This window comes from Mirounga angustirostris, unplaced genomic scaffold (genome assembly GCF_029215605.1).
Source record: "Mirounga angustirostris isolate CCGP_5_RB_7025 unplaced genomic scaffold, mMirAng1.0.hap1 SCAF_1, whole genome shotgun sequence".
NCBI lineage: Eukaryota > Metazoa > Chordata > Mammalia > Carnivora > Phocidae > Mirounga > Mirounga angustirostris.
In genome coordinates this window covers 13172287-14325719 of record NW_026991709.1, presented here as the reverse complement: position 1 = coordinate 14325719, position 1153433 = coordinate 13172287, and the positions used below count along the sequence as shown (strand labels likewise).

The window sequence follows — 1153433 nt, the reverse complement described above, 5'->3', positions numbered from 1 at the left end:
TGGAAATGGCAACATGCAAATCAAAGGTGATTAACTTGGACTGGAAGCCAATCCATGGTCATGGAGTACATTACACTCAATTCCCCCAAATAAGAATCATGCCTGTGACCCCTACATTATTGAGAGCCATAGACAAGAATCACTAATTGGACCAGATACTTTCTTACATTCTGTATTGCTCCAAAGTTCGAGTTTTCCCCAGTAGAGAATTCATTTGTACCAGGAAATATGGCAAAATCAAAATAGTCACAATCATTAAATTGAAAAGTTGAGAAAATTCCTAAAACTTCCAAGTTGATTTGCAGGGAGAATGTGAATAAAGAACTATAAGAAGAGATTTCTACTTCCAGTCAGCATATCAAAGATGAAGAAATATCTTCCTTCCCATAACAACCAGAAAAGCTTGAACAAAACAAAATCCTACTTCTCCATGGGGCTGACAAAGAACAGTGGATCCAAGGAGTCTTTCTTGAACTGAATTCACGAGAAAAAGAGCCTCACAGAAGAGCAGGAAGCCATGGGAGCTTTCATTCTTGAAGGTCTAGGTGCAACCAGACCAGACATAGAGAATTTAAAAATACTCCCCATGTAGTTCAAATATGAAAGAGAAGCCAGTTAGTTCCCTGATGTCATCCAACTCTATAAAGCAGCATGTGTTCTGATTTCCAACAGGGGATCACAGACTAGAGCCAGCATATGCTCAGAATGTATATTGGTGAGCCACAAGGGAGAAAAATGTGTTCCAACTCAAGCATCCAATTCATGAACATCACAATCTCTTTGATTCAAAGCCAGTACTACCTTCTTTTATTCTGCATCTGACATCACTATGATAGCTTGCTCTGGAGGCCATAACTTGACAACATATAAAATGTAATAGCAGGCAGCTAGAGCATTACAGTCCTGAAATGAAAGGAGATTTGCCATAATAGAATCTCAACTGCCATATGTTGCATCAGCTATAAGTGGCACGTTGGAACACAGCACACTAATCCTAAACAGGCCTTATCTTAACACAGAATACCCAGGATGAAGATAGGTTCATAATGGATGTCTTTACAAACAGAAAATGAATTAACATTTTATATTTTATAGTATTTGACAGTTGAATTCCATTTTACGTGAATTCCATTCTACAGAAAAGAAAACCAAGATTTGGAGACATTAAACTACTTGCAAATGGCCAAACAAATAGTGAATAAAGGAGCAAATTGCACCTGAAGTTTCCTTGTTCTAAATATAAGTCTCCTTCTACAGTAGCACAAGACCATAGTCTTTCAAATTGTTAACATTGAAAACACATGCTGGATTTCATCTTCAACAGTTTCATTCTGGTTTTTCATTATAACTGTCTGATAAGCAGAAGCATTACATGAATTAAGTATACATTCATTTGTGGGGTACCTGGGTGGCTCAGTCGGTTGAGTGTCCAACTCTTGGTTTTGGCTTAGGTCATGATCTCGGGGTCATGAGATGGAGCCTGACATCAGGCTCTGTGCTCAGTACAGTCTGCTTGTCCATCTCCCTCTGCTCCTCCCTCTGCTCATGCTCTCTCTCAAAATAAATAAATAAATAAATAAATGAAATATTTATTTAAAAAAAAATAAAGTAGGGGTGCCTGAGTAGTTTAGTCAGTTAAGCATCTGCCTTCCGCTCAGGACATGATCCAACATCCTGGGATTGAGCCCCACATCAGACTTCTAGCTCAGCAGGGAGTCTGCTTCTCCTTCTCCCCCTCCCTCTCCTTCTGTATGCACTCTATCTCTCAAATAAATAAATAAATAAATAAATAAATAAATAAATAAATCTAAAAAAATTAAAATAAATAAAGTATACATTCATTTGTGCAATATGTATTAATTGAATGTCTTTTGTGTGTTTAGCCCTGACAATGCAAAATAATCTCTGTCCCCAAGGATCATACATACGATAAACCTGTAAGTAAGCAAATCCAAAGTAATATGACAAGAACATAGATATGGGTACTAACTCAAGCCAGAGGGTTCTGAAAAGTTCCAAAAGGATGAATAAGACCCCATAGGATAAAAAAACAAGAAAAGTCTTCCATGGAGAAAGAAGTATATGAGGGTAAAGAATAGGGAGAGTCCTGATACAATTAGGATGCAGCAGGTATTTTGACATGGAGTGTCTAGAATTGTCATTAATCTTCTTTCCTTGTCTGCCCACATTTATTCCCTTCCTAATCTCACCCAGTCTCATGGCATTAAATACTCCTCTATGTCTCTGACAACTACCAAATGTAAAACTCTGGCCCACACTTCCTTCTGAGTTTACACATCCAACTGGTTAATTGCTTGGATTTTGCCCCACATACCCACATTTCTTGCAGTGTATTTCATCTCAATTTAAGACTGTCTTATCTTTCCAGTTACTTGGCATAGACTTTGGAATCATCCTTAACACTACTCTTATATTTACACTTCACCCCAATCATTCAGCAAAATTAGTAAATTCTGCCTTTGAAATATGTCATCATTTCCACAGCTACCACCAATATCTAATTGCAATAGTCAATAGCCTTCTAACTGGTCTCCCTCCTTCAACTCTCGCCCATCCCTACTCTTTAGCAGGATATGATCAACATAGCAGCCAGAGATCTAGTTAAAGTGTAAGTCAGGTTGTCACTTTTCCATCTTAGAATAAAAGCTAAAAGCTAAAACCCTTACTCTAGCTTCTCTGACCTCATTTCCTACCACCCACCCAACTTCACTGACCTCTATCCCCGTTCAAATTCTTTCTTCTTCAATACACTAAGCAGAGCCCAGCCTTTTGCACCTTTACACCTGCTATTCACTATACCTCAAATGTTTTCCCCTTATAAACACAGGAGTCACACTTTATCCTCCTTCAAGATTTTCTTGAAAGCCATTTTCTCAGGGAGACCTTCACTGACCATCTTATTTAAAATTCCAGCTCCCCAGGGGCACCTGGGTGGCTCGGTGGCTCTTGATCTCAGCTTAGGTCTTGATCTCAGGGTCATTAAAAAAAAAAAAAGTAATATTTCAGCTCCCCTCCTTGGCACTCTATCTATTAACCTCCTTTATTTTGCTCACTGTCTGACATGGTTTCTTCTACTTATTTGTTTTCAGTTTCCAATGCTAAAACCTAAGTCCTACAAGTACAGTGACTTTTGTCTTGAATAGTAATTATCAGAGAGTTGATTTGCAAAGCCTACTTGTTGAACAAATAACTAGTGGATGAACAAAGTATATGGCAAAGTTTCATAAGGGATGAAGCTTGAAATCTAAGCTGTATTTACAAAATGATGATAATTACATGACAAGTGACGATATTTTCTGCTTTGCCAGACAGTCCCTGTGGTTCTGGCATAATTATTAATAGGGTTTTGTCTTAGTCTGTTTGGGCTGCTATAACAAAATACCACAGACTGAGTAGCTTATAAACAACAGACAGAATTGTGTTTCTCACAGTTTCAGAGCCTGGAAGTCTGAGATCAGGGTATCAGCATGCAGCATGGTCAGGTGAGGGTCAGACATCTTCTTGTATCTTCACATGGTGGAAGGGGCTAGAGATAACTTTATAGGAGCACTTATAGGTGAGCCTCTTTTATAAGAGCATAAATCCCATGGATGAAGACTCCACTCTCACAATCTAATCACCTCCCAGAAGTCCCACCTCTTAATACTATCATATTAGGTATTACGATTTCAATATATGAATGGGGGGGCACAAACATTCAGACCATAGCAGCCTCCCTTAACCTGTCTAAATATTCCAGTTTGGGTGGTAAATTGTATAATTACCCTACATATATGGCATGCTAGGAAATTTGGGGGGTTTTTTCCCCATAGGCAGTTGGAAGCTATCAGAGGACTTACAACAGGTAAGCAGCATTAGCAGATGTGTTTTGAGAGAACATTCCATAGCAACAAAACTTACTTGTTGAACTACTTCTGAATGACACAGAATAGGGAGAGACTGGAGGTATGGAAAATAGGAAGGAAGCCAACACAAACCTTCCAAGTTGGACATGATTCTAAACTATGTGAGGAGCTGTGAAGATCATGATGAAGTGAAAATTTTAAGATGGACAGAACACCGGTCACCAGGACTTGGAGATTCATTGCATTGAGGAGAGACTAGGTCAAGGCCACCTGAGCGATTTTTAGCCTTGGGAACAGTACAGATCAGGAGGTTCACTGATGTAGTAGGCACAGGAGGGATGGTTCAGATTGAGAAGAAAAACATTAAACTCAGCTGAGATTAACTTTGAAACATACCTATGTACCTCTACATAGTTGAGCAAATAAGGAAGCAAAGCAATCTGGACATGCAGGAGAAATTTAAGGTCAGAAAATGGAAATTTTGGACTTAATGCACATTTGGGAACTTAAAATATGTTGGTCTATGTCTTATTGCATATTTTGAGTGATATCAATAATAAGGGGAAAATTTTCCATATTCAGTTCCCATAAATCATTATTATATCCTCACGTAAAAAGAACATATACCAGAGGTAAATTAGTGGTATCCATTTTCTTGAACATTTATCCAGACTCATATGAGAAATATATTAAGCAACTTTTCCAAAAGAATATTGGATACTGTCAATCCATTTTTTATTTGGGCACAAATCTTGATGACACTTGTTTATCCCTTCTTGTTCAATTATTTATCTTTAACATGTTTATCTTAAATTCATCTGCTAGGCATATAGGAAAATCCACTGTGTAAAAAATATATATATACTTACCATCAATCATTAATATGTACTTGTACTGTAAGCCCAGTATCCGAAGTCAACTAAAGACATTTTGACCAAAGTCCAATGGCCATAGTTAAAGTCAAGTTTCATCTGGGGGCACCTAGGTGGCGCAGTCAGTTAAGCATCTGCCTTCAGCTCAGGTCATGATCTCAGGGTCCTGGGATCTAGCCCCAGTAGGGGCTACCTCTCCCTTTGATCCTCCCCCACTGCTTCTACCTCTCCCTGCTTCTACCCCTCCCTCTGACCCTCACCCCTGCTCCTGCTCTTGTGCACACTCTCGCTCTCTCTCTCAAATGAATACATAAAAAATCTTTTAAAAAAATTCATCTGAAGCTGAAGACAACATGAAATATCACTATGACAGAACAAAGTTCAGATGTATATGAATAAATCTAAATTTTAAAAAAATATTACCTCATCATTAAAAATTATGTGGACAAATGTTTAGTGTTTGACGTTTTAGTTCAGAAGATGAATTTCTCAGCAGTGTCCCCCATAAGACTGCTCACTGGGTCATCAAACCAGACATCCGTACAACTAAGAAAATGTTCACTAAGTCCCTGTAGGTTAAAAGCAAGTTGTTCTGCAAATTGACAAAGTGCTCCACAGAAAACTGCATCATCCCTGAGGCTCACTTCTCTTCCTCTCTATCAGACCTAAGGAAAGGGCATCTCCTCTTCTACTCTTGACTTAAAAATGTGGTCATTGGCATTGATGCATTTTCAGTGTGAAGCAATCTCACAAACTGAAACTTCACATTTCTGAATATTTTCAGAGATGGACTTAAGATTTCTATCCTCACTTTTATATTAAATTAATTCTTAATATCTTTACTGCTCAAAATATAGATTTTCTTATTATTTAGGTATGGTGAGGCCAACAGATCAGACCATTGAAAAGATAATTTGTTATACTCACAGATTCCAAGAAGAGGGGGCACACCACACCAGAGAAGGCTGCATGGAGAAGCACTAGGCTCAGCTGGGAAGCAAAGGGAGGGCAAGAAATGGGGGCAAGAATCTTTATTGTGGGTTTTGATGTAGGAAAGACGTTAGGGTTTGAAACCTACAGCCAAGAAAGAATTCTTGAGACGTCTTTGGTGCAAAAAGGTGATTTTATTAAAGCAAGCAGTCAGGACCCATGGGCAGAAAGAGCTGCACCAGGGTTATGAGGAGTGGCCCATTATATACTTTCAAGTTGGGAGGGGCTCAGGGATAGCCTAAGTGTCTAAGGAATTTGGAAGCAAGGTTTCTAGGACCTTGAGGGGGCTAGCTATTGTTGGGAAAAGGTCATTTATTACCATCTAATAGAATCTTAGTCATGAGACCCTTCAGATGTATATCAGTGGGTCATATGCTTGGAGGATGTTTGCCAACATGTGTCTTGGGGTCGTAGAGATAAAGAAAGTTTCCAAAGGAATTTTTATATGTTAAAGTAGACTTACAGGATCCTGGGGGTTGGACTAAGATTGCCTTTTGCCCTTAGCAAAGTATCAACATCAAAGCAGCTGAATTTCTAGAGGAATGTCACTCTGCCTGTTTCAAGGACTTGTCAATGGGCTGTAGGTAGTAAGGAAATTTAATAATTTTTCTTCTGCCTTTGTTTCCCATGTCAGTTTTCATGGAAATAAATGGTGAAGCAAGGTAAACAGGCTTGGAATTGGCTAGTTGGAATCATTTCAGCAGGCTCTGGGCAGTAAGATCTGTCCCTAGCTGTCTGGTTCTTGGCCCTGGGGTGATATGAGCAAGTGGAGAGTAGCCTGGAGCCTGAGAGCCTGACAAAGGAGGTGGTTGAGGGAATGGGCTCTGGACCGGTTGGTTTGCATTTGAAAGATAGACTCCTGGTGATTTGTTTGCTATCTCAAGAAATTAATTGGCTGGCCCTAAAACGGACCATCCTTCTAGGGTCAGCAGGGCCCCAGATATCAAAGCATCAGAATACAGAAAATAAAAGACATGGTTAATGCATTTGCACATACTTGTTGCTTCATTCAATCACTTGAGAAAATTTGTTCTTAAATAGCAGATGGTAATGGAGCAGTGTTAATAACTTCCAAGATAAACTATTTATGAACTATCTATACCTCAGATTTCATTGTATGCACACCAAGTTCAGCATCTCTTTGAGAACAGAATGACAGGAAGTAGAAAGGATAGAAGAAATACATGCATGAGTTTGGTGACTTTGGCAGCAGATTCCAGCAAGTGGATTAACAATCTGCAAGCATTCAGATGTCCTACTATATTGCATTATCTGTCAAGTGCAATATTGTTTTTTTAAGCACCATTTAATATGATAAATGCTATTTCATCCTATTTGGAACATCTTATATAAGTTCATGACAAAGAAGTTCCAAAATTCTCTTTACGTCATGTAGTTTGTCCTTGGCTAAAGAATAATGATTTAATTAGCTCACTATCTTACTGATTATAGTAGACAATGATTCTATTTCTCTACTGTGTGCCACAATTATGCCCTGAACATAAAACTGAAGGGTGAGAATAAAAATCCTAATGCACATAATTACTAAATCACTCAGAGCCTTCACTGTATTTTTCCCATTGTCACTGGCAATTGTAATCACTTTTCTTTACTGACTTTTTTTCTACAAATGTATTTTTCCATCTGATTCACAATATTGTTCACTGCATGAGTTCCAGAGATCTCTCAACAAAAAAGTAGAATCATGGTGGGTTTCATCATTAAAACAATCTATTATCAACCTCAAAAAAGATTTTTTTCATTTTTTATGTCCAAATATCTAATACACAAGATACAAAAACCGCATATTTAATTACATCATTGATGTAGTTTTGGAATGTTGGTGAGGTCCAGAGCTGACAGTCAAGAAAGAGTTCTTGAGACGTCTTTGGTGCAAAAAAAGGTGATTTTATGAAAGCACGGGGACAGGACCCTGTGGGCCTAAAGAGCTTTGGCACAAGGATCGTGAGGAATGGCTGATTATATACTTGGGAGTTGGGGGAGGTAAAGGCAAGAGAGGTGTCCAAAAGGACTTTCAGATGCTAAAGACCCTGAGGATATCTTGACAATAAGGTTGTTCTCCCTCTAGCAAAGCATTAACATTAAGACAGTAGGGATTTTCCAGGAGGAAGGTTATACTCTGCCTGCCTCAAGTATTTGTCAATGGGCTGCAGGTTATAAGGAAATTTAATTTTATTTACATTCCCTTCTGCCTTTGTTTCCCACATCACTATGGAGGGAAGGGTAATGGTAGGGATCCAGGAAATTGAGTCTATGGCCTTCTAAAAGTTAGGCTATTCATAAGAATGTTTTTTTTTCTTGTCAATCACTAAGACATTGGTAAACTAATGGGGACTCAGGTCGTGCAGGACTGTGATTTCTATTAGTTAATCATTTGGTTTTTTCTTCCTTTAGTTTTAGGGGAGCCAAGAGTGCCTGAGGAATGTCATAGGTATCCCACCCAAGGGGTTGGGGGGGTGGTTTGCAAGGTGTCAGCTTGTGCTTTGCCTTCAGCTGGCCTTCTGCTCCTTCATCATCATTAACCCTTTGGGGGAACAGAAGAACATAATTCAGGGGAATAATTTTAAGTTAAAATTAATTTAAATATTCTCTAGAAGAAAATATGTACCTTGGGAAAAATCTGAAAAATATTATTCAGCCTAAGATTCTATAGCACTAATTTCCACATACATTTTTCACAAAGTCAAAATTACAAGGCAGTATCTTTCTTAAGCATTTTTCTAAAGTCTGTTGTTTTGAACCTTTTAGGGTGAAAGCCGAATGTATTTTGGGTACTTTTTCTCTAAATCATTTGCTGGTACTGAATTTTAATATTTTAATATTTAATCTTTACTTCATTTTCAGAATGATGTAGTTTTGGAATATAGGTGAGGTTCTGTGGGGGTGAGGTCCGATCCGGAGCCAACAACCAAGAAAGAATTCTTGAGTATAAAATAGTGATTTTATTAAAGTGCGGGGGACAGGAAAGGGCTGCGGCACAGGGGTTATGAGGAATGGCCGTTTACATACTTGGGAGTTGGGGGAGGTGAGGAAAAGGGAGGTTTCAAAAGGATTTTCATATGTTAAAGAAGACTCACTGGATACCCGAGCCTTTGCCATTGTCGAGTTAGTTAAGGTTGTTTTTCCCTCTAGGAAGGCATTAACATTAAGATAGTTGGGAACTTTCTGGAGGAATGTCACACCTATCTCACCCAGGAGTAGGGGGAGGGGAGAGGTTGCAGGGTGTCAGCTTATGCTTTGTCCTCAGCTAGCCTTCTGCTCCTTCAAGATGTATTGAAATCCCATACAACCCAGCAATTGCACTACTGGGTATTTACCCCAAAGATACAAATGTAGGGATCTGAAGGGCTACGTGCACCCTGATGTTTATAGCAGCAATGTCCACAATAGCCAAACTGTGGAAAGAGCCAAGATGTCCATTCACAGATGAATGGGTAAAGAAGATGTGGTATATATACCATGGAATATTATGCAGCCATCAAAAGGAATGAAATCTTGCCATTTGCATCGACGTGGATGGAACTGGAGGGTATTATGCTGAGTGAAATAAGTCAATCAGAGAAAGACATGTATCATATGACCTCACTGATATGAGGAGTTCTTAATCTCAGGAAACAAACTGAGGGTTGCTGGAGTGGTGGGGGGTGGGAGAGATAGGGTGGCTGGGTGATAGACAATGGGGAGGGTATGTGCTATGGTGAGCGCTGTGAATTGTGTAAGGCTGTTGAATCACAGACCTGTACCTCTGAAACAAATAATACATTATATGTTAAAAAAAAAAAAGATAGCAGGAAGGGAAAAATGAAGGGGGGGAAATCGGAGGGGAAGACGAACCATGAGAGACTATGGACTCTGACAAACTGTGATCAATTTGTGATCAGGCTCACAAATCCCCAAAATGCTTAAGTATAAGGAAACCAGAGATAAGGGAACAAATCGGACCACCCTGCCCTGGGCATGTGGGGTGGGTGTCTTTTTTATGATAATCACCTGTGACCAACAAAGAATAACCAGACCCTAAAAAGGAAGTAAGCCATTGAAGGTGTTACCAATAGAGATGTTAAAAGGATTTAAGTTCCCTCCTTAGCTTTCTATAAAAAGACCAACCCTAAAGGCCTTCATGGTCAACCCTGTTGGGACCCCTCTCACTCTTGAGAGCTTTTTCTGTATCTTCACTTAATAAACTATCACTTTACTCTCCTTTGTGCCGGAGATTCATTCTTCAGACTCTGTGAGACAAGAACCTAGCTCTCCCGTTTCAATATTATTTGGATTGGTTGTCAATGCATTTCTCTTTATTTAGATGCTTATCAGTTCTTCACAATTTCGATAGAAAAATCAACAGCTTTTACAATCATCACTCATTACTGCAGCAGGTTTCTCTTAAGATCATGAATACCTCAAAAGAGCAGATAGTGTTTCACTATACAAAAACAAGAGCAGTTCAACTTACCTCTAGACTGCCTGTTAATAGCTGAAAATTAATATTTAGACAATAACTACAAATCTCAGTGATAAGCCTTACCAGGATATCCAATACCATCATTCTACTGGAATCATCACAGGACCAGGAAAGAAGAAAAGTTCAGAGATGCCAAGAGTAAGGTTGGAGTAGACATTGAGCCATTCAGAATTCCAGAAGGCCAAGCCAGGGCAAATTTTAAATTTATTCTGTATATACATTTTCTTCCTTGTTCTGTTACTTTTCATCTTAAAACATAATATCTGCTTATGTATGAGTGCAGGGCAATGTGTTCTCAAAGTACAATCTAGAACATACTACATCTTTCTGCCAGAATGAATTCCACCCTCTCATTCATACTCTTTTCTGTAAAATAACCTGTATCAACAACTTGACAAACTAAATATGATAACGTAAAGACTGTTGTGTGTATTGTGCTTTTCTCATGGGAATTAATATCACATGAATACCATAAGTTTTAGAAATAATACTGTCCCATGGGGCACTTGGGGGTATCAGTCAGTTAAGCAGCCGACTCTTGATTTCAGCTCAGTGCTCATGATCTCAGCATCAGGCTCCGCCCTGAGCATGGAGTCTGCTTAAGATCCTCTCTCTCCCACTCCTCTACCCCTCCTCCTGCTTTCTCTCCCTCTCTCTCTCTCTAAAATAAATGAAATCTAAATAATAATAATAATAATATTGTCCTCATACCCCCTAAAATTAACAGGAATGAATAAAAGGCCTTCATATATATATATGTTCTCTGAATGCACAAGGTTCTTCCCTTAATCAGTTATGTAATCTATAAACACTCAGGACCAAATCAGAAAATATAGTCTGAAATGATCAATTATCTGGCTGCTATTCATAGCCCATTGATGCTACATTTTAGGAGTATTTGTTATTCACTTATTCCTCTAGGTATTCAACCCTTAAAACAAATTTAAAAACCAGAAGACTAATAATTAAGGACTTCAATCTTTTACTGCTGATATTAACTGAGTATTAGCTATATTCTAGTATACACAACAAAATTTTCAGTTCTCTGGAGAATTTCTTAGGTAATGTTAAAGTTCTGGATCCAAAGGAGAGGTGTTACATTATTTCAGGACACAGGAATACTCCTTTATGTGTATCTTTGGTACCACTTTTAACCGACTAAGCCACCCAGATACCCCTCTTTGGTACCACTTTTAAACAGGAAACCACAAGCCCAAAATGGCATCTCTCAGGCCAAGTCACCAAATCCAGGGCTTAAGATATAACCTAATTGCCATTTCAACCTCTCCTGGAAATGTAGTCTTAACTGGTCAGTCAGGAATTTTCTGATCAGCACCAGTGAGATAATTTGTCCAATGGGCCCTGTCCATCCTCCAAAGGAAGATGAGGTCATCCACCCAATAAGATCCCCTATTCCTTCCCCATAAGAGAAGGTGACCTTACCTGGAACAATCCTTTCTTTTTTCTTTTCTTTTACTAATAACCTTCTTGCTCCACCCTCTTTCCTATAAAAATCTTCCATTTTTGTACAGCTCCTCAGAACTCCCCCTCTACTTTCTAGATGGGATGCTGCCAGATTCACAAATCGTTTAATAAAACCAATTAGATCTTCAAATTTACTCAGTTGAATTTTTGTCCTTTAACACCACACAGGTCAAAATACTTGACTGTTTTAACAGTGATCAAATAGAGAGGACACTGAGAGAATCACAATTTTCAAAGAAAGCCCAAAATCTAGACATAGATCTGAGCAGCTTTTCAGAACAGAAAAAAAAAAAAAAATTCTACCCAGATATGAACGTCTGAAAATTAAAAATCATAAGCAAACAAACAGAGGGCAAATTTAGGAAAGAGGTAAGCAAAACTGGCAGATAAACTATTCTGGGATCTAGCACATAGACATAAACCCAGGACCCAAACTGAAACAGAATTAAAAAAAAAAATACATAACAACAATAATAAAATAAAATCGACTCCCCAAAATCAGAAAGAAGAATCAACAACTGCTACCGTAGGTAGAGAGTAGGCAGTAAAGCTTCAGTAGGTGACTGATGTCATCCTTCTGTGACTGTCTCAAGTGACCTCAAGAGATAATCAAAAATGGGAAGAATCAGAAAACCGGTTGAGCAGAGGCATGCAGGCAATATTTCTTAACAATCAGATATGATAGAAACATAATGTATAAGGTGATCTAAGGGTCTGTCATGTGTCTATGTGGAAATCAGTGAACCTTAATTTTTACAAGTGTAAAAAAATGATACCTTATGCAATGCCAAGTATTTGGAGAACTGCTTGCAAGCACGTATACCCTTACCGCTTTTGCATATATAATCCCCTGTAGCTAAGGATTCTAGCTTCGGAGCAGTTCTTCAGGGCAATCTGAAATCCTGTCTCCTGGGCTGTAGACCTCAGTAAGACAACGACTAAAGCATTTCCTAATTTACTTTGAGGTTGGCTTTCTTTCAGAAGGCAATTGTGCTACTTAGAAAAATCAGCATAGAAAAATGACCCCTAACTTGAACTGAAGTGAACTATAAACTCCCTGACCCAAGCATAACACTCCATTAAGAGTAAAAGGGGCCTTTAAATGGAGAGTATCTGAAGAACTTCATTAAAATGTATTCCAGTCAATCCACTTTGGAGCAAAAAAGTCAGTTCAATGCTTGCATTTGGATTCGCAAGGACAACAAAGGAAATTAGTTGGAAATTAGTTACCAAAAATAATACAGGAATTGGTGCCAAGGTGTGAGCTGAGCAGGCAGATGAGATGACAAGTCATGGTGATCGAGGTATAGAAGCCCCCAGTCAAAAAGTGGCAGAGTCCGGTTAGTTGACCAGTATTTTCCACAGCAAGCTGGGCTCTTTCCATATCCCCAGCCAACAACATCCACATCTATATCCCCATCATTGGAAATAGCGGCAGCCATAACCATACCCATAGCTAGAGCCCAAGTTGTAACCCAGGTCTCCAAAGATACCATATCCAGAGTCACAAGGTCCAGAAACACCTGGGGGGCGGGGGGGCAGGAACCAGCCAAAATGGTAGTTGCTGTAATATAACATATTAGAATTAAGGGCATCCTCTGAGATCCAAGAGCGAGTAATCCAAATTAGTCTAGCCCAATCTCCATGATCCACAGGTCCATTTATATCCACCTAGCAGAGGGTGGGATACTGCAAGTAAATTCCTGACTCATATTCTATTAAGAGATTTAAAGAGAATAATAAACCTCATTAATCTGTTGTCCTCTTACAGAAGATGTGACGTTATATTCTTTAAAGACACTTAAATATGTTTTGAGGTTAAGTCAAAATTCCCCAAACCTTCCTCAACGTATAATCTACACCAAGAAATGACAATCTTTAATTTGTGGCCCCAGATCTAAAGCTCTAAAACCAGGCTGTGTTCTATTCAAAAATCCTGAAATTTCTTGATCTTCTAATAAGATCTCATATCCCCTCTCAAAATTTGACAAGCTGAAACTTCCCCAGAAACTAGGCGGTCTCTGAACAAACCTCACTTAATTAAGATGTTGCCTCTCCCAACGTAGGGCTTTAGCTATGGCTGGCACACACGTACACTCCCACTAGGAAGCTGAATGACCAACAGGACACGTCCAAATGTAACAATTGCCCACAAATATTATCCGGAGAGACTGACAGACCCCAGGCAAGGTAACTGTCAACATTAACTAACACAATAGACCTGTCGCCATGTGTGCTATTTCTCTTAACAAGCATCAGGTGGCAAATTCACTTGCTTTTCAGGACGTTTCAGTGTTTTAATGACTACTTTTGCTCAGTAGGGATCATATTAAACTTTTATAGCTGCTGGTCCCCAAATAGAGACACCAAGGTCCCGCTCAAGAAGCACATTTGAAAATGAAGCCTCTTCTACATTTTGATTTGTCATCACAACAGTAAAGCAACATAAACACACCTTATCTATTCAATAGGTCTCTGGACAGGACCTCAACACCTACAGAAATTCCATCCTGGCTCCAGAGTTCTACTTTTCTATTTGTTTCAATATTATGCTGAGAACCACAAAGGGCTGACGTATTCACAGAAAATCACCGAAGTGCAGGCACAACCAAGAAATACTCTGAATTGCTGTGCAAACATAAGGTAAGCTCTTTTGCTCTCACAAATAGAAGTTTAGAAAGTAAACGGGAATCACTATTACGTAATTCAGTAAAAAAAGGAAAGTCCTTTTACTTTCAAGGCAAAATTAGAGCCAATGGTAGCGTTTCACATAGTATCTGCTAACAAAAATCATATGCCAGAAACCCAGGCATATGACAGGGTAGTTGTGACCGTCAAAAAGAAGGTTAGAACTCTATGAAGATCAATAGGATTAGATAAACCTTAAAGACAGGGTTTATCCGGAATATCCGAATACAAGATTATAAGGAACAACACATTGGCAAGTGTCAGACTGTGATCATCCTCAATATTGTCACTAACACTTTTTTGCTTTCATGCCCAATCCTGCCCCTTGTTAGGATTTATCGCTGTTCACGTCCGTGGAGTAGTGTTTAACCTGGGTGGCACGTTGGCCTGAATGCTGGCCTCACCATTTTATTGACTGACAAAACAATGCTTAGCTCAACCAACCAGTCAATTTACAGGAAAGATCACTGCCATTTTATCACCTTCTCTTTTTATCCTATTGATAATTGTATGGTTTTATTTTTTTCCCTTTAGTTGAGTTGTGACATGGGTCATGAGAAGTGGCAAGAATCTTAGAGAAACAGAATTTTAAAAAAAAAGAAAGAAAGAAAAGAAAAGAAAAAATATTATCAAAAAAAATTAAAAATCCAGCATGTAAAAAAGAACACAAATATATTCATAAATGTGATATTCTAGAAGAAAAAAAATCACAAGAATCTGTCCTTCATGATCTACCTGGTAATAAAATTTTCTCTTAAAAACTATTTCCAGGCCAGTACCGATAAGAAGAGAATCTTGAAAGCTTTCCCAGAGGGGAGGAAAAAAGTGTGCATACAAAGGGAAAGGAGAAACTTTCCTCAGTCCAAGGTTCTAGCTGGAATAAGAACTAAGTTGACATGAGACAGAATAACAGGAGGAAAAAAAAGTTTAATTACCTGTCCACAGAGTTCCAGTAACGAAGTTGAGACCCAAAGAAATTATCAAGGCAGGCAGTGTAAATACAACTTTTCAGACAAGGTGATGATACATCTGTGAGGAATTGCCAGGACAAGGAAAACTTAACTTTGGGATCTTCGGGTAGGAAGGAATTCTAAACAGAATTTGAACTGGCGTAGTAAATTAATAAAAAGCAACAAACATTATTTACATAGCCTTCTCAGCTTTAAATTTCCTATATCTGGTGATAAGGATAAATCTTTACCTCCTGATACAGGGAGCGTGCCTTTCACATGGGAGACTTATTTCCTGCTTTCAGAGGAACAGAGGATCTGAAAAAACACAGACTGTGTCTTATCTGTTATGTAAAATAATCAAGATGCCAAAGTGGCACATTATGGGGTGGACCGCCCCTGGTCCCTACAATGCAAAGGACTAGACATCAGAGTGCTTTAGATATCTCCAAAGCAAAATTGAAAGCCAGAAGAAAAATGAAGCAAGGTTTTCAGTAAAATGAAAGAAAATTATTTCTAATCTAGAAAACCAGTCAATTTACAAACTATCTGGGTAAAATAAAATATTTTCAGACATGCAGGATCTCAGAAAGTTTACCTAAAGACCCACTAGCTCAGAAAACAGCTGGGGGATGTATTCTGCCAGACACCCAGAGATCCAAACATGGATCCAGGCAATAAGTGATGTGAAAAGTGGGGGGTAAGGGAATTTGAGCTATGCTGTCAGCCCAGAGGCAGCAGAAGACAGAGAGTTCCAAGAGAAATATTTCTAGGGTGAAAAGGGAACCGATGGGTTTCTGATGTGTGCAAACCTATGGAAAGGAATTTTACAGTTCTGTCAAAGAGATCGGAGGGTTTGTTTGTGGTAAATTTAGGCAGTTCATTTATTCCTGGAGAGAAAACGCAGTTCTGACACACCATGGATTTAGGGTAAATGTTGTTTAAGTAGTCAGGCTAGTGCAAATACTAGGGTGCTATAACCATCTGGACCATCTGGGAAGGTTGAGAGGGGAAAAGTATGGGTGTCCTGGATGAAGTATATATAAAAGAAGTAAATTCTCAGGGTGCCTGGATGGCTCAGTCAGTTAAGCGTCTGCCTTCAGCTCAGGTCCTTATCTCAGAGTCCTGGGATGGAGCCCGGAGTCAGACTCCCTGCTTAATGGGAAGTTTGCTTCTCCCTCTCCCTCTGCTGCTCCCCCTGCTTGCACTTTCTCTCAAATAATAACAAATAAAATAAAATCTTTAAAAAAAGTAAATCCCTTCTCACATAATAGGAAGCCTATAAATTATATGCAAAATTGAGAAAACAAAAAATGCAGACAGAATAAAATTATTAGGTAGACATGATTAAGTGTGAAAAAAATGTCTGATGTGCTTGAAGATAGTTATCACTGGGTAGAAGATATAGAAGGTAGGAAGGGGTAGGTCATTTTTGCTACCTGTTTTTTTGGTACAAGTTTCTTTTGAAACATCCATGGAACTATGATCATTTTTATAGTTAACTAATAGTTAGATAAGATAATTTTAACTACAGGCACCTGGGTGGCTCAGTCATTAAGTGTCTGCCTTCGGCTCAGGTCATGGTCCCAGGGTCTTGGGATCGAGCCCCACATCGGGCTCTCTGCTCGGCGGGAAGCCTGCTTCTCCCTCTCCCACTCCCCCTGCTTGTGTTCCCTCTCTCGCTGTGTCTCTCTCTGTCAAAAAAATAAATAAAATCTTAAAAAAAAAAAAAAAAAGATAATTTTAACTAATAATAAATGCTATAAACAGAGTAATTGAGTTAGGGGCTTCAGGAAAATTCTCTTCAGGGTCCTATAGGGCATAGTAAGGAATAAGGAACGTAATAGCCTGACATTAGACGATAACATGTGTCCTGAACCCTAAAAATATTTCTGACCTTTGATTTAGTGTGTTGGCTCTAATTGGAGTTCTAAAGGAAATCATTAAAATGGGAATAGTGATACTTAGTGATGTTGATTAAAACACTACTGCAAGTGGTGAGCATTCAAAAATACTCTTAAATATGTAAAACTGAGATTAAATAATTTAAATATGCTGTATTTATGTAGAGAAATATGATGCATTCATTTTGAAATTGTTTTCAAATAATTTTTAATTACATAGGAGAGCATTCAAAATAATCACACTTTATTTTATTTTATTTTTTTAAAGATTTTATTTTATTTATTTGACAGAGAGAGACAGCGAGAGAGGGAACACAAGCAGGGGGAGTGGGAGAGGGAGAAGCAGGCTTCCCGCAGAGCAGGGAGCCTGATGTGGGGCTCAATCCCAGGACCCTGGGATCATGACCTGAGCCGAAGGCAGACGCTTAGCGACTGAGCCACTCAGGCGCCCCAATAATCACACTTTAAAAGATAAAAAAATGTATTTTACTTTCAGTTACTAAGGGGCTATTAGTTACTCCTGATTAATGGATAATATTAAGTTATTTTCTGTACTGTTTTCAATGAACAATTATTCATTAAAAAAATAGAATATTTGGGGGCAGGGAGCCTGCTTCTCCCTCTCCTCCCTGCTTGTGCTCTCTCTCACTATCTTTGTCTCTCTCTCTTTATATAAATAAATAAAATCTTGAAAAAAAAATAGAATATTTTTATTTTTCTATGAAAGCAAATCACAAGCCATAGTCTTCTAGTCTTTTCCTATGGGGCTCAATTTCTTTCCCTTTTATAATTTGTAATGCTTCTCTCTAGACTCTTCCTCAATTTCCTACATTCTTAATGAAATTCAGATGATAACAGAATCAATATTTTAATATGGGTCTGGACAGTGCCATATAAAGGAAGGATTAATTATCACCTCCTACATGTCCTGCTTCTGTTAATTAACATTTGTATCAAGCTCTTTTTAATTACACATTACATTGCTGATTCATTCCTGATATATGACTTATTTGGTTTCTGTAGTAATTTCCTGAGCCAAGATTTTTCCATCTTTCCCTGGTACTGCCTTGCACTTGTCCCTTTGGTGACAGCTTTCCTTTATGCTCTTCACTTTCTTTGGGTCACCTTTGAAATTGATTTCACGAGTTTGGGAATACCACTTAATTGTGTGACCCTAAAAAGATGTAGTGAACACGTCGATTTCTTTATCTAGATTAGTGTTTCTTAAAAGGTAATTGTGACACCACTGCTTTACGATCATTTGGTGCTGGTTAAAACCACAGGTAAATAGACTGTGCCTCCGGACTACTGAACCAGAATCTATGGAGGTAGAACTCTGAAGTGTGTATCCTTTAACAGCTTGACTAGAGTGTCTATGCATGCTCAGATCCAAAAACCATGGAATCCAGGTTATTGTAAAATAAATTTTGTGTATGTTACATATCTGTCAAAGTTGATAAGACACTTAAGAAACTACCAGATTTCTTTTTTTTTTTTAAGATTTTCTTTAATTTGAGAGAGAGAGAGAGAACATGAGCACAAGGAGGAGACTTCCCTCTGAGCAGGAAGCCTTATGTGGGCCTCCATCCCACGACCTTGGGATCATGACCTGAGCCAAAGGCAACCACTTAACTGACTGAGCCATCCAGGTGCCCCGAGAAACTACCAGATTTTCTATCCCCATATTTTTTTCTTCTTCAGTGACTAAGCCAGTCAACCTAGAAGTTCAGGCTTACCCCAAATTCTGGAAGGAATTCTGCTCTTAGCCTATTCTCAATCAAAGACGGATTCAAGAAGTTTAGCAAACCCCATATCAGACATACCAAAATAAGTCTGTTTCAAAGGTTATATACTGTATAATTCCATTTATATGACCTTATCAAAAAGACAAAACTATGACAGGAAACAGGTCAATGGTTGTCAAGAATTAGGGGAGAGAGTGTACCTAAAATCACTTCAGCATAACAGAATTTTTTGAGGTGATAGAATTGTTCTATATCCTGATTATCTTGATGATTACATAGGCTCATGCATGTTTTAAAACATGTACACAATTTTACTGTATCTTAATTAAAAAAAAAAAAACTTAAAATCTAGCTTGATAGACAATTGCCCTGAAGGCCTAAGAATGCTCCATTCATTTTGATGGTCCAAATTATATTATTAGATAAAGTGATATTTTTCATAGAGATTTAAATCTGTATTACATTGTTTTTCTACTTATAGAAATGCCTTATATGAGATTTTGCTTTGATGTTGCCACATAGGTTGACATTGAAGGGGATATAAGAAATAGAAACTCATTATAATGGTAATTATGAAAGTATTCTTACAGTGATATTTAATAGTAATGATGATTTAAAAAAAAAAAAAAAAGATTATTTAGGGCTGCCTGGGTGGCCTCATCGGTTGAGCATCAGGCTCTTGATTTTGGCTCAGGTCATGATCTCAGGGTCCTGAGATTGACCCCAGTGTGGAGCTCCATGTTCAGCGGGAATCTGCTTGAGAGTCTCTCTCTCCCTCTCCTTTTGCCCCTACCTCCTGCTCTCCTCTCTCAATCTCTCCCTCTCTCTTTCTAAAAATAAATCAATAAATCTTTTTAAAAAATTAAAAAAGATTATTTAGCATCAACAGCTAATTCAATGAAAGACCATGAGTGCACAATGCTAGGAACCCAGGGGGATACAAATATTATTTTGGAGACCTGGTTTTGCTCAGGTTTGATCCCCTAAAGCAGTGAATTTTTCTGCCATTTGTTTTCCATGTCCATTTTTAAGATGTCAACTTTGGTGATTCAGGAATAAACCAGAATGTGAAATACAACTCATTATAACAAAATTCACCTTTCTTGACCTTTTATGTTTAAAGGAGTTTAAAATGTATTTCTCATCTTCTTTCATGTAGTCAATTGAGAATACTCAAGAGAATAACGTTTTCTTAGCTGGCTATGTGAGGCAAATGCCACCCTAACATCATTGGAATTTACTTTAATTTACAATTTTGTCTTTCTGTTGGTAATTTTTTAACTATTAAACTCATATAACAGACTCAAGAAATTAACCACAAAAAGCAAACTGAAAACAGAATATCATGGACATAGAAAGGATGCAAATTTCAAGATAGCTTCTATCCATTGATTCTTCTAGTGAACATTGTAAGCATTGAGCCAGAATAAAGACAATAGGAAACTGGAAAGCATTCTTTAAAAGCTAAAAATCCTGGGGCACCTGGGTGGCTCAGTTGGTTGAGCATCTGATTCTTGATTTCAGCTCAGGTCATGATCTCAGGGTCATGGGATTGATTCTCTCTCTCCCTCTCCCCTCCACACTCACTCTCTTTCTCTCAAAAAAATAGGCTAAAAAGCCTTACTGAGGAACACAACACACTGGAGATCTGGAGATTAGCGAGGTTAGGGCTAATTTTAGTCCCCAGATTTCTTACTTGAGAGTATAATATGAATAGGAGGAAGGCAAGAGAGGCCCTGCAAACTCACCATGGATGGTCTACTTTTTCCTTAAATCAATATCCCTTTAGTAGATAGAATGCTTAAAATAGCAAAGTATTGTGTTCATTGCAAAATGCAGTTGAAAATACATCCACAAAGAATGAATCAAGAGAAAGGAGCAAAATTGAAAATCACATTTATAGCCTAAGTTAAGCATATTTATTAGAATAAGGAAGTCAATTTAAAAAAGGAAACCAGAATTTAGTGGGAAACCTGAAAATCAAATACTCTGGGGGAATTTAAAATAAGGTATAGCATTCTATCAAGGAAAATTAAGACTTCAATTAAAGTTCAACCCACAAAGTTCATGATCACTCTACTTTGCACAGTTCAATACATAGAGAATCTGAAGTTCACATTTTATCCTCAAGAAAGCTGTCCATAAAACATCGCTTCAGGTTTGGCTCCTGAGGATGCAGATTATGAAATAGTTCACATGGTCAGAGGTTATTTAATAGAGGTCAAATGTCCAATATCTTCTGTAGTCAAGTGGCCAGAAGCCACCATATCCATATCCAAAGCTATAACCCCCTGGGGAGTAGGTGTGGCCATAACCACAGCCAACACCTACCCCTAACAACTGCCTCAGTAAGATCCTGGGTAGATGCTCCCACAGAAGAAGCTAAAGGACACTTTGTTAGGAGATGACCATGTTTCCTGAGAATGACTTGTTCCATCTGCCCAAGGTCTTTCATACACCCCCACAGAAAATGCGCTAACAAATAGCTCCCTTGTTCCTTAGAGTCTTCATTGCTCCTTAAAATGATTTGAGGTTGATCAACGGCCTGTAATGAGTTTGCTCTTCTAATGGGGAAGCTACTGAAATGTCATCAGTCTTTAGTAAAAGGAGATTCCCAGTTTAACCATCAAAAATCAGGCTTCCAAACAATCAGAAATATTCTTACTGTATTATCTAACACTGCTTGTGAGATTACAGATATTTTCTGCTCTCAAAAAGGAATTATTACTACTATCTAAACTGTGGGGTTAAATAAAGATACCCAGAGATTCTTCTCTTAAGAAATTTTTAATACATGATTGAGCCCCTTATAGATGTTTCAAAACTAATGCAAATCTTCTGTTAATCATATCTCATGAGATCCAGAAGTGTTTATTTCTCATTAAGAATCTATTCCACAATGTAATTGCAAATATTTTGCATTCAGTTATCACTTGATATTTATCAATTATGAGGAAATATATTTTTATATTTATGAGCATTTAATCAGTTTTTGAGGATGGCCACTACCTTCCTTAACTTTTTAATGAATTTTCAGTTTCTTTACTGTTCCTCCTTTGTCATGGAATTATGAACCATGTTTAGGTTCTAAGTTTATTAAATAGCATTGATTCTAACCAAGATCTACCAAGCATGAGAAAATAATGAAAAGAATGGAATTTTTCACAGGATCAACCATGTGAGATAAAAGACAGATGTGGTTTCTCTCAATAATCTACCCTCAAGAAACATGACTTTGCATGACTAATTGTAAGCCAGCACTCAGAATGAGAAAAACTCATCAGAAATGTAACATTAACCTTTCAACCAAAACTTAAAGAATTTGTGAACCGACTCTACATCTTACATATATTTAAATCATTAAGCCAACCAGTTTTCACTTATTTAACTATTCCCTAGAATATAATCAATATTACTGGGAAAAGCCCCATGGGATTACTGAAATAGGAAAAAAAAATTAATTATAGTATCAAAGTCAACAAATTTAATAAAATAAAAATAATTCTCCAATTTTTACTTAATTCCCTATAATACCCCATTTTTTAGAAAAGTATAGCAGAAGATCGCATGGAGCTTGGTGTATATTTTAGAAAAGTTAATGAAAAGAATATATTCAGAATTCTAGTTAACCCTGGATTGCTCATGTTTAAATCCACCTTTGTATAGGGATCCAAATCACATCAAGAATCCTATTGGAGGGGCACTAGGGTGGCTCAGTCAGTTAAGCCTCTGCCTTCAGCTCAGGTCATGATCCCAGAGTCTTGGGATCAAGCCCCCTGAGGTGGTGGGCTTCCTGCTCAGCAGGGAGTCTTCTCCCTCTCTCACTGTCCCTCCCCGGCTCATGTTCTCTCTCTCTCTCTCGCTCTCTCAAATAAAAAAAAAAAAAATCTTTAAAAGAAAAAAGAATCCTATTGGGACTATATTTGATATGAGGTGGAAGAACAAAGTGTTGGCCTTCAAAGTTGAGAATATACCAATGTATTTCTTTACTTCCTTCAATAAAGTGTATAAAATGTCCAAGGATTTATCTAAACTTTGCATGGACTTGTCTGTATTTTGTTTTTATCACTTACTAGAATGTAATTTGGTCAATATGTAATAAAATAACAGGACCACAGTAGTAGAATCGAAGAATTGAATTCTGATCTGGTCTGAAATCTGCGTATTGTTTGCCTGACCTTTGACAGGCACGTTCTGTGCCTCAATCACAAAATTATAAAGAAGACATAAGTGTCTTTCCTAATTTAAGAGGTTTTATGACGTTCTGAGAAGGCAATGTACATGAATATACAGTGAAATAATAAGGTACAATACATATGTATATTAAAATCATTGGGTTTTTTTGTTTATTCCAAATCTAACTCTTAAAAGTGGTTAACTAGGGGCGCCTGGGTGGCTCAGATGGTTAAGCGTCTGCCTTCAGCTCAGGTCATGATCCCAGAGTCCTGGGATCAAGTCCCACATCGGGCTCCCTGCTAGGCGGGGAGCCTGCTTCTCCCTCTGCCTCTGCCTCTCTCTCTCTCTCTGACTCTCATGAATAAATAAATAAAACATTTAAAAAAATAAAATAAAAAAAAGTGGTTAACTAAATTTATTCTATATTAATTCGATGAACCAATGCACTTAATGTTCTAGAGCAGTATTTTACTGATGTGGCATACATCAGAATCTCTTAAATGGTTTGTTAAAACATATATTTATTGCTGATTCTGTAGATCTTGGAGGAAAAGAGGCAGAAGGCTTGAGAATTTGCCTTTCTAAAATGTTCCCAGAGTTAATGCTGATGCTGCTGGTTCAAAAACAACACTTTGAGAAACATGGTTCTAGAGATGAGATAAAATTAAATAGTATGAAAGAGAAATGTATGTTCATAACTACACGTGTTAATATATTTAATTTTTAAATGAATTTCAAATTGATTGGGTTTGTGATATATACTTCAATATAGACAGTCATTTTGTATTATTTGGGATCCAAAGTGAATTGGTTGGATTTTGTTACTGGACTTTGGATGTTACTCTGCAAACCAAGTTAACCCGAACATCACCAAGTCCCCACTTAAATTAGCCCAGATATTAGGACTAACATCTTCTGATAAAATATAAAAATCAATCTTCATTTTACTGGATTTAAAACATTGTTTTTTCATATAATGTAACTGAAATGAGACCCTCAGAAACATATTTAAACCACATGTCCTATATCAACTCAGGTAAGTTTTTGAGAAGAAAACAGAAGTGTCCTCAAGATGAACTACTGACAAATATGTTAAGGCAGAACATACTTCAAATAAGAATCACAAACCTAAATGATGAACTTCTGCAAAAGTTCAAAGATGTAAAGACTGAAGGCGTTGTGTACTAAAGTGAACCTGGTCCAGTGTATGCAGAAGCTGCATTTGGTCAAGCAGCATCTTGGGAGTCAAAGAAAGAATCAGATCGGAAACAAAAGAACAAAGTATCCCAGAAGTGCCAAGCTCTCAGACATGCAGATCAACCTGTAGACTCCTGTTGCCCAGTGTAACCAAGTGGTCAGTAACTACTACAGCCATAATCCAGGCCATAGCCCACAGGTAAGAAAGTACTACCATATACAGAGTCAGGTGGCCCAGGGAATACCCATAACTTCTCCAGTAGCCATTTGAGTCGAAGTCGTCAGGGAAGAAGTCACAATATATTGTCCAGGGATAAGGATTTGATCAGGCATCAAGGCTGATGGTTACAGCACGTAATGGGATCCTTCCTATGTGACTGGTATAACCTCAGTGGAGGACTATGATGAAGAAATGTACCTCCCTCATCAAGGGAATTAAAATTCTCATTAATCTCCTAGATCTCATTAGAAAAAGAAGAGATCCTCCTTAGTTTTTGAAAAAAGTTTGAGCTTGACTAACTGCCAAAAAGGAATTCTTCTTTATGGGTTTTGTCCCTGTAATGAGAAGTTACTCCTGTGTCTTCAAAGTCTTGTATTAAACCAGACTCAAATTTAAGCCTCCAGTTATCAGACTTCTCAACAACAAAAAACGTGCTGGCTGCAACACCAAACCATTCAGGAATTTACTGAATGTCCTCATGCTTCATAAAACCCTATATCGGCATTTGAGGTACAGATACTAAAGAGCTTGTTGATCTAACAAACCTTTCAAACTAGAAGCAAAGACAAGACAAATAAGCCTACCATCAAAATAAATATATGCAGCTAAATACCATAATTATAAAATGTTGAGTGGACACACTGGGGCAGGGATTACAGTAGGAGTTTGTGTACATATAAATTGGTACAGATGAATTAAGCCTTAAGGACCAGGACGAGTGTAGCATAGCACTCAGGTGACAATATCAAGTTTCTCTTGATGTTATAAATTACAAAAACAAAATTTGAAAGCAGATAAGGAATGCAGAGAGCTGAGATGTATTTTTAAAAAATTATTCATGATACTTATTAAAGATTGGAAGCCTGACTTTATTCAAGGGAAGCAACTATAGTATAGTAGTGTGAGTTTTATAATAGTGAAGAGAGATTGGGCTCAACTCCATATATTTCCATATAAGGAAAAGTGGGCTTTTATAGCCAAGGAACAAGGCAGGAGTCAGTGGATAGAAAATTATTAAGAGGAAGTATCAGGGATAAAGAGGAAGGGGATTGGTTTCAGGCTAAACCAATCTAACAGGATTCTTGCTGAAGGCAGGCCAGGGTGATCAGGTGTCACCCGGGAGATGGTGGAGGATGAGGAACCTGTTATGGAGGGTGATCAGATATTGAGGGTGGGGGTTGTGACTTAACTCACTTAGCAGGTTTCTTACTTAAATTTAACAATGCAGAGACAAATATGGAAGACCAAAAGTCAGAGCTTAGTTGAGAAGAGAGTTCAGAGGAGCCTGACTAGTTTGGTCAAGTTGAAAATCTTTGCCAGATGAACATGCCTCTTCCCCATCCCTTTATTGCCTTCTTCATTGGCCTTCTATCTCTGGACTGTGCAACTTTGAAGAGCTTACTCATCTCATTATTCTTAGGCAGAACATCAAATAATTTTTACATTTATGAAGAATTATACTGAAAAATACAATACTATATTTGAGTTCTCTAAAATTCTAAAAGACACAGTTGAATAAATGTCATTGACAGAGCTGGGGTAAGTGAAGCTGCTGCATGATGTTACTGCTTTATCCTTTTGGTAGATCCTAACCAAATGGCATTCACAGCCCTCTCCTCTATGTCAGGAGTGTTTCTGGGCTCAGAATCCACACGCTTATGAAATCTCTCTTGGATGTCGGGGGGGAAAAAAAGACAAAAAACAAAAATCAAAAACAAACAAAAAAACAAGCCAAATAGTACCATTTTCAGACTTGAACAAATGATTTTCAAAAGACTTTATTGCCATGGTTAGGGATTCTTTAGTTTAATTTGAAAAAAATAACATCTTGCCTTTTCATTCATAATGTATTTATTGGAGACTCAATATGAGCCCAATGCTGTGCTTTATTTTGGGACACTGTGGTGAACAGACAGTTAAGGTCTCTTCGTGGAGCACACAGTTCTACAGGACAAAATTGGAGTCAACTCTGGTTAGTAGGAGCAAGGCATCAAACACAGCTGATTAGAACCTTGCTCTGTCTCTCTCCAGCCTTGAGACATGAACACATCACTTGAACTTTCTGAATTTCAGCTTCCTCATGAAGGAAATAGAACCTGGAAGAAAACCAATCTCCTGAGGGTGTAAAGAGGAGTGATGATCTACCACAAGCCCAGGAACATACTAAATATTGGTTCTCTTTGCCTAATTATTTTTATCATCAAAATGACTGAAAAATCATACTCAAAATGATGGCCTCAGGTAAAATCTCAAATAAACCCATTCTAGAAGATTTTCAGTGTTGTAAAAAATCAATGGGATGAAAAATATGTTTACCAAACATTTAGCTCAAAAGTAGTTATGCTATTGTCGAGTACACAAGGTTGGTTGGTTGGTTGGTTGGTTGGTTGGTTGGTTGGTTGGTTGGTTGGTTTTAAGTGTGATTTACTTGCACATTTGCCATCAGAACCCATGAGTTGAACATGTCGATTGGGCAGCAGCTATTATATCCTGGCTAGCTCTGAGAAAGACCACCCTGTAGCTGAAGGAAAATTACGGGAAATCAAAAATCACCTCCATGTGAGTATGAAGCATTTCCAGTTTCTGCTTTGCTTTTGTGTCTGAAGCTTTGGGCAAAAGAGCAGGCAAACCTTTCTCTGAGTAAGAAAAAAAGAATTTAACTTTTAAAATTTTTATCAAATGCCAGTGTCATCCATTTATTCTTCATTGTTTTATGTTTATGTTTCCTTTGTATCTTCAATAAGTAAAGAAAAACTCTAACTTGTAAGGTATCTGATAGTCTTTCTTAGGTGTCTACTGTGACTGAAAGCCCTTGCGGGGGAGGGTTCTGGAAGGCAGGGCCAGTGTGAATCTCTGAAAATGATGATTTATTTTGACTGTAAGATTTCTCTGTACTGGGAAGGTGCTTCTCTTGATCTCTCTTCTTGCTGAGAATCTGCTCATAAATCTGCTTAAAAATTAACCCTGCTTGGGGCGCCTGGGTGGCTCAGTTGGTAAAGCGACTGCCTTCGGCTCAGGTCATGATCCTGGAGTCCCGGGATCGAGTCCCGCATTGGGCTCCCTGCTCGGCAGGGAGTCTGCTTCTCCCTCTGACCCTCCCCCTCTCATGCTCTCTCATTCTCACTGTCAAATAAATAAATAAAATCTTTAAAAAAAAATTAGCCCTGCTTTAATATGATCTATGGAAATAGAAGAGAATCCTGTGATTCTCTAAGAAGTAAGAAACTTAAGAACAAAGGAATAGAACAAAAAGCAAGAAAATGTAGGCAAAAGAAAAATGGGAGTGATGGAGAATCATCTGGTCACTTCTCATATGCAAGAACAGTGTAAATACGGCATAGGATCTCCTACATATATTAGACTTGCTCTTCACATTCTTGATGGTCATAACTTCATAGCCAACATTTTCATTGGATAGGGTCATCAAATACTGTGCTCACATAAGGTGTAACATCTGGAGAGCATTTCTCTACCGACCATGTGATGAGGGCACCTATTAGATACCTTCAAAATAGCCTTTAGAGAGTATTTGGGAAATGTTGAACAGGATATCACATAACACATTTTCTATCAAAGTTAGCCTCAGAAAATTCTTTGGAACTCTAAACCTTTCCTGTGAACCAAATGGGTAAATATACATTAGCATTCATATATTTAGCTACAACTAATGAATCATTGTTTCTGAGTAATTAAGGAACAGAGAGCATAATGATTAGAACAGAAGGCTTAGGAGAGTGGACAGGAAGCCTGAAACCAGGTGGTGGGTGCTATGAAAGACTTAAGAATATATTTTTTTATACACAGAATGTAAAAATGCTCTAAATAAAATTTTTAAGAAACTTGTAGCATTTGATATCCCTCCTTTATGGAGATGGAAACAAGTCATTAAGAAAATGGTAAACAGAGTAGAAATAACACTGCCCTCTGCATTCAAGTGAGGGCGATGCAATGCAGTTTTGTCTGTGCAGCACTTAGTTGCAGACTCATAATTCAAGGAGTACTTCAGAATATCCTCTACCATGCCTTTCTTCTGGGAAGAATTACTCTGAACCATCCTAAAATGTGAAGGCAAATCTTTCTTTCTTTGTCTCCCTCTCTCTTTTTCTCTTCTTCTGTAGATAAAATTCCTTTAATATTCAAATCACCTTTCTGGGTTCTACTGGCTCTATTCAGCAGGGAAATCTTAAATATACATAACTTAGTTTTTCAGATAATTAGGAGCAATAAACAATTAATGGGAAGGTAGTAAAGAAAAACAGTACTTTTCTTCATGTGTGACCTGAGATGAATCCAAGTCATCGAATGTGCAGACATTAGACTTCCAATCCACAAATGGCTATGAATTAAAGAAGAGTTATCGGATATTAGCAAATGGATGTTTAACATCTTTTTCATGTTTATTGAAGAAATTCGTGAGATAATCCTGTCATATTTATTGAGTTTCTACTATGTGCAGGGCACTAGACTTGGCTCAGCTCAATACCAAAACTGATGTACAATTAGAAACAAATACCTAGGAGCACCTGGGTGGCTCAGTCAGTTAAGCGACCAATTCTTGATTTCAGCTCAGGTCATGATCTCATGGGTCCTGAGATCAAGCCCCATGTTAGGGACTTGACATTACATCCAGGCTCAACATGGAGCCTGCTTAAGATTCTCTCTCATTCACTCTCTGCCCCTCCCCACTGCTCACTCCCTCTCTCTAAAAAAAAAAAAAAAGAAAAAGAAAAAAAAAGAAACAAAGAGCTAACTCCACCCCTATAGACCCCAGCTGAGCCCAGATGTAGCATCAATTGTTCTTCCTACTCTTCTTTTTCACTGTATCTATAAAATGTTATTTATTCTGTTTTTATTCTTATGAATCCAACATAAATGTAGATGAAACATCTTAGTTCCCAGTTTCAAAATAAATAGAAGAAGCTGAAAAGGATGGGATATGAAACCCATAAGAAAGGACCTGTAATTGTTCCAAATTGGTGGCACAAAGGTAAGTTACTCAGGGATATTTGTTTAAATACAAATTCCCAGACCCTGTAGGAGATATTCCCATCAGAAGGGAGGTGGAGAGGAGGAACTGAGTATATGCATTTTTTTAAAAACTATAGGTAATAGAAGTGAATTACAGTTAAAAATCACTGAATGATATCAAGTAATGTAGAATATTATCATATTATATAGGAAAATATGAGTTTATAAAATCATCAAATAATACACTTTCTCCTTTAAGCAGAGCACGGCCTCAGAACCTTCAGCCCCAGTATGGTGATTGAAAGGTGACAAGCATAGATGTACTTCAGTGCCCATCTCCTACATCTTTGGATGTAAAGGACTTCTTTCTTTGTCCTTAGCTGGTGATGTAAAGGATTTTCCTTTTTCAAGATTTAGCTACCTAAGGATAGATAGATGATTGATAGATAGATGATAGATAGATAATAAATAAGAGTGTGTGTGTGTGTGTGTAAGTAATGGCCCTGAAACAGTGCTTCTTACAATGTGGAACTTAGACCACCTGAGCTAGAAGCCTTGGGGTACTTCTAAAAACTTTAGATTTCTGGTTCATCCATGTTGTTACAAATGACAAGATTTCCTTCTTTTTTAAGGCTGAATAATATTCCATTGTATATATACTACATTTTCTTTATCCATTCATCTGTCCATGAAGAGATACTGTTTCCATATCTAAGCTACTATAAATAATGCTGCAATGAACATGGGAGTAGAGATCTCTCTCTGAGATAATGATTTCATTTCCTATGGGTATATACCCAGAAGAAGGATTGCTGGATCATATGGTAGATCTATTTTTAATTTTTTGAGAAATCTCCATATTGTTTTCTGTAGTGGTTGAGCCAATTTATATATCCCTACAAACACTGTATGAGGGTTCTCTTTTCTCCACATCCTTACCAATACTTATCTCTTATCTTTTTGATAAGAGCCATTCTAACACATGTAAGATGATAATTCATTATGTTTTGGTTTGTATTTCCCTAATGACTAATGATGTTGAGCTCCCTTTCATATACCTGAAATAAAAATCCTAACCAGATGAGGTGGTGAATAAGATGTTAATTAGCTTAACTGTGGTTATCATTTCACAATGTCTACACATATCAAAACATTCTGTTGTACACCTTAAATCTATACAATTTTTATTTGTCAGTTATACCTCAATTAAGTTGAAAAAAATTTGTATTTCTGGACCATACCTCAGATGTACCAAATCAAATTCCTAGAGGCAAGGCATAACAACTTACACTTTAGGCCAGCTCCCAGGTGATTCCCCTGCACACCACAGTTTCAGAAATACTGTAAGATACCTCTCTGAGGTCTCTTCAAACACAAATTTTATATAACTCAGTCATCATTCTAGAACGATGAAATAGACATCTTCTAGTTTCAACCTGACCCTGTAATTCCCGAAAAATCCCTCTTTTCTTTTCCTCTTCTAACCCTATTCTAACTTGTGTGTTTGGTTAAATTACAATTCTCAGCATGAATTAATATGTGGCTGCTAGAAAGTTTCAAATTGAAGATTTTATTGGCTATCACAATAGTCTACCGGGAAAGAATCTACTAAGTAAATCCTTGAACAAGATGTTTTTGAATTTTTTTTAAAAGGTATCTGTTGGATGAAATATGGTGGAGAAAATACTCTCTTCTAAAATAATCTCTCCAAATAGCCTTTACCTTTTTAGCTACAAGGTGAATCAGAGGCAATATAGCTATGTACAGATATTCAGTAAAAGAGCAAGGTTAAGCCAAATCCTGCTGTCACCAAGAATATTTGTACTATACATAAAATGTTTTCAACAGGAAGACTGAGACATTTTTGACTTGGCTTATGAAAGGAATATAGCTCTTTTCGCTAAAGGAACACAGAGAAAGTCTATCTTCAGAAACACGTCTTTATAGTTACTTTTTCCCCATGTTTATGAAAAGTTACTCATATCTTTAAAGAGTAGAATTCACTACCTGGTATCGATTGTACAAAGATTAAGAAGCTTTCCATCCTTGTTTCTAACCTGGAGTTTCTAAGCTGTAAAATAAATACCATAGGAGTTTTGATATAAGGGAATAATCCCTTCTCCTAAAAGACTCTCAGGCTCCTAAAATATGTCTATAGCTATTCTATTACTTGAGACCTCAGAATCTTTTAGTAGGGAACATGGTATTTTATTCTACATTCTTTCATCCTTCAGAGAGGGAACACAGTGAGTTTCATTTGCACTAATATGGAAAAAACTGGAAAAAAATATGGAAACAATGTTGGATTTCCTTGAGGAGGGGAAGGAGCGATGAGATGAGAAACACCAAGCACTGAGTGGTGTCCCATTGGCCCAAGGATTGGAGGTAGATGCCAGAGGTAAAAGGTGAAGAGAGACTTTTTTTTCCCTTTACAAGTAGCCCCTTCTTGCCTGTTTATCACACCAGATCAAGGATCATTTGCTTTCTTGTTGCCCCTAAAGCCCACATGAGAAAAATAAATCCACTTCCCTCCCCACTCAATGTAACAGAAAATACGCACACACCAAGAAAGGAAACTGCTCAGGTGAGAGTATTATGCTGATTGAGACAAGTTTATTGAGAATTCAACACACACATCCACAACTTTATCAAGAGTCGTGAGCTTGGTGAAAAATTCAGAAGAAATACATGTTTGGGCATCAAGTTTCTGAAAATGTCTCAAAGAACATCATCCAGGGAAGGCAGCTGGAGGCATCATCTGGTTTTTCATTTTCTTCCCTCTGGACTCTGGCGCTAGGTCTGAGAAGCAGCAACTGGGAGGTGAAGGAGCAAAGGAGGACTAAGGAAGGAAGTAACGGAGGGACGTGGAGGGGCGCCTCTCAGCCTTGGGAGAGAAGATTCTACGCCTCAGCAATTTCAGCAAATCAGTAGAGATCAAATGGCCAGTATCTTCTGTAGCCGAAGGTCCTACAGCCATTGTAGCCATAACCAAAGCCGTAGCCCACTGGGGAGAAGGTGCTGCCGTAGCCACAGCCCACGCTGTACCCCAGGGGGTAGCCGTAGCTGCCCCAGTAGCAACCTGGGAAGACGGCGCCGGAGAAGGTGTTGCAGTACATGGTGTCAGGAGTGGAAGGCTCAGGAAGCAGGGGAATGTGTCTCCTCTGTGTGATGAGTCCTCCGTCTCGGAACCTTCTTTATATACCCTGGCTGTGGGATGTGGTTAAAAACACAAGGGCCTCAGCTTCATTCCTGACACCATTTTTCATTCTTGAGACCACAAAAAGCTCATTAATTTGATTTGCTCTTGTGTTAGATGTCTTTACAGCCAATTAAGGAAGCTCTCACGTCATAGAATACAAGGATAGGATCCCTTCAAACAAAGTGTGTCCCTCACTAAAAATGTATTGCAGTGACTTCAAAGCCCTGGCTCCTATAGACCCTAGATGTAATTCTTTGTAAGCAGGCTTTATAAAACCAAGAAATGTTCTGAGGTTGTTAACTCTTATTCAGTCCTCTTGCTCATTGAATTTCCACAACACACGGGGTAGAATTCAATAAATACGTGTTGGAATAAATTAATAAATGAAGTAATAATACATAATGAGTCCAACTAAAACTCGAGGTATTTCTTAGTATTCACTTGGTTAAAGAATTCTCTTTTTGGTAGTGTGTAAGACAAAGAGGCCATAGGGCTCATAGAAAAGCCTCCTTTTTAATTTTTTCTCTATGTATAGCTACTCTGTCTTAAAAACTGGTTAAAAATTTAATCTTAATTATAATCCCCACCTGAACTGTATCTAACATCACATTTTGAGACCACTGCCTGAACTAATAATCTTATAATTGTAAAAAAAAAAAAATGGAGTTTTTTAAATTTCTTAAAAGATGTATTTATTTTAGAGAGAGAGAAAAAGAGAGAGCTCACAAGTGAGCTGGGGGAGGGACAGAGGGAGAGAGAGAATCCTGAAGCAGAGTTCATGCTAAGCTGGGAGTGCAGAGCCCAATGTGGAAATTAATGTGGGGCTTGATCTCAGGACCCTGAGATCATGACCTGAGCCAAAACCAAGAGCCAGCCACTTAACCAACTATCCACCCAAGCACCCCTTGAAATGAATGGTTAAATAAATATGATTTATTTTTAAAACAAATATTGAAAATAATAATGAAGTAAAAAACAGAAAAATGAATGGCAAATTTTATCCTGAAATGTGTTTTTTTTTTTGCTGGATCTAATAAAAAGCAGATTATCTGACAAATATGACAATCTTGTGAAGGTGGCATATTAAGTCAACATTTCCTCCCAGGAGCAGGAAGGAAAGTCATTCCTCTCTAAATAGAAATTTAGTTCTCAAGTAGGAGTGAAAGAAGGGACAAGATTGATCAAAACTACTTTGGGTCATGAAAGACCTAATAAACTATTCCAGATATTTGCATTGAGATTGCCCATAATGGCACTTGGTAGAAAACTTACAGAATATACAGCAGAAGAGGACACACAGCACAGAAACAGAAAGGCACAGAGCTATAACGAATCATTCTTAGAAGACCATGGAAAGAATATGTATTACATACTGGACCCCAAAATTTTATTGTAGATCCCAGAGGTAGCTTTCCTCCCTGTCACCAGCAACAAAGACCTAAATTTCTAGGAGTACAAAGAAGTCACAGGTTGAATCCAAAGGCAAGGTGCGACACCTGGAAAAATACAAAACTATGCCAGCATTCTAACCACTAATTGATTAATTACAGGAGAGGCATTTTTGAAAATACATGGTGCTGCACTACCATCTTTCTTCAAGAACAAAGTACCATGACCACCTAGGGTGATTCAGCAGTTAAAATTCAAACACTTCATGTGACTTACAGCTAAATAAGTTCAGGGAATTAAAATTAGCTTTGCTCCCAAAATATAAAGGTATTCAAGAGCGGGTCCTTCCCTGAAAGTCACAGAATGATTTACACTATCTTTCTACTCTCATCATATTGCTCTACTCCATAAAGAAAACCAAAAAAAAAAAAAGAAAAGAAAAAGAAAGAAGGAAAGAAATGATAACCTTAGAGAAAAAGAAAAAGGAAACAAAAAATAGCATTATACAATGGGATGGAAGAAAAGATTTGCCAAAGTTCAATTATGATGCTCTGTTGAAATAAATTCTCCCTTCACCTGCTTACCCAATCTGGCAAGATACTAGCTATGCCCTCCCAGGCACAATACCGAGCTCTGTATCTGAGTAGTAATGATGAATAAAAATTAAAATATGCCATCTTTTTAAAAACTTAGGACCTTGAGGTGCCTGGGTGGCAGTTAGGTCCTGGGATCCAGCCCTGCTCAGCAGGGAGTCTGCTTCTTCCTCTCTTTCTGCCCCTCCCTACTTCTTGTGTGCTCACTTTCTCTAGTCTCTCTCTCTCAAATAAATAAATAAAATATTTTTAAAATTAAAAAAATAAAAACTTAGGCCCCATTTATAGCAAATATCCTGAATTTTCTCTAGAAAGTCTACAAAGAAGTCCTAACACAAGAAAGTTTTAGGGAGACACATTATCAGCAAGTCATTTAAAAACATAACTAATTTGGTATAGATTAAAATTGCTGTGATCTGAAGAGGGAGGATTTATTTGTGTCCTCCTCCTCTATGAAGTGGCTGAACAGGAAATAAAATAAAATAAAATGAAAATGAAAAATAACAAAACTAATAGCTAGCTCAATCCTGCATTGGTTCTATGAAAACTATATTCTGACATACGTATATCTAGGGAAGATCTAGGTTTTGTAAAGTATGCAGTTTATACAATGTTGAGAACCCTCTTTATGATAAAGAACATAACAAAAATGTAAAATTTAGTAAAAAATTAAACATTTGTTAAATGCTAAAAGAAATCACAAAAATTAAACACTAACAAAAATCATAAATATTACAAAATTCCAAAAGGAGTATTTTTACTACTTAACTGCTTGCCATACTTCTATAATATTTTTTCCATAGACTATCTTCTGACTCCATCATTTCAAACTGTTTTCTCTACTACTCATCCTGTGCTGAATGCCATGGAGCAAATTCATACTGACATATGACCTCTGGTCCTACATCTTCAAGTCAAAAACTTTGGGTTAATTGGGGGAGTGGATGGTAAAGAATTCCTGGAAGCCATTCCCACACAAGAATGTCTCAAAATAGCCTAATGAGACTCAGAAGTGACTGCAAACCACATGAATCTATCCCCCCATATCCAAATTAAATTTATCTCCTAGTAAATTTCTCTTTAAGCCAAATGCCAAAAAGACCCATGGCCCTCCAGAGCCTCCCAACAGGAGGGGAAGTGTGGTGTAGGGAACCCCTCAGTAGAAAGCAATAGCTGTCTAAACCAGTTGCAGTAAAAATGTCTAGCTTTTGTGAGTTTCTGAAAAAAAACAAGGTCATATGACATGGAGTTTTGATAAAAAGAAAAATATTATATTGTCACATTAAAAATGACTCAGTATTAGACTAATCATTACTGGGGTGCCTGGGTGGCTCAGTCGTTAAGCATCTGCCTTCGGCTCAGGTCATGATCCCAGGGTTCTGGGATCGAGCTCTGCATCGGGCTCCCTGCTCAGCGGGAAGCCTGCTTCTCCTTCTCCCACTCCCCCTGCTTGCATTCCTGCTCTCGCTATCTCTCTCTGTGTGTCAAATAAATAAATAAAATCTTAAAAAAAAAAATTGGGGGGGGGCGCCTGGGTGGCTCAGCCGTTAAGCGTCTGCCTTCGGCTCAGGTCATGATCCCAGGATCCTGGGATCGAGCCCCGCATCGGGCTCCCTGCTCAGCGGGAAGCCAGCTTCTCCCTCTCCCATTCCCTCTGCTTGTGTTCCCTCTCTCACTGTGTCTCTCTCTGTCAAATAAATAAATAAAATCTTAAAAAAAAAAAAATTTTTTTTAATAGACTAATCATTACTGGATACTTATTGGTTTGGATAAAGTTCATGACCCCTTTCTTTTTTAATAACAATCTTAAGATATTATTTAATAAATAACTTGATTTCTCTTTTCATATTTCTTCGATTTTAAATAAGGTCTGACATGAATAAAGACAGGATAAAATCTTGCTCTTTGATTTTCTACAAAGGAGCAGGAAACATACTGTGTACAGATCTTAGAGTCAATTTTAGCATGCACAGTAAGATAGTTCTTGTCTTGTAAGCTTCACAGATAAAGTTTCCAGCTTCAAAATATTATAATTCATTAGTAATGAGAAAGAAATTACAAGGGAATGTTTTAAATGAGTTTTAAAATATATGTCAGTGGTTACTCTGTAATACAAACATGATCTTTCCATTTATCTTTTCAAACACATTCTTACAGACATTTATTAGACATCTGCTGTGTTCCAGGTGTGTTGTTAGGTTCTAGGGATCTGAAGATGAATGAGAAATGGTAATTCAAAGGAAAATGATAAATAAATGAATAAGCAATGTTATACATTCTACCCTGAAAGTCCATACTGCCTTCTGTAGACTTCAGGGATGACAGAGAGAGTGAAACAAGTCTCCTTGAACTAGGGGGTAGTGGCCATGGAAAGCTTCCTTATGGAAGGGATAAATATTTGAGCTGGGTCTTGAAAATGGGTGAGTATTGGTTAGGGGGATAGTGGATTTAGGGAATATTCCAGAAAGAAGGGTTTTAAAGTCTCAAAGGTGTTAAATACTACAGTGTCTTCCAGGAGTCACAGACAATTCAAAGGGACCATAGCCATAGTGACAGGAGAATTAACAGAAGCTGAGACTGAAAAGGTAATCAGAGGCATGTGAAACTGTACGAGCCGTGGAAGCAAAGGATACACCCTAATGCACTCAGCCAGGGGTGGGTGACATAATCAGCTTGGCATTTCAGAAAGATGGCTACTCAGTCAGTGTGGAGAATGAATTGAAATGGGGAAATCCTGGAGGTATGTATGAAGACTGGGTTTAAAATTGTATTCACTAGGAATGCTTTTGGCTGCAAGTTACAAAAACCCAAGCTGAAGTCTGCTTATACAAAAAGAGCTTATTTTTCATGACTACTAAGAAACAAGAACACAGGCCATTCCAAGAATACATGCATCAGGGCGTGGCAACGTCAGGGTTCACCGGCTCACTGCAAGGACCCTCTCAGTGCTCTCTCATTGGCTGCAGGATCACTACAGCAGGTGCATGCTTCACATTCTTATGCATCAACATCCAAAACCAGGAAGCAAAAAATAGGACCTCTTCTCCCACAGCTCCTTTGGATTTACTATCTCCAAAGAATTCATTTCATATTTGCCTTACAGTGGATTCCCTCTGGCTCCCATAGTCTAGAACTGAATCACATCTCATGGTTGGGCTGTGAAAAGCATATACTGGGCATTTTCTGCTGCTAGAGTGCAAATTGGTCTCTGCCAACCTAGCAAGAGGGAAAGGAATGGCCATTGGGTTGGTAATCAATAGAATTGCATGAAAACCATCACACTAAGTTAGGCAAGAGAGGATGGGAGCCTAAACTCAGGTGGCAGGATGAACAAGGGGATGAATTTAAGAAATGTCAGACAGGTAGATTTAACAGCTGTGGGCTAAAAATCATCTTTCAGGATTATCACCCAATATGCCCACCAAGGATTCTGATGCAAGACATCCATGGAAGACACTGTGGAAGGAACACCAAAGGGAAGTGCTTCCCAATCTTTTTCCCATATAGCACACACAGTATATTACACATCTTTAGGATATAGTGGAATAATCAGGTGAGACTCACTGAGAGGATATAGCCAGGCCCCAAACTCTGCTGCCCCAGATCCCGCCCAGATCAGCCAGAGGCTGAGACCAGCAGCACCTCTAACACACCTGTAATTCAGTGCTGAGATCCTCCAATTAGGCAGCTCTGTAAGGCACTTGGGACAATTAGAGATAATAAAATAGCCTGTAGAGACAACATCTAATTACTGTTACAGGAAGCATATAAAGAGAACTGTCATGCTTCTATAATGAATGTAAAGTTATCCCAGGGAAGATACTCGCTCAGACCCTTGATTGTAATCCTCCTAACCATTGCTTTTCAGTTGCTACTATCTGACAATCAAATACCATGACCCTCAAAATATGACTTCCCTTCAGTTAATTTACTAATTTGCATACAAAATTTAATTATTGTTGTCTAGATCCTCATACTCAGAAACTATCTGGTTTTCAATATGAAAATGAGATCTACATCCATGCTGTGAGATACTATCTGAATAATAAGAATCAATACCCAGGAGTCACCCTTGACACCCCCTCGTTTGCAAATACAATCTATTGCAAAGTGCTACCAATTTTACCTTCTGAAAGTCTCTTGAATCCATTAATTTCTATCAATCTCCATTTCACTATATCTGTTTGTTTCCTATTATTTCCTAATGCTACAAATTACCACAAACTTGGTAGCTTAACACAACACAAATTTGGGACACCTGGGTCCCTCAATCAGTTAAGTATCTGACTGGGGTTCAGGTCATGATCTCAGGGTCCTGGGATTGAGCCCCGCATCAGGTTCTCCGCTCAGTGGGGAGTCTGCTTGTCCCTCTCCCTCTCCCTTTACCCCTCCCCCACTCATGCTCGCTCTCAAATAAATAAAATCTTTAAAAAAAATTACAAATAAAAAACAAATTTATTATCTTAAAACTCCCGTGGCCAGAAGTCGGAAATCAACATATAGTCACGGCTGGTTCCTTCTACAGGTTCTGAGGGGAGAATTTGTTTTCTAGCTTTTTTTAGCTTCTATAGAGGCCACCTGCATTCTTTGGCCCATGGCTCCTTCCCTGCCTCCCTCCAATGTCTTGCTTCTCCTGCACTACAGACTGTGATCCTCCTCTCTCCCTCTTATAAGGATCACATTGAGCCCACCTGGATAATCTAGGATTATCTCCCCAGATCAAGATCCTTAATTTACCTCTGCCTCACAAGCAGTGAGGTAGTGAGCCTACTGGTAAGGTAAGCTAACAGAGTGAAAATCTGGGGGCCCATTTTTCAGCCTGATACATTACCCAATGCAAGCTATTTATTTATGTACCTACACGGCTACAGTGGCCTCAGAACTAGGCAATTGACAGCTTCCCTCCTTACGATCTGCGTCCAACAACCAAAGTGTTTACAAAAGGCAGATCTGGTTATGATAGACACACATACACACACACAAAAACACACATACAAACACACACACATAAAAATATTTCAATAGCTTCCCATCGCTGTTAGGATAATTTTTTAAATTTATCTTTAAACTGACCTAAAAGCCTCCAACTCAATGCCTAGCCTTCACCATCTTTTAGTGTTTCAAAGGTACCATGTTCCTTCTTGCTCTCAAGCCTTGGCACTTGCTATATATTCTGATGGAATTCTTTTCCCTCTTCTCTCCCACCAGCCTCTAGATACCAGCTCAACCACTTCCTTTGGAAGATCTTACTGCCCTCCCCTGCATCATGGCATCATGGCATCATGGCAGACCACCATCTCCCCCACATCTTCAGTATGTTTCACAGTTGTCCTTTAACTTTATCTGTGTGACTGATATCTGCTTCACTAACCTGCTAAATGATCAACTTTAATGATGTCTTTAATCAGCCTTGATCCCTCAGTGCCTTGCTCACTACTAGGCATAGTGTAAGTTTTCAATAATATCAACTGCGTAAATGAATGAATGAATATTCTAAACCTAATTTGGCCATGCACTTGCTGGGAGAATTTAGGCAAATTACTTTTCTGAGCCCCAAGCCATTTGAATGTAAAATGAGGTAAGTTGGCTCCCTGGAACTCAACCATGGTATGATTTTCACATCAAAATCACGGATGACCCAAGATTACAGTGCAACCCTCTCTCATTGGAATTTGGTCAACTAAGCATGTAACTAAATACAGCACTTTTGCTCACCGTATTTCACACCCCTGCTAAGACAAAGTAATGGGCTCCCAGCTGCTCTCACTTTAAAAAGCAAAATGCAGTGATGGAATCACAGAAGAGAATTGTTGAAATCTCTGCAAAACGTTTCACCACAATAGTTTTCAAAGTTTAGTCTGTGCAAGAATCTCCCTGGATACCTGCTTTAAATGCACATTTCCAGGCTCATTCCTTTAGATTCTTATTCACTGGGTTGGGGGGAGGGCCAAGGAATCTGCATTTTTAATAAGCAGCCCAAGTGATTCCGGTAAAGGCAGTGGTCACACCTTGAGTAATCTGAAAAGGTGTCCTCTTTAACAAAACACAAGACTCAAAATGACATGAGCACGAGATGGTGAAGGATAAAAAGGAGACACCTTCTTAGTCCGGTTTAATAAACCAGAGCTAATGTGACTTATTATCATGGCAAACTTTGCTTCCCAGGAGACATTTGGCAATGTCTGGAGTCATTTCTGTTTGTCATGACTACTTAGCATCTAATGGGTAGGAGCCAAGGATGTTGCCAAACAGTGTACAATGTACAGGGCAGCACCACCCCCTAAACTCTCACAACAAAAAACTATCCAGTCCAAAATGTCAATAGAGCCAAGGTCAAGAAACACAGGACTGAAGTCAAGATTGCATGCAGTCAAATATGATTAGCAGACAATATACCCCCAAAGTGTCACATGACGGGGCCAGAACTTGCTGACCAAGTCTTGGGGCTCACTTGAGACGCAATTTCAATGCCTTGCTATCTCAGCACTTATGGGGCTAAAGCCACATTTGTGAGGCCACTTGGTTAATTATAAGAGCAAGTGCCTAATTACTGAAGCTTGCTATTTGATGTAGAACCCATGAGATGTCCTTAAGAAATAATGTGACACCACAGTAATGCCTGGCTGCATAATAAGCTCACTGACTCTTGTCAGAAACACCTCACAGGTATTTAACAACCAACATGAAAAGTCATTCCAAGGAAGGTATGTTTTTGCTGCCAGCTTTTAGTCACTGGTGGGATAGGAAGGTCATTTTTAGCATTACTCTCTATTCTTAGTAATGCAAAGCAAGGAGCTGAGGTCCACTTTTTGGACACAAAGGGAGAGTTAGAGCCAGAAACTGGGAATGTGTGCAGATTGAAAGCACAGCACCAACCTGTAAGCTGACTTAGTCCAAAGGATAAAAGATAAGAAATTATGATCTGCTGTGCTATCTGAGTGCTAAACAGCCTCACTGATGATTGGAAGCATGACACTTCAACATATTTACTCATTGGTTGCCCTTTGGAAGGCCTTAGGCTATGTCCTTCTGATGACCTTAAAAATCATATTTCATATTACTGCTACACAATAAATGATAGTAAACTTGAGCTACTGGAAGCATCACGTCCTCAAAGTCTTTGCTGACCCAAAACTAAATATACAAATAAATAAATTTAAATTTAAAAGTGAGGACCTATGTCCCAAAGATTTCTTCATCTTAAAATTTCAGGCTGCTCATGAGGGAAGCCTTGAAAATTCTGCAGTTGTGACCAAGTGCGTTGGATGCAGAAGCTTCAAAATGGAGATAATGAGGCACACCTGTAAAGAGATTACTAAGAGGGGAGGATGACTGGAAAGGGAGGAAGAAAGAACAGGACACTCTACTTCAAACCCTGTTGCCAAAGATAATGTCAGGAGTCTCAGGCAAGTCACTGCAAAGGAACTGGTGTCTGAGAAATAACAGGGTATCTTTAGAGACAACGATTCTCAACACATTCAGGAGTCTTATAGAATATCCTAAGGGGTCTCTGCCTGGCAGGCCCTAGAAGCAAGAAATATTTCCATTTATCTAATAGAAAGTTCTCCTGCTTCAATTTTAAGTGTTTTTCCTCTATCCACAATGGAAATGAAAAACATAAACTAGTTTTTCTGTAAATAGCAATAAAAATAGAACAAAAGCATAGGGAAAATCATACTTTTAAAAACTTTGCTTTTTTGCTAAAAATGTTAATACCGTTTCATCAATACTTTAGAGATCAAGAGTAAGATGTATGTCCCTCTCTACTTCCTTCAGGGTAAGAATCAACAGGACTGGGCCGGTGCTTAAACTTTATGGGCTCGTGAATCACCTGAAATGTTGTCGAAGTGCAGAGTACAAAAGGAGCCCAAGATTCTGCCTTTTGAATAAGCTCCTGGGTGATGCCAACGTTGCTTGTCCTCTGACCATATTTCAAGGAGCAAAGGATTAAGCTTTTTCTCTAGGGTTTAAAGTCATTATATTAATCCACAAATATTTATCGAGTGTGTAGAAGACAGCAGTGGTGATAGAACAGTGAATTAAGTACAGTCCTTGTCCTTAAGGAAGTTACAGCATACACACTCTAGTGAGGGAATCAAGGATCGTAAGAAAGATAATCAGCAGCCCTCACCTCATTAATAATAAACCAGAGCATTCCCCACATTCATACACAATCTTTGGAACATCAAATCAGACAAGGTAGGTCTGTGACAATGATGGAGTAAGAAAAAAACAAGGCCACTCAGTAATCATGTCCAAGAACAGATGGAAACAGGAACACTATTCAAACCCAACATGACTAGGCATCATCATCAGTGACTGTTGCCTCTTGACCAATAACACATTTAGCCTTATTCCACCTCCTAGGTAAAAACTGTTAAAACACCCAACCGTAGAACTAGGCCTGCTTCCTGACAGTACATGTGGCAGGCAGAATAATGGTCCCCCAAAGACGTTGCCATCCTAATTCCGGAACCTGTGAATCTGTCATACTATGTGGCAAAGGGGAATGAAGGTTGCTAACCCACTGGCTTTAAGTAGGGAGGTTACCCTGGATTATCTGGGTGGGCCCAGTGTAATCAAAAGTGAAGGAGGAAGATTGGGAGGTCAGAATCAGGGAGAGAGATTTGAAGATGTTATGCTACTGTCTTTGAAGATGAAGGAAGGGGACACAAACCAAAGGATTGGGGGCAAGCCTTCAGAATCTGGAAAAGGCTAGGAAATCAAATGATTTCCTACCAATGCCTTGATTTGAGCCCAGTAAAACCCATTTTGAACTTCTGACATCCAAAACTGTAAGAGCATAAATTTGTGTGGTTTTAAGCCACTAAGTTTGTGGCAATTTGTTACAGATAGTATCCAATACAGAAAAGACCACTGCCTCCTTTAGTCCTTTCCAGAATTACCTCATTCAAGCCCAAATCTTAAAACAAACTCCTCTTAAAACCCCCTTATTGAGAAATCCTGCAATTTCTCATGTTGCATCATTTCTGCTCTTGCAACAAGTTGATTGCCAGACTGCGGTGTGTTCCTGGGGGTCTTGGTTGATGGACTTTGGCAATGTAGTGTGAACAGTATGATATTAAAGTAGAGGTGAGGCTTTCAAACTAAACAAGGGAAGTTCCCTGGGCTAGAGGAAGCCCTTTTGAAGGATCTGTAGGAATTAGATGAAGAAGGGGGCAGAAGGGAGCAAAAACTATGGCAGGTACAATTGTGGGAGAAAGGGAAGCATGGTAGGGACAAAAAGGAAATGGGGCTAGAGGAACCAGTAGTCTTGTGAGCCTCTAGTTGATCTTTATCCTGAAATCTGTAAGTAATCAAAAAATAACCTCAATTTGTGAAAGAAAGCCATATTATTAGATTCACATTTTGAGAGATGATTATATCTGCTGTATGGAAGAGGGCTTGGGGACTGGCTGGCAGACTGGATAGGCAGCTGGTCTAGTAATCCAGGCGCGAAATGACAAAGGTGAGAAGCAGACAGAAATATTAGGAATAAAGATCTAACATCATTTCTTAGGCATAATGAGGAGGGGAAATCTAAGGACTTGATATCAGGGTAGAGAATGGAGCCTAATACGAAAATTTATTTGGCAAGCTTGTGAAATAATGGAGGATCTTGATAATCTCAGTTATGGTCAACTCAGCAAAAACCAAGTTAACGTTCTGCCTCTCTTATCAGTGATAGAAGGATGGGCTCAGAAGGAATCTGGAAACCCCAGCTTGAGAGTTGGTTCAAGTCTCAGCTTTCTCACTTGGTGAATATTTGCCCACAGGAAAATTGCTTAATTTACACCAATTTCTTCATGATACCTAATCTCCCAAGGTAATTGTCAGAATTAAATAGAATTCAGTATTGGTAAGGATGTGGAGAAAAGGGAACCCATCTGTACTGTTGGTGGGATTGTACATTGGTGCAGCCATTTTTGAAAACAGTATGGAGGGTCCTCAAAAAACTTAAAAATGGAATTACCATATGATCCAGCAATCCCATGTCTGGGTATATATCCAAAGAAAATGAAAACACTAATTTGGAAAATTATCTGCACCCCCATGTTTACTGCAGCATTTTTTACAGTAACCAAGACATGAAAGTAACCTAAGTATCCATTGATGGATACATGGATAAAGAAAATGTGATAGATGATAGATAGATAGATAGATAGATAGATAGATAGATAGATAGATAGATAGATAGTAGATAGATGATACATAGATAGGATAGATATATGATATATAATGGAATTTTATTCATGTAAAAAAGGGAAATGTTATCATTTGCAACAACATGGATGGTACATTATGCTGAGTGAAATAAGTCAGACAGAAAGACAAATACCATATGATGTCACTTACATGTGGAATCTTAAAGATGGAAAAAGCAAAAACTGAGCTCATCAACACAGAGAACAGATTGGTGGTTGCCGGAACCAGGGGTGGAGGGTGGGCAAAATGAGTGAAGGTAGTCAAAAGGTACAAAGTCTCAGTTACAAATAAGTTCTGGGGATATAATGTACAGCATAGTAACTATAGTTAATACAGTATTGTATTTTTGAAAGTTGCTTAGAGAGTAAATCTTAAAAGTTCTCATCACAAGAAAAAATACTTATAACTGTATGGTGATGGATATTAACTAAACACTGTGGTGATTATAATATATATAAATATCAAATCATTATGTTGTACAGCTGTAACTAATATAATGTTGTCAATTATATCCCAATAAAAAAAGAATTAAATAAGATTCTATGGAAGTATTTTATGAACTGTAAATCACTATGTAAATATAAGGCATAATTATCAATGGCATTAGAAGTGACATCAAGCAGGAATAGTTCTGAGAAAGAGTGTTATAACTCCAAAAGCACTGTGTAACTCATTTTAGAGTGGAGGGTTGGATTTTGGAGTCAGACACTCCTTGGCTGTATCTTGGCATTTTTTTTCTTTACAAATGGATGATACAGCTCAAATAAATTATTTAACTTTTTAATATCAGTTTTCTCTTCAGTAACATGGATAGGTAATGAAGCCAACCTCAAAAAAAAAAAAAAAAGGTCATGCAAATAAATAGGGAAATTAAACCATCCTTGTGCCTGTCACATCATTACTGCAGGAGGAAAGGAGACAAATTGTTGTACTTAATCCCTTCTTGTGCTTTTTAAGGTATTTATACTTTTTAGCCTCAAGATGTCAGACAAGGCCACCTGAGTGGCACAGCTGGTTAAGCATTCAACTCTTGGTGGTTGAGGCTCAGGTATGATCTGAGGGTCGTGAGATCAAGCCCTGAGTGGGGCTCCGTGGCCAGTGGGAGTCTGCTTGAATTTCTCTCTCCCTCTCCCTCTACCCCTCCCACCCCCCTAAAATAAATAAATCTTTAAAAAAAAAAAAGAAAAAGGGGCACCAGGGTGGCTCAGTCCGTTAAGTGTCTGCCTTCGGCTCAGGTCATGATCCCAGGGTCCTGGGATCGAGCCCCGCATCGGGCTCCCTGCTCAGCAGGAGGCCTGCTTCCCCCCTTCCCGCTCCCCCCTGTTTGTGTTCCTTCTCTCGCTCTCTCTCTGTCAAATAATAAATAAATAAGTCTTTAAAAAAAAAAAAGAAAAAGAAAAAGATGGCAGACAGACCAAACAGACTTTGCCCTTTCTGCTCCCCAGAACCCATTCAATTATAATAAAAGGTAGAAGCCAACAATGACAGAATTGTAGGAACAGTACTGATTGAAGAGGGATAAACTAAATATCTGGATGATGGGAAGGAGATGGAAAGAAAACAGAAAGAAAGAGGAAACCATAGCAGAGACCATGAAAGGGGGCTATAAGCAAAGAGCAAGCTGATCTTCCCCTTCAAATCCCCAGAGAGAATCAGGATTGCAACACACAGAAAAATATAAGGATTAGGGCTAAAACAGAGATAGGGTGGTTAAATGAAAATCTAGTTAAAGAACAGAAGTGTTCAACCAGTGGGCAACCAGTATGGTCACTTGAACTTTAGAACAAATGACCTTTGCACTCTGGTATTTGGGGGCCCCCCACCTCGCCGCCAACCTAAAGGCCAGCTAGCCCCTCTTTTACCTTAAATGAATTTTTTGTGAACTCTCCCCCATACTCAGAGCTCCAGCACAGCTTTTTAGTGTATCATTATTAAATCTGAAAGGATGATTGATAGTCATAGCAATGATCGTTATAGCATATGATAAGGTATAAATGAGCATATATAGCAACAATAGTTTCTAAATTGCAGTCTTCACTTATGGACTCTAGAGACCTGGAGAAATCACTGATTCCGTGACTGCAGCAGAGAAATTCAAGATGAGCCCAGAACATTCTGTTGAGCCAGAAATTAAAGAATTGATCAAATAGTGATGGGGCCATTTCTAAGGAACTTAGGAGCCTGTGTGAAGGTTTTCCCACTGTCCAAATCTGGGGCAATCTGAGCATCAAAATTAAAAGTAACATTAACCGATTATAACATATTGAGCAAAATAAGAATCCACAAGCTTATGTTGATATAAATATTGATACAAATAAGCACACAAAAAACTAAATGGGGAAAAGAAAGTTCCTTCTTATGGTAGAATGCCAACTAATAAATAGTAGAAGGATATATAAAATCAGAAAGTTGCAAATAAATCCTAAAATTAGTGGGTACAAACTTGATAAGCAATAGGATGTTTACATAGTGTCAGAGTATCAACACACTAGTTATTAATGACAAAGGAAGTGAAGAAGCATGAAAGATGCTACTTTTACCAAGTGATCAAAATCCATATCAATCAAATTTGCATAAACCAACATCATGTGACTCCTGATAGGATGCACCAAGAAGAATACAGCATTGTTTCTATCACATTTCTACCATAGATGTTTAACATGAACCTAATCATGAGGAAAGTCAGACAAACCAAAAGCAAGGGACATTCTATAAAATAATCAACCTGCATCCTTGAAATTGGTTGAGGTTAAGAAAGACAGAGAAATGCTGAGGAACTGATGCAGATTAAAGAACTTAAGGAGACGCGCATGATACTGGCTCAGATCCTGGAGGGACAAGGGGAAAAATAACTACTAGGGACAAATTGGGACAATTAACTAAGTTTGAGTATGTACTGTGGATTAGGTAACAGTACTAATATTAAATTTTCTAATTTTCATGATTATTCTGCCTTTGTTCTGAGGACAAATGGTCATGATACCTGAAATATATTCTGAAGTGGATTTGTTACTCTAAATATTATATATATTACACACATACAGTACTGTATGTATATTATATTATATATAGTGATAAAGTAAGTGGGGCAAAGTGTGAACATTTAATAAATCCAGGCATGCAGAATTTCCTTGCACTGACATGGCAAGTTTTCTGTGAATCTGAAATTACGTCAAAATAAAAAAATATCTAATCTGCAAAACACAAAAATGATTATGGTTTTAGAACAATCACACTTTAGGTAAATGTTAGCCATGATGATAGAATCTAGAATCTTATGGTTGGTAGAGATCCCAAATCATCCATTTAGTACTTGATGCCCCTGGAATCTCCCCATCAGTAGGTCAGTCTACCTATTTGTTGGAATTTTGCCAGTGAAAGCCCACTTCATCTCCAGATAGCCCAATTCTTTTTCCCTTTTGCACACGCATATCTGTCTCCATATGTAACTTTTAACTCACCTCTCTCATGGTCATGTTTATATACCCAAACTGCCCTTCTATGCAAGCTTACCACACTGTTTATGCTATGTTCATATGGACAAAGGCAAATAATAACTCCAAAGGACATTATTAGAGCAATTGAAAAAATTGGAGTATGCACTGTACTTAGATAATAATATATCAATATTAATTTTCTCATTTTAATAATTATACTTTCCTTGATCTTAGGCTAAATGCCTAAGGCTAAATGATCATAGGCTGTCTCCTATTTTAAGTCCTTGGGAAGAACTGAGTAAAGAATATCTATTTATCTTTGTATAATCATTTACAGTACATTAATTGGTATAAAATGGGAGACTATTAAGTGCTCTTTATATGCTGAATAAAGTATATTTAAATCTTCAGGTCAAGGATTATGTTATATTTGTCTCTATGTCTCCCAAATCTTAGGACAATCTTTGGCCTTCTGTCTACTTGGTGAGTGTCTATTGAGTGAGCATCTCTTGAAAACAGCTTCTCAGGCCAGTCTCTATTTAGGTGGTTTTTATAGTCCCCAAATTCTTAACACAGTGGCCAGAGTCCAGTATTATTTCATGCATACGTGAATGAACTTTATATTGGTTTATACTATATTTTGCACCCATAGAGAAGAGATTTAACAAGTCAATGAACAATTATTGAGCACCTTCTCTGAGAGAGGCAGGGGTATAATAAATACTTGATATGTGAATGAGTAAGCTTTCATTCGAACAAAGTATTTTGCTTCAGTAAAGCAGAGATTTTTCAGGAGGCAAGACCAGAAGCATTTTCTAAGTATAAACCACATATCATTTCAAGTGCTTTTGATGGCAACTATCATTCCAAAGAATAAATGCTTCATTTTTAATACAGCTATATGTATAATCAGAAGTGAGGAGGATGGGAAAAATAAGACTCATCTATCAAAAAGGAAAAAAAAAAATTATGTGATTTTAGCTGTTGGCTTCCCTTTATTGAACAAATCTTAGAAACTCCTAAAAACAAAGATTCATAACTAAGTCCATTTAGTTGAAATTCTTCCAACAGGCTGTGGGGTTCACATCTCTCCGGAGCTGAGTTCCCTAAACAGCAGGGAAAAGGGGAAAGAATCAAAATGGGATTGTGTCCCTAATGAAAGAAGGAAAGAAATTTTTTGAGCATTCAACAGCTAAGAAATGTTCCTGCTTATAATCGGCATAGAGAAACAGACAATGGCTGTGTATTTTGGATTTAATTTAGGACACTTTTAAGGCCTTTTTAGAAACTGAAATCTTGGGCGCCTGGGTGGCTCAGTTGGTTAAGCGACTGCCTTTGGCTCAGGTCATGATCCTGGAGTCCCGGGATCGAGTCCCGCATCGGGCTCCCTGCTCAGCAGGGAGTCTGTTTCTCCCTCTGACCCTCCCCCCTCTCGTGCTCTCTCTTTCTCATTCTCTCTCTCAAATGAATAAAATCTTTAAAAAAAAAAAAAAGAAACTGAAATCTTAACATTAAGGGACAAAATAATTAGGCATCACCCTATCCTGGTGTACAGTCTGAACTCAAAATAAGATTTGGTTCAAGTCAGCCATTACAGGTTGAAACTGGCTGATGAATTCAAAAGCATAAAAGCAGAGTAAAATAAAAAACAGGAACAAAAATATGTGTGCTGAATGAAATAGATTTATTAAGAGACTGACAGCAAAACCCCCTTCTACCCACACCCAATTGTAATACATTGATGTCAATGTAGAATTTAATAATACAGGAGCAGAGCAACTAGAAGAGGCAAACTACTTGCTTTATGGCTAAAATTCAGGTTATGTGGGAGAAACACATCTTGCTCTCCTCCTTGGCTGTAGGTATCAGTTCAGCATTTGATGCCTGGGTGGCTTGTTCAGCATCATCAAAGACCAGGAGCTCAGTAAGAAGTCAGCAAGAAGACGGAAGATGTATCTCCCACGCACATCTGGAGGCAGGAAGACAGTCATTGCTCTTCAGGTCGGTTCGCACACAGAGAATCGATGGAGAGTTCTGCAGTTGCTTGGAGCCTTGGGTCCCTCAGTAAGTGCTGTAGCCGAAGCCAGAGTTCGAGCCCCATGGCCTGCAACAGCTGCCGCCGTAGCAACAGTCCCTGTTGTACATGTTGCTACCACCAAAGCTGTAGCCCAGGGAGCTGTAGCCATTGCATCCATAACCATAGTTCAGGGGAGAGCCCAGGGGCACGACGCAGTTCAGGGGGGTAGCTCTGAAGGTCCTGTGGAAGTTGGTTCCATAGCAAGGATAGCCGGGGAAGTAGCTTCCACAGCAGAAGAAACGAGTCATGGTGGCAGGAGTTGAGGAGGAATAGGATGGATGGGGAAGAGCGAGTAACCCGAGTCTGAATGCAGGTCTCATCCTGCAGAAGGCTTTTTATACCCCCAGCTGGTGGGCATGACACAGTTCTGTAAACATCTTTCCATTAATTTGCATAAATAAGTCTCTTATTTGGTAATAAAATGTGCATAAAGGAACCCACAAACTCATGGCCCACATTTTTGTTGGCTTTTCTATTTGCAAAGGAATGTGCTGTATCTTCAAAGCCAGGGGCCATCCCTGACAGGCAATTGAATTCTTTTCATCAGTGCCCCATCCTTTAACTACCCTTCTGATTGCATCATGTCGGAATCTTTAAATCCTCTGATTATAAACTCCTCCCAAGACAGAGCTATACTAAAAAAGCTTTGGCAACAATGTGAACACTTCTCCAGAGTCTTAAAATTCTCTCCCTGTGCCATTCAAAGACATGGGTATACCAACTGCTCAATGGGTGTGAAGTTTCTTTTGGAAGGAAGAAAAGTATTTGGAACTAGAGGTGGCGATTGCAAAACACTGTAATGTACTAAACGCCGCAACATTGTTCACTTTAAGATGGTTCGTTTTATCTTATGTGAATTTCACTTCAAGAATTTTGTTTACTCTTTTAGTTTTTAGTTTTTAAAACATTAATACATGTATCCATCAGAGCAAGTCTTTTTACAGAAGCTGCAGGAACACCAAATAATAGGATGGCTGTGGATCATCTACTGGTAATTTCATGTATTTCATTTATGAGCATCTTCCTTGTTAATGCATTTTTCCCCCTATGGAGAACATACAATCTTTGTTGTAAATCATCTTGAACACTGACAAGCTGACTTGTGGAGTTGCCACACCGGGAGTGAGTGGAATGATGCTCAATTTCAAAGTCACGTTGTACTGTGCTTGCTTCTTACCGACTCCTAGTAAAACAAGCTTGGATGCTGTGATCCATTATGAAATGCCAGTTATATTTAAGGATGCAACACTTGTTTCTGCTCACATTTTGCCCTGTGTGACCATTTCTCATGACGAAGGTAAACCAGAAAGAATCTGAGCTCAGCAAAGCTAAGTTTATTCCATTCCAGTTCAACTCTTTAGGAAATAGTCTTGTTTTATGGGTGAATAAGGGTCTAGATTAATCTACTCTGAAAGTAGAAAAAGAAAATGTCATCAATATCAACTCTTTTTGCTTATTCTCTCCTTAATGGACAATCATAGAGTCCAACAGGCAAAACTAATTATTTCAGTCAGACATCTCTCTCTCTCTCTATTAAGATGTCACCTCTCTCAGTTTCTTTGATAGAAGAACTGTTTACATGCAACGACATGGATAGAGCTAGAGGATATAATGCTAAGCTAAATAAGTCATCAAAGACAAATACCATATGATCTCACTCATTTGTGGAATTTAAGAAACAAAACAAGTGAAAAAAGGGGGAGGAAAAAAAAAAGAGAGCGGCAAACCAAGAAACAGCCTCCTAACTATAGAGAACAAACTGACAGCTACCAGTGGGGAGGTGGATGAGGGATGGGGGAAATACATGATGGGAATTAAGGAGTGCACTTGTTGTGATGAGCACGGGGGTTGCATAGAAGTGTTAAATCACTATCTTATACAGCTGAAATTAATATTACACTGTATGTTAACGAACTGGAATTTAAAACTTAAAAAAAGAAGAACTTTTTACAGATCTTTTTCCATAAGTAAGTATGGTTTCTTTTATTCTACAAACTGATTACATGTTGTGAGAGTGTATAGTTGGAGAGACTCAAAAGATAAGGTCTATTTTCAAATTCAGTTTTTAACAAAAGGAACGATTTAAAATGATGAGAAGCTGTGTCTTCAAGGGTCCAAATTATATAAACTCTACATCAGCTAATCCAGAAAACTTGAACTATGTCTGTGAGGCGACTGCCTTCATTTTAACACGACAGTTGGGCAGTTGCTGGAAAAATTGAACTGCTAATTCTCCCATCCAATGCCTTTGGAACCTGTAATTTGGATCTACTGCCACCTGGTGGCAGTGGTACTTCAGCTACTCCGTCTGAGCTGCAGGACCAGACTTGCCTGGGTTCTCAAATAACCAGGGGGCAGGACAAACGTCCTCAAGAACTTGTTTGAAATTTGGATTTCCAGAGCAATCCTCCCCCACTACTACCATGAGATTCTGGAAATCAATATTTTTAATGAGAATCTCAGGTGATTCTCATGAATAAATCATCCTGATAAATTCCGAGCCAACCTTTCATGAGATTTCAAGGAATTTGTCTTTACTTGACTCTGTGAAATTGCCCCGAGCTGCTTATCTCCCATGGACAGGCGTGTTCGGTGCCAGTCACAGGTGGTCTGTTTCCTTTTGCTCTGGGTGACAGAGATAATTAAAGAAAAAAACCCTCGTTTGTCTTTTCCATTCCCCTGTGTTCTGTTTCTTTTCTCAGGACATACCTGAATAGAAAGGGAAGTAACATCCTCGTATCCAGGCATCTCCCCAGAGGCAAAACCCACCAGAGCTGAGCCATGAATTTGTTCCCCACCCCCTCCCCCTCCCCCTTTTGTTTGTTTTCCCCAGAGAAAAATTCCCAGCCAAGTATTTGATCGTTATTTGTTTTTATTCTAAATATTAGTAATAATCAGTATCATGGAAGGTTTACTCTGTGCTAGGTTCTTTTCTGAACACTTCACATGTACTATTTATTTATGTTTTATCACTGTATATAGTGACAGGACTTACTCTGCACTTTTCTAAGCACTTAGCAAATGTTAATTCATTTCATTTTTACCGTGATCTTAAGATGTGGGAATTGTGATTTCATGAGAACACTGAGGCCAGAGAACTTAAATAAATTGTTCACTGTCACATGGCTAATAAGCAGAATCAAGCTTCAAAGCCATGCTCTTAACTGCTTTGCTGAACTGCCTTTGATATGTCATTAATACTTGAAAGGGCTTCAGCTTACAAAGTGCCTGAGATCACTTTATTTTCTTGAAGGACACATCAATAAAGAAAGGCTAGTTTTGCTACTGTAACAAACCACCCCAAATGTCAATGCCTGTTAAGATCAGAGGCATTTATTTCATGCCCACGGTACACATCCAGTGGGTGGGCGTCTGGGATAGACATGATTCTCATTCACAGACGTGAGCTGACAGAGCCTTCATTATTTAAAATACTGCTGATAGGGGAAGAGAAAGTGGCAAATCAATTGTCAGTTCCCAAAGACTTCCACAAATGTCAGGCATTGTCTTCACATTCTTCACATTCCTCAAAGTTCCACAACCACTCTTAGCTGGAGAACAATGCCATGTACCCGGAATCAGGAAATCCACCATGCGCAGAACAGCATTAATGACTTCCCCAAAGAGTTTCTATTCCTTACACAAGCTACAAAAAATTGTAAAACATATTTTAATGTTTTTAAACACATTTCCCACAATTTAGAAAATAAGAGGAACACAGAAATAAAAAGGGGCTTTTTTAAGACTAACATAATTTTATTATCATATAATTAAAATAGCATAGTTTACTATTTTATTTTGGTTATAAGACAGTAGAATTTAAAGTAGTTCTGATACTGGGCAATTTTAAATATACAGCTTTCTGTGCAATTCATTTACCATCAGTCTGAATGGGGTCACAGATTACTTGATACTTTTAATTTTTTTTTCTCTTTCTCTTCTTTCCTCCATATCTGCCTGGTCACTTTGTAATCTAATTGAGGAATGGTTGTCACAAATATTAGTTTTACAAAGAAAATCCCTCAATGCCAGTTGATTTGGGAAAAAAAGAAACGAGGTCTAACACCAAATTTCATTTTACTTATTTGAATGTATATATTCAATTTAAAGAAAAGAGAAAATGAATCAACACAATAGTATCTACGAGGAAGAAATACGGAAGAGGAAGCCTATTTGACCTAGTCACTTGGATATTTAATTGGCATCTTTATCAGACAGGGATGCTTATAGACTTTCTGCTCCTGCAGGAATCATCTTTGTAGAGGTTCCAGCCCACATCAAGCTGGTATAAAACGATGGTGCTTGTCTCATTCCGTGACCAGGCATCTCCTACCTCCCATCCAGGGACTTTACCTTTAACATCTAGGAAGGATACTGACCAGCCTATGTGGTGCCCCTGCACGTATAATCTGGAAGTATAAGGGAGTCAATGCTTCTCTTTGACCAGAAGAGATGGGAGTCAGGGGATATGGGCTTCCCACCTGCTATGCAGATGGACTCTCCTGAACAGTTGGTCATCTTCTTGGTGAATAATCCCATAGAATCAAGCACAGAGTTGTATTTAGCTGAGGTCAACTCAGTAAGGCACCTTGATTGGCACTGTCCACTCTTCTCTGCTTCATCCTTTTGCCCCCTCACCCCTGTTCCCTGAGAAAGAAGTAATACATAAACCCTTTAGCTGAAACTGTTTTTCTGGAAAACCTAGACCAGAACAGTAGCTCGAAGAATTGTCTTAAATAATACCTCTTTTGAGATATAATTCACATGATAAAATTCACCCTTTTTAAGTGTGCAATTCAGTGATTTTTATATTCACAGAGTTGTGCAACCTTTCCATTTCACGACTATCCAATTTCAGGACATTTTCATCATCCCGTCATGACAAAAAGAAATCTCATAACCATTACAAGTCACTCCCCATTCACAACCACTAAGTTCTGTCTCTATGATTTACCTATTTTGGGCATGTCACATAAATTTAATCATATAATATGTAGCCTTCTGTGTATGACTTCTTTCTCTTCCCATGTTTTCAAGTTTCCATGATACAGCATGAATAGGTATTTCATTTCCTTTTATGGCTAAATAGCATTCCATTGTAGGGATAGTCCACATTTTTTTTATTCATTCATCAGTTGACAGACATTTAGGTTGTTTCCAGTATTTGGCTACTATGAAAAATGCTGCCATGAACATTCATGTACAAATGATTTTAACATGTCAAAACTCGAGCTCCTAATTTTCTCCTATGCACCTATTCCTTTCATGGTCTTTCCTGTCTCAAAAAAGAACATTGTCATCTGATTGCTCAGAACAAAAACTTAATTTCTTTCTTCATTATAATTCTTTCATCCAACCTGTCAGCTCTGTCTCCAAAATACATCCCAAATTCATTCCCACTTCTTTCTCACCTGCTGTCGCCTAGTCAAGCTACCACCTCTACCCAGGACTCTTGCATCCTCACTGGTTCCCATTCTCCCACGTTCACTCTCCTTCCACGGGATTTTTCCTTAAACATCAGCTAGTGGGACATTTTCAAAATAAACTGTGTTTTACCCTTGTTCAAAACTCGTCAGTGATTTCCTATTGCTCTTAGGGAAACAAGATTCAAACTTCTTACGTGGTCTGGTTCTTTCAACCTTCCGACCTCACTTCATATTACTTTCCTCCCGTCCTGTGATCCAGCCACAATGGTCTCCTTCCTCACTGTGTGTCTTCCTCACTAGAATGCCCTGATGGTAGACACTTTGTCTTATCTGTGCCTGACTGACACATAGTTGAAACTCATTAGTTTATGTTAATCTCTTGAATGAAGGAATCAGTAAGATGGTTGTTGGAGTGTGCCATGAAAGATGAGTCTGATATCAAGAGGTGGAGGCTTAAAGGTATTTAGGAAGAAGGGATATCATAGGCAAAGGCAGAGCAGGAGTGTCTGGGTTTGTTTGGGGATCGGTGAGCTGATCCATTCAGATGGAGGACTGCACTATGCAGGGAAGTTAAGGAGAAAATTCTGGCAAATGAGTGCCAGAGTTAGAGAAGGGATAGCCTTATGTGCATGACAGGTGTGGGGATAGATAAAGAGCAGTTACTAAAGGATTTAATTGAGGAAATTATGTGATTAAGGCTGCCTTCTTGTGAATGATAGGTTGCAGGAGAGAGCTATGGAGGGAGGGACATCTACTAGTATTCTCTTGAATTGTTTAATTCAAAACATAATTGAGAATCTGAATTAGGCTGGTGACAATAAAAATGAGGATAAGGAGACAGACTTGAGTGACATGGTAGAGGAGAACTGTATAGGACTTATTTAGCAATGAATAAGATGTCACCATGAGGGAAAGAAAGGAAACCAGAGGCTCACTCCTGGCACAGGGCAAATACACTTTGAGTAATGGCAATAGGGAAATCAGGAGGAGGATGCTAATTTTGAGGGGTCACTTGCGCCAAGGAAGTTATAGAGGCAAATCTCGGAGATATTGCAGTTTCAGTTCCAGACCACCACAATACAGAGAATATTCCAGTAAGGTGAGTCCAGTGAATTTTTTGGTATCCCAGTGCATATAAAAATTATGTTTATACTACACTGCAGTCCGTTAAGTGTTAAATAGCATTTTGCCTACAAAAACAATGTACACACCTTAATTAAAAAATATTTTATTGCTAAAAAATGCTAACCATCAGGGGCGCCTGGGTGGCTCAGTCGGTTAAGCAGCTGCCTTCGGCTCAAGTCATGATCCCAGGGTCCTGGGATCGAGCCCCGAGTCGGGCTCCCTGCTCAGTGGGAAGCCTGCTTCTCCCTCTCCCTCTGCCTGCCACTCCACCTGCTTGTGCTCTCCCTCTATCTCTATCAAATAAATAAAATCTTTAAAAAAAAAATGTTACTCATCATCTGAGCTTTCTGCAAGTTGTAATCCCTGATCACAGATCATCATAACAAATAAAATGATAATGAACAAGTTTGAAATATTGTGAGAATTAACAAAATGTGGCACAGGGACACAAAATGAGAAAATGATGATAAAAAATTGGAGCTGATAGATTCACTCAACACAAGGTTGCCACCAACCTTCAATGTATAAAAAAATACAACGTCTGTGGAGTGCAATAAAATGAGGCAGGCCTGTAATTAAACGTTGAAAATAAACAGGAACCGCTTAGAAGAAAAAAGCTAGATGGAACAATTGGGCCTTCATCTTCAGGAAGGTAATAGTTCAAACATGGTTGGTGAATCCGATCCACCAGAGAAAAGAAAAAGACTGAGAATGTTGAGAACACATCCCTAGGGGGATGAGGAGCAAGGGGACTCAGAGATGTCAGTAAACAAGACCCAGAGAGTAGCAGGGGAGTGACATTCACAAAGGCACTGTAACAAGTGGGGAAGTTTGTGGTCAGAAAAGTTAACGGCACCTGACATCACAATAGTCAAGGAGGATGAGGATTGAGACCACGTCACTGAATTTGGCAAAAAAAGGTTATTAATGCCCTTTGAGGAAAAACATGCAGTAAAAGAGAGGGGGAGAATCTGCACTGTAAGTGATTAAGAATGGCAGTGCTAATCTTATTTTTTTTATTTTATATATTTTTTAGAGAGAGAACACACGTGTGAGGGTGGGGAGGAGCAGAGGGAGAGAAAGAGAGAGACTCTTAAGCAGGCTCCATGCTCAGCGCAGAGCCCCATACGGAGCGGGCTCGATCCCATGACCTTGAGATGATGACCTAAGCCGAAATCAAAAGTTGGATGTTTAACCGACTGAGCCACCCAGGTGTTGCCCGGCAGCACTAATTTTATTTTTTATTTTATTTTTTTTTAAAGATTTTATTTATTTATTTTGACAGAGAGAGAGACACACACACAGCAAGAGAGAGAACACAAGCAGGGGGAGTGGGAGAGGGAGAAGCAGGCTTCCCTCTGAGCAGGGAGCCCAAAGCGGGGCTCAATCCCAGGACCCTGGGATCATAACCTGAGCTGAAGGCAGACGCTTAACGACTGAGCCACCCAGGCGCCCCCTGGCAGCACTAATTTTAAAAAGAACTAATAAATGTAGACTATCCTTCACAAATGATTATCAAGGCAGGGAAGAAGAAGAATGAGAAAAGATAGCTCAAACAGTAGAAGGATCAAGCAGTATTTCTGCTATTTGTTGGGTTTTTTATATATATAATGTAAGAAATCTGAATGTTAGAAACATTAGTCCAACTCCTGCATTTTATACACAAAGAAAGTGAGATTCAGGAAAGAAAGCAACGTACGTATATTGCATTGTCAGTGTTGATTTGAGCCTAAAATCAAAAAGTCTTTGTCCTTATCCATTGCAGACTTGAATCCAACCAATTTCTCTGAAAAATAATTGGTTCCTTTTCTGCACCTTACCTCCTATGGCGGGCAAACCTCAGGTGGCTGCCATGACTGCTGTCTCTGGATAGTCACACTTTTGAGAAATACTTCTCCTGAGTGTGTGTGCGGCCTGGGACTTGTGTAGCATAGAATGAATAGAATAGGACAAATGTGTAGAATACGATGAATAGAATGGATAGAATATGATGTCATGTAATGATGGTGACAGGACATCACTTCTGTGGTTTCATGACAAAAGACTATAACATCTGTCCTGCTGAGAGACTCTCTCCCTTGTTGGTTTGGAGAAAACTAGTTTGCTGTTGCTGAGACCCACGGGGCAGGAAACCAGAGCCAGCATCCAGCCAGCTGCTAACACAAGAATCTAAGGCCCTCAGTCCAATGGCTGGAAGGAATTGAACTCTACCAACAACCACGTGAGCTTGGAAGTGGATCCCTCTCTAACCGAGCCTTGGGATGAGAACGCGAGCCCAGCAGACACCCTGGCTGCAGCTTTCAGATGGGACCCTGAAACGCAAACCCAGCAAAGCTATGCCCACAGTCCTGATCCAGGGAAACTGGGATAATAACGGTGTGCTGTTGTGATGCTGTTTGTTGCACAACAAGAGCACACACTAATCCTCACTTCCTCCACACACACGCACCCAGATCCAGTCTGTCCCTGACCCAGCAGGCTCTGAAGTGTATGCACGTCAGTGCGCATTTCTCCACCTCCGCCATAACCAGCCACCAACAGGCACTACCTTTTTGCTCTTTACTCACTGCTCCACACTTGAGGTGAGTTACTCTTCGGCACCCTGCTGGGCACAAGGAAGAAAGGGCATAGGCCAGCTCACCCATTTGCTCCTAGATAACTGTCCTCCTCACCCTGGCACCAGGTTATCAAAATCCCTCCCACCTGTCTCAGCAGTCCAGCACACAGCCAACCCTGACCACTTTCTCCCTTTGAAGAATTCCATATTTCTCCTCTCCTCTGATGGCAAGCTTTTTATTTTTCCAGGATTGTTCTGATTTGTCCTTTTCTTAAAAAAAAATAGCTTCTCAAGGCACCTGGGTGGTTCAGTCAGTTAAGCATCCGACTCTTGATTTTGGCTCAGATCATGATCTCAGGGTTATGAGATCGAGCCCCGTGTCGGGCTCTGTGCTGAGCGTGGAGTCCACTTAAGATTCTCTCCCTCGGGCGCCTGGGTGGCTCAGTTGGTTAAGCGACTGCCTTCGGCTCAGGTCATGATCCCAGAGTCCTGTGATCGAGTCCCACATCGGGCTCCCGGCTCGTCGGAGAGCCTGCTTCTCCCTCTGACCCTATCCCCTCTCATGCTGTTTCTCTCTCTCTCTCTCTCTCTCAAATAAATAAATAAAATCTTTAAAAAAAAAAAAAAAAGATTCTCTCCCTCTCCTTTTCCCTCTGCCCTTCCCCGGCTCACACACACACACACACACACTCTCTCTCTCTCTCTTTCACTCTCTCTAAAAAAAAAAAAAATCTTTTCTGTCATTTCTAGGGATATGGAGGAGTAGGAGGTAGGCATCTGTGTATAGTCTGTCGTTTTGATACAAAACCCCTTCCAGAATAATTTTTACTATATTATGCTGCCTCCCCCACAATCCATTTATAGACATTTTTCTTAGAACTAAATTCTGGCAGGGATTTGTCATAATGGTTCCTGCAAGTGCTATGCAACCACTAGAAATTATATTTATGAAGAATATTTAATGGCACTGCCCATCCTCACACCGCAATGATAAGTAATAAGACAGTATGAGGGCACCTGGGTGGCTCAGATGGTTAAGCGTCTGCCTTCGGCTCAGGTCATTATCCCGGGGTCCTGGGATCGAGTCCTGCATCGGGCTCCCTGCTCAGTGCAGAGCCTGCTTCTCCTTCTCCCTCTGCCATTCCCTCTGCTTGTGCTCTTCTATCTCTCTGCCAAACAAATAAATAAAATCTTTAAAAAAAAAAAAAAAGACAGTATGAAAACTGTATATTGAGTTTTCCTCCTCCCTGAAACAAAATTTCAAGTCATATGATGTCCACAAGAATATCCACAAAAAAAATAGAAAGGGGCGGGGGGCTGAGAACAGACCTTGAGAAAGCCCTAAGGGACTGAGAGGAGAGGTAGAGAGAGGGAAAGCTGTTGCGAAAAGGGGTGGGGGTAGGGGGACTAAATAAGACTGTGGAAATCTTGGAAGGCCTCCTGGAGTAGGATACAAGGGAGCTGATTCTTACAGAACTAGAAGGGAGCCTGAGGAGAAGGGACCTAAGAGAATTGTGCAAAGGAACAACAGATCAAGGGATCAGTGGAGGAAAAAGGAACATGAGAAAAGTGATGCAGGGCGCCTGGGTGGCTCAGTTGGTTAAGCGACTGCCTTCGGCTCAGGTCATGATCCTGGAGTCTCGGGATCGAGTCCCACATCAGGCTCCCTGCTCGGCGGGGAGTCTGCTTCTCCCTCTGACCCTCCTCCCTCTCATGCTCTCTGTCTCTCATTCTCTCTCTCTCAAATAAATAAAATCTTTAAAAAAAAAAAAGAAAAGAAAAGTGATGCAAATGTTAAGCGTTGAGACACTGGTATCACAGAGCCTGACCCACAAAAGGGCCCGATAGCAATTTTTTTTATTCTTATGTTAATCCCCATATATTACATCATTAGTTTTGGATGAAGTGTTCCATGATTCATTGTTTGTGCACAACACCCAGTGCTCCATGCAGAACATGCCCTCCTCAATACCCACCACCAGGCTAACCCATCCTCCCACCCCCCTCCCCTCTAGAACTCTCAGTTTGTTTTTCAGAGTCCATCGTCTCTCATGGTTCGTCTACCCCTCCGATTTCCCCCGCTTCATTCTTCCCCTCCCGCTACCTTCTTCTTCTTCTTTTTTTTTTTTTTAACATATATTGCATTATTTGTTTCAGAGGTACAGATCTGAGATTCAACAGTCTCACACAATTCACAGCGCTCACTATAGCACATACCCTCCCCAGTGTCTATCACCCAGTCATCCCATCCCTCCCACCCCCGATAGCAATTTTTAAAATATATTAATAAACTGGTGCTCATTGACTAGTAAAGAAAAATGGTTCTGAAATAATCAATATTGTAACGTTTTGATAGCAGGCAAACAGGTGATGCCGACGCTGAACTCTCCAGGAGACTGTCCTAAAGCCCACTGCCCTCTGCAGACAGAGCTATCCTCACAGACCCCACTCAGAGGAGCCAAGGCATCGGGCAGCCTCCAGGCGACATGCTGCACGCACGAGTCATCTGACACTGAACCAGCCCTGATCTCCTTGTCCCAGTATCTCTGTAGGCATCATATAGACTGTAGTACCAGGAAATGTTAGCTCCCCAAAAGCAATCCATAAGTCCTTATCAAATACCTTTAATTTAACTCAGCTAGGTTTCTGAGTCCCTATTCTACCTGTGAGAGCAGAGATTGTCCTAGGACAATTATCCTGATGTTGCCTCTTGCTATCCCTCCTCCTGTTTTTCTCCATTCCTCACCTAGTGAACAACATAGCATGGGCTTTAGACAGGAACTGAAATATACCTGTTGGCTCATTTAGTCTGAGAATATCCAATTTCCCCAGTTCCCCAAGAGGAGAAACAAACTAATTTAAAAAAACAACAGAGGGGGCGCCTGGGTGGCTCAGTCATTAAGCGTCTGCCTTCGGCTCAGGTCATGATCCCGGGGTCCTGGGATCGAGCCCCGCATCGGGCTCCCTGCTCAGCGGGAAGCCTGCTTCTCCCTCTCCCACTCCCCCTGCTTGTGTTCCTGCTCTCGCTATTTCTCTCTCTGTCAAATAAATAAATAAAATCTTTAAACAACAACAACAACAACAACAACAACAGAGGCGCCTGGGTGGCTCAGAGGCTGTCTTTGGCTCAGGTCATGATCCCGGGGTCCTGGGATTGAGCCCCACGTTGGGGTCCCGGCTCAGCGGAAGCCTGCTTCTCCCTCTCGTCTGCCTGTTGCTCATCCTGCTTGTGATTGCTTGCTGTCTCTCTCTTTGTCAAATAAATAAAATATTTAAAAACAACAACAACAATGAAAGGCTATCTGGCTGGCTCAGTCAGTAGAGCACGTCACTCGATCTCAGGGCTGTGAGTTTGAGCGTCACTTTGGGTGTAGAGATTACTTTAAAAATGAAAATTTAAAAAAGGCAACAGATTATCAGAGTTCCTAAATGTCATAAACAGTGGGCACTAGACTACCTTGCAGTGACTGGTCTTGTGACTCTGCATTCTTTCATATAGGAATCAATAGAACACTCTTGTCAGGGCACACAGCTCTATCAAGCCTATAAGAATTTTCTTACACCAGGCTTGATGCCCTCCATAAAATTGAAGTTTGACAGAAAAATTTGGAGACAACTTCAAAAACCAGCAGTGAATAAGTAAAGACCTATTCTAAAGAATCATTAAAAGATTAAAAAAAAAAAGTTTTGGTCCTATGATTCAAAAGAAAAATAATCATTAAATGTATTTATTGATACAGTAGACAAATACTGATTCAGCATTCTTTGTGCCATATGATACTTTCCTAGTCACTGTTGAGAATATCAAGATTAAAAGGTACAGTCACAGTTTCAAAGAAATTTGTGAGTGGGGGCGGAGGGGGGAAATGAAGGAACTAGACCAAAATTGTATTAATATATAAGAGCACCAAGTGCCATTAGGGAGAAAATTCACTGGTCTGGGTTGAAAGTGGGGTGGATGAAAGATTAGAGACTTGAGATTCATGAAAATAGTTTGCAGAAGGAGTAGTGAAGGATGACATGATGATAACTGTGATACAAATAAAAATAAAATTTAAAAAATCACTTCTATAAGATACTCACAAGTAGCAACTCCAGTCATGAACAATGAAAAACTCTATCTCTGAAATGACACTAATAGTTGGATTAATGAACCCACAGAGGAACAAAGTATTAATATGAAGCCTGAAGAACCAAGGGGCCTTCCTGGGTCTCACAGAGAACTGAGACATCTCCTCACCAATAAAACCATACTTACTTTTAACTAGTCCCAGGCAAGTCGCCCAAATGTTTTTGAGATATAGGCTGTTTTCATCTTTTCTTTGCTGAGCACTATCTCATGACATAAATAGAAAATAGAACTATTCCTACACAGAGTCTGAGCACTGGATTAATATATTAAAACCATTTGAGACATCTTCAAAAACCTATAAAATTCAGATTATTCCCTTAAGCAAGGAAGCAGAAATGCTTCATATCACTATTTCATTGGTCAGGAAGAAAGGTAGAGATAGAAGTTTAAAAAAAAAGCTTAAATTGTGATCATTTGTCAGGATGAAGGCCTGGATTTTCTAATTTCTTTTTTTTTTATTATTTACTTATTTATTTGAGAGAGAGAGAGAGCAGGGGAGGGGCAGGAAGAAGGAGAGCGAATCTGAAGCAGACTCCCTGCTGAGCATGGAGCCTGACATGGGGCTCGATCTCACGACCCCAAGATCATGACCGGAGCTGAAACCAAGAGTCGAAGGCTTAACTGACTGAGCCACCCAGGTGTCCCTGGATTTTCTAATTTCTAATAATTATGCTTTTCCTTCTGAACACAACCTGCTGCTGTATTTAGAGCAGCAGTAGAGTTCCCATAGACTCGAGAAGTGTGTTCTGACAGATTCATTATTACTAATATTAAAATGGGCACCAATAATAACAAAAAATGGTGATTTACTGAACACAATATGTCTGGCACTCTTCTCAGTGGTTGGCATGCATTATTTCTTCTGATCTTCACAGAATCCCTGGGAGGTACATACTATTATTATTCCCACAGCACAGGTGAGGACGTTAAGGAACACAGAGGTTAAATAATTTGCCCAGGGTCCCATAGCTCTTAAGCATCAGAGCCCAAAGTTGAACCCAAGCAGTCTGAGGGAATGATAAAAAGAAGTGGTGGAATAAGCAAGAGTCTAAAAAATTATATTTTAGAACAAAATCAAGGTTAAAATTTGAATTGGGTCACGTGAATCTGCATTTTGTATTATGACTTTATTGCACTTTATAGCAGTAAACAGTGGTTTAGAAAGAAGGGATAGAAGGTAGGGATTTGTGGATCCCCTAAGTCTGAATTCTAGTGACAAAGGAGTTAAGGATGGCAAGAGATCCTGGGCTACCTCAGAAAGCCTAATTAAATCAAAACAAAACAGATGAACATAGGAGAAGGGAAGGAAAAATAAAATAAGATGAAAATTGAGAGTGAGGCAAACCATAAGAGATGTTAAACTCTAGGAAATAAACTGAGGGTTGGTGGAGGGGAGGTGGGTAGGGAGAAGGGATAATTGGGTGATGGGCATTAAGGAGGGCACTTGATATAATGAGCATTGGGTGTTATATGCAACTGATGAATCACTAAATTCTACCTCTGAAACTAATTAAAAAAAAAAAAAAGCCTTGGGGCGCCTGGGTGGCTCAGTTGGTTAAGCAACTGCCTTTGGCTCAGGTCATGATCCTGGAGTCCCTGGATTGAGTCCCGCATCGGGCTCCCTGCTCGGCAGGGAGTCTGCTTCGTCCTCTGACCCTATCCCCTCTCATGTGTTCTCTCTCTCTCATTCTCTCTCTCTCAAATAAATAAATAAAATCCTTAAAAAAAAAAAAAAGCCTAATTAAACTGGGTAACAATGGAACCTAGATAAAACTGATTTGACAGGTAAGTACGTAGGGAAGAGGAAAATAGCCTTCTTTCAAGGTGCAACTTTCATAGTAGAAGTACTTGTGAGTGACTAATAATGTCATCATCAGGAAAGCAAAATGACACAACTCTCATGGAGGATGATTTGGCACTTTCTAGCAAAATTTCACATGCATTAATTTTTTGACTCAGAGATTTCTTTTTAAGCATCCACCCTAATGATGTAATGACAAAAATTAGAAATGACATATGCACAAAGCAATTCATTGCATCATTGTTTGTAAAGGTAAAATATTGGAAACAACCTACATACCTACCAATAATAGACTGCTTGGTAAATTATGCTTCATCCATATAATTTGATAGTAGGCAACTCTAAAGTGGTTGGAGTAAGATCTCCATGTTCTCATAGGGAGTTATATACAAAATTTACTAAGCAGAAGAAGATCAGTGCAGAGTATTAGCATTATGCTACATTTTGGGTAAGAAATGGGGACTTATAAGGATTTATCCATATTTGCTTACAATTTTTTAAAAGAAACAGTGGAAACAAATAGAAAACATAAAAAATTACCAATAGGGACAAGGAGAACAGGATACAGGGGATAGGATATACCTCATTTTATAGTTTTGACTTTCGAATCATGTAACAATTTTAATAAATTTTAAAAATTAAATCAAAAGAAAAAAGCAATCTGAAAATTGAAAACAATGTGAAAGAAATGAATCCAACTAAATGTCAGGTGGGTTGTATAACAGAATTATTTCAAGTGACTCTAACATACAGAATTTTGGCTGTGCATCCCTAGAAGTATAATACCTTAAAATAGGAAGAAATATAAAGAGCCCTTGAATTGTATTCAACAATCTTAGTGTTAGTACCAATATTTGTTTTGTTATTTTGAAACTATTATAGGTATATTATAAGACTATAACGGGGCACCTGTGTGGCTCAGTCTGTTAAGCATTTGACTCCTGATTTCAGGTCAGGTCATAATCTCAGGGTTGTATCAAGCCCCACATCAGACTCCACACTGAGTACGGAGACTACTTAAGATTCTCTCTCTCCTTCTCCCCCTATCCTTCTCCCACCTCAAATAAATAAATAAATCTTTTTTTAAAAAAATAATATAAATTTAAGAACTAAGATTTTCAGCTTAAGAGGAGGAAAAAAACTTAAAAACCAAAGAAATTAAATAAAACCCCTTAAATTTGAACTAGAAATATCAGAAAGAAATTCGTTACTTATTTTTCTCTTTAAAAAATATTTCCTGGCTCTGTCTACTAAAAATGTCTACAATGACAAGTCAGTAGCAGTGAGGACCCATAGCATCCAAATTGTGTGCTCTTAGCACCACTTTGTATCAAAAAGAAAGAAATTCTAAGGGAAATGACATTCCACATGGAGAGCAGGAAATGTACAAAATGAGCCTGAGACATCAGTCCCACAGGGAAGGGGTGGGAAGGAAAGGAGAGTGGAGGGGAAAGAAAAAAAGGAATAATCTAACCAAGCCTCTAACTCAGGTTTTTCACCTTTGGCAGTATTGACATTTGGGGCCCAATTATTCTTTGTATGGTGGCTGTCTTGTGTTTTGCAGGATGTTTATTTAGCAGTATTCTTGGCCCCTACTTATTAGATGTCAGTAGCACCTCTTTATACAAGTTGTGATGATCCAAACTATCTCCAAACATGACCTAAAGTTCCAGAAAAGTCTAAATCATCCCAGTTTAGTACCACTACTTTAGATCTAACTACCATGTTTGAGTAAATACAGGACACAAAGGACCAAATTAAATGAAACACAAGGAAGCAGTCAGCCAAATCCAGAATGGGTTGTCACCATACTACTTCCCATCAGCAATAGATCTCTTTTGCCATCTGACTGGTTGGTGATCCAGATCTGAACTTGAGGATCTGCTTCCTAGTGTTACTCTGGAAGCAATAGATGAGAAAAGTTTGAGTACAAGTTGTTCCATTCGGGAAATGCAGCTAATGTTGGTAGGAAGCAGGGAAGGGATACAGAGAAGGGAAGGAAGCAAACCTAAGGATTTATCCATATTTGCTTACAATTTTTTAAAAGAAACAGTGGAAACAAATAGAAAACATAAAAAATTACCAATAGGGACAAGGAGAACAGGATACAGGGGATAGGATATACCTCATTTTATAGTTTTGACTTTCGAATCATGTAACAATTTTAATAAATTTTAAAAATTAAATCAAAAGAAAAAAGCAATCTGAAAATTGAAAACAATGTGAAAGAAATGAATCCAACTAAATGTCGGGTGGGTTGTATAACAGAATTATTTCAAGTGAACACTGGTAAGCCACTCGAGAAACGGTGCAAAACACAAACTTAAGAATTAACTGTCAGAGAGCTGAGGAAGCTGGGGTTGTTATGCACCAACTTCCTTGTATCATTGATGAGGGCCTGTGCTGCCATGTTGGTTCCTTGGAGCTCCCAACCAGCTCCATGCAAGAGTTGAACAGCTCCCCCACAGCTCCAGGAGAAAGCACTCAGGCACAGAGATTATAGACACTGGCCGTTGGCAACATGCTGGAGAGAGATGTGAGAACATCTGCTATTTAAAATGATTCTTGAATTTTGTTTTAAAATACTTAAGCAAAGAAAAAGTGAAGGAAGATAAGCAATAGAATATAGGAAAGTGTTAATCATTGTTGAAGCTATGATGGGTACAAGAGGTCAAGAGTGTTTGTATTAGTCTCTCTAGTTTTGTGTAAGTTTGAAATTTTTCATAAGAAAATTTAATACAAATAATAGCACTACTTACTGTTATATTTTATTTATTATTACAAGAACCCATTGACTTCTGAGAATTCCATCTCTTCTCTTTCATTTGCCTTAAGTGTTGAGACTCCACAAATATTCATTAGCTTATTCCCCTCACCATTAATAAAGTAACATATGAAAATTACATCATTCTACATTTTTATGCTACACACAGGATTTGAATCTGATTGAAACAAGTACTTTTATTCTGATTCAACCTAAATATATAACTCCTATTAAAATACTTAGGCTAAGAGAAATATAGATGAAGAGAGTGTACTAAAAAAAAGAGAGAGAGAGAGAGAGGTACATTTATTTATGTTTATAATGTAGGAGAGGAAAATAACAAAACATTTCAGAAAGAAATTTAGAATATCAGGCACCCAAAGGAGAACTCTGTAATTCATAATAATTTTTAATATCCATAGGTTCTCTTTGAAAAATTGAGGCAAAATGGCATCACATGCTATAAGAGCACTTGGACCCTTGTGTCAATGACTAGGGATCCTTTCTGAGGGGTATTTTGCATGGAGTGTAAGAAATTAAAATCAGTAGCTTACCATTAAATGGAAGATTACATTTCCTTAAAGTATGTTGGCTTCTACCAATGAGTGATGAACCCTCTGAGAAATTTTAAAAGTTTAACAAAATATTTTTACAATGGCTTTATTTCACAAATTAGTGAATAAAAGTTAATTTAATGAATAGTTCCTCCAGAGTCAGTTATCACAGCCCCTGAATTATAAAAACCTGCCTTGCACATTAAAATTTTCACTACCCTCAGTGAAAAATTCAGCAGGAACTTACATAGGCATAATAGTGTGACATGGTATGTTCTAACATTTACATAAAGGGGAAAGATTTTTCATTTAACTTTCTAATAGTCCCAGAAACACTCTTCTGGATGTTATCTCTTAGTAGAAAAACTGATTAAGCAGTTTGACAACAGTTAATAGGTTATACTTTTTATATATTTGTCATGTACTGTTCAAGTCATTTATTCACTTTGGAAATACTATTCTAAGAATACTGTAGTCTTATCCTTTTATTTCCTTTCAAAGGAATATGAAACTTCTAAAACATCTTTCCAAGTAAATGATTGAACTTCAAGGAGATATTAACAAATGAACCATCACATCTGTTCAAACAGGAAGCCAAAATTCATGAGCTCTAAATCAGTTTGTAAGAAAAAAAAGAAAATCTTTCTTCTTCACATTTGGTGAAGAAATATCAGATACCAAGGTGAGAAATGACTGAAAATCTTATGTATTTCCTGCAATTTCACAATGGCTTCCAAAATCTCTGCCTCCAGACTCTCCTCTTCCTACCCATCTTTCATTTATTCAAATATGTTTTCATAAAGCCCCACATCGTTATGTTATTTGCAGGTTCAACAGCTATCATTGGTTCCTCATTGCTACTAAAGTTCAAATTTCTTGTTAGCTGCTAAGCCCCATCAGAATTCCTCCCCAGCCTGACTTTCCAAGCAAATCATCCACTATCCCTCTTCCTTCCTTTGCACCATGCAACCAGAATTATTACCATTTCCATATGTGCATTACTGATTCCTACTCTAAAAATTTAGTTCCCACTGACTCTGCTTGCTGGAAGGCCCCTTCTCTAAACTCATCTCTGCCTTTGAGATATCCCCACTTAATCGTGATTCACTTATCACTTCTAAGAAAGTAACCCGACCAACCCGTCAGAATTGATTTTGCCAGGCTCTTTGGACAAATGTTAGAACAAATATACTTCTTCTGGTTTTTTGTTTTTCATTTTAAGAGGCTCCATACCCAGTGTGGAGCCCAACACAGGGCTTGAACTCATGACCCTGAGATCAAGACCTGAGCCGAGATCAAGTGTTGGACACTTAACCTACTGAGCCACCCACGCACCCTTCTTCTGTTTTTTCTTTACCTGAATTAGACTATGAGCTCCTTAGAGGAAGGATTGCAGACTTTTTGCTTAGACCCACCCAGTTGTGGGTTTGCCAATGTTCCAATGAAAGGGGATTATATAACAGGAAAAAATAATTAAAATGAAAAACAGACCCACCCACCCTCTCTAGCTGAACTCTCTAAAAATAGATACCTATGAATGATTGCTGCTTTGCTGACTGGCTGAGGCATGTGGTGAAACTTTGGGAAAATGAGAGAATTGTGAATTAACTTACCTCACAACGGGGAGGACAGGAGGTGTCATGGAAGAGAGTGGTCAGAGTAAAGGAAGAAGGCTGGAGCAATTATGGCTGAAGAAGAAAGCAAGAAGGAAGTGGAGGAGAAGGATGCAGACTAAGGGGTGAAACGACAAAAACACTGGTGATGAGAAGACATCAAGTGACAATTGTAAGGGCAGTGGAAACTTGGAGAAGAAGAGAATGATGAAAAGAGGGATTTGGGGAATTGCAAGATGTGCAATATAATCCCCTCCTCTTCATTCTCCATCAAATGCCTTGACATTGAAATTTGTGACAAAGTGACACCTTGCAAAACTTTGGCATTAGGTCAGCACTGGTGAGAACATAGCAGATATAAAGGAGTCCAGTTACAATGTGTTCCTATTCAATCAGAATCACACTGTGTCTACGTTGGTGTATCATTGGTTGGTTTGGGTACACATTCTCGTTAGCTGCTAAGCCCCATCAGAATTTCTCCCCAGCTGACTCTGCTTACTAGAAGACTCCTTCTATAAATTCATCTCTGCTAAAACTAGGTTTTAGATATTGTTTCACTCATTCTTTACTATTAATGTCATTATCTTTATAAGATTCCTGTAGAAAATGAAACTCATCAGGTATCATCAAAGAAAAACAGTCTCTTAACTACAGGAATGAATTAATATCTGCCATCATGTTCCATCTAACATTCAGAATCCTAAGAAGCAGAATCGGGTTTGGACAGGGTCTAGTTCTACTTGGGTGGGCTATACTTTACCCTAGCAAAGGTCATTATTTTTTGACTCGCTAAGGAATAAATAAATGAATAAAGCAAACTTGTCTGTTTGGAGTAATAATCATAACTGAGCTTAACAGAAGTTTAAGTCAGTGAGGTTTTTTTCATTACTCTATTAATAAATTTATGTTTTGTCTTCTAAGAAAACCCCAAGATACTGTAGGTCCCCCATAGCCAACTCTTTTTAATACTTACCACTTTAATCTAAAATTGCATCTCTCCTTCCTCATAAGATTTCCATTCTCTCAGGGCCAGTTATGTATGAACAGCAGGATATGGGATTTGGGGAATAAGCAGAAGACTCTAAATAAGTCAATTATATTGAATTAATTTATATGACCATCAATCTTTAATTGGTTAAATTTCAGTCACAGAGGAAGGGAAGAATTTGGGTGAAAATTTCACTTCAAAGGACCTCTAAGAGTGCTGTAAATCGTTTCCTAGGTACTATTCCTTCCACAGTTGAGATGACTCTGGGCATGGCCTTGTGGGATAGAAAGCTGCAATATTCTTCATTCTCTTCCGTGCCTGACTTGCAGCAGAAACTGAATTAGCCTGGTCAAAAGCTTGGCTAATGAAGAATGCTGACATTTAAAATAGCATACTTGCTTCTACACTTTCAAGATTAAAAATCTTGAGACTGAGATAATAAATTCAAGATCTCACCAAATAGAGTTGAGAATTAATATGCACCATCACATTTTAGCAAAGGCTTGATCATTTATATAAAGTATATACTTTCAATATACTTCTCATTATTGTCACCTAAGAGTAAATGCTTTGAAGAAAATAGATCTGAAAATGATTCCTTGAGTTGCATGCAATCGGCAGGCCCAAGGTACACCACTTGAATCAATTTAAGTGAAAAGATGTGAACACCACAGTTGCCTTACCATCTGTGACTATTTATTAGAAAACAGAAACAGAAAATCCTTACCTCCTTTAAACAGAAAACAGGATAAAGAGGCGCCTCTGAAAATTTTGAGAAGTTTGTCCTTAGTCATTCAATATTAAAGGAGATAATATCTGGATAAAGACAAGCTGGATTCTTAAGAACTATGAATGTAGCTAATGTACTGACACCATCATTAACTAAAAATTGATCTTTGAACCTGAGCCAGTTTGGAAAATGCTGTTGCAGAGAACACATAGCCAAAGGTGCTAGCTAGTCAAAGAAGCACCTTGTGCATGACCTGGGACTAAAGGTCATCAGAATCGACGGTAGCCCTGCAAAACCCAGGCCCCATGAACAGCAGCTAACATGGACATCCCACTGATGACATTACTGATGGATTGATGAATTCAAATCCATGTTTCAGAAGGGTCACAGTGGCAGAGAGAAAACAGGATCTGAACCGGATGAGCAAGGGTCAAAGTCTCCCTCAATCAGACGCTAACTAGCCACTGTTTGCTCATCTCTAATGTGAAAATGTTAACGGTTAAATGAGATGATGGGAATGAACTATGTCTCACAAGTAGTTAAGCATAATTTGTTGTTGTGAACTACTCATAATTAATGCAGTACTCCTACAATTATGAGTGAGTTCTATAACCCGGTGAATAAAATTTCATTTGTGTTACGTATTTAAGCCTCAAGGACAAAAAAAAATGAGTCTTAAAATCTCATATTCAAGGTTCTAGAAAATGAGATAGGGCATAACCTAAAGAGTCACAGTCTGATAAATTTTCATCATATTAAATTAGATATGTTACCCAAAGTTAAGAATTCTAAACTTTATAACCATAAAATCTAGTAAAGTTTGGTTAGTGGGTAAAATTTTAATAATATTCTTATTAAATATAATAATATTATAATAATATAAGAAAAACACCACAAAGACAAAATAAATGAAATTTTTATTTAGGTAGACTTTAATAACAGATTTTATGATATGAAGAGAATAAAAATAAAAATTATCTTTAAGGTTTAGTTATTTCTCTCCCTTAGATTTTATTTATAGACTCATAATGTATAAAATTATACTGTGTTCTTGCCAGAAAAGAGCTGTAGCACTAGAGAGAGTTCTTGGAATTACACTTTAAGAGGAAAATTAATAAACATTAATGTGGTGCAGAAGGACAGTAGGCTTAAAAACACATTATATGCGGAAAGATGAAAGGGACTGGGCTGTTGAGTCTAGGTTTTAAAAACAAGGAAGAAATAACAGTTACTTCCAAATAGTTATATAGCCATTATAATTACTCCCAGACAAGGCAGTTAGAAATAATTGCAGGTAGCTCCAGGCACATTGATCTCACCTGTTTTGAGAGTAGTGAATGATATTGAGGAAGAATATGTGTGACAACGTGAATGTTGTTGAAGGAATTTAAATATTAAATGAGGGCACCTGGGTGGCTCAGTTGGTTAAGCGACTGCCTTCGGCTCAGGTCATGATCCTGGAGTCCCGGGATCGAGTCCCACATCGGGCTCCCTGCTCGGCAGGGAGTCTGCTTCTCCCTCTGACCCTCCTCCCTCTCATGCTCTCTCTATCTCATTCTCTCTGTCTCAAATAAATAAATAAAATCTTTAAAAAAAAATAAAAAATAAAAAATATTAAATGAGATGAGGAGGAAAAAGTCATGCCACATCACATCGAAGGTCCCTCTCAATTCAGATTTTATGATTCTGTAACTTTGTTTCTTTTGCAACTCAATGTAAAACAAATACAGTATATTCCGTTGAAGTGTGGCAACAATTTACATGGTCCTTGTTTGCATTTTTTAACTAGCATAGCTCTACAACTTAGAGATGAAATTGTGCTTTGGAGCTAGAAGGAAACAATTTGTCCTCTCACAAACTTAAAATATGAAAAAAAATTATAAATCTCTCTCCCTCTCTCTCTCTCACTCTCACTCGGACACACACAAGCACACACACACACAAATGTGCTGCATGCTGAATGTCCCTCCATGAGATACAAAGGACCCTGTCAGACTTTCCCTGCTGCAGAGTGTCACTCAACATCCTACTGCTAATTAAAAATAAATGAGCCATTGTGCTCTCAGGGAGAGCAATTATCCCCTAATCCTCCTGTTTCCTTAACAATAATAAAATTTTCCCTTCTTGGGAGGGACAGGTATAGGAATAACACTTCTAGCCCCATTCATTCCCTTTGATTATCTTATTAATGAGGCTGGAATTAAAACCTATGCAGGGGAGAATCAGTTCCTTCTTTCCTTTTTTTTTTTAAGATTTATTCATTTGAGAGAGAGAGTGGAGGGAGGGACAGAGGGAGAGGGAGAATCCTCAAGCAGACTCCTCGCTGAGAATGGAGCCTGACGTGGGGCTCGATCCCAGGACACTGAGATCATGACCTGAGCCAAAATCAAGAGTCCACTGCTTAACCATCTAAGCCACTCAGGCGCCCTGAGAATCGGTTCCTTCTGAGCTCTGTCTTAGAACATACATACATCCTTCTCCTTTGCCATGTGGCTTTCCAGCTGCGAGAATGCAGTGACTTGTGGCTGTCCGGCATTTACCTGTGACCATGCCGGGAGCATTATTTGCAGGTGGTAGCCGAGAAGCATTAGAGTCCAGGTGTGGCTAGGCTGCGCTTTCTAATTTCACTTACAAGTAATAAAGCTGTGACTTTTGCTTGAATCACCATCTGTCAGCAAGCTATGTTTATCTTCTGAAATTGGCTCTGTATAAGGTGGTGAGGGGAAGAGAGATGATTTATCATTTGCTTCCAAAACCCACACAAGTTTTGCCCAAATGATAGGGATATAGCACATTATATGCAAACCCAGGGTGGCATTGTTGGAGTTAGCATGTTTATTTGGGAAACAGAAACATTCACAGAACCTAAAACGGCAGGAAAGAAATAGACATGTGCTAAATTTGAAAAGAAAAAAACAAATCCTTATTCAACATACAGTTAATTTTGTTCCTTAGATGAATACAGTTTGGATTATGAAATGTTATATATGGTAGCTGTTGCCTAAACTTAGGGCAAAAAGTTTATTGCACATTTACTATAAATGGACGGATGAAACGCAGCTGGTCTTAGAAACTTTGCCAAAATCTCACCACAAAATGAAGCTGTTTTACTGCCTATGAAAGAATTCTGCAACAAATGAGAAAAAACATTCTTGCACTCAAAGAAAGAAAGCCAGGACTTTTTCAAATGATACATTGTAGGAAAGAGAAGAAGATTTTAAAGAATGCATAAGTTGTGCTCTCCATAAAATTTAATAAATTAAATAGGAAGTAAAAGATGGAAATAAGATAAAAAGACAAAATGTGGGTAACTTTTTTGAGATGTAAGTTGTGATAAAAAGTTTGCCAAAAATATAATAAAATATTACCCCCAAAAATGGAGTAGTAGCATTTACATCTTTATCACATTGAATCAAGAGCAGAATTAACAGCATAGAAAAGTAAATCTGGATAACGAAGAATGAACTTGAGAAGTCTGCTCCAGTTGTTTTGTTTTTTAAGGATGAAAAAATTAATAATAGTTGGTTCCTAGTTCTGCCTGGAAATGAACGGACCACAACATAATGGAAAGGAGATGTCATAAAACACTGAATTCTGCAATCCCACCCTCAATATTTAAAAAAAAAAACAACAAAAATGCTTGCTTTTGTATTAAAAAGCCTAGAACAGTGATGGTAAACTCAAACACCTGTAAGAGTTATACCAGAATAGAAACACCTGAATTGTGGTAAATGAAAGATGATCAAGGCTTTGGGGACTCCAGCCAATGGGAGAACACATGCTTTAACTAAACACCCTCAAAAGTCAAACTTTACAACAAATATGTACACCAAAAAGCATGCAGATTAGCTACATGGGGCCTACTGTCTGCCAGTTGTTAACCCCTGGCCAAAACTTAATTTCTTTTATGTTAAATCCCTTATCTTTCTCTCTTTCCTATTTTATATATAAATATATATAATATACATATAATATATATATCCTATAAATATATATATCCTATATATATCCTATATACATATGAGCAAAACCAAGACAACAGTTTGTCATTAGCCAAGAAATGATTACTGAAGCTTAGAAAACATAAAACAATGGGATAAAGCTATATATAGCTATAAGCCCATATACACATATCTCATGTATTTATTTCCTATAAATATATGACCGTACCTACTTCTAAAACAACGTGAATTAATGAACTAATTCTAAAAGAAGCATGCATATATGATATAATAGGGCTGCTAAAATACAGTTTGTAAACAAGAGCCATGTGACACGGTGGGGTGAAGGCAGCCTCTTGAAGTCCTACTAACTGATACTGAGCACAGAATTTGAGCTCCTGGCAGGCTCTCTTTAACTGGGCTTTAGTTTTGGAATCAGAGAGACAAAGTCTGCAAAGATGTGTGGAATCCAATCAGATTACACTTAATGATCTATCAGTTGTGATTTGGCCAAAAGGAAGAATATGAAGAGAATTCACAGTCTCACACTGAACAAATTGGTTGTATCTAATCAAGTGGTAAAACAAAAAGACAGGGCTCCGAAACCCAAGCCAAAGAAAAAACGTGTACTATGGGATCAACACCGAAAACTATGTTGGTTTCAAAACTAGCTCCATTTAAAGCGAATGGACTTGAAGTTCCCAATGTCACAGAGAAGAGCTCAGTGACCCCGGGCCTAAAGGAATAAGGGATTAGCAGATCTCTTACACTCAGACCCATTGACCATGAAATTCATTGTTAGGATTTTGGCAGGAACAGAATAGAAACTTTCTACAGCAAAATCTCTAGTAATCTTGATACGTAAGTCAAGGACATTGTTAATTAAAAGGGAAACCATTTATTTTATGTGTCTCTTTTGGGAATGTCAACACATTCGGATATAAAAACTGAGGTCTGGCTAATAACCCAGCCCAGAAAAAGAAGATAATTCATGGCTCCTTTTGATGTTCCTGGGCTTCCAGCTGAATTTACAGTTATTTCTTTTCCTTACCATGACAGTTTTGGGCAGGACCGGACCTCCTGCAACCCCCCTTCCAGGCCCAGTTGGGCCATGCCAAGAGCCTGGACCATATACACACCCTCTGAAATGTCTGAAATGTCAGAGGGAGCTGGAACAAGTGTCCGTGGTCACAATTAGAAAGCCCTCCTTCAAGGTTCTAGTCAGCATTCCTTATCACAAGGAAAAACACAAGGAAAACACAAAATCTGCTAACGAAACTAAGTAAATAAAGATAAAAATGATTATCTTTTTGAATGTGACAAAGTCAATATATTTATTTAAAAAGTAGAGTAGCCATGAAGATGGTGACATGCTCCAAGTCTCCTTCTAGAAAAGTGACCTCATTGGGGTGCTTAGGTGGCTCAGTCGGTTAAGCGTCAGACTCTTGATTTTGGCTCAGGTTATGATCTCAGGTCCTGGAATCAAGCCCTGGGTTGGGCTCTACACTGGGTGTGGAGCCTGCCTGAGATTCTCTCTCCCTCTCCCTCTGCCCCTCCCCCACACCACACTCACACTCTTTCTCTCTCTAAAAAAAAAAAAAGAAAAAGAAAAAGAGAGAAAAGTGACCTTATTCATCAACATACATGCAGCTCAGTTGTAAGTCAATAAAATCCAGAGTTTTGACAGCTGCAGATTGTACTTATTGCAATGGAGAGACCAAGACGATAGTCTGTCCTAAGAAATGATTTTTGAAGCTTGTAAAACGTAAAACAGTAGGATAAATTTATATATATCCGGAATCCCTGGAATCCACAGCGTGGGGCTTGGTAGCTGCCCCTGGATCCAATTCAGCTGAATCTTCAATTTTCAGTCACTGCCACATCCTCAGCCGGAGCCAGATCCCATTGACACAGCACCGCCATCATTTCTATTTTTTTCTACAACCAGATCCAAGGCCACAAAAACTGGAGCTAATGCTGCCAAACTCAAAACAATAGCCCAAGAAAAAGCAGTCAAAAACCTGCAAAGCTGACACAGCCAGGCCGATAAGCATCAGCACAGAGAAAACCCAAGATGGAAGAAGTAGAGGGAAAACAGTATCATAAAAGCATGGAATTCCCAGAAGCTGAGGTTTGGTTCTGTGTGTCAAGAGCTGGGGATGAGGTTACCTGAGCTCTTCTCTCAGGCACTGGAGATGTGGCTTCACCTGAAGCCATTCTTTCTCAATATCCATATCTAATTTATTTGGAAGATCTGTCTATTTAAAGAGGAAAAAAAAATATATGATTTATACAAATGCACAACAAGATAGAATTCTAACTACTGACAAAATAAATTAGGAATGTCCCTTCCAAAAAAAGATGTGTATTGCCTGGAAAGGGCCATGCGGATTCTTTAGGGGCTGGTCATGCCCTGTTTCTTCATCTGGGTACAGATAACTTGAGGTTGTTCACTTTGGGAAAATTGATTGTGTTGCCAAACTTATGTGTACCTTTTTGCTATTATGTTATATTTCAATACAATTTATATTTAAAAAGTCAATGGACAGTGGGGCGCCTGGGTGGCTCAGTTGGTTAAGCGACTGCCTTCGGCTCAGGTCATGATCCCAGAGTCCTGGGATCGAGTCCCACATTGGGCTCCTGGCTCAGCGGGGAGGCTGCTTCTCCCTCTGACACTCCCCTCTCATGTTGTGTCTCACTCTCTCTCTCTCTCTCTCTCAAATAAATAAATAAAGTCTTAAAAAAAAAAGTCAATGGATAGGTATAAACTTGCAGTTCACCCCTCACTGGAGTAATTTTAGTAGATCAGGTATGTTCTTATTCATTAACTTCTATTAGCCCTTATTTAATATGTTTAACAATATCTCCCTGTACGTAAGTGCTTCCTTATCACTAATGGTTTCAAAGTAACATGTGACTACAACATTTGGTAAAATGACTCCTGATTACATCTATTTCCAATCTACAAAGGCCAGATACCACAAAGAACAAACACTCTATCAAGGTGATTGACAGTTTGGTGTCCAGAACCAGATTACCTGTTGAATCTAACTCTCCCAATACTAGCTCTGGAGGTTTGAGCACATCGTTTAACCATCTTTGCAATTTTTAAAATCTGCCCAATAGGAACAATTACAGTGTTACTTTATAGGATAGGGTTTTGAAAATTAAGTTAGTTGATCCACTGAAGCTCTTAGAACAGTGTTGACTCATGGTAAGTTCTAAATAAGCACTAGCTATCATCACTACTATGAGTATTATGATGATTATTATCCTAAATTTTGCCTCTAAATTCTGGTCACAAAACAGTATGTTGCTGAGGTTTATACTTGCATGATATAAGTTATTATTTTACTGAGGTCATATAAGTATGATTTCAAAGGTTAGAAGTTTATTCTTCTCTTATATAACAGTACAAAGGTAGGCAAGGTTGGTAGACAGTTGTACCATCCTCAAAAGATAGATCCCACATGGAGGCCCAAGTCAGCTGCTCCTAACTTTTGCCACATCTCAGCAAACAAGAAGCTTGCCGGAGGAACACACACCCAGCTCATTTAAGAATTAGAGAAAGAGGGCACATCACTTCTCCTCGCATCCTATTGGTCAATACCTGGTCACATGCCCATATTTAGTTGCAAAGGAAGCTGGAAAATGTAGGCTTTAGCTGGGCAGCCACATGCAGGTAAACCCTGTTGTCATGGAAAATATGGAGAATGGATATCAATAACCAACTAGAAGTCTGCCATAATTCCCAACACACTGTTCTCTGTTATGCAATCTTCAGAAGATCCAATAGATGTATCATACAAATTTATATTCTTCCCCTCCTGAGTGTCCATTAAAATGGTAGTAAAGGAATAAAACAGTCATTGATCCACAATAATAGGCTGCAATAATGGGTCTGCAATAATGCAGAACAGGTTCTTAGGGGCCATCAAAGGACATAATGTTTCAGCACATTTCTGGAAGATGGCATAACTGATGGAGAAGAGGAGTAATATTAAGTTCATGAGGAGAATAAAATCAAGGAGGATAATACTCTGCTTTGTAGAACATTAAGGCTGAGTATTTAATTGCAAATATTTTGAATAACACCCCAAGTGCCAGATACATGAGTGGAGGAGCTTTCAGATGATGAAAGACCCATACCTAGTGTTTTGGTTATCTATTACTAACCTCTCCCCTCTACCCCCACAAAAGTCAGTGGCTTAAAACCAGAATCACTTTATTATGCCCATGGTTTTGCAGGTCAGGAATTCAGACAGAGCACAGCAGGGATGGCTTGACTCTGCCACACGATGCCTGGATCCTCCGCTGGGAAGACTTGAATGGCTGAGAGTGACCCAAACAGCTGGAGGGTACAATCATCTAAAGGCTTCTCCACTCATTTTGTCTGGCACTTGGGCTGGGATAACTCAATGAATGATCTCAGCTCAGGCTATCAATAAAACAAATGACTTCTCCTCATGGTCTTGGCTTTTTACAATAAGGCAGTTAAGGTTCCAAGCGGGAGAATCCCAAGTTGGAGTTTCCAGGGAGCAAGCATTCCAGAGAACCAGGGTAAAAGGGCAAGATCTTTTATAATCTAGCCTCAGAAGCCATCCTGTGTCACTTCCTGTGGACTTTACTTGTGGAAGCAGTCCCAATCCTATCCAGATTCAAGAGGAGGAGACAAGGACCCCATCTCTTGAGAAGAAAAATGTCAAAGAATTTGTAGGCCATGTTTTAAAATAAGAACTCCTACATGCATCACTATGAAAGTTCAGAATGCCAAGGCAGAAAAAGGAAGCTCTAAGTGCTTCCAGAGAAAAATGTTTTTTCAATGACTATGTACTTTGTGAGTACAAAGGAAAGATAGGCAGTCTGACAACAGATAACACATCAAAAACACAGGGAGCTAAAGACAGAGAAGGAAAATGGTCTATGATGGGATAGAAAATTATTTTCAACCTCTTATTTGATAGCTAGTCTATCATTCAAGTATGAAATATAGTAAGTCACTGTCAGATGCACCCAGTGGTTCAGAAAGTTATTCTCTACACACCCTTTGAGATTGCCTTGAGAACATGCTCCAACAAACCAAAGGATTTAACCAAAGAGTGGAATCCTAGGATGACAGCAGAGCATCAGAAAGAGCAGCAGTTAAGTTTAAGCAGGAAAATAGAAGAAAATAGGGAGTTTACTGGAAGGAAAGGAAAACCAGGCAATTCAATGAAAAAAAGACACTAAAAATAATTAAGATATAATAAAGGAAATAGTGCAAGAAAAAATAAGATCATTAGAATGTACGGGAAAAATAAAAAGCTATTTAAGAAAGGCAATATAATCACAGTGTGCTGCTTGGCTCTACAAAATATCTATAAAAATGATTATTGACTTGCCAAATAATAGCAAAATAGGAAGAACTTGTTAATGGGAAGTTTTCAGGGAATGGGCCATGTAAGAGAGCTAAATTTTCTTTTTTTTTTTTTTAAGATTTTATTTATTTATTTGAGAGAGAGAATGAGATAGAGAATGAGAGCACAAGGGGGGGAGCGGGAGAGGGAGAAGCAGACTCCCCGCTGAGCAGGGAAGCCCGACGCGGGACTCGATCCCAGGACTCCAGGATCATGACCTGAGCCGAAGGCAGTCGCTTAGCCAACTGAGCCACCCAGGCGCCCGAGAGCTAAATTTTCAGTCATCATATAGGAAGTCAATAGATAATCATACATCTGAAAAATAAAAAATAATAGCACACTATATTAACTAAGGATATAGCAATAACTACTAAAGAAATTATCTAAATATAAGGTGGCTGCTTCTAAGGAACAAGATTGGGGAGGAGTAGGGAATAGAATTTTTGCTTTATATTAAAAGTCACCCTGTGCTATTTAATTGCTTAATTTGCATGATTGCTTAGATTAAATTTTTGAATGTTTTTTAAATGCTGATTATCATATTTTAATGTTAGTTAAAGATCAGGAGAAGACATAGAAAAGATTTATTATTATATTATTAAGATTATGAGCCTCAAAACACACAAATATACTCTCATAGATTTAAATTCTAATGTATTACAAATGCAAAATCATAAATCAGTAAGAAAAGGAGGCTATTACTCATATAATGCTGCTGAGATAACTGGTCAACATTTGAAGGGGGAAAAATAACTTTACACCATAAACCATATTAAATTATAAATCAATTTGAAGTTAAATAAAAAATATCAAGCTACCAAAAAATTTTAAAAATAAGGAGAATAACTTTTGAAATACTTTTTATGTATAAAATCAATTGAAAAATCTCAAGAGCAAAGTTGGACTTTACTTACAATTTTTTAACTTCTATAAATCAAATATACAACATTTAAAAGGACAAAATGTCTACCAACCTTAGTCTGTCCAGGGAGAAGAGGCATAATGATTTTCTCTGCCCTTCCTCAGAAGCTGGTTTTTTAATCCCTTGGCTAGCATACTTGCACTTTATTTTTCCCTCCTGTTACATCTTAAAACACAATGCCATAGATATACTCTGTGGTCTTTAATGCCATCAAAGAGGAACAAGCCCACCAAAGGGACAAGGATAGACAGAAGGGAGGGGTTCTAGCTACCACTGCAATGGATTTGAGCTCACAATGACTATCGCATGAATCCCTAGTGTGTTGAGCTAATGCCGTCTATGCTATCTCAATGAAAAGTCAATGTCAAGGTTGGGCTTTTCATCTCTACCCGGTTCAGAGATACTTTTGTGAGTGTTACAGCTTAGTTTTCCTAATACTAATATAATAATAATCTATTTTTTTCTAAATTGCTGAGCCATAGTGCTTTAAATGGTTTATATCTTACAATTGAAAATAGTTCCACTTGACCAATTATGTGTTAAAAATGAGAAAATTTCTTTCCAGTTTTTAAAGCTGTAAAAAGCACTTACATAATTCAATTTTTTTGATAGAAAGTTAAATAGTGCTACTTCTTTATAAGGGATGTAGTTATGGTTGAAAAACAATTAAGTTAGATGAACCAAATGCTAAACTCTTCATAAATAGTTCTCACGATTTGCCCATTTAATTGGCTCATCATCAGTGGTTTCCTCTCAGCTATTTCAAGATTGCATATAAAGTATATGCAAGCCAAAAAAATCAGATTGGAATGACCAAAGAAGGTGTAGTCGTTTGAATAGTGGTCCCAAAATTATATGTCCAAGTCCTGACCCCCAGTACTCATAAATGTGACCATATTTGGCTGTAGGGTTTTCGAAGATGTAATTAAGGATCTTGAGATAAGATCATCTTAGATTTAAGTTCGACCCTAACTCCAAAACTACTATCCTTGTAAAAGACAGCAAAGGAGAGGACACAGAGACACAGGAAAAGCCCAAGTGAGATGGAAACAGAGACTGGAGATGTGTCTACAACCTAAGGAATTCCAGGAGCCACCAGAGGCTAAAGAAAGGCAAGAGAAGATTTCTTCCCTAGAGTCTTCCAAGGAAACATGACCCTGCAGCACCTTGACTTTGGACTTGTGGTCTCCAGAGTTGTGAGAGAATAAATTTCTGTTGTCTTAAATCATCCAGTGTATAGTAATTTGTTCCAGCAGCCAGAGGAAACTATAGAGGCATCATGGAGATATAACAAGGATGAGAGAATAGTCAGCAGGAATGAGAGAATAGTCAGCAGGAAGAAGGAAAGGAACTAGCATAGATGTTTAGCTATGAAAGCCCAGGGCATTCTGGTTTGAATTAATTGCCTTATTCATGCAAGCAAATGGTCAATATATAATGGAAAGGTAATCATGGTCTGGTAAGGCATCGATTGTCAGCCTAAGAAATATAGACTTTGTGGAGCAAAAACAGTAGTTCATATGTACATTTTGCTTCAAAGTTTATAAATTACCCTTCACATTGTATTTAAATTCTATAGCAAACTTATTAATTAGGCAGCAAGGGTATTATTATATGAATTTTATAGCTAGAAATAATTTTGCCTCTAGATGTTGGGAAACCTGCTCAAGGTTATACAGCTCAGGAGTAGCTCTCAAAATCATAACTTTTTCACTCCAAGGTCAATGTCCTATCCATTATACCTTGATTTTAATAAATTATTAGGGGCTAATAAAGTTTGATTATGAGATCACAATGGTGCAGTAAGAAAATTAATTTGGATAAGAGGTTATAATTAGGGAAACTTATTAGCTAGCTATTATAACGGCCAGGTATGAGATAATAAGGGGCCTAAGTCAAGGTGGTGTTGATGCCAATAAACAAGTACGCATGAGGGAAATGTTGAGAAAGGGCCATCATATTTTAAAAAGTGTATCTCCTGTCTTCCCAAATTTTGTCATATTCTCTTAAATCCTTTTCCCATTTTAAATTTTATATAAACATTATTTGCATTCATTTCTACTGAAATATAGTATGTTTCTTCCTGTTTATCCATTTATCATGATCTTCCAGGCAATTTGGTACACATTCCTTTTTCTCCCAAAAGGACTAGCAACAACTCTTATCCTCACTTTTGCATCAGGTAGGATTTAGCCTATGTGAAAATCCTAGGATAAAAATTGGTTGGACACACATAGACACACACGCGCATATGTGTGTGGGTCAATCACCTAAACATATTGTACCTATATAAGCAAAAAACCTTCCTTGATGACACATACCACACATACTGAAAGAGACTAAAAGAAACCATACTGGTCTGGCCGAGTGAGAGAGGGAGAGTAAGCTAAGATTAAACCCCGAAATTTGAAAAACCCACTTTTTTATACAGTAATTATTTAAAGTATTGAGATTGGATACATCTTGAAAACTCAAAAAAAAAATGATAGCTAACATAGAAAGCGACATTTTAACAAAAATCATCCATGTCCAATTGGGTATATACACCATAATATATGGCTTTACAGGGTGTGTTTAACAGGACCCTGGTCCTTCCAGGTATTCCAGGGGAAAAATGTTTGGGATACATTCCAAGTTATATTCCGTATATATATGTGGATATTACCATATCAAAAGCTCAGGTAAAATCTACTGTAAAGAAATCAGCTTAACTTTCATTCACCCAGCATTTTTCAAATTTATTTCACTTTCTATATGCTTCCCTATTACAGCACTTACTTCATGTTAGTTGGTTATTTATATATCTGCTTCCTCACTATATTTGAATCTTAATAAGCAAGAAGGACTGTCAAAGCACTACCATATATTAAAAAATATTTGCTGGATGAATGAATGATTAACTGAACAATTGCTTTAAACTATAAAATCATTCTAGTGTCCCCTGATTTTAAATGTGTAAATGACACCTCAGAGTTACTGGAAACTCTCTGTTCAATAAGTCTCTGAGGCCACCTTCTACCTCAGGGAAATTTGCAAAGTTAGGAGATCAAATGAGAAAATAAAGCCATCAAATAAGAAATAAAAGAAGGGAAGGAGTAGGTGGAGAATCTAATCATAATTCTAAACCATCAATTTTTCCCTCGACCTTGAAGAGACCAGTCAGCAGCTTTGAAAAATCACTCACTTGATAGACTCTACACAGAAATAAGTTCTCTGAAGAAAAAGAATCAAGAAATGATTCTAAAATGCCAGAGGTTTGGGGTTGTTTGACAGTGGGTTTATCTGGCATTCGAATGTCACATCTCACTTTGAAAGGCCCAAAACTACCCATCAAAATATTACACTGCTCAGTCAGCACTATTCACTCATAAATGCAGTTTGCCTTTCCAATTACCATTGCACCAGAGGTGCAGGCAGCTTCGAATAACTTCACTGACAGCCGTTCATATGGAACATGGTCTAGACATGCTAATTTAGCAATACCTGTGGAACAGCATTCACTTTGAATCTGAGAAGAATGTGATCAACCAGCCTGTCTTTGACCCTTTGTCTTTTTTTTTTTTTAAAGATTTTATTTATTTATTTGAGAGAGAGAATGAGACAGAGAGCATGAGAGAGGGGAGGGTCAGAGGGAGAAGCAGACTCCCCGCTGAGCAGGGAGCCCGATGCGGGACTCGATCCCGGGACTCCAGGATCATGACCTGAGCCGAAGGCAGCCGCTTAACCAACTGAGCCACCCAGGCGCCCTTGACCCTTTGTCTTACACAGAGTAGAGGATGGAACAATTTAATGATCCATCAGAATTATGCTATACTGGCTCTTGTGCAGGTCATCTGGGTATTTCTATTTTTCTTCTTAAGATTTGTGTAACTGTCCTGGTCTTTTCATCCTTATCTTACATCACAGAAGGAGTGGAATCCACCTTGTAGGTTGGCTTCTCTGAGTCACCCAGTGTTGCTCTTTATCAGTGTTTTCCAAAATATCTTTCACAAAATGATAGTCCATCGGATGTTCTGAAATAAAAGGGTGTCATTAAAATAAAGAAACAAACAAACAAACAAGGGGCACCTGGGTGGCTCAGTCAGTTAAGTGCCTGCCTTCAGCTCAGGTCATGATCCTGGGGCCCTGGGATCGAGCCCCTGCGTCAGGCTCTGCACTTAGTGGGGAATCTGCTTCTCGCTCTGCACCCCCCACACTGGTGCTCCCTCTCCCTCCCTCTCTCTGTCTAATGAATAAATAAAATATTTTTTTTAAATAATAAAGAAAAGAAAAAGATAGACTAGATAGACAGATGATATATAGATAGATATAGATGGATAGATAGATAGATGATAGATAGATAGATACATAGATACATAGATTAGATAGATAGATGATAGAACATCTGCATCATATGTCTCTCTAGCAGAGATTCACAGTGCATTGTAGCAATACTAAAACTCTGAAAAGAATGAGGAAATAAATCATGTAAAATTAATTGGATCTGAACTTCTCAAGCACTTACCCTACAGAACTCCTTTTTTCCATTCCAAAGTTAATACAATATCAGAAAAGACCTCCACTGAATTTTATAGATGATATACAGGATCCCATTTATATTTGAATTTCAGATAAGCAACAAAATGTTAGTGTAAGTATGTCCCAAAACTTGTCCCAAATGGGGCATGCCAATACTAAAAAAATTATTTAAAAAAGACTAAGGCTAGGGTCGCCTGAGTGGCTCAGTTGTTAAGCATCTGCCTTTGGCTCAGGTCATGATCCCAGGGTTCTAGGATCGAGTCCCGCATTGGGCTTCCTCCTCAGCAGGAGGCCTGCTTCTCCCTCTCCTACCTACTCCCCCTGCTTGTGTTCCCTTTCTCACTATGTCTCTCTCTGTCAAATAAATTAATACATAAATAAATAAATAAATCTTTTAAAAAAGTAAACTAAAATAAAAAAGACTAAAGCTAGGGGTGCCTGGGTAGCTCAGTCGTTAAGCATCTGCCTTCAGCTCAGGTCATGATCCCAGGGTCCAGGGATCGAGCCCACATCGGGCTCCCTGATCCGTGGGAAGCCTGCTTCTCCCTCTCCCACTCCCCCTGCTTGTTCCCTCTCTCACTGTCTCTCTCTCTGTCAAATAAATAAATAAAATCTTAAAAAAAAATAAGGCTAGCTGTACAGATAGTCACAGCAGAGAATGAAGAGTGTAGGGAAGATGTCCTGAGTTGATAAGAACAAGCTACAATAGAATCTTCAGCTAGACCAGCTTGCCACTGGTCAGTTGTATGTCAGTTTAGCCTTACTGCACCATCATATGTCCCTGAGGACTATGGAGGGTCATATCAGACAAGACAGACCAGACATCAGGAGGAGTAGGTCAGCCTCTGTGGTTGGATAACAGGCTAAGTCTTCTAGAGTAGAGTAGTTCCCTAAGTGTACTCTGCCACTAGATGTGGATGCCACATCTAGGGCTGCCTGGTTTACCAGATAAAAATATACAACTCCTGGGGTGCTTGGGTGGCTGGGTCGATTGAGAGGCCAACTCTTGATTTCAGCTCAGGTCATGTTCTCAGGGTAGTGGGATTGAACCCCATGTCGGGCTCTGCACTCAACTCCGAGTTTGCTTGAGATCCTCTCTCTCTTTCTCTCTCTCCCCCTCTGCCCCTCCTCTCCACTCACATGCTCTATAAATAAATAAATAAATAAATAAATAAATAAATAAATAATATCTTAACTATATATATATACACAACTTCCAGTTACATTTGAATTTCAGATAAACAGTGATGACATAGCATATGATACTCCTGGATAGACTACTTGTAGGATAACTCATCAAGAAAGGAGAATGAATAAGGAACCACAGAATCTTCATATTTATATAAAAAACAATCAGAAGCCATTTAGTGGGTCCATCACTGACTATGTTTATTGGACAAGCAAGCCTTTCCTTTCTATTTCCTCATTGTTAAATAAGGGAGTTGTATGTTTCCCTGGAAGTCTCTCTCTCCCCGCATTGATATCTTTCGGAAGATAGTCACACAATGAAAAGAGGGACCAGAATGGAGGACTAGATAATTTCAGATGATGTTATGTAGTTTATGCTAATTAGAGGGAAACAGAACATTGTTTCATTTAGGGAACTGTTGTCTGGTCAATTTCCATTTTATTTCAAGTTAGAAATATCTCAATTATTCCCAGTCATTGTAGCCATTACCAAAATTAGGTCCTTTTATTTATTTATTTATTTATTAAGATTTTATTTGTTTATTTGACAGAGAGAGACACAGCGAGAGAGGGAACACAAGCAGGGGGAGTGGGAGAGGGAGAAGCAGGCTTCCTGCCGAGCAGGGAGCCCGATGCGGGGCTTGATCCCAGGACCCTGGGATCATGACCTGAGCTGAAGGCAGATGCTTAACGACTGAGCCACCCAGGCTTTTTAAATAAGCACTACCATTTACATCTCAATTTTTGTCTAGAAACATTTTCCTTGGATTTAAAAAATAACATCTCCTAGAAAGACAGATCCTTAAATGCCACAAACAACCCCTGAATAGATTAGGTTAGTGCTCAAATGCATCCCTTTCCAGAAAGGGATGTTTTCCTAAAACAGGTCTCTTTTAATAGACAGATGGAAATAGAAGTCTAATTCAGATTCATTCACCACTTTCTGGGTACCTACCATGAGTCAGACTTTCACATTACACTCTTCATTCTTACAACCACATGATAAAATGTTGCAGACACAGCCTCTCTGTTCACCAAACCCGTTTTCTCTTCCTTCTTCACCCATATCTGAGCCTTATGAACAAATTCCTTGTGCTTAAGTGTGGTCATATGACTGGGAACTTGCCAATGGAGTGTAAGCAAAAGCCACTCTCCAGACTGGCTTGTAAAAAGTACATCATATATATGATGAACTACATTAATCATGTTCTCCAAAGAGAAAGAACTCTCTCTCTATATATACTATATTTGTTCTCCAGAGAAACAGAATCAATAGGAAAGGAATATATATACATTTATGTTTATATTTATAATATTTATTTGTGTAAGTATTCTTCTTATATAGAGAGTCTTTTATATATACTATTCTTTATATACAAGAAATATATATAAATAAATATATAAATATAAATATGCATGTGTGTGTGTGTATATATATGTATATATATAATTCCTATTGGTTCTGTTTCTTTGGAGAACCACGACGAATATAACACATCAACTATTAATTAGACTTTCAAGTATAGAAATGAATAAGAACCCCAAAACTTAAACATTATATTCTTCTTATGCTTACTGAGCATTTATTAAGTACTCTGCTGGGAATTATGAATGCTAGGCCAGCAAGTCTGAACAGCATTCATTAGGCAATAAGCATGTTTTGATATTTTTGAGTCGGAAAGTGACATTATCAGAGTTGTGCCTTGATAGAGTTATGAGTTGACTTTGTGCCTCCAAGCATTTCTATATTGAAGTCCTCACCGCCAGTACTTCAGAATATGACTTGTTTGGAAATAAGATCATTGCAGAGCTAATTAGTTAAGATGAGGTCATACTTGAGTGGCCTGGGCCCCTAGTTCAGTATAACTAATGTCCTTATAAAAAGGGGAAATTTGGACACAGCCTACACCCATAGACACACAGGGAGAATATCATGTGAAGATGAAGACAGATATCAGGGTGTTTCTAAAAGCCCAGGAATGCCAAAGATTGCCAGCAAACCACCAGAGGCTCAGGGAGAGGAATGGAACAGATTCTCCCTTATAACCTCAGTAGAAACAAACCCCTCCTGACACATGATCTCAGACTCCTAGTCTCCAGACTGTGAGACAATCAATTTCTGTTGCTGAAGCTCCCCAGTTTGTGATATTTTGTTATAGCTGCCCTGGCAAGCTAATACAAACAGATTTGATAGAGCTGTCCAGAAAGGACATAGAAATGCTAGAATCACTTAGGAGCTTAATACACTACTGTAGTGTGAGGTATGACTGCCCACAGCAGGCTGGGACAGAGGAAATGCTAAGAAAAAACAAAGAATTGTTACATCTCTAAGGAATTAAGTGTGTGAAGTTAGGGGAAAGAGAACTAAAACACAGTGACGGGATTTCCATCCCAGGTGACTTAGAAGAGAGTGGCAGCATTAACCAAAAGGCAAGAATCAGTATAATGAGAAGTTTTTGTAAAAGAATATTTCATTTGAGTGATACAAGTCTTCTCTGCCATGATGCAATTGATGTGTTCCCTAGAAAACTTGTATTAAAATGGTTAATGGAGGGAAAAGGTGGTTTAGGGGAGCTAGACTTTCAGATCCAAGCTGATAAAGTCACTTTTTCTGAAGGAATTTCAGTGGTAAACTATTTTATGGTAGAAAGTCTGTGGTTATGAGACCGACACACCTCTAAAATAAATCCTACCCTGACCACACCCAGTTCTTGCTCAGGATGATCACCTGCCTTTCTCACAGGTACTAGAACTACCATTAGCACAATTCTTACACTGTGTTGTCCCTTTTATCATCCATTTCCATAATAATGCACAGAATAACATCCAGAAAGCCTTCATATTTGCTTGTAATAGCTCTTTGTGCTAATGGGAGCTAGTTCCCTATCACAACTGTTATATAATCTGAAACATGCAACACAAATCATACCCCTAATTAATAAGTTTCATTATGAGCAATTTGAGTTTTGAAAATTTCTTTGAATGTTATTATAAGACATATTTCTGGAAAGGCCTAGCAGGCAGTTAAATGTAGGAAAGTAGAGCATATAAAAGAAGTTGGAGCTAGTGACCCTAATAAATAAGGATCTCGGCCCCATGAAAGCTAACACAAGACCCTTCAGATATGAAGGCATTTATAAATTCCTCAGTGGAAATTGTAGTTTCCAGAAAATGTAAAGAGACCAAGTAGATATTTGCCAAGGCTAGGGTCAAATTGCAGAGCCTACCTTCTCTGAAGGTAGAGTGCCCTTTTAGAGGGAACCAGTCTGGGTCTGTACCCTAATTTGTCAACCGTTCATTCTTGCCATTCAAACGATTATCAGCTCATTCCCTTGACTTTTACAAGCTTTATGTCTCCTAGATTTAAAGCCAGATATCCCAGAGGTTGGTTGTATTTTCAGTTTTTATCATAGTTGTAATATAAATAAGCATCATATATGAAAAAAGGTAGAAAAACCCACCCTTTTCAGAGAACATATGTGATGTAACACCTTGGTAAGCGCTCATAAGCATTTGTAGGGGAAGATACAGAAGAAAATAAAAAAGTTCTACAGAAATTACTCTAATTAACTAAGCTGTGAGCTTCATGAGGGCAAGAATGATGGTGGTTTTGTTCACTGCTGCATAACCAGCACCTAGCACCAAAGCTGGAACATTAGAGGTCTAGTATTTGAGGAACGAAGGGAGGGAGGGAGGGCAGAAGGGAGGGAAAGAAGGAGAGCTTTCGTTCTGAACTGAATATGATAATGTTCCAGAGACAATGGCCCAAGAACTTCTTAATGTCTAAATTCAATTTTAAGTTGTTTCCCTCACTAGAATATAAATACCATCTAGGTCCCAAACTTTCTGTAAAGTCTGTTAGACACACAGATGCCTTGTGTAAATGGGTTTTGTGGACATCAAGGGAAGTAGGGCTAAGATGCCTGAATCATTACAATCTGAACAGAAACAAACTATGCAACAGGAAGAAGAGCCACAAAATGAACTCATTTTTCTAAAGTGCAAGTTCAGAGCCAGAGGGATGAGGAAGGAAAACAGTAAGGCACCTCCTCCCAGCCTCTCAACTCAGACCCTTCAGAGATGCCAGGAGTAGCCAAGACTTCCACTGAAGAGGGAAAGGAGTTGAGAACGCCAGGTTCACTTAATTTTTTTTTTAAGATTTTATTTATTTATTTGAGAGAGAGAGAGAACACAAGCAGGATGAGGGGCAGAGGGACAAACAGGCTCCCCACTGAGCAGGGAGACCAACATAGGACTCAATCCCAGGACTTTGAGATCATGACCTGAGCCAAAGGCAGATGCCTAACCGACTGAGTCACCCAGGTGTCCCAAAAATGCTAGGTTCACTTTAATACCAAACAGCAGGACGCCTCAGCTGATACCTGGGAGACACACGTGTTACCTCAGTTTATTCCTGCAAATAGGGGCATGAGATGCTACCATCTTGTCCATTTGATAGTTGGGCTAAGGTTTAGGGAGCTTCACAACCCTGTAACCAAGCGGCAAAACCAGGATTTGAACCAAAGGTCCTCGAACTGCTTCCCCACAGCTCCGGGATATCACATACATATAAGACCCTTCTCTAGGCGCCAGACCAAGAAGAGAAAGAAATCATTGCCCTATCTTTTAAAAGACAGGCCTCAAAGGTGAACATAGAAACTTTATCATTTATTGTGAAATAAAGCAAAGAATGGAGAGAACTTTCAAAGTTCAAGTACAAATAGAATAATTCCCCCATCAGAAATAAAGGCAAGGAAGTAGCTTTGCAGGATAGCTACGTCATCCTTGGATGTTCACACCATTATAATAAATAGCCCAAGCAAAAGTTTATTCATAGCAGCCCATAAAACCTGTTATTGTAAATTACTAATACGTGAATCTATTAAGATGATTAGCCACCTAAATAAAAAAGAAAAGGAAGGTGTTTCCATCCTTATAACTTTTTATTGAAATCTAAAAAGCTAAAGAATAAACAAAAAATTAAATAATTTTTCAACCTCTGAAAAACTTTGAATTTTCCAGATCATATGTGAAGTGACTGAGATACGCAATCAGTGAGAGTCATGGAAGCAACAGCTTTGAAGGAGCCATGGAGGGTTCCCCCGGTGACTTCTTTTTTAGATTAAACCAGAACATATCTGAAACCCAGAGTTTTACTTTTAAAGACAATGGGTCTGGAATAATATATAATAAAAACCATGTCTTACTTTAATGAAATATTACTGCTGAGTCATTCACCCTAACATGTCTTTGATTAATTCTAAGAGTAGAGTGAGCAGTAGGAAAAATTTGAAAATATGCCATCTATCCAGAAATCATCTATACATCTCTGAAAAACCATTAGTGAAATAAGAAAACCATTTTGTTAATAGAGGTTGCTGATCCGGGTCTGCACCAGGCACTGAGCTCCTCAGGTAGGCAAAAAGCGCCCATTGCTCATGGCGCACACACCTTGTATGCTTCCATTCTCTGTAAAAAATCTTCCTCTTCTGTTTCTCCTAGAGTAACTCCGTAAAGGAAATACAGAGATGTGTTTCTGGATGTAACAGAGGAAAAGGAAGGGCAAAAGCAAACCAATAGACGGCCAGTTCTCACTTTAAAAAAAAAAAAGCAAAAGGAGTTAGTGTGTGGATCACCAGTCCAGATGGTTTGTTTTATCAATACACAGGATCCAGGGGAGAACAAGCATGGAATAAGGCTCTTATTAAAATAAACCACTATGTGTTTCTGAAGTTTGCTTTTAAGTTTCTCCTGCCCAGATTTACTGAAACCTGGAGCTTTGATTTACTCTGAGCATTTGGCCCCGGGTGGGGAGGGGGCGGGGGGGGGGGCGGGGGGGAAGGGTGTGGAGGATCTACCAAACTTCTGCAGCAAGTGAGGGGAATATACAGCTGGGGCCACCCTTTGATGCCATGAATCTCAGGCCTTGGAAACCAACTTCCCCACCCTTCCTCTTTCTCCCTCCATCTGGCCTGATCACGAAGGGACCTTCTGCAAAGTTTTCCACTGCGGTCCTCCGGTAAAGTAAGACTCTGAGACTCTAACAGACTCCACCGCCTCCTTCACTGTATAGTTTCCCAAATGACTTGGTTTCCCAGGGTAACTTTTCTTTTTCCTACATGGAAATTACTCTGTGCACCCATACAAATTGGAGTAAATATAGAGGACACGTCACTCTAGATCACTACATGTCCAAAGCCTTCTAACCAAGTAAAATATCAGATATTCCCTTGCTTGTCATGAAACACAATGACTGAACCCATACTCTATGCTCAGAGAAGAATGTCAGGCTCTGGTCAGCAAGGATGGCTCATAGACAGCAAAAACCCTTGCAAATAAAGAACTCTACTGAGACAGACATTTGCAATGCCAAGTAAGCAGGTTTATTGAAAAATACAGAGCGAGACAAGTTCCCTTCCTCAGAGGCACAAAAGCAGAAGCCAGAAGACACAGAAGCAAGGTCAAAACATGTCAAAACCACCGGAGACTGGGGTATGGGAAGTAAAGTTTCTGGAAACATCCAGAGGCATATGCGCCACCAGTGATCAACCCTTAAAATAAGCTTGGTGCTAGCCAGAACAATCATCGATTGCCAAAGGCAGCTTATTCAGAGCTAGCAGCCAAGCAGTAAGGCCATCAGAACAGTGGTCAGCAACGAAGAGTTGTTCAGGGACAGGCAGCATGCTGGACGAGCCTGGAAACACCGCTGGCAGGTCCTGGAGTCTTGATTCGCTCACTGGCTCCCACACACTTAGCAAGTTCTTCGACAGCTGGACATGCTGGACGTGCAGGACCTCTGGTACGTCCTGGAGACCCCGCAGGCTGGTTGGCAGAAAGTGGACATTCCCCCCACCGGGTGGCACCTGGTGGAGATTCCTCCCATCGGTTGGCACACAGTGGAGATGCCACCCAAGGGCTGACAGCCACCAAAGACAAAGGTGAGTGGCCGGCTGTAGGTAGTTGAGCAGGGATTGGAGACACAGGTGGTTTGCCGAGAGCAGGTCACCTGTCCAGGGCTGGAGACGCAGGGATTTGACTGGTAAGAGGTTGGCTGGCAAGCAGTGGACTCACAGGTGGACCCCTGGCAGTGGTCCAGGAGCCAGGAGCCAGTCTGGAAGGAACTGGGCAAATAGATGCCACTCAGGCAGTCGGCATCGTGGGAAGAAGCTGTGGCAGCTGGAGCCACGGGGACAGTGCAGTGTCCTCCAATTGGCCTGGAAGAACAGTTCCTTGTAGAACAGTTGTAGGACATGGTGCCAGACAGAGAGCTGCGGGTAACTTGCTGAAGCTAGCTCCTGAATTGTGAATGTCCCTTCAGGTGCCTGAGCTTTTATATATCCCTGCTGGTGGGTGGGGCTCCTGCCCTGGTCCACCTGGCTTCTTTGGCTCAGACCAGCATGCCTTAGAACATCTTGTGAATCTCTAGGTTAATTGTCTCTTGAGAAGCCTTCATCCTCATAAAGACAGTTTAGTAGTTTGGTAACTAAATCACAAGGCTTCTGTACTGTACTTAGTGCCAGGATTAAGAAGGTTACTTGATAGCTTCAAAGCTATTGGTCATCCCAGCCCACATTTTGCCCCTTATTCATGTTGCTTGGATACAATGAGTGTCGATCTGACGGGAACACCAAACATGCCACCATCCTGCCATCACGCACTCTCTCCCTTCTGACCAGGACTCATTACAAACCCACACCCTGTTTGGTTTGTTGTTGGCATTTAATATGTTTTAAGCATAACTTAACCAGCCAGTCTTCCATAGCTAATGGGGCTTCTCACGGACAAGGAACCTCCTTGAATATGCTTCAGGATGACAATGACAACACCTCTCAGGAAACAACACACAAGGACTTATATTTAGGGTATGAGCTGGCTCAGAAAATTAACCAAGTGACCAGAGCACGACACATTCAGGAAAGGTAGAGGGCAGTGGGACTCACCCTTTATGTTCAAGCAGCAAAACAAATTAGAAGCTAATTTAGTGGTACTGTGTTTGTAGCCAAGTCCCTTTCTCAATAAATCAGATGAGCTTTATTCCGAAAATTTTTAATCCAATAACAGTAAGTAAGAGTGACTCATAAGATTCATTAATATGCTAGTGAAATGGGCTTAGTTAAATTTTAAAATTATTATGATGTTAATTTAAAAGGGTACAGTGTCTTTCTCCCAAGATGCTCAATATATTCAAAAGCTATTTTTTTCACACAGACACTTACAGATAGCATGCATTTTTACCACGGACAAACCAAAGGCTCTTGAAGGGATTGTCTACATCAGGGATAGGGGAAGGAACACATGAGGAAGCAGGCACTTAATATTTGGGAATGAATGAATGTGTACTATAATATTTAACTACTCTTTTTTATTCCTGGGGAAACCATATACAGATATCAGTCTCCTTTATCTCATCTCACTACAAGACAGTCAGTTCTGAACTCCTATATGACCGATCCTCTCCACCCACCTGTTCACAACCATTTTACCTCTGGCAAAGTAAGTCACTTTACCAGAGCTTAAGTGGTCAGTGATATTTCTGTATCAAAATAGCTGTAAGATCTGACTCGTATCGTAAACTGGCTTACCTGGGGTAGGAGAGAGGGACAATCACGGATTTCTGTATCTTTGAGGGTGACAGATAGACTATGTTTTAAACATTCACAAAGCAAACAGCATCGTTAGAACTCTTTGAAAGTCCCTTTGCAAAATGCTTCATCCATCTCTATTCATTACACTAAAGCCATATTGGAAGCTCCCCAAGTTTCTAATTGGAAGCCAGTAACACACCCGAAAAAGATGGTGCTGTGCTGTGGGCTGTATTAGAATTCCCAGGGATCAGACCGTCTCTCCCTCAGTGACTCGCAGCGTGTTCTCAGGGAGAGGGAGAAATTAACAAGATGACTGCTTTCCACAATGTTGTAACTATGCTCTTCCCACCACGAGGAATGTCCCAGTTAGCGTTTGAAGGTCAGAGTCCCTGGGCACAGGGGCTGGCTTGTTTGTTTTAAATGGGTGAGTAGTTTACAGGCTTCTACCAGCTATGAATTTATTGCCTGCTATGGAAAAAGTACTTAATCATGCAAATTAATCAAGTGACAGAAGCAAAAATTAGTCAGTAGTAAAGTTACACGTAAGTTTGCAGTACCCATTGCCACATTTCTGAGATGATAGAGATTTTTATATATCATTACTCTGTCTTGATTCTTTTCCACTGCAAGGTGAAAATTGCAAATAAAAGGATCTTAGAAAATATCTTCCATTAGCTTCAGGAGAAAAGGAAATGAACATTTGTGTGTGTGTGTGTGTGCGCGCATGACCCTCTTCCAGGCATCGAGTTAGAGGCTTTCCATTCTCCATATTTAAATGCTTCCAGCAAACCTATGGAGTACGTATCATGTCACACAAAGGAGCTAAAGTTCAGGGAGGTTGAATGGCTCACCAAGATCATGCAGTTTATATTTGACTAAGTTGAGATTCAAATAAGACAGAGCCATGAACTATCAACCTGACCTGGGTATATTTAAACATGATGAGATGCCTCCTTCATTAAAGCTCCAGCAGAAAGTTCTAAAAAGAATCAATCGATTAATGTTCCATTAATGGTACTACAAAGAATGTAGTCTTCATTTCTCTTCCAGTTTCTAAATAACAAAAAAATAAAGCTTTTAAATAGTAAGTTACGAGCACTGCTGTCCTTGTACTTCATGTGTTGCTTCGTTTATATAATTTGATAATTTTTACTTCATTAGAATGAAATGCAAGGTCACTACAAACAAAGCAGGAAGAGACAGAGAGCCATCAAGAGCTTGAAGCTACAATTTGAAATTACAATTATCTATAACAGTGAAGATATGCAACTAATTGTTCAACAACAGCAGAGAAGTGAATTGGGCTTGCAAGTCTAAATTGCAAGACTTTTCTGAAAAAAACAATTCACAAACTCTGAAATCACTTTAAAGTGATATTTCGTGAGTAGTCTTCTTCCAGTCGCAAAGTACCCCCAAACCAATTATTTCATTCAACAGATTGCTTTCTACTTGACACCAGCAAAACGACAGGCAGGCTCTCTGGGAAACAGCTAAGACTGGTGTCTTACACTATCCATCCTAGCATTAGGAAAGCTGCTAATACCCTCGTGCATTCTATTTTTAAGTGCAAGCATTTAGAGGCATCATTTTGATTGACTGTAAGTTGCAACAATGAAGAAATTCACACTGACAACAGCAGGGAAGCTTGAAGAAATTCACACAATTCTACAACCCTATTAAATGAAATCAACAAATCATCCCTTCATTGGAATGTAAAGAAGGATCTGGCCAGCAGGTATCACCATGTAGTTACATGCAACATGAAGCTTTAACTCCAAGAAAAGCCTTATGAAGTTTATCCTCGTGTCTGCAGAGTGTGAAGTGAGGGAGGTGTGGTGAGAGCCAGTGAGGAGAGATTAAAGACCTGCTACCCATTATCTTCATCACTGATGGAAAATTTGCTCTCGTTTGTAAAGAACAATCTAAGCCTTATACAATAATTATCATAGGCTGCAAGTGAGCAATTCTTTCATTCAAAACTGAATCACAGCAATCACTTAGACACGGCCAAGCGTTTGAGAATAAAATGAATTAAGCATGTGTGGGAGGCTGAACGTTTGATATACAAGAAGGATATTATTCATCACAAAGTTGGTAATAATGTTGACCGATGCCAGTTCAAAAAACCCACTTAGTCTCATCAAATGGAAGACGAGTGGACTTGCTGAAAAATTAATAAACATAAAATGAGATTTTGTCATTCTGTATTTTTCCAGGATGTTCATACTCTCAAATTGAAGCTATTCATTATCTCTTAAGAAATATAAAAAAGGAACTCAAAATTTAAGCACAGAACATAATGGCTGTTTTAAAATTTAAATACATCTTGGCTGAATTGTTCTTTTTTTTTTTTTCCCACTTCACACAAACCTCTGGGTTGAATCTCCAGAATCCTTACTAACCAAGACATTATAAACCCCCAAAGGCTGAGTGATTTGCACCACAAAACTGAACTGAAATTTATTTTCCAAACTCTTTTCAAAAAGCATTAATCCTAGAAGGTTTGAGTCTTTGGGGCTGAAGGCAACTGGAGAGCAGAAAGCAGAAGGTGAAAGACGCAAACAAAAACCAGCAAAACAGTTGCTGCTTTTAGAACTTGAAAATACCAGTCACCAGCTACGCAACGTCCATAAAAATAAAAATAAACCTTCCAAGGATAGTGTCAAGGCTGAGAAATCCTAAATTAAACCACCCTTCTCTTTCTGTTGATGCCTCATCGCAAATTCCTGTAATTTTTCATACGTGCTTCCCCCGGGGATCAAAATCAGGGTGTTGTCAATAAAAATGAGCAGAATCCCAAGTTTGGGGCCACAACAAACTGTCATGTGGGAAAATCCATGTGTATGCGGCTGGCATGGCTCTGGTCCCTGTCTTTCAATATAAGAGGTAAACCCAGTTGTGACCAGACATGAGTAATGTTTATATACAGGTCCTGAGAGAAAAGATTCCAAGTCATTCAAGATGTGTTATCCTTCCCTGATTCAGAACTGTTCAGGGCCTACTGGTTACCCAGCAGGTTAAGGATGCTAGCAGCAACCTAGGAGACAGAGGTTTAAGGTAGGTCTGCTCTCAGCATCCCCTAGCTGACCTGTTGTTGATTGGCAGCTCCCTCAGAGCTTCCCAAATTGGCCCTCCAATGCGGAGGGCAGGGAGAGAGCAAAGAATGAGGCAGGCCACTCCAGGCTGGTGGGTGGCAAGTTTTAATGAGCAAAGGGAACTTATAAACAAGGCTTCTCTCGGGCAGCCGCAAGACCAATGGATCCCCACATCTGCCCACCAAATCTTAAAAGTTGATAAAGAGGCCTTAGCTGGTTTCAGTCACATGCGCCGTGTAGGTGTTCTCAACACCATATCGTTATCTCAAGGCTGTGTCCTTGAAGAAGCCTCTGGGAGCAGGAAAGGAGAGCGGAACCCACATCAAAGGACAGGGGAAGGGGTAAGGAGCCTCCGAGTGCCCGAGTCCAGCTCCCGGGTCAGTGGGTGGTCACATGGTTTCGATGACCTTCCCCAATACCCATGCTTATGCACTTTCAACACAATCCTCCCTCCCTGGTCCCGTCTGCCTGATGGGGAGCGTTGTGGTAGGCCAGCACGATCTCAGGCTATCTCACTATGTCAGAACTGGGTCTTAAAGTCCTCTGGTCCAATTCTGTCCTCTGACTGAGGAAAGAGTAAGTCCCAGAGAGGGAGTATCTTTGGCAAGTGCATCAGACATTCTTGTGCACTAGTTCAAACTCATGTCATTCTGTTGTAATCTGCTTGCACAGACTAAGCCAGCTCCATGGGGGTGCACTCGACACTGCTTCTTCACTTTGGGGCCACTCACCTACTCTTGCTTCTTGTCCTGGGTCTTCTCTGATGTCATGGCAAGGGCAGCCTAGGCTGACTTACTCTACGTTCACATGTGTACCACCCAGAAGTGGGCCCATGCTTAAGCAATAGCGAATGCAAACCTATGGGCAAGTGCTCCCACCTTTTGAATTCCAGGTAGACAGATGTGAAATTATTCCAGAAAGTCCCGCAAAATTGCACATGAGTTGTTCACGATTGCGGCCAACTTGCTAACACTGTCTTGTGATGGCTTCCCAATCCTCGATGTGACCCCCTGTGCGCATTCCCTGGAATAAAATTTCCAAACAAATTTCTCAAGCTCTAGGAAAAACCTTGATACAAACTGAGCATCAAACAAGTAACGGTTGGATTTTTAGAGGAGTTTCTGTAAAGACCAAATAAAAAATGGCGAGAGTTCTTAAACACAGCTAGATTGTATGCAGATTGTAAAAATTTCCTCCAAGTAATGTCAATCACACTGTGTTGTTTACTTAACACAGGCTTGTCCCTAAGAATTGACACCCCAAAGACATTGTTATCGTCAGTTTGATATCACTGTTGTTTTCCAAAATGGAGGACCCATTTTTCCAAGGCAAGATGTGAGCTAACTATGAAATGCGAGATCATTTTAGGTAATAAGTGGACAAATACTTTTCACTTTTCATGGTCACATATTTATTTTTAAATGTATTAATAAAATATGGCTGGATTATCCAATCCATAATTTTATGGATATCATGACATAGGTTGAGGCTAAAGCAAGCTTTTTTGTTTAGAAAGTGAGTTATTACAGATAAGAGTATTAATTGAATAATGATGAGCTTGATATTGAAAATATGGCGAAAGTGTCAGAATAAAAATCATGGTGCTGGTTTAAAAAGTATTTAAATGGCTTAATGGTGTAATAAGATGGTTTAGTAAATATCTAAATAATAAATATTTTAAGTGGTTTCATAAATATTTTTTAAAATTCAGCTCATTCTATATTCAGAAAATGTGACCACTTAACGAGACCCATTCACACATGCCCATATATTCCAAAAGACCTGCTCTCTCTTCTGCTTATTAATTACTTTGTGACAAATCACCCCAAAACTTAGTGGCTAAAACAACTATTATTGTGCTGTGGGGTTCTGTGGCTTGAGACTTTGGACAAAGCACAGCAAGGCTGGGTTGCTTCTGCTGCTCACACATGGAGGAGATGGGGCATGTGGGGACAGCAATTGTCTGAAGGCTCATTCACTCACTATCACTGGTAGCTGGGATGCCCGCGTGTGGCCTTTTCGTGTGGCCAGGACTTCTCCAACATGGTGGCTGGTTTCAAAATGGAGAATCCCAGAGGAGAGAGTTAGGATGAAGCTTTAGTGTTTCTTCTGGCCTGGGCCCCACGGTCATGGGGCATCCCTTTCTCCACACACTCTGTCACAAGGTGTCCTAAAGGCTCATGTCTGGAGGAAGGTGAAATAGACTCCACTTGTAGGTGAAGGAAGAACAAAATTCTGGCTGAGTAGATGGGACTGAAAACATAGTTTTGGCGGTGAAATTGAAATTGCTGTATTCCCAGAGTTGCCAAGACACCAGAACTAGAAATCCCTGTGATGGACTTTGTTTACTCCCAGGAAATCTGAATTTCACATTCCTTATTATTAGAATGTTCAAAGTGACTAGATGGCTCATTACCCCTGTGAATCTCCTGTGACGGGGACTCCTGTAAGAATTAGTACCAATACAGTCAGTCAACAGCTTGCTCTGACTCTCCAGTTTGAGAGCCTTTGACTTGTGATACCAGCCACTTAGCTGCAGGTGTATGCCCCAAATGCAGAAAGTCTGGCTAAAAGTATTCCTCAATTCTTCAAGAAACTTCAGCCCCTCAGTAATAATCTTTTCTTCTGTCTTTATTTCTCACGAAACTCCAGAATCTATGGAGAAAATGTGTACTGGGGGCCTTCTACAACAGATGAAGTAATGAGACACATGGGAGCCCGGGAGTTACTCGAAACCATGGGAACTCTACCAGTCCAGGTCAGCTCTTAGAAGACTATGCAGTGTTATATTTTAAATGAAATTGTTTTACAATTTGTTGTGGATTGAAAATTATGAAGGTGGAATTAACACTGGAAATATCCAAAACCAGCAGTAATGCTGGAAAGAGTGAATTGTTCCCAGCTACTGGACTGCCTTCCATTTTCTGCTTCAAGTTTATATTCTAAGAGTTGGTGTCCTCAGAATGGCTTTTACTATTACTGAATTGCCATTATTTAGGACAAGGGTGAAACAACACAAGTATCTTTCCTGTTTTAAGATCATGTGCCTTTTCCCACATGCAACTTAGCCACAGTCAAGATCTCAGCTCAAGGTCAAGGCTCAGTCTTCTCAGACTAATCATGGACTATTGCTCAGTCCTTGCTTTTCTGGCCACAGTTATCTCTGATACTGAACTATGAAGTGAACCTAAAGTCAGCAATTGCTTTTTTTTTTTTTTAAAGATTTTATTTATTTGACAGAGAGAGACACAGCGAGAGAGGGAACAAAAGCAGGGGGAGTGGGAGAGGGAGAAGCAGGCTCCCCACAGAGCAGGGAGCCCGATGCGGGACTCGATCCCAGGACTCTGGGATCATGACCTGAGCCGAAGGCAGTTGCTTAACCAACTGAGCCACCCAGGCGCCCAGCAATTGCTTTTGCTAAATAACAAAAGAACTAAAGGTTGACTAAAAATGACCCTACAGGAAAAGAATCAACTGGGCTTGAGATCGCCAATTTCATCTTTCCCATCATCCCTTGACTTTAGCATCCTTTCCCCCTATTGATATTAATACAGCCACCAACTTTTCTTTCTTTGCCTGGAAACCCACTGGGGGCTCCACAGCCAAAACGACTTTTCAGTCTGTAGCTTTCAGATTGAGATATTATTCTAAAAGGGATACAAAAATAGCTAATGTGTTGGAGGATAAATGGGCACAGGAGAAAAAAAAACTAAAAAATAACTAGGAAGAGCTAAAAGAATGATTAAGTTTCAATATGAGGGATTAGATTATGTATTACATATAATTCAAGAATAACAGTAGTCCCCAATTTAGTGCTGCCCCAGAATCTGGAGCTATAATTCAGAAGATGGGCATGGAAATAGAACTTAATCAGAATCCATCAAAAATGAGAGATAAAATGAATGAAATGAAATGTGTAGACATCTTCAGAATTAATCAATTTTTGAAGACATAGCTTCCAAATGGGTTTGTTGTTTTTTTTTTTTTAATAAATTGTCTTTTATATCTTCTACACTGAGGCAAAAATGGTAATTATCATTACAGAAACTGCACTTCAACTAAGGCAAACATATCGAGGATAATGTAATCTTTGTAGAAGGATAGAGACCTGCAGGGCATCTGAGAGCCAAGCAGGTGTTCTCATTGTCCACTAGGCAAATACACCGTTTTCAGACATAATAAACATGTCATTCAGATCATTCAACTCTCAAACTGGACTCTTGAAGTAGAATTCTGATATTAATTTGGTTTTACTACTGGCCTAGCCTATTAAAAATAGAATGCACCAAGTATCCAGCACAAATAAACTAATCTGATCCTCATGTGACTTAAATGACCCCTGCAGTTTATACATCAGTCTCTTGAAGGTTTGGCTAACTTGACTCAGTCTTCCAGAGCCTGCTAACCCTGGGTAAACTAACAAAACCAAAAGGCTCAGCATGCAAAGTTGAGGAGCAGACCTTGGCCCTCTGGTGACTCTAAACAAAGTGCAGCCAACAAGCCCAATCTAGATAGTCGATCAGCCACCTTCAATGACCAAATCATTTTACTTGCACCAGATAGAGCTACACATTTCACTAACAGACCATTTTCTAGCATTATCAAGTCCTCCTTCTCCAAGTGCTCTTAGCAAATAGAATCCTCCTTTAAGTAAAATGGTTTAAGTGTAGCAGAGGTTGGACTGACCAAATGACCGCTATAAAAAAGTAGCTTCCAGTTTTTTAATTGTTCATTGCTGCCTCTCCAAATATTATACTGTATCACTTGAAATTATCTTGTGTCTCCCACTGCATTTTCTACTGTTGCAGATCTTCCCCCTTAGTTGTCTACATCACATAACAGAAACAACCAAATATCACCCTAGCAGTAATGCTGTGACCTCCCATTTATATACTTATAAACTTAAATGCGAAAGTCAAAAGCTCAATTTACCAAAAAATTGTATGCCATGGTGGGTTGCCAGGAAAAATATTCTGCAATTGTAGATTCACTTAAGCTAAGCCCCAATTTGAATGATTCATCAGAATGATTATTGCTTATTGCAAAACAGTTCTTCAAGTGGATGTCCATTTATCTTGCTCATTTATTAGTTCTTCACCCTTCTTCAGACATCAGATTCGAGGCACATGTCAGAAGTTCCACATGTTTGTCCCCCGACTTTCCCACTGACTCACTGCCTGACCTTAGGCTGCTCATTGAAACTCCCTGGGGCTGTTTCATGACCATCTGTAAAACAGTGTTAATGGGACCTGCCTCTCTGGGGAGCTGCAAGACCCGAGTTATGGTTTATAAAAAGCTTTGTGATTCATACATAAAAGGCACAATAAGAGAGTAAGCTGTCATTGAGCATTACAAACAATTTTCATCCCAATTATTTTCAAGTAAGGAGAGATGAATATCCTAAGCCTCCAAAAGATATGAAAGTAGCCTGATGAGCCAGAGAATTTTCAAAACTGAGGTGGGCAATAGCTGATGCATGGTTGTTGGTTTTGTTTGTTTGTTTCTAGGAATGGGAGATGTCACTTACAGATAAGTACAAGAAGAGGTAAAACTGAGGGGGACATAAAGTAAACTCTGGGCTCTGTGATCTGGCAATAAGAAAGTTTGCCACTTTCAAATGAGCCACTGGAGTACAATCCAAGAGAACTAGAGATAAGAAGTCTTCCTAGTCATCAGCCACCTACCTAAATCTGATGTTGACTTTATACTTCCTAAAGTTGGATACAAGATTTTCATGTCTTACAGGTAACTAAATTAAGAGTTAATCCTCGTAGGTTTGTTCTTATACTCGAGGACATTAAATCTAAAAAAAACTAAATTCTGAATTATATAAAGTGATGGTGAGGTATCTATTCTGTGCTTTCAATTTCCTACAAACAGTTTAGGAGGAGGCTGTGGGGAAATTCATTATTCATAGCTTGTAAAGTTACAATGTTTAACACCAACTAATAATTCCATTTAACCACATTGTACTTATTTTCACCTTTAAATTATAACTGCACAGGGAAGAAGTAAATTTTTTCCTATTATCACTTGGTGGATTTCCATATTAAAAAGCCTCCTGGGCACTCTTGGTCCGGAAAATATCAAATTATTATTCAAATGATTAACTTTCACCTCTTCCAATTAAGAGGGTGTCTTAACTGCAGTGATCTACTGGTGAATGTCGGTGTTTTGGCTGTAATAGACAGAGTGGGACTAGAAGTTAACAGTAATTAAAGAACAAAAAAAAAAAAGGAAAAAATTTTTGAAAAAGCAACCATACAATGATAAACACACACACGCACACACATACAACTTAAAGCAAAGGTAGTCAATAAGACTCAGGATGACCAAGGGGCTTCTGGAAAAATGGGGAAAATTCCAGGTTTTTAACAGCCTTGCTAGATTTCCATTACAGAAAAACCAATCATCCAGGTAATTTCTGTAATTTAGATGAAGCAAGCAAAAACCATTGTCTGTCTAAATTATCTCATAGTTTTCTGTGAAGATTACATACGAAAACTAGGCTGTCTGACTTAACTAGCTGTGTGACCTTGAGCAAGGCAGTAACCTCCCCAAACTTCTTTCCTTATCTGTCAATGGAAATGATAATAAGACCTTCCACAAAGAGTTTGTGTGAGTGTAATACCTGGGACATTTAGATAACCAAGAAATAATCGTTCTCCATTCTCCTTCCAAAAGTCAAGGCTTTGTAGGGGTCTAATTTCTCCCAAATAAAAATTTCAATTTATTTAAATTTGTAGTAGATTCTTAATCACATATAACTATTTGGCCCTATGTACATAGCATGCAATTAATGAATATAGAGCTCAAATGATTTGGAATGCTTACTAGTTACAGTTCCATACTGTTAGAACAAGATTCCAACACAAATCCTCCAATTCCATACAAGCAGTAATTAAAGAGCATTAGATCCCTTGATAATCTTCATAGCTACGGCCAAGAGCAGCTCACTAGGTTGTCACTAGCCACCATGGGGACAGGGCTAAGGGTGGTCCTCCTAAACTTTAGAAACCAACGTTCTGAAAGAAGATTCCTGAAGTGGTCAGTAATACTTCACTTGGGGGTTTTCAAAGTTGTCCAGAGTAATTCTAATGACAGCAGAGAGCAAACAAATGTCCACAGGAAATATTGGTAGAGATCCATGGGAGGTAATCTAAAGCAGCCCACGGCGAAGGCAAACATTTTCTTTGAAGTCTTCCATTTGGTCTTAATACAGTGGCAGAAGCATTATTATCCCAACAGCCAACAGCGGATTCTTCTTAAAGAACTGTCTTGTTAGGACACTGCTTTGATAAACTCCTTGGGGTAGAAGATGAGACTCTCACAGGACAGTTGTCAGCAGAAGCCAAGGCAGGGGACTGCTAACCTTCTCTGCCACCAGCACAAGGAGGAATTGCTGGGGAGGAAAAGGGGATGGGGTAGAGAAAAACGAGAGAGTGCAGGTGGGGGAGAAAGAAATAAGACAATCCAGTATTTTAACGCAAGGCCACCAAAAGATGTAGGAAAGTGTATGTCTGTGTCTGTCTGTCTGGCTGGCTGACTATTGAAAAAGGCCTAATTTTCCCTATGTTAACAAAATTAACATGCATCAGATAGATTCCCAAAACAGCTCTTGGAAATGGGAGCCCAGAGTCAGGGATGATTTGAGAATATAAACCTTAGGAATACGTCAAAATCTCTTAAGTAGCTTTGAACTTCCACAAGGTCAAAATGCACTGACCACAGCTCAATACCAAGGAGTTTGAATTTCTAATTCTTCAATGACTAGAGAAGCTGAGTGATTTGTTTGTTGATAATGTTCATTAATTCTTTGGTGAATTGTCTGCTTGCATCTGCCCAATTTTCTATTGAGGCTTTTTTTTTTAATTTGTAAGAGCTCTTTATATATTCAACATATGAGTGCTTTGACAGAGCTTTGCGATTTATTTTCCTCTTTGGCTCTTATATTTTAATTTGGATCATTCTGTTGCTGATACACATTTATGAACTATTTTTAATAGTTTCTACCTTTGTTGTTATGTTTAGACAGACCTTGCCCACTCCAAAAGGTTCATCCACACTTTTTACTAGATTTGTAATAAATTCATTTTTAACATGTAACTCTATGATTTTTTCCGGAATTTAACTTACCATAAATTTATTTAGAATGTTATTATATTTATAAATGAAAATTGGTTGCTTTGCTTTCTCTTTTGTACTTTCATGACCCAATTTGGGTAATATTAGTTTGTAAAATTACTAGTGTGTGAGTTATCCTTGTGCCATAGCAGAGCTCATGGAGCATAGCACTGATGAATGTTCTTACCTGTCCTTTGAAGAGTAACAGAGCTCCAGCATTCTGGCCCAAAGCATTTTCACACAGTTATTTTTTATTTATTTATTTTTTTAAGTAGGATCCACATCCTGTGGATGTGGTCTTGAACTCACAACCCTGAGATCAAGACTCTGATGCTTAACTGACTGAGCTACCCAGGCACCCCTTCAGAAAGTCAATTTTGACAGACATCTTCAATATGTAGCTCAAGTATTTGTTTATATGCTCAGACTCTCTACTTTTTTCTTCTTATTGAATCCCCTTCTATATTTCTTCCTATTCATTCAATTTTTTGAGTTTTGAAAATTATTTAGGGCAGAATCACAAATAATATTTGCTTATAGTTTTTAATTGCTTTTTATTTATTTTATTTTTTCTTCTAATATTTTTAATTTAAATTCAATTAATTAACATATAGTGTATTATTAGTTTCAAAGGTAGAGGTCAATGATTCATCAGTTGCATACAACACCCAGTGCTCATTACATCACATGCCCTCCTTAATGCCCATCGCCCAATTACCCCATCTCCCCACCCAACCTCCCCTTCAGCAACCCTCAGTTTGTTTCCTATTGTTAAGAGTCTCTTATGGTTTGTCTCCCTCTCTGGTTTCATCTTGTTTTATTTTTCCGTCCCTTCCCTATGATCCTCTGTTTTGTTTCTTAAATTCCACATATGAGTGAGATCATATGATAATTGTCTCCCCTGATGGATTTATTTCACTTAGCATAATACCCTCTAGTTCCATCCACATTGTTGCAAATGGCAAGATTTCATTTTTTTGATGGCTGAGTAGTATTCCATTGTATATATCTACCACATCTTCTTTATCCATTTATCTGTCGATGGACATCTGAGCTCTTTCCATAGTTTGGCTATTGTGGACATTGCTGCTATAAACATTGAGGTACAGTTGCCCCTTTGGATAGTATCTTTGGGGTAAATACTTAGTAGTGCAATTGCTGGGTCATAGGGTAGCTCTGTTTTTAACTTCTTGAGGAACCTCCATACTGTTTTCCAGAGTGGCTCAGCTTGCATTCCCACCAACAGTGTAGGAGGGTTCCCCTTTCTCCACATCCTTGCTAACATTTGTTGTTTGCTGACTTGTTAATTTTAGCCATTCTGAACAGTATGCGGTGGTATCTAATTGTGGTTTTAACTTGTATTTCCCTGATGATGTGTGATATTGAGCATCTTTTCATGTGTCTGTTGGCCATTTGTAGGTCTTCTTTGGAGAAATGTCTGTTCATGTCTTCTGCCCATTTCTTGACTGAATTATTTGTTTTTTGGGTGCTGAGTCTAATAAACTCTTTATAGATTTTGGATACTAGCCCTTTACCTGATATGTCATTTGCAAATATCTTCTCCCATTCTGCCGGTTGTTTTTTGGTTTTGTCGACTGTTTCCTTTGCTGTGCAAAAGGCTTTTTATCTTGTTGAAGTCCCAATAGTTCACTTTTGCTTTTGTTTCCCTTACCTTTGGAGATGTGTCTAGGAAGAAGTTGCTGCAGCCGAGGTTGAAGAGATTGCTGCCTGTGTTCTCTTCTAGGATTTTGATGGACTCCTGTCTCACATTTAGGTCTTTCATCCATTTTGAGTTTACTTTTGTGTATGGTGTAAGAAAATGGTCCAGTTTCATTCTTCTACATGTGGCTGTCCAATTTTCCCAGCACTATTTGTTGAAGAGACTGTCTGCTTATAATTTTTTATCTCTCAGTATCTGTCCTTCTCTTTTGTAGTGAGGCAACAGTTATTTTATTTTTATGTTTTCTAACCTCATTAATTTTTGCTATTTGCATGATTTCTCCATTCTCCATTGTAAGTTATATTTTGTTATTCTTTACCTAATTTTTTTAGTTATATACTGAGTATCTTTTCTTTTCATCCTTTGTTATAGAAAAAATAACAATATATGTCTAATAAATTATCTGAATTTATTTTATTATTCAGATATGTCTTTGGCATTTATTTCCTACTTCATCTGTCAACTACTGAGAAAAACATATTAACATCTTCTACTTCTATTGTATTTTAAAATTATTCTTGAATTTCTAACAACTTGGATTTTATGTAATTTGGCCTTTTTTTAATTCAAAGCATACAATTTTATTATACTCTTTTAAAAAGTTATGGACCTTCTTTGTCCGATTTAATGATTTCACAGTGAATCCTAATTGTTTAATATTATTACAGTAACTCCAGTTGTTTGGTTTTTTTTTTTTTTTTTTTGCTTTTCGCTTATGTAGATTTTCCTAACCTTTCACTCAGCCTTTCTAAAATGTTTCATTTTATGAGTACTCATGATCAGAGGCTCTCATTCAGATACTGTTTTGACCCAATCCCAGGATTTACCTTTTAATAAAGGGTAATATTTTCTGTTATCCCCCATGTGTTTGGATTTACTTTGGTCATCCCATTTTATAGCTCCTATTTTAAGGTTTCTTGCTGCTTTCTTTTCATCATTATTTTGATGTATAAATTATGTTTCACTTTTTTGACTACTCATCTTGTTTTCAATTTTCTATGTCATCACCTTTTAAAATATTTAAAGACCTACCTTTCATAAAAGCCAAGAACTGAAAATAAGCCAAAAGGTCACCAACATTAGAAGGAATGAATAAATCATCTGAATAGGGAAGGGAGGAAGATGGTGGAGGAGTAGGAGACCTAAATTTCTTCTGGTCCCAGGAATTCAGCTAGATAGGTATCAAAACATTCTGAACACCTACAAACTCAACAGGAGATTGAAAAAAAGCAGCAACTCTCTGAACAGAAAAGCAACCACTTTCTGGAAGGTAGGACATGCGGAGATGTGAATCCGAGGTGATATATGGGAAGATAGACCACAGGGGGAGGGAGCCTGTGTCAGCCGGCTACCGGCAAGTGATAGAGCAGCGGAGCACAAAATCTGAACTTTTAGAAGTCTGCTCCTCTGAGGGAAGTTGCTCCAGTGGCTAAGTGGAGGGTGGAATCCTCCCTGGGACACTGTGGTCTCAGAACGCTCGGGGTCACAGGAAGACCAGGGGTGCCTGAGGGTGGCAGAGCTCCCAAGTATCAGAGCAGGGAAGCCAGCTGCAAAGACGAATCCAAGGAGTGTGCTCTCAGCTCGGGGTTGCCATAAACCATGATCCGTGCCACAGTCGGGCCACTGCTCCTCCAGCAGGGACCCAACAAGCAGCAGATCTGGGGAGACTCTCCTTCCTCCCCCTGGAGGAGCGGCACGGGAGCGCACTACAGGGATCCGCTGGGTTTGGAGACTCCACACGGGGTCAGGTGCCAGAGAGAGAAACATTTGGTCACAGGCCGTGTGAGCATGGCCTGCGGCCAGAGACCAGGGAGACGGGAATGATTGACTGCTTTTCTCTGGGGGCGCACTGAGGAGTGGGGCCCTGAGCTCTCTGCTCCTCCAGGGTGGAGATTGGGAGGCTGCCATTTTCTCTCTCATCCTCTGAAGCTGTATGGAAAGCTTGCAGGGAACAAAAGCTCCTGAGAGCAAACCTGAGCAGATTACTTAGCCTGGCCCCAGCAAGGGTGGGGCAATTCTGCCTCTGGCAAAGACATTTGAGGACCACTGCAACAGGCCCCTACCCCAGAAGATCAGGAAGAACAGCCAGCCAAGACCAAGTTTACACATCAATGAGAACTGCAGAATGCCAGCACTAGGGGAATACTGCACATAGAATCCATGGCTTTTTTACCATGATTCTTTAGTCTTTCAAAGTTAATTTTTTTATTTTATTTTTTTATTTTTTTTGAATTTTTCTTTTTCCCTTTTTCAACCAACACCTTATCAATCAATCCCTTTTTTTTTATTTTTTTTTTTTATTTTTCATTTTTAGAGTCTTAGTCTATCCCTTCATTGTAGTTGACCTTATTTTTGGTATATATATAAGTTGTTCTCTCTTTAAAATTTTGGGATACAGTTTCTTCTAACAGACCAAAATTTACCCTAAATCTCTAGTGTAAGGTTTTGTTCTAGTCTCCTGCCTGATCCCATTCTCTCCCTTTTTTTGTTTGTTTGTTTGTTTTTTTTAAGTTTCTCTTCTTTCTTTTATCAACGAACTTATCTTGTCAATTCCTTTTTTAAAATCTTTTATAATTTTCATCTTTACAGTCATATTCCATCCCTTCATTGTATTTACCCTTATTTTTGTGCATATATGTTTTTCTTTCTTTAAAATTTTGGGACACAGTTTCTTCTAACAGGCCAAAATGCGCCCAAAATCTAGTGTGTGGCACTGATCTGTTCACCAGCCTGATCATATTTGATCACTTTCTTTTTTTTTTTCTTTTTCTTTTTTCTTTCTTTCCCTTTCTTTCCCCCCGGTTTCAGGTCTCTTCTGATTTGTTTAGTGTATATTTTTCTGGGGTAGTCCTTACCCTGTTAGCATTTTGTTCTCTCATTCATCTATTCTCCTCTAGACAAAATGACAAGATGGAAAAACTCACCTCAAAAAAAGAACAAGAGGCAGTACTAACTGCCAGGGACCTAATCAATATGGACATTAATGTCGGAAGTAGAGTTCAGAATGACGATTATAAAGATACTCGCTGGGCTTGAAAAAACCATGGAAGATACTAGAGAAACCCTTTCAGGAGAAATAAAAGAGCTAAAATCTAACCAGGTCGAAATAAAAAAGGCTGTTGATGAGGTGCAATCAAAACTGGAGGCTCTAACTGCTAGGATAAATTAGGCAGAAGAGAGAATTGGTGATATAGAAGACCAAATGATGGAGAATAAAAAAGCTGAGAAAAAGAGATAAACAACTACTGGACCACAAGGGCAGAATTCGAGAGATAAGTGATACCATAAGATGAAACAATCTTAGAATAATTGGGATCCCAGAAGAAGAAGAAAGAGAGAGAGGGGCAGAAGGTATATAGGAGCAAATTATAGCAGAGAACGTCCCTAATTTGGGGAAGGAAACAGGCATCAAAATCCAGGAGGCACAGAGAACCCCCGTCAAAACCAATAAAAATAGGTCAACACCCCAACATCTAATAGTAAAACTTACAAGTCTCAGAGACAAAGAGAAAATCCTGAAAGCAGCTTGGGACAAGAGGTCTGTAACATACAGTGGTAGAAACATTAGATTGGCAACAGACCTATCCACAGAAACCTGGCAGGCCAGAAAGGACTGGCATAATATCTTCAGAGCACTAAATGAGAAAATGTGCAGCCAAGAATACTATATCCAGCTAGGCTGTCACTGAAAATAGAAGGAGAGGTAAAAAGATTCCAGGACTAACAAAAACTAAAAGAATTTGCAAACACAAAACCAGCCCTACAAGAAATATTGAAAGGGGTCCTCTAAGCAAGGAGAGAGCCTAAAAGTAACATAGACCAGAAAGGAATAGAGACAATATACAATAAAAGTCACCTTACAGGCAATACAATGGCACTAAATTCATATTTTTCAATAGTTACTCTGAATGTCAGTGGGCTAAATGCCCCAATCAAAAGACACAGGGTATCAGATTGGATTAAAAAAACAAGACCCATTGATATGCTGTCTGCAAGAGACTAATTTTAAACCCAAAGACACCTCCAGATTGAAAGTGAGGGGGTGGAAAACTATTTACCACACTAATGGACATCAAAAGAAAGCTGGGGTGGCAATCCTTATATCAGACAAATTAGATTTTAAACCAAAGGCTATAATAAGAGATGAGGAAGGACACTATATCCTACTTAAAGGGTCTATCCAACAAAAAGATCTAACAACTGTAAATATCTATGCCCCTAACATGGGAGCAGCCAATTATATAAGCCGATTAATAACAAAATCAAAGAAACACATTAACAACAATACAGTAATAGTGGGGGACTTTAACACCCCCCTCACTGAAATGGACAGATCATCTAAGCAAAAGATCAACAAGGAAATAAAGACTTTAAATGACACATTGGACCAAATGGACTTCACAGATATCTTCAGAACATTCCATCCCAAAGCAACAGAATACACATTCTTCTCTAGTGCCCATGGAACATTCTCCAGAATAGATCACATCCTAGGTCACAAATCAGGTCTCAACTGGTACCAAAAGATTAGGATCATTCCCTGCCTATTTTCAGACCACAATGCTTTGAAACTAGAACTCAATCACAAGAGGAAAGTCGGAAAGAACTCAAGTACATGGAGGCTAAAGAGCATCCTACTAAAGAATGAATGGGTCAACCAGGAAATTAAAGAAGAATTTAAAAACTCATGGAAACAAATGAAAATGAAAACACAACTGTTCAAAATCTTTGGGATGCAGCAAAGGCGGTCCTAAGAAGAAAGTATATAACAATACAAGACTTTCTCGAGAAACAAGAAAGGTCTCAAATACACAACCTAACCCTACACCTAAAGGAGCTGGAGAAAGAACAGCAAATAAAGCTTAAACCCAGTAGGAGAAGAGAAATAATAAAGATCAGAGCAGAAATCAATGAAATAGAAACCAAAAGAACAGTAGAACAGATCAATGAAACTAGGAGCTGGTTCTTTGAAAGAATTAATAAGATTGAGAAACCCCTGGCCAGACTTATCAAAAAGAAAAGAGAAAGGACCCAAATAAATAAAATCATGAATGAAAGAGGAGAGATCACAACCAACACCAAAGAAATACAAACAATTATAAGAACATATTATGAGCAACTATATGCCAGCACATTTGATAATCTGGAAGAAATGGATACATTCCTAGAGATGTATAAACTACCAAAACTAAACCAGGAAGAAATAGAAAACTTGAACAGACCCAAAACCACTAAGGAAATTGAAGTAGTAATCAAAAATCTCCCAACAAACAAGAGCCCAGGGCCAGATGGCTTCCCAGGGGAATTCTACCAAACATTTAAGGAAGAATTAATACCTATTCTTCTGAAACTGTTCCAAAAACTAGAAATGAAAGGAAAACATCCAACTCATTTTATGAGGCCAGCATTACCTTGATCCCAAAAATCAAAGACCCCATAAAAAAAGGAGAATTATAGAAAAATATCCCTGATGAACATGGATGCAAAAATTCTCACCAAAATACTAGCCAATAGGATCCAACAGTACATTAAAAGGATTATTCACCACAACCTAGTGGGATTTATTCCTGGGCTGCAAGGTTGGTTCAACATCCACAAACCAATCAACATGATACAATACATTAATAAAAGAAAGAACAACAACCATATGATCCTCTCAATAGATGCAGAAAAAGCATTTGACAAAGTGCAGCATCCTCTCTTGATTAAAACTCTTCAGAGTGTAGGGATAGAGGGTATATACCTCAATATCATGAAAGCCATCTATGAAAAACCCACAGCGAATATCATTCTCAATGGGGAAAAACTGAGAGCTTTCCTCCTAAGGTCAGGAACACGGCAGGGATGTCCACTATCACCACTGCTATTCAACATAGTACTAGAAGTCCTAGCCACAGCAATCAGACAACAAAAAGAAATAAAAGGCATCTGAATTGGCAAAGAAGTCAAACTCTCACTCTTTGCAGATGATATGATACTTTATGTGGAAAACCCAAAAGACTCCACCCCAAAACTGCTAGAACTCATACAGGAATTCAGTAAAGTGGCAGGATATAAAATCAATGCACAGAAGTCAGTGGCATTCATATACACCAACAACAAGACAGAAGAAAGAGAAATTAAGGAGTCAATCCCATTTACAATTGCACCCAAAACCATAAGATACCTAGGAATAAATCTAACCAAAGAGGCAAAGGATCTGTACTCAGAAAACTATAGAACACTCATGAAAGAAATTGAGGAAGACACAAAGAAATGGAAAAAGGTTCCATGCTCATGGATTGGAAGAACAAATATTATGAAGATGTCAATGCTACCTAGAGCAATCTACACATTTAATGCAATCCCTATCAAAACACTGTCAACTTTTTTCAAAGAAATGGAACAAATTATCCTAAAATTTGTATGGAATCAGTAAAGACCCCGAATAGCCAGAGGAATGTTGAAAAAGAAAAACAAAGCTGGTGGCATCACAATTCTGGACTTCAAGCTCTATTACAAAGCTGTCATCATCAAGACAGTATGGTACTGGCACAAAAACAGACACATAGATCAAGGGAACAGAATCGAGAGCCCAGAAATGGACCCTCAACTCTATGGTCAACTAATCTTCAACAAAGCAGGAAAGAATGTCCATGGAAAAAAGACAGTCTCTTCAACAAATAGTGCTGGGAAAATTGGACAGCCACATGCAGAAGAATGAAACTGGACCATTTCCTTACACCACACACAAAAAATAGACTCAAAATGGATGAAAGACCTAAATGTGAGACAGGAGTCCATCAAAATTCTAGAGGAGAACACAGGCAGCAACCTCCTTGACCTCAGCCGCAACAACTTCTTCCTAGAAACACTGCCAAAGGCAAGGGAAGCAAGGGCAAAAATGAACTATTGGGACTTCATCAAGATAAAAAGCTTTTGCACAGCAAAGGAAACAGTCAACAAAACCAAAGACAACCAACAGAATGGGAGAAGATGTTTGCAAATGACATATCAGATAAGGGGCTAGTATCCAAAATCTATAAAGAACTTATCAAACTCAATACCCAAAGAACAAAGAATCCAATCAAGAAATGGGCATAAGACATGAACAGACATTTTTCCAAAGAAAACATCCAAATGGCCAACAGACACATGAAAAAGTGCTCAATATCGCCCAGCATCAGGGAAATCCAAATCAAAACCTCAATAAGATACCATCTCGCACCAGTCAGAATGGCTAAAATTAACAAGTCAAGAAATGACAGATGTTGGCAGGGATGCGGAGAAAGGGGAACCCTCCTACACTGTTGGTGGGAATGCAAGCTGGTGCAGCCACTCTGGGAAATAATATGGAGGTTCCTCAAAAAGTTGAAAATAGAGCTACCGTATGACCCAGCAATTGCACTACTGGGTATTTACCCCAAGGATACAAATGTAGTGACCCAAAGGGGTAGGTGCACCCCAATGTTTATAGCAGCAGTGTCCACAATAGCCAAACTATGGAAAGAGCCAAGATGTCCATCAACAGATGAATGGATAAAGAAGATGTGGTGTATATATATATATATACAATGGAATATTATGCAGCCATCAAAAATAAACAAACAAAAAAACGAAATCTTGCCATTTGCAATGACGTGGATGGAACTAGAGGGTATTATGCTATGTGAAGTAAGTCAATCAGAGAAAGACATGTATCATATGATCTCACTGATATGAGAAATTCTTAATCTGGGAAACAAACTGAGGGTTGCCGGAGTGGTGGGGGGTGGGAGGGATGGGGTGGCTGGGTGATAGACATTGGGGACGGTATGTGCTATGGTGAGCACTGTGAATTGTGTAAGACTGATGAATCACAGACCTGTACCTACGAAACAAATAATACATTATATGTTAAAAAAAAGAAGAAGAAGATAGTAGGAAGGGAAAAATGAATGGGGGGAAATTGGAGGGGGAGATGAACCATGAGAGACTATGGACTCTGTGAAACAAACTGAGGGTTCTAGAGGGGAGGGGGGTGGGGGGATGGGGTTAGCCTGGTGATGGATATTAAAGAGGGCATGTATTGAGTGGAGCACTGGGTGTTATATGCAAACAATGAATCATGGAACACTACATCAAAAACTAATGATGTAATGTATGGTGATTAACATAACATAATAAAATAAAATTTAAAAAATAAATAAATTGTCTGAATAGACAATAAAATCCTATAAAGTATAAAAGCAAACAAACTGAGCTATGTCAACAACATGGATGACACAAATTGTTGAACCAAAAAAGCCAAATACAAAATAATGCTTATATTCTATTTCTATAAGGTTAAAAAGCAGGAAAAGGACACCATGTTGTTCAGATGGCAATGGTATTTTATCTGAAGGCAAGAGAAGTTTGGATGAGGAGAAGTTAGTGGGGAGGAATGGAAGTGTGATCAGAGAACAAAGCTGGTTTTTGGGGGGCTGGGATAAAGCTCTTTCTTCAGTGACTAGTGGTTACACTGGTATTTGCTTTATAATTATGCACCAAACCTCACACATCTACTGTGTTCACAATTCTGTATAGAATGTTATACTCACAATGAAAAAAATCTCACATGTAACTCTTATCTTAAAAAATTATATCAGAAAATGTATACCTATGTGTTCTCCTACATGTAGCTTGAAAACATTTCTATTTCTAGCTATACCCCGTCCTCATCTCCTACTTTCTATTTTTGTTAGTATGACCTCATTTCTAACTTTAAAAATTTTTTATCACCTTTCAATAACTATTCATGACCTATTCTATTGTTTTTACCCTATAAGCACAATAATCCTTTAGATTTCATTCTGTTGCACATTTTTTCAATATTTACCATTAATTATTTTTTATAAAAATAGTCCCATTCTAAATTTGAGTTTGCCTTTCTTTTTCTATCTTCTTAAACTCTCTCGTGGCTTAAAATGAGTGCATTATTAGTGGTATACATTTTTTAGCTGATTAATATCTGAAAATGTACTTTGCATTCTCATTTTAATGAAAACACAGTTAAGTATAAAATTATCAGGACAAATATTTTTTCCTTAAAATTCTGAAAGTCCTTGATTCATTTATTTCTTCTTTCAGTCTGTGTTTCAAGGAAGACTCCAAGTGTGAGGACATTTGGAAGACCTTGGTCCTTCTCTTACATCTCCAGAATGCATGAACCAAATCATTTTTCCCTCTTCAATAGTCGTCCCTTTATCCTCTTCATCTGGATTCTGGAAAAGCTTTTCAAACTTGTCCTCCCCATTATGATTCCTTGCATCATGGAAAAAATTTTTCCCTTTTAATCCTCCTAATGCAAATTTTAGTCCTTCTCAGGCAGATTTTTAAAAATATTTTTATGTGAGTATAGTGGATACACAATGTTGCATGAGTTTCAGGTTGTGCGGCATAGTGACGTGACAAGTTTATACATTATGCTGTGCTCACCGCAAGTGTAACCACCATCTGTCACCATACAACATCATTACAGTACCATTGATGGTATTCCCTATGCTGTGCCTTTTATCCCCATGACTTATTCATTCCATAGCGGGAAGCCCTGCCTCCCTCTCCCCTTCACCCATTTTGCCCACCCCCCTCTCAGCCCCCTTCCCTCTGGCAACCATCAGTTTGTTCACTGTATTTTAGGTGTGATTCTGCTTTTTGTTCACTTATTTATTTGCTTTGTTTTTTCAGATTCTGTATATAAGTGAAATCAAATGGTATTTGTCATTCTCTGTCTGACTTATTTTCAGATTTTAAATCAGCTATTACATGTTGGTTAGTTCCCTTTCTTGTTTCCCTACCTCATTCAATCATATTGTACTTCTGTGCTCTGTCTCCTAGCTGCCCCCACTTTTCTTAAGATTTCATTTATTTATTTATTTGTTTTTAAAGATTTTATTTATTTGATAGAGAGAGACACAGCGAGAGAGGGAACACAAGCAGGGGGAGCGGGAGAGGGAGAAGCAGGCTCCCGGCGGAGCAGGGAGCCCAATGCGGGGCTCGATCCCAGGACCCTGGGATCATGACCTGAGCCGAAAGCAGACGTTTAACGACTGAGCCACCCAGGCACCCCAGATTTCATTTATTCATTGAGAGAGGGAGAGACAACAATCATGCGAGCAGGGGAGGGGCAGAGGGAAAGAGAAAATCTAGAGCAGACTCCACGCTAAGCCCAGAGCCCGTCATGGGGCTCGATCCTACCACCCTGAGATCATGACCTGAGCCAAAACCCAAGAGTCAGTCGCTCAACTGACTGAGCCACGCGGGCACCCCAGCTGGCTCCCCTTTTCACCTCAGGTCTCTTGTTTTATTACTGCATGCTTCTATTTTCTAGAGTTTTACTGAAAGCACAAAGAGCTTATTCTGAATTTGTTCTCTTTCCTATGGAAATTTATTTATCTTAGAAATAAAACGTGTTCATCTTCTTCCTTTCAGGCCTCAGAACGCTTGGTTTGGTCCCAGGCTGAGTTGCTCTGTTGCAGTGCCTCCATAATTAATAAGGATGGTTTATGCTCTTTGGATCCCCCTCGCTCACTTTTCTATTTTTCTTAAAGTTTTCTTTGCAGATGTTAGGCAGCAAGGTTACTTTCTATAAATTCCACATGCAGCTGGCTGTTTCAGAGGCTGAGGAAATGGAGAAGAAACTGTTTCCGGTGATCCACTTTGCTCAGGGTCAGCTTCTGGACTTTTCTTTCCTTTGGTTGATCCATAACACCAGGTTCATGGAAAATCTTGCCCAATCTGCTTTACTGGGCTGCTGTTTACCACATCAAATAGAAAACGAAATGTGTCCAGAAGAAATTTCACCTCACTAGAAGCTTTCTGCTTGATGTGACTCTTGCATGAACTCTAAAGTCTCCCTCCTATGGTGCTCTCAACTGCTGTGGATCCACATCCATGACCAGGCATCCAGTGAACATACCTGACTTTCCCTAATGTCCCCATGGTCTGTAGGGCTCACCCCCCAAAATGGCCACCAGTGGCATATTTCTGAAAGTATCAATCAACCCTGCATCCTCCTTGCCTTGCTTCATTTTTGGAAAAATCTGCATTAAATAGAAAGAAATGTTCCCAGCTTTTTAGCCTTTCCTTTATATAATTTCTGGCGGTGATGTCTGATCCCTGATATTTTTATATTTTTTCCGTTACTCTGTCAGTCAAGATAGAAGTGGCATAGTGTACAAATGATCACAGCCATCATTACCTGGAAGTCATAACATAAACATTTTTAAACCGCCTAATGAGCTAGAAATTCCAAAGTTCTCCAAGTGGACCAGCCCTGTAGACAGATAAGCAGTGACAGAAAGGTACAGAGAACACTTTGCGTAGCCTCTCTCTTGGTAAGTCTCACACATCATCACATCTATCATTTTGCTGAGTCTTCTCATCCAGTCTATTGTTAGCTCCATTTGCAGGTGAGTCACCTCAAAACTTCAAGCTGCAAAATGGCCCAGTTGCAGCAGGGAGTGATGATGCTTTCCAAAATCTTGTGAAATAAGATGATTTGTGAGCAGAATCACCCAAACAACATTTCTCAGGGTTATTTTGAGCTTTTGCTTTTCCTTTCTCTCTGATAACTTTAACTCAGATGAGTATGTGGAGCTTTATGGAGCTAATAGATTAAAAAAAAAGATAAGTATTAGTATGATCATTAAATAAAAATCCACTTATAAAAATGCATTTGCACCATGTTCCACACTACACTGTAAAAACATCGAGATGGAATTAAACATCTTTCTTAAAGTCGGAAATCTTAAAACATATGAGGTCCTAGGGTCTCCATAAGGCACTGAGCAAGCTGAAATCATTACTTAGCAACTGGAAAGACATGATGTACATGTTTCAAATGTTTCCTGGTGGTTTTCTTTTCCTGTGAAGTGAGGAGGTATCTGAGCCGTCAATGGAAGAATGGAGCACATGGAGCACAAAGGAAGAAAAACCACTTTCAACCTGGACTTGCCCCTGGGCTGATGAGAGAGCCTACAGCTTTGGGGAGGAGTCCCTCATCACCTGACTTGACACCCACCTTCCTGCAAACCCAGGACTAAGCTGAGGTTGAGAAGGGTCAAAACAATCTCTGCCTTCCATTCCTGCCCTTCCAAGTGACTAAGTTTCCGCTGTGTTGAAGGTCCCTACTTGCCCTCTCTGGCCATCGGGTGAGCAGAATGAATGAGTCTGGGAAGTGCAACATCACCAGTGGAACCAACAAGTAAATGTTGACAGTACTACCTTTTGTCAGCTACCTACAATAATGGTATATAACAAACTTCCCAGTGGCTTAAAATAATAAGCACTTATTTTGTTGAAGAGTGTGTGGGTTGCTGATCGAGGCTGGGCTCCACTGAGCAGTTCTGGCCTCAGCTGGGCTGACTCTCGAGTCTCGGAGTAGCAGGCTATTGGCTGATCTAGGATGGCCTCAAGCTGGGATGTCTGGAGCAATGTGGCTCTGGTCCACATGTCTCATCTTACAGCAGGCCAGCCAGGCACCCGGTCACCACAATTACAGAGGAGCAAGAGAACAAGGAAAAGTATGCAAGTGCTTGTTCAGACCTCCATATGGGGGGTCACATTTGCTAACATGCCATTGTCCAAGGCAAGACACATGCTGAGCCCGGAGTCGAGGGGTGGGATAGAACGCCCAATCCAGAGGGCACTGCAGAGTTATAAGGCAGAAGGAGTAGTACAGGGAGAGATGGAGAATGGGGGCCATTGATGCAATCAGTCTATCGCACTCCTTTAATGCCAGTTCTTCTACTGTATGAGCCATGATCCTGAGTAGGCTGATTACTTTATAACACACCTGATCCCTGATTGAGGCCCCAAAATCTAGAACTACCCACTCAAACAAAAATATCTGGTCAACTCACCCCCAAAACAGTTGAAATTGAGTCACTGAATAATTATGATTATAAATAGATGAAATTGAATTACCGGGGCGCCTGGGTGGCTCAGTCGTTAAGCGTCTGCCTTCAGCTCAGGTCATGATCCCAGGGTCCTGGGATCGAGTCCCACATCAGGCTCCCTGCTCAGCGGGAGGCCTGCTTCTCCCTCTCCCACTCCCCCTGCTTGTGTTCCTGTTCTCGCTGTCTCTCTCTGTCATATAAATAAATAAAATCTTTAAAAAAAAAAAAAGAAAGAAATTGAATTACCGATAGGTAAACAAAATTAGCTCATAGCCCAGCAACACATGAGACTGTGGTAAATCCATCTTTGTCCTAATCTGATGCAATGCAAGATTATTCTCTCACAAAACAGCAGTCCTAGACAAGAGTGAGAGTAAAATCACGATTGTGCTTTGAGGCAGACACATAAAGTTACATGGAAGCAACAAAGTGAGGTCCCCTGGAATGATAACATAAAATCAACCCTTCAAAATACAGCACAAAAGTCATCAGTATTCTAAATAATGACATGCAAAAGTAAATTAGAAATCAAAGATGTATTTCCTCACAATAATGATTAGGAATGTATCACTGATTGAAGATCAGCGCATTAAGGATTCTCATAGTTCAATTTGCACTGAGTGCTTTTGAAGCAAATTCTGTCCCTTCTTTCCAGATGCTTGATGTTTGACATGGAATACTTAGTTATAGGTCCTTAGTTGTTGTATGGATTCATTTGAGATCAAACTTTATCTCTGAAAAGTTGAATATGACTCAGATATCAGGGGTTAAATAAATTTTTGAGTTATAATTTAGAGTGGATTTCCTACTTTCATCTGCTGAGATAGGAAGCCCAAATTGCTTGGGATGTTTCAGTATTTCCATTGTAGGAAATGATGGAATAAATCAAATTCTTAATATTGATGTTCTTGTAATAAAATCAGTAATAACTTTTCTTGATCATTGACACAACTCTTAATTTAATCACCTGATTTGGATGTTTGGTTAGATGATGTTCTGGCTGGTCGAGCCGCGATGCATAGAGACAATTAAATGACAGTTGATTAGATTTTGCATATCGCCTGATATTTCCTGACTCCGATCAAAACAGTGAAGTCATGATAATGATGTTCCTTCCAACCAAAAGGACTTTGAGAAAAACAATTCTGTTGAGGTCTCAGAATTCTACCCCATTTCTGGCCCAGTTCTGTTCTGGCTGGTGATCTGTGAAGTTTCTCTTCTCCTTCTCGATCCACTTTGTTTTTTTCTCCAAGCCAGGAGAGAAGTCTTTTTCTAAGAAACTGCTGCGTGACCAATTTTAACCTTCATGTTACCTTTTTTTTTTTTTTGAGACTTAAATATGGAAGCGGTTCACATAATACACTGTGATGAGAGAGCCCTAACGGCAGTAGGCACCCTTCTATTCAATTTCCCTTTTTATCAGCACATGAATTGTTCTAGACAGCTGGTTAGGTTGAGGTGCTTTCAGGGGCCATCAGATATAGCAAAGTCTCCTCACCCAGAGAGAATCCTATGCAATGCTAGGAACATGGAGTCCTTTCAGGAATCCTCAAAGGAAAAATGGAAAAAATTGACCAAGTATCTTTCTTTTGTACAGCTGAGGTATCCCCTGCCTTCCCTCAATTACCAGTCCTCGCTGTCATATAGAATGAGCAAAATTACGCAAAATAGCTCTTTATAACAGAAGGTCTGTTTCTTCCAAAATCTAATATTAGTGCAGTTTGAATAGGCATTCAAATAAAAGATAAGGAAGCAACACCATTAGGATTCCGTGGAGAAGTATCAGGAAGTAAAAAGGCAGATTTAGGTCTTCCCACTTTTGGACAAAAAAGACTTAACTAAGAACTAAAACATTCTACAATAATGAAAAGAGCAAATCTTATTTTCTGTCCTTTGCTTCCACGGCCAAACACCAGTGATCTCTTAACTGTTGTTTCTACGCGTCCTGCCCAGCCTTCCCCTACACGAACCTGTCTCCGACAATATTGCTGAAATCATTCTCTTGAAGATCACCAACGACTGCCTTATAGTTTTTCCTTATTTATTGTAAAGTATAACACAAACAGAAAAGTGCATAAAACAAAAACATCAATAATTTATCACAAAAAAAACAGCTGTGCAACATCCCAAAAGCATTCCTTCATGCCTCCTCTAAGTCACTAATCCTTTCCTCCTCCCTTCAAAGATATCTATCCTATGCTAACACTGCAGTTAGTTTTTCCTGCCTTTCAACTTTTTAAGAACGGAATCATGTGTCTGCCTTATTGTGGAATTGTGTCTGGCACATATCATTCAACATTCTGACGGTGAGATGCACCCAGGCCACTCTGATGGTGGGATTCACCCAGGCCATTGTATGCACTGCATGTAAAGAAGGAGTTCCTCCATTTCCATTGTTGTGCAGGTATTTGCACTGTACGACTATTTCACAATTTTATTTACCCACATTTCTATGGATGCACTTTCAGGTTGTTTCTAATTTGAACTATAATAGATAATGTTGCTATGAACCTTCTTATACAGTCTTTCTTTTTTGTATTCAAGTATACAGTCTCTTAACATACATGTGCACACATCACTGTTGGATAACCAAGAGCAAAATTTCAAGATGTTCTATTAACACTAATAGATAATTAGCAATTGTGCTAATTTCTACGTCCATGCAGAAGTTCCTGTTATTCTGGGACTCTCCAGTGTTTGGTATTGCCAGTTATTGTAGCTTTAGCCATTTTGCGGTACACACTGTATCTCATTGTTCCTTTAATTTGCAATGTCCTGGTAAATAATAAAGCAGAGTACTTTTCTATATGTTTATTGGCCATTGGATATCTTCTTTTCCTTATGGATTTGTGGTGGTTCTTTATGTAATCCGGACACAAGCCCTTTGTCAGTTTTTTGTCATGCAAATGTCTTCTGTCACTTTTGTTTTTCAGTTTCTTAATGCCACTCTAGTTTTCTTAGGTTATTAAATATCTTAATTTTGATATGACCATAGTCTTGCCTTTCCTAGAGTTTCAAGAAAATGAAATAATAGATTAGGTAGTCAGTTGTGTTTGACTTCTTTCAATTCACATGATATTTTTGAGATCTATCCATGTTGCAAGCATTAATATTTTATTACTTTTTCTTCTGCATTAATATTTTAGTACTTTTTACTTCTGAATAGTATTCCATAGTATAGATATACCACAATATGTTTATTATTTGTTTATTCATTCACCAGTTGGCCATTTGAGTTGTTTCCACATTTTGGTCTCTATGAATAATTGCTATGTGCATTCTTGTACATAATACTTATACATATGTTCCATTTCTCTTGGTTAACTAGAAATAGGATTGCTGGGTCATATATTAATTGTAAGTTTCACTTTATAAGATGTTGCCATATTGTTTCCCCAAGTACTTGTACCAATTTTGTATTCCTGCTAACTACATTGTCCTGCATCCTCACCAATACTTGGTATTGTCAGTCTTTTTAACTTCAGCCATTCCACTAATGTGTGATACTATCTCATTTTGCATTTCCCTGATAACTAGGAGCATTAAGCATTGTTTTTTTCATGTGCTTGTTGGCTATTTTTATTTGTGAAGTATCTGCTTACATCTTTTGTACATTTTACATTAAGTTGTTTTCTAATTATTGGGTGGTAAGAAGTCACTGTACATTCTAGATACAAACCCTTTGTCAGATACATGTTTTGGAAATAGTTATGTCATTGACTTTCAAACTTTTCCATTATGACATCTTCTTTGACCCATAGGTTATTTGGAGTGTATTCATTTCTAAAAGTGGAGTTCTAGTTAACTTTGTGTTACTGATTTTTATAGTTTAATTGCTCTATATTCAGTGACATATTCCATATGATTTCAATCCTTTGAAATTTGTTGAAACTTGCTTTACGGCCTTACCTATGATCAATTTATGTAAGTTTTCCATGTGTGCTTAAAAATAATGTATATTTCATAGTTGTTGGTTATAGTTTCTACATCTCTAATTAGGTAGTATAGTAGTTATTTGTGTTTTTCAAGTATTCTATTTACTTACTTTTTTTGGTCTACTTTCTCAAACACTTTTTGAGTGAGGCATTTTAAAATTCTCTGTTATGGGGCACCTGGGTGGCTCAGTCGGTTAAGCGTCCGACTCTTGATTTGGGCTCAGGTCATGATATCATGAGATTGAGCCCTACGTTGGGCTCTGTGCTCGGTATGGAGTCTGCTTGTCCCTCTCCCTCTGCTACTCCCCCACCCCGCCCTCAAGCCCCCAAATAAATAAATAAGATCTTTAAAAAATAATAATAATAATAATAAAATTCTCTGTTTTGATTGGGAATTTTTCCACTTCTGCCAATTTTTGCTTTATATGTCTCTGTTATTAGGTATACACAGAAATAGAATTTTTATATCTTCTCTGTGAAGTGAATATTTTATTATTTTGAACACTCTATCTTTTGTTTATACTTTTGCTCTAAAATGTATATCGTCAAGTGGATGTGTGGATATACACACACACACACACACACAAGCTTTCTTTTGGTTGGAGTTTGCATGGTATACTTTCTCTCTTCATTCTTTTTACCTTAGTTTTATATTTTTGATGCATCTCTTGTAAGCTGTTTTTGGTTAATGGCTTATCTCATTTGACAAATTTTGTGTTTGAATAGGAGCATTAGTTCGTGTACAGTAGATATAATTAGTGACATCTCTGGGTTTCCATGTACTGTCAGACTTAGCCCCTTCCATTTGCCTCACCTATTCCTCGTTGTTTTTTTTCTCTTTCTTCCTTTTGGATTAAGTATTTCTACTATTCCGTTTCTTTCTCACTATTATTTTAGTAGTAATATCTGCCGTTCTTTTGGTGATTTCCCTAAAGATGAAAATATTCATCCTTGAGTTATCAAAGTCCGATGTTCCTTGGTACTTTTTCTCTCTTCCAGACCAGTGCAAAAAACTTGGAAGATTTTAATTATATTCATTCCCCTTATTCTTCTATGATATTGTCATATTTTCTCATAAAGCTCTACTATTATTTTCATACATAATCATTATTCATTTAAATCTGTTTCTCTGTTTCTCATTTTCACTGTACTTTATTTCTTCCTGTATCTCAAATTTGGAGCCTGAATAATGTTCTTTCTGTCTTTGGTGTAGATTACAGGTGATAAATTCTCCTAGTATTTACTTGTCTTGAAGCTGCTATTTATCTATTTTTGGAAGGTATTTTCACTGGCTACAGAATTCTTAGCAGCACTTATTTACCATGAACATTTTAAAGAGAACATTTCAAAGAGAACATTTCATTACCTTCGAGCTTTGATTGTTTCTATCCTGAAGTCAGCTTGTCATTCTAATAGTTGCTTCCTTGAGAGTACTTTGGCTTTTTCCAGCCTCTGGATGCTTTTGTGATTTCTTCTTCGTTTTTGGTTTCAGATGTTATATTTTAAGGAAACTAAGTTGGTTGGTTTGTTGGTTGTTCTCCTGCTTGGGGTCTGTAAAGATGATTGAATATGTGACAACATTTTTTGCTAACTTTAGAAAGTTCTCAGATTTGATCATATCGCAGAGTGCTTCTGGCCCATTATCTGTCTTCACTGCTCCAGGGGCTCCAACTCATTCTTTTTTGCAGTATTGTTTATACTCTCTTCTCCTGTTTCTAATTTTAACTCCTCATACTTCACTTCACATTTTGCAGCTGTAGACTTCCCATGTAGTTAATTTCCATATGGAATTGCCTTTGATTCGATTTCAAGAATTGAGATCATTCAAAGTATGACTTCAGTCCCTTCCCGGACTGATGTACCTCCAATTCACCTTGACTCCCAGGGTATAATCATTTGGGTTCTCAACCCCAAATGAAGAATTTTACCATGTCCTACCAGAAGGTTCTAAACTTTAATTTTCTTGTCCTTCATCACAAATGGTTTCAAAATTTCTGCCCAGTATCTCAGCTTCTCAATTATCCCTTCCAGATTTAGCAAATGTGTCTAAGAGAAAATAGCCCTAAATGTCAGGCTCACCTTTCAGCATGAGTCAACCCAATTGTTTCTGTGATGAACTTTAAATAGATAAACCATTTTTTAAAACATTTTGTCCAGATTTTCTAGTTGTTCTTAGTGTGAGGTTTAATTCAGATTACCTTGTTCATTGCTGGAGAACAAAAACGAATCGGTTTTAAAACCCAGTATTCTTTCCCGCATCATCACTTTCCTCAATTCTCTGAAGTGTTCAACTCTTGCTTAATTTCTTACTTGAGATTTCCTTTTCATTTTCATCAAATGCATTTCCAATTTATTTTTCCCTTTCTTTTTGCTCTGTATGGTCCTTGTATTCCTCTAACTCTTCTATATTCCTTCCTCTCTTTTCTGCCAGGACTTTGGTTTTTGTATAGGTGTCTGTAAGCACAAACATCCCTTTATACCCACCCTCCAGTAAATGGATATACTCCTCCAGCAGCAGCTGGGCGGATGATTTCCATGTCTTCATCTCCTGTCTGAAAATACCATTTACGATTACACCTCACATTTATAACTCCTTAGAGGAGCCCTCCATTTATTTATTTTTTTTATTATGTTATGTTAATCACCATATATTACATCATTAGTTTTTGATGTAGTGTTCCATGATTCATTGTTTGCATATAACACCCAGTGCTCCATGCAGTACGTGCCCTCTTTAATACCCATCACCAGGCTGACCCATCCTCCCACCCCCTCCCCTCTAGAACCCTCAGTTTGTTTCTCAGAGTCCATAGTCTCTCATGGTTCGGAGGACCCCTCCATTTAAATATCCAGTCTTGATGTCACCTCCCTTTCAAATGAACTTCTCATCTTAACTAAACTACTTGGAAGTGGTCCAGGACACTGGGAAGTGAAAGAAAGAGCAAAAAGAGATGTATGTGCCGAGGTGCCACATTAAACTATTTGGTGACTCCCCCAATTCAGAAAATAAAGATTAGAGAAGAAGCAAATATGATTCCAAATTTTCTTGCCTATAAGATGTCAAAGTACCTCCATTTGATACAAATTAGTTGGCTGGGAAGAATGCTGCTTGGGGGAGACAGGTGTTATGCTTATTTTCTTGTTACCTTCTCCCTACCCACTATCCCAGACCCTCCCCACCACCTCCATTAGAAATATATTCTGAATAGTGCTTTCATAGTATTCTTCCTAAAATACAAGATTTCTCACATCTCTCCAAACATTAAGAACCCCAAAATGTCACCTTTTATCTTCTGTACCAACTCCAATGACTGTGCCTGATTGTTCAAGGCTATTTGTAATCTGTCATCAGCCATTGTTTCCCACGATACAATCTTCTCTAATCAATAGCCTTCCTCAAAAATATTTCATCTTCTTTCCTGCTTCCAGATTGTTCTTCATGCTGATCTCAAGTCCGAAATGTTTTCTCCCTTCCCTTAATCATCTTAATTATTCTTCAAGGTTTGGTTCAAGCCCCACCTCTGCCATGAAACCCTCTGTGAGTACATCAGTTCCTGCTGCTTCCAACATTCTCTCAAAAATCTATTGTATGAGGGTGATGTGAGCAAAATGGCAGCATAGGAATTTCCAGTGTTCATCCTCCCACTCCCCCACAAGCCTCAGAAATATCAACTTGAGCAATTAGCCATGAAGAAAAATATCTTTACAAGAGCCAAGGTTTCCAGGTGAGGGATGAAGAACAGAAATAAGAAAGGACTCACTAATAGATTCACACTCCCCCCATCACCCTACCCCAAGCCCAGGCAACCCAGAACAGAGACACCTTCCCCATGGGAGAAAGAAAGTAAAGTAAGTGCCTGACCTCACCTTGGACCCCCAGGACCAGACCTGCTGCCAAAGCCCTAGGCAACTCCCTGCTGGCTCCCAGAACCCATGCAGAAGGATGGTAGACTGAATATCTGGCCTGTTTCTGTCCCCAGGTGTTCTCCTTCTCAGCAGCACCTATGATGTACAGACTTACTACGTAAAATTGGAATGTTTTCCTTGGGTCAAAGGAGGATACACAAAATAGCATAAGAATTTATTCGTTACATAAATGTTATCAGTAAACCAGAGGCAGCATGGGAAAGACATTCTTTTCCTCAAATTTCAGCACCATCTTGACTCTGCCCAGGCCTAAAGTGAAGGGCAAAAATGAACAAGACTGTTATATAAAAACAACATACAGGACACTAGCTTTCTTTCTGATGTCTTAAAACTAAACACCGAAGAAATATATCATTTAATTTTATCAGCATTAATAAAACAATTTAGTTTAAAACTGCTACTGTGAAGAAAAGAGGATTTTCGTGTTCTGTGTACATAGAGAGCCAAATATTTACTTTCGTGGTTCTTAGTCTTTTAACCTTCTCACCTGGTAGTGGATACATAACGCCCTGAAATTTGCTTTCGGGGTTGCTAGAGAGTATCTGTTGTATAAAACTGTAAACACTGCTGCTGGTTTTGACATTTAAGGAGCAGGTGGTATGGTGAGAAATGCTTCATTGTTCTAAAACCTGGCAGCTTGGGTCCCATACCTGAACAAAAGGGGGAGAGAGCAGGTTAAATTCCCTGACCTCTGGAGTTTTCCAAAGGGCAAACTTAATTAACTGCATCCCAGTCAGTGCTTGCGGGTGGGAGGGAAGACAGGAAGGGAGTTCTACGGAGGATTAAGGACACATTGTTACTGTGTCAGCCGCCCACCGGGCATTCCACCGGCCAAAAGCAGGATGAAGAGAATTGCCCTGGGGAGTTCAGTGGTTTCTGCAATGCTGCCAGAACTTGAGAAATAACCCTTCAACAATCTTAGAAATAAGCACTTAAATTTGCCACCAGACTTTCCTCTTTTCGGAGAATCCAGGTTATGAGGACAAAGTAATGCATTTGGTTAATACAACAGGCCTCTTTTCTAACGGTTTTTGCTACTCAGAACAAGAATTTTTTAATACATTAAACTAAGCTGCCTTACTCAGGCACAAAGTAGCATAATTTAACTTGAAAACTTGACGGGGGAGAGGGGGGTCACCGGGCTGGCTCAGTCGGTGGAACATGCGCCTCTTGATCTCTGGGTTGTAAGTTCAAGCCCCATGTTGGGTATAGAGATTACTTAAAAATAAAATCTTTAAAAAAAAAACTTGAGGTGCAAACCTCAATGTATTTTTATAGAGCTAATGATGGTTCTTCTCAGGACCGAGGCATATATGTCATTGTCCCTTGCAATTTAATAGCTGATACTTGTTTGCTTCTCATGTGCCAAGCTATGTGTTGTCACTGACTTAAGCTTCACAACAATCAAATGAGGTCTGGGTACTAGAGTTACTATCATTTCACAGATAAGAAATTAAAGGTACACAGATGCTAGATAAGTTGCCCCAGTGACCTCTCTAGTGAGTGGCGGAATTGGATTCAGACCCCATCGATCTAGTTCTGGGCTCCACACTCTGAAACCATTATAACATACCATTTTCCCTGGTGACAGAGCTGGTCACAAACACAGCTTTCAGAAAATGGTGCAAAAGTTTCCTTACTCTTCCCAACTGGTTGTCTTTCAATCAGAGGCAAAGTCACCTTGGATGGGCTTCAGGAAGCCCTCATCCCCTGATCAAATGTTCTTCTTTTTCTACTCCACTGCCCCACTGGTACCATCCTTCCTGGCTGAGGCTCAGGAGGCTGCTTGCACCTCATTTCACGTCCAGGGATACTTACTTGAGTCCCCACACTGGGGTGGGGGGGGGACCTCCCCTTCCTGAGTGAAGGATCCACAAGACAAATAAACCTCTACTCTGCTTCTGTTAATTACCATTGTGGCATGATTTTGAAGTGTTGTCTTGTGAAGGCACACTCAATGCTGATGAAGAGGAAGGAAATGGGAAGAAACAAATACTTAGATAAATCAGGATTCTCCAGAGAAACAGAACTAATAGGATAGAGAGAGAGAGAGATGGACAAAGGTGTTTTATTTTTTTTATGTGAAATTAAGTCATGCAGTTATGGAAGCTGAGAATCCTACCATCTGCCTTTTTATTCTATTCACGCCCTTGATGGATTGGGGAGACCCGCCACACTGGTGAGGCCTCATCTTTATCAGTCTGCAGAGTCTAATGCTCATCTCTTCCAGAGATTTCCTGGCAAACACACTCAGAATTAATGTTTTACTGGCTGTCCGGGCACCCTTTAGTCCAGTCAAGTTGATGCATAAGATTTACCAACAGAACCCCAACCTGCAAAACACACAACACTCTCCATAAGATCTCAGCAGGCTCAGAGACTCTGCCTCCAGGAGGGTACGAGTCCCTGGCTCTAGGGCAATTGTGAATCTCTAGGTACAATACTTTAGGGCAATACTCAAGGGCAATTCTTTCACTCTTTTTTAATAAAATAATACATTTGCTTATTCTTAGAGGAAATCACCTATTTGGTGACAATTGAGAGGGAAAGTAGCATATTAACTTATTCAACTGTGTATCAGAAGCACCTCCCGTGAAAAGACGTGTGGATCTGAGGCCTAGGAAGGAGGCACTAAGTATGCCCTTCTGTTTGGGCCTTAACATGTAGAGAAGTCAATTAGATCCCTTAAGAAACCACCTGGCTGTCTGCATGGTCTGACTCAGCCTAGGGTAGGAAATATTGGCCTAATTGTCTAAATGTAGTTGCTAGCCCCTCTTTTTCCAGTATGTGGCCCCAGTATCTTGATTCTGTTCTGTAGGTCTCAGGTTTCTCATCTGCAAAATGAGGGGTGCAGCTCAATGATTCTTAAGGTCCCTTAAACTTCTATGATCATGTATTATTAGATCTGATATTGAGAACCGACGAGATGAACCTGGAAGCCTCCTTGGGGTTGGCCCTTGGACGGAATAATCCTTAGACTAGACTTCACCCTGCAGAAGAAACACACCTCAGCCAACAGGAAACTCAACAAAACCATTGCCAGTATTTATTTGCACTCTCGTAAACATAGCAGGAGAGATGGCAACAATGCTGCCAGGACAAAGCAGAAAGAATGGGGAAGGGACTGTCCCCACCTGTCCCCAAGCCCTCACTTAACCTGACCACAGTCAACAAGCAAGCTGAGGTTTGTTTGGTCTTCAGTTCCAAGAAGAACCAGGGATTAAGCAGGCGCCAGGGTCTGACCCAACACTGAGGGGGTTCAGCTTCCAGGGACACGGTGTCCCCGCCACCCTCTGAGACTCACTCAACCAGATCCGCACATTGTCTTCCTGATCTGTGAAAATAAACATACTACGGGCAATATCTTTGGAGGGAAGTGGACTAGTTCGCGTCACAGAGTGCCAGGGCCTGGACCAGGATAAGACAAGCAGGTGACTAAATCTGCAATTTAAGGAGGCAAAGTCATACTAGAGCTCACCCTGCACTTGCAGGACCCTGGAAGTGAATGCCTTCTTATATTCTATGCCCCAAGCTCTCTGCTATATACACAGGTGGTCAGCATTTGCACGACCTTGCCCCTGAAATTTTGTGCCCTTGTCACCTGCTTGTCCCATCCTGGTCCAGGCCCTGATGTGGTCGGTGTGACATGAACCCACCCATTTACCTTTAAGGACACTGCCAATTGTTTATTTCTGCTGAGAAAGAAAGTAGTGCTAGGTGTCTCCAGTCGAGTCTAGGAGAGTGGCAGGGACTCCCTCCTATAAGCTGTTCAGCCAGGGCCTCGTGTCTGCTGAATTCCCGGTTCTTCTTGGTACTGAAGGCCAAACAAAACCCACACAATCCTGGACCTGTGTTTTGCCCTTACTCAATAGGGATTTGTGGGCTTGAATGTCCTCACTCCTCCTCACCTTCTATTCTTCTGGATCATTTTAACAGCTGCCTGAGTGAATTTGAAAAACAAACGTGGCTCAACTCAAATCCATTTTCTAAACCCTAAAATGTTCATTCTTTAAATTATTTATTTATTTATTTATTTATTTATTTATTTATTTATTTTAAAGATTTTATTTATTTATTTGACAGAGAGTGAGCACAAACAGGGCGAGAGTGGGGAGGGAGAAGGAGACTCCCTGCTGAGCAGGGAGCCTGATGCTGGGCTTGATTCCAGGACCCCGAGATTATGACCTAAGCCGAAGGCAGACACTTAACCATCTGAGCCACCCAGGCGCCCCTAATTCTTTAAATTTAGTTTGCATAACATCTTAAAAATGCATTTCTACCTGTAATAGTTTGTGAGGGCTATCACAAAAAGTACCACAGACTGGATAGCTTAAACAATAGAAATTTATTTTCTCCCAGTTCTGAGGCTCGAAGTCCAAGATCACAGGGTTGGCAGATTTGGTCTCTCCTGAGGCCCCTCCCCTTGGCTTGTGAATGGCCACCTTCTCTAGGTGTCCTCACGTGGTCTTACCACTTCTTATAAAGACAAAAGCCAGACTGCTTTGAATAGGGCCCACCCTAATGGTTTCATTTTAACTTAATGCTCTCTCTGAAGACCTTATCTCCAAATACAGTCAGATTCTGAGGTCCTGGGGCTCAAGGTATCAACATATGAATTCTAGGAGGACACAGTTCAACCCATAACACACTCCTCTCCACCTGCCCCCCAACATTTTGATCCAGTAAATCTGAGATGGAAGTCAAAGATCTTTTGTGGGTTTCTTTTTGTTTTGTTTTGTTTTGTTTTAAAGGAGCACCCCTGTGATTCTAATTCCACAAATACAGTTTAGAAGGGATACTACTCTAGGCTCATTCCTCCTGATTTCCCCCAGAAAAGTCTCCCCACTGCCCTTCCTATTTCTCCACCAGTCTGTAAGTTTGGGGGATTTGTCCTCTTCCCTATAGTTTCAATCAATATCCAGTGTCTTTAACCACAGGAGCTAATAAACCCCTATTTCCTCAAAAGAGAAGACACAACTACTCTGTGAGTCTGCATCTCTGAGCTGAGAAGCAGAATCCGAGTGAGGAAGACTTCAACCAATAATGAGAAGCCCTGTTCCCAGTCCGTCTTCAGAAGCGGCCTCCCCTCTCCCAAGACAGGAGATGCTGTGGGTCCTTTGAAGAAACATTGCCCACAAGATTCCTGTGAGGACAGAAAGAAATCTCACTGGGATTAAGCATGGTCCCTGCCTCCGTGGCCTCCAGACAAGGCCACCGCCAATTCCTCAGGGGTCCCACAGAAGCACCTAAGGAACACATAATACTTGGCTCCAGCTTAGCTGGGCTCTACCAGCAGATGTTCCTGTCCCTCTCTTAGCTTTAATGCACAATTAACTACTGCAAGTTTCAAGACAACACTTTCCCAGGAGAGTGCACAGATCCTGTGCTTCCAATTTGGCTATAAACTGCTAGAACTGCATTTTCTCCAGCTGGCAGTAATCCAAACCAGGAAGCAAAACACCCGACCCAAAGACACATTTCCCCCTTGGAATTTTTGAATAGAAGCCTATGAATTAATCCGAATCTTAAAGGCACACATCGGTTTGTCTTTTCACAAAATGACAGAGTCTAGAGACCCTATATTCCCTTCCCTCTCAAGCAGACTTATCTTCTCGGTCCACAGCATTCTGCCTACAGCACAATTTTATGACATTCCAAAAATACAAAAACAAGAATTATTTATAATTTCAGACTTAGCCTGTTTTGATCAGATTAAGAGAAAAATGTTTACAGTGTTTTGATAAGAAAAATCAGAAGCAAAACCAAAACAAGCCAGAGACTATTTCTGATTTAAAAACATGAGATATTAAGATGTGGCATATGATAAAATTTAGTACATGTATCAAGAGGTTTTCTCAAAGAGGTTTTATTTTCCCAACGCAATCAATGTCTGTTCAAGAGAAGGACAGAAATAACATTTCAAGGATGTTCTCAGGGCTATATTAAAAAGATCCAAAGATTCCAACTTATGGGAAGCCATTGACAGGGTCAGTCCCTTCAGGGATATCAATAGCTTGTAAATCCAAGACAATAGCAGGTGAGGTAAACGCGGCTCCCGTAAAAGCAACGTGACCATAGATCAGCTAATAACCCAATTTTACCCTCTCTGCCAAGGAAAATGTGCCCAGTGTGTAATAATTTGCCAGTCCCAAAATGGCCTCATTAGTCATCTCCAATTACACTGTATCTAGGGAACTAGGCTGAAAAATATTTATGGGTTTTTCTCATTTCCTTTCCCCTCTTTCTACCTTTGAAAGCTGGGTGGGGGTGTGATGATCAGCGCTGCAGCAGCTATTTTGTAACCATCACAGGATATGCGTGACAAGAAAAGACAGTGCATGAAGCCTGGTGGACTCAAAGCATAGAAAGAAGTTGGGTCCCCGATACGTCACTGAGCTGATAAGCCAACTCTGAGAACCACTTGTCTGCAGACTTCTTACTAATTAGACCATAAATATTCTGTGAGTTAAGCCAGTGGTTCTGAAAGTCGAGTACCTGGACCAGCAACTTGTTAGACATGCAAATCTCTGGATACCACCCCAGACCTACTGAATGAGAGACCCAGAGGATGGGGCCCAGAAATCCATGCTTTACCAAGTCCTCCAGGTGATTCTGATGCAAGTAAAGTTAAAAGCCACTCGGTTGGGGCGCCTGGGTGGCTCAGTTGGTTAAGCGACTGCCTTCGGCTCAGGTCATGATCCTGGAGTCCCGGGATCGAGTCCCGCATCGGGCTCCCTGCTCGGCAGGGAGTCTGCTTCCCTCTGACCCTCCTCCCTCTCATGCTCTCTGTCTCTCATTCTCTGTCTCTCAAATAAATAAATAAATAAATATCTTTAAAAAAAAAAAAAAAGCCACTCGGTTAAGCCATTGTTAGTGGGTTTTCTGGTTTTTTTCAGCAGGAAGGATGCCTGATGAATACAAGCAATGGTAACAAATCTCAATGAGTGTTAGCTCTCTGTTATTTATTACACAGAACTTTCCTTCTAACAATACTTATCACACTGTTACAGGGTCACAAGTTACTCACAGTGCACATAAAACTTCAGAAAAAAAGGCATATCTGTATTTTTTCCCAAAAAGCCCCCATTCCCTTTTATTCCCTGTGCCCCTAATGGTGTTTGTGTGCATAGGCACAGGTCAGAACAGCAGCCAACATTTTGGTCTTTTCTTGGGGAAGGAAGTTTCCAAAGGAATTTTTATATGTTAAAGTAGACTTGCAGGATCCTGGGGGTTGGGCTAAGATTGCCTTTTGCCCTTAGCAAAGTATTAACATCGAGGCAGCTCAGTTTCTAGAGGAAGGTCACTCTGCGTTTCAAGGACTTGTCAGTGGGCTGTAGGTAGTAAGGAGATTTAATTTTTCTTTTGCTTTTGTTTCCCACATTATTCTTACCCCGTGTGAGGCTGTCAGCAAAATCTTTCCCCCTTGCTAATGCTGTGTGACTTTAGATTTATTTTGGGGTGTGCAACAAAGTACAGAAAATGCCTGCTTTGTGGTGAATATGAAGGGGAGAGAGACTTCCCTGGCCACATCTCATGGAAATCTCAAAAACCTGTTGGAATAGGCATTTTTATGCCAATTATTATCATTCTATGGAGGAGGAAATTGAGGCTAACAGATGTTGGTGATTTCCCAAAGTAACTCAGCTAATAATCAGCTGAATAAGGATTTAGACTCCAGGATGCTAAACAATGCCTCCTCCTCCTCCTCTATTTTGGAGATCCTGGGATTCTCAACACTCTGTTACCATGTCTTCCTTACTTCCATAAATATTCCTGTACGAGGAAGGGCATCCAACCCTGGTTACATTAGAATGACCCAGGGAGCTTTTACAAAAGGCTGATGCCCCTGTTCTCCTCCTGCCACCCCATCCCCAGCCCTGACTTCATAGCACTATGGCGCTCTGGAAGAGTCCTAGATGATTCTAACCTGCACCCCAGGGGTTAAGAACCATTACTCTAAAAGCATAATTCTCTTCATTCCATATGTGAGGAGAATATGTCCAAGGCCATTTGTTCTTTTGGAATTTTTTCAAATGGTTTCTCTTTTTAGCTGCAATTTCAATGATTGCCTGTTCCTATTTACAATTCCAAGGGTCAGGCTTGTTTGTTTGGTTTTTTCACAAGAAAAACATCTAACAGCCAAGCAGCTGGCTGAGGCCGAGAGAAGCTGCACAGTGTGAAGAGACGGGCTACAGCACTTCACTGGCAGACCAACCCTCTCAAAATGTCACCCTTGGCATTTGCTGACTCTTACACTATTTAATCTTGGCCACAAGGTCATGAACAGAGAACAAACAATGAAAAGTAAGTCTTCAACCCACCAGTTGTGACCGGAATATATTGAGACCATCTTATCTGACATCTCTTAAGCATCTAAATATTAGGAACAATTGTAGGGATTTATTCTTAAAGTGTATTTACTCTCCTTTTTTGTATCAGGAACTTTATGTTATTTCCCTTTTATTTAAAGAGGTTTGGGGGAAGGATTGATGGAGGTAAAGATGCTCGGGTAAAATTCAAATCAATCCCCATTCATCTTTATAGGGAATGTGAGGAACCTGGTGTTTTCCACTCATCATAATTACCTAATTTAACCACATGAACACATTACAGCATTCTTCGTAATCTCACAGATCAAAAGCAAAGCAATAATATGTTTGTTCCAAAAAAAACAACAGCAGATGTTATTTTTCGTGGTCTCATACTTACAGAGCTGAGCAAACTGACTGCCCAAGTGAAAATGCCCAAATCTGTAGCCCACAATGCAGTGAACATGGAATCTTGATGGCCATCTCTACCACAGTGTGGTCTGTGGACACCACAAACCCATGGAAGAATCTGCTCCAACCTGGACCAGAAGGAAGGCATCCCAGACCACTGGTATCAAAACCTGTAACACAGTAACCCTACCTCTTTTACACCCAACCCAACTCTTATTTCTCATTTGTGGATAAGGTTGTACATGGTATTATATGCTTCTGGAATTTTTAAGAGAGAGTGGGGTGGGGAGGGGTAGAAGGAGAGGGAGAGAGAGAATCCCAAGCAGGCTCCATGCCCAGCATGGAACCCAGTGTGGGGCTTGATCCCATGACCCTGAGATCATGACCTGAGCTGAAATCAAGAGTCAGACCCTTAACCGACTGAGCCACCCAGGCACCCTTATATGTCCCTGGAATTTTTATGAGACCTAAGGCGGCAGGGGAGGTAAGCATGATCATAACAATGACAATAGCTAATGTTCACAAAATCCTAACAGTGTGCCAGACTCTGGTCTCAGCAATTCATGTGGCTGTCTTCTAATCTTTGCAACAGCCCCGTGAAGTGCATAAGGCCAGGAGAGGATAATGACATCCCAAGGGTGACAGAGTTTGTAAGTGGCAGAGCTGGAATTTCAATTCATGTCATCTGGTCTGGAATATGTCATATTCCTCATGTCCTATTCCTTACTGTGGGTAAAAGAAGACTGTGCGTAGGGTATAGAAACTTGCACCAGCTCAGTTAGAACTTCCTGCAAGCATATTTCAGGCAAATTAGACCCAACTCCAGATTATATCTGGGAAAAAAATGCCCAAGATAAAGTTTTCCATTTAAAAAAACAAAAACATTAGGACACATGCTCTGTGCAGGTCTAATAACAATGAGGGCCTATGTTGGGCCATAGAGGAGGAGCCGAAGGTACCCTTGACCTGGCTTTCGGGGCCTCCCAGGCCAGCCTCATTCTTTCTCCTCTCTCATTGTCTTGTGCTTCCACATCTGTCTGCCCACCAGCTCCCCCTAAGCCACTCCCCACCTTTTGCTGGAGTCCTCTTTTCCAAATCTGATTGGCACCCTCTTCAGGACACAAGTCACCCTCTATGGCTTTACATCACCCTTAGGACAGGTTCCCAAATTGCTCAGCTCACAGTGACTTTGGGCCTCAGCATTTTTTTTTCCAGAGCCCCTAGGCCAAAAAGAATACCTAGTTGTTCCATTTATTAAGTAATTAGTGCAGATAAGTTAGAGGAATAGTTCACATGGTGTCCGACAGATGTTGCTGTTTCCCTCAAAATTTTAAAGCATAACACCCCTGTGAATCCATCACAGCACCCCAGGGCATCTCAGCAGGCAGTCTAGAAAACTTAGCCCATTAGGATTCACACTATAGGCCAAAAGATGGCCACCTATGTCCCTCAAATTCCTCCTCCCCTCTCACCTGCCTGGCCTCATGCTTTGTGGGCCCCTCTCACCTCTCAGTTTTGGCCATGTTCCTAGGCTCCTCATACCACCCTTCTATCAGATGGGCCCCAGCCCACCCAGCCCACCTTTCTGATTAAGTGAGGCCTTATGTAACTCTAAGTGCTCAGCTCTGACCTGGAGAACATCAGTCTGACCTCTCTGTATTGGGAGGTCAATCACTCCTAGCACATACTCTCCTGGCACCTTAAATTGTGTGTGTGTTTCTTTAATAATTCTCTGATTCACATCTGTCTGTAAGTTCCATGAGGTCAGGAACCTCCATCCCAACCATTATCAACCAAGCATCTGGCAGCTCTGCCCTCTCTCCACTGTTCTCAGCAATCTCCACTGGAAACCAGGTCTGGAAAGCCCAAAGACTCCATACTAAAAGCTGACTAAACTCTTTAACATCACATTCAAGTCTTATTACAAAACTGTGAAGTTCCCAAAGCACGTATTGAAGGAGGGCATCGAGAGGATATGACCTCTGGTTGACCCAAGAGCTGGACACAGGCAATCAGGTGCTCCTCACCACCACAGCCTGCCGCCATCCTGGAATGTTTATTCTGCCCACCATCCCCACAGATGGAGCCATTTTCAAAGATGCAGCCTTGAGAGAATAATGTGTTGTTGAGTCCATCTGAACAGTGTACATGAATGAACCCCATTAAAGCTTCTATATAAATTTAAGATCTGGCAGGCAGGTACTGACATCTACTCATCTTGCAGCCCCCCAAGACAAGCCCCATATGTCAGCTTCCTTGCTTATTAAACATGCCACCTACAGGGGCACCTGGGTGGCTCAGTCGGTTAAATGTCCGACTCTTGATTTTGGCTCAGGTCATGAACTCAGGGTTGTGAGATCAAGTGCTGCATCAGGCTCCATGCTGGGTGTGGATCCTGCTTAGGACTCTCTCTCTCTCTCTCTCTCTGCCCCTCCTTTCTCTCCCTTTCTCTCCCTCTTTCTCTCTCCCTGTAACTTCCCCCGCCCTTTTAAAAAAAATCTTCTACCTACTGATCTGCAGTGATCTCTTTTTCTTTGGTCCCTCCCTGCTGTCTTCATGCAGAGACCAGTTTCAGATTTCATACAAAAAAACCTCCAAAGTTGAGGATCAACAGCAGGTATCACTGTCTCAGTTTTACAAAAGAGGAAATATGGGCTCAAAAAGATAAAAAAGAAATGGCCCTGGAGGATAGTAGACATTTGTGGTAAATTAAATGATTGTTTCAACACCAGTTCCAAGTGTTGAAAAACAGCATGTATTTCCATTAGTTCTCTTGCCCCTCTACCATCTCTGTGAGAAGAACATGTCCAGGTAAGTCCACTGGGCCAGGCAGGAGGACAAAAGACAAGTATTGCAGGACCACATTAGCTGGACTCAGCATTCATGGGCAACCTTAGGCCAACCCACAGGCACAGGAGCAAACTCAGCAGAGATCAACAGTCACCATGGATATGTCAGCCAAATACATGTTTTTCATTATCTACTACTGAGATTTTTGTGGTTGTTTGTTATGCAGCAATAGCCAGCCAATGTATATTTCTCAAAGAATGAACGATTATATGAATGACTTGACAAGGTAAGATAGCTCACACATTGGAAGGCTTTCTGAGTCTTGTCTCTTGCTTGTTCTACTCCTCCTGTTTCTCTCCAGCTGGAGAATAATGAGCATTGAAAGAGAATATTAAAGAATTTAAAAGTTAGGAAATAGAAATAATGGGCAAAAAGTACAGTAAAGGAAATAAAACTAGTTATCTAGATGAAAGAAATAGTGAGGCTTGCCAAGCTCCCATATATAAATGATGTCTGAATATCATCAGTTGTTCTTCAGTCCCCAAAACAAAATAGACTTAATCTGAGCATGAAGGATATGGGTTAGATCCAAAAAAGAATTTCCAAACTATAGGAGTTGTTAAGTTTGAAATCATGCCACCAAAATTATCTGAGGAAACTTAAAAATTCCTATAGGCTTTTCAAAATAATGTATAAGCCCATCTTTCCAGAAAGTTCTGGGCTAGTGGATCCCATGCAGACATGTAGACAAGGGCTAGGCTAGCTCTCCAGCCTCTAAAAAAGTACAGATTCTAGACCCAACAACCCAAGATTCAAGCTTAGAAGATAGGGGTAAGGCCCAGGAATCCATGTTTTTAGAAGCTCCCCCAGGGTTCTGCCATGTAGCCATGTTTGAGAACCATTGGTTTACATGGGACTAAACCATGTGACCTATAGCAGTACCTTCAATGCAGCTTCCTATTTGTCTCAAGGTATCACGTGAAGAGTAGTGTTTATTAACCAGCCTGTGGTGGATAAAAGACGGTTTCAGAGGAGAAAGGCAATGAAACTATTTTGTTCAAATGTTTTACAAATGCAAATGTAAATACATTTATGATTTCTACAGATATCTCATTAATTTCTTAATTGTCATTTTCTCAAACGTTGTGTGTACAGTGCAAGGACTAGTTTGGTCACTTTGCCTCAGATTAGATTTAGTTAACAGGATGCAGGTCATCTCAGCTGTGGATTTCTTATCCTTATCTTTTATTTGAGGATAAATTTTTATTTTTATCATTACCATTAGGTTACATTTTTCCTCCAGTTAAAGTACATGGATCATTGACTCAAAAGAGGGTCCTCTGAGTATAAAAGTAGATATTTTTAAAGTACTATGAATGGTAGAATTCAAAATAATGTAAACATAAATGGTGACCAGAACCTTAACATGAGTACGGATTGTAAATTTGTATGTACTAAGATAAGTGAATCCTTGAACATAATTATTTTATACAGAAGCAAAAAAGAATAAGATGAATGTAAGGTCAATAAAGATTATCTGATCATTGCATTTTGCTGGACTGACAATCTACCACCCTAGTGAGTAGTTTACTATGGAACTTTGTCAAATAATAGTCTGGAGAAATCAAAGCTTTTATATAATTTTTTAAAAGATTTATTCATTTATTAGAGAGAGAGAAAGTGGGGGGAGGGGAGGAGGCAGAAAGAGAGGGAGAGAGGCAGACTCCCTGCTGAGCACAGAGCCCAATGTAGGGTTCCATCTTATGACCCTGAGCCATGACTTGAGCACAAAACCAAGAGTTGGATGCTTAACGAACTGAGCCACCCAGGCAACCCCATAATTTCTAAAGCAAGTCCAATAACATCTTTTTGCTATAATGACTTCACCTACTCCCTAGTTAACACACAGTTTCTAATCTATTATGAATTGAACTGTTGCCCATTATCCATTCCAATCTACATCATAGATGAGACACTGAAAAGTTAAATGACTTAAGATCAAAGAAAGAATGATTGCTATAGCCAGGACTAAACCTCAAATCTCCTGGTTTAGGGTGTGTGTGTGGGGGGGGGGTTGTTGTCTGTGTGTGTGTGTGTTTGTTTCACATGTAGTAAAATATTCCAAACTTTGTCTTCTCATATTACATAACATTTTCTCATATCATTTCTACTCAGAGATATCATTATATATTTCATATCCCCACCCAAATGAATTTAGGGGAATCTTCTGGTAACCCAGAGATTGCTAAACACAGGGCCTACTAAGGACAAGAGACAGACTCCATATGAACTCTCTGGCCACCCCAGCCTGCCTTATTAGTCAACTCTATCCTAGAAGGTGGATCCTGATTTCTCATGGAAAAGCTTTCTATGTGCCAGTAGCCATGTAAGAACCCCCCAGGCATCCAATCCTCAAATTTACATTTGGCAATTCTGTGCCCTGTATTCAGCCAAAACCACTTCAAAAATACCACCCCAGAGTTTTTGCAAGTGAGTTCAAAGTCATGTATAATGATTTGTACATTTGTACTTCCCCTTGTGAACTGCTGGGATAATCACCTAGGAAGTGGAAGCTGGTTTATAAGCTTTGATATTCAGCAGTTAGCATTAGCCGCCATGACTGATAACATATTACATTCCAAATAGATCAGGTAGAGGCCTGTGTGTCATGGAACAAATTCCATGGAGCCCTAGATGAAATGACTATTCAACAACACATTAAATCGGGTGGCAGTTTATGTCTAGGGAGTGAGCGGTGCCAGAATGCAACTAAGCAGATCATCCCATTTCCTCAAATCCATAAATTCTAATGTTTCCTTTCTTCCTAAACCCTCCTGAATTCACACCACTTCACCCAGTCATAAAAATAAGATATTTCCCCTCACTCACAAATCTCAATGGACTTTTTTGTTACCAGGGGCATGCCTCAACTGAAACCTCCTTATAATTTTTAGATTTACTTTTTTTTAATTTAGTTAAGTAACAAGAACTTCATCCAACAAACTTGAAGTTTTTGTTTAAAAAAAAATTATCTGGTCTGGGTAAATAATTCTATTTAATAAAACAGGTATTTTTCTCCTCCAAGACACTTACACTGTACCTACCTTTCTTCATAAGCAAATATATCACACTCAGTTACCTGGTTTCCCATTTTACAACTGATTTAAAATATGGAAAAATAGAATTCAGGGGATAAATTTTAACAAAGCAGGAATGCTTGCAGTGAGGAACAATCTGACATCAAGGGAGAAAAGAAAAAATTAAAACAGGAAATTATGAGAATAAAAGCATAACATACTATGCCTTCTAGTGTAACGTCAAATAACCCCATGTTCTTCAGTGACCCTGAAGGCACCAGATTTTAAGTAACACCAAATAATATATGTGTTTAATAATAGCCTATATAAAGTTGCTCATCATAACAGCATTCATGAAAAGGAAAAAAAAAGTTGAAATAGTCTTATCATCCAACAATGGAAGATTGGTTAAATGTCCACCAAATCTGTTTTGTTCACTTTTATAGTGGGAGAATTGAAGTCTCAAACTATACCAGTTATAAAATTCAAACCCCAAAATGATGGAGACTGACATCTACAGTTTTGAATTCTTACCAAGAGCCCAGCGAACAGGAAGAATGCTTTGTGTTTTGCTTGTCCCAGGGGCAATAATTTTCTAGTCCATGGGTGGGTCACTTAAGTTTCCAACTTAAGGCAGATGTGTAAGTTCCAAGACCCATCTCCCAAAGGGACAACATTCATCTCCTTTCACCTCACAAGAGTTAAAATCCATGCCGTAACATCAAGACAGACAGCCCCAGCTCAGTCAGCCACAGCAGTTCTGCTGTGGTTTTCTTCTTTCTGCTCTGGTTCTCAGTTCTGGCTTAGTCTCCAACACCTGAGACTTTATTTTCTTGCTTTTCTCAGCTATGCATTTAGAATAGTGTGCATTAGATGTTATCCCACACTTCTGAGCATTGTAGTAGCAAAATTTTAGTTTATCTGCTTCGCCATGCTTCCTGGACCAAAAACCCACTCTTTAATCTTTTTAAGGGTTTCACTGCCAGTTAGGAAATCAGACTGAGATTACTAAAATAAAAGAGATGGAAAATCACAAAAATTCTGAAAATCTTACAAAATTGTTAATGCTACAAACCCCAAAACAGTAGCTTCTGACATCTTGTGTAAATGGGGATCAGAAGCCAAATTGTCAACTGCTTTTCTTTCCTGAGAAAGGAGGTCATAAAACCATCCTAATTACTGACTCCTACACTTTCTACAAGTCAGGTCAACTCTCCTTCATAAAGGTCCCTCTGTAGCATAAAAGGTTTATTCCTTCTATGAACATGAATGATGGAAAGCCCTCTAGTTTGCAATGGGTAATTATAATTCCAGGAACCTCTTTTTTTTTTTTTTTTTAAGATTTTTATTTACTTATTCATGAGAGACAGAGAGAGAGAGAGGCAGAGGGAGAAGCAGGCTCCCAAGGAGCAGAGAGCCCGATACGGGACTCGATCCCAGGACCCTGGGATCATGACCTGAGTTGAAGGCAGACGCTTAACCATCTGAGCCACCCAGGTGCCCTCCAGGAACCTCTTGATAGCTAATTCCCACATTAGGTGAAAGTCAATTTCCAAATGGCTTTCTGGTACAATTTCTCTTAGGTAGAACTCTGTAGAATACAAGAATGTCATGGGGAATCAAAGACCCAATGTCTAGTGGGGTTTTATGCAATATGTAGAACCTACTTATGCTACAAAATTATTATTTTTCTGGAATTCAAATTTAACTGGCCGTCTCATATTTTTATTTGCTAAATCTGGCAACCCTACTCTACAGCAGTGCATGGATCCTCTTTTTTTGGCTCACGGCCCTGAGAGTTTCTGGGATAACTTCATAGAAAACAAAGACTGGTTTGGATAGTGAAAACCTACTGGACTTGATTAATACCCTAGTGCCTACAACTGCACAGGAGATCAGATATTACTGTATTCTGATGTTTTAACAAAGTTCATAAGAAAGAAAAAAAATTATTTCTTCCAGCACGTTTTACAATTTCTCCCAGATTCAAGTCCCTCAGGACACATGACTAAGGGTAGCAAGTGGTGGAATGAATAGATCACATTGCCATTGTAGGTGTCTTTTTTTTTTTTTTAAGTTTTTATTTAAATTCCAGTTAGGGAACATAGAGTGCGATATTAGTTTCAGGTGTACAATACAGAAATTCAACACTTCCATACAACACCTGGTACTCATCACCACAAGTGCACTCCTTAATCCCCATCACCTGTTTAACACTGTAGGTGTCTCGTAATCCAAAAACTGTTTCCTAGGAGGTTCATTCCTACGTTTTCCATATGATCTCTCCCTAACACTGCTCAAATGCACTGAAGGATTTAGACCCCTTCGGCATTTGGGTCCCTTCTCCATACTGGCATCAGCAAGACAGATACCCAGAATCATGAAATCCTGCATATTACCAGGGGGAATGCTAAAACATTCTGCAACAGAAGCTGGCTGTTGCCTTACCAAGTGACTCTGGTGATGAGATTCTGGTTATTAAATTTATTTCAAAGCAAGTACAGGGTAAGAATGTTAATTTAAATTTTGAAGAGCCCAGTTACAGCCATGATACCATTTGCCAATTTGCTGAGTCCAATGTAGTTTTAAGATTTCTGATCACACGGGGCACCTGGGTGGCTCAGTCGGTTAAGCGTCTGCCTTCGGCTCAGGTCATGGTCCCGGGGTCCTGGGATCAAGCCCCGAATCGGGCTCCCTGCTCGGCGGGAAGCCTGCTTCTCCCTCTCCTGCTCCCCCTGCTTGTGTTCCCTCTCTCGCTGTCTCTCTCTCTCTGTCAAATAAATAAATAAAATCTTAAAAAAAAAAAAAAAGATTTCTGATCACTCAACTTTTATCTCTAGACTCCTATTTGATCACAGAGTCCAAAATATGCCCCCCATATTCCGACTGAAGCCGCCTAATGCTCCTAGCCTCAAGCAAAATAGGGATTAATTTCAGAATATTCCTCCTTAAAATAATATTAAGCCAAAAGAGGAGCCAAAACATAAGGCCTATAGGCCAAATCCTGCCGCAGATATGCTGTGTGGTATGGGATGGAGAGACAGAGTTTAATTTTCATTTCCATGAGTGCCTTTAGATGAGGCAAATACTCTCCAGAACCCCGCAGGCTCTAGCTCTTCAAATTGCCTTATACCAACCCATCCCACAGGTCACAATTCCTGTCTGCCCCAGAAGAGTTCATACCGTACATTCAATGAACACCCCATGTGCCACTCTGCTCGTTTCAAATGTACTTTTAAAACTTCTATCACTAAACTTATTTTTCTGGGTGCCATGTAATAGAAACTACAGAAACAATAAAAACTATGCATTTGCATGAGTTTCATGTAAATTTCTCATTTCCTTGTTCTTTACTTTCTGTTGCCTGAACACAGCTTCTTCATACCTATACACCATTGTACACAATTTTCTCTTTTTCTACAATGATTTCCTCTAACTTTCTTCTTACCCTAGCCTGCCTGCCATGTTCTAATCATTTCCAAGTCACAGCTCAAACATTACTAACCTGTGGACTGTTTCCTGCTCCCCTACCACAGCCTTGAATGCCTCCTTCACTATAACTTACTATAACATACCTCCATCACAGCCTTTCTCACAGTTTGCATTAAAATTCCTCAAGAATAGAGACCTTATCTGTTTATATCTTCTTATAACACCTAGCACAGTATCTGGCACATAGAAAATTCTCAATATTTGTTCAATGAATTGATGAATAAATGAAGGGATATAATTTAATTGGACCATAGTGCTCCTGAGACTAAAGTCACACATTCATATGAACACATAAATTTCATTTACCTTAACAGCAGCTTCTGCACCCTTGACCAGTCCATTGCCCCCATAAATTCTATGAGATGAGTCAGATTTCATGTGAAATGACTCTGTGTCATTCTTTCACCACTACTTGGAAAAGGCAATTCTTCCTAGGGACTGATGGTGGCATTATCCCTGAGTTTAAATGACAACATATTTTCTTAGAGTTGAAACACCCATTATTCTAGGTTTGCTTTGGCTGTCTAAACATTTACACTCAATTGCTGGTGTGTGCTCACTCATTTCCTACTGCATTCTATGCATAGAAGGAAAAGAACGTTACTTTTTAAAAATCTTTCTCCTTTTAGGAGGTGAAAAGTTTGTCTCTGTCACAGATACAAAAATAGTGTAAAATCAAAATGAGACTTCTCAGATTTCTATTCTCTGAGTCAAAGAGCATTTCCATGGTATTGTATCCTAGAAAACTCAATCTCAAACTTTCTACCAAAAAAACCAACCAACCAAACAAACAAACAGGATTTTTTTTTTCCCCAGAATAGTAATTGGCTCAAAGTTTGGTGGCCTGATCCAAAAGGTACCCTGGTACCTTTTGGAGTTGTACGAGTTTTGAGTTGTATGAGGTTTTAGCCTCCGATGTTTGGGATCGTGGTCTGTAGACCAACAGCAGTGATATCTTTTGGGACCACATAAGAAACGTAGAATTTATGGTCCTGGCCCAGAACTCTTCAATCATATCTCTATTTTAACAAGTTACTCAGATTCAAATACATATCAAATTTTTTAAAATACTGCTCTGAAATCTCCATTCTAAAGTACAAGTTGTCTCCTCAAACTTCTGAGCCGTGTCCATTATGTTCAAATGTGAGTAGGTGCCATATTCCTTCCAACTCAGATCATGAATCAGAATCGATTTTCATATGACAAGAGGTCTGGAGATGAGGAGTTTGTAGGCTTAGTCAGTCAGGCAGCCCCATGAGCTTGACAAGGACCTAGGGTTCTTTCTGTGTTTCCTCTCAGTCACACTTAGCATGGTCTCCTCAGGTTAGTTCCTTTTATTATCCCAAGATGACTGCCACAGTTCCAAGCATCACAGGCAGGAACAAAAATGTCAGCAGCAGAAAATATCTGCTTCTTCATAAACATCTGTTTTTGAGAATGAAGAAAACATTTCTCCAGAAACCCCCTCCACAGACATCCCTTTGTATGGCATTGGCCAGAATGATGTCACGTTACCTCGCCTGGGCCACTCTTTGGCAAGGAGCACGGATCCTCCTTGATTGGCTTAGACCAACCATTTTTCCTTCCTTGTGGTTGATTCCAAATCTTGTTCTCACATAAAGAGCAGAAACTTGTGCAAAATAGTGTTTGGTTAACAAGGGAGAGGGGAGGCAAGAGGTGGGGGGTAATCTTAAATGGAGGTAGTAGCAGAACTGCTAATAGAAAAAAAAAAAAAGATAATCCCAAACATAAACCACATAAACAAAAGAAAATGTATCTTTTTTGCCTAAAAGGACACTGCTTACAAGAAGCACACATAGGAATCAAAATGGACCTCAGTCCCCAGATAACTACCAGAGTCTCCCTGAGACTCCCTCTTATCTGTCCCTCCCATCAAAGTCTGACCTCCACCCTCTATGAGGAATGCACCCAAGCAATGGACTCAGGAGCTGGTATTCTGCTGGAGTGCTGCCACAAGGATATCTAGGGTATAACCCAGCGCACTCAACAGGTCTTTTAGATCAAACTATAATTGCTTCTCCTATCACCAGTTAAACATGAAGGAGTTATGGGATGGATGCCCACAGCAAAATAAGTCTGCAGTTGATCGTTGCCATAGCAACATCGGTGTCTCCAATGGACATCGTAGATGACAGGGAAGGAATATATATATCTCAACCAAAGAGAAAGACAGTCAAGGACAGCGCTATTCAAATATTAGTGTTCTTAATTACCATCTGCTTCAGAGGTCTGGGATGAGAAGGAAAAATCCTCATGTTTAGTAAGCATCCCAGTTAATGCTTGAGGGGTACTTATCCAGAGGAAGAAAGTATCACTTTTATTTATCATGTGATGCAATGTTGCCCCGATATCTTTTTGGATTAAGGGACAAAGATCATTTCCCTATCACAACATGCCATCCTTACCAGGGCAAGTAGTGCATTCCAGTCAAAACATTTAAACAACAGCGTCACCTGGGTGGCTCAGTTGGTTATGTGTCTGCCTTCAGCTCAGGTCATGATCCCAGAGTCCTGGGATCGAGTCCCGCATCAGGCTCTCTGCTCGGCGGGAAGCCTGCTTCTCCCTCTCCCACTCCCCCTGCTTGTGTTCCTGTTCTCGCTATCTCTCTCTCTGTCAAATAAACAAAATCTTTAAAAAAAATTAAAATTAAAAAAAATTTTTAAAAAAAAGACAAAGGGGGCACCTGGGTGGCTCAGTTGGTTGGGCATCTGCCTTCAGCTCAGGTCATGATCCCAGAGTCCTGGATCGAGTCCCACATCAGGCTCCCTGCTCAGCTGGGAGTCTGCTTCTCCCTCTCCCTCTGCTGCTTCCCCTGCTTGTGCTCTCTCTCTTTCTCTCTGTCCAATAAATAAATAAACAAATTGTTTATTTTAAAAGAAGCATTTAAACCACAAATGCAAAGGTAGGGGTGTGTGTGTGTGTCTGTGTGTGTCACACCGTGCTAAGCCTTTGAGACAGGTTTTGTCAACCATCACAGTAGTGTAATGTAGTGAAAAGCACACTGGGTTCTACCTTGTCTCACCAAACTGTTTGAAGACTCAGATGAATGTATATATTCAGATTACTACACATACATATATGAAAGAAACTTGTAAACTGGGTAACATGATAAAATGTATTCTTTCCCGTTGCTGATTTATAAAATTATTTTCCCATGATATTGAAGCATTTTTTAATTTTATATTTTTGCAACATCTTCTAGGACTTGGTAATTTTTACAAGAGCTGCGCATTCCACTCCATTGGCCTTTTATCCACATGACATCCCACGGGGTCTTATCTTTGCTCACTCACTCATGGGCTGCATGAGAGCAACGTCTGTGGTATTAACTGGCAATGTCTCATCTGGAGTCTTTGGTGTGCACTTTGAAAGCCCTGAAAATACAAAAGGAATGCACTTTTAACCAGTGTAACCAAGGAAACACTGAAAACAAGAACCAATTTCATTTCTGTCTTATTAATCTTCTCCCCCCCCTACACACACACACACAAAATACTGCCAACAATAGTATTTTAGGAGTTGAAAGAAGACTTTCAACTGAGAGATGAACAAAATTATTTCCAGAAGGGATGAAGATTGAGGCATCAGAAACAATAGTGGAAGAGGCAGCAACTTTTTACTGAATCAAAAATTGATCACAATGAGAAATATATCACTTGTTCCTACTTACAATTGTTCTATTCTTTTTTTCAACACTTAACTATCTTTCCATACTAACACATTTAGCAAAATTGCTTTTTTTTTTTTTTCTTATTTGTGATCTGTACTACTGATCCCAACTGGGACAGAAATAAATGGAATATGTATACCAGGATCTCCCCAGCGTCCCATACCAGCTCTTGTGGTTCTGCCGACGAATGCAATTATAATTCCAAATAAATATGTTTTATGTTCACTTACAAGGAAACTGAACTCCGAAAAGATTTGTACCCTTTCATTTAAATGTTCACACCAGCTGGCTCCCAAATGAGTCTAAAACGAATGTCCCTCACCCTGTTTTCTAAAGAAATAATAATAGTACCAGGAGCTATAAAATAAAAACTCTTTCCCAAGCATAGAGTGACTTGAAGGAGTTACAGGGTCCAAGGGCCACATACATACCTGTTGTTGCCCAAAGACACAAGGCAGGCACAATAAGCCAATAAAAAGTACCTGTCCAAGGTAGATGCAGAAGAATTTGTTTACCAGATGACATTATAATAATGTTCCTAAATCCTTGCACTGTCCAAATCCTCATTTTCTAGGCACGGAAAACTCAAGGGCTCACTTCCATGATCTGGATTCTACTAGGCTGAATAATGGTCCCCAAAGCACCAGGTCCTAATCCCTGGAACCTATAAATGTCACATTATAAGGAAAAAGGATCTTTGCAGATGTGATTAAACTGAGGATCTGGACATGGAGAGATGATCCAGTTGGGCTCTAGATGCCATCACAGGTGTCATTCTAAGAGGGAGGCAGAGGGAGACTGGGCATGGAGAGAAGAGGCCATGTGAAAACAGGCAGAGTTTGGAAAGGCACAAGCAGGAATCACCTTTGATACAGGAATTTTGGCAGCCACCAAAAGCTGGAAGAGACAAGAAACAGATTCTCTCCTAGTGCCTCCCGAGGGAGCATGGCCCAGCAGACACCTTGAATCTTAGCCTGATTAAACTAGGATTGCACATCTGACCTCTAGGACCATGAGAAAGTAGGCTTCTGTCAGTTTGTGGCAGTTGGTTACATAAGCCACAGGAAACTAATACAGGGACCCAAGCCCTCCTTCTTTCTCTACTCTTCCTCAGGCCCCCTGAGGGCAGCCACAGTGGAGCCCCTGTCCCTGTCATACAACTCACATACATGTCACCACATTTTCTTGACTAGCACACTCTACCCGCCCCATTTCTCTAAAATAAACCCTATGCAGACCTTAAAGAATAACTCAGATGTCACGCTCTCCACAACTTGGGCTTGAATTTCAACGTCTAAATGAAGGTTTTGTTTTTAATTTTCCTCCTGACAGATTTACACAACAACCAAGAACAAAGACAGACTCAATGCTATTTTTTATGCAAATTAACTTCTAATTACAAGTATAATATATCCACTGCTCCTCCAGCTGTAGGGAAATTTCCAGTCAATGCAGTTCAGTTCTACCAGAGCCAGGAGGAGACTGTCCTTTCAGACGCCCATCCTCACAGTTGACCAAGGCCTTCAGCTTCAGCTTCCTGGGGCCTTTCGAGTCTCTGGACTGTTGGACAGTGACCCCCAGGGATGGATCTTCGGAGGTCCACTGTCTGGGGTGGCTTTGTATCAAATCACATCCATGCCTCTTCCTGCTGTTGTAGCTGACGTGCATCTTCCCATCCACTGTGAGGACTGTCCACTCCTTCCTCTTTGTTTTGAGAAACATTTTCAGCACCTTCACCCCTCTTCTTCCAGCACTGGTCATCACCTGGAGTTGGGAAGTAAACACACATGTCTCACACAGAGACCAAGAACATATTTTTATCCGATGTCTTGATTTTTTCATTCTTTTTTAAAAATCAGTCTTTCATTATATAAGCAAACCACATACACCATAAGAAAGAAATGTAAACAGAAGAGTATGATATGAAATGCAAAATTTTCCATTTCATCTCCCAATACCGCCTCCCTCTCTCTGAGTTGACAATATCTCTTAAATCCTTCCAAATACTTTCTATATTACCACATATATTATCTATATATCTTAAATGGTTCTTCTTTTATAGTTTATTTTATCTTGTATTATGAAATATGGCATAGAAACAAGGAATATGAGAAAATATATATGTACAGTTTAAAGAATCCTCATTTTTATAAACTCACCAACCAGATCAAGAAAGAGAGCATCAGGTTATATCAGAAGGCCTCAGATGTCCTTCCCAAATTGTGTTTACCTTCTAGCCTCTCAAAAGTATGTTGATTTTTAGGTAAATCATCCCTTTGGTAGTCATCAGATCTGCTCACAATTATTCTGGCTCTCTCCTTCTGGCCACTTTGTGGGACTGCACCTGCCCACGCATGAGAAGTTTGGTTTGGCCATGTCACTTTTTTGGCAAGTGAAATGTGGTCGGAAGTGCCTGAGTAGAAGCTTTGAAAGTCAGTGTATGCTTCACCACCTTCTCTTTTTCTGTCTGCCTCAGGCAATGGTCTATATGGTGGCTGCTCCATCAGCGTGGATCCTAAAATGAAGACACTAACAATGTTGAGAGCAGAGAGATAAAACTTATTTCAAGCCACAGAAGTTTTGAGATTGTTGGTGGCTGCAGGAGAAAAAAAGGTACACTGACGGATGCAATCCCTGGCTTCTCAATACAGCTTCACCACCAGTGAGTACACCTGCAGTAAAATACAGCTCTATTTGCCTGTCCATTAGCTTTACATAAAAGCAAGCATGGTGAATGCTCTCCTGTGAATTTCCAATATTCAATTTTGCAAGTCAATCATGTTGTATGTAATATTCATAACTACATGGCATGCCATTGGATGAATGTACCATGATTTATCCATTTCACCATTGATGGACATTTATGTAATCTCCATTTGGGAACATTCATAGACATGTATCTCTTCTAAGAGTATGAGTTTCTCTAGATGCATACTTAGGCACAGAATGTCATCTGAATTCCAAGCAGCTCAATAGCTCACTTTCACCCACCTCTAAGGATACATATAGGAAGTAATTTAAGGCCAGGATATTTGACCTCCATGTTGTTCTAGTTGAAAATTTATTTTGCCTGGGGCAGTTCCATATCAATCAGTACAGTTAGTGACAAAGTGAACACCATAGTTAAGAGGTGGCATCTCTGTACCCATAAACACCATTTCCCAAACAGGGTTTCTCTTAAATCATTGTTAAATTTTTCAAAAGAAGAAGTAAGTCCCTTTCAAACATTTATGCTTTTTGTAACCCTTTGTTAATATGATCTGAGGGCACTTACTTTTTTCTAGACAAGTATATTAAAACGACTTTAAGGCAGCAACTATTTATTTAGCAACTAACATGAATACAGAATATGCTGGGTGGCGTGAAGGATGGCAGGTCACACAAAGCAGGGTCCTGGCTCTCACGAAGCAGCCATCCACCTCACTGGGACCCTTCCGTCCATTCAAAACAACATGAAATGTTATAATTCCACTTCTCCCCTCCCAAATCCAGATGCCCAACAGCTTCATCTATTTAGGACCCAGCCAAGAAGCAAACTCCTTGCAAAACAGATGCCAGAAAATGCATGCACTACCCATAGGGATTCCCTTGGTCCTTACTCATGGCCTAGTAATGCTCTTTATGTGCCCACAATTGTATTTAGTGAGCCATACAAACCTACCACAAGTTAGGACTCGCAAGTAAAAAGAGGCAAACGGGGTAGCAAGGACAAGTGACAGCAGACTTGTGACAGCAAGGGAGAAGACCAAAGAGGAGAAAAAGCAGATAAACACACTGACATCGTAAGCGACGTTCACAAGGACAAATTGGCCTTCATGAATCAATAGGTCCTGGGGCATTTCATCAGAGCTCAAGAACAGCTGTGCTTCTTAACAGCCTTGGAGCATGGAGATAAAGGAAACTCAGTCTATTCTAGGTAAGGAGGAAAGTGAATGTGTAATAAGTTTTTAAGGACTTTTATCTAAAATGTTACACTTTTAAGCAGCTTTGATGCTTAAATCAAGAATATTTTTTCTAGGTCAAAAACTCAGTTTCTCCATAACTATCATTTCTTAAGCTCTGTTATATGCCATGAGCTATTTACCTATATACCTCCACCTCAAAAGGAAAGAGCATTATCTTCCCTAAATTGAGATTCAGAGAGGTTAAGAACTTTTCTCAGGGTCACACATCTGATACCTGATTGGTGCAAGACACAAACTCTTCTCTTTCTGACTCCAAAATCCATGTTGTGTCATTATACCACAGGACTTTATTTATCTGAGAGTCACCTTTCTGAGAGTTATTAAAATGATGAAGCTTTTCTCTATACATATTTCATAAAATTAATAGCAAAGGGTTTAAGTATATAACCCAGAGTTATCAGCTTGCTTGATCTACATATTTGCCTCAGGGAATAATTAGCTATCCAGGTTACTACTGTGTTTAATTTGTACCTACCATATGGCCTGGTGCCCTGTGGAGGGACATATGAAGAAGTCTTTCAGCTAACTGCTGAGTTTTCCAGATTCCTGAGTTCAGACTCCAGAACTTCTGGAGGTCAGCCTTGCAGTGAATGAGGGAGGGTGTCCTGTCTAATCTTAACACAGAAAGGGAGGCCATAGCACATGAATGTATTTATTTGTCAAATGAAAAGACTTCACGGTTTTGTTCTAGAGAAGCAGCTTTTGTAAAAAGCTGGGGTAGAAAGAAATCTCTTAGGAAACTCAGCAGTATCCTCTCGAGAGGGAGCGGGGCCAGATCCCTGGAAGCCACAATTCACCCAGACATACATTTCTGAAAAGCAGGGCCAAAACTAAGGGGAAGCCAAAAACTCAGGAATAAAATAAATAACATTTTTAATGCAGGACTTAAAAAAATAAAAAGTGGTAAAAATAAGTTCATGATAAAATATCATAAGCTTAATAAACACAGAATTAGTGATGCTAATTTTTTTTCCTTTTCCTTCAGGATCCAATATGGTTTTGCACAAGGCCAATGGAGAGTTAACATAAATATTTAAAAAAAATAAAAGGAGGGTGAATACATGGCTGTAGAAAGATGGTGATTTGGGAGATTATTTTTAAATTACAAGTTTCACTAGATGGAGGAAACAATAATTACCTTCCTGGAGTCTTGTTAAGCCTGGGAGGGAATTGCAGCATGAGACAATAACTCAGTTGTAACTCTGCTCAAAATACCTCAAGTGAGAACCATGGCCATACAAACCTACCACACCTAAACTATCTAGGAAAATAGTTTAAAATTACTATTAGAGGCTCCCTGGGGGGGCTCGGTTGGTTGTGCTTCCAACTCTTGACTTTGGCTCAGGCCATGATCTCAGGGTCCTGGGATTGAGCCCCATGTTGGGCTCCACACTCAGCAGGGAGTCTGCCTGGGATTTTCTCTCTCCCTCTGCCCCTCCCCTCAACTTGTGTGTGCTCACTCTCTTTCTCTCTCAAATAAATAAATCTTTTTTTTTTTTAAAGATCCTATTAGATTACAGAGCCCACTGGTTTTGGGCTAGGTCATATGACTTACTTTGGCCAGTGGAACACGGGCAGAAGTGAAAGTGTGGCAGTACAGAGCATGAGCTTTAGGAGACATCACATCTTTCTACTCACTTTCCTTGCAATGCTATCATTGCCATGAAGAGAGTATGCCCTGGATAGCCTGCAGGTCACCAAAGAATGTGAGTCACATGAACCTAAGACAACCTAAACCCATGGCCTGAAGCCAAGCCCAATCAACTATGTTGGGATCACGAGGGCTACCCAGTCACCCTCAGAGATGCATGAGCAGACAATGCTTATTGTTGTGGGATTTTTGTGGTTGTCTGTTACACAGCAGTAGCTGACTGATACATTCTCAATAAGCCCAAACATTCAGTAGCTTCTTAAGCCTTTGCACAGATCAGTGATTCTCAACCCTGAGTGCACAATAGAGTTGCCTGGGCAGCTTTTACAACTACTACTACCAAGGCCCCCACCTCAGACCAATTGTTTCATAATGTCTGGAAGTGTGTACTTCAAGCATTTTTAAAGCTCTACAGGTGATTTCAAATGTGCAGCCAGGGTCAGTAACATTGATGTAGATCAAGATATGAAAATCTGATCACCAGCATGAAGAAATATGTCTGTATCCCTATTTGCTCTGGCTGGGCCATTCTTCCCTATTGGGGAGGACTGATGGAAAGCAGGCCTAGGGAGCTAAATAGTGTCCAAGATGTTGCTCATGTTACCATGAGGTTAGGTTAATAATATGCCTGGTGAGGTGTTAGAACCAGAGGGTAATATTAGAATTTATGTGCTATGAAAATATTGCAGGGGTATCGAGTGTAAACAGGCTCATCAATAAAATAGAACAGCTAGAGGAGTTCAAGTGTGAAGCCAAACAAAGGTGGAAAGAGGGCTGATGAATCAGAGGAAGCAAGACTAGAAGTAGAAAAGCAAAAACTGGTTACAAGTTTGCTATGGATTCCAACAGCATCAGATTCATCTAGGAAATGCAGGATCCCAGGCCCCATTGCAGATCTCCTTAATCAGAATATGAATCTTAATGAGATCCCCAGGCAATCTGTATATTCAGGTTAGATATGTACTAATTTACAGGGATCCAGGAAACAAAGTACATTTACCTCCAGATGATTCTATATTCTTCCACTGTGTGATTGTGTGACCAGCCCAGGTAAACTTAAAGGGAATGAAATGGGACATTAAATGGCAGGTGTGCATGCATCCAATAAAGCAGCAGTTATTCTAATTATTTAAATTTCATATTTTTAAAAATGAAGGTTAAGACACTAGAGATTCTGATTTAGTCTCAGGTGAGGCACTAGCTAGGTATTTTTTAATAGCCTTTGAGAGGATTCTAATGTGCAGCCAATGTTGAGAATCACTACTCTCTGCTCCTTAAAACTGAAAATTGATTTGCTAAAAGATTGTCTTTATTGACAATGATTCTGAAGTAGTGTTAATATATATATGCGTTTAAAAGCTGCCTGAGTACCAATCCTGGTTTCAAACCCTTGCTAGCGGTATGACTTTGGGCAAGTCACTTAATCTGTGTGCCTCCATTTCCTCATCCCTGAAGTGGGGATAATAATGGTAACTGCTTCACAGCTTGTCATGGGGAGTAAATGAATTATGTGCATGAAGTACTTAAGAAAAACATCTATCTGCTCAATATCACTCATCATCAGGGAAATAGAAATCAAAACCATGATGAGATATCACCTCACACCTGTCAGAATGACTAAAATTTACAACACAAGAGGGGCGCCTGGGTGGCTCAGTCGTTAAGCGTCTGCCTTCGGCTCAGGTCATGATCCTGGGGTCCTGGGATCGAGCCCCACATCGGGCTCCCTGCTCAGCGGGAAGCCTGCTTTTCCCTCTCCCACTCCCCCTGCTTGTGTTCCCTCTCTCGCTGTGTCTCTCTCTGTCAAATAAATAAAATCTTTAAAAAAATAAAATAAAATAAAATAAAATTTACAACACAAGAAACAACAGGTGTTAGTGAGAATGCAGAGAATGGGGAACCTCTTGCACTGTTGGTGGGAACGTAAACTGGTGCAGCTGCCCTAGAGAACAATTTGGAGGTTCCTCAAAAAGTTAAAAATAGAACTACCCTATGACCCAGAAACTTTACTACTAGGTATTTACCCAAAGGATACAAAAATACAGATTCCAAGGGATACATGCACCCCCATGCTTATAGAAGCATTATCAACAATAGTCAAACTATGGAGAGAACCCAAAGGGCCATCGACTGATGAATGGATAAAGAAAATGTGGTACATATATATAGATTACTCAGTCATCAAAAAGAATGAAATCTTGCCATTTGGAATGACATGGATGGAGCTAGAGTGTATTCTGCTAAGCAAAATAAGTCAGTCAGAGAAAGACAAATACCACATGATTTCACTCATATGTGGAATTTAAGAAACAAAACAGATGAACATATGGGAGGGTAGAGAAAAGGAGAGAGGGAAACAAACCATAAGAGACTCTTAAGGATAGAGAACAAACTGAGGGTTGATGGAAGAAGGTGGGTGGGGGATGGGCTGGATGGGGGATGGGCATTAAGGAGGGCACTTGTGATGAGCCCAAGGTTTTGTATGTAAGTGATGAATCATTGAATTCTACTCCTGAAAGCAATATTGCACTATATGTTAACTAAAATTTAAATTTAAAAAAATTTTTTAAAAAGAAAAAAATCTATCACAATGTTGGCCCTCAGTAATGTAAGCAAAAATGAATGTAGATAAGGCAATTTTGGAATCAGAGAAATTGTGTGTGTATATAAACCAAGTGCTATGGGCTGAATGTTTGCATCCCCCCACAATTCATGTGTTGAAACCTTACCCCTCAAGGTGATAGTATTTGACAAAGATGGGGCTTTGGGGAGATAATTAGATTTAGGTGAGGTCATGAGGGTGAGGCTGTCATGATGAGATTAGTGCCCTTAGACGCAGAGGAAGAGAGAAAGCTATTTCTTTTCTTTTTTTTTTTAATTTTTTTATTCTTATGTTAATCCCCATACATTACATCATTAGTTTTAGATGTAGTGTTCCATGATTCATTGTTTGTGCATAACACCCAGTGCTCCATGCAGAACGTGCCCTCCTCAATACCCATCACCAGGCTAACCCATCCTCCCACCCCCCTCCCCTCTAGAACCCTCAGTTTGTTTTTCAGAGTCCATCGTCTCTCATGGTTCGTCTACCCCTCCGATTTCCCCCCCTTCATTCTTCCCCTCCTGCTACCTTCTTCTTCTTCTTCTTCTTTTTTTTCTTAACATATATTGCATTATTTGTTTCAGAGGTACAGATCTGAGATTCAACAGTCTTGCACAATTCACAGCGAGAGCTATTTCTGTTCATGTGTGTGCACTGAGGAAAGGACCTGTGAGCACACACTGAGAAGGTCTGCAAAACAGGGAAATAGTTCTCACCTGACAAAACATCTGCTGGCACCTCGATCTTGAACTTCCAGCCCCTAGAAATGTGAGAAATAAATGTCTGTTGTTTAAGCCACAAGACCTATGGTATTTTGTTATAACAGCCTGCACTAAGACATAAAGTAAAGTACAATTGTATATAGTCCCAGAGGATTATGCCAGGGGGCTTCTAAATTAGTATAAATTAAGTCGGCAAGAATTAAAATCCACCATCCTGGATAAGATCTAAATAATCTCTTTCTATGGCAAGAGATTTTTCCCGAGGTCCTATCCAGTTCCTTATGATTGATCTGCTATTTTAAGGTGGATGAGACAACTGCCCTTGCTGAAAAGAAATCTAGAATCCTTAAAAGGGAAGGGAGTGGGGGGGCGCCTGGGTGGCTCAGTTTAAGCGTTTGCTCTGGTCATGATCGGCTCCGCGAAAAGCCAGCTTCTCCCTCTCCCACTCCCCCTGCTTGTGTTCCCTCTCTCACTGTCTCTCTCTGTCAAATAAATAAATAAAATATTTTATTAAAAAATTAAAAAATAAAAGGGAAGGGAGTGGTTCTGGTATTGGGAGGGGTCTCAGGTCCTACCCCAGATCTCCCACCTGCTTGCTTCAGAGCCCCTCCAGATGTTGCTTAACCTCTTACCTCTCTGAACCTTCATTAGTTCATCTATCAGAAGGAGATAATGGCAAATCTGAATATTGATATAATTAAATAAGATGGTATAAGAGAAGAACATCCTGAGTGTTTCATGTGAATGGTAATTGGTATTACTAGTGCAGAAGCCCTTTCCAAAACACCTCGAGCGCAGTGCTGGACCTTCTTTAGATTTCAAAACGTTCCTAAAGAAACTGTAGGTCTTGTCTCTAGCTCCATCTTTCTCCGCATAGTTTCCAGGCTCCTGTTAGACATTTGGTCAGACTTTAAAAGAACAAGTCTGAAGGGGATGTCGTCATTTTCAGTGAAGTCTTGGTTAATTCTCTCTCACAGAGGTAAAGAAATAGGGACTTTAAATTTAAATAATTTAAATAATCAAACAAGCTAAACCTTGACCAGAGATGCGCATGCATTTTTCTTCCCAGCCATGTCCCTTACTGGTCAGTATTTATCTCTTTTTTTTTTTTTAAGATTTTATTTATTTATCTGACAGAGAGACCGTGAGAGAAGGAACACAGCAGGGGGAGTGGGAGAGGGAGAAGCAGGCTTCCCGCTGAGCAGGGAGCCCGATGCGGGGCTCGATCCCATGACGCTGGGATCATGACCTGAGCCGAAGGCAGACACTTAACGACTGAGCCACCCAGGCGCCCCGGTCAGTATTTATCTTTACTTAGGGTTGTCATATGTGGCTATGCAGGCTGAGCACTGCATACACAAGGGGATCACATCACACAGATTGACGTCCTCTAGAGCTACACACAACAGACCTACCCAGCTCTACCTGCTAGCCTGATTTGGCCAAATTCTTTTCTCACTCATACACGGAGCTACCTTCTGTGAAATGGCCCATGGATAAATAGTCTTCACCTTCCAGATTCGCTGCTAATTGAATTTTGGAAGTGTTGTTAATCCCAGCCTTCATGTCTCCTATAATCATTGCCAGCTAATAGACGCTTAGCAACGCTGGTTTCATAGGCTTGCCACCTGTAGAGTTGCCCCAAGCCCCATGCTTGGTTTAATGCTCTGCTATCCCCATCTTGAAATTCTTAATAACTTTTTAAACAAGAGGCCCCATATGTTCATTTTGTACCAGGCCCTGCAAATTATGTAGTCAGTCCTGATGCTTAGAGTAAATAAAATTCAAAAGTTCATCAAATAGTATCCTGATCTTGGAAAGCTTATAAAAGATTGCTAGCTGGGATTAATATATATTAAGACAGTGACCTACAAACACCTCCACTTCAGAATCATTTGGGGATTTTGTAAATTGTGCAGATTCCTGGGCCCCGTAAGCTGGAGATTCGGATTCGGTAGGTCTGGGTCTCAGGTGCATTCTCAACCTGAGAATTCTGTTAATGTCACAAGTCATTCTGATAGGCAGCCAGGTCAAAAAATTGTTGCCCTGGGACATGCCAGGGTGGTCTTACCCAGAAGCAGAATCGGGAGGAGTCAATCTGAAAGTTTATAAATTCTCCTTGGCGTGTTCACTCAGATTAGGTAGGGTAACTACCTACTCTGAGCCGCCATCAAAATTCCTTTTCCAGGAGCCTAAGAAAAGGACTTTTAACCTCAAATATGGGAGAAATGGCTTTTCAAAGTCAGAGGTCTTTTATTTACATGATGCTAAAATTTAAAATTATAAGGTGGAAGAGTTTTTCCTTTTTTTCCCTGGTCCTTTCACTAGAGGAATTTTGACGACTGTAGAGTGTGTCCCAAACACCTCTGAAAGATTACAAATTCAAAAGAGAGAAAATGTAAAGGGAAAGTGAGAGGAGATATGTTGGTGCATGGATGTCGCTCTGGAAAGTTCCACAGATGACCTGGTCCTTGCATAACTGTCAGTCTTGTTGGATGGTTCCCAGCTCCTCCAAGATGGTAGCTGGCTCTCTTCAACGAACTCAACAAGAGTTCCTCCTCTGCTGCTCCCAGGGCTGAGAGACTCCCTTCAGAGGAGACCAGAGCTGTGTATGGTCACAGGGCATCGTATGTGTTCTCTTCTCAAGTCTCTTTTTTTGTGTTTGTGACATTTTACTATGTGTTGTCTACATAAATAAACTAGTAGGTAAGCCACTACTTCATCCTAAAGTTCCTTTTAGAGAGAATCGTCAGATTCCCCCCATAGGGAGGAAAAAGTTCCCATATATCAGGAAACTTTTTGAAAAATCTTTCTGAATAGAAATTAAATGCATTTGGGGCACCTGGGTGGTGCAGTAGGTTAAGCATCAGACTCTTGATTTCAGCCCAGGTCATGATCTCAGGGTCATGAGATCGAGCCCCACGTCAGGCTCCGCACTCAGTGTGGAGTCTGCTTGGGACTCCCTCTTCCTCAGCCCCTCTCCTCCTGCATGCTCTGTCTTTCTCTCTCTCTCTCTCAAATAGATATATATTTTTTAAAAAATTAAAATGCACTTATTCAAGGTCTGCTGATGTCAGGAGAATTGTGATAGAATGTCTATGAATCATTACAGGGGATTCTGTACAAGGGGGTGAAAGAGCAGGAACAGAAACATCTCCCCATGGGCGCCTGGGTGGCTCAGTTGGTTAAGCGACTGCCTTCGGCTCAGGTCATGATCCTGGAGTCCCTGGATCAAGTCCCACATCAGGCTCCCCGCTCGGCAGGGAGTCTGCTTCTCCCTCTGACCCTCCCCCCTCTCATGTGCTTGCTCTCTCTCATTCTCTCTCTCTCTCAAATAAATAAATAAAATCTTTAAAAAAAAAAAAAGAAAAGAAACATCTCCCCAATCAGTTTCAGTCTCCTCCCACACCTACAATCATCCACTTTAGAATAGGTGGGCTCTCAAGCCTCCTTTCCCAGAGCCCTACAGAAATCTTTTGGACCCCTTGTCTGTTTTTGAGAGGGAAGCTTGTGAAAAGCTAACCCCAGGGGTCTCCTCCTGGGGTAATTTCCTCCCACTTTACAGGGCACGACATGGCTTCCATGGAGACTGGTCCAAGGTCAGAACTGAGGCACAGCAGATGCCAAAGCTTTCATGCATAGACTTCCTGTACAGTGCCAAATCCCCTTCACCTGGGAATCCTCTGAAGCACCATGCTGCTATCTTAAGGGAACACTCCAGCTTTTAATCTAATGGTTGCCAAGAGCAGCAATCTTAGAAGTGTGGTTATCAAGTCTCCATAGAGACTTCTTCGAAGTTCAAAGGACCCTGAGGAATTCTCTCCAAAATAATAGAAGGGACCATGCTGGGCTCACAAATCAAAGGGAAAAAAGACATCTGAACTCCCCTCTGGGAGGCTATAATCTAGGCTGTCTTCTACACACTTTGTTATCCATTAAAATAATTTAAATGTGAGGAAATAAAATGCTAGTGAAAGAAAGTAAAAAACATATTCCAACAAAGTTTTTGAAAGCACTAAGCACATGAAGAAACCACACACACATTTGGAGAAGATCGGCTTTTTGGAATCCAGGGGGCTGCACATATGAGTGCAGAGTGAACAGGAGTAAGAAACGGCTGAAAACTGGGGATTCTCGAATGGTCTTTACTCAGAACAGCCCCTGTTGGCACCCAAACCCTACTCACCCCTTTCCTCACAGGTTTGAGAAATTGAGCACAGAGGGAAATGTAATGTAGCCTCAGCAGGGGTCAAGAATAACTCCTTCCCCAACTATGTAAACTCCAGCTAGTGGTTTTTACTTTTCCACATCAATTTCCAGACACCTGTAGAACATGATGTTTGCAGAACCACATAAGACTTAAAGATCCTGGCAATGATGTGAGCAGACCAGAGAACAAGTTGGGGAAAAGCCTGGAGTGTTAAAATGCAGAATATACAGAGAGGAGAGTTGGAATAAGATTTATGGAATGCAAAAATGAAGTACCGCACTGTAATTTAAGGTTACATCGATAACCAATAGCAGTAAATAATATGCACAAACACTGAGAGGAGGGGAAGGAGGGGCTCACATGGAGGAGAAGGAGGGGCTCACATGGTCTGAGTGAGCTAAACCTTTCTCATCGTAGGGGTAAATAAATCAATAAAGTGCACCAAATTTTTTTAATCAAGTAACTATTTTGAGTTTTGGACTTAAGAAACAGAAGTAAAACAAAAATTATTAAAGGACTTTCTCTGAGGAACGGAACCCCTGCTTAGAGAGAGGTAGGGGAGAGACTATTGCTTTTTAGAAAATCTTTGGTACCATCTAATTGACTCCATGCATATGGATGAGGTGATAAGGTACATGAACTCTGGAGGCCTTACCATCTGTGTGATTTTAGGTAACTTCTCAAACATCTCCATGCCTCAGTGACCTCATTTATAAGGCAGGATTACTAATAATGCTTCTCCCATATTGTTGGAAGAATTAAATGGGATGATGTTATTAAAGCATTTAGCACAATGTCTGACCAAGAGTAACAAACATCTCAATAAAGATTGGCTACAATAATTATTATTGTCACTTGGTAACTTGCTTTTTATTCACTTCATACATCATGCACAGCTCTACAAATTAAGACATATGGATCTAAGTCACTCTTTAGTCGTTACTTTATAGTCCATTGTATGAACTGTCAGAGCTATTCAGCCTTTTGACTGCTAAGGTTCAAACATGCTCCTTCTCAAAACAAGGATTTCTCCAACTCAGCACTATGGGCATTTGGGGTCATATCATTCTTTATGGTGGGAGACTGTCTTGTGCATTACAGGGTGTTTATCAGTATCCCTAGCCTCTGCTCACCAGATACACCACCACCCCCAAAGTCCAGAAACCAAAAATGTCTCCAGACATTGCCAAATGTTCCTTGCAGAGGAGGAATGGAACAAAGTTGCTCCCAATAAAGAACCATGGATCTAAACTGACATGGCTAAAATCCATCCTAAAGACTTCAGGGACTGCCCACCTAGAGTCAAATTTCTTCTTGTGGGAAACCTTTGTTACAGGCAAATATAAAATACCACAGTATCTTTGGGGTTTCACTCATCTGAAATTCAGGGCCAGAGAGACAGTTTTCTTGTGTCTTTGATCTAAGATGCACTTTACAAGACCTGGGGAAAGGAATAGGGGTATTACTCAAGAAGTAATGTTATTAGTCAAGCCAACCAATGGAAAACTACTGAAGCAGTATTATTTATGTTTTTGGCTCTAGTTCTTATAAACTCAATCATAACTTTATTAAATGGGGTTAAAACAGGTACAATTTGTACAGGACAGGTTAATAGTTAATTTGGCATAAATAAGCTTGTTCTTCCACAAATAATCATCTGTACCCAAGCCCAACAGCCTTGCCATTGTGTGCCAAATGATCTAGAGGGGCCCTGCAAGAGAAAACAAGCAACTCCACAGAGACCCAGCCCCATAACTGGATGAGAGCAAAACATGGAATCTGTATCTAAATAACACTAGCTCAGAGTTTACCTTCATATAAGGAGGGCAGCAAGTAAATATGAGCAGAATCCCATGATTATATAGCATTTTAATTTAGAGTTCTGTTTAGCAAAACTATATCCATCTCTTTGGGGATGGCTTATTATAATAGTACTTTGCTGATGTGGTTTCAGAAAATCATATTAAATGAAAAATCCTGTAGAACAGATGTGTTCACAAGTCCCTGTCCACATAGCAGTTGATCTGTTTAATGAAAACACAGCTATGGTTCAGAATTAGTGCTTTATAGTGTTACAGTATTGTTATATTAGGGTCTCAGAGGAGGAAAGAAGGTTGGGGAGGAATGAGAGTAAGGAAATTGCCAGAACTAGGGGGTCAGGGATAGAATATCTCCAAGGCGGGAATGGTACAGAGGAAGGGAGATTTTTTTAAAAAGTATTATTTAGAAAAAGAAAGAGATAGCAAAACCAGGACCTAGAAATGAAATGTCTGCTTTATTCAGATAAACTAAATCAAGTAAATAACACCACCTCTGTGCTCTGTTTAATGGGTTCCATTTAAATATAATTGGAATGTAACAAAGCTACTTGCAACTCCCTTGAATTCATTAAAATGAGATTTTACCGGGATTCACGAGCTATTGCTTTTACCCAAATCATCCTTGTGCCAGGGGAGTCCTAGGACCTTAGCTTGTGCTCAAAAGTTGTAGATGAAATTTTATGAGGTTTCTCCACATCAGTTCAATTTGTGGTGACTGTTCAACTAGCTTTAGAATAATTGTTTTTGTTCTGTCTCCAAAGCAAACAGGAACAACTCCATTTGAGGATCTGCTGCAAAGAAGCTGCCTCTATAGTCCTATGGACTGATTTGTGCCCCCCTAAAATTCGTATGTTGAAGCCCTAACCCTCCAATGTGATGGTATTAGGAGCTGGGACCCTTAGGAAATAATAAGGTCACAAAGGTAGAGTCCCATGACAGAATTAGTGCTCTTATAAGAAAAAAAAAATAGTGCTCATTCTCTCTCTCTCTCCCTCTCTCTCCCTTTCTCTCTCTCTCTCTCTCTCTCTCCCCCTGTCTCTCTCTCATGCAAGGACACAATAAGAGAGAAAGCAGCTATATACAAGCCAGCAAGCAAGTCCTAACCAGGAAAGAAATGAGCACGCACCTTGATCTTGGACTTCACAGCATCCAGAACTATGAGAAAGAAATGTCTGCTGTTTAAACCATCCATTCGGGGGGCCTGAGTGGCTCAGTTGTTAAGCATCTGCCTTTGGCTCAGGTCATGATCCCAGGGTACTGGGATCGAGCCCCGCATCGGGCTCCCTGCTCGGCTGGAAGCCTGCTTCTCCCTCTCCCACTCCCCCTGCTTGTGTTTCCTCTCTCGCTGTCTCTCTCTGTCAAATAAATAAGTAAAATCTAAAATAAATAAATAAATAAATAAATAAATAAATAAATAAATAAAAATAAACCATCCATTCTATGGTATTTTGTTATGGCAGTCTGAGCTAAAACATACGGATGTGCGATGCATTTCTCTTTCTTCTCTGTGTGTGTTTGCGACAGAAATCATTCAGTATGATCCTTGCCCCCAAAGAGCTACACTTCTAAATAATGCACACCCCAAATCCTATGTATACCCTATCCATTCTGAAACCACAGGAAAGCAGATTTTATTCAATTAAATATAAGATAATTTTAAAGAAAGCCAATAATTTCATTTTGGATGATACTAGATTGGGCTAGTAAAAATAAAGATTAACCGTGGAAAAAAACAACATTGGCAGTTTTTCAGTTTTATTTTAATTCCAGTGTCATTAACATGCAGTGTTATATTAATTTCAGGTGTATAATACAGTGATCCAACAATTTTATACATTTCACAGTGCTCAAGATAAGTGTCCTCCTTAATCCCCATCACTATTTCCTCCAGCCCCCCTCTGACTTCCCCTCTGGTAACCATGAGTTTGTTCTCTGTAGTTAAGTCTATTTCTTGGTTTATCTCATTTTTTCCCTTTGTTCATATGTTTTGTTTCTTAAATTCCACATATGAGTCAAATCATATGGTATTTGTCCTTCTCTGTCTGACTTATTTCACTTAGCATGATACTCTTTAGTTCCATCCACATCATTGCAAATGACAAGATTTCATTCTTTTTGATGGATGAATAATATTTGTATATATATATATCTCTCTCTCACACATCTTCTTTATCCATTCATCTATCGATGTACATGAGCCGCTTCCATAATTTGGCTATTGCAAATAATGCTGCAATAAACATGACAGTTTTAAAGAACACCAGACAGAAGGATCAAACATCAATTTATTCTTGAATGCTAACCCTAGGTTAAGAACTACCTAAAGTATTGAGATTTTTTGCAAATAGCATGCCATCTCTCCCAAGAGGCCACCATGCACATTTTTAACTTGAGTAGTTGAGTTTTCTTCTAAAAAATAAAAAGTTTAGAGCAAAACTGGAAAAATGCTTGTCATCAAAAGGAATATAAAACAAATATTTTAATAAAATCTATCCCCTAAGACATTTCTGAGGTAACACCAGCTCTCTAGTTTCACAGATCTGAAAAATCATCTGCGAAAGTGGTTGTATCATTAGCCGCCTTCCAGCTCTTGTTGAAAAATAAATAAATAGCAAATGTTTTATCTGAATTTGCTGATGCAAGCAGCAATATAGTTCCTTTGTATTTAAACCAAAAGGTACTGCTCAATTTGTCTTTCCCCACTGGCTTTATTAAAAGAGATTAATATATGTATTGTTCTCTCATAGTTTACAATGCACATACATTATCTCATTCAATCTTTCCAGCAAGCCTGTGAGTTTTGTAATATTATCATCCCCATTTTTCAGAGAAGTAATTGGACACTAGAGAGGGAAAGGAAATGACCAAATGTTATCAACTCAAAAGGGATGTAGCTAGAATTCAGTGACACCAAGAGGCTTCTACAGGGCACATCTAGTCTTTCCCCACATAAACAAAAGGTGGCCCTTCTCCAACACACACAAGTGAGCAGAAACACACACACACACACACCCCTAAGACACAGCTTGTTTCAGAAATTGATTATAATTGGCCATATATTTGAGAAAATTTTCACAGACTTGGGGTCTTTGATGATCAGTTTTCTCCTTATAGCCTATAGTCCTTGTTTTGATTTTCAGCAGCTTGCAACTTGATTGAAATTAAAACATTCTGCTGGTCAGGGACCTGTTTGGTTCCCCAAGGACAACCATTGCCACCAAGTCCCCAGTGGACCCCATGTCAAGAGCACACTTTATTATTAATTCAAATAATAGACACACAAACCCTTGCAGCCTGTCCTCTCTTCAGTATCAGTTAATTAGTTGATCAAAGAAAGCTTGCTTTTTTCATTTTCATTTTTCAAGAATTTTGGAAGCCTCCCTGTGATGATTGTTTTATCTGCTAAAACTGTAAGAATTTTTTATGCAAAAATTTTTTAAAATACGTATTGACTTGAAATGAAAGGTTGCTCAGCATTTTTCTATCCCTCTGACTTCAGAGACCACCTCAAAGACAGGTTCCAGATGAAAACACCCTACTAAATTGTCCAGACCTTGCAGAGAACACTCAAGCAGAGAAACACGTCACAGGCTTCACCAGGTATGTGACTAAAATAAGTAAAAAATTAACAGAGTACAGTTGACCCCTGAGCAACATAGGCTTGAACTGTGCAGGTCCACTTACATGGGGATTTTTTTTTTTCAATAAATGATATTCAGGACTGTCAATGTATTTTTCTCTTCCTTATAATTTTCTTAATAACATTTTCTTTTCTCTAGCTTACTTTATGGTAAGAATACAGTACATAATGCCTAAACATACAAATTGTGAGTTGTTTACGTTATCAGTAAGGCTTCTGGTCAAGAGTAGATTCTCGTAGTTAAGTTTTTGAGGAGTCAAAAGTTATGTACAGAGTTTTGACAATGTCAGCAGATGTGGGGGGCCACCCCTCACCCCTACATTGTTCAAGGGTCAATTGGAGTTAAACGCACCCATGCTGGAATGAGACAGCTTGGGTTCCCATGCTGGCCCTACTATTTTTACTAACACTGAGAATTTGAGCAAATTATTTAAACACTGTGCCTCAGTTTCCTTATCTGTAAAATGGGCATGATAATAATAGTATTTATCTCATTGCCTTCTCTTAAGAATTGAGTAAATAGAGGTAAAGTACCTCAAAAAGCACCAGGCACATAGAAAGTGCTATGCAAGTATTAACTGTTGTTACTATTACAGTAACTTAAAAACAAAAATTCTACCTCTTGATCCTTCAAGGACAGAAAAGAATCTTTAAAGCAGTTCCATGATAAAAAATCACTTTCATTTTTTCTCTTCCTGTTTCCAAGTCAGGGCTCAGCAAAGTACAGCCCGTGGGCCAAATCTAACCCACTACCTGTTTTTGTACAACCAGCACGCTAAGAATGGCTTTTCCATTTTTCAATGGTTGGAAGGGAAAAAAATGGAAAAAAGAATGCTATTTCATGACACATGGAAATTATATGAAATGCAAGTTTCAGTGTCTATAAGTAAAGTGTAACTGGTGCCCAGCAGCGCCCATTCATTTATTTGCATAGTGTCTGTGGCCTCTTAATGGCTCAAGGCAAGGTTGACTAGTTGTGACAGAACCAATAGCTCACTAAGCCTAAAGCCTATGATATCTGACTCTTAAGAGAAAACATTGCCAGCCCATCGTACAGGTGATTGGCAGACTCAGAGTAATCCGGTGAACTGAGGGAGATCCAGATAGGTCCTGAGAGGGAAATTTTATACCCAGAAAAATGACAAGATAAAATTTAACTAGTTAGTATTATTCCTTCTGAGTTCAAGGAACAGTATAGCAAAGATGTCCATTGAAATTATAGGTTCGATTTTTATTACACACTAAATTGTGTAGATTCTAGGAGGTTTGATTATTCATAATAATCAGAAACTATCTGAGCTCACATCATAGATGCTCAGTTTTTTATTATAGAAATTTTGTACAGGGGCGCCTGGGTGGCTCAGGTTGATTAAGCGGCCGACTGACTCTTGGTTTTGGTTCAGGTCATGATCTCAGGACCCTGGGATAGAGCCCCGCATTGAGCCTTGTGCTCAGCAGGGAGTCTGCTTCCCCTCCCTCTCCCTCTGCTCATGCTCTCTCTCTCTCTCTGAGATAAATAAATCTTTAAAAGAAATGTTTGTACAGTAGCTAAAAATGTATAGGTAACTCCACCCCAATCACCCTGCACCCCAGCTCTAACACTTTTTTTCCTTGTTTTAATTCATTGCATGTTTATCTTTCTATTAAAAGTTCAAGTTTGAATCTGAAAAATTAAAGATGAAGCATGAAATAAGTTTATCTCACCTACCCACTGTCTCATTTGTCTCCAGGCTTCTGCTCGTTCCCTCGAGAAGAACTTGTTCTTTCTTTTCTCAATATCATAATCCCGTATTTAGGCTTCCAAGTTATTTTTCACACTTTGATACTAAAATATTCACAGTTAGACTTTTCCCATCATGATGTCCTCTCACCTTCGTGCTTCTGCCTTCCTTGTCACCCATAAAATCTTGCCTTACACTCTGGTGAGGCAAAGTTAAAAACAATATAATAGAAAGTTCTGTTCATGTATACAGTTTCTACTTGCTTGTTTTAACTGTTTTTCTTTTCTCATTATTTTGATGGAATCACTTTTTTCCTAAAAACCATTTTTCTAACCACTTTGTGCAATGACAGCCCTGGGGTTGCTGCAGTGAGGTAGGACTGAGGTTTCTGGAGTGTGTTTGAAGGTGAAGGGAGAAAGGACCTCTACCCTCAATTCCCCTGCCCTCGCCACTGTAGCTGCTCCCTCCCCCTGAACTGGAGCAAAAGAAGGGAGGAGAGGTAAGGAGACGGGGAAGAAACCACTTAACTGACACCCGTGAGCTTTAGTTTTGGTTCTAGTTGGTGTTTAAAGCCGATTCTGTGGGATCTTTGTGGGTTCTTTGGACAACATCTCCAAGTTGGGGATCCCTCACCTGCAGTTGCTGTGATGAGGGTAAATTTCTCATCTCAGAAAGTTGAGGACTGCTCCTTCAACCTCCCCATCTGGTGCCTCACCTCCACCTTTTCTGGTGATGACTTCTTGCTTCTCCCTGAAGTCCTCAGGGCAAGATCTAAAATAACTCCAAGCTGGTACTGTCACACGTGGCCTTCACCTGGGCTCCAGGTGGCCAGAACCTCTGACTGGCCATCAGAGAGCATACATGACCTCCCACACACAGCCCTGTCCTTAGCTGCCACTGGCCAGGCCAGCCAGCCTCTCACCCATGCAGGCTTTTTTGTAGGTAATAAACTACAGAGTTCGCAGTTCACACTCTGCAAATGAGCTCCTTAAAGCCTTCTCTCTTGCCTTGAGAAAGAAAAATCCCTTTCATGTTGGGAGGTGAGAAGGTAGTAGGGATATAAAACATGGGCAAAACATGAAATGCAAAGCCCAGCTTTTCCCAAGTTAATTCTCTCCAAGTTCCTGGTTCTTCTCTCAGATTCCATGACCTCATTCATAGGCTGGGGTAGGTGGCCAGCTAAAGGCCACAACATGGGATTTCGCCTCCCTCCTTTGCAAGTCCTGATGAGGAAGCCCAGTGTTTCACTTTGAAATATGGGAGAAGTTGAGACTTATTACCTTGGAGTCTCAACCAAAAACAAGACAAGAAAGAGTCCTTGTCAAAGGCATACAATTGGTCTCACGAACATTTAAATTTACCTGGTAATGTTTTTATTTGAGGATAAATGCAAAAAAAAAAAAAATTTGTTTTCTCATAATGTCTCTAGTTTATCAGCACTTATAATCCTCAATCTTGGAAATAAATTATATAATAACCCACTTAAGCATGTTTTTAAAACAAGCCAACAGAACAAACACTTTTGAAATACAGCTAAAATCTGGGGTCATGATGAAATCTTAATCTCATTTTTCTTTTCAGTCTCTGGGCTTCTGGACTTTTTCCTTTGATCCACCCTGCATAAAGCTATGGGCAAATGTATCATGATTTTGATCTTATAAAGTGTATGTAAATTCACACACCCTCATATTTGCCTTGTAATAGAGACAGCAACCTATAAAGGATGACACAGCAATGACTCAGCAGTTTGAAGCCCTGCCAACAACTACATCATCACCTCTTTATGTGGAGCTTCATCCAAAATTCTCCCCTGGGAAGCTTCCTTGATGATTGAGGAGCCACTAGACAAACAGGCATCTGCCTTCCCCAAATGCTGGCAGACATCACCCAAGGAGAATCTCAAATAGGAGAAAAAAGAAAAATAAGGAGAAGAATTTTTTTAGTGCAAAAATAAATATGGGGCACAATTCAGCAGCTTTGGATACCGGAATGAACATAGAAGAGAGCGGTTGACGGAGGACATAGGAAGCTGGGTCACACTGTGCAGGTGTCTGGGCCACCACCAATCATCTCTAAATATAGGAATGTGAAAAACAAGGATTCCAGAAATGCTGAGATCATAGTTAGTGTTGAAATGATTATGTTGGCTTTCTTTAAGCACCAATTCTAACTAGATTCATCAGGGTACATACAAGAAACATTCCATAATGATTCCCTGCAACACAGACAGGCACATTCCTGGCCACCAGCCGAATCCAGCCTGCTGCTTGTTTTTGAACAACCTGTGAGCCAAGAGTGACTTTGTTTCTGAATGGTTGAAAAGAACCATGACATGTGAAAGCTAGGTGAAATTCGAGTTTCAGTTTCTATAAATGGTTTTACTGGCCACCAGCCATGCTTATTTGTTTACACATTGTCTATGGCTACTTTCACACTACAATGGCGGGGTGGAGTAGACGTGAGTGAGACCAAATGGTGCACAAAACCTAGAATATTTTTTCTGTCCCTTTGCAGAGAAAGAAAATATTGCTCTATAATTATTAAGAATGCCATGGACAAGGAGGCTGAATAGGTCGGAAGAGGTAGTCTGTGTCCCAATTCACTCCCTAAACCTTGGTAGATGTCTCCAAATTAGCATTGGCATCTCTGCCTTCTACTCTAAATTAAAACAGCCCCAGGGAGTCTGTTTGAGTATGCCAGAAGAATAAAATGGAGTATGGAGAAGGACTAGAAGCAAAAAAGAAAAAAAAAAAAAAATCAAGAGATTTGTCTTAGTCATTTCTCACATACAAATGATTTAAAAAACAGAAACCCTGGTAAACCAAAGGGATCAAGTAAGATTACCTGTGCTTTTTACTAACCAAACTAGTCAAAGTAGCTCTGATTTCATCTCTATTTTTATTCTCATTAGGCCTCAGATTTTCAAAACCTTACTGTTATCCTGCTTATGAAAATAAATGAAAATTCAGCCATAGAATATTAGTTTTGAGATACCGGGGACTTTTGTAGTAGAGACCTGAAACCTTCAAAGGATATTACCTTTCTGTGTCCAAATGCCCACTTCCAAAGATTTGTCGGGAACACGTAAACCAACAAGGAGTTCATACTAGTAGGTTGACTATCAACCCATAATTGCCATGAGAGTATAAGCTTCCCATTGAAACTATAAATTCCCTCTGTTAAATAAATACTCCCTCAAAGGTGGGATGCACATTAGCTTCTGCTCAGCTCAAAGAGCCTGGTACCTGGTAAGATGCTGTCATAAATACTGGTTGAATAAATGTTTTATTTATTCAGAGAGGTTTTTTTCAATTCCTATTGCAATTGTGTGTTAATTCATAACATAATTTCAGATATTTTCATATATTTTAATATGGTTATATTAATTTAAATGAGGATTTGCATCACTATGCAATACAAAAGGAATTCTACACACACAAATGAAATACAATGGACTTATCGCCTGTCCCTAAAGACTGATCCAGAGACACTGTGCCACATGGACCAAAATAATATCCATTCACTAAGTGAGAATCTGTTATGTGAAATGAGCACTGTGAAAACAGTTCCCAAAAATGATAAGTAAATATAATCCATTTGTCAATATGCATGAAGCAAACATCAAATTCCTTGGGAAACAACATACACCATTGTGAACTGTTGAATCTGGATGAGCATTTGGGAGTAAGACAAACCCAAGAATACATCTCCAAAGCAATGGCAACGATATTCTTTGGATAACCCTCCACTAGAAAGTATTATTTTCCCTCCTAAAGCCAAGAATATTTGTAGAATTTCTCTCATCACAGCATGAATTCATAGGCAACTGCAGCAGGGTTAGCGACAAGCGGCATTAGCAGAACCTATGACATTAAGAATCTGGAGGAATTTTGTGCCATCAGTATTTGTGTGCAACATGCAATTAGTCACTAGAGCATCAAACATTAAAATAATAAAAACACAGTGGCTAAAGGCCTTTCTACTTCAGAGACTTAACTTGGAACACACATTAACTGACACAAAGTCTCACTCTCAAGTTCAAAGAAAACTTTCTCTTATTGTTACAAAGAGATGCTGGGCCAGATAAATTCTACCAACCTTGGTAGTCAATATCCTGGGCCCAGAGCAACGGTGTTGTTCAGGATTCTTGGCTCCATAATGGAAACTAACTCTGATTACTTGAAGGCATAAGGCAATTTACCTGAAGGATGTGGGATAGATCACAAGATTCAGAAAAAGGCTAGCCAACCAGGCACAGAAAGTGGGCAAAATAGGAAAGCCAGTGCCATAGCCAAAATCATGGCAATGGAAGACTCTGCATAGGATCCTACTGTGGCCCCATTTTACCAGCCCCATGCTGGCCCTGGACAGGGAATGCTGCCACTAGACACAAAAAGCCACAACCATCCCTCTAAGACAAATTCTAAAATGCTCCTATAAGGAGCTCAGGTCAGGTCACCCAAAAATGTACCACTTTGGCATGTTGATTTTTTAAATTAAAATTTACTTAAGAAACAGCCAGTATAAAAAGAACACTTTGACCCCAGCTTTGTCTCCAGAAAACAGGAAATAAATCTCCCTTGTGGAAGGTGTCTCCCCTGTACCAGGAGGTAAAGAGACATGGGGATAGAGATAGGGAATTTAGAGCTGAGAACGGTGTTCAAACAAATCTTGTTACTTTCTACTAATTTACTACCCCATCCCAAATTCTGTTTAGAATTCCTCACTAATTGAAGCTCCCAAATATAACTTTTATTTTCCCCGTCAATTCCTCATAGATTTATTGTCTCTTCATCTAAGAAGTATAAAAACTGCCTGCTTTGGTCATTTCTTTAGGTCTCAACTTTATTATTGGGATTCCATGTGCATGTAATTAAACTTTGGGGGGTTTTCTCCTGTTAGTCTTTCTCATGTCAATTTAATTCTTAAACCAGCTAGAAGAACCTTAAAAGGTAGAAAAAAAACTTTCACTCCCAACACCTGTTTCTTTGCACCACTGCCCCAGAATCAAAGTCTAAGGTAAGAATACAGTAAGCTTAGCTCCAGTCAAATACCTGTTTCCTAGATGCTAGGGAATGAGAGAAGAGCACCTGGAACAGACTTCTTCAGTAGGAATCAGGGCTCTGCTTCCACTAATCTTAAGCTTTCCCCAAATTGGAGATGGTTTTCAGATGCTAGACTAATGTCCATTTTGGAGGTGCCTCCCCTTTCTCAAGGAATTGCAAAATAAATACAGATAACACTATTACACTAGAGAGGAAATACATAATGAAATATTATGATTCTAGGAACTATATACCATAAACTGCCCCATGGTCAATCCCATTTCATAGAGGAATAACACTTCACTTCTTCATGTTTTTTTAGACATTTCAGAGTGGAAACCAGTGAGGAGGAAATTGAGGTCCACATCATCTCCTGACATCCCTTCCACAGCACCGTGACACAGGAACTCAGGTCCCTCTGAGCTGTGGTAGTTTAGGTAGCATAGGAAAACAGTGGAGGACAGCACGAGGATTAGGCTTCAGTGAAAGGAGGAAAGGCCTAAATGGCCATGTTCACCCTGATAATGAAGGGTATGGAGAGAGGTGTGTGGAGCCCTTTTGCTTCAACTTTGCAGCAATGGGAAAGTGATCCAGAACTGGAGCACCCCTAACTAACAATGGAACAGTTACAGATGTTCATAGCAACAATATTTCCTTGTCAACTCCTCACCAGTTCGGATATGGAAGGCTAATCAATAACACCATTATGTGAGGTCAACACATTGACTTTTGCCTTGGGCTACAAGGTCCCAGACTCACTCAACCCACACACATAAAACACGCTTACAATCCCAGAGCTTATCAAAATTGAGAGCAGTTCCAATTTGCTTCTGTTTCATAATTGAAAAGAAACTCAAACTCTAAACTTCTTTGGACAAGGAATGTTTTGTTTACTCAATTGCTCGACTGGGTTATAAAGTCTTGACTGCTAATACTGATAGGTAGCAAGAGAGGAGGAAGGGCTTTTGTTTATTTGGAGGAAAAATGGCCCCCTTTTAGTAAAGATATACATTCATCAACAAAATATACATTGCAGTATAGTAAGTACCTCCACTATATTATTAAAAATACTCTTTAAACTATCCATGTCTTTGACAGGAGAATTATTTCCTAGTGACTGCAACCATAAATGTTTGCCAGATCCAAGGGAAGGAGGTGGTCCTTGCTGCTGAGAAAAGTCATAAGTACCCAATCTTCACAGTAGAAGTTGGTAACCTTGTACCGAAGGACTGAACAGAGCCCAGGATCAGGTCGGGTTTTCTGCTTTGTTCTCCAGTCTCCTGTCATCAAGGCACATACATACAAGGGGCTGGTGGTATGTTGTGCTGATGAAGTGACCTGGATGAGTCCACGTTCATTCAGCCCAGCTGGGGGAAAGGGGCTGGGCACCCCACCCCGGAAGCCAAGCACACCCAGGCAACCCTTCTAAGGCTTGGCAAAGGCATCCTGTAATTAAGCATTAACATCTAATAAATAATAAGTGAATACCAGGGTAAAGCACTTTGCAAATGGAGAAGACTGCATGAGTACCTATCATTGCAAATGGTGCTCTAGGCAATCACAACATCCAGGAAGGAGTTTACACATACAGAGCTTTGGCAGAGAAAACACTAGCATCCGAAGAGCTAAGCACTAAATGTTTCAAATCCCTGCCCGGGCTGGATGGCTGCCCAGAATAGGAGGCAAGCCTACAAACTCTTGGGATGATTTCTGGGAGTTCTGCAGAAGACACCAACATTGCCAGGGAAATCCTGGAGCTTCCTTAATGAATATTGGCAGCAGCAATCTCATGTGTAGATTTACAGAAGTGGTCCCCTTCCGAGCCCCTAGAAGAAGAAACTGAAAAATATTTAAATGATCCCAAAAGCTCAGCCACATAACTAGTCACCTTCATAATCACAATGAATGTGAATAAGAAGGACTTGGAGAGGGTCAAATGGTAGATGTTGTCCACTAGCACAATTTTAAAGGGACTTCCAGTTCCTTTATATCTTGGTTTTTTTTGAATGAATCCTTTTCCTTGAAGGAACTGTGGCATTTTGCAGAGACTCGGATTTTTTTTTTTACCTATTTCTAGTTATGAAAAAATTTGCATTGTTGTGTTCATCCAAATCCAGCAGCCTTCACTCATCTGTCCATTTTTTGAATGTCTACAACGCTGAAAGTAAGCACTGCACAGATAGATTACATTTTGTCTCACCACATTCTCTAATTTTTATGTGTATTTAGTCTTTTCATCTTCATGATAAACCCCCTAGAGGCCAAGGACAATATTGGTTCAGGGCATTGCTTCGGGTTCCCTCTGGGACTAACACAGTAATGCTCATTAAGTAGATTCGTCATGCTATGAAGTTGCTCTAACATGGGATCCTCTAATTAGACATTCCCCACCTCAATATTCAGAACATTTCAAGCAATTTTTTAGATAATGTATGTGACATTTAAGTGAATTTCACCTTTGCTTGAAAGTCCCCGCTTCGCAACGCAGGTTAACCATTTCAAATCTCAGGGAAGAACATTCTGCACTTGAGGACAAACCAAGTGCACCCAAGAACTTCCTGAGCTCTTGTCTGCTTCATAGTTGATGGCTCACCACGGCTCACTTAAAGGGGAGGGAAAAAAAAAAACAAACAGTAGTTTTTCTAACAAAATATTTTGGAACACTTTGAGGCCTCCCTATCTTGAATGTTCTTTAAAAGAAATATGGTATTGAATTTTCCATTTATCTACAAAAGCAATATAGAGTCAGTGCCCCGAGCAAACAACACAGAAATATTTAAAGGAAAAACTGAAACCTCCTTCTCACCCCTTCCTAGATAACCAGTACCAACATTATGAAGCATTCTTTCGTGCTTTTTCTGATGCTCAAACATATCAAAACATGTTTATTCATATGTGGTTTTGCTTTTTGTTTTGTTTTGGGGTTTTGGTGTTGTTTTATTTTGCAAAGTTGAGATCATACTGTGCATATTATTTTGTAATTTGCTTCGTTTTTACTCAAAAATGCATAAGGGGCGTGCCTTCAGGCCACCCCACCCTCTCATTCCTCCTCCTTCTTTTGAATACATGTGTTAGATTCCCTTGCATGGGTGTGCTATCTTATTTTTCCCCCACCTTTTCTTACTGGTGAGCATTCAAGCTTTTTCCACTTCACTCATTTGGACCGCAGTTTGCAACTGGAAGCTTCCCTCCAACTCTAAAATTTGGAATTAGCCTAAAATAAAATTCAGTTCTTTAAAAAAAAAAAAAAAAAAAAAAAACTGGGGTGCCTGGGTGGCTCAGTCGTTAAGCGTCTGCCTTCGGCTCAGGTCATGATCCCAGGGTCCTGGAATGGAGCCCTGCATCAGGCTCCCTGCTCGGCGGGAAGCCTGCTTCTCCTTCTCCCACTCCCCCTGCTTGGGTTCTCTCTCTCGCTGTGTCTTTCTCTGTCAAATAAATAAAAAAAAATCTTTAAAAAAAAAAACTATTTTCTGGGTCAAATTAATAAATATTTATTGAATTGAATGTCTTAAAACTACTTTGGATTTGAACTTTAAAGCATCATGCAATTCCTGAGGAGCACCAGGATGTCCTAAAATTATTCTTTAAACAGGGGATGCGCACACTTCTTTAACTCCTTTAAAATAATTAAAATAAGGGTTTAAAAGTGTCAGCACCCTCCCATTACTGTAACACAGAAATTCAGTTGGCGTTATGTGCACTTACACAAACAGTTTCTACAGGGTCTTCTGGGGATGACTGTCCAGGGAAATGCTACTAATGATCAAGGTAAGCCTGGGAAAATTCTGTTTAAAACTAACTAGATCGTTTTTTTAAATTCTGTTTTCCTTGTGAAGGTGACTACTTCCTAATGTCTTCCCCTACCTTCTCCATTAAGTCATAGAAATGCCTGTGCGCATTTCTATGATGCGCACAGCATCATGGGGCAAATATGGGCAGTGCTATCAGCTCTCCTGTCCCTCCCTCTCCAGGCTCCCCTTCTTGATCAAACATTAAACCATCACTCAAGATAGAAGTAAAAATTCAGGGGGCGCCTGGGTGGCTCAGTTGGTTAAGCGTCTGCCTTCGGCTCAGGTCATGATCCCAGGGTCCTGGGATCGAGCCCCGCGTCAGGCTCCCTGCTCCGCGGGAAGCCTGCTTCTCCCTCTCCCACTCCCCCTGCTTGTGTTCCCTCTCTTGCTCTCTCTCTCTCTCTGTCAAATAAATAAATATAATCTTTAAAAAAAAAAAAAAAGAAGTAAAAATTCATCCTCCTTACTTCTCCTGTGCCCTCAATCTTTCTTACCTTTAAAGCTGAAAAAACTGGGCGCCTGGGTGGCTCAGTTGGTTAAGCGACTGCCTTCGGCTCAGGTCATGATCCTGGAGTCCTGGGATCGAGTCCCGCATCGGGCTCCCTGCTTGGCAGGGAGTCTGCTTCTCCCTCTGACCCTCCCCCCTCTCATGTGCTCTCTGTCTCTCTCATTCTCTCTGTCTCAGATAAATAAATAAAATCTTTAAAAAAAAAAAAAGCTGAAAGGAAAGTGACATTTGGATTCACTTTTTAAGGTTTATCATTCGTAAGAAACTATCTGAAAGCACAGGACAAAATGGCTTGGTTTGAACTTTGAGATCAGAATGTACCTTCAACAGAGGCAAATGGCGATTTGGTTCTCACCTCAAGTGATAAGAGAGATTAGAGGCATGGCTTCAGGTGCCTACAGCAGGGAAAGCGGAGGCACACATGGGAATTCAAAATGGCCTGAATTTTTTGCACAAAGCCCAGCCCCAGCTCTCCTACCCACCCCACTAGCAATTTAATTCTTACTTATTTACATCAAAAGAATTCATAGGAATTAAGAATCACAAAACTTATGTTTTCTAACTGAGTGAAATCTAAAATATTTGTCCTGAGTATCTATCCCATGGGAATAATTGTGCTAGAGCCTGAGAATAAAAAGAAACCCTTCCCAAGACACTAGCTCTAATTGAAACAATAGACCAAACACTCAAAGACACTAAGTAGTAAAAGCCAAATGGGATCACCACTATTGTCAGAAATGAGAACTCCTGCATTTTCCAGAACAAGACTTCTCAGGCAGACATGAAGACCACCTGAATCAGAATTATCCTGAGTCTGATTTAAAAAAAAGATCTGACCCAGCCCAGACCTGCCACATCAGGACCATAAAGGTGAGTGCCCTGGAATCTACCCTTTTTACCAGCACCCCAAGGGATGCTGATGGACACAAAAATTTTAAAACCACAGGATAGTGGTTCTCTGAGTGTGGTCCCCAGACTGGCAGCATCCAAAAGACCTGGGTTTGTGTAGAGATACCCATTTTCTATCCTACCACAGACCTACAAAACCAAAAATTCTGGCAGGGACTCAGCAATCTCTGTTTAAGAAGCCATCCAGGTGATTCTAATGCATGCCAAAGTTTGAGAACCATTCCCATAGCATGCTTCTGCAGAGCTCAGTTTGGAAAATATTGGAATGAGTGAGAACACAAGAATTTAAAGGAAGAAGCCATCACCTGAAGCTGGGACAACATGTGGACCCTTAAGAGAAGAGCACAGGTTTAGGACAGGGCATCTAAATTATGGGTTACTGAGTGAAAAGAAGAAGAAAAGGCATTCAAGACAGAGGGAAGAATGAGAGAAAATTATAAGAATAGGCATCTTCCCAGGTCAATAATCAGTTCAGTGAGCACTAAGATTTCATGCCATCTTTGTTACAAGAATTACAGTTCAACAGGCGTACTAAGCTGGGGATCTGGGAGAACTTCAAAGTAACTGTAAAGAGTGTGCACCTTCTTGCTCAGGCATTGATGAAGCATTGAAGAATAATGAGCTGAGGCATAAGAAGACACAGGATTGTGTTTAGGAAATGCAATTATGCATTAGTGCTCATAAGGGAACATACCAGAGTGTCTAAAAGTGGGTAATTAAATTAAAAGTCTTTTTATATTACAGAAATAAAGCAATAAGGGTCTAGATTAGGGTGATGGTGCTGAGGAGTAAAATTACCAAACAGGTAGAGGTGACTTAAAGAAGGAAAAGTGGCATGTACTTGGTGTGTGGATGGGGCAGGGGAGAATGAAGGAGGAGCAGGGAAAGGAAATGGCCAAAGGTGACAGCCCAGGTTCAAGGCTAATAAGCCAGGAGCATTTAGGAACATGGGAAATTCCGAAGGGTGCAGGTTTGGGGGAACAGAGATCCCATCTCCACTCTTGCTATCACTTTCAGTTCTCAGAACAAATCGGTCTGCTGTGAAGGAGACATTCATAATAATTCTACAAAATGTGTAGCAACTAGATACCAAACCCCTCCAGCTTACAAAGAGAGGAAGTCTAAAATTAAAAAAGGGTGTGGGGTTGGTTTTTTTTCATATTACATCTAGAGAGCAACTTCAGTCATAATCCTTAAAATCTGCAAGGAAATTCCTCAGGGAAACTGGGCTGCTGGCTTTCATTTAGGCTAGCTAAAGACACCTCAGTTAACACATACGTGCACCTGACCTGAAGTACCTGAAATTTGGAATTTGCCAACAGAAAACTTTTCCTTCCCCTGGCCTTCTCAATGAAAACCTATCAGTTAAAATTCTTTCCTCCTCTGGCAAGCCTTCTGGAAAGTGGTGCTTAAACTCCTGGGTACCCTGATAGGTGGCAGAATGATTAAAGAGTAATAAAGCATTAAGGTCACTTTCTGGTTAGGATTTGGAGATGGCCAGGTTCCAAGCAGAACTAACTCAGAGGCTCTGCCAAGGAGGGTCAGGCCCTGGACCTCCGACCTCGGAAGGTGGTGCTCAGAGGACCAACAACAAACACCAGGACAGGAGGTAGGGATGCCCGGGAAAAGCTTCCGCTGCCAATGGAAAGAGCTCCCAATGGCCAAAGCTGGAACAATTTGAGCAATAAAATGTGGCTGCCATAACCGATGACCACAAACTGGGTGGCCTGAAACAACTGGAATTTCTTCTCTCACAGTTCTAAAGGCCAGAAGTTGGAAATCAAGATGTCAGTGGAGTTGTGCTCCGTTGTGGGATCTTTGGGAGAATCTATTCTTGGCCCCTTTCAGCTTCTGGCGGCTCCAGACAGTCTTTGGCTTGTGGTCGCATCCCTCCAACCTCTGCCTTTGTCTTCGCATGGCCTTCTTCTGTGTGTCTGTGTCTTCTTTCTTTATAAAAATACTTGTTTTTTTTTATCATGGTGATGATTTTGTAGTATATATAAATGTCAGGTCACTACATTGCACACCTGAAACAATATAAAACTGTATGTCAGCTAGAGGATACTTGTCATTGGATTTAGGGCCCACCCAAATAATCCAGGATATTCTCATCTAAGATTCTTATTTAATTACATCCACAAAAACCTTTTCCAAATGGATTGCAGGGGTTAAGATGTAGACATATCCTTTTAGGGACCACCATTCAATCCACTGCACTGATAAATAAATGGTTGAATACATAGGTAAATAAGGGGGGGAGGGTAGGCAAATTTTCAGAGCTTAAAATTTTAAATAATGTATATAGATAAATACTCTGTCCGCAAAGAGGTGGCACATAATTCCCCTCTCCTTAAGTGTGGGTTGCATGCAGTGAACTCCTTCCAAAGAATACAGCATGGAAAGGGGTGCAGAGAGTAACTGCTACAAAGAAACTTGACAAATGCTATCTCAGCCAGGTGATCAAGGTTAACATCAACAGCGGCCAGTCATGTGAATAGCAGGTACCTCTGATATGATGTGATGAGAATGATATTTAATTCCGTGGTCTTCCTCCGAAAAGTCTATAACCCCATTCTAGCCACGAGAAAGGCATCAGACAAACTGAAACGGAAGACATTTTACAATATACCTAACTAGGACTCCTCGAAGTTGTCACTGTCATCAAAATCAAGAAAAGCCTGAAAAACTGCCACCGTCTAAATAAAGGGCACAAGGAGACATGACAACTAAGTGTAACATGGGATCCTGGAACAGAAAAGGCATATTAGTAAAAACTAAGGAAATATGAAGTATGGACATTAGTTAGTAATAATGTATTAATATTGGCTCATTAGTTGAGATAAATGTACCAAACCATATAAGATATGGATGCTGGATGTAGAGTATAAGGGAACTCCCTGCACTGAATCTGCAACTCTTCTGTTAATCTAAAATTATTCTAAAATTAAAAGGTTATCTTAAATATAGCAATACTGCTACATTCCTGAGATTAATGTATGAAGGTTGAGGGTCCCTCAGCCTCAGCACTACTGACATTTCATTGAGGGGCCTGTCCTGTGCTTTGTGGGATGAACAGCCTTCCTGGCTTCTATACACCAGATGCTGGGAGAATCCAAGCTCCCCTCCACCGCACGGTGGGCAACCAAATATGTCTCCTGATATTGTCAGATATCAGTTCTTATTACAATGTATCTTAATATTTGTTTTATGTTATCATAATTTCTCATAATTATTTCATAATTCTATTTCTCACTCCAAGAAAGATTAATGATGTCCTAGCAGCAAATGTGAGGAGCCTCTGAATGAAGATGCAGCCCTTCAAATCCTTACCAGTGGGTGCAGCTCAGGAAAGCTATGCAGTGTGGGTTGAGAGCTTGTCCCCAACCTCTGCATCTGTGACCTCAGCTGAGTAACCAGCTTATTGAATGGCTAACTTTGATGAGACTCCATCAGGAACAGGCTTTATTTTCCTCTGCCCCTTACTTCCAGCATGCCTTAGCTGAGCTCTGTTCCCACTTCTTGATGGTGTTTCGGACAAACGAGAGAGCTTTCTGGTCAGTTTCAGTAGTAAGAAGAGCAGTCTTATAAAATGATTCCCGCAGACCTGACTCACTCATCTGAAGTAAGCTTCAGTCTCAGGTTTCACAGAGCAAGCCTGGCCCTTGAGTGAGGCCATGCGGTGTCCACCCATTCCCAGACTGTCTCCTGAATCAGCCCCCTCCCACCACCATGACAACCAGGAGGAGTCGGGCTGGCCCAGATTTGGCGATGTTGGTGCTTGGGGCCTATCTTCTCCCGAGCCCCAGGGATCTTGTGTTGCTCACCTCTAAGCCTTGGCATTTGGATTCTTCATGCTTAGTATCAATAGATCAGAAAAGATTTCAAATTACACAGATCCTACATATTCAACAAAGGAGGAGTACTTCAAACATAAAGGACAGCAGGTTATCACGATATATTATTTAATAGGTAAGCAACTAACAGATGATAGAGGGTTGTGACATTACCGAGCCAGGAGAAGATTTGGAAGGAAATATGCCCTCATTCCAGGAAGTCCTCCATTCCTTGGGGGCAGAGAAGGTTACAGAGACTCAGAACAGCTCATGAATGTACCCCTACAGATTCCTAGATTCACTCAATTCTAAGATGCCATCAACTGTGAGACAAAGCCAAAGAAATGGGGGGAAATAAAGAAATACCAACACTTTAAACATCTATATCAATAAGAAGATGCCTCCTGATTTGATAAATATTAAAATGGGAAATGGGAAAAAATTCAGGGAGGCAGAATAATTAAATGGCTCTTAGACTAGAAAAAAATCTTTGAAAAATCCTTTAGCTGACCCCATGAATTCAGGCAGTCCACTATAGTCCCACCCAAATCAGAGAAAGTCTGGCTAATTTTAAAGATTAGGTTCTTTTCATTTTCAGTGGCATTCCTTCAGGGGGAGTGAATTATAGTTTGCTACTGGTATAGATAACAGAAAGAAAAAGAGCTACAATTTGCATACTAAAAGCATGCAGAAAGTGGAATACTAATGAAGACAAATCACTCTTCTCAATGGAATGGCCTACTACTACGATCCTCTTTTACTCTGCTTTTAACTTGGCTGAGAGAAAAAAGTCTTTTTTTTTTTTTTAAATAGAGGGGGGAAAAGAATTTCATTTAGGAAGTGCCCTAGCTTTGTGCATTTTAGGCATGAATTTCTGTAGACACACTTATCTTTTTAAGTATATTGTGCACAAATACTGTTTCTTATGCTTAAAACCAGTTCTTAAAAGAATTAGAAATGAGGACTTGCCCTGTTAGAGAGAAGAGTCTGATTCAGGATTTAATAAATCATACACTGAAAATTCTTCATTGCACATATGGGGCAATAGTGAAGCTCAGTCTTTGGAGTCAGCAGGAACTAGCTTTGAAACTGAACCCTATAACTTACTAGAATGTGCCACTTTTATTTTGTTTCTGTTTCTTGAGTTATAAAATGGTGAAAATAATTCTCACATATTAAATTCAGGATTAAATAAGATATTGTCTAGAAAGCAATTTACCCAGTATCGGGCATTCAGCACAATATTAGTCTATTCTATCCTCCCTAGCCCCTAAAAAATGATCAGAGTTTCAAAGTAAATGTTAACTTTAAAGTGAATTGCATTAATTAATTAATGCTGGTTAGATCTCAGCTTTCCTGGAAAATGAGGAATAGCTTTGTTTTTATGGAACAGACAAATGGTGCCTACTTCATGTCAGGTACCATATGGGGCATAAGAATAAACATAGAGAAGGCTACGGCACAATTCTAGTTCATGAGGATTTACCATCTAGTGGCAGACAGAGGAGCAGAGCAAAGCCTTGCCACACGTGGTGGCTCTAAGAAAAGCAAGTACACACGGTACCAGGGGCAGCTGAGCATGGCTGGTGCCCTCAGAGCGGTGGCTGACCACCTAGGAGCACTGAGGGAGGCTCTACAGAGATGGAGGGCCTGGAGCATCCGGAGCTGTCAGTGAGGCAGGGGCGGAGTCAATGAGAATCACATGCCAGGTTCTTCAGAAGGGAGGGAGTCTACCATCATCATGTTCACCAGCCAAGGGACCCAGGGAGTAGAACACTCTTGGGTACGTCACATCTACTCTTGAGTTTCTCTTTGATTTATAAAACAGTGCAAATAATTCCCATATATTAAATTCAGGATTAAGTGATATAATCTGCTGGAGAATCAAAGGTCCAGAAACATCTGAACTCCTTCAAGTTTGTTCACCACCCACGGATCTCCAGCAAGTCTTCAGATCAACTTCCTGCCCTGCTCAGCTTCCTTTTCTTCTGTCTCTGGACTCCATTTCCTGCAGTCCCTGTGCTTTTCATTGTGTTCCATGGCTCTCCTTGATACTGAGACCAGATTCCTGATGCCTCTTCCCAGAAAAGCCTTGGAAACTCCCCTAGGATCCAAGTTTAGAAAAGCAATTTCTTTCTAAAAGTGTCCTCAGAGGTCATGCTAGACCAGTGGCTTACCTTTTGGGCCTTGATGACTTTTCCACAGAGCCACAGTGGTCTTCTAATGCCTTTGCAAAAGAGGGTCTAGCATCAAAATCAGGGTCTCACATAGAAAGAACGTGAGCATTAAGAGCAAAGGGGCCTGGGATGTGCAGCCACTCAATCACCATGGAAGAGAACAAACATCTGGATATACTGAGGAGATGAAGCCATTGGCCTCTGAGAGAAAGACAGGAATTCCAGAAGTTAACACACCGAAAAGAACATTTGAAGTGTCTTCAGATTTAGGAAGCCCTGCCCTCCCTCTGAGCCACCTTGTTCTTGCTTTAACATTTCTCTGCCTGCTTCAATTTTTCTTTTTAAGCCACAGATTCATACCTGGCACAGCAATGAGCAGACTCAGTGGCCTGGCACATTTTCCATCTGATATTCACCCCTAATGGGGCCTGATTTATGAATAAATTGTCTCAGCATAACAAGTGACACCCTGTGACTTGGCTGTCCTTCATTGTCAACAGAGGACCCAAGTAAAACCCGAAACATTTCTCTCTTGCCTGCCTGGTGACTCTGCACCTGTGATTCACGGTGCCTGCTCGCTCACCCCTCGACTTGCTGGCAGAGGCTCACCTCCCCACCTCTGCAGCTCTCGGGTCTCCTCTCCAAAATGCAGAAGGAGGAAGGCAAGAGACGGGCACCTCCATCATCACATCTGACGGAAGCAGTCCCCAGGTGTTGGATCAGGCAGGGCCCTCACTGGGGTACTTCTGTTCCAGAACCATCCCCAAGCTGTTATCACCTTTGGATCTCATTTGGCAAATATTCTAAGACCAAATGACTTTGGGATAAACTCTTGCCCAAGGTTGGGTGGGTAGGTCTGACTGGATGCTTCTGAATGATATAACTGAGAGAGCGAGAGAGCAGGAATTTTCAGGTCTAAGACCTTCCAGGAAAATAATTTGAAACTAATTAAAAATAATTTAACTTAAATGCAGGTGGGGTTCCCCAGGTAAAACACATCTCTTCTGACTGCAAGGATTAGAAAAATTGCATTCAAAAACCAATGCTATCAAGCCCCAGTTTGCAAAACATTTGGCTTTCCTCTGGATTTTTGCAGGAAATATAAATTGTCTGTAACACATTCCAAAGAGCCTCACCCAACAGCACAAGCCAAAGTGCTTACATAGCACAATCCTGATGCTTTCAGCCCACCCTCAATAACTGATATATTGTCATGACATGAATAATTTGTCTTCTCAAGTGCAAGTATGATTAAAACTTTCTCCTCTCAGGTCTAAAAATACTGTAAGAGCCTCTTATAAATTGATGCAGTTGCTCTTTGGCTCTTAAAGTGCAAGAAAAGAAGTATATGTAAAGTGAAGAGTGTATCCCTGTAATCTTCCTGTTCTAACCTAATTATTTCATGATCTATAGCCTACCAATTGCAGGTGTCTGAAATAATAATAAGAGTTAGCACTTACATGGTACTTACAATGTGCTGGTCACTATTTTAAGTGCCTTCATAAACTCATCTAATCCCCACAGCTATCTTTGGATAGACCTTGTGATTTTCATCCCCCTTTTAAAGATTATGAAACAAGGGCACAGAGAGGTTAAGGGACTTTCCCAAGATCACACAGCTTGTCTAGTAAGAGGCTGAGCCTGGATTCCCACCAGATAGTTTAGGTTTAGTGTCTGTGCTCTTATCCATTTATACTGTTAAATCTCTTTTAAATTGTCACACAGGTGAAAAGTTAAGCTTTTCATCATGACTAGGAAAACATTTTTGTTGGTTTTGCTAATTTGGGGGATGTTCAGAGAATCTCCAAGCAACATTTGGTAATTATTTGATTGCTTGTATTGAGAAGGACCTGAGAGATCCTCTAATCCCACCCCTTCCTGGTTTTTTCAGCAAGGACACTGAAGCTCAGGGTGATATAGAGATTTCCTTGGAAACTGAGATTTGGGTCTTTTCCTCCCAGTCATCATGATGAGACAGTGTCAGGAAACAGGTGCGTGCATTCAGGTACCAAATACCACTAATTAGCCTTGGGTTAATCCGAAACAATCCCCCTACTTCTGAACTGAAAGGCTTACAATGGGTGTGTTCTAGGGTTTCTTTAGGCTATACTTTCTATGACTCTAGTTGTGTGATTTTCCCAGGGTCAAATAGTTCTACAAACAAAGGGGAAAATGTGGGAGGAGCCGAAAAGTCAAGTCTAACTTCTAAGAGGAGTCTGCTGGAGTGGGGCACACAGTTCTCCTTATTTCTTCTGTCTCCTTTACAAACCGGTCTGAGACCAAGAAAGGAAGAAGTCAGAAGGTCAACACCTTCATCTGATCTCTGTGTAAGGTAAAGCAGGACCTAGAGGGGATGGCCCCCTGCAGAGTGATGCTCAGCAATGAATCCCAGGTATGCAGAGGGAGGTCTGGAGATAAACTGGCCCTGGAATATGAAGTTACTGTGCTCAGTCCAGTCCAGGGGACCGGGGAAACTGTGGGTTGAGGATCTGTAAAACTATAGACGGGGGATTATGGAAAAGAAGAAAGATGGCCAAGCAACATGTAGGGATAACTAAAGAAATTTTAAGACTGTTCTTTTGTGACTACAAAAAATAAATTCCCTCCTCCAAGATATTACCCTGCCACACACACACATGCCAAAAAAAAAAAAAAAGAAAAAGTCAGCAAAGTCTGTTACACTAATGCCTTCCATAAGAAGGTTTTCATGAATATAAAAAAACGGGGAGGTCAACTTCCACGTCTGGTTTGGAGTGGGGAACAGAGAGAGAATAACAGTGGAAGGGAAGGGGCACCTGGCAGGCTCAGCTGGTAGAGCACTCGACTCTTGATCTCCAGGTTGTGAGAGTTGTGAGTTCGAGCCCCATGTTGGGTGTAGAGTTTACTTAATTAAAAAAAAAAAAAGTAGAAGGGAAGATGGGATTAGTGTTATTCCTACATCTTGGGGGATTAAGCAGCAGTCCTGGCCTCCATCCCCTAGATGCCTGTAGCAGTCCCCGCCCAAACTGTGACAACCAAAACTGTCTCCAGATATTGTCAGATATCCCCTGGAGGGCAAAACTGCCCCCAGTTGGGAATCACTGGAAAAGAGTGAAGTGATTAGAAAGTCATCCAAGCTCAGAGATGAGGAGCTGAGGCAAAAAAAAAAAAAAAAAAGAAAACACCTAAAATCTCATGACTCACTTCCAGACACTTTACTTGTGTTAATCAAGCTAAAAAAAAAAAAAGAAATTTGGATGGGATTTGAGATTCAAAGCTTTATCTCATTAGTTATTTTAACAAGTATTTTAACAAGGGCCCTCCAGAGGCCAATTGTTTTTTCGAATTTTATTTTTTAAATACCCATCATTCCTCCCTCCTAGGGCTGTCAGCCTTCTTCTCCAGTTAAAATTTAGCAGAAGAGTTATTATTTCCTTTTTTTTCCCCTTTATGCTTGTCAAAGTTTAATCAGCCTGATTACCAGATTGAAAATGAATGGCTGCAAAATGCTAGTTTCTAAAAACAGGAGATCAATCAACACAATTGTGCACACCTGATAAAAGTTTCCAGCAGCAGGTTCCTGATTCCAGGAAACAGTAGCCTTCAGGACAATTTCACTGCACTACAGATTGACCCTCCTACTACCAGAAAAGTCTGGAACTAATGTGTCCCTCCCAGAGTGAATCATAATAGCTAATTAAGTGAAGTGCTGTATCATAGATTCTTAATTCTCATTGGCAAGGTGCTTGGAAGCTAGGATCAAGTGTCTGGGAATCTCAGCTTGAATGTGTCCCCCCAAATTCTTATGTTGAAGTCCTAGCCCCCAGTACCTCAAAAAGTGACATGATGTGGGAATAGAGTTTATCTTTGCATGGACAATTAGTTAAGATGAGGTCATACTGGAGTAGGGAGGTTCCTAATCCAACACGATCGGCATCCTTATAAAAACAGGAAATTTGGACACAAATATGCACACAGGGAGAACACCATATGAAGATGAAGGCAGAGATTGAGGTCATGTGTCTACAAGCCCAGGAGCACCAAAGATTGCCAGCAATCCACCAGAAGCTGAAAGAGAGGCACGGAACTGATTTTCCTCGCAGCCCTCAAAAGAACAAATTTTGCCTACATCTAGATCTGGGACTTCTAGCCTCCAGAACTGTGAGACAATAAATGTCTGTAGGACTTTGTTACAGCAGCTCTAGCAAGCTAATTAAAGAAACCTACACATACCTCTGCTCTAATTTACCCCTGTCCTGCCTTATTCAAGACATGTGGCAAAATGATCTTCTCTCAGACTGACATGGCTACAATAAGATCTCCCCCTAGACTCAAGCAAACAACATCAGAGTAAATTACTTTTTTTTTTTAAGATTTATTTTTTTATTTATTTGAGAGAGAGAGAATGAGAGACAGAGAGCATGAGAGGGAGGAGGGTCAGAGGGAGAAGCAGACCCCCTGCCGAGCAGGGAGCCCGATGCGAGACTCGATCCCGAGACTCCAGGATCATGACCTGAGCCGAAGGCAGTCGCTTAACCAACTGAGCCACCCAGGCGCCCAAGAGCAAATTACTTTTAAAGGGGGAGTACAGTTCCAAAACTCACTCATCTACAGTCCCATCAAAACCCAGAAGCCTTAGGAACTCTGTCGCTTCCCTGCTCTGAAATTTCCAACTTTCAGCCAAGATTGTTTATGTAGCTAATCTCAAAACCACTGGCACTCACAGCTCGCTACTACGTGTATTAGTCAGGGTTCTTCAGGGAAACAGATCCAACAGGGGATCTATCAATATTATCTATTATATAATACCATATAATACACATAATATAGATATATATATCTCCATGTTATATATCCTTTATATAAATATAATCTCCGTGGGGTGTCTAGGTGGCTAGACACCTAGTCGGTTAAGTGTCTGACTCTTGTTTCAGCTCAGGTCATAATCTTGGGGTAGTGAGATGGAGCCCTGAGTCTGGCTCCACACTCAGCGGGGAGTCTGCTTGAGAGGCTTTCTCTCTGCCCCTCCTCCCACTAGCCCATGCACATTCTCTCTCTCAAATAAATAAATCTTTAACTAGATATATATATTATATATATCTCCTTTACATATACCTGTATGTCTGTATAGATATTCATTTTATATATATACTATATATATCCATTTACATATGGAACTTTATATGTATAAAGATAGAGATTTATTATGAGAAACTGGCTCATGCAGTTATGGAGGATGAGAAGTCCCACAATCTGCCCTCTGTAAGTGGAGACCCAAGAAAGCATTGGGTATAATTCAGTCCAAGTGTCAAAACCTGAAAACCAAAGGAGCCTGTGGTTTAAATCTCAGTCGGGAAGCAAGAGAAGAGGAGATGAAATGTCCCAACTCAAACAGTGAGGCAGAAAAAAAAGGAATGAATTCCTCCTTCCTCCACCTTTTGTTCTATGCAGGCCATCCATGGATTGGATGATGCCCACTGACACTGAGGAGGGCCATCTGCCTTCCTGCATCTGCTCATTCAGATGCTCATCTCCTCTGGAAGGCCCCTCCCAGACACACCCAGAGATCATGTTAGTCTGGAGCCTCCTTGGTCAGTCGAGATGACACACACAATTAGCCATCATACTCCAGAACATAGTTTCTGCTTCTCTGTGTGGGATCCAGAAGTTCGTATGAACCAGGGTTTAAAAATGTACTTTTCCTTTTATTTCACTTATATAGCTACAGCTAAAAGAAGGCACAAATAATGCCGTATTCAAATTGTTATGAAGAAAATGACTTCAGAAAATGCACAGTTTTCTTCAGAGGGGCCCATTTCCCTTTTCCAAATCTTTAACTTTCTGAATTAATAGGTTTAACAAAGGCAATCCACACCTTCCATATGGATTATATTCTGTGGACTATTTATAAATTGGCTACATGATGCAGCATTTTCCTGTAGTAATAATATTATGAATGAAAGTCAATATCCTAGACAGAAATCCTAGGTTTGTTTTACAAACAAAACTATTTCATCCCTAACGTCACTGAACTGCCCATTCTCAAAAGAGAAAGCTGAATTTGAGGTCCTGGGAACAAGGGTTCATGTACTTCAAAAGGGAAAATAATTTTTAAAAACTCTCTTAGTTCTCATTTTTCTTTCCATGCCAGGCAGAAGCAAGTGTTTGTATATTAAAGTGCAGCAGGGTTTTAGGATGTGGCTTTCCCGCCTCAGTGTTGACATGGGCGCCACAGAACAGTACCGGGGTGACTGTGACACCCAGACCTCCACAGAGAAAATTTACAATGAAAGTTGAAGACCTATTCCAAGACTCTTGACTCTCCTCACCAATTCCAAGAGTAGAAAAGTGTAAGAGGGAGCAATTTAGCAGGAAGATTTCTTTGCCAAGACCTGCTGCCATGTTTTAGCGGAGTGCTGCCCCCCCCCAAGGGGAGAGGATTGTGGTATGCTGCCTTCCCCATCTCAAGCCTGATGAGAGGGCTTCTTCGTACTCTCACGATGCTTTAAAGTGTGTTTTCTGATGTGGGGCGAGTCTCCCCTCACACAAAGCAAAATAAAATTGTGAAATTTCAACTTCTGGCAATGATAGCTTATATCAAACCAATTTCCCCTCGAATAAACTCTAAGAGCTGAAATTTTGTTCAAAGTAGCTGTTTGAAACCATGAGAGATCAAGAAGGCAGCCAAGACTTGATGGGCCAAGAGCAAGATAGAAAGGAAATACATTGGTGTGATCTTTTTATTCTCAGCTACATTTCTCCTCCAGCTGTTTACCAATTTCTCAGTTGCGAGGAAGAGGACTAAAAAGCAAGGTAAAACTGGGAGCTGAGGGCCCAAAACGCTAAGCAGAGCTTTGTCAGGCTTGAAGTGCCTGAAAGACAAAAGTTGGAGTTCAAGTCTGTAAGACCCTGACAGGCCACACCCTAGGAGTATAGGTGACCAGAATGAGACCGGAACTTCCAAAGACTGACTGGATCAAGATGACCTGTTTCTACTGCACCTGCCTTCTGGAAGAAAGCTAAATCCTCTCTGGAGAAAGATATCATCTAAATCCTCCATAATATTTTATATGTAATATCTGACATTTAATCAAAACTGGCAGGCATGTCAAGAAATAGGGCCAAGTGATTATAAAAAAAAGAGAGAGAGAGAGAGGAAGAGAAACTAGATAATAGAAACATACCCACAGCTCATTATGTCTTTAAAATAAATGTGACTGATATGGTCAAGAATATAGATGGCAACATGGTAAATTTCATCAGAGATCTGAAATTTATTAAGAAAAAAAACAAATGTAAATTTTTAAAATAAAAAAATGCACTAGCTGAAATTAATAACTAAATAAATAGGATTAACACCACATTAGATAAATAGAAGAAAGGATTAATGAACTGAAAAATACTGCTAGTTAGAAAAATAGCCATAGTGAAGCATGAGGGGTGGGGAAGGAAAATGCTTAAGAGCAGAACGACTCTCTGGAACAAGGTAAGAGAAGCCTAAACCATGTGTAAGTGGGCTCCCAAAAAGAAAGGGAAAAGAGAATGAAATATCTGAAGAGATTATGAATGAGAATTTTCTAACACCGACGAAAAACACTAAGCCATGCACTCAAAATGCTCTCTGTGTAAGACAAACACAAACAAAACCACACTTAGTCACATTACGGTAAAAGCTACTAAAAACCAAAGATAAAGCCGGGTGGGGGGCGGAAAATTCTTACATAGAAGTATGGAATTTCTGAAAGACTTTTCCTGCTATAGGCTGGTCTCTATGAAAAGATGTATATTGGCCCTCCTCCCTTGCTCCCCAATCACCCTATATAGTGGGCAGTAAGGTAACCAGGTCCAGAGAATTTCTCCCTTTAGCAACTCAGCCAAGCTGCTCACTTCCTGAATTAGAAGATGCACCCTTAGAGTATCTGCATTAATCTGTGGCAGAGAGTGCTGGCTGCCTTCTAGATGGATGTTCTTTACAAACAGAACTCAATGAACCTAAATGCAAAGACAAAAACCCCTCCTTTCCCAGCATCTAATGTAGCTAGAAATAACCATGTGACACAGTTCTGGCCAACGACAAATGGAAATTCTTACTTGGAGCCTCCAGCAAGCACCTCCGTGGGGTAGAATCAGTTGGCACAGGGCAACTTTTACCTTTGTGCTTCCCTCTTTCTCCCCACATGAAAAGCAGCTATGGTGGCTGGAACTGCAATAGTATATCACAACTGACAGTGAGAGAATCTAAAGAATTAAAGAAATTGATCTTGACATCCTTGAGCTGCTCCACCAACTATGGGCTACCTACCAAGACGTCATTGTCATTCAAGAGTGACTTACACAAGTCACTGTTATTTGGATCAATTTGATTGATGCATCTGAAGCGAATCCCTGTTAGTGTTTCCCTCTCCTTGGGGCTTGAAACAATTGGGTAAGGAATTCTTCTGTTGGGTTCAGCTTGTTGCTACTTTGAGGTTAAGGGAAGCCTCAGAATATCTGACCTAAGAGGAAACCAATCAGCAACTTATTCTCACATGATACCCTTTCAACATAAGGAAGAGACAGTTTAACACAGGATATATGATCATCAGATCTGGACCATTAGATGGGTAGGAAGACAAGGAGGGAGACCACTTAAGTGGTCACTGCAATGGTCCAGTTGGAAGTAAACTCATAGTAATAAGACTGGCCGAGACAAGACTGATTTGAAACTCATTAAGAGGCAGAACCAGGGTGCCTGGGTGGCTCAGTTGGTTGGGCGACTGCCTTCGGCTCAGGTCATGATCCTGGAGTCCCTGGATCGAGTCCCGCATCGGGCTCCCTGCTTGGCGGGGAGTCTGCTTCTCCCTCTCCCACTCCCCGTTTGTGTTCCCTCTCTTGCTGTGTCTTTCTCTGTCAAATAAATAAAATCTTAAAAAAAAAAAAAAAAGAGGCAGAACCAATAGGATTTAGCTATAAGTTGAACACAGTGGAGGAGAGAGAGAGTAACTCCATTCCACCCCTTATTAGTGATGTGACCTTGGCACAGTCCCTGACCTTTCCAATTCTCAATTGCCTCATTAGAAATTCATAAGGTTGTTGAGAGCATCGAGAGTGCTCAACATAAAAGCACCTATTACAAGGCCTTGTTACAAAATAGATTTTCCACAAACACTGGTTTTCTTTCCCACTTCCTTTTCTTCGTCTCAGGCCATACTGCAGAAGGGCTCTTCTGAGTTATGGAGACTTTGCTCTTAGAGATACTCATGCTGGACATTGAGAGCCTTTTGGGGGGCAGATGCCCTCCCATAATCCATCTCCAGAATTCTCACAATAAAGCAACTTCTAGGCTGGATGGATCACGTTTGGGCCGTGTGTGGCAATTCTTGTATTCTTAAGTTATCTGAGGAAGCAACATGGAGCTCTTGGTAAGTTCTGACAGTAAGAACCATGTTCTTTGGGCCCTACTCTTCAGTTTATATTGTCTTCATTCCCCTCCACCAAAAAAAAATCTGGGCCATTTCTCAGTGAGAATCTGAGGGGGAAGATGGAAGTCAATCTCTCTCTGATTCCTGGGACCTACATCAGTTCAGAGATCACAGAATTTAATCAGCTGTCTTAGATTCAAAACACAGATGGGAAATGAGGGAACTAGTATCCTTACAAGCCTTGTCCCTATGCTGAGGGACCAGATTATTTTTCCAATCCATCACAAAGTGCTACTTTTGTCGAATACAGCAGAAATAAATTATTAGAAAGTGAAATTTTTCAGAAGAATACGTATCACTCATCTCAGTATTGTGCTATTTGATTCAAGAGACGTAAAGCAAATCTGTCAAATTGGTTTTTTTTTAAGTTTCCTAAATCTTACTGTCAAGTTCAGTACTTAACCTACCATGATCTATGAACAAACACTTCATAGACTGGCTTGTCCACAAGCCACACTGAGTAGAACACATCTAGAATGTCTTAGTCTGCTACGATTACTGTATAAAGTGTCATACATTGAGTGGCTTAAACAGCAGAAATTTATTTTCTCACAGTTTTGGAGGCTAGAAGTCCAAGATCAAGATGTCAGTGGGTTTGGTTTCTCCTGAGGCCTCTTGGCTTGGCTTGCATATGGCTGCTCTCTTGCTCTGTCCTCACATGGTCTTTTCTCTGTGTGCGAGTACCTCTGATGTCTCTCTCTCTCTCTCTCTCTATTCTTATAAGGACACCAGTCCTATTGGATTGGGACCCCACTCTGTGATCCCATTTAACTTTAATTGCCTTCTTAAACACCCTGTCTCCAAATACAGTCACTTTGGGGGTTAGGCTTCCAATATGTGAATGTAGGACACAGTTCAGTCCATAACAAGAATAAAGCTCATACAGGTTTCTGCAGTACTTCTCAATCTGAGCCTTGTAAGAGTCTGAAGAAAACAGCCTCTGGATTCTCTCTCATCTTGGAGGGGAAGAAAAAGTGCCAAGCGAAAATGTCACTTACACCCAGGGCTCATGTACCTGCAGTTCATCCCTAATCAAAGAAGAACCCTTAATGACCAAGCTTGAAAGTCTCTCCATCTTGATTTTCCTCCTTCTTCATCTACTCTGTTTATCTTTAAATAGGTTTTAAACAAAATTACTCAACAATTCCTCACTGTGACACTGGACTTCTATCTTTTTCAGGGTTTTGGGTTTTTTTTTTTTTGTTTTTTTTTTTTTTCTGTTTATATGTTGCTTCAGTTTCCTTGGTATTTCATTTTTCATCTAAATGAAATCCCATGTGTGTGTTCCCTAGTTCAGTGATGGGGATGGAGCTAATAGAGAATGTAAGTCAGATGGTCTTTATAACCCCTTCATAAGCGTGTGCTGGCCTATTTGTGCTAGAATCTGTCTCTACCTCCTGCTGGCTGCGCCCCCTCTCGTGTGTGCCCAGGCAGATGAAATATTTTGTCAGGAAACACATGAACCACAACAGTAGTGACTTTTTCTTTCTCCTTTACCTGCAACAGCATAAATTTCTACTGTCAGATTATATATATTATATATTTCGTTCCTAAAGTTATGTTCATTTCTTTCTCTATTTCCATAGCAATCTGCTGATTTAACCCACATGTCTCTAGGAAGTGACTGTTCAAGAAATCTGGCACATTCAACCCAATATTTGTAATCAGTTCTACTTTGGGCATAATGACTGGTTCAGTAAAGTCTATGCTTGTTGATAATATTTCCCCCCAAAATGATGATTGTCAGACTACTTAAAATTGTATTTGTAACCAACAAACAAATGTTTGAAAGCCTGGCTGCATACATCTACATTTAAAAGGCCTTCAAAGAAAATACAGCCACTCACAAAGTGCTTTCTTAAATATTTACATTTTTTAACAAGATAAATTTAGAATTTTTAAGTAGAGCAAAGACATAAAGACTGCAAAAATACATTTTTAAATCATTTACATCCTAATTGTCGTATTTCATCATGCAGACTTTGGGTTTTTATTGTATCTACAGATAAAGATCAGAGAATTTTCTTGTGGTACCCACATCACCTGTAACTGTTATGAATGTTCATATTACAGTTAACATCTTGTCGTTTCTCATTTTTTGCTTCCATGGAAGCATTTTTGCATTATTAAGACTTGCCTATAATAGGGGCGCCTATAATAAGCATCTGCCTTCACCTGGGGTCATGATCCCAGGGTGCTGGGCTCAAGCCCCATATCAGGCTCCCTGCTCCATGGGAAGCCTGCTTCTCTCTCCCTCTCCCACTCCCTCTGCTTGTGTTCCCTCTCTCGCTGTTTCTCTCTGTCAAATGAATAAATAAAATCTTAAAAAAAAAAAAAACTTGCCTATAATAGCCTTAGACTTTGTTTCTTGATCTGCAATAATCAGAGAGTTGGGCCAAAAGTTTGGACTCATTTTAATTCCTTTATTCTTTTTACTCACCTGCATGCTTATCATCTTGTGATTTAGCTGTTGCTGTTCTTATTTTAAAATATCATATTATATATTACTCAGCCATCAAAAGGCATGAAATCTTGCCATTTACAATGACATGGATGGAGCTAGAGTGTGTTATGCTAAGTGAAATAAGTCAGTCAGAGAAAGACAAATACTATATGATTTCATTCATATGTGGAATTTAAGAAAGAAAACAGATGAACACATGGGAAGGGGGGGGGAAGAAAAAAAGGAAATAGGGAAACAAGCCATAGGAGTCTCTTAGCAATAGAGAACAAACTGAGGGTTGATGAAAGGAGAGGTGGGTGGGGGATGGGCTCAATGGGTGATGGGCAATTCTTGCTGTTATTATTATCATTCATCACATTATTATTATGGAATGTTAACTTTGCTTTTGCTTTTTGAGGATGTTAGTGCTTTTGGTTTTATGCTGTGGAAAATAAAAAGCTACTGGAGCCTTCGAACCACAGTAGGCAAGAGAGCAGAGAAAAATGGGACAGAGGTCAGAAAAATGATGGTTGCCTACAATTAAGGAGCAGAAAGAGAAAGGAAAAATCAGCAAAGGGCACAGAAGGCACCATCTGGGAGGCAGGAAGTAAGCCAGGTAAAAGTGGGCACATGAATTCGAGCTGGGAAAAAAAGTGTTTTGGCAGAATGAGGCCATGAATAGATTGAACTACTATAGAAAGATAAAGGAGGGTGGTTATTAAAAAAAAGAGAGAGAGGAGGTAGTTGAATTGGAGAATTACGAAGTCACTCACAGCGACCTTTAAGAGAATTTCTTCATGGTGCTCAAAGCAGGAAGCAGGCTGCAAGAAAGTGAGGAGGGTGAGCAGTAAGGAAGTGGAAATATACAGGTAATATACTCCCATTCCTTTGTGAGTATTTACTTGCTGTGACTGAATGTGTGTGCTCATAGCCCACCTAAATGACAGCCAGTAACTACTAACAGTTTACCGCTCTTCAAGATGGGTCATGGATGTTCTTTCTGTTCACCCCTTGCCCAGTCCTTTCTGTAAACTATTTCTACCCCCACCTCGAACCTTGCAGCTGACATAAGGAATGTGTGGATTTCTAAATGTGGTACCAAAGAGAAAGCATGAGTCAGTCTTTTCCCCAGAGCAGAAATTTTAACATGAAAAACTTTGCTGCTGTCAGCAATCATATTTCTTCCCTGCTAGAATAAACCAGTCAGTCTGCAAAGAAAGATGATAATTCCAGTTTTCAGAGAGAAGTGGATGGAAGAAATGGAGAGAAAGAATCCTAAGGGCAACTAGACCCAAGTTCCAATTATTTCTGAGGCACGGGCTAGAGTACTGCCTTTCCAGTGGTTTTCCCATTCAACGTGTCCTTGGATCCCATGAACCAATAGACTCACCTTCTTGTCTTAGGCACTCTGACATCTGTCCCTTGCGACTTAAAATTACCTAATATGAGAAGGGCTATATATTGCAGCAAAGGTTTAGTAGATGTTGGAAAATGTTAAACAATAGTTCAAGATGGTGGCATGGTGCGCTTGCAGTGAAAATGGAACAGAAGGCAATGAAGTGGGCCTGAATCTCAGTCTTTTTTCCCCCATATTATTTATTTTTTTAATTTAAATTCAATTAATTAACATAGTGTATTATTAGTTTCAGAGGTAGAGGTCAGTGATTCATCAGTTGCATGTAACACACAGTGCTCATTACATCACGTGCCCATCACCCAGTTACCCCATCCCCCCACCCACCTCCTCTTCAGCAACCCTCAGTTTGTTTCTTATGATTAAGAGTCTCTTATGGTTTGTCTCCCTCTCTGATTTCCTCTTGTTTCATGTTTCCCTCCCTGCCCTATGGTCCTCTGTTTTGTTTCTTAAATTCCACATATGAGTGAGATCATATAATTGTCTTTCTCTGATTGACTTATTTCGCTTAGCATAATACCCTCTAGTTCCATCCATGTCATTGCAAATGGCAAGATTTCATTTTTTTGATGGCTGAGTATTATTACACTGTATATATATACCACATCTTCTTTATCATTTCATCTGTCAATGGACATCTGGGCTCCTTCCACAGTTTGGCTACTGTGGACATTGCTGCTATAAACACTGGGGTGCAGGTGCCCCTTCAGTGAATCTCAGTCTTTCACTCAAGTGTGCAATAAATATAAATGGTCTTTTCTGTACCTCAGCTTAATCTGCATCATAAGCCCTCAGCCCACTGGGTTGGTAGAAATTTTATCCCAGTTGATTTTCCCCGCCGTATTTCCTTTCCCACAGCTCTATCAAGGTTCCAGGGTACTCAGAGCACTAAAATGTGGTCAGGGATTTCCACTAAGACATGCCTTCAGTCTGGAGGCTCTCTCTGCCATTTCTACGTCATTCCAGTGGCAGGGGACTCTTGCTGTGGCCTTTGTGCCATGCCAGGGGTGCAGCAATCTCTGCCACACTAAGGACCCATCTGCTAAACACCATGACTCCATTTTCTCCCTGCAATTCTGTTGAGCAAGAAGGCAGTGGGTTCCCTCTCTCCAGGCCTCAGAGTCTCTGTATTCCCCACCATCCCAGAGAAATCTTCTAGTGTGGGGAAGGACTAGGGTGGGGTGGAGATGAGAATCTTCCTTTCTTGTTTCATCCAAACATTATGTCAATTCTCAGTTCTCCCTTTCTCCTAAGAGCTCAGGGATTCTCTGCAACCAAAGCCCCTAAGACCCCTTCCCCCCCACCCCCCCACCCCCGGTCCTATCCCCTGCTGAGACCATAAACATGGAGCCAATTCACTGCTTCTATGCATGGGAAGAAAAAACAAGAAATGTGGGGAGAAATAAAGTTGACATAGGTTAATATCTCAAAAATATCCTCCCCGCACTCAGAGAACCTTAGAAGTGATATAAGGGGAAATGAAGGGGTCCCTGTTAGACAGATTTGATCCTCTGAGCAAAGTAAGAGTGGAGAATTTCCTGGGGGAAGAAGAGAGCTGAGGATTGACAGCTCAGAAGTTCCTCGCCTTCCTCTATCAGTTCTTGGGACCTGGGAATAGCAGGAGAAAGTGTCCCTATCCAGGCATGGATGTGACAAGTGGGAACGGTGCAAGACTATATGGGCTGAGGGGTGCTAAAGTGTGAATGAGGAATTTGTACACACTGGGCCCTAGGGTCCAGGTCGAACAGAGAAGCAAAGGAGATGGAATGGAGCAAAAATTCTGACAACAGAGAGGAACTGTGGGAACAGGTGTTCCTGTGAGGATGGGGAGCCAGCCCAGCAGGAAGAATATGAGGTGTCAGGAAAGGAGAAAGTCCCAAATTCCAGGTCTGGGAAGCCTGGGAGATGGGAAAGATATCGCTGGAGAGCCCATGTGCCCACATCTGCTGAGAGCCAGATCTGATATTAAACCCAGAGATACCTACTCTGTGCCAGCCCCCCTCCCCCACCCCGGGACCTGAACTATATGAGCTTCCAGGGGGTCTCTGAAAGTAAGGGGGGGCCAGAATCCCTCAAGGGGCCTGAAACTGTCTCCACCAAATATTTGCTAACTTCACAATTTCCAAAGTCTTATGAAAACCAGGGCTAAGACTATACACGGACATGAAGGGAAAGAGTTACGTCAATCAGCCTAAGATCTACTGTGTGGGAGCTGGTGGTTATTTCCAGAAAGAGAGCATGTGGGGTTTTTTTTGTTGTTGTTCTTTATTTTTTTAAGATTGATTTATTTATTTATTTATTTATTTATTTATTTATTTATTTATTTTTAGACAGAGAGAGAATGAGGGCATGGGGCGGGAGTGTGGGCAGAGGGAGAGGGAGAGAGAGTCTTAAGCACACTCCCGTCTGAGTGTGGAGCCTGAAATAGAGCTCCATCCCACGACACTGAGATCATGACATGAGCCAAAACCAAGAGTTGACCTCTCAACCAACTGCACCACCCAGGAACCCTGAGGCCATGAGGTTTTTAATCTTCATTTTACAAGTGATTTTTTTCTCCTCATTAAGCAAGGTAAATCTTATCACTGTTTTTTACATTTTAAGCTTTCCTATTTATCAAGAATAACACCTTCCACTGAGAGACATTGTTCCAGAAATGGAAGTTTATAATGTATTTTTAAAGTCTGTGCACTGGCAATCGTAAGTATTTTATCGGCTGCATTAAGAAGCACTCTTTTGCATTTCCAGAGAAATTCAAAGCTTCTGTGGCCTTCAGTATCATCAGCTGGTGCCTGTGGCCTTCTTATAGGATGAGATGGCTCATCCTACTTTTCAGATAATAAATGGAAACAACAGGTGTCTCATCAACAGAGCTGGCATTTGCACCCGAGTCCCCAGCTTCCTGCATGTCATTCGGGTAACTCAGTTTCTAATCCTGCTCCATAAACTCACACGTCTCTCTCTCTTCTCCGTTGATGGTATATTTCAATTGCGTCTGTTTGCCGAGGTCCTCAAAACACAAATGTAATCACCTTCCCTCTGCCTTCTTTATGTTTGCTTCTTCAGAACTGCCATAATCTACAGGAAGCCTCACCACCTTCTATTTTAAAATCTGGGACACTAAGCAGCTACTAACTAATACACACCGGGCATGTAAGGAAATAAACCAAGCTTACAGGCAGGATCCCCAGAGAGTCAAGAGAAAGCATTTTTTTAACTGAATTGGCAAACAGTATAATCAAAGCCTCTCTAGGACTTTGTCACAGACATTAAGGAAAACAGGTTTGGTGGAAACTGTTTTGAGGAAACCTGAAATGCTTAAGGGCATACAGGGAAATTGCCCAAATCTTACTTCAAAAGAAATAGACAAAAGCACACAACTACTGCGCTGTGATGATTCGATTAAGAACTGCAACAGACTTGGCCAACATCTCCACGGTGAGTTAGAGAGCTGCCAAATTCTATAAATTACCTCAACTCAGAGCCAAAACTCTGAGTTTAGGAGTGCCAAATGGAGCTCATGCTTACTATGTCAGCTTTAAATCAAACTAAAAAAGATGAACTTTACCACATTGTTGGTAGTATGTTATGTTATTTCTATCTTAGTGTATGCTTCTTTCAAGGTATCTCCTTCTTTTCCCTACCAAGTAATCATGAATCATTCTTGTACAGTAGAGCATGTTGTGCTTTAAATCCCTTTCATGTCTGTTTTTCTGATTCATTCTCAACAGATAAGACTGCTCTTGTCCACAGTTCCCAGATGAAACTCAGAGAGGTTCAGTGATGTCTTAGTCAAAGTCCACCGCCGAATCCGCCACCGAAGGTAGGTGTGGGAGGCAGGAAGGTGAACCTTAACTCAGAATGTCCTGTCAGTGTATACAGGCTCTCTCAGCCGGGTCATGGGACTACCCAGAGTCCAGTCACTTTTAGAAAATTGTGCAAAGCCTTGAGAGGTACCCACGGGAAGGGGGGCACTTGTCATTGCAGCATTGTATAAAACTATGAGATTCTGATGCTTTGACATCTTGAGGGCTTGCTAACTCTGGGGACTGCCCCTCCCCGCCACCTCCAAGCCTACCCTTCATATGCAAACCAACCAATCCGATGATGCCCATACCCCCCAAACACCTCCTCTATCAGGCCTTTACATTCTGGGGCCACTATTCCCCTGCCCTAATCGCCCCCAGGGTACCAGACAGCTAAGGACAGCCATGTGCCCCAGAGCCCACTGAAATCACTCAAAATGGCCCATCCCAAGCCAGCTTACCCTGCCTCACCCATTCCTTCCTGTAGAAACCCCAGCACAGGTTCTTGCCCATGTTTTCCTCTCACTTCCTCTGCCTCCTTACTGGCCCTGGTGCTTCCCCGTGTGGCCCTTTTGGGGGTGGCATGCCCCCCTCCACACCCTGGAAAACAGTTCATGAGTCACACATACTGTCTTTTCAATGGCAGTCATCTCCTGATCTGTTGGCCTCATCAAAGCTGAATAATAATAAAACCTATATTTTAAAATCAGCACATTTGAAAATTAAATATTGAAATAAGCTGGGGCCAGGCAAACCAAAGATGAGAGTGAATGGCAGAACAGTCTCCTTTCCAGGAGAGATCCTGTGCCAAAAGGAAATGAGCTGATTTCGCTGCACCCAGCCAGCTCTCCAGCAAGAGCCCAGTGATCGCAGCATCCATCCAAGCTTGCCCTCCTGTTCCTCCACAAAGCCATCCCATATGCAATCAGTGTAGGTTCAGAATTGGAAGAATGTCTGCTCAGCTTGACTCATCCCTCTATCTGAAAAAGCAACAAAAAGCAGAGAAGAAATGGCACAGTTGATAAGAAACCACAGTAGTCCTCCACTAACACACCCTCATGTACACTCCCATCATAAGGTCATTCCATCAGTCAGGGCTTGCGTGACAAAGGGATTGGTTGGAAGGTGGCTTAAATTCCAGTACTACACATCTGCATTGTAATGGGTGCACAGAGCACCTACTCTCATTCTTTAAGGCCTATATTGGACATAATTTTGGAACTAGAACTTTTGAGATTTGTTCTGAGTTTGGGAGTGAGATCCTGGGAATAGGACCAGCCTTTTTTTTTCTACTTGTTTTCTCAAGGCACTTCTATACAAGACTGCCAGAGAGAAGAAAGAGTTCCCATATATTTGAAATGCAATCTGCCTATTATAGATGGGTTTTTGTTATTATATACCTCCTTTTATTTCAAAGAGCAGATGAAAATGGAAAACTGTTAGCTATTCTAAGAATCATATAATCATAATTATCAATTTGAATTCCTATTGCGAATACTTGTAACCACAGTGAAGTGATTTATCATCAGTGCATCTCAGGGTTTTAATTGTGTGCACTTGAATGTATTTGCATATTCTCAGCACACTTCATCATTTTCATCCCTGATAAAGCACTTCAAAAGGAACTATACTATGTCAAAACTATACAGTTCAAAAATGTATTGTTCTTGCATATCTCTCAAAATTATGGGGGTAATTGCTATCATCCTCTGAATATGTTTAGGATTAAAGATAACTTGGACTTTTTTAAATGGTACCATGAAACTAAGATTTCAAAAATGCTGCTCTAGGTGTCCAATGTTTAATGTTATCCATATCCACACTCTGTATAATGTTCTTTAATGATTTCTTGTGTGACAGTTGAAACTGGGATGGCAGATTCTAAAAGCCCATCTCCTTCCTGCCTCCTCGAGGAGCCTAGACACTATAAAGGAGAAGGAAGATACTGAGAGGAGTCTAGATAGATAGATATTAACTGACTGGGGCCTTTTCTGTGGCTCCTTCCCTCGTTTTTCTTCCATCACTGATTGATTCATGGCCTTCAGCATCATATTTTTCCTCTCAGGGGACTAATAGACTCAGAAAGTCATGAAGAAGTTAACGTAACAGCTATCAAAAGAAGTGATAGCAAACCTATTTAATGAATCTGACAAGAGAAATACAAACCCAGCTTTCCCAACACTCCCAAAAAGCAATAATTTGCACAGATCCTGCTGGTGTTTTTATACAGTCCACTAATCTAATGCTTTCTTTTATTTGTACATCTAAAATGCATATTGATATAAATTCTCAGACATAGGAAAGATCTTCAGCAGAGTTGAGGAATGTTCTTTGAAAATTAACCCTAATCTAACCAGATGTATTTACTCAATCCCCCTAGACATCAGTGTCAAAAGAAGGTATTAGGATGCAACAAGATACCATGTAACATAGTTTCAAAATACTTGAGGCAAAAATAAACAAAAGTACCCCCAAAAAGGCAATTCCTCCGTTATGGTGCAATACTTAAACATATTTTTCCCAATAATAGGCCAAACACAAAATAAATTGGTAAGGATATAGATTTGAATAATATGCAAAAGCATTATCTAATGCACATATATTGAACACTATGTCCTCAGAATATACATTCTTTTCAAGTACGTGAAAAATATTTATAAAAATGGACCAATTCTAAAGTTAAAGTAACTCAAAAATGTCAAAGAATTGGTATCATGTAGATCACATTTTTAACTACAAAGCAGTTATGTGATTATTACTTATAAAAACAGAACTATAAGTGAAAATTCCCCCATATGTTTGAAAATTTAAAAGCACAAATTTAATAACTCACAGATCAACTCACAAGGGAAATTATAAAATATTTAGAATTGGAATAACAACAAAAATAGTACATGTGTCACAAACCCTGTAAAAGAAAGGCAAAGTAGTGTTCATAGTGGAATGTATAATGTAATGTGATTATAATAGAAAAGTGAAAAGGCTGAAAATTTATATAACTACTCAGAGAACATTAAAGGATGAAAAAATAAAGATAAGAACATGAAATAATGGAGAGCAAACACCCAATGGAGGGGAATGGTAATGTGAAAACTAGATTATTTGAAAGAATAGTAAAATTGACAAATGTTTGACAAGTCTGCTCAAGAACAAAGACTGAATGAATAATATTGGAATGAAAATGGAACAAAGTTCCAGATGCAAATACAAATATTAAAAAGATAATAACAAATTTATGCCAATAAATGTGAAAAGTTAGATGACATGGACAGATCCTTGAAAAATATAATTTACAAAATTGCCTCCAAAAGCAATAAGAAAACAACAAATATGTCGATTTACATTTTTAAAAAATTAATCAGTCAAAAGTCTTACTTTAAAAAGTAGAAACAAACAAACAGAAAAGCAAAAGAAAGGGCACCTGCCTACCTTAGTCACTACAGCGTGTGATTCTTGATCTTGGGGTCATGAGTTCAAGCCCAAAGTTGGACCTAGAGCTTACTTAAAAACAAAACAAAACAAAGTAGAGACATAGTAATTTTATAAAACTAGCATAAGCTTGCATCAAAAACTGATAAGAGCACTATGAAAATGGAAAATTATAGGTCAATCTTATTCGTGGTTACAATGTAAAAATAATTATATATATAATAAAAATTTTACATATGTATACACATACATATGTGTATATGTGTATATACATATATATAATATTTAAATTTACCAAATATTCAAAGAAGATTTAATACCAATCCTTCCCAAATTCTTTCAAAAAATAAGAGTGGAGGAGGGCGCCTGGGTGGCTCAGTTGGTTGGGCGACTGCCTTCGGCTCAGGTCATGATCCCAGGGTCCTGGGATCGAGTCCCACATCAGGCTCCCAGCTCAGCAGGGAGCCTGCTTCTCCCTCTGACCCTCTCCTCTCTCATGCTGTTTCTCTCTCGCTCGCTCTCTAATAAATAAATAAATAAAAATAAAATCTTTAAAAAAAAAAAAAAATAAGAGTGGAGGAAATAATTCCAAGCTCATTTTACAAGGCCAGCATTACCAATATTATCCAAAGCAATCTATAGATTCAAGAAATTCCAAAGGAATTTCTCACAGAACTAGAAAAAAACAATCCTAAAATTTGTATAAAACCACAAAAGACCTAAAATAGCCAAAGCAATCTTGAGAAAGAAAAAGCTGGAGACATTATAACCCTTGATTCAAACTCTATTACAAAGCTGTAGTATTCAAAACAGTATGGTATTGGCATAAAAACAGACACATACATTAATGGAACAGAATAGAGAGACCAGAAATAAACCCATGCATATATGGTCAATTAATTTACAACAGAAGAGCCAACAATATACAATGAGTAAATGACAATCTCTTCAACAAATGATGTTCAGAAAACTGAACAGCCGCTTGCAAAAGAATGAAACTGTACTACTAACTGACACCATACACAAAAATTAACTCAAAATGAAGACTTAAACATAAGACCTTAAACCATAACTTCTAGAAGAAAACATAGGTGGTAATCTCCTTGACATCAGTCGTGGTGATGATTTTTTGGATTTGATTCCCAAAGCAAAGACAATAAAAGCAAAAATAAACAAGTGAGACTACATCAAACTAAAAAGCTCTGCACAGCAGAGAAATCATCAACAAAATGAAAAGGCAACCTACTGAATGGGAGAAAATATTTGTAAATCATATATCTGATAAAGTGTTAATATCCAAAATATGTAAAGAACTCATACAACTCAATAACAAATAAAAACCAAACAAATAAACAATTGAATCAAAAAATTGGCTGAGGATCTAAATAGACATTTTTCCTAAGAAGATATACAGATGGCCAACAGGTACATGAAAAAATGCTCAACATCACTAGTTATCAGGGAAATGCAAATCAAAACCACAATGAGATATTACCTCATACCTGTTGGAATGACTATTATCAAAAAGATAAGAAATAGTGTTGGTGAGGATGTGGAAAAAAAGGGAAACTTTGTGCACCATTGGTAGGAATGTAAATTCATGCAGCCACTATAGAAACCAGTATGAAGTTTCCTCAAAAAATCAAAAATATGATCCAGCAATTCCAATTCTGGGTATTTACCTGAAGAGAACAAAAACACTAGTTCAAAAAGATATCTTCACCTCCATGTTCACTGTAGCATTATTTACAATAGCCAAGATATGGAAACAACCCAAGCGTCCACTGATAGATGAATGGATAAAGAAGTTGTGATATCTATATACAATGAAACACTATTTAACCATTAAAAAAAAAAAGTGAAGTCTTACCATTTCAACAACATGGATGGAACTTGAAGACGTTATTCTAAGAGAAGCAAGTCAGACAGGGGAAGATAAAAATCATGGAATCTCACATTATATGTGGACTCTAAAAAGAAACAACCAAACAAAAAAGAAACAACCAAACTGATACAAAGAACAGATTAGGGGCACCTGGGTGGCTCAGTCATTAAGCGTCTGCCTTTGGCTCAGGTCATGATCCTGGGGCCCTGGGATCCAGCCCCACATCAGACTCCCTGCTCGGCAGGAAGTCTGCTTCTCCCCCTCCCACTCCCCTGCTTGTGTTCCCTCTCCTCGCTGTGTCTCTCTCTGTCAAATAAATTTAAAAAGATCTTTAAAAAAAAAAAAGATTAGTGGTTGCCAGAGGTGAAGTCAAGGGGTTGGTGAAATGGATTAAGGTACTTATTAATTTTAAAAAAAAGCATTCTTATAAAGCTTTGACAAGTAGGACACTATTATCATAGGGAAAGGCAAATAGATAAACGAAACAGATTAGAGGTTGAAATAGTTGAAGTTAATGGGTGATCAGTATCAAGGAGGGCACTTAACTATGATGAGCACTGCTGTTGTATGAAGTGATGAATCACTAAATCCTATACCTGAAACCAATATTATACCATATGTCAACTAACTGGAATTTAAATAAAAACTTGGAAATAAAAACAGAGTTGAAACTTGATATGTCAAGAGTGGGGAAAAGATAGGCTTTTAATAAACATGACTGGAACAATTATTATTGTTTGGAAAAAATGAAATCAAAGCCCTCTTTTACCTCATGCACAAAAACCAATTCCAAATGGACTAAAGACTTAAATACAAAAGGCAACACTATAAAATTTTAAGGCATAGCATAGAACAACATTTTTGTGACATTAAGGACAGGGGATATTTTTTCTAAAACAAGACGCAAAAAAATGTAAACCATGAAGGAAGATATGGGTAAATTAACTAAATTAAAAGTAAGAACTTGGGCGCCTGAGTGGCTCAGTGGTTAAGCATCTGCCTTTGGCTCAGGTCATGATCCCAGGGTCCTGGGATCGAGTCCCATGTTGGGCTTCCTGCTCCACAGGGAGCTTGCTTCTCCCTCAGCCTCTACCTCGGCCTCTCTCTCCCTCTCTCTCTGTTTCTCATGAATAAATAAAATCTTAAAAAATAAAAATAAATTAAAGTAAGAACTTTTGGGGCACCTGGGTGGCTCAGTTGGTTAAACGTCTGACTCTTGATTTTGGTTCATGTCATGACCTCAGGACCATGAGATGGAGCCCAACGTCAGGCTCCATGCTCAGCAGGAAGTCTGCTTGAGATCCTCTCCCTCTGCCTTACCCCCCACCCTGCTTGCTCGCTCTATCTCTCTCTAAAATAAATAATAAATCTTAAAAAAAAAAAAAGAACTTTTGTTCACCAAAGGATATCGAAGAGAAAATAAAAATACAAACCACAAACTTGTAAAACTTTTGCCATATGTATTACTGACAAAGGAATACAATCTAGGATATATAAAGAACTTCAATGAATCATTAAGTAAAAAAGCAAGCAACTGATAGAAAACTGAAACAACAGATTGAATAGGTCTTCAGAGGAGAGTAAAGCCAAATGGCCAAAAAAATACAAATGAGATTCTCAGCCATATTAATCACCAAGAAAATAAAAATTCAAACCACAATGAGGTACCACATTACAACTACCAAACTGGCAAAAGTTAAAAATTCTGGCAAAATCTGAAGTTGGCAAGGATCTGGAGTTGCTCGTCTATGAAATTGTAAATTAAGACAAGCACCTTTGAAAACTGTATCACCCAGCAAGTACATCTAGAAGACAATTGCATATTCATAACAGCACTTTTTGTAACAGAAAGAAAAATGGGAACAATCCAAATGTTCATCACCTGTAAAAGAGAGAAACTGCATGAGAGTCATACAATGAAACACTGTGTTCTTGTGAAAATTAATGAATTACAGATATTTGTAAAAACAGGGATGAACCTCAGGCATATAATGTGCAACTAAAAAAGGAAGTATCATAAGACATACACTTTAATTTTGTCTATATTAAATTCAAGAACACATAACACTGAACAATATATCATTTAGGGAAGTACCATCTGGGAAAAGTGAAAAAAAGAGAGAAAAAGGGGGGTGGAAAATAATAAACATAAATTTCAGCGGAGTGGTTTCCTCTGAGTAGAGAACTAAAGCCAGAACCCAACCAGAGCTCAAAACTCCAAGCGAACCAACATCAAAACTGAGTCATTTAAGTTATTGTCCTGGGACTCTCCCCTACCAAGAAAAAGCATAGGTCACAGAGCTAGTGTGCAGGGTTGAATGCAAGGGAGAAGCTTAAGAGAATCCAGCTGTGAGAACAAGGTCTTTATATCATCTTCAAGGAAAAAAGGTTTTCTTCTTATTTCACAGGTAGGAGCCCTGCAAAAAGTTAATATGACTTCTATAAAGTCATTTTATCATCAATTTAGACCCAGAAATAGAATCCATCAGTCTTAACTCCTTTTGTTGATGCCATCACTAACCTATGCTCCTTCATTCACAAATGACTTAGAGGCTATACACAGGCTATGGAGGAGACTGGCCATGATTCACCGGCCGATGTGTTTCAGGCAAGGTTTTATTTCCATGCTTTCACGATTCCCATCTCTTTTATGCTCTGAAAACAGCAGCTGTGCCAGACAGCAGTCAACAGAAAAAGAAAAGAACTCATTTATAAAGCAGAGGACAAAAATAGTTTGCCCAGCATTTACACTGTGCTCTTTGGGGCTCAGGGTCAAAGAGTTCAGTCTGACTTTTCTTTAGTAACCTAAACTTAGTTGCTTTCTTTTTCTGCATCAAAATGATTTTCGGTGTCTATTCATATAACAATGGACGTGAGGTTCTATCAAATGCCAACCAGTTGGATCACTACTGAAATGGAAATGGCATGGTTTAAACAAATCAAAAGCATATCATTAAGGTCACTAAAAGCCTTTTTGCTGGAAAAACTCAAGACACTATGGTAATGAAATATGTCTAAAAATGAGAAGAGAAAGACCAACTATAAAATATTTCCCTATGTAAATGTCACAACTGCATTAGACATTAAATCCACCTTTAGAGGTAATTTGGGCCCAGAGTCAGATTTAGAAATCCTGCTTCCAGAAGGAAAGAAAATTTTTTAAAATAAAGAAAAACACATTTAAAAAATCCAGATCCATCACCAATTTTCTATGTGACATTACACAAGTCTTCTAACATCAGAGACTCTGTTTCCCCACTGGGCAAATGTGCTCAGAGACACCTACCATTCCTGGTTCCCCAAAGAGAAATATATAGGAAAGCACCTCACTGAATATGAAGAGCCATTCAAAGTATATATCTGATGTGCAGCTACAATTGGGTTTCATGGAATTTTCTCATAATTTAAGAAAATATTAAGAAGTTCTTGTAGAAGATAAGACACATCCGTTTTGATTCACAGTGGGCTGATCAATTACCAAAGAAGGTGGACTGATTTTTCTTTTTTTAATCTAAGAAGGCGTATTTGTTTTCTATTGCTGTGTAACAAACCACCCCAAATCTAGCAGCTTAAACAATGCATGATCTCACAATTCTGTAGGTCAGAAATCCAGTAAGCTTGACTGGGTTCTCTACTTAGGGTTTCACAAGACCAAAGTCAAGGGGTCAGCCAGGCTGGGCTATTCACTGGAGGCTCTAGAGATGAGTTTAACCTTAAGTTCATTTAGGTTATGGCTATAGGTCTGAGGCACCCAATTCCTTCCTGGATGTTAGCTAGTAGGGGCTCTCTGCTCCTAGAGGGCACCCTCATTCATTCACATGTGGCCCCCTTCATCTTCAAAGCCAGCAACAGTATACTGAATCTCCCTCATGATTTGAATCTCAGACTTCCTCATCTGCTACTAGTTGAGAAAGCTCTCTGCTTTTAAGGAATCATGTGATCAGACAGGCCCACCCAAATAATCGTAAAGTTAACTCTGCCAGATAACATAATGAGATCATAGGAGTGATATTTCATCATATTCCCAGCTTCTATGGATCAGCGAAGGACATTTTTGTGGAGGGAATTGTAGAAATTCTGCCTACCATGGAGGAAGTAGGGGGATAAAAGTTAAGAGCATGGGTTTTGATAAAGACTGACTTAGTTTCAAATTCCAGCTCTGTAATTTGACTGGATCTCTGTTTAAACTCAGATCTAAGTTGCTAAACCCCTCTAAGCTTTACTTTCTGAAGATTGCAATCTACTTAGGAGCAGGGAGAACTAATAACTATTTCCCATATGCATTGCACAGTGTCTGGAACATGTCAGCATTTGGTAATATTTGAGAGAACAAATGAATGAATGAATGGGAGTTAACACTGAAAGTTATTTCCAAAATGTATCACAAAGCTTTATTTGGCCCTGTTTTGCTAATATTTTTTTCATCAACTTAGTGAATTTGAATTGACCCAAATTGACTTGGATCAATGAATGAGGACATACAAGGAATACACGTTAAAGCAATAAACGATGTGCTATGGTGAGCGCTGTGAATTGTGTAAGACTGTTGAATCACAGACCTGTACCTCTGAAACAAATAATACATTATATGTTAAAAAAAAAAAAAAAAAGAAGATAGCAGGAGGGGAAGAATGAAGGGGGGGAATCGGAGGGGGAGACGAACCATGAGAGACTATGGACTCTGAGAAACAAACTGAGGGTTCTAGAGGGGAGGGGGGTGGGGGGATGGGTTAGCCTGGTGATGGGTATTAAAAAGGGCATGTTCTGCATGGAGCACTGGGTGTTATACACAAACAATGAATCATGGAACACTACATCAAAAACTAATGATGTATGGTGATTAACATAACATAATAATAAAAAAAAAAGAAAGAAGTGAAACAAAGGTGGGCCATACATTGGATGACAGAGCCCAAATCAAGAAGAATCATGGCAAACTGAAAAAAGAAACTTACCAAATCAAGTGAGATGAAAATTAATGAGTTTCCTTAATGACCTTAGCCTCCAGCCTAGGTCATTGATCTTAGCTTGGTGCTAGGTTTCCAAGTTAATCACGATAGTTTTTTCTCAGTCTGGGCTAACTGGCATCATTGTCCCTCTTAATTATTCAAGTCTTGTCCTTTGACTCTCACGCTTCATAGATTTATTTTAACTGGTTTTTACTGTAAATCACCTAAAAGTTTGTTAAGAAGTAGGTAGGATAGAACAATGTGTAACAAGAAGGAGAAAATTTTATGTGCCAAAATCCAGGAGACCTAAAGACAAGCAGATTTTCTTTGGATAATGAAGAGCAGGAGGGGACTGTTCTCTCAGAGAGCCCCTGGACTGAGATACAAGACTACTCTCTCAGAGATTCCCATGATGAATGGGTCACATATAGAGAGCATGAGTGTGGGCAAGGCTAGATTGTATGAATGAGCTCCTAGGCAAGATGGTAAAGGTATTTATTTACCTTATCTCATATGATCACTTCTCTATGCCTCCGTTCTGCACTTAAAACTTCAGTTAAGGCTCTAATCTGTCAAAATGCTATTGTGTACGTGGATGTGTGTGTGTGTGTGTGTGTGTGCAGATAATAAAGACCAGGTGGGGAAAGAAGATTATAGAGACTTAGTTGAGTAGACAGAGATGGAAGTAAGGGAAAAAGACACTTTGAACTATTCTAATACCAGAATTATTAGAATTTCTGAGGCACAATAAGACCCCAAATGAGGTCCTGATTAAATAAATTAACTAATAATTATTAGATAAGATTTAATCCCTTCAAATGCCTATAATCCCTTAAAATCCCCTTTAAAATACTGTAAGAAAATATAAACATCTTTTTGTTTATCCTTATAAGAAAACAAATTAAAAATATTTTGTAGATTTTTATGCCTATAACATTTATAGAGAGGTAGATAGATACATGAATTTACATATTTATTTGATCTTGGAATGCCAAAAGACAGCTTGTACCATTTTTTTTAAAGATTTTATTTATTTATTTGACAGAGAGAGAGAGACCAAAAGCAGGGGGAGTGGGAGAGGGAGAGGGAGAAGCAGGCTTCCTGCCAAGTAGGGAGCCTGATGTGGGCTCTATCCCAGGACCCTGGGATCATGACCTGAGTCAGCAGCAGATGCTTAAACCACTAAGCCACCTAGGTGCCCCCAGCTTGTGCCATTTTAAAGTGACAAGAAAATATGTTAGCCTGAAAAAAATGTCCTATGTCAAATGAAGGAAGTTCACACTTGATCTTTCCATTTCTCCATCATATTTACATTTGGGTTAAACCAACAAATGCTGGGGCCGGTGGGGGCAGAAAGGAGCAAAGAGCCCCTGAGATATGCAAAACAATACATTCCTGGCTGAGATCCCTGAGCCACAGCCTCCCCGAGGAGAGGTGCCTGACCTGAGTGAGACGGAGACAGGGTCAGAAATAAACCTTCCTGGATTAAACTGCTGAGATCTGAGAGTGTATTTGTTACCACAGCATAGTCTAGCTATCCTAATACGAAAACACTATTTCAAGCCATAAATACAAATATTCCTCGGTCTGAAGGCAACTGGGATTCAACTGTTCTACAACAAATTAGACCTATACAGGAGTTAGCAAAAGCTTGCTTTTTTATTTTAGATATTTATCATCGATAGCCCATTTATAATAGATAAGAAAATAACCAATAAATCGAAAACTTTTACAAAATATACAGAGATTTTTTTTTTTAAAGATTTTATTTATTTATTTGACAGAGAGATAGAGAGCACAAGTAGGCAGAGAGGCAGGCAGAGGGAGAGGGAGAAGCAGGCACCCCGCGGAGCAGGGAGCCCGATGCGGGACTCGATCCCAGGACCCCGGGATCATGACCTGAGCCGAAGGCATCCAATTAACCAACTGAGCCACCCAGGCGCCCTTTTTTTTTCTTTTTTTAAACCACAGTTGACCCTTGAACCACATGGGTTTAGAACGCACAGGTCCACTTATATGTGCAGGTTTTTTTTTTTGATACAGTTCTGTCAATATATTTTCTCTTCCTTATGATTCCTTTAATAACATTTTCTTTTCTCTAGCTTACTATTTTAAGAATATAGGACATAATACATATAACATACAAAATATGACTTTATGTTACAAGTAAGGCTTCTAATCAACAGGCTATTAGTAGTTACTTTTTTGAGGGGTCAAAGCTATATGTGGAGTTTTGGTGGCATGGGGGTTGACGTCCCAATCCCCACGTTGTCCAAGGGCAAACTGTACTTCTAAGTGACTTCCAGATAGTACTCACCCAAAGCTTAATGAAAAATTCTAATTCTCAAGTAGCACTGAAAAGTTATTCTTAACAGGTGGTCGGAAACTTACAGCCCAGATGATTAATGCTAATTTGGGTTTCAGCACAAAAGCGTGTTTTTAAAAGCCTCAGTCTTAAGATGTTGGGTAGTGACATGGAATGCTATTCCTGCCTGGGACATTAGAATGATCCTTAAGGTCTTCCTTTCAAGTGTGACATGAGCTTGGCATACTTTTTAGCTGGTGAGTTGGAAACAAATGTACAGTTTTTCCTAAGCCTTGAAAGTTCAATCCATCTCATGTGAGATAAATCTTAGTGAACATTCAGGGAAAGCTGAATTTAGTGAGAGGCCCATGTGTGGTATATTATTTCTGTCAAGTAGAAGATACTAGTCAGCAGTGGGGTCATAAAAGCAACTGCCTAGCCAAGATTCATGCCAATCTCCAAGTTCAACAGCCCTCATGAGTAACTCCTGGTTACCATATCATTGTTTTCCTATATACATTTTTCAGACATATTTAATAGCCTAAGGAATGTTTGATAGTCACATCAGTTTTGTTAAAGCTCTGATCAGCTATCCCAAACCCATCAGGCAGACTATTGAAATACTGAAGGCTCTATGTGAAAATCATTAGTACTGTTGCCCAACTAAAATATTTTTTAGTAACACAAAGAACATTAACTTTACGTCTTTATTTTTCCAAACATCTTTAATAGAGTAAATAAATTAATTCAAGAAATGGCAAACACTATTTTCCTTAATATATTTCATGTTACATAACAAATTTTCTCACATAATATCCCAAGGAATAATTTAGCCAGTATAGAATTTTCAAAAATTCTAGAACAACTTTCAGGCATCAAAATTACCATTGAAGTTCTGATTAATGTTTAACGAGATTATATTCTCTGCAAACAATACCCATTTCCTACTTATATCACCAGTGGAATATCGATGCCTGCCTTTATATAACAAATACACTCAATATTCATTGAGCAGGATACATTCTCTGCACAAGCTAAAAAGCAAAACCAACAGGTAAGCAAGTTTCTTAATTCAGGTTCTTCATTTGATTTTCTTTGTGGTAACTGTTGAAATTTCTGTTATATTCTTTCAGGTATGATTAGCCCCATGACTAAAGTAAAGATGCTAATAATGTGTAGATATCCTAAAGTTGGAGCATGGGTGCATTAGGAAAAATTTCCCTGACTCTGTCTTCGATCTTGGAAGAACAGGGACTCATCAACCCCTCCCCCAAATATGCCCCTATTATAAATTACTGGCTTTTGAGTTTCTTAACACTAAAAGCAATGTGTTTATTCATTTGAAACCCATATATGTCCTATCCTGTTAAAGAACACATAGTAGGTACTCAAAAAAATGTTTGGTAAATTCTGGTTTTAGCTGACTTTTTTTAAATCATGGAGTGTTCTCAATTGGAATATAACAAGTATACAGAAAATACACACACAAAAGTAAGTTAACAGTTCAATGACTTATCACAGAGAGCATTTGACCACCCCCCAAGTCCAAGTAAAATGGAGAATTGCCAGCACTCCAGGAGCCTCAGACTCCACCTCAGACCCTCTCCCGAATAGTAGCTCCCGAAGGGAATCACTATCCTGATTTCTAACCCTGTAATCTAGTTTCTCCTGTCTAGGATCTTAAGTAAATAGGCTCATGCTGTATTCTCTTATGCTTGGTTCTGACACCCAACATTATGATTATGAGGCTTATCCAGGGTGTCTTTTGAAGCTATGGTTTGGTCCTTGTTGTTACTGTGTGGTATTATTTTGCAAGAATGTACTACCATTTACTTTTCCATTCTATTGTTGATAGACATTTGGGTTGTTTCTAGTAGTCCCCATGAGCACACATTTGCCAGTTGTATATGTTGCAAATATCTTTTCCCACCCTGTGGCTTGCCTTGACAGCAAACAATTTTAACTAATGTTTCTTGGCAAATTGCAAGGTATTATGCCTGACTCTGTAAGTGGGTACATATAGAGTGCTTCTCAGCTATGGGACTGTTGAGGTATTTTTGAGCTCCTGGGACAAATAGCAATTGTACCCAGGGGTAGAGATGCTAACCCAAAGTGTGTGTGTGTGGGTGTGTGGGTGTGTTCAAGTCCCTGTGTATAAGTGGGGTGTGTAGAAAAACACCATGATTCCAAAATTAGGATGAGCTTTCAGATACTTATTAGGTGAATTAAAAATGGCTCTGGGGCACCTGTGTGGTTCAATTGGTTGAGTGCCTGACTCTTGATTTCAGCTCAGGTCATGATCCCAGGGTCCTGGGATCAAGTGCCGTGTAGGGCTCCCCAGCTCGGAGTCTCCTAGTCTCCCTCTCCCTCTAACCACCATTTTGCCTCCCCGGCTCACACGTGCTCTTTCTCTCCCTCAAATAAATAAATAAATCTTTTTAAAAATAGCCCTATAAGAAAACATGAACAAATTGTGAAAGCAGACTATTTGTAAATGTAAACAAGCAACATTTTTGTGTTTTTACAAAAACTCTGATTTCTCTTTTGCTTTTCTCTCCATTGATGGGCCATACTTAAGTTTTAGGGGGTAAAATCCTAAATAGTGGATATTATATGATCTTTGAGCTGTATCTGCCAAAGGGCTGTCTCACAATAACACAGAACATGCCCTGGTGTTCTACAGTGGGGAATGTGTCTTCAATCTGGACACTGAGGAAGAAGAGCTTCTTTGTTGAAAGGAATTCAAACTCTGCTCCTATTGCCTTTGCAGGGAAAGTCAATGCAGCAAGTGAAGGAAGAACACAGATTCCCAGCACTCCGCTGAGTGAAACCCAGAGCTGCAACCTCAGGCCAATGTTTCTTTTAAGGTGGCAGTCAGCTTTGGGCAGATACTGCAGCGAAATAAATATTTCCTTAGAAATCAGTTGATGAAGATGGAATGGTTGACCAGAACCACCTTGAAAGACAGAGAATTGGAGTCCCTGAAGCAAGAAAAAGAGATCTCAATGCAAAAACCTTGCAAAGCACAAAGAAGACGGCCAAACTGGAAGAGAATTTTCCCTGAGAAGAATGGAGATAATCATTTATTAAAAATGATCATCGCCCTTATAAGGACCCACTGTTACTTACTGTGGAGGAACTAGGATATGTAGATCCTTTACAGTTGCTTAGCAGGGGATGATAATCTTAGGATATCGAGCCAATGTGCTTTCATCCTTGGGAACTGCTGCTTCCACATTAAAGCGGGTGGGGTTGTGTGGGATGCAGACTTGGGAAGGGGTGTCGAGTGCAGGATGTTTGTTAAGCAGAGCCCTAGGACCAGCCCTAAGGGAGGGAGCAGCAGGGAGCAGAGCTGGGCAGAAGGAGAAGCAGGGCCATGATACTGTCAGGACATAGCCTAAGCTGATCCATGTGGCCGCCACAGCTGGAAGAGCCCTCTGGCACTGTGCCAAGTAGGGCCAACATGGCCCAGCCTTTATACTCCCATACAGATCAGTCATTAGATATGAGCATGACCTTGGGCACAGCTCCAAGGCTACACTGATCCTAAAGAAATGACAGCTGAAGGCCATATGGGCACCCTACTCTCAGCAGCGGGGTCCAAGTCCAGCACTGAAGGCATCCGGGCTGTGCATTCTGGTGTCCACGCGGCATCCTGCTGCAGGTTCCTATTGCAGATGCTACTGTGCCCTGCCCTTTACTGCCCTGACCTCCAATGTGGGCAGTCCTCTTTCAGACAGAATCCACATCGCTATGCCTGCCGGCTTCTTGCTGAGCCACCGAGGGCCACTTTGCCCACAAGCAAGACAGGTTGGATGTGCCAGGGAATGAATAACCACCCAACCTTGACTTTCGGGAGTGCATCAATACCCCAGCTTCCTGGCCCTTCCGTGATACAATTCCTTTGTGCCTGTTTGACACTTCTCCAAGTTTCCATGTGAGATTAAGCTCCCGTCACCCACTGCAATAATTGTCTTAATAACTCACCCATTATTGGCCTTCTTTTTCCTTGCTCACTTCCCTACTCCTCAACCAGTGTTCCTTTCCCGTCCCAAATAAACTACTTGCACTCAAGTCTTCGTCTAAGAACTTCTGGGGGAATCCAAAGGAAAGAGTTTCCATAGCCAAAAACTAGCCTGGTAGACTCGGATGATGGAGTTTCTTCCATTAAGGCTGGTCTGTGGAGATCAGTGCTGTGGGGAGAAAAGTATAATATAGGGCAATCCTTTCCAAGAAGGAAAAGAAAGTGGAAACCCCACTGTTTGGTGCAATGAAGTATAAGAGGAAAGGGTGGAGGTAGAAATTGGAGGCATAGTGTTGAAGTGTGAGGGACACATCCAGGCAGGGACTGTTGGGGCAATGTAATTAACAAAATCTCTCCAAACCCAGAAAACCTCTTCACAAAGATAGAAGAGAAAAACGATTCTATCATTGAATAGTCATTAAATCAGAATGCGGTGTGTATCATAGGCAATCCGCAAAGAGATTGCAAAGAGGGGAAAAAATCTTACTATTTTATAGAGCCAAGCAGATACAACCTATTACATGCATGTGCTCAAGATAAACAATAACCACTCCTCTATAACAGGACCTGACAGCACCATTTGTCACACATAGATCATCCCAGATTCACCTGGTAACTGAGGTTGCCATGTGTGTTTGCTAATTGGCTTTATCCAAAGGAAAAATAAACCTCTCACATCTTTATGACAGGAGGTAGGTTTGGAGTGAGGCACCTGCCAAAGTTAGGTCCCTATCCTCTCACAGAAATTGGGAGATGGGGCACTTGAGAAAGACACTTCTGGGTCATAAATGCGACAAGAGGCTTACTTAGCTTTTAAAAAGATTTACATATATTTCAAAGAGAGAAAGAATTTACAATTAGGAGTTTTCTAAAGGAAATGCTTGAGGAAAGGGGACATCTCTTCCCTTATTTTCAAAGAAAGAATTAAGCATCTTATTTGTATTTGTCTTTGCCTTTACAGTACAAGGGAAACCTAACACTTGAGGTCCCTTCCTGACACAGGTTTCTCTAGGTGATGCTCCGCTGAACAAGAAGAAGTGCAGGAGACAAGATCAGAGGGGACTGGGGATTAGACTGAGCTACCCCTTGTCAACAGTTGTAGGGCTTGGCTTTCACTGTGATTGAGATAAAAAGTCATTAGAGAGTTTTGATCAGAGGAATGATGCGGTCTGACTTACATTTTAGAGGCACTTATTATAAAACTGATGACTACCTATTTAGCGGGACTTTATTCTCAGGACTCCTGCAGGTGCTAATGGAACTACACAAGATCCAAAGCTTTATCTTGAGGTTGTTTTCTCTGCCGTCTGCTGATGGGAAGATAGCAGGGAAAAGTCATTAATAACTTGAGGTCATACAGGTTTATGTTCCCAAATGGCAGCAATCAGTGTACAGAAGAGGCTAGAAGAAAGAAAGCAGAGGAAAGGAAATACATTGAGGACTGAACAGTGTCAAGGAGAAGACGGGACCCAAGCTATGCATCAAAAGGATGGAGGTAGTTAGTGACGGAGAGGCAAACAACATGAATTCAGGGTCAGAGGTCACTCTGAATACAGCCTGTTTGGAGTAGACTGAGAAAAGTTAATAAATTAAGATTGCAGAGACCTGTGTTGTGGGGGCCAAGTGTTACTGATAAGAAAGTATAGGGGGGCGCCTGGGTGGCTCAGTCGGTTGAGCGACTGCCTTCGGCTCAGGTCATGATCCTGGAGTCCCGGGATCAAGTCCCGCATCGGGCTCCCTGCTCAGCGGGGGGTCTGCTTCTCCCTCTGACCCTCTTCCCTCTTGTGCTGTCTCTCATTCTCTCTCTCAAATAAATAAATAAAATCTTAAAAAAAAGAAAGTATAAGGGCGCCTGGCTGGCTCAGTCGGAAGAGCGTGCAACTCTTGATCTCAGGATCCTGAGTTCGGGCCCCACGTTGGGTGTAAGATTACTAAAAGAAATAATGAATAAACTTAAAAAAAAAAAAAAAAGAACAAAGTATAATGAACAGACCCTCAAGAAACTAACCAGTGGAGAGGTACCCATCCTCTGCTCTGATATCTCTACCTCCAGCAGAACAGAGTAGCCACACATTTACATCATTAATGACCTCCACCTAGTTACTTCTTGCCAATTAGTTGGGTGTAACAAAAAGGAATTTACTTTTTTTTTTTTTAAGATTTTATTTGTTTATTTGCTAGAGAGAGAGAGAGGGAGAGTGACAGTACAAGCAGGGGGAGTGGCAGGCAGAGGGAGAAGCAGTCTCCCCGCCGAGCACGGAGCCCGATGTGGGACTTGATCCCAGGACCCTGGGATCATGACCTGAGCCGAAGGCAGACACTTAACCGACTGAGCCACCCAGGCGTCCCAAAGCAATTTACTTTTAATTACTCCCACCATTCCGTCCTCATCCCATGCCTCTGTCTCTTGTCCCTGAGATAAAAATTCACCCCCATTTGTGGGCAAAATCTATATTACTTGGGACCTTTGAGCAAAAGGCCATTTTACTGGCAGGACAAGGGAGGGGGCTGCGAAAGAGATGAGAATGGAAATTATGATGGTTAATTTTATGTGTCAACTTCACTGGGCCACAGGGTGAAGGATATTTTGTCAAATGTCATTCTGGGTGTTTCTGTTAGGGTGTTTTGGATAAGATTAAGATTTTAATGGGTAGATTGAATAAAGCAGATTGTCCTCCTTAGTCAGGGGGAAGGGGGCTTCATCTAATCAGCTGAAGGCCTGAATAGAAGGAAGAAGCTGACTCTCCCTAAAATAAAAGAGAAAAACTCCTACCTGACTGCATTTGAACTGAGACATTGGATTTCCCTATCTTCAGACTCAAACTGAAACATTAGTTCTTCCTGGGTCTTGAGCCTGCTGGTCTATGGACAAGAGCTACACCATTGGCTCTCCTGGGACTTGAGCTTCCTGACTCACCCTGAAGATCTTGGGACTCTCAGACTCCATAATTGTGTGAGCTAATTCCTAATAATAAATCTCATTATATTTACATATATATAAAGAGAGAGAGAATAAGGACAGAGAATAGATAGATAGATAGATAGATAGATAGATAGATAGATAGATAGATATCCAATTGTTTCTCTGGAGAACACTGATTTAACAGAAATGCACCTGAAGCCATTCTTCTTCCTGCTTTTGTGATGTTGGTCACCAAAGGGTCGAGGGAAGGGAAAGCAGGGCAAGGTTGGAAGAGATATTATAATACTAGGACTTATGAAGTATCTGGGGGCTTCCCTCAAGCACAGACTAGGGTACTACCAAGTCATGTGGTGTGATAAGTGTCAGGGGGTCAATAAAATCTTCCAGGATTCTTCTAGGTAATGGCCTAAGTCAACTTGGAGCCTAAGAGACTGAGCCTGGAGGAGGGAATACACTCTGTACTGGTAAAGATTGAGTAAGGCTGAGGAAGACACCTGGTGTGGCAGGGTGGGACAGACACAAGTGAATGCAGGGCAAGCCGGGTCATGGGACCCTACAGACATTTCCCTGTAATTGTCACAAGAATGAATACAATTCACAGTGAATGCTTCCTCAGTAACAGACACTGTGCCAAAGGCTTTCTGTCCATTGTCTCATATAATGCCCCCATTTTTCAGATGAGAAACAGAGAGCTAATGAGGTTAAGTGGAAGTTAAAGAGATTAAGGGCCTCAGACTAAGAATCATGTAAGGATGAAATGGATTATGTTAGGAAGTGCGTAGAGCTAGGAAAGAGCTCAATAAATGGAAATTATTATTTTCACATTGTCCTCCTCATCGCTATTATTACTGTAGTATTCCTTCATTATAAATACTTTAGCAACAAAATTGCTCTGGCACTAAGAAGGCTAAAATGCTAAAGAGATCCCTCTGTATATGGCCTTCCAGTTCAAAGGTACCTGAAAGGGGCACCTGAGTGGCTCAGTTAGTTAAGCATCTGCCTTCCACTCAGGTCATGATCTCAGGGTCCTGGGATCAAGCCCCACGTTGTGCTTCCTGTTCTGTGGGGAGCCTGCTTCTGTCTCTCCCCCCCTCCCCTCAAATAAATAAATAAAATCTTAAAAAAAAAAGCTACCTGAAAGTCTCTTTCTTACAATGTTTTCTGTCTCAAGAGCAAGAGGGACTTGGGAGTCTTCCTTAGCTTGAGAAAGAAACAAAAATCACTCTCCATCAGAAACCTGGCTCCAGACTTCTCACTAATTTCTCCCTGGTCACCATAGCTCTTTCCTGGTTCCCAATTTCAAACATTTCCTGATTGCAGCGACTAAAGCTCAAGGGCGCCCATTCTCTACCTCAATAGGGTTTTGCCTTCAATCTCTTCATATACTATAACCTAGAGGTTACTTGGTTACTCAAGGGACATAGTTGGCCCTAAATACTTACTTGCTTAAGGCAAGTTGTTTTCTCTTCAACCCCCTCCCTTCCTGCACAAAAGAGAAAAATTTAGAGTTGACCCTGTAGCTGTAATGTAAGATGACCTACATTGCTTTAATTGTATTTCATCTTTGCATCAGAGTAGAGTTGAATGGTCAACTCTATAGCTATAATAAAAGACGTCTTATATTGTTTTAATTGTATTATATCTTTGACACCTTCTCATAAGAAATGGAGAAATGCCCTTTGAACTAATTTTTCCAACCTGCGTATCATGAGCAACCTGATTGCTTTGTAATCAGTTTCTTGCTGTGATCATTAATTATTTTTCCTTCTCTGATGGCTGTCATTATCCTGTGGCTGCCATTCATTCGTTGTCACACATATACCTTGCAGTTTGCTTATTCATGTTGCCACTTCAGTCCTGATTAAATTCAATGTGAACATTGGCCTTGGATGAAAAGAGGGGCAATTTTAGTGGTGTCGCTTGAATTTATGAGGCTGTGACATGATTTGTTGTGATTGGAGATGGGACACCACTCTGGAGAGCAGGGCTGCCACCAAAAGGAAGAAACCCATGTGACCTTCCCTCTGACATTGGCGATCACAAGGGGTCCACAGCCAGGACATGGCCTGGCTTCATCTGAAGAGGCTGCCACATTTTACACCAATGTGGCATCTGCTCTGTGAACATTGAGAAGGAAAAAGGAAATTCATCAACATTGCTTGTCATCTATGACCACTCTGGGTACAATACTTGTTCAAACTTACAACAGCACAGTAAATAGCTTTTATTAAACTCATTTTGGAGGTAAGGAGGCTGAAGCTCAGGGAAGCTAAATAACATGACCAAGAATACACAGCTGTAAGTAAAGGAGCAGAGTGGGGTTTTGAACCCAGAGCTGTGATTCCAAAGCATGCGTTATTTCTCTGCACATCACTAAGAAGCCTTAAGAAATGTGTTCAGCAATGAAATCAAGTTTGGAAAAAGGACAGTGGTCCAGCTGGCCAAGATGTCATGGGGGGAAATCTCACAGCCAATCAGCAAAGTTACGAGATTTTCTTCAATAAGTCTTAGAAACCAGTCAGGATGGAGAAAGCAGATAATCTGATTGCCCGAGATTTGGAGTCTGCATTATGGGTGTGGTGGAAGTTCCCAAAGTGAGAAATCTGGGACAGAAAGGAGGGCATGATGTGGGCATGATGAGTCCTGGCTGTGTGCAGAAGGGAGTGGGGACAGACTGGGACAACAGAGAGGGGCCTGCAGTCTGAGAAGAGGTGGAGTGGAGAGACAGGGAAAAGAATGTCAGAAATACTCAAGGAAAAGAAGAGGTGATGTCGTCAAAGAGGCAAGTTTCAAAGTCAGATCTGGTACAGGCAGAGCCCAGGAAAATAGCTCATTCTCCAATAAGCTGCTCCCCTCCAGCTGTCAGACTGTTGAGAGGTTTCATGCAATGTGCTGCCAGGGTTAACCACCCTTAAACAGGCATCTCTTCCCAAGCAAAGCAAAGGTACTTGAAAGATATAGGATTCTTTAGTCATAGAATGGCACTCTATAAACAGATGCTCAGGATTGTGAAAGCTAGAAATTCCGGTGAGGACAGCCCCCCAACACCTCAGTCCTTCCTCCAAATCTTACTGCACTAGGTTTAATCTGCCTTAGAATGAGCCAGCTCTGCCTGAAGCTGGCTTCTTGCATGGGTTTCATAAAAGGGTCATAGTCCCTCATTTGGGATTCTCTTGCCAAACCAACAATTTCTGGGCGCTGTCCTGCTTTCCTCTCCCACCTCACTCTGCTATAGCCACCCTGGTCTCTTCTTGGTTTCTAGAACATTCCTTCCTGATGAAGAACTTTGCACTTGCAAAAAGAAACCTCTTCCTTCAACTTTTCATGAGGTCGCTTCTTCTCATTGTTCAGATCTCTGCCCACATATCACCATCAACCGCCTGACCTCAAACCCCTTCTGCACCCACCTGTTACAGTTGCTTGTGCCTACACAGTGCCTGTGTATAATCATTGTGTTCATTACCTTCTGTCTCCCCCACAGGAGGACAAGCCCCATGCAAACAGGGGCAATACTACATTGAGGTATATCCTCAATGCCTAACACAGTGCCTCAGCACAGAGGAGGGGACCTAATAAATGGTGTTGGAACAAATGAATGAATGAGGAATCAGTAAGTAAGCATCTCCAAAAGGCAACAGAGGGTGGAGGAGAAGAGAAAGTCGTTCTATCAGATGACATTTACTCCTCTCTCAATGGACCTTTCTTTCAACTCTTTGTTTGTCAATTTTCATCAACTGAAAGGCTAACTGTGAAAAACATGTAAGGAAGGAGGCAGAGGGAATTTATTTTCTTTGGATTCCACTGTGCCTTCCAAAGTGGGTCTTACAAAGCCCACAGCCCAACTCTGGCAGTAGGAACATGGTTATGGACTAAGTTGTCTCCCCCCAAAATTCTTTCGTTGAAGACATAACCTCCAGTACATCAGAATGTGACTGTATTTGGAGATGTGGCCTTGAAAGAAGTAAGTTCAATGAAGCTGCTTGGGTAGGCTTTAACCCAATCTGACTAATGCCCTTATAAGAAGAACAAACTTAGGGGCACTTGGGTGGTTCAGTCAGTTAAGCGTCCGGCTCTTGGTTTCGGCTCAGGTTCTGAGGGTCATAAGATCGAGCCCTGTACCAGGCTCCACACTCAGAGCAGAGGTTGTTTTGGATTCTCTCTCCCTCTCCCTCTGCCTTTCCTCCTCATACTCTCTCTCTCTCTCTAAAATAAATAAATCTTAAAAAAAAATTTAGACGTGCAGAAAGACATCAGGGATGCACACACACACAAAAGAAAGACTATGTAAGGACAACAAGAAGGCAGCCATCTACAAGCCAAGGAGAGAGGCCTCAGGGGAAACCAAATCTGCCAACACCTTGATCCTGGAATTCCAGGCTCTAGAGCTGTGAGAAAACAAATCTCTTTCCTTGAAGTCTGTGGTTGTTTTATTATGGTAGCCTGAGCAAACCAACACAAACAGGAATATAATAGTCTTGTCAACATCTTGGATCACTTTCACAGACTACACAAGTTAGACTGAGCTGGCCTCACAGTCCAGGGAAGCACTGTGGTGGGTGGAAGGTACATGAGCTGTGCAATCATGTCCCAGGTCCACCACTTGTCATGTTGGGACATTTGCCTACCCTCTCCCACCGGAACAGAGAACATTTGTGTATATGCTAGTCAATTATGTTTCTTTTCTTCCCCCTCTCCCATTACCCTATCATCAGACGTTTTAATAGTTGGTTAGCCTTATAGCTCCGTATTTAAGTTACAAGATATCAAAGGAAGAGCATGATGCAGCTTGGGGAGGAACAACATCACCGGGAGATGGATGAAATGACAAATGAGACTTTGTATACTTTGGAAGAGAGAGCTACCATGTTTTAGGCTATTTGACTGATAGTGGCATTGTGTTAGAAAGTAAAATGTGGATAAAGAAGGTGCATATTGATGCCAGGTGACAAAGAGCAGGACATCCTAGTTTTATACTATGTCAGCCTGTCTACTGGAACAGAGTCCTGGAACCCCCTTCTGGGGGCCCTTATTCTTTGATGAGTATCATGGCTAGATGCAATGAGGGATAGAGACAGAAGTGCTGGAAGATTCCAACTTTCGTCCTTGCTCTTCCCTCCTCTGTACCCAACTTTCCTTGACTGCCAGCCTTGCTGACTGTGATGGTGAATTTTATGTGTCAACCTAGATGGTGTTTTCTCAATGCAATTAACATTTAAATTGGCAAATACTGGGTAAAGCGGATTGCCCTCCATAATGTAGGCAGGCCTCATCCGATCAGTTGCAGGCTTGAACAGAGAGAAAAAGACTGGCCTCCTGCAGCAAGAGAAAATTCTCCAGCAGACTTGGAAATGCACCATCAGCAATCCCGGGTCCCAAGCCTATTGGCCCAGGCTGCAGATTTCAGACTTAACAGCCTCTATAACCATGGAAGTCAATTCCATAGATAATAGACAGGCAGGCAGGCAGGCAGGCAGACAGACAGATGGACGGATAGCTAGATGATGATAGATAGATGATAGATGATACATAGATGATAGATAGATAGATAGATGATAGATATACAGATAGATGACAGATGATAGATAGATGATAGATATAGATAATAGATGATAGATAGATAGATGATAGATAGATAGATAGATAGATAGATAGATAGATAGATAGATAGATAGATAGATAGATGATAGATCCCATTGGTTCTGTTTCTTTGAAGAACCCTGACTAATATACTGATCACCATTCCAGGCCAACTACCACATGCAGTGCCCACAGCTTCCTTAGACACCACCCCAATCACAGTTCCTTCCCAGCCCTACTCCTCAGGTGATGTCTCTGCCTTCCCATATTCCTCGCCCACTAGTCCACTTGCACTACTCATACAGAAGGGCTGGCTAGTGATGCTTCCCTGACCTTGCAACTTCTTTCAAACCCTGACTTTTCCAGCTTCTTCCATAATTGTGGAAGGTTGCGATCCTATAATGAATCTTATTCTATAAAACCCAAAATGATTCTGTGTTCCCTCTTATACCATCTGTGATATAATATATTATAATTTAGCACAGATGAAAATGTGCTAACATTCTCAGCATAGACAGTAAAGCATTCATACCATTAAATGGTTCTCATTCTTGTCCCGGTTATTCACTCACTCTGTCATTCATTTAGGAAATATTTGGTGAGGGGCCCACTCCAGGCCAGGTGCTCTTCTATGAGAGCACACTCGAACTTAACAAAGGGCTGTGATAGGAAGATCGTGGGGATCTGGAACTATGACCAATGAGGGGAAATTGCCAGGAGGAAGCTTCAGTTCAACATAAAGAATTTTCTGACAAAGTTAAAGCTGCCTATAAATAGAATGGCCTCTCCATTCTAAGGGAGTGAGGGACTAGCTACTACAGAAATTAACCAGCAACTTAATTACAGGAGGCTTCAGAAGGCACTGGCACATCAATGACCAATATTGAAACTTCATTCACACCAGGTTCGCTTTCAAATTGTATATTCTATGATCCCATTATAATATATACCATTTGTGAGATTCTAAGATTCTCTATTCTGCCCATATTCTGAAGCAACTATGAGATGTAACAGGATTATGATACTCTCGGAATAATACCAGAGGGGAATAGAACTAGTGTTTGCGGCTTAATACATGCCAGGCAATTTTCATTGGTTGTTTTATAAGGCTCCCAAAACTCCAAGAGGTAAAATGTATTATTCCCATTGTGTGGATGAAGACACTGAGATTCAGCAAGCTATAGTGACTTGCCCAAACATCTCAGCTTCCCAGCAGAAGAGGCTAAAATCCGTGTGACTCCAGAATCTGTGTTTTCTTTTACGCTATATGGCATCACAATTCAGTCTTAGGATGTGAGAATTAATAAGATTATCAACCATAAATAAAAGCATAATTTTCAGGTATATTCCTGATGAATGCATATTTTAAATATACAGTTTAGAACATGTTTTTTTATTTAATGTATTAAATGAGTCCTCACCCTTCTTCTTGTAATGATGTGAGATGATAAAATGTCCAGAGATGAAGTGAGGGGAGTGACGTAGGCACCGTCACATAGCAGTAAGCTACTATTGACCTGCTGACAATCGGTCAGAGAAAGGGTCATCTTTCCTCAGTTACTTGAAGGTAACTGGAACCACAGAAAGCAAAACTTTGGATAAGGGCGGGAATCCTGTGTATTTTCCAAGATGATTTGTTCCTTTTTCTACACGTCCTGAGATCCATCTTCTCCTCCCTCCAGAGGCCTCTGTAAAACAGATTCTTGCTTATTCCTATACCAGTTTCTACTTTCAGCCTCATTTAAAAATTAGGAAGACTCACTCCCATTAAAGCATTTCAATATGAGGAATTGGTTGAGCAGAGAAAAAGGAAATATTTTAGACTACTTAAATTGCAATGAATGACATACTACTAGCATCCATGGCAATTTAAGTGTGGTAGGATATTCCTTTTTCTTTGCTCAACCAAGCACTCATAACTAGATGATTTTGCTTCAAGCTATGATTCAGATCCACAGAGGATTTCATTTTGCCTTTAAACTATAGCCAACTATTGCTGTATGAGATGTTTAAGACAACCAGGTATATAAATTGCCCCATCTGCAATTAAGGGAAAGATGAATATATTTTGTAAAATGGACCTCAGAATAGAGACAGACCTATCTGCTATTTACTCTAGCTACCAACATCAGCTCCAAAGCAGAAAAATAAAATTGAAGGAAGGAGAAATGGTTTTCAGCTCATTACAGAGAAAGGTAAGCTACATTAGAACATGATTCATGTAAAAAGCAAAATGTATACACAAACACACAGTGGGAAGAAGGAAACTAATATTTATTAAGGGTTTAATATATACCAAGAGGCTCACATACCTTTCAACTACCCTATGAGATAGATATTGCTAGTTCTCTATTACAACAACAATGACAAAAAAAAAAAAAAGAATTGCCAAAAACAAAACTCAAGTTTATAAACCCCACCAGCTCAGGGTCCTGGCTTTTTCCAACATATTACATTGATGCTATCTACAATATTATGGAAATTTCCTTTAGAAATATGGAACTCGTTATATAAGATATTACTTACCTTTTTATGCTTCAGAATGAAAATAAAGTCATGAATCTCAAAAGGGAGACTTCAGAGTTATTGCAGCCTCTACCAATTGTCCCTCTGCTCTAGTATTTATTACCTATTTTACAAGCACCTTTGTGTTTAAGCCTTTACAAACTTGTTTGGAAACTCTGAAGTTTATAATGAAAGTGAACAGAAAAAACTGTGCTCCCATTTTGAAAACATTAGAGAACTTTCTAGCTCTCTGGAGATGATGTCTGTTGTTGTTCAGGACCCGAAACCCAACTCACTTGATTTTGAAAACAACCCCTTGCCTTTCCCGCCTAGAACCACCCTCCTCCTGGTTTATGGTTTTGATAGAGCTGTCTGTCATTCAGGATACCCTCCCCTGGGGCGCCTGGGTGGCTCAGTCGTTTAAGCATCTGACTCTTGATTTTAGCTCAGGTCATGATTTCAGGGTTGTGGGATCGAGCCCTGTGTTGGGCTCTGGGCTCAGCACAGAGTCTACTTGAGATTCTCTCTCTCTCTCTCTCTCTCTCTCCCTCTGCTCCCCCCACCCCAATAAATAAATAAATAAAAACCTTTAAAAAAACAAAAACAACAATATGCCCTCCCCTCTCCTGACCAAGGGGAGATAAACCAAGGCTGGATGCTCCCCACACCCACCCAAGATTCAGATTTTGTGCAGAGATTGAAAAGGAGAAAATAACTGACATCCCAAAGACATCACACAGACTCTGGTCATTATTTCTCTAGCTCTGCCCAGGTTCTTGTGCTTCTTATTTCATTCATTCATCTATTCCTTCAGTTCCAAATATTTCTTTATCTCTTCCCCCTTTACTGACTAGAATCAGTTTCTGTTGCCATCAGCCCAAATACCTGAAATGATAAACCAAGTTGCCCTTGGCATATTGTAACACTGGGCTCCAGGGATCCTTCTCTCCTGGATGTCTATATTTGTAGGATATGCTCTTGCATGATCAGTTCGCTATAAGCAACTAATCCCATCTAAAATAGTCATGACTGATAATAGCTCAAATTGTATCACGTACTGAAAGAAATTTTAATTCAGGGGCACCTGGGTTAAGCGTCTGCCTTTGGCTCCGGTCATGATCCCAGGGTCCTGGGATGGAGCCCCGCATTGGGCTCCCTGCTCCGTGGGAACCCTGCTTCTCCCTCTCCTACTTCCCCTGCTTGTGTTCCCTCTCTCGCTGTGTCTCTGTCAAATAAATAAATAAAATCTTTAAAAAAATTTTTTTAATTCAGTGGGAAACCCTAGAAAACACTGTAGACACAGAAGAGTGAGACTCCAATGATGAGATCACACATATGCTAAGTAAAATAAAGTAAAAGTAATATATTTATGATAGATTGTTCCAGAACAGGCTTCTAGAATAATCTATCACAATTAATGTTATCTAAACAGTGTCATCCAGGATGCTCTGCCCTAGAATATTCCATAATTTATGGAATCTTACACTTAGAGAATCTGAGAGATTCTTAATTAACCAGTTGTTGAATATTGTACCTAAGACCATGACAATTTATGCTTGGTTACTTCCACACTCGGATTTACTGGAGTTTAATTTAAAATTTTAAAAAGAAAAATCTACTTTAAAAAAAAAAGGATATCATCTACCCTTTTCACTACGAGGAGTAGGTTTTACTGCAGACTACTCAGAGAGTAAATTCATGGGATTGAAGCTCATCTGCATTATCTCTTGCTGCTGGTCTGTTCTTTGCACACCAATAGTGCAATTGTAGGAAACTACAACAATCCTCACCATCTTGCTGACTGTTCATTACGTTCCTCTCTGAAATAGGCTTTTTAAACAAGGACAAGAGAAATTATCAAGTAATTTGTTTCATTTAATCTGCAGGTGAATATAGGGCCAGAGACTGCTGTTTCCTCAGGGGCTTCCAATTAAAAAGGATTAAGAACAAATCCATGTCCTAAGCTTCCCCAGTTTCTCAGCATTATCACTTTACTCCATCTAAGAACCTCAGCTGCAGCAGTATCCTATAAATACCAGCTATATTTTGAGAAAGACTCAAATCAGACAACTAAAATTGCATTTACAAAATCACGTCAAAATAATGTAACATCTGGACCCCAAACACTAGAGTCCCACTCTTCTGCTTTGTTCACTCCAGGCTCCTGGCTGGACGACACTCCCCACTCTCAGCTCTATTAAATCATCCCTGTCCTTTGAGGCACAGATGGTTCCCTTCCTCCATGAAAGAGTCTATGACCCACTGACCTCCTGATGCATTCCTCCCCTGGGGTCCATTCATGCCCAGAAATTCCAGGAGTCTCTTGAGGCACTTAGCATAGCTAGCCATACATACTCTGACTTCTGGGAAAGCTCAAGGCCCTTCTCCTCCCATTTAGATCCTGGCAAGGTCCAAGGATACAATAAAGCAGTGACACACAACTGGGTCACACTGCTGATAGAGCACAGGAGGGACATATTTAGATGGAGGAATAAAAATGAGGTGAATGGTCTGCTTTTAAAAGAATTTCCTTCCCTTGTGTGTGGTAAAAAATTATCAGGACAATATTAGCAATTGGTACAACCTTGACCTGCCTCTAGAGTAAGTCTACATTGAAAGGGACATGGGGAGTTCTGGGTATAGTTTAGATTAGCAAGCAGGGTTGGGATCGCCAAAGAAACTAGGTCTATGGGGGCACCTGGGTAGCTCAGTCGTTAGGGGTCTGTCTTCAGCTCAGGTCATGATCCCAGAGTCCTGGGATCGAGGCTCGCATCGAGCTCTCTGCTCAGCGGGAAGCCTGCTTCTCCCTCCCCCACTCCTCCTGCTTGTGTTCCCTCTCTCGCTGTGTCTCTCTTTGTCAAAAAATAAATAAAATCTTAAAAAGAAAAAAGAACCTTGATCTCTATTTAAAAAAGAAAGAAAGAAAGAAAGAAACTAGGTCCAAAGGCAATAGGCATTCCTCTCCTGCAAGGCCAAGTACAATAGGGTAGCTATCTAGTACAGAGCTACCAACTGGAGGGAGAATCAAGGAGTCCTCAATTCTGCTTCCAGACCAAATATCTTCTACCAAAAATCATATATTGCCTTGTACAGTTAGTTGTATAATTTGGACTTTTTCCAGTTTTACAAATGGATTGGAAATTTCTTGAAAAGAATTTTTATCTTCCTAGTATCCAACTACCATGCCTTCTATGTAGTAAATGTGAAATGTTTGATGGTTTAAATTAGAAATGACTTCTTAATGAAAAAGAAAATCACATGGAGAAAGAGAAACAGCCTAACCAACAAATACAACATGCACTTTGATGAAGTTATGAACACAGTGGATGCTATCATAGTTGGCATACTAGACTGGAAGCTCTAAGAAGAAAGGGGCCATGCCTATGTTATTGACCAGTGTGCCTAACACCAAAGATAAGCTTAAAAATTATTTAAATGATTAGCTAGGAGTTACTCAAAAATTAATATTCTATCCCCTATATTAGTTTCCTATGGCTGTTGTAACAAATTACCACCAACTTAGTGGCTTAAAACAACACAAATTTATTATCTTATACTTCTGTTGGTCAAAATCTTATGGAGCTAAAATCATGGCATCAGGAGGGCCATGTTCATTCTGGAAGCTCAGCAGGAGAATCCATTTCCTTGCCTTTCCTAGTTCCTAAAAGTGTCTTACATTTGTTGGCTTATGGCCCCTTCCTCTGTCTTCAAAATCAGCCAGGCAGCATCTTCACATTTCCATGACTCTGACAGTCCTGCTTCCCCCTTACAAGGACAGTTGTGATGACATTAGGAACCACCTGAGTGATCCAAGAGAATCTTCCCATCACAAGATCCTCAACTTAATTACAAGGGCAAAATCCCTTTTGCCATGTAAGGTAATGTATCTGCAGGTTTCAAGGACTAGGACATGGGCATTTGGGGAGGTCATTATTCTATCTACGACCCGCCCCCCAGGGTGTGCACATATGCATGCACACGCACACACACACACACACAGCTATGTAGCCGTGTCAGGCATTTATGAAGCACCGCAGTGCTGAGGTGGAGGGTTTTCGAAGTATTTTTGAAGTACTGAAGTCTTAAGCAATAGCCAGCCTCCTCATAGTCTCTTACACTTGGGTTACAACTGCGATGTTCATTGACAATTGAAAATGTATTAATCAAATCATTATTTATATGTGATAGACACTTATGTGAAACTCTTTTGTAAAGAAAATAATCACCCTTTCAATTAATCTTTTAAGTAAATAAGAATTTTCATTCAAGGGATTACTTAAAATTGGAGTGCGTCCACATTTATTTTATAAAGCTTAGCTTCCTGAATCACACTCAGAAAGTTACTGCCCCATGATTTCATAAGGTATTAGCCTCAGTGATGAAGAAATGTTGGGAATCCTCCACAGAAATTCTACTCTCTATGATCTTGCTTGGAACAAAATAGAGAGAGGAGAGCAGAGGAGAGGAGAGTCCAGACAGGAGACGGAGATGTAGATTAAGATTTTCTTGTCAGGGTTCCCTAGGAAACAGAAATGTAGGTGAAGCTTTCATACTGTTTTCTTGGGCGGTGCAATGTACTGAAAGCCAGAGTGAGGGGTGAAAGGATAGTAGAGTAGAAAACAGCAAATCAAAGGTGGCCTCGTACCCGTTGCTCACACCTTCAGCATAAAGTACATTCTGCCCAGTTGCGTGGACCATTTCCAAATGAAACTGAAAACAAACCAGAGCCTGAGAACCATATAGGGGAGGAAAGGAGAGAAATTTATCTGTGAGCTCATTCCTGTCTCCTGGCTCCCACTGGTCCAAGTTCACCCAAGTTGTATTACCTGGCACCCCGGGGAAGCCACTAGGAAGTCAGAGCTCACACCTTAGGTATGGCCCTTTAACTCAATTCTGAAGCAGTAGAAAGGCCAGGGTCCCATTGAGTCTTGGCCAGCTCCAAATCCAAATCCAACTGACCAAACCCAAGGGAGGGGAGGGGAGGGAAGGGGAGGGGAGGGGAGGGGAGGGGAGGGGAGGGGAGGGGAGGGGAGGGAAGGGAAGGGAAGGGAAGGGAAGGGAAGGGAAGGGCCTCTGTCTCTAGGGCCACCTTTGCAGGAAAGACCCTGGTGGGGACTTGGGGCCTTAAACCTTCCTGGCCTCACTCTTTGGTGACTGCATTCAGGACTTCAGTAAACTAAGACAACTCATCCCCAGGGAAATTAGGCTGTGCCTCCACCTTGTCCCTTCTTGGCCACAGGGCGAAGACTCTGCATCCCTTAAACACTCCCCCTTAAACACTGGATCTGCTGTAGTTCTTGCTTCCATGAACACAATGGTGGTCACAGCAGTCACACCGCATTGTCATAGCCATGCTTTGTGATGTGGAGGAGCTAAACCTGAGGCCATAAGGCTGGTTGGCGGGTGTCCAAAGAACCCTTGCCCCTGAGAAAGAAAAGGTATAATACTGGGGAATATGAAGATTAGCAAATCAGAAGGGCACATAAAGTTGGACTTGATACAAACTCCGAGGACATAATAATTTTTACATAATACCAAATTATGTAAAAGGAGACTGAGTGCTTTGGGATATCAGGGGAAGAAAAAAATCCCCTAGGCCAAGGACAAGGACATCGGAAAGGAAACAGCTCTCAGGCTAAGCCATGAAGGAAAGATTATAATAATAACAACCACCATTTTGTGATCACATAAATGCTTCAGACTCTTTCCCTGAAATATTTCATTTAATCTCCTGCTCTGTCTGGGAGAGAGAAGTATTATTACTCTTTTACACAACTAAGGAAGCTGACACACAGTTTGGGAAAGGTCATTCAAAGAGCCTGAACATGTGGAAGAGTAGAGGGTTCATTAAAGAGAAAAGGAAAGGGTATTTTTTTTTTTTAAAGATTTTATTTATTTGATAGAGATAGAGAGGGAACACAAGCATGGGGGAGCTGGAGAGGGAGAAGCAGGCTCCCCGCTGAGCAGGGAGCCCAATGCGGGGCTCGATCCCAGGACCCTGGGATCATGACCTGAGCTGAAGGCAGACGCTTAATGACTGAGCCACCCAGGCACCCCCAGGAAAGGGTATTTTTAAGAGGTCAGGAACTCCCAAACCCAGGAAGGTCTTTAGAGCCAGGCTGTAGCGTGGGGCCATTATTCAGTGGCACTGAGGCCAGCAGGGAAGGATTATCCACTGAGGAATGACATGCGTACATGTTTTTAGAAGATAATCCTATGTGGCGTGCAGAAGAGAGGCAGAGACCAAGAGAAGGGAAAAGTGTCAGACTTCAGTCTTCCAAGTGCCAGAAGCAGAAGCACTGGCTTGAAACTGGACAATATAACTTGATAACTTGCAAGCGGATAACAAGATGACAGGAGGAGTCTAGGTCTTCTGGGATGGTTTCTTCTGGGAGCGTATCACCAATGGACCAGCGCAACTGAGCAGAGGAACCTGGTCCCTCCTTTACTGTTCTGAGCAGACTGTGCACACACACAACTCTGCAAAGCCCTCACCATGGGACCTCACTCACCCCAATGATTCAGACGAGTATGCAACTTTCAGTTCGCTGTGTCTAAGGGGTCAATTCCCCAAGATGGAAGGAGCATGAGGGATCAGGGTTATTTTCCACCCCTTCTCTCTAGTCACAGAGTAATATCCCTTGGCATTTCGGTTTTCAAGGAGCTCCTAGAACTTCCATGTGCTCCTGCTAATTACTACAGACCACAGGGTGCTGGGAGAAGCAGGAACAGTAATCACAGCCATAATCGGAGTGCAGCTGAGCCCAGCCCAAGTGGCTGAATCAAAATAAAATGCAGGTGACCTACTCCTCAGCAATGTGGCACTACGCCCCCTCCCCACCCAGTGTAAACATGTGAGCTGGTGGATTATCTTTTCATCAGTGACATTAGCAACTCTCAGAAATGGTAACCAGCCTGGGATGGGAGAAAATAAAATTTGTCATAAATTAAACATGTAATTTGACATGCAAATGTTTATAGGAATAGTAGGGTTATGAGCTTTGCACTTTTTTTTAAGATTTTTTTAAATTTATATATTTATCTAATATACTAGAGAAAGAGAGAGAGAGCATGAACGCAGAGGGAGAGAGACAAGCAGATTCCCCACTGAGCGCAGAGCCTGATGTGGGGCTTGATCCCACAACCCTGAGACCCGGACCTGAGCCGAAACCAAGAGTCAGATGCCCAACCAATTAAGCAACCCAGGCACCCTGAGCTTTGCACTTTTACAGGAACCTAAGTTTCCCTGGAGACTCTAAAGAATTATCACACATGGTTTCTTATTGTCTGTCAGTCCGTCTATTTGTGAGACAGGGTTATAAGGAATGGTCCAAGGTGGTATCTGAAGCAATTGTCAGTCTTTCAATACCATCAGTGACTAGACAGGGCTTCTTTTTCTTTTTATAAAGATTTTATTTTTTAAGTAATCTCTACACCCAGTGTGGAGCTTGAACTAACAACCCCAAGATCAACAGTCACATGCTTTACCAACTGAGCCAGCCAGGCACCCCTAGATAGGCAAAAGTCATCTTAAAGCCATCTTGAGACCACAGAGGGACATCATGCTGAGACAAAGCAATGAAAAGAGGAGAACTGAGGGTAACGGGAACGATGTCAAGTGTCAAGTCCTGAAACATCGTTGGAGCCCCTGAATCCAGCTAATCTACGCCTGAACTTTTCAGTTAAGTGAGCTAAAGATGTCCTTTTTTTTAAATTACTCTGAGTTAACTTTCTTTCACTTACAACTGACAAATTCTGAACTCAAAACACCACAGACCCCAAGAACATAAATGACAACTGAGATTTTCTGTGAGAATAACCTGAACACCAATATTCATAATAATTCCTATCATTTTGTGGTTTTAAAATTAGACCAAGAGAAAAATGAAAGAACAAATCAAAAAATACATTCATTTTACTTGGTACAGTTTTCTATGACTTTGCCTCTGTTCTGACTCCTAAAGCACTAAGTTATCACATCTTTTCAGCTCAGAGTTGGTGATTAAATCTTGCCTCCTACCAGTATCTCTAAACCATTCTTCCAGCCTTCGGGGAAATGCTGTACAAAATAATAGCTTTGTTCATTGGAGCACCTAAATATATAAAGCGAAAACTAACAGAGCTAAAAGGAAAAATAAACAGTAATACAATAATAGTTAGGGACTTTAATACCCCACTTTCAACAATGGATAGATCACCCAGACAGAGAATCAATAAGGACACAGAGGATTTGAACAACACTATAGACCAAATGGACCTAACAAACATATACAGAACATTCTATCCAACAACAGCAGAATACAAATTCTTCTGAGGTACACATGGGACATTTTCTAGGATAGACCATATATGAAGCCACAAAACAAGTCTTAGCAAGTTCAAGAAGACTGCAATCATTCCAAGCATCTTCTCTGACTGTGATGGCATGAAACTAGAAATCAGTAACAAGAGAAAAACTGGGAAATTCACAAACACATGAAAATTAAGCAACACTTTCCTGAGCAACCAGTGGACTAAATTAAAAGTTAAAGGGACAATTAAGAAGTCTCTTGAGACAATGAAAATGAAAACACACATACCAGAACTTATGGGATGCAGCAAAAGCAGTTCTAAGAAGGAAGTTCATAGCAATAAATGCCTCACTAAGAAGCAAGAAAGATCCCAAATAAACAACCTTAAGTAACAAGAAAAAGAAGAACAAACTGAGCCCAAAGTTAGCAGAAGAAAGGAAATAATAAAGATTAGAGCAGAAATAAATGAAATAGAGAACAGAAAAACAATAGAAAAGATTAATCAAACAAAGAATTGGTTCTTTGAAAAGATAAATAAAATTGGCAAACCCTGGGGGGGCAGAGCAAGATGGCGGAAGAGTAGGAGACCTGGATTTCGTCCCCTTTCAGGAATTCAGCTGGATAGGGATCAAGCCATTCTGAACACCTACAAACTCAACAGGAGATCGAAGAAAAGAAGAGCAACAACTCTCTCATCAGAAAAGCGACCACTTTCTGGAAGGTAGGACATGCGGAGAAGTGAATCCCGGGCGATATTCGGGAGGATAGACGGCGGGGGGGGGGGGGGGGGGGTCTCCGTCGGCCGCTTCTGGCAAGTGATAGAGCCGCGGAGCAGAAATTCGGAACTTTTAGAAGTCGGCTCCTCTGAGGGACGTCACTCTGGTGGCTAAGCGGGGGGTGAAACCCTCCGGGACAGTGTGGTCTCAGGACCCTCGGGGTCACAGAAAGACCGGGGGTGCCTGAGTGCGGCAGAGCTCCCAGGTATCGGAGCAGGGAAGCCGGCTGCAGAGGCGGAGCCCAGGCGCGGGCTCTCAGCTCGGGGTGGCCATAAACCGGGATCCGCGGCACAGTCGGGCCCCTGCTCCTCCAGCAGGGACCCAACAAGCGGCAGATCCGGGGAGACTCACCTTCCTCCCCGGGAGGAGCCGCGCGGGAGGGCACCGCAGGGATCTGCTGGGTTTGGAGACTCCACCCGGGGTCGGTGCCAGAGATAGAAACGCGCGGTCACAGGCCGGGCGAGCACGGGGTGCGGCTGGAGACCGGGGAGACAGGAGTGACTGACGGCTTTTCTCTGGGGGCTCACTGAGGAGCGGGGCCCCGAGTTCTTGGCTCCTCCGGAGCGGAGATTGGGGGGCCGCCATTTTCACTCTCCGCCTCCAAAGCTGGACGGAAAGCTCGCAGGGAACAAAAGCCCCGGAGAGCAAACCCGAGCAGATGACTCAGCCGGGAGGGGGCAAGGGCGGGGCAATTCCGCCTCCGGCAGAGACATTTGGAAACCACGGCAACAGGCCCCTCCCCCGAAGATCAGCGAGAACAGCCAGCCAAGACCAAGGTTACCGATCAATGAGAACGGCAGAACGCCAGCGCTAGGGGACTACTGCACATAGAATTCACGGCTTTTTTACCACGATTCTTTAGTCTTTTAAAGTCAATTTTTTTTAACTGTCTTTTTGTCTTTTTATTTCTTTTTGAATTTTTTTTTCCCTTTTTCAACCAACATCTTATCAATCCCTTTTTAAAAAAAAAAAAACATTTTTATTTTTCATTTTTAGAGTCATATTCTATCCCTTCATAGTAGTTACCCATATTTTTGGCTTATATATATATATAAGTTGTTCTCTCTTTAAAATTTTGAGATAGTTTCTTCTAACAGATTAAAATATACCCTAAATCTCTAGTATATGGTGTTTTCTATTCCCCTGCCTGATCACATCCTCTCCCTTTTTTTTTCTTTTTCTTTTTTCTTTTTTTAAATCCTCTTCTTTCTTTTTTCAAACAACTTCTTATCAATTCCTTTTATAAAATTTTTTATAATTTCCATTTTTACAGTCATATTCCATCCCTTCATCATATCAATCCTTATTTTTGTACATATATAAGTTTTTCTTTCTTTAAAATTTTGGGAGGCACTTTCTTCTAAAAGACCAAAATACACCCCAAATCTAGTGTGTGGCACTGATCTATATACCATATAGATCATATTTGATCACATTCTGGTTTTTTTGTTGTTGTTGTTTTGTTTTGTTTGTTTTTGTTTGTATCTTTATCTTCTTCTTTTTCTTTTTTTTTCTTTTTTCTCTCTTTCCCTTTCTTATCCCACTGCTTCAGGTCCTTTCTGATTTGTTTAGAGTATATTTTCTGGGGACGTGGTTACTCTGCTAGCATTTTGTTCTCTCATTAATCTATTCTCCTCTGCACAAAATGACAAGACGGAAAAAATCACCTCAACAAAAAGAACAAGAGGTAGTACCGACTGCCAGGGACCTACTCAATACGGACATTAGTACGATGTCAGATCTAGAGTTCAGAATCATCACTTTAAAGATACTAGCTGGGCTTGAAAAAAATATGGAAGTTATTAGAGAAACCCTTTCTGGAGAAGTAAAAGAGCTAAAATCCAACCAAATAGAAATCAAAAAGGCTATTAATGAGGTGCAATCAAAAATGGGGGTGCTAAGTGCTAGAATAAATGAGGCAGAAGAGAGAATCAGTAATATAGAAGATGAAATGATGGAAAATAAAGAAGCTGAGAAAAAGAGAGATAAACAACTACTGGATCACGAGGGCAGAATTCGAGAGATAAGCGATACCATAAGATGAAACAACATTAGAATAATTGGGATCCCAGAAGAAGAAGAAAGAGAGAGAGGGGCAGAAGGTATAATGGAGCAAATTATAGCAGAGAACTTCCCTAATTTGGGGAAAGAAACAGGCATGAAAATCCAGGAAGCACAGAGAACCCCTCTCAAAATCAATAAAAATAGGTCAACACCCCGACATCTAATAGTAAAACTTACGAGTCTCATAGACAAAGAGAAAATCCTGAAAGCAGCTCAGGAGAAGAGATATGTAACCTACAATGGTAGAAATATTAGATTGGCAACAGACCTATCCACAGAGACCTGGCAGGCCAGAAAGGACTGGCAGGATATATTCAGAGCACTAAATGAGAAAAATATGCAGCCAACAATACTATATCCAGCTAGGCTGTCATTGAAAATTGAAGGAGAGATAAAAAGCTTCCAGGACAAACAAAAACTAAAGGAATTTGCAAACACAAAACCAGCCCTACAGGAAATCTTGAAAGGGGTCCTCTAAGCAAAGAGAGAGCCTAAAAGCAACATAGACCAGAAAGGAACACAGACAATATACGGTAACAGTCACCTTACAGGCCATACAATGGCACTAAATTCCTATCTTTCAATAGTTACCCTGAATGTAAATGGGCTAAATGCCCCAATCAAAAGACACAGGCTAACAGACTGGATTAAAAAACAAGATCCATCGATATGCTGTCTGCAAAAGACTCATTTTAGAACCAAAGACACCCCCAGATTGAAAGTGAGGGGGTGGAAAACCATTTACCATGCTAATGGACACCAAAAGAAAGCTGGGGTGGCAATCCTTATATCAGACAAATTAGATTTTAAACCAAAGACTGTAATAAGAGATGAGGAAGGACACTATATCATACTTAAAGGATCTATCCAACAAGAAGATGTAACAATTGTAAATATCTATGCCCCTAACATGGGAGCAGCCAATTATATAAGGCAATTAATAACAAAAGCAAAGAAACACATCGACAACAATACAATAATAGTGGGGGACTTTAACATCCCCCTCACTGAAATGGACAGATCATCTAAGCAAAAGATCAACAAGGAAATAAAGACTTTAAATGACACACTGGACCAAATGGACTTCACAGACATATTCAGAACATTCCATCCCAAAGCAACGGAATACACATTCTTCTCTAGTGCCCATGGAACATTCTCCAGAATAGATCACATCCTAGGTCATAAATCAGGTCTCAACCGGTACCAAAAGATTGGGATCATTCCCTGCCTATTTTCAGACCACAATGCTTTGAAACTAGAACTCAATCATAAGAGGAAAGTCGGAAAGAACTCAAATACATGGAGGCTGAAGAGCATCCTACTGAAGAATGAATGGGTCAACCAGGAAATTAAAGAAGAATTAAAAAAATACATGGAAACCAATGAAAATGAAAACACAACTGTTCAAAATCTTTGGGATGCAGCAAAGGCAGTCCTAAGAGGAAAGTATATAGCAATACAAGCCTTTCTCAAGAAACAAGAAAGGTCTCAAGTACACAACCTAACTCTACACCTAAAGGAGCTGGAGAAAGAACAGCAAATAAAGCCTAAACCCAGCAGGAGAAGAGAAATAATAAAGATCAGAGCAGAAATCAATGAAATAGAAACTAAAAGAACAGTAGAACAGATCAACGAAACTAGGAGCTGGTTCTTTGAAAGAATTAACAAGATTGATAAACCCCTGGCCAGACTTATCAAAAAGAGAAGAGAAATGACCCAAATCAACAAAATCATGAATGAAAGAGGAGAGATCACAACCAACACCAAAGAAATACAAACAATTATAAGAACATATTATGAGCAACTCTATGCCAGCAAATTAGATAACCTGGAAGAGATGGATGCATTCCTAGAGATGTATCAACTACCAAAACTGAACCACGATGAAATAGAAAACCTGAACAGACCTATAACCACTAAGGAAATTGAAGCAGTCATCAAAAATCTCCCAAAAACCAAAAGCCCAGGGCCAGATGGCTTCCCAGGGGAATTCTACCAAATATTTAAAAAAGAATTAATACCTATTCTTCTGAAACTGTTCCAAAAAATAGAAACGGAAGGAAAACTTCCAAACTCATTTTATGAGGCCAGCATTACCTTGATCCCAAAACCAGACCCCATCAAAAAGGAGAATTACAGACCAATATCCCTGATGAACATGGATGCAAAAATTCTCACCAAAATACTAGCCAATAGGATCCAACAGTAGATTAAAAGGATTATTCACCATGACCAAGTGGGATTTATCCCTGGGCTGCAAGGTTGGTTCAACATCCGCAAATCAATCAATGTGATACAATACATTAACAAAAGAAAGAACAAGAATCATATGATCCTCTCAATAGATGCAGAAAAAGCTTTTGACAAAGTACAGCATCCTTTCTTGATCAAGACTCTTCAGAGTATAGGGATAGAGGGTACATACCTCAATATCATAAAAGCCATCTATGAAAAACCTACAGCGAATATTATTCTCAATGGGGAAAAACTGAGAGCTTCCCCCCTAAGGTCAGGAACGCGGCAGGGATGTCCACTATCACCACTGCTATTCAACATAGTATTGGAAGTCCTAGCCACAGCAATCAGACAACAAAAAGAAATCAAAGGCATCCAAATTGGCAAAGAAGAAGTCAAACTCTCACTCTTTGCAGATGATATGATACTTTATGTGGAAAACCCCAAAGACTCCACCCCAAAACTGCTAGAACTCATACAGGAATTCAGTAAAGTGGCAGGATATAAAATCAATGCACAGAAGTCAGTGGCATTCCTATACACCAACAACAAGACAGAAGAAAGAGAAATTAAGGAGTCGATCCCATTTACAATTGCACCCAAAACCATAAGATACCTAGGAATAAATCTAACCAAAGAGACAAAGGATCTGTACTCAGAAAACTATAAAATACTCATGAAAGAAATTGAGGAAGACACAAAGAAATGGAAAAACGTTCCATGCTCATGGATTGGAAGAACAAATATTGTGAAGATGTCAATGCTACCTAGAGCAATCTACACATTCAATGCAATCCCCATCAAAATACCATCCACTTTTTTCAAAGAAATGGAACAAAGAATCCTAAAATTTGTATGGAACCAGAAAAGACCCCACATAGCCAGAGGAATGTTGAAAAAGAAAAGCAAAGCTGGCGGCATCACAATTCCGGACTTCAAGCTCTATTACAAAGCTGTCATCATCAAGACAGCATGGTACTGGCACAAAAACAGACACATAGATCAATGGAACAGAATAGAGAGCCCAGAAATGGACCCTCAACTCTATGGTCAACTAATATTCGACAAAGCAGGAAAGAATGTCCAATGGAACAAAGACAGTCTCTTCAACAAATGGTGTTGGGAAAATTGGATAGCCACATGCAGAAGAATGAAACTGGACCATTTCCTTACACCACACACCAAAAATAGACTCCAAATGGTTGAAAGACCTCAATTTGAGACAGGAGTCCATCAAAATCCTAAAGGAGAACACAGGCAGCAACCTCTTTGACCTCAGCCGAAGCAACTTCTTCCTAGAAACATCGCCAAAGGCAAGGGAAGCAAGGGCAAAAATGAACTATTGGGACTTCATCAAGATAAAAAGCTTTTGCAAAGCAAAGGAAACAGTCAACAAAACCAAAAGACAACCGACAGAATGGGAGAAGATATTTGCAAATGACATATCAGATAAAGGGCTAGTATCCAAAATCTATAAAGAACTCATCAAACTCAACACCCAAAGAACAAAGAATCCAATCAAGAAATGGGCAGAAGACATGAACAGACATTTCTGCAAAGAAAAGATCCAAATGGCCAACAGACACATGAAAAAGTGCTCAATATCGCTCGGCATCAGGGAAATCCAAATCAAAACCTCAATGAGATACCACCTCACACCAGTCAGAATGGCTAAAATTAACAAGTCAGGAAACGACAGATGTTGGCAGGGATGCGGAGAAAGGGGAACCCTCCTACATTGTTGGTGGGAATGCAAGCTGGTGCAGCCACTCTGGAAAACTGTATGGAGGTTCCTCAAAAAGTTGAAAATAGAGCTACCATATGATCCAGCAATTGCACTACTGGGTATTTACCCCAAAGATACAAAAGTAGGGATCCGAAGGGGTACGTGCACCCCGATGTTTATAGCAGCAATGTCCACAATAGCCAAACTGTGGAAAGAGCCAAGATGTCCATCGACAGATGAATGGATAAAGAAGAAGTGGTATATATATACAATGGAATATTATGCAGCCATCAAAAGGAATGAGATCTTGCCATTTGCAATGACGTGGATGGAACTGGAGGGTATTATGTTGAGTGAAATAAGTCAAACAGAGAAAGACATGTATCATATGATCTCACTGATATGAGAAATTCTTAATCGCAGGAAACAAACTGAGTGTTGTTGGAGTGGGGGGTGGGGTGGGAGGGATGGGGTGACTGGGTGATAGACACTGGGGAGGGTATGTGCTTTGGTAAGCGCTGTGAATTGTGCAAGACTGTTGAATCTCAGATCTGTACCTCTGAAACAAATAATGCAATATATGTTAAGAAAAAAAAAAAAGAAGAAGAAGAAGGTAGCGGGAGGGGAAGAATGAAGCGGAGAAAATCGGAGAGGTAGACGAACCATGAGAGACGATGGACTCTGAAAAACAAACAGGGTTCTAGAGGGGAGGGGGGTGGGAGGATGGGTTAGCCTGGTGGTGGGTATTGAGGAGGTCACGTTCTGCATGGAGCACTGGGTGTTATGCACAAACAATGAATCATGGAACACTTCATCTAAAACTAATGATGTAATGTATGGGGATTAACATAAGAATAAAAAAAAAATTGGCAAACCCTTAGCTAGATTAACCAAGAAAAAAAGTCAAAGGACCCAAATCAATAAAATTATTAATAAAAAGGAGACATTACAACTAATACCACAAATATTCAAATGATCATAAGAGGTTACTCTGAACAATTATATTCCAACAAACTGGACAACCTAGAGAGCAACAGAAAAAGTCTTAGAACCTTACTGAGACTGAAGTGGGAAAAAACAGAAAATCTGAATAGACCAATTACTAGTAAGGAGATTGAATCAGTGATCAAAAATTTCACCACAAAGAAAAACCCAAGACCAAATGGCTTCACTGGTGAATTTTACCAAACAAAGAATTAACACCAACCCTTCTCAATTTCTTCCAAAAAACTGAAGAGGAGGGAACACTCTCAAACTCTTTACAAGGCCAGCATTATTCTGATGCCAAGACCAGAAAAGTGTACCATGAGAAAATAAAACCACAGGCCAATATCCCTGATGAACATAGATGAAAAAATTCTCAACAGAACATGAGGAAACTGAATGCAACACGACATTAACAAGATCATCCACCATGACCAAGTGGGGTTATCCCTGGGATGCAAGGATGGTTCAACATATACAAATCAATCAATGTGATACATCACATTAATAGAATGAAAGAAAAGAATCTTATGATCATGGACACAGAAAAAGCATTTGACAAAATTCAACATCTGTTCATGATAAAAACTCTTAACAAATTAGGGATAGAAGGAACATTTATAATAAAGGCCATATATGATAAGTCCACAGCTAACTTCATACTCAGTGGTGAAAGGCTGAAAGCTTTGCCTCAACACTGAAAACTACAACACATTGATGAAAGAAACCAAAGATGACACAAATAATGGAAAGGTATCCCATGTTCATGGCTTGGAAGAATTAATATTGCTAAAATGCCAATACTACTAACAGTCATCTATAGATTCAATGCAATACCTATCAAGATTCCAAAGGCCTTTTTTTTCCAAAAATACTCCTAAAATTTACATGAAACTACAAAAAACCCTGAAGAGCCAAAGAAATCCTAGGAAAGAGAGCAAGAGGTATTATACTTCCTGATTTCAAATTATACTATAATGCTATAAGGGTGGCTCAGTTTGTTGAGCGTCCGACTCTTGATTTCAGCTCAGGTCATGATCTCAGGGTCGTGAAATTGGACCCTGTGTCAGGTTCCATTCTCTGCAGGGAGTCTGCTTCTCTCCCTTTCCCTCTGCCCCTCCCTCCGCTGGTGCTCTCCCTATATATGTATATTAAATAAATAAATAAATCTTTTTAAAAAGTGTATGGTACTGGCATAAAAACAGACAAATAGACCAGTGGAACAGATTCAAAAGCCCAGAAATAAACCCATGCATACACAATTAACTAATTTTTGACAAGGGACCAAAAATACTCAATGAAGAAAAGATAGTCTCTTCAACAAATGGTGCTAGAATAACTGGATATTTACACATAAAAGAATGAACCTGGATCCCTATTGTACACCACTCACAAAAATTAACCTGAAAAAGATTAAAGTCTTAAATGTAAGACCTGAAACCATGAAACTCCTAGAAGAAAACATAGGAACAATGCTCCCTGACATGGGTCTTGGTAATGATTTTTTTTATATGACCCCTAAAGCACAAGAACAAAATAAAAAAATAAACAAGCGTGGCTCCATCAAACTAAAAACCAAAAGAAACCATCAACAAAGTGAAAACACAACCTACGGAATGGGAAAAAACTATTTGCAAACCATCTATCTGATAAAGAGTTAATATACAAAGCATATAAAGAACTCATACAACTCAAGAGAAAAAAAAAAAAAAACAGCCCAATTAAAAAATGGACAAAGTACCTGAATAGACATTTCTCCAAAGAAGATATACAAAAGGCCAATAGGTATGTGAAAAGATGCTCAGCATCACTAGTCATTAGGGAAATGCAAATCAAAATCACAGTGAGATATTATCTCACACCTGTTAGAAGGGCCATCATCAAAAAGACAAGAGAGAACAAATGTTGGCCAGGATGTAGAGAAAGGGAATTCTTATGCACCACTGATCGGACTGTAAATTGGTGCTACAGAAAACAGTACAGAGCATCCTCACAAAATCAAAAATAGAATTACCATATGATCCAGCAATTGCACTTCTGGTAATAGTTCACAAAAAAACACTAACTTGAAAAAAATATCTGTACCTCCTTGTTCAAACAGCATTATTTACAATAACCAAGACATGGAAACAACCTAGGTGTCCAATGACAGATAAATGGATAAAGAAGTTGAGGTACATATACACAATGGAATATCACTCAGCCATAAAAAAGCAAGGAAATCCTACCATTTGTGATAATGGATAGACTTTGAAGGCATTATGTTAAGTGAAATGAGTTAGACAGAGAAAGACAAATACTGTATGATCTCATTTATATGGGGAACCTTTAAAAAAAAAAAAAAAAACCCTCATAGAAAAAGAGATCAGACTTGTTACCAGAAGCAGGGGTGGGAGGAGGGAGGGTTAGAGGAAGGTGGTCAAAAGATAAAAACTTGCAGTTATAAGATAAATAAGCACTAGGGATGCAACGAACACCATAAGGACTATAGTTTACACTGCTGCCTGAGATATAGGAGAGGTGATAAGAGGGGCGCCTGGGTGGCTCAGTCGTTTAAGCGTCTGCCTTTGGCTTGGGTCATGGTCCCAGGGTCCTGGGATTGAGGCCCCGTGAGGCTGCTTCTTCCTCTCCCTCTGTCGGCCGCTCCCCCTACTTGTGCTCACTCTCTGTCAAATAAATAAAATCTTAAAAAAAAAAAGGAAAGGTGATAAGAGAGTAAATCCTAAGAGTTCTCATCACAAGATTTTTTTTTCCTTTACTCTTCTTTCTTTTCTTTTTATTGTATCCATATAACAAGATGGATGTGAGCCGAACCTATTGTGGTAATCACTTTACAAAATATGTAACTCAAACCATCATGCTGTGTGCCTTAAACCTAAATGGTGTTGTATGTCAATCATTTCTCAATAAAACTGGGGAAAAAATAATAGCTTTGTTGATATGGAAAAAAAAAAAAAAAACAGGAGCAGAATGTACTGAACATCAGGTTAACTAGGTAAGGATTTTGCTCCGTGTCCTGCTGGAAAAAATGGCCAATTCACATTCCTCTTACCTGAAGGCAGCATCTGTCCAGACTGCTGGTGGGACATTAATGATGTTGGAGATTCGTATGGCACTTTATGGTTTATAAAGTGCTTTCCCATTTACGCTTACATGTAATACCCCCAATGGTAGACAGGAACAGAATGATACATTGTCTGTTACAAATGAGTAACCGGAGGCTCAGGGAAATCCAGAGGGAAGTCCAGGACCCACACCATTGCAACACTCTGGCAAATCTGCAAATTGCTTCTTTTGCCTCCATCGAAGAATAATGAAGCTTTGCATCCCTTCAGCTGTTGCCCCCCACCCCCCACCCCCCACCCCCCACCCCGGGTGGCTAACGAAAGGCCTGGGGAGGCTTTTCTTTTAGGATGTGGTTGACTACAGATGTAGGTGAGGAGGGAAGCAAGTCTAGGGTATGAATCCAGAGCTGGGAAACACCTCCGCCCCCAGACCTCCTCCCACACCAAATCTCACCACTGTAAATTGCAGCAAGAGAGCCTCGGATTTCGTAACTCAAGATTAACTTAAAAAAAAACGGGAAGAGAAACACTAAGCAGGAATTCATTCTTACTGTGAAAAAGCCTGACAACCTTCTTTCCAAACCCACCTCCCACACTGGTTCCCCAGCAGCCTCCCGCTTCACTCCTCCCTTACCTCTGCCCACCCGCCCTCAGAATAAAACCTTCCTAAGAGCAGATTTGGATGTGACTGAGAAATAGAATAAAACCTGGGGCGCCTGGGTGGCTCAGTTGGTTAAGCGACTGCCTCCGGCTCAGGTCATGATCCTGGAGTCCCTGGATCGAGTCCCGCATCGGGCTCCCTGCTCGGCAGGGAGTCTGCTTCGTCCTCTGACCCTATCCCCTCTCATGTGTTCTCTCTCTCTCAAATAAATAAATAAATAAATAAATAAATAAATAAATAAAAATCTTGAAAAAAAGAAATAGAATAAAACCTCAGTCGGTGGAGCGTCCAGCTCTTGATTTCAGCTCGGTTCATGATCTCAGGGTCGTGAGATCAAGCCCCGCATCAGGCTCCCCGCTCAGCTTAAGATTCTCTCTCCCTCTCTTTCTGCCCCTCCGCTCTCTAAAAAAAAAAAAAAAAGCTGCTGGACCCAGAGAATTTGGGGCTGTTTGTGCATATGGGGCAAAGGAGAGAATGAGCCGGGTGCCCAGAACTGCATGAGCTGCCCTCCGCATCATCTTAGTTAATGCTGCCCCAACTCCTTAATGGCCGACATCACTTCCCTCACTTTGTCATTGAGGAAGTAAATCAAAGCTCTGGGAGGTAAAATAAATTACCCAAGGTCACATAACCAGCTTCAAAAGCAGGTCTGACTAACTGCAGAGCCCAAGTTTGGTCTGCCAGACCACGTTGCCCCAAACACACATGCAGCTCCCTCCCCTTGCCCCAGGAGCTGGGAAGGGTTCCAGAGAATTCCCAAATACAAATAACCAGTTCTTCAGATTTGCCACCTCCAGTCAGAAATTCCGTGCCTGAGTTGTACCCAATCACCCAGAAGCTACCATCCCTAAATTATAGTAATTCAAGAAACGGACTCCGGTCGGTCTTTGCTGTTTGGTCGGGAGCACAGCTAAGTCTAACCGGATTCCAAGGAAAGGACAGAACAGATTGAGTGATACACTAGAAGTGGGGTGCAAAGGGTTATCTCTGGAAGAAATTAGTGTGCTTAAGCAACATCTTAGAGCTGCTGAATGTGCCTCGTCAGATGTAATTGCCTTTTTCACCCGAAGCCCCTGTGTTCAGTCCCGACCTCCAGAGCTGCAGGCTTTAAAGGGGAGTCATATATCTTACCTGGGCGACATCTGTCAGTCAGAGGTCAGCCTACGGGCATCGCAGAGCCCCCCAGATGAGCTGCTCAGGAAACACTTATCATTTGCTTTCAGGGCAGCTTTGCGAAGGCTGGCTGAGGAGGGGAGGCTGAGGCTTCAGATTAATGAAGAATGCTGGGATAACCAACATTTTGGAACCATCTGCAATGATGTCTCAAGTTCAGGCACAGGGCCATCTGATACCTGGTGACTCTGCATGGGACAGGAGAGACAGAGAGACAGACTGGGAGATAGAAGAGCCACGGGATGGCATTCCAGCCTCACCCTCCAGGTGAACCCAGCAAAGGGAGAGGGGCTCAGCCCTGAGAGGCCCTGGAAGTGAGAGCAGAAGGAGAAGACTCTTTCCTGAAGGGCACTGGGAACGGGGTTAGAAGCGAGGAAGAAGTCAGCAGTGCAGCAGCCAAATGTCTACAAACCAACGAAAACTGACCCTCGGCTCATAATCCCATGTTGATTTTTAATTTGCCTTGTAAAATATTTCCATCATATAGAAATAGAAAGAATGACACACTGAACGTCTAGGACCCATCACCAGGTCAATCAAACCCTAATAGCCTCCCATCCTTGCTTCCCATCTTTGATAAGAAACAAGGAGTCAAGTTGAAACCCCTCCTCTTCTTCCCTTCCCCAGAAATAACCAATATACTGAATGGGGATGGTCATTCCCATGATGCTTCACACCATTATTACATGTAACTGTAGTATTGCTTTGTTTTCAAATTTTTTTAAATGGCATCTTCCGGGCACCTGGGTGGCTCAGTTGGTTAAGCGACTCCCTTCAGCTCAGGTCATGATCCTGGAGTCCCGGGATCGAGTCCCGCATCGGGCTCCCTGCTCGGCAGGGAGTCTGCTTCTCCCTCTGACCCTCCCCCCTCTCATGTGCTTGCTCTCTCTCATTCTTTCTCTCTCAAATAAATAAATAAAATCTTTAAATAAATAAATAAATAAATGGCATCTTCCAGGGGTGCCCGGAGGGCTCAGTCAGGAGAGCACACGACGCTTGATCTTCGGGTCATGAGTTCGAGCCCCACATTGGGTATAGAGATTACACATAAGTGGCATCTTATAGTACATAATCTTTGCCATTGCTGTTTCCCTGAACTTTAGATTTCCAAGATTTATCCACTTGGTACATGTGGTTCAATTTCATCCCTTTTCACTGCTGTATATTATTCTATTGGCTAATAAACCAAAATGTATTTATCCACTTTTTTCTGAAGAGTTAGATTGCTTTGTCATTACCTTTTTTTTTTACAAACAATGTTGCAATAAACATTCTTATACACTTCTCCTCCTGCCTATCCAATGTGTGACATTTCTAGGAATCTTGCTAGAAGCAGGGCTGATATTCAGCATGTTTTCAGCAACACACATGCACCTGCTGGGTATGAGAAGCCTCCACTCTAATTGGAGAAGGTGTGGGTTCTGATTGGTGGGTGGCTTTCCCCATGGGATGTTAAATATATCAAATATTATTCCTGCCTAGAAGTGGAATTACTGGGTCAAGAGCATGAGGATCTTTAGCTTCACTAAGTGGTGACGAATTTCTCTCTGAGGTTACTGTATTGACAGAATCCTCCCAGTCACAACTGATAATTCCCATTTCTCCAGACCCTTGTCAACGCCTGGTATCTGTCTTCTTTTTTTTGCTCCATTGATGGTGCAAAACATGATCTCTCTGTGGTATTAACTTTAAACTCTGATTCCTAGTGAGGTTTCATGTTTGCTACACATTTAACTTTCATCCTTTGTGAATTACCTGTTGGAACTTTTGTCCTCTTTCTGTTTTGAGTTTTTCTTCTTACTGATTTGTATATCACAGATAATAATCCTTTATCATATGTATATTTATAATATATATTATGTAATATATTATGATATCTATTATAATTATATTATATACATATATTATAATGATCCTTCCCCATCTTGACATGTGGTTTTCAGCCTATAATACAGGTGTATTGGATTATCCCAGCCCTTCTTCACACCAACAGGACAGTTCTTGCTCTCTGAAGGGGTGTCGGCAAAAAGACCACAAGGGGAGACCCCAAATGTGACCTGTGACCTCTGAAGCACCTTCCTCCAACAACCACCTGTCAGACTAACCATTTAGATTTTACTGGTATGTTGGGTTTACCTTTCAATGTGATGGTAAATACCAGGAGGGCAGGAACCTGAGCCCAGGACAGTGTTTTTCTTTCTTTTTCTTTCTTTCTTTCTTTTTAGATTTTATTTATTTATTTGACAGAGAGAAAGATAGCAAGAGCGAGAGCAGGAACACAAGCAGGGGGAGTGAGAGAAGCAGGCTTCCCGCCGAGCAGGGAGCCTGATGCGGGGCTTGATCCCAGGATGCCGGGATCATGACCTGAGCCGAAGGCAGGCGCTTAACAACCAAGCCACCCAGGCACCCCCCGGGACAGTGTTTTTCACAAAAATCAGTGCCCTTCACATTTGTCGGTGGGTCACAAGGAGGAAAGGAATGAAGCTGATCTCCTAGAAAACATAACTGAAAGTTGGCAGAAACAATAATTAATATAGTGAGAGCTGTCATTTATTAGACACAAACATACATATTTAAATAATTTACTCTTCTTGGGCGCCTGGGTGGCTCAGTTGGTTGGCGGCTGCCTTTGGCTCAGGTCATGATCCTGGAGTCCCTGGATCGAGTCCCACATCGGGCTCCCTGCTCGGCAGGGAGTCTGCTTCTCCCTCTGACCCTCCCCCCTCTTATGTGTTCTCTCTCATTCTCTCTCTCTCAAATAAATAATATAATATAATATAATATAATATAATATAATATAATATAATATAAATAAATAATTTACTCTTCTCAACAATCCCACGAGGCAGGTACTATTTTTATCCCAGCTTTTGAGAGGAGAAAATGGTGACAAAAAGCATTTCCAAAGCTTGTCCTCTTAGCTAGTAAGCGGCCGAGTTGGGACTGAAGCCCAGAAAGGTGGGCTCTAAAGGCTTCGTCCTTCATTTTCTTGGTTCACTTTCCCTTTTTCCTATTCCTGGCCAAATAAAGGCTCGGAGTAGTGTCAGAGGGTTTGTCAGAACCAAGAGAAAAACAAATACAAATATTGTAATTACTGATTATCTCTACCTTTACTGTGATGTGAGACAGTTGCTTGGTGTGCTGGTTAATTTTATGTGTCAGTCTGAATGGGTAAGGGATACCTAGAGACAGCTGGTAAAACACTATTTCTGGATGTGTCTGAGGGTGTTTCTAGAATTGATTACCACGTGTATTGGTGAGCCGAGTGAAGTAGTTGGCCCTCCCCCACATAGGTAGGCATCATTCAATCCTCTGAGGGTCTGTATTGAACACAGAGGCAAAGGAAGGGCAAATTCACTCTCTGCTTGGGCTGGACATCCTTCTCCTGACCTTGGACCCAGGCACTCCTAGTTCTCAAGCCTCCGGACTCAGACTGAATTACACCACCGACTTCCCTGGATCTCCAACCTATAGACAGCAGCTCATAGGACTTCCCAGCCTCCTTCATCACGTGAGCCAATTCCTTACAATAAATCTCGTCAGATTTTATATATATGTAAACATATATACATACACACACAGACACACACACATATCCTGTTAGTTCTGTTTCTCTAGAGAACCTTGACCAATACAACTGGAATAATAAATCAGAACTGGGCGGGGGGCGGGGGGGAAGGGGGAGGAGGTGCGTAGCCGGCTCAGTCGGTAGAGTACGCGACTCTTGATCTCAGGGTTGTATAATTCGAGCCCCATGTTGGGTGCAGAGATTACTTAAAAATAAAATCTTAAATCAGAGGCTCAAAGACTAAAAGCAGGAAGAATCCTAAAATGGCATTTGAAACACCTAGCAGATAAACATAATTCTACATCTTATTTTGTGACCAGGAGAGCCAACACCTGGACAGAGTAAGAAACTGGCTCAAGGTCACACAAGCAACAGAACATTCAGTCGAAACCAGTTCAGTGCGGAAGATCATGTCACCTTCCTCCCGCCAGTTTGAATAGCCTGCCTGAGAAGGAAAAGCAGAGGTAATACAAATGAGAACAGGGCAGGTTATGGCCCTCCCTACCAGCCAGGGACATTTCAGGTCCTTAAAAACCGTGGAGCCCAAGACACAAACACCAAGTTCTGTCAAACTTACCACTAACCAAGCTGTGAGATGAGGCACTTCTGCAGACGGGCGCCCTTTCTTTGGGGGTCTAAATCACCCCACACTTAAAGAATTCTATCCACACCAAAGTGATTTAAAATAGAGAAGACATCTGTACTTGGCAACACACCTTTCCCACCCCTCATCACACACACACCTGTTTCCCATGTCTCTCAGGCTACAGAGTTGTTTTAAAATATTTGATCAGGGACACCTGGGTGGCTCAGTCGGTTAAGCGTCTGCCTTCAGCTCAGGTCAGGGTCCTGGGGTCAAGTCCCGCATCGGGCTCCCTGCTCAGCGGAGAGCCTGCTTCTCCCTCTCCCTGCCACTCCCTCTGCTTGTGCTCTCTATCAAATAAATAAATAAAATCTTTAAAAATATATATTTGATCAATTTTTTCCTAATTGGTGAAATCTGATTTTGATTAACTCTCCCAGTTAAAAGCCTTCCGTGGATACCTCTCTCGAATAACACAGGTGAAGATACGGAACAGAGAAGACGAAAACCTGGTTGAAAACACTAAAAAGAAATACTTTTTTCTGAAATAACTTATTAGTGATCAATCAAGAAAATAATAAAACCTCAAGTTCCTGTCAATGGCTTAATAAGAGAACTTCTGGAAAGCTATATAGTCTCCGTGCAGAAAATGAGTTTTAACTATCAAATGTCAAAATCTCAGTGCTTCCCAGATTTGACAATGGATTTTTCTGAACAACTCGCATTGTCCTCTCTGGGGCCAGGACAGGTAAGACTCAGAAAATGAATAGATGGGAAAAGGAACACAGAACCCCAGCTAGGTGACCAGACTTTATCTACACACAAAAACGAAAGTCCATTTCCATCTGGTAAAAGCTGTAAAGGGGAAGTTTAACTATCTGTCCCATTTGGTCTGTACTCGGGGAGTTTGTCATGAGTGGGGATCGTAGTGTTCAGCAGGCAAGCGGTGAATGAATGTTGCCAGAACGTGCTAAGCAAAAACATCACTCCCCTGCTGTCGTATCTTACGCTGACTGGAATAAAGAAGGGAGAAATTAAAAAAAGGAAAAGCGGAGGGAGGAACAGAAGGAAGGAAAAGGAGACAGAGAACGAGGGTAGTAAGAAGGATAGTTTTTGACCCGAGCAATATTCTGGAACTCGCCGGAGAGTCTTAAAAAATATTCGTAGTGAAAGAGCGACCTCTACTGGTCATACGGAGGAAACGCAGGGACTTCTCTTTCTCACCAAAGTCCGCGGAACTTCAAAGATGGATGAATTACTACATTGAAAAGGAACTGCATTCAAAGTTTACTAAACCTGCCATTGTGCACTAAAATGAACCCCACAAACTAGCAAACTCAACTCAGGGACAGTGTCCCGAGTTCCAGCAAATCCAGTGAGAAATCAGACTTGGATAATGTTCTTCCTCCGGATTTATCCTTCCCCAGTTAAAAGCAGCTCAAATGTATCCTCTTATGGTGAAGCGACTTCCCCGAAATATGTCAGGAGCAAAGATTAGACTCACGATCCTAAAGGAACTGGAAGTGGCAGGACATACGAGGAGGTCCCCGTGAGGCCACACTCGCCCCACCTGGGCTCCTTTTGGAGCAGGATAGACTTAGATTTGAGAGCCGGGCTTGTATAAATAGGTAACTTTGGGCCAAGACCGAACAGTCTGTTTTCCCAATTGGAAAATGAGCATGGGAACAGCTTTTCTCAGGGTTTTTCCAAGGAGTCCACGAGAGAGCATGAAGCACAAAGCAGGCGGGGAAAGCATGGCAACCTCGCGCCTCCCCCTGCGTGGGACGCTTATCTCTGAGCACAGCACAGCTTCTCATTAAACTGCACATCCAACATCTGCGTATTAGCTCTTCTACTTTTACATCTATACTCTTTTAAAAAACAAGATAATTTCGTTTACATTTTTGTATTGTGGTAAAATATACATAACATAAACCATTTTAACCATGTGTAAGTGCGTTAATTACATTGCCAGCTTTGTGCAACCATCACCACTATTTCCAAAATACTTTCATCACCTCGAACAGAAACTTCATACCCATTAAACAATAATTCCCTGTTCCCCTTCTCCTCAACGCCCCACCACCACCACCACCATCCCTGATCCTCCTGTCTTTATGAATTTGCCTGTTCTGGATTTTTCACATAGTGGAATCGTACAATATTTGTCCTTTTGCATCTGGTTTATTTCACTTAACATTCTGTTTTCGGGGTTCATCCATGTTGCTGCATGTATCAAAACCATTTTCCTTTTTATGACTGAATAATATTCCATTGTATGTACCTGAATTTCGCTTATCCACTCATCTGCTGATGGACACTTGAGTTGCTTCCGCCTTTGGACTATTGTGAATAATTCTGCTGTGAACATTAGTGTACATCTGTTTGAGTCCCTGTTTTCAATTCTTCCTAGCAGAGGCATTGCTGGGTCATACGGTAATTCTATGCTTAACTTTCTAAGGAGCTGCCAAGTTAGTCCCCAGAGCATCCTCACCATTCTACATTCCTATGCTCGACATACAAGTTGCAATGTATTTATATCCTCACAAACACTTGTTATTTTCTGGGTTGGTTTTTTTTTTTTTTTTTTTTTCTGTTATCACCATCCTGGGTGTGAAGTAGTATCTCTTTACGGTTTTGACTTGCATTGCCCCATGACTAAAGATGTTGAGCATCTTTTCATGTGCTAATTGGCCATCTGTATACCTTTCTTGGAGAGATGTCTGTTCAAGCCCTTTGCCCATTTTTTTAACTGGGTTGTCTTTTTGTTGTTGAGTTGTTGGTGTTTATTTATATTCTGGATATTAAATACTTATCAAATATATGATTTGCAAATATTCTCCCCCATTCTGTGGGTTGTCTTTTCACTTCCCCAATGGTGTCTTTTTTTTAAGATTTTATTTATTTATTTGAGAGAGAGAGAGAGAGAGTGTGTGCACAGGGGGAGGGGCAGAAGCAGACTCCCTGCTGAGCAGGGAGCCTGATTTCGGACTTGATCCCAGGACTCTGGGATCATGACCTGCGCCAAAAGCAGACCCTTAACCGACAGCCACCCAGGTGTCCCCAATGGTATCTTTTGATGCATGAAAGTTTTTAATGTTGATGAAACCCAGCTTATCTGTTTCTTCTTGTCCAATTTGTCCATTTTGCCCAATTTGGCGATACCTTGTTTTGGGGTGAAAAAAATAACCATTCTACTTACATGATGACCACTCGCTGCGTCTGCTTCAGTGTCTTACACGTGAGGATCTGCTTCCAACCAGACTCTGCTCCTGCCCAGGTCTTCAGCACCCACATTCCTGAACTTCCATGCCATAGCTCATCAGTTCTACTTGGAGTCCTAGCTCATTCTACAACAATGCAACTATGTTTACAAGTCAGCAAATGACAACCTGAGTAATTTATCACCATGCATCACTTAGGGTCACACTAGGTCATGGCCCCAAATTTAAGCCCCCTCAAATCATCTAACATCCCCTCTCTCTTCATGTTCCTTCTGTGCCCCCTGCCCCATCTTCCTCCCAAATCCTCCCATCATGTCCTGAAGGATGCTCAAGCTTTGATGAACAGCCAACTCCATCCTCAGCCCCCATCGCATTGCTCACTTTCATGTTGCAACCTGCTGAGTTTGCCCTGAATTGGTGAAAGCTGGGACACATGTCTGCCTTCCGGTTGGAAGGGAGGTGGGCAAGCGCTGGGAAAGGAAGAGTACCAAATTCTACCTTGAGAAGGCAGGACAAGACTGCCATGGGGGGACACTATCTAGTTACAACCAGAATGTTCGAATCATACTGCAGCCATGGTTGGCAGATGTCCACTACCAAGGCTTCTCCAGTCAAAGGCAAGAGGAAGCAAGAGGTAGAGGGTTCAAGAGAAGGGCTCTGTGATGGATTGGATGTAGATGACAGGGGTGACTAGTTGTCCAGCTTGCTCAACCCAGGAGGTGATGCCAGTGACTGAGATGGATGAAACATGATAGAGGAAGAAAAAGGAGGGGTGGAAATGGTAAGTCCAGTTTTGGAGACACTTAGCTTGAGGGACTTTTAAGTCTATAAGCTCAAAGAAGTTTCCAGATGCTCAGGCTCAGGTAGTGGCACCAACAGTCACCCGGGGGCCTTGCAGGTGGCACTGGCAGCTGTTCTAACTCTGCCTATCATCAGCTGATTCTCATCTCCAAGCTTTGCTCAGGCTGACCTCCTCTGAAGACTCTTCTCTCCTATCCCTGCACACCACCCCCCAGCTAGACCCCAGTTACTAACATGAATGAGCCTGCGAAACATACTTCATCACTAACATGTAAAAGCCTGGGAAGTCCACTTCACCGTTCAGGGCCTCAGTTCCTCATCTGTACAATGAGAGGGTTAGAAAAGATGACCTCTAAGGGTCCTTCGCGTGCACGGGGCTCTGGTTCTAAATAAGACGCGGCACTTCGCTGATCCACCACCAGGCGACACCAGAGAGGCGCCTTCTCCGGGGCTGCAGGGGAAGTGCCCGCGGCCAACCCCGGGACCTAGGCGGGGCGCCGCGACCGAGAAGATGAAAGAGGTGGGACTCGATCCTTCCAAATCCTCCTTACTCCGGCAGATCCTTAAGTATGAAAAAACCGTTCAATACGTAGCAGGCAACTTTATATTCTTCACCACTTTATTAAGGTAGAAAGCATCCTACTGCTTGCTTTTCACTGCCCGAACTGCAGACAGATGTATGAATTTTCAAAGTAAATTAGATCCAATAAATTTCAGTCCAATTATAAGACAGACAAGGAGAAGAGGATTTTCTTGCCCATGATTGATACAGACCTGTAGTTCACGGCTCTACTGGCTCATTAAAATCCCCTGCATGCTTTTCAAGATACTGACCCGAGCCCAGAGCCAAGTGAGAAGCCACAGATCTCCCTTCAGCTAAGAAACGAGCTTGGGACAGATTCCTGCTTCCGCTCACCTCCCCCCAGCTCCCGCAAACTCGGCTCCCCTCGGTGTCGACCCTGAGAAAGAAAAGCTTGAGACCATCCGACAGGTGTCCAGCAGGGGGCACTCGTGCACACGTGGTGCCTTCGAAGCCGCTCTGGCGAAAAGCGGGACCGCGGTGGTTAACGCAGAGCGAGTGGTTCTCTTACCATCCTGACCAACGGCAAAAACTCACAGAGAAAATACTAGAACATTACGTTTGTTCTTGTTCAAAGAAGCAGGGACAGTGTCTTGATCCTTGTAATTCTAGCATTCTGTCATTATAGTCCATCAGTGAATTTTCTAGCCGGAGACACTGGCATTCGCCAGACTGTGTCCCGGGGTGGGGTCCAATCCTGGTCATTAACCCCTAACAGAGAAGCTGCCAGGGCGCCTGGGTGGCTCAGTCGGTTGGGCGACTGCCTTCGGCTCAGGTCGTGATCCTGGAGTCCCGGGATCGAGTCCCGCATCGGGCTCCCTGCTCGGCGGGGGGTCTGCTTCTCCCTCTGACCCTCCTCCCTCTCATGCTCTCTCTATCTCATTCTTTCTGTCTCAAATAAATAAATAAATAATCTAAAAAAAAAAAAAAAGGATGCTTAATGGCGCAGGGAGCTGTTCATTATGTGTAGGTGAAATTCAGCAGACTACAGTATACTAAGGTACAATATGACTCCCTTTAAATACGCATGTATTTATATCTGTGTATTACTTAGATATGCATATAAAAACAGGGGGAAACGGAGGCCAATACCCCATGAAGCAACGGTTATGTCTGGACAAAGTAGACCCACTGCGTTTGGCTGCCTTCTTGAGTCATTTTTCAGACTGAAGAGAGAGAAATGAGCTAATGGGATGACTCCGTGGGTTTCCCTTTATTTTAATTTAGTATGAATGTATCTTAACATAGATTAAATTTTATACATTTGAACTTCCATTAATTTAGTGAATTTAAAAAATAAATACACAAAAACGAATTCAAGTGAATTGTATTTCAGTCAATGCGAGGATTTTTAGATTTCACATCCTTGAACATCCTCAGGTAGCGTGTTGCTTCCCTATTCCCGTTTCAAATACTGAGTTCCTTCCCGGGAAGTGCATGGGAAGGAAGAGAAAATGGTTCTCCGTGAACAGAAATTCTATATGGTGTGTATATCAGGGGCATTTCATGCATTCATTTTGCCAAATTGTGAGCTTCGTGGGTCGAGAATTATGCTTCTCCGCCTCGTTCCCCCAATCTCTTATTATATCATAGGTGCTCAATAAATGTTAATTAGATGTATGGACTTTTCAAATTCCAAGCTAAATTAGATCCAATAGTTTTCAATCCAATTACAAGACCCAGAGCCAGAGGAGTATTGCCTGTGATTGATGGAGTCCCGTAGTTCACAGCTCTATGGGCACATTAGAATCACCTGAATGCTTCCAAATAAACTGAAGTCAGTCCTGGTAGCAGTACCCCATTTTTTTTTAACTGCTGGTAAAATTCTCTAGTATGAATCGTTTATTGAACTTTTCCAAACCTCTCTCTCTCATCTGTTTTAACATTTGCTGCTATTGTAAACCCTGTAACACATGCACACAGCTGTTTGCTTGGATGAGAATGTCAAACACCTATTTTCTAAAGCAAAGGTTTATATAAAGAAACAAATTAGAAATAGATTAGAGGGTGCCTGGGTGGCTCAGTTGGTTAAGCGACTGCCTTCAGCTCAGGTCAAGATCCCAGGGTCCTGGGATCGAGTCCCGCATCGGGCTCCCTGCTCTGCAGGGAGCCTGCTTCTCCCTCTCCCACTCCCCCTGCTTGTGTTCCCTCTCTCGCTGTGTCTCTCTCTGTCAAATAAATAAATAAAAATCTTTAAAAAAAAAGAAAAGAAATAGATTAGATATTGTTACCTAGAGCTTTAGTCCATAAAGGGGTTATAATAGTTAATATTGGGCCCACGCTTTCATTTTTCCAACTGGATGTGAGGTTGACACCTGAGATAGTGGTCTGCCGAGTGAGACTTACCAATTCTCTTTGCCTGAAGGGATCCGCTCTGGCTTCAATATTTATTGGTCTGGGTATCTCCTCTGCTGTTTGGCTTTTAGGAGGGTCTCCCTGGTTGCAGGGGGGACATCCTTTTTATGGAAAACACAGAAACAGAACCAAACAGCCAGATTCTATGCTTCTTTTTTTTTTAAAGATTTTATTTATTTGACAGAGAGAGATACAGCGAGAGAAGGAACACAAGCAGGGGGAGTGGGAGAGGGAGAAGCAGGCTTCCCGCCGAGCAGGGAGCCCGATGCGGGGCTCGATCCAGGACCCTGGGATCATGACCTGAGCCGAAGGCAGATGCTTAACGACTGAGCCACCCAGGCGCCCCCAGATTCTATGCTTCTTAATTTACTAACCTGTTCCATCATGAGCCATGGGGTTTAAACCACAAAGCTGCATGGATCCAAACTTCTCTCTCACCAATACCCAACCCCCTCTTTGTGTATCTTTTCTTACTATGGACACCTCAGAATTCAGAGGATTTTCTTTGACCACCAAAGAGCATTTTGTTAATCAATACATATGATTTTATAAATATTTATCTCAGGTGGAGAACTATACCCGTCATTCTGCCCAGCATGTGTGTAAGTGTGATTGCTTTAGTTACTGTGAGTCCAGTTCAAAATCAGGAATTGTAGCATTTGAGTCTGTCTCAGACCCTATTTGAAGGCGGATGGATCATTTCATTAGGCTATTTTAAAAATTGACAAAAGCTCTGGGCTTCTCTACTTATATAAAGTGAATAAAAGCTGGGCTTCCCATAGTCTAGCATAAAAAAAAAAATACACTGATGCCATCCCAGAGATTGTAATTCTGAGGTCAGAGGTGGGTCCCAGCATCAACGTATTTTCAAAGCTTCTCAGGTTTGAGTACTGCTGATGTGTTAAGATTTTCTAATTACATGTCTCCTTGGTAACACCAGAAGATACCTGCATGCACATTAAGCTATCATGTGCTTCCCTGGGAGGAAGGGCTGGCCTCTTCCAGAATTGCAGGAACGCCCAAGTGAAAGTGTCCCACAGAGCACGGCAGGGTGGCTGGGTGGGGGGGCTCCCACCTGCTGAGTCCGGTCACTGTCTGGGCATCACCACTGACTCCTTCTTCCGAAGGACCCAAGGGATTCTGCCCACTTGACCCTCTCCTTCATAGTGGTCACATCCCACGTTCAGCTCTCAGGTATGAGCAGTGAGATGCTGAGTATCTGTGGAACTATACCTCGCTTCCTTGCTGCCCCAGAAATCAAATGCAACTGAGCTTTTTTTTTTTTTTTTTTCTTTTTTGGTTAAAATTTCTATGAGGAAACAGAATAAAAAATAACAAATAGGGAAGTTAAAAAAAAAACCATGAAGCCTGATTTTCAAACCCCTGTCTGTGTTCTGTTTTGACCTTTGCATAGATTGGACCTGTGACTCCATCTGAAACAATCCTGGGAATTCCCTCCAGTTCTTGTCCCCGGGAGCTAAGCTTGTCTGCACACAGAACAGATCAAAACTCTGCCAGGACTGATGGAAACTCCAGCTCCTTTTTGAGCTGGGCTCCTTTGCAGTCTGCATCTAAGAAAGGAGGAAGAAGGCTCTTCAGAATGTGCTCCCTGTGTGGTTTCAGGTGTATCTCTCCTGACTTTGGGGAGGTGGCCGTCTCCCCTCGAAGAAGTCCGCATGACACTAATCCCAGAAAGTGTCAGCCTTCCCCGGGAAGCCCTCCTCCTGTGGTCTCCATCAGTCCCCATCAGCCGCTAAGACTGGTTTGGCATACATGAGGCTCAGCATCTCTACCCATCCCTTCCCTCTATGACGTCAGTTCCATGAAGCTAAGGACTTTGTCGTGCACTTCCTTCACTCCTCCAGCACATAGAACAGTGCCTGGGGCTTCATACACAGAGTAGGTGTTCAATATGTATTTGTTGAATAAATGAATAAATTGTCCCAGGCAAGCAACAACTCTGATCCCATCAGACACTTTGTAGCGTGATGGTAAGAGCCATCCCCTCACTTGCGCAGCTTGTTTTAAGACCCATCATCCAACGGATAGACAAATTTTGCATTATTCATACTAAAAAAATACAGCAAGAAAAATAATGTACTACTAGGAGGTGAATCTCACAGATTTAGGAGTGAAAGAAGCTGGCCACAAAAAAAGTGCATACTACCTGATCCCATTTATGTCAGGTTCAAAAGCAGGCAGAGCTAATTGGTGATGATTTAGTCCATGCTAAGATATAACAAAATATAGACGAGGTAGCTTATTTTTTTTCTAGGTGGTTTAAACAAGAGACCTTTTTTGTTGTTTTCGTATTGTTTTAATGAATGGAGAAGATTAAAGGGCTATTTCCTGACATGTGAGAATTATATAAAATTCTTTTTCCCTTAGTTTTATTGATATATGATTGTCATATAATGTTGTTTTAGTTTAAGGTGTGCAATATGATTTGCTACATGTATATTTTATGGATTACTAGAGTAAGTTTAGTTACTTACTATAACTAATATGTATAGTAACTAAACTGTGCCCTTCGCACAGTTCCAGTTTTTCTCTTAGCATCTTTCAAATATACAATACAGTTTCGTTAACTATAGTTACCACACAAAATATAGAAATTTATTTATTTATTACTTCTCACAGTTCTGGAGGCGAGGAAGCCCGAGATTAAGGTGACAAGATTTGGTGCTTGGGGAAAGCCCCCTTCCTGGTTTGCAGATGGCCACCTTCTTGCTGTGTCCTCGCGTGGTGGAGAGAAGTCATCTCTCCCTTATCTCTTTTTTTCTTTTAAGATTATTTATTTCTTTATTTGACAGAGAGAGACACAGCGAGAGAGGGAACACAAGCAAGGGGAGTGGGAGAGGGAGAAGCAGGCTTCCCGCGGGGCTGGGAACCCGGTGTGGGGCTTGAACCCAGGACCCTGGGACCAAGACCTGAGCCGAAGGCAGACGCCTAACGTTTGAGCCACCCAGGCGCCCCTCTCCCTTGTCTCTTATAAGGGCACTAATCCTCTTCATGAGGGTGGAACCTGGTCACAACCTAGTCACCTCCCGAAGGCCCACCTCCTAGTACCATCACCCTGGGGCTTCAGGCTTCAGCGTAGGACCTGAAGGTGTGGAGGGGAACACAAACATTCCGCCCATAGCAGTGATGGAAGGGGGTGGGCATTGACTGGCAGAGACACAGGGTCCCTTATGGGGTGCTGGAAGTATTCAAAACCCTACTCGGAGTGGTGGTTATATGGGGTGTACACATAGAACAATCACCAAGGTATTCACTTGTGTAGTGCACTTTATGGTATATTATATATATATATATGGTGGGGTTTTTTTAAAGATTTTTATTTATTTATTTGTCAGAGAGACAGGGTGAGCATAAGCAGGGGGAGCAGGAGAGGCAGAGGGAGAAGCAGATTCCTCGCTGAGCAGGGAGCCCAACTCGGGACTCGATCCCAGGACCCTGGAATCATGACCTGAGTGGAAGGCAGACACTTAATCAACTGAGCCACCCAGGCGCCCCATGTATATATATATATGTTATACCTCAGTTTTAAAAGTCATTTTTTAAAACATCCCTCTCCCTCTCTGAGCAACACCCCCCCTCCCCCCCCCCCCCGCCCAATTCCTTGTCTCATCCAGTTCTCAGTGAAGCAATAAAGCAGAATGGTTTGTCTTTCCAGAGCCCGACAAACGACTTGGCCTTTTCCAACTTGACATGCATGCTTTGCTACCACCTCCCGGAGGGAATTTTATTTTTATAATGTCAAAATTTCTCACACATATGTCCACGAAGGTCCGGCAGGGACATTTCCTTGAAGAAAGCTGTTACCGTTTATTCACTTATGAAAACAAGCTCTAGGGCAGAGAGCAAGCTTGCCGCACCCCAGCTCCGCTAGAGGGACGTGGCGGTCTAGTGACCCCGCTCCCCGGACTGGGGATACGGCTAGAATGTGTAGATGGAAACACAAGAAATGCTCTTGGACTGGCTGTCTTCATAAGACAGCTCTTTAGAAATAAAAACTACACCAGCTTTTCTAAATTATTAAAGAAAAATGAGCAAAAGAAAATAAGGGCAGGGAGAGGGGCAGGGGGAGGAGCAGACTCCCCCCAGCCCCGAGCAGGGAGCCCCGCACGAGGCTCCATCCCAGGACCCTGGGATCATGACCTGAGCCGAAGGCAGACACTCAAGCGACTGGGCCACCCAGGCGCCCCTAAAAATACATTTTAAAACTAAAAAATTTCACATCATTTCTTTTCCTTTAAATTTATTTTTCTAATCCCCTATCACCCTAATATACTGCTTTACAATAAAAATATCTATATGAATTTATTTGTAAAAAGTTTTGGCCTTTCCAGGCTGCCTGGGTGACTCAGTCCGTTAAGCATCTGCCTTCGGCTCGGGTCATGATCCCAGGGTCCTGGGATGGAGCCCCCCTCAGGCTCCCTGCTTGGCAGGGAGTCTACTTCTCCCTCTCCCTCTACCCCTCGCCCCTGCTCATGTGCTCTCTCTCTCTCTCTCTCTCTCAAATAAATAAATAAAATCTTTTTAAAAAAAAGTTTTGGCATTTCCTATGATCATAAGACTCCAGCTATTTATTTAAAAATCAGTTTTGGGGCGCCTGGGTGGTTCAGTTGGTTAAGCGACTGCCTTCAGCCCAGGTCATGGTCCCAGGGTCCTGGGATCGAGTCCCGCATCAGGCTCCCTGCTCTGCGGGGAGCCTGCTTCTCCCTCTCCCACTCCCCCTGCTTGTGTTCCCTCTCTCACTGTGTCTCTCTCTGTCAAATAAATAAATAAAATCTTTAAAAAATAAAAAAAATAAAAATAAAAATAAAAATCAGTTTTGGATTGAGTTAGGATTACGATTGTTATTGGTACAATTGATCAATATGAAAAAATACATAGATAAAAAATTATTAGATGTAAAAGGTAACATTTCGCTGGAAATGATCTCCTAATGACATGGAAGTGTTTGGGTACTTTTCTCAATTAGTTCATGTGTCCAGAAGGGATCCTACTTTTAGCCGCATGTAGACTTCAGCACCAATTCTATTTCTGTTTTTCATTTTTTTTTAATTTTTTTAAAACATTTTTTTAAAGATTTTATTTATTTATTTGAGACAGAATGAGAGAGAGAGAGAGAGCTCATGAGAGGGGGGAGGGTCAGAGGGAGAAGCAGACTCCCTGCCGAGCAGGCTCGATCCAGGGACTCCAGGATCATGACCTGAGCCGAAGGCAGTCGCTTAACCGACTGAGCCACCCAGGCGCCCCTCTGTTTTTCATTTTTATAGATGCAAGCACAGAGAAGCCCAGTTTGCAGACTGGATGGGAGTGAGCATAGTCCGGTTACGGCGGTGCCAGTCAATTCCTTGACCTCCTGAGTCGTATGCCAAGAATCAGCGAGATCACTGCTAATTGTTGGCCATGATTTATCACCCGACAGTGTGATTCAGTCCCTCTTCACAGTGACTGGAGACAAACTTGAAACTGCCTGACTTGCAGAAGGATTAGCTTCCTGGTCGGTAGAGTCATTTGCTTTCTCAGCACCCTGTTTTTCTGTTTCTATTTGAGGTCCCAGAGGTTCATGCTCCCGAGCGTGTTCTGCAACGGATAAGAATAGCCTGTCTCTCTTCCATAAAGAGGGAGAGGATGCTGAGAAGGGCGGGAGAAAACTTACATTTCCCTCGTAAGCATGTTCCCAGGCAGATGAAGGCGAGGGAAGAAATTTGAAGGTGGATTCCTCTTCACTATCTGCATCTTGAGCCTCCTTCCTGCAAAGTCACATTTTTGGCTCAAGGATCATTATTCTGTTGAGTCTGGTTCATCTTCCTTTCACTAGTGTTGAGAAACTCCCCGAGACTTTACGGGTTTATTGAAAATCTACCAGTCATTGTCCCTTTCTTTGTTCTACAAAACTCTTTCTTTTCTCAAAACAGCTTTTAGTAAAAGACATCAGGATTTGTTTCAAACATAAATTTCATCCCAACCACTTATCCCCACCTTGACTTTCTCTGATATTTTTGCAAAAAATAAAAAATAAAAGAATCTATAAACCTTTATTTTTGTTTCAAAAGACCCTTTTATTCATTAGTTGTAAGAGGACATTGGGAAGAGGAGTGGATTGCCCAAACATGTCTGTGATTTGAAATTATTTGATTGCTACTGTAAGAGCTCATCCCTCATTGAAATCTGGGGGTGAAACCAGAAGCAGCATGTAAGGACTGAGGCTATTTAAAAATCCCTGGAGTTCTGAAAGGGAGACTGTGCAAGGATGTTCAGCTCGTGGCACGCGAAGTACCCGAATCCTGAGCCTAATGGCCAAACGTTCCAGCAAAACTGAGGGTGGAATGGAGGACAGGACTGGGAGGAGATCCAGCTCAGTAGGCATATCGGACCCAAATATCTAAATATAAATGCAGGTGAAAATGGCCAGCCTCCACGGCAAGGCCACAGGCATTTCTGTGGCAAAATGAAGATACCAGGGGCACCTGGGAGGCTCAGTCGGTTAAGCATCCGACTCTTGGTTTCTGCTCAGGTCATGGTCTCAGGGTCGTGAGACCGAGCCCTGCGTCAGGCTCTGCACTCATCGGGGCATCTGCTTGAGATTCTCTCTCTCTCCCTCTGCCCCCCACCTGTGCTCTCTCTCTCTCAAATAAACAAATCTTAAAAAAAAAAAGAAAAGAAAAAGTGAAGGTACCAGACAGGATATTGGATCTTGACCACTTACCAGAAGCCAAACAGAACAGGAGTAAGTCTCCCTACAATGTAGAAATGTACATCAGAATCTTTAAAAATGCATATAAATACACTCAAAACTATTTTTATGATTGTACTCTAAGGAAATAAGTGAACCCATGCTCAAAGATTATGCGATACAGATATTCACAGTATTTTTTAATAATAAAAACCAGAATCCTTAATGACCATCAGCTGGGAATTGGAATATATATAAATGAAGGGAGGAACTGGGCAGGTAGGGAAGAAGGAGAAATGAAAATACAGGGAGAAAAGTTTTTTAAATCTCTTCGGAGCGATTGTTACAGGGATTGTTACAGGGATTCCCTACTCCAGGACAGGTTTGCGTCAAGATGGAAAGGAGAAGTGTCAACAAAGAGTCTGGAAAAAAATTAAGACCTTGTCTACACTGCTCCCCCCGCCCCTCTACACAACCATACACATGGCCTCCCCCCCACACACACAGAGCCCCCCTACATAGCCCCTCCCATTCCCCATCCTCAGTCCCACACCCTCCCACACTCACACAGACCCACACACACGAACCCCCACCGTAGCCCCCATTCCCCACACCACCTCCCACAGCCCCCCCACAGCCCCCCTATATAGCCCTTCCTAGCCCCATCCTCAGTCCCACAGACACGGCCCCATAGCCCCCCCACCTACACCCACTGCCATACATATAGACCCCACACACACATAGTACCCCCCACAGCCCCAGTCACACACAGCCCCCACCACACACCCTCTCCCACACCCCCCACCACCTCCCACACAGCCCCCTCCACACAGCCTCCCCACCCCCACATCCCCAGCCCTCCACGCCCCACAGAGCTCCCCACACAGACCCCCCCACCTCCCACACAGCCCCACACCCCTGCCACACACACATAGCCTCACCCACACCCCCACACACACATAGCCCCCCAGCCCCACAGCACCCCCACAGCCTCAACCCCCCATAACCCCACACACCAGCATTAAGGCATATCCACTTAAGTGGGAAGAACTTGGGCAACATCCCAGCGGGACACAAAATGCTGGGGGCCCTGCTTGCAGAGGTGCCCTGCGCGGGGAACCGGAGTCGGGCTAACGGAAACACCAGTCGGCCACCAAACGTGAAAAAGCCTGTGGGCAAGGAGAGTCGTCACGGCCATTGTCACCTCCGTGGCTGGAGGACTGGAGAGAGCAGGGAACTGAGGGAGTTTCCTGCCAGCCCGGCGGGATACGAGCCTGAGAAAGAAACTAAGTTAGGGTGAAAAGGGCATGGTTATGTCTGTGTGCCTGACTTGGAGTGCTCTCCGGCTCCACGCTGATGGCCTCAGAGACTGGACAGCAGAGCAGCCCCAACTCCAGTCTCACCAATACCACGAGCAAACTGTTAGAATAATCCTATCAAGCGCCAAGCTGGCTTCAGTCATCCCCTAAAAGGAATACAATGGGTGCAGAGAGAAATGTTTCTGGGGCGCCTGGGTGGCTCAGTGGGTTAAGCATCTGCCTTCGGCTCAGGTCATGGTCCCAGGGTCCTGGGATCGAGCCCGGCACTGGGCTCCCTGCTCAGCGGGGAGCCTGCTCCCCCTGCTTGTGCGCGCTCTCTCTCTCTCTCTCAAATAAATAAATAAATTCTTTAAAAAAAGAAAAAGAAAGCTATGTGGTGGAATTCGAACTTTCAAAAATTGAGGGATACAGCAGAGCCTGAATATACTTTAAGAAGTATGATGGGCTTCGAATCATTGTTCAACATCAAAACGTTTGGATATAGCCAAACCAACACTTCTCAAACTTGAACACGCATAGGGATCACCTGGGGATCTTGTTAAAATGCATGTTCTGGCTCAGTAGGTCTGGGTGGGGTAGTTTCTGTGCTTCTCCCAGGCTCCCATGGTTCAGGGCCAATGTGGCCGGTCCACAAACCACACTGCAGAGCAGGTGCTCACCTGCTCATGTGGGGAGGGAGTATTCTAGTTCGCACAAGGCAGGCAGGAGAAAACGTGTTCGCCTGGAGGGCAGGTGTCGGTGGGGTAAACTCTGATTGGGTAAGGTTCATAAGGGACTGAGGAATGGTAAGATCAGGACTCTGAAAGGGAAGGGAATGCCCAAGACCGCATTTACTTTTCCTGTGATTCTGTGGAAGACCCAGACAGTGACAAAATGTGGTGGCAGATTGCGGGCTCAAGAGCTCACCCACCCAGGCCAGTCTAAGCTCTGCACTCTACCCCAATACTTCCCCAGGCACCCCTCAGCCTGCCCTTCCGGGAGGGGACAGGAGACTGGGAAAGTGCTCAGTGTGGATATAGATACAGAACTGTGCTATTTCCTGGTCTTCAAATCAATAGACCTAGATGCTGGGGCGCCTGGGTGGCTCAGTCGGTTAAGTATCCAACTCCTGATTTTGGCTCAGGTCACGATCTCGGGATTGTGGGATTGAGCCCCGAGTTGGGCTCCGCACTCAGCAGGGAGTCTGGTCGAGATTCTCTCTCTCCTTCTCCCTCTGCCCCTCCCCCTGCTCACTCTTTCTCTCTAAAAATAAATAAATAAATCTTTAAAAAAAAAAAAAAAGGCCAAGATGCTGAGCAATTGCTTTATTTATTTATTTTTTGGTTAAAACTTCAAGCTTGGGGCGCCTAGGTAGCTCAGTCAGTTGAGCACCTGCCCTTGGCTCAGGTCAAGATCTCAGGGTCCTGGGATCAAGTTTCTCATCGGGCTCCCTGCTTCTCCTTCTCCCTCTGCCCCTTCTGTACCCCTCTCCCCGCTTCTGCTCTCTCTCTCACTCTCAAATAAATAAATAAAATCTTTAAAAAAAACCCAAAAACTTCAAGCTCTACAGACAGAAAAAGATAAATACCATATGACCTCACTTATATGGGGAATCTAAAAACAACTCCCCCCAACCAAAACCAACCAAAACTAACCAAAACCAAGCCCATGGACACAGAGAACAGACCGGTGGTTGCCCGAGATGGGAGACCGGACAAAATGGGTCAAAGGGGGCAAAAGGTACAAATTTCCAGTTCTAAAATGAAAAGTCCTGGGGAAGTAATTTACATCATGGTGACTACAGTGAAAACGCCATACTGCATATTTGAAAGTAGCTAGGAGAATGGATTTTGAAGTTTCTCATCACAAGAAAAAAAAAAATTTATAGCTCTGTGTGGGGACAGATGTTCAGCGGATTACTGTGGTGGCCCTTTTGCAACATATACAAATACCGAATCGTTATGTCGTCCGCCTGAAAGTAACATAATAGGTCAATTATACCTCGATTTGGAAAAAAATCAGTCAAAAGACCTTTAAGCTCTACCAAGTCAGCTTTCCCTTGATGCTCATAATTACTGAGAGAGAGAGGAAAAAACGGGCATTCCCAAGAATTTCCTCTCACAGAACTCTTTCCAGCCAACAGTCCGTATCCATCCTCCCACCCAAAAAGGCACAGGATTGTCCAGATACTTTTCAGTATTTTTATTGTTTGACAGGCATTTACAACGTTCCATTCGTAGACCTAAAAACATAAAAATAGACCTTCTTTCAGCTTATAAAAGAAATATATAAGAACTTCTGACATAGACACGTCATGACCTTATGTACAAGAAGAGAATGGCACCCTCTCCAAGCACCTGACTTTCCAGCATTTTCAGACACAACTGTTGCACTGGGATTAGTAAGTGTGACTTTATCAGAAGCCTCTGCTTCACTTTTCCATCCGGACACAATCGAACTGGAGGTGATATGGAACAATGCAGTGGTACAAAGGGTATAGAAACCATTCTAAAGCTTTTTAAGAAAATCAGAAGATATAGCAAAAATTTAATAGAATAAAACTTTCAAAAGATCAAGCTCAAAGCCCTGGAAACCCAAAAAGGGGAAGGATACAGGGTGGGGAAGCGGGTAAAGCAAGCAGGGGCATAGGAGCATGATGTTCTGAACTCTCTATTGTCTGGAAATATAAAGTCATAACTGATTTTTATAAAATATAATTCCTAAAGCTACTATAAAATTCAGGTCTTTAAAGTACCTACTGATGTGTCAAACACCAAATAGATATTTTCCCCAAAAAGAAAGTTTTCATATTATTTAAACCCTTCTTAGGAAGTGGATATTGTGAAATGGGAAGAAGGAAAAAAAAAAAAAAAAAGCTATAAACCGTTTAAAAAAAATCGAAAGTGCTTTAACTTGTTTTTGTTCTTCCTATTTGGAAATCTGTTTAGAACTTTAGCTTTTTAGCATGTTTACCCTGTTTCGTTGGCATGTACAAAGTATGAAACACAAGGTATGTTTTTGAAGAGGCTGTTGTGTTAAGAGATTTGGTATGGACTGTCGGGGAAGGGATAGGTAATCTATGGATGAAGATGCAACTCTCATGGGAAAACCAATGATCACCATGGCAACCCCTTGAGAAGGAGTCTCCCCTCCCCCGCCATGTGCAACAGACACACACACGCCCATCGGGTGTCATGTTTAATCCAGCCAAACTCCCATCTCAGAGATTCAAACATAAAAAAAAAAAACAAAGAAAACAAAAAGAAATCTTCTTCTTGGAAAAAAAGTTTCTCCTAAGCATCTTGTTGGCCTTTCGTATATAAATATAAATCACCATGCCTCACTCTCTCTGTAAAAGGTAAAATCCTCATTTTTTTTTTTTTAGACTCAGTTACACTAACACTGTAAAATTCTCATCTGTTTGTGCCCCTGCATCTCAGGTAAAATAGAAAAAATAGTGGGTTTTTTTTTTTTTTTCAAGAGATAAATTTGGATCTCTTCTCAAAGAGTTTGGCATCTTTACAATTCTATGCAAAACTAGAACTTCCAACACGGACATGGAGTAAGACCAGCCATAGACCAAAACAGAAGAGAGAGAGGAAAAAAAAACAACAAAAAAAACACCAACGGCTCATCAAAACATACACCTCCACCGTCTCCTCACACATTCTTAAAATACACAGATATTCTCAGACATTGAAGAGGGAAAGGAGTGAGAACACTGTTCAGCTGTACAGTTGCTTTGTGGCATTTTGTGTTTGAAGGTGGTTTCCCCAACTAAGAGATGGCTTCTGGACTGATTTCAGATAGAGTGACTTTTAATTTTTTTTTTTTTTTTTTTGTGCTATCCCTTCAACTAATCTGTTGTACATACTTTAAACTCCTGGGGGTCACTCGCTTTCCAGTGCTGTAGGATCTTTTTTTTTTCTTTTTTTTCAATTTTTTAATAATTCTTCCAGCCCTGATTAGTTGAGAAATAAATAAAAGCCCTTAGTAATATACAGAAGATAGGACTCGAGCTTATTTGGGATTCTGAACAATTCTTTCCGATGTCGTTAGAAATGACGAAGTTGGGTGGCTACGTGGCTTCGGGAAAAAAGTCAGCCACCAAGACCGTGTGTGCAAGAGTGCGACCTAAGGGAACATTGTCCTCCTCGCGGGGACAGGAGGGGGACAGGAGGGGGGGCAGAGTGAGGGCAGGGCGGCGGGGGCGGGGGGTTTCTCTACACACACTCTCTAGGGGGGAAAGGGACAGTCAGATCTCCGTGTTCAGTTTCCTGGACGGGGCAAAGTCTTCACGCCTAACCCAAATGACTTCCTCACCCGGGCTCTCCAGGCCTCCATTGATGCCCGAGAGGGCGGCTTGCTTCTTGAGCTGCGTCATGCGGGACGCGTGACTCTCCAGGGCTCTCCGGCCTCTCTCCCGCTGACTGATGGAGGCAGCCTGGAGCTGCTCCTGGAGCTCTGTGTCCACTGCGGCGCCCTTCACGGACTCGCAGAACTCATCATCGTCACTGAGGATGTCTGTCTCCTTGATGTCCTCCTGCTCTTCGTACTGAGCAAGATCAAACTGTTCCTCCACCCACCGGTCAGTGTCCCCGCCACCGGGGGGCTGCTGGGACTCTTTCTCCGGGCTGCTGGTAGAGATGGCATCAGAGTCAATGGTAAACCTGTTTCGAGCCAGGCGCCGCCTCCTTCTCCCAAGAGACTTGCTTGGGGCGGACACTGCACACACACACAAAAATATAAAAATCAAACCCCCACATGCTTTACATGCGATGACAATCCAGACAGGAAAGCAAAGAAAGGAAAAACTACATGGGATTTATTTAGTGCCTTGCTGTCGTTCGGGGCTTAAAGTCCAGATTTCATCAGTCTGTCTTAGAGTCTTTACTCCGCATGGATGTCTGGACTTGAAGGATGTTACAGCAACTGACCGAAGGGCAAAGGAGGGGGGTGGACAGAGGGACACGGGGAGGGGTGTTGGTTGTGGGGAAAAGGGGATTCACCTCCCTCTGAGACAATCCACTTCTCTGTCCTGTGCTGCACCCAAGGAGACCACCGACCTTGGGATTAGTTAGTGCTCTCAACCCTGACACTGTCACATGGCACAGAGCTCTGGGGGTCCCCAAGGGCCGTCCCAGGGACATCTAGCTGGAATGGGTCTTTAGTAAGGGTGGGGGATGCTTCTAGAGTTCCACATCACCGTGATGTGCCAAGGAGGCAGAAGCACTGGGCCAAGCTATACTGCTTTCTGGGAAACCAAACGTACATTTCTGGAGGATCTGCAGTTAGTTAAGGGCGCGGCGTCCCTCACACAGAGCCTAGAGCAGAGCTACTCTGGGACATACCAACTCTCCGGTGGCCGCCCTGCCCTCGTTCTGCCAAAGCCCCACATCCACTGTGAAGCTATGCAAATGGGAGCCGTAGCCCCCGCTGACTATGTTCCGTGTATCACCGATTTCTCTCCTACAGAGCAATTAAAATATCGGTGCCTGAGTGGCATGAGAAATAAATAATATATGACACCCATGCCATTGGGCCTCCAAGTGCTCTAGGAAGTGACTAACAAGAGAAAACAAATCTCAGAATTCATTCGTTCACCCTACTGCCTTCTGGGAAGCCAGAATTATTCCAGACAAACACACAAGACGCCACCCAGTCAGGCAAACGAACATTCCCACCACACACACACACACACACACGCACGCGCACGCCGGGAAATGCTGCCCCTCGCTAGTCAAGTGGCTACTGCGTGAGACCCGAGCAGGTGAAATGCAACGTGGGCTTTCCAATGGAGGGGGAGAGCCTGGACACCAATTAGGACCAGCATTCCTGAAACCTAAGCCCTAAAAACCATTAAACTGCTTCAGTGCTGCTGGAAGTGAGAGGACCATCCCCAGTGACTACCAAACACAGCAGGTCCCAGGCCAGTGAGCGGGCCATCCTCTGCCTCAGACCCCTGTGTTCCCATTAGGGTTCCGAGGTGTTCTACCATCTTAAAATACAGAACAAATGGACATCCCTCTTGATCAAGGAGGGCAACTGAAAAAAGGTTTCCAGAAAAAAATGGAAAAAAGAAAAAAACCACCCACTGTGTCCCCTCCACTGGAAAGAAGCAGATGTCCTGGTCAGTTTTATCCCAACACCCTGTAGTGGAGACTGGCTCTCTCCAATCACCTTACTAGAACTACCTCAGTTCAAAACTGGGCTCTTGGAAATATTCCAATGACCTGCATGCTAAAGTATTTAGGGGTAAAATGTGTTGATGTCTGTATTTTTGAAATGTGTCAAAACTAACGATGGATAGATGGATAGATATGTGATAAGGAAAATACAGAAAAAGATCAATTATAAGAATAGATGGTAGGTTCTGTATGTGTATCATTCTTTCAGCTGTTGTATCTGAAATTTTTCATAAGAAAATGTTGAAACAAAAAAATTTTTTAATTGGGCAGATATACAGTACTTTCAGACTTGAGTACTGAGGCAGGATATTTGGCTTTACTGTCCTTTTCCAAAAGAACAGAGAAATAAACTACCTGGGTATTCATGACAATGCATAATGAAGCATGAGTATTTATCCTTTATTAAAAGGATACGTAATAGCCCAGCCAGCCTTCTGGGGTTCAGGGAGACAATCTCTGACTTGAGTATTTCCAGTGCATTGTTAAAACTGACAAGCTAGTCTAGCTGACCCACTCAAGCACCATCTTTAAAATTACCTAATGTGAAGGTCCTGATGATAGTGAGGAATTTCAAAAGCAGAATAGCCGAAAATGAGCCATCGGGCAGAAAATCTTTCAATTAGCCAAAGCCAACAGGCTGACATGGAGGGTTTCTCTTGGGTTTCATGACAGTGTAAGGTGTGGGTTGGTTTTGTTTTCTTTCCAAAGGGGTCTCAGCAGGAAAACTTCTGAGGGTCCTACAGGGTACAGGGGCTTAGGTTTCAAAGTAAATGCAGCTCGGAATTGAAGTCCCTTGAATAACAATCGAAATCTGGTCACTGACAGGCGGGTTTCCTAAGGTTGGGACATGAATTCTCAATCCTAATTTAAGCATCCCCTGGCAAGTAAAAGGATTAGGTGAGGCAAGTCTCAGGAGAAATGCTCTGTTGTGAGCTTATAAAGGGATCCACAAAGCTTTCTTAACATGAGGACTCCATGAGAAATTGTGGATACAGAGGTATGCAAGACTCTTAAGATACCTTGGAGAACCCAATAGAACACTGGGGGTTCACTGCACCAGGTTTTCAATAAACACTTATCAACTGATTGGAGAATAGATTCAAGATAACTAACCCCCAACATTAGTCCAACTCAAGAGCTTAAAGAATGTAATATCCCATGTCAAGCTTTGTAGGCTATGTCTGCAAAAACCTCCAACCATTCACAATTAATTTTATCCATGCCTCTTCGACATAACTGAGAATAGGCGGAAAGGTCATCGAGACAAAGGTCAGAACCTTTTAGCAAATGCAAAGGAAGGCTCTTTTATTGGAATCTTCCCCGAAAAACTCGGGGCTGCCTCTTAAGAAAGGAGTGATAAAAGTGTTAATATCTTGATGTCATCAATATATCTACATTATGAAAACATCTTTCTTCCTAGATATATTTTACTGCTGGTTATAGATGGTAGCATAGGTCTTCCTTCCTCCCTGCTCCACAGTGACAATTCTAGTCCTGAAAGACTATTTACTCTGGGACCATTTAAACTCTACATTCCTCTTTACCAATAGCAGCACAAGGCTTCCCCAAACTAACACTGAAGCTAAAAATGAAGTTGCAGGCATAAGGCAAGGGTAAAAATCTGATGTGTCATCTGGTCTACCAAACATGGACTCCTTACTGAGAACAGGCATTGCCGTGTTTCCAGATTACAAGGCCACCATGTTCTCAGAATGGTGGGCCATGACCCTGCTGAGACATGACACACTGCTTTTGGCTAGAGGCTGTCATGCAAAGTAGCGACTCTCATTCCACAAGCAGGCTGAGAGAGCCCCTCCAGAAAGAGAATGCGCTCACTTCCTGGCTTGGCGAATGAGAGAGGAGTCCCCAGCCAAAAGGAGGAGGGCAGCAAAGGGAAGCTGGAGGGAGGGCAAGAGGAGTAAACGAGGGGCGGATCCCCAGGGAGTTGCTGGGAAGGAGGCAAGGGCAAGGAAGCTCACACCAGGGAAGAGCTGTGCTCCAGCGTTAGCCCCCACGAGGCCACGTCTAACTCTTGCTCAATAAAAACGTCAAGCTCACTGGAGTCCTACAGTGGCGCGGGGGTGACGGGGATCTTGAACGTCGGAATCCCCACAGTACCTGCCCTGCTCACGGCTGGCCTGGCCCCTTTGAGCGCGCACAATCTTTTTCCTCCAAAAGGTACATATTGCTGGGATGACGGAAGGCTTTCGGTTTTGAGGAGCTGTCTTCTGTGCTTGTCACGCAGGACTGAATGCACAGCCTTCAGGAAATCTTTCCTGCTCTCTGGAGAGCTATGAAAAGAAAAGAAGATTGACACGTGTTAGGGGAAAAGTACTTAACACGTGGGGAACTTCTAATATTCTCGGGTGCAGCCCGACAAACATCCCCGAGGGCCAAAGGTTATAAAGACTGAGGCCACAACTCCAATTTCTAGGCTGAGCCATGTTTTCATCGCTGGTGATAGAGAACGCATACTTCTTTCCCTTTACGCTTTGTGATTCATCTCCTGCAGCTAATGTGGGACAGACAGCCGATTAATGAATGGATTGATCCTGCACCCAGACGTTGCCAGATTCTGCTCTTGATACTTAGCGGCAAAGCCCTTCATTCTAAAATGCTTTTGCAGGCAATTGAACCACAAGATTCTCAGCTCTGCAGAGCACCCGAAGTCTGATGTCCCAACCAACATCCTTAGTTCCCTCTTGAGCTGGCCTTCTGTTAAATACCAACTACTCCCATGACACATTTCAACAAGTTAATGCTACATTGTAGAGAACCGAACAATCTTCCCAAGTCCTAATTCCCACAGTAAAAAAGTATTTCCTAGGTAAGAGTCATTTTTCTCATTAGGTTCTCAGTATTTTTACCCAGGTAAGTGTCCCCTGGTATTCCTTATTAATGACGAATATGGTATCTCTAGGAGCAGGCTCACCAGACCCCATGGACCTTACCAACAAAACCACAAATGGTAAATATGGCACCCAAACCACATGTGGATCATTTGAAAAAAAATGTCAATTCTCGTCCCAGGAGCCTCCCACATTCTGCCTTTTATTGATTTCTCACTCAACACAGAGAGGTGATGCAGATACACAAAACAGGGGCTTTGAAGTCAAACCTACCTGAGTTTGAACTCAGTGTTCATTTGCTATAATATTTTAGGCAAAGTACCCTCCAAGAGCCTTGGCTCCCCATAAGTAAAATGGAAGAATGTACCTCAGTCTGGCTAACTGAAATAATACATACAAGGAGCTTAGCATAGTTCATGCTTGGTTAATGTGCCTTCTTATGATGCTAGCAATAACATGAAAAAATACTGCTAATAATCATAACAACATTGATACTCTCAGATCTTTTTTTTTTTTTTTTAAAGATTTTATTTATTTGTGAGAGATAGAGAGCGAGAACACGCATGCACAAGCAGAGGGAGAGGCAGAGGGAGAAGCAGACTCCCCGCTGAGCAAGGAGCCTGATGCAGAACTCAATCCCAGGACCCCAAGATCATGACCTGAGCCAAAGGCAGATGCTTAACCAACTGAGCCACCCAGGCATTCCAACTCTGTCAGATTTCTTTGTAGGGAAATTAGAGCATATTACTACCCGAGGTGTGGGGTACTGGGGAAGTACTGAGTAAATCACTAAGTACCCACGATTAGGTTAAAGCCTAACTGAGTACAGATCATATGTCAAGCAAAATACACCGGAACACTGGCCATCGGGACCATTCATTGTGACATTTTTTTAGGCAAAAAAACAAAGAGAGGGAGAACTGGCTGCATTTGAAAAAGGTCTTAAAGTCTCATGGAGGAGGAGGAGGAGGAGAGGGAAGGACAAGGGGGGAAGGAAAAGAACAAGAAGAAATCAGTAGAAGCCCTTCTAAGTGCAGCTTCCTCCTGAGATCTGTAGGTGAACCTGAGCAACCTGTGGCAACCTCCCTATCCGAAATTTCTCTACATGACCAGGACCCGGGTAGCGCCTGCACACCCTCTCACCTCGTCCCAGCTGGTTCTCCATCTGCCTCATCTCAGACATGCCACAGTATAAACAATGCGTCTAAACACCAAAACAAAATAGTACAAGACAGCCACGTCCTTCTAATCTACTTCTAATCAAATGTAACTATGGGAAGAAAGCCCTCATTTGAACATCGCATATACAAGAAAATTCCTACTTCCTTTTAGAAAGATATGGAGTTAATGAGGTTATTGTCTATGTTCTGATAAAATCAGTTTAACGTGTCCAATTAGTGTTATTTATTTTTAAAGATTTTATTTATTTATTTGAGAGAGAGAGAGAGAGAGCAAGCATGAGTGGGGGGAGGGGCAGAGGGAGAAGCCAACTCCCCACTGAGCAGTGAGCCTGACACAGGGCCCGATCCCAGAACTCTGAGATCATGACCAGAGCCGAAGGCAGACGCCTAACTGACTGAGCCACCTAGGTGCCCCCCAATTAGTGTTATTTAATAATAAGTGTTGCTCGTTTCTGAAATGTACAAGAAAAAGCATGCAGCGTCTAGGGACGCATAGGCTGACGTGCAGACCCCGGAGCAGGGAGGGACATTGAGCCGTCACATCCCTCCCAGCCCCAGGCTCACCTGCAGCACAGATGGAAGACCCTCTCCGGCCTCCCTTCAGATTCAGATTTCACATGGACAATTTCACACACAGTGTTTGCTTCTGCATCTAGACAAATTAAAACGAGAATGAATTAGGGTGTGTCTCAGATTTATTTGCGTTTTTACAAAAGCATTTTCTACGCCTTGCTCTAAGATTCCAGAGTGCAGAGCCTCCAAAGGCCAAAGGCACCTCGCTGCCATCCTTGTCATCTTAAAGAGACAGAGGGAAAGCCTTAATGGGTGTGAAGGAAAAGAACACTTGGAAAATTTCCAGTTGCTGAAATCTCCTGCTCGATGGTCTAGAAGGGCAATCAGTCCACCATATTGATTCCAGAACTGCCCCCTTTCGATGCACAGCCTGTTTGGCGGACCTTTTCAGCTGAGTGAGGAGCTGTAAAGGCAGATTCCATCAGGCCAGTGCTAAAGACGCAAGTCCTCGTGTCCGTGGCGGGCGCCCTCCCTGCGAGTGACCAGGCCTAGGGCCCTGGACAAATGGGGTTCTGTTTTCTCGGCACCCCCAGGGCGCCCACTCTGAGGGAAGCAAAAATGGGATGCTGAGAAGGTGGGGAACAGTTAGGCTTTAATTTCTAAGCCTTACAATGCTTGCAGTACCATATCCTTTTAGGTCCTGAACAGACTGTTTGTGAAAGGAACAATCACTCTAAACATCGAGACTGCCACACGGTGAGGTCTCGGCCTTCTCCAGTGGGTTGGAGCCCTGGTCACAAACCCTCACTGTGCCCACATTATTTAACCCCAACCAGGGCTCATCTGCCAAAATTTCCACAAATCTTCCCAAATGAAGATAAACATCAAGCAACCGCACGTTCTGATTTCTCAGATCCACTGGAACGTATCTCATAATGAGAAACATGTTGGCTGGTCTTTATAACTCTGTTAGAATAAGCTTTTATCTTGATTGTTTTAAGCTTGATTTGAATGAAAAGCAGAGTGAGAATGGAATGGCATATCACAAAGATGGCTTTGTTTTCAAAATTTAAATTCTTCGTGTATTTAGTCCTCAATGAAGGGAAAATTTCTGGCTCAGAAGCCTGCAGTTTTCTATAAACATAAGCGTTCCATCTTATAAACCAGGCACAAGGAAACACAAACTAGATAATCTGCAACCTAAGATTGCAAAATAGGACAAGAATAGTGTTTAAGTGCCCAAACCTCAGAATGCCATTACAGCTGTGTTAGATCTACAATGTACAGGGTCTTGCAAGTCAAATTGTTAAGTAAAAAGGCACCAGAGTAAATCTCTGTGCTGGAAGATCAGGAAGAAACCTTCTTAAGCCAAATGTATTCATTTGTCTGATGTGCGTTTTGCATTTGACATTTTCTACTGCAAGGGATCACAAAAGTGTAGGAAGCTATATCTAGTTGAATTTGGGTGAATAATTGAAGGTTTCCTAAATACCACATGACATTGGACTAAGGAGACGTGGTTTTATGAGGATCACAGCCAATATTCTTGCTCATGGAGGTGACAGGTAGAAGTGGGGGAAAGATGAGCAATACACAGTGGACATATCGGATGCCAGAGAGGATAAAGAAAGAGGGATCTACCGTGTATGTGTGGAGGTCCCTTCCATGGCCTCCCTGTCTAACCAGATGGCTGTACCTGCTGGCCTGAGAGTTTCTACCTGACCCCCAAGGTGCCCCCTCCGGGGTGTGCTCAGGAGAGCCACTGCTGACAGGTCTTCCCTAGAATGGCCTCAAATTAGGCTCTGGATGGGGCCTCCGAGTGGCAGAAATAGTCCTCTTGGTCAATACCCTGCTGGCGTTCATGGCTCTTCTCTTGAGCTTACAGCACCATCTAATTCATATTAACAAGTATATTCCTTGCTATCCGACAACTTGCTTCACTGCTATTTGGATCACAGAAAAAGGCCTGACATTTCAAAGGCCTCCACACTAATACAAAGTTTATAATGCTTCACACACACACACAAATGTATTTGATGGCTTTTTTGTGCTTTTGGTGGTCTTTTCCAGTCTCCCGGTTAAAAACCAAGTGAGTTATTTTACATGGGCTTTATCTGCTCATGGTCTCAAGGATTCTGTCCAGAAGTACAAGACTCACTGCTACTCCGACATCAGGCACTGTAATATTAATATATACAACAAAACGACTGGAATTCCTCGGAACGATATGGAAGACATCACATCCATTCACTTGGGTCATTCATTCATTCAAATAGTTAATAAATGGCTGGGTAAACAAGAGGCAGGGGAGAGACTGGGGGAAAAGAGAGTTAAATATAGGAGAAAAAAAGGGTAGTAGGGTGGTTCGACCAAGAGCATGGGTTCAGACCAACAATTCACACACACGTCAAACATGTGCACCCGGCACGTTTCAGGGTTTACCTGCGCTCGCCAAAGCTCGAACCTGCAGAGCTTCGGTAGGGATCATGTGCCGAAATCGGAAGGGGTCCCAGTCCTCGTAAATTGAAAGCCTGTGAGATCCTACCTGTAGGAAGAGAAGGAACCAGGTGCCTGAGAACAGTCTGCTCTAGCCTCCAGCGGACCCGCCCCGCCCCCAGAAGATCAGTGAGTCTGGAACCCCCACGCTCGTCTGGAGGGACATCAGCCCCTACTGGCACTTTGGTTCGTCCAGCGGAAAGCGAGAGGCCGTGTGATAAACAAGCACGGGGTGTGCAAATGAGTTCACTGACCAGATCCAGGTAAAAGAGAGACACGGGAAGGCGGAGAAGAGAGACCCCCAGAAGAACAGAAAAAGCAAACAAGTGTGGGGAAGGTTCTGGCTACGGCAGGCCCAATAGCTATTCGCTTTCATGCTCTCAACGTGAGCCTGCCAGAGAGAAGGCAGGATAGGCAATTTCCTCCAGTCCTTAGCAACACTTCAAATGTGTTCAAAAAGTTTAAAAAAAAAAACAAAAGGCAAGAAAATCCTAAGGGGCTGGTGTCTGACCAAGGGGTAGAAATAAGATTCTTACAAGTTTCTTCTTCTGTTTGGAACCATCTTTATATACAAGGACCACAGCAGTTTTGAAGACTGGAAAAAAATAAAATAAAATAAGACACAGGAGGTTACAGCACATAACGTGTGGGGCTTTCCCCTGAACCCCACTAATGTGGGGTTATCGACACTACAGCTCGGAAGAAGGCAGCGAGATGAGCCAGCGCCGACTTCACCTTCCGCCCGTTCACCCAGCCTATTGGAACGCTTTCCAGGTTCCATAAAAACACAGAAAGCCCAGATAAATGGAAATAAACCCTTCCGCCCCACTGGAAACTTTTGGGTTAAACACCGTTTAACTATGGTGTCTTCTCAAGTTTAAAACACCAGCGATACACATGTTAACAGAAATGTACTAGGTCAGTGATAATAACAGTATCGCTTACGGCGATTTAGACTTATGCCAACCAGCCTAATAGTACACATACACGCACAGAGTGTTCAGAGTTTGGGACACAGAATTCATCTTTCTGACCCGAAGAAATGAAAATTAGTTTATGAAGCAGAATGCATTTGCACTTCCTCCCAAAAGGCTGAATCACAGGAAGCATTTAGAAACAGGGAGTAGGCCGGTTTATTCTTCCAGTCTTTGAGGGGTGGGGAGACACAATAGTTATGCACAGTCCATAGAATTCCTTGAACAATGCCAAGCACGGTGACCACTCGGCGACTCTGACCCCTCCTGCAGGGGAGGAAGAAGCGGCGCCCAGAGGGCCGGAAGCGGAGCGAGCCCATCCTTGGTTCTGGCTGGCAGGGACTCCATCCCCCTGCATGCCCTGGCCCCAAGGCAGAGCCGAGGCCCCGTCAGTCCCACGGCAGCCGGAGGGGGCACGCCTGGTGTACCAGACCCAGAATTACAAAGGGAATGGATGTTCCGAAAATTCTTCACTGGGGTGGGGTGGGGGTAGGCTCCCAGGCCCTATGGAGACCAACCCAAAGTGTCTGGTTCATTTTCCATCCTATTTCCATCCCGCCTCCCCTTTGTGCAGGATGGCTCTCACCTTCCTTGAAGAAAAGAGCCTGAAGGCATGAAGAAACCAACTCTAGCCACAGGGTCTGGACTGCTCCTGGCCCTGCACACTCACAGCATCCGGCCCCCCTCAAGAATCCCAGAGGATGGACTGAGAGGCTCCCTCTCCAAAGCTCCCACTGGCCAAGGAGGCTGCACCAGCTCTGCACAGAGGCTGAGGCTGGCACCTGAAGGGGCCCTGTGTGCCCACCATGAAGCCTCCAGAACTCACAGCGGCCAGGATAACCGGGTCCTTTAAAACTGAGGGAGCTCCACTCCAGGAGAGGGTGTCCAGTGACCCGAGTCTCAGAAGACCCACCACGTTCCTGGGACCACATCTCAGTGGGGGTAGTTGCCATGGTTCTAAAAAGGCTACTGGTCTGCCTCAGTTTACCTTGACCTCAGCCATCTTGGATCACAGTGGTGGGGCAGCGTGGTCCTCAGCTGGGGCTATGGCCACCTCCTCCTTAAGCTCTCCCTGATCCCCTGGGGTTATTTTCACTCAACTGACTCCAAGTGCTGCCCAATCTCATAGACACGACCTCAATCAAAACTCCTAGCTACCCCTGCTAGCCCCAAAGCACTCCCTCCACACCCCCAGAGCTGATCATCTAATACCCCAAAGGCGGAAGCCTAGACAAATTATTTCTTTTTCTCCTTTTTTTTTTGAGGTGAGGATCATCAACATGCAGTACAGATTAGCTGTCCTGTGAGCAAAATATCAAGGTACTAGGTTGGCAGTACATCGATTTCAGTTTCAGAAGAAGGCTGCACTGTTTCCTGAGATTAGAGATTTAAATCAAGACAAGAGACAACCATGTCTTAACCCCAAAGCTGCCAGTTCCGTGGTAATCACTCTGCTTCCCTTTACAACAACTCCTCCTGATTTCGAAAGGCATTTCCAAGGCTCTGTTCGTGCCACCAAAACGGCCCAACGTGGCACCTTTACAGACTGGGAATCCATAAATAATCTCATTATGGTGACGACAGTCTGCCTTTACTCATAACCCTGGCTTTAATCCTTCCTGCTTCTCTTTGCTATTACTCTGGAGACAACTCTGAAAAAGCTTGCCTCCCCTAGAGCCTCGGGCGCATCTCCCCTTGCTAACTCTGGCGCCTGTGGGATCCACTGGCAGTGTGATCACTGATGATGGGCTGGGGGCTCCCTTCTGGGGAGCCACCCCCCCTCCTAGCCCCAGGAAGCAACCCACGGGGCAGGGAACAGAGTGACGCAGAGTGAAACACACACTGTTCTCCATCTGAGACTGTGCAGCGAGGGGCAAGTAAAAACCCCAAACCTCAAAACCAGCATTTTCCAGAACCCTTTATACCACTGGTTGGCAGACTGGGGCCCGCGGCCCTGAGTACTCAGTACAGTCTGTGAATACAGATGCCCATTTGGTTACATATTGTCTATGACTGCCTTTGACGACATATGGCCTCTTGGCCCTTGAAGCTTAAAGTATTTACTATGTGGCCTTTTACAGAGAAAGTTGGTCGACCCCTCCTTTCTCCCAAATTATTTTCTTCTTTTAAATCTGTTTCTTTCTTTCTTTTTTTTTTTTAAGATTTTATTTATTTGAGAGACAGACAGAGAGAGAGCATGAGGAGGGGGAGGGGCAGAGGGAGAAGCAGACTCCCCGCTGAGTAGGGAGCCCGACGCGGGGCTTGATCCCAGGACCCTGAGATCATGACCTGAGCCGAAGGCAGACGCTCAGCTGAATGAGCCACCCAGGCGCCCCTAAATCTGTTGATTTCTAACCATAGGAAATCTGTACAATTTAGGAGATAGTCATGAAAAATCCCAGTGTGGAACTCTGGAACCATTCATCTGTAGCCCAGAATCAGAAACAGGTAGACGGTGTAGGTCATCTACTTTGGAATCCTACCTCCCAGAAGCGACCTACCAAGAAGCATCCGAAAGCTCCCAGCCCTTCCAAGAAGAAATTACAGTATAAGAGACACAACTGGTAAAATTATCCCCACCCCTGCCCAAAGCAGCCGCTCATCAAAAACTACCAACATGTTACAGTATCCCAATACTTTCTTGTCTGTCATATCTGGTCACACATTGTCCTTGCACACTTCTACCCATCTTTGTTATTTTTAAGGAAACGGTATCAACAGCTCTAGTTACTCTTTGAAAATATTAGTAATGTCACTAAGTTTTTCAGTGAAGGCTGAGTGATCTAGGCAGGAAGTTCGATAGTCTTTATGTTCAACGCTCTGATTTTAATACCACTAGGATGTTCCATTTGGGGATACTCTGTTCACATCGTGGGGGAAAGAAAAAAAAAGTGTTCAGTTAAAGAAGCAATAAGTGACCACCCCTTTCCCCTAGAAACACGAGGTAAGGTAAGAGAATGGAAAATAGTAGATTTCTTTTATATTGTGTGCCTACCCATGACTCTCCTGTGGGGGCTTGGAAAAGATACAACATAAAACAAACACATGCGCTGTTGGTTGTTTTTATACTCGGAATAGCACTGGATGTCGAACAACAATTTTCCTGCAACCAAGAGCCATAGTTCCTGAATTACACGCAATTCCCATAGTTTTCTCTCTCAAAATGCCTATCCCGATACAACCAAGTGAGAGTTCTGATTGCAGCAACTGGATCCATCCGAACTAGTTTATTAAAAAATAAATCATTCGCAGGCATCTCTGCTTTGGCTAGTATTAGTCACGCGACTGAGAAGCACCTCACAACTGATCAAGGCACCCCCGTGTGGTCCCAAAAGGTCAGCTGTGAACCAATGTCCTGAATCCCAGCACCACCCACAGCAATGGAGTCAGAGAGACGAGGAGCGAGCTCAGATTTGAGGTCTCAGAACAAGGCAGTGTTGTCTTCATTTTTCACATGAGTTTTCCTTGGCGTATTATTAACCCGTTCTTTGTTTTGTTTTGTTTTGTTTTAAAGATTTTACTTACTTTATTTGACAGAGAGTGAGAGAGCACAAGCAGGGGAAGCAGCAGAGGAAGAGGGAGAAGCAGGCTCCCCGCTGAGCAGAGATCCCGACGCGGGGCTCAGTCCCAGGACCCTGGGATCATGGACCTGAGCTGAAGGCAGACGCTTAACCGACTGAGCCACCCAGGCGCCCCAACATGTTCTTTTCAAAAGATATTCAGAGCAGTGACAACAACAACAAAATCTTTCCCTGCCTGTGTGCTGATACATGCATGGGGCAGCCCTGGTAAGGGCATCCTCTCTCTCCCACGTAACGGGGTGGTGCCACTGGCCAGATGGACCTGGAAGGTTTAGTTTACTATTTGGGACATGTTGGTGGCTGGGGCAGGGAGACCGATTCAGGTAACTGTAATGAACTTAACGTTAATAAACTGGGTCTTGAGAAAGAAATATTCTTATTTTGAAAAATAAGCCCAGCTTCCCTCTCTGTGCTACCCCCTACCAACCCTGTTATTATTATTTTTTTTAGAGAGAGAGAGAGAGAGCAAGCAGGGTGGGGCAGAGAGAGAGAGGGGGAGAGAACCTTAAGCAGGCTCCACACCTAACACGGGGCTTGAGCTCACAACCCTGAGATCATGATCTGAGCTAAAATCAAGAGTCAGATGCTTAACTGATGAGCCACCCAGGCACCCCAACCCTGTTCTGATACATACCAAAGGCTGCCAATTCTGGCTCCTTTTTCCACTTTCCCAGGGAGGCTGGCGGGTTTGGCCACATCACCGTGGTGTGCAAAAGCAGGTCCCCCATGCTCAGATCTGCAACCTGAAAAGCAGGGACAGAGCAAACCTTAGCGGGTGGTGTTATAAACATACAGATTTTCACATTTTAAAATCTGACAGGCTGATGTCAATCTTACCTCATGAAAATATTGTCTTTAAAAACATCTGGTCACTTTTTTTTCTCCCTTTATCCCACGTTTGTCTACAAGAATTTCAAGAATAAAGTGGCAAAAGGTAGAAACTGGGGCCCCTCCAAATTCACACAGTAAATCTGTCAAAACTACCTCCAAAATTGGCAAAGGACAGGTGCCCAAGGAGAGACGAATGGCCATCATCACAGAGATCCGCCCCAGAAAACTCGGCCTTTCCACCTGCGAGTTTAAGCCCCCTTGGAGCCAAGGTTTTTTCCAGGAAACAGCGGAATCAATTATTTTTTCTTCTTCCAGCTCTTTGTGAAGATTTCATTTCGCTTTCGAGGAGGGAGAAGCCAACCGAGGAGTTTGAAGAGCGCTCTGGAAGGGTGTGCAGCCTGAGCTCTGGGATTCGCAGACGCCGTGAGGTCCAGTCGCACAGCTGGGAAGGTCAAGTGCCAGCCCATCCCGGTGAGTTCTGGAGAGCACCAGACACGGTTCTGCAGTAATCCGGGGCCTACGCCTCTCGACAGCCCTGTCTGCCTTTCTCACCGGAGTCCGGGGCCCTCATGCGAGCCCACCCGAGTCTCCTCCTACCCTCTTAGCAGCACACTCACCGGTGGGAGGATCATCTCGTGTCTCGACCTGCTCTCAGGGCAACCACATCAGAGAAAAAGGCTTCGTAACAATCAGAGACCACAGTCCACCCACCGATAAATACCGTAAGCTGTCGGCAGGCTCTGCATCCGCAGAAATCAAGCTCAAGGCAGCATTTCAGACATTTAAAACGTTGATGTAGGGGCACCTGGGTGCCTCAGTTGTTAAGCGTCTGCCTTTGGCTCGGGTCATGACCCCAGGGTCCTGGGATCGAGCCCCGCATCGGGCTCCCTGCTCGGCGGGAAGCCTTCTTCTCCCTCTCCCACTCCCCCTGCTTGTGTTCCCTCTCTTGCTGTGTCTCTCACTGTCAAATAAATAAATAAAATCTTTAAAAAATAACTAACTAACTAAATAAATAAATAAAACGTTGATGTTGAGCTTCTCAAAGACACATGTTCTGTTGCTCATGCTCTGACAGGGTCTCTAGATACAGCGGCGACTGAGCAACCCTCTGCTGAACCCAGGGCCATCTGGCATTGCTCTTCCTGAGTCACCAAGCCAGACTATGATGCTGGCAATGTGGATCCAGCAGTAAAAAATACAGTGGTGTTGCTGCCACTGTCGTGACTGGGGGTTCGTTAGAATAATAATTACTCTATTATTGACCTGTGTTATTAGTGGTATAGGCAAGGGTAAAAAAAAATGTCAGCCATCAGATTCGCTTGTCTGGACATATCAAGTAACGAGCCAACCAACCTCCCAGGACAGGATCAGCCAAGGAAACCATATAGTCTCTACCACCCCTGCCCTAAGCACCCACACAGCGGTGCTTACACACAGAAGTCAAATTCCCAGGTAGCATTCTGGGCTCCAGCCTTAGGGGTACGTCTTTAAAAGTGATTAAAAGCTCACTAGGGCAGATGGTTGTCCAAACTCTACTTCCTCCTTCCAACAGGATTCTGAGTCTGCACGCTCTGCCATGTGATCTTTCTAGCACCTCCCACTAGACCAGGCAAATCCCTGATGACTCTGGGCTTGGCCATGTGCCCTGGGCCATGGACTTGGCATAACAAGTTTCCACCAGGCCTCCTGAGCTCCCCGCTTCCAGGCATGGAAAGGGCATGCCTGAACCTAGCTGTGTTCAACAAGAACACACCTGAGCCTTACGCTCTGGAGCTCACCAAGAGAAGCCAAAGCTCAGCTAGCCCACACATCTGCGTTTGTGGTAGCAAACTCGAAGATGTTGAGTTGTTTGTTACATTATAACAATGTACTGATCCAGTCCAGCCCACATGGTTTCCCTCAAGTTTCCACATGGCAAATGGATTAAGGGGGTAGGGCTGCCCCTTCGGCCAACAGTACCCTTGGCCTTCCACTGGTTGCCTTCTGAATCTTCTGCCCAAACCACAACACTAAGTTCTGCTTTGGGGTCTGGGATGTCCTACCACTTTGGGTCCTTTGAGCCCTTCTTCTAAGGGGAGATGCCCTTTTTGGCTTTTTCTTCCTCTTACCTAAGCAAAAGGAATGATCTAGGTGGTCCAGCCCAGCTCCCTAGGGTTTAACATGGAGTAGGAGGTTGAAGGCCCAGCTTCATCATACAGTGTTTCCTAACCAGCTTTGTTCTCTGTGAACTTATCTACCTGCAGGAAAGTTGGCTGATAACAGGATCAGGCACCCCGTGTCCCTGGAATGTTACCATTTCAACAGTGGCCTACCTTTCTCAACAGATACTGAAAAATATTCCTATTCGTAACTGTTTACAAATTGTTAATAAAGCCATTCTAGGTTTTTACTGGATATTGGCATTAAAAGGGAATGACAATGACCAGGAATCACTTTTGTGAGAATTGTGGAAATTGAGTCCTTTCTCTCTGAGTGATCAATCATCTTTGGCTACGATACCTCTGCCCCGCTTTGGGAGCCTGTTTCTTCCTTCTTCTTCTTCTTACAATGTTAAAACACAATCTCTTGTTGCTGTCTCTGGCATCTTTTCTAAGCCTTGATCTTCCTGGGCTTTGGATGTCGGAATACTGAGATAGGATTCTCTTCTCTTTAACACTGGTATGCAGTCAAATGTCCCTCCTCCCATTCCCTCCATTTTTTGCACATTTCTCTTTACAAAATCTCAGCTCACAGGAGGCTATTTTGTACAGCACTTTGTCTCTTTGTTCCTCACTAGAAAGATTTCTCACTTGATTGTCAGAATTTCATTTCAGAGGACGGGTAGTTTCACCAAAGCCGTGTCCCTTTGTACGGTCCCTGACTTTTGAATCATATTCGTCTTTTTTTCTAAATGCTTTGCAATCCACCATGCACGTCATCTTCTAGTCTTTAGTATAATGGTCCTTTGCTCCCAAGGTCATTAAAATCCAGAAACTAGTTTGGCAGATAACGAACAATATAATGAAATTTAATGAAAATGTTCATTTCCATTACTCAATAAAATTCACTTTTGTCAAAATGAAATAAACTAAAATACAGGAGGGAGAAGTGTTATGACAAAAAATGTCTACAGGATTACTCACAGTAGTCAATAAATGAAGCCAAGAGAATTGTCCAATGATAGGAATTAAGTAAATCACTCAGCCACACGATGAAATATTACACAATAATTTAAATGATTCTTTTGAATAATTTAAAATAACATAAAAAGCAAGGCATACTATAACCTTCAAAATATAATTATTCAAGCATGTGCAGATATATAACTTTTTTAATCAAAATAAACACCCAAACATCGAGAGTGGTAAGTTCTTTGAGATGGAGAATGGTTTTTCTTCTTGCCTTTTTCTGTTGTTTTGCCCTTTCATAAGCATACCATGCTTTTCTTCTTACAAAAGTTTTATGAAAAAAAAATGAGAACTAAATCCAGAGTCGCAGCGCGCCCACCTCTCCTATGCTCTTGACTGACTGAATTATCTGCCAGGTAGATTGAGAGCATGTTCATGCTTTGCTTGCCACCCCAGTAGAAAAAATAAATCGTGTTTCAGCGGAAAACGATGCTCCCAGGCCGTGAGACTCCAGACCACGTGGAGGTCTCTGAGCGCCTCTGTAACTCTCTGGAAGGTGCAGACAGCAGGTGTCCTGTCAGGCACCGACCTGACCAACTTGCCCCCATTTTGGAGAAACCAGAGTGCCTCCATTTGTAAAGCCTCGCAACATTTCTTCACTTCATATACACACTTGTGCCATTCCGACCTTTCCAACAAACGCTGACGACATCTGCCTGCCTCCCTCCGATCATGTGAGTAAAATAGATTTCTTAGTATGTGTTTGCTTTTACGTCTATAGGAGATGCCAAGATTTTAGCTCTTTCTGAAAGTTACTTTTTAGCAGTCTGAAAACTTGCTTCGTTTCCCTGAGGACATAACACTGAACCTGGACAGGAACTCTGTATACCTCGAAGATGAGGTTAGTTTTCTCTCAGCTAGACTCAACAACCAAGCTTCCCCGCCCCCTTGCCTTGAACTCTCCCCTTCACCCCAGCAAGAGTGATTTTTCTGCCTGGTTCCCTCCTGGCTTTTCCCCTTTATTTATTTATTTTTTTTTTTTAAGGCAGAAAGCAAAACCGAGGAGAATATTCCAGTTTAATGTCCAGGGGCAGTGATGAATGTTATCATGCACCTATAGCCCTCTGATTCATCTCAGTATTATCAGAATTTTTATTCGCAAAAGCTCTTCTCAATGACTCAGGCACTACTTAGAGTTTGCTCTAAGTTTTTCTCAGGTGTATCTGTTCCTGTCACTCTTTCTTCTAAGGAGGTTTTTTAGGTAGACTTAAAAATATATGTATTTATTAGAGTCATTCGAAACTTTCATTCATTCAGCAAATATTGACTGAGCACCTACTACATGCCAAGCGTTATTCTGATTTCCAGGGATGTAGCTCTGACCTTTTATGGTGCTTACAGAAGCTGCCTAAGCTATGTTTGGAAGGTCAGGCTCAAACTGAACAGAACAAAACCAGAAGTCCCAAGGGGGATGGGGTGAGACTCAGAAACACTGTTCCTATATTAGGAAATAACTCAGCTGAGGAAGAAAATTCACCTGCAGCCTTGGATAAAGGATAAAAGTTCCACCAACAGAAATAATAGCTTTGTAACTATTTTACTTATAAATACCACCTTCAAAAAACAATAAAACCAACCCAGCTTCGCTGCCCAGTGTCCTGAGAAGTTGGCATCCTTACCTCTTTTTTCTCACCAGTCTGCTCCGCAATGAGCTGGTCAAACACAGCCCCAAATTCTTCATGAATTTTCTGCATTTCATTGATATGACTTGCAACCTTGTTCATAGTCTTAATAGCCACTGGAAGACAACGGGCAGGAAATGGAAAGGCCGTTTGGAGGCTCTTGTGGAGACGCGCGCAAGGGGGGCAGATTTCGGGGGCCGGGGCTCACCATCCAGATGGTAGTGTTCCTCGCTCTCTGCGTCTGTCAGGGCAAAGAGCTCCTTTAGCAGAAGTGGGTACTTGAGGATCCTCTGGATGGGCTTGATGAGGTAAGACTCGAGAGTGGCGGAGTGCTGTTGTTTCGGGTTCTGGGCGTCTAAGAACGCCTTGAAAGCCGGGTCCGTCTTGGCTGGGAGAGAGTAAGAAACACAGACTGTCAGGGCGGAACCCCGAAATGCCCCCCTCCTCACAATTCCCCTCACTTATTCCAAGGCGCCCCTCCCCAGGACTGAGAGGAAGAAGGAAGGTGGGGGCCCCAGACAGACAACTGGAAGGGCCCGTGGTATTAATTTGGGGGCAATAACGGGGGTTTGAGTAAAGGGATAACAGGGTTTGTAAATCCTACACACTGGGGTTCTCAGGGGTTGCTGTTAATCCTCGTTGTACTAAGAGCGTCTTTGTATTCTGCTATTTTGACATCTGGGATCTTACAGACCCTGGGGACTGTCCCTCCCAGGGCTAGCCAATTTCTAGAGATGGTAAAGGACTCACCTGGGAGCACACTTTCCTATGCAAACCAACCAATCTGGAGCCCCCTACAGCCGTAGCTACCCCTTCTAGAGGGCTCTCTCACTCTGGGCCACTGTTCCCCTGCCCTACTCGCCTCAGGGCCAGGTACCAGACAACCTGGGCCAGCCCCGATATCCCAGAGTCCACTGAAATGACCCAATCCTAAAAGTCTGCTTACCCTGCCTTGCTCCTGCCTCCTGGCAGCAACCACAATAAAGTTGCCCCCATCTCCCCCTGGCTCCTTCTGCTTCCTGACTGGCCCTGGTACTTCCCCGTGGGGCCCCGTGAGGCACCACGTCATGCCCCTTCCTCTTGGGAGCTGCGAGGAAAAAACTGTCTTTTCAATGGCAATTGTCTTCTGATCTGTTGGCGTTGCCATATCTGAATCATCGGAAAGCCTGCATTTTAAAACACTCTTTACCCTGGCTTTCTCTGCCTTTCAAGCCTTTCATTGCTGGTGGGGCCTTTTTTTGAGAAAAGACGGGGGGGGGGGGCGGAAAGCACAAACCAGAAGAAGCACTGTTCTGCAGCTCTGGGAAGTGGGGTAGGGCTGCATCTCCCCCAGCGAATGCCTTTTCAGATCTGTTCTATGTTAATTCAGTACTACCAGCCATTAGCATCTGTAGGGCAGGCCCTCCTGCCCCGGACTGCAGAGTTCTTGCCCAGAGAAATGTACATCTGACCTCATATAACTCAGGGAGCTCCCTCCTCACCAGCCTGGTTTTTATCTGTGTCCCAGCTGGGCTGAAAAGCAGCCCTGGGGAGTTCTGGGTCCCCAGACAAGCAGAGGGGTACCCACCAGTGGGTAATTAGGAAGACAAGGCTAATTAATGCCTTCCAGGTGCAAAGAAATGGTGGAGAAGAGAGTGAGCGCAAAAAATGGGGTGGGGGGGAAGGACATTATATCAAAGTGAGTGAACGGTGGGCCTACGTGTTTTAAAAAGCTTCTGATAAAAACGTATTATTTCCATATCCGGGGAAAGACCAGAAGATGTGGTAAAAGGACATCATGAATTGTAAAATGACTATTCTATCTTTAAAACAGCAATCATGTGAAGGTGGCTTCATAAAGACCACAATCGTTTCATCCCCGTTAAGCCCCATTCAGAGGAATCAGACTCCAGGGGTTCAGCCACCATTTCTCTTCCTTTCAAAGAAGAAATCTGTAAAGAGAAAGGACACTGGGAATGAATGGCCTATGCGTCAGGGAAGCGAGGCCGATGCACGGGGACGCCGTGGCTTCCGTAGGACATCCCAAGTACACATCCACATCTACCAGGGGCATAGAAATCCACCCACAATCCGCAAGCCCCAAAATACGGCCATGGGCATTTAATCCATCAGCTATATTTCACGTCAGAACTAAAGAGGGCATGGTTCTCGGCTCCTTGTGAGCTAAAGGAGTGTCCCTCCCATCCAGCCTTGCCGTGAGCCTGTTAAGAGTCAGAGACGGGTACTTTCTGTTCTCTAAGAGTTCTCTTCACCCTCTTGGCACATCTGGCCATTAGAAAAATGTAGGTCATGCCTCATCAGGGATCGTTTGGAAAGACACGATAATAATTTTCAGGTGCAAAAAAACAATGTTATTGAACTAAGGACAACCTACAGGGGCAGACTTAATCTAATTGAGTGATTAAAAATACCACAACTCTAAGGACTGGAACGTGTATATAATTTTACAGTAGAGCAAAGTGCTCTGAAGTGGTTACATTAACGATCTCATAACAACTGGCATTCAGTTAAAGTTAAAAAAGATATGCGTATGCAGAGCGATAGGACCAATACAGCACATGAGAAGATGCCGTCCAGGCCAGGCAATGAGACAAGGAGATTCCCAGGTGCCCTTTAAATTTCTGGGTTGAAGTAGATTCTGTTGCATGAACTATCTCTGCCATTAAGTATGTCATTATCTGGGGCAGGCTCTTCCGTTATCCAGAGACCTGCATTGTACTAATATTTCCTTAACAGGTTTTAAATTAAGTCAAGCTCATTCTCTCTGGCAGGAAAGCATAACATGTACAAATTATGTATCCAGATACTGGATCAGCAGCTGTGAACATGACAGCCACGGGGAAATGTTAAGACTGAGCAGCCTGTTTTCCAGAGATTCTCTGTAATCGAACTTTCTACTGGTTATACTGTTCCCCAGGAAAATTGTTGCTGTTGTTTTTTTAAATCCTTTTACCTATCACCAACATCACATGCCGAACCAGGGAAGCGAAACAGCTTTCTGGAGACTCTCAGAATGATCCATCAGCTGCCCAGAACACTGAGGGAAAGGAGCCTGCCAATTTAAAACTCCACTCTGTTCCATGCAAAATATAACCGTGAGTCGAGGGATTCTTGTGAACAATGGAAACAACTTTTGTAGTGCTGGGGGTGGTTATTATCACACGCCCAGGAATGAAAATAGGTGAGGGGGAGATGGAATGCCACCAAAAGGTATATGAAGTATGCGAGGTTACAAGGAAATGAGTGAAAATTAGGAATAAAGCAGGGAATTTCTAAAGCCCCCCCCCTTTCTGCATAATTACAAAATGACCCCTTAATTCTGGCCCCAAATAGCTGAGTCAAAACTTGCATTATAAGAAAACTAACAAGGGGCATCTGGGTGGCTCAGTCGGTTAAGCGTCTGCCTTGGGCTCAGGTCATGATCCCAGGGTCCTGGGATCAAGCCACGCATCGGGCTCCCTGCTCAGCAGGGAGTCTGCTTCTCCCACTGCCTCTGCCCCTCCCCCTGTTTGTGCTCTGTCTCTCAAATAAATAAAATCTTTAAAAATAAATATATAAATAAATAAGAAAACTGACAAGACGGTTAATTCAAGATCTCAGGCTGCCTGGCTGGCCCAGTCAGTACAGCGTGTGCCTCTTGATCTCGGGGATTATGAGTTTGAGCCCCACGTTGGGCAGTTTAATTAAAAAAAAAAAAAAAAAAAAAAAGACAGGCATGCATTTCACTTCTCAGTACCCTTATTTGAGGAACATCTATCTGGCACATCAGTGACTCTTGGATTTCTGTCCAAACGCCCCGACCGCCGCCAGCCATACCAGTGTGAACCTACAACAGATGTGCCCACCTGCCACCAGCCGTCACCCACCTACCTTTCACCAGGACCTTGGGAACCTTCGTGTGGCTGGCGCAGAAGGCACTGTAGAGCTTGAAGCGGTCAGCATAATACAGAAAGGATCCCCCCAGAGAGAACAGCACTTTCTGGATTTAACGAGAAAAACCTCAGTTAGTTCACGTTCATCCTCATCTGGAAAGATCAGCAGGACCCACAGGGAGCTCACAACTGCATGACCCTCCCCACAAATCAGCACCAGTCACACCTGTCACAGCCCTCGCTCTGCTCACCGATGGCCTGAAACTGCCTATTGGAAAGGGTACGGGCTTACGTGTTCGCGTGCTCGGTGCCTGAGCTGGCCCTCTTGCTAATTACACCGGCGATGTCCCTGCTTTTCCAGCCTTGGGTCTTTAAAGGCCCCAGCTGGGATGTGTGAATGTTAATGAGTAAATACCAATGGCATTTTGGAAAAGGCAGACCGCTCCTGCAATCTCTCATTAGCTCCTGTTGGGAGGTCGAAGTGACACACCAAATACAGGCAGGAAATAGAAGACACACGTCCCTGGTCACTAACTCCGTCCTCTGCAACACGGCTCCCTCTCCTAGCACGGAGCAGGTGAAGACGCAAGAAACACACCGGACTCTGGGAATGAGTTTGGTATCCTAGCCCAGCCCACACCCTCTGCCTCAAAAGGATCAAAATTGGGGGAAGGCCTTCCCTGTTAGAATTTAATACGCCTTGGGGATGCCTGGGTGGCTCAGTCAGTTGAGCAGCTGACTCTTGATTTCAGCTCAGGTCATGATCTCAGGGTCCTGGGATACAGCCCCGCATCAGGCTTCCTGCTCAGTGCAAAGTCTGCTTGAGATTCTCTCTCTCCCTCTCCCTCTGTCCCTGTTTGCACTTGCTCTCTTTCTCTTTCTCTCTCAAATAAAAAAAATAAATCTTAAAAAACAACAGAATTTTAAAAAATTTAAAAAATTAAAAAACCCATGGCTAAGGATACTCTGTATCCTAAACATTTTACATACATATATGTTTATATACCAAATATATATACAAGCCTAAGAAAAATATCTACTATATGTTCCACACTGATGTAGTCTTGTTGAGAGAGAGAGAGAGAGAGAGAGAGGGAGCATGCGACTGCTTAATTCAAGGTTAGAATCAAAAGTGAGGTTCCAAGAAAAAAAAAAGTTTTGGATTTCAATGTGTAATTTATCTAACAAACAATGCACAGAATTCTGATAGACTGTCTACTAACAACAAAAAGTTTATTTGGAACAGCCCAGAATGGGTAACTAGAGACCTACATTAGTTTCTTACACGTTCTACTTCTCCTCTTCTCCCTTTCAAGCCCCACCTCCTCCCAACCTCACCACCCCGGCTGAGGGGGTCCCAGCAGGCACAGTCTGACTCTGCAAGTGCAGTTATCCTTCGAGACATACTCAATAATTAGACAAGAAAAGATGAGGAAGAAAAAGTTCTAACTGTAACCCCTCACATTAACCGTATTAGGTCATTCGTTTAACTTACCATACAGGCAGCCACAGATAAAACATTAAGGTATTCATTTATTCTTCTGGCCTTAACAAATGATCTCAGGGCACAAGGTGTGCACAGGTATGAGGGCTTTATACACAAAGACTGCATTTCCCCAAAGCTGCCCTTCCAGAGAAGGTCACAGAGCCTCCCACTGATGGACATTGCAAATTTCCAAGAGGATATTTTATCAAAGCTTGTTTGACCTCAGAACTAAATTTTTTCTAATACTGCCTTAGGACTAGTGTTCTAGGCAATGCAGTTTGAATATTTTTTTTTAATATTTTTATTTATTTGTCAGAGAGAGGGAGAGAGAGAAAGAGGCAGACAGAGAGAGAAGCAGGCTCCCCACTGAGCAAGGAGCCCGACACCGGTCTTGATCCCAGGACCCTGAGATCATGACCTGAGTTGAAGGCAGACGCTTAACTGACTGAGCCACCCAGCCATCCCACAGTTTGAATATTTTAACAAGTTTTTCATATTTTTGGCCAAATATACAATCAGAATTTAAACCAAGTAGCCACGGTGCAACTGACAGCCACAGTTTCGGGAGAAAACACAGACAACCCAGAAGCCAACTCAGAGGTGCTAGAAACAAGCCCCTGGGCCATGAATATTCAGTATGCATAGGTTGTCTTGTCTACTGACAGAATGGAGATGGTCAAGTGTGGCCATAAACCAGGACAGTGAAGGTCAGGGAAGAGAGTCCCACTTGAATGGAATTTAGAACTGTGACCATTTAGCAACAGCTCACTGAAAGAATCCACGCACCAATCCCTCCTAGAACAACTCTGCTCATAATGCAGCCATTTCCACATCAAGTTCTGTCCACCTACCTCTCCTCAAGCGATTAACCAGACCTAAACCCACACAACTGGCCCCACAGCAAGAGACCAAGTGAATGTAATCAACGTTAGATGTCTTACAGTAAAGCCAAGTGTTGTTGGGCACCTGGGTGGCTCAGTCAGTTAAGCGTCTGCCTTCGGCTCAGGTCATGATCGATGGGATCGAGCCCCATCGGTGGAGAGTCTGCTTCTTCCCCCCCCTTTCCCCTCCCCCTGCTTGTGTTCTCTCTCTCTCTCTCTCTCTCAAATAAAATCTTAAAAAACAAACAAAAAAACAAGTGTTTTAAGGAATGTCTGTGTCCATTTTAACTATGATCCTCATTAAGCAATTTTCTGAGTAACTAACAAATTACTGGCCCTTGTCATGAGTTCTAACTGTCCTAATGAATGTACTAATTTAGAAAATACATGTTATCATTACAAACACAAACAAACAAACAAACCTGTATTTCAAATGGACCGCATGACCACCTTGAAGATGAGAAGGGGAGAAAATTAACTCATCTAAGCAGCATTTGAACCCACAAAAAATGAACTGTATGCAGTAATTAGGGTTAAAGGGGTATTATGCCTGCAACTAAACTCTTCAACGGTTCGAGGAAAAGATTACACACACACACACACACACACACACACACACACCGGAGACAGGAAAATAAAGAATAAAGAAAACGTGGTCAAATGTTCACGTTTGGGAAATCTGAGTGAAGGTATCCAGAAATTCTTCAGGCTATTCTTGCAACCTTTCCATAAGTCTCAAATTATCTCCAAATAAAAATATATAAGTATATATAAATATATATTCTTATGCTAAGTGTATGAACGTGGGTGTGTATATGGAATAACTTCTGTTGCAGAGAAGCAGTGACATACAAAAACATATATAGAAAGAGCAGCCTTCACCCCAGTCCCTAAACGGGTATGCTAACAGTACTCAGCCAGACTTCTGTAAGCTCTAGAAGAGGTCGAAGTATATGGGGGCCCCGCATATATAGACAGTTGAACCTGAGTCCAACATCATTGTGAAATTAATACAGTGGAGGAGGATAGAAGGATAGTCATTTCAGCAAATAGCACTAGAAAAATCAGACATCCGTATGGAAAAAAGAGGACTTTGATTCCGACTTCACACCCTAACGAATTTAATGCACAACAGATCAGAGACCAAAATGCACATGCCCAACCTACAAAGCTTCTGGGAGAAAAAAGGAGAAAATCATTAGGACCCAAGTTTAGGCAAAAATTTCACAGACGTGACACAAAAAAGCATGACCCGAAAAAGAAAAGACTTGAAAAACTGGACTTCATCAAAATTTAAAATTTCGGCTCTTTGAGAGACACTGTACGACAAGAAGATATTTACAAATCCTGGTTCTGGTAAAGGACTTATAGTTAGAATATACAAAGAACTCTCAAGTCTCATAGTAAGAAAACAACCAACCAAACTGAGGGTTCTAGAGGGGAGGGGGGTGGGAGGATGGGTTAGCCTGGTGATGGGTATTAAAGAGGGCACGTTCTGCATGGAGCACTGGGTGTTATACGCAAACAATGAATCATGGAACACTACATCAAAAACTAATGATGTAATGTACGGTGATCAACATAACAATAAAAAAAATAAAAACAAAAAAACAAAAAAAACCTAATGATGTAATGTACGGTGATCAACATAACAATAAAAAAATAAAAACAAAAAAAACAAAAAAAAACTAATGATGTAATGTATGGTGATTAACATAATTTAAAAGAAAAAGAAAACCACCAACCAATACAATCAATGGGCAAATGATCTGAACAGATGTTTCACCAAAGAGGATATATTAAAGGCAAATTAGCACATTAGAAGATGCTCGTTGTCATGTCATAAGGGAAACTGAAATGAAAGCTACAATGAGATGCCACAGTACGGTGGGATACCACAGAGCCATAGATTGCTATCTGCAGCCACGTGCATGGAACGTGACATGATTATTCCAAGTAAAGGATGCCACATTAAAAAAGAAAAGAGTACATGCTGTATAAAATTCCAGATTGCAAACGAATCTAACTAATCTATGGTAACAAAGAGCAGGGAAAAACCTTCAAGGGTTCCTGCTGATGCTCATTATCCTGACTGTGGTGATGGTTTCACAGGTGTATACATATGGCAAGATTCATCACACTGTATAATGTGAATAGATGCAGGGTATTGTATGTCAATTACACCTGAATTAATCTGTTGGTATTTTTTTTTAACTTTAAGAGAAGCCGACACCACCGTGCGTGCATCGAGGAGCTCTGTCGGCTGGAGGTGCAGCACAGGAAGTATCTGTAATGGAGGAGAGCCAGCCAAGGAGGGAGAAAGAAGCTGTAAGCATCCTCACTGAGGTACTGGTCATAAATCCTCATTAAGGCGATAAGGACACTGTGTGCTGGAAGACTGTCTTCCTCCTGGATCATGATAAGCATTTCCATTAAGCAAAGTTTTCCAGAACATGATAAATTAACTTGTTTACTGGGAAGCCAAGGGTGCTAGTCTCATTTGCTAATAGCAAGTATTAAAGGGCCCCACGTCAACAGAACAAAAGGTCAAGGCTGGTCTATCCTCCAGAGTGGAAGCCCGCAGGGGCACCAGTTTCATACAAGTTGATGACACTGGCGTCACCTTAGCCAGACAAGGTTCCCCCTCTCAGAATCCCCTTAGGGACTGACCCCACTGGAGGTCCAATGAAGACTCAACACCACGAGCACAAGAATGTACCAAAGAGAGCCTACGCCTCCTGCGACGTGTTCTCAAGAGGTTCCACTTAACCTACGGAATAACCCACCCATGACAGAAGGAGGCAGCCTGACATCACTGGTGGACTTACCTTGAATTGATCGACTTTCTCAAGCTTTTCCAAATCGGGTACCAGTCTCACTCCATCTTCTAGAGTTCTCAGAAATTCTACTTGAAACTCTACCATTTCGGTTAGATTTCCAAAGAGCACATCAAGCTGGAAAATGAGAAAGAATTTAAGCCACCCATATTTCATTGGTGTTCAGAAACTTTATCTGCTTCTGATTTCAGAGTTCTTCTATCAATACTTATCAATTAAGATCATGAGCCCACCATGAGGTGGGGGGGTCGGGGCAGGGAGTGGGGCCGCTCCTCACTCTCTGGGTGCAAGCCAAGAGCGTTAACTCGCAATCATTTAACTCGTTCCAAATGTTTTTGGTACTAAATGTGCGCCTCGCTCCTTCCTCTTCAAGTCAAGCTGCAGGAAAACCCTCACAAAGTTAAGACAATGTCCACCATACCTCATCTTGGGTGAGGAAAGTTTCTTTTTGAAGAGGTTTTAGGTATCTCTCCATGAGACAGTTTAAGTCCTAAGGGTTGAAAGGATATCTCATTAGCACATCTAAAAGCCTAGAAGGAATCTAAAGGAGAAAAAAACAGATTATGTCGCAAATGCTAACATTACAGTCTTGAGGTCATTAAGTTCCCTTAAAGCAGGAGTGAGCCAACCTCTTCGGTAATATTTTCGACTCTGCAGGCCATGCGGTCTCTCTCACAACTACGTAACTCTGCTGCTGTAACAGGAAAGCTGCTTCCTGTTACAGCAGCACAGACAACATGTAAATGAATGTGTGTGGCTGTGTTCCAATAAAACTTTATTTGTCAAAACAGGCAGAGGGCTGGATTTGGCCTAAGGGCCATGATTTGCTGACCCCTGAGTTAAAGACTAAAATAGGTCATTAAAAACAGATCACACTGTTGTGATATTTAATTATATAGTTACAGGAATAGATAATTACTACAGTCATAGGAGTGTATTACAATGTATGTATCGTAACGTATGTATAGTGCATACATTGTTATATGTATTACATAGACATTAAGAATTATATAGGAATAAATTATATAATTACAGAAATATAACTAAATGTCCGAACACAAGTGAGACTAAAAAGAAAACAGATACCCTTCTGCCTAGACTCAAATTAGATACCGAAAACAATACCTTTAAATCCTTCAAAAACTAAATTCAATTTTAGTATTAGCTCAACAACAGATTTAGAAAGGTCAGAAGGCTCACTGAATATTCACCATCATCTCCTTTCTCGATCGATCAATTACAGATGTCAATGAACTGCTCTAAGAATTGAGGTGCTTCCTTAAGATGCAGGAGATCTGAACATTCAGAAGAAGGGCCAGATTCCACAGGAGACCAAACACAGTGTAAACCCACAAAGCCCCTCCTTCAAGACGAGGAGGGAAGGCATGCCAGGCGGGAAGGGAGGGTAGACCAGCAAGACGTACTTTCACGTAGGTGCGCTCTGTCTCCAAGAGCTCGCAGATCACCTTGCGCAGCTTGTCAGCGTCTGTGAGCTGCCTCATGGTGGCCAGCTGAGGCCCAGTGGCGTCTTGCGGAGATGGGCTCGGCTCGGAGGGGTTCATCTCATGCAGACTGCGGCAAAATGCGGCCACCTGTTCCGTGCTCTTCGGAGCACAGTTTAAAAGGCAAGGCAGATGAAGTTACCTCTCACAAGAGAGACCTGTCTGGTATCTGTTCCGCCTAAAGGTGTCCTTCCTGGTTAATGAACTGCCACAGGTGAATTACATTTCTCCTTCCCCCGACTGCTCTACACATAGGAGAGCTCACTGAATGCTCAAAACACCCATAACGACAACTGCTAACATATTCCAAGGGCTCACCACATGCCAGGCATTGGTCTGATGTATTTAATCCTCCTACATGGTAAGTAAGGGCTGTTAGCATTCCTATGAAACAGGTGACACAAAGGAGGCCCAGAGAGGTTAAGTAACTCATCTGAGATTGCACAGCTCAAAAACGGCACAGCTGGGATTTGAACCAGGCAGAGTGGGTCAAAGCCTGTGTGCATAACTACTCTGCAAGAAGCTTACAAATAAGGACACGGAGATACAGAAAAATTAAACGCATTTCACCCCAAATACAAGGCTAATTATCACAGCCCCCACTTAAGTAAACTATACTTACTTTGCAATGGCGGAAGATGATTTTATAAGCTAAGATTCTTTCTGGCGCTGTTAAAAACTGGCCCTAAGGCAACTTTCTAGATAATGATAGATACCCATGTATTTTAAGAAAGAAAAAAAAAAAGTTCGTCTCTCCGGCTTCTCCAAGCAGAAAGACACCTCTCCTCTCTTTCGAAATAAAGGCTGTTGGGCCCTAAACAAGGCTTCAGTGGGGGAGCTCAGCCTCCACCTAATCTCTGTCCAGGATGATTCAGGTAGAAGTTTAGGGTTCTAGGATTCTAAAATTGCACTGTTTCCAGTTATGCAAAAGAGTTCTCCAAAGAATGGGTGGCAGGCGGGCTGCTGAAAACCCCATGGAATTAGTACTTGAGCTTGAGTACTTGAGCTGCATATAGCAATCACCTGACGAGCATGCCCAGCGCACCCTCCAGATCAATTCAATCAGGACCTCCAGGATGGGATGAGCCAGCGTATTATTTAAAGCTCTTGCTGGAATGCCTCCAGAGGCTATTTTGTAGCACAAAATCTAGTTTATTAATATTTGCCCAAATGTACCACTCTACGAATGTTCGCTGGATAGCTCCTTGAAGATAAGCTGCCTGCCCATCCTCCTCTCCCTGGCTTCCACCATCTAATTCATCCCTAGGCACAGAGTATTCCCAGCAAACACGGGTGCAAATAAAGAATTACTTCTATCACCCACCTACCCAGGAAGAACATGAGAAGAACATCCTCCCCAAAACAGCAGTTGCTGCCCAGAGCTGAAACTCAAGGCTGGCATTTGGTGCTGGGCAGAGGAGCTAAAACCAAGGGTATTCCATGGGGACAATCCCTTAAACATAGAGGGAAAAGGCAGCCAACATTAACATGCCTTCCCCTCACTGGCATTATCCCAAAGGGAAGGGAGCCTGGAACAAAGGCAGTACAAGGACATGGGAAATCAGAACCTAACAAGGATGCATTCACAACAATGCCATGACAGCAAGGAGGAGAGCCAGGACCCAAATCCACATAATGATTATTTCTTTGGGTTTTGTTTTTTTTTAAGATTTATTTATTTTGGGAGGAGGGGCAGAGAGAGGGAGAGAGAATCTCAAGCAGCGTGGAGTCTGATGGGGGGCTCATTCCCAGGACCCTGAGATCACGACTGGAGCCAAAACCAACAGTAGGACACTCAACCAACTGCGCCACCCAGGCGCCCCTATTTCAATTCTCTTACAATGACCACAGCTTATGTGGTACTAGCACTAACCCTAGTCTTATGTTCCAGAAGATATTAGTCACCTCTCAGGGGCACTGTTCACCGTTGTCCATGGATTCAGTGTTCCAGACGTTGTATATCCCCACAAAGAATTCTCCCTTCAGTGGCTAACAAAAACGCTCACCAAAATGGGCGGAACTGTATGATATGTGAATTATATCTCAATAAGGCTGTTAAGAAAGAATTCCATCAAAGCTTGTTTCTGTAGGAATCAACTAAACAGTTTTATTTCGTTATGTTCGTATTTTACTAGTTTGTCATTCTTAAACATCCAGTTAAATATGGCTTTGTCTTACAAATTCCACAGGAACGAAAGACCCGTGACCCGTCATAACAAAAATGCTCACACATCTTTTAAATGATCCAGTGATAACTATAATAGGTCACTGCATTATAACACAGACACGATGGTGGGGGGGGTCACCCTCACCAGAACTAAAATCCTGTGGACAGCTGATGAGGACGACTGACAACTAACGGCCCTGCCCCCCGGCTTTGTCCGACTGTCCTTTATTGCTTCGATTCGGCATCCTGCAAAGGAACCCAACACAACAAACGTCTAACAGGCACCTTCCCTTACACAATGCTCTTCTCATTGGCCCAACAGGAACCACAGCTGTCTGTCCTGAATCTGCAGATTAACCTCAAAGCGACTCCTCATGATAAGTAAATCTATCGCTTCAGTCCTATCAGTGACGCAATACGCCTTTCTACGATTTTATCATTTCGACAAGTTGCCATGGGAAATCCAATGTCCTCGTGGAGTACACAGAGGGTGCCCCATACTTCCAGGATGGGCCAAAGTTACAACCTGGGGACTCAGGCACATAGCAAAGGCAGGAAATTCCACAAGATGCTTCTCTTTGTGCTAATACTCATTAGACTGACCTGTTGCCATTCCCACCTATATCTGTGTGTAATAGTGGAAGGTATGGGATGGACTTTCTAGGTTTTCATTCCCTCTGTTTCACCACTAGGGCTCTGAGGTTTCCATTTTTAAGAGTGTGAGTTTCTGACTTTGTATGAAGTTCACCACTTCTAAGGTCTGGCATCCTTATGTTAAGCAGGCCCAAGGGGAGAGCTAAAGGTTAGTGGGATGTGGGCTAGGGCTTTAGTGCTCAAAACATATGCCACAGACCTAAAGCCATGTCCTACCCAACCTCATTCCCAAACACCCAGCCTGCTCACCTTTCTCCCCCTCTGAGCCAAGTTCTGGAGTGTAGGGAAAAAGCATCCTATAATTGAGCACCCCAGGTACACCCCCAAATTCCCTGAAATCCTCTTCTGAGAGTTCAAAGCCTTAGGCATCCCTTCCTTATTAGACACAATCCTAAACTTAGGATAAATTTAGCCAGGTGCTCTCTTACATGGAGGCGGGGCAAAGCAGTCTCAACATGGGCAACCCTGTTCTCTGATTCAAGGTATAAACGCTCCAAGGAGCATGCATAGAATCTCAGCAGGGATGTAATCTCTTCACTTTCAATTACATGTTATTTAAATAAAGAATAAAAAGATAGAATTCCAAGTTACAATGCATACTGTCACAGCATGTTTTGCAAGGCTCTTAATGAAATTTTTACTTGGAAACCATTAAAATGATGTCATCAAGTTTGAGAATTCTGTTTCACTAAAATATTACCCCAAAAACATCCTTGGAAGGAAGTATGAAATGCAGGTCTTTTCCAGAATAACTCTAATGCAGAGATTTTATACATTGTAGCCCAACTTGTAAGTCCCCCTGGCCCTATACTATGGCCAGACTTTTTTGCATCAAGATCCATGGAGACCTTCTCTGGGCAGCTTAGCCACAATGTAGGGTGTACGCGGGGCTCAGGGCTCTCCCCGCTCGGTTACTGAGCATTCTGTGCTGTCCTCTTTATTCTACACCAAGCTCTGCAGCCAGAGATGCCTAGAAAGGTAGCTGCCGTGGGAGGTTCTCCACACACTCCTCAAAGCCAAGTTTCCTGGAACTGGGACAGACCATGAAATACTGTTCAGAAGGAGATGGTCGAGGCTTCTGTAATGGGAGAAGTGCAAACCTCTCCCCCCTGGAGGACTGCGGTCAGTCACCCTGGAAACAGAAAAGCACTTTTGGGCCCTTCAGGCTGCCAGTTTAAAACTGTTCAAGGTAGCGGGGGCCTTCCACTGTCAGGCCTATGAATGATCCAACCAACATGCAGAGAAGAGTACACAATTGAAGGAGGAAATGGGCCACTTTACCGAGGCCAGCATGAAGCTCAATGTTTATAATATCGCTTTCTTCCTGTGGAAGATGAAAAGAAAGTACAAAAAGGGGGGGAGGCTTTTAAGTACATACTATTGACTCAAGCTACCCAGCTGTTTAAAGTCTTCCTGTTATGCAACCACTAAAGGCAATTTCTATCTCTAGAGGAGTTCAGGTTCTAAAACTGTCCTTTAAGTCTGACCGATTTAACACATCCCACAGATTTAAAAGGGGCCGGAGTGACCTCAATTCTTAAAACCTTTACTTAAGCTTTTTTGGAGACAAACACCAAAGTCATATTCTCTGTAATTTCAGAGACCACTATCTACAGTGGTAGTCCCTACGGTTTTCCATCACCTTCTTGGTCTCCTTTTGAACAGACACTGAAGAAGAAACATCCAAGGAGGACGAAGGCTTAGCTGGGTCCATCAGGTGGACTCACTGCCAAATTTCAAGTTTCCTTAAATGACACAAAATCGAATGGTGGACAGACTCCAGTATTTATACTGAGCTACTAAAAAGTTTTATTGGATTTGGTTAAATTGTCCCTTGTCATTAACCTACTAGATTTTCTTACCAGGGACTCAACATTTACTACAGGGACTGCCATGTACAATCTCAGTCAGTGGATGTTAAAGCATTAACACAAGCCCTGAGTCAAAGCTTCTATCACCATCTCCTTCTCAAGTAGGCAGAAATAAAGTCAAAAACACTTCAAACTTTATAGGAGGCCAAGGTGAACTCCCTTCTCCCAGAAATGCTTGATGAGCACTCAGACGACCCAGTCTGAGGCGGGGATCGGGGAGATTTGCCATACACATCATACAAACACACTCAAAATCTCAACAACCAAAAGAAAGGAGAAGAACTCAAATGACACTGTTCCAAAAATACAGACTATATATCTTTATGCCATTTCAGAATGAACAAATAGACAAATGTGAAGATTCTAGGCAAATTCGATTTCACACCAACTGCCGATGCCCACCCCGCCCCCATGCTCAACTATATATTCTTTATCAACAAGGGGATCCGGAAGGTAAAAGGATGCAGTCATGGGGAAACGGGACAAGAATAATCACCATCATCTGGACTGGAAAGCAATTCAGCTGGGAAGTCGTCACATAAACAAGGTTAGCAACAGAGAATTCAAACATGCTCACCAGATGAAGGGTCCGATATATAGAGTCACCGGACTTGTCATTGTTTTCAATCCTGGGCTTGCGCTTTATTTTCCACAGTGCAGACATCATCAGGAATGTATTCTCATGGTAATTCTACCACCTGACGTGTTCCGCACAGAAACAGAAGTTTCTTAAAATACCCCGAGAGCGCCAAATGCCTTCCAGTTCCCAAGGGAGCATCCTCTCGTATAGACGGCCCATACCGGCGCGCCCGGGAAACCTACCACTGCATCTCAACAGACTGGACAGAAGCCCTGCAGCCCCTGCTGCCCGGCAGTGGCCTCTGGGATGGTGTCAAAGGCTAACTCATGGACAAGAATTCATGCTTTCATTTCACCTGGCTCACCAACAAAAGTTCCAGAAAGGGAGAACCAAAAGAGACCAGACACAAAGCAGAAAAAGCCTGCCCAGGATGTGAGCGTCTCTCTGCTCTGCGGACCACGATCAGCTGATTGGCGAGCGTCATGCACTGCACAGGGATATTAAACCCGGCCAGCTCAAACAACTTTGAAGACACCCCTCACGGAGTCGGGAGCAGGCACTAAGAAAAATAAAATAAAAACACGCTATGTATTTTTTTTTTTTTTGAACAGTTTATGTTTTCACATTTTCCGCTAATGCGTTGTTACTAAAGCAGACGTTTCTGAGACAATCCCAGTTTGGATTAAAAAGAGAAAAAAAGATGGCTTTCGGAATGGCAATGTTCTGAAAATTATTCTAATACATTTGCTAAGTGGAAAACACAATCACAGTTGCCAGGGGGCCTGGAATGCAGAACAGGACAGCCGGGAGCTCATTAGCATTCATTTCCAGAGACAAGAGTTTTTTCCATTAGAAGCAGAGAAACAAGTGACCAGTGGAGGAGGCCCCTTGGAGGGTGTCGCCCACCGTCACAAAAGGAAGGAGGAGGCTCACAAAGAGAAAGGCCGCTAGACTGCCCCTGCAGTGTGGGAGCCCCACCCCCACCCTGTGGATGTCACTTTCCAGGGCCGCCAATGCTCTTTCTGCAAGCCTGCAAATACTTACTTGCGGAACCCCAAAAAGCCGTGAGGAGCAAAAACTGTTATTTAAAAAAAAAAAAAAAAAAAATCGAAAAACACATGACGCTCCAACCTGTGTTCTCTTAATTCTGCCCATTATTTTGTAAAGCAATTCATTTAGGAAGAACAGCAAAAATTTTAAACAAAAAAATCAAGAGCCCTCACAGATGCAGCAGGAATAAAAAAGGATTGCTTGTTTCATTTCATTCCTTGATGTGTTTGCTTATTTATTTACTTTTACAGCCTGGTGCATTCAAGGTAAGGCTAAGTCATCCTTCCACGGCTAAAGGCAGCTTAGGACTTAAAAATTAATGTGCAGTTTAGTCTCAAAAAAATTACTGATCTGGGACACGTGTCAAAAGAATATTTAATCTTGATCAAGAAACTCAAGATATGTGCTTGCTCTTACTTTAAATCATAAAAAAATACACCCAGAAAGGTTATGCATTAAGAAAATATGTGAGTGGTTCATGAGTACATATCTAATTGACTGACATAGCACACTAATTAATTAATTCCTTCTTTTTCCAAAACCTGGTATATAACACCAGACTTTAACCAATCTGGCCAGAAGGTAGTTTCAGCATGGCAGTTAACAACACAAGGCCTGGTTTTGCCATCTCAGAGCTGTGTGACCTTCACTGAGTTGCTAACCTCTCTGTTCCAATGTCATTACCTATGAAATAGAGGGAATAATAGTATTTCTCTCTCAGAGGTGTTGTGAGGATGAGATAAGTTAATATGAATGGTGCCCAATATATACAACATACGAAATAAGTGTTAGCTCTCATTTATTATTAAGAATACACAGTGGTGGGGGGGGTGCCTGGGTGGCTCAGTCCATTAAGCACCTCCTTTTAGCTCAGGTCATGATCCCACGGTCCTGAGATCCAGCCCCATGTTGGGTTCCCTGCTCAGCAGGGAGTCTGCTTCTCCTTCTGCCTCTGCCCCTCCCCAACCCCAGCTATGCACTCTCTCTCTCTCAAATAAATAAAATCTTAAAAAAAAAAAAAAATACACAGTAGGACCCAGACTCCAAGAACCATTTGCTCAATTTAATTTTTTTGCTTCTAAAATATCCAAAGTGAGATATTAACTCATTAAAGGCCCCAATTTAGTTAATTAACTTTTAACTAATAGCCAACTTGGGTTACATGACAAAGCAGTTCAAATAAAGAAGATAAAATGTGAATTGAACCAAAACCAGGAAGTATTTTTGGGTACGGAATCACACAGTGCTCCCCAACCTAGTAAAAAGGAATACAAACTTAAGGTTTTAGCACAGGTCACTGTACTAGCTTTAAAAATACTGATCATCACCCAAACTTGTCACTGACAATTTTGAAGACATTCTCTTCTACGAGAGCCCACCATGCATTTCTGCAGTGAAATCTGGGGTTGGGGTGTTCTGTTCCTACATCTAACCCTGTCTGTGCCAGGTGAGTTTTACACCTATCCTCTGGAGAAAGAATCATAGACAGACAGGCATCCAGGGCAGTTCAACAAAACCCTGGGGCCCCTTCCTTCCTCTCTACTGCCAGACCGAATATTAGAGAGGACCCTGTTTAGGACCTCATGACTCACAAAATTTCAAATGAAAACAATCTCAAAATTCCACAAGGAATGAGAACATTGGCCTATTACAGTGAGGTAGAAATGATCCAAGTTAAAAAGTATTCAGAAATAAATGTTTTAGATATAGGAAAAATAGCTGTATTCTAAATCAAATTAGAAACTGAGAATTAACATTTCTAAGTTCAACAACAAAATGACTTAATAAATACTCTTCCAAATATCTTACCTCAGTTTGGAAATAATCCATTTCTCTGTCCCTCCTCCTTCCCCCAAGTGCCTAAAAGTAAAGTAAGGGCCACACACCTAAAAGGCAACTTTAAGCAAGTTTTTGTTTGTCTTTTTTGGCTTTAAATGAAATGCACATATTTCCATTCATCTGTGTTTTAACTAATAGCCAACAACATAAAGCCTTTTTAATGATCAGAATTACTTTCAAATATTAAATTTTATACTGTGCTCAACTTAGGACATGGAGAATGGTGATCTTACCTATGATGATCAAAGAAACACACATGGGGTAAAAGTGATGCTGACTACTCACACATAGGCACACACATGCAGAGAAATATAGTTTTTTAAAATAATGGTTCAGGGCGCCTGGGTGGCTCAGTTGGTTAAGCGACTGCCTTCGGCTCAGGTCATGATCCTGGAGTCCCTGGATCGAGTCCCGCATCGGGCTCCCTGCTCGGCGGGGAGTCTGCTTCTCCCTCTGACCTTCCTCCCTCTCATGCTCTCTGTCTCTCATTCTCTCTCTCTCAAATAAATAAATAAAATCTTTAAAAAAAATTAAATAAATAAAAATAAATAAATAAAATAATGGTTCATATTTGAATAGCATATTTCCATGACCAACATGCTCTCCTACAGTTATATCATCATGCTCTCCTACAAATATATTATTTGACAGCCCCCCACCCGCCCCCATCATCCAATCACTGAGCAAAGGCAAGAATCACCCCGACATTGCAAAAGGGAAAACAAAGGTATAATCTAAAGTTACGTGATTTGATCAGAGAGTGACTGGTAAATGTCAAACCAAAGAAAGGTGGGTGGAGGGATCCACATACATATGTCAACAACACTATAAAAGGTGAATAAATACAGAAACAGAATCACGTGGGGCCTCTGGGTGGCTCAGTCGGTTAAACCTCTGCCTTCGGCTCTGGTCATGATCCTGAAGGTCCTGGGATGGAGCCTGCTTCTTCCTCCGCCCCTCCCCCCTGCTCATGCGCGCTCTCTCTCTCTCTCTCTCTCTCGCTCATAAATAAATAAAATCTTAAAAAAAAAAGAAACAGAATCACATACAATTACTTTTGCTGGGGAAGGGCCTTTGGACAGAAGTAACACCAAGTTTTTAAATTGTTGTACTTTGGACAGTGTGCCAAGAACAGGCTACTGATCCACAGAACCCTTTGTGAAGTGGGATAAAAGCATGATGAACTATGGAAAACAAATTCACGGTCTTCCACCAAAGAGTCAGAATAAGGGCTTTCTCACAGGCCTTGAACAACTGAGGGACATGCTATATGAATAAAGAAAAAGAGCGTTTCTTTCTCTTTCATGTAAAAACTGCTCACGTTTAACAAGAACCAAACAGATCATGCAAAAAGAGCTTGTTGCAGAAACCACGCACAGCAAGAAAGTCTATCTGGCCCAGCCACACACATTTTGGATGCTACTTCTTCAAACACAAATGTAAATGTGAGAGGGAAACAGGTGAAATGAGATGGGAGCTCTTAAAACGGATTTCTGCCCTGTGTTCGCACGTATAGGTTTGTTATCGAGGCTGTAATTGGGATTTCGTATCTCAGCGACATCTCAGAGGTAAAAACACTCGGTCCCGTGGAGAGGACTTCTAACCACATACAGCTGCAAAGGTGACGTGTCAGCTGTGATTCTTCGGTGGCTCAACACGTGGGACGTGAAAATGAAAATCTCTCACCTTGCTGCTGTGATCAGTTTCATCTGAGGATTCCAAGCCCGGCCCTTCGGTCTCCTCTGGAGCGGTCTCGGTACTGTTGCCTTGCTCGCTGCAGAGGCCGTGTCCTGCAAGATGAAATCAGAAGAAAACGTGGGTCAGCATGGAGAGCAACTGCTACAAGTCAGGCCTGTGCAAGGGCAGGGTCAGGCCCCGCGACACATACGTACATACGTTGTTAAGACCCTCCAACTATGAGCTCCACGATCTTGGTTCAGTAAGTGTGTTCTGTTGTGTTTATTCTTACTACTATTATTTTTACATGACTATATATATATATACACACATTTAAAAAAAAATTTTTTTTAAAGATTTTATTTATTTGAGAGAGAGAGAATGAGAGACAGAGAGCATGAGAGGGGGAGGGTCAGAGGGAGAAGCAGACTCCCTGCCGAGCAGGGAGCCCGATGCGGGACTCGATCCCGGGACTCCAGGATCATGACCTGAGCCGAAGGCAGTCGCTTAACCAACTGAGCCACCCAGGCACCCCATTTTTAAAAAAATTTTATAACACATAATCGTATCGTATGTTGAAGCCCTAACCTCCCACATGATGGTATTTGGAGGTGGACCCAAGGACAATAAACATTCAGTCCGTAGTATGTGTGATGTCTGTTTTTGCAAAAGTCTGGCAAGCTATAAACATAACACCATACTTCCATACTTCCTGCCATATTCTATGCAAAGGTGAAGGAAAAGAACATTACAATCACCGTCCTCTGGTGGGCTTCTCAAATTTAAAGAATATCTGAACCCCCAGGGGATCATGCTCTGCAGATCAGATTCAATAGGCTGGGGTTGGACCGCAACTTTTGCATTTCTTACAAGCCCCAAGAGGACACCAATCAATACTGTCCATGGACCACACTTGGAGTAGTAAGGCTCTAAGACATTTAGACACCTGGATCAGGGACAACAGCACTATGACTACAAATGGGCAAGACAGAAAACGAGAGTGAAGGAGCCACCTTCTGACCCTTTGGATGAAAGCCTCTATTTGCAAACAGGCTGTTTTATCCAGTGACACTATCAGAGTCATCATCTGCTTGGCATCACTTTCTGTTCAAATTCAAAGTTGGCCGCCAAACAGGGAGGAAGCCGACCTCTAAGCAAACACTTAAGCTCCAAGCCTGCATCCTTTGGTCCCCTGTCCTCCTCTGTGATGAAGCACCAATGAAGTGAACACAACCTCAATGGAAGTTTCCGTCTGTGTCCTCCTTTTTGCTCTGGCTCTAGAATTTTCTTTCTTTCTTCCTTTCTTTTTCCTTTGAGTTTTATTTATTTGAGAGAGGGTGCATACACAGTGGAGAGGGGAAGAGGGAGAGGGAAAGAAAGAATCCCAAGCAGACTCCGGTGCTGAGCAGAGCCCAACACAGAGCTTCATCCCGCGACCCTGAGATCATGACCTGAGCGGCAACCAACAGTCGGACGCCCAACCAACTGTGCCACCCAGGTGCCCCTGGCTCTAGGATTTTCTGATTACTTGCTCCCTCTATCATATGGTGGCAGTCAAAGAATGAAGCCCAGGTAACTTGGTGGCTATCAACTATGTCATATTGTTGCCTCCATGGGAAAAAAGCTGATTGAACACTTTGTATGGGGGCAATAACCTAGATGCTGGAGCCAGGAAAAACGGCAAGAGTTGATCCCCAAAAAGGAGCAGTGGATAAGCTCAATTAGAGACACTGTGCTTAGAGCACTAGGCTCTTGGCTCACAGGAACCACGGCTCCCTCAGCAGGATCCAGAGCAGCCAGGCTGCACGCCATGCAGGGGCACCATCCCCACTGTAGTCTGCAGAACAGCAATCCCCAGACAGCACAGCCAAATGCTGTGAGCCTGCATATCTCACCTGTGACACGTTGCCTGGGGTATAGCTGAGGCTCACCAAATAGTGGGAAAACGAACTAAAGGATTTTCATTGGTAATGATACTGTGGGTGGGGCTAGGTATCCTGAAAAAGGAAGGAAGGAAGGAAGGAGAAAACTTACCTCTACAAAACATTTAGGAATGTTAAATAAAACATAACAAAATCCTTTTAAACACAGAACTGAGCTCCAAGAAATCCCAGAGCCCCAAATGAAGACAATAAAATGAGCTGGTGGGCAAGTCTGAAAGCAATGTTGAGGAAATCCATCAGTCCCCAAACCCTAGTGCGGTGTTTCCCAAAGAGAGAGAGAAATCTTTTGGTGGTAGGAGATGAACAATTTGGGAGGGGGACACAAAATCACATAGTTGGCAGGGACACTTGAGTCTCCCTTGCTCCTGGGCAGTAAATACAATTAGCACTCCGTGGTCTCTGTGCCAATAAAAATACACCCACACATTTCCCAACAGCAGTACCATCCCAGCCTGGGAACCAATGCCCTGGAGACTCTGGTTTCAACTCTATAAAGACATGATACTGAAAAAAGTGTCATGGGGCGCCTGGATGGCTCAGTCGGTTGAGCGTCTGCCTTCGGCTCAGGTCATGATCCCAGGGTCCTGGGATCGGGCCTCCCATCGGGCTCCCTACTCAGCGGGAAGCCTGCTTCTCCCTCTCCCACTCCCCCTGCTTGTGTTCCCTCTCTTGCTGTCTCTCTCTCTCTCTCTGTCAAATAAATAATAAATACAATCTTTAAAAAAAAAAAGAAAACAGGTGTCAGATCTGTACGAGTTGGAGAATTAGAACTGAATCTTCCACATTCATATGGTTCCCCTGAAGGGCTATACCCTTGGTCTAAAAAGATGTAAAAAGATAAAAGAAAAAAGTATTCACTTGCAGAAGGGAAGGAAGGGAGGGGGAGGGAAGCGAAGGGAAGGGAAAGAAGGAGGAAGGAGCAAACAAAGGAAAGGAAGCTTGTCTGATTCTGCCTACACTCCAGGACAGAAGAGCAGGGAGGGAGCAAGGGGTGGGGGTGTGGGGGGGTTCTCCAAAGATGATAACCACAGGCTGGCCCCATGGGTGCTTGAGACTCAAATTTACACCATGTACTGCACCCAGGAGACTCCATGTCTTCGTCAGCTTGGGCTGCTATAACAAAAGACCACAGATGTGGTGGCTTAAATGACACACACTTATTTCTCTCAGTTCTGAAGGATGGAAGTCCAAGGTCAAGGGGCTTGCAGATTCAGTTCTTGGTGAGGACTGGTGGAAGGCCACCATCTCCCTATGTGCTCGCATGACTTTTTCCTTGTGTGTGTAAGGAAAAGAGTGAGCTCTGCTCTCTTTGTCTCCTTACAAGGACACTAATCCCATCATGGGGGCCTACTCTCACAACTTTATCTAAACCTAATTACCTCCCAAAGGCCCCAACTCCAGAGAACAATCACATCGGGGCTCAAGGCTTCAATATATGAATTTGGCAGGACACAAATATTTCGTCCATGACACTCAAGATGAAAAACTGCCTTAAAATTGTTGTATATTTGTATTCCAAGCACTCCAGCAAAGACATAATCAAAATCCCTCTTAATCAAAACCACACTGAATGACGGTATCATATAATGCCCAGTTAAAGCTTGATCAAATAAAAACCCATAATTCATTATCATAAAACCCAGGAAGAACCAGGTCCCCATGAGTGAGAAGCAAGAGACACAATCAGCAACAGAATAAGATTCCCAAGGAATGATACTGCAATCATCAGATATAGAATGTCAAGTACATTTAAAAAAAATTTTTTTTTAAGAAGGAACAAGAAAAGAGATAACTTCAAAAAAGATCAGGTAAATTAACAGAATTTTTAAAATGAGAACTATAACCACTCAAATAAAACACTCAAGAGAGGGGCGCCTAAGTGGTTCAGTCAGTTAAGTGTCTGACCGTTGATTTCGGCTCAGGTCATAATCTCAGGGTCGTGAGATCAAGTCCTACATCAGGGTCTGCATTGAGCATGCAGTCTGCTTGAGATTCCCTCTCTCCCTTTCCTTCTGCCCCTCCACCTGTTCTCTCTGTCTCTCTGTCTCTCTCTCAAATAAATAAATCAATCTTTTTTTTTAAGATTTTATTTATTTATTTGAGAGAGAGATAGGCCGAAATGGGACTCAATCCCAGGACTCTGGGATCAAGACCTGAGCTGAAGGCGGATGCTTAACTGACTGAGACATCCAGGTGCCTCAGATAAAAAAAACAAACCAAAACCAAACAAAAACACTCAAGGGGCACCTGGGTGGCTCAGGTGGTTAAGTGTCTGCTTTTAGCTCTGGTCATGATCTCAGGGTCCTGGGATCAAGCCCCATGTCAGGCTCCCTGCTCGGTAGGGAGTCTGCTTCTCCCTCTCCCTCTCTCCCTCTGCCCTGCTCGTGTCCTCTCTCTCAAATAAATAAATAAATAAATAAATAAATAAATAAATAAAAACATTAAAAAGCACTCAATAGATAAAAGATAAAAATATAAAAATAAAAAAAGATAAAAATAAAAGTTCAAGAAAGAATAAAAGATCTGAAGACATGACCTCCCTAAAGCACAGAAGTCTTCAAATGCTAAAACTATCATATAGAATTGTATTTCCAGCTAAAATATTATTCAATAAGAAGACTATAATGTTCTCTGAGAAACAAAGAGTGAGAAAGCTTGCTATAAACAGAACCTCGCTAAAAAACTCTCTAAAAGGATGTATAGGCATACTTAGGAGATACTGTGAGTTTGGTTCCAGACCACTGCAATGCAGTGAATATCACAGCAAAGCAAGTCAAATGAAATTTTTGGTTTCCCAGTGCATGTAAACGTTATGTTTATGCTACATTGCAGTCTAATAAATGCGCAATAGCATTAGGTCTAACAAATGCACTTTTTTAAAAAGATTTTATTTATTTATTTTTAGATTTTATTTATTTATTCATAAGAGACAGAGAGAGAGGTAGAGGGAGAAGCAGGCTCCCCGCCGAGCCGGGAGCCCGATGCGGGACTCGATCCCAGGACTCCAGGGTCATGACCTGAGCTGAAGGCAGACGCCTAACCATCTGAGCCACCCAGGTGCCTAGATTTTACTTTTAAGTAATCTCTACACCCAACATGCGGCTCTAATGTATAACCCTGAGATCAAGAGTTGCATGCTCCATTGACTCAGCCAGCCAAGCACCCCCCAAAAGTACATATCTTTATTTAAAAACACTTTATTGCTAAAAAAATACTAATCACCTGAGCTTTCAGCAAATCATAATCACTGATCACCATACAAATAGTAATAATGAAAAAGCCTAAAATATTGCAAGAATTACCAAAATGTGACAGAGAGACACAAAGTGAGCAAATGCTGTTGGAAATGTGGTGCCAACACCCTTGCTCAGGGCAGGGTTGCCACAGATTCTCAATTTGTAGAACACGGTATCTGCAAAGCGCAACACAGCAAAGCCCAATAAAATAGGGTATGCTTGTACTTCAAATGGAGACACACACACACACAATCTGATATACAATAAAGTAATAAAGAGCTGATATACACACGTGCAAGTCTTAGTTTATAAAACAACACCCCACACATTCCCAAAAAAGGGAGAGCATTTGTAGGTTTAAAAATACAAGATGTGGGCGCCTGGGTGGCTCAGTTGGTTAAGCGACTGCCTTCGGCTCAGGTCATGATCCTGGAGTCCCGGGATCGAGTCCCGCATCGGGCTCCCTGCTCGGCAGGGAGTCTGCTTCTCCCTCTGACCCTCCTTCCTCTCATGCTCTCTGTCTCTCATTCTCTCTGTCTCAAATAAATAAATAAAATCTTTAAAAAATAAAAATAAAAAAAAATAAAAAATACAAGATGTGGGGCGCCTGCAACAGACACATGAAAAAGTGCTCAACATCACTCGGCATCAGGGAAATCCAAATCAAAACCTCAATGAGATACCACCTCACACCAGTCAGAATGGCTAAAATTAACAAGTCAGGAAACGAAAGATGTTGGCAAGGATGCGGAGAGAGGGGAACCCTCCTACACTGTTGGTGGGAATGCAAGCTGATGCAACCACTCTGGAAAACAGTATGGAGGTTCCTCAAAAAGTTGAAAATAGAGCTACCATACAATCCAGCAGTTGCACTACTGTGTATTTACCCCAAAGATACAAATGTAGGGATCCGAAGGGGCACCTGCACCCTGATGTTTATAGCAGCAATGTCCACAATAGCCAAACTGTGGTAAGAGCCAAGATGTCCATCAACAGATGAATGGATAAAGAAGAAGTGGTATATATATACAATGGAATATTATGCAATCATCAAAAGGAATGAGATCTTGCCATTTGCAATGACGTGGATAGAACTGGAGGGTGTTATGCTGAGCGAAATAAGTCAGAGAAAGACATGTATCATATGACCTCACTGATAAGAGGAATTCTTAATCTCAGGAAACAAACTGAGGGTTGCTGGAGTGGGGGGTGGGGTGGGAGGGAAGGGGTGGTTGGGTGATAGACACTGGGGAGGGTATGTGCTATGGTGAGCGCTGTGAATTGTGCAAGACTGTTGAATCACAGATCTGTACCTCTGAAACAAATAATGCAATATATGTTAAGAAAAAAAAAAAAGAAGAAGAAGAAGGTAGTGGGAGGGGAAGAATGAAGCGGGGGAAATCGGAGGGGTAGACGAACCTTGAGAGACGATGGACTCTGAAAAACAAACTGAGGGTTCTAGAGGGGAGGGGGGTGGGAGGATGGGTTAGCCTGGTGATGGGTATTAAAGAGGGCACGTTCTGCATGGAGCACCGGGTGTTATGCACAAACAATGAATCATGGATCACTACATCAAAAACTAATGATGTAATGTATGGTGATTAACACAACAATAAAAAATTTAAAAATAAAAGATGTGGGGCGCCTGGGTGGCTCAGTTGGTTAAGCATCTGCCTTCAGCTCAGGTCATGATCCCAGGGTCTTGGGATCAAGCCCCGCATCGGGCTCCTTGCTCGGCAGGGAGCCTGCTTCTCCCTCTCCCTCTGCCAGTCCCCCTGCTTGTGCTCTCGCTCTCTGTCAAATAAATAAATAGAATTAAAAAAAAAAAAAAAAGCCCAGAAACAGCCTTCCTGCATACAGAGGCATGATATACAGCAGATGTGCCATTGCAGATCCTGGGGAAAGGAATGGCATATCTGATAGACATTGTTATGACAGTAGATTACTCAGACGGAAAAATATACAGTTGCACCCCAACATACACCATTCACAAAAATCAGCATCAGGGAGATATAAATCAGAAGCATGTGAATAGCCCAGAGTATGAAATCTTTTACAAGAAAATACAGAAGACAATGTTTGTTACCTTAGGCAAGAGAAGGGTTTCTTAAATAAGATATAAAAAGCACAAATCATATGAGACAGAAAATTAGATTTTATTAAAATTAAAAACTCTTCTTTGTCAAAAGCCACAAGACACATACTGAGAAAAGTTATCTTCAACATATAACTGGCAAAAATGTTAATATCTAGAATATAAAGGAATTCCTATGAATCAGTATCTTGTAAGTATATATGATTTTTTTTTTTTTTTTTTTTTTTAGGATTTTATTTATTCAGGGGCCCCTGGGTGGCTCAGTCGTTAAGCGTCTGCCTTCGGCTCAGGTCATGATCCCAGGGTCCTGGGATCAAGCCCCGCATTGGGCTCCCTGCTCCGCGGGAAGCCTGCTTCTCCCTCTCCCTCTACCCCTGCTTGTGTTCCCTCTCTCACTGTGTCTCTCTCTGTCAAAATCATAAACAAAATCTTAAAAAAAGATTTTATTTATTCATCTGAGACAGACAGAAAGAGCATGAGCAGGGGGAGGAGCAGAAGGAGGGGGGAAGCAGGCCCCCCATTGAGCAGGGAGCCCCACTCGGGGCTCGATCCCAGGACCCTGAGATCATGACCTGAGCCAAAGTCAGACGCTCAACTGACTGAGCCACCCAGGCGCCCCAATATATACGATTCTAAAGCATGTATTCTTTTTTACTCCAATATGCCATGCTTCTGCTCTTAGCTGAAGATAAAAATTAATAAAATAAGAAGAGAAAAAGCAATGTAGCTTGTGAAAGAGAGTTTGCAAAGTGATGATTCTATCCATCCCTTTGAGCACAGATTTTTGTGTTACTTTTTCTCCATCCCATGAATTGCGGCTGGCCTTGTGACTTGCTTCAATCAACAAAATGTGACATAGATAGATGATGATACATGAACTCCAGGCTAAGACCTCAAGTGTCCCTACAGTTTCTGGTTTTGCCTCCAGGGTCTCTGCGCTCACCATACAGAGAAACCACAAGCCAGCCTCTTGAGGATGACAGGCCTCAGGCAAGGGGGGGCGTCCAGTCAACCAACCACCAAACATGCCAGTGAAGCCAGCTCAATCCTCCAGCCCCGGTCAAGCCGCCAGATGACACAGCCACATGAGTGACTCCAGGCAAGCACAGCAGAACAAGCACTCAGCTGAGCCCAGCCCAAAAGAATGAGCAAATAAAATGATGGTCCTGGGGTGCACCTAGCAGAAGATAACCAATAAACAGGTAAGGGGGATTTAGCCATCAAAGAAAGCCAGAGCCAGAGAGGCAGGAATGGACAGCTTCTCTGAAGGCCCCCTAGCCTAAGAATCTAGTGGAACAACACCACTGACTTTTTTGGCAACCCCAATGCCAACAGTTTTGCAACATCCTACCGCAGCTCCCCACGCCCTTCACTACAAGACACTTTCCTCTAACAACAGACACTAAAGGAATTCCCCTTTGCCTGGGAGGTAGCTGTCCCCGTTTACTCACCAGTGCACACACACGAACAGGTGGCTCTGCTCACCATCAGAGAGATGGGAAAGCCAAGGACAAGGCTGACAGTTGGCTGAAGAAGTGGTCAGAGCAAGGGAACCGCCACCTCACCTCCACCCCATCCCCACATTTAGCATAATGTCCAGCATAGAGGAAGTGCCCGGCCGCCATTCTGGCAGCACAGAGAAGTAGGGCCAAATCGGAAGAGACAAAGGATGGACAGGGGGCTGGACAGCCCCGGGGGATGAGGACGCACAGAGCAGGGCTGAGGCTGGGCAGGATGGGACCTACTGGCTATATCCACAGGCACCATGAATAACACGCATTGTTGTAAACAGGTCTGATCGTTTCTTCACTTTTCAGAATGGTTTTCACGTCATAATAACGTTCTTGGGACCGAGAAACCTTTGAACTAGCACGTCCTACTCGCCATCAGCAGGACAGACATTTACATTTAGATTTCTCTTTCATTGATTCAGTGGAGACACATTCACTCTGACTTCATTCAAGTCCGCTCAGGACTTAAATTTAAAGAAAGAAGATAAAACTCTTCCACTCACGAGATACATTAACAATGGTTATTAAATAGGCGGATCCTCTAATTCAAACATTTCCAAAGAAGAACCAATTATAACGCTGATTTTCTGAAAGCCTTAGATTAATGCTTGCGTTTAAATCTCTGTGAGGAAAAAATGATTTGAGGGCCAGGGGGCAAGAAAAGGTTAGATATTACCAATAAAAACATTCCGCTGAAATGAAATTTAGTCACTAGGCCAGGATTTTATTTTGCTTTTCAGTCTTTTGACTGTCATATAAGAATTCCATAGAAACACTCATAATATATATAAGATCAGCATAAACACCCTCTCTACCACAAAGCTAAGAAACAAAAATAATTATAAAAAAAAAAAAAAAGAATTACGGAGAGCTTAATATGGATTATGAAAAAAACCCCTCCAACTTTAACTTAGCAGAAAAATAACTTCTTTCCAGCCAAATTTCACAAAATCTCAGCATCTGTTTCTCTATGGAGAGAAATTTTTAAATCCACGAAAACTGTAGATACAAGCATTACTGATTCGGTTAATTGGTTGTGAAAGTGAAATAATACAAGGTTCATTCACGTTCTTTAAAAATATACAAATGGAGGCTCTTAAGTTCTCAACCATCCCCCTCCTCCGCAGGATTTGACAGGAGTCATCAACCCATTCCAGCTGGAAATCGAGACTAGGGGTTTGGCCCCAGCAGGGCCTCAGGAAGCAGGCCAGGTGCTGTGTGACAAAATCACAGAACCCAGACAGTTTACAAAACGCACATGGCTCCACATTTTATCAACAAACAGAGGACCACGCGCTCCTGGTATCTATGAGATGTTAGAGCCTCTGAAGGACGGGGCCATATTTGTTTGTAGGGAGATAAATCTGTGCGGTTCCTCTTTCTTTGTTGCCTCTCCCAGAGGCCTGATTGTCTTATCATCAGAATCAAGCTCCAGACAATCTGCACGGAACAGCACTCTGGAATAGACTCTTCCACTTCACAGGCACTCTAGGGAAGCATGCTCTGCCCGCCGATCAAAACGCTGTCCACGTGGGGCACCCAACCATTCCTTCTCTGACCAAGGTGCCTTTGACTTTCCCTGCTGTCACGGAAGCTTTTCCCGTTACAACACACTGCCCGGTCTACTTCCTGCAGGAGGGATCTCTGTACTCGAAACAGACTCCACTCTTCCACTGGGCATCAGACAGATGTGCCTGAGGTCTATCAAGGGGGGGCTGACTCTCCAAACCCAACGATGGCCCCAGTTGTCTTGAACTCCAATGGACCAGAGTTAGCTGCACATGCCCGGCTCTCCCAGGCTCAGTTTCTGGAACGACCATCTTTCAAACAAGAACCAACTTCAGTTTGCTGAGCCCTGGCATCTTTATTGGAATACTGAGCTGAATGAGGGCACCTGCTTTGCCCCCACAGGTCAGGTGGAATTTTAGGGAAGATAAAGCAGAGCTGCAGTCACCATAAAAATGGCATGGCTGTGAGCCTTGATGGCAGAATTTAAAATGTAAGACACACAGATATTCTGCAACTTTGGAAAGATACCATCGATGCCACTGGTATGATTCTTACAACTGGCAGAAAATGTGGGCTTTTGCATCATGACTAACTGAAATACCTTTGTTTCAGGAGTTAATCTCAGTGATAAATATCTTCTGCCAGAACAGTTCCACTCACATTTGGGAGAAAGGCCTCAAACTAAGCATTTATTCGTTCTTTGCTCTTCCCTTGACTCAAGGGGGGGGCAGGGGCAGGGAGCGGGAGGGAGATGCCAGAAAAGGGTATTTGTGTTAGAATTCCCTCGATAAATGTTTTATAAAACCTTTAAAAATTATTTTACATCCAGATTTGCTTTCCTATATTGATGTTCGCTGTGAATTGTTCCCTAACTGGGTGAAGTAGGTTTACCTTCTGATAAATCAGGCCAATGGCTCTCAAAAGGGGGAGATTTTGCTGCTCAGGGGACATTTGGCAACATCGGAAGATCCTGAGATTGGCCCCACTTGGGGGAAGGGGCTCCTTACTACTAACTTACAGTGGTTTGTAGTAACTCTGGTAAACATCAGTGCCTAGGACGGGCCCCCCTACAACGAAGAATTATCTGGCCCAAAAGGTTAGTAGCTCCAGATGAGACCAGTATTCAAAATAAATCACACAGGAACATTCAAGAGGCTTTTTGGAAACCTCACACAAACAGTTTTGCAACTTCCTACCCCAGCTTCCCCTTTGCTCCAAGGTTCTTTCTATAATAACAGTCACTCAAGGGACTGTCTTTTTGTCTAGACATCCTTCCTCCATTTTCTTACCAGTGTGCCAGTAAGCAAATATTACCAAAAAAAAGGTTGAAAGTAGCTCAAGAAAGATTTCAACAAGGACTCACGGATGGTCAGTGACTGAGAATGGGAAACTGGGTCTTAAGAGAGAACACTCAGGATGAGATCCCTGGTTTTCTAAGCCAACACAGCAAAACATTCAACCACACTTTCTTGCTCTACAAGGAGAGGAGTCTGGAGATGCATTCCAGACTGCCTAACAGATTTTCATTACAAAAATCTCAGGGGCGCCTGGCTGGCTCAGTCAATGGAGCATGTGACTCTCGATTTCCAGGTCCTGAACTCCAGCCCCGCGTGGGGTGTAGAGATTACTTAAATAAATAAGTAAATCTTTAAAAGAACAAAATCTCAGACCATGATATGGTATCAACAAATACCACTACAGATGGTTTGCATGTGACCATAACATTCCACCAAGACAACAAAAAGGGGATCAACAACCAAAGGACAGTTAGTAACCCAACGTGGTGGATCCCAATCCTAGCTGCACGTTAGAATCCCCTGCGTTTTAAGCAAAACCACAACAAATGCACCCGAGGCCCCAGTCCCGGACCATGTGAATCATGATCTCTGAAAAGGGGCCCAGATGTCTCTCATTTCTTTCCACCCAGGAGAGGAAAATACTTAAGTAAGGTATTCATAAACATAGTTATCAGACAATTCACCTGTTGCAGATTGAGGTGGATGGAGTAGAGACCAGTGAGATCAGAAATGAGCAGCCGCTGGTTCCAAGCCAGAAAATCTTCATGTTCCCATAAGAGATTGTGCTTCGAATACGTAACATTTATCGAGCACTTCCTAAGACCTATTCTAAACACTTTACTTTTATAACTCAGTTCATCCTCACAGCAATTTAGTGAGATAGTACTGTGGTAATATCCCCATTTTATGCATGAGGACACCGGGGCTTGGGGAGATGAAGCTAATAAACACAGAAACAGGACTTAGTCCCGAGAAACCTGGTCCCAGAGCCCATTCTTAGCCACTAGGGTGTGATGCTTTCAGAGAGGAAACAAACCTTTCCATGAGAAAAGGGGGCTCAGAAATAATCCAGCCCTGCAAGTTCATTCCATATTTCAGTCAGGGTTCTGAGGGCAGGATTGGAGCAAGCCTGCCTACTTGGGCTTGTAGGATAGGGTGAGCAGCCGGGCCAGCCTCCCATGGACGGGCACCCGCCAAGGCTCACATGGACCCCCAGGTCCCTGAGACACTGCCAGGCCCTCCACCCAGGCTGCCAACCACGCACTGTGACCACCATTAAGATGGTCCCTGCATCAGACCTCAAACCTGCCGCTCAGGATGCTTATTTTTAGCTACTTCTAAATTTAGACTAAGGCTATAGTCCAGCCTCCCCATTGTACCATTTTGCTAGTTGTTTTCTTTGCTATTTTAACCGCAGCTGACCTTAGACACTGCTTTATCTCTGCCTCATTATGGAGCAATCTTTCAGGTTATTTTATCCTGTTTACTTGCCTCTTTTATTCTTCACGGTTAAATGGGGACTAGGAAGCGGTAGCAAACCAGAAGGCAGAGAGGCGGAGACTCAGGCTGCCCCCCCCCCCCCCCTCAGCCCCACTAACTGGGCTGCGACTGCCCAGAGCATTTGAGAATTCTTCTGGAACTTATTAATGTTGAAGATGGCCTAGAGACCTCACAAGCAAACTAACACGGTGACCCGACTTTCTTGCTTTCATCTTGAACCAGTTTGGTGATCTGACCTGGACTGAAGAAGACTTTGTTCTGAAGGATTTTCAATCATTGCAAAATACTGGAAGGGGAACTGATTAAAAACCAGAACATTCGCTAAAATTTAAGTTTGAGAACACAGTCGTGGCCCAGTCGTCAAAATGACTTTGAGCACCTCACTCGACAAATGTCAGATCCAACATATCGTTCAACCGGAAAAAAAGCAAAGGAGTCAATGAATCTTCTAAGAATGATTCCAAAATGGAAATTTTAGTATGCTTTGAACACCGGTAGGTTCAGTGGGTTTAGCACTCAGCCTTCAAAGGTGACTGGCCTAAAGGAGGTAATACGTAGTAGGTAAAGGTCAGTTGGTAAGTTTAAAACCCCATCATATGGGCGCCTGGGTGGCTCAGTTGGTTAAGCGACTGCCTTCGGCTCAGGTCATGATCCTGGAGTCCCTGGATCGAGTCCCGCATCGGGCTCCCTGCTCGGCAGGGAGCCTGCTTCTCCCTCTCCCGCTCCCCCCTCTTGTGCTCTCTCTCTCTCTCACTCTCTCTCTCAAATAAATAAATAAAATCTTTAAAACCCCATCATATAAAAGATGGGACACTTACTATATATATACACATATACTCTATATTCTATACTCAAGTATTTCTAAAATACTTGTATGCAAATACATTTTAATTAAAACAATTTTAATGAAAGTTTGCAAAATGCACACATACACGCACAATCATTTTTAATGAAGAAACACCCCTAAAATAGTGACTACCTTTAAAGGGGCAAATTGTGAGCAATTCCAGTCACATTCTCTCAGGGAAACTATCTGTAAAGGGTCAGATGGTGAATATTTTCAGCTTTATAGACCACAAGTCCATGTCACCACTACTCAACTCTGCCTTTGCAATGAGACAGTAGCCAGAGATAAGATGTAAATGATGGGCATGACTGTGTTCCAATAAAACTTTATTTACAAAAACAGGCTGTGGGCTGCATTTGACTGGTGGGGTGTCGTTTGCCAACCCCGGCTTTATATCCTCAACCCACAGGAAGGGCTCAGACGGAAAAAAAAAAAATTCAAAAAAAGTTGTGCACACACTGTTGGTCATAGCGTGTACATTCAGATCTTGTAAAAATCCTTTAAATAACCTAACCTACCACAACATGCCTCATTCGAAGTCATATTACAGAAACCGCGCTCTGTGAACCGAGTTTTATGGGCTCGATGCTGCCATCTTGTGGTCATACAAAAGAACAGCCTTCATGGTCTCCATTCTCTGTGAAGGGTACATGGCTCACTTGAGTCCTGTTCTAAAAATCTGATGGGGGTGTGGATACTGCAATGACATGATGACTCAAGGAAGTCAACGGCAATAGGCGCCTTCAGTTTGCTGAAGCCTCAACTTGCCAAATTCTTGCGACAGCCGCTGAGCAAAAGAATGAACGAGATCTCACAAGGGTTCTGCCGGTGATCTACTCTCATCAAGCCAAACTTCAGAAGGGAATTTGAAAAACAATGACAGGGCAAGAATACTCAAAGTACCTACCCTCAGATTTTGAAACCAAAGACTTTTTTTTAAATTTTAATTTAACTCAAGTTTTAAAAACAAAATAAATCCCAAACCCCAACTTACTAAAATCAACCCCAATTCTAGAATCAGGTCATGGGGTCGGGAATAAGTGACATAATGCTGTTGACAGGTGCACTCATTCACGGACTCTTGCGGAATGAGAATGGGGTACCTGTGGAGCCACAGGAAGAAGACATAAGCTCAGTCCCAGGAAACAAACTCAGGACAAAGAGAGAGACAAGCCAGTAAGAAGAGTATCGCATGATTGGGGCCCACGGGAAAGATGTTTTTGGAAGGTCCTAGGGACCCGGAGGAGGGAGCTAGCTCTGCTGGGTCCCACCCAGGAAGGCTTCAAGGGGGCAGGTAGCATTCTGGTTCCTTCTTTTGGGAGGAGCACGAGGTTGCAAAGGGACAGGGAGAAAAGCTGTGAGCAGATGGGGCAGGGCATGGCTCACACGCAAGATTGGGGGAGCCCAAGAGAAGCTGACCAAATGAGGGCTCTGAGTGCATTTCCACTCTGGGCAGCTCATGCCCTCTCTCACATGGAAGGGAAAGCCAGGGCTGGGTGGTCTGGGGGATGGTGACGTGGACGGCAGAGCTAGGACCCAGAGCCCCAGTGAGTCCTCCCCTTCTGTAGCTCTATTATCTCTATCCACAGCCAAGAGACGGTGGCCTCTACCCATTCGACTTTCTCCAAAATGACAAACAGCAGAGGCTCGCTGAAGCTCTCCATGTGGGACAGCCTGGCTGGTGACCAAACACGTATTCCACAAGAACACAAGTGCCCTGAACTGCGGAAATTAACAGGAAGCATGCATTCAGGAGGAACCAGCTCATCTCACTCACACATCTTTATGCCTGCTGGCCCCAGTCCAGGGGCGCACACACACACACACACACACACACACACACACACACCCCCGCAAGGTCCACATCGCAGCCGTACCTGGGTTGCTGCTGAGAAAGGCCAGGGGGCTCTCGCCGGGGTCCACGGGGCCGTCCGCTCGGTGGGGGGGGCAGGCCAGCAGCTCCACGCCTCCCTCGGGCTCAGGGTGGGTCCTCACCAGGAGGCCCAGGGACGGCTGTGTGAGGAAATCTTTGAGCACAGATGAGCTTAGGGTGCCTGCAGCACGATTATTGATCTCGAGAATCTCATCTCCCGCTTTCAGGCCTGCCAACGTGAGACGGAAAATGTTTAATTTCACACGCACATAAAAGCAGCATCTGCTGTAGCATCGAGTCAGATCACAACAGCACAGAAGCGCCGAGAAAGGGCATGCGGAGCTCACTTGTCACGCCCCCCCCCCCCCCCCGCCACCCCGGCCCCAGCGCTGGTGCACACGGGTGCTCGTCCTCCACAGTGAGCATCAGGTGATCACAGGGACCTCGGTTTCAGAAGGTTCTGGACTTGGATGTGACAGCATGCCTACCTGTCCTGAACACACCAACTCAACACACTGACTCCTTCCCGAATCTATATGCTCTGGGCATCAGCCAATTCCTCCTCACAAATGCTAATTCTGGCTGCTGTCCTCGGTTTTGAGGGGGGGAAAAGTAGAACTGCTCTGATTACTGCAGTAAGTTTTGTACACGCGCGTGCAGAGCACACATGTGTGGCAAGGCCAGCTCACATCTCTTGATCACCGCCACGGAACCAGCTGGAGAACCAGCATGCGGGGAGCTGCTTCTGGCTCCGACCACAGAAAAGCACTCGATCCCCAACACACTCTACAGAACCAAATATGATCATTTTGTGCCCTCCTCCCTTTGTTTAACTACATCAGGACCTCAGGCTGAGTTTGCAAAATGCACACCCATCTTTTGGAAGGTCCCCAAAGGTTCTGCTGCTTTTGCAAAGCACGCTGGGGGAGCTGCCAAAGTTGGAGACCTAAAGGACCAGCTGTGAACGAGGCCAACCCAAAAGAACAAGAGGTTTTGACTGACCCTGGGGCATTTTAACCTGGTTTCAAAGAACAAGCCAGTGGTTTGAGAAGGGGAGAGGTTAGAGCAGAACGTGAAAGGAAATATTGTTTCAACTAAGAAGAAAAAAAGAGTCCAACTCTTACTTTATAGACTCGGGTGGAAAAGCAAACTTGACAAAGGAAGTGAGTGAAGGGCAAAGGTAAGGAATGAACTGCAGAAAGGAGAAGCCACTCGACTCCTCAGGCATCCAAGGATCCCACCCCTGATGCCTCGAAAAAGTGTTTCCAGAGAGACGTTCTCACTCCCCAGCTTCACCAAGTCACACCCCTTGGCCATCTGTGCTCGGGTTCCCAAACTACTTGACATCAATCTTGTATCAGAAAATACTCCAAGAAACATTTTGAGCGGGAAGGCAATGGCAGAGAAAGGAGAATACTTTTCTCTGTATGGAGGTGGGATTCTGAGAAGCTAAACACTCCATTTTTAGGTAAAAGATTCTGGCATCACAGCATTTGAGTTGAAAATACAAAATTTCCCCCATGCGAAAAGTAGTTAGTTTTTGGGTTTTTTTTTTTTTTTTTTTTAAGTCTTCTCTTGGAGACAACCCTTTTGGTTAGATATTACAGTTATATAAAGAACAGAAGAAAAGACTTAAACATCTTATGAGTTTGGTTGTTTTTTTTTTCCTTTAGAGGGAGAGGCATAGGGAGACAGAGAGAGAGAGAGACAATCTCAAGCAGGCTCCACACTGAGCGCAGAGCCTGATGCGGGGCTTGATCTCATGACCCTGAGATCATAACCTGAGCCGAAATCAAGAGTCGGATGCCTAACCGACGGAGCCACCCAGGCACCCCAAGTTTGTTTCTTTCTTTAAAAGAACTCCCAGGTTTACTATGAATGGTGGAACCAAAGTGTGTAGTGGGATAAACGGTGACCCCTCAAAAGATACGTCCATGTCCCAGAACTGTGAATGGGACCTTATTTGGAAACAGGATCTTTACAGTTGTAATTAAATACATGATCTTGAGATAGACCATGCTGGATGATCTGGTGGGTCCTAAAGCCACTGACAAATGTCCTTTGAAGAGACGCACAGGAAGAAGAGGAGCAGGCCATGTAAAGCCAGGGGCAGCCACTGGGATGAAGCTGCTGGAGGCCAAGGAACCCTGGGAGCCACCAGAGACTGGAGGAGGCAAGGAAGGGCTCTATCCTAGAGACTTCAGAGGGGGCACAGCCCTGCTGACACCTTCATTTCAGACTTGTGGCCTCCAAAACGGGGAGAGAATACATTTCTGTTGCTTTTACACTCCCCAGTTCATGGTTGTTTGTCAGGCAGCCCTAGAAAAAGACTCCAGGCAGTTGCCCGAGTGACTTATTCTCAGTATTAGCATGTGAATGTGGGCAGCCCAGCAGGAGTGAGCCATGAAGTGCCCCGCCGGGGTCCTTCTGTCCCAATGTCACCATGTAACTGCTCTGTGACCGTAGGCATGTTATTGAGTCTCTCCCAGTCCCAGTCTCCTCCTACGTAAAAGCGACAATGCGCTCAGTGAGGTTAAGCACAGCATCTGGCACACTGAGGATCTATTTCACTAGACGTTAACTCTCATTAGTATGTGGCAGAAGAAAATGGGAAGCTCTTCTTGCTCACAGAAAATCAGAGCCTGCTCAGAAGCAATCCCCATAACTGGCCGTGGCAAAGTGAAGTATCTAGAAGATGCGGAGAAAGAAGCACATGGCTTTCTCAACTGGGCTCTGTGCAGTGTAGACATCAGAAACACACTTCGATGACCACCAATGAGATGCCAGATCCCAGCCTCAGATGACCCCAAGAAGGGGTCGGGCCCAAGCATGGCCAAGCTGATCAAAGAGAAGTGTAAAAGAACACACTTTGGTTCAAAAAGTCAATTCTGTAAGTATAGCCGATGGGAGATCCAACAGAGGGGTAGGTGGGTATTAAAGGGGGATTAACCATTAGCTCAAGACAAGCCAAAAGCCCAAGGTGGCAACCAAAAATAAATAAAAGACTTAGAACGTGATGGGCATCCAAGGTTGTCTACAAAGAATGAGGGAAAACAGTGAATGGACGCTGAAGGAGGAGAATGTTTCTCGATTAGAGATGTCTGTGAAGATGTCTTATGGTCCACAGTGAGCTCTCCATTATCCAGAGATCTGCACATGGAGGCTAGACTTAACATTAAAAACAACAACAACAACAAAACCCACCACCCAAATATCTTTCTTGACAATGCCCTCTACAAGCCGGGTATTAGGATGGTGTTTGTGGCCCCGGTGGACAAACGGGCATCACTCTTTATAGAGAACAGTGCAATATGGGGCAAGTGGGTTGCAGCAGGCAGCCATTTGCTTTTATCTAACACCAGGGTTCCTGGATTCAAAGAGCTAAAACAGGAAGTGAGTGACACCGAGGCACCATATTTCCCCACCCCCAGTGGGCACACTCATCGCGCGCTGTGAGAGATAACAATCAGGCCTTGGGTTTGAAGGTGAATAAGCCCTGCCAGCTCTGCTCTTAGCTGAGATATAGCATCAGACCCTGGCCTCCAGGCTGCCTTTGGCCTTGAAAAGTATGGAAGGAAAATCCTCCTCCGTGAGAGCAGCAGATAAATGACTTTGACTTTATTTCAAACCCTTTATCACGCTTTTGCCATTTCTGTGCATAGTCAAGTCTGCAGGCTGCTCTTCTCCACGGCTTACAGCACAGGGGGTGGTAACCTGCTTAGGTGGCTCGTAAGTCACAAACACCCAGAGCTAAGCTGTCCCAAGAATGGAGGGAGGTGGCAAGGTAGGGCACTCCACCATTTCCTCGGCTGCTCCGCTCAGCAGCCCTCAAATAGCAGACACAGGGCATTACATCTAAGGCCAACTGACCCAGATGTTTTGGTCTTCTCCATTCAGCAGGTATGATTTTACTGCTGCCCAGATGAAACTAAGAATTCCATAACAAGGAGAATAAAAGGAAGGTGGGTTTTGAGCCCTACCTACCTGTCTGATGTGTTTATGCTAAGTATGGTAGGCTGGAAAGGGTCCTCCAAAACTCATGTCCACCCAGAATATCAGAAGGTGACCTTATTTGGAAACAGAGTCTTTGCAGAGGTCATTAAGTTAAGATAAAATCATTCTGGATTAGGATGGGCCTTAAGGCGATGACCGGTATTCTTCTAAGAAGGCCACGTAAAGACACAGAGAAACACAGTGAAGAAGGCCACATGACGACAGAGCAGAGATTAGAGGGAGGCAGCCACAGGCCAAGGAGTGTCGAGGACCACCAGCAACAACTGGAAGCAAGGACGAGGCATGGAACAGATTCTTCCTGCAGAGGCTCCAGAAGGAAACAGCCCATACCCTGATTCTGAACTTCTGGCCTCCTGAACTATAAAAGCATAAGTTTCTGTCATTTTTAATCACTCAGTTTGTGAGAATTTGTTACTGCAGCCCTAGGAAACCATCACAGGAAGCAAAAAAAAAAAAAAATCTAGGTTGAAAAGATTCTCTCTGAGCAGAACGAGGAAAGAGAGTTGGGGTTTCACAAATAACCCAGACTCCAGTGAACCCTTGTAGGGCTACAGGCGGGGTGTGGCAGAGAAGAGCTCTTTACGTGGGGCAAGACGACGGGATCCTGAACCCTTAAGTTCCCCAACTTCCGCAAAGATTCCTCCATCAATGGGAACAAGACGACATCCACTTTGAAAGAGCTTTGCAGGAAATGCTCTGCTTCAGGAAAACCCCTAGGACTTCCATACCATCCTAGATGGTAGAGAAGGACAATCATGTCAGATTAGAATGGAATTTCCCACTTGCCCCAAGGGCATGGGCTCAGAATCAGATTTAAAATCCAAGAATGTGACATTTCTTATACACCTGAGTTTAGAGAATGATATCCATATTCCCTGCAAGGGTTTTCAATGAGACAAGGTTCGAATAATCTGCACAGGTGAACTCTTGGGGCATATCTTTCTTATCCACCAACCAGAGACACCCCAAGGGGATTTTAAGAGAGGCGGACAAACAGACAACACAGCCAATGACTTACCCTTCTTGGAAGCTAAACCAGTTTCCTTTACACTATTCACGTAGAGCCTTCGAACACCATCTTCTTCCACAGAGGAAAGTGAAAACCCTAGAAAACACGAAGCCAGGATGGTAGGGCTCACACCTTCTGAATGTTTACCAAACAACAGGAAGTACCCGCTGTGAACAACGTATGTTCAATGTTTTTGGTTACAGTTTGGAGCAATTGTTTTTCCTTGTTCATATTATTTTACAAAGCAGAAAAATGTATTTTAGATGACTCTAAAAAAAAGTCACTACTTATAAAAATTAACATTACCAGGTACATCTAACCTCATACCACCTACCTATCAGTTCAAGTAGAAGACAATTATTTTGTTTTACCTTGCTTGCTAGTAAATGCCATCACTTTATCTTTTTCCTTGTCCCCTCCACCAGCACAAACAGAATGATCAGCTTATCTCACCTGGGTCCTCTTGACTTTTCTCAGCCAATCCTTGTCCTAGGATATGTTACAACTGAACAAATGTATGGCGTGTGTTCCGCCATATGTAATGCTGTGTAGACACTAGTTTGATTTAATAAAATTCTGTAATGGGGATTGAGTAGCAACTCACTTGACAAATCTTATTTTCTACTGAAATGGACTGATTCCACATTCTACTAGTGTGTGATCATAAGATCATCTTATTACCTGTCCAGGCTTCCTGAGCCCAAAGCCCATTAGCTAATTAATCTTGGGGTTGTTACACCCTTCAGAAACAAACGGCAGAACAAGGCCCTGAGCTTGCAGGTGGTTTGGGGATCTGAGGTGCTCCCGATCCTGTGGCTACAAGCCCTGGTCACCTCTGTTTCTAGACAGTCTCACTCAAAATCTTTTCTGATAGGGGTTCCTGGTGGGCTCAGTCAGCAAAGCATCTGACTCCTGATCTCTCAGTGTCGTGAGTTTGAGCGCCATGCTGGGTGTAGAGATTACTTTAAAAGAAAAAAAAAAAAAGAAACCTCTTTTCTGATCCATCAGTGAACATCCCAACCAATACATCTTTTCCCTCAAGTAAAAGACACTGGCAAACACCCCTATAGGACCAGCGGGAATGAATGCAGCTGTAACGACCCGAGATAATTTCAGGTCTGGGTGAAGAATAATCCCATAATATAGGTACTTACCTTAAGGCTGAAGGCAGAAAAAAACACTGGTTTTAAAGAACAAATAAGCAAATAACAACAAAATAGAAGAATTAATTACAGGACGGGGACCCAGGGAGTCATCAAGACTTTTCAGGCCATGTCATAATGAATATGTGTTTTTCTGTTTTGTTCACAGGACCAGGAAATAAATACCCACACATGGGCAAAACTACCAATTGTCCTCGCCCACTCTGGTACCATAACTCGCTCAGACGGGGACAACACAGGCCACACCCCGAGGACTTTCCGCTCTTCATTTTACTCTCCTATTTTGAATTCCATTCGTACAGCAACTTGCAACTTTCCGATTACGTTTCAAGAAGCCTCACTCAAGTAAAAACAATTTTATACATGAGCTATTGGAGTAGACATTAGCCTTAACATAGGTCTGTCTATCTGCGTTTCAGCAGAGAATTTTTTCCCCCTTATTTGTTGGAATAGATGCAGACTCAGGGGCTAGGTCAAGAGAAAGAATGGATAAGATCCATTAAAATGCAGTCATCTCCTTTCTGAAAGACTCTATAACGTTTTGAGGCTACATTTCTTTTTCTATTAAAACTAAAGTGAGCAGCAAATGACAAGCCGCCTGAATGGAAGATACCAGAACAGGGGATGGTGGAGAGCCTGCTCCAAGCCTCTTTCAGCCAAAGTCAGTGGAGACGGCTGAGCTATTTCTTTGCCCCTATTCCCTCGTTTCTTGGTCTTTTTTTTTTTTTAAAGATCTTATTTATTTATTTGACAGAGAGAGATATAGCGAGAGAGGGAACACAAGCAGAGAGAGTGGGAGAGGGAGAAGCAGGCTTCCCACCGAGCAGGGAGCCTGACGCGCGGCTCGATCCCAGGACCCTGGGATCATGACCCGAGCCGAAGGCAGACTCCCAACAACTGAGCCACCCAGGCGTCCCTTGGTCTTCTTTTTCTAATAACCAAAAGATAGTAACAAAGACTACAGTGGACTATGAAATTGGCACTGGGCAAGCATGGCTCTGAGAAACAGATCGGACCCCTCAAGGTGGTGGGAAGTCTCTGTGATAGGATTGCTGAAGAAAGCTTCAGCAATCTTTTCTGGAAGATCAGGCAAATGGAAGCCGACATGCACAAAGCTAAACAGCACTTCAGCTCTGCGCTGGAATTCATATCAGAAGACACCTGTTTGAGGAGTCAGGCAGACAGGAGCCCCTCTCGGCGTTCAGAAAGGCAGCTCTCAGGCGCCTGGGTGGCTCAGTTGGTTAAGCAACTGCCTTCGGCTCAGGTCATGATCCTGGAGTCCCGGGATGGAGTCCTACATCGGGCTCCCTGCTCGGCGGGGGGTCTGCTTCTCCCTCTGACCCTCTTCCCTCTCGTGCTCTCTGTCTCTCATTCTTTCTCTCTCAAATAAATAAATAAATCTTTAAAAAAAAAAGAAAGGCAGCTCTCGCCACACTTGGCTACGCAGCAGACACCATCTAGGGCTCTCAGAGTCCCCAAGAGCAGCCTCCATTTCAAGATGCCAGCAGTGAGCACACTCGGGGAAGGGGGGATATATCCATCTCCTACACTGACAAATATAAAGAAAATATGGTACATCCTACAGCTGGATTATTTTGAGGTCACTGAAGAACACGGTGATTTTAACAGTTAATCAGCAAAGGCGGGATCTTTTTTCCTTTTAAATAGAATAGTAACAATCTTTTTCTTTTTTTTAATTTATTTGAGAGAAAGAGCACGCATGAGAGGGGGGAGGGTCAGAAGGAGAAGCAGGCTCCCTGCCGAGCAGGGAGACCGATGTGAGGCTCGATCCTGGGACTCCAGGATCATGACCTGAGCCGAAGGCAGTCGCTTAACCGACTGAGCCACCCAGGTGCACCTAGGATAGTAACAATCTTAATTCCCGGCCAACAAATGTAATACAGCCCCCACATGATTGCCGACGGGAGGCAGAGGGAGTTACTGGATATAAACCCAATGCATCCACCCCATCAGAAGGCTCTCAGTTACAAAGATGAGGAGGCACTATGAGTGGCAATAATGCTCTCGAGAATGAAGTGATTAAAACTAAGAAAAGAAACCAAGGAGACAAAGTCCTGTGATGAACAACCAGAAGGTTCCTCATACTAAAATCTATAGCCAAAGAAAAATCATGACAGCATCAGAAACAGCAGGGAAGTACCCAAAATCAGATTCCAGGATACAGCAAAATTCAGAGAATGGGACAAGGGGAGACACCTCTGATTGAAATGGTTCACACGACCAGAAACACAACAGCGGAAGTCCCCAGGGAAAAAGGAACGGACGTTCCTTAAATGGTGCGTCCTTCCACTTCAAGGCGGCCGAGGCGATCATGCTTTATCTCGTAACCATCTGAATTAATTTCAACAAGGTCTGCAAACAACCTGCAGGCTCAGGCGGCGGGAAAGGCAACTGGGAGAAATTAAGGAAGCGTCGGATCTTTCCATTGGTTCAGTCAGTTGCATTATTAAGTGCTATTTCCCTCCCTAAAGTGTTCCGAGATAGAAGGCAGCATGTGATCTGTAGTTAGCTTTTTGTGCGTTGGTGCGTGCTGGTAACTTTGACATTTACCGCACCCAATATATACTGAGCTCAATACACAGCAGGAAACCACACTTGCTGGGTGCTAGTGTTAGGGACAGATGCGCTGAATTTAGAATCCTTGGTCATTCTGAGGTCAGAGGCAACCAGGTCTCTTAGGACTGGGGGACTCTTTAACTTCTCAATCAATATGCCATTGGAAGACCTCACGCCAACATGAACTGGGCCCTCAGAATAAAGGGTCGAGCTAAGGTTATGAGCCACACATAGCAGGCTCTAGAAAGTGCAATCCAGGATCCCAGTACAGTTGGCTGCTGACAGTCATGTAAGGACAGAAACTGAGACTAAATACTGAGAGCCCCGCTGTGTGATCTTGGCACACCTCCACGCATGAGCTTTCGTAGTTTACAAAAGCGGTGGTGGTCCATAGCAGATTGGAATTGAAAACAAAACAAAAAACCCCGCTTCTTTAGGACATCAGATAGCTTGAGAAGCACTGCCCAAGAGAGTTCTGGGTGGATGCCTGATGCCCTGTAACACCTTCAGCATGGAAATGTAAATGGGTTGTCATGTCAATAAAAAAAATATAACAAGTGTAGCAGTTTTATGCCCCGTTTCTGAGTCCAAGTACCAGTCAACCTTAGAGTTCCCTATCAGGAGCTTGAAATTCACCCTCTCCTGCTTCTTGCTGCTTAAAGAGAAAAGAGTAAGTTTCATGGTGCATCTTCCTTTGGAGAACCCACTTATTTATAGCACTGCTACCAATTACTGCTTTAATAACCAAGGTCACGCTTCTGGTGCATAATAAGCCCTTCACAGACATTTATCCTTTGCCATCAAAAACACCCTCCGGGTTTATGATGTCTTTAGTTTTAGGGTCCAGAAGGAAAGAGCGGGAAGGTGTCATGCAAGTGACCGAGGTTCAAAATTAGGTTCTCTTCATTAAGCCAAATCGTCTCGGGAGCATTTGGAGATGAAGACTGGGCGCCTGTGGGAGCGAGCGCAGAAGGACTCTGCTATTCCCGCTGCGCAGGAAAGGACCTGAAGATGCTCAAATGCTAAAAAGCCGAATAACTTAATTCAGAGAGAAACCATAAATGGTTTCTGGTAAATGGTTGAGATGTAGCTCAAATGGTCTCAGTATTAAATCTCCAGATACAGGAGGCTCATGTCTTTCCAGGACCTCTTCCTTCCTGCACAGAGCAGGGCTACGCTTCTCTGCCCCCTGGAGGAAGCTGGGGGCCGCGCGCCCTGCTCTAACAATAAACCAGCGCCTGGCTTACCACCTTCTCTCTTTCCCTCTGCCAAGACACGGACGATGCCCCAGGTGGCAGCCACTGTGGCCCGTGTCCTGGAGGGAGGACAACATGGAGTCCGAGCCAACCCACAAAGGATGTGTGGTGAATTTAGGAAGCACATTTCCCTGTTGGAGCTGCTTCAGCCAACCCCACCGCTCCTAATATCGCAGGATGGATTTCCCCATGTCTTCTACTCAAGCACCAACTCCACTGCTATTCAAATCATACCTAAGTAGTCCGAAACATATGGAAGGGATGATATATTCAACTACGCCAGAATGCGGGCAACTGTGTGGAAAAGCATTAACACGGCAACCCTGACTACTGGTCTTCGAAAGGCCTGCTTACAAGTTTGGCCCCTGGCTGGCACCCGGGAACTTGTAACACCCTCATGAGGCCCACTGGGCCTCGCAGGTGTACAGATAATGTGGTTTATGCTGAACACCTGCTTTCCACCTGGGAGTCCGAGGCTTTGGTACACGCTGGGCAGAGGGTGTCTATGTGACTGACTGGGCACTGAGTCTCCAACAAGCTTCCCCACTGGACAACAGACCCATGCGCTGTCCGCTTGTGAATTAAGGCCGTCCTGTGTGACTGGGGAACTCTTGGAAGCTGGTACCCCGTTTCCTCGGACATCACCCCGTGTGCCTTTCCCCTCTATTGATGCTGCTTTGTATGGTTTCCCTGTAATAAGTCATGGTCATGAGTAGGACTATAAGCTGAGTCCTACAGGTCCTCCTAGCGAATCAGCAAATCTAGGGATGGTCTTGGGGACGCCTCCCCCCACAACACCAAAATGAGTTCTTTTAACATGATTCACTGGGGAAGGGAGAATAATGAGTATATTTGAGGGAGAGAGGTGTGAAAAGATCATTTCTTCATTATTAAGGGTATACCAATAATCTGTTCCCGATATAGGCATTTCCTTTTTATGACAGTTGAACCCCGCTGATTAAGGCTATGAAATTTAGGCTGAAGTCTTCATCGTACCCACAGTAAATATCTCTTTTTTCCTGACTTTGACTGCTCTGTTTCTAGCACTGAAGCCAGATGTGCTGTTTTAAATAGGCCCCAAAGGCATTTTACTGAATTGTAAATAAGTGCATGTTTACACAGGAATTGCTTTAACTTGAAAAACACCAAAGATCAAAGAAAAATAAACGTACCATAATTATCACTGGCCGTATCTGACTTCTCAATCTGGATGTTCTGAGTGACTTTTGGACAAATTTCAATTTCTTTGTACAGCTGAAAAGTGACAAAGAGGAGTCTGATGAGGATTTCATTATAAATAACTTATTAGGAATAGACATCATTTTCTAAGTCTATTTTTTTGCAATTGATACTTGAAAGTAAAGTCTCATCATATCCCAGTCTTTTTATTGAACTGAATCCATTAAGAATCACAACAGAAATGTTAAAACTCATATTCCCAGACTTGGCTACAGTTCCAGTTCCTAAATAATCCCTCAACACCACTCTATGTCTTTTCCCACCCAGTATCTCTCACAGACCTGAAAAATAAATATGCTAAAGTAATCAAAAATCTCCAGTCATCAAAAATCTCCAGTACTCAGGCCGCCTGGGGTGGCTCAGTCGGTTAAGCGTCCGACTCTTGATGTCGGCTCAGGTCATGGTCTCAGGGTCGTGAGACTGAGCCTCCACCTCCATCCAGCTCTGCGCTGGGTGTGGAGCCTGCTTAAGATTCTCTCTCTTCCTCTCTCACTGCCCCCCCCCAAAAAGAAAAGAAATCTCTGGTACTGGGGAACAAAACTATTAAAATCACGAAGAGGCTATAAAGATCTTGACAAGGGACTCCTAGAAATAGGAGAAATCTCTGTGCTTCCCATTCTCTTCTGTTCACAAATCATTTTTGCCCAAAATGTTCACAGTAGCACAAATAGGTGGCAACAAGTTAAAGCACTGAAATGGACAGAAAATTATATAAATAGAGAGTATTCTTGTTTAGCCACTGGATTATACCAAATTAGCTAGAAAACTAAAGCACATAAATTAATCAGTTCTCTAGAAACCCAAGAAAGCCTGGGGGGGGGGGGGGGGAAGGGTAAAAAAAAAAAAAAGCTGTAGTTCACATGCCAGAAACTTTATCTCAATTTACTTTAATTCATTTTCACTTGGAGGTACCAAACCTTACTTCTCAGGTAAGCAAGCCAAAGGCCATTTCCAAAAATTATAATAAATATTCCAAAACAAATATGCGTGTCAAAGCTCATATGGAACTTAAAAACTATCATTCAATTTTGAAATGAAAATCTATTTGTGCCAAGGTCAATAAGAGAAAGCTGTCCTTTAGCACGGAAGGGAAATCTTGGTGGTTATCTAAACTTGCCCCCATCTCTGACCACAGGGTCATTCCTCTGGAAATAATGTAATTCAGGCAAGTAGAAAAGAATGGTAGTTTTCCTTCTCTTCCCTTTCTTAGGGCAGCTGACAGGTGGGAGAGGTGAATCTGAAGCCTGGGACTCAGGAGCCTGGAAAAGGGGCCACTGTCATAGAAAGCCAAGGGAAGCAGAGGCCTGGGACCACTGACCACCCAGCCCAGGACCTCTAGAACACCCTCACTCAATGCAACTTCTGACAAATACAGTGTGTTAGGGGTATAATTTCACGTGTTTTTTTTTTTTTTTTTAATCTTTTTATACTTCAGAAAAACGTTCATACAAATACACTCTACAAATCAGAAGAAATCAATTATAAAACTGATCTTTAATTCAGAAAATACAGTCACCAAAGTTATAAATACCAAACATACTAATAATGTCTTATGCCATGTTTTAGAACACCACGGAATGCTCAATAAAATGCCATGAATTGTGTTCACTTCAACTTGCTTTGAGCCTTAGTTTTTACTTTTTTTAATTTAAATTCAATTAGCCAACATAGAGTACATCATTAGTTTCAGATGTAGTGTTCAGTTAATTCATCAGTTGCGTGTAACGCCCAGTGCTCATCACCTCACCCTTTTTCAAAATTTCCTTGAGCACCAAACTCTTACCCTAGGTGGCAGTATACCACTGTCTGTTCCAATCATGTCCGGAAAGTTCCAAGTGGTTTCCACAGATCCAGCGGGAACACAGCTTTGTGAATAATCTTTTTATTCTTTCATAATATTGCCTCCTACTTTTCTTTGGATTGGTGTGAAAGCCACTGTGTCTTTGACCAGCCTCAGACAATAACTTAGTGTCATCTAGGTAAGCCCCTTGGCCACAGTCCTTCCTTAGGGTACTTAGACTAATATTGTGTTTAGTAAAAAGCACTAATAAAATATATCAAAATCTCGAGAAGGGTCTACACTTTAAAATATATTTTCAGTGCAACGACAATCAATATCTGAAACTAGAATTGCTAAAATTTTGTACTTTTATACAAACATCTTTAACAGCAAAGTGTCACACACATTCCCTTTATTTTATTAAATCAATGATGTCGCACGCTCTCCCTCTTTTCAAACACCACATTAAAAGGTCATCAGATGTTAAAAAAAAAAAAAAAAAAAACCTTGATTACCAGGTATTCGAGTTATCGTGAAGTCACAATCCTTCGTTATCCCATCTCCTTTGGGTGCCCTGGTCTAAGCCAGCATCACCCACCGCCCCAGCCACGGTTCACTACCCCCTGCCTGCTCTCAGCTCCTTCTCTTATGCCCTACGGTCTACTGGCCACACATCAGCCACGTGAGCCTACTAAAAACAGAAGTCCTCGAATGTCCTTCCTCCCCTGGGGCTTCCCCTCTCACCTAGGCCCTAGATGGCCCATCCGGTTCCCCTCCTCCCTCCTCTCCTGCATCCTCAAGCCTCCCTCCCCAGCCCCCTCACCTACCCTCCTCTTGCCCTCCTCACACACAAGCAAACCACCTCCACTCCTGCCACCTGCCCCGACAAGGCCTCACCCAGCTCTGTTCCCTCAGCCCAGAACACTTTCCTCCAAACTACCTCTACGACTCAATTCGCTCACCTCACTTCCTGTTCACACATCAACCCAAACACAGCTAAAGGAGCGGCACCCTCTGCTTCTGGATGCCCACATCTCTCTATCCTCTTGATCTAACCTTTTCTCTCCAAGCTCTTCACATCCTCCGAAATATTATGTGTTTACAGGTTTTTGTGCAAAAAATTTATATTTTTATATCTGTCTCCACAAACTTGAATATACGTTCCACAAGGAGCAGAGATTTTTCCGTCTTTTTTTTTTTTCTTAAGTAGGCTCCACGCCCAGTGTGGGACTTGAACTCATGACCCCAAGATCAAGAATCCCATGCTTTATGGGCTGAGCCAGCCAGGCGCCCCGAGGAGAAGGGATTTTTGATTACGTATCACATAAGTGCTAAATAAATATGTGCTGGATAAGGAAATCAGTTAATCAGTGTTTCTGTAAACTCTTTCTTCCCCCCTATCACTTTAAGAAAAACACACTTAACATGGGTTTTGAAAAGCCAGTGCTTCTCATTCATTATCATTCCATCAATGGGGCCTAAGAACCAAATAAGAAAAAGTAGCCAATCAGGTACCACTTATACTAGAAAGTAACCAGCAAAGCAGATGAGCAGATGACTGACGCGTCATGGCCAGTCACAAGCGAGAGGATCCCCTAAGCCACCGAATGAACATACCAGAACCCTCAGGTCTTTAAAATCTAGCATACACTTTTGCTAATAACTACCGGCTTTATTATGAAAGAACGCTGGGTAAAACGATGTCAGAGAATAAGACATATTGGGACAGTCATCTATAAATGAGTTCCTTTTGAGGAAACAACTTCGTACATCCGTGAGCTTCCCTGGTCTGTCAAAAATAAAATGGGGGGGGGGCGCCTGGGTGGCTCAGTTGGTTAAGCGACTGCCTTCGGCTCGGGTCATGATCCTGGAGTCCCGGGATCGAGTCCTGCATCGGGCTCCCTGCTCGGCGGGGAGTCTGCTTCTCCCGCTGACCCTCCCCCCTCTCATGCTCTCTCTATCTCATTCTCTCTCAAATAAATGAATAAAATCTTTAAATAAATAAATAAATAAATAAATAAATAAATAAATAAATAAATAAATAAATAAATAAAATGGAGGGGGGCGCCTAGGTGGCTCAGTCAGTGAAGCATCTGCCTTTGGCTCGGGTCATGATCCCGGGGTCCTGGGATCGAGCTCCACATCGGGCTCCTTGCTCAGTGGGGAGCCTGCTTCTCCCTCTCCCCCTGCCTGCAACTCCCCCTGCTTGTACGTGCACGCTCTCTCTCTGACAAATAAAGAAAATCTTTTAAAAATAATAAAAAAATAAAATGCAGGTGGGCCCTGGGAACCAATTAACCATGTGCGGTCTGATGCTTGTTCAGTAGGGGGCAACACTTTGAAATCTGCAAACTCTCAAAAAGCCTCCAGGAACACTGTGTGTTCAAACACCCCCTGCTTTGGAATGACATTAGAACCAGTTAATGGCCTGTACCAGGGATCGGAAACCAGGGACCCCTGGGCAGAATTCAAGGGGGGCGTAAACTTACATGGCGAAAAAAAATGACATCTTTATATTCACTAACCAGTAACTGAACCTTAGCATGTGAAGCAACTGAAACCTCCAACCATAAATAAATGCAGGCAACAAATACAGGAGTATGAGCAGCCGCTGTGACCTGTCACAAGTAAAATTAGTTATTTTCCAGTCACATTCTAGCTACCACTACGATCTCAAAGTGTTATTCATGCTCATCACGACTTCAAAACAGTGGTAGCTATCAGACCTACAGCTAGCTCTTATTATTTAATGAGCCAACAAATAAGCACATATATTATCTATAATTTTAAGAATGTTTCGATAATTATTTCAACATAATTAGGCCATAGGTAATCCTATGTATTTTATTTCGTGCAGGCTTTACCAAGTTTCCCAAGCTATCTTAAGAACAAAAAAGTTCAGGGGTGCCTGGGTGGCTCAGTCAGTTAGGCATCTGCCTTGGACTCAGGTCATGATCCCGGGGTCCTGGGATCTAGCCCTGTGTGGGGCTCCTGGCTCAGTGGGGAGTCTGCTTCTCCCTCTCCCACTGCCCCTCCCCCCTCATGTGCTCCCTCACTGTCTCTCTCTCAAATAAATAAAATCTTAAAAAAAAAAAAGAAAGAAGAAGAACAAAAAAGTTCAGAATCTGGTAAAAACAGAGATGTGAGTAAGCAATACTCACTTGCAATCCGAACAATAAAATTAATGAGTCTACGGCATTTGCTTCCTCGGGGACCTCTGAGCTGGAGACCTTTGGCAATGAGCAAGAAAGAATACCATGCTCTCTTCGCATTTTAGATTCTTCTAAAAAATTATAATTAGAACATCTGTCCAGCAACTGTAGATACAAAGAGACTAAGCTTGGCACACCTCCGTCTCCTATAGTGGATGAACCACACGATGGCCAAGACTCAAAAGTAGTAAGTGAGTTGATACCATTTCAAAAGATGTGTCTCAAGCACGTACTATGTGTGAGATACGAGGGACACAGAAGTTGGTCAGGTGCAATATATGAAAGTCATGACCACCACGATGCAAACACATGGATGATCTAGCAGCTGTTCCAATCTTACCGGCAACGCACGTTCCTTTTTTAAGTAAGGAACAGGGTTTTCTTTCCTCTGCTCAGAGAGAACAAAGTTGGGGCTCTTCCACATGCCAGAGGGGGGTAAAAATAAATCAGCTACTCTCCTTTAAAAGTTCCCTCTTCTGCTAACAATTATTTAGGCAATGGTTGAAAATAGACTGGTCTTGATCCTCTTCCATTGATTGCATTGGCTCGGAAAAGCGCTGCGAACACACCCCCTCTCCGATTTCATTAGCGACACTTAAAGGGGCCCGAGGGAACATTTCAGGATGATGGAAATTAAGTTAGGACCGTAGCACTGGAAACAGGATGGTATACACGGATTAAAAGTCCCCGAATTGTGTGCTTCCAACTCGCCGAGCTTTAGCGTATATAAAGTGAACGTCAAAAAAAAAAGTTGACTGAAAACAAAATTCCCTACTAAACTTTAAATCACGCTTCTCCTTTTCAGAGACAGATTACTGGGGTCTAAGTTTCCAGTTCTGCTTTCTGTGGTGCAACCGCATCTGAAGTCATGCTGCTATCACTCGCATTTCTGTGGCAAGCAACTCAGTGGCCCCCAGAGGAATGACTAAGTGCAGAGAGGGAAGAGCGAATTCCAAGACAGAGGCGTCTTGCTCCCCAAATGGCTCTTTCCTGGAACAGAAAAATGCATCACTCGGCTAACAAAAAAGGAACTTGTCGGTGTCTTGTTACCATGACCATCTTTACTGAGCATCTACTATGTGCACCATGATCTCTAATCTTTGCAAAATCCTAGAAATTAAGCACAGTTGACTCTTGAACAACATGGGTTTGAACTGCATGGGTTCATAGATTTTTTTCAGGGCTGCAGATGCATTTTCTTTTCCTTAAGACTTTTTTTTTTAAGGATTTTATTTATTTATTTGAGAGATACAGAGAGGGAGAGCATGAGCAGGGGGAGAGGGAGAGGGAGAAGCAGACTCCCTGCTGAGCCAGGAGCCTGATGTGGGGCTCGATCCCAGGACCCCGGGATCATGACCTGAGCCAAAGGCAGATGCTTAACCATCTGAGCCACCCAGGCGCCCCATGACTTTAAAAAAAAAAAAAAAAAAAAGATTTTATTTATTTATTTGAGAGAGAGAGAGAGCACGAGCAGGGGAAGCAGCAGAGGGAGAGAGACAAACAGACTCCCCGGTGAGTGTGGAGCCCCGACGCAGGACTCGATCCCAGGGCCCCAAGATCATGACCTGAGCCGAAGTCAGCCACTTAACCAACTGAGCCACCCAGGCGCCCCTCTTCCTATGACTTTCTTAATAACATTTTCTTTTCTCCAGCTTACTTTACTGCAAAAATACAGTACATAACGCATATAACATACAAACTACACGTTAATTGACTGTTAATGCTATCGGTGAGACTTCCAGTCAACAGTAGGCTATAAACAGTTCAGTTGTGGGGGAGTCAAAAATTATACTCGAATTTTCGACTGTGCAGGCAGCTAACGCCCTCTACCCCCTGCACTGTCAACTGTATTCAAGGGTCAACTGTATTAGCACCTCATGTTTTGCCAATACCACAAAATGAGTAAGCGGTAGGGCCCATATAAAACCCAGCTCTAGTTTAGAACCCGAGTCCCATAATGAAACTCAAACATACATAATGTCCCCAGGAATCGATACAAGTACAGTAACAAAAGACTGGGACATATGATCACATGGCGGCTTTTTCATCTCACGGGATTAGACCCACTGGTATCAATAGGCAGGTAGAAGTCACTCAACACTGGAGTTAGTGCTTTTTTTTTCCTGACAACAGCCAGCTGATCTTTGAGTCACCCATTTAAAACAAAGGCCTGCCAAAGCTGCAGGGACAGCTAGGAATAACAACTAAAATTCCATCTGAGAGGTAGCTCTGGATTTCAATTTTTCTTGATCGCATGGCCTCGCTCCTTGCATAAACAAAGGTGGCATTTCTACTCGGCAGACACATCGTGGTAAGTAAGGCCATCTTCACAAACTTTAGAGCTCTTTATTTTAGAATTCATTCCACTTCACCAACCACAATTAGCCCGAGCACACACATAATTTAAAAATAATCTCCTACAGAATGTACTTGGACAACAGTCATAAACATTACCAGCTCATAAATGTCCTCCTCAGGCTTTGGAACATAGTGTTGCATTTTGTTTTCTATTAGAAATTTCAGACGCAGGTAATGAGCAGAATGATCCAGTTGATGTGTCTGGGACAAAAGAAAGGAAAAAGAAAAGACAATGGGTGTTCAATAGTAAACAGGAATAATTAGCGCACCACTAACATATTACCATGTATCCCCCGAGAATTCTAGAGATTTCTCACTGTGGAGGGGGAAAGGTTTCCATACCTCTTAGAAGGTTTACATCCAAAACTCAAACCTTGAAAGCATTTTCATTGAACAGATGAGTAATATACCACGGATAGCTTATGATTCCACGGAAATAACTGAATCACATCTTCACTTCTGCTTATCTGAGTCATAAGCTTTATCACTGGTTTTGCATCAGATTAGAGAGGCCCTTCCACACAATTCCAAACATACAAAGGTGATTAAAGAAGAAAAGTAACAGAAAGGCAAGGAAGTATTCCCAGGGATAGAAAAAAGCTGTGCCCTGGCAAAGTTGTTTTTCTAACCACATGGGGACACTGGGACAGTTGTTAATAGTTCATTTGCAGGCGAGTCAGTGTGAAGACAAGGCATTTGGATTTCAATCTTATTTATATACACCCCGAGTGAGACTCCCTCCGGGGGCAGGGCAGACGGGCATGGGTCCAGCTTTGGAAACACATTGAATGACTTGCCCAAAGAAAACAATTCTAAAATAGCTAAGGATTGAAACTTCCAGGCCTTCTCCTTTGGTCCAGAATGGGCCAACTGATCTTTCTCCTCTAGAAAGTCATCCTCGATTTAATGTTTCGGGGGAGGGGGAGCGGGGGGCAGCCAGAGTGGCAACGTGGTTTTATAACTAATCCCCAGTCTACATTCATGAAGATGCAGAGAAAAAAGTAAGAAAATGCTCTTTGAAAGTTACATGGCAAGCCTGAAAATGGATTGTTAGAAAATGTTTAAATCGGGTCATTTTTTTTTAAAGCATTCTTATCTTTTAGAGATTCATCCTCAAGGACTAGGAGATAAAGATATGATGTCTGCAATTTGCTTCTAAAGTAATCCAGAGCAGGGGGTGGAAGGGAGTTAGTAAACAGATGAAACATAATTCCGGTAAACCTTGGTGATAGATACGCAGGAGTTTATGACAGGATTCTCTAACTCTTACATAAGTTTGAAATTTTTCATAAATCTAAAATCTCTTCCCACCAAAAGCTCTACTGGTGAGAATTATTTCAATATAAGTGAAATTGATTTTTCACTGCATTCATCCTCTGCTTACCCTGCCCACCCCCCCCAAAACCATTTTAAAGGCCAAACTAAGATCATGCCAACAATTATTCCAGTAAGAGTCATTCAATCACATCTAACAAACTCTTAAGTGTGTCAGGCACTGCAGATAAAGCAATTAATAAGACATAAATGCAGTCTTCGGGAGTGTGTGTGGCTATGGGGAAGGGGTGTGCAGAAAATGGAAGGTGGGGTGGTGGCGGCTTCACTTTTTAAATAAATACACATGCAAGATATGCATCTTGCATTATCACAAAAGCACATTTCCAGAGACTGCAAATGAGTTTGTTCTGCACACCTAGCAGAATGATAAAGAAGTTTTCTATCAGTGACTCTTCGGAACCCCCAACCTGCATCCTCTCCTGAGTCAAAGTGATGATCTGAAGCCCACTGTGTGATCACAGGCACCACTGATCAAATGCTCAGTGTCTCACAGACCCAGATGGTTGGTGTCTAAGATAATAAGAGTGTATGGGTAATCCAGAGAAGCAGAAAACAGGCAAGTTTTCAAGTGTGCGATCTATTGCTTGTGGGAGAGCTGCTGAGACAAACATCAATGAAATAATAATATTTAGGGTAATAGGATCAGAAAAGTTTCCCTCCAGAGACAGAAGCTGCAAATGCTTCCCACCTACCTAGGTCCTCACTGAAATCTTTAAATAGAAGAAAAAAATTTTGTTCCCCATCTGTTTCTGACTGAGGTGGGAAGGAAGGAAAGAAATGAAACTCCATAGGGTCTTGGTTAACAGGAACAAATCTACTTGGCACCCATTACTGTCACCGTTAATAAACACTTTGTGGATACTCCCAATGAGGCTGCCACTTAAACAGTCTTCTGGAAGTTGGACCCAAACAGCAACCTCACCTAAGAAGTTGAACCCTCAGTGTGAGAGACAGATGGCTCACTGTCAGGCACCAAAGACCTTCAGATGGTCCTGATGAAGACTGGAGATCCTCATCACACCTTAAATGCTACTGTGCTAAAACATTCATACGGATGTACAGAGAATGACAAACGACAGCTGTCGAGGTACCTCACTTAAAGGAACACAGCAAAGACAACCAAAGAGTGATCAATGTAACAATGATCATGAGGCTGATTCTTGCCACCCTCCCCCTCCACCACCACCTTTTTCAAACTTCGTGAAGTTACAATAATGTCTTGATGATTCTGAAAAATAAAAATGGCACATGCAACAAACAAAAATTTTAATGGTCTTACTTGTAACCAAGGTGCCCTTAGGTTGGTCAGTAAAAGTTACCCTAAAAATGGGACATTGGCTCAATATACCAGGGTGTCTATCATTTTGGTAAGTATGTCTCAATTACAAGCCCTCACTAGTCACAGCTGCTCCAACATAAAGGCAAAATCCTAATGAATTAACTAACGAATCACTTAATCCTAAAGAATTAACTCAGATCATCAGAACTCTCAAGAATTTTATGCTCCCTAAATATCTGCAAGTCAAAACCAAAGCAGGTCGAGCAAATTACCATGTTCACAATACATCTTTGTGCAGAAAGAATTCCAAGTATCAATGAATATTTCAACATGGCAATTCTAAATATTTGGCCTGCTGTAGACTTGTAAAACATTCAAGAGAAACCTTCCCAACTCAAGAGAAATTCAGCGAGGGAAAAATTTAAGTGGTACCAATTTGTTTTCCAACGTGCATTTACTTAAGTTACTTAGAGAGCATTTGATTCATTTTGAGGCCATGTAGCCACAAGTTCTACCTGAAGATAAATATTACCATAGAACAAGGATTAGTTTAGTTGGCATATTTTTTTTAATTTGCATCTACTTCAAAGGATGAAGTAGTAAAACACAATGCATTTTTTCAGTAAACAGTCTGAGCCAATTACAATAGATACTAATGCGATCTTTCAATCCATGTGGGTTTGCTCTTCCATTTTGGTCCAACTTCTCAGGGAAACATAAAAGCATGCAGTTACCACATATAGAAATCCATGCGCACACACACACACACACACACACATGCACGCTACTGTGGAATTTCCGAAGATATTTATCTTCCTCTTCAAGGTGACCTTTATTTTTTTTTAAAGCCAATGGTTATTAGAATAATCAAAGGCATAAGCCAACATAGGGATGGCATGAAATAAAACTCTCATCCCAGGGCCACACGTGAATTATATTAGTGAGAATGGATGAATGAATTTTTTTGCAATTATTTTGGTAATTGCAATGATCAGAATATATCGAAAACCCATAGGCCAATGTGGTGACCTGCTATATTTAGCAACAATCTTTTTTGTAACATCCATAACATGAACAGTACATGAAATGTAGATCTTGAAACATTTACTATACCAGAACTTGACTGGCTCTCGGGTGGCAGATGACAAACTGATGGGAAATGATGTGGATCAGATAGAATAGGAAAGAGAATGAGCTGAATGCAAGAGACAGAAGAAAGAGATTGATTATTAAATATTAGAAAAAGCATCCATCACCAACGTTGAGAATGACAATAAAGAAATAAAACACACATTCTGACAATCACCTTTTTTTTTCAGTCCCTCCTCCAAGAGAAAAAAAAAACCACTCACCATTAATTAGATCATTAATAACATGTGGCACTGTTTCCCCATTATCTCTTTCCCTCTTAAGAATAAAACTGGCTCCACTAATTACAATAAAGTGTTTTCCAAAGGAGAAGCCAGCTTTAGAAGGCACCTGGCTCTCAGCACACTATATAATTTATCCTACATGGGTGCTTTTCCAGAGACCATCAATTTCTTAAAGTGCACACGAAAGTTTTCCATTTTTAAACTCGTGACACGTAAGCTTGTCCCACACCATATCGTTTTTGTCTTTATTTCTACGTTTGGGGAAAAAGAGCTGAGGATCCAAGGAAAATTGGGCAGGATGACCTTCTGTTGTTGGAGAAAGGGATCTGTGCCCTCATGATACCATCAACAGCCTTTCAAGTAAAAGAAAGAAACACTTCATAGGGGGACAAGTCCAACTATCTATCTAGAGATGGTCTGTAGTTGCCGTGGCAATACTATTCCTCGTTCCTTGGGTTTCTACCAAGACAACCACTTGAAAAGTACCTAAAATTCCGCCTATCACGATTTTCCCCACTCACTGTTCAATTTTCCACCAATCAATGGTCATTGGAAACTGTGACCTACCCTCCCATCCCTAATTGTGTCTGAGGCCGATGGATACAGGATGTGTTAAAGCAATGCCATCCCCTGGAAGGACCCTCCAGAGTTTGGCTTTTTAAAAAAAAAGCACCAGAGTCCTACTTTTGACACCTTCAGCTGCAGTTCTGAGAATAACTCCCACAGCTCTGCAGAATATTAATGGGTCTCTAAAGAATCATGCTAATCTATAAATAAAAGAATGCAGAAATCCTCAATAGGCCAATTTTGTTAAGTAATTAAAATGAAAAATGTGAACAGAAATACCATTATCTTCAAAAAGCTGGAATTCACGTACATGAAGACTTCAAAGCATGTAACAGAGTATCATTTATTTTTAACACCTATGTGGGGGCTGGTTTTAGTTTTGTCCCGAAACAAATGGCCCTTCCACATTTCTTGCACATAAGGCTTATTTGAGCCAGACTGTTTCATTTCTCCCACTCACAGAAAGAGCCATATTTTTTTTTCTTTACAAAGGCCCTAGTGATTTGTTTTCTTTAACAAATTCAAGAATTGCTGATTGTAGAGTTATATACAGCACTGAGGTACTTGCTCTGGGGGAGAAAGTTAGTGTTTATAAACCACTGTGTTGAGTGAGGAGATCCTCAAAATGTCATTGTCTCCATCCAATTTCTTCCAGGGCAAAATTATGCCCGAAAGGTCTCCACTTGCCCTTTCGTGGTCCTGGGGAAAACCATCACACTGTCTAAAGAATATATTCTAGATTCTTCTGACCCTTATGTACTGTCCTTCCTGATGACTGATCTGGTGCAGGAGGATACACCCAGGCTCAGAGCAGCCAGGTAGATGTGGGTTCAGTCCCTCCTTTGCAAACTGACTGCAGTGTGAGCTCAGGGCCAGGAGCTATGGCTCTCTGGGCCTCCCCTTCTCCATCTGTATAATGGGCGGGGGGCATCAGTTCTTTCTCAGACTTGATAGGATAGACTAAATAGGACTATTAGTGTTATCAGTTGTGTGGAAGTAAAAACAGGCCCATGAGAAAAGCTCTTTTCTTTCCTCTTTTGCTTATTTGACTTCATCTGGCTGCCCGTCAGGGGTGAAAAAATAACACCATGTTGACCTTGAAAAAGATTAGGAAGCTTCTCAGCTTGAAGTGAAAGCAGGGAGAGTGAGCTCAGGCATTTGTCACACACACACACACACACACACACATACACACACACACGCAAAAGGAGGCTTAAATATGGTGTTTTATAGGAAAGGGAGTTTCCCATCACGGAGGTCAAACATATTTCTTTCAGTTTTTCTCTCCCCAGATGCAATGGTGTGTCAGTTGCTGTCAAAAAGCAGGTTACACACAGCACACATAACATGGTATCATTAAATACATGCGTGTGTGTGTGTGTGTGTGTGTGTGTGTGTGTGTAGAAAACAGAAGGGAAGGCAAAACACCAGACTGTTTCCAGCATAACTTCTGGATCCTATAAGGGTGGGTTTCACTAGCTTTGTTCTTCCCCCAAATTTTCTAACATTTTTGCAGTGAGCATGTGATACGCTTGTTACCAAATCTATGAAATACACATATTGAAAGGAGCTACTTAAAAAGAATCCCTCTCCTCCCAAAGCCAAAGAATTCACTTCCGCTTATTATGCGTATGATCACAAAGGAATCCGAAGCTGCTCTGAGAGGAAATGGAGGTACTCTGGAATGCCTTCCTCTCTGGCACACCTCTCAATTCCCACGTGTGGCAGGGAAGGTTCCTCCAGCCCCCTCTGCTCTTCTCAAGGAAAAGACCCCAAGTACTTTCATACCTTGCAGATCAGCTCCAGGGTGTCCCGGGCAGTGTCCCCGGGCCGGACAACCGTCAGGGCTGGCTGATTATTTGGCAGACAGAACCAGGATGGAGTGAAATATTCATGGACCCAAATGTCGCAGTCAGGATTGTGCTGGTGGACGCTGGGCAGGACCATTTCTTTTTCCCTCTACGGTAAGAAATAAAGTTAGCCGGGCAACAGTAGTCAGGACTTGCTATCTCAGATCCCCAGATCGTACGGGGGATTAGTTATTCCCATGAACATGGCCCAGAGCAGAAATGGTGGCACTGGTTAAGGACAGAGGGGAATATTCCGAGGCAGGAAGAAACTACCGAGAGAAGCGCTTTAATGGAGGAAGGAGAGATTTCTTAGATACGGTTTCTTAGACCCGGTCCATGGCATGCACGGGTGGGCAGTGTGTGAGTGAGTGGGCACTGAAATTTGGAAGAAAGAAAGAAATGGATCGTCCATTCAGCTCAGTGTTCTTGCTATGATTTCTTCCACCAACCCGCCTTAATTTAGAGCAGGGAATTCCTACAGCAAGAATATCTACTGTGTGAGTTATATGTTTCAAAGGCAAGAGTGAGGCCCCAAGGACATTTTTAAAGACAAGATTATGTTCTAGCACTCATATTTACAGGGAGCATCATCTTTGTGCTTGCATTTGACCTCCGCACAGTTCCGGGAGGGAGACAGTTCCATTTCCCAGATGAGGTTCAGGGAACCTTAAGGCATGAGCTTGCTGGCCTTATTAGGCTGTTGCCACATTCCACCCTCCCCACCACTCTGCCTGAGGGCCAGGGAGTAGCACCAAGTTTGTAAGGATGGGAAAAGATGTGTCTTATGTACGCATTCAGCAGCTGGGTTGATCTAAGCATACGCAACTAAAACACTCCATAGCAATGAAATAGGAGCCCAATCTCTTTGAAATTAGCAAACAAAGAATGATGTTAGATTTCAGCAATGTAGAAAGAATATGGATGGGCAAGATGTGCTTTGATAAGACTTGATTATTGGTTTAAAACCAGGCCACCAATCAGAAATACATATCTATAGGTTACCAAGAACAAGGCTGGTATTGGCAAATTACAAGAAGAAACAAATTTCCAAACAGAGGCTGAGAGGTGGTAATGTAACAACTTTCATTCATAAAAAGAACGAATCCCAGAATGGGGGACATATTTTTGTAAAGGCTACTAAACTAAATTCACTTGAGAAAACAATTTCAGCTCTGGCTTTGAATGATGTCATTTGTGCAGATAAGCTGAGCCCCAAGGAAGGCCTGGCAAAAAACAATCAACTTGGCTAAATCCCATTAACTAAAATTGGAATTTTCCTACTGTCCTCACGCACCATGTAAAATAAATGCCCCTTAGCACTGGATCAGCCCAAGTTTTGCATCTAAACTGATCTTGGAGATCAAGGCATTCTAGCCAAGAAGTGGAATAAAGAAGTATCTCCAAGAAATGGAAAAACAAAAGGGACACAGAAATCCAAAGGAAAAGCATTTGCAGGCTCCAGGATCTGTGTGTCTGGAGAGGGTATCCCAACATTAAAAGTGAACTAATAATGGGGCGCCTGGGTGGCTCAGTCGTTAAGCGTCTGCCTTCGGCTCAGGTCATGATCCCAGGGTCCTGGGATCGAGCCCCGCATCGGGCTCCCTGCTCGGCGGGAAGCCTGCTTCTCCCTCTCCCATTGCCCCCTGCTTATGTTCCTTCTCTAGTTGTCTCTCTCTCTGTCAAATAAATTAATTAAATCTTAAAAAAATAAAAGTGAACTAATAATAGTATGCAAGATGAGTTATCTAACTTCAGAAATGGCTTCATTAACATCAAAAACTATGCTTGGATTGCACGTAGGTATAGCGATTTAATTACACCAGATCTCATCAGAGAGAGTTTTTCAGAGGGCTGTGGATGGGTATTTCCAAGGACACCTGCTTCTGCACCCACGATGACATAATCCAGGAGTAGTTCGAGTACAAAAGTGAGAAAAGGCCTGCCCGCGGCCACTCGTCTCTCCTCCCCCTCCAATGGCCCGAACTCCCCATCGCACCCTGGCTTCAGAGGCTCAACTCCATCTAGAATGCGGGGCTGTGCTGACTGCTGACCACTGCTGCTTGGTTGCATGGCAACCGGGGCTGAACTCTCTGTCATATTGATTCCGAGTCCGAGAACCAGAGGATCGTTCCAAGGTTGCATTATCAACATCAGAAACCCCTGAACAAAGAGGTTGTTGGTATCACTACCAGGGTCTTTAAAACTCGGGATGTCCATTTATTTAGAGGCTGAAAAAAGTGGCCCAGAAAAAAAAAAATCAATATTCTTTATGGGCTTTCAATCAGAGCAGTTTGACAACCCCTTTTAAATCCAAGCATAAGGTTGGAACGAGTCTGTGAATCTTTAATTGAATACTTGTCTTCAGGAGGCAAATGCAGCTTTTTTTTAAAGAGTATACTATCGGAACAGTTCTTTGAAATTAATGGGAACAAAACAGCATGTGTGAGCAGAGAGGGAGGGCAGTAAGAACTCACTTCTTGGGAATGGAAATTGCATATAAAAGGAATCGGCAATGACATAAAATCCTCAGCTCCCCGGAACCCAAATTTTGTCTTAAATTCTAGACGGGAAATTACACATCCAAATGATAAGTATTGAAAATGTTATGTCAGCAGGAGCATGTTCTTATTGTTTCCAAGTTTTAAACATTAAAGGCTTTTCCATCTTTTACTGACCCGTTACATAACTTTGAAGATCTGATCATTTCAGTATTTAACAGAGTCCACTTAATTTTAGGATCCCAAGAACCCACTGAACTGTGTGATGTTGATACATTTGTGATACTTTTAGAAAAGGAATGTGTTTATTTTTACCTTGCCATCTGGAACAGTGTCATCAAATATTCCCTCTAAAGATTTCTTTACAGCATCCGTTCCCTCTCCAAACACCTGCACATACAAAAGGATCATCTTAAAAAGGACCTTGGGCAGGAGGGCAAACGAAGCATGGGAAGGGGGACGGAAAATGGACATGGCTCTTAGAAAACATTACAGAAGTTTCCAGCTACTACTCTATCAGATCCATAAATAGGGAACATAATTCCATGGTAGCAGACCATGAAAAATATGTTCCTCTAACTGGATCACTTCCCATATTTTTGACAACTCAAAAAAAAAAAAAGAAAAGAAAAAGTTAGATTTTAGATCTGGAAAACTCGTTTAGATTTATTTATTTTTTATTTTTTATTTTTTAAAGATTTTATTTATTTATTTGAGAGAGAGAGAATGAGAGACAGAGAGCAGGAGAGGGAGGAGGCTCAGAGGGAGAAGCAGACTCCCTGCTGAGCAGGGAGCCCGATGTGGGACTCGATCCTGGGACTCCAGGATCATGACCTGAGCTGAAGGCAGTCGCTTAACCAACTGAGCCACCCAGGTGCCCAAATTCGTTTAGATTTAAAGACAATATGCTTGCAAAAGCAATGAGCTAGGTCTCTTCACATTGAAGTTTCTGCAATTCCCTCCTAGACACGATCAAACATTTATCAATAATTTTTCATACTCTGTGGAGTAGAACCTGAGAACATACATTTATAGTACCTTCCACACCAAAGAAAAGGTTTTTTTTTTTTTAATTTAAAAAACAGAAATTTGTCTGTTCTTTGAAATTAAATGAATTCTGCTAAGTAGTCAAAATCTAAACACGCAGACAGGAGAAATTACTTATATTGGCTCTAAACCAATCAGGTACCGTCAGGATAATACAGATGATTAAGAAAAAGGCTTTCTCCTGATGCAAATGAGATTGATAGAAACAGACCATTTTTGTCCAATTCAAAGTACTGAATTAGTAAGTAAATTTCTGTTGGTGCTTAAGGCTTATTCTCTTGGTGCTTATGGCTAAGCAAGAAGTTTTTTTAAACCCTGACTTTAAGAGAGAGCAACAAGAATTGCTTATAAGATGTTGCATCACCCTTTGATTTTTGAAATATATTAAAGCATTCTCTTGGACTCCGTTAACTCGAGTCATCTACTTCAGCAGCAATAGGAATATGACATGACCTGGCACCGATGAAGTAGAACCACATGAACCAAGGCTTTTGATAGAATAGAAGGTCAAGGCGAGTTGCCAGCTACAAAGTCCTGGCATATATTTTAGTGATGGTCTGAGTCATCGGCCATCACAGGAGGATTCACACAAAACACCATCACCACCTCATAAAAGGAGGGGGGAATCCTGACTCTGAACGTCCTCCTTCTGTGGGTTTAAGCAAGAGCCACCAAGTCTCTTGTGTGATTTTTTGGATGAAATAATGACTTCCTGGGGCGCCTGGGTGGCTCGTCGGTTGAGTGTCTGTCTTCGGCTCAGATTATGATACCGGAGTCCCGGGATCAAGTCCCGTGTCAGGCTCTCTGCTCAGGGGGGAGCCTGCTTCTTCCTCTCCCCCTGCCCCTCCCCTTGCTCCTTCTCTCTCGCTCATTCTCTCTCTCAAATAAATTAAATCTTAAAAAAAAAAAAAAAAAAAAGAATGAATGACCTTCCTCTAAACTTCTTCCGATTTACACAGAAGCAAATCCCCTGGTAACAAACTTGATGACCCGCCTTCTCCAAAGACCACAGAACAGACCGCATGATTGATCGGTCCAGGCTACCTTATCATTTGCTCATCTGGTCTCCTGCAAACTCCATCAAGGATACAGATAATCCACATTTAAATAGTGAAGAACGCAGGACATTAGTTTCCAGGATTAATGTCTCTATTAAACTTCAGTTCTTAAGCAAACTAACGGCTGGGATTATCAGAACAAATAATGAGGGATCTTTTTATCAAGCCGGTCAACTGGCTTCTCACTTTGCATAAAGGCACAGAGTGAATAGGTCAAATTGGCAATCCTCACCATGACCTCCAAAATGCTCACTGCCTCACTTTCTAGCCGCCATGATCCATGAATTCAACATTCTCCTTCTCTGGAAAAGACCAACATCCGTGTTCCTTCAGTCCCTAAAACCTGAACGAGCGGTCCCGGAGCCGCTCATTTCACAAAACCAGAGAGGAGCATGACATTGACAGTGGGGAGAGGTTCCCAGAAGTGACTCTAGCAGGATAGCAGTCTGGGTGAGAAGGGGTCGAAGGGACAAGGCCACAGCATCTGGCTACAGCGGGCTGACCCTGCACCACTCTTGGTGATGCCATTCACCACCTACCGAGATCCCCTTCGAGCCCCAGCATCTGGGTGGAGGGCAGAGGAGATGCCCATTTAATGTCAACCCCAAAAAGTCAAGGGCAAAGAAACAATCCAATTTCCCCGGAGGCTGCCTTTGATCCCGCGCCAGAGGCAGCTTAAAAAACTCTGTGCTCAGGTGCCCGCTTGGCTTCATCAACAAGCCCTGCTTTTTTCTGAAGACTCAGGATGAATTGTGCACTTTCAGGAGGTCTATAATTAACCAGGGTTTGGAAAGGATGCAGGTGGGGAGACTGGAGCTTGGTGACAGACTAATAGCAGAGTTCAAAGTTAAGAGTATACATTATCTATTAAAAGCGTCTAGCGCAACCAACTTCTTTGTGTCAACTAGCTGATTTGAAGTAACAGACAGTATCAATAAAGGCCCACATAGCCCAAGGTGAGCTGGCCGTGGGAGCGATCTGGGCTTGCTTCTTACCTGCTTGATGCTGGGGCGTCCCTGCTTCTTTTTGGAGGTAGTGTCCAGACCCCAAAGGGAAGAAAACCTGCTCCTTCGCTTGCTTGCAGATCTGGACATGGCCTGAGTACGACGTCTCACTCCAGTCTCACCAGTGCGAGCTGCCACCTGAGGACGGTGAGGAACCACATCAACAAGAGAGAGGTGTCAGGACCACTCACCTGCTCCTCGGGTTCCCCATGAAGCCAGACCCCCAGGGAGCGGCTCTCTCTGCTTGCCGGATGGGATGCTGCCTGATTTGTGAATTACTTAATAAAGCCAATTAGATCTTCAAATTCATAGAAATGTTTTTTAAAAAAGCCAACACTGATCCCACCACCAGAGCATTTCATCTCTGACTCATATACATTGGGACTTTGAGGGCCCTTCGTGGATTTAAAATGTAACTGAAAGTTTGGCAAACTCAATCACTGTCTGAAATCATCAGGAAAACAGTAATATGTAAAATAGTAACAGAATGTATAGGTCCTGTTTCCAAGAAGTAGATGCCCCTCTGGTCACAGGATTGAACTCGAGCAGCAAGTTAAACTAACCATGCTATCTTGAGATTCTCCCCAAATGCTATAGAGCTGTTTCTACATTCTAGAAAAATGGTGCCTCAGTGTCAGCAAAACAGTGCAAACAATATGTGTTGGTTGTTGTGATTCCACATGAAAAAGCTAAATTTACCAAGTCTTCCACTAATTTTCTCAGAATTACATAATTCCCTTCTTAGGGAAGTGACAGTGGTCCCCCAATATCATTCTCCCTCTGCCTCCATCAGAGAAACCCCCCAGGTAGCTGAGCACATGGCTACCCAAAGTTGACTTATTTTCCTTTGTAGCAGGACATGCGCTTGTGGCTAAGTTCTGGTCACTGGGAGATAAGCAGAAGGGCTATTTGCAATCTCCAGGAATCATCCTCAAGAGAAGGGGGACTTTCCCCTTATCCTTCACTTCCCTCCTTCTCGACGAAGGAAGGTCCATATGCTAACCAGTTAGTCTAGGACATTCAGACAGAACCCTTTCCAAGATGGCAGGACAATCAGATGGAAGGGACCTGGGTCTGTGAAAATGGTGAAGCCACCTTATTAGCCTTACATGTCCTATGTTTAGGTAAAAGGGGAATAAAAGTTCTGTTTTGTTAAAAAGAATAAATAAAGGGAAGCTAAACTCTGTTGAGATATTTGCAAGATGCCAGCAACCCAGACAAATATTTCTGAGGGCATCACCCCAGGTGTAAGTCTGCCTCTCGGACAACTCAAGGAGATGCCACATCTTTGTGAGGACCCCACAGAGTCCTTCCTAAGCATACATTCATGCTTGAAGTGCATCCTATGGGCTACAAGCAAAGTCCCAGGAGCTTAAGGGAACTTTTGTCAGGAGGCCTTACTAGGCCACCCACAGGCTTTCCTTTCATATAAGGGAGTGCCAGGAGGTACAGCAAGTCAGACTTGAAATGAAACCTCCCCGCCCCTTCTTTGGAGCTGGAGATGAGTCTTGGAACTTCCTTGTAATAGATTCCCACACGGGCCACTCCCAGGGTGACGGTTGCCAACTGGCAGGAGTCTAGGGGATGAAACATGTTTGGGTAACTTCAGGGGCCCCCCAGCCATCAGCATGGTGGTTAGAAGGCACACTTCTCCGGGCTTTTAAGTACTCTGGAAGCCCCATGAGTGGACTGGCAAAGATACTACAAACAGGAATCCAAACAGCTTCTCTGCGTATCAGGGGGAAGGTTTTGGTCCCAAATGAAAATAGGCAGATGAGGTCTTATGTTTTCCCAGCTTGGCAAAGAAGAAAACCCAGATCTGGGCAGATAAAAATCCCATATCCAAGACCGCGTTACAGAAAGAGCTCTAATCTAGGATTATGCTCAAGGTGTTGAGAAGGGGACAAAAAAAAAATCACAAACCAAAAGGCACATGTTTACTTTAAATAGATAAACATTTTCTCTATTCTCATCACTTTCTTAAAGGTAAACACAAGTTGTAAAAGGAACAACTTACAATGCGCTGACATACATACATACATGCTCACATGACTATTTCAGTATAAGACTGTCATCACAAAATGAGGCTAAGAACCACTAAATAAATGGTGTTAAAGTTAAAAATCCTTCGGGCGCCTGGGTGGCTCAGCTGGTTAAGCAGCTGCCTTCGGCTCAGGTCATGATCCCGGGGTCCTGGGATCGAGCCCCACATCGGGCTCCCTGCTCGGCGGGGAGCCTGCTTCTCCCTCTCCCTCTGCCTGCCTCTCTGCCTACTTGTTCTCTCTCTCTATCTCTATGTCAAATAAATAAATAAAATCTTTAAAAAAAAAAAAAGTTAAAAATCCTAGAGGGGAAAAAAATGCCCATTTGGTCTCACTACCCTGTCTATATATACACGTATTATTACCTTGTTTCCTTCCTTGTAGCACAAATCAATACCTGGATCTACCATGCCTATTTAACTGCTTATTTATTACGCATCACCCCCCACAAGAACATCATCTCCAACAGGAAGAGAAGCCGGGGTTGTCTGCTACTATAGCCCTAATCACAAGGACAATAACTGACATATGCCAGGCCTCACATGTATTTGTTGATTGTGAATAAAATAAATAAACCAACATCGCAAAGCAAAAGCAGAGATCCTACATAACGTGGTTACAACAGTAACGCTTTAGTTTACAGTTCTAGGAGAGCAGAGTCCAGAAAAGGAACTTCTACAGCCATAAATATTCTCAGTTACCAGCTGACCAGTTGGTTTAGTCTGTTTAACCAATGGGCACTTCATGGAGGGTTCTCACAGTAACTATTCTAAACTGCTGGGGGCCTTGTAAACTGCTAAAGTAAGTGCTACTCCCAACACAATAATGACCCAAAATAAGCAAAGGGATTTGGGAGGGGGGCGGCTGGCAAAAGAACTAGTAGACAAGAGCTCAAGAGTTTCTCAATGATCTTTGCCTAGACAATGCCTCTCTTTGTGGCCGGAACCTGATTACTCTATCATTCTGCTCATCTGTGCAAACAAGAACAATGATAACCTTCTTTCAAAGAGTACAGCGGGGACCCTTCAGTTAATTACCAAATCACTGAGCATTATGGGAAGCCCTCCTGGTGAATGGGACTTAAATTGTAGCCCAAATCTTTCCGCCCCCCCCGCCCCCCCCACCCCCCGGTCAGCTCGACTGACCTCACACCTCCTCCTCCAATGCCCCCCCCCAAAAAAGAAGGAAAAAAAAAAAAAAGGTCTGGACAAAGGCTAAATTGAAGCCTGTTTCAATCCCAAGGGGGAAAAAAAAAATTCCCTGGGGTCAAATGACAAGGAGAGGAGGAAAAAATAAGTATCCAATAAATCAGACTGCAAAATTCCCTGCCTGGGATCTCCTGCAGGAACTGGAGCAACAAACAGGAACAGATACCTAACAGGCTTGCCTAACTGGTTCTGTCTGAGGTGAAACCCCTCATGGAAAAGAGAAGTTTGCAAGGGCATCTAGACATACGGGCACCCAGATTCACCTTGCAGATGCAGCTGGGGCCAGGGGTTGGGGGGAACCACCCAAGGCAAAGAGAGCTGCACATAAGGAATTAAATATTCTTCTTTAAAATAACTGACCAGGGACGCCTGGGTGGCTCAGTTGGTTAAGCGGCTGCCTTTGGCTCAGGTCATGATCCCAGAGTCCTGGGATTGAGCCCTGCATGGGGCTCCTTGCTCTCGGCAGGGGCGGGGGAGTCTGCTTCTCCCTCTGCCTGATGCTCCCCTTGCTTGTGTTCTCTCTCTCTCTCTGACAAATAAAATCTTTAAAATAAAATAAAATAAAATCAATGACCAAAAAGCCTAAGTTACTAACCTTCCCATCTTGAGCTGGCCAGACTGTCACAGCCTGCCCATCAAAAGAAAAAGATACACAAATCACAGATAGTGAGGCAGAGGAAATTAGATGGACGGGAGATAAGTTAGGGAAGGGTAACAATACAGTGACTTACTTCCTTGTTTCAGAGAAGTTAGCTCCAGTGGCTTTGAAGAAAATGAGGCAACGAAGTTTTAGGTGGACAGCAAAATTATTTCTTCCAAAAAATCTAATCAAGCCCAGGAAAAGGAAAAGGCCATTTGGATGCTTAGGGCTTAGAACGAATATGGGATCTGCATCACTGGCATCATGAGCTCCATTAACACAAACACCACGTCGGTCTATGACATTCTTGCAAGAATTTTTATCCCAATAATTTTTTTTTTTTTTTTTTTAGAATAAGCCAATTGAGATTTGGTCAAGTTACAAATTGGTGTCCAGGTCTCAGAGAGACAGCCCTAAAGCCTCAAACTGAAAACATTCGCAAGACTTATTCATCACTCAGGCGCCTGGGTGGCTCAGTCGTTAAGCGTCTGCCTTCGGCTCAGGTCATGATCTCAGGACCCTGGGATCGAGTCCCACATCGGGCTCCCTGCTTGGCACGAAGCCTACTTCTCCCTCTCCCACTCCCTCCTGCTTGTGTTCCTGCTCTCGCTCTCTCTCTCTCTCTGTCAAATAAAATAAAATCTTTAAAAAAAAAAAAGACTTATTCATCACAGTGCGTTGACCCATCACTATTTAAAAAAAAAGGACTTAATAGCTATATGGAGAGGTGGTAGCCAGGGAGACCAAGAGAGACCAAGAGCTGAGCTGTAATTAGCAGAACAAATCAGGATGCCAGTTTTAATAAGTCCAGAAATTGGTTTAAGACTTCTTTAAAAATGTAAATCTACCCCTAATTATCTGAATGATGACGCTAATCTATTTATAAAGAATACAAACGCCTTTGACTGAATTACAGCTCTGAATTCAATTGAAGGGTACAGCTGACATGACAATCCAAGAGCAGCCCAGCTAAGGTTTTCCAAAGCCGCTTCTGGAACCTGCGCCTTAACATTTAATTCGCAGCAAATGTGCTAAGGTGCAGTACGTTTTAAGTGGGTGTTGACTTGGATGGGCTGAAACCATGTTACTCGCACAGCAATTTTTGAGAAGAAAGGAGCCAAAAGAACATAAAGCTGTTCACAATTTAGCAAGTACATAAAATTACAGACTGCAAACACACAACACGATGCAATCTGCCGCTCTGGAGGTCAGAGGAACATTCTCTTTCCCAAGCAGATACGTATGTCGGGCTGGAAAATCATGGAACATCTTTACCTTCCTCGAGTGCATCAGGTATTTATGACTGTCAAGAACTGACTTCCAGAATTATAACATTTAAAAATAAAGTGAAAAGGAAGATCTCCAAAGAGATCTACGTTCAATATATGGTGCATATGTTTTTGTGCATGTGTGTGAAAGAGAGAGGATGCATTTATGTGTGAGAGAGCTTTCCACTTAACATTTCCATGAGGTTAATATAAAAAAATCTGTATTTGGATTAAAACCAGGACACTGCCTAAAGATGACACGAGTTATCAACAAACACTACATGCAGAGATCTCTTCAGATAATACCTTTCATATTTTCTTTGCACAATAATTTAGGGCCCATCAAGAGAGGCTTAAGTAATAAATTTCAGAACAGATTCAAATGAAGATCTGTACCCACCACAGAGGAGAGCACATGTCAGAAATCCACACATCACAGTAAAGCAGAAAAACACTGCAGAGACTCTTGTCGAGTCCTGCTCAGGATTAATAGTCAAGATAAATATTTCTTAAACACACCTCAGCTTCTACTCACCAGGGCATGAAAGGATGATACAGAAAAGATCCCAAGACGGCCCATTGCCACTTTCGTTGGTCGGCTTGCAAAAGCAAGTAGCCTTTTGGGGTTTGGCAGTTCCCCACCTTGGAGGCTAGCTAAGTAACAGCGGTAACGAAATAGGTCCATTTGGAACTGTTCAAGATTTTGCTCCCAAACAAAGATCTACAGTGGTGAAAAGGTGAGTAAAAGGGAAAACAAACGTTAACAACTTCATCCTACACAAACGTGACAAATCTGTATGTTCTCAAGGTATTGATTATAATCCTAAAGGGTAAACAACAGGTACTCTAAGTTTCTTAGGGAACAGTAGCTCAAGTCTTACTGTTTTCATAACTTAACGTGCTCCGCCCCCCACTCCCCCCGCAAAGATCTACAGTCACACATCCAGTTTGGTAAAAAGAAAGTATATGTTAGTTACTCTGTGTCCTCCTGTTACAGATGTCACGTTTGTGGGCATTCTAGCCCATCAGCTCCAAGCTCTGGGCCACAAACCCAAGGAAGTAAAATATGTAGGATTTCTACCACTGGAGAATTCTAGGACTTGCCAAGAGATGACTTTTTAAAGAAAGACAAAGAAAAAAGAAAAGTGAGGCGAAGAGACCAGGAGCTTTTGGGAAGAGGTCATGGCAGACAATACAGGGTGGGAAGCAGAAAACACTAGAAGGTGAAGAGAAGACTGAGGCTCTGGAATAGAATTCCAACCATAGAGTATATATATCCAAGATATGTGTCCTCGTTTTTCAAAATGGCAAAGTAATACCTACTTCCTAGGACTGAAGTGATATTTAAATGAGATCATGCAAGAATAAGACTTGGTACAGGGTCTGGTATACAGTGAAGGCTCGGTGATGTTAACAATGATATGGATAATGATTAATGGCGGACATCGACTTTTTACTTTGACTTGAAATATAGTGTTAGCGTACATGCCTATCGACAGCACTATTCACAACAGCCAAAAAGTGGAAACAGCCCAAATGTCCATCAATGGACAAATGGATTATCAAACTGTGGTGTGTACAAAGATCCACTACAATGTGGATCAATCCCAAAACATGACACGAAGTGCAAGAATTCACACACAAAAGGTCATGTATTACGTAATTCCGCTTACATAAAACATCCAAAATGGGTGAATCCATTGAGGCAGACTGCCAGGAGCAGAGGGGAGCAATTTAACAGGTACGGGGTTTCCTTCTGGGGTGAATGACAATGTTTGGCAACTAGACAGAGGTTGTGGTAGCTCAATATTGTGAATGAACGAAATGCCACTTGAATCGGAAACTTTGAAATGGGTAATTTTATGCCTCAATGACCATAAATACCGTGTCAGGTAACAGAGGGCGAGACCCATGGGAAACCACAGGCTGGCCCATGCCATCAACCATTCAGTGATTTAAATTCACTTACTCACATAATTATTTCCTAAACATTAAGACAAAGTTTCAAAGCATGACTCAATGGCTATCACTGACTTGGAAACAATTGAGAAGGCAAAAATGTCCTCTGTCACCTCGCTAAATCTTTCCTTATACTTCTGCTCATACACTGCAACGCATTTTTTAACAACAACACACTCTACCTTTTCTAAGTTGACTGAGGAGTCGGGAGTGCGTCCCTCCACAGCCGCGCCCCCACATTAACCTGAGCAGGTGGGGAAGGCAAAGTGCAGACTTCGCAATTTCACAGAGGCCCTAGAAGGAGCTTGCCCCCGGTGGGAGCGGGAAGCCTCCTCTATCAGATTCCTGTCTCTCCTTCAATGTAATGTTGTTCCCTTCCGCTCATGACAACGGGCTGTGAGCTATGGGTAAGCAACACTGACAGTTGCAGTAAGGAATTCAGCAGCCTGGATGACAGGCTGACAACGACATGACCCAAGACACTCTGTGATTCCAAGGAGCGGAAGAACTTGAAAGACCCAACACTCCCGCCCAAGCCTAAACACAGAAGAATGATTACCTGATCTAATATAGTTTTCTTCTTCTTTGAATCGGTGACGGAAGACAGCTGCATTTCGCCCATTTTCTTCATCTTTTCATCCATGTCAATCTTCTGTTCCAGTTTTTTGATTTCGGACCTGAGGAGCCGGAGCGTGTCTTCCTTGTGGTGGTGCCTTGCGACGGCAGCTGCACAAGCAGAATGGATGGCGGTGATCCAGTTCTCCAGCTCCGTCTGGCTGGTGGTCTGTAAGGGGGGGGCAGGTGGGGGCCGAGAAAAAACAGCGGCCTCTTAGGTTATCGGCAGGGAACCAGTGCATTTCTGGAGTAGCCATGGCCCCAGGAGTCAGGGTGACAGGTCTGGATACGTCGTGGTCAGGCTACCCATCCTGACCTCATCTTGCAGAGACGCTGAAATAAGTTGGCCTTAGGTCAGATGCCACGCCCACCCCCAGCCTCCAAGAGCTGTCTGGAATATGAAGTCTCTGCGTCTGCTCACTTGGTGTGCTAAAGGAACTCATTTGTTGTAATGGAATGAATGTTTGTGTCTCTCCCAAATTCAAATGTTGAAATCCTAACCCCCAGTGTGATGGTATTAGGGGGTGAGGCCTTTGGGAAGTGATTAGGTCATGCGGGTGGAGCCTTCCTGCAGCGGATTAGTGCTCCTATAAAAAGAGGCCAGGGAGCTAACTAGTCCCTCTTCTGCCAAGTGAGGACACAGCAAGAAGACACAGTTTATGAGTCAGGGGGCAGGCCTGCCCAGAACTCAACCATGCTCTCACCCTGATCTTGGACTTCCAGCCTCCAGAATGTGAGAAATCAATGTCTATCACTGATAAGCCCCCCGTTTATTTATTTACTTGTGCAATTATGTTAATAGCAGTCGAAATTAAGACACTTGAATATGTGATAATCCTATTTGGAGAGCTTAGTTTCTAGTGAAGAGGGTTGTTCTGAAGCAAAGGTCAGTTTTCACAGAGGGCTGGCCACTTCCAAGGTTGAGAATGAGGCCAAGGGACATCACCGTCCAAGGAAGACAACAGCCCTGCCCCCAGTGAAATGCTGTGACCCAAATCCAAAGGCCCTATGCCAGAGGCAAGCAGCAATGACACAATTAGGGTTGTGGAAGGAGCTCAAGGCAGCCAGAAGCAGTATTATGTTCAGGGACACATGGGAGTTATCTAGGAAGTGGGGCCATCCAGCAGCGAGGAATGGCTTTCACATTTCATTTTCTTTTAAAATGGCCACCCCCAGCAATGGACAAGCAACCTCAAAGTGACTCAAGGTGCTCTGAAAGGCAAAAGTCAGAGAACAGTCTAGGGCAGACAGCTCATTCGCACTAACCCACCATTACAAATACTTCAGGAACTCAGTCAACGAGTATTTATAAGTGAGGACATGCTAGAATTTTCTGGGTATCCCCTTAAGCCCAGAGAGGTTTAATAAACACTCAGAAATTAGCTCACTGAAGAAAAAGATCTATTCAGCCACTTCAGTACTGAAGTAACAGCCAACATTTTCATGCACAAAACACTGATTTTTTCCCCCCTCTCTCTCTGATGCATCTTTTTAGCTTCCAAACTCATTGGAATGATGGTTGGCAAACAAAATTCCAGTAACAGGCCCCCACCCACCTGGTACTCTGCACCCCGGCAACCAAAGACCACCCCAGTTTGTTATTTCTGAATCTCCTCAGTTTGCTATCCCACAATGGAAACTGCAACACAGTGTCAGCCAACAGAGTCCCGACCCACTGGGCCAACCTCAACAATATGGCAGTTGTTACCTTTATAGCAAAGTACATGCCTGCACCTAAAGAAGACATCAGTGAGCGGAACAGTCTCACAGAGAAGCAACAGAGCGAAGCCAACAGAATCATCTTGTGAAAACTGAAGGGGAAAAGAGGAGGTAGCAACACTGGAAATTCCAGGTAAATACTTGTAGGGACCCATAGGTCTGTACAGGAGACTCACCTTTAATGCTTAACATTGCTTCAAACTGTTAATATGTATCTCCTCTTAGAACGTCACTATCTTACATTTTATCTTTATATATCACTTTCAAGTAACTCCAGAAAAATACAGAGTTTTAGGTCCTCCCACACATGATAAATGCACCAGGCTTGCTCCTGCCTTGTATAGAGCACAGGGTTTGACCTTGGAGTCTCTCGGTGCCTCAGCATCAGTGGGTATGTTACCAAGTGGAGTTATTTTTTATCTATCTATCTATCTATCTATCTATCTATCTATCTATCTATCTATCTATCTATCTAAGGAGGGAGCTAAGGAGGGAGGAATTAGCTCAGATGGAAGAACAATCTAGTAAGGATTCTTTTCTAAAAGAAAAGCTTCCAGGGGGCGCCTGGGTGGCTCAGTCAGTTGAGCTTCTGCCTTTGATGATTCCAGAACCCTGGGATCAAGCCTACTCAGCAGGGAGTCTGCTTCTCTCTCTTCTTCTGCCCCTCCCCCTGCTCTGCTCTCTCTCTCTCTCAAATAAATAAATAAAATCTTAAAAAAAAAAAAAAAAGCTTCCAGGAAGAAAATACCAAGTGATGGCAAAGATATGGAGCAACCAGAATTCCCAGGCAGTGCTGGTTACTGGATAGAGAATATACTGCTTTGGAAAGCTGCTGGACACTACCTGAGAAAAGCTAACTACGTGCACGCCTTGTGACCCCAAAAATACACTCCTGGGTATACACTCAACAAAAATGCATTCATATGCTCAACAGAACATATACACCAAAATGTTTATAGCAGCATAATCTGCAATGGGCAAAACTGGAAACTATCCAAACACCCGTCAACAGCAGAATGGATAAATAATATGTGGTATAATCACACAATGAAATACTATACAGCAAGGAGAACGAAAGACTGCAACATGAGTTAAGTCTCACACACATAACACTGAGGAGAAGCAGCCAGACATGCAAGAATATAGACTAAGATTCTATTTGTATAAAGTACAGACACAGGCAAAAACGAATGCACAGTTAGAAGTCAGAAGAGGAGCCCTTTGGTGGGAGCGGGAGAGGGAGAAGCAGCTGCAAGGAACCATGAGGGGGGCCTCTGGGGTGCTGGCCACGTTCAGCTCCCCAGTCTGGGTGCTGGTTGCACGCACCTCCGACATGGGGGTACGAGCTTTTGAGACACCATCAAAATGTGTACTTTTCTGTGTAGATATTATACTTTAATAGAAAGTTCACCTAGAAGGGGCCCAGGTGCATTTTACGAATGGAGAAACCAAAGCCCAGAAAAAAATTAGGTATAACCCAGTAATTTATTATAAACCTTGATCTTTACCCATCCTGTGCTTAAAATCATTTTGTTAAACATGCCACACTGCTCCGAACCCCTAGTTCTCATCGATTCTTCCGAAGACTGGGCCCCTGTGGTGTCATTCCTCTTGTACATGTAATATTTTGGGCTCTCCCTAGGGACATAGGAGGATGGAACTTTCCTGCTCCCTTTAAAATTAGGTGTGGCCCTGTCATTTGGCTTTGGCCAATGAATTTGAGGAGAAGCGACATGTGTCATTACTAAACAAAAGCCCAATTCACTCCCATTCTGATCCCTTTGCTTACAGTCGTGGAAGCATGTGTCAGGGAATCTTCTGTCACCCTGGGTCCCAGAGTATCCAGGACAAATACAGCTTCATAGCCAGTGTCCATCAGAAGTGTGGCAGGAATGAAAAAGGTGTGTTAAGCCATGGAGATATGGGGGCTGGTCCTTCCTACAGCATAATCTAACCATCCCGACTGATACACTAGCTAAGTAAGAATCCCATTTCAACGCTTCTAGAAAAGTCTATGTCACACACTTTCAACCGCCAAGAAGAGCCTTAATCTGATAGGTTCTACGGAACAGACTTTTCCTCTCTTTATTTAATGAAAGCAGGGCCCCTTCTTCCCTCCACCTTTGAGGCTCTCTGCCAAACTCAGCCAAGGGCAACACACTCCATTCCGACACCAGAGAGTTTACGTCTGCATCCCAGTTAGGAAGTGCAAAGAAAGCACCTGGCTGGCTCAGTCAGTGGAGCATGCATTCTTGATCTTGGGGTTTTAAGTTTGAGCCCCATGTTTGGGTGCAGAGATTACTTTGAAAAAAAGGATGAAAGAAAGAAAGAAAAGTGGAAAGAAAAACTGATACTAGCTGATGAAGCTAAACAGCCTTTGAAAGATGTATATTTAATTTTAGCAGAGCAGCTATCCTGAAATTTATCTATCTATCTATCTATTTAAGAGTTTATTTATTTATTTGACAGAGAGACAGCGAGAGCAGAAACACAAGCAGAGGGAGTGGCAGAGGGAGAAGCAGGCTTCCCGCCAAGCAGGGAGCCTGATGCGGGGCTCGATCCCAGGACCTGGGGGGACCATGACCTAGCCGAAGGCAGGCGCTTAACGACCGAGCCACCCAGGCGCTCCTGAAATTTATTTATTTAAAGAAAGAAAGATGGTGGTTGCCAGGGGTTTGGGGAGGATGGGAGTGGGAGCCAGTGTTCCAGGTTTCAGGTCTGCAAGATGAGAAGAGTCTGGAGATGGACAGTGGGGACGGATGCACCACAATGTGAACGTGCTTAATGTCACTGAACGTCAGCATACTTACAAACAGTTAAGATGGTATGTCATGTGTACCTTACCACAATTAAGATTTTAAGAAATAAACAAAAGCACCAAGCCCCACAGCCTAGAGAAGGATAGAGAGAAAAGTCTGCTTACAGCTTATGAAAAATGTATCCACCAGTCATTTTAACCATTAAGCACGCCTCAAGCCTCCAAGCTTCTCCAGAACCTGTCGGTGGCTGAAGGCAGTTCCATTAGAGAGAACTTTTCCTCCTGCTGTCCTGTCTCAACAACACAGCAGTCTCTGCCTTTCTCCATCATTAAAGCCAAATCTATTTCTAAGAAGCACAATTCACTAAATGAGCTTTTTGGAAGGGCTGGTCCATTCCCAGGGGCATACCGAGAGCTATGTGTCGATGAGAGGGTGGGCTAGGTCTACCCTGACTGCTGTCAACATAGGGTTAAGTAGAAAAACTCTGTAACAGTTCATGGCAGTTTACAGGCTTAATAACTCAGAGCAGCTCACAGCAGACCACTAACTTGATAGAATGTCTCCCAGTGTGGACTCTCCAGGATTTCAAACCTGACATGCCAGAAAAAGCTTTTCAAAGCCGCTACCTTTGCATTACCTTCTTGAACCAGGCAAGTTTAATTAGGGACATTACGTCTACTAAAGGGCCTCTCTATCAGAATCCAGTGGTCAAAGGGGCAGGAAGGAGAGACCCCCGCCACCCCCGCAACATGGTTGTGATTTCCTCCACGCTCATCTGCTTCCATTAAACAAACAGCAGCAGACAGGTAGCAAAACTGAAGTTTGTGATTCTTCCTTTGCCCTCTGGAGATGCTATAAATACTGTATAAAGTTCAGTGAAGGGAATAAGCAAAGTTCTTGCCAACACAGGAATATAATCAGCAAAAAAATGCATTTTGCATAAGAGCCCCTTTGAGTGCAGAGTTAAGATGAAGCTCAGGGCTTCATTATGTATTTAAATAGATCTAGCTTCAATTATCCAACTGAATGGAGGATACTCAGTGATTTCAGATAATCAATGGTTTACGTGAGTAGCAGGAAAAGGGAAATTCATTTTAAACAAGAGAAATACTAGGGAATATATGCCAGATCTAGGAAACTAAAATTTCAGATAATTTGAGTTTATAGAGACACAAGAATAATTGTCAAGTAGGTTGAACTTCTTTTTCCCATTTAAAAAAATGGAAAATAAAGGGGAATAAAGTTATGTGTTTTTAAGAGGTTAGTTGGGAATGAAGCTCCTGTGTGAATTCTTGAAAGTCCTTTTTTTCCTTTTTTTTTTCATTTTATTTATACAAGGCTTAAGTCAGCTGTCATTTTTTAAATTTCCTTAAGTAATAAAAAGGGGCTCAAACTCATGACCCCAAGATCAGGAGTCACATACTCTACTGATTGAGTCAGCCAGGTGCCCCAGTAAGCTATCGTCTTTAACATCTGTAAAGAGAATTTAATATGGGGCTCCCCTCATCCACTGCACAAAGTCATACAACTGGGCACCCCCCCTGCCCCCCTGCCTTGTACTCCCTCACCTTCCTAACCCCTCACCCACCTAAGATAAATCCTTTGGAGAAGAGAGGGTCCAGACTCTAGGAAGACAGGCACAAAAGGAGGAACCATTTGCTGCAAATGAGAATAAATGGAAGCCTGCCCAGTAATGGCAATGGCAGGATTCATCTTTGGTAAAGCTGAGTAGCCCAACAGAAAAGACCAACAAATATTGTCAAATGGACACCCTCAACAAAAAGGTCTTCCCATCTGTTCATGCTGTAAAAGCCCCCAGTAGATGGCCCAAACAATATCCAAGCACTTTTTTGGTATCTCACATTTAAATATGATCAGATAATCAAGAACCACCAGACATTTGATGAAAGCCTCTAGCATGAAAGGCAGAGACAAAAGCACAGAGAAGAAAATGCATCACGAAGAAACAGAAACAATGCCTGAAGCCATGAAAATTTCCTGAAAACCCAGTAACATCCTCAGAGACAGAGACACAAAGGAATCTAAAGCTATAAACAAACAAATGCACAGGTTACAATGAAAAAGGAACAATGAGGGAGAAAGGAGGGAAGAAGGAAAAGGGAGAGAAGGATAGAGGGAGAGAAGAAAGGAAAGAAGGAGAAAGGGTAAGAGGTAGGGAAGGAAAGAGGAAAATAGAAAGGGAGGGTGGAAGGTACAGGGAGAAAAGGGAAGGGAGGGGAGGCGAGGGAGAGAGAAAGGGAGAGGAAGAGAGAGAACAGGAAAGCTTTTAGGAATAAAAAAAAATAACTAAAATTAAAATCTCAACGTGAAGGCAAATCCCTTTGAGAAACCATAACCCTGGTGATAGAAAATTATTCTAAAACTTCAAAAGAAAATAAAGCACACACAAGATAATCAGAAATGAGACTGGTATCAGAATATAAGTGAACAAAGGGGAAATAATTTTCCAACCAAAATTCCAAATTACTCAAAGATTATTCAAGTAAAAGGTAAAATGAAGACATTTTCAAATATGAACCATTTTATAGGAAGTTATTATGGGTTTATTTGTTTGTTTTTATGAAAATGAAGGAGAAAAAAGGAAGACTTGCAATCCAAGAATCTAACTAGGGTAATGAAGGGAAAACCAGTGTAACTATTATGCCTGAGGCCTAGACCACAAACAGATTGGAGCAGGATAAAGGGTCAGGAAAAGGCAGTCTCCAGGGAACAAAATAGTACAAAGTGACTAGGTAATAAATTGGAGATTTAGAAAATACTGCTAAAATAAGCATAAAAATAAGTAAATGGAGCAGAAAAAAAAGGCAGGCATTAACTACAGGGAAAAAAAAAAACAAAAAGTTGTTCAAGAGAGGAAATAAAATGATGGTACACTATTTGGCCCAATAGCTAATATTATTTATATGGTCATAGCAGCATGGAACATCCTAACAGTATAATAGAGACTATTAATTTACTCCTAAATGTTCATATAATGATATAGGAATATGAGAAAAGGAGAATTCATATATAATACAGCTAAATATTCATCTATCATCACAGAAAGTCAGTAGCTAATGCCTAAAGTCAATTAAGAAATACTGTAAACATGTTAATGAGAAATGAGGGTAAATACAAGGAAAAAAAAAAAATCCAACCAAACAAAAAAACCTAGCTAAAATAATTGAGCATAGTTGCTTTGGGCGCCCGAGGCTGGGGGAAGAGATAGAGGATGAGAAGAGAATTTCACTTTAAGTCTTTTAAGGTTAATTGAATTCTTTAAAACTATGTGCTTGTATTGACTTCATACAAATTTAAAATAATGTAACAAGGAAGACAAATACTGTTAGTAACATATTATTTGGATAATACATAATAGTATACAGATTACATACTAAAATCTAGCTCAGCCACAATTATATCTCTGCATTGTACTTTTAACATATGTGAGGAGACCTCTGAATATGCTAATAGTAGGGCATGTGCTGTAAATGATTACCAGCCCTGTGTATTCATTTTGTACTTCAACATCCATACTCTCCAACAGTACCCTCCTAAGAACTAGGCAAATGGGGCCCCATATTTTGAAAAGACCCCTTCCGATGCCTGAAAAGGACAGGGTCCAGAAGGAATACCCGATCCTCCTCCCCGCCCACCACCCCATCCACTTTCTCCCTTTCAGGGAGCTCTCTGACCCTCTATCCCATATGTGTTATCAGTAAGATATGCTAATGAGCTCCTGGACATGAGTCTATGCCTAGTGGTTGTTCCCATTAGTCTATCTGGTATTTCTTTCACCAGATTGCATGAGAGGAGCCACCAGAATGGTGTTGACAAAGCTGATCTGGGGTGAGTCAAATTCTTTATATAGATAAAAAAATTTGCCTGGGGCTCCATATATCTTAGGCGTTTACCCATCTTCACAACTAATCCATGTCAAAACCAACAGTAAATATTTCTAAAGTGGCTAGCTAGAGGCAGGGAGATGATCTATGATGATGGGAAAATAGGACTTAGCTACAGACTAAGGCAACATTTAAACCCACAGAGAGAGCAAAGAGAAAACAACCAGTTTGTCTTATCCGCAGAGAGCATGAAGTTAAGAGGGAAGATGGAACTAGGATCCAAGCAAGATTTCAACAAGTTCATTAGAAGAGCAGAAACCACAAACATAAGATTTCAAAGAAGTAAATTTAACTTCTGCATTTAGAGTTCTTGAAACACCTATTAAAATAAGATGGAAGAGACCTTGTAAGAATTGATGCCAGGGGTATGAACCACAAGCTCAGTATGAGTCAACAGTTGGGTGTGGTTCCTAATAAATTAAGGAACTGACACTAGCATTGTGGAAGAAAATGGGAAGAGCAACTGTAGGCAGGCTGCACAGGACTGTTCTCATGGGGGACAGGTTGTTCCAGAACTACTTACAAGGAAGAACATCAACGATAAGACCTGAATCATAGGGAGAATGGCTCAGAAACCTTACACAGGGAAGCCTAAACAGAAGACATGGCAGGAGACAGATGAGAGCTGTTTTCAAGCATTTGAAAGGTTATGAGAAGGAAGAAGACGACTTGCTTTAGACTTGGAAAACATAAGGAAACAAAGGAAAATGACAAAAGCCACCAGAAAGAATGTATTATCTCAACACAACAAAGAACTTGATAATTCTTGGAGCTAACCAGCAAAGCAGATGGTTGAAGAGCTGGAAGCTTCCCAGGGAGGGAGGTGGTCATGCAGTGCGCAGGCTGACCAGCTGTCAGGGGCTTTGAGGAGATAGTGCCTACCTTGAGAGTGAGGCTGGACTGTCCTCTACTCAAGTCCAAGATGCTAAATCCCCTCTGGAGTCTCTTCTACCAAGTCCACTTGATGCCTCCTTGTGAAAGATGATTTCCAGATTTTTCCCTAATCTGGCTGCCCTGGTTCAGGGCATGTGTGCCAGTGACCTTCATCAAGTCCACATAGAAGCAGGTGTAGCACTTCAAGATAACTGTCTGGAGCCTCGGAGCCTAATAACACTCAAAGCCTTAGCCTCTTCACAGGGAAACCACACTCAACTTCTGTAAAGATACGTATTTAAGATACGTATTTATAATTAAAATGAGAAGCATACATGTAATGAGCATTTGCTATCTATAAGACATCTGACTTGGATTATGACATCTAATCCCCAATTCATCATAATGGTGTAAATACTATTCTTTTTTCACTAGTCTCTTTTTAATATGCATGCTATACCCTCATCCAGGGGACTTTCTATGGAAAGGCAGTGACCCCTGAGAGAGATTTTCTACACTTCTTGAGCTATATCACTGCATGTGATTTTGCTTCCCATCAAGCATCACTCTTACCATAAAAGCCACTGAGCTTTTTGGAAGTGCATGTAACATCCACCAGTCATGGACAGAGGAAGGCCCAATATGAAACTGTACTTTGTAGGTGGTAGGCGCTGGTTCTGACTTCCAGGTGGAGGAAAGATCTCTAAAATCATTGAAATGCAGGAGTCATTGCTGCCCTTTGCAGACAGCATAGCAATTTTTCCATTAAACTGCTCTACTACTCAGGCCCATCCCCACCCCCATCCTGCACACAAAACCTCTTTTCTGCTTTTGCTGGTAACATGAATCTCCTTACCGTGGGCCGATCTGAATAACAGCATCAAATCAGCAGCATATAGGCTCTGTAAACTGTGCACACTGAATTGAGCCCCAGGGCTGGAATAACCTACAAATTATTTCCATAATCGTGGTTGATCTCCCTTGCGTTAACCTCACCCCTCACACACACAGGTTTCTTTCAAACCTAGCCCCTCCCGAGTCATGTGGATTACAATAAGTAGAAGGTAGAAAAAGCCCTCATGGATCCTGAACAGCAGCAATTTCTTCTGAAAAGGTTCGTTTTGTGCTCTATCCCACGTAAGTAGCATAAAAATTTCACCATGACAAGAGGACACAGAGGCTTTCATGAATAAGGTCCTATGTTGCCACAAAGGAATTTTATTCAATGCAACCTATTGGATACTTAGATTGTACCAGCAATTTTATGGCCAGGAAGGTCCTTTCAAAAGGAATTCACATCAGCAGTGTGTACGTAAAAAGGAGAGTATCCTGAAACTGATCAGATTATCATCGAAATTGTGTAGTGTGGCAAGAATGACCGAAATACTGAAATATTCCCAATGAGTGGCTTAATTCTAAGAATGAGAAACAGTACCTTTTGACTGTGGTCAGTGATTCCTGCCCATGTTCTTCTTAGGGTAAACAGTAATAGAAATGGGATAAATAGTATACTTAACACAATAAAAGACTTTAGAGAAAGAGAGGTTTGGTTTGAATCCAGCCAACACTCAGTTACTGCATCACCTGGCATCTAATTATTAGCCTTTATAAAAGCCTGAGCTTCACCAAATGGGGGACACAGTCCCCATTAATTGGTTAAAATATGGATATACAACCCAACTCACTGATTGCTGTACGAACTAAATGTGACTTGTGATTTCACTTATATGGGGAACTGAAGAAATAAAACAAATGAGCAAACAAACCCAGAAACAGACTCATAAATACTGGGAAACAAACTGGTGTGGGGGGGCGGGGGGCAGGTGAAGGGGATTATAAACTTCTAGTTATAAAATAAATACGTCATGGAGATAAAAAGTACAGCATAGGGAATATAGTCAATAATACTGTAATAGGGCGCCTGGGTGGCTCAGTCGTTAAGCGTCTGCCTTCGGCTCAGGTCATGATCCCAGGGTCCTGGGATCGAGTCCCACATCGGGCTCCCTGCTCGGCAGGAAGCCTGCTTCTCCCTCTCCCACTCCCCCTGCTTGTGTTCCTGCTCTCGCTGTCTCTCTGTCAAATAAATAAATAAAATCTTTAAAAAAAAAAAAATAAATAATAATAATACTGTAATAATGTTGTAGGGTGACGGATGGTAACTACACTTACTTGAGCACTGCATATAGAATTGCCGAATCACTATGCTGTGCACCTAAACTAATATAACATGGTATATCAACTGTACTTAAATTAAGAAAAAAATTTTCTGAAGAATTATATCTGACTCACATTGTAAAACACTTTGAAGATGGTGGCATACAATAAGGGCTCAGTAAAAGACAGCTGCTGATATCATATAATATTACTGTTGTTATTGTTAACATTGTTAGGCATTCCCTCATATACAAGATATCCAGATAATTAATAAGAAGCTATGCCAGATGCTGAAAAACAACGGTTAATAAGCTAAACAGAAGGACATTTTCATGACTCAGAGCATGTAGATTTCTTAAATAGGATACACAAGGCACTATCCATTAAGGAAGACTGGAGAAATGAGATACATTAAATTTAAAAAGTCAGCATAACACAGGATACCTTTAACAGAGTAAAAGGCTAGCCACAGAGTGGAAAAAGATATTTGCAATGCATATAATCAACAAGGATTTGATACACAAAATATGTAAAGAACTGCCATGAATCATTGAGAGACAGACAACCCAACTGAAAAATAGGCAGGAATAAGCACTTGAAATAAGTACTTCACAAAAATCATATTGAAATGGTCATTAAACCCTCAAAAAATGTGCTCAGCTTCACACAAATAGCTTACAAGTGAAAAATAAAAGATCTGACAATACCAAGTGTGGACAAGGATAAGGAACACCTGGAATTCTCCTAGGCTGCTGATGGGAGCATAAATTATTTCAATCATTTTGGAAACTGTTTGGTAGTATTTACTAAACATGAATGTGTACATTTATCCCATGATACAGCAATACCAGTCCTAGATATACACCACTAGAAATGTGGACAAACATATCCTGAACGCAGATATGAGTACTCTAGCAACATTGCTCGTGATCCCCCCAAATAGGAATCAACCCAAACGCACCTATGGAAAGGTTGCAACATATCCCAGTAGCCTGAATCTATTGCAATTTATACCCGTTATCCTGGCATAATTGTTAATGGAGCTGGTATATCTGTCAAAACCATCAAGTCTCTAAAGTGTCCTAATGAGTTCATCAGTGGAAATGGGGAGAGTAAGGACCTCAAAAAACTGCTCCTCTGTAAAATCAGTAACACTGGCAAAAATGGCCAAAATCAACTTTTTCAGAGCTCTGGCAATTAATTAGGTCTTGCAACAATCTTAGGTACTTCTATTGGAAAAAGTGATAGCTGAATCTCAGTAAGAATAGCAAGCTTTGGGGCGCCTGGGTGGCTCAGTTGGTTAAGCGACTGCCTTCGGCTCAGGTCATGATCCTGGAGTCCCTGGATCGAGTCCCGCATCGGGCTCCCTGCTCGGCAGGGAGTCTGCTTCTCCCTCTCCCGCTCCCCCCTCTTGTGCTCTCTCTCTCTCTCACTCTCTGTCTCAAATAAATAAATAAAATCTTTAAAAAAAAAAAATTTAAGAATAGCAAGCTTTGAGGACATTTTAGCTTGCCTTATTCCCATCTTCATCTCCCTATCTCCACAATCACGTGAAAAACAGCAGTCCAGCAATTGCTGAAGGGGGCAATGAGCTCCCACAGAACAGCATTCTCAGAGAACTGTCATTATTTGACCTATCTGACAGTTCACAGAAAACCTCCATTCACAGGGCTTGTTGCTATCTGACAGTCTTTACTCCAAAGCGAGTTTATGAAAAATAATCAGTAAGAACTGTTTAATATCGCAGCTGCCCGAGGCAGTGATGACAGTTGGGGCAAAAGAGGTAGCTGACCAAGAAACTTTTTAAAAAGCTGAGGAATAAGATATTCATGAGATATCCATAGTTCTGGAAATCTAGAAAGTCACATACATGTATAGGACTGTGCACACATCCACAAAACCCTGAGAAGGCCCTATGCTCACCCCTCTGGCTGACCTTGAGGCTCTGTGCAAGCAGAGGTGAAGGCTAAGGCAGAGTTGTTAACTAGCTCCCTGAGTGTTGAAGACACAGAGATCTTTGGGAAAGACTGGAAGTCTAATTGCTTCCAGGCATCTAAGGAAATCTCTCCAGTCATTAGCTGACTACTAAACTAACTGAGCAGAGGCTTCAGTGGCCATACATGACAAAGAATAAATATTTTATAGATTTCAGGAAAGTCACTTAACAAATAAGCAATAGTGACAACAATCAACATCAACAAACCCCGGTGGGAGGATCCGGTTTCAAGAGTCACCACATTATATTCTTCAAAACGTAGTTTTCAACCAAGTATGTATGAAACATGCAAAGAAACAACAAAGCATGGCACATACACAAGAAAAGAAGCAGTCAATAGAAACTGTCCCTAAAGAAGTCCAGATGGTAGCTTGCTAGGCAAAGATATTAAATCAATTATTTTGAATATATCCAAAGAACTAAAGAAAATCATGTCTAAAGAAGAAGTAAAGTATCAGAATGATATCTCATCAAACAGAGAATACCAAGAGAGAAATTAAAAGAATTTTTTTTCAGAGAACCAAATACAAATTCTAGAGTTGAACTGTAGAATAACTGAAGTGAAAAAATTTACCAGAGGGGCTGGACAACAGGTTTGAACTGACAAAAAAAGAATCCGTGACCTTAAAGTACGTCAACTGAAATTATCCAGTCCGTGAAACAGAACAAAAAAAGAACGAAGAGAGATGAACAGAGTTTCAGAGACTTGCACCATCAAGTGCGACTAACATAAACATAATGGAAGTCCCAGAAGGAGAAGAGAGAAATGGACAGGAGGACTATTGGAAGAAAGGACAGCTGAAAACTTTCCAAATGTGATTTAGACACACACCCCCACACACCCAAGAAGTTCAATGAATTCCAGATAGAATAAACTGAAAGAAATGAATACTTAGAGACACACCATAAACTGTTTAAATACAAAGACAAAAAGTAGCAACAGAGAAGCAACTCATTTCATGCACTGGTTTTTAATTTTAAGTAGGCTCCACCCCCAACATGGGGCTTGAACTCCCAACCCTGAGAGTAAGAGTCACATGCTCTGTGGACTGAGCCAGCCAGGTGCTCTGAGAAGCAACTCAACTATACAAGGGATCCTCCTAAGATTCAAAGTTGATTTCTCATCAGAATCCATGGAGGCCAGATGGCAGTACAATAATATTTTCAAAACACTACAATTAGACTGTCAATCAAGAATTCTATATCCAGCAAAGTTATCCTTCAAAAATGAAGGAGAAATGAAGACATTCCCAGATAGACAAAAGTGTCCTGGCTTGGATGATAAAATACATATTCACTCTACCCAACTAGTCGCCTGCATGTATGCATGTGGGTGGGGAGTGGCTGGTAGGGTGCTAAAAACTTCTGTTTTCTGACCTAGGAGGTGGTTACGTATTTATTCTGTGATACTTCTTGGAGCAAAATATTTATGTTTTGTACACTCTTCTTTATGTGTTTTATATCACTGATTTAAAGAAAGAAAAAAACAGATGTTTTTGCCTGTTCACAAATAAATGACCACTTTCTTACTTTAATTGCCCAAATGGAAATAACTTAGGGGCCAAACCTGGAAACTCAGTGAAATCACCTGTTACTCTTTTCCATGCCTTTGATCCAGCTCTGTCTTCTGCATGGAATATTCTGTCCATTTCGCCCAATTCATCCCTATTCATCCTTTAACATTAATGGTCAGGCTTTCCTACCCTACAAAGATCTATCCACATGTCCTTCTCCCACATCACATGTGAACAATTTTAAGAGTAGGAACTGTGTCAAAATCTTCTTGTTCTCAATAGCACTGTGCAAAGCATGTAGGCAGCATAGAGTAAAAGTGGGAGGAATTCTTGCATCATAGAAACACATGAAGGAAGTCTTCCTAACTAACACAACAAAAAGTTCTGGTAGAGTGCACCACAACCAACCAAACCCGAACGATTCCCTGCAAAATTAAATGCTTTTCCTGAAGTGATTAGCAGGTTAGTATTTTTTAACACAATTAACACTCAAACTTCAAGAACACTGACTACAAATTTCTGATAAGTTGAGGAAGAGAAATTATCTGGGTATAGCTAATCATTTCTGGGATGTCATTATTTTACTTTATGAGTAATATTAGAAGAGAACATTATGGTAAAAAATTTTGACAGCTCAAATAATTTCTAAATTAAGGAAATCATCATCTCTTTCTAAGTCTCTACACAAATGGTATTGAGTCTACACTGACAAACAGGGCAAGTTTCTCGAAGTCCACTCATGCTCTTCCCTGGGCTTCCCTTAGAACACTCTGGGTGAGTTCTCTCATTTCTGAATTCAATGTAAGTGTGTATTTTGTCATTGATCGTTCTTGTTTTTATAATGAGCAAAAAGATAAAACCCAGCACTAAAAAGAAAACAGGGTGGGGTACATAGGCAGGAGAGGAAGATATCTGGTTCAGAGGTTTGAAATGCCCTGAAAGGAAGTGCCCAACAAACCTGAAAGAGGAAGGCGTCACCCAGGGAATTGCTGAGGCAGAAGACGAAGTCCTTCTTGGGGTGCTCGGGCACAGCCTGCACAATGCTCTTCTCCACCCACACGGCGTGCTTAGGGATGCTGTTGTGGTCTATTCCAGACCTGCCGTCGCTCTCATAGAAAAAGAGTGTGCACCCTGAGGAAACAAAACAGGGGTCCGCATGAGTGTTTGGTGCTTGTACAATGAGAGGTCGGTGGTGGAAACTAGCACTTCTGTCCTGTCACAAGGAGAGGGCTGCAAATGAAAGCATGTGGAAACCTAGAGAGTAAAGAGAATGGGGCCTTGCTTGTATTGAAGTCTTGGATGGACTGAGAGAAAAAGAGAGAGAGAGAGAGAGCATGAGCAGGGGGAGCAGAGGGAGAAGGAGACTCCCCGCTGTGCAGGGAGCCCGACGAGGGACTCGATCCCAGGACCCTGGGATCATGACCTGAGCCGAAGGCAGATGCTTAACCGACTGAGCCACCCAGGAGCCCCAAAAGGCAAAGAGTCTTAAATCACCGTTTCTCAACCCACACGAAACTCCCTCCATGCATGTCCTCAAGTTCTTTAAGACCCTCACTTTCTGTTTGAGAGTGTTTCGTTACAGGCATATGGCAGTCTTACGGCTCCTTCGGCCAGTGGGGGCTAGAAACCCGGCTCCACGGGTCAGAACTGCAGGTTCCATGGTGTGAGCCCTGCCAGTCAGTAGGGAACCACTGGAGTCCCTTCCCAATAGCTCACGTGATATACAACCAAGCAACACAATTTATTGGGTTTCTTGGCTATGCCCTTGGAGAAAACCATTTATAATATTAGTGTTAGGTATTTTACAGATAAGGAAAGAAATGATAGGTTTTTGATCTCAAATACACTCTACAAAATGTTCTTCTAGAAATAAACCACGTCCCTGTTCCTACTGAAAGAAGAAATGGCATGGTACATGCCATATGAAGGCCTGGGGGTGGGGGTTCTGGAAGCCTGGTCCACGCTTAATTGCACTGTGAAACTAATGAGACAGTCACAATAAAAACCTCTCAGAGATTTGTGGCAAGGTGGCTTTAGGAGATACCCTCCATCGTCACCTAAACATGAGGCTCACTTTAATAGTAATTACTAGCTGAACATTTACTGCCAACTAATCAAAACCAATTTCAGGGGAAGCCTGTGTCCAACTTTATGAGTCTTTCTTAACTCTGTCAGTTTTCAACATCTTAACCACCAGCAAGGGCCACGCTTTAAATGTGAATAGCAAAGTCCTTGAAAGTACAATCTACGAGTTTTCACAGAAAGCTACAATACGAGTTTTCATAAAGCAAATTTGCTTCTATGTGATTAGCAATGTGGAATGATGGGGATCGATGGAAAAGTCCCATGAGTTCAAAGGCAATGTCTCCCAGCCCATCATATTTCATATCTGTAGGTTAACAGCTGCTGAGTGCAAATCCCCAAACTCAGCTGAATGCCATGTCCACTCGTGTCACAATTTCTCCCTTGGCAGAGTTTCCCAAAAGCTTTCCTTACAAGTCCTGTCGTATGGTGCTCCTGAGCTTTATGATTTCTTCATCACTGTCTTGGTCTCAAGAATTCAGGAGTTTCAATTCTTCTTTCTACCTATTCAAGTTATATTTACTTTGTCCTTAAAGGCGAAGTCCCACATTTTCTATAGTATTTATTGTTAAAAAGTAAGATGTTAACTATGTGAGTATTTTTAGCCGGGTATTTAGTTATCTACCTATCTACCTACCTATCTATCTATCTATCTATCTATCTATGTATCTATCTATCTATCTATCTATCTATCTATCTATCTATCTATCTATTTAGTGTTGGGCTAAAAAGTTGCATACACATAATTCTGCCCCAACCTCATTCTTCCCATAATCCCTGTTATTGTGAAGGTCTCAGGTCTTTTCAGAAACACATATAACATACTGCAGAATCATCTGTACCTATTTTCACTTCTTAAGCTAGCATAGATTGAGAGATAAATATAGGAAAGGAAATGGAAAGGGGATGCTATTTTCCTCCAAATCGGAGGTTCTTGAAGTGGGGCAATTTTGCCCTTGAGGTCAAGGACATCTGGTGGTGTCTGGAGACATTTTTGGTTGTCACTGGGCGTGGGGGGAGTGGGGGGAGGTGGGTGCCACTGACATCCAGCAGGTAGAGGACAGGGATGCTGCTAAACATCCTGCTATGCCCCGGATAGCATCCCCACAACAAAGAATTATCCGGAAAATGTCAATAGTGCCCCTGTGGAGAAATCCTGCTCTAATCTTTAGGACTAACATGACACTAATGATTAGCAGATTCTGAACAGAAAAGGAGCAACACAGCTGTACCATAGGTTGAGGAGAGAGAATGAAGCCTGTGGATAATGAAGAGGAGCCATCCACAAACCTTGGCATGTACAAATGTTGAACATTTTACAGTCTTCTCAAATTGCTGTTTTTATAATTTTGCAATGTTGGTTTACAATCACCCATGACAGTAGGTGGTTAAAATCAGCTTTTACTCTAATTTTCTGCTTGTTTCGGTGTGAAGATTAACATGAAGCAGCAAATCCAGGAAGCACATCTCCCTGAAAGCAGTCCATTTGCCTTCACCTTCACTTGAACGTCATCTGTATGCTCAGTGGTTGCCAAAAGAGACGCCCCAGAGATTAATTCTAAATGAAATCTTTTTTTAAAAAAATTAATTATTCTGTCTAAAGTGGAAGAACCTTTGGAGAAATCTACCCCACAGCTCCCAAGCACTCTGCTTTTTTGTTTCTCCATATCCAATGGTTGCCAGGAAAAAAGCAGCATGTTCTGCCTCTGAGTGGCAAGGACCAGCCCCGAGCAGGTCAGCATATAATGGAAACTCATCAGGATTAAGAAATGAAGGGCTCAGTGGCTCTGTGTTCTGGGCCTGGATCCTGACAGACCGTGTCACTCAAATCTGGGTCACCAAGAACGGGAAGGCTCCCTCCTCTAAGGGGCTCTTGACTTACTGCTCCAAGATGTTGCACCCTGCCTTCGAGTACCCTTTATTCTCTAAGGCAATGGCAGAAACAAAACAATGCCCTCTTCCACGTCCCAAGTAAAAAATCGCCTAGTTACTGTTAGTCTATGTCACTAACACTGGTGTTCTTAAATGTAGTGTAGGAATCACCTGGGAGGTTTGTTTAACACACCAATTCTGGGCCTGTCATGGGCTGAATTATCTTGCCCCAAATTCCTATGTAAAAGTCCTAATCTGGTACCTCAGAATGTGACTGTATTTGGAGTTAGAATCTCTACAAAGGTAATTACAGTAAACTGAGGTCATAGCAGTGGGCCCTAATCCAATCTGACCACTATCCTTCTAAGAAGGGGGAATTTGGACACAGACAGGCAGAAGGGGAAGGCCATGGGAAGATACTGGAAGACAGCCATCTAGAAGCCAAGGAAGACAGGTGTCACACCAACCCCACTCCCACCTTGATCTCTCCCAGCTTCCAGAACTGTGAGAAGACAAATTTCTTTGGTTAAACCATTCAGTCTGTGGTACTTGGTTATAGCGGCCCTGATACAGGGCAGAGGAATATGCCTTCATTTTTCTGCAGGAATGTGGGCCTGGTGGTGAGCTACCTTGACCACAGGGACTGGATCTGGGAATAGCAGAGCAAGGAAATAGAAGGAGCCTGGGACCTGGATGACTCACAATAACTTCAGATGGTCTACCTCTGATGGACAGGAGGGAAATCAGTTCTATCTCGCTTAACGCATCGTCATTGTGGGTCTCTGTGACATGCAGTGAAACGTATGGTCTAATTAACAAGCCCCCCTCCTGTCTCACTGACGTACTGAAGCAACACCTGGGACTACCAGTAATGGGACCAACTACACCTTGCTTGCCCTGCAGGGGTTGGCCTGCGCATCACTGTGCAGACTCTAGAATGTTCTGTGCCTCTAGGATTGGATGTGCTCACACCAGCAACAGCTAATGAGATTGAGTATCAAATGGTCTAGAGGGTACACCACACCTGGGAAGCCCAGACTTCCTCCTGTGCTTGTCCTTCATGCTTCTTAACCTATTGAACCTGTCCTGCCATATCCTAAACCAGTTTCAAATTTGGCTTGTGCCAAAGAAGATCTAAGTGGGCTGGGCTCCAAGTGTTCTTTTTAAGACACGGAGCTCACAAATGTGTTACAACTTTTATCCTACTAAGATGTATGTAGACATGCACAATAGTATATACACGAAAAGTATGACAATGAATTGCAACATATAAAAGTATTATGCTTTTAATGAAAAGGCAGTGATCTCTCCACATGTGTATGTATCCATACACACACACACACATATTCACAATGTGACCATAAAACAGTTGCTTTGTCACAAACCTAAGATGGTTCAGACATTCTATTAAGCACTAGGCTGAACCTTATGAAATTAGTGATATTCTATCATTTTTAACCGAACGAAATGGTCATTTCATAGAATTCAGATGAATAAGTTTGCATCCAAAACAGTCATTTTAGGACATACTTCATTAACATGAATGATTAAAAAATTTTTTTTTTCCTTTTGGAACATGTCCCTCGAAACTGTCATCAAAGCAGCTGTATATATAAGGAAACTCGATGTGCGGCGCTGTCTGGCTTAACTGTGAACAAGTAAAGAAAACAAAACAGTGCTGGTGCAGAGGGGGATGTGAGGAGTTAATGAACAATCAAGGAGCAGAAAGTTCCCGTTAGGAGAGATGATTACGCTCTGGACATCTGCTCTACAATCCACGATAGAGGCACGCACACCTAAAAATGTAAGCGCGGAGATCTCATGCTAAGCATTCTCATCACAGTGAAACACAGCTGGTTAAAATTGGTATAAAATACAAACGCCGTGTCATCACAAAACATCCCGCGCAAGGTGCACCATGGCGCGCAAGGTGCACCATGGCGCGCAAGGTGCACCATGGCGCATCACGCACAGGGCGAGGGGCGCTCCCTCCCCTTACCTTTCAAGGACACCCAGTAGTGCTTCCACTTCCGCCGGGTGGCCGACTCCACCTTCTTGTTCTTCTTGTGCACCAGGAAGTTCTTGACGGCCAGAGCCCCGGCCTTGCGCACTGTGCCCTGCGCAGCCGTGAGCAGGATGTCTGACTGGCCCGGGGAGCTCAGGGTGCCACTGCTCTGCTCATCGCTATGCCCCGAGCCCGCCTCCTCCAGGCTCTCGCTGTTGGTGGTGCTCATCTCCAGCTCCCGCCGGAAATTCTCGTACACTCCCTGGCGGGCCGCATCCCCAGTGGAGCTGCTGCCGCTGTCGCTGCCCACGAAGGCGCGGCCAGTGGGGGGCGAGTAGCTGGAGTTGGTGGCATTGGACCGTCTGGACAGGAGGTCCGTGTCGGTGGCGGCCCCTTCGATCCCACTGTCTGCAAACTCACTGCCCTCGCCGGCATTAACATCCTTGGGAGCAGAAAGGGAGAAAAGGAGGACAGGCATCACGCAGAAAAGTAAGCCAGGGACTGTGTAGCCGGCAGAGCTGCAGGGGACCCACAGGGCACTGCTGCTCCTGACCTGTCCCAGACCAATTCCTCCTCAACTCCCGGACCCACACAAACCCAACTTGCCCACACAAACCCAACTTGCCCGCACAGTGGCTTGGGTAAAACCATGAAGCCGCCCTGGCATGAATGCCAACAACCTGGAACGTTCAAGAAATATATATTAAAAAACAAGGAACACTTCCAAGAGCTTATCATTTATCGGACTTAGATAATTAACTAACTGGCAAATCAGCTATAGATTCTCCCACGGCCATGCTGAGAGAGCTCAACACCCTTTTCCTCATCAGCCTGCCCAAAACGCCGTGAAATTCTGCAGGCTGATTAGCTGTTGCAGGGGTAGGGGGTTAAAATGGATAACAAGGTCTTTGCAGCTAATACCCTTTCTTATAAATAAATAAATAAATAGCCTGGTTAAGAGTCTGTTTTATAATGTGGCCACTAACATGATAACTAGCGCACCGCCTCACCCACTCACCCAGCAAGGACCCAGGTCCCACGAATAGGCAAGAGTCCTCATACTGTAATCAGCTTCACTTCTTGAAAACAAGCAGCCTCTCACTCTGCATTGAGCTAAATAAGTCTGTGGGGCCCACAGCTCCAAGGCAGACTCTCCAATTACCTTGCCCTTTCAAAGCCGGGATGCTAGGAGCCTGAAGCAAGTTACTCACTGCCCCTGGGCCAAGTGACAGCTTAGGGCAACTGCCACCATGCGGGGGTATCAATTCCCAGTTTAAAAACATTTGGAAGTTACAAAGCACTGTCCCTACTCTCAAGTTGAACATTTCCGGAACACATGTCTGTTCTTAAATCAGAAGCTTAATTGCTCTAAAGTGCTACAGGCATATCCATAAATAATAATTAAATAATGGTAGTAATCAAGGAGGGATAATGACAGCAATATTGGATAGGCCAGCTTAACGGTCTTATGGATAAGAAATTAGACTGATTTTTCTCAATGGAAGAGAACAGGAACATGGGTCTGACATAGGAGATGACAAAGTAATACACAATTTGGGGATTTAACCACTTTTTGAGCCTTCAGTCATACAAGCATCCAATTATGGTACGAAAATGTAAAAACAGACTATTCTGGGTTGGCATAAAAATGAGTGCTTTGGGCTCAAATATTTGCTGAGAGGCAATGGGGCAGAATGAACCAAGCCACAAACTGACACCGTCCTGCACAAGGCCCAGACAGGTGCTGTGCCCGTATCTCTAAGCATCTCACTTGGTCAATTCAAAGTGAGGGCCTCAAACTTCACTTCACCTTCGTCATGAAGAGATACTAAGTGAACAACTAAAAGATGGGCATAGACAGATGTGACAAGCAAGAGGCGACACAGAAAGACAAATGCTGCATGATTCACTTATATGTAGAATCCAAAAATGTTGAATTCACAGAACAGAGAGTGGGACAGTGGTTGTCGGGCTGGGGGGGTGGGGGGTGGGAAATGGCGAGATGGTGGTCAAAGGGTACCAACTTTCAGTTATAAAGTTAATAAGTTCTAGGGGCACCTGGGTAGCTCAGTCAGTTAAGGGTCTGCCTTTGGCTTCGGTCATGATCCCAGGGTCCTGGGATCGAGCCCTGCATCAGGCTCCCTGCTCAGCGAGGAGTCTGCTTCTCCCTCTCCCCCCACTCATGCTCTCTCTCTCTCAAATAAATAAATAAAATCTTAAAAAAGAAGCTAATAAGTTCTAGGAATCTAATGTGCAGCATTGTGGATATAATTAATACTGCATTGTATATTTGAAATTTGCTAAGGGAGTAGATCTTAAGTGTTTTCACCATACACACAAAAAAAGGTAATTATGTGAGGTGATGGATGTGTTAATTAACTTGATTGTGGTAATCACCTCACAATGTATACATATATTAAATCATTACATTGTGCACCTTCAAAACAAACAAACAAAAAAACCAACAACAAAGAGAACAGTATGCAAAGGGAGGAAAATGAGTAATTTCACAGTAGATGGAGCTGGCCAATACTACCTCAGCCAGGTGTTCAAGGTTAACTGGGAGCCCTCCCTATTATCTAAAACTGTTCTTAAAAAAAGAAAGAAAAGAAAAAGCAAGGAGGGAAGACAGCAGCAGGAAGTGGTTAAGAGAGCTTCGGAGGACCAACCGCATTTCCGATGGAGTTCAGACCCCTGGGATTTCGAGGGGCTTAAAGAAACTGTGGGTGCGGCTCGGGGGCACAGCCCCATAACTCTCATCCCATCGCTCTGCCATCTGCCGTCCCACCGGGGTCATGAAGGACCCAGATCCAGTGGGTAAAAATTCTCTATACAGACAGGAAAACATGGTTAAGAACTCCCATTTCTCCCGGCAGGGACATTGATCAAGTCAATAAGACAATAAGTAACTTTGCCCCAAATGATGATTCAAGACAACCGTGAGTCGAGGGAGATGAAGAGTGTGTGAATTTCCTAAACATCTGGATTCATTTTCATGTGTCTCAGTCTTTCCCTGGAAGAAATGAAGGCATCAGTTAAAAGTTCCCCTCTAAAATGCAAAGAGGTGAGAAGCGTCTCCGTTTAAGACAGGGAGAGAGAAGCTATACCAGTAACCTCCCTGGTCCATAAGAGAAAGACCTCAGAACAAGGGAAAGAATGGACTCAAGGCATCTTGTAATTCCCAGAGCTCTAGAATAGGAGGGAACCTTGCAAAGCCATCCCCTTGATTAATGGCTGAGGACACTGGGGCTCAGAAAGTCACAAGCCTGGCTGGTGGCCGACTGGGAGTCGGAATCCACCTTTCCAACTATTATATGGCAGCTCCACTGCTCAGTTGCAAGGAGCACCTGGCCAGGTTCTGTCTACCCCATGCCTTACCCTTTTTTGTCAACAAGGCCCTTTCTAGGTTTTCCCAGCAAAAGCTAGGGGACTATCTATCTGCCTTGACTTGCCAGGCAAAGAGCTCAAATCTCAAAGTGGAGATAAAGGGAAGGAGGAGATGAGAGAGGAAGGAAACACACACAGAGACGAGACTGGCCAAACCCTCAAGAGCATGTGTCTTAACAGCCTCTGACTTTCCCACAAACCATTTACCCCTCTACAGAATACCCTGGGGCCTCTATAGAAACTAAGAGTTAAGGCCTTGGTAGACACTCACCTCTCTGCCAGACCTCAACATCTGCTCGTGCTGCTATAATCTTGCCATGGCCCAGGCTCTGAGTGCTCAACTCTGGGATGGCCACTGACTTGAGCAGAGACCTGATTACTCTGGGTAAGAGGCCTGCTGGCCCTAGCTGAGCTTCCATACCCATGAAGCACACAACCCGTGTAACCGCTGGGGAATGCTCTGGATCTATTATCTAAGCCGACTCCACCTTGTGTCCACAGGTGGCTAAGCAGGCTCAGTGCTAGACGTCCCCCACTGATATGTCACCCAGCCTGTTGGGAAACATGTGCGTTGCCCAGCCCCAGCCCCAATTTGGTCATGAAGCTTGCGACGTCCCAAATACCCAGAGGCCCTGGGCTCTGGCATCATGGGAAATGAGGACTACCTAACCAGAGGCGCTATTCAACACCGGAACGGTCAACGAGAGGCTCGCATGCACCCGCCACCTCCAACGTTAGTGTGGGAAAGAATCATCTGTAGAACCATTTACCCAAATGCCTAAGCGCCACACAAGAAATGCAGATTTACAGGGTCTCAGGATCTCTAGTACAAACCAAAGCCAGATACTCTGACACAGAGGCTCTGGGTTCACACTTTGTTTTTTGTTTTTATTTTCATGCCAGTTACCTAACACACAGTGTTCCGTTAGTTTCAAGCGTACAGCATAGCAATTCCACATTTCCCATACGTCACCCTGTGCTCACTGGGTTCACACCATGAAAAGAGCAGGCATCCATCCCTCTAAGGCTGCATCCCAAACGCCCATCACTCGCAGATGTCAGGATGCCTATCACTGCAATGCACCTCCCAGCAGCTCAGAAGAAAGGCCACCACTGCCATGAGAACATTCCTGGTAGTCATCGTTCCAGGGGGCTCCGCCTCTTCCCCACCGCTCTCTCGAGGACACTTGGCACCTGGGCAAACGGATTCTCCCCATGCTCAGAAGCCCCGGAGAACCTCCCCCACTCTTCCCAGCAGCAAGGAATCCAAAAACCAACCCCAGGGAAGCCTCTCACGGGAGCCTCAGTAGTGTCTGTGGCAAATGCAAAGTATGTTCCTTCATACTGAGCGAGGTATCTTAGCACCTGACAGGTCCTAGTATTTAATCACATACTGAGTTCTAATTCAAAAGTCAGAGGAGATCAAGGGAAATGTAAGACCCTAGCTACACAGAGAAGTGTCTCCCAACATGATGCATGACCCAGTTAGAGATTTCCTGGAAATTACTCAAAAGACACTCTCCATGTTAGAAACACTTCCCTGAAGAGGCTTCCGATTATACACAACATTCATGGGATAGAGAGGCTCTTAAAGCCTGGTCTCTCCGGGCACATCCTCCCAAGCCAGATTTTTAGAGCACTCACCAGTTTCCATGGCATTGGCAGATTCCCAGCAGGAAAGTACGCACTTTCCTCCTGGATGCTCAAGTGGCCAGCTGTCGCCCAAAGCATGCCTCAGCTGCTAGACAAGAGTGATCAGTCATCAGAGCAGGACCACAAATGCTCACATGAGCTCCGGTGCTAAAACGGAGGAGGCAGGCGGCAAATGTGAAGCCCGTTCTCACTGCCTTGGCAAACTGAACGGTCCGGGGGCATGAATGGGGGCTAACGATACATTGTGGCAGGACTCCAGATGCTTTGCTGGGCAACTTACAAATACTCTGAGGGACAGGTTTTCTGTGTTAATGATAGGTGAACACAGTTTTGAAAAGGTAATGAGCCACACAGGCCAAGGGCCCCGGGACAGTTCAAGGACAGAAAGATCAATCGGCCATTTGTAGTTGTAAGTCGAATGCAATTAGAAACTATTTCGTTGGTTACTTTGTTCAATTTCCCTGATGAATCCAGCTTTGCTTTCATATACCTATATAGAGAAGCTTAATAGAGAGAGTTCACTGACTTTCAGTGGGTTGAGGAAATTTCGACCTGCAGAAGCTCTGCATTAGAACAATTTTGCCTTGTTAAATTCTAAATTACTCCTCCCCTGGTTTATCATCTTCTTATCCCCAAAATTGTTAAGTACCCCCTCCCACACACATGCACACACATGAATACTGTCTTTGGCTCCCAATGTTCTCTCCTTGGTATACTTGATATACTCTTAGTATACTCTCCCTTGGTAATCTCAGTATGGTCAATACCGATCCTAGGGAAGTTACTCTAAACCACTCTGTGCCTCAGTTTCCCAACCTGTAAAATGGGGATAACAACAGTTATCAACTTTAAAACACTCCCTAAGATGCTGTGAAATTGAGTTAGCCCAACAAAGGCTTCTAGAACTGTGCCCAGCACATAGTACCCACTCAAAAGCATTAACTATGATTACTGTCATTTCCACCTTCAGCCTTATTTTCATCTCGGCCCAAGGAGAGAAGGCACTGCCTGACCCCACTCACTAGTGTCACTAACATGGAAGGTTGCTGCTGAGGAAACTGGGGAAAACAGGCCGACGAAGGCTGGTGCGAGCCAATGAAATTCTCTTTTAAGGATTTAAACTTCACATTCACAAAACAGCATCATAACCTAAATTCTGCCTTGGCTTCATGGAGGCCCTCTTAGGGCTTCAGAGCAGGCTGGCTAGAAGGGCTCTAAGTTCCCAATGCCAGCCCTTCTTCCTCCTCAGTGATGCTAGGAAACCAGCATTTTCATCAAGGCACACAGATGTTCCCCTCTTCAAGCACTAAACTAAAAATGTGAATTTCAAAGGCCTAAACTTTGCCAGCCTGTATGAGCATAAATGGGCAGCTCTTAAAGTGTGGACCAGGAATCCTTAGATAATTTCAGGGGGGCCCTAAGGCCCTCCCTTTTCCCACGACCTGGGTGAGGCCACATTTTCCCCCTAGAGTCCAACCAAAACAGCATATAACTAGAGTGACTACAGAAGCAGATAGGAGACTCTAGGGTCTCCTATGTGCCAGAAATCGTAGAGATTTGCAAAATATAAAATAACACCTCTCTCCTCACTAATTCTTTAAATTTTAGAAAATAAAAAAATTTAAATAAACAGTTATTTGTATGAACATATAAGGGTTTATTGGTGCTATTTTAAAATGAATCAACAAATGCTTTTTTGTTTTCCTGTTTCAATTTCTAGTGTGATAAATATTTATAGCGATAACCCACATAAACAGAAGCCCTTTGGGAGCCCGCTGTACTTTTTACAAGTATAAAGGGGTCTGAAACTACCAACAGAACCACCCCTCAACTACCTACTCACCTTCCCACTCCCCAAAAGAAGATCCTGGCAAAGAGGCAGATACTCCTGCTGAAAATGGATGGGCTTGCTTTCAAAAACAATTATCTCATTGCTTAACTTAGATACCAGAAAAAGGAAGATCAAGGGGAAAGCAAAAAAGAAGCATCAAACAGTCTGAAGTTTAGAAGGGAAGGAAGAGAGGGATTAAAAAAAAAATTTAGGTGAAAATATGTTGTTTCATGAAGAATTAACCAGAGGTTATTAACCAAAAGCTTCTAGATGGACTTTGGGGAACCCACGGAGCCCCTGAAATTGAATGCAGAAGGGTGGTCCATGTGTTTATCTAAGAAAAGGGCCCAAATTTTTCATTCAATTCTCAAAGGAGTCTGTGACCAAAGGTTTAAGAATCTCTTGGATGCTGATGTCAGTTTTCAGCTCAGGGAACATACTTATTCCTGAGCCATTTAAGCTAAGTGTAAAACAAAACAAAATTTTAAAAAACCAACACAATTTTGCTAGGAACTCAAGATCCTCTTCTGACAATGCTGCACCCCCTCGTTGCTGAAATCGTGGACTCTATGACTTGCTTTTCCAAACAAGAAAGCAAGGCTTTCTTCTAAAGCTGCCGTGGACACCTCTCTCAGGAACCACTGTCTCGGGTTACGGTAGTGGACATTCCTACGTTCTTTTCAGCCAATCACCCTTTTTTTGCTGCTGTACCAGAACTGACGATTTTGATCTTCAGATCTGAGGGCACATGAGTTGGACTCTGGGAATGAGGAGGCAGCACAGTGTGGGGGTGTGGGCTTCCGAAGAATGACCCTGGTCATTGAGTCAGGAGACCTGGATTTTAATCCAGTTGTGACACCTTGTCGCCTCATCTCTTTAGAGACACTCAAAGTGAGGGGGACTGGACAGAGAGGTGACCTGTGAGCTGGAAATCAGGCTGACAGGAATGTGTTGGTGGCCCACAGAGGCCAGAAGCTCTGATGGACAGCTCTGCCTTATGTCGTTCCGACTCCACACGCTACGGTGTCAAGGATTTCTGGGAACACGGAAGTGATCAAAAATTGCACAAACACACAAACCCATCAACAGTGTCACATCCCCACAAGGGGCTCTGAGCAGGGGCCCCTCGCTGTCTCAAGGCTGTGGTTCCTTGACTTATTCCTGCTAAGAGCTGCTCCCATTCTCTCATCTCCTAAGTGGATGAATGAAGCTCTCCTCACAAGTCCTGCACAAGGGCCCCAAGCCAAAGCTTCCCTTTAAAACACAGAACCTGGCTACAGGACGCTCCATCAGTTGGCGGTTTTCTCTTTCCACCTCACCCACTGGAAGTCTGAGATACAGGAGGGCTGAGCTCTAAACTATGAAGCCAAACTAGTCCCATCACAACTAATAACCATTACTGACTGAGCTTCTACTATGGGCAAGACAGTGTGCCAGGAGCTTCGTACTCACTCCCGTGTGGGACTCACAGTAGCCTCATTAAAGAGGCACCGAGATCCATCCAGGTTACGTAAGCAACAGAAAACAGGGCTCAGACTGACAAGCTCGGCTCTGCTGCGTTTCAGAATGTCTTTACATGACAGCAGGCTGCCCCAGCTCTGTCTGTTAACCATGGGACTATTGAGACAGTAAAGTTCAGTCCAAAAGACCAATAATGCATCCACTAAATCAAGGGGCGATCTACTCCATCTTTCTACAGAAATCAATGCAAGTAAACTCTGCTTTAAGTGGTATGGGTAAACCCTCCCAACAAGTGAATACCAAACTGACTCTCAACACAAATTTTTATGGACACATATCGAGTTAAATAATTCCTCAGCTCTCACTGTGTGGCAGACATGTACTATGTGTCACTTTTTAAAACCTACATGTGAACTCCAGTGCCTTGTGTTTTGGTAACATGTCCAACTACTGAACAAATACAAAAACAGGAAAAACGGTCAAAAACTCTTTTTCGATCATTTTCAAATCAAATGAAGTTATTCACATTGCTTCAGATAAAACGTATTTTATCCCAGGCTCAGAGGCCATGCTCTGGGGGCCACATGTCTGCCAGAACTCTTTTTCTGGGGAGTAAAATTGCTGACAGTTATAGATTCAACTGCGTCACCAGGACAGATGAGGGAACTTTAACATCTCTGATCCAAGCTCGCTGAAGAGATCCCCTGGGTCAGAAACTTTTACCACAACAACAACAAAAAAAGAACAAAAAAAGAATTCTTTTCAAGGAAGCTTCCACACCCACTGTCTCTTAAAATACACTGTTTGGAACATAGTGGGTTCTCAAGAAATCGCGTTGGATGAACACGCCAAACTTAGACTGGGAAGCGTGGGTGGATGGATAGTGTTGTGCATAATTCTGGGGTTTGTTTCAAGTCATTAAAGATCCTCACTCAACATATAAAGTCAATACGAAAATAATTCTTCCGTTCATTTTATAGACTCCGCAAAAGGCTTCCATGCAGGGTGCCCGCCTGGTCACCCTACAGGCCCTGTCAGAGGCTGGCGTCCCTCGCCCTGGACAGAGAAGGAGCCTGCGGGGCACGCAAGACGGAGTGACTTGCCCAAGGTCACCGGTCAGTGAGGAGCTGGCCAGGATGTAAATGGACTTCGGATTCTGAGTCCGTTGTGCTCTGCATTACATTAAGCTGCCTAGGCAGTGACTTTCTGAGACACCACATTTAGATGATCTCACTTCCATATATTAACAATTTTAGAAGGCGGCAAGCCAAAGACGGAAATTTCGTGTAACAATGACACGTGAGAGCTCGCAGTGGCACTGGCTCTGCAGGAGAAAACTGCTCTGCCCCTCTCTTCTGGGTGGAGTCAGCCATGACTCTAACCCCCATCAGTGGGGGGTGGGCTGAAGCAGAGGTCCAGCTGTCCCCCAGCAGGGGGAGGGGGGCATGGAGCTGGGGAGCCAGAATACAGCCAGGTACCCCTCTTAGATCTCACAGAATATGTGCTAACATGGGGCACCTGGGTGGCGCAGTCAGTGAAGCGTCCGACTCTTGATTTCGGCTCAGGTCACGATCCCAGGGTCGTGGGATCGAGCCCCGGGTCGGGCTCCGTGCTCAGCGTGGAGTCCGTTTAAGATTCTCTCTCTCCCTCTGCCCCGCCCCCCACTCCCTCTTAAAAAAAAAAAAAATGTCCTACGTGGCATTGTTCCAGGTAAGAGGGACAGTCACAGGTGATGTTCCTTTCTCCACCATCTATATCAATGCACCCGTCTCTGAATCCTGAAGGCCAGGAGCCCCCCTGTTCGTATCAGCCCTGCAACACCATTCTGGCCATGCCTTCAAGACAGAGCCTTTAGCCCCTTTCAGATTACAGGACAGGTCACCTATCTCACCCGTCTCTCCACTTACCAAGCTGACAGTGAGGAGTAGCCCCCCCCCCCCAGGGTGGGCGAAAGGACCACAGCGGGGTTATTCTGTCATTCCCATCAGTAAATCTCGCCCCAGAAAAGGGGTAAAAAATTCAGGTGTGCATCTAGATGCATCTTCGCGCTCACCTCCTCAGACGCAGAGTCAACCTTTTTAACAACTCTGTTTCTAAGATACAAGACTTTGATAGAAACACCAAACCACCCCGGGTCCTCAACTCCTATACCGCCACTAATAAGGAACATGGCAATGACTAACGAATTCTCTCTCCCCTACCGGCTGCTTCCAAAGGACCAGACACTGTGTTACTTCATTCCATTTTCTCGAAAGGCCTTATTTATTATTCCCATCCAACAGTTTTATGCCCAAAGTCACCCAGGTGAGAAAGGGTAGGAGCCATGCATGATGCCTGGCTTGGACACCATCAGCAAAACCTGCCCTCCAACAGATGAACTGGTAAAAGAAAATTGCGGCATACACATGCACTGGAATATTATTCAGCCTTAAAAAAGAAGGAAATCCTGGCTACAACATGGATGAACCTTGAGGAAATTATGCTAAGGGAAATAAGCCAGTCAAAAGAAGACAAATACTACTTGATTCCCCTTATGGGAGGTCCCTAGAGTAGTCAAATTCATGGAGACAGAAAACAGAATGGGGATTGCCAGGGGCGGGGCGGGGATAGGCCTGGGGGCAGGGGGGTGAGAGGTTGTTGATTAATAGGGACCGAGTTTCAGTTTTTCAAGATGGAAAGAGTTCTGGGGATGGACGGTGGTGATGGGTGCACAACAGTGTGGATGAACTTAAGGCTATGGAACTACACACTTCGGAATGGTCAAGACGGTAAATGTCATGTGTATTTTTATCGCAGTTAAACATAATTTCGGAAAGAAAAGGAGGGGAGAGGTCAAACACGGTTCCCTTTAACCCATATAAACTAGGAGGAACACACAGAAAGTTTTCATTATTCTAATACAGAAATCTAGAGTAGTAGTAGAAGAAACAAAAAACACTCTCCCCTGATGACTTGTACATGAGAATTTAAAATTCCAACACAAAATTAGAAACCTGAGATTTGGGCAATTTTAAAACTGTGCTCTCCAGCAAAAACATGGACAGTCTAATGCCAATTTTCTTTGCCCCCTGCTTGGGTTTCCCACCATCTGCCCATTATATTTAGACCCGCTTTCTGAGAGAACTTAACCTCGAAATGCCTGTTCGGCTTGTACTGGAGCCGTACCATCCCCATCCCCCCCGGCCCGGTCAGGCCCGAGGGTACCTGCCGCTTTCCCACTGACCACCGCCTGTTAGCTGGTCACCCTGGCGGCTAACATGCCTTTCAAGGCAAATGGGCTTGATCTGGACTTCTGATCTGAAGCAATGTGTTGCAAACCATGAACCCATCCTCAACACAAGCCAGGACGCCCAGAACTCAGCAACAGGGAACAGCAGGACCAGAAAAGGACAAAGGCATGCAGGAGTGCATAACAGGCTCTTAGGCTCCTGGGAGTATCATTACCAATGAAGGTGATGAGTCCTCTTTTCCATTAGCAACGCACTTGCAAAAAATCCCCCTTGAAAAATGCATTCACACCCACTCTCTCCTGCCCTAGACCCCGGAGCAAGCAAGTTGAGCCTTTTTACTCCCATTTTTTCAGAGGAGCAACTAGAAGTCAGGGTTTGCCCAAGGTCAGACAACGAGTTGGCTGCAAAGTAGGAACTGGAACCCGCCCATGTTATTCCTTCCGCTACACCCCCTCCAGAGACAGGGCTGGCCAGCATCGCAAGGAACAGGAAATTGAAATGGCTCCTGGTAAGGCAGGAAGCCTGCCAACCTCCGAGAGAAGCTGACCAATGGCCAGAGCCCGCCCTGAATCAAAGATGCCTCCTCAAAGGAGCTTCCGACTAACCTCTCTTCCCACCTGCGGCACTGGAAAGATACTCCAGGAGTCCACAACCCACCCTGCCCATCTGTCCGGGGAGAGGAAGTAGGCTGAGCGTAAGCGAGATGCTCTCCAAGAGCTGAGTTGGAGAAGCAGTAATTCCCTAGTATGAACTTCTCAGCTTTATTCTCACTCCTACCACATCACCCCCCCAACACACACACACACACACACACACACACACTCTCTTTCCTTAATCCCACCCCTAGCCACCGAACTGGAAGAGGGGCGAAGCAGAGCCGAGGCAAATCCTCGGGGAAGCAGCACCAGCTGCAGAAGCCGCCAGGCACACGGGGTAAGACCGACTAGAAGATGGGAATCTTGTAGGGGCAAAATCATGCACTTCCAGTCATGCACCATTTCCGAAATATTGAAACAGATTTCGATCACTTTACCTGAGTTGTTTTTGCTCTTCTGCCTTGCATGCTGTTGCTATGGCTAATTTGTGGGTTGGCGGCCCCTTCGGAAAGACAGTGAGATTTCCTACAGGGAAGTGTGTTATAATTACTGTACGGAAGAGACTCTTCGGCAGCAGCTGGTGGCATCTTATGGTTTGCAAGATCAGGAATATCAGACACCAGATTCCGACAGTAGCCTGCAAATTTGCTCCTGGGTCCCCCGTTTGCCGTCACCCCAGAGTTTTTCTGAGCGTACAAGTCACCCAGGGAATTGGCACGCTGACAGGTGCTGAGCTGCCGGGGGCTCACCCGGGGTTCCATCCCCCGAGCCTCCTCGCAGTCTTTCTCTTCGGTGGAACCCAAGATCTCTTCGTTGCTTGTTAAATGTTCTTGGCTCAGATCGGAGAGTGAGAATTCCAGGCTGTCCTCCCGCCAGATGTCTGCAGATTTGGAGCGTTTCTTCTTAAAGCTCGCCGTCTCCATGAAAGTGGGCCCATTGGATGTATAGGGAGGCTGCCCCCTGCCGCCGTCAGCCAAATATGTAGCGTCATCCCCGTAAAGCCGGCTCTCCTCCGAGTCTGGCATGCTTCGCACAGACGCGGCTGTGAGGACGATGCTGCTGTCGACGCTGGGAGGGACAGAAGAATCGGTGTACGACACAGGTCTCAGGCCCATATCCACTCGGTCCACCCAAATGGGGCTGCCGAAGTCCTCTAGGGTGCCCTCTTGGGAGAAGGGCTCCAGGCCATTTTCGGCCAGGGACTGGGGGATGCTGGGCGTGCTGCTGGATCGCGTGCTCACTTCGGAGTTCCTGTGGATCACCTTCCCCGAGGACGTGTGCCTCGTCCGCCGTGCCTTGTGCGACAGGCGCAGTGAGCGTGACGTGTGCTTGCGCCCCAGGCTGGCATGCTTTTCTCCATAAAACTCATGCTCTACATTTTGACTTTCTGCGTTTCCCATGGTTTTATGGTCTGCAGCATGGGGGAGGTGGGGGAGAGGAGGGGATAAGTGAGTCACCAATGGGTAGTTTAACAGAAAGAGCTCAGGGTGCAGGGTGGGCAGAGGGCTTGGCACGTGTCAGGGTACCACCCTCTGCCCACCTGGCAGGTGCTTGGGCTCTTACAGGCTGGCAGGTGAGAACTAACATCATCCCCTGAGACCGGCCCTCCCGAGATGTGAAATAAGAACCCAAGCAAGGTAAGTAGAGAATTAAACTTGTCTCGGCCCAGAGGGTAGCTGCCCATGGGGCCCACTGCCGTGCTGCTTTCATAGGGCTAACCCTTGTGGTTCCTTCCTAAACTCTATACTTAACAAAACTCTGTTCCTCTCCGCACACTGAAAACCCTGAAAGCACAAACGGACTTTCTGTTGGAAATAATATGGATTTCAAAAAGCGTCACAAAACTTAGAGGCACATTTGATAGCCTCCTTCCCTCCCTCCCAATGTTTCTGTTTGATTCGGACTCCATCCATATTTCAAAATCAATTAAAACTGGAAGCACTCAAGAGGTTAAGTCCGATCAACTCTTCCTAGTTCATCCAAGTCAAAAAGAAAACGGGCTTTTACCTGAAATTCAGTTACATTCCACAGCATTTGAAAACCTTAACTTTTGGTGTTTCGGAGGGGGCGTGAAGTGGGAGGAGGGGAGACGGAGATGGGCAAAACAAAACAGAAACCCCGCTCTCTGCTTAGCACCAGACTAATGGGTTTATTTCTGGGAGCAAATCCAAACTGGGAACATTAATCTGGTACAGAGTGCCCTGCAAACAGAAATTCACATTATGAAACCACTAAGTGTGGTTCAGCCTTTTGGGGCTACCCAGGTTAATTCAAGTCCTTCCTTCACATTTTCCAGTCTCTCTCCCTGACCTGGTGACTGTTACCCACAATGAAGAGAAAGACTTTCAAAGCTCAGCAACTGTGACTCTCTTAGCCTCTTCTCCTTCCTCTGTTCTTTCTCTATACCATTCCAATTGTATGCACTTAAGATACACGCATAAAAGTGGCCAGAAAGGGGAGCACCTGGGTGGCTCAGTCGGTTAAGCCGCTGCCTTCAGCTCAGGTCATGATCCCGGGGTCCTGGGATCGAGCCCCGCATCGGGCTCCCTGCTCAGCGGGAAGCCTGCTTCTCCCTCTCCCTCTGCCTGCCTCTCTGCCTACTTGTTCTCTCTCTCTCTCTGTCAAATAAATGAATAAAATCTTTAAAAAAAAAAAAAAAGTGGCCAGAAAGGAAAAGAGGGAAAATATAGTAGCTGGGCACATTCCTGAGGTGATGCTTCCAACCACCTACATAGTCATCCATTCAGAAAATCCATACTGAGCACCTACCATGTTCTAGAAGCCAGAGATACAACAGTGAACAAAAGAGACATTCCCTACTCTCGAGAAACTGGTATTGTGGCCAGGGAAGGTAGACAATGAAACTGTGAAAGGCACCAAGGGGGAAACAGAATGAATTGACTATGACCACGACAGAATTTGAAATGCCCTGGACTCTGATACACCTTCACATTGATCCAGAATCATTCTATTATCTCACTATTCAGTCTAAAACACACCATCAACTCTGATGAGCACAACTTTGCTGAAACAAAATCGGTGGCAATAGGAAGGGAAAAAAAACCTCCATTTCATGTTCCAGTGAGTTTGGAGGTAACTCATACAGGCATCAGACGGTAAGCTATTCCCATACTGGAATATTCCGTACTGGGTCACACATCATATGATTCTCAGAGGGAACTTTCCAAGAAGGAGAATCTCCTTTTTCCTGGCAGCAAGTATATTTCAAAGCAGTTAATAAGCTCATGCCTCTCTGGCTGGCATCTTTAAGAAGCAAAGAAAAAAAAAAAAAAAAAAAAACCTCAACTCACTAGAGGGAAAAGAAAAACATCAACTGTCCATACACAACCATTTATGTGATCTATATTCTGAAGAATATCGTGTGCTACGTTTTGAAAGTAAAATAAGCATTTCTATTTTTTTAAAGATGTATTTATTTATTTTAGAAAAAGAGAGCACACACATGAGTGGGAGGGGCAGAGGGGGAGAGAGAGAGAGAGCCCAACAGGGGCTCGATCTCATGACCCAGGGATCACGACCTGAGCCAAAACCAAGAGTTCAATGCTTAACCAACAGTGCCACTCAGTCACCCCAATAAATAAGCATTTCAGTAACTAAAGGCCATGGCCAATTCCTTAGAGCTCTTGATCTTTTTAAGTACACATAAGATACCTGGATGTGTCTCTGTATCTATACGTTTTGCCAAGAAATAATAAAAAGCTTAGAACAAGTGTTAACCATAGTTCCACATTAAGAATCACACAGGCTTAAGTTTAAAAGAAGGAAAGAACGATGGTGGAAGAAACCGCGTGTAAAAGCAAAACTGTGCCCTCACGCCCACGAGGAGGACCCTCCTCTTAGCCTATGTATCAAAAGTTTGCAAATATAAATTGACAGGCATATTCCCAACAACACATTTTTGGTGAGGCTTGTTTCTGCCAACAGAAAAGCAATTAAGTTAAAAGCCTCAGGAGAGGTTTCCTAAAGGAAATGGCCCCAACCTTCAAGACTTACAGCACCCAATGCATCACTCTGATGGGCCTGTTACATTAATAGCATTTTTAGTAGCAGAATTCTTTTCAGCCGGCCAAGGTAGGAAAGGAGCCATTTTTATCTTCAGAACTAGAATTTAGAGATGAGTGCCAAATCTCCTAAATCCTACCAAGAGAAATTCTCAGGGGATGACCTAAGCAGAGTCGGCAGGAAGTCTGAAGCAAGTTAAGAAAGATCAGTTTCTAGGGACCTGCTGAAATACCCCTTAATTTGAAAGCTTTTCCTGAAAGGTCGGTGAGAATCACAAGGGCCCATCTGGCAATGGTGGGGGGACTGAGAAATAACAGAAACATGAAAAATTAAAATTGCTTGAGGCATGCGAGAGACACCATCTCCCCTTTCCGGGGCAACTTCTGCCCCACAGGCAACCCCCAGAACGTTGGTGAATTGGAAGTTCTAATCCTTTTCCTGTATGAAGGTAAAACGTCAGCTACTTCCATCATCTGAATACCTCCCTATTCTGTTTAACCCCATCATTGATTTTTATTGCAAACAAAAAAAAAAAAACCCAGTTCGTAATTTACACCTGCACCCACTCTGTTCCTGTGAGTCAGGAAGCAACTTCTGGGTAGAAAGCGGCTTTCAGGGGCGCCTGGATGGCTCAGTTGGTTAAGCAACTGCCTTAGGCTCAGGTCATGATCCTGGAGTCCCCGGATCGAGTCCCACATCGGGCTCCCTGCTCAGCAGGGGGTCTGCTTCTCCCTCTGACCCTCTTCCCTCTCGTGCTCTCTGTCTCTCATTCTCTCTCTCTCAAATAAAATAAATAAAATCTTTAAAAAAAAAAAGAAAGAAAGAGGCTTTCAATTCCTCGGTAGCCTCTACGGAGGCTGGAAGCGTTCTACTCCAGGCAAGGAGTCAGTCAACAGTCATGCATTTTAGGAACAAAAACAAAAGGTGAGTGATCAGTAGTACCTCACCAACACAATCATCACACTATCGAGAGATGAGAGAAGAGAGATTAAGGTCAGACTGAAATGCAAAAACCAGGACAGAAATTAAGAAGAAGAGCATCAGAATACGAGTGAGCACTCAATCTCTAGCTGGAAACCGTCACCAGTTTTAAACTCATTAAAACTCTCACTTCCTTATGTAGCATGTTAATGGTTCCAAATAACTTGTGTTTTCAGGGAGCACTTAGCAGGAGGGGGATTAGGCAGGAAGTATTGGGCAAGATTTTATCACAAGAACAACCCTCAGTATTTAGACCTCAAGTCTGGCTGCTCATACTTTCTTTTCAAAGGTCTAAGTTCTGGCTACCCGAGCTTGCCCCAGGGCCTTTGCCCATGCTCTTCTTTCTGCCGGCAACCCTCCTTCACTGCCTCGCTGACATTCCAGTTTGTTCTGATTTTGACTCAAATATTGCCTTCTCAGGGTGACCTTTCTTTTTTTTTTTTTTTTAAGATTTTATTTATTTATTTGAGAGAGAGAATGAGATAGAGAGAGAGAGCATGAGAAGGGGGAGGGTCAGAGGGAGAAGCAGACTCCCCGCCGAGCAGGGAGCCTGATGCGGGACTCGATCCCGGGACTCCAGGATCATGACCTGAGCCGAAGGCAGTGGCTTAACCAACTGAGCCACCCAGGCGCCCCTCAGGGTGACCTTTCTTGACCTCTCCAAAATGACAGCCCCTCCCACAGAGCTCAATCCTTACCCCTCTTGTTTTTCTTTTCCTCCTTAGCCTTTATCACAACTGTAACAGACAATACATTTCACTTACTTAAATTTTTTATTCTCTATCCTTCCCCACCAGAACCTAAGCTTCAGGAGGGCTGAAAGTTTTGCTTGTCTTGTTTACTGCTATATCCTCAGTGCCTAGAACACTGCCTGAAAGGTAAAAGGTGCTCAGTGGAAAAATACCGAATGAGTGAATGACAAAATAAACTTTAATCTAGAATGCAGAAACTCATACAACCGCAATAAGATGGAGATGAGAATGGGACCACGATGCAAATTAGGGAACAATACCACAATGTGGACTAGAGAAAACACATGTCAGACTTAACTATGCTAGCCCCTTCCATCAGATGCCTCGAGGACACAGCAGTCTTCAACGTGCCCGTCACTCTGGCTCTCTTCCACCTGAAGACCTGTGCAGGTCCCTCATCCCAGACCATTCGACCCTGCTCCACTGTTCTCCCCACCCCCAATTACCTGGCCAAAGAATGAAGGCCTTGCTCCTGCCTCATTTCACTCAATTCTTGCCCTCAGTTCTTCCCTGCCTCCTCTTTTGGGAGCTGTCCCTGCGGAAGTTCAGGAAAGAGTTCAGAGGTGAGAGGGTACCCCTCCCCATTGTCTAGGTGGAGAGTGCAGATGTGCTCAGCCTCAGAGGACGCAGACAAAATGGAGGCAAGGGAGACACGGTGGCATGTTGGGCAGGGGGTCATCGGACAGTGGGACCGGGTCAGAAAATCGAGATTCTCAGGGCCAGAGCTCAAGGACACTTTTTCCAACATCATGATCTTTCTCTTAACGTGATCAGTTAAACTTTTCAGGTCATCCTAGTACATTCCTTTAAATCCACCAAGTTAAATACATAGTGAGCAAGTGAAAAGGTATCTTAAGGAACTTTATCAATAAGAAGAGTTATTAGGTTCATACACTCATCAGGGAAGTGGTTATTTCTCATGATCAGCTTTTTTTTGATGTATTAGCCTGCTAAAACTTTGAACTATACATATACAAAAAATGTTTTTATACATATAAAGAAAATGTCAAATTCCTGGCTCTGATCATTTACTATAATTATTTAAGAGGCAACCATTAGGGGAAACTAGGTGAAGGCCACATACTTCCTCTATACAATGTCTTGTGAATCTGTAATTATTTCAAAATTTAAAAAACAAAACCTTAAATAACTGAAATATTCTGGTTAAATGAAATTTTTGTTTAAAAGTGAGAGTTCTTTGGAGGTGCCTGGATGGCTCAGTCAGTTCAGTGTCCAACTCTTGATTTTGAATCAGGTCATGATCTCAGAGTGGTGAGACCGAGCCCCACATTGGGCTCCTCGCTGGGCATGGAGCCTACTTAAGATTCTCTCTCCCTCTCTCCCTCCCTCTGCCCCCCCTCTACTCATGTACGTGCGCGCGTTCTCTCTTTCTCTCTCAAAAAAAAAAAAAAGTGAGAGTTCTTCTAAATGAAACATTTTAAATCTGTTTTTACAGCTGAAAGCCATCTAAAACATTCTAATATAGTCTCAACAAATAAGGCAATAAAAAATAAGCATGCATTGGGGCACATGGGTGGCTCAGTCAGTTGAGCATCCAACTCTTGATTTCAGCTCAGGTCATGATCTCAGGGTCATGGGATTGAGCCCCACATCAGGCTCCCTGCTCTGAGGGGAGTCTGTTGGAGATCCTCTCTTCCCCCCTCCCTCTGCCCTTTACCCCATTCTCTCTCTCTCTAATACATAAATAAATCTTTAAAAAAAAAATAAGCATGCATTGAGCATCATCTAGCATCTCTTATCAGGAAATACAAAGTAAGCACAGACCAATGGTCCAAAGGGAGGTTAAACAGAGAGGTAGAGCTGATTAACTAGGGATGGTGCTTCTGTCTAAATAAAGTAGTAAACAAAACTGAATTGCCAACATCTGGTGCCAGCCAAGATGGAATTAGGCACTAGGACTGACCTTCCTCTGACTGATAAAAAACTAAAAAACTTGGGACCAGAGGAAAAAGCAACTACCCGAAGATTCCAAAGTGTAAGCACAAGCGTGCTGTGTGGGGAAGTCAAAAACCTAAAGAAGCCACTCATCCAAGAGTGGGTTTCCTGGTTTTGTCTCCCAGTCTTCCGTGAAAGTACACCTCTGACCTCCCAGTACACCTCTGATACAGGCAAGAGAAAACTCCTACGACACACCTTGTTGTTCTGGCCAAAGAACCAAGAAGAGTGGTCCCGGCCACCCAAAGAGTGAGGGGAATCTCAGAGCAAAGAGCGGTAGAGAAGCAAATCCACCAATGCTGTGTATAAATCCACACAAGTCCCAGGCTCACCCCCCTCAGATGCACATGCCTCAGACTGACCCCAAGCAAGACAGCAGAGGCTTTGGGAACTGAATTATTATATAAAACCACAGCCCACCTCCCAGACTGCCAACCAGGGGGCCCATGTGTGGGACAAATCCAAAGATGCCCAGCCAAGACTGAGAGATAGAACTGACATTGGAGTCATAATCCACCAAAAGGGAAACCCAACTTGTGATCTGGACTTAGCAGGTTGACCACCTGCTAAAACAGCAAAAAAGAAAAACCATCACTTTCCAGATGATTTTAACAGGACCTCGAGTCTCCCAATATGATACTTAATATGTCCACAGTGTATTCCAAAGAACACAGAAATTCTAATCACTTCTCCAGAGAAAAGACAATCCATAGATGTCAATCCTAAAGTGACCCAGATGTTGGAATAGCACACAAAGACTTTTAAAGCAGCTATTACATGGTTGAAACTGCAGGCCAATGTGTTCTGGGACTCATGCTAGGAAATGTATGCAAAGTGCACCCAAATTCATCAATGAAATGGGAAAAAAAAAATTCTTCAATACTAAAATTTTTTTCTTGGGTGCCTGGGTGGCTCAGTTGGTTAAGCATCTGACTCTTGATTTTGGCTCAGGTCATGATCTCAGGGTCATGAGAGAGACCCCATGTCCAGCTCCGCACTGGGCATGGAGCCTGCTTAAGATTTTCTCTCTCTTCTCTTCTCTCCCTCTGCCCCCTCCCTGCCTCTCACACATGCGAGCGAGCTCTCTCTCTCTCAAAAAAAAAAAAAAAGTAAAATGTTTTTCTTTAGGAACTTCCTCCTCTCCAAAAAATAAAATAAAATAAAGCAGCTACTATAACTATGCTCCCTGAGTAAAGGTAAGCACTCTTGAAATAAATGAAAAGCTTAACTGCTTGCAATGTCCACACAAAATCATTATGAACATCAATTATACAGGAGTAGAGAAACAGAACACAAATAAAAAAGAAAGGCAAAACCTGTATGATCCAAGATAAATCATGCAAGCTGTGTTTCTAATCACACTGATGTTACGTTTTCTTCGTATTACATGAGAAAACATTCCAGTTAATAGAAAACCACCCCATGGGGCACCTGGGTGGCTCAGTCGTTAAGCGTCTGCCTTCAGCGGCTCAGGTCATGATCCCAGGGTCCTGGGATCGAGCCCCACATCGGGCTCCCCACTCTGCGGGAGGCCTGCTTCTCCCTCTCCCACTCCCCCTGCTTGTGTTCCCTCTCTCTCTGTGTCTCTGTCAAAGAAATAAATAAAATTAAAAAAAAAAAATAGAACACCACCCCATGTCCAAGGTCTCTGGGCAGAGAGGAACAAAGAAAAATACTCTTATAACTTCAGATTGTTCAGAGGGAAAAGAGTGAGAGAAAGAAGATACAAAGGAAACTGGAAATAACCTCATCATTTCTTTTCTTTTCTAAATTTTAATGCTAATGCTTGAGAACTAAGGAGCCTATATGTTTATGGTCCAGGAAGTCGAATTCCCTAGATGAGACCAGCAGTTGGAGCAGTCCCCCAAACAGACAGCAGAGAGATCCACCCTTTCCCCAGCCTTTCCATTCTTTGTGATCCAAGCCCAGCCTTGTGGGTCACCCTGCCAAGGCTTGCCCTGTTCAGAAGTAGATAATCATTCTACTGTAGGGTCAAATGTCACTGGAGCAAAACTCTTCTTATTCTCGGAAGTAAAAACCCCCTTCCCGCCTTATTATAACGGCCCAGGGGCAGGGACCACGCCTTACCCATCCCTGTCTTGGTTACCTAAATATACTAATGTCTTCACACAGCTCTCCTCAATGGGAGTACTCCTCATGCAGACCCCCTTATAACAAGGGCTCTTCAAATATATAGAAGTAGATAATTCAAATATATTCAGAAGTAGATAATCAAAAAAGATCATTCTACTGTAGGGTCAAACGTCACCGGAGCAAAACTCTTCTTATTCTCGGAAGTAAAAACATTTGAGATGCACATCCAAGAAAATAGTTTTGAGCAGGTTAAAATTTTCTTTAGGAATATTAATAATATGTTCACTTTCTCTCTCTCTCTCTCTCTCTCTCTCTCACACACACACACACACACACACACACACGCTAGACCTGTGGAATAATTTTAAAAGCAACTATTCTGGATAGAGTGATTGTGGGTAATTTTGATTTTTCAAAACTTATACCTTTTTTTGGTATTTTCTAAAGTTTCTGCACTAAACCTGTAATTCATTTTAAGGAAAGAAAAATAAATAAAATATGTTAACATGTTCTAAGTCGCTGGGTTTTTTTGATAATTGAAGAGAGTGAGGATGTGGGCACTCGGCTGACAGCTACAACAAACGACTCCAAACCCAAACTCAAAACAGATGGCTGGGAAAAATTACCTAAGGTAAAGAAAATACTATCTAGCTTGGATTTAATCATGATTGCTCTACATTCCAACAGCACTTCGCTTGACCTCTTCACATGGCGTCGGCTGCATGGTTATTTGCACACTGACACACTTGTCTTGCTTTGTATGGACCCCCTTCCCGCCTTATTATAACGGCCCAGGGGCAGGGACCATGCCTTACCCATCCCTGTCTTGGTTACCTAAATATACTAATGTCTTCACACAGCTCTCCTCAATGGGAGTACTCCTCATGCAGAATCCCTTATAACAAGGGCTCTTCAAATATATAAAACATTAGAGCTCATTAGGGGGCCCAAGCTGACCCAATTCATATCACATTCAAGTCAAAAGTGAACTACCAAAGCAAGGTTTCTCAGTCATCGGTAAGGACACTGTGAAATCCAAGCATAAGGCATTTAATGATGCACATAAATTTTAATTATTAATAATGTAATTTTTCACTCCCCTGAGGTATTTAAAAACCTATTAAAATAAACATAATGATCACCCTTCTATGACTTGAAAACAGACCTCCAAATCTGCAGGAGAAAGGATGAAATGTATTTATTTCAAAGTTAAATTTGAAGCGAAAATCACAAGACAACAGATTGCAAATTTAAAATTAGCTTCTAGTGGGAGGTCTTGGTTTCAAGCCTGTTTTTTCTCTACTGAAGGCTGAGCTTGAAGACAGGGGTGGGGTAGGGGGTAGGGGGGGAGCTAAGATTAAACTGAGACAAAGTTCTCAAAGTTTTTGCTCAATCTTTACAAACCCATGAAAAGTGTTTTGCCAAGTCACACGCAAATACCCCTAACACAAGAGACTAAACAGGAAAGTTTTGCAACAAATAAAAGATGATCTTTGATTTAGAAAGATTATTATTTTGACTGTATTTATTTTGCTTTTTAAAGATTATCCAAACCAGAAACAAAATATATCATTGTTTTGAAGTTAAGATTTTGCAGCTAGCTTTGTCTTTTTCAAACATAATCCAATATAAAGATGGTGAAGCTCAGGGATAAATTTCAAAGACCCTGAGGGCAATTCACAGGGGGAGAATAGATCTCATAGGTACCGGCTTTTTCTTTTCTTTTCTAAATTTTAATGCTAATGCTTTTGAATTCTTAGATGGGTGTAACCCTAATCCAAAGAAATGGTTCCAAACTCTTTTTCCCACGAGCTACATGCAACCCAGCAATTCCAATTACACTAAAATGTGTCTGTCCCACCACTTTGGAAGCATTTCCATTAATTCATGCAGATGTATACGGGCTCAAAACTACACATACAAACCTACCTTACAAGGCAACAGTGGTTCCCAACCCAATTTGCCCGAAGAGCACTGTGGCATTTAGATACTGAGATTGGGAATGGCGTCAGGATGAATAGTGGCAGGGACTCGGGAGAGGTATCAGCACCTGCCCCTCGGGGAGGCCATCATGGTCTCATCTGAGTCTCGGAGGATGTGCCAAAAATCTGCAGAGGACAGAAAAGAGAAAGGAAGTGGTCAGCCAGAACACAGAAAATGGGCCTTTTCCATGGAGTCCATTCTCCTCGATTCTCCAACATCCATTTTGTGTGTGACGCCAAACCCCAAATCAAACAGTGCAACCTTTAGCTACAGGTATAAAGCGCAGGCATAATCAGATACATAAATACGTGCAAGCATGTCTACATTTACAGTACGAACCAGTCCTACAGACTAAGTTATCATTTCCCCCTATTTCTAGGGAGAACAACAATGGCTAACAGAAACCGGTTACTATGGAATGATTTCCATGGCTCCCTCTTCATCTTTAAAAGGTCTCAACGAACAGAGATAATCAATAAAAGGAAATAAGAGAGTCTCGGTTACTACCAAAGCAGAGCTACATTTACGACAGAAGTTGAAGAAAACGTTAAAAGGCGGTAAAACAAAACACCAAATACACAGAACTCATCGCATACAAGTTTTCAGCTGGCCAAACATCAGATTCAGAGGAGGCAACTTGTGAAGAATACGTACAGAAAAGAATTCAGTGAAATATCTAAACTGTTACTTAACACAGAGGATAAACAGACAAGGACGGCTCCAGGAACAAGAAGTATGAATGATTTTTTTTTTAAGGGGAAAAAAATAAAAAGCTTGCCTTCTGAGATGAAACTGCAAATACTAAGGAAGAAAGGAAGAGAGTCTGGGGGTTCCTTGCAGGGGGGCTGCACCTTATCACCCTCCTCCCCACACTCGTCTTCTGTGGGGCTACCCACTGCCACGACCCATTGCTGGGGGGTTCCAGCAAGGTGAGGACCCAGGGCGCCCAACGCTTTGAACAGGAACATGGAGAAAACTGCCTACTTTGTGGAAGGCAGCCCACAGAGGCAGTAAATAAATAAATGCACACATCCGCAGAGCACGGAACAATCAGTGAAGTTGCAATTCTTCCTTATCTCGGAAAACGTGCTGTTTAACCTGAAGTGGGTGACTCATGCTTTTCAAGGAAGGAAGCACGCATCCTCAGCAATACCCCATTATTACCCTACAATGCGTGCCCTTTCCATAATTCCCCCATTGCTAGCTTGTTCTCTCTCTTTTCCTAGGCATCCTTCTGAAGCTGTTCTCTGCGAATTTTCAGATTTTCAAAGCAGTTCCTGAATTGCCTAGGAACTGGCAGAAATTAATAAGCAAGAGCCCATTTATATTGAAATGGACTCATTACGGTGCCCTCTGCCAATAATTTGCAAGGCTGGATTCTTGCTGGCAAATGGGGGCCTGCAGACGGCTGCCCTTCCACCTGCACCACAGAAGCTGGTAACACGTTTTCTTAGACTTTAAAAGAAGTACGTATTCTAGCTACCAGAACTACAAGTTTTCTCCATCTATAGCCTTCTAATTCCTGAGTAGAAGAACAATGTGGGGAAGAAGACGAGAGTTATGGGGCATTATTTATAAAACATTGCAGGAAAACAAAATTGAGCTGTATCTGGTAGAATTTTTGTCTGATCTGGACGTGGGGGACAATTTCTCCCCGTGACCCCAGCTGCGGAATTGACCCGCGACATGGATGAATGAAGAGCCTCCTGTGTGTTCTTCTGCAAGCAGCAGATACACTGTGGTTGCAACATGCCAAGAAGCACTCATTTTGCCTGGAGTGGTTAGCTCCACCATGGCACCCGAGAATGATTACAGTACTCCGAGTTTTCTTCGAGAACTGCAAAGAATTCAGGTTCAACGGAAGGCAACCAGGCATCAAGCTCAGTGCTGGGGGTTTGAACCTCAGTCCTACTGCATGCATCAGGTCAAATCTTGACCTCACCAGTCACCTGCAGGGTGATTTGGGGGCAAACTCTACATATCACCCCTCTCCAAAGAGAATAGTTCCTAAACCACTAGGTTATTACGAGCACTAAAGAAGATCATGTATGGGGCGCCTGAGTGGCTCAGTTGGTTAAGCCACTGCCTTCGGCTCAGGTCATGATCCTGGAGTCCCGGGATCGAGTCCCGCATCGGGCTCCCTGCTCGGCAGGGAGTCTGCTTCTCCCTCTGATCCTCCCCCATCTCATGCTCTCTCTCTCTCTGTCTCATTCTCTCTCTCAAATAAATAAATAAAATCTTTAAAAAAAAAAAAAAAAAGGAAGATCATGTATGTTACATGACTAGCTTCGCGCCTACCCTGTGGTCAGTTTGTAATGAACGTTAGCTATGATTTCACCTTACTTAGCATTTGTAAACTAAAAGGAGTCCGCTATAGAAGGCCACTGTCACTGGGGCTTCCTGAAAACAGGATGCCTAACTCATTGAAACTGGGTTCGTGTTATAAATGGGATGACACCAATCACCTTAAATTTGTTGCGGGGCAACCAGGGAATTGACTGATGCAGCTGGAAGATGTGATCCACCCGATTTGTCACAACACACACACCACTCTGACGCAATCCGGCAATACCAGGGGCCTGCTTACATTACACTGATGTACCACGTTTTTTAATCTCACTCTGATTCATCGTCAACTCCTGGAGTCCATTGCTGTGTCAGGTGTCAAGCAGTTTTCACAGGGAAGTGTGCATGCTGGGGGCGGGGGGAAGGAATTACCAAAACTAATCCCCGGCTTCATATACCTGCAAAAATTGACAAGGCTGAGGGGTCCCATGGCCCCAACCTTCCAGTCTGAGGTGAGCGGATGTCAGAAATACTGTGTCCATGACAGTTGATCCATAGCTTCTCCTAAAAAGTCTGCCAGACAGAACTTTCTATTTCACCTTCAAAAAACACTCCCAAGGAGCGTCCTGTCATTTTTAAGTCCTCGAAAGTTCCAGAAACCAAACTAAAAGAGAAAGGGGTATTGTACTTGCCCTCAAAATACCCAAGCTCCTGCACCAGGCTCTCTTACTTATATGACCTTGGGCAAGTAAATGATCTATTCTGAAATTCAACAGGAAAAATGAGGATGTAAGATTATCTACCTTACTTACCTACCTAAAAAGATTGTTAAAAGACAGAGAATCAACATGAAACGTTACACAAAAACTATAAAATGCTACATAAGGATGTTAACTTTTACTCTGTTCATCATGACTTCAGTGCCCAAAACTGTTCCATAGTTAATGAATTAATGAGAATCAGGAAGGTCCCCCTTACCTTGAACCTTAAAAATGAGGAGCAGAAGGAAGGAGGCTATAGAGGTCTCAGATCAAAATCCTGAACAAGTTAGAATCCTGAATTTTAATTTTAAATGTAATAAGCACCAAAAAAATTAGTTTTTAGTATTCATACTTAGTCTAAAAATCAGTATTGGATAGATGGATGGATGGATCTGCAGCACTGAAAAATTTTACATGGTTCAGAAATTAAAGAAAATTCACTGGTCATCTTTTTTACATATTTTTTAACCATTACTTTATTCAACAAAGGATTCAGTAGTGAGTGACTTTCAAAAATGTATAATCTGGGGGCCCCTGGGTGGCTCAGTCAGTTGAGCGTCTGACTCTTGGTTTCGGCTCAGGTCATAATCTCAGGGTCATGAGATTAAGCACCACATTGGGCTCCATGCTCAGTACAGAGTCTGCTTGAGATTCTTTCTCCCTCCCCCTCTGCCCCTCCCCCTGCTCATGCATGCACACTCTTTCTCTAGAAAATAAATAAACAAAATCTTAAAAAAAAAAATACATAATCTAAAATAGAAGAAATTACTAACCTCAAAAAACCCAAAAGAAACCCAAAGGATGATAGAGAGAATAAGGGTAACCATGCATACCCTATCCAGTTGCATTTATAGTAAGCTTTGTAATAGCCAACTCAAATTGAGAAAACATGGCAGTTGTATAATTCACAATTCCTAATCAATTGCTCAGAAGAAGGATGAATGTTCTTGGTACCAAGATCAGACAGAAATTTCCACGGTGGTCCTCTGAGGTCACTGTGGTATGATAAGCAATGTTCTGGACCATACCCTTCCACATGGGCTCAGTGACACATTTCACATGGATGTTTCTTCTTGAAAATTGATTTAAAAAGAAAATCACAACTCAGTAACAGAAGTTCTGAAGAAGTAGGATACTGCTGAAGAGCAGAGAGGCTATATAATGTTCCAGGAAATTCTCCTTAATCACTCTTTGCTCTCCACAGAGTCCTGAGGGGTGGTAAGCTCTCTGGCTCATGCCCAAGTATAACTGGGTCATGCTACGGGATGACCACCCTCATCTGGCATGAGGACAGGGTTCCACCAGGGGTGAGCTTGTCCACTCTGTGTGAAAACTGAGACTCTAGCACAGAAAAGAGGTGCCATGCCTTCCCTCCCAGGAGAACCACGTGATGATTCAAGGCAGGACCAGAATTCTTAGCACAGATGAACAGGCTATGAGGGGATTCCAAGTTCCTATTCCCTAGAGTATGGATGATGTGGCTTTGGCCCAACTGTGTTTTTGAGACAGGTAAAAACAGACACCCATATCAGCTGCACAAAATCCCTGAAATTTCCCATATCCCAACACTCCACTAGTTTTGAGCAACACTACTTCCCACTAGATCCAAAAGTATCCCAAGGTAACTGAGGAAACATGTTCATAGAACGAGTATTTTCAAGCCAGCTATAAGTCAAGAAATCTCTACTAAAATAATAACTTTTAATTTTAGAACAGTGAATCTTTGAAAATACTTCACCAACAGGTTCGGCGGGGACAGACATTACCATATCTCACAGGAGTAAAGTCAGTGTTTCAAAGCGAAGTAACATGTTCTACCCCGACTGAGTGCAATCTACCATTTATGGAATGCTTACTATCTGTCTGGCAGGGTGTCAGTGGCTTTAGGCCAAAATACTCTTCTAAGTTTCCCTCGGTTCTTGGTGTTTATTGTTGGACACTGGCAACTGCCAATGCATATAACTCCAACATTGCATCACTCGCTACGGAGCTCCCTCCCAGCTTCGTCCGAGAGAGTTTGGAAATTGCCAGTCCCAGAGGGCTGTTACACAGCTGGCCATCAAATCTCCCAAACACCCCCACAGCCTGGCCCAACAAGGGCTCAGATGAGGCCCGGCTTACCGAAATGGACTTAATAGCTTTCTCAGAACAGACCATGAGAACCATGTAATTTCTCAAAAATCTAAGTACCATCATTCCCATTCAGAAGCCGTGAAGCTACCAAACACTTGAGAATTCCACCCAACATTCCAAGAGGAGTGACCATGGGCTCCTTGCTCCTAAATTCTGTTTCAAGTTTGAGTCATGTCAGAAAAGCATGCCCATGTCGCTGCGAGAGAGAATAGAACATTTGATCCCCAAAGAAAACGGAAGTGGGGCTGACCATGGTTAACTGCTAATGCTGAAATCTGTCCTCGAGCATTCCACCATGCTGTGGCTAAACTTAACTGGGTGTTCCCAGGGAGGGGACAGTGGGAGAGGACAGTACTGCGTTCAAAGTGATTCCACACCTCCCGTGAGACAGCAGAGTGCACGAGCCTTAAACTGCACACCAGAATTACCTCCTCCAATGCACATCAGTGCCTTAGTTAGAAGAGATTTCAAACATCTTTTCCGGAATCATGTCACCCAGGTCCCTCTTCTTGGGCAGACCTGCCTCCTATTCCCACACCAGCTGTACAGAAGCCTCCCCAGGCACAGGAAGAAGCCTCGGATCCCAAACCACTGAGGCCAATGGGTGTGGGTTAGAGCAGCTCTTCTTTCACAGTGAAAGACTACAGCTCCAGAGGGGGAGTTTGGTTCTAGATCTTTCTGGCTTTCCATGCCTGCGGTATATAGCCTGGAGACTAGGCGTGTCTCCATCCTGAAGGACACAGCCTTGGGTGAGCAGTTGAGAGGAAGGGAACACTAAGAGCAGAGACTCTCAGACTCAGCAGCTGCTGTCTGCTTCCAAGACCTTCTCTGGGCCCTCCCCGGTGACCCAGCGGTGTGAAAGGGCAACCTGCCATTTCCATGCTGGTCTCCAACCCCTACAACCCGGACTCTCCCTTCACCTGTTCTCTCGCTGAGCAGCCAGGAGGAAAGTCTTTCTTCCCAAAATGTAATCGAGCTGTCAAGGGGTCCCTCTTCTTCATCAGGAAGCAGAGCAGGATGTGGTCGCCCCAGCGATTTGGTTCCATTTGTCGCCGTCCAGGTCCAACAGTTCCCTGACCTGGAGCCGCCTCTCCCACGCAGCAATGGGAGGGCCACTCTGTGAGCCAAGGAAGAGCTCCCTGGGGTGAGGCCATGCCCCCCAGCAGCCCGTGTGGCAACTACACCTGCCAGCAATGGGCTGGGATTGCCTTTGACAGAGAGGAGAGAGAAAATACCACAAAGGCCCCTCTGGAGAGGTTACCAGGCTGGGGAGCCCCAATTTCACACTGTTGGTCCCTCATGCTTGGGCCTAAAGGGCCCATCAGAAAGAATCACGCCCTCCAGCTGGTAGTTGCTCCTTGGTTCTCTTCCTGCTACTGGGGGTATTTGTGTTGGCAGAAGGCATGCATGATTCAGTAAACCAGATACTAAGGTTGGAGAGGAAGGAAGGGAAACTAAAAATATTATGTATGTGTGTATATATTAGATTACCAAGATAATTTAGTAACCAAAACTCAATGAGCAAGTATGATAGCTGGAAACACAGCTGCCCCACAGAAAAAGGGACACTGCAACGGGTCCTGGGCAATGCCACTGGTAAGAGGATATTAGGAACATCAATCCTGATACGTGTTTAGGGGGTAACAGAGAATATTGATCAAAGACTAAGGAAAACATTTCAGTGCAGCAAAGAATCTTCTACTTCAATGTCAAATAAGATGATTGGTGACAAATTTTTAAAGGCATTCCTCCCAAGGATTTTCAAAGGGGGGTTGATTCCTGTAAGTCCCCATCTTCTAAAAAGGAAGAAACTAGGGGCGCCTGGGTGGCTCAGTTGGTTGAGTGTCCAACTCTTGGTTTCAGCTCAGGTCATGATCTCAGGGTCCTGGGATCGAGCCCTGCGAAGGGCTCCACATTCAGCGGGGAGTCTGCTTCTCTCCCTCTCTTTCCCTCTCCCTCCACCCTTCCCTATTTGATCTCTTTCTCTTGCAATCAAATAAACAAATAAATAAAATCTTTTTTAAAAAACAAATAAATAAAAATAAAAAGGAAGAAACTAGGGCTCACTCATGAGACAAGAGTGAGAGGTTAAGGTTCCATAGGCCTAGCATCCCAAGGCAGTCCCAGGCTACTCAGCCCAAAATGCTCTTTTACTCTCTCATTTTAAAGTAAAAAAAACCCATTTAAGATGACCTCAATTTTTTATTTGCAAATCACCTCCAACTCTCTTTTGTAGTTATAGAATTAAGACTACACGAGCTCCAGCAGGTAAAAAACACAGTTCCTTATTTCACTGATTCTAAGAAACACATTTTTCACTTTGAACATCTCTGAAATTAAATGTGCCTTACAGTCACGATGGTGCAGTTCGGTTTCACTGGTGCCATTTTCCTTCTGAGTGGTACATAAAATAGTGGTGGGCCTTACGATTGGTAGCATATCTTATGAAATAGAGCGTATAAAAGTAGATCTTAAATAGTTACGCTTACGGCTACCTAAAAACTGCTTGTGAACTGTTTGGCAAGAGTCTACATAATTTTGCTGACTGCTACCAACAGTTAACCCAACCAACATTTATTGAGCACCTACTGTATGTCCAGGATGAGGAAAGAGACCATTTGCCTTATGATGCCCCAAATCTGAGTAAACGATGGTCACCTATCCACTCAGAGACAGGGCTGTCAGGGCTCATCTGGCATTATTAATAGTGAATGATAAGAAGAAATAGGCTAATTCTCCCAGAAGAAGCTGTCATTTGAACCTGGTCCTGATGGGCTAATAGGATTTGGCTTAGCTTGTGAGGATGGGAGGAAATAAACAGGGACAGGAGGGAGTATGCAAAAAAAAGGGGGGGGGGCAGAATTTTCCAGGAAAAGAGCAAAGGCTCTGAGAGCTGAAAGCATCAGTCCAGTGCTGTAGAGAGGTAGATGCACGGAAAGGAGCTGGAGATGGTAAAGCTAAAAAGATGGGTTGGGGGCGCCTGGGTGGCTCAGTTGGTTAAGCGACTGCCTTCGGCTCAGGTCATGATCCTGGAGTCCCGGGATCGAGTCCCGCATCGGGCTCCCTGCTCGGCGGGGGTCTGCTTCTCCCTCTCCCGCTCCCCCCTCTTGTGCTCTCTCTCTGTCTCACTCTCTCTCTCTCTCAAATAAATAAATAAAATCTTTAAAAAAAAAAAAAAGATGGGTTGGGGCTATGGATGCTACACAAAGGAAGCAGACATTACGTGTAATGGAGTGTGTGATGGGATGCTATTACCGGAGGTGTGCAATCCAGCACTTCTCCCCAGCCCACTCTGGCTAGCAGGGAAGAGAAGGTGGAGGCCAGTTGCAAGGAACCAATCAGGCAGTGATGGGCTGGAGATAAGGTGGCCTCAACTGGGGCAGTGGGAGCCTTGAAGTAAGAAGGACGACAGGCAGAATCCCCAGGACTCAGGGGCCACATGTTTACTGTCAGAAATGAGGAGGGAAGGAGAAGAAGAAGGGAGAGATGCTTCTGAAGTTTCTAGTTTGATAACTGACAAAAAAGGTGACAGTAACACCTTCCACCATGAGGTCAAAAATGGAGCACTCGATTCCAAAGTTTTATACTTGAGAGGTGGGAATTCATTGTGATCCTACTAGAAATGCAGTGTCCCTTCCACGTAAGCACAGAGTAACCAGGGTTGGAACACATTAGCAGGGCACTGGAAGGAAGGAAGGAAGTAGGTGGAAGGGAAGGGAAGGGAAGGAGGAAGGAAGGAAGGAAGTAGGTGGAAGGGAAGGAGGAAGTAGGTAGGTGGAAGGGAGGGAGGGAGGGAGGAAGGGAGGGAGGGAGAAAGGAAGGAAGGAAGTAGGTAGGTGGGAGGGAGGGAGGGAGGGAGGGAAGGGAAGGGAAGGAGGAAGGAAGGAAGGAAGAAGGGAGGAAAGGAAGAAGGAAGGAAGTAGGTAGGTGGAAGGGAGGGAGGGAGGAAGGAAGGAAGGGAGGGAGGGAGGAAGGAAGGAAGGAAGTAGGTGGAAGGGAAGGGAAGGGAAGGGAAGGAGGAAGGAAGGAAGGAAGAAGGGAGGAAAGGAAGAAGGAAGGAAGTAGGTAGGTGGAAGGGAGGGAAGAAGGAAGGAAGGAAGGAAGGAAGGAAGGAAGGAAGGAAGGGAGGGAGGAAAGAAGGAAGTAGGTAGGTGGGAGGGAGGGAGGGAGGAAGAAAAGAAACCCTGCCAAAAAGCCTGGATCAGGAAGGATTTATGGAGACACAAATATTGGCCAATTCCATCGTATAATCAAGAACTTTAAACACACACACACACACACACACAACCTCTGATGACCCATGAGAGGCCAGAAGTTTAAACCATTATCTCAACCACGCCTTCTATTGACTCAGCCAATGGCTATAATAATAAATGGAAGAAATAGCATCAATAATTTAACACAAAAATAAAATGTGGCCTCAGGCTCAGTGCCATGAAGTTAAAATGTAAATCAGATTGGAGTTCAGCCCCCAGAACTCTCTAGGTCCTCAGGACACCCACCATGCTCCTGACTCGCCCTGAGATTGGGTTTATCACTTAACTAAGATCGCCGACTACACGGCTGAAGCTCCAAAGCTGTACACATCACAGTGAAATGCATGTGGGCCGCACACAGCAGCGCACCAGACCCTTCTGCAAATGTAGCATCTGGGGACAATTGCCATCCCTTCCACGTGTGAGTGAAACCGGAAGCTGACGGCAGGCTTCAGGCCACCATCTGGTTACGCCAGAGAACCCTGGGGGTACGGCGAGTGACAGCGGGTCCAGAGCCATGGCAGGAAAGACATGGACTCACTTTAGGGCCACAAGCAACTCAACTCAAGCCAACCTTCCTGACCATCCATCTCTTTAAATGGAGTGGATGGTCTAGAAGTTTCTGTGCTCCTTACCCTTGAAAGAAGTCCATGTTTCTTTAACCTGCTTAATTAAGTTAAAACCTATATCATAATTGGAACCATCGTGAGAGTCTCTTTCCAGTAAATTCATGATTCAATTAAGGCAAGAAGTGCCAGGGAGTTTGGCCTCTGAAATGCAAGATGGAACAGACCAATCCTTACTTCAAACGCTGGTGTGAGATCTTTTTGGCTGAAGAACGACCAACATTTATCCTAACTGAATTAAAAATTGGGAGGGAAATAAAAAGCACATGAAGTGGCTGCAGACTTGATTTTTAAAAGTAGAAGGGAAAAAAAAAAAAAAATCAAATGACTTTTTTATGACTACTCCCTGTAGTCCAAAGAGGATAATCAGCCTCTTTCACATAAAGACGGTTCCTGGGAAACCATGGGAACGTCTCTGAAACAGCGATACATCAAAGTCCCCATGCAGAAAAACCAATACATAAAATCGCAAAGCAAATCTGTTTCTTGTATGACAGCCACTAGCTGAAAAAGCTTGACATTCATTGCCAAGTAATATCTATGAGACCACACACAAAGCGAGCAAAACAGACACCAGCCTGCCTTCTTAGAACTAATGAGTACACTCCTGTCCGAGGCACTAGTGTGCGAATGGTTTTATGGGCATCCTCACTCAGTAAGATCGTTCTGAGCACGCCCATCTAAAACAGGATGAGTGTGTATCATCGCTCATTTAACTAACGTGTCACTTACATACATGTGCTATTGTTCAAATGAATGATGCACATTTTACCTTTCTGTGTATGTTAATAATGTGCATCACTTATGTGAATCAAACAGGAATAGGCAAAAATTTAAATGCACGCAATAGACAGAAATATAAATTCTGAAGTTTCCTTCTCCCACCCTAAGGAAAGCATCTCGCGCATCCATGTGACATTGAAGATGGCTGCCGTTGCACAGAGAAAGTTGATCCGGAAGCTGAGAAAAGACGGTGTGTGGAAAGCTCACAGGAATGCCTCCTGCCCCGGCCACATGACCCCGGCTTGAACAAAACCACTTGGAGGACCTATTCCTTCCCCCTCTTCCTTCTATGGGTCTTGTTCCACCTTGGTCCAGGCTTACTGTTTCCCCTGGGGGCATGGTGGACAGGTGGGGTATGCAAGTTGCAAGAGAACTCTCCAGCAGCAGAAAAAACATCTTTATGGTAAATAAATAAATAAAGAATCTTTTAAAAGTTTAAAAAAAATAAACAACAACAAAAACTATCCCCAAATCTGTGGCTAATGTTAGTTTTGTAAGCCTATTTGACAAATTCCTCAGTTTCCCCATCTATACAGTTCAAATTTTCCCGACATCTTAGCCTTGTGAAGCAACATCACAGCAATGTCAAAATCTCCCAGAATCTTCAGGAAGAACTTCAGGTGAGAATTTGAGGCTGCTCTGAAGTTATGGGCTGACAGGACTAGCTCTCACTGGGGGCCATTACATGGTGTTTCCTATAATCAAGATGTTGGTCAATATCCCTTCACTGGTGCTTAATAAAACGATGCCATGTGTAGAAAAAGAAAATGATACAGGAAGGAGGGACTCATTTTTGCAACCTGCTGATCTCCACCCTCCACAAGACAATACAATGACTGGCCAAGAGGCAATAAACAAAAACGAGTCTGCAAGCATGGCCACATTTTTTGGTGTGGGGGATCTCAGACAGAGCCAGGATAAGTAGCCAAGAAATATCACTTACATAGTCTGAAAGACAAAAAAAAAAAAAAAAAAAAAAGGCCAGCAACAACAACAACACACAAAGAAAAATCATTTTTGAAATAGTTTTGAATGAAATTTTGGTCCTCCTAGGTGGTAAGAAAAAGTTTCATCTTCTGGAAGAAATCCTCATTCTGTCTGGCCAGCTTCCCACCTGGAAAACCACTGGTAACTAAAAGAGCTCTCACTTACAAGTTCAAGTGGTCGTGGCCTCCCATCAGTATCCGTCCCCCACCAAACCACGGTTCCTTGCCTTGGATTCCATGTACTCTGCAGGTATGCCTCTGACCCCAGCTGTAGGTCCTGCCCATAGCCTTCTACCAAATTCTCCATACAGAGAACTTTTCTCTTTAATAAACTCACTTCCTTCCACACTCCCCACTACCTGAATCTCGGTCTTCAGCACACATCCCTCTTTGTAACCCCCTTCTGGATCCCTCCATGGGACTAACCAGTGATAGTTCAAATTTGACACACTATTTAGGGTCAAAACCTTCCTTCCACACTTACGATTCCTCCGAGAAGGTAGTAGCATTGATTTGTCAATGTAACACAGACTTTGGGTTCAGTCAGATCTAGCCTTCAGCTGCCATCTAATGTCCTTGTGACCTTGAGCCGGTCATCTAACATCCCTGTATATCGCTTTCTCCATCTGCAAAATGGGAAATTTGCCTTGAGGGTTTGTGCTGAGGATTGAGGCAATGTATCTGAAAATACTCTTCCTTGGTATTTCTTTGGGACTTCACGAACTTTCTTTCTTTCTTTCTTTATGAAATTTCTTTCTTTCGGTCTTTTCCTTCTTCCCCTCTTCTTCCTCCAAAGTCCCTGAAGTACTCTCTATATCCCACTCCTTCTATTTCTATCCTTCAACTTAGGTCTCCCTGCCTTTAATCCCCATACCTAATACCCCTCTCTGCTGCTCACTCAGTGCATTCATCACTGCAAACCCCAACCCACCCACATTCAAGATGCACATAATGTCCTTCCAGAATCCAGTCCCTTGAATCCCTCCTCTGCTACCTGACGTACAAAGACCCCTGGCAAGGCCAGCAGAGAGAAGATCCATCGGGATAAAGGGGCATCTTTCTGAAGAGTCACGTTGACTCAGATTTACTAGGAGGTTAGTGAGGGCAGAGGAGTTGGGGCAGGTTGATAATGGAGTAAAATTTTAAATGTCTATGATTTTTTTAAGGTGAAATACCCATCTTTTCCCCAAAATAAATGGCACATGGAGTGGTTGGAAGTTAATTCTCTTTTTATGTTGGAGTGTTTTATTGGAAAACTGTGCAAAGCTCTGGTCTTCCAAGACCTGCTTTACCACTTTTCTCCTCCGAATCCCCACAGTTACCAGCTACTAGAACACTTGTCTTAATCCGTCTCTTCTAAGAGAATCATCAGCTTATTACTTTTTGACATGGCGGTCCATGGCACACATGTCCTGTGTTAGGGTTCTCTAGAGAAAGGGAACCAACAGGATGCAAATGGATGGATGGATGATGGGTGGATGGACGGAGAGACAGATATTTTAAGGAATTGGTTTATGCAATCGTAGGAGTTGGCCAGTTCACAATCTGTGGGGCAGACCGGCAAGGTGGAGACCCAGGGGAGAGATGATGCTGCTGTCTTGACTCCAGAGGCATTTTGAGGCAGAATTCCTTCTGTCCAGAAGACCTCAGTCTTTACTCTTACAGGGCCTTCAAGTGATTGGATGAAGCCCATCTACACTATGGAGGATAATCCACTTTACTCAATCCCTACTGATTTAAATGCTAATCATATCTAAAAATTACCTCATAGTTACATCTACACTGGTGCTTAACCAAACAACTGGGCACCACAGCCTAGGGTTAACATATAAAATTAACCATCACATGCCCACAGATTTTTTTCTCCAGTACCTAATGGCATCAATGTCAACCAAAGGAACAGAAAGAATACAGATTATTCCCCCACAAATGTTTACAACAGTCTATCCAGCTGGTGCTCTTGACTGACCCACCAGATTTGAGGTCTGAAAGAAGATCTACTTGGAGGTGTTCCTGGTAGCCCCAAGCTCCAGGGCATGAAGGGGTCACTGAGGACATCACTTTCATGATGTCACCTTTGCTATATATTTCTAAGAACATTTTTTTAAGGTTTTATTCTTAAGTAATCTCTATACCCAACATGGAACTTGAACTTACACTTCCGAGATCAAGAGTCGCATACTCTACCAACTGAGCCAGCCAGGGGCCCCTGTCATATATTTCTAGATAACTGCATCCCTCTGAGCTTACGATGGTAGCCACCATCATCAAGAATTATGGCTCTTTTTTACTTTTTTTACTTCAATATGGAAAACTGTATCAAAACATTATTTGCAAACTGGAAAACACAAATACATAGGCCCCCACTCCTAACCCTCTCCCACCCCCCACCGCATAATACATAAATTATGGAGGTCCTGGGTACACAAGCTTCCCCGGGGTGACGTTTCTGCTCTAGCCCTGCATGTGAAATCACCACCCTCTCCCACCCCTGAGCCAAGACTTCAAGCACACAGCAGGGTAGGTGTGGGGAGGTGTCCCCAGCATGTCCTCAATTCTAATGCAGCTGGGTTTGAAGTTGAGCTTGAAAACCCAGTGATGGGGAGGAGGGTCGGAATGATTGTTCAACACCCTCCTACGCCCTGCTCATGACTAATGCATCACACTGGGAAAGCAAGTCCTCTGAGCTAGCTGGAACTGACAGGTCCACATTTAAACCAAACCAACCCTCGGAAGGCTCAGGCGTCACTACGGCCCTCCCAAGCCCTAAGCATGCCCCCTTCTGAAAATATTTGCCTTGAGAGAAAACAAGCTGAGAGAGTTGGTTTGGGCATCCTAATTCGGCTCTTCCATAGGGTAGGAAGCTTGACTTTTTCAAGGACCAAACCAAAGAACACTCACAGTAGGTAGGCAATGGATAGTCCTCTGTGAGCGCCAGGATAACTTGACAACTTGGGGCAAATCACTTAATTTCTCTACAGCTTCATATTCCTCCCTCAGTAAAATTCAGCCCCTGGTGGGAGCGCCTGGCTGGCTCAGTGGGAGGAGCATGCGACTCTTGATCTCAGGCTTGTAAGTTGGAGGCCCCTGTGTTGGGCGTGGAGATGACTTAAATAAATACAACTTAAAAAAAAAAAAAAAATTCAGCTCCTAATAAGCACTTCCAAAACATGGGCTTTGCAGAAGAGGGAGCTGTTGGGGGTGGGGGGATATAATGGCGGGGGGTATTGTGTTCATAATCAATGTAGGGATTTGCTTTTCCAACAGTGATTTTCCATTCAAAATAGCATCCCTGAGAAGGAGGGGATTAATCAAGTGTTTTCATTAACTAGGGCTCGATGACCAAAATAATACCAGCCTTCTGGTTCCACCCATGTCTCACTCGAACAAGCACAGGGAAGCGGGGACTGTGTGTGGCCTGAACTAATGTTGGCACCAGGGGGCCAGCTCCAGAGCCACCTGCTTTGTTCTGTTTATCTCACTCCGTCCCCACACTCACAGGAACAGACTGCCATCTGTGCTGTTCCCGCTGGGCTCAGTTTTCCATAAAGGTAAATAAGATCATGACGTTTCTCATCTAAAAAAAAAATTCCTCCGATCATTACTTTAAGAGCTCCATCTCAATTCAACTCAACCCAATTCCATGAGCACCTTCCCTTGGCTGGTTCGAGATCTCACAGGGATACGAAGATGGGGAAGGCTTCAGGCTCCTGAAACAGCCATAGAGATCCTTTTGGGCGGGGGGGGGATAAAACAAAAACCAAAAAGTGCAATGTAAGACCCCAAAACTAAGTAGCTACGATGAGCTCAGAGTACATGAAAAATGAAGGTGTGACTTAATAAAATCCTTTATGCCAAGAGGATGCGCATGTCACCAACACACTTTACAATGAAATATATGCTCTTCACAGGGCAAGGTAAAAAAAAAAAAAAAATACACACAGATTATGAAACTATACACAATAGGACAGGAGAGCAGTTTAACGTGACCGTGATTTTTTTAAGCGGAGCGTTATGATTACTCAGGGGAAAAAAGGTGATGATCATTTTGAAATACTGCTTAAGTCCTTAAAAAAGGAAACATTCCTAATTGTAAGGGACATATCTATTGTCTAAAGCATGAAACTTGACCATGATCACAAGCCAGGTCTGCATCCTCCAAAACGTGTTGTGCTCATTTCTCAACTCCACACTGTCTTCCAACATTTGTACACAGTCTGTAGAAACACAGGAAATGTTCATAGATGCCCGAAGAAAAATGCATTCCATGGTCAAAGGAGGGAACTCGAGCTCTTATAGTGAAGAATTGGATTTCACTTTTTTTTTTTAAAAAAAGATTTTATTTATTTATTTGAGAGAGAGAGTCAGAGAGAGAGAGAGAGCACAAGAGGGAGGAGCGGGAGAGGGAGAAGCAGACTCCCCGCCAAGCAGGCAGTCCGATGCGGGACTCGATCCCGGGACTCCAGGATCATGACCTGAGCCGAAGGCAGTCGCTTAACCAACTGAGCCACCCAGGCGCCCTGGATTTCACTTTTTTTAACCAATTGTTACCCGAACTTTCTTAATCAGGAAACTTTTTTTTTTGGTGGAATATCTATTAATGGCCTGTGGGACCTTGAGTATTCTGTGGGTTATTATTGTGGGGAACCATCTAACAAAAATGGGCTCATTTTTATGACTATAGATTCAGTCTTCTTGCCAAATAAAGAGCCAAGTCATCCAGGTGTTTACTTAATTGGCAGCTCCAAGTATCAATATCATCACCAGCACTACCCACATCGAGCAGTCTTCCCTCTCAATTTCCTATGTTCCTTTATCCAGATCTCTCCATCAACCATAAAACAGACCATGAGAAAGATAATAATGACTAACCAGGCATCATCCTTGGCTCTTAGACTTCTTACTCACTTGGCATGGGTCAGATCCATGCCAGGGTTCATGTGCGTTGGGGCGGGGGGTATGCACACATGCCCACGTGTGTTATGGGATAACTGCAGTATGTGCTTTAAAATAAATTAAAAGAAGGACAAATAGTGTGTGTACCCCCTTTTTTATAAGGCCCGGTATATATGAGTCAGAGAAAGAAACAAATACATTGCTCTGCATGAAATACCTATTGCAGGAGGGAGGTACATGTGAACAGGAATACGAGTTTTGCAGGTGATTTTTATACAGCAACAATACTTACATTTGGAGATAGCAGCTTCTTCCCACTAATTAAAACAAAACCCATCAACAACCAGGAGCCAAAATTTCTAATCGTGGGCTTGTTTTGTTTTCAAAACAGAGCATCCAGACTCCTTTAAGACGTAGCAACGAATCATTCAAAAATAATTGGTAATACATTATACTTATTTAATCCTCGAGAAGACTCCACCATCTTCCTCTGGGGCTCAATCAAAAATAAATCTGCTCCATGCTTCTCAGAATGAAGGAAAACACAGCCACGGTTTTCAAGGAGTAAGCCTGGCCACGTATCCATGCCACCACCCTCCCCTGCTTCCATGACATTTCTGAGAATGCAATTAACTGCTGACATTGGCCCAGGCTTCAGGGGAGCAAACACTAAACCTGTCGACTGTTATTTCTTGTTGGGGCTTGTGCTGTTATTTACGTATGTTTGATTTATAAAATGGGAGTTTGTCAGCTTCTTTTGTTTGAACTTGACACAATGGGAAAAGCCCTTAAGGGTTAATTATTAATCTCAAAATGATATCTGAAACAGATAATGAACAGGTCTTGAGTAATTGTGAAAGACACCCAACAGCATCAGTCAAAATAAGGACTGTTCCCCGACAAGAGTCCTCTCAAGCTCAACTGCATTTTATTAGCCATTAAGTGACTGAGACCGAGAGATTCGTGCTCAAAGAATGGACTTCAGAGACAGACTTGGGTGGGAATTTTGCTTCTGCTACTGAATACCTAAATGGCTGTGGAGAGTTCATTCACACCACTAAGGCTCAGTCTCCTCACTGGTAAAATGGAAATAGTAAGAGTAATGGAACAATCCATCGGAAACCACACGACCTACTGTCTGGCCACAGAAGTGATAAACAGATGATAAATGTGGGATCTTTCATTATATCCAGATATTGATTAGTAAGCGTAATCTCTAGGCTTCTGTACCATAATTAGAAATTTTCAAAAAAACAAGCAAGTATGAAAAAACTGTCTGTGAAATTAGTACTCGAATGTATGAAATCTCATTCCTTACTGATTGCAATGAAAATACACGAAGCCTTCACATGAAATAGTCATGAGGGGCATCCAATACCCCTCTTCATTGATCAATTATAATGAGGAGAAATGACAACTCAAAAGACCACAACCTTGTAAAATAATACACCAGATCTTCAGCTCTTTGATGTTATCGCAAGCTTTTTAAAAAGATTATTATTACCCAAAATTAAAGACAGAAACTTCATCTTCTAAATATAACCACTGTTGATTGAAGATAACTAGAGACAAAAATTTAAGTATCTTGGAAAGAATATTGCCAATGGCAGGTACACGTTACCTTATCCACCACCCGTCAGGAATGCACAAAGCCAATCAGATTTACTAAATATAAATATACTCATCTATAGATATGCCAAAATACTAACTCTATAATATTTTGATTTAAAAGGTCACAGTTTTAAGGGGTTAAAGCACAAATTCCTGATATCTCATGGTAGGAGGAGGCAATAATAAAATGTGTTTGTTGCCAAAGGGACTAGGAACATCCAGCTCCAAGAGTCTGACTCAGAGTAGGTAACTCCCCAGGTATGCATGGCAGTGACAACAAGGGTTGATCTGAGTTGTGAATTTTAGAGCAGAGTTCTCTAGAGAGTGAGATTATGTATATACATATATACATATATATGTATATATGTGTTGTATATGTGTATGTGTGTGTGTTGTTGCTGTTGTATATATACAAACAAGTATAAGGCCACGGCTATTACGTATGAGATACTACGTGCCCAGTGCTCAGAACCGGGAAAAAGGTGGGGTATTCCATCAAGTCTATGACACAGGTATGATTACCCTGCCCAGTCAGCCAGGAAGAACCCAGACCAGGAGCCCAAGGCTGGAAACCAATGGTCTTTTTCTTTAGGGCTCAGTTTATAAGAGCTAGATTAATACAGTGGAATTTAACACTGTACAATAAAAACCCTGGGCTCAATTTCTTATTCTTCTCTAGACCCTCTTATTATGTAATCCCTAGCTATGGGATACAGACAAGGGCATTAAATGAGGACACCCTTGGGATTGAGAAAAATAAAAAAGGGACTCAGCTAGGAATTACACTCTAGGTGAGATAATCAAAGTACACTAGACAAACGTAGTTGACACCTCCCCCCCTTCACTATCCAGGTGGGATATTAGGCTCTGAGAATAGAAACATTGTTATTCAACCTGAAATTCAGATGACAAATATCTTGCAAAACTGTCCTGCAAGGTATCCACAGTCAATGCTAAGTAACTTCTGGATTTAGATCTGGACTATCCAGCAGCACTACCTTCACGATCATTAGCATCAAAATGACTTATAATTGTTTAAACAACAACAGAAAAGGACCTTTTAAAAAAAGCACTCTGGCAAAAAACGAGTTAAGATAAAGCAGAAAGCAAATGACAGAGTGAATACATATGAAACTCTACCCCACACTCCTGCTCACCAAAAGCAATGAAATATAAGACACTGCTTGGTGGGACTCTTAAGAGTTATGGTCTCTAGTTGGCTGTGAAAACTACAGCTATATTCATATACTCTATTTGATCCTAAAGCAAAGAAAAGACCCTTTGTTCAATTTCCTCAGAAACTCCAGACCGACCTACGGGTTCCCTATAGAAGTTAGTACTAGAGGTAGGATAAATGGTAGACAGCACCATGGAAGGGAAAGAACATAAGAAGGGGAAGGGAACAGAAAAGAAAAGAAAAAAGAAAAGAAAACCTTGGAAGCTTAGACTCCAAAAGGAATCAGGATAAGCCATCAGATCCTAGTCTTTCTGTGTTTCTGGGGGCCATCAGGTTGAAACAGAATCGGTTTCTAAGAAACCCACCCTACCAGCCTCAAAACGGGGACCTAGTTCAATGCAGCCAAGCACCTACTGCATGTCAAAGGTAAGAGTGACACAAGGACAACATGGTCAAGATCTCTTTACACGGTTACTTAAAATTCAAGAGGACAAAAAGAACTTTTCCAGTTCTAGCAAATTCTGACAACAGATTGGGATTTTATGCCATTGACATGTTTGAATTTCTAAATTTACCCAACTCCTGTCTCAGATAAGTATCTTTTGTCACACTGGTCCGTGTGTGCATGTGTATGTGTGTATGGGGAGAGAGGGGAACAGAGAGAGAAGATATACTTATAAAATAAATGATAAAAATTTTAAATATTTTGCTTAACAGGGATGTGCAACTGGAGTGTTCATTACGAGCACCGCTTCACTAAAATACCGCCTTTTTAAAAACATGTACCCATGAACAGTTTTTTAAAATTAAATTTGGAGTCAAGAATTTCAGTTGATTACTTTTAGAGTGGCAAATCATAATAAACTGTATAGAAAAGAAAGTGGTAGAAAGTGGTAATGAACGAGCATTTGGTTCTAAAGCTGAGCAAAAGGGCTCAGAGGGTCAATGGGAGTGCAGCATGGAAGAGAACAGGGCAGAGAAGAGAGGGGGAAGGAGAAGTGAGCACACAGGATAAAGAGAAGCTGGCTCCCAGCTTTCGTCCTCCCTTACAGGACCACCTCCCACAGCCTCCGGCCAGCAGCGTACCCTCCTGTCCCTCAGCCTCAGCCAAGGCTCTCCTCGAGAAGCCACCCTTCCAGATCGCCTTAGAAATCTTATCAACACCCCATTGTTGCTGTTGAGAGAAAAGGTGATGACAACATCTTTTTTTAAGATTTCATGTATTTATTCAATAGAGAGAGAGCATGCACGCATAAGCAGGGGGAGCTGAGTGGGAGAGGGAGAAGCAGGCTCCCCACTGAGCAGGGAGCCCAACACGGGGCTCAATCCCAGGACCCTGGGATCACGACCTGAGCCGAAAGCAGAGGCCTAACCGACTGAGCCACCCAGGTGTCCCTGATGACAACATTTTTAAACTTGGGTTTAACATGATGGAACTTCTCCTAAGTCTTTGAATAATTTGTGTAAGAATGTGCCTGGAGGCACACCCACCACCTTCCCATGCCAGCTTACAAATTCTAAACAGGCTTCACTGTTTTTTTCAATGTAACACCAAAACCAATTCTCCCCTAAACCTTCATAAAAATATCTATGGTGTACTGACCCCCAAGATAAGCATAAAAAACCCAGTGAGAAGAGTGAGGAGAGTATCCACCCAAGGGACTGGCCTGGCATGGGGGTGTCAGAGTCCAAGCAACTGGGGGAGGGGGGAGGTGCCCACAAAAGGAGCAGTCAGGGTGCTTCAGAATCCAAGCAGAGTGAGGGATGGGGGGACACAATGGGACAGAGGAGTCTACTTGAAGGGACCATCACAGGTCAAATCAGGAAAGACCAGAGTATCAAAATAAACATACTACTAACAGAGTATAACCCACTGACTAAAACAAAAAGCTATGAATCCATAGAGATATAAATAAATAAACTGAAAGTTCTATAAGAAATAAGAGATCTACATAATCTCAAAATATCTCTCTATAAAAAACATTTAGTGGGGCGCCTTGCTGGCTCAGTAGAGCACGCGACTCTTGATCTCAGGGCTGTGAGTTCAAGCATTGCGTGTGGAGATTACTTAAAAATAAAAATAAAATCTTAAAAAAAACATTTACTAATTACAAAGGTTCAACGACTAACTTCCTAGCAGATCAGGTTGACGGACAGCATCTTCTAACCAAGAGGCCAAGGTGAGTGGGCACCATGAGAAATGAAACAGGTCAAAATTGGGAGTTCCCAGAGAAGACACATGAGAAGGACACACTATCCACACCTCAGCTCTATCTGCCAATGATGCAGAACACAGGTCTGATCTGTATGAAACATCAAGTAAGACCAAATGGAAGGACATTGGACCAAAAAACTGCCCAGAGCTCTTCAAAAGTATCAGGGTCATAAGAATCAAGCCTGAGGAGGTGTTCCTGATAGGAGTCTAATCTAAAGACACATGACAACCCAACACATGATTCTAACTAGACACACATGCTATTTAAAAGGGCACCAGCTTGGGATGCCTGAGTGGCTCAGTGGGTTAAGCGTCTGCCTTCGGCTCAGGTCATGATCCCAGGGTCCTGGGATGGAGCCTGCATCAGGCTCCCTCCTCAGCAGGGAGTTTGCTTCTCCTTCTTCCTCTGCCCCTCCCCCTGCTTGTGCTCTGTCTCTCTCTCTCTCAAATGAATAAATAAAATCTTTTAAAAAGGGGGGGGGGGGGACCATCCTTCCAGCACTTGGGACAAATGGCAAACCTATAATGGGGTGTGAGGAGTAGCTGGTGGTAAGGTATCCATTCATTCTGTGATTTTGAGCCCTGGAGGGTGGTTGTATAGATGAGTGTCCTCTTTACATGAAGGAAAAAAACACTCATGTCTGGGGTAATAGCAACTTACCCCCCAAGTGATTTAGAGAAAACAAATTCTTTATATTGTATTGTCAACTTTTCTCAAAGCTTGTGACAAATGCAAAATAAAACAAAATTTTAAGCATGACGCTTATTTATTCTAAGTCATATACATAGATACAAAATAGTCATGGGTCATTTGTATCATGAAGCTGAAACAATTTAAGAAGCAACTTACTACATTAAATAGGAGAATGAATGAAAAAGTATCAAATGTGTTCGTTTCATCTTAGAAAAAAAGTAAAACCCCTTTAGCCACACATGTTCATATGCTCTTCTGTCTCACCAGCACACAGGACATCGGTCAGCAGGTTTGTGTAAATTTGGGGCCTTGCTTTGTCCTTTTGTGCCAAGCCACTCCCAGGACTGTTAACATTCTGAGTACACATTAAATACACCGGATGCTCAGAAAGATCTCCCCCATCTCAGAGCCCCAGTGGGCCATCCAGAACACTGCCAGGAATGAACAAAACCCAAATCACTGCCAAGTGTCCTGCTTTTTAAGTCCGCGTTGTCACAGACTCTGAGGATGTGGGTTCTACTTTGAGATCTACCCCAGACAGCTCAGTGCTGGAACCTCCTCAGGCCTTGGTTTTGTCATCTGGGAAGTGGGATGTTGGCCCTGGTAGCCTCTCATGCTGATCAATTCCACTAGCGTTTCATACAACACTCCCCAATCCTGATCGTGTCTTCAAAAAAGCTCACATCCAGCAGAGAGAGAGAGGGTGTCATGAGAAATGGTCTCAGTAGTAGGCACAGCTTGACCCCATTCAGGGAGAACAGAGTGTAAGGTAAGGGCAAGTGACAGGAAGATGAAGAGTCTCCACTGAATTTTGAGGATAGAAATTAAGAGTTCCTCCAAGTAGAATTAAAGGGCAGGGAGGGAAGTTCAACAGAAAGAGTCAAGTAGCATCACCTGGCCAGTACGAGGCAATGGCCAGCTCTGGCGCCCCCTAGCTTGCCCCTAACCCAGGGCAAGTTACATAACCTGCAGAACTTCTCATTTGATATAAAGAAATGAATTGGAAGTCTGATGCATCTCCTTTTCTCATTTGTAAAAGGGACATAATAACCTTACCCAGCTCATCCTTGGAAGGGTTAAATGCTTTCATGTACTCCACAGACCCCTACATTTAATATTTAAATCTACACTTCATTATTAAATTGTTGAGATAGAATATATTAATTACATATAACAAGAAATTGTTGGTTATTTAAAATATTTGATAATGCAATCTCTATTTAATATAATCTAAATGTTTTGGCCTCTAGGAGTGTAAAATGTCTTACTATATTCTATAAGAGACCTGACACATAGTAAGTACTCAATTAACGTTTGTTGATCTTTATTATGAGCGCCTATGGATTATGGTGATTATAACCTGGCGTGGCTTGGGAAGAGGGTGCAGTGTGTGTGTGTGTGTGTGTGTGTGTGTGTGTGTGTGTGTGATGGGGTGGGGGTTGCTGTACTTTGTGCAACCCAGCAAGGGCCATTTTAGCTGCCTGCCAAAGACTATAAACACCAGATGAGGAGCTTGAACTTGAGTCCGTCGATAATGGGAGTCCCTCTGTTGTAGTCCTCACTTAGAGCCTATTGATTCTCAATTTAACAAGCGTGATTACCTGGTTTGACAGCCCACAGTAAATTAACGGCAGGGAGAGTCAGAGGGAGCAGGGATGGTGGGGAGGAGGAAGAAGGGACACGGAACCACACTAGATGTGACAGGAAGGAATGAAGCCAGCACAACGAGCCCCAAAGCCTCGCTATTCCACGCCTTCCAACCTCAGTAACCTCTACTTTACCAATCTCGGTGCAAGATCATGATCAATTCTGTGGGATGAAAAAAATTACCTGAGGATGAACTGATGCTCAACATGACTCTGTTGCACATGACTGGTAAGGTATGAAAAGTTTTAAATGATTCCAAAACTATTAAAAATGAAAGCTTTGGAATCTGTAGGGAGGGGTGGGAGTCTTTCATCAGAGAAAAAAAATCACAGAGCTGGAATTCTGCACCCCTAGACTAGAAAATCTGGCTGAAGAAGTTCTCCCGAAAAGTCAAGAGAGCTGTGTCTCAAACAAAACATGAGGACGTGGCCTTCTCACCCTGAAAAGCCATGGTCAGTGATAAACTCTGAGCAGAATGAGATACAAAGACGAACTTCAGGGCATCTCTAAAATTAGCACAGATCCCCAGAGGTACTGTCTGAAAAATCCGAATTTGATTATACCTAGAATGTATCATGGATGACCAGACATTTATCCTGGATCTTTGAGCAGATAATAAACACATCATCAGGCAAAGAGAAAAGTCCCCGATGCAGCACTTTAAAAAGACAAAAAATGAAAAAAGCGGGCGCCTGGGTGGCTCAGTTGGTTAAGCGACTGCCTTCGGCTCAGGTCATGATCCTGGAGTCCCGGGATCGAGTCCCGCATCGGGCTCCCTGCTCGGCAGGGAGTCTGCTTCTCCCTCTGACCCTCCCCCCTCTCATGTACTCACTCTCGCTCATTCTCTCTCTCTCAAATAAATAAATAAAATCTTTAAAAAAAAAAATGAAAAAAGCCTTTCTTCTCCATTTGTGGGAAGCTCATAAACACTTAAGGTAAAAATGAATCTGGAAATCAGACTCAATACCCAGCTACTGGGTCAAGTAAATTCCTCTTTTAAGGTCTTCCTAACAAAACACTTCACCTTCAGAAACCCTTAAGATTAAGTTTAAATACTCAACTGTGGCAGAGACATTAAATCAATTCCTTTTCACCTGAGAAGCAAGGAAATGGAGCTTCCCAGCCCGGTTACCACTATGTGGGGGCCATGTGCCTGCATCATGGCCCATGGAATGTGGGCTCAAATAACATGGGCCACTTCCAGAATCTACCCCTGACACCTCTCTGGAGACTCTACAGGCCCCTTCTCTTCCTTGTACACCAAATGCAGAGAAGCCGAGAGAAAACTCTAAGAATCAAGGTCCAACCATATGGAACAAGCTTGAGTCCCTGAATAACCTTGTGGAGAGAGAGGGAGAGAGAGGGAGGGAGAGAGAGAGAGAGAGAGAAAACTACCACCCCTTCCTGTCGCCAATCCACGGTAACTATGACAAGAACAATAAGTAAACCTCGGAATGTATGAAACCACTGAAATTTGGGATTGTGTATTAAAGGACTCAGACTATCTGCCTTGGGTTAATGAGCTTTTGTTGAGAATTTTCTGGATGGACATATAGCTACCAGCTCCAAAGAAATCTTGGAAATTTACACACCATGGGGGTTAAATTAACTTCACAGACTTACAGCCTGGACACACTCCTAAAAACTCCTAAAAACCCAGAATTCCCAGCTACCTTTCAGAGTCAGAAGTTGACTACTCCCAAATGGAAATCCCTAGCTGCTCCATTCTCTTCTACCAACGCAGTGACACCAAAATGACAAGGCAGAATCAGGTGTGCTGGTTATATGGTAGCCAATAACCCTAAAGGAAGGGTTACCAACCACACACAGAAGGAGGACAGCACTGACGATACTCATTGAGGAAAGCTGTTTAGGGCAGCCTGCCAAAATGTTTCTTTTTTTTTTTTATTAAGATTTTTTATTTATTTATCTGAGAGAGAATGGGAGACAGAGCACATGAGAAGGGGGAGGATCAGAGGGAGAAGCAGACTCCCCGCTGAGCAGGGAGTCCGATGCGGGACTCAATCCAGGGACTCCAGGATCATGACCTGAGCCGAAGGCAGTTGCTTAACCATCTGAGCCACCCAGGTGCCCCCAAAATGTTTATTTCTATAGCAAAGTATAATTTGCATTTTTTCTATATTTTCATTTAGCTTGGTGGCTCATGCAATGTGATCCTGTGACCAAGGACTGCCTTCCAAATTTTCTTAAGAGAAAGTAGAGTCAACTTGTTTTAACAAGCCAGCCAACACCTGCATTGGCTTGGCAGGACCGTCTCACAACCTGCAGGCAATGAACTGCCAATATGCTTGTTCCCGCACCAAGAAGGGAAAAAACCTTGATCCTCTTGCCCATTGTCTTCACTGTCAGGAAACATTTTCTGACACTCCTCTGTCAGTGCAGTAAGAGGAATACAGTCAAAAACTGCTAAATCAGGAGGGCAATGAATATGCTACAAAAAGAGAAAGGAGCCCCTGATCTAAAATGCCTGCTTCTTTTTTTTTTTTAAAGATTTTATTTATTTATTTGAGAGCGAGAATGACAGAGAGAGAGTATGAGAGGGGGAGGGTCAGAGGGAGAAGCAGACTCCCCGCTGAGCAGGGAGCCCGATGCGGGACTCGATCCCGGGACTCCAGGATCATGACCTGAGCCGAAGGCAGTCGCTTAACCAACTCAGCCACCCAGGCGCCCCTAAGATGCCTGCTTCTTAAAAAGGGGATGGACTCCATCTTGGGAACAGTTCCTATTACTAAGAAACTGCACAAACTGAGGCTCTTTCATGACACCACCCAGTGAAAGACTAACGCTCTAAACACTAAAGTGAAATCACTCCAAAAATGCCCACCAAGGTTCCTAGGAACTTGGGGTTTAGATTTTGGTCCAAACAGCAATGAGAAGTGGTTTACCACCACCCTCAATGAAACACAGTGCGTCATTTCTTAAAAGACTCATCCTCTCACTTGTGAGTCAATGCAAAAATTCCAAACCAGCTCTACTTCCTCCATGTTGGAATAGATCTGTGCATGCAGAGAGGCCCGCAAATGGGGAGGTCAGGGAAGGAAACTCTACTCTTCCTTCAGCAACCAGTCCATTCATCTCCATAGACCTCTCTTCATAGAGAGATAAATAGGGCTGTGATTGGCCAGGAAGCCTACTGGGCGTCTTAACAGCACTAAGCTTCAGTTTCTCATCTGTAAATAATGAGAAATCAGTTCAAATGATTCTGCCTAATAACACCTCACCACTGCCACCTCAGCCCCAAGTGAACCGGGAAGGTTAACACACTAGAACGCAAACGCACATAATGCTAGGCTTGAAACGTAAAAGGTGATCAATAAATGTTAGTTATCATTAGTGCGAATTACACAGCACGTTATGTCAGAACTCTGGCAAACAGCAGAAAAAGTGAGAAGTAACTGAGATTTTCAAGGGTTCTAAAAAGACCCTCCTTACTCACAAAATACATTCTCTACCCAACTGAATAACCCCCAAATCCACCATTAGATGTTTATTTTTATTTCTCTTAAGAAATGTATACCTTTTAAAGAAGTAAACCTGAATCTTACCAGCCTAACGTGTTCACTGAATCCAGAGATAATAAGCAGCCCATTTTACAGATGCACAAACTGAGGCTCAGAGAGGGCAACGAAGTCACCCAAGTTCTTGGAAGTGGCTGAGTAGAAATTCCAACCAAGTCCCTTTGGTCCTAGATATATGCCCCTTTCCCATAGAATTCTGCCAGATACTGGCAATTGTGTTCCTTCCAAAGGGAAAGTTTTTTTATAGCCAGAGAGTGAAAGGGAGAAAAGAGAATAGGAAAACATTATATAAATAGGAGAGCAAAAGGGGCAGGGCATGATACCAGAAAGGAGTGTCAAGAGACTCAATTTTAACAAAGGGAGGGCAGCCCTGTGGGAGACAGCTGGGCAATGTTCTCAAACCCACATCACACACAACCCTTAAATTATAGCAGCTACTCACTAGGCTGGTGCAAAAAGCATGTTTATATGCACAGAGTATGTCCTATATATTACTTTATAAGATACAGCAAGCTCAAGCTTAAATCTTTTTGCAATACTCTTAAGAGTGGTGGAGGGGCAAGGTTTTCATGCATAAATTATCTTCTCTAAGAATCTGAATACATTTATTCGGGGTAGACATTTGCTTTGAGTATGTTTGATAATCCTGAAAATTTGATACACTTCTTTCCTTAAAGATTAACACAATGCCTACAAAAAGTTCTTCTGAGGGGGGAAAAAAAAAAAAAACACCAGGAAAATTACTTAGCTCTCTTTGTGTGTGTGTGGTGTGTGTTTCTTTTGTTTTGTTTTTTGGGGTTTTTTTTTTAACCTCATTTACTTTTAATAACAGGTCCTGACAGTTGAGTTTCAATGGTATTCAGAGTTTTCTAGGAGACTCCCATCTGGGTTCCAAATAATCAACATTTGCAACATTTGTAAGTGAACAGAATGTTGGTTCACAATATAGAGAAAAGAAAGATTGTTCTTTTAATGCCACTTATGACATGTGGGGGCAAAATAATTTATACAAGAAATCAGGAGTTAAGTAGACTACATTTAAAAAAAAATAAAAGAAGATTAAACAGATGCTTTTAAAAGAAGAACACTACCATGGAGGGCTCATCTGCTTGGTTAATGCAGCCAGAATGGCCGATTCAACAGATTCTGAGAAATTCTAAAGGAAGTCTCAAATGTGATTCCTGCATGGTATGGCGAACAGTTCAGCTACTACTAAAAGCACTGATTATGCTTATTGTGGATTTATGCTATGCATTTTATACACATAAGCGCACTGAGTCTCCCCAACAATCTCGACGGAAGGAGATTATCATTATCGGGACCACTTTACAGAGAGGACACAGAGGCGAGGAACCATGAAGGTTCTTGTCTGAGGTAGTTAAGTGATGGCGAGGTGGGGAATCACATGGATCCTTAGCCGGAGGGGGGAAAAAGAGATGGAAGTATTAAGGAAAATCAGGAGAGCCTCCAACAGTAGGATTTAAGCTCGCTGACATTAGAAGTATCCCCAGAAAGACTGGCTAAGTCATCACTTGGAAGAGGATGTTACGATATAAAAATGTTAGTGGGACCACTGGAGTCCTGAACATTTTTTTAATAAGGAAGAGAAAGGACCAATGGAGTCAAACATAAAATGAAAAGAAAGCATGCGTTTCTTTAAATTGTTCCCACTGCCCTAAATACGTAGCAAGATAAGCAGAGCAGACATCATTTTTCTCAAACTGGGACCTGTATTTTTCATCTCAACCCAGCAGACAGATGTATAGACATACAGCCCAGTTTCTTTTCTATTCTGTTCCATTATATTGTTTTGGTAATGTTGGCCCTAAACCACTGAAATTACTTTTAAACCCCAAAAGGGTTTCAACCCCCACTTAAAAACACACACACACACACACACACACACACACACTACCCAGCTGGAAATTACAAGTTTCCAATGGAGCTATTAGTATTTTTTAAAATATTCATGGTTTTAAAGGGTGGGGGTCACACAGACTTGCTAACTTTAGCAATTTTGCAATAGGTGCTGGGAACTGACCTAATACAAAGGTTTTTAGGGTAGGATCCCTGGAGAACTTTTGAGGGCCTTTGAACCTCCTGGAACTGGATCCAAACTATGTGCATGGTCATCTCCACACTTGTATAAGGAGTGGTTCGTGGCTTTCACCCGCTTTTCAAATGAGGGGAACCCACAGAAGTTTTATATGTAAATGTATTTATTTTGTGAGGGTCAACTAGCAACAAAACCACATAAAACTTCTACATACAAATAAAGTTAACATGGCAGGAGAGGAGAGCATCCCACCCCAAGGTGGCCACGAAAGAGTGCTACAGAACCGAGAGTAGCAATTCAGCCGAACATACACATGACATCCATTCATTTACTCTACAAAACCAAGTGCCCACCAAGGGTGACTAGGGAGAGGGTCCCTTGCTAGGACACCAAGGTTCTGAAATCTGCAACATTGAATATTGTCACCTACCTATCCTTCCCGCCTCCAACACAGAACTGGCAGAATGTTAAGATAATTACTTTTAAGCGGTGTCTGGGTGGCTCAGTCGGTTAAGCATGTGACTCTTGGTTTTGGCTCAGGTCATGGTCTCCTGGGTTGTAGGATTGGCCCCCAAGTCGTGTCAGGCTCTGCGTGCAGCAGGGAGTCTGCTCGAAGACTCCCTCCCTCTTTTCCTCCCCCCGACTTGCGTGTGCACACACCCGTGCATGCTCTCTCTCTCTCTCTTTCAAATAAATAAATCTTTAAAAAAAATAATTACTTAAAAAAATCATTGTTTTATCATTGCTTGTTCCTAATTGTCAGCCAAAATATGTCCAGAAAAGGTTTACTACATGTAGAAAATCATGAAACGTAGCCACCCTCAGATGAAAAAGGGTGTCCACTTCTCACGAAAAAAAAAATTTTTTTTAATGTGGCCTTCTTGTTACCCTGTGGTTGGGCACAATTAGGCCTCTCACTTGAAAACTCATCAAGGCGTCTTATCATATCAACGATGATAAAATAAGTGTGCTCTGGGACAAAGACAGCATTCCACTGGATGGAACACGTGTGCCAGGTCCCGGGCCTGAGGTTTTCTCCCACAGGAAAGGTCTTCAACTACAGAAAACGTCCTGGCCTCTTGGACCCTTTGACCACTCTGGGAGGGCAGAGTCACTCACCTAGTTTGGGGGAATGACCCCCACATGCCTAGCTCAAGCCCCTACTTCCCCTGTCTTTGGGATCTTCCAGGCCCACAGAGAACCCAAGGTCGGACCTGCTCTAGATTATGTAGTAGGTAACTCTAGAGGGCCTGCCTCATGGGAAGAGGCCTCCTTGTGCCCAGTGCTTGGTCTGCATCGAACTCTATTCCTGAATCTTACTGTTGCTACACCTCGACGTCACAACCTCCAATCCTACATGTACCAGTAATAGAGGGGACCATCTGATCTCCATCTGCTGACTCCTCTGTCTCTCCCAATTGGTCCAGAACCGGCAGAGGGATAAGAGCTTCTCCAGTCCCAACCAGCTCGGTCTTCTCCATATTCTGGACTTCAGGTGGGTTGACACTCCAAATACTATGATTGACCTCGGCTGTTACTTTCCAATTTTAGATTACATGTGCCTTCTTGATCAGACAACGGTACTGCATATCCCCATTCTGACATAGCTCCCACCCAGCAAAGAAGTTCCTGGAAAACCAAAGCCTATAACCACAGTCCCAGCGCAAGAGAGGATTTCAGAAAGAAGATACTTTCCTCCACATTACTGCCCAGTGACAGAATTGATGGCAGGGTTGTGGAGTGCAGGGAGACAAGAAGCTGGGCAGTTAGAGCTCCCAGGTCTCTGCCGAGAGAGTATTTTATTCTACTGTTCAGAATGTATGTCTAGAGTAACAAATATTCAAGTGTGAGTATTTTGATACACCCCCTACGGCTAATAAAGTTCGGGATGAATTATCAACGGTTTAGTAGGTGGTCTACAGACTCTACTCTGCAGAGACAGAATAACTATCCAAGAACCCAAAACCAATGTTCTGTTTCCTACTTAGATTTGCTCCTTCCAACTCTGATTAGCAACACCCGCCAATTTTGTCATGGTACATCCAACAAAATTTCCTACTTAGGAAATAAATCCTTTGGACTCTGAGGCTAGGAGAAAAGAGTTCCATATATACATCTACTTGTCATTATCTTGACAATGTGACTAGAAAGAAAAAAACCTGATTCAGCCTCATTTCATATTCAGGATGTTTCCTGTGTGTCTTGACATGACAAGGTGGCTTCCGGGGTTTGAACCGAACTTTGTGTTTCTCAAGTGGCTTCGTGTCATTCCATCAGCATAAACATGGAAGGGTTGTTTTTTTTTTTCCCTGCAGCTCTAATTTCTGCTGCTCTCCATGCTAGATGAGCAGGTGGCAACATAAGTAAATCATCCTTAAGAAAGACGAATTGATAAACAATAATAATGCAAACTCAAAGTAGCTCAGCTGGCTCAGTATCTTGTTGAGTCCCTATTTGCAATTCTTCCGGACCCTGTACCTAGGAGTGGAATTGCCAAGTCAAATGGTAATTTGATGTTTAACATTTTGAGGAACCATCAAACTGCTTTCCACAGTAGCTGCCACGTTTTACATTCCCAACAGCAACGTACAACGGTTGCTTCCAATTTCTTCACGTGCTCACAACATTTGTTGTTTTCCTTATTTTTTATTATTATTATAGCTATTCTACTGGGCATGAAATGGCATCCCATTGTAGTTTTGATTTGCACTTCCTCAATGACTAATGGTGTTGAACATCCTTTTATGTGCTCATTGGCCCTTTGTATATCTTCTCTAAAGAAATGTCTATTGGCCCACTTTTTTAATCAGGTTGGTGTCTGTGGAGGTTGTTGAGTTGCATGACCAGTGTTCATAACAGCACTATTCCTAACAGCCAAAAGGCTAAATGCCCACTGACCGATGACTGGATAAACAAAATGTAATAAAGTATTATTCAGTCACAAAAAGGAATGAATGCCCGATCCATGTTACATGAATGAACCTTGAAAACATTATGCTAAGTGAAAGAAGCTAATCACAAAAAGACAAACATTGTATGATTCCACTCATATGAGAAATTGCCTATGTGGACTAGGTAAATTCACAGAGACAGAAGGTAGAATAGACATGGGGGGTAGGAAGGCTGTTACTGTTTAATGGGCACAGAGTTTCTGTCTGGGAGGATGAAAACGTTCTGGAAACAGATAGTGGTCATGGTTGCACATCACACATGTCCTTAATGCCACTGAATTGTTCGCTTAAAAAATGTTGAAAATGGTAAATTTTGTGTGATGTCTATCTTACCACACACCCAAAAAGGGCAGCTCAATTTTGCTCGCTTTCTATTTCCAAATTATAATTAGCCAAGAAAAACATCCACATTTAAAAAAAAAAAAAAAAAGGGAGCTTTGAGCAAGGACGGCTGAGTCAATGGGCCCTGAGGCAGGTGCGAGCACGAAAGGGCGTGCAGGTGACGTAGTATCAGGCTCACGTGACAATCCCAGCTCTGCATGGCTGTGCATGTGATGGTGGGTGAATCCTTGAACATCTCAGAGCCTCCTTAGTTACAGAGTTGAAGAAGAGCAAGAATGGCCCAGAAGGTTACTGTGCGGATACAGGAAGTTACGTACCTCAAGTGCTCGGTGCAGGACCAGCCAGAGGAAACGCTCAGCAAGTGTTCGCTGGCCTGCACCCCCTCCTAAGACTGCAGGCTTCTCCACATAATTTGAGCTCAGTCTAGATGCTGGCCCCTTAGTGGGTGCTATTCACCATGCTCCTCGGCGTTTTTTAAATATTTCATGAGAGAATTCTGAAAGCAAGTCAAACTTGCTCCTTACATAACAACGTAGGAAACCAAATTGGTGGAACTAAGTGCAGGAAAACATTAACCCTCCCTGACATCCTTCAGAAACTAACTCAGCAGGGGAGGAAAAAAGAAGCCTAGAAGGAAATAGGCTGTTAAGAATGGGAACATCTGGAAGCAGGCCAAAGGGTAGTTTTGACGGCCTTCTTTTTGCTTATCTATACGTTCTAATCTTTCTGTAATGAATGTGCATGATCGTTTAAAAATACTAGAGAAAAGAAAAGTCTAGCCTGGAGTTAAGCTTCCCTGGCTGCTTCCTCCCCTCCCCCACCAGAGTCCCTCCCTCCTTGTGTGTCCGTCTGCCCTGCCATGATGTACAGGATGAGTCCAGCTCCCATGTACGAAAGGTGTGCTTGTGATGAGCATTTCCCCTCAGTCCTTACAAAGGTTAATGTGTTTGCTCCTCACAAGAGCTCTATGAGGTGGGCACCACCATCCCCCATTGCACAGGGGAAGGAACAGAAGCCCCAAAAGGACAGTAACTTGCCCACAGACACTCCAGTCATGGTGAATAACACACACACTCACAGACTCCAGTCATGATCTCCATCCTGACGAGGCTGGCTTCATGCCCAGGCCGTATGGCCCGTGCACCCCCACTCTTAGCCTCAACACTCTGCCCTCCCCTAGATACAGTCCTATGGTCGTCATTGCCTTGCTCTTTGTCACCTGGCATTGAATCTCCTGTCCTGCTGCCATACTGTGAGACAGGAGCTGTGTCCCATGAATCTCCACTGGGAAGATCCATCCCCTGGTCGGGTCTCTAGTACATCTACTGACTTGAGTTACTTTCAACACTAAATTCCTTGCTCATGCAACATATAGGTCTCCATTTCTATTTCCATACGGGTGATAAGCAGCCACTGATAATTAGAGCGGGATTCATGGTTCTCCCACACAGCTCAGGCAGGATCCCCTCAGCCATGAGGCAGTTGGTCAAATTTCTCTTCAGGGAAATTTGGGTTTGCAGGTGAAGTCCATGGAAAAGGAATGTACACTTTGGGCCTTCACAAAGTCAAGAAAGAATAGAAAATTCATAGAGAAGCCAGTAATGATTTCAAATCTCATGATGGCCATCTGCTGTGGATAATGGAGACGAGACTGCAGGCTCCACGGGCAGGAAACTGAGGGAACCAGACTCAGAAATGGTTAAATCCTTGTTGGGGAACATCATCAAAAAGACAGGAGGACCGACTGACCCGAATGACCTGCTGGACCCAGGCACTAGGAGGCTCGTCACCCCCTCCCCCGTCCCTGGAATGTGGGTTTTGCTTGCCTTCCCCACTCCCAGAGGCTCCTCCAAGGACACGGCCTGGAGATGGGGATGCGATGCTGAGAACACCTGCGGGGTACATGTGACTGAATCCAGTTAGGGCCTCTTTATCAACTTTTAATTTGGGGTTAGGGCGGGTGCGGGGTTCTGTTCATCTTGCTGCTGCCCCAGATGAGCCTCGTATGCAAGTTCCCTTGCTCATTAAACCTACCAGTCTAGAGTGGTCTCTTTCTTCGGTCTCTCCCTGGCCTCTGAGTACACGGGCTGGTTTCGTATTACACCCGGGAAGCTCCCGGGATGGTCGTGAACCACCCACCTTACAATGGTTTAGTAGAGAAGAGACAGAAATCTTTTTAAAACTCCCAATATTCGGGCTCCTGGGTGGCACAGTCGGTTAAGCATCTGACTCTTGATTTGGGCTCAGGTCATGATCTCCGGGTCAAGCGATGGAGCCCAGAGTCTGGCTCCACGCTGAGCGCAGAGTCTGCTGCTTGAGATTCTCTCTCCCTCTCTCTCTGCTCCTCCCTCTCGTGCACTCTCTCTCTCTCAATAAATAAATCTTTTTTCTTAAAAAAAGCTACCTCAGCATTCTGGAATTCCATCCACAGGGCCCCTGACATTGCCACGAGCAAAGGGATTAACTATTTAATTTCAAAGTATGATTTTAATGCTGAAGACAAAGATTTTGGCTTGTTTTGGCTTCTAAATAATGAAGTAGATTCCTAACTCATTTCTTTGCTCCAATTATTTATCTATGTAAATATTTGCTCCAAATATTTATCGATCTATTTATTTATCTATTATTTATTCCAGTAAGGTCCCTGCCAACTGGAGCTCCCGTAGTACAAGGAAACAGTGAATACCTATCCCACAACCATATATAAGAACAGATGATTTTCTACTGTATTTGCACCAATGTAAGCAAAAACCACATTAACACTGTCAAATTAAAGAACAAAAGTATTTTTTTACAGTTCAGTACAATTACATAAGTATCCTGGAAGGATACATTCTTATGAGGTGTGCTTTTAGAATCTACTCCAAAAGGCCTTCATCTAAAATAATATATAAACGTTTATCTTTTATCTGTAGACATACAGGTATCTTTCTACCTTGCAAGTCATAAAGAAAGCCCAGGAATCAGTAGGTTCAAGGGGTCACATGGAGGAGGTATTCAAAGAACCCATACTTCTCAACATTTTTCCATTATATTGTTTATTTCCACATGCAATTCTAAATAAAGGCAGTATTTTATTATAAAATCAATAGCCTACTTTACACTGGCATTGGGGAATGTTTTAAAAAATAGGCCTAAGGACTCTATTTAAAATCGAAAGAATCCATGCTTTTGCAAACCAACTGCGTATCATGCACCGTTCTCATGTCCTGCCAAGGCCTGCCACGCAGCATCCCCCTGAGGAATGACCCAGCCCTCAGTGTAGCAGGACTGTGGCTCTGTCTATAAACACTCTGACCTCAGCTGGAGCCAGATCCTTGACTCCCTCCCACAGGTTAGCCGGTGAATTCTCTACCTATTAATGACATGACCACAACATTTTCTCCTTTGGTTTTTTCCTTCTGTTCCATTTTTTACATCAATGCCCTCATTTACCAGAAATGGACTCAAGCAGCTTCTTCTGGGGAGAGAGGTGGCTCTCCCCTACCTTTCTCTTGTTCCGGTTCACCTGGGGGACTTTCTGGAGTGAGACACTTAGGGTGAAGGGGATGTCCCAGGGCCCTAAATGAGAATTACCCATTACCGGCTTGGAAGATGGCTGAAATTAACAAAGAAACTCCCTCCCTGTCTGTACACCAAACCAAAAAGAAAAGAAAAAAAAAAAGCAAACAGCCTTACCCGTCAACTCTACCACCCTTCCATCCGCACCAGGAGACCCCGGATAATCCACAATAAACCCTAAGAACCCATGAACCAGAAATGAACAAGTCCTCTGCAATGATCATACCGAAAAAAGCAAGGTCTCCGTATCCCAGGATATTCACCACTCCCTGCAGATGTGCATAATAATGCACTTCCCACCAGGTAACACTTGCCAACTATTTAAGAAGCCAGATGAAAGACATTGGTGAAATGCAAAATGCCTGTTAGTGCTAGGCCCACAGGCTGTCCCTCTATATTCTTTGCGGGGTGATTAAAGCACTGGGCCTTTCACCCCTTCCCGACCTTCCAGTGATGTGAGGTTTAATTAATGTGCACTTGGGGTTTTAAGATCCCTAGATGAAAAGGGGACCAGATGTGAAAGTTATTATTATTCTGTTCAAAGGCCACTTTGGTAAACTAACATCTGCAGACAAATTTAGCGCATGCCACTTAAACAAGGGTCAAACGCCCAAAAAAAAACAACTCCGGTTTGGACTTTTGGAAGGCTCGGAGACCCACCACCTGTGTGCAGGCCATGATTCAGGTAGCTCACCTTTAGGTGAGACAATGACCCTGACACGTTCTTCACTTTTCTCAGAACAGAGACTCCAGATGAGCAGCCGGAACCAAAAAGGGGGACAGGAGGAGGTGATGTCACGGAAAGAGTCTAATCTGGCTCCAGGCGAGAAGGAGGCTCCCAGAGGCAAAACAGAGCCAAATGGAGGGAGGGGGACCTTACTGTTTTGAATGTAAATAAAACACGGGGCTGCAGAGAACCTTACATCGTCTTTGAGCATTTTTTTTAAGATTTATTTATTTATTTTAGAAAGAGAGAGCAGGAGGAGGGGCAGAGGGAGAGGAACTCAAGCAGACTCCCCGCTAAGCGCGACCCCAGGACCCTGAGATCATGGCCGGAGCCGAAATCAAGAGCCAGACGCTCAACCGACTGAGCCACCCAGGCGCCCCTTTCTGAGCATTTCTGAACCCATCATAGAACTCATTGACTAACTACACTTGCATGAGCAAAGTCCCTTTTCTCACTAACTATAAAGAAAGAGACCTGTGCTTACGGAAGTTAAAAAAAAAAAAATCCTTATTAATAAAGCCCCAAGAGCACCAGTAAGAGCAGGGCTGTGTGAGCAATAACACAATCATCACTGCTCAGACTCAGGGGTTCCTACCAGCCACAGGGTCGAAATGAGCGGTCTAACCTACTCTCAACAGGGCCTGAAACCTAAATCAGATGGCATCTGATGGCAACCACACCCACAAGCCGCCAAAGGTCTCCCCTCCCACCAGCGGTGCCACCAGCCCCACCCCTGCCACCCTCCTCCCGGTCTCACCTCCTGTCTCTCCAGAATGCTCTCTCCCCCCGAGCCCCAGTGGCCTCCAAGCTACTTCTCCAGCAGGCCAGGCCCCCTGTAGATCTCTCTCTGTAGATCACTCTGGCTGTTAAAATAACCTCACTTCCTCAACCCCTTAGCATCATAGTCACCCCTGCGGCGAGCCTTTCCTCTCCCCCCCATTCGAAAGTTCAAACTCCCAACTCTTCCTGGCCCCTTCCTTGCTTATTTCCCCACCATGGTGATAACCTGCCAACATACCCCATGTTTTAACCACTGTTCACTGTCTGTCTCCCGCCTCCAGAATGCCAGTTACACACATGCAGATTCTTCTTTCTGGGTCTTGTTCACTCCTACAGCCCCAGAACATAGAAGGGGCCAGGCATAAAGGGAAGTGCTCAACAAGTATGTGGTGAAGGCATGAGTGGTGACTTCGGAAAAGTGACAGACAACCTGCAAGGAGAAACACTGGTGTAAACTTCCAGAAAAATCTGTGTCATTGCTCAGTCCCATGTTCATGGGCCCCACGCACACAGCTCCCCCGGCAACTGCCCAGGGAGAAAGAACAAGATCAAGGCAGGAAAGGACGATGTCTGGTCTCCAGGCCACAGTATTTTTAAATACGACCAAAGTCAACTCCTCCCTAACCAGGCCCAACGCAGGAAAAGTCCCACTAAAGTGGAATCTACCAAAGGAGTAAGTTCATCAAAAACTGCATCCTTAGTAACAAAAACACTGGCATAATACAGGATCAGAAGGAAAAAAATAGGAACTTGAAGTCAATGCTTTCATAGGTAGGAAGCCACCAGGGAAGATCCCCATCGTCATCATACCCCAGTTCTCTGAACACCAGAGCCCCCCCGCCCCACAAGGAATCTTCCATGCTGTCCACCAGCTGCTGCCCAAGGAGAGGGGCTGCAAAGGACTTAGACAATGAATCTCAAGAGACCTTTTACTGGATACCATGGAGGGAATTCACAGCTGTTTCCTCAATTTCAGCTTGTATGGTGTTGCCGTTGTTACGTAGACGTTATTAGATGGAGTAGTTTAAGGTTCATAGCAAAACTGAGCAGAATATAGAGTTCTCGGGGGCCTCCTGCCCCTAGACCCATACAGCGTCATCCGTGATCAACATCCCCCCGAAGACTGGTCCGTCTACTACCTTCGGTGAACCTACATCGACACATCATCAACCCCAAATCCAGAGTTTGCATCAGGGCTCACGCTTCATGGTGCACATTAGGCAGGTTTTAACAAATGTATAAGGACATATATCCCCCATTATAATGATCATACAGAGTAGCTGCATTGCCCTTAAAATCCCATGTTCAGGATTTTAATCCTGTTCATCCCTGCCTCCCTCTGCCAAGTCGCTGGCAACTACGGACTTTTTCCTGTCTCCGCCGTTTTGCCTTTTCCAGAATGTCACAGTGCTTTAGATCGCCTCCCTTCAGGGGCTTCCACGGCTCTCGTGGCTTGCGAGTTCATTGCTTCCTGAGGGTAGATAACATTCATCGTCTAGATAACCATGGTTTACTTCTCCCTTCACCTACCGAAGGGCATCTCGGTTGTTCTGCGCTGGGGCAATTATGACGAAAGCCACTGGAGACACCCGAGTGCAGGGTGTGGTGCACGTGTTTGTATGATTTCACCAGCATTTTAGGAATACAGAAAAGATACAGAGAGAGAAAAACCTTCAGGAGGTAAAGACAAAACAGGCTCCATACTCCTCTGGAAAGTCCCTCTTTCCAAGAACCTTTTTGAGAAATGACATCAGCAAAGAAGTCTGGTTTTAGTTTCATACATACATGCATCCATTCCCTACACTATGGTTTTCTCAAGCACTTCGAGTGGACTTATAAACTCGGAAATGTAAAGTGTTTTGAGTATTTTCATTAGTCCCTATTCATGAAACCTGTCTGTGGGACTTCGTTGTCCATTCCATGCCCCTTAACCCCTGTTTCTCAATGGGGGCCACCAGCCTGTCACTTCCGAGGAGCGCCATCTCCACGCCTGAATTCCACGTGCCTCTCCCTGAGCAAGGCACACAGCAGGTGCGAAACAAATTGTTGACCGGGAAATGTGTTTCGAACGTTCGACCAAGTATTGAGCCAAGACCATGACAAATTTTAAAACAAAGATTCATAAAAGTCCCTGCACAGGTATCAAAATTAATCAGGAAACTAAGCATCCATTCAACCAATCCCGCCAAAATCCACTTAGAATTACTAAACAAAAAAACGTAAGAAATGTGGGCATCTCAAGTCAGATAGATCCATGTCTTGGAAAAGGGGAACTCACCACATCAAAACACTGACTGCAAGTCGTCAGGCCAAAACTGGTTAAAGGACTACCAGCCATCTCTCAGGGGAAACGCGATGAAAGAAGATATCCAAGAACCCAAACATGTTTTAAGATGCGATACACCAGAAGGAAGCATTTTCTCTATGATTTTTTACATCAAAATTCATTGTCAACGTCTCTAAAATCGAAATGCATTCCTAGTGTCAAAGACCCCACGTTGCCATCCTGCTCAGGACTGGGAATCCCCAACGATGCCACACCCACTTTCAATTCGCAAATCAAATCATGAGGCATTTTAGTGGGTCTTCCATTTTCCATTTGTACATGTAGACATTTACACAATGTCTACTGCAGGCTGACATTTCACAGATTAATTTCCCACATCCTGTATTTACCACCTTCAAAATATTCCTGGGCATTCCCACCCACTCCCATTTGTGAGTTAAAAAGAGAACCGGATAAGGCCAGATGGATAAAGAGACAGGGGTCACCTGAACTAAGGGCTCTCACTTGCGGGACTGCAATCCGATTTCAAATTATAGAAATAAGAGGCCAGCAATCTGAGTTTAAATGCCAACTTGATGTGCTCTTGAGAAGATTGAAATATTTAACATTCAGATCTGCTTTTTGCTTTCTTTAACTATACGGTCCCAATGAAAAAGCCATCCACATATAATGTATCCAATCACCAAGAAAAAACAAGTACACGTTCCCATGTTCCCTTCATCCAGCTAGCAACAAAATGGTGTGTTTTCTCATTTTGTTTAATTTCTCTGCTGCCAAAAATTACTTCCAGATTCTGTCTCTTCTTTAGTTTCCATTTTCCTCCTACATGAAACCCCCTTTTCCTGGAGTAAAAAGGAAAGAGATAAAAGAAAACACAACCAGAGGGTGACACAATGTTTTAAGTAGAACACCAAAAATATAAAATGCAGCCACAGCATCTGAGTCTAAAAGAAACACATTTAAATAAAGAGTATAGTAAGATCAAGTTAAAAGTTGAGTCTTGATACATAATACCCCGATCACAGGCTCTCATTGCCCTACAGAAAGAGATTTCCATACATCCCAAGGATCCTGACTACGTCATTTGCTGCCCCAACAACGAGCTCTCCTAATGTCAGAGAGTTAGGAAGAGCACATCAAAAACCCTCGGGTCACTGGACGTCTAGCCTGGTGCTCTTCTCTGCTTCGCATTTTATTAAATAAACATTGACTGGCAAATAATGAGAACCATTTTGCTTAAACACAAATGACTACGCTTGCTTACCTCCCTCACCTAATTTGAAAAAAATAAAAACACACACACAAAAAAACCATCCTTCACCAAAACAGAAAAATCGCTATGCCCTAGGCAAGAGACAGCTTCCGGCGGCATCAACCTCGACACTGGACCCACCCAGGAAAAAAACCTTCAAACCACCACCAAGGAACTGAGTAATAAAACTCCCACACTCATATTCATGCTATTTATATGATAATTAAAATCACCCTCCAAGGACCTAAGAAAGAGTTCCTTGGTTAGATCTTTTCATGACTGAACAGCCCATCAGAGATCAGCACAAACTAGATTTCTCCAAACGTTGAAAAAAATAGTGAAAAAAATAGCCGGAGGAGGGCGCCTGGGTGGCTCAGTTGGTTAAGCGACTGCCTTCGGCTCAGGACATGATCCTGGAGTCCCGGGATCGAGTCCCGCATCGGGCTCCCTGCTCGGTGGGGGGTCTGCTTCTCCCTCCGACCCTCCCCCCTCTCATGTGCTCTCTCTCTCAAATAAATAAATAAAATCTTAAAAAAAAAAAAAAATAGCCGGAGGATAGCCACACTTGTGAGCACAGCACAACAGATAGACTTTGTGACTTTGTCGAATCACTATGTTGCACACATGTAACTAATGTAACACTGTGTGTCAACTAGTCTTCAATTAAAAAAAAAAAATTAAGAAATTAAATTTAAAAACTTAAAAAAATTAAGATAAAAAAAGTGGAACAGAAATACACCCACATTGGATGTTTGCCCCTGATTTTTTTTTTTTTTAAGATTTATTTATTTATTGGAGAGAGGGGAGGGGCCGAGGGAGAGGGAGAGAGAGGATCCCAAGCAGAACCCCTACTGAGCACAGAGCCCAACACGGGGCTCGATCTCAGGACCCAGAGACCATGACCTGAGCTGAAATCAGAGTCAGACACTCAACCGACTGAGCCACCCGTGCACCCGTCTCTGGTTTCCTAAAAAGAAAGAAATACTGTGGACGCAATGCCAGTTCTAGCAAACACAGGGAAGTGAGAACTGGGAAGAGCCACGGAGGCAAGAGGTCACTGGGATGCCAACTGCCCAGGAGTCTACCCGGACTTGCCATGAGGGGACTGTGTCATCTCTACCTCTCTGTCTCCATTTCCTCGTCTGTGAAACCGTAATGATAACAGCTCCCTGGGTTATTGGGAGGATTAAATGTGGTTCATACATATTAAGCATTTAAAACCGTGCCAGACAGAGCGTAAGCTCTTAATAGCCAACAGAAATTAGTAATATCCTTAATAATTTTCCCGATCATTCCACCACTCCACCGCTGAATGGCTCATGTCCTGACCCTTCAAATGTACCAAACTTCTAGACGATAGCTCTCTCATGTGGCCCAGTAACTTTCCCCCGGTACACTGTAAGCTCCTTGAGGGAGTGTGAGCTGTGTGTCCTACCTCACTCAGTCCTCCACGGACACCTCCAATAATGATACCCAGAGCCACTCAATGACTGGCTTGTTGGAGAAATGAATACATGAACCAACTGTCCTCCCCCTTCCCAGTTAATGTGAAGCCTAGAAACTAGATGTCACTGTGTTAACATTGAATAGATTACCTTACTTGGGTTTGTTGGGACTTCTGTAAAAGCATTAGAAAAATAAAGAGCAACAGTTATTCTCACCCAGAGGCTAGAATTGGAAAAGCTTTCAATCAACCCTTGTGGCTTTTGGCTTTTCCACTTTGACTGAACTCCATGTTTGCTTTGCATGTAGGCGACCGTAATTACCTCCAGTGTTCCCTCTAAAGCTAAAACCACCAAAAAACCGCTTGATTGTCATATACAGTCAACTCGATTTTTCTTTCAGGCCCGATTCAGCTGCCTCACACACTCCCTGTCTGGGTGTTCTTCATTACCATGCTTCCTGAAATTTCCATCAAAGCCTTCAGTCCCCCCCATGACACAGACTGATGTTGCCTGACCAGCCAAGAGTCCCACTGATAAGGGCCCCCACTGCTCTAGCTTGCCTCTCTGGGGACTGCAGGTACTTTCACCTCAGCCTCTAGCAAAGCTAACCCAGTCCTCTGGAATGAATTTTCTTTCTGACTCTGAAAGTTAGTTATCTGCAATCCCATCACTTTCTTCACCAGCCCCCCCACCCCCACCCCCTACCCCAGACCATTCACGTTCTCTCCTAAGAAAGCAGAACTTCACGAAGCATCAATTAGGAGCAGAGAGAAAGGGCTCTGCTCTGAGCCAACTGGCTTCTTCCCAAGCTAAATGCACTTATGTAAACCTGACTCCATTATTGCCCCAGCCTGCGGACAGACCAGGGCACCCAGCCTTTCTGGAGTTAAGCTTTTGTTTACCCGCTGTCAAGTAGGCATTTCCCAGGCAGCCTCTCTTCCCGTGGAGACTGGCTGCAACCACCCCTACCCCCCACCCAGGCAACCAAATGTGACATCAAAGGAGCCTCCCGAGTGGCCATCTGTCCCTGCCATGCCAATGTTTATGCAATGTGGGCAGGAGTGGGACAGAACCCAGCCAAAGGACCCAGGGCATCCTGCTGTATCTGACCTGAGCACCAACATCTCGGGCTATGTACGCTACAGAACAAGACAGTGACAAGAAAGTCCTCAGTTCAGCTAAAAGGGCTCCTTCTTCTTAAAAAGAAGGATAAAACTACTTAGCTTTCTTGAGGGTGTTCAAAGAATGGGCTTGATAGGTTTCACCTGTGGAGAGGTGTGTGTGCATGCGTGCATGCGTGTATGGATAGGTATCTAAAAATAAAGTCAGATCCCTAATCTTGCAGTTTTTCAAATATGGATGCCCCACTTGCCAAAAGTCCCACCTAAACATGGTATTTCAGGCTATACTGACTTTAACAAATTCAAAAGCAGTTAAGTGCTAAGGGGCATTGGCTAAGGTAGAAAAGGAGTAGGTCAGCAAAGAACCCAGGAGTCTCAGAATTCTGGAGTTAATATGACCGTTAGAATCATCATCTTAACACCTGTTTACATCCTGGAAGAGCTGTGGGTTTAGCAGTCAAATAAAACACAGCTCAAATCCAGGGTCACCACAATGTGTGATTTTAGTGAAATCATGTGGGTTCCATCCACTGGACTTGGAGAGGAGAATGGCACATCCCAGGTGGCAGTGGAGATCAGTCACCTACTCTGCTAGAGAACACTTAGCAGAATGCCAGGCACACAGGAGGTGCTTAGTGTATGCAGTCTCCTTCCCTTTGCATCTTCAGTTTTGGATTAACCCTCCTTCCTGGACCTTATGGTGGGGGCATACCAAGGAGGCAAAGTATGTCTGAGTTGGCCAAAGAGAAAGGTCACCATGGACAGATGCCCGGCCACCAGCAAAATTCAATACACTGACTCTGCTGGGGACATCTTTGTTATCTTTCAAATGGGTGAGGAGGCGGGGAGACACTTGACATGTTTCACCTACTATTCACATGAAGCTTGTCAAACTGCATCTCAAGTATTAGAAGAAAACCCACATTATGCATCATATAAATCTACTTAAATTCCCCCGGGTGGGGGGAATGGTTAGCCACCATGCTTGAAGCCAAGAGATGAGACATCCACTCTGTGAGTCAACTTGAACAGCTGTGGAATGAAAATGCACACACGGGCTCACACAAAAATGGGCTAACAATTTTTAGATTTGTCCCTTGCTTATTTTTTTTTTCAATGTTGTTCTTTGACCACATTATTTCCCTTCATTCACAGAACCTGGAAACAACCTTGGCATTCCTTTGGACAGCTCTGACTAGGTTTTGATTAATCCCCAAAGAACCGAGTCACTGAACACTTACTCCATGGTTTGGGGCACACAATCATAGCTCCCCAGGATTTACAATCAAACCAGGGGGAAGAGAAGATATACAGCAGCCCCCTTCATCTGTGGGGGTACATTCCAAGACCCCCCAGTGGATGCCTGAAACCTCGGACAGCACCAAGCCCTACCTACACGGTTTTTTCCTATACGTATGTACCTATGATAAAGTTTACTTTATAAATCAGGCATAGTAAGGGATTAACTAATAAGAAAACAGAACAATTATAACGCTATACTGTAAAAAAAGGTGTATGAATGTGGTCTCTCAAAAGATCCTATTGTGCTCTCCTCATTCTTCTGCTTGTGCTGATGGAAGACCATAAACTGCTGACCTCATGAGATGAAGTGAGGTGAGTGACGTGGGCACTGTGATGTAGTATTAAGCTACTAGTGATCTTTTTTTTATTTGTTTTTTATTATTATATTCAATTAGCCAACATGTAGTACATCATTAGTTTTTGATGTAGTGTTCAACGATTCATTAGTTGCGTATAACACCCAGGGCTCATCACAACACGTGCCCTCCTTAATAGTCAACACCCAGCTACCCCCTCCCCCCACCCCCTCCCTTCTGTAACCCTCAGTTTGTTTCCCTGAGTCCAGAGTCTCTCACGGTTTACTAGAGACCTTCTAACAATAGTTAGAAGGAGGATCCCCTGCTTGTGGACCACGGCTGACCATCAACCATGGGTAACTAAAACTGTAGAGGAGACCCCTGTCCAAGGCAACGCTGGACAAATACTACTGGTTCTGAGGGGAGAAAGAACGGTAGGCTGGAACACACTGGAAAGGGGGCAAAGAGGAAGTGGGCTGGAGTTGACGCTGAAAGAGAGCTAGTAGGAGGTCATCTTAGGGGGGAAAACGAGTGGACAAATGCCCAGAAAGGGACTCAGTAAGGCTGATTGGGGGAACAGCCTGCGGTCAGCTGGGCAGTCACTCATTATGGCAGGTCATTCCAGAACACCCCATGACAGTCACTCTAATACTCGCTGAGGCAAACATACAGAAAAGGACAGGCAGCCCTAACTCGGAGAAACACAAGGGAGCATTCTGGTTAAGAGCAGAGACCCTGGGGGAGCCCGGGTGGCTGTTTAATTTTTTAAAAAAATTTTATTAAGTTTGGGGCACCTGGGTGGCTCAGTCTGATAAGCATCTGCCTTCGGCTCAGGTCATGATCCCAGGGTCCTGGGATAGAGCCCTGCATCGGGCTCCCTGGTCAGCAGGAAGCCTGCTTCTCCCTCTCCCTCTGCCCTCCCCACCCCCCCACCCCCCCACCCCCACTAATGCTCCTTCGCTCTCTCTGTGTTTCTCTCTCAAATAAAATCTTTAAAAAAAAAAAACAGGGGCGCCTGGGTGGCTCAGTCGGTTAAGCGTCTGCCTTCGGCTCTGGTCATGATCCCAGGGTCCTGGGATGGAGCCCCTCATCGGGCTCCCTGCTCAGGGGGGAGCCTGCCTCTCCCTCTCCTTCCTGCTGTGCTCTCTCTCGCTATTTGTCTCTCTCTCTCAAATAAATAAATAAAATCTTAAAAAAAAAAAAACAGAGCACAGACCCTGGAGCCAGGTAACCAGGGTCCAAATGCTAGCTCCTCACTTTCTAACTCTGTTGCTTTAAACAAGTTACTTAAGCCAGCGATGAGAATTCGTTTACAGAGAACACCAATTTGGGGAGCAGGGGAAGGAAGCCACAGGGGGTCTCTGGAAAGAGGACAGAGGAAACCTCAGAATTATCCTAAAATCCACGCAAACGCGCCCCCACAATGGTTCGCCCCCGCCAAGGACTGCCCTGGAGGAACAGGGGTTCCTTGGGGGCGCGGGGGAAGGAGGCTCAGGCCCCGAGGGCAGCCCTCTAGCACAGAAGGAGCTGCAGGGCAGTGAAAGCAGGAGGAAGGGGGCAAATGCGCAGGAGAGGTAAGTGAGTCCCAGGGGACAGCCTGCGCTACCCGGGGCTCACTGCGGTTTTGCCATTCTTTGTACTGTTATCATTTCTGTCATTTTTTGCGTCCTGAAAAAGGCAACTAACCCGATTATGGTAATACCAGGTGATGTAAATACTGAGAGGGAGGTCTCCAGGCTGCACGCAGAGAAAGGAGGGGCGGAGGCTGTTGGTCGGGTTCAGGAGCAACAGGTAGGACCTGAACCACCAGACGCAGCAAGGCCCGCACCGCAGGGCCCGCGGCGGCGGCTGGGAGGCGCAGGGGCGCGGGCGGCGGGGGGGACGCGAGCAGCCTCTAGGCGACGCCGCATGGAGGCTGCTCGGAATACAGATCGCACCACCATATGATCCCGCAAGCCCACGGCCGGGTATCTTCCATGGGAAAGAAATGAAAGCCTATCTCAAAGAGCTATTAGCATCCCCGTGTTTGCTGCGGCACTAGTCACAACGGCCAAAATGCAAACTCCACCTGCGCGACCCGCGCCAGATGAATGGGGAGAAAACGCAGGGTAGCCGCGCAACGGAGTATTAGTCGGCCTTTAAAAAGGAGGTCCTGTGGTATTGCGACAAATGGATGAACTCTGAGGACATCGTGCTGCGTGAAATAAGCTTGTCGCCGGGGCGCCTGGGGGGCTCAGTCGGTTAAGCGTCTGTCTGCCTTCGGCTCAGGTCATGATCCCGGGGTCCTGGGATCGAGCCCCGCATCGGGCTCCCTGCTCAGCAGGGAGCCTGCTTCTCCCTCTCCCTCTGCCCCTCCCCCTGCTCGCTCACTCACTTGCGCTCTCTCTCAAAATCAAATAAATAAAATCTTTTAAAAAAAGAAAGAAAGAAAGAAGCTAGTCACAGAAAGACAAAGGCCACAGGATTCCACTTGTATGAGGACTCTAAAACCGTCTAACTCACAGAAGCAGAATGGTGCTTGCCAGGAGCCGGTCGGTGGGTGGATGGGAAGTCGCTAATCATCGGGGACATTATTTCAGTTCCGCGGGATGACTACGTTCTGGAGAGGCACCACAAGAGAGTCTAGAGCGACTCACACTGTGCTGTGCATTTAAAAATCTGATAAAAGGGTAGGTCTCAGGCTAAGTGCTCTTGGTACAGTAAAGTCGGAAGAAAACAACACCGCAAGGGATGGTGCTTCAGGAAACATCTGTGATTCCTCCTCTCCACCAAGTCGGCAGTCGAGTATTTTGTTCAAATTCTGGAGAGGCCAGCCTCCTACCCAAACCCGAGAAAGGGTGAAATAGGGCAGTGTCCTACCTAACGACAAGGCTCCAGTGGGTTTGTTCATGGGAGGAAGGCAAACCTGAAAAGAATAATTGCAACTCTGTTTAGTTATAAAGGCCCTTTTGGTCTAAATCATTCCCCGCTGAGGAAGTAAATGAGGATTGACATGCCAGTGTCCCCACCTGGCAGGAGGGAAACTGAAGTACACACAACCCTTCTTGCTGACTCACGCCCCACAGGGAGGTAGCATGACTTCTTTGCCCTGAGTGCCTGTAATGTTGCACGTTTACCAACTTGATCCTTCCAGCGGGAAGCTCCTTGCCTATCATGCTATGAAGACCCCAATCTGAGCACAGCAGTGAGGCCCCCCTGCAATACTCCCCGAGAACCAAACCTACTTCCCCATTTAGACAAAGGTTCACCCTGCCTGTGAAAAGTAACCTGATCTCAGGGCGCCTGGGTGGCTCAGTGGGGTTGGTTAAGCGTCTGCCTTCAGCTCAGGTCATGATCCTGGGGTCCTGGGACCCAGCCTGCATCTGGCTCCTGGCTCAGCGTGAGGGGGAGCCTGCTTTCCCTCCCCCACCCCCCGCTCCTGTTCTCACTCTCAAATAAATAAAATCTTAAAAAAAAAAAGGAATATGATCTCACATCCAACAGCTCCAGAAAAAGTGCATTCTAATACCAAGCTTCCCCTGCTGCAGTCCAAAACAATTCCTTCTTCTTTCTAGGTATCACGAGGGCAGGCAAAAGAGATGCGAGAAAGACAAAGGTAGGAGGATGGGTCATTACCCTGTGAAGTTTCAGAGATACTATAATCTAAGAATCAATGGGAATCTTCTTCCTCATGAGTCAAAGCACAAGGAATCAAGGCAAATCAGTGGTCATTCACAAGGGGTGGACCCAGCCCGCGGTGACCCTGACATGGGATGCACCGCTTCACCCCCTTCCGCAAGCCCAGAGGCCTGGCTTGTCCGTGGCATGACCCAACAACAGGACCGCCCACCAACGAAGGTTCCCGGGAAATTTATTTCAAAGGCAAGTGAGCAAACCCTGTTTCCAGGAAACAGCAGTCACAGATAATGAACTTCCTGTTGGCCCCAGACAGGACAATCTGAGCAGGGTCCTAAGACAATAAAGACTTTAAAAGTTTGAGTCCTCCTTTCCCAGCGTTGTGCAAATGCCCCACTTACCCCATCCCACACAGAAGAGGCTTCTCTCAAGATCTCCAAACGTGCCATCCAGAGGGGCCGCTCACATCCTAGGTAAGAAACTAGGATTCAGAGTTTCACACCCCATGGTACCAACCCTCCTCTCCTCCTGGCTTTCGGGTCTAGAAAGGTGGGCCTCAGTCCACACTGGTTCTACCTACAAGAGCAGACATAGGAAAATAATGGGTTTTGTGCTCATTTTTTTACATACTCTAGAGGCAGGAACGTCCTCTGAAACATTACTGAGATGACACAGGAAAAGCACTGGGTATGCTGTAGACACTCAAAAAATTACTATTCAGTATTAGTATTTTAATAAGCAAAGAAGTATTTACCAGGCCCTTATTCAACCATGGCTTTGTAGAGAGCACTTTGGCCATGGTTATTCTTGCCCACAAAAATCTCTGAATTTACAGAAGTCGGAAACCTCAAACACTGGGGCGTACAATTCCAAGGTATCACATGAGGCTCTGTGCTTCACTACAAGACCTTACAAATTCCCCCCTAACCGTTAAACAAGTAAAACTTTCCAAAAGCCATGATCTCTCCCCCACCCCCCAGCCCCCCGCCCAAATTTTACCAATGAAGGCCAGGCTAATACTTGTTTTCAAGCAACAGAATCAAAATAAACTGGAGGAGTGGTGTTGCAAAACACTTACGAAGACTATACACCTTGTTCCCCACTCATAAAAACCCTAACCAGTATTAACAGCCGCAGAGTTACCCAGCACACCAGGTCAGAGCGGACGGGCCAGACCCAAGGCAGTTAGGCAACCTGCTGTCTTCGAAAATCACTTCCCAGCTGATGCCGATTCCTACACAAAATGTAAACCAAGACCCACTCCTTGGGCAGAGCAGTGAATGATATGGGCAGAGCACTGCAAAGCCTTCCCCCCGCTGACAACCCCTTCCCTTCCCCCGTTCCGCCCCTTGCACTATTAGACACCTAAAGAAACATTCGCTAATGATGCCGTATATTCCCCAGGACCTTTTCAATTGACAGACCCCAGGCAGAACAACAGCTTAAAGTTGGATGACTTCAGTAATGCCATATTCCTCTGTGGAGGAATATTACCCAGCCAAACCTCCTCCGCCCCATGCTTCTCATTTCCCTTCTTGGTTATGAGGTCAGCCATAGCATTCAACAATCCACACTTCCCCCAAAGTACCGAGGAACTTTCGGTGCTACAAAAACATTCTCAGAAAATGCAATGGCGATAGAAAACAGATATGGTTATCATCAGCACCGTCTGCCTCCCCAGTTGACATTCCCACCAGCTGTGCACGGGGCTTCCCTTTTCTCACACAGCCTAATGCTTGTTATTTCTTGTCTTTTGGGTAGTGAGATGGTGGGATCCCATTGTAGTTTTGATTTGCATTTCCCTGATGATTAGTGATGTTGAGCATCTTTTCTGGAGTAACGAGAGTTCTGCAATAACTAAATCTAACAAACTGCCTTCATAGAAATAACCCCGCTAACTTACATCCCCGTCTCTGCCAAGTTTTGAGCTGCGTACTCATTTCATTTCTAGAAAGGAAGGGAGAGGGGACGGAGGGAGGGAGGAAGGGAAGGAGGAAGGAAGGAAGGAAGGAAGGAAGGAAGGAAGGAAGGAGGGAAGAAAGGAGGGAAGGAAGGAAGGATATAATAGAGCAGTGAGACCCTCAAGGAAGTGAGAGAAACTGAAGAAAAAAATAATAATCCCAGAAAGACAAGGTAAAAATTGGAGTGGAAAAATATATAGCCAGTATACCACCAATCAATTTGGATAGTAAGATGAAAATACTGAAAATATGGAAAGCGACCCTGATAACCCCTCATAATGAAGAAAGAACAGATGGGAGAAGTGGCTTTTTGTTTTTGTTTTTTAAGATTTTATTTATTTATTTGACAGACACAGTGAGAGGGAACACAAGCAAGGCGAGTGGGAGAGGGAGAAGCAGGCTTCCCGCCGAGCAGGGAGCCCGATGCGGGCTCGATCCCAGGACCCTGGGGCCATGACCAGAGCCAAAGGCAGAAGCTTAACGACTGAGCCACCCAGGTGCCCCAGAGTGGCTTTGTTTTATTCTGTTGCAATAACCTTTCACATTTCTGGAAGGAGGGCACTGAGAGTAGTTGTGAGGTTAGAAATATAACCAGAAAGGGCAGGACGGTGAAACATGCAATGTGCTACAATGATAAGTGCCTGATTTGTTCCAATTCACACGTAGAAATCCCACAAGGGGGGCGCCCGGGTGGCTCAGTCCGATTCCTGATTTCAGCTCAGATCATGATCTCAGGGTCTTGAGATTGAGCCCCGAGCTCAGAGCTCAACAGGGAGTCTGCTTGAGGATTCTCCCTCAGCTCTTGCGCACGAGCACACTCTCTCTAAATAATAAATAAATAAATCTTAAAAAAAAAAAAAAAAAGAAATTTCACCAACAGCTCCTTAAGTAGTTTTCATTATTTCTACCTCACAGGAGGGGAAATATAAGCGCAGAGGGGTTAGGCAATGTTAGGGCTAAAAGTGGCAGAGCAAGAATTCAGATCCAGGGGCACCTGGCTGGCTCAGTCTGTAGAGCATGCAGCTCTTAGATCTCAGGGTCATGAGTTCGAGCCCCACCTTGGATGTAGAGATTACTTAAAGTAAACTCTAAAAAAAGCAAAAAGAATTCAGATCCAGCTCCTTCTGACTCTAAAGTTCTTGTCCTTATACTGTCACAGACTCAGAAAGATTTTCTGAGAAATCGTTAAAATGCCAAGACTCATGCATTACATATGAACGAAAACGAAACTTTCTTCTTCAATCATTACAGCAAATTTGTTCTGCTCTAGTACAAAGTAAATCTGTATTGTCAAGTAATTTGAAAGCACCTACAACTCACATTAAATTACCAGTAAATCTTATGTAAATTCTAGCTGGATGTTTCCAAAACAATTTCACAGGGTGTGCCCTGGTGAAGATAAAAAAACCCAACTTAGAACAATTTGATCCACTGTGTATGATACTCAAGAACACAAGGTATGTTTAATAAAACCGAGAAACATTATTTCAAAGACACATAAAATAAATACATAATGTCTGCCTAAGTCCTTACAGTTAGGAGACTCAGTTACTTAGTTTTAAAGGCTCTTAAAATCTTTTTTGACAGTGTTCCACAGCACAGGACTTTTAAAATGCATGTAAACTTAGGAAAGGAGGCAGTGTTTTTGTTTCATTTAAAATACAAAAACCAAAGTTGGTTCTTCCAAATGCCAATAAAATTGATAATACATTAGAAAGACTGATCAAGAAGAAGAAAAGCACAAATAACCAATGCTAAGAATAAAAAAGGAAACATTTCAGGGCACCTGGGTGGCTCAGTCAGTTAAGCGTCTGACTCGTGATCTCGGCTCAGGTCATGATCTCAGGGTCGTGAGATCTAGCCCGTGTCGGGTGGGTGTGGAGCCTGCTTAAGGTTCTCTCTCTCCCTCTGCCCCTGCCCACCCTAAAAAAAAAAAAGGGAAAAGGAAACATTTCTAGTCTTTTAAAATATTATAAAAGGATATTTTGTGCAACTTTACGCCAATAAATTTTAAAATTTACATGAAATAGGAAACTTCCTATAAAAAAATACTTACTAAAACAAGATAATCTTAATGGCCCTATTTCTATTAAACAAATTGAATCTGTAACTTCGAAAAAAAATCAGAGTCAAACCAGGATATTCATGGGAAAGTAAGGAGACCTTAAGAAAAAAATAATGATACAGAAACTGTAATATTCTCTCACACCTACCTGCGACTACCTAATTCATATAGCAGAATTCATCCAATTTTCAACATCTGCATGAAACAGTCCCATGTGACAATGTCTATATACCTTCGTGAATAATATAGTCCCTTTCTCTGGCTAAGGATTATTGTTCCATAAAACTCTATGTGAGCAAGGATCTATTAGTTTCACCAGCACTATCACAAGATCCAGTTTGGTTGTCTTTCCTGTTGAGTGAGTTGCTACAGCCTTCTTGGGGGTGGGGGAAGCGGGCCACACACTTCATGTAAGCATCAAGTTCACATCTGCATGCCATGTTCTGTCTTGATCCTCAAGGAGCTAAAACACAGGACTCTGGCCATTGTAACAGCCTGGACCATGCAACAGCCTGAACCTGTTGTTCTTCCCTGGGACGCGTCTGCTTTGGCTTAAAAGTCATTTCATTTTACTTCTGTCTCACTAACCTTGGGGAAGCTGGAAGGTGAAAGCAAACTAAGTAAAACTATGGCCACAGCACCCTGTCCCTTGACCCCAAAGTTCAAGTGGAAGGTGCACTGAGAAAGTTAGGCTGTGCCATTCTGGTATCAGGAAGATGCTGAAAACCAACTCTTCACACCCTCCTAATTGCACCCACCCCAGATCTGGGAGAAACACCTATAAAATGAAATTTGGTTTTCTATAAACATAGTAACAGCCGCAAATTTCTTTACCTCCATGAAGGTGCAACACCTATAAAATGAAATTTGGTTTTCTATAAACATAGTAACAGCCACACATTTCTTTACCTCCGTGAAGGTGCCCTAAAAATAAGACAATTCCCTAAAAATTCATATGAAGGATTAGCTTACAACACACACACGCACGCACGCGCACACACACACATACACAGCTCCCACTGCTCTGTACTAACCTGTTGACTGGATAGAAAATAGGTGAAACAGGTAAATTAGCCCAAAAGCCTCCATCAGACCCCCATTGCGGTGAGCAAATACCACAAAGCTCTAAAAGGGGGTTCAAATAAAAGCTAAAAAATGTCTGCAAGAATGTCTTTACCTTTGGCCAAGTTCATCATTTGCTGGAACAGATACGAAGCGTCACTTGCAACGATCCTAACCAGGGTGCTGGCCTCCACCCAACAAACTTCCTCTCCCCACCCCACCCAAATCTGACTTAGGCAACTGACCTGGAGATAAAGCAGCAGGCACCGAAAAGTGTGCTCTTTTCAAAAAAGTTCCAGATACACAAAGAACACCTCAAGAGCTAGGACGTCTTGAGCTGAACTAAATCAGACACAAAATTAATGAGAAACCCAAGACTTCTGATGCATCCCTACAGAATTCCCACCCTGACCCAGGACGCTGTGCGGGCGCCCCAGCTTCAGAATATTCTCTCGGAAATACTGAACCCCAAGCCTTTCAGGGGATTCATTTTCAACGGCAGTGACCTGTGATTACAGACCGCGCAGCCGGACGACGGGGACCACGAGGACACCTCTGGTGGGTAACCTGATGGGGCAGCGTCCCTCCCGCCCTACCCCTTAGGGTCCCTGGTTACGCAAGGCAAAGGGGGAAAGGTGAAGGGCTCGCAGCGCCCCAACCCTTCGCCCTGGAGCCAGAACGCACACGGGCGGCGCCCCGGGGTGTCCCAGCCCAGCGTGGAGACGCCGCTCACTGATTCCGCGGGGCTCCGGGCGCGCAAGTCCCCCTCCCGCCGGCCCCTCCTCGGCCACAGCCACCGGGCTGCGTGCCCCCACCACCCAGCACAAAGAAAGTCGGCGCTGGAAAGAATGGGCTTGAAATGAACGCTCACCGCTGCTCAGCGAGGCGCACATGCTTCCCGGTCTGGCCTCACATCTCCCAGCTTCCAGTAACAGAAGCGAGGAAGCAGCCTCCTTCCCCGGCTCCGCGCAGAGGGAGTGGGCGTAACTTGCGAGGTTTCGTGCAGCGAGGAATCTGGTCATTTGGGTGTGCTGGAGAGGGTTTGTCGCTCCTCCCCACCCACCGTCGCCTCCCTCGTCTCCACCTCCTTCCCCAACTTAATTCTCCCCTTGGCGTTCGCAAGACCAAGAACTCTGGCCGCCGGCCGCTCAGAGCCCCAGCTCCGGGCTCCTCACAACCTTAGGGAAAACTTATTCCTAACAGACCTGAACCATCTCACGGACGAACCTGGTCGCCCTGCAGAAAGTTTAAGTGCCTATCACTTTTTTTTTTTTTTTTTTTTTTTTGGTGGCAGCACAGGGCAGGAAGGCAGGGCCTCTTTTTTTGTATTTAAAAAGCTAGAAATCTTGGGCGCCTGGGTGGCTCAGTTGGTTAAGCGACTGCCTTCGGCTCAGGTCATGATCCTGGAGTCCCGGGATCGAGTCCCGCATCGGGCTCCCTGCTCGGCGGGGGGTCTGCTTCTCCCTCTGACCCTCCTCCCTCTCATGCTCTCTATCTCATTCTCTTTCTCAAATAAATAAATAAAATTTAAAAAAAAGAAAATCCTTTAAAAAAAAAAAAAAGCTAGAAATCTTGGGTGCCTGGGTGGCTCAGTCGGTTAAGCGACTGCCTTCGGCTCAGGTCATGATCCTGGAGTCCCGGGATCGAGTCCCGCATCGGGCTCCCTGCTCGGCGGGGAGTCTGCTTCTCCCTCTGATCCTCTTCCCTCTCATGCTCTCTGTCTCTCATTCTTTCTCTCTCAAATAAATAAATAAAATTAAAAAAAAAAAAGAAAATCCTTTAAAAAAAAAAAGCTAGAAATCTTAAATAATTGCACGGTACCCCCTCTGCACAGGCAGGAATGTGGGTAGGTTAGCCAGGAGAGACCTAATTCCTCAACGTCTACTTAAAAAGAGTGGGGGACGGACAAACAAAAAGCTGTGTTACAAAACTTGCTACAAAATAGTTCAGACATGCAAAAATATATTTGAAAATCAGATCGCGAACCCTCAAGTATCCATTATGCAGCAAAAAAATTAAAATTACCAACAGAGTTGGAGCCATCTGTAAACTCCTCCCTGAAATATATCCTCCTCTTCCTCCCCCTAGAAAAATAGCTGCCATAAACTTGATTTTCCATGAGCAATATTCATACCACAGTTTCTGAGATTCTAAAGGATGCAAGCTAACTTCAGAGCCCACCCAAAAGCAATCCAATGATCATCCCTTCGCTAGGCCTGACCTTGGTTCCGAAACAGAAGTTTCGTGAAATAACACTAAAATGACCACACACGTTAAATGAAGCCTCAGGTGGCCGGTTAAAGAAAACGAAGGAAATCACAATCTAAGAAAATCGGAGATCTGGGATGACAAGTGGAGGCCATATCTGTAACAGTTGAAGCGTTCATGGATGAAATTGATAGATTAATAGAGCATTATCATTTTACGAGGTTAATAGCTGTGTCAAAGCCAAGGATACTGACCCACACTGCAGGGCTTTCCTCAAAGACCCAGGCTACAGAAATAGAAACACGACATTCATTAAAGAAGTCCTAATTACTCAAGCGCCTACCAGAGTTGTAGGCTGGGAGCAACATTCAGAAAAGGGAACTTTCAAGATAATAATGATAAAACACAAAATAGTGGAAACCATGATACATTCACAATTGACTCATATATATATTCTCATATATATATGAACATGAAGAAGGAGATGCCTAGCTCATCTTTATATTCCTAGTACCTTGCATAGAGGCTGGCATGAGTAGAAAATTTATAGCTATTTGTTAAATGAAGGATGCAAATGAACAAAAGAATGTCCATGGAGAATTCTGAAGGAGCAGAATGACGAGATGGGATACGTGAAATCAGCAGTGGTCTTTAACAGGAAGTAACTTTGCCCAGTGGGAACATTCAACAATAGTGAAGACATTTTTTGGTCGTCACAACTTGGGGAAGCTCTCGGCATCGAGCAGGCAGAAGACACGGATGCTGCATGGGAAAGCCTCCTAAAACAAAGAATGATCCAGCCCCCAAATGCCAATGCTGCTGGCTAACGAGAAGCCCTGGGAGACAGGCTTCACGATCGACAGTCACTGAATTTTTTCATTCCATATATAATCATCAACATCAGGAAGAGACTCTCCGGGGACTTATAAGGATACAGAAGAGCATTTCTCCTCCTTTTCCACTGTGCAGCATCTGATGGCTGGACCACCTGCGTGGGATCAGAGCTAGTGGGCACTGGAGTCAGAAGCAGGAAAGCATTCAGGGGTCGGGGGCACAGCCTCAAGCCTATGCACTCATGAAGCTAACTAAGGACCTGTGTCAAATTTAGATGGAAATAATGAAGAAGGGGGTGGGGAGGAAGTTGACGTAAGGTGTGGGTATCAGCTTCAGAATCGTAGATAGCATGTCTGGGCGGAGGAGGCAGGGTAGGGGCTGTGAACAGACAAAGCAGGCTTATCGCAGCTACCAGACTCATTTCTCCATTGACAGTCTTGAGCTGGAGACGCTCCACTGAGAACAGGAAGGATGTTTAATCTCATTATAGCTTATCGAAAAGAAAGTTACAAATCACTTACAGGAAAAAAGATGCAAACCCCCCCATGTCTACCCGTCAGGGTGAAGGACCTACAAAGTGAAGACATCTTCTCCACAGGTTTTCTGGTCTCATCATTACCTAAGAAGTGTTCCTTTGAACTCTAGAATGCCGGGAGAAGTCTTGTTCTTGTTGCTCACTGTTTCTCAGAACAGGGCACGGGACAGTGGGTTCGCTCCCCTTGAACTCCCTCGGAGCCAAGGATGGTTGGTATGTGATAAATGTACGTGGATGCAACAGAACCGGTCTTCACCTCATTGTCCATCTCTCAGGCCAGTAAATAAAGACTCTCCTATAGCCGCTTCTGGAGCAATCCGCAGGGCACCCTGAGTTCAAGAGCCTGAACAAACTGTGAGCACATAGAAAACCTGTTGGTTTCATTCAGTGGCTGACAGATTGCAAAACACCTGATACAGGTGAGACCAAGAGGTCCTCAGGCAGTGGCCACCAGCCTCACAGGGGAACTGCTCTTGGCATCAAGGAATGAAGGACGCCAGGCTGGGGGTCCCCTCCACACAACCCTGTACAAATGGGCAGGAAGGGGGACGCCCTATCCCTCGTTATGTCACCAGCTTCTTTACCTGCAGCTCTAAATGCCATTAGTCTTGCTTCTTAAAAGCCATACGAATTCAGGAAAAGAAAATGTGAGCACAGTTATGAGTCCCACCAAAAGCAGGAACTTAATCAGGAATGTACAGTGTTTCTGTTCCAAAGAAATGCAACCAGTAGAGGGAGCCCAGCTGACTTTTGTGCTTTAACAATTTTCCAAGATCAGGCTAAAGCAGGGGACAGTGTTAAGTGACATGAGTTACAAAAATAATCAGACGTTACCACAGATAAAAAGATTTATGCAAAAATATTTTGGAAAAACTCGAAGCCATGACACCCTTATAAGGTATTTGTCCTGGTCATGGATATTTACACAAGAGCTAGCTACAGAGATAGAAGACCATATAATGAATAAATAAATATATGTTGGAAAACATATTGGTATGTGGAGGAAAACTCAGAAAGGGTCAGACAGCTCTCTTTCCCTTTGTCAGTTGAACTGATGCTCAGAAACAAAAAACTATGGAGAGTTTATTTTCCCCAAAGATTTTAATTCAGGCTTTATCTTGATGTTTTATAAGTTTGACCTACAATAGCTGACTTGTAAAATTCCTTTCAAATTGTGTTCTCAGTGACACCAATGCCTTCCTTAAGCAAGACTCTTCTGGATTTCTGTCCAAGGGTCTTCAGAACCAACTGGATCAAAGATCAGGGCGGCTTAACGGAAAAAGGGTTGCCAAGGTCCAAGATTTTGACACCAGCTCCTGCAAAGGAGCTTACCTCTTGCCACGCTTCCCAGCTCACATAGACAGCTGAGGTGGGTTCCCAGGAGCGAGGCAAACAAGTACCCACATCAACCCTGCCGTCACCTACGTCACCTCACAAGAGCAAACAGCAGCAAAGCTAGAGAAAAAGAGCATTCTCCTCCTCAAGTTAGGTGAAGCCCAACAGGGGTGTTGATGATCTGTGTCCAAAGAGAGGACCCCCCCTCTCCCCAGCATCACTGCAGATCCAAATCCAGATCCCGTTAGTCATACGGTATCGCTATAGAAATTCAAAAGCTTTTTTATGAAGACATTTTGCGGTTGGCTACCGAACTGATTGCCAGAATCAATTGTTCACATTTGAAACGGACCAAAAGTCTAAATATCGATCCATCCCACCCACCCCTGTGCTTGGTGGTCTGAGGCTCACCAAGAATGCTGACATGAGTGAAAACCCTTGACTCACCCCTGGACGAAGCCTTCCTTCTCTCTGAGAGAAAAAGCGAGGCTCAGCCTTTCAGATGATGTCTTCAAGTGCAGATCCCCGTTCAATTTGATTTGACGCAAAAATGTTTTACAACTTAAAATTAAACCTCACACCAAGCAAACTTAGTGACTTTGAACAGAGTTTTCTCCATCTGAAAAACTGAACGCCTAACAAAAGAAGCAGAAGTAATCCTGAAGAATATAAAGTCTGTCAAAAAGAGGCCAAGAAAATTCTTATAGCCTTTAAATACCACCCGGATCCAGAATACCCTGTAGGGACTGAATGTGTGGCAAGTCCCTTATAGTCCAGAGGCTTCGATTTCCTCAACTACTTAAGTGGTAATAGCCCACTTAATATTCTCTGGCTTCCTAGTTCTATCTTCCAATCATGTGTTCCCACGATTTTAAAACCCCCATTGCTTTCAGTGCCCCAAATGCCAAGTGCTCACACAACAACGTTTTATGGAACACACCAGAGTCAAGAGTTTCAGGACTCACTGGTGGCTCTCATACTTATAACTGAAGCCATGCTTGGAACTGGAAGGGAAAGGGGGAAAAGGCAGGAAGTGCAACCCGAGGATAAAGGTAACAAAGAAGCCAAAGGAAAAGCCCATGAACCCTTCACACACTGACTCGCAATCAACCATATGGGGCCAGATGCTGTCCTGCCCACACACACTGGGAGGCGGCTGGTGCCAAGGGCCCTGTGAGCCTTGCACAAGAGGTACATGTGCTTCGTGGGGGCGAGAGCATCTGGGTTTTCCCTGGTGTGGGCTCTTTTAGACACCTCTCTGCTCAGCAGCAATAAACAATAATAATTATTATCGGCACTAAAAGCGCAGTCGTGCTGAATAACTAATGTAAGAAGATAGGAAGTCAAGCTCTAATTTCAGTCCTGCCTTCTCTCCAAAGAATGTGTGGAGCCAGGATAGCCTTACGGTCCTCAATATAGCCCCCAGGGAGTGTCTCCCACTGGGGCTCAAGGAGCAGTCCCGCTGAGGAGGCCTCCTTTGGTCAAGGGAGAAGCAAGGATGTGAAATAAGGTCTTGTCTGAGTCCCCGCTCCACCAACCACCAGAGGAATAACTTAGAGCAAGCCACCTGGCTTCCCTTTCAGTAAAATGGGAAGTTGAAATCAATGCCTATTGACAATCCATGGGGTTACATGGGTTAACGGGCTTCATATAGGGCACATATCCAACACTCTCCCTAAATGATAAGGGGCCCCCAATTGTACAAACACAATTTTCAGTCAGGAAATAAGCAACCAACCATGTTAGTGTTTTATATGTTTTCAAGGTTTTCATGTTGATAGTGCTATTTTGGTCATGGAGAGAAATATGGTCCAGACACTAGTCATGTACCAGATTGGAGCGTGGGGGGCCTTCCAAGACTCAGGGGTCATAGAGAGACCTGTTGAGCCCTTCCTCAAGTCCCTACTGTGGGGAAGCAGCAAGTCCCCTCATGAGGATCGCCACAGTGAAACACACGGGCCCTTGGCACTCACCAAGGACAACCAACATAACAGTTACTTGTTTTTGTTATTGAGGGTTTTGATTTTTTTTTTTTTTTAAGATTTTTTATTTATTTGAGAGAGAGAGAGAGCACAAGAGGGGGAACGGGAGAGGGAGAGGGAGAAGCAGACCCCCTGCCGAGCAGGGAGCCCGATGCGGGACTCGATCCCAGGACTCCAGGATCATGACCTGAGCCGAAGGCAGTTGCTTAACCAACTGAGCCACCCAGGCGCCCGAGGGTTTTGATTTTTATTTTATATTAAAACACTGGAAACTATCATTCCCCAATTTACAGACCAAAACATACTGGAGGAAGGGTAGGTGGGAACAAGGTGAAGCAGACAGTAAGGGACACACCTAGCACCTGGGAACAACAGTGAAGTGACAAGGACCACACCCATAGATGTGTTTCTAACTCCTGACACCTTACACAGTTCTCTACTAGTGACAGGCACAGATTCAATGAAAACTAAATGACTTCTAATGTCAGAGGAGACATGCAAATGAGAATCCACTTGTGTTCCCTTTCTAAGAACATAGACATTAGATTGTATGGACTCTAGGAGCACTTGGTGCCATTTTCCCTAATGTAAACAAAAATCCAATATGCAAAGAGTATTTTCTTTTTCTTTCTTTTTTTTTTTTTTTGTTTCAGAGGTAGAATTTTGTGATTCATCAGTAGCATGTAACACCCAGTGCTCATTTCATCAAGTCCCCTCCTTAATGCCCATCACCCAGTTACCCCAGCCCCTTATCCCCCTCCCCTCCAGCAACCCTCAGTTTGTTTCCTAGGGTTAAGAGTCTCTTATGATTTGTCTCCCTCTCTGTTTTCATCTTATTTTTCCTTCCCTTCCCCTATGTTCATCTGTTTGTTTCTTACACATATGAGTGAAATCGTATGATATTTGCCTTTCTCTGACTTATTTTGCTTAGCATAATACCCTCTAGTTCCATTCACGTGGTTGCAAATGGCAGGATTTCATTCTTTTTGATGGCTGAGTAATATTCCATTTTGTGTGTGTGCACATATATATATTCCATTGTGTGTGTGTATATACAAATGTGTGTGTGTGTGTGTGTGTGTATACAACATCTTCTTTATTCATCTGTCAATGGACATCTGGGCTCTTCCATAGTTTGGCTATTGTGGACATTGCTACTATAAACATCGGGGTGTATGTGCCCCTTCAAATCACTGTTTGTATACTTTAGATAAATACCTAATAGGGCAATTGCTCGGTCATAGGGTAGCTCTACTTTTAACTTTTTGAGGAACCTCCATACTGTCTTCCAGAGTGGCCGCACCAGTTTGCATTCCCACCAACAGTGTAAGAGGGGATGGGGAAGATATTTGCAAATGTCTTATCAGATAAAGGGCTAGTATCCAAAATCTATAAAGAACTTATCAAACTCAACACCCAAAAAACCCAAAAAATCCAGTCAAGAAATGGGCAAAAGACATGAACAGACATTTCTCCAAAGAAGACATACAAATGACCAACAGACACATGAAAAAATGTTCAACATCACTCATCATCAGGGAAATACAAATCAAAACCACAATGAGATACCACCTCATACTAGTCAGAATGGCTAAAATTAACAAGTCAGGAAACAACAGATGTATGGTGAGGATGCAGAGAAAGAGGAACCCTCTTGCAAAGAATATTTTCAACCGGAAAATACAATAAGCCTATATCTCAAAATATTAAGTGACCTGGGGTAGGCAACAGACACATGAAGAGCTGCAGACCCACATACATAAGAGTAAGAAGGGGTTCTAATTAATCCCTCACCCATCTGAGGTCAGAAGGGTTAAGGGACTCACTCAGGCTCACATAATAAAATAATGGTAGATTCAGTCTAGAACCCAGATCTACTGAAACAAATCTGCTGTATGTCCTGCCAACTCAATTATTCCTTCCTGGAAAAAAAAAAAATCCACAAAATAAACATTAAATGCAGTATATGCTTATATAATTTTGGGCCCCAACACAGTACAAAAGGCACATATAAATTAAAAACTGATACAAATTGAGTCCATCGGAAACTAATAAGTAAACCATAATAACTAGGTGCGTGAAAAATGTCTTGGCTCAGCCCCAGACGAGCAAACAAGAGGCTCAGAGACCCGGACAGACGGATGCAGTCAAGCCAGGACGGCTGAAGGCAGTCTGATTCACCAGCAGCCAGCATCCTCCCAAACAAATTACGAGGCTGGGCAAGACTGGGGGTAAGCCTGGGGGTGATGTGCAACGGATTCATACATGCCCGAGGGGTCATGTGGGCACGCTGGCCAAAGACAAGACTCCTCCAATTTCTCCCCAAGAAACAAAAACATGTCTCTACAGATGCTGCAAAATAGCATCTTTTCACTTGCACGTGAATATGAACCGCATCCCTGCGCACAATTGGCCAAAAGTGTCCACAACCCAGGCATCCATCAACAGATGAACAGGTGGACAAAATGGGGCCCATCCATCCGACGGACAAATACTTAGCCAATAAGAAGAACGAAGTTCAGAAAAAGGCTACAAATGGATGAACCTTGAAAACAGTACGCCAAATGATGACATCAGACACAAAAGAACAACGACTGCATGATTCCACTTCTATGAAATATCTAGAAGAGGCCGATTCAAAGAGACCGAAAGGAGACTAGAGGTTACCAAATGCTGGGGGGCAAAGGGGATGGGAAGTCCCCATTTAATGGTTACAGCGCTGCCGTATGAGTGATGAGTCTGGGACACAGAGAGCAGTGTTCTTTGTCCAACACAGTGCACATCATTAATGCCACTGAACCGTAGACTTAAAAATGGTCAAAATGGCAAATTTTATCGCACGTAGATTTTTACCACAACTTTTTTGAGAGATTCAAAACAACACCGCATTTGCAGCCTGTTGGCTCAGGACCTTGTAGCTTTTCAAAATACTGCTGCTAAAAACAAAAGTAATTAAAACTTTAATCTAAGCACATTAGCCAGCTTTAAAATGTGCCTGTTCTCCCTGTCACATTACCGTGATCTTAATCACATACCTAAAAGAGCGATTTTCTCTGATTGTAAGAGATAAAATGGGATTGTCTAAACTATGAAATTAAATCGTTTCCAATTATAAAGGTAAAACAAGGTGCACCTCTTCCCAGGCAAAGCTTTCACAGGATGCCAGGTGTCACACCTGTACGCAGCATCCCTCGCTGTACATTGGCTTCCCTCCAACCTGTTCCCATCCCCAATTTCAAAGCAGATCAAGAAACCTGAAGGGTTGGATGTAAATCCAGCACCATTAAGAGTGAGAGAAATGCACCAAACTCAAGTTACCAGTTGAATACATGAACTGGCACACATTTTAACGACCACCTTTTACACACTTAACGGACCTGAACTGGCCAGGAATTCATTTTCTAGTCATAAGCTCATCACCTAATCCTTGTAAAACCTCAGTGTCTCATCTGGAAAGTGGGTTATAAAAGTATTTCTCCTGTGATGCTACTCAAGGATGAATCACATTTCCTGAGCACTTCATGCAAATCACAGGGCTGAGGGCTGCTTATCCATTTTTGTGCCTGGTCCCCATGACAACTCAACAAAGTATGATAACTAGACCCATTTTACAGATAAAGAAACTGAGGCACCGAAAGGTTACTTGAACTGCCCAAAGCCACCTGACAGGTGGGAGTCAGGTCTGAAATTCCAACCTGGTGTCTCTGAGGCTGGGACCACAGTCCTCCCTCATTTCATTGCTACGTGTGGCCTACAGTCTTGGCAGCTTGTATGTGATTTTATTATTATCATCACCTTTAAAAGTCACAGGTTCTGGGCTCACAAAGTCAGAGAACTGGACCTGATTCCCAAAGCCTGTACCTGCTTATGGGGTACCTTATCCCCCTCTCAAGGCCAAATGTAGCAGGCAAGCAACATATCTCAGGGTTTGTCATGAAGCTCCTGGCAGGTAATCAACCCTCCATCTGAGAAGGAAGATGAACAAGGTATCTAAGATGAGCAAGTTAAATTGCACAACAGTCAAAGAATATGCATCATGTATGTGTAGGAATCTCATAAATATATTCACTGGGCCCTTTTGCAGAACCAAGTTCCTCTGCAACAGGCAAGTTCAAGGTCTGGACTGAGATAATTAACCATTAGGTGGATATTTTGTACTCAACTATTTACAGTGGTGGTTCACAATCAAAAGAAATACATAATGAACAGAATTTTGCTCACGCTCTCCCAGACTTCCCAGTAAAACATGGCAGGTGACTCACGGGATGACACACTGCTCTTGGCAAGGTACCAAGAGTTACACATGCCGACCAGTCGGTGAGGTGTAGGCTCTCCCAAGCAGGTTGACAAACTTTACTGGATCCTCTGAAACACCCAGGCTCAGCCTTCCACTCCCAGCCGTCTGGTTTCTGAGAAAAGGGAGTCCTCAACAATGGGTCGCAATGATGCCAACCCACTAAACAGAATCCTTGCTGAGGCCTGGCTGTGACCAAGACCAGCCATTTCTGACTTTCACTTTTCTTGCTCCAACAAATTCACACACCTTTCTTAGACTTGGGCTTATGATGCAGACTTATGGCTCCTGCCAAAGCCCTGTATCCTAAGAGCCTTTGTTCTCTTCTCTGGCCACAGATGAACTCAGCCCATTGAGGAACAGCTGCAAACCCTTGCCCACACAACTTTCCACTGGGCAAAAATTAGTCAGGTTGGCTGGGTCTAAGGTCAGCAAGCTCCTGAAGGAACACCCCTCGGACAGCGCATCCCACCTCCCCAAAAGAATCAAATATAGCTGTTAATGAACTGCCCATTTCCACAGTCTCATTCACACATACTGACCCGCACACATAGATCCTACTGGCTCATTCAATTTCATTAACCAAAAACAACATTCTTGGCCTTTGGCATTAGCGTGGGTTTTGGTTTTCATAGGACTTGGTGCGCCAACTTGTGCTATTTGCTTCCACGGGGACTTATCTTTATTCTGAGTATACCCATGACCTTCGACTTGAGGTCTTTGTTCACTGTCCCCTTCTCAGTGAGGTCCCCTTAGCTGCTCCCACCAGCCCTGCGGCACCACGACCTCTTTCTCTGACACATTTCCTTTCTCACTTCCCTACATTATTTTTTTCGCTTTAAAAACACACACTAATCATTTTCCTATTTTACCATTTGTCTTATTTACTGTTTCTCTCCCTCACTAGAATCTAAGCCCCACACGGGCAAGGATTTTGAGCCATTCTTCTCCCAACTCTATCTTGAGTGCCTAGAAGAGAGCTTAGCACATGGTAGACCCACAACAAATATTTGTTGACTTAGATTGAATACACCCTCGTGATGATAACCAAGACCAGAAAGCATGATCAAAAACCAAAAACCAAGTGAGCCTGAGCTCGCTCCTGAAACCACAGAAATAAAGTCCTCTGAACCCCAAACAACAAGAAGAGAAATAGGGAGCAAGGAGGGAAATACACATTTATTCCAATAATACACAAGTACTTGGGCTTTTCGACCTCTCCTATGAATTTTCAAGAGCCAGCATGCTGGGGCGCCTGGGTGGCTCAGTCGTTAAAGTGTCTGCCTTCAGCTCAGGGCATGATCCCAAGGTCCTGGGATCAAGCCCCACATCAGGCTCCCTGCTTGGCGGGGGGCCTGCTTCTCCCTCTCCTACTCCCCCTTCTTGTGTTCCATCTCTCACTGTGTGTCTCTCTCTGTCAAATAAATAAATAAAATCTTTAAAAAAAAAAAAAAAAAGAGCCAGCATGCTAAATCTCTGAAATAGCATTTTGTTAACCAAAAAGGGGAAAGACCAGTCCTCTCTCCATACAGTCAACACCATGCGTCCCACTCTCAGCTCACCACCTCCTACTTGTCCAGACCAACCCCCTCAGACCTCAAGCCCACCAACTCCCTCCACCTGCTGGTGTCCCTCAAAACCATGCTGCCTCACATTCTTCCCTCGTCTACCACTGAGTTCTCTTCCTTAACTCCCTGGCCCCTCTATCACTTGGTCACATCCATTTGGCAAAGATACCCACCCGGTTAGATCCAACAAACTGCCTGGTTGGCACCTGCACCCAGACAGTTGAACAGTCCACTGGTCGTATCTTAAACTCACGACCACTAATGTCAAGTCTGCCCTAAATGAAACTGGTGATCTCATACCAAAGTTCCCAGTTCATTCACCCTTCGTGAAGTTCCTATCTACTCTTCTCATCCCAAATGCCCAATAATTTCTCATCTTTTTTCTCAGCTGATGATCTCTTGTCCTACTTCTCTGAGAAGACTAAAGCAATCAGATAGGACTACCACAACTTCCAAGCCTCTGTGTATTCACCAACAAGCAGATATCTGTACCCATATACTCTACCTCCTGCCTGTGACCACAGATAACTATCCAGACCCCATCTAAAATCCATCCCTCCTCGTGGGACTAGACCCTAGGCACCCCCTCCCTGCACTTGAGGACAATATTCCAGCAACTCCCCTCTCTCTCCCCTACAGCATCAAATCCCCTTGCTCTCCTGGAGCATCCCCAGCAGTAGGAAGAGATTCAAATCACCTAAAATCCAAATCGCCTCTCAACACCCCCATGGTTGCCACTATACCGTGAGCCACGATCTTCTCTCTACTGGGTGAGAACAAAACTCCTTAACAAGGCTCCCGGTTTACACAGTCTGATCTCACCCCAGAAGCCAGCCCTCCCTTTGATGTGCAAATCAGATCACACTCCCCTCTGCTCAAATCAAGGAGTAAAAGCCAAACTCCCTGGAGGGACCTACAAAGCCTTACTCACCTCCTGCTCCTTCTCCCCTAGCTCAAGCCACTTCAGCCACACTTGGCCTCTCTGAGGTTCCCTGAACTTTCCAGACACACTCCCTCTTTCTGGAACATTCCAGATATGCAATTAGCTAATTCCTTTATCTTTAAGTCCTCATTCAAATGGTACCTTCTCATGACTGTACCCCTAACTGGCCCTACTTCCCCCCAAAACTGCCCCTCTCCCCAAAGCAGCTCTACCTTTCCTTTTTTTTCTTCTTTAAAGATTTTATTTATTTATTTGACAGACAGAGAAACAGCAAGAGAGGGAACACAAGCAAGGGGAGCAGGAGAGGGAGAAGCAGGCTTCCCACTGAGTAGGGAGCCCGATGGGAGGCCTGATCCCAGGACCCCAGGACCATGGCCTGAGCTGAAGGCAGACACTTAACAACTGAGCCACCCAAGCGCCCCTACTTTTCCTTTTTTTGATAGCACTTACCACCTTCTAGCATATTATAGCATTAAGTTAACTAATTAAAAGGAAGGACTATTAATAACTAATTAAACAATTGTTTATTATTTAATGGTAATTCACAAAGACAAGGATCTTTGTCTCTTTTGTTCACTGAAGTATCCCAACTACCTAAGACAGACAATACCTAGCACACAGCAGGACCTAAAAGACCACTGAATGAATAAAATAGTATTTCCTTTTCAAACTCGTTGGCAGAATGAAGCATGGAAGGACAAAAATATGAAAAACAGAGAAGGAGAAAGTAAAAGACAGAAGACAGTGAGAAAGAAACATGCAGGAAAAAAGAGAATCAGGCAGAAGAGACAAAGGATGGCAATTTCCCCAAATGCACAAAAGACACCAATCCACAGTTTCCAGAAGTCCTACAAACCCCAAACAGAAAAAATAAGAAGATACTTACACCTAGACATGTCATAGCAGAACTGGAAAAGCCAAAGAGAAGAACTGTAGAGCAGCAAGAGAAAGACTAATGACCTATGAAGACGCATCCCCTGGGCTGTCAGCTGACTTCCCAACAGAAACAAAAGGAGCCAGAAGAGGATGAGCTGTTATCTCCTAAGTGTTCAAGGAAAATAACTGCCAACCCAGAATTCCATTTTGAGTAGAAATAAAGACCACCTGGAACAGAGATAAAATAATAACATCTTAGGAGATTTTAAGTGATATTAAAGAAAAAAAAGACATGCCATAACAATAACCTATATACAAGGCAGGCGTAAAAGGAGTTAAAATACTCTAATGCCCTGTATTCTCGGGGAAGGAAAAAGTACCAATTTATTTATTTATTTTTTTAAAAAAGATTTTATTTATTTATTTTGAGAGAGAGAATGAGAGACAGAGAGCATGAGAGGGAGGAGGGTCAGAGGGAGAAGCAGACTCCCTGCCGAGCAGGGAGCCCGATGCGGGACTCGATCCCGGGACTCCAGGATCATGACCTGAGCCGAAGGCAGTCGCTTAACCAACTGAGCCACCCAGGCGCCCTTCATTGTCGTTCTTTTTTTTTTTTTAAGATTTTATTTATTTATTCGAGAGAGAGAGAATGAGAGACAGAGAGCATGAGAGGGAGGAGGGTCAGAGGGAGAAGCAGACCCCCCACTGAGCAGGGAGCCCGATGCGGGACTCGATCCCAGGACTCCAGGATCATGACCTGAGCCGAAGGCAGTCGCTTAACCAACTGAGCCACCCAGGCGCCCAAAAGTACCAATTTATATAAGGCTTTGTAATCTAAGGTAACAGTGGGGAATCTTAGACCAAAAAAGAAATTTTAGCGGCACCTGGCTGGCTCAGCCAGAGGAACGTGTGACTCTTGATCTAGGGGTTGTGAGTTCGAGCCCCACATTGGGTGTAGAGAGAGGACTTAAAAATAAAATCTTTAAAAAAAAAAAAAACAGATTTTATTTAAATAGGGCAGACATAAAGGCAAATAACTAATCTGATTACATTCAGACTGAAAATGTATTTATTTATTTTAAAAATAATAATTTATTTAAAAAATAAATAAGAATGAAAGACAAGCCACACTGGGAGACCGTATTTGCAACACACAGCCAATAAAGGCATATTACCCAGAATATGTTAAACACACACACACACACACACATACACACACACATACAATCAGTAAGACCAACTACCAAATAGAAAATGACAAGTGATTTGAAGAGGCAGGCCACAAAACAGGATATTCCAAATGCCCAATAAACCTATGAAAAGGAGCTTAACATTACTGATTTTCAGGCAAATGTAAATTAAAAGCAAGAAATCCACTGATTACCAGAATAACTAGAATTCAGATGAGTGATCATGAGGTTTCCCTGAGGACCTGAACCAACAGGAACTCCCTTCTATTCCCAGGGAGAGTGTAACTGGGTCAACTACCTTACCCGTCAAAGATGAAGAATCAGCAATTCCACTCCTAGAGATACCCCAAGAAATGCATGCACATGTGGTCCGGGGAAGATATCCCTAGACATTCTTTGCAGCCTTATGCACAATCGCCAAGCACTCGAACTCACCCAAGTGTCCATCAGCCACAGAATGGCTACTATATCAGTTACAGTCTATTCACACAATAAAATTGTATAATAACAATATGGATAAATCAGAACTACACACAAAAGACATGAATCTCATTTCTTAAAAAGCTGAGGAAATGAAGCCAAACCTAGAACACTAAACAAAAAATATTTCCATTCATACAAGTTTCAAAAACAAGGAAAACTAAACAACAACGCTTAGATACACATATTGGGGTCATAAAACTGTGAAGAAAAGCAAAAACACAATTCCATAAAAGTCAAGCCCAGTCCCACATCGGGCTCCTTGCTCCGCGGGCAGCCTGCTTCTCCCTCTTCCACTCCCCCTGCTTGTGTTCCCTCTCTCTCTCGCTGTGTCTCTCTCTGTCAAATAAATAAATAAAATCTTTAAAAAAAAAAAAAAGTCAAGCCCAGTTGTTACCCTTAGGAGGTGGGAAGAGACTGATTGAGGATGGAAAGAGAGGTCTTCTGGGGGGCTGACAATGTCCCACTTCTTGAGCTGGTGATGACCATACTGCCCATTAAGTGTACAAGTTTTGTGTACTATTCTGGATGGGTTGGCATATTTCACCAGTTAAGAAAAGTGAATAAAAGCACATGAAAACCATCTTAGGGAAAAATATTTCCCACCAAATATTAACTCCCCCTTGCCAAATAATTTAGACTCCAGGTATAAAATCCCATATAAATAGCACTCTAGTAAATCTCCGTAAAATTCAGTGAGTAAGACAGTTAATGACATATAAGATCAAATACTTGTTCTAAAGGAGATACTTAATTCATGAAGACATTCTCCTCCAATCTTTAACTAATAGTAGATCATATGGTTAAAGATTCAGGTAACTCTTCTTTAAGGAATATTGTCAGAGAGATAATTGATTAGATGGATAGGTAGGTAGATAGGTAGGTAGGTAGACAGATAAAGTATGTATATATTTATGTACTTACATGCCCAGATGTTTATATACACATGAATATGTGTGTGGCCTGCATAAGAATATACCCCTTGCCGTAACTTTATTTAAAAATGGAAGCAGCATTTAAGAGTGGGCTCAATGCACCCATCCTCTTCCCCACTTCTTTGGTGTCACTGGACTGGACGAGCTTTGGGATCTGATGCTTACAACCCAGGGGCACCAGAAAGGAAATGGGAAAGGTATGGCGGTCCCCACATTGAGCCCAAAGATTCAAGCCATCCACCCAATACTTTCTCCTCATGATGAATCATGGATCCATTACCTATGAATATGCTCTATTTTTATGTTTAAAGAAATGCCCATCTATCACCTCTTGGGGCAGTGAGCACCGATCTGTCTTACCTGCACTCTGAATCAGGAATTGCTTTATTTTCTGATTAGTATGCACCCTCTATAACAGGATAATCAAGTTCTTGGATGTCTTTTTTGCCTAAGACTGGTGGTGGGGACCTGTCCTTTCCTCCTTTATTTGTGGCTGCTCTTCTCTGAAGAGCATCTCCACACTTTCTTCTCCGCCACCCCCAGCCACAAAGATGAGCATGATCCGGGCAAGGAAAATCACCAAACCTCAAGACCCTGGACGTAGCGATTGGTCAGAGGTGGTAAATGATCTATCATAGCCAATCAGAGAACTTTTAAACCTGAGAGTGTCAGCCTCAAGCTGTTGGCAGCATGTCTCCGCCAGGCTCAAGCCAGACTGAGAACAACTAATCTGATAGAGGAAAAAACAAAGATGAAAACCAGGAGAAGCCTGATGTGCTGACTTCTCTAGGTCCAACTGTCCCCTATATCCAGCTTGATCCTGTTCCTTCCAGGGATCAATTCATTTCCACTCTGGCCTTAAATCAACTGGGGTTTCTAACCCTTGCAACAAAAGTTCTACACTAATAGGATTGGGGTTTTTTTTCTGGGTTTTGTTTTGTTTGTTTGTTTGTTTGTTTCTGAATGGTCTTGCTGTTGATGTTGCTATTTTGCTGGGTAAAAAGCAAAAAGATGCCCCTGGGAACCACAGCATATCTCCCAATTCCATGTTTGTGAAAAAATACTTTGTGAGCCACTAAGCTTCCCACCTTTTTATTTCTTTTAAAACTGTACTTGAGGGGCGCCTGGGTGGCTCAGTTGGTTAAGCGGCTGCCTTCGGCTCAGGTCATGATCCCAGGGTCCTGGGATGGAGCCCCACGTCGGGCTCCCTGCTCAGTGGAGAGTCTGCTTCTCCCTCTCCCTCTGCCTGCCTCTCTGCCTACTTGTGCTCTCTCTCTATCTCTCTGTCAAATAAATAAATAAAATCTTTAAAAAAATAAAAAAATAAAACTGTACTTGATGTGCCTTCTCCCTGCCTACTTTTTTATATATTTCTTTATTTCACCCTTGTTTCCCCTCTTCTAAAATGCTGAACGACCCCATGGTGAATGTCTTAGATTCTTCTCTCTTCTGGGAGAATGTGGATCACCCCCAAATTAAGAAGGGACCAGAGAGCAGAGGCTGGAGATGCTTTTGCAGTATCCAGATCATGATTTTAGAATCCTTCCAAAAGAAAGCTCTCTGGTTTTGAGGAAACTCCAGGCTTGGGGCAACCAAAGGAAGTGCCTCTGAAACCACACAACATGCAATGCAACCACAGAAAGAAAGAAAAAAAAAAGCCTCTTCCTGTGTATTTTCTGAAGCATTTTTCTTAAAGAGAGATCAGTGGTGTTCAATTTTAAGAAAGCAATGTTACGAGGAAAAGTGTCCAGCATGACACCTTCACGACACGTGCAACATCCACGGCCACAGAAGTCCTTCCACTGACTTCACACATCTCTCCTTTACCTTGATAAGGAAGACCATCATTTCGGCATTTTACACGAAGGTAAAAATGCATTCCTAGTTATGCCAACCAATCACTCTCTTAATTCCTCCCAGTATTGCCGGCTCCTAGAGACAAGATGAGAGGTCCCACCAAGGCACTGTTTTTTATTTCTATGGGCCACAAAAAATTAAAAGTATCCCAGGTGGAGTGAATTTGTTAAGCAAAGTGCCATTTGAAAATAAAAGTGCTTGTGGAGAGTTCTCTCACAGCTTGATGAATGGGGCTCCGGTCCTCTCAATCCGAAATTGTGATTAAATGAGAAGTGCTTCATAGGTTTCTGCTGAATACTCAACCGGTGGGCCTTGCAACCTGCCACTGGAGGGGTGTTGGGGAGTGGAGGAAGCTGTTTTGAGAGTGAGATAGTGGAACTGAGAAGATAACAGAGCATCAGCCATGGATGGAGAGGAAAGTACGGCTCAACCTACAGGCATTGTTGCTAAGAGTTCTATATTCTCTCTAAACAAATCTGGAGCAGCTGACACCATCATGGCCAAAAACCAGAGATGGATGGATGAATGGATGGACAAGTGGTTGAATAGATGGATGGATGGATAGATAGATGGGTGGATGGATGGATGGATGGATGGATGGATGGATGGAGATATGGACGGACAGGTGGTTGGATGAATGGATGGAGAGATGGATGGATTGAGAAGAGAATGGTGATGGTCACAACTAAGTGGGTGTATGTTGATGGAGGGGAGAGGAAGGAGGACGGACAGAACACACCATAACTAAGTAACAGCATAGTGCAGAGTGAACAGATTTTTCGGTGAAGAGCCAGATAGTAAATTTGTTAGGCACTGTGGGTATTATGGGCTGAAATGGGTCCTCCAAAATTCATATGTTTAAGTCCTAACTCTGAGTACCTCAGAATATGACTGTATATGGAGATGGGGTCTTTAAAGAAGTAATTAAGTTAAAATGAGCTCATCATATGGGTGAGCCCTAAATCCAATATGGCTGGTGTCCTTATAAAAAGAGAAGATTTGGACACAGACACTTAGAGTGGGAAGAACACGTGTGGACACAGGAAGAAGATGGCCATCTACTAGCCAAGAAGCAGCCTCAGAAGGAATCAACATCTTGATCTCAAACTTCCAACCTCCAGAATTGTGCGAAAATAAATTCATATTATTTAAACCACCCTGTCTGTGGTCCTCTGTTATAGCAGCAGAGTAGATTCCCACAGTGGGCACTAGTCTCTCTGGGGATCTTCAACTGAGCCATTGTAACATAAAAGCAACATGGACAATATGGAAGCAAACAATATGGCCTTGTTCCAACAACCCTTTATTCTTGGACAGCGGCATTTGAATTTCGTATAACTTTCACATGTTATCATTTATTATACCTCTTACGATTTTTTTTCCCCAATCGTTTAAAAAATGTCAACTATAAGGGGCTCACAAAAACTGGAAGCAAGCAGAATTTGGTCATCAGACTATAGCTTGAGGATCCTGGATCCATTCTCCAAGCACTCAACTCAGGACAGTGACCAGAAAAGAATCTCTCCAGTAGATTCCAACAAAGCAGACATTTCTCTACTCTGTGTTCCCTATATACTTCTCCTTCTGCCTTGATCACACACCATTCTCCATGTATGTGATTGCGAGTCTGTTTCATGCACTGGGCTGTGAGCACCTTATGGGCAGGCTCGATGTCTCACGTGTTCCTTTGTATCTAGCACTTCTCATAGCACCTGGAACGTAACAGGTACTCAATACCTATTCCCTGAATCGAGTCATATTCCCTGACACCACAGGATTCTGCTGTCCGAGCGTGACATGTCCAAGCAATCCAGGAACAGACACCCCAGCTGCCAAGCCTCCCACTGTCTGATATCACGCCATGAATATTATTCCCTTGGGATGCTTGACAAAGATCACAGAAAGCAAACTGCACCCATTATCCTGAAGCTGGATTTTGCCCTTTGTCAAAAGCAACTCTTAGTTTATCACACTAAACAAAGCAGAAAATACTTTATATTCTTGCCATGGCCTCATGGATGTTACTTAATTTATGCATGTCCCAAATGAAAGGAAGCATGCTTCTCCATTAGCGAGGACCAAAAAAAACATATCACCCTTGACTCCTGAGTCTGGAGATCAATGTGCAAGGAACACATTCCAGCATTTTCCTTCCTCTCTCACCCATCCATCCATGAGGAGGGAGTTCAATGTCATCTTCCAAATGAGCATTTTGTAACTATACCCTGCACACAGTCTTCGTCTACAATATCTGCATGTTTCTCAGGAAGGTAGCGTCCATAACAGGATGTTGCTGAGGACTACTTTAAATACGTCATTGGAAATCTTAAATAGAAGTGTGTCAGGGATCACATCTGTGTACAAAAGGAATACAAGAACCACAGGAAATGATGCCTGACTATTCAGATTTGAATAGATCCTAAAGTATAGCTCCGGAGATGTTATCGGAGACAGGCAGGCAGGTAGACAGGTAAGCAAGAAAGAAAGGAAGGACAGAAGAGAAGGAGGGAGGAGGGAGGAAAGAGGGGAGAGAGGACACCAAGGGTATAACTCAAGCTGGTTCAGCCCTTCCCCCCCGCCACCCTGACCCATCCTGGCCCTTATAGAGGTACTGGACAGTACTCTGGGGTTATAGATACTTAAGTATGAAGAGCAAATAGGGCCCAAAACTTAGACACGGCTGACACCACTTTTCTATTCAAGGTCCATCGGTCACTGCTAGATTTGAATCAAATTGCACAAAGACTTAGTTTCCTAGTCAACATAATGGAACTAGAAGTTCCTGGCAGGCATACCAAAATCACATAATGGCATTTCTTAATTCATCAGTTATCCATTTTAAATGGTATGTGTATTCTTTTTCTTTGTGAAGGAATTTCCATAGCAACTAAACCTGAATACCTCCGTATTCAATCCAAGCTTACCCGCCCAATGAATTTGGCAAGAATGGTCTCTTCTTACTAAAGGCACAGTGTGGTTGCGAGGAGCCAGGAAACCTGACAGGTCTCACACATTCTTCTTAGGCTAATAGACAACCAAGACGCATCCACTTGCTTCCCCGCAAAGGCTGCAAGCTCCCATCATTCATCACATCGCAGCCATAGATCAGCTCACCGTTCACGTTATTTACACATTTATCCTTCGGCACCCTTATGGGCCACTGTATGACAATATTTTACTTCAAAGGACATCTTCACATGAGTCATATTATCAATATAACTTTACTGGTTATTTGACTTCTCTAAACCGCTGCAGGGACCACAAATAGGATGCCCAAGGAACAAAATCAGAAGCTGAGTCCCAGTGAATCGATGTGTGAGATCCACAAACAGCCGACCTATATATACATTTCTACAGCAGGATCATCTTGGTATACTGCATGCAAAGATTAAAATAATTAACGTTGAGGGGCGCCTGGGTGGCTCAGTCGTTAAGCGTCTGCCTTCGGCTCAGGTCATGATCCCAGGGTCCTGGGATCGAGCCCCGCATCGGGCTCCCTCCTGAGTGGGAAGCCTGCTTCTCCCTCTCCCACTCCCCCTGCTTGTGTTCCCTCTCTCGCTGTGTCTCTGTCAAATAAACAAATAAAATATTTAAAAATAATAATTATAATTAACGTTGAAACACTTTACTCGAATTCAAACTTAATGGTGTCACTTTAAAGGAACTTGAAACAACCTGATGGTAAACTGACAAAAGAAATTCACCAGTTTTGGGGCACCTGGGTGGCTCAGTCATTAAGCGTCTGCCTCTGGCTCAGGTCATGATCCCAGAGTCCTGGGATCGAGCCCTGCATCGGGCTCCCTGCTCAGCAGGAAGCCTGCTTCTCCCTCTCCCAACCCCCCTGCTTGTGTTCCCTCTCTCGCTGTGTCTCTCTCTGTCAAATAAATAAAATCTTTAAAAAAATAAAAATAAATAAAATAAATAAAAAAGAAAATAAAAAAGAAATTCACCAGTTTTTTAACTTCCTGAAAGATTTTAAGGGAAAACATTTAAGGTTGATATTAGTAACTCTCTACTTTGTTTCTTAGGCTCCATTCTTTAAAGACCATTAACATTTCAAAATAATTGATCCTAAGCATTCCAAATAACCTTTCCTAAAATTCCAGGTGAATCGTTTCTGCAATGGGTTACTGTTTGCAGTTCCACAAATTCTTCATTTGAGCTGAGCCACATACACACCATGTTTAATTAGGGTGCCACATGGGCCTTGATTTCAAGTCCAAAATATCCCAATCCAAAATGATTCAGTAGGCTTTCCCGTTTGCTACCAGGAGTTTGAAAAGCTAAAAATAGCAACGAGGTTTTTACATCACAAGGCAGCACACACCACTTCGGGAAAGCATCCAAGCTTCAAAAAGATCCATGAACAGATCCCAAAAGCCAGCTATAGGCTGACAAGATCTTAGATCTGGTCATCCCCACTCTACTTTTATGTGTAAAGGCAAAAGGACATTAGGCACACATTTAACAGTATTATATTATCAGGAGAAAATCTTTGTAAAACAGAGACTTATACACTATGCAGTTTCAGGAGGAGGATAAGAAAAAAGCTGCTAAGGGCGCCTGGGTGGCTCAGTTGGTTAGGCGACTGCCTTCGGCTCAGGTCATGATCCTGGAGTCCCGGGATCGAGTCCCGCATCGGGCTCCCTGCTCAGCAGGGGGTCTGCTTCTCCCTCTGACCCTCCCCCCTCTCGTGTGCTCTCTCTCATTTCTCTCTCAAATAAATAAATAAAATCTTTAAAAAAAAAAAAAGCTGCTAAAATTCAAGTGTCTAGACTCCTCTACGCTATAAAACTAAAAATCTTCAAAAATCTTTAAAAATAAAGATATTAAATGAGTATATAAAGTTTGAATAAATCCACAGAGATTCAATCAGCAAAATCCAGAATATGGGAAACTTTACAGGTCAGAGACTTAAGGCTCTTCAACTAATAAAGTAAAAGGGGAAAAAAGAGAGGGTGGTGGGGAACCTACTGATTATGTAACACTTAAAGAAACATATCTATCAGTTGCAACATGTGGGTGTTATTTGGATCAAGACTCAAAAAGATAAGCTGTTAAAAAAACTGTAAGACAAGAGGGTAAATTTGAAAACTGACTGTATATTTTATAATATTAAGGAGTTATGGTCAATTTTTTTTATGTTCTTACCTTTTCATGACATATACTGATATATTTATAGATGAGATAATACAGTGTCTGGGAATTGCATTAACACAATCTAGGGGTTGTGTGTGTGTGTGTGTGTTGGTTGTAGATAAAAGCAGATTGGCCATGGGTTGATAATCACTGAAGCAAGGTAATGGGTATATAAGAGTTTGTATGAAGGTTCACTATATTATTCTTGGCACTTGTAAATATTTGAAATTATCCACAATAAAAAGGTTCTTAAAAATTGGTATGTACAAGAAATACTGTGGTCTGTATGCCCAGAAAAGGCCTCAGGGTGGCCTGAGGGTGTGTGTGGCCTGCAGACATATTTTGTTTGGATGGTGGGACTGCTTTTAAAAAAATGTGGTGTTTTTTTTTTTCCTTTTTGATCCAACACTTAAAAATAAGAAGATTCCACATAAAAATCAGGATTTCCAACTTCTCTTGAAAAGTAGAAAGGTCTGGCAATGCTGGGCCATAGCAACAAGCCCTGAAGTATGGCCTGCCACCACCCTTTGCCTCCCTGGCATTCATTCACGGATATGGCCCCCCTGGTCTGTGATCATCTGAGTTTGGCCCCCAGTGGACAGGGCTCCTCAGAGCAGTAAGTGAGCGCCAACATGAGAGCCAGAGTGTCCAGAATTAACATGTTCCACTATCAGCCCAAACCACTAGAGCTTTGTTTTCTGAACAATAACCAAAAGTTCCTCAAGACAAGCACTTGGACAGTTTTAGTTTATATTACACAAAGCAGTGATTGGAAACACATGGAGAGTGAGGACGCTGCAAAAGAAAACTCTAGAGTTCTTGTAGCTGATCTGGCTTGGGACCTCTGGCCAGCTCTGCTGCCTTTCCTAATCACAGGCAACAGGACTGACTTCTGTCCTACTCCAAACTCCCAGTGTGCAGATAGGAAGGAGCTGAGAGGTCTTTTAGTTCCTCGCCTGCCCCCTCATCTTACAGCTGAGGGTCAGGCCAATGGAAGCTGGGTAACTCATCTACCCATTTTCTAGGGTTCAACAGAGGAAGGGATGGGGGTGAAAACGTAGCATGAGACCCGCTCCAGATACTGGACAACAACCTGCTACTGCGTGTTTTTCGTCCTTGTAAAATACCTTTCTCGTACAATGTTTCTCTAGAAAGATAGGCTTTGAACCTTGAATAGAACCTTGAAGCGCCTGGGTTCTAACATTCCTGTTTAACTGACCACTCTGTGTGGAATGACTGTTCGCAAGATCTCCAAACACCTGACCAACGTTCCTCACTTGTGCAACACTTGTTGTCTTCTCATCATACAACAAAACAAATAAGGTCCATCTTTCTAACTCCTCAGGTTCTCTGAAGACTTGGATCCTAGGTTCTCTATAACAGCTCTCAGATTCATTCACTCCTTGGACCCAGCTCCACCAAGCTGAGTCAAAGGAAGTTCTCAGAGTCCGACAGTGACTGCCATATTCTCAAATCCAGCCCTCTGTGACCTTGGGTACTTCGCAAAGTGAACTGACCCAGTTAACAACACTCTATTGTTGACATTTAATTAATTCAATGCAGACACGTCAAAAGAAGAAAAAACAACCCTGGGCAATATATGAGATATGACTGTGGCATACAAGTCGTACCCCCAGCGCTCCAGTGGGGAGCTCCTGTCAACCTCTGGTGACACCTCACATGCTGGAGCACCTCATTCACTTTCTCACAACTTCCACATACCTGAAGGTAGCAATACTTTTCTCCCATCCAAGGTCTAGAAGGCACCACAGCAAGGCCTGGCTGGGGTTCCTCAGCCTCCTCAGCATCTGCACATGAAAAAAGCCTTTAGGACCAATCATCAGTGGTTATACTACATTAGTCTGATGAAGGCACAGGTCAGGACTCCTCCTTCACTCCTCACTGTTGCGAGTTGACAAGGTTTGAAGTGAATGCCCAGCAGGAAACATGGAGGCTTTGAGGCTTTACAGGAACATCTATGGCCAACCCCCGCTCAGCCAGAACCTGAGAACCATTGAGCGCTGTGGAAATCAGCCAAGGGAACCCGTCTGGCAAGGGAGGATAAAAGTCTAAACTGGGACAGCTGCCACAGATGAAGGGGAGGGGCTTGGGAGGCTAGGTAGCTAGAGACACCACCGCAAACCCAGATGACATGATATAAACCAACCTTTATTCTGTTCATACAATAATATTTCTTGGGCACCTAACATGGGACAGGTACTATGCCAAACACCGAGGATACAGTAAGGAGCAGAAGAGAACAAGGAGAAGACACACAAAGAGAAGCAGGATGATGTTGGGATTCTGTTGCTGTTGTTTTGAAAGGGAGAAGTGGGGATGAAAAGAGTAACCTCATTCAGAGAGACGTTAGGTTTGAGGGGAAGTCTAATGGGCAGAAGAAACTTGGGATGATCCAAGAAAATGACCCGATGTAGATATTCCTCTACGTAAATGTGCTTACCACTCTCCTGTCTTTTAAAATAAAAGCCCCGGGGCGCCTGGGTGGCTCAGTCAGTTAAGCGGTTGACTCCTGATTTCCACTGAGGTCATGATCTCAGGGTCTTGAGATCGAGCTCCGTGTTGGGCTCTGCTCTGAGTGTGGAGGCCGCTTGGGATTCTCACTCTCCCTCTGCCCCTCCCCCTGCTCACATGCATGCGCTTGCTCTCTCTAAAATAACTAAATAAATCTTTTTAAAAAAATAAACAAATAAAATAAAATAAAGCCCCTTCTTTGGTCCTACAATCCCTCTAGTTATTGCTCGTCCCCTGCCCCCAGAAAATCACAGTCATAGAAGCAACAGCTCCTTCTAGATGCTTTTGCTCTTCTCGCTAGTGCATAATCCCAGCCAAAATCACCAGACACCACCCCAATGATCACTCTGAAAAGTCTTCACCTTCCTCAATATCTGCATGGCACCTGAAACCCATAGCCATGCCCTTCCTTCGGGGAAAGCCTCTTCATTGGAACTCTGTAGCAATTACTGAAAATTTCATGTGAGCTTCGGCCCTGATATGATCAGTGCTTGGCACATTGGAAGAACATCAACACTGGATGTAGAACCCATTCCTCCCGAAATGCATAGTGAGTGGTCAGTCGGCACAGCCGGCTGCCACAAATCATATATTGGGTGCTGATAAGAAGATGGGAAATGAACGCTGCATAGACAATGAAAATTACGTCCACTACCAGGTTCTACATTTTCTCTCCTATAGCTGGGACCATTTCTTCTCAGACTCTGCTTAGCTCCCTTTCTTTGTGCCACCTTGGACACCTTGTGTACAGAATAGTCCCTATGCATGCCCACTGGAGCCCTCTCCTCTTACTACACTGACAGCTTCTAAGTACCTTCTGTAACGTCACATGCACACCCTATTCCTCACTCAGAACCGAGAGTCTGATATACCCCTGAAACTGATCAGAATTCAGGGTGGAAAAGGGGATGTATCAAAATGGAGAATAGAGGGGCACCTGGCTGGTCCAGCTGGTACAGCATGCAACTCTTGATCTCTGGGTCGTGAGTTCAAGCCCCACACTGGGTGTAGAGATTACTTAAATAAATAAAACTTTTTTAAAAAAATGAGAATAGGAAGCTAAGCAGTGGAGCCTACTTAAAGAAAAGAAAAGAAAAGAAGGAAGGAAGGAAGGAAGGAAGGTAGGTAGGAAGGAGCGAGCCACATATTTGGGGTGCCTGGCTGGCTCAGTTGGAAGAGCATGTGATTCTTGATCTTGGGTCATGAGTTCAAGCACCATGTGCGGTGTAGAGATTACTTATATAAATAAAACTTGTTTTTTTTAAATGGGAGAGTAGGGAACTAAGCAGTGTATCTAGGACATTCTGATACAGGTTCTGCGTGTCCCACCCATCCCTCTGCCTCCGTCAAGAGAAGCCCATCCTGTCAAACACCATCGGGCAGGAAGGAAAACATCAAGTTCTCGGCAGAGGGAAATTTTTCCCCAAAGTAACATGGGACAAGATTTGATTCCCAGAATTTGTATATTCAACTTCTAGGACCAAAGTTACCACCAGCCAACTAATAATTTTGGAATGTTTTTTTCAAGAAAAACAATTATTCATTATTCCTCTGGCCATTAAATTATTTTAAATGTATCTTTTGCTCCCACCCATACCCCCTAAAAAAAAAAGAAGACTAAGATTCTATTTTTTTTTTAAGATTTTATTTATTTATTTGACAGAGAGAGACACAGCGAGAGAGGGAACACAAGCAGGGGGAGTGGGAGAGGGAGAAGCAGGCTTCCCTCGGAGCAGGGAGCCCGATGCGGGGCTCGATCCCAGGACCCTGAGATCATGACCTGAGCCGAAGGCAGACGCTTAACGACTGGGCCACCCAGGCGCCCCACTAAATAATATTCTAAGAAGCATATAATTTGGGGTTGAATTTAACATTTCAGGAAAACAAACTATCAGAAAGTCAATGTTTAATAGAAAAAGTGACTTCAGTCACCACCAACAGACTAAAAACCACTAACATACATGATCATCTGTATCTGGGAAATCGAGGTATTTGTGTGCAAAACTGTACATCATTGGTGCATATATCTGTCCATACCTCCATATATTACCCATCTGTATGTCCAAATAATAAAGAAGAAGAAAGAGGGCGCCTGGGTGGCTCAGTTGGTTAAGCGACTGCCTTCGGCTCAGGTCATGATCCTGGAGTCCCGGGATCGAGTCCCGCATCGGGCTCCCTGCTCGGCACGGAGTCTGCTTCTCCCTCTGACCCTCCCCCATCTCATGCTCTCTCTATCTCATTCTCTCTCTCAAATAAATAAATAAAATCTTTTAAAAAAATAAAAAAAATAAAAAAAATAAAGAAGAAGAAAGAATGGGAAAAAATACCGAAGTCTGAGCACGACTTTTAATAGTAGGTAAATAGGCGATTATTTCCCCTTCCTCATATTTTTCTGGTTTTTCAAACCTGCCGCCGTGATCACTCATGCTTAGTAAAGGAAAAATAAATGACTTTATCTTTTATCAGATATAAGAAGACTTCCGTGTTTACAACGGGCATTCATCTCCTTATGTCAAAAACAAAAACAAAAACAAAAAACCAAACCAAAACAAACAAACACCAGACACTAAATATCTCAAGTTTCACACCACCTCTGGTACCAAAATAACCCCAACAGTCAAAAAAGAAAAACTCCACTTCGCTGCTAAAGGAAATCTGTTTACCAAGAGTAAAAAGAAAAGAAAGCCATTTTGTAACGACATGGCAATCCGCATCCTTCAAGTATCTTTCAGTTTTATAATGGAATTGTAATCATCTGTCTCATAAATTGCAATGTCACATCCTTCCCGTTGTTGTCTTTTTTTTTTAGCTCTCTTGTTCTCTATTTCCCTAATTGTGCTTCCCCCATAGAGCGAACACGCGCAGCACGCACAGATGTGCACAATTCCTGAGTCACGCCTCCGAGTCTCTGTCCCCAAGCCCCCGGTGCTCTTGGAGGGCGTCGCACTTCCTTGCCTGAAGTCCAGTGGATGCAGGGTAACCACGCCTCCTGCACGCTCACTTCGTCATTTTTTCACGGGAAAGGCCACACAGTGTTTAAAGCAAACTCCTGATTATGCACGCTCATGAAGGCAAACACCGGAGCAGATGCATGTTTGGCACAAGATTTCCCTAATTGCATTTTGCTTAGGCTACCGTCAAAATTAGTTAGTGTTCCCCCAACACGCACACAGCATAAGGAGGATGCAACAACTGGAAGGCTTTCTGGGCAGAAATAGAAAATAGGCCTAAATAAGACAGAAGGGACATTTTTCGGATTTGCAACTCTGAGAGTTGTTCATGTAAAAGACAATCTATGCCCAAGCACGTACGTACACCTCGCTCACACAGGGGCCATCTGCAGACGACACGACAATGTGGCCCAATTACAAAGCCTAAATGCTGACTAACGTCACGATCAAATGGTAGGCAAAGTACAGGGGAAATCTAGGGCACCTTCTATATCCATAATACCCTGGATGAAGGGGTAAGTAATACAGCCCCAACTAGGAAGCACAAAATTATAGGCAACTGCTGTTTCTAAGACTGTTTCTTAAACAGTCTTTTCTTAGATGAATTTAAAAGATGCCTCTCTGTAATTCCCATCTGCTAGAGAAACCAGACCAATCTCTACCTTTCTGCACACTAGCCCTTCAAACAGCAGAAGAAAGCGGTCTTATCTTCCCTTTATTGTTCCGGCCGCCAGGTGAAGGTGCTACCCATGGGTAGGTTTCCTATTACCATTTTGGTTCTGCTCCTCTGATTATTCCACTTTCTCAAAGTCTTCCTTGAAATGGCAGTCAGGGAGCTCGATACAGTCCTCAAGTGCTGGCTGACTGGATGGACATCCAGTGGGACCAGGACACACTGCTTCCCTTAGCCCATGAATGGGTTCACTTATTTCTGCAGACCAACATCATCATGCCTTCTGACACACATTGCTACAGATCCTACCTTCCCCGTTCTAGATGTACACAACACTCTCTTCTACTTTCTTGTTCTCCCCCAAACTCATGTAGGACATTACATTCTGCTTTTTAAGTATTGCGTAACAGGTTTCTCTGCCTGCCATCCTGGGCTGCTGAGGTTATTCAGAGTTTGTACCGAAAGCCCCACAGGTCTCCCATCCTGATGTGACATTCAAGTTCAGAAACTTTGGGCAGCCACATTTTGGGCAGTGTCAATTCCGGAACAAGAGAAAAATAACTTAAGGTTGCAGGAGATGGGGCACCTGGGTGGCTCAATCGGTTAAGTATTCAACTCTTGAGCTCAGCTCAGGTCTTGATCTCAGGGTCATTAGTTCAAGCCCCATGCTGGGCTCCACACTGGGCATGAAGCTTACTTAAAAAAATAAAATAATAAAATAAAATAAAATCCTGCAGGAGAGAGAATGACACAGATTAACAAAGACAAGAGGAACCAAGCAGACCAGGGAATCCCGAATTGTGGTGGCCTTCCCAACAGGCACAATTTCTAGACAGATACATAACTATGAATGATGTCTAGGAGGCATTCTGTATCTTTATAAAAATTAACAGCAACCTCTTTTTTTTTAAGATTTATTTATTTGAGAGAGAGAGAGAGAGCAGGAGTGAGAGAGGTAGAGGGAGGGAAAGAATCTCAAGCAGACTCCATGCTGAGTGGGGAGCCCGATGTGGAGCCTGGTCCCAGAACGCTGAGATCATGACCTGAGCCGAAAGAGTCAGATGCCTAACTAACTGTGCCAGCCAGGCGCCCCGACAGCAACCTCTTTAAAACCCAAAATCAAACACATACACAAAAAAACTTATGTGATCTGGAGTCAGTTTCTGTTGTTTACAAACCGGAGTCCTAGAAACACAGAAACCGTATTCTCCTATAAAAAATGAGTGCCCCATGTAAATCACCATTGCTAGCTATTCTTCAGGTATTGAGCAATTTGTGGGGTAAACTATACATCCCCCCAGTTTGGTACTGATCCATTAACACTCTTTTTGTGTGTTCCAACCAGCTTCGAATCAACCTACACGTATCTTATGCTTTTCCCAAGACATTTTAACTTTTTAATCCTCAAGACTATTTTTTTTTCAAGTTTTATTTACTTATTTGAGAAAGAGCACGAGCTGGGGGTGGGGGAGGCAGAGGTAGAAGCAGACTCCCCACTGAGCAGGGAGCCCACACAGGGCTCAATCTTGCGACTCTGGGATCATGACCTGAGCGGAAGGCAGTCGCTTAACCGACTGAGCCACCAGGCGCCCCAACCCTCAAGACTTTTACTGTTTTACCCTCATCTTTAGTTGGCTTCCCCTAATCCCCAAAGCCTGTCCTTCTCCCACACGTGTGTTCAGCCATACAATCCAGCCAACACATTACCTAATACATTAATGAAGTAATGAATAATTTTTGCTTCCAACACACTGTGCCGTGCCCTTAGCCAAAGATTCACAAAGGGTGGACTTTAGGCAAGTTATATCCGACTCCAGACGCGACTCTGCGTTGGTAAGAATTAAGGAGTTGAGAAAAATTTCGCCACTGGCACAGGCATGCCTTACTTCAGAAAGTGTACACGGACAAAATCTACACTTAAAAGTCAGTTTCACACGAAAAGATGCATGCTAACAGCAACAGCCATTCGGGAAACAAAAATCAAGATCACAAGTGGACACTACCTCACGCCCACTAGAATACCTGTCATCAAAAAGAGAAATAATGGGTGCAACCTGGGTGGCTCAGTCAGTTGGACATCTGCCTTCGGCTCGGGTCATGATCCCAGGGTCCTGGGATCGAGCCCCGCATCGGGCTCCCTGCTCAGCAGAGAGCCTGCTTCTCCCTCTGCCTGCCGCTCCCCCTGCTTGTGCACTCGCTCTCTCTCTCCCTCTCTCTGTCGAATAAACAAATATAATCTTTAAAAACAAAAAAACAAAAAGAGAGATAACAAGTGTTAGCCACGATGTGAAGAAACAGGAACCTTCCTATCACCGGTAGGAATGTAAAAAGGTACAGCTGCTTTGGAAAACAGTCTGGTAGTTACTAGAAACAGTCAGCCTAGAGTCACCATACAACCCAGCGATTTCATTCCTAAGGAAATGAGAGCACACGTCCACATGAAAGCTTGCACATGGATGTATCATGGCAGTATTATTTGTAATAGCTGAGGGGTAGAAATAACCCAAATGTCCATCAACTGATGAATGGATAAATAAAATACAGTATATCCACACAGTGTAATGCTATCTGGCAACAAAAAGAAATGAAGTGCGGATACATGTTACAACATAGACGAAACCTGAAAATATTATGCTAAGTGAAAGAAGTTAGTTACAAAAGACCCTATATTGTATAAATCCATTTATATGAAAAAGTCCAGAACAGGCAATCTGGAGGCAAATTAGGTTAATGGTTGCCGGGGGCTGGGGATGGGGTAGGGATGGCTGGGGAGAAACAAGAAGACGAGGGTAATGGGTACAGAGTTTCATTTGTTCTAAAAGTGATTGTGAGGATAGTTGTAAAATTCTGTGAATATGCTAAACACTATTGAAATGTTTACTTTCTTTTTTCTTTTTAAGATTTTATTTATTTATTTGACAGAGAGAGACACAGCGAGAGAGGGAACACAGGCAGGGGGAGTGGGAGAGGGAGAAGCAGGCTTCCCGCCAAGCAGGGAGCCCAATGTGGGGCTCGATCCCAGGACCCTGGGATCATGACCCGAACCAAAGGCAGACGCCCAATGACTGAGCCACCCAGACGCCCCAAAATGTTTACTTTCAATGGATGAATTGTATGATATGTGAGTTATAGCTCACTAAACTTGTTTAAAAGAAAAGTCCATAAGAATATGATCAATCCCATTACCAATTGTAGTATAAAGAAAAGAAATGTACTTGGTACACTAGTTTTTCTAGTTCATTAACATGTCGGTCAAGATCCTAAATTGGACATACACACAACTTTCATAGAGCAGTCTGTATGTTTAATTCAATACAACCTGCACTATTTCAGATTGATTAGGAACAGGGGTTTTGGGATCAGGACTAGGTTTGAATCCCAACCCCACCACTCACAAGTTAAATGACCTTGAATGACTCTGCTACACTTTTCCAAGCTTCAGTTTCTTTATATGTAATAGAGGAAAATAACAGTGCCCCTTCCAGTGGGTTGTTGTGACAAATGAACAAAATAACTTCTATAAACTGCTAAGTACCTGGCACAGACCAGCACTCTAATACTAACTTTATGAATATATAAACATATACATACATAAAACTAACAACAAAACCAACAAGCACTTAGGTGCAATGAACAAGCTTTTTGAAAGGACACAGGTAATGTAGTCCCCTTCTTTGATTATAATGCCAAGCAGGTCAGTGATTTGTGCAGAAGAAGACACTTAAACTAGGTCAACTGGAAATTCCTGAGTCAGAGATTGAAAAGGGGAAAAAAATGGAACAAAATCATAAGCACGTCTTACATGTAATGTTTTGCTACCTCATACACAAACACCAGAGACTCGTGAGGCTGGAGGTCTCAGCACTCACCAGTACATTGTATATCTGTATGAAGAACCACAAAAAATTATGAAAACCACTGCCTAAAATCACAGGTGACACAAAGCATGACTATGGAGGCTCACACCCTGGTTAGTACCAAACTAAGGGCACAAGTAAATGAACAGCAGAGAGATTAACTGTATACTTTGACCATGTCACAATAGCAAATCAAATACATAAAATCTCCAATCTCAATGTTTCTGGCCACTAGCTATCAGACTCCTCTGTATCTCATTAAAGACATAAAATTAATAATCACAGAGCCTGACAACTTCCTGATAACTCTATGGTCTGCGTCTTCCCAAAGATGGAATAATTCCAATGACACTGTTCTCTGAAGGATAGCCAATAAGAAGAATGTAGCACACTAAATGAAACAGACTTGAAGTTTCCATGCTCTTTCTTTTTAAACTGTATAAACAATTTTTTTTGAAAAAGGACTGTCAGTCAATTGGTGATATTTAAGAGGAGATACTAAAAGTCAAAGTCTTTTACACATAGCTTCAGTGGTAAATTCTACTAAACATGTAAAGAATTAATGCCAATCCATCTCAAACTCTTCTAAAAACTGAAGAGGAGAAAACACTTCCAAGCTCAGTTTATGAGGCCAGAATTATCCTGATACCAATGTCAGACAAAAACACCACAAGAAAAGAAAATTAAAGGCCAATGTCCCTGATAAAGAGATGTAATAATCCTCCACAAAATGCTAGCAAACCAAATTCAATAGCACATTAAAAGGATCACTAAACATAAGCAGGTCAGGATTTATCCTTGGGATGTTAAGGATGGTTCAATATAAGGAAATCAATAAATGTGATAGACCACATTAACAGAATGGGGGGTAATACAAGGACCTCAACAGATGCAGAAAAAGCATTTGACAAAATCTGACATCATTTCATGATAAAAACTCTCAATAATTTAAGAAGAGAAGAATACATGACAAGCCCACAGCCAACATCATTCTCAATTGTGAAAAGCAGAAAACTTTTCCTCTAAGACCAAAAACAAGGAAAGGATGCCCACTTCTATTCAACAAATTACTGGAAGTCCTAGCCAGAGCAATTAGGTAAGAAAAAGAAATAAAAGGTATCCAAAGGTACCCAAATCAGACAGGAAGAAGTTAAATTGTCTCTGTTCTTATATACATAGGAAAACTTAACGATTCCACCAAAAAACTGTTCAAACTACAAAGCAAATTCAATAACGTTATGGTACATAAAATCAATGCACACAAATCAGTTGTATTTCCATACCCTAACAACGAACTATCCAAAAAAGAAATTAAAAAAATAATCTCATTTGCAATAGCATCAAAAAGAATAAAATACTTATGAATAAACTTAACCAGTGATGGAAAAGATCTGTACACTGAAAACTATAAAACACTGATGACAGAAACTGAAGACACAAATAAATGTAAAGATATCCCATGGTCATGGATTGGTAGAATTAATATTGTTAAAATATTCCATACTACCCAAAGTAATCTACAGAGTTAATACAATCCCTTTCATAATCCTAATGGCATTTTTCACAGAACTAGAAAAAGAAAACTAAAATTCATACAGAACCACAAAGGACCCTGAATAACCACAGCAATCTTAAGCAAGGAGAACAAAACTGGAGGCACCACACTTCCTAATTTCAAAATATACTGCAAAGCTACAGTGATCAAAGCACTATGATATGGGAATAAAAACAGATATATAAACCAGTGGGACAGATGACAGAGCCCAGAAATAAACCTACATATATATGGCCAATTAATTTATGACAAAGGAGCCAAGAATATACAATGGGGAAAGGACAGTCTTTCAATAAATGGTGTTGAGAAAACTGGACAGCTACATGCAAAAGAATGAATCTGAACCCTTATCTCACCATATATTAAAATCAACTCAAAATGAATTAAAGACTTGGGGCACCTGGGTGGCTCAGTCGGGTGAGCATCTGACTCTTGATTTCAACTCAGATCATGATCTCAGGGTCATGAGATCGAGCCCCACATTGGGCTCTGCACTCAGTGTGGGGTCACACTTAATGCAGAATCTGCTTGAGATTCTCTCCCTTCCTCTACCTCTGCCCCTCCCCCCACTCGTGCATGTGTGCGTGCTCTCTCTCTCTCTCTGTCTCTAATAAATCTTTTTTTAAAAACTTAAATGTAAAACCTGAAACTATAAAGCTAATAAGAGAAAACACAGGAGAAAAACTTCTTGACATTGGTCTGTGCAATGATTTTTTTTGGATCTGACAGAGGTGACAAATGAAGAAAGAAAGAAACAGGTTAAACTACTTCAAACTAAAAAGTTTCTGCACAGCAAAGGAAACAATTGATAGAGTGAAGAAACAAACTATGGAAAGGGAGAAAATATTTGCAAACCAAACATCTAATAAGAGGTTAATATCCAAAATACATAAGGAACTCAAACAACTCAATAGCAAAAAAAAAAAGATAACCCAATTTAAAAATGGGCAAAGGACCTGAATAGATATTTCTCCAAAGAAGACTTGCATAGGGTCAACAGGTATATGAAAAGGTGCTCCTCATCACCAATCATCAGAGAAATGCAAACCAAACCACAATGAGATACCACCTCACACCTGTTGGAATGGCTAGTATCAAAAAGACAAGAGGTAACAAGTGTTGGCAAAGATGTGGAGAAAAAAGAACCCTGTACGCTGTTGGTGGGAATTTGCATAGCCACTATGAAAACAATGTGGAGGTTTCTCAAAAATTAAAAATAGAACTACCATATGAACCAGAATTCCAATTCTGGGGATATGTCCAAAGGAAATGAAATCTGGATCTTGAAGAGATATCTGTACTCCCACGTTCACTGTAGCATTATTCAAAATTGGCAAGACATAGAACAACTTGGGGCACCTGGGTGGCTCAGTCGGTTAAGCGTCCGACTCTTGATCTCAGCTCTGGTCTTGATCTCAGGTCGTGAGTTCAGGCCCTATGCTGGGCTCTGCACTGGGCATGAAGTCTACTTAAAAAAAAAAAAAAAAAAGATATAGAACAACTTAAGTGTCCATCAACAGATGAATGGATAAAGAAAATGTGGTCTATATCTATACCCACATACAGACACAAACATAGATACTGACATATACAGATAGACAGATATAGTGAAATATACATCCCTAAAAAAAAGGAAAGCTTGCCATTTGCAACAATAAGGATGAACCTGAAGGGCATTATATGCTAAATGTATTAAGCCAGACACAGAAAGACAAATACTGCATGATCTCACTTACGTGGAATCTTAAAAGGTCAAACTCAGAAAAGCAGAGAGTAGAATGATGGTTACCAGGGGTGGGGGGTAGAGAAAATAGGGAGACATTGGTCTGAGAACAAAATTTCAGCTAATGCAATATGATTAAGATCTAGAGCTCTAATGGTATCATATAGCACAATGACTAGTTAATAGTTCTGTATTATATACCTGAAATTTGCTAAGAGAGAAGATCTTTGGTATTCTTAGACCAAAAAACAATAATAAGTATGTGAGGTAATTCATGTTAATTACTTTGATATGGTAATCATTTCACAATGTATATGTATATCAAAACATCATGCTGAATGCCTTAAACATATACAATTCTTACTTATCAATTTTGCCTCAATAAAGCTGGGGAAAATAAAATACAAAGTCAAAATGTCTGCTACAAAAATACAGCACATAAACTAAAAAATAAAAGTATATGATTCAAAATTATGTAAAATAGCTACCCATGCAACATTTTTGGTTTAAGAATTATTCTTCTGTATCTTCAATATGGAAAATTAATCATTTTCACCTTGGTGAACTATTACAGTATGCTGCATGTTTAAAGCCTAGTTCTCATATTCTATGCTCACGGACTGGAAGAACAAATATTATTAAAATTTCTACACTACTCAAAGCAATATACACATTTAATGCAATCCCTATCAAAATACCAACAGCATGTTTCACAGAACTAGAACAAACAACCCTGAAACTCATATGGAAACACAAAAGATCCTGAATAGCCAAAGCAATCTTGGAAAAGTAGAACAAAGCGGGAGTCATCACAATTCTAGATACCAAGGTATATTGCAAAGCTATAATAGAAACAGTATGGTTCTGGCACAAAAACAGACACGTAGATCAATAGAACAGAAGAGAAAATCCAGAATTAAACCCACAGTTACATGGTCAATTAATCTTTGACAAAGCAGGAAAGAATATCCAGTGGGAAAAAGACAGTCTCTTCAGCAAATGGTGCTGGGAAAACAGGACCGCAACATGCAGAAGAATGAAACTGGATCATTTCCTTACACCATACACAAAAATAAATTCAAAATGGATTAAAGACCTAAACATGAGAGCTAAAACCATAAAAATCCTAGATGTAGTAACATTTTTCTAGATTTGTCCCCAAAGGCAAGGGAAATAAAGCAAAACTAAACTATTGGGATGACATAAAAATAAACTTCTGCACAGTGAAGAAAACAATTGACAAAACTAAAAGGCAACCTACTGAATGGGAGAAAATATTTGCAAATGACATCCGATAAAGGGTTAGTATCCAAAATATAGAAAGAACTTTACAAAACTCAACACCCAGAAAACAAATAATCCAATTAAAAAATGGGTAAGAGACATGAACAGATATTTCTCCAAAGAAGACATACAAATCCCAACAGACACATGAAAAGATGCTCATTATCATTTATCATCAGGGAAATGCAAATCAAAACTACAATGAGATGCCATCTCACATCTGTCAGAACGGCGAAAATCAAAAACCCAACAAACAACGGGTGTTGGTAAGGATGTGGAGAAAAATGAACCCTCATGCACGGAATGCAAACTGGCACAGCCACTCTGAAAAACAGCATGGAATTTCCTCAAAAAGTTAAAAATAGAACTACCCTGCGATCCAGCAATCACATTACTGGGTATTTACCCAAAAAATACAAAAGCAATAATTCAAAGGGATACATGCACCCCTATGTTTATTGCAGCATTATTTACAATAGCCAAGATATGGAAGCAGCCCAAGTGTCCATTGACTGATGAATGGATAAAGAAGATGTGGTAGGTATATACAATAGAATATTATTCAGCCATAAAAAAAGAATGAAATCTTGCCATTGACAACAACATGGATGGAGCTAGAGAGTATAATCCTAAGTGAAGTAAGTCAGAGAAAGACAAATACCACATGATTTCACTCATATGTGGAATTTAAGAAACAAAACAAACAAACAAAGGGGGAAAAAGGGGAGAGAGACAAGCTAAGAAACAGACTCTTCATTACAGAGAACAAAGTGACAATTCCCAGAGGTGAGGAGGGTGGGGGATGGGGGAAACAGGTGATGGGGATTAAGGAGTGCACTTGTCTTGATGAGTACTGGGTGATTAAAATAAAAACTTACAAAAAAGAACACACACACAGGGCACCTGGGTGGCTCAGTTGGCTCAGGTCATGATCCTGGAGTCCCGGGATCGAGTCCTGCATCGGGCTCCCTGCTCAGCAGGGAGTCTGCTTCTCCCTCTGACCCTCCCCCCTCTCATGTGCTCTCTCTCATTCTCTCTCTCAAATAAATAAAATCTTAAAAAAAAAAAAAGTAAAGAACACACACCCAAAAATAAATGAAAGTATATTTCTCAGTATCATAAACACTTTAAAAAGTATAAAACATAATCACCATTTTTATAAACTTAGAATACTTAGCAGAATAAAATGTTTTAATCCTGGCCCTCTCGATCTAAAATATGGTGAGCAGTATAAAGACTGTGCCGTATAAAGACTGTGCAGAATGATCTTTACTGAACACCTATTCTGTGCCTGACCCTGGGCTATCATTAATTCACTAGGAACTCAAAAATTCGTAGGATGAATCCTTCCCAGAATCTCTTCACACATTCCACAGTTTTATCACTGCCTTATAAACAAGTTCCAAAAGTGCTTTCATAGCCTCCCAAACTGACTCTGCCCTTGTCCACATTGCATGCCTACCTAGTTCAGGCTAGTCCTCTCCCAGAGCAGTTCCAAGTATGCCTAGGGAAACAACAGTTCTTGTATCTGTATCAGATGGTATGTATCATGTTGTATGCATGTATCTACTTATAAACAGTATCTATACAATAAAATTAGACACCACCCAACTGTGTCCATGTAAACAAGGAAAGCATGAGAAATATATGAGCAGGGCACATTACCTCATTTGGGGCACCAGACCAGCTTAATTTGCTGGTATTTTCCACTTTCCAGAATGAAGATATGGAATGGAAAATTAAACTATGTTTCCAAGGTTATGCGGCAAATCATGAGCACAATCTGGGCCAATGAACAGGTTTCCTGATCTGACAACTTCTCTGCTATCTGTTGGGACCTTTATCACACCAGTTGAACACCTAAGGAGCCATACAAATTGCTAAAATCTAAGTAGAGCATGTGAAGACATTTGCTGGTGGATGGCCATATTCTTGTAAATCACTCTGGGCCGTGTACCCTGTTGTGTTCCCAGATACTGTGTGTTCACAGCGCGGGGCACACGGTCAGTCCACGTTGAATGAGTGAATCAAACAGGATAGTCAAGCTAATACATCACATGTGAAGGGCCATCATACCATCAAATAAAAAAAGCGTCAAAGATCAAGAAGGAAGAGGCCTACATTTTTTTTTTTTTTAATGTTCCAACTTCCTTAAATTACTCTAGATTTCATTTTGTATTTCAGGACGTACAGTTTGAATTTGTTTTAAATTTAAAAATCAGAGTCCACAAAAAGTCACCAAATGTCCACCTCAACTGATCTGTGTAGTTGCCTATGTTCCCTATGCCTTGATTTCTCTATCTGTAAAATGGGGATAACAACTGTCTCTGCATAACAGAGTTACGATGTTAAATAAACTGGAGAATGGTAAGCACTCTGTGTTATCTACCACTGTAATTGAGCACCCATTCACTCATATATCAGAAGAAAGATAAGGGGAGGGAAGGGAGGAGGGCACAGACCATCAGCAGCTAGCTCTGCTCCACTAAGCCAGGACTCAGCAAATGTTTCCTGCAAAGAGACAGAGAGTAAATATTTTAGGCTTTCCAGGCTAGATGGTCTCTGCCACAGCTTTGCAACTCCGTCACTATAACAGGAAAGCATCCACAGGTAGTACATAAATGCATGGGCGTGGCTGCAGCCAATAAAATTTTATTCATGGACACTGAAACTTGAATTTCATATAGTTTTCTCCTACCACAAAGTACTATTCTTATGATTTTTTTTTCCAGCCATTTAAAAATGAAAAACCCATTCTTAGCACAAGGGACCAAAAAACAAAAAAAAAGAGGTAGCGACCGGACTGGGTCCTTGGGTCTGCGGTTGCTTAACTGTGGGCTAAGCACGAGGCATATACACATTTACCCAGCGACATTTTATATTCACCTGAACTGACCAGTTGGCTGTACTCTCAAAGTCCCCTGCCTTGGACACTGACATTTAATCTCTTACTGTCAACCTTCACAGAGAAAGAGATTTTAACCAATATTTAATGAACTATCTAACCTACTTAGTGAGAACAAGCTTCAATTTATCTATTTTAGCCCTGATATTCTTCTTTATAAATCAATTCCTAAGGTACACATTCATAACTATAAATGTCAGGCCTCCTCTGTAAGTTTTGCGCTCTTCATTCTGTGCTCTACCACGCATTATGTCCAACATGACAAATTTATTTCATTACATTCCATAATCAGGAATATTTTCAGCAGTGGGAAAAATCTCAGGAACATAACCCTTTTCTGTATGAGCTTCCTCATGTTAAACAGACTTTTTAAAAATCTTATTAGACAAAAAAAAAGTTTTTAAGGTTTTTATTTATTTGAGAGAGAGAGAGAGAAAGCAGGTGCAAGAGCATGAGAGCAGGGGGGAGGTGCAGAGGGAGAAGCAGAAAAGCAGACTCTTGCTTCAGAAAGTCTTCATGCTTTCTAAAAATTGTTTCTGGGGCTCCTGGTAGTTCACTCGGTTAAGCACCTGACTCTTGATTTCGTCTCAGGTCATGATCTCAAGGTCCTGGGACTGAGCCCTGAAATTAATAAATCTTCATTAAGGTTCTTGAAAAGTGAAAAGTGAAAATCTTTATTACGGTTGTTCTGGGGGTAAAAAAAACCTTGTATAAATGTACTATATATTTCCCTACTAGATCAAGCCTCAAGCTTTCTAAATGAACCTATGCTGGAATAAAATATATTCCTTTATTAAAAACAATAACTTTTGGGGTACCTGGGTGGCACAGCCGGTTAAGTGTCCAAGTCTTAGTTTCAACTCATGTCATGATCTTGGGATGGTGAGATCAAGCCCCGAGTCAGGCTCTGCGCTCAGTGTGAAGTCTGCTTGGGATTCTCTCCCTCTCCTTCTGCCCCTCCTGTTCGTGCTCTTTCTCTCTCTCTCTCTCTCTCTCTCTCTCAAAATAAATAATTTTTAAAAAAAAAATAAAAAATAATAGGGACACCTGGGTGGCTCAGTCAGGTAAGCGTCTGCCTTCAGCTCAGGTCATGATCCCAGGGTTCTGGAATTGAGTCCTGCATCAGGCTCCTTGCTCAGCGGGAAGCCTGCTTCTCCCTTTGCTTGTGTGCTCTCTCTCTCTCTCTCTCTCTCTCTCTCTCAAATAAATAAATAAAATCTTTTTAAAAAATTAAAAAATAAATAAAATAAAAACAACAACTTTTGAACTGCACGCTGCTGAATTCCCATGTATTTAGAGTGGATGCTTCTCACTCTACTTTTGTTATGGTAAAAGTAACGGCTAGCTTTTCCAAGATCAAAACCAAAGCTACAAGATTCCTAGTAGCAAATGACTCTGGATCCCCTTTTCCAGAATCATCCCCAGAAGAAGGGCTCCTGACCTGGGCACTCACATCAGAGGGCCTTCTCTGACCCTCCAGCAGCCATATGCACAGAGGCCTTCCCTACCCCTACCCTGGGGGCCGAGTGCCCACATGCAAGCCCTTCCATAAGACCTCCTTGGCTCTATCCTCCCAAGGGTGGGGAGGGGACATGTGCACTCTTATGCCAAGGGCAGCCATTTGTGGGGGTCGTAGAGGGAGGTTGTTTATGTAAGTTGTAGGGTCCATGAAGCCTCATATGGTCCAAGATGGAGCCAAGAGTAGGAGGATAAAAATTGCCATGGGCTCGGGGCTGGCTGTCCCTCAATCCCCTATAATTCCTTGTGGTATTTCAAGGAGCCTAATCATTCTACATCTGAATCCAGCTTTCTAGGTCATTAGAAAAGTTTATTTGTCAAGGTAGGAGAATAAAACACGGTTTATTTTACAATTTGTTAACTTCATTTCAACTTTTTTTATTTTTATGCCAGACCTTCTTTGTTTCACCAAAAAGAGACAGTGGATAAATTACAGCCAAAAAAGAAAAAAAAAGCGGGGGGGTGTCTGGGTGCCTCAGTTAGTTGAGCATCATCTCAGCTTAGGTTTTGATCTCAAGGTCGAGGGTTCAAGCCTTGTGCTGGGCTCCATGCTGGGCATGGAGCCTACTTAAAAATAAAGAAAAAGAAAAAAAAAATTTCTAGGCATATGCTCTCATTCACAAAAATCATGAAAAAATATTTCTGAGTTGAGTTCCGTTTGGTTTACCTTGTTAAAAATGGACAATGAAAAGCAAAAAGATGCCCAGGTCAACTTAAGTCCACTTCTGGGTTTGCTTTTCAGGCGTTACTACTCCCTAAGTGCCCCATCCCCAGCAACCCCGTCCCTCTCTCCACCCAGAAGATGGCCAGACAAATAATGCTCCCACAACCCAAAGCAATCACATCGGGCATTATAAAACATGTGTGCATCTGAACCACAGGATTCCACAGGAATGACAGGACTCCCCTCCACTGGCAAGCACTAAGAGCCATCGCTAAAGTAGTTCTGGATTTTTTTTATTTTTTTTTTATTTATTTTTTTTTTTAAAGATTTTATTTATTTATTTGTGTGAGAGAGAATGAGAGAGAGCACATGAGAGGGGGGAGGGTCAGAGGGAGAAGCAGGCTCCCTGCCGAGCAGGGAGCCATGCGGGACTCGATCCCGGGACTCCAGGATCATGACCTGAGCCGAAGGCAGTCGCTTAACCAACTGAGCCACCCAGGCGCCCTGGATTTTTTTTAGTTCTGGATTTTTTTAAGGGAAGAATTTCTCCTTGGAGGTCAGTTGTTCAAGAGACTTCTAAGTTAGCTATTTTGTAAAACTGACACTGCTTGAATGTCGATTATCATAAAAAGTCACTTAAAAAGCACTTTTAATGGAAACAGAACCAGCATTTGGAATGCCCTAAATCTTTCCTGTCTTTACCAGCAACCGTTCTAATATGTAATAACCGTATGTTCTGCATTTTCCAGGACAGCTCCAATTTCATGTGTTTTATTATATTAAATTAATACAGAGACTCAGGCTGAATTTTTAAATTTTTCTTCCTTTTTTTAATATTTTCCAAATGTTACACAACTGAGCATGTGCTTTTTCATAATCAGAAAAAAAAACAAAACTTCATTAATATATGTAATAGACATGAATATAAATATATGTAATATCCATACAAAAATCTGCCTGTGAGTGTTTACAGCAGCTTTATTCATAATTGTCAAAACTTGGAAGCAACTAAGATGTCCTTCAGTAGGTGAATGAATAAATGCACTAGGGTACATCACACAATGGAACATTATTCCGCAAAAATAGCAATGATATGGAAGAACCATAAGTGCATATTACTAAGTGAAAGAAGCCAACTTGAAAAGGCTACATACTATATGATTCCAACCACATGACGTTCTGGAAAAGGCAAAACTAGAGAAACAGTAAAAAGATCAGTGGTTGCCAGGGGGTAGGGGGTAGGGAGGGATGAAGAGGGGGCATAGAGAGGAATTTTTAAGGCCATGAAACTACTCTGTGTGATGCCGTAACAATGGATACCTCTTACCATGCCTATGTCAAAACTCACAGAATGTACATCACGAGCCCTAATGTAAGCTATGGACTCTGTGTGATAATGATGAGTCAGTGTAGGCTCATGAATTCTAACAAATGTACCACTGTGGAAGGGGGGAAGGGGGAAGGGGAGGGGGTAGGAAAAGCTGGGGATTGGGGGGTGGGGGACTAAGGGGTACAGTTTTGCTGTGAACCTAAAACTTCTCTAAAACATAAAGTCTAGGGGCGCCTGGGTGGCTCAGTTGGTTAAGCGACTGCCTTCGGCTCAGGTCATGATCCTGGAGTCCCGGGATCGAGTCCCGCATCGGGCTCCCTGCTCGGCAGGGAGTCTGCTTCTCCCTCTGACCCTCCTCCCTCTCATGCTCTCTGTCTCTCATTCTCTCTCTCTCAAGTAAATAAATGAAATCTTAAAAAAAAAAAGAATAACTTTAAAAAAAAATAAAATAAAAAATAAAGTCTATCCAGGGTGCCTGGGTGGCTCAGTCAGTTAAGCATCTGCCTTCTGCTCAGCAGGGTCCTGGGATCGAGTCCCATACATCGGGCTCCCTGCTCGGTGGGGAGTCTGCTTCTCCCTCTGCCTCCGTTCTCTCTCTCTCTCCCTCATGAATAAATAAATAAAAATCTTTAAAAAAAAAAAACAGTCCATCCATTTACTCACACACACGGGCTTGCAGGAACACATGAGACTCAGGGCTCATGTTTATGATGACTTGGCTGCCGGCCCTGGGCAACCACCCCTCCACCTGCTCCCTGCAAGTCCCTAGTTTCTTCCTCTGTGGTGTGGAGCGATTCTAGTTCCTACGCACAAGCTCCAGGCTTTATTTCAAGACTAATGAGCCTGAGCTGTCAGGAGATGACCCTGCGTCTCAGGGGGCTACCTCCAGTGAAGTCACAAACAGCCCAGAGAGCGCCGCTCGCCGCCTCCGCGGAGAAGCCATCCACAGGGACAGGGAGCGCCCACTTCTGCAGAGATGTGCGATGGCAAGGACCGCTTCTGCCACCAGAGCAGCAGAGAAAACCGGACACGAGGAGCCCCCGGAGGCCAAGGTCGTCTCAACGCCGTAAGTCACCCACTTTGCCAAGGAGCCAAAAAGGACCATCCCTGGGTTTTCTATGCCAGGAGAACTTAGTGTGGCACCCGGCTGAGAAAACAGAAGTGGTTGCATTTCTCTATATAAATGAATTTCCGCAGAGGACACGAGGGTAGTAAAAGGTGCTAGACGCGAGAATAAATATTGACTAAAACATCCATCTATCGAGGGGTGGGGGGGCGGGGTGGGGGGACACATGTGTTCCCTTGGCTGGCAGCTGAGAATTTTTGTTACACGAATTGGAGGGGTTACCGAAAGGACGTGAGATGCATGGAATTCATTAACAACTATCTGTGAAAGTATATCCTAATTAGGAAAACGACATGCTACATGGGGGAGCCTTAATGCACTGGAAGAAAATAAAGCAGCCTAGCACAATGAAAACAAATAGGCAGATCGTGCTCCCGCTAGATTTATCATTTCAACAGGAAATATGGCATTTTTGCCTCTTACTAGCTGTGAAATTGATTGGGATATAGGCTAATAGAGGTCCCAAGGGTGCTAAACTAAATTAGAGGAAGTCCTATAATTACAGCTAGCAGTTAATTATTATATGATGGGAATTGTAATCAAAGGAACAGATACACTATTATTTTCCATCTTCTCTGCAAAACACGTTTAGCAAAGTCTCTGAAGAGGAGCAGAGCAGCCGGTTTTGAGGTCTGACTTGTGTCGCTTCCCATCTCATGCAAATCCTATCCCGGTGAGAACCTCACACAAATCACATCCCAGAGAGAACCTCCTACAGGTGATTTGGCCCCAGTGCTACTTCCTGCCTTTCCCACCCAAGCCCCTTGCAGTTCTTCAACATGTTCCTAGTTCTCTGTGCCTGGAATGCTCTTTCCCCCAGATTTCTACAAGGTTTGCTGCCTCCCTCTGTGCAGATACCTGGCCAGAGGATTCCCAGTCCTCCCACCATTCCTTGATGTCTAGCCTCTAATCCCACGTTCGTCTTCTTCATCCATTCCGGCTTCTCCCTCTCCCTCTGCCTCCTGACATTTGTTTTCTACTATCTGTCTCCCTCTGGACTATCTGCTCCACAGGAGCAGTGACTCAGTCCATCTTGTTCCCACTATTTCCTTTCTCTCCCAGAGCCCAGCCCGGTCCTGACCTGGTCCTCAGTAAATATGGTTAAATTGAAAGGGCGGGGGGGGGGGGGGGAAATCACCTTTTCTACCCTACCACCTTTTGATGGTAGGAAAAAACAAAAGGAAAAATGCTTCGATCATTGTGGTATCACTATATATAAGTGAATAACAATGTAGCCAAACTGGTAAGAAGACCAAGGAGACAAAAGCTGCCTATTTGACCAAAGATCTGAGAGGCAACTATCAAAATGGTAATGAAGGGAACTAAGATGGGGGAGGGGATTTTTTAGGTACTAGGCACTGTGTTTGACTCTTAAAGAGATATTATCTCTTAAAGGACTATCATGCCCATTTATATATAAATGTCATTGTGTAAATGACAAAAACAGGCAGAGAAGTTGGCTTGGCTAGAGCCACACATACATTCCTAAATGCATACACAGGTCCCTCTGCGTCAAAAAGCACTGTTAACTGTTCATGCTTCAGTCTCCTGACTTCCCTCCTTCCTCTCCTCCACATCCCTATTTTTTTTTCCTTTCTCTTGAAAAAATTTCAGAAAAGTAGAGATCCATATACAAACATCTTTATACCTGCCCCCCAAAATAAACACATTACATTTTGTTAGAGTGGCTCCAGATCACCTTTTTTTTTTTCAACTAGAAATTTAAAACTGCCAAGAAACCTTCTTCTCATTTTCTCTAAAAGGAACCAGAAGTCCTGTCACCTCATCTCCTACTCAAAGACAGGACGAAGGAAGCACTGGCAAGACATCCTGCTCCTTGTAAAGCTAGGGCTTTACAGAAATTAAAAGCATTCCTTAGCATCCATTTGGAACCATTATTCCCACTCTCTAGGACATTGTGTTAACTGCCTGAATACCTTCATCTCATACCGTGGATCTCAACGTGGTGTCTCTGATTTAAAGTATTGCAGTCACATTGACCAAAGCAGCTCGTGATTTAACAGAGTGCCCAATAGTCCCTGCCAGAAGTAAGATGGCAGGACAAAGATGTGATGAAACCTCGTTCAAATGACTATTTATGACTGTCCTCTCTGGCTTGGCGCCAACACTGTATGTTCTAAGTCAGTGAGGGGGGGAGCCCTACCAGTCAAAGGCAGCTCTGTGTCAAACAAACCTCTCCATACAGAAAGAAACTCTTTCATTCCACTCCAGAAGTCAGAATGTGAAGATGCCGGGGCTGCTTTCTGGCAGGGAAAGTGAAAGGGCAGGAGGAGATCAGAGAGACAGATGCAACAGGTTTGATACTGACCATTTTCTGAGAACAAAAGGACTGCAGACTTTTCGCTGCTAACTTAGAGAATGGACGCACCATAAAGTACCTGATAAATATCTCAGCAAGCTTCAGCCTGCCTCTCTGTGGATATGCACAAACTCTAAGCACCTCCTGCTGCAACCAAACACCATGCACCAATGGGCTTGGCTTCCCTTTGACCTCCCCGACTGCACCAGCAGAATGGGACCCAGGGTCACAGGAAGTGCCTAATCTCTGCGAGCAAATGTCAATCTTCGGGGCAAAGAAAATGTCTTTGTTCTTGAGAACGACAGTTTAAATTGGGTTGAAATGACCACATAAATTCACTAGCTTGAACTCACAAAGGAAGCACCTGTTTTCAGAATGGCGTGGAAAATTTTTAAACAATCTTACTTTTTATGCCGTCCTCTTGAATGAATGGCTGTGGATGAGAAAGGGCCTGAGGGAGACCTGGCCGGGTTCCCACACAAGGGTCATGGTTTACATGACTGATGGAAATGAGCAGATTTTTAAAATAAACCACCACATAATTTTAATCCACTAAAAATGGAAACTAATACAACCCTTGGAAGTAGCCACATCTTTCTATTCGCCCTCGCATCCAAATACCTAAGCGTGTGACCAGAAGCAGGGACAGGGGTAGAAGTAGCATTGCTAAACTGCTAAATTCCTGCACCCGGCAGAACTTTACCAACCTCACAGCAACATTCATTGTTCCTGGGTGTGAAGATCACTCAGTACTCCTTCAGTGAAGGAGAGAAATTACGACCAATTACAATAACAAGGGCATTGACCATTTTAGAGAACTGCTTAGTGTGATGTAAAAATATGGAGTTGATCGCTTGTCCTGTGAAACTGATGAAGAAAGAGAAATGTAAATACCACCATCTCCTGTCACCAAGCTCTGTCCCTTCTCAAATAATTAAAGACACTCTGCCAGAAATCAAAAAGAAATTACAAAGAACTGGTGGCCTTACTGATTAATACTAACAATGTACGATAGAGAGTAGTAACTTTCTATTATTATGGATCTTGCTTTAACATTTTAAATGTGACATTGATGACCCCACAGATATTTTCATATAACTTGTCTGTAAAGCAATGAAATCATTTTTTATACTGACTTGGATAAATTCTTGAAGATTTCAACCAGCGTATCCTTAAATTCTTTGTACCATTTTAAAATGTAATCATTTGGATTTAGGGTGTTTAACAATCTATAAATGCTAAACAAAGAAGAAAGTTTAGGTCAACGAAGTTAAATAATTGTATACAATATATTTTTGCTTCAAATCCCAAGGCAAAGAAAGGAAATTGCTTCCTTTGGCTGGTAGAATGATTTGTTTGGATCCACTGGGGGGAAATATATATTTCTTCCCATCTAAAAAAGCTTATCCCCCAAAGTTTCTATTTCACAATAGCAAAGGTTGCAAAACATGAAATTTTTTAAAAATGAAGGATTTTATGTCTTGAGTTCTATGCTAAACCCCAAGAGAGGAGACAGCCATAGCAACTATAAAGACATGTTACTTGAAATTGTCTAAATTTAAATTCAATATGACATTTAGGGTTATTAAAATCCATTAAGAACTTTAACTTTGAGGGCACCAGGGTGGCTCAGTCGTTAAGCGTCTGCCTTCGGTTCAGGTCATGATCCCAGGGCTCTGGGATCGAGACCCACATCAGGCTCCCTGCTTGGTGGGAAGCCTTCGTCTCCCTTTCCCACTCCCCCTGCTGTGTTCCCTCTCTCGCTGTCTCTCTCTGTGTGTCAAATAAATAAATAAAATCTTTAAAAAAAAAAAAAAAAGAATTTTTACTTTGATTTCATAAAAGCAAAATGAGTTACCCCCTGCACAAGGAGGAATGTCTTTCCCTGGGTCATCAAAGCCAAGATATCAGCTCATAAAATGTCTCTGGTAAGTTTTATTTATTCTCTTAACTCAAATAAAGCTCATTTAATGTTTGCCTTGAAAAACAGACCTTTTTCAAAGAATGTTGACATTTGCATTGATTCTGACTGGCTCCTGATCATGTGCACACACGTGCACTCACATACTCTAATTTTCACAAGACAAAGAAGCCCACCCACCTCCTATGGTGTCCTATTTTCTTAAGACCTAATTTTTCATCGAGTTGGAAGGAAATACAAGGATACTCCTCTTTTTGATTTATAAGCTAGAGGGGTGGCAGAACATGCTGACACAGAATCTCTAGGAAGACAAGATGGCTATGTATTTAGTTCGCTCCTGCATCCCGAATACCTAAAATGGGCCTTTGGATATTATCCCATTGACCCCTCTCAATAACATTCTGAGATGGATACTTTTCTTACCGCATTTTACAGGTAAGGAAACCGAGCTGCAAAAAACTAAAGTCACCAAGATGACACAGCTTGTTAGTGGGAAAATGAAGCCTTCAGATCCCCCCCACCCCTCCTCTTCTGGACCTTCTGTCACTGTACCCCACCCCTGTCATCCAATGACTGTGACACACAATAGAAGTTCTTGGTTGTAAAGCCAGAATCTCTGCATGATGAGTATGGATGTCTTAAGTCAAAGTTAAGAACTCAAAAGGTAAACAAGTTTATATAGAATGAAAAATTCAAATGCATTAATTTAATGCAGAGGCATGAGTTAAACTATCTTTTAAATTAAATATTGATTGGCAACACCATGTATCTAGTCATCCCCGTTTTCATTAGTATTCAGAACCAACTCTTCATTACCCACAAACAGACTATAGAACTTCTGAACCTCTTCCTCATTCTATAGCCTAGGCCTGAAATTCCAACTGGGAAAGACTGGAGGCCAAGACTGGGCCAAAGAGGAATGGGTCCTACTTTCCTAATGCAATCTAGAGCCAAATATAAACAATGGTGAATTATTCCTTGATTGGGATATGGTAGCCATGCCAATCATAGCCTCCCACCAACTCCACCTTCTTGAGAGCCTGCCTAGACGAGTCTGGGACTACCTGACACACAAATTGACCCCTTCATCCCAGCAACAGCTGGGGGAGACCAGGGGTGGATACATGACTCAACATGGGCCAGACTCCCACTTAAAATCTTAGAATTGAGATACTGAGCGACCAAGATAGCTCTCTAAAGGAAAGATCTTGTAGTACTGGACTAGAGGACTCTATACCAAGTCAAAGCCACTTGGCAAGCAGTTGAATCTGAGAACCTGAGAAACCAGAACTCAAGCAAGAAAGCGAGTCTGCAGGCAGAGGCCAGAGAATGGTAGAGCCTTGCGAGAAAAGCCAAAATGACAGATTAGATGGGCCCTCTGAAAAAAATGGGAGGATGGCATCCCTTCCTGATTCTCCTGCTCTCAGCCCCTCAGGGGCACATCCTTGGCTCCCCACAACTTTCCGCCATCTTGCTTCACTAGTGCACTTTTATGGAGGTTTATTTGAGAACTTCTTTCCATTGTGTTGTAGCCAAATGATCCCAAAGCCCCAGCATTTCCTCTCCCTGTGACTGCCACATTAGAAAAAGTGACTGGAAAACTTACCTTCCGAAAGTTCTCACGGAAGACAAGGCCCCACGGCACCAATGACAGGTGGAGAGGTCATAATCATAGATGACAGCCAACATCCTTAATACCCAGCCCCAAAAGGAAGTCAGGAGTCAGAAGAATTTTAAATCATTATCCCAGGTGCTAACAGTTAAGTGTAAAAGATGATTAACTCTTTGGAAAAATTCTATACTGCAGGGAAACAAACAAACAAAGAAACAAACAAACAAAACCTTTCTACTGCTTTATTCAAGGAGAAAATCTACCAAGCTCCGAGGCTGTTTTAATGCTGTTTCAGTAACACTAGAGAACAAGGCCAGCCTATCTCGTGATAGCCCCAAATTACACAATAATCTATCATGAATTAAGCTGTATTAACTTCAAATACACATAAGATGCAAACAAATGCCCAGTTAAATACATAAAGTAAGTGAAGCCAGGATAAGGAATAGTCTGGAAATTGCCAGGGGCAGACGACCAGAGATCCGTTATGCTCTTAGCATCCTGCTCAATACTGGAAGAAAGGGAGAAAGAGAAAAGTCAAAAATTGAATTAGTCCCTGCCCTCAAAGAATTCCTAGTCTAACCGAGAAGACGGGGGCCCCCACAAATAGCTTGAATCCAGGGCAGACGGTGACAGAGGCTAATTGAAAGTCTCAGCAAAGCATGATAGGACCACAGAGCCAGGAACAATCAATCATGATGAGCCAGGCAGCCAACATTTAGCCCACCTCATACAGGGCTATCATTTTAAAAGTAAATCCACTCTTGGGGCGCCTGGGTGGCTCAGTTGGTTAAGCGACTGCCTTCGGCTCAGGTCATGATCCCGGAGTCCCGGGATCGAGTCCCACATCAGGCTCCCTGCTCGGCGGGGAGTCTGCTTCTCCCTCTAACCCTACCCCCTCTTGCACTCTCTCTCTCACTCTCTCTCTGTCTCTCAAATAAATAAATAAATAAATAAAAAATCTTTAAAAAAAAAAAAAAGGAAATCCACTCTTAACGGTTATCATGAAATGGCACCCAAGATCTTTGAGTCCCACCAGTCCATCCATACCGCTTATCTGATTAATCAAAATCTCTCCCTTTTCCAGGGATAACAACATCTGTTTATCATTCTCTGCAAGAGCTCTTCATATGACACACTGACCTTGAATTATCCTTTATCTCTCGAAAGGCTCCTCCCTCTGAAAAGGCAACAAAAATGAAGATAATATCCCCAAAGAGTTCCAGGCCATAAATGAAAATAACCAGTTTGGTTGTTAGTCCATTAACTCAGCTGCTGGACTTCACATTCCACTCCACTGTTTGCCGTGTTAAAAACACTTAGACGTTAAACTAAAAATCAGGTGTCTGTAAAATATTTATGACAGCCTTAGTCAGAGGTTCTGCCCATCAAGAAACACTGGTCAAATTATATGTACTAAGTACTATCAAAAACATAAAATAGGTAACATGCAAAAACTAGGGAAAACACAGTTTTGTTCATTGCATCATGTCAATTATCAATTTCCTAGTTTTGACACACACTATTTACAGTCAAACAGGATGTCATTACTAGGTGATGGGTACACAAGACCTCTCTGTATTCTTTACTTCTCGTGAGTCTGTGACTATTTAAGTCAAAAAGAAAAGCCACTTATCACATGTGTAGCTGGCTTTGCAGGGCTTGTCCACATCCAACAGTTCCTTTTTCCTCCTAGATTCCACTTTGACACTGAGCCTCAAAACTTGCAGATACAATTCTGCAAGTATGTTACCCCAATCCTGGGAAGGGCAGCCAGAAAGGGGCATTTCTGCCAGAGTTCACGTTCTCATCAGAGTCTAAGAAAGTTACTTTCCACCATGGACCGATTCCCTACAGAACTCCCTGCTTTGCTCTGTCACAGATATCCCCGCCCTAGCCCGCTCCCCCAACACACACACACAGCACAGATAAGGGGCATTTAAACAAGACATTAAGAAAAGCAAAACCCAACAGAATCTCTTACCTGCAAAATTCACCTCTGTCTTCCCAAGACTTAACATGAATGAACCTCAAGCAGTTGGCTAGAAAAGTCTAAAGAACTGAGCTCCTGCATAATTCAAAACACAAGAAATACTCAAAAAGGTTGTCATCCTCACTCTTCTCGAAGACGCACAAACATGCAAAGCCCCCTTGGGGATGGCTCCTTAGCAGTTCTGTGTACAGCTCATTCTCCACCCCTCCCCAGCCCACCTGTGTCCGGTAACATGAACTGAGATCCCTGTCTTCAGAGTTACAAGCTTTAAAGAAAACGTTATCAGCCCTAATGTGGATACTTGCGAGCTGTTTCCAAGACAAAAATCCAGCATCTCTATAACATATGAAACTCGTGAGAACTTTGGTACTGGATCTATGATGCAATGATGAAGAACCAAGAATCTGATGCTTCAGGGATCCAATCCCTGTACCATCCACCTGGATGCACAGCCCACCATTTACCACCCAAATAACCTTCGGCAAGTCACTTAAACTTGCAGTGGCTCGGCTTCCGGTTGTGAAATGGGCGTAATAATAGGATCAGGATCCTACCACACAAGATTCTTGAGAGGATTAAATAAGCGGATACACGGGGCGCCTGGGTGGCCCAGTCGGTTGAGCATCTATCCAACTCTTGGTTCCAGATCAGGTCGTGGTCTCGGGGTCATGGGACCCACCCCTCATTGGCCCGCACTCAGGGCAGAGTATGCTTGGGACTCTCTCTCCCCCGTGCCCTCTGCCCCCTCCCCCTCTCTCAAATAAATAAATCTTTAAAAAAGAAAAGTGAATACATGTCAAGGGTTCAGAACAATACCTGCCACATAGCAAGTACCCTAAAGTGTTGTCCATTATAATAATTATTATTAATGCAATAATTGTCTCTACTATTAATATTAGTGCAGTAAATGTAATTATTATGTTTATTGTTATTGTTATTGCAAGAAACTTTTATTGAGCACCCAGGTCCCAAACTCTACAAATCCAAGGTAAAAGACGGCATCGCTATTATTCCGGAAGAATCCACAAATTACCAAATATGGGAAAGGAGTAGACCAAGTTGGTGTCCCCAGCCCAAAGAACCACTTCTTCAGCTTCTAAACTGAATGTTTAACATAGAACCTGTGAGTCACAGATGGTAAAACTCTATGATTGAGAAATCTAAAAACCTGGACAAAACCCCAACAGGGCGAACCTATGAAAGTCACAATGGTATGTCTGGCCCTACCCCTCCCTTGTTCACCTTTCACCTTAAAAATCAACAAATTCCTAAAACAGTGCACTGTCTCTCACAAAACCCGAGCAGTCAGACAAGTTTTTCGAGTTCCGCAGATAATTCTATTAAAACGCCAACCACCCCAATAACACCGAAACTACTAGCCACACCATTCTCTCCCCTGCTTGTCACTCTTCTGCAGCAAACACATTCCCGCTCACTCACCATCACCAGTGAGATCCCTCAGATCAAGAGAGCAATTCCCATAAAGAAACGCCTTACAGGGAAGCACAGTTTCAACCCATACAGACGGGGCGAGCACAGAACAACTCTGAAGAGCAGGGATCCCTGTGGTTTCTGAAACATTGCCAATCACATAAAGGAAGCCTGATGCATGGTTTTCAAGCCGGTTTTATAAAAATGACTCCAAATCCCTAAGCGTGTGAAAGCCAAAACTGTAAATATTGTTAAAATCCCTGGAGTTGTTTAATATTATTTATTATGATTCCTCTTGGCACCCTAAAAGCACTTTATTAATTTATACCCCATCAATAGGGCTCACAGATGGCGGGATGGATACATGGAGACGTCAGAGAGCCTTGGCCAAAATCCCAACAACTTGTTAATAAATGTAGCTCTAAAGGACCCAGAGTGTTACTCAGCCCCAAGCGCTATTGTTACCACCGGTGCTGAGGCAGGACCAAATGCAGATCCGGGGTAAAACCGAAAGTCAATGGCCCGAGCCACCGGGAGTAGGCGCCAATTCCAAGGTCAAGGTTTTCGATACTCTCCTTTTCAAAGTAGTCAGTTGCACTCAAATTAATCCTTTCAAGGATTTTTAAGGACTCCATGAATAAGTGACCTGCCTCATGTGAACAGAGAAATAATTAAGAGCTCTTCTGAAATTTGCACATTTGCATCTTAAAGGCTCCTGGCCAGTGTGACATACTTCCCCCTTACAGAAAGTAAATCCTAACTTAGGGCACAGCCATCAGTGCTCGTAAAGACTGGCATTTATTCCAGATCATTCCAGAGCATCCAGGGTATTTTCGAAGCATATAGTTACACTGTATATTATGTGTCTGTCTTGCACTCTTTTGTTTGCATTTTAGTTATTTTTATCCTTGTGGCCAAAATCCTGCATCAATCTTTGTTACATTCAGAAATTAAAAGAGAAAAAATCAGAGTCTGTCAGCTGAAACTTTAGGCCCACTGACATCAAATGTTCATCCTGATATTGAGAGGACAAACCCAGACGTAAAAGAAGGGAGCTGCTCAGTCCCTTGAATTATCTTCTTTTATAAATGAAAGTTCAAGTGAGGGACTCTCTTTACTGAGTCAGCGAAAAGCACTCAAAATTACAAAGAGCCAAAACTCAGTTTTGAAACACTCTTCCTGTTTATAGTGAGTGAATAAATTCCCCAAATGCACAGGAATTAGATTTTAATGGAAGTCTCTACTATCATGTTATTGCTCAAGAGCATTTTCTCAACTAGCTTAAGCCTTTCTAGAACTTAGGAATTATGACACAGTAATCAACCCAATGGGGACCAAATTCTCGCTCTTAATACACAGTTAGCTTTATATTCCATCTTACAATCATTTCTTTTTTTTTTTTAAACTTTTTTTTTTTAAGATTTTATTTATTTATTCATGAGAGTCAGAGAGAGAGAGAGAGAGAGAAGCAGAGGGAGAAGCAGGCTCCCAAGGAGCAGGGAGCCCGATGCGGGACTCGATCCCAGGACCCTGGGACCATGACCCGAGCCGAAGGCAGACGTTTAACCGTCTGAGTCACCCAGGAGCCCTTATAATCATTTCTTAGCTCAGTTTCATTTTGCGGACACAAACAGGCTCACTTCACTGCTGATCTTTTTTTTTTTCTTTTTTTTTTTAAGATTTCATTTATTTGAGTGGGAGGGAGGGAGAGCGAGCGAGCAAGCGAGGGGGTGTGGGGGAAGAAGCAGGCTCTCTGCTGAGCAGGAAGCCTGATGTGGGGCACGATGCCAGGACCCTGAGACCGTAAGCTGAGCCGAAGGCAGACACCTAACCAACTGGGCCACCCAGGCGCCCCTGTTTATCTCTTTTATTCGAAGCCAGTGGTTCCCCAAGTGTGGCTCCCAGAACTGCAGCAACATCACCTGGGAATTTGTTAAAAATGCAAATTTTTGAGCCTAATGAAGACCTACTGTGTCAGAACCCCTAGGGGCAGGCGTTCTTCCAGGTGATTCCAGTGTGCCCTATGGAGTAAGCACTACACTCTGCGGCCATGGAAACCCCACCATCTGTGTCACACGAATGTCCCCTGGGCTTCCCCAGGCGGGTGGTCCTAAGGATGTCTCAAACACACTGCCCCCCACCCCACCCATGTCCATCACCCTCCTCCCCCAAGTGGCAGGAACTCAGACTTCCTCCTTTCTCCAGGTCTCTCTGGAAGTCTCAGAAGCAGGTTGTTTGTCACAGGCTGCCTGCATCTGTCCCAGTAACTCTGCCACATCTCTAGATGGACGGAGGGTCCACAGTCCCCGGTCACTCTGCACTGACTTCCTGCTCCGAGGATGCCAAGCACATTAGCCCTCCTTCCACGGGCCCCACCGCTCCCCAAGCCCCACTCCCCTTGCTATCCCGCTCCCTCCCGCAATCGCAGCCCTGCCCCTCTCTCTCCACCTCTGCGGGAGGCTTGGCTGTCCCGTCTTTGGGCTGGAGGAAACATCCACCTCCCACGGAGCCTCCCTCTTTGGTGGGGAAGCCCAGCTAGCTTCCTCTGAGTAAAAGCTATAAGCCTGGCCCCAGAAGCAACGAGGGCCAGGTGAAGGGGGAAGTGAAGGAGATGTTGTTTTTAGGCAGGATTTTTTACAAAGGCTGGTGATTCCTATGAGAGAACAGGAGATCCAAGTTTTCTCCAGCAGCTTGAGAAATGAAAGAAGCATCCTGTCCTGGGATTTGACTGAAGCAGAGTCATTACGGTCGACAGAAGGCAGCACTGAAGGTGAGAGAGTGAGTGCGAGAGAGAGAGAGAGAGAGAGAGAGAGAGAGAGAGTACGCTAAAGAGAAGTTACAGTGAGATCTCCATGCCACTGGCAGGCACATAAATGACCTGTGTTTCCTGTGTCAGGTAGCAACTAAAACAAGGTACACAAAGTGGGAAAGCCTCTGGAATGCAAACCACTAAGGACAATCTCATCACTGGGAGAGATGTTACAAAGATCCACCGAGGGGCGCGCCTGAGTGGCTCAGTCGTTAAGCGTCTGCCTTCGGCTCGGGTCATGGTCCCAGGGTCCTGGGATTGAGCCCCGCATCGGGCTCCCTGCTCGGCAGGAAGCCTGCTTCTCCCTCTCCTGCTCCCCCTGCTTGTGTTCCCCTCTCTCGCTGTGTCTCTCTCTGTCAAATAAATAAATAAAAATCTTTAAAATTAAAAAAAAATAATAATAAAAAAAAAGATCCACTGAAACACTTCATAGAAACAGAAACCAGGTAAGTGGTGTTCAAAGTAAGTGTGTTCCTGGCGTGTGGGGTGAGGCTGTCCCGCAGTCTGGGGGATATCTGGAACCTCTCAATACCTGTGGTGGCTCCTGATAACACCCCCCCCCCCACAATTCCAAGAGGGAAACAGCACCCAGCCAAAAATGCAACCCTTAAAATAATCCAAGAGCTAAGAGGAGAGGAACGAGGGGAAGCTATGGGTTGGGTTTAAAGCAGCAAAGATGAAAAACTAGAGATTGTAAATAAAGGGGATGGATGTCCAAGATTTTCCTGTTTGGATAAAGGGCAAAGGTTGACAAACTTTCAGTAAGAAGCCAGAGAGGAAAGATTTCAAGCCCGGGCACTCATTCGTTCTGTCAACTCTGCCATTTGAAGTGTGAACGCAGCCACTGGGATAAAGGAAAAGGCCCGGCCACTTTCCAATAAAACTTTATTTACAAAAACTGGTGACAGAACAGATGTGGCCCATGGCCCGTGTTTGCCAACCCCTACCAAGTATGTGTGTGGCGCAGGTCGCAGCAGTACCAGAAAGTGTAACTCACCTGCTCTTTTCAAGAAACAAGATGATAATCGATAAACTAATGTTCCCTTCTCAGAGACTTCTGTGTCTGGATGGGAAGGTCCAGCTCACGCACTAATCTGTCCCCTCCTTGCGCCTCATGTCGCAGACTACACCATTCTCCCCCGAAACCAAGCCCCCATCTTTATGCCCCTGAGAAAGAGATATTATAAAAATGGATTATCATCCTGCTTCTTGGGGAAAAAAAACAAATGAAATGTATCATCCAGAGCTGGCCAATCCCCTCCAGTATGAACAGGTGTGTTTATACTTCATACCAGGTCTGGACGTCGGTTTGAGGGGAAGGCCCAGGCGAAGAACATGCAAACAGACAAACCAAGCACCATCTCCCTCCACAGGGTTCCTGCCACTGACCGAGATGGAGCTTCAATCTCAAAGTCATGAGCGTGACTCAGCCGGGCCCCCCGGCAACACCAGCTGGGGTTACGTCACCTGCACAAGTTCAACATCTGGAAATCCACAGAACGACCCTGGTGGATGGGAGCAGTGCTCGGGGAGCATTTTTCCAAGCTCATGGGGACTGCACACATGACACTGGGCAGATGGCAAGGGCCTACAAGAGTTATGATTTGGCTCAGCTCTGCACTTCATCCCCACATCAGTGGATCTCTCCAGATCAAGAGTCCCGGGAGCCCATGGATTTGGCCACTCTGAAAGCACCAGAGAGAAAATTCCAGAGCTGCAGAGAAAGAACTCTGACAAGCCTCAAAAATGGTCAGGATTCATTTTCTTTGTAACATGAGGACACACAATCTCAGAGTCCCAAAGTCCAGGTTCCCTTCCTCCTACAGATTTCCTCAATAGCCAGGGGAGTCATCAAGTGCCCATAAGAAAAGCATTAGTCTACGGCAAATGGACACATGTCCTGCTCACATGGTTTTCATCAAATTTAAAAGAGAAACTGTCCTTTTTCTTCTCAAATCTAACAGCGAACATTCCCAAAGGACATGAAAAGCTCTCAGAATGAATCAACCACAAACGGGAAACACGTCCTCACAGGGCCAGGTTGCGGATGGAGGTGGGGGGGACCGGCTCTTCCTCTGTGTCCAGGGTGCAATCCATAAAAGCATCCCAGGTCAGCCGAGGACCCTCCAGCGCCTCCTCCTTGTCCCGCATCCAATCTGATGACTTCCAGAACCACGAGGTAAAAAAAGTCTCTGTGTCGGGAAGGGATACCAACCAGAACCATATGAGCCTCTGAAGAACAGGTGTCTGCGCGGTTGGACCTGGACCACAGGAAAGAGAAATTCTCTCTTCTGTTGCCACCAGTGCAGATGGATGGGATCTGGGGATCATTTCCTCAGCAGGCAAAAACCCAGGGGAAGAGGAACTGAGAAAGGTCATGTCCAAACAAATCCATCAAGCCAACTAAGAGAGTCCCGGAATGTGTAGGTGGACACACACCGCCCACAAGAGGAGGAGAAAGCAATCACCAGTCTGAAACAGCCAATTACTCTGAGGAGCCCTCCTGCCAACGGGCCCCGAGAAAGCCCTCTGTGGTCAGGTGGCCAGGAAGCCACTAGAAAAGGTGCACCCCTGGGGCGCCTGGGTGGCTCAGTCGTTAAGCGTCTGCCTTCGGCTCAGGTCATGATCCCAGGGTTCTGGGATCGAGCCCCGCATCGGGCTCCCTGCTCAGTGGGAAGCCTGCTTCTCCCTCTCCCACTCCCCCTGCTTGGGTTCCCTCTCTGGCTATCTCTCTCTCTCTGTCAAATAAATAAATAATAAAAAAAAATAAAAAAAAAAAAGGTGCACCCCTGAGACATGGGGAATGTTCTGTGTGATCCTTCCAAAAATGAGTGTCTCCTACCTGGAAAACTAAAACGAAAGCTCAAAAAAGCACCCCGTATAAAATAAATGGGGGGAGAGAGAATTTTAGAGGGTCTTCTTACCCTGCAGGCTCCAAAGAAAGAGAGAATCCTTATAGAATTCTATATAAGACACATTTATAAAATGCTTAACACAAGGCTGGGAATTTTTAGTAAAGTGAGCTATTAAGACCTTATTATCTTACTAACAACGCCAATAATAATATCCATGACTCTCACTGAAGCATGTGTTCCTTCCAGATATGAAAACTAGGGTCTAATCTAAACAAATCCACGGAGTTAGTTAACGAGTCACTTTCTAGAAACTATAGCTATCCAAAATATTCTCTCCAAGTCAGTAGGTCCACATGGAAAAACTTGAAGCAGGTGCCCCTTCTCTCCCTCCCATTTCTTTTTTTTTTTTTTTTTTAAGATTTTTTATTTATTTGACAGAGAGAGACACAGCGAGAGAGGGAACACAAGCAGGGGGAGGGGGAGAGGGAGAAGCAGACTCTCCGCTGAGCAGGGAACCCGATGCGGGGCTCGATCCCAGGACCCTGGGATCATGACCTGAGCCGAAGGCAGACGCTTAACGACTGAGCCACCCAGGCGCCCCTCTCCCTCCCATTTCTAATCCAGGGGTGAGGGAGGCGGGTGATCACTTAGTGATGCTAGCAGCCAATGTCCCCAGTGCAACTCAAGTCAACACACTGCTTTTCTCAGGCACCAAGAGTTTTCTATCCTCCCTCCACACAGTGAGAAGGTAGGCTTGCTATGGCCTCCTCTGGTTTTAACTCCATTTCATCGACTAAGGAGGAGAATTTGGTCTTTTTTTTTTAAGTAATCTCTGCATCCAAAGTGGGGCTTGAACTCACAACCCCGAGATCAAGAGTTGCACGCCCCACCAACTGAGCCAGCCGGGCGCCCCAAGATTTTGGTCTTTTGAGCTCCTGAGTGGTTTGGGGAGAAAAGTGGCCTGTTTGGGGCCACGAGCCAGAAGAATGCTTTCTTCACCCAGTCTTCTCCACCTTTTTCCACCATGACTGTTTCTCGGCCACTGCCCAGCCCAAGCTCATCTCTAACCAGGTCGTGGAAACCAGCTCCTAACTAGCCTCCCCGTCACCTAGACCACCCCCAGCCAGCTAGCCTTCCTGATGCTACCCTAGGGTTCTCTAATAGACAGATCGTGGATCTCATTCTCCCCTCCTGGCAGACTTCCGGTGGTTATCCATCTTCTGCTGGTAAAATTCAAGCTCCGTGGTGCTTCCTTTAAAAAGGTCTCTGCAACGTGACCCCAACTGCACTTTCCCTTTTCCCTCCCACACGGCCCCTCACAAACCCTACACACCGGCCCCAGAGGACAGCTCTCCTCTTCTGCTATGGAGTCCTGCATTTTCACACTCCAACATCTCCCTTAGGCGGCTCATCCATCCCTGCACGCCTTTCCCATCCCCATGAAGTCCTGCCCCTGCCCAATGCTTGCTAAAAGTCCATTTACGCAGCAGGATGTGCCTCCAGTGCTGTCCATCCTGCAAAGTGATCTTTAATGCCTGGGCAAAAGTGATCTCCCTGCTCAGGGCTTTCACCCCACTTTGCTTATACTTGGACGCATATTCAAGTTTTGTATACCCTCAGTATTGATGATCGTGTCTACCTTCTCCAGCAAATTATAAGCTCCCTGAAGACAGGAATCATCCCCAAGAGCCCCAGTACCCAACTCCATTGCTTCACACGCAGTAAACAATAAACAGATACATACGGAAACTGGAAATGAGGACATTTGATTAAAATGCTGGGAAAGAGTGGGGCGTCCAAGTTGACCCTCCTCTCCTCCTCGGAAGCGGATCAGACCCAGCTGAAAAGAGCCGCTTGGGGCCCAGTAGAGACTTTCATGACAATCCACCTGCCCCTGAAATTCAACAGAGCAGTTCTCATTCGGTCTGAAACCTAGGCCCCTGAACCAAGGAGGACTAACCTGTTGGTTTGCGAGACCCAATACTTCTCATCGAGCCGAGATAAACCTGGAGACTTACTTCGCACAAGTGTCTCACAACCCATTACTAACTAGAGAGTTAAATTCCACCATCAGACTTAACAGCCAGAGGGCCTCACCACTGGAAATGCAGAAATCTTCTGACGCCACTTCCGTTCGGGGGACTATTGGAGGGCACCTTGTAGTGGCCTCTCAAGTGAATCAAATTTACATTTCATACGAGCCAAGCAAGGATCCCACAAGTCACAGGAATGAAACACACGGTAGCTAGTAGGATTCTGCAAGAAGAAAACTCCTGCCATCACACACAGAACAGATGTGTACATTCCAGAACACCCGCAGGTCAGTTCACACCTACGGTCGCCAGGGACGTGACCACCACTCGAGGCCACATTCTCTCTACCGGGTCAGGGACGTGGGGGACACATTCGGGGTGGTTTTCAACAGGATGACTGGGGACAGTGTCACTGAAACAGAGACCCGATAGAGCCCAGACCGGGAGGAGTGGAGGGGCCCACCACGGGGCTCCCCAGAGAAGACTGCTCCAGGTGGAAGACAGCCAGCACAAAGGCTATGGGGAGGGCATTTGTCCCCAGACATCTGAGCAACAGGCAGGAGCCCAGTAAGCAAGGGGAGGGAGGGGGAGAACAGAGGGCCGCACGTGTCCACCTGGAAACCACTGCGAGTACCTTGGTCTTTATGCGGGGCGGCTGGAAAGAACCGGAAGGTTCTGAGCAGAGTGACACTGAGCTAAAAGGCACCCTCTGGCTATCGGCTTAAGACAGACGGTGAGAGGGCAAGACAAGCAGAGAGACCAATGGGGCGCCTGGGTGGCTCAGTCGTTAAGCGTCTGCCTTTGGCTCAGGTCATGATCCCGGGGTCCTGGGATCGAGCCCCAAGTTGGGCTCCCTGCGCAGCAGGGAGTCTGCTTCTCCCTCTCCCTCTGCCCGCCCCCTTGCTTGTACTCTGTCTTTCTCTCTCTCAAAATAATGAATGAATGAATGAATGAATGAATGAATGAATGAATGAATGAACGAACGAACGAATGAATGAATGAAGCAGAGGGACCGATGCAGTAGCCCAGGGCAGAAGGCTCTGGGGCTTCCAAATGCACCCAGAACAGCTGCCGCCTTGAGTCAGGTATACGCACCAGCTACCAAAATGGATGTGGGGACACCCCTGGGTGTCCCCCTCTCCAGCCCCAGCAGCTCTGGACAGAAGCAAGGCCGCAGCGCCCAGCGAGGGAGAGCACAAGATTCCAGATGAAAGGCGAGCCCTCTGCAGCTTTCAGAACCACCACACAGAAGCTGTGATCAGAAAGTTGAGCAGCAAGCTTAGCCCAGCTTTAAACAAGTCAGAGGGGTCACCCCAAATGAAAAGGAAACTGAGAAACAACCTTCTCCTGGGAGCCCTGCGGGAAATGCGGAGGAAAACATACCTCCAGAGAAGAAAGGCAGCCCACTGACACCCACGGCTCAGACCTCTGCACAGAACTCGGTCTCAAAGACAGAGCTGGCTGGGTGGCGAGACCTCACGGAACTGTCCTTTCTCTAACTGCATCTGATGGGAAGAGAGGAGGGTGAAGGTTACAAGCTCAGGTGGCTCTGAAGCCCAGCTCTGTCCCAGGCCCCCCAGCCACCCACTGAGCAGTCTATCCTGGTAATCACAGGCTGAAGTTTCAAGCAAACCACTCTGCGCTCCTCCTTCCCCACACAGGGCCAGGCATGGCCGTGCTGGCCAGTCCCCACCACGTCCTGGACAGGAGCTTCTGTTCCGGAAACAGCTCAGCCCCACCGCGCGTGAGACCTTGGCCATGTAACGGCACACCTCTAGCCTCCTCCCTCCTCCTCTGTACAGTGGCAATGAACCTAGACCATGCAAGAGAACACACAGTACAAAAGATGCCACTCAACAGTGGCAATTCTCTTAACCTGTCCACGAATGCATGAGAAATTTTATTTAAAGCAAAGTAAAATCATTGAAATATTCACTGGTACCAATAAGCAAAAGATGTGTCGTCATTATATATATTTTACAGGGAGAGAGAGAGCATGAGAGCGTGCGGGGTTGGGAGGGTCAGAGGGAGGAGAAGAGAGAGAATCTCAAGCAGGCTCCACACCCAGCTCTCAATCTCAGGACCCTGAGATCACAACCTGAGCCAAAATCAAGAGTCAGATGCTTAACTGACTGAGCCACCCATGCGCCCCACATCTTGCATACTGATGTACCATCTTAAACGTGTATTCAAACAGAAAACCTACCTCCAGCTAAATGTCACCCTCCCCCAGATCTTGATCCTTCACGAACAGAGCTAAAGACAAAATAAAGGATACAAAGGTTTATACCTGAAGATTTAATAAAAGATGCAAAGATGTATATGTAAGGAAGTTCATAAGCCCCACAGCTAGTAAAACAAAAACTGGAAAACTGAATGCTGAACCAGAAGAATCAGCTAAATTAACCACATCACATCCTTTTAAGAAACTACTATGCAATTTAAGAAAGAGTAACTTGAGGAAAAATATCTTCAGGAGAGCCTCAGCTACCTGAGAACCTGGCAAATGGATTAGAACTGGATTAGCAACTGGATTAGAAGCATACTCCCGATTTTGTCACATAAGACTATGTCATGGTACAGAAAACAGGATTGGAAAGCAAGAAAACTCAGAGCCAACACACATGGCCCAAGATGGTCAGATCAGCCCCTGTGCCTGTGGAAAGGACCCGTGAGCCAGAGCCTCCCACCTTCTTGACACCCCTTCTGGAAGCCAGTGAACACAAGCTCCAAAAAAATCTCCAGAAATTGAGCATAAAGAATCAGCTGACTATTTCAGGGAAGCTGACTTAAGGGATATCCATAAAAGAATTTTCCAGCAACTCGTATGCAATCAACTGTTCTCCCTGAAGACTCTGAAGATAAATGAATTCAATATACGTTCTCAGGAAAGCACGCAAGATTGTCCAAAACAATGGACGAATTTAGAATTGAAATTTGGAATTGAAATGGCCACCTGACTTGTTGCCTTGTTGTTGTTAGTGTTATTGGTGGAGGTCCCTTTGACCAAGTATATGCTTCTTTTTTTTTTTTTTTTTTTTTTTAGATTTTATTTATTTATTTGAGATAGAGAGAATGAGAGAGAGCACATAAGAGGGGTTAGGGTCAGAGGGAGAAGCAGACTCCCTGCCGAGCAGGAAGCCCGCTGCGGGACTCAATCCAGAGACTCCAGGGTCATGACCTGAGCCGAAGGCAGTCGCTTAACCAACTGAGCCACCCAGCCGCCCCCCAAGTATATGCTTCTTAAATCTTTAATCAACAAAGTAGAACTGCCTTCAGAACCAAACCTTACAGGTAGTGGGTCAAATACTGCCCCCCTAAAATTCATGTCTACCCAGTTGTGTCCATGTAACTTCAGAAGGTGAACCTATTTGGAAATAGGGTCTTTGCAGATATAATTAAGTTAAGATGAATTCACAATGGATTAGGACAAGCCCTAAATCCAATGGCTGGTGCACTATAAGAAGAGAGGACACACAGAGAAGGTGGTCACGTGAAGACACAGGCAGAAACTGCGTGTTGCAATCACAAGACAAGGAATGCCAGAAATTACCAGGAGCCATCAGAAGCTAAAATCTTCCCTAGAGCCTTCAGAAGGAGTATGAACCTGCCAACACCTTGATTTTGGACTTCTGACCTCCAGAAACATGAGAGAATAAACTTCTGTTGCTTTAAACCACCAAGTTGATGGTGATTTGTTACAGGAGCCCTAGAAAACAACTATAGCCTACAAGCAAAAGTCCCAAAGACAAGACACACACAAAGAGCTAAACACACAAAGGATTGCCGCAGACCGAATGTTTGTGTCCTCCCCTAAAACTCCTATGTTAAAAGCCTTCAAACCCAATATGAGAGTATTTGGAGATGGCTTTAGGGAGGTGATTGGGGTCATGAGGGTGGAGCCCTCAGGAATGGGATCGGTGTTCTTATAAGACAAGAAAGAAAGCAATGCTCTCTCTCTCTCTCTGCCATATGAGCATACAACAGAAGCTGTTCCTCTGCAAACCAGGAAGAAGGCTCTCACCAGGAACTAAATCAGCCCACAAACACTTAACATACTCTCCTGTGTTAGCTTGGATCTGTTACTTTACAACTCCATTTCAGACTCGGTGCTGGGGTGAGGGCTAGGGGATTATGAAGAAAAACTGAAAGATAAAAATAATTTTAAGATCTTACTAGCAGTTTCCTTGTCTCTCAGGGCAGTGGTTCCCAAGCATCAGGGTGTAGTAGCCTCACCTGGCAAGCGCATTAGAATGCAGATCACCAGGCCCCTGACCCCAGATGCTGAGGCAATAAATGGTGTATTTTTAACAAGTACCCCCACATTCTGATAAAGCTGGCTTCCCGATCACACTTAGAAGGACTCTGTTGGGCGTTCTACCTATAACAGGAACATCTTTTTTGGAGAAGCCCATCTATCTACCTCTCCAGGCTGGTCTCTCTCTCACTTCCCTCTCCCACGACCCTAAAGCGCATGATCCCTTGTGCCCGAGTTCACCCCATCCATGAATGTTCCAGGAATGTCGCACACGTCCACCTGCAGCCCCCACCCCCTGCACTCACTAGCCCATGCCTCCCTGCCTCAAGGAGCTCTCCCTGACCACTCACTGATCTCCTGCTCATTCGGTCACCATCTTTCGTGAGCCCACTAAGCATGAAGGTTGTTGGTCCTGTGAGACAAGTTGCACAGAGCCGATATTCTTGTTGACAGAGACAAAACAAACATACACATGGTGGCTAGGAGCTGGACTGTGGCCAGACTGCCAGGCCTCGAATCCCAGGTCAAGCTGCTCAAGCAGTGAGTCAATCAATACGCATAAGAATGCAACTCTAAGGCCACCACTACGAAAGACACGAGACCATTTCAGACTCTAACACTGTACTGTGAGGAAAAATCATAGGGTACCAAGATAGAGTAACACGGTACTCTCCCATGGGATGGATACCATAGGAGGGGGAGCGTGACTTACGGTAGACCTTGAAGGAGCTGTGTCATGAGGCTTGGCCAGTCTCGAGACCCGACCCTGTCACTTCGGTTCCCAGATGACAACATCTCAGGGGGCAGACAGCCATTCTCCAGCACTTCTGCATGCAACTCGCCCCTTGGCACGGACTTGGACATTCTCATCGTAAAGATTTGAGCAAGACAGTCCTTTGAGCGGCTCCTAGAGTGTGGGGCTGATGGAGGTATGCCAACAAAGGAAGAACAAGCTGGGACGGAATGCGACCAGCCTCCACATGCCAGTGAGGCCTGCTGACGTTAGGGTTCTAAGCCTGCCAACCCACGCTGCCTCTCTGATTACACAGGGAGCTGCTTGAGGGCAGGAACGCATCCGTCTCTGAATGCACACGGACTGGAGCCTGGGGCATGCAACAAATGTCATGTTGGACGAATAAAAGAAAGAATCTGCAAATGGCCCTGGGCAGTGATGCATCAAAATACAGCACAATGGTCAGATTGCCTTAAGATGGGAGCTTAAGATGGACCTTGCATGCCACGACATTCCTAACCATTCTGGATCATTCCGTTGAAGCCTAGATCTCGCGTTGTGTGATGAAATGGGCCCTAAAGCCGTGAGGGACTTGTCCACAGTCTCCCACCTGCTTACCAGGCAGTAGAATATGACAGTGACTGCCCCTAACGGAGAGCTCACAGCAGCCCTCTCCACCCAGAAGTCTGGGCCCGGGAACACTCTGTAGCCTACAGCTGCTGGTACCTTTCAACTCTCTTCTGCCGGTCTCCCAGCGTCCTGTTTCTATGTCCCCGTGAGCCCCTGGGATCGGCCTGATCATTTACTGCTTGGGAAAGCTCTGATGCCCTCCACGTTGACACTTCCGAGTCTCGGCCTTCTAGAAGGGACCCTATGGGATCTGCCACCCCCACTCCCACTCACGGTGAGTCAGGGCTAGGAGGGGAATGCACTGAGCAAGGGTCCTCAGAATTAAAAGCTGAAACTCTGAGGTCTACAGGATAAAGCTTCTAACCTTTGCTTTAAGTTACTTCACAAACTGGAAGCAGCCTACCTTCTGTGGCCGTTCTCCATGCTTCAGCCACAAGACGCTCCTCAATGCTTCTGCCCCATGAACCCACTGAGTATCTTCACACTTGTGCTCGCAACCTCTACTTCAGTGTTGCTTTCCCGCCATGCACATACTGGCTTCCAAAAGAACTTTTACTCATTTTCCAAAACCTTAATCAAACATCATCATCACCACCCCCTAAAGATTCCCTTGAGTGCTTCAGGGAGACTGGCCCATGGCCCAGCATCATGCCGACCAGCACTCGGCACAGATGGCTGTCTGCCCCTGCGTTGGGGTGAGCTCCTCAAGGACACAGACTGAGTCTCACCCTTTACCATGTCACCGCTGTCTACTGGTCACTTCGTATAAACACTGATGGAAGGGATTTCCCACTATGAGATGTGTGGACAGTGCTGTAGTTTTTTTATAAGATTTTATTCATTTTTTTATTCATTTATTTATTTAGAGAGCACGCATGAGCGAGGGGAGGGGCAGAGGGAGAGGGAGAGAGAGAACCCCAAGCAGACTCCGAGCTGAGAGCAGAGCCCAACACGGGGTTCGATCTCACAAGCCTGAGATCATGACCTGAGCAGAAACCAAGAGTCGAACGCTTAACCAACTGAGCTCCCCACGCGCCCCTGGACAGTGCTGTCTTAAAGATTTTGGCAAACATTAATTCAGAATAGCCTCCCTCACCTTCCCCGTTACACATTTTCAAAGTATCCAAGTTTTCTCCATTACAGACGTCAGCCCCCGGTGACTAATATCTGTGCAATAATCCAGTTAATGCTCATCATCCCCACAAGACCAAGAGTGCTATGCAGGCCGGGGAATGAGTCTAGTATTCACTGCCGAATGTCTAGGCCCCAGCCCTGCATCTGGCTCATGGCAGTAAGGAGCGCCCAGACGGTGATAAATGAATCTCTCACATGTGAGATCAGCTGAAATCCTAGAAAGTTACACAGAGACCTTGCAAACATTATGCTGAGTGAAAGAAGCCAGTCACAAAAGATCACATGTTGTATCATCATATTAATAGGAAATGTCCAGAACGGGCAAATCCAGAGAGACAGAAAGTAGACAAGTGGTGGGGGGCGGTGGGGGGGGTGGAGGGAAATGGAGGGGGGAATGCTGATGGTACAGGTTTTTGGGAGGTGATAGGAATGTTTTGAAATTGACTGGGGTAATAATCCCACAACCCTGAAAACATACTAAAAATCCTTGGATCATACACTTTAAGTGGTGAATTGCAGAGTAAGTGAATTATATCTCAATAAAACTGTTCAAAAGAGTTTAAGAACTGTTGTTACAGATATTCAAAAACAATACGGGGTGTATGGCTGACTCAGTCAGTGGAGCATGCAACTCTTGATCTTGGGGTCGTGAATCCAAGCCCCACTTTGGGTGAAGAGATCACTTAAAAAAAAAAAAAATGAAGTCTGCTCAAGGACAGTGAATGAGGGGCACCTGGGTGGCTCAGTCGTTAAGCGTCTGCCTTCAGCTCGGGTCATGATCCCAGGGTCCTGGGATCGAGCCCTGCATCGGGCTCCCTGCTCGGCGGGAAGCCTGCTTCTCCCTCTCCCACTCCCCCTGCTTGTGTTCCCTCTCTCGCTGTATCTCTCTGTGTCAAATAAATAAATAAAATCTTTAAAAAAAAAAAACCTGAATGATATCATTAGGAGAAACCATGAAAATCTTTAGAAGACATAATTTTTTTAATAAACAAATGCAAATTTTATTTTACTTAGTATCCAATAACTAGAATTTTTAAAAAGAATGCTTGAGGGGCGCCTGGGTGGCTCAGTCGGTTGAGCATCCAACTCTTGATTTCGGCTCAGGTCATGATCTCAGGGTCATGAGATCGAGCCCCTCGTTGGGCTCCACACTCAGCAGGGAGTCTGCTTGAGATTCACTCTCTCCTTCTCCCTTTGCCCCTCCCCCCCAAATAAATAAATCATTTTTTTAAAAAATGCTTGAAAGCATCGGGTCTGCATTTCTGATTTTTAAAGTACTTAAAACTGAGGTGCCTAAGTTCGGGGATTTGTCGGAGATTTCACATCCGGTTTGTGGTGGCTTAACAGCCAAACTCGGGCACAGCAGCATGATGCACAACAACCAAAAGGTGGAGGCAGCCCAAATGTCCATGGACGGACGACTGGGTAAACAAAATGGGGTTCATACATACAACGGAATATTATTCAGCCTTAGAAAGGAAGGAAAGTCTGACACGTGCTATGACGTGGATGAACATTGAGGACATCATGCTAAGTGAAATAAGCCAGACACGAAAGGACGAATACTATGTGATTCCACTTACGTGAGGGACGCGGAGTAGGCAGGTCCACAGAGACAGAAAGCAGAAGGTGGTGGCCAGGGGTGAGGGGAGGGGAGAGTGGGGATTGCTGTCTTATGTGTTGGGAGTTTCTGTCTTGCAAGATGAAGCTCTGCAGGTTGGTTGCACAGCAAGGTAAATTGTTTCTACTGAACTATACACTTAGAAAAGGTTGGGATGAATGTTCTGTTTTGCGTATTTTCTAATTTACAAACAAGAGACCTAACCTCAAGCCCCCCCACCCTCCCGATAATTCCTGTCCTGGCCACGCGCTCCAGCAGGATGCCCCCAGACCCAGCAGGATGCCCCGGTGAGGAGAGCAGGCTCTGCTCTGTCTGACATCACTAACAGAGAAGTCAGAGGGACTGAAGCCACTGCTTCCGAGGGTTTCCAAGAATTTTAACAAATCTCAGTATGCAGATCAATAAAATGGAGGCCACTCCAGAGGTCTGGGTCTTCCTAGAGCAAAGCCCGGCCAGGAGGTAACCAGATGGCTGCAAAAGGTAACTGGCTATGGGTGCAGAGCAGGTCACAAAGCCTTCTCCAGGACAGAGCTCCCTACCCTGGACCGAGCATAGGCATCAACCTTGAGATCAATTCCTTGGGAAAATGCAGATGCCGGTTCACCTGGGTGAGGCCTGAGACTCTGCCCTGCTAACAAGCGCCCAAATAATGCAGGTGTGATGCTGGTCCCAGGGATCCCTCTTTGACAGTTCAGGTGGCCAGGGTAGAGAGGAAAGGCCACCCCACCCTCCCTTCCCCACATGAGAAGCTACCCTCAAGGGCTTGGGGCTCCACAGAATCATTCTGTTTTCGGGGCGCCTGGGTGGCTCAGTTGGTTAAGCGACTGCCTTCGGCTCAGGTCATGATCCTGGAGTCCCGGGATCGAGTCCCGCATCGGGCTCCCTGCTCGGCGGGGAGTCTGCTTCTCCCTCTGACCCTCCCCACTCTCATGTGTTCTCTCTCATTCTCTCTCTCTCAAATAAATAAATAATCTTTAAAAAAAAAAAAAAGAATCATTCTGTTTTCGGGACAACTAAGCACACAGCCAAAGGCAATAAATCTCAGCTCACTGTGTGAGTTAGAAAACATACACATTTTAATTTTTTGATTTAAGAAAATGTTAAGTTTGATTTATGTTAAAACGGGGTCAGTAGGTTGCCTGCTTGATTGTGGGCAGCTGGGGAAGACACCAACTGTGGTCCATTCTTTAAAGGGAATATTAAATCAGGCTTAAAACTCAGAAGTCGGTGGAATGTGGTCTAACATTTGCTTCACAAACTCAACTCTCGGTAAGCCAAGAGCCACAACACAGAGCCCAAGCATTCTGCTTGACACGGAATCGTAGACAACAGTGGTTTCCATGAAGGTTTGGTTGCACGCCAGTGCCTAGTGAAAATTAACGAGGAAGAAAAGTCATCCGAACAGTAATGACAAGAGGTTTGTAAGGGCCAGAGCCTGCGATCAACAGGACAGATGATACAGAGGGAAAGACAAACAACGAGAAACAAAAATGACATTATGTTTTTAGGGTTACAAGTCACTGATGAAAATTAAAGCTGTTCTTGTGCAGAGAAAACAAAACTTTTTAAAAAGAGAAAGCAAAAAATCGGCTCCTTGCCATCAAAAAACTATCCCAAAACACTCTACAGAAACTAAGGGTGGCTACTTTGCAGCTTTGCACCAAATGAGCTTCTAAGGTTCACTACAAAGTTGCTAATCCCCATTCCTCTATCTGTGTCAACTAATTAGCCCTTTCATTTTATTGCCATGATGATTAGCAAGTCCCCAAAATAGGAGAGGGCGGTTTACCTATTACTCACAATACCTATTCAGTGATTCTCTCAAGGTTCAAAGCACACACCTTCTACCAGTCTTTGCTTGTTGCAATGTCAATTTAATTAAAAAGGGGGAAGGCCTTTACTTTAACAGACAGGAATAAACAAATGGAAATCTCAAGATACTAAAGGGGAGAGAACACAGTGCTCAGTACCAGCTCCGTGGCGGTAAGATGAGATTTTTTTCACACTCTGCCTGGTGTCATGACTAATACGACCTTCTCTGCGTCAACTGGTAACACATAAAGACTCTTAAAAATATTTAGTCTCGGGGCTCCTGGATGGCTCAGTCGTTAAGCATCTGTCTTTGGCTCGGGTCATGATCCCGGGGTCCTGGGATCGAGTCCCGCGTCGGGCTCCCTGCTCCTCAGGGAGCCTGCTTCTCCCTCTCCCACTCCCCCTACTTGTGCTCGTGCGCTCTCTCTCTCTCTCTTTGTTAAATAAATAAGTAAAATCTTAAAAAAAAAAAAATATTTAGTCTCTTTGGGTGCCTGGGTGGCTCAGTTGGTTAAGCGACTGTCTTCGGCTCAGGTCATGATCCTGGCGTCCCAGGATTGAGCCCCATGTCGGGCTCCCTGCTCAGCAGGGAGTCTCCTTCTCCCTCTGACCCTCCCCCCTCATGTTCTCTCTCTCTCATTCTCTCTCAAATAAATAAATGAAATCTTTTAAAAAAATTAAAAATTAAATATTTAGACTCTTTGATCCAGTAATTCCTCTTCTGCAGATCTATCCTAAGGAAATGATCCAAAATTTAGAAAAGGTGCCATATGGAATACCGACAGCCACCGAGGTATTTTGGAAAAATACAGTAAGAATTACAGAGGAGCACCGAGGGGTTTGTTCTGTGTCGCTGTAGCTAACTAGGAGCTGCATTTCCCAGAATCCCCTCTCTTGGAGGGTCTCGGCTTAGGGCCAGCCATGAGCAGAGTGTGCCTGGGATCGGAAAGCACAGTGGAGAAGCAGACAAGGTCAGGGCGGTTCCAGCTCCTGAGGTAGGCACATGGGGAGCTCCAAGGGCAAGGGCGTGGGGTCTTCTGCACGTCACCCCAAGTCATCAAGGTGAGAGACAGACTGAGCTTCAGCACCATGGGGCTCTTCAGGCTCCAACTGCATTTCCTTCCTGACGGCATGCCCAGTCAGACACAGAGACAACAGCCTTCCACAGACTTCTAACCCCAACAAGTGCACAGGGTCAAATTCTCCTGGTAAATCCCCCTTCCACATCCCTCACTGTGATGGTGAATCTTACATGTCAACCTGACTGGACCAAAGGATGCCTAGGGAGTTGGTAAGACATTATTTCTGGGTGCGTCTGTGAGGGTGCTCCTGGGAAAGATTAGCATTTGAGACTGAGTTAAGAAGATTGCCCTCACTAATACACATGGACATCATCCAATCCACTGACGGCTTGAACAGAACAAAGAGGTGGAGGAAGGGCAAAGTCTCTCTGTTCGAGCTGGGACACCCATCACCTGCCCTCAGACGCAGGTGCCCTTGGTTCTCAGGCCTTCACTAAATGATACCACTGGCTATCCTGATTCTTCAGCTTGCAGATGGCAGGCAGATAATGGGACTTCTTGGCTTCCATAATTTCATGATTATGGATATATATATACTATATCCTATTGGCTCTGTCTCTCTGGAGAACCCTGACTAATACACTCACCAAACCCTATGTGAGGTACAAAATGCATGAAAATGAGAGTTCAGTAAACCCCAGTACAGCCCTCCATGGAATGTTAAACACTTGTTAAAACAGATTATTTACAAAGTATTTAAGGACCACTCTTCCCATTAAATGGGGGAAAATATCAAGCTAAAATTTAAATTTATTATTCATACTTTATAGAATAAACAAAAACCAAAGAGAAAAAAGATGACATTAAAGTACATCCGAAAGGTAAACAGTAGTTTGACCTAGATTGAATTAGGAATTAGCTTTTGTTTCTTTTAGTATTTTCTAATTCTAAATTTTTCTTTTTTTTTTAAGTTTTTTATTTGTTTGTTTGAGAGAGAGAGAAATCAAGCATGAGCAGGGGGGAGGGGCAGAGGGAGAGGGAGAAGCAGGCTCCATGCAGAGCAAGAAGCCCGACATGGGACTTGATCCCAGGACCCAGAGTTCATGACCTGAGCCGAAGATAGATGCTTAACCAACTGAGCCACCCAGGTGCCCCTGTATCTTCTTAGAATTAAAATTCTTTAGGATTATACAGAGAAGCAAAAGACCCCCCAAAAAACAAAATAATATTGAAGGAAAGTGGAGAACCGACACTACCCAACTTTAAGACTTTCTATAAAACGACAGTAATCATGACAGTGTGCTGAAAGAACAAACTGGCAAAAAAATAAACAAACACATCAAAGGAAAAGAAGAGAGAGCCCAAAAACAGATCTGCATAAATAGACTGAACTGATCTCTGACAAAGCAGCAAAGAAAATGCAATGGAGAAAATTTGGTCTTTTTGACAAATGGTGCTGGGAACAACTAGACATCCACATGCAACAGGAAGAATCTAGACACAGACCTTGCCCAAAAATTAACTAAAAATGGATCACAGACCTAAACGTACAATGCAAAACTATAATGAAAACTTAAAAAAAATATGTAAAAGATCACATAGGAGAAAATCTCAATGACCTTGGGTATGGCAATGACTTCTTAGATACACCAGAAGCACAACCCATGAAGGAAATAATGATAAGCTGGACTTCATTAAAATTAAAAATTTCTGTTCTGTGAAAAACAATCTCAGGAGAAAGAGAAGACAAGTCACAAACTGGGAGAAAATACTTTCAAATGACACATCTGGTAAAGGACTGTTACCCAAAATATGCAAAGAATTCCTGAAACTCAACAATCAGAAAACAAACAACTCAGTTTTACAAAGGGGCCGAAGACCTTACTAGACACCTCATGGGATGGGAAATAAACAAATGAAGAGATGTTACATGTTATATGTCACCAGGGAAATGCAAGTTAAAATAACGAGATACCACTCACTCCTATTTGAACGGCCGAAGTCTGGAATACTGACAACACCAAATGTTGACAAGGATGTGGAGCAACAGGAACTCTCATTCATTGTAGAGGGAATGCAAAATGGTACAGCCACTTTGGAGGATAGTTTGTCAGTTTCTTATAAAACCAAACACATTCTGGGGCACCTAAATAGCTCAGTTGGTTGGGTGTCTGCCTTCAGCTCAGATCATGATCTCAGGGTCCTGGGATGGAGCCTGATGTCAGGCTCCCCACTCAGTGGGAAGACTGCTTCTCCCTCTCCCTCTGCTCCCCCCCCTCTGCTTGCTCTCTCTCTTGCTCTCTCTCTCAAATAAATCTTTAAAAAAAAAAAATTCTTACTACACACAATCTAACAATCACATGCCTAGGTACTTACCTGAAGGAGTTGAAAACTTATGTCTACACAAAAATCTGCACACAGCTGTTTACAGCAGCTTTATTCATAACTGCCAAAACTTAGAAACAACTGAGATATCCTTCAGTAGGTGAACTGATAAACTATAGTACATCCAAACGATGGACTATTATTTAGGGCTAAAAAGATATGAGCTATCAAGCCACAAAATGATACGAGGAAAACGTAAACGCATATTACTAAGTGGAAGAAGCCAATCCGAAAAGGCTACAGGCTGCATGAGTCCAACTATATGACATACCGGAGGCAAACTATGGAAACGGTAAAAAGATCAGTGTTGCCAGGAGCTTGGGGGAGGGAGGCAATGACAAAAAGGTGGAACATGGGATTTTTAAGGCAGTGAAACTATGATAATTAGAATGGTAAATACATGTTATTATGAATCTGTCCAAACCCATAAAATATGCAAGACCAAGAGTGAACCCTGATGAAATGTTAATGTAGGTTCATCAGTTGTAACCAAGGTACCACTCTGGTTGTGAGTGTTGATAAAGGGGGAGGTGATGTAAGGGGGGGATGACAAGGGGTAAATGGGGAACTGGTACCTTCTGCTCAACATTGCTGTGAAACCACAACTGCTGTAGAAAATAATCTACGAAAAAAATTGTGTTAATTCTTTAAGAGTTATAAATAAGAATTAAATTCTAAATTCTTGATTTTTTTTCCTCCTTCAGTTAGGTTTTGAATATATCATAAGAACTTTTTTCTAATTTAAAGAAGGCCCTGTTTTTTGTGTATATCCAACAGAATTGCAAATCTGATATTATTCCATTTCACTGCTAAAACAACCATCCAGCTATTTTCCAGGAAAAAAGTCAAGCTTCTTGGCCACTGATCCTGCCAGCTGACCTCATCCATGACCCTGACATAAGAATAACAGTAATAATGACATAATGACAATAATCATTGTGATCCCTTTGATTGCTCTACACTCTTGCATGTGGTTCTCTCGGCCTAAAAACGCTCTTCTTCTCACCATTATTCATTTGAAGAAGAACCACTCACCAATTAAGGCTTCACTTGAACTTCCTTCATCTGAAGATCCACCTGACTGTCCAACGGCATCAACGTCCTCTTCCCAGGTACCCCTCAGTAGACTCAACTTGCGTTCAGCCTCTCTGGCCAGGCCATATTGAATGAGTCCATCTCTCCAGCTGGAGGGCTTGTTAAAATTCACATTGCTAGGCCCCACCCCCAGAGTGTCTGATTCAATAGGTCTGGGGTGGGGCCTAAGAATGGGCATTTCTAACAAGTTCCCAGATGATGCTGATGCTGCTTGTCAGGGGACCACACTGTGAAAACAGCTGAGACCCTTGAAGGGGGTGGGGGGGAACTGGGCTTTATTCATTGGAGCATCCCAAAGGCCTGGCACTTCGCAGGTGCTCAGAATTGGTTAAAGATATTTCTTATTTATTTTACTGTTTAAAATAATATGGCTAACATCACTAGGATGCAATAGAACATGATGTGCAGAGTTATACAAAATCTTAGGACTATTTTCTTGTTCATACCTTTGTGAAATCTGGAGACCTTAGTAAATACAAGGTGAAAATGTCAAAAAATCCAAGATTCCTTTTATTCGTACCCACTCTTTGTGAAAAGGTTTCCACATTTTACATAACTGTTGTCCTTTCTCTGTTGCTCCAGGCAACAGGAAATGAAGCCCAAAATAGGAGAAGGACAGAGAACACTTGGCCGTTCTTTTGCTCCCAACTTCTCAATGGTAAAAGCCTAGACCATTTTCCCAAATGCCCTGCTATATTTTGTCTTCTGTCCCTCCTCTCCTACCTGTACAATTTTATGGCTGACTGGCGGTGCGAAATCCAGGAGCTGAGCTCAGGTAATCTGACCTTCAGGCTTAGAAATTACCTTCCTGATAACAGTGACCATCACCTTCCCAGACATACCCTCATGCTAGTCTGGGAGAGAGTCCTAGGAATCTAGACAAGAGAGGAAGCAGTTCTCTTGTGAAGGCTGGGAAGATATCCCAGCATGCATGATCTGAGAGAAGGGGGCACAGGGAGGATTTTCCAGGGAAACAATGGAATCAAACACACAGAGGCATTAAAACATATGGCATGTCCCAGCAACACCAAGATGTCTGCCCTATAGCTGAAATGTACCGTGTGGTAAGAGCCAGGACTGGAAAACAATTTGGGGTCAGACGGTGGAAGGTCTAAAATACCATGTCACAAACAGACTCTAATCTGGATGCAGGGAACTCCCGTCATAGGGGGGTGACAATGATCAGACCCACATGTTGGAGAAACGACTCTGGTGGCTGAATGAATGAGAAAAACGGCCTTGGAGAAGCTGTGCTCAGCTTTACTAATAATCAAAGAAATGCTGAGTGAAATTGCAAAGGAAACAGGAAACAACCCAAAATTCGTAGAAGTATGTCTTTATCAACCCCTGAATAAAGGCCTTTTATTTTCTCTTTTCCTTCTATCTCAGTTCATGTCAGAAACAACTTAAGCGAGGTAAATAACTAATTGAATACCAGACCTCTCCAGAGCAAAGGAGATAGGCAAGTGCTCCAATGTACGAACCCGGCCGTGAACAGTTAAGAAAGATTTCACTAAGAGAAACGATGCCTTGTATAGCTGTCAATATCCCCGGAGACTTGGCAGAAGAGCTCAATTTACCTTGTTCTTTATTTAAAAGCCAAAGTCTTCAGAAATGCACCTTACCTCCAAATTAACAAATGAGCACGCTGGGTGTAAAGAGGACAAAAACCCACATCAGTTATGCCATTTGTGAGTACAATCTTGGAAAATAGATCAAGTAGTTTCATTTATACTTCAACTGCAATTATATTTTATAGTACACATTTCTAGTCCAAAGATAGGGCAAGGCCTGCCGAACTTCGGAAACTCACGCTTTTCTTTTAGAACAATTTTCTCAAAACATACAAAGAAGAGGCAGATTTTAAAAAGGAACCGATCCCCTGATGGCTGAGAAGAGAGGTTTTAATTATGCTTTAAGGTAAGGTAATAATTGACTTACACTCCGATACATCTTAATGCCAAGTTCATACGCACGAAACAACTTAATTACCAAAGACTGTCAGGGAACGCGCTATTCCACATATGTGAACTTACCGTGCAACTAAAGCTTAGTATTTCCCAATGTCCAAACTTTTTTTTTAACTTCTTAAAATCTAGTTTGAAAGAAAAAGAAAGCATAGTCAAATATATTACAGAACTTCCACATCCAGCCAAGACAAAATAACGGGTCGGATGTACACAACCTCCAGAAATAATTGTTAAAAAAATGGTCAAAATAGGGGTGCTTGGGCACAATCCCCTTGGATTCATTCATTCGTTCATTAGTGAATGAATCAAATATTATGACTTAAAGTCTTCGGCAACATATATCTCCTTTTTTAAATTCATAACCGATTCCTGTTCAGGTCAACCTGAACAGACCAGTTAGACACCGGTCGATTCCAAGAGGGCTAATTGTGCACTTCCTCACCAAGAGCGGTAACCACAGCTCCACCCAGAGCATTGGGCCACTGGCCACCATTGAACCTGTTTGTAGAAGAACAGTGGAATCCACATTCCACCACGGGCAGCTTTCATGTCTTCGAAGCCAACATCCAACTTCATTCAAATTAGCCTTTGAAAGGCGCTTAGTCCTAGAGTTTAAAGCCGCAAGATAATGCAACAGGTAAAAAAGGGGTTGCTTCTATGGCCCCCAAGGAATGTAAAACTCTACAGATAATGTGCCCATTAAGGCCACGAAGTGCCTTGTCAATTAACGCAAACAAGACTATAATGAATTCAGGGGACATGATCAATCCAGTTGTCATACAGAAAGGACCAGTGGGAAGTTAAGTTCCAGGTTGCTCACACATCTCTGCTATACACAGTGCTAAAAATAAAGTTAACTTCCACTCACAGAGCAACTCACAGATCAGTGATACAAGTGACCAGGCAACTCCCATCCACGGTCCAGGAAGTGATGAGAAAAGTGGACTGGGGTCTCTCAGCCCTCCTTCGCCTTGTAAACTCCTCGCCTGCCATCAAGACCCTTCTCACATGTCACCTCCTCCATGAAGTCTTCCTTCATTCTGTAAGGAAGCTTGGCTATACTGTCCTCTGTTATCCCACAGAACTTTATTCCCATCCCTACACCAGCACTTGGTCCACGGTGGGGAAATCTTTCCATCCACATATCCTTGCCTGGTGTGTCCCGCTCTGTTAGAGGCCACACAACAGTCACTTGATAAACAAATGACCCTTGTCCCCTGTGATAAGTTTAGTTAAACATAGAAACTTCAGGGGCACCTGGGTGGCTCACTCGGTTAATAATCTGACTCTTGATTTCGGCTCAGGTCATGATCTCAGGGTCATGGGATTGAGCCCCGCATCAGGCTCCACGCTCAGTAAGGAGTCTGCTTGAGATTCTCTCCCTCTGCCTCTGCTTCTGCCCCCACTCACGTGCTCTCTCTCTCTAAAATAAGTAAATCTTCAAAAAAATAAAATAAACATAGAAACTTCATCATTGCGGCTAACATTAAAATATTTACATTTTTCTCAACTCAAAAGTAACCTGTCTTCATTAAAAATCTGGAAAATACATCAAACTATAGGGAAAACAGTCTTTTACCATTGAAACTGGAAGCCTTCCAAGTCTATTTTTGGTATAAATATAGCCAAGTTAAGATCACATTATATATATTATTAACATATCCAAAAATGTCTCCATGTCATTAAAAAATGATTTAAATTATGTTACATGGATACTCTATCATTTACTTAACTATTTTGAGATAGAGAAACTAAAGGAACTTCATTTTATTCTATTTTATTTCATTTTTTATTTCTTTTCTTTTTTTTTTTTTTTTTGAAGGAACTCCATTTTAGAAAGACTCCATTTCTGCTATTTCTCTGCTAGGCCCCATCTACTCATGTTCTAGATTTCACCTTGCATCTGAGTTAACGAAAGAGGCTATGTTCCTACTCAAAGGAGGAGGCAAAAAAGTTAATCATTCTCTGAGCTTCATCCTAGGCCCCCATACACCTAATAACACCTAAGAAGAACCAGGTCCAGAACATGTTGGGACATTAGCTTCAAACAAATCTTGGTTGCCACCGATGTCAGTACCCATTACCTTTGATAATTCATGGAATAACACCTGACACTCACCTTTGATCACACCCTCCCCTGGATGCCTGAAGGAACACGTACTCCGGACCCCTTTCCAAATAAACCCCTACCCCCAAGCGATGGGGAGATTCTCTCTCCTTTCCCGAGTCTCCCAGACACTCTGTCTGCCACACTCCATCACTTACACTTTTCAATAAACTCTGCCCTCACCTCCTCTTGGCTTGCATTTGATTTCTATCCTGCATGAATGCAAGGACCCTCTTGACTGGTCCTGAGGGATCCCCTCTGGGTCCTCAGATCCAGCCTGCCTACCTCATTTTCTTCATGTTTAGACAGTTAGATGACTTCTAATGGCTTGGAATGGGCACTGTATGGATAGATCTTTGCCCAAATCTCAGATTGCTTTATTAATAAAAGATCTACCATTTGGAAGTGAAGACACAGGAGCTGATGAATGAGCAGCTACCCTCATCATCTAGTTCTTACAAACGCCCCAAGCACCAAACAAAAAGGCCCAAGAGGAGACCATGTCACTAAACCAAACATACACGCTGAGATCTTCTCTGTGAGCTGACACGCTCTGCTGTGTTTCTCAAACAGGGCACTGGGGAGAGTTCTGTGCACAGACCTACCTTAAGCTAACATGTTAAGGCATAAATGCTTTTCCTCCTTTTCTTCCAGATATCTCTCTTCCATATCCTCCTCCTTACTCCCTACTAATTGTTCAGAAGCCCCCCAAAGGTCAAATCAGAGTTCCATACCTTTAGCACCATTGGCTGGACAGAGCTGGATAATTCCTTGTCATGGGGAATGTAGCGGAGATTCAGCGCATGGTAGGATGTTTGGCAGCATCCTAGGCCCCCACCCAGTAGGCACCAGTAGCAAACCCCCACACTGTAACAACCAAACCAATTCCAGACCTTGCCAAATGTCTCCCAGAGGGCAACTTCAACTCCAGTTGAGAACCACTGATTAAATTAACCATTTAGTTATTTGATAATAAAGGCAGGGTATGGGCCAACCAGGAGTGAGAATTTGGTCTCAACTACTTTGCTGACTATGATTGAGTGGTAGTGTTCACCTGATGGTATGGCCAGGGGAAAGGGCTACAGTTGGTTGGTGATGTCTGCCATGGGCTGGGAATGGGTATTTGCCCCCTCCATTCATTTGCCAAAAACTGCTGGACAGGAGGTGCCGATTGGCGCAATGTTTACAACTTGCCTGCGAAGAGACCCAGTGCCATTTGCCCGCGACTCCATGAGAAAAATAACAAAAAACCTGAAAAACATTCTGTTCTGTAAAATGCATTTCACTGCTAACATCCTATGAAATGATCCTGAAAAGAAACATAATTGACTAGTCATTAATTATAAGCTTCCTATACTATTTGAGCGAGCTGGGTGTTATCAAAGGCTGGTAAGAAACAAAGCTGACTCAGGGCGCCTGGGTGGCTCAGTCAGTTAAGCGGCTGCCTTCAGCTCAGGTCATGATCCTGGGGTCCTGGGATCGAGCCCCGCGTCAGGCTCCCTGCTCAGCGGGGAGCCTGCTTCTCCCTCTGCCTGCCGCTCTGCCTACTTGTGCTCTCCCTCTATCTCTGTCAAATAAATAAATAAAATCTTTAAAAAAAAAAAAAAAAAGAAAGAAATAGAGCTGACTCTACTCCACAGAGCCTCAAAGAGCTGGCAGTACTGAATGCTAACCCCAAAACCATAATTCTCATGAAAGGAAATGGAACCACTTTTGTCTGCACCGTGTAATCTATGTGCAAAGAAAGAGAAAGAGAAGGCTCGCTCCAAAAGCCACTGGTTGTACAAGAATATAAGAGCTAATGCAGAACAAGTCAAACTGAGAAAGAAGAAAAGTTTGGGTTATTTCTACTTCTGATTGTGAGCAGGGTCTCAATTCTCCACAATGTAACCTTGTGCAGTTAGTAAACTCCCTGGGCCTCAGCCTCAGTTTCCCTCAGCTGGTAGAACAGAGATAAAATCGCACTAACACCTTCTAGTGTTGTTAGGACGAGCAAATAATAACCAAGACTATAGGGATGCCTAGGTGGTTCAGTGGCTCAGTCAGTTAAGCATCTGCCTTCAGCTCAGGTCATGATCCCTGGGTCCTAGGATGGAGCCCCACGTCGGGCTCCCTGCTGAGAGGGGAGCCTGCTTCTCCTCTCCCTCTGCCTGCCGCTCCCCCTGCTTGTGCTCGCTTGCTCTCTCTCCCTCTCTGACAAATAAATAAATAAAATCTTTAAAAAAAAAATAACCAAGACTATAGGCAGGAAGTAGTCTATCAATGTTAGCTGTTGGATGCCCAACAGCTAACAAGCATACTTCCTGTGCTGCCCATTCTGGCCCCCAGGACCCCATTATGTAAGGAGGAACCGGAAGGTAACATCCTAGTATGTTCCCAAAGCAGAGGAGTGTCAAAAAAATGATTATGGGCCATGGGGAAGAAGAGATGATAACCCTGACCATTTAATCAGCTGGTCAGAACAGGTCAACACATTTTTCCAAACTTAGAATATGGGCAGAAAAATCAACTGGGATTTTGTTTGCTCAACTTCTCCCTTCACTTTGGAAGGACTCACTTTTTTTCTGTCTGAATAATCCCAGCATGACAGGATCACAGAACCTTGGGTCTAGAAGATACCTGGCAATCATTATGTACGCCGTTTCTCAAGGTGTGGCCCAAGAATTACATGGACACTTATTGAAAATGAAGATGGATGGGCTGGTGTTCAACAAACGTATTCCCTCTTCCTCTGGCCTACATTTCTCAGCCTCCTTTAAAGAGAAATGTGACCATGTGACTTGATTCTAGCCAATGATATGTGAGTGGGAAAAATGTGCCCTCCCTCAAACAAGCCTTTGTGCTATTTCCCTTCCCATGATTTGACTCACAGGAATATGGCAACCAGTGAAGGCACATGTTGGAGATGATAGAGCCATGGTGTAAAAGGAGACTGGGTCTTAGAATCACATTTGGGAGAGAACGTTATGTGGATAAGAAAAAAACTTTTGTTGGGTTAAGCCACGTAATTTTGGATTTTCTTTCAGAAAGTTAGCCTTCCCTAGCTAATAATGCATAGATAGGGTCTTGTCTTGAACCCATCAAGAATCTAGAGGCTATTAAAGAATAAATTATTCTGACAGCTGTTGAAATGGTAAGGAAGACGTATTTAAGATTATCAATAGGAGTAGACTCTTAACTCTAGGGAACAAACTGCGGGTTGCTGAAGGGGAGGTGGGTGGGTGAGGGGATGGCGTAACTGGGGGTTGGGCATCAAGGAGGGCACTTGACGAAATGAACACTGGGTGTTATAGGCAACTGATGGATCACTAAATTCTACCCCTGAAATTAAAAATACACTACGTATTAACTAACTTGAATATAAATAAAATCTAAAATAGCGGGGGGGGGGGCGGAAAGAATACCATTAGGAGTATTGCAATAAGGGAGAGGGGTCAAACTCCAATAACAACAAGGACAAATGAGAATTTAGAGCAAAGATCAGGGCGAGGGGGTCGGTGGATAGAAAAATCAGTACAAGGAGACATCAAGGGGGATTCCTGCTAAACTGGCATAACGAGATTCTTGTTGAAGGTAGGCCCAGGATTAAAAGGTGGGGGATGAGGAATTTGATCAGATATCAAGGGTGGGGATAACTTAGCAGGATTCTTTGAAAAGACTGGGCTGGGCAGAACGAAGAGTGAACTAGGGACCAAAGTCGAGGCCTTAGTCAAACAGAGAGCCCAATTAAAGAAAGCCAATTAAAGTTTGGTCCAGAGGAGAGACTTTGTCAAGGTAGGGCCCAGGAATCCTGCATGTTAACAACCTCCTTGAGATGTGGGAAGGAAAATAAGTTGAAGGGCTAGAAATACCCTACTACAGCAGGCCACACAAGCAGATACGGAGAGAGCCAGGACTAGAAGTCTCCACTGATCCATCAGGTTCGATGCAGTGTTTCAGTGAACGAATATACAAAATACCAAATTCAGCTGTGTCTCTCTACATGTATGTTACCCAGGATTGAGAGCAACTTCTAACTACCTTAGAGCAATTTAAGCAGAAAGCATCCTTACCTAAAAAGTGGAAATCCTGGACTCTTAACCTTCATGTCAGAGCTTTACCTCTGAAGAACAAAGGAAAGAGAAGTATGGGAAGGAATGGGTTACACAAGAGCCCAAAGCGGGGCATGGCCAGGCCTGTCAGATTCCCCAACTGCCTGTAGTCATTGGGAGTAATTAGACCCTCCAGTAATGGGCAAGGAATATGAACAGATATTTCAGGGCTCCCCAGACATTATAAAACAATGGCAAGTGGGGGGAGGCAACCTTTTCTCACAAGACCCTCACCTTAGAGAGCCACATGCCCCCACAGTCCAAACACTTTAGAACTGGGTTCAGAGTCTACTGACCACTCTTCTATATATATATCCTCACCGGGTTACTGCTCTGCCCTTTGAAAAAGGGGTTGATTTCTTTGAAATTGGCTTTTCACAAATTATCATGCAGAGTTAAGCATTACTATTCCTTCGATGTCCTGTTCTGCTTCCAACCTCTTCCCCTGCCTTGCCAATTAGCCCGTTGAAGACCTAGTTGACCAGCAAGCCCTACTTGACCAGTTTATTTATTTATTTTTAAAGTATGTATGTATATATACATTTTTTAAGATTTTATTTATTTATTTGACAGAGAGAGAGACAGAGCACAAGCACAGGGAGCAACAGAGGGAAAGGGAGAAGCAAACTCCCCATTGAGCAAGGAGCCCAGTGTGGAGTTCGATCCCAGGACCCTGAGATCATGGCCTGAGCCAAAGGCAGATGCTTAACCAACTGAGCCACCCTAGGTGACCCACTTGACCAGTTTAAATATCCTCTTGTAAGAATTTCACCTGACCCACCACCACTGGAATAAAATCCCCAGACCTTAGACTCTTGGGGCCCAAGTTGTGAATCTCTTTCAGCTCTCAAAGTATAATTTCTGATATTGGGACCAAAAAAAAAAAAAAAAAATCCTATTGCATAGCCATGGTTTCTCCATCGAGCCCTGAATTATTACGGTTTTCCAAGTTTTCATTCTCCAGTTTTCATGCTCTTAACAATATTCCTACCCCTCTTACAAATCCCTAAAAAACTAGGATTTGGAATTCACTGAAGGCCACATGAATCTGACCCGTTATGTAATATAAAACATCAGACAGAGCTGGCTCCCCTGCAAGTCATTTGCAACATATTTCAAGACAGCTGACCTCATGCAGTGCTACCTCCCAAAAAGCCAAAGAGAAACCACAGTCTGTAAGCCATTCATCCCTGGACCCTCCTCGGTCTCAAATTAAAATAGCCGGGAGGATAGAAACTGATGAGATTTCACTGAGTGAAAAAATTCGGGAAAATCAATCCTAACCCCTTTAGCTCCCAGCACAAGACCTGTGTTGATGCGGACATGTTAAAGACACGGCAGCAGAAATCACAACAGTGGTTGTCAAACGATTTTAATACAGTCTCCTAAGCAGAGGCACTACAATTAAGAATTTGCGTGGCTCTTCTTGCTGTGCGAAAGCATAGAGCTGAGAGCCTGCACCCACACAGGAAAACAGCCACTGAGAAATACAGCTTCCTGATTTAAAAGTAATTGATCCATAAAGGCAGGCTTCTACTCAATTCCTGACTGCATTAAATTCCAAAGGAGGAGTGAAATGTATCTACAATGCCACAATGGTTTTAAAGCATAGAGGGTCACGACGAGTGAATTTCATGCTCATGCTCTGGGAATTTACAAGGAAAAAATTCGGGATAGATGACTAATGGCTACAATATTAATTGCATATTTACATTCCCCAAAAGCACCGAGGCGAAATTTATCAGCTTGAGGAAAATGAGACTGGACCATTTATCAGAACCTCAGATAAATAATGATCCAATATCCGAATTAACTGGTGTCTACCATTATATATTTAACAATAAAAAAATCTACGTCAGCAACCCTTTCTAAGAATAAGAGAATACTTATTCAACTACTGCTTTTGCTATAGACAATTTTATCATTAGTAACAACTAGGTAACATTTCTGTGGGAAATATCACTTAGCACATGGAATGCATCAAATGTCACAGGCTAATTTGAGAAACGGTCTATGGTGACGAGTGGATCTTGACTCTCAGCAAACCACTTACACTCCAGGGCCTCAGTTTCTTAATCTGTAAAATAAAGAATCTAAACTCATTTGATCACTATGCTCCTGTTGGCTTTAACATTCTGTAATGCCACGACAAGCCTTACTGTGGTGAGGACAAGTGTGTTCTAGAATGTTTTTTTACCACAGCTCTATTATATTACATTTTGGTTTTTGCTGAAAGAGGGGCAATACTTGCTCCAGAAGACTCTTCATGGCAGGTGCAAATTTTGTGGAAAATGGTCTAGTAAATCAAGGAAATGTTCAGCTTCCTCTTGCCATTCTGGATATTGTCTACAACTCCAATTAATGGAGACTCAGGCCTGTAGCAGCTACAGAGAATCCTGACTCTTGTCACACATGCTGCCCTCTCACTACCTCCTTGGCAGAGATTTCAGACACTCAAACTCCTGGCAACACCCGTAAGTATGTTCTCTTCCTAAGAGACCTACAATATCCCAAATCCTTATAAAAATCCAAGAGTTGACACCACCAACCATTACTTCCTGAGTTGGCAAATATCCGTTGAATTTATCAATTAGCCCTACCCGACCGAGGAAACAAAGGCAGCCAGGGAGGAGGGCAGCAAAGGAGAGACTGGAGGTTTGCTGGCTGCATTTTTGGTCTGAGTTTTGGGGAGGGTAAGTTTCAGGAGGATTTCTTTGTTGCTATTTTTTTTTTAAACGAACTCTGCACAATTTCTGCAGCTAAAGATTATAAGCAACCACTAGCAGTTATCTAGTGAAGACTGGGATGTAAGTTCTGGCTATCGCGTGCATCATGACCCAGACTCCCACTCCATGGGCGACACACAGCAAGTCATCTGTCCCCTCGCCCGGAGCTCAGTGGGCCGGCAGTGGAGGCTTGCACATGGGCTTTCACGGAGGGACCTCCACACAACATGACCAAGTGCAAGATGATGGGTCCTACTAGGTGAAGCCCATGGAGCACCAAGGTATGAATGAGAAAAATGCGGAGAAGAAACATGGAGCGTCCCCAACCTACCAGTGGAGATATTCATTCACCACAGTTGGGACGTGGGACAATGAAGGCCTTCCGCTCCAGTGATGGGCCTCACCGAAGCATCTGGCCCACTCTCAGCCAGCCCACCAAAGCCCCTTCGATCCAGAATGTTATAGATGTGCTTTGGAGGGCTATTATAAGGATTAATTGAAGTGAGCATAACACTTAGCATGGGGCGTGGCACTTAGGAAGGCACTCAACAAACATCCCTGGAACCCAGGGTTCTGAGAAAGTTTTCCTCAGAGGCTGGACCTCAGGCCCAGCCCTCCAGAATGGTGGTGCTGGGGGCGCCTGGGTGGCTCAGTCTGTTAAGCGTCTGCCTTGAGCTCAGGTCATGGTCCCAGGGTCCTGGGATCAAGCCCCGCATTCGGCTCCCTGCTCCGAGGGAAGCCTGCTTCTCCCTCTCCCACTCCCCCTGCTTGTGTTCCCTCTCTCACTGTGTCTCTCTCTGTCAAATAAATAAATAAAATATTTAATTAAAAAAAAAAAAAAAGCTGGTGCTGGAAGAAAAGCAGATTGAATCAGAAGAAAATAAGATGGCTAGAGTTATTCTTGGAAATTCTAGAGTGGGCCTGAGACCTGTGGCCTGATTTATTATTAAGAATTTCAGAAAAAAAAAAAAAAGAATTTCAGGTGAAGGGGCACCTGGGTGGCTCAGTCCGTTAAGCATCTACCTTTGGCTCAGGTCATGATCCCTGGGTCCTGGGATCGAGCCCCAAGTCTGGCTCCCTGCTCAGCAAGGAGCCTACTTCTCCCTCTCCTCCCTGCTGTTCTCTCTGTCACTATCTCTGTCTGTCTCTCTCTCAAATAAATTTTTTTAAAAATCTTAAAAAAAAAAAGAATTTCAGGTGAAGATAATGATACCAATACTACCCTGAACCTTCATAAACCACAATAATTAGGGACATTGTGGATCCTAAATAGGACAATAAGAAAGAAAAGCAAGCAGGAGGGGAAAAGAGAAGAGAAAATGATTGAGAAAAGAGCAGAGAAGATGGAGTGAGCAGAGAAAGAGGGAAGAAACGTTCCTAAAGTCACTGAAAAGGAATTGGACAAGGAGGAAGAATGTGAGGATGAGCTGTGTTAAAAACTGAGCTGTGGGATCAGAGATAAAGGAGGGGCAACAGAAGTGGACAATGGAAGTAAAGAGACTGTGGCTCAGATGCTTCCCTGTAGCACCCGTGGGAAAAGCAGTCAGATGACTGTTGACCTGAGAAATGAGGAGATGGGCAGTGATCTGGCATGACCACTGTATTAGTCAGGGTTCTCCAGAGATACAGAAAAAATAGCTTTTTAATTTTTAGAAATAAAAAAAATGGCGTGTATATATATATATACACATATATCTAGATACATAGATACACATACAGAGACACAGAGAGAATTATTAAGGAATTGGTTCACAGTTATGAAAGCTGATAAAGCCAAGATCCACCACTGGCAAGCTAAAGACCCAAGAGAGCTGAGGGTATAGTTCCAGTCAAGGCCAAAGGCAGGAAAAAGACTAAAGTCCCACTTTGAAGGTAGTCAGACAGTTGGAACTCCCCCTAATGTGGGAGAGGGTCCGTTTTTTTGTTCTATTCAGGTCTTTAACTGATTGGACCAGGCCCACCCATATTAGGTAGGCAATCTGTTTTACTCTGTCCTTCAATTCATAAACGTCCTCAGAGGGGCACCTGGGTGACTCAGACTGGTTAAGCATTCGACTCTTAGTTTCGCCTCAAGTCGTGACCTCGGGCTCCATGCTCAGTGCAGAGTCTACTTAAAAGAGTCTCTCTCCCTCTCCCTCTGCCCCGCACCCCATTCTCTCTCTCTCTCTCTCTCAAATAAATAAATCTTTAAGGAAAAAAAAAAAATAAGTCCTCAGAGAAACACTCAGAAAAATATTTGGATCAAATATCTGGGCACCAGGTGGCCCAGGCAAGTTGATACATAAAACTGACCATCACAACACTGAAAGTATAACAGGCCCCAATATAAACACATGAGAAACACTGGTCACCACTAAAACATATATCCCGGTCAAGGTTAGAGGCTAGAGTCTAAGTTAGAAGCATGGCGCAGAGAAGCCCAAGGACAGAGACCCACTGTGGCGGTGTGTGGCAAACCTTCATGCCCAACGCCACCTCCGACGTGGGGGTACCACTTCCGCATCACTCAGGACTCTACACTCAGAACTGTGGCAGCTCTCAGAAGGCAAAGACCACTAAGACAAGACAGGCTGGACATGGGTTTTTGGGATCAGAGAGTCCAACTCTGCCCAGTTGAGTCCCCCGGCCTCCACTCCTAAAGATCCTTAGGACCAAGGTACTTGACCGCTCCCTGCCTCGGTTTCCCCATTTGCGACAGCAGATGTGCTGATCGCATCTACCTCCGTGGATTGTTCTGGAGAGCAAATGAAGCAATGGACGGCCAGGATTTAATCCAACGCCAGACACATAGTAGATGCTCCAAAAAAATAAAAAATAAGTAGCTGCTGTTTTGTTTTTCATTAACCACTAGGCCCCTCCACAAAGTTTCCACCCAGAAAAATGCCAGTTGCTTCCACAGACAAACCAGCCTGGCAGTGTCACAGCTCCCTTTTCTGTCCTGGCATCAGGACAACGTATGGACTCAAGCCTACATAAAGTACCAGCAGGGCTCCCTACAGATGGGCCAAGAGCAAGCAGAAAGTACTCACACATGGACGTGACTGGATGAGGCAGAAACGCCAATGTCCGGCAGGCTAGGACGAAGAAGGCAGGTGCCTGGGGTCTTGGGGGGGGGTCTTCCTTGGGGCAACCCGTCCGGTAGCACACACCCACCAGCCTCGCCTCTCCCCTGGGAGCAGAATCTCAGGGATGTTGGGAGGAGATGCTCGTGAAGGCTTCAGCTGAGCCCTGCAGAGTATCACTGTCCTTCTCCCCACGGGCTGTCGTGACCCAGAGGCAGGACTCAGTTCCCTCCCCTATCCCAGACAACTCCATAGCCTCCCAAAAGAACCGGAATCCCCCCAATGATCTCCTTTTAAAGGGGTCCCTCCCAACATCGCTGTCATCAACTAGAGGGCCTCTCTTCTACTCCAGAGAAGCAAGTCTCAGACACTTCTCCAGCCAGGTTCCCTGATGTTCTGTAGGAAGCAGGTCCCGTGTAACCACGCAGCTCTCCTTCCCGTCCTGCCATTAGGAAGTGCAGCTCTTTTTCAGGGGTGCCCCTCTTCCTGCCCAGATCTAAGTGCCTTCGAGGCACTCTGCCTCTTGCTTCCCGGGCCTTTGCCAAGTGCAGAGCACCCAGCAGCGCTGACCCGCAGAGGGGGCCCCAGAGACAAGGAGGCCTCTCCCTCTTTCAGAGTCCATGAAAACCGTCCTTGGGAGCTTCAGACCTCATCAGAGAGCTCTTCATCAATCCAGAAGTCAATGAAGCTAAGAAGCTAAACTGAGAACTTGAAAGGAGAAGGGTGCATGCGAGATGGATAAGGCTGAGGCCCCGCATGCTAGCACAGACCTCATCATCTGCATTGTACCGCGCAGTGATTTATAGTTAGAGGTGAGCACAAATCAGGCCTCGAGCGGCAGGCACAGCCAGTCAAGTGGGCCACAGGCCTTCTGCCACCGGCCATCAGTCACGCCTGCCGCTGTCTGGGACGCCCGGCCACAGACACAGCCAGCCTGAAGGGACAGGCGTGCGAGGCAACTCGGATTGCCAAAGAGCAGGCTGGATTTCATAAATCATATTCTTCTCATGAATTTTTTAATTCAAATAATTCACCCAACATTACTTTAATAAAAAAAAAAAAAATAGTGCCGTGTATACGGAAGTTAGCCAAGTCTATACATGGTTGAATAATCCAATTCAAGTGACCTTGATGATTCCAACATGGGGGGCAGTGGGGAGTTGGTGAAAAGCACCAGGTGTAAGTGGAGTTCAGAGAAAAGAATGATCAAGGAGGCTTGGGAGGGGTGGGGGGATGGCTTCTGAGGATTAACCTAAGGGGGCTGCCTGAGGACTCTTCTGGAGGGACAGACAAGCTCCAAACTATCTGGGCAGAAATGTGGGAATGAGGCAACTTGCTGGTCGGGAAAAGGTTGGACAATCAGGCTAACACCAGACTCTAGAGAGGCTCAACACATATGTGTGTGTGTGTGTGTGTGTGTGTGTGTGTGAGAGAGAGAGACAGAGAGAGAGACAGAGACAGAGACAGAGACAGAGAGACACAGGGATGCAAAAGTCAGGGTTTAGGAAGACAGATTTCAAAGGGCATTTCAAGGAAAATTTAAGGACTCAGTAAGTGAACGGATAATAAAATGACAAAATAGATGTCAACATGAACACTCAGGATACAAATCTGGTGGCTGGAAGACTAGTGGTTATGCTAATAGATACCTGGGAGTTGGAAGAGGAGAAATGGTGAGTCTGGTTCCAAGCTGAAGTTTCCAGATCAGTTGAGCTGCTCTATGGAGGGCACATCCTAACAGAACCCCTGGTGACCCTCGCTCTTGTACAACCCCCCGCCTCAATTGTGGGCAGGGCCTGTGAGTTGAATTTAACCACGGAATACAGCAAAGGTGATGGGACGTCACCCCCTGATTACCTCTCATTATAGAAGATTCTGTCTTAGCAGACAGGGCTTTAAAAAGCCAAGTGCCAGGCTGTGAACGGCCTTTAGAGGGTCCACGTGGCAGGAAGTGAGGATGACGGCTAGGAGGTGAGGGTGGCCTCCAGCGAAGAGCCAGTAAGAATCCAGGGCCCATGACCACAAGGAAATGAATTCTGCCCACAATGTGAATGAGCTTGGAGGACGTTTCTTCCCCGGGCCAGCCTCCAGATGAGAATGCGGCTGGCCAACACCTTGACTATAGCCTTAAGACCCTCTACACTGTGCCCAGACTCCTGACTCACGGAACGGTGAGATCGTAAGTGTGTTTTGTTTTAAGATCCTAAGTCTGCGGTTACTTGTTACACATCTCTCAGAAACTGGAGTAACTGGACTAAAGTTCAGGACAGAGGTCAGGTATGGACCTGCATCCATAACATAGAAGGTGAGAGCCCATGTGCTGGAAGCAAATGCCTGGGATTGAGCCCCAGCATTTCCTAGCTGGGGGGCTGTGGGCAAGTTACGTATTCTCTCCATACCTCAATTTCTCCATTCATAAAATGGGAAAAATAATGGTACCCATTGCCAAGGTTGCTACTGATGATTACCTTATCAAGTAACTTCTTAGTGCTTAGAACAGTACCTGCTCCAGAGTAAGCACTGTTGGGGGAGAGGGGCTGGCTTAAGTCTTCAAAGGCAGAATGTGCTGGGGCGCCTGGGTCAGCTCCATGGGTTAAGTGTCTAACTTTCACTCAGGTCATGATCTTGGGGTCCTGAGATCAAGCCCCGAGTCGGGCTCCAAGCTCAGCAGGGAGTCCACTTCTCCCTCTCCCTCCGCCCACCCCCCGCTCATGCTGTCTCTAGCTCAAATGAATAAATAAAATTAAAAAAAAAAGGGGCAGAATGTGCTAAGAAAGGCGAAGCAAAAGACAAAGCCATGAGCAAGGGAGGAACAAAGATGGGCCAAAGGCAAAGTTAGAGTCAGAAAGATCAGGGCCAAGAGGGTAAACACAGTCACAGTCCAAAGCCTCACTCATTGAGGCAGGAGAGTGTTGGTAGAAGGAGATCAAGAAGTATCAGGGAAAGGAGCAGCCGCAGAATGAAGGAATTTCCATGGGTTAAAACAGACATAGTCCAGGGCACTGGGGTAGCATAGTCGGTTGAGCGTCCAACTCTCGATTTCGGCTCAGGTCATGATCTCAGGGTCGTGGGATCAAACCCCGCATCAGGCTCCACACTCAGCATGGGGTCTCCTGGAGATTCTTTCCCTCTGCCCCTCCCCCCACTCACGCATATACTCTCTCTAATAAACAAAATCTTAAAAAAAAAAAAAAAAACAGAAAGAGCCCAAAAGGGTGGGGGTGGGCGGGATTAACTGTCCTCCAAGACTGAATGGCCTGGCCCACCTTACCTGGCCTTGCTCAGATACACTGGGACGCTCCCCCTCACAGCCTCCTCACCGGCTCTTACCATCTACTCCCAGAATGCCCTTCCTTGATACCCACACTTCTGCCTGGTGTTTGCCCAGAAGCCCCTTCTCATCAGGGCAGTCCTGACCAACGTATGCTATACATTCATCTACACCATCTAGCCCCCTGCTGCCACTCGACAAGATTTAGCAGTTGTAATATATTTACTGTTTTTCTGTCTCCCCTGCTAGGATGCAAGCTTCACAAAGACAGATCTCTCTCTCTATTTTCTGCTGATAAATTCCAAGGGTTTAGAATGGGGCATAGCTCACAACAGGGCCTCAGAGACATGACAAGGAAAAGCAACATATAATTCGGAACTAGATCCTTCGACTTATAAAGGACATTACGAGAGCAGGCGGAACCTTCCTGGGGTCTGAGGATTAGGAGGTAGTCACGTGTCAGTGTTGATTTCCTGATGTCATCGTGGTTGTAGGAAAGATGACTAAGAATTCCAGGATGGCAAAGCATCCTCAGTAACGTACTCTCAAGAGGCTGGGGGGCGGGTGGGGGGCGGGCAGAGGAAGCAGCTCTCTTGGACTACACTCCCAACTTTCTGTGACTGCTTCAATTTTTTTTTTAGCATTGTTAAAAATAAAGAATTTAAAAAAAAACCTTGCCTTGAAAGTAATTACGAAAAAAAACCCAAAACCTAAAAAGATACTCATTCCTTTATTATAAACGGTTACTTCTGGAAAGGGCAATGAAATTGATGGGGAAACGAAGAAGGAGAGGAACTTTCATTTTTACTCTGGGTGGTTTTTACCAAAAACAGGTATTCTTTACATAATCAAATATTTGGCGGGGGGGGGGGGGGGGGGGAGTTGGTCCACAGAAATGACACGTACCCTAGACCCTAGTCCTCAATGAAAACCCCGGACCCCAAGCAAAGACAACACTCGCTCTCCTCTCCTTTCTTAGTCTTCCAGACGCTCTGTGTCTGCTCTGAGTCTTGCGTAAACTCTGTTCTCATCTCCCCTCAGCTCCCGTTTGATTTCTATCCTGTGTAAAGCCAAAGACCCTCCTGGCTGGGCACTGTGGGACCTCCTCTGGGTCCTCGGACCCGGCCAGCCTGCGTCACCACCATCCCCCAGGGCCACTGCAGGCACAGACAGGGTGAGACTTGGTGACGAGTGACGTGGAGGCAGCCTCCCTGCCCACCTGGTGAGGACAAGCCTCCTCCAGCTCCTGTCCCCACGTCCACCTGTGGCTCCAGACAAAGGGACTTTGCCAGTGAAACCGGCAGCAACTGCTGGGCTTGGGAGATTCTCTTGGAGATAAGATGACAAAATTGACAAATGTCTCATACTGTATTTACATTTTTTTGACTGCAAAAAACTTTGCAATTTACTGAAGCTGCTCAGCTTCCAATTTTTAAAAAAATGTTTACTATGGTGATTTTTAAGATGGTGACATAATTCCCATAGACCCATAACCCCACTTCAACGATTCAATCCTGTTTCACTATAACCCACCCATACTGGATTCTTTATGTTGGGGAAAATCTCAAACATCAAATTATGCCATCCATAAGTACTTAATATATTGCTAAAAGAGGACCTTTTTCTTAAACATCAACATAACACTTTTTATACCAAAAATTCCTCTCTGGTACGAATTATCCATTTAGTTTCTAAACGTCTGTGATGTTTTCTCTCTCTCTCTCTCTCTCTCTCTCTCTCTCTCTCACACACACACACACACACACACACACAGTGGGTCTGTTCAAATCAAAATCTAAACAGGATCCACACACTGCATTGAGCTGACTCTTGGGTTCCTTTATTCAGGACTTCCTCCTTCTTCCTCTTTTTCTTTCCTTTGCATTTCAGTGTCCCCTGTAGAGTTAAATGTCTCTGCCATGGAAGGTACTCCTCTGTCCCTCCCTTTCTCTGACTCCCCTAACCTCCTCCCTGATCATCTTTTTAAAAACTATTTTGTCAGTAAATCCTGGGCATGCCTAGGACAGTGGTACTTGATGCTCAGGCTCCAGCAGGGATCCCGAGGAGGAGGAGGTAAGACACCCCCCATGCTCCCACCCCCAAGAGCTCTGCTAATCACACCATCAACTGACATAGAAAGCAAAAGTGCACGGAAATTCCCCAGAAACACCCATAAGGGCATCGCTCTGCAATTAGCCATGACTTGGGTGAATCACTGTCCTTCTTGGGCCTTACTTCCCTCATCTTTAAAATTTGAAGATGAGGGGCAGCTGGGTGGCCCAGTTGGTTGAGCATGTGACTCTTGGTTTTGGCTCAGGTCATGATCTTGGGGTCCTGGGATCAAGCCCTGTATCAGACTCTGTGCTCAGCGAGCAATCTGCTAGAGATTATCTCTGTCTCTGTCTCCCTCTCCCTCTGCTCCTCCCCCTGCTCTCTCTCTCTCTCTCTCAAATAAATAAATAAGATCTTTAAAATACAAAGATGAACAACATAATGAGGACATTGACGCTAACTGGGCATTTAGTGCCCGAAGATCCTTCAAAAGTCCTTCCAGCCAAGTCTGTGATTTTAAGTATCAAACTCACACAATGCGTTAGCAAAGAACACCCCCCCCTCCTTTGTTGGGGGAATGGGGGAGAGATTTCATAAATGGGACAAAAACGACAAAGAAACTAAGATCACAGATGCGGGTTATAAACAAAACTGCAGTCATCAACATAATCTCAATTTGAATAATATGTTACTGTTTCCAATCTGAGCCACACTAATGGATATATGATAAAGGATGGTACAAAAGATTAACGGTAGAATCTTGGGTATGTGGGTGCTTCTAGACCAGTGGTTCCTAATGGGGGAGATCTTACTCCCTTTCCCCAGGGATATTTGGCGATGCCTGGCGACACCCTCAGTGTCACAGCTAGGGCAGTGTGCCCAGGAGGCTGCTAACTATCCCACAGGACACTGTGTACCACAAAGAAGCATCCGGCTCAAAGTGCCAACAGCTCTGAGTTTGAGAAACCCTGAGGGAGAATCTTCTAGTTACCCAAGCGAAACTATACCATGCTCGGGGTTTCAGGGGGAGGCTACTAAGTTCTAAAACCACAGGATACACACCCTTTGTTATAAGCTGCTACACCACAGACCACTCCAATACATGAGGTTCGATCAAGAGACTGTCTTGGTTTGGCTTGGTTTGGTTATCAAGATAAATCAGAACACACATGTGTTCTGAACTCTTCCCTCAATGTAGTCATCTTGGGAAATTACTTGGAAGACATCACCCAACTGAAGGACTTACCGTGTGTCGTAGACTTGTCTTGGAATGACAGCACCTGTGCCGTGGCAGCCTCATTGAGGCCATGAGTCACGAGTGACCTTGGGACTCCTTGGCTCGAAAGGAAGCGACAGGCAATGAACAGGCCAATGGTAAGAGTGAGAATTCCAATGGCCCCCAGTACCATGATGAGACCAGAGCAGTGGGAGGGGCTTGGGGACATTGTGTGCTGAGGGGCGGCTACTTCATATTGGACACTCTGGGAGGCTTGTCTGGGGAGGGGACAAGAATGCAAGTAGAAACCAACTGAGGGGGCCCCTGGGTGGTTCAGTCGGTTGAACGTCTGCCTTCAGCTCAGGTCATGATCCCAGGGTCCTGGGATCGAGTCCCATGTTGGGTTCCTTGCTCAGTGAGAAGCCTGCTTATCCCTCAGCCTGCCGCTCCCCCTGCTTGTGCGCTCTCTCGCGCGCGCTCTCTGACAAATAAATAAAATCTTTAAAAAAGAAAAAAAGAAAAGAAACCAACTGAGAGGCAATTGCATTAAGAATTTTACTGAAAGTCAAAACCACCCAAAAAGAGAAAGACTTGCCACTGAGGAAGCTATTCCAAAGAACATGCCCCAGACTCTAAAAGCTATTTCCAAAGAAGAGGCCCCAAATCTCTGACCAGTGGTTGTCCCTTTCAAATAAGTGCTGGGCAGTGAGGCCTGCCCATCGCATGACACCTTTCAAAAGATGTTTTGACATCAGCCTCTTTACCTCACACAGGGCCAACGTCCCCCAGCAGGGGGCGCCGAAGAGCACCCACCACCACCACCACCACCTCTCTGAGAAGCCTAGACATGGCGCCTCATAGGCAAGGAATTCTAACACCAAAGGAATGGCAAATAAAAGCTCAGATCTGTCTGGAATGTTCTCCGCCAGTACTTTTATGTACGTCCTTGAGGGTTCTGGTCTCCCAGTCCTCAAAGAGTCAACTGCAGCCAAGGGTGGGCAGTAGAGAAAGTGAGGCTCAGGCTCTGAGCCTGGGAATCCATCACTGTCCCCCTCTTTCTCCTGGGGGTGTTTTCCTTAGACTCATTATTCTTGGCCACATCTGCCATAAGATCCACGGGGCCAGGATGGGGGTGGGTCTAGAAAATGAGGTGAAGGAGGCTTCTCAGCCTGTTTAAGGCATAAGCTCCAGGCCAACCTGACACAAGGACAAAGAGGGTCTTCCCACACACACACACACCCCCACCCCCCAGTCTACTCCAGGGAACTATCCTGTGGTCTGAGCGAAAACCAATGTGTACTCAGGAGTCTGTCTTCTCCTCTCTCCCCTGCGGCAGTCGTGGGTGGCTGGCCGGTCAAGAGTTGGAGGACCTTCTGTCCTAGTCCTTAGTTTATCATCTCTCTCTCCCACAAAAAGCAACTAACAAGGCAGGAAGGAAGCAAGATGCTACAATCTGTGCACAGAGTCAGAAGCGCTATGGTAAGAACTAATTTAGACATCACCACATCCTAAGAGGTCCCCTGCCTGCCCAAACGTACGCTTCCTACTTCAAAGAAAGATTGTTAATTACACATTATGATACCAATTATATCCGAATGCATTATGAAACAGGATCTTTGCTAAGCAATTTCATTATTTTAACTCCTTTCTTCTATCATTTTTAATAATTGTTCTCTGGCTTTTATTACATTAAGATGCAATTAAGAAAGAAAAGTCCTTTATATTTTAAATCTACTGCTTTTTTTTTTTACATAAAGAATTCCACAGCCTTCCACAATAAGGTAGCACACAATATAGCCGAAAGACAAAAGGAACAACTTAGATAAAACTAGCTGAGTCCCATTTAGGGGGAGAAAATGCAAGTCTACTTATTTTGAGAACCCTTGGCATTTACTGAAACGATGGAGAATTCTTGATCACACGAAGGCAAAACAAACCACATACTTGTACACTCATATGGAAGAGAAAGCTCTCTACCATCCAAGGAAGAGGGCATGGCAAATCAGGACTCAAATGCTAAACTCTGGGATTACTAAATGTTCAACACTAATATTCAGTACTAATATTAATTGAATATTCAACCGCCTGCCCAGTAAAATTTTAGACACCAGTATTAAATGTGAACCTACCCATGCTGAATTATATTTCCTTTGAAGTATAAAAATAATGTCATCTAATCTGTAGAAGAATGAACAAAGAAGAGTAAAATTTTTAACAATTTTAAGACACAATTTGTGAGCCATAAAATTTCACATTCACACACACTAAGGCTGAGTGGCATTACAGTGACTGACAAGGAATATTTCTGTGCCATCCATATGCTGATAGCCTTATTCATCCTTTACTTATTATCTAGTCCACAGGTCAGCAAACTTTCTTTCTGTGAAGAATCAAATAGTAAACATTTCAGGTTTTGTTCAGTTAATTACTCAACTCTGCCCCCAACATAGCACTAACTCATGTTATTATTGTCCCTGCAACCACAGACAATAATAACAAAGCGGTGTAGCTTTGTTCCAATAAAAATTTATTTACTGGGGCTCCTGGGTGGCTCAGTCAGTTAAGCAGCTGACTCTTGATTTCAGCTCTGGTCACGATCCCGAGATCATGACATCAAGCCCCATGTCGGGCTCTGCTCTCAGTGAGGAGTCTGCTTGAGGATTCTCTCTCTCTCGCTCTCTCTCTCCCCCCCCGCCCCTCCCCCTGCTTGAACACACTCTCTCTCTAAAAAATAATAAATAAATAAATCTTAAAAAAAAAAAAGAAAAAGAAAAAGAATGGAGGCTTTAACATTTTATTTACAAAAACAGACCCATGGACTCATCATCAGAGAAATGCAAATCAAAACCACAATGAAATACCATCTCACACCTGTCAGAATGGTGAAAATCAAAAACACAAGAAACAAGTATTGGTAAGGATGTGCAAAAAAGGGACCCTCTTACACTGTTGGTGGGAATGCAAACTGGTGCAGCCACTCTGGAAAACAGCATGGAGGTTCCTCAAAAAGCTAAAAACAGAACTATCCTATGATCCAGCAACCACACTACTAGGTATTTACCCAAAAAATACAAAACACTAATTCAAAGGGATATATACAGCCCTATGTTTATAGCAGCATTATTTACAATAGTCAAGATACGGAAGCAGACCAAATGTCCATCAACTGAGGAATGGATAAAGAAGACTAGGGGTATATCATGGACTATTACTCAACCATAAGAAAGAATGAAATCTTGCCATTTGCAACGACATGGATAGAGGTAGAGAATAAAATGCTAAGTGAAATAAGTCCGTCAGAGAAATATGATTTCACTCATATGTAGAATTTAAGAAACAAAACAAACAAGCATAGGGAAAAAAGAGAGAGAGACAAACCAAGAAACAGACTCTTTTTTTTTTTTTTTTTAGATTTATTTATTTATTTATTTGAGAGAGAGAGAATGAGAGAGCACATGAGAGGGGGGAGGGTCAGAGGGAGAAGCAGGCTCCCCGCCGAGCAGGGAGCCCGATGCGGGACTCGATCCCGGGACTCCAGGATCATGACCTGAGCCGAAGGCAGTCGCTTAACCAACTGAGCCACCCAGGCGCCCCCAAGAAACAGATTCTTAACTATAGAGACAAACTGATGGTCACCAGAGGGGAGGTGGGTGGGAAATGGGGGAAATAGGTGATGGGGACTAAGGGGTATACTTATCAGGATGGGCACTGAGTAATGTATGGAACTATTGAATCATTATACTGTAGAACTGAAACTAATATAACACTGTATGTTAACAATACTGGAATTAAAATTTAAAACTTAATTAAAAAAAAAAAAAAAACAGGCCCAGGGGCTAAATTTGCCTCCTCTTGGTCTAGTGCTCAGGGTGCTGGGAAGGAGAAGTAAAACAGCGTACTTCAAACGCTCCTGTAAGAAAGTGGCAGAAACAAGAGTGATCTAAAACCACCCACCAGGGCATGAAACCCCAGAGTATTCTTCCCATCATACCCTGTACTTTTCCAAGACCAAAACCAAGTCTAGACATACGAGGTAGGAATTGGTCCTCAACAATCTTTGTTCTCAAGATACATGGGTCTCTCCCTCAGAGAAGCAGCTTCTAGTCTGTCATGGGGCTTGTCTTCTGAACTGGGCATCCCATTGGAGGTTCAGCACTGACCTCCACCAACCCTGGCCATTTTTGTCGCTGGCAGTAGGCCAGGGCCAGGGACACGAGTTGTAGTCACTGAGTTAAAAGAGGTGACTTGCCCACCAGGGAAGGAACCCGTCCAGCAACTCATAAACCACTCAAGAATGAAGAACATCCATAGGCGAGCCCTCCCACAGCTGGCCTTGAACTCCTCCTACCTGCTGAATGGCCGGGGAGGGTCCCGGGAGCCTGGAGCGGCCAAGGTCCACCAATGTCACCTCTCAACCCCCCCGAGACATGTGGCTCTTCCCTCTCTGGACACCTCCTCCTCTCTCACACCTCACACCCCATCCATCAGCAAATCCTATCAGCTTTCCCTTCAAAATGTATCAAGAGTTTGGCTGCTTTTCACCCATTCCATCACCAGTATGCTAGTCAGAGCCACTTGCTAGTTGGTCTTACTAATTCTGCCATTGATCCTGCCTCCCCCCAAACAGTATTCTCATGTTAAAAAATTAAGTGAGATCATGTCCATCCATGGTCCCCAAAATCCTTACAATGGCCTGCAAGGCCCTATGCAATCTGGATCCCAATACACACACCCCCATTGCCCATCACCTCCCTAATCACCCCTTAGTCCTCTCCTGCTCGTTCACACTGTAACAGGTGCAACAGTCTCCTTTAGTTCCTCAAACACGCCTGAACACACCTGAAACTCAGGACCTCTTGCTCTTCTCTTGCCTCGGCCTGGAACGTTCTCTCCCAGAAAGGCACCTGGCTTCCTCCCTCGCCTCCCTCCTGTCTTTGCTCAAATGTGTCCTCAGAGAGATCTTCCCCGATCATCCTATGAAAATCACAGTCCGACCCTCCAACCCCACCACCAGGATCCTCTACTGCCCTTCCTCACTTGGTTTCTCCCCAAAGCATGAATCTGCAGTGGACATGCTGAGCCTTAATTCAGACTTCACACACACTAGAAGGTCAGCTCTATGAGGACAGGAATGTCCTCGAACTGAGACAGGCATGCAGCAGGTGGTAAAAAAGCATTTGTTAAATAAATTAATCCCCTTCTACTTATCTGCCCTGGAGTATCTCAGACGATTCCTTTTTTCCCCCCACCTTCCATCCCTCATTTTTAGCATCTTTATTTTTTATCCTACTTTCATCTTCATTCAATCATGCTTATAGATTCTTGTTTCTTCCTTTTTCACTCCATATCTTGCCTTCCCTTCTTTCTTTTATTACCCAGAACTGTTTAAGTAGATTTCTACATCTAAAAACAGAGGCTTTTTTAAATTACTGTTTCTACCAAATCCTGATTCCAGTGTCAAATACGTAAAGAATCCAGGAGTTTGTAATGTCTTTTTTTAAAAAACTCGCTGATCATTTTTGAAAGATAATATGGAATCGGTTCATTATTCTGGTAAATAAAAGAATCAAGCCATTATTCTGCCTTTTATATACAAATGATACCTCGAGGTAATTTTTTTAAAAGACTGAAATAAGGTTCTTTATTAAAATGTTCCAGCTAAAAAATGCAGAAGAAATGACAGAATGAGATTATCACCTTTTTGTAAACACCTTAAATGAAAGATGATGTACGCACCTAATGGAGGCCATCAGTGGCTACTGGGGCCCCTAATAAATATTGGATGATCAGATTCCCGGCACCTGCCACCTCAAAAAGACACAAAGTATGTCACCTGACAAAGTTACATTAATCACGCATGAAATACTGTTGCCCAAAAATAGGAACTTGAATTGAATAAAGCCCTTCGTTTATAGGACATTATGGAGACAATAAACACGTTTAATGACAACACAGGGGTGCTGGCCACAGGACAAAAGAGCGAGCTTCTTGACCAAATATATTGCCAGAGAGAAGAAGACAGGGACAGGAAACCTACATATTAAAAGAGACTTGAGACACTATCAACCGAATGCCGTGTGTGGACTTTAAGTCTTATCATTTACTCTGAGCGACTTTTAACTAACTGTGAAAAAATATTTTATCAGACAATCAGGGAAATCTGAATGTGCATATTCAGTGATATTAAATAAATTATCATTCTTTTGTACATGATAATAGTGTGTTGAGGTGTAACTAAAAGAACCCTATCTTTTCAGAGTCATAAGGAAATATTTAAAAACAAATCTGATTTTCTTTTTAAATCCACATCTTAAAATTCTTCTTCAAGCAAAGGACTTTGGTTGTTTTGATCCTATAGAAGTCACTGCTTTTCAAAGATACCCATAAATGAGGTGACGCAGAAAGAAGAAGCAGTGAATATCAACTAACGTGAGGCATGGATTTAGGGCTGTATGGTAAACAAATAAATGAAAAAGCAAATAGATTGATATACCCTTGATGCACCTAGAAAGTCCCTCAAAGCATATAGGAGAGTATAAACTGCTCACCATGCGGAGGTCAGGCTTCTGATAATGTTAATATCTGGAACACAGCCATCTGGAAATTAAAGAAAAAAAAATACTTCTGAGTGACCAACAGCTTTCCCAAAGCCCATGCACTTTACCCCATGAAAGAAAAAGAAGCATGTCATTTATAAAACTGTATCCAACAAGGCATCATCAAGAACGAACAGCAGAGGGGAAAAGCAGAGCACTCGGAATTAGAAGCGGAGGAGTAGAGCCATCCAGGAGTTTATAACAAAGACAGAGTCCACACAGACTCAGCCCCCAGGGGCATCCCCCCTCATACAGCCTCCTACAGTAACAATATCCCCGAGTCTGCAGCACGGTTCCACCCGGGCTCGGAATGCTGGTAAAGAAAGCAAGAGGGTCAATATCGACACCGCTTTAACATTACTTTCATTAAGATGGTTAAAATCTAAGAAGCTCCTTTCTTCCCTTAAGGAGGGAGGAAACAGGTTCCAGGGAAAAGCAGAACTGAGATGAAGGAGCAAAAGTGAAGTTGAGTTTCGAACTTGAGACCGAGGCAAAGCTTCTTAGCAAGGAGCACCCGCCCACAGGTGCCCGAAGCGGGCTCCTCGCAGCTGGCCCGCCTGGTTCTCAACACTGGGTGGGTTGGACTGGAAGTCCTAGAGGATCCCAAACAATTCCAAGGTTTTATGGGGCATAATGTTTAAAAAAAAAAAAAAAAAAAAAAGGTATTCTGATGTCTGTTTAAAAATGGTAAGGAAAACTTTATTCAGGGCTATTGCAACAGAGGAGAGATGGAGCTCAACTCTGAATGCAGCAAAGACACCTCAGGATGTATAACAAACAAGAAGAGCGAGGGGAGGACACATCAAGGGTAGGGGGATTCTTACTAAACCCACAGAAAATAGGATTCCTGCTGAAGGCAGCCCCAGGTGACCAGATATTGCATACCAACGTGATCACATACGAGAGTGGGAGATTCTCTCTAAACTGACTTAGCAGGATTCTTGCTACAACTGGGCTGGGCACGCCAAAGACAGGACAGGGACCACGCAAGGTCCGGGTCTAATCAAAAAGAGGGCTCAAAGGACCCTGACCTAAGTTTGCTTAAGGAGAGGTTCATTGTCAGTGATGCTAACCCCACCTTATAATAGAGATGCCGGCACCCAGAGATGGTATCCGAGGTCCCAAGGTGCCGAGTGGGAGCCGGGAGCAGATCCCAGACTTCCCAGAGCCAAGCTGTGCGGTGTGAGTTACACCTGCTGTCTCACCATAATTACACTGCATAATTCTTCTTAATTTCCCAACTGCTTCCCCACATATAATTTCTCTGTTTTGCAAAAATCTAGAAATGCCCATTTCTATACATCCAGCTATCATGTAAGAGAAAAGTACCTTTGAACATAACACCATGTGAGTAATATAGATGTAATTCCCTGAGATACCAAGGAAGACAGATTCATCATCATGAGTCGTAATGAAGCCTTTCAAAGTAGCCTTGTAATAACAGGCCTACAAATAAAATAGGAAAAAAGAAAAGAAAAGAAAAGAAAAGAAAAGAAAAGAAAAGAAAAGAAAAGAAAAGAAAAGAAAAGAAAAGCCTAAAAGCCTGGATTTAAAAGCATCTGAATAAAAACAGGAAGCTTGCAACCATGAACAGGATTACAAAAGCTCCAGAGCACAAGCTAAGCCGTTTCCCATGATGCCCGATCCCCCAAGGAGAGCATTTAAGGATGACAAAGCTTCTCCTTTGCAGTTTCAAAAGTGCCATCGACTGGATAAAAGGTACTTAAGAATCTGAAGAGTCACATACGCAATATTGTCTGGTTGTGTCCCATCTTTTTTCCACTGGAATGTATGCCCTAGGAACCTGACCTCCATGGCCTGCATCAACCAGGCTCCCTTGCCCTCTGGCCTTGTGGCAGGTAAGAGTAGAAGCTAGGAGAGGAGGAGGAGGGTTAGAAGGAAAGAGCACGTATCCCCCTGCTTCCTCCCTGCCAGGTCACTGGAGGTCTCTCCACGGGTCACAGCTTCGCTTCGGGAACCCTCTCCCCCTATCCTTAGTTCCAGGGGCTGAAGAGTGCCATAGACTGAATACGTCCCCCAAATTCATAGGTTGAAACCTACCCCCCAATATGCTAGTATTAGGAGGTGGGGCCTTGCAGGGTGATTAGGTCATGAGGGTGGGGCCCCCAGCAATGAGATTCGTGCCCTTATAAAAGGGACCCCAGAGGGATGCCTGGGTGGCTCAGTGGGTTGAGTGTCTGCCTTCGGCTCAGGTCATGAACCCAGGTCCTGGGATCGAGCTCCATGTCACCATCAAGCCCCCCAAGTCTAGCTCTCTGCTCAGCGGGGAACCTGCTTCTCCCTCTCCCTCTGCCCCTCCCCCCTGCTTGTGCATGCTCTCTCTCTCTCACTCTCACATAAATAAAATCTTTTTTTAAAAAAGGAGGGGGGAACCCCAGAGAGTCCCCTCACCCCTTCCTCCACGTGAGGACACAGGAAAAGACAGATATCTATCAACCCACAAGCAGCCCATCACCAGACCCCAAATCTGCAGTGCCTTCATAGTCTGGGACTTCCCAGGCTCCAGAAGTGTGAGAAATAAATTTCTGTCATGTATACATTTCCCAGTCTGTGGTATCCTGTCATAGCAGACTGAACGGATGAAGACAGAGGGGCTTCCTGGGGTAGCCCCAGCACCTCACTCCCCCTCTCTGCTCCCTGACCCCGGGAGACACCTGCATTCAACTCTCCTCTCTCACCTCTTTGAGCGTGCCGTATCTTTTCCTGCCAGGCCTCTGACTGACGACAAAGGAAAGAGAAGGGGGGCAGAAAATCCAAAATTTAATTTTCCATACTTGCCTGCAGTTGTGTGGCGGGGGAGAAAAAGGGAAAACCCAATTGTTAAGCTAGGCTTCATGGTATGAACGGGGAGAGTAGGATATGGCTCAGAAGGCTCTAGGTGTGAGGGTGCCAATGAAAATCCAGAATTTATGTCCAGAAAGGGACACATGCATTTTTCTGAAAAGCAAACTCCAGGAAGATAAAGGTCAAAAATTAAGTTGTATTCTCAAAAGTTGACCCCAACATGCAGAGCCAATGCTGTGAGAGAAACAGAGCACAGAAACAGCCTCCTCCTGGCGAGGAGAAGAAAATGACCAGGTGGACGATGGGTGCCTGTGTGGGGTACCTGTGTGGGCTGCAGGTGCAGAAACACAACCTCCTCCCCCCAACAAGGGCTGGGCTGGAGGAGAAGCCACCCCCCGCCAGCCGCCTCCCCCAGCCGCCCCCACCCGCTCCTCGGAGGCAGCTGGGATGGGTGCTCCCTCCCAACAGCCAAGCGACATTTCAAAAGCTCATCAGCCCAGCAGGTGTTCGGATGCACACGCAAAAGCAAAAACAGTACCGGGCTGAGGAAAATCTCATCTTTTTGTTCTGAAAAGCTGGGAACACTGAGGCACGGGAGAGCAGGAAGGTGTGGGGGCGGCAAAGAAGGAGGGGAAGAGCAGGGCTGACGTCCCATCCCAGGGGCAGGGGAGAGCCTCCCCACCGCGTGTGGAGTCAGACCTTACCCTCCTAGGGGGCCCCTCCCCTGCTGTGCGAGCCAGGATTCCAGAACGGTGGCTGAGGCCCTCCCCGGGGCCACCGTTTCCCTGTGCAACATGGAGACCGCCACTCAGTATGAACCTCACAGGGCTGTGGTGGGGGTCAATGAAGAAAATGTGCATCCAACACTCCGAATGCCTTCCCAGGGAGGTTTTGTAATTCGTATCAGAGCTCTTCTTCATTTTCTGCACTACTGGGCTGGTCATGGCTACAAATGAACAGACGCCTACGAAAGACTGAGAAAATCAACCTCCAATTCCACAGCACAGAGGATGTCCCAAAAGAGTGACAAGCCAGGTGGGCAAGGGCACCTGAACGGGACCACACAGCCTCTGCCCCACACGGAGCCCTAGGACTGTGCCCCCTTCCCTGTGCCACCATCGTTTCCCCAGCTATACCAGGGGCCTTAGCTCAGAGGCAGAGGCTGTTGGGATCAAGGGCCCCGCTCGGGAGCCCAACAGCCTCAGCTGACCCCTGGCCTTGTCATGGACTGAGTTGGGCAAGCTAAACTCCCCTTCTGACTTAGTTTCCTCGTGTACAAATCAGGTGCGATCATAATCGTAGTAGCTCTCTTTCTGTGAGGATTAAAAAAAAAAGTCACGCCAAGTTCTTAAAATAGCGCCTGGCATACAGTAAGAACTCAATAAATGCTAGCTATGGTGCTGCCCTGCACATTTAAGCTAGTTTCCGGGGCCCACCGAATAAGGAGGCATCTGTACTCCGGAGAGCAGCCAAACAAGGGCTCCACCAGCCCACGAGCCAAGCACCATATGTCCATGATTCGAAGCTGTGTTTTGTATGTTAATGCTCCTAAAATTACAATACACGTGCACATTTAACACTGCAGATTTGCTCCTCTGTAAAATGAAGACTACGGCATCTACCTAATGGGACTGAGGAAAAATTCGTGATTAATTTATGCAAAACACTTTGGACAGGGCTTGGCGTCAGAAACTGTTCTCGGCGGGTATGATCCTCATCAGGACATTAAGCGATCTGACCTGCTGCAGGCCTTCCCGCTCCAACCGACTATGAAGATGCTTCCACATTCCTCCTTGATACAGGGATCGCTTGATCCCTGGTACCCAAAGATGCTGCGGGCTTGGGGCTGCGAAGTGAAGAGCCAGAGCCCTGGCACACAGCACGGCTGCTGGGTTTTTACCCTTTCCCTGGCTTCCCAGAACTAGTGACTTTACAGGGATTGTTGAGAAATTGTTATATTGCATCATATTGGTTCCTGGGTTTATTTAAGTTTTTTGCCCACAGAATAACTGGCCGGTCATGATGCTGGTTTCTTGGTGGCCTCTAGAGGACAGATGGCCTCCCATCAGTCGAAGAGGGCCGCATGGAAGGTGGACCTTTAGCAGAAGCACCTTTTAAGAGGCAGCTCAGAATGGAGAAAAGGTAGCAGGAAGGGCCACCCAGCGCAGCAGAAGATGAAGGAATGAGCCAAGAACCAAGGCAGTGAGCAAATCAATGGCATCTACTGTCCAAAACAAAGTCCAAAGCCAGCTCCATTAAGCCACCCTATTCTCCCTTCGTCTTTCATCTTAGCTGCTTCCTCCCTGCGCTAAGGCATGCAGGACGCTGAACAGACGAGGGTATATCCAGTGGAAGGTGGACCTCCATGAGCATGGGCGCTGGGTCAGATTACCTGGATTCAAATCCCCGTGTCCCCAGCGATTAGCCAGGTGACCTTGAGCCCGTCCCCCAATGACTCCGGGCCTCATCTGTAAGATGAGGGCAGCAGTAGCTAATAGGCGAGTGGGGATCAAATGAATGAGTACATGTGAAGCTCTTGAAACGCTGCCCAGACACGCAACAATCGGTCACAAACCGTGGCCCCCATCATGCTACATACAGTACCTGCACCCCAGGAGCCCTGCTGGGGAAACCCCGAATTCTTACCACTCTCGGGGAAGTCTGTCGGCCGCCCCAATACCCCACGACCAGCCATGGCTCCCGAAGTCTTCCTGCCCACAAAGTAAGGCAAGGGCCCGCTTCCCCGGGTGGGAGGTGAACAGGGCCTGTCTTCCAGCACCAAGAAGTCAGCCATTTCCCACCAAAGGCCCAGAGACAGGAGTCGGGGGCAGTAAAACCCAGGAGGAAAGAGCAAAGGCCTCTCGGTTCTGGAAGTGCTCTGGGCAAAAACCACCAGTAAGCAAAAGTTCTGGAAAGCACCTGACCACTACTTCAGGAGCTGGGACCTGAATCATGAGCGAGAAGGACTAGCGAAGGTCGTTTTTATAGAAATGTCTGAGGGATAAAGAGAGTAGATGAATGTCAAAAACAATGCCTAAACCGGCTGCACACTGCTTTGCTTACACAGCTTTTTCCTTCTTCAGACAAATGATAAAAATCCGCACTTCTGAATATAAATCATCTTCAATTAAGGCATTTCTGTTGGAAAGCACTTTTGGCAGGACCAACGAAGTATTTGCCACTGTTCTCCGACTTGGAGCTTTCAAGGTTGGCAGGGCGATTTATTTTTGTTGATTAAACAAAATACAAATGGAAAGGGCCTAAAAATTGATTAGCCAATTAAACTCAATGATTCTCAACAAAGAAATGTGCATTATTAGCTTTGCCAGAGTTATAAAAATGCCTCCTACTTTACCGCCGCTTTCAGGATTTACACCATCGATATTTGTGCTGACAGAAAGATTAAGTAAGGACTGGATTAGGCAAAATTTGTCTACTCTTTTGCTGGAACAGAAGGAAGAGAAACAATTAAGGGCTGGGGCCATTTCAGGAAGAACATTTGCACAGCCTTCGTAATTCTGGAAAGAGTGATTCGGGCTGAGTGAGCTGTTGTCAGTCATTTTGTGTGTACTTGTTCTTGGGCAAATTACAGATTCACTAATAGGGGCCAAGTTTGTTGAGATGACAACAGTCCTAAGTATCCAAATTCTTCGTTTTCTCTTTTCACTTTCCAAGGGGATGAGTGTCCAGATAGGCAGCCAACCAAATGATGGGTGTCAGATGCTTCTGCAAAATAGATCAATGTACAGAGGGGCGCCATCGGCCTCTTTCAGTCCAGAGCGAAGTGTTTCTGGATTGCAACCATGGGGTCCAGACCACAGTTGCAATAAATTCACATACCTTAGCCACATACCCGGGCGGCGGAATGCTGAGACTTCCTGGTGGTCAGAGCATGAATGTTGCAGGCTGCTACGCATTTTTAAACTTGATTGTACATAATTGTTAATCACTGACCCATTCTCCAACCCTCCCGGGCTGAAGCATGTTGCTAGGCAACCAATTTTGCTCTAGATACTTTCTGAAAGCTAGTGAGGCAACGACCAAGTGTCAACTAAGTGAACACTAACCATGAGAGACAGGTTCAAATAAAAAAAGGATGCCCTGTTTCCTTAAAGCACGGCCATCCCGTGCCTTTCCTAATGTAGACACTATTTCCCTTGTCTAACAACTCAGCAAGAAGCTCTCTTAGGTTGAGCTGGACGAAATTGCCCTCGTAGTAGCTCAGTTTGGCAATTCAGACGGTTCAACCTAATAACTTAAAAGAGGTCCGCACAGAGCGTGAAACAGAGGGATTATTTTCCTCCACTGGGGCATAATCACAATTGTGCTTCGTATCAATCACACAGCATTCACCCAGTCCACACAGTTCTGAAAATTCTTCTGATAAGAGACAGCCGGCAGAGGCAACGTGCATCGTTTTGTAAACCCCCAAGTAAGAAGTCACATTTATTTTTCCATTTTAGACTATTACAGATGGATCTATTTCTTGTAATATCCACACCTTCCTGCCTTTTCAAATGCTCCAAGTCAGCGGGGAGTGGGACTAAATTTATTTTTCCCAATTTGAGAACAGGAATGCCAAAGGACATTCTAAAGACGAGGACAGAACTGCCAAGTATGGGAAAAGAAGTTCATTTAAGGGGAAAGAGGAGGGAAGGCAGGATCGCTGGTATCACGAACACGATGCTATTCCAGGGAAGCCCGTGAAATCTAATGACTCTCCCCTTCCAAGGCAGCTGAGAGCCCCACAGTCAAGGAGCGCTGGGAAAAAAAATAATGACCCTATGTCAGCTCACAGAATGTCTCCAGGAGGTTTTTAGAATCTCTGTTGGAAGCCCTGAATAATGACCAGCTTGGGCAGTGCATACGAGTAGATGACTAACCTCATTAGGGAAGAATTGGTAAAAATTATTAGGTAAAGGGAGAATTCACAGGGAAGCTTAGGTTTAAATTCTGCCCTTACTGAACAGGTTTGATTACCAGTGCAATTACCACTTTCTAGCAACCAAGATTAATTGTATCTAAAATTATTAGGTTACAATTTATAAACTAGACACTTGTAAACTTTATATTGGGCAAATGGCAAATTGTGGTAAGAAGGCAACAGAAAGTTTATCTCCCTTGCCCAGATGAGCCTTATTAAAATATAAGTAGGCTGTTTAGTGTGGATTGGCTTTATGTTACATGCTTATAATTAAACATAAGAATAAATTAAATACAGAAACATTTAGAAAGTTAAAAGGTACAAGTTCTCTCTCCAACTCATTTCCACCTTCCACCACCCTCCAGAGGTACCCACCAATCTGTTTGCTTATTACTCTTTGACAAAAGTGGTGTCCTGTGCGTATTTCAGCAACTTGTTTTTCTCGCTCAACATTACAACATAGAAGCTCGTTTTAAACAGAGTCCTCTAGAGCATTCAATTCACCAGCCGGTCTGTCCATGATTTCAAAATAAAGCTTCTCAGAGAAGAAGAGTGACCCTTCTTCTCTCAGAGTTAACAACAATTTAAAGAACATCAAAAGCAGGGTCCAGTATTCATCTCCCGAGAGCTCCAGGACACGCCGCTAGAAGCCCAAGAAGGAGGAAAGACATTTTCAACTCCAGATATGTCCACAGAAATTCAGCCTGGCACAAATGGAGGTCCCAAGAAGCAACTGGCTAAAACCACAAATACGTGGCTTGAGTTGGGAGTCCCAAGGCAGAGATGTCTATATCACCAAAAAGAAAAAAAGAGAGAGAGGGAGCCCAATGAAATCCAGAAACATCAAAGACTGAATAAATATCAAGAAACCAAGTGCTAAATTAAATTCTGAAGCTCACTGCTACAAACTGGGAGAAGAATGTCATTTCGACAGGGACATTTTGAACCCCCTGTGAAGGAAACTGTGGGCCTGCTGGGAACCAGCAACTATAGAGACAAGGTACAAAAAGACTTCAATGGGCGTTAGGACTATCATAGGAAAGCAGGGACTGACAGAACTGTGGTGTGTACAACATGGAATCCACATTGCTCCAACTTGGAAATTACCAAGCTATATTAGAGGTTAGGCATTCTTTACTCAAGAGAAGCAGCTGCAGACCTAAATTCTGAAGACCACCATCCTAAATCTAAGTTCTACAAATAGACTTTAAAAAGTCACTCCCTCTCTCTACATATCAGTTTTCTTGTCTATAAAATGAGAAGACTTGACTAAAGGAACTCTAAAATCTATACCATGATTTATTTTTAAGATTCTGTTAAACTATGTTCATAGATGGATGGATAGATGATGGATGGATAGATGGACAGATGGATGGGTGGATGATGAAGGATGGATGGATGGATGGATGGATGAATGGGTGGATGGATGGATGGATGATGAATGGATGGATGAGGTATGGGAAGGATGGATGGATGAAGGATGGATGGATGGATACTGGGTAGATGGATAGATAATGGATGGATGGATGGATGAATGGACAGATGATATATGGATGTGTGATGGATAGATGGATGATGGATGGATGAATGGACAGATGATGGGTGGATGGGAGGCAGTGGTCTACTGAATGGGACTGTACAGGCTGTGACCAATTGTTAATAGTTTTAGAAATTTGGGGGGCCATTCAACACCATGTCAGTAGCTTGGAATCAGTCATGGAGGGAATATTTACACCACGGAAAGGGGCAAACACTACAAATCGGGCCTTTTTATTCATTCCGCAGAGTCGGCTTACCAAAACACCACTGAAGAAAGAGAAGGAGGAAAAGAAGGATAGAAAAGAGAGGAAGAGGCAGTATCTGTATGTACACCGTCCTCCAAGCGGGCTGGCCTCCCACTTCTCCATGTTGATACACTTATTATTTTCTCTGCTGGCAACACCATTATTCAGCTTTGCCTGAAGAACCAGGACTTCTTGCCCAAAACTCAGCTCAAGTCTCACCTCTTTTAGGAAAGCCATCCCTGGCATCTGCCCTCTCTCTGTATGGGACCCCACCCTCCCGCAATGTGCTCCCTCCCGCAGCATGCGTAACCACCTCCCTCTGCCCTCTCAGGTCACACCTACAAGATAGTGTGGTCCCTTTAGGCAGCCCCACTGGATTGTCAGCCAATTCAGGACAGCAACTGTACATTTTAGCTCCGGGTGTTTAATGCCTTGCACAAAGCCAGGCACATAATCACCATATCCAATTAATATATTTTAAATTAAAGCAATGGTTTTAACTTAAGGCAGAACAAAAGAATTTACTGATAAAAGATTCAGGCTCAAAGAACTGCACTACGCTCTCCTAGACATTAAGTGGGTAGCTGGAGATTTTTCGAGGGCTTAAGCTTTTCAAGTCCACTTTCCCTTAGATTGTGGCTTTCCATTAAATCAGTTAACCTACATTCATCACAAAACAGTGCAGTGTGTCACTGACCCACTTTGTTTCATTCCTTTGTCACTCAATGACATCCACGTGTCACTGTGAATTGCATTTTTAAATAAGGAATTAAATATATTTGTCCTGGATTTACCCAGGCAAGCTCAGAGAGCACCAGGATTCACCCTCGGGTTCGCTGCCTAATCTACTACAGTGGCTTTGAGAAAACGGCTTAAACTTTTTCATCCCAAGCTCTCTGATCCATTAAATGAAGACAGGGCCTGGAAATAGCCCAGCCAAGAAGCCACGGCCCTGCCCTGGGCCAGAGCCCAGGCGGGCTCCCCAGCGGTGACCCCATCAATGCCGGCCTTCCTGCAGATGGAGCTGTGCACAGCTGTCGCCTGTGGAAGCCAGGGAAGCGTCTCACTCAGCCTGGGGCCACCATCCAAAGTGCCACATGCTGGGGGGGCCACACAACGGAAGTGCGTTCTCTCACAGCTCTGGAGGCCGGAGGCCCAGGAGCAAGGTGTCAGCAGGGCTTGGCTTCTGGGGAGACCTGCCCCCCTCGGCTTGTAGTCAGCTGGCTCCTCGCATGTCCTCCCACAGCCCTGCCTCTGTGCACAGGCTTGAGGAAAGAGGAGCTCCGGTGTCTCTTCCTCATCTTTTCTTTTCTTTCTTTTTTTTTTTAAGATTTATTGATTTATTTGAGAGAGAGAGAGAGAGCACAAGCTGGGGGAGCAGCAGAGGGAGAAGCAGTCTTCCCGGCTGAGCAGGGAGCCTGATGCGGGGCTCGATCCCAGGACCCCGGGATCATGACCTGAGCCAAAGGCAGACGCTTCACCGACTGAGCCACCCAGGTGCCCCTCTTCCTCTTCTTCTAAGGACACTGTTCCAATTGAATTAGGCCCCCACATTTTGACCTCATTTTACCATAATTACCTCCCTAAAGGTCCTATCTCCAAATACAGTTACATGGGGAGTTAGGGCTTCAACATATGATTGGGGGTGGGGGGCCAGGGACAGGTGGGAAGGAGGAGGGAGACACAATTCAGTCCATAACAGAAGAAAACTACTGAACTACTGAGCGCCAACTGGGTACTAATACCTCACAAGGGACAGAATCTCTCTCCCCTCTCCTGGAAGGAAAAAAGCTAGACCTCTATTCTGGGTTGAGTTGTGTTCCCCGCAAATTTGTATGTCAAAGTCCTAACCCCCAATACCTCATAACATGATCTTATTGGAAATAGGGTCATTGTAGATGTTATCAGTTAAGAAAAGGCCAAGGTGAACAGTGTCCTTATATAAAAGGGGAAGTTTAGGAATAAGACGGGCACACTGGGAGAACACCCACATGAAGAAAAAGGCAGAGATCAGGATGACAATTCCACAAGCCAGGGAACACCAACAAGTACCAAAGACTTCGAGCAAACTGCCAAAAGCTAGAAAAAGGGCATGGAACAGATTCTCCCTCACAGCTTTCAGAAGAAACCCTGATCTTGGACTTCTAGCCTCTAGAACTGAGAGACAACAAATTTCCAGTGTGTAAGTCCCACCCGCCCACCCCCACCCCCGTGTGTGGTCCTTTGTTATGGTGGCCCCGGGAAACTAAGACAAGCACTCTTTCAACATCCCCTCAGTCATTCCTCCCAAGGAAGAAGAGGACTTTCCTGGTTGGTGGATTGAAAGAAAACACAGAATACATCCCTCCAGCCTTCTGAATTCTTTCTTCTGGAGCCGATCATCTTCAGGACTCACCTTTCCTTCTCTGCCCTGTTCCCAGCGCTGGCCAGCCCTTCAAGTTGGGAAGAGCGGTGAGCGAGCCCATTTGGTCCTCACCTCTAAGCCTGCTCTCCAACCAGCTTTATCTGTAGTAATGCTGATGTTCTGATCTCCCATCTGTCTGGATTCTCTGTTCTATTTGTCACTTGGCTCTACATTCTGGGAAGAGAAGGGATGATTACTTAACACCCCTCAAAACCCAACAGCGCCCTCCAAATCACTCTGTCGCCGTGATATCACGCCACCGCCACCTCACTCCAGGCACCAGGGAGGGAGGCAGCCGAGGCTCATGAGGGTTTTGCCTCGTGGCTATTTTCCCAGGACTCCTGCACAAGGCAGCCAGGAGCCCAAGCCGTGTCCTCTCACAGCGAATCCTACACTCTTTCAATAAAAATCTCTGTTCTGACTTAGAGCAGGTCAAAAATACAAGAAGAAGAAGAGGGGGGGAAAGGGGGCATTTGTATGGTAAAGATCTTCAGTGGGAAAGAAGGGAAAATCCAGTGAGTTACCAATGAAAACTACTAAAAGTGAGTCGGCCTGGGCAACTGCCAGCCAAAGAGGACTCAGCCACCTGCTCAACTACCAGGAGGCACAGCTTCTCCGTGCTGGGGAAACTCCGACTATGACAGGCTCACTGGTGAGACTGGTTCAAGCACAGTCCTACAGAAGCGCCAACCCAGAACTACGAGGAGACAGTATCTGCCGGCCTGTAGACTCCAAGGAGCTACCATTATTTAAAACAAAACAAAACGAAAAAATGGTGGGAACTCTCCACTTCCCACAAGAGATCCATATTTCCTCTTCCTCGCTTCTTTCTTCTACCTGCCAGTGGTCTAGATGTGCTGTGGCAGCCCGCATCATTGAACTTCGGGGTTAATGAGGTGGGGGTACTCTGAAATGAATGGCTTCTTAAGAAACCATCCTATGTCCAGGGGCGCCTGGGTGGCTCAGATGGTTAAGCGTCTGCCTTCGGCTCAGGTCATGATCCTGGAGTCCCTGGATCGAGTCCCGCATCGGGCTCCCTGCTTGGCAGGGAGTCTGCTTCTCCTCCCTCTGACCCTCCTCCCTCTCCTGCTCTCTGTCTCTAGTTCTCTCTCTCTCAAATAAATAAATAAAATCTTTAAAAAAAAAAAAAAAAGAAAGAAAGAAACCATCCTATGTCCAAACTATAGAACAAAAGGACACCATGGCTGTTGACCCACTAACTTGCTTGACAGAAGCAATGACAAGATCTAGACACACTGGAAATTTCTTCTAGATCTGTGCAAACTCCTACCTGTAAGTTGAAATGCAACCAACAGCACTGGCTGAGAAGACAGGTTGAGATGGGATTCGCACTGTCTGGGTGACTGGAAGCTAAAGGAAACAATAGGGTCACATGGATGCAAGAGAAAAATGCATGCTATGAAAGCTAAGAATGTGGGACGCCTGGGTGGCTCAGTCAGTTAAGCGTCTGCCTTCGGCTCAGATCATGATCCCGGGGTCCTGGGATCAAGTCCCGCACCCGGCTCCTTGCTCAGGGGGAAGCCTGCTTCTCCCTCTGCCTGCCCCTCCCCGAGCTTGTGCACTCTCTCTGACAAATAAAATAAAATAAAATTTTTAAAAAGCTAAGAATTCACCTAGAGAGGGGCGCCTGGCTGGCTCAGTCAGTGGAACATGCAAATCTTGATCTCAGGGTTGCAAGTTCAAGTCCCACGTTGGGTGGAGGGATTACTTAAAAATAAAATCTTAGGGCGCCTGGGTGGCTCAGTTGGTTAAGCGACTGCCTTCGGCTCAGGTCATGATCCTGGAGTCCCTGGATCGAGTCCCGCATCGGGCTCCCTGCTCGGCAGGGAGTCTGCTTCTCCCTCTCCCACTCCCCCTGCTTGTGTTCCCTCTCTCGCTGTGTCTTTCTCTGTCAAATAAATAAATAAAATCTTTAAAAAATAAAAAATAAAATAAATAAAATAAAATCTTAAAAAAAAAATGCATGTAGAGAATGGAAGGTTAATGGTCAACGCACAGCTGGAATAATGGGATTAGTTACAGGAAATGAAAGCCACTTCAAGGGGGTCTTTGACAATCTGGAGAACAGCCCCAAAAAGAAAGCAGCAAGAATTCTGTGTGGTCTAAAAACAAAACCCAAGGACTGAGAGCTTGAGGAAATGGCGAAATTTAACCTGAAAGAGAGGTACAGGGAAGACACAGCAATGACCTTCAGATACTTGATACGGCTATCCGGCCATCGGAGAGGTCACTGAAGAGGGATTTCTCCTCAGGGCCAGTTAAAATTAGAGATGCCCCTGAAGCTTGGAAAGGGGCTGCTTTGCGAGAGAATCTGGTTATCCAGCGGTATTCGGGGGTACAGAGAGAGGCCTATAGGTCAGAGATGTTTTAAAAGGGATTCCTGGGTGGGGGGAAGGCAGAGGGGGGCAGAATTTCTGCAGCTAAGAAGAAAGTGAGTTTGGATGACCATCATATTCTCCTCGGCTCAATAATAAAATCCAACCAAAATCCCAAGGGGGGACCTGTTGCTAATCACGCATCTTGACTGGAAATTCTGCTTTGCACACACACCTCAAGATCCAGGCTTTTTGTCACCTGGGACTGGCATAAGGAAACCAAGAAAGGGTTTATTAAGGGCTTATTTTTTATTCCCCAGGCTGAGCCACTTTGTTTTGTCTGTGTGTGTGATGGCTTCTGCCCGGGAGGCAGGTGGTGAGAGTACAGGGTGGGAGACGTGGGCGGGACAGAAGGCATTGGCCGACATTCAGGTACACACCCACCTGCCGGCCCATGTGCATCTGGAGGTCAATTTTAGGCTTGCCAGTCCTTAACTGCACCAGAAGCATCCACAGTCAAGGCCACCCTAATGCTGAAAGCCCCATGGGAGACCGTGGCCGTGACCCAGAGCAAGGTAAGAACTGCACTCACCATTAACTTATAATAATAATGGGTACCATTCACCCACCCTACTGTGCCAGGCACCGTGCGGATATAATCTATAATCATCATTGCTAGTTAGACTGGTAAAGAAGGTGTTATACCAATTTTACTATAAGGGTACAGAAGCTCAGAGACTAAATGACCCAGCCAAGGCCACACAGTTGGTCAATGAACAGGAATATGAACCCGGGGCTATCTCCAAAAGCCATGGCCTTAGTGTTACCCTAAGCCACGCTGCCTTTCCTGGTTCCTCCAGTTATAAAGAAGGAGGCATTTTACAAACATAAGTGAACACAGCTAGGCCAACACCGACAGGTCCCAAAGCAAACCGTGCTGCAGACCCCCCCACCCCGGGGGCCAACACCACCCCTCTCATTTGTTTTACGAAGTCTGAGCTCTCGAAAAGACTACACGTGCAACTACACACATGCCCCAACCCAAAAGTCAGTGTGTAAATGGCAGAGTGGGTCTTGTGCCAAGAAGCTGGAGCCCGTTTATTTTCGTCTCGATGTTAAGACAGCCAGCACCAGGTTGAGGCTGAGAAATGCTCCTTCTAATTAAAACTTTTTTATTTTCAAACACATGTCACAGTTTCAACATGGTGAGACTCACTCCTTGCTTTGTGGATGTCTCAGAGGAGAAGCAGTTGCCCTGTGACAGTCTCTTCCATCCACGCTGGGATCCCAAAGGGCACGGGATGCATCGCCCTACCCAAGGCAGCAGCATCGCCCTACCCAAGGCGAGCCCTCGAGAGAACAGCAAAGCCGGGAACGAGGGGAGACCACCGCAGATCGGGCTGGTATCGCAAGAGTCTGACAAATCCATGCACAGGCCCACGGACCATGTTCCTGGTCCCAGCAGGTGGGAAAGCAGAGTCCAGCACAAGACTTGCAGACCCTTGGAAAGCCTTGGAAAAAGGGAGTGAACCAAGGCATCCCAGATGGCTGGTCACTGCTGAACAAGGAGTCAGAAAACCCACCACGCACGCTGTCCCCCAACCGCCTGCTGATCTTCATCTCGCCCCACCCCATGGCCTCCACCAGAAGGTTGCATCTGCTTTGTTCCCTACTCCATTGGAGGGCACATACCCAACAGGTATGAGCTCGACACATCGAGACTTCAATACCTGCTCATCAAGTTCACTGGGGCTGACAACCGTGGGTGGCCTCCAACACCAGCTGCCTCCCCGATCATCGGCTCTTCTCCACCAGTGTGAAAATCAGGGAGAGGAACAGAAAGGATTTGTGGAAGTCTGCAGGAGCGGAATACTGTGGGTCTCAAATCCTTCATCAGCCACTTTCTACCTGGGTAGACCTGCTCAAGGCCCAGCTCTTAAGTCAACCCCTGAAGGCCACAGCACTATGTGTCCTGAAATTTCAGATTCCCAGGAAGGGGAGTCTATATACCATCAAGGATCCTGACCCCAGTCATGCAATCTTCATGTTCCAAGCCCCCCCACCCCTGCCAGTTATGGCCAGCCAGGTGATGAGCTAGACAGAGATACTCCCTTCTTTTGCGATTCGTGGCCGAGGAACAAGGTCTACAGGTAAAACTGCTTCTACAAGACAGAGAAAAGCCTGCAAGTGGTGAGGTAGGCTGTGTGGGCCACAAAAGCCACCCTTGGGATAATAACCCCACAGAGGAACAGAGAGCCAAGAGCAAGTCTGGGCTCCAAGCTGCCTTCCCACTCCTCACTCTGCAGCCCACCCCATTCCAGCTGGTCCCAGGAGAGCAGCCCTTGGTGGTTCTTGGGTGCGGGCCAGCCTCATCTCTTACGGTAGAGGCCATGCAATGAATCAGATATCAAGAGGCTGTGCTGTTGGATGAAAAGCTTATGATCCACGGAGACTTTCTGGGAGCCTATAAAATCCCGATGGTAATCCAGGGGCAAAGAAGTTTAATGTTTAAAAAATGCTGAATACCACTGTCGCCTGAGCATGTGGAGATGGGAGGCAAGGAGAACCCGAAGGCTAACTCTAGAATTACGAGTCAAGATGGACACCTGGAACCTCAAACCTCGAGGGGCCATATTCCCCCTGGGGGACTCCACTAGGCGGGACTGCGTCAGGGACCTCCATACCGCTCCCACACCCCCAAAGACTGCCTTCACTCTGCAGACACACACTCCTGAAGGGACGGACCTTGTGGGTTCTGTGTCCCAAGGATGTAGCACAGAGCCGACAATTTAGACAACAGGTACTGAGTGCTAACCACAGATATTGGTCTCGGCGCACTCAATCCTCAGAACACTCCTGAGAGGCATTTTGCATATGAGGACGCTGAGCCACAGAGAGGATACGTGCCCCATGCAAGGTCGCACAGCTGGTGAGTGCAGGTCACAGCCCTCTCCAGAGCCTGTCCTCTGAGCTCGGCCCAGCCGCCTAACCATACAGAGGTTCGAGAGGCTCTAACTGGATGATCCCCAGGATGGCGTCAGTCCACATCATCTAGGCCTCTGTGGGTTCAGGAAGAAGCTGTCCGTCAATGAGTAGAAATCAGTGGCACCCCCCCCCCATCCCTCTACGACTTGATTCCCGATTCAGAAACACTTCTGGTCCACCGTAAAACCCAAAGCCTTAAGCGTGCGCACAGAGGCATCGTGCCGCCTCACTGGTGAGGAGCTGGTGTGCCTTCGAGGGGACGGGGGGCCAGCCAGACTGGACCACCAGCCATCTTCCACCTTGGATCCTCCTGGGAAAGAATGAAAACCCCTGCCCTCCGACAGCTAGCCGGTGGCCTCGCTGCGCGCTGCCACCTGGAGGTCCGTCCGCTGTGCCGTCACGGTCCCGCCACTCAGTCCTCTGAGGGGAAGCACGGGCGGGAGAAATGGCCATCCAGCTGGGCCGGGCCACCCTTCGGGGTCAAGACAAGAGGGGCCAGGGCAGCTCCAGCAGCTCGGGCGGCCCGCAGAAGCGAGATTTATGAAGCACGTGGTTTACATTTGACAAATATCCTGTGTCCCGAGCTGGGTTCCATCTGACGGCTCCTGGTCCCTGAGCTCAGCAGGCCGGCCAGACAGAGGGAGGGCTCCTCCTGCCACGCTGGCCTCTGAGAAGGGGACGGGCTGAGCCGCCCTTCCTCGTGGGGCATCCAAGGACCATGAGAACCCCGTGGTCGTTGATTTGGGGGAGTCTGGAGACCGAAGCACTTTGTGGGAAGCTGCCTTGCCCACAGCTTGGGACAGAAGGGGAGTTATGTCCCTGTTCAGGATTTCCTGCAGTGTGGCCCACTCCCCTGGTAATTCACTGGGACCACAGGTGTCTCCCCCTGGAGTCAAGCAAGGACAGGCAGTGGCCCTGGCTGAGATGGGTGGATCTTCCCTTGGATTCATCCTACCTATGACAGCTAGATCCTGCAGCTTGCACCTTGAGACAAAACGCCTGATATTCTGAGTCTGGGAATGCGGACTGTCAGAGCCTGTGCTTGACCTTCAAGGGGGCTCATCCTGGCTGCCTATCAGTTTTGTTCCGGGTGGCCATGGGCAGCCCCAGGTGATAAATCCTAAGTAGTCCAGCCCAGTGGTTCTCAAGCAAAGGCAATGTATGGAGTTGGGGGAAGGGCACTACCAGCATCTAGTGGGTGGAGCCCTACAATGCATGGGACAGCCCCTCGTGCGACAGACAAAGCAAAGGCCCAAAAGGTCAGTGGTGCCAAGGCTGAGAAGCCCTGTCCTAAGCTACCTGGAACATCCTGCTTTCCTTTACCCGAAAACTAGGGTTTTCAGCCCTACTTTACAGCTGGGCAAGGTGTCGGGGGGCGGGTGTCAGTGGGATAGAGTTCGATCACCGAGATATAAGGGAACACCTGCTAAGAGACATCAACGCCGGACACTGGACTGAGCAACCCACTGAGATTTTTACAACCAGTTCTCAAACAACCGTTACCCCCTTTCACAGATTAGGAAAACTGAGGCACAGAAAGATCACATACTGCTTAGAAGAGGAGCCGGGGTCTGAATCGATCGGTCTGATCCCACACCGTGTAGTAACTGGGAGAAAAAATGCAATGTTATACCTGTATCATGTGTGGTCCTCACTATGTGCCGAGAGAAGAAAGAAAAAGGGAAAGGAAAAGAGAAAGGGAGGGAGGACAGAGATATGCACAAGAAGGACTGTAAAAAGATGGACGGAGGGACGCCTGGGTGGCTCAGTTGGTTGAGCGACTGCCTTTGGCTCAGGTCATGATCCTGGAGTCCCGGGATCGAGTCCCGCATCGGGCTCCCTGCTTGGCGGGGAGTCTGCTTCTCCCTCTGACCCTCCCCCCTCTCATGCTCTCTCTCTATCTCATTCTCTCTCAAATTAAAAAAAAAAAAAAAAATCTTTAAAAAAAAAAAAGATGGACGGAAAGGTGAATAGCCACAATCCGTAAGTGATGAGATTTGGGCATCTTCTGTTTTCTTCTCCATGCCTTTCTGTATTTCTCCATTCTCTCCAACGAAAATCCCTTTTATGGGCAGAAAATAAATAGTAAGCAAAACAAAAATACCTGCCAAGCATACATTTCAAGACTGTCGTCAGCACCAGCATCTGTAACTGTGCTAGAGGGGCTCCTGGGTGGCTCTGTCAGTTAAGCGTCTGCCTTAGGCTCAGATCATGATCTTGGGGTCCTGGGATCGAGCCCCGCGTGGGGCTCCCTGCTCAGTGGGGGGTCTGCTTCTCCCTCTGCCCCTCACCCCGCTCGTTCTCTCTCTCTCCCTCTCTCTCTCTCTCTCTCAAATAAATAAAACCTTAAAAAAAAATTGTGCTAGAAAAGAGATGCAGAATCCCCCGTTGGCAGAATTGAGGGGACACCCTTGGTCAGTCGGGCCCATCACTGCCTTGATGACAGCCAGCGTAGGGAAGCCATCCCCAGGAGGCCGTGCATGCAGCATACCTGCAAGGGATCTGCTCCTGAGGAATGATGCTGCCCCGAATCTGAGACAGCTTGTCAGCTCCTCATCTATCTCCCAGCAGAGAGCACTGGGACAGGGAGGGCCGTGCAGTTGCGAGGTCAAGACCCCCCGCCACGCCTGACTGTTGCCATGCTCGAAATGCTCAAAGACGACTTCCAGAAAAATAAGGTTTCCAGCTCATTAAAATTTCCTTTCAACAGTTTTGTTAACCGGTAGGAGTGACAGGAAAAAGAAGAATGTTTTATCCCAAGCCTAATGCGAAAGTTTGTTTTGGGGAAAAAAAGAAAAGAACTCTAGGATACACTGAAACATCTGCTTTTCCTTTTTTTTTTTTTCCATAGAATTTTTATTTGTACTATTTTAAAGTTAGTCTCCACCATAAATACCTACACTATGCAGAGAGGCCCATTACCTATTGTACCGTTTTGTTGTTATTCTTAACTTTAAAAAAGGTGTTTATTCTCCCCCTCGCCATGACTGGGGTCACTGTGAGGCCCAACTCCGCCTTATGTAAAATGCTTAAGTGTTCCGTGGTCATAAAAAAATTATGGCAGTTATCTTAAAGTTTCAGGAAGAATCTCTAAAGTTTAGGATATCACACCCCAGAATGCAGAAATTCAAAATGTCCAAATGTCACCACTGGGTAAGGCAAGGAGTAAAATAATGTTTGCTAGACCATCAGCAAGCCTAGACTTATTTTTAAAAACCATAAATCCCAGAGCATCTGGGTGGCTCAGTGGGTTAAGCATCTGCCTTCCACTCACGTCATGATCTTGGGGTCTGGGATCGTGCCCCCCCAATGGGGCTCCCTACTCAGCGGGGAGTCTGCTTCTCCCTCTGCCCCTCCGCCCCACTCATGCTCGATCTCTATCTCAAATAAATAAATAAAATCTTTTTTAAATAAACAACAAATAAATAATAAAATAAAATAAATAAATAAATAAAATCTTTTTTAAATAAACAACAAATAAATAATAATAATAATAATAATAATAATAAATCCCTAGCTGCCTTGCCAAGAGCCACTGCTGGGGGCCTCCTTCCTCGCCAACAGAACACTGGCCGTTCAAGTTCAAGTTCCCAGCCACAATGGACTGCAGAACAGCCTCTCCCAGCCTGAATTAGGCCTGAGGCGAAGCAATCAGGAGCATCCCACTGCTCCTTGCCTGTGATTGGGATAGGGCCAGCCATGTGACCCAGCTCTAGCCAATAGAAGAAGAGGATGTGCCATGGGTAGCATTTTCATTGCAGATGAAAAAAAGCAAGGCGGAGGAAAGGGCTTTGTCTGGGGGCCAGGTTTTGTTCCACCTACTTGCACTGCTGCAAGTCCAGCTACCACCCGCGCCACTGTGTGGAAATAAGCCCAAGGATCAAGCAAATACCCTGAGGACGGTGGAACAGAAAAATGGAAAGAACTCAATTCTGAATTGTTGAATTAACCTTGGAATCATCATGTGAGATACTAAATGTTTATGATACTGTTAGTTGGGGCATCGAAAATATCTTAACTGATAGAATCCTATACGAAGACTCACTACTAAGAGTCTGGGATCTTACTAACACCTTAATACCAAAAGAGAATGTGTCAGACCGTCAGGACCAGATTCCCAGCAAGTCAGTGAGAGGACAGGTGACTAGAACCTTCATAATGACTTCCTGTCCTCCATCACCAGTCTGTTTCCAACTCTGGATCCTCCGCACCCTGACTGTAGCCCACTCCAAAAGAGGTTACGCAGCTGAGATCCTGTACAACATATTCATGAGGTAGAAATGGGTGCTCCGTGGCCACCCAAGAAGAGCAACGCAAGCCAGAATTCCAAAGACCTTACACATTTATCTCTTCTGCTTTAGCAATTCATAGGCTACCAGCTGCTAAAAGTCTTCCCCAAATTTAGACTTTAAATAAACTGACTCATGAATCTATAAGACTTGGGGAAGGAAAATTTTCAAAGCAATTTGTTCGGGAACGGAGGCTGGGGAGCAGCATAAGTGGTAGATAATAGGCAGTACATAAATCATCGTGCTAAAGATATGAATTTCATGTAAGGCTCTCTACCCTCAGAAAACAGACATTTAAGAAGTGATAACACCATCTGACTAGAAAGAAAATCTCTCTGCTATTTGCCTGCAAATTTATTCTTCAAGAACTAGTCTCCTAAAACTACCTAAGCATTAAAAATAACTACTTTAATATGTATATATGAAAAGTTAAGTGAGAAAAAAATCCAGGTATCACAATATACATACGTATACATATACATATATACATAATATATACATACACACACACACACACACACACACACACACATATATATATACTGGTTCCAAACAGAAGTGCACAGGTACCCAATGAAAAGACAAAAAGTGAATCTGGGCACATAAAGATCCTTAAGGTGAGTTTTAATGAAGTTGCCTTTTTAATGAGGTTGACAGTTAGTTTATGTATGTCTTTTAATGAAGTTGTTTAAGCTGTTAATGCATATATGAACATTCCCAAACACCTCTGGGACTTGAAACTATAAATTTACCAAAACCATTTAATGACCGTCTTACTCTCATTAAGCTCAATCCTGCAAATATCGGAGGGTCAACTGCATACCACGTGCGGTGCTGGCCTGTGGAGAATTCAGCTATGTTTCAGACACAGCCCAGGTGGCACTGGATTCTTTCTGGAACACAAGAAATAAGGGAGAGTGGGAAGGAGAATGGATTTACCCTTCTAGGAAAGGGTAATCTAATGAGAAAACAAGGGGGAGGGGAGGGGTAAATACACAAATATTTACCCCAAGGCACACAAAGACTAAAGGGATATGAGCTAGCAGAGGACTTTAAAAGAGAAAGATCTTATTAAGTGGAGAATTTCAGGAAGACTTTATGACTCGGAAACGGAGTCTTAAGGATGAGAATTAGGCGAGTGGCCGTGACCCACCAGAGCTGTGCTTTAGAGAAGCGATTCCAGCAGCAGTGGACGAGGGGAGCTAGGGCTGGAGAAGGGGGTGTGGGGGCCTCTGCACGAACTCGGGCAGAAGGATGGAGTGTAGACGCAGGGCTGGCGGCACGGCTGCCACAGACGAGGAAGCACTACAAGTATTTGTTAAACTGAGTTAGACTTCTTATGGGAAGGGACTGGGCCTGATTTTTTCCCTGTAGTTTGGACAGGTTCCTAATGCACGTTAGGCGCTCAATAACGATGCAAAGTGTCTGAGAGGTGCACTTCCTGCCTGATCCCATCAGGAGGCAGAGAGGAAAAGCCCCCCGGATTAAGAGCCCTCCCTCTACCCATTCCCAACGAAGAATGAAGAATGCTCTTTCTCCCGGAGGAAGAAGCTCAGGAAAATACAGGAGCTCAGCAAAGATCCAAGGAAAAAACACCTCATCGGCTCGGTAAGAAAAAACCTCTTGATTCTTCTATACTCTTACAAATGAAAAGCCACGGTAGGTTGGTCCTAAAAATTAACGAAAACATACACCCACATAACCAACATAAAATAAGACTCGGAACAAAGTGCAAATAAATTAAGTACAATGGGATGAAAGGCTGAGTCTGTGTGAGGACCTGGGATCGAGCCCTGCATTGGGCTCCCTGCTCAGCAGAGAGTCTGTTTCTCCCTCTCCCTCTGTCTCTCAGCTTATGCTCGTTCTCTCTCTCTCTCTGTCAAATAAATAAATAAAATCTTTAAAAAAAAGAATTCACACAGCAAAGGGACGTGATGCTCCCCACGCACTCTCAGATGGATCAGAAAAACAATGTGTGTGTATATATATATATAAATGCGTGCGAGGATAAATGTGTGCAGAAATGGGCGTGCTACGTATTCACATACATGGAGTAAGAATTATAAAGTAAATGGTGCAAAATGCAGACAATCGGTGAATTCGGGTAAAGGACATATGGACATTTCTTATACTATTATTGCAACGTTTCTGTAAGTCTGAAATAATAGCAAAACAAATAGTTACAAGAATGAGGAAGCAATTAAATGCTGATAAGATCTTTAAAAATCGCTGTTAAGGGCGCCTGGGTGGCTCAGTTGGTTAAGCGACTGCCTTCGGCTCAGGTCATGATCCCGGGGTCCTGGGATCGAGTCCCGCGTCGGGCTCCCCGCTCTGCAGGGAGCCTGCTTCTCCCTCTCCCACTCCCCCTGCTTGTGTTCCCTCTCTCGCTGTGTCTCTCTGTCAAATAAATAATAAAAATAAAATCTTTAAAAATCGCTGTTAAGTGAAAAAAAAAATCCATGTGGAATGGAATGTATGGAATGTTACCATGTGTGTAAGAGGAAAAGGGGGAGAAAGATATATATGTGTGTATGTGGATAGACTTATAGATACACACCCACACATATGCAGACACTTGGGTGTAATATAGCATAAATGACTCACAAGAAACTGGAAACATATAGCTTCTCTTTGGGGAAGAAAGGGGTAGCTAGGAGTTGGGTGGAAGGGAAGCTTTTCATTATAAACTCTTATATACATACTCTGAATTTTGAACCATGTGAATATATTACCCAGTCAAATATGTAAATAAAATAAAATGACCTTTAAAAACGTTAGAGGAAAATAATAGCACAAGCATGTGGTTTGGGGTAACATAGACCAGAGAAACATAGTGAACGGGATGAAAGCCACTTGGCAGGGTGCTGCCCAGATGTGACCCCATGGGCCGCTGTGCTTGGACAGCTGCCTGTTTGGAAAGGGCTCGTTCCAGACAAGTAGAGCTGGGGGCTTGGAAAAGCACGTTCTACCAAGTTTCAGCCTAAATTGGATAGAAATTTCCCCTCAAATAAACTACGTGACTTACAACAGATGATTCCCCATAGCCCTGTTCCCCAAGCTCATATTCCCCGTTCTAAGATTTAATCATCTGACACATGGCATGTCTGTCCTGCCTCTCACTGCCACCAACCTGCTAACTAAGCCCTGGTGAACGGCTCTGGGAGCTGATGGAAACAGGACAGCCCCGGAGATAAACAGCATCCATCTGCCTCCATCGGCAGCCACCCTCCCTTAGAAACAACGGCCAGCAAGCCATCCAGGGGTTGTGTCACTCAAGTAAAGATACTCTTGGATCTATGCGATATGTAAGCTTCCAAGATGATCATGCACGGATTCCAGTGCCGGCAAGTCAGAATGGGGAAATGGATCTTCTTGCCAATCTAGACTCCTCTTAAACTTCCCGGGGGCCGAACAAGTTCAAAGACAACAGTAGAAAGATGGCGAGCTCATCTGGCTTTCTGGCTGTTGGAACACCAGGCAAGGGACCCCACCGTACCTCTCTCTCTCCCTTCAGGAAGCCCAGGCCCCTCTGAGCCACCATCTCGGCTCCAGTCTAGTGCTTTGGGGGATTGTTGGGTGTGCACACCCGTGTGGTCTGTGCCTGAAACTGCCACACGAACTGCAATCAGGAAATTAATTGATGGACGCATTTGAATAGGGATGGGGGATAGTCAGAAAGCAAGATATAGGTTCAGTAAAAGCGGGTCCTTCTCCCCCAGGAATTTAAGACAATGGCTGCCGGTCTAGTAGAAGGAGACAACATTAATCACAAATACTGTAAGGATGCACTCATGCCATTTGCCTGGCACACGGCTCCATGCTTGGAGAAGGCACGTACCCCTGCAGGGGACATACTCTAACAAAGACGAGTAGCAGCTGAGATGGAAGGAAGCCAGAAATGCCAAGAGCACCTCGCCATCAGAAACCAGGATTCCAGCCCAGCCCTCCACTGATAGGCTGTACGTTACGGGGCCAGCCACTTAACTGCTGAGACTCAGTGGCCTCATCCATGAAATGGACATAACAACACCTACCTTCACAACTGTCCTAACAAATCAATTCAAGCGGGAGGAGCTGCAAGTGCCAAGCACAGCGCCTGCCATGTAGTAGACCCTTGGCCAGCAAGACTATTCTCTCCCATCAATTTATCTAAGGCTCAATACATAAAGCCTCTGTTATGGGTTGGATTGTTGAAGTTCCAACCCCCCAGTAACTTAGATTGTGACCTGATATGAAAAAGGGCCAGTGCAGATATAATTAGTTAAGATGAGGTCATACTGGAGTAGGATGAGCTCCAAGTCCTATATGACTGGTGTTTTTATAGAAGGAGAACAGACACAGAGGAAGAAGCCACGGAAAGATGGAGAGACACAGGCCTACAGAGGCCCAGATTGGAGAGATGCATCAAGGCACTCCCAGGTTTGCCAACTCTCACAAGAAGCTAACAAGAGGCAAGGAACTGACCGCCCCACAGAGCTTCCAGAAGGAGCCAACCCTGCTGACACCTTGACTCTGGACTTCCAGTGAGGGACTAAATCATTGCTGTAAGCCACCCAGTTCGTGGTGCTTTGTTAGGGCAGCTCAGGAAATGAATACATCCTCTTCTCCTCCCGCTCTTTTAAGGAAAAATGAAATTCCTGAGTCCCCTAAGGAAATAGGACACTTTTACAAATACAAATAACATGCCTGGAAAGGCGATCTTCAGTAATGAGCCTCTGCAGAAGAAAGCGCAATATGAGAAATAGGAATGTTTTCCTGGTTCCTTTTTTTTTTTTTCCTTTTGTCTCCTTTTCCTCCCTGCCCCTCTCCTACTGGGGGCAGCCACCATGTGGGGTTCCTCACACTTCCCAGAGGAATGAAGACACAACTAAAGAATGACCTAATGCTGTGTAGAAGGTCAGGACCACAAAACTCACCAGTGCAAAGGCTCATTCACATCCCACACACAGCCCACCTCCCAGGAAACCCCAAAACATTCCCCCTCAGGAAGACGAATGGCCACCTTGGGGCAGGAGAGTCACTGGATTTTTCTTTTTTTATACAATCTGCTAAAAGTAAACCAAAGGTCGATCAGAATGGAAAGAAGAGGGGCGCCTGGGTGGCTCAGTCGTTAAGCATCTGCCTTCAGCTCGGGTCATGGTCCCAGGGTCCTGGGATCGAGCCCCGCATCGGGCTCCCTGCTCGGCGGGAAGCCTGCTTCTCCCTTTCCCACTCCCGCTGCTTGTGTTCCCTCTCTCACTGTGTCTCAATCTGTCAAATAAATAAATTTTTTTAAATCCTTAATAAAAAAAAAAAAAGGATGGAAAAAAGAGGGGGCCAGAGTCAATCCAATGTAGGAAATCAATTTCTAGACCTCTGTGGGGCTAGAAGGAAGCCAAGTGATGCCTGAGTCTGACTCACCCAAGCCCATGCCCTTCTTGAGGCCTTTCATCTCTACCTGTGCTCTGGTCTGAATGTTTGCGTCCCTCAAAATTTGTATGTTGACATCCTAAGGCCCAATGTGATAGAATTAGGAGGTGGGGCCTCTGGGAGATGCTTAAGTCAGGAGGGTGGAGCCCCCAGGAATGGGATGAGTGCTCTTATGAAAGAGACCCCGCAGAGCTCCCTGCCCTTCCACCACGTGAGGATGCAGCCTGCAGCGAGCACTCTACAACCCTTCATCAGAACCTGACCGTGCCAGCCCCCTGATCTCAGACTTGCAGCCTCCAGGACTCAGAGAAACAAACGTCTGCTGCTTTTAAGCTAACAAGTGTGTGGTATTTCATTACAACAGCCCAAACAGACTAAGATGCTATTCCATCAACACAAAACTGGTATTCTCGCTGGAATCCACAAAATCCACAAAGTGGTTTTTACCTGTAAAAAGAAGCCATTTGTTTGCATACGTGTGTCCAACAGGCTGTATGTCCAATTACCAGCCCTGGTAAATTTGACTGGAGGAAGGCTCACTAAGAGTGACCACAATAGGGACACCTGGGTGGCTCAGCCGGGGAAGCGTCTGCCTTGGGCTCAGGTCATGATCCCAGGGTCCTGGAATGGAGTCCCTCATCGGGCTCCCTGCTCGGCAGGGAGTTGGCTTCTCCCTCTGCCCCTCCCCCCCACTCATGCTCTCTCTCTCTCTCAAATAAAACAAATCTTAAAAAAAAAAAAAAAAAAAGAGTGACCACTATACAAGTGGGCTTTGGACATCATTTTAGTCTCCCCCGATTTTCCAGCTTTCACCCAAATTTTTGGAGGCCTCGGGGGAAATTGCCAGGGTCAGGAACGCACCTGCAGAATTAATGACTCGGCAGGGCTGGTTCTAATAAGGTTACCAAACCAGTCCACTAGGGACATACCTCAGAGAACAGTGAAGGCAGATATACCAGAGAGGACACCCGAGGACCCGCGATCCCTGCCAGGAAGGCAGCATAATTTAAGAAGGCACCCATCTCTATCTCTACCACCACCAGCACTACCCGCCGAACCCAGGGCAGCACCAAGCCCCAGGCCGGAAGACAAAAGGAAGGGTAGGATTTCAGCTGGAGAAAAGAGGAAACCATGATGCTGAGATAAATGGGTCGGGCGGGTTCTAGAAGTTTCTGCTCCATTCAGGAAGCCTCCCTAAGATGTTTTTTGCGCAGATCATCTGTCTTTGGTTTCCTGGTTGACCCTGGAGGGCAGCCTTGAATGCATTCCACGGTTTCCCTGTACACTAGGATCCTAATTATTCAAGGATTGTTAATGCAGGTGGTGGAACTCTCCGAGGTGGGCTGCCTGCCATTTCTCTGCTTAGCAGCATCTCCAGCAGAGGGAGGGCAAAGGAAATTTCAGGAGAGGCAATCAGTCAGGCAAGGAATCCTCACAGTCAAACCTCTTAGTGGAGTTAAGATGACGGACTTGCCGTGGTGGCAGTCGATTCAAAAAAAGGGGGGGGGGGATCAGAGAAGACAAAGACAAAGAAAATTTCAGAAAGGACAGCCCTGGAATCTTGGAATCAGAGTATTTCATTACTGGAAATCATCTGGAGTCTCTGCCCGTTTTATAGATAAGAGAACTGGGGTACTGAGAATGGGCCAAAAATCACAAAAATGACTCCTGTTGGGCGCCTGGGTGGCTCAGTTGGTTAAGCAACTGCCTTCGGCTCAGGTCATGATCCTGGAGTCCCGGGATCGAGTCCCGCATCGGGCTCGCTGCCCAGCGGGGAGTCTGCTTCTCCCTCTCCCGCTCCCCCCCTCTTGTGCTCTCTCTCTCTCTCTCTCTCTCAAATAAATAAATAAAATCTTAAAAAAAAAAAATGGCTCCTGTTAATGGGCTGACCGGGCTTTGGGTCCCCAGCAGGGCACCCCCCCGTACTACCCCACCTGCAAGCATGAACACACGGGGTACCACAAGAGGCCGGCTCAGAGTTCAGCCCCAAACCCATGCCAGGTGAGTCTTCAAAAGACAAAAGGAACATTGCAACAGGCTTTGCTAGCTGTGGTCCACTCTGAGCACAAGAGTCGGGCTCTGGTTATGTGCATTCATGAGGGAAGCAATGAAATCAATTACATGGAAAAGCGGGGTACTTCACTCCCCTGTTCCCAGTGTCTCCAGCAGGAGGGCCTGCCCTCACCCTGTCAGACTGCACAGGTTTGCTTTGCTGAGTTTGGGTGGTGTGAGGACACCCTCTAGACGAGCAGCTCCACACGTCATACTCAAAGGACCAATCCCAGGCTCTGTCAGATAAATGATGATTCGCTGAGCATAAAGCAAATGTCAAAGGTGACCCAAGGGCCCCTGTATGGGAGGACTGCCAGCTTGAGACTTTCCATGTCATCGGAATCATGAATGTTATCTCTTGCCTGCCCCCCACCCCAAGTTTCTGGGAGACCGTCTTTCCATCTTGGTGGCCCTGGGGCTGAGGACACTTGCCAGTCCAGAATGGGAGGGAAGCTAGCACATGGCGTAGAACTTTGGGAAGAACATACAGGAAGAGTTTAACCCGGCCACGCCATGAAAGAACACACGTGGGGCCAAGGTGCTGGAGCGCTGATGTTTTCTCAAGTATCAAATGTGAGGGCCCAACTATGGCTCCTTCCAACACCAACACGCAAAGGATGATTCAATATGCTGAATCCTCCAGATAGTCTAATGCAGGAGCTGGGACCAGCTCGTCCACTTTCCAGAGCGGATCTTTCATGCTTATCAGGTATCACTTACAAATGTTAAGATTCACTGTCTCTGCTCTCACACCAGGCCCAATCTGACAGTGATCAAGGGCCTCAATCTTCCAAAGGAAGTATGACCTCTTTTCAAGGGAAGCAGGAATGAGCTGATGGTTGGCCTGTTGTCTGTCTTGACTTGCTAGCAGAATTACAGGCTCCTGCTTACCTACAAATGCACTTCAGATCTATCTACACCGTATTACCGCAGAGCCCTGTCCAGAAAATCGATGAGCCCGACCTCAGTTGCCTTTGCAGGTGAACGAGAGGCCTGACTTCATCCTCAAGGAGATGCAAGCAGGATGCATACCCAGAAGAGTGGGCATGTCAGCTTAGGGCAAAGAATCTAATCCTTTGGGGTCACTCACTCCCCTTATACTCTTCAAGGATGGGCTGCCACTCTGTCAGAAAGAAGGTGGCTCCGAGGGGTGACTTCTCTACCGGACCTTCCAGAAGCCACTCTGAGAACAATGCCCCCATCCCTCCAAGTTCAAAAATGCCGGTTGGAGAAATGAAAGCAGTATGGATGGCTGGGATCTAGGGCCCTCCTCTGCTAGTTTTTCAAAGACTACAACACAAAAACTTCCAAAGTTGGGAAACCTCCTACTTCTAGCTAGCTCAAACCACTGGATCTAAAGCTAGTTCTCCATGGGAATGTCTCTGGGATCAAAAGGAGCTGATGAGTTCTGCAGGGGAAGGGCCTATGCAGGAGCCCATTTTGGCTTCTCCATGCCCAGACCCTGAGTGATCCTTGCTTCTTCAGATGTTAAGAGAGCACTCCTTAGCCTACATCGTTCAGTGGATCCAATAACTTTGTTAATAACTGCTCTTCCGTCCACAAAGGAAACTTCTGGGGACCCTAATTCTTCTCCGCAGAAGCTAAGAACTTGACCACTGTGGTCTGCTCAGCACAACAGATATTCCTTTCCTGACACAGCGAGACAGGAATGATGCCTCTTAAAAGAAATTAGCAAGTGACCTTTGAAAAAAAATATTAGTCTCTGACAGGCCAGTACTGGAGACCTTAGAAGTACCAAAAAATAAAAAGAAATGGTCCCCACCATAAAAGGACCCAGGAATACAGAAGGAACAGGGATGCGGGAGCCTGGGGCAGTATCCACGGTATAGAGCTGGGGACGAACCAAGCGCAATCACAGCCAGTCGGGTGACATCAAGGCCAAGCAAGGAACTTAACCACTCAGCTTCCTCGTCTATAAAACAGAGATCAGGAATCCACCACCCAGTGTGGCCATAAGGATTCAACATAATTCATGCAAAGAGATACTATTTTTTCAATTTTTATTTATTTATTTATTTTTCAGAGAGTGGGAGAGCACAAGCAAGGGGAGTGGGAGGGGGAGAAGCAGGCTTCCCGCTGAGCAGAGAGCCCAATGTGGGGCTCGATCCCAGGACCCTGGGATCATGACCTGAGCTGAAGGCAGACGCTTAACCGACTGAGCCCCCCAGGCACCCAAGAGATACTACTGTCAGCATAAATAATTAGAATACAAGATCAAGATGTACAAATGTTAAAAGAAAAGAAAAAGGACCAAGGTAATTTTGAAACTTGAAGACCTGGCAAATGGATAGGAGCAAAGAGAGATCAAGAAAAAAATTGAATGTATTCTTCTTAAGCCAAACTAACTGGTGCCATTAAAAATACCAGGAATTCCTGGCCAAAAGATGATGTCTTCAAACTGACACACTCTGGAGCCAGAATTAGGAGAGCCCTCACTGCGCGTAGATACTGCAGAAAAACATCAGTGAATCAGCATCACCTTGTTAGAGGCTTAAAAGCTCTGAAGTTTTTGAGCTGGAAAGATCTTCAGTGGTTACTATTCCAGCTCCTATTAAAAGCTGATGCCCACAATGGGAACCCATTGATATGCTCAAGATCCCACAGCTAGTTGGAGACAGAGCTCTGATTATAACTGCAGGCTCTAATAACTACCCTGATGCTTTTCCTCCAGCCCAGCTACTTCTCCCCCCAGGCACCCCCAGCTCCTCCTCCGGTGGCCTCTCCCTTCCCTCCCTCCCTTCAGTGCGCACCCGCCCTCTCTCTCTCTCTCTCTCTCTCTCTCTCTCTCACGCACACATACACACATCTTTGTGTGTGCGCGTGCGTGGGTGCGTGCTTCCGTTTCTGTTTTTTAATTGTCGGCTACACAGAACATAAAACTGATCATCTTAACCATTTGTAAATGGTTCAGTGGCATGAAGTACGCTCACGTAGTTGTGCAACCATATCTCCCGTCCATCTCCGGAACGCCTTCCATCTTGCCACACTGAAACTCCATTCCCATTAAATACTGACTCCCCATTGCCTCCCCCCGCCTCCAGTCCCTGGTGACCCCACTCTACTTTCTGTCTCTCTGAATCGGACTAGGTGCCTCAAATAAATAGAATAATACAGTGTTTCTCTGTTTGTGGTTACCTTACTTCCCTTAGCATAATGTCCTCAAAGTTGTTCCATGTGCCAGAATTTCCTTCCTTTTGGGGGGCGCCTGGGTGGCTCAGTCGGTGAAGCGTCTGACGCTTGGTTTTGCCTCAGGTCATGACCTCAGGGGTCATGAGATTCTCTCTCTCCTTCTCCCTCTGCCCTCCCTGCTTGTGTGCTCTCTCTGTCTCAAAAAAAAAAAAAAAAAAAAGAATTCCCTTCCTTTTTAAAGCTGAACAATATTCCATTGCACTTATATACATACATTTTATCCATTCATCTGTCAAGGGACACTTAGGCTGCCTCCATCTTTTGGCTGTTGTGAACAACGTTGCTACAAACACAGGGATACAAATATCTCTTCAAGTCTCTGCTTTCAACTTTTTTGTATATATATCCAGAAATGGAATTGCCGGATCTTACAGTAATTCTATTTTTAACTTGTTTTGGAGTCACATGTATCTTTTAAAAATTATATCACACTTCTCCCTAACTATAATTAATAGAAAAGCAAGTTTTCTTTTTTTATCCAACAATATTTTATTTTACCTTTTTGAAGATTTTATTTATTTGAGAGAGACAGAGATAGCGACAGAAAGCAGGAGCAGGGAGGAGAGGGGGAAGCAGACTCCCCGTTGAGCAGGAAGCCCGACCCGGGACTCAATCCCAGGACCCTGAGATCATGACCTGAGCTGAAGGCAGGTGCTTTACCGACTGAGCCACCCAGGCAGGCACCCCTAACCAACTAATATTTTATTTTTTTATTTTTTTCAAAGATTTTACTTATTTATTTGACAGAGAGAGACACAGCAAGAGAGGGAACACAAGCAGGGGGAGTGGGAGAGGGAGAGGCAGGCTTCCCGCCGAGCAGGGCACCCAATCCCAGGACCCTGGGATGACGACCTGAGCGGAAGGCAGACGCTTAACGACTGAGCCACCCAGGCTCCCCTGTCCAACTAATATTTTAAAACACAAGCTACATGCTCGGCCTTGGCTAGGTACCAGGGGTACAATCAATCAGGAGCTAAAGTCACGGTCCCTCGTCTTGTTAGGGTTTACAGTTTACCATGACAGACAGACAGACAGGAATCAGAATACTGGCAAATATCTGTTTTGGCTCCAGGGTGAGTACCATGCAGGATCTTAGGAGAGTGTATACCTCCCCCGGAAAGGCACAAAACAGAAACGTCCAGATGGAAGTATGCTGTCATCCAGACCTGACAGGGGCACCTGGGTGGTTATGTCAGTTGAACATTCAACTCTTGATTTCAGCTCCGGTCACGATCACAGGGTTGTGAGATCGAGCCCTGCATCAGGCTCCATGCTCAGTGGGGAATCTGCTTGAGAGTCTCTCCCTCCCTCTGTCCCTTCCCCCGCCTGCGCTCAAATTAATAAATAAAATCTTTTAAAAAAAAAAGACCTGACAAAGCAGAGAATAATGACAAAAAAAGATTTAGCAGGGAAGGGGTAGGGGGGAACCTGAATCAAAAGGATAACTCTGGGCTCAAACAAAGCGGGGAACAGATACATAATAATACATAATAATAAAATTAAATAAATAAATAAATAAAATAAAATAAAAAACCTCTAACATCATTCATATTCTGGGAAGGCAAGGCAGAGCAGCGTGGCGAGGGGGGTGTTAGGAGTTCAACTCTGCCCCCCCAAAATATATCTTGAAGTCTTAACCCTGGGGTTGCTGTGAATATGACCTTATTTGAAAATAGGGTCTTTGTGCAGACTAATCAAGTTCAGATGAGGTCACATTAGGTTAGGGTGGGCCCTCATCCAACAGCTGATGTCTTTATAAGAAAAGAAAATTTAAAGACAGAGACAGACCCAGGGGAGGGTGTATCAAGATGGAGGCAGTGGCTGAGGTGATGCAGCTACAAGCTCGAGAACGCAAAGAACACTGGGGTCGCCGGATGCCAGGAAGAAGCAAGGAAGGACTCTCTCCTAGAGTCTTCGAGGGAGCGTGATTCTGCCAACACCTTCATTTCAGACTCTAGTCTCCTGGACTGTGAGAGAATAAATCTACTTTCAAGCCACCCAGTTGGGGCTACTTTGTGACCACAGCCCTAGGACACCAGCCAGGGTGGAACGTGGGGAAAGCCCTGGACTGGGATTCTCGTGGTGGCAGCAAACAGAAAAACAGAGGAGGACCCTTTCATCGTGAAATTTCTAACCAAATAACCACCTACGATCCAGGCCTGTTGACCTGAATCTCAGTTTCCAAACCTGTTGAATACGTAGGTGCCTCGGATGACATCAGTGATCCTAACACTGAAGGGATCTGGGTTTCAACATTCCCGGGGTCTTTTTCAACTCACCCAGCAGGGGCAGCTCCAGGGTGTCCCTACAGGAGGGCAACACAGAAATTGCAGGCATTCGGGGTGGGGCATATTGCTGGAGGTTAGCTGAGCCAACTGGGCTAAATGCTAGTAACTCACTCTGGCCCCCTTCCCCCGCCCAGTATGATGAACACATATTTCTAGTGCAGCCAGTGCTGAGCTGAGAGCCACCCTGAGGTGGACACGGGGGGAGGTCAGGGTAAGCACAGGATTTATGTTTAAATGCACTAGGAGCATATTTAATGGAGATAATGGGGATGGAGAGCACTGGGCAAGATTCTTCAGGACTGACACCAAACCCTCCTGCTGAGATGTCACCCCAGTGAGAATCACCCACTCAGCCACCACTGCACCCCTTGGGTGTGCTGGGGTGGGATCAGGCGGCACCCTCTGAACGTGACATGGAGGAGGGAATGGGACACCCCCCCCTCCCGGCACCGAGGAGCAAATCCAGCTCCCCCGGAGTCCTGCAAAGCCCCAGGGGCCACGTGAGTGCCAAGTCACCTGCCTCGCACGGGCGCCACCTCCCACCCGCTCCACGGGCACCCAACTGTTCCAGCACCCGTCACCGCCTCCCCCGTCCCTGTCAACACAAACGCCCACACCCAGGCACGAAGCAAAAATAACCAGGCGTCTCATAGCGATGGCTCATCCCTTTCCCCAGGGAAGCTGTGCCTCTCCCATTCCCCAGGAGGACGTCAGAGGAGCGGGGCAGGGGCAGGGAAGGGGAGATGAGGGGAAGGGGAGGGGAGGGCAGGGAAAGAAAGAAGGGATGGGGAGGGGAGGGGAGGGGAGGGGAGAGGCAGGGCAAGGAGAGGGGCGGGGCAAGGGAGGAGAGGAAGGGAGGGCGGGGCGAGGAGGAGGCGGGGCAATGAGGGGCGGGGTGAGGCGGGACTGGCAAAGCTTGAGCTCCAGATCCGTCCCCAGTGCTTTGTCTGAGCCGTCAGAGGCTCATCTTTAAAGGGAACAGAAGTCAGAGGCTCTGCCCTTACGGGAGCGATACCTGTTCCTCTCGCTCAGGAGGAACTATCTGGAACGGCAGCTCGGCCGGTCGGCAAGTTCCAGCGTTAGCCTGCAATCTCTGCCCACGCCCCTGGCCTCCTGGCCTCCAGGCCCCTGGCCTCCAGGCCCCTGGCCTCCAGGCCCCTGGCCTCCAGGCCCCTGGCCTCCAGGCCCCTGGCCTCCAGGCCCCTGGCCTCCAGGCCCCTGGCCTCCAGGCCCCTGGCCTCCAGGCCCCTGGCCTCCAGGCCCCTGGCCTCCAGGCCCCTCCCCACCCCGCAGGGGGTGTGTGTGTTTATTTCAGGCAGGTATATTGGTGCCTGGGCAGGAAAGAAGGGCCCAGCCCCCCGTTCCATGTAACCCCACACCAGAACCAGCATCCGACGAGGCAGGGCCATCAGAGGATCTCCTAATCTGAGCGGTGGAATCAAGACCTGGTACTGTGGGTTCAGCTGTGTCCCCCCAAAAGTTGACGTCCTAACCCCTCCTACCTGGGAATGTGACTTCATTTGCTCGGGCTGCCCTCACGAAGTTCCACAGACAGGAGCTTAAACAACAGAAATTTAGTTTCCACAGTCTGGAGGCTGGCAGTCCAGGATCATGGTGTTGGCAGGACCGGGTTTCTCCTGAGTACCGTGTGTGTGAGAGCACATCCATGATGTCTGTGTGTGTGTGTGTGTGTGTGTGTCCAAATTTCCTCAACTTAGAAGAACGCCAACCAGACTGGATTAGGACCCACCCTAAGGGCCACCCTTTTAACGTACTTACCTCTGTAAAAGCCCATCTCTAAACATAGTCCCTTTCTGAAGTTCTAGGGGGTTAAGGCTTCAGCACATGAACTTGAGGGGGACACGATTAGCCTGTGACAGTGACCTTGTTCGGAAACTGTTTACATTTTACCATTTGGCCACTGCAGATGCAATTAGCTGAGGATGTACTGGAGGGAGGGGGGGCCCCAAACGCACATGACTGGTCTCCTTGTAAGAAGGGGCAGAGACAAGAGGAGAGAGGGCCATGTGGCTATGGAGGCAGAAACTGGAGTGATGTGCCTCGAGGCCCTGGGACGCCCAGGACTGCCAGCAACCCTGAATCTAGGAGAGAGGTTTGAACACACTGACCCTACAATCTTCAGAGGGAACAAGGCAAGGCCCGACAACACCTCCATCATGGAGCTCTCGTCTCCAGAACCATCAGAGAGTACAGGTGTGTTGTGTTAACTGCCCCCGGGTGCCGGACCTCATTAGCGCAACCCCAGGGAACTAAAGCCTAGGAGCCCTGGGTTGAGCAGTTTGGTGGAACGGAAGGTTGGGACCCCTGAAGCCACTTAGCAATAGACAGAAAGGCTCGATCAAAATTATTAGCTTTTAATGAAATTCAGAAACTGATTTACAACACAGCGTAGCAGAGCGCTCATCAGCACTGTCTCCACAGCCAGAATGGCTGGGCTCAGGTCCCGGCTCTGTCACTCACCAGCCACCCCACCCTGGCCAAGTCATGCTCTCGGAGCCTGGGTCTTCCTCATCTGTAAAAAAGAGGGTAATAGTAATAATAATAATAATATCTAGCTACTACTATTATGAAAATCAAATGAGGTATTATTATAAAGCACCATATGCCCGGCACACAGAGCCCAAGCTATAAAGGGATTTCATCAATCCTAATAAAGAGTTGTGTCACCAAGGCATGCTTCTCTCAGTTGTATGTAACATCCCTAAAAACCCTTCCTCGGGCCTCTCCCATCCTGGGCTGATCACGTGCAACCCCCAAATGTACCAAATTTTCCAGGCAGAGAAGAGCAAAAAGAAAAATAGTACTAACAAAATATTCCGAACTATTAAAATCCCAAGCTTAGGGGCACCCGGGTGGCTCAGTAAGTTAAGCGTCTGTCTTCAGCTCAGGTCATGATCCTGGAGTCCCAGGATCAAGACCAGCATGAGGCTCCCTGCTCAGTGGGGAGTCTGCTTCTCCCTCTCCCACTGCCCCTCCCCCCACTTGTGCTCGCTTGCTCTCTCTCCCTCAAATAAATAAAATCTTTAATAATAATTTAAAAAATAAAAAATAAAATCCCATATACCTGGCTGCTAGGGAAAGGGGAAAATATTTTTAAGAAAATGTAATCTGAGGGGTGCTTGGTTGGCTCAGTCAGTTAAGCGTCCAACTCTTGATTTTGGCGGATCCGGTCATGATCAGAGTCATGAGTTTGAGCCCAGCATGGGGCTCTGCACTGGGCATGAAGCTTGCTTAAGATTCTCTCTCTCCCTCTGCTCCCCCCCCCCCCGCCCCCACCCCCAGCTCATGCATGCATATACTCTCTCGAAAGAAAGAAAGAGAAAGGGAAAATCTAACAGAAAGAGAAAGAAAGGAAGGAAGGAAGGAAGGAAGAGAAAAGAAAGAAAAAAAGGAAAGGAAAGGAGGAAGGAAGGAAGGAAGAAAATCTAACTGAAAGAAAGAAAAATCTAACAGAAAGAAAGAAAGAAGAGAAAGAGAAAGAGAGAGAGAGAGACAGAAAGAGAAAGAGAAAGAGAAAGAAAAGGAAGGAAGAAAATCTAACCTGAGAATCCATTTGAAAGTGATGAGCATTGGCAGTGATTGGCAGAAGCAGACAAGAGGCGCTATCCCAGCCCCAGGGATACAGAGGAGGGTAGCAAGTCAGGTCCAGTGGTAAGAAATATCACATGGCGACCTACAGACACAGGTCTACAGGTATGTGCTACAGGTATGTAACAAAAAAATATCTTCTTTATGTGGGATGCACTGAAATTTCCTATTCTACTGCAGTTTTTTAAATGTTATCATAACAGCCCTAAATAAGCCAACAAATACCTTATAACCCAGTTTGAAAACCATGGACATGACCCTCTGCAAGACTCTTCCTGCTCTTTTTCTCCAAAATATCTAACTTAAGAAAGTAAATTATAAAGAAAACTCTTAGCACTTCCTTTTCTTTTCCAAAGTCTAGGATAATCTTCTCTAAACACAGAGAATCTTGAATGTTCTAGAACAAACCACATAAACCACATAAGCTTGGACAATTAAAGACTATGCAGGGTTTCCAGAGGGCTAACAGCTCTGCTCTAAAAAGTTAGTATAACTAACATTTACTCGTTTTCATCATTCTTATCCTCTAGAAATTGATTTATTTTGCTTAACAGACATTTTTACACGTGTGCCATATACATACACGAGTGCCATGCATCAGGCACTATTTTAAACTCTTCACAAATATGAACTCAATCTTCACAACAACCCTATGAGATAGATGAACTGTATTATGCCCATTTTACAGATGAGGAAACCACTAGCCCCAAGTGAAGAGCCACCGTTCATGCCCAGGCAACTGAAACTGAGCTCCATGCTCTTACCCACTAGACCATGCTGTGGTATGGTTTTGTTGTGGTGGTGGTGGTTTTGGTTTTTGGTTTTTTGTTTTTAGAGAGCATCAGTGCAAGCAGGGGAGAGGGGTGGAGGGAGAGGGAGAGAGAGAAAATCTTAAACAGGCTTCACACCCAGTGCGGAGCTGACACTGGGCTTGATCTCACCACCCTGAGACCATGACCTGAGCCGAAAGCAAGAGTCGGATGCTGAACCGCCTGGGCCACCCAGGCGCCCCTAGACTACACTGCTTTAATCTCTCAATTTTCTCACTACCTCAGAGGCCCATGTTCACTATTAAGCAGAGCTCCTATTGAGTTTTGATGCTATCTATCATCTTGAAAAATGCGAACTTTTTTTAAGTAATTAATTTTGTAATGGAGATATAACATTAGTTTCAGGTGTACAACATAACGATTCAATATATGCATATGCTGCAAAATGATCAACACACGAAGTCTAGTTAGCATCCATCATAATGCAAACTCTTAATCAGGACAGCACAGCCACCCAAGAGGGTAACTTACAAGCTCTCACCCTCTCCGTCCTATCCATCCCTCCCATGTTCTTTAGCAGCGGAATCAAACTGCCAAAATAAGCTCCTTAGAAAACAGATCATACCTGTAGTAGAAGAGTGAATTTCTGAATTTATTTTAAAGGAGTCTCTTGTATAGGAATCATGCCTGTCGGCTGTTTTCTTTACATCAAACCAGATCTGCCTGCAAAAACAAGGTTCTGGCACATTCTCCCAAAGGACCACAACAGAGGGACATTTCTCGGGGGGGTGGGGGGGGAGTCCCCTTATATCTCAAAGCTGCTCTGATCCCACCCCTCCCTCCATCCCCAATTCCTTCCAACCCATGATCTGAGAGTTGAAATTAAGAACAGACTATAGAGTAGAGGGGCGCCTGGGCGGCTCAGTCGGTCAAGCGTCTGACTCTTGATTTCAGCTCAGGTCATGATGGGGTCCTGGGATGGAGCCCCATGTCAGGCTCCCTGCTCAGCGTGGAGTCTGCTTTTCCCTCTCCCTATCCGCCCCGCCCCCCGCCATGCTCGCTCTCTCTCTCTCTCTCTCTAATAAATAAAATCTTTAAAAAAAAAAAAAAAAGAATAGACTGTAGAATCAAAGTTGTTTGCCTCCAAACATAATGCAGACCCAGGACTAGAGAAAGTAAAAACTGTTTTCAACAGAAAAGGCAATTATCTAACCAAACTGGTTGAATGGGAGAATTTGCAAATTCGAGGTTCTGGCTTCCAGGGTTCTAAAGGGGAGCCACCAACTGCTCAGGGGCGAGGAATGCAACTGCTGAAAATGCGAAGTGACCAGGCAGAAAGAAAATAAAAACTCATTTTGATTCCAATTTTGAAACAACTACAGTCCTTAAATCCTTCAGGATTTGGATGGCAGAGCCTGCGCCTATAGGTCTGGGTGTGGTCCCTGCCGGCCTCGCTGAGCTGCCTTCTCTCGGCAAGAACACAGGCCTCCTGGAGGCCGACGCTGGGAGGGACGACAGGACAAAGGCAACTCTGTTCCACTAGAAAGCCTGTGTTGGAAGACGGCAGAGATGGGAGGGAGATAGAGCCACATTACTTCTTGCTTCCAGCTCTCCTCATTTCTACCGCGGGCATCCATGTAGCTTCCAAACTCACCTTGGGGTTCCTTCCGACACAAGATGCGGGCGGAAGGGCCTCACCTTGTTGGGCCACTCTTTCCTAGCTTTCCAGAGACCTGACTAACACTTCTACAGAAATCCAAGATTCCTGTGCCCTTGACCAAAAAAAAAGAACCTTACACTTTATTCTCTACTTTTCCCCATTTCTTCACAATCTAGCCACAAGCAACCCTCCAAAACCATGACCCACCATTCCATTCCCTACCTCGCCACACCACTCTCCCCTTGGCCTGAAATGCCCCATCCTCTCTCGTCCATCTAGGAAAATCAGGCTCATCCTAAGCCCAGCTGGAAAAGGCCCACCTCTGGGAAGCCTTCCTGACCTCCCCGTTGAGTTAGATACTCCGTCCTCCATGACCCCATGGCATAGCGGTTCTCAAAGTGTGGTCCCGGAGCCAGCTGTCTGTGCCCTAATGAACTCTCCAGGTGGTTCTGATGCCCGCTCAAGCGTGGCGCCCACTGCCACACTCATAATCAACACTTTATCCTACTTCCACCTACTTGGCTTAGGAGCTTCGTCTTTGTAAGCCCCTCAGAGCCTGGCACAAGCTAGACACAAAGAAACACATGCTTGCTGATTAACCTGCTGAACCTCTTCTAGAACCGGAAAGGGCAGTGTGAAATCAGCAACTTTACAGGCCAGCAAATCTCCACGTCCAGGTTCAGGCCCACAGTGGCAGCAACAGCCAGGAATCCTACAGAATAAAACCGGAGTCGGTCAGCACTCTCGCGAACAAGCGATTCAAGAAAAATGAGTGCAAGGCTCCCAGTCACGGCCACCAGGTTAGCTGCTTTGCGCAGGTCAAAACACACTCAGGAAATGCTGGGAACAACTCCGGCTTGTGTCCTAGAAGGGGTCTTCGCTGGCTCCATGGGGACAGTAGAGTTGACTCATCCCCACGGGCTCCCCAAGGGAGGGAATTACCTAAGTGTGATCAACCTGCAATATCTGATATATGACATCTTCTTGCCTCGTCAGAGCTACTGATCCCAAGTCCCAACACTTGCTTTGGGCAAAACCCAACATGCTATGGGCACCCACATAGGATCTGGAAAAAAAAAAAAAAAGAAGGAGGAAGATAGACAAAAGGAAGTTAGAATGAAAATGAGTAAGAGTCAGGGCAGCAGAGCAGAACATTCTCAGAACTGTAAGTTAGTGTGTACTGGGTTCTGTCTCTGCCCGGCCCTGTGCCAAGGGCTTAAATACTCACAGGGTGAGGGGTACAGCCACAATTCCCTGCTCCATCACTTGATCTCAGGTATCCATGTAAAAAACTTAAGACAAGAGGCACCTGGGTGGCTCAGTCAGTCGAGCATCTGGCTCTTGGCTTCGGCTCAGGTCATGATCTCAGGGTCGTGGGATCAAGCCCCCCAGTGGGCTCCATGCTCAGTGGGGGAGTCTGCTTGAAGGATTCTCGCCCTCTGCCCCTCCCCCACTCTCTCTCTCTTAAGTAAATAAATAAATCTATTTTTTAAAAAAAGGCAATCCCATCACATAAAAACATTGGTGGAGAACACTATTACTTTTTTCCCTCATCCTGGAAGGAGTGTCCCCCAAACCTATCCCCCAACCCTAATCCCCAGAACCTGTGAATATTACCTCATACGAGAAAAGATACAATTGAGTTAAGGATCTTAACCAAAATGCAATCACATGCATCCTAATGAAACAGAGGCAAAGGGAGATTTCAGAGATTTAAGAGAAGGACACACAGACAAAGGAATGGGAGCACAGAGTGTCACCACCAGTCAAGGAACGCCGGCAGCCCCTGGAGCTAGAAGAGGCAAGGGACAGGTTCTCCTGAGAGCCTCGGAGGGAGTGTGGCCCTGCCCACAATGTTGATTTTGAGCCAGTGATACCGATTGTGGACTTCCGGCCCAAAGAACTGGGAGGAATAAATGAGTGTTGTTTTAAGCCACCAAGTGTGTGACTTAGGAAACTAATCATTAATCACCTCACTTCTCACACTAGCCGGTATTATCTCCATCCTATGGACATGGAAACCTGGACTCAGCAGGAAGGGACAGTGGGCTCCCAATCGCGGGGTCAGGGCAAGCCAGGTGCCAGCTCCGTCCATCTGATCTTCCCAATACACCGTGCTGGCTCCGGCGAATCGACATGTGGGTTCCTGTGGCCTTTAGAAGTAACCTGGGAAACAGTCACCCCGGTAACATTGTTTCTATGAAAAACATTCTCCAGGTTCCAAATAAAAGACAAGAGGAAGTTGAGCACACCACCATGGGGGAGAAGACAGTGCGCATCCCAGAGACCAGTTTTCCACTTAGAAACGAAGCAATGCAATTAACCCATTCACTGACGGGTCCAAGTTGCCCGGTCATACATGTCACAGACAAGCAGATAAGATGCCCCCTATTCTCTGGGCATCAGCGTTTAAAGAAAAGTTGTAACTCATCCTCAAGCTCCCGACACTCCATAATAAACCCCAGAGCCCTCCACTTGAAATCCCCAAGAGTATTCACAATGTACATGGTCCTGTGATACCCCAACAGAGGGCTGCTACAACCAATGATCATAGGTTTCCTAAGGAAAAGAATTTGGGGTGGTGGGAATTATCACTAAATTAAATTACCAATCGGGTGAGTTTAAAATATACCTTCACACTCGACTGCAACACTAAACCGGCTGATGATGATGGTCGGTGGAAAATATGGAATATACTTGAACATAGTTTTGTGTAGACAACGATTACACGCATGAAACAAAAACAGATGCCAAGGTAAACACTAGGAGGTACACTAGTTTGTTCAATGCTAATAATAAGCACATGAAAAGATGCTCAACATCACTCATCCTTAGGGAAATGCAAACCAAAACCACAATGAGATACCACCTCACACCCATGAGGATGGCCATTAACAAAACACAGAAAACAAGGAATGGTGAGGATGTGGAGAACTCGGAAGCCCTGCACACTGGTGGTGGGAATACAAAATGGCGCCACCACTATGGAAAACAGTATGGTGGTTCCTCAAAAAATTAAACATAGAATTATCATCTGATCCAGCAATTCCACTTCCGGTGTATACACAAAAGAAATGACAGCAAGGACTTGAGATACTAGTACACCTGTGTTCACAGCAGCTTGGCCAAGATATGGAAACAACCCAAGTGCCCATCATCAAATGACCGGATCAACAAAATGTGGTCTATCCATACAATGGAATATTATCAACCTCAATAAGGAAAGACACCTGCTACAACAGGGCTGAACTTGGACGACATGATGCTAAGTGAAGTAAGCCAGCCACAGAAGGGCAAATACTGCATGACTGGACCTACAGGAGATTCCTACGGCAGTCAACTCAGGGACTCTGGGAGGGGGCATGGGGAGTTAGTGTTCGATGGGTGTGGAAATTTCGTCTGCGAAATCTCAGAGCAGTGTGAGTACTCAATGCCACTGAACTGGAACCATTTAAAAATGGCTAAAATGGGTGGCAAGATAGCGGTCGCTGCCTTTGTTCATGCCGTGAGGGCATCAGGAGTCTTACAGCCCTTGAACATTCTGGTGTCTTCAGCCTATCGAAACTGTGTCAAGAATGCCTGTCTCAGCCCTGCACTGTCCACCCGACATTTTAGTTCTCTTCAGACACCAATTGTTTCCTCTGCTCCTGGACTTAGCACATGTGTCAGAAAACTGACATGTGGGCATACTACAGCAATCCTCAACAGAGCGGCCCCCTTGCTTCCAAACGTCCTGGAGCTACCAGTCAGAACTTTAACGGACTTCAGTTCACGGAAAGGGAAAAGAAAGACCGTGAAAGCTGTTGTCTACAGGTTTCTTCGACTTCATTCTGGCCTGTGGCTGAGGAGGAAGGCTGGTTATAAGAAAAAATTATGGAAAAAGACGGCTGCAAGATAAAGGCGCTTGAGGGAATTTGTGTTCTGCAATAAAACCCAGAGTAAGCTCTTAGATAAAATGACAACGTCTTTCTGGAAGAGGCAAAACTGGTATGCTGACAATCCTTATCAGAAGTACCATCGGACAAACCTGAAAGTATAGATCAGAAATTTTATGACTTCTAGCTACTGAAGATGTATCTTCGTGTATATGATGTCATTGCAAAATGGAATAAGTACACAACTTGATGTAAATTGTGCCAGTTGGTCTGAAAACACACAGTTCCAACATTAAACTTATTAAAGTTTTAACACAATGGATTAAAAAAAATGGTTAAAATGGTCAATTTTATGTTCTATATATTTTACCACAATAAAAGACCAGCAACAGTAGCTATTTAAGATTGGTAAGTTTACAGGTGAGGTTCTATTTTTCTTTCGAGTTTTAAATTTTCATTCATGAAATTGTGCCTTCTTAAAAAAAAAAAAAGAAGGCATATGTGGTATTAAATATCAAAAGAGAGAAAAAATGTGACTGTCCTAGGCAGGCCAACTCATTGAAGACCCACAGCTTCGGGGATCAATGGAATTCCCGTGGTAATGACCTTTCTCACTTCTGTAATATGAATTATCACAAAGTAAAAATCCAATTCCCTCTCCATGTTTATGAAAGCCATGCCTTTCAGACAGCTGAAGCAACAAAGCCGGCCAAAAGCACTTCCCAGCCGTCCGTCCGATTGGAGATTTATACCGCATATAAACATAAAGAAACATTATGTAACATAAGCTGTGGGGCAGGAGAAGAAAGCTGGTCTGGGAATCAGAAGCTGAATTCAAGATCCCAGCTTCACCCACTGACTCCCCTTGCTGGACCAATTAAAAACTCTCCAGGCATCTGCCACCTTTTCCATAGGCGAAGTAACACCCGCTTCATATGGTGACAATAAATCCTGAATAGGACCCAGGGCTTACAAATGTCAGGGGTTTATCCACAGCCTGAGTGAAAGAACACAGCCTGCCACAGAGCAGGGGCTTAATAAATGATCCATGCTTGCTTCCTTTCATTCCACAAGTATATGAACTCACACATCAAGTGGCGGGCGCTATGCTTGCTTATTCCTCAACTTAAGAAGGGACGGATTGCTTGGTTTACTCTCAATTACCTCAACTCCACCACCTCCTCTAAAAAGTACCCTCATCCTAAAATTCTTAACGAGGCCAGCTTTCTACTTTATGGTCTGGAAATGACAAAAAGTTGGCCAAAAAAAAAAAAGAAATCAAGCTGGAAGTCTTAATTTCAATGAGAAAATAGTTTTTAGAGTTTTTCTTAAAGATCATATTCTAAAATTCCAGAAAGCCTAAGGCTCCAGCACTCACTGTGTGTGTGACCTTGAGCAAATTACTTCACCTCTGTGAGCTTTGGTTTTCACATCACAAATGATGACAAAAAACACACGTATACACAACTGAGCCTCTTGAAGTAAAGGTGAGCAAGAACTCTAACTGTTAAGGAATTATTCATCATGTCCCTCCTACAAGATTATTAAATATTCTCCTTTATGTTCTAGGGAGCCTTTGTTTCTGGACCTTAGGCTCCCATTTTTCTCAATTGGAACAGTCCTTGGCCAATAGTTCTATCCTAATGGGATCAGTGGAAAGAACAATTGAAAACAGGTGGTAGGGATGGGCAGAAAACAAACAAAAGAATTGAAAACAGTGAGGAAGTGTCTTTTGATGCGACCCATTTATTTATTTATTTTTAGATTTTGTATTTTTATGTAATGTCTACACCCAACATGGGGCTTGAACTTACAACCCAGAGATCAGGGGTCGCATGCTCCACTGACTGAGCCAGCCAGGTGCCCCTTGATTTGACCAATTTAAATAACAAATTAAACATCTGTTTCTCCATTGTGGTAATTAATATTACCCAGTATCTCAACATGACAAGTATTTCAGCGACAACCGCGAAGACTATAACTCACTGACTATCTGTAAAAGGAATCTGAGCAAATCCTCAAGCAACCCCAGTGGACCATCCTCATTCGGGGCTAGAGATAGCTTTGTCATGGCACCCAAGACCATGTTTTTAAACAGTGGTAACTCCTCTGAAAAAGAAGACTTCTCTTTTCAACCTTTCACGCCCCACAAAAGGACCTGCACGGAGAAGGAAATCAAACAAAACATCTTGTTGCATTTTATTCTCTCTTTACGAACGTTAGGAAAGAATAGAGCCACACCAAGACATAAAAAGGGCCCCCTGAAACTTTATGAGGTGCAGGGTTTGCCAAATAGAGCTTAATGAACTGAACAGTTAAATGCTTTTACAGAAAAAAAAAATCCCAAATCGCGCTGTTAAAAGGGGTCTGAAAAAACACAATGCATTGATAGAAGTAGCAGAACTTCTCAAAGGAAGGACAAGTCAGAGGAAGCACCCGATTAAGACTCCTTTAAGGAAGGTGTCTAGACGTTGAAATTAAGAACAAAAAGAACATGATTCCAGAGCAGAAGCATGATGACGTAACAGGACTCCTGGACAATCCTGGACACCACCTGACGAGCTTCTAGGCTTCAGTCAGCTCTTTAGGAACCAGGGAACTGTGGGCAAAGCTCTGATGCTCAGTCTGCTCCTCGGTCAAGTAGAGACAATATTGCAAACCCAGCTTACCCTCCGGGCATCATAATTCCCATCATTCAGACGAAAAAAGAAAAAAAAAAAAGCCAAGACAGGATCAAATCCAAAGGCTAGTGTATGTCAGACCCTGAACTCAAAAGTCGATTCTACCTCCCAGGCCAATGCTCTTCCTTGCCAGGTGCAAGGAGCACCAGGGTTCCCCTTCATGCGCTGGTGATGGTTTGGATCCTAAGAGCTTTGAAACAGGAAAATGGAAGATCTGATTAGAAATGGAAGGGATAATCGGTTTACTCTCTGCCAAGGTTAATAAGCAAAAGAGCTAAAGTGCACTGAGCCCGTACTCTGCCCAAGTTCATTTTATTACGTAATGTCCCTTTGGGTCGTTCATTAAACGACCTAAAGTTACACGGTACTTGGTGTCTGCCTTGCCCCTATTCTAAACTTTTATCATCTGTGAGCCATTTCCCACTCCCAGCATCCCGGGGAGACAGACAGTGCTTGTGCTCTACGTTGCAGATACACCAACTGAGGCAGAGTCTAAGGGACTTGCTCAACTCACCAGGCAGCAGCAGTGGGGCGATAATTCAAACCCAGGCAATTTGATGCGAGTCTGGGCTGTGAACCCCTACATGAGGGACTCCTGTTATCTGCCCCGGTGCATAGGAAGAAAGACCTTGAGGGCGGCAGATGTTGAGGACCGCACCCACGTGAACACACGTGCTTCCAACCTGGTCTGCCCGGTCTCAGGCCCTGGGCCCTTCTGACCAGGCTGGCCTGGGAGGCCTGGCTGGCAGGAGCGTGCTCCCCAACGGTGCCCCTGGCTTTGGGCAGATGAGTAACCAAACAGGATCAGGGACCCACAGCAGCGGACGGAGGAGGGAAGGACGAGAAGCAAGTAGAGACGGTAAAGAGCAGGCCACACCAGCAAAAGGAGCCAAAGGCCCAATCACCTGTTTCTGTTGACGCCAATGAACCCAGATGGCAGGGTGGAAACTTCTAGTCCAGCTTATATGGAACTATGTGTCTGTGGCCAGGGGCTCTACCAGCTGAGTTCATCTGGAAAATTAATGACCTTCTCAATCCTTTACGTCGATGTGAATAGAAAAAGAATCGCTCAGCGGATCGCTGAGACAGGAAGTCCCATGGGGAAGGCTGCAGGTCTCCCCTTCACTCCAAAACAATAGGGGGGCACCTGGCTGGCTCAGGTAGTAGAGCATGGGACTCCTAATCTCGGGATTCTGAGTTCAAGCCCTACATCGGGTGCAGAGATTACTTAAATAAAACTAAATAAATAAATAATAAAAAGAAAACAATATGTGAATGCTTCCCGATCTTACACAGACCTCCAATGCCACCTTCAGTAAGTTTGGGGGTCACATAGATCCCCACATACTTTACCTTCATAGATTATCTGTGGGATTCGCAAAAGCTTGTAGTCTCTGTTCCCTGGTCTTCTGTCAAACTTCTGAGAACACCCAAAGACACCCAGGCCACCCACTTAGGAGCAGACACCTGAGAAGCGGGTTCCAGCACAGAGAATCAATTTAACACACTCTTGCGAATGCAGTCACCCTGGCAACAGCTGAAGCTGGAAGCTCTGCATACCAGTGAAGACCCCCAACCCCCAAAACTCATCACACCTCCTGCCTCTGCTAACCCAGAAGCCAGGGCTTCCTTGCGTCAGCTTGAACTACAACCCATCACCATGTCCACTGAAACTTACTCATGCTGACACACAGGCATGTTCTAGAAAGGGAGAGGGAGGTGAGGGAGACCCAGGTTAGGAAACCCTTTGGGAAGGCCCAACACTAAAGGACACTTACCCGGCCTCCACTTTGCAGGAAGCCTGGGCCTAAAGCCTAGATCCTGAGGATCTATGTGACCCCCAAACTTAGTTTCAATGCCTCATGGAAAGCACTAAAAATAAAGAGTCCTAAAAACTTCAGACAGAGGCAATTTTTTTAAATTTTCTTTAAAGATTTCATTTATCTATCAGAGAGAGAGAGAGAGAACGAGCACAAACAAGGGGAGCTGCAGGCTGAGGGAGAAGCAGGCTCCCCGCTGAGCAAGGAGCCCGATGCGGGACTCGATGCCAGGACCCTGGGATCATGACCTGAGCCGAAGGCAGACGCTTAACCCACTGAGCCACCCAGGTGTCCCTAGGCAGAGGCACTTTAAACTGCAAACAATTTATTATTTAAGTAACAAACACTTACTGAGTATCTACATGGATGGAGACAAGGATGAATTAGACAATCAAAGAGCAGGAAAAGAAAAAAAGCAGCAAAATGCAGGCTTTTTTTTTTGCCAGTTGCTCGTTTGCCCTAAAGCATCACTGAATCAGAGCAGACTCTCCAATGTTAACCATTTACTCCAGGGCAGGTGCAGAGACTCCCAGAGGGAAGGGACTGGGCTAAAATCCCCCATCTGTCAGCCACCTCCCCCAGCAAAGCCCACCCTGCCACTTATCACAAAACCTTAAGATACACAAAGGGCCTTAGAGGTCACCAGCTCCAATGCAATGCTGGAATTGCCTCCCCATCTCCCACGGGCCAGCCCCCATGCTCCTAAACCACTCGTCGTCCACAGTCTCCCCGTGGTCAAGTCCCTGACCAAGCTCACCATTACCCTTCAGGTACAAACTCTCCCCCCAAGGAAGTGTCTCCTTTGCTCCACACAAACAGGCACAGAGTGGGAGCTCATGCCTGTTCATACCAAGAGTCTGGCAGGCTGGTATTGATACAGGCATTAATATATCTGACATGAGAAGCCTCCAACAGTGGTGACTCGAAGCTTCCCAGCGTACAAGGAGGTGGAGGAAACCACAGTACTTAAACACCAAGTCATTCATTCACAGAGAGGAACAGGTAACTAGAGAGACTCGGGACTGAAGAGGGGACAGTGACAATCAATAAAGACATTTCTTCCAGAGCAGGCAGGGGCATCTGTGCACTAAGCATATGACCTTCATTTAAAATACTTCTCGGGCGCCTGGGTGCCCTTCTGCTCGGGTCATGATCCCAGGGTCCTGGGATCGAGTCCCGCATCATGGGGCTCCCTGCTCAGCAAGGAGTTTGCTTCTTCCTCTGCCCCCCACTCCCCTCCCCCCACCGCTTATGCGCTCTCTCTCTCTCAAAAATAAATAAATAAATAAATAAATAAAAATTTTTTGAAAATATTTCTCAAATTACGGGTGCCTGGGTGGCTCAGTCAGTTAAACGTCGACCCTTGGTTTAGGCTCAAGTCATGATCTCATGGGTCATGGGATCAAGCCCCAAGTTAACAGGCTCTGCACTCAGCAAGGGGTCTGCTTGAAGATTCTCTCCCTCTGCCCCACCCCCACTTGCACCCACTCCCTCGTGCTCTCTAAAATAAATAAATCTTTAAAAATAGTAATAATAATAAATAAAATATTTCTCAAGATAAAAACAAACAAACAAAAATATTTCTCTGGGAATGCAAGCTGGTGCAGCCACTCTGGAAAACAGTATGGAGGTTCCTCAAAAAGTTGAAAATAAAGCTACTCTACGACCCAGCAATTGCACTACTGGGTATTTACCCCAAAGATACAGATGTAGGGATCCGAAGGGGCACGTGCACCCCAATGTTTATAGCAGCAATGTCCACAATAGCCAAACAGTGGAAAGAGCCAAGATGTCCATCGACAGATGAATGGATAAAGAAGATGTGGTATATATATACAATGGAATATTATGCATTCCATTATGCATTTCAAAAAAATGAAATCTTGCCATTTGCAACATGGATGGAACTAGAGGGTATTATGCTAAGCGAAATAAGTCAATCAGAGAAAGACAATTATCATATGATCTCACCAATATGAGGAATGTGAGAAACAAGACGAAACCAGAGAGGGAGACAAATAATAAGAGACTCTTAATCTCAGGAAACAAACTGAGGGTTGCTGGAGAGGAGGGGGGTGGGAGGGATGGGGTGGCTGGGTGATGGTCACTGGGAAGGATATGTGCTATGGTGATCGCTGTGAATTGTGTAAGACTGTTGAATCACAGACCCGTACTCCTGAAACAATAATACATTATATGTTAATAAAAAAAATTAAGAAAATATAGAATTAAAAAAATATATTTTTTTTTCAAGGTAAAAATTCACACATTCATCTTATCCTAATTTTAGGAAACAGGAAGGCTATAAATTACATAAATGAAATCCATCTTTAATCCTTCAGCCAGGTGTTCAGGGAGTCCCATCATGGTGGAAAATAGAGAGAGGTCATGAAGTCTGTCCTCAAAGGGTCGTTGGTCCCACTGGGTTGGGGAGACAACACGAAGGCAGATAAAACAATTAGGAGACAATTACCAGGTCTGATTTGAGTTCCAAGGTGATTACTTATGGTCTGATTTGAGTTCCAAGGGTAAGATTTCAGGAAAAAAAAGAAAGGTCCAGTCACCAGTTCTCTGATACCTGGAGCCAGGCAGAGGAGGAAGCTGTAAACCAAACATTCTCTCCTTTATCTCTAAGTGTATCTTCTCCATCAGCAAATGGATTTCCTTTCAGGCAGTTTAAGACCTTGTGGGTCAGGGCTACCTGCCCAGGCTCGGCCAGAAGAGAACAAAGGAAACAAATCAGGTCACCCATTACCCCGCCCTTCTCCCCAGGAGAGTCCCTCCTCGAACACAGAGAGTGACAGTCACTGCAACGAAGCTGCATGGAGACGTGTTTATAAACACCAAGTCCGAAACCGCCAACCCAGACAGCTTTCCTCCTTCAGCTCCAGAGAAAGGTTGGGTCGTGCCCCTTCCTGCTCAGGGCAATGTCCACAAGAGACAAGATGCTCTCACAGGGAAGATTCGACCCTCCTGTGACCCCTGGTCAGTTTCTTTCTCACGTTTTTTTTTTAAGATTTTATTTATTTGACAGAGAGATTGAGCACAAGCAGGGCAGCAGGGGGAGAGGCAGAGGGAGAGGGAGAAGCAGGCTTCCCGCTGAGCAGGAAGCCCAAAGTGGGGCTCGATCCCAGGACCCCGAGATCACGACCTGAGCTGAAGGCAGCCGCTTCACCAACTGAGCCAGCCAGGCGCCCCGTCCCCTGGTCAGTTTCCATCATGCCCATCACATCATTTACTGGTCTCGATCACGGCTTTTGTAAATTCCCTGCAAACGTTTATTTAGTCTAGCCTGTCAGAAGGCAAGAGGAGAACCTGGCATTCTAACAACCACGTCAGGAAACTCACGTGTGACCTTGGGTCCTGTCTTAGCGCTGCAGCGCGGGACGTGATCCCTGTTCTCCCAGCTCTTGTCTAGCGTCCATGCCATCTCCCAGGGCAACCTCACCTGGGAGAGTCTCCTCTGAACTCATACTGAAAAGGTCTTGAACATGACCTGCCTGCACTTTCTTCAAGGATAGCTGACAGATAAGGAAATGGAGGCCGAGAAATCAAGCAAGGTGGCCAAGATTGCCCAGGGACCTGAACAGAGATTGAACACCAAAAAACCCTGCTCCTCACACTCGAGGCAATCGTGTCTCCCATCACTAGAATATGGCTTCTCAAACTGGCCAGTGGAAGCCGGCTCAGAGCGCTGAGGCGTATTTGTAGGAGTATGAAGGTCCTGGGAAGAACCAAGGCCACAAAGGCTGATGGAGCTCTATAAACCTGTAAGCCAGGGAGGTGCCCCAGAGACCAATTGCATGTGCCCTCCTGGTGGGCCTACCCCCAGAAGCAAGGCGCCTTGTGATCTACACCGAGCAGACCCCTGCCTCCACAGGCTGGCCAGCCCCACTTCCAGCGCTCAGAACCAACCTCCAAGATCCTGGACCCCTGGCCACCCTACGGGTGCACAGCCAATGGAAATGTAAGCAGAGGGGCAAATGATTTGAGGAACACTCTTTCTTTTTTATCTGCTCACCCTTCAAGGCCAAACCTTGTAAACACAGAGTACAGTAGGTCTGGCTTGATTCCTGAGTAATAAACTTAGGGGGTAAAAAAATAAACGATGACTACTAACTATCAAGAACCAGAAACAGGACTTAACAGTTCTGGCCCCAGGTCAATCACAGCGCCACTGACTTACACCCCACAGAGCACACTACCATGGCTAATTGCTCTCCAGATGGTGGCTTGTACTTTTCCAGGCAGAATCTCATCTCCCCGAGCCTTGCCTCACCTTTCTACAGCTCTTTGTGTTTTCCCAACGTCCTCTCTGTGTGCAGAGGGCTTTGCAACACCTCCAAATTTACGGCCACCTACAGATTTAATTAGCAGACTGTTTACTTCCCCCCTCAGTCTTTGGAATATCTTAAGTAAAACCAGGCCTCCATTGAGCCCATGGGTACTCCACCCTGGGCCTCCATCCAATCAGCTCCCCGGTGGAACAGTGTTTGCCCAGCTCCAACCCTGGGTCTGGCCCTTGTCCAAGGCAAGTCTGTGCTGAGCCGGCCACCAGGTACCACGTGAGGGCCTTCCACCCCTGGGGCCGCCTGCACGAGGAGGGTATGCCGAAGGAAGGGCAGAGGTGGGCAAAGAAAAAGCTAAAGTGACGCTCAGTCGAGGCAAGGCTTTGTTAGAAAAAGAAAGGGTACAGACAGGCCAGGTGAACACACGTTTTTCAGGACTTCTCCATGTAATCCATACCTTAGAGGAAGGAAAAAAAGAAGAAGAAGAAGAAAGCAGTATGGAAAGAAAGAGCGCAAAAGAAATGGAAAAAGTGGGACCAGAAGGGGAAAGGGGGCAGGAGGGAGGGAAAGAGGATGATCTGCTTTTTTTTATTAACCACTAACTCTATCAATTAACAGACACAAACCGAAGGTGCATATTAGGCGCAACAATACAGGAATTTTGCTTGTTTTTTTTTTAAGTAATCTGTACACCTAACATGGGGTTCAGACGCACAACCCCAAGATCAAGAGTCGGATGCTCTGCCGACTGAGCCAGCCGGGGGCCCCAACAATACCGAAGTTTAGAAAAAATAAAGCAAGATCTCTCATCACAAGAATTTTGGCATCTACCAGGGGAAACAAGTCAGCAACCAACAGCAAGGGAAACTAATGTGAAACCAACATGCAAACAGGCATATCATTCATTCTCCTGCAGAGCCATTTAAGGATGCAGAGACTAACAAGTTACTCTGGCTAAGGAGCAGGAGTAGAGAGTCCACAGAAACTCGCCCCCCACCACCACCACCAACTAAACCAGGCAGGTCTCCGAGGCCCACCCCCGAGCAAGCCCAGCACTGACACGTTATTACAGGTAGGACAACCAGCATATGAAATCTCACCTTGGTAACACTGTGGCCCCCCACCCTTTGCAATGCTACAGCTTGTACGCACGGTGATTAATTTTTCCTAAACTATTCTGGGGTTTTATGACTACTCGTTTCTTTATTCTTAAGCTTTGAAAGTGGAGTCAAACAATTAAATATGTGGCGCTATTATTATTCATAATGGGTGCTAGATATCATGTCTACCTGATCATCCAAATTTGCCTAACTTAATTTTGCTGCAATGAAAATTCCTCTGACTTTCCCAGGACCTAGATAGGAAAACTCATTGTTTTGGAAATCGCCCCCCCTTCCGCTTGTCATTCTCTCCACACCCTGGCTTCAACATGCTTTGCAAGGCCTGTCAGAACTAAGAGATTGCTCAAATAAGAGAGAACTCACCCACTCTGGCAGGTTATCTCAGGAAAATAAGTGGGCAATCATTCTCTAGGGCAAGGCTAGCTAATAAAAATATAACTTCACATTTTCTGGTAGCTACATTTAAAAAAAAAAGTTTTTACTTTTTAGGACAGGGCGCCTGGGTGGCTCAGTCAGTTAAGCGTCGGACTCTTGATCTCGGCTCAGGTCATGATCTCAGGGTCGTGAGATCAAGCCCCGCGGGTAGTCAGCTTCAGATTCTCACTCTCCTTCCCCCTCTGCCCCTCCCCTGCTCACGCGTGCACGCTCTAAATAAATAAATAAAAACAAAATCTTTTTTTTTAAGTAAAAAGGTTACATTCAATTGAATAACCTATCGTATTCAACCCAACATATCATAAATATTATTTCAACACAAGTCAATACAAAAGGTATTGAGGGGCGCCTGGCGGGCTCAGTCTGTGGAACATGTGACTCTTGACCTCGGGGTCGTGAGTTCGAGCCCCACGTTGGGTGTAGAGATTACTCAAATAAAGAAATAAGCCAAAAAAATGAGTAATTTCTACTTTAAAAAAATGTTTTAATTAAAAAAAAAGTTATTGAAGAAAAAGTTGCTGAGATGACTTACATTCATCTCTTTCTTCCTAAGTCTTTGAAACTGGGTCTCTAGTTCACGCTTACAGCATGTCCTAACTCAGACATTTCACGGGCCCGGCAGCCACGTGTGGCTAGTGGTCTCCACAGTGGGCAGTACCGCTAGAACCCCTCCGACTGTAAGTGTGGCCAGGAGGCTATGAAGTTCAACAAGGAGTTTGCCAAATGAGAGGGATTCCTGATCTTGTAAATGCCCAGTTTTCAGGACGTGCTGAGCTTTCCTCGCACAAAGATGCCCTTTGGTCTATGGGAAAGAGCTGCCCCGAATCAGGAGAACCTCTCCACGGTACTGAGTTTCGGATCCAAAAACCTAAAACCCTCAATATAATGGAAAACACAAGATATTTACTGAGTACCTCCTAAGGAAGAAAAACCATGCTAGGGGCTGAAACGAAAACGTGTCCAAACTCACTATTAACGTCTAAGCCCCCAAGATGCTGGCCAGGGGATGTTTTCTTTTTCGGAGCCCCGTGCCTTATTAAAAAGTCATTAAATCTCAGTGCCTGCCATCGGGAAGGCAAACATCTTTAACTACAGGAAACCGAGTCCCTGAGTTCATGGCCGGCCCTGTTCTAAATGCCAGGATAAACTGAAGAATCCCAAATCAGCACGTAAGAACCTTCATTTCTGCCTGCCCATCACTGGAGTCTTCACCATCCCAAAAACCCTAAAGGAATAATCACTGTTAGGGTATCTGCAGTGCTTGACATTTTCTTCTCGGTGTCTCTGTTGCTCTAAGTTGACCCGGGAAGTTCGCGCTAACCCAATTGTTTCTCCTTTCACCTTAAAACGAAAGGTATTTCAATATTCTTTTTTTTTTTTTAAGATTTTATTTATTGGGGTGCCTGGGTGGCTCAGTCGTTAAGCATCTGCCTTCGGCTCAGGTCATGATCCCAGGGTCTTGGAATCGAGCTCCGCATCAGGCTCCCTGCTCTGCAGGGAGCCTCCTTCTCCCTCTCCCACTCCCCCGCTTGTGTTCCTTCTCTCACTGTGTCTCCCTCTGAGAAACACAGGTCTCTGAGAGAGCTCAGGTCATGATCCCAGGACTGCTTTGATCGCTCGTGGGGCCCAGACTCTCCACACTTCCCATGGGATCGGAATAGCCACCAGACCCGCATTTGCAGCTGACACGGGAGTCTGAGGTCCAGCCCAGGCACATCCCCACACTTGCAAGGACACTCAGGTCATTATTTATTCTTTTCCTGAGCAAGCATCAGATTGAAGGCCTCTGGGGAGCCAGCCACCAGGCCAGGAAGGGGGAGGACAGGATCTAGAATGGACCTGCCCTCAAGAACTTCAGGGGCCCTGAGAAAGAGAGGCCCCCCAACAGATTAAAAGGAGACAATGGGTGATTATGCCAGCAGAGAAGAGCCTGGAAAGCTTTCTAGAGATAATGGTGCCCACCCGGAGCCTTAAAAAGTAGGCAAGAATAAACCAGAGGGGGAGAAAACACTATTCAAAAGGGGTCTGGGGCCGAGTTTCTTACCCAGGTGCCAAGCCCATTGGAAACATCTACAGGAATTAACTCGCTTACTCCTCACAATAGCCCTACCAGGTAGGTATTATCCGTGTCCCCATTTGACAGATAAGAAAACTGAGGCACGGAGCAAGATGATGCTGTTAGTAAGTGGCCAAGCAGATGATGCAAACCAAGCAGTACGACGACCACACCCCTGTACCAGCACGTGTGGGAGCACATTGTGTTTGTGGACTCCAAGAAGGGAGTTTAAACGCAAGAACGTGGGGCACCTGGGTGGCTCAGTCGTTAAGCATCTGCCTTCGGCTCAGGTCATGATCCCAGGGTCCTGGGATCGAGCCCCGCATCGGGCTCTCTGCTCCACGGGGAGCCTGCTTCTCCCTCTCCCACTCCCCCTGCTTGTGTTCCCTCTCTCACTGTCTGTCAGATAAATAAATAAAATCTTAAAAAAATAATAAAAAATAAAACAGAAGAACATCTGAACAGTCATGAGGACAATGGTGGACCACTGGTGCCCAGAAGAGCCCCCTACATGCGTCAAACTCAAAGTCACATCCGGCGCTCTTTGATGCAGATACAGCCCCCTCCCTGCCCCGTTGACTGCTCCCCATCTGTGTCCACTTCGGGGTTGAGCGGGCAAGGCCAGGGTAAGCGAGAGGTGAGGCAGAAGGGGCGGAGCAGGGTACATACACCAGGTCAAGAAGTTTGGGCTTCAGGGCGCCTGGGTGGCTCAGTTGGTTAAGCGACTGCTTTCGGCTCAGGTCATGATCCTGGAGTCCCTGGATCGAGTCCCGCATCGGGCTCCCTGCTCGGCGGGGAGCCTGCTTCTCCCTCTGACCCTCCCCCCTCTCAAGTGCTCTCTCTCTTTCATTCTCTCTGTCTCAAATAAATAAATAAAATCTTTAAAAAAAAATAAAAAAATAAAAAATAAAAATTAAAAAAAAAAAGAAGTTTGGGCTTCACCCAATGAACAATGGGGCAACTCGGACAGGTTCTAAACCAGGACTGACGTGATCAGACATGCATTACATGGATGGCTGACCTCCAGAGGGAAGATGAAATGCAAAGTAAAACACGGACGGGGGGGCGGGGGGGAACCAGGAGAGTGCATCGGTCAGCTGGAGCTCCAGTAACAAAGCACCACAAACAGATGCTAAACAATGGAAATGTAGGTCTCACAGCTCTGGAGGCAAGTCTAAAATGAAGATGTGAGCAGGGCTGTGCACCGTCCGGAGGCTCTGGGGAAGACTCCTTCCCATCTCATCACCCAGGAAGGTTCTGGGGTCTCAGCACGTTCTGGTTCTGGATCTGAGTGCCGGTTACACGAGTACACGGTTTGTACGAATCCATCAAACTAGACACTTCCAATAAGGTGCACTTTTCTGTACGCGTGTTGCATTTCCATTTCAATAAATAAGCACTTACATTCACCAAGGTTGGTAAGTAACTTCCTGACTGCAAAACACAGGTGAGATCGCCCCGTCTACAAAGCTCTCCTGCCCGATGATGTCGATAATTCTAAGGGCAATGACACGGAATGCTGTTGCCATGCAAATTCGCATCCAGGACTTTCACGGAACAAGGTCCATGCATAACATGCTTTAAAAGCCCATCCTGTTTCCAAAAAGAAATGTGCATACAGCAATGTTCTGATTAGTGCTGCCTTTGTTTCGAGAGAGTGGGCCTCCATTGTCAAAGGCTGAAATCTTAGCTGCAAGCAGGAAAGGGGAGTGGGGAGGGGTCCTGGAAAATATTTTTATGCCTTTCTCACTGAAACTGAACACCAAAAATGGATTTTCCACAAGAAGCAGCAGGAGGAGGAAAAGGCTGCCTTAGCCTCCCGTGATGGCAACACCAGAGTTAAACAGGTGTCCTAACAGGAAAAGGGCCCGTAAATGGCAAAGCCAGAAGGCCTTGTGGCGCTGGACACGTGCAAGGGTAAGGACTACAGACCTAAGTGGTCCCCAGACTCCCGGAGTCAGCCATACTTCGCCTCGCACACGCTTAAACCTTTTGCCTTCAGAAGCGCACACACACCACCCATATAGGAAATTTCTTCCATTCTTAAATGGCCTGGCTCTGAGCTATTGGATTGCATGAAATGAGAGGAGAAAAGCGAATGGGTCCGCTGTTCCACAGTTAACAGTCTGCTCGGTGGAACAGGGTCACGTGGGCACAAGGGGCTGCTCAGGAGAGGGACATAACCGAAAAGGGGGTGGGGAAGGTAGTGGCCTCGGATGGGGAGGTGAGGGGAATCAGCCAATCCCAGCCCCCCACCACCACCACCCCGAGCCACCCAGGTGCTGTCCTCAGCCGATGAGCATGGTTTTCGGGGATCCACAGAATCCACACTGCGTGGCCTTGCTCACGCCATCTGCTCGCTCCGCTTCCCCACTTTCTCATCTGTAAAATGGGATGGCAATGCCCACCTGCAGGGACTTTTTAATGATTAACGTGTAAAGTAGCCCAAAGGCCCAGCACAAAGGAGAGGATCTATAAAAGGTGGCTAGGATAATGGTCAGTCATAAACGCCATTTATAAAGAAGTATTTAATTATTGACTTATACAAAAAAAAAAAAAAAGGACAAAATGACTACTCATTCTTTGCCCAGAAGACAGCATAAAACACAGGACTGTAGTTGATCTGCATGTCTCATGAATTCCCCAGCAAAGTTCAATAAGAAAAGCGCAGACGGGACTGAGACCCCGAAAATGAGAAGAGGTGGGGAAGTGGGGATAAAAATCGCATTCTCTTCCCGCATTCATTTTCAGGGGTAACAAAAGAGCACACACTGCGTGACTTCAGCAACAGAAGTTTATGTTCTCACAGTTCTGGAGGCCACAAGTCCAAGATCGAGGTGCTGGCGGCTTGCTTCCTTCCGAGGCCTCGCTCCTCGGCTGGCAGATGGTGGCCTCGTCACTGTGTCTCTCCTCTGTGCTCAAGCATCCCGGGGCCTCCTTGTGTGTCCACGTTCCCTCTTCTTCATGAGGACACCTCAGTCAGGTTGGGTTAGGGCCACGGGAACAGCCTCACTCTGACTTAGCCACCTCCTCAAGGGCCTCATCCCCAAATACGGTCACACTCTGAGGCCCTGGGGGCTGGGGCCTCAACATGAATTGAGGGGGGGGATCCGATTCAGCCCATTTCACTTCTCGGCACCCAAGCTGGCCATGCCGAATGGGGTGTTCACAGAACTAAAGAATCCACGTGCTACGAAGGACAGATAAAGGAGCAGAGAAGTTGTGCTTGAAAAGAGCTATTGGAGTAAGATGGGGGAGGCATGACAGCCAACCGTAAATGCTTACAGGTGGAGGGGTTGACTTATCTCCCTCCCCCACCCCGCCTACACACACAGACCCCCACCCAGGGCAGAGTCACCAGTGGAAGATTCAGAGAGGCCGACCTCCATTTCCTGCAGGGAGCAACTTTCTAACAATTCACTTGCTCAGCCAAGAGCACGTTCTTCTGATTTGACTTTTGTGCCTTCCTCTGGGGTTAAAAAGGGCCAGTCGAACTTGTATCCATGTCACACCTAGAACCTGGGGGTGGGCACTGCTCTGGCATCACGCCACCAAGGGACCACACAGGGTCTGCCTCAGGAAGGGACGTGGTTTCACCACGGTCACCCAGCTCATCGGAGTCGGCGTGGGCGGCTGAAGCCAGGCTCTTGGATGCAGGGCACCTGTCCTTCCCTTGGCTTCATAATGGGAACCACAACGAAGGCTCGGGTGACATTCCTCAGCCAGGGTATCACAGAGAAGACTCCTGGGTTGGAGGGCCTTATCAATCCTTCTGACTCTAAAATCCCAGTCTAGAGGCAACCACATTGGAAGGGCAGGAAACGGTGGGGAGAAACTCCCAAGGAATGACTCTCAAGAGTGATGTCAGCCACAATCCAACTGCATGACATTCTAGAAAAGGCAGAACTATGGAGACAGTATAAGATCAGTGGCTGCCAGAGGCAAAAGGGTGAAGGAGAAATGTATAGGCCAAGCATGGGGGATATGTGGGGCAGTAGAACTATTCTGTACAATACTTTAATGGTGGATAGACATCATTATCTGGCTGTCCAAGCCCAGAATGTGCAACACCAAGAGCGAACCGAAATGTAAACTATGGACTCTGGGTGACCATGAGGCCTCAGTGCAGGTTCATCAAGGGTAACAAACATAACGTACCACTCTATGGGGGATGCTGATTACAGGGCAGGCTGTGTGCGTGGGGCGGGACAGGAGGTGTATAGGAACTCTCCGAACTTTCTGCTCAATTTGGATGTGAACCTAAAACGGCTCTAAAAAAAAATAAAGTCTATAAACAAAATTAACAAAAACCAGCCCACAGCAGGTTACCTACAACCATGTCACCAGCCTGTGCCTCAGAAATCTTAAGGGTGCACCCCATTCACCTTCTACACTTTTGGTTCATAAAGTCAGACGCAGGAGGCTGGAAGCGAGGAAGACCTTCAACCTCACCATCTCACACAGGAGGAAGCCAAAGGACGCTGTTCCTTGTTTTATTTTGTTTGTTTTGTTCAAGGGTGTGTTAAGGATTTAAAAGATAAGCCCATGACAGTGTTGCCTAAAAGTTTAAAACAATGTTCAAAATAATTAACACAAAAAGTTCAGCCCTCCCGAAAGCAAAGAAAGAGAGAGAGATTCAATTAACAGTAACGAAATAAATGATTAAGAGCCAGTGCTGGCTCAGCTGTGGTGAGTCCAATATACTCATATATATGAACAGATCAAGACTTCTGGAAGGCAGTTTGACAATTCAAATTAACAGCCATTTTTTTAAATTAATTTATTTATTTATTTGACAGGGGGAGTGGCAGGCAGAGGGAGAAGCAGGCTCCCTGCTGAGCAGGGATAGTCATGTTTTTTAAAATGTTCTGTTTAATACCAATACCACATCCTGGGAATCTATCCTGAGAAAAATAAGTTTTAAAAAAGAAAGAAAAAAAGCAGTATATACATAAGGAACTTCAAAAAAAATTTTTTAAATAGTGGTAAAAAGCCACAACATAAATATTCATTTATAGGAAAATGGTTACATAAATGATCAGCTCGCTGGAATGTGTGATCATCATAAATAACAAGCTGGGGACGATGCAGCCAAACTGCACATGTCGACAATGCAGTGTTATGTGAAAAGAAACAAAATACAAAGCTGTATCTAAGCAAGAGTTACAAATACGTAAAAAGGACATGACAATGATGGGTAAGAAGGAACAGAGAAAACCAAAAGCAACCAACATGTTCCTACAGTAGGAATGTGGGAGAATGTCTCCTTTTAAATGTACTTGATTGTTCCTACAATCATCATGCAGTAAATAAAAATAATTTTATTTTTTTTATTTAATTTTTTTGAAGAGGGAGGGGCGGGGGGTGGAGAGAGAGAGAGAGAAAGAGAGAGAATGCCAATATCCAACGCAGAGCGCGATGCAGGACTCGATCTCACGACCCTGGGATCATAACCTGAGCCGAAATAAAGAATTGGATGCTTAACCAACTGAGCCACCCAGGCACTCCAATAAAAATACACTTTAAAGAACAATCTGGGGCGCCTGGGAGGCTCAGTCGTTAAGCGTCTGCCTTCGGCTCAGGTCATGATCTCAGGGTCCTGGGATCGAGCCCCGCATCAGGCTCCCTGCTTGGCGGGAAACCTGCTTCTCCCTCCCCCCCCGGCTGTGTTCCCTCTCTCGCTGTGTCTCTGTCAAATAAATAAATAAAATCTTTAAAATAAAATAAAATAAAGAACAATCTGATCTGTTTGCAATGCGAAGTCCCTTTAGAAGCCCGATGTTTGCTCAGGTCTACCCGCAGCCACTGCCCAGAAAAATAGTTTGAAAACACCAAAGCAGAGGTCTGGACCCTTATCAGATCTCAACCAGCAACGTGTTCACTTTCCCTGGAACCAGTCGCCTTCATCTGTCCCTCTGTGGTCACGTGCAGTGAACATTATGCCCTCAACCCTATACCCACCACAAACCTCGAACCAAGCTCTAAGGCACCCCCTCTATGAAGCTCCCCTTTCCACTCTCTGTCTCCCTCTCTGCTTGTATTCCTGAGTAACCCTACCTCCCAGCCAAAGTGCATTCTCCTAAGACCACACACTTCCTCCCCTCACTGTTTTCCCTGCCCCCACCGCTCACTACTACCCTTAGACCTTCCAGGATTTTCTACAAATACTTCCAGTACCCAGGCACAAATTCTTCCCCATCTACCTGCAGGCTAGGTCCTGGGCTGCCCAGCCCTAAGCTCCAGTAAGCCTTAACTATAAGCCCAGGTCCCCAAGAGCTCACTTTGGAATCAAAGGCGTATCGGCACAAGGCTCTTAGATTTGGGGTTTTCTAGTTTCTCTTTCTCTCCTGGTTCCAAACTGCTTACCTGGTTGTTCGCTCACTGCTATGGACTGAATGTCTGCATCCTCCAAAAACTCATGCGGTGAATACCTAATCCCCTAATCCATCCAGTGGGATGGTATTTGGAGGCTGGGTCTTTGGGAGATAATTAGGTTTTGATGAGGTCGTGAGGGTAAGGTGAGGGTAAAAGCCCCTCGATGGAACTGATAAAAAGAAAATGAAATGTGGGATCTCCCTGAGTGTGCATGCACCAAGGAAAGGGTAAGATATGGTGAAGATATAACCAGGAGAAGAGCTCTCTCACCAAGAATCCAACCATGACAGCACCCTGATCTCAGGACTTCCAGCCTCTAGACCAAGAGAAATAAATGTTTGCTGTTTAATCCACCCAGTCTATGATATTTTGTTATACAGCAGCCTGAACTAAGACACCAACCCACCCATCTTTCCCCTCAGAATGCAGGCTGTCTAATTTTGGCTCCTAATATAGCATCAGATTCATCCTGGCTGTAGACCACTTACCAACAACTAAGAGACACCTTCCTCTTGCCAGTGGGTCCTCACAGAATTTGCCTGTCTGTCACTCATCTCTCCTGAGTACAGACGTTTTTTGCTTTGGGCTTATCTCTTAGCTGCCACCCTCCATGGCCTGCTATCTTGGCAAAGACCCATGCACCCATGGTGTCTTTCTAGGAGACAGAAGGAGATCTAGACCCATGCACCGTGCATATATCCTGACTGCTGATGGCGTAAATTGGGGGCAAGTTTATCTAAACATGTATCAAGCTCCTCCACAGCAGTGCTGTGACCAAAGCCACAATAAATTTGGTTGCGACCCTACCTTCAAAGAGTTTGCAGTCCAAGAAGAGTTCACTGAGACACAAGGTAGACTATGAGAACACATCTGAAAGAGCCATTAGGCATTAGGACACCCAAGGAAACTGCATGAAGACAGCCGATTTCAACCAGACCTGGAAGAAGAGAGGCAGATCTGACAAGCAAAACTGGGAATAGTCCAGATGCAGAGACCATGTGAGCAACAAACAGGAAGGAAGGAAGGAAGGAAGGAAGGAAGGAAGGAAGGAAGGAAGGAAGGAAGGAAGGAAGGAAGGAAGGAAGGAAGGAAGAAGGAAGGAAGGAAGGAAAAAGGATAGGATAGGATAGGATAGGATAGGATATAACCCAGAGCAAAAGGGACTTCTGTTTCATTGGCTCAAACCATTTGAGAAAAGAGTCCTGAGAGATGAAATGGAAAAAGCAGGGCTGGGACCTAAGGGCCTTTGAAAGTTTGAACTCGGGACACCTGGGTGGCTACAAGGAGCCTGCTTCTCCCTCTGCTTGCTGCTCCCCCTGCTTGTGCTCGCTCTCTCGCTGTCTCTGACAAATAAATAAATAAAATCTTTAAAAATAAAAAAAAAGTTTGAACTCATGTTGACATAGGGGTACCTGGCTGACTCTGCCCCATGTTGGGCATAGAGCCTACTTTGGTTGGGTGGTTGGTTGGTTGGTAGGTAGGTAGGCAGGCAGATAGAGCCTACTTTGGTTGGGTGGTTGGTTGGTTGGTAGGTAGGTAGGCAGGCAGGTAGAGCCTACTTTGGTTGGGTGGTTGGTTGGTTGGTAGGTAGGCAGGCAGGCAGGTAGAGCCTACTTTGGTTGGGTGGTTGGTTGGTTGGTAGGTAGGTAGGTAGGTAGGTAGAGCCTACTTTGGTTGGGTGGTTAGTTGGGTGGTAGGTAGGTAGGTAGGTAGAGCCTACTTTGATTGGGTGGTTGGTTGGTTGGTTGGTTGGTAGGTAGGTAGATAGAGCCTACTTGGTTGGGTGGTTGGTTGGTTGGTAGATAGGTAGGTGGGTGGGTAAGTAAGTAAGTAAATAAGTAAATAAATAAATAAATAGTAATAGACTCACGGTGACACATCAGCTTTCGGAAAATTTAATGTCTCAGCAGTAAGTACACATCCATATTGCATGTCCTTCACTGCTTTAAACAGTCTAATGGAGTACTGCTTGGACACTCTTGTGGGTTAAACTGTGCCCCCCCCCAAAAAAAAAGACGTGTTTAAGTCCTAACCGCTAGCACCTATGAATAGGACCCTATTTGGAAACTGGGTCTTTGCAGATAAAACCAAGTAAGGATGAGGTCATATGGGTTTAGGATGGGCCCTACACCCAAGAGCTGGTGTCTTTCTAGGAGACAGAAGGAGATCTAGACACAGACACACAGCCACAAGAAACGACTGCTGTGTGAAGGAGCAGGCTGAGATTGGGAGTCATACTGTCACAAGCCTAGGAACACCTGTGGCCAGTAGAGGCTGGAAGAAGAAAGACCCTTCCCTACCAGCCTTTGGACAGAGCGTGGCCCTGCCAACACCTGGATTTTGGACTTCTAGCAACCAGACTATGAGAGAATACATTTCTATTATCTTAAGATACCCAGTTTGAAGGACTTTTTGCAGCAGCCCGAATTAAACTTGACCTCAAAATCATCCATGCTTTAAGACCCTTCAGAGAAGATGGGACAGTTCACGAACAAGGAGTCAATCCTAGGGAAAAACCCGAGGTCAAGAGGCACAACCATGTTTGGAACTGTGGATGTAAGCCCACTCTGCGGAAGGATTCTAAAGAAAGGGATGCAGGCAACACTAGAAAGTCAACAACTTTCTAATAACTGAGGGTCTGGGTTCAATCCTAGCCTGAAAGGATCCATCAACAATGGGGCTAATCCTTCCATTGATATTTAATCACTGGGCTTCTTGGAAGCCCTACAGGCTTTCTCATCTTTGCTCATTCCGGCCAGAATCCACAAATTCTTTATTCTTCCCATTGTCCTCATTGTTGAGAGGAGCATTTAGCTATTAATCCCCATGTGTAAGTGGATTACGGAACAAGACAATATGATTTGGGAGATTAAGTTCCCACTGGCCACCACCAACCCAAAGCTGAATGTGGATTTAATTAGTGCCATTTTACTGATTATCAGAGGAACTCCTACTCACTGCAAAAGCTTTCATAAGAAAGTAAGAATCCCCCTTAATCTCAGTACTGAAAGATATTTATTGTTGGTATTTTGGCTATACGGTTTTCACTATTGGTACCTGATATAATTAAGAGAAATACTTTGTAATTAAAGGGGGAAGAAAGCACCGATGAGGAGATATTTGGGAAGAACCACTGTGACAGACCAAAAAAGGCAGGGGGGAACCCACAGACTGGGAAAAATGAAAAAGGATGAACCCAGGTAATCAAAAGCCATTAACGATTTCAACACTGCTAGATGTCAGAAATTTTATTCAAATTAAAGGAGGCAGTTCAAAGATCTGACTCACAGAGGCTGTTGCAATACCCAGGGTATCAAACTATCCAACCTGACGCATGTCCTAATTAAGCTCGCCATTCCTGAATTCCAGAAAGTCACTTCTCCAAAAGGAAAAACTGCACCTTAATATTTCCTTGAGAGATTTCCATGTTCCCTCGAATCACCCATGGTTTGCTAGCAACCCTAACATAGGAACCAAGACCATATCTTATGCTCCTGGAACCAGGCTCCCCGAGCCCCGGGACTCTTAGCTGTCGTGGCTGTGGGCTGAGCCCCCAAATGTTGGGGTGGGGGAGCTGGCTCCATGCGCCCCTAATAAAGTCCAGGCATTGCTAGATGCTCGTTGCTTAGGAGGCCCATAAATTCACTTTTCCTGACTTGGATGGGACTCAGAACTGCTGTATCACAGGTTGAGAAGACATGGATTACCACAGTTAAAATTCAGAAGTCGTCAGTGAGGGATAATTTTAGCCCTTCTCACTCTAATAAGCCGTTAACTAGTCCTGCTGTAAAGAATGGGCCATTAACTTAGATCTCTAATGCCTTTGGCATGAAGACTCCAAGTTCCTAATGCTAACTAGCAATACTTATAAATCCGTCCATTTGGTTTTAACCCCATTTCCTCGAAGAGAGAGAAGGACATTTGGGTGTTCTTACTCAAAGCAAGCTGAAACCCCGCAACGACAGGCTCCCACAAATCTTTCTCTTTAAGGCAGTTTGAATGGTTTGCTACTATGGGTGGGATGCCCAGGACCAAGGCTGCAGGCAGATTCAATCCCCACATTAAGCATTAACTGTCGGGGTTGGGGGGGGGGGGGAGAGAAAAAAAACAAAACCCACAGGATGAATTTTTTAAATCTACTCGAAAACACTAGATTGTTGGGGTGTCAGGGTGGCTCAGTCATCTGCCTTCAACTTGGGTCGTGATCTCAGGTCCTGGGATCGAGCCCAGCATCCCGCTGCCTGCTCAGCGGGGAGTCTGCTTGTCTCTCTCCCTCTGCCCCTACCTGGCCCTCCGCACCCCCACTCATGCACTCCCTCTGTCTCTCTCAATAAATAAATAAAATCTTTAAAAAAAAAAAAAAATAGGGCGCCTGGGTGGCTCAGTTGGTTAAGCGACTGCCTTCGGCTCAGGTCATGATCCTGGAGTCCCTGGATCGAGTCCCACATCGGGCTCCCTGCTCGGCGAGGAGCCTGCTTCTCCCTCTAACCCTCCCCCCTCTCATGTACTCTCTCTCTCTCTCTCATTCTCGCTCTCTCAAATAAATAAATAAATCTTTAAAAAAAAATAGATTGCTAAATTATTAGCTAAATGAAAATCAGCTATGAGGTTTTAATTTTATAATTACAATGCAATGTTAAAGTTCAATTGATATTTATAGATTGAAATGATAATTCCTAATCAGAGATTTCAAGATGAGATAATTATTCTAACATTCAAAAAATTTTTCTAAAATGTCACAGTGGATCTTGCCCCAGACTTTTCTTCCGAAAATGTTTTTAATGCTCCATGAACTGCTTAAGAGGAGTAACATTGTAATGACCAGACTGCAAATACTTTTCCTCCCATAACGTTAACCACAGCAGAGTTAAAGGCTAAGGATGTGCTGTTCATAACACTGTTATTAGCACTATTCTGAAGTCATTAAGTGGGTGAACTTGCTCAAGCACTGAGAAGCCCAAAACCCCTGAAATTATTATCCAATTTTTTTTCTTGGGTTGCGGTCTTAATCTGTTTATTATCCAATTTTTAAAACCTTCTATCCTAGGAGCGCCTGGGTGGCTCAGTAGGCTAAGCATCCAACTCCTGATTTCCGCCCTGGTCATGATCTCAGGGTTGTGAGACTGAGTGCTGGACGTGGACCCTGCTGAAGATTCTTGCTCCCTCTCCCTCTGCCCCTTGCCTCCCCACTCTCTAAAACAAAACAAAACAACAACAACAACAACAAAAACCTTTCTATCCTAAAAAGGATACCTTATTAATTTATTCCAGCTAAAATAATAACCAAAATAACCTGATGCCTCAGATTATTCATTATTAATCTGACAGCTTGTTTCCAAATATCTAGGAAACATAAGCTCCTTTCCCAAGTGAAGAAATTTAAATATGTGCTAATAATATTTGTGTCTTTTGAATGCAGGGTTTTTCAACCTCAGCACTACTGACTATGGACCAGATAACTCTTTCTTCTGGGGGACTGTCCTAGGCATCAAAGGGTGTCAGCAACATCCCTGGTGTCCAGATGCCTGCTATCTTCTTATATCTAGATAGATACCAGTATAACCTCCCCAGTGTGACAACCAAAAACATTTCCAGACATTGCCAAAGGTCTCCTGGCGAGCAAAACTGCCCTCAGTTAAGAACCTCTGTCCTAACATAACACAATAAGAAGTATCACCCAGCAGAAATTTAATGCCCAAAAGCTGATACCCAAAGACAGCTCACTTTCAAATCACTTTGCAAATATTTCCTTCATGTAGCTTTGGTAAATAAATAACTGAACCATACACACTTTGTTTTTGAAGTAAACAGACTATTGCTCTTTTTTTAAATGTGAAATCAAAAGGAGCCAAGAATATTCAAGAAAGAAAAGACAGTCTCTTCAATAAACGGTGCTGGGAAAATTGGATATTCACATGTTAAAGAATGAAACTTGACCCCTCTCTCATACCACTCTCAAAAATTAACTTGAAATGCATTAAGGACTTAAATGTAAGACCGAAACCATGACACTCCTAGAAGAAAACACAGGAAGAAAGCTTCTTGACATGGGTCTTGGTAATGATTTTCTGGAAATCAGGTCTAAAAGCACAAGCAACAAAATCAAAAATAAAGTGGATCTCCATATCAAACTTAAAAGCTTCTGCATAGCAAAAGAAACCAACAACAAAGTGAAAAGGCAACCTACAAAACAGGAAAAAGTATCTGCAAACCACCTATCCAATAAGGGGTGAATATCCAAAACATATAAAGAACTCCTACAACTTAGGGCGCCTGGGTGGCTCAGTCGTTAAGCATCTGCCTTCGGCTCCAGTCATGCTCTCAGGGTCCTGGGATAGACAGCCCCGTGTCGGGCTCTCTGCTCAGTGGGGAATCTGCCTCTCCCTCTCACTCTCCCTCTGTGCTCTATCTCTCTCAAATAAATAAATGTCTTAAAAAAAAAAAAAAAGAAAAGAAAAAAAAGGACTCCTACAACTCAACAGCAAAACACCAAATAACCCAATTAAAAAATGGGCAAAAGATCTGAATAGACATTTCTCCAAAGAAAATACACGAATGGCCAACAGGCACATGGAAAGATGCTCAGCATCAGTCATCATCAGGGAAATGTAAATCAAAACCGCAGTGAGATGTCACCTCAACAACAGCCATCATCAAAAAGACAAGAGAGAACAAATGCTGGGCAGGATGTGGGGACATTGGAATCTTCACACATTACTGGTGGAAAGGTGAAATGGTGCAGCCACTTTGAAAACAATCTGGCAGTGCCTCAGAAAATTAAACATGGAATTACCATATGACCCAGTAATTCCACTCCTAGGTGTTTACCAGAAAAAAATTTTAAGTATTCAAACAAATATTTGTACACTGATATTCACAGCAGTAACTATTCACAAGAGCCAAAAGGTGGAACCAATCCAAAAGTCGATCGATTGATGAATGAATAAATAAAATGTGATGTATCCATACAGTGAAATACTACTGAGCAGTAAAAAGGAATTCAGACACACGCCACGACACAATGACCCTTGAAAACATGACGCTAAGCGAAAGAACACAGACACAAAAGGCCACATATTATATAATTCCATTTACATGTAATATCCAGAACAGGCAGATCTATAGAGACAGACAAATTCGTGGTTACCAGAGGCGAGGGGGAAGCATGGGGAAGGGAAGTGAATAAAAATGGGTACAGGGTTTCTTTTGGGGATGATGAAAATGTTCTAGAACTTATTATGGTGAGGGCTGCACAACTCTGTAAGTATACCAAAAACCACCGAATTGCACACTTTAAGGAGCTAAATTGTATGGTATGTAAATTCTATATGAATAGAGCTGTTATAAAGACAAAAGCAACCTAGGGGCTCCTGGCTGGCTCAGTTGGTAGAGCATGTGACTCTTGATCTGAGCGTTATAAATTCAAGCCCCACATCAGGTATAGAGATTAAAAATGAAACTTAAAAAAAAAAAATAGCAAGCTATAGACAAAGCATAGAAGACTTAATCATGCTTACAGAACACAATCTTACGATCCTGGTGGTGACGGAAGCTGGGGGTGTGTGGGGGGGGGTTGAGATAAAGGACAGATCAGAGCACCAATATTCTCACTTTAGGGGAAGTTAAAAGTCAGTCTTCGGTTGACGAAGCTAAATTAGAGATCTATATAAGTAACAAAGCCTTGAAGAATAATCAGTATAAGAACTATAAATAAAGCCATCAAAAATCTGGAGAAAGAAGGAAGGAGGTAAGAAGCAATAAATCAGCTAAATGGTCCTGCATCCTAGCAGGAAGTGGATAAATAAAAATGGTTAAGTACATTATTTAGAGATACAAAGACAACCACGAGAAGAACAAAAAAACAAAAAGGAACAAAAGTGATCATTTCTGGAGAGTACAGGAGTGGGCGGGAGCAGAAAGGGATGGGAACAAAACGCTTTTTCATGTTAGCTTGCCTGTTCCAGGAGTTTGTTAATGTTATCCAGAATTATTTACACATTGTTTTTAGAAAGAAATCAAACTTGGCATTCCTGGAGTTTAAGAATATGGATGAAAGAAGAATATACTTGATGGCAGGGGAAAATAGTAGAACTGGATCATCATTGCTGAGTAAAAATTGTGGTTTAAGTATATTTCAGCAAAACTGACTCGAGTTTTATAGCCAGAGACTGCATCCCGATTAAGGCAAATGTGGAAATGTATGTTAGATCCTTAAGAGAACAAGAAACATGTACAAAGCCCCAGCCCTCTGAACGGCAGAGGGTAAGAATCATCCTACGGTCAAAGTCTCACCATGGCAAGAATATTCAAGAAGACCTAACAACGGTGGGATCTAAAGGACATTTCAGATGAAAGAAAGAGCAATATGGCATTCTCCCCCCACACACGCACAATGGACCTCTGTTTAAACACACATTAAACACAAAAGGGTGAAGGTCAACACACTGCTCACCTCCAGAACGCAGCAGAATTTGCCACCGGGAAAGTACTACCCATGGTTATTTCAAACATCATCAGAGTAACAACTTGGACACCTGGGACTTGATTCTGGACAGCTAAAGTAGGGCGCTTCTGAGGGTGTCAGATGATAAATCTGATCATGACACCAGGTAAGAGGCATGACGGAGCATCCTCGGTACCCAGGGAGCTCAGGGCCTTGCCAGCATGGAAAGGGGCCCCCACGCCCCGCAGGTATCAGAACCCAGGGGGCCTACAGCCTGCTAAGTGTGTTCACTTTCCAAGGACATCCTTGTGTCATGGGAGGAGATGGAGATACACATTTTGCAAAAAAAAAAAAAAAAAAAAGGTAAAAACTAACACATTACCTCAGTTGGGTCAGGCTCCTTTTAAGTCCCAAAACCCCAAAATCCACATAAGAAGTTCATGGCAAGAATAAACCCACAGGGCGCCTGGGTGGCTCAGTTGGTTAAGCGACTGCCTTCGGCTCAGGTCATGATCCTGGAGTCCCTGGATCGAGTCCCACATCGGGCTCCCTGCTCGGCAGGGAGTCTGCTTCTCCCCCTCCCCCCTCTCGTGCTCTCTCTCTCTCATTCTCTCTCTCAAATAAATAAATAAAATCTTTAAAAAAAAAAAAAAGAATAAACCCACAGTTCAGAGTCTCTAAAACACTGCCCCAAACTGGCTGATGAGTTCCAGAGGCTCCCAGCCCTGCTGGAAATCCTCACTTGCCCACAATTCAGCCAGTGCTCCCCACCCAGCCCAGGTGACAAGGTGGGGTCAAAAGAGATATTATCCCCAGGATCTGAAGACGCCTTGAGATGGTCAGGCTTTGACCTGGAATCCTAAAGACATGGGAGGCCTCCAATATGGCTGGGGGAAAGGGGAGGCAAGACAGCCCCCCCCCACCGCCCCAGGCCCCTCAGACTCAACCTGCAGACATCAGGCCCACCACCACCCCCTTTCTGAAGAACAAAAGGTAGACAACGCCATGGACTCCACGTCCAGGGTCCCAACAATTTCACAGGGCAAATTCCCAGACCCATTCTAGGGGCCCTAACCTCCCCCTCCCCCAGGGCTGACCTGGTGGCCTTCCAGGGCCATTATCACCTCTGCAGAGGACAGAGGAATCCAGGAACAGGAACCAGAATTGATCTCTGTTTACAAGGTTAGCAGCTCCTGGCCAAGGAGGAGGGAGGGAGGGTGGGGGGAGGGGGGTTCTGTTGGTCTTTAATAAAATCACTTTCTGGGAGGGCAAATCCTGAGGTTAAATAATACTAGGTGGCTTTTTTGTTAAAATCCTCCTCCTTTGTAAATTCAAAGTGGCTCTGGGCAGAAAAACCTGCAATGCCTTTCATATCATACTGTGGTTTTGCTAGAGGGCTGCAAGATTCGAGGACCCCCATCTCCCCAACTGCACCCAAGTCTCCCTTTAGGGAAAATAACTTTGTGACGGCACCAACACTCAAAGGGCCTTGGCCCATTCTGTAACTGACGATGCCCTCAGCTGAAAGAACCTTCCTCCCGGCGCCATCACTCTGTTCCACGTCCGACTCCTGTATCACGGCAGTATGCTGCACTCCCCCCCTCCCCCATTTCTACTACCATTTCAATGAACTGAGACCCCACCTACAGGGGAATGCAAGCCTCTGAGCTCAGCCTCAGCCCACTAGGGAGGCACCTCCTCACCGAGCAAAAGAGCACCAAGGTCTTCTAGAAGACTCTCACACAAGCACAGGAGGAATCTTTCCGTAACCACAGTCTAGACCTTTATGAATTTCTTAACGAGGTCCCTGGAGATCCCAGGAACAGTGAAAGTCTTATGCCGGAGGGGCTGGGAAGGAAGGGACAGGAGGTGGGGAAGGGGCTGGAAGGAGAAAACCCACCTATTAATATCCCATAACTTTTACACTGGAGCATTGTTTTATTTTCAAAACACTCTGTTCCTGGTTGAGTACTGCTTTATCTTTCAGTGCCTCCTTTATTTAATCTTTAAAAAAAAATTTTTTTTTTCAATAAGTGATTTGGCCTACCATGATGAGAACTTTTCTTCTGAAACACAAGAGTGATTAAGTTTGGGATTGTAAAAAAACTGAAAAATTTTGCTGGGGCCTGTTCTTTCTGTTCCTATACTGAGAAAAATACAAACAAAAAAAACAGACACACTCAGAAACATACATTCTACCCATCTGCTTAATTTAGAAAGGAAAGTGTGTACGTATTTAGGTACGTCAGGTAGACACAAAAATGCACACACATGACCCCCGTGGAACGGTGTTATCGATACAAGAGTCCAATGGCTGGAGACAGTGAAAATAAGGATCTTTCTCTACCTGTCGTGTTCAGGAATCTGGACATTGCCCATAGGAACCAAATTCTCTTTCTGCCTTCCCACCTTCACCCCTCCTGCACGCTCAGGCAGCAGAACACCCTGACATCCCTGGCTTCTAGTTGAGGTTTCAATGCGATCCCTATATTCTCACCTGCCTTCCTCATGTTTCCCAAAAGCCCAGTCTCACGAAATGTTTCTCCTGCAGACCACAAGCTCCGTGTGGAGAGGAAAGAACCAACTGTTAACCAGCACACCCAGTAGGCCCACAGCAAAGCTCTGGGGAAGGGATTTCTGGCCAGGCGCTGTGGAAAGCCCACGGGGGGGGGGGGGGGCCACAAACTGCAGGAATTTTGGCGAATTTGGGGGCGGGGAGGAGACTGGACCAGGGCTGCCTTTCCTTTCATGTTTGGGGGGGCAGAGAGGAGAGGGAAGCTGGGAGGGAGAACTTGCAGAGGGAAAGGAGAGGAAGTCTTTGTCCCAGCTCTTCAGATGAGCATTAGAGAGGAGTTAAATTGTCAGCTAATGAGATTTCCGAACCACGTGCTCCCTTTTAAGTCGAGGCCCCCAACTGATTTGATCCCTCAACGGCAGCAGGGGACAGCATCCCTCGGGGGCCAGAGAATTCCCAGAACAAGTGCAAGAAGGCTCAGAATCATCACTAGGCGAACATTAAATAGGTTATCTCATATGTTAATTGATATCTAGCAATAAGACTACTGGCTCTTTCTGTTTGCGGGAGTCACCTCCTTGGGGTGAACTGAGGCAGGCCCGGGGAGCAGAATGGCATCAGGAGCATTCCCTGGGGGTTCCTGCGCCCACTGGACAGCTGCAAGTCACTCACCTGGTTTCTGTCTGTCTGTATGCTCTCCTGGGCCGGTTAAGACCCTGGAAGTCCACGTTCAAAGGACGGGTTCCTGGACCTAACTCAGTAATTTGCCCCCCGCAGCAAAGGGTGTTGAAACTGGAAACATTTTTTCCAATACTATCTTACTTTGTAGCCAAGCCTGAGATTGTGTCTTTTCAACTCTCTCATTTGGGGTTGTAGACGAGTTTTTCTTGCTTTTGTTTCTCCTGTATGAAACTGCCTTCTCTCTTTGCCTTAAAAAACATTCGCAGTGCGGGGCTGGTGGGGCAGAGAAAAAACAAGTCAAAACACATTGATGGCATTTTGAAGATACTCGATGAAATCAATTCTCCCCTTCTACCTTCCCTGGTGAAGTCCACAGCCTCCACCTTGGGTTTATTTCTCCTCTATTCAAAGATAATTACTTAACAACTTTTGTGTTTACCAAACGCAAAGACAACCTCCCTGGCGGGGGCGCTTTCCGACAGCATACAAAAGAGCATATTCTAGAAACCAAAGATTTACTAAACTTCTGCCACAAGACCGGGCTCAAATTTCACTTCTACCAGGAAGTGTTCCCTCCCTGCCTCCAGGTATCTCTTTGTTCAAACCTCCCTCCATCCCGGCGCTAATCACTTTGCTCGGAGGCCATTGGTTCACTTGGTTCACAGGCAACCGGGTCCCACCTGGACAAGTGTTCTTCCTCCAAGCCCAGGCCTGGGCCTCAGCATTGCCTTCAGGAAGAAGGAGGAAAGCAGAAACAACCGAAACCTAATGGAAATTCAAACACATAAAAAGGACCTGAAAGCGATTAGATAACTGTAATTAAACCTAAGGCCAAGTAAAACAAGCCCTGTTTGAGGCTGAAAACAGTCCTTCAAGCTTTCTAAAATAAAAGAGAAGCCAGGGAAGAACAGCAGAAAGGGGAAAGATAGCGGTCTACCCTCTATAATAGATTAACTAACTGGGAAACAACAGTCCAGTGTTTCATTTGTGGCAGTCAGTGTGCTAAACTGATGATTTTTATTGTTCAAACCCCCACCACCCCCAGCCTCCAACAAATGGTAATACACATTATCCCCACTTTACAGACTCGGAAACTGAGACGCAGGGAGACTAAGTAGCTCGGCCTGGATCCCTCGGTTTGTGAGTGATACTGAGCAGATCCTGGAACCCGAGTGCGTCTGACCTCAGCGCCCAGGCTCTCAACCTCTTCTCCAGCTCAAAGTGCACCAAGTCAGCACGCACGGGTAAGCCGATCGCTACCGCCCGGACTCAAGGATGCCCCACAGCTGCTCCGCGGGGCCGCGTGGGTACCAGAAAAGCGGGCATGGATTGGCCAGCGTCCCCAAGGGCTCGCGCGCGTCCTTCAAGACTTGCCAGCATGAAGGAAAAGGCAGGCTTGGAATCAACCGGGGCTGATCCGGAGGCAAGGACAGAGGATGCTACTGGGAGGGAGGTGAGCTTGGCTCGGTCAGCGCCCCGACGGCCGTCAATCTGAGAGAGAGCCCCCGGCCGGGACAAGGCGCCTCTGGTGCACGGGGCCTAGGGGGGCGCCGTGCGCGGCGGGGACTGGGCGCGAAGGCGCCGTCTAGTCTTTTCCCTGCAGCATCTCTCCAGGAGGCCGGGGGAGGGGGCGTCACCTGACAGCACGCACCAACTTCTCCCAGCTCGGAGGGGGCGCGCGGCAGCAGCCTCGGCCGGGGGAGCGCAGCGCGAGGCTCTCGCCCAATGGCGAGGTCTGTAAACAAAAGCGGGCCCCACGCGGGTCCCCCACCGGGCGGTGAGCCGCGCGGCGCAGCAGCATCCGAGCGGCAGAGCCCGCGAGAGGGCGAGGCGGGGTCGGGATCGGGCTCCGGGACCCCACGCACAGCCCCCGGGAGCCCGCACCCGGACCAGTCATTGTCTGCGCGCGCGCAGAATGCCGCTTTAAATGCCTCCTCCCAGGTCAGCCGCGGGTCCCCGGCCCTGTGTGCCGGCCCCCAGGCTCTCCGCCCCGTTGTGTCCAGCCCCGAGCGCGGCGCGGATCGCCAAGGTGAGCGCCGGCAACGTCGCCGAAAACCCAGGCCTGGAGGTGCCCAAGTCAGGGACGGAGACACACACACAGACACACGCGCGCACGCACCCGCACGCCCTCCCCGAAGTTGATAAAAATCAGCCGATAAATACAAAGTGCGGCCGCCGCCGCAGGTCAGCGCCGACCTCCCGCTGCCGAGAAGACCGAATGCCAACGCCGTACGCTGTCACTTTCATTCGGCACCCGGCACCTGGGCGCCGCTGGCTCGTCTCCCTCCCGACAGCTCCCTCGCGCGAGCGATGTCTCCTCTAGCCTCCCCTCGCTAGCTCCTCACCTTCCAAGTGTGTGAACACGAAAACAATACGAGTAAAGCCCAATCGGGGGGAGCTAGGACCCGCCGGGAGCCCCAGTGTGCGGGAGACCAGGGTCAGGACGTGCCCGCCACGGGCAGAGCGGCTCAGGGCATCCTCACCACGGTCCCTCGGGGCGGCTTCGGACAGCCGGCCCGCGCCCTCCAGACCCGCGGTACTCACCCGCGACGCTCGTCCCGGGTCTCCGCGACGGGGCCGGGGACAATGCGGAGACGCCGGGCTCCTGGGGCTGCGGGCGCCGAGGCGTTCGCGGCGCTGCAGAGCTGCGCGCCCGACGGCGGCGGCGCTGCTCGGCCCGGCCGCGCTCCGGCCCGCTCGCCGTCTGCCAATGAGAGCTGTCAGGGCGCCTCTGCCGCCGGCCTCGGGGGCGGGGCCACGGGAGCCCGTGGGAAACCGAGCTCCGATTGGGCCGCCTGACAATCGCTCCGCCTCCAGGCGGCCAATCAGAGGCGGCGGATACAGGAGCGGGGCGTTCAGAGTTGGGCTGGAGAGTGACAACAGGAGCACGCCGGGTACCCGCGCTGCATCCCCCGCCGGTGGCGCCCGGCTGGAAGGATGCGGGCGCCGCGCGCTCCGGAGCTGCCACCCCGCAAGGCGCCGGCGGCGCAGCCTGGGGAGAGCAGGGAAAGGCAGCGGAGGCGCGGCGGGCTGGGGAACGGCGAGGGAGCCCCTAACAAAGCAGCTTTGGGAGGGCCGAGCGGCCCCCGCCTCCTCCGTCTATAGGTCGGCGAAGCTGCCTGTCACTCTGCATAGGTGGAGGTGGCCAATGACGTACAGAGAAGGAGCTCGAGTTGGCGCGCGCGCGCGGCTCGGCATCAGTGGGATTGGTCGGAGGTAAAGGATTTTCCTGCCACCTAAGGCTGAGAGGGAAGGGGAACGGAACGGGGGAGGGGAAGAACCAAAAAAAAAAAAAAAAAAAACCGTACCTGCGACACGTGGTCTGGCTCGGGAGGTGTGTGCCTGGCTCTAGAGGGAGACAGGAACTTTTTTACGAGAGGCAGGAAAATCCTAACGTAATCCCTCCCTGTGGATGCCGGGGGATGTTAGCGCCAACCGGGCTCCAGGTGGGGCACGGTGGCCTTAACCGAATCCTGGGGAGTCCTGGACTCCCCGAGGTGACTCACCTTGCCCAGTGAGTGCACTTAAAGTCACAGCGTGGGGCTTGGGCCTTACATTCACCTACCGGGCAGACTACGGACTTGGGCAAGGTTCACATGGACCTCCCGGTCCCGTCTGTAAAATCCGATGCTTCTTGCCCTTTACCTTTCGCGAGCTTGTGAGGGACATCGAAGCCGGGACGTGGACGGTAGGGACTAACGAAGCTTTCCCCACCCTGGGCGGGTGCTCCCTCCGCACTTGAAGAGCCTTGGACTTCACCATTAAGAACAAAGGCTGGGGTGAATATTCCTTAACAACCTGAGGGGTGGGAAGGCCTGGGCTCGCGGGGTGATCTGGCTGAAAACTAAAGGAACCGCAAAAGGCTTTGCCTGTGTCCTAGAGGGTAAACCTGAACGGGAAAACTAAAAATCATCCTTGACTTCTCCCTCCTCCTTCTCCCCTCTCTTCTCGCCTACTTCCCAAATCCATGCCCTCCTCCGGATTTCTCTCGCCCCGACCACATCAAAGGCCTCCTGTGTCTCTCTACCCGCAAGCCCTCCTGAAATCTGTTCTCCCCTCTGCGGAATCATCCTTCTAAGCAGAAAATCTCATTTTTGCTCGCTCACCTTTGAGCTCTTCCCTTTTTGCCCAGAATACCACTCCCCCCCGCCCCTCTACTTTCCCCTCACTTAACTAACTCCTGCCCGTTCTTCAGAACCCAGTTTTGCAGGCAGTACATTCATGCAGTAGACATTTGCTGAATTCCAACTGTGCAGCGGTGTGACAGCCACTGGAAGCCTCCTGTATCCAGTCAAAGTTAAAGACCCACATCCCCAACCCCCAGTGCTCCCACTCCCCCCTGTATTATGTGGGCTGTTGCCAGTTAAGTATGTCCTCTGGTCCTCTGCCACCAGCACAGCGCTCCATTCCATCCAGAATCTCATCTGTCTTGTTCTCTGCTGTTTCCCAGTGCCTAGCACAGTACTCGCCATATTTGGGGCACTCAAAAATATTTAATCAATAAATATAGAGGAGCGGGCGCCTAGGTGGCTCAGTTGGTTAAGCAACTGCCTTCGGCTCAGGTCATGATCCTGGAGTCCCGGGATCGAGTCCCACATCAGGCCCCCTGCTCAGCGGGGAGCCTGCTTCTCCCTCTCCCTCTCCCCCTGCTTGTGTTCCCTCTCTCGTTTTGTCTCTCTCTGTCAAATAAATAAAATCTTTTAAAAATATATATATAGAGAGAGAGAGAGAGGAGCTATAAGTAGAGGTAAGAGCTTTGAAGATTTGAAGTGCTTCTAAGGCATCCGTTTTGAGAACAATGGTTAGGACAGTAGATCAAGAGTGATATGTCCACCAGGTGCCATGATGGGTGTTGCAGGGAGCTTTCTGAGTGAAGTTTGTGAGATTTTCCAAAAGACACCCTTTCAAAAAACTACCTTCGTCGCAGCCAATACCTTGCCCAAGCTTCTCAGTGGAGAATCATTCCTTGGCGAAGCTTTCATCCCAGGAGAAAGAGCAATTTCTTCAGTGGTTACAAGTCATCATATTGGAAGAATATATACATATATTCTTGTTATATATATATACATATATATAAAATATATTTATAGATATATATTTTTAGATATATATGTTTCAATATATTTATATATAAATATATATAATATATATTAAAGTATTCATTTATATATATATATATAAAAGGTTTTTCCCAAAGTATGTTCAGAAGTGCATTTGGCTGTCCTCTGGAGCCAGGCTGCCTCCTCTCAACTCATAGTCCATTTTCTAGCTATGACCTGGGCAAGTTACTTCACACCTCTGTGCCTCAGTTTCCCCATACTTATCATTGAGATGACAATAGTCCCCACTATATAGGGTAGGTATGAGGATGAATGAGTTAATATTAGTCATGAGCTTAGAAGAGTGCCTGGCATATAGTAACATTACATAATGTTTATTAAATAACATCTCCCGGGGTGCCTGGGTGGCTCAGTGGGTTAAGCATCCCCCTCCTGATTTCAGCTTAGGTCATGATCTCAGAGTCGTGACATCCAACCCTGAGTCCGGCTCCACACTCAGCAAGGAGTCTGCTTGAGCTTCTGTCCTTCTCCCTCTGCCCCTCCCCGCTGCTCATAAAAAATAAAAAACAAATAAACATCTTCCCCTGGAGACGTGTGGGTGGAACCTGCTGAGGCCTCCTGTGTCAGTGGCAGGTAGCTAAAGGCTTTCCTGGAAGGGAACAGATGGAACTCTCTTCTCTGCCTTGCTCAGGGCTGCCGCCATCTTGGCCCAGTTGTTAAGGAGGTGCCATTTTTGCAAGGTGAACTTCAGTTGAATCCTGAGTGGCCATCTGATAGCCTTCGGCATAGTTCCTGCTGCTCTGAAGAAATCTGAAAAGCAGTTAAGAGCACTCACGAGTTAGACCGGCTGGTTTGGATCCAAGCTCCACCACTTTCCAGCTCTGAAGCCTTGAGCAGTATACTTAATCTTCTGTAAGCCTCACTTTCTCATTCTGTAAAATAGGAGTAACGGCATAACCCATAAGGATGTTGAGAGGGTTAAAAAGAGGTCACGCACAGCACATGGTATGCACTCGTAAAAGTTAGCTCTTGGGTTTAGCGAAGTTAACTAAAGACTCTCGGTCACAGTGGCCTGATCTTTAAGATGGAATAATGAGGGGCTCCTGCCTGGCTCGGTCGGTAGAGTGTGCAAATCTGGATCTCAGGGTCATGAATTCAAGCCCCACGTGGGCATAGAGATTACTTGAAAGGAAGGGAGGAAGGGAGAAAAAGAAATTAAAAAGGGAATAATGACATTTCATTAAGTGGTTGAAAACCCTGAAAGGCTTAGCCCTGTCCATAAAGGGGAGGTGGATATAGAGGAAACCACCATTTGGGCTCTTCCCATCATTCACTCCCAGAGCCCCACCTACATCAACATGTCAGGACTCTCACCTCTCAGAATCAGCTCAGGGCCGACCATGGGAGCCCTTCCCACGGTCCCGGTGCTACCACGGGGGTGAACAGAATTAAGCGCATCCGGCCTTTGGCTACCTTTCCTGACCACAAAAGCTACTGCAGGTTTTTGTGCTGTTTCTTGTTCGCTTCACACAGTATCTGGCTGCTTCACCCTGTGGCAAAGAGAAGGGGGCATTTTGATTAAAACACAGACAAATGCCATCTGGCAGAGTGTTCTGGCATCTCATCTCCTGAGGGCACTGTTGACATCTGAAGAAAACATAGCGTTGGCATGACGGGAGAAAATGGAGTGGTCGAAGGCAGAATTAAGGGTTTAGGACAAGAGAACGGGCAGAAATCACGTTTCCGGTACGTGACCTCAACTCCAGCCACAAGTCAACATTTTCTTCCCCACTGTTGACCGAAAGCCTCACAAAATACAAAGGTTAGTCAGAAGTGGCCCTCCCTAGTAAGGCTACACCACAGAGACGAGCCCACGTCCTTGCTCCCAGCAGCCTTGTGTCACCTCTGCTCCTGACCTGGCCTTCCATTTGAACAGGGCTCTCTAGGGGCACCACTGGGGTCTGTTTGGGTCACTGCTGTACCCCTTGTGTCTGGAACAGAGCCTGGCCCACAGAAAGCACTCAGTCAATGTTCATGGAATGAATGGAGGTTAGCCTCTTGAATTCTCTGCTACGAGGAGCTTAGTATTTTCTTTTTTGTCATTCAGTTGTGGATGCCCTCTTTAGGAAAGAATGGGAGGCAGCCCATGAGAACACCTATGTCTAGCCGGGCTTCCCTCATGGTAAAGAGGGTAGCACTAGGATAGTGTTCTCTCCAACTAAATTTAAGCCCCTTGAGGGTATGCTTTACTCTCCTGGAGCTTGAATGCTTGTGTTCAGTAAAAATTTGCTACAAATCACTGACTGTTCTCATTTACTTGAAAGGCACTAGGAGAGAGATGAGAATTTGGTTTGCCAAAGCAACTGTTAATAAATTTGTCCATCTCTTGCCAAGACCCCTTTAGCCCATTAACCCCCCCACCCCCGGAGTTAGAGGGATTAGCAGATAGTCAGGGCTAAAATCTAAAATGGAAAAGTTTGGGGTGCCTGGGCAGCTCAGTCAGTTAAGCATCCGACGCTTGATTTCAGCTCAGGTCATGATCTCAGGGTCCTGGGATCAAGCTCCAGGTGGGCTCTATGCTCAGCGGGGAGTCGGCTTGAGATTCTCTCTCTCAAATAAAATCTTTTATTTTTTTTTTAAGATTTTTGTTTTTATCTTATTTATTTGACAGAGAGAGACTCACAGGGAGAGAGGGAACACAAGCAGGGGGAGGGGGAAAAGAAGAATAAATAAAATCTTCTTAAAAATAAAATGGAGGGGTGCCTGGGTGGCTCAGTCGTTAAGTGTCTGCTTTTGGTTCAGGTCATGATCCCAGGATCCTGGGATTGAGCCCGGTGTCGGGCAGGGAGCCTGCTTCTCCCTCTCCCCCTCCCCCTGCTTGTGTTCCCTCTCTCACTGTGTATCTCTGTCAAATGAATAAATAAAAATCTTTAAAAAAAAATAAAAATAAAATGGAAAAATTCTATTTAGTCCAATCTTACTGGCCTCTCTTTTTTTTTTTTTTTTTACCTTTCTGAGATTTTCTCTAACCAACTAGTCAAGTCACTAATGAATTCCAAGTTTCTGATAATAGGTTGAGAGAGTAAAACCTCTGCCTTCTGGATCTGGTAAGCCATTGCTGGGTGGTTCTCTTCGGAGGTACACCCCTCTAGAACTTTGCAGTGTATTCTGACACACAGACAGCAGACCCCTTCAAAACCTGGCCTGAGTGTTTCCAGGAGCCCCCCCTTCCGACTACAACACTCCCACAGCCATCCAGACGGCACAGACTTAGTAGACAGGACTCTAACTCTAGCCACTGCTGCTGGTTTAATTTATAAATATCTGGAATGACAAGTATAATGGATGATGAACACACTATTTCATTGAAAGTGATAAGGCTTTTGAAATTAGGAAGTAGGAAGGAGGGAGGGAGGAAACGAAAAGAAAAGAAGGAAGGAAAACAAAAAGAGGCACAAATCAGTACCCCAGAATTTCCATCAGGACCCTTAGCCCTATCTGGCTTCTGAGCTGACTCTACCCAGAACAAGCCTAAGGGACACAGGACCTATATGGTTCCAGAGGTTCCTGCTCTCAGAAGGGCTCCACACTTGGTTAAATGCCCTGCTCCTGCTATCTTGAAAATCCTAATTTTTTTCATCCTAATTTTTGAACAAGGAGCCCTGCATTTTCATTTTACTTTGGGCCCCACAATTACATAGCCTGTCCTTCCCAAACCCCTTCCCCTATAGGGGGTCTCATCCTTGGTCCTCCTTGACCCCCAGTTTGGACCTTTCACAGAGCAGGCATCCAGGACAACTGTATTAAGAATTCAACATAAATGTAAAGTGTCATCTGTTGTTTCTATGCCAGAATGCATGGGTCAAGCCCAGGTGTTACGTAGAGAGTTGCCCTTGAGAGAGTGGAGATCCGGTACGGCAACAAACATCCAGCTGACAAGGGGACACATCTGGATCTTCTGACCGAAGACTTCCAAGAAGATAAGCAAAGGAGCCATGAAGACCCCCAAGGGAGGATTCACCCTCCCATCTTATAGAGCTTCATCTTATGAGTCAACCTGACTGGGCCACAGAGTGCCCAGACATTTGGGCAAACCTTATTCTGAATGTGTCCATGAGGGTGTTTTGCATGAGATTAATATTTGAATCAGTAGATTGAGTAAAGCAGATTGCTCTGTTTCATGTGGGTGGGCCTCATCCAATCAGTTGAAAGCCTGACTAGAACCATAGGGATGACCCTCCTATAAGGAGGCTTTCCTCTTGCCTGACTGTATAAGCTAGGACATTAGTCTTTTCGTGCCTTCAGACTCAAATGGAAACTTCAGGTCTCCCTGGGCCTGAGCCTGCTGGCCTTCAGACAGAAACTTACACCGTCAGTTCTCCCGGGCCTCCAGCTTGCAGATGACAGAGCATGACTTGTTAGTCTCTGTAATCACATGAACCAATTCCTATAATAAACCTCCTCCCCATACACCTTGCTCTCTCTTTTTCTCTCTCTGTATATGTAAAGATCTCCCATTGATTTGTTTCTCCTAGAGAACCTTGACTAACACATATCCCAATAGTGTTCCCTACAACCATTCAACCTTCAGGGTTTCTCTACATCCGGCACCTCAAAGCCAAGTCTACAAACCAGCAGCAGCATTCTCGGCTGGTGTCAGAAATGCACGGGCCCAGGCCCCATCTCAGACACACCAAATCTGGATCTACATCTTAATAAAATCCCCAGGTAACTCATCCTCCCATCAAACTTGGGAAACACATCAGCCCTCTTTGAAAATGAGAGCCACCTGAGAGGAACAATATTTTTTTTTTTAAAGATTTATTTATTCATTTGAGAGAGCGAGAATGAGAGAGAGTACATGAGAGGGAGGAGAGTCAGAGGGAGAAGCAGACTCCCCGCCGAGCAGGGAGCCCGATGCGGGACTCGATCCAGGGACTCCAGGATCATGACCTGAGCCGAAGGCAGTCGCTTAACCAACTGAGCCACCCAGGCGCCCGAGGAACAATATTTTTTTAAAAAACCCTCCTGGGGCACCTGGGTGTCTCAGTCTGTGAAGCATCTCACTTTTGATTTTGGCTCAGGTCCTGATCTCAGGGTCATGAGATGGAGCCCCACGTCGGGCTTTGCTCTCAGCGTGGAGTCTGCTTCTCCCTCTGCCCCTCCCCCTGCTCATGCTCTCTCTCTCTCTCTCTCTCTCTCTCAAATAAATAAATAAATAAAATCTTAAAAAAAAAAAAAAGATTTCCTAGTAAAAGAATTAGTTGAGCCAGGGCTTTCTTACCTGAGGACAGGTGGGAGCAGGGTGAAAGAGGGTCCAGAAAAGGCTTGGGGAGCCAGGACATTTTCCCAGCCCGGACAAGCCTTCTTCAACCGCGGAGAGAAGACCGGCGAGGCCTCAACATGCGGACTCCTACGTGCAACCAGCGCCAAGAAAGCCCAGGTCAAGGACGCAGGGCCGGACAAGGCCGGCTGCATCACAGTCAGGGAACTTAGGACTCCATCCTCTGTGTAATGTGCTTGGTTGCATTTTATTTTCTGTGTTTTCCCTGAAACGGCAGTTTGTGGAGAAACTCTCCCACTTGGCTGCGAACAGGCTCCGAGCAACAGCAACACTCTGCAGAATTGGCAAGGACGGCGCCGTGGAATATTTCAGAAACTTCAAGGCAAAGGGACAAACAACCACAAAAAAAAAAAAAAAAAAAAAAAAAAATTATCCCTCAAAACGTGTTTTAAGGGAAAAGAGCTGGAAATCAAAAACAACGACTGGGAAGGTATCCACGGTCTCCGAAAGAAAACCAATTTGAGGGGCGTCTGCCTTTGGCTGAGGTCACGATCCCAAGGTCCTGGGATCGAGCCCTGCATCGGGCTCCCTGCTCAGCAGGAAGCCTGCTTCTCCCTCTCCCACTCCCCCGGCCTCTGTTCTCTCTCTCTCTGTCAAATAAATAAAATCTTAAAAAAAAAAGACCAACCAATTTGATTTGATTTTTTTCTGCCTCCGCCCACCCTCGCCCGATTATTAATTCATCGCCCCGGGGAAGAACAAAAGCTCTTGTGCACACCATAGCCACGCATGCTAGGGGGGCTCCGAGACGCTCTACCAGGTCTTAGCCTCGTGGACCCCCCCCCTTTTGATTAAAGTAGAGCTGACGCACCCGCTGTGTTCATTTCAGGTGCGCGAGGCAGGGACCCCACCGGTCTGTGCGCTCTGCTGTGTCGGCGGTGAGCGTGGCTCCCGCCTGCCACCCTACGGGGCTCTGCCACGGCCGAGGACCACGTCCATCCCTGGGCCGTGCCCCTGCCCCTCTCCCTTGGCTCCCCCACCCAGGGAGGCCAGGGCCGGGCAGGGCTGCCTCTTTACCACTCCCCCCGGCACGTGGCCCGAACATGCCAGAGCCCGCTCGCTCCACCTGCCTCCCACCATCCCTTGATTCTCGATTCTACGATTCTACGCAAGTGGCAAGAGCCGTTCCTCTCCCCCCCACCCCCCGCACCCCGTCGGACGGAAGGGTATGGAAGAGGTTGGAACGTAGCCATGCTGCCTCAGCAAAACAATCGCTGGGCTTAAAAGCCTCTGCTCTTCTCAGGAAGCACGCTGGTGCACGGGAACCACAGAGATCAGCCTGTCTTCTGGGAAGAAGGGGGCAGCCCAATTTCTCTCTATCCGCACGGAGATTCCGCCCCTCCACACACAGACACACACGCACACACACGCACTTTTCTACAGAAGCGGTAGTGAAAGGCAGAGAGGACAGTGGTTAAAAGCAAGGACTCTGCCCCAAGTCAGATCTCGCCTCGGTTCCTTCCCAGCTGTGTGACTTGGAGAAAGTTTAGGTAACGTCTCTGTGCTTCATTGCCCTTGTATTAGCTCAGGTTGCTCTAACAGCATACTACACGCTGGGTGCCTTCAACATTTATGTTAATTTAGAATAAAGAAATTAATTTTCTTTTTTTTTTAAGATTTTATTTATTTATTTGACAGAGAGAGAGAGCACACCAGCAGGGGGAGCGGCAGAGGGAGAGAGAGAGAGAGAGAAGCAGGCTCTCCACTGAGCAGGGAGCCAGATGGCGGAACTTGATCCCAGGACCCTGGGATCATGATCTGAGCCGAAGGCAGATGCTTAATGTCTGAGCCACCCAGGTGCCCCAAGAAATTAATTTTTTTTTTAAAGATTTTATTTATTTGACACAGAGAGACATAGCAAGAGAGGGAACACAAGCAGGGGGAGTGGGAGAGGGAGAAGCAGGCTTCCCACTGAGCAGGGAGCCCGATGCGGGGCTCGATCCCAGGACCCTGAGATCATGACCTGAGCCAAAGGCAGACGCTTAATGTCTGAGCCACCCAGGTGCCCCAAGAAATTAATTTTCTTACTGTACTGGAGACTAGAAGTTCAAGATCAAGGTGCCATCAGGGAACTCTCTTCCTGGCTTGCAGATGGTTGTCTTCTTGCTGTGACCTCAGCGGGCCCTCCCTCTGTGCACATGCTGAGAGAGAACTCGGGTGACTCTTCCTTTTCTCATAAGGACACTAGCCCTATTGGATTGCCCCCCACCCTTATGACCTCATTTAACCCAAATTACCTCCTAAATGCCTTATCTCCAAATACAGGTGCATTGGGGGCTGAGAGCTTCAATCTATGAATTGGGGGAGGGCGGCCCAATTCAGTCCATCACAGCCCTCATTGGTAAAACGAGGCTCATAATATTGTCCCTCTCGTGGGGCGTTATGAGGATGGGGTGACTCCATACAGTAAAGAACTCAGGCCAGCACTCGGCCGACGTTAGAGACACCTACAGATCCCTGACTCACCTACAGAAAGCCAGACTCGTTTTTGACAAGCTTGCTACACATCTCTCCCCAGATACCCAAAAAGCTTCATGAAATTAACATGTCCATAATCTCATTGCATCTGCTCCACCACCTTCCCCAAACAACCACCAACAAATTCCAATAACTTCTTTTTTTTTTTAATTAAGATTTTATTTTTAGATAATCTGTCTACCCAACGTGGGGCTCGAACTCACAACCCCGAGATCAAGAGTTGCATGCTCTACCGACTGAGCCAGCCAGGCACCTCCACCCAATAACCTCTTTTGTTTCCCAGGTCACTTTCTGGCCTTCCCACCTAGAGAGACAGTGCTCAGGCTAGAAAAATGGGAGGCAGCTTGGACTACCCCCCCCCACCCCGCCTTTACTCCTCATCAAATAAATGTCCAAGCTGCAATTGTGGGTAGATCCAACCTTGGAAATGACTCGGCTCCTGCCCTTGCCCCAGCTCACACCCCCACCTTCTGATGATGGCAACAGCTTTCTCACTGGTCCCTCCACCTCTGGTTTCCACCCTTCTGTCACTCACTCTTTGGAAAAGTCTCTCCACTAAATATAAGATAAAGAACATTGATTTCATCTGGCACTGAAGACCCGTCCTGCCTTTCTGATTTCCCCCAATGCTCCCATACTTCTCCTGTTCCCCATCTACATAAGATGACCCAGGGCTCCCCCTGCCAGGCTTTTCTCTCCTTGACCCTCTGCCTCCAACACCTTCTTGTGTCCCAGTTCTCTGTGTCCAGCGTGATCCTGCTCCCCATTCAAAGTCAGGGACCCTCTTCTTCCTCATGGCTACTCATCACCTGCGATGTGTGAGGCTTTGCATTATGCCGTCTCTGATTCGACTTTTCATTTCATATTCACATCAACTTTCCAAAACATGTTCTATAGCCTCCGTGCAAAAGATAAAGAGATTGAGTAACTTGCCCCAGGTCAGAGCGCTAATGAGTGATTCTCCCAGAGGGAGGCCTCTGATGATTTCCCTAGTCCTTGCTGCCCCACCTCCCGAACAGAATCTGTCACTCCGTTTTTCAGAGCTGACACACGCAGCCCATGCCTATGACACTTATCACATGGTATTTGAGGCAGAAGACCAACCAGTTTTGGAGGTGTTTGCAGGAATCTCTGTTGGAAGGTCTCGTTTCTTTTCTGCACCCAGCGTCCTCCCTTCCCAGAGGGTCTGTTGGCCCCCCCTTCGTGTGTCCAGGGCCGTGGTCTTTTCCACTCTTTTTGGAAGGTAAGGAATGTGCACTGATTAGGGACATGACGCTTCAGAGGTGCACAGTGAGGAGAGAGGCAAGCAGGGAAAGCAGGAATGGAAATGGAAATGGGGGGGTGCAGGGCTGGAAGGGAAGTGCTGAGCATGTGGCAGGATCAGGCTGGAACCCCAGAGTTTTTGGTTTTTTAAGATTATTTGTTTGAGATAGAGAGAGAGTGAGAACGAGCTGGGGAAGGGAAAGCAGAAGAAACAGACTCCCCGCTGAGCAGGGAGCCTGACGCGGGACTTGATCCCAGGACCCTGGGATCATGACCTGAGCCAAAGGCAGATGCTTGACCGATGAGCCACCCAGGCGCCCCGAACCCCAGAGTTTTGGCACGGGCTGCTGTGAGGGCAGAACAGTGTGTCTGTTCTGTGTTGGAAGAAGTATAACAGTCTGGCTTTTTAAGGACTGTATTAGTCCGTTGGGGCCGCCATTACAAAGGATGACAGACTGGGGGGCTTAAACAACAGAAATGTGTTCCCTCGCTGTTCTGGAGGCTGTAAGTTCAACATCAAGGTGTCATCAGGGCTGGTTTCTTGGCTCGTAGATGGCTGCTCCCTCCAGGCATCCTCACATGGTCTTTCCTCTCTGCACAAGGGTCCCTGGTGTCTCCGTCTCTGTCCCAATCTCCTCTTCTCATAAGGGACAGCAGTCCTATCGGATCCAGACTCAAGAGAAGGACCCCATTTTAACATAACTAACCCTCTAAGGCCCCATCTGCAAATGCAGTCCCATTCTAAGGTACCTAACGGACTCCAACATAGGAATTCGGAGGGGCGGCCCCCATAGGCCCCTAGCAAGTCCCACCACCCCACACACCATGCTGAGCATTAGGGGTCAGCACAGATACCTTTTCCCATCGTGTTTGGGTCCGTTTTCCCGGTTGAGTAACCGTTTGTGGAATTCAATGGGATTCTTTGGTTAGTTAGCAAAGGGTCCCTGAAAAAGTGTCCTCTGCCCTCAGAAGCATTTCTTGTCTCCTTTTCGAAAAGGAGAGGGAAAAACGCATTGTTGCGATTTCTAAGTGCTTCTTTTAAAGCCTGGGAGTGAAGGAGAATCGCGGTCATGGGGCCCTGGGGGCAGAGAGCGAGGGGCCGGGCGGAGGGCGCAGGCGCACCGTGGCCAGGGCCCGAGGGGGAGCCGGCCGGGCTCGGGACAGGGGCCCTTTCTCACGGCGGTCCGCACACGCCGTATTATCCCACGTCTGCACCCGGCCGCTCATAGGTGCCTCTCAATAGCTGCATTAATCCCTCCTCCAGGGATTTAAGTGAATTTTTCCCCCTCTAAAACAAGGGTTGCTTTTATCGTTTCAAAACTTGTGGTATGAAAGAAGCAACATTCCAGGGCCTTGGAGTTCCCGTTGCTGCAGTTAGTTGCTCGGATTGGCCAAACCCTGACCTCCTAACATATCAACTGGTAACTGGAAGCCACTGGCCAGCGCGGCTACCCGGGCATCTTGACCCATGTGTTTACCTAGGACTCCTGTATTACTTCTTTGGCCAAATGATGGAAATATAAAATGTGCACTATTTCCCTGCCATTTCCCACCCTAAAATAATTCCCGATTGGAAACAAAGAGCCTGGATATTATTGCAAGTCATCTTATTTTATTTTTTAATTTATTTACTTTTGAGAGAGAGAGAGCAGGAGCGGATAGGAGAGGCAGAGGGAGAAACAGATTCCCCATGGAGCAGGGACTCCCACACGGGGCTTTAACTCAGGACCCTGAGATCATGACCTGTGCGAAGGCAGCCGCCCAACAAACTGACTTGCGGGGCACCCTACCCAGGCACCCTGCAAGTCATTTTAAATAGCCAGCTACAAAAGGACAAAATAGGGGCGCCTGGGTGGCTCAGTCGTTAAGCGTCTGCTTTCGGCTCAGGTCATGATCTCGGGGTTCTGAGATCGAGCCCCGCATCCGGCTCCCTGCTCCGCGGGAAGCCTGCTTCTCCCTCTCCCTCTGCCGCTCCCCCTGCTTGTGCTTTCTCTCACGCTCTCGCTCTCTCAAATAAATAAAATCTTAAAAAAAAAAAAAAGACAAAATAATCACTGCTTAAAAAAAAAAAAAGAAAAAAGTGTTTCGTGTAATAAACACTGGCTCTAATCCAAAGAAAAAATGTACAAAATAGGACTGACAGGTGCTTTGCTGAAGTGGGTCACATGGAAGGGAATATCCGAGCATAGAACAGTATGTTCATATTGATTATCTGATAAATACCACTTTAAGAAAGAGGTTATCTCCTAAGTGAACTTCGTTCTTTCCTTGACTGACCTGCTACATTCGTTTCCTATTGCTACTGTAACAAATGATCTCAAATTTAGTGAAACCACACAAATTTCCTGTCTCATACTTCTGGAAGTCAGAAGTCTGAAATGGGAGCCTCATTGGGCTAAAATCAGGGTGTTGGCAGGGCTGCATTCCTCTCTGGAAGCTTGCAGGGAGCATTTGTCTTCTCTCCTTTTCTAGCTTCCGGAGGCTCTCCACTCCTTGGCCGGTGGAGCCCTTCCATCTTCAAAGCCAGGAGTGGCCAGTGGAGCCCTTCTCATGCTGCCCTCCCCCCAGGACACTTACTCTGCTCTACCTCCCTCTTCCACTTCCAAGGACTCTTGGGATTCTGTTGTGCCCACCGGATAATCCAGAATAATCTGCCCATGTCCGAGTCGGTTAATTAGCAACCTCAATTCCATCTGCAATCTTTTTTTTTTTTTTTAAGATTTTATTTATTTATTTGACAGAGAGAGACACAGCGAGAGAGGGAACACAAGTAGGGGGAGTGGGAGAGGGAGAAGCAGGCTTCCTGCCGAGCAGGGAGCCCGATGCGTGACTCGATCCCAGGACCCTGGGATCATGACCTGAGCCGAAGGCAGATGCTCAACCGACTGAGCCACCCAGGTGCCCCTCCATCTGCAATCTTAATTCCTCCTTGTTGTATAATGTGAGGTAGTCACACAGTCTAGGGATTAGAACATGGGCATCTTTGGAGGCCATTATTCTTCTACTATACCCACTTTATGGCAAGTAATGAAAATACAGTGTATTTCAGGAGTTGTGTGTGGTGTTTATTGTATCTATTTAGAATGATTAGATTTTTCCCCTATTACTTTTTGTTTAAGTACAGTTGACAAATAATATTATATTAGTTACAGGTGTACAACATAGTGATTTGACATTTATAAATATTACAAAATACCCTTTCCTTATTACTCCTTTTTAAAATTTTTTAAGTAATCTCTGTACCCAACATGGGGCTCAAATTCACAACCTCAAAATCAAGAGTCGAATGCTCTACCGACTGAGCCAGTCAGGCGCCCCTTCTTCAGTCTTAATTGGACTCAAACAATCTATACATATGTAACATAATCAAAATAGTATATACCATTCCTTTCCTTCCCTTGCTAAATGCACTTCCCTCTTTTTCCCCAAAGGGCATGTTACTAAGAGATGCTTGAGTATCATATTTTCTAAGAAACCTACCAGTTCTAATTGTTGGCTCAGAACAGGGATCCCTTATTCAAGAAACAATTCAAGACATTTGTCCATGGTTAGTTGTTTTCAGCCACGGACAAATTAAAATTGTTTGCTCTACACCTGACTTAACTTCGCATTCGTCAATACTCCTATTCGAAAACCCCATCTTTAAAACTCCTTACAATTTCCATTGTGACTTTGGAGACGAGGAAGGCCTGGGAAAGAGAGTTGGCTTTGTACTAGGTTTGCTGGTTTTGTAGCAGAAAATTCTAGAAAGGGCCGATACTTTTGAAGTAATTAAGTAGAAAAGTGACAAATGTTCCTCTTTTTGTTCTCATCGTGAAAACACGTTTAGGCCAAGACGAGAAAATTCTGGTCCTGAAATGATAATCTGTTACAACATTAACTACATTCAGAATTTGTACTAATCCTCAGTTTTTTTCCCCTGAGTGTGGGTTGACAGTTCGGTAGAGATACTTCAAAGAAGACCTAGTGAGTGGGGGTGGGGAGGAAACAATGTTTATGTCTAGCAGCGCCTGGGAGAATGTGTAACATCTGTCATTTGGATCTCAGTTCACAACTCTCCCACTGGCATCTGCAAATGTAATAGAGGGAGATAATCATTTCCCTTTTTATTCTTATCTGTTTGGATTGTCTCTCCTATTAAACCCGCTCCAGTATTATTACCACTATTCATAGAAATGAATGGTCCTTCCAAATACATGCTATAAAATAAACCCCTCAATGTGGGGTCGCACAGATTTAGAAAAGAAAGGCTTAACTGAGTAACTTTTATTTTTATAATCATTAGGGAAAACAAACAAAACTTCCAGCATCCCCAACCACTGGCTTTTTTTAAATAGCTCATACTGGGGGTCCTGGGTGGCTCAGTCAGCTAAGCATCAGACTCTTGATTTCCACTCAGGTCATGATCTCAGGGTCGTGAGATCGAGCCCCACGTCAGGCTCCACGCTGGGTGGGGAGACTGCTTTAGATTCTCTCTCTTCCTTTCCCTCTGCCTCTGCCCCTCCCCCCTCCCTCTTTAAAAAACAATAATAGGGCGCCTGGGTGGCTCAGTTGGTTAAGCGACTGCCTTCAGCTCAGGTCATGATCCTGGAGTCCCGGGATCGAGTCCCGCATCGGGCTCCCTGCTCGGCAGGGAGTCTGCTTCTCCCTCTGACCCTCCTCCCTCTCATCCTCTCTGTCTCTCATTCTCTCTGTCTCAAATAAATAAATAAAATCTTTAAAAAAAAAAAAAAAAACAATAATAAATTAAAGAGAGAGAGATAGCTCATATCAACTCTCAAGTTGATTCTAGGGCTGGGTTCTGTGGGATCCTGACATCTAACCCAGGTAAACACATTTTGGTCCCAGTCTTGGCCAGAAGACTGGAGTCTTCTGATGGGCTGGTGGAATATGTTTCATCAGATACTTGTCACAGAGGTTGCAAGCTCACTCAGGTTTGATACTCCATGGAAGAGGCAGTTCATTTGTTGAACAGGTATTGCAGAAAGTTCCTCTGCAGTTCTTACACACATTTTTTTGTTAGGTGTGTTTTTTTTTTAAGCTCTATGCCCAATGTGGGCACAACCCTGAGATCAAGCATTGCATACTCTACCGACTCAACCAGCCAGGTTCCCCCTAGGTGTGTATTTTTAATAAATGTGCGTGAAGGGGGGGGCTCTTTTCAATTTACATGTCTTGAAGAAAATCTTTGATTTGATGAGGACAATCTCTCCATCAAAGATTGTTACTGTTAGGGTGGATGGGTGGCTTAGTTGGTTGAGCATCCGACTCTTGATTTTGGCTCAGGTCATGATCTCAGGGTCGTGGGATGGAGCCCTGCGTCAGGCTCCGCGCTGAGCACGGAGGCTGCTTGTCCCAGACATGTAATAGAAAAAAATAATAAAATAAATAAATAAATAATTTTTTTTTTAAAAAAAAGGATTGCTACTATCTTAGGTTGGCCTGGCTCACTAAAATACACTGACTTGGGACACAGAAAGGAGACAGAGAGAGGAGCCAAGTGTCACAGATCCTGTTCCAGGGGAGGCAGGAGCTGAGCTGGAGATGAGCCAGCAGGAAGTGCCCTTGGGATCAAGAGCACCTGGGAAGGGAAGGGCCAGATGGGGCAGAGGCAGAAGTCTCGCTACAATCTCCCTACAGTCCAGTCTCAATGAAGACCTCAGGCAACCCTGTGGGGAGCTCAGAGCTGAGCTGGTCCATCAGGACAAGTGGGCTCACTGGATGCTGACTGCCCTGAGAAAGGGCTGGGTCTGTGAGTGAGGCAGCTATCTTGAGTGAGACCAGTTTCCAAAGAAGGCTGATGGCTGAGAGCTGTCAGGGGACAACCTTCCCAGCAGCTGCGGGGAAAGAATTTTCCAGTCCTGATGGGGAAGTCAAGATCTACATGACCTTCTGCTCCCTGGGGAAGCCCACTTACCACTCAGTGAAAGGCAGCACCTGCCTGGCCTGGAGAGGGTCCCAGGAAATGTCTGTCTTTCTGGACTTGCTGCTTTTCTACACTGGACTTCCATGATCTTAGCTCTCAAATGAGGGCTTATTTCAAGGTTGAAAGTGGCAGCCCTCCCACTCAATCAGGCCCATACATCTGGTTTGTTTTGGCCCTCAGTGTTTTAAAATTTTGAGGTTTCATTGCCAATATTCATAAAATTGGGATTTCCCCCCAAATTCCAGATTTCTGTTTTTTTTTTTTTTTTTCTGGAAAAAGCAGAAGATCCAAAAAAGAAAGAAAGAGAAAAGAAAAAGCAGAAGATCTGACCACAGTCAGCCTGAATCCCTTCAAGGTACAGTCATTGGACATGTCACAAGCCTGCCAGCGTGCAGAGACCCCCACCAGGCCTCCAGCCCCTGTGTGCATCTATTTGGACAACTGCTAGATTTTGAATAATATTCAATTATTTGAACATGGCTTCTAAATTAACTGTCTTTTGTTTTTAATGTCAACAAATCAGATAACTTTTTATTAAACCCCAAATAAATGAATCTCTCAATTACACATACTTTGCTATGCACTGAACATGAACTTATCTATTTTTATTTTTATTTTATTTTAACCCTAGTCGTGAATATGAATTTTAAAATGAGAAGAGCGGTGCCTAGGTGGCCCCATTGTTTAAGCATTGCCTCTTGGTTTCGACTCAGGTCATAATCTCATGGGTCCTGGGATCGAACCCCGCATCAGGCTCCAAGCCCAGAGGGGAATCTGCTTGAAGATTCTCTCCCTCTGCCCCTCCCCTCCTACTCATGTGCATGTGTGCACACTGTCTCTCTCTAAAATAAATACATCTTTATAAATAAATAAATACATAAATAAATAAAATGAGAAGAAAAGAATTCAAGCCCGGTACAACATCCCACATCCAGGAGAATCACCAAGTAATTGGTGTTCCTGGATATGGGTAACACTCATTCTTAAAGAAACCAACGGTGGTGACATTGTGACATGTTATACAAGTAATAACACATTTGTAACAGATGGACCTCCTTTTTATAAACCAAGCATAAGAAATGTCATTTAAAAAAATTACTCCTTCAGTGGGATGACTGGGTGGCACAGTTGGTTGGGCGTTGGACTCCTGGTTTCAGCTCAGGATATGATCTCAGGATCGTGGAATCGCCCTGTGACAGGCTCTGTGCTCAGTACGGAGTCTGCTGGAGATTCTCTCCCTCTCCCTCTGCCCCTCCCCTCCCACCCCTGCACACTCTCTCTCTAAAAATAAATAAATGAATCTTAAAAAAAAATAATAAAATTACTCCTTCACTAAAGAGCACTGTATTTGCAAACCCAAGCTACTTAAGTGGCAAGTAGGAGTTTTGATGTATCCCTGGGTAATTTCTGCTGAAATATATCTTATTACAAATATTAGAGTCATTCTGATTTAGGCACATGATCTACCATTGGTGCAAAGCCTTCAGCATTATTTGTCTTCACAGTGAGGAGGATTACTATTAAAATGGTATCCCTAGTAGAGGTTAGTACTTGTAAAAGATACTCTTAGTGTCCTTCACTCTTTTGTCCTTATTGGTGGAACACAGATTTTACTCAGGTGGAACAGGTCCAACCCTGGCATATCCCCAGGGGGTGGATCATGATTGAGCTGAGCGTGTCAAGGATATCTATCACATTCCATTTTCATGGGTATTTACATTTCCAGCTTCCCTTGCAGCTAATCTGTGGGGGTACTTCTGAAAAAGATAATTTGTTTCTTGATAAAAAGGGACAAGTGCAAGAAGGGGGCTTATTGGTGCCACTCTTTCCCTTTCTTCCAGAGTCATCTTGAAAACATGAGGTAACAGTTAAAGGAATGAAAAGTCAGGTGAAATGAAAAATACAGTCGGGGGCGCCTGGGTGGCTCAGTTGGTTAAGCGACTGCCTTCGGCTCAGGTCATGATCCTGGAGTCCCTGGATCGAGTCCCGCATCGGGCTCCCTGCTCGGCGGGGAGTCTGCTTCTCCCTCTGACCCTCCTCCCTCTCATGCTCTCTGTCTCTCATTCTCTCTCTCTCAAATAAATAAATAAAATCTTTAAAAAAAAAAAAAAAAGAAAAAGAAAAATACAGTCGGGGGCACCTGGGTGGTTCAGTTGATTAAGTTTCTGCGTTCGGCTCAGGTCATGATCCCAGGGTCCTGGGATGGAGCCCCAAGTTGGGCTCCCTGCTCAGTGAGGAGTCTGCTTCTTCCTCTCCCTCTGCCCCTCCCTACCGCTCATTTTCTCTCTCTCTCTTGCTTGTGCTCTCTCTCTCACTCGCTCTCTCTCTTTCTCAAATAAATAAAATCTTAAAAAAGAAAGAAAGAAAGAAAGAAAAATATAGTCTGGATCCTGGATAATATGGTTGATACTTGAGCCATCTCTGGAAATGCCTACTTCTAGCCTTTTTGCTGAGACAGATTGTATTACCTAAATTGGTTTTAGATTTTCTATTATGAGCAGTTAAGAACATTCCTTTTTTTAAATTTAAGATTATTTATTATGGCACTAAATTCATATCTCTCAATAGTTACCCTGAATGTAAATGGGCTAAATGCCCCAATCAAAAGACACAGGGTATCAGATTGGATAAAAAAAAAACAAGACCCATCGATATGCTGTCTGCAAGAGACTCATTTTAGACCCAAAGACACCTCCAGATTGAAAGTGAGGGGGTGGAGAACCATTTACCATGCTAATGGACATCAAAAGAAAGCTGGAGTGGCAATCCCTATATCAGACAAATTAGATTTTAAACCAAAGACTATAATAAGAGATGAGGAAGGACACTATATCCTACTTAAAGGGTCTATCCAACAAAAGATCTAACAACTGCAAATATCTATGCCCCTAACATGGGAGCAGCCAATTATATAAGCCAATTAATAACAAAATCAAAGAAACACATCAACAAAAATACAATAATAGTAGGGGACTTTAATACCCCCCTCACTGAAATGGATAGATCATCTAAGCAAAAGATCAACAAGGAAATAAAGGCTTTAAATGACACACTGGACCAAATGGACTTCACAGATATATTCAGAACGTTTCATCCCAAAGCAACAAAATACACATTCTTCTCTAGTGCCCAGGGAACATTCTCCAGAATAGATCACATCCTAGATCACAAATCAGGTCTCAACTGGGTACCAAAAGATTGGGATCATTCCCTGCATATTTTCGGGCCACAATGCTTTGAAACTAGAACTCAATCACAGGAGGAAAGTTGTAAAGAACTCAAATACATGGAGGCTAAAGAGCATCCTACTGAAGAATGAATGGGTCAACCAGGAAATTAAAGAAGAATTAAAAAAATTCATGGAAACAAATGAAAATGAAAACACAACTGTTCAGAATCTTTGGGATGCAGCAAAGGCGTCCTAAGAGGAAAGTATATAGCAATACAAGCCTTTCTCAAGAAACAAGAAAGGTCTCAAATACACAACCTAACCCTACACCTAAAGGAGCTGGAGAAAGAACAGCAAATAAAGCCTAAACCCAGCAGGAGAAGAGAAATAATAAAGATCAGAGCAGAAATCAGTGAAATAGAAACCAAAAGAACAGTAGAACAGATCAACGAAACTAGGAGCTGGTTCTTTGAAAGAATTAATAAGATTGATAAACCCCTGGCCAGACTTACCAAAAAGAAAAGAGAAATGACCCAAATAAATAAAATCATGAATGAAAGAGGAGAGATCACAACCAACACCAAAGAAATACAAACAATTATAAGAGCATATTATGAGCAACTCTATGCCAGAAAATTAGATAATCTGGAAGAAATGGATGCATTCCTAGAGATGTATCAGCTACCAAAACTGAACCAGGAAGAAATAGAAAACCCGAACAGACCCATAACCACTAAGGAAATTGAAGCAGTAATCAAAAATCTCCCAAATAACAAGAGCCCAGGGCCAGATGGCTTCCCAGGGGAATTCTACCAAACATTTAAAGAATTAATACCTATTCTTCTGAAACTGTTCCAAAAAATAGAAATGGAAGGAAAACTTCCAAACTCGTTTTATGAGGCCAGCATTACCTTGATCCCAAAATCAGACAAAGACCCCATCAAAAAGGAGAATTACAGACCAATATCCCTGATGAACATGGATGCAAAAATTCTCACCAAAATACTAGCCAATAGGATCCAACAGTACATTAAAAGGATTATTTACCACGACCAAGTGGGATTTATTTCTGGGCTGCAAGATGGGTTCAACATCCGCAAATCAATCAGTGTGATACAATACATTAATAAAAGAAAGAACAAGAACCATATGATCCTCTCACTAGATGCAGAAAAAGCATTTGACAAAGTACAGCATCCTTTCTTTCTTTTTTTTTTTTTTTAAGATTTTATTTATTTATTTGACAGAGAGAGACACAGCGAGAGAGGGAACACGAGCAGGGGGAGTGGGAGAGGGAGAAGCAGGCTTCCTGCCGAGCAGGGAGCCCGATGCGTGACTCGATCCCAGGACCCTGGGATCATGACCTGAGCCGAAGGCAGATGCTTAACCGGCTGAGCCACCCAGGCGCCCCTACAGCATCCTTTCTTGATTAAAACTCTTCAGACTGTAGGGATAGAGGGTACATACCTCAATATCATAAAAGCCATCTATGAAAAACCCACAGTGAATATCATTCTCAATGGGGAAAAACTGAGAACTTTTCCCCTAAGGTCAGGAACATAGCAAGGATGTCCACTATCACCACTGCGATTCAACATAGTACTAGAAGTCCTAGCCACAGCAATCAGACAACAAAAAGAAATAAAAGGCATCTGAATCAGCAAAGAAGTCAAACTCTCACTCTTTGTAGATGATGTGACACTTCATGTGGAAAACCCAAAAGACTCCACCCCAAAACTGCTAGAACTCATACAGGAATTCAGTAAAGTGGCAGGATATAAAATCAATGCACAGAAATCAGTTGCATTTCTATGGGCACCTGGGTGGCTCAGTCGTTAAGCGTCTGCCTTCGGCTCAGGTCATGATCCCAGGGTCCTGGGATCAAGTCCCACATCGGGCTCCCTGCTTGGCAGGAAGCCTGCTTCTCCCTCTCCCACTCCCCCTGCTTGTGTTCCTGCTCTCGCTCTCTCTGTCAAATAAATAAATAAAATCTTAAAAAAAAAAAAGAAAAAAAAAAGAAATCAGTTGCATTTCTATACACCAACAACAAGACAGAAGAAAGAGAAATTAAGGAGTCGATCCCATTTACAATTGCACCCAAAACCATAAGATATCTAGGAATAAATCTAACCAAAGAGGCAAAGGATCTGTACTCAGAAAACTATAAAATACTCATGAAAGAAATTGAGGAAGACACAAAGAAATGGAAAAACGTTCCATGCTCATGGATCAGAAGAACAAATATTGTGAAGATGTCAATGCAACCTAGAGCAACCCACACATTTAATGCAATCCCTATCAAAATACCAACAACTTTTTTCAAAGAAATGGAACAAATAATCCTAAAATTTGTATGGAACCAGAAAAGACCCCAAATAGCCAGAGGAATGCTGAAAAAGAAAAGCAAAGCTGGTGGCATCACAATTCCGGACTTCAAGCTCTATTACAAAGCTGTCATCATCAAGACAGTATGGTACTGGCACAAAAACAGACACATAGACCAATGGAACAGAATAGAGAGCTCAGAAATGGACCCTCAACTCTATGGTCAACTCATCTTCGACAAAGCAGGAAAGAGTGTCCAGTGGAAAAAAGACAGTCTCTTCAACAAATGGTGTTGGGAAAATTGGACAGCCACATGCAGAAGAATGAAACTGGACCATTTCCTTACACTACACACAAAAATAGACTCAAAATGAATGAAAGACCTAAATGTGAGACAGAAGTCCATCAACATCCTAAAGGAGAACACAGGCAGCAGCCTCTTCGACCTCAGCAGCAACAACTTCTTCCTAGAAACATCGCCAAAGGCAAGGAAAGCAAGGGCAAAAATGAACTATTGGGACTTCATCAAGATAAAAAGTTTTTGCACAGCAAAGGAAACAGTTGACAAAACCAAAGGACAACCGACAGAATGGGAGAAGATATTTGCAAATGACATATCAGATAAAGGGCCAGTATCCAAAATCTTTAAAGAGCTTATCAAACTCAACACCCAAAGAACAAATAATCAATCAAGAAATGGGCAGAAGACATGAACAGACATCTTTCCAAAGAAGACATACAAATGGCCAGCAGACATGTAAAAAAATGCTCAACATCACTCGGCATCAGGGAAATCTATATCAAAACCTCAATGAGATATCACCTCACACCAGTCAGAATGGCTAAAATTAACAAGTCAGGAAACAACAAATGTTGGCGAGGATGCGGAGAAAGGGGACCCTCTTATACTGTTGGTGGGAATGCAAGCTGGTGCAGCTACTCTGGAAAACAGTATGGAGGTTCCTCAAAAAATTAAAAATAGAGCTACCCTATGACCTAGCAATTGCACTCCTGGGTATTTACCCCAAAGACACAGATGTAGTGATCCGAAAGGGCACCTGCACCCCAATGTTTATAGCAGCAATGTCCACAACAGCCAAACTATGGGAAGAGCCAAGATGTCCATCGACAGATGAATGGATAAAGAAGATGTGGTGTATATATACAATGAAATATTATGCAGCCATCAAAAAATGAAATCTTGCCATTTGCAATGACGTTGTAGAACTACAGGGTATTATGCTAAGCGAAATAAGTCAATCAGAGAAAGACAAGATATCATATGATCTCACTGATATGAGGAATTCTTAATCTCAGGAAACAAACTGAGAGTTGCTGGAGTCGTGGGGGTGAGAGGGATGGGGTGGCTGGGTGATAGACACTGGGGAGGGTATGTGCTATGGTGAGCGCGTGAATTGTGAAAGACTGACTGATGAATCACAGACCTGTACCTCTGAAACAAATAATACATTATATGCTAAAAAAAAAAAGAAGAAGAAGATAGTAGGAAGGGAAAAATGAAGGGAGGGAAATCCGAGGGGAAGACAAACCATGAGAGACTATGGATTCTGAGAAACAACCTGAGGGTTTAAGAGGGGAGGGGGTGGGGGGATGGGTTAGCCCAGTGATGGGTATTAAGGAGGGCACGTTCTGCATGGAGCACTGGGTGTTATATGCAAACAATGAATCATGGAACACTACATCAAAAACTAATGGTGTAATGTATGGTGACTAACATACCATAATATAATAAAATTTTTTAAAAAGATTATTTATTTATTTATTTATTTATTTATTTATTTATTTGAGAGAGAGTGAGCGAGAAAGAGCACAAGCCAGGGGAGGGACAGAGGGAGAAGCAGGCTCCCTGCTGATGAGGGCAGGACTCGATCCCAGGACCCTGGGATCATGACTGGAGTTGAAGGCAGTCGCTTAACCAACTGACCACCCAGGCACCCCAAGAACATTCCTAATTGATGAAGAGTTCTGGAGGGCAAAATGCATTTAATAAAACAAGAAATAAGATATTTTCCTATAATTTGGGAAAAGGCCTTGCCCGTATTGACAATAATCCCTCAATAGAGCTGTCTGCTTGAACTTTATTAAGTGCACCTTTTCAACCCAGATCCTATTTAGCACACACTTCCTAGTTTCTCTGAAGTATACTTGCATCTGAGAACTTAATGTTTATCTAAGTAGCAAGTCCTTCCACTTACTTTAACTTAACTGCTGGACCCTGCGCTATTCCAGAATTTCTTGTAACGTGGTAGAGCTGAGGGCACAGTCCATGAGCCAGAGCATGGACCAAGATTCCACCATTTGTTATTTCTGATAATCCGTTCCTCCCTTCCTTTCTTCACCTCTCCTTTAACTCCAGCATCAGTTTCTAGCACCCCCAAACCTGCTTCCCTGAAGGTCACCAAGGCCATTCTAGTAAAATCTGAGGGTCTTATTCCATTCCTCTCCATGTGGGCACCTACCTTCAGTGCTTTCTGTGGGGTTGACCAAAGTCCAACCTCGCTCCTAGACTCCTTTCCCAAAGCCTTGCTCCTTCAGAGAACGAATCCATGCTTAGGGCTTTGGGCAGCCCTTCTTCCTTGGAGGGGTGAAAAAGTAGCACCTGGGGCAGATGCCTGGGTCTCAGGCCATCCTTGACCTTTCCCTGGCTGGGAGAACTTGCATGCATCATTGAACTTCTCTTCGTTTTAGCTGATTAACCTATGGAACAGCTGCTGTATGTATCCACAAGAGGCATGTTTTGGGGTGTTCACCCAGGCCACAGGCCCTCCTTGGAGACCTGTTCCTACCGATGGCCTAGGCAACCATACATGTGCTATATAACCCTACATGGACAGATGGGGAATGCCCAAGGAGAGCCGATACACTTGCTGGTCAGTGACCAAATGTATTCTCTCCTTCTCAGAAAGCTGAACAAAGAGACCCAGAGAGTGTATTCTAAAAGGTGATGATACCAGGCTGGGGCAGTCATCTTTCCCACAGAGCGCAGTGATGAGTCACCAGACAATAGTAACCTGCTGAGGAAAACCAGAGAGCCATGTAGACAGACAAATACCGGGGCTGGAGACCATTTCTCTCTCCAGGGCACTAGAAGGACTGAGTCTCCTTTTATCTCCTAATGGCTTCCAGATTCCCCTGAGGCTCAGCTGTTCTTTGCTTCTATGAGGTGTCCTCAGCTCCTTCTAGCCTACCCCTTTCCTTTATACAAAATCATTTGTCTATCAGATCCTTTTAGCTAAAAAGCCTTGATCAGCAGTATAGAGTCTCACATGAGAGTGATGAAAATAAGTAACTAGAGTAGAACCAATTCATTTCAATGCAACAAAAGATCTGCCTCCTTCATGAAACCACTTTGATGTTCCAACCACCCCCAGGAGTCCATAAAGTACTTTTTGAGCATTCACCATGGGTTCAGCCTTGAAGGTCTGATCAGCTTTGGGAAAGTGCAGGAAGGGAGGTGAGTCTAGCCAAAGACCCTGAAGCAGAGGTAAGCAAAGTATGGGAGGAGGGAGGGGTCAAGGAACAAAACTGAGAAGAGGTAGTTACCTAGAGTTGTCATTTTTTGTCTGCGTGACACATCTTCTTCTCCTTCCTCTAGCATGAGGAACCCTCTTTCTTAAAGAGAACCCATTCTCTGCAATTGGACAAGAGCCCGTCCTTCCTTCCAGGACCATCACATGGGTTGGCACATGACCCTCCCCAGTGCATTCCAATCTCTCCGTCACTGAATTAACTGAAGCGTGGGCTCATCCGATATTGGCCTCTGGCCAATCCAAATCTCCCCTTCAGTTGTGCTATGGAAGCCTTGGGGGAATGACATTCTCTAGAGATCACAAGCCACAAAGAGAGCTGTTTGGGGATGGTCCTGGCCTCCATGTGGAGAGATCTAGACCAGAACGTGCTCTCAAGGCAAGTGAGGATCACAGATAAAGACGGAGCAAGGAAGAGATCTAGATGGTATCATTTTGACTCCTGAGTCCAGCTATACCTGAAGCCATTCACACCCTTTTATTGCTTTATTGCTCAGCTTAAGCAATATTGCTCAGTTATAAGGTAACAAAATGTCTTTTTTCCTTACAGTGGTTTGAGTTGAGTTTACATTACTTGCCAGAGAAGGAGCCTTGACAAGAATGGAAGGTAGAGGAGAAAGGTGACAGCAGTTTTGGGTGGATGAGTGGTCTTCAAGGGCTCTGCAAGCCAGGCATGGAAGTTTGCCTTGTTAGGAAAAGCAAGTCCTTTCCGGTTGTTGGTGAGAGAAGCTATTGTCATCTTCAGTTCTGATTCTTCCCTCCGTGAGCTGAGGGGCACCACACCGATCCTTCCCTTTAACGGTAAGAGAGGCTAACCCCAACATTCGCTTCAAACCATTGATTTTAGAAGTTTAGACAAAAGAGGCTGTTAGTCCTGGAAAGCGCTGCTTTAATTATGGCCGCAGGGTGTTCCCTTCCTGCTTTTGACTCTCTTCTGTGCTTGCCTCCCTGAATGCCAGACGTGAACTCGAGGATGCAGCGGTGGCCAGAGCAGGGCTGGCGTGCCAGCCTCCTTTCTTCTTTCTTAAGATCTATTTATTTATTTTGGAGAGAGAATGCGCATGCAAGTTGCGGGGGGGGGGGGTGCAGAGGAAGAGAATCTCAAGCAGAGTCCCCGCTGAGCATGGAGCCCAGGGGGCTTGATCTCAGGACCCTGAGATCATGACCTGAGCCGAAATCAAGAGTCGGTCGCTCAACGGACTGAGCCACCCAGGTGCTATCTCAACAGCACAGTTCGGTGTAACTGACTGCCCTCCCAGCCTCGAACACTTGCTCAAGTATATGGCACTTCCCATGATTAAAAGCGCAAAGGGAACCAAGGAAACCGAAAACATTGCTCCTGTGATTGATAAACCTGGGCTGGAGAAAGGATCTTCTGTCTGTGGGTAGAAGATAAAGGGTAAAAAGGAAGGCAGAAAGAGGAGAAGGGGAGGGACAAGAAGGCAAGCAGCAGAGACGGGTGGGGGTGGGGGGGAGTACCAGCACAGGCAGAAAGAGGAGAGAAGAAAATGCAGGAAGCATCCGGAACATTGAGGCCAAGACCCAGCTCCTCCTGTGCGCCAGCCCCCCCCCCCCCCCCCCCCCCCCGCTGCCCCGCGCCTCCCCCGGGGCATTCACAGGCAGCACCAGCTACACATTTGTGGGGCTGAATGTAAAACCGAAATACAGAGCCCTTGTTCGACACTTACTAAGAATCTCAAGACAGTAACAGCAGAGCATTAAACCAAATGTGGGGACCCGGGAGGCTGTGCAGGTTGCCCCCCAATGAAGCTGGCCCAGCCTGTATGAGAAGATGAAGGAAATCGGGATTTGCAACGAGTGTTCTGTAAGCTTCTGATGTTGCAGGAACAAACGCTTCCTTCATCTCCTACCTGGGAAGCAGGGCGCACGCCCCATTCTGGAAGATTCACCCGGCACATGAACACCTCCAAGAAGCCCTGCTGAAAAAGAAATGTGTGTAACTCCATTTAAACAAGCATTGCTCAGAGTGCCTGGCTGGCTCAATGGAGCATGTGACTCTTGATCTCAGGGTTGTGAGTTCGAGCCCCACGTTGGTATAGAGATTACTTAAAAAGAAAATCTTTAAACTTTTTTTTTTTTTTAAGATTTTCTTTATTTATTTGACAGAGAGACAGTGAGAGAGGGAACACAAGCAGAGGGAGTGGGAGAGGAAGAAGCAGGCTTCCCACTGAGCAGGGAGTCGGATGCGGGGCTCCATCCCAGGACCCTGGGATCATAACCTGAGCCAAAGGCAGATGCTTAACCAACTGAGCCACCCAGGCGTCCCCAAAATAAAATCTTTAGAAGAAAAAACAAGGGTTGCTCGAATTTGATTGACCACAGAAGCATTTTTCCTCCTAATTTTCCATATTAACATCCCACAGAAACCATTTTGCAAAATGCTTGAAGTAGTCGGTGATCCTGATGTTCCTGGAGCCAGAGGGGGCTTTGGCAGTCACCCATAGGAGCTTGGTGGATTTGGTGCTCAAGAATCTGTTCCACGTGGCCAGGCCAGGGACAGCAATGGCTTTGTGCCAGATTTGGGGCCCAGGGGGGTGGAGGGGGAGGATCGGAGTAGCCCTCAAATTTCACCATGGCTGCAAAACCTGTGGGAGGTTCTCCAAGGTGAGAGACATCAACTCCTCTCCCCTCACCCTGAGGGGTAAAAAAGCCTTTGCTTTAATTTAAACATACTCAAAATGTTACCTCTTCACTAATGTCTAACCTCCTCACAGATTTTTCAAAAGGAGCTCTGATACCATATGTGGGACAGGGACTTCTTGGTTATGGTGAATAAACACAATGTTTATAGAAACCTTGCAATCTCAGATAACTGTATCCAAAGTGCATCATTGTATTTGGCGAGAATTTATGCCCAGAACAATGGGTCCTGGTTCCTGATAAAGATTAGTTAACTTTCAATGTTGTTGAGAAGAACAAGGTTTAATGCAGAAGACAACCCTGGTAGTCTTTTTTCTTGTCCATCTGCATGCAGTAGGGTAAAGTGAGGGATTGAGAAACTCAAGGTTCGATCTCATTTCTGTCCCTCGCTATCTTTGTTGCACTGGACAAGTCACTAAATTCTCCCCTCTGTGCCTTTGTTTTCCCATCTGTGAACTGGGGATAACAGTCGTAAAGATTCTTCTAGCAACACAATAATGCATGAGAAAGCCCTCTAAAAATCGAACTGCTGCAAGCTTTACTTAACCACCTCTAACTTCCCAATTATAATATGTAGAGAGCCAAATTTCCACAGTGAGGCATGGACAGATGATTTGAAAATCAAAAAGAAAATTAAATGGTTTATAAAAACACTTTCCAAGGATTCCCCTCATTGGTCGTTTTGCTTGGGGGTTCAAACCATCAGCAAATGCTATGGAATATGCTTACTCTGGAGATTGTTGGAGTTACTTTGTGGGAGCCTTTTGGAACCTATCAACTGGTCCCTAACTGGCAATCAGTCCAGCGGGGACTCTCAGAGTGCGTTGGTGACGCCTGCTGGCGAGGGGTGGCATGACAAGTGTGTTCTACAAAGACAAAGGGAGGTGGTCTGGGACCCCGAAGTGGGGAATCTGGGAAAGGTGGGCTGGAAAGGAATCTTCTAACCCAGATCCTTGATGCCCAAAGTGTGGCCCTTGGACCAGGAACACTGGCATCACTGGGAGCTTGTTGGAAATGTAGAATCAGACTGCATTTTTATGAGATCCTCCAGGTGATCATATGTGCATTAGAGTGCAAGAAACATACTCCGGAAGATTTCATGACAACGGGTCAAAGGGCAATTCTGGAAGTAGAAAGCTACTTTCATTTCTTTAAGCTTGGTGCTACTCCTGTACCTGGGTCAAGCCCTTTGCCACACCAGTGAGTTAACGGAGGCCTTCCCCGCCCCCCACCACCCGCTTTTCTTAATTCCATTTTTATCATTATTTCCTCCTTATTCTCTTGAAGGCTTTTTTCCTTCTACGGGATCATGAAACAGGATTCCCATGGCAGAAAATTTGTTTTAATGTCTTATTTTCTGAATTCCTGTCTTAGAGTTCCTTGATGGTAAGCAAGAGAAATGAATTCTGGGGAATGTAAACAATAAATAAATAAGTACGTGGGGCGCCTGGATGCTCAGTCATTAAGCGTCTGCCTTTGGCTCAGGTCATGATCTCAGGGTCCTGGGATGGAGCCCCGTGTCGGGCTCCCTGCTCGGCGGGAAGCCTGCTTCTCCCTCTCCCACTCCCCCTGCTTGTGTTCCCTCTCTCACTGTGTCTCTCTGTCTGTCAAAATAAATAAATAAAATCTTTAAAAATAAATAAATAAATAAAAATAAAAATAAGTAAGTACGTAAGTAAATAATACCATTCATTGGATGGATATGGTGGTAGCTTAGAGAACAAAGAACAAGCCGAACAAGGAGGTCTTAGAAAGGACAGGAAGCAGGGCACTCCAGCGGCTGGCATTTCCAGGCAACCTTTGGGACCCACCTGTGCCAAATGTTTTCTGTGTCATTGATCAGTATGCAAATTCTTGGGACAGAGAGTCCATCTGGCCTAGTTTGGTCCATGCTTGGCCCTTGGAGAAGGGCGGGGCATCTTGATTTCAGGACCCATCAAAAGAGGATCTGATGAGTGAGTCTGGGTTCAGCTGCTCTCACAGTCAGCATCCATTCTGACTGCTTGGGTGTGAGGATATCCCTGCCATTCCAGTTGCTATACACTTTGACGATCAGCCCCGGAAGGGGTGCATCCCCAAAAGAAATCTGAGGTGTTTTAGCTGAAAAAGAAGGGGTGGATCCTAGGCAGGCAGACCCAATAGATGTTCTCTACATACATCTGCATTGTGAAACAGACAGGCACCAAGGTACTGACTGGGGAGGATGCAGGGAATGCATTTACTCTAAAACCCATGGACTTCTTATTCAAGGACCGATCTGTTTTGTAACCATTGATGCACACGATCGGGATGTTCAGCAAAATCTTGATGGTTTTTGGTTCTTTTTTTTTTTTTAATAAAGCTTTTATTTTATTTGTCAGAGAGAGAGAGAGCACGCACAAGCAGGGGGAGCGGCAGGCAGAGGGAGAAGCAGGCTTCCTGGTGAGCAGGGAGCCCGATGCAGGACTTGATCCCAGGACCCTGGGATCATGACCTGAGCTGAAGGCAGATGCTTAACCGACTGAGCCACCCAGGCGCCCCTGATGTTTGGTTCTTCAAGGCACATCTACTTTCTACCACATTATCAGATTAAAACAGAAATTACACAGTCGGAAGGGGCCTCCACCCTGCCAAGACTTGCGGCATCGGTCTCCCTTCTGACGTTCTAGCGTATTCACGGGAAATGTTATACAGATGGTGAGGGTCTGTCTTTTCTCTTTTTTCAAATAAAAAAGAATAAGAAAAGATGGTGTAGCTATGAAACACCCACTGTGTCACAGAGCCACGTCACATTTCTCTGGGAAAACATCGTGGGGAGTAAACGGCTGCAGTCCCATGGCAACATTCAACTGAACGATGCTCTGAGCTGAAACATGTTCCCTGGTCAGAAATTCGTGCCTACAAAGGGATACCATCCACCGAGTTACTCACCGTTAATTACGGATAATAAAGTCAGCCCACAGCCAGAGGAAATGAGTCTCAATCATGTAGCTTTATTGCCCCCTGGGAATTTTGCAAAGGACTGACCAACGTCCTCACAGAGTGAAATGAATGAGCCCGTGTATCACAGAGAGGACTCAGGGGCATGCCAGCCACCTTACAAAGCTTCTAACCTGCAAGAAAGCATTTTCTTTTTTTTAGAGAGTTATTTATTTATTTGAGAGAGAGAGAGAGTGTGCAAGCAGGGGGAGGGCAGAGGGAGAGGGAGAGAGAGAATCTCAAGCAGACTCCCTGCTGAGCCCAGAGCCTGACACAGGGCTCAATGTCACGACCTTGAGATCATAACCCTGAGATCATGACCCAAAGCCAAAATCAAGAGTCGGACGCTTAACTGGCTGAGCCATGCAGGCGTCCCGGAAAAAAACATTTTCTTTTCTGTTCTGAGCACTGATCACACTCTACATATAGCTGCTAATAATAATAATAATAATACAGCATTAGGGAAACAATGATGGTAGCCCCACACACACTTCCCATAGGCCTATCTCTATAAGCAGTGTGTTATATTCATTATGTCTACGTGAAGTCTTATTTCTCTGCTTCAAAACTGTTTCATGAGATAAGATAATCTATTTTTGTGTTGTTGGGGAGACTTGGCATCTATGGCCCAAGTAACTAGTATATGCACATTTCTTTGAATCCTCCTGCTTCATCTTGAAAATCCAAGTGATTTTTTACATTCCATGCCATAGTCTATCCCTGCATATTTTTAAAAGAGTTAATTTTTTATTTGAGAGAGAGAGTGGGAGAGGGTATGAGCAGGGGGAGGGGCAGAGGGAGAGAGAGAAGCAGACTCCCCACTGAGCAGAAGCCCCATGTGGGGCTTGATCCCAGGACCCCAGGATCATGACCTGAGCTGAAGGCAGATGCTTAACGGACTGACCCACCCAGGCACCCCTATCCTTGCATATTTTAAAAAGAAATCAATGTTTTCTCCCGGATTCTAGATGCACATTCGTTCTCTAGGAAGTGGTAGCAGGCATACATATCATGGTCACCTGACTGAGATGGCTCAGTGAGGAGCAAAGGGCTGGGGGCTCCCATCCTGGTTCTGTCGCCCTGTTCCAGGGTGGAAAAGGCCAGGAACTTAATTTCACTGCCCCTCAGTTTCCCTACTTGGACAATTAGGTGGCTGATTTCTGGTACACTTTCTAACGCAGCTCAGAAAGCCTACCATCCCGGTCCTCTTTGTTGTGGACTCCAGTGGGTAGAAAAGGAAGTCAGAAAGAGTGACCAGAAAGCCACCTCTTCTTTGTGTAATACATCTGGGCCTTCTCAGAAACTTACATCGGGAACTTTCCTTTGGAAGTCCCATCTCTGGTCCCCAGTCTTTGGGGAGCAGGTCCAGAAACTGAGTCCTAGAACTGAAAGCTGGAAGTACAAGAAAAAAGGATCTGAGAGTTTATTTTTTAAATACCAAATTCTTGATTAGGCCTCCTTCCACCCTCTGTTCTTTCTTCATCTGAACAGAGCGGCAATAGTGAGCGCCCGAGCACCCGCCACAGTCCTTGTCCCATTCTGTCTGACACCGTCCAAGCTGCGTGCTGAGAGGGTGGCTTATCAGAAGCTCAGAGGGATAAACCTAACCCAGGAGATTGAATTAAGACTGGAAAATATCTTGACAGGCTGGAATAATGGATGAAATCTAACATTTGAAATTTAATCAGGATAAATGTAAAGTCTGGCCGACAGGTTCAGAATACCAAGGGCACAAAAACAGCTGATCTCATGAAAAAGGCCTAGAATGTTCAGGTCACTACAATCTCAACCTGCACCAAAACCGTCAACAGGATGATTCCCCGCACCACCCCCCCGCCACCCTGCGGCTTCCCCTCACTGAAGCTAGCAACGTGTGGGCTTTGCTGAATAAAGTTCACTGAAGGGGTGCCTAGGGGGCTCAGGCAGTTAAGTTTCTGACTCTCTATCTCAGCTCAGGTCATGATCTCAGGGTCGTGAGTTCAAGCCCTGTGTTGGGCTCCATGCTGGGTATGGAGCCTACTTAAAATAAACAAATAAAGGGGGCGCCTGGGTGGCTCAGTTGGTTGGGCGACTGCCTTCGGCTCAGGTCATGATCCTGGAGTCCCGGGATCGAGTCCCGCATCGGGCTTCCTGCTCGGCAGGGAGTCTGCTTCTCCCTCTGACCCTCCTCCCTCTCATGCTCTCTGTCTCTCATTCTCTCTCTCAAATGAATAAATGGGAACTTAAAAAAATAAAAAATAAATAAACAAATAAAGCTCACCAAAGTAAGAGCAGAAAACTCTGCACCATCCTCTGCCCTGTGTTGTTAACCACATCTGTGTCATCAGTGTGACTCAGTGATGGGCAGCAAAGCAGACGAGGCCCAGAGGGAATGACAGACTCCAGGCAGGCAAGCGGTGACTATACACTCATGAAAAAAATTAGAACAAGGGAAATAATGTCTTAGTATTATTATTAGCAGAGTTTTGATCCCATTACGGCCCTGAAAGTTCCTGAGGATATCGGACCACAGTTTTGAGAACTACCTACCACCTTTCACTTCTCTGGCTTCAGGCATATCATCTAAACAAAAGCAGGAAGGTGAGAAGAGTTGAGCAGGTCACACTGTCTTCTTACCCAGAGAGGAAAAGCTTCCCTAGCAGGTCTGAGCTGCCTTCCTCTTGGTTCACTGGCCAGCCCTGTCACAGGATCTCAACTAGCTGTTGTCCAATATGAAAGCAAAGACCAAAACCCAACAAAGGTGTTGTGAAGTTTAAGGAAACAAAGAGAATCCAGAGAACAGAGTAACGAAAATTTTAAACCCATAATTACTTTCTTTGGAGAAGTAAGAGGACAATATTGGGTCCCTAAAATAAGAACAATATACTATTAAAAGTATTTTACAGGTGAAATAAAAATTCAACCAATGGGTTGAGAGATAAAGTGGAGGAAATCTCCCAGAAAAAAAAAAAATACAAAGCAAGTAAACAGAAGAAATTAAAAAAAAAAAAATTAGGATACATACACAAGGTGTAATCAGCCAGATCAGATAAATTGCACAAAGAAGCGAGAAAACAGAAAATTACCACGGAAATAATTCAAGAAAATGCTCAAGAATTTGAGCATTCCAAGAATGGTTCAGGAATTGAGAGAATTGAGTTTCCGGATTACAAGAGCCTACTACATGCCCAGCAGGAGGAAAACCTCGCAAGGTGGGTCATGATGGCATTTTCGAATTCTACAGATAGAGCAGAGAGAGAGAGGGAGACAGGCAGAGAGACAGAGACAAATTCTGAGAGAGAGAGAAGTCATACAAAAAAAATTTTTTTTGAGAGTTAAGTTGACTGTGTAGAATGTTGGGTTGAAAATAATTTGCCTTCAGAATTTTGAAGGGACTGCTTTATTGTCTTCTAGCTTCTGGGATTGCATCCCAATTTCTGTACATGAGCTCTCTCTCTCTCTCAAAATCTCTCTCAATCTGTCTTTCTCTCTCAATCTCTGTCTCTCTCCATATATATATATCCTATCGGTTCTTGTTGGTTCTATTTCTCCAAATGCCACATAATAAACTGGGCGGGCAGATTTCTATTATGACAGGGGAGCAGGGAAGACGGGTACTGGGGACTATTAGGAAAAAGAAGTACTTAAAAACTTCAGTCAGAGCAAAAACTTGTGTAAGAAAGGAAACATAGCCATGATGGGCTACTTGGCTTAGGAATGACTGTATTTTGTAGAATCATAACAAGTAAACTCTGACACATTGACTTAACCCCAAACCATCATGTAACTATTGGAATGAGAAGAAAATGAGGAGCAGTAAATGTTCTCAAGGTGCTAAATGATCTTCTTGTACATTAGGACCCTGCTATAGACTGAATATTTGTGTTCCCCCCAAATTCATATGTCAAAATCCTAACTTCCAATGTGATAGATAGTATTAGGTAAGGCCTTTGAAAGACTCTGCCCTGGGGCATCTGGGTGGCTCAGTCAGTTAAGCATCTGACTTCAGCTCAGGTCATGATCTTAGGGTCCTGGGGTCAAACCCCACGTGGAGCTCCCTGCTCAGTGGGGAGTCTGTTTCTCCCTCTGACCCTCCCCTGTGTTCATGCTCTCTCTCTCAAATAAATAAATAAAATCTTTTTTAAAAATTAAAAAAAGGAAGACCCTGCCCTATGAATGGGATAAATGCCCTTAGAAAAGAGACCTCAGTATGCTCCCCTCATGTGAGGTTAGAGTGAGCTTTCAGTGAACCAAAAAGCAGGTCCTCAATGGACACTGAACCTCTTGAACTTCCCAGCTTCCAGAACTGTGAGAAATAAATTTCTGTTGCTTATAAGCCACCCAGTCTGTGGTATTCTGTTACAGCAACCCTCACGGACTAAGACAGACCCAATAGACAATACACATACACTGAGAACTGGAGTATGCTAGAGCTTGAAGAATCCCTTGAAGTCCAAATCGCTTGACTGAATCACTCTGTACGATGAGAAATGGCCTCAGAGACAAGCCACAAAACGAGTCAGTGGTGGAGTTGGGATCAAAACCAGGTCTCTTGATTCCTTTCCCCAATTGCCTCCTCAAACAGGGATGCCAAGATTGTACCACTGGGGGTGGGGGCACTTTTGTCATTGTATTTCATGAAAATACACAGTCTAGGGAACACCAGCCTCCAAGGAATACAACGCAGTTGGCGCCTCCTGGAGTTGTGCAGTGGTCTTGTGCCCAAAGAGAGTATTCAAGCCATTTCCAGGCATAATTGTAAAAGCTCTTTTAAAAAAAAAATATTTATTTATTATTTATGTATTTATTTATTTAAGTTATCTCTTTTCCCAACATGGGGCTTGAATGCACGACTCCCAAGATTAAGAGTCGCGTGTTCTTCCGACTGAGCCACCCAGGCACCCCATCAAGAGCTCAGGCAGTGGCTGTAGAAACACTGTTTCTCCATCTGCAGCCATGGGACTCATGTGGACTCGACCCCCAGATCCTGGCCTCAGCTTAACTCTGCTCTCAGGACTTCATTCCACTAACAGAGGCTCTGAGGAGGAGTCACGCGCCCCTGAGAGGGTGTGTGGCCGACGATGCCACCAAGTTCGCCGAAGCAAGGTCTCCCTGTGGCCCTCCTGCCATCCTCCTTGCAGCGACCAACTGCTTTTTTCAGACTCTTCATTCGGTGCTGTAGTGAGCTCAGGAGCTTCACTGTTGCCATGGGTTACATGAATTCCAAACTAAGGATGGAACCACAACAGTCCCTTAAATATCAGGCCTCAAGTGGGAAGCGAAAAGAAGTGCTCCAGCACCTTGGAGGAGATGAGGCGACGTTATGACAAGGGGCAGATACGGAAGAGGAATATGGCTGAGCAACCAGCTGGATGGTGGCCGCCTGGGGCTGCAATTTGTTAACAGCTGCTAAAAAGATTCGCTCTCTGTGGGGCTTGCAAGTCATGGCAAATTCCCAGAGAAATGAGAATGAATGTCTGAACCTCAATCTTGTGCCGTCCAATATGGTAGCCACTGGCCACACGTGGCGACTAAGCTCTTGAAATGTGGCTGGTCTGAATGGAGATGTGCTGGCAGGAGGATGGCCACAGTGGCTGGGTAGGGGAATAAAAGTCGCTCTTTCATTGCACTTATCAAAATAAACTCCCGAGGGATTAAAAAGTTAAAAGCAAAAGCCTATGTAGAAAAACTAGGTGACTTTTGGATGGCACAGGAGTGTCTAAGAATATGGGAAACAGAAGAAATCACAAAGAGAATGACAGATTTGACTGCAAAAAAAAAAAAAAGAAAGAAAGAAAAGCTTTAGCTTTTTGTTTTGGACAAATATTAATTTTAAAAAGGATAAGAAGGGGCGCCTGGGTGGCGCAGTCGGTTAAGCATCTGGCTCTTGGTTTCAGCTCAGGTCATGATCTCAGGGTCGTGGGATGGAGCCCTGCATTAGGCTCTGTGCTCAGTGCAGAGTCTGCTTGAGATTCTCTCTCCCTCTCCCTGTCCCTCCCACTTGTACACTCTCTCTCTCAGATAAAAAAATAAATCTTAAAAAATAAAATAAAAAAGTAAAAGAAATGACCTTCAGGCCAGATAGGTACTTCTGGAAACATTTTCTCTTAAAAATATTTTTAATTGAAATATAATTGACATATAACATTGTGTAAGTTCAAGGTACACAACCTGTGGATTTAACACATTTATTACAATATTGCATATTCAATATGATTACCACCATTAGGCATACCTAATGCCTGTATCACATCACATAATTATTTTTTTGTGGTGGGAATAATTAAGATCAAGTCTCTTAGCCACTTTGTAGTTTATAATATAATATTGTTTATGATCATCATGCTGTGCATTAGATCTCCAGGACTTACTTATCGACTAGTTGCAAATTTGTAAAAAGCTTCAGCTTTTATAACATTATAGGTATAGATATGATTTAAAACCATATAAAATGGGAAATTATTTTCCATAAAGATCACATATAAAGTACAGAAAAAATTGATGATGTTCTAATACCCCAGGAATGGAATGAACAACTCCCAGAAGAAATACAGATGGCTGATAAACATTTAAGTGTCTACAAGTAATCAAAGGAAAGCAAATTAAAACTGCCATTAAAAGTTTAAAAAGTTAAATTAAGGCAAGTTGAAAACACTGTTTATTATGATTCAAGTTAACAAACTTTTGTTTTTGATGGAAGTCATACATAGCTGATGGGAATGTAAACGGGGAAAAATTTCTAGAAAGCAACTTGCAAAATGCATCAAGAGTCTAAAAACGTTCTACTCTTTGACCTGGAAATTTCACTTCTAAGGAAATTAACAGACCAATTTATGTGCAAGGATGTCCATATGTTCACTGTTCATAATGGCAAAATAACTGAAGCTGCTGAAAATATGCAAATAAATGATGCCACCATGAAAAAAAAAGATGTGCTGTAAGCATAAAATGCACACTGGGTTTCAAAGACTTAGTATGGGGGCTCCTGCATGGCTCATTTGGTTGAGCGACCAACTCTTGATTTCGGCTCAGGTCATGATCTCAGGGTCAGGAGACCTTCTCCAGGCTGGGCATGGAGTCTACTTAAGATTCTCTCTCTCCTTCTCCCTCTGCCCCTCCACCCCAACCCCTGCTTGAGTCTGCATTCTCTCGCTCTAAAAAACCAACCAAAACAAACAAGAAAACCCAAAGGCTTAGTATAAAAAAATGATGTAAAAAAATCACACTAATATTTTTCGATCGACTCTCTACAGTGGCCAATATACTGGGTTAAATATTGAGTTGTATAAAATATATCATTATATATTTGGTTATAATATCAGGTGAAATAAATTGGGTTAAATAACATGATTAAAATTGATTTCATCTCCTTTTCAGTGTGGCTACTAGAAAAGTTAAAATTCCATATGCAACTAGCTTTTGTGGCTCACGTTTGTGGGTTGCACTACATTTCTATGGGATAGAGCGGCTTTAGATCCGTGGGTAAATCCTCATCCTAACCCTATGTCCTCCCCAATTGTCTCTCCCACCCCAGGCTTTCCCTTTCTCTTTCCTTCTCTACATTTTATACTCTTTCAGCAGGAAACTAACTCACTTCTACCATTAAATGGGAAGAATAATAGCTAACATTTTTTAAAAAGATGTATTTATTTATTTGAGAGAGAGAGAGACAGTGCATGCATTTGTGCACGCGTTTGTGCCCGTGGGGGAGGGAGGGGCGGAAGGACAGAAACTCAGGCAGACTCCCCGCTGAGCACAGAGCCTGAGGCTTTATCTCTCCACCCAGAGATCAGAGATCGGGACCGGAGCCAAAACCAAGAGTCAGAAGCTCAACCAACTAAGCCACCCAGGCGCCCCGCTAATATTTTAAAAAAGGCTCTATGTGCTAAGTACGTTACCTGTCTTATGTCATATAATCCCCCCAACTATCATCTAAGGTAGGTAACATCATTGACACAGGGCATCTCAGCTATGTGCCCAAGGTCATACAGCCAATTAGTAGAGACGCTAGGACCCAAACCCCAGGTAGCCTGTCTCCCAAACCTGTCTGCTCTGTACTGCGTAAGAGAAATCGAAATTGGGAAATCTTGAGAGAAACCTCTTCGGAACAATCGACGGTGTTTTCCCACTTGCACTGCCATGATGCCCTGGGGAAGACATTGAAGCTTAAAAGCTAATGGTTGGTTCCTGAAATGTGCCCATCAATGCTGTGGATGGCATTGTGTCTCCCGGGTTGGGTCACCGCAGCTGAGACAGCACATTCCTGAAAATTTCTTACACATTAGGAGCCTCTTGAGGAGGCTTTTAGCCTTGGAAGATGTGAACAAATGGGTTAGAATCAGTAAGAGGATGTAGGGACTTCAAGTGGCATAGGACAAAGGAATGACCCAGTGGGGAGGGGCCAGGAATGCTGGGCTGAAAATTGGTGAACAGAAGGAGGTTAGAGGCATATTGTCCATGATAGAAGATTCTCAGGTTTTCAGGAGGAAAATATGTAAGATGTGTGAACAATAAAACAACCATTATGGGGATGGTTGCAAACTGGATTTCTAGAAAGAAAATTTAGCCATTGACCTGGTGGGTTGACCACATCCAAGTGCCTTAAGCTGTGACCTCAAACCATGGTGCCTCATCCAGTGGCAAAGTTGGCTGCTCGCTAATTATTAAGAAAAATATTTAAGTACCCAACATGGCGGAGGATTTACTTTGTATGTGTTTTAAAGTGGACGGCTGTGTTATCCCGATAATGAGCTCCCGCTCCAGACCGTCTCCCATGCTTTAGAGAGCAGAGAGGAAAGGGTGGGGTCAGTGTTAGCTCCGTGACTGGTCCCCAGAGCTCTCTCACCTGTGCCGCAGCCTAGGACCCCAAAGGAATACATCTGTCCCTTGTTCCCAGGCAGAAATGAAATTTGAGAACAAATGGTTTAACGGATGATACAAGAGAATCAAAGGGATCGTGGTAGGTCAGATGATGCTTCAGACAGCAGGCGGGGGAGAAGATGATTTGCACAGGGAACCCAGAAGCTTTAGGGATTTGGAGATCGAGGTGCAATGATGTGGATAGAGGAGTGCCTTGAATCCAGGTAGATTGGGTTTAGATCTCAGGGCTGGCCCTTAGAAGCTTATGGGAGTCTGTGTGGAGTTTTTTCCCCCCCACTCCAACAACCAATTCTCTGCCAACTGGGTGTCCAATAATCCATTCAGGGCTGATACGGGCTGACATTATCTACCCACATTTCTGCCTGGCTGACTACGAACTTGAGGTTCCCATACCACCACCATCCCACGCCCCTGGTTTGGTAATTTGTTAGATCAACTCACAGTACCCAGGAAAAAACTTTACTGACTTTGCTGGTTTATCATAAAGGTTACGACTGGTGCCCGTTGGTGTCGGAGAATTGGTGTTGAAACAGACGAGCTGAGGCCCCAGGCATCACAGACCAGAGACAAGCAGTCCCCTGGGTGCTCTTTCCAAATCCTGACCCAGAGGATCTCAGCACAATAAAATGACTACAGCTTCATGTCACTTTTGGGGCGCTGGTTTATTATGCAGTCATAGATAAATGGACCCAGGTGGTCCACCTTCAGAGTTGTAAGGATCACAGAGAACAACATATGGCCATCACCTAATCTGGGGCCTGACCTACAGCAAATCTTATCTTCGTTATTGAAAATGAAAGGATCATAAGCTACTCGCTGTATTTGGCCCATCAGTCTCCTTTGCCCCACTCCCCCCTGCCCCTCCCCCACACTTCCAGGAACTCTGAGAGTCAACTCAGCGTAGCAAAGACCCTCCTCCACAAGTTCCAACCACTTTGAGGGTCTTTAAATGTCTTTCTAGCTGGTCTGAAGCCAGCTTTATGTTAAATGAAGCCCCTCTGCCCACCTGTCTTTATTCTCTTGCTTTTTGGAAGCCCAAATCCACTTTGACCTGGGGCTGACCCTAAAATTATTCTGCAGGCTGTCAACTCAGGTCCATCCGATCCTGCAAAGTGGGGGAGGCCAGGTGTGAAACCTGCAGGGCCCCAGCTGGGCATGGAAATAGTTTTCCCTGCTCCCTCCCTTGGCCCTCAGTTTGCCTCACCCGGTGGAATCCTGCCCCGGAATCCTGTCATTTCTCTGTGCTCCGATCTGCCAAGGATGCAAGGAACATAGGTTCTCCACCCTCTCTTTGGGGCTCTGAGGCAGACAAGACACCACCCACTCACTCTGTGGTGTGTCTCAAACGAGGTGCGTCTCCGGCTCTTCCTCTTTTTTTCCTCTCCAGGTCGAGTTGTGAAACACTTGGCACTAACACAGACCCGGAGTCCAAGATCAAACAAACCAAAGCAAACTTCGTAACCATGGAAACAAACGATTGCATGAGATGATTGCTGCATTCAGGTGAGGAAAGCCCAGGAACTTCCTGTGCCTTGGCCACAGGTGTGGATGGCCACGTGGGGCTAGACAAGGACCCGGCAAAGCTGCCCCACGTCCTACTATCCACATGGAACTGCTGAAAGGCAGATCCACGTGGGGTGAATACGCTTATGGTTCCCGTTGTATGGATGAGCAGACAGAAGCTTAGAGGGTTAGTCCAGGGCCACAGAGCCAAAACAAGACAAGGCTGGGATTTGAACCCAATCTGTCCAGTTGAAAGTCTAGCCTCCCAACCCCCAGCGCGTACCACATCCTCTGCTATAAATTCTGGCTCTGTTGCTGGGTTACACAGAAAAAACCCAGTGAGCTCCACGGATCTTTACCGAAACCCTATTCCAGGTGATGTACTGTGTCAGGAGCTGTGCGGGATAAAAAATGACTGAGACAGAGGAAGATAGCTGATAGTAGAGAAACAACAATTCTTTCTAAAGATTCTTGTATAAAATGTCATGAAAAGCCCCCTACCCCTTCACAGAGCTCTCAGGCAGTCAACTAAACCATCCAGGACATTCCCTTAGCAGGAAGGAACACTCCAAAGAGCTGTCCAGGGCTGAACTGTGTCCCACAAAAGGACGTATTGAATTCTAGCAAGAATGGAGAGAAGACAATGGGAAAAGACACAGAGTGAAGATGGCCATCTCCCAGCCAAGAAATGTCAGGGATTTCTGGCAACACCAGAAGCTAAAACAGAGAGCATGGGCTAAATTCCTTCCTTCTCCAAGAAAGAACCAACTCTGCCAACTGACACATTGATTTTGGACTTCTGCCTTCCAGAACTCCAAGAGAATACATTTTTGCTGTTTTAAGCCAGCTGGTTTGTAGCCCCTTGTTATGACAGCCCCAGGAAGTGAATACACCTACCTTCCATTTCACCGTGGTTCCTGTGTTGTGGGAGGAAAGTAGTCTCTTCTTAACCTTGTGATCTCTCATTCTTCCTGTGTCTCCTCAAAGACCTCCAAATCCTTCACCTAAGCTTGTGTCCTTCCAACCAGCTTGTCTGCTAGGAGCACGCCCTCCTACTCTAGGGTCATGGCTCCTCAGTGCCATTCACGTATCCCTCTGCTTCCCCAAACCCCTGAAATGCACATTCAACCCTTTGCTTTCTCTGCATCCCTCCTGATTAATTACCCTCAGCAAAGGATTGACTCTGCCCAAGGGATGGATGGAGGAAGTGAAGCCGGAGACGTAGGATGAGAGCAGACGCTGAGCAGGAAGAAAGTCCTATAGAATCTGATAAGGTGTTTCAGTTCCATAACCTAGGGGAAGGAAAGCTACGGAAGCAGGAGAGTTCATTTATTTACATATACTTTTTTTTTTTTTTTTGCGAGAGAAGGAGATGGTGGGGGGAGTGAGAGGGAGAGAGAGAATCTTAAGCAGACTCCATGCTGAGCGCAGAGACTGACATGGGGCTCCATCTCACGACCCTGAGATCGTGAGCTGAGCCGAAACCAAAAGTTGGTGGCTTAACCAACTGAGCCACCCAGGCACCCCTTATTTACATATACTTATTGAGTCCCTGCTGTATGCTAGGTATGGTGCTAAATGCTGGAGAAGTGCATCAGGTAGGAATGCTTTCAGTGGTAAATGACAGGACCCGTAATGGACTTAAACCATAAGTACATTTATTGTTCATTTAACAAGCAGTCTGGAGGGAGATGGGATGTCTTCAAGGACCCAGGTTTTCCAAACTTCTTTCTCCACTGCCCTCAACATGTTGATTTCGAGTCTTGTGTTTGTTGCCTCATGGTATGGAATGCTGACCACTTTGACTAAGATGGATGTTATAAGCCGATGTGTATCTCCCCAACATTCCTGTGTTGGAGTCCTAACCCCCACTACCTCAGAATGTGGCTCTACTTGGAGATGGCGCCTATAAAGAGGCAGCTAAGGTAAAATGAGGTTATATGGGTGGGCTCTAATCCAACATGACTGGTGTCCTTATAAGAGGAGATTAGGACCCAGAAAGGCACAGAGACACCTGGGATGCATGCGCACGGAGGAAAGACCATGTGAGGGCAATGAGAGGTAACCACCTGAAGCCAAGGAGAGGGGCCTCAGGAGAAACCAGCCCTGCCACCTTGATCTTGGACTTCCAGCCTCCAGACTGTGAGAAAATAAATTTTTTTAAAGATTTTTATTTATTTATTTGAGAGACAGCACAAGTGGGAGGAGGGGCCAAGGGAGAGGGAGAGGGAGAAGCAGACTCTCTGCTGAGCAGGGAGCCTGATGTAGGGCTTGATCCCAGGACGCTGGGATCATGACCTGAGCTGAAGGCAGATGCTTAACTGACTGAGCCACACAGGCATCCCAGTGAATTTGTTGTTTAAGCCGCGCAGTCTGTGCATTCTGTTATGGTAGCCCTAGAAAATGAATACAAATGGGGAATACAGGGAAAACCAGACTGGGGGTTGGGGGGAGGCAGGAGGAGGAAGCCAGCTTCTGTGCATTGATTTAAACTCTTCCCTCCCCCATCAATCAGGCTCAGCGAGGCCCCCCTCATGCCCCCATGTCACACTGCACATCTTAGAGACCTCACTCACCTTGGGACTCGTGTCAGTGCAGAAGGATCCCCTGCCCCCACTGGACTGTGAACTGCTCATTCTGTGTTGAACATCCCACAAGGCTGTTTTGAAGGGAGAAAGATGTGTTGTTCCTTCATTTACTGCATGATGAGCTATCTCCGTGCGCTGGAGTCATGTTCATTCTCCATGCACCTGCAGCTGTCAAGGTCTGCAGTTTAACAGAATTAAAAGAAAGTGATCATGACTTGGAGAACCTAGTAAAGTGCCCAAAGATGTTGTAGGTTCTCCAAATCCTTCATGATAAAGTAGAGGCTGAGTCTCGGTGGTAATCCTGAGAGTGCTGGGGTAACCCACGTTTCTTGAGTCCCGTGCAGTATGTGTATATCAGCATGGGTGTGTGTGTGTGTGCAAGTGTGCACCCATGTGTGTCTGATGAGGCTGTGAGCACGGACGAGGTGGACAGATAGCTGCCTGGGGTGGGAGACTGGTTTCTCTCCCCCTCCTTCTGAGCCCTCACAGGTTTCCAGGTATGAGACTGGCTAAAATGGGCTGAGAAACATTAGGATAAAAAAAGCCGAGGGGCGCCTGGGTGGCTCAGTCGGTTAGGCGACTGCCTTCGGCTCGGGTCATGATCCCGGAGTCCCGGGATCGAGTCCCGCATCGGGCTCCCTGCTCGGCGGGGAGTCTGCTTCTCCCTCTGACCCTCCTCCCTCTCATGCTCTCTGTCTCTCATTCTCTCTGTCTCAAATAAATAAATAAAATCTTTAAAAAAAAAAAGCCGAAAAATTTGAACAGTGGGGTTTGAGGCACCTGAAGAAGAAACATTGGGATTTCAGTGCTTGGTGTATGGAAAGAAATGAACCAGAGATCAGCAAACACCAGATATGATACCTGGATTTAAGAGGCTGTCAAGAAAAAACTATTCTTATACTTGTTAAAATGGCAAGGAAGACTTTATTCAAGATGATCACTACAGGTGTCAAGACCAGTGCCAATAGGGGAGAGAGCCAGCTCAACCCTGAGGACAAGTGGGGATTTTTAGTCAAGGGTCAGAGTGAGGGGGCCGAGGTGTGGAAAACTAGGAAAAGGAGACATCATGGGGTAGGGTATTCTTGTTAAATTGACCTAACAGGATTCCTACTAAAGGCAGGCCAAGGACTTGTACCTCAAAGGTTGGGGATGAGAAACTTAATCAGATAGCAAGAGTGACTAGATAGCAAGGATGGGGATTCTTTTTTTTTTAATTTTTTTAAGTAATCTCTAGGGGCACCTGGGTGGCTCAGGTGTTAAGCATCTGCCTTCAGCTCAGGTCATGATCCCAGGGACCTGGGATCAAGCCCTGAATCCGGCTCCCTGCTCTGTGGCGAGCCTGCTTCTCCCTCTCCCTCTGCCTGCAGCTCCCCCTGCTTGTGCTCTCTCTTTCTCTGTTAAATAAAGAAATAAAATCTTAAGAAAAAAAACTCTATACCCAGCTTGGGACTCGAACTCACAACCCTGAGATCAAGAGTCACATGCTCTACTGAGCCAGCCAGCTGCCCCAGACAGGGGATTCTCTTTAAAGTGACATAGCAGGACTCTTGCTAAAACTGGGGGTGGGGGTCAAGGTCAATGCCCAGAAGAAGACCCAGATGAACCTGAAGTTTGATCTAGGAGAGAGTCTTGTCAAGGCAGCTCCACCAAGAAGCACATAAATACAGGGTGGTCAGGGTTAAACAGGTGTTAGAATGTAGATCTAAACTATTTTGTATAATATCTGTAACTATGTATAATATTTTATATGTTGTTTGTTTTATACATATTATAATATTTGTAACTATTTTTTTTCTCAAAGTAGATTTGATAAATGATTAAGAAAATCTAGACCCAGCTCAGCAAAAACCATATTTAAATTTTCAATCTCCTATTTCCTGAGAAGCTAACATTTTGATGAATACTGATGAAATCTCATGCCAGCACATCAAAGATTTAGGAGGTTTTGGCCTAAAATTGTCTCAAAGATTTTTCAACTATGCCTGTGAAATCAGCCTCATTAATCTTTGAGAAACTACGAAGAAAGAGGCACTAGAAGGTCAGCGTTGGACAAAGTCTGTCCCAATTATATAGAGTCTGGATCCATTCCTAGAATGTTCACTAGATCAATTCTGTGTCTTAGGAATGTGCTGTAACTTGCTGGAACCATGAAGAAAAGCAGTGGAGAGAATGCCACTCAAGTCAGGAAAGTGGTTCCCTGTGGGGAACGAGGCAATTCCTCCTTGAACAAGACACACCATGGACTTTTGGGATTCTCCCAACATTCAAATTACTGATTGTGGATAGTTCCAGGGATGTTGGACTCACAGTTATTTATCAATTAGTACATACTTATATTTTATGTACCTTTATGTAATGTGTTGTATTACACAATTAAAAGCTTTAAAAAATAGTTTGTCCTAATTTTCAACAAACAAATAAATGGAGGCTTCTGGAAATTATAAACCAAAATAATCCTTGAAAAAAAAAATTCTAGGATAAGTGATGAAACGGACAGTGTGAGTACTTGGAAAAGAAAGTGGTGATGCTAGTTGGGTTTATTCAGAATAAGCTGGGCTGGGCGCCTGGGTGGCTCAGTTGGTTAAGCGACTGCCTTTAGCTCAGGTCATGATCCCGGAGTCCTGGGATGGAGTTGCGCATCGGGCTCCCAGCTCGGCGGGGAGCCTGCTTCTCCCTCTGACCCTCTCCGCTTTCATGCTGTTTCTCTCTCTCTCTCTCTCAAGTAAATAAATAAATAAAATCTTAAAAAAAAAAAAAAGAATAAGCTGGGCTAAGTGCATCTGAATTTTGTTTTGCTTAGAGTTAGTAGGCTAGTGGGTCGTGGATTGTAGAAAGCATCTGGAAAGAGCTCTCAAGATATCCTTGTGGACCAAACAGAAATGTGGGCTGGCCCAAAAAAAGTTTATCCGGAGGATGTAAGGTTGGTTTGCTGGGGATGATCTAACGCATGGCTGCAAAGGTTTGATACCCTTCTTATAGAGAGGTGAGGTCTATGCAGTGTCATGTTGCTACATGTCTAACAGCCACATCTCTGAGGATAAAAGCCCTGATTTGTAGTATTTGACAATTTCTATGGGATACATTTTTTTACAAAAAGATTTTATTTTTAAGTAATCTCTACATCCAACATGGGGCTCGAACTTGCAACCCTGAGATCAAGAGTCGCATGCTCTACTGATTGAGCTGGCCGAGTGCCCCCGTGGTGTAAATATCCCCACCAAGATTGATGTCAAAGATGGCTGTGTTTAACAATGGACTCATACAATTTTTGAAAATTTTGCTGGCTCCACTACCCTACTGGGTCTATGTCTCCTCTTTTGGATCTAGGCAGGTTTGTGACAGCTTTAATCAAGAGTCCAATGGAAGTGATTCCAAAAGGCCAGTGATAAAGGTGTGTAACTCCCAGTCTGATGCTGGAGCACTCTGGGAAAGCCCTCTGGGAGCCCCAAGCTGCCATGTAAGTTTCGCCCCTGAGAGAATGTGCCAGATATGTGAATGAAGCTACTTTGGACTGCACAGACTCAGCTACCCAGTGACCTCCACCAATGCCACGAGAAACAAAAATATCACCCATTGAGCCTTGCCCAAATGTCTGACTTCCAAAGTCATAGGATATAATAAAATGCTTCTGTTAAACCACTAAGTTTCGGGGCAGTTTGTTCGCAGCAGATCATTGAAATACTTCCCACACCCTCTCATCTCCTTTCTGATTTGTCTTTCTCTACACCAGAGGCTTCGAAAGGGGGATGCTCCAATTCCGAGCCTCCCTTACAGCTAGGTGTGGCCATGTGACAGTTTTGGCCAATGAGATATAGGCAGAAATCCCTGGGGAGATTTTCTCTTTCTGAATCAGGAAGGCAAATATTTAAGAGGCGAGGATTTTTGCTCTTTGTACTTTGTCATGCCTCATTTTTCCTGCCTGGTATGTAGATATGATGGCCTGGGGTTCTGCAGCTATCCTGTGTGAGGAAGAGAAAGTTGGTTCTAAAAGTAGAGAAGGGCAGAAATCCTGGGTTATCTGCTTCTGGATCTCTAGTGACATGGAAAAAGTAAAATCTTACTCGCTTAAGCCCTTGTTTGTTGGGATAGCTGTTACTCACAGCTGGAAGCAATTCCAGCTTACTTTAGAGAAGCCAATTTGTAGCAAGTTGGATGAAGGAACCAAAGAAGTTAAATCAGGGCTGGTTTCTTGGGTGTGTGACCTGCGCAATTACACAGGGACCCACACAGAGAAGGGCCCACACTTGGTTTAATGCTCTCCTAGCTTTACCTTGAAATTCTGAATAATTTTTGAACAAGAGGCCCTGCATTTTAATTTTGTTTCCTTATTTATCTTTAATCTCTACACCCAATGTGGGGCTTGAACTCACAACCCTGAGATCAAGGGTCACATGCTCCACCGACTCTGCCAGCCAGGCGCCCCTGCATTTTCATTTGGTGCTGGAGCCCACAAATTAGTCAGTTCTGGGTTTAATGAATCAGTGTGATCCTAAATGGAATTTGTATGTAGGTTATATCATCAAACTTGGTCAGTCAACATTTTTCTTAAAGTCACAGAAGAGGACATAGAAAACATTATGAAATTTGTAAACAGCCCCAAATTTGATATACTGTCAATTAGATGACAGATTTAATATTTAAAAAGAAATCTAAATAGTCATGAAGCCCAAAGCAAGATGACATTTAAGAAGAGATAAATGAGAAGCCCTGTCTTTGGGATTTTTTTTTTTTTTAAGATTTTATTTATTTATTTTAGAGAGAGAGAGAGTGGGGGGAGGGGCAGAGAGGGAGGGAGAAGGACAAACGGACTCCGCACTGAGTGCAGAGCCCTACCTGGGGCTTGATCTCATGACCCTGAGATCATAACCTGAGCCAAAACCAAGAGTTGGATGCTTAACTGACTGAGCCACTCAGGTGCCCCTAGGAATTTTTTTTAACACACAAGGTCAGAGCTATCCATGTGGCAGGAACTCTGTGGTAGGGTCACTACTGTGTGTCCAAAGTAAATCACCACTGTTCTGGAGTGGATTCCAGGTCAATCTAATGGATTCTAAGTGAGCTACTGACTTGCGCTTGGAAATCTTTTCGCAATATAGTGAAATTTAGTAATAGTATTTCATCTGGGAAGGAGCCATGTACATATTTCCCTAAAGCTTGGAGCTGATGTGGTACCAGGTGAGTGGGTGAGAACTGGGAACTACAAACTTTGTCCAGTCTTCTTTACCCCAGTGATACACACACACACACGTATATTTATATAGTAAATATAAATGCATGTACACATAATGGTTATAAGCAAAAATATCAAAATATTTACGAACCACTTGATTATCCTCACATTTTATTATAGTCACCCAGAATAGACCACTTTATCCAATAAAAGTTTATAGATAATAAATCTGCCATGAGAAAAATTGATGTAATATTTTATTAACATCTCCAATAACATGTTGGTTAGTGAAGAGTAAAATAATAAAACAGAATCTAGGTGCCACAGACTTTAAAGACTGTTATCAAAACAGCCCTTGCCTCCTTGTCTTTTGTAAGGATTATATGAGGCAATCCAAGCAAAGTGCTGGGTACACAGTGAGCACTCAGAAAGTGAGTTCTTATGATAATACAGTAATATATTTGTTTCTTTGCCTAATCATGGCCCAAACTACCAGCTAACATCTTCTCTGGTATCGAGGAAGTGAAATTCAGGGAAAACACTATCAATGAGAGCCAGATAATGAGACGACCCATCTTTGAAGGGGAAAATGTGAGTGAGTGGGAGAGAAGACTAGGGCTGCAAACTTTTTTCCCATTTCACCGTTATCTCTAACTGACTAAAATGGAACGTTCCTCACATCAGTGAGTCAGCAAGCAGCGAGATCACCAAGACAACTATGAGGTGCTGGCACCACCTGCTGGTCACAGGGCAACAGTTCTGTGAGGACAGAAGCCGGCTTTGGTAACTGGGGGAAACACACTTTGTTTTCACAGGACAGTGTGGCTGAAAGAAAACGGGTTTTGGAATTAGTCACCTGAGTTACCATCCCAGCTCAGCCACTCGCTGGTGGTCTTAGGTGAATTACTTAACTGTTCTTAGCTTCCTTTCCTCTGCTGTAAAAATAGAGCTACTAATAGGGTCTTTGAATGGAGTCTGGCTACGCCCGCCTGGGAGTGGCGGAGAGTGTTTGGATAACTTTGCAAAGGGGGAAACAGTTTCCAGATCCTCAACTTCCACCTGCCCTCGTTCCCAGTTTGATCTGATGAGTGTGGATGAAGTATCAAGCTGGTTTTCTTTCAGTCTCCCTCCCTCTTCCAAAGCTCTTCTCTCCCACTTCACAGAAGGAAGGCATCCCTGTCATCTACGCTTGGTCTAACTAAAGTGCCCTGCCCCAGGAGGGGCGGGGGGTGATCCTGGGGCACCAAAGGGACAAATGGAGATATCTGTGCCTGCAGTGAGAACATGAATGACTAATGACAGAGTAGCCAGTCCTGATAAATCAGGTCATTTCCCATGCGTTGTCTTAAGCAAAATTAGAGGACCTAATTGAATTGCTTATTACTAGATCATTAAAATTAATTTAACGAGAGATCGCTAAATGATTTCTGACATATTATGCTGAAGGAATTAAAAGAATTGAATGATATCGGTGTGATAAAACTCCTTCCAGACCACCTCCTGATCTACGTGAAGCTGGTCTCTCAGAAGATGTACCCTTTTTATACTTATTAGTAAATAATTATAGATTCACAGGCAGTTGCAAAGACGATACAAAGAGATCTGATGTACCCTGCACCCAGTTTCGCCCAGTGATTAATCATATGGAACTACAGGACAATATCAAAACAGGAAATTGACACCAGCGCAACGTGTGTGTAGTTCTGTGTCATTTTCATACACGAGGCCCAGAGCTATTCCCTCAGCATGAAGATCTTCCTTATGCTGTCCCCTCGCTGTCACTTCCACCCCTACTCCATTGTTAACGCCTGGCAACCACTAATCTGTTCTCCAACTCAATTCTGTCATTTCGAGAATGTTATATAAATGGAATGATACAGTATCTGACTTTTCCAGACTGGCTTTTTTCTTTTTAGTCTTTGTAATGCCCTTGAGGTCCGTTCAAGTTGTCACATGAATCAAATTGTTTTTGTATGCTGATGCATACATCTTTCTAGATGAAGAATGGGGATAGAACTGATGCCAAAGCCTGATTCATTGTAGCAGTAATTTTTATTACCAAAAAGATAAACTCAGTGTCACCAAAAAATCATCCATTTCATGAAGATATGTACTTCTAATAAAATTACTTTTTACATTTAATAGCTGTCAGTATTTTTGTTTTTTTAATCAATTCTATTACTAATCATTGTAGATTAGTCCAAATTAAAGAAAATTTAAACCTTATAACTTAAGATCACAGGAAATGGAAAATATTTCAGTTTATATAATTTAGTTAGAAATGGTGGATGATCAACAAAAGGTCTTCAAGCATGTACTGTAATAGGAAGAATACTGTAGGGGATATGGGATAGAAGTTGAAGGGGGAAATGATGCCAATTTCTGACTGGTAAAGAATTTGTTCAGGGGCGCCTGGGTGGCTCAGTGGTTAAGCGTCTGCCTTCGGCTCAGGTCATGGTCCCGGGATCCTGGGATCGAGCCCCGCATCGGGCTCCCTGCTCAGCCGGGAGCTTGCTTCTCCCTCTCCCACTCCCCCTGCTTGTGTTCCTGCTCTCGCTGTCTGTCAAATAAATAAATAAAATCTTAAAAAAAAAAAAGTTTGTTCAGTGTTTTGTAAATGGATAAAGATGGGTATTAAGTCTCTGGGGTATTTAGGTTCCATCAGACACATTTGCAAGTGATCCCAGAGGATTGTTTTGTGGTACGAACACTTAACGTGAGATCTACCCTCTGAACAAATTCTTATGTGTGTTACAGAACTCTTAGCTATAAGCACAATGCTGTCCTGCAAATCCCTAGAACCTACTCCTCTTGCGTAACTGAAGCCTTACACCCCAAAAAAGTGATCCAGGAGTTTTACTTGAAAATGTCAATATCTCCAACATGAGAGAAATGACGTCCTTTGTAACAACTTAACACGAAAAATGATTTTCAAAATGTTAAAACTTTAGAAAGCATATGGGGGGAACACAGTTTTTCCAAAGTTCTTCTAGAATGTAGGTGAACAGAAATGGTGAATCACCGTCACCAAATGGTTTTGGCAAAGTGGTTTTGAAACTATGAGGTAATGCCTGTGACGTGAACAGGATGGCCCTCATATAATAGTATTCCCATAAATGTTCCCTGGCATCCTGGTAAGAAACCAATCTGTCCTGGGATAGTTTCAATGAGTAACCAAAATCTGACTCATACTGGATTAAACTGAAAAGAGAATTTACTGGCCTAAAAACTAGGAGGCTGGGGTGGCGGATCCCTATGCTCAGTTGGTAACTGGAAATCCATCTCTCCAGCTGTTCTGGCTCTAGTTTCCTCTCTGACGGTTTCACGTAGGGGAAGACGTTCCCTTGTGGTGGCAACACCACTGCGGTTCCGGGTTGCCCGGGGCTCCCATCCGCCCCATTTGGCAATCCTAGCACAACGAAAACTTCTTTCCCAATAGGTGCGGTGGAATTGCAGGAATTGGGTCTTATTGGCCTGGCTTGGATCATGTGCCCATCCCCAAGCCAATGACTGTGGCCATAGAAATGGAATGCTCTGATTGGATAGTTCTGGGTCACGTGCCCACCCCTGAACCCAGGGAAAGGGCCAGCCGGGCTCAAACCACCGGAACTGACAGTGAGGGAGTAGAGGAAGATCCGGTATTCTACCGGAAGGGAGAATGGATAATGGATGCGCCGACGTGATGGAGGGCTCCACGTCATCATCAGTCAGCAGGAATTGTAGGGGTTAGAAAGATACATCAGGGGGCACCTGAGTGGCTCAGTCGTTAAGCGTCTGCCTTCGGCTCAGGTCATGATCCCAGATCTTGGGATCGAGCCCCGCATGGGGCTCCCTGCTCCGCGGGAAGCCTGCTTCACCCTCTCCCACTCCCCCTGCTGTGTTCCCTCTCTCGCTGTGTCTCTCTCTGTCAAATAAATAAATAAAATCTTTAAAAAAAAAAAAAAAGAAAGATACATCAGTCATGGATCTTGTTCATTATTAATGTACGTGTTCTGAATGAATGAATGTAGGTAAAGTGCTTAGAACAGAATGGTGTCTAGTACAAAGCAAGTACGGGATGGCTAGTGTCTGAGGTCAGGTTCCCTAGAAGCAGGGCCTCAGGGGATTCGTGTTCTAGGGATTTGCTGAGGGGCGGCTGTCAGGGGAAGGGGAGTGAGGGAAGCAGGATGGGGTAGGGAGGCGGTGAACTAAGCAAAGGCGTGCATTCAGCAGGAGACCGACTTCAGGCCGATCTCACGGGGAGCTCTGGGGCATGAAGTGCTTCATGGAGCGGTTCCACTTAGAGCAGGGGGCTGGCCGTTTGTCTGCCTCTGTCGGGCAGTCACCAGCTGTGGGCTCCGGGGGTGGGCTGGGGAACCATAATCTCCTGGGTCCTGTGCTCCTGCCCAAGGAGGGCAGTGCTCTGGAGAAGGGGTAGGTGTGAGCGGGAGCGAACACTCAGAGCACTGCCGGTCTAATCGAGGGAATCAGGCTGGGCATCAAGAGCATCTTCTACAGTTCCTATCATTATTTTTATTGAGGGTATGGAGACGAAGATAAATAAGGAAGAGTTCCTGTTTTCCATGTAGGAATTTCATCTTCACTGGGGTAAAATACAAAGAGCCCCACGTTGTCTCTCATGGAGTACTACCTCAAGGCAGAGGGGCCTCGGGGAGAGGAGAGCTCAGCAGGCCAGTGAGAGGGCCAGGAGAAAGTTCTGGAAACAATGGAACTCGAGCTAAGGGTTGGGGAAGCTCTGGATGATTGGGGGCGGGGGAGACGAGGGGGGGTGATGGAGTCAGTGCTTTCCCACAGCTTATAGTTAATTGGTGGACCTCTGGCAGGAGATGGATGGGGGCAGGAGAGCCACCCACATGATAGACCCCAGTTCGCCAGAGAGCAACGTGTGACACAGTCACCCTCAAAGTCCTGACAATGATCCTCTGAGTGACACGTGGAATCACTGTCACAGATGGGAACACTGAGGCACAGAGAGGTTACACTATTGTTGAAAGTCGCACAGCTGGGAAGCAGTGGAGCAGGGTATGGGCCAAGTCATCTGGCCTGAGTTGGCACTTGGATCCTCTGTGCTGTCCTGCCACCCCCTTCATGACTGCAGGGGCCCAGGAAGGGCAGCGTGGCCCAGGCTTGGTGGCCACTGAGCTTTGGATTGACAGTGAGCTGCAAGGGAGCTAGCTGAGCAAGGCCAAGTGAGCCCTGATGCACAAACCCCGCCCAGGGGGGTGGGCAGAGGCATCACCAAAACTTCAGCTAGGCCTTCTGCAGCCCTATGCCAGCCTGAAGGATGACAAGCTAACTGGGCAACTGGTTGGCACGGTGGGGACCTGAAAGCAAGGAGCGAAGCCTGGGAGGACAGAGCCTGGGAGGAAGGAGAAGGGGAAGCCCAGTTCAGTGATTAGGCCCGGAGGCCCTAGGCGCAAGACAAGCCCACCCTGGGCCAGTTCCTGCCCTGAAGACAGGATCCCAGCTGCACATCCACTTTGGAAGCAGCTGGGATTTGGTTTTGTTTTCTTTTTTTTTCCTGTGGTAAAACATACTCAACATCATATTTACCATTTTAACTACTTGTAAGTGTACAATTCAGGGGCATTAAGTACATTCACCTTATTGTACAACTGTCGCCGACATCCATCTCTAGAACTTTCCATCATCCCAAACCAAAACTCCATACCCCTTAAACAACGACTCCTCAATCTCCTGTACCCCGGCCCCCCATAATCTCTATTCTACTTTCTGGGTCTCCAAATTGGCCCATTCTGGGTACCTCATATGAGTGGAGTCATGTAGTATTTGTCCTTTTGTGACCGGCTTACTCCATTTAGCCTCATGTCTTCACGGTTCATTCATGTTGTAGCATGTACTGTAATACCGGACATGAAGCTTTTGATGCTGAGATGTTCACTTTAAAAGACCTTCCTCTAGAATACACCTGTCACCAGCTGTGTGACACAGCCACGAGCAAAATGGCCAGATAAGGAGCAAGGCCTCCCCTACCATGAAGTTGCTTTTATGGAAACCCTGGACAGCCTAGATACCTGACCACTTGAGTAACCCTGCCTCCACTTTCCCATGCCCTAATTCCTGCTCTGATATTTTGCATTAGCCACTTGACACCCCACCCTCTGGCCCTAATAAAGGCAGAGCCCCACGTCCACGCTCATCTCTCTCAGCACAACCGACAGAACGTACCGCGTATCAGAACTTCGTTTTTCTTAAGGCTGAATAATATTCTATTGTATGGATATATCCTCTTCTGCTTCTCCATTCATCTGCTGATGGACATTTGGGTCGTTTCCACCTTTAGCTATTGCGAATAACACTGCTGTAAATGGCGCACAAGTATCTGTTTGAGTCCCTGTTTTCGGTTCTGTTGGCTCCACTCCCAGCAGTGGAATTGCTGGATCATATGGTAACTCTAAGTGAAACTGTTTTCCACAATGGCTGTTCCATTTCACATGCCTACCAGTAACACACAAGGGTTCCAGTTTCTCCACATCCTCGCCAATCCTCGTAATTTTCCATGCAGAGGTTTTGTTTTGTTTTGTTTTAGGTTTTATTTTTAAGTAATCACTAACCCAATGTAGGGCTTGAACTCACAATCGTGAGATCAAGAGTTGCATGCTCTACTAACTGAGCCAGCCACGCAGCCCTCTATGGGGAGGTTTTGGGGTTCTCCATGCCAGCCCGCACTTCAAGGGGTTGGAATCAGAACCAGCCGTGGTGAGGTTCTGGCTTAACTATCTCCTGGTCCTCATCAGCTTCCCTCCCTCCCCAGCTCCAGACAGGCTCCCCTGTTAAAGCCTGTGTGATGACTCTGGTGTGGGGCCAGACTGCAGAAGCATCCCCACAGTTCCGCAGGACACTGAGCCCCAAGGTACAACCCTATCCCCCCCTACCCCGCCCAGCCTACCTTTTAAGGACACATCTTTGGAAGTGAACACCTCCTTAGGTATAGGAGTTTCTAGGTTAACAAATGCAAATGACAACCCACTTTTACCAGAATTTGAAGCTTATGTATCTTCAAAAAATTTTTATTTATTTTTTAAAAGATTTTATTTATTTATTTGACAGAGAAAGAGAACACGGGAGAGGGAACACAAGCAGGGGGCGTGGGAGAGGGAGAAGCAGGCTTCCCGCTGAGCAGGGAGCCCAATGTGGGGCTCGATCCCAGGACCCTGGGATCATGACCTGAGCCGAAGGCAGACGCTTAACGACTGAGCCATCTGGGTGCCCCCAGTTTATTTTTTAAGTAATCTCTACACCCAACATGGCGCTCAAACTCATAATCCCAAGATCAAGAGTCACATGCTCTTCCAACTAAGCCAGTCAGGGACCCCAAAATTAAAAAAAATTTTTTTACTCAAGTTTAATTAACATAATATATTAGTTTCAGGTATGCAATACTGTGATTCAACAAGTCTGTACAATACTCAGTGCTCATCTCGGTAAGTACACCCTTCAGTACTCTTAATCCTCTTGCCTATTTCACCCATCCTCCTACCCACCTCCCCTCTGGTGACCCTCAGTTTGTTCTCTATTTTTTTTCAGTTTGTGCTGTATTTTTGTCTCTTTTTCCTTTGTTCATTTGCTTTGATTCTTAAATTCCACATGAGTGAAATCATATGGTATTTGTCTTTCTCTGAATTATTTCACTTAGGATTATACCCTTTATATCCATTCATACTGTTGCAAATGGCAAGATTTTGTTTTTTATGGCTGAGTAATATTCCATTGTGTGTGTGTGTATGTGTGTGTAACACACACACACACCCCACATCTTCTTTATCCATTCATCAGTCAATGGACATTTGGGTTGCTTCCATATCTTGGCTATTGTAAATAATGCTGCAATAAACATAGGGTGTACATATCTTATTGAATTAGTGTTTTCATTTTCTTTGAATAAATACTCAGTAGTGGAATTACTGAATCATATGGTAATACTATTTTTAATTTTTTGACAAACTGCCATACTGTCTTCCACAGTGGCTGCACCAGCTTGCATCCCTAACAACAGTGCATGAGTGTTCCTTCTTCTCCATATCCTAGCCAATACTTGTTTCTTGTGTTTTTGATACTAGCCATTCTGACAGGTGTGAGGTGACAGTTCATTGTGGTTTTGATTTGTATTTTCCTGATGATAAGTGAGATAAGTGAGGTTGAGCATCTTTTCATGTGTCTGTGGCCATCTGTACGACTTCTTTGGAAAAATGTCTATCCATGTCCTATGCTCATTTTTTAATTGGATTATTTGGTTTTTTTTGGTGTTGAGTTTTATAAGTTCTTTATATATGTTGGATATTAACCCTTATCGGGTGGGTATGTCATCTGCAAATATCTTCTCCCATTCAGTAGGTTGTCTTTTTGTTTTGTTGATGACATCAGCTGTAGAAACATTATTCTAGATATGTCTCCTTTGGCAAGGGAAACAAAAGCAAAATAAAACTACTGGGACTAAACTCAAATAAAAAGCTTTTGCACAGCGAAGGAAACCATCAACAAAACAAAAGGACAACCTACTGAATGGAATCAACCTTTTTATTTGTTGGTGAGAGTCCCTGGCTTGGTGTGGAATCTTTGAGATCTAGAAAATTCCACCATGCGATTAGCAAATTTAATAAAATAAATATTTTATATAAATCATTAATACATTAAATTAATGAAATAAATCAGATTTAGTTAATGTCCATTCTGCCCCACATTCTGTGGAGCTCTACTTAATAATCCACAAATAGACCATCGGTTTACCCCTATATTGCTGGTTCTTACAAAGATAAACTCTGTTTAATAAAGTTAGTTATGGGGTTTCTCAGCAACCCCTTAAGCCAGATGGCTCCATGCAAGAGGGCATCCAGGATCCATCCTCAGGAAGTTTCCCTGGCCTGGCGGAAGCTCCTTCCCTGGGGCTTTCTGCCTTTGCATCCCTGAAGCTATAGCTTCTGAAAGCAGTGTCAGCAGACCTCGTGTCCTTTGATTACATCTGTTTATCTTTTTAAGTTTTTTTTTTTTTTGAGGTTTATTTATTAATTTGGCGGGGGAGGGGCAGAGGCAGAGAGAGTCGTCCCAAGCAGACTGTGCTGAGCACAGAGCCCAACGCAGGGCTTGATCTCACAACCCTGAGATCACGACCTGAGCCGAAATCAAGAATCGGACGTGCAACTGACTGTGCCACCCAGGCACCCCAATTATTTCAGCTTTTAAAAAATCTGGAGATTTCACATAAAATCTAACTTTCCAGATTCTCTTACAAAAATGCATGATGTGGCAACCCTAGATGCTACATTCCCACAAGGCAAGAGTTGACTGGAAGAGATTATCACTACTGTGTGTTTTATTTTTTTCTTTTGTTTTTTGTTTTTATTTAAATTCAATTAATTAACATTTAGTGTAGTATTAGTTTCAGAGGTAGAGTTCAGTGACTTATCAGTATTATATAACACCCAGCGCTCATTACATCACATGCCCTCCTTAATGTCCATCACCCAGTGACCCCATCTCCCTATCCCCCTCCCTTCCAGCAACCTGTTTGTTTCCCATGACTAAGAGTCTCTTATAGTTTGTCTCCCTCTCTGATTTCATCTTGTTTTATTTTTCCTTCCCTTCCCCTATGATCCTCTGTTTTGTTTCTTAAATTCCACATATGAGCGAGATCATGTCTTTCTCTGACTTATTTCACTTAGCATAATACCCTCTAGTGCCATCCACATCATTGCAAATGGCAAGATTTCATTCTTTTTGATGGCTGAGTAATATCCCATTGTGTATATATTCCACATCTTTTTTTTTTTTTTTAAAGATTTTATTTATTCATTTGAGACACAGAGATACAGAGAGAGAGAGAGAGCATGAGCAGGGAGAGAGGCAGAGGGAGAAGGAGAAGCAGGCTCCCCGCTGAGCCAGGAGCCCAATGTGGGGCTCGATCCCAGGACCCTGGGATCATGACCCGAGCTGAAGGCAGATGCTTAACCATCTGAGACACCCAGGTGCCCCCCACATCTTCTTCATCCATGCATTTGTTGATAGACATCTGGGCTCCTTCCATAGTTTGGCTATTGTGGACATTGCTGCTATAAACATTGGGGTGCAGGTGCCCTTTCGGATCACTACATTTGTATCTTTGGGGTAGATGCCTATGAGTGCAATTACTGGGTCATAGGGTAGCTCTATTTTCAACTTTTTGAGGAACCTCCATAATGTTTTCCAGAGTGGCTGCACCAGCTTGCATTCCCAGCAACAGTATAAGAGGGTTCCCCTTTCTCCACATCCTCGCCAACATCTGTTGTTTCCTGTGTTGTTAATTTTAGCCATTCTGATGGCTGTGAGGTGGCATTGTGGTTTTTATTTGTATTTCCCTGATGATGAGTGATGTTGAGCATTTTTTCATGTGTCTGTTGGCCATTTATAGGTCTTCTTTGCAGAAATGTCTGTTCATGTCTTCTGCCCATTTCTTGATTGGATATTTGTTCTTTGGGTGTTGAGTTTGATAAGTTCTTTATAGATCTTGTTGATTCCATCTGTTTGGATTCTCCTTGGGAACCTGATCTTCAAACTTCTCTTCTACTCTCACTTCTCAGGGAAGAGTTACTGTCTGTGCAGAGTTCCAAGGACTGTGTCTTGATAATTCTAAGGGAAAGCAGCTGGCATTTTTCCTTCGTCATTTAGATTTCAGTTCGTCAAACAGAAATTACTTCTTTTGGTGACAAAGAAAAGGAATGAAGTCAATGAAGGAATTAGCTTGGCATTTATTCACTCAGTGGGTTCCCATTGTATCCATTGTGATGGTTAATTTTATGGGTCAACCTGGCTAGGCTATGGTCCCAGGTGTTTGGTCAAACACCAGTCTTGATGTGGCTGGTGAAGGTATCTTTAGACTTTGAGTAAAGCCAGTTATCCTGCACAAGGTGAGTGGACCTTATCCAATCAATTGAAGACCTTAAGAGAAAAGACTGAGGCCCATAGAAGAGGAAGCAATTCTGCCTCCAGCCTGACTGTAGACTCAAGACTGCAATTCTTCCCTGGGTCTCCAGACTGCCCTGCATGTTTCAGACTTGCCAGCCCACAGAATCATATGAGCCAATTCCCTAAAATCAATCTCCTAAAATTAATGAATTTAAAAGGACTTCTTAAAATCAATCTTTTAAAGTATATGCATGCATACATGTGTGTGTTTGTGTGTGTGTGTGTGTGTATGTGTACACATATATACTATTGGTTCTATTTCCCTGGAGAACCCTGACCGATACAGCCATTCTGCAGGATAAAAACAGCAGACTCTGCTTTTGTAGGAACTTAATTTTAAAGACTACATAAAAGGCTAGAATTTAGTACTGCCAGAATTACCTTCATGAATCTTAAGTTCTCAGTAAGGGATCATCTTTACACAATATGCTGATAAGTGACATATTAGCTGTCCAAAACAGTCCTCTTCCCTGACACCAGAGATGAGCAGATTGCTGTTTATATGTTTATTTTCAATTGAGCATCAGTTGAAATAATCGCTTGAGGATACAGGGCCTTGTTATATCAGAAATAAGTACCTAAACTACATCAAACTAAAAAGCTCCTGCACAGCAAAGGAAATAATCAACAAAGTGAAAAGGCAACCTACTGAATGGAAGAAAATATTTGCAAATCATTTATCTGATAGAGGTTCACATCCAAAATATATAAAGAACTCACACAACAATAGCAATAAATCAAACAATCTGATTTAAAAATGGGTGGAGGATCTGAATAGACATCTTCCCCAAGAAGATATACAGATGGCCAACAGACACATGAAAAGATGCTCAACATCACTGACCACTGGGGAAATGCAAATCAAAACCACAATGAGCTATGACCTCACACCTGCCAGAATGGCTAGTATCAAAGAGACATGAAATAACAAATGTTGGTGAGGATGCAGAGAAAAGGGTACACTTGTATACTGTTGGTAAGAATGTAAATTGGTGCAGCCACTGTAGAAAATAGAACGGCAGTTCCTCAAAGAAAAATTGAGGGGCGCCAGTCTGGCTCAGTTGGGAGAGTATGCAACTCTTGACCTTGGGGTTATGAATTCAAGCCCCATGTTGGTGATAAAACAGGTATATTTAGGGGTGCCTAGCTGGCTCAGTAGGAAGACCAAGTGACTCTTGATCTCAGTGTTGTGAATTTGAGCCCTACGCTGGACGTACAGCTTACTTAAAAAAATTAAAAATAGCAGCAATTCCACTTCTGGGTATTTATTCTAAAAAAATGAAAACACTAATTTGAAAAGACATCTGCACCCCCATGTTCCCTGCAGCATTATTTACAATGGCCAAGACATGGAAACAATCTAAGTGTCCATGATGGATAACCAGATAAAGAAGATGTTGTATACAATGAAATCCTGCTATTTGTAACACATGGGTGGACCTTGAGAGCATTAAGCTAAGTGAAATAAGTCAGAGAGAAAGGCAAATACCATATGATCTCACTTATACATGGAATCTAAAAAACAAAACAAATAAAAAAACAAGCCCATAGATACAGATAGATACAGATACAGATTGGTGGTTGCAGGCCAGGGGAGGAATGGGTGGAGTGGAACAAAAAGTACAGTCTTGCAGCTATAAAATAAAGAAGTCTTGGGGATGTAAGGTACAGCATGGTGACCATAATTAATAATATTGTGTTTCATAGGGTGCCTGGCTGGCTCAGTTTGTTAAGCATCTGCCTTTGGCTCAGGTCATGATCCCAGGGTCCTGGGATCGAGTCCCACATCAGGCTCCCTGCTCAGCGGGGAGCCTGCTTCTCCCTCTGCCTCTGCCTCTCTCTCTCTGTCTGTCATGAATAAATAAATAAAATCTTTAAAAAAATACTATGTTTCATATTTCAAAGCTGTTAAGAGAGTAGATTCTTTAAAGTCCTCATCACAAGAAAAAAAATTTATAACTACGTTTGGTGACAGATGTTAACTAGAAATGTAGTGATCATTTCACAATGTACACAAATATGGAATCATTATGTTGTATGTCTGAAACAAATATAATGTTCTATGTCAATTATATACCTCAATAAAACTTTTTTTTTTTTTTTTCAGAGAGACAGCTTGCATGCCGGGGGGGCAGGGGAGGAGGAGAGGGAGAGGGAGAGAGAGAATCTTAAGTAGGCTCCATGCCTAGCACAGAGCCTGACACAGGACTTGATCTCATGACCCTGAGATCATGACCTGAGCTGAAACCAAAAGTCCGATGCTTAACCAACTGAGCCACCCAGGAGCCCCAAGAGTGAAGACATTTTTTTAATCTAAAGGAACAAAAAAAGTTGATTCCATACCTGCTGGGGGTAAAGTACTGTGATAAAACCAAAGTGAGTAAGATGTAGCTGTTCTCTTCATGGAATGGAGTGTAGTAGGAAAGTTAAGACACATGTAGTACACAGGCCCATATTTTGGTGTCTAAATGCCATTACCAACTAAGAGGAACCTGGGATTCTTTGAGAAAGACCAAACCTCAGGTCTTTGGCAGGGAATGTAGGAGAGGAGTGACATTTCTACCACAGAAAGCAAGATCAAAGAACAGTGGTGTCCTGTCATGAAAACTCAGAACCAACTTGAAGGAGTTCCCACCGCTCCAAGGTGAGAATCAAATCAATCTGAGCATCAAAACCAATAATGTACAACCTAAATGTCCACTGATGGGTGAATGGATAAATAAAATGTGCTATATACATGCAACAGAATATTATTCAACCTTTAAAAGGAAGGAAATTCTGACACATACCACAACATGGATGAACCTTACGCTAAATGAAATAAGCCAGTCACAAAAAGACAAATACTATGTGATTCCACTTACAGGAGATACCAGAGTAGCCATATACACAGAGACAGTGGAATGGTGGGTACCAGGGGCTTGGGGAGGGGAATAGGGAGTTCTTGTGTAATGGGTACAGAGTTGCAGTTTGGAATGATGAGAAAGTTCTAGAGATGGATGGTGGCCATGGTTACCTAACAATGTGAATGTACGGAATGCCACAGTGGTGTTTCACTGTGGTGTATTTTACTACAATTTAAAAAAAAAAAAAGAGTGGCGCCTGGCTGGCTCAGTCAGTAGAGCATGTGACTCTTGATCTCAGGGTTGTGAGTGTGAGCCCCACGTTGGGTGTAGAGATGACTAAAAAATCAATCAGTAAACAAATAAATAAATGGATGGATGGATGGATGAATGAATGAATGAATAAAAAGAAATGATTACAGCCAGGAAACTGTGTCTGGAGATGGATGGTAGTGATGATTACAGAACAAATGTGAATGTACTTTAATGCCACTGAAGTGTACACTTAGAAATGGTAAGTTTATGTATATTTTACTGCAATTAAAAGGAAAAGAATACTTAGAAATGATTATCACCAGGAAAGATGTTCTCTTAATCTAATAAATATATGGTAAGTGTTAAAGAAAAAGACTAATGACCATAACTGATGGAAACAAGGGGATTATATGAACAAGAAGATTATACAAAAAACCGCAAGCAGAAGGAAAACGTGTGTGAATGGAAGTCATATGAACTTATGCTCATTTCCAGCAGAGGCGAAGATAAGGGAATGAAATCCCAATATGTGTTTTCTCCACCACCATGGGCAATTGTCTCCATTCTGACACTATCTACCTGCAGATAGTTAAGGGCTCAGCCCACTAGGCTCCCCCTTGCTCCCCTGCCACCCTTCAGATGCCAAATGAAAGTCCAAGCTGTTCCCTGTGCTTCTGGTGACTGTCTATTAATTGGAGGATCCCACAACTCCCGCCTTGGGTTGAATTAACTTGCTAGCGAGGCTCACAGAACTGAGAGGAACATTTTACATTACTAAATTATTGGTTTATTACATAAGAGTATAACTCAGGAACCGTTGGATGGAAGAGATGCGGAGGGCAAGGTATGTGGGCAGGGGTGCGGAGCTTCCATGACCTCTCCGAGTGCACTGCTGTCCTAGCAACCTCCATGTACTCACCAACCTGGAAGCTCTCTGAACCCCATCCTTTTGGGTTTTTACGGAGGTTTCGTTACATAGGCATGATTGATGAAATCACTGGCCATTGGCAATTGATTCAGCCTCTAGCCTCTCTCCCTTCCCCAAAGGTCAGGGGATGGGACTGAAAGTTTCAGCCTCTGATCACATGTCTGTTTCCCTGTCAACCAGCCATCAACCTTAGGGGCTTTCCAAAAATCACCACATTGACATAAACTCACGTGTGGCTGAGAGGGGCTTGTTATGAATATCAAGACACCTTATTGCTATTGTCACTTACGAGATTCCAAGGCTTTTAGAAGCTCTGAGTCAGGGGTGGGGACAAAGACCAAATATGTATTTCTTTTTTTTTTTAAGATTTTATTTATTTATCTGAGGGGGGAGGGGCAGAGGAAGGAGGAGAAGCAGACTCCCCACTGAGCAGGGGGCCCAACGTGGGGCTCTATATCAGATCATGACCTGAGCGGAAGGCAGACGCTCAACCGAACCACCCAGGTGCCCCTGAAATATGTATTTATTATAAATCACAACATCACAGACATCTTCAAGGCGAAGTCGTAGAGTTGAGCGTGTCTGTGGAGGGGCTGTCCAGGCAGAGCACACAGCCACGGGAAGGGCTTGAGGTGGGACAAAAATGGTGTGGCTGAGGAGCAGCATGAGGCCCACATGGCTAGAAGCAAGAGAGGGTGGTTCACGAGTAAGAGATGGAGCAAAGAGCTGGCTGGTGGGAATGGAGGAGGTGGGACATGAGTTCCTGCGGGCCCTCTGATCCGTGTGGACTTCCCGCTGAATGAAGCCAGTCAGGCTATTGAGCAGAAAGGAGATGCTATAAACTTAAAAAAATGCAAATAAAGTATCAACGAAAATGTGAAGCATCACAAACTCTCACACGCAGCTGCAGCTGTATAACCAGGTTCATCCAGTCTGGAGGGAAGTGCCCTGAACACAGACAAATTAAGAGTGTGCCCGCCCATCACATAGCACGTTTGCATGGGGACACAAAGAAATATGTATGAGAAGGTACATCTTGGTAGCAAAGTGTATTAGTCAGGGAAGGAATTGGCTCACGTGATTATGGAGGCTGAGAAGTCCCCAGATCTGCAGTCGGCAAGCTGGAGAACCAGGAGAGCGGGTGTAAGTTGTAGTCAGAGGGCAGGAGAAGACGGATGTTCTGACTCAAAGAGCCAGGCAGAAGTTCCTTCTTGTTCAGTCTTCTTGTTCTATTCAGGTCTTCAGTGGATGGCATGAGGCCCACCTGTATCAGGGAGGACAACCTGCTTTACTCAGTCTACCCATGCAAGTGTTATTCTCTTTAACCCCCCCCCCCCTTACAGACACAGTCAGAATAATGTTTGACTAAATGTGACTGGTGGGTACCCCATGGTCCGGTCAAGCTGACACATAAAATTATCTATCAAATGAAGTATGGCTAGCAACACAGGTGCCCGACCCAAGGGGATTTATAGTTAAAGTGTAGCAAATGGGAAGCATAAAGTGTACTGCCGACCAGTTGAGAGCAATGAAATTGTCTCATATCACAATATGGATAAGATGGAAAACTGTAATTAGGAGTTAACAAGGTAAAAAACAAAACAAACTTGTTTTTACACTCTAGAATGAGACCTAAAAAATCCCACACCCCTGGCAAAAAAAACCCCCAAACTATGAGCTCATTATGATAGTCAACGAAAAGAGAAAGTTGCTTCCCCTAAAATAATGCTTTTGTCACCACGATGGTATCTATTGCTCCAAGTCCTTACTTCGAATATGGATCATTAAAGGGAGATATGTGGACATTTATCTTGCCTTTCCTACAGAAATTGTATTTCAGGGTGACCAAATAGGCCTGAGTGAGGAGAAAAGCCTCTGCTTTACAGAGAATGCCAGCTAATAAATGTAGAAAAATCATAATATAAAGTCACCATTGTGCAAACTTTAACTTTCTTATGTGTGACTAAGGAATTACGGTTCTGGAACATACTGTCCTTTATTTAAGGTTTGTAATTGACTTTAAAATGCTTCAGGAAAGGGCGCCTGGGTGGCTCAGTTGGTTGAGCGACTGCCTTTGGCTCAGGTCATGATCCTGGAGTCCCGAGATCGAGTCCCACATCGGGCTCCCTGCTCAGCAGGGGGTCTGCTTCTCCCTCTGACCCTCTTCCTGCTCATGCTCTCTGTCTCTCATTCTCTCTCTCTCAAATAAATAAATAAAATCTTAAAAAAAAAAAATAAAATGTTTCAGGAAATTAAATAAAAGAAAGCACCAAAAAAAAAAAGGCAAAATGATAATTGTTGAATGTAGGTGATGAGCTCATTAAATCATTCTCTGTACTTTTCTGAATAGTTGGCATTTTTTCGTATATGGAAATTAGAGAGAGCCACTTGGGGCTCTTGGGAAGAAGAAATTTAGGGGTTTGGGGTATCATTTCATGTGCAAATGTCACATCCGAATAGAAATTCTTGCTGACATATTTATCTTTGCGTTAAGCCTCAGAAAGATTGTTTCCTCAATCCAGTAAGACTACAGAAGTCATGGTTGTTTGAGAGAAATTCTGGGTCAGAAAATGGTGAAACTGGCCAGGCCCTTGGTGCTCTATAGTGGACTGGGGACTACAGGCCAGGGACCAGAAGCCTTAGGTTCCAACCCTGGGGCTTCTCACCTGGGACTGCCTGTTCTTACTCCAAAGTGGGGATTTGCATCTATTCAACCACACAAATCTAACTTAAAACCATGTGCAGTGCTCCAGAACGTGGTTAGGAGCTGCTAGGAAGAAGGACGTCCCTAAGGGGCTTCCCATCCAGTAGAAGAGATCGACAGGAAAGACAGTAGAGACAGGTAAAGTTCACACACTTACAGGTGCTGATGAGGGCTATTGAGGCAAACAAAGCACCAAACAAACACAAAGGGAAGGAATGATTTAGTCTGGGGTCTTGGAAGAGCAGCAGGTTTTTTTTTTTTAAGCAGTAGAGAAGACCCCCCTCACCCCCTCCCCCCGCGCCCCCGCCCCTGCCCCACAGGCCACATCCTGAGCAACAGAACAAAGTGGTGTTTGGGTGAGGCCAGATTAATGCGAGTGGCAGATGAGAACCCTGAGACAGATTGTGGCAAACTTCCAAGCAGTTTCTTTATGCTGGTGCCCAAACCAGCAAATTTCGAGAGTCACGGAGGAAAGGAGGAAAACCTGAAAGGCTGGTGTTTTCAAAAGGTGATCCTGAACAAGTAATGAGGACCAGCTGGAGACCGGAGAGGACAGAGGCAAGGGTTGTTAACCTTTTCTGTGCCATGGACTCCTGCTCAGGATAATGTTCCTAAGTGCTGCTATGGTCTGGTTGGTTGTGTCCCCCACAAATTCATATGTTGAATTCCTAACGCCCAATGTGATGGTAATTAGGAAGCAAGGCCTCTGGGCGTTGCTTAGGTCAGGAAAGTGGAGCCCCCACAAATGGGATTAGTGCTCTTATAAAAGAGACCAGGCAGAGCTCCCTGCCCCTTCCACCATGTGAGGATGCAGCCCACAGAAGATGGCCTTCATCAGCACCTGACCTTGCCGGCCCCCTGATCTCAGACTTGCAGCCTCCAGAACTGTAATAAATAAGTATCTGTTGTTTATAAACTATCCAGCCTCTAGTATTTTGTTGCAACAGCCCAAACGCATTAATACAAGTGCAGAAAATAAAATACACAGGTTTACAAAGGAAATACTGTTGAAATCCTAACACCAAAATGTATTTAAAATCTGGTATGTAATATAGGTGCTTTCCTTATTAATATATTGGATAACAAGATCTAGTGGTGAGTCTAATAACTGTGAGGATTTCAAAGGAATGATGAATGTAAATAATATTCTGTGTCCGTTGTAATGTGATATAAAAACATCTGGAATTTCCATGGGTGACATAGCCATTGCTACTGCGATGCTTTGTTGTCTCATTCATAATCGAAAAGAATAATGAATTTTACTAAGAGGGTGGTGAAAATATCAACCTAATTGCTTTCCCAGCCAAGTTTAAGAACCCCTTGAATTCTATCCAAGGACCCCTTGGGGAGACCGGGTGAAGACTCCTGAGCTTGAGGCTGTCCTGTTTGCCCTGAAACTAGAATCCGCACTGATGGGTATATTTCTGGGATCTTGCCGAAGTCAGGGGAGACTCCATCTTCTTTACAAAATCTGAGTTCATTAACTGATTCTTTTGGGTGAGAGAGTTTGGAGTAGGATATTAACGAAGGCTCTACGTACCTCCCCACAGGTGATTCATTAATTAACCAGAGGAAAGAGTATCTTGATAGTGGAGACCTATCCCAGACATCTTCATGTTGACCACCACAGCAAGTGTCCAACATTCAAACACTAATAACAGGACAAACTGAAATCACATTACTCTAGACCAAAATGTGGAACCAGAATAATCTCAAGGAAGCAATCAGATAAGCCCCAATTGAGGGGCCCTCTACAAAACTAGGCATTTTCCTCTTCAGAAATGTACATGGCATGACAAAGTGAGGTGGAGGAGTGCTTCCAGATTATGGGAGATTAAAGAGATTTGACACTTAAATGTCTTGCTTAATTCATGACTGGAGCCAAGCTTGAAAACAAAGGTTTATAAAGGATATTATTTGGACAATTGGCAACATGTGAACATGAAAAATATATTAAACAATAATATTATATTAATTTTTTGAATTTGACGATTTTTCTAAGACTATACAAGAGAATGTCTTTGTTCTTGGGAGATATACTCTTGGGGTGCCTGGGTGGCTCAGTCGGTTGGGCAGCTGCCTACGGCTCAGGTCATGATCCCAGGGTCCTGGGATTGAGCCCCGCATTGGGCTCCTTGCTCAGCAGGAGCCTGCTTCTCCCTCTCCCTCTGCCTGCAGCTCCCCTGCTTGTTCTCTCTCTCTCTCTAATAAATAAATAAAATTTTTTTAAAAAGAGACATACTCTGAATTATTTAGGTGTAAAGGGTACACATTAGTCTTAATGATTCAGCAAAAATGTCTCTATATTAAACACGTAGGTACAGACATATACATATATATACATGTACATCTAGACACAAACATGTACATATATGGAGAGAGTGTTCATGAGCAAGTGTGACAAAAATGTTAACAATTGGTGAATCTAGATGAAAGATATAAAGAAGATATATATTGGGGGGGTGTGATTCAGGATAGTACCCAGAAGTTCGATTTCTAGGTCAAAGGTAAATACTATGTACTTTTGTTAGATATTGCTCAATTCCCTGCATCAGGGGATGTACCACTTTGTATTCCCACCAGTCATGTGTGAGTGCCCACTTCCTCACAGCCTTGCCACAGAGTAGTTTGTCAAGCTTTTGAGTTTTTGTCCTGATGACAGGTGCATTGTGGCTTCGATCCGTGTCTTGTGAAGCACATAGAGCTTGCAGTCTTCTACCAGGTAAGTGGCTCCTAAGACCTCATTTCAGAGAAATGGCTTCCACTCAGGCTCCAGGTACTTATTCAACCCCAACCCCTCTTTCCTCCCTGTCTAGACAGATACGGTTAGTCAGATTGTAGGAATGGGGTCCTCACAGTCATTGTCATCATTATCAAATTTGCCTTGATGAGAAAGGGCACTCAGTACATTTGTGGCAGTGGTGCATTTGCATGGACCTGGACAACTTGCACAGCCATTTTGCTTCCATCTCAATCCACACAACAGTCTCCTCCAGAGGGCACACAGACAATACCTTCCCACTGAATGAGGAAAAGGAGGTTCAAGCAGATGAAGTGACTTATCCAGCCAGTAAGTGGAGAATCCAGGACTGGAGATCACAGGTTCAGATTCCTAATAAGTGCCTATAAAGTTACAGAACAGTTCCCAAGACTACCCTCCCTTCTGACACCCATGGCAAGTCCAGGGATCCCCACAACCACCTTAAGTTCAAGAATTCACAAGAAGGACTCTCAGAACTTGCTGAAACCTATTGTACTCACTGTTATGATTTATTACAGTGAATGCATACAGATTAAAATCAGTCAAGGGAAGAGACACATAGGGTGGGGTCCAGGAGAGTTCCATACATACACAAAGCCTCCAGCTGTCCTCTCCCAGCAAAGTCATGGACAGAAACAATGCACGACAATATGCATGGAGTATTGCCAACCAGGAAAATTTACTCAAGCCATGGTGTGCTGTTTTTACCAGGGCTTGATCTCCAGGATGTGGTCGGCTGCCCACATGGCTGACCTCAGTCTCCAGTCTATCCCAGAGCTGAGCTGATCCTGCAGGACCAAAGCCCTCACCACAAATCGCATTGTTAGACTACCTGGCATGGCACGAAGCATCCAAGTAAACAAAATCACTCTTATCAGGCAGGACATTCTCAGGGTTTAGAGATTACCTCCTGGGGGTTGAGGGCAAAGACCAGAACTCTCTTTGGGCAAGGTTAAATCTTTATTATGCAATGCCCTTTCTTTGTGCTCCCTTATGACAAGTCGGGTTACCTGCTCACTGTCAGAGAAATGCTCAGCCTCCGCACCCGCACAACTGTGATGGAGAAATCCCACCTGGCTGAACAGCAGGACTGGAGAATGGAAACTGAGCAGAACAGAAGGGAGGAGTGGCACAGGAGAGCCCAGAAGTGAATTTAATGACGGCCCTCTGCAAGAAAAAGTACAGTCGATTCTGGTGGTTGGGAATTGCGTCCCATACTTTTCTCTGCTCATCAAGGGGGGAAGAGAAGTGCTAGTTTGAGCCCACTTGTCTCTGGGGTCAGGCCCAGCTGGCCTCAGTATAATTTTCTGATTGAGCACATCCAGGACCTCTAGGTGGCACACATTTTCAGTTTAGGCAGCAAAAAAGAAAGAAGAAAAAAAAAAAAGGAATCCAAAAGATTAACAAACCTCATTCTTCTATCAAATTACATTTCCCAGTAAGGTACTGTTAATGAAAACTGGCTTGCAATTTGTGCAAAAGGTGTTAAGTTCACCTCTTTATTCGCTTTTTAAATCTTAGCCGTGGGAATGTTGTTGACACTTGGAAAAGTATTCTATCCCCAAATAGGACAAAGTTCAATAGAGATGAGGCCAAGCCTTACAACAGAGGTGAGGATGGGGAGGAGGGGCTGGCAGGGAGCTGGGAGTGCAGAGAAAAGTCTTGTTCACCTTACCTCAGAGCTTTCTCTAAGAGCACTGGAGTGTCCTGAAGGAGCACAGGAGACCTTCTCTCCAGTTTCCCAAGCCCATCCCAGCTGTTTTCAGGATTTCCATTCTCTTCCAGCCTTCCTTGGATAGGAAGCCACAGCCATAGGCAACTGGTTTGTTTCTTCATAACACAGACAAAAGCTTGGAAAGACCCAAACCCAACACCTGAGTTACCAAAGCCTTGGTGGGTGCTTATTTGGGGCACAAGACTAAAATGATGAGAAGCCTTGTCATTAATGATTTTGCTCTCCCCTGCCCCCTTCTTCTTCCCTGTCTCATTCCTGCAAAGGAACCAGAAGGTTCCTCCCAGGGATACTTTACTTATTGATTAACAAATATTTACTGAACATCTATTAATGCCAAGCATTGGTAGGAATGATGATGGGCAGACACAAATGACAAAAATAAACCAGAAAAATACCAGCAGGTGGCCATTGTTTATAGGGGTAAAACAGTATTGGGGTGGTTTTCCTGTGGTCAGAAATGGTCTCTTTAAGAAGGTGACATTAAGGGGCGCCTGCCTGGCTCAGGTGGAAGAGCATGTAACCCTTGATCTTGGGGTTGTGAGTTCAGGCCCCACACTGGGTGTAGAGATTACTTAAACAAATTAAAAAAAAAAAAAGTGACATTGAAATAAAGACTTGAAAGACAAGAATGAGTTAGCAATGTTAAGAACTTCTGTGGGAAAAGAAAAGGGAAACAACCTTGACTTGATGAAGGAGCCCTGACTTGCCCCAGAAAATATGGAATCAACTAAGGTGAACTGAACTGGCAGAGCGAAGTGGTAATGAGCAGGAACTCCGGCATCAGAGGGACAAATCTTTGAGTCCTGGGTGTGTGACCTTAGGCAAAAATTTAATGAGCTGTAGCCTCCGTTTCCTCATCTCTAAAAGGGGTATAATGAACCCTCCCACTGAGGGAGGCCAGGAGGGCTCAGTGCAATGGCCTGGCACCCAGGACCCCACAGGGTGATGCACGCCCACACATCAAGGATCCTTGGGGTGGCCCAGGAGGACAGCTCAGTGGGATAAGCAGGGTTCCCTTTGGTGGCCCAAGCGTAGGGTTAGTAAAGGAGTAAGGAATGCCTTTACTGTCTGGTGGGCTCTTTTCCAGCAAACTACTAGCAAAGCACAAAGAGCACTATCTCAAGCTGCTGGTTATGTAACTGGTTACATAACTGCTTAAGGGGACACATAACTCTATGGAAGGCTGCAATTTAACAGAATCATTTGTAATTGTTTTAAAATAAACCATTTCCCCATACCAACATGGAAACAGCCAGCATAACAGGCAATGCAGGTGGCTTGCGACTATCTATAACGTTCTGATTTCTAGGGGTTGTCAATATAAACAGAAAGAAAAAGACGAGAGTGAGCCTTTTTTTTTTTTTTAGTAAATAGGTAGATATATTTTATTTGTCAAGAGTAAATGTCAATTTTATTTAGGGTTTTGGGACACAATAGATCAGAATTCCAGTGCTGGTTGGGTAGCCTTGGGCAAGCTGCTTACCCCTTGCTACTCAGAGTGTGGTCCCCATGCCAGCAGTATAGGGATGCCTGGGAGCTAGATGGGAATGTACAACTTCAGGCTCCACCCCAGATTTGCTGAATCAGAGCCTGTATTTACCAGATCTCCAGGTGATTTTATGCACGTGAGAGCTGGGGAAGCATTCATTTTATTGCATATCTGAAACTAATATAACACTGGATTTTAACTAACTGGAATTATGATTATTATTATTGTTATATTTTTTAAAGTAAGCTCTATGCCCAACGTGGGGCTTGAACTCACAACCCCAGGATCAAGAATTGTAGGCTTTCCCTAATGATCCAACTCCTTACCTAGGTGGAATTAAATGAAAACTTAAAAAGCCAAAAAAAAAAAAAAAAAAAAGACTGGGGAAGCATTGATTTAACATCTCCGAACGTCACTCTCCTAAGAGAGGGGCTTAAGTGGCTTTTAAACAAATTAAATATAAATATAACCAGCTTTTTTTTATTTGCTAAGTCATTCTCACCAATTTATTCTTCCAAAGAAGCTTTCAAATCCTTTGTCAGCACGCCACCAAAAAAAACCAAAACCCACTGGAATTCTCAGTAGAACTGCATTAAAAATATAAAATAATTTGAGAATTGATATCTTTATAATATTTGTTCTTCCTATCCAAGAACATGGGCTGTCTCTACATTTATTCAGTCTTTTCATTTTTTATTCAAGTTTAATTAATATGCAGTGCTACATTAATTTCAGGTGTACAATATAATGATTCAACAATTCTATAATTAGTGCTCATCAAAATCAAAATATGTAACACCACATATCTGCGTGTCATCCTTGTGTAGGGGTCATACTAATCTTCTCTGTATAGTTCCAACTTTAGTATATGTGCTGCCAAAGCAAGCAATAAATATAACCAGCTTTTTAACAATTAAAAATTAAGCAGGGGGCTCTTGGCTGTTTCAGTTTTGGAGCATGTGACTCTTGATGTCAGGGTTGTAAGTTTGAGCCCCATGTTGGGTGTAGAGATTACTTAATAAAATCTTTTTTTTTTTTTAAAGATTTATTTGAGAGAGAGAGAGAGAAAGAGCGCATGAGTGAGGGGGAGGGGCAGAGGGAGAGGGAGAAGCAGGCTCTTCGCTGAGCAGGGACCCCAACGTGGGGCTTGATCCAAGCACCCCAAGATCATGACCTGAGCCGAAGGCAGATGCTTATCAGACTGAGCCACCCAGGTGCCCCAAACTTAGTAAAATCTTTAAAAAAAATTAAGCAGAACAGAAAGTGAAATGAAAAACAAAGTCCTCCTCCATCCCCCAACTCCTTCTCATCCCACAATACCCTATAACTCTTGCCCCACTAGCCACTCTCTGAACTTCCTCCAGCTTGGCCTAGTATTGGGTCTTTCTCCTTTGCAGGCAGGCAACCCCCACACTCTAGGCATTATTTGTCTTGAGTTTGGGGGGTAGCAGCGGAAAATCACCCTTCTTTCCTACAAGCCAACATGCTCTTCAAAGAAATGCTCACTCTGATCCAGGCTGACAGATTCCTCCCTTTCTCCTACTGAGCCCACAGGAGGGCATGGTTTCAGGTCAAAAACTGGTCTAGCCACCTCCTAGCAAGTTATGAGGGGAGATCCCTACACCTCTCTTAAGAATGTTAGGGTCTTGGGGTGCCAGGGTGGCTCAGTTGGTTAAGCAGCTGCCTTCGGCTCAAGTCATGATCTCGGGGTCCTGGAATGGAGCCCTGCGTCAGGTTCCCTGAGAAGCAAGAGAACCCTCTGCCCTTCTCCCCTACTCGTGCTCTTGCTCTCTCAAAGAAATAAATAAAATCTTAAAAAAAAAAAAAAAAAAAAGAATGTTAGGGTCTTGTCACATGTCACTGCTATTCTTGGTTTGGGGCTTCAGCTGATATTCCCAGACAGGGGTCTGTTACAGTCTTCCAAATCTGGCAGTCCGTGGATTGATCCCAGAGACCTGATCTGTCTCAATGATCATTTCATAGTCAGCTCCTTCAGTATGAATGTGACAAGACTGAAATAGGACTTCCCTTCATGTGGGCCATCCCAGCTGCTCTAAAGGGAATCAACCAGCATCTTGGGCTTCCATGACTACTCAGATTCCATCTTTCTCTAGTTTTAAGAGTCTGGGCATCTTGGTCCAACCTAAAATTTGAGGTTCTCACCCATCATCTCAATTAATGAACAATAAATATTATATACTCTGCTAATTTCTATGTAAAATGATTCTAGTAGCAATCCCAATGTGTGTGTGTTGGGGGTGAGTGCTACCCATGCTGTTCAACAGGTTTCTGGACACCAGCTGGGTGTCCTACAGTTTGACTCAGTTCTGACACTATGTACCCAGAGAGAGCAACAGATGCCACAGGTGAAGGCCTCAGTCCTCTACGACTGTCTCCCCACCCCCCAACCTCAGAAGCCTGTCACATGCCCAGTTTATTACCTGGTCTTCTGACTGACCAGATATAGATTGGAAGTTCCAATGACCCCCTCCTTGGGCTTAATTTGTTAGAGCAGCTCACAGAACTTAAGAGGAACATGTTACTTACTGGATTTCTGGTTCATTTTATAAGAGGATATAACTCAGGAACAGCCAGGTGGCAGAGAGGCACAGGGCAAAGCTTGGGGAAAGGGTGTGGAGCTTCCACGCCCTCTCCAGAGGCACCACTCTCTCCAAATCTCCACGTGTTCACCAACCCACAAGCTCTCTAAACCAGTCCTTTTGGGTTTTTATGGATACATCATCGGATAGGCTTGACTGGTTAAACCACTGGCCACTGGTGATTGATCCAATCTCCAGGTCTTGCCCCTAATGTAGGTCAGGGATTTCCAGTTCTAACCCCCTAATCACATGGCTGGTTCTCAGGCAACCAGTTCCCATCCTCAGGTGCTTCCAAAAGTCACCTCATTAATGTTCTTACCACTGAGGGAATTCCAAGGGCTTAAGGAGCTCTGGGCCAGACATGGAAGAAGAGCAAATATATATTTAATCACAGTATCACACTTGATACATACATCCTTTCCTTAGCAAAATGCAGAATTGAGGAATATAAGCAGCTTGAATTTTCTTTTGATACCAAACTAATTTATTCATCAAATATTTATTAAGGGCTTACTCTGTGGCAATGCCATGCTGGCACTAGAGAGAGAGATTTAATGATGAACAAGACAGGCAAAGGCAAAGTCAAAGAAAGACACCCCTATGAGAGGCTTTCAGTTATTTTTAATTCTGGAGGAAAAAACTCTCTGAGAACTGAAAAGTTTACCTCTGTCTAGTTGAAAGTAAATGGAGGCATATTAAACATTTTAAGACTTTCAGCAAAAATCGACTGGAATCAGACAGCATCCAATCTAACAGATAGGAGCCCTGAGGAGCTGTACACAATGAAAGACTTCTAGTCAGAAGGGAGCAGGAAGAAGGAAGTTTTAGACTAGACAAAAAAGCGGGTTGGTTACTGCAAGGTTACTTTCTTTTAGGGGATGGCAGGGGGTCTATCAGGCGGAATACCTAACTAGTGCTGATTCCTGACTGACTGGTTTAAGACTCCCTTTCTGAGAGAGCCAAAACTGTAATTCAGGTAAGTCTCGGTTTGGTGATGTGGGGTTTAACATAAGCACCCCAATTTTGGACTGGTTGCCTTGTTTTTAAGTCCCAACCAAAGGTGAATTTTATCTCTTACAAGAATTTGCTTAGTAGTATTTTTAAAAGTCAAGCATTTTTAAAAACTATAATAATTTTGGGAAAATTAACACAGTACATGAACATAGCAAAATCAAATGGCCCTAAAGGGGACACGGATAAAAGTCAGCCCGTCCCTCCTCTCCCAACCCCAGCTCCAGCTCCCACCCCCAGGGTTGGTAGGTGACGTTTGGGCTTAATGCCCAGGTGGGGCCTCCTAGCCAGCTCTCCTTCTTCCACAGACTGATCTGAGATCTTTGGACCAGAGGGTCTTGGCTTGTTGGACAAAGGGGCCAAGGGTGAGGACAAGTCCTCAATCCCCATGAGGCCTTGAGTTCTCACATCCAACCAGCTGTTTGGAGTAGAGAGAAGTCACTCATTCTCAAATGCTTGATTGCCAGACACTGATCCAGACATTTGGAATATACCAGCCAGTAGAACAGACAAAAGTCTCTGCACTAATGAGAGCTTACTTTCTAACATGGGAGGACAGAGTGAAAAATAAACATAAAAAGTAAATTACGGGAATTAGCCATCTCTCCTTGTTGGAGGTGGAGAGCGGGGGAGGGCTGGGAGGATGAGGGCCTGGTGTGAGAACCAGGGCAAAAAGATCCCCCTTCTCACTCCTCTAACCGAAAACTAAAGAGCTTTAAGTACCCTCCTTCCTTAGTCTTCTGCAGTGCAAGGGATCTGTGGCCACCGCCGACGCCTCTAACATAAACAAGCGATCCCGAACAATGTTCTACTGTGCGTTCCTTCAACAACAACAAAAATGAAACAAAACCTCACAACACAGGGGTCCAGTGAGTCACCCATTTTTTGTCTCCAAGCAGTGCTCTGCACTGTCACTTCCGGACAAGGAGCTATCTCTGGTTTCCAGGAAGACTTCTTGTAGCCAGTGGGTTGGAGCAGAGGGAGAGGGACAAGCAGACTCCCCGATGAGCGCAGAGCCAGAGGTGGGGACTCAACGTGGGGACTCAACCCCAGGACCCTGAGATCATGACCTGAGCCAAAGTCCGACAGAGCATGAGCAGGGGGAGAAGCAGAGGGAGGGGGAGAAGCAGACTCCCTGCTGAGCAGGGAGCCCGATGCGGGGCTCAATCCCAGGACCCTGGGATCATGACCTGAGCCAAAGGCAGACGCTTATGTGTGTGTTTTGTTTGAATCAAGACTCATGGGAATCTTTAGTTAATCATGCTTAATATGTAAATTAGAGTAATCAAGCAAGGACAATGATAAGATGTTATTTTAGACTTTAAAACAAATTCCATGGTATTGTTGAAGGGTGCTGGCCTAGAATTCAGAAAATCTGGGTTCAAGTCTGGGTTTTACCCTTTCAAGGCTATGACTACCTCCCTGAGTCTTAATCCCCAATTTATAAAATGGAAATTATGGGGTGCCTGGGTGGCTCAGTCGGTTAAGCGACTGCCTTCTCACTCTCCCACTTCCCCTGCTTGTGTTCCCTCTCTCACTGTCTCTCTCTCTCTGTCAAATAAAATCTTTAAAAAAAAAAAAAAAAGATAAGAAATATTACTAGAGACAAAGACAGATGTTTCATAGTGATAAAAGAGTCAATAGATAGGAATCTACAAAACCCAATTTCCAAAAAAGGTCACATGGGGTTAGACTTCAAGTAACGAATTTTGGAGGGGTCACAATTCAAACCACAACAAATCCAAATGTCCAGCAATTTGTGAGTGGAAAAACAATTTGTGGTATATCCATATAATAAAATACTATTTAGACATAAAAAGGAATGATCTACTGATGCATGCTACAACATAGATTAAGCTCTAAAACATACTAAATGAAAGAAGCCAGATGCAAAGACTACATATTTTATGGTTCCATTTATAAGAAACATACAGAAAAGGCAAATTTATAGAGAAAAATGCAGATCAGTGGTTGCCAAGGGCTTGGGATAGGAGAAGGGATTAAGCAAAAACCAGCAGGAGGAAACTTAATCAGGTTGATGGAAATGTTCTAAAACTGCATTTTGATAATGATGGCCAACTACGTAAATTTACTAAAAAAAAAAAAAAATCACCAAAGTGTACACTTACAATGGGTGAATTTTTTATAGTATTTAATTATATATTAATAAAGCTATTTCTTTTTTAAAAGTTTCTGGGGGTGGGGACCAGCAATCTGGGTTTTAATAAGCCTTCCAGCTAATTCTTATACTAAGGTATGCAAATCACTGCTCTAAAGAGACTGTTTAAACCAAATGAACTTGACATAACATCATTGGCCCATCCAAGTCTTACCTGATTCTTACCCATCCAAAGTGGCAGAGGTTCATGAAGACAATTACATCCCCTAGAGGGAATAAATAACTACATTTTCTTTACAAATCTGAATAGCATGTGTGTTAAATTTGACATAGAGTCCAGACTTAGAAGTGACCCTGAGATTCAGACTCATATCCAAGTTGACAATTCAAGCTTGGCACTTCTAGGTCCCTCAGGCACCCCAGACGCACCCTTTCCTGAATGAGGCTCTTTATCCCTCTACTTGCCTTCCTTGGTAAATGGCACCACCATCCACCCGGTGGCCCAAGCCTGAAACAGGTGAACTACATTTGCCTTCCCCCTCCCTCATCCTGCACTTTAGATAGTCACTGAGGCTTGCATTCCATTTCCATTGGAATCTCTCCCCCTTTCTTCCCAGTAATGGCCTTATGCCAGGACCTTATCATGACTCCCAAATGGACTCACTGCCTTCAGTCTCACCCCATCCCCTGTCAGTCCACAGTCAAGATATTCTAGGGATCATTTTTTTTTAAGATTTTATTTATTTATTTATTTTGGAGAGAGAGAAAGGGCATGCTAGTTGGGGGGGGGGGGGGGGCGGAGCAGTGGGAGAGGGATAAGCAGACTCTGTGCAGAACCCACACAGTGCTTGATCCCACAGTCCTGAGATCATGACCTGAGCCGAAATCAAGAGTCCAACACTCAACCGACTGAGCCGCCCAGGCAGCCGCGCCCCGCCCCCCCCCACCCCCCCCCTCCCCGCCCAGGGATCATTCTTACACATGGACATACTGATACTGCTTCCTGCTAAAACTTCTTTGGTGGCTTCTCATCTTTATCAGTTAGAAACTGCTTTTGACTACATGTAACAGAAACCTGGTTATGCTTGTTTAACCAAATAAAGGTGCATTTTTCGGGCGCCTGGGTGGCTCAGTTGGTTAAAAGACTGCCTTCGGCTCAGGTCATGATCCTGGAGTCCCGGGATCGAGTCCCGCATCGGGCTCCCTGCTCGGCAGGGAGTCTGCTTCTCCCTCTGACCCTCCTCCCTCTCATGCTCTCTGTCTCTCATTCTCTCTGCCTCAAATAAATAAATAAAATCTTTAAAAAAAAAAAAAAAAAAAAAAATAAAGGTGCATTTTTCTCACATGAAGTGCCAAGGTAAGTGGCATATTCCCAATGCAAACCATTGTTAGTTTCTTCTTCTTCTTTTTTTTTTTAAGATTATTTATTTATTTATTTGTGAGAGAGTGCACATGCACGAGCGGAGGGGGTGGGGCAGAGGGAGAAGCAGACTCTCTGCTGAGCAGGGAGCCCGACTTGAAGGCAGTCAGGGAACTGAGCCACCCAGGCACCCCAAATCATTGTTAGTTTCTTATGTCTTACAGGAACATAATGTGCATTTATAGCTTATATATATATATACAATTTGAAGATTTGAATGTAATCAGGCCCAAGCCCAGTGTTTTCAAAAAAGCTCCTAGGTAGTTCTAATGTGTAGCCCAGGTACCTGTGATTTATAGCTGAAGTCTAGAGAGGATTATCCAGGAAGATACAGTGGGCCAGACTGAGCCAGAGCCCAGGCTGGAACTGCTAAAAATATAGCCTATGACATAGGTTATCGACAAGATTATTAAATATACAGCTAACTCGCAATTACAGTTTGCAAACTTCTAATCGCAGACTGTTCACTCCTGCTTACTAGCGATCTACATTAATTTTTACACTTTTCACTTTCCAACTTTTGAGAATGCCTCAGATACTTCATGATTCTGTGATATAATCTTCCTACAGGGTTTATTGGTAATAGGTTTCAGTTTTGGGGATTAGTGACATCTGCATTTTAGTAGCTGCAGGCAGAACTAGCTAATGCCACTTCTTGTTTCTCCTTTGCTTCCTAATTGTTAGTGCATTTGTTTCTTAGCGTTTAAAAACCTCTCTTTGTACTTTGCTTCTTTTGAGTTTTCCCTAACTCTGGCATTTTCCTACAAGTCACATAAAAATATGTCTTTTGGGGGGCGCTAGGTGGCTCAGTCAGGTGAGCACCTAACTCTTGATTTCTGCTCAGGTCATGGTCTCAGGATCCTGAGATTGAGCCGCACGTCACGTCGGCTCCATGCTCAGCGGGAAGTCTGCTTGAGATGCTCTCTCTCCCTCTCCCTCTGCCCCTCCCTCCCTTTCTTTCTCTAAAATAAATAAATAAATCAATCTTAAAAAAATGTGTCTTTCATAAGCAAAGGCCATGGTAATAATCCCTTTGTGATGTGTGATGTGAAGGAGATTAATAGAAAACTACACATTTACTGAGAATGATGAAGGTATAAAGGGAAAATTGCCTTGAGTCACAGAAATAAAAATGATTTAGGGAAAGAGAAAGAAGAGATAAAGGAGAAAAATAGAAAAATGAACCCTAGGAAAAGAAGAGGAGAAAGGGGAAAAGAAAAGAAATGTAAGACTGAACTTCTGGTCTACATCCTTCTCACTCACATCCTAACTACAGAGGTCCCCAAACATTGACTTTATATTCTCAGGAATGCCAGAAAGACACGCCATAAGCTGCTCAGTCATCCACTCAGGCTGCAGTGATATCTGAGACATCTATCCCTCCTCATCATTCCCTATAAAATCAAAGTCTCTCTGGATTACTCGTGCCCCATTCTGACTGTCAGATTCTGGCCACATTCTGGGCCTCAAGACAACCCAACCTACTTTTGGGTTTTTTTGACTTCTTGGAGATAATGACTCTCAATAGGATTGGCCTGGTACAAAAGTGAACTTTTCAAAATTACCTGAGTACTCTGGTCACACTGCAGTTTGAAACACATGAACTCTGGGGCACAAAATTTTGGGGCAGGAGCACTCCAAAGCCACCATGGAATCTCAAGGTCAAAATGAATAGGCCTGCCCTAATATTTACTAGACTGGGGCAAGAGCAAAAATGGAGGCCCTCACACCATACACTAGATATTTAAATGATATAAATCAAGATAACAGCCAGATAAAATATATCCTATCTTCTGGTTTAGCAAATATATCTTAATAAAGACCTGGAAGGCAGGTTCAAATATGGCATTCTTGGACTTCTTGAGTTCTATGGAGGAAGGTGGTGATAGAATGAGAGCCAGCCCCCTGTCCCCGGTCTTTCCTTCTTTCCCCACTGCAGGCTCCACATTGCACCAAGGGGGCCTATGGTCAAACTTAGGTGTATACCCATGGTGGCACAGTCCATCTTTAGCCTGTGTAGGCCCTGGAAACAGACCGAGGATGCCAAGAAATTCCAATGTCTTAAGTATTCAGTGAATGTTCTAGAACAGCAGTTCTCAACTGGGGGCAATTTTGCCCCTCAGGGAACATTTGGCAATTTCTGGAGACATTTTGTTTGTCACAGCTTGAGGATGGGGGTGTTAGGAGCATCTAGTGGATAGCGGCCAGGGATGCTACTAAAGATCCTACAAGGTACAGGATGGCCACCACAAGTAGTTATCTGACCCAAAATGTTAACAGTGCCAAGACTGAGATATCCTGCTGTAGGTTGGACACAAATACCGTTCAAGATCACAAGATACCTTGGACATATTGTGGGTTTGGTTCCAGACCACCACAATAAAGTAAATATTGCAATAAAGTAAGTTGGATGAAATTTTTGGTTTCCCAGTGCATGTAAAAGTTATGTTTACACACACAATAGTAAATGTGCAATAGCATTATGTCTAAAAAAGTGTATATACCTTAATTTAAAAATATCTTATTGCTAAAAAATGCTAACCATCACCTGAGCTTTCAGCCAGTTTATAATCACTGATCACAGATCATCATAACAAATATAATGGATAATAAAAAAGTTTGAAATATTGTGAGAATTACCAAAAACGTGACACAGAGACATGAAGTGAGCAAAGGCTGCTGGAAAAATGGTGCCAGTGGGTGCCTGGCTGGCTCAGTCAGTGGAGTGTGTGACTCTTGATACCAGGGTTGTGAGTCTGAGCCCCACATTGGGTATACAGATGATTTAAAAATAAAATCTTTGGGGAAAAAAAAGAAAGAAAAGAAAAATGGTGCCCACAGACTTGCTCAATCAGGGTTGCCACAAACCTTCAGTTCATAAAAAATACATCTGCAAAGAGCAATAAAGTGAGGCACAATAAAATGCGGTATGCCTGTATTTAAATTCCATAATCCTGTTCTAGAAGGAGGGGTAAGATTCTGGGTGGGAATACCCTCTTGGCTCCACAGACTCTCCCTCACAGGATATCTGGCTTGGGGAGGGACAGAACAGAGCCTTCTAAAGTACGGGCCCAGGGCCAGGGACTCCATTGTGCAGGTGGGAGGGCAGTACTGGGAATGAATTTAGAGTACCCTCTGGGGTCCTCTAAACCTGTAGGAGACAAAGCCCTTCCACTGACCAAAACAGGGGGCTGTCCAGGCTTCATCTGAATATCTCAAAAGAGGACCAACTCCCTGTCCCAGGGCTGCTCTTTGTATCCAGGGGTTGGTCCCTGGGCTGGTCCCCTGGCAAGCTCATATAATGAAATGACACCTGACTCTCTAACTTCCTGGAACCCAAAGAAAATTAGACCTTGGGCAAAGGCCCTTTGGCTAGCATTTGCACATTTATGCAACTTACTAGCATACACCAATTATCTGGCGAATACTAGTAAGTACAAGCAGGAAAATTACAAATATGTGCACTTTCTAGAGGCTGATAAAAAATGTGGATTGTGTATGTTTGATAGAGGACGCCTTAGAATCCAAGGGTCTAAATAAGTAAATAGGATAAAGTGTAGCCCACATGCGGCTGAAGCAGCCCCTGTCCTTGTTTCACTCTGGCGTTGAATTAGGCCTCGGTATTTTGTCATCCTTACAACTGAATCCTCCTGAATGAGTATTAGAAGGAAATACAGATTGTGGTGAAGAGTTCTCAGGAAATGGGGAGGATTTAAAAATCCCACAAAGCAAACAGAACAGAAATCCCCAGCAGGCAGAGCTGTTCTCCTTCAGGTCTGTCCCTTCTTGGTCCCTGTCCTGGTCTCTTTGTTTCCACTTTTCTTTTCAGGACACTTTCCCCATCTCTTCTTTGGAGTCGAGTAGGTCCAGCTCTTGGCCCCAACTTGCCTGCTTCACTGGGCAAGAAAAACACCTGCAAGTCAGGTTCTCAAAGTGAGGTCGCAGGCCAGCAGCACCAGTGCTACCTGGGAACAAGTTAGGAATGCAAGTTCTGGGTTCCCATCCCAGCCCCACCGAGTCAAACACAGCAACCTGCAGTTTAACGAGCCCTTTGGGTGAGTTTAATGCACACTCTCATGTGAAGGTAAACTCACCCCTTCCTCCAAAAACAGTTCAGCCACCTTTGTTGGCGTTCCATCAGGCATGCCCTGTGGGGATGGAAGATGAAGACTCTCCTCCCCTCCATACCCCCAGCCCCCATGGCTTATCAAATTATTCTCCCAACAGAAGTGTGTGTGGAGGGGGTGGAGGGCGGGTAGGAGTCTCAAAGCCCTATCTGTGCAAACAAATTCATGGCCCTTGCGAAAAAAATGCTAAGAGAACTTAATAAAAGGTGCTACAGTCTCCTGTACATCTTTGTAGACATTTCAGAGCACACAGTGAATATGTTTATCCTTAAAATACACAAAAATAGTTTGTACTGTTTGCTCATTTCATGTTTTTGAAATATCTCCCTTGGGGGAGCCTGGGTGGCTCAGATGGTTAAGCGTCCGCCTTCAGCTCAGGTCCTGGCTCCCAGCTCAGCAGGGAGCCGGCTTCTCCCTCTGCCTCTGCCGCTCTCCCCCGCTCACGCTCTCTCTGTCTCTCTCTCCGAAGTGAATAAATAAAATCTTTAAAAAGAAAAGAAAAGAAATCGCTCCCTAGAAGGCTAAGTAAGATTCCGCGCCTGGGGTGTAACTGGTGTGCCCACTCTGCCCTTCTCCCTGACGGTTGAGGCAGGAGAGCCCGACAACACCCGAGAGAGGTGCAGAAGCCAGTGCTGACGATCTGGTATTTTTACGGTCGTGGGCCTTGTCAAACAGGGAAAAGGTGACAAGAACACAGAATTCCGCGAACCAAACTGGTAACGCTGTGTGCCAAGGACTAAAAAAAAAACTGCAGGGAAGAAAAGGCGAGGGCAGGGACTGAGATGCGCCGACTGAACACACCCTCGGAAACCCAAAACACAAGAAACGAAACGACAAAAAGCACCCAGCTCGACGCGTCCCAATTTAACAGATGAGCCAATTTCTAAGAAACAGATGAGACAATGTTCTTATAACCAAGGACATTTCCACACAAAGTGACTTAATAAAGGCGTGCCACGTATACCTCATTTTCCCAATTTCGCGTACTGTCATCTACGGATTGGAAGGGAAAGGCCGGGTTTTTCCACAATTCCATGTTTCTGGGCGTTCTAGAGCCGCGGGGCGGAGGGAGCCGGCGGCGTGGGACGCAAGGATCCCCACGCGGCCCCTTGGTCCCGCCCCCGGCCGGTCACTCCGGGCCACTCGCGTGCCGACGCCTCGTGGGGAGCGGGCTGAGCGCGCGGGCGGCGATTGGTTCCGGGCCAGGGTGGGCGGGGCGCGGAGCTCCGGCCTATAAGGGCGCGCGGCGCGACCACCTCGGTTTGCGTCGGCGTCTTCTGCTGCGTCCTCCGCCGTCTTCGGAGTCCTCACAGCCTTCGGAAGCCGGACCGGAGCGCGGCCTCGCCAGCCATGGAGATGAAGGCCGTGTGCGTGCTGAAGGGCCAGGGCCCGGTGGAGGGCACCATCCACTTCGTGCAGAAGGCAAGGGCTGGGGCGGCGGCCGGAGGCCGGCGGCGAGGCCGTGCCCGCGCACCTGTGCCCCCGAGCGGCGGCCGGCCGGGCCTCGCGCCGCCCTCGTCACGCCCCCGCCGCGTCGGGTCTGCGGGTTCGCGCCGCCCGAGGCCTCTGCCCCGCGGCGGTGCGGCGGCCGAATGCTGAGTCACCGGGCGGGCCGGGCGGGGGCGGCGGTGCGTGGCGAGGCCTGGGCGCGGGTGCAGGGAAGGAGCAGCGGCCGACCCTGGGGGCGTTGCTCGGAGCGCGGGCCCGGGAAGGAGGGCGGAGGCCGGCTGGCCCGAGGGCCTGGGCCGCCTCCGTGGCGTCTGTAGGCCGGGGCGGAGACGTGACGTTCTTGAGGAGGCTGTGGCCCTTCCCTTGCGGGGTCGTTTTCTGGGTCTTGAGGCTCCTGCGGACTCGAGTTGCGCAGTCCCGGGCCTGGCCCGCCCTTGGGGCGGGGACGGGGGCGGGGAGTGCGGCAGGGCCACCTGGGCACAGTCGCATCCGTTAGCCCACTTTGGGGCTTCCTTTCCGCTCAGGGGTCTGCAGCGTGCAGCCTGTGGGCACGGGCGGTCCCGGGGCGGGTGTCGTACAGGCCCGGAGCTAAGAGGATGGCTGGCACTTGGTTCGTTCCGAGGGTCCTGAAAAACAAGAATCATGTGACTGTCGAGGCAGAAATGAAAGCCTTGAGTCCCTGAAGCAGGAATTAGTAAAAGCTTAATGTGCACAGACACCGGAAGATAGTCGTGAACCGGGAGCACTCAGGCCAAACCGTGGAATGAGGATGAGGGGTATATGGTCATAAAGCGGCTTATATAGTGAGAAGGCAGGGACTGCTTATTTTTCACAGTGATGGGTCATGATAGTTTTTTTTTTTTTAAGATTTTTTATTTATTTATTTGAGAGAGAGAGAGAGAATGAGAGACAGAGAGCATGAGAGGGAGGAGGGTCAGAGGGAGAAGCAGACCCCCCGCTGAGCAGGGAGCCCGATGCGGGACTCGATCCCGGGACTCCAGGATCACGACCTGAGCCGAAGGCAGTCGCTCAACCGACTGAGCCACCCAGGCGCCCTCATGATAGTTTTCTTAAACGGTGAGAAATTGGTTAGTGGTTACCACATACCGGCCTAGGGATTCAAACAGTATTAGCTTTTGCTTAGGATTTCCAGAAGCATAAATAAGAAATGACCGGGGTCAAGTTAGTCTTGCAAAGTAAGCCAATTAAGCTATGCTTTTATGACTAAATTCGTTTTGTCTGATCGGGGAATTTTCAAGGCTGGTTTCATGTTTTTGACTTTAGCAGGACAGAGACCTTATGTGGCCCCTTACAGAAAAGTTTGCTGACCCTTGCTGTAGGTCATGGTCAGGCTGTAAAGGCAGAGAAGATGGCCTTGGACAAAGCTCCTTTTCCACCTCCGGAGATCTAATCGACTCCCTTCTTGGTTGTTTTCCAAACCTGTGATTTTTTTTTTTTTTTTTTTTTAAACCCTGGGTGCACAGTAGCCCCATTTGGGGAGCTTTTAAAAAAAATGTTGATTCCAGAGCCCAACTCCAGATCAGTTATATCAAAATCTGTCAGGGTGCAGTCTGACCATTGCTGTTTTTAAAGTTTCCACAGTAGTACTAGTTTGCACCAAGAATTGAGAACTGTTGGCAGAGGGTAGTGGATAGGGTTTGGGAGTTGGAAGTCAGATGTGGAGAGTTTCACTTAACTCTGTTGTTGGGGCATTCATTTAACCAAATTCTCTGTAAAGTGGTTTTGAAATTGCTCTACCAATAGGCTCACTGCTGAAATGGTCAAAAAATAAACTATACAGGGCGCCTGGGTGGCTCAGTTGGTTAAGCGACTGCCTTCGGCTCAGGTCATGATCCTGGAGTCCCTGGATCGAGTCCCGCGTCGGGCTCCCTGCTCGGCAGGGAGTCTGCTTCTCCCTCTGACCCTCCTCCCTCTCATGCTCTCTGTCTCTCATTCTCTCTCTCTCTCAAATAAATAAATAAAATCTTAAAAAAAAAAAACAAAAACTATACAGAAGTACTCAATAATATTGCAAAACATGGGGCGCCTGGGTGGCTCAGTCGGTTAAGCGGCTGCCTTCGGCTCAGGTCATGATCTCAGGGTCCTGGGATCGAGCCCTGCATCATGGTCCCTGCTCAGCGGAGAGCCTGCTTCTCCCTCTTCCTCTGCCTGCCTCTCTGCCTACTTATACTCTCTCTCTCTCTATCAAATAAATTCTTAAAAAAAAAAAATATTGCAAAACACATGTTTTACAAGGAAGGTGCTTGTGATAAGACTGTCCCCGAAATCTTAGTGAGGTTAGGAACTGATGGAAAACTGTTGTTGTACTTGCCTTGATAATCATAACAATATTTAATATACGAATGAGATTTAATCTTTAAAGTGGCTTACAGAAATGTGAGAGGACATGGAAAGTAATCTTTGAAATTTATGCGAGGGAGCTTAATTTTTTCCTTTAAGTGGTTTCCAAATTTTCTGGAAAAGGCTTTGTCATTTGACTAAATTTTGCTGTTTTCAGTTGCCAGACTTTGTTTTGCTCCTCTTCTTTCCTTATATAATTTCGCCAGTACTAGAGAATCTAAGAAGCCTCTGAGGGATACCTTCCCTCTGGCCATGGAGAAATGGCTTGGGTGTTAACCTTCAGAAGCCAAGCTGTGAATCCATACATAATTGAGTTTTTCCACCTTCCCTGAGTTGCGGGTGTGGCTCCCTCTTTTAAGTTCCAAACTTCATTTTGGTGGTGCTGTTTGCACCTGATAAAAGATCCTTGTGTAGTTAAGCATTATAGCTCTATGGCTATGCAGGAATGTTAAATTGGAAATAAACTGTATTTGTTTGGCCTAGAGTGTTAAAATTTTGGATTAATTTCCAATTTTTAAAAATCAGAAATTTCCACCTGTGAGTCCAAATTACTAGCTTTTCTTGAAAAATTTGGAGATCTGCCCACACTGAGCCCTCATTAGCTCCGGGCAGCACCCTGCAGGACTGAGTTTATATTCCTTTTTGCTTCCCTGACCTGTTTCAGTCAAAATAACAGCCTGGCCCCTATAGGGTTGTACCCAGGCAGCTTACTGTTGAAATGCTCATATGTGCTCTGTGCATTACCCATTACCCATTAATGGAGGCTTGGAAGAACCTGCCCTTTTGTCTCTATGCTGTTGATAACACAGTGCGTTTTGGGGAGAAACATTCATGTTTTAGTTTTTCCAGAATTAAAGCTTAGAAGAATCCTAGTCTCTTCTCAAAAAGAAAAGCAAAGAAGGGGACAGGAGTTGACATACTACTTCCTTTGAGCAGTGGTATTTATCCAGTGGAAAGTCAAATATCCAAGACTAACACCTCTTGTAACTGTTGGCCCTGGCAGTTAAAAAACCTAGCTAAAGGGCGCCTGGGTGGCTCAGTTGGTTAAGCGACTGCCTTCGGCTCAGGTCATGATCCTGGAGTCCCTGGATCGAGTCCCGCATCGGGCTCCCTGCTCGGCAGGGAGTCTGCTTCTCCCTCTGACCCTAACCCCTCTCATGTGCTCTCTCTCATTCTCTCTCTCTCTCAAATAAATAAATGAAATCTTAAAAAAAAAAAAAAAAAACCTAGCTAAAAACAAAGACACCATCATGTGTTGTATAACTGTGCGGTATGGATGCTGTGTGCATTTTGTTTTTGTTCCTAAGATCTCTTAGCTGTAAAAGTTAACTTCCTTTATTTCTGTATGCACCCTGCAGCACTATTACCTATTACCATTGCCTGCATGGCGATACCTGTGTGTTTTTCTGCTGTAGTGTTTTTATTGCCCTTTCTTTTTGGTCTCCAGTGGAAAGGTTATCTAGGTTTGAAGGCCTAAAATGACTTTGGAAAACAATACCGTTGCTTAGACCAGAATCAGTCACCCAGGGAAAGTGGGATAGAATATTTTCTGTCTATTAATAAAAAATATCTATGCTGGAGACTGATAAATACCCCCCCTAGTGGGTGAGTGGAGAACGGGGATCCTACGACAACTAGTTGGACATTTCCAAGGTGTCTTTTTCTTTTCTTTTTTTGATGGCAAATCTGTATGTTTGCTCGGAAGAATGTCTGCATGAAGAAAACGAGGTGCTATGATGTGCTACCATTTGTGTTAAAAAGTTTGAATAGGGCGCCTGGGTGGCTCAGTTGGTTAAGCGACTGCCTTCGGCTCGGGTCATGATCCCGGGGTCCTGGGATCGAGTCCCGCGTCGGGCTCCCTGCTTTGCGGGGAGCCTGCTTCTCCCTCTTCCACTCCCCCAGCTTGTGTTCCCTCTCTCGCTGTGTCTCTCTCTGTCAAATAAATAAATAAAATCTTTAAAAAAAAAAAAAAGTTTGATATATACTCATATATTCAGCAGGTGCAAATATAATGTATTCAAAAGCATTTACAAAATAAAGAAGAACTTATTCTTGTTACATATCCATTGTAAGGGAGTCAAGCCTACAAAGTCTATAAATCCACCATTTTTGTGCTCACTCGCCCCTCTGCTAGGTGCGTTTTCTGTGCTATTGTGATACCTGCTGCATGGCTCCTGCGCTCTGTTAGAACAAGGTCACATCTCCCTTGTGTTGGTCCCCAGCCTAGAACAGTTAAATAGCTTGCTAGAAAGTGGTAGGCCTGGGATTTGGACACAGATCTTTTGACTCCCACGTCCATGTTCCTTCCATTTTCCTGTGGTTGGTAAAGGTAATTCAACTGTTTTCTTTATTCAGAAGCGCTTGCTCTCTCAAACTTTTTGCACTTTTCTTTGACTAAAGGGAAATGGGCCTGTTGTGGTGTCAGGAACCATTACAGGATTGACTGAAGGCGAGCATGGATTCCACGTCCATCAATTTGGAGATAATACTCAAGGTGAGTATTGTGTTGGTCTAGTGACTCCTACTTGTTTGAGCTAGTAAGATAAATAGGACCGGGTAGAGCTACCCTTAAACATTAAAAACCCTCAACATGCAGGAAAAAAAATAAAGTCAGTAGGATTACTAAGGTTAACCTTAGGGAAATGAGCCAAAAAACTGGTTTGTGACTCTTAAGTGTGGAAAGGAGAGGAAGAAGTTGATGTTTTTTTGTGTGTGGGTTTTTTTTTTAAGATTTTATTTATTTGACAGAGAGACACGGCGAGAGAGGGAACACAAGCAGGGGGAGTGGGAGAGGGAGAAGCAGGCTTCCCGCTAAGCAGGGAGCCCAGTGCAGGGCTCGATCCCAGGACTCCGGGATCATGACCTGAGCTGAAGGCAGATGCTTAATGACTGAGCCACCCCGGCGCCCCGAAGTTGATGTTTTTTAAGCATGTTTATACCTTGATTATAAAAAGAGTTTCAAGTATTTTTTAGGAAAACAATAAAAAACAAAAATTAACCTACTTTCTTACCTTCCATAGTAATCTCAGGTGTTTGTGAGCTGGGGTTGAGGGTGGATGCATCAAGCACAGGGTCTGCATTTATTTGCATTACTCTGTAAGAATAGCTCCATCCCTCCAACACAAGAGCCTTAGTGGGACAGAAGGTAAAATCTGAAAAAAAGAATGTAAACTATTGGTGCTTTTGATTGAGTTTCATTTTCTCAGTTTCGGATTAGAAGCAAGTTAACAAAAGCTTATGGGTTAAATGCATTTAGTCATCTTTTACTATATTCGAGTAACCTGAACTCAGTGTTTACTTTTTATGATGAGAACCTGATTCACTCGTCTTGCTGGATTTGTTTTTATGTTCTGTAATTTGGTTCCTATAAAAATTGTGATTTAATGACCAGCTTTGATCCATTTTGCCAATTGAAATTCCTCAGGTTGCTCTTTTTTTACTGCCTCTGTTTTGGGAGGCATTTGCCCTGTGTCTTTGATTTACTGTGCTACTTCCCTTAACCTGTGTGTCTTCTCCCTGGGGAAGCTGGGTTGAAGCTGTAAACAATGGAAACTCTTGGTCACCTGCTGAGTGAAGAAAGCCTGTCACTAAAGAACCTCCTGCACTGTGGTGGTGGTTCTGTGAGAATGGCTTTCCCTGAAGCACAGGAGTGCCATTTTTCCAGAATATATTCTGAATGCCGCCCTTGGAATTCTGTGAGGCAACAGCCTTGGCTCATAGAAGGTGCCATTTATATTCTGCTTGTACCAAGTAAAGGCCACCAACAGTAGTTGCTGGTAGTATGTTGCCGGGGAGGTAAGTTTCTTGTAGTTAAGGTTCGCTACCTTAGAAACCAGGATCATAATCATGGGATTTTAATAATAGAAGAACCATGAAGATCAAGTCCTGGCCCTCTTATTTTACAGGGCAGTGAAGAAGCCAAAGCCCAGAGAAGGGTATTACCTTTACTGGTGTTACACACTAGTTAGAATTTGTTTCTACTGCTTGCCTATTTTGTTTATACTAAGTTGTTGCTTCCTGTTTTTATGAACCTAGAAGTCATGATGGTACGTCAGTATTTTCTGTATTTGAGGTTTTAGCAATGACCAGTTTCTTTTTAGAATTTATTTTGAAATTCTGATTCATAATTTGGCTACCTTTGTTTTTGTTTTTGGCAAATAGGCTGTACCAGTGCAGGTCCCCACTTTAATCCTCTATCCAAAAAACACGGTGGGCCAAAAGATCAAGAGAGGTGAGTGACAAAGCGCTTTAATGCTTACTAAAATTATGGCGATGGCTTGTTGGGGTCAGTGTGGGTATACTACTTGCAGATTGCATGCTGATGGAACTGTGAGTAGGCCTCCCCACCTCTGCTCTTGAATTTGTTGCCCCCCCAAGTAACCCCTTGGCCCCAGGTGCTAGAGCGGCTTACTCTCTGGGCTGAGGAATTGACAAATGGGGACAATTAAGACGATTTGGTTTTGTAGCATTTATTGAATATAGAACTAATACAAGTGCCAAAGGGAACTAATACAGGAAATGTCATGAATAACAAACAGTACTGTCAACCACTAGCAATATAAACCATCATTGTGAAACACAGGAAGCCTTGTAGATAAAAATTTGATACTGAAAATTCAGTGAGTCCATTTGTGTGTTTCCTGAGAGCCTTTCAGGAAAATATTAAATTTAAGGACAGGGATTAACTTATTTTAATAACAGAGGCCTGGCACATAGCATTCTTAGCCATGCCAAGTATTAACAGGTTTAACTCAGTAACTCCGAGTTTACCCTTTGGTACTTTACCTCTGACATTAGAGATGTGCCCCCATCCCACGATTCTTCCCAGAGCATTACTTTGTAGATTTTAAGTTTTGTTTGAAGAGCAATGTGTCTAGAATGTCAAGTCGTTTCTAGTTGTGTATGTTCCAAAATTCTGTCAATCTGGAAGAGTGGGTCCTGATACATTCCATATCCACCTCTTAGTGACCACCCTTATATATGTGACTCACCAACTAGCCTGATGTTAAATGGAAGTCAGTCCTAATTCCTGATGCTTTTTCAAAACTGTTAGGCATGTTGGAGACCTGGGCAATGTGACTGCTGGCAAGGATGGTGTGGCCACCGTGTCCTTGGAGGATTCTCTGATCGCACTCTCAGGAGACCATTCCATCATTGGCCGCACAATGGTGGTGAGTTTTCATATGCTAGGATATGTGTACCATTTCTTCTAATACACAGACATGTATCTTTTCACGAGTTCATGATTATTAATCCTGGTTTCTAAGGATCCACGTACATTGTACCTTTAGTTCAGATTAGGAAAAGCAATTACTTTATATGATTACAGTGAAGGTGAATTAATGATGTAGGTGGTTATGACACTCTTCTGTGGAACTGTGGTCGTTAAGTAGGTTACATTTGGTCATATTAGATGTGTACTGTGGAAACAGCAGTAGTCTTTGTCTAGTTTTAAAATGGCCAGATTTTCCTGCCACAATTGAGTGTCCCCCTTGTAGTTAAACAGAACATTTTGTTAAGTCTAAAATCTGAGACGGACCTCAGCGTTAGTATTTATTCATGTCTGCAGGTCACCATCACTTGTTTAACGTGTGGGAAGCGATTGCCCTGAGTTACCCACGGGAGCTGCATCTGGTTCTCGCAGACACCAAGTAGCGTAGGCTCTGTGTTGCCTGCCCCAGAGGACAGTTAACGTTCTGTAGTCCTTTCCTTCCAGGTGACCCTAGAGTTTTCTTCAGCTATAGTTGTGAAGCAGAAAAATCATTGATCAATGTTTGAGGAGCCAAATCTAAAATACTATTTAAGTAGTTGAAGATACTTCTTATTTACAGACTCATAGTTCATGAGGCGCATTTTTGAGTTTCTTTAGAAATTCACTTTCATTCCCCCCGCCCCTTTTTTTTCCCCAAAGTGTTTATTGTAAAAGAAGGCTATTTACTCAGGCTACTAAAATTTCTCCCAGAGGATTCAAACTGGCCCATGGCAGCCTGTAACACTTGTCTTGGGTTTTTAGTATTTTGTTTAGATAGCAACACTTACCTAGTGTTTACAACGAACTTAGTCTGTATCATGAAGAAAAAGCTTTGAGTAGTAGTTTCTATTGTTTAGCACTAGATCAAATATTAGCATATTTCCTTGCTAGGATTATCTTAACGTGATCTTTTCTAATATTAAGTGGTTCTTAAAAGTCTTTTGGGTATTGTTGGGAATAGGTGGTAATTATTTGACAGTGCTGTGTTAATGTTCTTAAAACTTTTTAAAGGTCCACGAGAAACGAGATGACTTGGGCAAAGGTGGCAATGAAGAAAGTACACAGACAGGAAACGCTGGGAGTCGTTTGGCTTGTGGTGTCATTGGGATCGCCAAGTAAATATTCCCTAGGATGTGATCTGAGTCCTGAGTAGCTACTGTGTTATCTTGCTAGTTGTAGAAATTTAACTTGATAAACATTAAACACTGTAACCTTAAAAGTGTAATTTGTGTGACTTTTTAATTGCTTTAAGTACCTGTAATGAGAATTGATTTATGATCACTTGGAAGATTTGTATAATTTTATAAAACTCCTCTTCAGTTAAAATGTCTGTTTCAACGATCTCTGTATTTTGCCAGGCTTAATAATCATATATGGGTATTAAACTTAATTGTCTGAATTTCTTCAATTCTCATTCAAGCCCGCAATAAATACACCATATGGCACTGAATTTTGAACCTATTAAAGTATCCAAATCGAAACTCTAAATTAGCTCTTGATACTCATACATAGAGCTTGAATGGAACGGATTTAGTAATATGTTGACAGATACTACCTGTTTCATAGAGGTCGCTTTTCGGAGTGTTTTAAATAAGATAAGATGTTTAAATTTTTAGCAGCTGGTCTTTTAGCTAACACTAATAACCTCAATTGGAATCTTGGTTGGACAGATATCGTTTGTCAGTTTCAGGGAAATTAAGGTTGTTTCCCTGATTAGCTACTTAGCATTTTGATTAAAAAAGTACTTGTTTATTTTAAACAGAAGATGTTACGGTTTGAGAGAACGCTTTGATAAATTGTGAACAGCAAGTTATAGTCTCAGCTAAGAGTAAATTTACCTACCTGCCAAAATGGCACATATTCCACGTTTTATACACCCATGAACATTTAGTTTTAAGTAGAGATTGGCACAATCTGCTTCCAAGTTAGCCATTGAAAGAAAGTTACCATAGCATTTTAAGATGGGACCAAGGAAATGTTTGAATGTGGGTTATGTCTGTTTAAGAATTTACACATCCAGTTAGTAAATTTAAGTCGTTCTCTTATTGTAAATACTTAATTATGTACCTATAGAGAAACTGCTTTTAAATGAAATGTTAACCTAATTCAGGTTTGACTCTGGATTACAGTTTTAACTGAAAATTGTAGAATATTTCTGAGAAATCAGAAATAAGCTACAATTCTGACTGATCATAAATATATACTTTTATCAAATGTGTAGGATATTGGTTAGGAGAGGAAAAGCCAGCGTGGAAAAGGACAATTTGTAGTGTTCTCAAAGTTTTAAAATTGGTGAAAAAAGAACAACATGCTCAGAAGTGGTTAAAATCACGGTCAGAATTGAAAAACAGTAACAGATTTCACTAATGTACAGTTTTGGTGTACATATGTGGGATAAGACTCACATATAGGGCCTCACTTGTGAGCCTCAAGTGTAATCACTACCACTTAGTACTTGGGGGGGGGGGTTGTCATGTGCAAATAGGATGGTTCCAATACCTTACAATTGGATATACGGGTTTTAAGTCCTTGAAATCTGAACACTAATCAGATGTATATTTCTTTCCAGAAGCAGTTTCAGTTAGGACTTTTAAACCTCTCAGGTGGGCCAACATCAAACGAAGGACAAGTTTTATAATTCAAGTGCAGATATCAACTTGGATTTTCTCTCCTTTTCTAAAGTCAGGAACACAAGAACATTGTCCTAGATACATTCTCCCCATCAAAACAAAGGTCTTGCTGCAGAGTACTATTTAAAAACCAAAGTAATAAAGTAGCTTCACCTGGGGATGAGGGCAAAGAAAAAGTTACCTGCTCAGCATGCTAAAACTAGGACAGTTTAAAAAGGTAATTTAAGAAAAAAAAGCTTCAACAAGGCCATAAATACTTGGACTGTGTAACGACAGGTCTTTTCCTTGGCACTGGGGAAAGCGGTTTTATGGAACTGCTTTTCTGTACTATTTTAGATACAGGTTTGATTTGGCTTTGGACGTCTTCAAGTAATAGTTCTTGGATAACCTACATCTATTTTTCCTAGTTAACCCGACAATTTAAACAAAGAAAATACTTTATATGTTCTTATATGTGACAAAAAGTTCAGTCTACCTCTGCCCAGCAGGGGAGTTTAAAAAATGTTAAAGAAAGGCAACAGTCAAGGCTTGTAAGGAAACAATAGGTTGCATTTAAGTCCTTAAACATATAAAATAAGACAAAAAGCTTTTAGGTTGCAAATGTTAACCTTGATTTCTTTCACCCTTCTGAAAAATTTAATGGGATGTTAAGAAAACACTCAAACTTATTTCTAGTAAGTAATACCCAGGCAATCAGATAATTCTGTAGTACAGTCGGGTACTTTGGGATCCAGTTTTTCCCCCAGCGAAATTTCTCTTTACAAATTAATTAGGGCAACATTTACCACAAATCCAATGGCAAAAAAGAAAACCGTGATTGAACTGCAAACTAACAAGCTTTTCGATTAACATTAAAACAACTAACCTTTACACCTTGTGATTGAAATGCTGAAATTCATAAGTATTACAAATGAAAGTGTTTGAGAATAACTACATAAAGATGTCTATTTCCATCAAATAAACAAGTCTAATTTAGACTCCAATACAGTATTAACAGCTCAAACTTTGATGGTGAACAATCCTTTTCCACCTTAATGCAGTGTAGGAAGAATAGCACACATTAAAGTTTGTTATGAAAATAGAGTTTATTAAAAACATCCCTATTGTTTTGAGGAGCTTTCACCGTTACCTTGTCTTAAATTAAAAAAAAAAAAATAGAGAGCACTTCTAATTACGATTTGTAAACTTTTTAAAGTCAAAACTTTTAAAAAGTTACAGCAAAAAGGGTAATATTTATTCATATTTTCAGTATTTTTTGTTATTTTGTGGCTATTTTTAAATAGAAGGGAAGCAATCAAATTGCTTACAAGACCCCACCAACTACTGCGGGGCTGTGATATAGCAGGAGCAAATATAATACAGCATCTGTACACCTCAAGCTCTACACTCCAGAAGTGTCACTGTCACATTTTGACAAATTCCAGTCTCTAACGAGGAGCCTCTGCTGCTGAGCCAGAATCCTTTTCGGGTTCAACGGATGAGGTAGCCTCAGCAGGTAGCTCTTCAGAAGATTTTACAACTGCAGACTCAGACTCCCCCTTATCAAGTTCTGAAACAGTGTCTACATTTCCCACTTGGCTAATGGGAGGTTCAACGGTTTTGTTACCACCTGCCCTGTCTGTGACCTCAGGCTTCTCCTTTCCTCGGTTTTCTTCCTTCTCTCTACGAGACTCTCTATCTCTCGAATCTCTCTCTCTGTCTCGATGCCCACTAGAGCGTCTATTCCTCTCTTCCAAGTCTCTGTGCCTGTCCCGGTCAGGGCTCCTTCTTCCCCACTCTCTCCTCTCACGATTACTATTCTCTCTATCATCGTTACGGCTCCCATACCGTTCCCGGTCATTTTCCACCCTATTTCCAAAAGATCTTCTTCCAAACCTCTCTTGGTCTCTACCTGAATTGAACTGCTGCCTGTTATCATTTCTAAACGGCTGTGGCGGCGGCTGCGCAGACGGCGGCGGCTGGGCGGGCGGCGGCTGCTGCTGTGGCTGCGGCTGGGGCGGCGGCGGCGGCTGGGCGGGTTGCTGCCTGCCGTCTCTGTCCTCGGGGCCCCCTGGGCCTGGCCCTGGGCCCCCAAGCCCTGGCATTCCGCCCGGCCTAACAAAGGGGCCATGCGGTGGAAAGGGGCCTTTCATTCCATGAGGTGGAGGCATTCCAAAGCCCCCCGGTCCTGGAGGGGGGCCTCTGTGCATCATATGCGGCGGCATGGGGCGAGGTGGCATCAGAGGAAACCGCTGTAAGTGCGGTGGAGGCATTCCTGGAGGGCGCTGAAGTGGGATCAGGCCAGGGCGGGCACCAAGAAGACCAGTGGATGGTGCCTGGAGCCCAATCACAGGACCAGGGGCAACTCCTTGGGTACCTAAGAGAAAGTAAAAAAGAAAAAAGGATGTAAAGAACAGAGAAGATGGCATTCTGTTTTCACCTGTTTCCTGTGGAGCCTGAATCAAAATGAAGTTCAATCCAGAATCTTCCAATCCTGTGTTGTTTGCCAGTCTACCTGTGAGAGACTCAATGTGATGGCCCAGTAACAACCATGGCACGGTCTTGCAGATACATACTATATATTCTATGAAGATATATGTCTATAGAATTAGCGTATGGATAATTCGTATCTAACGATGGTGGAGGTCAAAATAAGCCGGAAAAGGAAATTACAACATACCAATTTTGGAAAGTCTCCTATAGCCTTCACCAGCAGCTCTTTGGTAAAATACTTAAAAGCATTTGAGAGATACAATGGACTAGGCCTAATGAGAAAAGGCTGAACTATCTGAGCCAATTCTGAAAGCCAGCTCAGGTGTACTCTTAGGAAATTTTACACTTTAAAGTCTTAATACGAGAAACAAATGGGGTCACTGACCCAGAAAATCCACTGAAGAGGGAGGTCTCTTTGATTCCATGTCGTTCAGATGCCTTACTATATACAGTAAGCATCACTTGAACAGTAATGCTTATAAAATAAAGATTGATACACCAGTGGAGAGTTTATTTTTACAGGTTCTTTTTCAAAGCACAGCATAAGGTGTAACTTGCTAGGCCACAACGACGGAATTATGTTCAAAGTTCAGCCATTCATCTTCTATTCATTCTTCCTAAGGCGGCAAGACGAAGTTGGTGCTGTTGACAGCAACAAGGACATACTGGTTTCATTTCCCATTTACATGAGAGTTTGCTCACACTTTGGTTTAAGTCATACAAATTCAATAATCCAGCATTTAAAATGATATGGCAAACAGTATGGATTTCTGTTTCAGCTCACCACTTAAGTAACAGAAAGGCATCATCTCTCTCTTTGCAAATACCAGCATCACAAGCCAAATACAATGACCAACAGGAGTAACTCATTACTGTAACATTGTAACTGTTAACACTGGAAAATATTCCAGATGTTGGAATATGTACTATTTACCCATGTACTGCAGAAAGGCCTCTGAGCAAGTTATGGGTTATGATTCTTGACCAAAAATGGTAAGAGAAATGCATGGGTGACACTGATAAAAAAAACAACCCAAGAGCAAACCCAATACTTTAATACTAAGTACTTCCCCCCACCCTAACATCAGCTTGAACCACTTCCTCCCACGTGCTTCAGCAAACATTGAACAAGTCCTGCTCGCTCCTAAATTTTTTGTGTAAGAAATACGAAACAAAAGTCTAACTTCAGTTTCTGCTCCTCACAACGTGTGGTCCAATACTGTTCTGTCAGACTTAAGGACTAAATAGAGTGGACCTGAAAATAGAGGTACAGCAGTTTGTAACTTTTAACATGAAGACTCAACAACCTTGGTATTTACTTACACACAAGACCTTCCTTCAAATGCTTAAAAAGTATGGTGAAATATAGTCTCACTTAGGAATGACCTTGGACATGTGCCTCAGAAATGAGAATAACACCTGCCTCTTGTTGAGATTAAATGGGATAAAATAAGAGTGAGCTCAGAGCCTTGTCTACAGTTAAATGCTGAAATAACATCTATTCGACAGGTGATAAATATCCTAACATTAAATATCTGACTCCACTAAAATGAATGCATTTTCCATTTCCAATTTGGATCTTATGAACCACTTGTGGCCCCCCCAACATCCACCACAATTTGAAGTCAAGCACTTTGGTAGTTGGGAAAAATGTGAACGCACTGAGCCTTCCACCTGTCAGGTCTAAAGGTAAAATATGCTAAATACCACAGGAAAAAGCTAGAAATTATGAAATGGACTAATGAAGCACAGACCTTGTCTCTTCACACACTCTTCAGACTCTCCTTGAAAATCCCAATGAACATATACAGAACCTACGCATATTTCAGATCGAAATGAATTCACGACGGCAAACGCTGTTCCTATCACTTAGTAAACCCTCAGTGCATACCATACAGCAGGGCAACAAAAGAACCTAAGATACCTCCTTTCTCTCACTTTTAAAAGAAATTAGTCCCAACATTTGTGGACTGTAACTCAACACAAAATGTATGTACCCAAGTTACTGCCCTTTCAATGGAGATAACACACAAACTGAGCTTTACTTTCCCACCAGCCTTTAAAATGACCACTGTTTACTCTGTTCTGGAGTTCAAACTGTGTGGCACATTCGAGTACTTTATAGGCTCAAGAGGCCAAGGCCAAATTTTTAAATAACAATAGAAAAATGGGAAAGAGGTTCAAAGCATCTTATAATAACAAAAGAATTAGGTTCAGATGAATCTTTAAAAGCAAACAGTGACTCTTCCAGGATAATGGAAAGGTCCCATTTCCTGATTTACCCAACACTGGCTTCCTCAACTACCAATCTGACAGTGGCCAAAGGATGCAAGGCCACCTCACCCTTGCACACAACAGATAAATTGGCAATGATACTCTTTAAAATACAAACCTGTCTCTAGGAAGACATCTCTTAAGTCCTTTATAGCATGCATATGAGAGTACAGAGATTGCTTTAATAGGGTTAACATTTACAGTAATCATATATTTAAACTACCTACAAAGCATAATATTTTTATAAAGCAAAAATGTTGCCTTATTCATTGATTCTGTATGTGTGGATATTTGTATTTGCCTATTATACTACATGCTCAAATCCCTTCTCTCATTTGTAAATAAGCAGATTTCCATTTAATCCTTCATGGACCAACATTTAGATTCCCCTGACAGACTATTCCCATAGTCCTAAATGTTGACCTTCAGGCCACAGAAGTGATAAAATTGTGGATTATTTGTTTTGTTTTTTGGCAGTCAACATGTGTTGTTTTTATAATGAAAGCTATATTTAACTAAAAATACACCAGGTGGCATAAGCCCTCGATAGGCATGCTAGCTGAATTTCATTTTTAATTAGGAAAGTTCACATTATACATACATCAATGGACTGTATCATGAGTTACTCTGGTCTAAAGGGCATTCAAAGCAATTATTCATCTGATCTGGAAGTATGACATGCAATGCCACTGACAAGTCTTCTAGAGTTACAGATTAAGAAAAAATTAACTCACACATACTGGACGCCTGAACTTTACATTATTAATTCATTTCATGTGCTACAGATACAAAGATAAATAAAACCTAGTCCCTTCCTTCGAACAGGATACAGCCTAAGTAGAAAGGAACATGCCAACTGCTGGAAGAGATGGCACAAGCTAGTATGGTGCAAAGGTGGAGCTGAGGAAGCTGGTGTGCATGAATCTGAGTGCGGGGCTTAGGGTGTCTGAATGGGGTCTCGAAAGGAAGGAAGGAAGGAAGGACAGCACCAGTCAAGAGAACTGCAACAGAATGTCTTCTGACAAGAGAGAGAAAACAAATACACAAGATGAGGTTTATTACTGAAGCAGCGAGAAGGAATTTGTGCGAATACAAACTTACTATCAGCTAAACTGAAAGAGGTTCCTGAGGCTGAGCAGACGGGCTAGGGCAATTCAGAGGTGTGTTATGCCGCAAGAGGAAAGCTGGACTCTGACTCAAAAGTGATGGGGCGAGGACCAAGGCATTATTTGCAGGGATGATCCTGTGTCCATTTTTGAAAGAGCTTCCTAGCCAGCAGTGTACAGGAGAGCCAGGAAGGGAAAGACAGAGGAGAGAAGGGGGACTCTTACCCCCAGAATCCAGGGGACAGAAACGAGAGACTGGACCGAGACAGAAGGGACAGAGATGAGGAGCACAGCTTTCTGCTCTGAATGAGTAGACGGAAGCATCAACACAGTGCAGGAATTTAGGAAGAAAAGCTATTTTTGGGGAGACAGAGGACAAATTTCTACTGAGAGCTAGAGGAGACTGAGTTAGATCTGGTGGAAATGTACAGAAGAAACTGGTATGTATAGCTAGAGCTCGCAAGAGAAGTCCCAGTGTTACCCACAGTTCAGGTGAGAAACGCGAAGAGTTCAGACCTGAGGAAACACTACCTTAAAGTCTCCGAAATTTTAATACAGCAGATTTTAATGCAGGAAAAGGACAGCCCCAAACATCTGTATTCAAATTTGGTAAGTATAAGAAATACGTTGGAATTTAACTCAAAATAACCAAGACTTAACTGAATATTCCTATGAGTAAAAAAACAGACACTTCACAATTAAAAAATAAGTCAAGTTTAAAGGGGAGATGCCATTGCTATATAGCGCAAAGCTGTCCAGAATTACGTGACATAAAGAACAGGTATGTTAAAGGCTAAAGGGGCAGCGAGGAAGGGGAAGTTGGTATCACGGCTGGAGTCCAATGTGGACCTTGAAATCTCAGAACATAAATAAGGGACACAGTCTTTCTGCCTAACAAGTAGCTTTCTGCTAAGGACTGGGGGGGGGGGGGGGGAGGGAGGACAGGGAGACACATAAAAAGTTACTAAAGGTTTGAATTAAATACTGCGGGCGTGACCCAAATGCATCAGTTAGCTGGATGCCTTTAAAGAGGATGTAAATTTAAGGGGGATCCTTTAAGGAAAGCAAGGACTTGCTAGGTGAAAAGGGGAGGGAGGAAAAGTATGAGAAGGAAACATCTAAAAAGCAAGGCAGTTCTACCTCTACACCAACGATCTTGTCCTCCATCCTACCAAAACCACTGCTTCTTTCAAGTCCTGGACCTTTCATTACAAATACCTGTATTACTTCCAATTTCTCATCTACAAGCATCCCACTCTCTGACCCCCTTCTCAGAATAATTTTTTATCTCATGAAGGTCGGGCCCCCACAATGCCCTTCATTGTCTTTATCTTCCCCTCCTTACCTGCCTTGGAGTCCATGGTCTCCCCTCACAATTGCCTGGAAAAACCTCGATGGTTCTGAATGCAACTTTTCTACCTAATCTGTACACAGACAGGGCTGGGGGGTCACCCCACCCCCAACAATGCCCACTGGTCTCATTTTAAGTTTACAACTGCAACCACAAGTGCTTCCTTAATTCTGGTTAGTGATCCTAATTCTCCTAGTCTGTTGGCATTCTCATTTCCCTAGATATCTAATTCACCTGCTCCTGTTTCTCGTTAATCCTGTCTACTCTTAGGGGGTTTGTTTTATACCAAATTCAGTGAGATAAATTCATATAGTTCACAATTCATCCACATAAAAGTGTATAATTCAATGGTTTTTAGTATATTCAGAGCTGGGAAACCATCACAATCAACTTCAGGATATTATCATCACCTCAAAAAACCCAAACTCTATCACCCCCATTTCCGGGCAATTGCCGTGCCACTCCCCGCCCCCCCAACCCCCAAGCAACCACATACTCCGGTTTCTGTCTCTATAGATCTGCCTATTCTGAACATTTTATATAAATGGAATCACACAATATGTGATCTTCTGTGACTGACTTTTCACTTAGTCTATCTTTTCAAGGTTCACCCACCTTGTAGCACGTTTAAGGGCTTCATTTTTTTTTTTTAAATTACCAAGTACTATTCCATTATATTGTTTGAAATGGAAACCATATATATATATATATATGCATGTATATTGGGCTTTATCATGAAAACAATAAAGGTCGTTGGAAGACTTTTTCACTCACCTACCTACCACCACATCTACCAATTTACTTGTACCCCTATTACTTTTCAAACCCTGAATCCATGCATGCCCTCAGCAAATGCCTCTTCTTGCACCAAAAACTTCCCCTCTGTTGATTTCCAATAAAGATGCTTTAGTTTCATCCATCTTTTAGAAATTAAAAAAACAAAAAACAAGAACCCTCCCTTACCTTGCATCTCCTATCAACTATCACCCCATTTCACTGTTCCTCTATTTAACAAATATCCTCAAAGATGTCCAAAATCACTGTACTCATTTCTTCAGCTCTCATTCTCCCCTGACCCTGCATAATTGGGCTTTTGGATCCTTCATTCTGAGGAAACCACATTCCTAAGGTTATCCAGGAGCCTTTATTTTGCTAAATCCAGGCAGCAAGCTTCAGTGTCCTTCCTTGACCCATCAATACAACTGATAGTCGATCCCTCCCGTCTTCCTAGGAACTCGACTTGGCTTCCAGAATACCCCCTCTGCCTCCTAGCCCACTGGCTGCACCTTCCAGTATCCTCTGCTGAATAGAACAGTACAGAACAGCAGTTAAAACCACAGGAGTTGGAGCAATGCTGGCTTCAATTCTGGACCCACCACTTGTAGCTGTTGACTTGGCCAGGCTACGTCCTCTCTGTACGCTTCAGCCTCCTTATCTATAAAATGGGGTAACTACCTACCTCTTAGGACGGTAAGGCTCAAATGACTGATACATACAAACTCTTCAGAAGAGTTCCTGGCATATGAAACTATGCCTACCTTAGTTCTCAGTATTGTATTCTCAAGTGCTAGGTGTTGAAGTGCTCCTGGGCTCATCCCTTTATGTCTCTACATTCCCTCCGAAGGTACTCTCACAGGTTCCTGTGGCTTTGCTGATGTGTTTGCGGATGACATCCAAAATTTATCTCTAGACTTTATTCACCAAATTGTTTACTTACCATCTGCACCTAAATTTCAAAGTTAAAATACCCAACATTTTCACTTGATACCCTCTCTGCAAATCCACTCCTCTTTGACATCTGCCCATCTCAGGAATGGAAATTACTCCCTACTGATTGCTCAGGTCCAATACTCACTCATTCTTGACTCCCTTCTCTCATATCCCATATTTAATAAGGCAATAGGGAGGTCCTATCTTCAAGATAAATTCCGTGTCCAACTAATTCATTTCCTCCGCTGTACCACCCCAATGCAAGTGGTTAGCCTGCATCTCAGCGACTCCAACAGCATCCAAACTAGTGTCTTCTTTCCACTTTTACCAACTCCTACAGTCTGTTTTCTATGTAATAGCCATCATCCTTTTATAAAATATACATCGGATTAGAACCACAACATTCCCCACTGCACTCATAACCAGGCCCTTGACAACCCTCTCTAAACTGATAGCCTGCCACTCTTTTCTTTGTTCACCCTGCTCCAGCCACACTAGCTCACTGTGGTCCCTCAAATAAGCCAAATTCATTCTCAATCCTGGCCTCCTTTTGGTCTTCTACCTGAAATGTCTTTTCTCTATTTCTATGGTTCTTCCCCATCATTTCTCTCCATACTACCTCCTTAGATGCCCTCCTGAGCCATCCTATTTAAAATAGCACATCCCATGCGACACTCCTCAAATCCCTAAGTGTTCTCTGCTTCACTCTTTGTAGGATTATCTCCGTGTGAAATTATTAGTTAATAACTATTTATTATCTAAGTCCCTACTAGAAGATAAGCTCTATAAAGACAGGCTTTTGTCTTGTTCATTCAGGTATCTCTAGTACCCAGAAGGGTGCCTGGCACACATTAGGTACGGAATAAACACATGCTGAATGTACGAATGAATGGTGGTGGCAGAGGTGATGACCAAACTTATCAAGGAGAAAATCTCTCAGGGTGCCAGAGCAGAGGCTTTAAGTCCAGGTTTCTCTCCCAGGCGCGGAGTGTCTTTCCGCTGGTAACCTACAAAGATCTGAAATTTATTTTGAGAAAAGCTGCACACAACCTCCTTTTCTGTTCCTAGCTGCAGTTCCACCTTTTTTGATCTGATCCCAATAAAATAAATGTTACTGTGGCATTTGCATGAACCTAGAATGAAATTTTCCCACAAGGAAAAAAACTTATCAACTGTTCTTCTCTCTCCCACCAATACCCTGAAAGCCCTAGGTATGTGCATATATATATAATATATATATGTAATTTTAAAAAATCACTAAATGTCTTTTTTTCATTCCAGACCTTCAGAAAATGAAAATTCTAGTACAACTCATACATGTCTTTCCTTTGCTTAGATTTACCATTTAGTAACATTTAGAGCATAACTATTTTGTAAAGACTCCCAGGCAATTCTTATAGCAGTTGTTATGTTGGGAGCTGGGGAGAACAAAAGAATAAGGAGCTAGTTTTCAAAGAATGAGAAAGCACATTTAGATATTATTACACATTAAGATTATACCAAAAACAGATCGTGCCTAGAATGTTAATCAGAGATCTTTAAGAGAAATGTGAGTTTTCAATAATACATAAGCAGGTATACTGAGAGGTGGATCTATTCTTAGCACAGGAGTACAGTATGTTTTGATGAAATCCAATACATGAAAACCAGAATTTCAAATGAAGAGAAATCAGACACAGATTATTTTAAAATGACTCCTTGGCTTTTTGCAAAATAATGTGCAATAAGCTCTGGTCAATTTCCTATAGTTTATTTATAGTAGCTTTTTAGAATTTGCACACAAATTGCTATTTTACTATAACTGGCAAAGTACAACAGCTCTGACTTAGAGTTAAGAGTTGCACTATGAGAGTCAAGAAGTGTGGAATAAACAACTAACCTATCACTGAATGAGATTTCCTTAGGGAATTTTACTTTCAACATTAGCTGGGGGGAAAAAAAAAATCTTACCTGAAATTCTTCACAGCAACATCATTGTCTACCAAAATCAATCTAGAGCCCAGAGTGTCTGCCCTTCCCACCTTCCTCAAGCCCAAAGTGATATATGTCAGAAAGATTTAAACTGAAGAAAGACTTTAGGCTGGAGTTCTATAGCCTAGGAAGCACAGAGGGACATGGGGACAAATGTGATAAGCAGCTTTCCAGTTTTTGTACAAGACCTTCCCTGTGTTTTTCATTTGAAATACTTCACCTTCTGAGAAAATAATAGTGTATTCATGCATCAACTCATATCCAAGGCAAGTATCTGTTGTGGATTAATAGCTATTAATTATCTACTGTATCCACCGAACAATGTTATATACTAAATTGAAGGTATTGTGATGAGTATATGGGAACCATTTCTACTATGTAACACTAGTGAAATAATTACCAATGTAATATTTAGAGTTCCAATTCGGATATTTTAAAGCTTTCAAAGGGAACATTTTACAGGACAGAGTCAACAGGCTTTTTGGGGTACCAAATCAAATACCTCATAGATCCCTCTAGCTTATAATTAAAAATAACCAAACATTATAGTGAAGTTCAAAGAAAAAAAATATTAAAACATAAAAGTTATATTAAAAATTAAGTATTACCATGAAAGAAACTGCTTTCTAGAATTTTCTTCAGGTTTCCTTTGAATGTTATTCACACTAGATTGGTGCTCTAATGTTCTAATTTAAATGTTAAAAATTACTAACTATAAAAAAAATTAAAATTCTGGGCAGAGAAATCCAAGCTAAGTGAAATCACCACAAATCAAGTATCAGTTTTAAAGTAATTATTGAATGTGATGGTAAAACTATTCTTCTAGGCAGTTTTAAGGATCATAACTATTGCATAAAAGCAAACACACCCAATTTAAGTATGTAATAATTCACAAACCAATTCTGTACACATAATTTCTTGAAGTGTCCAAATTTGGGAAACATCGACTCAAATGCTTATTGAGTTCACGCAGGGATGTGTAGAAACCAAGTCTGAAGGGCATCACACCACTGCCTAGCAATTCAGCCTAGAGCCCACCAATTTGTGACTTCTGCTTTAGATCTTTGGTAACCAAAATTAGCAGTAAATAGGAAGCAATCTTAGAAATACCCAATTCCTATTTATAAATTTCACCATCATCTATAGCAGTGTGACAAAACTAGGGAGAATTTGCATATTAACAATTAGTGAATAAATGTATCTGACAAGAGAAAAGGCTTTCATTTTCCACAAAAGGAAAGAGTCCAAGTTAGTATAATTTTTCCTTGAAAAGATATTTTGGATATACTGGTAACACAGTAGAGATATGTAACACAAACAAACATTTTTTTGTGTATTTTTTTTATTGTCTGCAACACCAAAGGAACCCAAATTTCACATTTACAATGAACTTTTTAATAAAAATATGCTATACATATTAGAGATACATGTTATACAAGTTTTTGAAAAGTAAACACATACACTTAATACAGTAAAGAGAATAAACTGAATTGCTATTATCATTAATATTCCTTCTCTCCTAAATGATCAACAACTGTTACCAATAGCTTTTATGAAACCACCACTGTCCTAACTAGCTATTTTGGAGTGTGAGGTACGAAGAATGGACTTCTTCAAAATCAAGTGATAATGAATTATTACTGTGCATCATATAACTTCGTATTTTCAGATTACCAGTTACTAAAATAATCAGAATTTCTACAAGATGGAGGTTTAGTTCTCTACAAATTTGGTAGTGTGGGCTACCTCAGCCCAACTCCAGAAATAAGTAGTTAACACTTCCAAACTAATGCCCACACTTACATCTGATCATTCAGAAAATTCTTTAAGCCAATCCTTGCAGCACTGCATTGCCTCCTCTCCATAATAATCAGGTCTTAACTACTGAATGTTGGGAGATGTGATAGACAGTTGTTTGGCCCCTGCCACTTTAAATTATTATTGCCATGTTTCAGAAAGTAAGATCCAAGAACTTAGTTAGGTCCCAAGAATAGGTTCACCTTCCCTTGTAAGAAAACTACCTGAGTATCATTAATGAGAAGAATACAAATATCATATTATGCTGTTTCAGTGAAATACCACTATGAACTAACATACGTCCTCATTAGGCCAAGTGATGGAACTTGAAAATGTGTGAACTTATGACCTGGTCTAATCCACCATGAAAGTATCTGAGGCAAAATATGTCAAGATACATTTTTTTCCCCTAAAAAGCTTGCTTCCTTTGCCAACAAATAGAACAGTTTACAAATCACAGCTAAAGTAATATAATTTTAGGATTACAAAGTATAGATCTTGTCTAGGTATTCTAAATCTCCTAGGACACTCCTTACCTCTGTAATAAGCACCCACCATTCACAGATGGCCTACCCTGTGGCAGGCCCCACATGTCAGTCATTTTATATACATTAGCCCATTGAATCACCACAACACCTGGTGTGTCATTTTTATTCTTTTTTTTTTTTTTTTTTAAACAGATGAAGAAACTGGAGTTTCATATCACCTTCTAGGCTTTAAGTTTCCTGGTACAGCATAGCATTTCTTTTTATTATCGTAAGAGAAACATTAGAGCACCAAGAAGAAAGTTGAAAGCATCTTAGTTCTAATATTCTATTACTTGGTCAACATCAACAATATCCCAACCTAATTAGCAATCCTTCAGTGCTGCAGTATTACATGTGATTATTGCATTTCTTTATCAGAATGATGGAACTGTGATTCCTCTTTTGGGTAAATTCTCCTTTATTTGCATACACATTAAAAAGTCTCCTTTTTCTAAAGGTCAAAATTTATGGGGTATTCTTTTCAAGATTTCTAATTGAAGGAATATGAAAGGCTTTCTTTCTTGTGACTAGAACTAAACTACTACATTTTAGTTAAAAGTACTTATTTTGACAAAACAGTTTTCATTTTTATGTTATGTCACATTTTGATCTTTCCAGATTTGGAACAGCCTTCAATTTCTAAATTTTGTTTTGCAAGTTACAAAGATCATCATCAGAGATAAAGTATAAACAGCCCTGCATTAAAAACCATCCATCTATCCACATCCTCAAGTAACAAATGTCCCTCTCTCATGGAGTTTCTATTCTAGTGTGTATTTGGGAGGGAGAAGGAGGGAAGACATACAGAGGCATGTCAAGCAATGAAAAATGCTAAGAAATGTAATTATTTTTCTAGCAGTGCTTAACTTACTAAGTTTGTTTTTCAAGCTCACCAACTTTTGATCTGTGCTTTGTTTCACATGTCAGATGCAGAGTTTAAATTATGCACCTCCGCAGTGGTAAGAAATAAAGGGTGTAGTCTTCAAGACCTAAATGTTAAATCAGTGGCAGGCTACTTAGTCTTCAAGGCTGTTTGAAAGTAATGGTTATTAAACTCTTGAGGATGAAGAAAGCTTTCATTCAGTGGATTTACTAACACCAAAAAAAAAGCACAAATGCATGCCACTTTGTAAATAGTCTCAGGCGGCCTAATATCCATGGATTGCTAGTAGACTAGGAAATTTCATTACAAAGAGAATTCACAATCAGGGGTGTCAGTGTGAGGCAGAGGAAAGGGGTGGATCAGAAAATACTATCCAACTCAGATTCTGTGATTCTTATGCAACGATCTTAGTACAGATATGAAAAACAAAATGCATAACAAAACTGAGATCCAAAGATTTTAAGGTTTCCTGGCTCCTAGAACAATGTTCCTTCTACTGCATGATTTTCATTATGATGTAGACCTCTTAAAGCAACTTCCTCATTAAACAAGCTACTTCCCACCGTGATGACTACTGCTACATTACTGGTGACAAATTTTAATCCCAAATGCTCTTTTACCATTACCCAGTCTGTGTACTAAAGGAAATAAAAATCAAGTTTATTATCAGACTAATCTCAGTCTTAGAGAGGGCAGAAGACAGCATGCTATTTGAAAACAAATTGATTTTTATTACAAATGTAGTATATGCACAAAGTAAAAATTTCCAACAGCACTGAAAGGTGTAGGTGAAAAGTAAAAGTCCTGTATCACAAACTAATGTTCCACAGTCCTACATTTCAGAGGCAACTAATGTGCTCTCTCCTTAAAAAAAAAAATCTAAGATTATGAAAGCACATATGTGCACATACATATACCTCTGAAAAATACAATGGGCTTCCAGGACTATAATGTTGTAATACTAAGGATGAATTAACTACCCATTAGGAGAATCAAGTGTTCATTATACTTGGCAAAACCACCTCAAAATACAACAATTTATTAATTTAAAAGATGGTCACCATAACAAGTATATGAAATGATCATTTATAATTCAAGTAAGCCCCTTAAAGATGTAAACAATCTAAATCTTACTTCCCTTGATCGCAGTAGTAAAATTGTGTGTTAAGAGTACAATAGATAAACTAGCAGGAGAAAACTGAGGGGTGAGAAAGCATTGCCCCAGGCTGTGCAACTGTCACTCAGACAATAAAGCCATTTTATTACAATATATCAAAGATAATTTCTTTGCTAGCCAACAGAGAAGGTTATCACAGCCCAGGGTTTTGTAAAAATTGACCCAGACAGGAAAAAATTCTAGGCTGTCAAAGAAAAGCTATCTCTTATAAAGCTGGATGTCTGGGGTTGTATCAATTATGGACTTTGTACCAATTCCCGCTCACAGAGATTAATCACTTTCCTATGCCAAATTAAGATGTACAAATCCACACTTTTATTCAGGACAACAAACATGATTTCATCTCTGAGGTTGTCTCTTGGCCTACTCCTTGGTAAAGAGCAAGTGCACATATTTAAGAGAAAGATCTTCCTCAAAGAAAAGTATCAGTCTCAGAGAACATTTTCCCAAACTTAGCATTGTTTAAAACAAAACAAAACAAACACCTAACTTGGGTGGGGAAAAAAAAAATTAATGATAAAAAAATTAACTTACCAAGAAGTGAAACAGGCTGGGTTACGGGAGGGGTGGGCAGACTCGTGGGTGCAGCAGGTGGCACGGCAGAGCCATACATTTTCACACTGTCACCAGACTCGGCGTTTCCTCTAGCCCCAGACACCACTGTTGGAATGGGATTTCCAATAGATAAGTCTTTTGTAGTGTCTTCATTTATACCAGCGATAGTAGCTAAGGAATATAATTACATCAACATGTGAAGCTGAATAATTATCTCCCCAGTCAACATTCTTTTGCCATACTATAGACCCTATTACTGGTCCATTCTCCCTCCTACTCCCAACTCCAAGAGGACGAGTGAACACGAAAGAAAAACATGCTTACAGTTTGGGATGCTTATTGGTGGAGTGTGAGGAGGAGGAATGGATACTGGTGGAGTTATAGGAGGTGGGGGTCCAGGAGGAAGAAAACCTAGAATAAGAAAAATAATGTCAACTTATGTTGTGTCACCTTAGTTTGGGCTCTAAAAAGAATGTCTTCTTTAACAACTTAGTGTACCTGGTGGTAAATGCATCGGATTAAATCCTGGGCGCAAAAATGGTGGAGGAGGCGGCGGAGGAGGAACACCAGGACCAAAACCCGGAGGGGGAATGCCCAAGGGAGGTGTGAACGTGGGTGGCTGGAGAGCACCAACTACAGGAGGACCAGGCTGATGTGGTGGGACCTAAAAACAAACAAAGAATAATGAAGCCACGTATCTAGCCACCTTCCCATCCATATGGTAAGTAGAGATGAAAAGATCTTGTTGAAAAAGCTATTTCTAAACTTGTGCTTACTGTGTGAATCAATTTATCTATTAACAGAGAGTAATTAGTACCTACTATAAATGACAGAATTCAAATTTTTGTTCGCTTCTTTAAAATAGCAAATTCACATTTTATCTCACGAGTATGGACAGGTAAGCCTGAGAAATACAACTCTAAGAAAAGCTACCTGGCAATTTACAATGATTAAGATCCCAGGTTCTGGTGTCAAACTGCCTATCCCCTCTCCCCTTTTAACTAGCTTTGTGACCCTGAGTAAGCTATTTACAATCTCTAGACCTCAGTTTACTCATCTGTAAAATGGAAAAGTGCCAACCTCACATAGTTATGGGGATTAAAGAGGTAATACATGTTAAGTGCTAGTGCCTGTCACTTAATAAACACCGAACATATGTTAGCTACTATTTAAAAAAAAAAAAGTATGATCAATTTTAACAGATTAGTCAGGTTTCTTTAAATAAGTGGGGATATACAATGAATCCTGTTTAGAACCTGTGCTGAACGGGCATGTCCAAAAGATCAGCAAAACAGTTTGCCAATTTAGGAAATCCATTTATAAAATATCACAGCTAAGTATGTATCAAAGCATGTAATTTTCTCCTTAGGGAGGGAAAATCAAAAGGCTAGGTAACTCACTTTTTGTGATAGTTCAGATTTATTTGATTCAGATTTAATGTGAGGTATTGAAAAAGGTACAGGAAACATGCTGAGTATTTAACACATATTATGTCATTTAATCCTCAAAACAACTCTGACCTAGGAAGAGCACCAGAGCCAAAGCCAAGAAAGGGAATTCACGCATTTATAGATAGGAAATTAAAGCTTAGATTAGGTGACTTGCCCAAAGTCACACTGTGGAGAATAAACAATGGAGCTGGGATTCAAACTCTGTTCTGTTAGAATTCCAGATTCTCTCTTCTGAAGTAATGCACTGACTGACCAGACAGCAGACGTTTAAGAATATACCTTCATGTTAAGTGGCACTCAATTTATTAAATAGCTCATCCATTAAAAAATTTCATGACAGCACCACACAAATTGAAAATTAAGAAACTCTCTTTCCCTCAAATCAGCGGCTTGTTGGGATATATACTTTAAGTTCCCTCAGAACATAAAGTCCCCAAAGAATAAAGATCCAATAAAAGAAAACAAGAGGAAGCCAAATATAAAATGCTATTAGGTCTGCATCTCAAGTCTGAAACATTATAAAGACACTGAATAATGTAGACAGATAGGTGAATTTATTTTGATTTTGTTGATGTTTATGAAAAATGTGTTAGTTTATAAAAAGTAGGTCTGACATACCAAAATCTGAATAAGCACATTTATGTATTCATGTCTTCGAACATTAATCTGGACATGTATCTAAATAAGTAAGATTCAGAAAGGCTTATCTTTCAGACACAAGTTTAAATAGTGCCCCAAATACTCTTACCTGTGGAGGTGGCACTGTTATAGGTGCAGGGACAGGAATCGGAGGGACAGGCACTGGTAAAGGTTTAGGAATGGGTGATACTGGTTCTGTATGTGAGGTTTCCGCCCCTCCGTTTTGAGCAACTTCATTTTCATGCTTCTTGGGGATTCCTTTCCAATCTATGAGAGTGAAAGAAATTTAACAAGTTTACCATTTTCAGTTTATAACTTTAAATCTAGAAATTATTTTTAAAATGCTGATTATATAAAAAACTCAGCAGTATGATCATTAAAGAAATGTCTATGCTAATCTTATATTACTTAAGTGAATGGACCACAATAACAAACATGCAAAAGAATGCCTGCAGTTCTAAGTAACATGTATTAATTCAGTGAATTCTCATACCATCTGTAAGTAGGTCCCATTATTATTCCCATTTTATAAATGAGGAAAACAATTTGGAAATTAAGGAAAACAACGTCACACATACCAAAAGGGGGCAGAGGCAGGATTCAACACACATCTGGCTCTAGGGTCTATGTTCTTAACCACAATAGTGTACTGTCTGGAATAAAGATCCCAGGAGGGAGGAACAAGATTCTTTTTACCCTGACCAGAATGCCTGGCACACAGTCGAGCCCTGATACCTATGTGCCTGAACAGAAACCTAGGTGAAGCCACCACGCACCGAGGGGAAAGAGGTCAAGGTATGGGAATGGCCGAGCCTCGCTTCACCTTTTTGGCTCTCAAACCAACTCTGCTTGCTTGAAACTCCTTTAATCACTTACTATTTTGCCATACCACCCTGCACTCCTCCTTATCCAGCTATCTATCAATCTCCAGATCGTGACCACACCTGCTATTTTCCCCACTGTAATTCTACTGTCAATCTTGCATTTTTAATATTCATGGCACAGGTAACGCACCTCCTTGTCTACATGTTTACTTTCGACTGCTTCTCTGGACTAGTAAATGCTTTCAAAGAAATTATTACAAAGCACTGGATTAAAACACAATACCTCTTAATGTTCAGTCTAAGACTCATTTGATCTATTAGGTTTTCACAGTGAAAAATTCTACTGTAATTAATGATTAACCCCACGATCAGTAGTATTTCATTTATGTCTGAATCTGCCCCACTAAATAGAAGTTGCCTTAAGGGCAAAGACCACAGCTGTCTTATCTACCATTCTTTCCTCAGTTTATAATGGAGAGATTGGCACATGGTGGGTACTTGAAAAATTTCAAAAACCACTTCCTACTGTGAAGAAACATTTTTCCTATGTACAATCAAGAAAATAGATGAATTTTAAAAGAAATTAAATACTGCTTTACCTGGATTAAGTGTATCACTGTCCAACATTCCTCCTTCACAAAAACTCTCCAGTTCTTCAGGCTTGACTTTGTCCCACGGAATATAAGTAACACCCAGTTCTACATCCCAATACTGCTTATAATCTGCCTTTATTCCTTTGTTTAAAGCCCAGGCAATCTGTATCACCATTAGTCAAAATATAAAAAGAAAGGAAGGGAGAAGAATATCAGTTTTGAGAGTTTAACTGTTTCTCGAATTTCTAATCACTCAGACTCGGGGGCAAGAGGGGAACAATCTGGGCCTGCTATCCCCGGATTTCACTTTGATGCCAGGAAACTGGTTAACCTTTTCTCCCATTTTGTACAAATTTAACTGGCATTACCTCCTTCTTCACTCTTCCAACCACTCACTTCTCAATTTAGCCAACATAAAACTTAGAGAAAAGGAAAATAATGTTTATCAGGGAAAATCTGAATGAAGTTCCCTGTACAGTCCAGCATACTGGGGACCACTTTCCAAAGTCTTGAGTACCTTGGAATTATTCAACATTAGACAAAATCCTTTTGCAATGCAATCAAAGGGTAGAGTGTTACGACACTGAGGAGATGCTGACTCTGGCCCCTTATGGGAAGAATACCCATGTACCTACTACATCTTTTTCTCTATCTCTGTTGAGTATTTTTAACAGTTTAGTCTAAGAACGAGATGGCAAACTTTAAAAATGTGTAAAATCCAGGGGCACCTGGCTGACTCATTCGGAAAGAGCAGGTGACTCTTGATCTCAGGGTCGTGAGTTCAAGCCCCATGTTGGGTGTAGAGATTACTTAAATAAATAAAACTTTTTTTTTTTTTTTTTAAGATTTTATTTGTCAGACGGAGAGAGTGAGAGAGAGCACAAGCAGGGGGAACGGCAGGCAGAGGGAGAAGCAGGTTCCCCGCTGAGCAAGGGGCCCAATTCAGGACTCGAATCCAGGACCCGAGCCAAACGCAGACGCTTAATCAACTGAGCAACACAGGCACCCAAAATAAATAAAACTTATTAAAAAAAATTTTTTTAAATGTATAAAATCCAAAAAATCTTGAATGACAATATCTTTTACTAAACAACATTATATTTAAAGCACCAATTAAAAATACCTTGAGGAACCTATCCACATTTTTTGTTAAAAAATGAAATTCTACATGAATCCAACATTTAAAATTTTGTTAACATTTAGGAGATAACCTCTTTAAGAAGACATATACGAAATGTCTCAGTGTCCAAAATTAGTTTTTAAAAAGCCAAGTAATATTATGTGTAAAATTTTTAAAAAGTGAATTACAAGGTATAAAACTGTACCTTTATGGATTTCTGGTTCACTTTATAGTTTCCTCGGCTCAGTTTCTGCAAGGCACGATATGCATCTTGCCTATGAACCATAACAATATAGGCACAACCTCTGGGAGGAATCATCTGCTCCAAAACATTTTAATAAAATATAATAAAATCAAAGAGCAATAAAATAAAATACTAAATAACCAACTCCAACAACCCCAACTCCCCTGGCCCCTACCCATCCTACCAAGCCAGGTTCTATAATCTGAGATTAAGGTATCATAAACGGGCAATTCAAATTTGGTCTCAACTACCAGTTTTTAATAAACTTATAGTTCTCCAAGCTTTGTTAATATAGACTTTTCTAGAAAAGGGTTTCAAATTAAATTTGGTTATCTAAGAAATGTGGTTAAATGCAGAGTGCTAAACATGGACTCCACACCTACACTAGCCACATCTTCTACAAAGCTGGGCAAATTTTAACTTGGGTCTCAAGTCCATAATTTCATAAAGTGACATTAATCACTGTCCACTGTCATTACATAATTTAATAAATACTCACATTAATTGATTCAATTGGACCAAACTCTTCTAATAGACTGGCAACATCCTGTTGAGTAGTCCTTTTGTCCAGCTGTCCCACCCAGAGTGTAGTACTACAAACTTAAAATAAAATTATAATCATAAAAATATATACATTTTGATAATGAGCAGCACTGTACTTTTCTACAATAAAAAAATCATTATAGGAAAAAAGCACAAGTCACACGATACCATAAGGTTAAGCAGCAAATCCCATATACAACTAAAAATATTCTAGAAAATTGTGGTAGTACTTCCAGAAATGGAATAGGATAGTTAACAACATAAGACTTAAAAAAATCTGGCCCTTTTGTGGATAGATCTAAACTGGGGACATAGAAGCAATAACCTGTCCAAGGCCACCCTTGGCAAGTGAGCAGAAGAAGACCCGATCCCAACTGTCTTGATCAACAACCAGTCCAGCATTTTTGTCCACTAATACAGCTGTCCCTTTCTGACTGTTGAGTGTACATAGATGGTTTTTCTCTTATGTTGTATCCTATAAGCCTCCCAGAAGCAGAAGCTCTACATATGCCCTACTTGTATTATAAATTAAAATTTCAATAGTAACTACAAACTTATATCATGAATGTGTCTAGATACCTTATTAAACATATTCTAAATGCACGATGAGATTCAGGAGACAATGCAAGCTAATATATTCTGTAAACTGTAAATACTTAAAAAAGAGTTAATCTGGGGGGGAAAAAACCTTTCCATGTACAGGAGAGCTAGTTAATTGCTTTCCATTCCACACATTAAATTCAAGACATGCTATCACTTTATTCCTCATCACTATTAGTTGGGTTCACTCCTTATTGCTGTTTTACAGCTAGTTTAACATATCAAAGCAAACTCAAGGGTGTACGCCAAAGCACAAACAAGAGACAATAAAGCTGTATTTTGCTAACAGTTATAAAACATTTTATTATACTCAGGATACGAAAAAAATAATGCAAGAAGTTTGAATATAAAGGTTAAAAATTTACCACTCGCAGTTTCTGGTTTGATTTGAGGAAGGCCTTTTTGTCGGCGTTCTCTTTCTTTTTCTCGATCTCGCCTTTCTTGGGACCGAGATCTAGGAGAATGTCGGCGTCTATCTCTGGACCGTGATCGAGAACGTCGATGACGGGACCTTCGAGATCTAGAACCAGATCGAGATCGCCTTCTTTTTGGTGACCTAACATTTTCATGAGGGGGAGAATGGACAGAACATAGAGAAAAAACTGAAAATGTAAGCAGGTATTAATCTGAAAAAGAAAAAATAGAACTAGGTAGTTTAATGTTTGGATACATAATAACTGAATAGCAGGGAATTCATTTTAAAAAATCTTAATATGTTGCAAGTTAAAAAGCATGCACATATTTTAAATGAGATAAATAAGGTTGCTAGCTTATAAAAATGTCTCTCATCTTTGATAACTCAGTACTATAACTAAATCATGTACTTGAGAGTGTAAGAAGCTGTCATTATCGAGACAGACTGCTACTACTGGTATCTATCAGTTAACTTTTTTTCTGCAGCAATTAAAAATGTTATCCGATTACAGTATTATTTATTACCTTTTCACTTTTGTTTGCTGATAAACTTGTAAAGAACTGTGAATACATAATTCCTATCCTTCTATGCATATATGCGTGCAGGCATTGGAACAACTAAGGAGAAAAGCATGGGCAAGATGACTGACCTTAGTTTTTTAAATTACTACTTCTGCTCCCACTTTACACATACAGACATACAAATACACCAAATGTTACTTAATATTAACACTGCATATCTAAAAATAGTCCAGTTTGATTTTAATCTGTCTCCTAAGACATACAGGATTGGAAAAACATTTTCTGTCAATTACCTGGATGCTGACCTAGATCTTGACTTTCTGTTATCAGACATGTGCCGTTTAACCTCTTGAATACAAGGTTGTTCTACTTCCATTTCCTTTAAAATCAATAAAAAAACAACAAAAAATAACCACCCATCATTAAATGATAGAACTGGAAATTATGGAGGGAAGATGACAAAAACTAAAAAAATGCTAAGTTACAAATCTCTTGCCTTGGCAGTTTTATTCTGGTTACTTGACATCAAGTTACTAGTTTAATAATGACTGTCCATTGGTGAGAAAAAAATTTTTTGTATGGTTTACAAGTTTAGAAGAAACACTTCTCTAATTCTGGAATTTCATATAAGTTACATATGATTTTACTAAACCATTGATTACAGTGGTAAAGTAGGCACTGGTTAAGCATTCTATACTCTATCTCAATCCTCACAGAATCCTATGGAAATTGGTGTTATTACTATGTTCACTTTCCAGATGAAAAGCTTTAGGCACAGAAACAGTGAATATGTGCCCAATCAACAGTTTATCTTCACATTCAAAAATGAAGATAACAAGCAAACAGGCAGGAATCTGCACATAAGTCAAAGCAACCAAAAAGATAACCAATCTGAGAATAAAGTGTTACCTGATGTGCCTTCTGGGTAAGTGGTTCATTTTGTGCCTGAAAAGAAGCTTGGAAAGGCTGCTGCACGGGTGGAGTTGGAGGAATCACAGACTGAGCCATGGGAGGAAATGGAGGTGTAGGAAGAAGGCCAAATCCTGGCATCTGTCCATTCGGAGGAAGTGGAACCTTTTGTTTTTGAAGAAAGCATGTGAGTAGATTTTAAGTAACAGCTACCAAAAATAATTCGGAAAACCCTTAGTTACTTGATATAAAACTAAAATACCTTCAAGAAATTAACAATGATAAACAATTTCCATAGGTATTTTATCTGAAGAATTTTACATATCCAAGTATATAGATTAAAAATTCTAGAACTCATTTTTAAAATTATGAATGCACAGGCTTGACTTTATATACTTAAAGACATTAATTTCATTTATATGGGGAACAATGTGACAGAATAAACTTAGAAGTCAGAGAGGTACTGTACTGCAAACTGTCTCCCTTCAACTTCAAAGGCAATTATAGCATTGACGTACAGGTTCACTTTTTAAAAATTTACTCCAAGGGGAATTTCAACTAACATCCTTACTTTTAGGGTTTAAAATACCATAATAGCAATGAGAGTAAACCACAATGTAACATATTTCTGCATGTGCCATTCCTATACCAACAATGCTAAAGTATAATAGCCTGGGTGACTCAGTTGGTTAAATATCTGCCTGTGGCTCAGGTCATGATCCCAGGGTTCTGGGATCAAGCCCCACCCATATCAGGCTTCCTGCTCATCGGGGAGCCTGCTTCTCCTTCTCCCTCTCCTCCACTTGTGTGCCCTCAAATAAATAAAATCTTTAAAAAAAAAAAAAGTGCAATTATAACATCACAAAGAAGTACTCCTTCTAATTTATTTATAAACTTTCAGTAACTGTTAAACATTTGGAAATAAGTCCACAGGTTTTCTTCATATTTTAAACAAGCTTATCAATTAGTCATTAAAATCACAGTATCAATTTCTAATATTAGCAAATTACAGATACACATAAGAAAATGAACATACTCTAAAGAGATTTCTTAGAAACCTTTCTAAACCAAGGATATGAAGTAGTATTTCCCGAGGCTGGTTATAAAACAGAATCTATACACTTTTAAAAAAAATAGATTCTTTAGATCTGACTTTAGCATTAGATCCCTACCTCTGTAACTTAGCTGTGCAATAAAGTTTAGGAAACTCTGAATAAAGGATTTGCAAAAATAAACCCAATAAACAAATCCCTACTAACTTCTTGCAATTTTCCAGACTGCTATGTTCCTTTCACTGAAGATTTCAAACTATACTCCTGAAGGCTGAGACTAAAAACGCTCTAAAGCATCTCAAACAACATTTACCCAAAAAAGCTCCTCATAAGGGAAAGAGCTGCACCACTAAGCAGGCCAGGTCCCTGAAACAGAGCTATAATCTCCCTCTAAACGATTTTAACAAAAATACCTATTATTAAATTATAAGCATGTAATATTTAGTATGCTTGTTTTAATTAAAGCTTTTTAAAAAAACAACCCAAGTCAATTATATGCTCAATAGCTTTGATTGCAGCTGCAGTACTAGTCAGCCACACAGCTAAGTAATAGTGGTCTGTGAAGTGCAATCCATATGCTCTAATGAACAGATCTTCACATACTAAAACTCAGCGCAAGAAAAACGTATATACCTGATGGTGCACTGGATCCTGCTGTATTGTCATCATTCGAGGTTGAAACTGATCCATATTTTGATGTTGCGTATATGCTGGCTGCTGCATGCCATCCCCAGGAAACCCACTAAATAAAGATGAACAATCTTCATTTTATCCATTCAAAAACACACATGATTCTAAGCTACGTTTATACTACAGAAACATTAAGAATGTTGTTCAGGAGTCATTAATAATTAATATCTTACTGAATCATGTACTTGCCTATATTAATTTATACATTCAGCATTATTCCTAACATAAAAGCCATTTTTAACTGTAAATCTGATAGGATCCCCGCCCCTTTCAAAAGAAAATCCTAAATATCCTAATTTTAAAAAACAGTGACTATATGAAAAATGATTTTGTTACTAAAGTTATAGTTGACCCTTGAACAACATGGGTTTCAACTGTGAGTCCACATACAGTTTTCTGGCTACAGTATAGTACTGTAAACATATTTTCTCTTATGATTTTCTTAACATTGTTTTTTCTCTAGCTTACTTCATCTGAAGAACATAGCATATAATACATATAACATACAAACTATGTGTACAGGTTCGGCTTCTGGTGAAGAGTAGGCTATATAAAAGTTTTGGGGGAGGCAAGTTATAACGCAGATTTTGGACTCTGGGCAGGTGGACACCCCTACCTAATCATCACGCTATGCCAAGGATCAACTGCACTTGTCTCATGCCTTATAATGATGCGCAACTGTACCCACCGAGGAGCGCGGGAAAGAAACTTACAAGGGTGCCTGTGGAGGGGAAGCGGCAGGTGCGGCGGCGGGCGCGGCGGAGGCGGCAGCGGGCGCTGGAGGCGCAACAGCCACAGCAGGGGTGGTGGTGGTGGCGGCGGCGGCGGTGGCGGCGGCGGCGGCAGCGGCATCTTCCTTCTTTGCTTCTTCCACAGCTTCTGGCTCATCATCATAATCAAATCTATCAAGGAGCTTCTGGAATAGGTACGTGAATATTCCATTTTAAAATTGGGATTGGGATATACTACACAAAAGACTTGGTAAAAACAACAGACGTTTCCTATCATCTACGATGCCAGCACTGACAGGTACCTACCGTTTCACCTTCCCACCCGCCCCTTAGGATCCTGGTTCACAGACAAACCACTGCCACACAAATGCCATCTGAAAAAGAATTTTTGGGGCGCCTGGGTGGCTCAGTCGTTAAGCATCTGCCTTCGGCTCAGGTCATGATCTCAGGGTCCTGGGATCAAGCCCCGCATCGGGCTCTCTGCTCAGTGGGAAGCCTGCTTCTCCCTCTCCCACTCCCCCTGCTTGTGTTCCCTCTCTCGCTCTCTGTCAAATAAATAAATTCTTAAAAAAAAAAAAAAAAAGAAAAAGAATTTACTCTGCTTTTCTTCACCAATTACAAATGCAGTGTTTTCTTTCTATTTTCTATATGCTTATTTTAGAGTTAATTTAGCAATATAAATATTAAAATACTCACTCAAAACTTTTAGAACTTTGCACACATGAAAATGGGTGTACATTTTCAGTTAACTGTAAAATGTACCAAGACTGCCTTATCCAATCACTATAAATGCCTAAAGAAAAATGTCCATATGCTGCTTGCTCAAAAACATACTAATATGACAAAGAAAAAAGAGAATGGTATAGACAGGGCCATAAAGAACTTACTACCTGGGCACTAGCTTCTTCCTTAAAACTTCACAGCTCATGTCAGATTACCAGAAACATGGAAGGGAAGGAGGGAGGGAGCTCAACACTTCACAAGATCACATGCCTAGAAGAGCCATTTAAAAATAAGATGACATCTGTTCAGAAAGGAAGGGGGCGCCTGGATGGCTCTGTCCGTAAGTGTCTACCTTCGGCTTGGGTCGTGGTCCCAGGGTCCTGGGATCGAGCCCCGCATCGGGCTTCCTGCTCCACGGGGGGCACCTGCTTCTCCCTCTCCCATCCCCCCGCTTGTGTTCCCTCTCTGGCTGTCTCTGTGTGAAATAAATAAAATCTTAAAAAAAAAAAAAAAAAAACAGGAAGGAAGGTAACACCACACCTACTACTTCTACTACTACCTACTCTGTTTAAATATCGGCCCAGGTGATTAAGAAACATTACTAAGACTGCACAGCCAGCAAATGGTAGAACTGGGATGTGGACACTGTTCTTTTTGACTTCAAATCTCTCAGTCTCTGACATTTAATAAGCAGTCTTTTCCCTCAAGCTGTGCCCATTCTGGTCATGGATTTTCAACTTCAAATTCCTAAACTTGTGTTGTTCTGTGGTAGTTCTGCCTAGAAATTATGGTTCTACTTTACTGGACAAGAGATCTCTAAATTAAGAAGGGAAGTCCCCTTCTTGGACAACACAGTTTCTTTGTAATCCTAGGCCATGTCATTAAAAGTTCTTATAGTAAGTGAGCGATCTAATTATGACCCAGACACCTTGTTGCCTCACACACGTTAGCGTATCTAACCCTCACAGCAACAGTAAAGCCTAGGCACCGCCATCACTATTTTACAGTGCTGCACACTGAATATTTAAGCGACTCAGAATCAAGACAGAGTCAGTGATGGGAGTCAAAATTAAAACTCAGGTCTAGATTGTCTACAAAAAACAAAACCTCTGTCTTTGCTGTTTTTCACATGTAGGTATGTTCTTTAAAGTTTTAAGATTTATACCTATTGCTTTGGAAAATGATTTGAAGAAATTAAAAAATTAAACTGAGATCCAAAAAGATATTTTTGTTGCTTTTTAGGAAACTGAAGATCTATGAAGCAGCTCGAATGAATTGTTCCCAGTCAAGCTGTTCTACTAGCTTAAAACAGAATTTTAGTCAAAGGAAAAGTGCAGAATTTTTTCCCTAAACTTCATATAACTGACAAACACTGACCAACCAACTCACTTGAGGTAAAACACTAGAGGAATTACAATTCAAATTAACAGCAACAAAAAAGGATTCCATTAGCATTACTGTTATTCAACATTTTTTGAAGTCCTAGACACCAGTACAATAAGAAAAAGAAACAGGCAGACATTGAAGAGGAAATGTCAAATTTAATAGCTACCCAGAAATCTGAGAGAACCAACTGTTTAGTATCATAATCATTTAAAAGATAAAAGCAGCAAACAGGAAAAATGACTAAATATCTTAGGAATAAATGATGTAATAAATGTATGAGACTTGTATAAAAAGGGATTTTAATAGAGATTCTGTGTAAAGCTCTTGGTACTTCTTAATTAACCTATAAATTCTAAAATTTATGTTAAAGTTCATCTTGAAAAGTATGCTGTGATATTTAATTGTATCAATTTGGCTAGGTTACAGTGCCCAGTTGTTTGGTCAAATAGTCATCTATATGTTCCTGTGAAGGTCTTTTAAAAATGTGATTAACATTTAAATTAATAGAATTTGAATAAAGAAATATCCTCCATAACATGGGTGGGCCTCAACCACTCAGCCAAGGCCATAAGGGTAAGAACTTAGGTTTCCTGAAGAAGGAATTCTCAAGACAGCAACATAGAAACCTTACCCTGTAGAATTCAGACGCAGAACTGCAACATTAACTCTTACCTAAATTTCCAGCCTGCTTTCTGCCCTACAAATTTCAAATTTGCCAGCCTCCACAACTGTGTCAAACAATTCCTTAAAAATCAACCAATCTCTCCCTCTCCCGTTTTCCTTTGTGCGCGCGCGCGTGCGTCTAATACTTGGAAATGAAATACAGAATATAGTGCATAAACTGCAAGCATTTAAATTGTTACGATGCAGAAATAATTATATTAGTGGGGCACAACAGAGTCCAAATGTCCACAAATAGACACAGAAACAAATGAGAATTCAGAATTCAATGTATGACAAAAATAGTGAGTGAGAATTGGCTATTTCCAAAAAGTTCAAGATTCAACTCTCTTGAACCATATTCTAAAATAGGCTCCAGATGGAATGAAGAGACAAACATAAAAAACAAAAGTATAAAACTACCAAAAGAAAATATAAAATTAAAAAAATACGTACGTAGGGAGTTTTCCTAAACTCTGAAAGAACATACACAAATCTGTTCCAAGCAGGTAACTGCTTCCCTTTTTACTTTAGAACTTCCTGTATTGTGTTTTTTTTCCCCTATAAGCACGTACTCCTTTTCGACTCGAAATTTTATCCAAACTTCTTTCAATCAGTAGTTGTTCATAAATCACTAAGATATAATGACAACTAGTATTTACCAAATGGATTCTTAATTTGGACTACCAGCAATAAAATTGTATCTTAAAATTAAAATCTGGAAAGAATAAAACATTTTAGAGATGATTAAGCTAAAAGACTTCACTTAGTTCTAGGGTTTTCAAACTTTTGTATTTTTGGCAGTGAGACTGAAAAAATGCAATTTTATATAGTCATAAACCCAATGAACAGAAAAGACATAAAACAGCTAAGACAGAGTTGTCTGGGTTAACATTTCTACAGGAAGCTCTGAGCTCTGCAAATCCAGCACATCTATATCCTTAGTTGCAGCTCCTTAAACATGCCTACAAGAGAGCAGTTGGAAGACACTGAACCAACAAAACCCTCAAGTTATACAGATGGTAACTAAGTTCTAAAAGCAAAAAGCAAAAGGTAACTTAAATGTCTGTCAACAGGGGAATGGCTAAACTGTGATGTGTACACGTAATGGAATACTCCTCATAATAAGCTCTCAGTAAAAATGTAGATCTAAGGGCGCCTGGGTGGCTCAGTCGTTAAGCGTCTGCCTTCGGCTCAGGTCATGATCCCAGGGTCCTGGGACTGAGCCCCGCATCAGGCTCCCTGCTCAGCAGGAGGCCTGCTTCTCTCTCTCCCACTCCTCCTGCTTGTGTTCCCTCTCTGTCAAATCAATCAATCAATCAATCTTTTAAAAAAAAAGGTAGATCTAAATCTATTAACCTTAACAATGACAACCGACAAGAGGATTAGGATCAAAACCAGCAAGTTAAAAACTGTGTATATGTATTTATATATTATGCATAAAACATGCATGTATTATGTATAATATATATACATATCATGACCAAATAAAGAAAAATATATCCACAGGAAATTAGTTCAGAAGAGAGACACAGCAAAAATTTACAGTAGCTATCTCCAAGTATGGGGGTTAATGGTGAAAGTTCTCCTGTTTACTTTTCTACTTCCTATTTACTGAAAATTTTTGCAATGAGTATATATTATACACTTATAACCAGGAAAAATAATCAATGTTTTGCTGTCAAGGGGAAAAATCCCTTAAACCACAGAACAACAAAATGAACAATCCCGAGAGTGAGTAGAGAAGAAGTAACTTCCATATCCTAAACTGAGTGGTATAAACAGTTAAGGTGGGTTATGTAAGAGAAGCTGGCCTACCTTGTCAAATGTAGTTTTTTGCTCAGGCTGGGGGAAAGCAGCTTTTTGTTCAGGTGGCTGTGCAGGAGCTGTCTTTAACTGAGCTGTGATAGCCTGGACCTGAGCCATCACGGCATTGTCAAGAGCCGGAGACTGTGGTTTTGGAGGCTGCTGAAAAGTCTGAAGGATCTGCTGAAGCTTAAAGAATGGGAAAACTGATAAACCACATAACAAAGTATAATCATAGTATCAAAGGTTGATTTACTGAAAAAACAAAAAACAAAAAACTTAAAGGTGACTCAAAATAGCACAGGCACAAAGTAAACTGGAAAAAGAACACACCTTTTGGTAAAGGTTAAGTCTGTTGTAAATACCAGGGATACAATGTGTGTCATTTAAAGTTAAACACGTATGCTGATACCCCAACGGGCAGAAAATGATGGTCAGTAAGAGAAAATACACTGAACTGTGAACAAGGTAAAGAAATGTTTTCTAGAAAAATGTAAAAATCATCTCCAATACAAATAATTTTGAAGTTAATCCGAAATGCTAGAATCATGAGCAACAATACCAACCAGTCACCAGTTCTGAAATCCTATTCACAGGGGTATTGCTATTGCTCAGTGTATGGCTCCCTTATTTCTCACCTTTCCCACATTTCCCCTGTGAGCCCTATGACATTACCTGCCCAGTAAAGGCTTTTCTAGGTGAAAAGTAGAAATATTTCCTCCCTTGAATGTGCTCATTCATTAGGAATGGAAAATAAAAACTGACAAAAGTACCTAACTGCAAGGAATTTAATCTTGAGATAGGCAGTTTACCTGTTGACCTTGAGTTGTCTGAAACAGTTGGGCCACAGCAGCAAAAGCATCAGAGCTAGGCAACTGTGGTACAGTTGGTACAGAGTTTGTAGTGGCTTGGGGTGGTTCAGAAGAAACTTTAACTGGAGGTGGAGGTGAACCTAAAAAAGAAAAGGTCATTAAGACCTACGAAAACTTTAATCTTCAAATTTCCCTTTTTAAACTCCATTAAGCTTTTTTACTAAAATAAAGATCGTGGTACTAGACTCTGTACTATAGCAAATACATGAAAGAGCTGTGGAAAGAAAACCGTATCTTCCAAGATGTAAATTCAAATGTCTTTCTTATGGAAAAGGTCCACCAATATAAACAGACTCCACACTTCTCATGCACAAAAGTTATACCATTTTCTACGTTCACAGATACACTTGGCCATACCTTCATTATTAGTAACATTTTCTGCTACTGGGGCGGCATTACTGGTTCCTGCAGCCATATCCAAAAGAGGCTGAATAATTTCAATTTTGAATACTCCATTTTTTTGCCAAAGGTTCAGCACACGAACTATTTTACTCTGTTATGTGTAACAAAACATGAATATACAATAAATATTTGCATAAATAAAGAAATAAATCTCTAAGCGTTTTATAAACAGAAAAAAACATTTATCTTTAGAATTACGACCTGGTTAAAACTACCCTAATCAGCCTTTCTTCAGTAGTACAAACTAGAATAAAGAACAAAGAAGGGGGAGAAAAGGGGGAAGAAACAAAAAAGAAATATAACCTAGATAATCAAAACAAATATAACAAAAAATGTATTTCACATTTTCATTATATTTATGATCACAAAGAAACACCATCACTGACAAAAAAAGTAATCGTCTTAGAAAAGTAAATGAAGTGAAGAAGAATTTCTTCAGGATGATATTAACAGTTAAAATATTTAAGAAACTGGTCTGTAAGTCGTTTTATGGCCTAGTAAATATGATGGAGATCCAGAGATGTGTTATTCATAAGAAAAATAACTCATGTCCTACTCAAGAAATGATCTTTTCTCTTGTTTATTTTTCCCACAAGAACACTCCTCCAAGAATATACAGAATCCACAACACTCAAATTTATATATATACTGTTTACTGTAAATATCTTCATTCTTCTGAGTAGATTTAGTAGTATACTTCTCCCATCTACTGGGAGTCCAGTTATTATGTCTGTAATGTTCTTCTACCTTTTTATAGTACATAGTAAAATCAGCTATAAATATAAGGAATTAAATACTGTAGTCTGATTGCTAATGAATATCATTTATGCTCCAGCCTCTTAAAATGCTGGAGAAAGCCATCAATTATTGGTCCCTTCTTTCTGGAATAAGCAACAATATGAGATGAGTACTGCCTTTTTCTATGGCAGAATTTATCACTCAACTACAAGTAAATCTTTCCAACTCCTTTTTCAACAGTACAACATTCCAGAAGAATTTCACAAGAAAATATATAAACATGAGATGGCCACAACAGAAAACATTGGGTTTTATTTCAAGTTCACAGAGATCCCCATATAATTCTCTTTCAAATATATAATATACATTTAAATAGATTTAAATATAGAAATGATACAAGTTTTAATTTAAAAATTAACTATACCTTATCTTCAGATGGACAAAGATACAAATATTGGAATGTGGCGGTTATGTTTTTAGAGAATCTTGGCCCAAAAACATCTTTATCGGTTCCAAACTGATGACGAGACTGTCGCACAATTGAGTCGATTACATATAATCCTGGAACCTTGTACTCTGGTTTACACTACAAAGATAAAGATGCAAAGTTAATAGAAGAAAAGCAAAATCACAATTTGACATTAATCTCCCTTTTATAAAACTCTGTATTATCCAGTGATTGTTTCTATTTAGAAACTGCTTGAATGTTTAGCTCTCTTATTGGCTAGCATGTCAAATTTCCCACAGGCATGTACAGAACTACCAATTCTCTTGATACTTCAGACCCCCAGTATTTTACTTTCCTCTGATCCCTCTACCTCCCCACAATTTCCCAGAATCAACATTACTTTACCAATCCCTAAGCCACTTGCACACTAATCCACTTATTATGATACTCTCTACTCCAATTCATCCTACTTAAAAAAGTAATTTCTACCTTTTAAAGTCATCAAAAAGATAATTTTAACATCAATTTTAATTCTACTAAAGTAGAGTACCAGAGAAAAGAAAAACTAAGGAGAGATCACATTTTTGGCCTATCAGTAATGATTAACAAGAAGAAAAGAGAAACATACACCTATATATATTTCTGGTGGTACAACCTTTATCGATGATGATTTAGCAATAAAAGCAAAGCCTTATTTGATCCAACAATTCTACATCTAGAAATTTATTGTAAGGAAAACCATTAAGATGCATCTAATTTTTTCCTTAAGGCCAGCCACTGAAGTGAAATGTCCAAAAGGAACTGAGTAAATGTGGAAACAATCAAGCAATGGAATACTTTTTTGCAGACATTTTATGATAAATTCAGTGGGAAAAGCAGGTTATCAGTCACCAGTTTCTTTTTTATGAATGTACATGTACATAATAAAAAATGAGTAGATCTAAATATAAATATAGTAATTTGGGGTGATAGCATGTAGGTAATTTTAATTTTTTTCCATTTTACTTATTTGTACTTTGATTTGCTACTATAAAAACTTCTACTGACCTTTTTTTGGTCTGTTGGGGTTCTAACTCCTATCTCTCATCTAGTATTCAAAGGCCATGGATCAAAGACATTCACACACATTTACTGGTATGTACTACAAGGCACAGCTCCAGGTTGGGGGAGAAGATAGAGATGTCTAAGTCTCTGTTCTTAGTCCTCTGGTGAGACAGATGTGTGCTAATCACATGGTTATAAAACCAGATACAACTGTAAAACTGAAAGATGATTTAATTATGATAGCAGCAGGGAAAATCCGGAATAACTTTACAAAGTGATTTCACTTGAAATACTTCAAGATGAGTTAAATGTCAACAAAGTAGACAGGGCAAATGGCACGGGAAAGACATCAAACTCGGGCAAGAATCGTGTTGAGTACACAGGAAACTTGTTGAGTGTCTACCTCATACTAAGCACTCAATCAACAGTATTGCTATAGATTTTTGTTTTGTTAAAAACAAACTCAAAAGACTAACAAGAACACCTAGTGACAACTTTTTTTGTAGAACAGCCTTAGAAACAAACATCCAAATTACAATTTACAAAGTAAATTACAAATACTAATCATAACTAAAATGATGTAATAATGAAATGGATAGTTACCTTTTTGATGAACTTTTCTACTATTTGAACTACATGCTTATAAAGCTGAAAAGAATTAAAAGAAAATTACTGTACAGTTTACTTATTTCTACATATTCGGTAATGTAATTAGAAAATACTTAAAACCTTAAAATTGCAATCTGAATTCTCAAAATATTGAATGAACCATGACAAATAATCCCCAGTCAAAAAGTGATCATAAATCAGAAGTGAATTAACTAAAACAGAAACTACAAAAATCCCCCCAAAAAGAAGGTCCTTTTCTTAGATTTTTAATCAATAAACGTTAATAAAGTAGTGTATTCAGGCAACTTTATGAGACCGATAAGAACAGCGGAACTGGAACTAAATAATGCAGTTTCTAAAGAGACTCTGCTATTTAGGTGTGATCTTGAAAACATTTCACTTCATGAAGTCTGAGTTGGTTTTTTTTCCTTCTTTTTAATAAAAGTATGAAGCTAATACTCAGCTGACTTACGAAAAGAATTAACTAAAACAGGGTGCCTGAGTGGCTCAGTCAGTTAAGTGTTGCCTTTGGCTCGGGTCACGATCCCAGGGTCCTGGGATGGAGTCCCACGTCAGGCCCCCTACTCAGCAGAGAGTCTGCTTCTCCCTCTCCCTTTGCCCCTCCTCCTGCTCGTGCTCTCTAGGTCTCTCTCCCTCTCTCTCTCAAATAAAAAAAATAAATAACTACAACAAAGAAAAAACCCCTTTTATTCAACTCTCTACTTCTGTTAATTCAACTTTCTGATACACACACACACACACATTGGCAACTATGTGAGGCAATAGGTGTGCTAATTAGCTTGACTGTGTTAATCATTTCATAATGTGTATGTGTATCAAACCATCATGTTCTATTATATTTTTAAATACATTCAATTTTGTCAATTATACCTCAACAAAGCTGGAAAAATATAAAGTGGAGATACTAAACAACAACAAAAAAGGAAAAAAGCAGGTTTTGAAATAATATGTTACAGTTCAAATATACTGTACTGTATTAACATGTATCTTCAGCAAAAGTTAGTGCTCTCTGATTCAGGCCTAAACTAATACGATGAATTCTCATGTTTAACAATATTTTCAAAATCTCAAAAACATTTTTCGAATTAAATATATTTATTTTATTCTTACCTTAATAGCTTTAATAGCAGCTTTAGTGATAAGAATCATCTTGGCTCGAGAGATGGGAGGTTTCATATCCATAAGTGAAAAGAGCTTAAAAAACAAAAATAATTTAAAAATTAAGTTAGAGGTCAATTCCCCCCAGTTCCACAAAGATAGTGCAATTTATTAACTAAAAGAATAACAAACTTTTGGAACTAAGTTGAACAATTCAGCTAGTAAAGAAAATCCAAGCACTTTCCTATATACCTGCATCACTACCAAGAAAATACAATAGGAAAAGATATTAAAAATAGCAAAAAAGAAAAAAAAAGAAAAAACATTAAGAAATTTACAAAACCTGTAACTGAAAAAACTAAAATTTTACTGAAGAACTCAAAAATAATTTGAATGCAAACATACCAGGGGTTTCTGGACCGAAAGTAGCAATAGTATGACTCAGTATTTAATGCAAACCTCACTGAGATTTTGGAGAACTTCAAATAATTCTAAGGGTCATTTGGAGAAAGATTTATTAAATTAGGCAAGAAATTTAAAATGCTGGAATTCACAACTTCTTGATTTAGTCAGGCACAAAAATGGCACCATATTTAATACATCTCATGACAGTAAATCCAACAATCAGGTGCTCCCCATGAGATTTAACCACACATGCATACTTCTTCCAAAGTTTAAATCCAACCAAGACATAACGAAAGCCCATAGAGAGTTACAAAGATAAAATCCTGACATTAAGAAGCTTATATTTAGCTTCTTAAATTCTTCTCTTTTTTGTTTTTGTTTTGGTTAAAAAAAAAAAAAGATTTATTTGAGAGAGAGCACTTGTGTGCTCACAGGGTGGGTGAGGGGGGCCGAGGGAGACCAGCAGACTCCTGGCTGAGCGGGAAGCCCATGTGGGGGCTCCATCCCAGGACCCTGAGATCATGACCTGAGCCTAAACCAAGAGTCAGAAACTCAACCAACTGAGCCACCCAGGTGCCCGTTTGCATTTCGTTTAATCACGGGCACATACTCACCCTAGGACTTCTAAAAAGATAATTTGTGGGGTTTTTTTTAAGTAGGCTCCACCCCCAACATGGAGCCCAATGCAGTGTGGCTTGAACTCACCACTCTGAGATCCAGACCTAGCTGAGATCAAGAGTCGGATGCTTAACCAACTGTGCCACCCAGGCACCCCTAAAAAGATACTGTGAAATAATTAAGTTTCGGGGCTTTATATGAATATTTCCATTTCTTTCCAAATAATGTTGATACTCCAAATATGTAATCTCTAAGACACAGATCTTTACTAGATCACTAAGAAGCTAACCTAAGTACAAAAGTCTTTTTTCACAGGGTAAACAGCCCTATTTGGCAACATATCCTAAAAATTCAGAGAATTTTCACAGCTTTTCACACAACTACAGACACAATGGGACTATAGATAACAGTAACAGTAATATTAGAAAAGGCATGGAACGCCAGAGATAATCAATACAAGAACCAGATACTCTGGTTTAAGCAGAGAAAGGTAGAATTCTTCCATAGGTAATATTAAGATTTAAAAAAAAAAAGGGAGAAACACAGATACTAACAAAGGAATTTGTTTTTTAAAAATGTGATTCTCTAAAGAGCGTCATGATTCTTTATTATTTCTTTACCAATGTAATAAAAATTATCCTTGAGAATAAATGCTCATTAACAGAAAACAATTAGAAAGGAGACAGTAATCTGAGATTATATAAACTGATGGGAAATGAAAAAACAATTTAAAATATTACAAATACAAATTCTAAAAATGTAAACACTGCATGAAATATATAGCATGCATTTAGGATATATTACCATTTATGTTATAAAATTTATTAAGACTTGTTTTTAATTTATTAAGACGTACTTGTTCTATTTCCTTCTCTGTACCCTAATGTAGAGAAAGGGGATGCAAAAAAGTTTATACATGATCTTTAAGAATGAACAACAGTGAGAACTATTTCCCTGGTCATTAAAAGCTTAGAGAATCATATTTTCATGAAGCCTAAGCAAAAACTATTCATTTAATGTATCAAATAGCACTTCTTGATTACTTCAAGAGGCAGGAGGCAACCTGCCATATTAAAAAACCTCAGCCAACTGAGCACACAAAACAGACCAATGTATCATCGGATAAAATACTCCAGTCTGTATTTAAATCACAACTTGTTAAAAAAATTAAAATACAGCCTATATCATATAGCAGTATAACCATTCATGCAAAATACCAGCAAGAGAACCCTCAAGTACTATTATCTAAGAGACAGTAAAAAGGGTATTAAACATTTCATGAAGAAAGGATCACTTGGGAAGAGAGGAGGGAATCAACATCTGAGGGCCTACGATGTGTAAGGAAGAATTAAATCTAGTGGTATATAATTTTATTTAATCATATTAACAACTGGAGGGAGGTGGGAGGGGGATGGGTTAAATGGGTGATGAGTATTAAAGAGGGCACTTGTTGTGATGAGCACTAGGTGTTATATGGAAGTGTGGAATCACTAAATTCTACACCTGAAACCCATTTTACCATATGTGTTAACTAGAATTTAAATAAAAACATGGGAGGGGCGCCTGGGTGGCTCAGTTGGTTAAGCGACTGCCTTCGGCTCAGGTCATGATCCTGGAGTCCCGGGATCGAGTCCCGCATCGGGCTCCCTGCTTGGCAGGGAGTCTGCTTCTCCCTCTGACCCTCCTCCCTCTCATGCTCTCTGTCTCTCATTCTCTCTGTCTCAAATAAATAAATAAAATCTTTAAAATAAATAAATAAAAACATGGGAGAAAAAAAATCATACTAACAACTTAACACAGATTCTCTTCCACCTGTTTGAGATGATACTCAAAAGGGTTACTTACATCTGTTTTGGATGATGCCCAGGGAATGGGCTTGAAACTATAATTTGTAGATTTTATAGTTCACAATTCCTTTTTTTTTAAGATTTTATTTATTTATTTGACAGAGAGAGTGAGCACAAGCAGGGGCACTGGCAGGCAGAGGGAGAGGGAGAAGCAGGCTCCCTGCAGATCAGGGAGCCTGACATGGGGGCTCGATTCCAGGACCCTGGGACCTGAGGCAGCTGCTTAACCAACTGAGATACCCCAGGTGCCCCTATAATAGGTTCACAGTGCCTAATAGCACATTCATATCCTTAATACAATGCTGCTTATGGATTAAATACATATGAGAACCATTAACTATGATGGGGAAATATCAAAATATCAAGCAGGCATCTGTGCCATATATATATATGTATAGTATTGACTCAGGGATAATGACTAAACATACTGAATTTAATTTGGGATGCCTACTGAAATTCAGGCAGACATGAGAAAATGGATCTTGAACACAGAAAAGGTCCAGGCTAGAAAAAAGAGTCAAAGCCAGGAGTATGCATGAGAAGAAATTTGTAGTAAGAAGAAAGCCAAGAACATATAACCGAGGGTATATAAAAAATGCCACTGTGGTATAGAGAAAGGGGTTGCACAAATGAATAATACGAGGACAAATACCAGAAATTAAAGGCATTTGGCATGGTCAAATGTGGTAAGAGGTGCAAACCAAACCTTGTTTGGTTTGACTATTAGGTGGCTGAACAGATACCAGCTTTTGAAAGTGATTTCAAAGTCCAGCTGGTAAAGAAGTGGCAGGTGAGGAGGTAGAAATGCAGTTTTGGATCATTTTTCATTAATTTAACAAATTTCTGGGCGCTTAGGAAGTGTCAAGCTCAGTGACTGGTACATAGGGGAGGCAGAGCCGTGTTTCAGTGCTTTAGAGATGACGACCCTTAAAACACCTCTAACTTGCGAGCACTGCGATGTTTCTATCACATTTAAGTTTCTTTTTAGATGTTCTTTACTTTCCTTTACAAATGCCTTTCTTAAATCTTAAAGCTAAAAATCTGTATTTGATATAATTTATAAAGAAAAACAACACTATAGGCAGGTAGAGGAAGTTTCAAATCTGGAGGTTTAAAAAATCACCTTTTAAAAGCTCAATGAATGTTACTAATATTTTATTGACTTCTTCAAAGTACAAATTCATCAGTCCCTACCTTTCGCAAGGCAAAAAGGTTCCCAGATATCTAGATCAATACCTTCATTGGATATAGAGACCCAGAAATTATGTTGAAATTGATATATCTTAACTGTAATTATGTGCACTGACACTACCTGTTTAAATAGAAACACTAATAGCCTTTGTGGTAGTTAGATATTATAATTCCATTTTACAGATGAGAACACTGAGGCATAAAAGCTTAAGAATCTGCTCAAAATCATAAAGCTAATTAGGTGGTAAATTTAATCTGTGGTCCACCACTACCCAAAGCTCAAGTTCCTTCCAATAACTACCTAACAATAAAGAAATTATTTCATTAATACTATAATACATTATCCTGGAGGAATGAATAGCACACAGACATTAAAGACGATAGACTATAAAAAAAGTTTTATATATACACATATATGTATGCATGTAGATCCAAATAAGAAAGTATACCAATATGTAACTGTTATGGAGGGACTGAACCCAAAGATTTTTTTAATAACAAAAAATAAGTGACATAGAGGTAGAGTGCTATGTCCAGCCAAGCAGTAAGTCAGACAGAGGTAATATACTAAGTCCTTAACTGGATCTAGAGCAAAGCTGAAATTTAATAAGCTTAGATACGAAAGAGTTAATTGACATGTTGGCTGAGGAATCTCTCAGAAGTATACAACCTTGTGGTGCTCTAAGACTCAGATTATAGTTCCTGAACTTTTAAAAACAATAAATTTCTGTTAAAGTAATGATAAGAACACAAGATCAATAATCAACTGTCTGGGAAATCCTGACTCCCTCACCTGCTAGCTATGAGAAGTTGTTTCTTCATCTGTAAAATGAAAATAATAGTCCCTACTTATATTAAGGGAAGTTTAATACAAACAACACATATAAAAAGCACTTAATGCAGCACCTAGTACAGAGTAAGTACACAATAGACATTACCTATTATTACCACCACACATAATTTTGTTGAAAGGAGAAAGAATCCTGGAAATAATCCAGATAAGTGTTTTTCAAACTGTGGGCTGAGATACATTAGAATATAAAAATGAGCTTAATGGGTGTGATGGAACTTTTTTAGTGGAATAGAGTAAAAAAATAAAATAGCACTGTACACAGCAAGGGTAAGTACTGTTTGGTGAAATTTCTCAGTTTTCTGTGTGGGTATGTATGCAAAAACACCTATGTAAAATTATAAATCTTACTGTAGGGGTGACAGTCAAAGGCACTGACTCAGAGAAAAAGTCTTTTGTTTTAGAAATGAGGGAAATAAAGCCCAAACTAACTGCTGTCAACTTTCAATAATGAGTAGATTCCTTAAGCCATTAACATATTTCTTATGAACAAACTGTGGGGAAAAAAGCACCATCGAGTCAGAAAAAAATTTCATATTTTTCAATCAAGTTTAGAATACATAGTACATATAGAGACGAAAGAGGGGTAAAGATAATTTGGGCTCTAGTTATTTCTGACCAACATCCAATCTCAGCCAACAAACCTCAAGGAAAAAAACCTATTGGCTTTATATAAAAGCGTGAGAACCATAAAATTTAATATAATTCCAACAAGCTCTACTAGTGAAAAAAAAAAAATCAGATATTTGGGTATTCTGGAAAGAGTCAGAAAGACCTGGTTTTGATTCTGGGTCCAGCCATGTACACAATTCTGGACAAATCACATAATACTGTAGGATGCAGTGTCCTCAAATGTAAAAAAGACATGGTAGTTATCTACTTCAGAGGTTTCAATGAGAACTGAGTTAGTTTTTGCAGATGGAATGACTAATGTATCACCTGCAAGTGCTCAATAAATATCACTAGAAGCAGCACTCTCCCTACTATTACAGCCTCTAGTCACAATTAGCGTAATCTGTCGATGAAAGCAAGTATGTCAAAGCAGTCAGAGAAACCCATGCAATTCTCATACAAAATAGCAGAACCAGCAGTAGGCCGAAAAAGGTACAAGACCCCCTTGGAAGGCATCAGTAGAAAAATATACTTGCCAGGAACAGATGTGTTTGGCTTTTTGCTCTGTCACTAGCTGAGTGACTACAGAAAGTATAAATGTGAACACAGTCTTGCTATATGACATACAGAGAAGGCTGATACACAAAGGGATCATTCCTCACGATCCCTTATATCAATAAGGAATAGTTTCAAGAGAAGGTAAAGAATGAGAATATTTGGCCTGTGACACCTATTGCATTCATAGCTTGAGGTAGTCAAAGTTAACATGATAATCTGCTATTTACTAACAGTATAAACTTTGAGAAGTTTAGTTAACCTCTCTAAATTTCAAGGATCTTTTAAATATGAAAAGGGGGATTAACAGTATACATTTCATAAGGCTATTAGGATTAAATGAGGTAATACACATAAATCTCAGCCTAGTACCTGACATCTAAGTGACTCACTAAATAAAGCTATACAACGCCCTGAGAATCTTTACACACACATTGAGCTTAATTTTTTGTTATGCCTTACCATAATAATCTTTTTTGTATTACATCTACTTTTCAAACACTGCATTTAGAGAAATCTTCTCTACAGTGACAATACCATAGTATCAAAAACCCTTAAAGCCGTACAGCACCTTTGTACCTAATCTGGTACTTAAACCAAATTTACAACTACTTTTATATCTACAGCTTCTGCCAAATGACATAAGGCTTAATAACTCATAACTAATCAGCTCCAATGGTCACAGAGGCCTCCTGTGTACTAACCCCCAATCTCCCTTCTGGTACCTTCTCTCCTGTTCCAATTCTGAATAGTGATCTCTCCTACACAATAAAATATTTAAAGATAACTAAACATGTTTCCCACTCAACTATCTTCTTCAACTATTAGTGAAATGGTATTTCTACATCTACCCTGGCTATTCCTTTTAAGTATGATATCCCCAAATGGACATCGTCCAGATGTATTACTGTGTTAATGGAATCTAGTGAATTGGTTTTTTTTTTTTTAATGTTTCCTATTTCTGCAATAACACATTACCACAAACTTAGCTTAAAAACAACACAAACTTATCTTACAGTTTTGGAGGTCAGAATCTCGCTAGTCTGAATTCAAGTGCCGGCAGGTGCTGGAGGCTCTAGGGCAGAATACATTCCTTGGCTTTTCCAGCTTCTACAGGGTGCCTACATTCCTTTGGCTCTTGGTCTTTCTCTTCCTCCATCTTCAAAGCCAACAGGGTAGCATCTTCTCCCTTACCTTTGTGCTTCTGCTGTCACATCACTTTCTGACTCTCCTCCCTCTTTCGTTTAAGGACCCTTGGGATTACACTGTGCTCATCTAGATAATTCAGGATAATTAACCCCTTCCAAGATCTTTAACCCAATCAGATCTGCAAAGTAAGGCAACATATAATAAGTTCTAGGAGTCTGAAGTGGATAGGGAAGAACTTTTTCTTTCCTTCTTTCTTTAAAAGATTTATTTATTTGAGAGAGAGAAAGCGCGCGTGTGGGCAGGAATGGGCAGAGGAAAAGGGAGAGGGAAACTTTAGTAGACTTCTCTGAGCTCGGAGCCCAAACACAGGGCTCCATCTCACAACCCTGAGATCATGACCTGAGCCGAAACCAAGGGTTGGGCGCTTAACCTACTGTGCCACCCAGGGTCCCTGGAACATTATTTAAAAAACAAAACAAAACAAAAACAAAACAGTGCTTAATTCATTGTTAACTCACACCTATAATGAACCAAAACCCTCAAACTGTTTTCAATGGAATCTCTATCAAAACTAGATCTTCATATTGACTTTATGTTGTTTTCTGACAGTCCTTTCAATCTACTTAGGTCATCTGGAAATAATTTTCTGCTACTTGATGTAGCAGCTACTCTGATCAGCTTATAAATTTCATGAACTTTCATGAATGTGCTTTATATGCCTTCTTCCAACTCAATGGTTTTTTAAAAATTAGTAAGAACAGGACCTACTTGTGGGATGACCTGGATATTCCTTGGACACTGCCTGTCAGCTCAAATTCACTTAATACTCTCATCCTGCCTATATTTTTCTAACTTATTCATGATGAAATAATGACAAATATCTTTCTGAAATATTTGGTTTATAGTCCTTACTAGATAAAACACTTCACAAAAGAAAAAAGTTTAATTTGGTCTGCTATGGAGTTGTTAATGAATCTGTTCTGGCTCCTAGATTAGAAATTTCTAGAAGTTCATAAAACAAACAGAACCAGCAAAGATAAAAGTTATTAGCATTGAGTCTTCGATTTCTGGAATGTGCCATTTCCTATTCTTTGAAATAGGAAAAGCAGTGAAAAGAATTAGAAGACCATATTAGTCTAAATAATTCTTCTAACCCCTACCTAATCCCTCAATGTTTCCTTTAGGAATCTTTCAATGGAATACTTACCTCTATCTTTTTCCCCCCTAAACTTTAAAAAATTTGTTTTCCTGAATTTATTTTATAACGAATTATACTGATTATATACGCAGTACTCCTTCCTTGCTATTACTACCTCCAAGATGACAAATTCTGCCTTAAGCTGGTGTTATTAATACTTATTTACAAACTTTAAAGAAAAGATATGAATGCTTCCAAAAGGAAGCATTGTATGTACATTGTACATTGTCAATGTACATTGACAATGACATGCTGGTACTCAAATCTCCCTACTGACAGATGCAGATATCAGAGCAATTAATTCTAGTCTTTTTTCCTGTTTCATTCATTTGACTCAATTTATCAGACACATGGGTTTCAACCAAATCAAGGAGTTAAATCCAACATAACTTTAATGTTTATTAACATATAAACACTTTATAAAAGTACACATTGCATTTCTTAACAAAAGGAAACAATTAGGAAAAAAAATTAAGATCATTTTTCCTGCAAAGATGCTTTTGTCCATCTAATTACAGCCTGAAGACAACTCTATAAAATATTGCTAGAACAATTAGGGAAGGGATAGTTAACAGCTCCTTTTACATGGCATTTCACTTTATGCCTTAAATACACTTTACCAAAGGTTTGTTCAAACTAATACTTTCTTAATACTGGGCAATTTGACATGATGGGGAATGGGTTGGGAAGTACAGACAATTGCAAACCAATCACATGAACAATGCCATTCTACCAACTCTGCCGTTTTACCTGAAAGTAGAACATGTACAAACAGTAAGAGACAGTAAAATTGAAAAATATGTACAGAAAAGTAACTCAATTAACAAAGGAAACCCCAATAGCCAATTAACAGAAAAAAAAGTTCATCCTTACCAATAATCAAAGAAGTACAAACTAAAACGAGATACAATTCTTCAATTGTCTAACCTGCATGAATGTAGATTAGCATCAAGCAAAGAGAGCCCTCTTCTGATGAGACCTAATTGGGGAGTTTTAATTTCAAAAGGAAATTTAAAGCTATATATCAAGAACTAAAAACAAACAAACAAAACAAAACAAAAACAACTTATCTTTTAAGCCAACAATTCCACTTCTAGAAGTTTATCTAAAACAATAATCGTATGTGCTCAAATCTTCCATGACTATTTTAAAATTAGAAAATAATTTCTTGTTATTAAAAAGATCTGGTAGCCATATAAAAATTTCCAAACACAAGTGGAAGGGGAAAAAGACTAAAACACTATAAAATGTTAATGCTATTCAGTGGGATGGTATTTTCTTTTATTTCCTAATTTAATTTTACATAACTTGCACTAATTTTAAAAGGAAAAAAATTAAAATCCATTGATTTTAAAAATCAAAAACTTTGTGTCTGAGACAAAAATGCATTTCTCAACTTTTGATTATAAATATAATAAAATAAATATAATAAATACACAGAACCATCATTATCAGATATATCTTATTCATGGATTAAACCTTGTCTTTGAAGTTAACAGTTACCAAAATTTTTCAAAATTATTAAACATATTTTTTAAAATAAACTTAAAATTTTGCCCCTTTAAATCCTTATAATAACTGATGCCCTTGTGGATATAAAACCCAAATTTGAGAAATCACTATCTTTGTATTTTGCTGACCTCTGCACATTAAAGAATCCCTTTAATTACTGACATACTTTACTGCCAAGCAAATTCTGACTTCCATAGAGTCAAAAGTCCTTTGAAACCCACATGTTTTAACCAATTTTCAAAACTTGCTTAGACGAAGGTCTAAAGAGACAAGACAGTCTGGCATTAATATGAAATATTCCTAAGATGGAGCAAATGTACAAGGCCTTTTAAAACAAAGAGTGAGGAAAAAGAAACCATTGTCTCCCTGCTCCTACTGAGCAGTCTTTCATTTGACTTAAACACTAGAAAATAGTTCCATTTATTTCTCCACAAAATTCACTTTTCAGATTTCTAAAGATCCCTAACCAGATATTTTTACAACACAGCTGCACAGAATATTCTCAAGTTAAAAAAAAAATTTCATACTTTTCCTATATGCTTTACCTTACTACATCCTCCTACAAACTCTCCAACTTTTCTCCTAGTTCCAGAATTTGGAGTAATGCTTTACAAAATACACATCTATAAGTGCAAATAAAGAACATTAATATTAAATACAAAACTACTTTTGAGTTAACTACTTATATTTCTATGTACATTAAGAAAATAGAATATGGCAGGGGCGTCTGGGTGGTACAGTTGGTTGAGCGCCCAACTCTTGGTTTTGGCTCAGGGCGTGATCTCAGGGTCTTGAGTCTGCTCTGCACTCAGCGGGGAGTCCACCTGGAACTCTGTCTCCCTCTCCCTTTGCCCCTCCCGCCAGCGCTCTGGAGTTCTCTAAAATACATAAATAAACCTTAAAAAAAAAAAAGGAAAGAAAGAAAACAGAATATGGCAAACAACAGTTTAAACATCATCTGCATTATTCCCACTTCTTAATTATATCACCAAGCCCTATTTGTCACCATTTGCTGCTGGCAGAACTAATTTTCTAAGCAGTTAATTTCTCACAACTTACTCTGTAAACTATGTCCTTAACTTATTCTTCACTTAAAACTAACTCTCCTATCATTTCCAAGAATCTACCCTTTACCCAAAAATTTTTTTAAAAATAATCTGTACACCCAAGCTGGGGCTCAAACTCACAACTCCAGGATCCAGAGTCCCATGCTCTACTCACCCAGCCAACCAGGCGCCCCTCACTCAAAACTTTTCACTTTAGAACCAAGGCTGCCTCGGGAGCCTGGGTGGCTCAGTTGGTTAAGCGACTGCCTTCGGCTCAGGTCATGATCCCGGAGTCCTGGGATCGAGTCCCGCATCGGGCTCCCGGCTCGGCGGGGAGCCTGCTTCTCCCTCTGACCCTATCCCCTCTCATGCTGTTTCTCTCTTTCTGTCAAATAAATAAAAATAAACAAAATCTTTAAAAAAAAAAAGAACCAAGGCTGCCTCTCTTTAGCAGGGCTTTTAACCCATTCAGTTCCAGCTTAGGACAACGATTTTTCTATTCCTTAGCTACATTTTGGTTCACCGAATTGCAATCAATCCTCCACTTCTTTCTTTTCACTTGATCAAGAAATAGGCAGGTGATTTTAAGAAATGGCAAATATTTTATCTGTGCCATTGCTCTACCAGCAGATTCCAGATTGCAAAATTACTTTTACTGTGCCTCACTAGTGAACTTTACATCCCCCCAAATTGGCTACAGAACATTTTTGTGAAGGGCGTCTGCCTTCAGCTTGGGTCATGATCCGGGATCCTAGGATGGAGCCCTGCATTGGGCTCCTTGCTCAGTAGGGAGCCTGCTTCTCCTTCTCCCTCTGCCCCTGCCTGTGCTCTCTCTCTAATACATAAAATCTTTAAAAAAAAAAAAAAAAAAATTGTGAATTAAATATTTCCTCCTAGACTTCAACAGAAGAAATAAAAATTAGGGGCGCCTGGGTGGCTCAGTCATTAAGTGTCTGCCTTCGGCTCAGGTCATGATCCCAGGATCCTGGGATCGAGCTCCGCATCAGGCTCTCTGCTCAGTGGGAAGCATGCTTCTCCCTCTCCCACTCCCCCTGCTTGTGTTCCCTCTCGCTATGTCTCTGTCAAATAAATAAATAAAATCTTTAAAAAAAAAAAGAAAAAAGAAAAATCAGTTCTGGATATAAAATTGTTTGATTAGAAGAAAAAAGAAAAATTATCCCATACTTAATGTATCTCATTTATAACCAGTTATTTCCACAAAGTTGTCATGAATGGATTTATGCGCAAGTATGGGACTAAAATTGAAAATGTTAGCATTTATTAAATCCTCAATCAATTTAAAATTTTAATTGTGAATATAAATTAGTGAAAGAAATATAAAGGCCTAAAAGTGCATTTAAGTTTTAAATATGGATTATCTATGCATGACTTAAAAACTTACCAAACTTCATTATTCTTAAACTTCTACAAATCCTTCCAAAAGTATACATTTTGGTGCACTTGCAACCATGCTTCAGATGTACAAAAGTTGTTAGTGATCCCTCTCCTCTCATAAACACTCCAGCAGACAAAGATCCACTGCTCAAAAACCTTCAGCACAACTGTGTGGGGCTATGGACTGGGCTCAGATGGGTACTCAGAGTACTCAGTCAAATCTCCGAACTGCCATTTCTACACGGTGTGACCTTGGTCAATTCACACCACCTCTTCGGTTTCCTTACCTTTAAAATGAAAAGAATGGAAAGACACACCTATATAAAACTCTTAGCCCATTAGCTGCATCTGGCTGGTGGGTTAAGGAGCAAATGCAGGATTCCTTTCCTGTCCTTCCCCTGAACTGTCCCCATTGGATTACTTAAAATAGCATGTAAAAACTAAAGATACCCTATAAAACAAACTTACGATTCAGGATCAACAAAATAATTTACAGTGCCTCTTGGTAGCTACTAGATACTGTTTTCAATGGAAAGAAAATCAGATTAAGCAACAAAACAATGGAAATGATGTGCTAAAAACTAACGTTTTCCTATTTTTTAAACAGGTTTGAGATATAATTCATATACCATAAAGCTCACCCCTTTAAAGTATACAATTCAGTGTTTTTTTGTTTTTGTTTTTATTATATTTAGAGTTGGGCAGCCATCAGCACTATTTTGTTTTAGAATACTTTAATCCCCTCCAAAAAATTCCATGCCCATTCCTCCCTGCCACCAACCAATAATCTGTCTCTATGGATTTGCCTATTTTTGACATTAAACAATAATTAAAGCCTTTATAAAGATTTGAACATATCTCCAATGAACCCCAAACCTGGCTGTCCTTTCCAAAGGGATTTATTATTCAGCATCTCTTAATTAAGGTGAACGAGGTGATATATGGCCATTAAAGTCTAAAGAATATTTTGTTTCCTAAAGGCTTAAAAGGCGTATTACTGTAAATTTCCATATTATAGGCTTCTTTTCAGCAGGGTATAATTCTACTTCAGCTAAAACTCAGCTCTGACAAAGTCAAAAGGGGGAAAAAAGTAGAATAATCATGATAAAATGCATAAAGATATATAATAAATATTGCAGAAGGAGATTTACAGACTACAGAGTTGGTCAACTACTGCTCTCTAAGGTAACAGTGGGACAATGGGAGAAGCAAATACAGGTCAGGCAATCAGTGGGTAAATTGTCTCTAAAGACTCTAAATACAATTAATAAAATTGACATCCTTTTAGCATCACTAAGCACTGGCAATTCTAAATAATATCACGTATAAAATATTCCTTCCCCTAAAATATGTTGTTGACTGAGATGCTTAAGTTTTAATCTATTGCTGTGGTGACTTAAGTTTTAACAATATATAAGCATCAAATCTATACACTTTTACTACATATCCTCTATTAAGCCATCTATTCTAAGTGGAAATTCATTAGGAAATCCTCCAGTTATGTGGTGAGTGCCCAAAATATGCAGATTCACCATACCTGTTCATCTGGAGAGTCACTACAAAGAGATTTAGGATAGCCTGCACTTAGGCTGTTTCTTTCTCCAATCCTGTGGTTCCAATATACGTGTGTGTATGTGTTTAAAGAGTACATTCAAAATACGATAGCTGAGTGCAATTCTTCTTTCTGAAATCTATTTTTCTGGTATAAATATTTACAAACAGCCAGAATCAGCCCTGAGCAACAGTATAGTGGAACACAGAGCTTGAAGATCCATGAATAAAAATCATGGAGAATGCCATTACTACTCTACAAAATGTAAGGAAGTAGACATTTACACATAATTTAAAGAATGTTTAACTAATAGAAATCTATACTGAATTTTTCGGTGGAAACATTTCAGTGAATTTTTTTTTTTTAGTGAGGAGACATTTGAAAGTCACTACAATCAATGTGGAAAGACATTCTAGATTTTTAGATTTATTGTGAAGTGGTTTTTTCCTAAATTTCTAACCAAAGGTTAACTTATATTTAAGGCTCCCTAACTAGTGTATGTCTGTTGCTTTATATACAGCTTTTCATAATTAAAACTAATAAAAAGTATTCTTTAATCAATTATGGGTGAAGACTGATCAAGCGGGCTATAACTGTCTACGGAACACAAATGTGTGAAGATCATCTTGACAATCACTAACAAATATGCAGAAGGTAAGGCTTGAAAAGAAACTGGAATATCATAGTAAGTCAATATGACAGACCAGTATGTAGGTAAGCTTTTCAAAAAAAGTATCAATGCAATTTAAAAATATTAACTTTTTTCCACTGTTGTATATATATATTTGCAACCGGCATAAAGTTCAGGTTTCTTTCTTGGCCATTCTCATGATTATTTCTGGAATTAATTTTGTTGTAGCAGAGGGATGTATTAAAAAGAAAAATTGTGCTCTGGATGTCAAATATGCAAGGTGTGCCACTGCTCTACAGTCTCTTCCAACTAGGATTACTGACCCACATAGGTTTATACCAAAATCACCAATTATCCAAACACAAATTATAACTTTCAGAAGAACTTGGATGGCCCTCTACTTTTCACTGAGCCCTGCCGTCTCCCCCACTACCCACCCCGTGACTCCATCAAAACTTTAGCTTCTAATTCTTAACTTCACTCCAGAGTTACATTGGATTTCTTGCAAATTCACTACTAATCAGTACAATGTGCTTCACTGGAATATCAAAGTTTCTATATTTATGCCTTCACAAGGACCAATAAAGAGCTCTAGCTATAAAGCAATGAAATGTAATCAATAAACCATGCAAATACTTAATAGGACGAAGGTGACCAGGGTATAATAAATTATAATACTGTTTGTGAAATCTTAATAGTTCTCAAAAAAAACAAGAAACAAAAAATCGTGATAGTACACTGCTAATCACACATAATATTAACAGAGAAATGCAGACACGTCTCTTGAAGTCTAAGCTTTCAACAGATCTTTTCAAGGCCTAGTCCTAAGGCAAGCTGAACTACTACCAAACTCTACTTTTTCCTGTTCCATAGAAAGAGTATTAATCAACTAATGTTACCAAAAATTTGAATAATGGGCAAACTGCTTATTCTACATAGCTGATAACGTCGTGTAGCTTGTTTTTAGCTCATCATTAAAGATGTATGCCGTTGCTCTGAAGTATGCTTAAAAAAAAAATCTGGCATATTATCTCAACAAATGTTATGAACAATACTAAGGGTCCATCATTTATGTAAGAACTTTTTTCCTACCATGTTACCAAAACATATTTTAAAACAAGACTTCAAGGTGTGCAGATATCTACACAAGTTACCTGGAATGCTGAAGTAATTATATTCACTTGGGTTCCATGGCAGAGAACCTACAATTTATATCTGGCAAAAAAAACACCCTGCCCCAATACCAACTACCATTTGTCAACTTTCTGCCAGGTAGTTTTATGTCCTGAACCCTGTTTCACAAGATTTATAAGCCAACTTTTCCATTACTCCAATTTTTCTCTGAATTAGCTCCTTACCATGTGTCCATGTAATTTTTTCTGAAACAAAATACTAAATGAAATGTGAGAATTCTAGGGTAGAGGTTATTTTCAACAAGAACATCAGTGATAAATGCTGCAACAGAAAGCTCTGAAGAGCCAGCATTATTACATTCACCGTAAGGCCAGACCTCTACTGTTGTTGGAGATAAGCAATTCTCTGAGAGTCGAGAAAGAGCAGAGGAATACCATGATAACTTTTAGTATCTAAAACTCCTGTGGTAACAGCATAACATGGTCAAATGAGGCAAGAAAAAAACCTTCAATTTTACTTCAACTGTGGCCTGGTCCTCTACATCTCTTTCACACAGTTAAGAATCTTGTGTCAACTCTTTGTCCACTGCTTTAGATAGACTTGGAAGGAAATGATCAAGAACAACTAAAGACGAACATTAACAGGTTTAGAAAAAAATACTTAAAGTATCTTCATCATCTGATTTAAATTCTGGAAGATAACCATACCTAGTAATCAAGAGGTAAAACATACGATAGTCCATACACAAAAATTTCCAGTGGGAAAAGAAAGGGGTGGCAAGTTCCCCGCTGATATGTGGAACACAACTCTTCCTTCAGGATAATATGGTGGTTCAAGACTGACAGCCCAGTGGTAAGTGTACCAACATAAATTCATACATAAAATATTCATAAAGCTTAATCTGAGTTTAAAAATAAAAATGAATGTTAAAGTTCTTGTATTTTCTTCCTGCACTTCAACATAACATTGTATGTACACCACCTCAGTATCTCAGCGCTGTAGTTCTCTAAAAATAATCTGAGGATCCCTGGGAGTCTGAGTTCCTTTCAGTGGTCTGTGAGGTAAAAATTGTTTTCATTTTAATACTAAAACATTTCTTGCCCCTTTCATTCATTTTCTCACAAGTGTACAGCAAAGTTTTCCAGAGGCTACCTGATGTGTCTAATTACAAGAGACTGAATAAAGAAGTAGATATGAGAATCCAGGTTTACAAACCAAAGTTTAAATGAGATTTGCAAAAATATAAAACAATGTCACTCTTCTCACTTTTGGGGGGGGAAACATTATTTTTCATTTAAAATGTTATTTATGTTAAAATATAATGGATTTGTGATTTTCAATAAATGTATTTCTCAGATTAAATTTCTAAGATGATAAATATCCCAAAGACATATTATATATATATGGTATCATCCACAGATACAAAAGCTCTCTGTAGTCCTTAACCTTTAAGAGTTAAAGGAGTCAAGGGGCGCCTGGGTGGCTCAGTCGTTAAGCGTCTGCCTTCGGCTCAGGTCATGATCCCAGGGTCCTCGGGTCAAGCCCCGTGTCGGGCTCCCTGCTCGGCGGGAAGGCTGCTTCTCCCTCTCCCACTCCCCCTGCTTGTGTTCCCTCTCTCGCTGTGTCTCTGTCAAATAAATAAATAAAATCTTTAAAAAAAAAAAAAAAAGAGTTAAAGGAGTCAAAATCCAAAGTTTGAGAACAGCTGCCCCAGAGAGACTCTTATACAATGGAGGTATGTTTGAGAAAGTTCATGCAGTGTTTGTCAGCAATAACTGAGAAGCAACTTAAATGTTCATCAACTGGGGAACCAGATAAGTAAAATATGGTTTATTCAAATGATGGCATACTACCCAGCATTAGAATGAAATCTTAATATTAACAACGTTTGAGAAAAAAAACCCCACGAGTATATATACCACTTATGCATATCAAAATACAGATTATATACTGCTTATGTACCACAGTGATTGATACTAAATGCATTTTGATTGCCTCTGTGGGAGGAAAGGACTTTAACTTGTAATACTTTAAGCTTAAATTAAAAACACTTATAATAGTAACAACTGTCCATTCTTGTTATATCTTCTCTGCACTTTCTTATACTTTAAGTCTTTTTTTAAGAAAAGATTTTATTTTAGAGAGAGCAAGTAAGTACAGGTGTCCTGCGCTCATGCAGGGAGGGGCAGAGGGAAAGGGAGAATTTCAAGCAGACTCCATGTTGAGCTCTGAGCCCAACCTGCTTGATCTCAGGACTGAGCCAAAATCGAGTCTGATGCTTAACCGACTGAGCCACCCAGCTGCCCCTAATTAAAAGTCTTAAAATCATAAATGCTGCTCCCCTCCCAAAAGTGTGGGAAGATACAATCTGTTGGGATTAGAAAAGATTGGTTAAAGGCTAAAAATGAAATCAATGGATTAACCAATCTGTAACTTTCATTCATTCAACAAACTTACAAAATACCAAACTCTTCACATTAAGGAATACATAAACATAGCAGAAAACAAGTATTGGCTATAATTAGTCACTCATTTTTTTCACTCATCTTTTTACAACACTTAACAAAGCGTCTCACCATAAAACTCCTGTTTAAAGGGTGTCTTTAATAACTTCATTCTTTTTATCTTCCTTCCTGTATCAGAGATACTGACCTCTTTTACCCGTGCTGATCTGTACCCTTCCTTTTAGCCACAATTGTGTTCCAAGCAAGCCCTTTTATTTTTAAACTGTGCTTCTCTACACTTACCCTCCCCCAACATGCTCAAACTTCTACTCCTGAGACCAGGGCTTCAACATCACTTATTAAGGCTAAGATCACATATATGCTATACAAACATACAAATGGCCTACCACTAGTGCCTCCTACCCTGTTAACTGCTCTTCTTTCCCTTCATTCTTGAGGCAACTTTGTCCTTAAATCCCTCACAACCAAACTTCTAAAAAAGACTACATTTGTGACCTTTATTTCCTTATCTCCTTCATCACCACTCAACCTTAAACTTCAGATTCCATTACTCTCAAATTTTAGTAGTTTTCTTAAGTCTTAACCTGTAACCTGTAACTGTATTATACAAAATATTATCTTTAGGCAGCAATTAAGATGGGGAGATGTGCATTCAAATCCCAGCGCTACCATTAGCTGACAGTATGCCCCTGGGCCAGTTATTTAACTTCTTTGAAAATCAGTTTCCTCATCTATAAATGGATGTCTGTGCAAGGTTGTGGGAATATCAGACACGTATTTATAAAATGCCTGATACGCCATAGATGCTTATTAAATATTAATTCCTTTTCTCCCCCCCTCAATTTTCTCCAGGGCACATCTGAGAGTGACTCCCATATGTCTTCCTCTATTTCTTGGTTGCTTCCAAGTTTGAGTCCTACATGCCCAACTGCTTGCCAAAAATTTCCACGTTGACTTTTCCACTCAATCTCAACCTGTTAAAAAACCAAACATATTTCCTCTTCCACTAAATATGCTTATGCTAACTGCCTGACTTGTGAGAGCAGCATCACCACTTTCCCAGCACCTAGAATGTGGGGGCAAAAGGAGCTTATTAGCCTTTCAGATGGCAGGTCCACGGATCCCTCCTCTCCCTACCACTATAGACAGGCCAAGTTCAGATTTTACTCAATTCTACCTCAGTCCTCAAAATGCCAATCTTCCTCAAATCTCTGCCTTCTACAATATATACAAATCAAGCAGTTTTCTTGATTATATCACCCCACTACTTAAAGCCTTCAGTTTATCCAGAGCCTAAAAGTGAAATTTAAACACATTAGACAGACATGAAACTTGTCAGGCCCCGAATTACTTAACCATCTTTACTTTCCAGTAGCCTTTGGAATCAAACTACTGTTCACTCCTCAGCACTGTTGCCCTTCAATCACTACTTTCTACACCTTCTGAAATCCTAAAACTTACTCCACCTTCTCTTCCCAAGTCTTCACTGATCCCCCATAGCCATCCCAGGGTATTTTTTAAGAGCCCCAAAGGAAGTTGTTCTATCACATGTTAAAGTTATTTGCCTAAGTCTTGTGTCCTCTATTAGATCAGGCTCCTAGGGGACAGAGATCCTTGGTAGTACCACAGTATTCAGGACAAAGCTTTGTAGCTGAGCACGCATTTAAAAGTTTATAGAATTAAAGTAAGACTTGGGAGATTTGAGGTTACAAGAAACTAACCAATAACATTTCATGAATGGGGAGTTATAACCGAGAAGGACTACAAATCAAACAACACAAGAAGATGAATTTTAAAGTCAGACTAATTTCTCCAGAAGAAAGTTTCTTCAGAAATCAGAACTGGCAACACACACCTAACATAATGTAATTTGCAGTTCATAAAGAGTAGGAATGGAAATAAAAATTTGAGCAGAAAGGTGAATAATGACAGGAAAACTCTCATTTTGTACATTTTAAAAAGGTTAAAATACCATTTCCCTTTTTTGAGAAATCAGTATCCTACCTTATTTTTGTTTTTCAAAGTAAAAACTCCTGATCACACTTTTCCAGAACGTAAGATATTTTGCTTAATGTGCTTACTGTCAACTTCCACACTGCTTAACTCAGAATTAAATACTTCTGATCTTGAGAATACTCTAAAAATCCCCTTCTTCATTATAAGTTGACATTAAAAAGAGTCAATAAGGTTTTATCTTGGGAAAGAAATGTACTTATAATTTTTAAAAACTGTTGTACCATTTGTAAAATTCTCATGCATTCAACGCATATTGGCCTCCTATGGTGAGAGGAGGAGGAAAGAACAGAAACTCCCTGCCCTCATGGAGCCAACACTCCAAGTAAACTTCGCCTTCAAGAAACCAAGTCAACTTCCAGACCTGAAATCTTTGGAGCAATATCAGAAATTCTCTAGCCATCAAATATTAGGAAATGTTATTTCGTTATTTTGAAAATCATCACACTGTCCAACACCAGTTGCTACTCCAGTTAAGACATTTTATGCACCCATCGGTTAAAGACAAATCATTTCTAGGATAATCTGTAAGGCAATAAAAGATCCTAACTGCCGTGTTGCTGGAAGATCCCACATTACGGGACTGCAAATCTAAAGGAAAGTTACCGCACGTTAATTCTGTTACAAGTGAAATTACAAAACCTTACTGTGAGATGCAAGTTTTTAACGCCGTATCAAGACATCTAGAGCTACAGCACTACATCTCACTTTTTCAATGTTGGGTTTATCTTCAGTGTTTGGAAAAGGAAAATAATCCAACTCAACCTATGACAAGTTTCCATTCTGTAACTGTATTTCAAATCACCAATGGTCAAGTCCCCTCTCCCCAAATCGATTCTGATGAAGAGGACGTGTGGACTCTACGCTCCAAAAACAGCACCTGGAATCAGACTTGAGATAAAACTATAGAGCTTTAAGGCGGCAGGCAGCTTTGTTCCCGGTTTGGGGAGGTTTTCACATGTAAATGTTCCCCTAGAAGGGAGCCGCGGATTAACTACCGCGGGAGGAGTGCGAGGGTGGGGGACTGGAGGCCAAAGCCGGCTTTCTACCGGACTGAGGCGGAGCAAGTACTCCTCTCCCATTCAACTTTTTAGGTGTCACGTTGGGGCCACCGAGCCCATTAAGAGGATTGTGTGCATGACTGGAAATGATAAGGAGCCACCCCTCTTCATTTGGGAACCCCATTTCCCACGTATGTGAATCCCGGGAGAAGGGGATGAACACCCTCTCCAACTCCTCCCCGACCCGGGATCAGAGTCCAGCCGCTGCCGCGCCGCGGCCTGAGCAACAGGAGAGCCGAGGCCGCTGCTCCGCCAGCCCAGCGACCGGCAGATGCTCCCGCTCCCCCGCCCCCAACCCCACACGCCCGCCCGCGCTTCTTTCTTAGCCCCTTGCGGGCTCCCGGCACTGCGAAGCCAGTAACGGGGCTGGGAGCAGAGAGCGAGAGCGCCCGGACCTGAAAGAGGGCGAAGTTAGAGGCACCGGCGCAGACGCGGGCTGGGGGAGGCCGGAAGGGGGCGAGGGGGCAGCCCGAGGTCGCCGCCCGGGGGTGGGCGATGGGGGAGGGGTGTGGGGTCGGTTCCGTGGCCGCCGCGACCTCTCCCGGACCGCAGGCCGCTGCGCGCAGGCCCCGCCGCCCCGGAACCCGGGCAGGAAGCGTCCCCACCCCGACCAAAGCTTTAAACCTCCGGCGGCGGGAGAAACGGAGCCCCGGCTCCCGCGGCAGGCCCGGCACCCCCTAGCCCCGAGCACTCCTCACCTCCTGGTTGAAGGCGTTGACGGCGTCCATGTTCGCGCTGCGGCGGCGGCTGCTCCGGGCCCGCCGGTCACATAGACCTCGCGCCGCGGCGGAGCGGGGCCGGGAACCGGCCGGGCCTGAGGGGCGGGGGGGAAGCGACGAGCGGTGGAGCCAGAGGCCGGGCAGGAAGAGGCTGAGGCCGAGGCGGCGGGGCGGGCGGCAGAGGCGGAGGGTGGCGGGCCCCCTCTCAGTCCCGTTCGGAGGATGAGGAAAAGGAGGCGGCGGCGGCGCTGGGCTCCAACATGTCCGTTTGCTGGTGGCGGCTGCGCTCTGCGTCTCGCTGACACGGCCCCCCGCGCCCTCACGCACTGGCCCACACTGGCCCGACCGGCGAGCGGGCGGGCCTCTCTCTCCCTCTCGCCAGCGGGATGGCGGCAGCGGCCCGAGTCCACGCCGCGCGGGGCACCCTGGGACGGCTCGGGCCTCCCAGCGCTTCCTGTGCCCGGCTCCCGCCCCGCCCCGCCCCGCCCCGCCCCGCCCCGCCTCGGGCGCGCTGGCCCCGCCCCCGCCCCGCCCCCGTCCCGCGCGCCGCGCGCCCGGTTGCTGGCGCGTGACGCCGGGACGCCGGGCGCTTTCCCGCCGGCGGTGGCGGCGGGCCCGGGGGATCGCCTGGCACTGAGGCTGGGCCCCGGCGAGGGCGCCGGAGAGCGCGGCACCCCGAAGTCGGGAGGCTGGCACGGAGAGGGCCCGCGCACACGCGCGCCCCTGCCCGACGCGGCGTTCCCCCGTGCATTTTCGTGCCATTCTGCTCCAGCAGGCCCTGCACCCGGCCAGAGCGGGCCGGGCGGGCGGGCACGGACCCACTCGCTCTCCGCTGCCTGGAACAAAGGGCGCAAGATTTAACCTCAGCCCGCTTAGCGTGCATTTGCAGGCGCCGGGGCAGCCTCCGCCTGTGCCGCCCTGTGTCTGCTCTAACTGTGCGAGAGTGGAGCACTGAGAAGGACGTGCAGGCAGTGGCTACCCACGCAGGCCCGAAGGAACCCCTGTGAAGATCCGCTAACCCTGATACAGATTCCCCCAGACGTTTCCTTTTTGGTGGAAACACTTTGCCCTGGTTCACGTACCTTGAGTACCAACTGTCTGCTGGCCACTGTGCTAGGTTCTGGGGATATGGAAATAAAAGGCGATCTTTGTGCCGCAGACAACTCCGTTTAGTGGGGAGGACAGACAAATGAGCAGATAAGAACTAAAGCATGATAACTGTTAGGGCAGAGACCCAGGCGGAACAAAGAAGAAAGATACTCATCCGACTAGAAGTCCAGGAAGGCTTGTCAGAGGAAGTGGCACCCAAGCTACATCTGGAAGAAGCAGCAGCTGTTGGAGAAGTTGTGGACTGACTGAGGCCGATGAGTACTTTGGCATCACCTTCCCCCAAGGAGGACCAGCTGGAGCTTAGGGAGTGGGATGGACTGAGAGGGAGTGACTGAGACCAGGTCCTGCAGAGCCTCTGTGCCCTTCCAAGGAGTTTGGATTTTGGCCCCGGGGCAGTGGGGGGACATTGAAAGATTTTAAGAGGAGAGTGGTGTCATGCAATGTGCTCTTTAGAACAAAGCTGTACAGCAGCAAGAGTGAGGTCAGGGAAAGAATGGCTCTAAGTCCCAGGGGATGCTGAGGACTTAAGGCAATACAGTAGAAAGGGACAGACAAGGTTAGATCTTTAAGAAGTGGAATGAACCAGCTGGGACAGAATGACTGAGGTTAAGGGAGGGGGAGGTGTCAAGGAGAATGCTCAAGGTTCTAGTTTGATGAGAGGGTGGTGGATTTGTGAGTCAGTTTGGGGACTATATGGGGAGGAAGGAATGGGTTTGAGTGAAGGTAGAATAATGGTAAACACTTGTAGATTCTTCACCCTGTGCTAGAGTCTACGCAATATACAATTGTGTGTTATTTCATCTCTGTAACAGACTTCTGTATGAGGTGGCTATCAGTAATGCCCTGTTTTATAGCTGAGGAAGGGAGGCCCAATTCCGTTAACTAACATGCCCAGAGCCAGATGATTTGCTTCTGGGGCCTGTGGAGTTCGAGGGGCCCCTGGGGCAGATAAGTGAAGTGTCTGCCTTCGTGTCATGAGCCTGCTTCTCCCTCTCCCTCTGCAGCTCCCCATGCTTATGCCCTCCCTGTCTCTCTCTCTGTGTGTGTCAAATAAATAAAATCTTAAAAAAAAAAACAAAAACATGTTGTTTTGGGATCCAACACATTGTGGAGATTGGGCCCTAGAATGACTGTTGGATTGAGGACCTGAAGGAGAACGTTTTCTGTGTTCCTACTGAGATTTGAATGTATAAGGGGGAAGATTTGGCTTCTATGATTCTTGTGTTTGAGGTAGACAATTTACATTTAGAAGGTTCTTTTTGGATAGGGTTGTTCGTGTTTATGTTGCTTTTGTTCGGGAAGTCTTTTAAACAAGTTGTTTGGGGGAACATGTTATCAGCTAGATCGTGGGTGCCTTGGTGCTATTTTCTCCCATTTTTCTGTTCGGAAGATGGCATCTCCTCTGTCTGCTAGGGGACATGTGGCAACCATTCGTACAGCTACGGCTGGACTTCTGTCTCTGTCTGGGCAGACAAGTCAAATCTTCCAATAGGAAATTTTTGGCAAATGACAAAAACTCAGGAGGGCTGTCCTTTGTGAGCAGACCTTGAAGCAGTAGGAATGCAGCCTATTAAGAAGATGGCTGGAAGATGATAAATACATGCAACTGATAAAACTCAGCAAGGCATTTGATCGACTTGCAAACTTGCCTTCTCTCAGAGAACATAGATTTAAGCAGATTCATTGTTCTTAATGTGGGTGTGAAAATAGACAGTTCTGAAAAGCCATTCCAAACAAATTCGTGTTTATAAAGAGTAGGTGAAATCAATATTCAGAGGAAGGAAAAGATGGCATTTAGGAAGTAATAGTCTGGTTAATTCTGTGTCCTTTACATGTCAAATTGTTCTTTTGTGAAAAGAATGCTGGCCACATTCCACAGGTGTAGAAAATACAGAAAGCATCTCACTCTTGAAGAGCCTAGGAAAACCTTTATAGATAAGAATTCAAGAGAAAGTAAGTTCTTTCTAATGCTTTATTCCATATACTTTCTGGAGCAAGTATAAACTAATTATATTGTAAGAGATTCTTCCTTTCTCCTTGGTCTGCTTCTCTTCTCTGGCTAGCCTCCTTCCCTTCCTGAGATTTCACCCGACACCAGTGGGATCCCTCTCCCTCCCCACATAGGGACTGGAAATCTCTCCTGGTTTACGACAGCATTTCCTGCTGGAAAATTCCACATGGATGTCCCCCTCTGTCCCCAAGGTACCCACCTGATTCCTTTTCATATCAACCTCTATCTCCATGCCTGTAGCCTTTGGTGCCAAATTAGTGGAACAGATTATGAGGAAAACAGGAACCGGAAGGAGGAAGAGCTCAGTGGCAGTTGGAGCAATGGGATTTTAGGGAATTTTCATTTCCTTCTTAATTTTTCAGCATTTTTTAGATTCCCAAAAGAAGGCATGTATTACTTTTGTAATCAGAAAGCGTGAGCTCCTTAAAAAAGGAAGTATAGATAAGTGTGCAGCAAACCTATAATGTTTTGGATTGATAATCTTAGCTATGACAGTAAGCACAGGAGCATATGAGTGAGCGTATGAGTAATGTATTAATCAGGGTTCTCCAGAGAAACAGAACTATTAGACTAAACACAAACACACAGAATATATTTATGTATATATTCTAATATATCTAATATAATTTTAATATAATTTAGAATTATTATATACAAATATAATTGTTATATTTAATAATATACAACTATAATCATGTATAATTATATAATTATATAATTTATAATAATATATTCTAATTCTCATATTCTAGTATATATTCTCTCTGTACATATATATATTGGGATATAGAGAGAATATATATATTCTAATATCTGTGTGTGTGTGTGTATATATATATACACATATATATATACCCTTAGTGTGTGTGTATATATATATACATATATATATATACACCCTTAGTGTGTGTGTATATAGAATCTGCCATCTGCAAGCTGGAGAATCAAGAAAACTAGCAGTCAGTCCCAGACCAAAGGCCTGAAAACCAGGGAAGCCAGTGGTATAAATTCTAATCCAAGGGCAGGAGAAAACGAGATGAGATGTCCCAGCTTCAGCACTAAGGCAGGAGAAAAGAAACTCATCCCTCCTTTTTACACCTTCTGTCCTATTCAGGCCATCAACAGATCCGGATGATGCCTACCAGTACTGGAGAGGGCAATCCACTCTACTGATTCCATCAGTTAAAATGCTGATCTCATTCAGGAACACCTTCACAGGCACACCCAGAAGGAACATTTAACCTGGGCATCCTATGGCCCAGTGAAGTTGACACGTAAAATTAACCATCACAAGTAACTGGTAAAGGAAGACAGCGTCTTTTGGCAATTTCCTATTTGACTTAAGATCGAGATCTAAGATACTTTTTCCAAAATTGAAAGTTATTAAAATCAAATCTTGGCTGAAGTGAAATGTCACCTTCCAGGACTGAGCCACCCCAATCTAATATTTGCCCATTCATTCATTCATTCATTCACAAAATAAATATGACTGCTTCTATGGATGGGCACTGTGCTAGGTGTTTAGGATACTATGGTAAACAAAAACAGAAGTTCCTTTCTCCTGGAACTACTCCCCCAGAGTCTAACACCTGGCCCTGAGGTTGAGCTTTTTTTTTCTTTTGCATGTTGGTCATTTGCTGATGATCATGTCTTGTGAAAATACAGTTTATTTATTTTTTCCTAACCACTGTGTATGTCTTTTATGTGTTTTTCTTCCCTGCAATCACTAGTCCTCCAGCACAATGTTGAATAAAAGTAGTGAGTATACCTTGTGTCTGATCTCAGAGGCAGACATTCTTTCCCCATTACCTAGGTTGTTGTCTAATGGTTTTCCATAGGTGCCCTATAACAACAGGTGGAGGAAGTTCCCTTCTATTAGTTTCTTGAGAGGTTGTTTTGTTTGTTTTTATTTTTTATTATTTACTTATTTTTAAAGATTTATTTATTTGGTTTAGAGAGAGAGAGCACGCGAGCAGGGAGAGCGCCAGAGGAAGAGAGAAAGAATCCTGAAATCATACGCTGAGCCAAAATCAAGAGGCGGCCGCTTAAGCAACTGAGCCACCCAGGTGCCCCTGTTTTGTTTGTTTGTTTGTTTGTTTTTGTTTGTTTTTAAAGATTTTATTTATTTATTTGAGAGAGAGAATGAGATAGAGAGAACATGAGAAGGGGAGGGTCAGAGGGAGAAGCAGACTCCCCGCCGAGCAGGGAGCCCGATGCGGGACTCGATCCAGGGACTCGATCCAGGGACTCCAGGATCATGACCTGAGCCGAAGGCAGTCGCTTAACCAACTGAGCCACCCAGGCGCCCTTGTTTTGTTTTTAAATCATGGATTGGTGTTGAATTTTGTCAGATGTTGTTTCCATCTACTGAGATACACATATGGTTTTTCTATTTTATTGTTAATATGAATTCTAGTGATTGGTTTTTGAATATTAAACCAACTTGGCATTCTTGAATAAACCCCACTGGTCATGGAGTATTACCCTTTATATGTTTTGCTGAATTCAATTTGTAGAGATTCTGTCAAGAATATTTCCTCTATGTTTATGAGTGATATTGGTCTGTAGTTTCCTTTCTTGTACTGGTTCTGGTATCTGAGCAGCCTGTTTTCATCAAATGAATTGAGAGCAGTTTCCTTCCTTCTCTATTTTCTGGAAGAGTTTGTGTAGAATCCGTATTATTTCCTCATTAAGATTTTGGTAGAATTCACCAGTGAAGTCATCTGGGCCTAATGCTTTCTTTATGAGAAGGTTTTATATTCATAATTCAATTTTTAAAATTGATACAGGGCTCTTTAGATGTTCTCTTTCTCGCATCAATTTTGATAATTGGTATCTTTTGTGAAATCTGTCTGCTTAAAGGTTGACAACTTACTACCATACAGTTTTTTATGATAGTCTCTTATTGCCCTTTTTATGTCTGTAGTGATGTCTCCTTTTTCATTCCTGATGTTGGTAATTTGTATGTTCTTTTAAAAATTTTCTTATTCAGTGTAGTTGGAAGTTTGTCTATTCTGTTGATCTTTTCAAAGAAACAGCTTTTCGTTTTATTGATTAATCCTATTGCTTATGTGCTTCTGGTTCATTAATTTTCACTATTACCTTTATTATTTTCTTCCTTCTGCTTGCTTTGTATTTAATTTGCTTTTCTAGTTTCTTAAAGTGGAGGCCTAGATCATTGATTTGAGGCATTTTTTTCTTTTGTAATATAAGCATTTAAAGCATTAAATTTCCCTCTCAAAACGTTGTGCTTTCATTTCCATTTACTTCAAAATATCTTGTAATTTCCTTTATAATTTCTTCTTTTATCCCACATTTACTTAGAAATGTATTGTTTAAATTTCAAATATTTGGGAATTTAAAAAATACCTTTCTGTTATTGATTTATAATTTAATTCCATTGTGGTCAGAGATCAGACTTTGTGTGATTTCTCTTTTGACTTTACTAAGACTTGTTTTATTCCTCAGCCTATGGTCTCTCTGGATGATTGTTCCATGTGCACTTGAAAATAATGTTTATTCTGCTGTTGTTTCGTGGAATGTTCTATTAATGTCAATTAGGTCAGGATGGTTGATAGTATTATTTAAGTATTTATCTCTTCATTTTCTACTTATTCTCAGTTACTTAGATATCTTTTGCTGTGATTATGGATCTATTTTTTTTTGTTAATGTATTTTATTTTTATTTATTTTTTTTGAGAGAGAGAGCACAAGTGAGTGCCAGTGGGGTGGGGGAAGGGGCGGAAGGAAAGGGAGAGAGAAAATCTTATTAAGTAGGCCCTGACTTTACACTGGGCTCAATCTCACAACCCTGAGATCATGACCTGAGCGAAAATCAAGAGTTGGTCGCTCAACCAACTGAGCCACCCAGGCGCCCCTTCATTTCTCTTTTCAGTTCTGTCAGTAGTTTCTTCATGTCTTTTGGTGAATCTTTGTTATTCGGTTTGTACAAATTTAGGATTATTATTTTTCCTTGATGAATTGACCCTGTTTTCATTAGGAAAATTTCCTTTTTTTGTCTGGTAATAGTCCTTACCCTGAAATCTGTTTCATCTGATATTGATATAACCACTCTGGCCTTATGATTTGTATTTGCATGACATATGTTTTCCATCCTTTTTCTTTTAACCTGTCTGTGTCCTCTCCAATCCTTGTGCTTATTGTTGTTTTATATTTTACTTCTACATATGTTTTATAAACTCACAATTTATTAGTATTAGTACTGTTTCCTGTATGTTTTCCAGTTTTCTGGGTTTTTTGTTCGTTTGTTTTATGGTGGAAGGGTAATTCTGGACCTTGTTACTACCTCATGATTAGAAGTTTCCAGAAGTTTTAAATTATTATGGAGTAAAATTTGTTAATTTTTTCTTTTATAGTTCTTTGTATTCTGCCTAAGAAATTTTTGCCTGCCTTGAAATCATGAAGATATCCTTCTTGTTTCCTTTTGGAAGCTTTATTGGAAGTTGTAGTGCTCATATTGGGTCTGTGGTCCATTTTATTTATTTATTTATTTGTTTATTTATTTTTTAAAGATTTTATTTATTCATTTGAGACACAGAGATACAGAGACAGAGAGAGAGCATGAGCAGGGAGAGAGGCAGAGGGAGAGGGAGAAGCAGGCCCCTCGCTGAGCCAGGAGCCTGATGTGGGGCTCGATCCCAGGACCCTGGGATCATGACCTGAGCTGAAGGCAGACACTTAACGGACTGAGCCACCCAGGCGCCCCTCTATGGTCCATTTTAAATTAACTTTTGTATATATGGAAGATAGGGTTCAAGTTTCACTTTTTAAAAAAGTTCTTCTGTCCCCATTTACTGTAAAGCTTTCTTTCTCCATTGAGTTGCATTGGCACCTTTGTCAAAAATTAAATGGCTGCATATGTAGGGTTGTATTTCTGAAATCATTATTCTGTTCCTTTGATCACTAATACCACAGTTGATTAATAATATTTTATAGTTAAAGTTTTGAAATCTGGAAGTGTACGTCCTCCAATTTTTTTTATTGAAGATTATCATGGCTATTCTAGTTCATTTGCCTTTCCATATATATTTTAGCTTACACTTGTCAGTTTTCGAGAAAAAACAAAATCCATTGGTATTTTAATGGACATATCTGATTCTCAATTGATATTCATGACCATGAATCTCAAGTGGGCCCATTGTGAAATCCAGCAGTCACACTACATTTCCTTATGTAAGGAAAGGAAGCTATTCCAGAGTTCTCCTTACTTCTTATTGACCAGAACAGAGCCACATGCCCATCCCTAAACAAATGAAAAGAAGAATGGGATTGTCTATTTAAAACCAAACCAGGATTTGTTGGCTAAAATATGGGTGCCTTTCCGTCAGACCAAGAGATAATTGCCTACATGTGAACAAATAAATTATGTCTGCAAGGAAGGAGGGGGAGGAAAGGAGCAAAAGTATGGCTGTTGAGTGGGCAAGACTGAATCCCATGTAAACAAAGACATCCTATGTGTGTGAGGGTGTGTTTGTGATTGTATAAGCATGCAGAAAATTTGAAAGGATAGATACCCAGTTGTTGGCATGCTACATCACAGTGGGGAAAGGGATGCCTTAATGCAAGTGAAAGCAGGAGGGGAGACAAGCAAAAATGAAAAAAAAAAAAGTGCCTTAAAAATACATAGATCACATGTATGCATTTATATAAAATTCTGTACATATGTGAATATATACATCAATTAGAAGATTAGAAAGGGGAACACCTCAGTGTCTCAGTTGGTTAAGCATCTGCCTTCAGCTCAGGTCATGATCCCAGGGTCCTGGGATCGAGTCCCACACTAAGCTCCTTATTCCTCGGGGAGCCTGCTTCTCCCTCTGCCTGCTGCTCCCCCTGCTTGTGCTCATGTGTGCTCTCTTTCACAAATAAATAAACAAAATCTTAACAACAACAACAAAAGATTAGAAAGGGGATCCCAACCCCCTCCAACACAGAGGTCCTTAGGTCCTTTTTGGGGCAACATATCAGCAACATGGCTGAGTACCTGAATTCAAGCAAAAAATAAATACACAAAAGATGAGGGAATGAATAAATCAGTAAGTCTGTAAGCAGCCATAGTACATGTTCCATCTAAACAAACAAATACATGAAATCAAGTCTGTAAACAGCCAAAATAGATATTGTCCATATATTAAGGTCACACATGCCACCCAGTGGACACTCAGCACTCACTCCTAGAATAATTATCTAACAATTCTAACCCCTTGAGTCTTTTAAGTACAAACACATTAAAAGTAGCAAAACAGGGAAGGAGGCTGCTGGAGATAGGCAGACTGCGGCATCCAGAAGCGGCTGCTGACAGGCTGACAGCGAGAGAGGAGAGAGAAATCTGGACAGTAGCTGCAAGAACGCACAAAGCAAAGCTGTCGGGGCCATTGGGTTTAAAGGCAACTCATTCTAGGAGCCTCCACACCCCTGGGTGGCATGTTTTTTACAGCAAAGTCACAGCAAGGCTGCTATGATGTCAGATCCCAGTTAACAAAGAAGTTGAGGGTATGCACTGCATTCTCTGTTTAAGACAGCAAGACAGCCTGTGCTAGAAGGGAGGATGATGGCTACGCCTTTTGCAAGAAACGAACTATGCCCAGATCACCCTTGTGACTTTTAAGGCAAAGATTCCAGCTCTCTACCCCGGCATGGGTCCCCAGCTACTTCAGGCTCAACACACTTGAAACTCTTCCCCGCCTCATTTGCAATTCAGGTGCCCATTTCTTATCAGTTACAAAAGTGATTGTGAGGGACATCCATAAATGCAGGCTTTCAAGGGAAGGGTCTGAGGAAGTGTTTCGCCACTCTTAAACACCCTCCCCCACTTTCAGATAGTAAAATGGCCAGAGCACAGAGCAGGAGGAATTGATGTAAGGAGGCTGCTCATGAGAAAGTGGTTGCCTGTCTCAGGCTCTCATCCCTCCCCTGAATGGGACACGAAATGAAGGGGTGGAGGAACACTACCTCTAACCCAGGGGTTGGCAAACATTTGGCCTGCAGGCCAAATCTGGTCACTGCCTGTTTTCATAAATAAAGTTTTATTGAGACACAGCCACGCTGATTAGCTTGTGTGTTGTCTGTGGCTTTTTCAAGCTACAAGGCAGAGTTGAGTAGTTATGACAGAGACAGATAGTCCACAAAGCCTAAAATATTTACCAACTGGCTATCTTGAGAAAAAAGTTTTCTGACTTCTATTCTAACCTCATGACTCATGAGAAAGACTTTAGGTGTCATTAGGAGGGTTTTGAAATGTGTTCTCTGTAGTGAGAGGGAGAGAGTACTGGTGCCTAAGCCATGGCTAAGGCGGCTAAGGCAGCCTCTGGGCTGGGGTCTGACTCCTAGGAAATCCAGAGGGTGAGCAATGGGCTGAATACCTACTTTGGTGGCAGGTGCTATGACAGTGGGAGCCAGGATAAGTAGGGGAAGTGACTGACTGTTTCCTGAGGCCCATTCAGGACTGACTGGGAGACAGCAGTGATATGGTTCATCTTGGGTCTTACTGGATAGGCCACCTGGAGACCTGAGGAGGAAGAGCCTGGAATTGACCAGGGATTGCATGTGCAGGGATTAAAGGAAGACTTATAAGAGACCACACAGAATTGGTGTGCCCTTTGTGGTCAAAGGAAGTGGGGGAGGAAAGGATCCAGAAGAGGATCTCTGAAGAGCCCACCAAAGCATCCTTGAGAAAGTGCTAGCACTAATCATCTTGCTAGCCCCGAGCCTCAGCATGAAGCCACCTGCCAAGGTAAAGCTGTAGAGCTGGTCTAGACCCTTCCCTCTCCATCTTCTCCACGAATGCTTCACCCGGGTGGGCCTGTCAACCAGTGGCAAGTGGAGGAGAACGTGAGCAGGGGGGTGAGGAGGGGCAGAGGGCCACCACTCTTCCCCACTGCAAGCTCCCAGCCAAAAAGTCAGGGAAGGAAGTTTTAACACTGTCACATTCAGTGCTCTGAGATTCTAATGACTAAATCAAAATTGTTTATGACTTAATGTGACTCATGTATTGCCCAGAAATGAGTTGATAAGCTACGGGACCTGCTAGAGTTTCATCCAGGCTCAGAAAAGAAGACCTCCGCAGAAGAAAGCTTGAAGGGTAAGGGGAAAAACATAGAACTAAGGTTTTATTTGTGGCATGATTCATGCTTGTTCAACATACTGGGTACAATAATATTTATTGAGCACTCACATGTGCCAGACACCAAGCACTTGGCGTTAGCATGTTTAATCTTCCCATCAAGTCTCTAGTACTAAGCCAGTTTTACAGATGGGGAGTCAAGATAAAGGAAAGATAAGCTATGGTCCACAGCCTCAGAGCTAGTGAGTAGCAGAGAAGAGATTCAAACTCGGGCAGCTCAGAGCTGAGAAGCTCTCAGTCACTATGTGACGCTGCCCAGCACAGCACCCCAAGAGCTGGTTCTCTAAAGGTTTGTTATTTGCTGAGGGGTCTTGACTTTCCCTGGAACTATAGGGTCTTCTACTTGGGTTCTCCTCTTGGCACATGCCACGGGCTCTGCTACATCCCAGTGGGCCAGAGATACTCAGGCCATATTGGATCCACTGGATCACAAGTGTTAAACAGCAGAGTGTTGCTTGCTTGCCCTGCAGCCTGGACCAGCTCTGGACCTTCTCACTCTCCAAGCCGAGAGTCAGCTGAGTCCCCCATGGACTCAGATGGCGCACCCAAATGGATTATGCAGGTCTACAATCCTGTAGAAGCCCACAAACATTGCACCTGATTCCTAGTGATAGGACATGCAAGGTAGAGCAGCCTCCTGTTCATTTTGGCGACAGAGCCCTGCATGCCCTGCGTTATTGGAAACCTTCCCCCATTTCTGCGCCACATCCACTGCCACTTTGTGAGATTTATTTTCCATGCTTCGAGGTGAACTTTCTTATCCAGGCATCCTGCATGTCTGCTACTTCAGCTCCTTGGCGTCTATCAGCTGGATGTCCTGTGAGATGACCCGGTGCCCACAGACCAAACTGTGGCAGAGCACCAGAGACTCAGGTAAGACAATAAAGGCCTGCTATTGTCTTTGCCAGGTAAAACAAACAAACAAACAACAAACAAACAAACAACTTGCTTTCGGTGTTCTTTGGGTTGGGACAGAGAAAACATGACTTTGGCAAATCCGTAAATGCATACCATGTGCCAGGGGCTCTGTATATTTGTGTTTGTCAACTGAAGCCAGCTGGAACAGCAGATGTAACTGATTAGGTTTATGATAATCCGTTGTCCTCTCCAAGACCCATCTGGTTTTCTTCACCAGCCAAACTAGAGAGTTAAATGGGAATATGATAGCAGTCATCACCTCTGGATCTTTCAGTCTTTTAATCTTTGAAATTCTATGAGGGATGTGGTATCCATTGTGATGTGCTGTTTCACCTAAGGAGAGCTCTATGAGCTCACATGGGGCCATTCCTATCATAATGGCCCTTACTCCATGGGGTAGAGAGCCAGTGTGGGGATTTGCTGTTTGTTCTATGTATCTCTTCTACTTATACTTTCATGAACTGAGGACATAAACACAGATTTGGGGGCTCCTTAAGCCTATTGAAGATAAACTTAAATCAAAACTCAATTTACTACCTTATTCCCTATAAATTTCCTCTCTGACTGGAGGACAACAGTAGCATTCTGGGTCCACAGGAATTAGCATTAGTAATAGACCCAGTTTCCATTAATTCTCCAAAGATCTAGGTATTTCCTTTTCTGTAGCACACATTTATCCTGATTAATGATGGTATCTGTTCTGGAGGAAGATCAGGATGAAGATTTACAATATATATTTGTGATCTTATTGTAGTAGTCTTCAGCAAGAGTTTCTGGTCTTTCCTCCGTTCAGGAGGTTCTACATCTGTGAACTTATTCAAGCCCAGAATTTGAGAATCTCTATTGCAGTGCTCAGATCATGCCTCTCTTTATCAGACCTGAGTGAGCTCCTTATGATTTTGGTCCTAGAGATTCTATGGTCAGTTAGCCATGGTGAAAGATCCCTGCAAGGCAGACCATTCTGATTCTATTTTGGCCCGCTTCTTTGGGTCACTTTCTCTTGATTCTCTAAGGGTGGCTTTGGGTGAAGGGAGGTATTAAGTTGGTCAAACCTGGGTCACTTGCCCGCTAGTGGGCAACTGGGGAGTCACAGATCTGTTTTTCAGTTTCAGTTGTGGGAAGTAGAGTCTGCTTTTTATAATCTGGGGAAATAAATCCAGATTTTTCTCCCAAACATAAGAAGGAGGTTCAGAGCTTGCTCAGCCAAAAACAATGACAAATGCTTTCCCTAATCTATTTCACCCCACTATTGTTTAACAACAACGAGGCTTAGAAGATTAATCCCAGCTCCAAATGTACTCCACGCTTTATCCAAGTCAAGTTTAATAATGTAACCTTCCTTGATTTGTTCACAAACTCAGACCTAAGCTAGATAGCACAGGGCATTCCTCTGACCTCAGAGGTTGGTTTATATATAGGCATCTGACACATTTTGATCTAATTAGATGCAAAATGATGTGTTCTGGGGGATTTTGAGGGAAAAGTTTCTTGTGTTCCAGAGAGCTAGATAAGACAGTAGTATCTTGGGCGCCTGGGTGGCTCAGTTGGTTGAGCGACTGCCTTTGGCTCAGGTCATGATCCTGGAGTCCCGGGATCGAGTCCCACATCGGGCTCCCTGCTCAGCAGGGGGTCTGCTTCTCCCTCTGCCCTCTTCCCTCTTGTGCTCTCTGTCTCTCATTCTCTCTCTCTAATAAATAAATAAAATCTTAAAAAAAAAAGATAGTAGTATCTTCTTTATGGGATGCCTGCGACCATCCTGACACTCGCCTGAGTATGAAGCTGCCATCGGGTGATAAGCAGACTGTCCAAGAGAAACTGAACTAGATCTGCTGAATGAAACCAACCCTGAAGCCTGCACTTCTGGTCTTGGGGTTTTGAAAGCCAATCCATTTCCTTATTGTTTAAGTTTGAGTTGGGTTTTCTGTTCTCAGTGATTAAAAAGATCCGAATTGATCCAAAATAGAATCTTCTGTGTTTATAACTCCTAATGGCATGCTCCAGAATTGATATTCTTTTAAAATAATCACTACTGTCCTGCAAGATGGGGGTGGCTGAAATCTGGACTAAGAGGGCAATATAAAAAATGTGAATATTGATAGGAAAGGAAGTAAATATTGATTGAAGGAAGATTGAGATGTATAGTTTTTATAATGAAAGAGAGAAGCTTTAGTTACCCAAAATTTGAAGGGTATTGACAATTCAGTTCCAAGTAATATAAATAAATGAGGCACCCTTAAGCATTTAGAAAACACTTTGAAAGGAAAATAAGAAACCTACTTATGCCTTACCATACCCGTTCTCTCCCACTGAGCTACTTTATTATTACGAGTCATTGGAAAGAGTCCAGGGAACTGGTTTGTAATATGACCTTAGGCAGGTGAATTTGGTCCTTTGAATCTTAGATTTCTAGTCTGCAAAAACAATTGTTAGTATCAAATTAATTCATATAGGTGAAAAATTGTTATAGAGCAAAGGGCAGTGAAAAGGCAGGTTTTATGGTTGTCTGGATCCTGGAGGGCTGTCGGGTCACACTCTTCATCCATGAATGTTAGTTCTAGTTTACATACTTCATTTCATATTTTGGTTGCTGATTTGTATATTTGAAAAAGGTAGCGGGTCTATTGGTGTGTGTTGTATATCCCGGTGCTTCCTAATTGATATTCTCTCTCTATTTTTGTTAGATAACGGAAGGTTGATAATAACTAATATTTGGGGAGGGTAAACAGAAGGAATGAAGCACTTTCAAATGCCTAATCACATTTCAGCGGTGCAGAAACTGTGGAGTTGGGAAGGAGGGCAGTGTTATGATCAAAACTTTCTGAGAAGAAAACTGGTACTTGGAGAAGTGTGCAGACTAGTTTGGCCAGTTACTCGGGAAAGGAGAATTTTAATTCTGTCTTCTGATAATATTTCTATGATGATTAGCTGTGTGACCTTGGGCAAGGGACTTAGCCTCTTCATGCGTTAGTTTCCTTATCTGGAACAGGCCCACTGCAGGGTTTTTTTTTTTTTTTTTTTAAAGATTTTATTTATTTATTTGACAGAGAGAGACACAGCGAGAGAGGGAACACAAGCAGGGGGAGTGGGAGAGGGAGAAGCAGGCTTCCCACTGAGCGGGGAGCCCGATATAGGGCTTGATCCCAGGACGCTGGGATCATGACCTGAGCAGAAGGCAGACGCTTAACAACTGAGCCACCCAGGCACCCCCCACTGCAGGTTTTTATAAATAAAGTTTTATTGGAACACAACCAGGCCAGTTCATTTGCATATCACCAATGGCAGCTTTCAAGCTACAGTGACGAGGTGGGTAGTTCAGCAGAGACAGTATGGCTCAGAAAGCCTAAAATATTTATTATCTGATCCTTTACATAAAACATTTGCCAACCCCTGTTTTAGATACATATTTTTTTAGAGACACACTTAAAGTGTTAAAAGTCTTTGAGAGAGGAAATCTCACACATTTTAAATAAAATAAAAAAGTAAATATTTCCTTTTTCTTCCAATTGGATTACAAATATAAATGATTCCCACAAAACTTCACCCACCTTTCCTATATCACAGATAAGCGGCAATTATTATTATTATCATTATCATCAATCTGTTATTATTATATCAAGTACAGATTGTCATTGCCCAGCTCATGCCTGCCAAGAAGCTTGTGGATTCAGGTCTTCTATATTTGGGGAGGCTTATATCCCTCCTTAAACATGTCTTATGATCAGAGGCTCTCCCTTGAGATCAAAGGAGTGATTCATTTCCCCCTGCGATCAGATCAAAGCCAGAGTGTGGGCTAGGTCTCCTGCCCTCCCCACCCCTCACTTCACTCATACTTCCTGGAGCAGAGCAGTTCCCAAGTTTGATCCTGGGCTACACCAGTCAGCTTTCTGCTCTCTCATGATTGCAGCCACCCCCTTCGTCTTGGGTATTGGTCTTCTCAATCTGTGCTTAGAAGAGCTTCAACAAGAATTGGGGTGGGGGCGCCTGGGTGGCTCAGCTGGTTAAGCGACTGCCTTCGGCTCAGGTCATGATCCTGGAGTCCCGGGATCGAGTCCCACATCGGGTTCCCTGCTCTGCGGGGAGTCTGCTTCTCCCTCCGACCCTCCCCCCTCTCATGTGTTCTCTCTCATTCTCTCTCTCTCAAATAAATAAATAAAATCTTAAAAAAAAAAAAAAAGAATTGGGGTGGATCAGGCCAGATCCCTTCTGATTTTTCCCCTGGGAAACTAGTTTGGGGCACGTGACATGTGTCTCTTGCATAAACAGACCCACTGTAAGTGCCTGGTATGTGGTTGTATCATTGTGTATTTTTTTTTTTTTAATTTATTTGCGAGAGAGAGAATGAGAGACAGAGAGCATGAGAGGGAGGAGGGCCAGAGGGGGAAGCAGACCCCCTGCTGAGCAGGGAGCCCGATGCGGGACTCGATCCCGGGACTCCAGGATCATGACCTGAGCCGAAGGCAGTCGCTTAACCAACTGAGCCACCCAGGCGCCCTCATTGTGTATTTTTAAGGTTCCAATGTTTCATGGCTTAAAGTGATCTATTAGACAGTGGCTGCAGGAAAATCATCCCACGCTGGTTCTTTTAGTTGAATTGCTTTTCACAGATCATTTTCAGCAATTTGTCTTTAAAGCTTCTTAGATTTATCTTGGTATTCTGCAGGACCTGCGACTCTGAGTATCTGCCTCCCCTAGACATAATTCCTATCATTCTGTAACACAATGACATCGCTTCATAAATCTTTAATGTATGTTACTAATCAGATTGACCTATTTTGTACTTAATATCTGTGACATTTTCATTGACTTCTTTTGCAAAGTGACATTATTGCCATCCCAGCCTGGGGAAGATAATACCCGATCTTTTTTTTTTTTTTTAAGATTTTATTTATTTGTCAGAGAGAGAGAGACAGAGCACAAGCAGGGGGAGAGCAGAGGCAGAGGGAGAAGCAGGCTCACTGCTGAGCAAGGAGCCCGATGTGGGACTTGATCCCAGGACCCCGGGACCATGACCTGAGCCAAAGGCAGCTGTCCAACTGATTGAGCCACCCAGGCGCCCCAAATACCTGATCTTCCCTCCATCCATCTATCAGAAGATAGATGCAAAGTTTCCCCCTCTCTCCATGCAAAGTTTAAATTCAAAGATTTTTCTTTTTAACCTATTTCCTTGTGTATTTTTCTCTAATCACTACTTTGGTAAAGAAATGCTTTTACCTAAAGGACAGTAGCTGTCCCAGTCCCTGTCTGCATTCTGATTTATTGAGATAGTTTATGGGCTTTTATAACAAACTTTTAAGGAAGTATCCAAAAATACTGCTAATGATAAAGGACCATTGTTTATTATTTTCTTATAAATATTATTTATAATGTCCCTATTAGAAGCATTTTAAATTGTTTCCAAGGTGCCTCTATCTAAAGTTTAATATTTGTGGAAATTTAAAACTTTAAAGCCCATTTGTAAAAAAGACTATAATGTATTTTTCTTTTCTTTTTTAAGATTTTATTTATTTATTTGACAGAGAGAGAGAGAGCACAAGCAGGGGAGCGGCAGGCAGAGAGAGAGGGAGAAGCAGGCTCCCTACTGAGCTGAGAGCCTGACATGGGGCTCAATCCCAGGACCCTGGGATCATGACGTGAGCCTAAGGCAGTCGCTTAACCGAAAGAGCCACCCAGACGCTCCTATAATGTATTTTTCATATCTTGAAAGCACTGATCTTCAATTTTCACAACAAATTGTTAAGTTTGAAATACTAATTTATTTCCTAATCCAAAGGCAGTGGAGACCCAGATCTGAATAGAGCAGAGTCCCTACCCTCATGGAGTTCATAATTTCACGTGAGAGTCTGACAAGTTTTAAAAAAATTAGCAAAATGGGAAGTGCTAAAGAAGCTACTGTTCCGGGTGAGTTCTATAGGTTTTACTGGAGCATGTGTGATGACATCATCAGGGAGGGCTTCCTGGAAGAGGTGAACCAGGTCCTAAAGGAAGCATAGGATGTTGCTGGATTGGGACAGGTATCCCAGGATAAAGGAACAGGTTGTGCAAAGTAAAGTAATTCTGTTTGGGTAATCTCCAGCAGGTCCACATGAACACAGACTATCTAACTCTGCACTCATATGTGCTTACACACTTTCTCTGGGAGATGTAGCAAGGTCTAGAACAGGTTTCAGGGCCAAGAAAGAAAACAAGGACCTCTGATATAAAAAAGCAAGTGTAGTGGAAGATAAAAGAAGTTTAGAGCAATGAATTATAATTATGTAGGTAATTATTTAGAATAACACTTCTTTATGGTCCCTATCTTGATTCTTAACTGGGCAATCATATTTTTTTTCCTGATTTTCTTTTACAGTTCTATTGAGTAAGACTCTTAGCATACAGGTCTACAGACTGAAGGAAACAAGCCAAGGAGAACATTTCTTCCTTTCTTTTTGGGTTAAGTCTAATTTTAAGAAGCAGCGAAACAGATACTTAATAAAAACGGGTGTTTCTATGCAGATCGTGTGTGTGTGTGTGTGTGTGTGTGTGTGAACTTTTTTTCTCCAGGTCTCATGAAATACTGAAAAAATTGAGTGAGCAAATTAAGGCTTTTTTCTTTCAGTGATTTTGTTTTTATATCTAAAACACACCTGTGAAAGGTTGGTTTCTACTCGCACTCCCAGAACCAGGAGACTGGCTTAAAGACACTGTAATGTAGTGATTATAAGCAAAGACTCTGGAGCCAGGCTGCCTGGGTTCAAATCCTGACATTACTACTTATTAAATCTATAAATTGGGGAACATTACTCAGTTTTATCAACTGTAAAATGAAGGTAATAGTAATAGTGCCAACCTCATGAGAGTTGTTTTTTTTTTTTAAGTTTTATTGATTTATTTGACAGAGAGAGAGAGAGTGAGAAAGTGTGTAGGCGCACCCACGTGCATGAACGGGGGAAGGGCAGAGGGAGAAGGAGAAGCAGGCTCTCCTCTGAGCAGGGAGCCCAATGCAGGGTTTGATCCCAGGACCCTGGGATCATGATCTGAGCCGAGGGCAGACGCTTAACCAACGGAGCCACCCAGGCGCCTCCTCATGAGAGTTTTTATGAGGATCTACGGGTAGACATACATAGATGCTCAGAAGAGTACCTGGAGCATCATGGGAACGAAACTGAGTGTTGGCCAGCCCCATCTATCAGGTGGCAACCAGGGACATACGCCCTGACACCAAGAAGTTTGTCTTCAGTGCTCTCTCTCTTCCTTCTGTTTTACTCACTGTGCAGTGCCCCACCCCCCATCCTCACCCCAGTCAGCTCCCGGGGCTCTGATTTAGTTTGCTTAGAGGGACAATGACCTGCTCAGGGTCAGTCACTGGTAGCAATGAGATACACAGTTGACCCTACAACAACACGGGGGTTAGGGGTGCTGACCCCCACACAGTCGAAAATTCATGCATAGCTTTTGACACCCCCAAACTTAACTACTAATAGCCTATTGTTGACCAGAAGCCTGACTGATAACATAAACAGTGGAGTAACACATAGTTTGTATGTTATATGTATTATATACTGCATCCTTACAATAAACAGAAGAAAATCCTAAGAAAGAGAAAATACACTTAAAGTACTGTACTGTATTTATCGAAAAAAAAATCTGCATGTAAGTGGACCTGTGCAGTTCGAACCCACGTTGTTCAAGGGTCAACTGTATTGTATTTAAAGTTTGATTTCTTATTCCTAATTGAACTTGATTGAGAATAAGAAAACCTGGGGTCTATTCCCCATCACTGCTTCCTAGCTATGTGTCTTTAGGGAAATCTAAAAATTCTATGATCCTCGGGTTTCTTATTCTCAAAGTTGGGATGACAATACTTGACCTGGTCTCACCTGGTCATTGTGAGGGTCACAAAAGATAGGGCTTATGGAACTCTTGTAAACTGTAAAGTGCAAACAGGATTGCTTCCATTAAGCCAAAGAAAAGAAAAAAGATGAATAGTATTAGCTTTTCTTACCCTTAATGTGACATCTAGTAACTGCAGTACAATGTTGAATAGGAATCTCATCTTATCTATGACGTTTATGGGAGGGATTTATATGTGACACATATTTAGGTTACTAACACACTTTATCAGGTTTAAAGCATTTCTTTTCCTGGGTTGCTATCATGAATAGGTGTTGAATTTCAGCAAATGCCTTTAAAGCATCTGTTAATACAATCATATTGCTTTTCTACTTTCATCTCTTTAATAGATTCTTAACATTGAAACATCTTTACATTCCTAGAATGACCATTTTGTGTTATCCCTTTAATATACTTCTGGATATGGAATTTTGCATCTTTGCTTTTAAGTAAATGTACATATATGTGTTTGGATAGAGAGATAGAGATAAAGATATATATGTCAGGGATCTGTATTATATTGAAACTATAAAATGATTTAGATGGGCTTTCTGTTTTTACCTAGGCTCTGAGATAGTTTATAAGAATTAGCTCTTCACTAAAGGTCTGGTAGAATCGACCTTCTGGAAAGCCCTCTGGACTTGATGCTTATTTTTTTTTTTAAGTAGGCTCCACACCCAACATGGAGCCCAACATGGGGCTTGAACTCACAACCCTGAGATCAAAACCTGAGCTGAGATCAAGAGTCAGATGCTTAACCAACTGAGAAACCCAGGTCCCCCCTCCTATGGTTAAGATTCTATTCAAGTTTCCTACTTTTCCTTGAATGAAATTTTATAACAAATATTTTCCTAGGAAATTAGCCACTTCATCTAGTGATTTTCAAAATGCTTGCCATAAAGGTTCTTACAATTTTTATAATTTTGTAATTTATATTCTTATAATTTTTGACTTATGATTTTGTCCTCTTTCTTTTGACAGGTATGACAAAGGTTTGTCTTTCCATTAGTTCTTCCAAAGAACCAGTTTAACTTGTCAATTCTATTGCTTTTTTGTGTTCTATTTTTATTAATTTCTACTTTTATCTTCCTTGATTTCTCCCTTCAACCTTCTTTAGATTTATTTTCTCTCTCCCCCTCCCCATCTCTGCCCTCAGCTTCTTGAGTTGAAAGCTTGGTTGACTCATATAGTTTTAACCCTTCCCTAAGCATTTAAGGCTATCTATTTTTCTTCTGAATGCTGCCTCAGCATAGCCCATGGGCTTTGATATGTATGCGGGGCTCTTAATGTGATTCTAAATAGTTTGTCATTTCTGGTTTTATTTTCTTTCAAGCCTATGACTCATGAGTCATGTAAAATACCCAAGAGAATAGATTTTTGTTGGTTACTTTTTGCTATTATTTTCCAGTGTTATTCCATTATAGCTCATGAATATGTCCTGGCAGAGTTTTCCTTCTGGGGATTTGTTGTGAGTGTCTTTGTGACCTAATACACCAGGAGAATCTCATGAGTTTGAAAACAGTGTATAATCTCTGTTGGATGCAAAGTTATTTCTCTCCATATATCTATTATTAGATCATAATTGTTCATTTTATTAGCCAGGACTTCTGGAGCCTTATTCCTTTCTGTAATACTTGATCAGCCAATTATTTAAAGCCACCACTTATACCACGACTTATTTCACTTAGCATTGTACTCTTTAGCTCCATTCATGTTGTTGCAAATGGCAAGATTTCATTCTTTTTTATGGCTGAATAATATTCCATTATTATTGGAATATCATATTCCATTTCTTATGGAATCACCTCTTATATAATCAACACTTACATGTATCCACATTATATATATAACATTATTATTATTATTATATATAACATAGATATAATATAACATTATATATGTAATCAACATTATATATATCACCTTTATATATATAATCAACTATATATATATATATATATATATGTCACCTCTTCCATATTCATTCATCTATGGGTGGACACTTAGGCTGCTTCCATAGTTTGGCTACAATAAATAATGTTGCTACAAACATAAGGGTTCGTATAACCTTTTGAATTAGTGTTTTCATATTCTTTGGGTAAATACCCAGTAGTGTGATTACTGGATCATAGGGTAGTTCTATTTTTAACTTTTTGAGGAAACTTCGTGCTGTTTTTTTTAAGATTTTTAAAATTTTATTTATTTTTAATTGTTTTGTAGTTTCAAGTTTTTATTTACATTCCAGTTAGTTGAAGTATAGTGTAATAGTAGTTTTTCTCTGTACTGTTTTCCACAGTGGCTATGAAATAAGTCAGTCAGAGAAAGACAGCTACCATATGATTTCACTCACATGTGGAATGTAAGAAACCAAACAAATGAGCAAAGGAAAAATAAAGAGAGACACAAGCCAAGAAACAGACTCTTAACTCTGGAGAACACACTGATGATCACCAGAGGGGAGGTGGCTGGGGGATGGGTGAAACAGTTGATGGGGATTAAGGAGTGTACTTGTCCTGGGTGACATATGGAATTGTTGAATCACTATATTGTATGCCTGAAACTAATATAACACTGTATGTTAACTATGCTGGAATTAAAATAAAAACTTAATTTAAAATAATAGTCACCATTGTGAGAACTCATCAGTGTCTGCTTGTATTTCTATCAGGGTTTGCTTTGTACATTTTGAGGCTAAGATATTAGGTGCATCAAGGTTTGTGACACATTTGGTAGGTTGTACTTTTGTAATTATGATATATTCCTTTCAGTGCTTTTCATTTTGAATTTTACTTTGTGTGAAATGAATAGTGTTAATATGTACCTGGCATACTTTTCTCAATCTCTTTCCATGTCTTTATATTTGACTTCCCTGGGTTATTTTCATTAGGTGTTACGATTACTGGTACGGTCAGCCTCCTTTCTGGCTGCAGCAGAGGTGGCCAGTCGACCACCAAAAAGTCATGCTCCCCCTCCCTAGTGTGGAAAGTGACTGCGCAGTCAAAACATGATGTCCAGGTACAGTCATATGATTAGTTCTCAGCAATGGAAGCTGAGCAGCAGTGATAGGAATCACCAAGGACTATTATTTTCTCTGCTTTGGCTGGTTGCTCACTTAACGGGAGATGATTTTGCAGGTAAGTGGAGGAAACAGAGGGAAGGAAGGTGCTTCTGTTTGTTGATTAATTCTAGCCCTCAAAGAGCCAAGGGAGACCAGAGATATCTAAGTCATTGCTATAGTCTGAATGGTCATGTCCCCTCAAATTCATATGTTGAAGTCATAATCCTCAAGGTGGTGGTATCAGGGGATGGGACTTGGGGAGGTGATTAGATCATGGAATGACCTCCCTTATGAAAGGGGCCCTAGAGAGCTGCCTCACCCCTTCTGCCACGTGAGGGGCCCAGCAAGAAGATGGCTGCCTGTGAACCAGGAGGTGGGTTCTCACCAGACACGGAATCAGCCAGCGCCTTGATCTTGGACCTCTCAGCCTCTCCAAGTATAAGAAATAAATTTCTATTGTTTCTATTGTTTATGAGACACTCAGTAGATTGTATTTTGTTATAGCAGATGAAGACAGCCATGTTGGTGATGCAAATGACCTGCTTGACGTTTGTCATCTATGACTTAAGTTATAACTTCAGTTCCCTGAGGCCCACCTAGTTTACTGTGGTCTCCCTAAAGCTCAGCTTTGGTAAACACTTCATTAATATGTATTGTATGAAGGAATGAAGTTCTGGTCATCTTCTCCTGCACATTTGCTTTCTGGTGACCGCCTCAATGGATTCTTTTGATAAGTGAATCTCTGCTTAAACTAGGCCAACATCCTTCTCAATAAGAAACCAGGCCAATGAATCTGGGAGTGGCACCATAGGAAAAGAGTCTCCCATTTGTGTCTTCCAGTCCTGTGTTGGGCAGTGGGTAGCTGGGAAGTCTGCAAAATATTAATAGAAAGAAGTTGTATATATTAATAACCATGAGGACCTACATTGTGTCAGGCACTGAGCTGGGTGCTTCTCACACATTCCCCCATTTCATCCTCATGGCAGCAATGGCTGCCATGTAGGTGGTATGTATTCTCCCTATTTTACAGATGAGCCAACCAAGGCTTGGTGTGGTAAGTATGTAGCAAAATGGGAATTCCAATCTGTGGCTTCCTAACTTCCTTCTTTCCCCTTCCTTCCCTCCCATCCATCCTTCCTTCCTTCCTTCCTTCCATCCTTCCTTCCTTCCATCCTTCCTTCCTTTCTTCTACTGTACCTCATCGAAAGAATTCAGCAGCCTAAGGTTCAAGGCTCTTTTGCTTGATTTTGGTAAGTCATTTAATTGTGCTGAGCCTCAATCCCCTCATTTGTAGAATGCGGATATGACGATACCGACTTTCATCTCCTCTCAGGTGTTGCAAAGAGCAAATGAAAGGATGAAGCTGATGCTAGCGTTTTGCCAACCACCGAACTCTCCAAATATCGATGATTTTATGGTAACTCAGGGAGGCTTGCATCAGACTTCGAACTTGCTTGGTTTGAGGGTATGGCTTCTCACAGGCAACCCCTCCATTATTCAGAGTAGAACTCATGCTCTGTCACATGAGAGGCTATTTTCTTCTTGTATTTCCTTCTATTTTCGGTGTTCAACTTTCTCCTCAGTGTTGTTTGTAGGTGGGCAAATCTTAACCGGGTTTCTGTTCCTCAAATCAGCTTCTTCATTTGCATTAGGGGGAAGGGTGGTCCAAGCTGTCCTTATTACTGCCCAGCCTTTCATAGATCTTTGCTGAGAGGAGCCTTGGTTGGTTGTCACGAGCCCCGGATGGAGCTGAGCCCCCACACTTGGCAGCCGTGCGACCTTGGGTGAGTTTTTCACCTCCCTGCTTCTCAAGCTCCCCATTTACAAAGTGAAGGGCGGGGCTCTTTCCCTAAGGACCCCCTTGCTGTACGGCTTCAGAATGATTGCAAAGAGTCCGAAGCAGAAGTGAACACTTACTTTAAATGTCTGCACTTTGGCAACGGGGCCGCAGTGGAATCTTGATTTAGTTGTGTTTGGATAATTTTCCTTTCTCTTTTTGCTTGAGCGCTTCCTACTCCAAATATTTGTTTATTGCAGCTATCCTCCCCCCCTTTTGCTCTACCAATGCGGGTGAGATGCAAATGTGTCTTTCGCCTTGTCACTGTGTCGCCTGGGCCCCCAATTGACACACAGGAGGCAGAACAGTTGTGGGAGCTGGAGTGGCAGGGAGCAGGGGTCGGGGGCAGGAAGTGTGAGTCAACACCCAAGGAAACCAAGGCAAACAGCTGGAAGGCAGGGGTAGAAAATTTGAAACTCGCAGGAGGACTGCGAAGTGGGTTCCATTTCTGGGACTCCAGAGTGAGGAGAGCTGACCTGAGTGTGGCTGGGCTAGCGGTACATTAAAAAAAAAAAAAAAATCAGATCATGTTATTCCACTGCTTAAAACTGTTCAATGGATTACCATCTCACTTAAAAACAAAAGAATCTGAAAATCCCCATCCTTTGACTGACAAAGGCTCCGTGGCCTAAGCTTTGCTGTTTCTTCTTCTCATTTTCCACCACTCTTTTCCTTGCTCCCTGTAGGCCACAGCACTAGTTTCTTAGCGTCCCTTAGTGCCTTCCTGCCTCAGGACCTTTGCACTTGCTATTCCTTCTGCCTGGAACATCCTCCTCCTTTATCCAAGCAGCCATGTAACCTTCTCAGAGGCCTTCCCACACCACCCAAACTGAAGGAGCCAGCCTCACTCCAGGCTTTCTTCGTCCCCATTGTTCAGATGTATTTTTCTTTGTAGCCCTTACCACCGCTTGACCTTCTCTCACAAAAGGGGCTGTTTGATGTCCGCCCCCTCCACTGGCATATGAGCCCCTCAAGGACCAGAGGCGTTGTGAAGTTCTCCATAGTGTCCCCAGCACACAGTTCCGTGCCTGACATAACTGTAGAAGGAATGAGTGCATGAGGGAATGAGTGAATGAATGGAGAGATGGATGGGTGAAGGTTTATTGGAACTGTAAGCTTTGGGACCTGCTTCTGGTTCTTCAGACTCTCCTGTCATCTTGGTCCTTGGCTTCCTATTTCCACACCTGTCTAAGTTCTACTCTCTTCTGTTTGTTTTGTTTTGTTTTGTTTTTGCTTAGCCACAGTTTCAGTGAGAAATGTCCCTGCCCTATCCTGGTTTCATGGCCCCTGGCTGGTCAAGCAGAGGCCTTGAGGGGGAAGTAGAGCAGTGCAAGAGGAGACCGAGGCTCAGGACCCAGGGGCAGAATTTCTTCCTGCAGAGAGAATGCTGTAGCTAAAGGTCAGCCGCACCCCTGCAGGAGAACACCCATCATTAGCCGGGGTTACCGGGGCCTTGCTGGCGTGGTTCTGCATATCAGAGACAGAACATGAACTGATGGACTCTCTTCAACAAGCCCGCTGCCCTGGGGCTGGCTTGAGGCTTCACACATAGTGGACCAGGCACCCAGGACCAGGGGAAAGGATTCAGCGCCAGGCCTCAGGCTGGATCCCAGCCCTCACTTTTTACCACAAAGCTTATAAAAAGGTGTGACCCTCATGGATCAGCTGCGATATGCTGTTGTCTTCAGACAAGACAGTCTAAATAACCGAAAATAATTTCAAAACGACTCAGATTTGTTTCCATCTGTTTCTCGAACACCTGGAAACCCATAATCACCTACCAGGAGCCCTTGAAATCCTGCTTGTCTCTCTCCCATTCACCGAAAGGTACAGCACAGGTACTGTTCTCAAAAAAACCTCACCCAAAAGACTTCTCCCATCCCTGCCCCGTCCCCTGCACACCTCTTGTTTTTCTGCTCCTCTCTCTATATCCTCCCAGGTCTCTATCCCAACAGATTCTCCTTGCAGGGAGGAGGAAGGAAAGAGATGGGAATTTTCCTTAGTGATTACAGACATGGGGTAGTCAAAGCCCTGGTTCCCTCGCCTGCCAAGTAGCAGTAACGGCAAAGTCCACGTCTCAAAGTGTGGAAGGATCAATGCAGCTAATGGACAGGGAAGAGAGTTTTCTACCAGAGCAGAGAAACAGTTTTCTGTGCATTTTCCTTCCTCTCTGCTGGGGTTGTCCCCAGGTCACTCAGGAGCACGAACAGATTCCTGGATGAGAGAAAGATCTGGATGCTTGCTCCAACGAGCAGATACAGCTGGGGGCTGGGAGCAGGAAGAAGTGGCAGCAGAGAGTGTGTAGGATGCAAGGGGCAGGTGTGGAGGGAGCGGGGTCCCTAGAGCAGAGGGGACACGCTGGGATCGACGTGTGGGCTCCCCAAAGTCTAACGATGGTGGACAACCATGGACACTCCTTGTGTGAAAAGAGGTGGGCGAGGCAGAAAGAAAATCTTGCCCTTGACCAAGGTCAAGCTGAACTGAGGGACTGATCTCTGAGCTGGGGTGACTAGACACAGCCACAGTGACCCTCATGTGTGATGCAGAGGCTGTGATTTACCCTTGGCCCGAGGATCAGTGTTTGTTGTTTTTCTTTTCTGTTGGTAAACTTCAGCTTTATCGTTGTACATGCTCCCAGGAAGGGGCATCCATTGACTTACAGGACCCTTCTGTGACTTTCTGGAGAGGTCACCCCTGGGCTGACATCACAGGTGTTCCTGATTCAAGGTTGTCGTCTGTGACCTTGAGGAAGGAGATGGGAACAGCAAGGCTTTCAGCCTGATGGGAGAATCCTTGTGAGCCTCTGCAGAAATGGGGTGGGAGCTGCATTAAGTATCCCACCTGGGGACAGGCGCAGGAAACAGGTTCATCTCCCTTCACAGGGCAGGGGAGGACGAGAAGGGCTCCTCCTGGATTGGTCCAGAGCCCTGTTGTCCAAATAAAGGCAGTAGGCTCTTGGTCTTAGCATCAGCTCTTACCATCAGGATGGACAATGGCTAACCATCCACATTTGCTTCCACGCCCCCCTTTTTTGATATAAGAAATAAAACATTGCCAATAGAAAGGAAGTCCCCCTGGTTCTTCCTCAGTCCCTACATCCTCTCCTTCTTCTAAGATTATCTCTGCTGTAAATTTGATGACTGTGCTCTGGCCCATTAACAAATATATATTACACATCTCTAAGTGTATCTACCTTTAAATATATTTTCCATGAACAAAATATAACATTAGTTTATGTGTTTATAAAAGAGATGATACTCTACTAAATATTCATTTAGAAACTTATTTTAAGCCAATCAGAGAAAGACAATTATCATATGGTTTCACTCATATGTGGAATATAAGGAATAGCGCGGAGGATCATAGGGGAGGGGAGGGAAAACTGAATGGGAAGAAATCAGAGAGAGAGACAAACCATGAGAGGCTCTTGACTCGAGGAAACAAACGGAGGGTTGTGGAAAGGGAGGTTGAGGGCGGATGGGGTAACGGGGATGGGCATTAAGGAGGGTACGTGATATGATGAGCACTGGGTGTTATATGCAACTAATGAATCATTGAACAATACATCAAAAACTAATGATAGGAGGCCTGGGTGTCTCAGTCAGTTAAGCATCTGCCTTTGGCTCAGCTCATGATCCCAGGGTCCTGGGATCAAGTCCCACATCGGGCTCCTTGCTCAACCGGGAGCCTGCTTCTCCTTCTGCCTGCCACTCCCCCTCCTTGTGCTCTCTCTCTCTCTCTCTGACAAATAAATAAATAAAATCTTTTAAAAAATTAAAAAATGACTAATGATGTACTATATGTTGGCTAATTTAACTTAAATTAAAAAAATTTGCATTCTCCACAGGGGGAAAAAAAACATTTTTTTCCGCTTTACATTATATTTCTGAGAACTGGTCACCCCCCTCCCCGATCTAATTAGTAATGTCTATCCATGGCTGTAGGGAATTCTATCCTATGGATATATCACATTTTATTTATCCATTCCTCTACTGATGTTTTGATGTTGAGATTGGTGTTTGGATAGACAAACACCTGCTGCAGTGAACCTCTTGGTCCAGCCGTCCTCATGCTTGTGGGAGAGAGGGTCCTGTAATCACATCCCTCGGTATTCGTTTTTGCTCTGCAGTTGTTCACAAATTAGAGGCTCGCCGTTGCTCCAAGCATCCCAGTTAGGCTGTGTGAGAACACCTACTTGCACCAGCCCTCTACGTTTGGACTCCCAGTGATGAAGATGGGAAGGGCGGGGGTGGGGTAGGGGGCCTGGGAGCTGGCCAGGCTTGAACGGAGACGTGTGACCTCTCAGGAAACCTGCCTACCTCCCCAGAGCTGTCCTGTTTAGTTATGCAAGAGGCAAAGGAAACCAATGGTTTGGGGAAAGTCCTGTTGATACAAAACCAACCAGTATATTTTTTATTTTTATTTATTTTTTAAAAAGGTTTTATTTACTTATTTGACACAGAGAGCTGTAGAGAGAGAGGGAGAAGCAGACTCCCCGCTAAGCAGGGAGCCCGACGTGGGGCTTGATCCCAGGACCCTGGGATCATGACCTGAGTCGAAGGCAGACACTTAACCAAATGAGCCACTCAGGCACCCCAAAACCAACCAGTTTAAAATTTAGTTAAGATTCAGGCTATAGCTGGGAAACACCATTTGAGCCAATCACATTCAACCTGCTTCCACCCTAATGCGTGCATAACCTGTTCTTACTTAAGAGCACCACTCAACATTTATATCTGGTTTTATAGGTGCCAAGGGCCCTTTGCCATTAATTAATTATGCCACATAATAATTCTGTTGTGCAGATAATGATGCCCGATTTATACTTGAGGAGGATGACGTTCGAAGATGCAAAGGACCTTGCCCGGGACCAGATTCTTTGAGCAGAGCCCAGGACATATGTTAGAATTCCCAGTTTTTAACTATGTATTTGATTTTCTGTAAGCTGTGTAGACTTCTAGGTCCATTCTAAGGGTCATGAGCATGTTGGTGGATACCAACTCATACATAAAAGAGAGAGTATAGGGTTCTGCCCCCAAAGAAGCCTGTTCCTTGCTGGGTCCACAGGTCTTCACAGGGATGCACCTGTTGATGACCTGTGCTCTTTTTTTTTTAAGTAGGCATGCCCAGCATGGAGCCCAATGCGGGGCTTGAACTCATGACCCTGAGATCGAAACCTAAGCTGAGATCAAGAGCCAGGCACAACCAACTGAGCCGCCCAGGAGCCCCGATGTCCTCTGCTCTCTTATCCATCTTAGCTGGTGAGGGGTTTTCTCTGTCACTAGTGAACAGATCTCCCTTAACATAGCCTTTGCCTGGTCAGTACTTACTGCTCAAACGTTTCCAGGGTAAGTGATGTGAAGAAAGGAACTTGAATATGTAATTAGGGGGCCAGTGAGTTTGATCATTTCAGAAAACAATTTGGGAGGTCTTAGAAAAGCTGGAGGTAAACTGCCATCTAGAATCTCTTGCACCAGTGTGACAAGTGACATGCCCTTGGCAGCATATGTGTTAGAACAACAACAACAAAAAAAAAAGGGAATCACTTCAAATGTTCTCTAACCAGAGAATGGGTAGAAAAGGATGTGTTCAAGGGAATATGGCACTAAAGATCAGTGAAGACGAATAAACTAGAACCAGTGCATCATCATGGGTGAATCTCTGGAACGTGAAGTTGAACAAGAAAAGAAAGTCACAGAAAAATAAGCACAGTATGATTGCATCTAGATAATGTTCAGAAAGCAGCAAACTACGTGGTGTATGTAGAGGAACATACAAATGTAGTTAAACTAGGAAGGCAAAGCGAGAAATACAAGTGCCCAAATCAGACTGGTATTTCCCTCTGATGGGGAGGGAAGGAGACAGACTGGGGAGGGGACTATGAGGGTTTGTACTGCATTGGTGAAGGTCAATTTCTTTAGCTGGGTAGTGGGTCCATAAGGTGCATCTACTACACACACATACACACACCTACATATATACATATGTCCTTTATTTTGCATGAAATATTTAGTAATACAAAAATATACAGTCTACCTTTAAAAAAAAAGATTATTTGTTTATTTGAGAGAGAGAGTGAGAGAGCGAGCATGAGCAGTAGGAGCAGAAGGCGATGGAGAGAAGCAGACTGTGCTAAGTGCAGGAGCCCGATGTGGGGCTCGATCACATGACCCGGAGATCAGGGCCTGAGCTGAAATCAAGAGTCCGACGCTTAACTGACTGAGCCAACCAGGGACCCCTATAGTTGACCTTTGAACAATGCTGGGGTTAGGGGCACTGATCCCCTGCACAGTCGAAAATCCAGTATAACTTTTTGGGGGAGGTGGGTAGAGATTTATTTATTTATTTGAGAGAGAGAGAGAGAGAGAGTGAGTGAGGGGGGAGGGGCAGAGGGAGAGACTCTCAGCAGACTTTCTGCAGAGTGTGGAACCCGAAGTGAGGCTTGGCTCTGGGTTGGATCTCACAACCCTGAGATCATGACCTGAGCTGAAACTAAGAGTCAGATGCCCAACTATGAGGTCACCCAGCCGCCCCAATCCAGTATAACTTTTGACTCCCCTGAGACCTAACAACTAACAGCCTACTGTGGACCAAAAGACTCATTGGTAACAAACCATTCATGAACACATATTTTGTGTGTTCTATGGATTATATACTGTTTTCCTCCAATAAAATAAGCTAGAGGAAGGAGAAGGTCATTAAAAGAAAAAGGAAGAGAAAACACATTTATGGTACTATTTTGTTATTTATCGAAAAAAAAAATCTGTGTATAAGTGAACCCGTGTGGTTCCAACCTGTGTTGTTCAAAGGTCAGCTGTACAAATAAAAAAACTTCTATGGGACTCTATCTTTCTGGTAGCACTTAACATTGCTCCATCCAACTTAAAGGCCCTTCACCGTCTGGCCTCCAGCTCTGTAATATTAGGGGACAATAACATCACTTTGTGCCAGGAACTGCCCTAAGTGCTTTATAAATATATTACTGTATCTGATCCTAACAACAGCTTAGCTACATATTATGTGTGAGCAAACAGGCCCTGCTCAAGTTCATGCGGCTAGTAGATGGCAGAGGTAATACTTGAACCTAGATGGTCTGATGTAAGAGTCAAAACATTATTCATTTCCCACCTGCTTTCCCGTCCCCTCTGGCTGCGCCATTCATCTCACTATTTCAGGCACATTCCCAACTTTCCTGCACTTACCTTCTTGTGGCTGGTACTCTGATTACAATGGTCTTTCCCAAGGATATGCCCTACAACCCCAGGACCATGAAACCTACCGTTTAAAAAGAGAGAGAGAGAGAGAGAGAGTGTGTGCCGTGATCAAATAAACCAAGCAAATTTTGAAGAGTAAAACCCATTCACAGAGAATTGCAACGGTTCTCAGCTATTAGACAATCTCAGATGTCCTGGAGTAAAGAAACCTGATTAATTTTGCTCAGCCCAGCAATTCCCAAACTTATTTGACGACAGAACCTCTCCCCACCAGTCACAATATTTGCTATTTCACTGAACCAGTGTTCCAAGGAACCCACTTTGGGAAACAGTGAAGAGCCTTTATCTAGTCTTCCCTCCTCTTCACCTGTCTTCATTCATTCCCTTCTCTGAAACTCCAGTCCTTCTAGTTTGTATGGAGCCACTTAGATCTGATTTATAAACTGATGTACGTAAATCCAATCTTGTTTAAGGATTTCTCTCAAGGGCTAGACTTTTATTCCTCAGTGGGGTGTTAAATTCTTTGCGGGCAGGGATGAAATCTTGGGCTCTTTCTCTAGCCTCTCTTGGCTACCAACTGTGACTACAGTGCTGGGGACTTGGTAAATTCTCAAAACACGGAGACAGGAGGCGGTGATCTGAGCATCTAAGGAAGGATACCAAAGGCTTTACCACAAGAATTGGGCATCTGGAGCCTTGTGTTGAGAGGTTTCTGGATACATCCAGTCTCGCTGGAGATGGTATAGAGAACACAGCAGACGCCTGTTTCTCAAACTGGGACCCGCGGAGGGATGTCATCAATGTTCCTCAGTGATGGGTCTACTGGATCACGGGCGGTTCGATTCTGCATTGTGTGGAACTTTCCTGAATATTGCAGGATGTTTAGCATCCCTGGTTCCTGGCCCTAAATGTCAGTACCCACCGTCAGTCATTGTACCAGTCAAAAATGCATTTTCAAATGTCCCCCTGTTGGGTGGTACTGCTCTTAGTTGCTACTCAGATATCACCCGTCTAAGGTTAGCATGAGCTCTAGGCTGAGGGGCAGCTATGAGCCCGGGTCTATAAGCCAGTCGACATTAGGAGTAAGGAGACGGAGTGTAGAGAAGTAGGCCTGAGAAGTACAAAATATTTATTGTTGTTTTGTTATTGATAAAAATGGAACTTCTTTTCCAAATCTTCTGTGTAATAAGTTCATACAGCGGTTCCTCTTCTCCCAGACATCTCGTCTCTCTTTTCCTTTCTTCCTCTCAATTTTGTCCTGTTTTCTCGTTTCCATTCTCACCACCCTAGCTGAGGCCCTGGTGATTTTCTTTCATGATGCTCATAGCTGGCCATTCTTTGTCCTGCTCCTTCCCTCCTCTGACTACCCTACACACACCTTCCAAAGCCCCCTTTATTTTATTTTATTTTTTTTGTGGGGTGCTTTTTATAACATATAATGTATTATTTGTTTCAGGGGTACAGGTCTGTGATTCATCAGTCTTACACAATTCACAGCGCTCGCCATAGCACATACCCTCCCCAATGTCCATCACCCAGCCACCCCTTCCCTCCCAACCCCCACCACACCAGCAACCCTCAGTTTGTTTCCTGAGATTAAGAGTCTCTTATGGTTTATCTCCCTCTCCAGCTTTGTCTTGTTTCATTTTTCCCTCCCTTCCCCTATGATCCTCTGTCCAAAGCCTCCTTTAAAGCTCACCCCTGCTCATGTAGGTCACTGGCCGCTTAATGAGCCTTCTGGGGTCCCCACTGAAGGCCAAACTTGGTTTCAGCAGGTGCTGAAGACCCACAGCCAACCCTCCTGGGATATTCCTGCAGCTTTATGTCCCAGCTCTAGAGTCTAGAATTCTCTTGGTTTCACGATATTCTCTCTGTCTGGCAAACTCCTCATGCTTGTTTCTACCACCTCTGTGTCGTTAAGGACCCATTCGTTCCCTTCCCTTTTAGACCTCTACCTCCTTTTTGGGTCCATTCAGCTGCTATTCTCTCCACGAATGGGTCCAGCATACTGGTAAGTATGACCAGATTGTGCAACCATTTTTTGGAAATATCCAATTACTGAAGGTCGGTCTCAAACATAAAAGTGCTTTGTTTCTCATTCAGTGTTGCTTTTCTCGAACAATAAACTGTTGGGTTCTCTAATATGGAGCTATTATCAGTTATGACACATTAAGCCATTCTAAAAAGTGTTGATGGTCAGCATGTGGGATTTCTATCCCAGGAACATTTTACAAAAATTAAAGAGAACTCGGATGCAATTCTTCTCTCATGCTCACCTGAAAAAATCTCGGTTGATGGATAAACCCAGTCTGAACAGCAGAGGGCTCTTATGTACATAACAAAAATTTGAACTGCGTTTGCAGAGCGTCATAAGCCCAGGTGGTACAAAGCATACGTCGTCATCTGTGCGCCTCTGCAGGTAAACCTTTCAACAGGTGTAATTCCTGTGCTCCTGGCCTGCCTCATCCATGCCTTTCTGTTGCCTAGTGGTGTTGAAAGGAGCAAAATGGGGCAGAGACAGCCTGTGGGGAAGCGTTGCAGCAATTCTAAGGAGATACACATGCGAAATATGGTTATGAATCAGTCAAACTAGAAGTAATAACAACCTCATGAGATTGCTGTGAGCTTGATGAGTTAGGTGCCCTGTGAGCCGATAGATGCTGCACGTATGTGTGTTGACGCCCCCCTTGCGGGGGGGTGCTCCGCCCTTCCTCCAGGCCTGGCCCCTCTCTAGAACTTCAGCAGGTCCGCGTCTCTAACGTCCTACGTGAAGTTCCTCCCCAACGTGGAACAATTATTTCATAATTAATGAAACTGAAACAGAATGCTCGATCTGCTCCCTACTCCACTTCTAACAACACAAAACGAAGCAAACCCCATCACTCCAGCCCTGGTCTTCCTTACTTCCCTGATTGGCACCAGTATTCACCCAGCGGCTCAGGCCAAAAAATCAAACCCTTGATTCTGCTTTTCCCTATTCTTCTAATCCAAGAAGGTCCTGCCTACTCTCCTTCTGAGACTCTGCCCTTCTCTCTCCATCCTCTCTGCTAGCAGTCTAGCAGGAGTCCCCGTGATTGCTGGCCTGGATTTCTGCCAGGGGCCTCCTTCATGGTCTCCCTGCTCCCTCTCTCGTCCTTTTCAGCCTATTCCTCAAACACTGCCAGTGTTCTTTTAAAACAAATCACGTCAGGGCCACTCCCTTGCTTAATCCCCTACTTCCCCTTAAGCCTTCTTCACTGCACTTAAAACAAAAGCCAAGACCCTCTCCTGGCTTTGTAAGACCCACCTGATCACACCCCTCCTGCATCTGCAGACTCATCTTTCACATACTCCTTCTTATGCTCCATGCCGCCACCTTCTTTCCATGCCATGGACACTGCACACGTGGGCTCCCCGTCTTCTCATGGCTGGTTCCTTTGATGCATCTGATTCTCAGCTTAAATACCATCTCCTCCAGGAAGCCACCCCTGGTCCCCCAATCAAAAATAGTGAGCCAGTCACTCTCTTTCACCCACCCTACTTCAACTCTGTGAAATACTCACCATTGGCTGGTATTACCTACAAAGCACAGCATGTCCTTTATAAAGCATGTATATTTAAATCCCAACTACTGACATAATTCTATTAACCGTATCCACGCAAAAGCATATGCTGTTTTATAACAGAGATGTCATCCACAACCCTGGTATTGTCGTCCACTCAGAGATGCAGTGACTTCAGAATCTGGGGGGAAATCCATGCAAAATACGGCTGCAAATGAGTTACTTAGGGAAGCTAAGGGATACTGACAGTGACATCACCAATGTTGAACAGCAGTATAGCATCGTTCATGTATTCATCCCTTTAGCTATTTATCAGCAAACATTTACTGAGCATCTATGCTCTGCCAGTTGTTGAGGAGGTCATGATAATTAGGGCCAGTCTCCCTGCATCGCTTTCTCACCCCCCCCAACCCTGCCCCCTCTTCCTTTTGTTAAAACTCAGGACATGGAACCATAAAATCCTCTAAGCCCATTCCTAAATGCATGCTTTGGTTTTGGGGGGAGGCTGCTGCCTATACTAGGCAGGTGCAATGATCGTGGTAAAGATCTCCAGGGACAATTTAACCAATACATGGTCCTACACTTGATCTTAGCCAAAAGGCCGAGAAGCGATCCAATACATGGTCCTGGGGAAGTGCTACAACTAGCCATTTAAGGAATGAATCCAAGATAGTCTGAGAAGACTTAACCAAGGCCGTACGTGCCACTGGCAGTCTCCTGGGAAATTCATGATGCACGTAAGCCTCACTCTCCCACCTTCAGACATCCTATTCCTGACTCAAGTGTGTCTGCCTTCTGGCTGCTTAGAGACAAGCCTCTCCAACTACAGCGACTCCCTCCCCCCATCCCTTTTCTCCAATGCCACCCTTCTGTCCCCCCATTCAGTGAAAACTCCCAAGTATTTGGAGTAATGTTTGATTCACATGTGTGAATGACCAATAGCCTTCACTTACCAGGTTATAGTTTTCCTTTGAAAGAGAACCTTAATGAAACTCTCAATAGAACTCTTGTTCCTATTTAGGAAAATTTGTTGAATCAATAATTTAGAGCAGGGTGTCAGTGGCCTCTCCATTTCTTTCTTGGCTGTGTTACTTTGGACAAGTGGCATAACCTCTCTGTGCCTCAGTTTCCTCACATTTAGATGGGGGCATAAAAGTACCTGCCCCGTAGATTAAATTAATGAATGCATGTAAAGCATTTGTAGTAAAGCCAGGCATAGGGAAATGCTACATATGTATTAGGTATGACTGCCACCAACACCACCACCATCACCATCACCATCACCATTACCACCATCACTATCACCACCACCATCATCATCACCACCACCAGCACCATCACCACCATCACCATGACCACCACCATCACCACCATCACCACCATCACCACCAGCACCACCACGACCATCACCACCATCATGACCACTATCACCATCATCATGGCCACCATTACCACCATCATCATCACTACCACCACCACCACCACCATCACCTCCACCATCACCATCACCCCCTACCACCACCATCACCACCATCACCATCATGACCATCACCACCATCAACATCAATACCACCATCATCAACACCACCATCACCATCATGGCCACCATTACCACCATCATCATCACCACCACCAGCACCATGACCACCAGCACCATGACCACCACCACCATCACCATCACCACCACGACCATCACCACCATCACCACCACCATCACCATCATCATGGCCACCATTACCACCACCATCATCATCACCACCACCAGCACCATCACCACCATCACCACCAGCACCATCACCACCATCACCATGACCACCACCATCACCACCAGCACCACCACGACCATCACCACCATCATGACCACTATCACCATCATCACGGCCACCACCACCACCATCACCTCCACCATCACCATCACCCCCTACCACCACCATCACCACCATCACCACCACCATCATGACCATCACCACCATCAACATCAATACCACCATCATCAACACCACCATCACCATCATCATGGCCACCATTACCACCATCATCATCACCACCACCAGCACCATGACCACCAGCACCATGACCACCACCACCATCACCATCACCACCACCACCATCACCACCACCATCACCTTTACCACCATCATCATCACCACCACCAGCACCATCACCACCATCACCATGACCATCACCACCATCACCACCAGCACCACCACAACCATCACCACCATCACCACCATTACCACCATCACCATCACCACCACCAGCACCATCACCACCATCACCACCACCATCACCATCATCACGGCCACCATTAACACCATCATTATCATCACCACCATAACCTCCACCATCACCGTCACCCCCCTACCGCCACCATTGCCACCAGCACCATCACCACCACCACCACCACCATCACCACCACCATCATGACCATCACCACCATCACCTCTACCATCACCATCAACCCCCCACCACCCCCATCACCATCCCCATCAACATCACCATCACCATCATCACTGTCATCCCCAGTTGCAACCACAGCATTGTTGTTTTTCCTCCATTATCGGAAGATCTCAGGGCAGCAACCTGACTCTGCTCCTTTTCCCTCAGTAAATTCAATCTCAGACGAGTTTGCTGCTTGCTAATGTCACCAGAGGGCAGACTATGCATAGAAGGAAAACGTGGTCAAAGTTAATAAACACAAGACTTTTATTCAATTCTTGAATCTGGGAGCTGCCTGTGTGTAAATTCCTCCAGACAGCTCCTTAAACCATGCTCTATGGATCTCCTAAGCAGTTCTATTTTTTTTCTATTTCTTTGTCACAGGAAGTCGCTCTCATTCAGTGAAGTATATATGGCTTTGAATATTTGAACCCAATGTTTTCCTCTTTGCTCTAAACTCTGAAATGTTCTGTGAAATGCAGGAAAATAGAGCTTGGTATGTCCGTTGCATTTTTTTTTTTTTTTTTTTTTTTTACTGTTAGAAAGCTATTTTGATTTTAGGCTCCACTCATAGGAGAAAGATGGTTTATGTTTCTGGCCTGCCTACATGTGGCACATGGGCCATCCTTCCCTCCCATCCTTGCCCGTGGAAGGCACTGCTGATGGATTGTTCTGTTCGTCCTTGCTGAGTTCAAAGGTCGCTTTAGATGCTCTCTCAACACAGCCGTTCAGCCACCTTCCAGGGGCCAATGGCACTTGAGATAAAACCAACTTGGCATCCCTGAGATGTTCTACTTCACGCTTCTCCCATCACTCCCCATTCCAAGTACGGGGTTGGGGCCTCCTATTTTAAGGAACATATTTATGCAGTGATGCTTAATTGGGCGGTTCCACTGGAGTGTTTTGGAGATCTGTGAAGCGTGTTTTTTGGTGGTGGTTATTTTTTTCTGTTATCAACTCCTCCAGTTTTGTGTGTGTGTGGTAAAATATACACGACATGCAGTTTACTATTTTCACCATTGTTAAGTGACAGTTCAGTGGCATTCACATTGTTGAGCTTTTCCCAAAACATTTCATCATCTCAAACTGAAGCTCTATATCCATTACACATTAACTCCCTGTTCTACGTCCACAGACCCTGGTAATCACCATTCGACTTTACGTTTCTATGAATGTGACTACTTTAGACAGCTCACGTAAGTGGAATCATACAGTATTTGCCATTTCGTAAATGGCTTATTTCCCTTAACGTAATCTCTTTGAGGTTTACCCATGTTGTAGCATGTGTCAGAATTTCCTTCCTTTTTAAGCCGGAACAATATTCCATTGTATGTATGCACCATATTTTGTTTATCCATTCATCTGTTGCTGGACACTTGGGTTGTTTCCACTTTCTGGTTATTATTAATGACGCTGCTATAAACATGGCTGTACAAGAATCTGAGACTCTACTTTCAATTCTTTTGGGTATATACTCAGATTTAGAATTGCTGGAAATATAGTACTTCTATGTTTAGTATTTTTTGGTGTGTTTTTTTTTTTTTAAGAGAGCAAGAGTGCCCTCGTGTGGGGTGGGGAAGAGGAAGGGGCCAAGGAGAGGGAGAGCGAATCTTAAGTAGGCTCCATACTCAGAGCAAAGCCTAACACAGGACTCAATCTCATGACCCTGAGATCATGATCTGAGCCAAAATCAAAGTGGGACACTTAACCGACCGAGCCACACAGGCGTCCCACTATGTTTAGTTTTTTAAGGAACCGCCCTACCACGTTCCATAGCAGCTATACTATTCTACATGCCCACCAGCAAAGCACAAGGGTTCCAGTTTCTCCAAGTCTTTGTGGGACAGTTTTAATTGCAGGTGGGAGCCTGGATTGCTAGTCATCCTACAGTGCGTGGAGTTTTCTCTCACAATGAAGACTTGGCCCCCAGCCTGCATTACTTTTTTTTTTTTTAAAGATTTTATTTATTTATTTGAGAGAGAATGAGAGAGAGAGAGAGCACATGAGAGGGGGGAGGGTCAGAGGGAGAAGCAGACCCCCCGCTGAGCAAGGAGCCCGATGCGGGACTGGATCCTGAGACTCCAGGATCATGACCTGAGCCGAAGGCAGTCGCTTAACCAACTGAGCCACCCAGGCGCCCAGCCTGCATTACTTTTGAATGTCTTGCTGGTCATTCACGTAAGTGAAACACGTGTTGATAGTGATCTAATCCTCGACCCAAACTCCACTCTATATTTTACTCTTTTTATACACTTTTAGTATGTAATGAACCCAGTTGGGTAACAACCATATAAATTGAAACAACATTGCATTTTGTTTTGTGGGAACTTTGCCAATGGCAACACTGCTCATGGGACTTGAGCTGCCAATGCAACCCCCATTTTAGTCTGCAGTTGTAATCGTCCTGTTCCTGTTTTCCATGGAAGGCAAGTACCTGAATACCTACTGATGTCTTCTGTTGTAGCCACATACGAGCATTTAGATACATGTGGGTTGGCCATGCTATGCATGGATTTCATTTCAGAACAGTAAAGTAGATGATTCAGATATTTGGTGTAAAGACGGTCCACTGCTATAGACAAAGGGTTGCTTTTCTTATCTCTGTTGAAGAGGAGGTTGGAGGCTGCAGTGGACTCAATGTTTGTGTCCTCCCCAAATTCATATGCTGAAACCTAACCCCTGTGTAATGACGTTAAGAGGTGGGCTCTTTGGAAGGTGATTAGGTCACAAGGGTGAAGTCCCCATGAGTGGATTTAGCGCCCTTATAAAAGGGACTCCAGAGAGCTCTCTCCCTTTCTAACCATATGAAATTATAACAAAAAGACTACTGTCTAGGGAGCAGACACTGAATTGACTCTCACTTTCATCTTGGACTTCCAACCTCCGGAACTGTGAGAAATAAATTTCTGTTGCTTATAAGCCCCCTAGTTTATGGTATTTTATCATAGCAGCCTGAATGGGCCGAGACAGAGGCAGGCTCTGGCATCCTCATTAAAAAAGTTGAGCTGGGGCGCCTGGGTGGCTCAGTTGGTTAAGCGACTGCCTTCGGCTCAGGTCATGATCCTGGAGTCCCGGGATCGAGTCCCATATCGGGCTCCCTGCTCAGCAGGGGGTCTGCTTCTCCCTCTGACCCTCCCCCCTCTCATGTGGTCTCTCTCTCTCATTCTCTCTCTCAAATAAATAAATAAAATCTTTAAAAAAAAAAAAAAAAAAAAAAGTTGAGCTGGGGTGGGGTGCATACGGGTGAGTGTGTGTGCTTAGTGTTTAATTTTTTTCCAAATAGTGGCAATTGATTTAGGCTGACCCACTAACACTCTTTTCAAATGCATACATTGCCAAAAGCACAGATTTTTAAAAATGTATTTTTTATTGTTTTATTTATTTGAGAGAGAGCATGAATGGAGGGGAGAGGGAGAAGCAGTTTCTCCGCTGAGCAGGGAGCCTGATGCAGGACTTGATCCCAGGACCCCGAGATCATGACCTGAGCCGAAGGCAGACACCTAGACCAGGCACCCCCAAAAAGCACAGATTTTTGAGAATGATGTCACCTGGGAGAGGCTCTCGTTCGGGTACCAGGTAGGAGCCACTAATGTCCATGAGGTTGAAGGCACCTGTGGGCCCTCATTTTTACCATTATCTGGCTCTGCACTCATTGCAGAGTCTGCTTGGAGTTTCTCTCTCCCTCTTCCTCTGCTGTGCTTTCTCTCTCTCAAATAAATAAATCTTTAAAAAAATAATAAAATGAAATAATCTATTTATATGCATATATTTTTGTTTGGAAAACGTTTTGGAAGGATACACAGCAGTGAGGGAAGGGAAAATTTTAATTTCATCAAGTTTCTAGTTTCTTTTCTGTTTTCAAAATTTGAGGGGGCACCTGGGCGGCTTAGTCTGTTAAACGTCCAACTCCTGGTTTCGGGGGGTGGGTGCGGGAGTACCGTTCAGTCCATAGGACTTTCCTTCTCAAAAAAATAAGGATGGGGCGCCTGGGTGGCTCAGTCGTTAAGCGTCTGCCTTCGGCTCAGGTCATGATCCCAGGGTCCTGGGATCGAGCCCCACGTCGGGCTCCCCGCCCCACGGGAAGCCTGCTTCTCCCTCTCCCACTCTCCCTGCTTGTGTTCCCTCTCTCGCTGTGTCCCTCTCTGTCAAAAAATAAATAAAATCTTAAAAAAAAAAATATTTTTTCTTAAATAAAAGACAGACACTGAGTCATCTCAAAGTCCTGAGATTGACATTTTTAGAATTCGAATAGCCTGACCAGCTTTTAAAAGCCACTGACTTGGGGCGCCTGGGTGGCTCAGTTGGTTAAGCGACTGCCTTCGGCTCAGGTCATGATCCTGGAGTCCCTGGATCGAGTCCCACATCGGGCTCCCTGCTCAGCGGGGAGCCTGCTTCTCCCTCTCCCACTCCCCCTGCTTGTGTTCCTGTTCTCGCTGTTTCTCTCTGTCATATAAATAAATAAAATCTTTAAAAAAAAAAATAAGGACGTCTAAATAGTTTTCACACGAAACACCTTCTGCCTTAAAAACATAATTACAGCATGAAGACGAGATGATGCTAGTAATTATTTTATAGCATGCCAAAATTTATTTTATAAATTTCGACAGATTCCGCAATGTCACTGGTGATAGGAAGAAGACCCAAACACACGCTCACAGAGCAGTTTCTCCCCCCAGTAGTTCCTGACCTGCAAAGTTTGAACCGAATCATGCTTTTCTCCATTTGAAGCCTGCCATCAGCTAATCCACATTTACTGGATGCCCACGGGGTACGGCACGTTTTACTAGGTGTGGGGGTGAATTAAAAATAAATCGAAGCTCAACTCGTGCCGTGAAGGAGCTTTTTAATTTCTGGGGGGCACGGAACATTCCCTGCGAATGAAAACACACTAACAATGAGGAAGCATTTCATGCGGGGTTTCGAGGTCCGCAGCCTAACTTACTTTGTGGAGAGTGACATATTTTATAATTAAGTGACCACAAAATAACAGGATAAGCCGGGACTTGCCCATAAGCCTCTTGACTCGCTGCCCAGTGCTTTTCCCATCAGATCAGCTGCCCCTGACCCCAATGAGCACCACCAACAGCAGTACAAAATGGTGCCCTAAATGCCTCGGGGAATTTTAAGCCAAGAAAACAAAATCAGATCTTGGTATCAGGAAGAGCATCTCCAGTGTATCTTGGAGGAGGGGAGAGACACTGACTGAAAGGAAAGGAACAGAAGGGCGCCTGGGTGGCTCAGTCGGTTAAGCATCTGCCTTTGGCTCAGATCATGATCTCAGGGTCCTGGGATCGAGCCCTGCATCGGGCTCCTTGCTCAGCTGGGAGTCTGCTTCTCCCTCTCCCCTTGCCTGTCGCCACCACACCACGCCCCCCACCCCACCCCTGCTTGTGCTCTCTCGCTGACAGATAAATAATAAAAGCTTAAAAAAAAAAGGGGGCGCCTGGGTGGCTCAGTCGTTAAGCGTCTGCCTTCGGCTCAGGTCATGTTCCCAGGGTCCTGGGATCGAGCCCCACATCGGGCTCCCTGCTCCGCAGGAAGCCTGCTTCTCCTTCTCCCACTCCCCCTGCTTATGTTCCCTCTCTCTCTGTGTCTCTGTCAAATAAATAAAATCTCTAAAAAAAAAAAAAGAAGAAAGAAAGGAAAGGAATAGGGAGAGTGGTTTTCCGGCCTGGCTATCCTTGTGGTCTGAGAGTTCTCTATGTCCAGTGAGAGGAGATTGGCAAGGCCTGGGAAAGAGAGATTCTCCCGTGGGAGAGGGCAGGGCTGTGTGGAGTCACCAGAGGACTGTGACCAGGGAGTCCACGGGTGAGCCTGGCTGAAGCTGGGGTTGTCAGAACCACCCCCCCACCCCACATTCCATAGCTTGTTTCATTGCACATTGTTTCTTGGTACGGTTAGAAAAGTTAAAGTTTTCTCTTGGGAACACTGAAAAGTCCATAGATAACCCATCCAACCCTGAACAGTTGAATGGATTAGTTCTTAAAGGCGTGTGAGTTTGTGTGTAGGTCTGAGTGAGTGTGTGCATTTTGGGAGTGAGTGTGCATGTGTCTGAGTATGTGAATGTGCGAGAGAGTATGTGTCGAGAGTGTACCTGAGTGTGTGTGTGAGAGAGAGTACGGCTGAGCGGGGATGTGTGTGGGAGTGTGACCACAGGAGGATGTGAGGATGTGTGTGCCAGCGTGTGAGGGATTGTATGTGAGAGTGAGCAGACGTGTTCCACATTGGCCCCAGAGGTCACTGCGTTGGTTTCCTGTTGCAGTTGTTGCAGAATCACCACGCGTTTAGTGGCTTGAGACTGTACAAATCATTGTCTTCTATTTCTGAAGGTCAGAGGTTCAAAATGGGTCTCAAATCACGGCGTCAGCAGGACTGTGTTCCTTCTGGAGGCTCTAGGGGAAAATCTGTTCCTTCCCTCTTCCAGTTTCTAGACGCTGCCCGCGTTCTTGGCTTATGGCTCCTTCTGCAGTCTCCAAGGCCAGCAAATGCAGGTGGAGTCCTCACCTTAAACACCCTGCCCTCTGCTTTTGTCCCCCGCTTCCACTTTCAAGAATCCTTGTGATTACACTGCATTATTCTCCTGGCTAATCCAGTATCCTTTATCTTCAGGTCAGCTGATTAAGAATCTTAATTCTAAATGCAACCTCAGTTCCTCTTTTCTCTGAAACCTAACATAGTCACAGGTTCTGGGGACTAGAAGGGGCACAATTTCCTACCACAGTCGCCATCATAATCACTAGACAAGTTTTCATAAGGTCTCCAAATGTCAGGGTGCCCTGGAGGGTCAGCAGGAGGCCAGTTGGGGAAGCAGGTGTATGTCCCAAAAGTGCTGCGGGTGATTCGGATTCAGCCCCACTCCCACTGAGATCCTTTGGGTGAGGCGTTACCCTGAAGCAATCTTTGTCTTTCCCCGAATAGCGGTGATGGGAGGGACTTCTGTGATGACCTGTCTAAGCCCTGCATTTTTATTCATGAGGAAACGGAGAGCCAGGCTGGTGGAATGCCTTCTCCAAAGGGCCCAAGCTGGTGGGGGCAGAGATCTTCGGAGCTCTGTCCACTGTCCTTCCTACCCCTGTGCTCATCATTTTTTCCAAGAGTATTGCCCTGCATTTTCTAACGCAAAGAGATGTGGCTTTTTGACCTTCAGAAGGTGTTTAATTCTCTTGACTAACAGAGTATATGTGCCTCTGTTTGCGTGTGTCTTGGAAGCAATTACAATAATTGGATAAGATGCTTACATGGTTTTGCTGCATTTGCTGCTTGGGGCACATAATGAGACAAGGAGGTGAAAGCCTACATAAACGCGCCTGGCATTCAATCTGGAGTGCCACCGTATCAAGAAGACGCAGATAAATTGGCAGAGGTTCAGAAGAGATCAGCTAAAATGATGAAAAGAAGGAAGATTGAGGCAGCTAAGCAAGGAATGCTTCACTAAATAGTCAGTCTGCTGGAAGAAAGCAGGCTCCAGGACTTCTGTGAATATTTTCAAGCTACAACAAAGAGGGAACATAATTACTTTAGCATTTTGGCAGGTCTAAAAAGATGCTCTGTGTGTAGATACAAAGAACACTGCTTTGTGCCAACATTAAGGGCATCAAATCACTTTGCCTTAACCTGTGGTCGACCTCAGCTTGTAGATATTCTTGATTTCACTTCGGCTGATTGCTAGGGTGACTGGTTGCCCTGGTTTTCCTGAGACTAAGGTTTTCCTAGGAAGCTGGACTGTCAGTGCTAAGACCAGGATGTTCGTGGGTGCTACCAACAGAACAATTTGCCTCCCCACTGACCGTACTGATTGTCTCAGCGCAATGAGAGTCAGGATCTAGGCTAACCTGTCTGCCCTCCTGAAGACACTGGGATTCTAGAAGGTTACCAGAAGTCCTGTTTGCACGAGGACTCCAAGTCTCCTTGGAGAAATGGGAAGGAGATCCCTGGGACTCATGGTGGAGCCTCAGAATCCCTAATTGAACAATTCTGCTCAAACCAGGGAGGCAAAGCCTGACCACCTTGGCTGCAGTCAAGGGGCATATTTCAGGAAGGTATGGAATATGGCCTGGGATTGCCTGGCTTGTTCTGGGGTTCCTATTCAGGTGTAGTGACCAATGTGTTTGATGTAGTACTAGTTGGTGTCCCTTGAGTCACCTCTTGCCTAGTAGGAAAGCCTGAGGCTACCTTTGGGGGCCCTGGAAATGTATAATCACCCAGGAAGGACAGTGCCCGTGTGGAGGGCCCTGTGGAGCGTTTGGACGCCAGCACAGTTAATAGGAGGATGGCTAGATGCTCTTCCATAGCAAAAACTGTAGGCATGAAGCCAGGCCATCAGACAATGGGGGAAAACAAGGATGAAAACAAGAACAAAGCTAGCAAATGCCAGAAAGGGAGGACATTTGGTGGAAACTTAGAAGCACAGTAATAAGACTTGGTGAGCCTTTGTTCAAGCCAAATACAATTCCTATTTCTACCCAAGCTGTCAGAGTCTAAAAGTTCTGTTCTTCCAGGTGCCCTGGGGCTCTGGAGTTGGATGAGCCGCTAGAAAGATTAGGTAAAGGGGCATAGCAGAGGCAAGGGTCAGGATCGAGAGAGGTTGCTGAAATGTGAAAACAGAAAGAAGGGGGAAAGATTAATTCAAGGCAGTCGAGTCATGGGCCTCGGGACTGAGATGTGGGTCAGGTTATAGAATGGGCATTTGATGATCAGTCTCACAAGTGCGGAATCTCACACGGTCAGTATTCTTAGTTGAATGCAAGACAGAACGACTGGTGGATTTAAGCAGAAAGGGAATTTCTGCAGCAAGTAAAGCAGGTATCTATCTCATGGAAACTTCTGGAGGCCGGAAGAACTAGGCTTGGAGCCTGAAAGCCAGCAGCGGGGAAATGCCTACAACTGCACCACAGGGGAGAATGTGGAACCACAGCCCGCCTGGATATGTGGCTCCCCCAAGACCTCAATGCCTTCAGTCACCTCTCCTCTGCCATTTCCCCTGCTGCCCCCACCGCAGTCTTCCTGCCAGGGCAATGCACACGTACAGAACTTGCTGCCATTCTAGCCTCAGGCACTTATTCTTGTCGGAGGCATCAGCATTGCTGATGTAACACTAGGATCTGCCCAAGGCCGTCTGACTCTGTGACGCCATTTTAGATGTGGTTTTAAAGGCTTTTATTCAAATGGCTTCCTGGCCAAGAAGGGCGTGAATAAAGAACATAAGTAGCAGAGGGATATTTTGGTCTTAAAACCGTGGTAGGATGTCTGCGCCCAGTTGGGAACCACAGCTACCCCCAGTTATTTCAAACAGATTGAAAGACTTTGTATTATTTTTGCAGGGAGAAGAGCTCCTTGACAACCAAAAATCGTTGAAATTCTATATGACTCCTTCCTTTGACTCTCTCTTAGCCCTCAGTTGACCTAGGCTTCTTATCTTTTCAGGAGTGAGAGGGGTCTCATTACAAATCTTCACCTAATGGACTCCCCAGTTTAACGGACACTCCTATCACCTCCAAAACACACGCTAATCCATGCCTGTGGCAAGTGGTATGCTCATAGCTGGTTGACCACTTTCTCACCCACTTGCTGATTTATCTGCTGTGCCTACCGAGTCTCTTGTGTTAGCTTTACAAGCATTTTTATGCTGGTAGTACTATCGCTGTAATAAATATTATGTGAACAATCTTTTTTAAAAAAAGACTTACTTATTTGAGAGAGAGAGAGAGAGAGAGAATGAGTGGGGAAAGGGGCAGAGGGAGAGGGAGAGAATCTCAAGAAGACTCCACACTGAGCACAGAGCCCAACACAGGGCTCGATCCCACAGCCCTGAGATCATGACCTGAGCTGAAACCAAGAGTCAGAAGCCCAACTGACTGAGCCACCCAGATGCCCTGTGAAGCATCTTTTTTTAATATAAAGATTTTATTTAATTATTTGTCAGAGAGAGACAGAGTGCACAAGCAGGGGGAGCGGCAAACAGAGGGAGAAGCAGGCTCCATGCTGAGCAGGGAGCCCGATGTGGGACTCAATCCCAGGATTCCGGGATCATGACCTGAGCCAAAGGCAGACGTTTAACCGACTGAGCCACTCAGGCATCATCTTTTTAAAAACAAATTAAATACCTGCAATGTGCCAGCCTCTATTCTACATGTTTGGAATAAATTGGTGAGCAAAGCAACAAAGATTTCTTTTTTTCAAGTAACTTATGTTCTGTGCAAAAAGATATAATCTACCTCAGGGAGCTGTGTCTCTGAGAACTGAGTTGTGTGCTGCCATGAGGCTCAACAAGTGTGAGTTGCTCAGAAGTTTTGCTTAATTTGGTATGGTTGCGACAACTGTAAAGAGATTTGAAAAAACACTGCAAGGATCTGGAAGGATTCCACACTCAGAACACTTCACAAGTATCTTTAAATTCTTATTCTATTTTAAAGAAGTCAAAACTAGAAATATATGGATGTGATTTATACAAGAAAAATAACAAAGCCATCCAATCAGCGAACCCAGACCCAAGAAAGGCTTTGGGCATTCATCAAAAAATAGGGGAAGGAATGGACATTTACGTATTTTTTAAATTAATTTTTAAATTTTTTAAAAATATTTTATTTATTTATTTGACAGAGAGAGAGAGAGACAGCGAGAGAGGGAACACAAACAGGGGGAGTGGGAGGGGGAAAAGCAAGCTCCCCACTGAGCAGGAGCCTGATGCGGGGCTTGATCCCAGTACGCTGGGATCATGACCTGAGCCGAAGGCAGACACTTAATGACTGAGCCACCCAGGCGCCCCGACAATTACATATTTTAAGGTAAACTGAAGTGTTTAAGACAAGAATGTATTTTTTTCTTTTTTAATCTGGATATTCACTGTAAGGGGTCTTTTTTGATCAGCAACCAATAGCTAGTCCCACTTGGGTTCGATTAAAGAGTTTCTACTCTGTTTTTCAAGGACTGGTGGGATCAAGAACCATCAGAGGAACTGCAGTCCTGAATCCAAAGTTCTGGGAAGGGGCTCTGGAAATGTATATTAAATAAAACTTCTATGGACTGACTGAGAAAGTTGCCCACTGAGGGTTGTCCTACTAATCAGGGCAAGACCCCTAGGTTCTTCTTGGTCTGGCCCTTCAACCTTGAGGATCAGGGCTCAAGACACCATCTGATGGAAAGCTCATCCTGTCTTTAGAGGGCAAAACCTTTTAGGGGTCGTATTTTGAACTGTGTCAAAGCAGAGACCTGGTATTAAAAGAAATGAAGTCGATGTGCAATTCTTGGTGCCAAAATTAGGTGTACCAAGGAGATTAATAAAAGACCCTTGACTTTAGCAGTTTATAATCTTGGGACAGGTTCGGTCTATGTCAGTGGGTTGTATTACTAGACAGCGTATGGTATGAATAGGAGCAAAATCACATGCTACCAATCCTGTAGGGCTGCAAGAGACTCAGGGTGGCCAATGGTCTCCGTTTGCTCAGGATTAAGGGGTTTCCTTAGATGTGGGATTTTCAGCGCTAAAATGGAGACAGTCCCGGGCCAACCGGGAGAGTTGGTCACTATAGTGAAGGATGGATTTGCTGGCAAGCACAGCTGGGGAAGGCTTTGCAGAGGAGGAAGATAGCTGAGCGGTGCTGGAGTCTAGAAGAACGCACGGCAGCCCAGAGCTGGGAGGGCAGGGCGAGAATGCTAACGCAAATGCATGGACGGCCTCAGGGGTCCCCAGCTGTTGGTTTAAATCCGGGTATTTTAGACCCAGTGTGTGGTTAGCAATTACCTGGCGTGTTGCAACAAGAAGAAGTGACTCTGCAAGCTCAAGTGCTAACAGTTCCTATGCGCACCCACCTCCAAGTTCGAGTTAATTAGCTCACGTCTGCAGAGGTTTCGAGAGTGTGCAGCACATCCCGAAAACCCAGATATTGTTAGCCGATTAGCACCACCTTAAAAAAAAAAAATCACATTTCTGCGGTTCCATCATCGCTTATTTCTTCCCAGATCCTTGGAAATAGCTGGATGACGGCAGGTTGCAGCATGAGCCTCGTACTGGCCTAACAGACGTGGCAGTCAGTGCCTGAGGCTGGTGTGAAGGGGACTACACACCAGCCCGGGGCGCAGGCCCGTTACCTGTCGGCTGGTGGGCCAGTTTCCGAAGCAGGTTGTTGCCCTTCGGTTAGAGGGCTTCGCATTCCTCCTCCCTGTCCCTTCTCCGGTTGTTGGCCTGTTCACCGATCTCCTGTCTGTAGGTATCATCATCCCTGTGTAATACCATAGCTGTAACATCACAGGCCGTAAGATATTCCGTCAATAGCATTATGTATCTTTCAGCAAAAGATAGGCTAATGTGGCAGGTGCAGCCTAAAACCCTGAACCACAGCCCTCTCTCCGCCTTGAGCTCAGGCCAGTTGCTCCGGCTTCCTGGGGGTCCAGGCCAAAGGGCTCTGATGAGGCCCGATCTCTCAAAAGCATGGGTGTACGTATACGTGCGTGTGGTATGTATGTGAGTGTGTATGCCGTGTCTATGCGGTACACGCTTGGGGTGAGTGGGTGTCCGTGTGTGGATGTATGTGCATGTGTGAGTGGGTGTCTCTGTGTATGGGCGTTTATGTGTGCGTGCGGGAAGGGTGTATGTTGTGTGTATGAGTGTGACTGCGTGTGTGAGAAGGCTGTGTGTGCATGGCCGTGTCTGTTATGCGTGTGCACACGCAAGTATGCACACAGCCTTCTTGAGGGATCCCGGCGAGTCGGTGGTTATGCTCTGGCATCAGCTGGTGAACAGGCCTGCCCTCTCCCAAATGTGGGTGCAGGGACATTTCCCTGCTCCTCGTTCTGGTGAGAGGGTGAGTGACAGCGCAGTGGGAGCAGGTGGGCAGGGGAAGTCAGCAGGAGCAGAGAGAGCCCAGGCGGGGCGGGAGGCCTATTTCCAAGCCTGGCTCGAGTCCCATCATCGTCCCTCTCCTGGGCAGAGTTCGGGGCAGAGGGAATGACAGGTGGGTTTCCCCACAAACAGTAACCAGCCTCAGACATCCTGCCAGTCTGTGGATCTGCTGGATGCAGTTTGGCAGGCCATTGTTGCTAAGCAGTTGATACGATTCCTGCCTTCGTGGTAAGCACCCTTGGCTGGGGTTTCATGAAGAGCACACGGATAGTGTGCAAGTTAGCCCTGGGTGGGTCTGCCATGAGCGGTCCTGCTCGTTTCCAGATCTTCTTTGGATAATTCCGAGCTTCGGCCAGCCCACCACACAGGGCGGCTGGAGTGACGAGTGCGCAAAGCTGATTTGCTTCAGACGTTTTGTAAAGCCCAGAAGAAAAGGCTATTCCTGCAGGACTGCTGTTAAGAGGTCTTGAAAACGTGGAGGTAGGATACGCACTGGGCACTTAACTACAGGACAGTGGAGGAAGGAATGAAGTCTTACTAAACAGAACAATGGTTTAAAAACCTGCAGAGACAGGCTGGGAAGTAGAGAAGCCAAGAACATGGGCGTGCGTTCACTGTCATGAGCCCCAGAATCCAAATACCAGAGCCTCCTTGGGACTGCAGACCCTTGGGCTTTCTCTCCCGACAGGCTCAGTTAGGCCAGTGCAGCCCGTTCCTTAGCACCTGAGTGTTTCTTCCCCAGCAACGCTACACAACTGGCCAGTCATCCAACATGGCCTGAAGAAAAGGAAGCACTGTGGGGCGCCTGGGGGGCTCAGTCGGTGACGAGTCTGCCTTCCGCTCAGGTCATGATCCCAGGGTCCTGGGATCGAGCCCCGCATCGGGCTCCCTGCTCAGCGCGGAGTCTGCTTCTCCCTCTCCCTCTGCTCCTGCACTCTCTCTCTTTCAAATAAATAAACAAAATCTTTAAAAAATATATTAAAAGAAAAGGAAACGCTGTGGGGCGCCTGGGGGGCTCAGTCGGTGACGCGTCTGCCTTCCGCTCAGGTCATGATCCCAGGGTCCTGGGATCGAGCCCCGCATCGGGCTCCCTGCTCCTTGGGAGCCTGCTTCTCCCTCTCCCTCTGCTCCTGCACTCTCTCTCTCTCAAATAAATAAATAAAATCTTTAAAAAATATATAAAAAGAAAAGGAAGCGCTGTGGGGCGCCTGGGGGGCTCAGTCGGTGACGTGTCTGCCTTCTGCTCAGGTCATGATCCCAGGGTCCTGGGATCGAGCCCCACATCGGGCTCCCTGCTCGGCGGGGAGTCTGCTTCTCCCTCTCCCTCTGCTCCTGCACTCTCTCTCTCTCAAATAAATAAATAAAATCTTTAAAAAATATATAAAAAGAAAAGGAAGTGCTGTGTGAAGAGGGGTTAGGAACTGTTTAAAGGTGACATCATTCTCCTCTTTCATATTGGGTCTTTTAAATTGCCACATCAAACACCTGCGTGACCCGTGACCCACGTCTGTACGATGGCACAGAAGCCACCTCTTCGGATAGGAGAGTGCGTGCCACCTGCCGACAGGACTTCGAACCAGCTGGCCTCTGGCCCCTGGCTTCCTTTGGCTGGAAACAACTGTGGGTTCTCTTGATCTGCCGTGAGACGCCTTAGCGCTGATAACCATCTGGCTGTGCTTTCCTTCTCTCTGCCGTTCAGTCTTTCGTCTCTCGTGTTGACAGAGAACCTACGGGGGATGGATTAAAAAAAAAAAAAATCACGCTTCTGGCAGTCACCAAAGTTCACTCCCTGTTTTCCCAACACTCATTTCAACAGGAGGAACTTCGCATTTTGGTATTCCTTGTAAATATTACCGTATACGGGGCAGAGCTGCCCCAAGGGACTTTCGGCAAAGCTGGACACATTCTGTATCTGCGCTGTCCCATGCCATAGCCACTACCCGAGGCCCTTGAGCAGTTCACGTGTGATTCGTGTGACAGAAGGACCACATTTAAAATTTTCCGTAATTTTAATTGATTTAAATTTGCCTCGCTGTCAGTGACTGCGGGCTACACTATGGAACAGCGCCCTTACGGAGCTGCTATGTACCTCCTAGGCTTCCCTCCTCCCCTGCACCCTCCAAATCCAAGTTCAGTTTTTGTTTTTTTTTTTACCGAAAGTGAGCCAGGCACGCTTCTGCACCCCTCTCTAGGCTCCTCGACATGAGAGGAAGTAAGCAAACACTCAGCTCCTTGCCCTGCGATTTCTGCAGCTCTCAGACTCCTGCGCACGGAGGGTGGGAGGGTGCGCTGGGCAAGGCTTACTGAAATGTCAGGAGTATGGTGAGAAAATTTCAGTTCTTCGCCAAGCATTTTGTGTGTTGACACAACAGGTTTTTTTTCTGCATCTGTAGAAGGAGAGCAACGGCTAACCCCGAAATGGGGAGCCGGAAGTCTCCGGTGGGTGATATTTCCATTTCAGCCTAATGTATGTTCGAACTAATCTAGGTGAGTTAGGTATGCTTGATGGTACTGCATAATGAACGTTTTAGGAGAAAGCCTGCGGAAATTGCAATGACATAACCAGAGAAGAATCTGAAGAGTCCTGGGTTTGCACGAAGGATCGCAGCTCGGGCTGGAGCTAAGCCTCCAACGGAAGAAGCACCACGGCTCCAGGACAGAATAATCTGACTGTGATCGGAGTGATGTTGGCGAGGAGCCAGAACGAGGAAGATGACAGGCGAAGGTGGATTTACTCAGAGGCTCCTGGGAAAAGAAAGGGACAAGGAATTTCCAGGGTGGAAACAGTAAATTTCATACTTTCTAGCAAGTCAAAGGCAATTATGGAGAAAGTGGATGGGAAGAAGAGAGAGCACAGATGATGTGCCCCCGGAAAAGGTCGGAGGCCCGGAGGCAGCTCATCGGTGTCAGGGGAACAAGACAGATGGGGCCTGTCCACGACGGGTGTCATGCAGACACCACACAACGGAACAGTGGCCAGGTCTGGGGAAGAGTCCTTGGTGAAACCAGTAGGAAGTGTCCCCTTCATTTATTAAGCCTTCCAGCCCTTTAGATCTGCTCAGGCCGCTGCAACCCGACCCCGTAGGCTAGCTGGCTTCCGGGACAGCAATTTACTTTTCTCACAGTTCTGGAAGCTGCGAGCCGGCTGATTTGGTTGCTGGTGACAGCTCTCTTCTGGTCTGTAGGTAGCTCCCTTCTTGCTGTGTCCTCACATGGCAGGGTGAGGTGAGAGAAGGAGGGAGAGGGAGAGATGGAAATGGAAAGGGAGGGGAGGGGCGGGGGGGGAGGGAGAAAGGGAGGGAGGGAGGAAGAGAGCTCCCTGTCCTCTCTTCTTATGAGGGAAGACCAGAGCCCCACCCTCATGACCTCATCTGACCCTCATTACCTCCCCAAGGCCCCATCTCCTAATGCCATCACATTGGGGGTTAGCACTTCCACAGATGAATTTGGAGGGGAAGCCAAATAATAAGTACATAACATCAGCCATTCAACAAATATTTATTGAGCACCTACTAAGTGCTACAGTTGTATTGAATGAAACATTGTCTCTGCCTCAAGAAACTCAATGCAAACAATCATCACCCAAAGACTTAAGTGTTCTAATAGAGAAGGTGCTGGGAGTGCACAGAGGATGAGCGACAGGCTCTGCCTGGGAGGGTATGGGTTAGGGTTATGTGACATTCGAGTGACTCTTTTTTTCTTCTTTTCTTTTCTATTTCCTCTTTTCCTTTTCTTTCCTTTCTTCCCTCCTCTCTTCCTTCCTCTTTCTTTCTTTCTTTCTTTCTTTCTTTCTTTCTTTCTTTCTTTCCTCATTCATCCAATCAAAAAAAGTTTATTGAGTGTCTACTAAGTACAAAGTCCTATTCTACTGCCCAAGGTTATGGTGCTCAATGTGTCAGATAAAAATACTTGACTTTTGGTGATTACATTCCAGAGGAATAAGATAATAAATAATAAGCAACTAGGTAAACTATTACAGTTTATCATGTTATTATTTCTTTGCCTCAAGTTATTGTTAAAAAAATTTTATTATTGAAGTAGAGTTAACATATAATGTTCAGGTGCACAACATAGTAATTCAACAATTGCATACATCACAAGCTTCACTTGAAGGACTAGGGAGGCGCAGAGAGAGTGATTCCCAGACAGCTGACGGTATGTGCCAAGTCAGGGAGGTGGTCGAGGCACAGTGTGTTCTGACATTTGCACTGAGATGTTGCATGATGGGGGTAGGAATGAAGGCGTGGGCTAGGACAGGTCAGCAGGAGATGACACCAGAGAGGCGGGTTGGGCTTAGAAGAAGATTCAGATATGCCATGCTAAGGACTTTGAACCTGATCCCAAAGGAAATGGGGAGTCTGATAGCTAGAGCAGAGTTTTAAACAGGAGAATGTGCAGATCTCTGTGTAGGACGCTAATGGGCATTGCATTAGCCTGCTAGGGTTTCCATTACAAAGTACTGCAGGCTGGGTGGCTGAAACAACAGACAATTATTTTCTTATAGTCCTGGAGTCTGGAAGTCCGAGATCAACGTGTTGGCATGTTCAGTCTCTTCTGAGGCCTCCTTTCTTAGTTTGTGGATGGCTGTCTTCTCCCGGTTTCTTTACATGGTCTTCCCTCTATTGTGTGTGCATGTCTGTGTCCAAATTTCCTCTTCTTGTGAGGACACCAGTCCTATTGGATTAGGGCCCACCCTAATGACCTCATTTTAACTTGTGACCTTTTCAAAAGCCCTATCTCCAAATATGGTTCCATTCTGAGGTACTGGAGGTTAGGGTTTCAATATATGAATTCGGGCGGGGGGCACAATTCAGCCCATAACAGGCATCCATGCTGAAGGTAGCCTGGATAGCAAAGACTGGTAAGTGGTGAACCAGTTTAAACTCTTTTGCACAAATCCACTTGAGTGATGCTGGAGACCAGATGGAGGGTCGGGGTGGGGACAGGGAGGAAGTGGTAGATGGGGGAGGCATTTGAGAGGAGGCTGATGGCTAAAAGTATGGTGGGGAATTTACTAGAAGGGGGAAGTTTGGAGCCCTTAACTCAGCATTCCTACCTCGTGTCAATAAATATTTGTCACACAAATGGGTGTGGATGGAAGCCGGTAAGTTCCAGATGTAACAGAGACCCCCAACCTCAGTGCTGCCAAGGTAGAAGTCTGACACTTTTTGTCATAATTTCTTTTTTTTTAAAGATTTTCTTTATTTATTTGAGAGAGAGAGACAGAGAGAGCATGAGCAGGAAGAAGGGGCAGAGGGAGAGAGAGAGAGAGAGAGAGAAGACTCCCCACTGAGCAGGGAGCCCGACATGGGGCTTGATCCCAGGACCTTGAAATCATGACCCGAACCGAAGGCAGATGCTTAACCAACTGAGCCACCCAGGCGCCCCTTTGTCATAATTTCTTAGCCCAGAACTCTTTACCCTGCTGAGACATTCTGCTCCTCATGTGCCCAAGAGTTGGAGCATACACCTTCATCAGGTCCAAACCAAGGGACCAGTAATATTTCCTCATGTCCCAAAGAAGTGGTTGGTGACCTGATCTGATTTTCGGGAACAGAGTTATTTAGAAAAAAATCACTGGAGGGACCTAGATGCAATGAGAGCGATCCTTTGTTCCCTCTTAAACCTCATCACTCCTATGTTGTCTCCAGAGGAAGTGACCAGTGCTGGGGCACATCATGGGAGAGGAGTGTACCAATTTTGTGACAGCTCCGAGTGTGCAAATGGTCAAATGAATGTGAGTCCATTATATGAAATAGAATACAGTAGATAAATCTGTAGGGACAGAAAGTAGATCGGTGATTGCCTAGGGTGTTAGGGGGTGCTAATGAGCACAGGGGTTCTTGCTGGGGGGATAAAATTTTCGAAAATTTGATTGAGATGATGATTACCTTAAATACACTAAATATACCGAAACCATTGAATTAGACGCTTGAAATGGGTGAATTGCATGGTATGTGAATTCTATCTCAAAAAAGCTGTTAAAAAAAGAATCTAGTCACAGCGCAATAAATATAGATGATACAATCTGTAGAGAATTCAGAATCTGGCAACACTAGACAGCATGTCATTTAAGAATCGGTGGCAAAACTATAAAGAAATCAGGGGAATACAGTCAATAATATTGTAATAAAGTTGTGTGGTAACAGATGGTAACTAGACTTATTGTGGGGATATTATAGGATATTGTATATCAGTTGTACTTCAGTAATAAGGAAAGAAATCAAGGGAATGATCCTGCAAATGTCAGGGGAGTATTCGTTCTTGGAGGCAGGAGGGAAACAGGTAAATGGGGGAGCACAGAAGTCAGTGCCCATCTAACAAACTCGGCATAACTGAGTCTTACTGCAACTGGTGTTTTCACAGGCACGATCTTTATAACAATAATCATACGTCTCTTAGGAACAATCTTTTGAATGTACGACAGGTTTTAAAATAAAGAAAGAAAAAAGGGGAGGAAGAGGAAGCCAAATGAGAGACAGGACCAAAAGTTACCTGGCATTCATGGTACAGGGTCCAGAGCAACAGGTGAGACGTTGCACTTCATGAAGGAGACCATGGGGAGCCAGTGAAGGTACTTGAAGAGGCAGCCGAGGGGATGGGAGTGGTAGTTTAGGAAGGGAGCCAGGCTCTGTGAACAGGGAGTGGCCTGGGGTGGGGAGAAGCCCCAGGGGAGTGAGGACAGAGTCTGAGCTTGTGCAGTGAGCCAGGGGAGGGGTGGGGCCATGGGAATAGTGTGAGGACCACCATGCAGAAACCGGTGATGTGAGAGTCAGGGATGAAAGATGCGTGGGATGATGAATGGCAGCATCATGGGCAGAGGTAGGGAGTGAGTGAGGAGGAGCTGGAAGGAAAAAGAAGATGAACAGTTTAGCTTTGGACATGCACAGAGTATAAGAAACTACTTTATCATAAAATGAGGGATCCCAGGAGATTGCAACTATAACTTGGCAAATTGTAGGTTCCCTGGTAATTATGGGTTCTTTCCAAGTTCTATTTGGGCCTGGTTCCTTGAGGAACTTGCCTGTCCTTTGTAGTTCCAACCCTCTCCGTATCTCAGTCTGATTTGCAGTCCCTGCCTCTTACTTCCCAAGATACAGAATGAGATGAATCCTGTTGGTTTAGCCTGGGGCCTTGGTAGTACAGATTTGAGAGGATGCTTTTTTGCTTCCCAGCTCTGAAAACTCTCCCTGAATAAATTCTCCTTGGATGTCCCAACTTCCTGCTGCCCTGGGAACCTTATCTGGCATAGCTTGTGAGAGGAGCAGAAATGAAGATCCCCAGAGGGAAAGTCTCCTAAGGCTAGGACCTGAAGGAAGAACAGGCTCATCCTGTTCCAGGTGGGAGGAGCAGGTGTGCAGGTGCCGATGACAGTGTGAGTGTCTGTCAGCTGACAGGGAGGGTCCCCAGAGGAAGCCAAAAGCCAGATTGTGCAAGCAATTTGGACTTGATCATTTATCCTAAGGGTAACTGAAGCTATTGAAGGTTTTGAAGTAGGGAAGTGATACGATCAGTTTCTACTTGTGTCTAATGAGCATTTACTATGTGTCAGGAATCCTTCAGTCTTTTCATATACACTGTTTAATTTAATCTTTTTAGGGGCTCTGTGGGGCTAGGTGTGATCCATCCATCCATCCATCCATCCATCCATTTATCCATCCATCCATTTATCCATCCATCCATTCATCCATCCATCCATTCATCCATCCATCCATCCATCCATCCATCCATCCATCCATCCATCCATCCATCCATGCATCTATCCACCCAACCATCCATCCATCCATCCATTCATTTATCCATCTATCCAACAATTTTTTAAAAATTGAAGAGAGTTTGGCTAGCCATTGTACTCATGTTCTTTGGACAGATGAGGAAATTGAAGGGTCCTCACTCTTAGAAGGTCAAATCAATTCCTGAAAGACTGTAACTAGAAAGAAGCTTGGCCAGAATTCACATCCAGGGAAGCAGACTCCAGGGCCTGGGCTTTCCCCCTGGACCAGAGATGGGACTGCAGGTCCTGGGTGAGTCCTAAAGGTAAGGTTACCTGGGGTCTTGAAAGATGAATTGATCTTCAGCAAGAGGAGGGGTTTGGTGAGGCCACTATAGGTGAGGTGAATAGGCTAAAAGACACATGTGAGAATGAGTTTGGCAGACCTGGTGCCATTTCTCTGCTTTCTTTCTTGGTAACAAGACTCTGATTTTGGGGGTAGAGAAAGTGAAGTGTGGGAGAACCACACTGTATTTAGTTTCTAGGGAAGACTTGTGATTGGTTTTAAGCCAATCATGGCTAAGATAATACTGTTTGCCAGATATTCACTTTTGTTGTCCCCTTTGCAGCTAGTTGGGGGCCATGTGACCAAGTCTTGGTCAGTGAAACAAAAGAGAGGTCTGTTGAGGTCTTGTAAAAAATAGTTTTGATTACCCTGATGGAAAGTAAGAACATCAGCCCTCTATCTGGCTGCCTTACGGCATCCTGACTTTGAATGCCCAGCCATGATTCCTGGAGCTGTGGTAGCCATTTTGTGACCATGAAGCAACAGACACAAAGACACAAAGCCAACAAACAGAGGGTGGCAGGATGGAAAGAGCTGAGTTCTTAATATGCTTGAGCAGCTAACCTAATGGCAGCAAGGGCTTCCCTCCAGACATCTTAATAAGTGAAAAAAAAAAAAAAATCCCTAGGAGTTAGCATTTTTCCATTACCTCTAGTTGACCATGTGCTGACTGATATAATAAGCACAGTGAGGAGAAGGCAAGAAGGAGAGAACTTACTTGGAGTGTGGGGTGATGTTAGGGCACCAGTGGGAATGTGGTTTTGTTTTCTAATTATTTTATATGTTGTAAATCTTGAAGACAGACTCACTTTTTCTTTTCTGTTTTCATTTTTTCCCACGTGTACTCACCTAACATCCCCCTCCCCCCTTCCCTTTAGCCCACATCAAGCTCACATGCGCCAAGACTACTGGTTTGGAATGAAGAAATTTCCCCCTTGTTGATTCTCATTGTACCTTTGTCAAGCTATCAAAAAATTTCCAGGGCACAGGGCAGAGACCTAAACTCTTTCATTGTACTCATGAAAACTTTTACAGATGCTTTGCTAATTATTTTGTTTGGTGCCCAGAAGGGAAGTGGATAATTTAGAAACTTACATGGTCCTTTGGGAAGAAAAAAGACCTCAAGCAAAAAAATGTCATAAAAGCATTTGGAGGGGAGAGAAGGGCAGTTGTAAAAATAAAATGGAAGGAAAAGAAAGAAAAGATACAAGGGAGTCTTTTGTATCACTGGCATTTCACTGCACTCACAAGTTATCCTCAGCAAAGCCTCCATGACCCCCTACCCCCACCCAACACAAGCTTTCTGCCTAAATCCCATCAGTGTATTGATGTCTTTTCTACCACTGAAGACATATATCTGAGATCTCTAATTCAGATAGCCTTCCATGGCAGCACCGTTAGCTACCTTGCATACAGCTGTCACCCCAACTTCCTTTATTCCAAGTGAGCAGAATCCCATTTTTAATTACCCTCCAAAGTGTGGCAGTTCTATTCAGATAAGGATAGCCTTGCAATGGCTTCAGACCCAGAGTGGGGAATCTTGTTTTCCCTTCCCAGGGATTGGTTTATGAATGGGCTTGTGGCACAGTTCTGGCCATTGAGATGAGAGGGGACAGCTGGTAGCGATCTTATGGGGAATTTTCCTTTGCTTTTAGAAGAGGTGGGCATGTTTTTTTTTGTTTTGTTTTTTTGCTTTTTGTTTTCCAGCTTCTGGTGTGGATGTGTGAAGAGGTGATGCCTGGAAATATGGCAGCCTTTTTGGGACCATTGGAGGAGCCCACCCAAAGGATAAGCCAGCATACTAAGAATGGGAAAAAGAAAAACAAAAATAGGTCTGGGTTCTTGTTTTTGTATAGCCTCCATGTTAACTGAATCTGGAAATATTCCCCTTCTGAACTTAACTTATTATTATTATTAGACAGACTGATCAGAAGAAAGACTGAGGTAAGATGAATCTGGAGCATCTTGTGGTGCCAGAGAATAAGGAAGAGCCTAATTGCTGCCCCCATAGGGATGTGTCAAAGGGACACAGCTGAAAGACCTTCCAGTGGCCAAAACTGGGACAATCGGAGCAACAAAATAATTGAAATGTACTGGATTATAACCCAGAGTATAAAATAAATATCCATGAGTCCATACTAATACAAAAAAGTGAGCAAATCAATGAGTAAGAATAGAAGAATCTCCTGTGCAGAAAAATTACAAGTAATTCATGTAGATACTACAACCTCAAGGAGGTGGAGCCTAACTGCCCACTCCCTAAGTGTGGAACGCACATAGTGACTTCCTTCTAAAGAGTGTACTATGGAAAGTGGGGAGAAAAGGACCATTCACGGTGGAGAATCCTGACAAACATGACCCTAGCCAGGGATCAAGGTCAACATCAACAGTGATAAGTCATACTGATAGAATGTACTCCTGATATAATGTGGTGAGAATGGCACTTTATCTCTCTGGCCTTCCTTCCCCAAACCCCATAACCCTTTTCTAATCATGAGACAAACATCAAACAAACACAAATTGAGGTATGTTTTAAAAAAAACTCTTCATTAGTACTCCCCCAAACTATCAAAATCATCAAAAACAAGGAAAATCTGAGAAACTGTCACAGCAAGAGGAGTCCAAGGAGAAATGGTGACTAAACATAACGTGGGATCCTGGATGGGATCCTGGAACAGGAAAAGGATATGAGGTAAAAACAAAGAAAATCCGAATAAAGTATGGACTTTAGTTAATAATAACGTATCAACATTGGTTCATAAATTGTGACAATTTACCATACTAATGTGAGATGTTAATAATAGGGGAAAGTGGGTGGAGATACTTAGGAATTCTCTGTACTAGCTTCACAAATTTTCTGTAAACCTGAAACTATTTTAGAAATCAAAGTTGACTTAAAAAATATATAAACTCAATAGAATTTCTATATATTAGTGATAAAATCAGAAACTGAAAACTTTGAAATATACTAATGACAAGACCGTAACAAATATGAAATACTTGGAAGTCTAAAGACATGAAAAACCTATCACTGAAAACTATGAAATAAATGAAAGAAGACCTAAGTAGATGGGAAATATACCAGATGGATGAATTGGAAGACTCACCATTGTTAGAATGTTAATGATCTCCAAAGTAATCTACAGATTCAGTGTAATACAATCAAAATCCCACCAGGCTATTTTGAGAGTAGAAATTGATTAAACTATTTCTAAAAATCCATATGGAAATGCAAAGAACCCAAAATAACAGCTTCAAAAAATATGCAGTTGGAAGACTTACACCACCTCAATTCAAACTAATTATAAAGTTACAGTAACCAAGATGCAGTATGTTATTAGCTAAAAGCTAGACAAATATAGAAACAGAATAGACTGGAGAGTTCATAAATAGAGCATTTATATATGCTCGCTCTCTATATAGACAGCTGATTTTGGACAAAGTTACAAAGGCAATTCGGTGGAGGAGAAAGCATAGTCTTTCCAACAGGTGGTGCTGGGATAATTATACATCCATATGCAAAAAAATTAACTTCAATCAGTACCTCCTTTTATGTACAAAAACAACTCAAAATGGGTCATAGATCTAAATGTAATGCAACTTTTAGAATAAAACATAAAAGAAAATTTTTGTGACCCTGAGTTAGGTGAAAATTTGTTAGATACAACACAAAGAGCATGATCCATAAGGGGAGAAAATTGTTAAGATACACTTCATCGAAATTTTTAGTCTCTTCAACAAATGGTGTTGGGAAAACTGGATATCCACATGCAAATGCAAGAAGCTGAACTCTTACACCACACACAAAAATCAACTCAAAATGGGTGCCTGGGTGGCTCAGTTGGTTAAGCGACTGCCTTCGGCTCAGGTCATGATCCTGGAGTCCCGGAATCGAGTCCCGCATCGGGCTCCCTGCTCGGCAGGGAGTCTGCTTCTCCCTCTGACCCTCCTCCCTCTCATGCTCTCTGTCTCTCATTCTCTCTGTCTCAAATAAATAAATAAAATCTTTTAAAAAAAATCAACTCAAAATGGATTAAAGAATTAACAATGAGATCCAAAATTGTAATACTCCCGGATGAAAACAGGGGAGAATCTTCATGACGCAGGTATTGGCAAAGATTTCACGAATATTGCATCAAAAGCATAGGCAATAAAAACAAGTGAGACTACATCAAACCAAAAAGTTTCTGTGCAGCAAAAGGAACAATCAACAGGATGAAAAGGCAACCTATGGAGTGGGAAACCATGATAGTGGTTAATCTCTATGTATAAGGAACTGCTAAAACTCAGTAGTAAAACAACTAATAACTCAATTGAAAAATGGGCTGAGAACTTAAATAGATGCTTTTCCAAAGAAGACACACAAATGCCCAACAGGTATATGAAAAAATACTCAATGTCATTAATCATTAGGGAAAACAAATCAAAACCACAGGAGATATCACCTCACACCTGTTCGTGTATACTAGGATGACCATTATATATATATTTGGTTTGGATATATTATCCAAAACCAAAAGATGACAAATTAGAATCCTTGCACACTGGCAGGGGAATGCAAAATAGGCAACCGCTATGGAAAATAGCCTGGAGGTTTCTAAAAAAATTAAAAGTAGAAGTATTGTGATCTAATAATCCCACTTCTGGGTTTTTTCCAAAAGAATTGAAATCAGGATCTCCAAGAGATATTAGCATGCCTATGTTCACTGCAGCACTATTCACGATAGTCAAGATGTGGAAACAACCAAAAAGTCCAGCAGATGAATGGATATAGAAAATGTGGTCTATACATACAATGGAATACTATTCAGTCTTTAAAAAAGGACATTCTGCAAGATTGGACAACATGGGTGATCGAGGACATTATATTAAGTGAAAGAAGCCAAGAGGGGAGGGGGTTGGGAGGATGGGTTAGCCTGGTGATGGGTATTAAAGATGGCACATTCTGCATGGAGCACTGGGTGTTATGCACAAACAATGAATCATGGAACACTACATCTAAAACTAATGATGTAATGTATGGTGATTAACATAACAATAAAAAATAAAAAAAATAAAAAGTGAAAGAAGTCAGTCACAGAAAGGTAAATAACTCATGATTCCACTTATATGAGGTATCTAAAATAGTCAAACTCATAAAATCAAAGAGTAGAATGGTGGTTACCAGGGGCTGGGGAGAAGGAAAAATGGGGAGTTACTAATCAATGGGCAGAAAGTTTCAGTCAAGGGGCGCCTGGGTGGCTCAGTTGGTTAAGTGACTGCCTTTGGCTCAGGTCATGATCCTGGAGTCCCGGGATCGAGTCCCGCATCGGGCTCCCTGCTCGGCAGGGAGCCTGCTTCTCCCTCTGGCCCTCCCCCCTCTCATGTGCTCTCTCTCATTCTCTCTCTCTCAAATAAATAAATAAAATCTTAAAAAAAAAAAAAAGAAAGTTTCAGTCAAGCAAGATGAATAAGTTCTAGAGATCTGCTGTATGACATTGTGCTTATGGTCAACAACAACGTATTACACACTTAAAAATTTGTTAAGATGCAGTGGCGCCTGGGTGGCTCAGTCGTTAAGCGTCTGCCTTTGGCTCAGGTCATGATCCCAGGGTCCTGGGATCGAGCCCCGCATTGGGCTCCTAGCTCCGCAGGAAGCCTGCTTCTCCCTCTCCCACTCCCCTGCTTGTGTTCCCTCTCTCGCTGTGCCTCTCTCTGTCAAATAAATAAACAAAATTAGAAAAAAAATTTGTTAAGAGGGTAGATCTCATGTTAACTGTTCCTGCCACATTAAATTTAAAAAAATTATGAAATTTTGCTCTTTATAAGCCCTTGTTAGAGAATAAAAAGACAAGGGATACAATGTTTTCAAATCATATCTCAAATAAAGGTCTTGTATATAAAATATACACAGAATGTCAAAATTCAATAGTAAAAAAAAGATCTAATTTTTAAATGGGCAAAAAATTTGAACAGATACTTCACCCCAAAAGATATATGGATGGCAAATAAACACATTAAAAAATGCTCAATATCATTAGTCATCAGGGAAATCCAAATTAAAACCATGCTGAGATACTACTACGTATTTATCACAATGGCAACATGCGTGAATTGCTAAATAATTATATGAGTGATAGAAACCAGACAAAAAAGTACATACTGTATGATTCTAATTTTTATAAAATTTTAGAAAAACAAATTTATCTGCAGTGGCAAGAAACTTTTTAATAGGTTGAGTAGAGTGGGGAGAAATGAGAGGGATGGATTACAAAGACGCAGAAGGAAACTCTTGGAGGTGATGGATATGTTCATTATCCATTATTGCTCGTGGTGATGATCTCATTCGTGTATACACATGTCAACACTAATCAAATTGCACACTTTATACGTAGCCTTCTATACCACAATTATAACTCAATAAATCCTCTCTTTGGGAAATAATCACAGATATTTAGGAAATAATCTTTAAGAAATAATCAACCATAAAAATGTATTTATAAGGATGTTCATTGCAGAAATATTTACAGTAGCATGCAAATTCAGAGGCAGTTTCAATGTCCAATAATAGGAAGATGTAAATTGTTCTTCTACATTGTAAAAATAAGTATTACACATTTATATAATGTGAGTTTTGTGATGGAATTTTACTGACATGGGGAAAGGCATGCGATATGTTAATGAAGAAAAGCAGGATACAAAACCTTGAAATATAATCACAATTTAACTACCCTCTCCCCCTCACACCCACTTGTAGATAAAATTCCTGAAGGAGGTGTACCAAAATTGTCTCTGGGTAATGATATTATGGATGCTTTTTTTCTCTTTTATTTTTATTTTACCTCCATATTTTCCAAACTTTTTATAATAACCACAATTAACTTTTTTTACCCAGAAAATAACATCTTTTTTTTTTTAATAAAGATTTTATTTATTTGTCAGAGAGAGAGTACAAGCAGGGACAGCAGAAGGCAGAGGGAGAAGCAGGCTCCCCACTGAACAGGGAGCCCGACGAGGGACTCAATTCCAGGACCCTGAGATCATGACCTGAGCCAAAGGCAGACGCTTAACCGACTGAGTCACACAGGCATCCCTGAAAATAACATCTTTTTTAAAGACAAAGAGTTACCCAGATTGGTGGAAAGATCGATGCATTAATCATCAGCTATAAGATGTCGGCTCCTGTGTGTTGCCGGTCGCCTGCCTGTGCCCACACATTTGTTTGTTGTAGGTTTATTTTTGGTTACAACTATTTATTCCCTCCCTGTAGGTGGAGTATATCGACAGACTCAGCCAGGCGATTTGCTTTGGCCAATGGAACGTGAGCGAACATAATGGAGGTCGCATCAGAGTAGAAGTTTCAAATGCTGTTCCGTGGTTTGCCGTGGTCACCCGAATTCCTGCTCTCTGCCAGAGAACAGCATGAGGCATTGGGGCTCTTCCTCCATTCTGGGTTCCAGAGTGGAGGGTTCCATGGGGGGGCAGACCTGAAGTCATCCAGTTACCCAGAGCAAAGCCCCGGCTGACCAGCAGCCCTCATATAACGAGCAAAAAAACAAAGGTTCGATGCTGGAAGCCTCTGAGATTCGGGGATTGTTTGTTATCCAGCAAAAGCTGACCAGCACCTGTTGTCTATTACGGATTCTAAGCTCTCAGATGGCAAGGACCAAAGTGTAGCAAAGCACAGCGGTGTGCATACCACCAAATCTAGAATCGAAGTCAACAGCCTTTTATGCCCTAAATTCCACACTGTGGGGTGGAGGTGTATGGAAGGGGGTGGGGGCTTGGGCGTGATGTTAGGGAATGCCTGGCCAATGCCTGGTTATATTTATAACATCCTTATAAATATAATATATAAATGCACGGGGAGAAGAAAAAGAGAAGAGAGAAGTAAAAAGAAAACTTTGGAACCAGGGTGGTGGGATGAGAGAACAGAGCGAGACTGCGGAGGCGGAAAGAAGCAGGTGAGAAAGATGGAGAAGGAGAGGTACGTGCAATCAAGAAGCTGCCTGGATGATACTGGCCGGGCTTGCGGTGAGCACCGCAGTGAATCCCTATGTTGTACTAACCGAACGAATGCAACACTGTGTGTCCGCTGCACTTCAAAAGAAAAAAAAAAAAAAGAAAAAAAGTGGAGAACTGCTTTTCATCTAGTCACCATAGGTGATGACCTTGTTGCTCTTACCAATGGTGCTGGTGTGATCTCTTCCTCAAATGCAACTTTCACCTCACTTGCCTAGCCAGAAAGTGGAAAATGGCCCAAGTCGGTTGTTTTTAAAGATTTTATTTATTTATGTGACACAGAGAGAGAGAGAGAGAGCACAAGTAGGCAGAACGGCAGCAGAGGGAGAGGGCGAAGCAGACCCCCCCCAGACTCCCTGCAGAGCGTGTCAGTTTTGATAGGAGTGCCTGCGTTCCTACTGCTCAGGACCCACCAAGGGAAAAAACGCTCCTTTTATAGCCAAATGAGGGCATCCTTTTAGGCATTCTTGGGTGCGTGAGTTTTCCTGGGCATTTGCCTCTGAATTTTCCTTTCTCTCTTCACCCGCACGCCTCCCACCCCCAGGTCAACTCTTGCCCCGTCTAGATGCTTAATTCCTCCCAGGGAATGTACTACCATCTTCAGCTTTGTAGGCAGCTGCTTTCTTCCTGCGTTGGAAAGCAGGATTATTTGATGCCCTTGGCCCAAGAAACTTCGCTGAACATTGAGATGTAGGTGGAGAGAATTTAAATTCGTATTTAATAACCAGCTTGCCTTTTTTTATACTTAAAGACTTCTTTTTTCCAAAAGGAAAAAATCTAATTATGCATAAGAGAAATTCACTTAGAATTAATTCACTAGGAATTAAATTGAAAAAAGGTAAGGATGTTAACAATCTCTTTTAAAAAATAATTCAAATTAGAAACACTAATTATAGGAACTCCTTTATATAACATGAAACACAGTTCTCTAAGGCAGAGGGAAGAGGGCTGGCTGTGAAGCAGACGCTCAGAGAACAGTGTCTGATTTATGGGAGAATTTGTGTGAGTGAGGCACAAAATTTCCCTTGAGAAGGGCCTGCTCAGTTCCGCGGATAGACTGTGTGATCGTTTCTGGGGAGACCAAAGGACATAACACGACCAACATTTAATTTTGGGATCGGGACCCACGGGTTTAGCATCTTGGCCTTACAAAGTCAGGAAGGAAGGAAGCCAGAATGCTTGACTGGCCCCTCTGATTCGGGCCTTCTCGCAGATCAGGAACACACAGCGAGTGAGTGAGAAAGCTGGGATTTCTATCTGGGTGTGTCCTGCCCGGAGTTTTGCTCTTTGTATTTCCCCAGATCTCCCTGAACACAGGCAGGGGATCTCATCAGGATCTGAGAACTGTTGCTTTCTGGCACCTTATCGAGGTTATCTTGGCCAATCACCAGATAGAAGGGTAAAGACAAGGAACTGAACACTGTTGTTCAAACCATGGGTGGTGTCCCATTCTCAGACCGTGAAATCAAATTTTAGAGCATCTCGATATGAATTTTTAAAAGAACAGAAGAGAAAACACTAGACTGCATTGGATTCATGCAGAGGGCTGAATTGTGACACCCCCCCCCCCATTCATATGTTGAAGTTCTCACCATCAGTACCTCAGGACGTGACTGTATTTGGAGACAGAGTCTTGAAAGACGTAGTTAAGGTCGTATGTCGTCATTGGAGTGGGCCCTAATCCAATATGATGGCTGTCCCTATAAGGAGGGATTAGGACACAGACACACACAGAGGGAAGACCATGTGAGGACACAGGGAGAAGGCAGTCCTCTACACACCAAGGAGCGAGGCTTCGGAAGAAACCAGACTTGCCTACACCTTGACCTGAACTTCTAGCTTCGAGAACTGCGAGAAAATAGATTTCTGTTGTTGACACCACCCAGTCTGTGGAACTTTGTTATGGCAGCTCTAGCAAATTAATACAAGGGGTAAGTATCATTCTATGGACTTTTAATTTCAATTACACACACACACACACACACACACTCTAGATTTATAGCCTAAAATTACTGACGACTGGGTTACAATGAGGCCACCACATTTCCATATTCAGGAAGCGAGCCTTAGACACCATCTGTAGCCATCGAGGCTAGGACAGTGGTGACAGGACACGACCCTCTCAACCAGCACAAGCAAAGCCTGCCTGTGGTATCCTTAGTGGCAAGAAAGAGAAGCCCTTGGCTTGGCTGAGGGAAACTCCTCTTCTGTATGTGAAATCCCGTGTTTCTCTTTTATCGGGGCAAAAAGAATGTGTTAGAACAAAGCAACACTCTCCAAGTGCAAATTATTTTATTTATTTATTTATTTATTTATTTATTTATTTATTTATTTATTTATTTATTTATTTATTTATTTATTTTTTAGAGCAAGCAACTTATTACCCGGTGAGCTCAGCCATTTGGAATTTACCCAGGAGCATAGAAGAAAGCCAGAAAGTTTACAAGTCAGTAAGCCTCAATGTCATAAAATCCATGACCTGAAGTTTACCAGCTGCGTTCACAGGAAAGCTCCTTTGGCCAGCATACAATTTCTTTAGTCTCATTTTAGACCTTAGTAGTTGAAAAAGAAGTGTTACTTTAACTTTAAAACGTTTTACATGATATCGTATTTATTGGCCAAACTCAGGAGTGGATTTTCTCCTTTGGTCAAGCCTAACTCTTGGTGATGAGGTAAATGTGTCAGGACATCTAGAAACCTAGGATCCTCCAAGAGTCATTTTGCTTTCTCCTTATTTTCTATCTAAAAAACATAATACAACTTTTAGATATAATCGTGCAGATTTCTGTTCTCTTGGCGAGATGATTTACTTTTCACATGTGTCTGAGCAGACCTGATCAAGCTCCCAACTTGTAAGGAGCCTGCCCTTGGGGTCTGCTCAGAAGGAGGACAAAGTGCAGGACCTTTCAGGACCTCTAGATTGGGGAAAATTTGACTGACAGCTGCAGGGTCCAGTCACATTCCCATTACCTGATTGGGGCAGGCTTAAGAGGCCCACCCCTTTCTGTTTTTTGGAACAGATATCTCTCAAGAGCTTTTCAAGCGTTCATGGGTTTCATTTGTTGCAATGCTGTGAAATTTACATTTCTGCAGGAAGTACTCCAGCTTTCATTTCTTGAATACAACACCTACCAGTATTAGTTTAATTTGACTATTTTTTTTTCCCAGAAGGAGGAAGAAAATTATAAGTAGTGCCAGGCTTTTAAAGGGGAATTCAACCAGGGGCCTCCCAAGACTAATCACCCAACATTCTAGCATTCTAGTTAATACCATTCTAATTAGGCATATTTCACACAAGTCAAGCAGTCTGGTTCCTAGTTTGTGGCAAACTGGAGACGGCAAATTGGAAAGACAAGATATCTGGTCATCCTCAATATCTGATCAAATTCCTCATCCTCCACCCTTGATATCTGATCACTCTGGCCAGCCTTGAGCAAGAATCCTCCTCCCCACAATATCTCTTCTTGATAACTTTCCACCCACTGGCCCCTCACCCCGCCCCTTGGTTATCAATTCCAACCCATCCTTGTATTAGGAGTTGAGCCCCATCTTTCTCCCCTATTGGGATGGTTTTGACGCCTCTTGCAATAGTCCTAAATAAAGTCTTCCTTAGTGTTTTAACAAATGTCAGAATACTCTCTTCTTTCTTCTTCTTTGAGATGAACCTGTCTCAGAGGTTGAATGTAGATGTTTCAGCTGTTTGCCACGCTGGTTCCAGGAAGTTTAGGCACTGGCTCTTACCCCACCTCTGGGGAGCGCAAATCTGAGAGAGGGGGCTAAGATGATTACTATTTTGAGTAGGTTTATACCAAAGGCAGGGATGTGTAAGTTGTTACTGACAAGAGTTCCCAGGTGAACCCCAGCCCATGACCACTTGGCAAGTGTCTCGCCATGGAGCGGGGCTGTATCCTCAGAGTTAGAGATGCCTTTTTATAATTTTTACAGAGGTACCATCAGTTCACTAAACTGTGTATCTATGGGGCTCATCCTCCCGAAGGGTCACATTTAAACACTTGTCAAAGGTGTGGTTTGGAGAAGTCTGAACAAAAATGTGGGTTGGATAACGGGGCAAAAGATAAATTTGCCCCAACACATTCAGTAGCTAATCAGCTGTAATGGTAAGAAAAGGTTGAGTCACCTCCTTGTAACGCCAGTGGTTCTCAAACATCAGTGTGCACCAGAATCACTGGGGGGAGCAGATTCCCAGGCACCCCCCACCAGTGACTGGACTCACAAGTGCTGGCCTGGGACCTGGGAATCTGTTTTAAATACGTGCTTGTATGATTCAGATGCTTGAGGTTCTTGACCCCACACTTTGAGAATCATCATTTGGGAAGCCTGCAGAATCTGCTTAAGGAAGGAACTGAGTTTTGGTTTATAGAAGCACCTTACTTCAGATTTTGGTTGTCAAAGGCAAAGCCTTCGAACAGAGTCTGGAAGAAGACGTGAGCAAAGACAGCGCAGTGCTTTTCATTATGCATAATCAAGTAGCAGGAATCTAGAAATCTTTGGAAGCCTGCGAAGGAGGAGATGCTAGGATGATGAAGAGAGGAGAGACCTAGCAACTTGGTAGGCAGCCAGGGCTTGAGGAGAAGGTGGGCTCAGAAAAGTTCCCGGGGATGGGAGTAAACAAGGAACTTTCTTTTTTTTTTTTTTTTAAGATTTTATTTATTTATTTGAGAGAGAGAGTGAGAGAGAGAAAGAGCACAAGAGAGGGGAGGATCAGAGGGAGAAGCAGACTCCCCGCTGAGCGGGGAGCCCGATGCGGGACTTGATCCTGGGACTCCAGAATCATGACCTGAGCCGAAGGCAGTTGCTTAACCAACTGAGCCACCCAGGCGCCCCAACAAGGAACTTTCTGGAATAGTAATGTTGAATATTTGAAGTTGCTTACTATTATGGGTTATAATCTCTTTCTATTGCCCTGGAACTCTCAGTAGGTCTGTCTTACAGACTGGTCTTTTGCCTTCAGTTATTTGTGGATAAAGAAGAGGCCCAGCCTAGGAACCAGTGTGGAAAGGAACCTGAGGGCTTCAGTTAGGAGGCAGGAACCAGCAGAGAAGCTGGCTAGAGTAAGCCCCAATTCAGAAGGGGTGAGCCATGAATCGTTTCTCCCTGAAGGTCCTAAAACAGTGGTGTCCTACCTTTTATGATTAAATACCTCTATCAGTAAAGAAAAATTTTAGGCATGGAGCGCCCTCCCCATATATACGTATATGCATTTATTTTTGTCGATTATATACTATTATACTACTGACATTACAAAACACAAGTAAAAATTGAGGTTAAAAAAGAAGAGCTGGGACATCAACAAGGGAGTTCTTTTTTTTTTTTTTAAAGATTTTATTTATTTATTTGAGAGAGAGAATGAGAGAGAGCACATGAGAGGGGGGAGGGTCAGAGGGAGAAGCAGACTCCCCGCTGAGCAGGGAGCCCAATGCGGGACTCGATCCAGGGACTCCAGGATCATGACCTGAGCCGAAGGCAGTCGCTTAACCAACTGAGCCACCCAGGCGCCCCAACAAGGGAGTTCTAACAATTTATTCTTGCATCCCAGGGGATTGGGCTGAGTAGCCACAGGAGCACGTGGGTTTCATATTGGAAAGCCTGACCAAAAGGAAGGTGACCCTTTAAATTGGGGAAGGATGACCTTGCTGCTCTGTGGACAGGGCCTCTTTAGTTAGCAGACACTAAGATTACTCAGCCACCCAAATTATAGATGAAGAGTATGGAAGGTCTACACTCAGGCCAAAGGATGGTGCCGTATGTGTCTCTCAGACTTTGTTCTGTAGATCTTCCATCAGAAAAAAAAAAAAAACCAAAACAACCCACAGGAGGAATGCTTCTATTATGCCACTTGTAATCACTAATTAAAAGGGAGGGAAAAACCACAACTTCCTCAGGGCAGCGACCTTAAGACATTCAATTCTTGGTTGCTGAGCATGTGCTTTGGGGCATTTGATCAGAAATTTCTGGGTTCTCATAGAAACAAGAGTGGGTGGGTTATGATTCCCTTCACCAGGGCTCTGGGCCCTAGTTTTTTTTTTCAATTTTAATTTTTTTATTGTGGGAAAATACGTATAACATAAAATGTGCCATTTATAACTACTTTAAAGTGGCATTGAGCACATTCGCAATGTTTACAACCATCACTACTGTCTGGTTCCAAAACTTTCGTCACCCCAAACAGAAACTTCATACCTATTAAGCAATAAATCCCCTTTCTCTCCTCTCTCCAGCCATTAGGAACCTTGAATCTACTTTCTGTCTCTATGGAGTTGCCTATTCTAGGTACCTCATACAAGTGGAATCATACAGTATTTGTCCATTTGTGTCTGGCCTATTTCACTAAGAATGATGTTTTCAAGGTTCAAGTATGTTGTAGCATGTTCTAGAATTTCCTTCCTTTTTATGGTTCAGTAATACCCCATTGTATGGATAGACCATATTTTGTCTATCCATCCATCTGCTGATGAACACTTGGGTTATTTCCACTTTTTGGGCTATTGTGAATAATTCTGCAATGAATATGAGTGTACATGTATCTGTTTGAATGTCTGCTTTAAATTCTTTTAGGTGTAAGAGTAGAATTGCTGGGTCCTATAGCAATTCTATTTTTAGCTTTTTGAAGAACTACTAAACTGTTTTCCACAATGGCCACACCATTGTACATTCCCAACAACAATGTATGAGGTTTGCAATTACTCCACATCTTTACCAATATACTTGTTTATTTCCATTAAAAAATGATTATAGCCATTCTATTAGGTATGAAATGGTATCTCATTGTAATTTTAATTTGCATTTCCTAATGACTAATGATGTTGAGCATCCTTTCATGTGCTTATTGGCCATTTGTATATCTTTTTTAGAGAACCGTCTATTCAGGTCCTTTGCCCATTTTAATTGGGTTGTTTGCTGTTGTTGAGTGTAGAAGTTCTTTATATATTCTGGATATTAAACCTTTATCAGATATATAATTTGCAAATATTTTCTCCCATTCTGTAGGTTGTCTTTTTGCCTTTTGACAGATAAAACCTTTTCATTTTAATCAAATCCAGTTTTTCTTTGTTTTCTTTAATGGCTTGTGCTTTGGCATCATAACTAAGAATCCATTGCAAATCCAAGGTTAGGAAGACTTGGCCCTATGTTTTCTTCCAAGGATTTTATGGTTTTAGCTCTTATATTTAGGTCATTGATTCATTTTGAGTTAATTTTATATATGATGTAAGGTAAGGATCCAACTTTATTCTTTTGTGTGTGGGAATCCTGTTGTCCCAGCACCATGCGTTGAAGAGACTGTTCTTTTCCCTTTGAATGGTTTTGGAACCTTCATCAAAAATCAATGGCTTATGGCTCCCTGCTCGGCAGGGAGCCTGCTTCTCCCTCTGACCCTCCCCCCTCTCATGTGCTCTCTGTCTCTGTCATTCTCTCTGTCTCAAATAAATAAATAAAATCTTTAAAAAAAAAAAATCAATGGCTTATATTTGTTGTTTTTTCTGGACTCTCAGTTCTATTCCACTAGTCTCTATGTCTGTCCTTATGGCAATCCCAAACTGTTTGATTACTTTAGCTTTGTAGTTTAAGTTTTGGAATTGGGAAGTCTGAGTCCTCTGACTTTGTTCTTTTTCAAGATTGTTGGGCTCTTCAGAGCCCCTAGTAATTCCACATAAATTTGAGGATTGGCTTTTTCCCATTTTTTTTTTAAAGGTTGTTAGAATTGTGATAGGGCTTGTGTTGAATTTGTCTATCACTGTGGGTCTAGCTCTTGCTTTTTTCCTGGACTATTTGGACCATCAAGAAGCCTTCTCGCCTCATTCCAGAGGGACTAACCTTGAAACTTCTTGGCCAGGAGGCTTAGCCACTGCCCAGCACTCTGTCCATGGGGAGTTTGAAGCAGTTAGCCAGTCAGAACATTCCGTGCCTGTCTTTTCTCCCAGGACTGGCTGAGTGCATCGTTCAAAACACCAACACATCTCTCTCTCTCACATTTGTTCCAGCCTGGAGATTACACTTTAGAACCCACTGTCTTAGTGGGTTGATGAATCACCACCCAATTGAGGAACTGAAATTGAACCAGCTGGATGTTTTGAGGCTAATTGGGAAGCACTGAACTAACTCTTAGCTTTCCAGTAACTCTTCCCCTTTTGTGAATGTATTTTCGTACTTTTGTAAATATATTTTGCAATTCATGTATGTATTGGCTAGGAATGCATTCAGTTGCATGTAACAGAGAGGTATTTTTCTTATATAATAAGAAGTCCGAAGGTAGGTGTTTCCTGGCATGAGTCCAGGCACTCAAAGATTCCAGGGCTGGCATCTTTGCAGTTCTTTTTGCCTCTCACTTATGATCTCAAGAGAGCTTCACCGCTCTAAATATCACTCCCACAGTCATAACAGGAAAGGGCGGGAGGGGCACCCCAGAGCTTATATTAAGACAGAAGCTTTCCTAGAAGCTCACAGAAGTCTCCCCATTATATTTTGTTCATTAGAATTGTGTCCCATGGCTATCTGTAGTTGCAAAGGAGCTGGGAATTTAGGGAAAAGGATTGTCACGATTGTCAACCAATCCTGATCCATTGCTTGGAGCTGGGCCCATTACTTTCCCAAACAAAACTGGGATTCTGTGGGCAAGGATTAAGAAGAAATAGGATGTCAAGGTATACTAGAAGGTGCATATACATATTATCTTATTATATGTTTCCTTAACACTTTGTACGTCTTGTGGGCTTGTTCTCATCCTTGATATTCTAAGACTACCAGAAGTCATCTTGTCCTCTTTATTTCCCTTTTGGGTCTACATAGTGCTGTGGACATGTAGTGAGTACCCAATAAATATGGAGTGATCTCACCAACAGACAAACCAGAAAGTTGACTTCTTCAGAAGAGTATGTGCAGGAGAGTGCTGGAAGGTGGTGTTCCTCTTCTGTTGATAGAAGTCTGATTAGGTTAGTGTAGAGACAGTAGGCCATGGCCATCCCATCAGGCTGTAAGCAAATTTGAGCAGGGTTACAGGCTCTGTGTCTTTAAAGCCTCAGTTCACACCAACCGTGATATACTTCCTAATTGTATCCTTTAAATGTTAAAACACTCTCTTTTCTTGCCCTTTAGGAAAAAATGCCATGTTTCAAAAAGCATCTCATCAATGATTCAATCAAAGAAATGTCTTAATGAGAACATAAATAGAAAAAAATTCCCCAACATTGTATTTGGGTAGATTTCAACAGCTAATTTATATCTCAAAATATGAATATAAATCAGAAGGTTAAATGCTGGAAAGTAAAAAATATTCCACATTTGACATTAAAGTCAGGGAATTGATCACATTCGCTGAGTGTAGCTTATAAAAAGTGCTAATTTATGGCTAAGTAATTAAACAGGGAGACAGATGGAGAATCAAATGAGTTTTCCCCACATCCAAATTTGCATACTGTTTCTGACGGTGCATATTCTTGTTGCTCTATACGGTGGGCTCCAGTATTGGAAGAACATGAAGAGCTATTTATGTCAGTTTTGTTCAAACATCCCCAAAGAAAGAAAAGGGGGAATTATACAGATAAAATACAGAGATAAAATACAGAGCTCGGTTAGATGTCTTCTCCTGTTCCTTACTCATTCATTCCTTTTGCTTCCATTTCATGATGAAAAGAACAGGCAACTGTGAAATAATGCAATGCTCTCCATTCTCCATTGTGTACTGGAAAATGCACTGGCCCAGGAATTGGAAGATTATTTAATTTCAGTTTTGTCAGTAACCAGCTATGTGACATTGGGCAACTCTCTTGTCTCTAGTTCTTCATTGCCTCATTAGACATTGAGTTTAGGGTTGGCTAGACTAATTCTAGGCAGTATTGTATGGTGGAGAAAGCAGGGGTTCTTTTGATCTTGGATCAACCACATACTAGCTGAGGAATCTTAGACAATTACTTTAACCACCACTGTGTGCTCCAGTCTCTTATCTGACTAGATTATCTCTAAGCAGTATAGAATGTTGGAGAAAGCAAGGGTTCTTTTTTTTTTGCAAGGGTTCTTTTGATCTTGGATTAACCACATACTACTTGAGGGATCTTCAACAAATTGCTTTAACCACCACTGTGTGATCTAGTTTGTTATCAGCAACATGGGGCTGTTGGGTGACTTCATGCAAAACCCTTCGAGCGTGTCTGACACATAATATGTACCCCTCAAATGTTAGGTGTTTAGTATCTTTTTTTTTTTTTAAAGATTTTATTTATTTATTTGACACACAGAGAGACACAGCGAGAGAGGAAACACAAGCAGGGGGAGTGGGAGAGGGAGAAGCAGGCTTCCCGCCGAGCAGAGAGCCCGATGCGGGGCTCGATCCCAGGACCCTGAGATCATGACCTGAGCCGAAGGCTAGCTTAACGACTGAGCCACCCAGGCGCCCCAGGTGTTTAGTATCTTTAAGACTGTCTCCTGCACTAGATTCTGTGAGTCTATGTCTCTGCCTATTCTCTGCATCTGTGAAGGAAGGTAACTTAATGAGAGCCAAGCCAGCCTGCTCTTACCTATACAAGCTTGCAATTTCTGGAAATCACTAGCAGAGCTTATTTAACTATCTGAACCTTATTTACACTGCCCTGGATGGCACAGTACCCCAGAGATAACGATTGCAAACCCTCCCAGGCCAGGCCAGTGCTCATACCCACCAGAGCACATGGTTCATTAACTAGTAATGTCTAAGAGTTGTGCTCAGAATGGCCAATGGAACTTGCCGAAGGAAACCTTAACTGTCTTCTCCATCTTCCCTGCCTTTTCCCCAACACTTGGCAGAAAGGACCTGGGCATCTATGTCCCTGGGATGGCATGAAGTGATCTAGATTTGGGCTGTCAGACACCTCCCCTCAACCCACACACACTCTGACACAGAGGGTGCTGAGGAGAGAAGCAATTCCTTCCTCACTGTTCGCAGAGATCACTTTGCAGACAGTGATGATCAGGGTGATCAGGCGCCAGTTGGTTTTATAATCCATTTCATTTTCATTTTTGTGTTGTAGTCAGTTGTTAGGGATGACAAAAGTACCGAAGTCTTTAAAACAAAGTTCTAGAAGATGTCCATAGTGGACCTCTCTGTCCAGCAACCAGTTCGTCTTGCTTTCCCAAAATTATCTTCACTTACTTCTTGATGTCTTACTGAGATAACAAATCAAGATGCTCTGCCCTTTCCTGCCCAAGAGGGAAGACCCGGGTCCCATCCAGGCAACTTGGTTCTCCTCTGACTTTAAATCCTATGCAAAATGATAAGAATCGGTGCTGGGCATTCTTCATTTGTCTCCCCAGTTCCACTCTCCAGCCATCCATCTTGCTCAGTGTCTCAGAAAGTTGATCTTCACAGCCTACATCAGTGGACTTCCTTGACCTCTGGATTCCATTTGGGTTTGGCCCGTGGAACACACTGGCAGGAGGTCAGCTAGTGGAAGAGTGAACTTGGGTTTCTTTTTCACCTTCCTCCCTCCCTGCCAGGCACTGTGGTTTGGCTCTTTCTCTCTACAAATGCCTCAGCTCCACAGAGCAGCCCCAAAGATTAGTCATTTCCTTCTAGTTAATACCAGCACACAGTGGCAGCCCTGATGATCACTCTTTAAAAATCAGCATCAGTGTGAGTTGAAAACTGTGGTCTGGAAGCTCTGCAATTATTATTGTTTTGTTTTTTAAACATCAGAATTAATTTATAGCCTCTTTCTTTTCTTTGTTTTACAATCAAAGCGTTATTGTTTTTAGGGTTGTCTATATCCCCATTTCCACCTTAAAGTCTTTTAAAAAATTGAGATATAATTATCATAAAATTCACCCTTTTAAAGCATACAATTCAGTGGATTTAGGCATGTCTCCAGAATTGTGCAATGATCTCCACTATCTAATTTCAGAACATTTTGTCATCCCAACAAAGAAACCTCACACACCTTAAACAGTCCCTCCCCATTCCTTCCTTCCCCCCAGCCACTGGCAACCATGAATCAATTTATCAATTTCTTCCTTCCTTCCTTCCTTCCTTCCTTCCTTCCTTCCTTCCTTCCTTCCTTCCTTCCTCCCTCCCTCCCTCCCTCCCTCCCTCCCTTCCTTTCCTCCCTCCCTCCCTCCCTCCCTCCCTCCCTTCCTTCCTTCCTTCCTTCCTTCCTTCCTTCCTTCCTTCCTTCCTTCCTGCCTCCCTTCCTTCCTTTCTTTTTAAAGATTTTATTTATTTATTTGAGAGAAAGAGGGAGATAGCAAGAGAGAGAGAGAGAGCATGAGCTGGGGGGAGAGGGAGAAGCAGACTCCCCACTGAGCTGGGAGCCCAATGTAGGGCTTGATCACAGGACTCGGAGCCAAAGGCACATGATTAACTGACTGAGCCAACCAGGTGCCCCATGAATCGATTTTCTGTCTCTATCAATGTGCCTATTTTGGACATTTCATGTAAACTGAATCATGCAATACATGGTGTTTTGTGGCTGGCTTCATTCACGTGGCACAATATTTTTAGTGTTCATCAACGTTGGTAACATGTATCAGTAAGTCTTTCTCTTTTATGGCCAAATAATATTCCATTGTATGGATATACATTTTTTTTCTAATCCATTCTTTGGTTTATGGATATTTTGCTTGTTTCTACTTTTTGGTTACTATGAATAAATGGTGCTATGGGTATTTATGCACTTATTTTTATTTCATTTATTTATTTATTTATTTATTTATTTATTTTGATAGAAAGAGACAGTGAGAGAGGGAACACAAGCAGGGGGAGTGGGAGAGGGAGAAGCAGGCTTCCTGCCGAGCAAGGAGCCCGATGTGGGGCTCGATCCCAGGACCCTGGCATCATGACCTGAGCCGGAGGCAGACGCTTAACGACTGAGCCACCCAGGTGCCCCATGCACTTATTTTTTAAAAAATTTTTTATTGACATATAATGTATTATTTGTTCCACGGGTACAGGTCTGTGATTCGTCAGTCTTACACAATTCATAGAGCTCACCACAGTACTTACCCTCCCCAATGTCCATCACCTAGCCACCCCATACCTCCCACCTCCCTCCACTCCAGCAACCCTCAGTTTGTTTTCTGAGATTAAGAGTCTCTTATGGTTTGTCTCCCTCTCTGGTTTCATCTTTTTCATTTTTCCCTCCCTTCCCCTATGATCCTCTGTCTTGTTTCTCAAATTCCTCATATCAGTGAGATCATATGATACTTATCTTTCTCTAGTTGACTTATTTCGCATAGCATGATACCTTCTAGTTCCATCCACGTTGTTGCAAATGGCAAGATTTCTTTTTTTTTTTTGATGGCTGCATAATATTCCATTGTATATCTATACCACATCTTCTTTATCCATTCATCTGTTGATGGACATCTAGGCTCTTTCCATAGTTTGGCTATTGTGGACATTGCTCTATGCACTTATTTTTGTGTGAACATCGGTTTTCAGCTCTTTTGGGTATATACATAGGAATGGAATAACTAGATCATATGGTAATTCTGTGCTTGGCTTTTTGAGGAATCATCAAACTGTTTTCCAAAATGGCTGCACCATTTTACATTCCCACCAGCAATATATGAGGGTTCCATTTTCTTCACATCCTCATCAAGACTTGTTATTGTCTATCTTTTGATTATAGTCATCCTAGTAAGTGTATCTCATTGTGGTTTTGATTTGCATTTTTCTAAGGACTACTGTTGTTGAACATCTTTTTGTGTGTATTAGTCATTTGTATGTCTATATGTTTATGTTTTTATTTGGAGAAACATCTATTCAAATCAATTGCCCATATTTTAACTGGGTTTCTTTTTTTATTGTTGAGTTATAAGAGCTTTATATATTGTAGGTATAAACCCCTTATTAGATATTTGAACTGCAAATATTTTCTCCCATTCTCTGAGTTGTTTTTTCACTTTCTTGAATGGTGTTCTTTGAGGCACAAAAGCTATTAATTTTGATGAATTCCAATTTATCTGTCTTTTTCTTGGTTTGCTTGTGCTTTTAGTGTCGTATCTAAGATACTAAGATCCTAGGAAATTCTTACCCACTTTATATTCCAATACTTCCATTCTCCATGAAATTCTGAGGACCTATATTAGATATTCTGACTTTATTTTCCAAATCTCTTTCTTTTGAAGATATATTTATTCATTTATTTGAGAGCGAGAGAGAGCATGAGTGAGAGGCAGAGGGAGAGGCAGACTCTCCGCTGAGCAAGGAGACCGATGTGGGGCTCAATCCCAGGACCCTGAGGTCATGACCTGAGCCAAAGGCAGGTGCTTAACCAACTGAACCACCCAGGCTTCCCTATTTTCCAAATTTCTTAGTCATCGTTCTATCTGTTTTTCTTTCTGTATAACATTCTGAGCAATTCCTTCACATCTATCTTCTATTTCCTCAAGTCTTTTTTCAGCATGGCCTTATCTGCTGCTTTTCTATTGAGATTTAATGTCATTGAATATATTTTGCATTTCTAGAATTTCTACTTGGCTTTTTTTCAAATCTACTTGTTTTCTTTTATAATTATTTGTTTGCTTCTTGGGTTTCATATCTCCTATTTAATTCTTTACTTGTTTTTAGCATATTTAACTTGTATTATTTTCCAGATTGTTGATTTTTTTAAATCTTAAAGTTTTAGGGTCCTCTAATCCTCTCGTTTCTTTTGTCTTCTGATACCTGGGGATTGTATATGTGTATGCATGTGTGTGTGTAAAATATATATTTTTAAGTTCATCTTTAGTCAGGCTTCTGTTTTGTGGAAGTCTACGGAGGTTTCCTTGCAGAGAATCTGAGAGAGCATGTTGCATTTTCTTCTGCCGTGCTTTCTTTTTCTAGCCCAGAACCAATTTTTATATTAATTTCTAGCATTGATGTTTCCTGGCCTCTACAAATAACACAAATTAAAATCTCAGATGCATGAAGCAATGGCTTAAGGTTTTTATATCTCTTTATTTTTTACCCAGAGGCCAAGAAGAAAACAGATGAGCTTTCTCTCTTAACTACTGGTTGTACTGACGAATGAAGTTTTTCTGGTCCACCTTTGGCTGAGATTACAGCTATTTGCCAGTCCTGCTCCATACAGGGGTTTTGGCTCCCCACTCCTCATCTCGCCCAGGGCTTCATCACCTATCCCCACATGAACACTGAAACCCAAGTCCCTTGGTCATTTGGACCAACAACTACCTTTCATTCTGCTACAGTGTCAGTTCCCTGGGCAGTTTTCAGCTCTGTCTTCTATGTGGCCCACTGGGATTTCTACTTTCTTGTGAGCACAACTATAAATTTTTAAAAGAGTTTTACAAAACCTATGTTTTAAAAAGGCAGTGTATCTAGGATTTTACTGAGGGAGGTTTGCGTTATTTTAGCTTGCCATCTTGCCCCTCCCCATCATTGTTTTTAAAAACTTTTTGCTAACAGACAAGTGTTACTGGAATAATATAAGCATTAGGCTTACCATGTCTATCAGGCAACACTTAAGGGGAGAGAGAGAGAGAGAGATAGTAAGGAGGAGAATTCTTGTTACATTGAAGGTATAATTTGAGCTAGTTCACTAGGGCTTATTGGTTTTTTAGTCTTCTCAAACATACAGTCTGAACACAGGGGGTTGAATTATTGTCTTAGGACTAATCACTTGATGGGTGAATTATTAGATCTTTTGTCTTCATTCCTCTTCTCTATTTGTTAGCATCTCTACTGTTAGCTGGACCATGGAAAAAGGGTCTTTGGAAACATTTAACAAAACTGTTTAATAACAATCATTAACATTAAAAAATTATTTTATTTTAATTCCAGCGTAGTTAACATATAGCATTGTATTAGTTTTAGGTCAATCATTAAGATCTTTTTGTTGTTGTTGTTGTTGTTTTTATTTATTTATTTTTTAAGATTTTATTTATTTATTTAACTGACAGAGAGAGAGAGAGACAGCGTGAGAGGGAACCCAAGCAAGGGCAGTGGGAGAGGGCGAAGCAGGCTTCCTGCCGAGCAGGGAGCCTGATGCGGGGCTCGATCCCAGGACCCTGGGATCATGACCTAAGCCGAAGGCAGTCGCTTAACCAACTGAGCCACTCAGGCACCCCTTGTTGTTGTTGTTGTTTTTGAAGATTTATTTATTTATTTATTTGACAGAGAGAGAGCGAGCACACAAGCAGGGAGAGTGGCAGGCAAAGGCAGGGGGAGAAGCAGGCTCTCCACAGAGCAGGGGGAGCCCGATGTGGGACTCGATCCCAGGACCCCAGGATCATGACCTGAGCTGAAGGCAGTCGTTTAACCAACTGAGCCACCCAGGCGCCCGTTCTTGTTGTTTTTAAAGATTTATTTATTTGAGAGAGAAAGCACACAAGCAGGGAGAGGAGCACAGGGAGAGGGAGAGAGTCTCAAGCAGGCTCCAACTCCCTGCTGAGGGCAGAGCCTAATTTGGGCTCCCTCTCACCACCCTGAGATCATGACCTGAGCCGAACTCATAGGCGCCCCATCATGAAGATCTTTTATGGAACCGTAATTGGAAAGACACAGGAACGATGGGCTAAAATAGGATCTGAATCTTCACCATCTCTGCTCTTGTCCTGTTAGTCTATATATGTGAATTTGATAACTGAACCTGAAACCTCCTACAGGACTATACTACTACTATGGGAATTTTAAACTCTGTTCTATGGAACTATAGAGTTCTCCAGAGAGTCCTTAAAGAATCCTGCAGGAAATAATCTGTTTATTTATTCAACAAATATTCACTGAGTGCTGGCCAGATGTCTGGCACTGGGTTGAATATGGTCTTTGGGGAGATAGAACCGCCAAGTTTCTGGTCCTCACTCTCTCAATCAGAGCAGCCCTGCTGGTATCTGTTTCTGGGGAAGGTGTTCAAAGAAAGTTCAAAATCTTCTGTGACATAGTACACTTATTTAAAAGAAATTTATATTAAGCAAAGCTATTTTGGGACCATGACCTAATAGTTATATGTATAAATAAATTGTACATCCAGCACAATGATGAGCACATTGTGGGTGTGGGTGTTATTCGGGGTGGCTATCTTCAACTGCTATAAAAGTGACCCCAAACACAAAAGGTTTATTACTTGTTGATATTAAATGTCCCTTGTACATCTGTGGCTTTGTTTCATACATCCTCCTCCTTTGGGACTCAAGCTGACAGAGCAGTCTCTATCTGGAACTTTGCTGGCTCATGGCAGGGGGGAAAGAACACGGTAGAGCTCTTAAAGCTTCTGCCTAGAAACCACACATGACACTGCTGTGGGTTCTTCATTGGCTAAAGCAAATTGTACGGCTTTGCCTGATGTCATTGGCACAAGGAAATATAATCTTCCCATAGGGAGGGGCAGCTAGTATTTGCGAGTGATAATGCAAAGTGTCATAGTACTCAGTAAACATTTGTTGATTAAACAACTCAATGCAATAAATAATCCTGTACCGGTGCAGTCTCAAATCCCAGCCATAGAAGTCAGTCTCTCTGAATAGAAGTCCACGATTGTGCGCTTTTGTGAATTGTGAGAAGAGCTGAAATTAGGTTAAAAATCATCTCGAGATTTTCATGACCACAACACAGTAACAACTACTCTTCCACACTGGGTAACAAAACCATAACATGCGTTTGCCCAACCCCACTCCCTTCCGCCTTTTCAAAATGCGTTCTACATATTAGGAGGAAAATGGTCTGGAACTTTTAAGGATTAAGAAGAAATTTGCAGCAGCAGAAGGTCAGCCTGGAAGCCCCAAGGAGTGGAAGAGCTTAGTTCGAGAGCCAGATTGTCTAAAACAGGGCTTAAAAAGTAATCTGGAGCCATCCCATGTAAAACAAATTGTCCGCCAAGAGGAAGCCTCAAAGGGTTGCGAAGTATGAAGGAATGAAATGATTTCCAGACTACCAGGAGGATTTTCTTGATTGAACCAAGACCAATTTATGAAATCATGTTCTCTGTGAATCTATGATTTCCCCTTTGGTGCAAAAATATGAAGGAAAACATCTAGAAAATTTTAGTGTAACCTGGGCTACTAGAGGAAACATGCTTCTCTGGGTGAAGAGATACGTGAAGGAAAGCTATGGTTGGACTCAGTAGTGCAAGTGATTGAAATGTGACTCATGCTATCTTTAGCAAAAGGGACTAATACTGGTTCTCAAAGCTGAAAAGCGCAGAGGTGGATTTGGCCTTAGGTACAGCTGGATGCAGGAGCTCATGCAATGATGTGTGGTCTTTGTCTCTGTCTCCCTGTCTTCCTTGTTTCTGTTTGGCTTTATTCTGCAGGCTGGGTCGCATCCATCCAGGTTTTCCTCACCTGGGCCTTGATCTTTGCAGAACACACCTGTCTCAGCTGAGCATTCAAACATGTCTGGAGCTGCTTGCAACAGAATTAGGTCTTAGCCTGCTGGCTTGTCTCTGTCCTTCCTTTGCAGCTGATCTGGACCTCTTTGTGAGCTCCCACCAAAGCCCTCTGGCTCTTGCCATCGTCATTTGCTGCAGGTGACCAGCTATCCTATTTCCTATTTCCTATTGTCTCCTATTCTCCTTCGGTGGGGTACTAGCATGACTTAGTATCACCCAGCCAATGCTGCCCTCTCTGCAGGCTTTGTCCCCCAGATTTTTTAAAAACGATTTTATTTATTTATTTATTTGGAGGGGAAGGGCAGAGGGAGAGAGAGAATCTTAAGCAGACTCCACTCTCAGTGTAAAGCCCGACGCGGGGCTCGATCTCACGACCCTGAGATTATGACCTGAGCCGAAACCAAGAGGCAGAGGCTTAACCGACTGAGCTATCCAGGCACTCCTGTCCCCCAGATTTTTAAAATGCCAACATCATAGCACCTGCCACAAAGCTCCCTTCCACTGGGACATTTTCTCAGGCCACCACTGGTGACATCTAGCAATTGAGCTGGTAGCTTGTGACAGGGCTGTCCTTCCCCCACTTACCAACCCAGATAGCATCCTCTCTGCCCACCAAGGGGGAAGTTGAGGGAGTCACAGAGTCCCACTTTCCATCTGTATTGTCTGACCTCTCCGGGCACCACTGAAGCTAGCTTTGGTCCTCCAAGAAGTAGACATTGAAATGGGTTTAACATGCAAGGATTTTATTAGAGCAAATGCCTATGGGAAAAATGGGGAGAGAGATCAGGGAAAATTTAGGAGAGCTTGCAGACCTTGAGAAAAGGGAGGAAAGGTTGGGTGGAAGTGTCCCAGACTGATCTGCAGCTTCAGGAATGTTCTGCAAGGATGCCTGGTAGTTCTCGAGCCCATATGGGAGTTGTCAGTCTCCTAGGCAGGAACTGCTATGTGATTTGTGGGGCCCAGTGTGAAATGAATACACAGGACCTGTTGTTGAAAGTTGTTAACGGTGGGGCGCCTGGGTGGCTCAGTTGGTTAAGCGACTGCCTTCGGCTCAGGTCATGATCCTGGAGTCCCGGGATCGAGTCCCACATCAGCCTCCCTGCTCAGCAGGGGGTTTGCTTCTCCCTCTGCCCTCTTCCCTCTCGTGCTGTCTCTCATTCTCTCTCTCTCAAATAAATAAATAAAATCTTAAAAAAAAAAAAAAGAAAGTTGTTAACAGGGGGACACTTAACCAAGCACGCTTCTGAGTGTGGGGTCCCAGGGGGCAGCATGAGTCTTGTGCCCATGAAGCCAGCCTTGCTCCCGGGAATTTTCTCTTAAGAGTGCTGAGGATGAACATATTATCCTCCATTTCCAGCTAATACTTTAAAAATGGGGCTTTAATCCTGACCCAATTTATTTGTATTAATGGTGTGAAGTGGGGATTTAATTTTTTCCCTTAGGTGATAACAGTATGTCCCGTGACCATTTCTTGAATGGCTGGTCTTTCTCCTTCTGACTTAAATACTCATTGTGTCAAATATTAAATTCTCAGCGGTAGGTAGGGGACAGGAAGTGATAATGGAGCTCTTTTGCCTTATTTTAGCCGCTCAAAAGAGCTGATGCCACGTTTCCTGTACCACGTGGGAATGCCACGAAGGGCCGGCAGAAGGGTGACTCGAGATAGGCTTGTGACCCTTAGCCTCTCAACAATATAGGGTGGGGAAAGTAGGAAGATCGAAGCTGGAAGAGGATTTTCCGAGAGAAGGTTGGTGAATTTGGAGTCTCTCTACCCTACAAGGGTGATGGGATGCTTGGTCCTCTTGCTAAGGCTGGGGAAAGGGACTCCCGTGGGACCACTCAGAGAGCTTGCTCTGGATATCCCACAGCTGGAGAGACGCAGCAGGCTGGTGCTCAAGACAGAGCAGGCTGGTCCCCCAAGAGGGCACCTCCCCGATGGGTGCTGTTGGCGGAAGGGTTGCTGGTCTCCGCCTGCGGCCACAGCGTCATAAGCACCCCCTCTTCTTGCTCCTTCAAGCCCGGGCTGAGAGCTGCCCCCACCTTCCCGAGCCCGGTGGGCTTCCCTTGCTCACCGCTTTCCCTTCCCACACTTGTACTGGGGGGCCTCCCTTCCTGGACTTACCTTCCGTTTTCCCCTCCCAGTGTACCAACTGTTTCTAATGGGAAGGAACCTCGGTGTGATGCACTTTGATATTTTAGGAGATGATATTTATTCCTTTTCCTCCTAATTCAAACTGTAATTTATGCTGAGTGCCCAAAACTTGGAAATGGGAATCCAGTGCAGAAACGCGGGAAGGCTTGTCCTGGCTGTTCTTCCTTTCTGTGAGCTACCCTCAGTTCCTAGGGGATCCCAGCTTGGCCTGGACCTCCAAATGCATCTATGTGCTGACCCTCCAGTTTACATCCTCTTCCAGTTCTTCTCTTCTGAGCTCGGGGTTTGTATGTCCAAAAGCCTATTTATATCCACCTGGCATCTGATGGAGCTCCTGATCTCTGCGCCCCACTGTCTAGGCTACCCTCCACCTGACACTCCGCTCCTCACCAGGCTGGCCTGCGGTGCTCAGGCACCTCCTGAATCTTCACCATCTCTGCTCTTGTCCTGTTAGTCTATATATGTGAATTTGATAACTGAACCTGAAACCTCCTACAGGACTATACTACTACTATGGGAATTTTAAACTCTGTTCTATGGAACTATAGAGTTCTCCAGAGAGTCCTTAAAGAATCCTGCAGGAAATAATCTGTTTATTTATTCAACAAATATTCTTCTCCCCCTGCTCCCTCCCTGTCTACACTGAATCTATCATGAAGTTCTGTCAGCCCAACTTCCAGAGTAGATGTCAAATCTGTCCCCCTCTCCCCGCTCTGTGGCAGTGCTCTTCACCTAAGGGTCCTTTATCACTCACCTGCACAGAAATCTTTTTAGGGTCTTCCTCCTTCTGTCCTTTTCCAAAAAGTCGGACTTGCATTTATGGGCTTTGATCGTGACTCAGTTTATTTGTATCAATGGTGTGCAGTGGGGATTTAATTTTTTCCCTTAGGTGATAACCCTATGTCCCATGACCATTTCATGAATGGCTGGCCTCCTGGGTCCTCGCATAAAAATCGTCACTCTCACTGGTGCTAGGAAAAAGTCCAAACTCCTTACGGTGAGCTGTAAGCCGAGCCACTGGGTACAACTGGGCGGTTTGCGTCCTGCTTGCCCTGCTTGCCCTGCTTGGCCAACATGGCCAACGGGCTGACGTCCAGCCTCGTCTCAGCTTTGTGTCCTGCCACAGGGTGACCTTCTTCTCCGAGGACAGGCTGCCTCTCTCTAACTGTGACTGGTGCCCTGGCACCACGCCTTAATGGCCTGGCGTCTGCTCTCTCTCTGGCCTCATCTCTCATTGCTCTGCCCCTTGTTTCCAGGACTCCCGCCCCAGTGCTCATTCCCACCTCTGTGCTACCGCAGCTGTGGGTCTCTTTTTCTTGAATGCTCTTCACACGACTTACTCATTCTCAGTCTTTGGGTCTTGGTCCAGATATTGGCTCCTCTGAGAGGTCTCCCCTAGCCACCCTAATAAAATGACTGCCCTAGTGTGCACACTTGCTTACACCACACACTGATGTGATTCCATCAATATTTAATAGATGCCCACCATGTGCTGGGCATGTTCTATGTGTTGAAACAGTGAATCCAACAGACAAGAATTGCTGTCCACATGCATGTTCCTATCTAGTGGTAAGGGTCAAATAATAGATGTGACAGTTAATTTTGTGTCACCTTGGTTAGGCTGTGGTGCCTAGATTTTTGATCAAACACCAGTCTAGATGTTGCTGGGATAGTATTTTTCAGATGTGATTGGCATGGATATCTGTAGGCTTTGAGTAAAGCAGATGATCCCCCACTGTGTTGGTGGGCCTCATCCAATCAGTTGAAGACCTTAAGAGAAAAGACTGACCTCTGCCATGGAAGAAGGAATTCTGCTTCCAGCCTGCCTTGAGACTTGAGACTGGGATGTCAACTCTTCCCTGGGTCTCCAGCCCCCTGCAGATATTGGTATGCTTCCACAATCATATGAGTCAATATCTTTTCTTTTTTTAATTTTTTTAAGATTTATTTATTTATTTGAGAGACAGAGAGAGAGAATGAGCGGAGGGAGAGGGACAGAGAATCCCCAAGCAGACACCCCATCAAGCATGGAACCCTCTTTGGGGCTCAATCCCAGGCCTTGAGATCATGACCTGAGCCAAAATCAAGAGCTGGATGCCCCACCGACTGAGCCACCCAGACGCCCATGTGAGCCAATTCTTTAAAATAAACCTCTTTCTGGGGTGCCTGGGTGGCTCAGTCGTTGGGCAGCTGCCTTCGGCTCAGGTCATGATCCCGGGGTCCTGGGATCGAGCCCCGCATCGGGCTCCCTGCTCGGTGGGGAGCCTGCTTCTCCCTCTGCCACTCCCCCTGCTTGTGTTCCCTCTCTCGCTGTGACTCTCTCTGTCAAATAAATAAATAAAATCTTTAAAATAAACCTCTTTCTTACACACACATACACACACACACACACCGTGTTTATTCTGTTTCTCTGGAGAATCCTGATGAATACAATAGACAAGATGAATCAGTAAAATAAATAATCTAGGACACAGATCGTGATAATGCAATGGAGAAACCCCCTAACGTTCTCTGTTTCCTTCCCTGCAAGCATCTGTAACTGTCTCGTTTGATGTTTTCTTTGTTCCCTACCTTGTCTACCAGGGTATCATTCACGGTTACTTGCTGTTCTGGTTATCTTCACTGCATAACAAAGTGGATTAAACAGCAATCACTTCATTGTGCTCACACATTCCACGGGTGAGGAATTTGGAAAAAAACTCCGTGGGGATGGTGTTCACTACTCCATCAAGCACTGGCCTCAGTTGGCAAGACTCAAGGCTGTGGGCCGAAAGGGCGGAGGCTGCAGGAGACACTTCTCAGGAGGCTTCTTCACTCATCTGCCTGGAGCCTGGACTGGATGGCTGAAGAACGGGTCCAACCAAGACTTTGCCAGCACCACCTACATCGCCTCCCATGTGACCTGGGTGTCTCCTAGCACAGTACTTGGGAGGGAGAGCTTTCTTTCTTTCCTTTCTTTCTTTCTTTCTTTCTTTCTTTCTTTCTTTCTTTCTTTCTTTCTTTCTTTCTTTCTTTCTTCTTTCTTTCTCTCTCTCTCTCTCTCTCTTCCTTCCTTCCTTCCTTCCTTCTTTCTTTCTTTCTTTCTGAACATTTTATTTATTTATTTGAGAGAGAGAGAGAGTGAGTGAGAGAGAGCATGAGCGGAGGGAAGGGCAGAGGGAGAAACAGAGACTCCCCGCTGAGCAGGGAGTCCAACACGGGGCTCAATCCCAGGACCCTGGGATCACGACCTGAGCCGAAGGCAGGCGCTTAACCAACTGAGTCACCCAAGCGTCCTGAGGAGTTTTCAAGGGCAGGCTTGGACAGGAAGCATTCAGAGAGAGCCAGGCAGAAGTGGTTTGGCCTTTTACGATCTAATTTCAGAAGGCACAGCGTGCCACGTCTGCCATCCTCCAGTGGTGGAAGCAGTCTTCAGCCCAGATTCAAAAGGCGGGGACACAGATCTCCCAATCAGAAAAGATTTAAAAAATGGATTTAAAAAATGTGGCATATAGGGGCGCCTGGGTGGCTCAGTTGGTTAAGCGACTGCCTTCGGCTCAGGTCATGATCCTGGAGTCCCGGGATCGAGTCCTGCATCGGGCTCCCTGCTCGGCGGGGAGTCTGCTTCTCCCTCTGACCCTCCCCCCTCTCATGTGCTCTCTGTCTCTCATTCTCTCTGTCTCAAATAAATAAATAAAATCTTTAAAAAAAAATGTGGCATATATATAATAGAATGGTATTCAGCCATAAAAAAGAAGGAAATTCTGCCATCTGGGGACAACATGGATGGACTTCGTGAGCACGATGCTAAGTGAAATAAGTCAGACAGAGAAAGAAAATACTGTATCTCACTTATTATGGAATCAGAAAAAATCCAAACTCATCCAAACAGAGAGTAGATTGGTGACCGTTGCCAGGGGTTTAGGGTTGGGAGAAATGGGTGGTGGTGGTCAAAGCATACAAACTTCCAGTTCTAAGAGAACTGAAAAATATCAGGAGGCTTTCTAAAAAGAACAAGTTTTGGGGACCTGATGTACAGCGTGATGACTAGAGTTAACAATACTGTACCGTATACTTGAAAGTTGCTGAAAGAATCCTTCTTAAGTGTTCTCACCACACACACACACACACACACACACACACACACTCAAGGTAACTATGTGAGATGATAGAGGTATTAACCAACCTTATTGTGGTCATTATTTCACTATCAAATGTATACCAAATCATCATGTTGTACGCCTTAAACTTGCACAGTGTTATACATCCAGTCTATCAACAAAGCTGGAAAAAAAGTTTCAGGTGATGTTTTTCAGACTATCTCACATGCTCGGCATCTAACCCAGTTCCTAGCACATAGAAGATACTCAACAAATATTTGTTGATTGCACACGTGGAAAAGCCCAAGCCAAACAAAATAAATGTTACTTATTCTCCTCCCTAGAGATAGACACTATTAAAATACGATTCTATTATTTTTTCAACATATGGACTGTATCTGCATATATTCTTTTTGCTCAACGACTGCTTCTATAAATACCACTGACATTATAATATTTTCCACTTAATATTATGACTTTCCCATGGCCACAAATTTTCTTCTACCCCACAATAGGGCTGTGTAGTTAGTTACACATTTTTGGAGGTACTGTATTTTATTTATTTGATCTGCTGGTGTGAGGCAATTGGATTTTTCCCAGTATTTCACAATTAGTAAATACTGCAATGAACATATTTGTTGCATGGCCTTGAATACTTTTCCTGGAAATCTTTTAAGGATAAATTCCTAGAGGTGAAATCCCTGGGTCAAAAGGCATGTATGTTTCCAAGATTTCTGACATATATTCATACAATATGATTTTCTCATTTTTGAGGCATCAAAACTGCACATTCAACAAAAGTCATGTTGCATGTTTTGAAATAGATTTATTTTCTTTAAAACAGTAAAGCATAAATGTATTTTCATCTACTCTAAGTGTTTATCTTTATGGCTTTTGCTTTTTTTATAGTTGGTGTTGCAATAAATTCAGAAGTGCTTCTGAAAAGAAATATCAGGAGGCTTTCTAAAAATATCACATCTTTGCAAAAATGCTCAGATTAAAAATGGAGTGTGTCCCGAGCAACTGAATCCCACTGCAAACCAATTCATCTCAGCTCTAAGGAGCAAAGAAAAGTGCGTGGTGAGAGGCGTGACTGTAGTACATTACACATAGCTTGCAAACTTGTTTGCACAAGACCCCAGAGTCTAGATGTACACGAAGAGAAGATTCAAGTTGTTAGTTTCATGACAGTGCTATGACACTTTATCCCTTAGAACATGATAGTAGTCCATGAGTTTTCATCTTGTCAGGGATCATCCCATTTCTTTCATTTGTGCACACCTTTAGTTATATTAGTGATGGGTGTTATACTGATGCATAATCTAATCTTTATAGTCTCACTAAAGTTGCAGAGTAAAGAACCATGCTTTCAAATATTGTATCGTATCATATGTTATATATCATATCATGCAGCCATACCTGTATTTACAATTTGTGATCTATGTGTCATCAAGCTCTCTTTAAACTTATAAATTCTACATGCTTAAAATTTGCACATTCTATGGGGGCGCCTGGGTGGCTCAGTTGGTTAAGCGACTGCCTTCGGCTCAGGTCATGATCCTGGAGTCCCGGGATCGAGTCCCTCATCGGGCTCCCTGCTCGGCAGGGAGTCTGCTTCTCCCTCTGACCCTCCCCCCTCTCATGTGCTCTCTCTCTCTCTCTCATTCTCTCTGTCTCAAATAAATAAATAAATAAATCTTTAAAAAAAATAAAAAAAATAAAATTTGCACATTCTATGAATCAATTGGTTTCACAGTATGTCATATTTAGCTTAGCTAGTGCGATGTCTAACTTCTTCAATGTGTCAGGAAGATGGCCTCTAAAACATACATCTATCTGTTTCCATGTCTATCTCCCTCTGCAAACGATGCAAGTGGAATAAAATACTAAAGGCTCCAAGTTTTATATTAAAAATAAAATGATTTATAGTAATTTTCTTTTTCCCAAGTTCTAGTAAAAGGTAATTGACATACAACATTGTATTAGTTTAAGGTGTACAAAATAATGATTTGATGTATGTATGTATTGTGAAATGGTTACTACAATGAGTTTAGTTAATATCCAGTACTTCATATATGTATAGTGACTTCTTTTTCTAGTGATGAGAATTTTTAAGAGCTTCTGTCTTAGCAACTTTCAAATATACAATATAGTCCTGTTAACTATAGTCAATGTGGTACCTTATATCCCCAGGACTTATTTATCTTATAACTGGAAGTTTATACTTTTGATCACCTTCAGCCATCATCCACCAACAGTCCCTCTCCCTGCCTCTAGCAACCACCAATCTCTTTGTTTCTATGAGTTTGTTTGGTTTTGTTTTTTTTTCTTTAGATCTCACATAAGTGAAATCATATAGTATTTGTCTTTCTCTGTCTGACTTATTTCACTTAGCATAATGTCCTCAAGGTCCATCCATGTTGTCCCAAATGGCAGGATTTTCTTCTTCTTCTTCTTTTTTTTTTTTAAAAGATTTTACGTATTTATTTGACAGAAAGAGACCGAGCACAAGTAGGGGGAGCAGCATGCAGAGGGAGAGGGAGAAGTAGACTCCTGGCTAAGCAGGGAGCCCAACATGGGGCTCGATCCCAGGACCCTGAGATCATGACCTGAGCCAAAGAAAGACGCTTAACGACTGAGCCACCCAGGCGCCCCAATTTTCTTCTTCTTTTTATGGTGAATAATATTAAATATTATTATATAATGATTATATAATACATAATCTTATTTTTATTCATTCATCTATTAATAAACACTTAGGTTGTTTCCATGTCTTAGGTATTATAGATAATGCTGCAGTGAACATGGGAGTTCAGGTATCACTTAAGATAGTCGTTCCATTTCCTTCAGATATAGAGCCGGAAGTGGATTTGCTGGATCATAGGGTGGTTCTAGTTTTCATTTTTTGAGGAGCCCCCATACTGTTTTTCAGAGTGGCTTCACCAGTTTGCATTCCCACCAACAGCATGCAAGGCTCCTTTTTCTCCACATCTTTGTCAGCATTTATCATCTCTTGTCTTTTTGGTGATAACCATTTCTAACAGGTGTGAGGTGATACCTCACTGTGGTTTTGATTTGCATTTCCTGATGATGAGTGATGCTGAGCATCGTTTCAGGTACCTGTTGGCCATTTGTATATCTTCTTTGGAAAAATGTCTGCCCAGTTTCTCTGCCCATTTTCAAGTCAGTTGTGTTTTTTATTGTGTTTTGTTTTGCTCTTCAGTTGTATGAGTTCTTTCCATATTTTGTATATTAGCCCCTTATCAGTTATACTGTTTGCAAATATTTTCTCCCATTCTTTAGGTTGTATTTTCATTTTGTTGATGGTTTCCTTTGCTGTACAAAAACTTTTTTTTTTTTAGTTTGGTGTAGTTCTATTTATCTATGGTTGCTTTTGTTGCCTTTGCTTTTGGTATCAAATCCAAAAAAACCATTGCCAAGACCGTTGTCAAGGAGCTTATTGCCTATTTTTTCTTCCAGGATTTTTATGGTTTCTTATCTTTAAGTCTCTAATCCATCTTGAGTTGATTTTTGTGTATGGTGTAAGATAGTGGTCCAGTGCATTCTTTGTGTGTTGGCTATACAGAACACCCAACACCATTTATTGAAGAGCCTTCCCTTTCCCCGTTACATATTCTCTCCTTTGTCATAAATTAATTGATCATATATGTGTGGGTTTAAGTATGGGCTCTATTTTGTTCCATGGATCTATGTGTCCGTTTTTATGCCAATACCATACTGTTCTGATTACTACAGCTATGCAATATACTTTGAAATCAGAGAGCGTGATTCTTCTAGCTTTGTTCTTCTTTGTCAAGATTACTTTAGCTATTTAGGGTCTCTTTGCAGTTCCATACAAATTTTAGAATTGTTTTTTCTATTTTTGTGAAAATTAGCCTTGGAATTTTGAAAGGGCTTGTATTGAATCTGTAGATTGTGTGGGGTATACAGACATTTTAACAATATTAATTCTTCCAAGTCATGAGCATGGAATATCTTTCCATTTATTTATGTCTTCTTCAATTTCTTTTGTCAATACCTTTTTTTTGGTCAATATCTTTTTTTAAAAACCATCTTTGTGATTTTAATTGATGGGCAATGACTTCCATACTCCTAGAGATCACTAAACTGTGTACAATTAGAGATGCACCATTATAGAAAAGCAGACAGCAGAATTAAATAGAGCAACTTAGGGAAATATTAATCTTCATCATTTTGCCCATTTTTCATTATGTGCACACAGAAGCATGAATGCGATTTGAAATCTTTTAATGGCAATAAAGTTTGCAATCACCCATCTATGTGCATCTTTCATCAATACCTTAAGGTTTCCAGTGTACAAATCTTTCACCTCTGCTTAAATGTATTCCTAGGTATTTTTTTAATGCAATTGTAAATAGGATTGTTTTCTTAATTTCTCTTTCTGACAGTTTGTTGTTAGTGTATAAAAGCACAACTGATTTTTATACATTAATTTTGCATCCTATGGCTTTATTGAATTTTTTATTAGTTCTAAAGTTTTTGGTGGAGCCTTTAGGGTTTTCCATATATGAATATGTCATCTATATATAGTCATCTGCAAATATACACAGTTTTACTTCTTCCTTTCTGGTTTGGATGCCTTTTATTTCTTATCTTTTCTTTTTTTTGCTTATTGCTCTGTCTAGTACTATGGTGAATGGATATTTTTGTCTTGTTCCTGATCTTAAAGTAAAAGCTTTCAGTTTTTCATTGTTGAGTATGATGTCAGTTGTGGGCTTGTCATACATGGTCTTTATTATGTGTAGATATGTTCCCTCTCTACCTAGCTTGTTGGAAGTGTTTATCGTGAATGGATGTTGAATTGGGTCAAATGCTTTTTCTGCATTCATCGAGATGATCTATAAGTCATTTTCTTTGCAGGATTATTGCAGCAGCAGATGACTTTTCTGTAGCTGGGTTCATTTTCAAAGGTATTGTCACCATTCCTGATGCCAGCCGCTAATGAACAGCACTGAGATCTTTGTTGAGTAGGGGTTTCCTGCCATGTCTTTCTAAGTTCTTGCCCTCTCAATGTGTCCTCTTTCTGTGTCGGTTATGTGATTTTTGGCATCACGAGGAATCCTTTGACATAGTTTGAACGTTGGTTCAGCTACAGCTTTCCATGATTGGGTTTGTGACTATGGGCTCAAATCTTGCTTTCTCATTTTCCTCACCAGTACCTGAGGGAAACTGGCACTTTCTCCCAGTTACTTCTCTGAAAATTTGTGCACGAAGGGGGTATAAATTGAGTTTAAAAAGGTCAAATAAGGGCGCCTGGGTGGCTCAGTTGGTTAAGCGACTGCCTTCGGCTCAGGTCATGATCCTGGAGTCCCAGGATCGAGTCCCGCATCGGGCTCCCTGCTCGGCAGGGGGTCTGCTTCTCCCTCTGACCCTCCTCCCTCTCATGCTCTCTGTTTCTCATTCTCTCTCTCTCAAATAAATAAAAATAAAATCTTAAAAAAAAAAGGTAAAATAATTAATGATTGAAGTTTTTTTTTGAATCACTAAATTATGTCCCTGAAACTAATAAAAAAAATTATTTAACTAGCATAAAACTATAAATAAGACTAATAAAAAAGATTTGAAACATAAGAACAGAGATAAAAATTGATATGATCTTTTTGTAAGTTAATAAAGTCATTAATAAAATAGGTCCATGAAAGAAAAAATAAATTAAAAATTTAAAAATAAACAGCTTTTTTTTTCAGATTAGTTCAAACTAGTTCGCTTACATCATTCAACAGTTTCAGGCAACAATTTTTGTTTGTTTGTTTTTGTTAGACCAAACAAATTTCTGTTATACCAAGGTATTTGTACTTTGTATCAGCGAGGACTTTGGGACTAGAATAATTCAACAAGTACACATTTGAAACAAGGTGTCCTAGCTGGGTGAGGTCACCAGGGTTTCTGGGATGTCTGGGCTCTGAAGGATAACCTTGGACACTTAAGAGTGTTTGTATTATTTCCTGTCATTTTTATAGGATCCAGAAGTCCCTTGGCAAAGAAGTTTCCCTACATAGTGATAATGGCTTATATCCATAGCTCATGATGCCATGAAACACTGCAACTGAGTGTGTCTCCCGCCACTTGTGACGAGTTCCACACGTTTCCAGGGTCCCCACACCAAGTTTCAGGCCCACGTCATAGTTGTCTGATTCTATTTAGGGTTTGCAAAAATTATGAAAAATATTCCAAAATATCTTTATTCTTTCTTTTTTAAAAAAGATTTTATTTATTTACTTATTTGGCAGAGAAAGAGACAGTGAGAGCAGAAACACAAGCAGGGAGGGAGAAGCAGGCTTCCCTGATGCGGGACTCGATCCCAGGACCCTGGGATCATGACCTGAGCCGAAGGCAGACACTTAACCGACTGAGCCACCCAGGCGCCCCCAAAATATCTTCATTCTTAATTAAAATTCCAGGAAGCCCAGAAACTCATGGATGGCATAAATAAATTGAAACAGAAGCACTCCACTGTCTCAACTCATGAATGACAACTCCTCACATTTCTTTTACCTGAGGATTAAATGGGGGAAAAGTGCCCAGCATTTCCTCTCAGCATATTTCCATTGAGTTTTCGCTTTAACCTTGGTGCTTGGGTATTTCTCCCTCGGTAATCTTCAGCATTCTCTGAGAGGCAAATGCACACCATTGGTAAAGTCACCAAAGTTTATTTTATGTCTATTTTTGTTTGTACTGTGTACTGTATCACCAAAAAGCTATAATTTTGACTTTAAGCAAGATAGACCTCATTGAAATCTTTAATACATTCTCTTTTTTTGCTACAAGTCTGGACTCTGAACTGGCTGTTGTGCATTTAGATTTGTTTGTATAAGCATCTGTGTGCCTATTTTTATTGCTTCTCTTTTGAGATTGGTTGTTACGTTGAATTTTATGCTTTTGATCTAAAAATGGCATGTGGTTTTCAGATTTCTTTTACTTTTCATGTCCATCTTGGCACTAGAGAACTCATTTATCTTTACTATTGTGATCACATCTCCCTGTTAAAGGCTAGCACCTCCCTCTTGCTTGAGGATGACACAGAGCCTTGGTCCAGTCTCCCCTCCTGGCCAAGTGGCCAGTAGCTAGGGATAAGTCACAGCATGATGACCGGTGAAGTGCCGGTCTGAATAGGGGAGCAATGTGACCATATGTTGAAGAAGCTGTAGGACCTAGCCAATGTGTGCTGGCAGAAGCCAACAAAGAATGGAAGGGCCTGGCTTTGCAGGTGCTGGATCAAGGGGAGTGGAACAGAAAGTTGGATAAGGAAGAACTCATCAATTTGGGAGCACTCTCCTGGGATATTGGGTCTAACAAGTTGGGCAATGATTATTTTTTGGATCTGACATCAAAGGCATAGACAACCAAAGGACAAATAGGCAGATGGGACTGCATCAAACTAAAAAGCTTCTGCACAGCAAAAGAAACAATCAACAAAATGAAAAGGCGACCTACGGAATGGGAGAAAATATGGTTTGTACATCTAATAAGGGGTGAACCTTCAAAATATTAAGGAACTATGCAACCCAGTAGCAAAGAAACAGATAACCTGATTTAAAAATGAGCAAAGGTAGCAGTGCCTGGGTGGCTCAGTAGGTTGAGCATCTGACTCTTAGTTTCAGCTCAGGTCATGATCTCAGGGTGGTGAGATCAAGTCCCGCGTCGGGCTCTAGGCTCAGCACAGAGTCTGCTCAACGTTCTCTCTCCCTCTCCCTCTGTCCCTCTCCCCACTTGTGCTAGAGCTCTCTCTCTTTCAAATAAATAAATAAATCTTTAAAAAATGAGCAAAGGACCTGAATAGACATTTCTCCAAAGAAGATGTACAAATGGCCAACAGGTACACGAAAAAGTGCTGTTTCACTCATCACCAGGGAAATGCAACTTGAAATAACAATGAGATACCATCTCACACCTGCTAGAATGACTATTTTCAGAAAGACAAAAGATAACAAATATTGGGGAGGATGTGGAGAAAAGGGAACCTGGTGCAGTGTTGGTGGGAATGTAAATTGGTGCAGCCACTGTGGAAAACAGTATGGAGGCTCCTCAAAAATTAAAAAAATAGAAGTACCTTATGATCCAGCAATACCACTTCTGGTTATATATCTGAAGGAAATGAAATGATGATCTTGAAGTGATATCAGCACTCCCATGTTCATTTCAACAATAGTCACAATAGCCAAGATATGGAAACAACCCATGGATGAATAAAGAAAGTAAAGTGTATGTATGCAATGGAATGTTATTCAGCCATTAAAAAAAAGAAAATCCTGGCATTTGCAACAATATAGGTGAACCTGGAAGACATTGTGTTAAGGAAAATAAGCTAGATGCAAAAAGACAAATATTGCATGTTGTCATTTATAATGTGAAATCTAAAACTGCCAATGTCATAGAAACAGAGAGTGGAATGGTAGTTACCAGGGGCTGGGGGAGGGGAATATGGGGGGAAATTGGTCAAGGGGTACAAAATTTCAATTATGCAAGATAAATAAGTTCTGGAGATCTAATGGATCACAACGTGACTATAGCTAACAATGTTGTAATGTAGACTTGAAATTTGCTGAAAGGGAAGATCTTAACCACACACACACGTACACACACACACATACACATGCACAAAAGGCAAGTATGTGTGATCATGGGTGTGTTCATTAACTTGATTGTGATGAACACTTCAGTGTTTAATATATAAAACCATCAAGTTGTATTTCTTAAATAGATACAGTTTTAAATTGTTAACTAAAACAATAAAATAGAGGAAAAAAGATATTAAGCCTTCCACCTTGCCCTTTCTTAAATATCACTGCATTTGGGAGAAGCCAACTGCCTTGGCAGGTGGATAGTCGAACTACCCTTTGGAGAAGTCCTATGTGACGAGCAACTGAAGTCTCCTGCCAACCGCCGGCATGAGCTTCCCAGCCATGCATCTTGGAATTGGATCTTCCAACCCCAGTCAAGCCTTCAGCTGACTGCAGCCCCAGCCCACATCTTTCCTGCAACCTAAAGAGAAACCCTGAGCCAGAATCTCCCACATAAGTCACTCCCAAATTCCTTATCCGCAGAAACTCTGAAAGATAAGGAATATTTATTGCTGTTTTAAGTCACTAAGTTTGGGGGGCAGTTTGTTACACAGTAATAGATAGTTAATATAGGGAAATGCCCAAATATTTTAATGACTCTTTAGGTCTGAATTGATCTCCAGACACCTAGAGCCTCATCATGGGTCCTCTGTTAGAGTGGAGGCATACGGGAGTAAGATAATAAATGGAGTCTTGGCCCAGGTCCAGCTCGCAGTGGGTCCACCATATCCATGGACTCAGGTGGTGATGCTTCCAGTTTCCAAATGTACAATTGGAATGGGCATATGTGGTAATTACCACAACCACTGCCTTGATTATTTGGCCTTTGGGGTAAGCGATATTGTAGTGTGGAAGGCCAAGACAGTTGTGCATCCCAAGAAGGATACAAGAGATTAGTTCCAACCTTAAGGACTTGAGGATGCAGATACGATGGCCCCAACATATCTCATTTAATTCACTAGCCTGGCCCTGGCAAGAACCACTGGATCCTGGACCATGACAGTGGATCACTGTAGACCCAGCCAGAAGTAGGACAAATTGGTGTTACTATGTCTGGTATGGTATTTTTTACTAAAGCAGATGAGCATAGTCTTTAATGCATAGTATGTGGCCCTTGTTCTGGTGAATGTATTCTTTTCCATCACTACAGGAAAGGAGGAGAAAAACACCCAATTTTTATTCGTTTAGAACATTTAATAGTATATATTTATAGTTTTCCTTTGGGCCAAGTTAACTGTCCTGCTCTCTGTCAAATATAGTCTGAACAGGACTCCCTGAAGAGGACTATATCAACGCCTCATGCCAATCAAATAGATGAGCAAGAAGCAGCAAGTGTAGTGGGAGCATTGATTAGTCACATGCGCTCCAGATCATGGAAGGTAAACTCCACATTTCAGGGGACTGCTACATCATTGTAGGAATCCAGTGGTCTGAGGACCACTGGAATGTGCCCTCCGTGATAAAGGACACATGATTGCATCTCCCATCTCCCATCACAGAGAAGCAAGCACAATGCTTATAGGTCCTATAATTCCTGGAGGTGGCATTTTCCATGTCTGGGAATACTCTTCTGACCCATAGGCTGGCTTACACGGAAGGCTGCCAGCTACCAGGCCCAGAGGGAGGGCTCTGGAGGAGATTCAGAATATAGGGCAGGGCAAGCGTGCCTGCTTGCTTGGGCCGTAGGAGCCAGCAGACCCTAGGTTACTAGAGACGTCAGTGGGGGGAAAAGACCCCCATGAGCGGTTGACAATAAGTCCCAGTGGGAGAATCCTAAAGTAGACCCCTCGGATTCTGGAGTGAGGCCATGTCATTGTAGTGGGGAGTTTCACATTCTTTCGAAAAGAGCTCGTGGTGCGATGCTCCTGGACCCCGATGGAGATAGAGCATCTGGACATGGGACACCCAGTGACCATACCTCCTGAGCTGTTCCTCACGGGCTGGATTCTGTCAGAGCCATCAGGTTAGAAGACTGCCTGCGCTCAGCAGCCTCCACGGAGAGATAGAAATGCTGCCTCCGGAAACGACCATGAGCAGGGTGAGGGCCGACGAAGCTAGTAAGCACGCAGCTCCGACCTCCAGACCCTGCCCCATTGTCTCTGCCACCAGCTCTCCACCAGCTCACACCCATGGCTACATTGGGAAGGGAGATCCCCTTATGACACACTGACGGAGGAGGAAAAAGCAGGAGCTTTGTTCTTGGATGGTGTGTGGGTGGGGACATGGCAAAAATAGGCAGCTCTGGCTGCCCACAGGTTGGCCTTAAAGACACCAGTGAAGGGAATTCCTTCTAATGGGTGGAGCTTCCATGGTGCCGCTGGTTAGCTCCCTGGTCTAGATGGAGAATATCTACCATCCATCTATCTCTCTACGCGCACAGACCCCTCGGCAGTAACGAATGACTTGGCCGGTCGATCAGATGCCTGGGAGGAGAAAAACTGGAAGATCAGGGTTAAGGGTGGTCTGAGGTAGGGGCAGGTGGATGGACCTAAGACAGTGGGCACAAAGTGTAAAGATATTGATAGCCATGCCAACGATCACCAGCAAACTACCCCCTTGAAGAGAAGAGGGGCTAAACGACCCCATCTCTTCAATTGTTCTTATTTGTTTGTTTGTTTGTTTATTTATGAATTCGTTGTTTTCTAATCTATGTCCCAAACACTTTCCATGTTGACTTAGAACAACAATAACCCAGACCGTCTCAATTTTTGCGGCACCTTCACTTCTGTTTGCCTTATTTTAGCCCTGCACCTGTCCTGTGAGCTCGGAATGACAGAGAGAAGCTATTCCCTTTAGAGGTGGAGAAAAACTGATGATCATAGGTGGTAAGTGCCCTGCTCAGGGTCACAGAGCCAGCTGGTGAGGAAGGTTCTGGTTTCCACACTCTTGTTCTGTTTGCTTTGGGCCTGGCCTCCGGCTGTGGAAGCAAAGTAGAGCTGAGTCAACCAGCAGGGAGCGCCTGCCTCTTCTCGGCCACAATCAGCCTGCCAGAATGCCCCCCACTGGTGACAGGGGACTCCACTCAGATCCAGACTGCCCTTCCTCCCCACCCGCTGGTCACAGTTTAGAGTTGTCCCATTGAGTGTACTTTCTCTCCAGGTCCTGCTGCAGACCCGGTGATGCCTCCCGGTTCTGCCCTGTCCCCAGCAAGAAATGGACAGGCGGGAGCACCCATAAACCGAGGCCATACATTTCAAGCCTTTAGTGCTAATAATAGCCTTTCCCTTCCTGCCATAATACAAATGTGGAGCGTGGTATGGAGGTTTATCTTTGTGGCATGAATATTGGATTTTTCCCCCCAAATATGTCTTTATGACGCATGCTTTCTTCAGCAGAACTCTGTGTTTTTTGTTTTTTTTTCCCCTACTTTCCCATGTATTATGGTCTCCTCTTCAGCAGCCAGAGACCCTGTGGATTACAAATTCATTCAACCACAACAAATTTGTATGGAGTTCTTCCTAAGTGCATACAGCACGTCACAAAAAGCCCAGCCCTGATGGAGCCTCCATCCTATAGGAAAGAAGGCAGAGAGCAAAACAAAATAAATAAGGGAGACATAGGTTTTGTCACGTGCTGTTAAGGGCCATGGAGAAAAATCAAGCAGAGAAGGGAAAATAGGGAGTTGGGGGAAATTTGCATTGTAAATGAGGAGGTCAGCCGTAGGTTTGCAGAGTAGGTGACACTTGAGCAAAGACCCAAAGATGGTGAGGGATCCAGCTCTGCAGGTGTTTGGGAGAATGGATATTCCAGGGAGCGGGCCAGTGCGTGTGGGGAGCAGTGTCTAGGAGGGTGTGGCCGGGTAGCGTGAACAGAGAAACTGAGGTCAGAGACGTGAAGAGACAAGGGAAGGAGAACGGGGCCCTCATAGGGCAGGATGCTTCATAGGTCATGGGAATGATGCTGCTGTTGACCCGACGTAAGCTGGGAAGCCACTTCCAAATATAGAGAAATTCATGCAAGGAGAACCGGTCCAGAGGATTCTGTGTGAGGGCCTCTTCCTATAGAAAAGTTTAACTTCCATTCCTTCTCCAGAGCCTCTATCAGGAATTTGGAGGAAGGAGGCAAACCTCCACATGTGGAGTCCTGAAGCCTTGGGCTGCCCTATGGCTGGGAGGTGGGGGATACTGTTTTCTCACTGAAATGGCCGGGACATTTGGCTCGTGAGGACCGATGGAAATCGATCATGGTCACAGCCCGGCTCTTGTAGGGGCAGCCATCAGCATTTTGCTCAAACAATAGACTTTTCTGGTCTGGAACATCAGCTCAGTGCTGCTGGGGGGCTGTCGCAGGAGGGCTGGCATGGTGCTACCACGCAGGCCCCACCACCCTCCAGATGCCATGCCAACCAAAGTCTGGGGCTCTCTCCTATCTTGCAGGCAACTCAGGAGTTACAGGAGGTTCCAAAGGTGTTGCTGAGCAGGTGCGCATGGGGGTTGGGAGACAGAAAAGTCCTTGCTTCATGGATCTGAAATTCTAGAGGGACTGAGAGACAGTAAACACATAAGCTAATGTGCGCTCTTCTGTCAGCAGCTGATGAATGGCATGAGGAAATACTGAGCAGGGTGGGGGGCGGTTGGAGGATGGCTCTCTGAGGAGACAGCAGAGCCCTGAATGAAGTGAGGGACAGACCATTCCAAGTTCTAGAAGCAATGTGATGCTGGTGCAGGGAGCAGCAAGGGCAAAGGCTCTGACGTGGAGAAGAGCTCAGTGGCTTGAAGGAAGAGCAAGAGAGAGGTACAGCTGGTCTCAGGAGGCCAGGTGCTGAAGCGGGAGGCACCACCAGGATGAGTCACTTGGCGTATCGTTTTGTGGTGGTGGCCCATTAAAGGGTTTGCAGTGGGGAAGGGATGTGAGCTGATTCCCATTTTTAAGAGATGGTTTTGGCTTGGGCGTGGAAGCTACACGACTCTGGATTCAGGGAAGAAATCCAACCTGGAGAAAATGCTTTGAGTTCCTCAGCAACAGGGACAACTGGGTTGGGGGAATTCCGGGGCATTCTCGAATGACTTCTCTCAGTGTTGTGATGAGGGTATGGAAAGAAGTATTGATAAAGGTCATGCTCGGGGCGCTTGGGTGGCTCAGTTGGTTAAGCGACTGCCTTCGGCTCAGGTCATGATCCTGGAGTCCTAGGATCGAGTCCCGCATCGGGCTCCCTGCTCAGCAGGGAGTCTGCTTCTCCCTCTGACCCTCCCCCCTCTCATGTGCTCTCTCTCTCTCATTCTCTCTGTCTCAAATAAATAAATAAAATCTTTAAAAAAAAAAAGGTCATGCTCTGCTGATAAGTGCCAGGCACCAGGCTGAATGCCTTGTGTGCATCATCTCATTTAATCTTCGTGCTTCCTTGATGTTCACAGATGAAGGAAACCGAGGCACAGAGAGGTGGTGAGTCACGATTCATTTTCATTGCCGGGTGTTGCCAGCAGCCTGCTCACCAGCATCACACCAGGCGGATTCCACACACGCCTTTCCTTCGGGGGAATCCTTCCTTCCTCAGCCTTGCACTGTGCCATTCAACAGGGGGGTGTCGTGAAAGAAGAGTGGCGGACGTGAACTCTGGGGACATGGGTGCAAGTCCTGCCTCGATTGTGTATTGGACGCTTTGTCTGGGGACAATTAACGAGAGCAGGGTGGCAGCATGTATTCATGCCTGCTGTCTTCGCTTTGCTCTCTGTCCCTTCCCCAAGTCACCAGCCAGCGTCTTCCTGCCTCTCCCCACCCCCCAGCCAACTTTCATTTCCTGCCCGTGCCAGCCTGATTACTTCTAATTGTCTTTGACTGCTTCCAGCTGGGTCTCCGAGCTGGCTGTTCTGTGGGAGCACAGAGATAGTCGCCAGCCATCTGGAGGGAGGAGATGAGACAGGAAGATGGGAAGGAAGGAAGTGGCTGGGACAAGTCAACGGACAAAGCTTTTTGTGGCTTTCCAGCCTGCCATAGTTGGTCATGTTTTTTTAAAGGGTTAACTCATCCAAGGTAGACAAGGGCTCATCTCGGGCACGACAGAAAGTTTGATTTGTTGACCCCCCCCCCAAAAGGCAACCAACAATATAACAGCAAAGGTTTTTGGAAACTTTTTAGAAATGTTCTTCCCCAGGACAGATGGAGTCTTGCAGTCAGGAGCCATGAAACTCTACTCATTGGAGAATCAGCGAACACTTACTTCCATTCATTTAATCAACAAATATTTATTGGATGACGACCATGTCTTGGGCACTGTATTAGGTGTCCTGGGGCAAATAAAATGTAAAATAAGACACAGCTCCTGTTTTCAGGGAGTCTAACAGAGAAGAAAGACCCTCATGGTAAGTAATGCAGGACACAAGGAGAAAGTGAAATGAATGATCCATAGTAAGAAAGAGTGGAGGTGAGCGGTGAGGTGAGGAAGCCGGATCCTGGATGAAGACAACTGAAATGTAGTGCCCAGGGAGATCCCACAGGAGGATGAGAAATCTAGTTTAGGACAATTCATAGCGAATCTTGAATGCTGGACTACTGCTTTTCAACAAGATGTTTTCTGCATTATCTATTATGAGGGCAATAGATTGTTTGGGGTACTAATTTGTCTTACATAAAGGAATTTCTGGGGTTATTCCTTCTTAAACAAGACCATTTCAAAAGGACTGGTGTAGTTCAAACACCAGTTCATAAGCCCAGGCAAGCATAGGATTTGGACTTCTCTTTGGCATCCATCCCAGCTGATGGAATTAACAGTGAACTTGAATCAAACCCAGGTATCAGGCTTGAAAAAGATTTAATGGGCCTGGATTTTCTCTCTTCTTCACCCCTTTTCTGACCTCTACCCTGAGAGGATAATTAAAAGGAAAGAAAAATCTCTATTTTATTGTAAACATCTTCCACCATTTTTGTGCCTGAAGCTAACTTATTTTTTCCCCTTAGGCCATAAAGAGACTTTGATGAACCGACTCAGAAATTTGCCTTATACCATAAAAAAGGAACTTCCAAATTTTCATATAGAGCCAATGTCCTAAAATTAAAAAAAAAAATCACACTCTATTAAAACAACATTGGGGAAACTCCAAAATCTTTTCTGAAAGAAGATTCAGCGTGGTTATGACCCCAAAGTGAGTTCCATATTCCTCGTTCACCAGACATTTGTTGACCATTTTACTTTGCGGGCACCAACGTGGTCATACAGCTCCCGCCTTCCCTCTACCCGGTGTTGCTGTCCTCAGATCTGATTGTTCAATCAGACCCATTAAAGCGATTGGACTGGCCTTGCAGAAACTGTGGGAGTGGGGTGTCAGCACAGCCCCTCAGCACAGCAAGAAAAATATTTGGAAAACATGTCATTTGGGGGGGCGTTTTGGGGGGGGCGCAATGGCTTAAAGTGTTCCACTCTTAGTTTGGGCTCAGGTGTGATCTCAGGTTGTGGGATCGAGCCCCTGGTCAGCTCACCCCTCAGCCAGGAGCCTGCTTAAGACTCTCTCTCTCTCTCTCAAAATAAATAAATAAATCTTGAAAAAAAGCCACACATGTAATATTGGAAAACGGGGACAATAAGACTGACAGAAAACACAAGCTTTCGTCATAACGAGGCTGGTGACTCCTAACTTGTGAGTAGTAGACTATAGCATATTTAACATTTGATCTATTTAAGAGAGGCGCTTCCCTGGGTCGCTTTTCAGATGACTCAGAGAGCCCCCAACTGGATTAGTGACAGCTGTGTCCCCCCGCCCCCCCACCCCCCCAATCTCAGAGCACTGACGGGGATCGTGCCACACTCGTTCACCGAGGAGTCAATAAAGAAAGAAACTAGGTTAGGACCGAATCCTCCTTTCGACTCGGATGTAGTACCAGGGGTTACGTACGCATTAAACGCTGGCGCCTTTCATCTGGCTGCTCAACAGGTAGTATTTGGTAAATGCATTCCCCTTACCTAACCGCCCCCCCCCCAATCTTCTGCCTCACGCGATTCCTCATTCTGGGTTCGGGACGACGTTGGGGATCCTGGGCAAGAGCAGAGTCGTCAGGGCAGCCGCACTTGTTTCTGCGGGATGAGCACAGCCACGGCGCGCTCAGAACAAAAGCCCCGCCGAGCAGGGAGCGCGGGTCGACCCCCTCCCGCCAGCGCGCGCCGCGGTCCAATGGAAAGCGGAGGTGCGAACCTACGAGCGGAGGCCGCGGGCGCCCTGGTTCCTACGGTGCTGCCGCCACTCCTATTGTTGCGGGGCTCCTCCTCCAGCACCGCCACCGGGGCTGCGTGCGAGCCGGGACAGGCGCCCCGCCACCTCCCGGTCCTTCCTTCCGCGCAGCGTCTCCCCATCTACCCAGGCTCCCCAGGGCCCTACTGTGTGCCGGGCCCTGGACTGGACACCCGCCGCCTAAACCCCCATCCACCGGGTTCGAGAGCCCTCGCTCCGCCCTCCCTTCGCCCTGCCCCGGGTGGGTGCGGCCGGGGGTGCATTTCAGCGCCGAAAGGTCCAGAAAGCCCAAGCCCGGAATCCGGGCGAGAGGCGCCGCCGGAGGCAGCCCGACTGGGGCGGCCCGGGAGCGCGCGCCTCCGAGGCCGCGCGGGGTCCCCCTGTCTGGCGCTCAGGTGACTCCGCCGCCCACGGCGCCGCTCCCCTCCCGGGGCCCTCCGCTCTCCCGCGAGGGGCGAGTTCGGCTGTTGCGCGCGGCGAAGGAGGGGCTACGAGGGATTTGAAAGTGCACAGGCTGCGGAGTGGAGCTCGCATCCGTTCCCGCCGCCCGCGAGCGGATTGAATTTCTGCGAATTCAAACTGAATGGGGCTTTCTTCTGCTGCCTTCCAGAGGGCGCCTGCAGCCCGCCGCGCGCCGCTCCCGGGCGGGAGCCGTGCCCCGGCGCGCAGCTAGGACGAGCCAGCCGGCCCCGAGCCCGTGCGGGCCAGCCGGCGGCGGCAGGGCGGAGGCTGCGGACGCGCCGGGGCTCCGGGACCCGGCACCCGCACCCGACCGCGCCCCCCCTCCCCCCCCGGCTCCCGGCGCCCGCGAGCGGGGCGCGACTGTCATCAGCCGCCGGACGGGACCCGGCCGCGGTCCCCGGGGTGCTGGCAGGGGCCCGGGCGACCCTCTGAAGAAGAACTTCTTGGGGGCGGGTCCCCGGTCCCCGGTCGCCCGCTATTGTCTGCGCTCGGCGCTCGGCGGCGGCCCCGGGGCGCGGGAGACGCAGCCCGGGCGGGGCCGGGCCCAGGGCGGCGGCGGGAGGAGCCCGGACAGCCGGAGGCGGCGGCCGAGGCGCTGCGAGCGCGGGAGCCGAGCGGAGCCGGCGGGCCGCGGTCGAGCGCGATGCCGGCGGCGGCCGGGGACGGGCTGCTGGGCGAGCCGGCGGCGCCCGGGGGCGGCGGCGGCGCCGAGGACGCGGCCAGGCCGGCGGCGGCCTGCGAGGGAAGTTTCCTGCCGGCCTGGGTGAGCGGCGTGCCCCGCGAGCGGCTCCGCGACTTCCAGCACCACAAGCGAGTGGGCAACTACCTCATCGGCAGCAGGAAGCTGGGCGAGGGCTCCTTCGCCAAGGTGCGCGAGGGGCTGCACGTGCTGACCGGAGAGAAGGTGAGCCGCCCGGGGCGCGGAGCCCCCGGCCCTCGGGGCGGGAGGAGCGGCGGGGGACCCTGCGGGGAGCACTGCACCGGGAGTCCGGCCGCGTCGTCCCGGCCCTGCACCTCCCCTCCGCCCGCCTTTCCTTGCGGGTTGAAAGAGGGCACGAGTCCAGCGCGCACGCACACCCCCGCGGCTGGCTTACCGGCCTGGCCCGAGGGGAGGTCTGGGGTCGGCTTCCCTAGGGGGGCGGCTGGTTTACCCACCAAGCTCGCCGCAGCCTTTTTGCTCCTCGAGGAGCGCCGCCTGGTGGACACCAGCGCGGGGGATGGTGGAGGTGCTCTGTTCTTGGGGCCCATAGGAGCCCCACATCAGTCGAGGGGCTGGAGCCAGGCCATTGTGTTGCGTGGGCCATTGCGTTGAGGGTGGGGGAGCCGGTTAGCCAGCCCTTGGGGAAGCTTAGAATCTGATTCCTCTCCTGGGCTTAGGAGGTGGGGGAAGGCCGAGACCCCGGGGACATTTTCCACCTGTAGGCTGGGGCAGCTAGGGAAGTTTTTCGTGCTCAGATGAGGGTTTTCTGACCCCTCCTCCACCCACCCATTCCCTCCTACCCCTGCTTTCCGATCTCACCCACCCCTCCATTCCCCACCCATTCCCGTCTCCTTCCCTCCGTCCCTCCTCCATTCTCTTCAGCCACTGGGTAGGAGCAACAGTAAGGTCCCTGCTCAGGCCGGTACAGAACTACACGCTGATATCCCCAAGCTTCAGGGTTGGGAGGTGCCTTCATATCTTCCTGGAAGAAGGGAAAGCAAAGGAAGATCCCCAGAGACCCGAAGGGGCACTCTCTCCAGACTTGTGAGAAGTTAGATGGTTGTGAACCCTTGCCAGGCGTTGCCGAGGGAGATCTAAGTTGTAACTTGGATCTGTGAGAACAAGCTCAAGACAGGATGACTTAATTTGCAGGGGAGTGGCCCAGACACTGGGTCATCCCAAGTGGTGAGGCTGCCTGGCAGCTGCCCAAGTTCGGGGCAAGCTCGTGGTCATCTCAGACTCAAGGCTCGCCCTCCTCCCCTGCCTCCTCCCTCCTCCCCACCCCTGCCTCCTCCCTCCTCCCCCCTCCCCGCCCCCGCCCCCGCCCCCAAGGCTTGGAGTCTCTCAGCACTGGCCAGGGAGTAGCCCCTTTTGGTGGCTCATTCATCAGGGAGGCATCAGCACATCCGGGGAGAGGGGAGCTGTAGGCTTCCTACCTACCCTTCTGCCCACTGACCTGGGATCCTCTACCCAGCCTGGGAGTTCCTGGGAATGCCATACTGTGGAGCTCTGATTCTAGGGCGAGCTGCTCTGCCCTCCTGTCCCCAGCCTCACCTAACTTTGGTTTCCCTCCTCCTTTCCCTACTGGGTCCTGAAGCCCCTTGCATTTGAGTGCATGTCTCTATTACCCTTGTCATTTGTCCTCTATTCCTAAGCTGCTCATGCTCCAGTGGGGTACCTTTGTTTTGGGTAGGTGGGGTAAGAGTGAGTAGTTTAAAAAGTGCCTCTTGCTTGCATTTCCATGTAAAAAGGGAGTGTGCAGAATGAACTCACTGAATTGAGTAAGTCTTCAAAGAAGAAGGAAAAACACTCCTAACCTCATTCTAGTCCAAAGAGAGCAAGCACAGCGTACTTTCCTCCTTTGGTTTGCAGTGGGCTGGCCAACTTACACATCCGGCCGGGGTGCACGGCCGAGGCCCCCCTCGCTAACTACAGTGGGCTCACTTCCCCATGCCCGGGTAAATTCCTGTTGGTATGGGTAGTCGAACTTTGTTTTCCTTTGAAACGTATAGGATTCAGTCTGGTTGTGCATGTTCCCACTTGAAACTTAGCAAAAAGAGACGAGACTTTATACTGACGGCATATGGCCAACATTACGAGCACATTCATCTCGCCTGCCCTGCCGCTCAGCCTCTCCCGGCTTCTCTCCACTTTCCCATGCCCTGTTGTATCTCTGGCTCCTCACCGGTGCAGGTTGGCTTCATAACACAAGGCTGTTGGCCTTGGCTGAACTGGGCGAGGATGCGCTCCGAGCTCAGGCCCTCCTCGGGGCTTCTAGAGCTCTGTGCTGGGCCCACAGGACAACCTGGAGTGCAGGGAGTTCTTGCCCAAATGGGGTCCAAATGAGGAGCCTTTTGCACCCCTAGCTGTCTATGTCCTTTCTCTTCCGTCTTATCTTTCTTTCTTTTTTAAAGACTTTATTTATTTTAGAAAGAGAGAGAGAGTGCAAGTGAGCTGGGGGGAGGGGCAGAGGGAGAAGGAGAGAGAGAATCTCAAGCAGACTCCCTGCTATGCAGAGCTTGTGGGAGGCTCGAACCCACGACCCTGAGATCATGACCTGAGCTGAAATTAAGAGTCAGACACTCAACTGACTGAGCCACCCCAGGCGCCCCTCCTCTTATCTTTCTTAAATGAATCTCACCTCGCCTCAGCAAGGGGAGGGGACCATTAATTGGCTGTCAGATTGTCATTCTTGACTACTCGATTCGGTCTAGCCATGAGAATCAGTGCTTCAGGGAGTACAAGCATCACGAGAAACCTGGATTTTAGTTCACTTAATTGCCAGCTTTAAGGAAACAATGGGTGTCATTCATAGCTTTTATCTCCCAAATCCGACACCTTTAATGCTTAACCTAGTAGATTAGGGTTCTGGCAGATCATAGAGATTAAAATGTGCGTGTGCGTGAGCGCGCGTGCACCGCATGCATGACTTTGGGAAGGATGACCGAGTTCATGAGCCCCCATCTACACTTGCGTTCTGGATATTGTCTTACTAAACCCAAACAGAGGTGAAGTCAATCTCCTGCTATATGCAGCCCTCTTTTTACAAGGGGAGCTGGTAAGAGGGTTTTCAGGCTGGCAAAGGGGTACTTATGTGAACCTAGCAAGGGGAGACCTTGAGGTGACAGTACCCTGGGGGAAGGGAAGTGAGGTGTCCCTCCCAGTGGGTGATGTGAATGGCCCTGGAGAGCCTCTCCCCCTAATAGTGCCCCCCTTTTTGGGGTGCATACTTTAGATAGAGCACTTCACTTTTATCCTTGTCTTCCTTTTTTAAAGGACATAGATCACAGCGGGAGGGAAATTAAGTCAGGGACACTGTAGTAAGAAGTGAATGCATGGCCCTACGCCATCCCCTGAGTGGCAGGATCCGGGGCAGCTTGTGGTGGGGAATCAGTTCATGCAAAAGCTGAAAGGTGGGATGGAGAAAGGGAAGAAGAGGGGGTACCCACGTTTGGCCTGCCTTACAGTTGCAATCTCAAACTATGCACTGTGTTTTGGGTGATTTGTGCCCAAATCTAGAGTACTGCTGGTTTAAGACATGGTGTGTGTGTGTGTGTGTGTGTGTGTGTGTGTGTGTTACATTTCGACTCAGTGCACATTTCCAAAAAGATCTGGACCACATCCTCCACGGCTTGCTGGGAATTGCAGTTGGAGATGACAGAAACCACTTTTTCCTGACTTCCATCTCAGGCTTCAATCCTATCTCATCAATTAACTTCCTTCCGTCACCGCTGTCTGCCGGACAGTATTTTCGCCTGCCTGCCCTCTGAAGTTGCTTGTTTGAAAGTCATTTGGATCTAGATGGTCCTGTTGCTGCTTGAAAAGAAAGAATGGATTTGGGTGACACCTACTTTTGTCCTCCTTTAGCTTTGAGTGGATGTCATCTCTGTTAATATGGCTTTAAAAATAAATAATTCCCTTGGTCATGTGAGACTCCTAACGGGTACGTTCTTAGGTCAGAGTGTCTGTGACTACAGGAAACTGATGATTGGAGGAGGAAAAGGCACCACAAAATCAGATTTTGAAGAGTATTCACTGAGGCTTTGAGACGAAGAGCAAAGTTGCCGAATGGCGATAATGAGTGATGACTTTGAAAGACCCAGAGAGGTTGTGCTTGCTGCCCCTGAAATTGGTCCCTGATACCTATGAAATGCATCGTTTGGGCACATAATTGGTTATTATTACATTTTTTTTTTTTAGAAGACGTGCTAAAAGAAAGTTGGAAAGACTGACAGAGAAAAGCAAGGTACATCTCAGGTAGAGAGCTAGTTTCAGAGGCAAAACTGCAAAAAAGGGGACAGGGGTTGATGCCACAAAGGACCCCCTTTTGTGATTAAGTCTTTCTAAGATGCAGAGTTGGGTACATAAATGATTGGTTAAGATGTTTAAATATCTTGTCCTAACCCTTGGTTAAAAAAAATAAGCCTGGGCGCCTGGGTGGCTCAGTCGGTTAAGCGACTGCCTTCGGCTCAGGTCGTGATCCTGGAGTCCCGGGATCGAGTCCCGCATCGGGATCCCTGCTCGGCAGGGAGTCTGCTTCTCCCTCTGACCCTCCCCCCTCTCATGTGCTCTCTCTCATTCTCTCTCTCTCAAATAAATAAATAAAATCTTAAAAAAAATAAAAATAAAAATAGGGCGCCTGGGTGGCTCAGTTGGTTGGGCGACTGCCTTCGGCTCAGGTCATGATCCTGGAGTCCCGGGATCGAGTCCCGCATCGGGCTCCCTGCTCGGCGGGGAGTCTGCTTCTCCCTCTGACCCTCCCCCATCTCGTGCTCTCTCTCTCTGTCTCATTCTCTCTCTCAAGTAAATAAATAAAATCTTTAAAAAAAAAATAAGCCTGTTTATCACTTTTGTTGGAGCTATTTTGGGGCTAAAAATAAGGGTTGCCTGCTTAGTAAGTTGCCAGTAATTATGCTTGGAGCAGGACAGCGCCAGATACCTGGAGAGAAGGAGTTATTAAAAATACAATTGACTATGTTTTGCAGAACAGGAAATACGACTAATTTTAGAGATGGCCTTGTGGCAGATCTGTTTTTAGCAAGTATTTCTGAAACAAACAGGTGCTAAATCCTGTATATATATATAAAGTTTTTTTTTTTGAAGTGCTAGAAATTTAGGGGTAATAGCTCCGAGGAACAAGAAATGACTAGAGAACTGGAAATTCCTATTAATCCGCAGCAGGAATTTCTGGGCAAGGAGGAGGCGTTTGGCAAAAGCACCTGCTCAGCATGGCGTGTGTGACAAGGCAGTGCCTGTAATTTCTGCGATTGCATGCTGCAGTTTCGGGCACATTCTTTTTGAACTTCCTGCCCCGTCTCATCTTTTTGAAGTACGTGTGAATGGTGGAAATTGGCACGTAGGGCTCCGTTCTCAGTGTTCATTGATGCTCAGGTCCCGTGGACTTCAAAGGGAGCTTAGGAATCGGCACAACAGGGCTGCGCAGGGCCCACGAAGGGCCGTACAACCCTAAATTTTCTCTGCAGGTGTTGAGTCACCATACGGGCTGGGTTCGACGACAGCGTTCTGCTCCAAGGGGGGCATGGCAGTCAGCCATCCTGGTGGGGATCTTCCAGAAGGTGGTGGTGGGGGGCGGGCGGCAGCTGCATCTGCGCGGAGAGATGGGCAGGCTGGGTGCCTTCGGTGACCAGGTGGTTTGGGCACGAAGTATCGTTTCCCTTGGGACATAGCACCCCCGTCTCGATTATTCGTGGTAACCCAGCGACCTGCTCTCTTGGCTAATGGGAGTGCATAGACAAATGCGCAAGCCTTATTTTTAGCAAACTGGTGAGGGCTCTTTAAAGATGCTCTCAACAAGATGACCAGTAGGAAGGAGGTGAGCCCTGGGGCCTGAATAGGACCAGAGGAGGCTGATAGATAACCTGTACGGAGGGAGGGAGGGCTACTGCTTCTCCTTGATCACAAGGACCAGCTCTCGGGGGTGATGTAATGTGTTTTGCGGTTTATCCGGGGTCCTCCCTGCATTTTCTTACTACAGGCTTGCAATGGCTCTGGGCAGGTGAGAACCCACTTGCTGGGGTTCTTAACCTGTAGGGATGATGTAGAGGAATGCCTTAGTAGATTTTCCCCTCTGACCTTCATTTCTCTCCTGTTAGAGCTGCGTCACAAATAACCATAAACTGGGTGGCTATTCCCTCCCAGTTCTGAAGGCCAGGAGTCCCAACTCCAGGTGTCAGCAGGGCCGTGCTCCCTCTGGAGACGCTAGGGGAGGATCCTTCCTTGTCGCTTCTGGTTTCTGGTGCTTACTGCCAATCCTTGGCATTCCTTGGATTGAGGCTGCACCGCTTCAGGCTCTGCCTGCATCTTCACGTGGCCTTCATCCTTCTGTGTGTCACCTCTGTCTCCAAATCTGCCTCTCCTCATAAGAACACCAGTCATTGGATTTAGGGTTGACCCTAATCCGGTAGGACCTCATCCTCACTTGATTACATATACAAAGATGCCATTTCCAATAAGGTGCCACTCACAAGTACCGGGGGTAGGACTCGAACATGTGTTTTGTGGGACACAGTGCCGCTCGCAGCCTCCAAAGACTGTTAGGCTTGTGTTGCACGGGGTTTCCTGGGAAGCAGGCCTTGACCCGGAGAAGAACGTGGTCTCGAGGAGTATACTCACACCAGTACTTGGGAGGGGAGGAGTGGGGAGGGGCAAAGCAGCCCCTGCCGCTGAGATGGTCCTACACAGGGGTCCAAGTTGGAGTGAGGGGACCCATCATTGGATGGGGGCTGCCCTGGGAAGGGGGCATGACCTTGGGCACTTGCTGAGGGCCGTTGGGGGGCGGGGGGTAGGCGGTGCTTGCAGCTGGAAGCTGGAAGCCAGGAGGCAGCCTCGTGTCCGCAGCTCACTGGCTTTACTGGGGGAGACAGGACCAGGGCCCAGCAGGGAGGGAGTCTTAATCTGAGTCCAGGCTGTTTCCATAAAGAAAGTGGGCAGCTTCCCCGCCCCACCTTGCTGACCCAGTTGTGATCCGTCTCACCCCGAAATGAGGGTGCATCAGCAGGGTCTACGCTCCAAACCCTCTCCGTGTCCTGGGAAATATTCTGGCCTCAGGTTTCTCTTCGGTTGGAATTCTTGGGGGCTCTGATGTGCGTAGGGGGTACTTTTAGGATACTTTTATGTGTTGTTTTCTCTGGAGAACTTGGTGTCAGTGGAGTTTGACTAACTTGTTGATCAGTGCGCCTAGTTCAGAGACCGTAGGAGGGACCCCCCCCTCCCCTGGGTCATGGGAAAAGTTCTTGAAGCAATTGTGGGAAACTGGGCTATTGTTGATTAGAGTTAATGATTCGGGACATTCCGGTGGACAAAAGACTACTTGGGTCAGAGCTGTTTCTTAACATTTTTTTTTTTTTTAAGATTTTATTTATTTGACAGAGAGAGACACAGCGAGAGAGGGAACACAAGCAGGGGGAGTGGGAGAGGGAGAAGCAAGCTTCCCTCGGAGCAGGGAGCCCGATGCGGGGCTCGATCCCAGGACCCTGAGATCATGACCTGAGCCGAAGGCAGACGCTTAACGACTGAGCCACCCAGGCACTCCTGTTTCTTAACATCTTACCACCTCACCCTGCTGGCTCTGCCCTCCTTAGCTATGCGCTTCCTAATTACTGGCTTCTTTTTGGTTTTTAATCATTTTTGTGTGTTTTAGGGTTCGTTTGGTTAAGTTTTGGTGTAGTTCATACAGACCCAGGTTCTTAAATTCAAAGGGTTCGAGAGGGTATGTAGTAAGAGGTCATTCTGCCCCTCACCCATGTGCCTCAGCAACTGGTTCCTTTCTCTCCCCAGAGGCACCCCTGTTTCTAGTTTCCTGTGTATCCTTCCGAAGATGCGCTCTGTGCATGCAGGTGTTCATACACATTTGTAAATGTGTAGGTATAGAGAGGTGTACGTTTACACCGTACATGCTGTTGAGTGTCTTGCTTTTTTTGACTTAGTAATAATATGTGTTGTGCATCCTTCCTCCAAAACTATATAGGATTGCCTTATTATTTTTTTTAAAGATTTTATTTACTTATTTGAGAGAGAGATAGCAAGAGAGAGCACAAGTGGAGGAGAGGGGCAGGGAGAAGCAGGCTTTCCGCTGAGCAGGGAGCCTGACCTGGGGCTCGTGGAGCTCCATCCAAAGACCCTAGGATCATGACCTGAGTGGGAAGGCAGATGCTCAACCGACTGAGCCATCCAGGCGTGTCTCATTATTTTTAATTACTGCATTTTATTCATCAGATGGAGCTAACATATTTGCTGTATCATTCCTTGTTGGTTAACTCAGAGGATGTTATTTAAAGAATTAAAGACATTTAAAGAAGGGACATTTAGGTTGTATGGAATTTTTTGTCATTCTCAAACTCTGCAGCAGTAAACATCTGTGCCTGTTGGTTATTTTGTAAATGTCTCAGGTATATCTGAGGGATCAATTCCTAGCCTTAGGTGAAAGGGTATGATTGTTTTAACTGTCGATAAATATTTTCAAATTGCCTTCCATAGAGGTTATCCCAGTTTCTGCACACGTTAACCTGCTGTGGGGGTATCTTTCCATAGCTTTGCCAATACAAGGCCCTCTGTAAACTTTTTGATCTTTGCTGGTCTTGTAGGTTAAACATGGGTATCCAGTTTTATTTATAGCTCCTCTTATTTACAAGTGAGTTGAGTATATTTTCATGTTTAACAACAATTTGCACATCAATCCTGTTCATTGCTCCTGTCTGTTCACCATTTTCCCCTGGGCTTCGTGTCTTTTTCTTATTGATTTCTAGGTACATTTTATATATTAAGGAGATCAGTCCTCTTTCAGTGATCTGTTTTGCAGCCTTGTCCATCTTCTCCTGCTCCCTGTTTATTCTTTATCTTTGTTTCTTGGTGATTCTTGCCACTGCGGAAGTTATTTCCCTGGATCCCACTAACTAGAGAGGGACCATAGATGAACTTTGTAGGTCCGTGAACCCTTACAAATTATATGTGGATAATTATATATTTCTGGGGAGAGAGTCCTTGGCTTTTATTGATTCTAAAAAGGAGTTTTTTACCCCCAGAATGTTAAGAGCCACTGCTTTGTTGTCCAGCCCTGTCTGCTCTGCATTGTTGGGATGAGGATTTGGGCTGCCTTGGTTTGCTAGCATTTGTGCTGATTGGGCTAAAATTGCAGATTACACTCAGATCAGGCAGGCTGATTCTACAACCATGACCTTCGACTGGGCACGGTATTCTGACATCTGGCTCCTACTATGCTTGGGTCACGGGCATCGGGCATAATAGCGTGTGGACGGATCTTTGAAAAACCTTGACTCTTGCCCGGACAACTCTGAATCCATGTCCCATAATCTCAAAGGCAATAGATAGAATTTATGGTGGGTGGTTGAGGAGAAAGGGAAAGGGGGAATATCGAGGGAGATGAAAACCTTTAAAGGAGCAATAGTCCGCCACTTGACTTGGACATAAAATGCACTAAGTGTAAGCACCTGTGTAAAAAGATGCCTTGGGACCCTCGGGATCTGTTGGCTTCCCTCCAAGTGCTTCTCATCACCTCAATTAGTCTGTGGGGCTGTTGTGACAAAGTACCAGCTCTGGAGACTGGAAGTCCAAGATCAAGGTGTCGGCAGGGTTGGTTCTTCCTGAGGGCTGTGAGGGGGAGTCTGCTCTGGGTCTCTGTCCTTGCCTCACAGATGACTGTCTCCTCCCTGTGACTCTTCTGTCATCTTTCTTGTATGTGTGTCTGTCTCTGTGTCCGTACTTCCCCTTTCTAGAAGGACACCGGCCATATTAGATTAGGGCCCATCCTAACGACCTTACTTTAACTTGATTACTCCTGTAAAGACCGTATCGTATGTCCAAATAAGGTCACATTCTGAGGTCCTGGGGCTCATAGCACTTGCTATGGTCGGAATGCTTGTATCCCCCTGGGACTCATATGTTGACACCTAAGCCCTAATGGGATCCTGTTTGGGGGGTGGGGCCTTTGAGAGGTGATTAGGCACGAGGGCAGAGCGCCCATGAATGAGACTCGTGGTCTTGTAAAAGAGACCCCAGAAAGCCCTTGACCCCCGCAAGAACACAGCAAGTAGGCACAGCACCAGACACAGCACCAGACCCCACATCTGCCAGCGCCTTGATCTTGGACTTCCAGCCTCCAGAACTGTGAGAAATAAATTTCTGTTGTTTAGAAGCCACCTAGTTGATGGTACTTTGTAGAGCAGCTTGGATGGATTAGGACAAGACTTAAACATACGAATTTGGGAGGGGGGGATGAAATTCAACCCATTACATCACCTGATCCGATGGTATATATTTATGTGTTGATGTGTTGTCCGTCTCCCCACTGGGCTGTAGGCCCCATGAGGCAGGCTCGCTGCTCTCCCTGGTGTCTAGAATAGTACGTGGAACAGAGAAGGTGCATCAAAGAAAGCTTTGATGTTTCCAGGACAGGAGGGCAACCCCAGAGCGACAGTGTCCAAGTTAGCAGGGACTACTTCTGCAGGCACTGTGTCTCCACTCCTTGCAGCTCGTGGGTATGCCTGTGTGAGTGACGTGTAGAGGGAACAGGTTGTCCAGGTGGCGTTCTTTGGGAAAAATCTCAGCCCCGGAACAGCTGTGCCTTCTGCAGGGATTTGCTAAGGAAGGCATCTAGGTATCAGAGTGAAAGGTGACCAGCCAGAAGCAGACAGATATTTTGCAGTGTCATGGGACTTTTAATGGACCCTCAGCTCTTTCCTGAGAAAATGTACCAACACTGCAACAGATGGGCGAAGTTGCTATTTGCAAACATACATTTTTTTGGATGTTTCTCATGGAGATATATGGAGGTTTGGATCTGTCTCTTTGACTATAATTTTTTAATAAGTTTATCAGTCTCCTAAGCCAAATGGCTGCCAAAACATTTGGCAATCCTGCTTCCTTCTCTCGCCTGTTCTCTGAGCCATTTGATTCTTTCTCGTCTCCCTGTTTGCATTACTTCTGCTGTTTTTATCCTGTAGTGAGTTCTTGTCTTACATCCCATCCCATGGCTTTTTGGTGAGCTGTCTGGCTTTCTGCCTCTCTTTAGCTACTCTTGTTCCATGACGCTCCTCTCTTGGCCACTTCCTGCCCTGTGCCAGAGCTCTGTGACTAGAACATGGGAGAACGGACAGCGGTGATGGGCACCCTGGAGCACGGAGCGTGGTGCTGAGGGACAGAGGGCGCACCTGCCCTCAGGGAGTCTTGCTGTTTCTGTGGAGGGATGCTAGGATGAAATTACACTCCCAGCAAATCCTTTGTCTACCTAGAGCAACACGGGGATTTCATGAGCTCCCGAATCACCGAAGCCCGACAGGAAAGAAATGAGTGCCTGCCCTTTGCTTTCCCCACGCGGATGTAATACTGATAATAATAATCACGAACATTTACGGATCTCATACGGCCTGCTAGGCTGTGCCCTGGGTGCTTTGCTGCAAAACGGAATTTCTTCCTTACAGTGGCCTTTTGTGGTAGGTTCTGTTGTGTTACCTTTGCTGAGCCACCAGCCATCCCGTTGTGCCCAGGACTCTCTCAGGCTTAGCAGTGAAAATCCCACGTTTTGGGAAACCCCTCAGATAGTGGCAAAACCAGATGCGCTCAAGAGAACATTTCATCAGAGTGTTCGGAATCCTACCGAGGGTTTTCAAATAAAAGTTTTGGTGAGCAGCTAATTGGGTCATGAACCAGCAAGGAATAAACCAAAGCTCAAAGTCCTGTGCATGGCTGGGGTGCTTGTTGTGATGACAATCTCCATGTGTGGTCCCGGGGAGTGAAGGGGCCTTTCCCACCTCCACCACGCTCCACCATGCCAGGTTCAGTGGTCTGCCACCTTTTATGAGTTCACTAGAGATGAGGACCTTGAGCCTTGTGTGCACGCGTGTGTGCGTATGTGTGTATACCATATACACATAAATGTATATATGTATATATATAAACATATGTATCTATATTAAATAGAAATCATATCATACTATGCTAAACACAAATGCATAACTTTTTGGCAGCAGATTTTGTTTTTAAGATTTTATTTATTTCTGAGAGAGAGAGAGAGTGCGCACGTGTGCATGGGAGGGAGCAGAGGGAGAAACAGATCCCCACTGAGCAGGGAGCCTGATGCCGGACTCCATCCTGGGACTCCAGGATCATGACCTGAGCCGAAGGCAGTCGCTTAACCAACTGAGCCCCCCCCCGGCGCCCTAGTCTTAGTTTTGGTACCTTTCTTTTGTGTTGGAGGGAGAAAAATCTCTATGAGGGGAGAGAGAAGTTGGAATCAAAGGGTGGGGCTTCATGTAAGTCCATGTCTTCTGTAGCCCACCAAACAATCCCGTAGAGTCTTCTTGCTAAACCGCCCTCCTGCAAGAATGAACACAGATTATTTATTAAAAACAAAGCAAAACACCGAGTGCTTTCACCTTACTTATTATGCAGACTAGCTGGAGCTTGACCAGTTTTTCCAAGCTCCGTTTGGGCTGAGAAGGGGCATGGGAGGCAAATGGAATGAGGAAGTGCCCAGGTGAAGAGAGGCGTCAGAGAAAGCTGGCTGTGGAGTTTGGGATCAGAATATTCTAGCATTTTCTCTGAGCCTTATGTTAGTGACACCAGATGGATAAAGATAAGTGTTATCACTGATGGAATCTGGTTTTCAGTTGGAATTACTGCTGCTCTGATTCAGAAGTCTTGCTTTCTAAGTCTAGTCTTTATTCTGGGGTAGAAATTTAATGAGAGAATGTAGTCTCTGACTCAGTTCTCAGTTGAACATTTATATTTAGTAATACTAATAAAAAAACCAACTTGTTTTGAAAACAAGTCTCCAGGTTTGTGAAGTGTCATTCCCACAGGATGACATTTTATTCTATTAAAAACTAACATTTGTGAGCAGTAGTTGCAATTTCAAGCCCAATTTGATGTAATGAAACTTGAATTTCCCTCTGGAGGGAATGCCTATGTGACTGTTGTGCTCTCACCTAATTCATTACTCTGAGATGCTCTTTTCCTAGATCAAGGATGAGCTTTTCTTTTTTTCCTTCTTTTTTGTCATAGAAGGCCATTAACTTAAAGCACCTGAGAGTGTGTGCAGTAACAGTTTCTTTCCAATAATCAGACTTAGAATAATGTCTTCCAGATTCCAAAGGGGCGTATTTATTTAAAAATAAATACAAATCATCTAATATAAACCAGTTTCTTCAGATGACCAACTATAAATATTTTTAAAATAATTTTTAAAAGCATTTTTAGGGGTGCCTGGGTGGCGCAGTTGGTTAAGCATCTGCCTCTTGGTTTCGGCTCAGGTTATGATCTCAGGGTTGTGAGATGGAGCCTGGAGCTGGGCTTCCATGCTCAGCGCAGAGTCGGCTTGAGATTCTTCCTCCACTCCCCCCGCCCCGCCCACCTCTGCCCCGCCCACCTCTGCCCCGCCCACCTCTGCCCCGCCCACCTCTGCCCCGCCCACCTCTGCCCCGCCCACCTCTGCCCCGCCCACCTCTGCCCCGCCCACCTCTGCCCCGCCCACCTCTGCCCCGCCCACCTCTGCCCCGCCCACCTCTGCCCCGCCCACCTCTGCCCCGCCCACCTCTGCCCCGCCCACCTCTGCCCCGCCCACCTCTGCCCCTTCCTCAGCTCGCGCGCGCGCGCTCTCTCTCTCAATAAACAAACAAACAAATAAAAGCTTTAAAAATAAATAAATAAAACCATTTTTGACCAGGTATTTAAGTGTTTTAAAATTCTTTAAACCAGGCCAGTTACAGGTGCGTTCCAGAATATTTGAGGTTATTAATCATTTAGGTTAAGTCCCAGGCTATTATTTGCTCATTGCCATGCCTTTTTTCTTCCATAGCTACTTACATACACTCTCTTCATCATTAACTCAGCCACTTGCCACCACACTTCACTAATCACATTCATTGTCTACTTCCATTTTGTTTTAGATACCTTAAAACAATTGTCCCTTTTTTTGAATAATTAAACATGAGTTTTTTGGTTTTTTTTTTTTAAGATTTTATTTATTTGATAGAGAGAGACACAGCGAGAGAGGGAACACAAGCAGGGGGAGTGGGAGAGGGAGAAGCAGGCTTCCCGCCAAGCAGGGAGCCCAGTGCAGGGCTCAATCCCAGGACCCTGGGATCATGACCTGAGCCGAAGGCAGATGCTTAACGACTGAGCCACCCAGGCGCCCCTAAACATGAGTTTTTATCTGTGGTTACTTGTGGAAAAAAACCAGAAACACAAAGAGGAAAATAAAAATCACCTGTAATCACACAACCCAGCAATAACCACTGTGAACATTTTTAGGTGTTTGGGTTGGGTTGGTCTGTGTACACATGATTCAGAGATACGTATACACATACATATACACATCGTTGATTTTTCCCCCTTTGAACCCATTTGCTAAAAAATTGAGATCCCAACGTTCTTAATACTTCCCCTCCACCTTAATATATAGAGAACATTTTCCCATGTTGTTAAATATTCTTTTAAAATTTGATTTTTGGTGATAAATAGCATTCCATTATTTAGAGTTACTGTAATTTTACATATTCGTTCCCAATTGTTGGCCATTGAGATTATTTTTAACATTTCTCTACCTAAATGATATTGCTGTTACTATCCTTGTATGTACATCAGGAAGCCATTCCTTAGGATAAATACTTAGAGGCTTTTGACATATTGCCAAATTACACTTTGGAAAGATTATGGCAAGTGATACAACGTATGGAAGTGACTTTTAAAAAGTGCATTTTGGTAATTACTAGGGGTAAACATAATTTGTGTACTTGATTGAAAATTTGTATTTCTTCTTCTACTAACTGTTGTTAATGATTTTTCCCCATTTTTTTCCTGTTTGTCTTATTGATTTGTACACACTTTTTACATGTTAAGGCTATTAGTTGTTTATTTTTGATACATTGCAAATGTTTTCTCCCAATTGGTCATTTGTCTTTTGATTCATTTTGTGTCTCCTTCTTTTTTGAGGGGGGCAGATAAAAATTTTAATTTTGTCTAGTCCAACCAATTAGTCTTTTTCCCCCCTAGTTTTCTCTTATTTTTTGTGCTTAAGTAAACTAGAGGGTTTGTTACTGGTTTTGTTTTATAAATTTATTATTGCTAAATAAAGTATGAGTCTTGCCAGTGTTTCACTGTTGTCTGCAGAAAACTCTTTGTGTTGTTGGGTGGGAATTTTTGACTGTATTTTTTTACCCGGTTGCTGTTGAATCTGATGGTATCATGTGCTAAAGCACAAGCTTTAGGGGATGACAGTCTTGGGTTCCTATCACCTTTCTGCTACTTAGTAGCCGTGTGATCTTGGGCAAGGTATTCAAACCCTCCAAACTTCAGTTTCTGTGTCTATAAAATGATAATAGCTCATGGGTATTCAATGGGGATTTGATATTTTATATATATATAAAATATATAAAATATTTTTAATACTTATATATTATATATTACATCATATATAACATTATAATATATTTGTATTTATATTTTATGTATAATATATAATATATATAATATATATAAATGCAAAATATATATAAATTTGATATTTTATATATATAAAATTTATATATACATGCACTTGTGCATAAAAACATATATATACATATGTACATATAGATGATGTACATACATATACATGTATGTGATATACATGTATATAATGTATGTATTTATAATATATATATAGTTTACACATATATATTTTATATATATATGTGTGTAAAGCACATATTTACCCTGAAAATATATTCAATATTGTGTGAGTGAACAAGTAGCAGCTGGTTATTCTCTTCTGTTAGACTTTCAGGTTTATATTTAACTCTTAAGGTAGGTGCGAAGGAGGCTTTTTCAGATGGTGAGAAATAGATACTCACTGAGTTTATCATGGGTGATGGAGTTTTATTTTAGGCATAAAGGGAAGTGAGGAAGATTAGGGCTGCACCTCTCAGCCCTGCAGTCAACACCTCCCTGAGGACCTCAAGGGGCACTTGGCACCCCAGGGGGCCTAGATGCCTGCATTCCTAGAATCCCATTCCTCTCCTCTCTCCTCTGCCTGGAGCTTCCAGCAGCTTCTGTGGCTCATCGGGAATATTCCTTTGTCCGCCCTCCCCTCTGTCTCACAGCTTTGTACTTTTGGTGGCTTCTCTGCTGACTGATTTTTACTTTCAGCTCTTTCTAAGTATTAATGGCTCCCTTACATTTCCTAGTTTGGTGACAGAGTGCTAGGAAGGTATGATCACTGAGTCCTTACTGGCCTCACCTTCTGGTCACCTTCTCGGCAAGGAGCATCCTTTAACAGTAGGAAGTTGTTTTAATGGCGAAAGAAAGAGGAAATCTAGCGATAATTCCCCACCGAGTTACCAGATCAGTATGGTGTGGAAAAATTTATTGGACAACTTAATTCCCCATGTTTTGGTTTGGTAGCCAACTCTTTACTTAACACTCAGCAAAACATTTTACTGTCTTTAGGGGTTATGATTTCTTCTACATTTGTGGTTTTGGAGATACGGTGCTACATTTGTTCACTGGCTCTCTGCTAGAAGTCCCTATTATTTCCACTGTGATCTAAGACCTCTTTAGATTCCAGGACTGGGTTGAGGATTTTGTCTTGGACTATTATCACCAAAATTTCTGTGTTTCCGGCTCTTACAGTGTCCCCCAAACCTCCCCCCACCCAAAGGCTACTTTATTCATGAGTACCTTTTCAGCTCCATTTGGCTGCTGGTTTTGTCCCAGGATGTGAGAATAGACTACTGATTGTTTCCTGATGCCTTTGGGACAGGAATACTTCTTAAATTAGGGCTAATTTTGGAGTTTAAGTATTAAATGTCAAATTTTGAAGAAAGCATGTCTGAGATCTCTTTGTTGTGGAAGAGAAGGTCATGTAAAGCTTAGGGGAAGGGAGAGGAAAACAGAAACAAGCTGATGACTTCTTGCTTTTCGAAATCATTCCCTCTATACCCATGGAAAACCCTTCCCATTTTCAGAGTGTCCTGTTTTTAAGATTGATTTCCTAATCTAAAGCCATTTGCCAGGTGTACTGAGAAGTCAGAATGGTCACTGCTGGAGAAGTTTTCCAGTTGTAACCAGTTTTTTTAAAAAAGTGTTACCTCGGGGCACTCCGTGGCTCAGTCACTTGAACATGCCACTGTTGGTTTCGGCTCATGATCTCAGGGTCGTAGGATCAAGCTCCACGTCAGGCTCCACACTTAGCGGGGAACCTGTTTGAGATTCTCTCTCTCCCTCTGCCCCTCGCCCCACTTGCGTGCGTGCTCTCTCTCTCAAAGAAATAAATACATCGTTAAAAAAATTTAAAAAGCATTATCTTGGGGCGCCTGGGTGGCTCATTCGGTTGAGCAACCAACTCTTGATTTGGGCTCAGGTCATGATCTCAGAGTTGTGAGATGAAGCCCCATGTAGGGCTCTGTGCTGGGTGTGGAGCCTGCTTAAGATTTTCCCTCTCCCTCTGCACCCACCCCCCCTCAAGCTCTCTTGCGTGCTCTCTCTCTCTCAGATAAATAAATAAATCTTTTTTTTTAAAAGCATGATCTTTACTTGGCTATTGGAGATGCTCATGGGTCTTTTCGTTCAAACATTTACTGATTGCCTTCTTTATGCAGAGGGGCTGGTAACCTGTATGGGCTTTTGTATGAATTCGAAAAAGGTATGACTAGGCAGACCATTTAGAAAAAGGCATCCCCTTTGGGTAGACCAGTTGGAAGAAGGGGCTCCCTCTGAGTGGCTACAGCTCCATGATGCATGATTTGGTGAGCAGAGCATTTCAGGAAAAAAAAGTATATATATATTAAAAAAGTATATATACATATATATACAAGGTTGTATGACCTTTTCCTCCAGAGCTCACAGGATGGCAAGCCAAGTGAGGCCTGGGTTTCTGTCCCAAACGTCCCCCTCCAATGGATGTTTTTGTGTAAGGCACCAAATGCACTGTGAACAGGCACCAGAATCAGATCTGCCCTCAAAGAAAGCAAGGTCCCAGAGTCAGAATCGAGCTATGAACCACAAACAGGACTTACGGCGTTACAGTGAGAATTTTTCCTTAAAGAGTGACAGATTAAGTGTCCCCGGGGGTTTTAGAGGATCTCAAGTAAAACTCTGCAGCCTCAGTCCTGGTTCTTGTCTGGAAAAGTCCACTTGGTTGCTTTGCTGGAGAAGAGAAAGATAAGCAATAAATTCAGGTCTGTGTCACTCACTGCCCAGGAGACACAAGACATACTCCAGCATATGTAACAATTAAGATCTTGGGGGAAATGCCCTTCACTGGAGGCTTAAGACCTGTGACCCTTCTGTCTCCTGAGTTATCATTCAGCCTGATGGAGGGGCCCAGGGCTGAGACTTCCTGTGTGTCAGGAGCTGCAGCAGCTGTTCGGCTAGGGTCTGAGAGCCCCCTCTCTGGGAGCTCAAAGAGAAAAATCCCCCGATAATGTGCTGATCGCTCATCAGTCCCCTCTGCACAATTCCTTCCTTGGAAGGGTAAATAGTGTGACAGTTTAATAAGGGGTCAGTAACCATTACTTGCAAATGGAGAGAATCAAAAGCAAGTGTCTTTGAAAAGAGGTGTTCCCCCCCTCCCCCGCCTGGGGAAAGGAATGTGATGGTTTTGGGTTTCTCTGTGTGTAATCTGAGAGGCTCATCCATCTCGGTGTGACAGAGGAAAATTTCAGCAACAGGAAAGTAACTTCTGATGTATCACAAACAGCTGGGTGGGCCATGCCTCAATGGTGCACAGGCAGAAGCAGCCTTTTAAATATTGCTGCTCAGCGTGGCTTCTGCTTCCGGAAGGGCTCGTGAGCTGGTGCCTGGTGTTTTGCAGCATTTGTCAAGCCACCGTTGTCCTGAGCATCCTCACGTGGAGGCTCACGGCTTGTGTTCTGTGTAGGCGTTTGTTTAGGCTAAATTGGGTCCCCCCCAAATTCCTGTGTTGGAGTCCTAACCCCCAGTCGCTCAGAATGTGACGGTATTTGGGGCCTTTAAAGAGGTGATTATGGTAAAATGAGGTCAATCCGACGGGTGTCCGTCTAAGAAGAGATCAGGACACAGACACACACAGAGGGAAGACCATGTGAGGACACAGGGGCAAGACAGCCATCCACAAGCCAACGAGAGAGACCTCAGGAGAAACCAACCCTGCCGACACCTTGATCTTGGACTTCCAGCCTCCACAACTGTGAGGACATAAGTTCTGTTGTTTAAGCTCCCCAGTCTGTGGCATTTTGTCACGGCATCCCCAGCAAACCAACACAGTGTTTATATATCCGTATATATGAGTCCTGAGAGCTAGGGCCAGCCTCAGGAATCACGCTGGGCAACTTCACTGTAGTGAATTGCGTTATATCCAGATAGTGTAATACGTGCAAACAACCCCCTCTCTCAGTAGGGAAATTAATATTGTTGATTGAACTCCAGTGATGCTGCGTGCTGATTCCATGTAGGAATAGTTCAATCAGTCAGTCAGTCAATAAACCAACCAGCTAACCAACCCTCTGAAAATATTCAATGCCAATAGTATTTCTATTTTCCTGATATATTTACTTTCTATCGCCTTCAGAAGAATAAAGTGTTTTAAATTTCTACTGGAATTTCTTTTTTTTTTGAGAGCGAGAAAGAGCACAGGGGGGAGGGGCAGAGGGAGAGAGACAATGTGGAGGTAGAGCTTACAGGAGCCTCAAATGACCCAGAGGGGCTGAGGAAGACAGAGGACACAAGTCGGTGCTAAGACTGGATAGGAGCAGCAGGGAAGGACGGAGAGGGCAATTAGGAGGCACCGTGCTCAGTGGCTCCGAACCGAGCATGGAGCCTGCTCAGATGCTTGGGATTCTCTCTCTCTCTCTCTCTCTCTCTCTCTCTGTCTCAAACCAAATTTATTTGGTTCTGGAGGCTGGAAGTCTAAATCAAGCTGTAACAGGTTCGGTTCCGTCTGAAGGCTGTGAGGGAGAATCTGTTCTAGGTCTTTCTACTAGCCTCTGGTAGTCTCAGGTATCCCTTGGTTTGTAGATGGCATTTTCCCTGCATCTTCCCTCTGTGTGTGTAACTGTCCCTGTGTCCAAATGTCCCCTTTTTATAAGGACATAGTCATATTGGGTTAGGGCTCTCTCTACTGACCTCCTCTTAACTTCAGCATCTGCACAGACCCTAGTTCCAAATAAGGTCACATACCCATAAGTGCTGGGGGTTAGGACTTCAGCATGTTTTGGGGAGACACAATTCAACCCCTAACATCCTGCTATGATTTTTCTCCTTATCCTGTCTTAGTCATTCACTAGCCCCGAATGGCCTTTGGACTCTCCAAGCAAAGAGCAAGAGACAGGCAAAGTCAAGGGGACAGTGAAGGAGGTGGAGCGGTTGGGACCCAAACACCCGGGCATTGGTGTTCCCTGGGCTTTGGGTGGAGAGGGCTGCCTGCACCTTCCATGGGGCTTCATCACCTCTGCTCCCCATCTTCCAGCTTTCTGGGACACTGAGCTTACTAGGGGTGCTTGGGCTCATCCCAGAGCGACAGTTCACTTGGGGAGAGAAACGTGGGAGGCCAGGTGGAATAGAGAGGTGTTGTAGAAATGCACATGGTGGGCGCCTGGGTGGCTCAGTTGGTTAAGCGACTGTCTTCTGCTCAGGTCATGATCCCGGAGTCCCTGGATCGAGTCCCGCATCGGGCTCCCCGCTCGGCAGGGAGTCTGCTTCTCCCTCTGACCCTCCCCCCTCTCATGTGCTCTCTCTCATTCTCTCTCTCACAAATAAATAAATAAAATCTTTAAAAAAAAAAAAAAAGAAATGCACATGGTTATGCTGATGTTCCGTCGAGGAAACACCGGACCCTGACTTGAGCCCTGAGCCCTTCAGGGGGGCTGGCTTCCATGGGAAGGCAAAGAGGTGAGCAACATAGGGCCTCACTGTTTACCCACCTGGCCGTGGTAACACCTGGCACCCTCATTTTATGTTTTGTGGTTATTATATTTCAGGGTGTTATTAGGGCAAAGGTAGGTGTGTTGAATATGCGTCTTGTGAGCTCTTTTTTCTTCAGGACTCTCAAGGCCTGTCTTGGTCACCCCCACGGAGAAGTCCAGCATTGAACTTTGCTGGGCGGTGGGATAGAGGCTTCCGGAAAGTGTGAAGAGAGGCTGATTGTCAGAGTAGCTTGGTGTGCAGTAGTGAATTTGGGAAGGCTGAGAGCAAGGGGGGTGTCTGCCCGTCTTGAAAGAGGCGGGTTTGAAAGCGAACCCTCAGTATCCACGCGGTGTTCTATCAGTCTGCCTTGTTAGTTTGTCAGGAGCCTTGTGAGTGGACTCTCTTTTATGGCTTAATGTTACACACATTTAGAATGTATGTTATAGTGGAGACAGTTTTAATGATCGTAGATTGCTCTGAAGTTATCACCCCCCCACCCCCGCTGCTCTCTGTAGGTATGTGAGCCTAGGGGGAGAAGCTTTTTTTCCGCATGTGATGCTATGGGGAAGTGATTTGAAGGCTGACAGCAATTTCCTGGGGAACGAACCTTGCTTAGATCTTCTGTTCTTACGCTCTGTGTTACTTTCCGGGGCTGTAACAAAGCGCCACAAACCAGATGGCTTAGAACAATGGAAATTCCTGGTCTCACAGCTCTGGAGGCTAGAGGTCTGAATGGGCCACACTCAGGCTCCTTCCATCTTCCCAAGGCCTTCTTGTGTCTCTTCTTACAAGGACACTGGCCATACTGGATTAGGGACCCTTCCTACTCCTTTCTGATCTCGTCTTGCTGCAGCTATGACGCTAGCAATGAGCCTGTTTCCAAATCAGGTCCCGTTTGGAGGGACGGAGACTTAGGACGTTCACGTATCTTTTTGCAGGGACCTAATTCGACCCCTAGTACATTGCAGACCTAATTCATTGTCTGCCACCACTGGGCACCCTCTCCATCCTGCCCTGCTGCTCCTGTCCAGCCTTAGCACCGACTTGTGTCCTCCGTCTTCCTCAGCCCCTCTCGGGTCCTCTGCGGCTGTCAGCTTTACTTCCACGTTGCTGTTTGATTTCACCTCCTGCCGACCCGTCCCTTGGCCACTTTCAGGCTGAGTCCTTGTTAATCCCCCGCATCTCCAGTGGCTTGCGGCCATAATCCATCTTAACCACTTCGAAATGAACTCTAATCATGCTACAGCCCTGCTTAAAAAAAAAAAAGGAAAAAAGAAAAAAGAAAAAAAAGCCCTAGACTGCTTGGTTCCCTTCTTACAACGAAGTGAATTCCCCCTTCCAGCGCCTGTGTTCAGGGCTGTCTGCTCAGCCCTCGGACGGTGTTCTTGTTTCTGGCCCACCCCCCTTCGTGTTGGTCCAGGTAAGGCGGGTTCTCTGTCCTCTGAGTGTCCTCCTCGGGGTCCCGCCGGCCCCGTCCTGGCCGCCCGTCCTTCGAGCCCCGCCAAAATGCCCCCTTCTAACACAGGGCCGGCCCTGGCTCTGCCCAGCCTGAAGCATTTTCTCCCGCCTTCTGTCTCACCTACCGCACATCACCTCTGACGTTCGCCGTGACGTTGGGGACATTAAGCAAGCGGGCGTTTGCTTCCTCGCCCGTTTGATTATTTAGGTAGAACCAGGTTCAAGGCATGAAAAAGCAAATGTTCTCATTGGAGCCTGTCCTGATGTTTCGCACAGGGTGGCCCTTGGGCAGCTCAGTAGAACAGAGGTCTTCCTGTGGAAGTTCTGGCTCCATTTCTGAGGCTTTGTCACAGTCCAAAGGTTTCCTCCGGACAACATCCCTCTGCTGAGCCCTGTGTGACACCTAAGTTAATCAGTATTCTGGAAATACGCCTTTATCCAAAGTCAGCCGCCAGTTTATTGTGGTTTATGTCGAACTTCCTGATGGATTAGATGCAGAGTGGCTGGAAAGAATTTCCCAGGTGTCAGAAGGGAGAGGATCCAGGTAACCTCAGAGTCCTGTGTTTGTTTTCCTGGGGCTGCCTAACAGAGGACCACAGCCCAGGTAGCTTAGAGCAACAGAAACGTCTTCTCGAACAGCCCTGGAGGCCAGAAGTCTGAGCACACCTTGAGCTGTGGATTATGGGGGCGCACTCTCTCCGAAGGCTCTAGGAAGGATCTGTTTTCCAGGCCTTTCTCCCAGTTTCTGGTAGTTCCTTGGCTTGTGACAGCATCACTGTAACCTTCATCTTCTCCTTGCCTGTGTGTCTCTGCATCTCCATTTCCCCCTTTTAAGGACACCAGTCATACTGGATTGCCCCCCTCTCCCCCCCAATGTCCTCCTCTTACCTGATTCCATCTGCAACAACTCTATTTCCAAAGAAGGTCACATTCTGAGGTACTGGGGGTTAGGACTTCATCATGGAATTTTGGGAGGGGGGATGGGACACAATTCAACCCATAAGTACTGAGTGTCAGCTCTATTGTAGAGCCTGGGGCCTGTCTGACTTGGGTGAGGCGCTGAAGCTTGCCAGGTCAGGGGGGTTGTTTCTTCAGAGAAGATGGAGGTGAGGAGAAGGGGTCGACTGTTCTGTCCACACTGTTTCTCTCCTGTCCCCGGGAAAACCATCCTGGGTGTGCTGTTGATGGGGTCCCAGCTGTTCTGCCCCGTGGGGCATCAGGCTGCTGGCAAGAGTGACCGGCCTGGCCTGGGGAGACCAGCAGGGGTCGGGCCTGCTTGCCTGGTCAGGAGGGATTGTTAGGACCTCCCGGGGAGAGCTTTTGAGATCTCAGAGATAAGGACCTACAATCAGTCATGTCTGTGTTTAACTAACGTTTAAATTTGTAACTCACTCTTCTCAGTTTACACTCTTCCATCTGGGCTGTTTCTTCCTCTGTTCACCAAGTTCTGATAATCGGTGTGATTGAACTACGTCCTTGATGCCAAGCAGGTCTCACGAGGCAGTGGAAGGATGTAGAGATTTGGGAATTATGCTTTTATAGTGATCAATGTAGATAGTACGATCAGTTTTTGTTTTTCTTGGTGACGCAGAATTTCCTGATGGAGCTGTTTACATTAATCAGCCCGCTGGGTTAGCCCAGCTTGGGCCCCAACCCCGATCACCTGGTCCCCTTTACACAGCAAGAAGCAGCTTCGCTGTGGGTTGGGAGTCAAATCCAGGCTGTACCATGGCCCGGCTGGACGACCTATGGGCAGATTTCTTAATCTGTGTAAACCAAGAGCTTTTCCTCCTGTAAAAAGGGAAAACAAGAGGATCTTCTTCATAAGATTATGGGAATTTCAAGGGATGATGTATGTAATATGTCTTGCAGAGTCTTGCTTGTCAAGTGCTTACTAAATGGGAGTAGGCCCAAGTTGAGGTTTATATGGCTTGGTGACTGTGGCCCATATGTGTGCCTTTTTATTTGTTTTCACACTATGCAGTTGACAGAGAAATGGCAATTGTCCAAATAGCTCATTAATTTTATGCTTATAGGTAACTAAACTATGTAATTTAGATCGCTAAATGGATCCCCAGTCGGCTTGATTATTTATGTAGCTTAAGTTATTCAGACAGTTGTCTACCTTGATTGTTTGATTGATCTGGATCGTGGAGACCCATGCCTAATTACAACATGAATTTTTAATACTATTCCTACTATTAGTTAATCTTTTCTTTATGTAATGAGAAAAATGTGTTCAGTATAATGAGATTATCACTATTGATCTACTTTAAAAAGCTATGGTAGCAATCAAAGTGTCTAGCTTTTTGTTTGCTTGTTTGGTTTTTTTGATGGAGGGGAAGAGGTGAGCTTTGCAACCAGTCTATCTTGTCTCCTATAAAAGACACTATTAAAATCTTTCCAGCCTGATTTTGACATAACAGAGCTCGATTAATTTTGATGGAAGAAGTAGATAACTGGCACTTGACCCAAATTTGCAGCAGGGACCCAGTAGCATAGGAAATCACAAACTGATAATAATACCCCCAATCCCAGGAACCTGTCCGTGAAAAATTGAAAAAGGTACCTCAGAATTTAAAATGTATTTTCAGAGTTAGCAATCACATACTTTTAAGTGGGAAACATCCTTTTGAAGTCAGTGATTGTCTGCTCTCTTGAAATGATTTTTTTTTACTTGACTATATAAATATTCATGTTGCTGTATGTGTATATTTAATATTGTTTCATTAGTTACTTTTTTTTTTGCTATTGGAATAGGAGAAAAATGTTTGGGAGGTACTGGAAATAGTGTTAAATTGAAAATAATTTTAATTCTTGGCCAAACAGATGAACTTACTCTTGCCAAAAAAAAAAACCAAAAACCTTTTATAGCAGGCAGTTGACTAAATGATGAATAAAATGTCTCTATTTTACAAGAATTCTGAACATCGATGTCTTGGATAGAATCAGAATGATTGTCCCAGTCCGGGAATTGCCATTCTGTGTCACCCCGGGCAAGTCCCAAAGCCTCTATTAAATACAGTTAACCCCCTCTCGTTAATGGAAACAAAATGGAACTCCAATCCTTTCTTAAATGGTCATATTTTCAGAGGGATTGGCTAAGAAAAATGCACTTTCACAATGCATGGGGTTTTAGAGAAACTAAGAGAAAGGTTTTAAGTAAACTTTTTTTTCTAATTTAATTTTATTATGTTATGTTAATCACCATACATTACATCATTAGTTTTTGATGTAGTGTTCCATGATTCGTTGTTTGCGTATAACACCCAGTGCTCCATGCAGTACGTGCCCTCTTTAATACCCATCACCAGACTAACCCATCCCCCCACCCTCCTCCCCTCTAGAACCCTCAGTTTGTTTCTGGGAGTCCATAGTCTCTCATGGTTCGTCTCCCCCTCCGATTCCCCCCACCCTTCATTTTTCCCTGCCAATATCTTTTTCTTTTTTCTTTTTTTTTTACATATACTGTATTATTTGTTCCAGAGGTACAGGTCTGTGATTCATCAGTCTTACACAATTCACCGCTCTCACCATAGCACATACCCTCCCCAGTATCTATCACCCAGCCACCCCATCCCTCTCAGCCCCCACCACTTTCTAAAACACACTCGCATTTAAGGAAACTCAACAATAGCAACAGAAGGTACAGCCCCTTTGGGGATGGGTGTGACTTTCTCAGCAGATACTTGTAGTCACTATAAGAGGCTTGAAGACCTCTTTAAGGAGGATGGAGCCAAAAACCAGTTCTGTTTCTTCCTAGAACCATCTCGAGTCCCCCCATTCCCGAAAGCTAAGCACTTAATCACGGCTCTCTAGTCGAGTATTCAAGTTGTGACTATTCACTACAAAGGACTGTTTTTTTTTTTTTTTTTTTATGGTCAAAGATTGAAATTCTGGCAGATTTTTTACAGGGATCTGCTTCAGGAAATCTTTTTGGCTTTACTTTTGTTGCCACTTTCTGTCTTTGCTTACTTTTTTTTTTTTTTTTTTGCTAAACCTTAAATGGACAAATGGTGAAGAGTATAAAGCATATTTATCTGACGTTTCCTAAACTTCATGTATCCCTAAAAGCAGCCAAAAAAGAAAAGAGAAGAAAAGGAAAAAAATCCACCCTGACAAATGCAAATAAAAAGATGGCGGCCTCCTTTTCCAAAGATGAACAGGAGGTAGATGTCCAAAGTTAAGACCTAAAGGATGTGCTTATTTGTAGAAAAGTTAATGACCCAGAGTAGTAAGTATTTTGAAACTCATAAGCAGGGAAATCAGGTGACAGAGATAAAAAGAAACTCAAAGCGCTGTGATGATTCGAACTGAGTTTCCTTAGATCACATTGCCTCCCACTGGGAAGTGTTGGCAAGTCACCTTTGGATTCGTTGCTTCTTTTCTTAATACTACAGTTTGTGAGAAGTTTTGGTGGGGGTTACAGGCTGAATTGTCTCGCCGCAGAATTCATATGTTGAAGTCCTAACCCCCAGTAGCGCAGAATGTGACTCTATTTGGATTTGGATCCTTAGAGAGGTAATTACTTTTAAACGAGGTCATTAGGGTGGGCCCTAATCCAGTCTGACTGGTGTCCTTCTAAGAGGAAATTAGGACACACACAGGCACAGAGGGAAGCCCATGGGAAGATGGAGGTAGAAGGCAGCCATCTATAAGCTGAGGAGCAAGGCCTCAGAGGAGACCAACCCTGCTGCCACTTTAATCTCAGACTTCTGAGAAACTGTGAGAAAATAAATTTCTGTTGTTTAAGCAGTTATGCTCTGGCAGCTTTTGCAAACGAATACACTGGGAGAGATTTATTATAATGATGGAAAGAACAATCCGTATTTAAAGAAAGAAAAAAGAATCAAGCGCTCAGGGGTTCGGGTTTCACCCAGGCCTTCTCCCTGCAGCCCCCACCCTGTGCACACCTGCGTGCAAACACGCACACACCTCCCACCGAGTTCCCTTGTTATCTTCACGTGAATTCCTTGCCCTTCCTAAGAGCCATTATCTGCTGTCAGCGGAAGCAGAACATTCGATATTCCCAGTGAGCGGAAGGGAGGCCGGGAGGATTTATGGTGTCATTGCAGGAACACAAATTCTGCTTTTATACAGACTGACACCATAAATGTCCATGTATAAATCAGAGCAGAGTGGAAAAAAGACCTGGCTTTCTCTTTCTGATGAACACGGGCACTGGGGCTGGCCCTGACACTGAGCGTGTGATTGAAGTGGGGCGAAGGAAGCCATGTGTGCACGTGGCGCGGGGAAACCATCTGCAGACGTGTATTGAGGACCTCATGTGAGAGGGTCACCAGCAGTCTCGGGGGCAGGAGACGGGAGGGCTGATAAGGATTCCTGTGCTCAGTTAATGCGCAACTGTTATTTCCATGAGATAGCCCCCTCTCTCCGAGCAGTCCTGACTTTTGTTTTCTCCCCCATTAGCGCTATCTGCAGGGATCAATCATATCCTGTCCCACTGTGTTGTCACTGTGTTTGCTCAGTTGTAACTACAGCTAATGAATGGTTACTGTGTACCAAGCACTTTGCGCGGTATACTTGGGTTGCCATTATTACCCCCTCAGATGAATAATCTGAGGCTTATTGGGGTTAGGTTTTTTTGTCCAGGATTTCTTAGTTCTGGGACTCCTCCCTTGGTTTTGTTCCAAAAGGTGTGTGGTAATAGAGAGGGAGACAAACCATGAGAGACTCTTTAACTGTAGGAAACAAGCTGAGGGTTGCTGGAGGGGAGGTGGGTGGGGGAACGGGGTAACTGGGTGATGGGCATTAAGGAGGGCACATGACGTGATGAACACCGGGTCTTGTGCGCAACTGATAAATTCTTGAACTCTACATCTGAAACTAATGATGCACTTACTGTATGTTGGCTAGTTGAATTTAAATAAAAAAAATAAAAGGTGTGATTTCATCTTCACTGCAAATTTGTGTAATGGGTAATCTATGCAGCTTGTAGATGAGACAGGGGAGCATTTCTTTACACATTCATTCATTCAGACTTTTCTGTTGAGTGCTCGGTCTCAGGAAGGTAGTGCGCTGTGTCCGGGGCTCAGAGGGTAAGGGACTTGGCCAGAGCCATCGAGCCTGGACAGCGCTCTCCCCACACCCTGGCCATTCGCCGCATGTGGCCGTTGAACCCTGGAAACGTACCTGATCCAAATTGACATGTGCTCTAAGTGTAAAAAATACATGTCAGACGTTGAAAAGTATGAAAAAAAATGTAACATATCTCATTAACAGTCACTCACAATAATAGCCAAGATCAGTGTGTTCTCTGCATTGAAGAGTCTTTTGGTTTGTCTCTTTTTTTTCTTTGTTCATTTGTTTTGTTTCTTAAATTCCACATATGAGTAAGATCATATTTGTCTTTTTGCTGACTTACTTCACTTAACATTATACCCTCTACATCCATCCATGTCTTTGCAAATGGCAAGATTTCATTCTTTTTTTATGGCTGAATAATATTCCATTGTGTATACACACACACACACACACACACACACACCCCACATCTTCTTTATGCATTCATCTGTTGAGGGACGCTTAGGTTGCCTCCATAATTTGGCTATTGTAAATAATACTACAACAAACATAGAGGTGCATATATCCTTTTGAATTAGGGTTTTTGCATTCTTTGGGTCAGCACTCAGTAGTGGAATTACTGGGTCATAGGGTAGTTCTGTTTTGAACTTTTTGAGGAACCTCCATACTGTTTTCCAGAGTGGCTGCACCAGCTTGCATTCCTACCAGCAGTGCACAAAGGTTTCTTTTTCTCCACATCCTCACCAACACCTGTTGTTTCTTGCATTTTTGATTTTAGCCATTCTGACAGGCATGTGGTGATAGCCCACTGTGGTTTTGATTTGCAGTTCCCTGATGATCAGTGATGCTGAGCATCTTTCATGTATCTGCTGGCCATCTGGATGTCTTCTTTGGAGAAATGTCTGTTCATGTCTTCTGCCCAAATTTTAATTGGATTATATTTGGGGTTTTTTTGGGCATTGAGTTGTATCAGTTCTTTATATATTTGGGATACTAACCCTTTATCGGGTATGTCATTTGCAAATATGTTCTCTCATGCAGTAGGTTGTCTTTTAGTTTTGTTAATTTTTTCCTTTGCTGTGCAGAAGATTGTATTTTGATGCAGTCCTAAGAGTTTACTTTTGCTTTTGTTTCCCTTGCCTCAGGAGACCTATCTAGAAAAATGTTTGCTATGGCCGATGTCAGAGAAATTACTGCTTCTGCTCTCTTCTGGGCTCTTAAGGTTTTAGGTCTCACATTTAGGTCATTGATCCATTTTGAGTTTATTTTTGTGTATGGTGTAGAAAAGTGGTCCTGTTTCATTCTTTGCATGTAGCTGTCCAGTTCTCCCAGCACCATTTGTTGAAGAGACTGACAGAGCTTCAGTTTGGCAAGATGAAAAGTGTTCTGGAGATGGAGATGGTGATGACCGCACAACAGATATGAACATACTTAATAATGGTTTATTTTATGGTAGGTGTCCTATCCAAAGAAATAATAAAAAAGAACAACCAAGACCCTAAGGACCACATGTCTCACTGTGACTATTATGTGAAAATATTTGACCAGAAACAGCTGGGTCAATGAAAGTTGATGGGATGGAAGCTAGTCAGAATAAAATGTTCCAAAAAAAAAAGCAGAGGGGGAGGTCAGGAGGGCTGGTGCCAGATCAAGAAGGATTTTTAAATTTCTCATTAAGGAATCAAGTTTATTTTAAAGGATGATCATAACCACCCTTAGAAGGACAACTCTAGTGTCTCAGTGTGGAGAAGGGCAGGGGGAGACCTGAAGGAGTGCAGGGAAGCCCTTAGAGGGCTGGCCAGAGCAATAGACATGGCAAGGAAGGAACCTTCTGGAGACTTGGTGACTGGTTGCCAGGAAGGGAGAGGGCAAAGAGTCAACTGCTCTGGCAACAGGTGGGGATGATGATGGCCTCCAGGACAGGAGCACAGAGAACAGGGACAATTATGATTTTTGGTGAGGCTGGCTAGGGAGGGTTGGGGTGCAGGCCGTCCACATGGGCAGTGTGGGAAGCTCCTCTTCTCAGCAAGTTGATAGTGATGGATGACCAGGGGTAGTCATGCCTAACCAACCCATTTTGTTTTGGATTCATCCATCTATTGGCTTTCAGATGATGTCATTTGAGGCTTCCTCTCCATTGTCACCAAGTGATATTCTGGGTAATTGAAAATGGGGCCAAACTGGAAGAAAAATGGAGCAGGAAGGGGTTGCCAGGGGATCGGAGTTGGAGACAACTGGGTATTTAGTTTTTTAACGTAGGTATTTATGGATTCAATATATTTGGCACTTCGGGAGCCAAGCATAGTGGGGAGTACCAAGATTAATTCTATGCAGTGTAAAAAAAAAACTTGTCATCTGTTGCCAAACTGGGCCTTCTGACTCTTTTCCAAAGCCAAAGAGAAATGATTTTAGCACTACCTGTTTTAATTCGAACTTCATCTCCCCTTAAGATTCCCGAGTTGTGGAGAACCCTGGGCCCCGGAATTTGGGGTTACTTTTTATCCTGCGGATAATAAATACATTTTGACAACCAGAGGCGTGCATATTCTATCTACGCAGACGGGCTCTGGATAAGAATTCCAGTTTGCATAGCTACTGCCCTTGGTATGCGGCCCAGCCGGTGCACCTTGCCTTCTGAAAATTCTCCAGTTTGCATTTTTCCTTGCTTGCAGGAAGGAGTTTCTGGTTTCCCACCAGCAGGATGTTTCTAGGGTGTCAGGACATGATTTGCTTTCCGAGCTGGAGCTGGAGCCTGGGCACAGAGAATCCCCAGCCACTGAGGTTTCAGAACACCATGGGGTGGGCTTACCTTGCAAGCCGGCTTTTTTTTCCCCCTTCCACCGGAGTTGAGCTCTTTGCCTTTACCCAGCGCTGGGTTCTGTTATCGTTGCCAAATCATGTCCTAATGAGCTCTGTTGTTTAAATTGGGGAAGGAGACTTTTCCCCCTCATTTACAAGAAGGCAGATTTTAGTGCACAGCAGTGGGAGGGTGGCCGTGGGGAGCCAGGGGTCAGAAGCCGTCACGCTCCGCTGCACAAAAAGCAGCAATTAATGGACCCCATAAAAGACAGCGATGTGTATTTGCTGTCTAGCATCGTCTCTCTGTGAATCGGAGCAACCTTGAAATTAATTATAAAGCCAGCAAAGGGTATTTTCTGCTTTCTGTGAAATAAGTATCCTGCACACAGGCGCACGTTCCACTCTGGTGCATTTACACATAGCGTTTCTTGGGAAGAAAGCGTGAAACCAGTTTGTTTTCAGAATTCCCCACTGGGTCATGCTAATCGCCACAGTTTTCAGCCCTTGTACATCAGCTCAGGCTTGGGCTGGAACCCAGAGCCTCAGAGCCCTCAGCCCCGTGTCATTTTCTTCCTGGCTTTAGGGACGGTCCCTCCAGCTTACCCCTTGCCCAGTTCATTTCGCCCAGCATTGTTCTCCAGACTTTATTGTTAAAACGCGATGTACAGAGTAAGCATTCCAGTATTCCTGATAACTTTCCTAAAGGTTCTGCATTAGGCTGCTGGAGCTGCCAACACACAGTGCCATAACCAGGTGGCTTAAACCACAGACATTTATCTTCTTAACAGCTCTGGAGGCTGGAGGTCCAAGGTCAAGGTGTCGGCAGGTTTGGTTTCTCCCGAGGCCTCTCTCGTTGGCTTGCAGACGGCTGCCTTCTTTTCTCTGTGCTCATGAACCCCTGGTGTCTCTTCCTCTCCGTATAAGGAGACCTGTCCCATTGGATAAGGGAACCCCCCTGTTTTCTTGTTTACTTGTAATTACCTCTTTAAAGGCCCTGTCTCCGTATAGTCACATGAGAGGTTAGGTCTTCAACATACAAATTGGACGGGGAGACGCGCAATTCAGTCTATAACAGATTCTGATGTAGTTAATAGAATCTTTTTCTTCCAGCAACACTTGTACTCATTCATTCATTCCTTCAGGAAATACCGGAGTGTTGTCTGTGTGCCAGAGACTCTTCTGGATGCTGAGAGCATGGGAAGGTGCCTTGGCTTCTGGAGTATCCGAGGATCAGGCAGATTCCATACTCAATCAATGAGCTGTGTACAATTTAAGAAGTGACCAGTGCCAAGGTGGGGGAGAACAGGCTACAGTAATTATATTAAGTGCTGGGTGGTTATAGCTATAAGCAGGTGACTCAGAGAAGCCTCTCTGAGAGGCGATATCTCAGCAAAGTCTTGGAGGTGAGCGAGTAAGTGTTCGGCCCCAGCCCCCAGGTGGGATATACCTGTCACACCCGAGGAACAGTAAGGAGGCAGTGGGTGAGCTGAGGGAACGGGAGGGGGAGCAGAGGGCGATGGAGTCAGAGAGCGAGCTGGCTGTGTGTTGGGGAGCTGTGGGCATCGTCAGCACTTTGGCTCTTCCTCTGGGAGAAATGGGGGTTGGTCCTTGCTTTTGGAGAGCTTTCCTATCCCCCCTCCCTCCCCGATTAGTTGCTCTTGAGAAGGTGACAGATGGGTCAGACAAGTTTGGGAGGGAGAAGGGCTCTCTAGATGCACAGTCCAGAGTTAGATGTGGCAGTGAGAGGGACTTAGGGTGGCACCAGGGGGTGGCTGGTGAAGAGTGACGGATCTTCTGTGCTGGAATGCCAGGGTGCCAGACACACGCTGGTCATGGCACCTCTCTCCCTGGTGACTTCTCCAATACTCAGCCGGATGCTTAGGAAGCACGAAACGGCTTTATATGGGAGGATGGCAGGATGGTTCCAGTACATGTGTGGTGAGCAGGGGACATCAGCCCACTGCCTTTAGCTTGGCAGTGACCCCCAGGTTCTTTCTCTGACTCATCCAGAGAGGGCCACCAGGGATACCCTTTGTGCAGTGTCCTCTGATCTGCTTCTGCTAGCATTCAGTCTAAGTTGTATGGCTTCTGTCCAGGCTGAAGTGGCATCCACAGGGCACACAGGTGGTGGCTGTAGGCATCCGTCCTCCCTCCTTTTCTCCCACTTTCCTTAACTTGCACGTACCTTGGCTCTCGTACATGTTTATTGAGCTCCTCTGTTCCTGACACTGTGTCAGGCACTGGGCATGCAAGAGCAAGCCACCCTTTGGAGTGACAATGCCAAGAAGGGGGTTTTAGAAGAGTGTTCTAGGAAAAGGATGAGGCTTGAAAAAAGCTGAGAGGGGTCCAGTGGGGCCGATCCCAGAGTCTGGAAGGGGGTGTGGAGGTGGGCGAATGTAGTGCCGTGAAGGAGGGTCAGCCTGTTATAGCCCAGTAAAAACACAGGATAGAGTGAGGGATGCCAAGTGCCACGGTGGGGGCTCAGGACATGGGCGCAACTGGAGTTGGCGGGTCTGGGAAGCCTCTCACGGATGGTGACATTTCTCAAAGAGGGAGCCTCTGTGTCTGTGCATCATAATCCCGCACAAGCTGAAACACATCCGTAGGTGGCACCACATTTTATCATTTTAATGGTCGAAGGGAAGGATTTTGGTCTACCTGTCTTATAGCAGAGGATGGGGAGGGCTTGAGTGGTTAGACCTACCCAAGGCAGGAGTAGAGGTGACCAGGAAGCCACCATACCCACCACCTGTGGCAGACTGGTGGGACCATCCGTCCCCCCTTCTTTCCTTTCTTCTCACCCTCTCTCCCTTTCTCTCCCCCAGTAGCTCCCCAAGAGCCAAGCACTGAGCTAGAAGCTGGGAACAGAGGCCAGACACCGGAGGTTTCAGTGAAGGTGTCCCAAACTGTTAAGCGTGTGTGGTGGGCGTGAGAGCTGGGGAAGCGTCGGTGACATGAGGCAGTCTGGGGTGGAGAAGTAAGCTGTCGTCAGAGGTCAGAAGGGAGTGGGGCCTGGCCAGGGAATTCCAGGCCCAGGTGGGGGGCAGGACTGGGGAGGCAGCCCCGAGGGGATGGTGGAGACAGAGCTCAGAAAAGACGTATGAGCACTGCTCTGACCGCCTGACCAGGGGGTCTGAGGGCCCCAGACCTGCTTGTGAGGACGATGGGGAGCAGTGGAGATGGGAGCCTGGGGGCGGGGCTTCCTGGCTCTGTGTCCACTCCTCTTGCACAAAACCTGCAGCTCCCAGCAGTGAACACTTCTTGAGGGCTTCCATGAATGCTCCTGGTGCTGAGCACCCTTCCTGGGTGGCGTCGTTTATTTCTCCCCTATGAGGTATGCACTATTATCCTTCCCTGCATTTTTTTTTTTTTTTTTAAGCGAAGGCTTAGAAAGGTCCGGGCTACCAAGTGGCAGAGACAGGCTTGGGAGTCAAGGCTCTGGGGCCTTGGAGCCCGAAGGCCCAGCTGCCATGCTGAGCCACCCCATCACCTGCTGGAGTGTGGAAAGCAAGTGAGATCAGGAAAGAAACAGGTCCGGCCCCAGCCCTTGATGAAGGCACAGAGCCCTTGGCTCTTACTTAGGTTTTCATTCTTCTGCAGGATAAGGGAATCCCATAGAATTGTATGATGCTTGGGTGATCTTGTGGTCTGCTTGGGTGGCCATAACCACAGACTACAGACTGGGGGTGTAAGCAACAGACACTTATTTTCTTACAGCTCTGGAGGCTGGACATCCAAGATCAAGGTGTAGGGTTGGTTTCTGGTGAGGCCTCCTTCCTTGTTTATAGATGGCTATCCTCTTGCTGTGTCCTCACATGGCCTTTCCTCTATGCTTGAGCAGAGAGAGAGAGAGAGAGATCTGTGGTATCTCTTCCTCTTCTTATATGGACACCAAGTCTTATCAGATTAGGGCCTCACCCTTATCATCTCCTTTAATCTTAAATACCTTCTAAAGGCTCTTTTCTCCAAATACAGTCACCTTGGGGGTTCGGCTTCAACATACAGATTTTGCGGCAGGAGGGACACACTTCAGTCCGTAACAGATGGTAAACTTGAACCACAACAGAGGATCCGAGTTCTCCCCATGAGAGAGCCTGAAGATCCATGTCTCTTCCATAGTGTACACCTGGTGTGTGGAACAGTGTCAGGTGTATTTTAGGTGCTTAGTAGATGTTTGCTGAAGAAGAAAAGAGTCACTTGAGTTTAACATACATTATTCATTAAGAAACCAAAGCATTCTGGGGGCTCCTGGGTGGCTCAGTCCGTTAAGTGCCCAACTCTTGATTTCAACTCAGGTCATGATCTCAGAGTCCTGGGATGGAGCCCCGAATCAGGCTCTGCGCTCAGCAGGGAGTCTGCTTGAGGATTCTTCGTCTCCCTCTGCCCCTCCCCTGCTCATGTGTGTGCGCGCGTGCACGCTCTCTCTCAAATAAAGAAATCTTAAAAAAACAAAAAACCAAAGCATTCTGGAAGAAAGCTCCTTTTTTCGCTAATTTCCATGTAATAAGAAAATTCAGGTGGTCATGGCCTCTTACTCCCTGTGCCTTCTGATTATTTAAAACATGGTATGAAAGAGCTTAGATCAAAGAAAGACTCTAAACTTTCCAAAACCACAGCACACATTGTAGAAGGGGTAAAACATACGTGCATGTTTTTGTGATATTAAGGAGTAGGTCTTTGGTCAGCATTCTTTTTCTTAGTCGTATGGAAGATCCATTTTGCAAATCTGTCTTTTCATTTTAGAGATTGGACGCATCCACAATTCTTGATGTGTTTGAGAGTAATGAATTTTAAAGGCAGTGGAGGTGATCGAGGATGAAGGGATGAATTTTAAATCCTGTTAACTCTGATCCTGTGTAGACAGTCTCAACTAAGTCAATATTTAAAGAAGATGAGAGACTAGGCTGATATTAAACCATTGCCTTGGGATTTAAAAGCAACTCAATTCCAGAGAGTTCGGGATGCTGAAATGCGGTCCAGGTTTCTTTTTTAATCTGCCGGGGGAAGGAAACGCACATTTTTTTTTTTTTCTTAGCTGAACTAAGCTGGAGTGCTTTTTCACCCTCTCTATAGGTTGCTTCGGTGAAAGTAACAGTGGTAATGATAGTAAGAGCATCAATTTAAGGAGCACTTACTATGGGCCCGACATCGTACTAAGTGCTTTATGCACATTATCTTAGGTACGAGTGTGTGCCATGACGGGGTCAGATGATTTTGTGCATCCCTCCTTCTGAAATACAATTCAGTGCTGGAATTTTTCCTCCTAATACAGGACATTAAGCACGATTGCTTTTCTTTCTTTCTTTTTTTTTATTCTTATGTTAATCCCCATACATTACATCATTAGTTTTAGATGAAGTGTTCCATGATTCATTGTTTGTGCACAACACCCAGTGCTCCATGCAGAATGTGCCCTCCTCAATACCCACCACCAGGCTAACCCATTCTCCCACCCCTCTCCCCTCTAGAACCCTCAGAACCATCGTCTCTCATGGTTCGTCTACCCCTCCGATTTCCCCCGCTTCATTCTTCCCCTCCCGCTACTTTCTTCTTCTTTTTTTTTCTTAACATATATTGCATTATTTGTTTCAGAGGTACAGATCTGAGATTCAACAGTCTTGCACAATTCACAGCGCTTACCAGAGCACATACCCTCCCCAGTGTCTATCACCCAGTCACCCCATCCCTCCCACCCCACCCCCCACTCCAGCAACCCTCAGTTTGTTTCCTGCAATTAAGAATTCCTCATATCAGTGAGATCATATGATATATGTCTTTCTCTGTTTGACTTATTTCACTCAACATAACACCCTCCAGCTCCATCCACGTCGTTGCAAATGGCAAGATCTCATTCCTTTTGATGGCTACATAATATTCCATTGTATATATATACCACCTCTTCTTTATCCATTCATCTGTCGATGGACATCTTGGCTCTTTCCACAGTTTATGATTTCTTTTCTGCTACTCATCTTTCTCCTGTCAAATTGGGATCCAAGCACTTCAGCTCCTCTCCCTTTCCTGTGTTGCTCCTCCCCTTCCATGCGGAGCAGACTCCCCCACCTTTTCCTTTCTTTTTTTTTTAAATATTTTATTTATTTATTTGACAGGGAGAGACACAGAGAGAGAGGGAACACAAGCAGGGGGAGTGGGAGAGGGAGAAGCAGGCTTCCCGCTGAGCAGGGAGCCCGATGCGGAGCTCGATCCCAGGACCCTGGGATCATGACCTGAGTCGAAGGCAGACGCTTAACGACTGAGCCACCCAGGCGCCCCCCCCCTTTCCCTTTTCATCCTCAGGATCTTCTTACCTGCAGATACCCCTTCTCTCCTGCATCTTCCCCCCACCCCGCCCCAAGCATTTATTTATTTATTTTAGAGAGAGAGAGTGCACAAGTGGGAGGGGTAGAGGGAGAGGGAGAGAGAATCTCAAGCAGACACCACGGTGATTAGAGCCTGAGTCGGGGTCGATCTCACAACCCTGAGATCAGGACCTGAGCCAAAGCCAAGAGTGGGACATTTAATCCACCATGCCACCCAGGTGCCCATCTCCTGTATCTTTACATAGCTACCATCCAGTTATCTTAGATACACTCATTATTTTGGTCTTGGGGGGATTTCCTTTCCTTTCTTAGGAGCTTAGCTATTTAAATTTGCTGATCTTTTCCATCACTGGTAGGCATTTTTTTTTTTTTGGTGGGAGCGGGGGGAGGGGTGGTGGAGGACGGTAGGAGTTGCCAGGTTGTGAGAAATGCAATTTCTTACTTAATGAGAGAAGTTGGTGAATAATCCATTTCAACTGTGGTCCACTGGAGCCGTGTTATTCTCTCTCTGTTCATTTTCCACCACCCCCGCAAGACTTGGCAACTCCTCTTGGAAACATGGGGGCAGTCTTTGAAAACGGATCCCTTTGTAAGATTTCGGGAGACTTTGCAACTTGAGTCTGTTGAAGAGCTGCAGTCGTTGGATTCACCTTCCACAGCAAGATTGTTTCTCTTGATGTGCCGAGGATGACATCCAGGCTTCCGTACCCCCTTGACACCCCCCCACCACCCACCCCTCCCCAAACACACGCTTTCAGTTGGGTCCTTGGCCTTGGTCCTCAGCTTGAGTCTGCACCCATTTAATTTTTACTTGGTACAACTCTCCTGACTCCAGCAGTTTCTCTTTTCGGCAAGAGACCCATCAGCATGCCGAGATTCCACCTCGTAGAATCAGTGTTGGATCTACTCTGCCTGCAAATCTCTGATTACTGTCAAATTAAATTAGATGCCTCCCTTTGCTGATCATTGACTGCCTTTCCCTTAATTTCCCACTCAGTGTTTCCCATTTCAGTTGTTAGAGATGACGCTGATGTAATCAAGAACGGCATTCCGTTTTCAGTATTATCAAGGCAGAGGTGATAAGTGTCCGGGGTGAAGTAAAAAGCCTGGGGCTGGGGTGGTGCGTGGAAATGGAGCGGGGGGTTAGTGGGGTGACTTGGGGGGCTCAGGGCCTTCACTTGGGGGGGTTCTCAGAACCAGCAGAGCATGGGAACCCAGGTACCCAGTGACAGGGGGGCACATCTGGTGTGCTAGTGTCCTGGGGCTATGTGACAGAGCCCCGCACACTTGGTGGCTTAAAGCAACAGGAATGTATTCTCTCGCAGTTCTGGAGGCCAGAAGTCCAAAGTCAATGTCATTGGCCCAAACTCAAGGTGTTGCCAGGGCCATGCTCCCTCCGATGGTTCTGGTAGCTGCGGGACGCCCTGGCTTGTGGGCCGCCGCCGCCGTCTCTCTCCTCCTTTCCACAGCCTGCTCCTCTGGGTATTTGTGCGAAATCTCCCCCCCCCGGCCTCTGTTTCATAAAGACACTTGAGCTGACACTTAGGGCCCACCGGAGGGTCCCGGTTAATCTCATCTCAAAATCCTTCGCTTTTTCCGAATAAGGCCCCATTCACACGCTCCAGGGAGTAGGACTGAAAGTCCTTGGGTGGCCGTTATATAACCTACGACAGACAATTGAAGAGCTAAATAAATTATCCTAATAATTATTGTGTGCTCTGTTGAAAAAGGCAGATTGTATTACTGCCTGGCTTTCAGACTATTGTTTGTTCATAGGACTTTTAAGAACTTCATTGCCAGAGGACTTTTAAGAACTTCATTGCCAATTTTTAAAACATTGCAACACAGACTCAAGCAGAGACAGAATCTAATTGTACTTTTCAGCATCGCTCTTTCTCTCCACCCTCACGAGACAATGGATGTGTACATAGGGATATGCGCACGCACACATATGGGTATGCACATGCACACCCATATGTGTGTATATGTGGGTGCAGATGTCTGTGGATGTCTGTGCATGTGTGTGTGTGCATGTGTGTGTATATATTTGTGTATATATTTTTTGGGGGGGGGGAGGGTCACAAATGAGTACAGTTTTTAAAGCTTTTAATCTAGCATTTCCTGACCTTGTTGGGGCCAAACTACAGCCTGAGTGGGGGGACAGCCTCAGCCTCAGCCTGACTTGGGCTACGGCAGACCCCCAGCTTGTCTGTCCGTTGGCCGATTGTCCCCTCTTAGTCATATTTTTGGATTAAGGACCTGAAAATCCCCCATTAAAATGGGTGAAGGGGTTCAAAAGGCACAAACTTCCAGTTATCAGATAAATAAGTCCTAGGGTTATAACATACAACATGATGACTATAGTTAACAATACCGTCTTGTATATTTGAAAGTTGCTGAGGTAGAACATCTTAAAAGTTCCTATCACACACACACACACACACGCAAGTTATAACTATGTGTAGTGATGGATGTTAACTAAATTTATTGTGGTAATCCATTTGGAGGATCTACACCATCTCAAATCAGTATGCCATCTACCTAAAACTACTGTACTGTTACATGTCAATTTAAAAATTTTAAAAAAATAAGTGAGACTCTGCTCTCCAGAAGAGAGAATACATTAAGCTATTCACAGCTATTTTTGCATCAGTGGTTAAAAATAAAAAGGTTCAATGATTCGCTCGGGTGGTAACCTGTTGGTCCCTTACTGTTTATGCAGGGCTGCGCGTGATGAAGAGGAGAGTGGTCCCTGCTTCAGGGGCTGAGTGCTCAGTGGGACTGCAGCTGATGGCTGTGGTGGGCCCTAGGGAAAAGGAGAGAAAGCACCCTCTGGGAGGGAGGTGGGACTTGAGTTAGCGGCTTCAGGACTGGGGTGTTCGGATGGGTTGGGGGTGGTGGCATGAACACAAGCTTGGAGGGTAACCCAGTGTGTATTCGGGAGAGAGAGGAGACTGGCTCCCAGGGCAGCTGGGGTTGGCCTGGTTGGAGGAGCTTGAGTGCTGGGCCAGGGAGTGTGGACCTTGCATTGTAGGCAGCGGTGAGTCCCAAAGAGCTTTAAGCGAGAAATCAGAGTTCCAGACCCAGTGATTTCGAGGCAGAGCATAGAGTGACTTCAAGGGCAGCCAAGACAAGCACCAGGGAAAAGGGGTAGGGCATTGATGTCATAGTCCAGGCTAGTGGTGGCCAGACTTAATTATTATTATTATTATTAAGGATTTTATTTATTTATTTGAAAGAGAGTGAGAGTGAGAGAGAGAGAGAGCATGAGCTGGGGTGGGGATAGAGGGAGAAGGAGACTCCTCCCTAAGCAGGGAGCCCGACGCGGGGCTCGATCCCAGGACCCTGAGATCATGACCTGAGCCAAAGGCAGACGCTTAACTGACTGAACCACCCAGGCGCCCCCAAGACCGAATTGATTTTTTAATCACAAACCTATGTCAGGAAAAAATGTGTGAACTCCTCACTGCAAATATTGTCTGTCAATCATTTACCAATCATTTATTTTTGATCTATATCATAACTCTGTACTAATATATTGAGTATATTATGAAAGTTATAAAATATAATCACACAAAAAGGAAATAAATAGAGGTGGAAGAACCACTCTTTGGGTCCCACACCCTGTGGCTCAGTAGTCTTCCATGGATACGTCCCTTGGGTTGTTCGAGTTCCAGGGATGGTGCATCTGGGTGCTGGAGGCATGGTCCTAAATAAACCGGATCAGTGGCGTGGGAACAGAGAGGAAGGAAAGGTGAGGAGGCATCAGCAGAAGGAATCGACATGATGTCAGCGGCTGGTCCCATAGCAAGAGGAGCGAAGTCGTAAAGGGCAAAAACAGTGGTGTGTTTTAGGGCCTGGTGAGCAGGGAGGTGAATGCCACCAAAGGGAGGGGGTGCAGATCTGGCTGGAAAAGACAAAATCCCCCTCCTCCCTCTTTCCCTGCCTTTATGCAAAGCTGGAGGGGCTGTGCATGTGACATGTTGATTGTGAGGGCAGTGACCCAGGAGGGGTGTTCTGTGCGTAGCTGGGATATAGCCCTGGAGCAGCAACCACCAGGATCCTGATGTAGGGCCAAGAGCTAACTTGCACCATAATTCACCAAGGGGAAGAGGAGAACGCTGGAGGCCAGAGGGCCTGATGCAGGGCAGAGAAAGGGCGGGAGAGAGGAGAGGGCATGGCATCCCTCAGGTCCCCAGCCATACCCTAGAACTGAAGATGGGGACAGATTTAGCTCTTTCAGAAATGGAGGTCCTGGGGATCCCAGCCCCTGGATGGATGCTCAGCCTGAGAGGGAGCCAGGAGAGGCCCTTGGCTGGAGTAGAACTTGGCATTTCAGGCTGTGGAAAACCAAGTTCAACACTGACTCTTCACTGCGCCTTCCAGATGACCATTCAAGTTTGCCTAATTTTACTCTCTTCCTTAATAATTGGATCTGGTTCCTGATGTTACACTTTTCCTTTTTCCCCCTGATGCTTATTTTATAAGGGTTTTCTCCTGGTACAGAGAAGTAGCTGTGTACTTTCCTAGGGTTCTTGTGAAGGATGAGGGAATAACCTTTGCTCGCAATGTCTGACAACAGCCACGTTCTCGATGTTTCCTCAGGTGGCCATAAAAGTCATCGACAAGAAGAGAGCCAAAAAGGACACTTATGTCACCAAGAACCTTCGGCGAGAGGGGCAGATTCAGCAGATGATCCGCCACCCCAACATCACCCAGCTCCTTGATATCTTAGAGACGGAGAATAGCTATTACCTGGTCATGGAGCTATGTCCCGGGGGCAACCTGATGCACAAGATCTATGAGAAGAAGCGGCTGGAGGAGTCTGAAGCCCGCAGATACATCAGGCAGCTCATCTCTGCCGTGGAGCACCTGCACCGGGCTGGGGTGGTCCACAGGTAAGAGCCCTGCCCTGCTGCTGATCACCGACTCTGTGCTGAATGGCCGGACAGCGCTTCCGTGTGCTCCACGCAAGGCTGAATGGTTGCAGCGTGCTTTACAGTTCTTCTGCATGTGTCATGGAATTATTTTGTGAGCTGGGTTAATGCCATCGTGGGGTTAAGAGAGTGACATCAGAAGCCAGAGTGCCTGGGTTTGCATCCTGGCTCTGCCCTTTCATAGTTGTGTGACCCTGGGCAAATTAATTACGTAGCCACTCTGAACCTCAATCTCTTCTTCTGTAAAACGAGAATAATAACGATACTTGTCTTATGGTTGGTGTAAGGGTTAATAGATAGAATGTTATGAGTGAATATATGAAAAGTGCTTGGAACCGGGCTTGGTACATAATAAGGGCCATGTTAAGTGTTGGCTGCTCTTCTTATTTGCAAAGTATAATGAGACCAGTTGCTCAGGAGCCTGAAAGAAGAATCAATGTTAAGATGGCATGAGATTGTTTTTCAGCTAGTGCTAGGGATGGTGTTTTCACTGTATTTGCCTTATATGTGGTGGTTGCTCAATAGCTGTTTTATTCACCTGAATTGAATCACCATTTAAATTGCGAACTTCCGGGGCGCCTGGGTGGCTCAGTCGTTAAGCGTCTGCCTTCGGCTCAGGTCATGATCCCGGGGTCCTGGGATCGAGCCCCGCATCGGGCTCCCTGCTTGGGCGGAAGCCTGCTTCTCCCTCTCCTTCTGCGTGCCACTCTCCCTGCTTGTGCTCTCTCTCTCTGTCAAATAAATAAATAAAAAATCTTTAAAAAAAAAAAAATAAATTGCGAACTTGCTCTTGCAAGGGAGGGGTGGTTCCCATAAGCCAGACCCACCTTGTGAATGCTTATGAAAATCAAACTTTTTCTTGACCAGTCTGTTCCCTCCTGAGGAGGAGCTCCACAAGGAGAAGGGAATGGGAATAGCATTTTTAGCAATGTTGTCATTTTTAGTTCTGTATTAAAAGAAAATGGAAAACAAAAAGAGAGAAATATTTAAAAAGTGGCCCTCTTTTCCTCCCAAGGAAATGTGGACTTCACCAATAAATGCATAGTTCTTCCTTCTTGAAATTATGATTAATAATCACTCTAGGTTGTTGAGAAAAATTAGGGGTCATGTCTCATTGATTATCATTTTAAAAAGCAAGATCAAGTCATGAAATGTGTTATGTGCATGTGTGTGGGTATATATATGTGTATACACACATGCACATGTATGTTTGACTTTTTTTGTATTGAGGTACAATTCACATACAGTGAAATTCATTTTGAAGTGTACAATTCAGCCGTTTTAACATATTGACAGAGTTGTGCAACTCTTATCACTATCTGATTTTGGAATATTTTCATCACTCCAAAAAAAAGCCCTGTACCCATCAGTACTGAGCACGTGTTTGCTCTCATTAGTTCTGAGCCCATCTCATTACAGAAGAAGAGATTGAGGTTCAGAGTGGCTAAGTAATTAATTTGCCCAGGGTCACACAACCCAGGCACTCTGGCTTCTGATGTCACTCTCTTTTTGTCACATTACCCCGTGTTAAGATTGCCTGAGATACTCCACGTTTAAGATATGAGGTTTTAAATCACTCTCCATTCTCCCCCTCCTCCCAGTGCCTGGTAGCTGCTAATCTGCTTTCTGTCTGCGGATTTGCCTGTTCTAGACATTTCGTATAAAAGGAAACAAACAGTATGTGGTCTTTAGGATTGACTTCTTTTTATGTAGCATCATGTTTTCAAGATTCATCCCTAGTGTGCCATCTATCAGTACGTCACTCCTTTTTATGGCTGAGTACTAGTCCGTTGCAGGGAGAGACCACATTTTGTTTACCCATTCATCAGTTTATGGACATTTGGGCTGTTTACAACCTTTTGGCTACTGTGAACGACGCTACTATGAACCTTTGTATACAGGTTATAGCATGAACATGTGTTTTCACTTCTTTTGTAGAATTCTACCTTTAGGAGCGGAACTGCTAGGTCATATGGCAACTCTATGTTTGACCTTTGGACCAGACACATATTTTTAAAAATTCAGCTTCTCACGGTGCGTGTTACGTGTTTGAAAGCCACTCAGGTTGTGATCAGCGAAGAAAGCAGCTCTAGGCCTTTCATTAACAGAACTTGTACTCATGGGATTGGATGCTCTGCCCCCTTGTACATAAGCCTAGGGCCACCGTCGGGGTGGTTCCCTGGCTCAGTCCCTGCAGGTGGATCATTTCCTCACTGAGGTGAGAGAATCTCTTCGTGTAGTCATGAAATCTCGGTTCATTAGAACTCTTTGAGTTTATATCAGCAAGGAAGGGAACATTCAGAAATTTGAGGTGAATAGCACTATTTTTGGCTCTTTCCCACAATACCCTTGTGAAGCCTGTTGTGTCATGGCTCTGCCACGATTAGGAGAACAACGGTGGTGAGTGTGCCTGGTTCTATCTTTGTTTATGGCCATGACAAAGGCAGAAACCTCAGGAATGAATCAGCCGGGATAACGGACTCTGCTGGTCCCAGCGGACCCTGGACGAGCAGGGGAAAACCAGTGAGGGCTGTGCGTGGCTCCCCGGCCTCTCCCGCAGGAAACTCTCAACAAGCCTTTTAAAGTAATTTTAACAAATTCCAATCGCTCTCAGTGCAATTACTGTCAGAATGTCAAAGGAATGAATTTAATAATGTTTTGATAGCAAAGACGGTGTGCTTTTCTTCCTCTGATCTCTGGCGTTCTACTTCTTCCTCTCTCCTTGGAAAGAGATTCGTCAGCCCGAAATGGCAGAGGCTCAGATCTTTTAAAATTAGAGAAGATGGGAAACCTGGAGGAGTTCTTCGTGTTTCTGTCTAGCAATCATGTTAATGAGTGCCAGTGCGCGGGACGTCGGGGGTTAGGTGGGGGAGACGTCACATGAGGATGTTTGTTCGGAAGAGACTCATGGGTGACTTTAGCTGAATGACTTGTCTTTTTCCCAGATTTTATAGTGCCAATTTTTAGCATACTTGACCCAGCTTACCGCGGGAATACTCTTCAGTGTAGCCCCTCTCCATGGTGGAAATTTCTCTCCTATATGCTGCAGAGATGGAATGGACTTTCATAATGATTTTGAAGTTAGATTTTGCAAATGAGTAAGAGAGTATAGTATTTCAGGGGAGGTCCGGAGTCACTCGTTGGGAAGATTTCTGAGCAAATAGATTGGATCATCCAAAAGGATTTAGGGTGAGTTTTGGTGGCTGTGTATATACAATGATTTAAAGGGCTTTCGGTTATGTGTGTTGGAGGATGCTCTAAATGCGAAGTTCCTGATTAGGCTGATAGTATATCCTTGTGTCCTTTCAGCTTAATGCTTGGCAAAGCCTTCATTTCCTGTGACACGAAATCTAAATATTTAATTATGTACTCAGAACTACTGAAATATCATTTAAAGGAAGCAAATCTTGAAAACTCATGTAAATATTGTAAGTGGAAAGAGAAAAAAGGAAGCCAAAGCTCTGTCTAGCAGATTCCCTAAGCTGGCAGAGAAATTCTTCTTAAACTGGACCTGCCAGGACCTTTGTGTCTTTGGCTCTAAAAGGGCCGTGGCTTTTACAAAAGTAGAGTATGGTCTCGTTTCTTCATTACCCCGTGTTAGGATTGCCTGAGATACTCCACGTTTAAGATATGAGGTTTTTGTTTTTTTTGTTTTTTTCTTTTTTCTCTCAAACGTGCTCACCCAGCACGATGCCAAAACCTGATGATTTGCCTATTGTCGATGGAACGTTGACTCTTAACATCGATCAGTGAAAAGTGTGATTATACCGAGAGGCTAATTTGAGATTCATCTGTTCATTCAAAATAACAAAGTCCAATCAAACTGTACAGACAAAACATCACAGGGTAACACAGTACCGCCCTCCCTAAGCAGGAAGAGACAAGCCTTGGGGCCCCGCGGGACCAGGACGGGGAGACACATGATCAAAGGGAGTGTGAGCCTGTATTTGGACGGACGTCCGCGCCACCACTCCCAAGGCCATGACCTTACTCATTCATCAATATTGGGAAAGGGCCTTCTGTGCTCAAGAGGAATGCAGCGGACGAGAAGGGGCGCTTCTTTGTTCTCTTGGACCTGACAAGAAGCACTGGTAGGGTCTTAAGTTCTTTTAACTCTTAGGTTTTCTTGGAGAGGGGAGGGAGGAGAAGGCGGATGAGAAGGGGTAACTTCTGCTCACATCCAGGAACTGTTTGGGATCCCAGGGCCTTCTGCTGAGAGAGAGCACCTATCTGGAGGCGCCGGTGATATATATCAAAGGTTTTGTGTTTCAGCTGGGTTTGGAAAATACAATTGGAAATATGAGATTTCACAAAGCTCTAACGTAGCAGCTTTGTGGAGTGGGGTATCCAGCGGTCAGCGGTGTTGATTCTGAAGCCAGACCTCCCGCACCCACATGCTGGTTCTGCCACTTAAAAATTGCATCAGGCAAATCACTCAGGCTTTCGTGCCTCCCTACACAATAGGGATAATGGATTATCCACTTCACGCGGTTGTTGTGAAGATTGAATGAGTCGATTCGTGTGAAGTGTCAGAACTGAGACAGTAAGTACTGAGCACGTGTTTGCTCTCATTAGTTCTGAGCCCACCTCATTCATTCTGTGCCTGGGAAACCAAAGCTTGCGTTCTGTGTGCTCAAGGCCTCACGGATGTCCTGGGCTTATACTCATCCCGCTCATCCTTCAGGTCCTCGCTCTAAGCTCACCTCCTCCAGGCGGCTCTCCAGGCTAGGCCCCCCTGGTCATAGACTCACACTGCATTTCTGCTTTGCTTTCCAAACACTTTTCGAACGAGAACTGACTTTGTTTGATATCTGTTTTCTGCACAGGCCACAAGCGAGCTCAGCATCGAGCCTGGTAGGCACACAGCAAGACTTTGTTGAATGCATGAAGGGGAAGTTGAATGAGCACAGCTAGTGTTAGAGTTGGCCCTTGGATGGAAGCGTGCTGGTAGCCAGCTCCGTGTTTGTTCTGGAATATTCCATTCTGCCCCTGGAATTTCGGAGGAGTTTCTTCATTGACTTAGTACCAATTTGTTTATTTTTCAGGTCACAATCTGTAGAGTGGCATCTTTTTAGTGACTGAACAGCTCTTTCATTTTATAAACAGTTCATTTCTGGAGCACTGTAGGAACTCAATAAAAGGTTTCATTTGGAATATATGAATTAGGTACATGCTTAACAAATTATTCTTCTGTTTTTTCAAAACGCCCATATTGTAAGTAAATCGGTGATTAAAAAATCATTTGCTTTTCATACAGTGCTTTTAGAGATAAACCTAACCCAAAAAAACCCTCTTGTTTCCTGCAAAATGCTGATGGCCTTGGGGAGTTATGTGCTTTTCTTGGATGCTTTATTCTTAGCTTATTGCTAAAATCCATCTCCACAGGCCCAAATTTCTCCTCCAGACCTAATCCTGTCTGAGTTTGCTCTGGACACCCCCTGGGCTCCTGCTTCCTGATCTTTCATTTGAGGGCTGATGGCCCCCAGTGCTGTTTGCTTATCACCTGATTAATGACCCGTTCAAGCCTTTTCTGGGCTCTGCAATGCACTTGTCTTAGCACCTTTATTATCCTCGGCTCCAGCCTCTCACCTCATCTCTGCTAGCGGTTGGTTAGCCTCCTGGTTAGCCTCCGAGCGGCCACCAAATGCTTGGGCACATTTTCCCACTTCCTCCTGCTCAGGGCCTGCCAGGCAGCTACTCTTGGGACGCCGTTTTTCGCACCAGAATCAGGCGCTCGATGTTTAAATGACTTGCCCAGGGCCACAGGCTGGGCAGTTAGAGAGCCTGTCTGTCCTTGTCCCCAGCTGCTGGGTCTTGCCCTGAGACTGTGCTCAGTGCCTCTGCCCCGGGTCTTCCTGGCTCCTCCGTGGCTCACACCGCCTGCTTTCCGCGGCCTTGAACCCCGGCTGCGCCTTGCGCTCAGTTCTTCACTCTCATCTTCCGTCTCCACCCGAGGGGCATGCACTCTGGGGTCCCTTCGTCTAGGCCTGAGGTTTGTTAGGGGCCCGACCTTTCCTTCACTCCCATCCCAGTGTTCACATGCACACTCACACACACACACACATACACATGCGTGCACGCACACACACGTGCACACGTGCAGCCCCACCCCACCCATATACACACATGCGCACCCACACATGCACGCGCCGCCCACCCACGCACATGCATGCAAGCACACACTCTCGCATACATGCACGCACACACAGGTACGCACACACGCACATGCACACTCACGCTCTACGCTTCCCCAGTACTGCTCCCGGCTGCAGTTGTTCTGAAGGCGCCCAGCAGCTGCTTCCCCTCCCCTCACCCCCTGAGCACCAGGACCCCGTATGTTTGTTATGGCAGCGGGGTCCTCCCTGACACACACCCCTCTGGGAGGGCTGTGACTGGAGTTCTTGGTGGCTAGCCTCCAAACCTTAGAGATTCCATCATTCAAGAAACGCAAGGAGAGTGTGGGTGCATGAGTAGGTGCAGGGGGGGGGCGGAGGGGCGTGCTTGGTAGCCTGTGGGTGAACCTTTAATTGTTAGTCCTGTTGGAGCTTGTTCTTTTGAAATAAACTAGAACAAAGGGCTGGTGCTTAGGGCTTTCCCCCTTGGGTCCTCTCAGTCTCTGGAGAAACACCCACCAACCTCGCCCAGTCTCCCCCTTCCCGAAGCACAATAGACCCGGGTAACCAAGGTCAGGTCTGCAGAGCGCTGTGAAGAGAGACCCTTGGGCATTTCTCCCAGAACTGCCCAGTTTCCAGAGAAGACTCTGTGCCTGAACCCTGAGGCCTTTTCTGGGCTGGCTCCCTCCTTTGTTCCCAAGACACATGGTAATTTCCTTTAGTAAATTCCCAAGACACATGCACCCCACCCCCCCACCCCAGCATTGGCCAGGTAACCCGATCCTCTGGTGCCCCCTTATATTAGGGCATGCCCTGTCCCCTTTCTTGCTTGTCCTGACTCCTCTTTGAAGCTCCTTTGGCCAAGGAAAAAGCTGTTTCCCCCCATCCAGGGGCCTTTTTCTTCCCTTCCCTTTTTTTCCTGTGTTACAAGTTTACTCCGAACTTCCAGTCTGCCTGCCACAAGGAGAAACTCCTCACACTGCAGGACCGTGGGAAGAGCCTCCTACTTCTCTCTCCCCTCTATAAAGTGATTAATCAGATCCAGGAGCATTACTGTGAAATTGAGCATTGCCTCCATCAAGTGCGAACCAGTCAGCTGTCCAGAACCTTCCTTCCCCTATGTCGAACCTGACACTTAACAGAGCCAAATATTTTGTTCTTGGTGGTGAAACTAGTGTAAGTACAATGCTTTTCACATGGACCACGGGGAGGTTTTCTGGATAACAGGCCTACCAGTATTTTCTTGATACGCTCACACTAAAACCTTGTGAATAGATTCATCCCTCTTTTATTATTCAAAGAGGTGTCTCTCAGTTCTGTGGTCTCTTGGGAATATTTTGTGGCCTCTTTGGTCATTGTTGATTAGCTGGGCAGAGGCTCTGAGTGGCCCACTGTGCTGAATGGGACTCATAATTAATTTCAGGGGTAAGGATGCTCCCTCGGCAGTGAACATCCTGGGTGAGGCCACTTGATTGTAGCCATAACATTCCTAGGACTGATCTCCTAGGAAGGGGAAAAAATCCCAAAAGCTACTTTTAAAGAATTAATAAACTTTATTTTTTACAGCCGTTTTAGGGGTTATAGAAAAATGTGCTGAAACTGTCGAGTTCCCACATGCCTTCCCATCCCCCCTTCCACATTGTTTTCCCTGTTAATATCTTGTTAATAGCACAGGACATTTGTTAGGATTGATGAACCGAAACTGATAGATCATTAGTAACTAAGGTCCACAGTTTACATTAGGGCTCGCTCCAGTGGTGTATAGTTCTGTGGGTTTTGATAAATGCATGATGTCACGATCATAAAGAATAATTTCACCACCTATATAACAAAAATATGCTCCACCTATTCAACCTCCTCCTCCTCCCTCAGGCTGTCAGGGATCTTGTTACTGTCTCCAGAGTTCTGTCTTTTCCAGAGGATCTATGGTTGGAATTACACAGTGTGTAGCCTTTTCAGATCGGCTTCTTTCACTTAGAAACATGCATTTGGGGCACCTGGGTGGCTCAGTCGGTTAAGCGTCTGCTTTTGGCTCAGGTCATGATTCCAGGGTCCTGGGATCGAGTCCCGCATTGGGCTCCCTGCTCAGCGGGGAGCCTGCTTCTCCCTCTGCCCTTGCTCCTCCCTCCCTGCTCATGCTCTCTCTGTCAAATAAATAAATAAAATCTTTTAAAAAAAAAGAAACATGCATTTGGCTTCCTCCTTGGCTTTTCATGACTTGATAGCTCATTTCTTCATTGCTGAAGAACATTCCATTGTCTGGGTGGACCACCGTTGGTTTATCCATTCACCTACTGGACAGGTTGGTTGCTTCCAAGTTTTGGCAATTATGAATAAAGCTGCTAGGAACATTTATGTCCACACATTTTTGACTCTTTTGAGCAAATACCTAGCCAAAAAGGACTTCTAAAAATATGATTTTAAAGCCTTTCTTCCTAACGAGTCAGAAGGAAAATGTTGTCCCCCTCCTTCTAGATATCTTTCGAAAGACAAGGCAGGAGGTAGAACTAGATGAAGCCAAAAGCAGTTGAATGTTCCTTTAATTTGGGTGGATTAGGTTCACTCATCTGGACAGAGACTAATGGAGCTCACCTTTAACTAGTCATGGAATCTTTAGGCAGTTAGATTGGTTATTGCTGAAATCTTTTAGGCACATTGACAGAAGGGTCATACAGGGGCAAACAACCGGTGAACAGGTTTGTTCTGAGCATTTGCTTCAGGGGCTGGAGTAGGTTACTATGGGATGCGGTGGGTAAAAATGAAAACTGATTTCATTTTTTTCATTTTGCCTAATAATTACATTTTATACTTCCTCCCCTGGTTTTATGACATTTTCCCGATTTCCCAAAAGTGGGCATTTTTTTCTCTTTTGCATTTTTTCTTATTTTTAGTCTCCCATTTATATCATTCTTCTAATCATTGTGGTTGTTCTCTAGCTTTTATGGTCCCAGAATTTTCCAGCTTAGCTTTATAATTCTTGGCAATTGCTTTCTTATACCTCACCTCTTTAAATTGTTTTTCTCCATAGTGTATGTTCTGAACCAAATTTCTCCTTCAGTGCCTTAGTGTGGCTTCCATTCTTTCCAGGGAAGGAGGTTTAATTTCGCTAGAAACAAACTGTGGCCTTCCTTTAGATTTAAATAGCACTGCTGCTTTATAATCAGTTTTCACAGGGTAACAGTTTGGGCTATTGCTGGCCCACTGTTTTGTGTGCGCATGCAGGTTTTTTGGAATTACCGTATATGCTTGAATATAAGGTCAGATTAGAGCATGTCCTGGTTCTCCTCCGAAAAGAGGAAGTGTCTCACCTGGACTCACTTATGACTCAGGGAGCTCGAGAAACCTCCCAAGGAAATGGATAGAAGGGGAGGCCAGGACGTTTTACATGGCTTTAATAATAACTTCTAGCGATATGACCTCACCATTGTGAGGGCTTGGGAGACAACTCTAAAAACAATTCACTGAGTGGTTAATTTATATAGAAATTTTAAATGGGCGCTTATTATTTACATGGCTTGTGATAAGATTTCAGCAAGAGATTTAAAAAGTGCTTTGTGACAAACATCCAGTCAACTTCAAGATCATGCTACTCTGGTAATACGGCACAAAGACTGTCAGCCTCCTCCTGGCTGTGACAAGTTTCAGTGACACTGTTTCATGAACTGTGAAGGTGTGGGAATAATATTTCTAAAGTTAATGTTATGGCATGTGCTCTTAAACACGATAGTGCAGCTTTGTAGATAGTCATTTGATCATTCCATTGCATTTTAAAAATTTATGTACTTTTGTTTTCCAAAAAGCCTTTACTGAGGGACAGAGTCTTCCCATTGGAAAAATGAGGGGAAGATTATTGTATATTTGGGGTCATCCTGCATTTGGACATACATGATACCCTTTAAAGGCTGACATAGTTTATAATAGTCTGTGTATTGTTTCAGCTGGATCCAAGTGAAAGGATCCAATTCTTCCTCCCACCTCCCAGTTGGTGGGTGCATGTGGATTGGGGGATATCCATATTCCCTAGCTGCAAGTTTCAACTCAGACCTCCTTGCTCATCCAAGTGTCCAGCCCTAACACTACCAGCCGCCTTCCAATTTTGAAAGATACTGGACGCTTTTTAAAAGAGCTCACCTTTTTCTGCACTTGACTTCTTCCTATCTTGAAATGCTTCCCAATGCTTCCCTTCCTTGTTCCTGGGACAGCAGTGTCCCCGACTTCCCTCCTCTCCCCCACATTCTCTCCCTGGGCAATCTCATGTCCTTTCCAGGCTCAGCTTCCCCTCCCCGCCGTACTGAGGTTGAAAATTGGTAGTTTGCAGGCCATGTCTTGCCAGCAAGGTTGACCCATGCAGCGGTGGTTGTTACTGTTTTGAAATGTGAATTTGTTGCCAGCATTTAAAAATTGGGATAAAATCCAGATTTCTAGTTCCTCTTGGAGAAGAGGATGAGCTGGTATGGCTGGGACCGAGCTGTGAGCATCTGTCCCCGTGAAATGGGACACTGCTCTCCGTTTACTAAAAGCCCTAGCAACTGCTCCCTTTTGTCTCACGACTTTGATGTAGTGTTGTTTGCTTATCATGATTTCACTATTCTATTCTCTTCAGTAGAGATATGAGGAAAAAGGATTTCTTTTGCCTGTGCCTCTGTTCAAAAGTGGGAAAAATAAAAAAACTGGACCAAAAATGCCATGTGTTTCAAAACCATGGAAGGGAACATGGTGTGTGTGTGTGTTTGTAAGAGAAGAATGTTCTTATAGATCTAATACTCAAGGTGTGTCTGAGTTGACAGCTTAAAGATGCTTATTCTGTAATCATCAACTTAGATGGTTTGATGACCAAATGTATACTTTTGCCCATGTTTTTTCCTTCTGAAATCCAGAACGATCTCTTTGGTAATGTAGATTCATTTGTATTTACTGAGTACCTGGGATGTGCAAAGGTCCTGGGGGTGCAGTGGGAAGCAGGGCCGCCATGTTTCCTGCTGCCATGTTTCCTGCCGGCTAGGAGCTTACAGTCGGCTCGCACAGATCCTACAGGCACCCCACATTCAGCATGAACCTGAGTGCAATTCTCCCTTCCACTCTTCAAGTCCCCTCAGTGTCAATGATCAGAGTCACCCACAGATTGATTAACAATCTTCATTCCATCTGCAAACTTAATTCCTTTTGGGTATGTAACATTAACATTCACTCGGTTGTAATACCAGGCATTAGGAGCCAACATCTTTGGAGTCCATTTTTCTGCCCACCATGATATCTGCTTGCTTAAATGGATGATCACCTGCCAATTTGTGGATGACACTTGGGCTCCATGCATGGAGTTTGAAGGACTGATAAATTATGTTAGCTTTCAATTTTTTTTTTTTTTTTTTTGGCTGCTTCCCCCGGCTGGTGTTGCTCACCAGCTCACAAACACGTGGCCACATTTGTATTTCCCTACCTGTTTGGGCAGCACCTGTCTTGAATGATTCTTCCATTCTCTCCCAACCTTGTTTATTTAAATTCCAAGTTTCAGCTTTGATCCCACTCCTTCCGGAAACTTCTCATGATGTGTTCTGCCCTCAGTGCTCTCTGTTTTTATGAAATCCTTTGGCTTTTTCAGCCTGCAGCAATTAATTGTATCATATTTATAAATATTTACTTATCGATTGTGGAGTTTTGGCAGGAAGCTTTTGGGCTGGTTCAAAGTAGCTCTCAAAGAGTTCGTTTGCCTTCAGAAGCAAAATGTCATTCCACGATTTCAAATGCCTATCTGAAATATTCTGTGGTTTTGTTTATTTCAGGGACTTGAAGATAGAAAATTTGCTACTAGATGAAGACAATAACATCAAGCTGATTGGTATGACTTTTTTTTTTTTAAGCAAGATTATCCTTTAAGTGTTGTGTTGTCAATTCTCAGTTATTTATTGCTGGATTATTGACTTTGAAAATTATTCATGGTCTATTTCTAATCCCAGACAATACTCTAGGCCACCTCCTTTTACTTCCAATATTTAATAATAGTTTTGAAAATGAAAATTAATTTTAATAATAAACATAATTAGGAAGGTAGAAATACTGTAAAGTGACCATAAAATTAATTTCACAGCTACAAATAAGTATTGGTTGGTTACGTGTTCTGTGGATTATTCAAACTTCAGCTTTGCATAAACTCAGGTGGATCCTAATTTTTATAGGGGTTATTTTTATTTTGGTTAACCATAAAACTTCTTAAAAATAGTGGAAAATAGTTTAGTTCAGAAGTCCTACTCTTAGCTTTAGCCATGGCTTAATTCCCTTTCCATGAATATCAGAGCGCTGAAGTCAAAGGGAACCCAGCTAACCTTCCGTTTTTATTATAATCTTTATCGAAGCCCCATTGTATAATTGTGCAGAGAGAAATCCCCGCAGAGGGATAATTTAGAAGGAAGGTAATCAGAAGGAAGTTCCAGGATAGAGTGAGTCATAATTGGTTCATAATTCAGGGTCCATAAGCGAGTTCACTCCATGACTCATTTTCTAGAAGAATTCCTTTTTGTTTGCCTGTATGATTGCTCTTGGCAAAAGTCTCATGGCATCATTTTTACACCCAGATGTGAGCATCATCATTGGTTCCTCTCTTTTCTTTCTTTTTCCCACCTCAGGTGCAAGTAATTTTTTCCATCTCAATGGCTTGAAAAGGCTTTATATTAGGAGAAAAGAGAGGGATCAGTAGAACGTTGTGAATTTAACTCTCCTACCCGAGAAGGAAATTTTGTTTGGCAACTACTAAAAACCATCTCTAGACTCTCTGAAACATGTCATTCAAATAACCAGTTAGATTCCCTGGCTCCCCAAACCGGACTCCTTGGCTGGCTGATTAAGCATCGCCGACAGGTGTTAATGAACGAACATACCGATCCTTAGAAAACTACTAACAAGAGGAAACCATTTTTTTTTTTTAATTTCCCTCAAAAGATTTTAAAGATCAGATGCTTTAAAATGGACAATTCAAAGAATTTTCTTTTTATCCTGTCGTTTCACTGTCGTGTTTCGGTTGTCCCGAGGGCCAAATACAGAGGCATAAAACAAGACAGACGTTGAAATGCCTGTAGGATGTCTTACTGGTCCTGGTTTCCGGGATCTGTATCATTAAACAAAGGCCCGTCCTGGTGGGGGGCGAGGAATGGAGGAAAGAAGATTGTTGAGATTCTCTGGCAGGCTGACCTGTAACTTGTCTTCAGAAAACGTGGAGGTGTCAGAGACAGGGTTGCCCTAATGGCAACAGATTGTAAGAAAACAGGCCTCGTGAAGGCCGGTTGTCCATTATAGTAAAAGTTCAAATAATTCAATTATTTGAATTAATTCCCCCGTGCACCATCCAGACTGAGGCTGAAGCAGGTCACCAGGGCGTGGTTTCCGTCTCCTAACCTGGTGCTGCTCCTATTGCCCCTTTCCTTCCCTCTTGCCTCCCTTCCCCTTGGGCCTTGCTCTCTCTTTCTTTCCAAGCTATAGACCTAGACGATCATGTATGACACTAGAAATGTACTGTGGAATGAACAGTGTTGAAAAGCACAGCTCTTTGTATTGGTTAGAAGTGTGCTCAGAAGATTCTGGAAGAACCAATCTCTGTAAACAGTGGATTCGTTTCTAAGTAGCTCACAGATTGGCCACCTGACAATCCCTCTTAGAGAGGACCTGTGCCAATAAGAGGAGGACATGCTCTCCATACGTGAGAGCCCACGGTTCCCCTTGAGGGGAGCGGGATGGTGGCTCTTTGGATTCACATGCCTCAGAGTCTCCTCCGCTCAACATGGCGGCCACTGGATCGGCACCCAAGCCCGGGACACCAAGTGGGTTCTGTCAGAAATGAGGTCTCAGAGACCACAGTTTCCAAGACTGCTGGCAAGGAGGCTCTGATCATTGGATTTCCCGTTATTTGAACTTTTTATGTGGCTCCCAGTTCCCTCATGACCAGCATAAACCAAAAGGCCTACCTCACACCTGAAATCCCAAGAGACATTATAGTACCAGAGAGGACAACTGGGAATTGCCTTGTGTTTACCAATATCCGATTTTCCCCATTTTTTTCCACTGGGTCAATCACAAAGCTAGTGGTGGGCGCTGGACGGAGGGAAGACCCAGGGTCTTGTGCGTTTTCTTGCCCCTGGGTCGGACCATTTGGATCCAGTGTTTCTATGACTGTCTTTTTGCAACTTGAAAGTTCTTTGAACCTTTTCTTCAAAGGAATTACCTAGTTATTTTTCAAAGATGGATTATAGCAATTTCCATTTCCTCCTATAATAGTTTTCCTTCTTTGGAATAATTTGATTTAAGTAAATTTACTTAAGCCCGGTCTGCCATGTTTCAAATAAACTAGAGCTAACTGGGAATAAGATCTGATTTAATCAAGATTTTTTTTTTCCCCCTTTCAGAAAAAGCGGTCTGATATTTGATCGTTCAGAACAGTTTTGTACTTCAGTTTCCCACAGCAGCGTTCCCTGGGGCATTTTGTGAGATTCATTTTGCGGCTCTCTGAGGATAGTGGGCTTCTCTATTTACCAGATCTAATTGGGGCAGACCTGGGTAACACCCCGGGAAGCGGACTTCTCTCTAATTTCACCGTTCTAATTATAGGCATGTGTGTAACATTTTAATAATTACCCTTATGGGTGTGAAAAGGACCGGTTATTTCTCTACAATATATTTTAAATGAAACCCTTCTGGTGAGGTCAACATTAAGTCATTTAAAATGCAGATCTTTTCTCCTTCCTCACCAGATCAGCTGCTAATTTAACTTCTTGAAACTGTGCTTGAGACAAGGCAAGGCACTGTGTTCTCCAGCTTGCCTGGAAGCAGGGAGGGGCGGGGTGGGGGGGTGACCTGGTCTCTTATCTCGCCCTGCCCTCTTGGTGTCCAGCAGTTCTTAACAGACCCCAGTCCAGGAGTGGAGGGAGTGACCTGAAGGAGGCAGTCCTTTGCTGTGAATGGCACCCTGCTGAGATTAGACACAGAGTCTTTATTTAATGTCAGAAATCTAGAGAGAACTTTACGGGACTCCTAGGAGATCGGGCCTCTAAAGTGACTGCGAAACTTCCCTTAAAATGCTGCCCCCCAAACAATGTAATCTTTATTCCATGGTGCTCTTTACGCATTTGTTGTTTTATTAAAATTCCTTTAGGATGATTTGCAGACCCAACATACTTAAGCAACCATCCAATTTCAAGCACGCTATGATTTTTCCTCTTACAAAAATATTCGCCCTCCCCCTTTTTTCCTGTGTCAGCGATACTACAGGGGTCCGAGAGGTCTGAGAACAGGGGCCCTCAGATCCTTTGGCACAGAGATCTCCTCTCAAGATGGGAAGCCGGGGGCCCTGTGGCTCCTGTAGGGGCCTTCTTGGGCAGGTTATGTGGGACCTACTGGTGTGGACTGGGGGGGAGGGGTGTAGGGGGGAGGGGTGTAGGCTGGGGAGGAAACAGGGGCTGGGTCGGGGGGAAGAGTAGGGAGCAAAAGGAAGTTACGAGAAAAAAAACATGGAATCATAAAAAAACAAAAGCAAAGGAAGAGTTACATGTGTCCACATGCAGCATCCCCTGGTGGTTTGCCAATCCCTAGGGTAGGTTCTGGTTCTCCATCTCCAAGCCCAGAGCCTTGAAGAGTTTTTGGAGCTCTCTCTTGGGGAGGGGGCTCTGTTTGGGAAAGCTCCTTCATGACACAGTCTCAGCCAGCGACTGTGGGGAGAGTTTCTAGTGGTGCATCTTGACCCGTGGTGTGAGTCACTCGATGGACTTAGAGTCACTTCACGTCCCGTCCTGTGTTTCTCTGTTCCTGAGCTTTCCTGAGCGGTTATAGCAGTCAGGCGCTTGCAAGTGGAGGCACATTAGTCAAGGAGAAAACACAGTAATGAAAGCAGGTATAAATCCTACCGTTGAGAAAGGACAAGGGTTTTGTTCAAGACATGGAGCCAGTCTCTGGCCACTGAGCCCTGTGGGCAGAGTCTCCTGTTTGGGGGACGAGAACCATAATACTCACGTTGAAGTTCAAAGGAGAAGCAATGATCTGAATTCTGGGGATCAGGAAAGATATCAGATGGGGACAGAACACTGACAACTCTGATTACCTGTCAGTTGCAGTATCGTGAGGATCAAAAAAGTAAACACGAAAGAAAAGGTGTACTGGACCCAGCGAGCTTTGGATGCATCGGGCTCTTCTTTGCTTTTCCCATTTGCCTCCATCATCCAAGAACAAGGCAACGCTAGGAGGTCGCTTAGTCCAGTTCTCATTGCTGTCTTCCTGACGTTAGAGTTCTAGCCAACATTCAGCATTGTCTAAATGGTCGGGGGTATAGTTTTCCCTCTTCCAATCCCCACACATTGCTACATGCACCGGGAGCATTTTTAAAAGACTTGCATGAAATTAAAACACTGAGCCGGAAAATGTCAAGTCTACGTGGGGGGATCGCATGTTACCCGGGGTGACGCTGACCCTAGCCAGAGGAAATGGATCTTCCATCAGCGTTTCCCCACGTGACCTCTTGGAAGCCAGATTGCTGACTCCGAGGCCTCTGCTCGTTCTCTCTTCCTGCCTTTAGTCCTAGAAAGCGAAGCCTCTCTTTTTCCTGGATGACTCATTTGCAAGGTTTGATGACAATATGTTTTGGTTCAACATACTTTTAGCTCTAGCTAGATTTTACAGTGAGGCCTGATATAAAATGTTTCCAGGCTCGAGACCCCGTATCCAGAGGTTATGGTCTGCAGCTGCTTGGTGCTCCTTTGGGATGCTAAATGATGTGTCAGCCCGAGAGAATGTTTCCTTTCCTGCTGCCCTAGGGTTGTTAGTTTTTTGTTTTTTTTTTTTTTTCCTTCTTCTGTTTCACAGTTTTCTAATTTGGAGCTGGTTTTGTCTTCCCCTGTTTGCAGACTTTGGTTTGAGCAACTGCGCGGGGATCCTGGGCCACTCCGACCCGTTCAGCACACAGTGTGGCAGCCCAGCCTACGCCGCACCTGAACTTCTCGCCAGGAAGAAATATGGCCCCAAAATCGATGTCTGGTCCATGTGAGTGATGGAGCTTATAAAAGGGAACTGTCGTGTCCGCTCTCCCTTTCTTATGAAATAACCTTTGAGTATTCGATGACAAGGGTGTTGTATTACCGGCTCTGGGACAGATATCCGGCAATTCTTTGGAGCCTGGCTTTCCACCTCTGTTCCTTCTGGTCGGTTCTCCACAGACCACCAGAGAGGCTTTTGCCAAAATTCCTTCCGTTGCTGGGGAGACAAGAAAACAAAGTCCCGAGCTCACGGAACTCACATTCTGGTTTCACAAGTCACTCCTGTGATTCCCCTGCTTAAAATTGTCCTGCAGCTTTCCTTTGGTTCCAGAAGAAAGCTGCATGCGTCTCCTACCCCACCCTCCGCTCTCGATTCCTCAGGCACATTGGCCTCTGTTTCATCTTTCCCACCTCTGGGCTTTGCACCTGCTCTTTCTGGGTCTGGAATGCCATTTCCTGGCTCTTCAGGTGGCCTGTCCACTCCCACATTCCAGTTTTAATCCAGTGCCCCCCCTGCAGAATGCATCGCTGGGTTCCCTGTCAGAAAGGCCCCCACGATTCTGTCTCCTCACCCTTGCGAATCCCTCGCTAGCACCCATGGCGGCCTGACATTTTATGGCTTGTGAATCCATTTAGTGTGTGTCTCCCTAGTCGGGAAGGATGCTGCAGGAGGATGGGGACCTTATGGGTCTGCTTCGCCAGGGTCCCGCACAGGGTGGGCCACCAGGGGCAAACTCAGTCACCACTGAAGCGATGAGTCGGGGGTCGCTGCAGTGTTCCTGAGTCCGGATCCCCACGGTCCCCACGCCGAGTGAGCCCCTCAGCATCAGGTGTGAATGGGAGGGGGAGCCGTGCAGGGTCCTGGATTCTGGGGTAGGGACCGAGTTCCTCACCAAGGGGAAGTGGGCTGCAGACAGAGAGTGGGCTCCTGATTAAGATGGAATTTGGCGATGAGGACAGCTCATTTGAGCCCAGAATGTGTTGATTCGGTACATTTCTGGAATTGCCCTGCTTCTCTCCCTTCTTGCTACACATCCCTCGTCCAGACTGGAGAAAAGCTAACATTTGCTGCATGCTTGGTGTGTGGCATGCACCATGGCACTTAATTTTCACGGTAACCCAGTGAAACTGTTACTCTCTGGTATCCCCATTTTATGGGAGAAGAAACCCATTGCAAGAGACATTAAGAAAATTTCTTAAGGTCACGGGGCTACTAAGTGGTGGAGCTGGGGTTTGAACCAGGCAAACTCCAGGGTCTCAAGATAAAGGACTGAATCCTGAGCCTGGCTCCATTGCCTCGTGGGAAGCCATTCTCCACATCCGTTCTCTAGCGGGCTCCATGTTGTTTCCTCTCTCTTGCATGTGCTGTTCCCTCACCCAGGGATTCTTGTCCCTGCTCCTGTACACCTTCTCTTTCCCTCTTCTTTTCTGGGATTCCACTTCCCCAGGGCAGCCCTCCCTGCCTCCTACAGGCTGACTTGGAGCCTCTGGTGTCTCATCTGTTTCCTGCGCCCCGCTCCGCGGGCTCTCACCCCATGGTCACGGCTCCCCTGCCTGAAGCCCTGCTCTGCAGGCTGATGGGGCAGGACAGCGGGCACAGAGCCGGGGCTAGAGAAAGGAGGGAGGGGAGGGAGGGACAGAAGCCACAGGGTCAGGGGCTACCGTTGGCAGAGGAAGCAAACAGAGCCAGGGAACCCCGAGGGAGGGTCTAGAAGGGAAGGAGCTCAGGAGGTTCCAGTGGGAGGTGAGGGGAACTAGAGCCCAGCATGAGATGCTGAGGACAAGAGAATTCCTGGGACGTGGGTGCAGCTAGTCACAGGTTAGTGGGGAGTCAGCTTCCGTTCCTGGGGAGGGCTGGGTGCTCTGCGTTAATTATCCCCTTTGATCCGCAGGACAGCCAGTGAGGCTCTCTCGTGCCCATTTTACAGAGTAAGTGGTGGAGATGCACTTTGCACTCACGGCTCTTCAGCCAGAAGCCTGAGCTCCCAGTGACTTTCCTGACCCCTCAAGAGGAGGTGTGGTTAGGGCTACAGCTGGAGTGCTTATGGCCCCCAGGGGGAGGGTGCTGGGGGGCCGCCAGAGTGGCTGGGAGTGGTAGCAGGAAGCCCCAGTAGAGGAAGCCTTCTCCTCGAGGTTCCCTGGGTCGTTTGGCCAGCATTGCTGATTCACAGGCTCTTTGTTCTGGGCCCAGAGGGCCTCAGAATCCTTCTTAACACAGCCATCAGAGAGCACTGCCAATGGATCAGAGTCGATACTTGAGGTGAAATCCATTCTTGGTCCCTTTCAATGCTTAAGAATTCTCACACATGTCTGGCACATGTAAATACTTACTGAGGGATGAATATAAATGTTAGAGTCTATAATCACCTTCTCTCCTTAACAGTTAGGGAACTCACCTATGCTAAATGGAGAGCTATACAAGGGACCATTTGTGCACCAATAATAATAATAATAATAATAATAATAAATAAATAAAAAGGTTATGGAGCATAGAGAGCCTGAAAAGCCAAGAGGTTCAGAAGCGTGATTTAGCTGGTGGGGTGGGAGGCATAATGACCACGGGGAAGAGAAGCCGGCAGCTGGAGAGCAGGCCTTGCTCTCTCGGGGACCGAAGGATAAGTGTCATCACGAGTTGTCATGGTGACAAGGCTCAGCCTATGAAGGGGGACCTTTCCACTCCATGGCTGGCAGCGCAGGCAGCTCCTCACCGTCTAGAAGTGTTGGTAGAAGGGAGGAGCCTTATGGACTGTCAGAGCCCCAGGGGAGGTCCTGGGCAGGTTTCACCTGCGAGGGACCTCTCTCTCGACCCCTTGTGCTGACTGTAAGATGGGAAGAAATCATTTCTCCTGTCTGGGGAAATCCAAGGGGAAATGGAAAGCACCAGCTGCAAAAGGCAGAGAGTGGGCTCCTGATTAAGATGGAATTTGGCGATGAGGACAGCTCATCTGAGGACAGCCCGTCTGAGGGTCAGGTGTAAGCTCACACTTTGTCCCTGGCCCTCCTGTCAAGTCCCTGGACTTGGGAAAGAAATCCATAGTTAGGGACCCCAGGTGCTCTATTTCTCAGTTTGGGGGACCCCATGATTCAGATAAAGGGGCCTGGTCTCCTGCCAGCTGTTGTGTCCCCACGCATCAGCCAGAAGGAGTGGCTCCACTCGGAAGGTGGGTTTAGAGGAGGGAAGGCGGAGGGGAGCTGCGGGAGGGATGAGGGTGACCCGGAACCCTCGCTTCCCTCCTCCACCCCGGCTTCTGCCACCGCTGGGCCCTCTGGAGCTGCTGGACGTTTCTTCGCTCACCTCCCACCTAGTTGCCTTTTTTTCCCCCAAGAAGGTGATACACAGCTTCCGGTCTTCTGAAAAGCTCTCGTCAGGCCTCATTCTTAGTCCTGGTGCCAGAGAGTAATGTATGGGAAAGTCTTTGACAAATAGTAACACACCATACACACCTTGGTCTTTTCAGTTGATTGTGGCATCGCTCTGGAGGCTGATGGGGGATCTCTAGGTAGACCAGAAACTCCGTGTGCTAGTGCCCCGTGGTGGGGAGTTGTGGTGGAGATTCTCACCCTGTTTAGCCATGAAGGACCCTGTTTTATTCTAATAAATGAAGTTTCCCTGGAGCAAGATTGGTTAGCTGACCCTGGAACATTCTCTAGCGGATGAGGCCACAGGACCCATGCCTAATTCACAGGGATGGCATCAATTAGGCCCCTTTTAAAAGCTGCTATTGATAAAGCTTAAAAAGCAAAAAGAGGCCACATGAGGAACAGATAGCTTACCAGCAATTTGTTCATTCGGCAGATATGTGTTGAGCCAGGTGCTGTGCTGAATTCTGAGTGCACAGCAGGGAGTAAAATAGCCAAGCAGCCTTGGTCGGTCCTTGCTCCCGCAAAGATCGTTATTAATGCTCACGTACCTCGGACTGAGTGACAGGCAGTGTTCCAGGGGCTTTGCAAGTATTAACTCATCTTGTCTGCCTAACAACCCTTCAAGGGAGTGCTCTGTGATCCCACTTTACAGATAAGGAAACTGAGGCCCGAAGAGTCTTGGGCCCTCACCCAAGTGGCACTGATAGGGGGTATAGAGCCAGGATTTGACCAAGCTGGCTTGACTCTAGAGTTTGTCTTAAATCGTCACTCTTCACTGCTTCTACTTCTACTATGTTGTGCTTCCTCTCCTGGGGTTTCCATTCTAGTGGGGCAGACGGTTTTTAAACAAGCTGTAAGCTGGGTGTGGGAATGGCTATGGAGAAAATGGGTGGGATGCAGTGAACGAGGATGGGGGTGGTGGCCTCCAGAGGAGGAAATCTCAAAGCCAAATCCTTAGGATGAGTAGAACTGAACTCTGGGGAGAGGGAGGTGTCAGGAAGGAAGGCCTGAGACACAGGGAACAGGATGTGGCAAAGCCGGGGTGGGGGTGGGGTGGGGTGAGGAGGTGTGGGAAGGGGTTTGGGTTTCACCCTAAAGGTTATAAGAAGCCACTGGAAAATTATAAGCAGGTGGATAACAACATGTTATGGATTGAATTGGGTTCTCCTCCCGAATGATATGCCAGAGTCCTAACCTCCAGTGTCTCAGAATGTGATGTTATTTGGAGAGAAGGTCTTTACAGGGGTAACCCAGTGCAAATGATGCCATAAAATCCAGTATGACAGATGTCTTTATAAAGGGGGGAAATTGGGACACAGAGAGACACAGGGAGGACGCCGTGTGGGGCTGAAGGCAGAGCTCATGGTGCTGCATCTCTGAGGTAGGGAACACCAGATTGCCAGAAACCACCAGCAGCTCTGGGAGCAGCATGGAACAGGTTCTCCCTCCCAGCCCTCAGGAAGAACCAACCCTGCCGACTCTCTCGGCTTGGACTTCGAGCCTCCAGAACTGTGAGAAAATCAATTTCTGTTGTTTAAGCTCTAGAATCTCGGGAAAGGCCAGAAGTAAACTGATGAGTATAAACTCTCCACTCCAGATCCCAAGAGCCATTCTCCTTCCCAGGAAGTCAAGTTCACTAACAGACGAATAAAGTAGACTAACGGAATTCTTGGTCATCGCTTACCCAACGGAGCGTAAGCCTCCATCAGCCACCCAGTCACCATGGTTCGATGTAAATCCAAATTCTCAAGCATTGCTGCTACCTGTAGGTAAGAAGTTACTGGCTGTGTGAAAACCAGAAACAAAGAAAGCCACAAAATACGCAGAATTTCGTTCACGCCGTGGTGGAAGAGTCCCCCGGGAGTAAGAGAGGGCGAGCCCTAGTGCACAAACACTTTTCGAGAAGCGTCTGTGTCATGTTTACTAACCTTTCAGTGGGCAAAGCAGGCTGCATGGCCAACCTGGAATCAAGGGGAGAGAAAGAAATTTCCACCCTGTGATGGGGGGGAGCGGTAAGGAATGTGTGGGCTTTGGGTTTTTGTTTTGTTTTGTCTTGCAATCGAACACGCTTACCTACTGCTATGGACTGAACTGAAGCCCCCCAAAATCCATACGTTGAGGCCCTAATTCCCCAGTGTGACGTAATTGGAAGTGGTGCCTTTGTGAGGTCGTGAGGGTGGAGTGCCCATAATGGGATAAGGGTCCTTCTAAGGAGAGAGATTCCAGAGAGCTTGCTTGCTCTCCGACAGTGAGGACAAAGCCCGAAGGTGACTGCAAACCAGGAAGAGAGCTCACCACAGCCCGGCCATGTTGGCACCCTGCTCTCAGACTCGGGCTCCAGAACCGTGAGAAAACGTCTGTTGGCTGAGCCACCCCTTCTGTGGTATTCTGTCATGGTGGCCTGAGCCGACTAAGACGCCTACTTACCTACGCGTGTTACCTGTAAATAATTCCGACGTGTCGGGAGGCACAGCTGCAGAGCTGGGTCATTTCAAGAAGCCATCAGAGGAGAGCTGAATCTGCTTCTGAGGCATAAAGTGGAGTTTGCCAGGTGGAGGAGAGGAGAGGAAGATTTCCAGGCAGAGGGAACAGCATATGCAGAGTCTTGAACGTATGAAAACCTGATTACTATCATTCTCGATCCTGGAGAAAATGAAAAACTTCAGAACCTTCTTTAAGAGATTAATTTTCCAGCGCTTTGGGGTGTTGTGTCTGAGATACTGGTCAGGTTTCTGTTTGGTGCCCACGACTTTGCTGGCAGAATTGGAAATGGAAAACCCAAAGAGAATTTAATTTAAAAGGCCGTTTAAGAAAGAGAGTGAAAATGGAACCAATTTTCTTTCAGGGTCAGACACTGGTATTATAAAACATCCCTTTTTATCGTTCTGAAACAACAGAATGAAGAATTCACTTCTCAAATCAAAAGGAAACTTCTGCCTCCGGAGGTTTGGACCTTGAGGGATGGATGGGGCCTTTCTCCAAGACTTCTGGGACTGACTTGGGAAGAAAACCAGCTTGTCACTCACGGAAACCTTTGGAAGGAGAGCTCTTTCCACGAATGGGGCCCCCAGGGCCCTCCTCCTCTAGTGAATCAGGCATTAATAATGTCAGTAGGAAATGGTGTATGCTGTCTTGGGGCTTTTCCACTATTTTCAGTGGTCTTCATTTTCATATACGAGTATCTTTCAAATCATTCGCGTCTTACCTTTAATTGAGATGACTGGAATATGTCCATCTCCAGTGAACTTTGAGATATCAGACATGAAACCAAAAATGTTCATTCCGTAGTAGTGAACCGTTTTTATGGTTAACTGACTTTTCCTCAGAGTGGAATATATGCTGATTAAAAAAACCAAACAAACACTAATGCAGATGTACTTTTTACAGAATAAAAATTAACTTTATTTTCAGAATATTACTGTGCTCTTTTGAGAACTTTGGTGAATCTCTAAGAGTAAGAAAAACAGAAATTGAGAGTCCCATCCCCAAAACATTGGAAATGCTATATCATTTCAACCAAAGCTGCTCTTTGCTCTCCTGGGAGTACCTGGGGTGGGTGAAGCATTTATGTGAAGACCTGGTGCCTGGTGGAGGGTCGTGTACAACACACCCAGACCACCATCCCAGTCTCACTGAATCTCTTTTCACTTAGTGGGAAAAAATCTCTCCCCAGTGCTGTCCCTTCGGGTAGACAAGTTGGCTGAGGCGAGCCATCTTGTTTGCAGCCCTGCTCAGGCATTTAGACCTTAGACTCTGTTTTGTAAAAATACTACCAGATACCACCAGCTACTGCAGTGGTCAAATGGGGAAGAATAGCATTTTCTCTCCATTTATACCCCCTCAAAATGGCAGGAGAAGGAGGTGGAAACAGGAGACCTATGATTTCTTTTGGGTAGCTTAGGGCTTTTGACTTTTAACAGAGAAATTTCCTTTAGCTTCTGAGATTTTTCAGTTATAAAATCTCAACTTTTTTTTTTTTTTTTTTTTTGTAGCTAGCCTGTGCATTTAAAAATAGAAGAGGGGAAGGAGGAAGGGAAAAGGAAGAAAAAGTCTTAAAATCCACAAGAAGGTAATTTCGTGTGGAACACAGTCCATTTTAAGGAGTGGTCATGAAGTTTGAGATTTTCCAAATGGACAGATCTGTTCCCACTCTACTTTCGAGACTTTATTTATTTTTTAAGATTTTATGTATGTATTTGATAGAGAGAGAGAGAGAAAGAGAGAGAGGGTGAGCACAAGCAGGGAGAGCAGCAGGCAGAGGGAGAGGGAAAAGCAGACTCCCTGCTGAGCAAGGAGCCCGACTTGGGACTCGATCCCAGGACCCTGAGATCATGACCTGAGCCGAAGGCAGATGCTCAATAACTGATTGGGCCACCCAGGCGCCCCTCCTTTCAAGACTTTAAATCAGAAGTTGTATTGAAAGTTGGTGCTGAAAGATGGAAAGATGGTGCTTTTAGGCAGAGAGTTATTTTTAATTTTTTGGAGGCAGTTCCTTTCTTGAAGAATCATACAGAAGCCAGGTGTGTCAGCTGGAGGTTCTCTCAGCTTCACTCTGTTATAAACTGGGCAGTTCCTGAGGATGTTGCTCACCAGCTCTTTGGGAACAGTAGCCAGACACCCCCAGGGACCAGCCCAGCTCTGTCCCTTACTTTGTCCCTGTGTCCTGCTAAAGGTGCTGCCTGACTTCTCCAGGACGGTCCGGCCCTCTGCTTTTCCTCTCTTGGATGATGGGTGACACTCCAGCTTTTCCTCCAGGGAGTATCTCATTATCTGACAAAACATGACGACCATGATTGGGCTTCCTGACATAATCCCAAAGATTCCAAATTTATATTTCATGGGGCCCCATCCCCTCATCTTCCTGCTTTTCTTCATTGTCAACTTATCTTTCCCTTTTGACGCCCTCATATTCCACACTGGCCAGTAGCTTTGGGTTTTCTATCATCCAGTAATTGACTGAGCCTTCTTTCTTTCTGTTTGGAAAAACCCCCATAGTGTTTGTTTGTTGTGTCCTTCATTCCAGTCTCTCATCCCTTTTTTTCTCGATTTGTAATTCGGGGTGCCTGGGTGGCTCAGTTGGTTAAGCGTCTGACTCTTGGTTTCGGGTCAGGTCATGATCTCAAGGTCATGGGATTGAGCCCCATGTCAGGCTCTGCACTCAGGGTGGAGTCTGCTTGAGATTCTCTCTCCCTCCCCCTCTGCCCCTCCCCGCTCGTGCTCTCTAATAAATAAATTTAAAAATCTTAAGCAAAAAATCTATTTGTGACTCCTGGGGGCCCCATGTCTGCCATGGAGATGTTAGAAAGTCCCTGGACCATATTTCAAAAGACACATCAGGAAATTCTGAACATATCTTGAGACTCCTACTAATTCTATGGGATTACAGAGGTTTATAAACTGCATTCCACATTTTTCCCTTGGTATTCTCACATACTTCTGAAATGTCAGAGGGATGAGATTTCTCTTTATCCCGATATTAAACATGTATGAAAAGCCTGGGGAGAGGAATGAAGACACTCGATCTGGTTTCTTCATAAAATCTCCTGGAACGGGATGACTCTTCACATAGATTTCCATTATTATTTGATAACAGGATACAGTTGTTGTATAATAATTGTAGCTTTGTATCTGTGGTTTTTAAAAGTTTAGTGATGAAGCAGATCACATTTATCAGGCACTGAGTCTGTACCAGACCCAGGATCTAGTACTTTCTGTGGCTTAGTTCATTTGACCCTCATATAGCTTGAGAGGTAGGTACTGTTGTTACCCATGGTTTGTAGAGGAGAGACCCTGGATGAGATAGCAGGGTCCTCTTTAACGACTTGCGACTGTTTTTGCTGACAATAAACCTCTCCAAGCGAAATGAAATTCTGGAGTCAGTTTGGTAAAATAATCGGTTTTTGTAAAAACCACTCACTCCATCCTGGTTGGAGTACTCTGCACAGGATCACCAGTACTGTCTTTAAAATAAGCATCGGTTACATTTATCTGTGGTCCCAGACAGATAATGGAGAAAGGCAGTGATCAGAATGTCATCTTTTGAGGCCAGCTGGTGGCGAGGAGATGTCTCAAAGGCGCCTTGAAGAAAGAAACTTCCATAAAGGTTTTAGAGTTGGTCCTCCGGCCTCATATTACATATTACATCCTTCAGTTGGATTTCCTGCCATGACTGTAATGTCCTACCTCCTATAGCATGTGGCACGATTTTATGCATCCCACCGGTGACAGGAAGCTCTGTGTCCCCTGAAGACACAGGGAAATAGAAAAGGTCATAGGACACTATTCTTCAAACTGAAGTATTATATACTCTTCTTGAAAAGGAAAAACATTCTTGGTAACCCCTGGTGTTGACTTTAGTTATTTTTATTTAAATTTTGCTTAATGTACATGAATGTAAAATTAAGCTCCTTTTATGTATGGCCCTGTACAAATTAAAACCCAAAACTAATTTACAAGTTAAATATAACCAAGACTGAAAGAATCCCCAAATATTCAAATTAGCAGCATTAGTTGGGTGCCACGGCTTCTGCTTCGTGAGAATGGAATTGCTCTAAGGGGTCTGGGCATACTTCTCCTTCCTAGGCACAGGCACTCTGAGCTGGTTGGCCCATTGCCATGTGATCACTCAATTCTCCCCGCCGTTTTCACCCTTCCAGTGGCTTTCAAACCTGACCTTGCATCTGAAGCACCTGGAGGGCTTGTGAAAACCCGGATTGTGGAGCCCTACCCCCAGAGATTCTGATTCCGTGAGTTTGGGGCGGGGCCCAAGAATTTGGAGATCCAACATTTCCAGGTGATGCTGCACACTTTGGGAACCACCCCAAAGTCCATTTCTGTTCCTTTCTTATTAGCCTGTGACAATAAGAGTGCTATATTTTGGCAAAGGTTGTGTGTCGGTAAACACAAATGCAAAAGCAAGCACCGAAATCCAGTGTGTACTTGGTTATATGGTGGCTGACCAATGGCCCTGGTTGCGGCTTGTAGGATGTTTTAGTATATCAGCAAAAGAAACTCAAAAATAGAACTGCTGAACCCCTGAAGACGTGTCCTATGGACTTCAGTTTGAGAAACAGTGTATGGTTGGGTATTATAAAACATTTACCTGTGGGAGGAGGGAAATGATACTGTGTAAGAAGGAGGCTCTTCAGCTGTAGGTGTGAATGTTACGACCAAGACGAAGGTGCCCAGAAGCGAGCAGGGACAGAGAAGACTGGTCTTGTTCCACAACCAAAGGGGAGAAGAGAGAGACCATGGCCTAGTATGGGGATGCCTTCCTCGTGTCTAGAGTTGCCCTAAATGGAATGAGCTGCATTGGGGAGGTTGGTAACCGTTGTCTTGAAGGTGGTTCAGGAGCCCCCAAGAACTTTGTGCATGTTCTGGGAGGGTTTCCTATTACAAACGCCACGTGTCCAAGACCCCTTTGAATGCAGAAATTCTATAACTGGGAGGGTTGGCGGGGGGGCTTCTTAGTTTTCTCTCTTGTTGGTCTCCAAGACCCCTCCCAGCCAGGATGTTTAGCTTTGGCTCAAACATATCCACAATGCAGCATCGCATGGTAGGTTCCCAAACGCGTTACCAGCCCTAGTGCTCCATGTCTCCGCCCCTCCCAGCTTCTTCAGTTCTGTCACTGTTCCCACCATTCGTCCTGCTTTCCACGTTTGTGGACAACTTGGCACAGCTCCTTCCGATGTCTACTACTTACCAGCCTGTCTCTCTCTGGCCTGCCATCCCTCTCAGCCTCCAATAGCAGCGTGCTGATTTACTGCCCCAGGCTCCTGCTCCCTGTTCTGAGCCCCTTAAAGCCACTTAATACCAGATGACTGCTCCCCAAATATTTTGGCCGCAGAACTTGTATTCACCCAACATCTGTTCTTGACCTGGGGAATGCGTTCTACCAAACACACAGGGAAATGCTCCTGTAAATGGCTCTGCCTATGCCTGGTTCATTCTTCTCTCCATATCTCGTCTGCCCAGCTTATCATCCCCATCCCAAAGACCTAGAACCTTGCACTTAGATACTCGCCCCTCCCCCCCAGAGGCCACCTGTCTTCAAGTACTTACTACAGACTTTTTTCTCCCTTAATTGAACGCCTCTGTGGTCGGAAGCAGCCAAGTGCATTTCTTAAACCCCCTGCATTTGCCGCGACTTGAAAAGATTGTGCTGAGTCATCTGTTGACTCGTTGACTGTCCGTCCCCACAATCCAAGATGGCAGGGCTTTGTCTGGTTCACCCCTGCGCACCTGTACCTGGGGTGGGGAGCCAGCCAGCAAGTGTCTGTGGCCTGAATGTTTAGGTATCTGTCTCCGTAACTCCGCTGTGAGTTACAGCGGAGGCACCGGATCTTAGAGTTATGTCTGCAATCTGAGAATGATTTCTGGCTGGAGTCCGTGGGCTCTGTACCTGTCGTGATCTGGGACACTGTAATTCACAGGCGCCTCAGTGGAACTGGGCCCCAAGGGTCTTAATTTCAGTCTCACTGGATTTGTTTTGACTGGAAATCCTATTGCCTGTTTTTAAAACATATTCCCTCGGGCACATTTGAACACTTGAGACCTCTGGGCAGACAGGTATTTCATCCCCATCGGGAAATCTCATCAAGATGATATGAGGTTTGCGCATCAGGAAAATAAAAGTCCTCCAAGAAGATGTTGCCGTTCGCTAGGTTGGCTTTGGGTATAAGCAGTTAAGCCCATTCAGAAGGTATTCCGACCACATCTGAGCTACGGGGCCAGGGCTGGGGGTGCAGAATCTCACAATGAACAATAATATAAAAAATAAGGGTGGGAAGGAGACACCGCCCCCAGCCACCCCCCGGGGAATTCTCTAGTTATAGGCACAAACAGAATTCAAGGGAAAAGCAACAGGCCAGTTTTGGGGATGTGACTTTTGTTTCGAAGGACTGACAGGTAATCAGACCTGCCAGCCAGGCTGTGGCTTGCCTCCCTGTGCAGGGTCTTGCCCTTTATTTTTTTGTCTAGCTTCCTCCAGGTTCCACCTTATAAGCCATCCTTGGAAGACCACATAATGGCAAGACTACTTTTACTCAAGGCTCCTAGCATGCTCCTGATATTTTTCACAGAATTTGGTCTGGACTTCCTTCCAGAAGGAAGGACATGGTTTCCCTTCTTTAGGGGGTAGCTCTTGAAGTTCCTTAGACTCCTTTGATCTCCACGGTCCATTGTCCAAGTCTTCACAGGCAAGCTTTTACCCATGCCTTTCACTTTTGCTCCTTCACTGTGGTGCCGAGTTTTCTAGAAAGAAGGCCTCTTGAGGTCAGCGTGAAAGTGCCAGGGCTGAAGCTTTGCCAAGCCCATGCCCTATTTGTCTTCCTCTCCCAGGGGCCCCATTCTGGGCTCATGCTTTGGTGTGTCTCTTTTCAGAGGTGTGAACATGTATGCCATGTTGACTGGGACCCTGCCTTTCACGGTGGAGCCTTTTAGCCTGAGGGCTTTGTACCAGAAGATGGTGGACAAGGAAATGAACCCCCTCCCCACCCAGCTCTCCACAGGTAAGGTGCCCGCTGCTCTGGATTCTGGGTTCCAGGACTTGTATGCCTACCAGATTTGGTCCATCCATGAAGCAGTATTTGCTTTGCAGAAATGGTATTAGGCCTTGTCCTAGGATTAAACTATGACTCAGGTGTGGTTGAGTTTCCCATGGGTAAGCAACCATTCATCTCACCTTGGTCCTTTTCTTTTTCATTATAACTCTGAACCCCTAACTTCCTCCTTCTGCACAAAACACACACATCGAAAGGATCTTGGAAAAATAATTGCAGTCTTGATTGTTTTAAAGCTCACCATATTATAATGTTGACTTTGAAAAAAAGCATTTATAACCACATTTCTATTGTGCTTTCCTCAGTCCATTCACTGTAAAGGAATATTACTTTCATTCAAGTTTGGTCTGTGATTTGTTTTGCTATTTGAGGTTTGAGCCTGTCAAAAGCTTTTAAATATATGTAGTTTCAGTTACTTGATTAGACTGAATCATCAGGTGTGTTTGGCAAGTATTCTCAAACTTCAGGTGGTTCACGTTTCAATAAACAGGTCACACTAAGATTTGGTTTCAGACCCAGTAAATTAGCACAATTTGTTCTTTTGTTTGGGTCACAATTCACTTCAAGTGCCTGGCTTCAGGTTGGCCCTGGCAATTATTTAATTGGCTCCTTAGAATAAACTCAGCTTCAGCTTCACTAAGATAAGGCATGCAACAACAACAACAACAACAAAAAAGGTAATTATTTAATTTCAACTTACAATACATGGTTTAAAATACAGCATTTTTATTTTACTACTGTTATGTATTTTTTCTCTTGAGTTTATAAAGCATCCATGAAGCTTGCCAAATGGAATTCAAGCTGAAATGCATTCTTGTATGTCATGATCTAATTTGGTCTGTACTTTGCTAGGGAGGGTGGAATCTCTCGTACCCTCATGCCTGAAAAAGGCAGACAGGGCTCCCTTTGAGTACCACTGAGACACTGAGGAGCTGGAGAAATGCTTCTCATTATTTTAGTCATGGTAGGCCAGACTGTGCTACAGTAACAAATAGCCCCCAAATCTCAGTGGCTTAAGACAACAAAGACTTCTTTCTCATTCATGCCACAGATCTGTGGAGAACTGGATCAAGGGTTGGAGGATTCTGCCCCTTCTAGTCAGTCAGAGTCCCAGACTGATGGAGCAGCTACCATTTCAAACATACCTGGTCCATGTGGAGGGAAAGAAAAGTCTAGAACATCTCTCACTTAGCAATGAAGTCTCCCACCAATGTTCTATTCATAACTCCTAACTTTCTAAAGCGTGTCGCATGGCTTCACCCAACTAAAGGGGAATGGGGAAATACAACCCTGCTGTGTGTCTAAAAGGCAGAAAACCAGTAACATCTATTGAACGGCATGAGTGTGGGCCACAGGTTGTGGGAGGAAGAACAGGTGGTTCAGCCCGTGGTAGTCCCCAGGGTGGGTTGCGCATCAGGGTAAGGGCAGGGAGATTAGCAGCCCAAGAAGTCAGTCTCATTACTTCAGAACTGACATTGTTTTGAGGCACCTGGGTGGTGCAGTCGGGTAAGCTTCCAGCTCTTAGTTTTGGCTCAGGTCATGATCTCAGGGTCCTGGGATCAAGCTTCGCATCGGGCTCTGTGTGTGCTCAGTGTGGAGTCTGTTTGAGATTCTCTGTCCCTCTCCCTCTGTCCCTCCCACTTGTGCTCTCTCTCTCTCTCAAATAAATAAATAAATCTTTAAAAAGAAAAGAACCAACATTGTTTTAACCCCAGTAATACTACCCAGACTTAGCAGGCTGGGCTCTATGTGTTTTCTGATTGTGAAAATTAAATATACCTTAAAGAAGTAAAAGCTCCACTCCGAAGATGTTTAAGAAAATAGTCCAGAAGAAATTCCAAAGAAGATATGTAAGAAATGTTCTGAGCGATTTTAGCGTCACTGGGGTTGGCTCCTGCTCTGAGCAGACAGCTTTGACTTTGGCCTTAAGCTGTGTGTGTGCTTTTTAAAGATCTTCACATTCCTAAGGGACTTTGTTGTCTTGACTTGTCAAGCATGAACAAGCAAGAATTGCATTTCTTTCTTCTTCTTCTTCTTTTTTAAGGTTTTATTTAATTAAGGGCGCCTGGATGACTCAGTCGGTTAAGTGTCCGCCTTCGGCTCAGGTCATGATCCCAGGGTTCTGGGATCGAGCCCTGCATTGGGCTCCCTGCTCGGTGGGGATTCTGCTTCTCTGCCTCTCCCTCTCCTTCTCTTTCTGCCCCTCCACACCACTTGTGCTCTCAAGAGAGAGGAGAAGGACAAGCAGACTCCCTGCTGAGTGTGGAGCGCACGGTGCTTAATTTCATGACCCCAAGGTCATAACCCAAACCTAAACCAAGAGTTAGTTGCTCAACCGACTGAGCCACCCAGGCACCCCAAGAATTGCATTTCTATATTTGATTTTCCAATTCAGGAATCTGGACTCCTCCCCTAATTTTTTTTTTTTAAACTATTGGGATATATAAGCATTTCTCCTATTTCTCCTCAACGAGGGCTTCCTGCCAGGTATCAAGCGTGGTGTTTGTACAGAATAGATTCTCGGGGAATCTAGGTTGCTGACTTGGGTTGTCCAAGTGTGTGGCTCTGGAAGGCAGCCCACAGATCCTCCCACCTGCTCAGGGACAGGATTTGACCCAATGCACTGGGGCCCCGAGCTGCTGTCTGGCTACTGGAGGGGTGCAGGTCCTCTTACCTTGTTTACACAGTGAATGACCTCAGTTTCAGAGGTGAGCCCCTGGCCTTCTGATGGCCTGTTTCATTAAGCCTCTCACCAACACCATCTTCATTTTTTTACAAGATTTTATTTATTTATTTATTTGGGAGAAAGAGAGAGAGAGCACGCACACAAGCAGGGAGAGGGGCAGAGGGAGAGGGAGAAGCAGACTCCCCGCTGAGCAGGGAGCCCGATGTGGGACTTGATCCCATGACCTGAGCCAAAGGCAGACGCTTCACTGGCTGAGCCACCCAGGCGCCCCTCACCAACACATCTTTAATTTCATGATTCTATCACTCATATTTGCAATGATCTCTATACATCTATTGTGTAATAGTACTCTTTTTTTAGATTAAGTTGGGAGAATTTTTTTTTTTTAAGATTTTATTTATTTATCTGAGAGAGAGAATGGGAGATAGAGAGCATGAGAGGGGAAGGGTCAGAGGGAGAAGCAGGCCCTCCGCTGAGCAGGGAGCCCGATGTGGGACTCGATCCCGGGACTCCAGAATCATGACCTGAGCCGAAGGCAGTTGCTTAACCAACTGAGCCACCCAGGCGCCCTAAGTTGGGAGAATTTTTGCCGAGTTGAAAAAAAAGGACAGCGTTACTGCCCTTGTGAGTCCTTTGTGCATGCTTTTGAAGAATTGCCCCTCATCTCTACCACGTGGTTTGAAAACTTAAGCTTCTGGGCCCTTTCCAATTCTCGCTTCTAGACAGTCTCGTTCTGCTTGTTGGCACTTGCGAATCGCAGAGTTGGGAATGCCTTTCATGGCTTACACATTTTTCAGACAGCTTATCTTTACATCTCTACTTCTCAGTGATGTGCTTTCATATTCCAAACAGTCACTTCCGAGCCAGGAGGGTTTTATACCATGAAGTCATGGAAGTGAAGCCGAAGGCGCAAGGGGAGAGCCAGTGCCAACGGGGATCTGTGAGAAGGTTCAACTGTCAAATAATTGTCGTTGCTGCTTTTGCCTCGGAGGTGATAAGGAAGGAGACTCGGGTGCGGATAGGACTCCCATTTGCATCTGCTGGGCTACACGTCCGATTGGCTTTGTCTGTGTCCTGTAGCCTTTTCCCTAGGCATGGTGTCAAGGTGCTCACACAAACCAGTCCAGACTATGGAAAGCAGACTCTGCATGGAGGGAAGTGGGTTTCGCACCGGAGAAGTGCATGCCACGTGCGATGTGGAGCAAGGAGGCGGAGCTCTCTGTGCGGGTCATCCCTACCCTGGGGCCTGAATGGAGACCCCAGTTACTAGCTTAGAAGGGTAGAGAGCAATGAGAGGCCGGGCCCACCATGGCTTTCCAGGACAATGGAGAATTTTAATCCCTTTTGCTCATGAAACCTAGGGATTTTCAGGATCCTAAGACAAACTTCAAAGAACTCTCCCGATATTTTCAAAGTCCTTCGTGGATAGGAATGCCATGTTGGTGATGTCCAAAGAAATAAAATTCATCAGTAGAGATTAGAACTAAAATTGCTTGTGCTCATCAGCAAATTGTGAAGATGCCGAGTGCGTGGTTCTGAAAATAGAACAGAAATGCACATCCAGTCCGTTCTTAGCTCTTTGGGTTAATCATACTCTGAAAAAGCCTGGCAGTAGCCTGGGTTGTACAGGTCCTTTGAGGGTAAGCGACAGAGATGTCTCAGAAACATCATGAACGCACAGCCTCCACATTTCAATGGAGGAAGCCCACATATTTTTTATTTGACCAATAGATGGCCCTGATTAGGCATCCAGATGACGCTTACAATGTAGGGGAGTCGAGAGAAGGGAGATAGAGGTTCCAGAAAGAGGAACTTCTTCTTCGTCTTTTTTTTTTTTTGAGATCTCTTTGCTTTTCAGACCATTGAAGAATATTTTAGGAAAGTTTTATTTGGAGACCCAGCTATAAAACTTAAGAGTATTAAATGTACCTCACGAGTAAGCTGGCGTCTGCACGTATATTTTTACCCACTCCATTCTTAATGAGAAATGACTTTCTGGTGACCACAGCAACTGGATGGGAACCCACTGGGGGAGTTACCTGGTGGCATGAGCAAGTAAAAATTGTTTCTTTTGGGTGGATTCTGCCATCATCATCAGCTCCTCTTTTGATGGCTTGATTTCTACCCTGCAGAAAATGGATTGACAGAAAACACTACCATTCTGTAAGAACAGTATTAGAATGACAACTAAAAGCTTGTGAGAAAGTGACTTTTCTTCGAGAGGTTAGATTATGTTAGAAAACTGAAAGATAACTTTGGAGAGAAGGATAGAAAAGTTTGGGAACTGGGGCTCCTGGGTGGCTCAGTCGGTTGAGTGTCCAACTCTTGGTTCTGGCTCAGGTCTTGACCTCATGGGTTGTGGGATCAAGCCCCACATCGGGCTCCATGCTCAGCAGGAGTCTGCTTGGATATTCTCTCTCTCTCTGCCCCTTCTCCAGCACACGCTCTCTCTCTCTCTCAAATAAATAAGTAAAATCTTAAAAAAAAAAAAAAAAAAAAAGAAAAGTTTGGGAACCAAGCAAATTAGGACTCTGTTCTGGAGTCTATTACTTGGTCTACTGGAAATTGGATATCATAGACAAAGCTACATAAAAGGATATTTTTTATAGTGCCAAGACAATATGACCATGCTCTGTAAGAGAAGGAGCATAGAATAAAAAGAAAGTCATAATCCCACAACTCAAGCAAGACAGACCATCTTCATTTCAAAGTAATCCCTGGCATTCTTTGTCCATATGTGTTCATGTGTATTCTTCTGCTAGCAATTTTGGAGCCTGTGACCTTCCTATGCATTATACACATGTTTCCTCATGTCGTGCAGTTGTCTTACATTGTTATAATCTTCAAGGATGCAAATATCTACTTAGAGATGAACCTTAGTGTCTGGATGGACAGCAGGTGCTTCGTTAAATATCCGTCTAATGAAAGGAGGCCCAGGGCATTTGAAAATCATTTTTGCCTGGGATGGAAAGGAAAGGGGGCTGGAGGGATTTTATAGTTTGTCAGTTGCTTCTCATATTTTTTTCTTTACATACCATGCTCAGCATAACTGATGTGACCACAGCAAACTTCAGTCAGCTACAAAATAAGGACAAACTTGATTGGCGTACATTCTGCCCAAGCAGCCCCTTCATTTTGAGGGAGAGCACAAAAGGAAAGGGCCTATCAAGTAGACATGGGTTTATAGTGTGGTGCTTACTGGAACTTTGTACACAAAGTAGGCATTTAAAACTTGGGTGGCTGTTACAGAGTTGACTTACACTTTCACTGAAGCTGGCTCTCTGATTGGCCTGGCTGCATGGGCATGGGCTCTGGCTGGTCTGGGTACTGTGCTGTCTGTTTAGGGTGTGGGGACTAAGTGGACGGCCATGCAAAATGGCTTTAAAAGAAAGAACAAGGGGTGCCTGGATGGTTCAGTCAGTTAAATGTCTGACTCTTGATTTCAGCTCAGGTCGTGATCTCAGGGTTGTGAGATGGAGCCCCATGTTGGGCTCCGTGCTGGGCATGGAGCTTATTTAGGATTCTCTCTCTCCCTGTCCCTCCGCCCCTCCCCTCCCCCTCCCCAATTCTTTAAAAAAAAAAAAAAAAAGACCAGAAAGAAAGCAGGACCTCCCTTGGTCTCTTGAGACTCTGTGTGTCACATGGTGAGAGGCAAGTTAGAAGGTATAATTCAGAGTGCCTTTACCCTCTGGTTCCTTTCTGAGTACTTCCTCAAAAAACCACCTTGAGAACAAGCATTTTCTCTTTACTTTCTTTTATCCCTTCAAGCATGGAAATAGAACAGCTCTTGGGCTCACCTTTAGAGATGGGCCGCAAGATCAGACCACAGGTTGTCCTGGGAAGTGCAGGGCATGGGGAGACCCGAATTGGGTCTTGCTTAACCGTGTACCCTTGGACAGATATCTTAAACTCTTTGGACTTGAGGCACCCGGAGATCCAGGGAATAGACCAGTGCTGGCCATGACTCAGGAGCGGGGGTGGACCACCTGCCTTGAGTCTCGGTGGCATCTGCGTTCAGCCTGTAACATGGGTATGTTTGCCTAATGTCTTCCCAGGTGCCATCAACTTCCTGCGCTCTCTCCTGGAACCAGATCCTGTGAAGAGGCCCAATATTCAGCAAGCACTGGCGAATCGCTGGCTTAATGAGAATTACACGGGCAAAGTGCCATGTAATGTCACCTATCCCAACAGGTAAGTACACACAGAGGGACCCCTTCTCAGGCCAGATGGGGCTGCCTCCTGAGCCCTGAATATTTCTGGACAGGAAGCAGTACATGATTCAAGGAAAAGCTGTGTTTTCTCTTGGCTGCCCATCCCCCACTCTGTGCCCACACATCCAGGGACAGGCCCACCTCAGTGCACAAGAGGAAGGGTAGAGGGGGACATCCCATGTGGTTGTGCAGACTGTGCCCTGCACGGGGCACCCAGCAGAGGGTGGGTGGAGGCTGGAATCCACACCACATTCCCCTTGTCATTCTTGCTCCGGGGGCTTACATCTTCACAAAGTGGCACCTCTTTCTAATTCACACAAAGGGACCGTTCAGACTAGCTGTGGCCTGAGTGTGTGTGTGTGTGTGTGTGTGTGTGTGTGTGAGCGTGTCCGTGATGGTATCTGGTTGTATTTGAGTGTGTGTGAGATCCATTCCTGGGCTCTCCCACCAGCCTCAGGCAGAATCCAGTGGGATTGGCCCTCTCCCCATTCAAACCACCCCTGGGGCCCCTCTTCTGCTGCTTCTTTGCTCCGATGTTTAGTTTAGCCCCGAGTCCCCTGCTCAGAATGGTGGAGGCAAGAAGAAAAGGCGGTAGAAGGAGACAGTTGCTTCAGGCCATGTTTCCCGGTGGACTTCTGTGAAGGCTTCACCTTAGCAGCTTCCAAGAGGAGGATGCTTCAGGCAAGGCTCGCAGGCGGGGATCCACAGCGTGGAAACCCTGAGGGGCACCTCGTGGTGGCCCACACGTCGCCATTCCTGCTGCACTGACTACAGATTTGAAAACAAGTACAAGAAAGCATTTCCTTGTACTTTCTTCATACTCATTTGACATATTGTTAACTGCCCTGAGTGAAGCATGAGGCCCCTCACCTTGGTTCCTTTACAGCAAACATGAAGACCACATGGGTCAAATACCTTCCAGTTCTGGGACCCACACTCTAGGGCCTGGGCCTGCTCACTGTAGTCTGAAGCCCAGATGAGAACAAGGACCACTGATGAGGGGGACAGATACATTTCAGAATGTCCAGGAGGGTCTGGAAACATCCACCAAGCCGGAGGAAAGCTGTCACACTGAGTTCTCCAAATAGGATGGGCAGGCAGGGCTCTGTCTTGGGGGAGAAAGTTCTAGAAGAACTTTAAGAGGCCACAGGTGGAGTTTGCATCCATGCTACTGAGCCAAATTTACACTCACTCTGAGTATGGATGAGGTAGTTTCACTCCGTTGCCATCTAGAATTCTAGCATTTGACTCTTGAGAGGTAATTTAAACCAAGTCTAGGTTACTTAGGTTACCAGGGGAACCTGGAAATAGACTGCTGGTTTCCACCACTGGCTCCACTTGGCCCGTGTCTGAAACAGACACCAGAAATATTACCTCAAGGTGAGATGGAAAGCAAAGCTGGGGAGCCATGGCTCATTACCAATGCTCACGAAGGACGGCAGCGCACAGGTATGCTTTCCGCTAGAGGAGGGCATGCTGGTGGCAGCCACGTGAGTCATTAAGCTAATGTAATCACTGCCTAAATGAGCATAATCAACCCACCGAATGTGGCAGCTGTTGGAAGGAAGCGGAGCTGGCATTAGAAATACAGTCTCCCCCTCCTTGTTGGCCGCATCCTCATTCACAAAGAATCCTACCGTGGCGCCTCATTCTATAGCTTTTCCACAGGTGGTAGTCAGGCATTTGTAGATTAAACCAAATTTAGGATCCTGTACTGGATTTTGCCAGATTAGCCATTTTTTTTTTTTGCCTTTGGACTTGGTCAGAAGCATAAAGGCTGCACATGAACTAGCTGGGTTGTGAAAATGGTTAAGATCATGTCTATTGAAGAAAACAGCCGCTTGCTATCTTCTGTTTATACAAGGCCCACAGCTCATTTTGTACCAGAGGCAAATCAATGTTCGTTTTAAAGTACCAAAACCAGAAATCTGAACTCTTGTGGGAGGTAGGTTTTTTACAGTCTTGATTTTGAAAAATGTGTAAGGCAAAAAAAAAAAAAAGCAAGAAAGAAAGAATCAGTGCTTTTGATAGTTATTTTTCTGGTTTGACCAGAGTACAGATAAATGGAGTCAGAACATGTGATCAGGGAAAGGAATATGGACTGTATTATAAAGTATATTTTATAGCTTCCCAACAAACCTAGCCTCAGATTTCATTATTTTAGATGTTGTTAAAAATGTTTTACTTGGGGAAAGAGCGAAAATACAGGACTTATGTTTTGTATCACTCTTCTGTAAAGCCTTCTGTTAAGTCATTTGGGCTTCCAAGTTGATCTTCAAAAGGCAAGAGGAAAATAACTTTAAAAGTCAACTTTTTATAATAAATATTCGTGCCAGTCAGTCAACAGTTTGCTGTGCACGGGCCAGCCTCCCTGTGTGCTAGAAGCAGATATTTTTAGGGAGGTAACCTTGGCTGCCTTCCTCCATCGCCCTGCTTGAGCCTGGACAGTCTCCCACCATCCAGTTAGCTCTGGAGGTGGGCGGGAGGGAAAGGAGGTCATTGGCAACAGGGTGAAATTAGGCCAAATTGGTAGAATAGGTTATTTAATGCAGATTTACTCAGAATTATACCTGGGGTTCTGGAACGTTTTACTAGTGTCCAAACATGGGGAGATAGTCAAAATTAAGTAACCGATATTGCAGACTTCCAAATATACACGTTGCTTACTGAAAATGTTTAGTACTCTCAGTCAACAGAGTCGACAGTGTCTTTTGGCAGAGCTCTCGTGTTTCTGAAGACAGTGGCTATAGAAGGGCCGAGATGGGGTGCCTGCCCCTGCTTACTGCCCCCTTCTCACCTCCACCCCCCAGCCCCACCCTGGTGGCACCCCTCTGCCGCAGCGCTCTCTCTTGGGGACCTGCTGCGGGTAGCGGGGGGCGGGCTGCCGAGGGTGGCGGCCGGTTGATTGGCCAGGGGCAGCTTACGCAGCCGTGATCTGATTGGCCAGGGGTGAGGCCATGAGGCCATGGTCTGATTGGCCAAGGACAAGGCACAGGGCCATGGTCTGATTGGCCAGGGGCAGGGCCACGCCCACACAGTCATCACTGGGTAGTTTCCAAAATCGAGCCTTCTGCTTTAGTAAGTGCTTTGGCAAACTTCAAGTAATTGTATTCTTTTTTAACAAACATTATTTTTACCGCTAGTCATTCCGAACCCCCCCCATCCGTTATCTAGAATTTGATTTTGTGGCCAACAAGGAGGGGGAGGCGGATTTTGAGGAGCATTTTCTTTGGATGGCACTTCCCCGGATCTAACGAGGGAGTGCTGCTATAGGTTATACCGGTGGGTGGTGGAAGATGGTCCGCAAACCTAGGTCTGCCCTTGCTGCCCTTTTCAGCTGGCCTGTAAATTTGGCAAGTCAGTTTCCTCTTCTGTATCATTATGGACTTGTCCTGTGTGGTTTCTCAGGGTATTATGGTCCGAGGTCCCATAAAAAATGTCCTCGGACCCTTGGTGGAGGGTTGGTGGGCTACAGAGCTCTCTGGCCGGGTGTGCTTGCCTTCTGCTCAGAGTGCCCTATTTATATCTCTCTTAAGGGATTTAGAATGTTCTATTTGATGATGTACCCCTCCTATCATCACACACACACTCTATGCTCCTCAGCCTACTTTGTTGTTCTCCATAGACCTTCCTTGTGTCTGTTTATTTGAGAGCTGCTGAGTGTAGAGGTTTAGCATCTAGACTCTGAGCCAGGCTGCCAGGGTTTGAATTCTGGGGCTCCTCCTTCCTGCCTGTGGGATCCCAAGGCAAGTCATTTCCCAGGTGTGGGCCTCAGTTTCTTCCATCTGTAACATAGTACCTACTCATAAGATTTTCATGAAGGCTAAATGAACTTATTTCGTTTGTTCCCCACTGCAGTGTCGACTCCACAAAACAGGGACTTGTTGAAGGAATGAATAAACAAACGAGTGGATGAGTAGATAAATGAATAGCAGGCATTCATTCCTAACCAAGGAGTTTATCTTCATAAGAAGCTTTAATCTGCCTTCCGAGAGCACCCTACTTTATGGCCGAGTCCCCAGTTCCCTCTTTGTGAATGCGGGATCTCACACTGTTCCTTCAACACAGTCTGGGTTGGCTCCTGAATGCGCTCCTTTCCCAGCCCAACTTACATCCAATTCAAGTGTGGGCTCTACCCATGTCCAATAAACACATTTTTAGAAAAGAGTGCCAGATTGTAAAGCAATTCAGGGATAATTGGGGGAAATTTGAATATAGTCTAGATATTAGAGAATACTAAGAAATTATTACAAATTATTAAATCATTGAGTATGTGAATGGTATTGTGATTCTGTAGGAGATGTCCTTGGATCTTAAAGGTACACACTGGGGTGTGCACCATTGTCACGAAGAGCCTGTGTACATGGCACCTTGGGATCTGATGGTGTGGGGCTGTCACGGTTAGGAAGACATTTAGAAAACAGAACATGAAGAGCTTCTAGAGCCTTTTTAGTGCACTATTTTTTTTTTCAGGTCATGATGCCTGTGATTTAAAATACTTGAGCACTAAGTAAACAAATAAATGAAGAAAATAGAACAAAGTGTTAACAGTGGTGTATTCTGGTGTTGGGTACACAAAGGGTATTTATACTCTTCTCACTAGTTTTCTGTCTGTGTGACATTGTTCATAATAAAAAAGTCAAGTGAACGAATGAATGGATGGATGGACACGATTGTTCATAGGGGCCCTGATTGGTGGGGGGCGGTGGATGCTTTGTGCCGCCATGTTTGTGAGCATCACTGAGGAGGCCCTGGAGCCCCTCAGTGGAGGTGGAGAGGTGACCGGTGCTCTCTCTGCTGGGCAGGATTTCCCTGGAGGACCTGAGCCCAAGTGTGGTTCTTCACATGACGGAGAAGCTGGGCTACAAGAACAGTGACGTGATCAACACTGTGCTCTCCAACCGCGCTTGCCACATCCTCGCCATCTACTTCCTCTTAAACAAGAAACTCGAGCGCTATTTGTCAGGGGTGAGTGGGGCCCTAGTGGCAGTTTTCTCTGCTCCCCGTGGAAGAAGGAGCTCTTAAACCTAGAGTGTTGCTGACACTTGATCTGAGCTGTTAATTTAAACTAAATGGGAGGCTGAGTTTCTGAATGTGGGATAAAAGAGTAGCAAAACCTGCTTCTCAGGTAGCTAGCGCTTCTTACCTGAGGTGTTTTTCAAATATCCTCCCACAGAGGTAAGCCCTGGGCGGCACTGTGAGAGATTCAAGCCACTTTCCCCTTCAGTTTCTCTCTTGCGTTTTCTGTCTGCCTCTGAGCTCCTTGGGGTCCCGTGTTAAAGGCATCGGGGACTTCTGTGGTCATAAAAGTTGGGGAGCAATGCCTCTCAAGCATTCATCTCTAAAGCATGATTTATGAGGAAGCCATTATTTATATTTACTTCTCTGGAAAGTAAAATGAAATTGAGCTTTACTAGCTTGGCCCTGGTGCCTTCAGTCTGGGCGTCAGAGAGTAGGTGTCCTATGCAACCGGTGAGGTACCCTCATGCCTTGGTCACCTTCGTCCCTCTGCCACAAGCAGTTCATCTATGCCTGGGGAAGGAATGTACATGCTTCGGTATCTAGTTTTGACTAAATCATCTCTCTCTGCTTAATAATTCGGCATGGAGGGCGCCTGGGTGGCTCAGTTGGTTAGGCGACTGCCTTCGGCTCAGGTCATGATCCTGGAGTCCCGGGATCGAGTCCCACATCGGGCTCCCTGCTCGGCGGGGAGTCTGCTTCTCCCTCTGACCCTCCTCCCTCTCATGCTCTCTGTCTCTCATTCTCTCTCTCTCAAATAAATAAATAAAATCTTTAAAAAATAAAAAAGTAATAATAATTCGGCATGGAAAACTTGATCGAAGGCAGTATGGTTCTGCATACCACTCCTGTTTCTCCTACTCGGAACAGTGGAGGCTGACCGGTTCTGATAGGAAGTCAGCCTGTTAGAGAGATTCAGAATTGTCAGGAAGCCCATTGGAAATTTGATTGCAAATCCACTGTCACGAAGAGCGACCCTCACCCTGTGTACATGGCACCTTGGGATCTGATGGTATGGGGCTGTCACGGTTAGGAAGACATTTGGAAAACAGAACATGAAGAGCTTCTAGAGCTTTTTCAGTGCGCTATTTTTTTTTTTTTCAGTGCAATTTAAAGTCATGTGATAGCCAACCCAGTGTTTCGAAAAATTCCACCAAACAATAGGCTTAGAAACCTTTTGTGAGGTTTCCCTATTAGTGCTGAAGATGAAAATCCACCTACAGTTGGGGAAATGATATTCTCCCTGCCATGGCAGAAAGGACCACACAATAATGCCCAGAAGGCAAGATGGTCAGAGTGTGTCTCTTTAGCAAATAGATTTGGGAGATGTCTAGAAAATGTTGCTGAATAGACCAAGAAGCTCATTGGGAGGTTTGTTAAACAGTTGGACGAGAGTGCAGATGTTTCTAAGCTGACTCAGCTTAGGGAATTTGTTCGATTTTGCTCCAATGGGAAATTATCCACAGAAGTACTTTTTGGGTGAACCACCAAAGGAAAGATGTACACGAGGAGAAGCATTCTCAACAGTAAAAGGCTTTTAAAAATAAGAACAGTGTTTTATGGCGGGGTGGGGAGCATGCCCTGCGTCCGCAGTGATGGGATGACGCTTCTGATGGGGACAAATACGCAGCTTTGAGACTGGACGTTAGAGATGGTGTCACAGTTGCAGGAAAGCTACCGTAGGAGAGAAGTTGAGGCCAGAAAGACAGGACCCTTGACAGAGTATTTTTTTTAAAGATTTATTTATTTATTTGGGAGCGAGAAAGCGCGTGTGTGCACGCGTACAAGTGCTGGGGGGAGGGGCAGAGGGAGAGAGTCTTAAGCAGATTCCATGCTGAGCTCAGAGCCTGATGCAGGGCTTGACCTCATGACCCTGAGATCAGGACCTGAACCAAAACCAAGAATTGAACGCTTAAGCGACTGCGTCACCTAGGTGCTGTGACACAGTGTATTTTTTATATCATTTTATTATGTGATAAGGAGTAAGAAAATCTCTTGTACCGTGCCCAGGTTCTCTGTTCTCCCGTGATGATGAGCTTAAAAGATACTGGACTTGAAGCTGCTTCCCATTTCCTTTTTGTGAGACCACAATGCCCCATGTTTCTTTCTTATCTTATCCTTTTAAATTCTATTTGATACATATTTTATCATGTACGTGATCTGTTAGTACAGTGGTACATACTTATAGTTGTAAATAAATATGCATACATTATAGGTGCCTTCCTATACCTTTTTCACTTATATGGGTTCAAGGTCACACCATTTGGGGACCACTGTGGTAGAAGATAGTAGTTGAGAATTTAAATAGCTGTCGAGTAAAAGGAAGAAAAGAGGATCAACACACTGATTTTTTTTTTTCAAATGATGACTGTTGTTCAAAAATTAGTTTTTAGAAAGTGTCTCCATGAAGCTATCAAATGCACAGTTCCATATTTAAAGGGTGAAATTGCTACTTTCGTAAATAAGCTAGCCCATTCAAACATTCTTTTGGCAGAACTTCTTTGGATGCCGATCGATGAGATGGAGGGACTTTGGGGTTTTTTTGTTTTGTTGTTTTTTTAAGATTTTATTTTTAAGTAATCTCTACACCCAACGTGGGGCTTGAACTCACAACCCAGAGACCAATAGTCACACACTCTGCTGACTGAGCCAGCGAGGCAGCCCGAGGGACTTCATTTATATATTTATTTTTTTATGATTCATTTATTTATTTTTAGACAGAGAGAGCGAGTGAGCGAGCATGCACATGAGCAGGGGGAGGGGCAGAGGGAGAAGGAGAGAGAGGATCTCAAGCAGACTCCACACTGAGTGCATAGTCCGACGTGGGGCTTGATCTCATGACCCTGAGATCATGACCTGAGCCAAAACCAAGAGCCTGAAGCTCAACCGACTGAGCCACCCAGGCGCCCCGGGACTTTAGTTTGTAAAATATTTCCTTTCCTCTGTCTGCCTCTACATGTACAGATATAAACTTTGATTACTCATACTCTTCCTAAACAATCACTAACGCTCGTAGGCTGCGTCTTGATTTGTCTTTGTTTCTTGCCATCTGCTTGTTTCTGCTGCTGCACTCTGCTCGGCGTTGGGGTGGCACGCAAGCGTTGCAAAGCAGAGCCAGTCTTTGGGTACCGAGAACGTTCCCTGGAAACTCAGCTAATGTGGTCTCGCTGCAGAAGGTTTTTATTGTGTTGTGTCTGTTTTGCACTTAACCCTTCAATCACAGGACATACCTGGTCTGAGAACCAGCGTCTAGGCGAGGGGCTGCTTTTAACTAGAGTGAATTAATCCCCACAGACAGCTGGTCTGCTCCATAATTTCCACACACGGCTAATTTAATTGCATGGTATGCACTGTCCCAGCTATTAATCTCATCAACCCATTACCAACAGCCCAAGTATAATTTTAAAACCGAAACTAGTGAACTAAAAAGTAAAATACATACCTTAATTATTCCTTAATTATTTGTCATTTCTCCCTTTCTCTCTTGGTTGTCATTTCTTCTTCCTAAAACCAAGAAGCGTGGACTTTATGTCGGAGCCTTATGTAAGGCCATTCCATGAATATTTGTTGGTTGGCAAACTAATTAGTCATTTAATTCACCCGTCTCCAGACACGATTGCACGTCAGTCATGCACCTGGATCATCTTAGATACAGTTTGCCATCATCTTTGAGCTGTATTATGAATTTCTGTGACTCACTGGGGGGTGGGGCAGATGAGGCTTCTTGTTTTTCAGTAAGCCAATAAGTAAGGTCCATATCCTGTTTAATAGGTCAGTAAAATAAGTTATTCTTTCTAGCTCACGTGTTTGGTTTCTGCTTTCACATCTTAGAGTAGCCTTCATTGCACCGATGAAAAATCTGAGACCAGCAAGGAGAGGTGATGTGTCCAGGGTCAACAATAGGAGGTTGCCTGACTCTGGGTCTGGGGCTCTCCGCCTTACGGCATCCCGCCTGCAGGCCATCCTCGGATGAGGCTTTGCATGGCAATTAACTGGCTTGCCAACCACTTTTGACACTTTCTGCTTTAAAAATGAATGACTACTTAATGGACATTTCTGTTTCCTGTGAGTTACGCCGTGCTTCCCCCTCCTTCTCCTCTGATAGAAATCTGACATCCAGGACAGCATTTGCTACAAGACCCAGCTCTACCAGATAGAAAAGTGCAGGCCCACCAAGGAGCCCTACGAGGTGAGTGACCCCCAAAGCAAAACCCGGGATCGCTTAGGAAGAGTGGATTCCCATTTGGAGAGCAGAATGGACCGGAAACCAATGATGGTGGGACACAGAAGCAGCAAAAGACAAATACTTACTGGCTTAACTGAGCCCCGAAAGATGGTTTCCAGTCGAGCCACAATCTCTCAGTCGTCGGACTGTGTGGTTCTCAGCTGTGGCCACACATTAGAATCACCCGGGAGCATTTAAATATCTGGGTGCACAGATGCACCTCAGACCAATTCCACTGAATCTCATGGGGCAGGAATTGGGGGCGGGGGGTGGTTGGGGGGGGCTCAGTATTTTTTAAAGCTCTCTGGCTGATGCCATTGAGTGGCCAAGGTTGGAAACCATTGTGAAGTCTTCAAAAGGCAAAAATGAGATGCTCAAAAATATACATGAGTGTAATGCTTGGCATCAGAAGGAGAAAGTAAAATGAGGGACAGGAAAAAGTGCTGGATGAAAGCAAGCTTTGCCGGGGACCTGTCCGTGCAACTTGAATGCTGCCTGGTACATACGTAGGAGAAAATACCAAGATTCTTTGATTTCAGAGTAAAAACTAGTATCGTATGGCAAGTTGTACCAACTTCAGACCCCACATGCATGCTTGGGAAGAGACTGCCTGGGAAGCCGGACCCGGGGCCCGGGGTGAGGCCGCCCCCCCACTCCCCCCACCCACCCCGGACGCCTCACTCGGCACTTTGTCAGATGCGGCTTCTCTGCCTTCTCGCCGATTTTCCTGGGAATCTGCTTGATTCCCCTCCCGAGCCTCTGGAATGTTTTCGTTTAAGGAGAGATCAAAAGGGGAGCCCCCCATGCCCTGCTTGAGGCCAACGGGCCTGCCCACTTCCCTCCTCCCTTTTCGGACTCCGTTTTCATCCTGATTATTGCACGAGCCGGGCCTGTCACCAGAGAAGGAAGTTCTCCCAGGTTTTTCCTGAGCAGAGGCTGCAGTGAGGGTGGGTGGTGACTGAGCATCATGCCAGGCTCCTTGGCAGCGACAGAGAGCACATGGGGCACGGCCCAGGCCAGTCCAGTTACACAGGTGACACAGAGTTGTCACGTGTAAATGTGACAGGAGCCCAGGGAAGGCCACCCCTGAGCGTCAAGGCAGGGCAGAACGGCACGGCTGTCCCATCTAGGCCCAGCCTAGGGGACGGTGTGATTGAAGGAGGTGGGGATGAGGAGGCACGGAGGCAAGGATGACGGGTGGCCAGGGAGCGTGCAGGAGATGCTGCTGGGAATGGCACCAGGGAGACCGTGGGAGAGGCCGAGTGTAAAATGGTCAGTGGTGTCGGCTGCGCAGTTAGTTAGACCCTGGGGGCTCTTACAGAGACCAGCTCGTGGAAGTGGCAAAGGCAGAAAGAGATTGCATGGGTTTCAGAAGGGGAAGAAGGGAAGTGGAGACAGTGAGCGTAGACCTCTCTGTTGGTGGCATTGGCAATGAAGGGAAGGAGAGGCTGTGGCCCCCCGCCCCCCGCCCCGCTTGAAGGATACGGGATTGGGAGGAGTGAGGGCAGAGGAAGTTGGGAGGAACTCCAGGGATGGCTGGGGGTGGTGACCCCAGGCTGGAGGCCTCCTTCCTCTGAGACAGGCTGTAGCACCAGCATGATCAGGATGCACATCAGCTTTGGGGGGGGGGGGGGGGACGGGTGTGCGCTGGGGCTGAGCAGCAAGCCCGCTTTCGGGCTGAGGGCAGGAGGGCGGAGGTGGTGTAGGAGCCAGACTCCACTGAGCTCCAGACCCCTCCGGCCAATTGCTTACTAAACCTCTTCCTGCATGAGCGAAGGTGTCCCCAAACCAGGGTGCCTGGAACTGCCCCACCCCCAGTGTCTCTGCAGGTGGCAGCCCCACCCTCAGTACAGGGCAGAAACCCAGGAGTTACTTTTCCTCAGCCTCAGATCCTGTCAGCAGGATCTGCCAGCTTGACTCCTAAACATCTCAAACCCCACCACCCCCTCTGTCTCTGCCCTCCCACCCCCCAGACACCACCACCTCTGGCCTGGATGTCGGCCACAGCCCTAACTGGTCGCCCCCCCTTCCCCATGAACCCCTGGCTCTCGCTTTTTTGCACACCAGCCAGAGCTGAGCCATCCACACTCAGATGGGATCACGTTACTTCCCTGCTCCAAGCCTTCGAAGGCTTCCTTAACCTGGAAGGCACAGTCGGTGACATGGCCGCCATGTCGCGGATTAGACTGGCGTCTGCTTGCCTCTCCAGCCTTGTCCCCCAGACCCACACACACAGCCCGTCTTCTTGCTGTGGGCTCAGACCCACGGGGCCTTTCAGACTTCTGTGCTCTCTTGGCTCCTAGCGCTGTGTATACCCTGTTCCCTCTTCCAGAATGTTCCCCTCACCTCTCTTTGCTGACTGGTATCTTCTATCTTCAGATTCTAACCCCTGCCATTCTCTGACCTCTGCCATTGGGTCCCATCTCTCCACAGGCTGTCACACCCCATCCTGCGTCCTGGAGCTCGTCCCATTTGCACGTTCTGTTTGCTCAGGGAGTGTTTGACTCACGTCTCTCTCCCACTCTGGACCGTGAGTTCCTTAAGAGCAGGGAGTGTGTCCCCTTTGCTCCTCATAGTATCCCTAGAGTCCCACACAATGCTCTGGCATGCAGTAGGCGCTCAGCAAATATTTGCTAAATGAACAAATTAAAGAATCAGGTGGATCTTGCCCCAGGTCGCAGGTAGAATTGGGACCACGAGGGAAGAAGGTGGAATGATCCAGGCGGGACACCTAGCTTGACTGCAGGGGGGGACACACCTGCAGCCTGGCACCCAAGTCTCACCGTCATTACCAGGTGCCCAAGCCCTAAGGCAGGGAGGGACATCTCCTGGTCACTTGCTCAGAGGGTCATCACCTCAGCTGGGTTGCAGAGGATGCAGAATTCACCGTGAGGCTTTCTTGCCTCTTGGTCTGCATTCGACTCTTGAGGGGCTCAAGTAACAATGCACCCAGTGCCCCACGTGTGTGCCCGCCGTGGCCTCTGAGCCACCTTGCTGACGTCCGTGTCCTTGGTTGCCCTCGAACCTGACCCCTGTGATTGTTTGTTTGAAAGCGTCTGTCGTGGGAAAGGGGCCTTTTTTTTCCCCCCACCCAGATTATTTTTCTCGGATGATTATCTCGTTTGGCCTGAAAACACATGGCGAGTGTTTTAAACATTTGTTGAAATATTTAACGGTTAGGGTTTAAATAGGAACGCTAATGGGAAAAGAGCATTTCAATTTTCTATGATCCGTTTGTTTTCTCCAAAGGCAGCGATACTTGTACTAATTAAATTACAGGCCGTTACTAGATTATCTAACCCGCCTCTGTTGGAGCCCAGAGAGTGGAATGGGGCCAGTTAGAAAACGTGTTCAGAGTAGCTGAAAGGGCCCGGGGTTTCTAGGTGAAGCCGCCTCCTCAGAGCCTCCATGCGCCTCCTTCCAGTCGCCATGCGCTGGTCCAGGAGAAGGGCAGGCTGGCTGGGGTGCGGGGTGGGGGGCTCTGGGCCCGTGTCCCGGCCCCGGGAGCGCGCGTGGCCTCTTTGTTCTTCTCAGTTCCAGTTCTTTCTCTCCTAGGAGACAAAAGAGCTAAATTAAGTTGAAAAAAATGCCCCCCTTGGGGTTACAGGACTGTTCTTGTACGACTTCTTTCCTCCTCTTCCTTTCTCCTCCTCCTCTTCCTTTAAAAGGTGGCAAATATGTCTGTAAAAGTGGGACACATGTTTCATCTGAGAACGCCTCAAGCATGTGCCCCAGGGACTCCTCTTCCTAAAAAAAAAAGAGGCCCTCGAGGACGGAGGAGGTCGAGGAGGGGCACTCGTCATTTTGGAACTGGCTTCTGAGAGCCGCATGGAGCCAGAGGTCATGTTTGTTAAAATCCGCTAAGGTGCAGAGCAATGTCAGCTCGGCCTCGGAGGGCTTCTCAGCAGCGCAGTCACGGGGCAGCGTGGGAAGGACGCTGTGCGGGGGGTGGTGGCAGAGGGACCGGATCTGCGTGCGGGGGCTGCCGTAACAAAGGGTCACACACAGGGCGCCGAACAGCAGGGATTCGCTGTCCCTCAGTTCCGGAGGCCAGAAGTCCGAGCTCAAGGCTGGTTCCCTTCGAGGGCAGTGAGGAGAGAACCTGTCCCGTGCCTTCTAGCTACTGGGGGTTACCGGGATCTTGGGGGTTCCTTGGCTTTGGGGTTCCTTGGCTTATAGCACCACTGATCTCTGCCTGCAGCTCTTCTCTGCAGGTGCGTCTCTATGTCCAGCTTCCCCCCTTTTATGAGAATCTCAGTCCCACTGCATTGGGGCTGGATGACCTCCGTAAGGGTGATTCCCCAGCAGGCCCCCTCCTCAAAGGCGAAGGCGAGTGCGCTTTCACACGCCCCTTTCCCCCAAGCATCAAAGGGGACATGATCCGCCAACCGTCCTGACTCTGTCTTCCAAGAAGGTCACATTCTGAGGTCCTGGGGGTGAGGACTCCAACATAGGAACTTGGGGGAGTGCAATTCAACCCATCACAGGGGCAGTAAGTTTAAAGGGAAAATATTAAAAAGTTCGCTTTGGTGTCTTGTTTCAAATCTGTGCAACTTGTAAAAATAAAGTCTGGAATCAGATCAGACAATCGGTGCTGTTGGAAATCGGAATGGTGGTTACCTTTGGGGGCTGGGAGAGGACACCGGTGGGGTTACCAGTTGGGTTCTGTATCTCGACCTGGGTGCTGCTTCTGTGCATGTTTTTGCTCTTGGGGAAAATGCATTGGTTGAACCGCTTCCTTGCCAGGAGAGCACTCCTCCATTAGGTGTCTTAGACTTAATAAAAACTTACCTAGAAAATCTCTTCAGTGCATGAAGTAGAATATCTGCTGCCTAGTTGCACGATGGTTTAGGAGTTTGGCTTCTTGTCTCTAAACATGGAAACGAATAATTCTCAGCCAGAGCTGCAAGTGGCAGGGGATAGAGTTTAGGGGATAAACGGCAGGTACAGCTTCTTAAATTGTTGAAAATGTTGCTTTTCATAGGCCTCCCTGGACACCTGGACAAGAGACCTTGACTTCCATGCTGTGCAGGTAAGAACTTGGGGGTTATGATGGATTAGTTCGAGTTCTCCGGGAAGAACCAACAGAGAGAGAGAGAGTGTGTTGTGTGTGTGTGTGTGTGTGTGTGTGTGTGTGTGTGTGTGAGAGAGATGCCTGGATACCCAGGGAAAAGTGGATGTTTCAGCTCAGTCCCAAGGCCTTCTGGAAGCAGAATTCCTTCTTCCTCAGGACACTTCAGTCTTTTTCCTCTTAACTGCCTTCAACTGATTGCATGAGGCCCACCCACATTGTGGAGGGCCCTCTGCTTTACTCAAAGCCTACTGATTTAATCGCATCTAAAAAATACCTTCACAACATCTAGACTGCTGTTTGACCAAACACTGGGTACTAGGGCCTAGCTAAGTTGACACTTGAAATTAACCATCACATATGACCCTGAAGGTTGGTGGGTCTTTGCTCAGGGCTCTCTGGATTCTATGTACCCCTATCCTGCTCTGGAATTGAAATGCAGAATCCGATTGTGAGTGGGTTTATTAGAATCCCCTCAGATCAGACTGGTGCTTTCTATGTTTAGTTGACCATTTTTTATTGTCTTGCTGTAACTGTACACTTGATTATGCATTCATGTTTCTACCTATATGAGAAGTGGGCTGTGCAACAGTCCAGAGCTTCTGTGGCCTAATTTATGAACCAAGCCCTCTTTTTCTCAGCTCTGTTGTGTTTTTCCTGCGGCAAAATCAGATCTCTGTGGCTTTCCCAAAGCAACCAGCAAGGAACACCCAGGCCCCTGGGTCATCCCAGTGGAAGGTCACCCTGTTATACCCACAGGAGCAAAGCTGGGGAGGAAGGCGGAGGGGGCCTGCTCTTTGGAACACAGGAGGCTAGAGTCACAGGGATGAGTCTCAAGGGACCAGCCCTGGGGCTCAGATCTCAGAGGCCGAGGACCTGCTTTTCCTCCTCCCACTGCCTGTTGGGCCTACAGACCGATCCTTTCAGAAGCCCGGTGCACCATCACTCACTAGCTTCTTCCTCTCTCCTCTCAAACAATCATGACACTGGGAGAGTCTTGGGTAGACAGTCCTTTATGAGGCCACATTTTCAAAGCGTCCAGTTTTGTCAATGTCCACGCACTTGTGCAGTGGGTGGAATGTGGTTTATAGGAAACCGGAAGCTGTTTTGTGTGGGGCTTGCTTCTGGGGCCTCACGGGGTCCCCTCTCTCATCTGCCTTGGGGAGTTTGGTTGGGGGGGTGCGGGTGTGGGGAGCCTGTGAGAATCAGAAGAAAGCCGAAGAGAGGAAGCAGCATCGCTGGGAGGGGAGTGGGTGTGGGCATGTCGAAGGGGGAGCATAAGGAGTCCCTCTGAAGATCCGTTTCTTTTACATAAAGCACTTTTGCATCCTGTTCCCTAGATCACTTGTGGAGGAAATAGGGCATGCAAATGAAAAGGTATAATTGGATGATCGGTTGCATTTCACCTGTGCTTGGAGGGTGCTGAGATTGGCTGGTGGTACACAAAACGCGTTTCTCGTGTGGGCTGCCGACCCATCCACAGGGACTGATCCAGCAGTTTATCCCCGGCAGGGATCTGTTGGGTGGTGAATTCTTGGTATCCCCCTAAGAAACTGGTCACCGTGAAATCACCCATTCTTTTGGGCTGGAGAAGGGCGTCCTGGGGGCTTTTGGAGAAAACACCAGGGTGCAGGATCCTGGGATTAAGTTCAACAGAGTGGCCCAGCAGGTGTCCTCATTCCATTCGCCCCATCCTTCGCCCCCCACCCCTCCATAGGGGCTTTCTGTTTGGTGCCAAATATCCCTTTGTCAGTTAGCGAAGAGATTTCTAGAGCCAACCTTGGGCTCTTTCTGCAGAAAATTCATGCGTAGTACACCTCTCAGTGCTAATGGACTCTAGGGTTAGGTGGTGGTGCTGGCCCCCAGAAACTTTGCATCTTGACCCTTTGGCTTTTGAGAAGCCAGAGAGAGTTGGGGAGGAGCCAAGATGAAGCCATGAAGCCAGGCAGCCCTCTAAAGAGTAGGGATCCCAGAGCAGGCCAAAGGAAGCTGTACTCATTGTTCTAGAACACAGTCCTGAAAAGGAGGGAACTGCAATCTTGTCTTTCCTTCCAATACCGTTTTACGGTGTTTCATAGAAGTGCATTTGATTGTCTTTTTGCTGTTTAGAGTGTAAACAGTGGACCTGGTGATTTTTCTCATAAAAACAGAGGTAGAAAGAACAGCATGAGAGGAGGAAATTTTGCCAGACTTTTCAGGACAAGCCTGTCATGTGCCCTTTGATGCTTGGGGGCACAGGGAAGTGTGAAAGCTCGCTCCCCTTTGCATTAGAGAAGGGGGCTGTTGGTGTTTCATTGAAACATGGAGAGGGAAGCAGTGGAGGATCGTGGCCTTGACTGAGATGGGCTGGAGCAGGTGGCCGCCCCTTTCGCCTCGGTAACATCCTGCATCATGACCTGGAGCACAAGTGTCCTCCGTGGCATCCCCAGTGCCGACCTGGAGCCCGGGGACCACAGCCTGGTCCCCGTCCCTCGCCAGCCCCTGTGTCCCCTGGGTCCGCCTTTCGCCTGGCCCTGCCCCAGGCTTCCAGAGGGCGTGCGGCGGCAAGGGTGGAGAACACCCACTTTCCGGGCTTTGCCTCTCCTTTCTTCCTGCCTCAGCCCTCCCCTGGGGATAGCCACAGCGTCCCCCAGGGGCTGTGGCCCCCACGGTGACCCTGAGGCTCTGCGCGGTACCCCCACTTCCAGTTCCTTCCCTCCCATTTTCTCCTGCCCGCCAACTGCGTGGCGTAAGGAACCCCACTCTGGAAAGCCTTTGAAAATCCCCCTTGGAAAGGGCCTTACAAGCACAAGGAGGGGCTTCCTTAAGAAGCTTTTCAACAACATCCATGAAAAATGGATGAGCTCTCTTGAATTGTTAATGCTCTTAACGTTGAAGGCAAAAATGTGAAACTGTCTTTTTTTCCCCCCTCACTGGCCGTGAGGTCAGGGACTCTGTTAAACAGTAAACATCAAACACTCTTTGGGGCCAGAGAAGGAACTTCGGAGCCCTATCACCCTTCCCAGAAGCTTGAATTCGATTTTAATTCAGTTTGGTTTTCACTGGCTTTTTTTTTTTTTTCTTTAACATTTCAATAGTTATTTATTAAGCCTTCTCTATGTGCCTGGCTTTATGCCAGAGGCTGTGGGGTGGAAGATACAGAAAATAGTAAAATTCACTCCTGTCAGAGGGATTATAATAGAGTTCAGGAAAGACAAGACTTAGAGCAAAAATGGCTAAACAATGCTGGTGTTAAGCACACAGGCGAGGGCCTGCGTGACCGAGGGTGGGCAAGGCTCAGAAACGGCCAGGATGGCTCAGGGCTCCCACCTCCTTGGCTTGACTGAACACACATGAGTAGACAAGGAGATGGAAGTGGTTGCATTTCATTTGCAAAACCGCTGCCGTGGGCAGAATCTGGGGGTCCTGCTTTAGAGAAGGCTACAGATTTCCAGAAGTCCTCATGTGCTTTGCCTTAGCTCCTCCAGTGTGTTCTGGAACAACTGATCTCCTCGGGGTGACCTTGCCCTTGCTGGAACACCTCGTAACAGTGCCGTGCAGGGAGCTGGGGGTGACGGGAGCCGGCCTGTGGCCCAGGGAGGGGAAGAGGGGGGCTCCCTGGAGCATCTGCGGGACGCTCTTCTGTTGTTCAACGTGCAGTTGAGAACAGAGTTTTGAGAGGCTGGGCTTTCTCAAATCTCCTTGGATAATTCTTCAAAGGGGAGTCACATTGTGTACTTGTGTGTGTGTGAGTACATTTGTTTACTTCTGACTTGAAGGATGAAAAGCCCAAAGAACAAGAAAAAAGAGGAGATTTTCTTCATCGGCCGTTTTCCAAGAAGTTGGACAAGAACGTGCCCTCGCACAAACAGCCCTCTGCCTCTCTCATCTCGCAGATTCAGAACACTAAAGCTCTGCTGAAGGACCGGAAGGCCCCCAAGTCCGGCTTCCCCGACAAAGGTGGGTAAGCTCAGGCTACCGGTTAGGCCCCTTGTGTTGAGATGCGTGGTCACTGCATCCCCCTCATGGGTGGCTGTGTGGGCGCCTGGGACACACACGAATCTTGTGCCCATGGGAGAGTGCTGAGCACACCCAAGGGAACCCGAGAACCATCAAGTTCCAGACCACGTGGTATTGGCCACCCGTGCTGGCAGGCTTTGAGACAGCAGGGGCGGGGTGCACTGTCTTGTGGGAGCAGAGACGGGGTACATGGTATTGTGGGAGGGAGGAGAGATCAGGGTACAAAATATTTCAGGAGTGGCGATTGGGGGTACATGGTATTGTGGGAGGGAGGAGAGATCAGGGTACAAAATATTTCAGGAGTGGTGATTGGGATGCAGGAATAGAGATGGGGGTTGTGGAACAAGGCCCTGAAGCATGGTCGATAGAGTCTGGGCTCTGGACTGGGAGTTGGGGGCTCAGACCCCGCTCTCTTGGCTTGTCGTGAGCTAAGTTCCTGACCCTCAGAGGATCCAAAGTTGTTCCCTTACTCGCGCAAAGAAACCCACCTGTCGGAGCTACTGTGTGGATTAAATGAGGTACACACGTGGGCTTGTCCGCCCTTTCAGAGTCCAGCACATCAGGTAACTGATAAATACGAGGCTCCGTCCTCCGGGACAGTGGTGAGCAGTGTGGAAAGCAGGCAGGCGAAGCAGGAAAGTGTTGGGGAGATTCAAACAGTGGGGCTGTTCCCCGAAGAGAAACCTGGTTCTCAGCCAGAGAGGAAAATTCCATTTGATTCACTTTTATTCTTGATCTTTCCCGAAAGGCGGGGTCTCACAGGAGGAGCTCTGCTTGTCCCCCCGCCCCCCACACACACTTAGCGCTTCTGCCTCCTGGCTTTGTCGGCAGCAGCGAATTTGGGCCCTTGACGGATGTCCCTGAGAAAGTCTAGGTCAGGGCTGATACTTTGGATAACTTTGCTACCCTCGAGGTGGATTCCATGCCTGGTAGTTTTCCTGGGCCCGCTATCATTTGTTTCTTTGCGTTTTTTCCTTCACCCGGGCATCTGAGAGCATGTTAGGTCAGAACTTAGCTAGTCGCTAGCACTGAGCATTCATTGTGTGGCAGACCCTGTTTCAGCTCTTAGCTCACCCCACCCCCACTTCTAGAGCAGAGGACGTAGGCACAGGGAACCCTACAAAGTCAGAGAGCTGGTGAGTTGACAGAGTCTAGATTTCCAGTCGGGCCGCCTGGCTCTAGAGCTTTCTCTCCTGACCCGTGTAGCCTCCTGCCTCCTGATAAGGATGGATGAAGAGGAGCCAGCCAGGGTGCTCACAGGGTGGGGGGCTGGTGAGCAGGCCCTTTCTGCGGGGGGGTGATGCAGTGTGCGGGCCAGTGACTCTGGGCTCGGAAGCTTCCTCGCAGGCTCTCCATCTCCAGGGAAGTGAAGGACGCAGGACTGGGCAGAGGGGGACGTTGGGCCACCAATTGGGAGCACACGGCCATGGCAGGGAGGGGTGGGGACGGGACGGGAGGGGACGGGAGGGGAGGCTCTCGTGCCAGCTGGAACATCAGACACGTCAGCCCTTTGGTGAAATTTTGCGTCTCTCTGCCGGTGAACCTCAGGCATCTGTGGTGGCCCGAGGAGGAGATTATTCCGGGATCTGTGGATTTATTTATGTGAGGCCAAGTGGATGCCCTGCGCCCTGGGCTGCTCGTGAATCACTCTGCTTGTTCCTGCAGCTGAGGCTCGACGGGGGCCTAAAACGTGGGCCGGTAGAAAAGGGAAGCGAAGACAGGGCTTGTTCCGCAGGAACTTGGCTTTATTTCCCTCCGCTGCAGGTTGGTGGGGGTTTCCCTTTCTTTTCTGGCGCCGCCTGCAAACCAGCATTCCAGGCGGTGCCAGCCTGACGTGGAAACCACGGGGACGGGCTCGTGGCCTTCTGTGTAGAGATGAGGAGCGTGTCACCCCCATCAGAGTCGGGTGAGGCTCCGGTCAGTTGGGCGTCGTGAGGGCGGAAATTCGGACACTTGAGACAACACGGATGAGCCTTGAGGACGTTCTGCCCAGTGAGACAAGCCGGTGCCAGAAGGACAGATACCAGAGATTCCGCTCATGTGAGGCACCCGGCGTAGTCAGAGTCACAGACAGAAAGGAGGATGGTGGGTGCCAGGGGCCGGGAGCAGGGGTTACTGTTGAGTGGGGAGAGTTTTAGATTTCCACCATGAAGAGTTTTGTTTCCCAGCACCACGATGTATTTGAGACTAGTGAACTGTTACACCGAAAAACGGTTAAGATGAGAACTTTATGTTAGTTAGTTATTTTAACCGCAATTAAAAAAAAAAGTCACGAGGGAAACACTCCTTCCAGTGTCGCTTGTCTGAGGACCAAATTCACGGGTCCTGCTGGGCTGGGTGCGTGGGCTTCTGGTTCTGCTGATTCAAAGACTCGCTGGCAGGGTCTGGAATGTTAAGCAGCCAGAAGGAGAGCAGATGTCAAGGTGGTGCCATGGGCAAACCGGAACGCGGGAGGCCTCCTGTCACCAGCCTGCTGTCCCCTCCATCCTAGGAAGAGCATCTGGTTCCCTGTGGGGAGCGCCGGACGCTGGGGCCCTCTGCTTCTTGGTTCCTTCTGGTGACCCCGGGGAAGGGTCGTCTCGGTCAAGAGGCCGAAGCAGGCAGGGGAGGGCCGTTCACATCCCCGTTCACGCGACTCTCCTCATGATGTCCTTTGCTTTCTTGGGTGCAGATTCCTTCGGCTGCCGCAATATTTTCCGCAAAACCTCAGACTCCAGTTGTGTGGCTTCTTCTTCCATGGAGTTCATCCCCGTCCCACCCCCCCGGACCCCCAGGATTGTCAAGAGACCGGAGCCCCCTCAGCAGGGCCCTGGGGGCCCCGGCATCCCCCCCAAGGAAGACCCCCTGGTACTGGATATGGTACGCTCCTTTGCGTCCGTGGATCGCGAGGACCACCCCGAACCTCTGTCCCCGTCTCATCACTATAGGGCTCTAGGCTCACCCGGGGGCTGGGCCCGCGGGAATCCCGGCGAGCGGACGCTCTCCCCGGCCCTACTACCCGGAAGCCTGTCCCCTCTGCAAACTCCTTTGCATCCCACTCTGGTCTCCTTTGCTCACGAAGAAAAGAACAGCCCCCCAAAGGAAGAGGGCGTGTGTTCCCCATCTCCGGCTCCCAGTAATGGCACCACGCAGCCCCTGGGGAGCCCAAACTGCGTGAAAAGCAGGGGCAGGTTCCCCATGATGGGCATCGGACAGATGTTGCGGAAACGCCAGCAGAGCCTGCAGCCCTCCGCAGACAGGCCCCTGGAGGCCAGCCTGCCTCCGCTGCAGCCCATGGCCCCTGTGAGCCTCTCCTTCGACGTGCCGGACGGGCTCAAGGGCCAGTGCTGACCTGGGCCAGGGGCAGGGTTCTGGGTATTTCTGAGGAAAGTAACGGAACAGAGCTCCCCACGTGCATCGGGGTGTGGAGATTGGAAGGCCTCGTGGGCGCCTCCTTCAGGGCCTCTCCTCTCCCTCTGCCAGGCCGTGTCCCAGCTCTGAGCGGCTCACACCCACAGACCCAAAGCCTGCCGGGTTTGCGCAGGGACCCCGGAGATGCTGGAATTTTCCAGGAGGGGTGGCTAGAGGGGCAGCGTCCTCCTGTCCTCCTCCCGCCCACCCCTCCCCCACCTGCCCACCTCCCTCTGCTGGGCCGCTGGGGGGCATCGGCCTCTGGGCTGCTCACATCCCAGCCTGTTTCGGGATCTTTGCTCACTTTGTGCTCTGTGGCTGCCTCTCAGGACTGTGACTTCTCCCCATGTGACTGGCGGTGTCCCAGGGCGGTTCCCCTTCCTCTCGTAGAGGTGAATCCCTGCCGGCCCGAGGAGCCCCTGGCCCAACTGCCAGGCCCGGGGCACCGTCAGCAGGACACCCCCTCCCTCTGTGTGGGAAGGGACAGGGGGGACAAGGACAGAGCCAAAGCGCGGGCACCCCAATGAAAGGAAAAGGCCAAAGGGGACACACATTTGCCATCTTCTGTTTTGGCTGAACCTTGCTAAGCATCGGCTTATCTTTTCCAAAGATGATTTTTTCTTAGGGGATGTCAGATAGAAGTAACAGAATTTAAAAAAACCTGGGTGGGGAGATGAGAAGCGATCCTACCAAACTCGTGTTTTCACGAGAGGATACGCATGGAGGGCACTGGCACTCTCCCAAGTGATGTTTGGGATACGCATGGAGGGCACTGGCCCTCCCGTGGCCTGCAGGAGGGCATGATCGTGGCGCGCCCTGCGTTCTTCCCGCCATACCAGCACAGCCTGAACCTTCTGGAAGGCATGGGACATACTTACAGTTGATGATTGAGAAAGAGAGAAGATGTTAAGGTTGGATGTGGATGCATCTGGAAGGCATCGTTCATTACCTCTGCTCAGTGCAGTTTTCGAGCTGCCAAGAAACCAAGTGTGGTTTTGGTGGGACGAGTTTGCTGTAAGCTCTGAGCAGCCTCACGCGGCGGGGATCACGTTCAGAATGCAGTTCCACGTCTTCTCTGAGGAAAGCAGCATTCCTCAAACGTGCTGAGTCCACGTTCTGTGTTCACACCTTTTGCCAAGGTTCGAACCAAAGATGTGTCTCCGGTTCTGTGTCCATGCCATCCTATGTGGTTTTGTGGATCTCCATGTTGTCTGACCATGTCTCCCAGGAGCCTGCTGGGGCCGTCTCCACGTGGGGCCTGGGCCCTGGCACTTGGCGGGGGCCGCTTCGTCATGAGCAAAATTGGAAAAAAAAAAAAAAAAAAGGAATCAGCATGGGGTTGGATAGCGGTTAGTCAGGAGACGGGTCACACAGTGGTTTGGGGTCTTCAGCTCTTGGCTCTTGCAGGCATGAGCAGAACCCACAGCTGTGGTCACCCCAAGGCTAGTCCGCAGCCCACTGAGTCTGAAACAGGCCGTGGGCTGGTTCTTCTGTCTTTTCTTGTTTAGCTGTCGTGACCTCCGTCTGCTCTACACGTTTCTGACTGAGCCAGGAAAGAGCGGATATTTGGCTGACCCTGGAAGCCACTGAGATATGCCCAGTCTCGGCTGACCTTGACAAGACCCTGGAACCGCTGCCTCCCCCTTTGCTGGGATCCTCCCGGCTCAAGGGCTTGTTAGGAAGGAGTCAGGCGCCTGGCCGTTGGTGTTGTTCCTCTGTACGGCTCCAGACCCGGTTCCAGAACTTTCCATTGAAAATGGAGCTTTTTAAGCAGAGAGAAGAAAAGCATCTGAAAAAGACCTCTCTCCGTTTGACGTGAAGTGTCTGGTTTTTGATCGGTGAAGGAACCTTTTTTGAAAGTGTGACGCTCTGCAGGTTTGCAGGCTCTGTCCCTGTGCCTTGTGAACTTCTTTCCCTCTATGTCTCGTTCTTGTATTGTACTTTCCTTGAGAACGTGAGTGTTTTTCTGTATCGCTGTTAGCTCATTGGGACATGCGTTCTGTTCCTCGACCCAGCCGCAGATGGTCATACAACTAACTGACCATGTCACCATTGGTCACTTGAACTGTGAACTCAGGTTTATTCCAGAACCCAGTGAGAGGTGAGGGGGGAGTGAGGAAGGGGGGGGCAACTGTATTTTTTGTATGTGAGCACCTGACAAATCTATGAAACCGAGTGAAAGAAGAAATGTTAAATTCTTTATTATTTTATTATATTTATATGGGAAACTTGACTGTCCCTTTGGTAAGTACAAAGTGTGTTGTCTGTGCAACCCAAGACTGTCTCTCATTAGTCTGTACCCATGACCTCAGTCAGCCTGTAGTTAACTGACGGACATGACCAACCTATCACCGTGTGAAGTCCAGGAGGAAGAGTCAACTGTGATTGTACGATTTGGTCGTTAAGTAAGGACTGTATTTATGTCACCATTATTAAATATATGTACTTTTATAATGACTGTGAAATACACTTTTCCCTCACTCTGACTGCTTCATTTATTTGCATTTGGTAAATCTTAACACACTGAGTATGTTGCAGTAGTCGGCTGTCTTCTACGTAAAGTCTGTGGCCACTGACCGGATACAAGTGGGAATCGAGCTGTAGGGTATTTGGGGGCATCTTCTGCTCCTGTATCACCACTTCATTTTGCTCGTAGCAGGTGTATGATCTACAGAATTCTTATCTGACCGACGTACAGCAGACAGCGGTTCAAGACAAATCAGCATTTTTTTTCTTTTTTCGGGGGTTCAGGATCTCCCTCGGAGATTCTGAAATTGGCACATGAAGAATGACATCTGTGAACAGTACCTCCAGCTTTTGTCCTTGCTTTAGGGATGGGGGAAGAAGGCTGGTGAAGTGGAACAGGAGGGTTGGATTGTCCCAGTTCTGACTTCACTCATCACTGTCCACCTTGCTTAAAGCCTTGTGTCCCCCTGGATGGTGTGGCACGGTGGGAGTGCACCTTCCGCCACACGAAGCTCCCTGAAGCTTGATGGGCTTGGGGAGCCACAATGCGTATCTGGTTTTGGTGATGCTCTTTCCTTCTAGGAGTCCGAACATTTCAGAACAGAAAGGAACCTGAGATTATGTGCTTCAACCCCAACCTTTTTGAAGAAGAGAAAACTGGGGCCCTGAATGGTTTAAGGACTCCCCAGCATCCCTAAGTGAGCTGGTCGCAGAGCAGGTCTGGGAGGCAGGGCTCCTTCCTCAAAGAACACACACAAGTCAGAGTGTGGCTGTCGTGGGGAGAGTGGAGAGTCCACATCAGATCAAGCTGTCGTTACAACGGGTATCTTTGAGGTCCTTCCGCAGACCCGGTCTTTGCAATTTCAGGTCACTATCAGAATCGTGCAGCTTCTTAAGATCCTGCACATTGCGCTCTTTCCACCATCCAACCACCGGAGAAAGACTTCTTCTTTCTCAACAGATCTTCCAAGTGAGTAGCAACCCCTGGACCTCTTTGTTATCTGCATTAGCTCATAAAAGGCTGTTGGGTTTTACTAGATGAAATCAATAAAACATTTTCTAAATAGCCATGTCATGAAACGAAGTCAGAAAGAGTACAAGACTGATATTTTTAGGGGGGTCTGGAAGCTTCTCGGTTATTATATTTGTTATCTTTGTAGGACCCTCTGTGAGCTCCAGGCACAGTGAGAGTAATTCAGGGCAGTACTGGGAGCTGGTTCAATTTCGTGTCATCACTTCTCAATGAAAGGAGCATATTTCCTGAGTAGTAAATGAGTGTATTATCTGTGGCAGCTTTTTCGTCAAGGGAGCTTTTCAGACATCTGGTTCCAAAGACAAATGGGGTATATATTTGAACTTCTTTTTTGCGGACCTGTTTTCATGACACACAGTTATCTCTGAGATCTGATGGTTGTGGCACCAATGGACTGGGGTGGGGGAAGGGTGGGGAGTAGTTCAACCTTCGCAATCCCCTTCCACGGGGATATCTACGTCTGAGCTGGTGTGTGGATAAGGAGGCATTTGGGGCAACTGGCCCTGGCAGCCTAGAGTAGCATGGTGTGGAGCAAACCCAGGGGTCAGCTAGAGCTTAGTGGTGTAAAACCAAACAATGGCACATTTGCAGGGAAGACAATGCCGGGACACGGCATTATTCTCAGAAATGGGTCCGACTTCAGGGCCTGAGCTAGTTACACAACATAGTCCCTGCTCTGGAGATGACCCATTAGCTATTTTGAAAGGAAGGCCTTTGGCTGGTGTTATAAGCCCTCAGGAAGAACAAAAATGTATTCTTTATAAGCCTCATGACGGAGCCCGCTGAAAAGGGCAGGATGCAAGCCTGTGTCACGAACATGGCTTCTCGCCCAAAGTTGGGCTGTGAATTCGTGGCAGGTCTGCGAGGAGAATGCCTTCCGTGACCCCTTCGTCAGTGTTCACGTCTTCCCTGGCAACCCAGTGTGTTAGACAGATGCGGCTTTGTGCTGATAACAAACCCCTAATCTCTGTGACTTGCCCAGTAAAGGTTTATTTCTCACACAAATTCGTATGCAGTTTGGCGGACGCCAGAGCCGCCACCTTCCATGTGGTGACTCAGGGATCCAGGCTGCTTCCCACCCATGGCTCATCCACGGTTCCGTGGCTGGGGCAGCAGAGGAAGCATGAGCCGGAGGGCCTTCCTCTGCCCTTGAGTGTTCTCTGAGGGCTGGAACTAGTGCTGCGGACTTCCTGTGAGCAAGAGGCTGAGAAATGTGGGGGCACATGTGGATACTTGGGGTACAGTTACTGTTTCTGTCACAGGGAAGGTAAAGATGCCTGCCGCTTAAAGGGCCCCTCAAACTGGACTGGCCTTTCCCATAGTTAACACAATTATGGCACCTCTTAGTATGTGCGGATTATTTGTTTTAAATAAAGGGATAAGCATTGTAATTATTAATGTTTCATTTAATTTAAGGGGGGTGTTATGGGCTGAATTGTACCCCCCCCCAAATTCATATATTAAAGCCTTAACTCCCAGGACTTCAGTGTGTGGTTGTCTTTGGAGATAGGGCCTTTAAAGAGCTAAAATAAGGCCACCGTTAGGATGAGACTTAGTCCAGTCTGATTGGTGTCCTTATGAGAAGAAATCTGGACATGTACAGGGACACCAGAGGAAAGACCATGAGAGACCCAGGGAGAAGGCAACCATCCACAAGCCAAGGAGCGAGTCCTCAGGAGAAACCAAACCCGGGGAAACCTTGATCCTGGACTTCCAGCTTTTAGAACTAAAGAGAAATAACTTTCTGTTAAGCTGCCCAGTCCGTGGCCCTTTGTCATGGCAGCCCTAGAGAACCAACATAGCGGGGAGGCCAGATAGGAATATTTACATGCTCCACAAATCTCACAAATTTTCTCTCATTTGCTGCATCCCGTTTACATTTTCTTACAACTAAATCACTCCCAGAATGTCCTTTTATTTTATTTTTTTGCAGTGAAATCCCACCTTTCCAAGTGTCCCCTGTGTACCAGGCCCTGTGCCAGTTAGTTTCAAGTATATTTCTTTCTTTAATCCAGAGAGGCACAAACTTTTTCTGTAAAGGGCCAGATAGTAAATATTTCACACTTAGCTGCCAACCCTGCGACCGTTGTATATTCTTCTTTGGGCTTGCAGTTTTGTGTTTGTTTTTTTTACGACCCTTGAAACGTGAAAACAATTCTTACCTGTTGGGCGCGTAAAAACAGGCCACCGCAGACTTGGGCCCTTAGACCTCCTGCTGTTACCTTCCCAAGAACCCTGTAAATGGCCGTGTTGTCTCTGACACGGAAGTTTAAGTAGTTTGCCCGGTTCACACAATCAGGATTTCAGTCACACGCTGAAGGCGTTCATTTTAGGAACGAGCCCCCTGTAAAAAAAGAGAAAGAGCTCCTTTTGTGCTATCTGCGCGCCTAGGTGCTCAGAAGGAGTCATCATTCATAGTAACAAACCGGCGAAGGGTCTGGGGCAAAGGGAATTGGGAGGTGGGGAGCGACTCTGGCCTTGCTCTTTGCCGTCCCTCCCTGTTACTGCTTTGAGTGGATTTCCAGTGTTGGTTGCTATCTGCAGGCCTGGAGGTGCTTCAGGAGAGCTGTCCCTGTCATGAGCCTGCCCTTGCCATGGAGTCCCCACCCTCAGATTCATCCCTGCCTTCATCTTCACGGAATGGAGCCTGGCTCCGGGGCGCAAATCATTTTCCATTCAAGCCATGTCCCCTTTCTCTCTGTGAATGGCCTCTCAAAAATGGGTTCTTACGGCTTATAAAGAAAGAGCTTGCTGAAAGTCTTAGGGAACAAGTCTAAATCTAGAGCAGACGTGAAGCCGGATGATGCCTCATAGACGAATCATCGCCGTTACTCACACCTGAATGATGCCGTGTCACCGCAGGTTGGACACGTGTCCCCTTGCCTGAGAGATGAGTTGTGTCATCTGAATCAGCTCCAAAGAGCCCATTCAGAGTCCTTCCCACCCGTGACCACTTCAATTACATGAACCATTCTCACTTTCAGAACATTTGGGCCCAAGCCACAGAATCACAGGGATGTGGGGGTCACCCAGCCCTAGGATCAGTCCCCTGGAATTTGGGGCAGTCCTCGAAGAGCACCAAGAAATGTGGGTTCTTAGAATAAGCACAAAGCAACCTCATGGAGCAGAGTTTTTATAACCCTCTGCTAATTTAAATTTTTAAATTTTTTTTTTAACTTAAAACTAACGTGTCATGTATTCAGATGCAAAATCAGTGTGAGTCTTGTGAGTCCAACCCTCCTTGTCCTCTCTGCTTTGGGTAGTTCCGGGAATAATTTTGAAAGGTAGAAGTCAGAGCCAACCTCCTTCATTTACATTGATTTACATGATGTATTTGACACCTAAATGGAGAAATGATGCATTGAAGAACTCCCAATTTGTCAGTGGCAATGTCTGCCTCCATGATCAGTTTTCTTCCCACTATCCCTGGTAAAGAGCCCAGAGTTAAAGGAAGGCTGGGGATGCTTAGGGATGTCGTGAAGTTGGGTCTGCTTGCTCCCCTTTCAGATTTTTGGTCCACAGAGTGGGTGATCATAATAGAAAGAAGGAAATTAATTTGTGAAGAGTGTATAAAGGGAGTGGATATATATAAGTGCTCTCTCCACTTTCCCAAGCCTAATTTGTCTTGCCTTCCTTTGAGTACTCCTAGGTATACATGTTGTAGCACTGACTGTAATAATTGTTAACACATTGCTCTGTCCTCCAGGGCTCTAGGACACTTTCTCACTCATCTTTATGTCTGTACCCAGTGATCTAAACACATGGGTGAATGGATTAATGGATGAATAGGTGGGTGGTGGGTGGGTAGGTAATGGATGGATGGGATCGTAGATGCGTAGTGGTGGCTGGGTGGATGGTTGGATGGAGGGGAGGGTGGGTGGATGGGGAGATGAATGGATGAGTGGGTGGATGATAGATGGATAGTGGTAGATGGATGGTTGTTTGGATGGATGGTAAATAGATGGGTGTGTGGATGGTAGATAGTAGATGGATGGATGGGTGGGGGGTAGGTAGTGGATGGATAGGTGGGTGGGTGGGGAGATGAATGGATGAGTAGGTGGATGATGGATGGTGGTAGGTGGATGGGTGGTTGGATGGATAGTAAATAGATGGGTGGGTGGATGGCAGATAGTAGATGGATGGGTGGGTGGGTGGGGAGATGAATGGATGAGTGGGTGGATGATGGATGGTGGTGGATGGGTGGTTGGATAGATAGTAAATAGATGGGTGGGTGGATGGCAGATAGTGGATGGATGGGTGGGTGGGTGGGGAGGTGAATGAATGAGTGGAGTGGATGATGGATGGTGGTAGATGGATACGTGGTTGGATGGATAGTAAATAGATGGGTGGATTGATGGTAGATGATGGATGGGTAGGTAGCGAATGGATGCATGGTGGATGGTAGATGGATAGTGGTGAATGGGTGGGAGGTTGGATGGATGGGTGGTGGATAGAATGATGAATGAATGGGATTGAGAGTAAATGCCAAGAGGAGTTAAATGACTTAGTGGATGGCTGCAGGGCACTTAAGAGAAAGGGAAGCACTCCCCTAATTCAGGGTATAAGCCCTCAAATACTTTCTAAACATAAAAATGAAGGGCCTGGGAAATAAATAGGGCATGAACTTTGGGTACCAACAGCCTTCACACATGGCGGCCAGGGCACAGCCTCCTCCTACCCTGAGTCCATTCGCCACCCTGGACACAAGTAATCACAGACCTTGGTTGTGTGGCGAAGCCCTTGTCCTCATTTGTCAAATGCATGTGCAGCCATTTGACTGTTTTCCTTTGGTGACCTTAGAGAGATTTGGCAAGAATGCGAGGCAACTATGTGAGAATGGGAGTCCCGTTCCCTGGCCCAGCTCTTCTACTCACACAGTTGTTTACTGGGCCAGGACACTGAGGCCCAGACTCCTCTCTGTATCCTAATGCTGACTTTAACTACTGGCATCCTCACTCATGTCTTGTCGCCCCAAGCTTCCAGCCTCATTGTGCGCAAACCATCTAAACGCTACATGCAGATAATGCATTTTTTATCAGGCAGGTATATGGCTGACCGGATGGCATTCACACACCTCTGTCTCACTCCAGCTGACCTTCTCCACTCTTGTGGGCTGAGCTGTGTTCTCCCGAAGTCCATATATTGAGGCCCGAACCCCCAGGACTGCAGGATCTGAATGTATTTGGAGACAGGGCCTTTGAAAATGTGATTAAGTTAAAAACGAGGCTGCTGGGAGGGTGGGCCCTAACCTAATTCGATGGTGTCCTTATAAGAAGGGGAGATTTGATGACACAGAGAGACTCCAGGGATGCAAGAACGCAGAGGAAAGACCATGGGAGGACAGCGAGAAGGCTGCCATCTGCCAGTCCAAGAAAGAGTCCCCAAATTTGACCTTCAGCCTCCAGAACGGTGAGAAAATAAGTTTCTGTAGTTTAAACCACCAAGGCTGTGATATTTTATTGTGGCCTTCCATAGCAAACTAACACACCCACAAATCGCAGGTGTGGAAATAACGAGGACCATCCGATGAGAACAAACAAAGGCAATTAATCAGAGCTGGCTGTCGCAAAAGGGTCAGAACCATCACTTGACAGAGACTAAGCAGTGGGCAGAGGAGCAGGAAAGCTTTACAGTGGAATAAAGGGAAGGTTTCAGGTGTGCCCTGCTGGGTGGCTATTGTCATGGGGAAGCCGGAAGCAGGCTAACTAGAAGGGGGGCGTCCTACGTAATTGGTTTGGGGAGCATATTTGGCTATTTCTGGTTGGTTCCGAGTTGGAAGGAGGGGCAAAACTGGGGAAGTCGGGAGTCACTGACCAAGTCCTAACCGTGTGGGCTGATTGTGGCAAAGGCTGTGGCTTGGCCTCAGAGGCTGGTTACCGCAGAGGTGGTGGGTCAGAGTTGCAGCCATTGTCCATTTGTACATCTGTATCGCACAGGGTGGTAGGATGTCTTCTCACCCCGTTGATCTGGCTTAGTTTCTTAGGACTGCTGCAAAAAACCACCACGAACTTGGTGCCTTCAAACAACAGAAATTAATTCCCTCACGGTTCTGGAGAAGGGAAGGTTGAAATCAAGGTGTAGCAGCACCAGACTCTGAAGCTTCTAGGGGGAGGATCCTTCCTTGCCTCTTCCAGCTTCTGCTGGTTCTAGGCAGTGCCTGGCATTCTTCGGCTCCAGTGTCCAATTCTCCTTCGATGTCTGCTCCATCTTCACGTGGCCTTCTTCCCTGTGTCTCCACATGGCCTGCTTATATTAAGATACTAGTCACTGAATTTAGAGCCATCTTAAATTAATTACATCTACAGAACTCCACATCAGGTCATATTCTGAGGTTCCAGGTGGATGTGAATTTTGGAGGAGATTCTATTCAACACTCTACTGGTTAAGGGTCCTACTCTCTGTCACCAGGGCTGGAAGCCTGGCAAATCTAGACTTGACATGAGGCCTTGGGCACAACAGGGGAGTCGACTCTGCAAAGTCTTGTGATGTCCAGAATTGAGGATGTTAGGAAGTGACATTTTGGGTGGAAACTTTGGGATGCTAAGAGGCGGAGAGGAGAGGAATCCATATCTGACCACATGAAGTGATTGGCATGCCCATCAAGAAGGCAGACACTGAAGCAGGTAGATGTTCCAGTCTCCTCCTGACATAGACTTTCACAGAGGGACAGCTGCGGGGGGCAGGGCGCTCAATTTGGGAATGCTATGCCCAGGGGTTTATGGAATCTTGACGTGATCTGTGATTCCCCACAAAATCCAGATCAACTCTATCAACTCATCAACTCTATCTTTAGAACAGAATATCCTCTGGAGTTTTAGGCATATTTATCAAGCTCCACAGTAACCCATTGTATTCAAAACACATAATCTCATGCCCCAGACCAGCTTCTCCTATGCTCCTGCTCATAGTAAAGGGCATCTCAGATGCCCCAACCTGAGCATCATCCTGGACCACACTCTCCCCTCACCTTCCACATCTGGTCCATTCACAAAGTACCTGTTAGTTCCATCCTCCAAAGATGAAGGGCTAGCCAGGGCCATCAGTACAAACTCCACATGGGAGGCATGAAACCAACTCTTTTTCCACTCTTGCCATTTAGCATGGTGCAATGGAAGACACATCAAATCCAGAACCATCTGCAAAACAGGAATTTGGGGGTAATAGGGTAAATGAGATTAATTAATATATACAATTAATATATACAAGACACCTCATATACTCTGGTAAAAAGTACGTGCAATGGAAGCATTAACTTGCGTGCGGTTTATGCATACAAAAAAATCTGGTCAGCTCTTTTGTGAGCATGAACAATATCACCAATGGTAAAGAAACAAATGAGTACTTTCTTCACTTTTGCTTTTGAAATGGGTGTGTCTTCTAAGTCTTAAGGATGTCGAAGTTTTCTAGCACAAACATTGAGGCTTTGCTTCTGGATCGTAATAGAAACACCATATTCAGTGATCGGTTACTATTTTTCTCAAAAATGTGTGCTTTTTAAATTTTTTCAACACCCCCCCCCCCGAAAAATCAGAGCAAATGCCAAGGCTTTTTAGTTTTAAGTTCATCATTCAGAATCCTTGGCAAGTTTTCACAGAAATTCCCCTGGTGGTCAAGTTCTCTTCCAAGTGAATGTGACACGTCAGCCAGCACGGCTCACGATTAACTGTCCCACATGCTGACCTTTCAGCATTTCCACTGCTCTTGTGAGCGACAAAGCCACTCCTTGGTGCCCCATCACTGAACCGGCTCCTGCCTTCCTTAAACCTTCTGGGACAACCAAAAACCTCTCTTCTTTGCCATCTTTCTTGAGTTCTTCTCCAAATGCTTCTTTTGAATCCATCAAATGTCCAGCTTGCCCATTGTTTTACTTTATACAAACTTTGAGATCCTTTGCTCTTAAAACTGCAACCATTTTCACTCGGGCATGAAGCAACACGCATGTCTTCTTCAACCCTCTGGCCCAGACCTGTCTGCCAGGTGTGTGGGGGGGTTCTGCCGCCACCAGGCATAGATGGGTCGGAGCGAATTCCTTTTAAGATTAGTCATTGACTTCCCTCAGCCTCACGGGCCCCCTCTTTGGGCACGCAGAAATCCACTTCAGTGGACAGACAGATATATTCATGGTGCAGAGTTAAAATGTTTATCCTGTCCGTCATGATGAATTTTACCTGTCAACTTGACTAGCCATGGAGCGCTAGTCAGATTACGTGTTATATCTGCCTGTGTCTGTGAGCACCTTCTCAGATGAGATTAGCATTACCCTATTGGAGGACACAGTACGTAGATTGCCCTCCCCAGTGTAGACTGGCATCACCCGATTCCTTGAGGGTCCAAATAGAACAAAACGCAGACAGAGGAGAAATTCTCCCCTCTTTTCCCACCTCACTGATTGATCTGGAACATCTCCTCTCATCCTCTGTGGCCTTTGACCTGGGAGTTACACCAGATGCTTCTCTGGTTCTCATGTCTTTGAACTTGGACTAAAATATAACACCAGTTTTCCCCAGCCTTCAGCTTACAGTGGGCAGATTGTGGGGCTTTTCAGGCTCCTTTACCACATGAGCCAATTCCTCATAATAAATCTGTCTCTTTCATAGACATAGATATTGCATATATACACACATCTAGGGGTAATATGTATATATATTCGACTGCTTCTGTTTCTCTAGAGAACCCCGGCTAACATACTGACCTCAGAAGGGCTACGTGCCATTTGGCTAGGAGGCACCCCCCAGATTCCTCACAAAGCTTTATTCCGTAGAGCCCCATAAACGACAGTAAGCTGCCAGGACTACCCTGTCTTGACCCCACACAATTCCAACTTGAATCTGTTTTCTCTTCTCCCCTTCTCATCCCAAAGTATCCACACTCATTAAAGATGTCCTCATGGGGCGCCTGGGTGGCTCGGGCGGGTAAGCGACTGACTCTTGATTTTGGCTCAGGTCATGATCTCAGGGTCGTGAGATGGAGCCCCAGGGCAGAGCCAGCTTGAGTCTCTCTTCCTTCCCCCTCCCCCCCGCCCCTTCCCCCTCCTTCAAAAGATGTCCTCACATTTGCTGCCTCTGTCTCTTCACATTGTTCCACTCACCTTGCTGGACCACTGCATTCTGGCATCTTCTCCAACTGCCTCGCTGAAATTGTTCTCCAGCAGCATTAGGACTTTTCTCGTTGTCAAATATATTAGACGTTTTGGGTTTTCTTTTTTGTCCCCCACGTCCCCAGGACCTGAAACCGAGAGCCGCACATCAGTCACCCTGAGCTGCGGGAGCCCGTTCGCCACAGCAGACTGATGGCCGCCAACCATGCCTTATAGTGGACATTTTTCCCCTATTTCCCTGGACTATCTCTGTTACCGACTGAATTCTGCCCCCCTTCCCCTGTTCATATGCTAAAACCCTAACCCCCAGTGTGACTGTATTTGGAGAGAGGGCCTTTAAGGAGGTAATTCAGGCTGAATGAGGTCATAAGGGTGGTCCCTAATGGGATAGAACTCGGGGCCCTATAAGAAGAAGGGGACACACCGGGGATGCTCACACACTGAGAAAAGGCCACGTGAAGATACAGCAAGATGACAGGCATCTACCAGGAGACACCGACCCTGCTGACACCTTGATTGGGAACTTCCAGTCTCCGGAACTGGGAGAAAAGAAACGTTTGTTGTTTAAACCCATCCTGTGGTGTTTTGTTATAGCAGCCCCACTAAGACCCTTTCCTTCCAGAAACTCTTTCCTACCCCCCTTCCATGACTCTCGTCTTCTCTATCTGATTTCTCCTGCTCTGTCTCCCTCTGGATTTCTTCTCCCCTCACCTGCTTTCTAAACGATGGTGTCCCCCTCTCCCGTCCCCAGCCATCCCGCTCCTCCTCATTGTCTCAGCTTTTATCTGCCAGCCAGAGTGTTACCATCTGTAGTTCCCTGAACTTCAAATGTGGGTGTCCGTCCATTTATGGCAGGACGTCTGTCAGATACTCCGTGGGCACCTCAAAGTCAACACTTGCAAAGCCAGACTTACCAGTGTCCCCCTCTCAATCTGCTCTCATTCCTCTGTTCTGCTGTCTTTGGCCCCCAGGCCAGAATCCTGGCTGTCGGGCCTGATTCCCGTGCTTCAGCTCCCACGTTCAACCAACTTCAGGATCTTGCTTTTTCCATCCTTCACTGAGGCCACTTCCCTTCAGTCGCTCATATCCTGACCCTGATCATCTCTGATCAAACCCCTTGCAGCAAGCATCTGGCTAACTGGTCTCCCGGAATCCACCCTGCCTCCACCTGGCCCCTGCTCTTCCTAATAGCAAACCCTGATCACGTGACTCCCCTGCTTAGGGCCCTTCCCTGGCTTCCTGATGGCCATGGGTGAAAATCCCCACTCCTTAGCAAGAATGCAGGGCTCTGTGCAGTCTGGCCCCTGCCCATCCCCCAACTCGCTTCTTACTGTTTCTTGCCTACAACTTTGTGCTTTGGCCGTGCTCAACTGCTCAGATTTTCCCCTGCACGTTTGCCATCTTCTCTGCCGGGCCCCCTTTCCTGCCTGTTTTGTAAGACGAGCCAGGTATGGTCCTACCAGGAGAAATCATTATCTGCAACCTCTGAGACTGGGTTAGCTGCTTATGGTTGCTGTCGCAAATCACCGCACACTTCATGGCCTAACAACACGAATGTATCCTCCACGTCTGTGGAGACCAGAAGTCCGAAATGGATCTGATGGGGCTAAAATGAAGGTGTTGTCAGGGCTGGTCTTTTCTGGAGGCTCTGAAGGGCAGATCTGTCTCCCGGCCTCTTCAGCTTCTAGAGGCTGCCTAAATTTCTGGGCCTGTGGCCCCCTCAAAACACATCACACCCATCCTTGCTTCCTTCATCATATACTTCTTTTTTCTGACTCGGACCCTCGTCCCTCCCTCTTATAAGGCCCTTTGCAATTAGATGGGGTCCATCCGGATAATCCAGGATAATCATATCTGTGATCAAAAGTTCCTTTTGCCATAAAAAATAACATTTATAGGTTCTGGGGATTAGGATGTGACTGTCTTTCGCAGGGACTTTTTTTTTTTTAAAGATTTTATTTATTTGACTGAGAGATAGAGAGAGCACAAGTAGGCAGAGTGGCAGGCAGAGGGAGAGGGAGAAGCAGACTCCCCGCTGAGCAGGGAGCCCGATGTGGGACTTGATCCCAGGGCCCTGGGATCAGGACCTGAGCTGAAGGCAGACGCTTAATGACTGAGCCACCCACGCCCCTCGCAGGGACATTTTTCAGTCAACCACAATGATCCTCTCTGATTCTCCCATACCTGGTTATATATCTCCTGATTACTATTATCTTAGTTGACAGTTGTCTATTTCTGCATCTGTCTCCCTGCTCCTACCTCCAACTGCATACTCTTCAAGCATAGGAACCCTATCTTTCTCGTCTTGTATTCCCAGTACCAACTGTGCCTGGAACATAAGAGGTGCTCAGCAAACATTTGTTGAGTGATCAAATAAATAGAGACATTATTGTGGTTTTCAGATCTAACTTTTGGCTGGACTTGATGTGTGCTGAGATCACCCAAGACTGTAGCTAGTTCAGAGAAGAAAGGACCCAGCAAGTTGTAGGCTCCTCTGAACCCCTGCCCCCCCCTTACTAAGCCCAGGGGAGCCACTTTCAGGGAGCTGCAGGTCAGGGGTGCACAGGCAGGGAGGCCCTGCAGAATTGGGGTGGGGAAAGCTCTCCGAGGGTCCTTCCTCTCCACGCAGAGGAGGTTTGAGGTTTGAAGAGGTTAGTATTGCTGGGTTTTCATGTTGCCAAACCACACAGGGTTGGAGCTGGTGACTCCTTTTGAACTCACCAACCATCCTCCCCACTGTGGCGTGTGGGCTGTTGCATTTCCTTCATTCTGGGCTAAGCCACAAGCTGTGGGATTGGAGCGACCATGCACTCCTCGCGGGGTGGGAAACGCACCCCGATCTGGGGCTGTGTCCATTCGCTTTGTCGACCCAGGACATGCAAGGTTGTGTAACCGGCTGTTGGAACCCGTCGTCCTTCTGCCCTTCGGGCTCCCTGAGTCCCTGTTCCGGGGTGTAATGAGGCAGAACTGAGAGAGGGGGTCTTCTGGATGGGCTAGGAGCCAGTTTGTCAGGCAGCCTACCAGACTTGAAAGTAACAGGGCCAAAGATGACGAGCTCGTACCTTTCAGGTACAAACGGGAAAACAGCTGCGTCTGAGCGGGGTGGGTCTGGAAAGAGGGGCTCGAACCAGCAACGACTGAATCCAGAGGCAGAGCCCCCCCAGCCCCACCGTCAGTGGCCCGAGACCGGGCTTGTGGGGAAGGCAGCAGGCTTGGAAGTGCAGTGAAGGCCAGTGTTTGTGAGACCTGCCATAAGGAAAGCACAGGCAGGAGGCTTAAACATCAGAAACATATGGTGTCACAGTTCTGGAGCCTCCAAGTCCAAGATCAAGGCTTTGGCAGGTTGGGGTCCTTCCGAGGGCTGCGAAGGAGACTCCGTTCCGGGCCTCTCTCTAGTCTCTGGGAGCCTCACTTGTTCCTTGGCTTGGAGGCGGCTGTCTTCCCCCCGTGTCTACACGTTTTCCTCCCTCCATGCATGTCAGCCTCTGCATCCCTGCTTTTTGTACAGACACCAGTTATACCGATTTAGGGCCGCCCTAATGACTGCCTCTTAACTTCGTTATCTCTACAGACACCCTGTCTCCAAATAAGGTCACATTCCAGGTACTGGGGGTTAGGATTCCAACGTATCTTTTTTTCGGGGGGTGGAGAGGGACACACAATTTAACCTATAACAGCCTGTCAGCTAGGAGGTGAGAAGTTTTGCTCAAATTTTCCCAAGAAAACTTTTCTCTGCCCTTTGTGTGGTGGGTGGGCTGCAATGGAGGAGGGGGTGGGAAGGGACAGGGACGGAGGGGCCTAATGAAAGACACTGGGGTCCCTATGTCCCTATGTCATGATGGAGCTTCATAGAAAAGTTTCCTGATTGCCACTGACAAGACCACTAGCCTGCCTTTCCCATTCAGAATATAGCATCTGGCCTTTAGCCTCGGCTGTGGCTGATGCCTGTTTTCTGTATTTAGCAGCTGGTCTGTCTTATTTTCGTCTCACTGCTGATTGGAGGGATGGTGGCCGTAATTCCTTCAACAAAAATTTACTTGCTACTATAAATATAGATTTACAAATCTATAAATATTTGTTTATAAATAAATTTTGCAAGGGATTGGAGATCTTAAAATAAGACTGTTTCAGCCCTGGACGTCAAAAGAGACATTTCTGTGTTTAACTAGAAAAGTATCAGAGGACTTTTTAAAAATAGGGTTTCTTCTCCCCTCTGATTGTAATAATACCGTTGCATTTTGGCAAGTCTAGAAAATTTTAAAAAGGGGAAAAAATGGTTCCCCCAAATCCCCCATGACCTAAAAACAACATTTGGTATGTACTCAGAATTTTTTCCTGTGCATTTATAAACACATCTTTACCCTTTAAGTGGTTAATTTTTTTTTAAACTTTTTATTTTGAAATAGTTTTGGGCTCATAGTAGTTGCAAAAGTAGCATAGAGAGTTCCTGCGTCCCTTTCACCCGGTTTCCCCAGAGATATTATCTTTTTCATTTTTTAAAAGTGTGGAAAAATATACATCACATAAAATTTACTATTTCGACTGTTTTTCAGTGCGCAGTTCAGTGGCCTAAGTACCTTCCCATCACTGTGCACCCGTCACCACCGTCCACCTCCAGGACTTTTCTTCATTTTGCAAAACTAGAGCTCTGTCCTCATTACACACTAACTCCCTACTTCCCCTCCATTAACCCACCAGTCTACCTTCCGTCTCTGAATCGGACTCCTCTAAGTACCTCCTGGAAGTGGAATCACGCAGTATTTCTCCTTCTGTGACTGGCTTATTTCACCTAACGTGATGCCCTAAAGGTTCTTCCCTATCATAGCAGGTGTCAGAATTCCCTTCCTTTCTGAGGCTGACTCATAGTCCTTCAGATGAATACACCCCATTTGCTTCATGCATTCATTTGTCGATGCATACACGGGTTGCTTCTGTCTCTTGGCTATTGTGAATGAAGCTACTATGAACATGGGTGTACCATGAAATGGGTTCAAGACCCTACTGTCACTTTTTCTAGATACACACCCAGAAGTGGAATTGCTGGATCATTTGATAACTTTATGCTTATTTTTTTGAGGAATCGCCCTACTGTTCTCCAGGCTGGCTGCACCATTTTACATTCCCGCCAGCAAAGCACAGGGCTTCTGAGTTTCTCCGCATCTTGTCGCCAACAATTGGCTGGGTTTGTTTTCTTTTTGAGGATAACCATCCTAAGGACAGTGCCCAGGGATAAGATCTGATGCCACCACAGTACCATTATCAAGAATAGAGGAGTCTTTAAGCCTTTTTTTTCTTTTTAAGTGCATATGCGGTCTTGGCTGCCACTGGTTTTATTTACTTAACAAAATGCAAATACAGAACAAAAACAATTGGTCCAACAAGGAAAACATCTCCGTAAATGTCGTTTTCTTTGGCAGCTTCCTAGTCTGCCTGAGGGCCACCGCCTCCCTGCCCTGCGAGGACTCACCCGGAGCAGGGAGGAGGGCTAGAGCAGCCTGGTGGTGCTCCCTGCTCCCAGGCTGCGAGGCCGGCGGGTCACTGGGTGGGTCCCTTGTGTCCCGGGTGACGCCCTGAGCCTGAGGACCCGCAGTGTCCAGGATGCCAAGTGGGAGAACAGACACTCCCCGGTGTGCGCTTGGCTCCTTTTCAGCTTTTCGGCGCAGGAAACCACCAGCCTTGGAAATACCACAGTAGGAGGTCCGCAGGGAACTCTTGATTTCTAACACGTGTTCTTGAGGCTCAGAAAAGAAAACAGCAGTTTGGGATTAGCTTCGGTTTGCACGAGGAGGTTCGAGCTAACAATGGCTGATGGCAGCGACAGGCCAGGCTCTCAGGAAGCCGGGGTGGCTGGACCTCGGGATCTCATTGGCTGTCCTTGCTGTGCCCACTCACTAAAACACCCCTCGGCTGCCCAGGGTCCTTACACCCATGCCCCTGAACCCATGATCACAGATCTCCCCCCCTCCCCCCGCCCCACTACCACCCCCACCACCGGCCGCCCTCCCCCAGCTCAGTTCCCTGTAGCTGCCATAAAAAAGCACCACAAACTGAGAGGCTGAGAACAACCCACATTTGTTCTCCTAAGTTCCAGGGGCCAGAAGTCTAAAATCAGGGTGCCCCAAACCAAAGTTCTCTAGTCTCGGGCAAATCACTTCATCTCCGCATGCCTCACTTTGTTCACCTGTAAAATGGGATGATGGGAGTCCCTGGCTCTGGGGGACACTCTCGGCACTCTTTCCAGCACTCCAGGGATCCCTTTAATCCGGACTGTGCATGCATCCCCCAGCTTCTGTGTGCTTTGTTTCTACCCGCTTGTCCCTGTGACCTTCAGCGGCCCCCTGCTGGATCTGCAAGGGCCTGGCGCAGAAGTGCCCTGGAGTTCATGTCCCCGGGGCAGCCCGGGGTTGACTGGTGCTCCTTGGGGATGATGTTAGCAGTGCTGGCCCTCCCATGGTGGGAGGGGGCTGGCTGTCTATATACGTGCAGCTTTCCAGGAAGGGTAACCTCGAAGTCGGGTGATGACCGTGTCCTGGCTGACCCTGGACTTCCCCAGTTATTGCTCTGAAAATCTGTTGCGGTCGTCTGTTCGGCCTGCCATGACAAAATACCACAGACTGGGTGGCTTGTACAAGATACTTACTTTCTTGTGGCTCTGGAGGCTGGAAGTCCAAGATCAAGGTGCTGTCAGGGGTGTTTCTGGTGAGACCTCTCGCGCTGGCTTGTAGATAGCCGACCTCCAGCTGTGTCCTCATCTGGCCTCTACTCTGTGCAAGTGCAGAGAGAGAAAGATCTCTGGAGTCTCTTCCTCTAATGGCACTTAATTCTTCCTATATGGGGCCTCACTCTTATGATCTCATTTAACTTTATTCACCTGGGCGTAGGCCTCCAGATACAGTCACACTGGGGGGGCTGGGGCTCCGACAGAAGAATTTGGGGAAGCCAATTCAGTCCATAACATGCCCCGTGATGGCTGGTTACAGAGACATTAGCAAAATGCACAAGCCTACAAGAGCTTTTCTGGGCAAGAATCCTGCCTCGGGCCTCCAGCTGATGCCTCTGTGCTTACGTGCATGATGTGGGACCCTTGTCTGGGCTGCCACAGAGGCACCTGGCATGCTTGCAGGGAGGACGGGGCTTTCCAGGCCCCCCTCCGCACCGTGCTCTCCCCCGCAGGCTGATCCCTCCCTTTGGCTGCTGACTGCAGCCGCCCTGAGCCTGAGCCAGGAGCGTGAGCCGCAGGGGCGTCCCGGGCATTGGCCCCCATCCACGTGACTGGTGGGGAGGCTCCCGGAGGAGTTCACGTTGGCCACGGGCAGGCAACCTGAATGAAGCCGCCTCTCAGACATCCTAATCAGCCATGCTGCTCTGGGACCCAGCCTGTTCCCAGCCATGTGGTGCCAAGCGGCTCCTGGGTGGATACAAACGAGAACTAAAACAAAACAAAACAGCAACCAAGAATTCCAAAGCCTGTGTCTGTGGTCCTCCCTGCGGCCCACTTGTTAGTTTCAAAGCTGGAGGCAAAACGTACCTCTCCTGCAAGTTAGAATGATGAATAAAAGAAGCCCCCAATAGGACGTTTCGCCAGTATTTCTGTTTTGAGCCATCCTGCTATTTGATTTAAATATTTTGGTGAACTTTCCCAAGGGTCACGACAGTGGTGGTCAGTGAAATCCTACTAGATCGTCCTGTGCTAATCCTGGAGAGTGGTTCCAGAATCCCTTAATGATCACAACACAAGCATTTCCCCCCTCTTCATATCGTTGGGAATGTGGCAGAACTTTCCAAGAGATTGGCCAGATTCCCTGCGGAAGGGGGCCCTCACATCCTGCGTCCCTGACATTTGGTAGAGCTGTCCCTTTGGGAGGTAGGATGTGGACAGACCAGAGCCTAAGGGAAATGCCTTATGGCAGTTCGACAGTACTGGAAGATTCAGCTTTGCTTCTTAACAGATAACCTCTTTCCTACCAGATAGGAGGAGACAGAGGGAAGAGAAGAGGAAATTCCTTCTGGCGTATGGAATAAAAATCTGTCCTTCAACAAGTGAAGGGTGGAAGAAACATGCGGACATTCCATCTTGTAGATTTCTGTTCATAGATGATGTTAGGCAGTTTCAGCTTTATTTCAGAGGGGAGCCAGCCAGAATGCTCTTTAGTTGAACCTCCAAACCTCAATTTTCTCTGGACAGGGAAAGAAGAGGAGCTGCTAACAAAGAAGGTAAGTGGGTCTCAATAGCTTATTCGTTCTACCGCCCAGGCTCCAGCGGACAGGTGAAGAAGCAGGACGGGGTTGGGGGTGGGGCGAGGGTCCAAGGAGGAAAGAAAGAGAAGGCTCTGGACATCATGCAGATGGGACCATTTCCTCTTGCAAAACTCAGTGCTGGTTGTCGGATCTGGTTTCTCCAAATGAAATCTCCACATGAACAATGGCAAAGAAAATAAGACTGTCATCTCACAAGAGTGCCTTGAGTTACGATTTCAATAAATCCTGGATACCATGCTTTTATTAAATCCCCAAATACCTGCAACTTTTGTTGATATAATAATATTTTTTCACTATCATGGGGGAAAAAAAACCCACCTCTAAAATCAGAATCATTTACATCTTGAGGCATACCCAGGGAGTTATTAAAGGTCTCCAGACTTGCAAAGAGTTGAGACCATCTTCCTCAGTTGTTTCAAACTCTCCGAAGGAATTGTATTGTTTTAGATTCCTGTTTCTGAAGTTACTAGTGCTGTTGAGCATCTTACATTTTTTACTCATTTACATTTCTCCCAGAGCCTTTGGCCACGTCTATTTCCCTAACTCTCTCCTAGAACAAATTTTAGAATAGTTGGAGATTTTTTTTTTTTAATTTTATTATGTTATGTTAGTCACCATACAGAACATCATTGGTTCTTGATGTGGTGATCCACGATCCATTGTTTTCATATAACACCCAGTGCTCCATGCAATACGTGACCTCCTTAATACCCATCACTGGGCTAACTCATCCCCCACCCCCCTCCCCTCTAAAACCCTGTTTGTTTCTCAGAGTCCATAGTCTCTCATGGTTCATCTCTCCCTCCGATTTCCCTCCCTTCATTTTTCCCTTCCTTCTCCTAATGTCCTCCATGCTATTCCTTATGTTCCACAAATAAGTGAAACCATATGATAATTGACTTTCTCTGCTTGAATTATTTCACTTAGCATAATCTCCTCCAGTCCCATCCATGTGGATGTAAAAGTTGGGTATTCATCCTTTCTGATGGCTGAGTAATATTCCATTGTATATATGGACCACATCTTCTTTATCCATTCATCTGTTGAAGGGCGTCTTGGCTCTTTCCACAGTTTGACTATTGTGGACATTGCTGCTATGAACACTGGGGTGCATATAGCCCTTCTTTTCACTACATCTGTGTCTTTGGGGTAAATACCCAGGAGTGCAATTGCTGGGTCATAGGGTAGCTCTATTTGTAATTTTTTTGAGGAACCTCCACACTGTTTTCCAAAGTGGCTGTACCAACTTGCATTCCCACCAACAGTGTAAGAGGGTTCCCCTTTCTCCACAACCTCTCCAACATTTGTTGTTTCTTTCCCTGTCCATTTTTGCCATTCTAACTGGTGTAAGGTGGTATCTCAATGTGATTTTGATTTGAATTTCCCTGATGCCTAATGATGATGAACATTTTTTCATGTGTCTGTTAGCCATTTGTATGTCTTCTTTAGAGAAGTGTCTGTTCATATCTTCTGCCATTTTTTGACTTGATTATTTGTTTTTTGGGTGTTGAGTTTGAGAAGTTCTTTATAGATCTTGGATACCAGCCCTTTATCTGTGGTGTCATTTGCAAATATCTCATAGATATATACAGAACATTCCACCCTAAAACAACAGAATACTCATTCTTCTCAAGCGCACATGGAACTTTCTCCAGAATAGACCACATACTGGGTCACAAATCAGGTCTCAACTGATACCAAAAGATTGAGATTATTTCCTGCATATTCTCAGACCACAATGCTTTAAAACTGGAACTCAATCACAAGAAAACATTTGGCAGAAATTCAAACACTGGGAAGCTAAAGACCACTCTGCTCAAGAATGTTTGGGTCAACCAGGAAATCAAAGAACTTAAACAATTCATGGAAATCAATGAGAACGAAAACACATCGGTCCAAAACCTATGGGATACTGCAAAGGCGGTCCTAAGGGGGAAATAAATAGCCATCCAAGCCTCACTCAAAAAAATAGAAAAATCCCAAATTCACCAACTAACTCTACACCTTAAAGAACTACAGAAAAAGCAACAAACGACGCCTAAGCCACGCATTAGAAGAGAAATAATTAAAATTAGAGCAGAGATCAATGAATTAGAAACCAGAAACACAGTAGATCAGATCAATGAAACTAGAAGTTGGTTCTTGAAAGAATTAATAAGATCGATAAACCACTGGCCAGACCTATCCAAAAGAAAAGAGAAAGGACCCAAATTAATAAAACTAGGAATGAAAGGGGAGAGATCATGACTAACACCAAGGAAATAGAAACAATTATTAGAAATTATTATCAACAACTATATGCCAATAAACTGAGCAATGTGGATGAAATGGAGGCCTTCCTGGAAACCTATAAGCTGCCAAGACTGAAACAGGAAGAAATTGACAACCTGAATAGGCCAATAACCAGTAACGAGATTGAAGCAGTGATCAAAAACCTCCCCAAAAACAAGAGTCCAGGGCCTGATGGATTCCCTGGGGAATTCTACCAAACATTCAAAGAAGAAATAATACCTATTCTACTGAAGTTGTTTCAAAAAATAGAAACAAAAGGAAAACTTCCAAACTCATTCTATGAGGCCAGCATTACCTTAATCCCCAAACCAGGCAAAGACCCCATCAAAAAGGAGAATTTCAGACTGATATCCCTGATGAATATGGATTCCAAAATTCTCAACAAAATCCTAGCTAATAGGATCCAACAATACATTAAAAGGATCATCCACCACGACCAAGTGGAATTTATCCCCAGGAAGCAAGCGTGGTTCAACATTTGCAAATCAATCAGTGTGATAGAACACATTAATAAGAGGAGGGAGAAGAAACATATGGTCCTCTCAATTGATGCAGAAAAAGCATTTGACCAAATACAGCATCCTTTCCTGATTAAAACTCTTCAGAGTATAGGGATAGAGGGAACATTCTTCAAGTTCATAAAATCCATCTATGAAAAACCCACAGCGAATATCATCCTCAATGGGGAAAAGATGAGAGCCTTTCCCTTAAGATCAGAAACATGACAAGGATGCCCACTCTCGCCACTATTGTTCAACATAGTGCTAGAAGTCCTAGCAACAGCAGTCAGACAACAAAAATAAATAAAAGGCATTCAAATTGGCAAAGAAGAGGTCAAACTCTCTCTTTTCACAGACGACATGATACTCTATGTGGAAAACCCAAAGACTCCACCCCCAAATTATTGGGGATTATTAAGGAAAAGATGTGTGGTGGTGTATGGTGTGGGGAGGAGTGGAAGGGGGAGAGGAGAGGACAAAGGTTCTCTAATCCAATCCCTGGCCCTAGCAACCAATCCCCTCCCTTTCCCCAGGGCTAGATTCCCTCTACTTCATTCCCACTGTGTCCCCCAAGGCCAAGTGCAGTCTCTTTAGGGGAGCTCTCTCTTCTCCTAAGGTCATTTATTCTCCCAAGGCTCTTCTTCTCAATCATTTCACCTGGACAGAGAGGAACTTTAGTCCTGGATCCTGAACCCCTCTCCAGTGGAACTCCTCTGAGGACAAGTTGTAGATGTTCAGGGTGACCCTGTCTCATTTAAAAAGTAAAATACTCATATTTTAATTGGTATGAAGCAAAATAAATACCCAAATCCTGGCTTCATGATTTTTCCCTCCCATGTGGGAATCACTAAGGCAGAGAATCGCCTGATTCACTATTCACACGACTCTCCAGGCTCGTCCCCTGGGCTGTGAGGGGTCAGAGGCCACCACCAGATCCTTGGGAGCACTGCCCACACCTTCCTCTTTCCTTCCTTAAAACTTAGTGAAATGCTGGGTCCATCCCTGAGCTCTGGGCCGAATTTTCTCTTGTAATCGTTTGGAACACTTAATCCCCACTGTCATGTAGGGAAATTACCTTGGTCTCGTGGACACTGCCCTGAAAAGAGTTCCAGTCCCTGAACAGAGAATGCACAGCTCAAGTTAAGATGCTTGCCTCTCATGGTTTGTTGGTTTATTAAATCAACTTAAAACATGCAGCAAGAAGCAGGGGGAAAGGGATAGGGCCGTTACCACAGTTCGGATGGTGTGCAGGTGAGGTGGAAAGGCCATCCACCTGAATCCTGGTTACATAACGTGTACATGTCCTGTCTCTCTGCGGCCTGTGTCAACCTTCCGCCATGATGGTTTGGTGTCAAGGTTGAAGAGGGGTTCAGCAGGAGGAAGGTTCCTGCAGTCCATGTATGCTTGTTCTACTGGAGAGCTGCAGGGGCTATTATGGCTGGCCATAGCTATAATTTGCCAGCTGGCTTGCTGAATAGCTATGGGTTTTTATCTGCATTTCTTGGACAGAACACAAGATATTCAGACTGGGACATATTAAGTGTCACAGATGGGTAGCCAATATAGGGATGACAAAACTATCAGCTTAGAGATGGCATGACCCATACCTATTGACTTGTTCTTTCCAAGACCAAGTAGCACTCTTGCTATCCTCCTCCTCCCCCTCCCCCTCTTCCTTCTCCTCTTTCTTCTAAATCACATAACATCTCTTACAAGTTACTAACTTCTTATTATACTTAACATTTCTTATGAATTCTGCTTATGGCTCACAAGCTATTTGCTTCCTCATTCTCTGTCTTTTGTCTTATTAATTTCATCCCATCCATTTGTTTTCCTGTCCTCTATAACAGAGTATAATATCCTCAGATAATATTACAAAATTCATGTTATATCAGTTCATGACCTATACCTTGGGTGACAAATTCCCAAGATTACAAAAAGAAGACCGTAAATCAGATTTGTCTTATACTTAAGGCATCATCTACAAGGAAGTTTTTAGATGGGTACCCAAAACTCCAGTTCTCACCAGCTCCCACCTGCATCACCCGAGGGACTTATTTAGATTAGGGTGTGGAGGTGGCATCTGATCCAGAAAAGACAAATGGGCTAGGAATTGAGTCTGTCCAGACTGATGAGGCCCAGTGAAGAGACGTGGATGGGATGAGTGATGTGGTTCCTTTGAGGGGAGAGAGAAATCTCATCTTCTGTGTGCTGAAGTATTCAACTTTGCCCAAGAGAGATCTGCTCTTTGTCCTCAGCTTCTGGGAAGGGATCTCTAAGCCCTTGGAAAGTCTTGCCTGGCAGCAGAGTGTTTGTTTGCCTGGAGGTGTTGAAGTTTGAGCTGCAACAACAACATGATTTAGGGCGGGGGCTTCAGGTCACTCGATATCAGCTGACTTCCAGAGGGGCTGGATACTGAGGTCACCCATGTAGGTGGTCAACCAGGGTGAAGTGAGGGAGCTCTGATAAAGACTCCAAGGCTTGGAGAGTTTTCCTGGTTGGCAGTGTTCTCTGCAGATCATCACACCTCTGCTGGGAGAGTGAAGCTGTCCTGACTCCACCAGGAGAGGGCAGTTGTAAGCTCTGCGTTTGGAACATTCCTGAACTTCACCCTATGCTCCTCTTCTCGTGGCTGGTTTTAATCTGTACCCTCTCCCTGCAATAAACTGTGACCATAAGTATAAAGCTTTCAGTGAGTTCTGTGAGTCCTTCTAGCAAATTACTAAACCTCAAGGTGGGGACTGTGACCCCCCCACCCCACCCCAAACTTTGCATTGCCACTGAAACCCAAGATATTGCATAACTCAAAGTGTTTATTTGCCAGGCCGAGGGAGAGACAGGATGCCTGTGGGTCACCGTGGCTTGTGTTTCCAGGATCCCATAAAGTATAGTCTGGAAACTTGTTCCCATGATTCAGAAGATTTATAGATGCTCTATATAAGAGCCTCTTATTTTTCTGATTTGGAATTTCCTGACAGAGTTTGGTGTGTGTGTGTATATCATTGTGTGTGTGTGTGTGTGCACGTGCACGCACACGAGTGCATGGGAGACGGATTCCGCACTCCAACGCTGTAGGAACACAGTGATCATAAAGCTGCACACATGGGTTAGTAGCACTCGCTGCATCTACGGATAGCATGTTCAAACTGTAGGAGATCTGAGACATGGAGAAAATCTTGAAAGGATTTCAAGGGGGAGGTGGGGAACCCCTTACCTAGAGAGGACAAAGGATAAAGATCACATTGGATTTCTGTTCAGAAACCAGGCAAGCAAGAAGATAGTGGAGTGGAATATTTACAGTGTTGAAAGAAAAAAAAACCCCATCAACCAAGAATTCTGTACTCTGCCAAACTATTCTTTGAAAGCCAAGGGGAAACAAAGACTTTCTCAGACAAACAAAATGGAGGGAACTTGTCATTGCTAGACCTGCCTTGCAAGAATTGTTAAAAGAATTCCTTCGGAGGGAAGGAATATGATAGGGGTTAGGAACCCAGATTTGCATGAAAAAAGAAGAGCATGAGAGAAGGGATAAATGAAGGTAAAATAAAATATTTTATTTTTCTTATTCTTGATTGAGCTAGCAGAGAACAGTTTGTTCCAAATCATCATGGCGACAGTGTATTGTGAGATTCTTGCTTATGGCTAAGTGATGTGACCACAGCAATGTGAAGAGATAGGAAGGAGGCAAGGGGGAATGCCCTGCTGAGAGGGCTTTGTACTGCCTATCAGGTGGTAGAATGTTGTTGGGAGGTGGAAACCTGGATCACTGGTATGTACGCAACATCCAAGTATGTTGCAAACTCAAAGACAACTACTAAAAAACATTCTTTTAAGGCAGCTAAGAGAGGAGACAAAATGGAATCACATAAAACGTTCAGCGAAAACCAGAGAAGGTAAAAAAGAGTGAAAGACAAAAAAAGAAACAAAAGACCATGAACCGAAAACAGTAACAGACCCGACATGTACTAGCCCAAATGTATCACCGATCACTTTAAACATCAATGGTACAAGAATTCAAAGACAGAGACTGTTGGGGTGGATCGGAACACCAACACCCAGCTATGTGCTATCTACAACAGGCTGACTTGAAACATACAATTAGATGGCAAGTGAAGGGTTGGAGAAAGATCTGTCACGCTAACAGAGTGGCTATGTTGATATCGAGGCCGACTTCAGAACGAGGACAATCACCAGTGGTTTCCAGCAGCTCCAGAGCAGAGACGGAGGTGGGTAGGTGGGCACAGGGGACTTTTAGGACCGTGACATGATTCCGTACGATACCGTAAGGGTGGATACATGACACTCTGCATTTGTCACAACTCTCAGAACTGCACAGCACAAGGAGTGAACCCTCGTGTCAGCTCTGGCCTTTAGCTGGTAATAATGTATCAATATTGCTTCATCAGTTGTATGAATGCACCACATTAATGCAAGACATTAACAGTAGGGGACCCTTCATGGGGAAGGCAAAGGAGTGTACGTGAACTCTCTGTACTTTCTGCTCAATTTCTCTTTAAACCTAAAACTGCTCTTTAAAAAAACAGTCTCAGGGCGCCTGGGTAGCTCGGTCGGTGAAGCATCTGACTCTTGGTTTTGGCTCAGGTCGTGATCTCGGGGTCGTGGGATGGAGCCCTTCGAGCTCCTTGCTCAGTGGGGAGTCAGTTTGAGATTCTCTCCCTCTGCCCCTCGGCTTGTGCTCTAAATCTCTCTCTAAAAATAAATAAATCTTTAAAAAAAATAAATATTTTAAAAAATAAAAAAAATCTTTAGAAAAATTAAAAAGAAAAAAGCAACAACTCTCGCTGTGGGCACTTGGCCCCCTCTTCTCCCCACACCAGCAGCCTGGTCAGAGCCTCTGTTCTCTCCATCCATGGAGCCTCCGCACCTTGGCCCTGGCAGCCCTTGGGAGCCCCAGACTGCCTTTGGCTGACAGTTACCTTGTTTCCCTCTTGGGTAAAGGGACTGGGGACAAGTTGTTCATGACAGAGTCCCAACGGATATCACAGAGGCTCTGAGCCTGGGTCTGCCAGGGAGTTGCTAGAAGAGCAAGATGTGGTTTAATGAAATAAGTGGTGGCAATTGAGCTGGATGGAAGACCGACCTCCTCCGCAGAGGTCTGCTTCTGAAGATAATGTGGAGACGCTCCTTGGGGCGACCTTGGGAAGATGGAGAGCCACACGAGGGAAGGAGCCTGGGTTGCTGTGTCCCTTCTGGGGAAGAGTCACCACCTTCCAGGAACCCCGGGATTGCACAAGAACATGCTGGCTTCACAGAAAACCCATGAAATTGTTAGATACAAGCAGATTCCATTGATTTCTCCTGAGTTGTTAGGATGGGAATTCTGGTCTCTTAGTTAAGGGTCTCTTGGGGACACCTTTCAGTCCTGGGTCCCTGCCTGCCCACAGAGATCACCCGCAAGGAGAGAAGGAGCCTCAGACGAGGAAGATCCTGGGACCTTTGTGGATAGCACCACGAGATCCTAAAGCAGAAGGAAACTTTAAACCAGGAGAAGGAGCCTCATCCAGGGACAGGGCTCCACCATTCTGCCCTGACTTCTCTTGCGCACAGAAAGGGACATGGCCTGGCCCTGCCTTGACCCCCTAGGTTTGCTGTAGGGCCAGGTGGGCCTAGAATGGCTGAGCTTCAGGCTGGGATCAGCCCTTCCCACCTCCCCCAGGGCTTGTGTGATTGAGACAACTTTCTACTTCACGGCAAAGTCAGGGGCAACTGTTTTCTGGAACCTGGCTGGCCCCCTTCCCCCGGCCCAACTGCTCTGCCCTGGTGGCCGGGCACCGTTGACCTCATAGGTGGAACTCTCCACAGGGTTCTGAGTGGTCCGTTGCGGCCACAGGACTCTGGCACTTGGAGACAGAGCTGGGGAGCCCAACACAGCCATGGAGGGCCCCCCCTTGGCCGCCGGATCCACTTGCCAGGTGTTGGTGCAGCTGTGGGGGGCGCTGCTGCTGATTTCGGGAAGCTGGGGACACAGCCCGAGTCTCCCCGTGTTTCCCTTGGCGGTGCTCCTATGGACTCTGCTGCTGGTTCTCCTAGTGAAGAGACGACTCCCTCGAAGGAGCGCGAAGGCGCTGGGCCACAGGGGCTCTGCCCGCCACGGAGTGTGTGGAGCCCGCCGTGAGGAGAGTGGCCCAACCACACAAGCCGAGGCCACCCTCAGGCGGCCCGCGGTGGTGGCCAGTCCTCCCTCGTTACAAGCCCTGTGCTTGTCGGCAATGAACACAGACCTGGGCAGGCTGGTGCTTAGGGACACTGTCAACTTTCTGAGGAAGGCACTGAAGGAACTGGGCCAGCCTCCCGACCTGCCCCAGGTCCCTGGGGAAAAACCCATCCTCAGAACATCGGAGAAGGATGGAGAACAGCTTCTGAGGAAAAGAACGAAGGATCGGAGTGAAAACACTCCTTTTCCAGAAGGACCCGAACCGCTCAACCAAGAAGTTTCGAGATGGAGGCAGAAAGGGCAGGAGAAGGAGCGGGGGAAGAAAGGCTGGAGCCTCGAAGGCATGCGTGGAGCTGGTCCCGAAAGATCAAGCCAGCCAGTCCCCATCCACAGCCTGACCCGGGCTGCAGGCCGTCCCCCCGCCTGACCTCCCTGCCGACCACAGGGGTGCTGGGAACTGGGGAGTCCAGCCAAAGAGGGGAGCAGGAAATGGGGATCACTCCATCCATCGGGCATCTGAAGGGTGTCACTGATGAGGCTGGCTTCCGTGTGTCCCTTCAGAGTTCCGACCAGGAACATCAAGAAATAGCCAGACGAGCGTGGGAAGAAAAGCAAAGGAACGAAGAGCTTACGAGACAAATAGCAAGTCTCCAAACCGAGGAGGAAGCATCTTTGCAGCGTGAAAATTCCCCGCTTGAAAGTGAGATTCAGTGGCTGAGGCTGAAGCTTCAGATTCTGCCTGAATCACACCAAGAGCACATCTTGCAACTTCAGAGAAAATTGTCTGCGGAGGAAACGCCCAGCTTGGCCATCGAGAAGAAACGGGCCAGCCTGGGCACGAACCCCAGCTCCCCGTGGCAGATTCGCGAGCCCCACGGGAAGACGGCCAGGGACCTGGGCGCAGAGCTGGAGAGAACCCCCTGCCACTGTCACCGGGAGGTCCTCTTCACGAGAAGAGAATTCCAGAAGGCTGCGCGGCAGCTGTGCTGACCGAGGGAAAGCTCGAGGCGCTGAGAAGTGATCGCCAAGGGCACCTGCTGGCCGACATCAAGTCCACCGGCCGGCCTTTCCCAAGGGGCCCTCTTGCTCCCGCTGTTCCACCGCAGCCCAAGGAGGCCCGGAAGCGTCAGGGGGTGCCCGGGGTCATCGGGCCCCCCGGGAAGGAGGAAGATCACACCGTGAGGGCTCCGGGATCCAGGGTCGCCTGCAGGTGAGGCTCGGCTCACACCAGCGGGGTCTCGAACATTCCCGACCATCCGAACGTGTTCTGTGTCTCCACATCACCCGATCCTCTAGAGTTAGATGATATAATTCTTGTATTTTGACCTAAATAAGAGGGCCACCATGACTGGAACCACCACTGAAATCCGGCCTGGATGCAGTTACAGCAATAAAGACCGTTTCTGCTTGGCAGGAGCATTTCTGTGCGTCATTTTGAAACACGTGAGCATGTAGGAAAAGTCTGGAGGAGTAATCTAACGTTTACCCGCATGAATTTTGACTCATTTTTAAAAAACACTAAAAAAACCATAAACAACAGCACCCCATTCCAACTTCATAATATTTGTATTAGATTATCCCTAAATTCACATATTAGTTTCGGAAAGTTGACATTTTGCAACCAATTTTTAGATTTTGGTATTTTTTTTTAAACTTTCTTGTTTTAAGATCTTGTGTGTGGTTTAGACGTTTCTAGATTTTATCCAGTTAAAAAGCGCACACACACGGATACACAAATGACAAAGCAGACTCAGGCGCTCCTAGTTGGACTTCAGGAACAGAGGATAGTATAAAACAAAGCTGCAACATTTTTTTTTAAATTCAAAGACAGAAAGAAAAATCACGCTGACAGAGAAGATATCTAACTCCTATAGACAGAAAAGGAGAGGTGGCTGAAATATCGGACAAGACTCCAACAAGAAACCTCTCACCCCACATGCTGCAGAGGGAGAGTGATGAAGGCCGGGTCTGGAGCTGCGGGCAGGGGTGGGGGGGGAGGGGCGAGTCTGGGGAGACCCCCAGCCACTAGCCACGCACCGGGGAAGCTGCTCCCAGCCCTGGGCCTGGAGGCCGGAGGGGGACGCGGTGTCATCTGGGCCGGTGGCGGGGGGTGGGGGGGGGGGTGTCATCATGGAGGCAAAGCTGGGAGGGAACCTGAAGCCGGCCCCCACCCTCTCCCCTCCTGTGCCCCCCTTTGCCACCTGAGGAGCCCCACCACAGCCGGGCCCGCGGAGTCCGTGGCCGGGGGCACAGAGCAGGCCAGAGAAGGGCCGGCGTGGACTCGAAGCCCAGCCCACGGGAGTCGGTTCAGCGGACACAGCCGGCGAGTGGGGTCTGGGGGCGCCCCGAGCTCACACGCTAGCCAGGGGGCAGGTCGGGTAAGAAAAAGGAAGTGGGTGGGGGGGAGGGGGAGAGGGAGGGGAGGGAGAGGACGGGGAGGAGGAGAGCTCGAGGCCAGCTTTGACGGCTCCCGGTCGGGAGGGACCTCCTGGCCGTGGCCTCAGCCGGCCTGACCCGCGACAGAGGCTGCGGGCCAGGGGCTCTGGGGCCGAGGCCGCTGTCCTCCCCCGCGGCTGGCCCTGGAGCCCAGCCCGGGACCGGGAGGCCGCGCTCCGGCGGCGGGCAGGGCAGCCAGAGGGGAAGGGAAAGCTCAGGGCCCCCCTCTTGCCTGTTTGCCACGTGCCATCACTCCCACGTCGGGGCTGCTCCGTGGCCGGACCAGCATCCTCGCTGCTGACCCCGCCCAGACCGGTGGGCAAGAGTCTGACTCCCGCTACCACCCCGTGCAGGCTGTGTGCCCCTGGCCAGGTCACCTAACCTCTCTGTGCCTCCGCTTCTCGAATGTAGAGTATGACTGCTCGTCAGTAGTCCCTGCCATGCACAGGTGGCGGGAGGTCACGCCGTGACACTGGGTTCGTGCTTAGGACAGTGCCTGCGCCGAGCAGATCCCATGTGCCTGTTTGCCAGCAGCCGGGATTTTCCTCGGGACCCAGTGGAGCTCCCGGGGGGTGAGAGGAGCCATCCAAGGTGAGGCAGGTGAGCGGGGATCCAGCCGGCTGGCCGGGGTGCACGAGGGGCAGCCAGCCTGGTGAGGGCTGGTGGAGCAGAGTGGGATGGCGGTGCATGGGCTGGGTGCTCAGGGAGCTGGGGCAGGTCTGCAAGGGCTAATGGCTGCCACAGGGAAGCTGGTGTGGGCGCCCAGATCCCCATGATTCCCCAGCCGTGGGACCTGGGCTTCTCCATTTGTCTTCCCTCAGGCCCTCAAGACTGGGGCAGGGCTGAGCCGGCAGGTTTGACAGACTTCAGGAGGCAGAGCTGAGCTGGGCATCAGGTCGGTCACGTGTAGACGCAGACCCCACCAGCTCAGGTGAGACTGTGAAGGAAGCCAGATCTCTAGTGACCTCCAAGGAGGGGGGGCATGGTCAGGGAGAATGAAAACACTCATTGGTGGGGTGGACACTTGGCATTCCTGGGAAACTGGGCATTCTACTTTCTGGGCTCTCAAATACCCTTTTCGTCTTGTCCCTATATGTCCTGGGACTTCCCTCCTGTCCCTTGGGTGGCCTGTAACAATTAAGCATCGAAGCCTGACCTTTCCCTACTGGGCTGATTTAAAAATAGCACTTTCTTCTCTTCCTTCCACTCAACTGGCCCCGTTCCTGAATACTCATCAGGGCAGTGGGCACGGGAGGAAGATAAACCTATGGATCCATACCATACTGTGAGTGGCTAGCAACCCTCGAACCCCGAACATTTGTGTTTTTTAAAATGCTGCCTGGTAGCCAAATGAATGTGGAATTTGAAAAGGTTTCAAGCAGTGTTTTTTTCTGATTCCAATAGCTCTTGCTCATCTTCTCTCCCCATCTTCCCCTCTACCTCTTTCCCACCCCCCTCCTATCCCTGCTGTCTCCCTGTGGGAGCTGTTTCTACTACCCAAAGTTAGGCAGCAAGAGGAATAAGGGGAAGAAAAAGGTGTCATTAGAATTTCTTTTTAAAAATTGTCTTGCCCTGGCACCTGGGCATCTGCTTTCCGCTTGGGTCATGGTCTCAGGGTCCTGGGATCGAGCCCCACGTCCGGCTCCCTGCTCAATGGGGAGCCTGCTTCTCCGTCTCCTTCTCCCCTTGCTTGTGCTTGCTTTCTCACTCTCTATCTCCCTCTCTCTCTGTCAAATAAATAAATTGTATTGCCCTTTAATTTGTACCTCCTCAGCAATTAATATTGTTTTCAGAACTTTGAGGGCCTTTTTGAAGGGGGGGGGCGGATGTCTGAGCTTTTCTGGTCTTCCCTCAAGGTTTTTAGAAGAAAATTTTCATTGATATCTAACATACAGACATGACAGTTTAAATCACACACATGAGCATCATAAACATACAATTCAATGAATCATCATAAATGAACACACTAGCGTAACCACAACCACGTCCAGAAATGGAAATTTATCAGGATCTGAGGCTTCCTCCTGATTGCTGGGTCCTTTCTTCTACCCTGAATTCTAACCTTGTAGGTTACTGCTTAAACATAATAGATTTGTCTTATTTTGAGGCTGGCTTCTGTCCCTTATACTGTGTTTCTGCTTGTAACTGTGATACATTCATTCATTGTTACTTAATGTTCTGTTGTGTGAGCGTATCCCGCTTCCTGTATGCATTCTCTTGCTAATGGATGTTTGGGCTATCGCACTTTTGAGCTATTACTAATAATGCAGCTTCCAGAACTCTTGTTCTTTGGATAAACATATGGACAGATACATCTTTAGGAGATGCTGCCAGGGTTTTCCAAAGTGCTGTTATACCTTCTACCAGCAGGGTATTGAGAGTTCCAGCATCTCCCAAATGGTGTTGTCAAGCTTCTTCGTTTTAGTTTTTCTGATGGGTGTGTATGGGTTTTCTTATGGCTTGAATTTGCATTTCTGTGATGACTAATGAGACTGAGTACCTTTTTATTTTCACTGAGTTTATTTTTTGATATAATTAAAATCTTCTGGCTGTGCACTCAGCAAGGCCTGAGCCATGGCAGATCCATGATTTAAGGAAATTTAAGATCTAAATTCATTTCCAAAAATGTTCCAGGCATCTGTATTATTTGCCATATCAAATTATCACAAGCTTTTATCTATCATCTATCTATCTATCATCTATCATCTATTTATCTATCATCTATCTATCTAATCTATCATCTAATCTATCATCTATCTAATCTATCATCTATCATCTATCTATCATCTATCTATCTATCTATCTATCTATCTATCTATCTATCTATCTATCTGTCTATCTATCTATCTATCTATCATCTAAACTGCTCATTAGGAGAGCATCTTTTATGAGATGCCTGTTCAAAATTCTTAACCATTATTTTCCTTTGGGCTGTCTTTTTGCTGTTATTTAATTAGAGGATTTTTTTTATATAGTCTGGATATACATCTTTTGTCAGGTGGGTAGAATGCAGATGTCTTATCCCTTTCTGTGGCTTCCTGTTCCACTCTTTTTTTTTTTTTTTAAGATTTTTTTCATTCATTTGAGAGAGAGAAAAAGAGAGAGAACACACAAGCAGCAGGGAGAGGCAGAGGGAGAAGCAGACTCCATGCTGAGCAGGGAGCCTGATGCGGGGCTCGATCCCAGGACCCTGAGATCATGACCTGAGCTGAAGGCAAATGCTTAAGCCACTGAGACATCCAGGCACCTGCCCCCCGCCGCCGCCCCTGCCCCACTCCACTCTTTTAACAGTGTCTTTTGATGAACACAAGTTCTTGATTTTGGTGAAATCCAGTAAATCAATATTTTCCACCATGGTAATTGTTTTATATGTCTTTAAGAAATCTTGGCTTATGCCTATGTCATTAAGACCTTCCTCTGTTGTATTTCCAGAATCGTTATGCTTTTGTTGTTCCCATAAAGCTACAGTTGATCTGGAATTGATTTCTATGTATGATGTGAGGTGGCTGGCAAGAGACACATTTTTCCTTATAGTCAACTGGCTTAGAGCCATTTACCAAAGATCCCCTCCTTCCCCTGCTCTACAGCACGAATCTTTCATTGTGTAACGAAAGCAAAGGTGTTCATGCACATGCAGCTCTGTTCCTGGATGTCCTGTTCTGTTCCATGGGTCTGTTCATCTCATCTTTTTGCCAATAACACAATACCTTCATGACTGCCGCTCTATAATAAATCTTGATTTCCAGGTACGGTCAGTGCTTCAGCTCTGGTGTCTATCAGGAGATAGAGTTGGCTCTTCTTGAACTTTTGAACTCCCAGACACATTTTAGAGTCAGCTGCTCACTTTTCACAAGTTATCTACCTAGATTTTGATGGTGGTTCCATCTACTATGCATTGCGATTGTATCAGTCCATTTCGGAAAGAACTGGTATCTTTACATTATTGAACCTTCCAATCCATAAACAAAATATATACCTTCATGTATTTAAACCTTCTTTAATTCTTCTTAACATTTAAAATTTGGGGGGTAAAAGTTTCGCATATCTTTTGTTACATTTATTCCTATGTATTTAAAAGATTTGACCCTGTTATAAATGGGATAGGGTAAATATTTTCTAATTATGTATGACTGGTATACAGACATACTATTGATTATTGTTTTTTTCATATTGATCTTGTATTCAATAAACTCTAAATTCATTCCCAAATTCGTTTTCTGTGCTGCCATAGTAAATGACCACAAACAAGGCAGCTTAAAATAACACAGATTTATTCTCTCCTAGTTTTGGAGGCCAGAAGTCCCAAACCAAGATGCCAGTAGGCCATGCTCCCTCCGAAGGCTCTGGGAAAGATCCTTCCTTGCCTCTTCCAGCCTCTGATAGCCCCAGGTGTCCTTGGGCTCATGGCAGCATAATTCCAACCTCTGCCTCCATTTCCAAGTGGCCATTTTTCTGTGAATCAAATAGCCCTTTCCTTTCTCTTATCTTACAGTTGGATTTAAGGCCCACCCTAAGTCCAGGATGACCTCATCTCAACCTCCTCCTCTTGTTTACATTTGCAAAGACCCTATTTCTAAATAAGGTCTCAGCCACCCGTACTGAGGGTTGGGATGGGGACCTATCTTTCTGGGAGATACAATTCAGCCCATTACAGCCTCCAAGCAGATACATATATTTAATCTCTCCTTCGCCCAAGGGAAGTTCTGCACCTTGCTCTTTTTCACTTTGGGATGTATCTTGAAGACTGTTCCATATGAGCCCTTTCAAGGGTGCCCTCACTCTCTCTCGAAGACTGCATAGCGCTCTGCTGGGGAAATGCCACCATTTAGGGGACCCATCCTCTACTGCCGGGCATTCGGAGAGACTAGAGCTTTAGAGCCCATTCCGTCTCATCCTAGCAAGTGACCCTTCTTGGGCAGGTGGTTGCAGTCCATGGCCTCAGGCTCCTCCTCTCTAAGACACACAGTTGGAGAGATGGTCACGGCCCACCTTCCAGCTGTCAGGCGTCAAGGTCTATGACTCCCCAGTCCCTCCTCCTGTGTGCCCTCAAGTGGGGGGTCTGGGGGAGAGGAGAGGGTGGTCCTACATTCCCGGCGTCCTGCCCGGGCACAGAGTGCTGGTGGTTTGTGCATGTGGGAGGAGGAGAAGGGTCCTGACTCAGGTAGAGGAAGCTTTCTGAATGAAGTCCAGATGGCTGAGCGCTCAGGCCCCATCCGCCATGTCCAAACCAGGGGCTTGGGCTGTTGGGTGGAGTAAGGTCGCCAGCGCTAGATGGCTTTTGCTTGCAGCAGTGCTTCCTCTTAGAAGCACCAGCAGGACTGTCCCAGCCTTCAGAAGACCCGCGTCATTTTTCAATGTCTTGCTTTTTTTTTTTTTTTTTTTAAAGATTTTATTTATTTATTTGAGACAGAGAATGAGAGAGACAGAGAGCACATGAGAGGGGGGAGGGTCAGAGGGAGAAGCAGGCTCCCCGCCGAGCAGGGAGCCCGATGCGGGACTCGATCCCGGGACTCCGGGATCATGACCTGAGCCGAAGGCAGTCGCTTAACCGACTGAGCCACCCAGGCGCCCATCAATGTCTTGCTTTTGTTTCGTAATCCTCTTGGTGACCTCCATGACTTATTAAGGTTTGCGTTTCCAAAACAGGAAACAGGTGCTTGGTGTCTTCAGTCCCATGAATGTTTTTCGAAAACTCTTCCCGAAACACTTGTCTCCAACAGCACCTGGCGGCTGCGAGCAGGGGGGCGCTGGTGGCTCCGAGGTGCTCGGAAGCCCTGTTGCCAAAATCATGTGTCATAATATTAGTCTTCAGCATGAATTAATTATAGTACTTTTTCTCAGCTCACAGCAGCTAGCAAATTCCCTGGGACATGCAAGGATCCAGGTTGCGGGACCCGGGTGCATCTTGTGTATTGCCTTCCCTCTTACCTGGATGGCATGGCCTCTGGTGAGAGGCTGCTGTCTTTATTCCTGTCGGTCACCTCAGTCTGGGTTTGTGCAGGGGCCTGTCACCGCGCTGTAAGCCAGTCTGCCCTCACCCACGGTACATCTAGTGAATCCCAGAGCTTTAATAGGGGATCTGCCGGCATAGGATGGGGCAACGCCTGTCCAAAATGTCTTCTCCCACTTAGCCTTCTCACCTGGCAACAGTTCCTGTGTATTTGCAAGAGCAAAGTTTTCGGATACCAAAACCAACAGCTGAGGCTTGGGGGTCTTCATGGCAGAGTGGAGGTAGAGGACTTGGGGTTAGGTGAGACTGCTCTTCTAGCTTGCCTGTACCGTGCAAGTTCTTGGTCTTGGGCTCTACCTTCACAGACACCGAGCCTCAGTTTACCCATTTGTGTATTCAACCAGGCGCTGGGGTGGCAGAGAGGAATCGGGCACAACCCAAGCTCTCAAGGAGCTTACGCTATAAGATAAGAGACAAGTATGAAAACAAGGGCTTAAAGGGACCTTAGGGGCTTTGATGGAAGTAAGTAGGGGTGACCATGAGGACACAGTGGAGGAAAAACTCGCATGTCCCCATGGGGGAGAGAGGCACAAGACAGGCTGCACCGCGTGTTGAAAGGTGGGTGGGCATTTGCCCAGTGGGCAAGAGGGAAAGGGGTTCCTGGTGGGAACAGAGATGAGAAACGCCTGCCAAACTTGGGAAACCAAAAGTGGCTTAGCGTGGCTAGAGCCTCGGGAGCACAAGGTGCTGTGGGGAGGGAGGAGAGCTGAGTCAGGGAGAACCTGACTCTTATATACACTTCCAGGGAGTTTATGCTGTCCTCCCAGATCACTGGTTCTCAACCAGGGGCAATTCTGCAGTATCTGAACACATTTCTAATTGTCACCACCAGGGAGATAGGGAGGCTACTGGCATTTAATAGGTAGAAGCCAGGGATGCTGCTGAACATCCTAAATGTACAGGACAACTCCCCCTGCAACAGAGAATCATCCAGTCTCAAGTATCAATAGTCCGAGGTTGAGAAATTCTACTCCCGTGGTTATTGGAGCTGTTGGAGGGTTTTAAGCTGGAGAGTGGCGCCCACAGCTTCTTTCTTAGGAAAATCACTGCAGGAGCACCGTGGCAGGCAGATCTAAGTGGAAGAATACTGGAGGAAGGAAGATTGTTTTGGGCAAGAGATATGATGTCCTAAAGCTAGAAGTTGACGAACTATGACCCATGGTCCAAATGTGGTTTGCTATCTGTTTTTGTAAGGCCCAAAAGATACGTATGGATTTTACATTTTTAAATGGTTGAAAAAATATATATTGTGATAATATCATAAAATACATATTATGTAAAATTCAAACTTCAGCATCCATGAATAGCTCATGGAAATAGAGCCACATTTATTTATGTATATATTATGTAGGCTTTGCGCTACAGTGATGGAGTTGACTGGTTGTGACACAGATCACATGGCCCACAAAGCCTAAAATGTTTACTGTTTGCCCTTTTGTAGAAAAGGCTTGTCAACTCCTGACTTAAACCAAGACAGAAAGGTGGAGGTGGTGGAAAGATATGGGCCCAGGAGTGATGAGAAGGCGTGGAGCTAATGGGCTTGGCCACCAGTTGAATATGGGGTGAGGAAAAGAGATCATTTTCTAGCTTGGGACTTTGGGTAAGGGAGAAAAAGCATCCAGGAGAAGACAATGAAGTAACTGTGAGACATCATGGTTGGACACACAGGACTGGGGCTTATGAAAGACATAGGGGCTGGCAACGAAGGTTCACAAGTCTTCAGCCTGTGGAGCATCGATGCCAGCAGGTGAGATGGCCTAGGACAATGGCCTTCCCTTTGTATGAGTCACAGCATTCTTGGGGAATCTACTAAAAGCTTTGGCCCCCTTGCCAGAAAAAGAATACACTCAAAAATCTTCATATGGGTTCCGGTTCTAGAACCATGGACATCATGAGGTCCTGGACTCAAGATTAAGAAGGTCAAGCATAAGGTCAAGAAGGTCAAGATTAAGAGCTTCAGGCATAGCCTTGTGAGGGCACATCAACATTCAAGGTGTGGGCAGAGAAAAAGGAGCCTGCTAAGGAGGCTCGTCAGAGCAATGGGAAGAGAACTGAGATCTTTAAGAACTAAGCCAAAGGAGGAGAATGTCCCAAGAAGAATAGACTGAAGGATCAAAGGGTTCTGTGCTCATAGAGAAGTTTGGGTACATGGTTGAAGAGCATCTCCTCGGGGGTTTGGCGGTGGTGGTCACGGGTGAGGCGTGCCTGGACCTCTGAGAGGAAAATAGAGGTTGGGGGGAGGGCTAGAGCATGAGTGGGAGGTGAGGAAGAGCAGATGGTGAATGCAAGCCTTCCTGCAGGGGGCCTGGGTGAGAAAAGAGGAAAGTCACAGCAGTGGACAGTTCGTGGGTGGTGCTGCTACTGTCTAAATCCCAGATGGACTTAAGTTTTACATTTTGGCCATGAACCAGCAGACAAGGAGTGGCTGAAAATGCCCAAGAGAGCAGAGAAAACTGAGAAGTAAGATTCTGGTCCTGTGGGAGGAGGTTCGGGTGCAGGTATGGGTGGGCAGGGGGTTGGGAGAACTCGCTGCTGACCCTCCAGGTTCCCACACTCCCCTCCACCCACCAGGAAACACCTCAGCCAGCCACCATGGCCAGAGTGACATCGGCTGATGGTCTGTAGCCCCCTTTGGTCCTTCCTGCCCATCTGTGATAAATGCTGATTGATTTCTGGTTGGAAAAGTTTTTGGAACTTGTGTCCAAAACACCTAGCCTATTTTGATTCTCACCAAAGAAATCTGGAACCTGAACAATATCTGAGCTCAAATTTATTGGTGCCATTAGCTGCTTTTAAGGGAATAAGTAAATGTTGATATTCTAATGACAGTTATCTTATTGAGTGGCCTATATAAATGCAGTCATTTAAAGATATTTGAACTGATCAAATATCTATATATCTTCACTATATCAAATGAGAGGTGTAAATTAGTGGTAAAATATATAACAAACCATCCTTTTTTAAAGGTTTTTTATTTATTTATTTTGAGAGAGAGAGCGAGCAAGCAGGGGGAAGGGCAGAGGCAGAGGAAAAGAGAGAGAGTCTCAAGCAGACTCCGAGCTAAGTGCAGAGCCTGACACGAGGCTCTATCTCACCACCCTGAGATCATGACCTGAACTGAAATCAAGAGTCGAACGCTTAACTGACTGAGCCACCCAGGTGCTCTGAACCATCCATTCACAGGTATTGCTGAGTTTAAGAATTCCTATCTAGAGGGCGCCTGGGTGGCTCAGTTGGTTAAGCGACTGCCTTCAGCTCAGGTCATGATCCCAGCGTCCTGGTCAAGTCCCGCATCGGGCTCCCTGCTCTGCGGGGAGCCTGCTTCTCCCTCTCCCACTCCCCCTGCTTATGTTCCCTCTCTCGCTGTGTCTCTCTCTGTCAAATAAATAAATAAAATCTTTAAAAAAAAAAAAAAGAATTCCTATCTAGGGAAATATAAATTATATTAGTAATCCTTTGGTATACATTTCCAGAGAATTTGTTACAGGATTCCTATAAGTGCTGAGTGTGGGAGACTGTTCCTTTGCTGGCCCCCCAATCGATCCTCGTGTTCCCCACTTTGAGTCTGGGCTGGCCCCGGGCCTGCTTTAATAAATTGGGTGTGGAAGAAGCCACACTGTGCTAGTTAGGGATAGGTTCTTAAAAAGACCCATCAGCATCTGCTTTTGTACTCTGGGGAAACCAGCAGCTGTGTAAACAGTCCAGCTGCCCTAAGATGAGCATGTCAGGAGGAAACGCAAGCTAACCATGTGAAGAAGCCACATGCAGGAGAATTGGGGACTCCCCGCCCCCAATAACAAGAGCTGAGGCCTCAAACACATGACCCAAGTTGAATCATTTCAGCCAGCCTTAGCCGACACCATGTGGAGCAGAGACAAGCTCTCCCCACCAAACTCGATCCAAAATCCAACACCTTGAGCAAAGAATACACTGGTGGTTGTTTTAAGCCACGAAATTTGGGTTATATTATTTTGCAGCAATAGATAACAGAGACACGGTGCCTTTAAAATCTACAGAATGGGAGAAAGTCATGCACTTTAAGCATTTGGCAAAGGATCAGTCAACAGAGCCTGATCAGCTGATCGGCCTTGAGTGGGGAGGAGAGGGATAAAGTTAGATACTTCACTTCAGCCCAGATGAAAATTAAGTCCAAATAATATTTGTACAACACTCTGCAAGAAGTTGTAAGACGTGTTGGTATGATTGTATATTCATCAGCGTTTAGTCTACTTTGTCAGCGTGTAGGCATAAATAATGTATGTTCCCTGTACAAAAATCCCGAAGTCCAGCTAAGCAAAGAAAATGAAAATTATCCCCGATCCCATCACATAGAGATAACCACTGCTGGCATTTTGGGGTATATTCCTCAGGGATTTTTTTTTTTTTTAAGATTTTTTATTTGGGCGCCTGGGTGGCTCAGTTGGTTAAGCGACTGCCTTCGGCTCAGGTCATGATCCTGGAGTCCCGGGATCGAGTCCCACATCGGGCTCCCTGTTCGGCGGGGAGTCTGCTTCTCCCTTTGACCCTCCTCCCTCTCATGCTCTCTGTCTCTCATTCTCTCTCTTGCAAATAAATAAAATCTTAAAAAAAAAAAAAAAAAAAAAAGAAAAAAAAAAAGAAAAAAAAAAAAGATTTTTTATTTATTTATTTGAGAGAGAGAGAATGAGAGAGAGAGAACACATGAGAGGGGATAGGGTCAGAGGGAGAAGCAGAATCCCTGCCGAGCAGGGAGCCCGACGCGGGACTCGATCCCAGGACTCCAGGATCATGACCTGAGCTGAAGGCAGTCGCTTAACCAACTGAGCCACCCAGGCGCCCTCTCAGGGATTTTTTTTTAGGCACACTAATCCTCATAAAAAGTGGGCTCACACTGTGCAATTGTTAGTGATTGTGCTTTACTCTCCACTAGATTGTGAGCGTCTTACATGTCTATCAATAATGTATTAATATGGGGCGCCTGGGTGGCTCAGTTGGTTAAGCAACTGCCTTCGGCTCGGGTCATGATCCTGGAGTCCTGGGATCAAGTCCCGCATCGGGCTCCCTGCTCGGCGGGGAGTCTGCTTCTCCCTCTGACCCTCCTCCCTCTCATGCTCTGTCTCTCATTCTCTCTCTCTCAAATAAATAAATAAAATCTTTAAAAAATAATAATAATGTATTAATATTAGGGCCTCGTAATACTGCATCAAATGGATGTTCCATAATTTGTTCAACAAATGCCTGATCGCTGGACGTTTCAGGCTGGCTCCAGTGTTTCATTTCCACAGTGAATGTTTCAGCGAACGTCTGTGCAGCTAGATCTCCGGGCACATACGTACTGATTTCCTTAGGACAAGTGCCAAAAAGTGGAATTGCTAAGTACACAAGTTTGCCTATAACGAAGGCTTTTCCATATATAATTTCCAATTACCGAGGAGGCAGAGACCAAAACTGTCCACCCTCCCCGGTGGTATCAGGGAAGAAAGCTCCCAAACGAGAGCTAATCTCACTCTTTTTTAGTTTTCAAGAAGGCACCTACGTTTTGAAAACTGTTACTAACATTTGCTTGAAATGCACATATATTCTAACTCCAAATAGCCAGATGCCAAGCTGGGGGTGGGGGGCGGGTGGGAAGGGCCAGCTAGTAAATATTTTAGGCTTTGTGGGCCAAGAGGTAAAATAGAAAACATTGTGTAGGTAGTTATATAATCATTTGGCTCATGGTTGCACCAGAACAACCGTGAGTGAGTTGGCGGTGAGTTGGATGCTGACCCCTGTTACAACTGTCGCTCCCCCCCGCCCCCAGCCTGAGACACTTCATCCCACCATTTCTCAGCAGTCAGGATGGCAAGTCACATCGGCTAGCTCTCAGGGTGGAACTTGGCGCAAAAGTCCCCCGTGGAAGAATTGACTAGAATCCTAGGTTGTCACCATTTTGTGTGGCCTATTAAATATCCCAGTGATGGCTCCAGTATCTGGGGGGGCCACGGGCATGCAAGTTTTCCGCAGCCAGCTAGTGGAATCTGGGCGGTCACCTAGTGGGTTATGAGAAAGGCCTCATTCTTACTGCGTGTTTTACAATATGAAGGTGGGTTTTCCCCTGATCATAGAAGTATTACATACTTGTAAACACAAAAAATTACTATTATAGCGAAGTTTCAGAGATAACCTTTATTAATACGTTGGTTAATTTCCTTGTAGTTGTGCGTGAGAGAGAGATAGAAAGAGACAGAGAGACAGAGGAAAGAGAAAGAAAATGAGAGAAAGACAGAGAAAAGTAGGGAGAGAGAGACGGAGAAAGAGAAAGAGAGAGAGACTTCAAAACTGGAATGATTTATATATCAAATTGCATCATTTTATTCACCAAGTACTGAGTTATGAGTATCACTGGTGGGTTGATTCCACCAGATGTGATGTGTCCTTTTTTTTTTTAAAGATTTATTTATTGGGGCGCCTGGGTGGCTCAGTTGGTTAAGCGACTGCCTTCGGCTCGGGTCATGATCCTGGAGTCCCGGGATCGAGTCCCACATCAGGCTCCCTGCTGAGCGGGGAGTCTGCTCCTCCCTCTGGCCCTCCCCCCTCTCATGTGCTCTCTGTCTCTCTCATTCTCTCTGTCTCAAATAAATAAATAAAATCTTTAAAAAAAAAAAAAAAATAAATAAATAAAGATTTATTTATTTATTTATTTATTTATTTATTTATTTATTTATTTATTTATTTATTGGGGACGGAGGGCCAGAGGGAGAGACAACCTTAAACAGACTCCCTGTTGAGCATGGAGCTCAACGTGGAGCTAGATGTGGGGCTCAATCCCAGGACCCTGAGATCAAGACCTGAGCCGGAACCAAGAGCCAGACACTCAACCGACTGAGCCACCCAGGGCCTGCTGGATGTACCTTTTTCAAATTAAGTCCCACCTAATGGACATCTGGGCCTCTCCCAGTTTCCCAGTGTTAGAAGTCATGCTACAGTGAGTGTCTTTAGATGTAAGTCTTCCCCCATGTCTTTTATTATTTCCTTAAAATAGAGTCCACAATCAGGGCTTGCCCCTCAAAGAGTAGGTGTGTATTTAATATCTTTCATACACGGGGCTGTTTTGCTTTTCCAGAACAGTTGTGCTAATCCACGGTAATGTACTTGTGTGCTCGTAATCACATCCTCAGAGCAATATAATTTTCAAAATACTTGTTATTTTGATAGGTAAGCTGATATTTTATTGTTGGTTTGCATAATACTTGTTTGATTTCCAGCTGTTTTGGCTACTTCCACATTTGTATTTCTTCTGTGAAATATAAATTTGCATTCCCTGCCCCTTTTACTATTTTTTTTTCACTTCCTTATTGTTTTGTAAGAACTCTTTAAATACTAGTAATACTAACCCTACTGTATATGTTGCATGTGTTTTCTGAGTTGCTCTTTAATTTTCTTTAGGTGTTTTTTGATGTGGAGAAGTTTGTGTTTTTATGTTTTCAAATCCAGCAATCCTGTTTTTCTGTGACTCCTTCCCTGGCTTTTATGTTCGGGAGGCTCATCTCTGGGCTCATCCTCTACCCCACAGCACCTTTGAAGTTTCTTTTTTAATGGCTCCATGTTTTATATTTAATTCTTTAAGCCATCTGGAATTAATTTTAGTCTAGATTGAAATGCAAGATCTAACTTCACCCCCCCCCCACCCCTCCCCAAAGCCAACCATCTGATCTGGCTTTATGCATGAATCCTTTCCAAGCATTTAATGGGCATGATTTTCTCCCACTCTGCAGTATGGGGGGGGGGGGGGGCAGAGGCAGAGGTTCTCTGAGCCACACTCCAAAGCTTCCAGTAAGTCCAGTGGGGGGAGCGCTTTTGTCCCCAGTGGCCTGTGATCCTCTGAGATGCACTGAAAATCCCCATGCACGGAACTGCCGTCCCCAGCAAGGGTCAACAAGCCATTGACCGAGGCCATCTCCCGCCCCACCTCGGAGCCTCAGACGCGACCCCAGCTTACGCTGAATTATCAGCCTAAGTGTGGGGGCCAGGCGTCTCCACGTTGGACATTCACGTGGGTGCCGGCATGCTTTGGCGAGGAACTGCACCGACTCCCGCTCCAGACCCCCCTCCTATCTGTGTATTCGGGTACCCCATGACCCAGGAATTTTCAGAGATTCATCGCTGGAGACCACGCCTTGGGCCACGCCATGGGCTCGTTGTGAGCTCCCCTTGCTGGTTTCGACCCTGCCACGTTAGTGGTCTAAATATTTACCGTGCAGACAATGTGGGATCTCAACTAGGACCCTCACCAGGCCTCCCTGCCCCCCTAGGAACTCCAAGTCTAAACAGCGAGCTGCCTACCTGGGCCGGAGGAGGACTGGCCGGGTGTCCGCTTGGGACCGCAACCCAGGCCCCACCGTGAAACCTACCAGCATTTGCTCAGCCCACCTTTCCGCAGGGCCTACAATGTTCCTGGACAGGCGTTGGAGATAGAAGCTCAGACATTTTAAGTATATATATTTGTATTCATATATGTATAAATATTATAACCGTTATAAACATGCTTCGTCAATTATTATAGAAACATTATTCATCAATACTTCATCAATTACTCTGTTTCTATAATTATCGGTGAAGTTTTTCCCAGCCAGGTTTCCACTGCCATCGCCAGGTTAAGGAGGCGCCTGCTCAGGATCACCCATAGGAAACAACAGCCCTGGGAGTCAACCCCGAGGCAACCTGGTCTCCTCTTGTCTCGGTCTCCACTCGCAGGTTCCTGGGCCTTGATCGTGATGGGTCAGTGCATCGGGACCCAATATTTTGCCCCGAACACATCCACCCCCTTGCACCATACGTCAGCCGTCTCCCATCCCCTTAAGGGTTCTTCTCTTTCCTCTCTGTTCTCTTGCTGCTTGCTTGCATCCGCCAACATATCTGCCTACGCTTACCCCCAGACAGCTCCCACGCCTTCCACGTGCACATTCGCAAGACGATGACATTTGTATAAGATGCTTTTGGCCCTCAGCGCAGAGGGGTGCAACCTCTTTGGCTGTATCACTGGGTGTGGTGGCTATTTATCTTAAAGCTCCATCAGGGTGCAGAGATGACATGCGAGGCTAGAGAGGTCGTTCGTGCAAAGATTTGCACATTAGGATTATAATAAGCCTTGAGGGACTTGGCTTTTATTTCTTCCCTATTTTCCTTTCTCAGTATAATTATTATTGATGCTGTTCAGCGAATGGTTTTTTTTTTTTTTTTTCCACCAAAGACCCTTCCTTGTTTTCTGCAGATGGTCTTCTTGCAAGAATGTCTGAGAAAAGTTCTGGTGTTTCTACTGCTTCGTGGTACGCCTGCATTGACCAGGTCACGTGGAAGGTCGCTTGCAGTTTGGTCCTGTCCCTAAAGTGGTGCAGAGGGAAACACATGCAAACACGTTTTTTGAAGCATTTTCCTTTCCGGGAGGCCAGATCCTGTTGTTCAGGAGTGTGTTGGCCCACCACTCAGCTCCTCTTCTTCCCCTGACTCGGTCAGGTGAGCGGAGCCCCCAGGGCCCGCCTACAAGGAATAATAACAGTAACAGGGGTACCTGGGTGGCTCAGTTGGCTAAGTGTCTGCATTCGGCTCAGCTCATGATCTCAGGGCCCTGAGATCAAGCCCCACATCGGGCTCCCTGCTCGGCAGGGAGCCTGCTTCTCCCTCTCCCTCTGCCTCCCCCGGCTTGCGTTCTCTCTCTCAAATAAATAAGTAAAAGCTTAAAAAAAAAAAAATAGCAGTAACACTGTCCCAGCAGCTGCCATTTGGGTCCTTAGGGTGCCAGGCACTCTGCATGGTGCTTTAGGTGGATCTTCTCACTTACCCTGAAACAGCCGCTGACTGAGGCAGGACTTCCTTGTGTCATGCACATTGTACAGACCGGGAAATCGAGAATCAGAGAAATTGAGAAGCTAGCTCAGTGACACAGCTAGTCAATGGTAGAGCTGGCTTTCTGCTCCAAACCCCCACCCCTGGCCTTTGGAGCTCTCAGCCCCTGCAGCCTCTACCACTGAGGCTTGGTGCTTGGGGTCCTTATAGCATGTCCAGCAGCACAATGGTGTGGTTACATGTGCCTACAGATGGAATCTCCAGGAGAGCTTGTTAGAAATGCAGATTCCTGGGCCCCCCAACAAAGGATCAAATCTGACATTTATGCTGCGCCAGGAACTGCTCTAAGCTCTTTCCATGTGCAAACTCACGTAGACCTCACAGTCCAATGAGGCAGGGGCTACTATTATTGTTCCCATCTTATACATGGGGAAACTGGCACAGAGAAGGTGGGCAACTCGCCCAGGTCACACAGCTCATAAGTGGCAGAGCCGGGGTCTGCACCCAAGTTGCATTGCACAGCTCCAGAACCCTCTGCCCAGACAGTCTGAGACCCTACTGTCTCAGACAGAGAAGCTTCTCCGCGCTCAGGAATGGACAATCTACTTTCAATCCACTGGGCTAATTAGTGCTCAATTGCAAGTCAAAGCTTAAAGAAAATCTCATTAGGCTATAATACTCATATTGGTTCAGCAATCACGCTCCTTGATATTTACCCAAAGGGACTGAAAACTTATGTCCAAACAAAAACACGCACATGCAAGTTTATGGCTGCTTTATGCCTAATTGCCAAAACTTGGAAGCAACCAAGATGTCCTTCGGCAGGTGAATGGGTAAATACACTGGGGTCCATCCACACAGTGGAATATCATTCAGCACTTAAAAGAAATGAGCTATCAAGCTATCATGAAAAGACATGGAGGAACCTTAAATGCACATGACTAAGTGAAAGAAGCCAATCTGAAGAGGCTCCATACTGTGATTCCAACTCTATGACGTTCTGGAAAAGGCAAAACCATGGAGACAGTAAATACATCAGTGGTTGCCAGGGCTTGGAGGGGAAACAGAGATGAATACATGAAGCACAGAGGAGTTTTAAGGCAGTGAAACCACTCTGTATGACATATTTTTTTTTTAGATTTATTTATTTACTATTTGAGAGAGAGCATGAGTGTAGGATTAGGGAGGGGCAGAGGGCGAGGGAGAGAGAATCTCAAGCAGACTCCCCCCTGAGCGTGGAGCCCCATGTGGGACTCAGTCTCATGACCTGAGCTGAGATCAAGAGTTGGGCGCTCAACTGACTGAGCCACTCAGGTGCCTCTCTATGATATTTTAATGACGGATACATGTCATTACACATTTGTCCAAACACGTAGAATGTACAACCCCAACGGCAAGCCCTAAGGTATCCTTCAGCCACGGGGTGATTATGGTGTGTCAGTGCAGCTTTATGGATGATAACAAAGGTACCGTTCTGTAGGGGGTGGAATGCTGACCGTGGTGGGAGGTTGTGGGGGCAGGGAAGGCAGAGGGAGTGTGGAAAATCTCTGTACCTTCCACTCATTTTTGCTGCGAGCCTAAATCTGCTCTTAAAAGTAAAGTTTATTTTTTAAAAATCACATTTTAGTGGTTCCTGGCTGATCAGCCACCTTGCTGTTCTCTAAACGAGGTGGTATGATCTTCCCGAACTCTGTAAGGACGTTCTTAACCTATCAGGGAGTCACTTCCCCTTTTGGGAATCTGATTAAAGTGAGGACTGTCTTCACATAAAAAATGGCACTCACACACACACACACACACACACACAGTTTATATGTAGTAATGGCAGGAGTTCCCAGGGAACTTACAGACTCATGTTGAGAATCACAACTTAGACAAACGCATTAACCTTCTCTCAACCACATCCCTGCCCTCACCCTCTGCTCATCTGTTTAAAAATTCTTGATAAGAGGGGCGCCTGGGTGGCTCAGTCGTTAAGCGTCTGCCTTCGGCTCAGGTCATGATCCCAGGGTCCTGGGATCGAGCCCCGCATCGGGCTCCCTGCTCCGCGGGAGGCCTGCTTCTCCCTCTCCCACTCCCCCTGCTTGTGTTCCCTCTCTCGCTCTCTCTCTCTCTGTCAAATAAAAAAAAAAAAATTCTTGATAAGAAAGAAAGAATACATGGGAAAATTATTTGGTTGGAGGCAAAGTAGTTTAGGCACAGCTTTACTTTTCTTTGGTTCTTATAAACATTCACCTTAATTAAAGTGCTCATTTTGATGGGCGCCTGGGTGGCTCAGTTGGTTAAGCGACTGCCTTCGGCTCAGGTCATGATCCTGGAGTCCCGGGATCAAGTCCTGCATCGGGCTCCCTGCTCAGCAAGGAGCCTGCTTCTCCCTCTGACCCTCCCCCCTCTCATGTACTCTCTCTCATTCTCGCTCTCTCAAATAAATAAATAAATCTTAAAAAAAAAAAGTGCTCATTTTGAGACGAGAGCACCAGCTGCCAAGAGGCAGTATGAGAGGGAAAACCCCTAGGGATTACGCACGGCCCCTGCTTGCTGAACTCAGGAGTCTTATTAGTGAAGTGACCCTCTGCCTTGACTAGCTTAAACAGATTCTACCTGGCAGCAGATGTGGGGAACTTTTGCTTTTTCTTTGAAGTCAGCTTTTGCCATAACCTGGAGAATTATGTTACTGTGTGTTATTCAACAGGTGTTCTTTCCCTACAATTCTACCTTGGGTAGGTAGATGAAATCGATTAAGAAACATCCTCTGATGGTTAGTTTCATGCATCAACTTGGCTAGGCTACCGTGCCCGGTTATCCAATCAAACACTCATCTAGGTATTGCTGTGACGATACCCTATAGGAATGGTTGACATCTACAAGCAGTTGACTTTAAGTAAAGGAGATTATCCTTGATAAAGTGGAGGGGCCCCATTCAATGAGTTGAAAAGCCTTTGCAGCCAAGAACTGAAGTTTCCTAAAGAAGAAGAAATTCTGCCTCAAAACTGGAGCATCAACTCCTGCCTGAGTATCCAGGCTTTCAGCCTAATCTACAAATTTTGGACTTGACAGCCACATGATTGCATGAGCATATTCCTTTAAATAAATAAATCTCTTGAGAAAGATAGCATCTGTCTGTCTATCCATCCATCCATCTGTATGTATATCCTATTGGTTCTACTTCTTTGAAGAACCCTGATTGATACACATCCCGATGAACCCAGCACTCCATGTGGACGACAATTGCTTTGTAATGCATGAACAATCTGTATGTTATCAAATGTCACCTGCTTATCCCTGTCCCACGTTCAGAGCCCCTGGCCCCTGGGAGGAGAGATGTGAAGTCGGAATGGTGAGCTGGGGATGGGCAGTCACCCTGGTGCTTCTCCAGCTCTGCTGGGCAGCTGTGTCACTGTGGCCAGTATGGGAGGCATGGGGGAGGGAGAGTTTGTTAAAAATGAGTCCCATCTCCCCAGATTCTGAGTCTATGTGTCTGGGGTCCAGAATTCTGCATTTTAACCATCAGAGCGATTCTGCTGCAGGTGATCCTTTGAGAAAGAGTTTGCCAGGGTGGCCTCCAAGCCTCCAGATCAGACCAAAGTCCATTCTCCACCCCCACCTCCCCCACCCCCACCCCAGGACTTTTTACCATAAGTCCCTCATGTTCCAAAGCTGGGAGTAAGGGGTCCAGTTTTTACCCTCTGGGTCTCTTGACAAGATTAGTGGGCTGGCCTAGCCATGCCTGTTGAAGGGCAAATGCTTAATAGCAAGAGGTATACACATGAGGCTTTATGGCTTCCATGGTGTGGTAGTTAAGGCAATGGACTCTTAGACCAACCTGCCCAGGGTTCAAATCCCCACTTAACCCTCTACCGATTATTCTTTTTTTATTATTATTATTCCTTTCATTGACTTATAATTGCATGTCACATAATTTCTTTCCTCCTACAACTGTGGGGCTGACATATAGTGGACTTGCTTGACTTGCCAATCCACTAGCAGTGTTGGTCCCCACCCCCAGCCCAAAATTCAAAGTTTAAGCAGCAAAATATGAACGTCTTGGTCTTAATATTCTGGTGGCTTCACAGTTTGATACTGATCTGCAGACTCATTTTACGAAGCAAAATGTAAGTAAGATAGAAAGGAACCTGAGACCCATCCCAGGCACTGACCCCGCCACCACGACCAGCTCTGGTGCCTCCCTCCCCCCAACCAACCTTACCAGGCCTCCTTTGCTTGCATTTGAGAACAACAAATGGGGCTGACCTAACATTTCATTGGAGCTTTGTTAAAGTCTTCACCAGGAAGAAAGCAGTCAGCATACTGGGTGGGTGACTAGGGCAGAAGGAGGAGGAGAGTAGGGGTGGTGGTGGTCATAAAACATGAAGATAAGGAGGCACAGACCCCTTCCTGCAGTGTTTATTCAGTTGACAGAGATCTCCCCAGATGGCGTTCTGGTATCCAGCTTTCCCTTAACCTTCCAGTATTTGCTTCCTCGCCCCCACTCTTTACCTCTGGCCTCTCCGAGAAACGGGCCCTGACAACATCTGGAAAAACAGTGCTGGGCTGCCCCGGCCAGCGAAAGAGGTCTCGTAGAGTCTGTTTAGTTTCTAAGCTCTGATTTTATCTCGTGGATAAAATCCATATGGAGAGAGAAGGGAGGGGAGGCAGTGCTGGGCGACAAAGCAGAGGCTTCGACTGTAGTAGGCCTGTTTCTGGTCCCTGTGGCATCTCTCTCAGGGTTGGGGTTTTGCTCTGTCCTTGTCTTGCTCACAGCATCTCCTCGGGGCAAGCCTGTCTGCTGCTTTGAGAGTAACTCATGGAAACATTTGGTGGAGGAGGAGGTGAAGACTCAAGGCTTCAACTCCAGTACTGGGATTGCTACCAATGCCACCATCCAAGCTCAACCTGTCCCATCAGCTGGAGAGACCATGGATGTGCGTAAACTGGACCGGTCCAGATCTCTGCCGCCAGCTAGTGTGACCCTGGGTGAGCTCATGAACCTCTCTAAATCTCAGTTTTCTCATCCAGGAAGTAGAGCCAATGTCTCATGGATGGCTTGTGGGAGCCTGGCACATGGTGAGCTAACATCAAAAAATGTTAACTATTCCGTGCTGTTCCATGACCCCGAACAAGTGCCATATTTCCTTTCCTGGCATCTCCCTCCCCTACCTTATAGGGTTGTTGGAGAATTGATTGAGATGAGTTGTCAACACACCCTGCAAACACAATTAGAATTTCACACTAATGCAAGGGGTTGTGATCATTACCTGCCCAAGCCACACCACGTTATTGCTCACCTTTGCCTCTCTATCTGGAATATGCTCCCTCTTCACCACTTTGTGTCCAGCAGATTCTTACTCAACTAAACATCACTCCCTCCAAGAAACTCTCTCCAGCTTCCTCAGCCCTTTGGTTATTTCCCTTACTGAATACGTGGAATTATAGTTACAGGTTTCCAACCAGACTCTACCTCTAGAATCCAAGCTCTTCTAAGGACAGGAACTATGTCTTGTTCTTTTGTAAATCCAAAGGTCTAGCGGAATATTTGGCACAAAGTAAGGGTCCAGTAAATTAATGGATGGATGGGTAGATAAATGGTTGGATGGAAAGATGGGCTAATAGATGGAGAGATGGACAGATTGATGGGTGGATGGATGGATGTACAGATGGAGAGACAGATTTTGTAGACATGTCTCAAGAACCACCAACAATTGATAGCTGCTTTCTGAGCTATCTCTGAATATGGTGTTAAAATGATTCCCTTCTCTTTAGCTGACATTAATCAGTGATTGGTATAATAAACATAGGAGGACTGATGGGCTTTTAGCAAAATGTTGGTACACTCAACTCCACATCTAGAATATGGTCTTGGGAGATTTCAGCCTACATTTGGTCTTCCTCAAGGGAGTTTGCCTCCAACAGGCTGAAAGCTTGTCCCAGTTGGGAGTCACAGTATCTGTCCTGCTTTTCAAACTTCCCTGAAAGATCTGCCATTGCAAACCCAACCAAGTACATCACAGCCTTAGTGACCAGAATGGGTTTCTCGGCATCCTTTATGAGTCTCTTGGGCTGTGGAAAGAAAGCATTCCCTCTCGTTAAGACCGAACATGGTCTTTAATAAAGATCACTGGATGGGAAACCAGGACAGCTGCTCTTGGCCTGGTTCACCACTAATTTGCTCTGGGATTTGGGACGAGACACTCCACCTCACTAGACCTCAGCCTCTTTGTAAGAAAAATGGGGACTGTATGAATCTTGACCTCTGTATGGTGTGATTTTACATTCTGCAGGGCCATTGGCCTCCAGAGGGACACAAAATGCCCATACTGGGCCCTTGACCTCGCTCCTCACGACATCAGGGGCCCCTCCCAGTCCTCCCACCTTGCCCACTGTCTGTCAGAGGACCAGTTTGCCAGGGACACAGCAGAGGTGGAAGCTGTTCGGCCCAGTGGCTTGGGTCCACCATCTATCAGCTCAGTGGCCTCAGGCAAGTTCCTTGACCCTCTGCACCTCGCTTTCCTTATGGATAAGATGGAACAATGAAAGGACACACCTCCAGAGCAGTTAAAAGATGAAAAAGGTGTAACACGCAGGAAATGCCCATGGTGGGGCCTGACACAGTAAAGTGCTGGAAAGATGCTATTTGTTATTAAGGCGTCTGTGAGAGATGGATGCTGGAGCCATGGGTTTGGGCCTCTCCACCCGGGTCCTCCCCAAGGGCTCAAAGCCATGATGCTTAGGTCTGTAGGTTCTAGTTTTTAAAGGTGTGTTCAGCCTACACACTGTTGGCATGAGCCTGGGCCAAAGAGGGGAGCACGTAACAAGGTACAAAATATCTTTGGAGAAGATAACGTGGCTGTCCCACTGGCACGGGGTTGATGTTTCCATGTGCTTGGGCTGCCATTACAAAGTGCCACACATCGGGGAGCTTGAACAATGGAGACTGATGGTCTTCTAGTCCTGGAGGCAGGAAGTCTGGAATCAGGGCTCTGCCTGATTGCTTCCTCCTGAGGGCTGGGAGGGAGACTCTGTTCCAGGCATCTCTCCCAGCTTCTGGTGGTTTCCTGGCCCTCTTGGGTGTTCCTTGGCTTGTGGATGGGTCACCTGCCATCTCTGCCTTCATCTTGACATAATGTTCCTCCTGCATGTGTGTGCGTGTGCGTGCGTCTTTGTCCTGATTTCCCCTTTTTATAAAAACACCAGTCATATGGGATTAGGGACCACCTTACTCCAGCGTGACCTCATTTTAACTAATTGCATCTGCAATGACCCCATTTCTAAATGTGCTCACATTCTGAGGTCCTGGTGGTTAGAGCATCAACATAAGAATTCAACTCCTAACAGCTGGTTTTCGCCTAGGGAGGGGGGCAGCACTGAGTCCACCTATGTCTGTGCGTCCAAGCTCATGGGAGCCCCCCAGTGAGTGTGTGCCAGGCCTCGGCTTCTGTGCATAGGAGCTTGGAGGTCAAGGTGCTCTCTCCTGTGTTGATTGGCCACCTCTCTGGTGGACTACTATATTTCTCCTCTTTGGGAAACTTTTTTTTTTTTTTTTTAAAGATTTTATTTATTTATTTGAGACAGAATGAGAGACAGAGAGCATGAGAGGGAGGAGGGTCAGAGGGAGAAGCAGACTCCCTGCCGAGCAGGGAGCCCGATGCGGGACTTGATCCCGGGACTCCAGGATCATGACCTGAGCCGAAGGCAGTCGCTTAACCAACTGAGCCACCCAGGCGCCCCAAGAGACTCTTTAAACAGAGTAGAAATCTTTCCTAGTAACTCCATCCAGTTTATCCTCTTTCTTCCCTTTGGATCAGAAAGAGCAAATGGAGCGCCTTTAATCTTGGCCTTCTTAATCACTATAGCTGGCACTTATTGAGCACTTGCTATGTGCTTGAAACTGTCCTAAACATGTCACACCTAACCTTACAACAATTTACCAAAACAGGTGCTACTATTAGGCCCCTTCTACAGATAAGGAAGCTGAGGCACAGAGAGGTCCAGTAGCCTGCTCGCAGTGACAGGGGGCCTGTGAGGTGGCCTTGGAGCCTGAAGGCAGGGACTTCCAGGGCAGGGAAAGCTGTCCCCAGGAAGTGGCAAGGATCCTGGGATAAAACAGCTGCTTCTAAGTGTCTGTTTTGCCTTTTACTGAGAGGAGTGGACCGGCCTTCCTTCAGGGTCCTTCAGCTGCCCCACGAGTGGTTCGACTTCTTGCCCTTAGCTTGCCAATTTGGTCTCCTTTGTGAGAGAAAACCCAGTAAACATCAACACTCATCCCTCCTCTGCTTGAAGGACATGATTGCTCTGAGACCTTTTCTGAGAAGGTGCTAGAGAAATCTGCAAAATTAGCCAAGGTCAGCAGAGGCCTCAGGCTCCCCGTCCACACCCATTAGGACTATCCTGGAGGGGCTAATCTTAGTTCTCCTCCTGCTTCTTCCAGAACTTCTGGGAGATCTCTCAATCTGAGCAGCCCCAGAGGCCCATGTGGGAGGTGGGGAGGTCCCCACTGTTCTTGTTATAATAACACAGACTAGACTGGGCATGTATGAGGCCCTGTGGGGTGTGAGAGGTACCCTGGGCTGGTGTTGGAGGATCCCAATGGTATCCTGTCTTTGTAATCCACGCCAAGAACTTGAGGGATATCCTTGGACTGGTCATCTGGCCTCGACAAGATGGGACGTTGTCAGCCAGCCCTGTGAGAGTGCACAGCCCATAGTGGACTCTGAGGGCTCAGGTGAGCTGGGCAGAACCAGGGAGGCGGGGTGACCACAGACAGGTGACTGTCCTGGTGTGGGCCTAATGATACCTGCTGGGAGGGCGGGATTCTTGAAGAATCTGAGCACCCTCAGTTTACAGCGGCCAATACCAGAAGTGTAGACCGCAAGCAGGAGGCCCACGTTGGTGTCTTCCCACCCCAAGCTGGGGGCAAGGCATTGGCTCCTTTTGTGTTCCTGGTCCTCAAAGTGAAGTTCAGGAAAGTAGGGTGTGAAGTGAGGAAACACTTGGATATGATATGAAAACTAGGAAATGCTAGCCAAGCTTTGCTATTTCACCGGATTCCACTTCTTAGGGGATGAACGTCCTTCACCGCATGCTTTCTGGGCTGGCTCCCTGCCCATGTTGTGAACCTTCTAAAGAACGGGGACGGGCAGGCCAAGGTCAAAGTCACAGAGGGAAGGAAGGCAAATCCCTCGTGTTCTGTCCTCCCCACCATGACTTCTCCTAGGATGAGGTCACTGGTTTCTTCCATGCTTTGTTCTTCTCTATCTCCACACACCCCAAACCCAGAGACCCTCCAACCAAGGACTCTCCCTGCCTCCCCCCAGCCCGCAGTCCTCTCCTCCACAGGAAATCTTAGCTGAAGTCAAGCAGCAAAGCAAACGAGTCAATATTAGCTTTGTAACCACCTGGTTACATTAAATTTGTGTTAAACAAAGATTTTAAATCGTTTATAATGGCTCTCCAGAAATATACTATTTGTTCTTCCATGGAAAGCAAACAATTTGAACTTTTTTTTTTTTTGAAAAGCAAGGATAAAAGGGCAATATAATATGTCGGAATACAAGGCTAAAAAATATTTTTCTGGAAAAACAATAATTATTTATAGTATATTGCTGATGGATATCAAAAAAATCTTTACAGGAAAATTACTGGTGATGTGAAGAGCCACAGCTGAGCATCTTTATACAGAGTGTGGTTGACATCTACACATAACAGAAACAGTGAGAAGATCATGGTTTCTCACACCCCGTCCCCTTGTCCAATTCAAATTAGCAAATAAAAACAATAGTAAACCATAAAGGAGCTTCAACAAGATTTTGTTTGTCTATGATGATGATTCTAGTATTTTTTGAAATATCAAATGTGTAATTCTCGAAAAAAAAAAAAGAAAAAAGATTTCCTTGCTTTGCTAACATCCAAACATGTACTTAATTTTATCTCTTTGTGCTTTTATGCCATCATTTCTTAGAATGATTCCCCCAAAAGGAGATTGCTGAGCTCAAGGACATGCATCTTTGTAAGGTTTTGAAGACCTGTGGCCAAACTGTCTTCCAGAAACAATACATCAGTTTGTATTTTGGGGGGTGAACTTAGCGTCATACCCTGTTTGCTAACCCAGTTAGGCAAAAAGTGGTTTCTCTTTGTTTTCATATATATTCTATTGACTAAGGAGGTTGAATCCTTTTTTTCATATGTTACTTGGCTATTTCTATTTACTGTAAGAATATTTCTTATTCTCTCCCTTTAATTTATTTTAGATTATATTTCTTTATTTGAGAGAGAGCACAAGTGGGGCAGGGCGCAGAGGGAGAGGGCCAAGCAGACTCCCCCACTGAGTGCAGAGCCCAATGTGGGACTCGATCCCAGGAACCCAGGATCATGACCTGAGCCAAAGGCAGTCGCTTAACCGACTGAGCCACCCAGGCGCCCCTCTCCCCTTTATCTTATGCTGAACTATTTGTCTCTTTCCTATTGTCTGTCGAAGTTCTTTTTATTTTAAGTATATTAAACCCTGTGTTTGTTGTGTGTTACAGTTGTTTTTCCAGATATAATTAACCTTTCATGCTTTTTTTAGATTTAGGAGTAAAATATATTTTTTAAAGATTTTATTTATTTACTCATGAGAGACAGAAACAGAGAGAGGCAGAGCCAGAGGGAGAAGCAGGCTCCCGGCTGAGCAGGGAGCCTGACGCTGGACTCCATCCCAGGACCCCGGGATCATGACCCTAGCCGAAGGCAGACGCTCAACGACTGAGCCACCCAGGCGCCCAAGAGTAAAATATTTTTTAGAATCATTTCTCCCAATATGTTATTTTATTGATTTTTTTTCCTTTGGTGTTATGCTTAGAACATTTTTCTTATTACAAGTTTACATAAAATCTTCCCTCTTTTTCCTTCCAGGACTTTTATGCATTTTTAAAAATATATAATCCATATGCAAATTATTATCATGGGTGTTATGAGGAGGGAGTCTGGCTTGACTTCTTCCACATGGTTAGCCAGTTATTCCAAAATCATGTATTGAGTGATTCGTCCTTCCCCATTAATTGGAATACCATTTTTATTTTACCTCCTGATTACTTATGTATAACTAGAGCTGTTTCTTTGGTTTTTAACCTACTTTTCATTTATTGGTTTCTAAGATAGTATCAGTCTGTTATATTTTTGTCACTTTAAAAATATGTTTTAGGGCGCCTGGGTGGCTCAGTCGTTAAGCATCTGCCTTCAGCTCAGGTCATGATCCCAGGGTCCTGGGATCGAGTCCCACATGGGGCTCCCTGCTCGGCAGGAAGCCTGCTTCTCCCTCTCCCACTCCCCCTGCTTGTGTTCCTGCTCTCGCTATCTCTCTCTCTGTCAAATAAATAAATAAAATCTTTAAAAAAAAATGTTTTAATATCTGACAAAACAAGTGCCTTTCCTTCTTTCAAAAAAAGAAGAAAGAGAAAGAAAGAAAGAAAGAAAGAAAGAAAGAAAGAAAGAAAGAAAGAGAAAGAAAGAAAGAAAGAAGAAAGAAAGAAAGAAAGAAAGAAAGAAAGAAAGAAAGAAAGAAAGAAGGAAAGAAAGAAAGGAAGAAAAGCAAGAAAAATCCCAAACTAACCCAATTCACACATTCTGCAGAATCAACTTGGAAATCATTGTCAAGTTCCAAAAATGACTTTATTTGGGATAGAGGCTGAAATTCTAATGAGTAAATGCAGTTAGTTTGGGAAGAATAAACATGTTTTCAGTGGTAAGCTTTCCCAACTCTGTTCTTTCTATTTATGAAGTGAATTTTGTTTTTAAACTTATTCAGTGAAGTTTGTGATATTCTGATCTTAGATCCTATATACTTTCCCCCTCAATATTTTGTATTTTTGTTGCCAGTGTGTGTGGATTTCTTTTTTTCCTTTATGTTTTCCTGACACGCATGTTGCTGGTGGGGTGCTAGTCCATTTGCTTTCCTTCTCCATGGGGGCAAGGGATCTGGGAGATCGTCTTTTCTCTCATTAATGTCAGAGCTGAGAGAGCTGACAGCAGATTCTTCATAGACTCAAATTCATTGGACGCTTCTGGGAATCCGTAGAATGCTCTTTCAGAATCTCTTAACACCCCTTAGATGTGATAAAGCAAAACACAGCTATCCTGGACGCATTTCATATGTTACTCTCTGCAAGCGGTCTGAACTCAATTTTCTCTTCAGCCTCTCCTTCAAGGAAGAACAGATACCCAACACCACTGTAGGATGTCCAGATGGAAAGCTCCTTGATGGTCTGTTTCACACTTCTGTGCATCCCTCATGCCTAGCACCATGATGGGCACAAAACCGGGACTCCTAGCATAAATCCCTGATTTGGAACAGTTGGAGACCAGACTCTGTTCAATGGTTTGCAACCCTGACTCAATATGAGAATCTTTAGTATCACTGATACCTGGCGATGCTGGTTTAACTGTTCTGGGATTGCGCATCAGTATATTTTAACCCCCCATCCCACCCCAGGGGACGCTAATGCAGCCAGAGTTTGAAAGCATTGCTTTAAATGATGCCCAGCCTTTTTATCAAATTCTTATTTACAGGCAGCAGAAATAACCTATGGATGATTTGTGCAAAAAGGGAATTATTTAAATATTTAAATTTAATATTAAAATATCTAATATTAAAATCCAGGGGCTCCGGGTCCACAGGCCATTTGAGATCATCTTCTCCTGGGACGCCTGGGCGACTCAGTCATTAAGCGTCTGCATTCAGCTCAGGTAGTGATCCTGGGGTCCTGGGATCGAGCCCTGCATCGGGCTCCCTGAGCCTGCTTCTCCCTCTCCCACTCCCCCTGCTTGTGTTCCTGTTCTCGCTCTCTCTCTCTCCCCGTCAAATAAATAAATAAAATATTTAAAAACAACAACAACAACAGTGTGTGAGATCATCTTCTCCCTCAGGTTTTGAGGGGTTGTTCTTAAGAAGAAAAATACAAAATCACAAACAGAAAATTAGGCACAAGAGTAAATATGCAGAATGAGGGGGAAAAGTACCTCATAAACATCATGAAATTTAGAAATACTACATAATATTTTAACATTTTAATTTTTTGCCTGACATGCTGCTACAATGGATTTCTCCCATTTCCTTTTTGGTTGTGGAAACACAGGGTGATAAAATCTAATTTTATTATATTTTCCATAGAAAGAAAAGATAAGTCGCGTGTTCTTTTAGCATGGTTGATCTAAATGTCTTTTTAAAGTGGCCTTTTTAATATAGAGTAGTTTTAGATTTACAGGACGGTTGTGAAGATAATACAAAGAATTCCTGTGACCTCTCACCCATTTTCCGCCATTTGCATTTGTTACCACTAATGAAACAACATTGATTGATACATTACTATTCACGGAACTCTGAACTTATTTGAATTTCATTGTTTTCCCCTAATTTCTTTTTTCTGTTCTAGGATGTCACCAAGGATAACACATTACATTTTGTCATCATGAGTCCTTAGGCTTTGCCAGACTGTGAGTTTCTCAGATTTTCCTTGTTTTTGTAACCTTGACAGTTTTGAGGACTACTGGTCAGAGATTTTATAGAATGTCCCTCAGTTTGATTTTTCCTAATATTTTTCTCATGGTGAGATTGGGATGGTAGGTTGTGGAGAGGAAGACCTTACAGAGAAAGTACCACTTTCATCCCATCAGATGTTAAATGCGGTCACCTGGCTGAGATCCAAATTTGTTTTATATTATTTATAATTTTTAAAAGTTCCTTTCAGCTCATACCCATCATTGGCTGTGTCATGAAAAGTTGTTGGATTATTGTAAGATTTGAGAAAATCTATTGAGTTTCATTTGTGATATGAAGATTTAGGAGGACTTTCCATAGACCAGCTTCTGGCTCTGTGCATTTTTAATCTTGCTGCCCTCCACTCACCACGTAATTCCAGGGCCTGGCTCTAAGGACACATCCAAACTGCAGTACAAAACCTGACCCTGTACCTTCATGTCACGAGGCTCAGTGAATTGGCATAATGGGTGGTAGAAATGTTCCTGGCCACCATTCTGACCCTAGGGTGGCTAGCAAAGACTATGGAAGTAATCATGAACCACATAAATGTGTCACACTAACCCCAAACTAAATGTATCCTAACCAATTTCCCCTTAGCTTGTTCCCAAAAATGCGACAGCCACGCCAACACCACGTAGCACCAAAGGAAGGGTGACAAATGGTTAGTTGGAGTGGAAGGGGACAGTGGCCTTAACCAATTGCAGTTAAAATAGCTTGCTTTTACAGATTTTATAAAAACATGTGAACATGATTAACATAACATAATAAAATTTTTAAAAATGCAAAAACCCCCAAAAAACATGTGAACGTATTGCTAGAACCCCCTTTGGGTCCTAGGAAGAGGCTCATTCAAGTGAGGAGCCCTGAAATTTAAGAGTCATTAGATTAAACATAATCTAGCTCTGCAAATGCCTTCACTGGCCCTGGATCCAAGAAGCTGCAGCTTGAATCACTAGCACCACCATCTCTGGAAATGAGATGTAGAAAAGATTCTCCCCCATGATTGCTTTGCTATGTCACCACCTTCTGATTCAAAATCTGGAGAGGGTGCTTTTGATTGAGCGTAGATCACATGTCATCACCCTGGCTGCTGGGGAGGCTGGGAATGTATCTGTTAATTTGAGCATGTAGTGGGGAGGCAAGCTCTAGGTAGGATACTCCTAACTAAAGAGGAAGGTTCATTGCTTGAATTTGCATAATGAAACATGAAATGATACAAAAGTGGTTACCTAGAGGAGGAGGGTGGATGTGAGGAGATTAGGAACATGACTTCTTAATGTGAACATTTCTGTATCATTTTGAGTTTTTAAACATGTGCATATATTATCCAGGGACAAATAAAAAATTTTAAAGGGTAGTATAATCACAGGACCAAATGTCACAAATCGAGGTAACATCTTTCTTTGATCAACATTCTCAGCAAGGATTAAAGACACAACACAAAGTACACCACATTTAAATCTGTGTTATTTAATGCCACTAAATCCATCAGGCCAATTTGCTGTCCTTTCTTTGCCTATTTTGGCATGCTCCCAAATGACTCATTTTCACAATAGCACCATGAATTGGCAGTGATTACCTAGCTAGGGAGGGGAGAAACGGTGTGGATTTCCCATACAATGCGCTGTAATATGACTTGGTTTCTTGTCGGGAGATTTCAGAACAGTTTCTCACACACAATAGAGCCCTGTCAGAACCAAACACCACTATGGGCCCTGAGGTAGAATGAACCAGTGAAATGATCCTGAAGATTTGCTTATTTTCCAAAGGTGAATCCTTAGGGCTTGTCACGTTGCGCTGGGGGTAGGGGTGGGGGGCGGGGATGTGTGCAGAATTACCATCCAAAAAGAGAAGTGGGAAGTTTCCAGAAAGTGTCCTCTGAGGCCATATTTGTCCATCAAGAAGACCAGATTCCTCTTTGAGAAGAGAAAGTCCTGGGTGAAGAGGACAAAGAGAGGAGCCAGACAGGATGATATTCAAAATATTTAACAACTTATATGGGATGAAACTGACAACCAGAGTGGACTCCTTGTTACCCTAGTATCAGCTGTACTGCTGATTTTTTTCAACCCTGCTCTTGATCATCCACATCAGCATTTTCACCAGGGCTTCTAGAGTTTCTCCAAAGCTCTAAAACCCATGGGATCCAGGAAGAGGAGGCAAAGAGGCAATTAGATCCTAACTACTACCTTTCATGGGACAGTCAGATGATATCATATATAATCCATATAGACCCTGGACAAATAAGAGACTGTGCTCCTAGCACTTAGTGGGTGTTCAATAAATATGTTTGACTTAGGGAGAAACCTAAGTTCTCCCTAAGAATATGAGTAAGATTTAAGGTGATATCCCTGAAACTCAATCTATTGCCAGGTACATAGAAGGTGTTCAATAAGTATTAAATATAAATTGATTAAATAAATGTGCTGGCTACAGGCTCTGCCAAAATCTTTGCATAAGGATCCTCCACCTGATTTTTGTCTTAGAGACACTCAATACTCCCATTCAAATCCAATATAACCTGGTCTGAGAGGTAAGGGTGGTGGGGAGCTTAGTTCTGAATTGGATTTTTTTTCTTGGCAGGATAGGCAGGAATCTGCTATTCATAGGCTTGTGAAGAATCTTTTTGAGGATGCTTGGATTCACCCGTGGTCACTCTTGCTTCCCACCCCAATGAGAAAGGAAGCTTGTCCTCTTTGGATACCATTTGGAGCCTGTAATCTGCTCCCACACTCAAGCCCTGTGCCTGACTGTCAGCACACATGGAGTGACCATTATTATAGAAATAACTATCTGCTCCACAGCCAGCTCAAGCTATATATAGCTTGGAAACTCTCAGGTGCTCAAATTAGTTGTCATAACCAATGTGATTCCAAATACCTATTTCTCTGGATTTTAAAAAAGTTTTTTTCAGTTGGACCACCCCAGTCCTGGATTTTTTAAATCAGAGATACACATCCAAGCATCATAGGATAAGCACTCAATAAAAACAAGCTCCTGGTATCTCAGCCCTGTGTATGACCCCCTTCTTCATGTCTGCTCATTTCCCTATCCAGGCTTTGGGGTTTTATCTCCTGTTATAATCCTGAGATTGCCCCTTGGATACAAGGACAGTTGAGTTTCTATCTGATCCTCTGCCACATATTTGATCCTTTGATGTGCCCTGGGGATCCAAGAATAGGCATCCCTGATCAAGAATGGCACCCATGTGCAATATAGGATTTATCTTGTCAAATAAAGATTTGGCCTTTGCCCTCAGCTCCTGGAAGATAACCTCTAAGTCCTTGGAACGTCCTGCCAGATAAGAGTGCCTTTGTTTACCTGGGGGCCTTAGCCCATGCCAGAGAGTCTTTGCTAACGATGTGATTTATAGTGGGGGGCCTTGGGCCATATGGTATTAATTTGATGTCTGGGGGAGCTGGAGACAAAGTTCAGCCATGTAGATGAGCCCCAGTAAAAACTCTGGACACCCAGGTGTGAACTTCCCTGGTTAATAATAATCTGTTGCTTGTCACCACACATAATATTGTATCATGGAGAAATAGGTGCTCTTGGCACAACTCATGTCTGATGACTCCCGGACCCTGCCTTATACACCTCTTTCTTTGCCTGATTTTAATCAATATCATTTTGCTGTAATAAACTATAACCATGAGCATATGACTTTTCTGAGTTCTGTGAGGCTATTACTAAAACTGTGGGTGGTCTTGGGGACCTCTGAACTTTGCAACCCTAAAAGCAGAACACCAGCATTAACCTACCTGGCCAGAATTCCCATGGGGAGCAACAAGTATCTTCATCCCAAACCTTGGGGACATTCTATTCTTATTCTCATCCTGGTTAACAGGTGTCTTCTCAGTTACCCAGTGCTTAGAACAGTCTCTTTCTACCACTGACCTTTCCAGGCTTCTCTGCCTCATTCTCAAACCATATCAAGCCATTCCTCTTTCTATTTATCTTCCTGTAGAAATATCTCCCTTTTCTGTATTACTACCTTCTTTTGTCAGGCACACATCTCAGGTTCATACCTATCCAAATGAGATCCTCTTTCTAACAGTCGATTCCTGAACCATCAGAATTCACCATAGCTTCATGCTAGCATTTGCATATCATACCAGCTTGCTCAAATAAGTTCTAATATACAGACACAAGGAAATCCAAATAAATTCACTATTTATTACAGAGCTACATGTGGAGGTCTTTACATAAAGGCAAAAAGGCAGGAGGCCCCTGTGTTGTACAGAAAGAAATGACATGAGAACTGGAAAAGACAATTCTGCAGCTTTTATAAGACAAATCCATCAGACACAAGAGAGAAAATTAGATTTCCTATTCTATTTTTTCAATAGTGATCCAATTAATACTTGAGCTAAATGCCATCTACAACAGTATCATGTTTCTTTAAATCTCGGATTAAATGCTGAAGAAGTGCAGTAAAAATACAATAATTTGAATCAATTGGTAAAGAGCTCCATATGAGTTGACAATTAGAATTACAAAATATAGTGGAAGGAAAACAATTATATCACTTCCAAGTACTTACATAAATTTTTAAAAAAATGGTAACCAAATAAATGTCTTATGGGTCAATTGTAATAAGTAGACAATTTTCCTATGCCATTTCACATTATTTTAATCCAAACTGGTGTTATTCAAGTGCCTTAATAATGTGGAAAACCATTTCTATTCTTAGTTAGGTTAAATATTTTCCTTCCAAATCATCTAATATTGTTTGGTAACCTTTGCAAAATAGTAATTCTTGTCTCTTGTGAAGATAAAGTTTGAGGGAGGAGAAAAGATGGGAGGGAGGCTGAAATTAATAAAGAATTGCTTGAATTGAATGAGTTGGCATATATTTTTAAATATTTAATTAATTTATTTATTTGAGAGAGTGATAGAAAGCACAAGCGGGGTGGAGGGGCAAGAGGGAGAGGGAGAAGCAGACTCCCCAATGAGCAGGGAGCACACTGCAGGGCTCAATCCTGGGACCCCAGGATCATGACCTGAGCAGAAGGCAGACACTTAACCAACTGAGCGATCCAGGCGCCCCTGAATGAGTTGGCATATTATAGATCTACAAAATCAAGAGATGGTTGCTTTCCACAGATAAAGTAGATACATCCTGGGAAATGTATGGTCCAAGAAGGTACTATTAACTCTTCACCTCGTTCATTTATTTATTCTTCCGTAAACTCATTCATGGAAGAAACAAACATTTCTTCAAGACCCATGTCATGTCAGGCCCCATGTTTAGTTTTAGAAATTCCAAGATGTGTAAAACACTATGTCCTCAGGCAGTCCACCAGGGGTTCCGAATGGCTACAATTTGGTATAAGTGGCCTCCTGGTGTGTTCTGAGAGAGCCCAGGGTGGGGAAAAACTCATCTTCTTCCTGAGTTTAGAACTAGATATTTTCTAGTCTTCCTTTAAGGTCACATGGGGGCCCATGACTCAATTCTCACAATGGACCATAGACAGAAGTCATGCTGTCTACACCCGGGTCTAGGCTTTAAGAGATGAGCACTAGATATTTTCTAGTCTTCTTTTAAGGTCACATGGGGCCCCATGACTCAATTCTCACAATGGACCATAGACAGAAGTCATGCTGTCTACACCCGGGTCTAGGCTTTAAGAGATGAGCACTAGATATTTTCTAGTCTTCTTTTAAGGTCACATGGGGCCCCATGACTCAGTTCTCACAATGGAATATAGACAGAAGTCATGCTGTCTACACCTGGGTCTAGGCTTTAAGAGATGAGCATACCTCTTTCACTCTTTCTCCCCCATGAAACTGAGACACAGTGGTCCAGTTTGGGCCACAAATGAGGACAATGTCCTTGGGTCTAGGGAACGATGGAGCAATGACTAGACAACCTGGAAGAAATTGAGTCGCTGCCCACCAGCTTGGCACCCCTGAAGGAGCAGATGGAACAGAACCACCCACACACTTGGCACACTCACTTCAGTTCTGTCACTTGAAGGGGGAAAAAAACAACTATAGTTTTAAAACCATTTTATGATCAAGTCTATTTATTTTTATTATGAAAAATTTTAAACATAGAGCAAAGCTGACGGACTTATACAGTGGACATCCATATGCTCCCAACCTGGATTCTACCACCAACATTTTACTATACTTTTCTTCATTATTACCAATCTATCCATCTCTCCACCCATCTATTCATCCATCATCCATCGTCTTTTTTACTTCTTGGACATAATTCACAGTATATTTGCAGACTTCTCCTAAGTACTTCAGCATGCATATTATTAATTAGACTTTAATAATTCTTTTTCTCTTGAAGAAAACTTCATATACAAAGAAATACACAAACTGTAATTGTATAATAATAATTGTTGAATTTTGACAAATATTATACCCATATAACCCAAATCCCTATCAAGTAAAGGTCATTTCATTCCTCTAGATGTTCTTTTAGAGTATTTCTGTTACAGCAATTTAGCTTTACCCTAACTCACACAGAGTAATAATTTTAATAATAGCTCTATGAGCTGAACATCTTTTATGTGTCAGGAATTATATATACATATCTTATTTAATTTTTACAATAATGTTATGATGGAGAATGATTAGCTCTGTCCTGCAGATAAGAAAAATGAGACATAAGAAATTGTCCAGGTTCACCCAGCTGGTAAGTGGCAAAGGTGGGCTCTTGCAACCAGGTATGTCTGATTCCAAGGTCTTCTAACTTCTCTCTATTCCCAGTATGACTGACCTTGCCCGGGGGGCTCAAAGAAGCTTAGCTTCACACAGAAAGGACACTGGAGCTATATCTTGAGCCTCAGTCCTTGAAGACTGAGCTGAATCCACTTACCAGAAGGACAAAGCAGGGATGAGCCTTCCAGGCAGGAAAAGCATCACATACAGAGGCAATGAAGTGTGAGGTTGTAACATTCCGAGAACTGCTAATGTCTTCATCTGCCTAGAGCTTAGGGTAGTGATGTAGGGGCAGCAGAAGATGAGAGTTAAAGGTGACCAGGATTCCAGTGCTTTGCCAAGCAGATTGGACTTGGTTCCCTGGACAGCAGGGAGCCATCAAAGGGGTCTAAGCACGGAAATGACATAATTAGATTTGCATTTTAGTATGCAATTTTAGAATACTGTGGGTGATATAGAAAATTATATGGTAAGGATACAGGAGCTAAGGAGACCCACTGTGGTACAGGCGAAATAGTCCAGAGGCTTAAGGACCCAAACTAGGGCAGTTGCAATGAAGACAAAGGGCACAGCTGAGGACACAGATCACAGAGTCCTGATAAAGTTATTCCAACTTCCTGAACCAGGCTTCCATCTATTCTGTATGTGCTCTGGTTAAGAACATCTCTATTTATTTTGTGGTGAGGACCCTACGACATCCTTTACTCCCTTCCACAGTCTGTGGCTTCTCTTCTAATTCTTTTGTTACTGTCTTTTGCAGAACAGAAGTTTTAATTTTAATGAAGTCAGCTTCTCAACTCTTTCTTCCATGAATTGTGTCTCTGGCATCATATCTAAAAAGGCTGGGATTCATACTTAAGTCATGTAGGTTTTTGCTTACATTAGCTCTTAGTTTTATGGTTTTGCCTTTTACATTTATGTCTAGGGTTCGTTTTGAGTTAATTTTTGTTGCCGTCTGATTTTTCAACTCTTGTTCCCTCTTGCCATCCCTGAGAGAGTGGGCAAGGAGACTCAGTCACACATGTGAATCCCAGCCCCATTGCTAACAAGGTAGGCACCCTTGGACAGGGTAAATGATGTTCATGGTCATCGAAGGGTTCAGGGCTTCTGCAAGTCAAACTTACTTGGTTTGGGTTTGGGTTTAGAGGGTATTCTCGGTTTCTATACTGCCAATCTTGCAGCCCTGTCTAACCAGGGAGACTGTTGATGCACAAGCTATAAGGGAGGAAAAGGAAATCTGTGTTTCAGGATGGATGAATACCTTTTCCTTCTGGGAAGTGCTGGGTCTTCATTCCCTTTCCAGCCAGGATCATGTTGTCGAGTAAGAGCTCTTCCTCTCTTTAGCTTTCTGTCTACAAACCTCAGACCACTGGTTTTCACTTCAGAGTGCACTAGCATCACTTGAAGAGCTTTGAGAAAACATCAGGTCCCTGTACCCTTTCCACGGAATCAGATTCAGTTGATCAATGGTGCGGCCCAGGACTTGATATTTCAAGAAAAGCCCTCCTAAGTCAGTTTTTATCGAGAATGCTCTAGATAGAATGCATGGACACTGAACTTGATTAATATTTTTTGTAGAATTAACATTTTGTGACATAAACATTTCTGATGGAGAAAGAATGGCAATACCTTCTTTTGCCCTGGCAGGTGGAAAGCCCAGGGTCCTGGGCTCTCCCCATTGCTGCCATACCTCCCCCTCCCCACCCCCTGAGAACTTCACTCATTCTGAGAGCAGGGACCGAAGGATTTTCATTTCAACCCAGTTTAGATGCAGGGTCTGTTAAAGTGAAGGACATTGAGAAACCCTGAAGTCAAAGTTTCCACCCAGATGAAATTTCAAAAATTTTCAACCCATGATCATTTTCCTGACCACAAGTTGAAGAGAGACACAATTTTAATCACTGATTTGTGAGAAGCAGACCACGTACCTCCTCTCCCTCCCTTTCTTGCAAACCTATCTTTCTTTTTAGATGTGTCATTTGGCTCTTGGTGGGGACGGGGCGGTGTGTGTGTGTGTGTGTGTGTGTGTGGTCTTTCCCAGGCCAGAATACAAACACTCCATCTCTTGTAAGAAGCAAGTACACTTTCTTGAAGAAGAACCCTCCCTGTTCCCCTAGGAATGCTCTAGAAACAGGAACTTCTATTTTTTTCCCCTGTGGATTTTGATGTATTCTGATTTTAATGAACAACCAAAGATTTTCCAGATCTGGGCACAAAAGCATCTGTAGGGGAAGATGAGAGTTTTTATTAGAGGGGATGTGGGTAGAAGTGGAGGGGAGTTTAAGGGAGTCTGAAAACATGGCCACTACAAAGCTACAAGGGACACTGGTCTAGTGTCCAGGAGCCACCGTGCAGCAAGGATCACAGTCTGCTGACTGCTACAGCCTCATGAGCTGTGAGTGTCCCATCGCCTGTCAATGTCCTTGCCCTGGGCCCTCAACTCTTCTGCCACCAGCCCCCCAAGAATGGGTTCTTCACCAAGGACCCTCTCCATGATCACTCAACCCCCATGGACCCATCTACCTTTGACCAGGATCGGCCAGCTCCACTGTGGGTCACCTTCTTCAAGGACCCCTCGTCCTCATCCCAGAATCTCATGTTCCAGTTTCTTAGAGATGCTGTGACCAAGTACAATGAACTGGGTGGCTCAGAGCAATAGAAATCTATTGTCTTACAGTTTTAGAGGCTAGAAGTCCAAAGCTGTCAGCAGGGCCATGCTCCCTCTGAAACCTGTAGGGAAAGGATCTTTCCTCACTTCTTCCAGCTTTTGGGGGCTCCAGACGTTGCTTGGCTTGTGGCAGTGTCGTTCCAATCTCTGTCTTCTTCTTCATATGGCCTTCTCCCCATGTCTCTGTGTCTTTTTAAAAGAACACCAATCTTGTTATCTGCAACAACATGGGTGGCTCTATATAATGGAAAGTGAAAGAGAAGGACAAATACCATACCATTCATATGTAGAATGTAAGAAATGCAAATAAACAAAAAACACAGACACAAACAAAAACCCAGACTCTTAACTATAGAGAACAAGCTGGTGGTTGTCAGAGGGAAGGTGGGGGGGGGTGGGTGCAATAGATGATGGAGATGAAGAGTACACTCATTGTGATGAGCACTGAGTAATGTATAGAATTGTTGAATCATTATATTATACACCTAAAGCTAATATAACGCTGTATGTTGATTATACTTGAATAAAAAAAAAAAAGGACAGCAGTCATATTGGAGTAGAGTGGACTCTACAGTATGACCTCATCTTAACTAATTACATCTGCGATGACCTTATTTCCAGATAAAGTAACATTCTGAGGCATTCAGGGTTAGGAGTGCAACATATCTTTTTTTTTTTTTTTGGTGGTGGTGGTGGTGGTGAGCATGAGTGTTATAATTTAACCCATAACAGTTGGTATTAGAAGGAGTTTGAATTGGAAATGCCTGAACCCCTACACTGAGTTAATAGGACTCGCTCCTTCCCTCCCTCCACTCTTCCTTCCTTCCTTGATTTTCCTGCCCTCCCTTACCTTCTCCTCTTCTTTGCCTCCCTCTCTCTTGTCCCCTCTGTTTCTTCTCTCCATTACCTGTGGCCCTGCCCGTTCCTCATCCATCAGCTCATCTGACCATCTGCTCAGGAGGCCCAGTGGGAGGCACAGAGGAGGAATGTCAGGCTGCCGAGAATGGCCCCAGCCAGATGCAGCTCACAGACAGCTCACAGACCCTAGGGAAGGGGGGAGGAGGCCCGTCTTAATTTGAATGTCCTTCTGCTTTGCAAACCTTGTCTCCACCGCCATTTTTAGCAGCCGCTTAACTTGCAGAGACTCTGCTCTGGCCCTCATGCTGTCAGCCCAACCCTGCAGGCGATGCCTTGGCTCTCCCTCCCCACAGTCACAGGACACCCACTGCCCCGCTGACAGCCAGCCTGCTTTTCTGACATTGTGAGGCATAGGCCTGGACAGCCGAGGACAGTGCTGCAGTTGCCGTGGAAACCTGAGTGCCTGGGGGGGACTCTAGTGGGACTCTGATCGACCACTGGAAAGGCCCTGGACAAGCTGTCAAGAGTTTAGGGATGGTGATCAACCTTCTGTGTTAGGTTGTCTGTGGCTCAGGGGACACCCTCACCTTCACTGGGTCCCAGCTTGCTTCTCTGGTGAAGAATTACAAAACCTGGCTACGTGCTGGAAATGGGGATAACGGGTAATATACAAAACACCAACACAGACTCTTAAATACAGAGAACAAACAGGTGGTTGCCAGAGGGGAGGTGGGTGGGAGGATGGGTGAAATAGATAAAGGGGATTAGGAGGCACGAACTTCCAGTTACAAAATAAATAAGTCCAGGAGATCTAAAGTATAGCATGGGGAATACAGTCAATAAAACTGTAAAAACGTTTCGTGACCGATGGTGACCACACTTGTGGGGAGCACTGAGCAATGTATAGAATTGTCGAATCATTATGTTGTATACTTGCAACTAATGGAACGGTATGTTAATTATACTTCCATAAAAATAGAAAAAGAAGCACAAACACAAATTAACATTTAAATGGATTATCTTGCCAGTTGCATGGGGGCTTTGGGTTTGCTGCCCAGAAGCTGCTGGGTGTTTGGGGTTATACTTATAGGAAGGAGTGATGGAGAGAGAGAGAGATGGAAGAGAGGAAGGTGCCCTGTTCCTCTGTAGAGAGAGATGCAGGAGAGAAGCAGAAGGTTTGGTTTTGAAGGGAGGCATTTGAGTCTTGCAGCCCCTACAGTACCACCTGGGGCCTTGGAGATGCAGTGGGGGAGGGGTTCCCATCTCAAACTCCTTCTTTTGCCCCAGGGTCATGGTGTAGCTCAGGACCTCTGAAGGCTTTGCTGCCCTGAGTAGAGAACATCAGGACCAGGTGACATGTGGCTGACGGGCCACTGAACAAAGGGTATGTCCCTTCTGGATCAGCTAGAGCTTCTTATTTAGAGGCTCTTGACAACATGAAATATTTGTTAATTGATTTACTGGGCTGCATGTCATTTACTGTTTACTGAACATGGTCCAGGATCTGCCCTCCCTTCCTCCTGGTAGGAACAGAACTGCCCAGCTGGACTACATTTCCCAGCTTCCCCTGCAGTGACCACAGCCACGTGACAATGCTCCAGCAAATAGGATGTTGTAGAAGTGATGTGCTCCGTTCCCAGGGTCCTGCCCTTCAGGGAAGCTGCTTGCCCTCCACACTTCTTATCTGGGTTGGAATGTGGACTTGGAAAGGGCGAAGCGGTTCCAATGAGGATGACATCACAGGGAGCAGTGGAGCAGAGAGAAGGAAGAAACCGAGACGACCTCCATGACCCGGAGGATCACAGCTGCTGCACTCCCTATACCGTGGACTGCTCCGCACAGCTCAGACTTTAAAGGAGAGAATAAGAGAATAATCAACCTTCTATCTTGTTTAAATCACTCTTATTTTCATCTCTGTTAAAGCTGCTGAACCAATATATCCTAACTGGATCAATAGTAATCTGCTTTTTATCACCGCATGCTTATTGAGCTCCATGAGTGAAACTTAAACCTACCTTTTCTTGCCAAAATGTCTGCCCACATGTTGCCTGTTTTGTTTTTTTTTTTTTCTGCTAACCAACACAATCTACCACTTCCCCCAAATGGCTTCTTATATCCAGGAAGTTGGCCCAGAACTCTTTTAAAAATATTCAGATTCTCAAATAGTCCATGGAGAGGTCAAATCAGATGGTTCCAGCCCAGAGAAGAAACTTCAGAGCAAACCCTTGTTTTAGGAGTTGTAGGAGGCCCTATGGGCTCCGTGACCTTATATCCCAGATTTTTATGACAATTTTAATTTTACATCAATGTCTTTGTAAGTGTGTGTGCCGTACTTTTTGTGGACAAATGTGGTCATGGTCCCCACGGCCCCTCAGCTGAATACCATTGCTTTATGCATTTTGCCCTTCTGGTCCTCTTGACAGTCAACCCCAGAAGGCATAAACCCAGCAGACTGAGGACCACTCCCTCTGATCCACTTACCTTGGCCTGCTCCCTGACTTACTTTTTCTATTCTAAGACCTGAACTGAACTGCACTTACCTGTAGAGAAGTGCTTTTTTTTTTTTTCAGAAATTAAGCTCCTTTAGAGATTAAAGTTTGGCTCTCCCAGCTTCTTTACAAACTCACAGTATTAAAAAGTAGGTCATAGAAAATAGTTGTTCCATTTTCTAACCAGACAGTAGCTTCAGGCAGTGCCAGGTCCCCCTCCTCTGGGCCCACCTTCTGGACAGGTCTCCTCTGCAACCCCTCCTCCTCTCTGGGCCAAGGGCACTCACCCTTATCAGCTAAAGCTGTGCTGTCCCCTTTTTCTTGTCATCTCTAATTTATGCTCTTGGCCTCCAGGGGGCTCCTCTCTGCTCCCCATCCCTTCTGCTCCTCCCTCCTCCCCAGAGGATGCATTGTGATGAAGGACAAGGACATTTTATTGGGTCATGGTGCTAGGGCTGGAACTTTTTGTCTGTCCTCAAGGGTTTAATGTTTTGAGACTGTCTTAGATGGTGTCATTCAAAAATATCTGCTGACCCTTCCAGAAGGAGATTATGCTCTGTTGTTCTCCTCCCTACCCCCAGCATCAGGTTTAGCACTGTGATTCGCTTTTGCCAACAAATGCAAGCAAAAGTCATGCGACCTGTGTGATGTCCAGCAAAAGCATTAAGAACCCATGCATGGTTTGCTGGGTGTCTCTTCCTTCTTCTACAAAGGAGACATGATCCAGAAAGAGGCTGCTTTATCAGTCTAGATTCCAAAAAAGAGGACAAGAGCAGGGACATAGTCAACCCAAGATGGACATGCAGCTTGAGCAAAAATAAACTTATGTGGCTCTAAGTCATTCTAGGTTAGGGATCATTGTTACTGAGCTGGTCTCAGATTGGACAAGCAAGGAGACTGTTGGGTCATGAGATGTTGTGGAAAGATTAGTTTACCTCTGTTCCATGCCTTAGAAAGAATCTTTTTTCCCCCTTGTTATAGCCTTGCTGTGACCTTGATGTCATCTGCTTTCACATGTGCCTTCTGTTTTCATCACTGCTCCGCCTTAAGGCAAGGCACAGCCTCTCTTCCCAGGCTCCAAAAAGAGACCTTATAGCAGAACTGGTAAGCAAGAGTGATTTTGCTGAACACTTCATAGGGAAGACAGAGACGTTTACATCACACATCTCAGTGCCAACCATCCATTCATGTCTTTGGCAGTTTTGCGTGACAGTGCATTAGAGCCAAAACACGGGTTCAAATGCCCACTCTATCACTTACTGTGTGATCTTGGGCAAGTTGCTTAAATTATATTTCTGAGTTTTCTCTTAGGTAAACTGGGGACAATAATATTTCCTGCCTACTAGGGTCATTATTATTGGTCTTGGAAAAGCATGATAGTTAGACTGGAACCCAACTCTTCCCGTTGAAAGCCTGCTTCATCCTTTACTTGTTTTTTCTTGGTAAGCTGAGATATCCACATAAAATGAGGCTGAGTGCAGAAACAATGGCTGACACACATAAATGCACACTAGTGTTAGTTATCACTGCCATTCTTTCTGTTACTTAAAAGTCTTCATCAGAAATGGTTGCTTTCCTCCCAACATGTTGTTCGTGGTCACGTCTTTCCTTTGACCTTCCCCACAGAGCATCCAGCCTCATGGGCTACAGTCTCCTCCCTTCTAGGTTGTGGCTCTCCCACCCCGATTCCCTTGTGGTTTGGGAATCTGGGTTTTGTGTTTTTTCTCTCTCTCTCTCCCCCGACACTTCTCATTTCTCTCTCTCTCTGTCATGTTCCACCTTGGAGAAGTTACTTAGCTACTTGCAGAGAACAGCCTGGAACCTGCACTGCAGCTCCAGCAGGAAGAGACAGTCTTGAGGGATTACATCTCACAACCCCAGGCACCAAAGATGAAAGCTGGATTCCCTCAGAGCCCCTAGCCTCCCAAGCTGGGTCTTCTCATCTCCTCTGAGATTTTAGGCAGTGTGACATGGATCAGGCATTCTTCAGAGGAAAAGATGTTGGCAATTTGCTCCTCAGTATCTGTGAGTTTCAATGAAGTTACAATCCAGATCTGGAGTATTTGCATTTCAAGGATTATCTCTAAAATACTGGTTAAAGGTATTCCAGGACAAGGGAAAATTCTAGTTAACTCAGGCCAACCAAAATGTGACTGTATTCAAACATCCAGAGCCAGTCCAGGGTGGGGCAGATGGCAATGAGAACATGCCCAGAATTGTCTGAAATGATCACATTTACTTTTTTACTAGCTATGTCACAGTTCTGGCTCATTTAGTCTTGTGGTACATTAAGACCCTTGGATCTTCCTCATGGGACCCTTTGATTCTGATGAATTCAGTCTTCAGGGACTCAGAGGCTGTGTGCCTTTTGGTTTAGAGCATTAGAGTCAGCAGACATCCATTTCAATCCAGGTTTCACCCTGAAAAGCAGCATGAGGTCAAACAAATTACTTCTGGGCTGGGACTAATGTTCTTCATCTGTGAAATGATAATGGTAGTCATGATCATGATCATCCCTGCGTCATAGACTTGTTAGGGTTCAATAGGATAATGTACACAAAGTGTTTGGCCCAGGGCCTGGGACATAGGAAGTTCCTGCTGCTTCTGCTGTTGCTTTTGTTGCTACTGTTATTATTACTTCAGGTCACCTGGCTCTCCTTGCCACACTTACAAAGTGATCTCTGACTCTCCAAGCCTGATTTTATTGGAAACTTGGGGAAAAATAGTATTGTGAAGCCAAGTACAGTTGACGCTTAAACAATGAGGGCATGAGGGGTGCCAACCCCCACACCCTGCACAGTTTTGACTCCCCCAAAACTTAACTACTAAGAGCCTACTGTTGACCAGAAGCCTTACTGATGGACATAAACAGTTGATTAACACATAGTTTGTATGTTACATGTATTACAAATAAATACACAATAAAGGAAGCTGGAGAAAAGAAAATGTTATTGAGAAAATCATAAGGAAGAGAAAATATACTTATAGTACTGGACTGCATTTATCGAAAAACATCCATGTATGAGTGGACCTGTGTAGTTCAAACCCATGTTGTTCAAGGGTCAAGGGCATTCACTCTTGCCTGTCCTCTGGCCTGCCCCACTTAGTTTACATGCTGCCTCACACCATCCTCACCTGTGGGGTCGGCATTCCCACTTCCATTTCATGGATGAAGAAGTGGCCCAGGGAGGTTGAGATACTTCTCAAGGTCCCACAGCCAGAAAATGGCAGAACTGGGGTATGAACCAGAGTTTATCTAACCTCGATTTGTTGTGTGTGCGTGTGTTTCAAACAATTTTCTAGCATTTTCTATGCTCCTGGCACTGTTTTAACTACTTCCCAAATATTACCATGTCCTAATCCCCAGAACCTGTGAATTTGACCTTATTTGGAGAAAGGGTCTTTGCCGAAGTAATTAAGTTAAGGGTCTTAAGATGAGATCATCCTGAATTACCTGGGCTGACCCTAAATCCAATGGCAAGTATCCTAAGAGACACACAAAAGAGAGGAAAAGATGACCATGTGACAACAGAGACGGAGATGAGAGTGACATAGTCACAAGCCCAGGAATGCTGGCATCTGCCAGAACCTGAAAGAGGCAACAAATAGGATCTCCCCAAGAGCTTCCCGGGGGTGGGGGGGGGAATGCAACTCTGGGGATAGATATCTTAATTTTGGACTTCTGGCCTCCAGAACTGTGAGAATAAACTTCTATTGTTTTAAGGCACCACATTTGTGGTGATTTGTTATGGTGGTCTTGGGAAACTAACACATTGCTCCATTTTTGTCAGAGGGGTAACCAAGGGGTGTTAGTTGGGCCCTGATCTCCTATAATTTTTCAGACAACAGGGACCGAGCCAACAGATGCCATGCTATATTTTAGATTGCCGATTCCCTCTAACCAACAAAGTTTTCTCGCTGGTATAGTCTGGGCATGCCTGCCTCATTCCTCTCTTGGAATGAGTTATCTCTCAGAGGTGCCCTTAAAAATAGGTTCCTGGTAAGTCTGTTTTCCATTCTCTCTACTTTACCATAGGATAATATTGGCAGCTCAGGCATTAGAGTTGGCTGGAACAAGATTTGAATTCTAGATTCCTGTGAGATCATGGACAAATTGCTTTACATGTTGGAGCTCCAGTTTCTTCAGTTGCAAATGGAGATGCTTAACTCACTGGGTATTATAAAGATTAGATAATACATGCAGAGCACAGAGCAAGTGACCTGGTCAATGGTCCAAGGTCCATGGTCCATTTACTCAGTAAAGATAAACGATATGTATTAGTCAGTTCAGGCTACTATAACAAAGATATCAAAGACTGAGTGGCTTAAGCAACAGAAACATTTCTCACAGTCCTGGAGGCTGAAAGTCTAAGAATAGGGTACCAGTATGGTTGGGCTCTTCCAGACAGCTGCCTTCTTGCTGTGTGCTCACATGGCAGAGATGGAGAGAAACAGAGACAGAGAAAGGGAGAGAGAGAGTTCTCTGGCCTCTTCTTATAAGAGCACTAATCCCATCATGAGAGCTCTACCTTCAAGACCTAATTACCTCCCAAAGGCCCTAATACCATCACACTGGGGATTAGGGCTTCAACATATGAATTTTGGGGGTACACATTCAGTTCATAGCACTATGGTATGTTGCTAGATATATTTAAAACCTAGCCTAGGACTTTGTTCAGATATTAAGCAGCAATACATTTAAAGAAGATGTATTGAACCTCATGATTTGCCTGTGATGGTTTAAGAGTGGGCATGGGACCCAGTCTGGGCCAATGAGATGAGAAAGGCAGGTCTGCTGGGGTTTTCTGGGAAAGATTTCATTCCTTATCAGAAAAATAGGCACACAAAGAGGTACCCACTCATACTTTGTGCCTTCAGATACTGAGATGTAAAGATACAGTGCATAGAGTCCTGGAAGCCATCTTGTGACCATGAGGCAAAAGCCCCCAAATATCTCAGGCATAGAGCTCTGATGTCAGCAAGCTGTGGAGTTCACCAGTTTTGCAAATGCTGACCTCCAACCTCTTGATGTATAAGAAAATAAACCCTGATTGTCTAAGCCACTCTTGTAGCTGAAAACTCTAAATGTTACCCAAGGACTTTGCATATTGTATAGCTGTTCTTGCTAGTCATACGTTATTTTTAGGCTTACGGGACAACACCTTAAAGGAGTTCATGGCAGCTACTACTATCTATCACTCTCTCCTCAAAGCTGAAACCAAATTAATTCTCATCCTCAATTCTCTATCTTCTATTGAAACATTTTCTCATCACTTTGGGGAGAGGGGGCACTTTCTTTACCAAAATCATTTTTCCTGTAAATGTTGACACATGGTGATCAATTTCTGTGATGGAAATCTTTCTCACATAAAAATCCAGTCTCAGGGGTGCCTGGGTGGCTCAGTCGGTTAAGCATCTGCCTTTGGCTCAGGTCATGATCCAAGAGTCCTGGGATCGAGCTGTCTAGGGCTCCCTGCTCAGCGGGGAGTCTGCTTGTCCCTCTGCACCTCCCCACCCCCACTCATGCTCTCTCTCTCTCTCTCTCAAATAAATAAATAAAATCTTTTTTAAAAATAAATAAATAAAATCCAGTCTCAGCATGCACTTCATCTGGGGACTGAGTGAGCCAGAGAGCAATTTTCCAAAACCAAATGCTGAATCAGACACAGTTCAGAGCTGTGTTACCTGGATGCTAAATCATGTTCAGCTTTGACGGTGAGCTTTGTCTTGTTTCTTTTCAGTCTGCCCTGCATTTGTTCTCTTGAACAGAGGCCAGATTCTTTCCTCTTCCCCTCAGCAACAGGCAGGCCTCTCTGGGAGGGGCTCCAGAGTCCAGGCTGCAGGATGGACTGATGGTGACTAATTTAAAGGACGCTGGGATGGGGGGTCCCACTCTTCATGCATGAATCCTCTCACTCTGCCCAGTGCAGTCACGAAGGGGCCGTGCGCCCTGCATTCTAGGACAGCCCAAGAGAATGGCTTCTGACAGAGTAAGAGTTAACCTTTTGCTGCCACATTGCATGTGAAGGGGGCTTGGATGCAAGGGGGCCACTCCTGTCTCTTCTTCCCCATCTTTCTCCCTTTCTGTTCTTACCTCCTCCTCACCTTCCCATCCCCATCTTCACTCCTTAGACAACTACCATGGCTGCCCAGCTGGTGTCCATATTTCCATTCTTGCCCCCTACAAACCACTCACACAGAAGGCATAAAACTGGAAATTACCTGAAATAATCCTGTCAACCTCTTCCTCAAAATGCTCCAGGGCTTCTCCTCTTTCCCGTTGTAAAACACAAAGCCCTCACCATGGTACTTAGCTCTGCTCCCAGCTCCCCTCTCCCTCCCTTCGCAGACACACAGCCCCCGTCCACTGAGGTTTCTCAGTCTCCAAGGTGGCTCCTTGCCCTTGGGCTGGCCATGCCCCAGATTCCTGCATGGCTAATTTCCCGTAAATACCATCTTTTCAGACTGCCTTCCCCAGCCATGTAATTTAAATTGGAACTCTGGCCACTCTCTGGCTCCTTACCTTGACTCATTTTTTGGTGGGGGGGCGAGAGGGTGAATCTGAAGATATTTCTGCTTTATTGTTTTTTATTGAGATATATACCATTATATTAGTTTCAGGTGCACAATACAATGATTTGATATTTGTATATATTGCAAAATGTTCACCACAATAAGTCCAGTTAACAGCCATGACCACACAGTTACAATTTTTTTAAAAGATTTTATTTGAGAGGGAGAGAGAGTGAGCAAGTGAGCGAGCATGAGTGGGGGGGGAGGGGCAGAGGGAGAAGCAGACTCCCTGCTGAGCAGGACTCTGGGATCAGGACCTGAGCCCAAGGCAGATGCTTAATGGACTGAGCCACCCAGATGTCCCCATAATTACAATTTTTTGTGTGATAACTTTTTAAGAACTGCTTGCTTAAAAAAAAAAGACCTACTCGCTTAGTAACTTTCAAATATACAACACAGTGTTATTAACTATAGTCACCATGCTGTATGTTCCATCTCCGTCCTTGACTCTTTTTATTTTTTTTTTTAAGATTTTATTTATTTACCTGACAGAGAGAGAGAGAGAGCACAAGCAGGGGGAGTGGGAGAGGGAGAAGCAGGCTCCCCGCTGAGCAAGGAGCCCGATGCAGGACTCAATCCCAGGACCCTGGCTGGGATCATGACCTGAGCTGAAGGCAGATGCTTAATGACTGAGCCACCCAGGCGCCCTTCCTTGACTCTTTTTAAAGTTGTGTTTCTTGAGGCATAATTTAGAAATTCACCCTTTTTGGGTGTACAGCTCTCTTTGTACCACTACCCCAATCAACGTGGAGAATATCTCCAGTACACCGAAAATTCCCTTGTGCCCCTTTGTAGTCAATTCCCTCATGCACTCTAGGTGGAAACCACAGGTCTGATTTTTGTGGCTCTACTTTTGTCTTTTCCAGAATGTCATACTAATGGAATCATACAATGGGTAGCCTTCTGTGAATGACTTCTTTCACTTAGCATAATGCCTTTGAGATTTATCTGTGTTGTGTGTATCCACAGTTTGTTCCATTTATTGCTGAGTGGTATCCCATGCTATAAAGGTACCACAATTTGTTTAACCATTCACCTATTGAACGGCATTTTGGTTGTTTCCAGTTTCTGGCTATTACAAATAAAGCTGCTATGAACAACTGTGTACAGATTTTTATGTGCTCTATGTCTCATTTCTCTGTGATAAATGCCCATGAAACAATTCCTGGGTCATACAGTAAGTGTATCTTTCTTTCTTTCTTTTCTTTCTTTTCTTTCTTTCTTTCTTTCTTTCTTTCTTTCTTTCTTTCTTTCTTTCTTTCTTTCTTTCTTTCTTTCTTTTCTTTCTTTCTTTCTTTCCTTCCTTCCTTCCTTCCTTCCTTCCTTCCTTCCTTCCTTCCTTCCTTTCTTTCTTTCTTTCTTTCTTTCTTTCTTTCTTTCTTTCTTTCTTTCTTTCTTTCTTTCTTTCTTTCTTTCTTTCTTTCTTTCTTTCTTTCTGCTGCCAAACTACTTTTCAAAGTATCTCTACCATTTTATACATTAATTTTGATAAAGACCAATGTATCAATATTTTATTTTATGGATCATGCTTTTGATCTCATGTCCAAGAACTTTGCCAAACTACAGATAATAAAGATTTTCCCCTCTGCTTTCTTTTAGAAGTTTTACACTTTACATTTTGAGCTTAGATCTATGATGCATTTAATTTTTTTTTTTTGTATCAAACGCGAAGTTTAGGTCAAGGTTTATTCTTTTGTTTATGGGTATCCAGCTATTGCAGCATCATTTGTTGAAACATTAATGTTCTTCTTTGAATTGTCTGTGCATCTTTCTCAAAAATCAATTGTCTGTATTTGTGGGGGCCTATTTCTATTTTGTCCCATTGACCTGTGTGCCACACTCTTAATCACTGCATCTTTATAGTAACTCTCAAAATCAGGTAGCATGATTTCTTCAACTTTGTTTTTGAAAATCATTTTTGCTATTCTAGTCCCTTGTCTTCCTTGCCATATAAATTTTAGAATCAGCTTGTCTCTATCTATAAAAAATTATGCTCCTGTAATTTTGATTGGAATTATGTAACCTATACATGAATTCATGAATTTGGGATGAATTGACATCTGTGCTATGTTGAATCTTTCAATCCATGAATATAGTATGGTCTCTCTATTGATTTGGATTTTCTTTGTTTTCCATTATCAGAAACCAAAGCTTTTTGTGGTTTTTAACGTAAAGATCTCGTGCAATTTTTGTTAGATACATGCCTCAGTATTTTATTTTGGGGGTGAGAGGAGCTATTGTAAAATTTCTTGAATTGTAAATTTCAATTTATACATTGTCAGTATATAGAAATATGACTGACTTTTTGTGTGTTGACCTTGTATCCTGCAACCTTGTGAACCTCACTTATTTGTTTTAGAAGCTTATTTGTAAATTCCTTGGGATTTTCTACATAGACAACCAAGTTGTCTGCTAATAGGGGTAACGTTTTTTTTTTTCAATCTGGATGCCTTTTACTTCTTTTACTTACCTAACTACACTGGCTAGGGTCTCCAGTACAATGTTGAATAGGAGTGGTGAGAAGAGACAACTTTGTTCTTGATCTTAGGGGGAAAACATTCAACCTTTTATCATTGTGTGATTTTAGCTATAGTTTTTCAACAAATGCCATTTATCAGATTGAAGAACTCCTTCCTAGTTTACTGACATTTTTACAAATCATGAACAAATGTTGAATTTTGTCAAGTACTTCTTCTATAACAATTGATATGATCATGTTGTTTTTCTTCTTTAGACTATTAATATAGTACAGTGTTTTGATTTTCTAATACTGAAGCAGCTTTGAATTCCTAGAATAAACTCCATTTGATTGTGTTTTATTATTCTTTTTGTATGTTGACAGATTCAATTTATTAATCTCCTATAATAATCTTTGCATCTATGTTCATGAAGGATATTGGTCTATAGTTTTGTTTGTTTTGTTTTGTTTTTGGTGATGTCTTTGTCTGGTTTTAGTATCAGGATAATGCTGGGAAATGTTCTCTCTTCTTGTTTTACTCTTGTTCACAACATTTATATACTGGCCTCTCTCAGTTTAGTTTCATAATGGAGAGGGCGGCTTGTTTCATTTTTTCATTGTTCTAGTGTAAGTGTCAAGAACAGTGCCTGGCATATAGTAAGCAATCAATAATTCTGTGTTGCTGAAGGAATGAGTATACTCTGCCTGAGTCAAGCAGGAGCTGTGGAAACTGAAAAGGAAAGAGCAGGTGAAACTAGGAAGAGGACACTGACTTGAATTAGCTTGGAAACGTGATGATATAAAAATGATGTTGAAGGCAATGTGCCTCAGTAGTAGAGAAAGACCACTTTGGAGTCAGACTGTCTGGATTTAGATTCCACCTCTGTCAGTCACAGCTGTATGGCCTTGGGCAAATGGATTACCCTCTTTGACTTTCATCTCCTCTTCCACCAAATGGGGATGAAGATCATACACACCTGGCAGGGTTGAGCGAGGTGAGGATGTATGCGAGGTCCCTGGCAGAGTGTCGGCACTCAATAAATGAAAGATACAGTCGTAATAATAGTAGGTTCTTTATCGAATGGTTTCTACAAGTCACCTCTACAACCAGAGATGGAGACAAGCTAAAAAATAAGCCAGAGCAGAATGGAAGGCACTGTGCCCACCTGCCCAGAACTGCTTGAAGGTTGAAGAGTATTTAATGTTTCCTCTTTTGATCCTAAGTAAGAGAGCAAAAGTAATTAGAAAGCCCAAGCTGATTCTGCCATTGGCCAGCATGGCTTGTCCCAGCACCTACCTCTGCCTATAGACCTGTGTTATAGCATCTTGGTCCTCACCTGGACCCACATCTGCAGTTGAGGGTCAGGCACCTGGCAGAGAATACTTCTAACTGCTTGTAGAAGAAGGGGAGTTGGAGCTGGGAGACAGAAGAGGGAAGGAATGCAAATTCCCAGACAGAGACACTCAGTAGGAGTGCTTGTGTTTCTCAGGTGGCAGCTGAAGCAGAGGAAGTCCAGGAACTAGGAAATCTGAGCCACCCGCTGGGTCACTGTTATCCTCCAGTGCCCTACAGAAGGAAAATGCCCAAGAGAGAAGACCTGAAACAGGGCCAAGACAAGAACGTTCACCTCCCCTGGGATCCAAAATGGGTGTGACTAAAGGAGGAGGAATATGGTGGAGGGAGAATGCACAAGACAGAAAATCCACAAACCCACCCGCAGGATTTTGTGAAATATCCATGGCTCCATGATGCCATCACTCATGGAACTCCAGAGCCCAAGCCAAGCTCCTGTGTGGCCACTCCCTGCTACCACCCACTGTAGCAGAGGCACCCCCCCCCCAGGCCCTTGTCCTCACTAGACGCTCCTCACAGGTCCTGGCAAAAACCCCTGCAGAGCACACACTTATTTGCCATTATCCCAAACAGCATAAGCAAAGGCCACCCATAGAGCAGTCAGGTGGCCATTGCACCTTTCAGTTCAAGGGAAACGCCAAAATGACTTCTTTGAATAAATCTGGTTATAATATAACTAACTACTACTTCTCATGAGCAAAAGTACAACTAAAAGTCAGCATCATGCCAAGGCTTTTTAATTTCAGGAGGTGTTTATTTTCCCTCCAAAGCCAAGCAATATCTTTTTATTCTGTTTAATTACAGACACATGGGGAAAAATCAGAAACTAGAGGTATCTTGAGGTTCCAGGGGGGAAAAAAAAAGGCTTTCTCCCATCTAAAATGTAGGTTGTGTTCCTGGCTTGACATTTTATGTTGTCTGAATGTGAAATGAGACCCTTGCGAGATTATTGTGCACTTGATGGAAAGCCAGTGTGAATAGCTAGGTCTGCCGGCTCACTTGCTGGGTGTGGTCTGGGAGACAGGGGTGAGATGGCAGAGGCCCTGCCCTTTTGGATAAGGAGCGCCCTGTGCTCTAACTCGTCTCCCAACTTTGTTCAAGTAAGAGGTGTTTTGCCTTATGTCACAAACACCTTTCCATCTTTACTAATTTCTGACTGTATACAGGAATGCTTGAGTCTTTGACTCTTACGGAGGAGATTGTAAATAAGGGTATTAAAAAGAGTATTTTGGAAGGTCATAAGTGATTTAGTAATTTTTCCCATATGTTTTAACCTTATATTACATTCATCATATCAAAGATGATAACCATAAATAATTTCCCATTATCCTCAGTGATGATTTTCAGACCATGGAGATACACACACACACACACACATGCAGTAGAACTTGTTTTTGTCAAATTAACTCTTACACAGATCCCCAACACATAACAGATAAAAGTGCAGCTTAAGCTAAGCTCTTTACAAGCCACAGAGGAGAGACTGGGGCCTTGACCAATTCCAACCTTGTTGAAGCTATGCTAGAGTAAGAACTGAACACATGAAAGATGGGGACCTGGTCAGTTCCATGTTTAAATGTTTAGAAGGCCAGAGAGGAGGGAGGAAGGAAGGGTGGGAGAAAGGCCAGTGCATTCTGGGCCACAGGGCCCTTTCCTCCAGCCTGCACTAGGAGGATCACAGGCATCCAACTTGAGGAAGAGCCTTCTGGAGGCCACATCCCCCCTTCCGGTCTTGGTCACCCTGTGGCGAGGTGGAGGGGTCCAGACACATTTGCACATCTGGTTCTGATGACTGAAAACCCATCCAAGTTGGAGTGGCTTGAGTTTCCCAGAACAGCTGCTGCCCCCCCTTTCTTCTGGAGAGGTCCTTCTCCTCCTCCCATAAGGAAGGATTCCAGGCCTGTTCTCCATAGGAAATGTGCTCTCAATAATGTTCACCATCAAATGAAAACACAACTATAACCTTGTTCAAGAGAATGAGAACCACTCACAGTAGCGTCGAGATTCTGTTAAAATGGAGTGTTTCCTTCCCTACTGGGCTGGAGCAAACTATCATTTTGGAATCCTTCATGCTCTCTAAGAATGACAGGATATCTAGCTGAGAGCAAGAGCTTGGTACAAGTGCAAGGCAGGACCTCTATAGAATGAGCTGGACTCTCTGTATCTGGGTCCTCCCACCTGTAAAACTAGGGCTGGGTTCGAACATTCTGGAATTTCAGAATAACAGAGCACAAACCTCAGGCTGTAAATTCCATTCTCCTTAAAGCATTTAGCTTTGAGGCTGTCAAAGAATGAGCTCAAATTCAAGGGGCAGAACAGAAAGGAACCAAGGTCTCTATTGGTCCAAATCCCTGCATGTCTGGTGGGGTGCTCATGCTTATGTGTCCACTTGGCTAGACTGTAGCACCCAGTGATTTAATCAAGCTTGAATCTAGGTGTTGCTGTGAAAAGTATTTTGTAGATGTGCTTAACAATTACAATCAGTTGACTGTCAGGAAGATTGCCCTCGATAATGTGGGTGGGCCTCATCTTACCAGTTGAAGGTCTTGAAAAGCAAAAACAGATTTCCCAAAGAAGAAATTCTGCTTCAAGACTATAGCATAGAAACCCTGCCTGAGTTTCCAGCGTAGTGGCCTTCCCTGCAGATTTTGAACTTGCCAGTTCCCACAATTGCATAAGCCAATTCCTTAAAATAAATCTCTTTACATAGGTAGGTGGTCCCAGATTGTTATTGCTAAGAAACAGAGAAGACCAGAGCCCAAATCTCCTTGGACTCATACCTCATTCCTGTTCTTTCTACCAGGACACACCTCTCTTCAAGTTACTCCGTGACAACCTAAAAACTTACTGTAAAATGAACTTCACTTTCTCAAAGAATTTAGAGATCGTTCCAGTAGAACAGCGTTTTTCTCTGTGACGCAGAGAAACAAACACTTCTTATGTCGCAATCCAATACATACATATGCGCACAAACATGTTTAGCCTGTAATGAAACAAAAATTTCCTGAAATGGTATTTTTTAGATGCAATACATTTGAACACTTCTATTTCATTTTACTTCATTTAAAAAAAATGCTACTCAGATCCATTAAGTTGCTTGTTTGAGCCAAAATTGCCCATTATGGCAGATGTATCTGGTGCCTGCAACACATCTCCTTGAGCCACCCCTGATTTCAGTCACAGCTGTGCTGGAAAGTTCCGTGTGAGCTCAGGCTCACTTCACTCACGGCATCCCACTCCAGGCATGTGGTACCCAGACTCTGGAGCTTTGTGGTGGTCCCTTAGGCTCCTACACAAGTACAGCCCGGAAGTGTGGGGCAGTCAGCCAGTGGGAAGAGGAGCTGGTGGGTGGCTGGCCCAGCCCCCAACCTTCAAGCAGAATATCTCCCAAATCAATGACTGGACCCAAGTCTATGCCTCAGGCTCTACTCTCAAGGAAATCCAAACTCAGACCCATCCTCCCTCTCACTGCAGGAACCTTCTACAACCCACTTCAGATGGCCCCTTCTTTGCTGGTCTCTCCAGGGATGACAACAGTTCTGACTTCCGCAGCTAAATCTTCCCATTGCTGGACAAGTCAGGGGGACAGAGTGAGCCAGAGGGCATCTAGGGCTTTCCACAGATCGAGCGCTGTGCTACTATATTCTTTCACTCTCTTTGTTGAAATGTAGTTTCAATTTTTTTAAAGTTAAAAACAGCTAAACTGACTTTTAGAGTAGATTTTTTGAGATATTTACATAACATGCAATTTGCATAACATACGATTTACATAACATCCATTAAAATGTACCAGTGGTTTTCCATATGTTCACAGAGTTTTTCAATCAGCACCCCAATTCTAGAACATGTCCATCCCTTAAAAAGAAACCTCATACCCATTAGCAGTTACTCCCCATTTTCTTCCGACCACCACCCTCACCCCCAACCCCAGGCAACCACTGATCTACTTTCTGTCTCTGGATTTGCCTATTCTGGACATTTGCTATAAATGGCAACATACAGTACGTGCCCTTTTGTGTCTGGCTTCTTTCCCTCAGCATCATGTTTTCAAGATCCATCCATGGATGGATGTCAGCGCTTCGTTCCTTTCATCACTGAATAATACCTCATTGTATGGACATGCCACACCTTGTTCATTTATTTTTCACGGGATGGACATGTTGGTGGTTTCAGAAAGTGGCTTCTTATTTTGAACTACAATCTGCCTTAGAATTTTTTCTTAGCTTTGACCTTCTAGGTTAAGCCATGACAAACATCCTCCTTCTTCAGGCCAGAAGCCCCCGAGCGTGTGGATGCTAACCATGCGCAGCTGCCGACGTAGTGGCATGACGTCTCTACCATACCCCTCCCATGCTGATCATGTTCCCCTGACAAACTCCGCTTTACCACAACCATCCTAAAAGCGGGATGGTCAGGGAGAAAATCAGAGCAAGTACTTATCCTTGTAATTATTAATTTATATTATAATTAATGATAAAAGAACAAGTTGAATGAGAATCATACTAAGAGGCTCTAAAAGAGGACGCATCTATCTATCTATCTATCTATCTATCTATCTATCTATCTATCTATCTATCTAATGTACTCTGAGAAAACTAAGTAAGGGCCCATTCTACCACAGTGACATTCCTCTGGGCGAGTAGGAGGGCCCAGCTGCAATAATAATGCCATTCACTCAGGAAGCAGCTCAATAATCTTCTGTGAAGTGGCTCTGTAATGGTCTTTTCTCAGCTGTGTAATGCGACTGCATAATTGCTTTCAGCTAAGGAAGAAGCTTGACAAGGATAGGCCTGCTACACAGGTGTCCGGGAGAATGAAAGGGAGGGAGAGGAAGGAAGGGGTGAAGAGGGCCCCATGACTCTCTTGTACTCTTCATCAGCACTGATCATTCTAGCTGTGCTATCTTTGCTGCAGGGGCTTGTCTTCCCACATTAAAAAAGGACTTTTCTGGTACATGGGCGCATCTTCAGTGTGTCCCTTATAACCCCCACAGGGCCTTCCATAGCCCCTATAATTATGTGCTCAGTAAATACTTTTAGAGAATAATAGATGAAAGAATGGATGATGGATGGATGGATGATGGACAGATGGATGGATTGATGGATGGATGGATGATAGATGGAGGATGGATGGATAGAAGAATGGATGGATGGATGTGTGGACGAGTGGACGGATGATGGAATGAAGGGAGAGAAAGAGGGATAGAAACACATGACCACAAACAGAATCATCACCTCAGAGGTTAATTAAAAGCTTGTATTGAGAAGGAACTGGTCCAGTCCTGATCATGGCCAGCTTCTGGAAGCTCATTTTGCTTCTTCCAGTTGGTCAAAGAATGTACCTTTTCCATATACTCTATCTGTGTCAGTCCTCCCAGCAGCCTGGGGGAATACTGAAGTGCTTATCATAATAATTCAGGTAATGTGCATGGAAGGCTCTGTAACTATAAATCCCCATTTGGATGTGAATTGTGTGGGGCAGTGACACTATTATTTCCTTAGTGTGTTCGGGTACAGGATGATGGCAGGTATTCTCTCTGCCCATTGGCAATAGCTGCAACCTGCCACAACCCTTCTCCTTGGTGCTGTGACAGAAAATTGAAGTCTAAAGAATGTCTGGTAGTTTTAGGAGCCTTAAATGGGATCTCCTTGCCCAATTACCTCTTTGTACAAATAAACAAACTGAGGATAAGAAAGGAGAGGTGACATATCCAAGGTCACACGAGTAGTTAATAACTGATCCAGAATTTGGACCCGGGTTACATGATTCCTACTTTCTTTCTCTCAGACTTTCTCTCTAACATCCTCACTGGATCATTTTATAAAGATCAGCATTCATCTCAAACACACTGCCATTACTTTAATGACAACTTCCTGGCAAACCCAGGAGAGCACAGATGAGCGCTACAAATTCTCTTCTGTTCGTTTTTTTTTTTTTTTTTTGAGCTTGTTGACTTAATGATAGGGTCTCCTGGCTCCTTTCAAATTCATTTTTTCCAGAGTGTCCTTTATCTCCCTGTTTGGCCCAAGGGCAATGAGTTTGAAATCTGCTGGTGAGAATGGGAGTCTTAGAGACCCTTTGAGAACCAAGTGACGTCTCCGATGACGCACAACCTCATCACAGGACTTGGTGGGCTTTAAAAAGCTCTTTCAAATCACTCAGATTATTTCCCCTGGTAGAGATCTGACCCAAAATATCCAACAGTCCATTCCCAGTGCACTTCTCAAAGCTTAGATGCTGCAAGGATGGTGATCTTCCTGGGAAATGCAGCTGCCATTACATAATAAGGCTTGGAAATTTCCTGTCTTAGCAGATACAGCTTCCCCCATTGAATGGGACAGGGAATAAAAATTCATCAAAGTTATACTTCATACTCAGCTCTGACACTAACACTTTTTGCTCCAAGCACTCCTCAAACTAGAGAGCACCTCATTTCTGCCTCTGGTAAGAAAGCAAGCATGTGGGAGTCAGAAGACCCAGATGGTAGGGGGTCACTGCCTGGACTTGTGATGTCCTAACTGAGTTTTAGGTTCTTCATCCATGAAATAGCAATATTGGTCATAACAGCTCTGTCGCAGGTCAATATTACAAGTAGTAAAAGAGTCATTAAATAAAAAATATGCTAAAGAAAAAATTATTCAATGACACTTGTGAAAGCACGGTAAGGAAGACTTTTTTCAAGGCAGTAGGAGTAGGGATCACTGTCATGGGGAGAATTGGACTCAACTCTGAAGACAACATGGATAAATAGGAATTTATAGCCATGGGGCAGGGTGGGAGTCAGCAGATGAGAAATTATCAAGAGGAAACATTAGGGGTAAAGGGGGATTCTTGCTGAAAGCAGGCTGAGGTGATCAGATATCATCTGGGGGATGGTGGAGGATAAGAAACTGGATCAAATATCAAAGGTCAGGGATTCTGATTAAGTTGATTTAGCAGGATTCTCGCTTAAATTGGGCAATGCAGAGATGAAGATGAGAGCCCAAAAGTCAAGCTCTACTTGAAAAGTTCAGTGGAGCCTGAGTAGTTTGGTAGACAAGAGAATCTTTGTCACAATACACATATCTCTGACTTGTTACAAATGGCTAACAGACACATGAAAAAATGCTGAATATCACTCAGCATCAGGGAACTGCAAATCAAAACCACAATGAGATACCACCTCATACTGGTCAGAATGGCTAAAATTAACAACACAGGAAACAACAGATGTTGGCAAGGATGTGGAGAAAGGGGAACACTCTTACACTGTTGGTGGGAATGCAAGCTGGTACAGCCACTCTGGAAAACAGGATGGAGGTTCCCCCAAAAAGTTAAAAATAGAACTACCCTATGACCCAGCAATTATGCTACTAGGTATTTACCCAAAGGATACAAAAATAGTGATTTGAAGGGGTATATGTCCACAGATGTTTATAGTAGCCTTATCAACAACAGCCAAACTATGGAGAGAGCCCAAATATCCATTGACTGATGAATGGCTAAAGAAGATGTGGTATATATACAATGGAATATTACTCAGCCATCAAAAAGAATGAAATCTTGCCATTTGCAACAACGTGGATGGAACTAGAGTGTGTTATGCTAAGCAAAATAAGTCAGGCAGAGAAAGACAAACACCATATGATTTCGCTCATATGTGGAATTTAAGAAACAAAACAGATGAACATAGGAACATAGAAAGGGAAGGAAAAATAAAATAAGATAAAAACAGAGAGGGAGGCAAACCACAAGAGACTCTTAACCCTAGGGAACAAACTGAAGGTTGCTGGAGGGGAGGTGAGTGGGGGGATGGGGTAACTGGGTGACGGGCATTAAGGAGGCCACTTGATGTAATGAGCCCTGGGTGTTACATGCAAGTGATAGATCACTAAATTCTACTGAAACTAATAATACACTATATGTTAACTAACTTGAATTTAAATAAAATCTTTTTAAAAAGTATTCTGACTTGGTTGCTTGGGAAAGTTCGTAGCAAAAGGGGAGTGAGTGGAGAAACCGAGGCACCAACTCTTTTAGAAGCCAGGCCAACAAATGACCTTCTGGCCAATTCCACCTTGCCTAGAGGTGATGGTACACACTGCCAAACATTTTTTCCTTGGGCCTCAGATGCCAAAAAAATTCATCTCAGGATTTATTTTATGCTTTCAGATCTTGCACATAAGGAAACAGTGGAGCAGAGACTAATGGTTCAATATAGCACAGTAAACCAGCTGGGAAAAAAATGGTGGATCCAACTGGCTTCCCAGGCGCTTCCCCCCTTGACCCGTAGAACTCAGGATGCCAAGTCAGGGAGACCCCACCCGGATTCCCAGTTCTTTCCCTGGGCTCAGGATTTTGCATCACTTTGGCAGGCACCCCAGGGTCCTCTGGACTTCAGGTATGTTTAAAAAATACATTTCTTTCCAAAAGCAAGCTCACGAACCCATTAATTTCTCAAGGATGGCAAAAAGATTGACTCTATTTAACATGTCAAAGGAAGTTGAATTTTCCCTTTCCCCTTCCAGGCCACTGCAAATGTGTCAAACCAACCCCACAAAAGTTTTGCTAGGATGCAGCAGGACAATGGAACTTTAACTCGTGTGGTTCTTTCTCACCATCTGTGCTCCCCAAGCACTTCTCAGTTAAAATAGACATATGGAATTGAAGAATTTGCCCCAAAAAGAAAAAAGTGAGAGTCATGAAAAAAACTGGGATGAAGGAAAACTAGATTTTTCAGAGAAGAAATGAACAGACCAGAGTTGCATGTGGAGAGCAAGCTGTAAGCTCTCACATGCTGATTAATCACCAGTGGGCATAGCCTCCCAGCCTGTTGAACACTAAGGGCCAACACCCCTGGCAGTCACTGCCCCTCAGTGGGCATTGGACAGCATCCTGCAGGTTGGGTGGGAATTTATTACTTCTACCCTACCCTGCTCCGCCTCCAAGGCCTCACTCAGGGCTGCAATTAAACTTTTCAACTTGGAAGATAAACATCAGGGATCCAAAGGGGTTGATTCAGAGGCCTTGTGGAGACAGCTCAGAGGTTGGCCTGGAAGCAGCCAGAGGAGGCCATGGGCTAGAGGAAGAGGCAGACTGAGGGAGGAGGTCTGCAAATCTCCCACAGCCCCCCAGGCTGGGGCAGGGGTCTCAGTGGGGTTTGAGGGAAACAGTGTGGTGGTGGTGGTGGGGGGGATGGGAGCTTTGAGAGAGGGAAGATGGGAGAAGGAGAAAGTGAAGGCTGGAGGTGGAGCAGAAAGGAATCATTTGAGGCACATGAGTGAGAGGGAAGTTTCTCTCAAGACTTATGAAACCCATACCACACAAACTTGCCTCCAATTCTTATTTGCTAAAATTAACAAGAGAGTTTCAGAAGTAGCTTAGATTCTGAATTGCAGCTTTGAAAGGCTCTGCATATTTTGGTAAACGTCTGAAAGGAGATCCTGCATCACTGCCCATAGTTCCTTCTGTACCCCAGACCCCTGCCCCCCAAGTCCCTTTGGCTCCCCTCCCAAAATGTTTCTGTATGTAAATGAGGATGCCCTTTATAACATTTTAGAATATTAATATTTGTTCTGCACCACTGATTGGTCTTGACTTTTCTAACGTGCTGATGAGTTCTGCAGATACCCCGGTCCCCACTGCAGTTTGAAAAGTTTGTGTGAAGCCAGAGAGAGAGCCAGAATCTGATCTAAGGAAGGAGAAGGGTCATTGAGTAGAAGAATGTAAGGCCAAACCATTAGCCATCCCTGACGCATGAAAATTTAAGTAGATCAATTTCAGCCAACAGGTTAAGTTCTAAGTCACCTGTTCCGGTCAATAGTTCTATCCTCTGGGGATTATCTTGTGTTTCAAGTATTCTCTTACTTTTAATGTGCTTTATACTTTTAGCTGAAAATGTTGTTCCAAAGGTGCAGGCAAGGATTAAATGACCGCTCCAGGTTTCAAAGGGACTCCCAGTAACTCTCAACTCCCAAAGGGTCCGACACCTGATCTCTGAAAGGCCTCTGCCCAAGCACTGGCTTTGAGGACTGGAACGGGCATCTGCCTTCAACTCACCATTTTACAGATCAGAAAATACTCACAAAACTGGAAGGAAGAGCAGTCCGGTAACATGTTCATGTGCAAGCAGCCAGTCAGTGCCAAAGTGAAGACTAGATCATAAGACCCTCAGCCCCTATCCTTGTTCATGCATCTCACCACCCCACCCTCCTTCAGGGGTTGGAGCATCAGTAGCAATCTCCTGGAGGAACATCTTAGGCCAAAAAGATAGCAACTTTGTGCTTGAAAAAAAAATACACAATCCAGTCAGCAGGATGAAGAAACCAATGTCTGGGAGGTACCCATAAGCAGCTGAGTATCAAGAAGGAAGCAGAAATTTGGAAAGTCTCAAGATTTGGAAGCCCAAGAAACCAGGACAACAGGGAGGTGAATGGGACTCAAATCAATATCCGCATAAGAAAAAGCCAAACCTTCTAAATCTGTGCAGCGCAAGGCCTATCCCTCCCTAACAGGGACCTCCCAGATCTAGGCATCCAGGAGATTATCCTAACCTGGCAGAGGACCGCATCAGAGTTTCCTCTCCGGGTGAAGTTGAACCCAAGTGTCTTTCACTCAGAGAAATCAGGAGTAGCATAGTGGGGTGAGGTGGCACACTGAGGGAAGGGAGGTTGGGTGAAAGTCAGTGTGCCCTTTACCCCCTCTGGAATCCCAGACACTGGGATCCAGGTTTATACCCCAACCCAGGTTGGAGATCAGAGAATTCCTTGCTGGGGAAACTGAACCATCTAATGGGAAAGGCCAACAGATACTGACACTTGGGAATCCTTCGTGAGATTAGGAGAACCCTGGCCAATCCTCTGGGACCAGGTCTACCAGTCAATGGGCTCTACCCATGCACAACAGAGATCTTAGTCCCAAAGCAGTTTTGTACTTCTCTCTCTTTAAAAAAAAAAGTGTGGTGAAATTCACATAATGTATAACTAGCCATTTTAAAGTGAATGATTCAGTGACAGTACATTCACAATATTGTGCAACCACCACCTCTATCTTGTTCCAAAGCATTTCAGCAGCCCCAAAGGAAACCCCTGTGCTTCACTTTTGACTAAAAAGTAGACAACCAGGTATCACCAGGCATCTGAGGGAAAAGTTCTAGCATGAATGACAGACAGAAAAAGACAAGAGACATAGAGAGCGGCAATAGCAGAACCTTTTCATTTTTATTTGTTATTTATTTATTTATTTTTATGTTTTTTAAATTCTGATATAGTTAATACAGTATTATGTTAGTTTCAGGTGTACCATATCGTGATTTGACATTTCCATATGTCACCTCGTGTTCATCACGACAAGTGTCATCCTTAATGCCCATCACTTATTTCACCTGTCCCCTGCCCACTTCTCCTCTGGTAACCATCAGTTTGTTTTCTATAGTTCAGAGTCTGTTTCTTAGTTTGTCTTTGTCTTTCTCTTTTTTTTTCCCTTTGCTCATTCATTGTCTTTCTTAAATTCCACATATGAGTGAAATCATATGGTATTTTTCTTTTTCTAACTGACTTATTTCACTTAACATAACACTCTCTAGCTCCATCCATGTCATTGCAAACGGCAAGATTTCATCTTTTCTGATGGATGAGTAATATTCCATTGTACATATGAACCACATCTTCTATATTCATTCATCTGTTGAAGGGCATCTCGGCTCTTTCCACAGTTTAGCTATTGCGGACATTGCTGCTATGAACATTGGGGTGCATATGGCCCTTCTTTTCACTACATCTGTGTCTTTGGGGTAAATACCCAGCAGTGCAATTGCTGGGTCATAGGGTATCTCTATTTGTAATTTTTTTGAGGAACCTCCACACTGTTTTCCAAAGTGGCTGTACCAGCTTGCATTCCCACCAATAGTGTAAGAGGGTTCCCCTTTCTCCACAACCTCTTCAACATTTGTTGTTTCTTGCCTTGTCAATTTTTGCCATTCTGACTGGTGTAAGGTGGTATCTCAATGTGGTTTTGATTTGAATATCCCTGATGGCTAATGATGAACACTTTTTTATGTGTCTTTTAGCCATTTATATGTCTTCTTTGGAGAGGTGTCTGTTCATGTCTTCTGCCCATTTTCTGACTTATTTGTGTTTTGGGTGTTGAGTTTGAGAAGTTCTTTATAGATCTTGGAAATCAGCCCTTTGTCTGTAGTGTCATTTGCAAATATCTTCTCCCATTCTGTGGGTTGCCTCTTTGTTTAGTTGACTGTTTTCCTTTACTGTGCAGAAGCTTTTTATCTTGATGAAGTCCCAAAAGTTCATTTTTGCTTTTGTTTCACTAGCCTTTGGAGATGTATCTTGAAAGAAATTGCTGTGGCCGATGTTGAAAAGGTTATTGCCTATGTTCTCCTCTAGGATTTTGATGGATTCCTGTCTCACATTGAGGTCTCTCATCCATTTTGAGTTTATCTTTGTGTATGGTGTTAGAGAATGGTCGAGTTTCATTCTTCTGTATATAGCTGTCCAATTTTCCCAGCACCATTTATTGAAGAGACTGTCTTTTTTCCATTGCATAGTTTTTCCTGCTTTGTCGAAGATTATTTGACCATAGAGTTGAGGGTCCATATCCGGGCTTTCTATTCTGTTCCATTGGTCTATATGTCTGTTTTTGTGCCAGGACCATGCTGTCTTGGTGATCACTGCCTTGTAATATAGCTTGAAATCTGGCAACGTGATGCCCCCAGCTTTGTTTTTCTTTTTCAACATTTCCTTGGTGATTCAGGGTCTTTTCTGATTCCATACAAATTTTAGGATTGTTTGTTCCAGCACTTTGAAAAATGTCATTAGAATTTTGATCAGGATGGCATTGAAGGTATAGATTGCTCTGGGTAGCATAGACATTTTAACAATGTTTATTCTTCTGATCCATGAGCATGGAATGTTTTTCCATCTTTTAGTGTCTTCTTCAATTTCTTTCATGAGTGTTCTGTAGTTCCTAGAGTATAGATCCTTTACCTCTTTGGTTAAATTTATTCTGAGGTATCTTATGGTTTTTGGTGCTATTGTAAATAGAATCGTTTCTCTAATTTCTCTTTCTACAGTTGCATTGTTAGTGTATAAGAAAGCAACTGATTTCTGTGCATTGATTTTGTATCCTGCCACATTACTGAATTGCTGTATGAGTTCTAGTAATTTGGGGGTGGAGTCTTTTGGATTTTCCACATAAAGTATCATGTCATCCATGAATAGAGAGAGTTTGACTTCTTCTTTGCCAATTTGAATACCTTTAATTTCTTTTTGTTGTCTGATTGCTGTTGCTAGGGCTTCTAGTACTATGTTGAACAATAGTGGTGAGAGTGGGCAACTTTGACGTGTTCCTGATCTTAAGGGAAAGGCTCTCAGCTTTTCCCCATTGAGGATGATATTTGCTGTGGGTTTTTCATAGATGGATTTTATGAACTTGAGGAATGTTCCCTCTATCCCTATACTCTGAAGAGTTTTAATCAGGAAAGGGCACTGTATTTTGTCAAGTGCTTTTTCTGCATCAATTGGGAGGACCATATGGTTCTTCTCTCTCCTCTTATTAATATGTTCTATCACATTGATCGACTTGTGAATGTTGAACCACCCTTGCATCCCAGGGATAAATCCCATTTGGTCATGGTGGATGATCCTTTTAATGTATTGTTGGATCCTATTAGCTAGGATTTTGTTGAGAATTTTGGAATCCATATTCATCAGGGATAATGGTCTGAAATTCTCCTTTTGGATGGGGTCTTTGCCTGGTTTGGGGATTAAGGTAATGCTGGCCTCGTAGAATGAGTCTGGAAGCTTTCCTTCTGTTTCTATTTTTTGAAACAGCTTCAGGAGAATAGGTATTATTTCTTCTTTGAATGTTTGGTAGAATTCCCCAGGGAATCCATCAGGCCCTGGACTCTTGTTTTTTGGGAGGTTTTTGATCACTGCTTCAATCTCATTACTGGTTATTGGCCTATTCGGGTTGTCAGTTTCTTCCTGTTTCAGTCTTGGCAGTTTATAGGTTTCCAGGAAGACATCCATTTCTTCTAGGTTGCTTAATTTATTGGCATATAGTTGTTGATAATAATTTCTAATAATTGTTTCTATTTCCTTGGTGTTAGTCATGATCTCTCCCCTTTCATTCATAATTTTTTTAATTTAGGGGTCCTTTCTCTTTTCTTTTGGATAACTTTGGCCAGTGGTTTATTGATCTTATTAATTCTTTCAAAGAACGAGCTTCTAGTTTTGTTATCTGATCTACTGTGTTTCTGTTTCTAATTCATTGATCTCTGCTCTAATTTTAATTATTTCTCTTCTAATGCGTGGCTTAGGCATTGTTTGTTGCTTTTTCTCTAGTTTTTTGGGGTTTTTTTTTGCTTTTTCTCTAGTTTTTAAGGGGTAAAGTTAGTTGGTGAATTTGGGATTTTTCTTTTTTCTTTTTTTTGAGTGAGGCTTGGATGGCTATGTATTTCCCCCTTAGGACCGCCTTTGCAGTATCCCATAGATTTTGGACCTATGTGTTTTTGTTCTCATTGGTTTCCATGAATTGCTTAAGTTCTTCTTTGATGTCTTGGTTGACCCAAACATTATCTTGTGATTGAGTTCCAGTTTTAAAGTATTATGGCCTGAGAATATGCAGGGAATAATCTCAATCTTTTGGTATTGGTTGAGACCTGATTTGTGACCCAATATGTGGTCTATTCTGGAGAAAGTTCCATGTGCGCTTGAGAAGAATGAGTATTCTGTTGTTTTAGGGTGGAATGTTCTGTATATATCTATGAGGTCCATCTGGTCCAGTGTATCATTCAAAGCTCTTGTTTCTTTGTTGATTTTCTGCTTAGATGATCTGTCTATTGCTGAGAGTGGAGTTTTGAGGTCTCCTACAATTAACTTGTTGTTATCAATATGACTCTTTAATTTGGTTAACAGTTGGCTTATGTTCATGGCTGCTCCCATGTTGGGGGCATAGATATTTACAATTGTTAGATCTTTAAGAATGGTATAGTGTCCTTCTGTGTCTCTAACTACAGTCTTTAGTTTAGACTGTAGTTAGAGATTTGTATTAGACAAATCTAATTTGTCTGATATAAGAATTGCTACCCCAGCTTCCTATTGAAGTCTGTTGGCATGGAAGATGGATCTCCATCCCTTTACTTTCAGTCTGGATGTATCTTTAGGTTCAAAATGAGTCTCTTGTAGACAGCATATGGATGGGTCCTGTCTTTTTATCCAGTCTGCAACTCTGTTATCCTGATTTTATGGGAGTATTTAGGCTGTTCACATTGAGTGATTATTGAAAGATATGAATTTATTGTCATCATGTTGCCTGTGAAGACCTTGTTTCTATAGATTGTCTCTGTAAATTTCTGTTCTATATCACTCTTAGGGTCTTTCTTCTCTTATAGAACCCCCCTTAATATTTCTTGCAGGGCTAGCTTAGTGGTCACATATTCTTTCAGTTTCTGCCAGTCTTGGAAGCTCTGCATCTCTCCATCCATTCTGAATGACAGCCTTGCCAGATAAAGTATTCTTGGCTGCTTGTTCTTCTCGTTTAGTACCCTGACTATGTCTTGCCAACCCTTTCTGGCTTGCCAGGTCTCTGTGGATAGGTCTGACGTTATTCTGATGTTCCTCCCTCTGTACGTAAGGAATCTCTTCCCCCTAACTGCCCTTAAGATGGTTTCCTTGGTTCTAAGATTTGCAAGTTTTACTATTACATGCTGGGGTGTTGGCCTGTTTTCCTTGATCTTGGGAGGGGTCCTCTCTGCCTCTAGGATACAAACATTTGTTTCATTCCCCAGATTAGGGAAGTTCTCAGCTACGATTTGCTCAAATATATCTTCTAGTCCTCTCTCTCTCCACCTCCTCAGGGACCCCAATAATTCTGACATTGGAAAGTTTCATGGTGTCACTTATTTCTCTGATTCTATTTTCATGGATTTTGAATTGTTTTTCCCTCTTTTTCCTTCTTTTCTATCAATTGGTCTTTTAGATCACCAATTCATTCTTTTGCCTTGCTTACCCTAGCTGTTAGATTATCTAGATTAGGTTGGATCTCATTGATAGCATTTTTAAGTTCTGCCCGTTTAGCTTTCATTTCTACCCTTAGAGATTCTATCTTGCCATTAATCAATTTCTCCTTTCTAGCTATTGTCTTCACAACTGCTACCCTGAATTCCATTTCTGACATCTTGGTTATATCTCTATCCATTTGTAAATCTGTGGCAGAATTCACAGTCTCTGAGTCTTTCCTATTTGAGGGTTCCTCCTCCTAGTCATTCTGTTGAGAGGTGGTTGAGGGAATGTACAGGGTCCAAATTATTGACCACAACCCAAGCAAGATGCACCTGCTTTATAGGGACCTTAGGGTTGTTGGCCTCTTGTTTTCCCAGCCTGTCTTCTGGGGGAGGGGCTTGCCGCACTGTTACTCAGGCAACCCTGTTTGGGCAGAGTTGCCCTGCCCCCTGTGGTGGGGGGGGAAATGGGCTCAGTGAAAACCAGTTTTGGGGGGCTTTTGTTCTCTGGCTGCTTTCCCTGGTGGCTTTCCACATCTCTTCCGAGAGTCAGAAGAGACCATTTTCAACCCTCTGCCTCAGAGCAGAGAGATTGCAGTCTGTTCTTCAGTGAGCTCTCCAGGCCACACTATCTCTGTTTCTGTCTGTGCTGCTATAAACTGCAGCATCCTGGGTTGTGTACCCCTCCGCAGTGTTCCCAGTTCTCACCTCCAGGTAGGGGCATGTCTCTGCACTTTGTGCTTCTAAAACCACCAGCCACCCCCATTTCACTCACGGCCCTGCCGCTCCAGGTTTCAGTCTGTGGGGCTGCCCTAGAGTCCTTTCCCTGTCACTACTGGCCTGCAAGTCTGTGCCCAGTCCCCAGCATGGGAGGCTATCACTCACCAGCAGTGTAGGATCCCAATGGCTCAGCTCCCTCCCCCTTCCATTTATCTTTGGATATGTGCCCGTGGAATCATGGCTCCCTGCTTCATGCCTCGAAACCAACTGCCTGCGATATTCTGTTTGTAGAGATCCAGATCTATCTTCTTACATCTCAGGCTGATTCTGTGGGTGTTCAGAGTGGTCTGGGAGATATCCAGCTCAATTACAGGGACTGGTTGGAATAGGTTTCCCTACTCCTCTGCCATCTTTTTCCCCTCCCAGTGATGTTATTTTTTAAAAGTAGGCTCCACATCCAGCATGGAGCCCAACACAGGGCTTGAACTCATGACCCTGAGATCAAGACCTGATCTGAAATCAAGAATTGGACTCTTAAATGACTGAGCCACCTGGTGCCTGGAGAACAGATATTTTAAAAAATCAATGGAAAAGAAAATAAATTGAAGCATTAAAGGATAATATTAAAAATATCACCCAGAAAGACAAAAAATGTAAAGTTGGAAAGAGAAGCTAAGACAATTACAATCTATGAGTCAAAAAATGCCAACATTGCATGACAGGACTTCTAGAAAGAGAGAAAAGAGAGTATAGAGGGAAAGATTTTATTAAAGAACAAGTACAGGAAAAATTTCCAAAACTGAAGGCATTTGTCTCCAGATCAAAAGGGCTAACTTGAGTTTCCTGTACAAAGAATGAAAACAAGACCCCCATCAAGGCAAACCATTGTATGATTTTAGAAGAGCTGGCATAGGAAAATATCCTAAAATTGCAGGGAGGGAAAAAAATAGGCCACATATAGAGGGTTTGGAATCAGAATGGTATCAGAATTATCAAAAGTAATAATGGAATCTGGAAAACAATGGAAAAATGTTTCTCAAACTATGAGTGAAATTATTTGTAAACTAAAATTTTATACACAGCTGTGTTAGAATTCTCCAGAAAAACAGAACCAATCGGATATATAGATATAGATTAGCTACAGCTATAGGTGCGGATATAGATAAGAGGAGATTTGTTATAGGAATTGGCTCACATGGCTTTGGAAGCCTAGAAGTCCCACAGTGGGCTGTCTGCAAGCCGAACAACCAGAGAAGCCAGTGATACAATTCAGTCTGAGGCTGAAGGACTGAGAACCAAAGAACCATTGGTATAAGTCCAGAATTCAAAGGTCTGGGCCAGGAGCTCTGATGACCAAGGGCAGGAGAAAATGGACTTCCCAGCTCAAGAAAGCTTGACTTTCTTGAAGGGTGACTCCTTTTCCCTCATTGTTTCTTCTATTTGGGCCTGCTTACACCAGTGAGTGTCGATCTTTACACAGTCTACTGAATCAAATGCTCATCTCTTCCAGAAACACCCTCATCGACACACCCAAAATAATGTTTTACTCACCATGTGGGCATCCTTAAGCCCAGTCAAGGTAATCATAAACTTAACCATCACACCAGCTACTAGCAGTCAAGTGTGGATGTAGAATGGAGTTATTTTTAGATAGTCATGAACTCCATTTACTAAGATGCTCCAGCAAAACAAGGAAGTAAACTTTTGAAAAAAAAAAAAAAGATGTGAAATCAAGGAAGTAAAGGATCCAAAATGGGCAAGAGTTAAAGGAACCCCCAAGATGGTCATGAAGAAAAATCCTATGATGAAGATAAAGAGAAGTGACAGAATTGCAGTCTGGGGTCTTTCTGGAGGCAGGTCCAGAAATTGTCCAGAAGAGACATACCTAAGATAAAAATGGTACTTGATGTGTTGTTATTCAAAGAAATTTCAGCTCCAGTAGAGGCAACATTACCAATTAATGGTAAAATACACAGAAAATTGAGCAAATGTTTTAAATGAGACAATTATTAATGCTAGGTATGAGAAAGAAAAAGTAATCCTGGTCGGCTCTATGGTTCAGCTGCGATTGATATTTACATGGCCAAAATAATACAAACCCTGAATACTAATTTGACCGAACATTGATACAGAGACAAGTCAGTTGGCTGGGGAAGCAGAGGAAGTGTGAGTGTAAGGGTATAAACACCAATACTATAAAATACAATCGTGGGATACACAAACATCCAACCAAGAGAGATCAAGAAATTGCAATATGCACATGTTATTTAGACACACAGAGGTAAATCCCAAAAGAAACACCTCAAAAGATTTGGACGGGTTCGCCTTGGGGGAGGAAGAACCAGCAAGGGTGGAGGGGACTGCTGTTTTTGAGAGGCTTTTTAATACTGTTTGCCTTTTTAAACCAGGGCCATGTGTTTCTCTCATAGAAATCTAGATTAATTTTTAAAAAAAATCTCTGTGACTATAATTTGGCTCATACCCAGTGCCACGTGATAGTCCCCCTTTCTATAAGGAGTTCACAGAGAAGTACTGCAACTGGCTGTCAAGTCTCATTCCTAAAAGATGTGACCTCTTTTTCAACCCGGAGGAAATGGAGCCACTAAAGACAAGTCAAATCCGGTTACAGTCAAAATCCAAGTGAAGTGTAGCCAAAATATTTGTAAGCCGCAGGTAATGGCCTAGTTACCCCAGCATAATTTGTTGTAACAGCATTTCAGAACACTAAAAAAGTTACAATTCTTGCACTCTGGGCTCTGATAGCATCCAACCACCCTTACCAAAGCTCTTGTCATACTTTGTTTTACTTCCTTGCTGGTGGGGTTTTTAAAGACTTTGTTTAATGGGCTGTCTTCATGAGGTCAAAGACCACAGCCGACTGATTTTTTTGTCCCTGTGTCTAACACTGTGAGTAATATATGGAAGACACACAGGCAGGGTTTGAATAAATGAAGGGGGAGGATTGGATGAGTGTAAAAGGAAATAATTAAAGCAGCAGCCGGGATTAATGCTGCCTAATGAAAGCGTAGGGTGAACAGGACCAAAAAAAAAGAGAATAGTGGCAAAGGGGACAGGGACAGCCTTGTCTGCATATCACTGTGTGCCCAACACTGTTCTGGGAGCATGATGAACCCTCCTGATAACCCACCAGGCAGGCTATCACTGTTCCCAAGTACAAAGAAGTAAGTAACTGGCCCCAAATCACACAGGAAGCAAGTGATAGATGAACCAGGTTGAGGACCCAGGCCACCTGACTCCAGGGTCTGTGCTCATAAGCCCTTCACACTTGTGGTAAGAAGGAAGGTAACCCTTTGAGGTGTGTCCGAAAGTATGCAGCCCTAGAGAGCTGACCTGGCTGAGAGCTCCCGGGTGTTGGGCTTGTTAAGAAAGCTCCAGAGTCAAGAGCCTCTCATGGTTTGTCTCTCTCTCTGTTTTCTTCCCATTCAGTTTTCCCTCCCTTCCCCTATGGTCTTCTGCGCTATTCCTTATATTCCTCATATGAGTGAAACCATATGATAATTGCCTTTCTCTGGTTGACTTAGTTCACTGTTGAAGAAGGGGAGGTGGGTGGGAGATGGGGTAACTGGGTGATGGGAATTAAAGAGGGCACATGATGTGATTAACACTGGGTGTTATATGCAACTGATGAATCATTCAACACTACATCTGAAACTAACGATGTACTATATGTTCGCTAATTAAATTTAAATGAAAACATTTTTTTAAAAAAAAGAAAGCTCCAAAGGAGAAAGTATCTTTAGTATGAAATGGGAGCTTGTAGGATAAAAACTATTGGGAGCCTTGGGGGCTTCGCCCCAGTGCCCTCAGCTGTTCAGGTGGGGGGCTGCCCGTGCCTCACAGAGGTTGAGCCTGGAAGGGAAGAGCCAGCTTATGGGACATGGCAGTGCCCTGATTCAAGTGGGTGTGGGCCAGAGGAAGGAGCTATGAGATGCTCCTGGGTGGAAACACTCTAGTTGTCCAATGTCCTGGTGTTCTCTGGATATCAGGGGAGGACAGCAAGAAGACTGAGAAAGTGAAAATAAAAGCTAGCCCATGAATGTTTCTGCAAGAAACAGAGGATCTAAGGAAGTTCTGGTGAGAGAAAAAGCAGGACCAAGGAGGTGTAATTCACAAGTAAACAGAGTATCTTGGGTCCTACCATGACATCAGGGCTTTATAGCATCCCTCAACCAGGGATGAACTGATTACAAAATGGCTGCAATTCTTCACCTCTACCTGTGTCCTGTTCTTCCAGTGTCCCTTTGCAGCTCTGACCCACTACCCCTGTGAGGAAACCCAGCCAAGCTCAGCACAGCCACCTCCCTGACCCACAGCTGACCTCAGATTGATGAGCGAGCCCAGCCGAGACCAGAGAACCATCCAGGCTACCTGTGGACTGGTGAGCAATGACAGTGCTTATTGTTTTATCCTCTTGAGTTTTGGGGTGGTTAGGTAGTGTCACTAACTGTCACAGGAATCATGGGGACAGTGGGAAGGTAAGAGTCATGGGACAACTCAAAGCTCCCTCTTTTGCCCCTCTTTGAGGAACAGATATGGTAGGGCAACAGATGCACCAGCTAGGTTCAGAAGCTGTCAACTAAATCAGAGAAAGAATACTAGTCACTGTTCAATGAGCACCTACTATGTGGAAGGCAATCTTGTGAGGTAGGGGTGAGGACTGGCAACTACTTCTAGCAGCCTACCCAATACATACTCTCCTTTTCTATTGTTACTAATAGAACTTTATTTGGGCTCTGTACCCAACTTTAAAAGTGACATTTTTTCAATTTTTAAATTTAAATTCAATTAATTAACATATAATGTATTAATGTATTATTGGTTTCAGAGGTAGAGTTCAGTGATTCATCAGTCTTATATAATTCCCAGTGCTCATCACATCAACATGTCCTCCTTATTGTCCATCACCCAGTTATTGCATCCCCCTACTCTCCTCCCCGCCCAGCAACCCTCAGTTTGTTTCCTATGATTAAGAGTCTCTTGGGGCGCCTGGGTGGCTCAGTTGGTTAAGCGACTGCCTTCGGCTCAGGTCATGATCCTGGAGTCCCGGGATTGAGTTCCGCATCGGGCTCCCCGCTCAGCAGGGAGTCTGCTTCTCCCTCTGACCCTCCCCCCTCTCATGCTTTCTGTCTCTCATTCTGTCTGTCTCAAATAAATAAATAAAATCTTAAAAAAAAAAAAAAAAGAGTCTCTTATGGTTTGTCTCCTTCTCTGGTTTCGTCTTGTTTTATTTTTTCCTCTATTCCCCTATGATCCTCTGTTTTGTTTCTTAAATTCCACATATGAGTGAGATCATATGATAATTGTCTCTCTCTGATTGACTTATTTCAGTTAGCATAATACCCTCTAGTTCCATCCACGTCATTGCAAATGGCAAGATTCTTTCTTTCTTTCTTTCTTTCTTTCTTTCTTTCTTTCTTTCTTTCTTTCTTTCTTTCTTTCTTATGACTGAGTAGTATTTTTTACATCTTCTTTATCCATTCATCTGTTGATGGACATCTGGGCTCTTTCCATAGTTTGCCTATTGTGGACATTACTGCTATAAACATTGGGGTGCAGGTGTCCCTTTTGGATCACTACATTTGTATCTTTGGAGTAAATACCTAGTAGTGCAATTGCTGGGTTGTAGGGTATCTCTATTTTCAACTTTTTGAGGACCCTCCATACTGTTTTCCAGAGTGGCTGCACCAGTTTGCATTCCCACCAACAGTGTAAGAGGGTTCCCCTTTCTCCACATCCTCTCCAACATCTGTCATTTCCTATCTTGTTAATTTTAGCCATTCTAACTGGTGTGAGGTGGTATCGCATTGTGGTTTTGATTTGTATTCCCCTGATGATGAGTGATATTCAGGATTTTTTCATGTATCTGTTGACCATTTGGATGTCTTCTTTGCAGAAATGTCTGTTCATGTCTTCTGCCCATTTCTTGATGGGATTATTTGTTCTATAGTTGTTGAGTTTGATAAGTTCTTTATAGATCTTATAGCCTTTCTCAAGAAACAAGAAAGGTCTCAAATACACAACCTAAACTTACACCTAAAGGAGCTGGAGAAAGAACAGCAAGTAAAGCCTAAATCCAGCAGGAGAAGAGAAATAATAAATTAGAGCAGAAATTAATGAAATAGAAACCAAAAGAACAGTAGAACAGATCGATGAAACTAGGAGCTGGTTCTTTGAAAGAATTAATAAGATTGATAAACCCCTGGCCAGACTTACCAAAAAGAAAAGAGAAAAGACCCAAATAATAAAATCATGAATGAAAGAGGAGAGATTGCAACCAACACCAAAGAAATACCAACAATTATAAGAAGATATCATGAGCACCTATATGCCAACAAATTAGACAATCTGGAAGAAATGGAAGCTAGAGATGTATAAACTACCAAAACTGAACCAGGAAGAAATAGAAAACCTGAACAGACCCATAACCACTAAGGAAATTGAAGCAGTAATCAAAAATCTCCCAACAAACAGGAGTCCAGTGCCAGATGGCTTCCCAGGGGAATTCTGCCAAACATTTAAAGAAGAATTAGTACCTATTCTTCTGAAGCTGTTTCAAAAAATAGAAATGGAAGGAAAACTTCCAAACTCTTTCTATGAGGCCAGCATTACCTTGATCCCAAAACCAGGCAAAGACCCCACCAAAAAGGAGAATTACAGACAAAAAGTGACATTTCTTAACTTCCCTTGAAGTTAGGGATGGCGATATGACACAGTCCTGGTCAATGAGATGTGAGTGGGTAGAGCTCTGGGAAAGCTCTTTCAGAGAGAGGCTGACCCAGCCAGTGCATGCCTTCCTCTATTCATTCTTGCCTACTAGAAAGGCATTGAAAGGACTGGACCTGTTGCAGACACCTTCCTACCATGAGGGAAAAGCCAAGAGAATTGTAGACACCTAGACCCTGACATAATTTAGTCTCTGAGCTAACACTGCCAAAACTGCCTACCCCAGATATCATGTTGCATGAGAAAAATATAACCCCCTGGATCATTCATTGGGGAGTTAATATAAAAATCTCCACACTAGTGACCCTGACCAAATTCCTAATCTCTCTGAACTTTGGTTTTCTGGCCTGTAAGATGGGGAGAATAATCTAAGTATTAATTGGAAATAGGCTGAGTTCATGTAACAAAAACCCCCAATAAGTATGTTGTGAATGATCCAGGGGGTTATATTGGTACCAGCTTCATCCAGGGCCCCTCTGTTTATCCCATGGCCCCTCATCTTCCAGTAGGTTAGACCAGCTTCCTTCTGTGACATCCTCAAGGCAGTGTTCTGGTTTGGGAAGTCACTTTCACCACATCTACTAGTCAGAGAAAGTCACAAGGCCAGCCCATTTTGGAGGGGTGGGCAAGTAAGACTCCACTCCTTGAGTGCAAAGAATTTGTAGCCATATTTAGGTATATGGAATTGAATACCTTTTGCAAAAGAAATGCCTCTGAAGAATTATGTTTAACTTCTACATTCTGGGGTACTAGTGAGAGTTAGAGACGGAGACCATAGGAGTGGTGAGGGATTTACCAGAAGCAGTTGGTACCAGCTTCATCCAGGGCCCCTCTGTTTATCCCATGGCCCCTCATCTTCCAGTAGGTTAGACCAGCTTCCTTCTGTGACATCCTCAAGGCAGTGTTCTGGTTTGGGAAGTCACTTTCACCACATCTATTAGTCAGAGAAAGTCACAAGGCCAGCCCATTTTGGAGGGGTGGGCAAGTAAGACTCCACTCCTTGAGCTGCAAAGAATTTATAGCCATATTTAATCTGCCATACTATTTTTGGGGTGAATTTTCTTGCTGAATATTATTTGCACTGAAGAGTAGGACTGGTTTCTATAAGAGGAATGCTTAGTCATCCGTTCATCTTCTGCCTGAAGAGAATAACTCAAATAACCTGACAGGAGATGTTGGGGTCGGCGCAGACACACAGCTTAGGGCAGTGCAAAATCATAGGGCAGGTCAGCTAAGAGAAAGACCAGGGTGTGGGGCCTGCCCTGGAAAGGCACCTGAGAATGTGTTCATAGGTGAGAATCAGAGAGAAGCTGAGGATGCTGGGAAGGCTGGGGGGAGGGATGGGTTGGGCACATACCTACCATGTGCCAGGTGCTTGATACAGATCATCCCTTTCAGTCCCCATAGCAACTCATTGTGATTCTAAGCGCAAACTCTCCCATCATGCTTACTATGTGCCAGGCACTGTGCTAATCACTTTACATAGAGTAATTCAGTTAATACCAGCAACAACCTCGAGATAGATACCAATGTTTATCCCATATAAAAGAACGCTAAGACCCAGAGAGATTAAGTGACTAGTGCAAGGTCACACAACAAGTAGGTGATGGCGTTAGGTTCAACCATGCACAGATAGTGTAAGTTGAGGCTAAGAGAGATTAAATCACTTGCCAGAGGACACAGAGCTGAACTAAGATTCATGCCTACATCTGTCTGACTCCCAAGTCTGGGCTCCTTCCTGTAATACACTGGGTTTCCTCGGGGAAAGATATGCTTCAAGAGAAAGATTATTCTAGGCTCTTCCGGGAAGAAGAGACTGGCTGCAATGGAAGAGGCAGACTGGGGCGCTCTGAACTTTTTCATGTAACAAAACTAACATGAAATCAACAGTGGGTATTTGTTTAACAACAGCTAAGAAGAGACCATGTGAGCTGGGCCCCTAACAATCCAAATGGAGTAAGAAGAGATGATATGTGCCTGGTACTTGCATTGCTTTTCTTTTCCTTCTATTTTGATATTTCATTGCTTGTCAGTAAAGAGAATTAACTGCTTCCTGTCTTAAACAGGTGTAGGCGTCTTTAGGGGAGGCTGTGTGCAAACACAGGCAGCGTTTCACTGGGAGATCCATTGCAAGCTCTTCTCCTGTCTCCCCCAAATTCACAGCTGGCCCGTCTGGTCGGATAGCAGCATAGATGTCTTAGAGCAAAGAGCCCAGGCCAGAAACACCCTCTTAGGCTGCCCCAAGCCGCAGGCAGAAAGGAGGCTTCCCTGTGACCCCAAGCCTGCTTGTACCTTCCTTGAGACAGCATCTGCAGGTTCCAGCAACAAAGAGGGAGAGGATGGGTCTAGTTGGAGGGCTGCCATGCTGGGAGCTGTTGCAGGGAAGGCAGCTTGAATGCTAATCAGACTCAACATATGCTTGACTAGAAAAAGCAGAGAACCTGGCACTTGATCCGTCTAGGTCTGTGCTTGGAGAAACATCTCCTTAAGTTTTGTCAATCTGTGTGCTATGTTCCAGAAAATTCCATTTAAGCCTGAGGGATGAAGCCTCTCTGGGTGGAGCTGAGAAACACAAAGTGGCTACACAGATGTGGGACCCTGGCAGGGATCTTGAGGGTACCAGGGGTGCAGAGCCAGACCCTCTGAGAAGGGAGCTCCAGCTTCCTACTCACAGCTCACAGCCTGGGCCTCTGAGTTACCCGTTCCAAAGACAGAGCACTTCAGTTATTGACTTTTCCATGAAATGACCCATATGTGTGCATGAGCTTGGAGTTCTAGTGAGGATTGCGGCAGAGGCCACAGTGGATCAGAATGGCCTAGCGAGTTAAAATCTCTGGGGAGTAGAAGGGTCCCTTTAGCACAGCAGCAGATGCTGGAGTTGAGGGTTGATATTTCCATTAGTGTGTCCCCTTGAGCCTCCCTTCCCACTGTCTTCACATCCCCCAGTATCCACAGGGTTGGGTGGTGGAGGTAAGTCGTCCCCTGGCTCCTCCTCACTTAGCTGGTGTCTGTCCCAACCAGGCTTCCTTCCCTTCCCCATGGCTCCACAGAGCAAGCATCTCTTCACTACATCCAGTCCCTGTCTGCACACACCATTCCTCTTGTAGAGGAGTGGAATTCTTCTATAAAAACAGGAAGACTCTCTCCTCTCTCCCTCCTAGCCCACCTCCCCCCCTCCTCTACTTCTCCTACCTTCTCAACCATTTCTCATCCCTCAGCCTCACTGGCACTTGCCCCTCCAGCCTGGTCTGGGCTCTTGATTGCATGTCACTCTGTCCCCCTCATACATTTCAGGCCACAAAGCATCACCAGAGGCCTCCTGCCTCTTATTAACCCTCTTGTGTTCCTTCCGGCCTTGAGCACCACTCCCCAAGAACACCCTTGGACCTTTACAGCAGGTTGGGGCTTTGGCACCTTGGGGGTCCACTGGAACCTTGGCAGATTATAACCCCTGCCAGGGTCACCCCAGGGGATTGAGTGGCTTTGAGCCCAAACTTGGAGGATCCTAGAGGAGAGGTGTCCCAGCAGATACTGAGTTCGATTCAGTCTAACTTCCTAGAATCTCTCCAAAGCCCCAAAGTCTCCCCAAAGTGTAACCCAGACAAGGTCAACCCTCTTCACTGGCAACAGAGAGGGAGGGAGGGACACCATGCATGCAATGGCTAAAACAACCCTGCTAGAACTTGAACTTGAACTTGGTACTTGAACTTGGTAATTATGAACCAGTTTGCTGCTGGGATTGTGATTTTGGAGGAGCTGAGAGTGACTCACTTCATTAAAAGCAAACACACTCTATGTACACCCAGCTCTGTTTCCTATACAACCCCAGTGCACATCGGGGGCTTCCAGAAATGTTTGTTGATTGAGGGAATGACCTTGCCCTCTACAAGGCTGCCACCATGCTGACACCCACAGGAAAGGTGTCTGGGAGCTCCCTGTGGCAGGGAGGTCACCCGATGGTGATCTTTTAGTTTGTTTTCTCTAAAGTCCTCACAGTGGGTACTGACTGTTCATATTTTATTGCAAAAAGAGTTACAAAACCTCCCTCCCAGAAAATCAAATGCTGCTTTCCATGTTGTAGGAACAGCATGATTTAAAGCTCCTCAGAGCAGCGCCAGGCAGAGTGATTCATACTCTCTTCAGAGGCAAGTCTGACATATGCTGCGCACGTGTGCCCAGTGTAGACCAAGCAGCCGGGCTGGATTCTGAGAGGGGCCCACTCAGAAGAAAATTCTTTATTTTTACCCTCTGCCAAAAATGGAACCTCACCCCAATCTCCCTCATAAATAGCACAACTAGCAGGCCTTGCCATTTCAGAAGGCTGCCTAGAAGCACAAAATGCTCGCAGTTGAAGTTAAACCACAAAAGGACAACTGGGTTTATAGAAATTGAATTAGACTCATTACCTAAAAATGAAATAACCCAGGCTTCTAAAAATTACAGTAGTATTTATTTCTGGCTAGGCCCCTATGTTTGTATACTTTTAATTGTCATGCCTTTTAAAAGACTTTCTGCTGCCCTAGCCATAAAGAGCCATTTCCCAGGGCAGCGGAAGACCGCTGATGGCTCTGGTTACACTAAAAGGAAAAGTTGGAGGAGGACAGCTCCTGAAAGTCAAAAAGACATAGGTGTGTGGTGACTGAAACGTCTGGAGTGGATTTTTGTTGTGATTTTTACAGGCAACTGGAGAGTTCACAGCTGTTAGAAGTAGCTCTGAGAGTAAGATTCAGTCCTTGCAAGGAACTAACTTGGCAAATATAATAATGCTTTGTATTAACACTATTATCCCAAGACACATGAGAAATGACAGAAAAACATCCAATCACTCCCTGGAGAAAGGTAACTTGACTTGTAATTGAGGCTATGGGAGATGAAGCTTTTTGCCCAATATTGTGCAGCAAATGTGAGTCTTTGGTTATGGCTTCTTTCCACTAACTTGTCAGGCATGAATCGCAACAGTTCAGGAAGAGCTGGATCTTACCCAAGCCCTCTGCCTGGGGAAGTGGTCTTTGTTTGTGGGCAGAGAAGGCAAGAATGGGCAAGGGGACAACAATAATGTCTATTTTGGCTCCAGTGAAAGCATCATAGGGATGTTTCTCACCCACCATCACTGAATCTATTCTGTCTCCTGGTTTGCAGAGATTCTCATCCTAAATGACAGATCTTTCCCCCTGTTGGGCCAAATCTAGTCGTATGTTCCTATGGTACGTTGAAATGACCTCCCACCAACCCCAAGAGATGTGTCCACATCCTAATCCCTGGAACCTGTCAGTGTGACCTTATTGAGACAAAGGGTCTTTGTAGGTGTGATTAAGTTGAGGATTTTGAGATAAGGAGATCATCTGGGTGGGCCCTCAATGCCATCACAAGTGTTCTCAGAGGACACTTGAATAAAGAGGGGCATTTGACACCCAGGAGGAGAAGGTGGTGTGAAGGTGAAAGCAGAGATTGGAGTGACGTGGCCTCCAGCCAAGGGACACCCACAGCTGCCAAAGGTGGAAGAGCTTCTCCCCTGGACCCCACATGGGAAATGTGGCTCAGCTGATATCTTGGTTTTAGATTCCTGGCCTCCAGAACTGTAAAAAAGAAATTTCTGTTGTTGTAAGCAGCCACATTTATTGTCATTCGTTACAGAAGCCACAGACAACCAGCATAGTCCCCATCCCATCTAAACTGAAACCCCCAAACTCTGATATCACAGAGGCTGTTTTTCCTGTTTCATCATCATTTCAATAGATATTTATTGAGTGTCTACTATGTGCTGACAATGAGCTAGGTGCTGAGATGTGATGGTGAGCAGAGATATGAACCCCGTCCTCAGGCACCTATGGTGGGAGAGATGGTCAGTAAGCAAAGAACCACAAGGCCATCATTACAGTCTGCAGAGTACAGGGCGCAGTGACAGGTGATGACACAGTAACGACACAATGTGGACACTGAAGGAGTGAGACCTAGACAGACTTGGACTGCAGTAGGGGAAGTTACAGGGAATGGTCTGTAGGAAGACCCAGAAGCAGGAAGGTGCAGAACACAATCAAGCATTCCCAAAGAGCAGAAGGGAAGAAGGGTACTCGTGGCAGGGCAGGGAGAGAAGACCGCCCAAGCTGACCCTGGAGTCCAAGAGTAAGAATTTGTGTCTCTGTCCTAAAGGCATGTGTTTTATGCAGAGGGGTGGTCCAATCAGACTGAGATTTCACAGGGATCAGGCTGGCTGCCAGGTGGAAAGGAGATTGGAGGGGCTAGGCCAGCGAGGAGGCTCTTGAGAAGACAAGGCCAGAAATGGTGTTGGTTTGGACTGGGACCTAGCAGCTGAGACTGGAGAAGTGGGTGGATTCCCAAGAGATGCAGAAAGTCGACTTGGTGATGGAGTGGAGGTGGTTGGTGAGGGAGGGGGTGATGTAAAGGATACGTCTTGGGCTTCTTGTTTGTATCATGAGCACAATGGCGATGCCAGAGCCACCGGAATCTCTTGAAAGAGATCGGGTTTGGGGAATGAAAATAATTAGTGTTTTCATTTAAAATGATTTGACTTCTCAGTTTTCCCCAGGACCATCCACTTTAGGCCTACTATCTCAGAGTCTTGTCCAGAAATGTTATTCCCCAAAATGCCCTGGTTTGAACCAATAAATTATATGGTCCCCTTAGGCTAAGATTTGTGTGATTTGAAAGGCCCTTGAGACATCCACGAGAAGATTTTTGAGAAAGTAGAATGAGAAGAGCAGGGCCAAGGAGTGAACCTTGAACTTTAATAATGGGGATGGTTACAAAAGCCAAGCAGGACAGCCAGAAAGAGGAGAGAAGCCGGAGAGTGTACATTCCAGAGTAGCCAAGAATGTTACAGGGGACACATCGCCCTCTCCTGTGGTTTTTCCTGGAGAGAGGTCAGCAATATTTGACTTTCTGGGCCATGCAGTTTCTGTCACTACTCCTCAACTATGCTGCTGGAGCAGGACAACAGCCTTAGACAATATATAAACAATGTGTGTGGCTGTATTCCAGTAGAACTCATTGACAAAAATGGACAGAGAGCCAGATTTTGCCCACAGGGAGTAGTTTGCAGACCCTTACCTTAGAGTAACACTCTGGGTGCCTATTCTCCTGATTCCCCCCGTCCTGGGAGGTGTTGGGACTGATAGGTATTTTACTAGAGAACACAGGCCATCCCCCTTTGGAAAATCTCTGCCTGACAGCAGGGAGTTCCATGATGCTGAAAGTCACATGGAGCAGGACATCCAGAGCACACCTAAAGCTATTCTGTTGGTGACTCTAAAGTTTCCTCATCTTTTCTTCTATAGTTTAAATTCTGTATTATTAGGGCTTAGCAAGTTTCTCATAAGGGTTGGGAAAGACTTCTTGGAAGGCCCCCTCAGGTGTTCAGATCTAATAGGAGTAGAAGATAGAGGCAAGGGGCCGAAAGCTGGCTCTAGGATTGAAGGGGAAGAAGTAGGACCTCAAGGTTCAGTGAGAGAGCTGTGATGTAACCTTATTCTGGGGTGAGGTCTTGTCAAGCCCACTTGACTAAGATAACTAACCACAGTCTCCAAACCTAGTTTTATCAGAAATGAGAGGCAATCTCAGAAATAGTGTGGCCACTATGGAATCTCATTCCATCTGTTTTCTCTTCCAGCTAATGAAAAACTATGGAGACCTTGTTGGTAAGTAATGCATGCAATGCCTGTCGACATCAACAGTGGTTGGCAAGTAGAGTTGGTGTGAGATGAGATGCAAATGGAAGCATGGCCTTTATGCCTTTGGGTTTCTTCAGGGTGCCTATGTTCTTGTTTCTACCCCACTTTCAGATGCCTGCCCTTGCTCAACACCAACATTAGGTTTGTTCCAATTAACCAAGTACTATGCATTCTTTATTGATAATAATAATTATTATTAGAAAATACAGACAAGCAATGAAAGAGGAAATCAAAACCACCTTTAGTCCCCACCCAGAGATAGTAATTATTAATAGTTTTTTTTAAAAGATTTTATTTATTTATTCATGAGAGACAGAGAGAGAGAGAGGCAGAGGGAGAAGCAGGCTCCCAAGGAGCAGAGAGCCCAATGCAGGACTCGATCCCAGGACCCTGGGATCATGACCTGAGCCGAAGGCAGACGCTCAACCATCTGAGCCACCCAGGCGCCCCTATTAATAGTTTGATATATATTTTTCCAGATGCAAAAATGAGATCATAGTGTCCATGTTGTTTTGTAACCTACTTTTGGCATTTAAAATATAATAAGTAACTTTACATGTTCCAGAGCAGGAATATACACCATGATTTTTAGAGTGGCATGATTCAGTCACCGAATCTTCTGTTACTGGACATTTAAGTTGTTTCCAAGTTTGCTCAGTAAAAATAATGCAGCAGTGAACACCCTTATAACCAGTTATGAGAACACATCTTAAATTATTTACTAAAGCTAAATTCCAAGTAATTCTTCAGAAAATTAACACATTCCACATACTTTTAAGGGGACCTTGACTTGAAGTAAGTTCACCCATAGAGGAAGAGCCGGTTCATGTCTGTGTTTGGATGCTTAGTTTGGCAATCCCCCAGACAGCTTCTGGGCTAGGGGTTTAGAGCCCAAAGAATCCCCCAACCCCAGAAAATCACATCAGCATGGAGTCTTTGCCCCTGGGAGGATGGGCTCTGTCAATCAATCCTCAATGGAGACACCAACAAAGTGGAAAGATGAGGAGACAAGATGACTAAGCCATTTGGAAGAAGATGAGCTGAGAATACCCCATATATTGGGTATGGGCTCCCCTGCCATGGGAGGAGTTGGTGACTCTAAAGTTTCCTCATCTTTTCTTCTATAGTTTAAATTCTGTATTATTAGGGCTTAGCAAGTTTCTCATAGGGGTTGGGAAAGACTTCTTGGAAGGCCCCCTCAGGTGTTCAGATCTAATAGGAGTAGAAGACAGAGGCAAGGGGCCAAAAGCTGGCTCTAGGATTGAAGGGGAAGAAGTAGGACCTCAAGGTTCCCTCTGGACCGCCCAACCCAATTTGGAAGTCAGGAAAGAGCTAGACTAGGGTCAGAATACCTGCCTTTTGCCTTGGTCTCCCCTATTGATTTTCTCAGGCCCAGTGAGGGGCCACAGACAGGCTTCAGTGCCCACAGCAGAACAGAGGGCTCCCTGAAAAGGAGTCAGCTCCCCAAATCACCCCCTAAGCCCCACATCACCGAAGGTGCTTCTGCACTGGTTCTCCAGCCCACCATGCATCCAAATCACAGTGAGCAGATTTAAGACACAGATGCTGAGACCCCAGAGGTTCTGAATAAGTCAAGGGTGAAGCTCCAGCCTTGGTCACATTTTCAAAAATGGTAAGAACCACTGATTAATCTCTTTAGACCCATATCGCTGGCTTCACATGATTTAAGAACAGAATATAAAGGAAGTCTCTGGGCTTTGGAATTGGCTGATCAAAGCAAGAATTTGGAGAATGGGAGGAATAATGGATAATGACATGCACCACTGTAAGGTGGCTAACACACAGTGAGTCCTTGAGGGATGGCAGCTCAAGGTTTTGGGGATTAATTACTTGCATGGCTGCAAGAGGAAAATACAAAAGGCAATGGGAGACTAGGCAGTGAGAGAAGTAGGGAGACAGTCTCTATTACTCATCAAGACTGACCTGAGAGTCTTGGCATCAAAGAGAGCTTCAACTTTTTGTTTTGCCATGAACAAAAGGCAAGAGGCCAGTCTTAAATTTCAGCTCTGGGGTCCAGAATTCCTATTTTTGCCAGTGTGTTGTGCAAATCATGTAAGGATTGAGTGGCCATTTAGCTTTATCTTCCCTTCCTGGCCTGCTGTTAGACTGGAGGCTGGGATCTGCTTTGTGTTAAAGATTATCTCCCTGGAGAGAGTGTAATCTGGTCTTATGTCTTGTAGGTGGAGGCCAACTGCTTTCCCACAGTCTAAATCTGAATCCTGCTTTCCCTATTATTCCATTTTGCAACAGCGATTGGCCAAAGGGAAGAATAGAGGACTCCAAAAGGGACCTAAAGCTTTGAGTCTAACAATAGGTGTTTCTTCCTGCATGGTTAGGATGATCCCTTTATCTAACTTTCAAGGAGGCTGATCCAATTCCAAGGATGACTCTAAGTCAGGTGGTCACATGATGACTTTCAAGTTCTCCTGCAAAGTTGGCTCTTGTATGAATGAGTCCATAGTATCTCAAGCATTTTTTCTTCCTCAGATCACTTTATACTTTAAGATTCTGGTCTCTTGATTTTTTAATTGATCTTCACTTGGCACTTCATGCTTGGAACACTTTAGCTAGAAGGGTCTTTGTCCCCTTCCTCAGAAATTAATGGTGTGTGGGGAAACTTTAGGTGCACCAGGGGAGCTCCAATTAAAAGGCTTGCATTGTGGTCTTCTGCAAAACAATCATCCTTTGAATACGTGGCTGTTCACTCTGCCCAAATCTGTCTTCTTTGCAAGTTTGAGTTCCGTGTGTTAGAGTTTCTTAAAATAGGACTCACAGTTGAACCTCATTCAGGTTCTGAGATAAAGCTTTGAGCTGGGTCTGCAGGGAGCAGTGTGAGTGAGCTGGTGTGTAGTGATGACGGCCCTAGCCTCACACTGGGCTCTAAATCACAGCTAAAACCCCAGAGCTAAAAGCATCATTCCTCTCTGGCACTTTCAATTTAAAAGCCATGCTATATTTTTGTTTCCAATTATAGAAGGAGAAAAATAAAAGCATCTGGAACTCATTACTGTCTCTTTATTCCACACCATAACTTTAAGAAAGCAAAATAAGCGCTCTCAAAAAGGCACGGGAAAACAGAGGAAGCAATGCTTCCAGAACTAAGCCCTCACACCCCAGCCCCTGATCCCATGTGCATCTCTGTGGCCACATTGCAAACACATGGAGCATGGGGTTTATGAAGGAAACCTTGACAGCTTGTCGGCTCCTACAGGGAGGAAGTTCCAGGAAGCCTGAGAGTCACCTGGTTTCTCAGGCTGCTGGCTTCCTCTGTCTGGCCATTCCTAATGTGCAACACTTGACCTCCTGCCCAAGAACCCAAGTCCTCAAGGTCAGGCCTTCTACCAAAACAGCTGCATGGATTGCAAGAATCCTGGTTCCAGAAACACAAAATTCTAGTAGATGTTTTGAAGATACCAGCTTGGAGAGAGGGGAAGACCATATTGCCCTTAATGCCTCACACAAGATTGAGACATGACTACCTGTGGTCTCAGGACTTGAATCAAACTCTTTTATGCCACATGAGGCCCTTCCTGGTCTGCCCCCTGCCACTGCCTGGATTTGTTATCACTCATTCTCCCTAAGCATGCTGTCTTCTGACAGATAATTTCTTTCTCTAACCACACCACAAACATTCATGTCTTTGCTCAAGCAGCTCCATCATCTTCAAAGCCCTTCCTCAACCCATTTGCATGTCTATGAAATTTCTACCCATTCTTTTTTTTTTTTTTTGAGAGAGAGAGCATGTTTGTGAGTGGGGGAGGGGCAGAAAGAGGGAGAGAATCTCAAGCAGACTCCATGATGAGTGCAGAGCCCAACAAAGGGCTCAATCCCACGACCCTGAGATCATGATCTGAGCCAAAATCAAAAGCCAGATGCTTAACGACTGAGCCACCAAGCGCCCCACCTTCTACCCATTCTTGATCATCCAGCTCACAATGCACTCAAAATAGTCACTGATTGACAACAATATGCTAAATGTGATTGTAGGTACTAGTCCTACAACAGACAAAAAGATGAGGTCCTTGCCCTTAGGGAACTTAAAAGGGAGTTTGATTCATTTTTAGCCAAAGACTAAGACGCATCTGGCCCTGAGGGTTGTATTAGCTTCCTATGGCTGCTATAACAAATGATCACACATAGTGGCTTAAAACAACACAAATCAATCATCTTGTAGTTCTATTGGTTTGAAATCCAACACAGGCCTTACTGGGCAAATATCAAGGTATTGGTAAAGCTATATGACTTTCTGGAGGTAAGAATCCATTTCCTTGCCTCTTCCAGCTTCTGGAGGCTACATGTTTCCTTGGCTCATGACCCCTTCCTCCATCTTTATAGCCTACAATAATGCTATCCTCCTTGTCACATCAAATCACACTGACTTTCTTCTGTCTCCCCTTTCTGCTTTTAAGGTTCTTTGTGATTTCACTGGGCTCATCCAGATCATCCAGCTTAATTTCTTTCTATCTTAAGGCTAGCTGATTAGCACCCTCAATTCTACCTGCAACCTTAATTCCCCTTCACTTTGTAATGTAATGCATTTTATTAGTTCAGACTAGAATGTGGATTGGGCTGAGGGAGGGGCATAATTTTGACTACCACAAGGATAAAATGATAAAGGGGATACTGTCATTTCCCACAAAGAGACTTTTCTGCAAACCCTTCCTTATAAACACAGGCAGGATTAATAGCCTCTTTTATATTCCCATTACACTTTTCACACTTTATAAATGTCTCTTTTACAACATTTAACAGACTCAAAGCTGTGTTCCCCAGAGCATAGGACATGTGATACTTGGTATTTTGCATTTATTCATTTGCATTTTAATAATTATGCATTTATGTTCATATGAATTTGAAAAGCATAAGTAGCCTATCCAATCTGTGATATAATCTTTCTTTTAATATTAAATTGGCTTAAGCTTTTGAAGAGTGAGACAAATAAAATATGAATTAGCAGTACATGTTGTATAGGCCACAGCAAAAACAAAATGTGAGGGTGATACTTGAATAACTGTAATCTTGGAAAACCTCTCCTAGAGTTAATGCCCTCCAGAGAAACCCTGAGTTCCCTGAGGGCAGAGAATTGTCTATCCTCTCATTATTGTGTCCCTGGACCCTAGTCAAGTTCACAGAACAAAATAGGTGCTCGATACATATTTGTAGGATCTACAGATAACTAATTAAATGTCTAACCTCTGTGTTTCCCTCACCCCTTCAGGACAGGAACTGTGCTTATTAATTTTTATATTTCTGGAACTTAGAACCTAGCACAGGTACTCAAGTGTCCATTGAATGAATGAATAACATAGGCTTGAGCTGTGGGCTTGAATTGTGATTCAAATGTATACATTTAGATTATTCCCACATTATAGAAATGCAGCTAAAGTAATGATTGAACAATCACTATCTTCTGTTTTAATCACTTTATTGTAATGGGATTTTGCTACAATGTGTACCCTGTAGGAAATAATAGATGAGCATACAAATATTGAAGAATAGATGTACCTATTGGGCCTATGATTCTTAGTAGTGGTTTAAGAATTGAAAATTACACCAAGCATAGGAAGATGAAAATTGATATGTGCATGCAGGACTCTCAGATTTTCCCTCCTGGTTCCTGAATCTTCTTAGTAACATTTGGTGGATGTTTCCTGAATTACATGGTTCATTAGTTTATTTGTGCATTCATCATCATGGCAGGTCCATTGTGTGTAACATTAAGCTATATATAAAGGACACAAAGATGAAAAGACTAGGTTACTATCTTTGACACACTTATAGTTCAGTAGGGCAGAGATGCACACTTAAACCTATTATTGCTGTGCAATTAAAAAAAAGCTATACCAGGAGTGACAACAGGACCTGGGAGCACCAAGGGTGAATTTGTAGTTTGAGTTCAACCAAATTAATTAGATGCTAAAACAAAGAAAGCAAAGGTGAATCAACTCTCTGTGAAAGAATATAACAGAATCCAGAATTCCACAACATAAACCTCATAATATCCAGGATATAATAATAATAAAAAGAAAACTACTCAACATATGAAGAACCAAGGAAATGCCACTCATTTTCAAAAGAAAAAACCAAACAGATGTTGAAATTAGCAAACTTGGATTTTAAAGCAGCTTTTGAGCTACATTCATTGATTTAAAGGAAAACAGAGGACTAGAAATTATTTTTTTTAAGGAGCCAAATAAAAATTCTAGAACTGGAAAACACAATATCTGAAATTGAAAGTTCACTGAATGTGCTTGAGAGTAGAATGGGAATGATAAAGAGTAAATGAACTTGAAGATAGGGCACCTGGGTGGCTCAGTTGGTTAAGTGACTGCCTTTGGCTCAGTCATGATCCTGGAGTCCCAGGATCGAGTCCCACATTGGGCTCCCTGCTCAGCAGGGAGTCTGCTTCTCCCTCTGACCCTCCCCCCTTTCATGTGCTCTCTCTCTCTCTCTCTCATTTCCTCTCTTTCAAATAAATAAATAAAATCTTTAAAAAAAATAAATGAACTTGAAGATATATCCATAGAACTATGGATCCAATCTATGGATCTGTTCAATCTGGAAAAAAAAAAGAGAGAGAGAGAAAAAAAAGATTGAAAAATTAACAGAGCCTCAGGAACCAGATGAAAAATAATCAAAAGGTATAACATACATATAATTAGAGGCTCAGGAGAGTGGGAAAGTTTGGGGCAGAGAAAATATTTAATAAATAATAGGTAAAATGTTCCTCATTTGGTGAAAGACATAAATTTACAGATTGAAAAAGCTTAACAAACTCTAAGCAGAATAAATATGAATTTTGGTCTGAGTAGAAAAGACACCGTATGTATGGATTTGCCTTTCTTGCCTGAGGTGCTTCTGCCAAAACTATCATCTATAGACTCACAGAGTGCTTTATTTAGTGTCCTAGTATTCCAAATGGCATTGCTTCCGAAAAGAGAGCTCATATTGCAGCATAAAAAATGCAACAATGGACCCATGCTCATGGAATGCCCTGGTCCAACTATCATCCTAAAGCAGCTAACCTGATAGAATGATGGAATAGCTTTTTGATGATTCAGTTGTAGTGCCAGCTGGGTGGCAATATTTATGGAACTCCAGAATATGGTATATCCTCTAAATTGGTATATGGTGCTGTTTCTCCCATAGCCCAGATTTAGATATCTAGGAACCAAGGGGTAGAAGAGGTAGTAGTTTCTCTTATGACCCTTCATGACAACCAACAAAGTTTTTACCACCTGTCCACATGATTTTGGAGCCTGTCAGTCTAGATGTCTTTGTTTCTATCAGAAAACACAATCATGGTTCTGTTCAACTGGAAGCTGAGACTACCACTTGGCTACTTTGGGTTCCTCTTGCCAATGAACCAACAGGAAAAGAAGGGGGTTACTGTACTGACTTGGGTCAGATTGAGCCCATGGAAACTAGGTGGCCACTACACAATGGGGGCAATGGAGTATGTCTGAAACATAGGAGATCCTCTGGGGCACCTCTTAGAACTCCCATGTCCTGTGATAAAAGTTAACTGATGTGAATGTATTAATACCACTGAACAGTACACTTAAAATGGTTAAGATGGTAAATTTTATGTTCTGGGTATTCTAACATAATAATAAAAATTTTAAGACAATTTTTTAAAAAAGTTAATGGAAAGCTATAACCCAACTTAGGCAGAACTGCTAATGGTACATAACCTTCAGGGATAGTGATTTGGTTGACCTACAAGGCAGGGAACCATGACAACCTAAGGTGCTTGCTGAGAACAAAGAGAATATGGACTGGGTAGTGGAAAAAGTAAGTGATCAATACCAACTATGACCACATGATCAGTTGAAGAAATGAGGACTTTAGTCATTATTAGTATTTTCAAGGAAGGATTCAGAAGAGAAATGACAATTACCCAACTATGGATAAGGTGAGACTTTGTGTGTCCTTTAGGGGGGAGAAGTAAACATGTTTTCGGTTGTGCAGGAATAGTTGTTCATCATGTTTGGTAGAGGAATTATTTTTCTATTGTCTTTATTTGGAAGTAATGGTTAAAAGAGGTGTGTTTAGATGCTAGGCTGGTAGACTGTGCTGAAGTGTTCTATCAACAGCTTGGTTAAACTGGAAATTTCACCTCTGGAATCCTCTTCCTTGTATGGTTTGGGTTAAAATCAAAGGGAAATACAAAAAGATTTGGGAGACAGAAGTGAAACATCACAATTACTCTCTGAAGGACATCATTAGATGCAGAAACAGCAAACACAGAGATGCCCAGTGGAACTCAGCTTGTCCTTGTTCTCCTCTGCTCCACATCCAGTGCATCTTCCTGATTGTAGGTCCCCGTGACCAACAGTGACCCAAGGCTCACTGCCAGATTCAGTGGCAGATGCACTCAGACAGCAAATTCCCATGGACAACTCTGGAAGCTCCCTATTCATGGCCCTACTTCGGTGGCTGGATGTACCAGACTTCTTAAACTCTCCTGAAAGCTCCAATTTGTCTACCCACATCAGTGCTTCAGGAAGACTGGCTAGTAACTTCATCTCTCACCATCTAACTCTCCTTTTGAGACCTTGTCTTCTCCACTGTGTAAGGTCTACTTACTAAAATCAATTCCTTTTCCCATAGCATTCATAGTAGTTCTACTTCCCTGGATATACCTTTGGTTTACATACCAGTGAGGAGGAGGTTAAGTAATGACTTGAACATTTATGCTAAAAGCTCCCACCCATCAGGATGCATTTCATTTCTGCTTAGGTTCCATTGGCCAAAGCAAATCCATAGCCACATCTAACTTCAGATATGGCAGGGAAATGCAATTCTTCCATATGCCTAGAAGTAAATCTGAACTAGAATATTTGCAAATATACTACCACCCATGACAACCACCCATAGGATAATAAGTAAATGATCAATAGATATATGGATATGTGGATGAATGTATACATGTGAGATTTTAAATATTTATGAAGATAAAAATAAACTTCCATTCATCAATTCTCATGCACTAACCCTGTATAAAATCATTTAACAAGCTTGTAAGTAGACCTCAAAACCTTCCTATGTGTCCGTTTTTCTTATTCCCACTTTGCAGAGTACATATTCTGCAAGATCAGGGAACACGCCTCTTTTTTAAAATAAACTTTACTTTTTAGGCCATTTTTAGATTTACAGAAAAATTGAGAAGATAGTAGAGTTTTCCATATACCCCTCACCCCCCACCTAGATACATCTCCTCTATTATTGACATCTTACATTATTAGTATGGTACACTTCTTATAATTAATGAATCAATATTGATACGTTGTTATTATTATTATTATTATTAAAGTCACTTCTTTATTTAGATTTCCTTGATTTGTAGTTAATGTCCTTTCTCTGTTCAAGAATCATATCCAGGATACCATATTACATTTTATCGTCTTGGCTCCTTAGGCTCCTCTTGGCTGTGACCATTTCTCAGTTTTCCTTTTTTTATGACAATGACAGTTTTGAGGAGCATTAATCAGGTTTTTTTGGGCTTTCCCACTATTGGAATTTTTCTGATTTTTTTCTCATATTAAACTGGAGTTGTGTGTTTTAGGGGAGACTGTGCCTAGTTGTTCGCTGAGGTCACTTCATTGCTAGCACAAGACTGCACACAGAGGTTCTTTAATAAATGTTTATTGAATAAATGGACATCTACCAGCTAGAAAATGGGCTCAGAAAGGTTAAGAAGTGTGCCAAAAAATACCCAACTAGTCAGAAGCAAAACTAGGATCAGAATCCAGGACTCTCTGACTGAGATACTCTTCCACCTTCCAATACATATTAGCCTCACAAAAATTATAACAAAAGTTTTCAGTTACTTTTCTAGATAATTTATATATGTTGTTTCTAATTTTCTCAACAATATTTGAAAGAATGTGTTATTATCTTATATTCTTAAAGCTTGGTGATATCTAGAAACTTCTCCAAGGCTACACAGTAAAAAAGTAGCCCTGCATTTGAACCATCTCTGGCTGCCTCCAGAATTTCTGCTCTTCCTGTCACCATGACAATGACCTTTCAAAGATGACCAAATGATTTTTGTCCTTTAAAACTTTCCAAAGACTCCCTCTAGCACTGCCAGTGAGACTCCCTACTTTTCTGCCTACAGCCCAAGCTCTGGGCACAGTGAGCTCCTGGCAGCTCTCCTAAAGAATACACCACTTCATGTGTCCACATGTACTGTTGTCATGCTTTAAACACATTTCCTTGCCAACCTCACCCCTCCACAGTAGAAAGGGATCTTATTTATGTCTCATCTATCAATTTCAACTCCTAACTCTACAGAACAAACCTTCTCTGACCCATCCAAGGAGATTCTATCCTACCCACTTCATGTGCCCAATGTTCATGGTACATGCTTCTACTGTCGCATTGGTCATACCATTGTAACACTATTCATTTACAGCTGCCACTGTCTAACCAGATGTTGAACCCTTCAGTGTAGGAAACCTGTCTCCTTCATCTCTGCATCTGCCATACCTAGTACAGTGCCTGACACATTACCAGTGTTCAATATGAATGAATGAATGAATGAATGAATGAATGAATATGGAAGGCCATATAATAATCTTCCACACAAGGACATAAAACTCCTGAAAATGAACTGAAGGCTGCCTCTATAGTCTCCAAGGCCAGGGGCACATGGCCAACCTCTCCAGTTTTCAATCTTTCTGTAAATGCATCTTGTTGGCTCCATGACTGAGTAATGCCTGGAACCTGGGAGTGAAGAATTGGCCTATTCTCAGTACCTAAATTATTTAATGGGCCAGAAATCCAGCTGAGCCTCTTCTGTCCTTTTGCAAAGAAAATGCAAGAAGAGTCTCATCATAAAGTACCTTAAAGGCCAAATATCTATTCCAAAAAGACATTTTCATCAGCTATGTATAAGAGCCTCAACTGCACGATTTAATCCCCCTTTCCTTTTGCTGTCCCTGAGCAATTCAAAGTAGAGTGAAAACCTGGCAGTTAACCAATTAACTTGATTGGAGTAAACAGCCAAATTAGATAATTGATGATCATGTTTGCCAAATTTCCACCTCATTTTTTTTTTCTGGGTACATATAGCCCTGAGGCTACAGATTCATTTACAAGCAAATTGCGCTGTTCTCCTGGTGAATACTTCTGTATCTTTAATCTCACATCGTCCATTACCCCTCTGGCTCTTGTCCATCACTTTAGAAAACAATGAGAGAAGGAGGAATGCTCACAGCACCAGGACACTTACTCTCATGCCCAGTTCTGAAAGGAATCTCCTGGCTTCAAGTTGGCAAGTCAACAGAGGCCAATGTGATGAGCTTGCATTTCCTTCCTATATCAGCATCCAAAAAGTGCCTTCTCTGTGTCCTTTGCCAAGAGAAGTGGAGATCTCTTTCTGCAGGTCATGTGTTGAATGTGACTTGTTAAAGAATTGATCTTTTCTCCCTGGATTGTTACCTCCTGCCATTTTACATGGCTGGTGGCGGAGAGAAGCCATATCCCCCCCTTGCTTAGCCAAGGCTTTTTTTTTTTTTTTTTTTTTTGCCACTGTTGGGTACATGGAAGATTAAGTGGCAAAGCATTTCTAGATTAAAAAAAAATTCTGGACTAAAACCTGAGGTCCAAAAGAGGCAGTCTTTTGTAATGGAGGTAATATGGCCTATGGGGAAGGGTTGTTTTTAAGGTTTTTAAGGTCAACAAGGTAAGAGTGTCAAGTATTCTGCACAGATTTTAATCAATTGCTGGGAGGCTTGGGGATGGAGGATGGAGAAAATTGCAGAGCTAGTATTAGCTTAGCTACTGTGGCAATATTCAATTACTGGTGTTAGAATACTTAGGAATCCTCAAAACTTTCAAGAAACACATTTTCAGTTGTCACAGATTAACCATACACTTACACTGGGTCCTGCTGGCACTTGATGCATTAATTTTTTTTTTCATGAGCACCTACTTCATACTAAGTGTTGTTCTACAGAAAAAATGACAAACAAGACAAATAACTCGCAATCCAGTTAACAGACATTATTACCTGCTCATTCCTGCAAAGCTGACATTAAAACCTCATCTTGATCATTCCTCCCCACTCCAAGGTCTGCAAACAAACAAGGCAGAGAGGCAGGATTAAAATGAAGTGCTGAAGACAGATCAATGGTTGCTGGGGATACAGACTAAAATGAGTGGCTACCAAAGGGATGCACAAGGCAATTTTTTGGTGATGTCAGTCAGTATTCTGTATGGTACTATGATGGTATATACATGACTCTATGCATTTGTCAAATTCCATAGGACCGTATCTCACAAAGAGTGAACTTTAATGTATGCAAATAATTTTTAAAAATCAACCAAAAGAGAATCTCAGGATGACAAAAGACTCTATCTTACAAAATGTATGACATAAGCTCAGTAATAGTGAGCATGTCAATTAGTCAGATATTCATTTCTAAATACCATTCTCTAAAAAAAGAAACCAGAGCCTTGGGGAAATGGCCAATTCTAGGGCTGAAACAGGGAAAATACAAGATGAGCCTGGAGCATCTCATAGTATCAAGAAAGTAAGGCAGTGTTAAAAAAATAAAAGGATGGAGGCATGTCAAAAGTACAGAGAAGCCAAACTGAAGGAGCTCCCAATGGCCAAATTTGGAACAATTTGAGCAACCAACAAATAAATAAATAACAAATAACAAAATAAATCACATAAAACTGAATTATAACCCAAAGCATAAAATAATTATATATGAGTCCATACTGATATAAACATATGATTGAATCTATAAGTAAATAAGTGAGGAGACAAATCTTCCTTAAAGAATTCCAAATGGTTATATAGATACTCCCCTCTAAGAGATGAAGCTTAATTTCACCCTCTCTGCTTGAATGTGAGTTGGACTTTATGACTTGCTTCCAAAGAACAGAAGATTGAAAGCAGGGAGGGTAACTTTACAGTGGAAAAACCATTCAAGTATCTTGGCTAAGTGATCAAGGTTAGCATCACAGTAGAAAGACAGATTGATAGCCTGTACACCTTGATATGATGTGATTAGAAAGGCATTTGTCTTCCAAAAAATAATAATAATAACCACAGAATAACCATATGACAAACATCAGCTAAACCCCAACTGAGGGACATTCCACAGTATAACTAGCCAGTAATACTCAAAACTCAATGCCATGAAAAACAAATACTGAGGAACTGTCACAGATCATGGGAACCAAAGGAGACATGACAACTAAATACAATGTGGAATCCTGGATTGGATCCTGAAACAAACAGTGAAAAAGGACATTAATGGAAAAATTGGTTCAATCCAAATAAAGTCTGGAATTTACTTAATAGTAGAACAACAAATTTTTTTAGTTTTTAGTTTTAAAAAATATACCATGGTAATATATTAACATTAGGGGAGGCTGGGTGAAGGGTAGATGAAAACTCACTGTGTTATCATTGCAAATTATATGTCAATCTAAAATTTCTTCCAGATAAAGTTTATTTTAAAAGAAATGCAATTTGTCAAAATCCATAGAATGTACACCAGTGTGAACACTGATGTAAACTAGGGACTCTGGGTGATGATGATGTGTCCATGCAGACTCATCAAATGTATCACTCTGACATGGGATGTCCATAGTGTGGGAGGCTGGACATAAGGGGTGTATGGGAACTCTATTTTCTGCTCAATTTTGTTGTGAATCTGACTGCTCTAAAAAAATAAAGTTTCTTTAAAAAAATAACTGCAGACTTTTAATTCTAGCTATGATGGAGTAACTTCTTAGCAGGCCCGTGCTTCCATTAAACATACACACACACACACACACACACACACACACACATGCAGAGGAGCTGGATTAATAGAAAAAAACCCCAAAACCTATTTGAAGGCATTAAAGAGCTTTCGAGGAAGCCAGGACTTGAAACAACATATCCCAGAGAGAAGCAAACTGCATTGAAGAACCCCAACTTTTTACATGAAGCTTTGACCTTTGGGGCATTTGCCAACCTTTGTGTGGGGCCAAAAAGCCAACCAAGTTTTACAAAATCTCACATGGTGAGAAAGACAAAAATTGGAATTTGTGGATGCCAAAGCAACCAGGTCTTGAGAGGTCAAGAAGAGAAGAAAAGCACAGGAGGTGAGCCTGACACTCAACATCAGCTTTTCTATTGAGGCATTTTCTTCTTAGGAGGTACAATGCTAAGAAGTCAAGTAGAAAGAGCTGAAAATCAGAGCAAAGTTTTCAGTTATTTCACAGTGCTGAGAAATTAAAATCCAACCTCAGGATTCACTAAGAAGGAGCCCCAAGAACCTTCTCCGTTCTCAGACTGAGCCTAACAAAACCCATAAATCAGTCTTGAGTTTTCTCAGTCCCTGATTAGATTGCATCGAATTTCCCTCTGTTTGCCAGAGTATAGGGTAAACCCTCTCTGGAGGTAAATAATATCATCCAGAGCCCTATAACTTATCACATGGAGCATCCAGCATTCAATCTAAAATTATCAGGTATACCAAGAAGCAGGACCAGAAGAACAACTAGATAGTAGACCTACAGGTACCCATATATTAAAGTTATCTGACAGACTTTGAAGTAATTGTGATTGATATATTTTAAAAACTAGATTACAAGGTGGACATTTTTATCAGAATAGAACTGGAATCTATTTTTAAAAAAACAATGAAAATTAGAAAACTAAAAATTATGACAACCAAAATTAAAAACATGGCATATGAGTTAACAGTAGACTACACACAGAAAGTGAGAATTTGGGGGCTGAAAGCAAGGTCAGTAGAAAATATCCTGACTTTGCGCAGAGAGCAAAAAGAATGAAAAATACAAAACAAAACACACACACACAGCACAAGACACAGAGCACATGATGAAAGAGCTAATGTCCATGGATCTGTAACAATATTTGAAGAGATAATGGCTAGGGATTTTTCAAAATGAATGAAAGTTATCAAACTACAGATTTAAGGACTACAGACTCTAAGCAGAATAGACAGAAAGAAAATCACCCTGTGGCATATCATATTCAACTGCTGAAAACCAAAGACAAGAAGGAAAGTCTTTAAAATGGCCTGAGGAAGAATATATTACTTTCCAAGGCACAAACATAAGACTGGCATCCAACAACAATAAAGGAGAAGAAAACAATGATATGTTGCTATGGACTGAATGTCTGTGTCCCCCTCCCCCGCTTCGTATGTTGAGGCCCTAACCCACAATGTCATGGTATTAAGAGGTAGGGCCTTTAGGGGATGTTTGGGTCATGAGGGTGGAGCCCTCATGAATGGGTGAATACCCTTATAAGAGACATGAGAGAGACGATCTCTCTCTACCATGTGAGAACACAGCAGGAAGGCAGTAATCTGCAAGCCAGGAATAGAGTCCTTAACAGAAAATGAATTGGCCAGCACTTTGATCTTGGGCTCTGCAGCCTTAGAACGATGAGAAATAAATGTCTATTATTTAAGCCACCCTGTTTACAGTATTCTATTATAGCACTCTGAGCAGACTAAGATAGACATCATTTTTAAAGTGCTAAAAGAAAATAAATGCCAATATAGAAATCTACACCTGAAAAAAAATCTCATAAAAGTGAGAAAGAAATAAAGGATTTTTTTTTTTTTTTTGTATTGTTGCCCACAGATCTGTAGTAAGGAAATACTAAAGGGACTTCTTTAGGCAGTTAGGAATGTATGGAGAATTAAAATCATATTACATTGTATGTCAACTATGCTCCAATTTAAAAATATATACTTATGAGGGATGCCTGGGTGGCTCGGATGGTTGGGCGTCTGCCTTCGGCTCAGGTCATGATCCCAGGGTCCTGGGATCAAGCCCCACATCAGGCTCTGTGCTCAGCGGGAAGCCTGCTTCTCCCTCTCCCTCTGCCTGCCTGTCTGCCTACTTGTAATCTCTCTCTCTCTCTCTGTCAAATAAATAAATAAAATCTTTAAAATATATATATATATATATTTATGAAAGAATTAAAGGCAACAGAAAGGGTAAATATATGGGTAAAACTAAATGTAATTGACTAGACAAAAAAAATAATGTGTTGTGTGGCTTTCTGTATATCTAAGTAAAAATGTATATGTAGCAATATAAAAGGTAAGAGAGAGGGAAATTGAGTGAAAGGGTCTTAAGGCCCTAGCATTATCTGGGAAGTGGTAAAGGTACTAATTAATAAATGAGTCTTTGAAATGGCAGTTGTAATATTTAAGGTGACCAATGAAAGAATAGAAAAATATGTATATCTAACAAGCAAACAGACAGAAAATAGTAAAAAATACTTAATTACTTTAAAGCTGTAAAATGAAGGGAAAAAGAAAATAAGATAGATGCAACAAATAGAATATAAAAAGTAGGATAGTGGATATAAGATCAAATATAATAGTAAGTCATTCAGTGTAAACAATTTAAATACTCATCCAAAAATTAAAGATTGGGGAGGCACTTCTAGGTTGGCAGAATAAAGACTTCCAAAATTCCACTCCTTCATAAAAGCAAAAAGAACACTAGCAAAAATTGTCGAAATGAACTTTTTCAGAATTCTGGAAATTAACCAAAGGCTTGCACTAATATGAGGAACATTTATTCAAGAAAAAGAGCTGAATATTGGTGAGGACAGTGTTAGGACATTTTAGCGTATACCCTATTCCCATCTCCCACCCTTTCCAGAGCTATGCAGTAGCCTTGTAAACCAGCAGCTTCACAGCCACAGTAGCTGTGAAAAATAGCCACTTAGCAGCCACTGGAAGGGGCATAACAGGTTGGAAGCTCCCTCAAAAAACACATTCCCCGAGAATTGTCATGATCTGACCTTTCTGGCAGCTCCCTGGAAAAGCCCATTCATAAGCCTTCTCTTCATTGACCTAACTCAGAGCTGGCTCAGTGGATATTTGTCAAAGGCCATCAGTGGTAATTACTTAACATTACAGCTGCCTCAGTTGGCAACGCTAGTTGAGTTAAAGAAGAGACTGGCCAAAACACAAAAGGAAAATGTGGAGAGTGAGATGTCCATAAGGAAGTTTTGAAAGACTCTAACATATTCCTTGAATCTAGAAAGTCATGCTCATGGACAAGGCACATGCATGCCCAGGAAATATCTGAGAAAGCCTTAATCTCTTACCTCTGACCTTGAGGCTCTTTACAAGAAGAAGATGAAAACAAGAACAGAGTTGTAAATTACTGGAACATAGAAGGTATACCCCAACACATATGTGAACTTCCTTGGCAAAGTGTAGGATACTGACTGGCATTTAAAGAAATCTTTGTCTAATAATTAGATGAGCATTAAGCTAACCAAGCTTCATTGGCCACACACAAAAGAATAAATATTTACAGAATAAGCCCAGGAAAGTCTCTGAACAAAGAAATAGAAACAACAACAATAAACCATGAGGGGAAGAGAAAAATCTGATTTCCAGAGTGCCACATTATATTATTTGAAATGTCCACTATTGAACAAAAAATGACAAGACATGCAAACAAATAGGTAAGTATGTCTCATACACAGGAAAGGAAGCAGTCAAAAGAAATTATCCCTGAATAAGCCCAGATTTTGATCTTACTATACAAAGACTTTATTTTTTAAAATATTTTATTTATTTATTTGTCAGAGAGAGAGAGAGTTCACACAAGCAGGGAGGAGGGGCAGAGGGAGAGGGAAAAGCAGACTCCCCACCGAGCAGGGAGCCTGATGTGGGACTCGATCCCAGGACCCTGGGATCATGACCCAAGTCGAAGGCAGCCGCTTAACCAATGAGCCACCCAGGTGTTCCGACTATACAAAGACTTTAAATTGGCTATTATAAATATGTTCAAAGAACTAAAGTAAATCATGTCTAAATACTTAATGAAAAGTATGAGATTGATGTCCCACCAAATAGAGAATATAAATATATGGAAATTATTAAAAACAACCAAACAGATAATCTGGGGTAGAAAAGTAGAATAATTGAATGAGAAATTCATTAGAGGGGTTCAACAGCAGATTTGAACTGGCAGAAGAATTAGCAAACATGAAGATATGTCCATTGAAATGACATAAAAAACAAAAAAGAAAAAGAATAAAGAAAAATTAGCAGAGCTTTGGATACCTGTTGGACAATATTAAGCATACCAATGTATGCATAATATGAGTCCCAGAAGGAATATAGATGTAAATATCCTCAATAAAATTCTATGAAACTAAATCCAGTATTATATAAAAGGATAATACACCATGACCAAGTGGGACCTATCCCAGGAATGCAGGGTTGGTTTAGCATCCAAAGACATATCACTGTAATACACAATATTCATAAAATAAAGAGGAGGGAATCATATGATCATCTCTAGTTGCAGGAAAAGCATTTAAAAAAATCTAACACTCTTTCATGATTAAACACTCAATACACTAAGAATGGGAAGAAACTTCTTCAATCTGATAAAGGGCATCTAGAAATACTCATATTCAATGGTGAAATACTAAATGCTTTCCTGTAAGATCAGGAACAAGACAAGGATGTTCATTCTTGCTACTTCTATTCACAATATACCAGAGGTTTTAGCCAGGGCAGGTAGGCATGGAAACAAAATAAAATGCGTCCAAATTGGAAAAGGAAAAAATAAATTATCTCTATTGGCACATGACATGAACTTGTGTATTGAAAAAATCCTAAGGAATCCACAAAAAAAAAAAAAAAAACCCACTCAAACTAATAAATAAGTTCAGCAAGGTTTCAGGATACCAAATCAATATACAAAATTCAGTTGTATTCCTATGCACTAACAATAAATAATCTGAAAATGACATTAAGAAAACAATTTAATTTATGATAACATCAAAAAAGGAACTACTTAGAAACAAATTTAATAAAGCAAGTATAAGATTTGTGCTGTGAAAACTGTAAAACATTATTGAAAGAAATTTAAAAAGACCTAAAGATATGCAAAGACATTCTTTGTTCATAGATCAGAAGACTCTCCACAGTTAGGAGGGT

General features: G+C 43.6%; 7 protein-coding genes, 2 long non-coding RNA genes, 1 other non-coding gene and 2 pseudogenes across 30 annotated transcripts; 5 read left to right on the top strand and 7 right to left on the bottom strand.

Moving 5' to 3' along the window:
• Window positions 1–32468: 32468 nt before the first annotated feature.
• LOC123834456 (keratin-associated protein 8-1) lies at window positions 32469–32660 on the bottom strand. The gene has a single exon (XM_045863595.1). The coding sequence runs from the start codon at window positions 32658–32660 to the stop codon at window positions 32469–32471; it is 192 nt and encodes a 63-aa protein (XP_045719551.1).
• A 2422-nt stretch (window positions 32661–35082) lies between these two features.
• Window positions 35083–35200, top strand: LOC123835057 (small nucleolar RNA SNORA29). The gene has a single exon (XR_006788614.1). It is a non-coding gene; the product is annotated as a small nucleolar RNA SNORA29 (small nucleolar RNA).
• Window positions 35201–50040: 14840 nt separating this feature from the next.
• On the bottom strand, window positions 50041–50740 carry LOC123834455 (keratin-associated protein 7-1). Its single transcript, XM_045863594.2, has one exon. It carries the CDS (start codon window positions 50691–50693, stop codon window positions 50430–50432), a length of 264 nt encoding a protein of 87 aa, XP_045719550.1. The 5' UTR covers window positions 50694–50740; the 3' UTR covers window positions 50041–50429.
• A 44111-nt stretch (window positions 50741–94851) lies between these two features.
• On the bottom strand, window positions 94852–95352 carry LOC123834454 (keratin-associated protein 11-1). Its single transcript, XM_045863593.1, has one exon. The coding sequence runs from the start codon at window positions 95350–95352 to the stop codon at window positions 94852–94854; it is 501 nt and encodes a 166-aa protein (XP_045719549.1).
• A 180358-nt stretch (window positions 95353–275710) lies between these two features.
• TIAM1 (TIAM Rac1 associated GEF 1) lies at window positions 275711–653321 on the bottom strand. Of its 11 annotated transcripts, XM_045902569.3 has the most exons (29): window positions 653171–653321; window positions 575763–575811; window positions 496660–496745; window positions 416275–416453; window positions 404977–405950; window positions 392376–392823; window positions 387381–387553; window positions 371447–371671; window positions 369464–369649; window positions 363762–363908; window positions 360977–361051; window positions 358102–358272; window positions 351856–351960; window positions 344343–344424; window positions 338184–338270; window positions 333156–333380; window positions 317349–317452; window positions 307424–307603; window positions 306421–306489; window positions 305991–306116; window positions 300794–300902; window positions 297132–297311; window positions 296921–297039; window positions 291938–292046; window positions 287285–287343; window positions 286695–286797; window positions 284304–284391; window positions 281828–282000; window positions 275711–278246 (listed from the first exon to the last, which is right to left on the bottom strand). In XM_045902569.3, exons 5-29 carry the CDS (start codon window positions 405937–405939, stop codon window positions 277777–277779), a joined length of 4776 nt encoding a protein of 1591 aa, XP_045758525.2. In that variant the 5' UTR covers window positions 405940–405950; window positions 416275–416453; window positions 496660–496745; window positions 575763–575811; window positions 653171–653321; the 3' UTR covers window positions 275711–277776. The 11 variants fall into 11 exon arrangements, 9 of the variants coding, with proteins under 9 accessions (XP_045758525.2, XP_064435657.1, XP_045758523.2 ...); XM_064579587.1 differs by lacking the exon at window positions 496660–496745; XM_045902567.3 differs by lacking the exons at window positions 496660–496745; window positions 575763–575811; window positions 653171–653321 and adding exons at window positions 466075–466249; window positions 471633–471740.
• Window positions 619595–620460, top strand: LOC123834410 (large ribosomal subunit protein bL35m-like; annotated as a pseudogene).
• A 2723-nt stretch (window positions 653322–656044) lies between the features above and the next one.
• On the bottom strand, window positions 656045–808465 carry SCAF4 (SR-related CTD associated factor 4). Of its 11 annotated transcripts, XR_010407761.1 has the most exons (29): window positions 808015–808465; window positions 786095–786178; window positions 784958–785002; window positions 783287–783448; window positions 782080–782215; window positions 781663–781802; window positions 780863–781039; window positions 776258–776460; window positions 775488–775596; window positions 773803–773967; window positions 773187–773272; window positions 772323–772513; window positions 771314–771414; window positions 770776–770889; window positions 769457–769613; window positions 768143–768300; window positions 766442–766607; window positions 766268–766354; window positions 765923–766114; window positions 752012–752476; window positions 745251–745391; window positions 739394–740504; window positions 725604–725778; window positions 719541–719727; window positions 698297–698486; window positions 663059–663171; window positions 660971–661345; window positions 657061–657236; window positions 656045–656618 (listed from the first exon to the last, which is right to left on the bottom strand). XR_010407761.1 is itself a non-coding variant. In XM_064579560.1 (21 exons), exons 1-21 carry the CDS (start codon window positions 808042–808044, stop codon window positions 747928–747930), a joined length of 3018 nt encoding a protein of 1005 aa, XP_064435630.1. In that variant the 5' UTR covers window positions 808045–808464; the 3' UTR covers window positions 747406–747927. The 11 variants fall into 11 exon arrangements, 3 of the variants coding, with proteins under 3 accessions (XP_064435630.1, XP_045758517.1, XP_045758519.1); XR_010407762.1 differs by lacking the exon at window positions 725604–725778 and having other exon boundaries at window positions 719541–719746; XR_010407740.1 differs by lacking the exon at window positions 725604–725778.
• Window positions 727937–728037, bottom strand: LOC123834972 (U6 spliceosomal RNA; annotated as a pseudogene).
• SOD1 (superoxide dismutase 1) lies at window positions 739718–748889 on the top strand. Its single transcript, XM_045902564.2, has 5 exons — window positions 739718–739851; window positions 744640–744733; window positions 746401–746470; window positions 747293–747410; window positions 748502–748889. The coding sequence occupies exons 1-5, from the start codon at window positions 739780–739782 to the stop codon at window positions 748607–748609; spliced, it is 462 nt and encodes a 153-aa protein (XP_045758520.1). The 5' UTR covers window positions 739718–739779; the 3' UTR covers window positions 748610–748889.
• On the top strand, window positions 744740–745799 carry LOC135362725 (uncharacterized). The gene is made up of 2 exons (XR_010407774.1): window positions 744740–745384; window positions 745765–745799. It is a non-coding gene; the product is annotated as an uncharacterized LOC135362725 (long non-coding RNA).
• Window positions 793036–807966, bottom strand: LOC135362724 (uncharacterized). Its single transcript, XR_010407773.1, has 2 exons — window positions 797241–807966; window positions 793036–793487 (listed from the first exon to the last, which is right to left on the bottom strand). It is a non-coding gene; the product is annotated as an uncharacterized LOC135362724 (long non-coding RNA).
• A 108017-nt stretch (window positions 808466–916482) lies between the features above and the next one.
• On the top strand, window positions 916483–1021118 carry HUNK (hormonally up-regulated Neu-associated kinase). The gene is made up of 11 exons (XM_045902560.3): window positions 916483–917742; window positions 959661–959953; window positions 971886–971941; window positions 976983–977118; window positions 989856–989983; window positions 996776–996911; window positions 1001737–1001899; window positions 1006056–1006139; window positions 1011160–1011207; window positions 1015005–1015185; window positions 1017917–1021118. Exons 1-11 carry the CDS (start codon window positions 917482–917484, stop codon window positions 1018573–1018575), a joined length of 2145 nt encoding a protein of 714 aa, XP_045758516.1. The 5' UTR covers window positions 916483–917481; the 3' UTR covers window positions 1018576–1021118.
• The last annotated feature ends 132315 nt before the right edge of the window (window positions 1021119–1153433 follow it).

Excerpts from the sequence above, each read along its gene's own strand:
- LOC123834456 (XM_045863595.1), bottom strand. The coding sequence starts at position 32,660 with ATGTACTGCAACACCTTCTCCGGCGCCGTCTTCCCAGGTTGCTACTGG.
- LOC123834455 (XM_045863594.2), bottom strand. The coding sequence starts at position 50,693 with ATGACTCGTTTCTTCTGCTGTGGAAGCTACTTCCCCGGCTATCCTTGC.
- LOC123834454 (XM_045863593.1), bottom strand. The coding sequence starts at position 95,352 with ATGTCCTACAACTGTTCTACAAGGAACTGTTCTTCCAGGCCAATTGGA.
- TIAM1 (XM_045902569.3), bottom strand. The coding sequence starts at position 405,939 with ATGGGAAACGCAGAAAGTCAAAATGTAGAGCATGAGTTTTATGGAGAA. Across the intron at positions 392,824-404,976 it reads GAAGAGCAAAAACAACTCAG|GATGTTAATGCCGGCGAGGG; the intron begins GTAAAGTGATCG and ends TCTGCTCCCAAG. Across the intron at positions 358,273-360,976 it reads ACACTGTTCCAGATGGCAAG|AGGGAAAAAGAAATGGTCCT; the intron begins GTAAAAATAAAC and ends TTCTTACCGTAG.
- SOD1 (XM_045902564.2), top strand. The coding sequence starts at position 739,780 with ATGGAGATGAAGGCCGTGTGCGTGCTGAAGGGCCAGGGCCCGGTGGAG. Across the intron at positions 739,852-744,639 it reads CCATCCACTTCGTGCAGAAG|GGAAATGGGCCTGTTGTGGT; the intron begins GCAAGGGCTGGG and ends CTTTGACTAAAG. Across the intron at positions 746,471-747,292 it reads GGGCCAAAAGATCAAGAGAG|GCATGTTGGAGACCTGGGCA; the intron begins GTGAGTGACAAA and ends CAAAACTGTTAG.
- SCAF4 (XM_045902561.2), bottom strand. The coding sequence starts at position 808,044 with ATGGACGCCGTCAACGCCTTCAACCAGGAG. Across the intron at positions 781,040-781,662 it reads AGACAACTCAAGGTCAACAG|CTTCAGCAGATCCTTCAGAC; the intron begins GTAAACTGCCTA and ends CCATTCTTTAAG. Across the intron at positions 776,461-780,862 it reads AAAAAACTACATTTGACAAG|AAGCTCCTTGATAGATTTGA; the intron begins GTAGGCCAGCTT and ends TACCTATTCCAG.
- HUNK (XM_045902560.3), top strand. The coding sequence starts at position 917,482 with ATGCCGGCGGCGGCCGGGGACGGGCTGCTGGGCGAGCCGGCGGCGCCC. Across the intron at positions 1,006,140-1,011,159 it reads CCACCAAGGAGCCCTACGAG|GCCTCCCTGGACACCTGGAC; the intron begins GTGAGTGACCCC and ends TGCTTTTCATAG. Across the intron at positions 1,011,208-1,015,004 it reads TTGACTTCCATGCTGTGCAG|GATGAAAAGCCCAAAGAACA; the intron begins GTAAGAACTTGG and ends TCTGACTTGAAG.